Source organism: Ischnura elegans, chromosome 11 (genome assembly GCF_921293095.1).
Source record: "Ischnura elegans chromosome 11, ioIscEleg1.1, whole genome shotgun sequence".
Taxonomy (NCBI): domain Eukaryota; kingdom Metazoa; phylum Arthropoda; class Insecta; order Odonata; family Coenagrionidae; genus Ischnura; species Ischnura elegans.
Window position 1 is genome coordinate 81,262,845 of NC_060256.1, and position 1,153,433 is coordinate 82,416,277.

The window sequence follows — 1,153,433 nt, forward strand, 5'->3', positions numbered from 1 at the left end:
TATAAATGACTGCTTACCTTTTGTAGTCGCTGCAGCCGCTGGTTAGTTGAGCGTGGAATTCCAAGGCCAGATGCTTTGAATGCTTGTGACATAGTATTATTTTTTGTGGGCATTCCGTCCATCGAATATATAGGCAAATATAGATGAATAAACAAATATTATTGCAAAAGGACGTTCCACTGCTGATCCAAATACCAAATTACATCGTCGATTTATAATTTTGAAATTATCCTGAATATAGCACTTGATCAAGTTTATCCTCATTTGAACTTTGGTCAATAAAAATTGCTAAAAGGCATATTTTTTCATATTCCATGGTATTGGTACCAAAGGCTGGTGACGATCACATCACAACGTTATTAACTAACACCGTTGAGCAATCAGTCACTCAAATAGTCGAAAGAGAGCAGTTTTATGGTATCCTGAGAAAGGGATATTGGAAATAGGAATCAGAGGAAATAAAAGAACAAATACGGGTGATTTAACAGCAAAAGTTTTTTATATATGTATAATTATATACAAGTCCCAGTCCGTTTTTAATTTTTTTATGCTTTTTCTCATGATACTTATTCATAAATTTTCATGCAACTCGACACTTTTTTCCACCATTAATCAAAACAACATAATCACAAAAAATGTTTTCTCGTATTCATTTGTATTTTTTACCAACTACAATGCCGATTTTCGACAACTCGTAAAAATCACCATCTTCCAAGAACTGCCGCCATTTCTATTTAAAGTTCGTTTACCTCCGTTCGAAGTCGTAGAAAACATAATCATGAAATAGGATAAGAGGTTGATAATTTTATGAGAAACAACAGACTGTGCTATGTTATTCTTTGACATTCGCCATTCAGTGGCACCATTCCCTTAATCTACATTTTCATACAATGTAAAAGAAGTTCACCAGACAACGAAAGGATAGTGAGCTAGTTCACATGCCTTTCGAAATTTATTTAAAAAAACAGGTGGGATTGGAAAACAAATCGGACATCATGGTAGAAACAAACTGTGATAAATTCTATACACCAAAAAAGTATCTTTGTCATCCATTCTCAAATAGCAGAGAATCTTTTTAAAAAAATGCGTAGTTCTTTTTTTTAGTACTCTTTAGTAAGTAATTTCACTCTTCAGTCGTATACTTTGGTTACGTATTGTTAGCATTTCCTTGAGTTTTCCTTCTAAAGAGAGTGAGCACACAGCACTGACAAGAATTTAATTGCTAACTCTCGGCAATTGTCGGGGAAAGAGTTATTATAATGTAAAATTGACAGAGGACGTGGTTTAAGAAAAAATGGCCCGGCGATGCTGTTAAAATTTTTAACTCGCTCCCCATCAAGCGATCAAAAAAGTTATGGACTATCATTATTTATAATATTAATAGGGATAACATCGTATCAAAATATCTTTGCCACGCGGTACACTAAATATACACTGGACATCGCCCAAGACATTGCATCGTATACTTATGGTCAACTCTTTCCCCGAATAAAGGCGAGGTCATTAAGACTTCTTTTTTAAATAATACAAAGAAAAAACTTTAATACTTTTATATAAACCAGAGTTTGATTTCCATGATCTTATGAGTTTCTGCAAAAGAGGTTTTCGGCCGTTAGCGTATGATTTCTGGGAGGATCTCGTTGTCAAAGGCGGACATAATTCCGGGTTTCATTTTATATAAAAAGCACAACAGTTATAACAACTATGCGTTTCTCTCTTCATAAGAGCACAACCTTTGAAACTCATTTTTAATGCATAAGATTACGCAGTTTTCATAAATTGACGGAGGGGTAGAGGAGACGAGAGATGCACCATGGGAGCAGAAAAAAGGGTAAAATAGGATGATGTAATAATTAATATTTGAATGAAAAAGAAAAATATCTCGCAAAAGGGTGCCTTTTCTTGATTCGGACGGGTTTTTAAAATTCTCTAGTGAACTAATGAAAATAATAGTGCCAAATTATCATCCTTATATAGGATGCTAGGATGGAAATTTTCAGTTCAAAAGGTTGGAATCTCAATATGCTATGGAATCGAGCAATGGCTTCAAGCAGTTTTCTCATTTCAAGGTTTGGGTGGAAGTTTTGATGGCTAATTACTACTTCTGAGTACCTCTTCCTGTATTATTATTAATAATTAAATTATGTTCAGTCCATAACTATCCCAATCTGCGGTAACCACATATGTGTTGCAGCAACTCAAACTGTTTTGTGGGGAACTACAATTTTTTAAACCAATACTAATTGAATGGGGAAACCACAGGTGTTGATTAAACATCCAACCAAACGAATTCATAGAGCACTGCATATTATTATTGAGCGAGAGTGGGTCGGTCTACTTTTCTATTAGATTACGGTTTAAACATATTTAACCTTCGATTAGTTCAAACTCGTCTCCCTCAAGGCTTTCCTCTCTGTCTCCAACGGAGCTAAGAATTATTTAGCTCAGTCGTTACCTTAAAATATTGAATACGGTTTATTTTTCTGCTCTTTTTTATCTAAAAGAAAAAGGTGACACTGTTTGCAGGATGGGAAGGCCAAAAAAAGCACCAGGGTGGAAAGTAAGAGGGTACACGAAATAATATCAGCCGATGGGCGAATACGAATTATCGGGAATGGTGGAGGTAGATGATCAGTTCAATGTGTACATAACTGTGTTCTCGACTATTTTACGCCAGAAAGGCGGGAGATTGGATGTTAGAGGCAGAAAATAAAGGAGGCAGAACTCTCATCTTTGCTTATTCCTCATGACGTCTCGTAAACTACTTTTAAATACGGAGCTTGCTCTTTAGAAACATTTTTGACTCACTTCTCGAAACGGAAGAATAAGCCAGCAAACGAAACCTGAAGAAAAACGATTTTCTTCGACGTGGACTTGTGAAGAAGATGGCGGGAATAGGAAGTATTGGTAAGAGTTAAAGGGGACACAACATATTCAACGCTCATGTGCACTTCTATAATTCTATTCTCTGACACGCCCATTTGATTAGCCACTGTCCTTCCACAAAAATCTTCCTAGCAGGGCTTACTTGTAATAATCTCCACGTTTCTTAAAGGATGACACCCTCGTTACGAAACGTAACTATGGAATCCATTGTTTCTTCCGAAAACGGGGATTGCACCATGTCCGTATTTCCAACGTCTCCTTCCCATTATTTAAAATCTCACGCATTTTAAGATCATTAATCTTAAAAAGAAAACGCATCCACTGAGTGGAAAGTACACACACTTATTACTCTTCAAGTGTCCCAGTTTCACCTTTGCAAGGCCATCGGAAAACAACCGTTACTCTTCTCCCATGTCTTCGTGGAGAAATTAAAAAGTAATAATATTCAAATAAACAACTCTTATTACTTCTCTCTCACCTCCTCTCAATGAAAACCAGCCGTTAAAAATTGAGCGGGAAAAACAATTTATGACAGCCAGGTTTTTTGTGATGGCCAAGAAATCAGTCTTACCACATTGCTACCACAGAAAATGAAAACAAACAGTTCTCGAGCGTACCGATCTCTTAGCTCCCGTAATCTCCTGGCAAGTGCGGCGATTTGTCCGTAACTTATGATCCATACGTCGCCGGCACTCTTAACACGTTACCCTGGGAGGAGAGAAGGCCATTGCCTCTACCAACACTCAAACACAACCTCACTTGAACGAATTAAACAAACAAAGAAATCTAACACACACAAGTATTTTCTTTTACAAGGATGTTCTCATTTTTTCCTTTACGACTGAGGAGTCTTTCACAATACAAAGCACACGGCGTGACGTCATCATCTCCCCCACTACTTCCCGTCGAAGAAACTCAAGAAGTATGACTCAAAGAGGGGAGTTCCCGGCACGAACTCCAAACACAACCCTTCACTCACATTACGCCTTAAAATGGATTCGTTTTTTTTCTTACTGAACACACAACACAACATATTAATTCACTTATATCTCGTATACTCTTCATGTTTTAAGAAAGTGTTCGGCACACCACGAGGGGGGCATAAAGACAAGACGTATATCGAGTATGAGCTGATGTGTCTTTAAGAGTTTGTCATCACTTCGCCATAGTCACTGGATTTTTAATATTTACTATAAAAAAAGGGTCTTCAAGCCTAAAAACATCTGACAGAAACGACATGAGTCCATTTTTTGCCGTCATTCAACCACTAAGGGGATCTTTTCCAGCGAACGTTTGGTTTCCCCTTATCGGATCATTTCCTTGGATTTCAAACCAACCACTGCTTTCGGTATACTCTTCCATTATCCCCTAAAGGTTTAGACTAATCTTCAGGGACATAAAGACTCGCTGATCTACATTTCTTGGGGGAAGTGTATTATTTTGTAGCGGGTCCTTCTTGAGTAGTGGAGAATCAGGCGTCGATTCACACCCTTTACAGCGTTGGTACCAGTGGTTCTGGACCGAAGTGATGCCGCGGCGAGATGACGCACAAGACAAATCAATTTCTTATTAAGTTTCCCGTATACATTGTAAGGTAAGCCGTTCCCCAGTGTCCATGGCTCACGCACCCCATCGTCGTCTTCCGCCATACTCCGCGGCCGGGGCACGAACTCGGCTCCAATGGTCGACGTGCTCCTCTCTCACGACTGAAGTTGCTGGGGGGTTGCAAATGGGACTAGCGCCGTCAAAACATGGCGGCGGGCTGAAGAACCAGGGATTACGGCTGAAATGTAAAGAAAAAAACATAAAATTAGCACGTTCATCATGGATAAACAGGCATTATGTACACAATAACAGGCTAAATAGCTTGTTAATGAGAGACCATATTGATATGATTCGTCCGTCGTTTCTAAAATCATAAAAAGCTTACATGATGATTACAGAAATAAAACCTATAAGCTTAAAAAAGGTAGATGGTTGCCTATAAAAACGAACGAAAAAGAAAAAATTGATATGAATAGCTTTGGCGAGTAAAAACAAATTATTTATTCACACAATTAATTGGTAAACATTGCAGTCTTATCACTCACTATCTAAATATGATCAAGGAGATGGGCATGGAGTGAATGATGTTGATGTCATACGTCATTACTTATTTTAATTTTCAAGCACCTGCAATCATGGAGGACCAAATCAGTATAATCAATACAGCCTTGATTTGTATTTAAAAATAAATGGAAACGTTGAAAAAGAAAAGTTAGTATTGTTTTTGACTAAATCCTCAAGATAACCGACCCCATATTGATGCATAATTAATTGATTAATTAGGGAAGTTTTTATATTTTAATTTCACATCAATGACTGATCCAAATACCAAATTAACTCCAACTTTAGAGAGTAGTAATTCCAGTGTTCACCTGAATTTCTCATGGGGAAAATAAGCACCTACACTTAAACTAGTAACGAGAATGTATATTTTTAAAAAGTTGGTTCTTTCAGAAGAGCTCCCTTCCACCCTGATTATGTGAATTATTCAATCAGGGGAGTGATATTCACTTATTCGCCAGCATGTAAAATAGCACCAGAACTACACCGTAATAATTAACCGTCTTAAAGCCACGGGCCGATATATCGGCCTTTGCTTCTCAGCCGAAAAGTGTCACGACCAGAAATATCGACTCTGAGGTATGTAATTTTGCAAATTGATAATTATTCAGCAACTCAACTCTTGTATAAAAAATCAGTATTAATTTTTCAATTTAAAATTAATAAAAAAGAGTAAAATTTAAATTAGTGCTTGTTGATATGCAAAAAATGAAATAACATACATTTTTTCTCAATTATATTTCATTTAATTTAAACATCTTTGCCATTTCTCGCCAGTGCCACTCCAAAAACGTGTCTGGGCTAAACAAAGAAATTCATATTTTCATGGCAAGAGAGAGAGAGTGCCAAAGTGACCTGTATGTTGGCCACTGGAACCGAAGTGACTTGTGACTAGGTGACTTTGGCTATATACAGAAGCAAAAGTACAATGGTACCAAAATGGCCCAGTGATTTTAGGGTAAATTGGAATAATATTTGCGCTCACCTGGTTTACTCTACGAGTAAAATGGTGGATTCATCTTTTTTGGCAGAAGAGTGTGTGCCAAAGTGATCTGTGTCCAGGTTACTCGAACCAATGTGTGTCTTGTGTCTAGGCCACTCTACACAATAGCAAAAGTACCCTTGTGCCAAAGTGACCTGTATACAGGGGAAATTGAGAAAATATTTGCGCTCACCTGATTTACACTACGAGTTAAACAAAGGATTCATCTTTTTTGGCAACACAGGGTGAGTTTTTCCTGGATATACTCAAATACTTATACCACTTATTTTTTTATATAAGAGCGCGACCCAGGTTTCAATGAATAATCATCATCATCAGGCGCTAATTATTATATTAATGTGCCAAAGTGACCTGTGCAAAGGTAACTCGAAAGAAGTGTCTTGTTTCCAGGTCAATTCGGCTCTAAACAAGAGCAAAAGTACCCTGGTGCCAAAGTGACCTCTGTCCAGGATAATGTGATAAAGAGAGATGTGGACTCACCTGATTTGCTCTATGGGTGGCGGGGGCTGTAGCCAGGGGACCCGGCGTCCCGGTGTCCGACCTCCGCGCACTACAGGTGGTGTCCGTAGTACTGGGGCGGGTAGTGGTATTCGTTGTGGAAGGCAGCCGCCGCCGCCGCTGCTGCCGCGGCCGCCGCCGGGTCCCCTGGGGGCGGGGGGCGGTGGTGCATCATGGGCGGGCCGCCCCCGGCGCCCGCTCCGCCGCCCTGCACGCCGTCCATCATGTAGCCCATGGAGGCTCCGTCCACGGGGCTGTACGCGCCCGACGGCCCTGCATTCAGGTGGTGGGGATGGTGCGGGTGATGGGGGTGGTGGGGCGGGGGGAGGTGGTGGGGGTGGTGCGGAGAGAACACTAAATGTCAACGTTGTCGTCGCCCCGTTCGCCAAAACGAAGGCGGGCCCGCCCCCCCCAACCACCCCCACGGCCCCCTCCGAAAATCAGAGGGGGCGGTGGGGGTGGGTGGTGGGGGGGCGGGAGGGGGGAAGGGAGGGAGGGAAGTCAGCCATGTTTTGGGGATATGGCGATATTGCCATGCAATTTAATGCGCAATAATGCGCGAATGTTCATAGGCATTGGAATGCGCAAAATCTTCCAGATTGAGTATATATATCTACCTATCAAAATTGGTGAAACCTTGGGCATTTACCAGCAAAACATTGTTGAGTACTTTTCATAGAGTTACATTGTAAGCCGTATTCCTTTTTTTAATTTGTATATTATAGTTAAAATATATAATCAAGGAATACATATTACTATTATTGTAGCTGATAGGAGCAGTAATTTCCTGTTAAAAAACAATAGCATGCGCATTCCAATTCCCCCATGAGGTAGCATGTCTCTCTGATTTTACCTCTTGTTTGATCGTGTTTCTCTAATAGCTGTTTCGCCAGCTTTACAATCATCCACTTGAGGTCCTGACTTACTCTAAGTTAAGATAATCCATTGGCCTGTAGAGTTTGAATACAAAACTGACGAAGCATTTGTCAGAGAAACAAGGGTAAACGATAGGTAAAACCCCGGAGACATTCTTTTTCAAATTGATCAATACGGGAAAGTATACTAAATGATTTATTACATTAAGGACTATTAAAAAATAATATATACGAAGGGGAGGGCACATGTTGATAGCGACTTTCCTTGTTACCGTTTTATGCGCACAATTCCGCGACTAAAAGAAAAAATTAAATAAAATATCCATTGAGAAATATTATGCACCAAAAAGATGCGTAGGGACTATTTAAATTTGAAATATTAAAGTGACTGCTGAAATACAGGATATTTATTAATCTTATAACATAAAAAAATTACAAAATTAACGTTTTTATATGACTTGAGCAAATCGCGGGACAGTGCGCATCAATAAACGACAAATATGGTTCATAGGGCTGCAGATTGAATTATACAAGAATATTTCACCAAATCAGCCAAAGTGTGATGATAGTAAAATATGTCTTCACAAAATATGTATTTATGAAATTAAATAATAAAGAAGGATATTATGCTTCCAATTCTCTTCAGTTACTTAGAATTTACTTTCTTTGTATCAAACATTTTTAAAATATTTAATTAAAGAATTAAGTTGGCTCAACAAAATCCAACAGAATGAGTATTAAAAATGCACTGTGTGCATATCATCAATTATTAACACATTTGACAACCTGAATTAAATCAAGAAGCGTGAACTTCATCAAATGAAATTAAAATTTAAAAATAAATTTATCATGGAATAGGGTTAGATATGGCTTCTGGATGAGGTAGGGGAGAAGGAGGTTGTTTTTTGAGAGCAGCCTGGTCACCAGATGTACAGAAAGTGGTGCAAGTGGAAATGAAGAAAAAATGTAATTGTTCGCTTTTGCTGTGTTGCAAAGTCAATGGATTGCATGATTAACAGTTTCGTCGAGAAAAGCAAGGACAGCGAACAAAAAGAATCACTCTGCGGTACAGGTGGAAATGGCAGTTAATTCATGAGGGAACCATCAATGATGTGTTCAATACATGCAATTACACTAATCTGAGACTTTGCGAGCAACCTGAACGTAAGTAAGTAATTCGGTGCTTGTGTTGGAAAATAACCTTAGTAATTAATCTAACTATGGGAAAATATTCTTAGCCTTTTTTCAAAAATATATTTCCAGAATAGCATCGTTTTACCATGGTTAGAAATACATTTTCGCATGTGACAAAGGTAATTTTCACAATAAACTGATCATATAAACCTTTTAATTCAATGGACAATATTATTTAAGTAACTTGTACCTTTTGAGGACCTCGTTACTATTGGTTATGACAGAGTAGCTGTGAAGACTGAGTAACTAAGTGCATATCATTATACCTACTGCCAAACCACGAAAACAGTGCTTTTTTGGCTAGTTGAGGCGATTACTGGTCTGCTTACTGTAAAATCTAAAGGAAAACTGTTCATCATTTCTTTGATTAAATCATCATTAATTTAATTTCCTCATTCCCAAAAACAGCGATAATCGACCTTCACATCGGGGTTTGTGAAATTATGTAACAATCAAACATACACAAACATCCATTCCCTAGAAAGGGGTAACATACAAAGGCGGTATTCGATCCCGCGATCTTTAGTTTGACAGACAAGGTCTTTACCCCGCCGCCACCGAGGCCGGCATTTAAGTATGTTTTAATTTTACGTCTAAGTGATCAAGGCATTTCATCACGGAAAGCAGCGCGACAGAAAAAGGTGAGTTTATCATTTTAATAGAATCGTGTACTCCGAGGTAGATTTCCTTCGCTTATGATGCATACGCAAGTCGCTCGGTCAACATGAATTTTTTCTAACCTCTTCGGGCCGATGCTCTCCCTGAATGTATGTACGCACTTCCAACTCGCGGCGAGGATATATATATAAGTTCGGGAAAGGTTCCGTGAATTAACCTGCAGGGAAGACTCGGGCGTCATGCGCTAATCCTTGATGTAGGGAAAGTAGGCATGCATGAGTTATGCCATGCCGCAAATGTTGATGAAAGGCCCGAAAAACTTCTCCTCCGAAGCGAGCTCCTCTCCACGGCGAGAAAAAGTCTGATATACGCTGATCCGGATGAGATTCGATTAGCCCGTGGCGTTGAGCCTGAAATACGCGACTAAAAAGAAGCTTTCAGCAGGTGGAAGGGATGCGTTACCAAAGTTACCGTTATATCTAGGGGGTATGAGTTTTAATCTAATATTTACAGCCGCGCGAATGCGTAAATCGAAGGAGATTGAGAAAGAAAGGAAATTCGGTCCCTAACGGATTGAATATCTCCCCCGACCAGGGAGAGAGGCTTAAGGATACGTGTCAGCGAAAGATAGTATCCGCATCTATCAGCATTACGAATTTTGATAAACGCGTCGAGATGGCGTGACGCGTATTGGCAAAGCGCGTAAGTGCAGCCAGACCGCGATCAATGAAAAATGTCGTTCCATAAAAAAAATATATATGTATGCATGATTTATAAAAGATTGAACTGTGAAGGTACGCACACCTCTCGTTCAGTGAAAAAAAATAACTCGTGAAGTAAAAATGCAGTTTCATGAACTGGAGAAACCGGATATGCATTTAAGAATGTTCCTAATGAGCCAAATATTTATTTTTTAAGAGAAATTAAGTTGAACGAGAGTTAAGTTAAGAGCTAGATTTGCATGAACGAAAAAGAAACAAATCACAAATTAGCCAGGGGCAGGAACAATAACCAAGCCTATATCTAGACGTAACTCAAGTATTTTGGAAATGCTTTATGAAATTGAAGGTTAACAAGAAATTCTTAGGACACCATCATGCTAATTATTCCTAAATGAATTCTGGGAATTCGGTTCCTGCTGGGCGGTTTTCACGTTCGAATAATGCATAGAAATGGCTTTTACGCACTATATTGAAAACTCAGATAAGGAATGAAAATAATACACCCTTTCAAAGACACCGTTCGTACCCCATTGCCAAGAGAACCAATATTACCCATTGTATCATAATTTTAAGCTTTTAGTAGAGGTTTTCTGGCAGAATATATATTCTGTTAGGCATGTGCATAAAAGTTTCACTTTCATCGCCATTCCCTAATTTATTAGTACCCCTCTATGTTGCGACAGATACCTTAACAGGTCACATTCTGATCGTAAGAGGAGTATATAGAGGAGTAAAAAGTGGGAGGAGAATATAGAGGAGTAAGTGGAGTATATAGAGGGTAAGAGGAGTCTCCGATTCAATATTCATAACTAATCACATCATAATATTGGGCAGTGAAACATTCAACGCGCGTTGAAACAATTTGAGCCCCGAAATAGCTGCGGCTTCCTGGGGTCTCACAGGCCTATATATCCAAGAAATCGGTAATCACGATCGAGGTCAATGAAAGCTTTATTGCCTTAAGTGGACCTTGCATGAAGGGGATGGCTAAGTAGGATGGTATGCGGGTAAGGAGACGGGAGTGAAGTTTGGAAGACTCGTAGACCATCACGGGAGGGCATTGTGGGCTGTGATAGAGGGGAATAGCATAACAGGACCCCCGTTAAAAGCCCACTCTACCACCACACCAAGACCTATTCAACCCTGAGAATAGAAAGGATAGGACGAGTGGCTCTCCCACCGATCACAGCGGCAAGGGCGGTTCTGCTCACACAAGGCCCCTAGCCAAAAAATCCTTGAAAAGGCCAGGCGGTACGGGGAAATAAGGGAACCAGCGGAAAGTAGTGACCGCAACAGGACTCTCGGTAATCCATCAGGGTGGAAAAAACGGGAAGGGGCAAACAGGGTACGCGGTGAGGGATTCCTGAGGATATTCCTCAGCGGTTTCAAGGGGCTCCGAAGATGCCATCTTCGACCACACGGAAAGAATTTTTACCCCGTAAACTCGTGAATTTTATATTTTTTAAATAAATTTACGGTATTAAAACAAACTTCGGAGATGAGGTTTTGGATTAGGTACAAAATATCACAATTCTACGATATGGAAAACCTTCAAAGAAAAATTCTAAGCGAGGCAATGTTAGGAACTCAGCAACGAAATATGGGGAAATGAAAGTCATACTATCAACTCATTTCCCGAAAGTGTGAATTACAATTAGTATCACGCGGTAATGATAGTTTCCACCTTTTGTAAAGCCAAATATTATCAACCAACTCGAGGGATAAAACCGATGCCAAATCCTAGAGGAAAGTATGCACTCGTGCATTTAAAGAAATTCAAAAATTAAAAAATTAAAAAAATGAACAAGAAATTCACTCAAGAAATTCATCCGCCCTCCAAGGCAATTCATTCCGTTTCCCAGTAAAAAATCCTTTGGATCCCCTCAAATACAAGCTACTTAAGCTAAAAGCTTTAAATGTGGCTATAGGAGGAAAACACAATAGATACCTATAGATTTCAAGAATTCTCCATGAATACGAAAACTCCCCAGTAAATAAAAAAAACGATGATCATGAGATAGATGGTTAACTTCAGCAGATACTATTAAACTACGTTTAAAAGAAGAAACCTGTAGAGTAACAATAATACAATAACCAAATAAAAAAGTACTATTCCGAGCTAATAAAGTAACTTCAACGCGGAATTCACAACAATAGCAATATCCATGGGAATAGAGGGAAGATAATGTGAGGAAGAAAAAGGCGAAAGGCATTGTTGGAATGGGAAGTGAAAGGAGATGAGGAGGAGGGTAGGGCCGGTGTGGGGTTGAGGATAGCGATGAGGTTGAGTGCACCCTTATTTATAGGAGACCAATCCCTTCCATCCGAAGCTGGCAGTATTGGCTAGTGCGAAACTGTGTTGCGGTAGATTTCAATTATCCGCATCCAGCGCTATAAAAAATACTTCTTTCTCCGCCCACTTCCTTGAGCTTGCCTTAACCGTCTTGACTCTCGTACGAAAAGCGTTCCACGCCCACGCAGGAGATCCAACAACCTTTCCGGACGTTCCCTGAGCCTCTTTGGTGGGTGGTTTCCATTTTTTCGAACGCGGAGAAAAGTGTTCTGGATAATAAGTACTTCTCGTCGATCTCACATGAACTGTTTAATGCTATGCAATTTTTCATAAAAGTCATAAACAATAAAGACACTAAATGCACAATTGAGTAATTGGCTTGACTTAATACCAGTGGCGCAGCGAGGGGGGATTTTGGGGGATAATACTCCCCCCCTCAGAGCTCAGAGAAATTCTTAAGGTAAGTAAATCTATTTGACTTAATTGGATTAACAATACTTATAGAATAGGATGAGGATTAATAAAATATCCCTCAGAAGGCCTTAAAACTCATTATTTTGAACCATTTATCTTAATATTTTTTCTGACGCAGGGCCCCCGCACCTCCCGGTTACCCTGGCGGTTATGCCATACCCCCAGGCCACCTAGTATTAGTTGCGACAGAAACACCCCCTAGTCTTAACCCATTAGTGCATAGCGTACGATGCATCGGACGGGTGTATTTTATTTTTTTATGGGCTCTAGTTGACTTGCGCCACATTTTAATACTGTATTAAGTTCAAATGGATGTCTGTCTTCACCCCCCCCCTGCTAATATTTTAGTTGACTCATTGAATTTAATGACTCGAGAAGCGTTTATGTGAGACATGGACACGTCCGATATATCGGACGCTATGCACTAATGGGTTGCGCCTAACTAACTTCCTAGTTGCGCCCCTGCTTAATACGACTGCAGTTTCTGCAAGAGCTTTGATTTCCCGCCGATAAGTATGAGGTTTTAGACATTTTACCTATTCAAAATACTGGTAACCTATTTTTTAGACCAGAACCTTTCATTGGCATACGAAAAATTTGGCATGCGTAAAAATACGAAATTTAAAAGTGTAATTTCTCGATTCTACACGAAATTCATCCTCGTTCCATAGCAATTAATTCCATTTCCCAGTGAAAAATACTTTGGATCCTCTCAAATACAATCTGCATAAGTTCAAAGATTTAAATGTGGCTATAGGAATTTTATATTTATATGTCGCTTTAGTAGTCAAACACAAGAGATACCTATAGATAAAGTATTCTCTCGGAATACTAAAACTCCCCAGTCAATAAAAAAACGATAATCATAAGATAGACGGGAAAGATATTGGATTTTTTAGAATAATTACGGTTTTTTAGCTCTTCGTGTAAAACACCAACTTTTTAAACGTCAATAACGTCTTCCCCACCATTTTCGAAATAACTTTGACCTCTCCAAGCATTTTACTTCCATCCACATTAAAATAGGTCTATTCAGAGGTTTAATTCCACACCTATGTAGTTCATAAGTCTCTCTCATCGAACAGCAAACTAATGCCAAATCTCCAACCTTTTCACCCCCTCTATAACTCTATACCCCTCAAGCATTGGCCAAAATAATCGCCTCCCTCCCAACTCACTGCCATCTGGTGTCTTCATCGTAAACCATTTCCAGCTCATGAGCGCGGGCGGAACGGGTAGAGCCCATGAAGGTGTTCTCTATAACGCTCAAAGCTTTCCCTTGCACAAACACACAAACTGCCTCCTCTCTCCCTGAGCCAACCCTTTTCCAACAGCTTCCCCAGGTTTTGCACACTCCCAGCCGCTCCACCCCACGAGGCGCAGACAGCGCCGCATGTGTCTTGATCCTGAACGTAATGAAGAGCGCAGAATGCATCTGCCGAGGTTTTATTCGACCGTGTTTTCTTTTTTAAGCTTCCACCCGTCGTCGCTGCTCGCAGCGCCCCGTCCCGTGCACACCTGCAATGTGTGCAATGGCGTCGGATGGGCCGAGAGCAGCTTTGGCAGGGAAAGGAGGACGACGTGCAATCTTCCACACAAAATGAAAGAACATACCCGTCTGTTACGCTCGCCCCGTCCACCTTGCACGGAAGAGAACGGCCTCATTGTTTCCGATGTCAAATTTAGGGCGCTAAACAGAATTTTCTTGAGCCAAACTTATACCTCATATAATTTTAATCATAAACAAGCCTGAACAACGTAAGTTATAGCTCCATCTGAACTATAAACGATAGAACTTTTTTCGTTATTATGTAAAAGTATTTTTGAATTGTGGCATCCTCCCTTCTAATTTCACTGTTAATGGTGCAAGCACTCGCGTTTATTTTGCTGTATAACAATGATAACATTCCATGTTCATGTATGTTCCCTAGATTAATTTTAGCCATAGCGAACGCTTATAGCACGACTTAACAGAGTTTTATCTATCGTCGTCTATCGTATTTTAGATGCATGGTCTCATTCATTGGCAGTAATTTATAAATGCATTGGTTTGTAATAATGAGCACACCCTTGAGCTGGATAATTTCAATTAGCTGGAATTAAAACTCAAAACACTCCAAAAATTGCAAGTAAGCATGAGAACAAGGTAACATTCTCCTATGTCATGGAGAAGAAGTAAAAACCCCACAAAAATAAGCCAGGTAAAATATGATAAATATTCAACAGATATGGATGGATATAAACGAATTCCAAAGGCAAATCTCGGCGGATATGAACGAAAGAATATTTCATCAACCAGATTATTCACCTCCTTTGCAAGTTCGGCGATAAAAACATTCAAAAACACCTTGGACGCGAGGAGATAGATAACAGGTTAGAAGAACGGTAAAATGAAAATAAAGTCTTTGGAAAGAGATGAAACGAAACCTAAATATACATCAACTTTCCTCTCCTTGACACATGATTATTTTCTGCACCCATTTCTCCCACCCCATAACGCACCCCTAACTGCTCCGTAAAAAAAGATAAAAGTCGACCTAGGCGCGGAGCGCCAAACGAGAAAGATTGTGGCAGGTGTTGAATGGGGCAGGTGTCGCGAAACATAGGAAGACGGGACTTTTATTGGTGGCGGTTGCGAAGGGCGCATTTGACGGAGGGTGGCCTTATGGAAGGTGTTGTTGAAGAATGATGACATAAGGTTGTACAATCACGCATGGGATTACATATGAGCTTCTTAAGAGGGCCCCACCGCCAAACCTGGTCTTCATAAAGATATATGTCCATCTAATGACTAAGGGCACCAAAGTTCACAATTACGATCCACCGAATGCGATGTTCATGAACTTTGAATTGCGAAACGCACAAAATGTTTTTAGCCTAAGATTCATTTGTGCTATTTGTATACTGATTTTTAAATATTTAAAATAGGAGAACTGATAATGACTTTCTGTGACAGTAAGGTTCGCATAAAAAAAATAGTCAAGAAACAGGAAGGCTTTGAACCAACCCAATTCATGGCTGCATAATACTAAACAGATTACTCCATAGAAAACGTTGTTTTCTTAAAAGATGATTGCTCGAATCAAGATATGAATCAATTCATGAAGCCGCTGAAGAACACTTCAACTTAAAGGAAACTTTCTGGCGCGAAGTTGAGATAGAAAAAACTAGAGGGATATTTCAATCGCAGTAGTCATAACCATTATCATTTTGACGGAGAAAAAGAATTTTGATGGTAATGAGAACACCTCTACATGGCCATCTACATTTCTTACACCTTTAAGTCCCTTTTTATTTCACGATTCTTTCAAACTTCCGCACCGCAATTTGAACTCGTGTTATCAAATACGAAACTATCATGGCAGCATATCCGAGAAGAAAATATCTCTAAAACATGTTATTGTTTCCCAAAACGAATGCAAATCAGAACTACATGATTTGAGGAAAACATAAAACTTAGGCACATAATTGAAGCAGATATTCTATTGTTAAACTGAACTACATTCATTCATAGTTGAAATGTGAAAAAGATAATAAGCTATTTAAACGCATTTTACTTAATATCTTGATGAGACAGGTCAAAAGATGTGATATATGTTGGTGCCTGGTTCAGTAAAGAGCATTATTAGCACAATATCTCCCACGTTTATTAATTTTTAATGCACATATGACATTGAAACTCCACACGCTAGGTTTATAAATTTATGCGCATAATAAAACGCATTTCACACTTCCATGGCCTGATTGTCATTAGATAATAAGATCCATAGGAAGTAAAGCGATATTGAAGGAATTTTTATTTGACACGATTTCTCAGTTTTACAGGCTGCGTTGATGTACTAAATAAAACGATGGGCATTGATCGTTGTCAACGGAGTACAATGATACGCACTTTTTTGAGAACAAATCAATTTCGTTCCATTAAAATCCGTCACGAGTGCATTTCAAATTTAACTCAGGTGTTACATTCATTGGTAAAAAGAGGACACAAGAGTTCAACAAATTAATGGGTCATGAGTCCTAAGGGACAGGAAAAGCGTACGTAAAAAGGTTCTGGGGATACAATTTTACGCGATTGCCAATTTTAGGCGATCTATCAGCGTTTCAGTTGCGGTACAGTACTGGATCCTCACCGTAAACAAGGAGGGAGAAATTGCCACAGCCTTTCTATCGAAAATAACCAGAGATTCCTTCCCACGGAGCCATCAATCTTCGCTTTCAAAAAACAAATACCGAGCGCGTATCCAGGAAGAGGAGAAAAAAATTAAACCGCCCCAATAAAGCATGGAACATCCGCAAAGACACAAAAAATAAATAATCGTCCATCCAAGTTTTTTTTTCGTACATGGATGAGGAAAATGATGGCAGGGAGAGGAAGACATGGCAAAGTCTACAAAAAAATTACATATAAGCGTATAGAGTGAAAGTCGTTTCTAGAGTCAGCAAAACTTCTTGGAACGGATACTAGATGGGGTTGAAGCAGGAGGAGAGGCCTATGGATGAAGAGGCGCCTGAGGGAAAAGGGGACTGAGAGGGGGAGGAGGCAGGAATGATGAGACATCTACCGGGAAAATCCAAGAGTCTGGAAACGTGAGGAATGGTCCTCTTAACGTTTTGTAGGAAAAGAGGAAGGAGAAAAGCGAAATATGTGGGGAGGATTATCTGAAATCTTTGCAATATCCTCTGCTGAGTCGGCCGACCCTGCCAGGGACCGAAATATGAGATAAAGCGATCCTGGATGGCACGGTTTGGGATGTCTCGTAATTGAAGGGTTTCGCCGCGTGGGCCCGGCCCCTGTTTGGCCGAGGTAGCGGCAATGGTGGAGGTGGTTTTCTGGTGGTACGAAGAGAGTCAGGAGGAGGATCCAGAACAATTGATGGGCCAAGGTGAGGGTGATGGGGGATGTGTCTAGATAGCCACTCCGATCGCTGCTGCTGGCAAAGACGCGCGGACCAATTACAAACGCTTGGCGAGGGGTTATCCTAGTGGGAGCGATTTTTAGGACCACCCTAGTTTTTTTCTACCCTTATCCTTCCTGCTGGAATATTTCTCGATTTATGCAGAATCCTGAGACATGATCGTCGGTGAAGCAAAGAATAAGGTTTCACTTCTGTTGCCATGAGGAACACGACGATTGTATGCCTCACTGGATTTCATTATTCATCGTCAAGGGGCAAGCTTTAAGTAACAGATCGTTAAGGAAATATATGAATGGCTTGATCAGATATACTTTACATCCATGTCTTAGATGAATTTAAAACCTCACATTCTGCCTTGAAACTTACGAGTTACTTACTAGTAAAAGTACATTTATGCATTTATATTTCACTGGGGCTCCCCGAAACCATGGATTATTGAATTGTCTCTCAAATAATGGAATTAGAGTTAGGAACCTTGGGCAAATACTATCATGAATGGATCATATTCTTGGACCAAGTATTCGTTTGAAGGTTCAACTTTTTCAATATATACTGACGCAACTAATCATAAAAAACCGGATGAATCTTAACATAAAAACTATTGGCTGAAGAAAAGTTAATTGTGGAGTTGTCGAAAACACTGAGTTTTTATAACCTGGATCTTACCATTTGTTTCGGGGAAATTGTCCACATTATAATTGCAGCTTTGAATTCAAAGATTTACAAATAATGTTAGATACGCATGCATCATCAATACAGGTAAACGAAACCAGACACCGATGCAAGACTTCTGGGTCAGACAATTTTTTCGCACTGATCAACAGAATAATCCTAGAGTTGCTCCAGAAAAAGACAATTCTACTCGTTCACGTAAAAAGACAGAGTGAATATTTCAGAGAAGAGTAAACAACAAATAGCGACAAATTCCCCGGGAAAGTTTCTGCCTCTCTCACTATTTTTCGGAAACATTCCCGAAATTCCGAATTAACCGAATCCTCCTAAACCGCTCACCTGTCCCCGGTGAAAAGAGCAGGTCGCATTCAACCCAAAAAGGCTTGAGACAAAAGAGCTTTCGTCCCCAAAGGAAAAAAGAAACATGGGCGTTCCATTTAAAACCCGAAAGGGGCAGTCGAGCTGTCCTTTCCCCGTGCGATACCCTCCCGAGAGTAACATGGAGGCCGCGCGCATTACCACGAGGAGGGAAAGGAGGGCAGGAAAAAACAAGTGAAGGAGTACGCGCGCGGGGGGGGAAAACAAGCGAAGGAGGAGGAGCGAGCTTTGATAGGAGGGGGAGGGGAACTATATGAAGCGGATGGTGTGGATGTGGGAAGGGTTCTCGCTGGTGGGAGAAGGGGGCGTTCAAAGATATAAGGGGCTGCAGGAGAAGGAAAAAAAGGGACTTGGAATAGAGGCGAATGGTCATCTGGGTGACCAGAGGCCATTACAAATTGACACGCCTGATGGATGGCCTGGGCAAGGGGGAGGGAGAGAAGAAACGGGGAAAAGAGAGAGGGGTTAGGGTACGTTCAGGGAGCGTGGCAGGGTTTGACAGAGGTGGATTCAGGAAATGGGCGAGGAAGGGTGGGGGTACAGTTCGGATTGGGGTGGAGAAAACCCTCCCCAACGAAATACCCTGGGTCCCCTTCGGCTCTCCCACTCCTTCATCCCGAACCCCTATCTACTAGCGAGCCCTATTGGAGATATCTCCCCGATCCTAGCGCCCAGGGATACGGGAGGGTTTTGCAGCTATCTCTCCGTGGACTGACCGAAAGCGAAGGGGGAGGAGGTTTGGACGTCCTTCCACAGTCTCTCATTTTCTGGATTGGGGCTTTTCGGACATGGGTCCGGAGAGGAGTGGTATGAGGGACTCGCTGGCATTGAGATAAGGAGCAATGGGATATGTCCGCGGGGGATGGGGAAAGTCTAAAGGTGGTGGAGGCACTTCCGGAAAGAGGTTGGCCGGTCCAAGATGGGTGGGGTGTAATCGGAAAGGTCGGGGGATGCAAATACACATATACATGCACAACGCTTGCCTTGGTTATCTCCTTACTTGATGCAAGCGGCATAAGCGATCAGGGGGTACGGTCTTTGACACAGGGATTTGACTGCTCTCAAAGCGACTTAGTATTAGAATTTATACCTGCATCTCTCCCACGAATTCGCCAGAGCCGAAGCTGGGTAGGGGAACGTATAACTTAAAGCGGCTCTTTACTACCTCAAATGTAGCCCAGGTCAGCGGAAGATCTCCGTTCATAGAGCACTAACTATGCGAGGTTAGAGCGACAGTAAACGCTTTGAAGTGAACAGCAACAAGCGAAATAAATAAACAGCCACCCAAGAGTCATTCAAATCTGTTGGCAGACCTGGAAATGCTCTGAGATCTTGAATATATTTGACTGTGAGATACGATTAGGGTGACTGAGGTCCAATTTCTCAAAGCATCCTCACATTATTCAGCTATTATGCTCCACACTCAACGAAGCAGGTAAAAAAAAACATTAATTAAACTCAAGAGTAGGAGCTGAAAACTTTATCCGTTTCAGCACTTTCTCCACACAGTATATATATCATACTAAAACTTTCGAATTACCGCAGATTAATTCATTGCATCATTTACGTTTGATCGCACATCAGGCTTAATGCATTCATCGTATCCACGGCGAACGGTCATCCTTCCCAGAACCGCCCTTGCCAATCAAACTAATACTTTTCAATATTTTTCAGAAAAACGCTCAAAGATATTCTGGAAAAAATAACTAAATATCCTGTAAACTTTTTCTCTATCAACTACAGCCCATCACATTACTCAAACGAAAATTCGATCCTAAGACAAAATCATTTCTTACCAGCTCCATCCCCTTTAAATTTACTTTAATTATCATGTGGGCATAAAATTTTTCCTCCTTAAAAAATCCATTATTTTTAAAATTCCCACGGAGAGATGGAAACATTTATTATTATAGGTGTAAAAATTGAGCTTAAAACTGATTTGAAATACCTGTTACAAATTTTTAATGAATGAAATCAAAAGTTTTTTTCTTTGAAAATATCATTTCACATTCGAAAATTATAGGGAAAACAAGATTACCGAAGAAGCGGAACAACCTCTCCTCACCGCACCTAGAAGGACACTGCCGCGTCGAGGTTAATTTGCTTGCACCGAGTAATTTCCACTCTATCTTGGCCCACCTTCCTCCTCTATCGCTCATCCACTCACAACCGACGGGCCCTATGGTAAAATATAAAAAAAAAAACACGAACGAAGCAATATCGCCCTAATTACGGCGGCCACCAAAAAGAACCCGAGACGAATTCGAAGTTTACGGTTATTAAGGGTTCGAAATAATCTTCGTGAAGACGGAGGAGGATAAAAAAAATGAACGCAGCCTTGCGCTGATGATGGTCGATCTCGCGAAAGAAACGTAAGACAAAACAAAAAGCGAACGGAAAGGGAAAAAAAAACTCAAAATGTATCAAGGGAACCGACACGGGAGGTGGTTATAAAAATTTGAGAGGGGGGGTGTGATGATGTTCGGTGTGGGCACTTTGAACTACACTTCGGCTGGGTATGAGGAAAGTGGGTGGGAAAGGCAATATGAAGTAGCATTATGAGCAAGTGAAGCCAAGATGGGGAATGGGGTGGATATCAGCCGTCCCGTTTCATTTTTTCCTCCCTCCATTCATTACGGCCGACTTGATGATGATTGATGGGACACTTCGGAGGTTTCGAGTTTGGGAGAGACTGCGGCTCAACTCCGGGGTCGGATCGTGCGGGAAAAATTTCCGCGTTAACTTCCGTGGTTCAGCCGACAGGACGGCGCGAGTCGTAGAGCGTCAGCACACGGAGAAACACCTTATACCTACGCGTAAGTACGAGTTAATGTGTGAATGCATGAGTGATTTCGGTGGACCGGAACTGAAAATGTACGAATGCATGAACCAAATTAGAATATCGATGGTTAAATTCTAACAACGCGTATCTCAAAATTTGGCCGGCCTGAGTTAATACTTCTAATATTGTTAATAAACAATTAAAGTCAAGCAAAAAACAAGTCTTTAACTGATAACTTCAGGCTTGACTATGGAAACCTCTCCATATAGGAAATATAAGATACATTCACAAGTGAACCTTACAACGTTTTATTCTTTTATTTCCGAAGAACTCTTTGTTTGCAAAGGTATGCTCATTTTTCAGTTGCCTGTATTTTTGGATTTTAATTTCAATTAAGATTATGTATGATTAAAAGAAATGAGTCGTTTTATTGCTCTCCTGAAAAGTTGCTTTTTTGAGATACGAGTTGTTAGAACTTAGCCATCGATATGTTCTAGTTTCTTTTCATTCGTTCGCACATGTGGGGTTGTTAAGCGGTCCATTTTCATGTACATTCAATTACTCACATATTTAGACATTAACTCGTACGTGTTAATGTATTGTGTAGCAAGGCGTTTAGACTCTTCCTGTCTCGCGGCTAGCATGCTGCACACTGGAGTGACAGGTACACTGGACTGGATTAAATATTAGCCAATGTAAACAAGGCGTCAGTAGCCGGAACGAGCAAAAACGATACGGACCAAAGACATACTAAAAATTAATGGAATAAAGAAACAATTTATAAGAACCTACATCTGGAGTATGCTCCTATACGGAAGTGAGGTATGAACAATGACCGCAGCGGAGAAAGCAAGGATAGAGGCCTTTGAAATGTGGTGCTACAGAAGAATGATGAAAATCAAATGGATCGACCGAGTTAGTAACGAGGAAGTGCTAAGAAGGGTAAGAGAGAAGAGATGCCTCATGAAAACCTTAATAAGAAGACGGAACAACCTTATAGGCCACATCTTGAGACATGATGGCCTGATGAAGACAATCGTCGAGGGACAAGTGGAAGGCAAGAACGGAAAAGGAAGACCTCGAACAAAATATATGGAACAAGTAAAGAGAGATGTGAAAGAGAAGAAATACGTAGGTGTGAAAAGATTAGCTGATAGGAGAACTGAGTGGAGAGCTGCGTCAAACCAATCCTAAGATTGTTGACCAGTGATGATGATGATGAAAGACTTATTCTAATTATAATTTTGGAAGAATTCTCAGTACGTTTACAAGCTATGAAAGTAGCTGGCAGTGCATCAAGGCAATGAAAATATCTAGAAATCGCGGGTTAAAAGAGGAAAGACAAATGTTGGAGTAGGTCTCTCTTTGCCTAAGGATCATTTATGGGGTTTCCTATTGCCAGCAAAGTATAGAGAAGAGAATGCACTTCCTATCGCTTTAGGCTATCAGGAGTAGATAAAAAATTGAAACAGCAGCCTCAGTTCCAACACTTTATTCTTTTTCTGCAGTTTATCTTTCAGAATAGAAATACTTTTTTTATGATCATAATTTTCCATGCCTAAGTTAGTTTTGCTAAATTTCTTCAAATTAATTTTCGTCTCGTACTCAATTCAGAAATAAGTTACAAGCTAAAGAAATCAATCCAACAGCACTTCTGTGGAGAACACTAGTTGGAGGCTGCGACAAGGAAAATGAAAATCTTCTCATGTTCACTTGCTCGCAATTACAACCAAAAATAATCACATGGCCGAAAAAATCCCATCGCGCGTGACGATCTCTGCAGGACTTACCAAGGAAAGGAAAAAACGATGTGACCAGCTAGACTTTGTCCAACTTCACGTAGCAAAACCAGAGGGAGATATATACATGCATGAAGGGCCGGAAGGTAAGGGGAATTAGCAGAGGGGAGGGAAGGGGCCGGACGGCAAGGGGTTGAAGAGGTCCAGCGAGGATATCGAAAGCAAGATTCCCAGAGAGGAAATGGACGGCCGTGGGGTATCTCGAGTCCAGTTTGTGCGGGATTGGAGGCGGTGGGGGCGGGGGGGGGGGGCACGTAGAAAGCAGCGGGAATGAAGAAGGGGACGCGGGTGGCGTGGGGATATATAGAAGGCCGAACTTGGCGTAGCCCTTCCGAGCACAATCAGGACATAGGGTTTGGTGGCGAGATATTGGCCGTTGCTATGGTAACCAGAGGGGGTGAGGGTGGTTGGGGGTGGGGGAGAAGGGTGGGGTCCTCGAAGCAGAGTGTTCAGGGTCCGGCCGTACTCAAAAGATACCACGGAGGAAAATTTATTACGGCTGGCCCCGGGTGGACGCTAGCCTCTTATCCTTCTGGGCTCCCCCATCCCCTCCGCCAATATATATAGCGTCTCCTCCCCCACCTCCCGCCCACCTAAAAACCAAAACGGCCCACCCCTCTTTCCGACGACTCCTACATCTGCAGACGTCTACGTCCCGTCCCAGTCCCTGCAGGACGAACGACGACGCGACCGTAGTGAATGTGCGACCCGGCGCTGTAGCCACCACGGTATTGGGACCGAAAAAGTTGCAGAGGATTAAAAATATAAAAAAAGCGATGGTGAAGAATTTCCTAACCGTGAGTCTTGGAGGTAGACATTGATAGCGTCAGAGGGGAAGAAATGCCATTTGCAAAATTTCTGACGAGATAACTCGCAAAAGTAAATTCAATGAAGATTTATTCATCGTAAAATCTGACATAATCAGTATCCAATGAAATACATTGATGTATTTAATGTAATTTCTACTTCTCCAGACATCTTAAATGGCACTGATGGCTTAAGAGGGGAAGAAATGTCATTTGGAAAAAATTCCGACGAGATAACTCGCCGATTCGCAAAACTTCAATAAAGATTTATTCCGCATAAAAGCTGACATGATCAGTTTTCAATCAAATAAATTGGTATTTGTAATGTAGTTTCTACTTTACCATGCATCTCCGGCTTTGAGTCATTTTTTTATAGGAAAGTTATCCACTTGTTTTCCTTCAACTTCAAATACAGGATTTTTAAGTCGTAATTTTGTGTCATTACAATGAGCAAACCTATAACTAATTGTGACCAATAAATACATTGGCAGCCAATTAAGGCCCAATATAAACCCAAAAAGACAGAATGCTATTTTTAAGGGGTAGAACTGTAACAAAAGAAATATTTTTATGCAATGATTATCGAATCCCTGCCCTAAATGACTACCTCATTGACTTGACGATCAATTACTTTTGTCCCCACAAAAATTACGTTTTTAACCTATACTTCATAAGAATCAGCGGAATAGATCTCAAAGACTAGCCCTGTTACCTAACAGTAATGATAGTAGTGAGATTAATTTTTTCTTAAGAGAGAAAATCCTTAAACTGAGAAGAGTTCCTTTTTCGATGCTGCACCCCACTTCGACTCGGAAAGAATGGAGTTTTCATAGAACATGACAAAAAATTTGCCTTTAAGTTGATTCGCTAAACAATGATACAGCATAAAGAAATCATGAACACCTCTGTTAGCGCCCACCTCCCATTTGGTCACATTGCTCCCTCCTAACTTGCCTGAACTATAGCCCAGCCTATGAATACAATGAACCACAATCAATAATGTACATTTTTAGTCAAATTTGCGGAAGAAAATCAAGAATATTTAGCAGAAAAATTACCTTTCCGGGTTGGAAAGCCCAAAACCGTCTTTCTCTCCCTAATTATTTCACAATGTATTGGCTTAAAAAAAGAAAAAGGCGTCAGTAGCACGGGTGTACCAAGTATCAAAACTGGAGGGGACAAGCCGAGGTCGTTCTAGTTGTATTATAGAAAGGGTTATGAAACCAACATTTCAAGAAAATTATAACAGTGCTTTATTAGGTTTTGCAGTTGTTATTTGGGAAAAATATTTTCTTTAATTACATGTTATGTACTAATATAACTTTCCTTGGACATAAAGTTCAAAAATTTTGTCTTGAATTCAATTTAACTTTGCTTCTAGGGGGGGGGGGCAGTTGCCCCCTCCTGTCCCCCGCTGGGTACGCCCATGATCAGTAGGTGGATAAACCCGAACCTATGGCAACATCAGGCCAGCATCATTCTTGTACATTTTTGCCAAATTTGCGAAAAAATCAAGAATTTTGATAGAAAAAGATATTTTTTCGGGATGGACAAAAGCTAAAAAAAATCGTGCCTTTCCTTCCAAGTTTTTATTTTATCCACTCTTTCAAAGAAATAAGAAGGGGTCATTGGGAGAATGGCAATGAGTGAGAGACGCCCTTACAACTCTCTTTCCTACTCTTCTCGTGGGAAGCGAGAGAGGAGCAACAGTTCCATTTTATGCGAAGTCCCTCCTTTTTTTCCGGGACGTTAGTGTGTGGGGAGGGAAAGGGACAGCTAAGGGGGAGTGTGAGGCGCATGGCAGGGACTGCGAGGAAGAGGTGGCAAGGCAGTAAAAAGCCCTGGAGGGAAAAAGCGAGGCGGAGGGTTACGTAAGATGAGAGAGGTTGAATGGGGGAAGAGTAGTGTTGGCTCCTTTTGACGACGCAATGGCAGAGAACGAGGATGGAAGTGAAAATAAAAGTCCTTCACCACCACCACCACGACAGCGGAGAGTGGGGAAAAAATAAGCAGAGGGGATGGAATCCCCACCAACACCACCGCGCCTTTTTCCGCCACCCCACCGACACGACACCACCGGGCCAACGCATCAGCATTCCGAAGGCATCATCCCGCTCCCATCGCCGTAACGAAAAACTCCGAGGGCATTTCCCACCACGCACCCCGACACACACGGGAAAACCTTGCAGTCCCATAAAGGCGAGACCCAAATGTGCACTTGGATGCGAATTTCGAGGGAAAGGGCGGGGGGGGTGCAAAAAAGTAGCAATCTGAGGGTGGGGGTGAGCGTGTACGGGAGATGGAAAATTGGGTGGGGGGAATTCACCCCTCTATACCCCCCCAAACTCTCCCGTTACGACCTCGTTTTTTTCCGGATAGGCCTCCCGCGCCTATGACGGGAAAGGTGCGAGTCTTCGCCAAGGCGGGAAAGAAGACGCGAGCGGGACAGGGGTGGGACTGAGGGGGTCGTTTTTGAGATCTCCCCGAGGGACCGCTATCAGCCCTTACCCACTTACTTCGCCCGCTAATAGGGCGGCGCGGCCAGATAAGATCGAGAATAATTGGTATCAGGTGAACTTTAAAACTCCGGGTCCCCTACAGGCGGCGTAGAAAAATCTGAGACGGAAAGGAAGAGGAAGACATATATCCCAATGGGATATTATCCCATGCATCCCTTTTCTTCCAGCTCTTCAGATGGAAAGATCCCCTCAGTGAGAAATTTTACACACGCCTTGGAAGAAGTGATTGGATATTGTTGGAACTAACTCGGTCATTCGACCCGAAGGTTGGCTTGGATAGGTGAGGGTAAAGCTCATACCGGATCATGCCTAAGGGGTGTGAATAACAAATTTAGTGTAAAAGGGCCTCTTCGCTCTAAAGATTGTATAAACGTTGGTTTCACCAAGGATTTGAACCTGGGTCACTTCGTTTAGCAGCTCCGGAATTTTATATAAGTATATTATTTTTGTCTGTTCTTTCATTTGCCATCGGTTTAATACACACAATATATAAGTTGCATAAAAACAATGCAGGCCTGCTGTGCGGAAATAAAATGCCATATCTAGTACGGGTTTGGCGAAAAAAATATCATCGCCCAAGAAATCTTCCATTTAAGGGTATAAGTGCATGTGAAATGTCTGTAATAAGCCCAGTCCTAACCGCATTGAATATTCTTTTTCAAGTCTGTCTTTAGGGGCTATTCTTCACAAATGGCTGTTGCACGTGTGACTTAAGTACTCAGTTTAAGTCTATATATTTTTTACAGGTATGCAATGAAGTCCCCATGCGCATTTTAAAATACTTAGCTTTATAAAGGCATCTGAATTATAATTATATTCAGCATGAACGAAAATAATTGCAATTCCAAAGAATGAACATTCTAACTACACATGAATGGTTTGTTTCAAAAATTAATTTATTTATTGAAAATTCTCAAATTTACAGATTCCGTTAATCATTCTACCCCTAGAGGCTCGAAATGCGGTTATACAAAGTACAAAAGTCATTTCACTCCATGCTATGATGTACTCAGTAAGTGATTCGAAAGCCAAAAGAGACGAATTTACATAAAATTCATCTGAAAACTGGGCACAAATAAAACAGGTAAAAAATATCGGAAATAAAATCTTATTTCCGATAAATCCACATATCCGCTTCTGAGTTACTCCCACTTCTTTTAAGTTTCCCGCTAAGAGGGGACCATGGATTTCCACTCACCGAAATAACCTAACCTTGCAATCCAAAAAACCATGCCGTTTTGGGTACAATGTGTATTTTGTATGTAATGCGTGCGTTCATGGCTAGCATGAAATCGTAGATATAGGTGTTATATTTGTTAGACAGAGGTGAAAAGGACATGGGTAGATTATCAGGTGCAAGGAGACATTAGGGTGTTACTGGGTATATCCAGGTCGCTCTCCTTAGTACCATTCCAAAGCGGACTTACCCGCACGATTTGATTGGTCTATCATTGGCTGCACGATTCGGCGTCGAGCGTTGATGAACCTTTACGGAAGAGAAGAGAAAAGAAGATATGATAGACAAGAGCAGGGTATGGCTTCTTAAAGTAGGGAGGGCAGAAAGAAACAATTTTTTTCAAAAAGGAAAAAGGGTAGGACTTAAAGAGATGGCAAACCCGATAAATTTTTAACTTAAATATTTAAAAAAAATATGGAAGAGACTGATGAATTCAATCAATAGAAAATAGTTACACCACACGCATTAATATACAGACGACAACCAAGATTTTGGCTATATACAATCACTACGAATTGATAACAGCGGAGGTATCCTTTGAAATATTTTAAATAACCTGAAATTAATTTTGTACCTCATTTTTATTCAACGATAAAGATGGTATTACGAAATTTTGAGGTTTTTTTAGCCAATTCGGTTAAAACTGAAGAAAATACCTCATAATTAAACGTTTGAGGTAATTTCTAAATTTATCTTTGCAAACAAAGTTCGAAGGTTAAAAAACAAAATAATATAGCTACAAAACAATATTTTGAAATGAGTTGGTTATATTTAGGAAAATAAATATTTATCGAGTTCGCCAATACAGGATTATGGGTTGACCACAGAGAGAAAGACAGTAGGGAAAGTTAACTACAAAAAATATACACTTCAAACTAAAAACATAAAATATTCCTTTAAGGTTGGTCATCAACGGCTCGGCGGACATCGTTCCTAGCCCCTGATAGAAGTGAGAGAAGACCTGTATCATTCTCATTGAAGTTCAGCGAGGGCGCGAGACTGATATGGTTAGGAGATTTGGGTTGAGGTCAAGGAGAGGCTGAGAGGTTTTGAAAGCGTATGCAAGCAGTAAAAGCGGAGGAAAGAGGATTAGGCAGCAGTCCTTAGCGATAACAGAGCAGCAGGAAAGAAATTTGAGGGCAAGAAATACAAAGGGAGAAAAGAGACTTATCTCAAGGAATTTTTAACTCGTTCAATTATACTCAAAAAATTACAATAGTGTGGCAACTATGTGTAATGGGAGGTGCAGAACTTTTCACGCGAAGGCCAAATCCGCAATATGACCCAAAAATGGAAGTATTGAATGCAAAATTTACATAATATCTAAAAGGTTTAAGTGAAATAATTTTCAATGTAGATGGATATTCAAATAAAAAAGTTATCTCCCGATCAGATTGTCAATCAAACTTTTATCTTCATAATTAGAGAAAAATCTACCCCATATTAGGCTTTAAATATTTTGGTTGAAGAAGTTATTTTAGCAATTATTTAATATCAAATAGTAGGAATTTTCTAGTTGATCCATTCTTTTCTTTCATACAAATTTAGCAAAGTATAATCTAAATAAGTGACTAGAGCAATATTTAAAGGAACGAATTGCACAAATCCACCAATTATGTTGGGAAAAACGTAAAATAATGCATTTTAACATGAACAATCATCCCTAATCATGATATTCAAAGACGATCCACTGGATCAGAAGGGAAAATAATGAAGGAACTAACAAAAAGGATTGCGGGTACAAGGGGAAGCAGAGAAAAGACCGAAGCATATAACGGACAAAAGCTGGGAGGTTTTGGCAAGGATACTCTAGTGTATGTTTTCCGTGATAATGTCAGAATACTGTGTAATCCTTGCGAAGTATATTTGCCCGGAGTCGTGAAAATTAAAGGAAATGTTAACGTTTAAAAAAAATTTGCTGCTTTTGCTGGCTCGCGAGTGACATGATTCAAAATTATTTTTTCGGGATTTTGATAAGGTTTCAGGATGAGTTGGAAGGAGTTGGATGTTGCTCCCATTTATTTTGTAATAATGAGAGGGATGGGCAGGTATGATAAGTGACGGGCAGGAAGGAAGGATATTTTTTTGCTGTCGAGGTGGAAAAAGGTATGTGAGGCAGATATGGAAGAGGAGGATGAAGGATAGATATCGTCCCGCTAACTTACCGCTCGCGCCCGCTCGGTTAGATTGGTCTATGAGGGGCTGCACGATTCTCCGCCTTGCGTTGATGAACCTAGAAAATGGGAACGTGGTAGCATGGGACAGGGTTGAAGTGGAGATAGGAGTTTAAAAAAAGAAGGAACAAGGGTTGAGTGACATAAAGACAAAGATAATACAAAACACACACTCCGGCATGAGACATTATCAGTGTCTGTTATCAAATTAACTACATGCACACAAAATGACAAAAAACTTATTTACTTGGAACATGAATACGTCACTTGGTTGAAAATACAAAATTCTGAGAGCAGGGAAATTATAAATTAAATTAATTATTGAATTTTCCTTATATTTTCTTGAAATCAGACTGAAATAATTACTAGTTTGCTCTCTCCATATTAAAAACAATGGATTATTAATAAATTGCAATATGTTCATTTGAAATGAATGTTCAAATAATATGACGATATATTAAAGTACATTCAAAGAGATAATAGGTATACAACACCAGGGAAGAGACCATTAGGCAATAAACGGGAAATATTCGAGATCGCCATTGTCATTTGAGGACACATATATATTGCATAATATGGCTAAAATTAATTGCAGCTAACATTCTGTTTATGCGATTCAAGCGCATCGAGTATCAACCTAAGAGTGAATTTGGCTTTGAGTAACGGCATTAGAAGCGCAGTTCATGCATTATTAGCAAAACATTTGAAATATTGAGGAATAATAGACTAAGACTAAAAGAACTAATGCCCATTCCACGCGGAAGACTAAATATCCATTTTGATAAACTTGATAAGTCCCTCCTGAGCTGGCGAAAATTTGGCATTGTACCGGTATGGAAGAGAGGCCTCACTTACGCTGACTCCTTAGCCCAATAGAAGTAGTTAGTTTAGTGTCGGATGCCTGTCGTCATTCATATTCGCAACGAGGAATTTATAAGACTAAATCTAGACTGGTATTGAGTGGCTCAAATTTTACAGAGTAAAACTGTCACCAATAAATATCAAAAGCAACACCCAACCAGGATAAAAAATATACATCGTGATCTCGTACGTTTTCTTTAAAATTATTTTAGCTACAAATTAAGTTTTACGGATTTTCAGTGAAAATTTTCAAGAATCAAGTTTCTGCAGCAATACCATTTTAGTAGGCTAAGAAAGCACATTTCCAGAGAATTTTTTAACATCGTCCCACGTCAAGATAAAATACGCATTAGATGATGGCAAACTGAGCACCAATGCGTCCCCTTTATAACGTCAAATAGAAAATGAGGTGATTCTACACATGGGCATACCCAGCGAGGGGTAGGGGGAGGCAGCTGCCCCCCACAACCCCTAGAAGCAAAAGACGCAAAAGTCTTTAAGCAAAATCAGTGTTGAATTAAAACGAAAGTATTCAACAAATTTTCTTCAAACCCACGAAAAATGATACGTATTAGTATAAGATAAGTTACTAAAATAAAACTAGTTTTTTCAAGGAAATAATCTCATTAATTAATAAACCGCTGTTATAATTTTCTTAAAATGCTGGTTTCATTCACCTTTTCGATGCTAAAATGTCCCAACTTGGCTTGCCTCCCCTAGACCATGGCTTACCCTCCACTAGACCATGGCTTGCCCCTCATTAGTGATGATCCTGGGTACGCCCCTGATTCTACACCAAAATTTCAACAAACACCAAATTCATGCGTGTCTACTAGCTTAAAGACTCGCGCGTGACTAACTTGAGTTGCGCACCGCGTTCCTTTTTTTCTTCGGTATTTCTGTCACGCGCGGAAGGATAGCGGGAACAAGTGATAAAGAGTTGCCATGCTAGGGATCCAAGGGAGACGAAGGGAAAATGCCAAAATAAGATTAATGATCACCGAAGGCGCAACACGATTGCGCCAGCTGATGTTCTCTGCACTTGCTCTCCGGAACCAGCCACGCGTCACCCACTCCGTGTACACGAGCGAAGCAATTTAGGGGACAGGGAGGAACAGAGGGGAGAATTGGAAGAAGCCAAAACTTTTGAGACTACTACAAACCTTCCTCAACTGGCAACTGATGCACCACTTTATTTATGGGTACGATGCTTCATTTTCGAAAATAGGAACGAAAGATTTTTAATTCTCGCAAGTCAACATTTTCCGGCTTCGTCCGCGTATATTGAAAAAGATTTACAAGAGCTTCGCCAGCTATCCAGATGGCGTCCTCACGTGATGTATTGCAAGAATCTATGTGGTCCTCTCTTATATTCTCCAAGTAAACTGCCCTGAATCTCAGTGAAGTTAAATAATATTTCGTGGTGAGCATAATGTACAAATACTAAATGCTATTTGGTCATATAGTTCTTTTTTGGACCAGAAACTACCCAATCAAAGAGTCAATAATATAATAAGTGTAATTAGATACTCCTCATCCCACAGATTTCATCAATATCAATATGAAAAAAGAGTAATTACTCGCGAAAAGAGAACAAACTTATGTTTCCTTAAGAATCAAAAAACGCTCCCAGTATAAAATCCAAGTGATATTGAAAATATGCTGAGACGATTTCCACAGAGATAGACAGTCCCGTTTAAACTAAACTAGACTTAAAAAACCACCACAGGCTTCCTCAATTATTTTTAACCCTGGCGATCACGCAGTACCCTTAGCCTTCCCGATTTTTCTGATGCTATCCACAAACACTCTGCCTTTTTTTTAAATCCTAGTCCCAACCAAATCACACCAACCTATTCCCAGCACTCTGTTAGAAGTATTTTTTCTTCCAACTCCCCAAACCTACGTTCTTCACACTGTACCCACCCTAGTTTTTTTCTCTGCAAGCACGACAAAACCCAATCCATCCCATAACGCCTCGAATACTCCGAGAAAAAAAAACTGCTACACAGTTATCAACGGTCGGGAGCATTAATTGCAAAATCGATAATTTCGAGCATCTCTAAATATTCAAGTCTGGTGTCTGACTCTGATGGTGGGGGCGATGGATGTGACTTGGCACAAGGGGTGGCTACGAAAGATAGGTCTTGCTGGGAGGGAAAGAGAGGTATTACGGAGTCAGGGCCGTGTGAAAAGAGAAGTTTTGGAGATGGGGGGAGAGGAAATTAGAAAAAAATCCACGTTACTGATGGGGGAAGAAGGTGGGAGGGGGGGGGGAAGGAAAAATAACGCATTCGTATCTCTTTCCGTGATTATTTTTTTTAATGGCTTCGTAAAACGGGTGAGAGGGGGGTCTTCGTTCCTCAAATCTCCAATTCTTTCCCTCTTTTCCTCCCTCCTTCCTTGCATTCTCCGCTCAACTCGTTAGCGTAGCCGAGAGACCATTAGCCGCGCCGCGAATGTCGGCTTGAATAGGAGGCCAGGGCCCGTGCGGCAATCTTCACTTCCTCCGCCCGCGTTTCACATTGCTAAACCCGGTGGATATTATATGACTCCTCTGAGACGTATACGGAATTGTACTACATCAAAAATGAACAATAAAACCAGGTTAAAAGGCACCCTAAATATTTGTACCCACCAAGGACCATTCATTAGTTGCTACATTCTGCCTCTGCGGTTATATATCATCCATTAAAACACAAATATTAAGTACATATGCTGATAAATTGTCAAAATACTTGGCATTCGTAATAAAAGCCAACATGTAAACTTCCAACCTGAATTAATTTCTTTTTATTTTCCGAAATAAATTAATTTTAGCTGTGATGATGGCGCAAATTTGCTGAACATGAAGTCCGTTAAACATAATATTAGTGTGAAATTTTACAAGGAGTTTTCGTGATTTCAATCCATCCATCAGATTCAGACGATCACAAAACAAATTCAGCGCTCTTCCTCTCCTCAGAAAATGCTCTCATTATTCGTGCATTTTGAAGTTAAACTGGTATATCAATAAGTATTTGAAGAAACGTTCGTATGAGAAAACAGAAAAAAACGTTGATATTTTTGCGTTAAGTTTGAGAGAAAATATATTACCAACGACTTCTTTGTGTGTTTTTTTAGGTATGAAGTGCATCGCCAATTCATGATAAAGTAGACAGCAGAGTATCTCATTTCTTAAGAAGCATTTTATTATTTTCACAAACTAGCCATTTACAATTCGAGATTACTAAATTGTTATCCCTACGAAATTAATAAAATAATAGGTCACTTCGGTAGGTAAAATAAAGGGAAGACATATGAATGAAGCAGGTCCAACAAGGCAGGAAAAATACCCCAACGAATCGCAAACACTGAATGGTTACCAACACCACAGTCATGGAACTGGAGTCGATTCACGTGCGAAACATCTTCTTTTGATTTATCTCTTGGGGCGCTAGTGGTGAAAGAAACAACGCGCCGGAATCAGAACAGAAATGACTCATGAAGTGTCAAAGGCCGTGTATGTTTTAGTGAGTGCGGACGTGGAGGCAATTTCGATGTTTTACGGCTCATTTCAAACGGCCATCACAACCCTCCGCTTTCGGGGAGAGAATTTTAAACTCGTTAGCACCGATCCCGAGGAGAGGGAGACAGCCTTACGAAGCCATAACCGAAGCGGCGATATCGGAAATAAAGGCGTTCGATTCCTTTACGAGCTTTCGCGAAACGAAGAAGACATAACGTAGCGTCTTCCTACCATTCCTTTTCCCATCCCCACTACGTACGACTTTCTTAGTTCCCGAAACTCCCGCCTCCGCGGAGGGCGTGGCTGATCCGCCTATAAGCCCCGCCCACTTTCCCCTACCACCAAGATTCCCCCCACTCCCTTCCCCCTTATAAACTCACACATCCCCTTCCAACTTCCCCTACTCTTCCCCCCTCCCAACAAGAAAGGACGCGGACCAGTTTCCACAGACCGCCTCCCAAACGCCGGCGTGAGCGGCCGCCGCGTGGCGGTACCTGACGGCCACCGGCGGAACTATCACAGCGTGCCGCGTCTCCCGTTAGGAAGGGGATGATGTTTATAAGGGAGGGGGTGGAGAGGAAGGAAGCGTCCTCCTTTGGGAAGGGGGTGAGTCAAACGGGGTTGCATTAATCTCCTGTGCGACGTGAGATAAACAAACAGGGAGTGGAGGATTGGAACGTTTAGGCCAAGTGTCGAGCACGAGTTAAGACGGGAGTAAGGACGGGTTTGACTAAATCGCTTTCCTTGCCCGCCTCGAAGCGATAAACAATCCATTCCCTCGCGGGGAGCAAGACTTGATGGCGTTGAGAAGGCATACGAGTTGACCGCGGGTCAAATATTCAGGTTCTTAAAGAGATAAGCGATTGGAGCTTATCCCTACTTCTAGTCCCTCCAAAGGCAGAAGGGGGAACCGTCACCTAAGCAGAACTAACTTTTTCTCTCGTGAGATTTCGAGTATTTTAAATTACTATGAAAAATAAAGGAAACGATGAATTTGGAATTTTCGTCTTAACATAATTGAGTGGGTGAGAAGCCAAGAGGTATGTTATTTCTTTTTTTACACAGAGTTAGGTTCAGGAATTAGCTACAGAAAAAAAACGAGATCAATTAGATGCTTCGTAGTACATTTTAATTTTCACTCGATGTCAGCACAGAACAGACACTCACTTGTGTCCCTTGGTAACCAAGTTTTTGTGCATTTCTTCCAACAATTAACTTTATCTAACTCTTTTGAGAAAAAAATCACATGTACCCCTTAGCTTCTCATTCCCGTCAATTGTTAATATCATGCAAATGCCTGAGGAAGTTACTAAGAAATGGATCACACAAATATTTTTTGCAATGAATTAGTGAACCGCAAGAAAGTGAAGGAGTGATATATATTGAAATTGATGAAAATTAATCTCCAATGCATATTAGCATGAAAATGGTCGAAAATGTTATCATTATTTATGAATGCAACTTCACCTAATATTAATAAGGTTTTGTTTTATACACCGATATATTTATGACTTCGTAAGTTGAAGGCTGGCGATAAAAGACTGCGGACTCTATAGTATAACACAAGAACCCATAAAATGTACTTCCCATTCCGCGGCTCCATTGTCTACGGCTGAATAAGGAAGAAACACAGAAATCACATCAAGGCAATTTTTTTCTCCTCTCCTGAGAAGCACTCTATGCGGCAATATATTTCGTCCCATGAAAGTGCACTGTCACAGCGAGGGAGTTAATCATAGCGGGGACAAAGCCTTTGGAATCCATTGATGGCCAAAAACGAGACATAGCCATGCGCTACGAGTCCGCGTAATCCTGTATTTGAATCGTAAAAAAGATGAAGGGGATTTGGTCGGAAGGAAGAAGGGAAGGGACCCAGCGAAAGACCTCGCTGGACGCTGCGCATGGACGCGGTCCAATCACATTGTCACACGGAGCGAATCCAGATACTCCCACTGCGTTCGCTCCACTACTAGACCGGAAAATACTACGCATGAGCTACATTCTTAAAAATTCCAACTCGGTCTCAATCATAAGCACGATTCAATTTGAAGAGTAATTTGGATGAATATAGTGGTTAGCTACCGAAACGTGGATAATTTTCTTTGGACTGATGAGCCCATTTTATACACTATCGAAAAATAAATTTATTATTTGAGACAGCAATTATAAAATATCTAGGGAAATAATTTCCACATGCACATAAATTCCACTTCAACAGTAAATACTTTTTTGATTTTTATCAAGCCCAGTGATTTTGCATGAGAAGTTTCGCTTATAGAAAATAACTACCAGATTATTAGAATGAGGCTTATTACATAAAAGGTACAAAACTGGCTGTTGCGCTATTGTTACTAATATCACGAGATTTTATCGCCTTAAATCAACTCCCTCATTTCTAACTTGCTTGTTGTTATTACGTCTAATCAATTGCCGGATAAGTGGATACGGTCACTCTGATGAAGATCTTTACTTATCAATCACCCAAACTAAATAAGATCGACTACAGATAGCGCGTCCAAAGTTAGTTAAAAAGCCTAACCTGGCACTTCTCTCTCACCACCAAAACTTTCTTTGGTACGTATGTGCGACTAAACCTTCAATAGATGGACGTCTGTGGGGTGAAACATTGCCCAATTCATTGAAGTGCATGAAAAAAAAGGTGACTAGGTGCCTCAAGTAGCCGCCAGAGAGAACTGGTGGGGTTATAAATTTTCTTATTAATGAAGGTAGAACGTGATCCGACATGCGATGAATGAAAAGAAAAATATATTCACAGGACACAAAGATAGGGGTGGATTTGTGAGTATTTCAGCCTAGTAAATTGCAAAGTAAGAGGAGAAATAGGTGATAGGGATGATGTCAATGGGGTTAATGCGTTTTTATGGCGAAATGAGGAGTTACCAGGGTGAAGCGCTGAATTGCATATCGATATTGCAAGGCAAGTAATGCGCGTGAAATACTGCTCTTCCTTGTCATTGAAAACCATATTACGCTCCCATATTTCGTCCATATTTTTAGGTAGTCCAGACTTTATGAGAGAAAAAACACTCTACCTGCTGAATAAATCCATACGATCAATAGGATCATGGTATCATTTTATTTTACGGGGGAGTCGTGGCTGCATAAAACGCATACACTATGAGAAAGTCCTTTCTTCACCATGGCCATACTCTACAGGCCAAAAAGAATTTTTAAAATATATTTCATCACGTTATTTTAAATAGTGTTGACGATTTCAACTGCATAACATTTAAAAATCAACCCTGCATTAAGCAATGCTTCACATTCATCACGCATAAATGTGCACGATGAATTAAATATACTCGCTAGCCTATTCATGTTTCATGACAAAAAGTCACCCTTTACCATATTTTGGATTTAATATCAGAAAAACTATTCCGTATATTAGGTTTGAATTAATAGATAAACATCGCTTTCAGTGACTGACCCCATTCAGTTACTTGACATGATATGGATTCGGGAATGGAGTAGGCTCATGCATATTTCCAAAACAACTGAGATACCCTGAGAAAACGAAAGCCTGATATCCATTTATTTTACGATCATTTGACCGTAAGCAAGTGGATGACATTTAAATCCAGTGAATCGAGCAATTTCAATGTAAACGAAATAAAAGCGGAGGTAAAGGTAAGAATTGAAACTTGAACTTCTTGAACAAATTTAAGTTCTCATCTTCAACGGAGGGATGAATTCCGGCCTGGGCTCAAGACACGTATCCGATGGGATAGTTGCTTCGTCGTAACTTCCCACGTGGTCAAGTGTGCAAGGAATGGATGAAGGATAGGAGGAGGGGTAGGCTGTGGGATTCGTCCAAGCGGCAGATATGAAATTCAGATGATCGCAGAATCGGCGCGCGAGGTGGCGAGACGGAACAAGCCCAGCCGAGGAGAAGACGAAGGAGGGAGGCCCTGGGAGCCAAAGTGGTCGAGTATGGACAACTGGAGGGAAGGGCGGAAAATGTGATGGAGAGGTGTAAGAGAGTAGCGATAGTTCTCATTGCTCAATGCAGGAGGGCGTCGATAATTCGGACCAATTGTTACCGGGCATCAGTATACTTCGGTCCGAGTTCTTTTAACTCAACCAAAAAAGGACCAGTTGATACTTTAAAAATAAAGAAAATTTGCTAAAAATTGTAAAGGACGTAATTTACTTTAGTAAAACAGTTGAATAATGATAGGAGGTAAGTTAAATTATTCGTAATGCTCTTGGCCCTTTCATTATGTGAAGATATTAAATAGCCGTTTAGTGAAAAATGATTGTATATTGCAGGTGTTTTTCGTCAGATGCGATTCCAGATCAATGACAGTCCTGATTATTGAAGATTATTCGGATCACTTGTTGCCCGATAAAATTAGCCCTAAAATAATAAATCAACTTACGCATTTCAACGCCTTGGCACCATCAGAAGAAAGTATATTTATTGCGCACTTCTTCCAGATGATGATGAATCCCATGCGCAGATGCCAGTTCGCGATCAACAACATTGTGCGTAATTACCACTATATCTCATTCTTTATAAGGCGAATTAGGAAACCGCTAAGGGATCGTAAGAAATGAAATGCCTCGCATTCCAAGGATATCAATACTATTTATATTGGTACATCTGTATAATATCAGAGTTAAAAAGAAACTGGGAATAAAGGACACTACTCCTGTAGGGGTATCACACCAGGGAATCCTCCTCCTTGACGCTTTGTAAGAAAAGGAGTTTCCAGAAAAGTGGAACGTGACAGTCGGAGAGTGTATAAACATATCCAAGTTTAGGAATAAATCTACATATACCTACATCTAAATACTACCCCACAAGCCACCTAAAAAGGCGTGTGGCAGGGGGTGTTAGGACACCATCCGTTTACCTATGAAAAGCAAACGCTCAAACAAAATTACGATTACAACACGATGTGTATGATTCTGGATAATATGAGGGCCAAAGGAAACGGGGAATAATGGACACTACTCCTGCAGGGGTATTGCATCAGGGAATCCTCCTTCTTGACGCTTCGTAAGAAAAGGAGAGTCTCCAGCGAAGTGGAATAAGACATCGCCGGCGAGTGTGCGGAGGAGACAGAATGGAGATGGGGGCGGCCCATGGGGAGGGGAGAGGAGACCACGGGAATAAAATAAGAGGAGATTTTTAGGGGGAAAGAAGAGGTTCCGGTGGTCGTTTCATTGACACACTCGAGCGCACTGAGGGTTGGGAGAGACCACGGGGGCTGCAGCAGCCGAGGAGTAACCAAGGGGGAGGAAAAAGGAAGAAGTGGAAGAGATGGACGTCCGCCTCCTCCACACCGCCCCCAGACGTCTCTCTCCCTGCCCCCGAGGAGGGAAGACGGGAGGCGGGCGAGCAATACCGGAGATGTGGAAATGTTTTCCGGTCGATACCGAAGTGTCAGGCGTGGCGTGATGTGGGGGTGGCCTATATTCTCAGGGGGATGCGAGATAAGTGGGAGGAAGTGAAAGGGGGTGGGAGGTGGTCCCAGGTCCGGAGTTTGGCGGAGGAGATATCTATGTCCTGGGGAGCTCCGGTCACGGTTGCGGTTGAGGAGATGAGGCTGGGATGGACCCGCGGGAGACGCGGCCAATCTCCGTCGCCGAAGGGTTTAATCAACGCCTTAGGAGGGCCATCGTGGCCGCCCCGAGGACCAAATGAAGACCCATTCCCACTAATAAAAGGAAGATGGAATCTCAATCCTGAGCTCCTGCATACGTGTTGAAATTTGGTTATGCGACAGCATTATTGCCTGTACTTCCAGTGTCTGTTTGCGCAAAAATTGTGAAGATATGGTAGCAGTACTATATTTTCTATTTTCCAGTTTTTTTATTCGTCCCTTAGACGTATTTATTTAGATTAAAATTATACCACCATATTTTATACCATTCATTTTTATTAAATAAATACCGAATCAATAGTAGCTGAATTTCTTAACAATCATTAGCTACATCAATTCACTCCTTTACTTTTGAGCAACAACTCAGCAAACAAGTGATTTACGAACAAGCTTAGGTAGATATCTATAAAAGATTCCTATTGCTAAAATAATTTCAATATTCATTACAGCTATCTCGCATACAGTGAGTCAACAAGTACCTTCTTCCAAAAGTATTTTTAACCAGTGGCACACATGTATTCTTAGCAAAATGGCTTCCGCACGCGACAACTAGCAAACAAGCGAGCCGAAAAAGCTCTCTCCCAAGACTTGCTCAACCCTCAAAAAGGATTTTTTTCCTTCCACCCTTTCGTGGGATTCAATGAGCACCGTGCACCTAGTTGATCACCACAGGCGACCGTTTTATCCCACCCGCTCATCGATTTGGTCCGGTGGCGAGGCGTGTTAAAAGTATTCCCACGAATCCGCTTTGACGTCTGAAGGACGACATCTTAGGGCTTATTGACGTCGGAAGGCTAAGGAGGAAAGAAAATGGGCTCGTGGATAGACCTTTCTCTCTTCATCATCGACAAAAAAAACACTCTTGTTTCGATCTTTCCGAGAAAGCGACTAAATGAGATGATAAAAAATCGCTTCGCCACGAAAAACATTATGAAGACGCAAGGCCGTGCGAGACGTGGGGGAGAAGGATAAGCCGAAAGCGTGACTAAGCAACGGGGTCCGGCGGGAAAAAATCATGAGGGGAAAAAATGCACGCATATCGAAGGTTCGTTCCAGACTTGCTGTGAGCGGTGGTCGCCTTTCTCAGCCTGCGTCATCTCCTGATGGTCGGCCCTGGCGCTCTGCATCTGGAGATGGTATATACATGGTCATCACTCCACGTCAAGGCGTCTGGCGAAGGGGATGGGAGTAAATGGCGCGGACAGGATAGGAAGAAGGGCGATAGGGGTACTCCGGTCAAAAGCAGGGGAGAGGTTAGGGACCGATATGCAGCGTGCGGAATGTCATCTCCGAATAGCAAAATGGTCTAGTACCCGCACCCTAGCTTCTTTTATTATCATCAATAGATTACAGAATAAGTGCAATCAATACGGATAGAGACGAAATCCTAAATAGTAGCGCGTTGATATGGAATGAATCACATCTCACAACAATTCTTAGAGGATGAATTTTTTTTCGTAGTACTAGCTAAAATGAAATTCTACAATTTCTTGAAGTAGATAATGGCTCTGTGAGCCGAAACGTGTCGTGTATTTGTGAGAATATTGTTCGACGAGATAGAAGCAGTATATGTAACACAGGCAATGCACGAATAAAAACTTTTTTTTAAAAGGTCAGTCGCATAAGACGATCAACTCTGGCTTTCAACGCACTCCATTAATTTTCCTATTTTATCGACGCAAAAGGCTAACAGATCGAAATTAGACTCGCCTGTCTCCAGACGGACGAAGAAGAGGAGAAAATCTCGGGAGGAGACCGAGGAAAAACGCATTTGGGAGGCAAAGGAAGGAAAGGTCGTGAAATCCTATGGGGTGAAGGTGGTCACGACTGGAAAAACCTTTTGATATGCTTTATGAGGGAATGACGGAGGAGACATTAATCCTTAGCCGACTCGGCGGCGCAAACGCTTCGACAACGGAGTCGTCGGCTAAAGTCTGAAGGGAATAAAAATGAGATATCTCCGGTCGGCAAAGCGAGCGACGAAGGAATGCCTCAGGCCTTTATCTGTAAGTTACGAGCAATACCTCACGGAAACATGTTCCGATTTTTCCGTAACGTCTTCTTCCACGAGCAATCGCGATACAAAACAGCACAAAAGGGATTTCGGTCCGCGAACTTCGTAACGATCAGAGGAAAATGACTAAGAAGAGCCCATTCTTGGAGTGAACACCGGATAGCTTCCTTTCGCGAGTATTGCTACAACGCACAAGATGCTCTATGCAAGCCAAGTTTCCTCAAGCACTTGATGATCATAATGCACATAAAAGTCATCAGGGAAAAACTGAGATGGGTTTAATAATTGATATTGATAAGTCATTTCAAGTAATGGACATAACTTGCACATTATTTTTCCTTCCACTCATGAGAATCTACAACAATTGAACAAGAAATTGATTTGCACGATGAAAATACTAAGCGTGGAAAATAGTTTGCATACATATTGTCAGCAAAGGGATTCGTGCACATCTTTTTAAATTTGAGTTCACACATATTTGATATAAATAAAATATATATATCAAATATGTGTGAGTTTCTCCAGCCAGAAGTGACCTGAAGACGCCAGCAGGATGGATGGAGAAACTGTCGGGACCTATGGACAACTCAACGCGGCGGAACGCCCGAAAGCCGAGACTCATGTGGAGAAACACCGCGGAAACCTTAGATCTAACTGGAAGAATTATAATATTCCCGTAACTAATCTTTCGGTTCTCTTTAACACTAGGAATACCGGACTTAACACCCCTTTTAGAACCACCGAATGGAGTCATTTTGACTCCTACCTTATAGTTGTTTATTTTTGTAGTTTATCTCAATTTTTATTGATACATTGTTTTAGTTTATCATTTTTATTACTGCAATATTTCATAAGTTTTTTTGTTAATACATTATTTTTTAACATGGGAGATTCAACAGTAGGTACGGCTTTGAAATTCTTTTTCATTACATGTGAACCTGTTTTCATGGGACTATCACAAAGGAATTGAATAATACAGCAAACATAAACTTTTCACAATATATAATTATCATGGTTGAACGATCAAAAATGTTACCCAGGCTTCATGGAAAGTTTGCGGACCGAAATTTGGAAAATATTAGTCAGGACAGTGAAATAAAAATCGCGAGGAGTCAAAATGACTCCATCGGTAACAAAAATCAAGTAATATTTTCTTAAGCACTCAGCTCAGATGATTTCGTAAGGCAATTAATATGTTTCCCTCTAAAATAAAAAGGTGACTTCGTTGCTTTACACAGATTTATTTCGTCCGTACGACATGTTTCGACCATAGAGGTCTTTATCAAGTACAAGTAATACAGCAAACAAACTTTTCACTTGTACTTGATAATGACCTCTATGGTCGAAAAATGTCGTAAGGACGAAATAAATCTGTGGAAAGCAACGAAGTCTCCTCTTCATTTTCGTGTATTAATTTCCACAAAGTTGAGCCGGACACCATTGAATGTTTCCCTCTAATTTAAATTACCACCATTGCTTTACAATACACGATAATTTCTATAAAAATATGCATGACGCTTGAGAAAGGGTTCCGGAATGAATCACGGCTATCAAGGGAGACTGGGAAATTTTCTTCCGAGGGACCCATGCGGAAAGAGCGATGAGGCGACACACCCGTGGATGATATCGGAGGATGAGAGCGGGGAACGGCAAAGCACAAAGGAGAGATGAGCGAGAGTCGGCGGCGTCCTATTGGAAGACCGCGGACGCCAAGAAAAGGGGTGGGGGAGGCATTATCCGTGAGGGAGATAGTGGAAGGGGGTGAAAACCCAATCACATCGGGTGTCCGAATGTATTAGCAGCCGACGCCCGGCGATCGGATGTGACGTTTTAGACGGAGTCTGAGGGGTCGTGGAGGCGGTACAATAGGCGTATGGCAGAGGGGTTAGGTGTACTGGAAGGGTGGTGGATACGCTAGGCTGTGGACGGGGCAGGGATTATACCCATGGGGAAAATTAACGAAGACAGACCACAACAATTCAGACCTTCGAATGACGGCGGGCATATTTGCCTAATATTCATTCCTAAAATGACAGGATGTGATCTATAGAGGAGCTTGGTAATTCTAAAATATGTTGGGGGTCACAAAACGTCAGTCGCTGATCAAATTACTTACTGGCAGTATTTTCGGGTACGTGAAATAGAATAAAATGCAATGTATAAGAGCATAAAAGCAGGAAATCAATTGCAAGGAACAATTTTGCAATATTTTTTGTTGATACCACACATTTAATCGGCCTCGTGTAAGATCGAGCGGGCACTAGACACGTGATAAAATAACAGGGTAACTTGACATAATAAACTGAGCGATTGGAACAGTTTAGTAATAATGGGATTGTTAAAGTTTCGGATTGTTGAACAAAGAAAGTTTTGAACAATTTCCGCTGGATTCAACCAGAAATAATCATAAATAGATCTCATAGAACAAGCAATATGGTAGCTTCAAACAGGGAAGAAATCGATAGCCGTTTCTGCACCTATGAAAAGCTTCGCCCCACAGTCTGTCGGTCTTGGATGCCCTAACTAAGCAATTCAACTTTAAATTAAAATTTTCACAGCTAAAAAATCCACATATTTCACTACGATTGAAATAGACATTTTAGGATTATAACTTCACATTATGTCCCCGTAGAAAACGGTAACCGGTAGATTGTTTAGCTATCTTACGCAATCCACTTCAATTCAGGCATAAAAGACTCGAAAAAAAACTACCCTCACTCACCCAAGCTATGCTATGCGGAGCAAGTGGGGGAACGTGATTGGTCCGTGACTCTGGGCTGGGAGATGGCCTCACGAGGGGGGAGGGGGATGGGGCTGGATGCGGGGAGAGAGGGGGATGGAGAGTGGGATGAGGAAAAGGGTGGGTACGAGGATGAAAAGTTTTTCCGCACAATTTGCTTCGGGGAGCATTAATCGAAAGCCACGCTCCAGTGAAGCAAATATCAAAAGAAGAGAAAGAGGAGGAGGAGGAGGAGGTCGGGGCTGGGAAAGAGATAAGCTTGGGAACTGAGAAAAGACGGGGGAGGGGTGAGGGGATACGCGGTTTGACGTGAACTGTAAAAGTTTCGGGGGGGGGGGGGGGTGAGGGGTTAGACAGTGAGGGTTAGAGCCGATATGATGGGGCGCGCGTTGGGAATGTTTTCATTTTTTTGATTAGGGTGGAAATTATGAACCTTGAAAAAAATTGTCACCGCCGATGTGAGGGTAAGCGGGCGGGCGGGCCGCTTTCTCGCGCCAGTGGGCCGCACCATGAGGGGGGAGTGTAGGAAATGGGATGTGCGGAGATCACGCCGCCGATGCGTAATCACGAGATAGGGTTGGGGAAAAGAACTCGGAAATTACACCCACTTGCTAAGCGTGGCACGTCAAAACAACCCAAGCAATCTACCCACGAGAACCAACACGACTTATCAATCAGATAAACAGGGAAGCAAACTTATAAAACCCAAGAACGAAACTTTCTATAAAAAAACTCTTTCGAACTCCTATCTCCTTGTTGGCGGCCATGTAGGTACGCAAAATCATCAAGTTTCGTCTTTTGATTGGCAAATATAAAAGACATAATGGATAGTAGCCTGAAAGGTAATCATAAGGATTTAGCATCGTATCACATGATTTTCAAGATTTTTTTTTCATAGCTAACAGTATATTAATAGATTAATTCACACTCAGTCGCGTTAATACGCACATAGGGTTACTATTGCACTATTTAGGCGAATGAAAAATGAGTGAAATATGTTAAATCGTCACTTTTCAGCAATATCAACACTGTGTAGGTTTTCAGATGCTATCATTATGCTATCAGCCAATCTTTCAGAAATTAAGTGACTCATCGCGTTTTTATCCCTTCAATTAACTGATTTCGAAGATTTTAATTAAGAAAGTTCTGCAAAGCATTAAGTAATTCATGTGAAAAAAGAGTAACAAAGATGAAAATAACTAGTTGAAGTTTGCAAAAGAATTGCACCAAGCGAAATTGTTTTAAAAAGTCTACGGAACTGAGGAAGGCATTCGAAATAGATCAGAGCCAACACGTGCACGCTCCCCGTCACTCAACTGGGAAGAATCCACCTCCCCAGCGCATCCCCGCGATGAATAATTAAATCCTCTGCAGCTCTCTTGGACGCGACGTCAATGCATCATTATGCCACGAGCCACTGCAATGAGTTGGACGGGGAGCTGGGGGGGAAGTAGTAGGAGAGGGGGGGGGGGTTGGATCAGAGAGCTGCAGTTGTTATCACCACTTCAAGGTTGCTGAAAGCATGTCCGACCAACCCTCGATGCCCGGTCACCAACATAAGCCTCCCACCACTGGGACGGGTCGCTCAGTTGGCGGAAGGCAATGACAAAACAACAAACCCGACTGACTCCGACAACAAGTGCAGTGAGATACGAGACCCCGCTCGCACGGATCGAAATGATGAAAAACAAAACACGGCAGACGCGAGAGAAGAGGCCGAACACGTAATGGTACAACGGGGCCCGAGTACAATGGTTTAGGAATGCCGAAAGGGTTGACGGAAAAGCGAAACGATAGGGAGGGAGGGTGAGTATAGGGTAGAGACTTCCCCGTGAAAGAGTAGGGAGCAGTATTGTAGGGATCGGGAAGAAAGAGGCTGGTTGAAGGGGTGCGAGACAGGGTACAGGGTATTGGAAGAGGGGCCCAGGACACGGTGACATCAGTTGTGTTTCCGGCGCTTGCAATCTGCGGAGGTTTTCATCTCTGCGCGAATAGTTCGTAGTGTACGTGTGCGGGGAATATCGGGTGGGGAAGGGCACCCCTGTTTGTCGTTGTCGGCCAGGGAGAGAGGGGCACGGAAAAGGGGTGTTTTCACTGTTCAGGGAGGGTGGTGTCAGAAGGATTAGAAAGCAGCCAGAAGGCGTGCGTTGCCCTCTGTTGAAGTTATGAAGGATGCCCCAGGAAGGGTGAGACTTAGTACGGGCCCCGCGATAAGGCCATGCTGGAGCTCTCCTGATATCCTGGAGGATTTCAAGAATGGCACAACAGGGGTGGGGAATGTTTTCGGCGACAGTGCTGCCGAAAAGGGCGGAAAACGCAGCAATGACGGCGAGATCGAGGAAGCGGGTAAAATCCGCAGATATTAGGCAGCTCCGGGGGAATATCGCAAAACATTCCTGAGGGAACTTGCAAATGGGATAGGAACCATAAGAATCATTTATTTAATTCACGGTGACTGAAATGCGGTAGATTGTAATGCGTGAAAATATTTGATTCCTATCAGAATTAGACTGAAATAGCCCACGGGCTATAATATTACTTTGCAAGCTTACAAAGATACTTCTTTCGCACATTCTATGTGAAAAGATATTTAGACCGTTTTGGAATTTCTTTTGCGGTGCTATATACTAATTGCGATAAAGCTACAACTAACTATACGTTATTTCCATCATTAACTCAGTTTCATTACCGAGTTCCTTTGCATAGCTTTTGGGTTCTCACACATGAAATTTGAAATGTGGTAATATAAAAGAGGTATTACATTTTCATTTCCCTCAATAATTATATTTATATGGTAAACATACCCTGTACCTATGCTATTTATGATGCACTTGTAGTTAGGCAAACACATGAATAACATAATGCTAATTGTTATTTTAAATGCAAGCCGAAATTTAGTATCGAATCATTCAATAACGATTGCAAATTATTGATGAATTCTTCAACTGAATTTTGTTTTTACTCAGATCAATGCAAAATAACGTCGCCCTTCAAGATTCCTAGTTCTTTTCACCTGTTTAGCTTCGGTTCTAGCTCCCACTCCTCGACCACCCTCACGTAGAGCAAGTAATACACATGCAGCTCAGCGAGAGCCTTGTTGTCTCGGCGACTGGAGTACAAATCCAATAGCACGGAAACAGAAGAGAAAACGAAACGAGACCACTGCAAAGAATGACCCTCCCCAAGAATTCCCCAGTTTTATTCCAACTGGCGCTGCAGCCACTAGTCCGAGCTCGACTTAATTTGGGAACATTTGAACGACCTGAACGTATGGCCGAGTGGAAGGGGGGAGGAGAGGTTTGGGAAAGAGAAGTTATCCCATTTGGCCGAAAACACATTACGCACACGGAAAGTCTTTATAAGCTGACGATATCCGAAAACCCGGGAACGGGCAAGAGGAGAGATTGAGACGCTGAGGGCAGGGAAAAAGAGAGACCTATTGGGCAATTCCTTTTCGCGCGCGATGGGGGAGGAGGTAGCGGAGAGTGAGGGAAGGAAGAAAAAAAAACAGTTGAAGGCGCTCAGGGCGCACACACCGGTGGATATGATAGGGCAGCCTCCGTTGGGTTGTTGCAGGGTTCTAGGATTGGTGGGAGTGGAGGGAGGTGAAGGGAGGCATTTTGAGGGTGTGAAACAGAAGGTTTTGATTGCCTCCGCCCTCACTCGATGAGTCTGACCCCAGCACCATGACACATGGCCTACAGCGCCACCCCTCCCGCCCTCTTTATGAACTCCCGCGCTAAAAGGCGGGAAAATGGGGGCGAGGGAGATTCGTGGTACGTGTGCTTGCAATGTAACAGCTGCATCAAAACATCCAAACAGGAAGGAGAGTTGGGGGGTTTTGGAAAAGCTATTGGGGGATGGAGGATGGGTTATTACGGGAGGGTGGTCCAGAGGAAGACTTCAGGAGGAGGAGGATGCCGGGATGGTGGAGAGATTGAGGACCGCAAGTTTCGTGATGTGTTAGGATAACAATACAAGAGGCAGTGTCTGGGCATGCATCGAGTGGAGGGTTGGCGGACGGTGAAATGTGCATATGTGTACGTGTTCCGTGTTCCAGTGGACGTGTTTAAGGGGAAGTGTTGTGTGTCGCGTCTAGGAGAGATTGGGATAACCCCGGCAGGCAATCAGCAGAGCAATGGCGAATCGTGTCCAATAAGTGCGGAGAGGATATTTCGGCCTTGACAAGTGAAGTGCTTGATGACTTATGTTCCCGTCTCGCCCTCGGGTGGACCGTTATTAGGAGGTTTGAGAAATTAGCGCCGCGCCGGAGCGTCCAGAATGCTTCCAACTCCGCAATTAGACAGATGTGCTCCGGGACGAGGCGATGAAATACCCTCTCGGACCTCGGGGAACAGCAGACGGCAGCACTCAATTTCTTACGATAAATTTCCGTTTTTAGCGAACTAATTTCGGGAGGGCCGCGTTCGACGGATACCGTGAGCAGGATTAATTACGGTGGCGAAAGGAAAATAGCTGGATGAATCCAATTTGTGAGGAGAAAATATTTCGGAGCCGACACTGACTTTAGGATTAGGATTAAATCACTGGATTCGGCATGGAAATCATATATTCGTGAGTTATAAAACTCTGTAATGAGTGCCATGAACAACTGACCGAAGAGGAAGAAGTAATTGGACATAACTTGAAGCTACGTAAGAAAGAAGCAAGAAAAGGACGAAGATATTAGCATTGTCTATGAATTAATCCAAGTTTGATTTTTAATGAAAAAATTGCCGCCACTTACGAGTTTAAGGCAACCCACAATTATTTTAAGGACAGTAAAACTTCTTATCTACTCAAAGTGGGAAATTTAATAAGAAGAAAAATTAATAATAGTAGTACAGGGACTAGGATTGTCACGAGAATGGCTATGTGCGGTACAATCCCCAACACACTGCATGATGCTATAAAAAATCAACTAGGTTAAAACTATAGCTATGGCATCAATGAATACATACAATAAATAGCAGGCATGGATAGGCTTAGAGCGTACTCAGTGAAATTTACACGATTTTAAAATAAATATGGTATAGAAAAGCTAATATTAATTTTGGCTGATCGTCGTTAACATTGGCCTAACATCGAGTTAATTATTAATCCTCATGGCGTAATCGGAAACATATTTAAAGCTCGATAAAAACACAGCGAGCCTTTCAGACGAAAAAATTCCTGGGAGAGAGAGGAATAAAGAAATCGCACCACGCTGGACGACCCCGCTAAGTCTTACAATGGCCTCTATTTCCGCTCCTCTATTCCAGGCACACAACATTGAGAAAGGTGGAGAGGTCCACAGGATTGAATACAAGGGGTGGGATAGAAGAGTTGACGGAGCAGGGTATGTTATCACGAGAAGGAATATCAGCACACCCACGCGAGGCCTTCGTACGCCTCCCTCCGCTATGCCAACTGGTAATATAATATATGAAAGCCACGGACGTCGCCCACACCTTATTTTCCTTCCGTTTCCAATCCCCTCCACCTCTTACCCACGTTCCACGATACTAATACACGTATGAGCCCTTATCCTCAACGCCCACCCCAAAAGGCGGGGCCGATATATTGGTTATGGGGGTGTGAGGCGATAGGTTGGTTCCCCCCGCTTCCACTGTGACACGCATGGAAATAGTCGATAAAGAGCACGGAGCAGAAGGGAATCCAGAGGATGAGTTGCACTCGAGAAAGACCCTCACACGCCGCTTGCATCCCGGAAACTCTTATACGCCATCCAAACCCCCAAAGTAGGCATCGTCCACTTCACATACACACATGCGAGCCGTACTCTTTCCGCCTAGAGGCGATCCAGGGTCAATTCCGGAAGGATCCGGTAAAAGGCTGAGGGGATACATTGAGTGGTTATGCGCGAGAGGTGGTGTTAGAATTTGGGGGGGGGGATGTGTGGGGGGTGCACATTTCGAACTGTGTGTGGCAGGGGGCAGTTTTGCGGAGATGAAATTGTGGTGGCGCGATTCCTCGCGCCTCGGGACTCCCCCCACCCGCCATCTCTTGGGAAAATTGGTAAGCTCAAGTGATGGGCAAAATGGGGAGTGGAGGAGCAAGGGTGGTGGTTAGATGGGGTCGGTTCGTGGACTAAAATGAGGCCGCACAATGGGAGGTGGAAGAAGATTGTCCTAATGGCAAAGGGAAAAAAATACATGCATCCCTAGATTCGATAAACGATTGGTAATGCTGAGGGCGAGTACGTTCACAAAGAATATAGTGCGAGCCCTATTCTCGGTCGTTATCAGCGGCAACTATTAGCGTTAATAATTAGCCTTAATGGCAGAGGAAAAAAAATAGATGCACCCATAGATCGATAAACGATTGGTAATACCTACGGCGAGTATATTAACAAAAAATATGTGTTGCGAGTCCTATTTTTGGCCGTTATTAGCGGTACCTATTAGCGATAATGATTAGCCAAATCATTCGACACATGTGTTAAAACTCTAAACCCAACATTTCATCATCTTTCTTATCACCTTTGATTGTGAATGAAAGCCATCGCGAATAATAAATGAAACGATGGATTGCATATTGAATTTTAAGTATATGACGGAGCATTTTGATAAACGTCAAGATTAGTGGATGCACGAAATAGGTAATGAGATATTTAACCAAAATCTGAGAGCTAACGATAACTCTAAAACTCAGTTAGATAAAGCCGAGGGCTGATAGTGATGAAGGTAATGTCTCACAGTATAACTCAAATTCTGCATCAGTTAAGTCATAAACATCGTTTTTCCTTTCAATCTTAAAACTAATTTGAATTGACAGACAGGAATATTGCTATGATTGTGGTTTCCACATTTATAATAATGGAAAAATACTTTTAACAAAGGATATTAAGAGTACTGATAAAAATAAATATAAATACTGGTAATATCAGGCAAGTAGCTCATTTTGTCCATATAAGACACGGTCTCAAGCGTTACATCGTTTAATTTCTTCATCATAGAATAAAATAAAATTAAAATTACTTTGTTTTGTTATTTTGCTAATGCTATTATCAGGCCATCCTAATGATAGCATTAGATGCTGAAACCCGGGTCGTGCTATTTAAAATAAAGTAAGGAATAAAACAAAGTAATTTTATTTTATTTTATTTTATTTTATTCATTTTGTCCAGGTTAATGATCGGGGTAGCAATGTATAACGTTGCTTTTTCGAGTGAATTACCTTAAAAAGGCACAATTTCACGTGATTTCAAAATGAAGTCATTAACTAGAGCTGTTGTAAAACATACAGAGGCCTCTATCGATAGAAATGCGAAAGAAATCAGAAAATAAGGGAGATATGGAGTTGGAAGAATAAAAGAGAAGGCATATCTAGAGTCCGCATACAAAAAAAAACACAGCGCGCAAGAGACCAATGCAAGCGAAGGAAAGCGGGATCGAAGGATATTTTTTGCTCCAAATGGACGGAAACTCGGGTAGGATAAATTGAGTTTGCTCCTGCGTTCCGGTGAAAAAAAATACAACCATTGCTCCAGGAAAAAAATAGTAGCAAAAAAAATGGGAGCACCTCGCGTGTTCCAACCAACGGGGAGATATTCGGGTCATGCAAAAATTTACCCTCAAATTGAGTTTGTATGACTGAATGTGAGGCACAATTTTTCCCCGGAGAAATAGAGACTCACGTACACCCATCCTGTATATTACGGAAGGATATCAAACAATGGAAAATACGCGAGAGGAGAAACGAATGAAGCAATACGCTTAATGGCATTAAGTTCCCAGCCTCTCCGCAATGAAGAAACTTGGTATCCACAATCAGAAAGATATACACGTCTCCATATGATTCACGTGCGAGCATGCTGATTGCGATTTCAATAAACTTCCGGCTTTTAAGAGCTGAGGATCCAACTCAATTACATTCATTACGTCAACGTCATCACAGCTTAGAGTAAGTGGTTTTGGGTAGAATTTTGATTTAAAAAAAAGGAGAAATATGCGTCCTGGCGCTTGGGTTTTTTTATTTGGGCCAAATTTATTCACCTCCAACGAAGCAAAACGACAATTATTCGATTCTGGAGACGCAAAACTTGTCCCGAATCCGAAATATTCGCTCTATTCGGCGAAAAATTAATTTCGGTGAGGAGAATACGAAAGGGGCTCCTGGATTGAAGCTTTCCATCGGCGCATGAACGGACACTTCGTTAAACATTTAAACGCTGCATCATTCTCCAAAACTCCCTCGCACCGTACAACGAGATTATTTAATAACGGGGGAAATAATTAGACCGGAGACGGTTGAAGGTTTTAGGACTCCCCACCGCCATGAAGCATAAAACAGCCGCTGCGATCTCAATTATATATACATCTCTGGAGAGAAAGATAGAGTATGAGAAGGCATTCGTGAAAAACGGGTTAGCTCGCTTCGCCTCCCATAGGGAAAAGGCGATCGTAATTGAAAACATTGGATAATTGTCTCCCATTGACATGAATAAGTAAGGAGGTTGCATGCTAAGAGATGGGCTATGTACCACATACTCTGAGCACGAGAAATTGCGTTTAAAGTTCCTGAAGGGTTGGATCTGGGCCTGAAGAGGAAAATTGTTTAAAATTCCCACGAGGAAGAGAGAAATATGAGCATGGGAAAAAGGCGACGCTGAAAAAACTTGAGGAGAGTAAGCTGCGAAAACGGGCGTCAGCTTACAAGACACGGTGATGAGGAAAAAAGGCAACTTCCGCCAATTTCGCATACGCCCCCCGGACGCTATATACACTCTTTCCCCCCTCCACAATTCCTTCATCCCTAGGAACTTCCCCATTCCCGATGAGTGAAAAACCCCCCCTCCTCCCCCCTTTCATCCCTTTTAAGCTTTCACCCCGACCAACCCCTTTCCCTCACCCGCGCCATATAAACTCAAAAACACTGCCCCGGTGTTTTGCGCCTGATCTAATTGAGCCTAAAACTTCATTGGGTCCCCGAGAACCGCTCAGAATAAGGCTTGGAACGGAGGGGTAAGGACCGAAGCCCTTTAGGACGTGCCCTAAGAGGGTGCGGAGAGGTGGGGGGGTGTGAGACTGCAACGCCCTCGGTAGGGAAAGCGGGGAAGCTGGGGGTAGGTGGCTTAATAATGCATTTCCTCGTCCACCCTCTTAGGGGGGGGGGGCAAAGTCATTGGGCAGTAAAGGAGTGATTAACGGAAGGCTTGGGAAGGGGAAGGGCCGTAATACGATTGTCTCCTCCCAGCCCGTGGCCTCCCGCCCCTCATCAAAGCCCCCGCCGGTCTCACACCCCTCTCAATCATCCTCCGCCAAAATCGGTCAACCCCCCTCCCTACCCACACCCCCCCAGTTTTTCATCCCCCTTTTTCCACCCCGAGGCGACTCCGGAGTCACATCACCCCTCGGATAAACATTGTAAACTTGTTAATCTTTTTATCTCTCTTCCAAAAGCAACCCCTTCACCCCTTTCCCCCCTCATAACATAATCGCGGTCCACTACCCTTCGCCATTTCTACATCAACACCCTTGCTCTGCAGCTAACTTTAAAGAGCAGTGACCGTGGAACAGGGTACAATGGAGCAATAACGCTCGTACAAGAACAGCTCGTATTAGCGAGGAAAATTTTCCCGAAATGATCTTATGAAAGTGTAAGGGGTAACATAAAGGTGTCAGTAAGCCACGATGTGCCTAATGCATTAAACATGCAGCGTACTCGTTCACGCTCCATTTTTCATGAGGTTCCGTCAGCTGTGATGCATAAGCTATCGTAACAGCTTGTTCCCGCCAATTAGGTTCTTCGGATGGGGTACACTGGCAAGCGTTAGAGAGGCAGCGGCTATTGAGAATAACTCCGAGTAACTCGGAGGCACCAATAAATTGGTCCATTTTAATTCAAAGTGGTTATGAAATAACAATAAGCATAAAACAAATGATAATTTTAATATTGTGAATACGTTTTCAAAAACCGTAGACTAGAATCAGTACTTAGCCAAAGCTGTAAGATTAGAAAGGAGGAGATCATTAACCATTTTCCAACTCCGTCTAACATCAAGTTGGTTCAATGATCCGATGAGGAGAGAGGGACGTTTTTTCTGCAAATCAGTGTTGATGTTTCGTTATTGTTCCGAAAAAGAATTTAATCTACCATAATGAATTCAAAATATCGACTTTTAGCAGTAATTAAGATCGACGAAAGTGTCATTCAAAGGTAGCAATTTTATCCATATGCTCCCATGAAAGTAATGTTGTTTCACAGGGTAATGGCCACAGCATTCCTATCATTAGGTGCCCAAAAAACAATCGCGCAACCACTTAGCCGAAAAGAAACGAGGGACACTCATTTCCTCAGAGTTATACATGAAACATTTCATTTTGGAATCATACTACTTAGAAAGGACTCTTAAAAAGGCGCAAAACATATAGGCAACTCAGTTAATTATATTCGAGGTTTTTCTAAAGAACATTTCGAGTTAACGTACCGAACTTGACCGGTCTAAAGGCGACACTGTGCGAACATTCTGTTTTCATTCCACCTTACAGTTCAATCTACGCCTCCTCAGCTTCATCTAGCTATGGTACGCTGTACATTAAGATCTCTACTCACTGCTAACGCGTCCTCGAGTAAACCTCCCTGAGGGCAGTATCCCAAATAGATTCCCAATATCCTCCAGGAGAAGAGGGAAGCTTGAGAGATCCATCTCCTACCGTATCGGTCTGAATACGTAATTGCTTTCTCAAAGCGTCCATTGTCCTCGAAGATTCCCAATCCCATTTTCTTTCCTTTCCCTCGGATACTTGGCCAATTAACTCAATTGCACTCACTCCCTCCATATGCACTGTATTCTTCGCAGGCGTTCGATCCGAGCAGAATATCCAGTTAGAGCCGAGACACCATCTCGGATTCAACCCATCTTTATCCGATTACCGCGTGGTCTCGCACAAAGAGGGCTCCGTTTCCGTACGAAGTGCAAAGAGTTCCCCCAGCAGTATCCCGCACTACATAAAAGGCGTCACAAAAAGCAGAAACTAATTATGCAAACTCACTCCACGGGCCTTATATCCCCTGGGTTATCCTCGAAATAAGCAGGCTGTCTCGATAGCATTACGCATTGCTATGAATACCCTTTTTGTTATCCGTAAAATCATCAAATTCTGCTCACCATGCTATTACACAATTCATTACTCATTGTTTCATATCTTCGCCCATGGTTTTTATTTAAATTACTCCTACGATTAAGACTCAAGAAAAAATTTATTAAACCGTGATCTGTGATAAATAAAATAGAATAAAGATTTTCTGCTGTATTATACAAATAAAATGTACGTTTAATAAAATACGTATAGTTGAAAGTAATTTAAGCAGGCTATATCGTTGACTTTTCTTGGTTCACTTAATGAAATAATGTTATTTTGGTCCTACCTTACGAAGCCTTGAAGGGGGATGAATGGGTTGACGAAATATGTAATATGCTGAAATTATAATATCATCTTATTTTATATTTTAAATTGAAGCTGATAATGAATATAATTTCCAAGAAATAAATGTAACTTAAGACTTTCGCCAAAGTGGGAAAATGGAGAAATAAACATTTGATGATGAGCAGACCGGGGTTAAAGCGGCGATGTTTTCGAGATTCATCGTAGCCACGGAGACCCTTTCCTACATTACAAGTGGGACACGGCACGTCATCGCGACGCGAAATCCCTTTCAGCTCCCGATTCCCGCCCCCACACGACATCCCCAACGGGTTAAAACACGGAAATGTGCGCCGCGGCATAGATGACTGCCTCCCGCCCCCGACGCCAGCTGACAAACTCTTGCAGAAAGGGTGAAAGCTCTGCAGAGTGTTTGCAACCCAATACTGCGAGGCATGCGTGTGGCTGAGGGGGAGGGTTTCCATCAGGGATTTTGGGGAGGACGTCGGGGAATAGGCAAGCATAGCGGGTGTAGGGGGTGGGTTAGGATACGAGAGTGAGGCCGGGAGCAAATTGCCAGAGCGGGCGATCATTAGCAGGGATTATCCATCGCCGGAGTAATGGAAGTCTGAAAGGACAGAGTGAAGAGGGGTGGGTCGGGATTGAGAGCAGAATGTGAGTGGGTATGTATGTGTGCCTCTCTCTCTCTCTCTCTCTTTCGGTCCCGGGGGATGACGGGAAAGGGGAGTGTGTGACTGAGCAGGGAGAAAGTACATCACTTACAGGCGAGCATCGCGTCAGCCGGAATAGAGAGCTTCGGACAGTTTTAGCAAGTTCGGGCACATCCGGCTAAACCGTACACATGCACAACGTAAACGTGTGACGAATAAAACTTGCGCTGCAATTCAAAATTTTAACATTCAAAAATAAATTTCGTCACTTATTACTGCCAGAAATTTTCCCGAAAGTAAATTTATATCCCTATAGAGAGAAAGAGCTAGAAAGAAAATGTTTGAACATGGTTCTTGTCCAAAACTGGAAGGACATTACAATAGAAAGAGCTCAAAATATTCCATAAAAATGTAAGGAAAGTGATCAAACTGAGTATTTCCCTCACATAGAGTTGAAACTAACTCTATAGCACAGAGTTGAAATGTTCCATAACACAGAGTAGAAATGACACGATGGAAGCTGGAAGGATTTAGAGAAACCGGAAGAGAGAGGTTCGGACATTTTTGACAAGCTCGGGCACATCCAGCTAAGCCGTACGCTTGCGCAGAATTAACATTAGATAAGTGAAAATAACTCTTAAATGAAAGTAACTCTCGTCCTGACCTCTGAGGATGGTGGTAGTGCTACCGATAATTTAAATTCGTGTGAGTCTCTTCTTTTATTGGGTCTTTCATACTGTGTCTTACCCAACCTGGATTACATTTGTGGTAGATAAGCGAGAATATTACTTCAAAAATTTGATATTCAAGAATAAATTCCGTGACTAATTGCTGTCAGAAAATTTGCGGGAAGTAAACTAATGCTCCTAGAGGGAGAGAGAGAGATCTGGAGATTTGTTTGAACATGGTAAGTGTCCAAAGTTTGAAGGCATTATGATAGGGAACGCTTGAAACATTCCGTAAAAATGCAAAATATGAAAAAGATTTCCCTCGTAGTAAAAGTATTTCCCGTATGAAAAGTATTTACATAGGATTTGAATGACTTCATTGCATAGAGTATGCTCTCTAAGATATTGTTGAAATGACGCGATGGAGGTAAGAAAGGGCTAGAGAAACGGAGAGGAAAGAAATTGATAAAATGGAGATCCTGCTGGACCTTGAGACGAGGAAAATTGACGGCTAAATATTGTTCCAAGCAAAACAACCCCGGAGTGAAAGAAAGAGTTGGGATTGGGGAGAGAGAAAAGACGGTCGCAATATTGTGCTATTCCTTGATGGATTTGCCCTCTTCAGCCACGCATACACACACACCCTAGAGTGGCTTTCCTACTCCCATTACCACCCAGAGCCGACGCCGAAAACCTCTATCCCCATCTCGACAACCCTTTCCCTTCTTCCCACACTTCCAACCCTCACCAATATCCCCCAACACATCAAGCAAGCATTCCCCTTACGTACACCGCCCGGACTCACCACTTAGAACCACCCCGCCAGACCAACGCCGATTCCCGGGCACAAACAAATCCACCCAAGCTCACAACAAAACACAATGCTTGGGGACTCTCCAACACGCATGCGATTCCTGGCCGGCCAATCCCTCTTCTTCCACTTCTCCTGGGTCCGCAGGGAGGCAAATTACCCCCGCAGATACTCCCAAACACCCACCCCCGCATGTCGATATATCCCCTAATTTCCGAGCCCCCTTCCCTAATTCTACCCCTACCCTCACACGTATGGCATCCAACCCTATCGCTTTCCTTCTCTTCGGTTCGCTACGCTTTCGCACGCTTTTACGTTCCCACGTCCTCCCCGCATTCATCCGCCGTTCCCGAAGGTACTCTCCGCGTATTTTGCTTCGCCGCAGAAAGAAATTCGATGCTCGGAATTGATTGAAAACACTCAACACAAATCGATGGGCAATAAGTGAACCCCAAAGCTATTTCTACGCAAGTGGGTTGGATTTGGATTCGTGAAGGCACGGGAGCAGCAAAAACCAAAGAAAAATATACAGGTCGATATGACATACTAGCAAATATGTTTAATATTGGGAGCTTGTACTAGGAATCACCCAAATGCAAGTTTATACCCTCAAGACCTGACGCAAGACAACATTTTTCGAGCTTGATTTCAAAATAGAATTATCAGGAAAAATACAATGAGCACTCAACTATGGATTTGACCATTAATTCCATTAAAATGATAACTGGCTGGAACAAGCTCAATCCAAGCATCCAAAACTATGCAAAAAAAATAGAATCTCGCGGAAGAACGTTTTTTTTTCTGGTCCAAGAAAGTGTCTCAGAATTGAATGATTTTAGTCTATAAGGGCGTTAGGAAAAGATGTGTTATGATAAACACCTTTTGTAAATGCATTTCCTAAGTAGCTTGATATTGGGATAATAACAGATCAATAACGAAACCCATCGAAAATGCATTTATTATCACCCAGTTTTCTAGCTACCACGGTACTCATTCAATTGGTTATTTTCTCATTTCCTAGAAGTAGCTAGAAAAATTTCCTTCCAAAACCGGTTGTTTAGTTTCCATGCATCATATTACATTTATGCACCATGACAATGGGGGGGGGGGCATCGGCTGCTTGCTGGTAAAACACGTGAAATCCCACATCAATTATTTGAAAGCACGAACTGTGGGCACGGCGTCGTGACTGATGCAGAGGCACACCCAATATTCCCACGAGAACGGCTCCCGTCGACACTCGGCGATCGTCATAAAGCTCTCTCGATATAACCACAGCGACCCAATTCTAAAGGGGCTCCCAATGTTACTTTATTATATCTGCTCGATTAAATGAATAATGGATTGTGGCGGACATCGCTTTCGTCCCATCAAAATCATTTCTCGTCGACCTCGCGTCCATAACGCTCCCTACTTGGTTACATCAGAACTGCGCTTTCCGACGTCGTCCTATTTCCGCTCAACTCATTCCACAAGGTTTTACACATACAATGTCGTTCTTCATTCACTCGATATATTAGAATCGGCGGAGACCGTCCAAAATATCGGTCTTACCCCCTTCATAATCAAAATCCTGTTCTTTTTTCTCTTTATTTTTGGTGCACATGAAATATAAATTTAGGTTGGTGTTTCCAACAATCGTAGAGGGAAAAGTGGGTGGGAAGAAGGGCAAGGGACGGCCCCGAGTGAGTAACAAGAGTAGGACAGATTATAAAGCAAGTACAAGAGAATATAGGCGTCGCTACTAAAAGGCTAGTGGATAGGGGAGAGGAATGGAGAGGAGTGTCAAACCAATCTTACGATTGTTGACTGACGGTAATGATGATGAGGTATTTAAAACGTTAAGGGGAATTTTAAAACATTTCATATCAACTCTATGAATTTTTGCGTGTCAATTTTTTCCATAATTTTTTTCCATAACATAATTGTATCAAAAACTGCAGTCACTGCTATTAAATTAGATTTGCATCATGTCTATATTGTAGAATAAAGATCGAAAGTTTAATTTTATCATTACTCATCCCTTTCGTATGGTGCCTTTCCCTCTGTCTCCATTTGCATTTTTCCTTCTATTCCACCACTTCAGACAAGTTACCTTTTTTTACGGACAAATCCAGGGTACATGTATGCCGAGATGATCACATGTACCCCTCTTCAGCTGTTCGACTGCGTTTTCTTCTTCCTACATGTCCTTGTTCAGTGTGGGAGACTAGTTCCGAATGCATCGAGCCTTAACACCATCACTCAACAACATTCCCAATTCGATCTCTTCGCCCTAATGCGCACTCTTCCGACCTAAAGTTCGCATCTACACACCCCCCACAGTGCCACTCCTTCCTCCTTCTTTTTTTTTAATTCCCCTGCGCCGACATGTCCCATCGCTTGTTACGAACGGAGTGCGCCCCGAAATACAGCACTCGTCCGCTGACGAAGCCTGATTCGATGTTAATTGACGCGAATGTACGCGCGTGTTAGCCACGGGACACGTGAGTGGACGTACCGCAGTTCGGAGCGCCGGACGTGACGTGACGACTCTTCGTCCTGCCCGCCCCCGCCAATCGCGACTGAGAGCTTTTCCCGCGCGCGCGCCATATTCTTCGCACACGTGACGCGGTAGAGAAGGGAGGGGGCGACAGGGAAGGGGAAGGGGGGAGGGTGAGGAGGCCGGTCGTGATGGGTATTGGCAGGCCTGGGAGGGGGCGTAAATTTCTATTTGTTGCTGCTCCAGAGAACGACCAAAAACGACCACTTGTTGAAAGTTTCGATGTCGAGGCCACTTCCGTTCCTCGTGGAAGCTTTCGCGGATTAGTAATTTTGCTGCCTCCTGACATGGTGTTAGAGCAAGTACTCAGCTTATAAATGATTTTGGGATTAAAAAAAACATCTTCATACAAAGGTAATTTGTGCACATACAAAAGAACCAGTTACATTTTTGATGGCCAATATATTTCGAACGCGATTTATCAACGCCCCAAAATTATGGATCTGGCAACTAAGAATTTTTACATGGAGACACCTATACAATGAAATTGACTGTAATTCAGGTTTGTCGGTCAATAATTTCTTAGATATCTCAGTTTTGTGTTTAGCAAATGCAAAGCAATTTTCAAACAGAGAATAAATTGAAGGAAAGGTGCGATGTAGGTGTAAATTAATTTATAACAGGATGAAAAGGAAATCGACGGTAATAGTTTAAATAAATTTAAAAATTAGCGATGATTGTTTTGTTTAACACGAAAATGTGTCAAACGACTCCTTTCGCCCAGAAAACAAAAACCGATAAACGGGTTCCGTTACGAAAAAGACATTTGCTCATTTAAGCGGCCACTTGGAACTGAGGCATTAATTAATTCGCGTAGTTTTACTAATTGATCTCTAATTATCTGCGAAGAATAAATAGTTAACAGATACTTAGCCATGCTCGTCGGCTGCGGTTCATTAATTAGAATTGCCACTCAATGCTCCACGTCAATTACGACGGATGGTAGGGGGCGGCTATATTTATCATTGATCATTAGTGCATCAATTACCAATAGCCCGTGAAAATAATTATTTCCAGGTCGATCGGGGAACAAAAAGTTGATTGTACAACATTTCGCTACGGGCAACGGAAAATTAAAGTAGTTTTCAATTGTTTGGATGAAAATGAGGGGCTATAGGATATAAATGTAGGTGCGAATTGCCTAGAAATTCAACCCTGATCTATTTTGCATAGTACAACCATGGCGTAACATGCTCGTTATGAAAAAAATGTTCCTATTTAGTACATATTTTCGGCTATGGCGAATATTTAAGCGACCAAACAAAACCCTTTTTTCGTAAAGGTACATGCATTGAAGAAATTATTCTTCTATACCAATAAGTTAATCTTCAGAAATTGGCTTCTGTAGTATTCATTTGATAATTATTTTAAAAACTATTAGGTGGTACAAAGATGAAACAAGGTAAAAAAGAGGCTCAATTTATCATTTTGAAATTGTTATTCAAAACTCTCTCATCAAATACCATTACGACAGCTTTTGCTTAATTTCCCAGGGTAGCATAGCTTTCCTCAACTAAAAAAATCATACAAAAAGTCAAGTAGATGAGTTAGAAGGAAAACAATACGCTCTTTTCCTCCAGAAGCAAAACACAGTCGCTGAACACGGAGAGAAAACATTGCGAATGAAAACCCGAGCTCGCTGTTGAATGCGCTGTGACACATTTGCGCTCATATGACGAGCGGTTTAAACCCTACGCGAGACAGGATCCCTTCAAAATCCGCTTTCACACGCGCGGAGGAATTTCATCCCCTCCCACGAGCCTAAAAGAACGTAACCCACCATTCACCCGGCACAGCCGTAAAACTACAACTCTTCCGAGCTATTAAAACACCCCTTTCCTTCTGAAGCGTCCCGCTGTGAGCGCACAGCGTGCTGTCGAGGAGCTCAAGGTAGGTACGCGAGCAATTCGCGGATTTTCCTCGATCGCTCTCTGGGGCTCTGCGAGGAATGGGCTGCGGAGGAAGGGGGAGCGTGCCAACGGTTGCGAGGCGGGTTTGCGAGGCGCCAGAGCATGGAAAGAAACGCAGCATCCGAGACTGAGAGTAGTGAAGGAAATGCGAGCGTTCCATCGCAAGATCTGGTTCTCATTACGAGACCCCGACCACGGTAGGGAGGACACTATTTTAACCCAACCAGCCCTCCCGCTTATGCTATTTAGACTTGTTGTTTTAGGTGGAATGAGAAAAAGTGTCATTGAATAACTGGCAGACTTTCTTATAACTTTAAATATTTAACAAATTCTGAGATAGCAATAACACCGAAGAAGGAATATAAGTTGCAGGTCAATGGGAAGAAAAAATAAAATAAGGAATAATAAAAATAGGAAGTTTTCAATGGATGGTATAAATGTATTCATGATTTATTTAAAAAGTCAACTTAGACTCAATTATTATCTGAAGCGTAAAATTACGCGGCATGAGTTTACGCTACGAGAGAAATTGAACAGGAATAAATGGGAAACTTGAATAGAAGAAATGAAAAGTCAAACACGTAGTGAATATGCTCGCGAAAATAATCTTGAAACTACGGTAATGGGTAGGAATGACATATGAGTAGGAATTCCAATGAAAGGCACGCCGAAATTTGCCTTAGTAATAGAATTAGCCCATATTCAGTAGCAGTAATAGTAAATTTAAAAATGAACACCACTTTGACTACCACAAATTGCTCTTGAAGGACTTCAATGGGTCATGGGGAAAGGAAGTAAAATAGGACCTCATGGGAAATGCATCGGAGGGTGGGGGTAATAGGCTGAAAAGGGTACGGAGAGGAGGGAATGTTATTAAAGGTAAAAATTGAGGGAGAAATGGAGTGGAAGCGTGTCAGCAAAATGGATGCAAGACTCTGGAGTGGGATGGAGTTGAGTAAAACGCAGAAAGTATGGGAGGTGGGTGGAAAAGCAAGTCTACTGGGAGGCGGCGGGGGGAGTAAGAGAAAGATATGGAGGGTGGGGGGAGAGGGAGAAAAGGGTTAGGAAGTGGGAGGGGGAGGGAGGGGAAAGGACAGTGGATGAGGAGGAGAGGAACGAAGTTATGAATGTGCCCAATTACATCTTAAAAGCCAAGCCCCATTAATTTTCACAGCTGCCGCCTCTTAATTGGGACCCACAAGCTTCGTAATAAAGCACAGTTGATGTAAAAGGCGGGGAGGGGCGAGGTGGAGGGGGAAAAGTTGGGAGGTGTTAGGAGAGTGAGCGAGGAGAAATAGGGAGGTTAAAGGTGCGTAGGAGGGATAGGTGAGAAGGGTTGATAGGCGATAGGGCACGGCCAGGGCTTCCTGTGCGAGTGGGAGGGGCTCCCTACGAAGCACTCATCTCCAGGGAGGAGAGAAATAGTGAGAGAGAGAGTGGATATTTTGAAGGGTAACACGAAAATTTAGGCAAGACACTGTGATTTTCACCTGGAGTATGAAAGGCAAGTCAGTGGCTGAAGGAATTTAATGGATCGAATTGCAGAGGGAACAGCAGGATCATCATAAAAGTTTGGTGATTCATCACCACGAATTCGCATGTATACGGAAGGAAGAATTCAAAATCAAACCCAAAGACAATAAAATTTGTACGAAGGAGTATTCTTGTGACCTTTATTCCATTTTATTGATGATAAAATTAGAACATTGCAGTCCTTTTACTTAAAATCCCATCGCATTTAATCGTAACCTAACATTAAATATTACCAATGGAAGGTGACAAGTGAAGTCTTTAATATGCTTTAAAAAATTGGAAAATCAATTTTTTAATCAATGAATGACAATTCTTAGATATGACAATCATAAGAAAAAGTAGATAGAAACTTCGTAACATTGTCCTCAAATTCTCATAAAGGTTTAGGCAATTGTTTTATCTGATTATACGGTTGCAGTTTATTCATGTGATTAATTCTATCAGAAAAAGACATGAGCAAAAATCCAGCCAATGGATGACGAGGTTTTTATTTGAAGCACATTGTTTTGAACCTAATTCATGAAACCGTCTGCACCCCATCCCTCACATCACACTATGTATATATCAGAGCAAATAACGACCGGGGAACAACGAATACGTTACTCACGTCCAAAGCACGTGACCGTGCACACGATCGCACAGTCCAAAGCCTCTCTCGAAAATGTCGCACAATATTTCCCCGAAAGTTCAACAAAAAAAAAGACACGGGAACAGCAATGCCAATGAAACAACAACGACGCGGCGAAGGGAGTGACTCAAAATTGTTCCTGCAGCGCCCGTACAACGGTTGTTTGTAGCCAATGTGCGAAGGGTGGAAATAGAAAAAATAAAAACCGAGAGAAAAAGAAAAGGATTCGACACGGGTGTATGGAGGGGAGTGCGGGACTTCAATTAGCGAATTGGAACGACGAGGCAGGGAAAGAAGTGGGGTGGGCTGGGTATAAGGGTAAAGGGATAGCGGCCGCTCGCAACGCAGGGCGCTAATGCATCTATTGTGTGAATATACACGCGTTTCCAAAACATCGATCACCATCAGAACGCAAATGAGCAACGCCGGGCGGTGATATGGCAACGGGGGGGTAGGGGGTAGGAGAGGAGGGTTGCGGGCAAAGGACAAAGGGGTGAGGGTTCGTCTAGCGCACGTGGAAAAAGGGGTCATGCGTGGATTAGTCATGACATTAAGAAGACTGCTCGAACGATCTATATTCGTTTCCCATTAGTTGTTAAAATTTGCGCTATGATATTAAAATTTTCAGGTAATATAGAGTAGAATTAAGAATAATTTTTAAGATCAGGGAAGGAAGGCGAGTTAAAAAATAAAGAAGTGTGGAAAATATATTGTAAAGCAAAGTATGTGGGCACTTACCCAATATCGAAGAGATTAATTAAATTAAGAAACAAATCCGAGTATCTTATATCAATCTGGATCAACGAGGACCAATATTTTCCGGCTACCTTTAGGTTAAACCTAGCCTCCAAACCCCTGAAATGATTTGAATAATCATATCGCTTTCTTATGTGGTATATTGCAATAAGAAATTACTCAAACCTGACCTCTGTAAATAATATCCATATCGTATCCAACGCAGTTGGTATGAGTTTAGGCATGATATGAAAAATAACTCACATACGACAATTCACTTTTGTCATTTTGACCAACGCAATAATTTCAGCATTAAATTTTCTTAAGATGGGACGACAACTTTTACATAAAAAAGAATCTTCTTTTCGCTCTTCCCAGGGTTTTTCCCAGGGAGAATCCCCACATCCCTTTATTTCTGCCAACCAACAAAAGAAAAGTGAACAAATTTAATCATCTTTGCGGCATCGTCTCCTGTCATTCTTTCCCGAAAGCGGTGCAACCTTGGGATTCGAAAGTTTGGCAAGGGGGAATGCAACAGCTATGAAAAAATGTAAAATCGAGTCTGGGCGGGCGGTAATGCTCACCGGGGTATGTCGGGCGGGCCGTGTGTTGGGTGCGGTGATCCTGCGGGGAGCGGCACGGCTCCCCTCACGGTTGACGGTTCACTGGTCATTCACAAAGGAAAGGATAGGGAAACATATCCTACTCCCTCATTCTCTCCCTTTTCAATACATTGCCAGTCATCAGGGTCCCACTGAGCCCTTAGCGGGCCACGTTAGGGAACGGCAATCTATAGGGCACAGGGTATAGGGGTTCACTTCGGGCTGGAAGGAAGTGTGAACGGCGGTTTAAAATTCGGGGAACAGAGTTGCTCAAGGGTTCCCCATGAATGGGATGAAACGTGTCGAGAGCGGAAAAGGTGATTAAGGTTCTTCTATCTTCTTGTTTGTTAGCAGTCGCGGGTTTGAGAGCCATTCAAGTATTATACAAGACCTTTCGTGAAAGTGGAGATCTTCTTACATTATCTACTGCAAACCTAATATCTTAAACCAAATTTGTTTCGTAAATTCTTCACTACGACCCAAGCATCTATCAGAAAAAGTTGATATTGGCACAGGTATAGTTTAAAATGATATCATTTGATTATTAAAAAAAATACCTTCTATGCGAATCAGAAGTGCATTAGTAACGACGTAAATTTGTTCTTAAAATTAAAGAATTACGAGTTATAATACTGAGAAAAAACTTGACATTTTGTACTCAAATCCGGGCGATATAGTTTAATCTCGCGAAGGGAAATCAGGTATTGCTGAAAATTATGATGTCAAGAGAATTACGAGAAAATATACAATTTTAATTAAAACAGAAACAAGAGAATAATTAGACCAAAATATTTATCTTTATATAATCCATACAAGATGACTAATTCCAATAGTGCCTTAGAGCAATACTAGAACCGACTAGGGAGTATGGAACGAATTTAGTGTGCCTTCGTACCTGAAGGTGCTAATATAGAGAGTGAAAGAGAATTTTAACGCCAAAAACATATTTAAAAAATTCATAACTCTGAGACAGAGCAAAGAAGAAAAATTTATATTCGGCGCATTAATAAGAAATGAACAATATTTTTGGATGCAAACTTGCGACCTAGTTTTAACCATCATGAGTCCTTTCAAACTCGACCCCTTTTGGTTCGTGTACCTTTAAATGCAACCCATGCTGAGGTTGAAACTCAAACACGAGAGAATTTCATGATCAAAGTATATTAGGCGCTTGTCAAGTGTCTCTCCGCTGCGAGCGAGCGAGTTCCTTTATAATTCTTTCCCTTCGCTCGGGAAATACCCGTCTCCCTCGCCGCCTGTCAAATCCAACCAATCACTTTCCCTTTCTTCCGCCTCCACGCGGTCTCGCAAGACCCCATTCAACGAATCCCACCCATAACTTTCCTGGAAAGCCGAAATCGATACTATACCTCCAAATGATAAACCCTCCGATACCACATTAGCACAGTTTACCCCTTTGCATCGTTTCCGAGAATACGAAAACTTGACCCTATCTTTCCGACACAAAATGAACGAACGAAATACGATGGTTATTATCGCGAACATTTTTGTCATTGTGCAAATTCCCAATTTCTCATCTCATGGAGAATAAGATTTAAACCCTGCAACACACACAGTGGTTAATATAATTCTCCTTCAACCACTAAATCCCCAGGAATAATTTAAGGAAAAACTCTCAATCCGTAAACTGGTAGCTTACTGGTAGCAAGCTTGACCGGCTATTAGGAGGCCCGGGTTCGAATCCCGGCTAAGCTAAATGTTTTTATTCATGGCGAATTTTATTCTTAGTGTGCATTTCCTTGCACGGTGCGTGACGGCGAACAAAGTTACTTGTTTCATGCAGCGATTTTCCCTACCCATCCACCCAACCGGTCTACGTAAATATCTACCGAGCCGTTGACCACAAAAGCCATTTTACACGAGGCACATACCTGCCCATTCTGACGAGTGTGCGAAGTTGCAGTCAAAATAGCGTCGTGTTAAGCTGTGAATTGCTTGAAGGCATGCGAAAATGCATGGACGTGAGATCTGATTTCGTCCGTGTATTCGTGCAATTCCACGCCATATTGAGGAAAGAAATGCAGTTATAACCTGCACAATTACGTGTCCCATGTGAAACGACCTCAAGAATGAGGAAAAGGACTTTCGAATCAGGTACTCTACTCATCTCGAGGACTTAAATTTTACTCCGCAAATTTTCTCTCCACTGCTGGCTTCCCTTGACCTCCTAAACCCCACTAACTCACTCACCCTTCTTCCTCCAGAGTAAATCTCCCCCTCATACTATGAGACCCCCACAGTTCCGCGCACCGCCGCCGGCGACGCAATGGTCCGTTAAGGCACATCGGGGACTTTGCCCCACTGAGGCGAGGAAGGGGGCTGCGAACTCACTCGGAGAGTGGGTGGGGAGGCGTCGCGAAATGAGATAGGGGACTCGTGGGATTGGTAAAGGAGGGAGAAGGGGGGGGGGGGCAACGGGAAGCAATGGTCCGGAGTGACAGGGGGGTGGATTGTGTGGGAGACGTTACTCCTGTAATGACTCCGGGGTTGTTTCCTCAGCCAGGCAGAGAGTGAAGTTCCGTGGGGTCGGGGAAGACCAAAAGGCTTCGGCAGATGCACGGGCCAATGAAAGGGGTGACGGAAGGGTTTGGCGGTCTGCGCAAGCAGCAAAAGATATCCCTGCACGCACGCAAGACAACGGGGATCACTCTAAAGTGTTCTGAATAAAAATACTATTAAAATCGATCTCTTTTTTCTTCTTCTCGGCCTCAATTATTTAATGTATAATAACTTCTCGTAGTATAGGTCTAAGAATGATATGCAAGATGGTTTGCCAACGTTTCGAAATATTTTTTCAATCTTCTTTAGGGTTTATTTGCAAAGATTGGTTTACTGATTGTAAATCAATTGCGCGTGATCTCGAGAACTATTTCGCTTTCTTAAAGTACCTATATAACATTGAAAACTATTTCCGAGTAATTCCTCTACAAGACAAGTCTGAAAACCGATTTTCATGATTTCCAGCGAGTTGAGGGAACATTGAAAACCTGACGCATAAAGTAACACGTACACCAGAGGCTAGTCCATAAAAAATGTCTTTCTACTCTTTGGACGTCACAAGACGTCGATTTGGGCTAGGAAGGATGACCAAGACTTCGTTCAGGTTGTCATGGGGCGCCTCGTGAATTTTCATATATCTATCCAACCCTTCTCGGGCGACGTATTCGCAGCACGCATGGACTGCCAACCAGACTTCTCTTCCCGTCTCTCTTGTCCAATTGATTTGATTTAGTCAACCTTTTCCGCGTTCCAGGACTTTCCAAGGGACAATATTAAGGCACCTCTTTTTGACTGACACCCTATGCATATTTGCCGAAACAAAGTTACCCCTTTTTTCCCCCACCGTCGTCGAAATTGCATTTGCCTCAGCCGGCAGTGGGAAAAGGTACGACTTGAAATGCGAACGTCATTTCAGTCGTGTCGGAGATATGCTCGGATTCTCAGCCGGAGAAATAGAACGAGAGGAACGGAGAGAGGAGTGGGGAACGCGGAGCGTGGAAACTAAATTATGGTGGCGTGATCAAGGCATATTTCGACCTTAAACTTCATTGCAAGGGGACTAATTTGCTTCATACGGATTTAAGCAACGGGAGCAGAGAACGCGACACTCTCGGTAGTATTTTATTCGTTCGCTCAGGCAAGAGACAATGAATTCACCATCCGCTATTGAGGGGATTAACATTGACGCGAGGTAAGGGACGGCTTCCATCAATTTAATCGTTTCCGACAGCTCATTTCGTATTTCTAACGAAATTTGGCAGCTGAGGGGTGGGTAACATTCCGCGAATTCTTACATTATTGTACCTTTCCTGAATCTCCTCGTGCAATGTGACATGACACGAAGAAGCGATTATGTGGAAAATATTCATTTCGAAGTCAAATGAGAACCGTGGATTAGAGGAATAATTTGCCAAGGTAGGTATTTCATGGCGTACTAATGTTAGTTTTGATAACAATTTCTTGTAACCTATTACTATATCCCACCCAAACAATTCTGGTCGAAATAAAAAATATTGAATCACATAGATAGATAGCGATAAATCGCATTAAATTAATATTTTCAATTATTTGCTCATTTGAGCTCTGAGTTTCACGATTGGGACTATGGACAATATTTTAAATTTTATTTGCATTCGAAAAATTATCTAAGAATGTAGTTCTCGATTAGATAATAGTATCACTACCTTTCAATTTGAAAATTATAAAAATGATCAATTTTAGAGATATTACTAATAGCAGTTATCTACGAACATGGTGGATATTCTTCGCTATCTTCCGCAAGGACTTTAAAAACTACTGTATAGATATCATTCCCAACTGACAATTGTACATTAAAATAACACTCTTTCTATAGATGCGCTGGCAAAAAATGGATTATATTACACTCAACAATACTCGTACCAATTAGAAATGCATCAACTTCGTGGCACTGAAATTAGGAATCAATTACAGAATTTTATAAATCTCTCCGTATTCTTGTGTAAGATTTCAATTATTAATTGCTCAAATAATCCAAGCCTTTCATGCATACTACGAGTATCCAGCATCTCCCAGCCTAATTCGTTTAATGTATGTGCAACGCTTTCTTCAAGCCCGTGGAGTCTTTCTAGTTCCGGGTGAGCCCTACCACCACCTAACCAGACCAACCTCGTGGTTGCTTATTGCCTGAGTAAACGATCTACACAACTGCCTGCATTCTCCGAGTTTTCAGCGGCCCCCAGCTTAATCCGCTTAACATCAGTGTAACGCTTTCTGTACGCTCGTGGAAACAGTTTAATTCGGGGTGGGATCTACCACCACCTATCCCAACCAACCTCATGGCTGAATCATTTCGTGAATAAACGACCAACACGGCTCCCTGACTTCATGTACTTACCCTCAAGGACAATTCTTATCCCTTCGCAACTATTTTTGTCAGCCCGTGGAGCCCGTTTAGTTCGGGGTGAGCTCTACCACAACCTATCCAGACCAACCTCTTGGTTGAGTCATTGTATGAGAGTAAAACCTTCCCTACTGCCAATCGTCATGTACTTACTCTCCAGGAAATTGTCGCGACGGACTTATTCGTCCGCCGCACTATTTTTTTCCTTCCCCGCCTTCCGTATCACTCCGCATCCTCCGCCAGCATCCCTCCCTCAGCCAGAACTCTGGTGGGGTCGTCCTCCTTCGCCCTTAGCCAGCCTCCGCGGCCCTAGTCGCCCCCCTCTTATTCCGCCCTGCCGTCCCGAATCAAGTGCTGCATCAATCACTAGGACTGTCTGCCATCCCGCCCCACCCCCGCTAAACCTCTGGAATTCCCCCCGCCCCCAGCGTCGCAGCAAGAGCACTCAACCCCCTTCCACTCCCCCCGACTCTGTCCCCTCCGATGTGAAGCGGTCTAGTTGGAGGAAAGCGAGAGACCAAGACTTTAGGAGAGGGACGAAAAAAGATCACCTAAGCACCCCTCGAGGAAATGAGACTAATAGTGCAGAGGGGGAGATGGGTAGCGAGAAGTCCCGTTCAAATATTCCGATCCGAGTCCGATCGTGTTGCTCGTGAATAAACATTAGCGCGCGCAGCTTGGAATGGAATACGCACCGCACTCATCACTTGCGCGCACATTCATCCCTAGAATTTAATTTAGATTAAATGCCACGATCAAAAAATGAATGTATTTTAGAGCAGGCAGGGATGTTGGTAATCAAATGGGATAGTTTCTTCCCATGTTGCAAGAATGCACTTTCTTTGCTTCATTATAGCTATCATTTCTGATTACTTATTCAGCATTACTTTTATTTCAGGTTCTACACCAATTAATAGTTAGCTAAATATGTGAAAATACATCTTATAAACATCGTAAAACAGTCTAGACAATGCAGCTTCAAACATGAATATAACTTGAGGAACTACACGAACCAAGTCTCTCCAGATGAATAAGGATTTAGGAAACACTCAAGAAAAACATTAAAAAACTGTGAAATTAACAATAGTGTTGGAAATAAAGATGCATTAAATACTATATTCAGAAAAAGTTGCTGGAAGTGGTAAAATAGTATTACGTCTCTCAATCATAGATATTACAGGGATCAGAGATTTAGCTAATAAACTGCATCGCATTATTGCGAGCTCTAAAAGAAAAAAGTCACTTATTGTATGCTCAATAGCAAATGCGTTCTATTTAAGTGAACTTTTCAGGTGTGGCTAAATAAACAAGGCAAGCAATAAGCCAAGTTCACCCCACGGACAGCTGTGACTCGAGAAAAAGGAGAACGATAACGCCCAAGGTTTCTCAGAAACGTAGCTTAAAGGAAAAAAACCTGCGATTTCTACTCATTCTCAGACGCGCATACCTAATTTGCAGACGTGGCATCACAATTTACACCCACTATCCTCCCTTCCGAGATTCGCATTCATCAAGTGACAGCCGAAGCGAGGCGACGAAGGATCGGACACCAGCGAAAAATAAAAGTGGAGGCGAGGTCGACAACTACCATGGCAACTCTGTCCCCAAAAACGAAAGAACACCCATTATTTTACTCATACCTCATACCAACACGCCTTCACGAATGAGAAGAAAGAAATTTACGACCAAAATAGGGAACTTCTTCCAGGACATATCAAGATATCACATCTCTGAGGATACGACCGATTCAGGAACACGTTCCCTGTGATTCGAAAAACCTGCTGACTGAGAAAAAGGAAAATATGATACATAGGTACAAGGCCTATGGTTGCCATTGTGAGAGAGAGATATATATATGACGTTATTACGGCACGGAAATAATAATAGAACCTCACACACCAAAACACAAAAAAAAACTAGAAAATCAGACAGTAATGACAAATGATCACAATCACATGGGGTTCTTCACCTCCCTCCCCCACGGCTTTGAGTTCAGATTTTGATACAAAAAGTAAGTTCCTCTCCCGTCATTCTAGATAACCGATCGTGTTTATCGCTCGCGTTAGTTGAGGTCTCGGCTACGTGATACTGAGCCGTCGGGAACTGTAGAAGCGTTCGCGCTCTCGGGGAGCAGTTAATTTGGATTTGGAGTCAAGATAAGAACGTGTGGGGAGTGGATTGGCGAAAACAAGTGAAGGGGGAGAATGCGTTCGTCGAAGACGGCGTGGTTGCACACCCACCCCTGAAATCGTCATTTAACATGTCACACATCGCAACAAAAGGTCCTCCACACCCCCAGCCCAATTTGTTGCCAAGCTGAAAGCACACTTGAATTCTTCACTTTTCCTAATGGTGCATGGTAAATCGACTTGGTGACTAAATATTAATCTCAAAGTCAACGACAGTGTCGTTCCAATCTTCAAAACATCAACTATGTATGGGAGGGTGAAATATTATACAAAATTCACCCCCACAAAATGCTTCACTGCATTAAAATGGAGCTACCGAAAAGGAAATAAGAAAGTAAAAAAAAATACTGAAGTAAATAATCAGCAAAGACTGAAACTATATCGAAAGCCTGTGGTGATTATTTTCAAAATCAGCATAAACTAGAAAGAACTCCAGTTTAAAAAATTAATGAAAGACAACAGCCATAATCCTGCTTTAAAAATTCATTGAAAGCAGTGTGGAGCACGTTTAATCGGCATCAATGCTGCGTGTATTTGTACATAAAAATAACTTCTTTTTCCTCCTGGATTCAAGATTCCGTTGAAGTAATGTAGACATATCGCTGTAATTTTAGCAAAAGACCGTGAAGTGTTCTTGAGAAAAAAATAATACACGCGAATTATCTAGTAAAATTCTACACGACCTTAGTAACACAAATGTTCTTAAAACCCTTTCAGAAAACGTAGCAACCGAAACTACTGTAGGGCTAATATATTCAGCACGCCATTAGGGACAGTCGTTTCATCCGAGAACCGTGGGGTTTTGAGCCATCTTCGGATTAGAAGGTGGGCTATGCAGACGAGACTTATCACCAACCTAACCTCACTCCAACCCTCCCCATTGCTGAAAACCCCGCGTCTAAAACAGCCCTAATCCGAGACTAAAATCGAGCCAAGACTCCATCGTTTTATCATTCGGGAACACAGGACGTGAAAGCCTACGGCTCTCCCCAAGGGAACTGCTATCCATCTTTTGGCCAGGTAGGCCGAAACAAGACGTGTTGCACACATGGATAAAGCGAGCATCACGAATACACTTAGCCACACTGTAAGCTCTAGACTAGAGAGAGCTACAAACGGCATATATTTCTGACCCATCAAACACAATTCAGAGTAAGTGTGGTGCTAAAAATAAAAGGAAAAATAATATTTAGAAGGATCTAAACAGTTGATATAACAAATTGCATTTTAAACTCCCTTTTCTTACTTCCCATATAAAATTTATTATAACCATACAATTATGATTAATTTTAATCTATGCACGAATCGAAGGCATTGTTACCGAGAGTTATTTTTATAACGATTTTAAAACCGGGCAAACGAAATAAGCTGGCTCATATCTCGACAGGAAAACTTTGAAAAATTACTTTCTACGTAAAAACCATAAGAATTATTATCAGGAAACGGTGCACTACTCAAACATTTAAGAATAATTGAAACTATGGCATGGGAAATGTATTATTCCCCTTAAAAATCGTATAAGTTTAGCATAAAAAGTCTAAAATAATTCTGTAATCTTATCGTCATAAATAAGTGAAAACTATTCCTGGCGATAGGAAATCTGATATTTTGAGCATATTGCGAGCAATAGTATGGACATGAATTCACAAAAATTGGAATTTATTTCAAGGCGAATTTCTGCAGCTCATTAATTTTTTAAATCAAAATTTGTGACTGGAAAACAATCCAAAGTTTCCTATGGCTAGCATAAACAACAAATCCACAACTCAGCACGCTTGATGGTAGATATGTAGCTCTTTTCCTCTCAGCACCACGGCCACACAATAACGAAGAATTTCCACCGCCGCGCCGGTAAGTACACAGACACAAGCGAACAACCAGCTCAGGAGCCCAGCTCAGCACACACGGGGAGAGGAGGGAGCTAAAGCCGTGGAAGGATCTTTGTGGGTGCCTCGGATGCAATGTTAATGTCGCCCAAATACATCATCGGCATTTGACAGAGCAATTCCCTTATCTGGCGCGGCGTGTCTGGGGGGGGGGGGGGAAGAGGCGCCACGTCTAGGGGATCGCCTGGATCCGGAAGATAGGGGCGGGGAGGGGTGGTAGGGGGGATCCAAATGAGTTGGCGTGGGGGAGGAAAGGGGGGGATGCCGAATTACAGTGGGGGAGGAGAGAACTCGCGATTAAGGAAGTTACGCGCGACTCTTCGCGAATCAAAGCAAAACTTAAATTCCAACCTGCGAGAAAATTGTTTAAAAAAATGTAAATAAATGAAAAAATCCCTATAAAATGAGATTTATTTCCTTTTTTTTTACCTCTATATTTAATATTAAATCAGCTTCTTGGAGGGTATGTCTCGAAAAATTGAAATGCGATTTTGGTAATGTTTAGGTCTATTTTAAAAACCTTTATCAGGGCTTTTTGCAATTTCTATTATACATACGGTCAAAAATAATAATCAAAGCAGAAAATCCCTGTTGAACTTTAAAATAAACCAAAAGGATGAAAAAATGAATTCTTTTTATTCGAGACATACACTCCAAGACACCGATATAATATGTATAATACATCAAATAGATCCTTCACTGATAACAATAGTAATCATGTTAAAACAATCACCACTCGGCCGTTTTAATTTCCGAACGCATAACCTTTTTCTTCTCGACGCCATCATTTCGAAATTTTCATAGCATGCCTATCTATAGACCCTAATATATTTTCAAGTTAAACTACTAAGATTTAATTACCTCCATTATTACATAAGAGTTTGCGTACCGTTAGAGTTTTGAGGTGGTAGAGTAAATGTTAAATGAACCGTTCAGGAGATAAAGAGATAAACGAAACTATAAGAAAACGTAACCGTGAATGCACGAGAGTGATACGTCGCCTTAAGTTAAACATTTTGTAGTTTCATCCCATTCACAGATCAATCCTCTCAGGATTTGGGAATGAATAGTATAAAGTGCCTTGGAAGTGGTAATTACGTCATTACGGCGGTTAAAACTTTCCGGGTGACGGTCTTAATATTCTTTCATATCTTAATCGAGAGCTGAATTACACAAAAGTACGACAAATATAATGCTTATGAATTTGTGACAAATGAACAAATAATCACCCCATTTCAGCGCAAGCCTGGCTAGCTTTAAAACGCATGTTGCAACGTTTATGCGAAGTAATGGCGATAGTGGGCCAGTCAAAATAATTGCAAGCTCATCACTCCCGAGGGATGACCCAAACCTTTCCCATCTCATGGCGGGTGAATATCCTCACGGGGAGATCATCACGGAGGGAAGCAAAGAATCACCGTAAACAATGCGGGATGAAACAAAACAAAAAAATAAAAGCAAAGGTTCGTGAAGGAGGGATGAGAGAATGGGCTATTGACGCCACGAATAACACCCCCACCAAAGAAGGGTGGTCGGGAGAAGAATCATGAGAAACGGTTTCGAGCCCGATGCAAGGAGAGAAAGAGAGAGACATCATGCGGTTCGAATATTGGCGGGGGGTTGTCTTCGTCTGCATGAATGGCGGGGGGGCGCGCACCGGAGATGTCTCTATCTTCTCGTGCCGCGCCGAACGAGAGGCGTGACCTCGCGATGGAAGCATCGTACGGGCAACGTCGATACCTCCATGTATCGAAATAAAGCGAAAGTTCGATCATTCGATAGAATAATCGATGTTTTGATCTATCGAAATATAAGTGACGAAAGAGATGATTCATCGAAATATAAATAACCTAAGTTTGATTTATCGTAAGTGGTAGTAATTCAATCATTATTAGATTTATTCAATCGAGAAAACCTATCCTGAATGGTTCAAATGAACGCAAAAATCTATGACAATACAGTAAATGGAGATAATAATCATAGTTTCCCACAGTAACATTATTATTTATATCCTAAACTAGAAGGAAAATAAAAACAGCAACCATAGCTCCCTATTCCCCTAGAAAAATATTTATATAATTAATGACTCTTATATGCTGTAAACAGACGCCATAAATGGGATAACAAACTCATATTAACACATAATCAAAATCAAATGAGTTTCCGTAGAGGTTCATGGGCCTCTCCAGTGGTTATTCCAAGTCATAATCGGACATAAAAAATTATGATCTAATTGTACTTAACTAAAAACATTGAATCGGCACCATGTATTTGAATAACCACGCAACGTTCGATTGAGCCCCTCAAACCTTAAAAATAATTCATGACACCGATAATAAAAAAATAATGATAAAATTGTATTAAACTAAAACCACTGTTCGGCTATCTGTACTTGAATAACGCACTCAAGACTCCATTGAGCCTCTACACAACTTTCCTCGCCTTTCTGCACAGAATATCGCGCAAAAACCCGCTCGACTCCGCGGGGGGCGGCCCTCAGCGTGCCAACGTTAAGGGGTGGGGGTGGGAATGAGACAAAATATTCACCCGCCTCCGGCCACCTTCCCAATCCATTCCTCCCCCGCATCAAAATCCTCCCCCAACCCCCCCCAAACCCCTCTAAAAAAACCGCCCTCCCCCGACCCGGAGAACACTTCAAGAAGAGACTCCCAAAGGCGACGCTTATAAATCTTTTCCTCGCGGAGTTCCCAGACGTGAAGAATGAGCTGTTAAAATTGAAACAGGGATATGAAGGAGCAGGAGGGGGGGTGAGGGGTAGGGAGGGGTTATTTTTCCAAAGTTGGAAAGGACGGAGGGGGAGGGGAAGGTGTGGGTGCCCTATGAGGAGGTGGGATGGAGGAGATGGAAATGAATGGAATGGTTTCCATCCCCCTCTCTTTTCTTCTCTCACAGGGAGGCAGGGGGTTTACTCCGGCGAGGATATGGGCTGCCATGGAATATGAAAAAACGTGGAAATTCTTATGAGGAAATGGTTGGAAAGCGGGAGATGGCTGGAAAACATTTTTAAATTATCGTCCCTTCTCTTCTTAGAGGGTTTATATGGAAAACTTTGCGCTCCCATATGAGCGGATGAACTGCAAGGGGGGGTAAGTTGCAGATGATTTAAATCCTAAGCGAAACAACTTCTTACTTCATGATGAAAAATTTTCTTATCACACGAGGATTGTCTCCTAAGCTGAATAATTTAAAGTTCCCTTAATATCAAGTTCAGTCACAATATGGAGAGATAAACTAAAGCAAAATTACTTTTTGATTGCAATATAAACATTAAATTTTAATATTCTTCTTTAAAGGTAACAAAGCAGTTCATAGAACACAATGAAACATTAATATCCCTGTAAGGAAACTCATAGTAAGAAGGCGTTGATGGTACATGAACTAAAGACACGGCCAAGAATGACATTATACAATTTAATACTCTTAATATAAATCAAATTCACTAAAACTGATCATTACATCACGCCTCACGGAGAAAAATGATATTCAGTGCCTTTGTCCTGGTACTTCACTCGACCAGAAAATTATAAGAAAAAAGTGACAGGTATAAGGAAAATTCTATCTTACCCTGAGTCCGTAAAATATAAGAGAGTGAAGTCGAGGAAAATTTTAACTGACTTAACCGTTCTCTCAAAAACGACTTTTGATAGCTTTTGCAAAGATAGAAATAAGGAACTTCGCTGTGATAGAAACCGTAGCCTATTTACGGTGTCCAAGATAAAAGTCAATAATTGGAAATGATTTAATAAGGATAGAATGGTGAAAATACGCCAAACAAGTGTGAAATTTAACCATAGAATGTGGGAGTGTACGTGGTTGACTACAAAATTTTTAAAACTCAAAATCGAAGCGGTGTTTCATAGTTTCACGCGACAGAGTATCAAACGTATTGCTATCACGGGCAAGAAAATAGTTAATAGAGCGACACAAGAAAGAACAAAACCGTGAAAACAAAATACGAAGGCCACAAAAATGTACAAAGAGTAGTGAGGTGGAAGGGGGACAGACGAAATACGAAAAAAATAACGAAAGAATAACTTTTTTCTTCCTCCTCCCATCCGCAAAAAGAGAACGCATTCGATCCTCTTTTATTTCGCTCCTTCACATCCAATTCTCGCCCCGTGTCTTGCGGGCATTAATACGGTCCCCGTCGCGAAAGGTTCCTCCGGGGGATGAGGGAGGGCGAGGCGGACTATATGGCGTGGCGGCCGTCCCGAAAAAGAAAAAAAGAAAAGAAAGCTATTCTCTCACATTTTTTTTTCGGGGCCAAAATTGGAAGACTAGTTGGGGGTGTCGTGAGAAGGGAGATGGCGTGGCGGAGATGAGTTGGCGAGGCGTAAGGCGAGGAGGAGGGCGTGGTGGAAAATGCACGCCTCGGAGATTCACGCCTCGCAGCGGCGGGGATGAAAAATGGCGAGTTGGCCGGAATTAAAACGGTGGAAGCGTGGCCCGGACTGGTCTTCATACGAAGGGTGGGAGTGGTCGGGCGACGGAGTAGTTGCAGCGAGGAAAGCGCCGGCACAGAAATGATCGCTCGGGAAGAAGAGAGAATGAAAGCATTAAAAAGAGGAAATGGAGAAAGAGGGATGAACGGGGGAAGGGAGGAGAAGCGAGAGAATGAAGATGACGAGTTGACCATAAAATGTTTCCTTCCCCGAAGCTCTTACTAACGCTGAAGCGTCCGAACGTCTCTCATTTGCACGCTCAAAAGTGCGATCAACTTCACCATCTTCGTGTTATTATGCGAGTATTGTCTAATGGTGTAAAACGCAGTGATGGGAACCAGATCTGAAATGTAAAGGGGTTTAATAAGGTAAATAGAGCTCAATTTTCGCCATAAAAGCTCTCGAAAAATATTTTATACCTATCCGCTCGGCTAAGTATCCATCATATTTCATAACTCTTATCGGACCTACTATATTCTTGGAAGAAACGAGGTTATATCCTTCATAAATCAAATGACTTCAATATAATACGATACATAATAACTATTTTCTTTCAATGCTACGCTTTCTTAGAGAATATCAGTGCTAAGTTAATTTTTAATGGCCTATTTATGTGCTGTTTTCGAGTTATGGTTTTACAATAATGTCATTTTGAATAAAGTCATATTAGAGGAGACTGAATCTTCCTTTCAGTTTTTAGCGAAGGTAGAAGCTACTTCATAATTTTACGCTGTGTCTAGCGATACTCCAACATGCAATCCTTTACGTAAGAAATGGTATAATAAATAATTTAATGTGATGGATTGACATAATGAAACTAAAGTAGGCACCACTCTACATTCCAACAGTATCATATGAATGGACATGATTCTGTTTTCCTACGAACCAGGTTTATGGCAAAACAGAGGAAAAAATGGAAGAGAAGAAATACGGAAGAAAGAGGTAGAAGCGCGGAAGTTGGAATGGGGCGTTATCTAGGCAAGGGGGAATAACAGGGTGAGAAAAAACGGAGTTGTTTTCATTTTAAGACAACACGGGGTTACTCGGATAAGGGAACGAGGAAGATTTGAGAGGAAGAGGAATAAATAGCCGAGCCGGCGTTCCCTTCTAAAAAAAAATCCCGGAGACAGATAAATAATACGTCAACACCGTAGACGCCGAGAGTTGAAGGGATACGAGTTCATAAGTTTTAAAAACTCGTTTGGCGTTTTCGCGGGTGGAGAATGGGGGTTATATAAGTGGGGGATGAGAATGAAGGTAGAAAGCTGGAGAAAGAGGGTGGAGAGTAAGAAAATGCTACAAGACGAGTCGGAAAAAACAGAACGTGCGGTGTTATGCGAGTTGAAGAGATAGGAAAAAGAACGGGGGAGGATGCTCTCAGCAGAGTTTCTCAATCTGAAGACCTTTCGGAGGGCACGTAAGTCTCCCTCATTCCGATTTCATAAAGAAGATCCACCACAGTTATATGAGGGAAAGACGGATGCTGTGGGGGGCTAAAAATACTGCTCCTTTTTTTTCTTTAAGGAGAATGAATGGACTCTTGTTTTGGAGTGAAAAAATGAAATGCAACGAGAAGAACGGGGTTTTTGGAAACGGGGAGTGTACACTCTTATATCTCTTCGCACGTCTCGATCCTTATCCCGAGGCTGGTTCATCTCGCCGAAACCATCTCGCTCCCTTTGTTCGTTTTTTCGCTTCAGTACAAAATTAGGCAGCGCAAAACGGGAGCCAAACTGCAAACGAGGTACTCAGTTCTGGAGTATATTGCGTATTTAACTCTCAGGCAAAATTTCTAGCTCACATTATCTTATAATTGAGGCCTCAGCAAAAAAACAAGGTCACTGAAAATTACGATACGCTAGAGAGTGGAATCAATGATATACTGAGTGCAGCAGTTAACAAAGCGTTTTTATGGAAAATGATCAGTAAATCTTATTGTACTTTTTAGTACAAACTCCTCGAACTTCACCTCCCAATGATTCATAACTTAACCAATGGAATTATATGTGACAGAATTCCCTCCGATGACGTTGTGGTTATTCGTTATTTTTCATTACGTTTTTTTATCAAATGAAAATGGCTTAAGAAAAGACCTCATTATGCATCCCCAAGAGATGAATTTCTTACTTTAGTTGAGTGAGTTAAATACAATTTAATCTTCGAGAAAGTATTTCACTCAACCAAAACACATGAGTTTTGGTTTTCCAGGATCAAAATTTGTAAAAAAAACTCCGTTAAATTCCGCAGTACTGTTGAAAATGGCGCGTTCCGCTCATAATAGCGTCAAGTAGCAGTCATGCCTTTCGTGCATCGCCGCGAAAGCACGCGGCGCCGCTTATGGAGTTCGGACCCATGTTTTTTAATCACCCGTAATGGGGTTATCGACGGGTAAATGAACGGAGCGGCGCAAACGACACATTTTGCTTTCGCAGACGGCTTTCAGGGGGAGAGAATAAAGCAGGCGCTATTAATAATAAACCATCCACACACGACACACGACATTAGCGACGAATCGGGGGAGAAAAAAACCCGAAACAACATGACTCACTGACGTGGGAACGGCTGAGGCAATTTCCCACCGTTCTCCACCGTTTTGATGCGATTCCTACACAACCGTGCCGCGGCACGGCGGAAGAGTGGAGATTAATTAAATCCGACATGTGGATTCCTCGCACACGACTCCAGTGGTTGCGAAAACGTCGGCATAATTGAGAACCCCCCTTTCGGAGAGGGCGACAAAAGGCACGCAACGTGCACGGAGATAGGCCGAGGTGCTGAAATAAAGAAATGTGCACGGCTTTCGGAAGAAGTTATTAAAAGTCCCCTTTCCTTTTTCGGCTCGCGGGTGGTGGAGAGGGGGCAAATTGGCGTCCCCAGTCGGTCATAACGCAGCGCGCGCGTGTCACATCTCTTTCCGCGGTGCGGACAAAACGCGAGCTTAATGCGGCTCAAAACCCACTTACGACACTTCGCCGCAAGCTATTAGCGTCAGTTCCCGACGGAACGAGCACTTGGCGGGCGCAGCGGACAAAAGTGAACCTGGTCCATTCGTGCAACACTCTCCGATCGAAAGCCGTGACTGCTCTGCCAAATGAAACGCGATTACCTGCCGGACCAGCACTGGGCCATTATTCAAAATTAGCCCCCCACCCTCCCCCCCTCCAACCAAGCCTTTTCTCCCGATAGTTGCGACGAGCCCATGTAGACAGAAGGCAATAAGCAAGCTAATGAGTTTATGCGCGAGGGTACCCGTCAATGCGCGATAATTTTGACATCAGCCTTGCTGACTCCGTGGGAAGGTATCCTAAGAATTCCAGCTGAAATGGAAGGAGCAGGCACTGAAATTGCGTCAATGTTAATTCTCATTCGATCAGTCGTCCACTTACAAGGCTAAAAATTGAGCAATATTTCACTCATTGCTGTGAGAAATGTCAATGCTGGCGTAGGAACATTAATGGCTGTAAGTACTTCATCGGTTTAGCCATCATGGTTCTCTAATTTTGACCAACATATTACTGGTAACCGATATAACACTCGACTTATTAGGAATGCGCAAATAGCCTACTACTTACACACCAAAGTTAAATACTTATCGAATGAGGGTAGAATGATCAGCAGTTAAATTTGGCGCTAAAAATTGTATACGAAGTGGGAAAGTATAATTGATGGATAATACTCAAGTCTAATGAATAGCCACTCATCAAAACCAAATGATAAACACCTCTCTAAATATATACAAATATCTTTAATGCATCTCTTCTCTAATAAATATAAAATTTACTCAAAAAACGCACTTCATAAAGCTTAGTGTAGGCACATAAGTTACGCCAACAATGAAATCATTGCAGATGATCACCAGCCTTTCAATCTCAGCGTAAAGGTAGTGTTCGCGCACGGTATGCCTGCTGCCATACGATACACGTGTCATGTTTTATTTCTCAGCCATTATTGTTGGTCTAGGCAACCATCTCTGAGCACTTGCTGAGCATAGTTGACCTTAAAATCTAAGAGTTAGATAGCGAGTATCCTTCTCTCCTTTTTTCCCTATTCCTTCCAACAGTCCTTGAAGTGTTGTTTCAAACGTAGATGAAAATTAAAATAAGAAGCATTTAACTTACACACATTCCACTTAAGTCTGTCCCTCTTACAAGATAGTAATTCACGACATTGGCACATTCAACATCCTAGCCTTAATTACTACTTACTTAGCATTTTCTTAGCTTATTCAGATCGCAAATGATATGAAGTAATGACATGCAAAGTCTTGCAAGAGGAAAAAGAGGGATTCCTTGAAAGCTGTTATCCTTGGAACTCTCTGATTGGATGAAAAAATAATGTTGTAGTATACAGCGTGCGAAGAAGTTTCATCCATTCGGAGCTTTATATTACTGGTGATCGATATAACTCTCGATTTTTTAGAAATGCACTGATAGCCTTTTTCTTACACAACTCATTTAAATATTGAACGATGGTAGAATGATCGGCAGTTAAATTTTACGAGACACTTTACTCGCACACTAAAAAGTTGGTTAAAAAGTAGTCATATATAGAATTGATGAATTATTCTCAATTCTAAATAATACTCAATCATCAAAGCCAAATGATAAACATTATAGTTGGATGGGATGTTGAAATCTGCTCAACCGTTTGCATCTATTAAAAGCAAAAGAAATTTACCTATTAATCCCAGAGAGGCATTATCCAGTTACAAAGGAAGTAAATATGTAAGCATGGATTGATTACTTGATTTTTTGGAAGAATCATAAAAATATATACTTTTGATTTTCAAGCAACATTTGGCTGATTTGTTTCAATGAATCAATTTTATCGGGCACTACTTTGATATCTTCTAGTTATCATAAAATCCCCAGAAAGAATTATACAGATATTAAGCGAATTAGGCTGCGAGCCATTAGAGACTCGGAGGCTGTGCGCCAAGCTTAGATTTCTTGAGAAATTGGAAATAGATGTCTTAAAGAGTAACACAGAGAGAGTCATATTAGAGCTCCACTACATTTCCAGGTCCGACAGAAGCGATAAATTTTGAGAGAAATTTTACCGAGCGGACATATATCGGTATTCGTTTTTCCCCCGAACCATAAAGGACTTTAATTAATCCTAGCCGTAGTTTTGTTGGAGCATTTGCTTTTTATATTAAACGGCTGGTGTCCTTAAACCCCTTACCACACGCCTTTTTAGGTGGCTAACGGAGAAGTAGGTAGTTGTAATTATAGTAAAGGATAAATGCTTCCCCAATCACTCCTGCATGCTAACTCCAGAGAACGGACCATGTTGGTTCCCCGTCCCAGCAGACCCGACGACAAATTTTCCAATCCCCTCTCCAGACACCCCGAACGGCCGTGCCATCTACACGCTGTCCTTTTCAACAAAGCCGACAATATCCGATTGTTTGGCCTCGTGACTAATTATAAAATCCCTCAAGCCTTCCCTTAATGGCTCTTGGTGCAGAATTGGCATTAGGGACGATGAAAAAATAATAAAAAAGGGAAAGAATACTCGAGTGAAGGCCATTGTCGCGCCATCTCGTCTCGGTTACAAAAAAAAATGAAGCTAATCGGCGTCGAAGGCCGACTGAAGCCGACAAACGAAAGTATTAAAAAAAGTTATGCGATCGCAATCGCCAAGGAGAGGAGGGATATTTTTCAACGTCGAAGAATGACGATATGCTCAATGCGGACTTTATTAAATTAGATCCGCATCTTTCTTCCCAAGATTCAAAGCTCCGAATCGCTCACTATCGACTTACGTTCACCGCTTGCATCATTAAGAGTATTTTTTCCGACGAAGGTGCATTTTATCCTCGCATTATCCCACTTGTGAAGGTGGAGAGGCTTTTCAAAACCTCCGAGGTGAGTAGAAGTACAAAATCCCTCGTGCTAATACGTGTACTAAGACTTAAAAGAGGTGCTAGGTTAAGGGGAAAATGTAAGTCCAGTCATGGAAATATTACGGCCATAAGACCAGAGGTTGGTGAAATGAAAGACCTCAAACGCCAAGGGATTTCAACGGGCGGCGTCGGATATTAAGATACGTTACATACCTAGTGGTCTCTTCCACAAGCTTAGGGAAGTTTTGGGGACAGGAAACTTACCTGAAAAGGAGAGGAAAAAAACATTAATATCCACGATACAAGGAGATCAAACATTTATATACAAAAATAATGTTTCAAACTAATGCCTAAAAATAAATTTATCACCACGAGTGAATTCATGGAATCAGTAGAAATGGCAGCTGTACCATACAGTTATGGAAATTTTATTTGAGAATGACGTTTAAATTTAGCACTAATATGATAATAATTTAAAATTCGAGGAAGATTATATGAAGTTATATTATGAATGACTTCACCTTAGAAACAAGTATAGGAACCATTTATATCCTTTCATCAAAAATAATTCAACACACAAGATACGAAATAACCAATAAATCAATTTATTTTAGCATTCGTACAGCACAGAAGAATACCAATCAATCAACCAGGGACACAAGTAGCCATAAGGTTGTCACCTGTGCAATACAATTTTCTCCGAAGGCAGGACATTTAAAATTCTTCTCTCATACATGGGGCATGATGCCAAGTTTGAAGCATACTTTATTCGTTTCACTCAATTTATGATACGTGAACTTATGTCTTAGATATAAATATACACGTAATCCATCATTACAGGACTCGTTTCCTCTTCTACGAAAACTAGAGGTCATAAACTGATGATCAATGTCACAAGTCCCTAAAATTAGGATTTCATTAGTTCAGTTGGATTTGTGAGTACTGCCTCTATTGAGATGCAAAGCAAAAAATAGTGCTTTACGACAATGGAAATGCTATTTAAATCATTACAGAGTGGATTTGAAAGACCGAAAACCTCAAGTTTAAAAGCCAACGGGACTACTACTTCTCTACCCTTACGAACAGAAGTCAGATGCAGAGATGCGAAGACTGATGGCCATCTGGCATTGAGGTAGCTCCCCAAGAAGAGAGCCTGCGAGACTGGAGCCGAGTTTTTAAGAGCGGGAGAAATTTCAACGGTTCCGCGGATCTCGCGGTATGATCTAGAAGACGCCGAGGCTGGCTCTCGAACTAAAAAAAAACGCTCGCATATCAGAGGAGCAAATCCGACGAGAGAAGACTGGTCGTGAACCATCCATTGATAATGGAGAAGGAAGGACAGGGAAAGGAATCTTTTTTAAGATTCACATACGATCGCTCGCGGAGCTTGGCAGAAAGGAGAGTAAAAAGACATGAGGGGAGAGAGAGAGCACCCAACGCGTAGCGCTTACGAGATGCATCGCACCAGAAGTCGCGGAATCTCACAGTGCACCCGCTCGGCAAACGAGACGTTAGGGTTGGGGCAGAAGGCTCCGTCATTCCAGACGCGGAGGTTGGGCCGGGAATAGTAAGATGGACGATATTCCGACTTCCCTACTCGAACCAACGCATAAGTGACGCAAACACAGTTGGAAAGCTAACCTCAAAGGGATGAGCCGCACCGTTTTTTTATACATATATATATGTATTCCCCACCCCCAATTCCACTCCATATCTTTTGCCTCGTGACCTTCACCCCATCATGTGGATATCACCTCATAGAACATTCCAGCCTTACTTCTCCTTCCTCTCCCAACATCTTATCTTCCAGTTCGCATCTTTAAACCAAGTGTCGTGACCCCACCATTCCTCCCCAACCCCCTTCACCCATTCTCCCCACTCCACCTCAAACCCTTTTAAGTTCACAGGGGGCGTGCGCCCTGCCCACCGACGCACCATCTACCGTCGGAATGCCGAATGAAGGGGGGGAGGCGGGTTGATGGGTGAGCGGGCATACATATGAGCATCATCGCAGGCCACACTGGGAAGGATGACAAGGCATTCCGGCATCGCTGGACGGCTCACAAAGGACCCGAGATAGCGGCTGGAACGGACAGTGATTGAAATCTGAAAACGGAAACCTTTTCTTTTTTCATTTCAACCGATCCAACCCCCCCTATCTAACACACTTTCCTCCACCTCCGCTGGGATAAAGGTGGGTAATGCACAAGTACTCAAGCGGTAACCACCGAGGCATGAACATGATCCAAGGAATTTATCGAGCGAGATATTTAGTAATGGTTGAAGAAGTCATAGGTCATCTTAATTAATCAATCCACTGTTGTGGTAAAAAAAATCGTTTACAAAATCAGCACCAGGGAATCATTCGTTGAAAGCTTACTGACTTAATATCAAGAAATATTAAACAGTTCTTAAATATGAATATACCAGTGTTTATTACCTAATATTATGATATAATATTTCCTGGAGTTTAGGTCAACATATAATATTGTCAACATTGTCGCAGCTCCTCACCGGGCAAGTGACTTAGGATAATCAAAATATTTTAGTTCGATCACTAATTTGAGCAAATAATATGAACTTGCCCACTGCCAGAAGAAAATTAAAATGACCTCGGTGTTGATTGTGAAACAAATCTAAAGAATAATTTAACCCCCTAATGTTCTCATTAATATTTTCTTTTTTTATTAATTTTTATTTTATTTCCAAACCACCGAACACAGCTCTCATAGGCTATTTTATATCGTGGTAGACAAGAGAGAGACAAGACAAGACAGAGAGAAACAAGACAAGACAGAGAGAGACAAGAAAAGTGACAAATTCACGGCGAAAACTTCATACTAACCTCGATACTCAAATACAAAGGACAAATTTGTGTAATAAAGTTTACTGATGGAAGAGATTAATTTTTAAGGCACATAAGCAGACATCAATTGGATCTAAGTCCGAGGGAAGACTCAGAAAACAGATTCACCATGTTGTAATTCTTTCCCGGTGAAGTATATGCCTGAGTTCTTCTCAGGATTTATACCAGTTTAATTCGCTGTATCTCAGCAACGCGAATCGTATATTATGACCCTGTTTAACCCTAATGACGATGAACGGGTCATCCGTCGAAACGTTGTTGACATACAGCAAATTAAACCAGTGGAAATCCCGGGAAGATTTCACGCAAATTCACAGTGAGTTTCCCACGGAGAAGGGAGTTGAGAAACCTCTCACTTTGTGGAAGCACAACTCGCAGAAAAAAACCCAGAAGGGATGTGGGGATGGAGGATTGAGTTGCCAATAATGCATTGGAGAAAATCAGCGCGACCGGCGGGGAGACTCAATGGGAACAATATGGGAGCCAAGGAGCTCCGCGAAGCGAGACAGGAGCTCACGTGCGACTTGGCCGGCAGCTGAAACGATCAAAGCGAGTCATCCGACGGAAGGGAATGTGCGGTGGCTACACAATGCCTTGGCAAGCGATGCACTTTGACGAACGGACGAGATGAAACTCACGCATCTGCGTATGAACCTAGATCCTGACCGCCCCCTTACAAAGGGTTTCTAGAAATAGACATACTTCTTCTTCCCCTTCTTCATAAAATTAATCTGATTGACAGCTCTGCCAAACCTGCACCTTAGCCATGAGTATGGTAGCCAATGTATAAATAACTCATTAACAATGTATCAGCTAATTTTCTTATCGGAAAGTTTTACAAGAAGAGATTTTTCATGAATGCGATGGTGGGAGGCGTAACGTGGTGCAACTCCTTCATGATGCACAAAGGGTAAGAAAAAAAGACTTTTCTGTTCCACAAAATAAAATATATATTTGCGACCGGTTTCAATACGGCGTATCATCATTTAAATTTCATAGAATTAAAATACTGTATGCACCCAATCAGTACGTAAATTTTGGCAATGTTAAACGATTGGATTTTGAAATTAGAGAATTAGTGTTACTAGATGACGTAATTTTCCCAAATAAAAATCCAAAATTATTGTGTTTTCTTTTACATTGAACGTGAAGTGAATTAATCACTGGTGGCATATTATCATGTGAACACTTATGACAGTACTTTTGAGGCTGAACAATGCTAAAATACATATTTAACATACGTGTATAGAAGATACAATTTTTAAAAACTAAACAGCTCATCGGGATTGATTCATTAGCCCGATTAATAAATAGTCAAACGAACATTATTCTATCTCATCTTGGGATTACCGTGATAACTTAGCTAGGCCAAAAGACACAATATAACTTACTAATGCTTCTAATAGCTTCCTAATAATATTTTAGATGCATTTTAGCCAGCGACTGCTTTCCAATTTGGCTCAGGGAAATTTTGTCAGTGCGATCGATTACCTCCATTGAAACCCAACATGTTGTGGACATTAGTGAATCCTCAATTTCGGCAGGCTAGCAGAATAATGCTCCCCCTAAGCGCACACCGCCCAAATAGCTCCCGATACGTCGACACGAAGCCGTAAACAAATCTTGGAGAGAAAAGGAAGACGCGAAGCCGTGGAAGAGAACTCTCGGAACGGGAACAAATGCAGATCATATCCCGCAGCGGTTTCCAACCCCACCTCCGAGAAGAGATTCTGCTACGAGGCCAATCTAATCCACACCGCCGCCCAAACACGGCTAAAAGGACGAGTAGGAGGGAAGATTGGGAGTAGAAGAAAGACAAAACCTCCCCTACACTGCCCGCCCTCTACCGAAAATGAGTGGAGTTCGTTAACGGAGCGAGCAGACAATGGTTAGGAATAGAGAATGAGGGGAATTGAAATCCAGGCGAGATAGCGGGGTGGGCAAAGTGAGTGCGAGGCTTACGGACGAAATAAAAAAAATTAGAAGAGCGACCTGCGCACCCTGTGTTATGCATACGGAGTCCCGGTTGAAGAGCCCGAGAGCGTAATTAGGTTTTGAAGCGGGAAGAGAAGAGAATGGGAGTAGAGGGGATGGAAGACAGGAAAGAGAGGTTTCTAATAGCTGAATAGGGCACTCTGTGGGCGTAATAGGGATGGATAGTGGGTATCATTCGATAGATTTTGCGTTTCCGATCACATTCAACTTCCCTATTAGCTTGCAGATAAAATTTCTTAAAATTACCTCCGACCCAATCCTCACCATCGAGCTACTGTTACATCAGCACCTGCCAATCTCCCTTCTCACATTCAAAGCCACATTTCCATGTTACGCTTTCGGTATTAATTGTCTACACCGGCCATGGGCATTGTGAAGGCAGATTCCGTGATGTTCCCAGCTGGATTGAGGATGAAAGGCAGGCGAACCGAGGGGGATATGTTTCGGGAAACCAGTAGACAATCATTTTCGACAACTGGCAAAGGGGATGGAATACTCAGATACCCTTCCACGCTCTCATTGAGAACGGAAATGTTTGGGCGTAGTCGGCAAGTACATCATAAGGTGTAATTGAATCAATGGATTACGCACATCTCTAATTAACATTAATCATGTATCTTCCTTCAATTTTGAAAACAATGTTTCGACATTAGACAAAAAAACATTCAGATTATCAAATATTATACGACTGGTAATTATGTTCAGAGCCTGGCCAAAAATTGACCCAATAACCCTGCTGCATAGCATCACCAGAAAAATATTTTTTTCGGTGCAATTAGAGTTACGATTCAAGTAGCAATTATACGCTAGAATGATTGTGTGAATTTAACAAGTCATGTAGCTTAGTCTGGGGTGAGTTCTAGTCTCACCTATTCAAACCAACCATAGAACTGAAATCATCGAGTGAAGTAGTGGATCTTCAAACTAGTTATATCATAATTGACATGAAGCAATTAAAACAAATACCTGTGACTGAGCCCGCGTCGAGATTTACTCAAATTAGCTTTCCTTCGGATCAAAATTCGGTCGAACGAGTAAGAGAAAAATAGTGTTTGTCGAGAGATCAAAACGTGGTACTTAAAATTTCCCCTATTTTGTAAATGTTGTTATTTTACATATTTCCACACCTGCGAAAACAGCAAACTCCTGCGATCTTTTACACCGCGGTTTTGAATGTATTTAACAATTATACACGTGCACAAACAACCATGCCCTGTATGTAGGCAACCTACCCCGGCGGGACTCGAACCCGCGACCTCTTGTTTGGCTGGCGAGAACTTCACCCCGCCGCCACCGAGACCGGCAAACATAACAAAACAGGTGGAATCATGCCTCAACTTCCAGATAATCACTTTCAAATGCCGGTCCAACACTACGGATTTTAACCGTTCAATTATCGCCCGACTAAATCCCTGAGCCACAGCTTTTGAGGAGCACGGTACACGCCAATTGATTCGGCTAATATAGCACACTGCTGGAGTTCCTCCCGCACCCGAGACGGCGTCGGGCAATCAATGCCCTCTGGGGGATGTAAACCCTAAACACAAAACAGTGTGCGGCCGAAATCCGTACCGAAAATCCGATGAGCCGATTTCCTTGGCCGAAAACCCGTCCGGAAGCGTGGGAAGAAGAATATTGCGGACGAGAGAAAAATCGGCGAACGCACGGCGTGTGGCTGGAGCGAAGAATGACTGAAAATCACAACAACAATAGAGGTGAAACCCGAATCCTAGAGAAGGGGGGAGTTCCATATTGGTGTGGGGTTCGCGATGAGGATAAAGAGGGGGGTCTGTAAACACTGGGTCTCCGCGTAATGATGGATAAGGACAACAATGGGGCAACGTATTCTGCCCCCCCACCCCAAAAACATCCCCTTCCCGCTTCTTCCGATGTGACGAGGGGGTGATAAGCGTGGTCCCGTGCGTCACAATGGACGGGATCAGGTTGGGGGAAGGATTAGAGAGATTTTGGCGTATGGCATGGGGTGGGAGCAGAAAGATATCACGAGCGGATAGCAGTCTGTTTTTCCGTCACTACAATGTGAAAACTACACAACAAACACGCTTAAAGCCATGCAAGCATAGCATATTTTCGCCATATACACTCAAATGTAACATACCTAAACAATCATGTTGAAAAGGAATGTCTGCACTTAAAAAGCTGTATTACATTGGCATCATGGGATAGAATTTCCATCTTTAAAGTTCAAGTTTTAAAAAAAATCTCGGAAAACCAAGAAATACGACCAAAAAATTTGCACTGTTTAATTAGCTCAGCCTAAAATATTTTAACTAATACAAATATTTAAGGACACTCACGCAGATAATGTTGGTGCAACAAGAATTACCATATCAACTCAACAGTTGGTTTTTCAGGAAAAGAATGCTGGATGCCCATACTAAGAGCAAGTAATTCTCAATGAATATACTTAGTATTAACCTGGATACAATAAAATAGGTATTTACTGACTACGCACTGAATGATTTAAGCATTAAAATCCGACGTGCGTTTTGTCTCGAAGGAGCTACATCTCGTGTCAATAGATGATTTTCTCCAGTAAGAATGAAGATACAATAAGCATGATGACTTCCATAATATAACCCCAGCTGACACATATGCGAGGGGGTGCAAGAAAATAAGCATATCCTCTTACTCTGAATGTGTGTTTTTCACAAGTTTTTGGTCTTAGTAGGGGTGAGCTCTACCCTTAAAAACACAATATAGTCTAATGACTGAATTACTAAGCGAGATAAGATGTAAGTGCCACCGGAATGTGAACAGAATGGTGGACAAAAGCCATGGATGAGGAAAGTTTTGGAATAGGCGAACGGTTTATGTATACATCGTATAGGAGGTTGATACCAATTATTTTTTAGGCTATTAAAAAAATCGATGTTGTGACATTAAACAGGAAAAGAAAAAATATAATCTAGGCTATAATAGATAAAGAATATTTAGAGGTTGGGTAAAATGTGATCCAATGCACGAATGTGTAACATAATCAAAATAATAACTTTTTCGGTCATGAAGAATGGCCATAAAAAGATTGGCCTATTTTTCAAGAAGCAATATTAAGTACGTGAGAGGAGAATGTTAGAAAGACAATGTGACCCAATGCACGTATGTGTAACATAATTAAAATAATTAATTTTTCGGTACATGAAGAGTGGCCATAAAAAGCTATTTTTCAAGAAGCAATATTAAGTACGTGAGAAGAGAATGTTAGACAGGCAAGAAAGGGCGATGAGAAGACGATAGGTAGAAATGTGCGGATCGGAATACAGGAAGAACAAAAAGAATCCGAAATGGAAACCAGATTTCGTTCCAAGCGACCCCTCTCCTTTTCACGGAGACGAGATCTCTCTCCTTGGGTGCAGAATAGGGCGATTATTCATCCGGTCACCTTCCCAAGCGTCCTATTCCGAGGATCCTATCCGTGTGACACATGCATCACCCTCTTCCATGCCCTCTCAATTCCCTCTGAGGATCCTTCTTTCAGCGCCTATGTCCTCGGACGAAATTTATCACCTCTTTGACCACCCCCTTCACACAGCGGCCTCCATTCTCTCTCTTCCTTCCCACCATCCCTAGCGCCACCCCCGCAGAACGCCCCCCCAACCCCCAGCTCCCTTTTCTTTTTCCCTATCCAGGCTCCAGATATTCCTCGCAGTCCTCTCTCCAAGGAGATGCCCTGAACTGACGTCCGAAGAGATGGAAGTTATTTACGACGGGTTCCCATGGCAACGGTAGGCTGTAAGGGGTTCTCCTCCTCTCTTCGGCTGGATAGCCGAGTAAGGATGAGAGAGGGTACCTACCACTCAGGAATGCCGAGAGCCTGGGCTCCCGAGAATGGGACGAGGAGTCTAGGTAATAATAGAAAAGGACTCCATTAGACGAACGCTTGTTCTTGGATGGCAAAAAAAAACAATTCGCCTGAATTCGTTCTCTACCAACTAGGTCATAGTTTAGGCTTCGATACATTTTTTGTATAGAAGTTAAATGGATACTTCACCCTTCTCGAATAACTTGTTAAAAATATTTGATTCTCTAGGTAGTGAATATTTAAAGATATTTTCGTTTAGGCTGCTTCATCACTACTATTACTACCTTGAAATTACGACTTGTACTTTCCAAGCTTGATTTTACTGCTAGATTTCAAGCACTAATAATCAAGTTACTACAGGTCATTTTATGTTCATATTGATAGTAGTTTTTTCTACAGGTCTACAAATGATTGAAAGATCCAAAAGCGAGCTAAGAAATATTTGTATAAAAGTTAATATGAATTTAATAAATGGAATGCAACTTATTACGTATATATTATGGATTTGTTGTGGGTACAATAGAACAATGTTTCCATATTAAGTTCGGTATCTAAAGCCAGTACTTCAATCAAAAGCAACCTTTCTTACTACTCTGCATTCTCATCTAATAAAGGAAAATTAATGTCCAACGTCAAATTCATAGCTAAAAATAATGACCTGCGTACCTAAATCATCAAAAATGCATAAATTCATAGAGAATAATACGTAAATCTAATCAGTATTTATTTTTTTATATGACTGCCCTCGGTGTTTTATTCCGAAATCCTTCAAGCGTAATTTCGCTTAAAAATTTCACAAAAACTATGCCAGGGCTGGATTTCGGTACGTGCCTGATTAAATCATTTATGCATGAGAAGCCACAATCGCAACGCATTCACAAGTTAATTTGGAAATGCTATCAAAACTCAACTGTTCGACGCATTTATTCCTCCGCTTTGACTTCGGACGACAATTACTCTCTTTCATTTTTCAAATGGAATTTGATTACGAATATATTCCGACCCACACGCATACACGCGCTCAAACCAGTTCCCAATTCACTGAATCCACTATTAAAAGTCATAATATTAAAATCTTTGGTCATTTGACAATCAGTTTTCACTCCAGCGACCAAGTACCACCGTAGACATTCCGACTCAGCTGTCCATTCACGGCTTTTATAGACTAATGCATTCGTTCATTTAAAAAACTCTTCCAGGTAGAGCGTGGGAGTATAAAGGGCACTAAAATTTTTAATTTGCCAACGGGAGTCACGTAAACTCTTTTGGATGGATGCAGCACGCCATTTGACTTGATTATAACTCTGCAAACGACCACGTTCTCGAAATAGAATTGACGATCAACCGATTTTGTTTTCCAAAATTGCAAGAAAAAATATGGATGTTTTTTCCCACTGTGAATACCAGTTTTTCCCACAATTTTGGAAGGGAAATTGGATAAAATTGAGGGAAAATACTCAAATTATTGGAAAAATTGCATAAAATACAGGCAAGGGAGAGAAGAGCAAAACCCTATATAAATTGTCGTGAAAGCGGTTTTATTCAGTTCAGCACTATTTTGCAGAAATAATAAGAAGCAAATTCAGAGATATAAATAGTTGTATACCAAAATGGGTTATTCCTTGGGCACTTCACGAATATTATAAGTGGCTTTGAAAAGCGTTTAATTATTAATTAAATTAAAATGGAGAGCAGATCTCACTCACACGAACTGGCGATGGACCGAAGAGAACAATAAAAATCTTGTCCAAATGAAATTAAATGAAGCCTAGCAGCATATAATCACTTGGGAGGGGGGGATGAAAAACGTGACAACTTTCCAAATCCCTTCTGCGTCCCCACCCCTTAAGGGACGCGGTAATGCAGGAGTCCCCAACATGGGAATGTAACATACCCCTTGGTAATCAGTTTCGGCAGTATAATTCTCCGGCAGTGAATTTTCATTTATATTCACTCGCATGCTCAGACATTGCCATTCCGGATCCACCTCAAACAAAGTCGGGAAAGGCACTCCTGTCGGGGAAAGCTGACGGGGGCGGGGGCAGGAAATCCCCGCCGCTCCCATCAGCCTAGTCCCCAAGAAACCGCAAAAACCCACCCATCTCCATCTCTGAAAACACAAGGGACGCGGATCGGTGGGAGAGGCGGGCTTAGGACGAGACTAGAGAGGGTGGGGAATAGGAAGAAGATCTCCCTCATTGGCAATTTGAAGACGTAAGCGGATTGGAGAATTTAAGGGTAAAAAAAACACAGACGAAAAGGAGAGAGACTTTTTTTTGGCGGATGGGAGACGAGAGAGTGGAGTAGAGTAAAAAAATGAAACATTCTTACGCTAAAAAGGTCATGGTGGGGTAGGAAGATTGGGGAACCGGTGTTGCCAACCCCTCGGGTTTTTGAGTGAAAAAGGAAGGAAGCGATTTTCGTCGAGGGAAGGTGTGTATGTGTGGTATAAAGCGTGGCGGAGCGGAATGAGTGAGAGTCTTTGAATATTAAGCAGGGGGCGGGAGGGTGTGAGGCCAACTCATAAAAGGAATAGCACGGGGGTGAGGGGGGGTTGGAAAATTAAGGGTTGGCGCTTGAGGAGGTGCGGTTAAGCCAGTGGCGTAAGAAGCGAGCGGGGAGGTATGCGGACTAAACGGTGGGCTGGGGGCCGGAGACGGAGGCTGGGGGCAGAGGAGGGTAATTACGGAACGCCCCCGACGTCTTACCCCCACCTAACTTTCCCCCCCTAACTTTCACGCCTCCCTCAACACTTGGTTACATCCAGCACGTCCCAATCTTGAGAGAAACTCCTTCCCCTACACCTTTTGACGATTCCTTCCGCGACAGTCACGCCTTCACGGGGGTTGTTTCTCCACAGTTACGAGCTCCACAGAGCGGGAGAGATAAGACTCAAATTTTGGTCCGACCAACTGCCAATTAGGGCTGCTTAGTTTGTGCACCAAGCGCCTTTTAGCCACTAGCTATAGTCTGTGTCTTACTTTCAGTTTATCCTTGATATAATAATCCTTGATAAACTCTTATGCTTGCATAGATATATTCGGGCCAAAAATCATGACCTAAGCGTGTAGTGCACAAGGCGCTGTCAGCGGACGTGGCCGACAATATGAATACGCAGAATATTATGTGCTTTCGTGATTCCCTCTGATAATAAATTTGAAAACCTAGATTAGCACAAGCCATGCCGATATAGATACAAAAGTGGGGTGTGCCACGATCAATGGCATTGATATAACCAATGTCGAAATCTAGGAATGGAAAATAAATAGCGATTTCGTGGGGGAGTGGACTACAGTTTAAATACAAAATTAGGAATGTACTTTCGTAATTCCCTGTGATTACATAATCGTATGCTGACGTTAACATAAGCAATGTCATTTTTATTTGTAAATACAAATATAGGTATGTAACGATCCATGGAATTGTTGGGAGCAGAGTATGGTAAATAAAAATTGGCGAAAAGTGCAAAAAGGCCTTTGCGGCCACACTACACGAAATACCACAACGCACGTTTCATTCGGAGACCCAGCGGAGCCTATCCCGAGCATCCCTCCTTTAAATTATGAATAACTCCCGCAACTGCCTCCTCAAAATTCTCCGCCTTCCTCTCTCTTCCTCCCTTGTGATCGCCCGTAATCTCACATCCTCCTCTCGAACATCTCTCCCTTGTCCTCCCGTCTCCTTACAACCTCCCTTCCCACAGACACTACTGCCCTCCGCCGTGCAATTACCCAAATGAGCTCAGAATGCGCAGAAGTGGGGGAGGCTTGCTCGGGAGGGATGCCAGCGAGGTTGGGTGGTGGCGGAGCGGGAGCTGAGGCCAAGATAATCCTTAATGGTTAATTCTCCCACTCTGATATAATTACTGAGTGCCTGTGGTCGACTCACCCCTTCCCAGCATCGCCTTGGCCAACGCCTTCTTCTTCTTCCTCGCCTCCGTATATATATTCTCCACTCACCTAGCCCCTTCCAGCCCCCACCTCAACATTACCCCAACCCAACCCTTTACCCTGAATTTCACCGGGGCTAAAAACCTTGGGATATGACGGCCTTCCAGCCGGCTTCCATCTCACGCCTTTTCCCTTCATGTAAGGTGGCCGTTTGGGTACTGGAACTTAAGTGCCGAATATTCCCGGTGTTCCCGAATGTGAATAATTTTATATACTCGTCTCCTGATTAGTTTATCATCAATTTTCATAAAATGAATTTATTATGTCAATTCCTCTTTGATGATGCGTCACATGATATGGAGAATGCGAACCCACATAAAATGTTAAATTGTAATTCACTGACATTGGTTTGTTGCGCAGCCAAGTATCCACGTAGAGAGGCTGTGAAAGGGCATAAAAGGTTTAAATCCTCTGAGGATTTGTATTATTCTCTTTTTATAATCAATGTAGAGTAAATACCCTTCTTCTGTACAAGCACACAATTTTGAACTACTATTAAATACACAAAAGATATGGGGATCGGAAATTCATCTGATTGAATCTATAATAATTTGGAACTTATAAATTAAATGTGATATTTACGACATTGTAAATTGTCATGGTTTTCAACAGAATTAGTTTCAGGTATTTTATTTCTGTGCGTGTGCGTGCCGCTATAAGCATGGCAGATAGCATAGATATATTCTAGATCATCACTGGAATACATACAAAACTTTCGGGAGTTCTAAACGAATAGATTTTTGCATGTATTAGTATAGTCCTTAGATTTAAGGATGTTCAACTTAACAAACCAATGGATAAACTGTGAAAAATCAGCAAAAAAAAAACTGTTATTAAATATTAATGTTCTCCGTTCGTTTCTTTTTTAAGGGCACATAACTCTTTCCTATTACTTATTCTATTCCCGTTAGTCGAGGCGATTCCCGAATTTTCTCCCGAATTCTTCCCGGCAGTTTCCACCCCCGAATTTCCCGAGTAGGTGGCAAACCAGCCTTCCATCCCCGTCCGCTTTCTCAGCTCCAATTGGAGAGGCAGTTGGAAGTGCCGTCTAAAGGGCTTTCTAACGAATACACACCCTCCGCCGCACACCTCCCCAGCCTTATTCCCACCCCTCCCCCCCACAGCACCCCCGCAAACCCGCCTGCGCTGTCCTCCTGAGATATTCCCGAGACGAGGAAATTTAATTGAAATTGAGTGAGGTTGAAATGGCGCATCGCGCTCAAATTCCCTTCTCCGCCCCCCAACCCACACCTCCCGAGAAAACCTCATCCCCCTTAAGTCTCTTTCCCACAATTTTACCCCTTTACACTTTCCTGACATTATATACATATATTACAAAAGGTGATCTATTAATGTGCCTCAGCTATGATTTCAGGTAGTTCTCAGAGTTAGTAGCACGGATAGCTTAAGTGGATTGTTTTATTAATTCCTTTGCGAATTTTTTTGCGGCCGATTAAGAGAGGACATAAAAAATACCCAGTCTTATGTTTTAGGATTACTGGCGCAAGAATATTGAAGTCTTTAATCCTTAAACTGAGAGCGAATATTAGAGTAATAAATTTATCTTTCGTTAAATTGTTTCCGCTGCACGCTTAATAGCAATCCTTACTATTAATCAGATCATCGAAATAATTATATATATTCTTTTGAAATAACGGAACCCTTTCATGTTTTAATTTTTGATTTCAGATGAAAGGCTGAAGGTGAATATAGATATGAAGGTGAACATATATTCTTTATTTCCGCTTGTTGACTAATAAAATGTAGGAAGTAAATTATCTGTGAAAAATTATTAAGTAATTTAACGCACATTAATTAATGAAATTAATGCCTTAATTTACGACAGGAAGAGGACGAAAATTAATAATTGAAGCCACGAGGTGAATGAATATGATTTTGACTATAGGAAACTTTAAAGCCTTCACATGAATTGAGATCCATTAAATAGCCCAAATAAAAGTAACATTTAAACTTAAATGAATGCAAATCAATAAAGCAAGGTATGAAAAGTGTGATATTCTTATCTTACTAAGAATCCACTTTTCCATCTTCTTTGGTATGGGAAATGAATACTTGAGCAGGAATGGAATTGGAATAGTCCAGTGGGAAACTTAATAACTTACTTTTATTCGCGATTGGTCCGACCGAGGCGTTTTAAATTACAACCCCTCCTCCCGTGCAGCGGAATGCAGGGAAATACATTTTTCCATTCAACAAAGGGAAAACAATCATCTTCCCGCACGGGCTTTCCTGCTTTCAGGCCTCTCCCTACCCTTTCATCCGGGGGAAGAGGGGGGTATCTATCGCCCCCCAACTTTCCTCTCCACCCCCCCCCGCAAAACCCTCCCAGCCCCCCGCTAGCCCCCTCCCGCCCTCCGCCCCCAACCGTCTCTTCTCCGCCGTTGGCAATTTCAATTCTGGTCTCGAAGGAAATCATTGGGAATGCCGAGAGAAAATTTATTTTGCGATCGCCATTCTCTGCAAACCTTACCCACCTTCAGCTCACTCCCAGGCCCCCGCTCCGCCCCCGACACCGCCTCCTCCGCCCCCAACCACCACATCCCAGCCCTCCGCAGCATCCCCGTGAGATGAAGAATGAAGGAGGCAGCGAGGAAAGAAGGAAAAAATTGCGTGAAAGAGGGGGGGAAGTACACCCGTGCACGGGACTGCGTGGATATTTGTAGGAAGGTACGAGGCATTTTGAAGTCTTGCACATGCGGTGGATCGAGGTGGAAAAAGCGTACAGTTTTACCCCCCTCGGGACATTATCATCATTTTCTTTTGCTCCCACATCTCCATCCCGAGGCTCTATCTTTCTCGCAGCGCCTTAGTTTATTGCCCGGTCGGGAATCGGTGGATTGCCGGAGCTCAACGCCCACCACGGCGGAAAAGGTTTGAGCGACGATATTCTGATTAGTCCAACATTTGCCGGTAATGAAGCCGTGTAACCTTTTTTTCTCTCTCATCCGACTGCCTCCCCCCGGGCAGGGAAAATGTATTCCCGTCGAGTTCATTAGGCGCTCAATTCTAAGCGATTGGGTTCCGGGCAGATCGGACGAAGGAGATATAGGGTGAACTTTCTTCCTTCGCCAACCCACACATCCCAGCGTTTCACTCCAAGAAAGTGGCCGACGTAAATTTGTGTAGTGCAATTCTGGTTCATTGAAATGTTCCGGCGTTCTCGAATCGTAATGACAACGATGGGAAAGATGACGGGGAAAGGAATGACTTCACCGTACAAGGGAGACAACAGAATTGGAGAAATAATAAAAATAGAAAACTTTAAAAGCATGAAGCAAGAGAAAATGTGAAAGGATGAAGGGAAACCTGTTTCCTGTCCCAGCATAATTTTGCAAAAAAGATAAAACGATATGGTTATTTGGTTTATGTGCGCAGAAATATTTTTAAAATACAACAATATGTAAATTAGTTTATTTTTTCTTTAATGCTCCGTTGACTACTAAATCTTAGTTCATTTCGGCAAACACAAGGGTTACTGCGGCCACCGATCAATTTTACAGTTTCCTGTCCTACGAAAAGTTCGCAACGAAGAAAAAAACGAGATGGCTGTTTGATTTTTGCGCTGAAAAAATACATAAAACGATACAACCGCAATACAATTAAATTATTTTTCCTCCGATGCACCATGAACCACTAGATTTTGGATCATTTCGGCAAACTCAAGAGTTACTACGTCCACAAATCAACTTTAGAAGCAGGCAATCGTTTAACAATGGAGATAACGTTATGAGGTACCGCAATGGACTTCGATAAAATTTTAATGGGATTTATTTTAGTCTGGATAGAGAAATCTATTCTGAAGAAAAGGATGGAAGAAAACAGAACGAGACCATCAATCAGAGAGGAAGGGATGTTTCCTTCTAAAATATTCCATCAAACTGGAAAATTCCATTTCGAGCCCATCCTCTTATCCCTAGTCTATTCTTAAATCTGATGATCCCACCTCGGTCACCGGAATGAAACAATGATTTAACTCGACATTCCATTTAACTTATCTTTCGACTCCAATCTGATTCAGAGGAAAGGTTTTGGTGTAAGAGGATTTCTCGAATGGTATATGATGGAAGACACCGGAACCTAAATGGTCGGAAAGAACGGTAGAGGAGAGGTATACTTTACGGAAAAATATCGAGGAAATCCAGGAAATAATTTTGCGGCGGATTACAGTGCACTTACGACATGACTGGCAAATCATTTGGTGCTATAAATAAAGATAATAAAATCCTCTTCTACCTTTTATCGCAATAAAAGCATGGGAGTCAAGGCTATATTGAGAGATAATAATTTATTCCCGACTCAAAGGGCTAATGAGTTGTTGACATGAGATCGTTAGCAAGAAGGAAAAATTTATTACCAGGATACAATGCCATAAAAAAGCTACGCGTGGCTCCGGCAACCGAATGATTGGTTTTGTTTCAGAAATCTGAAATCAATGCAGACATGCAAATGATTCTGCTTCGATAGTTAGCCCCAACGAGGTCGGAAGCCAAGAATGTTTTGAGCTGACACTCGTTACCAGTATCTTATTTCATAGTTATCCCTCAAACGGAGAAACACGATAAAGCTTTCGGAATTAACCTTAATGAGCTCGATTCATCCCAACAAACCTTGGTGAACACGGTGTATAAAAAGATACCATTAATCTCGGCCTGTTTTCCTCTCCTTATTCTTGCACGAGATATCATTTTGGAACGTATGCTTTCATGATAGAATTTAATTGAATGCCTTGAAGCTTTGCTTCGATAAATGGTTACGGAGGACAGAAAAGAATAATGAGTATTCTCCCGAATCTCGACAATATCTGTCGCTCATCAGTATTTATTCATCAGCCTCACGTCAATGTCCATTCTTCTGCGAAAATAATATGTGAAGAGATGTTTGCGGATACCTTCCATGTGAGCTGATATCATAGCTCTTATATTTCATGATCGTCATTTTAAACCTAAAGTTTTCGCGACTCTGGCTGGCCTTAAAGATGTCATTGAAGAGACCTCGAGTATAGATATCGCAAAAGTGAATCGGTTTCCCTCGAGACATATGACGTGCTATGCCACAAACCGATAGATATTTGTCTTGTTTTCCTGCCCATCAATGTCGATTGTCGTTTTTCTCTTTAGGTGATCTGACAAATGGTTTCCTCGCTCCTCCGGCTATTGAGAGATTCGTTATGTAAGCAGCTCGTGCTCACATCAGGAATGAAAACCGGCCGTCATTCGCCTTTTTATGGAGTCATTTGTAGCAACTTGCGTGCATTCGAATGCACTAAAAAAGATCTAAGGTCACCCAACGTTCGTATAACTGTTCTAGGGAAGGAAAACAAAATCGCAATTGAACCGTAAGTCACTGAGATTGAAGACTTTTTTCTTCCAACGAGTGACAAGATTTTTTATAAATATACGAAGGAAAGATATAGAAACTTCATTTAAGCATATGGTGTATTTATTTTGTGAAAGGGTGTAGAGTAGATAAAGAGTTTTGCAGATGATAAAAAAGTACCGGATTCAAATCCAAATGAAGCCTTGGGTTATAAAAAATTAATTCCTCGCAATTAAAAGAGTAGCATGTCCCCCTAAACTAAATGAGTGAAAGCCACTGTTTAGTGACTTAGACTTGGTTGACCTCTGCCCTCACCTTTCGCAACAATTTTTGGAGTAGAATAGTTGGCAGCATTAATGACAAATTATGACGAGGATAATAATCTGTCCTACTGCTCGAATTTATGCATGCAAACATGAGACTTGACTGGGTTAAAAACATGAAAAAATAAACGTTCTACACATGAGTACTCAGTGCCCCAAAATAACAATTAAAAACTAAATAAAACAACGGCGAACATTATTCATAACAATATTCAATTATTATAGAAAACTTGATACCATCATTGGGCCGATAATGTATCTCTCTTTGTAAAATTCCGGCCTCCTTTTTCTATTTGGCGAGTAAGTAATGGAATAATCACTCAATGGCGGACTCGGAGGAAGAAAATCACGGGCAAGACGCGGGGCCGACAGAATCACGATACAGGCGGAACAAAAGCAGTCAATACGTCTTCCGTGAAGGCAAAATCAGAGCGAACCAGCAACGCCTCTTCCACCGATACAAAGGGAAAAGCAGGATAACAATGCTCAGTGGCTCAATGCCAAAGGAAGGGAGACCACCGCATTGAGCTATCGTTCGCATTTTCCAAAAGCACAACGGATTCCTCCATCCTCCCGTCGACACTAATTGGCAGCTTGCATAATAATGAAAGGGGCACATGAAATGAAATACCTTTACGACACGACAGGCAGGTAGCTTCCTCCTCGCGGGAGATTGTATGGGGGAAGAAAAGAGACGAAAAGCGTGCATTCCATTCATCGGGAACTATTTTAACGAACGCGTATGACTCTTTAGGCTTCATTAACCATTTCCCGGGAAGGTATCAATGCCAATATCGCCCTCTTCTCCCTACAGCCCGTCAATAAATTCGAGCCGCTGAGGCGCGGAACCCATTATACGGGATATGGGGAAGTTCCTACACACCCTCGCAATTCCTTTCTCTGCTTTGCCGCTCCTTTACCGAGGCAATCATCAAACCCCGCTCCTTTCGCTGGCGAGATGGGAAGGAGTAGGCCGCGCACCAAACTAACCAGTGACGGCCAATGAGATACGGCGAAAGAATGCACCGGGCCATTTAAGGGCAGGCGGCGGAGAAATAGCAGAGGACGGAGGGGTTGATAACGGCGCAACGAGTCGTCCTTAAAGAACTGCGGGGGTTCGAGCCCGGCTCACGTCCATGAGAATTCCATTGTTGTATGAACAATGAAAGCGTGAGCCAGCGCAAATAAATTCGTCCAGGAATATTGCTCAAGTTTCATACATATTTTTCGCGACCGGTTTATTTTTTTTAAGTATATCCTACGCGGTGGAGGACTGCTTGGAATTCAATACTTAAGGGTAGGAAGGTTTTAGAGCTAGGGGGGTTACTTGCTGTAATGAGTGATTTCTGCATTTGGTAAAGTTTGAAAGAGAAATGAAGATGTGGAAGCCGCCAAAAATTGTAGCAAAAAGGTTTAAAATGACTTTGGGGCATATTAGTTAGCATCATAAATCGGAGTGAAATTTATAAGCTTGCTTCTGGCTTCCCTAACAGGTTGAAAGTGCTCAGCTGGCCCAACAAGCTATAGTTTTTTAGTTAACTAGCTTCCTAACCTTTATGGAACTGCGATATCCATTTTCATAGAAATTTTACAATAAAACTAGAGCATTGATCAATTGTTGCTCTGATTTGGGAATTGGATGCACTTAACATCGAAATTTCATATTTATATCGTTAATACTTGCCTATTTACTTATTTTTTTCAAGTAACAGAATTGCATTGCATGGAAAATCAACCATGCCACCCATAATGAATATCATGGATTTATATACTGAAAGTGCGCGCTTAAAATCTATTGTGAGGAGGATGTCACTTCGCTTTAAACACTTTAACTTGAGCACGACTCTTAGAGGAAAAACTAAGAGGGCTATAAATGAAGAATATAATAAGACGGCATAAATATAATGAGAAAAATGTCTTCTTTCCAACTCTTCCTTAAGAATGGATGAAGACTGAGACATTGTCCCGCCAACTTCCCCCACGTCAGGGTTCCGTGCGGCCGAGTGGAGGTTGGAAAGATAAAATAAAAGAAGCGGGGCGAAGGAGAGATATGAGAGAAAGACAAATTTAAAAAGGGAGGAAAAAAAAGAAAACGATTCTCTTCACTCGGCATCGATCCGCAGGGGTCGGTCCCCTGGTGGACTGGAGAGGAAAGTGAGGAAGAACTTTGAAAGCTTACGAAGAATAATAAGAAGAAAAAAATTGAAGAGCGTAAAAGCGGTTGTAGGCGGGAGAAGGGTAAAGGGGAGATGAAGTGTACGTAGAGCGAAAGAATATAAAGTCATGAAGGCATTAAGGAGACTTATTATAATGTCATGAGCCTTCTAAAATTCTGAGCTCTTCCATCATATTCCTTCAGCGCGGTCTTTCCACGACGCTCGGCGCTTTTCCATTGTTATTCCGTTATTCTTGCAGTCGCTCGCTGCCACATCATTTTCCTCCCTATCTCCCTCGCTGTTCCTATTCTCATTTGCACCGTTTAAGGTGGCTGGCCGATTTAGCTTCCACTTCCACTTGGACTTCTATTTAAATTAAACTTGGATGCGCTTTTCAACATTATACGTGAATAAAATTGAAAGTATTCCATCTTACAGACCCAATCTCCATCTGTTAATCCCATTTAATTTGAACGAAGTTTGCAATAAATTTCTGTATATTTTTAATCAGACAGCTAATTAAATTGAATTCAGAAACATTACAAATGATATTCTGTTGTGAGTCTTATTTTTCTCAAAATCACATTTGTTTACTGAAAATTCGCAATTTTTACTCTTAAATCAACAATAGCAAATTCCCTAGACAACAAGTGCCTAGCAGTAAATGTAATTAGAGAATAGTGAGCATATGAATCGTTATTTCAATTAAATCTGTATTGCATGGAGAGTTGGATATCTACATGAATGACCAATTCTTCTTTCTACCAGTGTTGGAAGGTGAACGTCTGACAAGTTCTGATAGTATGTGTTATAAATTTTCAATTTGAAAGACGATTAGTAATATTAACATGAATCAGTGCTCGACCAGTTGAAGAAACATTTATGATTACTGGGCAATATCAGCTGTAATTTATTTTAAATATACGCAAAGTGATCATGAAAATTTGTGATAGTATAATCGATTAGGAATGATGAGGATCAAGCGGATCGAGCGAGAAAGTAATAAGTCTTAAGAAGAGTAGGAGAGAAGAGAAGTCTCATGAAAACCTTGATAAGAAGATGGAAAAACCTTATAGGCAATATCTTGAGACATGATGGCCTGATGAAGACAATCGTCGAGGGACGAGTCTATTGCAAAGAACAGAAAATGAAGACATAAAATGAAATATATGGAGCAAATAAAGAAGGATGTGAAAGAGAAGAAATATTTAGGTGTGAAAGGATTAGCTGATAGGAGAATTGAGTGGAGAGTTGCGACTAGCCAATCTAAGGATTGGTGACCAGTCAAAGGCGTTCCTAGGATCAAACTTAGAGGGAGGCAGGCCGTGGTCCTTCAAGTTGTAATACAGAAAAGGTTAAGGAAAACAATCCGTAGGTCGCGGGTTCGAATCCCGCCTGGGTAGGTGGTTCCCATCCAGGGCATGGATGTTTGTGATAGTCTATTGTTAATGTTGTAACCCACGCTGTAAAGGCCATTCTGTGCTGTTTGCGGGGAATTGAGAAATAAATAAATAAATAAATAAATTTAAAAAAATACAATTATAACAGCAATTCTTTATTAATTTTTAAAATTATTCGCTCGAAAAATATTTTTCTTTTAATTAAATTTTTTACGCCAGTATCAATTTTCTTGGATTTAAAGAAATTTAAAAACTTTGTTTTGAACTAAATTTACTTATCTTCTAGAGGGAGGGGGCAGCTGTCCCCCACTGGGTAAGCCCATGCTAATGGTTATAGATAAGTAAGTAATAAGAATTGAGGAGCAGTATTTGTTTTGCATCGCGTATTCGTGGTGATTCATCCGAAAGTGGAGGAAGACCAAGTTTCCTCGTCTGCGGCTGCAAGACGGCACTTCGCCACTCCCTTTTTCCCAGACGACGCCATCTTGCGTACGCCCCGCCCTTTCGTCACCACCCCACCCCTCCTCCTTGCCTCCTCCCGCCCCGCCTTTCCTCCACGCCACCTCAACCACCTCGCTCTTAACTAATAAAAAAAGAGAGGGAAAGAAAGTTTTTCAAATCTCACACGCGGAGCATCGCGGCGCTGCCCTCGCCTCCTTCTCCCGCTCTCCTCTTCCGTTCTTCCTCTACCATCCACACCTTTTCCATCTGGTCTCATTCCGTGATTAATCCACACACGCGCACGGCATCGCGTGAAGAAGCTTTTGCCGCGCTTATACGATTCAAAAGATGCTGCATATCAAACATCGCTACCGGTAATTTGTTTGAAATATTTCTCCTCCTGAATCGCTGAAGAAAATCTCGTAATGTACTTGTGAAGGAATTCTTTGTTCCAATTTATTTATTGCCTATCTTCAGTGATATATATTTGTACGACATACGATACACTGAGTTGCCAGCAAGTAAAGTATTTGTTAAAATCAAATGCAGATGAGTCAATTACTGTAATATCAATTTACTATTTTCAGTTCAGTTTGAAATTTTGAACTCATTCTCAGTCCTTTCGTTTTTGATGCTTTTAGCCAGTTCTAACCATACTTAAGTAACTACGAAATCGTACTCATAATTCTTTCAAGCTGCCTCTACCTTTCATACTATAAGGCATGCCCATTATCACACAGGATACTGATAGGTGCAACAGCTTTCACGCACGGCATATGGTTTTAATCTTGATGCAGTTTCATCTGAACGGAATTCACACAAAAACTTCCAAAATAATCAGAAAAAAAACTCGTAAGCACTTTAAGCTTACTCCTCAATATCACTCAAGTTATTTCTCCCCGCCTAACATGCGTTAAAACCCAATTTCACACAATAGTTGCAGCTAGTATCTCGATCCGGTCAGCGTAAATTTCTACGTAGATTCCTACCCTTCAGAGATGCATCGTAAACACTCTCAAACATCGACCTCAGCATCCCTACACGCCCTGAAACCATTTAAGCATAGGCCATCACCTCCTTCGTCTGCATAGCAGCGATAGCTTTTGCAGCGTGACCCTCACCGAACGACCTGACCATTGACGCCCCCTCCTGGATGTCCGGACAATTAGCCACCCCCTTGCACTCAATAGCGGGCCTCAACACCCACGCCGAGTACCTCCACTCCTCGTTTGTCCTCAAACGACAGTCTCACTTTAAGGACGTGTTGTTGCTTCGTTCATCAGGGTAGGTCTAGAACGTAAGGTAATCTGTTCGACAAAACAATCGCTCCTAACGCTTTTTCATCGAGATTTAGGGTGTGAAGCAATTAGAGCACAAAATTGTTGAGCAAACACGAATAGAACGCCTCTCTGTCTAGTTGATTCTGGCGTATCTATCCCTAAATATACTTATTTTTCTCGGATTTCTCAAACATTTAAGATCGAGGTTTTGGGAATACTTTAAAAAATCGGAGGGTGCTAAACTTTTCCAGCAAAAATTAAGATTTACCATTAAATCAGTACTTCTACAGAAGTGCGTCAAGGAGTACCTTTAACGTAAAGCAAATGTACTAAGAATTAGGATTAGATACATGTCTACGTCTCGACAATAAACGGGTGCATAAGGAAAGTTAGAATTATACGATATATTTTAGACAATAATAGGGAATATGACAGTATTTTATTACGAGTATATTGGAATATTCTTAATCAGAAGTTTATGATTTAGCGAGTGAGACTGAACTGCTCCAAATCTTAATTTTAAAAGCAGACATGGAAAAAACCCAAACCCATTTAGAAATAAAATACATATTTTTATCAAATTTAAAAACCAATACAAGAAACAAGATTAAAGTGAACGCACAGGGCGCGAATTTTTTACATGAGCATAAGGAAAAATTGGTGAATAAGGCACAATTATGGGTATAAAATTAATTTTAACACTTAAACGAATTTTCTATTTTCGTCATGAAAATATTTTAGGAAAAGTTATCACAGTATATATTTTTCTGAGACATTTGAGCACGCATAAGGGTGGTGTCAGCCATTTAGGAGGGCAGGAGTGTCCATCAGCTGACCGGATATGAGTGACATTCTTGGTGAAAGGATAAGGCGGGTCATTTGAATCACGCTCCCTTGGAGTGAGGTTAGAATTATCATAGCGTTCGTCAGCGTATAATCAGTTGCAAGAGTCGGTTTGCGCCTTGAAGGGATAATAGGTTAGGAGGGGCTTAAGACTCGTGTCCGGAACCAACGTCGTCCATTGTGACGATCTAAAAAGGCGGAGCTCATGAGACCCCAAGGAGTGGATGAAAGTCGATATTCGAGAGGCGATCGATATCTCGCACTCGCTAGTAGGGACCCACGTGGGAAAAAAAATTCCCATTACTCATCGAAGCGTAGTGACAGGCATACACATTTTTTATTTCCTTTCCATCTCTGGGTTTTCAGGGCAGTAAGCTAAATGCAAAATCATTTTCTCTGCTTTAGGGGCAATGGAGTCCCATAGATAACTTCCCTATAAGGTCATGTGTCGTAGATATTTTCTCAGGTGCAATAAAATCCACGAATCTTACATTCCCTCCTTCATCTAGTATCACTCAATAATGTATAAAGCTCAAATATGTGACAGCCGAAGTATTCAATGCGATATACATTACAATCCCAATAAGTAGCAGACGGGTAATAGTTAGAGGAAAGACTCTAGTACAAAACTGAAGAGAGAATCAAAATTATTAATTCATTCTGGAATAGTTGGCGGTTTTTAAGGCGTTATGTTCCAACAGTTTTTCTAATTTAATTCTGTTATTTTTATATATTATCATCGTCTCCTTATTAAGAATCTATAAGTTAAATACTTTACAGCATAACTGTTTGTGGAAACGTTCTTTCACCGGATTCCTGCAATATTGAGGGGGGATTGTAGTGAAACTTTAGATAAGTCTTACCGCACTAAACACGTTATTTTGGCACGCATCAATAGTATCGTAGAAGTTTTCAAACGGCCCTCAAACCTATTCCCCTTCGAGTGACAGCATTCACGCCTCAACATAAGACGACCTATTTTCGTAAAACGACACCCGAAAGATCCCGAAAACAGTGTTTATTTCCTCCTTGCTCGGTAACCTTAGCCTCTTGGAGTTTTCCGGGGTTTGAGGACATAAACTTGTGAGCTCTCTCTCCTGGATCTCCCACTTCCTTTAACGCCGAACTGACACCATCCGAAAACCCTCTTACGCGCCCCTTTTTCCCGCCATTCCCCTCGTTTCCCGCCCGATGTTCGACTGTCTTTATGCTTCCTGCCCTTGCCACCTCATCTCCATAGCAATCCGCGCGCATCACCTCTTGGAAGGCTCTCCATGGGAGCGGAGACGATTCAAGGGAGAACGCGCGGAAGGAGTTGGAAACGAGAGAAAGATTCAGGATATGGCAGGGAATGTGAGCCGAAATAAGGGAGCAAGAGGATGAATTTGGCGAAAAGGAATGTAGATAGAAAGGAGCAGTGCCAAAAATAACGGTGTTCTGTTAGGCATATCTAGCGTGGCACTTGAAAGGCACAGGTGCAAAAATGGTTACAATATTTTCGAGATAAATTCATCAAATTTTATCATAAAATTACGTAAAATACCATGATTGATAGTAATCATTTGTTAACAAAAATTATACGTGAACTACGTAGAAGAGGGTTTAAGACGTCAAAAATGTTTTACGTAAACTACGTAGAAAAAGGTACAGGAAGACTTGCAAGAATTAATTGCATTATTGCAAATACCAAATATATTACTTCTAAGATATGCATTTTAGAAAACGTTATAGAAAATAGAGCCAGTAAAATTCCCTCTCGAGACGTTTTATCGCTCTTTAATTGTATCGAAAGATTGAGAAATCAAGATTTTATGAATTGTTTAGTCACCGAAAACTATGGAAAAGCTTACATAGCTAAGAAAAAGTATTTAAGATTTTACACTAGAGAAAACGCAAAATAGGCATCAAGTATTGCATTCCATACTCGGTACTCCCGATTTTATTCATAAAATACATTCTGAAAGACTTCTTTTCGATTAAATCACCGATGTATTATGTAACATGAATAATTCTCGTAGAAATGATTCTTTTTCATCTTAGCATATCCCATCAAAGCAATTCAATAAATCCAGGAAAAGTGGCCCTTAGCAAACGCGGCACAGTAGTCTTCAGTCTGGCGGGGCCTGAAGAGAATCAATGCCAGGGGATTCCGTCAGAGGCCACCACATTACGGGGCCACTGGGAAGGAAAAAAAATCCACCAACTCCCTCCCCCACCGTTTCCCTTCCCCTCCAAACCCCCTCCCACCAAAACCTCCCCCTCTTTATTTCAGTGCCGATGCACACGAGAATCGCTCACCCGGAGCTTTCCGGCAAATTAGGCAGCCGTAGCATGGGAGACTTTTCCGGGCCGGAGTGCTGGATAGGGAGAGAGAGAGAGATGAGGGGGTATAGGGGGTGGTGGGGTAGTGTTTTGGCAGGGAGGGAGAGTTGGATGAAATGGAGGGCAAAGACGTACTGAGGGAGTAGGGGTATGGAGAGAGAGGGATAGGGCGTTAGTATACGGTGGGCTATTTGTCAAGGGACACGGTGCGCAGCCGGGTCAGCTCACAATCCTTACTAGACCCTATCTTCCATTCTCCGTGTTCTTTTTTTTATACGGGAAGGGGAATAGCTGAGCGGGTGGGTATTCCCGACTCAGACGGGGCTAAAGGGGAGGATTGAAGGATCAGGGATAATGCCAAAAACCCGTGAGGGGTTAGACGGAAAACAATTCGGCGCTCTCCCATTGCATGAAAATATTACGCCTCGCGCGACGGCGAAGGGAGCACGGAATGAAAGGTTCGGTGGAGATCTTCCAAACGCCTGACGGGCTGTAACTTTTTCAACGCTTCGACATTATGTTGGTCGGTATTCTTCTCGAATTAGAGCACAAGGATAGGAAAACATTATATTTAACATAATAAGAAAAAAATTCCTTCCGTGAAAGATTTTCATCTGAATAAAGCAAGATTTGTTTGATAAATGAGCTTTATTTAGATAGAGATACTTCAGTTTCCGCGTAAGAAGCGAGGAGAGTAATAATTCACCGACAAAATGATTGCATGGAAGTTGCATTAAATAATTGACTGGTTTAATCTAAATAAGACACCAAGAATGTCTTTTACTAAAGAAACATTTAACCGTACTTTCGCACATTATAGGAATTGGCTACCTAAGTCCGTCCTATGCAGGTGTCGATGGGAACCAAATTGATGCCTGGGGAATTACAACGGATTTTGACTACAGTTCCACGTAAATATATTTAACACTTCTGGAGTCACAATAAGTTATGACAACTGAAAATATTGCAAGTATCGGAAAAGAGGGCTTGAGAAGACATAAATATTATAAATCCGGGACCATAATTAAAAATATTAAAAAAGAATTGATATGGTCCTTTTTCAACATGAATTTCGCTGAAATTTTTCAGTTTATTAGCCAAGTCATCATTGACATTGAACACTGACGATAATTCACCACATGACTGAATGAATTTTTCTCGGGTCCTCCATCGGTTGAGAATCTCCATGGCCCCACGTATTAATGTTCGTCTCTGTTCGGACATGGATAATCTCAATCGGCGGAGAACCCAAAAAATTATTTCAACTTGATCGCCGGAGAAGCTTAAGGTTTCATTGCACCATAAGACCATCGAAAATTTTGAGTCAATGAACCAATTCACTCGGTGAAGAACCCGAACGAAATACACTATCATCATAGACTGGTAGATCTCATAGCCGTCCCCACCCTTCCTCCCCTGGACCTAGCCACCCCCTGAAGAAAACACTCCCAGCAGACTCTCCAAGCGCCCTGAAAAACACACAGAGGGACAGCCAAGTCCCTCCAGACACCTTCCTACGTGTGCGGACGCCAACCAACCCAGCTTCGCCCTCCCCATTTTCATTTCCTGCTACAATAGTTCATTAAAAAGGTGTTTGGGAGGCCATTTGGTGCGCTATTAGGGCCCAGATATTGCTCCTGCGGGGGTCGTTCCGAGGGCCGACGGGGTGAGGGGCGGCGTTTCCAAGGGGTGGCTCCGGTCTCCTCCGAGGAATGAGGAGTAAGAGAGGGGTGTGGGGAGAGGATGATAGAGGTGCGAAATAAATGGAAGGCGGGGTCCACTGGGAGGAGACGCGAGGCTGGTGTGGAAGAGGTTTGAAACATTTCTTCTCGTGTATCGGAGAGATTCGTCCGTTCGCCGTAGATAAGAGAATGCGGAAAAAACAAGACAGGTTTTCTAATAAAAAATTTTCAAAATTCTCATCGAAAGTCAAACTTCACGAGTCATGATATATTTATTTATTTTCATACTACCGAAAACAGCACATATTAACCCTCTACATCGTGGGTTTTCAACAAATCAACCTGTTACACGTGCACATACCACCATGCTTTGGATATGGGGAACCTACCCATGCGGTACTCGAACTCACGACCTCTCGTTCAACTGGCGAGGACTTTACCCCACTGCCACTGTGGACGCCAAAAGGCATTATCTAAATCAAGGGCCACTATTGGACACACGTTTCATGCCATCAGACCACACTCTCAATTTGATGTAGGCTGCTGAAGAACAAATATCAATCAACTGCTATGTTTCCTAAATACTTTTATAAGTTGACTACTTCGAAATTTGAAGTGATATAGTTTCTTGCGTGGTGTCATATATCTTATATTATTAGCGTATAGTTTAGAGGGCTTCATTAAAAAGTATCCCGCAGGTGTGAGTGCGGGATGAAAATGGTTCCAAATTACGATCACGAATTTACCGAGCGACAATCAACAGAGATGGGAGGTAAAGAATTTGGTTACCTAGACGCCGTAGAGGGAACCAGCACGCCGACCAACCCGCCTTTCGACCGAAGACCTCCCACTTCCCACACCTCCGCCCACGGCCGAGGCGACAATGAGAACGAAACCCGTAAATTATGTCGGAGATAAGGCTGTTTGGTTTCGCTCCGGCATTTCTGCGAGAGTGTGCTTCCCCATACATATTTTTTTCTCTCTCCATCCTTTTCCTCCGGCCGAGAGATGCCTCTTGGGGATTCGGGATGTATTATTCTTTTGCCTCCCGAGAATTGTGGAAATGAGAAAGTAGAGCGAGCGAGATGGGAACAGCTCCTCAGTCCCCGGAGTTGAGAGCGAGGAAACAGGAAGGAGAAAGAGAGAGATAGATGTATGCCGGGGAAGAAATATAAAAACCTCTGGAAGCATTGGAGGCGGGCACAGCGGTGGAATGTTTACGAGAACGCAATAACGCAACGTTAAAGATTTTTTTAAAGGGGAAACTGAGATCAGAGAAATAATGCAGTAATGTTTCTACACCAGGATAAAGATTAGACTGCATCCTTAAATGTGTCAGGGCAAATTTTCCCAGGATTCGAGGCTTAAATTCATTTTGTTATTCACGTATGTAAATCAAATGCTGCCATTAGGTAATTGCTTACTTTCAGATATATGTAATAATAACAATAATAATAATTAATAATAATAATAATTTACACAATATCATCCAATGGAAGTACACCACCACTCATAAAATAATGAAGTATAAAATAAGAGGAGGAAAGAAGCGATGGAAGAGGAGGAATTTTATTACTCCATAATGAATACATGAAATAATCATGAGCTTATCAAGAATATTCGTTGCGAAAAAAAATGAAATTGAGCGATCTCAGTAGAAAAACGTGACGATTGAATTGAGAAGTAAATATAAAAGACAGAGGCTAAATAATAACCATCACGATTTAAGACAAATTCTGCAGGAAACACAGTATGTCGCACATCACCTTGCATAAATGCCTGATGTAAGATTTAATCGAGAGTTTTTACCGTCAAAGACAACAAAGAATCAAAGCCAAATTTTTACTATATTTCTGATCATAAAATACACAGAGCAAACTGAAAAGTGTAGATAAAGATGAAAACCAGGTAAAAGTAAGAAGGCAGAAGAATGAAATGAAAAGTAAAAGAAATGGAACGGAGAGATATTACGACAGACTGGAAGCGGGGGTTTTGACGATAACGTTGCGAGCTAGGGTCGGGGGTGCATGTAGGTGGGTGGAAATGGGAAGACATGGGGCGGAAGAGAAATGATGCATGATTCTGGGAAGCCTGGTTATACGAGCTGAGGGGTGTGGGATCTGGGGTGGGTGGGATGGGGACGAAGGCGATATGGGTAGGAAAAGGGAAGGGGGGAAGAGTCGAGGGAGGTGAGGGTGGAATTTTGGAAAATGAGGAAAAAATAATAGCCAAGGGGAGGATCAAGGTTTGGAGGGGTAGCGGTAGAGGGAGACTTATGAAGAAATGGAGGAAAAGGGGAAGGGGGCTCACGGCTAAGGGTATGGAAGTTTGGGAGGGGGTAGGGAAGAGATAAGGTAGAGAGAAGGAGAAACAGTCGAAGATTTTGAGCATTTCCACAGCGGGCTGAAACGAAATCTTTCCCCCATGACACTTCGGGGAAACGTAGTCGGTCCCTACACGGTTAATGCAGCGTAGATTAATGGATCAGAGGTCGCTCACATATCGCACCGACGAGCCGTGCATTCGTGGGTGTGGGCAAAAAGATGTGCTCCAAACTAAAAGCAAATGAACATACTTTTATTCCCAACGTACCCTTAGATAGACTAGGAAACATGGGACATGTACTCACGTATTGATTCATGGCCACCATTAGTCATACGACGGTTGATCGTTATTGTCCAACATCTCAGAGCAAAGAGCATCTACACAATCCTACCTCATACTTCAAAGCATGTAGAGATACCCATAATAAAGAAGTTATAAGCCTATGTGGTCACAAAAATACAGTTAAAATGTATCGATAACATAGCTGTTAAACAGACATCAAGACCTCTACTTTGGATGCGATACCATGAAAATAATAATCGACAAATAATTCCTACAATACATACAGGAAATAAGTTAGTGGCTATAAAAACATTCCTTTACAGGCAACTTCCAATATTGATGAATGCTAAAAAGTTGAACTAGAAAAAGCAAAATGAAGTCAAAATTTATTGCGGAAAATTGCGGAACGAAAAAATAAACTCAAAATGAAATCCTTTTTCTACTCAGCGATTCTAACCATTGAGGGGTGGAATTAGGAATAAAGCTAAGCCGTCCGGAATTTTAAAGCTTAGGCTAAAATAAACTAATTAAAAACAAGAGTATTCATTTTTTCATAATGAAAGTCTTTTCTTGCACCAAAATATATTACAGAATGCACCGATTTCGTTGTTCGCTGCATGATAATATATCATTAATTGGTTGATCAAGCATCTTTAAAATATCTTCTTAACTTGATAATTGAAAAAATAACCCAAACTTGATCTGCTTTATTTATTCCCAGTACCCGGAAAACAGCATACTAAGGCTTTTTAGACGGAGAGTTTTGAATAAATTTTGATGGACAATCAATCACAAACATACAAGCCAAGGAGGGAATCGGGAATAAGGCTTGGGAGTTGATTATTTAAATGTGGAATATGAGAAAGGCTTTAGTGAACTAGGGATTAATTAAAAATAAAACTATGGATAGTTTCACAATATTATTATTTATTATTTCTTTCTACTCATTCTTCACGGCGATAAGCAATAGCCATACGATGGCTCTACCAAGCCACCAAAGAATTTCCCACGTATACATTCACAAACGCCTTTGGTGGGGTCGCGAAAAAGACTGTTTGGGGTGAAAAGAATGGGAATAGGAAGAGTAGGGGGGGAGGGTTTGAAAATAAAAAGACGAACGATTCCCGCGAGAGATAGGCGCGAAAGGGAAGCTTTGCGGGGGGTTGGGAGGGAGGTAGAGAAATCGACTCCTGACGGGGAGAGGAAGGAAAAGTGGGAGGTGGGGGAGCAATGGAATCTCTATGGAGAGGTGGTGTGGGGGTTGGTTCACCCCACGGAATGGATGGGAACGGGCCTTGGAGTGAGGGAGGTGGAAAATGAGTTAAGGAAGAGAGAATGAGATGGAAAATATTCAAAAGACAATTCTGGGAGAGGGATGGGGGCCGTGGAAGAGGGTTGAAACGGGAACAGATGGACTGGGGGCGGGGAGCCGTGGCTTTTTCGTCGGGGGCAGGAAACCGCCCCGCTGGAAGGGAATTTTCGGCGCGGCGGTATGAGGCGGCAAAGGTTGATAAGCCAACGTCATATTTCACCTCTTCATCTCGCCACCAGGGGGCAAGCAGGTAGAGATTACCTTGGGCCGTAAATGTTATGGAGTCTTGTGCGCGCGTGTGGCCGGGTGTGACAATTCCCGAATGTGAACGTGACGGCCCTTGTGTTCTTCCTGTGTCTGGGGAAACGCTTTACGAGATTGGGGAAGCGGTAACGGTCCACAACAGCCTCGCAGCCATGATGATCCCGTGCTCTCGTTATCTCTCGAGACAATGAGAAAAGGTGACTCTATGAAGAAGAGATAGTGTGCATTATTATTAATTTCAAATACTTGAGGGAGACGGGAGTTTTCCAAGTCTATTTCCGTCGCATTATCCCATACTATGAAGACCTCAGAAAATGTAAGATTCATCACATTTGCTTCTATCTCCAAGCTTTTGAATTCATACTTGCCACTAAATAAATTATTCATACCACTTCACTCTAGATGGATGTCTAGCCAACTATTCCCCCTTACATTTTCAAAAGATCACATGCAAATCTTCGCATTAAAATTTTAATTAATTAGGCTAAGACTTTTTCTATTTAAATATGAATTTTTAATTATTTTTCAGGTTTTTTGACACCAGACGATTTGATGATAGATTAACGTTTCTTCGTCAATACTCACTATTATCTAAAGATCATCAATCCCAGGAAAACAATATAGAGTTCTTATTTTAATACATAGTTGAACGTGAATGGTGTCCACGAAAGTTTCATTAATGGATATGAAACTTAGCTAAGATGAAAATAAATCACACAGGTTCTAATTTCTTAAAGTTTATGAGTACTTTAGCGCACTTAACCTGAGTTAGAATAAGTTGATTAGACGTTTTGACTGTTATTTCGGATGAGTAATAGGCAGAGTTTCTCAATCCAAATTCTTAAGCCTTTAAAAACCTTTGCCACCCACAACCTTCCGCACAATATATTCTCTCCTCGTGTACACAGGAATTTGCAAGCACGACATTCATTAATTGAGTAAAAATTAGTTTCGCGACTTCTCCGCCGTCTTTGGACAAGTTAAAGAGTACCGGCGGCACGATAAATACTGGGAGAGAACGAGACAAGGCGTTAAAAAAACGCTTCCCAACCCCAAAAATCCGAAAACTTCTCAGCGAAACAGGCTGTGGGCTGGGAAGAAAAGAAAGATTTAGCCAAGTGATGGCAACAGGGGCTCAAGACACTCGTGGTGAGGTTTTTATTTTATAAATTACCCCGTTTCATAAGAGGTTTTCAACCTGGGAACAGCGAAAATTTCCACCCTCCGAAACCTTTAGCCATATCCGTGGGGACGGCGGCCAAGGTTTAATAAAGCAAAGAGGGGCGTAAAAATGAGGAAACTGGGGACACGGGGAAGTGGGACTCAAGAGGGTAAATGAGGTACGGGGTGATAGGAGAAGGGGCGATGGGCGGCTGTGGGCTATTTTGGCGGATAAAAAGTAAAATTACTGATTAGAAGAGCAGCGAATACTATCGTACAATAGATGAGAAGAAGGTAGATAAAAGTGTACTGTAGAATAGAAATCCTTTCAAGTGTCATTCCTTCTTCAAATGATTCAAAATTGCAGGAGTAAAAATGCATTAAATATAGTAATTATTATAATTAAGGTTGTTAAAACTGTGATAACAAACTGTAACACAGTTTTAACAACCACAAATAGAATATTATTCCATATATACCTATTATTCAGCCTTCAAGTAGACACCTTCTGGCATGCTATGGATATAAATATTCTTATTCATATTACCGACTTTATTAGGATATACACATTTGATAAAGCTATCAGTATATTACTAGTACACCGGATGGATAAGATGAGATTTCTGGGTCTCATTATCAAGGTGTGATAATGCCTACGGAGTGGGTGAAATCTGGGTCAGTTATTAAATATAGGGTCGACTATACTATATCTCTTTTTCATCCGTTCCCTAAGAATACTGTTCCACATATTTCAAGGCACAATTAATTCAGTTTATTACTTCTACAGATCTACGTGGCAAATGGAGCAATGCATGCTTGGTAAAAACTCACACTATCTGAAGCGTTGGCCGAGGAATTTTTTACATGAACAGGAGCAGATTATGCAGCATTGACTATTATCTGTATAGTAGATTCCTCCCATAAAACCTCGAAGGAATATCAAGATCTTGCGGCATGTTGTGACTCTCCATTAAGTCCTGCAGAGGACACGACATTAGTGTGTCTGAATGTCAGTTGAAATCACCACTGATACCGGGGCGTACTACCTTAAAAGCTCCTGATAAGCAAAAGCTATATTAAATACTCATATAATATATCACCTTTGAAAGTAACGCGTGGATGTAAACGTAAGGTAGCAAGCAAGAAGGCAGAAAGAACACAGGAGCCCTGGTCAAGGGACAGGGGATGGACAGACGACAGGGACCACGGAAATGACGTCACAGGTCAGTCGGCCCTGCGTCTCATTTCCGGACGGACGTAATCGGCCTCTTAAGAGTCGTAAAGGGAGGATATTCGGATATCCCAGGCGTGGACGGGGTGGGATTACTGTCAGGGCGAAAAGAGTGGACGACGTGAAGGAAGAGTGGAAGCGATAAAATCAGGGAGAAGGGAAAGGAAGGGCAGATAAAGAGAGCTCGGAAAGAAGAAATTGGGATGGGGAAGAGGGTGATAAAATGGCAGTGGAGGAGCGGGAGAGAAAAAAAAGATGGGGAAGATTGAAGGAAGGGCTAAAGTGAATTGGAACTGTCTCAGAAGACGTGGGCGAGGAATAAAAATCAAAGGTGGAGGTGGTAAAAGGCATACGAATGCATTGGTGAGGGTTGAACCAAGCACGAGCGAAAAACCCGTCCAATGGCAAGGGACGCTCCTGACCGGAAACGCTCCAACCCCCCACGCCACGAAAAGTAAGTAAATAAGTGCAAAAGTCGTTGTTTTCACGGCCACTCCCAGTGCGGAGCACTCCGAAGCAGATGTGTCTGCGAGTCTTAAAACGTCGGAATACGATCTCGACCGTGACACCGACCGACACGTTCCTCTCAACGATCCAAAGGTCTCATCCCGGGGAGAAAAGTAAGGAAATGGGGAGACGATGATGGTTTTAAAGTGCAATAAAATGTATGTTTCCCCTCATCCAATGGCAGCATGATGAAGAGAAAGGCCTTAAGGGGCTGTTTCTCACAGACGCATTCAATGCGGTTATATCTTAATTCTGGATGCAGGTTATTTCATCTCAAGAATGTATGTACTCAGTGCAGTGAAATGCACCAATATTCAAAGTTTTGTTGCTTTGATTTTGAATTAGTCTCCATTCATCATCGCATCCGATGCTTCAGGTAACATTAGAAAGAAAGATAAATACACATCGATTCAAAAATTTATGCTATATTATATAGGTACATTTATCATGATCAAAATATGCTCAACCATTCCCACCAGATCTGAACGATACCGGATAAAAATATTCCTAGGAACATAGTATACTGATTTAAATACATATTCGTGCTGAAAAATGTGGTACTGATGGAAGAGCTCTGGTAAAATTATATAAATGCTGGAATAAAATTCCAAATGATGGAAAGAACTCAAGTGAGCACGTTAAGTGAGTTCTTCTAGCTTCTTAAAAGCTAAAAATTATATGCGTTCGCTGAAACAGGAGTCATATTTTTATTTTTTGGACGCTAACGCAAAGCTTCTTACTTGATATTGCGGAACGGAAATGGCAGACAGCTTAAAAAAGAGAATAAAATGTTATTTCAGCCAAAGATTATAGGTTAGATATTTAAAAGTGCATTTATTAGTCCATCTCAAATGTAGTTTAGTAATAACGCAGTTTATGTGAAACAAGTGTACGTAATGAACGATTATAAAGAACTGAAAACATTGTACGTTAAGAGCAGGGCGAATCAGGGGCGGAAATATAGAAATGGCAGTCGGAAACTTGGGTTGGCGCAAAAGGCACGGTCACGAGAGTGAATGCTTGGTGCCGTAAACAAGAGACGAGAAGGATCGGACCGAGGTTATTGAAACGGAGTGACGTTGGGAGTTGTAGAGGGATAAATTGGAGAGGATGGAGTACGGAAGCGAGTTTGATCTGTGGTGTGTGGGGAGGGTGAGGGGTGAGGGGGTATGGAGAAGTTGGCCGAGTGTACGTTTCGTCAATATTGACCAATTTGCGTCGTCGAAATGGGAGTAGGATGGAGAAAGGGTTGAAAGGGTGCAATATGAGAGGCGAGTGGGTAGGTGGAGAGCAAATGGTGAGCTTCTAATGTGTCCCTAAAGGCTTTCGGGAGCCGAAAGGAAAACATTCCCAAAATGCATTAAGATTTCGTGAGGCTGACCTAACGTCGAGAGCAATAGTCAAGAGGAACAAACAAAAGGCGATGTGGGCCAATGAAAAAGATAAATATGCTGGAAATAATACAATGAAGCGAAAAAAATACTATGATTAAACACCAACTAGGGAAAATGGCAATCATAATTAATAATTGCGATTAGATTTGAATTTTGCAAGATAATGCAAGGAAATGTTTACTACCTATTTGTTTTATTTCATTGGGAAGAACAAGGCATGTTTTCTGAAAAATGGAGAACGAAATAACAATATAATTTGGCATACTTTGTCAACGTGTCTCATCAAACTGGAACTAGGAAGCTTAATTATGGCTTATCATTTATGCCTAACGTCTTTGCGATGGAGAAGGTATGCTTCATATATTGAAAGTAAAATAACTCACTCACTAATATTAAATATGGAACTCTTTTAAAATTTTAACCTTTATTGGTGCGCTTAACTCTCAAATTATTCCAAACTTTGGCTACAAAAATCATGCACAAATACGCAAAATAAACTTGAAAACTCATTACTAAAGGCAAAATACGCAAATAATACGAGGATAGCATAATAAATTCAAATCTGGCCTTTACACAGAGCTAATTATTCATTAAAACATGCCGAAAACCATTATGTGAGGTTAATGCGTCAGAAAACATTGCTTAATCAAAAATACTCTGGCTCACGAAGCAACAGTGGGCGTTCATTTAGCTGAATAGACGAAGGCACACGCACAAAGGGAACGTTTTCCAAAGTGAAGAAAAGGGGGCACTGGAGTGACCCCCGAAACTAGCACACACCACTCCAGCAAGCGTGAAGAGCGTGCGCGCCTCTCTATTTGTTGTTGTTTTCCAGCAAACAGCGGTGGTGTTGTTCTGTTTTGTGGTGAGGGAGGGTTGCGAGAGGGTTACGACAATGTGAAGGAAGTAGAGGGGGAACGCCGTCAGGGTTTTTTTTTCAAGGGATGGCGGCATGGGATGATCATGCGTCGAATGAAAGGGAACCCATCTCAGGGCGGGTGCACTGCGGACTCTTCGGGGAATAGGAGGCCGAAAGCTCGCAAAAAATAATGGATAGGAAAACTGAGACGACTCCAAAATTGACCAAAATATATATTTTATAAGCAGGGATGAAAAAAATTTGCAATCATGACTTATTACGAGTTAGATCATCCAAACCAAATCCGTAGTACCACTGATATTGCCTCCACAACGTTTATCAAGATGGTTGACACAGCAAATAATTGAACGATACGACAAAGAATTTATATTTGAGATATTAATATAAACCCCTATCACATAAAAGTGGCCATCTACATGTCTTTGATTTTACTTATGCAAATACAGTGGGGTTCTAATCTGATGCTCTCCGTGACGCTCTGAATTCTCAATTGCTTAACCAATCTTAGCCAAGCACGCAACCGTCGAGTCTCCATCAGATCACAGACTAATTTATTTAATATTTGTGCACCTCATTCTATTCGTCCATAGAAGTTTTTGACGAATCTCGCACCATTTCTTTGTAATCACCAAGAAGTGATAGTGAAGCATAAATGCAGAAGGGATACAAAGAAAACGGGAGAATAGTAAAGCGAAGGTGAAACGAAGGAAATGAGCAAAAGAGGGAAGAGGAGAAAAAAAGAGGACACGGGGGACAAGGGAGGAGGGGTGAACGCAAAAGAGAAGCAAAGAATGGCAAGGAGGGAGTTGGGTGGGGTGTAACCCAAGGGGGTGTAGAGGGGGTAAGGACCCCCCGTAGGGCGAGTGCAGTAAAGAGTGGGAGGAGGGGGGTGGAAAGAGAGCGAACCGGTGGACCGAAGACTCGGGTGTGGGGGGGGAGGGGGAGAAGATCCATCAGCTGTTGGTGGCAGCAGCAATCTTCTGTTGATCATCCCCTTTTCGAGCCAACCCTCCCACGCCAAACAGGGCCCTGAGTGCGTTCCCTCACCCCCATGCCCTTCCCCCGCCCCTGCTCCTCAATCCCACCCCCCCAAAAGCCCACCCCCAAGCTGCTAAGCAACGGGACGCCTGCGATACATCGATGCTGCGAGGCAAATGCTAAGGTTTCTCGAACCAGTTAAAGAACTTTTCTGCATCCGAATTGCTTTTCCAACTCAGATTTTATAAGTTAAACATAATGCTTCGTTAACATTCGACGGATCGTATTTTAGCTGTTATGCCGAAGATATTGCCCGTATAAACTTTGTGCTTCCAAACTAAAATTTACAAATCACAAATAAAATTGTAAATAATAAGCACATACAAATATGACTTATGGAATAGTCCTCGCTCTTGAAAAAATATCTCCTCATTCTGAGCATCACAAAGTTCACTTTCTCGAACAATGTTAGCTTTCCTATCGCCCAAATTATGAAATGCACGCATAATTATAATAGCTCTGATTTCTTGAATTGGTTTTTCAAGCAAATAGACTAATGGGCACAGTAAATCTATTTGGAATACGATAAATTTGCATATAGAGGCTAAAAAAAGCACAGAAATTGGACCACACTTTATTTTGCAGCCTATGGGCAGTGAATTAAAATTAAAATAATGGATTTCTATGTAATATGTCCTCTAGATTTTCCGCACGGAAGATTTACCTTCGTGAATCACCTCCATCTGTCCGTCCATAAGCAGACTCTCGTTCCACCCTGCGATATGGAAGAAAACTCGTCCACCATTCACCGCCGTAGGCACTTGAAAATTCCTCCGTAGATAAGGAGGCTATTGCCAATTGAAGCTTAAGAGGGTGCCTGGCGTCAGCCGAGGGGGCACATGGATCCCTTTCATATCAATCGGGACTGGGCAAACTTATGGCTTGAATCTCAGAGGAAGGGACCAGTTACCACTGCGCCGTGACTGACTGCAACCCACATTTCACATACGTCACCCAGCTTTCTTCACACATCAGATTTGTACACGATTATACTCCGATGCAACTTTGTTATATCCAAATCACACTTTATGTATCACCCACGACGACACGTTTTACAACTTGACATACTATCAATACCCACGTAAATCCCAACAAACGGAGTGTGAGGCGAAGAACGAGGTTCCCTTGATCACGAAAGTAGAGTAGCATTTTGATCTCCGAAAAGTCTTCTATTGAATTAATACTATACCAAATACTACGTCTTAGTTGAAAATGAGATTATTTACAAGCCTTTATGTTTTTCACCGAAATAAAGGCGAAATTTCATAATAGATAGGCAAGACTAGAGTTCTGAGTGAGATCTAGGGGGATTTCTATCCTCCTTGTCCCCCCATAGTTGTGGTAGTTAGCGATTATGTGACACTTTCATTAATACTCCTCCCGGATATATTTATCCGCAAAATTTTCTGTCCCTCAACTTACCCCATTTTCACTTTCCAGCGTTTCGGGGGGTGGCACCCCCCTCATTCTTCATCCGACCACCCTCCCAACCTTGATTCCCTCCCCCGCGGCATCATTTTCTCTCCCTCCTCCTCTCCCAGACTCCCAAATCATTCGGGAGGGGGGAGGATTGCATCTTCGTCACCCGTGCTATTAACCACCTCCCGCCAGACACGACATTGCGGTTGGATAGGCATCTGACCCTCGACCAAATCATCCACCGCCACCAGCAAACGACGATTCCCCCACAATACGCTTTCTACGAATGTACCCGCACAGAACTTCCTTGTGACACTTAGCCACGAGGCCTTTCATTTCTCAGAAACAGTAAATATTACACTGACGAACAGTTTTGCTAAAAACTTTCAACAGCAAAGAGACTGAAGATTAATTTGTCAGAGAACAATCGAATAAGTCAAGAAGTAAAGCCCGAAAAGCAGTTTTCCTGGTTAGATTTAAGTTGGACACCGTATTATTTGATAATATGCTAACATTCACCCCAGGAGCTATGATAAATCATTATTTTATACTAATTCATTATCTGACTTTAATAGACTGAGTTACTCAGTAACAAATTAATATCCCAAGAGAAAATGGAGTAGAGCAGAGACTCGTAATAATCATTAGTATGAAATTCAGTTTCAATGGTGAGGGTCTAACGTCATGAAATTGCTAAAATTTTGCGCGCAAATAAAAAAAATTAATCATTGAAATTTTTAAAAAGGTCTTTCAGAACAAATGTCTTGAATAAACCATAATTTAATTCTAAAAACTCTTGCGTGCCCAGGTATAGGGATGTGTGGAAGGGTCTAATTTTTCCTGATTCAAGGGTACTATTAAGGTACGAAAATTATATAATCATAAAAGTTGATTCATAATCACTGGCCATCTTTTAAGTATTAACTTGAACCATGGTGATAAAATTATGTGAATGCATTGCAAAATACTGAGAAATGTTTCTACTTCGTTATCTACAGGTTTGTTCAACACATAAGGAAATATTTCTAATAAATTACTCAACCTATAGTCTTCAAGAGTGTTATGAGCAGATTGCTTCTTGCTTTCAGACAAATATGGAAAGGCAATCAGGCTAAAGCTTTCAAAGGCAATCACGGAGATAGCAATTACACCAACTTTCTTCACTGACGCCGCTAAATGAGACCTCAGTTAGTCGCTCATGAAGAAGTACGGAGAAAACGCATTATGGGAGAATCCGACATTAAGCAATCTTGGCGAAAGCTCTTAATGAACTTGTCTGTTAGGGAGGGTATGGGTAGATTTATAGCCGATGCAGCTTTTTAATACGGTAATAGTATGTAATACGCTCTGAAGTAAAATCCACAGAGTTTGATCCTCCTCTCTTCCACATGAACGTGGATAAAGTGAATAATACCAGTAAGGTAATTTGATAAACTTAAAGCTAAATCCAATAAAGTTATTTCACTATAAGAGACTTGAATAAAACCAATTTTAAAGTTGGTGATTTTAAAGTTTAGTAAACCTAATTTTTTTATGAATTGATTAAAATATGCACATACAGGGCTATCGTTTCATGTCTTTAATAGCCATATTCATCGTTATAGACTTCATAATCTATATTAAAAATTGAATTTTATTTTGTATCCTGAATATATTTTATATGTTTGAACATTTTTTTCGTAAACAGTTCCCTTTTTCTTCAATTTTAGGAGGAAGCACCTTTTAGAATAAAGCCAATAGTGAAGAAGTGTCTCCGTGAGGAAAACTGTTAACAACGCCAGTTTTCTGCAATATTTAACATCATTTTTTGTTTTGCCTCTGATAATTGAATATATACGTACACAATGAGTAATCAAATTTCATCATAGTTTCCAACCTCAAAAATAGTATAAATCAAATAAATTCTAGTAATTATCGACTCTTTACCGAGACGTTTACAAAAATTCCACCATATTACAGGACATAATACTCAGCAATTTTCATTAACCTAGGTTTCAGAGATAAGTCACTATTGCCTACAGGCTACGTAAAATATTTCTATTTTGTCTAAACTACAATTAAGGATATGATTATATTGAAGTTAGCATTCAAAGATTTTCTGAATTTAGAATTATGTCGTGTATTCATTTTCTCACTACAAATAATATATGTTTGGGCTGAACTTGAATTAACTAGGATAAAACTTGGTCTAAAACGAAGGGATAGTGTGCATAGAGGAAGCGGCAGGTGAAGCTCCTCACTTTAACGTGGACATTGGGGGGGGGGGGGCGTGGAGGGTGGAGATATGTAAAAAAAAAGAAGAACGTGAGGGGGCGTGGGATGTCAGCGACAAGGCGTCGCAGCCGCAACTATCCCGCAAACCGATTCTCCCCTTTCTCGGGCCGACGGCGGCGGTCCGCGCGGGGCCATAAATCCCGCTCTTCGCACGCACAACGGGCGTCTGCCGCTACGCACACACGCACTCCCTCCCTTTGTCTTCTTTGGCCCGAGAACGCGGTGGAGGGAAAGGCGAAGAGGTGAGCGAGAGGAACAGAGGAGAGAGGGAGGAAAAAAACTAGATTGCACCGACGGACGCGGTAGGTGGTAGTAACTGCCGAGCCAGAGAGCTCATGGCTCCCTCTGGCGTGGCGTGGAGTGACCACCGAAAACCTTTGACCCCGGGGGGGGGGGGGGGGGGGGGGGGGGGGGGTGAGGGGGGAGCAGAACCAGTGTACACGTGGGGTAAATAAATTTCCTATCCTTAAATATTTCCTACTCTTGAATGCCACTCCTGGAAAGGATAAGAACCAGTTACGTTAAAGAAAACTCAAATCAATTTTAAAAAAATATTTTCAATCGCTTCATCAACGTTCAAACGAATCCTGCATCCCATATAGTGTGGAGGTTAAGAATACATTTTACACAAGGATTTACCCATCAACCTCTTTTATTTCAACCGCACAGAGTTAATTATTGGTGACATAAAAAAGTTTCACTATCGAGCATGCACAATACTTTTTAGCGCAATAAAATAATCAATTTTGCTAAAAATGAAATGACGCTTGATGTTTTAAAGAGGTCTTCGGATGAAATATGCCATTTATATGGGTTAACTTTTATTATTCCTAAAGTTTTAGATTGCATTGAAACCTGTTGGAGACATGGTAGATGTATTTCTGAATTTCTAAAAAAACCTTAATCCCACTCCTCGCCACACAAACTAAGCGTTACCTTCATATACTTATATGCTTGACTCTCGCAAATACTACAATGGATAGATGGACGCCTTTGAAATGTACTAAAAAACCCAAACCTTGCGGGCACAACCCTTGACCAAAAACCAGTGGCCCTGGAGACTTCTGCTCGCCAAACCTTTAGAGCTGGAGGCCCCACTTGCGTGCACCCTAATCGCACCCTGTCCCCTTTCAATTCTAGCGGATCAAAGAGACCGAGGCAAAAACAGGAGCCCGAGACATGAAAGCGGCGACGGCTTGTGTGTGGCGGGTGTAATCATTGGGAAGAGTCACAGGCGCGCGCGCGGTCGACCCACCCAGAGCAGCGGCTTCCTTCCTTCCTTCCTGCGCCCCTCACCTCCTCCTTTGTTGACCGCTTTTCCGCCAAGCACGATATTTCCCTCCCGCGGTGGACGAGAGAGAACCTGTTCGGTGCCCGAACGCTTTTTCTGGGGGTGAACCAGAGTATTATGGTACCAGCAGCCTCGCAAATTTTGGCTGAGATTTTTTATCAACGCCTTTTTTTGCATATAGTAGGCTCCTGCGCATGTGTACCGACATTTGCATCAATGGTTTCTTTGTATAAATATTAAATTTTACATTTTTTACCGCCTACACTAGACTCGACTACTCTACCGATATTGGAATCAATGATTTCCTCCTAGAAGTATAAAGTTATACAATTATTCTGCCTATGCTGATACTTAATGCATACTCAACTATCCTAGTCCTACATTTATTCTCCTTGAAACCACCCCCTTCCCCGGTATCCACCGGACCAATTTCAAATTTCACTCAAATGAGATTATAATTATCTATATAAACTCTAAGTCATTTTAATTATTATAATAATATAATTTACCTCATTTAATCGCATAAAAACCAGATATCACCTCTGTTTTAGACAAAAAATGGGCTTATTAGAAAAGATTATTGCGCCATTTCTCGAGAATAATTCCGACGTTTTCAATAAATTTACAACCGTACATTTCTTGCAGCAAAATTAATCTCATCAACTTCTCCGACCCGGATTCAAGGGCTCTACGCCATCTTTGAGAATAATTTCACTCTAGAGACGGCAGAAGGTTATCTTACGTATCTATCGATTAGACGGATTACGGAGGAGGCCTTTGGAGAAATCTCTCAAACCCCTTTGCTGAAAAAAAACGTCTATTCCTTATGGGCCAATAAATTGGTATTACCCTATGCACGACTTAGGATTCAATATTTCATGAGACAACTAGGGAGAGAGAGTGTAAAAATAATTATTATCGTGCTGCACTGAGTTAATTGTAATGAGTCAAACTAAATACAAAAGCATTAAAGAAAAATAACAAATGACTCCAATTGGAAAGACGGCTAAAATCAAGCAAATGAATGTAAATAAAATTTAAGATATTTTACATATACACCTAATTAATGATAAACAAAATACTTTTCTTGGGCTCAAAGGCCACGAACACGAAACTTTAAAGACAGGCTAGAAATGTCTTTTCTAGCCGGTCTTTCATTGGAAAATTAGATAAAAAATGATAAGGTTCGACATCTTGCTTTCTTCTTCCAACAAATCTAACCCTTCCATTATGTCCTACCAAAAAAATAAATAACTGATAAGCCGTCCAAAACAGTCCCACCCATTCTGTCTCCAATGAGACAAACAAAGCGCTAAATTATATCGTCCGGTTTGTCCATTTGGGACGGCCTCCTTTGCAACCCTTCCCTCACCTCAAACCTGATGACCTCCATCAGGATAAGGGGTAAAGCACCAACCTCACAAACCGTCCAGCGTGGACGAAAATCAGTCACACAAACCGATGCGCTATTCGCCAGATCCCACAGAAACGCGTAAGAAGACCGTTCAAATGATGTTTTAGACCGCCCCTTTCCGAATAATCTCATTTGTGTGAGATCGGTCCGGTGGATAGCGAGGGTGTAGGTCGTTCCAGGAAGGACATGCAGGACTAGGATAGGGGTTTCAAAAGGGAAGGAATTAGACCCGGAAAAGGGCTGAGAAGGGAGAATAGAACGCTCTGGGAAAAGAAAGGAGCTGCGGAGAATGCGTTGGTTGGGAAGGAAGAGAGGGCCATTGTTGCTTGGTCCTGCGGGATGTAATTAGCGTGGAAATCTGATCGGTAATTACCCGATTAATCAATCCAGGATCCATTTGAGAGGCCCGCTGTAACCCCTCGTTCGTCGGTGCTACCACTGCCGTCCGACCTTTCATTACCGCTTGCATCTTCCCACGGTCTGATATCCTCTTCGATTCACCTTGGACCCTGCGGGGATCTGCCATTGCCCCGCGTCCCTATGGACGGTAAACTTATACCCCTTGAGGCGTTTCTGATGGAAGCAACACAAGGAGATTGTTAAAACCACGGATTAGATTACTTTCGGGAGAAATAATGGTGCGACGGTTCGGAGTTCACCTGCCAAAAGGTACCAATACAATTTGACAATACAACATCTTAAAGGCATCCTTTTATTCGTTAATAATTAGATAATCAATCCGATAGTGAAATTACTCTGTTTGGTTCCAGCACTAGAACGAATTAAAACCATAATTTGAATAATTTTTTTATCCTATAGGTGCATTTTTCTGTTTCTTTTCTTTGCTCTCATGTAGGCACGGCATTCATTTATTTTAATTCTTATTTTACAACCATCTGAAAGCCTACTGTACAATATGTACTAAATAAATAAAAAGTCGTATATTCAAGTAAACAGCTTTTGTGATTCTTTTCCGCTAAATACCAGGCATGAATATCTCAGAAACTTGACAGGGCTCGAAGGCTTTTCTCAAGGAAGGTACATTTTTATCGGTGTTCTGAACGATACCATAGATCTAATAAATTCTCGATGTATTCCCATTCTCGACAACGATGCTTGCATTGGAGGGAGACAGTCGGGAAGAGCACAAAACGTAACGCTAAAAGAAGAAGAAATTTGAAACTGGTAGAGTGTGTGATGGAGGGAGGAAAAGAACGGGATAGTAGTGCCCACGGAGGCACACGAGAGGTAGTCTGGGATGTGGAAGCTTTGGAGACGGTTATTCCAGCGGTGACACGGTGATGGACCGCGTGAACAAGGACGGAGGTCTCTGCCACTGGCGTGAGCGACTGTTTAGAGAGTGAGACGGGCGAGGTAAATTGGGACACACGTGCGGGCATTATCCATGATGAATAAAAGAAGTGGAGCTTATTTTTTCAAGGACACGTAAAGTAAAAGATTCTTTTAGGGAGACCTCAGAGTGGTGTCAAGAAAGATAAGGCAAGAGATAAATATGCTACCAAAATCTTAATACTCTATAGATCCCTTCAAACTCGATAATTTTGCACTCAAGAGACCAAAGAACCAAGAGGTACCAGTGGCACCTTTATGGCACATTAAATATCCTTACGCTACACACTTTGTGCCTTGGACGCAGTACTTCCACAATAGAATCTACAATTGTGAGGTAAAAAGCACGGTGACCCGATAAACTACAGCAAAACTTGAATTGCATCCAGCTACGCGGTAGGCCATTTCTCCTATTGATATCATTGTGTTTAGTGCGCGAATTTTAAGTTACTGATCTCATATACATGCCTGCGGAACCTAAAACTAAAACCTTCGGGGGTAACTCAGATGGGAAGGAAATAAAGATGCAAAAAATTTGGCACTCACCAATTGTTGACTTGAAGGATCGTTAGTCCGGTGTCCTGCGCCAACTGCTTTTTCTGGTCTTCCGACGGATACGGATGCTGCAAAGAGGAAAAAAATTCCAATTAGTTGAAGTCAAAAATAAGTCAGCTCAAAATGTACACTCCGCGTTTATAAGACAACGCTGTCATTTTAAAGAACGTCCAAATTTTAATATAACCAAATATTTTCGCCAAAATAACTAATTTTCAATATCCCCATCAAAAATATGCAAACTTCAAATAATAATAATAATAATTAATATTATTATTATTATCTTTTCTACCATTTTTGAATTAAAATTGCGACAGACTATGCCATTAGACTAGAATTAGAGATAATTTCGAGTTCTAAATCCTGTAATTGCTTTATTTCCGCCACAATCGAGGGATAAAATTGAAAAGAAAATATACGTATTCGAGCGTATAACATGCTCTATACGTGCTAGACGCGTTTTGAAACTTGGTAAGTAATAATGAAACACTTACTTGCAATTTTCCACAAAAATAAAATTTTACTACGACTCGAGTTTCAATGATACTACATCATTTTCAAGTTGTTACTTGAAAATGATGTAGTATCATTGAAACTCGAGTCGGAGTAAAATTTTATTTTTGTGGAAAATTGCAAGTAAGTGTTTCATTATGAATCAATTCCACTCCATCTCGCTTGATTCCTCGAATTTTATTGGTAAGTAATGTTGATAATAATAACTATTTCTTTCTACCTTACCAAGCACGCTATTTCAGGTTGTAAAATTTTATCGAAATTTAAAGAATGGATGTAGGCACACACGGAGGATTTTCTGTGCAGGGATTAACCCATTAAAAACCCATGTTGCTCCTAAGTAACATCAAAAATGCATACATTTTCAGCTCAATTCAGGAGATGTTTAAACAACGAGTTCTCTAGCGGTATAAAATTTAAAGGTGAAACAGGTAGCTCCCTCAATGATTGTGATTGAGTAAATATTTTCACCTTTATAAATGACAAGTCTTGAAATTTAAATCCTCCCAGGAGCAGCTCTGGGCTAGAAAGGATTAACATACTGAGGAATAAGGAAAAAAAAGGAAAGGACTAACATACTAATGTATAAGCTGCCCATATTAGTACTTATTATTGTATAAATTTACCTTGTCCTTTCCGCATACGCGCTTTAAAGGCACAAGAGTAGGGTAGGATGGTGTAGAAGGAGTGCCACCACGATGGATAGCCAGAGCTCGGCTCAGAGAGAGTTGCGGGGTGGGGGAACTATTTGAGGGGATGGATATGAATGTGTTCTAGTGTGAGTGACTGTGGGTGGGTGTGTGTGTGGGCAGGAAGTGGATTGCTTCCTCCAATACCCCCCCCCCCCCGCCTCCCCCATTCCACCGAAGTCTCCCTAGAACAGTCTTCCCCCTCCCCCGGACTTCTCAACCCGATTCCCAAACAATCTACGTAATTGGCGTGAGTGGGATAGGCGGACAGACAGCCAGCCAAATGGCCATCTCCCCCCCCCTTCCCTCCCCCTCCTCCCCCCACCCCGCCATCTCTCTCGCATTCCTCCCCCTCCTTATCACTCCCTTCCCGTCTCTCTTCGTCTCATTTCCTTCAACTTTCTATCCGCTTCAATTTCCCTTCGTCGCTAAGGAAGTACTAGCGCTTAACAAGTGCTCCTTTGAAGATCAACAAATAATTTGCAAAATTAAAGTGCCCAACCTACATTTCTCGATCTCTTTAATACCGAAAATATACCTAAACGATCTCTTGAAGGAATGGGTGAAAATTTATTAACACCCACCCTGGATTAACGCCCTGGATTACCACACACAAAAATTTCTGCTCAGAGAAAAAAATATAAAACACACCTGGTTTAGTTCTCTTGACAACAAAAATAAAAAGAAGGAAAAACAGATTTTATATAATGCTTACTTTTTTGTAAATATTAGACAGAAATATTTTAGTGTTTGTTTGCAATCCTCCAAAGCAAAAAACATTTAGAATTAAAGCTTTCAGACTCAAATCGTAAAAAAATCCATGCAAAAGTTTTTAGGATACAAATTAATAAACCTTTAATCAGCGTTAGTGTCACGTTATAATGGTAGTCAAAGTATATAAAACACATGGACATTAATATAACAGATCTAGTTTGCATGGATTAGGATAATTATATTTCGAAAAAGTATCGAGATGTGTACTTTTTGAACAACTCATAAGCCGGACATTGATTCTATTACCATATTGAAATAAATAAAAGATCGTAGCACTTTTCCACAAGAATTTGCTTTTTTTGCTACGATATTTTATTTATTTAAATATGTCTGACTTCCACCAATTGAAGCCTGAATCTGTTTAACTGATTTTATTACCTCTTGTACTGACAAATATACCGAAGACGCTGATTTCGAAGCACGATTATGACCATAGACTATAAAGACATTAGACCTTTGGGACTGAATCGCTTCCTACACTCACGATATACTCGCTTGCAATTCCTTGATCGCTGTAATCCCCTGTGTTCCGTACTCTACACCACGAATCTCCTCAGCTTATGCGGTAAGATCACCTCTTTTAGGTAAAGTAAGAGAGGAAAGTGAATCTCATCTCAACTGCACTGATAGAACAAATGAGCAACCGATTCTTTACGGAAGTAGTCAGGAAAAGGGAGATGTGATCCCTGAAGGGCGAAGAAAACTGCTCGGAAAAGTACGGAGCTAACGAGGCAGAGAAGATTACGATTTTCAGCGGATAAGATGGCAAGGAGACCACTCGGACGGCTAAATCGCCATTTCCTCCTTTTTTTCTCATTTCCTCTTTCTGCAAGGATTTTCAAAGGGTGAGTCCGGGAGAGGAGACATCCGACCAGTTTGAATCGGGATCATTACTATCGCCGAGCGCTAAGCCACGTGGGGTATAGCTATAGTGTATATAGTGCATTATCAACAGTTTTTTCTTATAAAATACTTCCCTTCATTTTAGAGTTCTTCGCCAATACGACGACGAGCATACCACGGAACACAATTTATCCTAACAGATACATCATGGCTAGATAGACACGCTCTTAACGTACACATCCATCAAGAATTAATCACAACCAAGGCTTAGACTTTAACATTTATTCTTAGGAAAGGGAGAGTACTTCGGAGATCAAATGCCAATTATTACTAATATAGATTGTTACTTAGTTTCATGATAGTTAAAAAGGGTGGTTCAATTTAATAGTTTAACATTGGTGCCAACAACGCTAGATAGGTTAATTCCATTTAAAACTTATCGTGCCTCGGATTGATAACGTACAGTGAAAATAGTAGACTAGATAGTTGTTTTTATAATAGTGGGAGAGCAAAAGGGAGATGTTTTGATTTCTGAGTAAAATCAGGTGGCAAGCACTAGCTTTGTGGTTGATCGTTCAGCCTCCAGCGTTCACAAATCATATCCGGATGAGCCTTTAGACAGTTCCAAAACAAATTCTACAGTTTGAGTTAGACGAATGTAAAAGGTTACAACAAATACGGCTTAATTTGGGGTGGGTTATATCCTTGCCTATGCAAACCAACCAAGAAGCGTTGAGTGAGTGAGTAATATCAAGCCAAGTATGGGGAGAGCCGAAGGAGTCGTAGCTTGGGGGAGAGGACAGACGGGTTTGGAGGAAGACAAACGAAGGTATTAAACGGGCGTGGTCGCCACTATAGAGGAGACACGCAAAGGTGTGGATATGTCACACAGTGGGGGCGGAAGGCTGGCTACGCTACGGCGGAGGGTAGTCCCAATGGGATGGGTTTCCCTGGACACCGCCTGCCCGTGAATGTGGTGTGAATGGCGTGGGAGTCACTTTGAAAGGGGAGATCTTTTTGATGAGTCGAAAGGAGAAATATGAGCAGTATTTTTTTCCCCCTTAAAAAAAAACACATCCCCTCAACCTATCCTCCGCGCTTGAGGGTCGCTCACGAAGAGAAGTAACACTCAACACTCAAGATGGCACGCGAGTCGTCCGCCTAGCTTAGTCATCTAAGACTTAGCACGAGCTCAAGGGCTGAAAAAAATGACGCGAAACTGACACGAGAGATTTTTTTGTGGGCTCTAAGGTGAGAGAATATAAAAGAATGACATGCGCTCAACCTCTCCTACGCTTCCCACGCGTATGAAAACAGATGAGATTGGGCGTATCTAGGTATTTTCGAGCATCGTCCAACAGCTCTTTCACGAGAATTAACGAGACGGGGGGGGATATCTGAACAATTTGGTTCTCCCAACACTCCGTGGGCACGCGATCGGAAAAGCAAATATGGCACACCCTACGATCCGTGCCAGAGGGTATAATGCTATTATTACAGCCGTGACTGTTCTTAATGGAATAGGAGATCATGAGAATGAGGAGAGTTCTCTTCTGCAGTGATCCGAGGCGAAGCCGGCTGGACCCGACGGGAAGAATGTCCGTGACTGCATGATAAGAAAGATATGGAGTGTGAAGTCTTGCGGGAGAGGTAGATAAACAGAGAACGCGCGACTTCAAGAGTGTCGGAGGAGGTTTGATTTTTTTCCCGAAAGAAAAGTGTTTCGAGGCGTGGACGGACGGTTAGAGAGACGTCGAGTGGAGAATTCAAAAGAGAATGGGCGATAAGGAGAATTATAAGAGACGGCGAGGAAATTGACACCTACTAATGGTAAGCGAAGATGGCTCGAGACGAAAAAAGCGATAGTGTAACATGTAATGGAGGGAGGAGTCAGGGGTGAGAGAAAAGAATAGGTGTTGGGCCAAATGGACAGATAGCAGATAAATGCGAGGAGCGTAATAAATAGGAACGCGTGGAGATAAAAACCGACGCCGCGCTATCTGACGGGCTACAGGAAGGAAAAGTGTTGAAATAAATGGTAAGGAGAGGATCCAACGGGTATGAACACCTCAGGAAGCGTTCGAAACGGATTTTTCAGAAGTGCGACCATTAAAATTGAATGGTAAGAGATATTGGAAGTAAAGAATACCGAAACGAATACGAAATGTATCGGACTCGCTGGTTGTTAAAGCAACGAGGTATAAATGAATATTTTTCGTCGGAATAGGAGTCAAATCTCCCGTAATGTAACTGAGATGGATAATTTATCAACGTAAAATTATGATGCGAAATAAGTTCTCTACCAGTTGCTGATGGGGACTAAAGGTATTTCTTCCGGAAATGAAACCCATGATACACGCTGGTTTAGAAGATGCTATTTCATAAGGGAATTTATCTCAAAGTTCTTATCATAAAATACAAGATGATTGATAGAAATAATTATCATGCAATTTGCTTCCAGATTCCGAACAACATGAGGTACTACACGCTAGTTTACTTATTTGCATTGGGAAAAACTTTAACCCTACGAACGTAAAATGTACATTTCCTATGTCTAGCATAGAAATAATACGAATCTATAAATTAATATCATTCGATTAAATAGGAGACTAATTGGAAGGCTTATAGGCAATAACAAGAAAGATGACCGAATGAACTCATCAAAAAAATGCTCTAGTTTGTTGGATAAATATTCGTATGGGATGCGATAACTCATTGAAAAATGTTGCTATGGAAAATATAAAACAATTCAAGCCGGATCAATGCGAGTACTTCGCTAACTGTGCGGGTGAGAGCTCTGCCATCGCTGCGATTGACGGTGGCTCCGCGGCGGAGAAATACAGTACTACATAGGCCTCGTGTAACGACGTGGACCCCGGAAGATGGGAGAGGAGATGATGGGAATGACCCTTTGAGTGAATGGGCTCATGCTCATTGTCAGCAGAAAAACATTACTCAATGGACGATTTTTGTGGTTGAATTTTGGTGGAAAATGTCGATTAACAAACTCCGATACTTGTAATAGGTGTCGATTACTAAGCCGGCAGTAGTTGATAGTTTCTAACGACCATCGATCTTGTAAATTTGATTGCTGTTGCTTTGGACTTACGGGTTGCTGATACCTTTGATAGAATCACCACGAAAAAACGATAATTATCGATGAAAAACTTTGAAATCCACGATGATCAAAATTGGAAACCGTCAAAAAACACGAAAATCGATAATGACATCATCTTTTAACCATCTAGAATAGTCCATGGAGAATAAAAATCCCCATTCATATTCTATGGAACAATTATGGAAGCTGGAATCCATATCGAAGTCCTAAATCGTACAGCTTATGTCCAGGAAGGTCGATAGTGGCTGGGAATAATCGAGTCATCGAAAAACCCTACGCGTGAAGCCTCTCCGAAAGGGGAGTGGGGGAGGCCCCAGAATAAAAGAAATAAGGAGAGAAAGACTTAGAAGGGCTTGAGGGTGAAGAGGTGGAGACGAATCAGAGGGAAGAGAGTGCGAAGTTGGCTTGTCATCATTACCGACACGGAAACCCCATCTTGCCGACCTCCCAGCGGTGCGGAGAGGTGTCGGGGTGACGAGCGAAGGAGGCGGACACACGCACAGAGGAAAGAAAGGGCAGGAGTCCAACCCCCCCAGTCATCTGACGGGAAGACACCGAAGAACAGCACCCTCCGTAGACCGCGGACATAGCCCCACACTGTTAAGAATGGGTTCCACCTCATCATTCCCCTCCGAACACACTTGGTCAGCCTTACGAGAAAATACCCGCACTCCCCACTCATTACGGGAACATCACCTTACGCAACACCGAGATTTTTCCGACGAAGGAATCCGGGTGATTGCGTTGTCCAGAGGAAAACGACCGAGTCAATACAATGGACTCCTCCTGGTCTCACTGAACAAGGAATCGGCGTTCTAAGAATGGCTGATTTAAATTCATTTCAAGTGGAAAAAATTGTGAAAAATTCAAATATGAGCTTTGGGATTTTTGAAGTGCACCTGCCTGCAGCGCATGTCAAACAGGGCTTCGGTAACTGATCCACCAAATCGCAATCTCTCGGTTTCACAAGGGGAAGGAGCAGCGCTTGAATCGGAATGATGACTGAATTCATCGCAGATAGTTACTATCGTAATTTTATTGCGACGGATTCCACCGTCAGTCGGACATAAAATACGGCTTACCTTCACTTGGCTATTGAATGAATGCAAAGAACTGGTGCTTGAAAAATTTAGCTCACGATGTTACCGACTCCCTATTCAGCAATTTATGGACAATCCCTTATGTGACTCGTCCCAGTAGATTATCATTGTAGATGATCTAAGTATGGGTAGACACAATAAAAAATTATTCATAAATTAATCGAATGTCAAGATTAGCTTTGGTAGACAAAATTTAAACAATAAAGTCCTGAATCCAGTTTCAGTATTGATACATACAGTTGATAGTAGCAGAGAGTAAATTTTGGTACCAAATATGATCATTTCCTAGCTCAAAGGTTCTTTCACGCTAATTTTCCCGGGCACTAAGGTCGCCAATTTGTTTTTTTATGCTGTATATTCAATTGTCTGACTCAGGACGCATATGAATGAACTTGTGGTTATGTTCATCGGAAAACTTCATCGAGACTATCCGAGAATTGATTAATGCATACGACTTCGATACCGATCTATATATAACCGTTTTGATACGAATAATAATGATTGGAATATATAAGTAGGTGACACGAAAGATATCGCAGACAGCTTGTTTATGACACTCCTGATGAAGCGCGAAGCCAGATTGCTGAGGTATTACATTGAAGCGCGTACTTCTAAAAAGAAATACACGACTCTCGAAACGCAACGTGATTAATGAAGGATGACCAATGGGTCTCCGTCCTCCATGTTCACTCCGTAGTCAAGTCTTGCTTGTCAAGACACTGAGCCCATAATTTATCAATCAACTTGCTATATTTCCTGGGAGGTGAGAGGTGAGTAAGTTTTAGAAGATAGTTAAGCCCAATGTAATTCATAAACGCATCTGTTCGCATTCAAGCATTTTATCCACAGCTTGGAAGCAATTAGTTCCACACAGTTGTCCTTGCTACATTTCTCCGGAAAATTACTCATTATAAATTAATTTTGACTCGTGAAAATTGTTAGTGTCGCAATTACTCAGAGAGTCGTAGGCACATTCCCTTGTAGTAAATGGTAGGGGAATAGAAACTATATCACTATATTATTTAGTGATATACTTTGTGTCAAAATGTGTTTCAGGAACTTGGACTGGCAGAACGGAACGCAATGAAGGGAGTAACCCTTAGCCTATCACCTCCGTCTTAACCACAAAAACTCGCCCTCAATCTTCAATAGACGAAAGCCCCCTCCAGATCGCAAAGAGATCTCGAACCAATTCATTCCTCCGTAACCCCAGAACACTTTTTCAAGCCGTCCGCGGACCCTCCCCTCCTATTGTGATCCGGTGATAGGCGCGGTACACGCTAAGGACCCAGCCTGGATGCGTACCGGGTGAGGCAAGTGGGTTTCCTGGTTTAGGGGCGGTTACGAATTGGAGGGCCGGAAGGCGAAGGGGTGCTAGGCCAATGAATCAGGCGATGGATTTGGAGAGATGAGAAGTCAACTCGATGAGGAAGTGTTGAGTGCAGAGGGAGGCACCCTCATTTCTTAAGGAAGTTCCAAAGAGATTACACGATAGGTACTAATTCAATGAAAAATTTCATCTTGTCGTGAATATTGTTTTCAAAAATGTCACTTCTAAGTGAGCACTACTTCACAATTAGGTTTCGTGGATTCATACTACTTAACGAGCGTGTATATCATTAAAAACTCTTTCTATTAGCTCAAATCTACATTAGCGCCATTGTCATCCAACTACCATAAGGCCAGGATTGCAGTATTCCTTCAGATGCAGTTAGCAGTACGGTCCTTATCCTACTTGTATGGAAGTTATGATAACAGGGTAGCGAATGGTACGTAACTATTCTATTTGATTATATGATGATAAATACAATTAGCAAAAAACAGGTGATATCAAACTTAATATACCTAGTAGGCTTTACTGACTACATACCGTTGTAAATGTAATCTTAATTCACATAGCATGCCATCACATAGGTTTCACAAAATCAATATCGTACTGTATACCGCCACTGAAATTCATCCGCCCCAGTAATGAGTATGGTTAAACTTTTCTGCCTGATGGTTTTTCCAATTAATCAAATTTAATTGAAATATAACACTGGAGAGCAGGCGATAAAATTTATCGAATATACCAACAAGAGCAGAATTATAATATTATCGCAAATTTTAGTCGGCAATTATACGTTTCCGCAGTCAAAAAAGGAGCCTTCCACTGCAGGTATATTATGCATTCCCTTCGTTTAACCAGTTGGACGGCCATTCTAGAATTATGCAGCAATCGGGACTCGTTTTTCCAATCACATTCGGAGACGGATCAAAATATCAAAACTAAGGACACCTGACTACGCTAATCCACGTAAACATTTGCATGCGAGCTTTTGTATTATTAAGGGATAAGTGAAAGGGATTATGAATAATTCTGAGAGAATCCCCGCCTAGCGTGCTTGATTCAATTGTCATTGAATGAAAAGAGCCATCGTTGCTCATTAGCATATAATACAACCCATGCCTTTCAATGAGGAAAAAAAGAGAAAAAAATAAAGGTTTGCGAAAATAAACGCCTCCATAAAATAACGGTTAAAGACAAATTGCCCTCTAGGCCGTCCAAAACAATTGCCTCCAGGGCAAATACGTTTTTAGGTTCTATCACTTAAATATCATGGTTTTTACATTGTATCTCCAGGATTGAATTTTTTCTTATGACTCTATTTAACAGTTAAAACAGGAAAACTTATGACCACTAGACCTATCAAAATTTCATAAATCAATCGAACAGAAGTATTAAAAACTACTTAACGGAAAAATCTCCTACCAAATGAAGTGTAGCCCAATTTCAGGCTGGTCCATGATTCACGTAGTGTGCATTTCGTTTGTAAAATATCGGTTATTTACTTATCTCACCAATCCGCTACAAACACTGAGTTTGATGTTTACCTAAGTTTCGTCAATCATAAGTGCGACCATAATGAAAATTTTAATGTTAATTGAAGTAAATTAACCTATTCTCCCGTTTTAAAGTGTTTATTTTGTTCTGAATTCTAGTTTTAGTCTAGAATACGACAGATGCATGTATTAAACTGGACATGTATCTAAGGTTCGACAATTTTGGCGATTATCTCGCACATTATAATATAATTAAAGTAAATTTGCCAAAATTTACCCTTTCAAATAGTTTAATTTTGCATAAAATTCAAGTAATGGTTACGTCCACGACATGATACTTGCATTTCTCCGAACGGGTCCCCCTCGGCATTTTCCATACGAGCACAAAATTTTCATTTTCACGAGATAGGGGATGGATTGGGAAATCCTTACACGAGAAATTCAGGGGAAGGGAGCAATGGTTTCGCGAAAACGATGAAGACACTGTTCTGGGGGGGAGAGGGGACTGCAAAAGGCCTCCTTATCCTCCCCGCTCGTCGGCGAAGGTATCCCTATGACTCTAACGGGCGTCGGGATGAAGCGGAGATAGGGGAACAAACGACCGGGCTCTAGGACCGAGATTTCCTTGCGACACGGCGGCAAACTCCCCCGCTCCGAAAGCTCGGGGAAGGAATGCAATCCGGAGGCTTATTGTTTACACCCCCGCACATAACGCGCCGGGGACCGTGCGATGAGGGATCCTCGTTGTCGGGGGAAACGGGGAAGGAGGCGGAATAGATTGAATGGCATTCCGAAAAATCCTTGGCTCGCGAGCGCTGCTGGAACTATACCCTGGCACACACGACCACCACCACGACGAGACGTGTATATATACGCAGTGGGACCGTCGCATGCATACTGGAGAGGCCCAAAACACCCCTCAGAGGGCTCCCATCTTAACGCTCCCAAAATAGAACAGAGATGGGAATTTGCCGAGGTCGCATACGAGTTTTCGGGATGGGACCCGTGTGAGGAGAAACGCTGGGGGACGCAGTATGGGCTTACGTACATGCATGAGATTGGGGAAGTAAAAAGAATTGGGAGGGGGGGGGGGGAGAACAGTGGGGGCCGATGGGTAATGCACCGGGGTAAGGACATTCCTGCATGGGAAAGTGGGTTTCCATGGGAACATTCTCACGTCCCTGGCTACTTATTTTTTTCACCCCCTCCACCTTTCTCTAACGCCCCCTTAAATGTGGAGAGGGTAAGGTGGAATTGCCATTACGAATAAAAGCCCGAAAGATAATGGCTGAGAGGTGAAATTACATTTTCCCCAATATCTCCTGCTCAAGAGAGACACATGGTGGATTGCTTCTTGTAGATAATAAGACATACCGGGATGGGGAGTTGGTACGGAGGAGAACAGTTCGCAAAGGTGCTCCTATACCCTGAATTTTATAAGGGAATTGAGCATTACCTCAAGGTGGAATGAAGTGTCACACGTTAATGGGGAACTTTTGGTTTTATGACGTCTAACCTACCGTAGCAATATGCTCAGGGGATGAACTCTAGGCTGCATTTTTGATATCATGAGACTGGTAAGATTTTAAATTCCTAACAGGATTCTTATAAGTCAGGAAAAAAACTAATTGCGATAGACATAGTTGGGATTGATCTTATGGTACTCTCATGATTTGTAGAATATTAAAAACTAACTGTAAAATATTTTAGGAAAGTTTTACTTACTATAAAATTAAATTCTTTTCATTATTTAAGCATTATTTTAAGGTTTAAGCTGAACGCGCTTCGGCATTGGCATTAATAATGCCTAAGAGGCTATCATGAGTTAATTCTTCAATATCTTATGACAACCACTTTTGTATCAAAATAAAATACTCCCATAAGATCGTAGCTACTTTTTATCACCACCAGCTTGCAGGTAATTCTATACTTACGCCGTTCCGACTTTGAAAGTTAATTTTTCCTCCTCTAATGCAATCACAATATGAGAATTGGAAAGCTGCTTGGCCCTGTTATCCTAATGGTATCTTTTCTCCTATTAACATTTCCGTTGATGTACATAGCCACAATGGCCTAAACCCAACGCTAGTTTGCTATGGTGACTAATTTTACGTCCACCGGGATAGGCAGAGAAGGAAAACATCTCTAGCTATAAATTTAACCATTCTTCATTTCCCCGAGCTTACATAATACGTGCTGCGTTGACCAATCGAGAGGAAGAGGGGTCACCACCCTGCTGGACGGTTTTTTTGGGCCGATACGAAGAGGGCTCCAGGAATCGGAGGCAAGATGACCACGCTTAGCATTCAAACAAACACTCTATCCGCCCAAATCAGTCACGTCTGACCCAAGTCCAGGCGAAACGCGACCATTCGGCGCAATTAGAATTGTTAATGAACGCCATCCCCATCCGAAACTGTAAGGGAGAGCGTATGAGGTTGCTAGGAGAGAGCGAAGTCGAGATGCTGTTTGGGGGAGGGGCGAGGAAAATAAAAGGAAGAAATTAAACGTAACACTCAGAGGACATAAATCTTGACCGGCTTAAACGTTCGTCCCCCTTTTAATCTCTTTTAACTCTGGGGAGGAGAGGGTGGGGCGGTTAGGGGAGGCGGAGGAGGAGCGAATACCTATTCGGAATGGGAACAGGGGAATATTTCACGAGCAGACTCGGCGTCGCCTGGTAGGACGACCAAAAATTGAATGACCACATCTGGAAGGGTTGAGACCGGCGACAGGGGAAGGGGGCAGGGAATGGGTCCATCGGGGGTGGAATAAGGGATGAGGGAAGGGAGGGGCGAAAAAAGGAACAACTCTCCCATTCCCTCTTCCACTGGACCAGGAAATGAAGACGTGGGGAAGAGTCAGCCCTGTCGATTATTCCCAGACATACCCTCTTCCCTAAATCCTTCCTTGGAAGCCCCTCACCTAAGCCAGACTCCAGAGAAAATGTTTGGACACCAGCTATGAGATTTTTATGCAAATATACTGGGGAGAAGAGGGTAATGCCAGACGAAAAGGTGCATTATAGGCAGTTATCTGATAGGATTTGTATTTTAAAAAATTCCGAAGAAATAAGGGACAAGATAATGTTTTCCATTATGAATTTGGTTTATTCTGGAAAAAAGAATCTTCATCACCATAAAATGAGACTCTTTCTTGAGTGATCAATTTAATTTACCAAATTCAGTGACTTCAGGATTTTTAGCTTAAGATTTGAAAATAGTTTACCGGCATTCTTTTCTATAGGGGGCTGAAAGAAGGATATATTTTTAATTTGATCGCTAGATACAAGTTGGAAATGAAAATCTAAACGCTTTTCGAAAGGCCAGCCGTTTCTCCAAAAATATTGTTAAAAACACCCAAGAAAGGTAGAGAACTGAACGCATGTCGGATTAAATGCCGAGACGAGGTATAAAACGCATCTTAACGAGGAAGAAGAAAACGAAAAAAAAAATAGTTTTTGATGCAGAAAGTGACTGTGAAATGCTTGGAAAGATAACAACCTATCACCTAACTCTTGGTTAATGACGATAATAATTATCGTGCATAGCTTTCTTTAATTTCATGTCTCACCTCAAGGGTAACAACACTTTCAAAGGTTAACACTACAAATACTTGTCTCTAAGAATACTCCTAGCCATTCAGTGCGCTTAAAATACGCGCTACACAGCCAAAAACCATCATTTGTGAGACCAGACTTGTTCTCGACTGGTGGATCACCCCTTATAATAGAGTGAGAATCTCGTAAGGCGACGATGCGGAACCTGCCTTTCCCGAAGCAGTTATTCCGAAGGGGTTGATCTGTATAGTGACGTCACCTGCCGTCCGGTGACGGAGACAGGGGGTGAGGGTAACAGCCCTGAGGGCGATAGAAGGGAGGAGATGGTTTTGATCTGGAAATCCAGCAATACTTATCCCCCCCTGCCATACACCCTTGCCAGAATCCCTTCCCGATATTTTTTTTTGTTCTTCAACAAATCACAGCTCGACCCCCATCTCAATACTCACCCCTTCTGCCCATTTCCGCCGGGGTCGAAAAACATGTTCACCCCCGCCTCTTAACCAACCCAACCCCTATATCCCACCCCCTACATGCGAAAAGCCACCCCTTCCATCTCACTCTTTTCCCTTACCACCCATTTTCCCTTCTTTGCTATTCATGTATTCTGAAGGGAGCCCATGAACAATGCTCCGACGTCATCTCCATGACAATAGATGCGGATCTGGACGGGGTACAGGGGAGGGGGTACATCAGGGTGGTGGTGGTGGCAGGGTAGAAAACGGGGGTGGGGATGGTTGGAGGCGGCAACGGAGGGATGGGATGGGGAGACGGACTGGTGGCGTAATGCCGTGCGTAAGGGAACGAAGAAGCAGTCCGTTTGACATTTGCAATGAGAGCTCGTGGGGAGGTAGTCGCGAAAGAGCCGAACTGGAGGAACGCGAGAGTAAAGGACGCGAGCCCTGATGCAAGGTCCCGAGGAGACGTCCGTCATGGTATCAGAAGACAGCGGAAAACGGGAAGTGAATCGATATGAGGACCACGAATATTACAGAGGATTCTTTAGAGGGTCTCTATATGTGTTGACAACCACCGTGCATTTAAATGGGTTTACAAAAGTCGCCACTCGCGTCGATGACGGACAAATTGATCCGAGTTTCACGGTATCAATAAGGTATACTTAGCGATTTCCACCGAAATATTTATAAATGATGATGCAATCTTTCAAATTCATAAAAGCTCAATGCTATCCCTCACAATTACAAAAATTGTACCGCAAAACATTGGAAAAAAGTGGATCGCATTGCACTCATACCGCGCCGCGGATATTTTTGAAAGCCGATTAAAACGTGACCGAATTGGCAACAGAAATCAGACTTCTACGGGATGGAATCGGGCCTCCTCTATGCAGTCCTCTTGATGAGAATATTGGGAAAAATATTTGTAATTTTCCACAATCATAAAAATATTACGACCTAGTTTTCAATACTACGACATCATCTTGAAGATGATGTAGTTTTAACATTGAAATATGTCGTAATAAATTTTATAATCGTGGGAAATTGTAAAAACTTTTCTTTACAATTTGGAAAAATTCCACTCCTTCACGTTCGGATCTTCGTATTTTATTCAGTACGAGAGGTTGCGTAAAGTCTTCTCGGTATTTCCACTGTTTTAATTCTTTCTCTTTCACCAACGTTTCAATAAACGCCTCAACTAATCAATCGTTTCAAATGATCTGATGTTCCAACAACTTCTGGTTTGCTATGAATGTCAATGAGATCAGGCTTAATAAAAATACTTTTGACCGACACAGAGAGTATAAAATTAGCAGTGCGAGGAATTCCATTTTAAGAAAATAAAAATGGTAAAACTCTTTTTTTTCTGAATTTAATAGATGTTTCCCACCAATCAGGAGTAGCCTGATTATTGCAATTGTTTATAGTTATATATCAAAGTTCTTTGTTCAGTCAAATTATTCTTTCACCCTGATAACAATGGGCGAGTCTTTCATTGGAACGTTGGTTTTGTACAACGAATTAAAACGGTGAAAATCCCCGCAGGACTTCACGAAATTGATTCGCCGGGAAAGAATAACTTTAGTATGAGAAGTGTCCAGTCTGCTATGTAACCACGGTCATCTGCGAAGCACACTATCCTTGAGGTTGCCCTGCCTGAGCGTAAGCGCACTGTGACATGAGGTAGGAGCCAGGCTGACGGGGAAAGCGGTTGCGTCGAGCTGAATCCGCGAACAGCCTGGGCAGCAGGAATTGCTATCCGTGGGTTTGGTGGATAATTGGGACTTTATTCCGCGGAGAGTCGTCAATGGAAACATTCATCATCCTGCCCTCGAAACGATTCAGGAAACACGCAACGGAGACATCTCAATCTTGGTACTCCATAATTCACGTCAGTTTTAACAATTACGATAGGTACATCTTGAATGGAGGGAAGTAGTACTCGTCGAATCACCATGCTGAATCATTGAAGCATATGTATGATCCGGTTCGATAAATCACTAGGTCGGAATTAAATTTTCAAGATCAAAGAAAATAATATAGGTCGGGCAGGTTTTAAGATGAGCTTCACTGGCATGCAATATCTTCGCAATATTTTCAGCGACTAAAACATAAAACAGGAAGTAAACCAAATATAGAAGGTACAAAGATGGCTCAAATGCATTGATATTACGGTCATCCGAGGTGTGTGTGTTTTAATTCATATTAAAATGCATTGTGATCGCCAAGCCATTGTCAAAGTAGCAAATCGATTAAATGGGAAGACAACAGAGGTAATGTGCGATGCACACAACATATAAATAATGAGGATTAGTTTTAGATTTGAGAAGAAATATGCCAGCGATGTACTGCAAGAAAAAAATACAGAAGACCCAAAAGTATTCAAAAGAGAAAATACAAGAGATTTAAAACAAAAGCAAGCATATTGGAAGAAGGGTTGGAGTCGTGATACCTGATAGAAGTAGAGAAACTTCAAAAACGTGCAAATAAGCCTTTAGGCGGCGGAGGGAACTGTAGCACTTAGCGGTGAACAAGATCGCTGTAACAGATATACGCCCCGGGGACTTCGGGAAGAGAGGAGAATCGTCCGGGGGATGTTTCCTCGCCTTTTACCTCCAGATAAGCATCTCGGCGCACCGAGGAGAAAGCTATCGGAATAACACAGCCGCTAAAGAAACACTCCAACTGCTCACGGGTAGGTATGCACCGAGGGATGGTCACAAAAATACCGAACCGACATCCCCAAGGCAGGCGTGACTTCAATCGGTTACTCCAAGCCGCTACCTTGATCAGTGTCTTCACATTAGATTATTTGAAAGTTCCCACGCAAGTAATACACATTTATACTTACTATTTGTTTAGGAAATATCCTCCATATCTCAGTGGAAACATTAGCTATTTTTTCCAGCGAAAAAAGTCTAAACTTCTCTTTGAAATCCCTTGAACATTTTCCAGTGTACATTCCCTCCATATACGTAAGTTTTGTGCATGGCTTACGGTTAAAAAAGAGAAATATAAGTCTCTCTTATTTGTGTAATTAAAATTGAAACCTAATTCCAAAAACATTTTATCATGAGCAAGCTATTTTTAATCCAATTAGTCACGCCTTACGTAAGTACGTAATAAACAAATAATATATATATTTAATATACACAAAATAAATAAGCTAATATATCAATGAAGTGGTATTTTATAATTATAAGCATATGCGCGTTATTTTATGGTCATATTTGTCTAACGTCTTCAGTGGGAAACATTTTTCCAACAAAACCATTCACCCAAGTATTCTATTGCACATCTTTTCCCTCAAACAGGAAAAATGGCTGAATATAGGTAAAACTATCGTGAGTACACGTGAGAGGATGACAAAGGAGAGGAGACGTCTCGGAAATTACTAGAGATGGCAAAATCCACTTGCATCACCAGCCAAGAAGAATAACGAACACGAGTGAGAAAGGTTTTCAAGCACGGATAGAACCTTGGATCTCTCCTCAACCCCACTCCATTCCTATTGGAGTCTGTTAGTTTTTGTACGCGGACAAAATAATAGGTATGGATGGAGACGGCGATGACGTAGGTTACTCAGAGGCCAAAACAACTCGGTGATTCCTAGGCAGAGATTAAGCGTCATTAAGGAGAATCACTGGAAATCGTTAGACACGTGCGTTAGGCCTAGGTGCGATAGGTGTAAGTCTAAAGTGTTCGCTTACTTACGCCTCGGCTTGAAAGCTGACGGATAATTTTGTCTTTCAATTATGAAGCTTTCCATTTAATTGAGTAATTATCCTGCTCGTGGTAATCCTATAAGGTTACCGCCAATTAGAAACGACACGAGGAAGCATGATGCAGTTAGCAGAATCGTTTGGAAGACGTTCAACACTGCAAGTTGATGATATGGGGTAACCAAGTATTCGAAAAACCTGGGAATGGATAGCTTTTCTCCCATATTAGAGGCTAATTCTACATAGTCACCGTGGTTTTCAAGCCTCAATTAGTCCTCATAAAAGCCCTGCACCTGTTATTTGGCACACGTTTATCCAAATGAAACATATAAGGGATTTTAAATCTGAGAAAAATGAAAATAAAATATTCATTGACCTGCTATAACTAATAAAAATACGCGGAAAATAAGCTTAGCTAAAATAAAAGTCGGCGGTATCATACTAAAATCTGCAGCGTCAAGGGAAGTGCCCCTATATTTTTGCTTTAAGGATAGGGAATGGATGGAGGACTTATGGTAGGAAATGTGGGGAAGGCAGGCTAAAAGTATTGCTTTCCTACCACAAAATTGACCGTTCTTCTCATAATAAATCACGCAAGAAGAGGATCGCAAAAGAAATGGGACAAGCAACGGAAGAACGGAGAAGACGGACCGTGGGGAAATAGATGGGGAGACTTGAAGTACTCACGAGAAGAGAGGTATGCATGAATGGGCAGTTAGGAATATGATGATCCTGGGGACCGAAGATCAAGGGGGGGGGTGGAATTTAAATGGGAATAAGGAAAGGGGTGGGGGAGGTGTTTGAAGGGCGGGGGAGGGCAGCCGTAGGAGTGGTGGTAGAGCGGTGGGGAGAAGTCGGACCCGAACGGCGATCCCAATACAACTCTGGAAGGATTTTCGTCGTGATTCCCTGGAATGGGATTTTGGGTTGGGCGTATCAGGGGTGGGTTGTATCGCGGGAAAGAGAGGTGGAGAAGTTTGAAGGCATACGTAAAGTGGGTTTGAGAGGGGGGAAGGCGCATGGAATAAAAAAAAAGTGGGGTTGGTTCAGTGAGGGTATTTTTTCTGCTTTTTTCCGTGTGTTGTGGAGGGGGGGATGGGAAAAAGGCTATATTTCCCCCAACACGCCTCTACCTCTCTTTCTCTCTCCGGCCACCACGAAAACTCTTTCCCAGGGCGCCATAAACATGCCTAAGTCGACGATAGAGGATGCCCAATCCTCTTTGGCCGCCCCGCCTACATCTCCGACCGCCCCCGCCTGCCACCCTCCGCCCCCGGAGCCGCCCCCAATGCCTCCTCGCGTGACCCCTCCGTAAATTCAGCGAGAGAGAGAGGTAAAGTAAACATAAGGCTTTTCAAAAGACCGCTGCGCACTCGCTCACGCATGAAAGGGATACGGGAGATGTTTTTAAACCAACTCGGTACAACTTGGTCGCCCCTATTTCACCGACACGGACTCACTTTTCCTCTATCTAGTCCTCTCTCCACGGCGTTTTAAGTGCAATGGAGATCAAAAATAAATATTTTGAACATATCAGATGAGTAAAAAAAATACCTCTGGATTTTATCAATTCTATTTTCCTTTATAGTAAAAAATTTTTCTGCGATGAAGATACAGTTTAGAGTGCAAAATGATTTCGATTTCTCACCATCTATCTATCACATTAACTCATCGGAAGTATTTAAAATTGTGCCAAGAAATCTTACATTAATGATTAAATTTCAATTCTTTGGCAGTATACGAGGTCAAAAATAAATACGCGATATGATTACTGAGCATATTAGAGAGGTGTAAATATTTAACAATACACCCGTTAGGGGACCAAAAGGTTAAACCAAACGTGTAGACATAGCTACAGGTAATTTTTTTTATTTCTTTGAATAGAGAGTGTTAAACAGTCACACTTCAATCCAGGGCTACATCCAATAACCTTGACACCTTCTACAGATATATGTATAATTGAATAAGATTGAGTTTTTTTTAATGCTAGTATTTATCTTTGTCATGCGCCTGAATCCTATAAGTGCATCTATATACTACCCAGTCAGGCACCCCAAAGACGTATAGGGGTGGGTGTTCGGACACCAGTCATTTGCGTATTGATAAAAAGGATGAGCACTAACAAATCAAGCCGTGTTTATTAAGTCCACGTTCGGGGTAAAACGAATTTCCATACCTACTCGCTAGGCAAAAAACTCTCTTCGTTTATTATTTCTGTCGGACAAGGAAATATAGTGAGGTTCTAATATGTCGTTCTCCATGTTATTCGTAAAAATATCTATTCTCAATCGCTCGAGCAACATAGGCATAGCGCGCAGCCTCCGAGTCTCTGGTAACTTCTAAGTATATAGAGCATAGATAAGCCTTATTTCATTCGCGGTCAGAACTTCAAACGTGGTCACCTTACTGATATAACACCTGAGAGTTCGCAACAATTTTGGAGAGCTAAGATACAACAGAAAGCGTGTCGCTTGTAAAGAAAAGATTGGAGTAAAACGATAGAAACTAGAAAAGGTGGGAAGGAGAAATAGGAGCACGGAGGAGGGAGGTTTTCAAAATTGACGCCATCTATGAGGCTTCCTCTTAAACTCCACCCCACCCTCTCCCTCCCTCTCCACCCTCGCAATCCCTCGGACATCCCACCTTTTATTTATTCCTCAAAAACCACCCTCCCATCCCAAACAAAACACCTCACCTACGGGAAAAAAATAAATACGAGAGCGAGGAAAAAAAAACCAACCCCCGTCTCTTACACCCTCAAAATCCTCACTACAACCAACGGCACAAGCGTCTGAGAGAGTGTTTTATTATCACCCCCGTGTGTGCCGCTGTTTGTGAGGGACGAAAGAGAAGGGTTTTGCAGTCAAAAGGAAGAGATGTGTAGAGAAAAAAAAGTAGAATGGAGAAATGCGAGAGGTGTGTGTGTGTGAGGAGGAATGAATCCACGGTGTGGTGGGGGTGGAAACGCGTACGCTGGGAGGGCAAGCCTACCGTAATCCAACAGAGAAATAAACTCCCGGAGTCTGCCGCTCTCCACCCCTTAGGCCTCGCCCTTCCCTTCAGAGGAAAGCGAAAAAAGCGCCCTTTTGGACAGCTCCGGTAAAGGATTGCCTCATCCGAACGGCTCACACGAGGCAGACGTAATCCTACGGGTGCCCTTTGCTGTTCAGACGCCTCCCCCTGCCCCCTCCCTCCCCCGCGTCAACCCACATATACCCCTCCCTCCCCGCGTAACCATCTCATTCCCGAAATCCCACCCCACACCGCTCTTTTTCCTCTTTCCTCCTCTCTTCCTCCTTCTATTTCCTCTTCTCACTTATCCGACATTCTTCGAGCTATCCTTCCCTCCATTCCTTCATTCCACCATGCTGGGATATTTTGAGCACAGCGGGTCAAAGTGGCTCACCCAAAAGTATAACATTGCAACCATGAGTCTTGCTCTGCCTGATATCATTCGGAAGCACTGCATGAAACGAGTGACTTAATACGCAGTCAAGAGCATAAATCCAGAGTCATATACAGCAATAACGAGATTCGCCATGGAAAAATATTTGTTCATGGAAAATTCTATCCTTAGTGTATATGATATCATTCAAATCATATTACCGAAATCAAGCGCAATGTTTGTTGCTAGAACGACAGTAAAAGTCGAATATCCACTTCAAATTTTTCATTAAAATATAAATTCATTGGCTACAATTTATCAACACACATTATAAACAAGTTGTATAAGTATTATTCGAGTATACGTATTGAGTGAGCAGAATATATTTTAATTGATTGCCAATAGTACCGAGCTATCTGATCATATACGAGAACCAATTACGGATGGACATAAATCTGAAACAGGACCATCAGGAAACCAAACACATGCGATACGTAGATAACTATGGGACATATGGTATACAGTGAAAACGAAATTTACACACAGAGTACATCCTGGGTACTAGATAAACCCCAAGAAACTGTTGTAAACTAAAAAAAAAACTATAAGAAACTGTAAAGGACTGTCCTTTATTTGCTGATTAATAAAACAATAACAGCAAACCCTCACTCTTAGCAACATATGAAAAAGGCCACTAATCAATGACAAATATTCATTGTATCTACAATCACCTCAAGTTGAACAGCGCCGTGTTAGTTAGAAGTCTAATGGTATCTTGCAGAAAAACGGATTGCCCGCACGTAAGCGTACATCGTTCGGTGCGAAGCAAACGCAGTTTTACAATCAAATTACACTCATCCGAGTTGCGTGTACATGAAACATTACCGATAGGGGTAGACTCCGCCACTGAGCGATTTCCGCGATTCCATTGTTTCCAGCGAGTCACCCCTCCCAGTCGTCGGGCGCCTCAGAGACAAGGCAGAGAGACGGAGAGCCACCATATTCCCGTCACCGCAAAAATTCCTCCCACGAACCCTTGTCTCATTCTTCCTTCCGCAGACGGCCTCCGACCGCTTCGAAGAGGCGCTTTAGAACTGGGTACGCGAAAAAAAATTCCAGGCGAGAATTTGCGGTTGGAACACGATGCCATTTGACCAAATGCCGACGAGAAACATCAACTACTCCGTCCTCTACTCGTGGAAATAAATGTAAGAGGCGATAATTATTTTACGCAAGTATTAGCAGCATAGCTGACTGAAAATGGGAGTAAAATATTTCAGAGGGAACAATAGCTTCCTCCCCAGGAAGTTCCAATGACCCTTTTCATTATATGGTACAAAAGTTTTCTCAGATTTACCTAAAATCCACTCAAACGACTCCATGTAGCCAGCGACAATTCTTAATCGACAAGTTTCTTTTGGAATACAAACCACGGCACTAGTTTTAGTTTTCTAATTGCTGAAATTCATAGGCCCGTGGCGTGATTAACGATAACACTTATTCCTAGCTAAAAAATGGTTTGGATATGAATTGGACAAAGATAATGTATAGTGAATTTAAAGAAGCGACATATACCATGTAAATGGAATGTTGAGTCTAACTGAAGATAATAAATAAATATGATTATTTAGTAGAGTAATTTGACTTGGATAAAGTACAAAATCCTTTCATTTATACATGAACTGAGATTAATATACATGTGAAATGGAGGAATAGAAATCCAAAATTAGAGGACAAAATAAATCCATATTCCACTTTTAAATTGTATTCAGAATAACGTCGTTTGATACCTTAAACTAATAAATGCCTCAACAAATAAAAGATGGGGTGACATAAGGTATATATATCGTCCATCACACGATCTTCGAGATTTATACGCCCCTCTATGACGCCTTGATAGCAAGGTCGAAAAATATTTTCCGAATCCGTCGGCACTGCGATTTCTGAGCCCGGGAATTCCGGGAGCAGGCAAGAAAGTTTTACTCCGCCCAAGTCCCAGAGTTTGGGGAAGATATGTGACCACTATAAATACCACTACTACATCACATACAATAAAGTAGAGGTTTTTCTTGTTTGTATAAAACTAACGGTGAAGAGAGCCACACAGGGCCTCCTCTGCGGACCGGGGTGGGGATTTGCCCAATGGGAAACTTGCTTACAATAGGGATAAAGCTATGACCCTGCTGGAGTGGGGAGACTTGGAGCCCTAAATGTCAAGTATCTTGATCAAATATACCTTGGAGCCTGTCGCCTCTGCTCCAGCAAGCGGTAGCCCACCCCACACTCCACCGTGGATCGTCCCCCTCAGCCCCCGCCCGGGGCAAAACCATACCACCCCACCCCCACCACTCCGGGCTTACCTAAATCCTTCGGCTCCCTTCTAAAGGCGCCTCGCACCACCCTTCTGCCCGGCCACTACGGCACCCAACCCTTCCGCATCCGCGCAGAGGCCGGGTTGCCTTAGATCATTCGTACGCAGCGTTGACAAAAGCGATCATTGGCTTTATTTTAAACCCGCTTCCACACCCCGGTCGTATCCTTCACGAGTGGAATTCTGCTGCCCCCTCCCACCCTCATACATCAGTTCCCTTCAGCCATCCTTCCCTTCAGTCGCATTCTTCAAAACGCTTGCTGCAGCCCCGTCTAATCCTCGCGTGTGGATTAGCGCAGTAAATATTACATCTCCCCCACACCCCTGTCTCGCTTTCCCCTCCTCTTCCCCCCCCCCTACACACGCCTTCCCCACTTAAATACTGATGAATTGCCCTTTTTTATTTCAAAACTGTCCATTGGAATGGGGAAATATATTACATCTCTTAAAGGGTTCATAAAGTTATTATTTTTTATCTCTGCAAAATCGAACTTGCTAGAACATGAGGATATACTAAAATGGTAAACTTCCACACAATTTTATTTACTAAAGCACCGACCCAGTTTCGGCACGTAGTGTCATTATCAAGGTGTTATCATTATCGAAATCGGGCCGGTACTTTAGTGAATAAAATTGTGTGGAAGTTTACCATTTTAGTTTATTCTCGTTTCCGCCAGACATCGCCGGACACTGTGAATTACGTTGCTATATACATTTGCCAGTCGAAAATGTACTGGAAAAAACACTGATGCCATCGATTTTTACACAATTTCTACCAAAATATGTCTTTACTGCAGTATTATTACGAGCCTTATTTTAAAGAGTCAGTATAATCACTCAATCATTTCGAAACTTAAAAGAGTAATAAATGAGGATGCTACTCGTTCAATACATATAAATTTTTGTCACCCCTCCTCACTTTTAATCTTAGTTCTAACAAGGACCTACAATACTAGAATAATAAAAAGCGTTAAAATTTGCCCAAAAAGATGATTAGCAATCTCATGGCTAGCGATTTACTTAATGGAATAAATTGATGGAAAACTAATGGAGATAGAGAGTAATGTGAAGCATTAGGTATGTATGGATAGGTTAATAGAACTATTCCCACCGAGAAAATATAGTCTAAACGAAATAATAGGGCATCAAAACTCCAGGGACACATGTTGCCAATCATCTAGTTCACGCTAGATTACCGAACGTGGCGCTGTGTTCCGAACTTGCCCGGCTAAGGGGGGAAACGCATTTCTACATCTTCGATTACGAATATATCTGCCCACCTTTCTCCGCGGCATGCCCTACTCTCGCTCATAGAGTGCGCACTTTATTTCCCGTCCGGATAAAAAAATTCCCGCGTGTCTGCGCCTCCCAAAGGACAAACATACGCCCGGTCTCGATCCAACCCGGCACGCCCCTTAACTCTTGCCACCTCCGGTAGAGGGAGAGAAAAAAAAGCCCTTTTCTACTTCGCAGGGCCTAAAACCCCGGGGGACCTTAGCCGGCACGAAACTTCGTTATTTACTGCACCGCGGCAGTACGTGTCACACTTCGGGAGCCGGGAAAATATGTTAGTTCCATTCCCCGCTTGAAGAGGACTCTGGGAGCCACGCCGTCGTCGTGGAGGCGCGAGCTTTGGGAAAACCTCGAGGCCAACAAATCATTCCTTTACCCCAACAGCCCCCAACGAAAAATCTCCCCCACCCCCACACCACTTTATGACCTTCCCACCCCGTGTCTCCACCCCCAATGCGACTCGCAGAATTTTTGTGATTCCGGGACACATCACGAGTTGGCGCCACCGTAAACCCACGCGCGTGACAGAGCACGGAAAATGTTCTCGAGGAGGTAAAGTGACGCCAATGCGACGACGACCTTGCCGAGCGCGACCTTGCATCCACTCAGCACCTTCCACGCAGGAAGACTAACAACTGCGTCCAAAGACGCCCAAACAAAAAAGGAACGCATTTACAGACTAAATCAAACGATCAAATTTTCGCCAACAAGTCCAGGATAATATGTATACCTACTCTTCAATTTTAAGCCATGAGGTACATAATGCAAAGTCACGCATAAAATCATGCGTTTAAATGATAGATTATTATTTGCAGAGCTCGATAGCTTTACTTTTCTTCGGGTCGCCTGTTTACTTGGTCCTTTTTTCCAGGTCTTACATATTTTTCCCAAGGTATAAGTTTTCTTGTAGCACTGCAAACACTACTGGCATTTTAAACAAATATGTCCAATAATTAAATATTTGTAAATTCATAATTTATTTAACTCACTTCTTCCATAAAAAATAAGCATAAATAAGCACTAACGTAAATACTTGGTAATTTCCATGTCAGCCATACATTATTGAGCCATAAATGAGAACAATTGAGCAATAAGTCAGGTATGAGAAGAAAGGTGTAAAATATTAGCGGGTATTATACTCAATTAGTCATCAAATCGAGGCTTCCATTTAATTTTGGAATCTGGAAAGTCTCTTTCAAGATGAGACGTTACAGGAAAAGTTATGCACCCGGAAGTGGCGAGAAAGACGTGTGGATACCTCCCAAAAAACGCAAACATATCAGTTGGCCACGGAGAAAAAGAATCCAATGGCAAACGACTGACCCGATTTGGAATAAAATAACGTTTCCGTATGTTTATTTCCCAAGGGTCGTGTGGAGGAAGCTATGCATCTCTATGGAGAGGAGAGGAAGAAAGAGGAACTTACACGCTCCATATAATCTGGAACTATAAACCAATACGCTCAGCGTTTCAATCCCACCAATAGTCCACGAGTAAAGAAAAAAAGGATGCCGAGAAAAGGGAAAAATAAAAACGTAAGAAAATGGAATAAGGAGCAGGGTTGGGGAAAAAATGCATGCAACGATTCCATTCTAGTCAATTCAATCTCGAACCAAAAAGTTCTCCCAAAACTGGTCGTTATGTTTGCAGCCCACAGCGGGGTTTCCTCCCCGAACTGGATAATGGGCCGATGGGGAGAAGGGAAACAGAGACATCTATGGGCGAGCGAGGGAAGATAAGGCAGGGGAAGCAAAGGAGGGAGTCGGAATAAATTTCCAGGCAAGACAGGAAACGAGAGCAGTAAGAAATCTAAGATAAAATAATAACTGAATGGGTTTCCCGCGAAATTTGGTCAACCAGCACAAACGGAAAACCTTGCAGAAATGTCACTAACTCTGCTCGTTAAATGTTGATGCTCAAAATATGACTTTACAATAATTATGGTATTTCGGTAATCATACATTATTAGGTACATCTTTTTCCGCCCGAAATGCTCATTGTATTCCAAAATAAAATCAACTATGATTTTATCCAGTACTGATGCTAAGTTTTTCAATTTTATCTATATTCCCAAGTTCTTATCGGAAGACGGCTTAGTGATTAACCTGGTATAGAAGGCTCTAAAAAGAGCCAATTTTTTCTATATCATGCTAGCCTCTATTTGTTTGAAATTCAATGAAATTTATAAATTAAATTTTAGCCATATTATCACATTGCGAAATGCTATCAATAACTTTTATAATTATTATGATGTTTATTCGCGATGTTTAGACCATAGCCGTAAAGTACTAACTCCCCAAGTTGAACTGAGTGGATTCTTGGGTATCAAGGCCCCCAAACTGCGATTTTTAAGTATTTCTGACAAAACTATTTTTCATCAATCATTCGGTCTTGATGCATTATCCCCGCGAATGGTAGGAAAATCTCTGAATCACAAAGAAGGCGGGAATGAATTCTGGTACCATGCGGGGACAAGAATGAATGAGAATGGTCCTTTGCGCGTGAATGAGCGGCAACGAATGTAGATGTATTATCGACGCGAGAGTTTTGACGAGAATTTTCCAGTGAAAAGTTACTAGGGTTGTGTATTTTTAATTTCAACATGGGTTTTCACAAAGTAATTTGATTGATTGAATTTGAAAATCAAAGAATATTGATTTCAAGTGAATCTTAGTTTATCCAGAGCTGTGATGGGATTTATGCAGCTGGAGATAAATTTATCTCCAGCCATTTAAAAACATACTTCATCAGCTTTCTTTCACAAATTTTGTATGAAATGAATACGATAAAATAACACTGAAAAACATTTGAGAAGACGGAGGAACAAGACCTGAATTTTGAGAGAACAGAGTATTCCATACCTTCCCCTCAGGAGAACTTTTCATGGGAGTTTGAAGCCTGGAGTATTCACAGCATTCCATACCCAACAAACGTCAACACCCTCCACGATACAGAATGCACCGTAGCCCTCGCCCTGAATGTCTCGTCCCGGAAGGAGACGGCGATATGGAAGATAGACATGACATGCAGATTCGTAAGGGGAGGGGGTTGGGGGGTAAGAGGGGACTTGAAGAAAGGGTGGGGGTGTAACACGATCGGTGGGGTGAGAGGAAAGGGCCCAAAGATGGGAATGTGGGCGGAGATGGAATTGACAATGGTTCAAGAGGGCACTGGAGTGGGTAGCAAGGAATTGCACCACAGGAAACGTAGCCCTTGTATCCGGCGGTTGAAAGGAATACCTACCACCGAGGACCGAAGAGGTTTCGGTGCACTAAAGCGTTTTCTGTGGAGTGGTAGTGATGGTTAGTCGGATGAAGGGGAAATGGAAGAGCCCCCCCTTATGCCAAAAGCCACTGGCGTCCGAGGAACATTACTCCAAAGAGTGTGTGGGGTTGAGCAGCAATATTCAGAGCCCCATCGAAATCGGCATATTTGTTACTACTTGTGCACATTTCTCCTACACAAATTGAATTATTTTTGGAGGGAAAATATTTTATTAAAGTGTTGCTTGCTCAATGAAGGTCAGTTATGTAGCACCTTAAGATTTATTCGATCTAAATAAAACCTTATATACGCAAGGGAATTGTTGCAATTCTGGCCAATTGCACTCGCATTTTGATTCATTACTGCGATATGAATAGTCAACGCTTAAGCAGTCTACTTAACAAGTTCAGAGCTTTAGAGTCATTTAAGGATTCAAAACGTTATGTCATCCTGCTACATCCTGATTAAAAATACATATTCAGCCTATGTAATATTATCGAGGAATGGCAAAAAACGGCTATAATGTATAATAAAGGTCATAAGAATAATTAAAACTGTACTATTATGCAAAACCAATTTATAAAACACTGCTTCCAATTTCCGTAAACTTATTCGCAAGAAACGTTGAATTCCAACGGAGAACTTCTTGTTCCGCTCAAATTATAAGACACTGGAGGAAGAAAAAAGACGAACAGAAAAATTATCACGCGGGTTGAAACAAAAACTGGAACGTGGAACCGATCGTCCGTCCACGAAATTTCATAAATTTCATCCTTTCTGTTCTTCCATCCAAAACACAAATCAGAGATAGAGGTGGGGGCGTAAAATGGCAGAAAAAATCCATTTTGCGAACCACTCGGACGGAAAATATGGAATTAAAAATACGGAATATAGATGAGTTATGAAAAAATGCAAGGGTAGATATTAAAAACAAAAAAAATATGGAGAGAATAGAAATAAGTTTGCATAGTACATGCATATCGAAAGAGTTCGCATAAAGAGATAGATGGAATTCCCATACGTATATATACTGCTCTCTCACACACGTATTCAAAAAGTGTTCGGCGAACGGACAACATGAAACGAATACGACACACAGCCGCGCGAGTTTTCAAACAAAAAAAAGAGAAACAATAAACCAGCACACACCTCTCCTATACTTCACCAACACCACAACTACTGTGACCCCGCGATGCATCGTAAAAAAATATTAATTAAAAAAAAACAAAAGAAATAGACACCGCGCGAGAGGAAAGGGAAAAAAACTAACGGGCGGACAAAAAGCGTAAAATTACCGCACCGATGTGTGCACGGAATGGCTTATTGGTTGTCAAGTACATCATGCAGATAGTATCGACAGCTATCCATCGGCTACGGCGAGAAAGGGATGCGCCCGAACCTCACTGCTATCTGTTTCTGTGTCCCTGATGTTTGTTTTACTTTTTTTTTTAATTTTATCATCCCGACACCTACACATACTCCCGTCTCCATATAAACAGGCGAAACAAAAACGCATCGGCATCCATGAAGGGGAATGGGGAAAAATAGCAGGGGAAGTTTAAAAGAGGTGGGGGTTGTGGCATAAGGTAATGTGGGCACCGAAAAGAGGGGAGGGGGGGGGGGGGGTAAAACAGTGCAGGGGAATGATGGGAAGGCAATGGCGGAAGTCTACACAATCGCGCGCCATCGGATTTTAACGCGCGAGCGGGACGAGACGAAAAAAATGAACGTCGCATCAACGGAAAAAAATGAAAATCGCGCGTTCGGTTCGTATACTCTCCTCCCTCTCTCTCTCTACCACCTTTCAATCTACCAACACGTACAGAGACCTCTCAGCGACACGAATTTACCACCATTACCTCTCCCACCCCGCGCAACTCTTTATCCTTCCGCCGCTCACACAACACGTTCGCGGAATAAATTTTTCCCCGCACACGCTTCGCGTGATGCATAGGGAGAGCTGTTTGTTCCCCGGCACACGCGGTCTCGTCCACATTGCGCTATTTCCCCCAGTTTTATTCCGAGCACTCAGTCAAATGCCGCCCAAAATCACCCAACCCGTCGTGCACTCCCCCAAGCGGATGTCCCGGGAAACTAACGCCTCGCGATGACGTAGGTCGGGCCAGCCGTCGGAGACCAGAATAAAAGCGACAATACCAGAGTAAAAATTGTTTTTTACTAAACAAACTTGAACGAAAAACAAAGGTAAGGTTTTAATATTAATGCAATAATATTGACAAGCAGAGAGTTATACAGCAGAGATTAATTCAAATCTTTAAAGTACGACGTATTCATAATTGTTAACAGAAGTTAATTTCCACGTTTTTCATACCACTCTTTATTATTTTCATCATCTTATTAAGTTTTATATAAGATATCATGAGAAAAAAATAACCGGTAAAAAAATTCCCGGAAATGCGTTTATATTCGAGCCTCTGCATCTAATAAATCTATAAGATAACTAATCTCCAGTATCTATCTCTTATACATCTATTCGATAAGATTTTATCAAATTTTCTTATTCTTTCCCAATTTCCACGCACATTTTTTCTAAAAAAATCCTCTGCACAGGTACGAAGTTTCAAATCTACATCTAAAAAAAAAGAGTAATTTTGAATTTCAACTTTTTCCAATGATTCTGGGTCCGTTGGCCATTTGTGTCGTGACGAAGGGTACGATGAGAGCCATTGGCCAAAACGTGATTCAAACCCCTCCCTTGCAAATTCGCCGCTCCCCATTCGATCAACAAAGTGGCGGGGGCAGAGGGGGCGGGGGATGGCGGTAGAGATATTGCGGCCGCGCCGCGTTGCATTCATTGTGCAAGGGAATTACCCCCAGCCTTCATCATTCATTCCCTCACAACACGCCGCGAGCCGTGCATTTGTTCTGTTTTCTGAAAAACCAACTTCGGAGGTAATTGGGGCGTCAGGTCGTTCATGCACACCCGACCCGATACGTACAACACCACTCGTTTCCGATCGCGTTTGTGTCCCGCCTTTTTTTTACTCCCGTAAACAACAAATTTTAATTCGTCCATCCTTTTTTTTCCGTGGGGGTAAATTTCTTTCCCCCTTGAATCAGACTCGCTGTCGTGATGGAGGGGAGATTTTGCGGTACGTGTTTGGCGCTTTAATGTAATGGAATGAAGTATAAAAAGGGAGGTAAAAATGGCGACGCGAAAATAATTGTTTATTGCGCCGTGCCACTAAATGACTGCCTAGTGTGTCCCCCCCTCGTCTGGGGAATGGCATTTTACGCCTCGCTGAAATGCACCCGCGGACAGCAGCGCTGAGTTTGTGTTGGTTTCGAGTCGGCCCCACTCATCCTCTTCCACGTTTATGGCAAAGTGCTTCCACGTCCATCGGGCTGAGGGATGGTGCTAATGCTTCGCCAGCTGAGAGAAAAATATTCCGATTTCATCACCTTCAAAAGTCGTCGCCGCCATCAGCGGCCCATTTTCGAGCCGATTTAAAACCTCGCGACGACAAGGCTGGCAAATTACGACGCTTTTGCGATGGATAGGATGGTGTGGGAGGTGCATGGAGAGGGGAAGGAAATGGCCTACAGCACTCTCCTATTCCTGCGGATGCAAGTTGGCGGAAAATGCACTCCGAGTGTGCCCCCGATTAAAAAGAGGAAACGACGAACAAAGCGGAGATCTCTTCCACTCCCGTCGCATTAGCAAACGTGTTTCAACTGTTCTATGGGGGGAGGGGGGGCAAAGCCATTAACAACCAACATATGATCCCTTTTCAAACTTATTCTTTAATTATTCATGCCCATGTTACCCATTTAAAGAATGGGAATATATTTTCCGAACAAATATTAAGATAATGCCAGCGACAAGAAGGGTTTCTTACGTTATGGTCCGAAATTTAAATCTAATGACTAGGTTAAGGTTTCTCCGTGTAAATATCTGAGTGACAGGTCTCTTTAATATGTCTAGAAAAATTGCAAACATATTTCCCTCCGTAAAAGTAGAATACTGCCAAAAATTATATGGGAATACATCATGAGTTTTCAAATGACATTCATAATATTCAAATTGCGTTTAAAGCTGTAAGTTCAACTGACTGATTTTTAACGTCCCATTAACTACCGAGAACCGTTCATTGTCACGATTGGTAGGATGGGTCCATCGCTGAACATAGAAAGTCGAGTGCAGAACAGAGTGAACATCGAATAGCTAGCCACGATCGATAAAATTATCAAACCCGGTAATTAAAGATCGAATGTAATCATCACATCGTAAACTGCCTGAGCCATTTACGATGATTCTTCGAAGTCGAACGATCTAAGCGTATTTTTAATCGTCAAAATATCGATGATACTTTTGATAAATCCCGTGAAAGAAAACTGACTAGATTGGTCGACCTATTGACCAAGTGCACGGAGCGACCTTATTGGAAGCGGTTCTTATAAGCCGAACGATCAAAGCGTATTTTAAACAGTTTTGTTATCAATGATAGTTTCGATAAATCGCGTGTAAGAAAATTCGATTATATTTATCGACCTATTGACCAAGCGCACGAAGCGACCTGAATGGAAGCGGTTCTTAAAAGCCGAACGATCAAAGCGTATTTTAAACAGTTTTGTTATCAATGATAGTTTCGATAAATCGCGTGTAAGAAAATTCGATTATATTTATCGACCTATTGACCAAGCGCACGGAACGACCTGAATGAAAGCGGCCGCGGGATCACACACACAGGCACAAACAGAAATGTTCGATGTGCGCAGAAATGTGTTGAGGGAGAAGAGATAATAAATAAAATGGTGGGAAGGGCAGGCGGCGAGGCAATGAAAAGAGGGTGGCGGGCGAGTGAGATATAGAAGCAGTCCACTCTCTAGAAGAGGCGGTCCCTTCGCCTCTCTCCGGAATCATTCTGGAGTCAGGATGTCGAAACGGGAACTGGCGGAAAACGCTTGATAAATCGCGCCACGGGGCGGGAGATGCCAGAACCCTGCCTATTTCCTGAGGGGGTGGGTTCGGGGGGGGAATAAGGAGGGGGGTTACGGAGTCACCCATTCCTCAGCGCCACCACCAAAGGCCGACATCCTCTTCAACAAAAAAAAAATCCCACACCACCTCCGAACGGCGAACTCTTTTTTCCCCATCTCCTCGTCTCGCGAACTATAAGGCCGATCCTGGCGCCCTCCTACAGAACTCCCCCCACGCACCACCACGCCCTTCCCAGAATGCCCTCCCGGCACGCCCTCCCCCCCTCCTCCTGCGTGATTGATTAGGTCCTTTCTATACAGGCTCCGGGGTCCACCATTGTTGTTCCGCTGCCTCTTTTGAAACCCTTTCCAACCCCGTCTCCGCCACCCTTAACCCCCCCTCGTTTTCTCCGCCCGGGACTCGGCTGTAGTTTCCACAACGCATCAGGGATGGATGTTGAAGGAGGGGGAGGGGTGGGGGGGGGGGAAGCGAGAGAATGAGGATAAAAAGGGGGCTTTAGAAAAAAATAATGTTTGGGGTGGTTGGGAGAGAAATTGTGCCAGGCCTAACACGCCAAAGGTCTTCGCGACAACCCGGGTACAGAGACAAGAAGAATGTGATATTTCAATTTTATTTTTTAATCCATTTTTTAATTCTCTTTTATTCATATGAGAAAAATACGGGCGATGCTAATTTAAAAAAAATAATGTCTACGTATTAAAATTTTTACCAAGTTCTGATCACGTTAATGCTGTACTTGCTGACAACAGGCATATTGTCTGTTAAAAAATATAAAGATATAACTATAAAACAGCAACCAGCAACATACGAGCAGCCTAGAGTATTCAGATACAACAGATATTTAGCCAAAAAAAGATTGATCAATAGCACTCTTTTTGGGTAATCTATTAAGGAATTTATAAAAGCCTTCGATATCTCTTGCCAGATAATAACGCTGAAGATCAAATGGAAAATTAAAAAAATACACAATTAGTGTGAAGCACTTAAACGTGTAACTAAAAAAAGATAACAAAACATTATTAATTAAATATGTTTTTTTTTGATCGCTTGTAATGACAGACAAATTATTTTTCTTTAGAACGCACATGCTCAATGCATCGGAGAACATTAACAGAGTAATCCGTGAAATAATTTTTACAGGATATAAAGGAGAAAAAAAAACATGCAATAGGAAAATTATCAAGCGCTTGGATTAACATAGAAATGAGATATGCGCCCAGAAATACACATGCTAAAAGGGTAATACACATAGGTTAGGGTAATCAGCACCTTGTGTATTTGTGGAATCGAGGTTAAGGAAAGTCGGAAAATCTGCAAGATTCTACATCTACATAATACACCGCAAGCCGTCTAAAAGGCGTGGGGCAGGGGGTGTTAGGACACCAGCCATATACACATAAGATTCAGCGAGAGGGATGGGGCTGGGGGTATTATTTTTTATTTTAAAAAGGCATCAGAGGTTTCGAAACATCCCTTCATCACACAAACCGCGGGTCGAAAAATAGAGAAGGGAGGAGATGAAAATGGATTCACCAGTTGAAATAAATTTGCAAGGCACATTCATCTGCGCGCATGTAGAAGAATAAGGGGCCGGGAGATGTGCAATACCTGTATGTCAAGGCGTGTTCTAGATGCTCTCAGTGAGGAATGAAAGGGGGATTAAAATTGAATCGTATTCTGGAAGGAAATGGGAGGGGAGACAAAGGGTGGTTCATTTCATTTTATTCGTTCTTTCTACCCTGTAGAGGACGAGTGTTTGAAGAATGGCGGAGAAGTGGAAGGGCAATGAATTGAACCCGTGGCCGGGAAGGCATTACTCTCGAACATCGGTTTTCCATCTTCTTCCCCGGGAGCGAATCCAGCAGAATGATTATGTCAGGGGCGGTGCTGTTTACGCTAAGAGGAACATCTCAAGGCGTCATTACGATATCCCTTTAACGGGAAAGTGGATACCCATGAGCTAAAACGCAGGTTCTAAACCTTTAATGAAAACCTCTTTATATCCACGGATGCAACGAGTCCCAAATGCATAAAAGATGCGAATATCCCTTTAATGATTGCTTTCAAAAGGCATTATTTACACTACTTTGAAAATAAAATTATTCTTAACTAGCATGGGAATAAGATCTCTACATACTTAAATGGAGAGATTGTACTGAATGATATAACTTCACCCTTAGAAATTATAAAAATAATATAATCATAAAAGTGACCCCTCATTACATGTTTAATATTTTTATTCGATTAAGTTCGATATTTGAAAGAAATAACAACTTCTTATATCTTACTTCCCGATAGTATTCTCAATACCTTTCATCATGAAAGAGTATTTCTACTCCAAATCTTTGATTAAATCCAGTGTTTGCTTCTTTGAAACAAGATAATCCGCATTATCAATATTTATATATTTTCAACCAAGATCCAATCAGTCTTAAATAACATTATCAAGAATCATTCAGTCTATTTTAACTTCAAGTCGCCATTTATCTACTTCAAACGTGGTAACTACAAACATATGCAATGAAAGAGCACGTGCAGGAATGACCCCATACGTGCTTTGCAGCATGCCTTGCAATGAACCCCCATCCTACCCTTACCTGCCATCTGAGATATCGATAAAAAATAACGAACCTCACCCACCTCGGGAAAACAAGGCGAATTTCAGAACAGTGCTGCACTGAGGGAGCGGAGAAGGTCGGAGACAGGAGATGAGGTAGAGAGGGAAGGGGGGGGGAGAGACTTGGGGGTTATGTTGGGGGAGACGAAGAGAATTGTGGGAAAGGATAAAAAGCGACCGGTGGGCGTTACTGAAAGCAATATCGGCGGAAGAAAAATAGCGGCCCCCCACTCCACATCATCTTCCAGCCGCCCCTGGATGCGAGGGCTCTTGCTCGTACTCAGGGGCTACTCTAGCTCACGTTGCAACCAACCCCATACTCTCAGGGGCCGTCTCCCTAAAGCTTCATCCCGAAACAGGCCCACGAAGCAGCGCACTTCAACCGCAAAAGGCCTCCGAAGCAAAAGATGGGCGGGTTCTGAATTTTTTCCTTAAAGGAAAACCTGCGAGTGATGTTTAGAGCTTTATTGGCGGTCATGGTCGAAGGAGAATGCGCGGTTTTTGGATCAGAATAAAGGCCAGCTCAGGAGCAAGACCAAAAAAGGGGAGGATTTGATGATTTTTGAGGAGGATATACATGGAACAAGAAAAACTTTTGGAAATTAGTATTATACAGAGAGAGTAAAATTGTATCACGAAATTTTATGCCTGGATAGTTGATGGCAGGAGGAACTAAAATTGCTTGGGGAACCAAAACCAATGACTTTAGGTCAAAAACACATCATTTATAAATAACAAAAACATTGAACCAAGCTTCCTTTGGCCGCGAATTTGCCCTATTACCGAATGCTCCAGACAACTTGTGACTTCAAACGTTTGCCTCCCAGATATTGCGATGTAATATTCTATAGCCGTTTTATAATTCTTTTGACCAGTTTTTTCGTAAAACTAGTGAAATATTAAGTAAGACTAAAGTATCATAAGAATATTAATGAATCCACAACCAACATTTCACAGCTCTATGATTCCAGATGAAAATAAAATATATGGAGGTGTTTCCTTCGAAAAAATATATGCATAGTAACTTTAAAGAATGCATTTCTCCTTTTTTATTTTTATGTTACTGAACACTGCATTTCATATTTACATCGAATTGATACTTTGAAACTTTAGATTAACCATCTTTTTTCCATATTCATTGGCTTTACCTACACCATAAAGTGCATTAAATAAAGTAAGTTCGCAAATATTCAGAGGCGTAACAGTCAATCTAAATAAAAGAAGCATAGGAGTCACCAATTCACAATACGGACGTCGTTTTAAAGCCAAAAATTGATCCTAAACTTGGGTACTCAAAACTCAATGAGTTAAAATCATCAGAAATAAATTACAACTCATGCAGTGTATTTTACCTCTAAGCAGCAATATATCTACTTAGTCGTAATCGGGTAATGACAAACATTTAATACACGGAACATGATTAATCCTAGTTGGAGCGATTGATCCTAAACTTGGATAAGAGAGGAAAAATATATCGTACAAAAATAATTCACGGAAAATTTGAACGAACGTCGCGGAAAAAAGTAGCTTAATAAATGTGCCTAGGAAAACGTCCAACCTCGTAAAAAAAAATACTCAGATATGGTCGCGTTCCTGAACGCGTTAAAACAGCCAGCTTCTCCGCGCCCCACCACGCTACCCTTCAGCAGCTGTGTGAGGGTGGAGGGAGGGGGTGGGGAAGGCGCAGGATTCTATCTTCTTGGGGATTGGGTGGAGAGGGATCATGGGGATATAGGAGGGATTCCGCGCCCCTTCGCTACCGCACCTGGGGATCGCATCTCTCCGAGCCCTGAATGAGAGAATGTAATGGGCGCTGCGCCCGGGTGGGGGAATGAACCATTCCCCTCATTCTCGGATGCCATATACATCACGCCCCCACCACCCCTCCCCTTGCCTTTTATTCCCCTCTCCTACCCCTATCCATTCTTTAAAAATACTATCCGTTCCCTACTCATTCTCCCACAATATCCATACTGTGCTTAGGCTTTTCTATCGTATACTCCAAGGAGATACTCCCTTAATATTTTGTTTCCATTTCTCCTCTAACAAGTCTATATTTAAGAAGCTATGTAACTATAAAATAAACTTAAAAAAAATAAATGTTATATTTACATACATTTTTGTTTTTTTGAGCTGAACCAGTTGGTAGATACACTTACTATGAGACAGTAGAGATATTACAGCATTTATTTACATGATTAAATATCGTATTTAGTTTGAGAATTGTACCGGGATTTAAATTTTACGTGAATACTATTGCATACGCTGAAGTAGAATTCAATTCTATATCGTTTCCCATCAATTAGAGCATTTAAATGCAATTTATCACTTTTTATCTGAATTTGGTAATTATTAATTACCAAATTCAGATCCAAGCATCCGAGAAGTCATCCAATGACTTTCGTAGAAATCCATAGGTATATTAATAGACATAATGCATGAATTTGTGAAGAAAGACAGTGATGAATTTAGTGTAACTACAGAATGTAAACAACAAATGAGGTTGTGATCGTATAAATAATTCTGAAAATCTTTCTCTGGTTCTCATAAAGTTACACCAGTTCTAGGAGTCAATGAAGTTTTTTCACATCATTAATTTCGTATCGCAGTTTAGTATGCGCACAATATCCTGTCCAATTCATGGATTCACGAAATTTCGATGTCCATGGAGGTGAAGAAGGAATGGACATAAAGAGTTGGAACGTTGCACGGGCCAGGCACGTTAGGAGGGGTACGAGAATAAAAAAAACGAGCCGAAGATAACAAAAGACGAGAGAATTTTCATAAAAAAGGCGACTCAAAGAGGGAGTAGGGTGAGGCGAAGCTCGGAAGGAGATAGCGGCTCTCCCGAGTGACGGGCTTCGGAACTTATCTGTTAAAGCGAAGCCTCCGACGGGTCGGCTGTTTCCTGCACGCCGGGGGTGGCTCTGTCGTCGGGGTGTGGATGGTAAAGGGTTGTTTTAGGAAAGGGCGGGTGATTAGGGGGTGGGGGGCGGAAGGTAAGTGTAGACAGGAATGGAATGGGACAGGATGCAGGTTTATCGTAGAACCCCGGCCATATGATGCTCCGATGTTTAAATTTTTCTTAAACTCATTATACATCGATCCTTTTAGAAAATCTTACAAACTTGCATTTGCTTTAATAATTCGATTTAAACTAATATCCCGACGGTATAATGTAAATAAGTTATCACATAACCGCTAGTTAAATGAGATTACTCCCCTTTCGCCTATTAATAATTTTGAATTTATTCAAGTACTGAATATCGATAAAATAGCAAAAAACGAAACACTTGTTTATCTTTTACCTAAATTCACTATTGTGGACGACATTCATTATTTTTCAACTTTAATAACGCTTAATGAAAATATGTAGTTTTTCATAGCCTTTCGGTACGTTGACATTTATTTAATGTCTAATTTATTAAATGATAAGTTCAAGCTTATTATTGACCTTATTGTTGGCATCATTCAATTAGCACACCACCCAAACGCTAAATATGGTTAGAAGCTCAAAAATGGACCTTCAATATCATGAAAGAGGATGGTATAATGTTTGTTGAATCGTTTACAGCCCTCGTGGCATAACTTTATATATCACGATGCGAGTTGAGGTTTGCAAATTTTCGCGCCATAGTGCGCTAGAAGATAGCTTCGTAAAATTTCTGTTAAGATGTCCGTGAAACTGTTTTAAGGTTGCTATATATTCATTTCAACTATGTAAGTTAAGTAAATAAAGAGGTGTATCTATGGCTTCCACATACAATCCAGTGCACTTGCAATAAATAAAATTACTGCAAATAACCCCAAAAATTTTAAAGCTGAATCATACTCCCACAACTATTGACTGCAGCGTTTTTAATGAAATTTTGCGTACACTTCACAGAAAATAAAATGTTTACGACGGTAGCTGGGAACTGAAAGAAAGGTGTAAAAGGTTTCTTTTCCAATTAATCGGTAAATAGATTCCACGCGAGTAATCCTGAACGTGCCGGATTTCCCGCGGAAGGAATGTTTTCGCATAAAAGGGAACTCCCCGAGGCCAATAAGTGAGCTCACGAGCGACCTTTACGGCTCGAAGGGAACTTGTTCGACCCTCATGTGTCATGAAACAAACGGCGTCGTCCGAGCGCACTTGCCGCCGCGATGATGACGTGATAAGTTGCCGCACGCGCCATCGACACCGCCCGAATTAGCGGCACTCAAAAAGCCCTCCACTGCGAAGGCTGAACCCTCGCAAACGCCTTGATAGTATCGCATACGCGGAGTTGAGCTGATTTGGACAAGTTATGGGAGAAACCTTTATCCAACTTCTAATACTTAAATTAATCAATGGGCAGTAACTTTATCTAATCGAATATTCTGAAATTAATCTGAGGTAAATGGGGCATTAAAATTAGGAATATAGAACGTATTTTATTAAATACTCGTTGTAATGGTATTTATCAGTGACATATGTTACATTGAGTATGTAGCATATGCATGCATTTTTCAAGGTTGAGTATTAATTTACACTGGTTACGGAGTTCCAATGATGTTCAACTTTTACGTTTTAACCTACTTTTATAGCGTACTTAGATAACATTTATTTTTCATGAGCAAGAAGTCAACAAAATCGGTCTCTTTACAAACTTATAACATGTAACGACTATTTGCTATTACAATTCTATATTTAATTTTCAATGCCTTTTTTACTTTAAAGTCATTTCTGATTATTTCATAGTATTACCTACTCAATATCGTCTACTCTCTGGGTTATTTGTTTTTATCATACACAGACTTCGCGTCATATGTTATATTACTTCGTACTTGTCTACTTCGTTTCATATCGAATACCAAAATTCATCCGTAAATATTTATCCAATTCGAGTTAGGTAACGAGATCGCAAAAAAGATAATAGGAAAAACAGTCCTGGTGATAATATGCGGCCTATAGGCAGCGAGGGAGTAGAGTATTCGGATATTTAAGGAGGGTTTTCCATTAGTCTTCTCAAGAAAGGAAACGTTTAAGCAGTAAAGGTAAAATGCCAGCCTCTATTAGTCTGAATACCTGGAGTATGACAATAAGGCTCTTAAAATACTCATGCACTCTTTCATGATCGCCTTATTACTTGCCTTCAGCAAACTCTAAGACACACTGGTGTATTCGCGATTGAAAATCATGATAAAAGGTGCGGAACTCTATTTTAAATTTTAACTCTATTTCATTAGTCCTACATTTTCCAGTCTTTCAACCAGTTTTCCATGAAACTAGCGAGATATTAAATGACTAAAGTATTAGAAGCTTTTTAATGAATTCGCACCAATTAATACATGGCTCTTTTATTCCAGATAAATATTAAATCCATGGAGGTTTCCCTAAGAAAAAAGATCTGCTAAAAATATATACATTATGCGTATAATTCATATATTTCCCCTTTTTTGTATTTAAGGAGTGCAGGGAAGGTGTTCTACGTGCGTAGATACGGTCGTTCGTACGAGTATCTTTTTGCTCGCAATGGTTTGCATACACTTATAAGCAAGTTTTCCTCGCAGCTGATAGGGTTAAAATCCTCACCCCCCACCAAAAAACCCCATCCCCCACACTACCTATCCTCCCAGCCCAAAACTGCTCCCGCATTCCTGCGAAGAGGCTATTCCGTCAGGGTGTTAGCGGAGCGAGGAGCAGACGGCAGCAGGATGTGACGAGATGGCAGCCTTCCAATCAGAATCCAACTCCCCACCCCCCCTCCAAACCCTTCCTCTCGCCAAGGGAGGGTGGGGGCGGGGATGCTCCGTCGCAAACAAATGACGTCAGTTCTCCGCATCTCGGACGAGAAAACAACCGCCCCCTCCCTCTCCTCGACCATAGCGCCCTTCGCGCACCGGCAACCCCTTTCCTATCTCCCGGAAAGGGCGGGGGAGGGGGGAGATAAAATGGCGGAAGGGGTGAAGAGAGGAGTATGGCAGTGGGTGTCAGAAATAAAGGTTCCCCTATACTGAATGGGAAGAATATTGTCTTTCGGGCACTCTTCCGTGCCGCTTCGTCAGGTCATCTACATGTGTCGCATAAAATGACAAAATTTTGCGATATAATTTGAGGAAGAGTCTGCTTCCACTGGTAATTTGTATGACGTGTTGCATACAAAGAGGAGTATTAAGAAATTGGTACATTAAAGTGCATCCAAACTCTGCAGTGCTTACTTTCGAAATGAACCAGCAAATAAGTATTTTAGTGATATTATTTCCGACATTTTGCGAATTACGAATGGGGTGTTGACTTCAATATTTTTCTTCATTTAAACTGTCAAATTCTTTAACGTTAGGCAAAAAAAAGGGGAAAAGGGAGAAGAATTGTTACAATAGAGTTATGTTATAGGCGTGTCCAGCTAAATAAAGTTCCTCGGCAATCATAGAACAGACCAAAAGGCAAAAAAAAACAATAAATCCGTTACCTTTGCAATTTAATTATTAAATGACAAGCAATTGAAATAAATTAATTTATAACCGCATCTATTACCAATGTTTAATTCCAAATTCTTCCTGAAAAATCCAAATACCGGAATCAAATAGATTATCCCTCAAAAAAAGAGCAACACGATGGTTAGGAAGGAGATGAGTAGTCTCCGATTCCATCGTTGTGCTAATAAACTACGCCTTGTAGAGTCAGGTGATCATTAGACACGGTAGCACTTATGAGCAGCAAGCTTATGAAGCGCTAAGCAACCACCAGACCGAGGAAAGACGACGGAAGGGTTGATTCACGGGGGATTTGAAATACATAAGGCTCGTGCTATTCTAAACCTTCGGTCACGTCAGCTGACGTGAGTGAACCTAATTAGCAAACGATGCGGACGATTTAAAACGGAAGGGGTCATTAGGAAAGGAGTAGAGATCCGAATGCTTGAACGCTCAAGGAACGGAGGCCGAAGATACCAAGGTAAACTCTGAATGGGAGATGAGGACAAAATAAAGGATGAGAATGGCGACAAAGTAAGCTGAGCATCCAGTTTAACGAAAAGTTAGCGATGCAATCGCTAATGTTATGGAATCAACAACACACATTGCAGGCAAATTGTAAGAGATGCACTCGTTCACGGTTCAGTGCACTGAAATAATAGTCAAAGGCCGTTAAATAAATTTCAAGAAACATCCCCACGGTGTAAGGTGGCTTGAGGTAATAAACTTCCCAACCTACACCCTAAATTTCTGAATATCTTAACTTATTAGGCTTTGCTAGGATCATCTCTAGCCTCACCTAACCAAACAAACCTTTAGATAAATTCACAAAGTGAATTATAGCAGCATGAAGGCCCGCATACGTAAAATATTTCTGTTTAGTATTACAATTCGTCGTAAAATTTTACATTTCCTCAAGATCTAAAATCGGCGAAAGTCTTTAGCTCTCGACAGTCAAAACAATCGAAAATCAAAACCCGCAGTCAATATTTGACCATCGATGGAGAATTTTAACAGTAAACTGAATACGAATACCATGGTTGAACATCAATGTAAGCAAAGAATGATCGCAGGCTTTTGGCGTATAGAATTGTGGAAGGTTACTCGGGAGAAACTGACCCGGTGGAAATCCCGAGTAACCTTCCTCAATCAATACAAGTAGGCATAGTAGGCTTTGTTCGATGCCCAAGGTTCCAGTAAGAGGCCTTTGTTTTAAAGACCGAATTATCTCCCATCAAGAGGGCCGTGAAATGAGGGATATATTGAAGGCAAAGAGACTGGAGGGTATGCGAACTTTATACCGTACTAATTTGGAGTCCTAAAGACGAAAAAGTGATGAAGACAGGGTGCTGCAAGAAGGAGAGTGGAGAGCACAGAATGGGATATTTGTAGACGAAGCAGAAGACCGTGGCACGGGCGGAATAATGAGGAGAGCAAGACAGTCTGCAGACTGAGGGAGTGGCAGTTATATTGCGGAGGCAACAACCCAAAATTCCACTCACCGCCTCGTTTCCTCCCCACAAAAGCGTTTGTCTTTTATTTCCCATGGATAAGCCCATCCCACTGGTGTACTCCCTCCTATCATTATTTTATTTCCAATCTCCTCCATTCCTCTACAATCCCTTTAACTCTCATTCCACAGCCCAAAAGGGGCCACCCCTCCCCCTTGAGGACGCAATAAGAAATTCCTTTATCTCCCAGTCCTTCAGTTGCCAGGACATCTGCTCCCTACCCGAGAGAAGACGCTCCTCTCATACCCGTTCCAAAAACCTCTCTCAACGTTCTCCCAACCTCGGCTCAACGTTCCCCCAACCATTCCTACATCTCTACGCTCTCAGACGGATTTTTTCCTCTTCCTCCCGAACCGCTCTCAACGAAGAATTTTCTCTGCGCGAAATGATTCCGAAAGCTTTTTCTTTCTCCTTCTCTCCTCCTTCCAGATTTAAATTTGATTCGGAAATTAAAACGGGGAGATGAATAAATCTCTCCCACTTAGAATGGGCACCGTGGATATCCCTTCCCTTCCCCGCTCGGCCCATTCTGAACCCATCCCTCCCAGACTGAAGAAGATTAGTGCGCGCTAGAGAAAAAGGCTAATTATTTGGATCGTTAATTGGTGGGGGGGGGGGGAGCGGATGGATTCAATGAATATCGTTCTCTTTCTCGCGGTTAATTTTTTCGAGTGGCCTCTTCGCGCAAGGGAAAAAAGGAGGAGACAAGATGGCTAAGCTTAATGGGATAGCTTGATGCATCTCTTGAGGAAATACCGCTTTCCTCAGTAAAATTAGGATCAGCCTTCTAAAGTAATGGCCCGAAGCAAAAAAATCGCTTGAAATAATAGTGTTGATTCAGAAGATATTTAAGGCAAAGCTAGTAATCGAATTTTGACATTTTTATTTTTCAATCACTCAATCAGTGATTCAAACCGAAGGCTGGTATGGATAGGTGAGGGTAGAGCTCCCTCTGGACTAAGTTATAGGAGTGTGATCTCACCTATTCAGAGTAGAAGAGTGAATTCCTTTGTCTTGGCTACCTTGCACTAAGAGGATTTTGATTTGAGGGTTTTAAAAGATTCACTCGGAATATGAACTAGGGACTCCTGAAAAAGTAGTCAAGCCCCCTACCCACTACGCCACCACGCTCCCCTTAGATATATATTTAAGAGATATACTGACTACAATAATTGAACATGACTTTAGAGGAGGCACGAAAATATTACAAACGATTCCTTACATGCTCTAAGGGGAGCAGACAACTTTACTTTTTTTTTTTAGGATAAGGAAAACACAATATTTACGGTTTTCTAATATCTCTCAAGAACGGAAAATTCATCTCTCCTATGCTTGTTAATCGTTTACTATTATTCTTGGAAAAATTAAGCCATCATGCAATTTCTAGGAATTGCTAATATTGAACGCATTAAAAATCATATTGCTAGTTCTATGAAATTTATAACGTGACCAATAAAATACATAGATATGCAATTCATTAACTGGACATCTAAGAATGAAATAATTTCTGAAATAATAGTTATAATTTAAAAAACATCCTCCAAAAAATTTAAAATACATGAATAAAATCACAAATTCAATCAAACTTTACTAATTAAAGAGCAAGATGAGCTCCTACCGACCTTAAATTAAGAGGAAAAGTAGTCTATTTCTGGACATTCTCCTGTGATTGCCTGCCATATGGGGAGCTGATTCGTCATTGTCAAAAACGGAAGGCTTAAATATAAGTATCCGGCTCTCCGAAGGATATTTACGCATGAATAGCTCCTCAAAAAAAAAAAGAAAAAAATCTCACCTACACAGAGTTTAAATCAGACTTTCAGAGCCACAATTATAGCAAGCGTCAAAGGGTTTCGAAAAAAAATAAAAGATTTAAACTTAACACCCCGCAGAAACTCATATCAGTTCGTTTAAGACCACCGAATAACACAGACGCGGTTACAAACCTGTCAAGAAGGGGTCGGGACGTGTAAAAATCGTCTCCAATTTATTTAAGTCGCCAGGGGAAAAAGTTGACGGACAGAAGATTGGGATTAATGCCCCCACTGTGTGAAGATCGCCGAGTTGAAAGCTATAAATACGGCTAGCGACACCAAATGAAGTAGATAAGAGGGTGAGGGAGTTAGGGAGGGGAGTTGGGACGTGGAAGGGGTAGGAAGGGGGTAGAGGAGGGGGAGAAAAAGCATGTGACTGTTTTGGGCGAGAGAAAAAGGACATTAATTAGATGGTTAAGGAGGCTCATGTTTTGTGATTCCCGTGTAAAATCGAGGCGACGCAGAATAGTTCACAATTCCTTGAGAGATTCATAAGAAAATGCCTTGGTCCCTAGCCTGAAGAGTTTGATGATTTGGGGACAAAAGGCATGAATCTTGTGCCCTCCGAAAACTGGAAATGCTTCATGCCGACGGACTCGGCGAGAGGTTACAATTCATGGGTTAAGGATGAGTTAGATTTCACTTAGTTCGGAAAAATGCAAAATTTCAACAAAGAAATAAATATTTGGGTGACTTCCAAAGGGACTAAATAATTTGTAAACGTTTGCACTTTTTCATTGGCGTACAATAACTAATGCCGAAGTCATAAATATGACCAAATAGGTACTTCACTAATTATGGATTTATTATTTACATAATTATATATTGTTGAAATCTCCACAGCCAGTGTTTACGATATAGAATAGCAATTTTTTCACGAAAATGTATTACTTTTCACGAATTTCCGAAAGAGTTAGTACTTTTTAGGTACGAAATTGCAGTTTTTCTTGACTATTATGCTAGAATTTCATCAGATTTAGCTTCAAAATACGCTTTATACCCTATAATCGAGTTTCGTAAGGCAAAGCACCCTGGAATTTCCATTAAAATTCCGATGAAGGATCGAGGGAAATCATAAAACGTTTCTCCATACCATCGCCTCTACTTTTACCTTACCCCTCGACGTCCTGCGCGTCCCTTCCACGGCCGGAAGTGAGATTAACTATGACGAGGCCTTAAGTCCCTCCTGCCCCCCCTCCCCCTCCACAGTCTACTGGAAACTAGATCTGACAGCTGCCTCTGGAATTCTCAGCTCTTTTCCTTCCCGACTGTCACCGAGGCTCGCCGACAACGCCTCCTCACTCTGGGAGCAAGGGTTGCCGAAAACAGAGGCGATACAAAATAGTTTTCCTCAACCCTCCCCTCCCAACTCTCCATTCCACCGACGGACTACCCACACTACCCCATCGTTCTTTTCTCATCGTTTGGCCCAGCTCCTCCCCGCCACATAAATTTCACCTCTCCCACACCTTCCGCCCATCCTCCCCACCTTCCACAGGATTGGTTAACTCACAGTCAATTTCTTTTTGGGAAAAAGAATGGATCCGAGTCGCATCCGTGTTTCAGGAATGCTGTAGAATTTGTGCGAGAGTGAAAGGATGTTGAGTTTTCGGCTCTCCTTCTGTAAAACTGAACCGAGGCGTGAATGAATCTGATGACTGCGAAGGATCGAAAGGTCGGTCCAGTTCCAACCGCCTACCCGGTGGGATACCTGAGGACCATACACCCAAAGTATTCCCCGAAGAAGAACACGGTGGAGGAAAGTTCATTTGGCATGACCATGGCTCAAGCTAAACTTAAGTCTCAGACTTAGCATTTTCTTTAATCAATGCAGCCAAATAAGTCTTATTCTCTGATTTAGAGTTGTCGGCTTCAGTGGAGCAACATATGTAGTGGTAAAGTAATATGAATAAGAATAAAAATATTTATTTCACTGCCCAAGAATTACACCTAAATGTCAGTGCAATTAGGCAGCCCAGAAGATAAAATCTTTTGAAGGGTTTGCCATTCAGCGAAAATAACCAATAGAATCGTCTAAATGTTGCTAGGGACACCAAGTCTCCCCATAAAAATCCTTCCCGCTTTTGCACAATCGTGGGTGAAATGATATATACTATGAATACACATGTTACTTCTACCCTATTTCTAAAATGCATCTACAAAAAGTGTAAAGCTTTAAAAGCATAAACGCTTTTACCAATCGCTGATAACATCGTGAAGCATAATATTCATCGATTGACGAACGAGATTTACAGTGGACGCTCCGTGGCACAAAAAACAGATGCGAACGCTCAGATCCCTGGTACGGTAATAACACTAAAAATTAAACGACATCCCCACGCGTCGAAACATTTGCGGCACCCGAGACTTCGAATGTTTTTGCCTCGTCCAGAACTGGGAGGCCTGGCGATGGCTCAGGAGAGAAGAAAAATAAAAGAAAAAGGATGGCGAGAAACTAAAAGGAGACTGTAAAAAAAACACGTCGAACGCGAGAGACTACATTTCCATCTACACTTCACTTAACGCTTGGAGGAAAAAAAAATATAAAGCATAACACCACTGGCTGCTGTAGCCATTCCCTCGATAGGACCCTGAAAGATTGGGAGGGAGAAAATTTAGCGGGTTTGAACAAAAAAAAGGAGTGAAACGCGATCGCTAAGGGAGCTTCGTATGAATAATTCTGTCGTCAGTGCTTTGGAGCGAACGGAAGAGTTGCGAGGGGATGGGAGGAGGACGATTTTATATAAGCTCACTCACAAAGAAGGGATGAGGAGGGTTATAGTCGACTTGGCGCAGACGGCCACGCGGGTAGCCCAATAGGGGGGTTGGGGGTCGAATCCATAAGAGATTAGCAACGCTGGGTTAATGACGCGAAGAAGCACAGAGCCCAGGGATAGGGGAGGGGAAAGTCCAAAGCCGGGGTCTCCACCCCTCACAGGATATAGCTCGTGGGTGGTGCGGATTGGAGAGGGCCCTTCGTGCCGTATCGATGGATTCAGGGCCGGGAAAGAGGGGGATGTGCATTGGACATGGGAGGGGGCAAGTTTTTTCAAGCGCTCACGGGGGTTTAGAATAAGTTCTAAGCGGGTTTAGTTGTACGGAGGGGGGGGGGGAAGGGCATTTAGGTGGAGTTTGCAAATATTTTTCCTCACCCTCTGCAAATTCTATCATTGACGTTCCACTATGAAATGTAAAAATTGTACCCTAACCTCTTCTCGAATAGTCCTTATTTTATATTCAGTTGACGTAAAGCTATAACAATGTCAATTCTCTAGTATGCATTTAGTTTTCAACCCTAGTAATATATGTATATCCTTTTTAGACGAATTGAGAATCATAAAATCATACGATTTTTACCCCAGAGTTCGTAAAACTCTAGAATAGGCAATATTAGTCACTACTCCACAATCAAAATTTGTTCCATTGTTTCGAAAAATTATTCAGACATAAAAGTAAAAGGTTATTTAATTTACTTCCTAGCAAATTTAAAATAAATGGAAGCACTACTCCTGATTAATTTCCTTAGTTTTTCCATCCCAGTTCTCGGCCATCACCAGTTTACAATAGAAATCATTATCTCAAATAAAATGTACAATAAATAAAATTTAAGGTATGCCTCCATAGTTCCACTGCTAAGCTATATCACACAGTTTTTCTCTGATGGTGTCCTATCAAAGTCCTATTAAATCTTAGACTGAGGAATCACTAGCGTTTTTCCCAACCCGCGGTCGTTGTTTATTGCACTGTTCCCAACAGATAATTTTTACCAAGGGAAAATAAAGTTACGAATTTAGAAATGATCATGTAGAGAGCAAAATCTGAAAGGAACCTTGTGTGTCTTTGCTCCTAGCCTCCCAGTTATCCATTCCACCCCAGTGAGAAGGCCATCTCTCCTCTCCCCGTTCACGGAAAGCCATTTGGCGACCAGCATCCTTCCTTTCCTTCCCCACCCAATGCACGCTCCATTTCACCCGCTAGCTTCATTCTCCACATATCCTTACTTCTTCCCATTCCAACCCCCTTACCCATGCTCCTATCCCTCATCCATCCTCATCTTCTCGTACACAGAATACAGTGTGTAACGCTCGTACTTTTCCCCAAACCGGATATCCCCCTACGGAGACGTGGGGGGCTTTTGATGGAGGATAGTGCTTGAGCTACAGCACTGAAAAAATCCATCAGTTGTTCCCACGAATGTACATTATTAACCTATCAACATCTGCAAATTTAGCACATGATCGTAATGGTTATGCCAAATAATTTTTATGTTTGATTACACACATTCAATAACATGAAAATCATAGGTCACGCCGAAAATTATTTCAATTAAAATTAATTTGTCATAATAGCTTCCTCCTCTCGATTATTTTTTCAGGAACTGAAGAATATAACTAAAGTTCAACAAACATTTATTTAGGGAATGCACACTCTTTCAGGCTTCCTATGCCAATTTCAAGGTACATTCTAATTTGCTTTTTGACTAACTAGTGCGGTAACAACTCTCGGAACCTACTAGCAATGAATGTGAGATACAATTTTCGCTAGTTGCCCCATTCACACTCCTCTCTCTCGTAGGAAGTGAGAGGATCGCTAGCATTCCTTCTAGGAAATCGAAAGCGCGCTGTAGGAGCCATTTCCATCACCCCCGCCCCCGCGGAAGCAAGCATTACACATTTAAATCAGCCCAAACCCGGGGAAGTGCTTGATTATTCATGGCCCCAACGGCATTCTCGCGCCGGGGAACTGGCACGCGAGGGAATGGAAGTTTTGAGTCCCCCGCCAGCAAAACAGCGGGGGATCGAAGCAAGTGAGCGTTTCGCCTGGAAGTTGAGCGAAACTCCCGAGGCTAGCGGCGCGGAGCGAGGCGCCGTCAGGTGAGACGGTGAATTTCACACGGAGGGGAAATTTGGGAGAGTTGCGCTTAGTTTCAAGGAATGGGGTCCAAATGGAAAGGGAGTGTTGAGGAAAGGTAGCACCTCTATTCCATCGCTTTTAGGTAATCTCAGGGGAAGATTGATGTCCCAGTAAGATCTTAGGTTTTCCCGGCAAAGGGCTACTGTGTGTAGAGGACACAGGAGTGATTAACCTTGACTACATCGATGAATTACCTTCCTCCTTTCTGGCTATATATGTATGGCTAAACAAAGAGATGAAATAAAGATGTTTCACATGCTTTGTGCTTATGTACAACCTCTTAACTTCCCCTCCTGTAATTATCTAGTTGAATTTCCTCCAGTAGAATCTCTGTGATCGTTAATTTGATACACAATTGAATCATTTTTCAATATATTTAAACCACAGAATTGGTTTCGATCGCTATTTTACTCAAGGTATCAACTTGAAACATTATATTCGTATTAAAGGCGTTTTATGTCCCTATTTATGATAGCACAATCCATAGAGAGGTTGGCAATATGGTAATCACATCAACATGAGTCGTATTTAACGCAAATTTTTGCGAATTGTCCCCACAAGAGGCGGCCTTCCGCCAAATTCATGTCAGCTCACGCACAGAGGCTTAAATAAACTATAAAAATAATAAAAATTACTCCCCTATTTAGCCACCTTCTGCCACAGTCAAACCCCTAGCCATCCAAATCCCTTCAACGAGTAGATGTACCCTGACGAAAAACCTTGCTCGTTCCATACCCTCCCACGCACACGCATCCCTGGCTACACTGCTGAAGCGCCGGACCAATGAACTTCCCCTCTACGCTCCCAGCTACCGTATCCAACAGCATCCAGACTGCGGCACCTCCCACCTTCGCCGCACCCATGTCGGGGGCCGACGGCCGACCAACCCACCACTCCCCCTGCCGCAGAATCCGGAAGATTTCCCAAGGGGTCCGCAAAATGTGCTCGTGGCGAGGGCGAGCCGCTATATGTGCGGTGTAGGATTTTTGAGCGGCGCGTAAGATTTGCAGCAGCGGCCCACGGTACAACCAACTAATGCTCATCCCTAAGGGAATGGCTACGGAAAGGTACAGAGGGAAGTGAGCAAGGAGGGGTCGGGATAACAACCTCCAAGGTGAATGAAGGTGAGATGGCCGCAGCGACTGATCAATAAACTCGAGGCTATCACTGAGCTTTCATGACCAAAAATTGGGTATTCCTTCTGATATGAAATCTCTATCCAAATGAGGCCCATATCAGAATAAACGCTAGCATATAATTTATGAGGAAACTCAATAGCAGAATAAAATTATCTTTAATTGGCGGGTTACAAAATGACATTTATGAATTAAGACGAAAACCACTACAAGTTAAGGGTTAAAATCATCGCCATACTTGAAAGACGCCATAAAAAATGAAAGCACTCTTTCAAGCCTATTTGAAACACTAAAACGATGTTGATTAAAAGCAAGAGTAACTAAATATCTCATCAAACTCTTTTTCAATGGCAAAAACAACTTTATTTTGAGAACCATGGAAATAATACCCATACTCGTAACATTTACAGATGAAAACGAATTTTAGGATACCCTAGTAATTCACATTGCCCTTCAATGGAAGTATGACTCTATAATCCTTTAAAAAAATTAAAAAACTTAAATTTTTTTACTTTTTGTTCTGCAGTTGCCCAAAATCAGCGTTCATTCTAGGCATATAGCAATAATTAGACGTGAAAATGCAAAATTCACTGAAAAAATCGTAAACATTGGCGAATGCACAAAAAGAGATCTCAAGGAAAAATGACGCTTAGAATGTTAAATGACTAACTAAATGTGTAGTGAAATAAAGCTTAAGTGGATAGAAAAAAAGAGCATGAAGTCAAACCGGAATTAGCAAGATATGAGCAAAATATAAAAAAAACACCGTCTTTCTGAGTGACCGAAAGCCAGGTACGTTGACAAGGGCCAACATTTGTACCCGAAACATACATACATCCAGATCCACGTACTACAACTTCCCTTTCGAGCATAAAGGCGAGCTCACAGGCCTCAGATGGCCCACAAAACTCGGAGAAAATGGGGTATAAATTGATAAGGACGCCTAAAACACCCGCCGCAATAACAATAATATCCTTTTCATTATGCATCCACCCATAAAGATGAAGCCAAAACGCTACGGGAAATTTGCATAAATCCTTCCTCGCCCCTCTTTTAACCCGTCATTGTATCAGCGACGCTGCCGAGAGCCACACGCGGGGGACAGCTATGCAAATTAGCCACCAAAATCTCCTTCAGACCAGATCACACACACAGACACTACTTCTGACGCTCATCCCACGGTTGCTATCTCAATGATTTCACACACAGCTACTCTTGAAGGGGGCACATACCATCTCTATACCCTCTCAACGTCAACCCCCTCCGCTGCATGGATACCGCTGCACCCTCCCAACCCCTTGGGGAAGCAGATGAAATTATCCAACCCCCTTTTATCACCAACCCTTGCCTCAGCCGACACGAAGTCACTCCGCTACCTTCCTCTTCCCCTCCGAACAATGAGGATTACAGTCGCAGCAGCCGTGGGCTTTTAAGTCCTCGGGGGGCATTCCATCTCATTGGACGACGTTTAATAGTCGCTTTTATCTCAGATACAAGCGAGTGGAGGGGCACGTCGGCGGGATAGGCCTGTGGGGCCCGTTTTTGTCCGGCGTCTACGCTCTGCCCTGCCCTGCGCCAACTTTGCCTTCCGCGCAGCCGTGTGCCCTTAATGCTTCACTTATCAGCGGGGTCGGCCCTTGTGCGTGGCGGGGGAGTAAAGGGGTTTCGCGACGACGCCTGAGGGGGTTCCGACAGCCCTCTATCGCCTTCGCACGGCTTTTGTTTACGCCCTCTCGCTGCCCGGAGATATACTCCAGATACCGCGGTGACGCAATGGAAGCAAGTATCGCTCGGTTTGTCGAGAAATGTTGAGGAAGTGGCGACAAATCGTCCGTGCCATTATTTTTCCCTGTCGGGAACATAATTGCGTTCCATCGCGTGATTAAATGAGATAGTCAGAGGAGACTAATATAAAGGTCCCGGAGGTTGCAATAATAACAAATAAATGCACGTCGGAATTTGAAAAGAGTAAGTGCTCGCATCAGTATTAGACATGCAAGATCAGAAAAAATAATGAATGAGAGAAATAGAAAACAGAGCACTGTAGTTAGATTTTTATTTAACGAGGGATTTGGTGGCTAGTATCGTAGAGCTTTTGTAGCATACAAGATGTTCTATGAGCATCATTAGGGTAAATAAAACGCACATAGATCCTGCTAATTCAAAAGTTGTTTCTACAAAAGTATGTAGTGATTACTATTCCAGCCGGTAAACTTTCACCGTAAATAATCATAGCCCAATACAAGGAATGAAAGCTAGCAACCAGATGCATTAATTTTATTCTCTAAGAAAAATATATTTGACTTCTAAAGAAATTAAAATTATCAGTTTCAGGATCGTGAAAATGATAAATATGTGTGAAGAATTGTGCATCAGTCACTGCCTTTTATTTATAAAACCATTCCCATTATACGATGAACTACTCGTAAAAATCAGCAACCACAGGCAACAGCTGCTGCTGAGGTCTCCTTTATGCCATATTAGTCAACAGTTCTCCAACCATAAAGCATTTCGAAAGCACATACAGATGTGTTAAGTATGACACCTGTGAATCATTACACAATGATGCCTTTCTAGTTATACCCAGCATAACGCAACTCCAATTCAAGAGAAACTTCGAGGTCAAAATTTACATATCAACGGTTGAAATATTACAAAATATTTTCCATAGCCTGTCCTGCCTTAGGAAAACTCATTTAGCAAAGTTATTTCTCCTCCAGCTACGAGATGAACATGTAGGATTAAATACAGATCCTGCGTTAACATTTGAATAATTACCAAATATAAGGTCATATTAAAAGGAAAATCTTTAGGTATGATCTAAAGTAAAAAAGCTTTCTTGTCTGCATTAAGAAACAATAAAAAAATGGCAAGAAGGAAATATTCCAATACAAGCTGAGAATATATTGCAAAAACTCGATCCAATTCTGTTCGTTCAACCGATATCGGATTCATATTTGCTTTTGTCAACAACGAAATGAATCATCTCGGTTTTATGGCTAAAGGGAAGAAATTGAAAGATATAACCCCACGAATTGTCGATACATGGTATTCTTTAGCGTATGTTTTTCACCTCATAGGAGTAAATGATACAAGATAGAGAGAAGTGGAATTTACCTCCTGAAACGGGAATCTGAAAAGATACAGCTGTCACAGTCCATTGCAGCTACTAAACACTTGAAATACGCCATTACTGTTGAGTAACTACATGAAAAGGGTAGGAGGCAAAAAAACTTAATGTATGGTATCTCTACATAGGTTAAATGACCATAAACCCCAATTATCAGATAAATTTCATCAAACACCCAAATAATAGTCCTAAAACTCAGTACTTTTCAGGATTAGACCCAGTATTACTAAAGAGAAGCCACTTGACTCTTTTTGCTTGCTAACAATATTTTTTAACAAAAGCCTGAGGTCTTTTTTTAATATTTGAAATTTTCACTCAAGTAACTACTCAATATCGAAGATACTCGTCTCATGACCTAAAGAAGACGCTTATAAAAGCATGTAACTTGCGCCTGTACGGCACATTGGGGTAAAAAGTCTACCCCTTCCAGTAAGGAAGGAGCCAGGGATACAGCACATACTTCAGAATGCCGGAGATGGAGGACTGAGGGCGAGTTACGTAGGATGGAAAGGTTTTCAAGACACGCCGGGCCTGGAGGCAGGAGAGACTAGGAGGGGAGAGAGGTGAGGGGTTGGTGAGGCATGCCAAACTTTACGGTCGCGATTTTCCAGTTGTTATCGAAGGAAAACTTTCCTTAGCCATTACCCGAGAAATCCAGCACCGTGCTCATTCCACTTCAACCCCATCCAAGCCTGCCTCCCGAACCCCATCCACTTTGAGCTAACTGCAATGAACCGCCCCAAACCCTTGGCTATTCCTCCTTTTCTGCCTTCCATCACATCTCAGTCCCGTAACTCCAGCCTTCACCCCCACCATGGACACGAAAACCTCCCTTCTTTCCGAACAACTGACTAAGAACTTCTCCCTCCTCTCTTTGCCGAGGTAGGAGTTTGCTAGCTCCCGCGTTCCACATCTTATTTTTATCAGCCACTCATCCAAAACTTCTCAACTTCAAAAACTCAGTCCTCTCTCTCACTCGCTCAAACTTCCTCCGCTGCCCGAAAAGACTTTGCCTTCCCCCACTATCAACCACCTCCGGAGTCCAATAACGCTTCCCAAACCCACTCTCTTCCTCCTTAAAAACCTTCTTATTCTCACTGCCCTCAATATTTAATCATTCTCCTCTCCCACGGAGAAATTCCGCCCTCTTCATACATCACGACCGATATGATTTCCCAAATGAAAGCGTCCCTTTTTCCACTCGGACCATTGACGAGGGTGCCATGGAAGTATTCCCGTCGCCATCCCACTCCTTGTCCTCCTTCCTGCGTAAATCACTTTGCTTTCAAGTCATTCTGCGCATTTCTCTCTTCTCTCAGAATCCATTCCGCACACCTGCAACAATCATGAGTGCGCTTGTTTGCCGGTTTTACTGCTTCCTCTTTCGTAGAAGGCCGATTATTTTTTGTGGCGCTGTGACGAGAGAAATTCTCGAGGTAAACTTTCTGATATCAGGAGGAAAATACAGGTTTACCTCAGCGCTCACTATTACGGCTTTGTTAGACTCGATAAAAATTGATTAAATTGAATTTTTGAAGTAAATAATTGAATAAATTTTATGAAATGTACTTCTGGTACTGGTCATCTCTGTTAAGATAAGTACTAAAACTTTTTATAGCAAGTCTTTTAAACAGGAAAAGTTATGATCTTTCACCACATTTCAAGTTGAGAACGTAAGTACCAATGTATGATCAAATATATGTTGCAAATCATCGAAGGTTTTGTGACGATTGAATGGCCACAAATACTATAATTAACTAAAGTAGCCGGTAAAAATATTCCTGAGGCACGTAGTTATGAAGCTAAATAAACATTATAACTTCAAGCTTATATGAGTGCCTTATTCCTATCTATAATGTCCTTAGCCTCATGGAATGTGTCATATGGATCAATAATTTCTCGTAATGTCGGTTCACCACGATTTACCACGTCACTAGAATTAGCTACCCCTCTCCAAAAATGTGAATCAAATAGGCATTGCAGTTAGATCATTGATCCCTTATTCCTCATTGTTTCCTCATTGAAGTCAAGTGACTTGCAAATTCCCAGTTTTGATCTGAAATGCACACTCGCACCATCGACTTGCAGTCTCTTTAATTAAAAACGGCCCGCAAAGATGGGCCTGCGGCGGTGTTACGCCCGGGATACGCGCAAACCTCCGAGCACTCTAGGATTGTGGGCTGCCGCGGGGTACGGAAGTGGAGTCGCGTAAAAATGTAGTGGCATCATAAAACGGAACATTGCGCCGCAGGCAGTGAGTCTCTCCTCATTTTTATGTCGAGTCGTAACGCACACCTTACGCATCGTCACGTCATCCGGAGACGAAGGACTGCGGGTGGGCAAACCCCTTACAAGACGGAGGTTGTCGAAGACACTGCGCCCAAGGGCGAAATGTGAGAGTGATTGACGCTCCACCAATGAAGAAGCTAAAACGACCACCTGATATTGTATCCAAATATTCTCAGAAGAAAAAAATCACGAAAGTATAATACCATCTAATTGAATTTATACCACTCAAAGACTCGTCTATTTAAACAGAGAAAATTCTCATGGCACAGATTTGAGAAAACTATTTATTAATTTTACAATGACGACTTATCCACAGATAATGTGACACTTAAAAAATTTATGGATAAAAGACTATTTTGATCGATGATAAAACTCAATGATGAATCATTGAAAACAACACTAATATCTCAGAAAGCCAAAAACGGACAATTCATGCTTATTTCCAGTAACACGGAGAAATTAATGACATTCTTCCACGCAAGATATAACCAAGAAATCTACGAAGTTAAAACTTCGATTTTGGAGATCACTCAAAGAATAAGGGATGGGATGACGAATCACAGAATATTTATGATTAGGATGATCACAGCAAAATAATAGCTAAATAACTTCGAACACATAACCAGGAAAATTTTTAAGTGATAAATGTTAGAGAAAGGGCGCGGCACAGAAGGAAATAAAACCTCTGGCATTGTCCTGCCTTATTTCATGTCACTTAAAGTAACCAAAAGCGTTGACATTGTAACCTGGCTCGACGCGCGTTCAAACGCAAGGCGTCAGTCAAAAATCACCGCGCTGTAACAATATATATGAAGTACCACCGTGATTTTTGAGGGTATACAGGCTTTAAAACGGAGAATAAAAGACCTATTGAAAAGGATAAACTTGGCTTCAGCAATAAATCTTAGGTTTCCACTATATCGAGCACTACAGCAGCGATAAAATTTGCATTCACAAAATCTCACATGAAATAAAATCCATGAGAATGTCTTTGACATTTTTCCTACATCATATTTGCGTAACTTCAAGTGTCGCTCAGAGAGCTGGACGCGAGCTAAGAAATTCAGATTAAGGGTGTAAATAGTATGCATGATCTTGCGGTTTCTCTGAATCAAAATAATATTTTCCCCGCGAAGTAATTAATGGCGCTGTCTAAGTTATTTCAAATTCATAACTCCCGCAGTGGATATGAAAAAAAAATTCTGCCGTATATATATCCTGCTTCCAAGGAATCAATTGAAGTCGAACCACAAAGGAATATTTAATCTGAAAGCACTACACACATTTTTCCACGAGTGAATACATTATGAACGGCTATATTTTCCTGTTGACGCGTGGTTAAAACTTTGCACACATAGGCAACCACCATCAGAACAAGCTGGATATTCATATATTCCAATTCATTAGCTCAGACATCAGAACTGTGATAGAATAGTTATTTACTGCTGAGAGTGTATGTAAAATAGACTGGTCGCTGGATGACAGTACGAACATTTTCATGGGTATCATCCAATCAATTTTAGAAGTCTAAAAAATACTCCATTGCTACCTTAATTTTCCGCTGCGATAAGGTTTCGAAGTAAATCAATTAAACAAGCATGTTCAACAACGCTTCCAACGTAGAGTTAGAAGTAATTTCACAAATGGAACCAAAAAAAATATCACGCTTTTGCTTACATAATTCCTAGAAACTTGGGAACCAGCATGCCTGTATTTGTGCTTTAAACATATGGGATACTGGTTTTTTTTTGCAATTTTCGCTCTTAATTACACACAACCGGGGTGGTATAGGAAACAGCGTTATTTTTTTCTGCAAGGCCCGCAAATGTTTGGTTTTTAAATGTTGGTACTTACAGTAAGGTGTTGGAACAGCCACGCCCTCAAGATGTTCGTGGCCACTTTTGGAAAGATCCCCCTCTTCTTCTGGTTCTTTTTGCCCCCCGCGTCATCGTCCTCCTCGCCCGTGCCCTCGCCGCTTCCGATGCTCGCGTTACTGGCGTCACCTGTGGTCAAAGACATCAAAGAAGGCAGAAGGACATGGTTAGAAATAATTAAGACAGAATTGATCAATCGTAATCATTACTAAGAGCAAAAAATTCGACTGAAAGCTAGTATCTACCAATTTGAGGTGGCATTTTAACAAATAACAAGAAAACTTTGCGATATATACCATCAGAAAAATTCAAAATAATGAAGTTGTTATCTAATTACAGGGTACATAGAGTAAAAAAATCGAAGACATGCTTTCATCCAATAGGAATTTACATTTACTTGATCAGATTTAGTTCAAGTTGAAGGAGAGAGTGATTATTCAAATTTTCATGAAAAGTAGGATACCACCTCACTAAAATCTTAAAAGAATATACGAGAAATACCAATGAAAATAATAATGAAATACCTACTCATATAACACTACAAAACAATTTACTATGCAAATGCCAAGAATAAAAATGAATTGCAAATGCACCGAAAAGATTATCAAATGCAGAAGAAAGTCACAAACATGACAGGATATCATTAAAAACTTCAATGCAAGAAAACATTATATGCGTTTCAAGCCATTTCCTCCGCAAAGTATTTTTGCTTGACTCATGCTCTCTACCGTTTCAATGGTCGTCTCCGGTTGCACATCCAATTTTGAAAAGCAGGCAAAACAAAGCGACTGGCACTGCCTCCTTTGTCTCATAGCGACTATTTCAACTAACCATTCATCTCCCCACTCCTCCCCCTCTAAAGCCTTCCAACTCCGTCAGCTGGCACTCTCACCTCATAAGGAAGGTAACAAAAGAGCGTCTCGTGGCGTACATGGAAAAACGAAGGGAATGGGACTTCACCTCCTCGTGAGGCGGTGTCCCTCAAAGGATACCGCAAGGCATGCAAATTACACAAGTCCGCGAGACACAAACAAAAGAAGGCGCGGAGAAGACTCGCTTTTAAAGAAAGACACGCGGTTTACGCACCTCCTGTGGAATGCACCGAGGATCGAAAAGGTAAATTCTTGCCGGTGGAAAGAGACTAAAAAAAAGGTATCCATTTTCAAGACGAGGTTTAATCAGCATTAAATTTACAAACTTTATGTTATGTTCTCAGAATCGAAAGATTGTGCAGAAACGTTAAGCAAAAAATTATTCTAGACGTTGTAGGTTTTGGATCGAGGAATGGTAGTTGTTGAAGTGCATTAGATTTTCACAATAACATAAAATCATGACATTAGTTCAAAACTCAAGACATACGTTGCGAATCCACTCAGAGAGATATGCATAAGAGATTTATATAAATATAATAGGTTTTCCTATTGATTCAAGGGAATCTAAATTTTCCCGTCGTGAGAATAGGATATTTTTCGATAATAAAAGGTTGAATCCGCTAAGACTGTGGTTATCGCTAATACTGCCTAAAACCCTTCACTCTTCAGATTTCCAGAAGAACATCTCTCACACACCAAAAGATACGTACATATAGCAAAGAAAAGATCAGCACAGTGATATGAAGGGACATTATTGCTCATTTCATACCCATATTCACGAGTGTAAGCGTTAGAATTACTGGGAATGTCATATTAATAAAAAATTAAACTCATTTTACTGTGTACAGCCAAGGCATGTGTAACATACAAGCTTCATCCAACGTAATTGTTTCATTTGAACTCAGAATTCTGCAACGACAACTTTCTACCCAGTAAAGGTTGAAAGGTTACCGTGAGAACATGGGGATATCAACGGTAATTTTTCATATGTGAGCTGATTAATTGACCTATAAAATTCAGACCCTGGTTCATTTAGATTCAAATCATAGGGACTTAAAAAATTAGCCGATCTTTTATGAGTAGTACTTATGGTTTATTCAAAAATGTAAATTAAACTTGTACGCATATAAAATTCGTGTTTTACGTGAAAAGGCGTTCTCATTTGTGCTACGCATTGAAATGGAATCGACTGCTCGACCGTAACCAGGCGCAAACGAGCAATAACAACTCAAACTGATCATATACGGAGCCAAGGGTGAAAGGCAAGAACATTCGTTTCGTGAGAAGTCCTCGATGGGACTCAAGAAGCGTGAAAGTCGCCCATTTCCGTCAGCACAAGTAGCGCGGAGTAACGTCTCCTCATAAAACTGACTCGAGCCGAAACACCATTTCCCTCGTTCCTTTCAACCTCCAAAACGTGTCGGTGGGTGGTATTTGGGAAGCTAAGGAAGGGAGGGGCAGAGCTATACGGACCTCTCCGAGAGAGTCGTGATCAACCGTCGGGAAAAAATTAAATTCGACCATAAAATACGGAATCGCCCACCCATGGGCATGCCAAACCCACAACAATGCCCCGTTTTGCGTTCATTCAATTGAACCCCAATCTGCTCCCATCAAAACCTTCGGCGAGGTACAGTCCTACGGAATAAGCCCTTTTATAAGCGCGTTATCCCACCATAACGGTGGCAGTGAAACCGCCACGGAGAGACAGGAGGGTGAGGGAGGAGCAGATAAAGGGAGTGGAGGCGTTTGGATGCTGGTGGGAGGAAAATCTGCGGAGAGAAAGACGAGAGAAGAGGAGCAAGTGAGAATAAAAAGGGAACCATTTTCTCCAACAGCCCTGTGGAGTACCCTTATAAAAATAAAGAAAAAAAACGGAATCTTTATGCATTCAACCCCGCTACCTCATTGACGAAGAAAACGGTCCAGGGGGTTGGGGGGTGGTCGGAATAGTAAAAAAATAATGATGCACCTAACGCCGATGGGAAAATGCAAGGGGAGAGAGACCAGTTGGAGAGAAATCGCTTGTTTCACAAAACTGCCAAGAGATGACGCCACCTCTCCATTCGCTCCCCTCATCGCTGAGATCTGTGCAGCCACCCTAAAGCGATATTCCCGCCATTCTCCGGTTTTGAATGTCTCCTGGGAGTGGCCTACGGCCCACGCCTTCTTCCACTTCACCATCCATCGGACCATCACGACGTTGACATAAAAATAAGGGGGGAAGCCAAGATACGTGAGAAACAAACTTGACGATTTTCCGGTCCCAAACCATTCTTTCTTCATCTACAAAATTCCTTCGCAACGCCCCCCTCCACATCTGAAATGGAGAACGGAAACTTTCAATTCTCAATAAGTGAACTACGCTATTGATGAGAATTTTCGAAAAATATCTACGAATATATCGAATCATAAACCCTTGGAGACAATCCTTAAGACCCGAGGAATATTCAGTCCTTAGACGTATCGCATCAATTTTCAAGTACTGCATTGACTACTGGGTCTTTGACACCTTTGTATGTTGATTCTTGGGCTTCAATGATTTTATATAGAATAATTTAGGATGAAATTTGCTAACTTTCATTTATTTCCATAACTCTGTAAGCGCAAATAACGGCTAGAGAGTATTTAAACGCTGAACGTTCATACGATATTCACAATTCTTTTATTTAACAATGAATACACCAACCAACCAACTGAAAGCTATGTCAAGAACGGGCTAATAAGGTCAAAATATCTTCCTTTCAGCATCATTATCTCAGCCTTTCTAAGGACCAACTGCCTCAACGGTACAGCATGTGAAGGGAAGTATCTGTTTATGTATATATGATCGGAGCTGAAACACTTGGGCCCAGCGCCGATTGTCATTTGTTATTCCGCCACTCCCACCACTGCAACACTTCCTCCGACCACCCTCGGAGACCTTCCCCCTCGAAGTTTCGGTATTTGCAAGTCAATCGCCAGCCCAAATGCAGGAAGTGGAAATAGAAAATCGCTCTTCTGGGGTTCGCAACTCCCGCAGGAATCGCAACGCACTCTGGAGACAAATAATATTTATTCCGTCCCCAACTCTCCTGGCGCCTAGTTCATCGCAGCTGATATATTATTAATAATCTCCCCCCGAGTAAAAATTCCATTGACCTCAATCGATGCCCGGGAACGGAATGCATTAATCTTGAGGTGCAAGGTTTGCTGGCATGTGCCTAGCTGCGAGCCAATTTTTTTCTCCCGCACGTCAATCATACAGAATTTCTGAATACTTTCCAGATTACATTCAGAGCGGCAGGCCGTAAGCGGTGTCGATGAAAAATAAATTGAATCGCTCGATTCCTAAAGAACAAGCTGGTTTGGACTTCCGCCAGCTTTGGGATCTGGAATGAGATCCCTGAATATATATACACGGAGCGTAGGTGGGCACGGAATGAATTCCAGCAATTTTTGCATGCTATAAATATCTGATGAAACCGAGTAAATTGTCATAATGACAAACTTTAACGGCTCATATGTATCGAGATGTCAGGTGTCGATTGAAAAATTGGCCGGATGAATTTATCTTAGTACAATGAACCATCAATCAAACTTTTTCCCATCAATCAATCTTGGTTAAACCTCGCAAACAACCATTTTCTTTTTAAAAAATTCACGACACCAGCGAATAAATAAAGAATGTTTATGAAGTATCTCTTTTGGTATAGACGTGGAGTTAGATCCCAGCCGACCGTTACCATCAAGTGACAACTATATGAGAAAATAATAAACAATGTTTAATGGTTGTGAAACATAACTTGCTTTGTGGCTAGTCCCGGTATACTTAAATAACTTGCTTTATTTTTCTTTAACCATTGAAATTCATCAAATGTAAAAAAAACTACCAAAATTTCTAGAGAGTACTATTTAATAATTATAATAGTGGTGAACATAGATTTGGCACGTCAGATTAGAGGCCTTGCTAATTAAAGCTACGCCTGATAAAATCTAAGTAAGCTTAGTTATCCACTTAAGGTAAACTTATTGACCCCCCTCAATAATACTAATAAACATCATGCATTGAATCGATTTCTAGCTACGCTAGTGTCTATAGAATAGCAGAGTGTAAAGTATAAAAAAAGGAACTGGGACCAAAATGGAAAACGCACGGAATTTTACCTGTGTGACTTCACCCTTAATTAGGATGCAACATTATTGACAAAACATCAATGAAACGTTTTATCGCCGAATCCGTTCACTCCCGTTGACGATATTCTTTGTTTATTTCTCTCTCGATCAGATAATATCCCGTCCTTTTGGAGGACTTAATGCACGTTTTACGCCAGTTGTAAAAACTCTTAAATGCGCGTATAAGCGTGGACGTATATTTTTTTTATCCCGCCTGCCTACGACTCACTTTATCTCCGCTTTGCCTCCTCCTCCTCTTCTCTATTGCTCGCGCCCCTCACACTCCCAGGGCCCACGGAACCATCGGGGACTAAGTGACGCATTCGCGCACTCAAAACCAGAGCAACAGGTCGGCTGTTTCATTTTACGTCCCCGCTCCACACGAGCCATTCAGAGGAAGTTGCGGACGGGGGGGGTTCGGGGGCGGGGGGGGAGGGTGTAAAGGAATAGCGGGGGTGGGAGGGATGGCCAGGATACAGGGTAGACTCTAAAAAGAGGGTTTCAAAGAAAGTGCAAGCGAAATTGAAGAAGAAAAGGTGACGACGAGAAACAAAATATGCAGTTTGCATTTCGATACTTAGGAAAAATAAAGGGATAAAGTTTAATTTAGAAATTCTACACGCCCAAAAAATTCGCGAAAAAATCTCCGCGTAGTAGCCAAAAGTTAAGAGACGAATATGCAAGTTTGAATGCAAAATTTTTCTCCAAACACCCTTGGTTCTCATTCCATTTGTATTAAATTAAAAACTAATAAACCAGCATTATTGACGCTCTCCAGGCTACGTAAAATAGTTTAAATTTCACCTTGCTATCTGTCCATGCACTCCTACCACTTCCATGTAAATGTACAATCATATTATCCTTATTCTTAAAAATGTGTCATTTTCCCGGTAATTTGATCACCACCATTTAAGATTTGGTACAGCACATTACATTTACGAGATATCATGGTTGTATATTAAACGGTCATGAAATTTAAGAAACACATTTTCAGAACAGCTATAATTTGCACTCCTTTAAAATAAATATTTGTACCGGAATCAAGCATGAAACTGTTGAGCTTACGATTGATTCAGTAAGCACTGGAACCAACCCTCTAAACCTGGCAAAATGTTACCCTTAAAAGGATTAATGTAACTGCAGCAAAAAAAGGAGAGTAGTGAGTTGGTTAGCAAAGATAGAGGAACTTCAAAATTTCCTAAATCCGAATGATCACGCTGAATGATCATGAGCATGTTGTTCATTCGAGAATTATCATTCTCATGATCATTCGCCGTGCGGCCTTAAGAAGCGGAGAAGAAGCGCCTTTAGAATTGAAAGCAAGTCGTTTTCCTGAACCTCTGTAAAAAAAACTTTGCGAAGCTAGATACATAACATCATCAGCTTAAATATTGCTGCCAAATATGGCAATTTTGCATGGTTAACGAAGCCATGTGTGAAAAGTACATGGTGGACGAGGTCCATTTGCCATGTTTCCGTCACGGTCGCTAACTCCCACGGAAAGATTCTCCCAATCGAAGAACAACCCTCTCGGCCTAGCATGGGAATGGACGCTAAAGCGGGAGATGGAGGACCAACGAACAGCCGAACATAGTCCGTCGCCCGGACCGGACTTCTCCGCCCACATCTGCTTGCCCCAGGGCCCTACCTTCCTCCCGACTTGCCGCACCTCACCCTCCGCTTCCGCTTATCAGCGGCAGACGATCCGAGAGGCAGAGGGACCGGCCCCCATTCCGTGCCCCCGGGGGCGGAGTTGGGGGCCCCACCGGGGGAGGCGGGAAGCTATACGGCTGGTCCAAACGCAAACCACGGGAGGAACGAATTCCAGCCTCGCTTCATTTTTTTCTTCCTCTACTTTTCCTTCCTATCGGTAAAATTGATCTCGGCACAAGACCGCAAGGTGCTTCATGGGCCAATGATCGGACCTTTCTTATAACGCGCATCGATATTATTCCCTACCCCACTCCCTGACGGAAAAATGGTTCAATCCAAGATGGACTCGTGATGGCAGCCCGCACTGGGGCGAGCCTTGCGTTGATTTATGCTCGACAAATTGTATATTTAAATGATATTCCAAGGCACTTAAAATCAATTACTAGCAAAACTCAAGTGGGATACGAATCTCCCAACATTTTTCACATATATCCTCCGAGCAAATTTTTCACCTCACGGGAACCAAAGTTCGCAAGATATTTTCATTGAATATGATTTATAGCCCATAAAAATTTAATCAGAATCCCTATTGAATGCAGTTTTTTCATGCATAAGCCACAAAAAAACATTCCACGAACTACTTTAGGGGACTTTAGATAACACAGAAGCCAAATACGGCATTTTTTCAGTGCTTCAGTCACTATAAAGCTTTCGTGGCCATTTCAAGAGCTTAAATCTCTAAACACCAGGGTATTTTGCAGTTACATTTTGTCAAATTTAGCATATAATTTTCTTCCACAATCTGTATTCCATTCTATTTCCCATGTTAAAAAAAAAACTCAAATTTGCTCATTTAGTACCACGTCTTTCCGTTTAGCATATCTTGTATTCCATTCTACCCATCATTACATTTGATTCTCATGCTAGGCAATAGAAGCAACGAACCCTACTTACCGTCACTTTCCCAACCGATTATTACCAGCAAGATGATAATACACTACCTTATTAGGTTAGTGGGGCCATTACTCCGGAAAAATCTCATTTTTCTCTGGGAACCGCTTGTAATGATGCATCCCGACATTACTAGGCAACCATCTCATTTGGATTAAAACGAAATCGTCCCGACTCAAATGCACGGCCCTTATGCATACTCATTATACCGAAAACTTCCCCATGAAGCCCTGCGGAGAGAAGCATCCAGCCGGTCGAATCACATATATTTTTCCACGCTAACGAGAAAGCACCACGCATCGAAAACCCTTATCTCCGGAAAAAATCCCTCTCTCTCGGAAGGGATAAAAAATGGAAAATGTTTATTTTCGACTTCCTAGCCTGCGACACTCGTTTATATAAGGAGGAGGAGAAAAAAAGGAGATCTTGAGCTGGGATGTCACAAAAGTTATGGCATTGCCCGTCCCTACCTCTTTCTTTCTCTCTCGATTCCACGGGCCCTTAATGACGATCGGACGAGATGGAGTTCCCGAGGCAGGCCGCCCCTTAGCGGGGGGAGAAGATTCCTCCTACCGCCTTCCCCAAACCTCCTCGCCCTACTGTGCCTCAAATTGTGAGAGGGATCCTCTACTGCTGAGCAGAGAGATCAGTCAGAGAGATACAAGGAACGGTAAAAAAGGAACGAAGAAAAAAAAAGAATACGGGAAGCCGGGAATAATTGGTGACCGGTTCTAATAACTGAAAGGAGAGAGAGAGAGAGAACAGACTTCCATCCTTATTTTTCCCTCCTTCAACTTCGTTCCCGCTTGTTATTTCGTCTCGCCTCTTCCCTCACTTCAATCTCGTCCTCATCCTTTGCTTCATCTTGTCTCCTACGTATTTATTTCTCTCTCCTCTCCTCCTCCTTCTCCTGTCCATTCTTGGCAAACCTCGCCACAACTCTACGCCTCGCGTATGCAAATTGAGGAAAAAACTCCCCGAGTCCGGACAGAGATTTCCAGCGGAGAACCTCACGTCTGATCGCTCTCGTTAAAACCTGCCAAGAGGTTCCGGACATCAAGCCGAGACTGCGACGCGGAGGAAGGCGGAGGACTGATTGGTTGGAACTCTTCGGGACAAGGGGGAGGTGGAAATAATTTGAGATTTATAATCCGCATTTGAAAACTTTATGCTCCGGCCGACCGGATGGATACCTACATACACTCGTCATAAACGAGAGAAAAAAAGGAATTCAGTTATATATCTTATATGCAAGAGATCTCCCATTATTTTGACCAACGTGCGCTGTGGATCCGATTCAATTAAAATTCTTTGCGTTTTTCGACGGTGAATGATAAATCTCACGGGTTCTGGGTGGGGAAATAAAAGCGGCTGCCGGTGACACCCGGGAGATGGGGAGAAAAAAATAAACATCGAGGACGGATAGTCATATCGGAGTCTCATACTAACGCGAAAGGACTATGGTTAAAAAAGGAGCTTCGAAAAACATCGCAGAACCTTGTAGAAAAAATTTAGAAACTCGAAAATGCAACGAAAATCATAAAAAATGGACCTTAAGTTGGAAGTTACTACCTATTTCTGATATAAATAAATTTTTGACCATAAAGATACCGTTTCCAATATATAAGATCTCTATTTCCTAAAATTAATTCAGATAAAAAAAGAAAAAATAAAATAATTACAAACTTGGACCTGACTGTTGTGAAAATTTATACATACTTCAAATTTTAACGTTAATGATATGGTTTTCCTCTATTACAATCCCCATTACTACGTTACGCATGCTACACGAGAGAGATTGCGATTGCACTTCGAGGAATTCATTTGAGGTGCCCCAAGTCCTCACTCGAATTCGAAGCGTGAATCCTTCGAATAGAAGCTAAGCCGTTTACCAATACCTACGCCGCCATACTCCCTTGCTAAAATAAAAATTATAGTACTTCGTAGTAAAAATTACACCACGGGATTGAAAACTACGAATAGTAGAGATTCCTCAATAAAATAGCGATATAAGGATGCATTTAGAGAGCGAACTACGACGAAATAGTTGGTAGTAAATCTGTATCAATATCAATTTATTAGCCATTTTTATTGCGAATAATTGCATTAGAAAATATCTCCACTGAATCCCAGAAGTCCTAAACACTGCCTTCAACTCACCAAACTCAAAAGGAACGTCAGAATGCGATGCCATTGACCCGGTCGCTAAGAGGTGGCTCAGGGAAAAAGTGTTGCAGGGGTTTAGACTGAGGTTAATACGAAGAAGGAAGAAGCAGGCAATAAAGAAAGTAGATTGGTGGCGTGGGTTGGAGAATAAGCCAACGGCCACACGAGTTATGCCACGGACAGAGAAAAGGAGACCAGTCGAGGCATGTGCGGATGGAGAGTATGTCTTGGGTACACTTTCCTCGCGCGTACTCTGTACTCTCCCGCATATATTTAAATACATGCACGAGCATGCGAAAGTGTCTCCGCGCAAAGCAATCAAAAGCGGGACACATTCTTCTTTTTTTTCTTGTTGCGACTTCCCCGGCGCTCCCTCGTCCAGCGATGCACTTAAATCGCCCCGTCGAGTTTTATGTCGCCATAGATTTTATCAAAAAGGTGCATCAAAGCGAGGGATGGGATATATTTAAGCCGAAGGGGCGTGGCGGTGAGGAATAACTTTCGAGGTAAGACCCAACTTTACTGCCTCATATTTCTCCATCTCTCTCTGTTTTCTTCTCTCTTTCCCTACCAACATCTTCCAACCCCCTTTGCCCCAATATTTTAAAATACCCGCGCCCTCCGCAGACGAGAAATGGCGTCTAGTCTACGGTTCAACGGTTGCAAAATACGCGGCCAGGATATCTATTCCGAAACTCTTTGGACAAGCCAAGGATTTAGCCCGCGTAATCCATTGAGTTTTCAGGAAATGAGCAGGCGGAGTTTTCACGCCGCGATCGTAAGGTTTTCGGTTCGTAGAGCATGCTTTCGTAACTTTTGAAAGCACAAAGCATGAGAAAGAAATTAATTTTTTGGTTAATCACATTGAGCACAAAAATTGAGACTGAGATACGTTGAAAACTATTTTTGCGTCAAGCTTGTGAGTATTTTTATTCGAAAAAGAAGTAGCGGCATTAATTATCAGCTAGATATGGAAGATCACGAAAAAGGTATCTTAATGCACATATGTAAACCATATAGCGTAAAAATAATCCGTTTAATACAGCATATTTCCTGCCAAGTATGATATTAAAGGCACGAGAATGTATTTAAACCGCATTGGAACGCCATCTAAAACATGACTGTACTGTGTTCATTCCCTAAGAAACTTTGACAACCCTCAGCTTCCCAGTGGTATATATTCTCAAAATCAAACGTGTAATTCCACAAAAAAAAAGAATCAAATCAGGATCCCAATTCGTCTATGCGTACTAACGTAACGCCGATCTACCGTAGAGCAAAATACTTGAGAATCTTAATCCGTTCTATGATTTGATTCATAATAATGCAGGATTATTCCACCTTATGCCTATCTCTACCCATCAAGTATTGACTGAGGTAGAGAGTTAATTTGGTCGGACGGGTATGAAACTTCCTTTCCACTGGGATAACGTAATATTTACACAACATGAGGAAGAATGCCAAAGCCCAAAAAATGCTTAGTCACCAGGGTAAAATATGTTGGACAGGCGTATTATTTCCAAGAGTTTTAGACTTGAGAATACAGCGCCATCAGAAGACTTAATCTTGTATTAAATGGACAATTTTAGACCCTCATAAAGACTGGCGCACATGCAAGCAATATATAACCAAAATTAGGCATGTTAGCATTCGATCTAAGCCCGGGGTTCAAATAGTACCTCATGCATACTTGACACCGCATACTTAAGCCCTTGCAATTAGTGTATCCTTAAAAAAAATAAGGGCGAATACAACTCTATCGGTACTGTAGTCTGAGGTGCGGAGCAAATTCTGTAGGTTACTTCTGAGCCATAGATTCCCGATAGGGTAAAATGAACCATTTGTATGCAACATGAGGAAGGGTCGGGTCGGACCCCTAGAGGTCCCCGAGGCCACCCAGGGTCCTCTCTCAGGTATGGACCGAGGAGGAATTTCTACGAGGTGCACGGACGAAAGCCGAACGCTGCCCGTGAGCGAATGTGAGGCGAGGCCTCGTGAACCATGGGGTAATTGCTTCGGGTGGGGGGAAAGCAGAGGGTTCGAGCGTTTGGAATGTTTTTCCCGGAGATGCCCCGGAGGAGCTCTTTAAGAGAGGACCTCCGATGTTGCGGACTGTATGGAAAATACCGTATCCGTGATGGGTCGGAGGGGGGGGGGGGAATTGGAGTTTGAGAGGAGACGGAGATTAGAGTGAAACTTGTGCCGTCTATTTCAACGTCGTTCTCTGACAAAACGAAGGATAATTCAAGAAAATAGTGCTTGCTTACCCTCTAAATGGATAAACACATCTCCCTTTAGCCAGGCAGATTACATTGTAAGCACGCGAGATCCGTAAGTGCCTTGTTTTGCCCACAAAACTAGAGTTCATTTCAAGGAGTAAAGAGTATTGAAGATGATGACATTTAAATTATTATTTCGCCATAGAAACTACATCAGACGTTATTCAAATGTGACGTAAAATCTTATTAACATGATAAAAACATCCGCCAAGAGTCAGCAAAACAACTGACCACGAAATTTGGAGTCAAATACCTATTCGTTGGATAACCTTCAAAAGATTGGAATAAGAGTGATAGGGATACTCAAAACACATGCTAACTTTTATACATCCATCGCACACAATTTATGCCAGGCCGTGATAATAACCACTTTCATAGAATGAGACACAGATTTGGAAACTTCTTTTAGCGATACTTGGGATGGATTCTTTAAATTAGCCGCAGTTGATATTATAAAATTAAACTTTTTAAGCCCCTCAAATATCCCCAATAAGGGTCCGCTTCATGATAAGCTGTCAAATTCGAGGCGGAAAATCTCGTAATAACAAAACTGAGATATTGAGAGAATAAAAAAAGCCGTGCACACTTTGAGCAGGAAGAAGGCGTAAGCAGAAATCTTGGATCGCATAAAAAAAGAAAACTTCTTCCGTCGGATATTTCCTCCGGATGCGAAAAGCGAATAAAATTCGAGAATTGGTCGGGAGGGGGCGTTGCGGGGGAAGGGCAAAGGGGGGGGGGAGAGAAAACTGATTGGTGGATTTTTTTCGTGCAGGGACGGAGGCAATGGCGGCTAGAAGCGAGAGAAGGTGGGGGAGTTGTTGGGAAAAACGGGGGACTGATGGAAATAATACGAATACATATCCCGCTAGCAGTTCCGCTTACAGCAATGGCAGAACCCTGTGTGTATCTCCTCCTTTCGCTCCGTGCTGGTTACACGGTTTTCTGGCTAATCCGGGGGAGGAAGCAGAGGAATGCTACGCAAGGGGTGGGGTTGGAGTTGGAAGGGTTGGCTGGGCGGGGTGAAACGGGGGGAGGGGGCGGGGAGTGAGGAGGGGGGAAGGTGGGGGTGGTACCCCCGTTGCTAAGCGACATCAATCGATAAACTCGGCTCAAAGCTTCCCTTCACCCTTTTCCGGCAACGATTTTCATTGGCGTTCCACGGAGGAAGGTTAGGAGAAAATTTTAGGAGGAGGGAAGCTATACTCGGTACACACACAATGTAGCACACCCCTTCCCCGAACAAACACCCACCCGCCATTCAAAAGGGAAGCGAAAAATGAACAAGATAACCGAAAGAGAATATGATTTAGACCTTCAGAACTTCGGCCTAGTGCAAAAGCGGAGGCGCTGTGACTAAGAAAGTGGCAGGACGCTACGGAATTAGCGGGACGGAGAAGATATATCCACGTGATGGCTTCAAGGCTGAGAGTCCTTTATGAAGGTATTGAGCACGCGGGTCAAATGGGGCAGAAGGCTTTCCCGAGCGGTGAATCGGATCGAATTGGGCGGGCGTAAAACAAAAAAGTTAGCTGTTGAAGTGGGTGGGAGGTGGAAACAAAGCGGCATCGGAATTAGCTTAACGTTTTGTAAGCGAGTTGTATTGAATCTGATACGAGACTTCACTCGTATTTTTTTCATCGAACCCCCACACCACACACTCACTTTCCGACCCATTCCTAACCAGACCGCACCACTTCGCCCTCCGGAAACGACTTGTTTTTGTTTTTCGATCCATCATCCGAGAATAACCGTCACAGTCATTTGTTCCCACGAGGAGCTTGCATGCACTTGAAATAAAAAACTCGGGTTCCGCCGATTTTGTACATAATTTTCGGGGCGAGGGAGATATTGGGAGATGCTTGTTTTCCGATTTTTCCTCTCTCCCTCTCTCTCGCTGTCCACAAAATTTGATCATATCTACCAGAGAAAAAAAAAATATTCAACAAATATGACGACTCGCAATTTTTTTGCACTCATCAATACGCGATTCTGATCTTGTTTTAATGCCACTGGGCGCGAAGAACTCGCTGGCAAGTGGGAAGTATTGACACTTTGGACGCATCGGTAATACATTTGAATATAATGATGGATGCACACGTAGCTACACATTTAACATTTTTTTCCAACCCCATGCGAACGAATTAATGAGACCCCAGGCAAATTCCAATTCAAGTGTAAACAACACAACTGTTTATGCATTCGAGATGAGCCTGATTGATTGCATACTAATACTGCCTATAAAAACATTTGATCGAAAGCTGCTTTCCATGAATTTCCATCATAAAGAACGTAGAAATAAGTCTGATATCCTTTTTTTGAATTACCAGTATGAATACTGTTCCTAACCAAAACATGAGTACACAAACTACCACTTGCAAATCTCAACCGGCGCTAAGAGAAGTGAAAATAAAGACATTTACAGACAACAAATGAGTTAAGAAAATACTGGAAAGATAATTAAGCAACACTACGACAGAGAAAGAATTCGACGTAAGAAAATGAAAAAATCTAAAAGAAGTACGTAAGTATCATCCTCAAGGAAGGCATGTGCTTTCGTATTTATCATTCTGATGGAAAAGGTAGAAAAAAAAAGATAATTTTATTATAAGATACTTAGAAAAACACCGATTTTACAAGAAGCGCGATCTCAAGACAAGTATTTCAGAGAAAAAATTGGCACATTACCGAATCGGGAACAGCTGTCTGCATGATCATCTGAAACACAATAGGTTGACTAATTAATATTCTGGAATAATCATCACGGTATCTACAATACGAACTATGCTCTTAAAGACAAGTCAAGGACGGTAACATTCATATTTATTTTTACTTCCAAGATACAAAATCTAATGAGAGCCTGCCTGTTATAAGATTCATACAAAAAGTATATTTTCCTGCTTTCTAATTATGTATATCAGTTTATTGTATGACATGAAAAAGTGTATATTGCTTTATTTCCTACATTGAGGAATGGTTAGTTATTTTATGCGTGGTAATTATCCATGTCAAAATATTCCAGGTTGGTAAGTATGCATGAAAATACATATTTGACTTGTCATGGCATACATCACTGGATAATTTTCTCATTATTTCGGTTAGCTCGATTTTTATAAATTACTCAGAACATAATTTGATGAAACAATTTTTAAAGCCGAAGAATTTACTAAACCATGTCATTTTGAGATGTGAGACTTCACCGACTGCCTCACTTCCCACTGAAAATTCACAGTATTAAATTGTATGCATCTCATAATTTCTATTCGCTTGTGTAAGAGATGCCCGAAACGGCCCACAGGGCACTAAAACTTTAAAGGAAATATCCCTGAGCCTATATGTTGTTGTAGCGACAAACGTATGCTCACAATCATCAGTTGCTGAACGAGGCTATGTTGATTTCCTACTTCAAGAATGAGTACTGCAACCAATCTTCAACTTCATAACACGCGTATACAACACAGAAAGGTTTATAATCAGGCTAAGCTCTTTAATTAATAACACAAACATGTGGAATAGCAACAACACCACTTAACCTTCCCTATTTCTCGAGCTCAAAGTATTTTCATGGTGACCATATCAGGGGAAATACATTCATGAGCATAAGTGCCTACACCCAGCCGGCAGGTTAGTATATTGATGCTTAAAGCATATCATTAAAATTCCTCAGATTCTGCACGACATGTAAATGCGATGGTTTCTCGAAAGAACGCAATGTAAACCTATGCAGGAGAATGCTTTCTCCCGGTTAGGTACACAGTTATGGGGAAACGTACGCTCGACAACTTCCAGTTTCGCTTCGTACCGAAGTTTCGCCTTCAACCGAGCGTGCAAGTCGACGGGATATTCCCTTTAACCCTCTCCTAGATAGATAGTGGCAGAGGGAGAGAGGCGCGGAGGGGGGGAGGTGGCGGAGAGGCGCGTCTAGAGCATATCTCGGAGGCGCGGTGCGCTTACAAAATTCCAGAGCCCGTGAAAAGGGAGCGCGGAGGAGATAAACATCCTTTTTCACGACGCAAAGGGTTAAAGGAGAGTGTGGGAGGGGCGGGACGATGTCAAAAAATGTGGGGGGAGGGGTTTCCTGGAGGCAACAAGCGTGCTAGGGGTGGGGAGACGGTAGGGGAGGCGAAGTTGTGGTGGGGAAGGGGGGTTGAGAAGCTGCCGGAGCACGGCACAAGAGTGCGTGAGACACGAGGATAAGAATTTTCTTTTACACCTACGCCACCCCGCTATCTCTCCTACTAAGCACCCCAACATTCACCATCCCAGCATACTCGGCGTGCCAAAATGCAGGGGAAGAAACGCAAGTACCGACTGCGGAAATACCGATACACTACTTAGTACTTGATCCAACAAATCATATCCATGAAGTTACGCACGTGGGATTTTAAGGAAAACTATTCTTCAAACAAATGGAACTACATATATACCAAGGATGGAATTTGTCATGAGAAAATCATCTGGCATAACCAAGATTCGAAGCCAGATCTCCCGGTTAGGTATTCTACCAGTTGCACCAACAAGCAATCTTCTTCCTGGGCGAATTTCACATCAAACTTAGCTAAGGATTAAGTATTCCAGTATTTATTTTCAGCAGCCATTTAAAAGAATTAAATTAGATTGAATTACCGAAAAATGTGAATGAACATTGAAACATAAGGACTAACACATAACCACAGAGATAACCTCAAGTGACTGGTCATACAGGATTAACCGAACAAGGTGTTGACGCCACAGTGACGATCCATACAGTACTTTGGAAAAGGAAATGCTTAAAAGAATAATATTTCATGAAACATTGGCATGAAACATTGATAAAATTGAGTTATTTGACTTTCGATTCTTTCCCTGTGTGTGCAATGGAGTCCAGCATATTATCTCGACGGTAAATTATCCTATTTAATTTTTAACTACTACAAAAATAACGTTCCTTGCAGAATCCAACTGGGTTTCTTCCCAAGTTTCTAATTTCAATCTACAAAACCCTTAACGACGGGAGGAAAGGTATAATAAGGCAGTTGTTTAGCATAAGCCATTAATGCTTTTAAACAAATATACGTGAAAATAAAATGTTAGATGATAGGGCAGTTGAATTAAGAGCTTCGTCAAACTTATCCCCCGATTGTTGACTAAATTTGATGATAATTTTCTTTTACCTACTACGTCTCGGGATTGTCTAGGATTTATGAATACTTTTTCAAAATCCACGAACAGTCCAGTTTCTAAAGGCCTGTTTACACGGTACATTAACACGCACGGGTTAATGCGTAAATGTATGAACGCGAGAGTGAACACCAAAGTGCACCGTGTAACCACCCAACTTGTGCGAATGCATGCACAGAAAATAGAACCTGTTCTAATGTGGTTCATTCATTCGTAGATACATGTTCCGTTCCGGTCCACAAAAATCATTCACGCAAACGTACATTAACTCGTACGTGTAAATGTACCGTGTAAACAGGCCTTAAGAGAGGTTTGATTGAACATTAGAAGAAAAATCAGTATAGTTTCGATGGTTTTACAAAATGTGATTCGCTTCGTCGATAGAATATTCATACTCCACATGCATAAGTTCACTTCCCTCGAGAGAAAAACACGTGGTGAGATGCATCAGTTCGAATGTCTTGTTACCGAGTCGAGAAAGTATTTTATTGCTTCCTTTGGTGTCCTGAGACCGCCCACTTTCCCGCTCAAAGTCTTCCTTCCTCAACTCCACACGGACAGCGTCGCTCCAAGAATCTTGAATGCTTCAACACCGAATTTTCGGGTCACGGACGTGGGTGGAAGTCTCAAAGGAGGCTGAGGGATGGTGAAGGGGTGGGAGGGACATCACAAGACCCGGGTGCTAGCGTAGGACACTTAACTGAGATGAAAGGAAGTGATCATTAAAATAAATAAGCCAGAGTTACGAGGATTAAAAAATAATGATGATGCATAAAACGCCTAATTTCCCCAAACCCTCTCCATCACGCCGTTGATGAAATACTTAATCAACTTATAGCCACCGCAACGTAAGGGTTTTATGGCAGATTCTTCGGAGACACGTCTAATTTTTTTTCATCGCTCCACGATATCTTTGAGAGGATAAAGATGGCTGGTTTTAAAGGTGGCACGTGCTCGCTAAGCCTTTTCTCTTGGGAAAAGACTCACTCCCACCTCTCTTCATAAAACAGATGGCTGCTAATTTCAAAACGGGACGAAAATGAAATTTCAGCTTGAGTGTCGAGAGCCAGGAAGACGATTCACACACGCGGCTCTTTTTTAAATAATCCTTTATCCCCTCCCTACTCCTCCGCTGGCACGGTTTACCCGCACTTATTTTCCGCCAGATTAGAAGGAATTAATATCTTTCAAATTGGGACGCGGGCCGGCAGGAACAGGCCGAATACTTTCGCCGAAAACGGAACTTGCGGGATTATCTTGCGTGTGGAGATGCTCGATCTTCGACAACGAGCGATGATCTTCAAGCGAGCAACATCAAACACCTCAACTGTCGTCAATTTGCGAAAATTTTTAGGAAGAAGTGCTCATCACTTATTGGTTAATTACATAGTGGTTTAAAAGGGAAAGTGTGAAATTGGGCCAATGTTCATTTTTTAGTTGTATTATATTAGAATTTATGTGTTTAATGGATTGTTTGATATTGGTTTATTGGGACAATGTTAAATTCTTAGTAGTATGAGATTAGAATTAATGTATTATTTTTTTAAATTGGTGTCTTTTCTGTTTCTAAGCTTTGTATTAGATAGGTAAATTTGTTATTCATGTGTATTCATCTAATGCTGCCATCAGGCAATAGTCTACTTGCAGCAATGTGTATTAATAATAATTCCCCATTAATATGTTGACGTATCTCTCATCAATCTTTCTTAAATTGGACAAACTGCAATACCCTTACATATTAATGGTAAAAGAGGAATTGTAAAAGTGCATCCTCCTCTCAGGAAATGTTTTAACCTTGCATGCATTTACATTCACAAACCAACAGTGGGCGCGTCACCGTAGGATCAATTATTTTCCAATAAAATAATTGTTATCTTCAATCCATATTATATAAGGCCTATACGCATAAAGGCTTATTAATGGACAAAGAGGCAGAAGGGTATTAGTGCTGTGCTCAGCTTTCTCGACGTAACTAAAATTATAATATTATAGATCACGCAAAACCAATTGACCCCTTTAGATTTTTTTCAGGAAAAATTTAGCGACAGCAATAAGTTCTGACCAATTAAGATTTACAGATATTCCACTCTCAATTTTACGATCAAATGTACTTGTATGTATCAATTCCATTTGCTGTAGATCGATGGTATATGTCAGTAAGAATATTTTCATTAAGCATGAGCGTCTGAGGACTTAAAATAGGAGAAGCATACATGCATTCAAAAATCGGAGATTAAAAACGAACGAGATTAACCCGATTATCTTGGGATTAGAACGGCTTTCAGCCCGTTATAAACATCCTTAACGACCAAACCACTTCCGCTTTAAGCGGCGATACTTTCAGTTCATTGCTCCTCACTCACGAAACTTTTAGAATCTAGTGACTTCTTTATCGTATCTTCCAGCATTATGACGAGGAAGTGAGCGCGTAAACAGGTGAGCGGAAAGACTAGGCCAAGACAGTGGACGGAGCCAATATTAAATGTCCCCAGAAGTTTTGAATGAGGTCCGTCGGAAGCATTAGTCTTGAGCCCAACGCGAACACCTTCACCCCAAACGAGTGAAGAATGGAATACGAGCCAAACTTTTTTTGACTCGGGAAGCAACGACAACCACAGAGGGAAAAAAACGAATAAGCACGCGCGTATAACGGGAACTTCTCCACACGCGGATGCGTGTTACATCTTGCAACCGGAATGGCAAAATCGTAAATTCCGGATTTTATTCTGCTATAGCTACGCGACGTCCGGCAACATGGTGGCTCGGAGGAAAGAGATTAAAAAAAAAGAAAGCGTAGGGTACAAGGCCCATGGAGGAAATAAAGAATACATTCAGGAATGAAGATACAAAGCCAAACTCACGCGTAAAAGAAAGATGAAATAAAAATATGAGATACTATTGGCACTCTCGCGTACGGAATATATTAAACAAGAACTATCTTTTCGGTACAATGGTTTAACGACAAAAAAGATTTTACTAAAATAACTATTTCCTATTTGACGCCGATTTTTAAAAGATTTTCTCGGAATACTTAAGGAAACTAAAACGCACTGTTTAAGAGTCATTTATTAGGAAGCTAGCATGGCTGCAAAGACTAATTTGTTAAAAAAATCCTATTCTAACTTTTCCATGAACCTATTCGTCAAAGAGCCTCAATGTGAAGAATCCCTTGCAATATTTAGCTTTGGAATTTGCTACACCTCAATGAGTTGCATGTCTGTCACTCTTTCGATTCCGTAGTAAGTAATGCAAATTACTTTAAAACGTCATGCATTTCAAACTTCGCAATGCTATCAAATGCAATGATAGCTAGCCCGTAAATATAAACATGTATTAGTGTGGAAACAGAATCTCCACTCTTAAGAAATTTTAAGCTAAAATAGGCAGCTTTGACACGGGAAAATTGGAAAAAAAGGAGTGGGCCTTCAGCATCCAACAGCCACTCAACCACCCGCTCCTCTTCCAGCGACTCCTGGTCACAGGGAATCCATCCGCTCGCTCATTGGAACACGGACGTGCAGGAAATAGGATGATTTAATTAGCTCGTGGCTATTTTTCAACCTTCAACCAGATACGCCGATGGGATCCAATCCCTTTCCTTGGCCCTAGCAACCGCTCTGTTGGCGGCGATACGGGGCTCCGGAGAACGGCGTGGATTTTATTTTAACCCTTTATATTTCGCTGTACCATTTTTTTCCCTTATTTCGTTTACTCAGAAATAATTACCTGACAGATTCATCCTCTGAGGCCTCCTTTTTTTGGCGTGAAACCCGATTCTAAAAACATACCCAGTGTACGATGTCCTTTTTGCAACCCTTTTGTTTTCATCCCAATACAGATAAGTATTATTCCAGTAAAAAAAAAAGAGTTTCCTCATTTTGTGACGCAAATTCGCATGATAAATCTAGTGTATTTCGGCCTCCACACTATTGTGATTCACTGTGAATGGATACTTGGCTAATCCAAACCACTTGAAGGTTAACGGATATTATTTTTAAAGTTTATTATCCAGGACCAATTTCCAATGCCTGGTGAGCACCCAAGCAGATGTCAAAAACAGAAAAATACCAGCTATGTGATAAATAATCGAATTATTCCTTCACTCATTACCTATTCATCCAAACTTAATTATACCTCCAGCTACTGTAGGTAAGGATCTACCAAATAAGAAGTATCTACAGAACAATTCTTTCCTTACTCACGATAGGTTAGAGAGACGATAATACCTAGTCAATCAAAATAAACATACTAGTTGACCAAAAGAGTATTCATTCGTGAGTATTCATTCAATATTTGTTAAAAAAAGTACGCTTTCAAAAAGGCTGTGTTTATATTCAGAGAATTCTCGTTCGAGACTCAAATACACTATTGTTTGGATAGTGCTCGATAAATTATGAATAAAAGGTTCCGCACCATAATAGTATAAAAGTGAAAATAACAGAGATATTTGCCTCTTTATAATAATAAAAAGCTAAAATTCATAGTTTAATCCCAAATAATGCCATGTCAAATCAACCAAATGCGCGAAAATACGATTAGGCAATGTGAATATTTGACAAATTTAGGAACTTACTCAAGCTAACAAACGACAACTAAGAATACAACAGTCGTAAAAAATAAACAACTACACACTTGAGGATGTGCGATTTCTACCTTAGTTTTACACCTTAAGACTGACGCAATAATCCCAGGGATCATCCGCGAGTATCGTAGTTATTCAAACCGTCCATCCTCAAGGTGTATATCGATGGAAGCTATCGATTACTTTCCTCCTCTTTCCCTTGCTCTTCTGAGTCCTGACTTATTTTTCTCGGTTCCGCCTGTTATTCTTCGTCTCGCCAGCACATGAGAAATTTCTTCGCCACCTGGTCACCTATCACAGTCACCCCGCAAAACAATTTCAAAGAGGAACAGCGTTTGCGAACAAGACAGTAGGCGAATGCTGGTCACAGTGACTATAGAGGGGATTCCCCAGCATCTTATTTTTCTCTAGGGCTTGCTATAACTCTAAAATTCGTAAGATTCCACTTTATATTTCTTTGCATAACCTGCTAAGCAACTCGAAGAGTATAAATTAAATAAAAGTTTACTCAAAGAGGTATTTAAAATAATATTTTGTAACAATGCCATAAGCTGAGACAAATAGTACGAAATCAAGAGTTCGAAACATACTAGCAATCAGTAACAATAAATGTGCACAGATGCACTATCTAAAGTTTCGCTTTCTGTTATTTAGTACCCGTAAAAATTATGTTTTGAAAATCAGTTTTATGATATTAACTTCATGGAATAATTTATTTTAGGATCTCGATTACAGCAGAATACAAAATTAAAAGTACTACACGAGATTTTAATAATGTATTCCCTACTATCACATTAAAGAGAATCTTCTTAACAAAAAATGAACGTCAAGATAGCTCTTTTAGGCTCATTAATGTTAGAGACATTACGCAATAAAAAGCTTTAGCACACTTTTTCTTCACAAGAGTGTTTATGAAAATTAGGAGATTCCACCAAACGAATCGGAAGAGTTACTATCACCTTTGACGGGGTTATTTTTGCAAATTTTTGTTAAGAGCGCCTCCTATTTTGTGATTATAATTGGTATAATACCATTATATTTTCACAATTATTGGCGATAACCATTGAAAGAGGGAGAGAAGTAAAAAAAATTGTACAATGCCAAATTTTTATTTCCTTCCTCGATGATCACCCAAGATAGCCACTTCATTTAAATCGTAAAAAAAATCCAAACGGCAACCACGCAGAAAGAGGTGTAACGCTGAGAGACACCTCGCGAACCCAGTGATGCTGAAGTGGTATTTCACCGAGATGCCGACCTTATCGAGTTCGAGATCTCCGATACTTCGGAGAGCAATGAGCAAACGCGGCCTTAATGATGATTGATATTTGTCTTAATCGGAAAATATTATATCCGCGATAGGAGATGCGGAAGTATTTTCCGCTACACGGCGCCTCCGAGCCGATATAGTGCTGTTACGGTCGGAGGATGAGGCAAACGGCGGAAAAATAAGGGAGGGAGAGAGAGAGATTCATATCAATCTTGATTTGGATCACATTCATACCGACAGAAATAAACTTTTAACGAACGGGAGGGACGAAGGGAGTGGGGGAGGGTGAATCGATCCGGGAAGCATAACTCGGAAAAGTGTCATTCATGAAATAAAAACATCCATCGGAAGAGATACGATCGGAAAAAAAATGTTTGGTCGGCTTTATTTTTTTCAGGGGCATTTTTTTCTCTTCTCTCTCTGTAACGGGTCTATGCGAGGATTTTGGAAGGAAGAATAAACTATACCATATCAATCTCACATTAAAACCAAGCGCTGAAAAAGGTACGTTCAGCTCGCATCGGGTAGTGAGCATCTCTAGCCCCGAACGTGTCGTATAAGCGTTCCTTCTACACCAATTCTAATATTGCAATACATCACTAACAACCGCACCATATGACCAGCATCATAGGCACGGCAAAGGGCACTGAGATATCATGGTAAAGACAATACAGCGGACACTTCACTTCATCTCGTAACTACAATCAACCAATCACATGGTGGTATAGGTGAATGTTTGCCTGTTTCCCTCAAATCTCAGAAAAATTCCGGACCGTATGGTATTTGGAGAAAAAAATCAAGATAACTTTGTTGTTTGTTCCTTTGCTGCTAGATGCTCACAAAACATGTCAGTCTAGCAAAATCAGCAAACCCTCAAGATGAAACTATTTTTGTTGCTGAGTCCCTGCTATACATATGCTCGAAAATTCTACAATTACGATGAGATTACACATGTACAGTGGCATAATAAGAAATCAAATTCCACTACTTGACAAGGAGGACGAAGCGAAAACTTTTACCTTGGAAAACCACCATATGAAACACCTTTCGTCATTATGGTATCAGCCATGTTTATTTCTTCCTTTGGCATACAATCCCTTCTCTCTATATCGCCCAACCATCCTGGCTGACTAAAACCACGCCTCCGAGCCAAACTCCCAACCCCTTACCGACAGAAAACCGAGCACACGCCCAGGGGGAGCGGAGAAAAAAAAGAAGTAAGCCACAGTCCAGGCGCAGCCCTTCGTCCTCCACCAATCCATTCCTCCAACCAACCCCTCATTCTCGCCATCAGGCTCACGCACAAAATTGCTCACCCCCACTTCCACCCAACACATACGTAGGCCACGCACTGCGCACGTAGATCTTTACAAGTTCAGATCTATCCGCACACCAATGTGGCAACCAAATATAATGATGCGGCATGAGTTTATTTCATTATACTATCAGATACGTACTTTGTGTGTACAAATAAAATTTTATGGGTTCGTTCAAAGTAAAATAATAACAAAAATGAAGTCTTGAAAGGAGAAATCATTTTAAAAATTTGTAGTAGGTGGACTTCTAGAGAGAAAATATGAACTTAACATACAAGAATGAAATTATATTAGTTAAGAATTAAGGTCATTGTTTCACCCTCACCACGGTCGTTTGTGTTGCTGAACGTGTTTTGTAATTTTGCGGTTACTTTCTGATTCATTTTTCCTTACAATTTTCTGCTGCGCTAGTGTGCTTCATAGTGCCTTACTTTACTCGGGCCATTTTTACTGAAAAATACAAGGACTTAAGGAGCACTAAATTATTTTCAAATACAGAAAAACACAGAATACATATCAACAATGAGAGTAGTGCAGACTACAGTACGAGTCAACCATTAGAAACATTTTCATTTTATTATTATTACAGTATTCTGCCGATTAAGATAGGTTTCCATGGAGTACTAAAGAAGTGATCTGGGAGCCTCTCTTTCCTTTCAGTGCTACATTCTTCAATTCACTGTAAGTCCTACTCCCTTTCAATGTATCAAAAAATCCTATTCTTTTCCTTCCCCTCCCTCGTTTCCCTAACATTCTACACATTTTCATTACCGATTGAAAATACTGGTGATCACAAATTCCGTTGTGATGAAGCTTTGTTCGCATAAATGTCAATCCCGCGACGCACACATATTTACGACGAAACATGGTTCGGAAACCCTAACCCGTTTGCAGTCAAAATCCTCACCGGTCCCCGACCCGCCATTAGCCGTAGTAGGGGAGGCAAGGGGGCAGGGTTTGTGTGGAGGAGTAGCTGGTGTGTGTGTATGGAGGGGCCGTGGAGGCAGGCACGGCAGCGAACCAGCAGGGGGAGACGTTGGGGGCGGAGGGGAGGCCTACGCGCTTGCGTATGTCTCCACGCTGAATTTATCGACGAATCGATTACTCCAACTCAGCCATTGAAATGTCGATATGTCAGCCTTCTAGCACTCTTTTCCCAACTCCTTACTCCCCAGTCTCTGGTGTGCGCCAGTATAGCGCGTATAATCACTCGCGCGTAAATGATAACGAGACAAACAAAAACGGAAATGGGAATGGGAATTTTTCGCTCAAGTAATGCACCTATACATGTTTTGCCAGTCCCTAGAATTTAAGCAATCTCTCCTCAAGGATCGTATGATATAATAGCATTATTTGGTGAGAGCGTTTTTGGTACTAATTGGTTTATTGTATACCTCTTGGCGAAGAATGTAGTCCACTGCCCCACATAAACTGAATGAGTTTTTTTATTTTTTTATCTGTATTTTTCCATTTCTGCATCAGAGCTTTAAAGGATCTCTTGAAAAAGGTTGTATGAATAAGAAAGCTCTATTACCTAATTGAGTGATATAAAATGCCAGTTAAAACAAAATAGCTGTAGGTAAAAAAATTACAAAATTTAATCGATAAATAGTTTCTCTGTTTAATTCATGGAGATTGTATAGGTTCATCAGACACGACATTTAGTTAGTTATATTTCATTCAAATACACTTGTAAATAAGCCAAAAGGTGACACATTAAAAAACGCCGAAACGTCCTCAATTATTTGCCTTGGCAGCATAAGTGACTTGTACGTGAAAATTTACGTGATTAAGCTCTCTAAATGTAGATTTGACACGACTATATAACACATAGACAAAATAGAGTCATTATTCACGCGTAACTCTTTATTTTTAGATAAAATTAACGTTGAATGCCCTTGAAGTACTTAATAAAATTTACGTGAATTAAATTAATCATTCGAATCGATTTTCCATCCGAAGGGCATATTTTTAACTTGATCGACGAAAGAAGGAAAATGCACACAGCTACTTTTTCAGAAAATGTGTAATATCATGAATAATACCAATTTAAACCAAAATTATGCATAAAAACTAGAGAAATGTAATAAAATTCCATGAAATAACCCATTAGCACAAGAAAATTGGAATCCGGTATTATCTCACACCGCAAGTATCTATCTTGCATAAAACAAGCTCGGCGCGCGTAAATTCGAATAAAGATTAATTAGGAGATTCAGATGAGGCAAAGAGATAAACTCGTTGCCCTAGCAACAATTCACATTTAGCCGCTTCAAAGTGCAATACGTAAACTTTTGAACGGCTAAAAATGGCTCTTTATGGCCGATAAATTACCACTCAGGATGAAATTCAACAACGGAATCCCGATTTGCTCTCTTTTTTTCCATCTCCAAATTATTTTTTCCGAGTATTTTTACACCAAGGTCTATCGGGGGGGGACAATTTACAGTCGCGAAAAACATAGTCGCGAAAATGGAAAACCTCGTTAAATAAACTGCGATGATCTCGCTAATGACGCAGCGCGGCGGATAAAACTTTAATTAGGGGCCAAACGCCCGAATGAAAACGCGCGAATTTTTCATGAAACCTTAATTAGTTGGTGAAATCGGAAAAGCGATACCATTTTAACGCTCGCGAAGCACTCACGTCGGGCCTTTTTCGTACACGCGTAGTCACACGAGCAAAAGGGTTGCATGTGTTTGGAGGCATTGAAGGGAATATACTGGGGAGGGTGGGGGGTGAGGTGGTGCTGGACCCAGGACCCTGAAATCACATATCGATAAGCGCTCTTCGTGTGGCATATAAAACTCGGATCCACCGCTCGCTATCGGAAGCTCCCGATCTTGAAAATAAACACGGCTCTTTTCGTTTAAAGCGATTTAGTACGCATAAATTCAGCTTCGCGCTTTGCAAGCTATTCTTTTTCCCGGTGGCCTTTCGTTGTGGAATGCAAATACGCCACACGGGCAACTCCTCCCCATCCCACCTCAGCTTTTGATATTTCGAAATGGCGGGACATTAAACCGAGCAGTGACGGGGAGGGGTAGTGGATTGGACTCCGTGCGCAGAATTTGCATTCGGTACGAGAGCAGGAGAAGGGCTGGTGACACGCGGGATGGTAGTGGTGGTAGGAAAAAATATTAAAGGGGCGAAAACCCTTCGCAGGACTGGAGAGATGGAAGAACTGCGAGATGCATTGGATACCTACGTGAACTGTGAGTGGATGTGTAGCATATATCGACCTGCTGACGCACGGGAAACTATTCTGAGGTTTATTTTTCAACCATTTTCTATTTCCGACTTTCCAAGCATTTATTTTTCCACAGAATAATTTGGAACGAGCTTTTACATTAGTTTATCACATAGAATGTCATCGTAATTAGTGTGACATCATAAATTTAATCAAATCACATAATATTTAATGCAAAACAGAAACGGCAGGAGATTAGACAATTTATTTAGTTCTGAAACAAATTTCAGGACCTAATACGTGTTTATGTTACGATTAATAGTTCTGGAATGCCAATTATAAATAATGAATACGCACTTATCTCCAATAAAAATCGTTATAAATATCATTTCGACAAACCTAATATTGATTGCACCAATTAGTTGAAGATAGCAAATTTATGAATCAGCTTTTAATATGTATATCATTGGTAATAATTTAATTTGCACATTAGAACACTTAGCAACACCGCCGTTATGGATTATTTTCTAATATGAATTAACTAAATTTGTCTAATGATGTCGAATTGCATAAATATACCTATACGAATATACACAATAATTATTTTTTTAGTTTGCGAGGTCACAGACGAGTAAAATGAGGCGAAATACATTTTCAACTCGAATACGGAAGATCTTAAAAATTCAAGTCGCAACCTAATCCACAGACTCCGCGGGAATCAGTGGATAAAATCCCAGTACTGGAGAGGAGCAAAAAAAAAATAAAACGGAACTGTGCCGAGAAATTTTCTTTCGCGATGGAAAATGCACTCGCAGGCCCCGGTCCTTTTCCCCGCTTCCTTTGTTTTTTTTCCGAAGGTGCCCGTAATGGAAGTCGGCAGACGGAAGGGGTAGGTAATTCACGTGGTAGGGAGAACAGATAGTCGGGCTGAGACGGGTGGGGAATGGTTCCATGAGGCTGGTGCTTCGTCCTAGGTTGAGCGGACGCCTGGTGGCACGGAACGGCGAAATGGTGACGAGAGGGGGGGATCGCCAGAGCGGGCGGGTGGTACCGGCACCATCGCACTGCGAAACGCCCTGTCTATTGCGGTGACGGGGGAGAGGTTCGTCTGTGGAAGGGGACAAGAACATGGGTGGGTTGGGGTGTAGGAGGCGGATGTCCTCTGGGAAGCGGAGGGTGGGGGGAGGCGTGGATATGGCCACTAGGTGGGTGGGTGGGTGGTTTGGGTCCGCCTGGGCTGTCCCGCTCCGCTAAAAGGGAAGCTATGTTCCAATCGAGACGTGATGCAATTCCGAACACCCGTCCCAATTATTCCCCATACCGACTCCACGGCCATTTTATTCGCCCTTCACACCTCTCCTCACTCCTAACACGTCATCCTACTCCATCTCTCTTCCCATTCTTTTTCTTCTCCTTTTATCTTCCCCTCTCTTACACTCCTCTTTCTTCAAGCTATTTCTCCATTCAAATTTGACCAAGGCCCTGCAAAAAACAAGTGACTTTGTACGCTGTAACGCGCACGGGTGCAATGCAAATCCACCAAGGATAAAGTCCGCCATGAAAAAATATATTTGACTTCGCCGGATTCCGAAAACTTGGAAACCGGGTTCGAATCCCGAATAGGTCAAATATATTTTTTCATGGAGAACTTCACCTTTGGTATATTTAACCAACACCCCTAAGACCCATAGTCCATAATTCATTCCGCACAGCACATAACGGGAAAGAATAGCTATGAAATAAAGCAAGGATGGAACACTTTTATCCAGGATTTTAAAGGCCTAGTATTTTTTCCTAAAGCTTCGCAAATCTCGTAAGTTGAAAATAAAAATGATAGTACAGCTCCTTCAGTCATTAAAACTCCGAAATATTCTGCGACATTTCTTCATTGATTCTGGGCTACTCGATTCAAGTCACATAAACCCGAACTTATTCATAAGATGCTACACATGTTTTGTTTTCGTCATTCAAGAGAAAAATCTCTTAATATATTCATTCATAATGTATCCGAGAGCGAAGAAGAGCGAAAATAAAATTAATAAAGCTTAAAAAATTGTATTTTTAGTTTCTATAATTAGTATTCTAAACACATTAGGGGGAGGATAGCCTACATATTGTAAACTGAATCAAACTCACAAACTTCCTCAAGCAAATTTCCTACCTTTCTGAATTGATTGTTCTTGGTTTTACTATAAGTCAGCAGTAACAGTGCCACCCGAACCAACTTCGGGTGGCACTTCGTACTGCTTCGACCATTTTTATTCCCGCGGGTGTTCTACTGAAGCAATTTTTTCGTTATACCTCGCGAGCTCCGGCATCGCCCGTCGTGTCGAGTTTTTTGAATTTTCATCCTCCTTTTTTGTAAACTTTTTATCCCTCTGAGAGGGTGAGGAAAAAATAAATGTATCCGTCATTTAGGTGTCACTCTCTTTCGGTAAAACCATTAATACTTTTCCCCCACATTCCTCTCCTCACACCCCCTGCCGTCGGCTCTTCATCAGCCCAACCTCCCCACCAGCCTTGCAGTCTTGAGCCCGAAGAGTGTCCCTTCCAAACTACACCCACCACTTTGGCCAAATCTGAATTGCCACAGCTCTCTCACCCCACGAAAACTTCTCCCAGCCACACCTATAACATCTCCGACTAAATCAGTCCTTAATGCATTTCCTGCTTCGTCACCAAAACGGAATCTTCCTCGGATAATACATAAACCTATTTTGGATGAACATAAATAATAGTATTAATTGTATTACATTAATATTTTCATAATTTAATATTTCTATACTTGTAAATACATAAATATAAAAAAACTACTTTAAAGGCTGTCAAAATTCATCCATCATCAAAATTGATGTATCAGCCAAAAATATATAAGATGGTATATATCCGCTAATTCTTGAGTGAATACGAGGTTCATTTACCTTGACAGAATTTGTAATGACAGTATATCCCGGATAATGTAGAATATATGCAAGACAATGGCATTACGATAGCAAATGCCTTTAGATATGCTAGTTACAATTGCTGCAGAAAATATGCATTAAAATTTATCAAATTGGCACAGAGCAACATTAAATTGCATTTAAAAAGTATTGTATTAATTTATTATAAATTAGTCAGTTAGTTGTAGGTAAAGCGGAACATATTAAATAGCAAGAACAAGCACCTGTGAACCACTTGCACTTTTAGGCTAACACTTCACATTATCTACCCGTTCCTTACTTAGAGTGAAGTCGCGCAGAGTGAAATGTGATTAATTTTCAAATTTTTATCACATACCTGTCATGACTTTTTTAATTTATCCCCGAAATCCCCTTGATAAACCCGGCGACTTGCCTCCCTTTCGAAATGCCATGCACTGAGGGATTTACATGGACGCAAATTCCAGGCATGAATAATTCCACACCAAAATTCCAGATTCCACGAGTATGAGCGCCTCAAATTTACGAAGCATTGTCTACACGGAGGAAAACCCATTCTTAAAAATAAACCCGTGGTTCAGAGAGTTGGAACGATGAGGGAAAGTTGCTGAAAAATGAAAATGAAGTTGGACTGGTGACCGCACATCAATTGCGCACGCATTGAAATGTTTAAAAAGGAAAAAAAAACTAATACTAACACACAAGGCCCCTGTACAGAAGAAAATTCACGCCGGTCACATAAATCATTCAAAGCAGTTCACGGTGGAGGACGGCTAAAAATTTCACTCCATCCTTCTGTATCCCGTAAACCTATCCCATCTCACATTCTCCCCAACATTTGCCCATCCTCTTTTTCCCCCACCCTTCACGCACTCATCCTAAATTCATCCGCGATATTTATGCAAGATTCATATCGCAGAGAATAATTCGCATGCTCCACCCCTTCCCGTGAAAACTCCAATTATATCGCCACGCACAAAAACACCCCGACGGAATCGCGCTCACACATCGGAGGGGATTCACACACTGGACACATCTTCCTCAAATTTTTGGCAGTCTCGCATGATTTTTGATACGACCCGCCACAACTACCCGACCAAACCCACCCCTCACCTCCTGAAACCACCCCTGACGCGGCCCCGAACGGTTGAAACAAATATAAAAAAAAAAAAATACGAAATGCGTAAATAAAAATGAGATTTCCCTTCCTCACGCGTCCGCGGAACCGAAACCAGCCCACCTACACTCCGAAAAAAAAGCTCTTCCTGACACCGAACCCTCTCCCGAATTTCCAACCAACCCCTCCTAACCCCGATACCATCCATCCCCTGATATTTTTTTTGCGAAATTTTTCCCTCAATTATTCTGACACCGACGAGCGTCAAACTTGTCCGCTGCAGGAACCCATGGGCTTCTCCCACAGACAAAACACAAGCACGAAACGTGGAATCCACACGCGGGAGCCGTGCATTAGCGAATACATCGGGAGCAGGCACGGCTACCGAAACTGTGGGGGTTCGTCCACCCCTCCGTGGAATAGCCCCAAAAATATGCAAAGCGGACAAAACGCACACAACACCGTCGGGCGTGCACTGTTAGCCGGCACTGCTTATTCCAACGCGAGATAAGCCATGCGACGAACTCCGAAGGTTTTTTTTTTACCCGATTGGGCTGACTGAAACGACTAATACACGATTTCCATCCACGAGCAATCTCTCACACGGTATTGGTCACTCCTGACGGGCGACGTCAGAAGATTAGGCGAAATCGTTTTATTTGTCACAATCTTGTCACCATCATAATGGACCCAAAAGAATTGCTTTATGATCTCGTCTTGACCGCAAAACGCTTAGCAACTCATGAAATTACGTTTAAACATATTTTACCACTAGGTGGTATTTTGAAAAATTTGAACTGAACTTTTTTTTTCAAATTGAAGTTATAGATATTATTATATTGGTATGCAGTTCCCCATTTTTTTACTTTACTGCGAAAATGCATCTTATTTTGTTCACTTAAATATGCGATCATCAAAACTGATTAGAGTTCTTCCTTGAGAATCAAAGAGTTACAACTAAATACGAGTTTAAACCATACTTGAAATAAAATTTCAAAATTAAAGTTCTCTATTTTATAAAAGTAAGTATATTAGATTTTCCAGTGGACTGGCACGAATTCATACATTAGGAATTTTCAAAAAACAATCCAGCTGCACAATTGCTTTTCAACTCACATGTAAGGCAAACACTTATACTACGAGCTCATACTTCATGATCATGACTTCGGCAAATATTGATGAATTTCCCTAATTTAATTCTTCAAAAGTAAAGCAACACGGATATTTGACTTTGAATGAATTTTAAATAAGTCCCGCATTGCATAATACAGCCGTCAATACATAAATAAGCACATCGCAGCAATGCGAAACAACTTCGAATATCACGTGATCACTTTCACGTGGAGATTTTCGAAGGAGACGCAATCATTGAAAATTGATGTGACCGAATACCTATGCGCATTTGATAATCCTTCTCCGCTCTTTATCCTCACAAAACTAATATGCAATGCAGAACCGGAATCGATCATTTTATAGCAGGGTTATAGTAGGCGGATCTGCATCTGCCGGAAAACCAATCCATGCCCTTCAAAAGTGTTTCTGTTCCATAATATGGATTTTTCCCCCTTCGCACGACGCCGAGGCCTCCTCCTTATTTCCTCTGTATCGGAAGGACCTTTCCCATTTCACTATCTCCCACCCTTCACTCTCTGCGCTATCCAAGTTCCCATAAACAAGATGGCCACGCAGCGCATCTTCCTCGAGTATGCGCGATATCTCTCCTTTTTTTTTGCTTACGTGAAAAGAGGAAGAGATAGTGTACTGAAGAGGGCGACTGGCCAAAGGGAAAAGAAATATCTTCGGAATAAAAGGAGAAGAAATATGAATGCCTACGTAAAAATTCTGTGCCGCTATAAAAAATTGATTACCTACAAGCGGAATTCCAATAGTCATGATATATTTACAGTGTCGCGCTTACCTCAGCAAGACAACGGTTCAGAATTAAATCGCACTCTTCAATCTTACAATCAATTTTAGTCCAAGATAATAAAATATTAAGATAAAGGTAAAGTCTGAAACTAGATCTAATGAAAATTACCAAAAACATATTTTTACAGAAAAATAAAACTCAACGAAAACTGTCCAAGAGTTAAAACAATATTTGTACACGAGAAGCCACTAATGGCGATTCAGCGTATGTCACTCACACACTCAGTCACTTTATATTGGTGAGGATAAAGTTCACCCCGGACCAACCCATAGGTTTGTGAAATGCACAAATTCACAAGGGGGCAATTTCTTTCCCACCCATTACTTTGATCACTTCTATTATAAGGTGTCCAAAGGTTTCACTCAGATTGTACCCGCACCTTTGTAATGTAAGTATCTTGTAAAAGGAATCTAGTATGGCGTAACGACATCGGTGGGTGAGGTACGGAGAAAGTGCCCTAAAAACCTTGGCAGGAACCGGCGCTAGACGGTAAGCCCAAGGGCAAAAGCCTCTCATCCACGCGGAACCCCAAGTATCCTGGAAATGCGAGCAACCCTGTAACAACATCCACGCCCCTGAGGCCGGGATTTAGGGGACAAGGCAAAAGCGGGGAAAGGAGGAAATATTAAGGCAGGGAAGGAAGAGTATCCTCTCATCGGGAGTTTATCCTTTTTTTTCAGCGCTGCTGGGAAAGGGCACTCTGGGTAGGGGTACGCAACGCAGTCCCGAAGACTCCGCTCCGTGGAATCCCTAGAGATTGAAAAAAATGAAGATATTCGGTGCGATACTAGGGCACGGGTGAGATGTTGCGGCTCGGCCCAGAAAAGCGGAGGGATGGGGAATTAAATGGGGGAATGGAGTAAGGGTTCTTTTTTTTCTCGCGAGGACGCGTGAGCCGAAAAATCGCTGTTAAGGTTTTGTGCACGGTGAGAAAATATGATGATGAGGATAGAAGCCAGGGAGAAGAAAATTGCAGGACGGCTGATGGAATAGCATAATTTGAAGCCGAAATGAGACATTATTGGAATGAGATGATGATTTTCTTTGGTTAAGAGGGACCAGCATCCCTGCAGAGAAGAGAAGGGCTTGCTTCCTTCAAACCAGCAAGTATTCATGGCATGGTGCAGCTTTGAGAAACAGAAAAACACTTAACTCTCTGCTACTTATCTAAGAGTAAAGTTACCTAGTTTATGTTACGTAATTAATCAAGAATTATTTGAATTACGTAAAAGATAAATTATTCCTGAATTACCTGAACGGAACGCTTTGGGGAATTCCAGATTTTATTTTTTTATTAACCAAAGGATGAAAACATTCCCAAAATATGGAACAGTATATGATGGTATACATATTAGACGATTTACGCTGATCTTTAAATTAATTAATTTTAGCTATAAAATAAACACTTTGGACAATCATTAATTTAACCAAATAAAAATAAAATTAGCAAAGTACTAAAAAATTCAAGTCATCACTGAAACCAGGTCAACCTTCGCAGCGCAATAATATTTAGGGAGGCAGAATAACTACGCTACTATATTTCTCATTTGTGTTCCATTTTATTTGTAAATAATGAGCAAAAATTAAAAGAAAATGTTCTTCCGACTCAAAAAGACCATATTATATAGCGTACCATATTATATAGCGTATTATATAGCGTACTACGTATCAAAGAATATTTTAAAGCGGCCGTTTCTCATCTTTAGAGAGGGAATGAAAGATAAAAAAAACTTCCATGTGGCAAACAATTATCCTAAAATTTCATTCGAAAGGGAATGGGGAGAAGCAGAGAGAGAGAGAGAGAGATATTCTCTTTGGTCTCGGTCCAAAAAGAGTTCCCGGTCCCACTCACAAAGATTCCTTCCAAAAAGACCTGCGTGCTAACCCCGCGGGACTTAAAAACTCAACACATTTACGAGCAGGAGTTTCCTCCATGCCTTTCACGATCTGTTAATAATGAACGCTACCTGAAGCTTCTTTGTTGAAATAATTCTAAATGAATTATCACAGAATTTCGGCAAGTTCCTCAAAAAGTCAGCAATAATATTTACCAATTGCGATATCGTGAGGAATCCAGAGATGAGTAACTATTGTTTCATTTGATGTGCACGTAAGCGTGGAAATTAGCGGAAAACGTGGAATTAATTGCGGCCATTGAGACAAAGGCCAAATTAGTACTTTTCTTGCGTTTTGGAAACTCAACTTGGGCAAATTCAAAAATTTTACCCTCGAGGCATTCGTAAATGGCACCCCAATTTTCAACGTTTTCCCAACAGCTTTGAATAATTCTTCAATTTCATAGAGATACTGATCTCAAATGGGATTACCATAGCGAGTACTTAAAAAACTTAACGATCGAGTGAAATAAATAAGTTATGCAGAAATCACCTTATTTATTAAACTCACTTGGACGAAAAGGCACTTCTTTCTGTACCCAAATGAACAACCCTTCTATAGGGGTAAACTCTTATTGGGATTCCCACCGGGTTAAATTATACATAATATTATCCAACGTTTCGAGCTCCGACTCGGGGCTCATCTTCAGGGCTGCAGAATGTCAGTTAATATGTTCGTGGTTGCTAAGTCTCATTGTCATGATAAATTTAGTTTATTAAACTTAATTAACTTATATAACTTTAAATTATTAGCATAAAATTATATTTAAACTCTTCCATAGTTTTTTTTGGAAAATGTACCCAGGTGTCCAGCGTATGTTCTTACCCTAGTATTTAAGTATTTCAACACTGCCTTGAACACGGCTTGATACTCAAAGAGGTTAATTACATGGGTCTCTCGGACCATTTCGAGATGCGATGATGTCACTCGCAGTGGTTGACGGGAAGGGGGAAAGAGGAAGACAGAAAGCAGAGAGGATTTTTAAGCAGAAGAGGATAAATGTGAGGAAACGGGGGATAATGCTGGACGAGATGACAGGGGAAGAGCGGGGAGGCGAAGAATATAGATGGTGAGGAGGATATGAGCAACCCCGCCCCCCCGCCGGATAAATGGGAAGAAGACCGAAGTGAGTCTTTATTTTTAGCCGGCAGGGACGGGGACCCCAAATTTACCCTGGCAGGAGTTCAAATACGCAAGGGGCCGCAGCCTCCCGTCCCGAGTCCGCCCTTGACACCCCTCTCCTCTCCGAGTGTACCCCCACAAACAGACCGCGACTGCTGAAGATGAGGTAGCACTAGAGATGAGGAGACGAGGAGTCTTTGGAAACCTACACTTTCCCTTCCCCCGACCGCACGGCGTGAAGCACGACCAATACAGACCGAGAATGTGGCCACGGTACAACTCTAAACCTTTCCTATTCATTCAAGTTTGGATAGGGGAGGGTAAAGCTCACACTGAACTAATCTTCAGGCACTTGATTTAAAGTTTCTTTTGAAATGGGCTGTTAGACTGCCAGCCTAGAGGTCGTGGGTTCCAATCCCGCCTGGGTGCATATATCACCATCCAGGGCATGGATGTGATTGTCAAAGAAATAAATTGTATTAATGGAATATATATCTAGTCCTGGATTCGCTTGTAATGAAGACGACATTAGTAGATGTGAGAGGTATAACTAGCATGTTCAATCCACCGCTATTGTAAGACGGAAAGGAAAATATTATCTTCCTTAACCCTTTCCGCGCGGCTGGACGTGAATTCACGTCCAGCGATTCCTAGCTAATGGCGGCCCGACGTGAATTCACGTCCCATACCCGGCGGCTTTAATAGCGGCACCACTGCGTCCAAGTCGTTCGTAGGGGCTTTTGCGGGCTCACAGCCGTCAGTTACACTCCTACCATCGCTTGGGGAAGGTCAGTTCTTCTTGCTGGGATGAATATTACGGTCGAAGACGCTTTCACTTGGAGGTACGTAAACATTTTTTTTCCTTGTTCTATTTCATTTTCTGTTGTAAATATGCGTGATTTGCCTTTTATTTACCGAATTGTGTGTTGATGTATGTGTTATAGATATGTATTTTGATAACTAGGTTTATGTTTTTCAAGTTAAAAGAAAATGAAAATTTTCAGTTAATTTTTTTTTTCGACTTTTACGGCGATAAATTGTCGTTATCCAAAATATTCTTCACATATTCCTCACTAACTAGCGATGAAATATGGCGATGAAGCATTGAATGCATTTTTTAATCATTTATTGTGCATAGATCCTATTTTTATTTTAAACACCCATGTGCCGTGTATTCATTATTTCTTCTTATTACTCCCTGCACAAGATACTGCAGCAGCAAATAATCGATTGCAGAATTCAGAAGCTGTAAATATCCTGATCCTGTGTTTTGATCTTCTTTGTTTCCTTCGTCTCCCTTCAATTTGGGTGAGTCAATGAGTAATTATGTTATACTTTTTTTGCTTCGAAATATTATTTTGCGAAACGTAGCTATTTTCTATTTTTGCTCAAGTAACATTTTCATTTATTTTATTTTTCAAATGACACTTATACGCTCCAAAATTTTTATATTTAATCCTCGGACCAGTGCATTACAAATTCATGCATAAATTGTTAATTTTTCTTCGTAAACTCGTTCTATTACTAGTAAGTATAAGCATATAATGCCTTCATTACTGAAGGATGAAAGTGCTGTTGCTGTTATTTGTGATTAATTACCACTATCATAATGTTGTAAACAAATAAAAGAAACGATATCAAAGAACATTTTGTATTCTTGTTAAAATTTTGCGGTCCTCGCTTGCTGCGTAACAAAATATCTTTTTTCATTGTGAATGACAATAACTTTGTGTTCTTGGTATCTGCATAATCAGGAAATCAAGAAAAATAATTATCCGTGGAAGTGTTGTCATTCCCGTTAGAGATTTGGCTGTTCAGGAAAGGATGTTTTGAAAGTTGGAGTTGAAGTGATCGCTAGCAATATCTTTAGTAGTCTTCGACATTTCACTCTTTTCAGATACCTTTCACTCTCTCCGCATATTCTTTTGTTTGATCAGTTGCCGGGGTGCCGCGCGACCTTCTTGGCCCTGCTTTCGGAAGTTTCGTAGACACAAAGAGGGTTTATTGCCACGTGAAAAGCATTAGGGATGAGGGTGTTGGGGCGGAAGAACCCTCAAGCAGGATGGCGTCAGAGGATATTTTCTTATTATGAAGCAGAGTTCAATGGTCTACCGACTGGCTCGGGGATTCCCTCTGATAATATTTCGGAATGCATTTCATCTCCCGGCGGTAAATAGCTCTGCTCATGCTCTGTGTAAAACGGGACGGCCGCTGGTCTCCGGGTACCTGCAGGTCCGACCCTTATAATCCTCCGCAGGCAAACACCCTACCCCGGCCTATGACAATGGGAGTGGAGTAGATTTGAGTTATTCTTCGGCATTTAATAGCATAGCGATACCAGCTAAATGTTTTCTAATGAATGCTTTACATACCATATTAGAAAGCGTTTTTAAAATGATGGAAAACGACACCAAACTCGCCATAGTTTTTTTTATAAATAAACAAACATCATTTTGCTATTTTCGCTAATTTATTCATTCATCATTGAACCAATATGTTACTAAAATCAGGTCTTCCTTTTTTTAATCGAGATCTTATAAATAGTGGAAAATTATATTATTATCCAAAATGTTTTTTTAGTCCATTAAAGTATGCCATCATACTATGCTTTCATTTATCATGTTTCAGAATGGTTAAAACTCGGGGAGGAAAAAAAAGAGGTGTGGAGCAATCCACCCTTAGGGAGAGTCCTCAACCCTCGACTTCTCAAGTCAGTCCCCCGCGTACTCCTGATCCTCAGGATATTACGGAGGACATTCCTCCACCGAAGTCGAGGAGAATGGCAGCTTCGGGAGTAATAACCTCCACGGAGGAACTCCGGAGGCTGCTGACACTGTTGTGAATAAGCTAATGGAGGTTCACCTTGATGCTGGCCATTCATTATTTATGGATAACTATTACAACAGCGTCAATTTGGCCCACCAATTACTGGAGCGGAAGACCTATTGTACCGGAACTTTGAGAACTAACCGAAAGGGTAATCCTCCCCAAATTAATTCAAAAAAATTTAAGAAGGGGGAAGTTGTGAATGCCTACACTGATGACAGTGTCTGCGTCATGAAGTGGAAAGACAAGAGAGAAGTACTGATGATCAGTTCGCAGTATAGCGGCGAAATGATCGATGTCCCCCGCCGAAGGGGAGGGGGAACCATTCCCAAACCTGAGGCAATTGCAAGATACAACGAGGCGATGGGGGGCATTGATCACACTGATCAGATGATGTCCTATTATCCAATTGAGCGAAAAACTCTCAAGTGGTACAAGAAGTTGGGCATTCACATCTTCCACCTTCTCCTCCTCAATAGCTATTATTTGAATAAGAAATTACATCCCAGATATTCATTTTATGACTTTCGGCTTTCGGTAATCAAATCTTTACTTTCACCTGATTTCACTCGCCCTTCAGGCCCTTCCCCATCAGTCCCTTCCAGAGGCGTAGGATTATCAAGGCATTTCCCTCACACCCTTCCAATTGACGAAAAAAGCAAGAGAAACAGAACGGTGCAAAGAAGGTGCCGGGAATGCAGGAGAAGGGGATAAGAAAAGACACAACGTTCTTTTGCCCTGCTTGCGAGGGACACCCTCCCCTCGGCGTCGACACATGTTTCATGGCTTTCCATGAAAATATGCGATTGTAAATATTTGTACATAATAATTTCAATGATGGAAACTGTATTTTTTTATTTGTGTATAGTTAATATGTTTTCTTGCTCTGCAGTCTGATGAAGCTGTAATTTCTGTTCTATTTTTACGTTTTTGAATTTGTAAATAGTATTGTAAAAGGATTTTGTGTTTATTTGGAATTTGTGCGATTGCATTTTGTGTATATTATTTATATGTTTAGCGCTATGTAAAAATAAATTATACTTGTTTTAAAAATTTTTTTTTCATTTATAAATCCTGCTAGAAACTGTGTTAGTTCTTTCTGCAAAATTTCGTTACGAAATTTAAAAAAATATTAGATTCAAATGTCAAAATAGCATACAACATATTTCATTCTATTATTTCACAGGACAGAAGAACGAGTGCGGGAAATAGCTATTTAGCCGTTGTAGTTTTAGCAGATCGCGTTTTTAGCAGAAAAATATCAGCATTTGCAAAATAATTACAAAATTGATAAATTATGACTCTATGGAATTTTAAATAAAAATAAGACTTCATATTGCATTACTATATTTGAAAGGCTTTGCATTTTTTCTCAGCAAAAGGGGTAGCTAAAAACTTAGGAGAGATATATGGTCGTAAAGGGGCGTTGATACTACCCTGCACAACTCAGAGCGGCCTCAAGCGTATGGCTGAGGACGTGAATTCACGTCCGTTGAAAAAATTTAAATTTTTAGCATTAAAAAAATTTTTTTTTTTAATTCCTGAAGAATAATTGTTTCTTAGGTGCAGTATTACTGAAAAACCCAAAAAAATGCATTCAGTCAGGGAAAAGCCATACAAAAAATAGCCTCAGCGTTGAAAGGGTTAATACCGTATTTTATATTTTCTATTTACCACAATACAACGTAGATAACCTTTTACTTATATTCGTACAAAGGAAAGATATTGCTACCAGTAGTTATAGAGAAGTTTAAGAATACATTTATACTATAAATATTAAAATAATTCATGTTCACCGATTTCTTGGTATTATTACGAAATCAGAAACTTCATTTAATCAACATAATTTCCCTTTTCTGCTTTTATTTTCCTAAAATCACCACAAGTCTTTAAATAAAGGAGTCTCAAGGAGGTCATTGACCGCTGCAATCCTGAATAAGAGCCCATGCATTAACTGCCATCTGTAAGAAGATAAACTATTTGTGGCTCTGAGGAATCTCTGTTCATCAAAATGTCCTTGAAATGAATCCAAGATTAAGTGCACTCTCTACCACATGAAATGATATATCGGGCTGGTAGAACATTTCGGGACATAAATAAGATATAATTGAGGTGAATTACGGCAAGGTTTCTCACCGACTAAACGCACTCATAGAAATGATTGCGGGGGTTAGAGGCGTGGAAACTCTAAACGTGACGCATTGCAAAATAAAAATCGCTTTTCCCATACTTAAGAAGTGAGTCACACGAAGCCATCTATATCTTTCCAGGTGCAATTATAGAACCATCTTTCCACTTCGCATTAAGTTCGTCATTAATTAGGAAAAGGTTATAATTTACTGCGCCATGCAATTAGCCGTCTCATCTATTTCTAAATGACACCAATTCATTTGAGGAAACAGGTGATTTATAAGAAAATAATTTTTTCACGAGATACCAAAATTATACCGAATATCTGAGGGAATTTGGAAGAATTCTATGACAAATATAAGGTAACCGAGGTGAGATAATACTATTACACGTGTACAACTATCCACGCTGCACTGACTGGTGGGAGTGAGGTAAAAGATTTTTCCTTTCAATAAACATAACTTGCAGGCTTTAAAAAAATATAAAAACATAGGAGAATATGTGGCTCATATTACTTTTACGTGAAATTCAGAGGATCAACATATGAAGACTTCTACGATATCTGAGACTTCTACGATTCAAGCATTCATATTTTAATATAGAGGTACTAAAGAAAAGGAAGATGTCGAAAAAATACATAGAACAGATAAAGAAAGATGTGAAAGAGAAGAAATACGTAGGTGTAAAAACATTAGCTGATAGGAGAATTGAGTGGAGACCTGCGTCAAACCAATCTTAAGGAACAAAGTAAGAAACAAATGATCGACAAATTACCACGATCTTTTTCCGGTATATCCGTCTAATAATCGATATATCGCGATATCTTTGTTCCTCGGATATTACTGAGAGATTTCGCCCATGCTTTCTCTTTCCCAACTGTACACCGCAACGGAATATACACACCGTTTCCGCAGTAGGTCCTATTCCAACGCACAGCCGAAGATCCCTATTTCTTATTTACGCCCGAGCCATCGGAGGAAGCCCCACACCACTTGGTACTCAGGAAGCGTGCCAAACTCGGTCCCAAGGGGAGGAAAAGCAGTGGAAAGTGGAAGGAGTAGTTCCAGGAGTCTGAGACGACAGCGTAGGGCATGTGCCTCGGTGTACCTATATACCCTTCCTTCCCCAAACCCACAGGAACCATCTCACGAAGGGGGGGAGGGGTTAAAAAGGGTGCCGCATTGAAGAAATGAGGATGATGGGGCACAGGGGTGTGAAGGTTTAAAAACCCCTGAAAAGTGCGCTCATAGGAGATGTTTAGGGTGCCTTAGAGCGAGAAAAAAAAATAATTCAGGAGGTGAGGCGAAAAAGGACGTGTGGTTTAATGGGGCCGATGGTTTTTCGCAACATTGACCCATTTTATTTATCAATGTGATGGGCGGGGTTCGGCCTCTGAAAAGAGAGATATCCACCCACGCGACCTTACACACCTCATAAATTAGTCGCACCGTGTTTGGGGTCGGGTGCATCACTCTATGGGCAGGGAAAAGGTTTTAGGGAGAGCTAAGCTAAGGTGAAATAGAAGACTGAAATATTGGATAAGCGAGGAGGTTGATAGGAAGCACAGTTTATCCCGGTGGTCAAGAGAATTTTTCTCGTGCTAGACGAAATTTTTTTTTTGGATCGTAAGGAAGAAAAACCATGTGTAGGCTTTGGAGGAATTGAGTGTTTTCTGGTCCTTTTCATTTTATTTTTAATGCCAAGACGAGGGTGAGTAGAGGGAGTGGGGAAAAGGATCGCGTGAAATGTTTATGGGTTGCAGCTGAGACACAGGTACCGAAAGTATAAAAAGGAAGGGGATGGTCGCGTTAAAATTGTACCGAGTTGAACGACACGTGACGCACGGGCGCCATGATTTTTACACTCTCCCCGCTGCCGGCTCCCGTCATAAACATGGAGAGACTTGACATTTAAAGGTGATAAATAGATTCCTGCCAGCGCGACCGATTTAAATATTTAAGCATGCCCCGGGCCTCCGGGATAGAAAATCAATGTGACCTCAGCAAAAACGTGAAGAAATTAGGTAGATAACCGTAGAAATTATTTCGACAATTATTTAGCGGTATTGAACCATCGTTAAATATACATTTTAATATTATGACACAGTGTTCTGTTCCTAAATTGGTGTCAAAACATTGATTTCATTATCAACTTACTAAGGAAACAAATATTGTAGAATATTACGATACGCTAATAACTTTTGCTAAGCTCAATAGATAAACTCAATCAGTGTAATCACTATAGTATTCCTAAATATTTGTGCGGTATATATTATTAGACATTTTCCAATGAATTTGTTTAAAGACATATCTCATCCTTGAAATTAAAAAGATGCCTTATTTATGAAATCTGTGTATGACAGCCTTATCATCCATTGTTAGTACGCTCATGGAATCGGTTAATGAATACTAGTAATTAATGCGACAACGTTTATCAAGATGTTTAAGTTGCATGCCAATAGCACAAACTACGCATGTGACTGAATAAAGGTATGCCAAAGGCCTATCACTGGTTTAACTCTACGTTTTGGATCATTTGGCCTTCCCCAGGACTGGATTATAACATCATCGATAGAAATATTATTTTAACGAAAGGAAATAGCTAAATTCTGAGCTAAAATTGCTCGATGTCCTGAGTTATAGAAGAGGAACCGAAAGTGTAAGACGAAGTTTCAATGCCGTATTCGAAGCAACTCGCCTGAAGAGCGGAAGGGGATAACATTCAAAGCAATGGGCGTTAAGGAACACGCACTCTTTTGTGTACCACCAAAAATGCCGGGAATATTAAAAAAAAACTTCCAAATGAAGGGAGATGGAGCAAGATGATGCCAGGCGATGGGAGGGTAAGGGCCGTAAAAGGATTAGGTCGATGTGGCCCTGTCGGAAAAGGGGAAAACATCTAAACTGGAGAGGGACACGGAGGGGAATGTAGGAAGGGGTACTAAAGGGTTTTTGAGATGATAACTGGAAGGGGTGGCGTTTTTAATGCAACTGAAAGGGATGGGGGAGGGTAGTGGTAGGTTTGGGAATTTGTGCCGGGGTTAAAACGTGCGAGATAAGCTTGTGAAGAGAGGGGTTCGCCCTCTGCCTGCGTGAAAGGGGTTAAAGACGGCCGAATGTTTGAGCATTACGGGCAATGCTCTTTTCCCGCCGTGGCGACGGCAATTTCTCGCAGAGGAGAGACGTCGCCGTGGGAATCCTCTCATGCAGGAACGAGCGATCAAAATGTAAGCTTGGGGCGAGGCGCCTATCTCATCTCACCGCTCCGCTACCACTCTGACGGGGAAGGAAGTTATCGGCAAACTGACGGACTTCGTACGTTTCCCCGGGGCCGATTTCCCCAGGGTTGAACGAAGCAGCATCCCTACCGAGACGTAATTGCGCAATTAACGTCCGAGCCTGGTCGACGCGTCCCGCTTAAGGAACTTAAAACTTGCAGAGAAATCGGGAATCTGAAAAGCACACTCCTCTTTTCGGGGAGAAAAATGTTTGAAGGTGGAATAGCCGATTTCTTGGATGTGATTCATGCGATAAAATCAATACTTTTCAATAATTTTAGGATGTATTTGAGAAAATAAAGTACTATTCCATCTAATGCTTGGCAATTATTCGTCTGCGCGCATTGACCAAACCTCCAATTTACAACTAAGGTTCGTACTCATTAAAAAAACAAGTCGTGTATATTACAACTTTACCTCAAAGTGAACGAGGATCTTATGCTGCCTTATTTTCAATTTAATCTTAACAATGGAAATTTTTTATTTCTTCTAAGTATTTAGAAGGTACTTGACCCTGATTTTACTTCTCTTCCATCGTAAAACTAAACAATCTCAATGGAAATAGGCAAAATATCGGACCGCAAAAGGATGCGCAGAAAATGGCCAATTTTCCGTCAAATAACTCAAGCCGTCGGCCTTATTCCACAGAGGAAGATAGAGCAGTTTTCCGCAGCGGTGAGCGAAATATAAATTCGCCAATAAATATCGAGCGGAGCAATAAATAACAAAGGAGCGACGGATGCGAAGGTCTTCTTTCCGGGCGAATCAAATATTCATCCGAGAGCTTAAGATAACAACGGCGATACGAAAATGAGTTTCACCCTTAGCATTTTCTGTTTACGCTTCATTACGCGCGAGAGATATGGCTGCAGCTTTATGTATCCCGAAGGAACTCAAGCAGGGTAAAGCGAAAGGAAAACACGAAGATGGAGATATAATATATGGCCACAGCCAAACTTGAAACAGATACAAGACGCTTAGAGAAGGAAAATGTGGGTGGGGGGGATTTGTTGCGTAAACCGCTCCAATTTCATAGATCGCGTGACAAATATGTCATTCCTAGAAATAAGATTCCTTCTCATGAGGGTTAACAGCGCAGTAAACTAAAGAAGAACAATATTGAGGATACAATAATTCCACGGACAATTAAATAATTTTATATCAAATTATAAAAGAGCATTTATTACTGTTGGTTTCTCCTGTCAACTTTATGCATGGAAAACGTTTTACTGTGATAGTTCGGTATTGAAGTTAAGGGAACATGACACTAATTTTGTTCCCTGTCCAGCAGAAAACTAAACCTTCCTGGTAGCAACAAAAATCGTGCGTAGATTAAGTCCTCTATATTAAGTACGTAAGAGGATTTAGAGGTAGAAAAATTATTTTAAAAAATGCCGAAAGCGAAAAAGTGAATACCGATTTTTTTGTGTGAATTACATCCTGCGAGAAGAATATCAAATTAGGTTTTTATTATTATTACTAGGCATAGTCAATCCTAATTTATCATGCAATTATTGTCATTGTCATATCATTAATTCTCACGCATCAGGTAAAGTTCAATGTAGAATTCCTTGTAATATATTTATTAAGGCTGAAGAATGAATTATTCCATATAATTCCAGAGACCTTGAGCGAGTACATATACTCCATACTATGGCAAGCTTTTTCATTATGTGATTCGCTCAAAGTGTGACAGGTATCAATATCCATTGTGTTTAACACGAAACCTACACAAAATTTCTATGTAGAATATTAATATGGTCACCACTAACTTCCTCAGCATCAGGGCAGGGAATGACTCCAAGGATGATATGCGAAAAAGCAGCACCCTGTAATTTTAGCCATTGAGTTACATAATTTCGCCCTCGCCCTCAGTAGCTTCCTATGCCATCGTGTTATCCGAGATCAAAACCGAGCGAGGAACATCTTGGGGTGGGTCGAAACTCGCCCGCCATAACACAGCGCAGGGGCACCGCCTCTTCGCAGCACGTCCATCAAACGACAGCCCAGGGGAGAATGAGAGACGGGACTCCCGCGCGAAACCTTTAAGGCGGGAACTCGCAGCTGGGCACACAATGGCGGTCACGAGCAAAAGGTGCGATTCCGAGAGAGGTGTGCTCTTATAAGGTGCGGGGAAGCGGTATTGGTTAAGAGGGCCGTGTGACGGATGAAAGCGGAGGAGCTCCCCTCTGGCGGAGAAGCGCGGAAGGTAGGGGGCGGATGAGGGCGAAATTGATGCGGACGGAGAGATATGAGGAGAATGGGGTTGCTATTCCTACCACTTCCACCAGGACGTTATGTGTATGAGGTGGGGAGACGGTTGGAGAGGAATGAATACCTTTGCTACACCACAAATCAAAAGAAAAGAAAATACTTATTTACTATAGTGATTTTTGGAAAAGTTTTCAAAAATTCATCTTTGTTCCCCATTGGTAATATTTTAAATGGAAAGCTAAAAACAATCGAAAAAGGCATTTTATTTATTGATGATTGGCTGATTTTGACGATAACATTGTTCGAACTCGAGCGTTTGAGCCTATCATTCGAGAAGAGAGCTTTTTCATGGAACTGAATGGAAGATATTAGGAATATACAAGGAACTCTCGCCAAGCCTATAGTGCGAAAAAAAACTAAAAATTTTGCACAGTAGTATCGACTTTGCCCCTAAATCACGTTGTTCTTACGTAGATTTCGATTACCTAGCGGCTAATTTGATAACTACAGTAATAGTTACTTTGGTGACGTAAACGAAAGTGACGAAGCGCAAGGGATATGGAAGAATAAGGTTAGGCGATAAGGAGGGCGGCAAAAGGCAGGGGTTGCTCCTAACACTCGCGGGGGCGGTAGTGGGGCCGAGAAGAATGACCCACCAAGGCCCCCATCATTTCCCCCTCCCCTCTAACTCTCTCACGCGCCACGCCCCCCGAGCGTCTTTTGTCTCACTCGGGCGGCACCACAAAGAAGACAAGCGTGTGAGGATTTTCGGAGGATTATAAAATGGGAAGGAGCGCACAAGTAGGAGTGACGCTTAATATGGGAGGAAGAGTTATACGGAGTAAAGGGAATGGAATGGACGAAAGCAAACGTTCACGCCTCCATAGGTGAATTAAGAAACATCTGGTGTTTTTGTCTCTCAAAAATCAACGTCGAGAGGCAATATATTTGAGGAGCAAAATTTGAAGTGAAATATCATGATAAAATGCCTTCAATATCACCAAAAATTGAATTTCGTATCCCATAAATTGCATTTTATTCATTCACCGGCATTAATATTCAAAGAGAAAGTATGTGTGATCAACGATGCCTATATACAGGATTCTTTGAAGAAGCATTATAAGATTTCATTTGCATTGGCTGTTTAAAACAAGAGGAATTCAATAGCCAAGCATTTGCTTCATTACCAATCGTACGAATATATTACCTCATGGTAAAAGATGGTAGATGTTTACGACACATTTCGCATACATTGGTTCATCCATGTATCGAGAAAAACCGGACTGATATCGTCACCATAGGTAGGTTCAAAGAATTAAGTGATCTTGATCGCGAATGTTTGCTATTCTTACTAGAATGGGAGACGTCCGTCAAAAGGATTCAAGGAGGAAAGGGAAAGAAAGGGATGCATAAAAAGAAGACGTACTCCGCCTGCCATTTTATAAACTCGCGTCGGGAAGAGATGTTTGCTATTCTTACAATGGAGAATTACTTACGGGGTATAAAAAGTAATCAAAATTGGTTAGAGGAACTCAATAGGCTATACTAACCTCAAAAACTGAAGGGAAGAAAGAAAAAAAGATGCTAAAAGTTAATGTCATTGCCAAAATAAAAGATTGTAAAATCGAAAATAAGTAAGAATAAATAGACAATTGAAAAATTATTGAGTAAAACGAAACAACCAATTTGGCGTGGCTGTGGAGGCATTGGAATAGGATGTCCTTGCTTCTCATAGCCTCCTCGGTGGGAGTATTTTTTCTTCTACACTTTCCAAGAAGTGGGCTGGACCAACTTCCATACCCCTCCCCTCAAAGGAACGACTCTTTGAAAAAAAATTCTTCATCACACACTCCCATGTTCTCCCACACCTTCGAGACCGCGACACCAGCGCCACACCCACCGCTGCGGCCTTTTGGTGGACCACTCACAAAACAGTTGCCGCCTTTTTTTTCCCCACCTCATCTCTTCCCGACGCGAGTTTATAAAATGGCAGGCGGAGTACGTCTTCTTTTTATGCATCCCTTTCTTTCCCTTTCCTCCTTGAATCCTTTTGACGGACGTCTCCCGGTATCTCCTGACGGATCAAAGGATACCGAAACGGAGAGTCATAGCGAATGGTTCCCGGAGAGAGAGAGAGAGAGAAAGGCTCGATGCGGTCTCTATTTGGGGCGAACGACTTGTCAAAAAGTGTCTTGGGTTTAACACAAGGCCGAGGGAGGAGGAGAAAAGGGACCTACACAATGTTTTTTTATTGCTCGCTCTTCAGACGGCAGGATTTATGGCAAAGGGAACCCGGCTAAGTGATATTTTGAAAGGAATACCACAAAGGCGTGTAATCTCCATAATGAAGTGCATTAGCAGCAGTGAATATCTAATCGGCCGATAAGGAACAGAGAAGTTTGGTTTTTTTCCTTGGCGCTGGTATCGCTCGAGAAAAAGATGCCCTGGCCTATTATGGCGATGTCAATATAATGAAGGGAGCGGTTTCAAGTTGACGTAAGTAACACGTGGGGCAGGTGGATGCCAAGCTTTCGGCTGTTTAGAAGGCTACATCGAGACTTCCAAATATTTTTTAGTAATGCTGAATGTGATACACCACGAATAATAATATTAAATAACAAGTATAAGAACACTTGTATTAATTAATTTAACTAAGAAATAATATGCAATAAATCTATTTACTTACTAAAAACAGTGTCATGCAAACAATTCTGTATCGATGCACACAGTAATTTCTCGAAGTTGGGCATCATATATTGACGTATAGCCAACAAACCTCTACTATGTATTAATTATACATTCAAGTCGTATGTGAAACGAAGGTCGATATCAAAGCATTATGTCCCAAAAATAGGCCGAATAAGTTCCGTCTTCGCACAATCCGTAGATCGCTTAAGTGTAAACTATTGCTTCATTTGGACTCAAATTTGAGAATTCAGATTGGTTTTGAAAAAGCTATGGTCTGGAAGGAACAGCAAGATGGACTTGATCAGAAGTTTTCATTAAAATGGCCTTCTCATCCTTTATTTGTCAGATATCCGTCTCCTTATGATCCTTGTGGCTACGCCTGCTTATACTTGCATGCCCGTTCCTTCTAATACGAATTTTTGGATTTAAACATTCATTTAAAAAGGCCTGATAAGTCCGACTTATTGAGATACAGTTCATGTATTACAGTAAGAATAAGAAGTTTGAAGGATAAATGACATTTGGTTCGTTTCCCTTTAGAATCGTCTCGAAGGTATGTACTAATACTTTTTCCTAGTGATGATCTAGTGGGTAATCCTAGCCGGCAGAAGGTGGAGGAGAGAGTTACGCGTACTAGCAAGTGTGTTGGGACGGGAGTTGAGCCTTGGTCGTGGGTTGCACATGGCGGCAAGAGAGGAGGAGAAGGCGGTGAGCCCATTGTTGCGCGCCGTGGCGTATGCTACCGACGGTGACGAAGCATGCCCTCGGTATAAAAAATGGGCGAGTCATGCAACGGCTCTTTAGGGGCGGCACGTTAAAGAGGCAAGAGGGGGTCGTAGGAGGGAGGAATTTGGAAGGGAGGACAGGAAAAGGGGCGGGGGAGGAGTGCTTCCATTAGGATATCGAAATATAACACCGGAGGCGTTCCTCGAGCAGGTAGGATCGCACCATTGCGGGGCAGAAGTTTTTTTTTAACATCAACGGTATAAGAGAGGAATATTTACTCAAGGACATACTTTTACCTTCTTATATTGTACTGTGATTTTCACGTAGTAATAAAGGCCTAAATATATGGAATTATCATAACTAAGAAAGTCCTTTCACTTTCGCAGATTGAATAGGTGAACAATGTGCACACAACTTTTATACTATTTAAAATTGATATGCCCTCTAATAAAAACAAAAATATTTGGATAAATAATTAATATAATAAACTTCGCAAATACTTGTTTGATATTTTTTAGTTTTCCAGCATAATCACTAGTCATGAAATCCTAAAAAATTAAAAGTTAAGTCTATTAAAAGTTAAAAACGTCTATTAAAATTTTTTTCTGAGATAATTGCGTTTATTTAAGTACGTCTCTTTTAGTGTTGATATTAAGAATGATATAATACCAGTCTTACAATGTTCACGTTCTACAAGTAATAATCCAAACCTCTATGAGGTGCCTCTATGAAGCTTTTTTTTGTTCTCTTTGTAAAAATAATTGATACACAACTTTCTTTCTTACTTAATAGTCTACGATAGGTTAGTTTTAGCTAAGATAGTTTAGTTTTCGATTGTTACCGGGCGCACTCATCAAACACCTTTTATTTTCACGCTTTTTCGACTCTGATTGCAAAATAGCAAAATGAATTCGTACGGAAATGTTCAAAATATATCTTCCCAACGAATACACGTCTTCTGTCGACTCGGAACTCGGCGAGAAGAGTTTTTAAAATAATCGGCGAAGGAGCGGCCTTTGAATGACGCCTCCCGCGCACGGAAACTCCAGAACTCAACCTCTCTCCCTTTCAATCCCACTCCGGCCGCCTTGAGCCTCAAATACCGCGAACACGCCTTCCTTCTCCAACGCGGCTCACCACACCACAAAACGCGTCGCGTGAGAGAACTTGTCTTTTACGAGTCTCGGCGGCGACTCCGATTCAAACAAAGAAGGAATGAATAACCTCCGAGGCGTAGTTTTGATGGCTTGGGGATGGGGAGAAACATTCCCTTACCCGCCCTCGCTTCGAAATGGATCCTCAAAGTAGTTGTCATTCAAATATGGGCGGAGCGGAATATAAGAGGAAGGGATGAATGCTAAAGGAATAGTCTCGCTTGGCGCCGTGCCGCGGATCTCGAGGTGGTTGGCTCGGTCGGCAAAGAAAGACGGTCTGCTTCCTTCGCAAAAGTTTACGTCCTCCTGAAGCGCGGAGTAGGTGGAATTTTTGAGCGGATAAGAGTAAAGTGAGGAAGGGATAGTATCAGGAGATGAAAAAATTTCATGCAAAGTGGCCAACATAGATTTCAGCGCAGAAATGTAATTCTAAACTATAGCAGACAACTCATCTCGCCGTGAGGGATGCATCAGAAACGTGGCTGACCTGGCCTCGACGTATCGTCACCAACTCAAATGCTTTCTTACTGACTCTAAAATTGCCTCTTCAAACTATTATGTAGGTATATATTTAAATTATCATATGAATACAGTCAATATTCAGCAATCGGTGAAGATACAAAAGCACTTAAACAATTGCAAAATAGAGCTACTAATGCGCTCTATCTGACATTAAAACAGAATTCCCCAAATAATTCAAGATAATCGATATTTTAAATATTTCCTGTGGATCCAAACACGGCATATGTGTATCTTTGTAGTCATGAGTACCTCGATATACGGTATAGATTATAGGAAGATATAATTATTTTTTCTTGGACTTTCTGCTGAAATAACTTGTTTCATGAAAGAAGATATTATAAAACATTCATGCCTCGCCGGATTATGAGGAGATAGGGGGACATCTGGACAAAAACTCTATTGTTCCGACCGAAACGAGATACGGAGCGAAAAATTGGAATGTCTCATTAAAAGAGATTCCCCAAATCCACGAAAGTCTAAAACCCCTCCCCCCCAACTCCCCTATCTCACGCTAGTCCCTTTTTTTTATACGTGTCCTTCCCATGCCTTCCTCTCCACCGTTGGAACCGAAACCCGAAAAACAAACGGAAACAGGGAACGGACCAAAAAAAAGAAGAGAGAGAAAACGTAGCCAATAATCCCGATGGGAGAAAGAAGATAGCCTAACCAAATTAAAATCTCCCAAAAAAACGATAATGCGGACTTGAAAGTTCTCTTTTTAATTCGTGCGCGTGTATTTTTCATCTCTCGCTCGGGGTGGGGAAAAATATCGGGGTTGGTTTTCCGGCAGTCCACCTATCGCAAAAGCGATATGAGTTTTGGGTGAAAAGAATATAGTGCTCAGATAGGACGGGAGAGGTGGGAGAGAGGGTGTTTTTTGGAGAGGAAGATAATACGATGTGGAAAGACAAGAAAAGAGGGGACAGTAGGGCATCTGTTGAAGCAACAATGGAAAGGATTCTCGTTAAAATTACGAGGACAGAGCTACATCCCGGGTAAACCGAGTCCGAGAGGCAATGGAAAAATACTTCACCCGAGGAACTAAGTATACTCTAGTTCCCTTTATTCCATCAAACTTTTTTCTATGTCACGAAAAAAAAATCGCCGGGTTCGGTGGTGGCGGGGTAAAGTCCTCGCCTGCCAAACAAAAGGCCGCGGGTTCGTGTCTCGCCTGGGTAAGTTTCCCTTATTTGGGTAAGTTGCTCGTGCATGTGTAATTGTTGAAATGTTTATCAAACCCCGATGTAAAAGGCCAATGTGTGCTGTTTTCGGAGAAATGGAAATGAATAAATAAATTATCAGGATCAGCAATGCTAATACAACCTCGGCTCTTGTAGATGAGACAATAAAAGAAATAGTAGGCTTAAGCAGATGCTGTGGATACATTTTAGGTACTATAAGTACAATTGAGGAAGGGAAACACTATGGTTTTTCTAAGCTTTACAGAAATTAGGGGGAGGAAAAGCAACATTAAATATTAGAGAACGACTTTTAAGACGCATTAATGAATAGTAGATTCTATTAATGGTTGTTGGTTCCGAATGTCTGCTTGTTTGAAAATAAGTAGACAAAAATCCACTACTATGAATATTTTGTGAATTGAATATATCAATTTCTAGCATGTTAATATTGATTATTATTTATATAGTCGTATATTTATTATTTACACAGTCGTATGAAAAATTTTTTTTTTAAATATACATGCAAAGAACAAGAATCTTAAGTGAATGGAGAGGGTTTGAAAAAATTGTTACTTTTTCATTAACGACGATGAAACAGGTCAAAAATGATAAATATACTTAAGTGTAATTTTTGATGGCGCACTCAAAAATAACTTGGGAAGGAGCTTGCCCTTGCAAAGTATACCAGAGTGAGCGAAGTAAGAACTGTGGCCGAAATAAATAAATGAAGGGAGCGCAGCGCGAGGAATAACAGACGAAAAAACCCGAAGTATCTCGCGAAGAGTAACGTTGGGGTTACCCAGTGGGAGCCAACCTGCGCTTCTAAAGAACAATGAGCGGGGGCTGAAGTGCACGCGGAATATTTTGTTCTCGGAAAAAATGCTCTCCGAGGATTGAACAGACCCAGCGATCCGGTGGGATGATACAAGGATGAACGTCGTTACCATGGATACGAGGAAATGGAGGCAAAAAGTGGTATGGCCTGGAAGCTATTCTAAGTAAATATTATTAGTGGGCCTATGATAAATAAAGACGAGATAACTTGTCGGAAAATGCATGGATAGGTTGTCATTGCCAGATGCGATATGACATTCGGCCCACAAAAAAAACGAAAGATAAGAAATAGTTTCAGCCGTACTCTGTAAAGTATTCCATCTTCCACAATTAAACATATCCGTTTCATAAAAATATTCCATCGATTACATTTTCGCATTAAATGATCTTTGAGTCAAGCACTTATAATTTAAATTTTTCATTTTAATACACATTCTAAATAATAAAAAATATCCTAAATAAAACTAAACATGAAGTAAATGACCAATTAGAGTCCAACGCCCATGCATTTAATCTCCTGTTAAAAATCACTAAACAAAATTCTTGGAAGATGCGAATTATAACCATAATTTACAAAATTATAATGTCACAGACGGGGAACCTGGGAGTAACTGGGAGCCTAGGAGTAACGCAGTTCAAATTCCCCGACTCCTAAACAAGGGCAAGAACATATGAGGATCAGTCATTCACCAACACATGCACGAACGCACGTTCGAATATCCGCAGATGGTACCGCGGTATGGATCCAAATGGATGTTAACGGCTCCGTATGGATAAAGAGTAGCGAGATTAGATGACGTAAAGCCCGCGGGATAGGATATTTACGGCTGTGACGTGGGCAGGGGCGGTTCCAACGGACGTGGTGGAGAAAAACAGAGTTCGCGAGTGCTGTGACCTACAAATATGTGACGGTGAGACGCGGTAGACCTAAACAGGGTCCCGTTGCAGGCGAACTAGCCGTCCGGGGAAGATATTTATTCACCGGTACGAAACAATGGGAGAGGACATCGTCTGAGGGTTGTCGGGGCAACACCAGTCGAGTGCACGTTTGCTGGGGGAAAGTATTAAGCCGTGCAAGTGAGCGCAGTCGTTGGACGGGCCACGCTCCCCTCCCCCACCGGTGGCCTGCTGATGAGGGGGTGGAAATTTTACGTGGGAGCATTGGGGGGGGGGGGGGTGCAGAGAATACAAGGGCATCGGGGGTAAGGGGGCAGAGAGAGAGAAATAGCTGACGAATGCTTCATTTTCCAGGCCGTCAGCTGCAGAAATTCGCCCTGGCATTGACAGGCGAGAATATTAAGGCACCGGGAAAAGTGTACGAAAGGTGGGGGAGTTGTTTGAATGAAGGGGGTTGTAGGATAGCACGGGGCTTGAGGGGGGTGTAGGGTTGGTGAGGGCGACGGAACTAGGGGAGGGTTGAATGGGGTGAGTCGGCGCGTGGACCTCGCCCGTGGGATGGGGCACTGGTGCGTCCTCCCTTTTTTTTCGTCGCTGGGAACCAGAGGGAAATAATAGGTCTCCAAGTCCCTCCAGGGTATACGGAGTCCATGCGCAAATGATTCACATTAGACACCTGTGATGTTGATATAACGAGCCTCATCCTTGATGCACTGCCACAAACACACACTTCACTCATGGGGGTCCACTCTCGCTGGGGACGAGCGGGAAGCGATGTGTCGCCACCACTTCCGCGCTGACACAAGAATTAGCATGCAGCCTGATCACGGAAAATGAAATTTTATGCATAGTTTCCAAACAAATCTTAGACCCTGACTTTTTCCTTCCATTTTTATCTACCAGCTCTAATAATTAATATCGATGGGCAATAGAAGTATCTGATCTAACCAAGAAAATTAAATCTTCATTATGTTCGCGGAGTTTGCAATTTTTAGCCTTAATTATTATTTCCACAAATTCAAGCTATGTAAACAATACATTTCACAGATAAATCAGAAAACTTTTAAACATACAAGTATTTATTAATGGATTTCAAAGGTAAATCAACCAATTACCCTCCTAAAAGTACCCACGGAACTATATCTGTATGATGACCTGCTTAAAACCTCGTTAACGCTATGGATATTGTCTCATTATGATTAACATGTCTATAGTTCGAGAAGAGGTTCAATAGCAATTATTCGTAAACATAAAATCTAATTTTGTGTTTGAACAAACCGCACACGAAGCGTTCCTCCATCGAGATCCAAGATCATATACCAGGCGAAGAGTAGAAAAAATAAACGCTGAGAATGAAAGACACAAACGAGTCTAAATAAGACAAGTAAAAATCAAAAGTATTTGTAATCACTGAGGGAAAAGGTAAATCAGTACGTCTCCAAAATTTGGAGTGATTTGAATGGTCCTGTCATTAGGTTGTCTTTATTCCTCCCTTCCTCATTTCCAAACCATGCCGCACAGAAAATTCAGCGGGAGATGTAATTTTCCAGGCTTGTTTGTTTTCGTTTTCATCTGAGACACCGGATGATACAATGAGCGGATTAAACAAATACGCGTCCACGTCTCCGATATCCAGTTGTCGGATGCAGATGCCCCGTGATGAGTCTGTATATATTCGGATTCGAACCCTTAAAATTAAGGTGAAAACCAGAGGGAAAAGCATTTTTCCGAAACAATTCAGTTCGGGCAAGGTCTGCGGAAAGCGAAAGGAATGTTTTTTTCCCCGATTTGATTGATAATAATGATTTTTTCATTTTTTTTGAATTTCGAAGAGAAGATGAACTTCGTTATCTGCATTTGAAGCTGAGCTCCCCATCACATTAAAGGATGGGGAAAAAAAAAAATTAAACTTCATCGGATGACGACTAAGGCGGGGTGGATACGAGGATATCGTGGACTCCTATATTTTGGACGTATTTTTGGGAATGATGATTAAAAACTGCCATTCTTATTTTTGCCAACAGACGGTTTTAGAAAAAAAATCTTCAATTGCTTTGTTTTCCCACAAATATCTCAGAGGAAGGGAGGGGCTCAAGCGAGCTAACAATCAACAGGAATATGATAAGTAGAAGGCGTCCATCAAAGCTGCCAGTGAGGCTGCTAATCGCGAGACAGCAAAATAGAGAAACGAAAATTAAAATATTTTATGCAACAGGCTGTTAATAATAAAAATGTGAAAGATAAAAAGAAAACCTAGACTTCGGACAAGGAGCAAGGCTAAATTTAATTTTGAGTTTTTGCAATGTACTTAGTTAAACCACGGCACTTCATTTGTATGGCTTTATTCTAATCATTGCACTCGTTCTCGCTGTTAAGACTCATAATCGTTTGAAATGTTACGATTATTAATACCATACGCTATCTTTATGAATACGGTAAAAATGAACCTTAAAACAACATTATTTTAGCCTCGATAAATGAAATATTTAGAATCCTTGTTGCGCTAAATAGACAAATAAAGTGTCAAATGATGACTTGCGTGAACAGTGGAAACCATGAAAGATAGTAGGCAAGGTAACCAGATGGCAATTAAACATACTACTGGGGTGAGTTCTCGTGAGAGGATAAATACGTTTCCATGGCTTCAGGAAAATAGCTACCGCAGAAGATGCGGAAAAGACTACTATAGCTAGAAAAATGTAGCGAGCATAAAAGGAAAATCAGATTTTTTCCGAGAGTTCAAACTCCTACCAGCTCCAAAATTAACCATATTATATAGCCAATTCAAAAGAGGAAATAGTATAGTAGTCCCTCGCATAACGCAAGTGAAAATGCGAGGAGAAAGTTCCTAGAAGACGTACTGCTTTGGGTGTGATGGGGTGAATAGTTCTCACCGCAAAGAGGGGGGAGGGGTAGTAACATCCTTGGACCCCCAAAGTGAGCCACCCTTAACTCATCGACCATTCTCCATGCACCCTCTCTTCCTCCAACCCCTTTCTTTTTAGCGAATATAACCCTTTGCGGACTAACCCCTTAACGACACCGCAAATACCTCTTCCACGTCTTACTTTTTAATTAACGTCCCCCATATTTTTTTCAACGGCTACTTTTTCCACCCTCCCACTCTCAAGAGAATAGGGGGAGGAGGAGGAGGCGGCGGTAAAGAGGTGGGGGTGGTTGATAGCGGTGGAAGGGGTGGAGGAGTGGAGAAAATTGAGAGAGCCCGATTCTCATCCCGAAAAGTGCTTTAACGGCCGCATGACGGAGCTGTTGCTCAACGTCGATAACGCCCTCCCCCCACTTTTACTCCCCACCCTCCCCCAACCAACCCACGCGAGCAAACCCAGAGCTCTTCCCTTCCTTTGTCCGTTTTTATTCCCAATTAAATTTTTATCGCGTTTATTTTTCATTAAAGGGAAGCCTCAGGGAGGTTTACGAACGCGAGGGAAACGTCCGAGAGCATCCCTTGAAGGAACTCGTCGGTGAGTGGCGTGGTCGAGACTCTTTTGAGGGTGAAGCACTGAAGGAGTCCATAAAATACTGCATATACTAAAGGAGGGTTACGTATATCACATGCTGGAAACACAGAATATTTAGTGCCATGGTAAAAAAAAGTTTAAAAAAATCGACTTCATAAAAGAAAATTTGATTTGTTGCTATCAATTTGGAATATATCCTCTCCATTCAAAAATTCAGCACTAATCAAAAATAAAAATGTGTGTTTGGTGGATTTTAGTCATAAAATTTTATCTGTTTCAATTATTACTCGACTCCATTCTATATGGATAATGAAATTGGTGATACATTGGTGATAGAAGGGAGGTAACATGGTATCGGGATTGCCTGCAGAGAGATGGACCGCATACTTAGCATTTGCAGGAAAACATCGTATAAATAATTCGTGTTCACTTCAAGACGAACCTATGTAAGCGGTACTAAGAATGCGTAAAATTAAAATATAAAAACGTTCACAGACAGAAACAAAACACTTTAAAAATCCCACTAAGTTTAATTAATTCCTTAAGACATTCCAGTAAAAGCATAAGGAGAGCCATTGTTATTTCGATGATTATTAACAATCGAAAGATTCACTCAAAGCTGAATTTCTTAAAGAATCAATGTGCCAATTATTACTTATTCATCCGTATATTGAACTACGATGAAACAGAAAGTAGCCTCCAATGACCGCAACGAATCAGTATAACGTTTTTGTTTTACTATTGAGGCCATCTGAAAAGCTCACCTCACCTATTCTATTGTAATACGATATCGATCACCATAACACATCATTTATAGCCAAATTAGCGATGATTCAATTTTTTTATTCGATTCAAGAAGTTTCGATTGATCGAATACCGTCTAAACTCTGTATTCAAGGTCCTCAACCTTCGATTCGCCCTCCCCACCCCTTCTATACCCCTTCCCGCCCCATCCAGTCTTTATCTCCACATCTCATCCCCCCCTCCAGTCCATCACCCCAGAGACCGCCTCCCCCTTCACATGACAAAGCCCACTCTTTCCCTCGCCAAAACTCTTCCTTCCCACGCCAACCCTTTACCCATCACCCTTTGCGGTAAATGGAAGGAACACTCCTTCCCCCCCCCCCCCCCCGAACCATCCACATACTCCACACAGCAACAACACTGCCTTCTAGGTCCGCCATTAAAAAAATACCATTCCCTTCCTCCTATAACCACCCACTCCTGCTCTTCACCCTTCCCCAGGAAGGCAGGAGTGGGGGAGTATAAGAGAAGAACCCACCCCTTAGAACAGTACAGAACCCTGACGAATTTTTTGTGGAACAAAAAATAAAGATGGCCTCTTTGTTACACCACTCACATAACAATAGTAGCCACGCGCGTAAAGACGTTCCACAACGCATATCCTCACTCGAGTAACTTGTGGTTCCTTATTCGACTACATTGCGACGGCTTGCGCTGTCGTCACAGACTAAGGAATGAATTAGGGCTTCTACTAAGGTTTTGATGGCGGAAGAATAAAGAAACGATCAATGTATAAATTCATTTATGTTGTCCTCAAAAATCTTAATCTAATTCAGAAAAATTCTCCCTGGATTTGATTCAACTGACGTTCAACTATTTACTACTCTATGCTCTGATTTTCTCTCGAGCGGTAAGATTGCACTAAGGACGTAAAGTGACTTAGAGTGAGAATAAATACGTTGATTACGTACGTAGTTACCACAATCCTGTGAACCAGGTAATACTAATTTCAAAAAACTACAGGAATACCTTTCACAGTCACCATTTAAAAAAATACGACTCTTTTTCCCAAACCCTACAACCCAAAATCTTCAGTGGGCATGAGTGTGGGATCCTGCCCCTTCCAAAGATGCAAAACCCTGAAGGGTTTTGTGGAACAGAAAAAGGGTAAGTCTGTATGGTGCGGTGGTTAAAACGCCAGGGGAATGAGATGCTGCGGAGAGGAGGAGTGTGGTCTTCATGGGCTATGGTCTTCGCTCCAGGGGGGATGGGGAGGGCGTTCTGAAAAGGGGTGGGCATAGGAACGGGGCTCTGCGCCAAGGTAACAATTACGAAGCGGCGCGCGGACTATTTTGTGTCGAAGGGCGTGTACACACGTTTTCTCCAAAGGCCCCCTTTTAGGCTTTTAGAGGTCTACGCACGGCGGTTAAAGGATGGGAAAAGCACGGTAAGTCACGAGCAAGCGAGAAGCGAGTTTGATGGTTCGATGGATTCTTGGGCGATACATCGAAACCAGTTCTTTCACCACCAACAAAACAATATGGCCGCTTTCCATCTCGATGGATAATGATATCGTTTAGTTTATTCATGATTTTGAAAGGCGTAAGTTTTCTAAAGTTGTAGGCTAGAAGTTTTCATTGTTTTCCAATTGGATACACCAAAATCATAATGATTTTCCGCTCCGAACGATTCTAAGGTGGACTTAAATGCTAATTATTTTAATTTATTACTTTATTTCGTCACTTCAAAGGTGCCATTTGCTCATTAACACCGATTTCCTACGGTAACTTCTTTTCTGGTCAATGAATGTATAATATCCACGCGAAATATTGTAATAAATAACTCAAATCCAATTTTATTAAACACATAAAAAATTACCCACCATCGCGTTTAAATGGCGAAAAAAATGTTCCATTCTGATTTTCATTTCGCATCATATACAGCCCTTGATCCAAAAAATAGCCATCAAAAACTACTAACGCCAAAAGTTACGTTATATCTTCTCAGAAAGAAATGAAAAATGAACCTCGAGACAAAGACAAAACCGGAGCGGAAAAAAAGAGCGCTGAAGGCCGATGTAAGATGACTAAACAAGTTCCCTAAACCGAAAAATACTACCTACTCGATAAAGGAAAAAAAATTGAAAAAAAAAATAAAAACGGTTCGAGCTTAATCTTCCTCGTTTTGAGCCTCGTAGATGCGGAAGACAAATGAAATGAGGAACGCGTTAGGGCCACGGGAGGCGGGAAGAGGACGCTTGTGCTGTGACGGGGTAGTGCTTTACCTGCCTTCGAGGGGAGTGGTAAAATACCGGAGACGCCGTGGTAATCAGTCAGAGAAATATAGTAATTAGACGTTCGACGGAGCTTCAGTGTTTGTGCGACCGGCCGCTCGCGCGCGCGCGCTGCAGTGTTGTGGGCGTCTGCCGGGAGATGGCGCAAACGCGAGAAGAAGATTAATCGCGGAAGGATGTGGCCGCTTGGCGAGATGAAGAATTGTTTCCATTTTTTCAACTCGCACGGGATAAGTGACAAAAAACTCGCCACTTCTTTTTTCAAAGCGAATCCTTCTAGCCCGGGGTCTGGCATCATGTACCGTTTTTCGTGTGTTATCGAAGCCAGGCCGAGTGTTTTTTTAAGCCGATAGAGGTCTCATTGTCAGTACGATGGAAAGCCTTAATGAGACCTCCATCGACTGAGCGAGTACATAGGAATGCCTCAGTTTCAGATAGGGGCCGCTCTAACGGAATGTTTAAGTAACGCCTTCTGAAAACGGTGACTACTTAAAAATACGCAGCAAATAGTTTACATACGTAAATTACTCTACGTATTACCACTGACATCAGTATTATCACCTATTATATGTCCTATTGGAGGAGCCTGCGAAGTAGAGAGCTAAAAAAATCAGCGAAGTAGCCAAAAGGAAGATGACTCACTAATAATAATACTTACAAAATAGGAGCGGTCCTTTCAAACATAGGAAGCATCCATTTATTCGCAAAATAAGATTCCTACTTAAAAGAAGGTAATAAAGATTCACACAATACAAATAACCATCCACTTATTCGTCCAAACGATGCTTCAAACCAGACTTTTAAACAGCCATAAGGCACACTGAAGGCAAAGATGCCGGGATCGATAAAAATAGGGTCCTTTTTCGAGGAGGAATACGCGATCAGACGATAGCATAGTACCTCAGCGGCTTTCTCGACGGCTCTCGTAATGATCCCGCGGCACATCACTAAAACTCTTTCCCGGGTGAGCGATGCTGGGTAATTTTTTTCCCTCCTCGAGCAAGAAGAGGACGCTGGGGAGATAATGCTGTAAAGGATCCCGACCTACGAGAGGGAGAGAGAGAGAGAAGGTAATATGGCCGTAGAAGGAAACGCGGGAGGGTCTATGAAAAGTGGAGTGGGGGAGCGAATACGGCGGTTGGGGAAAAAAGGGGGAGGGGGATGTGGGAAGTTTGTACGGGGAAGAGGTGGGGGTAGAAGGGGAGGGGGTTGAAGATCGTGCGGGAAGGGGACGAGAGAGGGAGCCAATTAGGGAAGGAGGTGCGTGGGAGGTGATGGATGGACCAATCACCGGGGAGAGATGTGCAGAAGGGGAGGGGGGGAGTAGCACAGGAAAAAAAAGCAAGGGTGAGGCGAGCAGGAGGTACGAGTACAGTAACGTTGGGGTTGGGGTAGAAGGAGGGAAGGAAGTAAGTCTGAGAGAGCGATAGTAGGGGACGTGAGAAGATGTGGCATGGAAGGTATAAAAGAGAGCCACATACCGAGAGTAATGAGAGAAATATGTGTGTATTCGCAATGGACATCCTCTCACGGAGACTCGACAATATAACCACGCCAGGATCATTCGATTAATTGACAGCATAGTTGATTTTTCGACAAATCGACAGAATACTCGATTGTTTGATTAATCAACAGAATGCTCGATTTTTCTATAAATCGACAGAATACTCGATTTTTTGATTAATCGACAGAATGCTCGATTGTTCGATTATTCGATCGCACACACTATGGCTCGATGAATCGACTGCATTTCCCATGTTTCGTTTACATTAATCTATCGACTCCAAACGGGCAAAATCACTAAGCACATACTTTCACCATAGTACGTCAATTATTTCAATTATTTAATTTTATTTCCACAAAAATATTACTAAAGGTGTAGTTGCATAAATTCTTTGCCGGGCGCAAAAATGAAGAAACTCGCCCTCAGAAATTGGCCATTAATTGGTACATTTTGGTGTTAAATATCAATTTGAACCGAGAAAATCGATGATTTTATCCTCATGTATTTCTTCATAGTTTGTGTCTTAGCCCTCTTGCACCTGCACGGTCACCATGGAAATTTTGACGAATTCGTCGTGAAAATGTATCTGAGAGAAAATGCTTTCTGCAGCGATATGCAATGGAGTAGAGCTCAAGAATGCTACCTCTATACTTCATTGAATACTATATCTCAATAATATATAGTGAATCCTGCGCTGAATGGTGAGGTTTTGAGCTCAAGTCCCGGTAAAACAACAATTTTAGCCGCTAATTTGTAGCCCATTCCACCTCCCGCCTCACCGTCAACTTTAAGTACCATGAGTTTTAAACCGTTATTTTCACTTTGATAAACTTAACAACGATTAGATAACGGATGTGTATTGATTGAATAGCACATAAATTGTTCATTCTACGCATGTATTGCCTGTAAAAAGTCAAAATAAATATCGTTGCGGAATATACTGGAATATGGGCCAAATTTAAGTATTTAAATTCCACCGAAAATAAATGAGGAAATAAATGATGACACAACATCAATAGTAAGCCACTGCTGTGCGAATATCTCTCGCGCAGCGTAGCATTTTGTGTTGTGCGACCTAAGGGTTGCGAAAGGTAGACGGATGGAAGAGTAAAGAAGAGGATGAGGATAAGAAGAAGGCATAGGGAATGCCCCCCCACCCAAACTCCATGCCGTCGGAGGAACCTGCTATCTTCTTTCGTGGGAAAGGGACAACCCGCCAATTTGGTGGGCGTCTTTTAAAGAGGTGGAGGAAAGGTGGGAGTGGGTGGGGGGAGGGAAGGGTGAAAATGACAGAGGCATTAGATGGATGCCAAAAACAATGGAAGGACGGCGGAGCGAGGGGTGAGAAACGTGAGGGAAAGAGGAGAGAGGGATAAAATGAATGGAAATGGAATAAGGAAGTACATGAAAAAGGCACCACAACGCATTGTAAAAGATACTATTGGAGCGATGGCGTAAAAATTTGGGACGAAAAGCAACACAAACAAAAAAAAAGGATTTTTAACCGACCTTTCGCTGCTGAAACGTTTACCGAGAAAAATTAATTTACCTTTTATCCAAACCTAGGTGAAAATATTGAATTCCATATCCAGTTCAATGAAAATCAAAATCTGATTCCAATCTCACTTCGAGTAATATTCAAGCAAATTATTACCTTTGATTCGCATTTAAAAATTAAATTATATGGAAATGGATTCTCGCAAGTGGCAAACATTAATACATTAAGGCTGATGACCAAAGCATCCGCCATCTTCCTATAAAATAGAATTGGAATCAGCCAGAGGGTAATTACTGACTCCTTTCCAAACATGGGCATGAAAAACGAATATGCTGCGGAGGCTTCAGTCGAGTCAAAACAACAATTCACAACCACCAGCGTTAATGAACATTGCATCAAGTTTTGTCCTCGTTTACCCGCACGTTCTCCCGCTGACCGGCTCAATCGCACTAACAGCATAGAACGTAATTGCTCAGAATCATGCGTGGGTGAGGATTCGGCGACACGTAAACAAAGTTAGCTTCGAAAGGACCCCTCTCAGTTCCACAAAAGCATTAATTACGCGCGCGCGCTGATCAGAACGCATCTTGCTTTGATACCTCATTGTTGGCCGTTTCCGCTTATTTTTTTCCGCGTGCTGCAGTCGTGGTAAGGGGGATCGGCGCGACAGGAGCATGCATAAAAAAATAATCGCCATTAAATTCCACGAAGGGAAATCGAATATCTCTCTCTCTCTTGCCAGGCAACAGACGACAACACTGCCTTCCACTCGCGCGGGCCCGGAGTAATACGAAATCGCGCTCCATTACCGAGGATCAATTCCCTTTGAAACATTTTATCCACTAATTAGGCATCACCAGTCACGACATTCCACTCGTCTGCCCTTCCTTTCCCCCGTAAAAGCGAGCTCTCCCTCCCCACCATCAACCTCTGAATTTATCTATCTTTTGCCTCACTCATTCGCTTGGCGGGTGCCCATTCCATGTTCTTCCGTTTCTCATTGAGCACTGATCAATAAGAGAACACCACCACAGAGCTTTCAAACCGTGTTATTACGGTAGAAATTGTACCTGAACATTCAGTAATGTCGTTAGTTAATTTAAATGCAAGCTCATGAGATGAACCAAGAGGAATATTTAGGCGACCCCTACAATTTCATTGAATTTAACTAAATATATAAACTTAATCAGGCACGTAAGGTTCTGAGTTCGAGCCCCAGTCAATCCACAATTGAAGCCGCTAATGTGTAGTCCATTCCACCGACACTTAAAGTAGTTTCTCACAGATTAATTGTCTTTAGGAGTTCACCACCACGGATCTTTAAAATTGTGCTATGAAGGCAGAAATTGCAGCAGACTATTTAGTCGTGTCGCTTAAATGCAAACTCGTGTGATGTACAAAGCGAAAATTTATTATTCATTTGGGGCTTTCTCTAAAATTTGATTGAATTCAACTAATTATGTATACTGAATCTGGCTCGGAATCGTAAGGTTCTGAGTTCGAGTCCCGGTAAAGACTCCAGTATAGCCGTAATTTTGTACCCCATTCCATCTTTCACCTCACCGTCACCTTTTACTTTACGAGTCCTGATTTCTATCCTTTCTTTTCACTCTGAAAACTTGGCAACGATTAAATAACGAATCTATACGAATTTAATACCACAATCATTTATAATTCTGTCTATGCAATGAAATTTCAAAATAAACATAAATACAAAATATCACTCGAATACCTACTTATGGGCCAAATTTAAGCATTTAAGTTTCGCTGATTTAGAAAAAGAAAACTGGTACATCATCAATAGCATTTCACTCCTGTAATGCTTTTTAATTTAGATATTTTTACGATAAAAATTGCTCTGAGATGTAAGAAAGACTGCTTATCGATTCCATATTATAAAAATTCCCTTTATAGCCATCGCAAATAGTGTAATTGCATCGGTGTTAACACTGTGCTGAATGCTTTCTCTTCATTCTCTCTTCATATCCATTGGCTCCATTCCTTTCTCTTCTATTTCACACACGCTCTCCTTTTTCCCGCCCGCGCGAAACGCTTTGCATGCCGGGAGAGAGAGAGATGCGGATGCGCGGGAGCCCGGGTGGCGGAAAAACCATTAGAAGGGAATACGTGGGCTGGTTTCGAACTCTCCTTCGGAATACGCACCTTTTTATGGTCATTTCGGCTAAATGCGTTCGTTTTCGATGGGTGGGACCGGGAGAGAGAGAGGGAGGACGCGCGGAGATACTACGCGAGTCGGTGAGAAAAATGAAAAAAAATGTGTATGTGTGTGAGCGGAGGATTGTTTTTTTCTCACTCTCTCTGGAAAAGAAGAAAGGGATAGGAGGATTCACCCCGAGGGGAGGGAAGGGGGAGGAGGGAGTTGGGTCAGGTGGTGAGGTATGGAGTTGAAGAGGAGGAGGATGGAGGGGGTGGAAGCCGCTGTGGGATGGGAAGGGGTGAGGACGTGGAGTCGGTAGATATTTCAGATAATAAACCATCAAAATGGGAGGGGATGCGGCCATCACGATCCGTCCGCCATAAATATTCCTCTTTCCCTGCTTTCATGCACTCTCTTTCACTCCGAAACTTCCCATTTCTTCTCTCATTCCGCCTCTCTTTCTACACCCTCTTACACTTTTACCCTTTATTAATCCAATCATTCTTTTGACCAATTCCTCCATTCATTTTCGTGACCAATGCTTCAGACGTCGAGAATAATAAAGTGTTAAAACATGTTGTCATTTACTTACAAGCATGAAAACATTTATCCGGTTAAAGATTTACATGGGGCAGACATATACGGCGAGCATTTCAGTGGCAAGCAGATTATTAGCTACGGCATTTATTCATTTTTTTGCTCATTAAGGGCAAGTAATTTGATCAGGCAGTGTTAAATAGGTAACGATTGTATGAGAAAGTTTTGAAAAAATATTAAAAATCCTTAGATTTAGCATTTTTTTTAGATACATCCAGTATTAAAAAATGATTTTCGATTTAATAGAAACCCTCAACTGTAAGAACAAAATCTATGGTAAACATATTGAAAACATCAATTGCCACATAAATTAACCCGGTGATACCAGAATTAAACATTTTCTCCAAATTTATGGGTAGTCGTATATTTTAAAATCAATTAAATCGCAAACAAACCAGACGTTACAACGTTCAAGTAAAATCTGAGATCCTTTTTCTAGTTTTTTGATGCCACGAAAGGAGGAAAAATAGATAATTTCGTTCTCTTAATGGTAAGAGAAAAAGAGGAGTACAGATTAGTCTCATGGTACGCTGCTTTAAAAAAAAAAGAAGAGCAGCTACGGAGAGAAATTACGGGAATGTCGCGCCCTCTTCGAACTTGGAAGGGAATAATAAATGATAAAAAAGGAGGCCGGATAATCAATAATATAGGCACTGCTTCAATCCCTCGCTAATAAGAATGAACGCCGTAGCCATTCACAGCGACCGGCTATTCCCCTCTCCACTTCCCGCCATGCACTCCGTCGCTGGCCACGGTCAAACCCACACCACTCCCGCCCGATGTGCGCTCGAAACATTAACGATCTTCAATTGTCGTTACTGTCCCCCTACCAGCCGCGACCACCCACCCACACACGGACACAATACGCGAGGCAGATAGAGAGAGATGGAAAAAAGAAAAAAAATATATGAAAGAAAAACCTCCACCGCTCTTTTTTCTCAACCCAGAAAAAGGGGGAAAAATATCCTACCCGACGCAAACCAACGCCATCTGTTGTTAGCCAGACGATTGATTGGATTGCTTCAGAGGCAGGGCGACGAATGGTGCTAAAGGTGTGCGCAGGGCCGGCAATGGAGGGGGTAATGCGCCCGCGCAGTGCTACCAACCTCCCCGCCCTCCCCCATCACCGTACGCGTTGGCGCCGGCGTCGCTTGGATACGGACGCCGCGCCGGTTGTTATGGCAACGGACGCCGATGGTGGGGGGAAGAGGGTAGGGAAGGGAGCTTAAAGCAGGAAGGAACACACAGTACGAGGAGTATTGGAGCGGAAAGGAATTCAGGCAATCCCCGATTAGCGCTCTTTAATTGCGCGCTAAAAACAGCACCACCACTGTAATACTCCTTGCATCAAGACACGAAAATGACCTGTTCATTCTAGTCTTGAGAGGGGTCACGTCGATTTCTGCATGGTATATATCTTAAATCTTAAGTCCCTTTTTTGTCTCCCAATTTGACAATGATGACTTTTCCCATAGTCATCGCTAAAAGAACTGATGGACCTAAATAATAGTTCTTCACATAGTAATTTTTTCTTGGTTAACCCTTGAAGATGTTTATGAAATTCGTTATTTACGAGATGGAGAGTGTAAGTATACACGCGGTACACTTAAACTAAAGCAAATAGAACTAATTCACGAAGTTGCCAAGAGAGGTGTTCTAAAATGATAACATTCATAGTGCACGCATTAGTTCACGTAAAAGGCATTTTTGAAGCTTTCAAGGAAAAATAAATTTTTTCCTCTCACTTGCAGATGGCTTCCCCATCATCTCAGATATTCTGGTGAATTAAACGCAAATAAAAGCATCATTATTTTACCCAAAAATCCCACGAAAAATTTGAGAGCTTCTGCAGAAGAGCAAAACTAAAAGTATAATAAAAATGGATATATTAATTTTACAAATAACGTCAAAAAAGGAGATCCCCAAGGACTCGATACTAATTTAACGTTGCCACAATAATTTCTTCGGTCGAACTAATTCTTTTCCATGATCCATGACTCTATAATCTTCACCATGAAATTTGTCTCGAGTACAATTAAGTCATACCGCTAAGACATAAAACCCATAAATGCACTTGGATACCAATGCTGTACTATCCCCAAACGAGCTTAGAGATAGGGTTGTGACTGGTACAACTTGACGTCTATTTAACGTCGCCTTAAATATTTTTTGGAGAGGTCTCTCTTTCGGAGAGGGTATTTTTTCCTCAAAGCAGCGAGACCTTTTTCAGGGGTGGCCAAAATTCCGTCTTCTCTTCCATGGCGTAACCCCTTACCCTGAGAGAGGGCTTCAACCTTCCTCCCCCACCCCGTGCCAACCTCGACCAACCGTGTACCGCAGCCTCCACGCTCGGAGAGGAAGAGAAGGCATGGCGGAAAGCAGGATCCTGACATCAATACTGGCGGAGAAGGAAGAGGAGGAACAGGGTATGAAGGAACGCGGAGAAGAGATGGAAGGAAGCGGAGAGGGAAACACAGAGGGATGGTTGGAAAGGCAGGGATATACGCAACCCTAAACCCTGAAAACTTCCCCCTCCCCTTTCGGAGGCTGTGCGCCAGCGCAAAGTAACGCTGGGCCTGAACCCTGGCGATGGGGAAAGGGTACACGCTGAAGCACTGCGAGGGAGGGGGAACTCTGGTAGGAGCGGGAAATATGTGGGAGTAAACAGACAATCCGTCCGGGAAAGAAAAAGGGCTGAATCGGTGGAAAAGAGAAGCCCCGGGAAACGTGCACATACCCTCTCGGGGTTACATTTTATGTACGAGAGACATGCTAGACTTGCATGTAGATCCTTCATTTACTTTTTTAAGTGGCGAGATAAATGCGCGCTTTCCTCCAATCAACCAGACGTCGACACCGTGACGAAAAATAAAACGGTATTCCCTTAACGACGTGTATGGGCCGCGCGGTGCACAAAAATTGAATCTCTCATTAAGCTCATTCAGGTTTCCTTGGCTCGGCTTCTCTTTGCAAGCAAAATTTCGGTGAAGAATCGTGAAAAAAAGTCCAATGCTGATGTCAGCCGTTTATTCAACGAGTCGGACAGCTAGAGTCAAGGAGAAGAGCGATTTTGAAAATGATATTATCGGAAGGGGTTTGAGGAATGCCATGGAGTAGACCGCATTAGAGTGATCTTTGCCAGTATCGAGAGCATATTGAATACTTTGACACGTTCCTGGGCTTATTATCATTAAAGAGATGATGAATACTAAGCTAAAATTAATTTGAATACCGCGAAAATAAAAATTAAGCCGATTAAAGCAAAGATTTCTGAAGAGAGAGGGCATTTCTCGTCAATCTTGTGTTTAAAGGAAGAATTGGCCAAGGGTTCGTGGTTATCCATCCAATCCGCCACGCAGAGTATTTAACTTGCGCGTGGAGACTTATATCCTTTCCCAGAAAATGCGGTCTATGTATTTATTTGGGCTTCCCAATAGGTTGTAATCGCTATATCTGGCAACATATCGACGGAACAAAGAGCCCTCTGATGTCCTGATGAGCCAAGCCGACTTGAGGAAGAAAAATGAGAAAAAATGTTCCCATCAAAACATCAGCAGATAGTGAAGTTATGACCCAGTAATGAGCCCGAACACAATGACAAAATTTTATTGTGCCTGTCATAAATGAGGTTTTATCGGCGTGTCCCTATATATATATAAAGGACTTTAATAAACGCTAGTCCCAACTCCGTCAGAGCACTTCATTTTTTCTTTAGATGTGAACGGCTGGTGTCCTAACACCCCCTGCCACACGCCTTTTAGGCAGCTTGCGGGGTATTATGTAGATGTAGATGTAGATATGAATATCGAATCAAATCCTGCATAAGCGTTTTTATAAATAGCTGCAGAAAACTTGCTCGTCCGCCTGCAGAAATAAACGTGATTACGAAGACGTGCATCAATCCACGCGTGGCACACGGTACGCCATTCATCCCCCATTGCTCACGAAAGCGGCAATTGCGGTAGGGGTCGCCGTGAGGGGGGCGGGAGGCGTGACCTCGGCGTGATCACGCGTGATCGCAGCACGAGTGGGCCGCTTAATGGCACGTCACGTCCCGGCATGGCATCGGGACCGATCTGATGATCCGCGATAAAATCACGGGCGGTGAAGAACATTGGCGGAATTCATTCAGGGGGACGGTTGTTGCAAAACGAAAGGCTTTACCGTTTGGGAAAAATCTTTTCATGTCCCGCGAAAGAAGAAATAAAAAAAGCACATAATGCCGAGGCACGAACGGGGGAATGTCACGGTGCCTTCTCCTTTTGCATGCGCATTACAACATCAACAGCAAATTTCGTGTCGCGGTACCGCGCTTTGTTCCCGACGAAGCGTGCATTAGAAGCATACAATCGCATAGAAAATCTCTCCAGCATATCCCAAATTTGAAATTCATTCTCGTAATTACGCTATGGCCTTCGAAAAGATTTTTTTCTCATAATTTTTTTTCCGTTACAACGATTTTACACTCAACTGGGTGAATACAACTAAAAAAAAATTCGTAGAAGAGGGTCATTTCTTACATTTTCAATTTTCCTAAATCTTATTACGCCTTTGAAAATGGAAAAGTCTATTCTTATTGACGATACTTATCGCATTCGATTGTCTATTGGCAGAAACTTAACAGCCAGAATTCGTACTTAATGGTTTTTCGGTACAGGCGTCTATAAAATTCTCAAGAAAAGCATGTTAAGGTAATAACTTTGTAGACATACAATTTTAAATATGCCAAAGATGTACTGAGGGACACACGAGTCAATGCGAAATAATGGAGATAGAATGTTCTTGATTTATGTAGTGCCACGGAGGAAATGGATTCATGAAACGCATTCAACGCAAAGACATGCAGGTACAACATACATATATTTACTAAATAGGGAGTACACTCAGAGTAAGCATAAAAAAGTAATCAGTTGGCTGCACATTTGCAAGAAGTTGAGGCAAAATTTAACATTCAATTACTAATGAATATATCCAATATTTTTATAAAAAAAGGAAGAATCTAAGTCGAATGCCTGATAAAGTTGAAGTTGAAGTCTGATACCCTTTGAGTTAATAAGCTTATGGAACGTTTTTTAAAACCCATCGTAATAAGTCTTGTCATGACAATGCGTCTCTACTGATGGAATCAGGCAAAGAGGCGACTTTAATATGCGCGCTATTATTGACCACGTTATCCTGCTATAAAATGTTTCCGTATCATTTAGAGAAAATGTGCATAGAAGAAGCACAAGGAGGATTTTGGAAGAACGTAAATACGAGAAAATTGCAGAACTGAATGGAATTTTAGCAATCATGAAAACTGAAACTACTAGAAACTAAGTAAATTGCTTAGAGGTAGGGATAGGTGAAATTCTTCCGGGAATTTCATTCTCGTATTCTTTTTTCTGTGCTTACTCTGATGAATGCATTGAAATTTAGGGGGGTGTATTGACTCACCAGGGCTTCCTAGGAAGACGGACGAGTAGAGGACTCCTCTTCGGGCTTCCGCCCCGGGCGTCCGCGCGTCCCCCGACGACCATTCTCGCCTCGTCGGGCACCACTTACCTGTCAAGGAAGAAAGTGAAAACATCAGTAAATGCTTATAAATGCTGAAATTAGTTGTCATGTTTAATAAGAGTGTAAAAAATACAAAACTATGCATTTTTTTAAAAGTAACCTTACTCACACTAACAATAAGCATAACTTATGAGAAATACGCAGTAATTTCATTTCTCTTCCCTCTCGTAATTTTGACCACATTATGTACGTGAATTTGAATTAAATTGTTCGAGTATCACTTAAATATTTCTCCAAAGCACTGACTCTAACCGAAGGTGATGGTATAGCCTTACTGACTTTCATACTTATATCTCTAAGTAAAATATTATGACAGGGTTAGTCACCTTTCTCAAAGAAATATTAAGAATATACTCATAATTATTAAACACGTTCATCTATTGATATAAAATTTTCTATATCATTCATAGAACATGTACCTAGAGGTATCAAAGGGAGAAGTTAGCAAGAACTTAAAAACTGAGAAAATTGCAGAGCTAAATGAAACTTATTCAATAATGAAAAATGACAGTACTAGAAACTAACCCACTTAAGAACCTAGAAGTGACCGACTAAGGGAACCCAAATGAGGGTGAACGTTCATGTTTCTTTTAATTGTAATACCTCAAAATAAAAAAAAACTATAAAATTTTAACTTTTACTAAACATAAAGCGTGACACGAAGAAAGAATGAAAACGTCAAAAGAGGACAAGTGGAGACGCATATGACCCTCTTTGCTTGCCAAGGACTCCTCCCTCTTGCGGAAAGTAACGGAGTGTAAAGCAATGTGCAGAAAAGCACTTGAGTGGCAGTTGGCAGACGTTGACGCCAGTGCAGGTAGATGACAGAGTAAGAGGAACTCATCGCAATGCTGGGTCAAGGGTTCCTTATATTTCACCCGAAACACCATTAAATGAGGTAAAAATCATAACCACTGGCCTGAGTACAGCATCGTCAACCTTTTATACCTTCGTGGTCAAAACCCTTAAAATTAGATATCGAAACGAGGGATCTGATAGACTTAAGTCGGTTTTTAGTTAAGCTATCAGGAAAAGTTTGGCAAATGACAGTATAAAGTCTATTCAACCTGGAGAAATCTAGTAATGTATTAAATTCAAGTCCAACGCACGATTAGCGGCGAAAAAAGTGTTTTACTAAAAACGAGAAAAAATTCGCCTGGAACGAGGAACAAATAACGGACGTCAGGGCTGATTCGCAAGCTACTGTAATATCCTGATCACTTATTTGCGATGGCTAAACCAAAGGTTTACGGTTTGATTTCCAGTTCATGGGAATATTTCTCAAGGAAATTAATTTGGAAACATATGAATGCCTTGCTGGAGAACATGACCTCAGTTAATTTTTTATTTATTTATACATGCTTCCAGTCGTGACGCTAATTTTTCGCGATATTTTCAACTAATTTTTTCACGGATTATTCACATTAACGGCTATGATTGAGAGAAAATACGGCTTCACTTCAGCTGGGAGAGGAGTTGGTATGAGGTAGGGTTGGTGTTCCTTCAGCATTGGGCCATAATTGGACGCTTTCGCACGAGGGCCACTTGGGATCTCTACGTCGGCGCAAGGGATGCTGGGATATGATGAGGGGAAGTCCCATGTGTTTTGGGGGAAGACACACTACACCTCGCCACGACAACGGTAGTGTCACGTGGAGGGCCCTTCACACAACTCAGCCAAACCAAACCTGACACTTTATGTCCCAATTCTCCTTCACCTCCGAATATCCACCCTTGTTACGTGCGCAAGGGGGGGACGTCACCCGCGTCCCTCCTCCCAAACTTTAAACGCCACTGGAGTAGTCTAATTCGACGCCGATATCCACCGCATGAATGGCCAGATCTCCCAGCTGGAAGGGTCAATGCGGCTAAACCGCCCGAGTAATTTTATGCACGGCCGGACTGCATTAACGTCCGGACGGAGAAAAGTGCATGCGAAGTCCCTCGCTACACCTCAAAACACGTCGCTACCTGTTACGAAGCAGGTTTTCTTCCCGATCGATCCCGGGTTTTTTAAGGGGCAAATTGATACATAAAACGATATACGTATTGATACGTATATCCTGTCTCCTGTTACCGGTTGACATTTGCAATAAAGTCGATCGTGCTCTCGAAGGATGAAGAAAGTGTTGAAAATCATGGTGAGATTTATTCAGCGATAAACTCAAGTATAATTCAGGACTTTTTTCACGGAAAATCACAGAAGAATGAATAATTTGTTGTTTCCGAACCCACATTAGTAATTACCTTCCCTATTTCTACAGTACGGGTCATTATGCCCCATTAAAATAGGGTGACTAAAATTTAACTCTCCTTACATCCACCTCGTATGAGATATTGTAATATAAATTGGAATGAAAATACTCAGGCTCCAATATCGGCTCAGCCTGGCATAAGAGAGAAATTATAGATTTGACCGCCTGATTCGGGCATAGAAAACTCACGTAAATCAATAAAGGATACTTCTGGCATGACCTAGCCTCCATAGTTGTATATTTCAATCAAGAGACCGAATTCATTTTTATTGTTGCCTTCTGCAAACAGTGATCGAAATGAGGAAATATTTTCTCCTCAAAATCAAGCAAAATATTTTGAATACGCATTAAAAGAGGCAAATTCTGACGAAGCTTTACCAGATGCGGTTATTACATGGAAGAAGCTACGAGTAAAACTTTCGTACTTTCTTTATTTAAGTCGCAAACGGGTGATTCTAGGACAACGCATGCGAGGAGGCTGGTTTGAAAACTGATTTGGCTGGAGAGGGTTTATCTTCAAATGGAAATTCGCAAAAATCTGCCCTTTTAAACTAGCAATTAGTCTTGGGTCGCGGAGGGCATAAGCCTCGGCTCTGCGGGGCCGAATAAAAAGATGCAACGGCGATACTCCAAACAAACTCACGTCATGTCACTCTGAGCGGGCCAGGCGCTGACATCGCAGTGACTGCTCCTCGAGGACGTCACCCCGCGAGCGGTTACACACACACCCGCCCGTCTGCTCCCATCACTCAACTTAAATCTCGAGAGGCAGAAGTGGAGGCATGGCAAGTTCACGATCGCTCTCCCGCAAGGAATCACATGCACCCACAAGGATAGCACTTTTATATCCGACCACGAAAACGTATTGGGAACTCGTACACGAGTTCTTTTTGAATCTAGCCGAATACCACTTGATTCAACCGCACAAAATATAACAAAAAATATATTATCGATACAATATCTCTTGCGTAAATATATCAATATATATCTAAATGTAGATCAATCTATTTTTATATCAATTAGTAAAAATATTTGTAAAATCTGCGCAGGAACTGTGATTAGAATTCTGAATCTCTTTGATTCCTCCTTAATAACTAAGCAAGACATAATTGAAGAAAAATTAAGATAGTTACAAAGTACAGAATTTTTTCTTTCAGAAGAAATTCTGTAGATAAAGGGATAGCATCAAGCGTGAGCACAAGAAATCGACTTGATGAAAAATTAAATTAATATCTTACCGTAAGTCATTCAAAATATTTTCAAGCAACTGTTTGTAAGCGAAATCGCAACTCCAAGTTCTTTTCATGAAATAGTAACTCTATACAGAACATTTGTAGAGGTCGGATATACATACATAGATCGATCTAATTTGAGGACAAGCGTCGTAAAAAATCCATATCAGCGAGACATTCAGCAAAACTTCCAGTTACTTTATCTGATCAGAAAATACAGCAAAAATATAGAAAATCGTGACGCTAATTTTTTGCGATATTTTTAACTAATTTTTTGCCCTATGCTAGCCTGACTGAATAATTTCCTCTCCTAAAATAGCTATACTAGACCGCGCTGAAAAGATATTTTTGAGGAACAATGAATATCATTTGATTTTGGTGAGAGTTGGCCACATTGTAAGCCGAAATTAAAAATTAATATTCTTTCACAAATCCTTTTAATTAACGATACCACGAATATAATTCACTCTCCAAGGAACATCACAAGTGGAGAAAATTAACAAACTCTTGTAACGTAACTTTTCGTTTTTCACTCATTTCACTAAGCAAAGAAAAATCCAAGACACCATGTCTTTCATGCCAGAGAACCTTGCAGAAAACAACAGCATAGAACTCCTCAGTGAAAGCAAAAGAAATAATTAAAGTCAAGGAGGCATGATACACCGTATTCATCACCATCTAATTAACGAAGTAGCCATTATTTTGACAAACTCCCTCCCGGCTTTATGTTCCAGCCAACGATTCTGTCAGCGTTCTTTTTCTTCATCCCCCCGAGAATACGCTATACGGCTTCAAAAAAGCAGTTAATTTTATATAGCTGTCGAGTTGCTGATGAAGATAAGAAAATAAATTAGGAAGAAAGCCTTTTCTGGATTAACGAAGGCTTACCCAAACCATACCAACAAGTCTTCTACCCCCTTTAGACATGATCTCGGCCATCTAAATAAATGTTATTAGCCAACAAAAAAAATAACAAGGCGAAAATATAAACACCCTCAATTCACTGAATATCTTCTGTAATGATAAAAATCTCAAAATTACCAAAAGAACCTGCATTTTTATAATGCATAATTTATCAGGTCAAAACAGAAAGTAATATGCAGGGAATATCTCAATTATTTCTTTATAAACGAAATATACAACGAATTAATGTAACAAACTACATTGATTTCTCTGAAAATTCAGTGCATAAACATCATAAACAAAACACATCTTTTCTCGGCGAATAAAGCGATTATTTTTTTTAAAGTTTTTCTTATACGGAGAACGAGAAGAACCTTGCAGCTAGCACATTCCGTCAGCGTTTAAATGGACGTAGAGAACAATTTCTTCGAGTTCTAAACAGCAAGTGCTTCAGATATTCTATAACAGTCATTGCGAGAAACTCGATAAGAATAACTTTAACCGAGAATTGAACAAAGAAAACAAACAGCTACAATTCCGGAAAACCTTATTGACAAAAGCCCTTCTTCTCACCCAAAGGTGAATATTCTGACGAAATAAATAAAGAGTCAAGGCCATAAATTATCTCTTTCTTTGTATTATAGCCCATAAGACCTTAAGATTTTGTGCAAAAGACTACAAGAATCGAGCAAAGAAAACGAAAAATAAAAATTCGGGAATACCTTATTGACAAAATCCCTTTCCCTCACACAAAGAAGACTTCTGACGAAATAAATAAGAGCCATGCCCATACATTATCTCTTTCTTTGTATTCTAGCCCACAAGGTCTTCAAATTTCGTGCAATAGACTACAAGAGTGAAGTTACTTCTACCCAAAATGATATGATGTAATGGTGAGCAAGAACTAACAACCACACTATGACCTGGACCTTCGAAGAAAACCTTATTGACAAAACCTCTAAGACTTTCCCCAAAAGGAGACCATTCGGACGAAAAAAAGATCTCCTAACGCCTACCCCAGACTAACTCCACGAAATTCTTCACTCCTGCATCCCTTACCGTTCCTCCACACACCCTCCATCCCCCGAGTCCTCCATCCCCCCATCCCAACGGCAGCACTTTCCGCCGAGACCACCATTTTCCCTCATCTCCACCATTCCACCCAAAGGGTCACGTTTCTCCGGTCTCGTTAGCGGAGGAGGTGTCATGTGATAGGTCCGTGGGAGAGGGTGGGTAACAGGAGGCAGGGAGGGAGGCATGGAGTGAGGGGGAGGGGTTTGGGAGGAAATACGAGGTTTATCGCCGGGGGACGGGGGTGCGAGGGATATGATGCCTTCCCGCTGCACCAGCCGAGGGTGCCTTAACCCCTTTGAACCAATTGGATGCCTCCGACGGCGTCTAAGGTTTTTAAGGGGTTGCCACGGTTGACAGCAGAGACGTCTGGGAAGGGGGAGGTCGCGCAGCATCCGCAGTTACGACCCCTACAATCCCCCCCAAAACCGAAACCGCTTCCCAAACTCCCCATATCCATCTCCTGCTCTCACACACTCGTTAAGATGACGTGGAAAAATAAAGGGTTCCTTCCTCCCGTTTTCTCGTCAATTTTTTTTCTCCTTGTCCTCCCTCGGGAGTGAGAATGGGTCCACGTCCGGGTATTCCGAAGCACGCAAGGATGAAGTGGTGATTGAAAACACAGCGTTGACCCTACACACTCCATCCCGGTGAAGAAGTGTTTCAAGGGATACTGTATTCTTTCGAAAAAATGCCTGCAGTCTAGTTCTGTTACCATTATACTAGCCAAATGGTATTGAATCCAAATAATGTTTTAGTAAAGGAGAAGAGTAAAATGTAAAGAAGTCCCTCTAACTCATGTATTTATCTTTGCACAGGAGGCAAATAACCAATTTCCCTCCCAATATCATATAATGGAATTCATACTATGAGAATTTTTCCAGGAAATTTAAATTGAGGCTTTCAATTGGACACTTTCAGTATTCAAAAATTATTTCTATATGTTTTACGCATAAAATTTCGGAGCTTGAGTTTCGGCAGGCTTCACATCGAGACGCATATTCGATCAGCATTCCAGAAAAATAAACTCTATTAGCCAGCAAAAACCAAGAAGAATCCGGAGTTATTGCATAAGTACACTCTTAAAGTAAATAATTTTTTAATGGAACATGTTCCGATGAAAATTTCAAAAGTTCCACGTTATCAAGAATGAAAAAATAATTTATGCACTCCTTGGCGTTTTGTTTGCGAGGGATTTCTTGCAGCATCGGTAAAACATTCCCTAATGATGTTTCAAAAAATGTAGATGCTTCGTCAGTGAATCCTAGTTTTGCAGTCGCTGCAGTAAAGAGGGAATGCTGCAGAATTTTTGTGATGAAGAGTAAAAATCCCCGAAATGTGCGGCAACATCAGCGCGACGGGCAGGAAATAGTGGCAGTCGACTAAAATAGAACCATTAGGGAGTTCCACAGGGTGAGCAGGGACCCTTACACGCACCCCTTACCCTTAGAAGCGCGGCGCGCATCCCAATTTTCTCCCGGCACGCCCTGAAAACAGCGGCCCTTGGCGGAGCGAAGGGTTTCTTGATGTCTCAACGGCTGGCTGCTTCGCGGGGGAGGATGTAATGGCTTGCCGAGGGAAAGGACGGGTCGCAGTGACAATTGGGGTGGAGTAACTGAGAATGGATGGTGAAGTAACGGAGTAAAGTAACTGAGGGCGGAGGTGGAGTAACTGACTAAGTTGTCTATAGCGATTACAATCTTGGCATATATATTTTTTTTCATTTCCACAAAAGTTACTTTTAATTGTAACCTACTCACTGCCTTTCAAGTGCTTTCGTCGCATTCTCTCTACTCTCACATACTTACGCGTGCAATACCAGCGTCGCAAGAACGTGGCATATCTTCAGTGATAACTGTGCCTTACCTTTGGAATGGAATTATCCGTTGTAATTTGCATATATGTTCTTCATGAAGTTTATGATAAAGACAGTTAAGTAAGTTATGATTCATCAGATTCCCTCGCAATGGAATCTCTTGCAAATTTTGAAATTGCAAGAGCTGTAGAATCATTTCTTGAACTAGTTCATACCGAATTTCATAGCGGCACCGGATGTTGAAACCGAGGTAGTTTTATTTTCATAAAAATATTTCCCGCGGAAATTTAAAAAAATATTCTACTTTTAAATAGACCTTTATATTATTTAGTTTTCAGACTAATGCTTTGTTATGATTTTTCTTCTTTTAAAATTTCAATGAGTAGTTGCAATTAGTAGTATTTTTTTCAAAAGTAACTATAACCATGCTCAGTACTTTTTTGCACTTAGACACAGCGAAAGGAGAGGGATGTACACTGGAGTGAGACATGAGGAAGGGTCCTAGGGAGATGGGTCTGGAACATGGCCGGGAGAGTGGGGAGGGGGAGGTTAGGATGTTGGGAGGAGCTTCGTTCCGCTGGGGCGAGCTCTAACACAGACCCAAAGCATCCTTCCTTCCTGCGCCGTGGACCATGTTCACGGGGACAGAACCCCAAAACCTGCAAAGCACCCCACTCCCCCTCTTTAAGGTCCTTCTTCGTCTAGCAACCCCTTGTAAACCCTCCGGAACGGACCAGCGTCCCATCTCCAAAACGTCGAGCACGCCGAGGAGAGGAGTTATGACATCAACTTGCGACGAGATGGCCGCTCACGGCACATCTAATGAATTGGTCGGTTTGCCGTGTTAATGAGGTGACCAAGGATATTATACCGCGCTCCAGAAGCGTAAGAAAATATTTCTTTAAACAAACTTGTTCACCTACCCGCAAAAAGAATGAATAGGTCGGTTTGCCAAGCCAAGGGAGGTAGAAAAAGAAACCCATTCAGATAGCTATGAGGGAGAAAAAATATTATGAACTACGGCCACAAACCAAGGGAGGCAACATCTCAGGATAACGAGTGTGTACAGTGGTCTCAAAACAAGTTAATGTAATTACTTATATAAAATTAGAATATTATCTCCACAAATGAAATAAACTTATCAAGAAATAAGAAAACAAGCTACTGCTAGATCGCAATATATCCTCTAGGAACAAAAATGTGTTACATCCACATACATTACAATTTTTAATTTACATTAGAAGGAAAAACATGTTGATTTCATTTTCCCAAAGATAATATTAAGCAAACGAAATACTAATTTCCTTTTCACCTGAGGTTCTCTGCAAATTTGTCAAGTTTTCGTAAGTGAAAGGGAACAGGGAACCGATACACGTTACTTCTTCTTCAAATGTATCATGAATCTTTATCACCGCTTTATATATGATACAAAGTCAAAATTTACGTCGCCGATTCCACTTTCATCACAAGTAAGAGTTTTGCATGTTCAAAACGTTTATGGCAGGAAATTAAAAAGATAAATCAAGATCCTTATTGAATCAATAAACCGTTACGAGAATTGATGAAACGAGAATAATAAACACCTCCGAACCTGGTTTTACGTAATCAAAATATTCTCGTGAAAACAAGCAGCGCAAAAATCTAAGATTGGCATGTCTCACGCCTGCCTACACAGCATATCGGGCCAATTAAGCGTGCATCTGAGAGCGAATGACTCGCCTCAATGGTAATTCTTTGGGACTGATCTTTTATAGATACGATTGAACAGGCGCCGGTAGAATCGCTGAATGCGGAGACCGCAAGATTATGAGCTGGCGATAATAAAAAGCAGCACACAATAAAATCGTTTTCACGCTCAGTGAATGGACTCTGGTCTTGCGCCATAAAGCTGCCTCACAGTTCGGGAACTCCATAAAAACTACTTTGTCCTCTCCTCGATGGGAGGGGCTGAGGAAAAAAATATACACGTGGCCCTTCGATTTAGCTAATTTTGATAAACTCGAGGGCGTAGTTGGAGAACATTAACAACGGATATTAGAGTAACCAAGCGGCACATTCCTTAAAAATGGCGGAGGGCGTCTACAAAACGGGGAGGGCCGCCTAAAATGTCTTTCAGGAATCATTAACACTTCCATCCAGGTACAAGATAAAGAGGCTTATGTCTCCCGTCGGGTAATCGGCTCATTACTCAAGCCCTCTCGAGAAGCATACTTAATCCGGTAACCACTCGAGGAAAGGGATAGGGAGGAGGAGAAGGAGGTAGCTCCAAGTTGAGAGATGAAGGAGAATTTATGCAAAAAAGGGGTGTGTTTTTCCGTGGAGTGTGGATATGCCGCCAGTACACCTTCCACACAAAACCCATCCCACTCCTCCAAGAGATGTGAGCTGTGGGAAGAGAACGGAGAGGTGGAAGGAGAAAAAATCTTGCGAATAAGAAGGGATAGTCTGGAAGTCATCCAGAGGCCCGTCCTTGATTTATAAGCTGGGCGGGGGAGGTGGTTGGTAGGGGGGAGGGGAGTTGAGACGCAGCGGGCTGGTTTGGGTACTGAGGAGGTGGAGGCGGGACTGCCAATGGGACGATGGGGCGGCCTCGGTGGGGTGAGGTCAGTAGGCGTTCTTTTCGACACGTGAATAAGATAAAAAAAAAGGTTAAAAACCAACCCATCCCCGCGGCTCCAACATCCACACTGTCTGAGTCCGGGGAAAGTTAAGTCTTGTCTACAAAAAGATAAAAAGATAAATTCGCGGCTGTGAGATTCAAAACAAATACTTTACCTTACATGCTGCTAAAAAGTTGTGCCATCACACGCGATATCAATCGAGATTAAAACAAAATTTATTAACGCAAAATGTGACGAGTTCAATTGGCAAAGTTTTCTAGACTTTTGAGCCAATCACAGCTCAATTTTTATGTTAGTTTATACCCATATTTTTCACTTCATCGGGTAATCATTCCACAGCTATTTCGTTGACCAACGCAATTTCCGTTTCTGCCATGATTGCTACGACCTTTTTATCAATATTTTCTCCAATTTACGTATTTAATATAGAATTGATAGCCATTCTGTTTATGCTTATCCCCCAAATGCTATAAGTAATTATATGAAGCTTCACATTTTTAAAGAAATTTTCTGATGATCATAAGAACTCTATTTCCATTTGTCAAAGATTGGTGATAACTTTTACGTCCCAAAATGAGCGAGTTACGATTGTTGAAGGATAGCCAGATACAACCCAGTTTCGATATTTGAGAATACCCTACGATGGTTCGATGATAGAAGTGAGAACGCTGCAAAAGAGAACTTCGGATACGACGGATAAAAAATGAGTAGCGCATTGGCTGGTTGTTTGGCGGGAAAATGGGTAAGAGTCGGCGGCTCCATCTTTTGAAGAGAGTGTGTTACATAGCGGGGAATTGATGTGGAGGCCACGGGGAGGTCAGAGGGAGCGAGGCATCGAGAGAATATGTATACGCTTGCGAGAGAGTCAGTCTGGAAGAGGAGGAGAGGAAAAAAAACACAATGGAAGAAGGGTTTTGGATGAGAAAGAAAAATGCACGCCACTTCCAAGCTCGCTGAAGCGTTAGAGTAGGAATCCGTCGCTGTGGAGACTTCAACGGTGGAGATTTTTAACTTGAAGGAACGGGTAAGGGAAAGAAAAAAAATACGGGAGCCTTCTTTAAACTTGTATTTTTTTCGCATCTCGGCCAATCTGGAGAAGAATATGAAAACTCTTGGAGCGCTCTGGGGTTTTTTGGTTGACGAAGAATCTTTTCAGCTCGAGATAAAGAGAGAGAGGAAAGTGGAAGAACTGTTTTTTGCTCCTCACCTCCATTCGTCCGTACTCGGTGGAAGAGATAAAATCAATCATGAGGGGAGAAATGGCAGCAAAAATGAAATGTTTCGAATTTATGCTTAGAATAAGCATGGCTTGGAGCAATCTCCCTTTATCTCTTCATCCTTGGGAGATGGCTTTCTAGGGACGAAAAAAATCTACGAGCAGATATACAAAGAGGGTGGAGGGACTTGGAAAGAGGAAAGCAAAATGGTGCATGCACCTTGAACACTTCTTTTTGAATTAGCATTTGCAATGAACCATGCACAGCATAGCCATTCAATCATTGTCAATGTAAATTGAGCTCCCCGTGCAAACTGAAATATCGAGAAAGAGAGAGAGACTTCCAGTAAATGAGAACGGTGTGGAACAAACTATCATCCCTTTTTTTACACATCTCCCGTAATATACACGATGATGAGGAGTTTTATGTTATAACGCGACTATTTTTCAAATGCGGGCAGCAACAAAAAAATCGCCACCTAAAAAGCAGAGTGACACCCAAAATACCCGCAAAAACAAAGCAAAACCGTATCATAATTTAGCATCAAATAAACCTCAACGAACATTTCGAGTGAATAATTAAAGCAATGACGCAGTTAGTACGGGCATTTCAATAATGCAATGCAGCGGACTCGATAAAATCATCATCAATCTAATGGGATCGCATAATAACACCCATTCGACTCGCGAGCGCACACGAACGGAATAAATAATTCAATGAATTTCCAGTTCTTAATTAGCGAATAACAGATAATTGACGCGTTGATCAATTCTATTCCGACCCGGTGGATTCTTCGAAATTTACATCCAGTAACAATCCCCCAACAGATTATAAATAAATGAAAAAAAATGTATAAAACAATCGCACGTCAATGTGGAGTGGACCGACAGCGCTTACAGTTTCGTCGTTTTTTTTATTATCTCCACCGATCGAATGAATAATAACAATGAGTAGGCGATCGAAGTCGGGTCATATACGTAATGGAGGTGAGCAGAATTTAAAATACATATATTTGGGGTACGCATTTTCTACACTTTTTCAATTTGAATTTTTAATGGCAGTACTCTTTTGAATAGTGTTTTTTATTTAAAAATGTATTCAATCAGTTTTAATAATACTACCTTTTTCGTACCAGAAGCCTCTTGCACTAAAGATTAGCTATGCTTATATTGGCGTGATTCTTGCTGCTTTCATGCAGTGCTTCTGATCCTTTTTTTTTAGACAAATAAAAATTTCTTATAAATATAAGACGATATCATACTCTTATACGTTTTCTGAATTTTTTTTTCGCAAAACACTTTTATAAAATCGCATACTTCAACAAGACACTATATTTGGAATTATGAATAGTTTCTTCGTTATTTCATTTGCAAATAGCCAATCCGCTGGCTGCATGCAAGAGGCATGAATATTTGTGGCACCCAATGTATGCTATTAGAATACTAATTGATTTTTACTTGCATTGAAAAACTTCCTTTTCACATCGTAATTTTGAATATACTAATGGTACTTAAAGAAATTAATAATAAATTACTATTGTATTTCGCATAGAAAATAATACTTTCAAGAGCAATTCGTGCATCGTAAATGAATTACAAATCATGAGAATTTACCACAAGATTGGAGTGCAATTCGCCCGTCTCTGTCCGTACATAAAACCATCCGCTTTATTCTTCGCTTCGGTCCGGGGCAGGGGAGTTTGGCGAATCCCATTCAGCTTCGCTAACCCGGGACGCCTCGCACAGGGAACCCTCCCTTCCAACCCGCCCGGCGGGACAGCTCTGATTTACTCGCCCATACGTAGGTCAGGGTCGGCCGTCGCAGGGCCCGGCGAGGGGCAGGATGGATGAGAAATGGCCGCCAAGCCTCTCATTGGGGCAGTGGGCTAAAGGGACCATCCCTCTACTCCACACGTTAGGCTGGGACGCATCACTTTGTCACCTACCCCTTCTAAAAAAAAAGGCAATGCCCACTTATCATCTCGTCCATTTTTTTCGAAAAATGTGTACGAGGGGGGATTAAAACAATTTCCACCCGCCTAAATACAACAATTTCCGCCACGCAAGCTTGACAGGGGAATGCAGAATATTTTACGAGCTAGAATGGGCTCTATATAGAGTTTAAGGAAACAAAAACTTACTTGATCCACTGGGTTAGTTCTTACTCGCATTTCACCTCAAATAATTCAGGTTTGTCGTGAACACATTTTTTGGTAATTGAGTATGTTTTATCTAAAGTAGTTAACTATTTAGTTATTTTCAACTTATTATGTGTTGGAGACTACTAATTTAGAGGATAGAGTTGAAGCCGTAATGCGGAGTCAAAGGGTGTCAATTGGAATATTCGTCGACTCTTTTTTTATTTTTGCTGAGTCTGATGGAGGTTTTATCGAAAAATTTGATTAAAAAGCAATGATTTCTTATTTTTTCTCCTCTCGATTATAGTTCATCAGATTTGCTAGTCAGTTCCTTTCTTCATTCGACATGAGCGATGAACGATACCAATACCAAATCACAAATGACGAACACCTTCGAAGACAGAATGTGGAACCATTTAAATAGCCCAATTATTCTAAGCAAATAAATGGAAATTCCTGGGGAACCTGGGAAATGTATTCTTTGCCTCATATTCCCACTAAATTGAATGTTAAGCTATGCCATCTTTGTTTCGGGCACCCTCATATTTACGGGTTGGCAACCCTGAAAGACGGGGGCTGGTGTCAAAGTGACAGGGGTTTTTGGGGAAGTTAATAAAAGAAACGCGACGGCCTTTGTGGAGGCGCTAGGGCGGATGTAAGGGCGTTGGGGTGGAGGCAAGTATCGGCCACTTACTTTAAAGAGGGTGGTCTATATCCCTTGAAGAGACCACGACAGCATCTCGTGCCAACACGACGATGGCACGTGATGCTAGAACAGATGCAGGCAACGCAAAATTTCGAGGATGTAAACTGTGAACAGCGAACTGTGTTCAAATATTGTTTGGAAGGGTTAAAAACTGAGTGCGGAAAACCGAAACAATGAAATGCGGCCTGCATTGCTCATCATAATTTTCCTCACCGATATAACATTCAGCTGGAAATTTGTCGTTTCCTCTATGAAATATTTCCTCCAGAATTTTTCCACACACATGCTGTTCCGGAAAAAAAGCGTGTGATAACATGCTTGTATGTGATAAAATGTTTTATAAATGGACCCTATACCTCCAAACGTTTTCTTCTGGGAACGATGGAAAGAATTCTAAAGTTTGTACATTCCAAATGCAGAAAAAGACAAAAAATACTTATAATTGCTCAAATGTTTTTAAACAAATCAGCATCGCTGAATTTATTTGTATTTTACAGTGGTAGGAAACAAAAAGTAAACTAAATTAGTACACTAAAACTGAAAATATTTTAGTAGTCTCAATAGTAACAGGACGTTCAAAGCTGGTCCATAGCTATTCGATTGTTCTGTTAACTCACAAACATCTTTAGCCGTGATTTTCGCCCAAACATGCCCATTGACGGTCAATTATCTTCAGAGAGATGGTGTATACACCCACACGAAAAACTTATCGTCCAACCCTCTCCGAAAAGTCCATTCTGAGAAGCAAGAGCCGCCATCGAAGTCGTTATTTCGAGAGTTTGGGTTAGCCCATTATAGCCAATACTATTTTATGTGCTGCTCTGTGGTCAAGGCCAGTAGAGCTCATGGTTCACATCCACTCTCGCTCATGCTCAGCCAGAGAGAACTATTATAAATGCTGTCTTGAGTGTGTCGGACATTACCAAGCCTATAAAGAATATAACCTCTTGGGCAGTTATTATTACCGAAAGAGAGTTGACAGGATAGCATTGCGGAAAAATTGATTTACAGAGATGTTTTTAGGCCTAGATTTTTCTCATGCTAAATTTCTTTCTTGGACATCCAAACGTTACATCTCATAAAATTATGCTCTCAACCACGTAGTAAAATATTTTAAGCACTATCGGTAATTCATAAAAGAGCGAGACGCTTAGGAATGAATCAAATTTCCCAAAAAAATACTTTAAAATTTTCCAATCGGTATTTTTTAATTCTTGGAGTCCTTTTTGTTTGTATTAAATCCTTGAAACGTTTAGTTTTTGATGATTTTGCAAATAAATCCGCACGATTTAAACACTTTGCGTGAGAAAAATGGACAAAAACCATTCCGAGAACAAATTTACAGTGAAAAAAGCAGTTAAATGAATTACAGTTGCAATGGAAATGTAATTATGGTTGCAGCAACGCTCAGAGGAAGCAAATTGAATTTCAAAACACGTCCACCTTCCCGCTTTCATCCAACACGATCACCCGAGCAGTTTCTCCTCTATCGGCGGAAAAGGGAACTATCACCCATTTGTCTCGCTCGCCGCGTTGCCGGGCCAACAGCCTTCTCACGGGACTCCTTCGCCGCAAACAAGATGGATGAAACATCATTCATTCATCAGTGACCTTGCACAATTTACAGCACATTACATGGTCCAAGCGGAGGAAAACAAAAGACGAAGCTGAAATAGCTGCTTTTTTTCCTCTCCGTTTGAAGTAGATTGAAACACTTCTGCGAGTGAATTTGAACGAAAAATTACTCCGATTTTGATGGTGAAGGGGATGCATGTGTACCTTACTGCATTCAAGAATAGGCATACCTACTTAGTATTGTTTTGGAAATTAGTTAATTAAGGGTGTGGTCAGTCCTTAAATAACTCATTCTCTCAATTACTGACGCTTCAAGAGCAATTGCTCATTGACCACCGATACCGAAAGGTTATTTCTCTCATGAAGATGATTTACTGCATTTACATGATTTAGGCTACAGATATAAGCTTGAAATAGATTCCTAGTGACCTCTGAAATCCCTCAATGGCCCATTTCTTTGAAATCATTCAAGTTTCAAAAGAAGTAGAGCTGAAAATTAAAATAAATGTTCCCAATGACGGAGTAAATATTTTCCTCGACTATTTATTGGGCACACCTAATGTGTAATCTTCACACTTACGAAAACATTAGGGATTCAACTTCAATATTCTCAGAGTCATAAGTCTCGATCCAGCCGGGAAGGCCTGGGAATCAGTGCCATGAAGTAGCAAATACATCAAAGAAAAGAAAAATTTCCCTCAAAACTGAAACCAGAGGAATTAGTTTGCCAAGATAGCAGCTAAGCTGCATCACATACCACGGCAATATTAATAAATTGTACTTGAACATTATGTTTCTGAGAAATTACCATTATGCCGGCGCATGAATCATCAAGGTACTTTTCTTTGCATGGCAGCACGCTAGCATTCTTCCTAGGCCCGCTAAATTCAACGCATCCAATAATCCATACAATTGCATAAACGTACTTTAGAGTTGTTCTTAAAATAATCCAATTTCAAAAATCAAAAGGCACACTTGATTGTGAAGGATGCGGATAAACTCAAGTTTGGATCACGGAAAATGGGTTTAATAGGGACAGAAGGAGGAGGGGAGATGATGACGGAATGTTTAATCCTGGCCGCTGAGGAAATTTTCGCCAAAGCCAACCCGTGAGGCATTGAGACTCAAATCACCGCCGTAGAAGACCGTATCTGCCGTGTAATACCATCTCTTCGGCCGTTTAACTCCAACCTCGTCCTTCCGCGGGGCCGTGGCCGCTATCTCAGCGCTGTCAAACCCTCCTCACCCACCCCCACAACGTCCCCCCCTTCCCGGGAAACTTCTCCCGCGTATGTGCACACACAAGGATCCACAAACACAGACACAAAAGGCGATCGCCGGAAATTTATGCGTCCGACGTTCGGTTCGGGCCAAACCATCTGATCTCCCACTCACAGTCTCCCCGGAATCGTTGTTTCCATCTCCGCAGCCTCCGCTTCCACTCCTCCGGTCCCTATTTAGCACGATTTAGCCCCTGCTCGGCCGGATTCGCACGAAAAACGATCAAATGCCCTCTCATCCTAAGGGTGTCGGCGGGAACAATCGCAATTCCCCACTCTCCTGCGTCGCCGGCACACCTCAGGGGAAAGCCGGAGAAGCCCGCTTTGAAAAACAATCGCGGGCATTTAGATCGCCGACTGCAGTTCAATTCCAGCTTTAAAAACATCAAAATCGCAAGGGGCTCAGGGAAATCAAAGTAAAACCATTACCAAACAGCTCAAACCAGCAGTAATTCCTCAAAGTAATGCCAAGACTTTTGACGTTCGTATTTTTTTCTGTGGCTGCTATTTTAACTTGTCACAATAATTTGCAGCATATGTTTTTGTAGGACATACGTACGAATGAGGAAAATACAGCTGAAGAAAACGAGAGGAAAGGGACTATTTTCATTGATGTATTGCAACTTTGTTGGTGGTGAATTTCAAGCATCGCTGGTGTGCCTGATGTTATATAGAGCTCACTACTGTTTGGATGTTCCCTCCAAAATTACTACTTTTTGGAAGTTGAAGAGTCTTTTCTACAGCGAACTATCCCAACCCACTCTAGCATAAAGAATTTTCCTCTATACGCCAAAGCGTAATAGTAATTAACAGCAGCGATCATACTCTCAGTTGATTAAGGGGATCTTAAATTTGCATGTTTCCTTAATAATGAGGAGGTTCAGGCAAATCAGCTGAATGACTCTAAAGAGTGGGGTACAATTAAAATTACCATTACGAAAAACGGAATGCACACGTGCCATGAAAGGACAGTTTGAAATGAGGCCAACTTAAGCACATTCCATATTTTCTCGGAATGAAGTTGGCTTGAAAATTAAACAAATTTTAAATATTAAGAATTCGGGATCACGTGATCATCCTTGCCCAAGGGAATTGTGTGACAACAGACGAAAAGACAAAGCACCACTTCAATGCCTTACGTCTTGTCCAACTGTCTACCACGTGTGTCTAACCAAGTATAATTTTGGAGGAAGGGCTTTGCAGCTTAACTGAAGAGACCTACCACTCTGTTCGCCCAAAAAAAAAAGATTCACGACCTATTTAAAAGACCACATCCAATTAAAAATGCACGACCCTGGCCCAACACAACGGCACTGCTGGAAGAAATAGGAGACGGAATGAAGAGGTTACGAGGGCAGATTACGACGACAGTACCCGCTCCCAGAGTGGCCTCTCGAGGTTTTGAACGAAAGGAAGGAAAAGCTGAAAGGAGGAAGAGAGCAGAATTTCGTGAGCGAGCCCATGAATTAAAACCACTCCTCTCGTAAGGGTCGTTCGGTACAAAGGAAGGAGACGTACACGGCTTATTCATCCCGAATGGAAGAGGACGGACTCGACCTTCTCGCTCTTTGTGTTTTCCCTTCGGTGGAAACGGGGAATGAGACAACACACTGTGAAATTGATAAAGTGGGGTGGGGGAGGGAGGCGGGGGGCCGTCTGCGGGCTGCGGAGGGCCAATAGGTCAGGAGTTCGACGCTGGAGGACGGGGGGACAGACAGAGTGGGAAGGGGTGACCGGGACTGGTTCGAGACTTGGGGTATGGGGGGGATTAAGGTCAAGAGGCATTAAGAAAAGCATCAAGAGGGGTTGAGAAAGATAAGGAGGAAAGGGTTGGAGGGGCCGACGCGAAAGAAGGAAATGAGACAGAGATAAAAAAGACTGGGCACAAGTTACGCTAGAGGAGGCATAAAACATTTCTTGCCCCGCATGAGACAACTTTATTTATATCCACGCTCGCCTCCCGCGAATGAATGAAATTGAAAAGATTGACAGGGGGCGTCGATAGATAATGTAAGTTCTTTATGCTTAGGCATGAGTTGATGCCATTTTCCTGAAATGAAAGAAGCTGAAAAATAGTTTGCACTACAATATAACAGCGAAGGTGTACGGATACGATTTCCAATCCGGCCAAATAAATACAGCGGTCCTAAGCAATAAATATAACTGTCAGCGAACGAACCATGAAAGCCTATATCACGCAATAATCGCAAAGAATTTATGTGCTTAATTCTGACATTAGCGAGAATAGTGAAAGTTTGCATGATCACTTGTAGTGAAATACATCGCTCTCAATTACTGCTAGTTGAATGAAAAAATACTGCACCAAACATTAACGTATGTTGCGATTGCATCAACAGGCACTAGGTATGTTAAATCTTTCATTTACCATCTTCATTGTATTTAAGCTTCGAGCATCATATTTCAAAGGCATACCAGGCAGTACCAGGCATAACAACATTCTTCGATCCCAGATAACTTTTTAATTCAAAAGCCCATCTCGGAGGTGCATTAGCATAATCGCCAGCATTTGTTTGATGGGCGCGTCATAGCACGCAGGCGTCCTAAGCGACACCGGTGTAAGCCTCGAAGGGAGAACTATATAACCCGAAGCCGCAGCCGATGAAAAAACAAATGGCCGCTGTTTGTCACCGAAGGGCAGCTAAAAGGCATTTTGCGCGCCTTCTACTGCCATTTCACGCTGCAATACAACAACCTCACCCGGCCGACAGTCAATTATTTAATCTCCCATCAGCCAAACCGTCTACTGCCCCATTCGACGACCTCTATGAAATGTTTATCTACAAACCGCGCCGTTTAACCGCTCGATTACAACCAATGTAATGCTCGTAAAACGGGGAAAAGGGAGGGAGGTGAAACCGGCCTTTCGACGTTGCGTGGCTCAGAACGGGCCGTAATAGTAAGCCGAGCGTAGCGCATGAAATTTCCCACGCGGCGGATGGGACCATAATAAGAAATACACTGAGGAGGAGGGAAGACTTCCGATTCCTACCGGAAGATGGAGTTGAAAGGCGCGCTTTTAGAGCATCCCGCGCGGTTTACAGGGCGCGAGTCCCTTGGTTGGGAAGCTATGATATGACGGGGTGGGGCGGGGAAACATTTAGTGGTGCGATTAAGTATTAGACGTAACATCAACGTATACCCTCAGATTTCACAGCGGCATAAAACACCCTCCTTCGAGAGATTAAGCAGGCTTGAATTGTGAGGAGCTATTAACATGGGATTTATACCGCTGAGAAATCAATGGCACCCTTGAACATACCACCCACACTTCCCTTCATGCCGGGAGTCTTTTCCCGAATACGGCATAACAGGGCGATGAATAAATCAAAAGCTGCATTCGGTGCCACCATAACTCTCGTGCCACTCAAAGCTAATCGCTCCAGGCGAAAAAAATGAAGTCATTCCCCCTTGATGACTATTTTCGAAGCGGCTGTGCTCAAAAAGACATTACGTACGCTCTGTTAGAACCATATATCAAGCCTCATTTTCTTTAGAGGAGGTGGGAGTGATTATTCGGAAAAAAAATCAATCGAGGGTGGAATTCATGACAGATTCGTTGAAACTGAAGTGACTTACGACTTTGAAAGAAGACTCTCATTTTACTTAAGCACTAGAAACCTAATAATTAGACTTTGCACCGCAAATTCCAGCCCTACTGGGTTAAGGTTTCAAAACTTTTGCTCAAAATAATATGGCTAAATATGCAAGGTTAAATTTACGATTCATAGAACCGCTTCTTGGGATGATAAAAAAATTAGTATGAAAGATGAGATATGAGATTTTCTTCAACTTTTGCCGAAAGAAAGCGCCAGTTGATACAATTCTATATCCCAGCTAATGCTAATAAGCAAATAGAGATTCAATTATGCTACCAAAATACACGCCTAACCTCCTGAAACTATGGTGAACCCCCTAGGCCTAGGCCTTATTATCAGCTCGAGACGAAGCGCCAGCCTTTCGTCAACCTTGGGGACAAAAAAATAAAACTTTCCCATTATAAGTGACCGCGAGAATCAAGAGGGGGATATCTGACGATTCTTGGAATTTTCTCGAGGGGTCAAACCGCGTGAACTTGTCAATCTCGAGCGGCGATAAACGCGAAGTGATGGGGTTAAGGGAAGTTAATCTACCAGCACTTCCTGACGAAGTCGAGAGCAGATTGCGATGGAGCGAGGGGACAAATCTGGCGGACGCATTTTACAGTCGGCTGGGTATGTGAACCATGGGCGAAGTGACAACTCTAGGTGTCGTGTGGACAATAAATCATTCTCAACAAACCCTAAAACTCATCAAATTACTCATCTGAGACTGCTAATCCGAGTGCGGCATTATATTCAATAAAACCATCCCTTTAATGCTTTCTTCCATGGGTAACGATCGATGGAACGACATGTTTACACGTCATAAAAACGTTCATGAGATAATTCTGGCTTTTAATAGTCAATAAATCATTAAATACTTTCTAATGATGGCATACCATCCAAACAAAAAAACCTCGGCTTCAAGAGCCTCATCACTAACGTGCCACTATTCCCTATGCAGAATCAACGCATTGGCGGACTGCGTCCAGCAAAAAATTTACGCTAGAAGCAAGCCCTTGATTGAGTGGAGTGCTATTATAAAAAATGATTTGGAAGACAAATGCACAACGGGGAACATATTAAAGCTTAAATAATATACGTATTTAGTATCAGAAAATTTTCGTTTGGCTTCAACTTCTTTGCGATAATGACAAGTTCTGATGCCTTGTTTCCAATATTGATTCTTGATTTAATGGTATTGACACAAAAAAATCATTTTATTTTGCCAAAGTTTACGATTAAGATAACTCTACGGATAAAAAAGAAGAAATTCATATTCTTTGGAAGTACTATTTAATTTAGTACGGGGTTTCTGCATTTAATAATTGTGCTTGTGCCTATATTTCAAATGTATTTTCACTAAGAAATTGAACGTTAATATGATAGAAGGCATCAATGAAGGAACAATTTGAAGGAGTTTTCACTTAAAAGTAAGCGGTGAAAAGTTTTAACAATTCCCTTAAATTTCAAAAGCCTCGTCGAATGACAAGAAGATAAGGCCCTAAGGAAACGCTCGCTTCTTAAGTGCAATTTTCGTGTATTCGATGATGGCATTAATGCACCAAAAAGGCTCTCCTTGACTCACGTGAGGCTTAATGCATCTTACCTCCTCGCCAGACCTCGAACGTTTCTCATCGCGAGATAAATTAAATAAAATCGAGATTTCATCCTCAAGAGCACATCCGCTTCTACTCCCCTTACTACCGTGACAGCAATTCGCATGCAAACTCAAAAGCATGTCCGAAACCTAGTCGGAAAGCACAGGAAAAAAGTAAAAACTCGATACATTAGCTGGTGCAAGTGGGTGCTCGTGGAAAAGAATGAAAAATAAAATAACCCCACACCGAGAATATCAAGGGGCAAGGCGCGTGGAAGGAGGAAAATGGAGGGTTAATGCATTGAAAGTCAATTTTTAGCCCCACGCACACACCTGGCTTGATTTAAGAAATAAAGAGAGTCGGGGGTAAAAACGAAAAAAAAAACAAGGAATCCCGCTTCACTTCACTCTGTACGCATTCCATTAAACCTCCAGGGGGTTGTAGTCGTGGGGGCGAAGAGGATGGTTGAAGGGCGAGGGGGGGGGGGGGGTTTAGAAAACTTCGGAGCACGCCCGCGCGGCGCTACGTGCACGGTTCACGTGACTGCGGGCTATAGGATCGAGGGAAGGCGGTAAGAGAGAGACTCGGGGGCGGAGGAGATAGGGCAAGATCTCTCTCATGTCCGCTAAGGGCGCCTTCCTCTTCCGAAGGAAGCGGAGGTGCGGACGGCGGAGAGTTAGCAAGGCTGAAAGAAGCACAGGGCTGAGGTGAGGAGGAGGAGGGACAAGCGCTTCGGGGTGAGGGAAGCAAGAGGCAAGAGAGATGAGAACTAATGGAGAAATCGTGTTTTGGCGAAAAGGTCCAGAGAGAGAGAGCGAGAAAAAGAGGCGAAAGAAGGCAAGACGGCTTACCCAAGAGAGCACGGAGCTGAGCCGCGAGGTTTTTAAGACGTGTGCGGATCGAGTGTGCAGCGGGTGCAGAGGAGGTAAGGTGATGGTGAAGAAAATACGAGGGGTGCGGTAAGGTGGAGCTCGGGATGAAACCCTCGCGCTAAGCGCCATCTCAGAGTAATCCTTTATGTACGGGCGCCTTTCCTCCTTCGCCTTTCACGCTAAGATTACTATTTCCTCCGAAGCGGACGTCCGCTAAAGCCGTTTCAAGACTTTTCTCGAAATGCTGACGTACTCCCATGTTTTAATACTGAGTCCATAGTCATGGTACTCGAGCTTTCAACTATGAAAAATGAAAACAGCTCGCACAGTCCATATTTTTGTGAGAAAAGAAGGGATGCAACTCGCATTTCAGTGCTAGTGCAACACTGTCAAGAAATCTGGCTATTCAACCAAATGGTGATTAACTAATCGTGAATAAAATCACAGTCTAAGGTAAATTATGATAATTATTTTCCATGAATGGTGAAATATTCTATTCTTTAAAGGCAGATAACCACCAAGTTTATATCATTCATCACTGCTTCCATGATGGCTGGCGTATCGCGTAAGGTAGGTCGATGTCCCTAAGGATGATAGGAGAATCTTGGAACAAAGCTCACTCAATATGCAGATCTTAACACAGCGGCGGATTCCATTAGATTCTCCATTACATTTTCATACATGAAATTGCAATTTGGCATCCTTGCGGCGATTAAAACCGAAAATTAAGATGCTCTGTTTTTACTCATTGCTCGAGAACAATTCCAAGCCATAGATACAACCCCCAACGTCCTGTTGACTGCGCTGAAAGCACGCGCATACAATTTCCTGATTGCGAAAAGTGGGAAACTTCAATCTACCCGCGCAGGCGTCCTGCAGCGGAGGACTATTTTTTTCACGCAAAGCCTCTCCCGCCTTGTACAAAGGGCCTCTCCCCACAAAAGACCAATAACGACGATCCATCCGTCCGAAAGACCACGTGACCCGCTCATTTTCCTCCGGTCCGGCCGTCCCACCCCCCAACCCCAACAGCCAACCCACACGTGGAACTCAAAACATCCATCTTTAAACCTCCTCCCCTCCCTCCCCCTCCCCTCCCCCCCTCAGAACCTCTTACGTACACCTTCCCCCCAACGACGAGTCTTAGCTCTCTTTCACTCCTCCACCTCCTTGATCGATAAGCACAGCCATTAGGAAGAAATTCCCCCGCTCTATCGAAAGACGTCGGTGAAGGAAGGAAGTCAGGGGCACCGCAGGCGAATACCACGGACAAACCTGCCGGCTCAACACCATCCTCCCTCCAACCTTATTCCTTGTTCCCACTACAACCATTGACCCATGGTAGCATTCTTTCAACCGAGCATCTTAAGTCCACGCTAGCTTCCACTATAACAAATCGTTCGTTTCCATGCATAGGAGTAAAAACGTTTTATAACATTCCTGAGGAATATGAGCGATAAGAAAATGATATTATCCCGGTACTATGCATTTCGAGCCTTCTATTGATGCAAAGAGACACTAATCTGTACGTAATTCCAATTAAAATGAATTATAAATATAGCAGAAACGAGAATGGGGGAGGTTATGGGTTAAAATAGAGTTATTCATAGTTATTTTATGAGCGGAATAGGTATCCACTTATTTTGGCATCTAGCGTTAAAAATAAATTCATTTTTTTTTTTAATGTTTGATAACCTTTATTTACCTTAGTTGGGTTATCCACAACATTAATACCAGTTACTTCATCCCTATACTTGACTGTTTTCTCTAACTTCTATCTCATTAGGATTCAACATATTCGTTCCAGCTGCATGCTTAAAGTAAATATTCTTAGGCGCCTCACTCGACCAGAGCGGAATATCATTACTTGGTTGGTTGCTACCAGCGTTCCTACTCGTTGGAATGCATTCACTGCAATTACCATGATAAAATAGTCAATAGTAAATCATTACTCAATGCTACTCAGCTCGAAGGTAATTACTCCTGAGTTAAACTGGTCCTCCTCAAGTCTCGACTTTTTTTCTCATTTGAATCCTCTTGGAATGAAGTCCTTACTCTCCCTTGTTCAAACTATGCTCTTTTAGAATCATTAATTGTATACCTGTGCTACCGGACTTCCAATGTCTCCCCACAGACTTATTAGTTTCGCCCTCTCCGCATGGCACACACGTGTCAGCAAATTTGCGGTGATGTTTACCCAATAGTTTGCCTGTTCCTTATAGCAGTAAGCAGTACGTGGAAGATATAGTGATGCCTAAATTTTGGCACGAAGGAAAAATAGTTTGTAAATATTTTTTTGTAATTTGAGTTGAGGATGGAATAGACATTGGATAATTAACAATGCTTTGGGTTTGAATTGTGCTAAGGTCTTCGTGGAACATATTGATTTCTTCCTGATGTGATTCTCTCATTTGAATCCTCATTAAATTAAGTGTTTACTCCTTCTTTTTTCGACCAATTCCTTTTTCGAACCATTAATTATGTGCTCCTATGGAGCTTGACTTCCAATGTCTAAGCGCAGCTGACTTATATCCTTCCCACTCTGGATGACAAATGCCTACAAGGCAGCAAATTTGCGGAAAAGCTCTGAGAAAAATCAATGAATTTTGCAGTAAGTGTGCCCACTGGCAAGGTGGAGAGGGATTTGAAGTGGTTGGGCTGTGTGCGATTTTAACAAGTGACTTCATCCATGGCATTGGACGCGCCTTGTATTCAGAATATCACTTGCTCGCTTAAGGCTGAAGAATTCTTTTCCGACACCGAGCGGGCTCCTCTTGTAAGTAGTTCAACGACTTTCCCTGCAATCATTTTAATGATCAGTAAAACACCTGAAACGCATTAACATCACTTACTGCCATTCGATGCAACGTCGAGGCAGGGAAACATGTTAAGAATGCACACACTTACTTCACATCAAGTGCCCATGAACTTGGATAGTTAAGTTTGTTACTTAACGTGTTATAAAAGAGGGAGATTATTTTTGCCCAGACGAGAGGCAATGTAAAATTTATCGAAGGAGATTAATGAGGAATGTCAATAATGGGCTTTTACCATGCAGTTATTATGAACGTTAAGGGATATATTCACATCTCCGTCGACAATCCTTTGCGAAGCGTTGAGACATTAGTGCACGATCACATTTTCTTCATTCCCTCTCTTCCATTAAAATGACATTAGCATTTACAAATACGAGAAAAAGTATTGCAATTTCGAACACGAGACGTCGCCTTTTTTGATAAAACCGATTTTGAGTGTCGTTATTAAAAAGATTATATCGCAAACTTTTTAGAAAACGAAGTCTGTGTTTGGGATTTCATTGTTGTCCGAAGGTTTCGGCTAACGTGCAGCTACTTTGGATCGCTCTATCTTTATTTAATCCAGGGGTAATTACGGTTGGTATCTAAAATGTTTGTGGCAAACTGGTTCCATGCGAAAAATCATTGGAAGAGGCTGCTGGGGAAGGAGGTAGGCGGGGTGCATAGGGAACTGAAGAGACCGACGCTCGCCGCGCCGCCCGTGGGTGACGGTGAGGGCGTGAAACACTAACTCTCCGTTGAGCGACACATTCGCGGAGAGGGTTAAGGGTTATTTGTCGCCTTTCTTATTCCTTCCTTGTCCTCCCCATTCCTATACCTTTTTATCCACCTCATCTTTTTGAGCAGGGTGGATGACTATGCACTCTACATTTTTATCTCACCAAATTTCCTGATGTTTTCCCCCATCACTACTTTACAGAGAAACCTGAATAAAAATACAAAATACCAGTTTTTTTCAAGCTAAGTCACGGAAAATTTAACGGATAATCCAATAATAAGGATTCCTATATCGCCATATATTCATAAGGGTAACCAATAACAATTGCAGTCTTCCAAATTTCATGAAAAAATGAATCTCCAAATGATAACGATGATAACTTGATCACGCATTAAAACGGTTAATTTGTTCATGAGACACAAAAAACGTTAAATTTGAAATCGCTGTTATACGTAACTCTACGAGAAAAACGATTAGTACTTCCCGCTTTCCGAGATTATTTGATATTTTAATTGAGTCGAAGAGTTCTCACTGGCTTTATTTAAATCCTAATACTTCTCCGTCTTCGTCAGCAGTAAATTTAATGGCGTAAAAATTTCCTATCAAAATAAACAATGTGTAAACAAGAAGAAAAAACATCATGCCCTTAAAGATTATCGTATTCTGGGATTTTGCGTTTAAATTCCCGTCAATCGCTCTTTTTTATATTGACTCTCGAGGCCTATATCCGTGAATATATGACAGAGGAGAAAAGAATCACGCATTGACATTCGGCAGAGTGTAAGACGATGCGGACAGTCGTAAACAGTGGGGCGGGAGGGGGTAATATGGGAGAGGGGTGGGGGGTTGGGCCACATGCCGAACGGCGCGAGGAGTTGGGGAGGCCACCCTCAGACAGGCGTCGCTGATAACGACGCGTAGGTCATGGTGTACCACGCCACATGCTAATACCCGTCTGGTCCCGAGGCATTACTTACGAGCCTGTTGTCGCTGTTTCGTGACGGATCAAGCAGAAAAATAAGTATGCTGCCAGGCCTGGGTGAAAAAAATAAAATTCTACAGAAAGAGTAAAAAATTAATAACGTGTGGCCACCGAGAAACCTGATCCCGCGGCACATTGAGGCGATAATTAATCACTCGACGCATCATTAATGAAACCTGATGTACGAAGAAATAATCCGTTGGCTACGTCTAGCTGGTTGTGATTGATGAATAGATTTTATGGAATAAAATTTAGCCAGATAGGGGACACGAATAGTCCAAGTCCACCGAAAAAAATATGGAATAAAATATTCAATCTCAACCCGAGAAGATTTCTTTGGTGGTCCGTCGTTGAATTTATAACGTGAAAAAAAACTCTCTGCGGACGGTTTGGAATGCCTAAATAACATACAATTGGGTTTTATTTGAGACAAAAATATTCCGTATTAAGCGGGTCCTTATGTAGAGGTGAATATCGATATATAGAACACATTCTCATGGCAGGCTAAGGATCAGAAACACGGTCCGTTGGAAAATCTCAGCAAAAACAGCATGAAACCTTCGAGACCTGGTGTTGACAGCGGATGCTGGAGGTTGAATGGACTGATAGGATGGTAAACGAGGTGCAATAAACTATAGCTGAAGAAAATAAGCGTGGAACACCATTTGACAATAAGTAACCGTGGGATAGGACATATCATCGGACAGAAAAATTTCGCTAAAAATATATTATAGGGAAATACTTAAAGACAAATCCCCCAAAGAAAAACCAAGCAACGGATTGTGTATATCATTAGACAGACTAGATATCAATTAGAAGATTAGGAAGGATAGAGGGAAGAAGAAACAAGGTTGAAAAAGGCAGAAATACAGGGCTGGAGTATACCATTCTTAGGACTGCGATGTTATGAATGGGAACGCATTCTACTCGCGGTTCACGTAATTTGGTGAAGTAATAAATGAGGAGGAAAATAAATATGCTTTATGGTTGAGGAATATTAGCGGGCATTGAAGCACATTGATTCAGACATATTAGTGGTACGATTGAGGCAAGTTATTAGGCATAGAGGCACATTGATGCAGAAGTCTCAGTGGTGAGGAATGCGCACTAGACAACGGCCTCTCAGATGAGGAGGCAAGATCGGGTCATTTACTTCCTAAGGCTTTTCCCTCATCCAACCCACCAGCAGCGTCTTCATCTTCCAGTCACGGCCGCTCGCTCGGGACGTCATCCCAACAACCGTCAAGGTCCCCAGAACGAGAAACGCGGGCGACTAGTGACCCGTGGAATCAACCACGCATCGAAGAGGACCCAAAGTCCATTGCATGCGAGCCGATACAGCCCATTTATTCATCCCGTAAAATGAAACGAAGAACTAAACCCGTTCCAAAAATAATTTTCAAAATCGCACTTATACTATGCACTTACACGATGAGCACGAAAATATGGTAGAAGGATTTGATAGCATTAAAACGACTTGAAGAAGGAAATGAGTCCATCGAAGAAGTCCCTTCGTAAAGGATGCGGGGAAGAGGAACCTTACGAGATAAAAGAATACGCATTGGGAAATTGGAGAGTAGGTATATAAAAATACTAATATTAAAATTCTATAAAAGGGCTATTATGGATTTCTTTCTGTCTGTTCCTAAAATTTGTTGTTGAAAAGATGTATTTATATGCTAGTTTAATCAACTGCTTCAGTTAAGAACTGCAGCAATATTTGGTGGAAATCTTCGAGACATCAATCTTACTATATAATGTGTTTAATACTAAGTTAGTGGAAAACATACAACCACTGATTTTAGGAATATTTTTACCATAATTTAAGGATAAAAACTGTAGATAAAATTAGGCATCGAAATATTGCAAAACAAGTGCATTAAATTATATTTCCATGATCACATCAATAAATGGTTTCAGTCGGTATATTTAAAAAAAATCTACACATTTCCAGCATCGTGTAGCAAGTGTTAAGCTAAAATATGAAAGTATTTTAAACTTAAATGTGAGAATGAAATCGTTACGACTCTTCCAGATGTTTAGTGGAGTAGCAGAATCTCAAGTTTTGATGTCTGCCTTTGGCATGCGCGCTGGGTACTCATAGCCGCCGAACACGGATAAGATACAAAGAATATTGCATCGCTTTACATCCTCCATCGCGCTACGAAAACAAACGCTGTGCTCTTGAAATTTGTTTGTCCTGCCGCATGTCCTTACGACGCAAGTCGCCTCGGAGGACTGGAGAGATAAGGAACAGTCATTCTTAACTCTCTCGCCCAGAAATCTCTCGAGGAGTAGGTAGACTAAATAAACAAATTCCATTCATTAAGTGTGTTCCCCCACCCCAACGCTTGACCATTAAAAAGTGGCTTCTGTCCATGTAATGAGGGTATTCGAGTGAGAACAACGAGCTTGGTTATCTTCCAGTTAAAGTCACGCCCGGGCCCTCTCCATCGTCACCTCATTTTCACGATCTGCTCCCACTGTCTAATCTCAATTACCAATTTCTCTTCCACGCGAGATTTTTTTAATGGTGTTTCGAGTCCCGTCTAGGAAATGGGAGTGTTTATTACATGAAATATGATCTTCTTTCGGTCTAAGCTCAATCTTTTATTTTCACTCCTCGAACCATTTGGGATATCACGTGATTATGGGCTAACACGCTACTCGCCTTGCTTCGAGGAAGAGAAAACCCTAGCAACAGAGGAGCACAGATGCAAAGCCAGCTTTGTCATAAATCTTTCGGATGATGCGGAATGGGCCAGCCATTGTTATGGTGATAGAGCCGTGTTGTCTTTAGTCAACCACTTCCATAATTATACACATCTTTCTTGCATATTTCACTGTTGAGATCAAATTTATCCACCATTTCTCGACGTTTAAGAGAGTACTTAAGTAATGCATACGAGCATTAAAGCGCGTAAAAATCATACTTGAAGTTAATTTATGGCATTATGAATTCCATTCATTTGCTTAATACAATGTGGAAACATAAATAAGCAATGATTGACCCCTCTCGTTTAAAAAATAAATGAAATATATAACAACCAATTTACGTGAAAATTCTCTCCCACAATCTGAAGCAGTTCAACCATGATAATCGAGAAATTAAAATTCACTTAAAAACCAAACTATTTTTACAAGTATATCTAATCCTGGTTAAACGATTCTCCGTGAATTCCACGCATACACTCAACATCCAACCCTTCGATTCGTATCAAGAGCGTTTCCTGCAAATAAGACTCGATGAACGCCGGCATGAACATCAAAAACCCAGAGAGAGTGATACGAACAAAAACAAAAAAAAACAACCGCGATGATGCTCGCATGTGTATCTCTCGCAGCGAAAGCCGATGAGCGTGGAAGCTGGCCCATCGCACTTGAGGACTTATAAAGGTCACTAACCCACAAAAGTCTTATAAAAAAACAACACTCGCCACTTGACCCTCTACAGTCTCACTCTCTCTCTCCGCCCAAAAACCCGCCTACTCTCTTCACCACAAGCCCGGCGAGACACTCAGCAGCCTCTCAGAGAGAGCCAAAGCCACTATCGGACAAAAAGAAATGATCAGGAAACGCTCTCGAAGCGGGAGTGAGAGGCACCAAACATACGGCTGATACCAAAAATCTACTCCGACCTCTGGGCCGCGGAAAAAAAGACCACACACATTGTCTGGTTTGAATGGCTGGGGGAAAAAGGAAGAGGTGAGGGCCATGTTGGGTCCAGGGGAGTGGGAGGGACGGAGATGTTATGCGGGCGTTTCTTGAGGAGCCGTTTTGCGCATATGTGAATACGAGTCCCGCCCTTTCTCCGGACCAACGCCAAAATTTGAAAGTTTTCCTTCGTGCGGCTGGGTAACCACGTGATATCTTCCTGGCTGCATAGCACTCGACACCAGTAATTGTCAATCTACATGACGTTGAGACCCCGAATGACCCGTAATTATTTTTTTATTTATTTATTCCCATAACAACGAATGCAGTGCACATTGGCCATTTTACATCGTGGTGTTCAACAAATTTAACAATTACACGAGTACAAACAATCATGCCGTGGATGGGGACAACTTAACCAGGCCGGACTCGAACCCGCGAACTCTTGATTGGTAGGCGAGGATTATATCCCGCCGTCCCCGAAGCCGGCTTATAAGTAATAATTTCTCACTAAGTTAGTTCTCCTTAAATAATCTGCCATAATTTAAAGAAACGGATCACTTACTGCTTTTCAAGCACTTCTCTCACACCTTCTCCAGCTAAAAACCAATTACAGAATACAAATAATTGATTTCAATGTGATGAATCCATTTGTCGATAAACTTTTCCAAATGTTAGAGCCAACAGCATCATCATTTTCATTTCAGTAATGTTTTTTTGCCATCAGTCAAAGAATTATTATAGTGACACCTCGGAGAATAGGCTAGAATCATTATTTCCATTCGCATTATTACCTAATTACACGCCCCTAATTACTATTTTGAGGTAGCGACATATTTACCCAGGATTTTAAATACATTTTGGCTACGCACAGACATCCACCAAGGGATTGACCGATAGAAAATTTTCAGCAAGCCTTAAAATATCTAATACTTTCTTTTGAAAGAAAATCCGTTTAATATTTAGAAATTTGCGCTAAAATGACAGTGTTCGTTTTGTGGCGAAACCTCATTATGTGCTTCACACAAAAAATACTGCATAGAATTATGAATTCCATTCCTATTTGTAAAGGGATCTTGCTGGTGAAAAAAGCAGCCGACTGATACTGCAGCCCATAAGCGGAGGATGCGAAGTAGCGTCCATCGGAAAATGATGATGAGTGGGAAAGGCATGCCTTGCAAGCGATCACGACTTCCAGCCGCCCCAGCTCCAACCGCCTCAAATGCCAACGACGCATACAAGACGGCGGAAATTAATTCGATTCAGAATTAGTAATTCATTGACGCTCCATTTCTTCGTTAGGACTCCTTATTAATATTTATCACGAGCTACTTCCCGCCTGTCCAAGGATAACTGCGCGCGGGATATCGGGAAATGAGCTACCTACTATATCGGGGTATGAGACTTATCGCAAAAAAATGCCTTCACGTAAATAAATAAATATAAATCTTATTTCTATAAGTACTATATAACACAACAAACAATCTACACCGCATTGCATGAGGATTGTGTCTGTGCGTAGCTGGCCCCAACTTTGAATGCTTATCCCTATACCGTTTTATATGATCGTTTACGGCAGATGGTTTACGTAAGCACGTGCACGCCAATACAGAAATTCCCTCAAAGGCGGGTGACTAAGAACTTAATGGGCGATCGACGAAAGCAGAAGAAATATTCGCAGCAAATTTTGGAGCATTGGAATAGGTAATAAAAATTGTGAAATCAGGACTTCATTTTACCTTTAATTCTAGCGGAGGAAATCACTGAAGGCGATATGGTTATGGTCAGATTATAAATAACCGTATTCCTTGGTCCTTTGATATGTCATCACCACTTTAAGTAAACAATGCGCGGGTTTGGCGCAGCTATCCACTCCGACCTCAAAACAGCTAACCTTAAAAATAAACGTATTTATTCGTTTACAAATTGAGGTAATAGTAAGGCTGATAAAATAACATAATTTTGGACTAGAGGAAATAAAACTTCCCCTATCAACAATGCTTCATCTCATAAGATCTAAAAAGCGTGAGAAAATTAAATCATTACCGATAAAAACTGTGAAACCGATAAAGCAATTTTTCCTTAAGTAACCATTTCGTCTTTCGCCCTGAAAGTAAGAAAATAATAAAGAATCCATTTAAAACATTATTCAAAGCAATGTTTTCATTTTTTCAACCTCCTGACCTAACATATCGGCGAGGTTAACGTGGCGGTCACGGCTCCGACCGAGGCAGAGAGGGAAAGATAAGAAAATTCACGAAATTTTTATGGGCGACGGAATTAATGAGACAAGGTTTTTTTCCCCTACCTTGTGCTTCCTGCAGGCAGAGAAAGAGGAATGAGGAGATGGACAAGAGAGAAAAAAGAGCCCTCTGGTGGATGAATTGGAAGGACAAATGAAGAAGAAAAAATTGCGAGCAGAGCATTCCCGAAAAATTTTGAAATTTAAATTTCCACGAGGATGGAATAAGGGAGCATTGGAGATGTGGGGGAAATTATTTTTTATGCCTTTTTCCAACTCAGCCCTTACTTGGTGGAAAGAGGTGGTGAGTTTCCGTTCGTAGATGAGATGAGGAGGGGGAAAAGATGAGAATCCGAAGCCGGAGTCACTCAATTCCATATTCTTCTCACGGAAGCACATTCCTCCAATCCCTCATCTCGAAAGGCTACGCTTCTTCGATGTCTCGATGGATCGAAATCATCATCGACAAATTTTTATGAACCGAATATAAATCGATACTTAGGATAATCGATAGCTCATGGTGGTATCGATCGGTCGAAAGCATCACCGACGCCCTGGGTTATCAATCATGCGATGAAAATTTTCAAATTAATGATGTGGACGTACCATTTTAGAGATGATTGTGACTTCCAAGACTATAATGATAAAAAGACACAATATGGAAAACTAAAATTTTGATTATGTTTTGTTAAATGAGACCAACTTACAAATAAAAACAAAGCCCTTATTTGAAGCCATTTTTTGTAACATCGATAAAACGCTTACGGTTACTTGATATGTTTTCAATTTGATTTATGTGCGCGATAATTATGAATACCACGAATAATAGGCATGCCTTTTTCGATCGCCTTTAAAAAAATGCGCACTCTACAGAGAACACTGGGGAGCGTGATAGCTCAGAAGGTAAAGTGCTTGGCTGCTGACCCAATGGGCGTGGGTTCAAAGCCTTCGGACACCTTCAAACACAAAATCCTCAAATTGTAGGTGGCCGAGGGAAAGAGGCCTGCCCTTTTCTATAAATGCGCGAAATTCAAAAGCCCATGGCTTAGGCCAGGGTGAGCTCTACCCTCACCTAACTACACCCAGCTTCGGATTGAACCCCTGATTGTGGGTGAGTACACTGGAAATTGCGGTAAGTCGTCATGAAAGTGGTTTATGACAAAGTCCTTCGGCAATAGTAGCCCTTCCTCTTTCTGCGCAATGAGGGTGAGGGATTTGGAGGCAAGCTTTTTCCCGAAGCGATTGCCACGCCACCACCGAGGAATGTGGTGAAGCGCATCCCTATGAGAAGAGTCTGGAGGGCGAAATACTTGGGGGGGACAAGAAAGCATCGCGGGCCACGAAGGTCGAGCGAACTGGTTGTCGATGACAACTCCATCGGATGGCCGTCACTCGATCACCTCTCCTTGTCTGCCATCTCTCAATGGACCCCATCTCCACCCAGCATCCCTTTTGTCTCAAGCCAAGCGATAATCCACCAAGGTATCCCGATGAATTGACGGCCAGATGAATTTCTAAACCATTTAATTATCCCAGACGACTACTTATATTCACTCATAATTCTATATAACTATCGCTCAATTCCTAGTCAGGTACGCTCTCGATTACCTAACCCAGTTCACTATTCAAATTTGAAGTACGTTCTATTTTAGTATTCTCGAATTTACATTCATACTTTGGGATAAGATATTTACAACAATACGCTTCGCGAAAAAAATAGAAATGCGATTGATAGGCTCATTAAAAACAAAAAAAAACTCACAATATAGGAATGGCATTAATGACCTACTGTATTGACTTCAAATTTCCATCTTGTCTCTCAAAGTTGACATTATGGAGGCAAATTCAAGGAATAGAAAAACTCATGAAGAAGCGCGAGACGAACGATTAGAGTGATCATTTCATTCATGTTATACATAATGCGCCTATTCAAGTGTAGTTGAGAAATTCACCCCTCAAGACAACGGTTCACTTTCCAGTAATTAGGAATACACTTCCCGGAACCCTAACTCAAGGCTTGTTATTTTCATTTCTGAGTATTCTTTTGCTTCGTCATCGCATGTACATTTATTTTACCCAAAGAGACTTTGAATGCGCAGAGCCAATACCATACAGTAATTACGGCCTAATTTTTATGTAATTAAAATCGGTTATACCCAACGCCACATGCACATCTAATAATGGAAATAATAATATGTATTATTTTGCGTGCAAAGATAACACATTCCACGTCGCTTTTACAAGATGGCTGGAAACAGGAAATGTCTGACCATTACATTTGACGTCTGGTCGATTGGATTTCCAAAATGAGCGGAACGAGAACGTGGAAGGAACGATTCGATTAATAGTGGACTATAAAACACACATACCAAAGAGACTGGTAGTGGACAAAAAAAATTATCAACCCCTTTTCACTTTTCGTCTCCCTCGTTCGCCTCAAACTGTTTACGACATGCCTTGTCTCCGCGGATCTGTTCGATAAAGTCTCCAGTTATGAAAATCCGTCATCAAAAGACACCGCGCGGTGAACAGGGGGACAAGGGGGGAGTCGAGATATGGAGTGGGACTTCTTGCTTCTTTTTCTTCTCTACGGAAACAAAACTTCCGATTTGGCGAAGGCATTCCGCAGATTAGGACATTGCCTGTCAACTTTCCGCCTGCCGCCAAAAGAAGGCCAGTCCACTTTGCTCCACTGCGATGAGGACAACTTTTGTCACGGAAATTGACCGTTTATGCCCCGATTTGTACGGAAACAAGGTGAACACACCTCTCATTACAAACGAATGAGAACAGGACATCCCAGAATGTAGAACAATGATGAATAATATCAGGTCCTCTCCGAATTAAAATTCGTAATTACCTTATAATAGTTCTTTTATCTGCTGAAAATTGTAAAACATTTTAGAACGTATTTTCAGCCTTCGGACCTCACTTAGCCGTAATTCGCAGACTGAAATAGAAACAGCTTTTAAAATCCCACGCATAATTGTTTCTTATCTTGTTTTCGACAATTTAGGTGACATAATCAAGGTAACAATATAGTGTGATATTTGCAAGAACAGAACTTATTTCTTACCTACTACAACTATTGTTACCTCAGAATTTTGACTTAGGCATGAATTTTAGAGCCGAAACTAACAGGTGCGTGGAGCTAGGAAATTTCAGCCAATACTATTTGCAACCCAAATGGAGAATTTTACAATTCAGCCTGAGCAACACACGCTCAATATAAAGGAAATATTTAAATATAGAAGTAAGATAGATTTATGTGTTAAGAATGTTTTGCGATGACGACGAAAGCTCCCGCTAACCTCGGACAGTCGAAAACAATAGGGTGTACCCTGAAAAAGTGAATTTTCGGTCATGCTCTTCCACTGATCACAATTATTTTAAATAGGGCTAGCCAATCGTGTAGAAAACCATTTCCTTAAACAGGAAAAATTCAACATGCAACACCATCACTTCATCTTTGGCTTCATCAGCTCTTGTTAAGACAAAAAGGACTCCGGATAGGCCACTCAATCACAGCCTTTTTGCAGATTCCAAAGCGGTCTAGAGTCTCATAAAAGGGCGGGAAAAATGAGAGATATTCTTGGTGGATGACGAATATGAGGGATTATTTTTTTAAGGGTTGCTTTCTCGAGAGCGAAGTTGGGGCGAAAATTCGGTCCGCTGATGAGGGAACGGGGAGGCTTGGACAGGAAAGCCCATTCTTGGCACGTAACTGACTGATGAGTCCGGCGGGAAAAGGTGATGCCGATTTAAAACATCGTCGGCTCGGGAGAAAGGTAACTGAAGATGGAGTAGAAGCTGTAGTGGGGAGGGTAAAAAAAATTAAAAAGACGCAAAAATGAGGGAAAAAAAGAGAAAAAAGTCTTCAGATGAGGCTCGGATGAAATGTTTAAGACCCAAAGCTCGGTCGTGGAATGGCAATTACGGGATGAGATCTTCCTTTGTTTCCGAAAGGCGGTGTCGATGAGACGTTTTCGCGGGCATGATGCGCATCGGAGCCGGGGTCCAGCAGGCACTGGGGTGGGGGAGCACCGGCTTTGATCTGGAGGACAAAGGGGGGATGGCCAAGGTGGTCGTGGAAAGGGATGGTGGTTGATGATACGATGTGGTTTTTACCACTCACTCTCCTGAAATGAAGAAATTAACCCGAGGATTTTCGCATGCGCGGATTCCTCACATTGTTTCGTGGAGAGAAATATTATGTTCAGTTATTGTTCCGAAAAATCTCCGCTCTGTTTGCTCAGGCTTGCTTTTTTTTTACACATAAGTCTTCTCTTGCCCCTCCATTGCTAGTCTCTCCCACCCCTTCCAAACTCTACAGGCTGACTTACTGGAATTCAGAATTATCTCTCATTCCCCTCCCATTGGTAACATTTTATTGAATTGTTTAGCGGAGGAAAAAAGGATTTGATCCATAAGTACACCACAATTTTCCTCCAGGATAAATTAATGAAAATTATCCTAAGATAGAGACGTCTCGAGAGCAAATATGATGCCGCTAGAAGTCACTTATTAGTTGCAACTCCTTAGATATGAAAAAGCTGTCGTCTATTGATAATACTGGACATGAAATTCATTTAGTCCAGGGATCCAAAAACTAAAATAATTGCCTCCAAAGTAAGAGAAAAACGAGGGAAGACATAGATGTTTCCGAAAGCAAAGAAATGGAGGATAGATTTTGACAAACTAAAAACGTAATTAATGATTTTGATTTCGCAATTATATTAAGTCTTGACATTTTTGAGGGAAAATAAAATATTATTTTTCAATCAATTGATTTACGGTATAATATTTTCATGCAACACATCAAACTATTTATGATGCCTAATCAGAGTTACAAAGTGTAAAAAAATTAAGACGAATTTTCGGCAGGCACCTAATCATTTTGGTTGCTAAGGCTGAGACTCAACATTCTACACCAACTGAGGTATCTATTAGAGTTTCTTGAAAGCATTCAACCTAACTTGTCTCATTAATAAACGACATAAAAACTATTCTTTAGTATGAGATGCCACGCTTTGAAAAAGGAAGAAAATTTTACTACAAAAGAATCGGTACCTGCATTTCGCTAATCATAAGTTCTGCATCTATGAGGTAGATCAGACATTTACACAGCTAAATCTTCTAGGGTCATGCGCGATGATCCATTTTTAATTACCAAATTCAAACCATCTGGTGGTAATATGATCCCGTAATTTCCCCCCCTGCCACTACCCCCGCTGATGAATCCCCGAGACAAACAAGAGGTCAGAATCCACGCATATGCTTCCCAAAACTGTCCCCTTCGCCTTCCCAGCAATCATCAAACGATTACGTCACCAAGTTTCCTCTGGCCCTCATATTCCAACCCCGTTAAACGCCCGACCCTGTGTGGGTATATCCTCATCCAAACCCTCTGCAGTAAGACCCCACCCAGCTACAAAGCCACCCACCTATCCCCACCAGAACGGACCATTAAAATCTGTTTGCTCCTACTGTAATTTCCTTATGGGGAGGAGGGCCGAGGACATGGGGTGGAGGCTAGCCGAAGCCAATTCCCCACCACGGCCTCCGTATGATTATGCCTCCCCCGGGTCCACCCCTCACCCCCAACCACCCTCCCCCACCCACAAGGGACAACTCTTAACAAGTTTATTGCATGACTCCAGTCATTCCAATCTCAAGCCAGGTTTTCTCTCCAGTACTCCGACCATTATCCTCTCCTTTCCATAACACACCCCTTGCCATAGGCCTACGCATCCTGTCATTTATGCTTATGATCCTCTCCACCACAATACTATACCTCGAGAATATCACCAATATATTTTTACACTCATAATTATACTTACATAATATTAATTTTCAATTTAATTTCAACTTTCATTGAAATGAGTGAATTTATTCATGTCGGTTTAGAGTTGAAAGAAACGATGTTTTTCTCTCATCCAACTTTGGTGAATCAAAGCTAATTCCATTATCCAATAAGAGAAAAGAAATCGTTCTTCCTAGTTATTGCTATCGATAAAAGCACGATCAACTGACAAATTTATCGGAGAAGTTTCAATGATTATAGCTAGCAATGACTTTGATAAACGCAGATAAGGGAGGCACACGGAAAATAATTTTCCTTGAAATATTTACCTTCCGCTAAGAAAATCGTTCGTTGAAATAAAATGGTGTGTTTTGAATGAGTTTTACGTTCTGCAAGTAGTAAAAAAAGGTCATATTGACCATTATTTAAATATCTACACCACTAAAGGAGCGTCGACATAAAAAGCACATTACAATTCATTAAAAGAAAAAATAATGACACCACCCGAAACATAAAATTCAAAAATTATATCAGGCGAACCTTTCAGCCGCTCTTCTTTTTCAATTCAAGAATTGACGCTCAGTCGATGCCCCGTACGTACTTCCTTATCGCTCACAAAATTGCCGATGGAATGAAACGAATGTACGCTATTTACCATTTCACTTTTTACCTCAGTCCCATAAAAATATCCAGTCTCGCAAATTCCACCATCGACGCGAAATGCTAACGTTTTCGCGGAGGGAAATAAAAAAAATATGACGCACTCGTTGCCGTTTCAAAGATTGAATAAAGATAGCAGGCAGCGAAATTCTCGTTTACGGTCGATGAGACCAGCTACTGAGGGTCGCCCTACAAAAGGAGGTAAACGGCTGGAAGGTAGTGGGATGAAATCGCCGAAACTATGGAATCAGATTAACAATGGCCGCGACTTAGTATGAGTGTGTACTCAGAGAGGACAATAACGTGGGTCCCTGGAAAGGACCCCTCCACATATCCATTTAACGGACGAGGAACACCAATATCCTTAACGAACCGCAGGGCTTGGGCCGTTTCAGCTGATGAGGATTACCTTGTCTGAGGTTATGGTTTCCTGAGAGTCCCAAAGAGCTTGCGGAGGTGTGCGTTTGCCCCCTGGGAAAGGAGGGAAAAAATCCTCAGATGTTCAGCTGTTTCTCGAGAGGCTGACAGATGATCGCGACGCCTCCTTGCGGCCTGCCATGTAATTAAAGCGGCGAGACTTCTCTTTGAAGGAGTGGTATGGCTGCCGGCAAAGAAGGTTGGAAGACTGATGTGGATTTCGTGGGTGTTGGAGGTTTTTAAGAGGGGATGAGCCGAGAGATAGCGCATGGATGAGCATATCCACGGACACAAATCACATGCATTTGAGGATAGTCCTTTTTTCTCAAACGCTACCGTCAACGAGGGGAAAGCTTCTAAGAGCAAAAGTATTAGGTGTGAAATGAGACGTTTGACAATTGCGGCACGCGTAATTTTTGTGGCAAGAATACAACTCATTGAACGTGGTTTAATAAATACCCTGGTATTTAAAATTCCGTCAAAAAGACATCAGAGCTCGTTCAAGCAGACATTAATTTTCACCGACCCACAGGGAAAAAAATATCACACTCGTCGAGTTGATCGAGTAGGATTTTAATTATGAGAGGCTTTAATCCATCCCTATTTATGGCCAAACCTTCAGTTTACGCCCATTAAATATTATTTTTTTTCGCTGCCGAAATCTCCCGCTCATATTGATTCATAACTTTCTTCACAACTTCCCCCTCATCCTTAAATCATACGCTCAAGCGACGCTTGTCCACTAAATTAGTCAATAAAGCTTTCAACTGGAGCTAAATTTAGGCAAATGTTGACTCTTGGCATCAAAAGAACGCTAAGGCGATTCTCATCCAATTACCTCTTTGAAGTTTCTCCTGATTAACTCGGACAAAAAGAATCAATACGATGGATTTGCCATAATTAAGTGTCTTTATTCACATATCAGGAAAACTAAACGCTTCATGTTAACTACAAAACTACCTATCCTTTCCGAAGAAATATTTCAATCACATCCAAAAACATCAAATCAATTTACAAAAAGGCATTAAAATTTCCAAAGAAAATAATCCTTCGATTATTTTTGTCTATTTAATGTTATTATACAGTTTTGCTCTTTACGTCTATCTTTCAGACGACGTCAGTATTTGGCGGAAAGATTTAACGAAACAGTTTTTAGCACAGAGATAAATTTAAGGAATGTTCTGGTGATCCTGGAAAGACACCACACAAAACCCGCAAAAGGATTACCTTATGGCATGAAAAGTATTCATAATGCCTCAAGCTGGGGAGAGATAAGACTTTTATTTTGTTATTTTATCGGAGTCGGAGACCAGCATTGGGATAAAAACTGAATACACAAGAGAGTTGGTGGCACACAAGATTTGACTGCCCACGTTCATAATCCCGAGACTTTATTCGAATTCTCCAGGCGGTAAATAATGCGCCGCGGATTCCCATATCCGTTCATTCTTGAAACCGTTATAATCCTTTGATACACGCCATCCGGAAGATAAACACGGTGGGACACGGAGCTACTGCCGAAGTTCGCCAACCGGGGGCACCGGGTCAACAACAAATGCACGCGTAAAGCATTTCGAAGCGTAAATTTCTCATACTCCCCCCTCCACTCTGCCAACGATGAGTGCCGCGGGGGCGGCGTGGAGGGCCCCAGACCACACCAACCCCCATGCCCCCAACAGAAACACCTGCCGCACGCAATGTCAGCTCCGTAAGCTCTCTTCCTTCACAATGACGCCGAAGGTGTCTCGACCTCTTTTTATCCCTTTGTATGTGTATGTGTATATTTGAGAAAACAGCTGAGTTGTTAAATTCGTGTGGGCAATGGCACACCGCGAATAAAGTACAATTCTGGAAAGTGTGTACGATCGATAAAATACATTCGCAGCCTGTACTGAGGGAAGTTACATTCGTTGATACATCTACATAATGCCCTGAGAGTCACCTCTAGGGCGTTTGGCAGGGGGTGTAATTTTTGACGACCACCAACCCTAGATGTACACTGTAGGAGCACCTGTAACCGCTCGGCCACCGCGGTAGTTACAAGGGAGATAGCGGAAGGAGCTAAAAATGAAGATTTTAAAAAGTCAATACGATAATAAGGATATTGGGTTAGTTAAATTAGACATTGCCTTAATGCCAGTGATCCCATTTTAATTAAAATTAATTAGGAATATTGTAGTGCCTAATTTAACTAATAAATTCCACCACATTGAGCCACATACCGTAATAGAAAAATACATTAGGGATCATACACAAAAGAACTGTGCCGATTAAACACAGGATACAAATACAGGAAACGAAGGATACGTTTGGATTCCAAACCACTTATAAAACGTCGCAACTGGAAAGTATAACTGTAAACTGAAGCATGTAATGATTGGATAACCCGCATGATATAAAACGCAGCTTCGCCATTTGTCACAGATGAGTATTACAAGTTAAACCAGTATCATCAAGTGGCATTTACAAACATAGAATGGCATGTTTTCTTGCAAATTCAACAGAAATGGTACGATATAAGCATAAATAGAGGTAGAAAATACTCCTATGTGTCGCATATTTTACGAGAAAAATAAACGATAATGGGCCGGAAAGTTGAAATTCTTTTGGGACTGCGTAGTAGTGCGAATCACGTGAACATTAAATGTGTGTGGGAGACTGAAAAACAGATGAAAGTTGCCGTGCGTCTGTGGGTAACGGCGGGTGTGGGGGATTGTTTTCAGGATGGGTGACGGAATATAGGTGTGTTCGGAGCGCGGCCACGTGGGTGTGGGTTGTCCTGAACCGGGTGCGGGAGAAACAGAGGTGTTACAACCGGAATGGAGAAGCTTGATTGGCATGTGGGTACCTGTATTACGTCTCTGCTTTCTCGTTTTGCGTTCCCGACACAGTCCTTCCACCATCAACCCCGACCACCTTAGGATACCCACCCCACCAACATAACCCTTTATCCCGTTAAGTCACATTCTGCCCCACCCCCCGACGAAATCCCTCCGCCCGCTATACGATCCATCTAAAGCAGACACATTGGGACATTAACCCTCGCAGCGTGCACCCAACCTCACCCTCTCCCGCCTTGTCGCACGAAGACGAGGGGTGCATGTCGGGATAGCGGTAGCACGGGTGCACGTCACTGGCCGTCGGGAGACAGGGGATCGCTTCCCGTACGGGAGATTTTGAGCATCCAATAAGGCCGAACCGCGAAACCAAGTCTGCTCGCTCGCGCGGTTAATTTTACCCGGTCAGGATAATGAGCAGATGACATGCGATTATGGGAACGAAAACCAAATCCGACGACTTAGGCGTTTAGAAACTCACCCGCGGCTTCTGTGTTAACATAGAAGATTTCATCATGACTCAAATGAAATAATCCTCCACACTGCAGCCTTTGATTTTTCAAAAAAATTATTTTTTTCGAAAAATGTATTCCGTACTTCTTTTACGAGAAGGCGTCCATAACGAAGTTTACGGCACAATTTTCATGATAGTAGATCACCATAACATTGTGCCAAAGATAGGTAAAAAAAATATGAAAACTTATAAGATGAAAAATCTAATTTTTACGTATTTTCATGGGACTAAAACCGTAAATACCAACAAAAGGGCATTATAATCAAAATAATCCTTCATTATTTTGGGATAAGGGAAATTTAACTATGAATTAGTCTTAAATTTCGAGGCAATCATCAGGAAACGAAGCAAGAATTCAAAAATACATGGGTGAACAACAGGTATTAGAAGAAGGCCTTTAAATTCCAGATGCCTAGTAACTCTACCTACGTTTTACCAACAATAGAAGGTTGATGTAACTTTTCTCTATAGTCATCGTAAAGGTTTTGCGAAATACATTTCATATTATGTTCTTGAATTTAATTCATGAAATAAATATCGAAAAGGATTTTAATATTTTATCAGATAAAGTTAAAATAAGGTGTAATGATTAGAACTAAAATTACTATATTAACTAAGAACTACCTTGTTGTGCTTGGTTCCACAATAGCATATTTACATGGTCATGGTATCGTTGAATTAACTCACCTGCAAATAAAAAAGGCATTTATTAGTGAGGATCAGATTAGTGCGAATTATAAACAAAACGATGGTAATTCACTGAGTAGAACGTCCCACAAAAGCCAAAAATAAAATGCAGAAAATTATAAATAAAAACTTGAGCAAAAAAAGCTGGTAGTGGGCTGAGTAATTTCGTCCAGCTCATGAAATAAAACAATCATCACTACTCAGTAAAATTTCTATTATTTCACACATTAAGGAAATTAATGTGGAAATAGCCTTAAAGATTGAAAGTCTGCGTTAGAATTAGCAAGGGACAAATAATATAATGGCTTAAAATATAAGATAAATCTTCAGAGGTTATATAGATAAATCTTCTGAATTATGATGATGACGGACCGCAAGTGAAAATTTCTAAAAAACTGATTATCCACACGAGAGTTAAGGAAATTAAAGCTCCAAAACAAATCAGAGTATTTTTAATTAATTACGCATTCTATTATCACCCATATATTCAGTTCTTCAGGAAACCTCAAATGCTAAGCACATCATTCCATCTTCAATCACATACGAAGTTTAAAGGAAGCACTACTAAAAACCTGTAGTGAAAGTAAAATAATTAAAGTTGTTAAGTACTAATATCGCATAAGATATTTTTGGCGATCTTTTGGCAAAAACTAACAAAAAAAATATCAGCAAAAAATCTCTTCGATCCAAACGGGTTGATTCACTCTTAGCTTGAAGTAAAAGGTGAGAGGTTTGATACAAGCCTGACGGATCAGCGGACAGGTGACATAACGAATCGACAGGGAGCAGTATTTTACGAGGAAGAGAGAAGTCTGGGAGGAGGACATCACACACGCAGGAGCAATCGCCCATTTAGGCGGAGAGCGCGTGGGTAGGCAGGTGGAGGGCCCACATCATCATCCCATCCCAGAATGAGTGACGAAATTATACCACCACTCCCTCTCTCCAGGAAGTCCCGAAATCGTTTTTCTTTTTTTTTTTATTCCGAGACCGAAAAACCCACAATATCCCCGTTAATTCGTGTCTTCGTGTCCACATAATTTTATCTCCTTCAAGGCCGTGACGAAATGAACCCGGCCAGCGGACGAGTTGAGAAATCACTGTTGTTGGACGTATCGATTCATACGGACGCATTTGTCCGAATTGTAACGAACGGATATGTGCCAAGGACATTGAGCAGCGAGCATTTTGCCCGTAGGCAAGAAATTTGAATGCAAGAGTTGCGAAACCCCACACTATTCCAGGACTTTGAACGCTTAAAAGGAGACGACAGCGAATGCTAGAATCGACGCCTGACTTGGCAATAACATCGAGGGAACATTGCCTGGAGCCCCGTTGCCGTAAGGGAAACTGATGCGATGCAATCTGAGAGATACGTTTTAGATTTGCCGATGAAAAATTCAAATGCAACAATTACGAACGCCTGAATCCCGCTATCATGGGTTGCTCAAACCAAATTATAATTACATACCGTAATAAATAGTCTTATAACCGTATCTTTCAAAGCGTTTCATAATTCAAATTATGTAAGGAAATATATCGTAAAGATGCCTTGGTAGATAACTATTGAATCCGTTAATTGAAATCAATATTTATTCTTTCTGATTCCTTTATTTTTTCAATATTTTTTTCATTTATTTGCAGACCATAATTATCATTGATATTGTTCTCGCGCGTACAACATATTTAGGCTCCCCGCATGAATTTAGAGCAATCATTGAAAACATGAACGTATACCTTTTGCTCAAGGCGAGATGAAGTTGTCTAGAAATTCACCTTTCCTGAAGGGAATAAATTATTTTTGTCAATTAAATTTATTAGTCTGAATGAACGCATTAAGATGACTTCCATGGCAGTTACATACTGAAAAGACCCCGAAGTGCCTTGAACTGGCGCTATTCCGTCCTCAGCACCATAATCAACTCCCAACTTTCCTCCCACTCCATTCGACGAGCTGATGAAGAGGATACCCGATAAATAGCCACGGATCGAAGCAGCGAAAAAGAAGCACGCAAGCCTCCCGTTGATGAAGTGCAAATTCATGTACTCGGAATGGAACTCTCCGGCGGAGGCAATGCGACAGCCTCCGCTTGCCGCGGGAATAATAATGAATCGACTTCCACGACGAAAAAAAATGGCCCCGGCACAACTCGTGGAAATTTCCGATTTTTTCTTTCACCCGTCCCTTTTTTTTCTCCTTCAACCAGCTCCTCCCCGACGTTCTAAAAAGGTAAAGAGACACTCTGCATGAAAACAGAATCCACCAGCTCCACGGCATTCATTCGCGGATGTGTGTGTGTCTGTACCTTTCCCGAGTCAAAAACAGCACTGAGTGTGTGTGTGAGTGTATGGGGTATATACACGGCAGAAAGGAATTGCACCATCAATAACGCCAGGCCAAGACCAGCAACACAGAAGGTATGCTTGGGGGACCGAAATGAGCAGACGCGAAACGCTTCCCCCTCCCCTTCCGTCAGTCCGAAAAAGCGAGGAAGAGAGAGAAAAAAATAAAGACATGTCGGGAAGGATCGAAAAAATTAAATCAAAGAAAAAAATATAAGGAGAAACAGTGGAAGAACGTAATAAAAGGGGCGTGCGCCCTGGTGGAAGGAAAGGTTTTTTGGGTGGCGTTGCGGGAAATATGTCGACAGGTAGACTCTCTGTTCGTGTTCCTTTTTGGCCGATGTGCACAGACGTAGTCGCAATCCAGCGGAGACGAAACAGCGCCTTCGGATCTGAGCTCACCCCGCACCCTGTCTTGCGCCGAGCAAAAAAATTAGATGCAAGAACTATTGAGTTTTTTGCTATGCATATTTCAAACAGCATATTTTGCATGTTCTAGTTTCATAGACAGATTGCCTTCATGAGTAGTTGGCAGTAGTTTTTTGCCTATGCGTGAAGGTGGAAGTATAATTTGCTATTATTAAAATAAGACATAGCAATATTTTCACTGAGTTTTATTATGTCACTACGCGTTTCGTCGTTATAAACAGCTTTATCAAGTTTTATATTGTTTGTAACGACGAAACGCGTTGTCATAATAAAACTCAGCGGAAATATTGCAATGCCTTATTTTGCTCACATAAGAACTTCCACCATATCGTGCCCAACATCATACAAGATATAATTTTCTAGCATGCGTAACATTTTTATGATCGTGTGGTGTGCATGTGGGAATCCTCTTGTATGCTGGTTATTGATCACCCCCTGCAAAACCCCCCAGAGGTGGCTCGTAAGGTATTATGCAGATTTAGATGTAGATGCCTTTCATGAAAGTAGGGAAAATGTCACATTTTACTAATCAACTTCAAGTGGGCTAATTCATTCAATCATATGGCAAATTAAAACCTACCGTCTGTTATGGTTGTGCTGGAAAAGCTTTGATGCATTAGGATATATTTAAAATATTCTGTCATAAAATTAGTCATAATTTCTAAGAAAATCAGCCGCAGATCCATGTCAAGCAAGTTAAAAATAGCTATCAAAATAAAGCTTCTGCGTAGCTCACAAAAAAACTTCCAAGTTTAATATGTCATGGAAAATGGCGAGATACATGACCTCTCCTTGACATGTGTTATTTTCTGGATGACTTTCCATAATGCACAAGGCTATTAAAAATTCCTCTTCCCGTTTAAAATTAGCTCCAGATATAATGGATAATTGGGGCATTAAATGGGCAATTCAAATTCCAAATCATTTCAAGTGAAAATATAACGATATAAAGGTATATTCACTATTTACGAAATATATATTCACCCACAATTCCGACAAGTTAAGCATGTATTTGATTTCAAGGGCAACTAATGCACTGAGGTAGATATCTCGCAAAGAAACTAAATTTATTATGTTCCTATGTAAATTTTACCCTAGATAATCGATATATGCGTTTAATTTAATAATTTTATGGTAATTAGCAGAATGTATAGCACTTACGCATCAAATGTTGACTAATAGTGTATTTCCAAGTATATGGTAATTTTATAATTAAGTGGACTTTGCAATAATTTAGAACACTTTCAGTCACGGTATCAACAATTTATAATGTCTTAACCATTCTCCGAATCAAAAGTACAACCGCACAAAAATGAATAATTCCCTGTCAACCATCATTCAAATTTTTAATATAGTAAACATACTCCCATGACGAAAGCCTCTAATTGCTCTACTTAAATTATGACAGCCATCATCTCGTTACAAAATTATATCAATCCTCGGATACATTTACCGCAGGAGTGAGTAAATTAAGAATGATTTTTAAGTACCACTAGTTGAAAGAGACAATGATGCCCTAGGCAGTTCATATTGAATCACTTCGGGGAGCGCGTCAACGGTCTGATGCCGGCAAGAGCGACGGGACAAGGCCGCCAGCTGAGAGGCCCGCCACTCGCAAGAGCTAAAATTGAGTTACCACGGGATCAAACGCTCGAAGGAAACATGCCTGCAAACAGTGGGGCACGATCCTATGGTAAATTTTGGGGATGCTAAATCTCTTCTATTTCTAGCTTATGAAATAATTTCACCAACCGTACAACTTAATTGTAAAGTGTTTTCATCGAGAAAATATCCTGCTACTTCTTCTACTTACCGACAGTATATTTTATTCGAATAGAGTCAAAGAGTATCCAAAATACCCTCCTAAATAACTAAAGGAGGGGTGAGATTTTACGAGGGTAATCGTGAAATATTTTCATACGGAGTAATTGCCAATAAATCTGTTACAAAGCAATGGACAAAAAAAATATGCATAAGCAATAATGGGGCACTTAAGAACAACTCGCACACACATATTAGTTGCTTATTACAAGTCAATCTCAAGTACGTACAAAAATAAGAGGAAATAATGCAATGAAGAAAATTTGGAGTGAAGCAACATCAAACCATCTTAAAAGAAATTACAGGCAACTAAAAAGTTTTTGGACTTCTAACTCAGGATACCGGCTCAAAACAAAATTGCTTTTGGGTGTTATTATTTATTTACAGAGCCCACTCCAAGGAAATATTTCCTAAATTTAGTATGAATCTACATGTAGCCACTACGTACCTAAAAGGGAAGGTTACTCATGAAAAATGATAAATTATAATCATACACGATGCAAAATAAATGTCAGGAAAATAATAAAAGAGGGAAATATTATAGAATTAACCAAGTACCAAAAATTATCTATGAGCTCTTGCGCTCAGATGGAATGACTTTTAACTTAGCACAAATGTAACAATCGAGTAAAATCTTTGACCACTGAATAATAACAGATAAAATAATAATTCTATTCAGTGCGGGATGATTGAATAAAAAACTTAAAGCCGGCAACACACCGATAGAGCCTGAGCAAGAAAACTATAAGACACGTTTGCATTAAGGGACATGGGGAGAGGAAGATATTATAAAGATAAGATGCGACGAGCAAAAAGAACGCAACTGGACGGACATGGATGGGAAGGAGAAGAAGGAAAACGTGGAGACTCAAAATAAAAGAACAACGGACAAGGAGGCAGCGAATCTGCCTGTGGCCTGGGTAGGAACCCCCCGAACACAACTCCGCATTTCACGAAAAAGAAGCACTCGCAATGTTTGACTTGAGGGAGCGTAAAGATGAGATTTTACGGCTGCGTGCACCTACCATTCCTTCACTCTCCTACTCTATGGAATTGAAGACGGAAAAATCGAAGACATTACATTCATGTACATGGATAGAACTTAAACCCTATTTCTAAAACATGGAGTGAAGTCACTTCGATGAAATCATATTTGTTACAAAAAATTGCGCACTCTAAGTGGTAGCAGTTAGTTACTTTTCCATCAGTCATTAGTTTCGGATATTTATCCATGGTCTTTACTAATTACTTTTACTCCAATCGCTTTAATTTCCCCCTGGGGCATTCATTATAATCATTCGAGTGTTCATTTTATCCTTAATATTAATTCAGCATTTGTTTGCTGAAACCTAAGTCGGTCGAAGTAAAAGAGTGTGGAATTAAGAAGACTAAGTGATTTCATCAGGTCAAATATTACCAATTTTCACGTAATTGTGCCGGAAACTGTATCTATGGCCCTTTCAGTACTCACTTAATCCTTCGGGTATGCATGCAATCCAATGAGTACTCAAGTACTCGTTTGATTAGGCGAGTATTCATTTGAGTACCCGACTATCATTCACCGGTAGAATACCTTTAATTATACCAATGCAAATCCTTTCAGTACTCACTTTTCCTTCAGGTAAGCACAAAATCCAACATTAACTCAAATACTTGTTAGAGTGTGCTAGTATTCATTTGAGTACTTGAGTATCAATGAGTAATTAGGCGCATGCTTTCAGCGTAACAGGCTTATCTTGGGGTGGGCGATTGCGTCGAATGTGATGGGAGGTTGAAGAGCGGATGGTCCGTTCGTTCGGTGGGAAAGGATGGACGCTGGCATACGTAGGAGATGCAAAGGAGGAGGGGGAGGGAGGGAATGCGGTGGGATGGGGGAGATTTTCGAAGGGTTATCCTCGGAGCGGGGGGGAGGAGGGGAGGGAGAAATAAGATGGAGACGATGCGCAATGGGAAGGCCTTCCAGACGAACCGGTTTCCCCTCCTCTCTTCCTCAATGCCCCTCCCCCACCTCCGACTATATTTCCCCTCTCCCCTCCAACCCCACCCCCTTCCGATTCTCCCCATCACGAACACACTCAAAGATCCGACCCATTAAGGAGGCTGAAGCATTTTTCTTGAAAAACTATGGATTTGTGCGAAACTTCACGCTCGTGATAAGTTTGAAACGACGCAAGATGAATGTCTTTCTTTCCTCGTATTATCAGTGGTAGCAACGGTGTACCGATTGAAAAAAATGAATGGCGTCATTCGCTAAGACGACTCGCTGTATTTTCCATTTTACGTACCTTGCATAGACTTGCTATAGAAAAGCGTTGGAAAGCTTTGCCTTTGCATGGATGTGCATGTCTTTTGTTTTCCTTCGTAACATTTTTATGACCATGTGGTGTTCATGTGGAGGTCCTCATGCATGCTGCATACTAGTGATTGATTACCCCCTGCCAAACGCCCTAGCGGTGGATCGCAAGGTATTATGTGGATGTAGATAAAAGCGAAAAAAATATGCTCCACCGAGATAGATTTAATAAATTCAATTTACTTTTACCATCCAGTGTTATGAGTTTATTAAATTGGAAAATTTTTGCTTTCTAAGTAAGTGTCTTCTGTATCTGTTTTTTTAAGTTTTACGATAATACGTAAATGTAGAAATAGGTAAGTTGACTCATAGTGTAGCTTACTAACTTAGGTATTCCTAAATGTACGTTTCTGAATTTTCCTAGTTTTTCTAACATTATATTTTGTGTTTTAGCTTCATAGGCAAATTGCCTCCATAAGGAGGATATAAATAAATCCAATAGTTTGTGCCATATGTAGCGCACATGCTGCGAAGCGTTTGTTAGTGGAAGTAACTTTTATTCCCCTGGTGTATACTGGTGACGTTTTACTCCTTTACCAAACACTTCAATAGGTAGGTTGTAGGGTAATGCGTAGATATAGATAAGTCTTCACGGGAAATCAGCCGGGTCAGGATAGACATTGCTGCCAACGTTTCGACGGCCTTCTCTGCCATCGTCATCAGAGCGAATGATGGGCCTGGTTAGTGCCGGACTTATATACACAGTTGGGGCGGTCAAGTCTTCTGTGATTCATCCACTTTTGGTGTCCTTCTTCCACTTAGCTCACTCATTCGTTTAATGATAAGATTCCATGATTTGCGTAGGTTGAAACCCGCGTCTCCATTCATTGTATTCTTTGCGATTCTTATTTCAATCGCCTCCTTTGTAAGTCGATCCCAGTATCCCTTTGCTTTGCAGAGGATTTTGGTTTCAACTAAGCTAAGAATCCTGACCCGGCTGATTTCCCGAGAAGAATTTATCAGAAAGATTCGCCGTGAAAGCACCAAATCCTTCGTGGATGTAGATGTTCGGAGCCAGTCAGGATGGGAGAGGGGATGTAGCATGATGAAGCAAGGCTAGGGGAAAGTGTTGGGCAACGGGAGAGAGAAGGGAATGGTCAGAATGGCTGTGAGAGCATCACAAGTGACCAGTGAAGGGAAGGGCGTACCGTTACGGACTAGAAAATGCCATTCCGCTGCGAGTCGAAGGCGGGGGTGGACGTGCTAGAGATTGGGCCTCGGGTGGAATGGAAGGCTAAAAGGGTCCAGCTCTAAAGTATTCTAAGCGACGAACACACGCGATGGCATGTGGCATTTTCACTGTAGGCCTAAAGACTGAGCGGAGACAGGCAGCTCCCAAACCCCATTTGTATTTTCGTCATTGCCTAGAACCCCAAGAGTTCCTTCGCAGCGTAGAAAATGGCTGATGTCTCTGCCATCGCAGTCATTTAGAGTGATCAAAATTTAGTAGAAATTCGAAGACGTCTTTCATTTCATGTAGCAAAAAACACTGTAAATTTCTACCCCAAATTTTCATTTAACACTATATTTTGACGTTTCCGTGGTAACATCAAATGTAAATGAGACGGAGCATGCGTTTAGCTAGGCTATCAACGAATCAGTTCCCTTTCTATGCCCATAAAACTAAAAAAATCTTAAATTATTCTTCCTTACCTCTTCCCATAACATTCAATATTTGTTGTGAGCCACCCTGAATACTATTCGTATGATAAGCGCTTGGATTGTATCAATAAAATAATAATAATAATAACTCAGCTCGATAATGATATTCTCTACTACTCAGACGGAGGGAGAAAAAGACAATGACTACGCTGAGAGAGAGAGAAAGTCCTCCAAGTGATTTGATTTGAGTGATATCTATTGAACAATATGACACACCAACAAGGAGCCCCGGATCAAAGACTAGGGCCGCGTAAAACTGAAATAGACTCATCAAAAATCGATTTGCTGGGGAAGAATTATTCCAAAGCTGTGGCATAGCGGAAACACAAACCACCTACTCAACATGGGCGCCTGTCACGAAGCCATTCATGGTATGCCAGAGAAATGCATGACTTCGGAGGTGACATAAGACGATTGTATTTCAAATCAGGGGGAAGAGAGAGCGCGAGGAATTGTATTAGGGAAATACGATGGAGTAACCGCAAGACTATTCTCAAGGTACGAAAGAAGGACGAGTTTCTGTTTCTGGGAAAAAATAGATAAGACATTTGCCATTTTTGATAGAGATTTGATCACAATTCAGACACAGTAATAAACGTAACAGTGGACCTTACTATTGAAGGGAATATAATGAGGCAAAATTGCCCATGCATGAGAGCCCAGTCGACTCCTTGAATAAGAAAAAAACAATTTTCGGTATACTGATCAACAGTCCACCATGTTTTTGCATTAATATTTTTTATTTTTGGTGAGCTTTTTCCGGACGACTGGATGGAAAAGATAGAAAGATTGGTGTCATTTGGGTCCCATCGGTCAGCTTTCACATTCATTTTTCTCTATATATTTTGTATTCAAAATCTTTCAACACATTTAATACTCTTCTCATGAACTCTTTTCGTGTCCCCAGAATTTTACATTGCAATGTAATCATCCGTTTGGCAAAAAAGAAGGATACATAGATTGTTCGTTCATGACCCGAGATTCCGCTGTGTCATCCTGGGAGAAAAATAACAAAATTCGCAGATTATCCATTGCCACCGTGAACATTTTTCATTTAATCAACCTTGAGATTGGACGGTTTCTTAAACAACATAACTGCAAATACGTTTCATTGACTTGCTGTCACGAAGTTTTGAACATAAACTAAATTCGTCGGTCGCTACGCTCAATATTTGCGGACGCCTGTCCACCGCTTCCCGGAGATGATTTTTTTTTTCTCCCGAGGGCACCAAATGAGCCTCAAAGACAATCGAGAGGTGTTAATCAAATAACCCGGCACACTTCAGACGCACGAGAACTGTGTTTGCACTCGTCCGCTCTAGACAAACTCCTCCCATCCTCCGAGCTCTCAACAGGGGGAGAGAGAGGAAAAAAAAAGATGACGAAATAAAACCGGCGCTGCACTCCTCAATCAAACGAATGATCTGGAGAGAAGTAGGGAATGAAGGGGAGGATGTTTGTATATGAGAGGCAAGCACGACTTCACGACACTTCAGCTCCTTTAGCCATTAAATGAAAGCACATTGAGGAGTGGGGGAATGGCCCAGAGGGTAAGGCACGGCACTGCGCAAGAAGAACCCTCCAGCATCCGCGAGGCTTGATGGAGTGGTCTTTATTTTTTAAGGAAAAGGGCCCACAACTCACAGAGGACTTCTCCTACACGCTCTCCTCCCTTGTGTGATTGGCGTAGAGTGGGCTGCTTTAGCCGCGGCATGAGCGCGCGAGTCTAGAGGCTGTCGAGGGAGACAAGTGAAGATCAGGAGCCGTCAGAAACGCGTGCTCCAAGGTGCGGGAGAGCGGCTGGAGGGGCTGCAACGCTTTCCTTCCGTCATTACGCACGCTCCGAGCCGTTCCACGATGATGCTTCACGAGTGAAGGACGGGGAAGGGTTGGGGGGGTGGAGGGGGGTCTGCGGTGGTTTTGCCCTCTCAATTGGTTGCTGTTTGGATGAGAATTGAGAGCGCGCGCTCTGTTGACACTCCGCGCCGAGAGACGGTGGCGGAGCCTGGTGGAGAGGGCAGCAAACCAAATAAGTCCTGAAGTGTGCGCCGGATAGTGTATTTAGCATATAATATAGAGGCAAAAAAATCCCAACATTAATGTGTTTCACGAAAAAAGTTTCTTATGGCTGCGCCTAGCTTTTTAGATAGTTTTCACTAATTTGGCGCATGCCTGAGTGGTTCTTTATAGTCATACATATTATGAAGAATAGCAACTTAAGGAGATTCTCAAAGAGAAGAATTACTTCTTTCCGCATAAAGTTTTCAATACACTTCGTGGATATACTGGCCGGCCAACAAGCCTAGATCAACGTCTTTCATTTGTGATTCGTGACAATTTGATGCTTCGTCATATTCAATTGCATGCTGCATGCTGGTGATTGATCACCCCCTGCCAAACACCCAATAGGTGGCTCGCAGGGCATTATGTAGATGCAGATGTAGATCCATTTTGATATTTAACAATAGCAGTACCTCGAGGAAAGGGCTGGAGATATTTTTTTAAACTTATCTTTGGAATGGTTTTCTTGAAATATATCATTCAATAGTTTCAAAGTAATACGTGAAAAAAGTAACATCAAATACTGGAATTTAGAATATTGCGTTTTGAGAGGAAATTTGAGGAGATTGACGCATATGGGAAGATATTATGGCTTTCGAATATACATCACTATGAGAAGTAATGAGCAGGCAGAACGGAAAAACTAATTAAATCTCCGGCTACCTTCCGATAATGGCATTAACCTCAAAGTAATGAGAGCGTTGTAAGTGACGAGAGCTCATAAACATAATAAGTTCATGCACACATTCTGAGTGAGGACAATGAGACAGGCGCCTCGGATGGTGTCTTAACCGCTCCTCCCCTCTGGATGGAGTTGACATTTCAAGCGGGCGGACTAGAAGTCTGTACATCTCGAAGGAGAATGGAGAAGGAGGAGGAATATGAGAATGATGAAAAAAATGGCATAAAATCTGCTCGGTGAGAGGAAGAGGCAAGGAGAGAAATGAAAGCAATTTCAAGAGCTCGAGGTATATTGCGCAGAATTCTCCCTCTGGTTTGGACAGCTCCGTGACAGCTGAGGACACTGTAGCGAAATTCACAGACACGGAAGACGGGCGAATATCACCATTCTTCCCTTTTTTATGTATCTCTCGCTGGAGAAGGGAAGGAGGGAGCTGAGAAAAAGAAGATATTCGGTTGAGTAATAATGAAGAGTGTTGGGTGGGAGGCGGTGAAGGAATACTGGAGGGAAGATTTCGGAGTGGAGGGGACTGGAGCGAGTGAGGTGAAGATGGTGAAGGGTTCTTCAAAGGGCGTGAAGTTTTAAGGAGTGGGGAGGCTGGAGTATCAGGGTGGGACAAGATGCTGGCGCCTCGTATTCGCGAAGTAGGTCGCACTAGACCTCGGCTAAAAATATGAAAGCCCAGAATGTTTAGCCTGCTTGTTTGGTGTATGCACGGCAGGAAAGCGTGGTGCACTCCAATTCGCGATTAATAGCTGCGCCCGAGCGCACCGAAAAAAATACACCTCAACCAGCTTCCCCTTTGCCCTTGTTAAAAAATCATCACGGCGTTATCCTCGATGGTAACGAGCGACGGATGAGGGAAATACCAAGCCCTCAGAGTTTGTGGGGACCGTTGTATGAAGAGAAATATCTTTCAACGCTCCAAGTCCTTAGGGGGAAAATACTTATAAAGTACGTATGCTGAGTGGACTACCAGTAACATCTTGACTGGAAGCGATGGCAACAATGCTCATTGTGACAATTTAGGAGAACATTCAAGTGAATACAATCCACCTCGGCACTGTCGCTTAGTAATCATATTCTCGCCAAATAATATATTCATATTCTTTTGAGCTTTAATCTCCGCCTAAATAATCATATGACTACAGAGAGTCTATCCAGATATTAGTCAACATTGCAATAATCACTTATTTGGGAAATTTTGCGAAAAAATGTTCGCCTGAAAGCTATATTCTCCATTTTTTTTAATTAAAACAACAGTAATTTCGCAACCATACGCATCGTGACAGAATCATCATATCCACGATCTTAAGATTAATATAACACAGTTCTCCATTCAACTCTTCTATCAGCTCATTTTTTCACATATATACAGTTCTTCTCTTTCTCATCCTCCCTTACCTTCTCTATGCGTTTATTTGATTATTGATATTTTATTCGATATATTCATTTTCCATTCTTTCCATACATGATGGCATATGCATAAAAATTGTACATGTATGTTAAAAATACCCGCTGAATGATTTGCTCTCTTGTACGCTGAGAACTGCTGGATACCATTTCAGATTTTTAAAATGGCCTAAGATTGACTAGCGTGATACATTACTCGCAAGTAATTCTGACCAATTCTTCTGATGAGCAAAGCAATGATGTACATGGGAATAAGGGATGTGGAAGGGAATCTCAGAAGATTGGGAAAATATCAAGCATGCTGAGCACTTCTCTCCCGCTCGAGCTTATGCCTTAGCACTATGGACCACTTTTGCCATCCATCCAACTCCTCTCTAAAACCTAATCCTTCCACTGTTTCGCACTCCCTCACCTCTCAGATACACCTGAGGCCTCGACAACGTTCCATTTCGGTGACTCGTCAAACTTGCCCACCATATCACGCTGCGATTATTAACCTCGGCCCTTGTAGGCGTCTCATGAGGCAGTCGTGAAGTAAAAGCCGATAAAACGGTATCAAATTTTGAAAGAGGGAAGCTTTCTCCTTTTCAGGGGGTTGTTTCCTGTATAGGGAAATTATCATGAAGACGATAGAACGTGAACGTCATCGTGGAGTGGAATGACCTTCCGTTTTGACGTAATTCTTTGTCCAAACAGGCTTCACGAGTGACCAAACGCGGCAGCTTTCTCGATGGCACTTAATTTTGCACACATTTATCGCTACTAAAGTGAGCTAGTGGTAAACTCACTGGTTCAATCCTCAGAAAAACATCTCGAGAAACACGAGGGGACCGGCAATGCATCAATGAAGTTGAAAATGTTGATGCAAGCAACGATTCCACAACGATACCAGCCCAAGTACCGGTTGAGAGACCATGCGATAAATTACGCATCTACCATCTTCAATTTTTAAAAGTTCAAGTCTAGAACTGATATACAACCCTTCCTCAAGGGTACAGATGATTGTGGGTCTAATAATTAAACTGCAAAATTATACCAGTAAGTACGAGTATATGATCACACATACAGACGACATCATTATCGGAAGGGACAATATGCTGTAAATAAATTAATTATTTTTTATTTCGAATGAAGTTCACTGCTTACCTCGACTTTGGCCTGCGTATTGGGGTCGAGACGGGATGAGTTTAAACAGATTGGTTAACTCACATCAGCATTTAACCAATGCCAAGAGTGGTTTATCGTCAGGCATATACACCGAAGGAAGTTATCTTGCAGCAGCATGAATTCATTCTACCGGATTTTTTTATCCTCGCAAGAGAAATTGAGAGAGCAAATCCAATCCAATCACATATGGCAACCCAATCCTTAAATTAGCCTCCCAAACACCAATCGCTATTCCTTCGAAACACTTCACCTCGTGACTTGAATTCTCCGAGGTAGGTATTTCAATTTCGGGAAAGGGTTTCCTTTTTCCCTCGCACCCCCAATGGAACCCTCCAACCCCCGCCCCCACCGATACCCTCTCCTCCACACCTGTAATTCCATCAAATCCCAAAGCACGGACTTCCTGCACCCAGGGTTCCGCGGTCGCGCTACCTCACTTGACTGCCTCCCCACCGCAAGGCTTGCCGCTTTAAATCAGCTCCCCGAAAGGGCGTTTTAATTTCCCAGATGATGATAGAGTGGTGTGGGGTGGGCGGTGACGGGTCGTGCGCCCAGGCCTCCGGGATGGGACGCCGCCACCGTGCTGATGGGATCCCCTACGCCCCCCCCCCCCAACTCCCTCCCGCACCGCCCCCGAGCTGGGGGCAGAGTGACTACCGGGTGGGTAGGTACCTGCTCTTCCTCAAACCAGGGCGACGGCCTCGACATAAGGGTGCAAGGTGCATGAAAATATTCCGACGCATCGGCATCTCGTGTTTTTTTTTTTATATATGACGATAAGCCGATGAGTAGTATATCACTAAATACATAGTATATGACGGTATCAATTAAATAAATCAATTAATGCCAAATGTGTACCGAAAATTCCAAAAAAAACAATTAACACAATACCACACCCGATGGGAATCCCGAGAAATTTTCATCAATCTATACGCCGGGAAAACCTTAAATTTTACATGAATTTGCCACTTTTCACCGATAGGTATATCGCTAAAAGCACATCTACAGAAGAAGCAGGATATCTCTACCAACAAATTGAACAATAAATTTTGCCACTTTTTCTAGCATTGACCATCTGCTTTGATAACGAGGAATCTTAGTGGGTAGAACTCTTAGGTAACAACTGATCGAAGGGTCGTGGGTTCATATCCCCGGTAAGGCTTTCTGACACCCCGACTAAAAGTCTCAGTGAACTGAGAGGCGGTTCAGGAAAAGCAACAGGGGTTCTACCGTGAACCTCTGTTATTCGAATACCTTTGTCTTCCTCTGGGATGGCCTTTACCTTTACCTATCGCAACCAACCCTTGGGTTGAAACACTGAGCCGCAGAGTTCGCTATCTTTTTGTACCTACTTCCTGCTATTAATATTTTATCAGTCTTGGTTCTCAAAATACTGAAAAGCGAAGTAAAATCTTTTATGGAGAAGATTCTGCCCAAGCTGATTGAGACGTAGCTCTTTTCATAGCACGGGTTTCAGAACGAAGGTGTAATGAGTACGCCGCGATAAAAAAAATGGGAAGTTTATTTCCTCGTTATCTGGTTTACGTTTCTACCGTGAATTTCTGCATGCCCTTTTCCTGAAATAAATTCTTAACTACCAACTGCAGTGAGGGACCGTGCTTTGGAATCAAATTTGACTAAATATGCACTTACAATTAGAAAAAAATGACGATGCATACCGGTATACCGGCTACAATATGGTGATACACCGATGTAAGTCCACCGCGCATCCCTACCTGAGAACAAGCTGCAACATTTGAGACGTCGGCAAAGACGAAAAAAAAATCCCGAAGGGTGCATTGCGGTCGATGTTCGGCCGATTACGTTACCAAGGTTTCCACAATCCCGTGCACTCGGTCGAGGGATAACGGATCGAATTCAGGAATTTAATACTCGGGGTGTTTTCTCTCGGTGCATTCATTTCTGCATGGCGGCCCCCAATTAACAAATTTACCGCATTAAATATGCATTTTTGAGCGGAGAAAAAATATTTAAGTCACGTCAGACCACACGGTTCTATATCCTCTAAATACTTAAGCAAGAATGTGATAAGGAGAAAAGAAGGATAATAGATTACGGAATAGATACCTTTGGCATAAGGAACAAAGATTTTGTTTTCTCTTGCGCAAGTTTGAAATATATAAGTTTAGCTTTGACATGCATCCTATGAACTTATACCTCGCAAAAGTAGAGTGGTGGAAAGAGTTACAGAATTTCAGACCAATCTTTGATAGTTTTAGTACAGCATTTGATATGATACCCATTAGTTCCAGCGAAATGAAAATACAGGTTACGTTCAAAAACTGCCCTAAGGAGATGAAAAATAGAAGGAAAAGACTGAAAATTGTCGCTCTTCGATCTCTACCCTACCCGTAGGAAAGTTACTAAGAAGCTCAAATCACAAAAAGGAAAAAACAAGAGCTTCCTCACAAAAAAGGTAAAACAAGAGAAAATGTGCGTGTGATGTCTCCCCTTTGCTCAGAAAAGGATGAATAGATTTTGTTAATGGCACCGAACGCGTGGTACCCGTCGATTATTATAATTAAAAAATGAAAATCGCTCCCGCGATACCAATTTCTCCTTTATGGGGTTGGAAAGGAATATCTAAAAAAAAAGACTTGATAATTATCTCCAATAACCCTCAGGGTGGATCATGTCCAGCCTTCTTGAAATGAAAAAGGTGGGGCCATGAGAATCCGGATCGGAGTCCAGCGAAGAAAGAAGTTGTTAAAGGAATAAAAAAAAACAACAACAAGGAATCCCCGCACCTTGATAGCAGCGGCATAGAGATCACACGGCTACCCTCGCCATTCTCGAAGAATAGAGAAAAAAATGTTAATCTACCTTTAACATAAAGGAGTGGAGGGAAGTGATGAGCGTGGGGGAAGAACAAGGAGATATAAAAAGGAAGAGTAGGCGAGGGAGGAAGCTCTCTCAAAATTAAGGATGAGATGGTATGGGATAATGATTATGATGTGGGCGGACGATGGAGTGAGTTAAGATTTCCCCCACGTGATGAAAAGGATTCCTGAGGAGGGAGGTTGAATACGGTGGCCAAGGAAGGCGGGGGTTATTAGTCTGGCCTCGACGGACATGATGAAGAAATACCTTAAAAGAATCGGACGAGGTGATTGAAGGTGCCGTGGATGGGAGGAACATAGAACTCTCAGGAGTTGGGGAAAACGCGCCAAATAATTTACACACGACCACTTCCCTCTACGCCTTTCCCGTGGATTGATGACGGAATTCAATTGTTTCTCCGACCAAATTACAAGTTGCGAGAGAAAAGATTTTTAAATGAAATGTGTTTACCTGTGCTCGACCGCGGCGGAAGATAAGATTGATACAGTTACGTAGGTATCTCTTAAAAGAAGACTGCCACTTAAATTAATATGATGAAGTCTCTAGCTATGCAATCAACGACGAGAAAATGCTACGAAATAAATTGTATTTTAACGAAGCCGTGACACTATCTTTATTCACTTATTTTACACGCCTATCCGTGAGAATTAATCCAACGAGCGAAATAACTTCTGGTACAGACAGGCAAAGTGAATTTTATGATGCATTAGAGTAAATGGATAAAATATTTAAGTATATTAGAAAAATAATTGTATTATATATTAGGAATATTGATACAAATATTTATCATGCACCACTGCAGTAAATGAAGGAAACTGGTTTTGTTAATTTCTTGAATAACTGATGAATAAAGATAAAATAAATATCGTGCGAAATTAAAATCATAGAATTAAGAATTCGACTTTGGCAACTTAGGGAAACAAGATTGGAGCAAGTTATTCGCACGCCATCCCAATGCTTCGATTAACATTTAGAGGGACATCGTATTATTTTCATCCTACCAGTTGCTCGAAAATTCACCACAGCAGTTTTGCATATTTCCACGATCCGAGACAATCCCGTGAAAATTCCAAAAATTTATTCCCCCGCCCGTCCTCAAAAAATTCGTTTTATTTCCGACGGCCATCAAATGCGAAACAAAAGAAGGTCCGGTGGCGCCACGAAGATAGATCGAACGCATCATGAACACGGGGAAACGATGACAAAGGGGGTGAGACACTCGTGAGGGTTTGAAGGAGAAAATGCGCCGACATGGACCACTAACTGGTCACGCGCTCGAGTCACGACATGAAAATATTCAGAGGGCGAGCACAAACACGCTAGCACTTAAATAAAAAAAAGATTCATTACGTCCGGATGGGGAAGGAGTGGATGACGAGGGAAACATCAGCGCTTTTTGATATTTCCAAACTCTCCCCCCAACCCCTTTTATACTTTCCGATCGCCTCTCTCTTCATCGGGAAGCTTGCGAGACTGAACGTACGAAATACGGAGAGACAAGGTAGTTTGGCGAAAGGGGGAGGCGGTCACTGGGCTACCTGTCAGCATTTCGCCGCCGCGGTTTTTCGGAAGTTTTTCAGGTCGGCCCGTACGTGACCAGGAGTGGGAGGGTTAATGTGCACGATAGGCGACGAAGGGTGGAATGGGAATTTAATAACAAGGATGGCCCAGGGGCGTGGGAAGGGGTTGTACACTGCGCCAGGCTATAGCTTCCTCCTCCTTTCAACCTTACCTCTACACGGGCGTCAATTTATCAAGACGACAATCCCCTTTCCTTCCTTCACCTGGATCAAGGACGCGGATTTTCACGGAACGTAACGTGGTTGAGGTATATTGCATCGTCTCGCTTTATCCACACCCATCACGAACCTCGAGGCTAACTCATCCCCTTAGTACGTCGCAAAAATATTGCTACGGTATCAAATTTTCAATAAAACCCACTAGGGGATATAAAACGTCGTATTTATCATGGAGTGACGCCATGAGATTTTAATTCTGCAGAGCTTGGCAAATTTAAGCTCTCATAATTTGGGGAGCAACATATTCGAGAAGGAAATACTATTATCAGGATATTTTTTAAGTGAAGAAATGAGAAAATAACCTCATTGATTGCCAAAAAGTCATATCAGTATTTTTACATGATTTTTCCATCTTATACATTAGATAATAAAATTTAGAAGTTCATAGCAGGATCATATCAATAGTTTGGTCACGTGCCACCAGTTTTAAGGCCTCCTAGGCTGTACATTGAATTTTTTAATGGAGATCAATGTAGCTGGCAGTTTATGATGCCCGTTTAGTAATTGAAAGATGCTTTTATAATTACTTCTCGGAGAAACTTGGATTAAATTCATAATTTACGTGTGTGAGTTTTAAAGAAAAATAAAATTATTATTTTTCGGAAATGATAGCAAACGTTTAAAAAAACTAGAACTCATATCAATATTTCAAGAAAAATCATTTTTTCCTCTTCTATATCGACGGAAAGCCCAAATAAGATGAAAGACTAATCATTCAGCGTATTTTTAATGCGAATATACAACAGCAGTCATCTAGCTTCTGGAATTATACACGGTTGGCCGGATTTAATTTTTTTTATATGTGCTTCAAATAATACAAGCGATGACAGGTGTAAAAAAGTGCAATTAAGTTTTGCAAACCAGCATAAATCTTTAAAATATCCGGGGATTCCCAAAAACAGAGACTTTTCAAGAAAGCGAATGTCCATCAGTCCGCGACGAAAGTTGGCAGGCTTAATGATATCAGATGACCTCCGGCTACCGTTCCATTCCGCGAGCCATCAAGTAGACCTATCCCGCTACGGAGGCAATCCCGAGCCGCGCCGAAACAAAATTGAAAGAACTGCAACGCTCGGGAGGGATGGGACGGGTATTGCGGATTCCGGGAGATGGAAAACGCGAAATCCAGAGCGCCGCAAAATGAGAAAAAGTTGGTGTGGGTCGCTGTCGGAATGCCTTGATTGGAGAGTGGGTCGGTGGTACGTGAGCGAAGCCCGTCTACCTACAGTTGGGCGATGGACGGTGGGTAATCAACGGGATTTCCATTACAGAGCACAGGAGTGGCTTTGAGGGGTGGCGGCTCTGAGGGAGAGGGGGGGGGGATATAAGGAAGGATATCGCTGTCGAAATCTATACATCCCTTATCGGATTGCCCCGTCTCTCTCTCTCCGTCCCATCGACTGATTGAATATTAGTGAGGAAAAATCACTTTTCAAGGCGCCTGAGGAGATATTGTAATTAATCGTCGATTTTTTTGCGACTCTTTTTTTTGGGAGAGAGAAGAGGACTCCGTCCACGATATCATCGCGTTATTCGAGATTGAGAGCGAGGTATGGAAATGAATAATCTACATGGGAGGCAATCCGATCCTAAGCTCAGATTCTTTTTGTGCTGGGAAAATTTCAAGATCAATTTTTCATTTTCGTCCCGAAATGCCATTTTGAAAACAAAACTTTGGGAATACTTATCGGGCAAGATAACGCAGGCAAAATAAGATAAAACAAAGAGTGAAATACGTACATTGGGAATACCTAAAATTTGGAATGGCACTCAATAGTAAATGGTTGGAGGGATCGAGAAAGTTTGGGGCGGGCGATAAGATATTATTGATACACTTTTTTATTCAATGATCGCAAAATAAATAAAATACGACTCGCCAATAAAACCGATAACCGAATAATCGAGAATATATAACTGCCAAAGAAAGCATTTTTCCCTGCTGAGAAAACAAATTAGATCACTCGTTAGATTGGAAGCTGAAACGAGAAACAGCAAGATAACATAATGTAATTATCCCTCGCATATGACAATAAAGATGAGGGATGGGCATATCGCCATTGATAAGTAATCGAAGTCGCGTTTACAGCTAATCAAGTTAGCATCATGAATTTTATGCACTTATCATATAAAGGCTGTACGATAAATTACTGTATTGATATGTCAATCAAAATTTATACGAATTCAAATCTCATTGTACTTTTCTGGAGGACTAGGTGGAATATATCTAGGATTTATCAACCTAGAAAATATCTATGCGGTGGAAGAGTAGAGAAGCACTTAGCAAATCAGACATTTTGATGATTGAGTTTCAGATTAGAGCATTTCGTTCAATTCATGAGCATGTAAATTATTTTGTTCTTATGAATACACGCGATCTAATAATGATCATCACTTTGCCTTTCTTCCTTTCATTTGGCCGTTTTGTTATGTCCTTACTCCTTCATTCTCTTGCGAGCCTGTTGTACTCATCCTCTCAAACTAATATTCTCTCTCGCTGCCCTTTGGTTTGATTTTCCTGTCTCTTTCCAGACAAAAGGAGGAAAGTTTAGCCAAGGAGGTCAGGGAAGTTTACTCGATGCCGTTAGGATCAAATATAAATGAAGCTACTGTATAAAAAGATAACTCCCGGAAAAGTGGCAACTATCGGCAATAATGTCATCGAGTGAGAGTAACATAGATTTAGTAATGATTTTACAACATCTCCTACCTATTATTATGAGGCTACACACTATTATTCTGAACACATGATGATCTTGAATAAAGTGACATAAATTTTCAAATAAGTTAAGGATAAAGTGTTTTTCCTAGACTGGGATGAACCAAATTCTTCAGAAAAGTAAACCCACCATTACACCCACCTCTGTCACCTACGATCATCTATACTAAGCTTGGAAGGAGAGAAAAAGCTTAATAGTTGTTGAAGGGAAAACGGAGTGGGCGAGAGAGAAATACACAGAAAGACAGAGAGAAAAAAGAAGGCTGGTGGAAAGGGAAAGGTACACTGCTGACTAAAGTAAACACGCAGAGAACTACGTGAGACGAATTTAAGCTCAGATGTCTATCGATGAATGTAAAAAGATACGGGCGGTGGTGAGGTTTATTCGGGGGGTGTGAGGGGGGGCCCCACCCAAACGGAGCGAGGCGGTGACAACGGGATAGCGAGGTTACGTATCGGAAGCAGAGAAAGGGAGTGGAATGGAAGTATGAGTCAGTAATCTACGCGAGGCACGGAGGAGATAGCGGGACCCAGGTCGCATGACACCCCCAACGTACTGGAATATCGAAAAATCTACCGGTCCGAAGTCAGCTTGGATCCATGGGCTATTTATACATAGTAGCACTCCAGCTATTGTGTGCATGGAAACACAAGATTACCAATTATCAATCCAGCGACGAGTTTCAATTGCCTCCTGGAATCACTTTATGCAAGGAAATAGTTGACCATTAATTGATCTTTGGCTCGTCATCAGGTCGTTAAAAGCATTTCCACGAAAAGAAAGGCACCTACTAGGCATGGAAGGAAGAATATATCAATACTATCTTGTAGTTTTTGGCAGCTTATAATTTTTAGTTTAAATCCTCAAGGAAATCGAAATATTTTAACAAAAGTATTTGAATATAGTCTGAGGTTTCAGGCGAGATGGAGTGGAAACGTGACATAATGAAAATGAAAAAGCAGGAGCAATTTCCACAATTTTACATTTATTGATACGACCGGTTTCGCTTTTCAGCATCATCAGGTACAGCGTACGCTGTACCTGATGATGCTGAAAAGCGAAACCGGTCGTATCAATAAATGTAAAATTGTGGAAATTGCTCCTAGTTTTTCATTTTCAAAAGTATTTGAAATAAAATTTATGATATCGGCAGTGAGATCATTTCATAGTTCATTCTTAAGGAGATATTTATGAGACAATTGAATACTACTTGCGAAGTTTTAGTTACTTTGAGAATCGTCCCTTAATTGTTGAAGTTTCTTACAATCCACGCCTGTCCATTAAATTTTTAAGAAGCTTTGCGTGCATCAATCTGTGGCCACAAAGAATTCTACTTCTTTGATGACGTCCTCTTCTCAGTAGTCATGCGGTAGGGTGGTCTTAGGTTCATCGGATTAAGTATCAATATCAATCACGGAATATATTGTATGACGCTTGAGTTTCGGAATACAAGCATTCTGTCGTAAATTCTTAAAGTTCCATACGGTGCGCTATAAAGTAGGCCATTAAGACAATGGAATTAGCAATTTTTAACCGACAGATATTCTTCCAGCTTTCTAAAACACTCCCTATTACACCAGTGCACTTATTCCCGTAGATATGTGAAGGGATAGCAATATATCTACCTTCAAGAAAGCATTCGTCTCTTGATGACTTCTGATAACTTTTCACCGATCGGTAAAATGCCTCAAATCACTCCGTCATCACTATGACTTGAATTATAAGATTTAATAAAACACAGGGAGGATAAAACTTATCCAACGAGGTTGGAATCTGCGTCCTATCGATTACAAAACCATCATCGAAATTTATTTTACGAATTATCGCCTTTTACCCGAGCTACTGAAAAAAAGGAAAACAAACCGCGTCCCTTTGGTTCCAGGGGAGAGATAAAAGGGGGACCCTCCCAATTTTTATCCCGATGGTCCATTCTGTCCATGAAGCATGCCTCGGGAATAGTAATCGGTACACGGTAAACACGACGGGGGCGCGTGAGAAGAATTTGATGAGGCGACCGAGGAACAGGGGAGGTATTGTGGGTGGACGTCCATCTACTGCGTGGGACGGCGCGGGAGATATCGGCGCCGTGGTTTGGGACCTGGACAGCGAGAATGCACCGAGGAGACCTTGGTGTGTAAGTGGTATTGGACAGTTTTCGAGAATCGCGTGCAGTGACGGCGTCAAGACTAGAAAGATGGGTGCTTACGGGGCAGCGAATGATATCCAGGGGTCCTCTTGGAAGGCCAAAACCGGCTTGCTCTCGATCCTATATCAGACCGTACCAACTGCAACTCTACTGACACCGCTTTGGAGCTACTCAGAAAACCCACGCTTAAAATACTCAAGATCAAAAACCGCAATTACACGCCCAAAAAAAATAAAACAAAAAATATAGCCACATAAAACAATACCTCCACACACAAAACAAAAAGCCAAAACGTCGATTAACAGCACCGGTTGGACATCGAAAACATAACTGATACCATATATAGCGTAGCATAGCGTAGGATCGTAAATGGATAAGAGACTTGCTATGCCTAGAAAACTACTCTATAGGAATATGTGGAAAAGAATAAGTTAGAATATCCCCACGTTTATCTACTTAATAAATTTACTAGTGATCATTATGCAAGACTCTTTACAATCAGTCTCTTATTTTCAGGGGGAGCAGGCATCAAGCAATTAACGGTTCGGCGTTCATGCAGATGTAACTTTTCCTACTAAAAGCATCGGTTCGGATAACATGAAATATAATATAAAACTAAAAAAGAGACTTTTGGGAAGTTTCAAAGTAGATGTATTTCCCAAATATATACGTCGTCTCACAGAGAACGAAATACTGACAAAACTGTCTCAATATCCATCCCCAAGATAATTTACCTTTGCTTTTATTTTTTACACGAGCGTAATAAGTATATGTTTTGAATTACACAGTCTCGGGAGAACTTCCTCAAGGAGCGAAGGACTCAAATCGAACTTAAGTCTTGGAATGGAGATGGAGCGCGCGTGAATTCCGATTCTGATTTGTTTCTTTAAGCGTGACGCACAGTACTCCGCCCAGTCACAGACAAAAATCGATGACGTCAACAGATTGAATAGATTAGAAAGGAAAAGGCATGGTGTGAGGGGAATGTGGAAGAAAGGTAGCGCAGCAAGCATATGAAAACCGAACTGAAAGCTAAGCGGACGCTGGTCGTGGGAGGCATACAGTGATGGGTGGGATTCAGAGGAAATCCTTTTGTCATGAAGAGTGGATTAAGAGATGTAATGTAACAAAAGAGGAGAGTAGCAGGAGGATTGCAGAATAACTTATCATCCAGCATGGCATGATTCAACTTTGTGAAGTTCCAAGTTCACTTCCATTAACGAAGAATTCAGAACAGGTCCTAACACCTAAATCCTATTTGAAACGCCAGGAAAGTCTACGTTCTACTACCTTGCATCTTATTCAATACATTATGTGCAGAATAAGATGCAAGATTCTTATGAAATTCATTTTTTTCCAGCTAATAGAGATCGTCTTAGTAAGAGTATATCATTTGTCCATGCACTATACTTCTGCCGATACCAAAAAAAGGTTAAAAAGAGTTCAAGTGAAAAAGAGTTTAAGATAGATGTATTTATAAGTACATACAACACCAATATTCCCGACAGAGAATAAAATTTAGAACCAATATAAAATGCAACACACCTGAGACAAAATTTAATTAAAATAAAACTCACGAATCAATCACTCGAATTTGGGGATTAAAATTTAACTTTAATTGTCCAAAAAGCACAAGTGGCCTTGGTACATAAAAGATTTTAATAGTGTGGCAGATACGATATTTATAAACAGCACACGTGTACCAGGGGGGAGCCGGAGGCGATGAACAAGCTGTCTACTCCGATTAGGTCGAACCAAATATTACTGCTAAGAATTCTTATCACCTATAACTTCACCGATAGATATTGAGCCGTTTATTTGATCAGCTACGCCTTCGGTATCGAAAAGATTTATTGCTTTATTACGATCGATATGAAGGGTACGCCCGTGCATATCACAGGGATTACAAAAATGGATGGCCAAGTTCAACCTAGTTTTTCGTAAGCTTTCTATCACGGATTATTTCAGGAGAAACACTCAGTACTCTACGATAATCTTAAATAATTACAGCATTTGATGATACCCGGAATTTAGGAAACCTATTAAAACTCACACCAGTATTTTTAAGAAAAATGATGGCTGCCTGGCACGTTATACGGCACTTTCAGTCCGAATAAGTTCAACAGATTCAGGCTTCAATTGGTGGAAGTTAGACATGTTTAAAATGAACCAACAGCTATCGCCTTCCGTGAAAATTCAAAATCGGATCAACAATGGGTTAACGAAACCTATATAAGCTCGGGACGAGAACGGTTTCCCTCCCTTTCTCTTGAACACGCTCCCAGTAGGAGGAGTGAAACGTCGAGTAAGAAAATGTTACGCAGCAATTCCCGAAAACAACCACCAACACTGATAAAAGAAACTGTGAAAATCTTCAAACGAAAATATTTAAATGAATAAACGATTTTGTGGAAAAGTGCCACAATCTTTTATTTATTTAAACTTTCAGTCCGCTTTAAATTAAAGCAATGGAGATATCACTCCTGATTTTGAAGTTGATTATATTTGAGGAAACATAGGAAGCACTTTTTATCCAATCTGACACGTTCGTCGTACTCCAAAGTTAGGAAACAAGAAACAGATTAAACTTTTAAGGCAGCGGCATCGTGGGAACAGTGAATGGAATATTTTTGTAGCCTTATTCTGTTTATTCGCAAAGAGCGCGTGAGGTGGGAGGTAAATTTTTGGCGCCTAACTATTTTCTCCCATCCCATCGTCCTTTAGAGACACGTTTACAACCACCCTTCTCGATAGCATAACAATCTCATCCAAACCCCGCGAAGATTTACCTCACCGCGGACGGAAGGGGGCAACTTGTGTCAAATATTTCACGCATCCACCGTGTGGAAGTGACTATCTCACTCTGGCATGGAGGAAGCAGGCTGCATCATCGATGGCAGACGTCCTAGTCAGTTATTACCTCCAACCACGAATTGTGCGTGGCGAAAATTCAAATCCGGAACATTCTCTAAACTCTAGCTGTATGCCAAAGGAAATTTGACGTAAGCGACTGAATTTACTCGTTTCCCCTCGTTTCTCACGTTAAGACTCCTCCCATTAGTTTCCTCGCAAACTCTGCATATTCAACAGCACCGTCGACTGGAGATCATAATTCGCACACCCACATTTTCTTTCCCAAGCCACGCCTTTCGCATTCTCGGCTGCATCCCTACGAGCGCACGATACGACCAGACTCTGTACACATGCCTTTATTCAACTTGTCACTAAGTAAGCACTGTCGTACGTGTTTTGGAAGAACTTTTGGAGGGTGGAGAGGGAAAATATCACTGCGCTCAAAGCGAAGTCTTTCCCAATTTATCGTTCTGGCGTTATGGCATTAAACTACCATGGTGAATTGTTGCAAAGTCAAAACGCTACACCAAAGTATTCAGAGAGGTTGCATTTATCAGCAAAAGTAACAAGATAACTCCCAAACTTTTTCAAATCCAAACGGTAACTAATTCGCACGTCGCAAACTATTTTCCAGATTATAAATACAATTCAGTTGGATTAAATAAAGTAGCGAGGATTGGAGGTTGATAGCTGCAAAGAAGTCAAGAGTGGAAGCATTCGAAATGCGGTGCTACCGAATAATAATAAGGAAGATAAAATGGATTTACCGCGTAATTAAGGAGGAAGTGCTAAGAAGAGAGGGAGAAAAGAGAAACCTCCTAAAAACCTTAAGCAGAAGACTTAGGTGGTCACATTTTGAGGCATGATGGCCTGATGAAGACAACCGTTGAAGGACGAGTGGAAGGGAAGAAGGGCAAGGGACGGCCCCGAATGAGTTAAATAGAGCAGGTTATAAAGGATGTAAAAGAGAAGAAATACGTCGCTCTGAAAAGTTTAGCGTATATGAGAGAGAAATGGAGAGCTGCGTCAAACAAACATTAGGATTGTTGATTAATGATGATGAATAAAAAATAAAGTATTATAAAATTAAAAAGTTACCCTAGTTTATGAAAGGAAGAATACTTACTGTATTTAATAAAAATGGACCGGCTTGAAATTGCATGCAGTGACCAGAAGGAAACGTATTTCATGCCTGAATTAGCCATATGATTACGCAGGATGCACATCTCTGTGTCGTATTACAGTAAAACACTATAAATTCTTTTCCACTATTGAGACCTAAAATTACCGAGAAAGCAACATTATCCCATTTGTGAATCGGTGGTGAATGGCATGCCAAAAGGTTTCTGCAAAACTGAGCACCATAGCCAAAAATGACTGGAAATACACCCCGAAAGCGTATTTTCCCTAGAGAAACACTGCATAACCCGAATGAGCATTCGGCTCCCACATCCCAACTACGGCAATCTTGGGACAAGCAAATCATTTCGAGCATCCCACGTTCGAGGGTGAGGGGTTGGGCTGGAGGGACCTGGGATGGGGTGATTGACTCCTCCCTTTAGTGCATGAATGGAGATGGAAAAAAATGTCAATTACAGTTAATATCAACCTTCCATTAGCGTCATTCCATCCGTCCGCCGGAACACCTCTAACTCACGCATTTCTGTCCCCCACCCCTCCATTTGCTCCATCCCTCCCCTCTCCCAATGGGCCAGCGCTTCCCACGGGAGAACGTCATAAGCACCGAACTCACCCCTCTACCGGCAACCCTCCCCCGAAAATACTACGAAAAACCCACCCCTGCTCCGGACCAGCTCCTACCCCAACCTTCCCGAAACCCCCCCAACCATTCGTCACATTTCTCTTCCCCCATCCCTCCACGTTTCCATCTAAAAACTAAAACCTCCCCCTCTCCTGACCGCATCAGGCTCTCAAATTATGAAATATATATACGGCTTTACGGTCTATGGTCAGTCAGGGAGGCGTGCAACGGGAACGGGGGTCGGAGCATCCATCCACGCAGAGTTGAGTTCCACAGGGACTTGGCCGCAAGATGATTTAATTTCCTACCGCCAGAGCACTCCTTTCCATGCCGAATCTGAGCGATCATCCCCCTGCGTGTACCCCCTACGCTGGTGAGACGGGCTTCGAAGCTTTTTGCTATTCCACTCACATAACGCGACGGAGAAGAACTTACTTCCCGACGCTCTCTTCCGATAAGGCCACCTGAATTCATTTCAAGGGGTGCCCAACCATAGGGGAAAGCGAAACGTTCGAAAAGTGTCATTGTTTGATTGTCACCACAACTGTGTCCAAAAACCCTGTAATCCCTATTGCAATGATAAATATGTAGTATCAGGCGCAGGTTTTTACGGAGGCTTCGATCGAAGATCTCTCAAGTGTTTGGGATTTCTTCCGCGTCGTTAGCAAATTAGGATGACTTGCGGACTAAATTTAACGGACGCGGAACAAATATCGTTAATCGGAACGATATATCGCACAAAATATAGCATAGGAACGCAAATTTCACGTTTTTTTGTCCTAAAACGCGGAAACCGCATTGAATAAACCCAAAAAGTAACCAAAAATGAGCTATACTGTCGCTAAATGTTCTTAAAAATCCAGTAATTCATTCTGTTTTCATAAAACAATTAAGTGGTAACATTTGCAGCTGTTACAGGATACTTTTTATTTATAAATGTTGATGGTTTGCAGCGGCGTTTTCGCCCGAAATAGTGTACCGTCATTGGAGCTTCCTCGAAGGGTGGGGTCGAGTATGGTACCGCGCGCGTTGTATTCGAAGGTTCATGAGAAATCCATTACTTAAGGGCATCGAATGAGTCGGTAATATCGTCCCCTCGCGGGAGGCGGGTGACGGAGGGGTATCGCAAGGGACTATGGGTAATTTTGGGGTGGTGGTGTCCAACCCCCACCCTTCCTCGTCACCCCAGTGACCAGTGGTGAAATATGACCGATTAGTCGGATCCGAAAGCTAACTCCAGGGTGGATTAGTTTCTCGATGAAGACAAATTACCCCCGAAGGAGTCAACGGACGGCCAAAAGAGAGAAAATCATTACTGTGAATGGGAATAAAAAGAGAGGATATTTCGAATTTACAATTATTCCTCGTCCGGCCCCGTATTCGCAGGCGAATTTTCGCATAAAAAAGAGAAACACGCCATCTATGATATCATTAATATTTAAAGTAATTTTTTTGATGAAGCATAAGCATTATAACAGTAGTATACGAAAGAAAATTTTAAGAATCACTCGATATAGCAAACACGATGAAATCCTTTATCACAAGATAAGATAAAAATCAGCACATTTAAAAAAAAATTATAGGCATTCAGTTAGCAGTAATCTTATTGCAGTTCTAGGTGATTGAGAGAAGGCGGTTGGAAGCATAGGATCGAATGGTTTCCCCAATTTTTTTCTGATGCCTTGTGGCGAGGGAGATAGCGAATATCATATTCTTAAGTGTCACTGAGTATGCCCCCCCTCATATGACTTGCAAAAGATCATTACCTAAAACACACCAACTACGCTTAAATTTCACTATCATTGACTCTGGGGTCTTGTATACCTTCTTTTTCCTGTAAAAGTGTAAAAACTGCAATTAAAAGGAAACGATTAACTATAGTTTCAATAAATGTATTTCATTAGAGAAAAACCATATAGAGGCCATGTCACTTCGAGTAAAAACCTGATTAACAGTGAGCGTCACAGTAATTAATATCGCAGCTTAAGATTTTGAGTACGCTGACCATTGGACAGCCAAAGATAATTTATAGCGAACAGAGGATTATGACCAGGGGACCCGGACAAAAATTTGTGGCCCCAAATTAACCTGGCATAAATTACAATTTCGACGTCTCCCACCCGAACGAAGGATAATTTCGCATGGAAATGGGATTCGGAAAAATACAGCTGCCCTAAAGCCTACAGCGGGGGGAAAAATTCCACATGCACGTAAAGTCCCACGGAACAAAATTCCATCGGCCTTAATCTTGCTCACCATCCACTACGGAGAAGGGAAGTGGAATTCGACTGACTGACCGAAGGGACCGCCCTACACCGGCCCTCAGGCATCCAGGGATAAAACCCCTTGCACGCACGCCCCCCGCCCTTCCCGCCACCCCCTGCCCTTGCTGACCCCTTGACCACACGCGAAATGAAAAGGACCTGACCACAAGCTTCAACCCCCTCCTTCTCCACCGCGCCCCGGGCGAGAGAAATAAAAAAGCGTGCCCGAGGTACGTAAAATGCATTCTTTCGTTCCCCTCCCCCAACCTAAGCCTCCACCATAACTCCAGCCTCCTATACCTTTCCCTCCTAGCTGAACACTCCTTCGGGCTGACCTGCCATTCCTAATACTATCCGAACCCTCAGTCCGGTAAAAAAATTACACGAAACCATCCACATCGCCTTCCTTCCGCTATCGAATTCCAAGCACGAATCCCGCCACCATAACTGACAAGTCTCGCAGAAAGCCTATGAAGGAATATTTTCTCAGCTTCCTGTCTCTGCAAATATCCGTATATATATTTGATCGAGAAGAACTAATGTACCTACCATCAAAATATTGGAAATAAAAAAGAGAAGGGAAATATTTTGAGGCTGAGCAATTATGGAGCACATACAATACATCACTCACTATAGCTAAAAAGGCAAAAACAGCGATAATTTCATTACGGAAATGACTCCTTAACCTATTGGTCGATATTTTGTTAAAAAATTGGAAATTCAATTTTTCAATCAATTTCGTACAAAAGCTCATTTTTCAAGCAAAAAATTTGTACATAATTGTTTTTACAAATATTCATGCATCGATTCAAAGGCGCCCTTAAACGACTCTTTGAATGCCAGGCAAAAGATCATTCAAATGCCATAATTGTCCCACACTTACGTGGGCTATTTCTCGCTTTGTTTGCACAGCTTATATGATTTCGTCTGTTCCGTCGTAACAAACAAAAAAGCAATCGGAGTCAACTAAATAAAACTCGATTGGTTATTCTAACTAACAGCTAAACGGACGATTAAAAATGATTAAACGGAATAAGGGATAAAAAATATGATTATTATAAAATCAGATCTCTCAATTAGGAAGCCCCTCATAGCTGGTACATGGTGTTGGAAAAGATACAATGGAGAAGGGAGAACGTCACTGAAAGTGGAAGAGAGGTTACATAGTGAAAAATAATGAAGCGGCAGTGGGCGAGCAAGCGAGCCTAGGGCGCCAAGGTATTAAGAGGAGTACCACAAGGGTCGCGTCTCGCCCCGGCGATCTTTCGTGACCGTCCGCTCACACCTCCGCCTCCGAGCCAACACAAGTCAGCGTCGCTCGTCAAGGGATTCATCAAAACTCCGGCGGGCGTTGGCAGATGGGTTAAGACGCGAAAGCGGGGAGACCATTCACTGAGAGGTGAAGAAAGTGAGATGAAGGATGTGAAAAGCTGAGCGGAGAAGAAAAGAGAGAGGGAGGGTGGTTTACGGGAGAAAAAAATGAACAGCGCAAGGAGCATCGCTGAGTAATGGCATATTAAGTTGAAATGCGAGGAAAAGGGCAATTTGCCAGAACGATGGGCGGGGAAAGACAGCGAGGAGAGAAAATTTCCCTACAATTGCGAGGTCACGTTCTCCCGAACATCGAGTGCTCAGCGATAAATAACTAATGAACCGCTAATTTACATAAATAAAAATATGAAAGAAACACTAATGGATTTTTGACCTGATAAACGGATAATTTGTGAGAATTAACTTCATCGAGTGGGAATTTGAGTCTCACTTCTAGTATGTAGAAAAACATCAGCTTATATTCTCAGCTACTCCCGGCAAAATAAAGCCTCAGCAATTAAGAATGTAAGAAAATGGGGTATCAGAAGATACCATGGAATTATAAACTGGGTAAAACTGCCAACTTTATAAATAGATGATTTTTGAAAAGGCAATAGGCGTTATCGTGATAGCCACCAATTCATTGGAAAACGTTCCCCGTTTCTAGAGCCTACGGCAAATAATGTTCTTTGCGATACACGGTAGAAGTAAGCCGCTTGAACGTTTTCAGTACTTCCCGACCTCTGTGTTTCTTCATCCAAAAGAAACGTTTTTGACAGGAGGAACTTTTCACGAATGCTATCAAAACAAATTTGTTACACGCTCTTTCCTCCTCACATGATATGGAACGGCTGAGTTATTCCTCTAAATGTTAAATGCAAATCTAAAGTGTTCCACAAATGCCATTTTTTCCCCGGTTTCCATGAGCCCGCGCTATCAAAACCATCGAATAAAAACGACAGTGATCAAGGGGAAAGATAAGTTTTAATAGGACCCCAGAAACAATTCTCTTACACGCCGCACAAATACACACACAGCTTGAAAACAAAATCGATGGCTAATTACGAACACGGGACCGTGGAGAGAGAAATTATTTGGCTCACATGCACAGTTTTATTGTTAAAAAAATTAATAAATACATAATCACACACGTATGCATAAAACCACGTAAGTAAACCAAGAGGGAGAAATAAGCGTTGGATAGAATGACAGGTGGGAAATTTGAATGGAAGACTCCACACACGAAAACGGTGTGCACGGAAAGACGTTCTTTCTCCCCTTGGTAGAGCTCTGGGGGATTTCGTCAAAATATTGCAGACGGTATTACGATCTGAAATGCATATAAGGGTGAAGGTGGATTAAGGTCGGTTTAAGGAAGAGAAATGTAGAGATAATACGGTAAAAAATAAAGAAAAAACGGCCACAGGGGGATGAGAGGTGATGGGTCCAGTTTTTGGGACCCTGGCACTTAAACCAACGTAATGGCGAAAGGAACGAAGCTCACACGCACGTGCCCCGCAGGGAGGAAAAAATAACGCAAGGTTCCAACTTGAACCCACGAAATATCACGATTATTTTCGGCTCCGAAAAGTAGAATAAGAAAACCTACCTCCCGGTTGAAAAAAATGCCGCCCCAAGTGTTATCGATGCCAGTTTTATTTCTCCCGACGTTTACAGACATTTACAAGATATTCCTCGCGGTGAATTTTTACTCGCACAATTTTTGCTGGTATTTCATCGATAAAAGCAGGAAAAATGATGTATCTTTTCCCTACTTCCAAACCTTTCTAAGATTTAAATGATAATTTAAGCAGCTTTCAATGTCCACTTCGGTTAACAAACATGAGTCTTAAATATCACAATGATCTTCAAGGGATTGGAAAGTCAACAAAAATGTCATCAAAATCATTCCATTAATAATAAAATGTGCCTATCAACTTCACAGCAACCGGAAAGACATTGAAACGACGTCAAAAACCGATCCGTATTCATCATACGGAAGCAAAGATTGTTTCTCTGGAATTTAGTTGATTTTTTATTGGTCAGATTAAAAGCTACAGGAAATTAGATGACTGTAATTGAATCATTATCAGCATAGTAAAATCTTTCTTATTGCTCTCGCTTGTTCGAAAAGCTTCCTCTTAATAAGTCACTAATAATTCGCACCCTACTATGAACGCTATTTACTAATTCACGATTCATAAGAGAAGCAGTCGATTACTCTCTCAGTTAAATTTAAACTACTTATCTTCACGCTAGGAAGGTGAGATCATCATTGATAAATTTTCCCACATTTGAGCGCACAGTGATGGCATTTTGCTCCGAGCGCCAGCTGCAATGACTTAGGTATTTCTCTTGTTCATCAACAAGCGCTATAATTCCAACGAACTGTGCCACAAACGAACTTCAATGCGAAGGAAATTTTTGATTTGGACGAAAATATTCCTATATTTAACTAGGGAGCGCATACATACTTTGTGTGTCCTGGGCAATTCAAATGTGATTTTAGTGTGTAGATACTTATCAGAACCATGATATATATACTGGGTTGCTACTGTCCACTGTAACGTCTACTAGCTAAATTTGTAAATCATTAATTGAGGCCTGACACATGTAAAGCACAAGTAGGTTAGAGTCTGCATCATTTTAGTGATTGTTAATTAAATTTAGTGTTATTATTAATGGAGAAACAACGCAGAAATAGCTCGTTCAAAATTATTGGGGACAAATGGATTGGAGTCCGCGTTTGGGGCTGTAGCGACGATTGTCATCCAAGCCGGGGCGGGACTTAATCCACTCAAAATGACCGAAAACGATTTGGCATGACCGCTTCAGCTGATCTCTTGTCCTCTGCCTTCCCTGTTGAAATCCTCAAGTGTCTTCAAGGGAAAAACAAAGCACCAATAATAGCCCTCTGTCTTCACCCTAATTCCTTCAATTTTCTCTGAGTGCTCACGGAAACCACCCAAGGCTAGTCCAAGATCGGCGTACGTCCCTCACCTCTTTCTCCCCCTGCCTCCACCCTCCCACGGGCATCAGGGGAAATACGAAAGACTGAGGGATTCCGTTGAGTCAGAGAAAAAATAGGAGCACTCCCAGAAACGTCACGAGGTATTACTGCATGCTATGCTAAACAAGTCGACCGTTTTTTTTTAATAAAATACCACGCAATCATATTCGTTCTAAACTCCTAGTAACTTGTGTGATATTTTAGTGTTTTAATCTCATATCATCATACAGCCTACGTACTCACGGTTCTTTAACAAAAATAAACAGCAAGAAATCATTAGTCTTATGATAAACCTCATACTTTCCACACAACTACGCGGAGAGTAGTGGAAAATTTCAAAGCTATTGACCGATGCCGGTAAAATATCTTTTTTCCAATTTATAGTCTGTTGAATTTGAAATTTTATTTTCTTAAAAATAATCATGTGTTTATAATTCATTCATGGTTCAGGCGTATTTCCCGTTAGGAGTCTTGGTATTTTGAAATTTTAATAAATTAATTAATTTCACCAAGATGATAAGCTTACCTATACTAAACTTTATCAGCTAAAGCAAGCTTATGATTGGTGAGCAGAAAGAAAGAAGTTCATCGGGAGGAAAAACAGGTAAGTAGCTACGGTGGTACTGTGGTTAATTACCGTTTTCTATGGAAGTATGAATAGCTAGCCTCGACAGACCTTTTTTTTAGTAAGTACCATACTCACGTCTTAAACATCTCCATGGTAAAATTTTGATCATTTCAGTAGGAAATTTATGAATCACGTACGAGGCAGCAACCAAATAGATTTCAATATGTATTTGAAGACTAGAACCTAAAAAGTGACATTGGGAGAAGAGCAAAAATAACGCCATTGTTCGTGACGGGTGGTGGGAGGTTGAAATTCCTTTCTTTTTCCTAATCTCAACGGCTGTGTCTCATGAAACGGGAGTCAAATGCTCCCATCCCCTGAAGAGCAAGGCAGGATCGATTAGGTGCCGGTCAACCGGAAACTATAAGCCGCACGCCATTCGAGGCAGGGTCTTGCCTTCCCAGTTGGAATACTGGCTGCGGAATCATCTAAAGGCGAGCGCACGACATACACATCGGGAATGGGGGCGCGGCAGCAGGGGCGCCGAGGCATCGGATGTGGCTGCAAACGGTCGAATGCACGAAAGTCAAGTGCGCGCATCTCAAATTGAGTCATTCGCGTTAGTTCAACCCGGGCAGACTGCGGAGCGGGTGACACATTTGGAAGCTGGCAATAGGACATGTATCAAGGCAGCAGTTAATCGGAGAAATATATTGTAGAAATGATATTTTACCGGCGTCGGTCAACGGCTTTGAAATTTTCCATTACTCTCCGCGTAGTTGTGAGGAAATTATGAGGTTTATCATAAGACTAATGATTTCTTGCTGTTTATTTTTGTTAAAGAACCGTGGGTACGTAGGCTGTATGATGATGTGAGATTGAAACACTAAAATATCACACCAGCTACTAGGAGTTTAGAACGAATATGATTGCGTGGTATTTTATTTTTAAAATATTTAATTATCATAAAACTCTAGGTCATTTATAAAATAAGTACACTTTGACCGATCCTTTGTAAAGAGGTATCTTACACTTTGATGAATATATTTTTCCCCAAATTTTATTTAGACCGTGAAATTAATTTTATCTAATTAAGTACTTGACAAAATACTCCTCTGTTGGCCTCGGTAGCGGCGAAGTAAAGTAAATAGCCTTCCAAACCCAAGGTCGCGAGTTCGAGTGCCGCCTCTGTAAGTTGCCCATATCCAGGGCATTCGTGATTGTGATAATCCTACTTTTTTGCTCGTTATTTCCCTCGCTGTGAAGGTCTTTAATACCCTACTTCCGGGGCAGTGGAGATAAACAAAAATTTATAAAAAAAATTATAAAACGAATATGTTTTCGCTTAAAATGAGATATTTGTCCCTCAAATCGACCAAATCTTACGAATCCTCAGCAAGCAAGCGCATGGATAATCAATCGGCTACGAGAACCAGTGCTAATGTCGACAAGATAATGGAGTGGGAGACCATGGAGTACACGCATTACCATAGTGTCCGCCTCGACTACTAGCGCATGGGGGTGGAATTCAGGATGAGTGTATCCATGAGGCTAGCAGGGAAGGAGGGGATGGAGTATGGCAGTGGGACAAATTGCGTGCTCCAGGTGCTTACGCCCAGACGTCACGCAGACCTCGACATCTGCTGATCGGTGACACGGTTGGGGGAATTCCTGCTTGAATCCACGTAAGGCGAACATCATCGTCTTCAAATTTGCTTGCTTACTCCACCAGGACTTTTTCCAATGCCATTTCAATGCCTAAATTTAATCGAATTGTGTTATAATTGATTATTAGCGAAAAATATTAGGCTGAAACAAGGGCCGTCAATGGTTTTCGTGTATCGACGGTTGATAATCGCCAATTGTCGTAATGCAGAATCAATTTATTCTTTTGGAAGGTAATTATTACCACTAAAATGATTTTAGCAACATTTCAGACACCTGTTCTCTTTATGCGACCTTCTCCGGGTGCATGGATATCACCTAGTCGGATTCTTACAGAAAATGGACTAACTATAGCCACGCACGAGTTGACAGTGTCCCAGTGGGCCATTGCTTTTTGTATCGTAAGGACTAACAGTTCGCGTATTGGCGTTTGAGCCTCCTTCGCTTTTCAGGGAAGAAAAATAAAAATTTCTTGATCGCGCACCGACATTCACCGGGCGCAGCTCGAAAAGAATGAAGATTTTTCGATGATTAAAGCACAAATGGTAATATCCACACTATTTTATTTATCACTTAACCGACCATGGTTTCGACAATTGGTGCCATTTTCAAGGTAATCCAACAAAAAACTCTCGGTATATATACCCAGGCCAAGGTAGGAGGTGGAGGGTATATGGAATTGGAGTGAGGGAAGAGGGAGGGGGAAACAGTTTAGGTGAACAAATGAGTGAAGGCCGAAACCAGACGACATACAACAAGAGGAGCGTGAAGGTCAGGGTTTTGACGTCATGGGGAAGCTTAAATTTAACAAAGGTGAGTCCGTACAAAATAAAACATCATTACGAAGTCCATCCGGGCCGTTGGCAATTTCAAATTTTCCATAAAATCTAATTTAAGCCCTTTGTCAATACAATGTAAAATATCTATGTCAAAATTGCTAAAATGGTTGCTCAGGCATAAATGATTTGCAAAACAAGATTTTCCGTCATTATATATAATGACGGAATATCTTGGATCATGAATATAGCATTATTTCACAAAATTAAACCTGAAACGATTTTTCGTTTTAATTCGGGTAATAACTTCGATTATTCTAGCTCTGAGATGCCGCAGCTGAAGCGGAAAAAATTCTCTCGAAAAGATCTTACTTCTGGTCGGAATCACGCGACTTTTGATACCGATCCATGAATATTCCGAATTATTTCAGTCCTGCCGCATCGATGAAAAATTATTTGCACGAGATCTGAGGGCAGCAAGGCCGATAATCATAATTCCAGCAAACGAGTGTGGGAAGATGAGAATGGCATGACAGCCTACAGCCCAAAAACATGTGTAAAAGTAGGCAGAAATTAACTATCAACTCCTTTACGTTTATCGCATAAATGGATGAAGGGTTTAGCGCGCTATAAAAAACAATTTGTAGCCTTTTTGAATGATAACGGGCTCTCAGGTTTTACGATTCTAGTTTCCTGGAAACGGCGTTTTAAGGCTCTTATTCCCGTGTTTTTATGACAAGAAGCATTTTTTTCACGCATATATTATTCTTAACTTATTCTCACAATCCTTATTTCAGTGAAAATACAAATGAACCTTATCCATTCAGTGGATGTTAGTGGATCAGTGGTTTATTTAAATTCCTCGGAAATTTTAGGAATAACTTCCGACACCTACGTTATCTATCAAAAGGCCGCTAAAAATATTGCAGCGCAATAACAAAAGTATCAAATTTATATTGAATTAAATTTACGCAGATAATTCAATAAACATTTTAAATACTGCATTACAGTTGAAGCTAATAGATTAACTCAAGAAGCATGCTTTCTTGAGACACTTGATACATTACGTCGTTCGACTAGATCTGAGGGTAATATATATTAATTTTAACACGCTGATTCCAAATCATTTAAAGGAATATCAAAGAATATGATTGGCACTAAGTAAGAAATACCGCACCATTGAGTGGTCAAATGCAGTACGGTTATATGATCAAAATAATAATGTTCATTAATTGGTTGTTTTGTCATGGAGGATTATTAGAAACGTTTTTATTCATTGAGGTTACATTGAGATATTCATAAAGATACTTTACCCAACGATGCCGTATTGACGAAAGACGGTCGGTACATACTTCAGAGCGAAAAAAAAATTGAACCTGCGAGAAATGAGCATAAAAAAGAGAGGAATATGGTCAGACTGAATATTTTCCGCCGCCCGTCATACAAATTCTGGGATGGAGGAGGAACGAAAAAGGAGGGGGCATTAATGAAAACAGCGAAGACCCACCAACCTGGCGGCTTGTGCACCCAGCAATAGCGGAGAGGGATTCAATTTAAACGCAAATGAGCGAAGGACTGAAAGCATTTTCACTTCCGAGAGGAAAACCCGAAGAAAAAACTGGCGAAGGCGATACAGATATTCCGTTCGGGTGTTCCCAGATAGAGGGCGGGAACCGAAGTCTTATTATGCATGGCATACCTGCGGACAGCCGAAAACAAGATATCGAGGGTGAGCCCATGACTGATTCCCTTATATGATTTGAGAATGGTGAACAAGAAGAAATTTTGAGGTCAATGGTGAATTAAATCAGGTTCGTAATTACCTTCAAAAATTAAGGGCTCACTCTTCCAAGAAAGGAGGTTTCGCGTTGTATATAACGCAGCTAAATTATTTCTGACGCTTATAGACAAGAGATAATATTGCAAATAAAACAAACAGAAAAAATTTAATGGCATATGGAGTACCATTAACTGAATAGCATTAGGATTTAATTACAATCCATCAGAGTCTTAAATGGAAAATATTGATTCTTATCAAATCAGATTAAACCGAGGATAGTATCTCTCCAAGGTATCTTTGGAAGGACGTTTCAATTCGATTAATCTAAGAGTTTACCTGGTTCTGATATATTCCACTGCCAATTTGGTATTGACCCGGATAACTTACCTGTAAAAAGAAAAATAAACGTTAGCATTTGGAATTATATTTTAATTATTATAGTAATAATAAAAATTATCAAATTTAAATCCACGCAAAAATAATACTCACAATACTCCTCAAAAACTATAAAAATATACGATATCTCTATGTTAAATAAGCATATTTCTGAAGTAATTTTTAGTTCCCGTAGATTTCAAATTTTAAAGATTCTAGGAATGGCAATTTAATGAGATTTCATAGCAAATTTATTGCGGAACGGATACTATAAATAATTAAGATTAAAGAATTTTTAAAATCCTTCATATAAAAATTTCAGTGAATATGAACTTAGCGCTTGATTTTCCGTGTTCAGCCTAAAAAGGTGAAAAGATAGCTTTCAATTTTGCAACGAGGTTTAAGTCTTCAAACATTTCTCTAACAGATCCTTGCAGTTATGCAAGAAAAGTTACGGGCCCTCAGCTTATCAATAAAGTGAATGAAAATGGCTGGTTAATGCCATCAAAAACAATTGCCACAGTATCTTTCGCCCTTCAAATTTAGGCCTCGGAACCACTCATGCAACATAATACACGATCTCTTTAGAAGGAGGAATATGTACGAACATGGGAAAAGACAAACTTTCGAAACCGTCACGGTCAATATAGTGCGTGATGCTCGCGTCTTTTTTTTTCCTCGACTGTGTGTGCGACTGTGGAGCCTACCATTTCATGTCAGAATCGACGAATGAGAGATACTCAGAAGAGCTTAGACAGCGTAAAGCATGCATTCGATAAGGTCCGGGGGCAAAAACTACCTCATTGTTGAAAGTCTCATTGGCAATGTTAATTATTCCAACCGGGAGTGAGATCCATCTAAAAATTAGACACAGAAAGGGTTGGTTTATTTTGATCGTACCTCGTTCATCTCTGCACCCCCACTCCTTGAGGGGATTTCATTTCAACCACCCCTTACTTCCTGAAAGATCCACCCCGAGTGATAAGAAGGCTAGGCCTACGTTTGCTGAATATGAATTCCCCCAAAAACCTGGATATCGAGAGTCCCGCGGTCGTGTTTATAATGGAGATTACCGCCTTACGAAGTGAAAGGGAGGGAGGAATTCTCTTTGATGAACCCGGAATGGAGAACAAAAAAAAACACAAAGCTTGAGAGAGTTTGGGGGGGGGGGGAGGGGAATGGAAAAAATTAAAACAAACGCACGTGGCGACACAAGAACGAGGTGGTGGAGAAGGAAATTAAAACGAGACGCTTCATTTTGAAGCGGGCGAAAACGAATGGGATCCCTTGTTGTTATACCTTTTTTTACGATCATGCATGGAGAGAAATTAATGTACTACAAGACGAATAATGTATAAAGCCTTCAACAATACACCTCATTTACTCGACCTCGTTTCACACCTCAAGAGCTAGACAGCTTTATGGACCCGCTCCTCTCTGAAGGCAATGGATTCACGAGGGATCGTAAAAAGGCGAGGCGGGGGGAAACTCTTCGTTTTTGTCCGAGCGACGATGAAAATTCATTCATTCCACAAAGCTCCCTGCCCCCTTTCGCCTAGCACCGTCTTTTTTTTTCTCAAAAAGAGCTTGGTTGTTTCGATGACCAAAAGGCCATTTAAAAAATGGCCCAACAATTTTATGCCCAGAGGGCCTAATGCACGCATTGTTAAGCCTCAAAGCGTACTAAAGATATCGACAATGTGATGAAAATGAAGCTTTTCATCGATTAACTAAGCCGCTCCATACCACAGCGATAATGATGATTGAAAAGCAAACAGTAGTATTTAGCCGTTGATATCTACCTCCTCATCACAAAGCCGCGACAAAAAGATCTTCATTCAAGTAAAAGAATGCAATGCCTATTACACATTATTTACACCTCAAGTCAGCATTAAAATACCTCTAAATTAAGTTTGATCATTGACTATCAGACCAGCAATCAAGCGGTCATTGATATAAGAGGTGTAAAAATGACTAGGTCAAACAATGTATCAAGGTGTAACATTGCCTCTTTGGAAGTAATTATTATTGACACGCGAAATAAAATTTGATTTAATGCCTTTTCTGAAGAATTCATGATTAAAAATAGACTCCTGATTTAATGCATACCACCAGAAGTCAAAGGAACAGGAAGTCAAAGGAACAGGAAGTTATAGGAACCTTATACTCATAAAAGTAATATGAGATAGCCCTGATACTTTTGAATTGAATATATGTGTTCAGTTAAGAATAATCTAGTCCTGATTGCTGATATATATTTACCACGCAACAAGGCAATGATAGTAGTATATTATTAAGGAGTATTTAAATAAAATAAGCCACTACGTAGTCTTCAATATTTTCGAAAGTCACACAGTTAGGTAGTACAGTATTAGTACTCGAATAGTTTGTTTTTTTATTCTACGGATAAAGGAGATACGGGTCGGACTCAGTGTTTTGTCTACGTACGCTCCTCTAATCTTCTCCAAGTCGCATATGGATCACTTCCATCCCACATTTCTCCCTCACCGATGACCCTAGGGTGCATCACTTCCTGCCATGTACATTCGTACCTGGTTGTGAGCCCTACATCCTCACCCCTTCATCCTTCGAAGGATTCTATGCTGACGGTTCGCTTGGCAGTCTTGTAGCACGCGGCCATTCTATAGATTTCCAGGGCACGCGATCCCCGCAAAATGACCCTCAGACATTGACGCAAACGGAGGTGTGTGTGCCAAGCCGTACATATACTGAAACTTGGAATAAGCAAACTTAACAGATAACGATACTATACTACTATCAAAATAATCCGTGAAAATAGGGTGTAAATCCTATAATTTGTATTTTAACTTGCGCCTGATGCTCGGTCAACTAACAGTACGCATTTCATAAGTCTTTTTATAAGCAATAAAAATCTAAAATCACTTGGCAAATTGACATATGAACAGTATGAATAATAAATTTAATCTTCAACCCAAAAATGAAGTCTATAAAGTGGATTTTTAGCCAGTAATAATCGATGTAAGATTGCATACAGCTAGGCACTCGCTGTTTAGCAAAGAAAAAGTAAGTAATGACGCAGCATTTGAAATTATAATCCAAAGGAATGAGATACGCAAGGAGAACTTGAGTCGATATTGAGAGGATGAATATAATTAATAGCTACACTAAAAATATCGATAAATAATTTTACTTTTCCCAATCAATGTGAAGCCACCATATAAAGACGATAAATGTTTAAATGTGTGAGGGGTCTTTTGAATCAATCAAGGAATAATAATTCGCTATAAATAGATTCCGTCATGTCGCGACTAAAACCAAGGCATTCCATTATAAGGTACAAGGTAAGTATATTTATTTATATATTCGACTCCCCCATAGCAAGGTTTATCACCGCAGTCCTTGGCGAAGATAAGAAGAAGAAAATAAAATGCTGACCCAGAAACAAAGCGCCTAAAAATAAGGTAGATTCCGTTCGGGCGCCTTTGACCAATGTCCCCAATGAAGAGGGGTCATTTTTAAGGATGAGAATCCCTCGTCCGGCCTGTAATCAGTCGTAAGGCGCATAATTGCTCCACTCAACCCGATGCCTTCTTCCTCAATCCCCTTTTGCCATTGCGACACATACAACTCCATCTCCTCCAAAGCACATGCACCGTGCAGTCCGCAATTAAAACCTTATCTTGGCGGCCCTAACTTAAGACATTACTACTGCTCCCTTGTGTTGTGCCACCCCTTTGACCAAACGCGCCATTTCTCTTCACCGTCACGGCGAACAAATTTACGACTCCTGCCGCGTCTCACTGGGCAAAAGGAAGGCGCTTTATCCGCGGCTCCTAGGGTGTCATCTGCCGGAAAGGGCCGGAGTGACATATTCCTTGCATGCATCAGAACGATTTGGCTCCATTTCCTGGGTTGACGTCGTGCCGCGACCACTGACTACATGTGCACCCTACTACCTATCCGTTTCCACTCCGCTATTACCCATTCCTGCTTTATCTGCGAGCTCAACCTACTGGCATCAACATTTTGAGCCTCTCGCTAGCTCGTTTTCCCCAGTCTCGAGTCCTTTGAAGAGCAAACTCTGAAATGTATTCATAACTTGACTCGGACCTCATAACATGAATTAGATACCATCATCAAAGGTGAAATTTTAGTCAAATAAGTCTCCAGAAGTAATCATACCGATACAAACTGACCGCATTTGATTATAGGGCTCCAACAGACTGCCGGATATTAATCAAAAATATAATTCTACATCTTTTTGTAAAGTTTTTGATCATCATTTAAACTTATTAATGATGGTGTCATAATCCAATCATCAAATTTGGAGACTGAAAAATCCTGTATATTGTATTTTATTACAATTACGTCCGGAAATACCCGGAATACATTCTATAGACACACCAGTTATTCATTTACTATAAAAAAATCCAGAAATGACAGATTTTTATTTTAAAAGCATAAAAATTTGCAAAAAGTTAAATCAATGGTCATGTATTATTCTAATCCTTTTTATCCCAGAAAATTAATAACTACCATCTTTGAATAAAATAATAAATGGCCTACAACTAGTTTGCCTGATCACGAATTGAGCAATTATTACGGAGTTATGTCACTAGCCCTTATCACGGTATAAGTTCTTTTAATAGGTAGATTTTCGAGAATTTGCGGCCAACAAAACCGATTTATAGATTAAACTGATATCCATGGCAATTAAAAATACTTCCTGTGCATAGAATTAATTTCTTCATTAAAGATGCAGGTGTTGCTACAAAAAAACACGGAGACATGACCATTTACCAAATGTACTTTAAACTACCATCCAATCTTCATACATCAAATATCATTTGAGTCACGTAAATGAATGCTCTGTTGACCACTAAATGAGCCAGAAATCAATAACTAGAAGACCATTTTAATTGACAGTAAGGTCGAAGCCTGGGGAATTCTCATGCATTATCGCACTGGTAATTCCCTTTCGCCAGCATATTAGCGCGTGTTCGCCGTGCAGACGCGAGCATCCTCAGGGAGGATGAATGATTTTTCTCGAATCAAGCAAGGCGTGGAATAAAATATGACACGACCAGTCTTACATTCAAGACGAGAGAGTGAAAAAAAAGGAGACAAGCCTTATCGAATAGCGAGAGAACAAGACTAAAACGAATGCATTTCCTCTGGATCGCCAAGGCTCATTCCATTATTTATATAAAAAATTAATTTCAACTTCCCTAATGAGGGTTAGTCTCCACGCATGCTGGGAAATGGCTTACCAGTCGTATCCGAATGGATATTTTTTTTTCGCTACGGTTTTCGCGCGGATGGCGGGGTTGAGAGAGAAGTATATGTATGTAGAGAGGAAGGGAACGAGGAAACAGTTGCCAAATAAAGAACTTGAAGAGGAATTTCATCCGGTGTTGCGTCGTGAGAATGCTGCTTCGTAATGTTCACCCATTTTTTCCGAGCCTACCCCCTTACACCCCTGTGCAAACCACCCGACACCCTGCCCCATCCTAAATTCACCCCTTCCATCCTTAATCTCTTGGCCACCCCCCGAAAAAATCCCCAACCCCACATTCACCCCCCTCACCACCCCTCTGCATCCATCAGGGTAAGAACAAGGGTGGAGGAGAGAAGAATTTAATTAGCTGGAGTTTTCGTATACGGCGTGTTAATTCGCTGAAATGTAGTAATTTGTATTCCGTAGGAAGTAAGGAAGGCCACCAGCCATAGCAAAGGGAAAAGAAAATTCCTCGCTCAATTTTTTATCAAAGGAAATTGTTTTAATTAGAGAATTTTTTTAAATAATAAAACTGAGGACAAACGCAGATTGAAGAAATTAGAGCACATTTCAACGAGTGGATTTTTTTTCTTTATTTGTTAGTCCCTCTCTCACTTTTCTTTCAGGATTCATCTAGTCCCCAAAAATATATATTCTGCCAGAAATCCTCAATTAATTCCGGTGGAAACATGAAATTTATGCGCGTATTTAATTTTTTTCTGTGTAAAGAGCAATCTTTTTACCTAATAGCCTCGTTCTAGCACCTATATTCTAGCACCACTTTCCGACAAAAAAATTTGAAAACATCAACCAAACCTCTTCCAAAGTCAATGCCATTAACCTTTTTCTTCCTCTTCCATGTTCCTACGAACTAAAGAGTACGTAAAATACTTGAAATTCTCCATTTTCGTTTTCGATAAGCTGTCACTTTTTTTCTGATGGACTAAAAAATATTCCATGTGCTTACATTAAGCAACAAATTTCATTTTTTAGAAACAGATGAAAGATATTTGAGAATAAAATCAGAAAGAAGCTGACGGTAATCTCAGACCCCCCACATCGCATATTAGACACCTATATCACATGAATTTGGATCACAGTGACGTCTACGAACCAGAATGATGAAGGTGAGGTATGGATAGGAAAACGGGGAGGCATAATGTTCTGCAGAGTCGGCGTTAGAAAAACGAGGAACGGGCCCCGCCAGAAAAACCGTCGCATTAGTGCAGCCGACGGTTTTATAATGACACTAACATCACGACCTCACGTCAACACCCTACCCTTCCACATCACCTTGCGTGCCACCCACCTCCCCCTCTGAAATAACACAAAAAAACGTCTGGGCAGTCCCCCCCCTAAACCCCTTCCACGGCTCACACGCCTTCCTCTACTGCTCTGATCACCCTTAACGACCTCTGACTCCGGCGTGAGATCGCCCGGAGATAGTAGTACTACGGCAGGACTAAGGCGAAATAGCACAATCGGGACGCGAATACAAAAAGCGGGGAGAGAAATATATAAATGAATAAAAGCGTTGTTAGCGAAGGGAGAGAGTGAATTAAAAAAACCCACACACAAACGGGCCGGGAGGTGGGGAGGGTGGTGAAGCGTGAAAGAGAGTGGGAAGAAGGAAGGTAGAGAATTACTAAGAAGATAACGACATAAAAATGAAGGGGTTCCTGACGCAAAACAACGTTAATGAGCGTTTGATTGTCGTGCGCCGTGGCGGCTGGCTCGAAGAATTTAGTTGTCGCTTTGTTCGCTCTGGGGAGGCCGTGTGGGGGCATAATGCACGAGCTAAGTTTTTTGTTTGTGTTAGGAAGATGAAAAATAGACGTGGTATATGGCTCAAGCGCACTGTCCTTTGAATAGGTGACGTCAATACTTTTCGCGGCACTGGTGTCTTCAGGAAATACATTAAGCTCACCAAGTGACCCCTATGGCGCTAAAATATTATGGAACCATGATTTCGGGATGTAAAACTAAAAATATACTCTGAAGTTATTAAAATAGTTCACCTTATGGTGTAGAAATTATGCACACTAGCAAAAAATGGAGAAATTAGGCAAATAGTCATTATCTGCAAACGTATATATGGGAATAAGCCCACCAAGCGACCAACATTGCGCCAAAATATTTTGGAACCATGAATTTTGGAAGTAAAATTAAAAATATACACTAAAGTTATCAAAATAGTTAACCTTATAGTGTAAAAATTATGCTCACTAGCAAAAACAACTGGAAAATTTAATAAAATAGTCATTAACTGCAGACATATATGTATGGGAAAGAGTTTATAAGAGCGATTAGGGAGATATCCGTTGAAAGTATTTCACATACGTCAATGAACGGACGCAACATGTGAAGTTATGACTCATACGAAGGACGTTGCGTCAGAGGAAGTTGGATGGGAGTTCCAACCACTGTCACAGAGCGAAAACATCTATTTTTCCTTCGATGTGGCTTAGCTGCAAAATGCAAATATGAAGCACACAGGGATGCAAAAGGAAGTACATATATAAACTCGCACGCTCCGCGCGCTCGTTAAGGGGCTCCGCCCCTTAAAACCCCGGTTCCGGCTTCGCCGTCTACATTTGTGGTCGTTCGAAGACTTTTGAAGTTCGAATAATCTCAACACGGCTAGGGGCCGGTTTCGCCGGCCAGGGGGTAGGGAGGTGCCCCACTCATTCCTCGGAACGGCTTCGCCGTTCCTCGCTGAAGGGCGGCTTAGCCGCCTGGGGGTTTAGTGTGCCAGAGGGCGAGGGCATTTCGGAACTGTTTCACCGTCATTCGTTTAAGGGGCGGCTTCGCCGCCCAGAGGTGGGGGGAGTCCACAGCGGTTGCGCCGCTTGAACATCGGGGCGGCTACGCCGCCCGGGGGTTGCTGAAGCTCCCCCTCGCCTACGCCAGTTCCTCGTTGTGGGGCGGCTTCGCCGCCTTGGGGTTGAGGAGCCCCCCGCGGCTGCTCCGCCTAGTCCTTATAAATGGTCTTCCCCACCGAGAGGGGTGCCCAGGGGGATTCGGGGATTTTAATGTGTTATGCATGCGGTCACCAAAAGTCCACAGTGATCATGTAGCGATGATTGTAAAAGGTAGTGCAATGCGGATTAATAGTGGCGACAAGTACCCATAAAAGAAGACTTAATGGCAAGTTTTTCATTTTTTTTCGGGGGGTTCCTACGGAATACCGGGGGTTTTATACTTGTGTTAAACCAGTGGTCACTAATAGTTCTCATAAATTCCGTGCCGATAAGTCCTGGGGGACCGGAAGAGTGGTCTTACGATTCTTTTCCCTAGAGAGGCTATTTATTAGAAATTTTTTGGGAGGTTTCACGGCGTTATCGGGGGTTTTAATAAGTGGTAGGGGCACCGGTTAAATTGTGTCGAAAACTATTCGGAAAGGCAACTTTAAAATTATTTTTTCGGCGATGTTCCAGGAGGTGATCGGGGGTTTTCTGGTATTTTTTCCCGTATGGTTTACGGTGGCTCGCCCTCACCAAATATTCCGGATGTAGAGCTCAGAGGGCACGGGTAGTGCGGCGTAATGTTTGCGAGAGGTTCCCAAATAGGAGACACATTTTACATTTGGGGGGGATTTCACGGGGATACCGGGGGTTTAAATGTGTGTACTCCTGGCGGTCACCATCCATTCACATAAATTTCGGGGGGATGAGTCGTTGGGGGCGGTGGAATAGTCACGAAAAGTACCGAAAAAGTAGACTTATTTGAAAATTTTATTTTTTTGGGGGGGGGGTGTTTGTGGGTTTACCGGGGGTTTATAGGTTTTTACTGCCAGCGGTCATCAATCGTCCACATCAATTCCGTAGCGATGAGTGGTAAGGATTGGAAAAGCGGCGGAATTGTGACGAAAGGTACCCGACAAGGCTACTTATATGCTAATTTTAATTTTTTAGGGGGTTTCGGGGGGTTAAAAGATGACGGTACTATATGGTCACATTCATTTACTGTCATGTCTAAAAGAATTGTGCCCTATGACATCCATATTTCGAAAGTAATACAATAAAAAGCAAACCAGTCCCTGAAAAATGTTAGCAGTGCCCGGCATTTTTATTTTTTCGCGGTTAAATCCATTAAAAAATTATTAAACTGTTTATGTCTTCTGAAAGACAATGCATAGCTGTATGTAACTACAAAGTTTGAAAGAAATCGGTTGAGTTAAAATTGACAAAACCTTGTGTTAATCTTTTGAAAATCGTAATTTTCGGTGATTTTCGGAATATTTTAATTTTATTCTCAGTAACCAAGGACGATGAAAGAAAAACGGTACCTACATTTCGTAGACTATGTTATGAGCATATATAATAATCATTTTCAATATCCTACACCTGTAATTACGACTAGGGGAGCGGAAGTTATGAAATATTTTTCGAAAAAACAATATTTGGACGCCATTTTGGCTGCAATTTTCTTGAAATGAAACTAACAAAATTACATATTTACGTGCCCACGTTTATCAGCTTTCAAAAAATGCATTAAACATCCATGTGGCACGAACGGTTCGCGCGCAGTAAAATAAAAACCGAAAAACGGTCCCCGGAAAAAGCCCGATTTCGGCCATTTTGTCGTCCTGGCGACGACACGTGGCGGAAACTTCCGGTTTTCGGATTTTTCCTCCGCATCATTTTGGATTCCCCGCACGCGTGCCAAATTTCAGCTCTCCAGCACTTCTGGAAGTGGTCGGGAATTTGTATCCATCAGTGAGTCAGTTACCTCAAGGGCTGTATATAGATAGGATGAATCATAACATCATTTGCGTAAGTGGAAATGAAGCATTTTATGATGCCTGTAAAACCAACAGTGATATTAAAGAAAATTATTTGTAAAAGAAGTAGGAGTTGAGGAAGAGAGTTAGAAATTTCACGTGATATTCAACGCATTATGATGAGAGTTGGTGATCCAAAAATAGGACTAATTCCATACTTAAATAGAACCTGACTGCGGCTGAAAAAAGCCGTACTTTATCCATGAAGAAAGTTGATATTGGAAAGAAAACCACCACGGTTTAGGATACTACACACATTAACTTTTCTGTTCGTATTTATAATCGAAACTTCAGAGAGTAAACAATGGTATGGATAACACCTTTGCGGTTTACAAAGGCGGAGATCAGGGTCCTAAACGCAATGATTCAGTAAACGGAGGCATTTCCAATGAAAGTTACGCGGTAAAACGATAAAGCACCTCGCTGCTGGTCCGACGTGCTGGAGCACCTGCAGTGGCGGACCATTGGCAGACGCTCGCCAACCCAGTTCCCCGAACCTGTCTCCAAGGCGAACGCACACGGGGGCTTCACGGGATTTATATAAGGGAGACAGCCGATCCACGGAGGTATGAGGGACAGGTTGGCCGGCTCCTCCTCCCTCCCAGTATCCGTAACACGTGCCCGTGGTCTTCTATCACGCACGTATCCAATATTTCGGCTCGAGCCTCACACTCTCGCCAAAACAGGGCGATGAGGATGACTTCTTTTTTACGACGAGGCCTCCGCAGAGACGAGAATGAGATGAAGTCCAGCCACAGTGACACGGGTGGCGAAACCGAAACTTTACTTCCTGTCCTCGGGTATTGAATACTATAATAATAATATTGGATACATGGTATGGTATTTGGAGGAGGCGACCGACAGCTTAGGTCATTTGCGCTATGAGGGAAGGGTAGGTAACGAAGGGTGGAGAGAAACCCGGCGTCGGCATTAGCCTGCTCTTAACGGAAGGCGCCAAGGGGACCACGGCTTAACGTCCCATTCAACGGACGGAGTGTTGCGCTTGAAATATCCTCCACATAGCATTCGAGCAGGGATCAGACAGTTTATGAAAATTCTCTGCCACCGCCGGGATTTGAACCCGAGCCGGCGAGGTGGGAAGCTAAGACTCTAGCCACCACACCAACCCGATCCCCAATATTGGAAACAGGTGATTGGTTTCTGATCATGGCAAAGTCAGGGAATCCTATCGAACGAGATCACTTGAACACTTTTCGAATTTTGATTAATTATTAATTATGCTCAATTCAGTGCTTTATTTTAAAAGAAGAAAGAGTGATGAAAGTAATCGCTTCGCATTATATCACAGGAAGCAAAATATGTTCACAATCACACCATGACACCTAGACTTCACCAAGTAAACTCGCAAGACTACCGTTTTCATTAATGCAAAGATTCCTTGACCGCTGAAGCCAAAACTTACTAAAACTTAAGAATGATTGTTCTAAACCAATAGAAATATTGACTTCTATCCATCTTGATTTAATCTATTAAAATATTTAATTTAGAGTGATCATTTAGGAGGTCAACTCAACTTTGTATAAGAATTTATCATTCCCAAAATATTTTTTTCATAAATTGAGTATTGATAAATTATTTGCCCGACCAATTAGTGAAAGAGAATTTGATTCACTTAAAGTTTGCACCTAATGGCAGTCAGTATTTAACGTCCAGCATTACCTACGCGTGTAAGGGCTTTAAACTTAACTACTGCGTCACGCAAATGTTTAACCAGCTTGTCACTTGTTGGCAGTGGACCGCAGCTAAGTTATTGTCAAACCGTGAGCCTTATTCACGCCCAAAGATTGCTTAACTTGCGATCTTACCGTAACTAGTGTGGCAATTAGGCTGAGTCCTTCCCCACTATCTGATATCGATGTCTTTACGATTGCTAATGAGCCTCCTCACACAGTGATTTACCAAGCAACGACTGCAAAGGGTAATTTACTCTAATATCCCTGTTGGCGCCAAGATGTTAGTATTATGCTCCTTTGCCTACCATTGAATTAATGGAGCGAACTTTTCGCATGTGTTTTCTTCTGTTCGGTTTGCCCATTGTTTGTGGTGACCAGTCAATTCAGATTGCTACAGACGCTTATGTGACTTTGTCGATTCAACTTGTACATTTAATTTGTATTCACAATACAGTCCACTAATTTTCTTATAAGTGGACCTTTTCTTAGTTTTTGCCAAGCGAGAAAACAACCGCATTGAAAAAATCTATAGTAACGGGAGTCTAAGAGAGACAGATTGAGCAAAGGATTTTAATATGTGATAGATACAAGTCATTCACGAGCTTATGAAGGAAGTAATGTCTTTGGCCCAGAAGTGGGGAAGTGGGGGGGTGGGTTCAAGGAGCATCGCGCTCTTTTCCATCAGTTCCTCAAGCGGGGCGTGGAGATTTGGCAACGCCGGGGCGGAGGGCAACGTCGGAGGAGGCCTCAGAGAAGGCGGGGGGAGGGAAGGGATGGGGAGGCTCTTGATACATCTGGAATAGAAGAAGAAGAGGAAGAGTTGAGGAAGACGGTGGGTTGGACTCAGTTTAGGGAGGATGTTGGAGGAGAAATAAAAAAAAACTTCGCGTCCTCCCACCAAAAAAATTCACCCACTCCCCTTTCGGATGTTCCTTAAAAAGGGTTCCCCCAACCCTCCCTTAGAAAAACCCCAAAAACCTCCCCCTCCCCCCTTCATCTCAGTCTTTCTCTCCCTCCAGTCCATGCCCTGCAAGTCATCGTGATTAGACCGCCATGTGTGGAAATGATAGCCTTTTTACCAGAAAAAAGTCGGACGAGAAAATTTCAGTCTTTTCAATCAATTTATCTATTAAATTCTTCGCCCCGATCCTAGTCTGACTAAACTGCTAAAGGTCGAAATCCATAGAGAAATAGGCAATCATCTATCTCGATACTAATCAACTCAAATATTAAGCTTAGAGTAATCATTTAGGAGGACAAATTTACTCGCATTTATCATTCCCAAAAACCATAAACCTGAGAATAAATGAAGTATTCACCCGACTAACAAGGAAAAGAGAATTTATTTCACTTGAAATATGCACCAAGTAGCAATTAGTGATTGAAGTGCTAGGTTAGCTACTCGCATATGGGCAATTAATTAACTTGAAGTTCCGAACACATATTTAACCTTCGCATTTAACGCAATCAATGGATTCAATTTTAGCAAAACAAAGAAAAAAAGTGGACGTCAATTTTTTTCCGCCTTAGTTTTCATCAGGTCTGTTGCTGCTAAGAGGGATGGTCGACCCACTTCTTTTCTCGCCATCGATCCCGCCCTATATTAACGTCTTTCTCCGCGTGCCCGCTTCTTCTTTCCATGCCTCGTGATGGATGCCGCCGAGGCGTGTCTCCTGATTGATTCGAAGCGGAAAGTGTGGGCTAAATATCTATCCGCGAGTATTTTATAAGCGAGAGCGCGGTCTCACGGCTCGTAAAAATGGTCGCGCCGCCCAGCAAGAGGGAAATTTATGGCGTCCACTGATTACATGCATATAAACGCCGAGCGCGGCGCGCGCTAGCCCTTCACAACTTCCCGGGTCCATCAAAACATTATTTTCCCAGCTCCTCAATGCTTGCTTTACGCGCCGCCGAAACGAAATTAAATATTTAAAAAAATTCCTATTCAGTCAATTAATATTTTTTTTGGTAAACCTGCGTATTGTGGCTTAAAAGTCAATATTTCTTCACCTCTGGACCTCTTCAGGACTAATGTGTCTTCACTTAAGTTCTGAAGAGGTCCCAGGCAGAGGGAAAGGAACGTTGACTTTGAATCCACAAGCCACACCCTAAAAGTTTTATACATGATTAATAATGGCCCAGAAAGTTTTTATAACTTCATTTTCCTATACAGCTTCGTTGAGCATGCATAACAAGAATTTTAATTTCAGCGTGTCGAGTAGTATACAAAGTAGTCAACCTAGTACTTCAGGCTGTCCCGCATTAAGACTTGGTAGCAGAATTTTTCAGGAGTATGGTCAACATTGCATGAATTTTCCGCACCAAAATAATCCTTAACTTTCCTCTGTTTTCCAATGATAGCGAACAACCTGAATCGTATACACTTACTTTCGCAACAAAGTTCTGCACCTAAATGCCCTTCAAAATGGAGCAGATTACCTTTCCTTCGACCATCACGCTAATTGTTTGGCCACGGGTTGAGCGAAGAATCGATCACTCGCGCTAGACACGCAACCAAAGCCACGAGCGTGTGTGTCGAAACAATCCGTTTAACGGGCCCGTGGAATAAATCGATTCGCATGAAAAAAACAACCATCTTGTCAGGGGATGATGGACGAATTGAGCTGCGTCAACTTCTCGTGGTGCTTTTGGGTTCACGGGCCTTAAAACGCCGCGACGAAAAAAGGTTTTCGGAAAACTGTCACGTCAGAACGCACTCATCACGAGATTTTGAGCGACTCATCGCCAGTGCTCTCACCTCCCAAATCCGGCATAGAGTGGACCAAATGCTTCACATCTCAATCTGCAGGAGAGTGAATAACACCTCCAACGTGGCTGGCAGTTGGTTCATCTCCGAAAATCATCGGGGACAGTGGCGCAGCGAGGGGGGGGGAGTTGGGGGATAAAACCCCCCCAGAGCTCAGGAAAATTTTAAGTTTAATCCATGTTATTTAATTGGATTTATATTACTAATAGAATAGTGTAAGGAATAATAAAATATACCATAGAAAGCAGTAAAATTCACCATTTCGAACCATTAATCTTAAAATTCCGCAATTAATTTATCTCGCACCTACCGCTTATCCTGGTGGGTATTCCATACACACACCCCGGTATTAGTTGCACCTAAACCCCCCCCAGCCTTAATTCCTAGCTGCGCCCCTGATCAGGGATACGGAAGATATGGAAGACACGCTCGAAACACATGTACGGCAATCACGACAAAGGAACAAAATGCAGTCGACAAGATTTTTGCGATGGATTTCTCACTCGGGAACGAGTAAAATACATGGTAATAATTTCCACCTTAATCCATTAGGATATCAATATTTACAGGTATAATTACACCAAACAATTCAATCGTATATGTTTACGCCCGAAAAATAATAGCACCGTATTGGTGTGCGGAATAGACGAACTTCATGGGAGAGAAAAGACGCAGCAGGGCGATGAAAGAACACCGAATGATTATTATCATTTTCCAATGCAATTCGAACGAAAATCATGGTGAGGATGTAAGTAATTTGGCCGAATTACGAGGGCTTCTAAGATAGCGTTGAAAGAAGTCATTCATAACTACAGGTAGGTATAAACGTCACACTGTAGAGGTGGGGTGACATATACTAGCTTCAGTTGTAAAAGCATTCAGCAAAGATGGGGAGATTTTGAATCCAGTTTAGGAAAAGGTGACTGGTGTTGCAGCCGCAGAATCTTAGAACTTCGAGAAGATCAGAGACGAAAAAAAATGATGCAGTTGGACTAAAAGGATGATGTAGTGGATGCTTTTTTAATTGCAGGTAATTTTTTAAATAATGAGTTAAGTTGATTTTAAGATTTACACTACGTTGTTAAGCATAAGCATCCGTAGTTTTGGGCAATCACCGCGTTGAGTGTTCATTGTCATTAGCTGGTATTCTGCCTATGATTGACAAGTTCCAAACACCTCTCTCCAGCTCGTTCTACCATAGGCATCATTCGGGCAGGGACTAGCTAAGTAATATCGCTCTAGAATTGGTGAAAATACAAAGTCGATAACTCAGAAACGACCAAGATCGTGAATAAATCGAGTATGATGGCAATCGTAAGGACACTCAAGTGTGGGCCCGAGACAAAAGTGCCTCGACTGTCGAAGGGGGGGAGGAGCACGGTTGGGAATGGTGGGGATGGATCTAAAATGGAGTGGGGGGGGTGAGCAAAAATATTCGAAGGCGCAGGGGTTGAAGGGTGGGGATAATAAGGAGGAAGGGTGGCGAATGGAGAGGGAAGGTTAGACGCCGCCTGTCGAATTGGAAGAATGGGGAACAGAGGGGGGGAGGGGTCTTCAATGCCCCCTGGGATGTGAGGGGAGGGTGGATTGGATGTCTGCGGTTAAGGCTTGAAGAGATGGCCGCTTTTTGTTGTCGGATGAGACGGTCCAACTCCGCGACCGTCCCGGCGTTCTGTCTGCTGGGAAAACGCCTCGTGGAAAATAATGGGGAGTTTGACGGCCTCGGTGGTGGAAGCGCGTCGATGGGACACAGGGCAGGGCGGGGGAGGAGGATGGGGGAGTTTCATTGTCGATAGTCTTTTGTTATCCTCATGCTTAGAACGCAGCTCGAAGCGGGAGGTTTCCTCCAACCTCTATAGCGAGCAAGAATTTCAATGACCGGCTCCATAGAGTTGTTGCTCACCGCTTGGCTACGCCCCACGTGAGGTAATTAGGCTCTCAGAGGTGAGAGGGAATGCATTGAGGGCAGAAATAGGGTTTCAATGTGATCGGACGGCGGGAAGAACGCGACCCCCGCGTGGTGGTCATTTAATGGCAAGGAGTTTTTTTTCGAGAGCAAGCGGAAGTTTACAGTGCCCCCGAAGTCACATTTATGCCATGAATTTCACAGCCTATCTTAAAGAAGGCCATAAACTAACTACACTAAGAACTTTACAAAAAGTTCAATGTCTCCATGTTTACTATTGAAATATATCGGCGAAAATGCGTAAAAATTAAGGATTAAAAATGTTTTCCAGCCTTCCAATAAAAAATTCAGTCCCTTAATAAAAAGTGTAGTAAAAATAAAAAATATACTAGTTCACATGACCCTTTTCGCTATCTTGTCCAGCAGGAAGTCAATTCCGTGCATTCATTATGGTGGTACATCATTAAAAAAGAAATCCACTCACTGCCTATCTCCTAAGTTCATGCAACAACAAACAATAATGATACAATCTAACAACACCACATCGCATTTAGTTTAATTTCTATGCAAGTATGTTTTAGAGCAAAGAATTGTTCAAAATTTATAAGAAGGCAGTGAAATCATGAGCTGTCCATCGAAATCAATTTTTATTCCGCCAATCGACAAGCATGTGGGATGAAACAAGAGCAACAGACAACGTTGAAGGAAGGACAACAGAATATTTTTGGAGATTTTTCTAATTACTATGATCAATCATTTCCTTTTACGGAATGAGGTAATCACTATTCTCTTCGCTCGTGCGGAAATAAATGGGAGTCGCTCCAATAAAAAGCCTTAAAGAGGCGAAGGGCGATGGAGTCGTCAGTTTCTTCGATCATGGGAGCTAAACACCTTGAGAGGCTGGAAGGGTTGGAAAAAAAGTACGTGAGTTGGAAGGGGACCACGGGTGCTACTTCAGCGCCCGAAAATGCAAGAGGCCGGACGCAGAAGTAAAAGAAGAGTCTTATAGGATCACACGTCTTACAGTAACTCCCACGTTTACGCTTAGACCTTTTTAGCGCTGCCGCTCTAGGTAAAATCCATACACCCTGGTGACAAAAAAGGAGAGTAGAGATACATAGGCACATACAATCAGTGAATCAAACTTTAATAGAAATACTGATCATTGAAAGAGATTAAATTAGGATAGCATGCTATTATCTAAGACCTGCGAGAATTCCAAGGAAATATATATTTCCCAAAAAGTTGAGTCGTGGATAAAGTTATAAGTGAAGGATATTTTTTTTGCAAAAAAAAATTAATTCAAACAAACTTTTTAATATCCAGATGAGGGTTTTTCTGTTTTTTTTCTTCAAGTTTTCCATTCACGCGAATAATGCACACAAAATTTTCAGCACCTTAAATTTCTCGGAACTGAGGAGGTTGGTGGCGAGTCAATTATGTCAGCGACGTTTATAAGTACGAAAGATATATGGAGTCCTCCTCCGCCTTCTCTCCACACCACACGGAGCTTCAAACTCTCGCACGGTTGAGGGAAGATGAAGAAGAAGTGATTGAAGGCCGGTGCTGTGCCGTGTGTTCCCGGAACTCTCAAGGGAATCTCCGTGACCGGAGAAAAGACAGCGGCGTGGGCGTGGATGCTGGAGTCAACGCGACAAGAAGCGATCCTGAGACGCCCCATTGCATTCTGGGGCAGGGGTGTCGCGCGGGCAGGGGTGTGGGGAGCTGTCGGTGCCTTTTACTCACCGACGCCGGTGGAATGGGAGACGCGGCGCGTGGTCGAAAGGAAAGACTCGGAGTTTTCATTTCTCTCGGAAAAGAAGAGTTGCGATCGCTCGCTTTCTCGCGAAAAATTCCGAAGGTGACAACATCCCTCGTCAACTTCCTTCCTGCCCGTCGCCTATCCCTGTCTCACCTTCCAACACCTTTTTTGTGTCCATCTTTTTTATCACCGCCCGCAAAGTTCAAGCGATTGAGCCGTTTTGCCGGGAAAAGGTGATTAAGTGTCGCACACGATCGTGGAAAATGCATCTTGCGGGTGAAGAAAATGGTAGCTTTCTGAGGCGATAAAAAAATATTCATCTACATAATATCCCGCAAGCCGCCTCATAAAGCGTGAGAGGTTGTGAGTACACTAGCCATTTACATATAAAAAGGGTATGCTCTAACGAAATAACGTATAGCATTTATACGTAACCATCGTACGTACTTATAAACGAATTCCCATACCTATCAGTTCGGCAAAATATTTCTCCTTATTTATCTCTCCTGTCGGACATGGAAATATAATGGGACATTGACCGTGACAAAATTTTATGGTATATTAATAATGAAATGATATAGTTTTTAATTTTAATTATTACCATGACAGCCTCACAGGATCAACAAGAGGTTTATGAATCTGGATCTTGAGAGGAATGAAAGCTGGATACAAAAGCATGACCATTAGAATGTGTTGCGCTGCCACAGAAAATTGAGAAAGTTTTGTAAGCTTGATAATTTCTCTATGAGGAAGAGTTGAGCATTACCTCACTATTAGCTTCCATCAATCAACAAAAAAAAATGAAAGTGGAAATAGCTTACTGGATCAGGGGCTCTAAAAAAATGGGGTAAATTTTATTTCAGATTTTTAATGAGAAAGCATTGGTAGTCTTGTATACTTCCAAATAACCCAGCCAACCAATATATCCTTTATTAAGTGAAAATGAAACTGTCATTACTGTTCGCTTGGAAAATGAAAAAATACTAGAAAAGGAGATGGTTTTTGGGGGTATAAAGTTGGGTCAAACAGGGTAGAAATTTCTGTATCACTCGTAAACTCAATGGGTGATTTTATTTGAGGGTATTGTCGCCTAGCTTTCTAATATTATTGATAATGCTAGTAAAATCCATTTTCTTGTGGCTCCATCCATTGATTCTTAATGTCTGTCTGATTATTGAAGTTTAACTACGGGCATTGATGAGTGACGCGTTTCTTCAACACTTATATAGTAGGAGCATTATCAATAATATTAGAAAGATAGACGATAATACCCTCAAATAAAATCACCTATTGAGTTTACGAGTGAAACAGAAATTTCTACCCTGTTTGACCCAACTTTATACCTCCAAAAACCATCTCCTTTAGCGTTCCGTGGACTAAAACCCCTCCCTCCCTTCTAAACTCCTCCATTCGGCTGCAGGGGGAAGGAAGAAGTGGCGGGCCGGAGTCGAGGCATGTGTTGCCGCTAACGACCCTCACAGCGCCGGGGAAAAAGACACCGAGGGCCCGGCCCCCCTTCGCACCCCCGCACGAGGAGTAAAAGGCCTTTCCAGAAAAAGCGATGCTCATCCACCTGTCACCGACAGCCATTCCTGGAACCTGGAGTCCGAAAAGGGGGGTTGAGAGGGGGGTAGAAGGAGAAACTGCTTCAACCCAACCACCCACCCCTACAGTCAGTCACAGACACATACAGAGAGGCTGGGAGAATCGCTTGCATACGTTGCTTTCCAGTTCCGGAGAAATTCGGTTAAAGGGGGCGGGGAGTTAAAAGGACGCCGAGAGTTTCGGGGGGGGGGGGCACCAGAACTGAGGGAGTGGGAGGGGGTTGAAAAGGCAAAGGGAGGTTGTCTGGAGGGAGAATCGAAAAAAAAGAAAACACTCCCGCGCACACTATTCAACGGTTAATCGCAACCAGATTTCTCACGCTTTGGTTTCGGAAAAACAGACGAGTTAATCCATGTTTTCAAGATGTAGGCATGAACAAAACTAACTTTAGCGCGAGAAGAAATTATTTTTTAACCTATTATTCCGATACGATTTTTGCTTTCAAAAAATTTTAAAATAACTGGTTAATATACACCGTGGAACGATTCTTGTCTTGCTAGCTTCACGATGGCATCAATTCGAATAACTAATACAGTGTCACCATAGGGCTATTAAAATTGATAATTTTCAACTATTACGTGACATGTTAGAAGGCGACATACTGGTATTTTAATACAGAGGACTTCGAATCAGACAAACGACCATGTCATCATGCAATGCTTATAAATGGTATATTTACATGAATTTCGTGTGCATGGAGACAAAATAGTAACATGTATAAGTTGCATTACGATGAAGAGTATATTTGGCCAAAGAGATAAAATATTTACTCGGATTCTCGATAATCTTTTGCGACTTAAGAATTAGAATGTATCAATTCCGTAGTGATCATAACTGCAGTCGACTAATCACGACGAAATTCTTTCTCTTGGACGAAAACTACAGTTTCATCAATTCAACGTGAAAAATCCTCACTTAACAGTCTCTGTCGACTGGGTGTTCTAATGAAAATAGAAAGAAATAATGAACAATCTCAATGCTCATTGGTTGATTGACAACAAAAACTGAGCCAAGTGAAGATTGGGATTTTACGTCGCTCTAATATATATAAAGGTATTATATGATATTTCTCGGAGTTTAGGTCAATGCAAAACAAGTTATAGCCAACGTTTCGATTTATTTAAAATCATCCTCAGGGCTATGAAAGAGAAAACATGAACAATATAAAATACAAAGATGACAACGATAAACAATATTTTTACATAAAAATGTTACGATCGCGTTTTTTATACAGTAATATAATTTAAAGTATACTCATACATATGTAAGAATAGAATACACAAAAAATTTTGACATACCTCTTAACTTTTTTCATATTTATTGATGTTGTGTTACTAAGGTATTGCCACACCTAGTTACCATTAATTTTGATTTATATAAAGGTAGTAATACAGAGATTTTCACCTTAATTTTGGAGTAAATCAAAGGAGTAATAGCATCAGATTTCAATTATGGCCGTAGAAACCTGACTATAATAAAAGCTACAAAATATTCTGTCTCGTCACTAACATTCTGCACTACCGGGCATCTTCAAAAGGCCTCCAACTCAAAAGGCAGAGACGGTGCCGGTAGGGGACCGACCAAGAGCCGAGCTGATGTTATTCCCGGGGAATTTCATCGATAGAATGGGAAACGGCGACATTCTAGGGAGACTAGGATTCCAACGGAGCGGGCGGTCAGGCGGGGGTAAGGCCGGATGAGTCCACCAGCATCCACCCCCGATCCCAATCTGATCCCGATCTGAAACTTCCCCAGCCTAAGGACGGGTCAAAAGTAATATCTCTCAATGCTACTATAGTACACAAATTATTATCTAGCACGTTAGTAAAGAGAAGAACGGCTTCTTAGGTTACTAGCGAAATAGGGAAAGACTGATGGATAGAAAGCCGGTGTCCGCATTAGCCTGATTCAAATCTAAGAGCATTCTCTGACAAACTTCTGCTACCGCCGACTATTACACAGGCCCCAAACATGTCCATTGAAAGATTTTGGAGGCCTATTAAGATGTGAATTCAAAAATCCCCACCTCAACCCGACCACATCCCGGATTACTATGGTATTCGCCAGGCTATTTGTTTTCAATATCTGTGTACTCATGCAGTCATTCCAAACTACGTGTCAGGTGACCTAAATGGTGAAAATAAATCCTTCTGCGGAATTCACCAATTATTGCTATTTATCCATACTCAATATTCTCTCGAGAAATGACTAATAACATTATCATTTGAGTGCTCTAGTTCATAAGCATTATAACGCTCGAATCGCTACGTGGGAATACTCTTAGTGCACCCCCTCTGCCACTCACCGTGACCAAGGTGGCCGAGGGTAAGGAAGACGGAATGGGAGGAGAAAGCCAAGGAAGACATTGAGAAACAGAGTTATGGGGAGAAGGGGCCTCAACTCCCTTTTATGGAAGTACCGGATGATGACGAGAGATGCTCAAAAGGGAAAAAAAGATGAAAAATGGCGGCCGCTTCCCCCGTCCGATCCATCAGAGACATTCCGATTGCCTCGATGAATCACATATCTCCATCGACTGTGAACCAACTTAATCATAACTACACCACGGGTCCCTTGTCTAGATATAGAGGGGGTTGTAGCGGGCGGAGTGGGCTGGGAGAGACATGAACGGGAGGAAGGGGGTTGTTGTAGCTCCCATGATGGCATGATTGGAACGGGAGGAAGGGGAGAAGGAGCAAAAAACTCAAAGTGTTTTGAACGGTTTCGAAATGGAATTCATTTCGATTCTTAGTCATGGAGTCATCAATCGATTTGAACCTCGTACGCTATACGGTACCCGAACTCCGGGAATCCTAGCCTTCCCCTAAACTTCGAATGCCAACCGATGGGATTCCCATCACACTCAAATGAGGCTATTAAAGGAAAACGTCATAGGGGACGGTTCCGAGGGACTCATGGTTTTCCAAGTCCCATCGCTCCATGAACCGGCACTAAGGCTACGCAATCTCTGACAAGAGGCATACCTAACGACGGGCACAAATGGATTGGAAGGTAATATTTATACCTATTGGCGACGAAATTAAATTACCTTGTTGCGTCATGCAAAAATTTCCAAGCAGCAATCAAATTTAACAGTGAAATAAAAACCTGCAGGGCATTACCAACCCACAACGATTTTTTAAAAGATCTAATCATAGTAAATACCGCGCAAAGAACTTTCGACGGCACAGAAAAAGCATTCCTAAAACCAAATCCTTCAGTTTGCCAACGGACTCAAGATGCACAAACAAGAAAAATTCTACACAGATGCAAATATATTTCAGCTTCATTCTATAGAAAAAACTATAAAATAAGGTTCAAAAGGCATAAAAGCACGCATTAATTAATAATGATAGTTATATTTTCCTCAATACATATTTTTTTGGTATTACTGTAGAGCAATCACGATATACCCCATCAATTATTCACTGAAAGTTCAACTTGGTGAAACTCAAGTGCACTAGATAGATCTGAAGTAAAGAATACAGTGCGTCGTGAGTCAATAAAGTAAGTGACAATTGAGCAATGTCTCATTTGAAAAAATTCAATTCCTCAGCTGAAATGGTGGTGAGTGTTTATGGTATAGCCTGAAAGTTTCGGGGTTTAAGAGTAGTTATAGACGAAAGAAGGCGAAATATGGCTGTAAAGCCAACTTACAGTATCGACTCTCCTAAAACTCACTTCCAACGATATAGCTTTCGCCAGGGCTGTGCATTGATGACGAAAAAGATTAACTACTATCTACTGGATTTGGCAACATCGCTTAGCTACTTAGTAGCTTCAAGTCCACCCCCTCCCACCCCCTCCCATCAAACTGGTTTTTGTCAGTCTATCTCACCCTTGTGAAGTGTAAACATTGTGCAAAGTGATCGGGGAATTCGATATGTTCCCGCGCCACTAGTTGCGTTAAAGATACCTCGTTTTTTTTTGCATTGAAATAACTATTATTGTGAAGTGAATTGGTGTATATTACTTTATTTTGCATTTTGTTATAAAAATTGAATTATGAGTCCCCAGGGCCTGAATGAAGAGAAAATTAAATATGATTTTAAGTTTTCACAAAAATGCAAGGTTTTTCTAAAAAAATGAAAAAAAATGAAATATTGAAAATATCAAAATATATTAATCTACAACCGTGGAAAACAATTTAAACTGTCAAAAATGCACGATAGTTTTGAAAAAATATCAGTAGTATTAAGAAATTAACTAAATAAATTGGGGATCTGGTATGTCGGCTAGTTAGTAGGGTTAAGCCGGAGAGTATGAGTGGAGGTGGTACACCGCGAGACAAAGACGAGGAAGAGGAGGAATGGACTGGGAAGGGTAGAGAGAAAGGGAGGGAGAGAAGGGGAAGTGGATGCAGGAAGGGAGCGGCAGGAATAATGAGTGACGCGCGGCACCCCGCTGACAACTTCCGAAAACGTGACAACGCACTTTTGGCGGGCAAGCTCTTTTTGCGGCCGGGTTGAAGTTGGTGGGACCGCATCGCGTCATCGATTTGAGGACACCGAAGAGGGGTTGGGTATATGAATCGGGAGGCATTGCATTGAGGGCGGGTGAGTTTGCCGGACGGGGCGGGTGTCGGAACCGCGGATGCAGCGACCAGTTTAGCGCTGTTGAAAGGCCGAGAGAGGAGAGCGGCGGGAAGTAGAATGAATAGCGGGAGGGGTTGGGGGAGCGCTGCATAAACCATGGACGAATTTAACGGAATTCATAAGCGGGAGGCGAGGAAAATATGGATGGGCGTCATGGTAAGCGTTCGCACCATCAAATTTACATGAAAGCTTGTCGCCAGTCGCGCATATTATTCCGTGTTTAGCGTGGTGTCCGGGTGGGGGAGGGTTTTAAATTACTTATACGCCACGGTGGTTGGTGATGCGAGGTGCGCCGAAATAAAGCAACATTTAATTTTATCAGCACACCTCAGCGGATCTTCCCTTTTTTTGTATACTCGCGATTTTTATCGCCCCGACGAGATAGTTGAATCAAAAGTCATACGTTCATACCGCTTGGCCAAACTAGATTTGCACACGCATGCATCCAAAAAGTAGATAATCAATTAAAAGTGTTGGCTAATGATTTTATATCCCAGTGATTTCAGTGTGACGCTGAGTTTTCTAGCATGATGGCATGTCTAGCATTTACTCACATCAAATAAATTTTTATCCAAAAGAGTAGAAATAAATGTTGCGAAGCAGTTTCATTTCATACGAGAGATGGAATTTTGATCAGGAAGGATGCTAACTTGAATTATAAACGGTTTAAATACGTAGTTTGTTCAGCATTATAATTATGGTTTCCATTCGAAAATTCACGTATCCACAAAAAGACACTTTTATTATTTAACTAAGTCAATAATGGAACTTGACAGATTACTCGAGATATTAAATGAAAAAAAGCTATTTACTCTATCCCTCTCCTCGTCATTCCAGTCCTTGAGAAGCGCAGGCATTTCTTTTGGTTAACTCAAACACGCGCACGGGTGTCACAAGATCTCCGCGATCTTAAAAGAAGATAGCAGTAAATGCGAAAGAAACGGAGAACCACATTAACACGCCATGACGTGTAGACTTGAGTCATGGTTATCAGTCACGGAGAGGCTATCCATTTCCATAGAAAAAGGGATTCAAATCCGACAACCCTTCTGTCCCCAGATTTCAGATTCACAACGACGGTACACCAAATCCTTCAATTTTTTTTGCCTCCAATGCCCGAAAAATAAGGAAATGAGGAAAATCAACTGATAAAGCGATACTTGTGATATAAATGCCAAAAACAAAAAAAAGGTAGTGTTGGCGCCAAGATGTTTGATGTTTATATTGCGCTTGCCTGCCTACCATTGGCTAAAGCAAACTTTTCACTTGTATTTTGCTTTCTGCTGGTAGTGACCAGGAAGTGCAAATTGTTGTAGACGCTCATGTACCTTTGTTGAGTCAACTTGTATATTTAATTTTACATTAAAAAACAGCCCACAAATTTTATTCTAAACTAAGTAATTCTTTCTTAGTTTTTGTCTACTCCTTTTACGCAAAAACATGTAGAAATTACATTTATCATCCAATAAATAACTACGATTCGATAAGAATATATATTCATCGTGCTTTAAAAATGTTCAATTCAATAATTTTTATTGTAATTTACGACGGGTTAAAACATAAATGTAAGAATAATAATGCTGCTTGTTTCGTGTAAAATATTTCGTGTACCCATACGATTATGCTAAAGGCAGTTTAAGTTCGATGACAATAATGGCTGTACAAATATGCGCCTTAATAGTGAGATTAAAATACTTTTTTGAAAGCGTACTTATATTTTTAATCATCAAGAGTACATACTTCACGGTTAATAAACTTTTAAACCCGCACGTAAACAGCAGTCTCGCCTAACACGATCACGGCCAAACCGCATTTCCCACTGAATCGAAATTAGGACAGATCAATTGGGATCGAATCAAGACGTCTTAATCGAAACGACCGCTTTTAGCTTCCCAATCATTCCAATCACATACACCACTCAAGACCTTCGAGTTACAGTGGAGACAAGAGGAATGAAGGTAAACTTCAGCTCCGGCAAACATGTCAGACGCCTCCAAGACGGAAATCAAACGAACGACTCGAGAACAAGGCATGGAGACAGCTTCGACTCTCGGGAAGAGTATAAACCTTTTTGAGGGAAAAAGTGGTATTCCCTCAACAATTATTGTTTTGCAATCATCATCAATATCATCCCCATCGATTAATTCCACAACTCTACCGTAAGGGAATCATAGCGGATCTGATCATCTTCCGCGGACCTTGCAAAACACGTCAATCAAAATTTATCCCATTGAAAATTTCCGAGATACCAGTAAAGTCAACGCAAAAGAAATGCCAGAGTCCAAACGGACACGATAATCTACCCTCGCCGGTCTCACTCTATATATTCTCATCTATTCCCCCTATCTCTCACGCATTTGCCGAGTCTCCGCGGCTGTGAGGACGTCCTTCCATGCCTGGGACGTGTAAATTCCTTTCGTGGGAAGCTCCAGTTACTCTATAAAGGGAAACACGGGAATGGATTTCTAAATGGAGACTATGAGTCCCCGAGACCACTCTTTTAAGTATTGCCCCGCGCGTGGATTCTTCGGGTTACATCTCAACCACCAGATGGCGAACGCGGCGTGCTTCGGGGAATTGTTTGACGCGGCGTGAGAATTGAACGACGTAACTGTACTTTCGGTACGAGGGAATAAACGATTACTTCAATACGACGACAGTAATAAGCTCTCAACCCTATGCCATAAAGTGAATAGTCCCATCACTAGAGGTCAGCAAGAATGCTGGGATGCAACTCAAAGCATTTATTCTGTCTAAAGGTAAACAAATATCTTCATTAAATGTGATAAAAGTGGTTAATATTTTTTATCAAATAATTCCTCAAAGTTCCTCTTACGAAAAAATCCTTCCTTTTCTTAAAATCTGTGCCCAAAAATGCATCCCCGCATCTTAAAACCAAGTATTGAACATTTTTAATACAAGCACTGCAGCTAGGTCTCCGGGTTGTCCACCGCGTCGATTCATCTTCGTGGCGACAGTTTCGCCGGTTTGACGACGCCTGCTGCAACGCTGGCGAAAGTATCGTCAATAAACTAACCCAGATAACCCAGAAACATAGCTGCACCCACTACACTATCCCGTGGAGGCCATCACCACTTTTAACTCAAAATATGCTAAATAAAATCACGCAAAATGAATCCAGGAAATATTTTATTAGGAAAAAGAAACAACAAATTAATCCTTGATATGCAATTATATTTCGAAGTATCCCTCAATTAAGTCTTTGCGTGGGATATTAGAGCTTGCTCATGATATTAACAACGATATGAGGTGAATTTCGACGACTGAACAAGGCGGCTGATTTAGACGGATATATTTATTAAAATTAGCTCATGTCCATTTGAAAAGGTATTCCCGCGACGGATACGTTAACAAGACTGAAGAGAAATAAAGACATAAGCAGAAATCGAACGTTTTACAGTTGGGGTGAACGATCATTTACAACACACACCGCTTAAAAATGCATTCATCACGGCGTTTCGCTTCATGATTAGTCTTCGGCGAGAGAGAGGGATGAGGTTGAAAAATTCTTCTAGAGCAAGCAATGCAGGTGGAGAATAAAGAGAGGAATACGCTCTCATGACTGGAACGGAAGGCAGGAATGAAAAAAAGAAACATCCGAGCCGTACGCGACATGAATACGCCGGACCTTTCCAGTGCAGGTTCGTTAGTCCAATGAAGGCAATTACTCAGTTTTCCGACGGCAGCCAAATCCGAACGACCAGGAATTGATGTCACCGTCCGATTGCGCGGCGAAATTTTCCACGCACCCGCGAAGCTGAACGGGAGGAGGAAAACGAAGGACAAAGGTATCGTGGATAGCGGTGGAAACGCTGAAAACTCCGAATCGAAGATGAGGAACAGATGCCGCTCTGTGCCCAATTAATAATACCCAGAGTGGCGTCATTGACGATTGCAATTCCAAAAGATACAAAGAAAAACCCGAGCGAATATTGTGGGAGTGGAGGAATTAATAGTTTTAAATGATACCACAGGCATATTAATCAACATTTATTTCCATCTATTTCATAATTATGAGAGCAAGATAGACTAGTGGGTATCTTTTATTTGCCCCTGATTGGAGGGTCCCAGATTCAAATCCAAGTGAAGCCCTTAGACATCCCCAAGAAAAAAAATCCCCAAAGCGCTACGCCGCAAAGAGAAAAAAACTGGTTAACTAGTCCTACACGTGCGAAACTCACAAGTCTTTATCCTACCTATTTGCCCAAGTTTTACTTTTTCCAAGATTCTTAGAGTATAAAGAACATAACATACGAGTTTTTTTATGTCAAAACGGCATATATATTTTCCTTGAATTAATAAGGATAAGTATCGTCACAAAAATATAATATAAAATAAGATTTTTCGAATGAAAGTTTCCGAAAATATAGAATGAGAAGACTATTTTTGCGGCCATAATTCGATGCAGTCCAATATGAAGGGCATATTTTGAAATTCGTTCAAACAGCATACAATTTTGTTTCTCGAACCAAACTCCTGAAAAAAAAGGAGAGCCGGCTCAAATGCGAGAGGGCATCGTGGAAGTAAGGATTGAGGAGGAGGATGAATGTGGAGTGGAAAGGAGGAGGCGATAACTCGACGGAGAAGGCGGGGGAGGCATGATGGATATGAAGAGGAGAGATTCTGTGGGACGCATCGTTAGCCTAGCACAATAGTTTCCTTCCCTCCTTATCCACGGCCGGCCCAACCCCAGCCAAACCCCGCCACACAAGCCCACCCCCTAAAAACCACCTCCCCCGCACCCCCATAGTTTGAAGCCGATGTCCACCGCCCCTCTCCCCCCCCAATCCGACCCCTATAGCCACCCGCCTCCCATCCCCCTCCTAGCCCTCGTACTGGTCAGGCCAGTTTGCCTCCACCGCCTTCTTCTTCTTCTTATTTTGTATTTCATATCTCCGACGGGTCTCAGGCACGGCTGACTCTCCTCAAACCCATCTCGCCAGTCTACCCTCTCATGAACCATCACTCCCACCGTTTCCATCGGCTCTTACGGCGCCCGGGACATTAAGTACTCTTCCGCGCAAACTCATGCACACACAAGACACAAATATATATGCGGACAATGCATGAATTTCAAGTAAGTTGCTTTATCACCCACGGGTGTCATTAACGATGGGCTGATGTGTGGGAATAGGACAGCAGCCTATTGACCGGGAACGGTACGCAAAAGTAGTATATTTTTTTTCCTAGAATTTCCAACAGCATTTTTTGCATGTTCAAGCTTCATAGACGAATTACCTTCATGAGTAGTTGGCAAGCTTTTCCTTTGCAAGAATTTGGAGGTATAATGTGTTAGTATGCGTAACATTTTACGACCGTACGGTGAGCATTAGGGAATCCTGTTGCATGCTAATGATTGATCACCCCTGCCAAACACCCTAGAGGTGGCTCGCAGGTTATTATGTAGATGGCGATAGATAAAGAGTACAGAACTAAGAGATGATTTTAAGCATTAACTTAAGTATGGACCATGTGAAAAACATGAAAATAAAAGGATTTGCTATGGGAAGCAAGGTCTCAAGACTAATACTCAACAGGTCCACTCCTGACGTATAAAAAAAGAAAACTGTATTTATCAGAGCATCCGTGCTGTATGCGGTGGCAGCTGCATGCTCATCAAAAGTTAGTTAGAAAAACTAGAGATTGTCAAAAGAAAATAGGACCTACTTCGAAGCTGCGCAAATGGACAAACATTCGAGATGCATAACAACGGGCAAAACGCTCATGAGGATACGATGAAAGAATTTCAAAGAGAAAATTTAAGGTTCTTCCGTTATTACTGGATTTATAAATGCCCTCGTGAACGAAACAGAAAACATCCATAAAAATTCAATAGACCTATAAAAAGAACGGTTAAAAATACGAATACTTTAAATTACTACACTGAATAGAAAAAAAAACACAGGGGAATTTATGGCCGGCATATGGCAAGAACAAGTTTGAAAAGAGTAGTCCCTGAAACTTAGCTGATTAGGCACGGACATGCGACAGTATCAACTCAAACTGCGTGGAGCGAGTCCTTGCCTGCCTCGAATAACTCTCACGAAGTTTTCGATTTAAAGAGACATTATAATACGCGGCGTGTATCGAAAAAAATACTGATGGACATTTCATTCTTTATCTTAACCCGAATTTCTTTGGAAAGATCGTGTTGAAGAGATAACCAATCTCGATTATGATTGGGCAGAGTCAGATATACAGGTATAAATAACAGTATATCAGTTTATATTCTTGAGTATAACAAACCTCTGTTTTTTTAGGATCAGCAACCATGCAATGCCCACTGAAATATCAATGGTTACAGAAGGGCGAGAAATGAAATAATTCAACTGGAGAAAAACTAGATGGATATGCGATAACTGATAAGTAAATGAAAATTTTAGAAATGCACGCCAACGAAGAGATGTTGTCAGAGATCTAGATAAAAATACTTGAAAATTATTTCAGCGACATGGATAGGTTGAGACTAGTATCGGATGAGGTCCACTAGAGGGTAAGCATAGACGAACGAGCTCTTGCTAGCAGGAAATTATCGCGGAAAAGATCGATAAAATAAAAAAATATGCACCGATAAATAGTTTCATTTTTAAAACCACCATGACTACCTACAGGCTACATAAAGGTAAGGCTCTATAAAAGCTCACCAATTACCATGTTGATTATAAAACAGGTGAATTATACATAAGCATAGTAGCACAGTAAAAATATCACTACACTTTTCTCTTTAATAGCTCCAGTGATGTTACTAGTTTACTACCTTTAACATTAGAGACTGAATTGATGGTTATGGACCGTTGCAGCCATATTTATTTTGATTTCCGCGTTCCTCCACTGTATATAATGAAGTTATCATTCGCGGTTCTTATCGCCTGAATTATCAGCCAGCGTCGGCAGGAGTCGCGAATCCTGGCAAATCACGCAATAAAACCCGAGAAAGTCGGCTAAATTTCGATAGAACGAAGAGTATTTATCTTCTGTGATTTTTTCCATAAGAGCAAATACTAATACATATAGCAATTCCAGCTCAAACGATAAAAATATACCAGGCTCAATTCCCTTCGCAATAAGAAGCAAAATTATTCAATCCAAGTAAGGTAACACTGAGTGCATAATGAGAACATAGAGTGATAATCAATAATATAAAATAAATAATAAAAATTAAAAGGCAGGGAAAAATCAGACAATAATTTGTTATAACATACCATAATGAAAAATAATTGTGATTAAAGTAATAAGTGATCAATTTAATTAAATCCTCGGAGCAGTTTTGCCCAGTGCGTTGCCAGTGTGAGGAATTCAGGTATAGGTGCGTGCGGGCACACCGGCGATGTTCTCGGCAGCCACTCCTTGTCGGGCTATTACCGCCCAGGTGGGGACAGAGAATATAGCGGGAGGTGAAGGGGGCAAACGGGTAGGAAGTAAGGAAGGTGCGATCGGAGACGTGGGTGGTGGACAGAGTCGCAGATTCAAGCACCATTAAGGCCCCGCTAAGGACCCGGGCGAAGAGAATGAAATACGGCGATGCAAGGGTTAATGTTTTTTTCTCCCCCGACGTGTCCAGACGGTTGACTCGAAACTTTTGAGGCAGACACGGACGGGAGTGGCTTAAAGAGCTTACACCAAGCGTCAATGACCTCCGGGTTCGGAAATAACCTCTTCCCAAAAATCACCACTTCCTCATCCCACCTCCCTCTCTCCTTTCCCACTTTGCTTTCAAACATGTGACTATTCGACATGAAAACTGGGCGACGGTTTGTTTGGATCGGCGCGCAGCTAAACACACCGGGATGCCTCGAGAAAACATTTCCCCAATGCGGTCCAAAAGTTTCATCTCAGCCCCACCATTGTGGGGATCGGTGGCCGCTATTAAAGGAACCACAAAGTGTTTCACCGACGCGATATACCACGTTCACTGGCATAGGTGGGTGCTTCCAACTCCTCGGTCCTCTTCCTGAGTTCAACAGAGGCGATTTTAGGTGGGATACAACATTGATATAGCATGGAACACTTGAAATGGCCAATTCACTCCAGACTCTAACGCTCATTTAGCTGGGAAATCGATACAAAGCTCAAGCTTTCATAACTTGATAAAAAAAGGAAAATCACTAACTAACCAACACCTATAGGAACCAATCAGATGCCAAATTAAAAAATATAGAGAACTGACCAAATATTTACGATCGATCAAAGCTGCTAACCCATTACCACAGACAAAGAGAAATTCTAAGGACCGAGACGAATGTCGGCCGTCATCAACATTAAAATATTACATGAGAGCCGTAGCAACTGAAGGAGTTTGACAAATGGGCGCGTAACAGGGACATGTAACAATGGATAAATGAATCTAGCAGTAGGTGGAAACGAAGGGAAAAACAGGTAGGATAAAATTCAGGAGATATGGTTTGGAATAGTAGGAAGGAATCCTTGGAATTCCCCTGAGCGACCACCCAACAGCGAACAAAGAGATGGCTGCTCTCTCTTCGACTTACCGTGTACTCCAGATGAGGGACTGAGATAAGCCCAGCGTAGGGTGGCACGAGATGCTGGTGGTGAGGACAGGGATGGGGATATTTGGGACCTCAGATGGGTGCTCGATAGCTGGACGCAAAGTGAGAGAAAGGTGAGGTACCCATGCATCCTCGAAAGGAGAGGTCTATGAGAAAAAAATCAAACGAAAGATTAGACCTCTTTTTAAGTGCGATTATACTAAGCACTTCTGAGTGACATGACTATTTTGCCCAAAAATAAAATTCCCCGTTTACCACCACCAAATTTCATGCATGGATACATTACAAGGTGGTAAAATAGCTTCATAAATAATCGCGGTAATTTAATATCCAATTATCAAAGTTGCTCACTAAGGAGAAGTCGCTTTATGAATCATAAGAATGAAGATGATTGGTTTAGTAGTGTTTTATTCGAGTATTCAAGGACACTACTTAAATCATTCACACGACGCCATAAGCTCAAACATACAAATACATTCATAGGGTACGAAAGAAAGAGATAAGAACACATTGCTGAAAAAGTTCGTGGACAACGGTGCTTAAATTGCATAGCGGCAAGTTTCGTTTCTCATAAAGTCCGCAGTTCATTTGGACAATTAGACAACAAATTAAGGGATACATATATTCTCAAAAGATACCATATCTAAATGAGATACTGATTTAAACACGTGCGGACTTGTGCTCCCTTAGAACTCGTAGGCCCACAATACTCCAGTAATACTCCAATTTTAAGTGTCTCAAAGCATAAAATATTTTCAGTATATTTTGTTCGTCAATAGCGCCATACTGTAAATATCTGAGTATAATCCCGCTAGGCAATAGAAAAGATCGCCCCCCAGACAAATGATAAAGCGGACAGAACGGTGAGTTTCGTGGCTGGGCATGATTTCAGTCCAATGGATTGCCGAGCGGGACACGGGCCCAGACGGATTGGAGATAAGCGAGTTGTAGAAGTGATAAACACCAGCTCAACACATGACCTGCAAGGGGAAACATGCACCACCAAACTTATGACAGCATATTCACTCGAATCACGCACTGAATGAGGATGAATGGGAAAGATACCAATGGACTTAAATCCTCAAAAAAATAGCTACAGAGGATAAAAAAAGAAAATTGACAATGGGAAAATTTAGAGAAAGTTCACAAAGGTTTAGAAATTCGAGGGATAGAAAATACGGAGTTTCGGTAAGAGAAGTATAGATAGTAAGTGTCAACTTATTGATGGTATCGAACTATAAATAAAAATAAAATATACTTTTTCTTCTTGGAGAGTGATTCAGCTAGAGCCATCTTGTTTTGGAAAACAAGGCTCAAGAGATCCTTGATTCCTGTATAGTTGCTAAACTTAAAAGACAAAAAATTTAATCTGTTTTAATCCATCACGTAGAAAAAATACTTTGGAAACTGCAGCCTATGGCATGCAGCATCAAGATACTTGAATACCAATACTCAAAATTTAAAGCTTTGCATCGCTAGCATTGATATTGCAAACGATCACGGTTAAGTATACCCTAAGTTGAAATGGAGGATTTAAGGAAAGTATAGGGTTGGATACAGTATGATGAGGATTATTTTTCTTCCCCATTATTTGAAATCAAACTCAGGTGTGAAATATGAATGAAAAATGTGGGATGCGGTTCAGGAGAAAAACAAAACCACAATTTTACATAATGAATTATTGCGCTCCAACGGAACGACAAAATTTGGCTAACTTGAAAACAGCGATCGGTTTGAACGTATGCTAAAAATGCAGCTTCCGTATGGTTCAGTATCTGATGCTTGTTTTTTTATTTTTTTGCGGAAAGTTGGAGAGCGAAAGAAAATGGAGAAAGAACACAATCTGCCCCGGGGCGGTTAGGGAACGGGGCCTCAAAATTACCATCGGAAAGTGACATACAATGAAACGGAGGGGGACTATAAACTTGATGAATATTCACGACCATCACCGCGTCCGAACGGCCCACCAATCAACTATCATATTCGATCGCAGAGCACATTCGTCCCGAGCTTATTGATTATAGGACGTGGGTTCGGCCGCATTTCGCCGCTCTCGTATCACCTCCGTGGAGGAAAACAACGAACAGTCGAAAAGCGATGGGCCGCACGCGTTCTTTTACTTCGAATCAATTCCTGCCGATAGAGGACGTCAGGTTAAACGGGCATATTTCTCCGAGAATGAAATCTGGATGCGTTAAACAAGACACGAAAGAAGTTCCCTTGGGGAATTTTGCGAGCGCTGAAAGCCATTTCGTCGAAAAAAAGAAGATTCCTCCAGAGATAAAAATGAACTAGTCAATTCGATAGTGATAAATACGCACATCTATGAATTTCTCCGATTCACAAAGGCTGAAAGAACACAACACAAAACTCGAAATGTTTAATTACACGTTGAAAAAACTAATACTAGGTACTGATAGAGGGAAAAAAATTATATTCATTAGACCCAAGAAATGATCGATGGATAAGGAATGAATTCTAGTGTCTAGCTTTAGAACTTGAGAGAATTCAAATGTTTTTTTTATATAAATCAAAATATATGCATCCACAAATTTAACCATCGAATAAAAAACTTTTACAAGTAAAATTTACATAAAGAGCATTAGGAATATCAATAATTATAATGAAACCATCAACAGAAAAAGTACTTGTTGTCTCGCTCTAAAAATGCGATAGCACTACTGCTTGAATTAAAAATTTAAACCAAAACTTACTCCATGTTCTGTGATATTTTAACTGTCTTATTTCAAGAAAAGTTTTTCTGGCAATTTCCTACGATTTCGTGGCACTGTACTTGGGCATAAAAAAACTTTATATGAGGCTTAGAATGAAAAAATGCTATGCTTCTAACATAAGATGAGTGTAATGGCTTAGGGAATTTTATGCCAAAATAGTCTTTGACATAATTTGACTGAGGAATTGCATTTATCGTAATCATTCGGATCGTTAAAATCACCCTGAAGACTAAGTACGCAGAACAGCTTGAAAATAATTTCAACAATTTTTTAACCAGCACATACTTCAGAGATTGTCGGTTATTCTCAACGTTTCAACAGAAAGTTGCCTCGTTATTTTTGCTGCAAGCCCAACGGGTGGGTTCATCCAAAAATAACGACGGAATTACAGCGTCGAAAAACGCGCACTCGAGCAGGTGCTACCATTGGCGGGGGACACTCCCTCAACACATCCGTTTTCTGATGCGAAAGAAGAGATTTCCGTCCCGCAATGGAGAGAATCGCGAAATCACGAGCAGGGTTGGGAGGGGAAGGGACCGGGGACCCTCCCACACCACCGTCCCGGGCGATGAGGGCTTCGAACGCGGGCAGGGCTTTCGGAATAATCCCTTCAAATGAGGACCCCATTCCCCGTGCATTTGTGTACGGAGTGAGAAAGAGACGGAGCAGGGAGAGAAAGAACGGAGGTTGGTGGAAGGAGTTGGAGGAGAAAGGAACCAATGAACAGGGGTAAGGTCGGAAGAACGTGACAAAGTCCTTGATCCTGGTACTTCCTACAAGATCACGCCCCCATGCAGTAAGGCACGGTTGAAAAACTCATTTACTGAGACTCCAGTCCATTTTTACCGCCTTCTCCCCTTTATCGACCACTGTTCCCGTTTGCGAAAGCCCTCCCAAGGTAGAACACAATTTAAATCCACGATTAACTCCTCCAATTCTTTGCGGACTTGTTTAAATCAAACAATTTACGGTATATTTTATAGTTTCGTGAAGATTTTCGTCGATTTTAGGTGTCGTCAGCGTATAAGCGTGGATACATAAATCATTAGTTGGAAAATTAGAAGAAAATTACGATAAAGAAGAACAAACATCTCTGAATTAAGTGTCCTCCTTGCATAGACAAAATATCTCAACCAAATGCTAGGGGATACTACTAAAATCGTCATCAGTCCGCACCGGAAAACTCAGCGACACCCAATGTGCGTGCATATCGGGAGGTAGGAGGTGGAAGCTCCCCCCCACCTTTGAATCAAAAGTAAATTTAGTTCAAAACGATATTTTTTACCAAATTTTCTTTAAATCCAAGAAAAGTGATATTAGAATAAAAAACGTAATAAAAATAAAAATATTTTTTTGAGGATATAATATTAAAAACTAAAAAAGCGCAGTTATATTTTTCTTGAAATTTTGGTTTCACAAGCTTTTCTTGTAACAACTTCAACGACCACGGCTTGCCTCCCCTCTAGTTTTGATCCTGGTTACGCTCTTATTTTACACCCTACTTATTTTAGATTAGTATATTGATGGAAGCTTTTTGAAATATGGCACTTCCACTTCTGCACTGATACTATAAAAGTTTTGAAGAGATAAGTTTGCCTACAAACAGTGGACCGAGTTTTGCAGTATCAAGGAAAACAACGAGAAAATTCGATAAAAATCCCGAAAGGTCCGAAAGATATGACATTTTCCTTCTCTTTCCGACCATTTCTTTCAACCACTTCTTCCCTTTTCCTTCATCCTCTACCGTGAACATCGATACGAAGGCACAGATAGACAGAGCCTCCTCCCTGCACCCACATACTACCCCATGTACACCGCGGCTCCTCCGCTTCTAACGTCGACGGACTCCTCCAATCACTTCGGTCGTAAGGGGGGGAGGAGAGGCGGGGGGGGGGGGGAAGTCACACATGAGCCCCGAACAATCTCACTAACAATCTGGAACGAACCAAAGCGGCTTATATGGCTGGGCCGAGGATATTCCGGGACCGCTCCACCTCCCCACAACTCATTTCTCTCTCCTCCGCCGTCAATCCAGGACCCCCCCCCCCAAAAGTCCCCCTTTTCCCGAACGCCAAAGCTCTCTTCCCCGCCCCCTCACCAAAAAATCTCTCCTTCCGCGGACAAACTTTCCCAATGCCCACCCAACCACATATACACGACGAAACCATACCACCCACAACCCTACACTCCTACGTAATGTTCTCGTGCGCACTTTTCCTCCATGCAAAGAGAGCACCAAACAGGAAGTACCCTCAACTACTCCGCTGAAATGCTAGATTTATTATATTTGCTACAGAGAACTTGCACCCTCACTAGCGTAATTTTCCCCCTATTCCTCGCACCACTCGATGACTATTCTTTGTTATTTATTTGTAAATACTGTTGAATATTTTTTGTTATTGTTGGTTACGTTGCTTAATATTATAAAATTGTTTCTTCAGGCCTCGTGCTGTTTTTGGATTAACTAAATAAATGAATAAATAAATAAATAGATGAATTCCTTAACGGTTTTCCCGATATTTAAAATCGTTGCTGGCTAAGATTGCGAAGTTGCTTCCCCTATTAAGGCCTGACAACTTCGGCACAATCTTTAATTAGTCCCTACTGTAATTTCTACACAGAAAAATAACAATTTAAGAATACCCTTGAGCCATACCACAATTTGTTTTATTGGGGATGTGTGTTTGGCAGTGTTTACTATAGGCGTCCGAAGTAACCGTTCGCACGCAAGAAACTATATGAGTACCTTACACTACGAAATTTCTCTCCTCTTCCAGAAATAAAATGGAGATTGAATAAAATTAAAGTGAAACTAACAATATTGGCATAAAACCATAAAACATGGAGTAAATACAAATGAAGGAGCATTTGAATTTTTTGACCAACTACAAGCGGAACATGTTATTGTTTTATGGAATTCTCTATCACGAAAAATATAAATAATTTCTTGGCTTACCTGCGTGTTCGTACATGATAGTTAGTTTGGAAACGAAAATCACCTCTTGTTGAAGGTGCGGAACAAGTTACCGTTTGGTTTCGGGTCGCTTTGGTTCAAAAAACTTCCATTCTTGCGCACTCATCACGTTTCCCTCAAATTCGCATTCCTCCACCGGCTGCTCCATCAAAGCGTATCCAAAGAGCGTCCCGTAATCCACAAATGACGAACGGACAAGTCTCCGATAAAACAGCGAGCGTGTGCAGCTGACTAAGCTGTTCCGCTTGCACAGGGATTCCTGCAGCATGTAGTCGACGGTGGTCTTGTAACGGGGCGCATTATAAATTGGGAGTCCTGAATCCCGACCGCGCTATCTTGTGTGGAGTTTCTGCGGTTCACCAAGCAAGCAGATCGAATGGACTAATTGCGCAAGGGCGACGAGCTGTCTCCCAACTTCTCTCCCCACGGCCCGGCCGGATTTCCAATGCCACGGCGCGCTGCAATTTACTCGATTAAATTCAAATCCATACCGCACCCGATATTGCGGTGAGGAAATAATTTCAGCGACGGACTGAACCTCAACCCAAACGTGAAGAAAGTAACCATTTCAATATATAAGTAATTCCACAACGAAGGTGATGAAATCTCAAATGGAGGAAATCGAGGAATTAAGACATAAGCAGAGAATGGGTACTCATTCATCAAACACATATCAATGCAATACATTGGGGAAAATATGATTTTAAGTGACGGATATTGGAAACATTTTATGCATTGAGTGCACGAAAAATTAAGTGTTAGTACCTACCAAAAGATTTAAGCACTTCGATACCCTCGACTCGATAGTCAATGTGAATAGTAAGATCACAATGATCTGTATTATGATAGTTATTGAAAAAAAAATCATAGCTGGGAAATAAATAAAATTTCCTCTTATTATGAAATAGGCATTTTAAAAACCACTCCGAATTGAAGGCTCCCTTTATAAATTAAGTTTGGAAGCCATTTACATGACGTTAATTCATTGAATAGTCATTTTTCGCACTCTATATTCAAAACACGAAATTGTCTAAAAGACAATAATTTAAACTGAATCATGAGAATTAGCCATTCTAACACCCGAGAAGGAGGGTAATCTACTAACTCATTAAAGGTACTTATTCAGAAGAGAATGATGACATAAAAGTCTGCAGAAAATCATGTAACAAAGAAAATGTGGGGTTTTCAAATCTTCTTGAGACACTCAGTAAAGAGAATGATAATGGAGGAGTATTTTGAAGAAAACTATCCATCGGGGAAGACATATTATACAATGGGGGCAAGTCAGGGGAACGTTGGTTAATGAAATAATATCAGTTGGGAATGAATTAAGGAATGGAGTACACCAATCGTATTTTTTAAACCTAAATTTACGTGCAGAAATAAGTTGTTTCCAATCTTCCTTCAGTACACAAATTGTATTATCTTAAATTTAATTTTCCGGATGAAATAAGCGGTTGCGGCTTCTTTTTACCAACCTAAACGCGATATTTGCCACACCATGGTACCTCACGAATCTGCAACCTCCCTCCATAATCTTCAGCACACGACCCTACACGCATTCCCCCGATAAAAATCCAACACCCCCTTAATATTCCTCCTCCCTACATTTCAGCCCACATGACAAGAGAAAGCCTAGCGCGCTCCCTCCCGGATCAGAAATCCCGCTCGGACTGGAGAAAAGGGCGTCCGCGCGGATGCTCGACTTTCGGTAATCCGCAGTTAATAACAAGGAGGGACTGGGGGAGGGTTTGAAATCCGGGGTAAAAGGTGGAGAGAAAATGACCCAGGCCCGATTTATGCCTTATGACGAAGGAAAGAGGAGTTTTCCGGGCTGTGTCCAGGGTCGGGTGGGATTGTCGAGAAACCCCTGCCAACTGTGGGAAATTGGAAGCGTGGTTTACAGATCAGGGGTAGGTTTCCCTTGGTTTGTCACTCGAGTCGGGCGTCGGAGAGACTGCTTTATAAGCTGAGCGGGGATATATGGAAGAATATGCACAAATTAGACAGGAATACGAAAGAGACATGGAGGCTTAAATTGCTTGAGCTATTAGGAACAAGTATCTTTCAGAGCGGCTTGGTGAAGATCGTCTTAGAACTTTACTAGGTTTCTAGGTCAGGTAGAAATGATAAAATAATAGATGCGCTTACCCAAGCTGATAGATATTGGCATTGTAAAATTTGAGTTTTTCCCGGGTATTGTTTTGGGTACATGATCCCAAAGTTTCCACAGCTAAGTCTGCCATCTTCTTAAGGAGTATAATATAGAGTCAAGTTCTTGGCGGCATAAACCAACCAATCAGGATCCACTTGAATGGCACTCTAGGGTATAAATATCGACCAGAACTTGGCTCCAAATTGTACCCCAGAAGACGATGGCAGACTATGCCGTTGAAACGTTAAGAAGAGTAGATTCCTGCAGGTGAAGCAATTGGCTTTCCACCAAAAAATAAATAACTATAACTAATTTTAGGTGAGACTCAACAGACAAATATCTCCTCTGCTTACCTCCTTTTCTTTTTTTTACACGGATGATATCCTAACACCCCCCACCACTTGCCAATTGGGGTGGCTTGTGAGGTTGTATGCAGATGAATATTTCCCGGACTCAACTACATGTCCGGTAGGGGGTAGGGTTGTCGGACGACGCGCTCGGAGGAATTAACCGTTCCATTTAAAGGGGTTAAATTATTCCGCGGGATGAATTGTCGCCGTCTCCAAATTATGCGTGGACTTAGCTCGCGAAATACCTCCCATCGCGTTGGGGCAGACGAGTATACACGGAGACGTGAATCTGGCCGAGGTATTTGGTCCAGGGAAAACACGGAAAAAAACGCGACGACGCATAATTTCGTCGAGAGCGCCGTCTGTTGAGAGAAAAGGGAGTTAAGGCTTTAATTCTGGGGGATTTAGCGAGCTGACGGTCACCTCCAGCCTGGCATCCTACGTCCGAACACAACCCCCATCCTCCTTCCCGGCATTCTCCGCGATACTCCCCCTCCCCCCCACCTCTGACGTCACCGCCTGCGACGCGAGCCCGAATAATCCAAGCAGAACAGGTAGCCCTCAAATTTTTAATGGGACTTAGCGAGAATAAGAGGGAAGGCGGAAATCTTCATTTATTTCGTTGCTCTTTTTTTTTGTTATTTCTGCCTCCGAAAAAAGCGAAATTAGGACGGGGTTCCGCAGCCTTCACGGGCTTGTTAAAAAGCGTATCCGAGAGAAAGGTTAATACCACTCATGAGCCTTAATTTACCGTTGTCCTGTGCGACTTCTCGCAAAGAATTATGAGGATAAAGGTGAAGTGACGAAATACCTTTTTGAGCAACAAAAGTAAAACCAGCCAGCTTCGCTCTGTGAACAAGTGGAGAAGGCAAAAATAGTCTAAGGTTCCGTGTCTGGGATGTATGAGCGATCGCATAATAATCTGGATGCCAGTTCGTCATTAAACGACTCCATAACAAATGAAGGTTTAATTTAACCAAACCTTGCTGGCATAAGCATTAATCATCCCCCACACCAAAACATTTATTAAGATTGCTAAAAAGTTCATCAATTACTGATAAATATATTATTATTATTACATAAATTGTTACAAGTCGACCATAATGTCGGGTGGTAACATAAAATCAGGAAGCACATAATACAGAGAAAAAGAACCAGAATATATATCCATGATAAAAATAACACCCAAATTCTAATCACATACAACTAAGAATTTAACATTATCCCAATAAAACAATTTTAAAACAATCCATTAAATACATTAATTCTAATATAATACAACTAAAAAATAAGCATTGACCCAACTTCAAACTCTCTTTTTGAACCATTATGTACTAAATCAATAGGTCAGTGCTTCACACTTCTTCCTAAAAATTTTGGCATTTGAAGGGAAGATCTTAAAAATCACTTCAGGTAGGTCATTCCACTCTTTAATTCCTCTATGCAGGAAGGATTTTCTCAAAATGTCTGTTTTCTGTTTTTTCAATTGAATTTTAAATTTATGGTCTTTCCTTCCTATGTAGCAGGGTGAGCCCAGCTTTAGACCTAATTCTTTCCAACCCTGCTCTTTTGTGAATGCTTTGTATACCCCGCATAGCCTATTAATGGTTCTTCTCACTTTTAGAGGTTTCCATCCTAAGCTCCCTAGCATTGCTGATACATTTTCCCCTCTTCCATGTTTTCCTAGAGTGTACCTGGCTGCCTTTCGCTGAACTCTTTCAAGCTTAGAAGATTCATTGTTAAAGTGGGGATCCCACACAGAAGTTGCATATTCAAGTACAGGACGAACCATGGTCCTGTAGGCCATTTCTTTAGTTTCTCTTTTGCTCTCTTTTATATTCCGCATGACCCAATGCAGGGTTTTAAATGATCTCCCTACCACCTGATCGATATGCACTCCCCAATCAAGATTAGATGTGAAATTAACCCCCAAGTATTTTAAGTCCCTAACTTTGGAAATATTTTCCCCGAGCAAGCTGTATGACCGATTCTCCGTGTTTCTCCTTCTCGTGAATGTAATTTGCTTGCATTTTCCCGTATTCACATCCATTTTGTTGGAGATTATCCATGAAGATATTTTTTTCAGGTCATGGTCAGGTCATATATGGAAGCAACCTTAGTTCAAGTAATTTAATCTAAGTAATAAAATGATTTTGATTTCACCTCGAAACCTTTTGAAGCGATTGAAACCTTTTTTGATTTCAAAACTTCATATTTTCATGATCAGCATGCCTCTGTAGCTAATACTAAGAGAAACCTCGGAGCGTTATCAGCTGCTCCAAATTACTATAAAGGAAAACTGCTTGAGATTAATGAATTCTTCTTGGGTTCTCAGCCACGTTATTTCTGTCGTATAAGCCGACGTTCCGAGAGACGACTTGTCTCCCATCTTCAAGTTACTCTTTGAAAGTGCAATTTCACACTCAAAATTAACCTGGCTGAGAACCCGAGAGGAATTCATCAATAGTATTCACCAGGAGAAATTTAATACTGCATGAGATTGATTGCGAGTGATCAAAATAACCTTCCGAAGCTAATAAGTAATGAAAATAATGATTAATATAACTGATATCATGATTCACTTGAAAATGCACCCGCTTGATTTTGCTCGGCATTACTACAAAATACCTCCACCGGAGCAATCTAGGGGTAATAACTTCCGCATTCCAATTGGCACCCTTTCCGCCATCAGCGACGCAAAATAATCCGTGGACCGAGCCGTGGAGGAAAAGATAGACCTTAATTCCGGACCCCACAAGGAGGAATCTTGCCATTTGAGGAATTCAAACGGAGCTCATCACGGCGATTGCATTCGGAGAAGGGGACGATGGGGAATTGAAGAGAAATTAGGGTTGGAGAGGATTCGAGGGGGGTTTATAAGGGAGGGGATGGTTTGTATGAGGTGAGGAGACTTGGAAGAGGTACGGGGGAGATTCATCGGAGGGGCACGGCACGCCGGAGTCTGTGGAGGGAGGCGCGGTGGGGTCTCCTGCGATTGGTCGGCCTAGAATCGGCACCGGCGCCGTGGGGTGCCGACTCGGTTTAAAGGGTGTGTGAGTGTGCAAGGGGGGGGAGGCGCGGGAAGGGTGCGGGAGAGAGGGGTGGGAGACGTCATTATCCCAGCATCCGTGGAGAACACTGCCGCTCCTCACTCGGGCGAGCGGACTGAAGCGATTCACGGACCAATGGGCTTTCTATTCGCCAAAAACAGAGGAATGAACTGTGGAGGAAACTTGGAAGGGGGGAAATGAGAGGTTGAGAAGATTCCAAGACGAAACTAAATGATTATTTGAAACGGAAAAATGCATTCTTTTCAAGTAAATGTCGGTGAAGGTATTTAACTATGCCTATGGTTGTTTGGTAGTCTGACGAACTATTAAAACTTTTAATTATCAGGCAAGTTATTAGTACAGCTATATGCTAGTTTTCTCCACACAGACGATGTATATAGTTGAGTACAAAAGTACGCATGTCATAAAAATACACTTACGCAATATTGTGATTAGATTCCTGCATAGGTACGTCGAGTTTTAAAGTGAATTTAGTGTACTAGAGTAAAACTGCAATACTAAAAGATTGATTCCGAAGAAAAATGCAATACCGAAAGTAGGCATTAAAACGCAAAGCAGTGATGGGAACCATAAAGTTCCTTTTTAAAACAGCTGATGACCAAGAACCAGTTTGCATTGCATAAAATATTAATGAATGCTTTTATACACGTCTCATTGCAGACAAACAGATATTGAAAATAACGGACACTTCATTTGGCCATTCTACCCATCACCAACATTTAGGTAACTTTTTGACCGCCAAAGTTATTGTGAGGAAAAGAATGGTTCTAACTGGTGAATTCGCAAAAAGTATACACTCAATCCCCTACGCAAAAGTCGCCGAAATCGCAAAACTTGCATTTAAGTATGACTTGTATGGAAGTATGGCGACAGACGCGGCAAGCGGAGGTCAACTTTAAGACAAGGATATCTCCGTTCCAGGGTGGGAGCGAAGCCTGAGAGCCCCCTCCCTCTCCCTTTATCACTCTTGTATCTCTCCTTTGCTTCTCTTCTGCCATTTTCTTTCTTGTCCAATTCTTTCTCGCCTTTCCCCACTCCAGAACACTCTTCCCCTCGTGGACTGCCTCCCATTGGTTCTTCGCCTGCTTCGGACGAAACGGATGTACCAACGAAAACGGATCCGTATTTATTGATTTGAAGAGACTCCCAAGGAATCTCTTTCCTCCTCTCTCGGAGAGTGAGACGTATATATAAAAGTTTTGCAGCTGCGGGGTGAGAAAAGGATCTTCAAGGCGAGAGCTAACCTTGCAACCATCTCGATTTATAATCTCTGCCCAAAATGAATGAGTGAAAACATGAGAAGCTCTCACAGTGTCTTTTCATGGCATTCCCTCATAAGAGTGATCACATCAGCAAGATGCTTAAAACCTGGAAGCAATCGACGTTATAAAAGTATCGTTTTGTAATTATCGTCTGATTTATGAGACAAGCAACGAATTTCACTCATACCCTGGGGTACTCTTGTCTAAGCAAAAGCATTTTTCTATTTCATGCTACTTCAAGTCTTGAAGTCTCAAATTTTGGCAGAGAGCTTTGTAGCAATACTGCTTGCTTTCCTTCTCACTTAAAAAAATGGTGCTGGTTCTAAAATATTTTCAATTAAAAAAAGTGTTTTATGATAAATGCTGTTATAGTTTATTCCTCAAGAGAAAGGCAAATGCCAGCAAGATAAAAATAAATACATATATTTACGCCAGATTACGAACTGATCGTAAATTATTAACTACCAAAATCTATAAATCCCAACTTCCAAAAGGCTTTTCCAGCTAAAAAAATGTTCAGGGTGGCTGACGAATATTAAATATCTTTTTGCATGACTACTCAATATAAGTATATTTAATATAAATACTTAAGTCAAATAATTGGCAATAATTAATGAGCAACAGTGAACATTGTCTCACAAAGAATTTCTCTTTAACGAGTAAAGGAATGTTCAAATGAGCAATTTATCTGAAGCAATTTAATTATGGTGACACGAGCATGGATGGTTGAACTACAAACATAGGCAGCTATAAAAAAATCAAGCAAGAATAAAAGCTTCTTTTAATGCACTCCAAACAATGAAGGAACAATGCGAAAAGGAGCGGGACTTGGAGTACGAACGGGGCCAGAATTCCTCCGAAATGATTCCAATCTATTCATCAAGCGAGAGTCACATCTATTACATCCGCCCAATTAAACCAGACCCTTTTAAAGAGTGATTGCGCAATTAACACGAAAATCCTCCCGAATGGGGTAAAAGGGAGCGGCGGGGGGTATGTAAGGAGGGGATGGACATTAAAAAGGGATGGAAGTATATATAGATCGAGGGATGGGACGAAAAAAAATGACGAGGGAAAAAAAACTTAAAAAAAATAAAAGATGATAAAATGAAGTAATGGGAGAAAAGCTCTTCGAAATGCTAAGACTCCCCTGTTAGACGGAACGGCGACGTCAGACTAGGATTCTACTTGGTTTCAGTCATCAGCTGGGATCATTTCCATCACGATTCCATCACTCTTATGACTCCCACCCCTTCTAGAAAAAAAAACTCTCTCCCGATTCCCCGCCCACCAATTTCCACGCCACTCATGAATTATTCACTTTCCCACCAACATTACACGAGGGAAGAGGGGAGGACTAGAGAGGGAGGGTGTTGGGAGATGGGAGAAGAGGCAAGGAGTTCGCGTTTTTTTTCAAACGGAGAGAGAGGGAGGTTGGGTCGGGAGTGGTTCGCGAAGGAGGCGGTTTGGGAGAAGAAGGTGTAAAGAAAAAAACGCCAAGATGGCTTCCTAAAGCATAGGGGCATGTCTTTTTAGGGATGTATTATGGGGGAGAGAGGGTGGGGAACGATGCTTAAGAGACGTAACTTGATTAAACGATCATTAACGAGTAGCGACAGGCGTTTTACCTCTTCCCTTAAAAACCCATCACTTCCCCTCCCCCGCCGCCTCCCCCCTCTTAGGTTGGAACACCATTTCTTGGCGAAAAAATAACGCTATCCTCCCATACCCACTTGCCCTTTAACTTGGCGCACCACCCTCCATCTCCCTAAATTTCTTCATTACGCCATCTCGTCTACGACAACACATTGACGCCGACAAGTGGTGCACTTAAGGTATGGTTTGCTGCGGCTATAAACGAACTTACACCCCCTAAATTACTAATAAAAACGTAAGAATGTTTTACGTGATACACACCATTACTTCCGTTTGAGAAATCACCCATACTTCCCTGAAGTGCAGATTGAGAATCAAAGGTTGACAAAAGAGTTTACCGTAGTACAGGGCACATTTGTCCAAATTTCTAAAATATTAGAAAATTTAAAGGAGAAAATTCTTATGAAGGGGCATAGTACAACTTGCGAATCTCATCTATTCAATATTTCAAAACATAAAATTTGCGTTAAATAATGATGGTCATAATGTAAATATGCTCTATCAATAATCACGACGACATGACATCAGGGAATTTGAGAGATGCTATAGATAGCATAAGGTTCTTCTTCGACGATGGTTTTTCGGGAGGGGATGGTGGTAACTTCAGACCAGGCAACATCATAAAACTCAAAATAAATAGCTCGATTGCCACCAACCAAAGCTATCAGCATAATACCAATCCTCACGAATTATACAAAGAATATACTAGGGACAGCTAGCGTTGGAACGTTCGGAGCACACATGAATATCATTTCCTCCTGTAGAGAAGTTATGCACGCGAAGTGAAGCGAGAGATACCTTCATTTCTTGTTCGATTATTTTCCAGCCAATCCTTTTCGAATCTCTTCACTGCGTAAGCTCATCCCCCGCCTGCCCCTATGTTTGCTGAACCGAGAAACTCTCCTTCCTCCCATTCCAAAAATCCAAACTCCGATTTCATTTTTTGCCACCCACAGCCTCACTTCGAATGCTCAACTGTCAGTTTTATCTATCGGACCTCTTCGCAGCGAAGGCTACCATGTGTGGCGTCATTCACCTCGCCTATCTGCCATATTCCTCATGATGCAAGCACACCTATTCACTCCATCGCACCCGAGGCACAGCTGCCCTTCTCATCGCGATCTCAAGTACATCCTAGCCCTGAACGAATCAAAATTCCCATTTGTATACGTGCATGCATACCAATACAAATACAATTCGAAATAATATCATATTATTAAAATTGTATGTATTCTATTATACGAAATTATTCCACTTCTTCCAAGCCCAACCCATTTTTTTTACTTCCTTGTGATCTATATCCAGTATCATCTCCAGCTTCCTAATAGTCGGCACACCTTTTCGTCCCAAATGGGAAGTTCAAGTCCGCAAGATTCATCAAAATGGAATATTTCTTGATGAAAAGGTCTAATATCCATGGTGTTTACTGTTTTTTTTCAAATTTGAGCGATATTAAATAAAATACAATTTCAAGGCAATTAATTTATGTGCCGTGAGAAAAATAATAATAATATACCAAATATTATACGTGTTTGCTCAAATCCTTAGCTTCACATCATTTTCGCGTACGCAAAAACTTCTGGTTTTACTCTTCCTACGAATGTACGTGTAAGTTAATAAACACCACAACAAGAGAATTTTCCTTTTTCTCAACATTTAGTGCTCCTCGTATTCTCCCCAAATGTTGTTCCCTCAGTACCGATGCCATCTCAAAGCATCCATCCCAATTCCGTTACCCGGCTATCAGCAGTCTCCCTGCATTCATCCCCTTCCCCACCCCCTTCATCCGGTCTCCCCACCCCTTTCCAACACCCCCACCCACACATGCCAAACCCTTTTACACACATCTACTCTCACGCGTCCATGCCTCAGAAAATTGTTTTCTTCCAATTTTCTGACTCGTCACGCCTTCAAAATGTGTCGCTCCTCGCTCTCTCCTCTGCCGTGGATAAAAAAAGCGAGAATCAGCGCCAAGCTTAAAAAAAGGCGAGGAAGGAGGGCCAAATACGAAGATGCTATAGAAACACGGAAGGAGAAAAATGGGAATAAAACTTCGCAAAATTCAGTGCGGCACATATTGCAAATACGAAATAATATGCGACGGAAAATAATTCCACGCATAGGCGGATCTATGCGGAAGTATAGCCCTCCCCCCTTGGAATTCCAAATCACGCAAGATAGAATGGTACTTTTCGTCGGACCCACAATACTTCTGGGAGCTTAACCCATACTAAGCTCCCCCCATTGTCCCTATCCTGGATCCGCTACTGATTCCACGCACGCTCTTACTTAGATTCCCAACTAAAATAAAATTACAATTTTAGCAAGGAAGTTCAACTATTTTCTCTCGTAGAATTCTACCAGTTAGTCAGCAAATGCAATCAATGAAGGACGGAGAGGAAGAAAAAATATAGTTGTAGCTCAATTTTCATCACAAGTGATATCTTAAGAGGGTTTCTTAGGGTTGATGAAAGTTTATCATCAGTGATGTAGTCATTGAGGAGTTCAAAAGCATACGATCAGGACTGCGAATGAAATAATTTATTCAGCACGAATCCCACGCGAGGAAAAATTCGCGAGCAATTACCTAAATGAAATTTTAGAATTATACATTAGATACAAATTCATATCAACTGACACAAAGAGAAAACCTACTTTTCTTATCTTCCTACTCTGCCAAGTGCCGGAATAATAGCTAGTAATTTTATTCGCTATGAGAACCAATTTGACTTATTTGCTATCTTTTATTCCTTTCGCAAATGCCGCATGCATAAAGATATTGCGTGTTCTTATCATATATACCGCTTGGAGTATCCTTCGGCTATAATCAAGTTTCCGATGAACTGGTCGGGGATAAATAAAAGAAAAGAATGACTATCGACACAAGGTGGGACGAAATTCAATATGGGTCTCCACATTAATAAGCAATCTTTCATCACAATTGATCAGAATTCGATGTATTCAAGATCATGGGAATTGAGATTAGTACTTGGAAGAAGAGCTTAGGATGAGTTACCAAGAATCCAGCTATCGGGAGTTCGTCAAGATGCCCTCATATTGGCGAGGAGGAGGAATGATTAAAGAAGCGAGAAAAGATAAGCGACAGTCATGAATGTATGGAAGGACATCAAAAAAGAGAAAAAATATATATATTCTCGGGATGACTTGAGGAGAGGAATTCTTCTCGGCGACAAGAATGCTTGGAATATTCGATGTAATAACGTCCCACGAAGCTCAAATTCTGCGTAAAACGCCAGGGAGGGTGCAAGAGGTAAGCAAGACGGGAAAGATTGAGACTGTGGATCTCAGGGGAAGTCACAATGAGGTGTGGGCCGCTTCACCTGCCAATTCAACGTATCGAGCTAACATCGGGACTTCAGCGGAATGCGAAATATAAAGACGCCCCGGAGTTATTTCGGTTTCTATGGTGACGGGAGAGGAAGGAAGATGGAGGGGGAGGGTTTGGAAATGTGATGCTTTCGCCCTTTGATTTATAGGGTTCCAAGATTGCTTTCCCTCCAAATGTATGACAATTTAATGCAGCGCTTGGGTAAAGATCCGTGTCAAGCCTTCCACGGAGTGAAGAAAGGCTCGAAAATAATCTCAGGCCGACCATTACAACGCTTGTCTGAGAGGAATCCGTAAGGCCAACTGTGGGATTGAAGTACGGCTTGTAGGAGGTCTATGATGAATTCAAATGACGGAGCGCGTGATTTAAGATAACATGTACGCTGAGGAAATGACGAGTGCAAAATAATGACCACAGGAATGAATAGTTTAGCGCCTTTAGGCACGTTTTCTTTGTTTAAAATATTAGATTCCTCTACACTGGGTCCCTCAAATCAGAGAAAAACTAACAACTAACTCGCAGTTCAATTAAAGCCAAATTTTCCTTTAGCTGTAAAATTTATTACTTCTACTACAAGAAGCACATTTAGGTCATTGTAATTCACCTTAAAATTCGAAATTTGGCCATAAGACCGTTTTCTGTTTTAAATATTAAGCGCATATATGATGGGACTCTTAAAATAATAACAAGCTATATTAAATCGGGAACTTGCTCTTAAAGTGAAGCCGAATGTGTCTCAAGACGGAAAAAATAATGGGAGTCGGCCTAAATTTGCATTTGCAGGAGTCGACAATTTCACTCTTAGCGCGAAATACAACGCATATGGTTTGGGAAAAACTTAAAACCAGAAAGAATACCTAAATACGTTAGAGAAAGACAGACAGCTGAGCCTTTACTGTTCAAGAGACACGTTCCTCATCTTTTGTTTCAATTCCTATCGCAAAAATGTATATTTGGAAACCATCCCCACGTCCGCGAGACTATGGATCAAAGTAGGTACCAACCGATAAAAAAAAACAGCGGCATCCCTCGCCGCTGCCTTCAATTAAAAGCGGTTACCGCGTGGCCATGGGAGGGAAGAAGAAGAAGATATACATCCTGGCTTGGAAGAAACACATCGAAACACGCCGCAGCTTACGGACGGCTTGTTTACAGCGCCCTCTCTCTCCATCCCTCTCCGTCTCTCTTGCCGGTTCCCAAAGAAACATCCGCGGAGCAAAAAAGAGCAACGCGGGAACGCCAGGCGCCAGCAAACTAAACGGAATAAAAACCGTCTCTAAAACGAGTGTAACTAAACATATAATGAGACGTAGCCTTCTCTCTCTATATATCCCCACCAAACCCCACGACAACCTTTCTTCTTTTCCGACTCGAAAAATTGTATTATTTTTTCCCATCCCTTCGGGCCCGCCTTCCGCTTTTCCTCAATGGAAGAAGGGAGGAGGGGGTGGAGTGAGACCCGGCGGGTGTTTCTCCCCCCCACCCCTCTTTCACAGCATCCCGGTGGGAGGGGGAGGCTCAATGGCGCCCTCTGTGGAGATCAAGGCGCCACCTAGGGGGGGAAGGGCTGGCGCTCTACACACACGCGTGGTAGACGCCAGAGGCGGTGGCGGGGGTGGAGAGGAAGAGGGGGTGGGGGGGCAGAAGGAACAGCCGCGGCTTACTCGCTTGACGGAGCGGACTTCTAAGATTAAAGCTGGTCGATACATACAGTCAGACCACCCAAAAAAAATAATCGATGGTTTGCACAATATGATCGATGGAATTTCCAGTAATATTGCCGTACATACGTGCTCCTAGATTTAGAAAATAGTTGATAATTGTCTCCAATTGCCATAGTTAAATCAAACTTGCAAAAATATTAATGCTAAGTTTAAGGAGAGCTTACATTGAAATTGAGATTCAATTCACGTTCAATATTCATCCTCGATCTCTAAATGATTCATTGTTGAAAGGCATTAATTGTTATAATTTATGTATGACCTATTGATTAATCAGTGATATCCATTGACAACAGTCTAGTTAAAGCCCATATTACATTCGCTTTTCATGTTTATTTCAGCAGACTGGAAGAACATAACATACACCATAAATGGCACGAAGCCACAACTAAAATTAAAATGCTTAATTCCAGGACTTACATGCAATGGTTAATTTATATGATTTATAATAATAGGCATTTTTACACCGCTGTTTAGTAAATTCCAACCATTTTACACGATGTCTCATCTGATCATCTCTAGGAATCATAAAGGATACAGCAAGGAATAAAATCAGAAAATCTGCGCTAATCCCTACACAAACTCCCCTACTAGATTTTTAAACTAATTACTTTCAAATGTGGAAATGAAACTCATCATTTCCCCAGTACATACTGTGCACAAACTCTCAAATTTTCTCTTAATTTCAACCTAAAAATGTACCAATTTGTGATAAGCAGATTACCGGAAAGCTGACGTGACTACACAACTGTCATCACTCATCGGAAGAGATGTAATTCCCACCACACCGACCAGAACGTACCAATCGAATTTCTCATGTATTATTATATTATCATTCTTCACTCACCTCTGAGAATGCATCGCAATTTCGATGAGACTTAATTGCAAGTCTCCACCAGCACCTTTAATGCCGGACCCCTTTCGCCGCCTCTATAACCGTGTCGGAAAAGACATATTCCAATTAGTGTAGCAAAAGCGGCTATCGCAGAAGGCTCGACTCCCAACCGCAATAACCGCAGATTTGGATATTCATAAAGGAGCGAGGATTCGTCAACACATGATGCACTCATGTGATACGATTCGCGGACGCTAAACTTCCTGCGAAGGCTCGTTTCATTGGCAATTACTTTCATCGACTTCGATGGTTAAAATAAACGGATGGGCTATTGAATCGATTATTATAAACCTCAGACGAGGTCCGTTGGCAATGGCATTTCATATTTTTCATTGTATTCAATGACTACTATTTTTTTATTCTTGATGGAGATTTCTCTATGTAATTGTACGATTTCCTAGGGTGTTTTTATTTCCTTTTACCTTAAATTTCCATCAATAATGGCTTGATATCTTTAAATTGTTGATGAAAATCGAATCCTGAGAGTTTTTGATGGCCATCAGTTGCAAGGCTGTCCCATGGTTTCATAAAATACGGGAAAGCGAAAATGATCGGTCTAGTATCTCATCAGATTATTACTCACCATACTTTTTAATGCGTAAAGCGTAGCCTGTATGGGGAGAAACTAAACGAGGCAACATTTTGGGCAGCATCATAGGAGAAAAAAATAACTATGCCACTGAATTTATTCCTCTATGTTTTTTGTGACGGGTATACAGGTGCTCCACCGGGTAATCTCCTTCATAGCTGCTGACGTTTATGGATTCGAGTCGTACTCCATCCACAGGGCCGAAATCCCGCTGCAAAAGCATCAGCTCTTTTTTTTTTATTTCTCTCTGGATTGCGAGAGGGTTGGCGGGAGAGAAAGTGGTGGTTTGAGGAAGCGAGCGTCCGATCTATCAGTGGCGGGCCCTTCCCTCTGGCCTGGCAGGGGGGCTTGGGGCCCCGGGATCACTCCTGGATGGGGGACGACGCCGCCCCCCCGCTGGAGAGGGGCAGCGGGGGCGGTATCTCGACCGGCAGGGGGGCGGCCGGGGGCGGCAGGAGACGGGGTGTGTGCAGGATGTGTATGTGATTAGCGAAGCGGGACGATTATGCAAATTCACTCAGGGTGGAGTGGGGGTGGAAGGAAAGGAGAGTAAAGGGGTGAGGAAAGAGAAGGAAGAGAACGAAGCAAGGGTGAAGAGGAAGAGAAGGGCTAGTTAGCGTGGTCGAGTGAGATGGGTCTTGAAGCCAATGGAAGGATAAGGACAGCGACAGCACGAGTTGAGGAGAGGTGGAGATTAAGACGGCTATAGATAGGGCAGGACGATAGGCAGCACGCCCAGGGGAGAAAAGTGCAGTTAAACCTCAAGAGCAAATGATAGAGCACCGAAGGAAACCAACGAAATGAGGCAGTCACGACAAATTTTAGGAGGAATTCATGAAATGATGCTCAAAGAAGTCAACAACATCAATACCGAGAGAAGAATTTTCGGAAAAATTATGAAAAATAAAAGCTTACTTAAAAATAAAGGGCAGGACTAAGAGAGCCTTTGATGAAAAATTAAATTAAAAAAATAAAGTCTGAAGAGAAAAAAGTATCAAAAATCGTCTGAATGATATGAGGATTACAGGAAAGGTGAAAATTGGAATCATATCAGGAACAAACAAAGAGGTATGTAGAGAGGATGCCTTTTCTAAATTGTCTCAAAATCTATTTCATTCTACGCTCTTTATTCAACTTGTTTCCCTGATAATTTTTTAGTTTTTGAGCTGAACTAATATGTTTGTTTTGAATGTTTACCGTGAGTGTAATTAAAAGGACTGAACATCAGTAGAATTTAGAATTTGGGTGCGTCGACGGCTCGGTCATTTTGCACCACTACCAAATCATCTAATTAAAATAATATAATAGAATTAGAATAATTATAATAACGAGATAGGTAATGTGTACTTTTACCAAGTGAAATAGGCGGATGTGTTTAAATTTTATTAGAAAGACTCATTTCCTTGAGAAGCAAGAAAGACAATAAAATAACATTATAATTTTTCTTGCTAGTATTTGGACATGGTCGTGTCAGGATGAAGATAGGGTGGGTATGGACACTGTCACAGGGGGAGGAAGGGCTTAGTACGAAGGTAGGGTGGACGCAAGGACGAGAGATAGCTCGCCGCCGCGTGAACCCGGACGCAAACACTCGGCTTTGGCATGTGTGGGCGCGGGGGTGGAAACTGTTTGGGTGAGAGCAGATAAGGCCGGGTGGGGAACGACCCCACGGGGTAAAGAGTGCAAAGACTTTGCATACGAGGTTATCGCGTAAATTTAAACGAGCTCTAAAAGGTTTTTGGTATTCCCCGCCAGGCACTCATGACTGCTCGGGGAAGGAGGAGGTAAGATGAGCTCAAAATTTTCCCCCACCATTCACAACGGAGCCGCGAGAGAAGAGGAGTTCACGGTCCTATTTCCCTCTTCCTCGCATGTTCGTACATTCCGTAGTTTCCTTAGTAACTGGTTTTATCTCGCGTAATAGGGGTAAAGAGCTGAGACGACCAACCTCGATTATGAGGGACAAAATTCGTGTTATGATGCGAGATAAAGCGCACGTTGAATTACGCCCCTTTTCTCCCAGCTCTGTGCGGCAGCGAGTACTGTCTCGTTGTCTCCGGAACGAACGCTGAATTCAAAAACAGAGCACACCCTCAAAAGTCTGCGTCCGCGAGGTCTTATTCCGGCTGATTGAAGTGCCCATTCTGGGAATAAGCCGTTCATGTCACTGACCGACGTCACGTAGGGTCACTAAGCAGATCCGTTTACAACTTTTTGCTATCGTAGCAACCTGCATACGATGTCATTATATTAAAGAAGAGAAATTTAAACACGAAATTACGGATGCACTAATCTGATACTTACATACGAGTCCACGTTATACGACGGAGATAAGATAAGGAAAATAGTATCAGACCTAAATTTAGATGCTGTGCACCTCCCTGACCGCAAAAAGTTTTAGAAACTGCCAAGCCTGTCGACTACTTCTGATTAAAAATACCCGGAAAATCATTAGGTGTATTAAAAAACTTTGGGTGAAAGCTATTGGACATGGTTGATTAGTGTAAAGTATAGAATCTAATATGAATACAAATAAATATAAATTTCCAAGACAAACACGAAGAATATAGGTAATATTTATGAGCAACTCATCGCCATTTTTATGATAATAACCAGGAGCAAAGTTCGCTGTAACCATGGTTATTGGCAAATATTTATTCCTCGAGGAGATTACAAATTTATCTTTGCTACTATTCATAAGGAGTGGGCTTTTAGAGGAAGATCTGAATTGATCTGTTACCTGACAATCTACTGATATACCATTTATACGTGTTCAGAGTAGTTTTTCGCAGCACACGATTACGGTCCGAGGAACGCCCTTTCAAGAGGCCTTCAGTGTGTACAACTACGAAGGGGCAGAGTGCGACATATAATCGAAGCGTGGTATACTCGACTCTCGGCCTCATCAGAATGGGCGAAGGGGCGGGGGATGGAATAAATCTCTCGAGGAGGAAATGGAAGAGGCAAAGGAGAGGAAAGAGCAAGGCAGGAAGAACGGAGTGGGAACCCAGGGGGGTAGGGAAGAAGGGGGGGGGAGAAAGCTTCGTGGAATTAAATTTTCCAACCCATTGGAAGTCAATGCGATTAAACGTGGACCACGGCTCCGTAATGGGGTTTGTGTGCTTCGAATGGGATTTTATTTCGGACGACTGGGAGTGGCACTGGGGGGGTTCTAGGGGGTGCTAGGGGGTGTCCGGGGGGGTCCTGACTCGTACAAGGGGTAGGGGGTGTCGGAAGAGGAGGAAAATGAGAGACAAATGGAGGAGTGAAGGAGAAAATGCTGGGGAGGTTGAAGAATGGCTCGTAAGGACATGAGAGTGGAACTTGAAGACGGCTGCTGCGACCATAAAGTAGAGGGAAATGCCGTGAAGCAAAGAACGAGGGGGTGTATCAGACGAAAAGCATTTCCAAAGTTACGAGCAACTCGGTCAATCGAGAAGAATGCCATGCCATCCGGATAATTGACGGAGTAGTGAGTGTTGCTTGCACTGAAGGTACTTCATCCGTGGCGCGCTATCAAGATCAAATGCACCCCAGACAAGGAAATATGATTGCCCGATGAAAAAAGTAGGTAAAGTAGAACATAAAAATGTTAAAAATTTCCAGGTGCATTCAAAGTAACAAGATGAATCACGAATGACGAAAAAAATATATCAAGCACACAGTCGAGCTGACAGGACGTTTCACCTATTTCTTCACCCATGGAAATGAAGCTCCAAAATTTCCACGGTGTATGCTTTTTTAAATCATTAACTTTGATCCATTAATTCAATCACATTTATGAGGAATTATTTATTTAATAATCTCCAAAATCTTGTGCTTTCCCGAGTGACCACAGAAATAATCACGGGGAATATTATATCAATCTCAATTCGCATGCACAGAATTTACCTATCAATGGAGAGTCAATTTACTCTTAAAAAGAGCTTAACAAGTATATCCTTACATTTCGTGTGATACTCCACGGTTGTATAAATGAGTTTATCTTGCACTATTAAGGATTAAAGCGCTATACTACTGGAAAAAATAAAATGAAACTTATCCGATTCAAGGAAGACGTGGGACTAGGATGTCTAAGCCTGGAGGCATGGAGAAGGTTGGGAGGGAGTCTGGCGGGTGTTTTGGGGGGATGAGGGTTTGATTGAATTGGACGAGGCAGGAATCCTCCGACGGCTGCCGATGCTGTGGTCCGGATTAGATCAAGTCGCCGGTAGAATCAATGAACGCTCTTGGTGTTCGGCAATTTCGCAGCATCAACAGAAGCTGCGGGGAAACCTAGGAGCCACAGACTTTTTTCCTCCTCACCTTACGGTCAAAGAAGAAGTCTCCATCAATGGACACTGAATGTGGGGGAAGCAGCGATTGTATACGATAAAACCATCGTAATTTGTATTATTTGAGATAAAAAATCCATACAGTAACATTTAAAATGTAAGAATTATTAGTGACAGCTGTTATTTTTAAACTGTTTACTATTTTTGTTGTTTTTGCCATCATTACAGGGAAGAAAATAAAGCTCTTAGCAAAAGACACTCTATATTATATGTTTATACGGCGCAATTCCTAGAGATAAATATTAAGATACAAAAACAATGAAATAACATATTCCCAAAACCCGTGAAAGGAAATTAATCAATGGTGAGAACACAAATAATAAAATTGTAATATACGCGTTGAAATTTTTTTGCGAAGATGAAAAGAAACGACTGGGTAAAAAATACAAATAGATATTTACCGATGAATGAGACGGTAAAAATATCATCCCTTAGGCAAAGTAAAAGTGAATTTAAAATTTACGGAACTTTCACGGTAATTTTGGGCACACTGACGCTGTTTTCAACACGAAAATTTCCTACTCCGCTATTAAAAAGCCATCCGTCCGAAGATAATGGCAGCGTCGAACCAATTTCTCGCCGTAACAACTTTCCTGTTCCAGTTCTGCCCGGGTACTAAATGGCAGCAGGCTATAAGCTTCCAAACGCCGCAACGGAGGCGGGGCAAGGGCTGAGAAAGCACATCCGTAGAAAAGCATTAAAGGAAATAAAGTGTCGTTGGGAAGGCGTAAATGAGTCATTTAAAGGGGGAGAGCATTGGAGTGCGGGTCGTGCAAAAGGAAGGAGCGAATAGCCCACAAGGAGGTGAGCTCCGGAGACTAATGCTGGCGTGTAAGACGAAGAGCGTGAGAAAAATGTGAAAACGATGAAATAACTGAAAGAATACGGAGAATGAGGCACTAAATATTGCAGCTTTGATTTTCTTGCCTCCTATTAAATCGAATATGTACGATATCTTTCATATTTTTTTGCCAGTCAAGAGTAAAATTGAATGGGCGGTGAATCTGTTGATACTCAAATAAGGCATAATCATTGTTAACGATACGAGAACCTATCGTCATTTATAAATCTCAAATGGTGATTTTACGACCACTATGATTGGGCATAAAGATACATTTTGAAGCAATTCCCTTTTTTCCTCATCAGAAGCATCAATAAAGCTCACCTCGGTAGGCACAATTAACTACCACTATGTATGCAGGCATGAACGTAGGTATTACTCAATGACTTGTATGATGTTGGGCACGATATGGTGGAAGTTCTTAATATTATTGTAATGTCTTATTTTAATAATAACTCAATGAGTCAATGACGGTATGAAAATGGCTAAAAGGGCTTTAAGACAAAAATAAGCATATCTCATCTTTATATGGTTATAAACTGGTGAAAATAGGATAGATACTTTAACAAAAAACGAACTTTTGCTAATATGCTAACATTTTTTTTACATAATGCGTCATTTCAATGAATAAAGATGCTGCAGCAGAAAGTAACATTTAAAGTCTTTCGTTAAGGTATGATGTAGGGAAGACATGTCTTACCTACCTTAACCTATCAGTTTCTAGGCGGGATTGAGGATCTAGGAGGCTAGAGCTAGAAGCAGAAAGTGTTAAGGGGGATGGAATAGAAGTGACAACGGGGAGAGAGGAGTATGGCAGTGGGAGGAGGAAGGATTTGTTCGTGCCATCTCATCCTTTTACGGCTTCATCCTTAAAAGAACTTTACTCACTTCGTTCCCTCGGCCCATCAAGGTGTAACGACCAATTCCCAACCCCGTCTCAGGGGCAAGAGTCTTTTATTTGTCTTTAACTCGCGTCTGCTGTCCCGTATCACCAAAACCCTGCCCAAACCCTTGTCCCCGTGGCGATTCCAAAAAATAAATCTGTCCCACATTTACTGCAACGGCAGAGTGCGTTACCAATTGGAGTATAGTTTCTTTCAAAATGCTTCCAAACTAAATCGTAAATAAGAGGAAATAAGGATATTTTCTACTAGAAAACTCATAACCTTAGCGAAAGTGACTGATGTGATTCTTTTACTCTTTCTAATTTTTATTCCAAACTTTTAAATAGAAAATACTATTTAGAGAGCCTACGCCAGTGACTGTTTTCACTACGGTTTAGACCAAACGCGATAATCTGCTACAAGATTCCATTTCATTATTTCTGAAAAGGTACTTAAATTTCCCTCGTATCCGAAAGAGTAAAAGCATCACATTAGTCACTTTCGCTAAGGCTATGAGTTTTCTAGTAGAAAATATCCTTATTTCCTTATTTCATAAACACATTTTTTGAGGGACTCAAATTTCGATAATACGTATTAAGCATTTGACTTAGATATTTATCTGTTATATTCATACCATATCTCCGAAATGAGACATCATTTCAGTGTGTAAGGTCTTCATTCCCTGATGACGAGGAACGTGACGGACCTGGAAACGTTGGAGAAAGTTGACACACATCTGTTAAACCCTTATTCAGTCTATTTGCCGGGAAAACACCAAATCTTTCTTCATCATCACAATGGTTAAAAATAATATTGGATGTCAAAAAATGGTGGATTACATTTAGTTTGGGCAAACGTCGAGGACTGGTCGGGCAGCGGTGAAATCTATATAACGCACTCTGCTTCAATAACTTAGAGCGCCGCCATCTCAAGAGTTACAGCTGCAACCGCGCGAGGCGCGGCAAACTTCCTAAAGCATTCTCTACCGGGCACGTCCTCTTTCGCCTCCCCCAAAAGATGCACCTTCCACCATGTTCCTCCCGCACCCCTTCACAGAAAAAGAACAGAGATATAAGAAGGGAATGGTGAGAAAGGAGCAAAGTCTCCGTAATTGGAGACGGAGAGCCCGAGAAGAAAGTTCTGCACACCAGCCTTAATTATCCTCACTAGATTGAAACAAAAGATCCATTCAGCGTCCCACCTCCCTCCATTTCAGAAAATTTCCCCACCCTCTATCCTACCACCCACGTACCTTACAGCATCCCCTACCCTTCCCATAAGGCATCAGCAACCCACCCCCCACGCCCAGTACCTTTTCTTTTCAAGATTTCCCCCTCCCCCAAGTACCACCACCCACTCCTTAGTAATTATCCGATGAGACACCGACCGTCACCCCCCCAGAAACTCTCTATGCATAAAACAGCACTTTATTCCCCTCACCGCTCCAGCACGGAACTTCGCCGAGGATCCTGGGTCCGCTAGTCGCCGAGAGTGGGAAAGGAGAAGGTTCCCTCACGTTGCATAGTACCGCACCTTTCGCCCGATGATGTGACAGTCACCAGCGTCCCTCACCTCGAGTCACTTGATCTTACGCGCGAACGGAGATAGCTGGGAGTTCGCCAAGAACATTCAGATAAACTTCATCGTATTTCATTCGTATGACGTAGAATAAGATAAAAACTACATGGTCTGCTGCTCACGAGCGTTAGCTATGAATCAGAATTAGAATGAGAGCTAAAAATAGCCTATTTCCAACCTATATAATGCTATTATTACCGCCTCATGATTTTGAAAAGAAAAAAATCCATTGCAGAAGCACATGACTAGATTAAACGGAAGGGTACACACAGGTAAAATTTCAATTCTTAATCGTAGCCATAAAAATAAAATTTATAATTAAATATAATATGTGTTTCTACTTTACTTTCTGCCAACATAACTCCCTCTCCATTGAGGCCCAGTACTCACCTGTAAATAAAGAAAAAATCGAATTAGAAGATGAAATTTATGCACTAAAGGGCTCCATATTAATAATTGAATCCAAACCTTCCCCCCCCCACATTAACAACTACTATATATATATATATACCAGCCCCCAACATATATTTTATGTATTTGAAAATGGTGTAATAGCCGAAACCGGTAATAAAAAAGAAACTCTGTGAATTTTGTGGAAGTAACAAAGTGTTTTTCATTATTAACTTATGCACTATAAACAATATTTAACACAGCTTATATTTAAACCTGGAATACTAGCAACATAAGAAAAATATCTCAGATATAAAGGTGCCAAATAAATGGCTGCTAAGGGATGTAGTAATCGCAATCATGTTAGCAAAAATACTCATTCTATATCTATTCAATTCTGGCAAAACGATTCACGTTTTTAACCCATTTGGAAGAGAAATTAAATACTTCTTTCTTAGTTCCTATCTCTCATGTGCACTGATGCATTGTCACATGAAGCATTATTTTGATACAACATCACAGTTCCACAAAGGGTACAATGGAATGCAGATTACAATAAAAGGCATAAGCGTGTCAACGAACAGATACCATATGTTAAAAACACGTAGTAATGAACTCAGAACAAAAGAGTATCAAACAGAGGCAAATGATACGAAAATAAATGCAAATAAGATAAAATTGGGGGGTGAATGTAAACAATACTTCGGAGGCCTCCTTCTTATGACTTTCCTTTTAAAAAATAGCAAAAATACAACGATAATGTATTTCAGTGCAAGATTTTTATATTATTTCTGACGTCGGCGTGACGTCAAGAACGAGCCCGTCTCATTTCATTGACCTGTCCATCTCCCACCTTCTCCATTGACTTTCCACGGGTGTGCACTCTCTTGCCGTGTTCCACATGTCACCTCGCGCATTATTATTCCGTCGTGAACCATATCTTCTCTCAAAAACCATGCTCGTTCCTCTTCCCTTGTTCCATTTGACGACCCTGTCGCGTCGTGACGACCGAAGGACAAGGATTTGGGACGCGAGCGCCTTCTCTAAAATCTTCCATTCCATCGCTCCTTTCTTCACCGTTTTTCGGATTCTCTGACAACTTTTATAACGGGATGAAATGCGTAAAAAAAGACAGGTGCTAGAAATTTTGGGTAGAAAGAAAGAATGACAACTGAATGCCCCAAAATACGTAGTTTTTTCACCGTGACTCGTGACAGTAAATAAAACTGGGATCTCACTGCCATTTTTCCAGAAAATAGAACTATCAAAACCGGAATACTTAGCTAGAAAAATTAAGCATTTTTCTTGCATAAAAAAATGAAACAAAGTCTCCGCCAAAAACAGCCTAAATTTTTTATTTCTAATACTCAATAATCTTATAAATAGTGATTTTCTCGTGATAGTGTAATAAATTGTAGTATTTCACAAAAGCCAGATTATATTAAAAATGCGCAAAGTATTAATATTGGACGCACTTCAATATATATACAATAGTAGGATGCGTCCAAGAGATTAAAATATCATACCTAATAACCAGAATTATTCATTTATTTCTCGGTTTAAATCACAGTTTCCTTACTGTAAAAACTTTCGTCTCATTATTTGATCTTGATGAGGATAGGAAAAGGTAAATAGCCGCTTATATTTTGAAATTAATTATTATCTGATGCTAATTTTAGGGACGATTTCGGGTTACTACATAAGGTTTCCTCAGAAATTATGTATCAACGCAATCACAAGTGATGAAAGGGTAAAGATTCCATGAAATTGTACCAAATGAACAGGGCCTCACGACAGGACGAAGAGAGACGAGGATATTAAAATAAATGGGGGGTAAATAAATATTCCCCAAGTGAAAAGTTACACAGGATACCCGTCTATTTAAGGTACCAAAGACGTCAAAGAATTCTGAAGACGAGACACTACGAATGACAGTAGATGGGGTGCACGAGTTTCTTGGCGTAAGTATAAGGAGTTGAGGGAGGCTGGAACAAAAGAAGCGAGAAGCAGCGAGATGCAGGGTGCGGCTCGCCCGCGCAAAGAGTAATACGGAGCGGGGGGAGGTCGCGAGGGGCGCACAGCACGTGGTGTGTGGGGGCGAGAGTTTAATATGGGCTGATGGGCTTGAAATCCGCGAAAATTACACTTTTGGGGGTGGAGCAGGGGTGCCCGGCAAGGGGGGAGCTAGCGAGGAGATAAGAAACGCGGGAAGGCAGCGTTCCTTGCGGTGAGTGGGTTGCTCTAGCGGGTGGGGAGGGGAGAAAAAATATAAAGTCTAGCAACAATAATAGTGTACCTTTGCCGAACCCCTCCGTACACCTGAATGCAATCCTATGTAGATCGCCCTAAAACATCCACTGCCAGCCATTCCATCACTATCACAGCTTTTCGTAGGCTCTTTGCATACCTCAGTGGAATGAAGATAACACGAATTTTCGCCACATAGGTAGCAGAGACGAGATTTATATCTACGGCTGTAGTCAGAGATCCACTGCTCCCCATCACTGAATACTGAGGGACCAGACTATAGATTTAACCTCTTGTTGGATCTTAGCGCGTAAAAGATGAATCATTATAACAGGAGAACTGATCTTCAATACAAACATTTCTATGATTTATTCGGTATTTCACCTTCATTTTCATTTCCTTAGATGGGTCTCGTTTGGAAGTTAGAGCACATGTAATACTTTACAACTCTGGTCAAGCAGTAACCGTCCATATAAATAGTTACCGCATTGTTCAAGTTAAACTCATTCTAAAATAGCCACTTTTCATCCAAGAGTAAAGAGAATTATCATATTTTGAGCTAAATGTACCTAACAAGAGAATTTTGGGAAAATGTTAAATGACTTCGGCAAACGTATTCGTGACGACTTGAAAGCAAGCTCGACGCCTTCGCGAAGGTATTTACGCTCTTACCGCTTTGGAATTACGGGAGTTTGTCCTATTACGCGAGTTAATCGGGAGGTGGGGAGCGAAGAGACGGAGGGAAAGAAAAAGCGGGCGGGACCCAGACGGGTGCCTTGGTGCACTCACGGGGCTAAAATGGAGAGCGGAGGCTGTCGCGCGGGGAATGAGGCCAGAAGAGGCGCAAATTTCATTAAAATCCAGCCTCCCATCTTTGCCATCCTCCCCAGTTGCCATTCTGAGGCTCCGCTCGGAAGAGTGTATGGGAAGTGACGTCGCAGCAGCCCGCCTAAAACCATGAAAGAAAGAGGAGGAAGATCCGAGGAAGGTTTTTCAGTCAATTATGCGCACGTGCTGGCGAGATTCGCTTCCCGGAAAGTCGCTGTGACGGCGTCACCCTTGAAGAACCCGATTGGAGACAAACGTTTACCCACACCGAAGGCAAACGCTCTCACGGGGCGTCAGGGTCTATTGATCCAAGATCTGCTGCTGCTTGAGGAAAAGAGCGTTGCCAATTACGCACGCATCGCTTCGCCGGAGAAGGTAAATGGGGATCTTGAATAACAGATACACATTGCGGGACCCTTACCACAGATAATGCACTCGTGGGATATTGGGCTCTACTAAATGTCGTGTTTAATTAAAAAGATTAATCCGGTTGAATATATTTGCGACGATGGCTACCTGAAGAAGCATCAAGCCGTCTTCCCGATTTATCAACAGACTCTTAATTGGCAGATATATTTTAGGTAATTATTCTTCTTTTTCAAATGGGTGATTGGGTGATTTTTCGTTTTGATTAAAACTAGCGCTGTCATGCGAATGATTGTGCCGAATGCAGCAGGGTTCATTTGGGACCCCTTAATCGAAAGCAATTAATAGAAGAAACAGGACTGTTGGATGCAATTACGTGGACGAAGTGTAACAGTAAGTTTATGTGAAAAGTGCGGTTTGGGACGAAGGATACCTTATTCACGTGATGTGGGGGAAGAATGACGGATAAATGGGTGAATAACTCTGTAAGTCTGTTACATTAGTCATTTCGTGTACAAAGTACTCATAAGGGCAGTTTCCCGTTGATCTTGAATAAAAGAATAAAAAAGTGTCAAAATTTTTTTAAAGGGAGCCATGTAGAACTGCACCGAGGTATTCCATATGCCTGTAGGTCTAATATTACTCCCAAGCTTGTGGCTGCGTATTTTTTTTTATTTTGCATTTAAGTAATTCAGTAATCGAGAGATTTAGGCTTTACAAAAAATATGTGGGAATGTTGGCTGAAATCCGGAAACGCCAAACAAATGTAATAAAAGATAATAATTACAAGAAAAAATGAGCCTTTTCCCGCAAATGGTGGTGAATACCAGGAAAAAATTTGTTGTTTATTTTATAGTTGTTTTATTTAAAATATCGTATTCACATTTTGAATACATAGGATACCGTTTGCTTTATTTTCTTCCTAAATGCGAAGAAATCTAGTTTGATTTTTTAGAAATATTGACTTATCATACAGTAATACCAATTAGAAACATATCGGAAAAATGGAGCAACATGTTAAAAATCCTCCTCTCATACCTATGAAAAAGTAAAGTAACTGACAACATCCTACATAAATTCCAAGCGTTGGAAATGCACCCTGAGAGCCGTTCTTCACCCCGACAGTGGGCTGGTGGGTGTCCGCTCCTGCCTCCCAGGCCTCCCCCGGCCAAACACCGCCTCCCCCACCCGGCCTTCCCTCCTCCTTTCTCCGAGCTCATCTGGTGTGACGGCCGCGATGGAAATCAAACACCGGCCGCTCAGCGGAGGCAAGACCGGGGCGCGCCGACGTCCGCGGCCGCCGATCCTCCTATCTGCTCGCCGTACTCGAGGAACGCCCTCCCAGGGGCGGGCTGCCCCGGTGCTACCCTTTTGTGCCCGCGATAACATCTCGCTACGTCCCACCGAGCCGCGAGGAGGATGAAGACGGGCGAAGGGAAAAGAACTTTTCGCTCGCGAGAAGGTATCCAGCACGGGCTGGGGAGAAAAGCACGGGAATGGTTGGAGACGTTTTTATCTCTCGCGGGTAAAATAAAAGACAAATAGCGTCCCGCGCGTTTACGCATGTTTAGCCTTAAGAGAGAGGAGTGATTTGAAGCGTGGTGCTGCGCAAGAAGAGTGGTATAAACTAGCAAGCTTGGACTATTTGAGGAGGGGGCGACAGTCACTAACTACGAAGGAAGAAAATGATCAATCCTTAGCTGTCATCTAGTGAGAAATGCGATATGATGTATCGAGCTATCAGATGGATACCTATTTGGCAAGGGGACAGGTATCACAAGTTGGTAGTTGTCAAGGATCGATATAAAAGTGATGTATTCTCGACCGCCAAAGAGAGAATGTGATGTGAGTTAGGTTTCATGACTCGATGGGATACGCTATTGCTCATTAACTGTTTTATTGCCTGAAGATGGACGTGATCAGAAACCGTTAATGTGTTCAAGACATTAAAAGCGACCAAAATACCTCAGCTAGAACCGTTTACATTGTACCGGTTTGTCCTGCATGAAAATAGTAAGCTTCCAAGGTGATGCGAAATTTTGTAATCAGGCCAGTAAAAGTAAATCGTGTGAACAAACTATACCGTAAACCTGAGTCTGCTCTAAGGTAGAAATACATCAAAGGAGACCCATCCGTTACCGTTATTACCGACTCTAAAACTGTGAATTGAACCATAAGGAATTGAATGATGGAACTTCAATATTAGAAGCGCTAAAATATGATTACACTTTAACTTAAAAACTAATGAATATTGCAATAAAATTACCATACTTAAAAAAATTATGGTTTAATTTACGCATTGCTTTTGTATTGTTTAAAATTTTATTCTACATTTCATGTAATCAATATTTTCAAAGGGATGCGAAAAGGTGTAAAATTTCATAAATCAATTGGGTGCTTAATTACTTATTATGGATTACGATAGACATTTCTCAAGTATATTTTTAAATAGTTTTTGTGCGACATAGTAATGTAATTCTTTGAATTATCTATAGTATTTATTTTAAAATATATAGTTGATAATTACTAATTCTAGCAACAGTTAACGGGTTTTAAGGTTACTAAGCCACCATACGGTGAATGCTGCGACAGAAATTCCGTGTCTTTGCCAAAAATATCATATTGCTGAGCAGATGACAATACTATCGTTCCCACATGCTACTTTTTTTGTATCAACTGTATACGAATTTTTCGCCTTCATCAGCAGGAATAAAGACGTTGAAACGTAGAGAGTTATTGCTGTTGATTCGCTTCAAATATGATTTGCTGATGACAAATGAGCACTTACTTGGACGGATCAAACTTCCACGGGCACTTCGGTTTGAATTTATTGAGTGCTGCCAGTCTTACAGCCGATTCTTTCATTTCTGTCATGCTCGCTTATGGCACTCCGGCGATCGTAAATCCATTGTCCCTCTCTCCTCTGACGCGAATTCATAGAGACACGAAAAAAATACAATCTCTTCTCCTCTCAACGCTCCTCTGCAGACTTTGGTACGTGCGCGGAAGCACAACGACACGAAAAAATGACACTCGCATCAGGAGGCCAAATATTAAGATAGGAATTTCATCGAGATGGTTCGAGATTTGAAAAAGAAACAAAATTTTTTCCATCGACAATTTTTATGTAAGCAATATGTTCAAACAACAATTCTTCCAGTCAGTTCGCTTGTACCTAAGCAATAATTTTATTCGACTTACTTATTCAGCCCATTTATTTGCTCACGACTACCCAAATTATATGTTGAGATGAAAGAGCTTAATTTTTCTTCTATAGGCCCTATCATGATAAACCTTATGTTTGAATATTTTTTTACCCAAAACTTTAATTTTCTACTCGTAACCCATTTTTATTACTCTCTATCATTGTGATATAGTTATTTTCTCCTTACTCTGTCGCTAGGAGATATCTTATTCAAAATTAAATTTAAAAAAGCAAAATCAATGGCCAAAATGTGAAATAGAAATTCGATAAAATAAAATAAGAAAGGTATTCGTTGAATTCTTCAAGACAATGATACCACTTTTTACATAAGTGGAACCCAGTTCCCCTCCCCTCAACAAAAAAAAAGGAAAAAGGTAGTGATTCGTTTTCAATAAGGACAAAAGACTACTACATCTGCGCTTGCTGCGAAGGAGAGGGAAAACAAAGGGACAGGATATTTTCCATGGTTACGTGTGTAGTGGGTGATCGGTCCCTAGCGCCTCAGCCGTCACTACACTACTCCTCTCTCGCCCGCATCTCTCAACGCCAAGTGGCTGTCGGAACAATGACATCTTCACCATAGACCTCCCACGCCCCCTCCTCCCTTTTGCCGTGTCTCAACTGTCAATTGCTCGCTTAACAGGTAGGTAGCGTAGGGCTTCCTCACGCGCTGCACTCCGCCTTGGTAGGAACGAGAAGTACCCAACAACACCCACGCGAGTCCCCGCCGAAGCAATGGTATGAGGGGAGGGAAACCAAAGCAGCTAATCCCAGAGGGGTCATTTAAATCCTTTGGGCGTCCATTAGAACATGTGATATACATGCAAGTTAATGTAATGAGGGAGTCGACTTTATAATAGCGAGACTGCGTGAAGGATTAGAGGCGTAGATTTTAAACCCGAAGGAACAGGAGCTGATGAGTGAATAAAAATGCAATTATAATCAAACGCAATGACTTACATGCTTAGTAAAGCACGGTGGAACGAAGAGAATGTTACTCCAAAAAAGTAGATCGATTTAATACGTACAAATGGTACAAGAAAGTCGGAATCTAAACGATTTTTCGAAAACCTATTACTTTTGAAAGTAGATGTAAGACTCCATTATATTTTAAACCACAAATAATAAATGTCGACCCGGAATACTGGTAGCTTCATATGGAGCACACTCTTTTGGTGACTAATGTGGGTATACCATCACGTGGAACACTAAATATGTCGACAGTCTTACTCAGAAACTGTTCGAATCTGAGAATTATTTTGAAAAAAGGTAGTAGAGCTCACAATATTCTATTCGTCATGTGAAATTCATATCTTTCTGGCCGGGTGGTATTCTCGTTTCCCTACCATCAACAGATTCTAACACAGTTACGAATGACAGAAATCCTAGCGCAAAATTGATTTTAGGCGGAGTTTTCCATTGGCTCAACCTGGGTATGATTTCGGAAACAATCAGTCATTTTAATGCGTTTCACACATTTTTGTCACCATGGATTCCGCGTCTCTTCGCCTCGTGATTATCTTTTTAGAGTGTTTCCAAAGATGTGAACCGTACATGAACCTAGAACTCTAAGGACATCATCATAGCTCTCATAAATTCTTCGGCAGCCCATTAGAACATCCAATAATATTCCATTCCATGCAAACATCTTATTATATTTAAGACTCTGATGTCCTTGCAAGGCAATGTAATAAGGAAGCCCACTTAATAATAGTATGACAGCGTGAAGAATATGAGACGTAGATTTGAAACCCGCAGGAGAAGAAGCTCACAAATGAATGAAAATGGTAATAGACTCAAGACCATTGAAATAAATTCATGGTAAAGCATGATGGAAGAAAAAGAATGTCACTCCACAAACTTAGATTGATTACTTCACGACGATAAGAATTGTAACGCACCAATCAGGACTATCTTTGACGAATTTTATCCTAGCACGGTTTTCCTAATAAAGTTAAATACAAATACACTTTTTTCGCAGTATTTCATTCAATTTACTCCTTCGACGTCTGCATGTATAGACGAGACGTGGAAGGCGGCACGGGGGCACAAATTGCCTTTTCCGGTATTCGTCCGCGCACTTTGCGGAATAAATGTGCAATTAATTCCGACCCGATTGGCAACTGAGAGAGACTGGGGAGAGAGCCATTATATGCTAATTGCGATGTTTCCACCAGACGACGATATGATTCATTCCTACCACGGGGAACGGCGGAAGGTTGCAAATTGGCAGTGCAAGTGCGTCCCGGTTGAGGGTTGAGGCGGAGACTCGGAGATGACTCGGAGAAGGCGCGCGCGCTGCGATAAATTTAGCTCCTTTCCTCTGAAATGCAGTTCCCGAATCGAAAAACAAAAAAATACGACGCCAGGTACTCCTTACGTTTCCAAGAAGGCGGCGGAGAGTAGAGGTTCCTCGTGAGAGAGAGGCGCCAATGGAATTCGACATCAAGTGTGAGAATTAAGCTTGAGTTGACGATGGTTCATCTCAAAACCATTCTACTCAGCTCTAATTCATTGGGCTGCGCACAAATAAATGACAAAAAATAAATATTATTTAATAGTTTGAAAATGTTTGTTTACATTAAGTATTTCCGCAGGGAAATATATTGGAGAAAAAATTGAAGAAGTACGCTGACGAATACTAAAGTATCACATGTTGAAGGTAATTTCATAGTGACGAAACAATTTAAAACATGTATAAATAAAAATCTTTTGAGTATTTTAGTTATAACATATGTGTTGAAGTTACGCGTGTCTTTCAAATGTGGAAATTCTAATGGTTATACATGTTAAACTGATGTTTTTCCTCTCGTTTTACAAGTCAACCGTAGTGGCTACGACATAATATATCCCTTAATTATTTTCAAAATTATAATTATTGTTTCAGAAAGGTATTGCAATTTTTCTTTTGCACTTAAGAATGCTTTTTGATACACGAAAACATAAAGCGCGTCAAATAAATTCATTGCAAAAAATTGTATTACCTTATACACACAAAATTAATTTGCATAATTCTACGCAATCACGCTTTGAATAGTTTTTAGGTAAAGTGTGAAGCCAAATATTTAATCTTTTAGCTAAGTAATGTTTGAATTAATGAATTTAAAATTTAGCTCTAAAATTTGCACTAAGTTTATGCTTTTTAAGTAAAGCTACGGAGATAAACATTGTTGGAGTGAACTGCAAGATTTATAGCGGTTCACGGAATTTCTGTCTCTCTAATAATACGACCTTAGCTGTCGGTCACCTCCCAACGGATCCCATAGCATGCCTGGGGGATTCCGAGCCTACGACGGAATTCCTTTCCCAGCGCCTCATAGACGGTGATCACAGGGTTCCCCACGCAACGGCTGTCAAACTCTCTCCCGCCCACTCCTCCCACCGGCGGAGGATTTTCGTTTGCCTTTGCAAGGCGCGATCCCTCCATGCACGCGGGGTCCCAATGAAGGGGGAGACGGCCTGGGAAGCGTTTTTTTCTCTCTCCCACCCAACGTGTCCAGAATGAAACGCCTCCCAAGACACGTGAGATTCACTCGGTCCGCTGTATGCGTGAGCGACGGACACCACGCCAACCGCCCGACCTCTGACGATCCAACTTGCCCATCGAGATACGGACGGTAATAGCGACGATAAATTTTGAGACGGTCGCGAAAATGGGGAAGGTTTGGAGGAAAGTGGTGAAGGGGTAAGGGAGTGTTGGCTTTCCTTCTCTATCCGAACCCATGCGAGGTAGGTGGAGGGATGGAGAGAGATGCGCTAAAGTCACACCCGACCCTTTCCTGTGACCCTGCAGGGTCGTTTGCCGTCGGGGCGCGAAAGAGGGACTCAACGACGTCACGATCACGGATGCGAAGTCAAAGGGAGCTCTCACACGCAAGGCCATGGGCTGGAGTTTCCACCCAGTAGCAAGGTACGAATCATATTGTCGTAAACATTAAAAAGGACTTAACTTCTCTTTATCATCCTGTATGGGCAGCTGTTCATAGAGATGGACTTTCAATACCGTATCAATCATTTAAAAAATCGAAAATTCTGTATGAGACCTGAAATTTCTTTCTTTTATTTATCGCAAATACCCTCGAAAACAGCACAATGAGGCCTTTACATCGGGGATTTCAACGATAGCTAACAATATGCTATCACACATTCCCATTCCCGGAATAAGGGAAATCGTTCCAGGCGGGACTCGAACCAGCGGCCCTCTGTATGGAATGCGAGGATCTATCCCCGCCGAAAATCGATATTGTAATAAATACTTGCAATTTTCCATGAATTTATTTCTAAATGGAAAAATTCCACCCCACCACGCTTGAATCTTCGGTTTGTATACGAATATCGATTGTTTCCTTTGCTATTTAAATTACGAAGACAATATTTATTTAAGGAAACGTCTAAGGTTTCATGTGATAACTTAATGAAATACGTAACATCGTACAGAAAATCAACGTTAAAATTCAATATTGGTTTGGGTCACAGTAAAATAAATCAAGCCAAGTGTAATTGATGTTCACAAGACTCTACATTCTTTAGATGAAGCCGCAACAGCATTTGAAATGATGTATCTCAATGTTAAAGTAAGTAGTTATAGGGGGCTATTTTGCTACGCAGCAATGACTAAGATAAGACTCGTAAGAGCCATTGATTTACACCGAATGTCCCGCTACACTTTATATTCACGCAGCAGATCCAGTGTTTATGGCCAGTGCAGCTTCCTTAAGAGTCCCGCACCGACATCCGAATTCAACCTCCACCGTAGGAAGAGGGTTGTAAAATTCTGGCGATCCTTATCAAGCGAAGAAGTAATTGAGCCGAAGATTATTTAAGTGTTGAGATTTTGTCAACGAAGCGTGCTCAGAAAACAAACTTGAACGATTCGAACATGATCGCTGACACCACGTTCTCCGACTATCAGAACACGACTAAGACCTTTCAATAAAGAAATCAATAAATTCTAAGTCCTGGAGAATGAAACTGAAAGCTAGCGACGTTACGCGTTCGTAAATAAAACTATATTGGAGTATTTTACACGTATGACAAAAGCTGAATTTGTCAATAAACACATTTCAAAATTTTTACCTTTTAAAACAAATTTCAAGGGCGATTAAAATATGCTTGTCTCGCCTATGAGCGTTTTAGACCTCAAAATGAAAATGTATAAGCATAGCTAAAAAATACCTTAGAAAATGTAAAAGCATAGTTTAAAAAATAATGAATTAAAATCCCCGATGAATTCCTTCCAGAAATGGACTTTTCAAAAGCAGGCTTTAAATGTCCCCAAATATTTTACCAACATACATATTTACAAACGACCGATATTGACATCCTTCTTCAGGTTCCATCCGCTCTAGTGAGACTGTCCTTGAACGTGAAATTGCGACTTAAGTGACACTAGGCATATTTATTACAAAGGATGAACGCCTGATCATATGGAGAATCATTTTGAAGCATTAAGAGTTATCATAGTTTCCATTTAAAGTCTCGTGCAGGTGATGAGACGAACTCAAATATTCTCCAACAAAAATTTGATGTGATCAACACTCCAACCACTTTAGGATGCATGGAAAATATATTTCTTCATAATAGCTACTTCATTACAGTTACAAATCATAACCAATCGTAACTTATAAATAGTAGAAATGCCCTAAATATTGAATAAACCCTTGTACCCTACCAGAGTGAATAGGAGACAACTGTGATAGTTTTAGTTAAGACACAACCGGATTAGAGTATCAAAATTCTAAAGGAATAAATCTTGGTAGAGAAAAAAAAGAAAACTTATTCCTTTCATTCGCCCATGACGTAAATGAAAAAAATGCAACAGGATAAAGATTTCTTTCGGCTCGGCGTGTGAGGAAGAAAAAGAAAGTGCCAAGGCCTGTGGAGATGTAGATAGAGGGTAAACTGTTACCATTCATTAGACAAGACGTGTTCGTATACAAACCGCGGACTAGACGGGAAGGAGGTGGGGGATAAAGAGAAAATGGTGGGAGAAAAAACGGCAGAGGGCAGATTTAAAAATAACATCCCTTCCCACTTTTATCCGCAGTGACTTCAAGGAAAGAATTGAGGCACTCGCATAAGCTGTCTAAGAATCATGCTGATGCGGATTCTTCACTGAAGCGAGTAAAGAGACAAAATGGAGACGTCATACGGCGAGAAAGACAGTACATAGGTAAAAAAAATTCTTCGCGAATCAAGATAATTTGTGGCGGTTAAAATTTAACCATGTGATGCGAACAAAATTGGCGCTATCTGCTTTAAGCTTCTATGGCCCATGAAACTACTAATCACCTAGTGTTGCAATCTTAATTAACCAGAAGATTTATAGGCGGAAAATTATTTTTAATGACCTGACGAAATTTTTATTCGAAAACTTCATAAATATCTGCCATTTCCAGTAATTATTATTAAAAATATAAGTCAACAATATTTAATTTAAAAGAAAAAATAATGAAATCCCATCATTATTATCGATCTTTCATAGGCCAAATTTATCCTCAGATAAAATTCAAAATGAATTGCACAAAGGATATTCCTTTTCACATAATAGATACTAGGGCTAACAAAAAGTAAGATGTATACATCGGCATGGCAATATTAGCTGGGGTTTCCTTGATTTGAACATATCTTTTCAATTTCGGTTGTTGACGTCGGTAATCTTAATAACCAGAAAATACTGAGCTAAGTACCTCAAAATATTAGCATATGGCGTGAAAAATGCTGCATACACAAAATAGTTTCAATTGGCCTCAAACCCTACCATATACTTTTCTTTATATAAGTCCATATTTTAACTGGAATTCCCGTTTTACAATAAATACGACCTCGATTACGGTATAAGCGTAGTTTAATTTTTTTGTCCCGCAGAGACCATTCAAAGCGAAAGGATGTTGGGCTCTCGAATATTTTAATAGTTTTTCGTCAAAAAAGAGTGTACGTGATTTTCGTAAAAACGCTTGTCTCAGTTTTGGACGACATCCAAACATGGACCATGGAAATAATATCCCCATACATTTATTCGAAAAATAATTTGAATTCCCAAAGCACAATTGTTTGCGTTTGACCTATTGGATAAGAGCGATATGCTTGTGGGATGAAGTGCTCTTTTTCCACCAAATGACCGGGAAATATAAATCGAATGAGGTAATAAATAAAACACACCCTTTTATGACGTTGTAAATGACTAAAAAAGGATCCCCTATTGAGCTGAATAAAAGAATAACCCAATATGACCTCAGGGGATACGAGACTCCGAGGTATAATATAGATTTATCGATGATTAATGAACGCCGAGAGATGTAAAAATAATGAATGAGGAAATAATATGAACCCTCATTTTATAAATTCTGGAAAAAAACGAAATCAAAATAAAATGTCTAGATTTATCGACGATTTTTTTACCGAATATGTACTTTTTGAATTACTATCTTCTATTACCCAATGTGCTTTGCGAATAATTATAAAAATAAGTATCTGACCATGAAAATGCTCGTGAACGAATTCTTTCCCCAGGAAACGTAACAGAAAACTGCATTTATGAAGCAAATAATTGATAAAAATTCTCAGCGTGTTAAAGAGACGAAATGAATCAAAATTAAACGCAATTAATTCCACAAAATACAATAAGCGGGAGAAGAAACGCCTACCAAAAGTGAATTTTTGATTTGTGTATAGCCCGGATAAAATTAAGTGAATGCTAACTCGCATTTCCAGTCAGTCATTTCGCCCCGTGCCTCATTTTGATTCATTAAACCCCGGGAACGTAATTTTAAGACGGGAGCCGACGGAGAGAAACAATGCTTCTTCAAGACAATGGCACCCAAACAAGCTGAAACGTACGCCTTAACAACCGTCGTGACTCGACTAACAATAAGATAGCGACGAGCCCCTCTAGTATTAAATTAGCACGGTGTAAAATAGACCTAGAGAGATCCTACTGCCACTGGAAGTAGCAAGAGCTCCGAAAATTAGTGGACCCGGGCGGCGCGCAAGTAAGAATGCCGGGCGAGATTCTAATGGAACGTTATACTCCCATAGTTTCCGCCTCAAACTCATCCGAGAACTTGGTCCGACCCCCATCTCCATCCAAACACCTCTTCACATCACAGCCATCCCTCCACCGTATCTTAGAATTTGGTGCCCTCTCCGAGGCAAACTTCTCCAAGACTTCCATTAATGCCTGCCCCAGACAGATGGATTCTCATCTCCTCCACCCTTTCATACCCTCCCCAAAGCCCATCCTTCCTCCCACACCACACGCAAAGTGTTCCTCTTAGCTTTCCCCCACACCTTACCCTGCCAGGCGTACCAAACCTCCCGCACCACCCCCTTCAAGGGAGAAGGCAGTCTAAACCGAAATCAACCGTCCCACCCCACTCCTCCTCCAACACTGACGGAGAAAGATCAAACTTTGCCGGTGGCTGGCTGGCTGGCTGGCGGCTCTTCTCGCTCAAGTTTTCGCTTCGCAGAGTCCTTTTTGCTACCTCTCCCCCTCCTTACTCCCGCGCATAAACTTCACCAAACCCGCAACACCCCCTCCCACTCCCCGGCCCGACACAAACGGAATCCTTTCCTACCCTCCATTCCTCAGCGCTGCGCACCGCACTTCTTATTTCGCGCCTTCGGGTCGCCGGGGGTAGGGAGTTGGGAAGGAGGAGGAGACTTTGTAGGGACTGGTTGAAGGAGTCGAAGTGGGAAAGTTCCCTTAATAACCAAAAGGGAAGCAATTGTTCCGGAGGTGCTGATGAGGGTGAAAAGGAACACGACACAGCATCTTCCTATCAAATGGCTTCCTTCGCGCCTTACCCACGAGTGTAGGGAGAGGGGGTGAGAGAGCCCTTCCTTCCACTCTTACGCCCTTGCTTTAACCTGCGTGGGAGGAGGGGATTGTAAAGCCCCTGAGTAGGGCAAGACCTTGAAGGTTCTTACGCAAGGAAATTCCGCGTATAAACGAAGTAAGTGCTGTTTACTGTAACCGTAGAAAACGTTGAAATAATTAGGAAATAAACAAAACAAAATTTTTAATGAATTCTAACATTTCTAATTATTTGTTCACAAAATTGAGTTTGATGCCAAAAACCCCTAAAACTAGAACTATGGATGAAGATTCAACAAGAAAGCCAATTAAAAAAAGGTGATATGCAATATTTAATGATCACATAGAAAACATAATTTTTACAGCCATCTGGCAAGACTTTTGAGATATTTATAACTTGCTACAACAATACGTATGAAGAACTTTAAATTTTAAATAATTACCGCAACGGAAATGTCTTCAATTTTCAAAACTTAGGCTTATTTAAGTTTTTGAATACTTTACGGCTAAACTAGGATAATTCGTATACATAAGCATGATTTATTCATAGAAAAGTCTAAATGCAGCAAAGCACACAGAATTCTGTTGCATGTAACTGTTGCAAAATTTGTCTCATTTGTGGTTGGTAGGATATGTCGTGAGCGGCTATTACGTGAAACTTAAACGGGGTATTTAGCTGCCCATTGAACTATTTCACGCCCTTCCTTCCGGGTTACTCATTGCCGAGGATCCTGCACACACAAGGCGCCCACAGCATAACTATCGGTTGAATCCCTCTGGCCTAGAGCTAAAACAACGCTTGGAGGACAACATACGCGTACACACGGATTCTTGAGACAAGTTTAAGTGGAAACTCAACACCCTCGCGAAGAAAATTAGTGGAATAAAGTGCATCCCTTGCGGTATGCACGCATTCCTCGTTTACTCCGCACTGCAGGGACGCGAACATTTTCGACTTTCTGGAAGTGACATTTACTGTACACTGAATGCCTTAGCACAGTACCAAATTCATCAACAACGCAAAGTAGGAGCTGGTAATGCAATGGTCAATTTTAATGAACTACCGGCAATTTAAATCATAAATATTTACAAAAAGTGATCGGACTCATAAAAAAAGACTTTAAATTAATCCGGATTAGGTACTAATATTATGAAGTATCAATAATCAAAACTCATTATTATCTGATATCATTCCGTTAAGCATGTCGGCATATAACCAGAGGTAATGGTGCTTGGGAAAATTTACGAAGTAGCCACTATTTTGTATCACTACATTTTAATTATGCACGGTGATCTTCTAAGTAACCTTGAAAGATAATGCTAAGGTTTCTCTGGAAATATTTTACGGTCAACAGCCTCGTAGATGTTCTCTTTCGATCACGCAGCCGTTAAGGGGGAAGAATGTCGTCAGTGATCGGACACTGGCATTAGTCTACACTTCATAAAACCCAGGAAGAACAAACGCGCCGGTTGGGTCACATTAGAGGCACCGACAGGTGACACGCACAAGTGGTCGAACCCCGGAGGTTCAAAAAGGCCGGCCGCCGCCGCCGCCGCAGCGGTGACCACGAGAGCCGCCGCCCGGAGGGAGCGTCCCTCAGCCTCGTCTGCAGACAGCACCGACGGGATCCTCAAATCACGCAAACTAGTAGAGTCAAAGCATCTATCGCACGGGTGGCCGCCCACAAATATCCGCCCTAGCGAAACTCTGCAGAAAGATGCCGAAGGCGAAGTGGTAACAGGTGGACCGCAAGACCAAGAGCGTAAAAGTCGAAAAGGAGCAATTTTGTCAGATAAGGGTAGCGGGAATAAGTCTCGAATCGCGACGTCAGAGATTTTTCTAACTACATTAGAAAGTTATGTGCAACAATCAGGTTAATTCTTGCAACTCCCGACCAGTATTTCCATTGGTTTCCAATACGGCAACCTTAACCCCTAAGAGTCAAAGTAAGCAATGCTAAGTATTCAATTGCTCATTTTAGGACGCTCCAAAAATATGCGGAATTGTAAAAAAAATAGGATTTACGGTACCAGTGACGTCGAAAGAGACAGGGATGCCCTCCAGAGATAGCTTGGTCCAATGAGCTAGCGAATAGGTTATTGACAATATCATAAATATTATGTGTATGAAATTTTTTCGAAGAATTCCATATAATTAGCCGGCCTCGGTGGCGGCGGGATAAAGTCCTCGCCTGCCAAACAAGAGGTCGCGGGTCCGAGTACCGCCTGGGTAAGTCCTCTAGCCAGGGCATGGTTGTTTGTTACGTGCATTGTTGAATATGTTGAATACCCCGTTATAAAATGGCCTATGAGAGCTGTATTCGATGGTTAGGGAATTAAAAAAATTGATTTAAAACAAGCATCGTTTACAGCCAGTCGGTATGATAATTGCTGCCTCGAAAAAGAGTATTTATGCACTACTATGAATTTAATTGCAATGGAAATTAATGACAATATTACGCACAAAACCATGCTTTCATTACTCGGCAAATCTTGTGCGTATAACCTTACTTACTTCTAAGAAATGTAGCATGACTATCGCTTACTTTCGATTCAAGCAATAGACACCAGTTTCGTCAGCATATTTTATTATATCGCCGATGCGTGGACCTCTATTGAAGATTTTCCGCGGCGTTGTAAGCTCTGGCGAGAAAGCCTGATGTAAATGTAACCTTCCGCGGAAAATAAACCTACAATACTGTCTGAAAATACCGATCATGCACTGCCGACATGAAGTAACATGTTACCTGCAGCTCTATTCATTATGTTCACCAGCTCCTAGACTTCACCTCATCGAACTTTGCAAAGATCCCAACCACCCAACTCAGCATTTGGAAACTATGAAAAAACTCTGCAGCGGAAAATCTCCCCCATATCTTTTCATTTCTGGAACAATGGAGATGAGAGGAAATATTTCGCCCCACCCACACCATCCAGGAGTGTGTGCTGGAACTGGAAAAAGCGGTGGAGCCACGGAAATATCCTCCACGCACTGGAAAAAGTGCTGGAGAGGGTGGAGAGGGTTGCTCGTCTATTCTTCACAACTCCGGAACCTTACAAATCCCTTCCCCCTGCGATGCACTATACTCCCATCTCCGTTCGCTTCCTCCTTACGGGGGAGGCTCACCCCCTAGGAGCCTACCACCACTCTTTTGCGGCCGGGAGAAAAACGTTATAGCGCCCATAAGCAACGGGGCGTAAAGGCTTTCGCTATCGGAAAGTATGATGGAGACTTGGGGGAGCATTGAAGTAAGGCGTGGGGTTGTGGAAGAAGGAATAAAAGCATCTCGTAAGGCCAGGGTTGGGGAAGGAAGGAGCTCCCTGTACGACGGGGGCTGGCGGAGGAAGGAAGGAGATTACGAGGGTGGCGTAGGGCAGGGGGTGTTGTCGGGAGTAAGGATGATGAGGAAGTGACGGAAGATGTAAGGAGATGGTGTTTTCTCGGTGTTGTTGTTTAGGGGGAGTAGAGCCGGTGAGCTGCCGGGGAGGAAGCGGGGGTGCGGCCGGGAGAGGAGAGGAGGAGGTTCGGGGTCGCTCGGTTGGGTTTGGTGAAGCAAAATGCGTGAAAGAGCGCCTATCCCCGGGTTCTTCCTCCTTCGCAGCTTCCGAAAGGAGCATAGGAGGGCGCGGGGAGGGGAATGTTATCGCTCTCGGATTGGGAGGCAAAGGGGTTTTCAGGTCGAGTGCAGATTTTGCCTCGTCGTCACCCGAGGAATATGTACAAAGGAATATGGAGATATGGTTTCGGTCTAGCTGAGGATAGGAAACGCTGTATGAATCTGTTTTTATAAATTATTTATCAATAAATATTCATCACTCCGAAAATAGCATTATTAAACCCTTACATTCTAGGGCTGTAACAAATAGAAATGAACTATCACAAGCATCTATGTCCTGGATAGAGGCAAGCTACCCGAGCGAGACTCGAATCCGCGACTTTCGGCTTGGAAAACAAGGATTGTACCTCGCCGCTACATACTTAGTAAGAATTTTAAAAACTAAGCTCTCTTCTGTCCTATTACACAATTATGATCTATATTAAAATCATCATTAGTATTTAAATACTCGGAGGCTGCGCGCTAGGCTTAGATTTCTTGAGCCATCTTTCAGAGCAACACGAAGAACATCGTATTAGAACCTTATTATATTTCAAGGTCCGTCAGAAGCCGGAGAAATCAATTAAGAGAGATATTTTTCCGATTGGATAGGTATGGGAATTCACTTCCCCCCTCCACAATAAAGGAAGTTAATAAATACTGGGTGGAACTTCGTTAAATCATTTCATTTGTATTTGTATAAGGGTGTTGTCATAACACATCATGTCACACGTCTATTGAGGCGGCTTGCGGGGTAGCAAATAAATGTATTACTTGGCGTATGAGTGAATATTTGCAAGAATAAACATAAGAATAGATAATAATTTACATAAAACAACCAAACTCAGCCTTTCAAGGTGAAATAGTTGGGTTAAGACCTAGAAGACATCCGAAATTCAAACCGCAAGCATTCGGTAGAGCAGACAAGCGGGATGATTTATGCCAATCGCGAGCGTCTCTTTCGTATTCTCCGTCGATCAGTAGAGTAAAGGTGAGTGATGGAAGGTGATGTACTCCACTCCCCCCCCTGACTGGCAAACCTCTTCCTCCACACTCTCAAAAGGCACACGGCCGGAATGCAGGGACGCAAGCGTGATTTTCGCCCAGCGTGCGTCGAGCGCGCGGGGGCACTCAGGCGAATCCGAGGCGGGCGGCAGCACGTGACCGATTCCTCATCGGCAGTGGATGGCAATGCGACGGTCCGCGAAGCGAGACGACGCGAGTACGTCCGTATATACATGCTGTGCATTCCCAACTTGCGGGCCTTTTTGTCCGAGTATCAGGGATGCTGGGGTGAGGTGGATCACGAAATTTAGGGATTTGCTCCGGAACTTGACTCTTTCTCGAGTCCTCGAGTCAAGCACTCTCAAACATTAATTATTTTGACGCAAAAGAATTTACTCAATTTTTTTTCTTAACCCATTATAACCCAATTTTGCTTCTAAGCAACATCAAAAATGTATACATTTTTAGCTCTATTTAGGAAATATCTAAACTACGCATTATTTTGTGGTGTAAAGTTTAATGACGAAATGTTTAGCTGCCAAGATAATTATGATTGAGTGCAAAGTTTCAAGTTTTCAAAATGAAAAATCGTGAAATTTGATTTCTTCCAGAATTAGCTCTGGGTTAGAAAGGGTTAAAACAATATTTACAAGTACCAGCCTTCTATAGCAATACGCCTTGTCAAGTATGTGTACTTGAAAAGTATTTATGACGGTTTTGAGTTAAAGTTATTCGATGTTTAGATCTAATCCTAGGAGTATAACGATAAATCTCTCCCTTATAGCAACCTTAAACTTATGGAAAAACTAAGAGAAATTATCAAAACTTAAAGAAAAGGAGTTAATATAGTTGCCAAGAACACCAAATTAATAACTGTAATCACTAAATTTCGTACAAATAATTTTTAGGTACGGTAAGCAAATACGGACTTTAAACGTGAAGCAATGTGTCATCTTTACGAAATAGAAGTGTAGGCGATGCTGGGCATCCTGTTAGACGAGAAATGAATCAAATCCTTTTTGCCAGACGTGTAAGGGTATAAGGCTGGGAAAATAATGCTGTCCTGGAATTAGCATTGATTCTAAGATAATCAGAAACCTTGGAGAGGCTTTTATACGATCTCTAAATTTATAGATCGTTAATGAAGTTTCTGCGAAAGACTGACCCCTAACATTCAGACCCAAATCTACCAAATTATGAGGGAAGCAAAAAAAAATTCAGTCTCTTTTCTCCCTTCCCTTACAAGAACATATCCCTAAGTCAACGCGTCTTTTTTAACGTTAACTCGCCTCCCAATTTTTTTTCGATTTTCCTCATTCCCCCTTATGACAGGTCGGCAGACGAAAAAAGGGACACTTCGGTAGGGTGGGGGGGGGGAGGTTTGGGCTCTGAAGGGGGTGGAGGAGGGGAGAGGAGAACGTGGTTGGCTCACCCGTCCACCACCCACGCCTCTCCGCTTCACGGTCCCGCGACTCCAAGAGGAAGGCAGAAGAAAAAGAATCGGGGCCCCAAAAAGCAGAGGAACGGAAGATGTGTGGCCAACGGGGAAGAAAATAAAGGGTGCCGGCCGTGGGGGTGGGACGGTTCTGGTTCGGGAAATGTAGTGAATACTTTTTTGGCATCGTAACCAATAGGGCAGGGAGTGGAGGCCGGCTTCTCTGTCTCTCTTCAGTCCCGCCCTCCGCCGCTGACGCCCACCGCCCTCTTCGCTTCACTGAATCCGGGGTGACAATCCCTCAAAGCGGCTCATAATTCACGGAGCAGTTGGGAGAGTTTTATAACGCCGCAAAAGTTTCCAGCGTCGCGTGATTTTTTTATTCTTTCCCTCTCTCCCTCAGCGTCTCCCCAGAAAATTAGGGAATGGGATAGGAAGGAACGAAAATAGGAAAGAAATTTATCGATATTTTTCAACGACAACAAAGAAATGAAATGTCAATGTTTCAAAGACACAAAATAACGCAGTGGCACTACTTGGCGCAGTTTTAGACTGTAAAATTTGTAGCTATTTAATTTCGGAAAATAGTTTTTATGTAAGTTTTCCGAAAAAAAACTGTTCAGACATTTTAGGAAGTATAAAAAATTTCCTCGAGGGACATCGTTGTGTTACTTTTTGCAATTACAATTTAGCAGTTACAAGTTACAATTTTTTTCTGTAGTAAAACACTCAACTAAGTTGGTCAGAATGAAACTGTTTGGAATCCAATAAGTGTTTTATTATCTCCGGGATAATATTAAATTTAAAATATTACAAAACAAACTCCACAAATAGGTTCCTGATTTGAAACGAAATTGAAATACTGCCATAATTCATAGTCATTACGTACTTAAAAATTCATATCCAACCGATAACTATTACTGCTATTCGAAACGGATTAAAGAAGGAAGATCAATCCAAAACTGAGTGAATTTTTTTAATGGACGCAAAACTGAAACATAAGTACTTACACCAACGGCAATTATTCTTCGGCTTAGAGCAATGAAACTCTACCTCTTCGGAGCTTTATGAGTAAAAAAAAGCACTTGGAGAGAGGCGATAATTAAAAGAAGGACTTATAGGCCAAATATGAACTCATAAACGGATTAAAAATAGCACGAGTCCTTTCACCGTAGGCCGGCAGGGTCATTATAGTAGAGGAGCGCGAAGAACATTAAATAAATCCTCGTCCTTAGTCCACGGAACCCTTTCGCGTTGGCCGAGTGAACGTCCTCATGAACGGAGAGAAAAAATGAGTGGGACCTCCTTAAAGAAAACCCATTACCCGAAGCCACCGTTATGAACTCGCCACCACTGACTTGCGGCCATATCCTCCGCGGCCGTGCGCTCAAACTTCCCATTTCACCCTCTCCCTACACCCTTCGGTTAACCGCGCACCTAAAAAAATAGGCGCACAAAGTGTAAACAATCCTTTCCCCCATTTATTTTGTTAAGTTTCTCCGGGAAACAGCTCCGCGGCGGGTGGAGAGAGGAAAAAAATAAGACGAACCTCTGGTCGGCGGTGAGTGAAAGAGTTAGAGAAAGGGAAAGAGAGGAGCAGCGGTCGGCGTAAACGTCGTTACGTCACGCCGTTTTCATACTTGCCCTCCCCGCCGAACTCCTCGCCGTCATCCTCCGTCACGCTAGAATGGGCTCACGTTATCACGCTAGACTCACGCGTAAGCAAGTCGTTTTTCCCCCAAGTAATGTCCGTGAAAGAAATGTGAAATGTTCCAAAGCCGTCTGGCATAACAATTATTTAAGAAGCCAGAAAAGTTTTCATCACCAAATTATTGACACTGTATTGTAACCCAGAGAAATCACCAAGGAGGCTTTTTAAATAGGCGATTAAAAGCATATTTATTAAATTAAGTTTAGCTTATTTGATCAATCGTAATTTTTCTTACTCTCCGCTACAGCTATAAACTCTTCATTTGAAAAAAAAGATTATGAATCTGACATGGTAGCCAATACAAATAGACTATGATTTTGAAAACACTCAAAAAGGTTACCTCGCCAATATTTACTTAGTATTATTTTGGTGTATTGGTGAGGTTTCTTGATAAAATTGCATCGATATAATTGCAAAAATTAGAGTAATAGACGAGTCAATGAATTTCAAATGAAGGTGAGTCACATTTTTCTCACTCTCCACTACAGCTATAAACTCTTCACTTGAAAAAAAGATTATGAATCTGACATGGCAGCCAATACAAATAGACTATGATTTTCAAAACACTCAAATTCAATGGTTACCTTAAATTTTTATGAAGCCATGGTTACCGCACCAATATTTACTTAGTATTATTTTGGTGTATTGGTGAAGTTTCTTGATAAAATTGCATCGATATAATTGCAAAAATTAGAGTAAAAGACGAGTCAATGAATTTCAAATGAAGGCGAGATACATTTTGAACTTTGTAACCAGCAATTTTCTTGCCTGCAGCTCTTCATCAAACCTATGATATCTATCACATAAAGAATCAATGATTGACTATAATATCTTACTGCAAAGGACCTGTTTTCCCCTTTTTCCGAATTTGATTGCATCCTTTTATGCGGTTATCAATAAGTCACAAATTGATCTAAATAGAATAAAATTCCAAAGCTAATAGCGTCGGTGAAAGCAATGAAAGATGGTCAAATAATTAAAGTTGGGAGAACACTTATTCTTCAGCAACACATACTATGAGGCACTCTGTTATTATGGAAGGGGGTTTAGATGAAGGGGCTGGGGTTTGTGTCGGCTTTTTCGTCGTAGACGGAGGGGGGAGTGCACAGGAAGGGGAGGGGAGTGGGAGGCTGGGGAGGGGGCGGTCGGCATGTTCTCCAAGACGCCTTGGGAGGAGGAGTGGGAGGTGGGGTGGGGGACATTGGTTAAAAATAACCGCCATGCATAGACGCGCTTTAAGGGAAGGACCGCGTGTTTCCCGAGCCGCGGTCGAATCCAAGTCTATACTCTATGCCTTTCTATCCCTCACGATATCCTCACTCATAGGTCCACCATTACGGACGTGCAGTAGTAAGTGCCATGAAAAAGGCGTGGCATAATTATAAACTGCGTAATTAGTACCGATATACCGCTACACCAGGATATTTTTTAGCCATATACACATCGAACAATCGTTACTTATAATGTATCTCCTCCCGAGAAGAATGGAGAAGGTGAAGTGGACGGAGGGGACGACGAAGTGCTGGACATGGTTGGAGAGGAGATAGAAGGTAAGTATGGATGGAGCGAGTGATGAGCGGGGAGAGAATGTCGAAAACTGTGTTGAAGTGTGGAATACTGGGGAAATGATGGAGAGGAAGGAAGAAAATAGGATTTTTAAATGGAAAGAAAGGGAATATGCCCTAATGAGAATTTACGAGGGAAGGGAGGGGAGAATACCAAAATACTTCTTAAACATTCCTTGCAAACCTGCCTTAATTGGTCGTCTACCTTAATAATAGTAATCCCGATGTATAGGTATACTTTTATATACAGCACATTCCTACTTTACTGCTACTGCCGTTTGCCGCAGCCGTGGTCCACAGCCGCCCTTGTGGAGGGCGAGATAAGTAGGGTGATGCGTTTAGACAGATGGGGACGAAAGGAGGGAGGCTGCGGAGGATTTTAGGGGGTGGGGGAGGGTGGCACGGGGTGTCAGGGTGTGGGGGTGGCGGGGAGGAAGTGCTGGGTTGTTAAACTAACACGAGAGAGAGTCGAGAAAACCGCATGCTATCAACGCAAGTACATCCCGAGGAGCGGCGAAAACTATACATGCTGGATCAAATGGCCCCATCGCAAGAATCATGCGAGAATGCTGGGCCTAAGTGGCGAAACATATATGAGTAAATCCTCAAATATGTGTGTGCATTTGAACAATTTTATTTCATTGAGTAGGTCGTGGGTGCACCAAACATGTTTCGACCATAGATGCGTGTGATCTCGAGAGTAGGTGAGTTGGTTAAATATTAACTAGTAGATAATTTATAGCGACAAAATTCGTTCTTATGGCGCGTGTTCAAAATTAGGATATACCCATACCTCAACTACGCAATAAATTTCAACTACGCAAATATGTCGTTTCATCCGTATGCACGGAGAGGATATGCGGTTAAATATAATTGAAGATTCAGCAAAGTCATTTAGAAAACTTTTTTAACGGCTTTCTTTCCTAATTTAATGCACAGAAAAGCACGTAATTGCAAAAGCGTGTTGCACGGTAAGCATTATCTCAATTACCATGTTAATTCTACGCACTGCCATAAAACAGTTAAATATATTTGTAATAGTGGAAACGTAATAGGATTTCGAAAATCGGGGTACTTCAGTATTTTTCCAAATCTTGTCATTTTTTGATGCTTTTTCGACAAAAATTATTACTTGCAATTTGTTTCCCTTTTTCATTCAACAGCCCACCTTTTTTCCCGCATAGGTAAATGGTAAATACATATATAAATAATGAAAATTCTGATAGTAACACAAAAAATATAAAAGATTTCGTTAAAATTAAGCAAAACTGGCATCTCATTAAAGCAAATCTACAATAAATATCTAAAAAAAACAACAGTTTAACAATGCAGTGGGAATAGATCTAGGTTATAATTCATTCCTAAGTGGAATATAACGTGCTATGTGGTGTAGACGTGGGATAGAAGGCGTTAAAGGGATAGGGATGCTGGTGGTGAACCCCGATGCGAGTGAAGAAGGGCGGGGGGAGAGGCAGGCGGCGCGGGTCGGACGTGAAATATGTGCCGAGAAGAAGAAGGTCGCCGGGAGAGGGAAAAATCTCGATGGAGATCAGATTGTGCCGAGTTTATATCAAAGGAAGCTGCGCACCAAATGAATGCCTACCCATCCTCCTTCGCGGTCGTTTTGATAGAAAAAAACATTCGCTCCGCTAATTTGTAATTTTTTTTCAAGTTCACCCTCCTCTCAAAGTATACAGATATTCTCGTATACATATATATAAATGCCTTTAAATACATGCGGACACACTTTGATGCATTCACACCACGCTTTTGAGATGGTCCCATCGTAGACGTCTCCGCGCGACTGATATCCCCCACACGCCCGGGAGCCCTTTCGAGTCAAAAGAGTCCGAATTATAAATTACGGTTAATGGCGTTAATGGGCGCTTAAGCGTCGGGCGATATTTCAAGGCATAATGAAGAAATATAAGGAACACTTTCACGTGGCACTCGAGTATGGGACGTTAAAGGATGGACTATAGTGGAGGGAAGCCCCACCTGATGCACCTGGGACGGGCCTCTTAATACTGAAAATGAATGTAGTCTCGCGTGCTCTGAGGAGAGCATATTACACTTTCATCATTATCAACCTTGCCCAACACCTTCATCCCATGCGTAGCACGAAATAATTCACCTTGATGAGGGCATTTTTTCGCAAACGGAGCTCAGGAGGAGGCATAAAAGTTTTATCCTTCCGAAAGGATAAACCGTGAGAAGATTTAAGGAAAGCTTGACGAGGTTTATGCATGTACATGAGATAACTCAGAGCTAACACGAGTTCCTCAACCCTGAAAAAAATTGGTTGTGATAAATTGTTGAGCTATTAAAAACATAGCGACAACTGCACTACAATGACCTCGTGAATTGGTAGTGTTTAAACTGCAAGCTAATTCCATCAGAAAAAGCCAGCAGAAACATAATTACATCCCCAACACACAGTAAATAATCCAGCGTGATGATCTTTTATAAACATAATCAAAGAACTAAAAAGTTTTAATTTCATCATCAAAGAATAGGATTTAGTGAAATACGGGAATGGGACTCATATATGAGTATTAATTATGTTCCATGTTGCATCACAAGTTGCAACAAAATAACGATAGGGCAAGTTGAATCTTGTTAAAAAAAAAAATGCAGATCTGAATAGTATATTTGATTTCAGAGCAATGTAAGCGATGGGAACAGGCCAGCGTGTGAATATGGTATGTTACCCAATGACGAGAACGGGCTGAGGAACATGGACCCTTCCCTAACCTCCCCCATTGGCTGAGATCAACCCCAAGAGTCCCTCCAATTACTCCCTCCCTCGCCCGCCAATCGCCTCTTCCCTTGAATAATATTTTCAAAAAAGGGTAGACCACGGCTCGGTCGCCGCCTGCGGGCCGAGACCCATAACCACCCTCCCATTTGATGAGTCCCAATTGTGCTTCCTTCAAACCATTCGCTCACTTCCCGAAGGCGAGTCGAATCGAACCAATGCACGGTCTCTCCGGATGGAACACCTTGCATCCCTGAGGCCACACATGGGTGGGTTATGGGCGAGGGAAGTTCGGAACTGGATTTGCCTCCTAGATCGATGAGAAATCCTCGAGGAATGAGGAGGGCAGATGTAACCACGGTCTCCGATTGCTTCATTCATTTTTTTAATGAAACAGGAATCATTTACAGATAACAGCTGCGCATGTTACGAGGATATCTAAATAAATATTAAACATAAAATTCTATTTACAAGATTTAAAGTTATTACTTAAGCCAAATACGGCATTATAAAAACGGTTTTTCGCATCCAAATCCTCTTATTGAGGATGAATAACCATTTAATCTCCAAACAAGCATTAAAATGTGCTTTTAAACCAAATGAGCTAGCAAACAAGTGATTTAAGGGCGCAGTTAGTGGGTGAAAATTACCTGTATGACTTCTTGAGCATTAAAAGACGTCATTTTTTCAAGATTTCAAATCCCAATTGGACAAAGAAGTCGATATGCCGGAGTGTATTTGAAAAAAAAGGCCAGTAAGTATAAGTGTAATCCTCGTAATAATAACGATTCATCAGATACAGCTATGACTCCAAGTGGCTAAGGGGTAGGACATGATTGAAACTAAATAAAGGAGCCAGGTTGTAGGTAAGAAATCGAATATATATGTGAAAAATTTCATCGATTTGATTATTTTTACTTGAACAATGGAAAATATCTGTCTTTACTCTAGAAACATAAATAAAACACTTAGCATTTACATGTAAAACTAGTGATCCATTCCCATTCCCTGGAGGAAAAATGAACAACTCCGGCTCCAACAAAGAGCACTTCCAATAGATCTTTGAAAGTGGCAGTCGTTGGAAATGCTCCATCATCTCTGTGACATATTCCGACGCATCGGCGACTATGAAGGAGCGAGCAGTCCTCCGCGTCTGGCGTCGCTTGAGCGGTGACTAGCTCACCGGAGGTCTAGATTCGTGGGATTGAAATAGAATCGGTCGACTGGCAGATGTCTCCGAGTGTCAGAGACGCATGTGTGTTCCGGTGGGGCTCGACGAAACGGAGCAGGAATAACATAATGTGAGAGGTGACAATAATGCTTGTAAGGGAAAGATCTGAATGAGCGAGTTTGTTATCACTGGCGGCATACCTGTTTGGACTGGGTTTGAGTTCTGACGTTGAGGGTTCTAGGTGAAGAAAACCCCATATGTGTGGAGGATGAGGGTTTATGAGTGTGACGAAGTGTGGCTGGTGACAACAGAAGTCAACGGAAAGGAAGGAGCCGACCCAGAGGAACCTGCGACGAAAGTTAAAAGTTCTCACCTGGCAGGAGGGTGGTACACCTCCAAAATTAAGGAGAAGCAAATGTTCTCCCCCGATCGAAACTCAATTTGTTTTCGATGCTGATAGTACGAGTAAAATTGCTAACTTGAAATACATTTGACTAGTTCATGCGAGCGCTAATTTCTTCTAGATATCAAAAGTAGTATCACAACGTTCAATGAACGTGGGATAATGAACAAAAAATTAGAGGGGACTTAAAAATATATACTCACTGAAATGGCGAGTTACACTCCTCAACCTTAGTGATTAACAACTGGTTTTGAACTCACCTGAAAAGAAAGAAAAAATACATTCAGAATACATTTTCGCTATCACAGAATTCGTAGAACACTACTATTACCATTATATGAAACACATCTTCATTACTTAGGATAATAAGCACACTAGAGTTAGAGTTTTTCAATAGCCCTCCATTTTCTATAGATCACAAGGTACTCTAATTGGTGCCAATTTACCAAAATATTGTTCAAACTTAATAAGCAAGAGCCAAGGCACCAGGTTATTAACGTTAAAGGTTTTTATGTCATTTCGAATCGAGCCTAGACGGTAGAAATTTTCATTTTCTTGATGCCAATTGAATTTGATGAATGAGTTCGGATGATTTTCTAAAATTACCATTTTTTCTACAATAGACACATACTTTAACTCTTCAAAGAACCAACAACCATAATGCCATGAATACATCAGAACGAATCATTTAATGAAAAAAATAAAATCAATTTGTTCGGGTAAATCATCCTAATACATTCCATATTGCGTACAGTAAAAATACGAAGCAACTTCATAAAACTCCTCCCTCACTTAGTTTTTCCAACGGAATATCCAGAAAAAAGCCTTACTAGTCAATCGTCCAATAAACTGCCTTCTTACTTTACATTCAGAGGAAAATAACCTCTATAAATTGTAAATCAATGCACAGATGTTGCACTCATAATCCTCTAATCATGAGCCAAATGATCAAATCCCACAAAACAGGTATTAAGACTGAGGGGATGGGGAATAGTTTTAACAAATTTTTTCCCACTGCAATCACACACACAATCCTTCCCTTCTAAGAGGCAATCAACCCCCATTCGAATCAATTCCTTTCAACCCGACATCGAAGGATACCAACTCCCCAGCCCACAAGGGAAGCACCACTAGTAATTCGCTGAGGGAATCCAAAGCTAGACACCTCGACAACCAACCCATCGACACCGGACCTCGGAAAAAATAACCAAACCCCTTCTGCGGCTAAAGCGATTCAAGGCAACCCCTTAACCAACGCATCCACCCCTATCTCTTACCCCTCAAACGAACCCCATCCTTCTCGCACCCAGACGAACCAACACACTCGTCCAACAGACAAACCCAATGCAGTACTACGCGATCACAGCCAGACCGACACCGCCTGGAATGAGGGAAACCTTTTCAAAAACGACCTTCCCCACCCTTCTCTATGAGATACCCTGGTCCCTTACCCCTCCCAGAAAAACCCTTTGCTCTATGGAGAACCATACAGAGGTCTGTTCCGCGGGGAAGGTGGAGAAGGACGGAGAAGAAAAACCTTTTCCCGTAACTTGAATAAGGCCGTAATGAAGGGTAACAATGGGCTCATATATGAATGCAAGCACTGGGTCGAGATGAGACACCCAAAAAGGCTAAGAGGACGGACGTCCTCCTCGCTAAAGATAGGTCATGCGTTACGTTATCCCACGGGGTGCCGGATGAAAGACACGCCGAAACCTTGAAGGGCAGACTGTAGCAAACGTGGCAATCGTCGGGAAGGGTGAACAGTGAACGGTCGCAATCAAGATTGGAAACGGTCTAATTTGTTCGGAACTGCGGACTACGAGAAAATCAACTCGGTTCATCGCAAGCAAGACGATACCGATCCTTGAAAGGAAGAATTGCCACAAACAAACAAGCATTTCAACCCCACGTCAGAGGAGTATTTCTTGCCGGAATTCGTATCACACGTCTTTACGGAAACCAGAAAAAAGTAACCTAGCACCTTCTCGGCCAGTACTTCACGAACAAGGAGGATTAAACCATATTTAAGTTGCAGTAATGAAGTAAAAACAAAGTTGGCCTCTGAACCGGAAAATTGAAAAATCTCGGTTAAAAAGAAATATTTATGCTTGATCAAATTCAGACCATTACGAATTGAAGGTATAACTTAACATATATGCCAGAACATCTCAGCGAATGTAGATCAAATGGCATATCTTAACCACTTGTTGAAACTTTTACTACTTTGAGGAAAACGTATCAATTGGAACATAAAATTATTCGGAACATTTTGTATAACCCAATTACTCTTCAGAAGAAACATTTTTTACCAATAAAGTAAATATAGCTCAAGCCTATGCTCACTATATATCGTGCAATCTTACACAAGTCATTAGCATTATCATACCATCATTATTTAGTTTTAAGACGCATCTCTGCATATTACATGGCTTTCAGCGAATAAAATATTTTATTTTAAAAAAATCTACCTTATAGTTTCCTCAATTTTTCTAGGAAGAAAAAAATTTCCGCAAAACATTTTTCAGAATTGTTTTTCGATAAAGTTTCCATAAAAGCATTTAATGAAATACCTCCTGCCGATAAGATCATGTTTTCTTTTAAAATAAATAAAGGAGCACTTTGAAACCATTAGATGGATAATTACGGGGGAAACAATTGGACAATCTCCACCCAATCTTGATGAGTTGTGAAGGAGCAACTCTTAAATTAGCCCTAATATCGGTGCGCTCACGTGGAGCCTGCGTGCACATAATGGAAAGCTAATTACGAGGCTAGTCACGTGAAACCAGCTGGTATAAAATTATGGGAGAATAAGGTTTTTACTCGGAAAAAATAATTTAGAAATTGGAGGGAAGTAACTAATGTTGGGAGGAAAATCCGTAACGAACGCCAAACACGATGATGATGGGACTTCAAAGAGAATTAGAAAAAAAACGAAATAAATAAATACGCATGAACCGCAATGTGAAAGAGACAAAGGCATAGAAAAAACCTACCAACATACGAAAAGATGGATTTATCACTTGTTCTACTAATATGATGGAAGCCTTAGAATTAAACATTGTCGGGGCAAGATACACCAAAATTTCTTGAGAGCTCATTATTGATCGGAAGATGCCAAGACCTTGAACAATTCTACTAATGCTACCCCAACACGAGGTAGATTTTTGTATGTTAATGAAGCAACAATATTGTACTCTATTGCGAGATTATTGCAAGCAATTAACGATTTGCTGGAAACTTACAGGCTTGATTGCTAATTAGCGCCCTGTCGCCTATTCTTCTCCAAAGATGCGACTTATCACGAAACAGGCCTCGCATTACCACACACTCCCCTTGCTACGTACAATTTGGAACATGAAGCTTCTGGGCGCGTGCTTAAGCTGTGAGATACCCACACTCGCCGTCGCTGAGATGGTGGACCATTCTTGCACCAGACTCGACCGAAAGATATCACGCTACCGAAGCCCGTCACACACAATGCATGGCTTCATGGCAAGGGTGAAATGGGCCTGTGAGGTGGTGTAATGAGTCGAATGGGGCGTGGGGGCAACAGGCGGGAGGGAAGGGAAGAGGTTTCTGGACCATGTGGGCGAGCAGGGAGAAAGCTTATACTACAAGCGCGTGCTCCGTGTCTGCGGTGTGCAGATAAAGCTGGCAGATAACCCGAAAACTGCGGCGGTGGGGTCGGGTAGATTATAAGAGATCTCTCCGCAGCCCGTATACCCGCGCGCGGGAGATACGAGAACAGGAGTAGGAGCGGTTGTGGAGGGGTGGCGGAAAAAGACTGGGTCCATTCCGTTTTATTTCTCGCATAAGAGGGTGGGGACAGAGCCCTTCCCACCCACACCACACACTACTTGGCGGTTTCGAGATAGCAGAGCCGCGATTGCTTCCGCCTGTTGTGACGACGGCGCAGCGGGGCCGCGCGCGCTTATTGAAAGACAAAACACAAACGGAGAGCGCGCAAAGCGTCATGTAAGCACGCGCCCTCGTGGAAATAAAATTCAAAAAAATGTAAAACGAATGGAAGGGGGAAAAAAGGATTGTAGTAGGTAGACAATGGGTCTCCCGAGCGGTGAAGGATAAAAAGAGATGGTGGTTATAAAAAAAACAATGAAAAATAAAACATCATCACCAACCTCTCTCGCTATCTCTCTCGCTTTCCTCCTAAATACCTTTCGTCGCTAATGTTTTCAGGGAGATCAACACGTGGTTATGGTAATCGTGTCATTTCGACGCGGTCTCTTTATTGGATAATTCGAAAGAGAATTCTACACCCTCCAGTGCGGACACGGTCGCGTGCCCGAGCAGCCCACAACTCTTTCTGCTCCATTCCACCTTATTCAAGGCACCTTCATCACCAACTAGCCTCACAGGATCACTCTAAAAGTCGCAATTAGCTGCATCCCATTGAGAAGGGATAGGGGGTGATCTTATTGTAATAAATTCCACCGCACAGCCTTTTCACTACATTCCATCGACAATCGCTTTCAAGGAACAGGTAGGAAAGAATTACATAATGCAAATTCGACTTTAAAATTAACAGCAACACTATCATTGTTCTTATTGGGTTATTTTTGTCATTGTTCTCAGAATTCCGGCTTCTGGGCTAATGACTTAACGATGTTTCAAAAAAGGTTTCTGAAAACAGTTTCTAAATTAAAGTTTTACCTCCATTTTCAAAGAAAGATAGCGATGAAATAATATATGCTAGTTTACACATTTAAATAATATAAATTAACTATAAAAGCACCATATGATTTTGGCGAGAGCTCTTTCCTCCAGCATCGGTAGGATTACACGACTTCAAATTGCAGTATTTTATAATATGAAATACATTGGTTACTTACATATAAATACTATATGGATTACTACAATTAATCCATGTCCATCATGAGTTAAATAGAAGGTAAATGGACAAACGATGGACAAGGTAAGTATGCAATACATTAAATTCAGTAACGATTACTAACAATCTTAGCCTTTATTAAAACTGGGTTCAAATATTATTCGCCAACGCAAATGGTCGGTTTTATTTTTTGCCAATTGAGGAAAACATCTGTATCGTGTAGTGTTGAAATACTACATAGGAACTGCAAGAATCGCCAACGCCTATCGCCAATAATATTCGCGAACGCAACTTGTGAGATTTACTTTTTGCCAATTGAGGAAAAAATGTATATCGTGTATTGTTGAAATACTATATAGGAACTGTAAGAATTTTATACTCTATGTTTACGACATAAGCATTCCAAACCTGGATCGATTATTCATACCGCTCCCCTTCACTACAGCCGAAAAATTCACAGATCATCTCTCTGGAGATGGCATATACGTGCATTCCCTTCGCCAGGCGGCTGCAACACACCACGGCACGGTTATGCAGTCTTATCTCTCGAAAAAATCGAATGGTGCCGACACGCGAGACATCGCCGGGGAAAAAGCTTGTGCACTCTCGCATTATCTAAGCGGGCTCACGAGGCCATCTGCGGAACTCGGCTCCATTATACCTACGGAGGGATGTGAAGAAATCGGTCAGCAAAGGAGAGAAAGGGCCGAGGAGATAGACAAAAAGGTTGCATGGATTGGTGGAAGGGCGTGGAGGAAAAGTGAGAGGAAGGCTAAGGTCCGACAAAAGAACGCGAGGGAGAATGAGGCTGGGGATTACCGCAAAAAGAGCAAAAAAAAAATCAGTCTGGGGATAGCATGTGTGTGTATATGCCCTTGGTCATTATCCCTTCCAAGCACGCCCGACGCTGCTGCGGTGTCGTGTTACATAGAAATTATGCCCCCGGTCCCCAAATCCACCCTGCGTTATTTTCCATTGCCAGCCAGGCCTGATTTTTAGGTCTCTAACCTTTTCGGTCGCTGCTGAAGTTTTCGGAGAGCTACCAAGTCTCTTTTTCTCTGATAGACTTTCGGAACACCCCAAAACAAAAATCCTGAAAGCACGGAGTGGCATAGTGAAAGGGATACGACCTTCATACTTAAAATATATGCCACAAAAACGCCACTGCTTCATTCTAATGTGGCGGTTGATTAAGAGGACACGTAATGGTATTCTCTTTCAGATATTTTTGCCGAGTAAAACATTTGTGACAACATTAAGCATTTTAGCAGTACCCGAAATGATTCTCAAAACTTTGAGTCAATTTGGACAGCCCATAAAGTCGGAAGTTCTTTTATTATCCAGCTTTTCTTTATTCACTTTAAAGATACTCTGCTTATGAGTCAAGTAAATAAAATCGAAACTTGAAGCTTGTACGTGGTGGAAAGGATCCATATTATCATTAACAGACACTTTGTTCATTCCACCAAATATTTTGTGGAAATAACAAAGCGTCTATTATTGATAAAACAGTCAATTAAGGCTTGGATTAACTGTGTAATGTCAGACTAACATTTTGGTAACAATTAGGGGATTAGAACATGAAGGAGGACCAGCAATTAAAACATGTATTTCTCTTCTATAAAATCCTGAAAAATATTCTTGAAATCACTCGCGATAATAGGATTCTAAATCGCTTGTTGTGTCCCGCGGAGAGCGATGAATGGACAGAAAAGGGATGAATTCTGCGAAAGGACGTAGGTTCGGCGCCCGCTGAGTACCACGTGGGCCACTTTTTCCTTGTCCTCCCTTTAAGAACTCCCCCGCCTGCGTATGCAATGGAGTGTAATCCAAGCGGCTGGCCCGTGTAGAGTAGGCAAGTTGGGGGGGGGGGAAGGAACAGGGGGTAGTTTGGTGCTTTTTGTGGTTCGGATGCAGCGGGCGGGGGAGAGAGAAAAGAGGCTTAAAAGGCACACGGCAAATGCACGCTTGCTTAATTCCCATTCTCTTCCGCCGACCCGGATAGTGTTACGGCGTCACGTCGGATGATGCAGCCCGGCCCGGAGACCACCCGTGCGGATCATTTCGTGGCCGGGGATTGCTCTCCCGGCAAAACACTAGCGCGAAACACATGCACACACAAAAGCATCGTACACACGGGGGGGGGGGGCACAACCTCCCTCCCTCCCTCCTCCGGAAACGGTTGCATGCGAGCAAGTACACCGTACCGATTACATCCCTAACTGGCCAAATTTTTTACATTGTCGATCGATTTTTTGGGACAATGATTCTGGAGACATTCTACATCGTGCATCATGCGCATGGTACCGCTATCGATCTGAAAAAAACTACCAATATACTGTAGGTAGTTTCAATGAGATTAAGCGTTTACTATACAATCTGACAATGTCCTGAAAAACCCACTTAGAAGGGACTCTTACCCGCGACCTCTTAATCAGCAGTTCATCAATTTACCGCGACGCAGGCAGGGCAACTTGGAGTATAAGGGATATTTTAATTATTGGGATATTAGCTTAGGCAAAATACAAGTTCGCTACTTCGCTATCGATGTACAGCCTGATACGTATCTCTAAACATTTTGTCAGTTGGAATTTTTTTTTAGTTGCTTTTCCCGTAGTAGCTTTTCCTCTAGCTGATATTAGCAAAAGAATAGCTCAACTTAGTAGCGATTCTTTCTACCACAAAAATGCCTCATCAAGATATTTGTGTTTGTCGAATAGTCTAATAAGTATATTCTTTGCGGGGATACATATTTGGTGGGTGCCAGCAGCATCCGAATTATAGTACATGAACGATGTGAGTCATAATTAAAAGCCTGTGATTGGTTTACTGAGGCAAAAGTTTATTTACATTCTTGATAATATCCCATATGCTCTGTACATGAAATAATAGGAAGAAAAACGAAGTTCAGTCTGCAACAGCCATGAAATATTTCGTGATGAATGTAAGTGAAAACTTACTTCCTGCCAAACACCCTTGAAGAACAAACGTTTCTCGGGTTTTCCACTGGTTCATGTTCTCCATGACTCTCGACGTTTCGATCAGCGACTTGCCGATCATCTTCTGGGGATCCTCTGAATGCCGTTCTTGAAAATTTGGCAAGTATGTATAAACCCCATCCATGGTCAGGTGTAATCTGATTGGTTCCCGCGTGTTGTGCAAAGCAGTCAGCAAACCAATCAGGTTACACCTGGCCATGGATGAGGTGTATACATATATACGTGTCAAATTTTGAAGAACGGCATTCAGAAGATCCCCTGAGAATAAACAGCAAGTCGCTCCTCGAAACGTCGGGAGACATGGAGAACATCAAACGGTGAAAAACCCGAGAAACTTTTCCGATACGCCAGGAAAACACAAGTTCATACATCACCCTTGAGGTAGCTCGTGTGTAGTGTGTTATGTAGATGTAGATGTGTGGGAAGGACGGGTTGGCATGGATCGGGTTGAGGGCCCGTTCAACACAAGACAGAGAGGGAGGAGGAGGAGAGGGAGGGGACGGAGTCTGATACGGCGAGAGTGTCGTTTCTATTTATAGGGGCGAAAGAAATGGGGCCGCTCCAAGGGGTTGGGAAGGAGGCGTAGGGCATGCCGGGAAGGGAGGTCGCCCGAGGACCTCGCCGACGTCTCCTCCACATAGTTTCGCTCCACCGCTGTTCAGTCTGCTTACGACTAGAGGGGGATGGGAAGGCACGCCGCGGTTATGCGTGACACGTGATTGAGAAGTTCTAATTGGAGGAATTCTTCCCCCCACCCCCTCCCTCCCCAATCCTCCGTGCCGTGGTTTTAAAAGGTCTCCGACGGAAGCTGTGTGCTGAGGGATTTTTGCGGCTGGATCTCTCGTCGGCGTTACGTTACAAGCCCAAATCACGGTCCACGCACGCTTTTATTCCGGGCACGAATTGTGTCGTGGTGGCAAGGCTCGATTAAGGCCCATACCTGACTTCGTTTTTTTTTTCGGCCGTGAGCAATTGCTCTATCTGCAGACATTCAGGGAGAGGCATGCGTGCTGTTTTTTTTCGTAAGCATGAAACGGTACACAAAATTTGATTGGGGGTGGCTTTGCTCACACGTTGGCCCAAAAAGCTATTTTCTATAAAATCTTAGTCAATCCATTGGTAAGCCATGAGCAATTGTTCCATCTGCAGTCGTTCAGATGCTCGGAATGCGTGCTGTTTTTTTCGTAAGTGTGATACGATACACGAAATTTGATTGGGGTATCATAGCTCATAACTTGACTCAGAAAGCTATTCTCAATAAAATCTTACAATTAGTCATTGCCACGGGTCAGTCACTCCTCCATTAAATAGTTATCAATTAATTATTTAATTGCTAGGTGATTGATTAATTATCCAGCAATTAAAAGTTTGCAAATGAATCTTTTAATTTCTATTTCATTTGTTTCCCAAAAATCCCAGACTAACCAAGTAATTATGCTGTAATGTAAAACGAAACGAATGAAGCGGCAATAGACTTCGGGCTCATTACACCGATATGTTAAGTTTCCACCATACTGCGCCGAAAACAATATATGGATTCCAAGATTTATTTGGGACTGCAATCTTTCAGCCCAAATAAAGGTGAAATGTAACGTTTCCGCATCTTTAGCGAAGCCTTTTCTATTCGCCCCTATTTTTATCATGTCCAAACCGTTTGAGAGTATTTGACAATGCAAAGTAGCATACAGAATCAATAGCTGCAACGATTATGACTGCCATCGAACCCTTTGGGAATAAGTTGCCTTGATTTTTAAGTAATGAAGGATTGACTGAATAGGTATCTAAACACACGATTCGATGCTGGGGAGGAAAATCCAAAGACTATGGCAAACTTAATTCTTGTAAATCACCAGTGATAGTTTCCATTGACAGGACAATCTAAATAGCATATTCCTAGAGACCTTTCTGTTCCCTACCATCCGGGGATTAACAGATGTGACTGCTCTGGCAGGCGACAACACTTATGAGAAGATCGAAACGGCTAGGTTTAGAAATAAATGTATAAATAACACGGGATTCGCTCCCTCGTGCCACGGGAGCTAAAATCGTCATCTCCGCGGAAGATTTCTGTCCTCCGCTGTCTTTTATTATTTTTTTCATTAAAAGAAACTCAGAGAGAGGGGAGTCGTGTGAGGGCGTTCTAAAATTATTATCCCATGTGTATAATTGGGAGACTTTCATCCTGAACCGTTCCGGGATGTAGGAGTTTCGGCGTCAAAGGGAGACAATCGGACACGTGTGAACTCAAATCAACGAAGTCTCGTCCTTGACACGGCCGATAAATATGACGATAACAACGAGGCAGGTACTATAGGGAAGGTTCCAAGGAACCAAGGCTACACATATGAGTTACCACGATAAAAACATGAATATTTAATAGCTTTGAATTAATATGTGGAAAATTTTGTGACGCAAAACCATTATAAATTATCAAGGGGGGGAGGTAATTGAATCAAATTAACTTCTACCTTCCTCGTGACCTCACACGAGTAGGGTAGCCGGAATTTTGAAATGGGGTGAAAGTTACCGGAGATCCCGGGACCCTTCCGGGGTGTATGGAAAACACCCCAGGACAAAGGGGGTCGTCCCCCGGAAAACTTTGAGATTTTTAATGTTGAAAACGTATTTTAAGGGCTCGAAAACATTAATTTTGTACGAGTATTTATTAAAATAAAGAATATAAATTGGATAAAGTAAAAGCTCAAATTAAATAAACGGGGGTTGTTACCTGGAAACTCCCCCAAGCTACTACGCCAGTACCTCACATTATTATAAAAATATCTATTGACTATTCTATAATTATTAGATTTTGAACCTATTCCTGGCTTTGAGTATTCTGGGAAGATTAAAAATAAATCCCAATACCAAAACACTAGCAATAAAACGAAAAAAAAGGTTCTAAAATTTTAATGAATACATTGCCAATAGATGAAATATTTAGCGAGTTATTAATACGTATACCAGAAATATCTTCGATCTCAGGCGTCTGAGTCTTTCCTTGCTATATGGAGAAGTATACAAGAGATACACCGGGGCAAAATATCATCGACGCGGTTATTGCGGACAAAAGAAAAAAATCCGATCATTATTGAGAGGGAAGATGAAAGCAGCGAAGCGAATGTTTAGAGTTCAGTTGATGAACAGTTAGGTGGAGACCGAGTTTTCATGCGGACAGGCCTATTGATCGAGGGACAAAAGGGATCAAAAATGGATAAGAATCGAAAATAAACTCGTCTTTCGGATACCCCAGAGATGAAAGGATTCATAGACGGAACCGATATTTTGCCAATACTGTGCTCATTTGCACAGTGCCAATCAACATTCTGATATTCTGTGCACATGAAAATAGAACCAAACAGCAAAGATAAAAGTACGATCTTGGGTATTTTTTATTAATCACTCCATTCATAAAAATATGCTTTGTAATTATTCGAGCACGATTGGCCTATTTTCCATTAGTTAACGAATAAAAAGTAGTTTCCAACAATTAAAAAAAAATATGTATAAATATATCCATTTCTTAACCAATAATAGATAATTTCTCCATCTAAATAAAATCAAGTATTGCCCCTTTCTGTACTGGTATCAATAATACCGAATAGTATATTTTCAATTCTTACAAGCATTAAAGTAAATAAGTTTGTAATTGAAAAAAAATCAGATGCTAAATGAAATAAAAATTTAAAAAACTCAAATCAATTTGGCATTAAATTTGCATAAATTTATAAAATTGAAAATAAAAAATGGCCAAATATAAAAAATCAGATTGTTTCTAAAAGTTATGACTAGAGGCGAATCGAGTGTGTAAAACTTGGAACTAAAAACAACCCAATTCTTTTCTAAAAGAATATCGAGTGTTGTTCAAATTTTATTAAATTTTATTAAAGGAACAAAAGGGATCGAAAACGGATAAGAATTGAAAAAAACACTCGTCTTTTGGATACCCCAGAGATGAAAGTTATCATAGGCGGAACCGATATTTGCCAATGCATTAATATAATTGTCACTTCCTCAGCGATTCAACCCGGGGATTGGTTATGATAGATGAGGATAGAGCTCATCCCGAACTAAACCACAGGTGAGAGAATTATACACAAAAAGGGTAGGGGTTTCTTTCCCTGAGCCACCTCGCACTTAAAATATTTTGCTTGGTTGTGTCCAAAGACCGGTCTGTTCAATAGGGGAATGAATCCGGCACCCCTCTCTCAACAGCCAAGCTCTGTATCTTCTAGGATACCACGCTCTCCCAAAGAAAGTAGAAGACTAAATTATTTACTAAAAAGTAAAGCTCTTGAATCCTTAGAAGTGTAGCCCGTAGTTTTTACATAGGTAAAGGGCAATTTCTCCTTATTAAAACAGTCCGATTACAAACAAGCGTCATTGTATCGCACAACACTAGCCTTAAAGATTCCCCGAGGAAACCTTTACGACCCTTGGCGGCCGCTGCATCCATTCTCACCCCCTCCCCCTGCCTCCCCTCTCCCCCCTTCCACCACCCGCCCTCCCCTCCGCCCACCACGCCTCCTCCCGCGCGGGATATTTATGGCTAACGGGGTCAGGGGATCTCGCAGCCAAATTGACCGCATCCCCGAAAGACGTTTCGTATGTGTTACGACGCCGCACGAGCCGCCGCGAAATAAAATGAGTTCCCTTGAAGATGAGCAGGAGGCGGCGGCGATGTGGGGGGAGACCTTAGCGTTCTAAAACGGCCGCGGGTGGGACACAACTTGGAAACAACCCCCTCGCGTTCAGCCACGTCACGCGGGGGTGGGAATAATATTAAGTTACCCCTCCGGACACGTACCTACGCACCGCGACAAAGGATCGCTTCTTCCCTGGCGGGATCTTTCATCAGCTCCACGCGAGATGGGAGAGGATATGGAGGGAAAAAAATTAATCCGGCTTCAGAGCACCGGGAAATGGATTTAAAAACATAAAAACGTCTTGTTAAGTGGACTCAATGAACGACCGCAATACGAATCGACTCTTTTCGCTCAGAGCCAGCCTTGGCGCACGCGTCGCGGGGATTATATCGTCAGTCAGGGTGATAGTATTGCAGAAACAACTTTTGAAAAATACCCCAAGAATGCACCACCCATATTTCACATACTCAGAGATTTAACCCTATGGTTGGTCTGAAAAGATGGGGTTTATCTCGCCCCAGGCTAAGGCACAGGATAGGGGGCCAGTTCATTTCTCTGAGGCATCCAGCACTTTGGGTATTTTTTTGGGGTTTCCAACGGCTACACCCGAGGTTTGAACACGGTACACTCCTATCAGCAACCTAAGGCTCTACTTAGTACTCCACCACCCCCAGACTGATATTTGTCTTGCGATACACCGAAATAAGCATCTTCGAGGCCGGCTAAAATTCATTCATAAAAACAAACACTGATAAGTACTTGGCAAGACCTCACAAGTAACACCATTCAAGGAAACTAACCCTAACAACTTTCACTACTTCATTTCCAAGAATAAGGCAAAGTTAATGAGATTACTGTTAATTCCTCAGGGAGCTTTAAGAAAAAAAGAAAAAGTACATTCTTCGGCTACCAACCACCAAAAAAACTCGCAAATGTTACAATTATCTTCCACGATACTTTTTAAAATACCTTTATAAAATCACATGATATTGGGCTACGACAGTCAATTTCTAAAGAAATTATATAATCCACAGGCAATAGAGCAACACATCCTTAATTAATTTCGGAAAAATGAGAGAAATTCACAAGTTCCATTACCATATTCCTTTGCCATTAATGGGTTCAATTTGCGGTTTCCATCTTAATCAAAACGAGTTATAATTCCGAATAAAGCGAAAGTGATTATAATTCAATTCAGATGATTTAGTGATTTCAATACTGTATCTTTTCCATGAATGACTTTCCTCTGGTCAGAATGAGAGCACGTCAAAAGACACTTCAGGTCTGGTGAGTGAGACGACGGTCTTATTGTAAGCACGCCACAGCGCACGAGGCCTTATTATTCACGCTGCGAGACGCGTAGGTGGTCGAGACATTGCTTTCAATACGTGCAGAAAATTCCATTAGTTTTAATGGGAGGGGGCTGCACAACGAATGTGAAGCTCCTTACGTCCTTCGGAATGGCCCCAGAGTCGATAAACTACGAACACACTCACAAACTAGTCAGTTACGCCTCCTCCGCAACTTGATTCGAAATAAATAACGCCATTAAAATCGCTAACCGCGATAAATAGACCACTCAACCCGCTAATGGCCATTAAAACAAATTCTCACATTTTAAAAGCGACGACGGTGACTATGTAAATATCGCCTCGCCTTTCTCCTCCAGCTTATGCTATCCAAGATCCGAGCCATACATCACTCCAGCGGCGAGTCCGGACTTGGCTTAAATGGTTTAATAGCGAACATTATGATCCGCTCTCACCCCTCCTTCGAGCTGGTTTGTCGGGAGAAGGAGGAGAGAATAAAAAAAAACCTTGGCAGCGATGGACAAGTGCAACACCCGGGGGCGAAAAATCACTGCTTCCTGGAGGAAAATATATGAATCGATTTATACGATGCTAAATTAAGAAGTCGTGTCGAGATAATCACTGTGGCAGAGGGGGAAAGGAACGGCTAACCAATCAGACGGGTGGGAAATGACGTATTACGGCAGAAACAACATTACAGACATATAAAACAGGGAGGCCACCCACACAGGATACATAGCTGTAAAATAATCGGGAATTTCCTCAAGTTAACGGGAAAGGTTTTAATTTCGTAACCTCCTGCCCCTAAATTGATACATACTTTGCTGTACACAATGCGGCACACTCTACATGAACAGCTATCTTTATACATTCCAATGTAGACCATGGTGTTATATTCTTTGAGAAATTACGCTGGAATACAAATAATAACGAATGACTTTCTACATTTATACCGTACATTTATGAAAGTTGAAATAATTTAGATTTTTCCCTTTCAAGAATAAAATTTTATCCATCCACTACTTGATAATAATATGAATGTACACCAGATCATCATCATGATGTTGGATATTATGTAGAGAGCATGTAAAACTCCATTCAAATATGACCGGGAAATATTAAAATGTACTCACATTCCGAAAAACCGGGAATACTCGTATTCGGGAATTTTATTCCTCCGACTGATGGTGAGTGGCCACCCTGATAGGTCGGCGGAGAAAATAAGAGGGGACGACCCAACCAACCCCACAAAAAATTTAATGAAATAATTGCACCGTGGACCCGTCATGAGGCGCTAATCTCGCGATTTACTCCAGCGCTCGGAGTTAAAAGGAATTAAAGGAGGATGACGGGGGGAGTTGAATTGAGTGAGTGATTTGTGCCGGACGGTCGCATCTCCACGGGACACAACTCGAAAGAGGGACAAAAGTGGAGGAAAATACCAAGTGAGTATAATGTATCTGATACGGGGTTGGAAGGAAAGATGAGTTCGGTTCTTTTTTTTATTATTATTAAACGACGCCTCCGAGGAGCAAACACTCTTCAATAACCTCCTCCCATCGGCGTGATTCTGGGTGCATAATTCACTTGGCGCGGAGATCGGCGGGGCGGTATAGGGGCCACCGCCGCGGCGGCACGCAGTGTTCACTGCTTCCTTGAGGATGACGCGGGGCCCTTTCCATACCCTCTGCTTGAAGAGGTCAGGGCATCAAGTGTGTGGTTGGACTGTGGGGTTAAAGGGGGGGTTGGGAGGGGGCATTACCACCCCCCGCGATCGTGGGATGGGGTAAAAGACCTTTGCACGTGCTGAGATACACCAAGAGGGGTGTGGCGGTGCCTTCAAAGGATATGTTGGCAAGGCGCGCGGTCCCCGCACAGATAGACGAAGTTGGGACGGACGGCTTGGAAGCGAAGAGGATGAAAGAATGAGATTGTTATGGAGGTCTTGCGGGGGTTGGCCGTCATTTGTGTATTATTATATTTTTTCCACGTCCAAGCCTTTCCCGCACCCGGAGAAGGCTCATCGGCTCGTGAATGCACGCTCCTGTGACTCGTGCTGTAAAAAATAGACCCCGATTTCCATGTCATTTTTCCGTAGCGGAAATAAAATTATAATGGCGAACAAGCTTGGCCGCGTATGAAAATATTTTGCCTGGATCAATGAACTCGTTGTAATGCCGAGCAAAGAAAAATGCTCGGTTAGAGAGAGACGCAAAACAATAAACTTTAATTTCCGTCAAATTGAAGACGAGAATTGATTATGACAGCATTAACGAGAAGAAACACAGCGTGATAGCTCATTCAGTGCGTTTGCAGCAGAAAAATCTGAGAGAAACGTATACGGGCAGTTATTTTTGATGAATTTATAAGGGAAATTTAAAAGAAATAACACGTAAATAAACTGTGATATTCCATCAAGTAAATCGCATCTAAATACTTGATTCAGTTTAGGTGTGATAATGTGATAGTGATTTACCTTGAAAGCTATAGAATGTGACAGGATACGAAAAAATATTGAGGAGCACGAAATACGAAAAGATCGTGTTTCCCAATGATCCAATGAAGGATTGGAAAGAGAATATATCTCAGGGAGAGGAATAAAGCAACAACTTGGAGCTCCTTGACCTGCCCAAAGCGACCAACCCTCTAGACTATTCGCAGACGAGGTCTAATCTCGCTCGGCCATATTAAAGTCTCGTGAAACACACCAACGGATCCAAATGAATGAACAGTTACGTGTCAAAACTTGTTTGAGCGGAATAACGAATGAGAAAAACTGTCAAACGAATGAAGCATGAGAAGTATAAAACGATTGGCCGGCGATATTCATTGCAATGCCATTGACAGGCAGATAAAGGTCCGCGCGGAATGAAATATGACGTGTATCGCAACAAAATGCTCCCCTTTTTTCCTCACGCTTGCTCCACTCGCCGCACGCTGCGGTGGCGGCGCCACTGACGAGTTTAATCTGGCACAAAGATATGATTGTCTTGTAAAAAAAAGCAATTTCGGGCTTGAACTCAAAATTTCACCAAATATCGTAAAAACCAACATCCCAATTGTTGCCAATTGTTTTCGGCACGCAGCGTTGATATCGAGAAAAAAGAACAAAGGCTCCGTTTTAATTTTAAAAAATTCGTAGCGTAATAGGCCCTTCAACAGGCCCAATTCAGTACAAAATATTTCGCGGATACTAGTAAAAGTCCACTGAACATTAGCTTAGATCCTTATTAGCAGGTAAAAATAAGATATTCCACATATTGTCTCTTAATGAAGGTACATTAAATGTCTTAATAGTAACGGGTATAGTTCAATGCAATGGCAGTTATGAATCATGCCAACGTTCATACACAATAATCAGCAAAGATCATTGCCCAGTAAATGTGTCGCGTGATTCAACACCCTGAGCTCCGCCGAGAAAAAATGAATTCATTGTTTTATACCGCTATGAAGAGAATAAATGGCTTTTGCCACTGAAATACCCAGAGTATTGCCCAAATTTATGTTGCAATTGTATTATTAGCCGGTTAAATTTATTGTAAAAAGTTATTAACTCCAGGTGTATAAATAGTTACGCCACTGGGATGAAATTATTTGTGGAACAGTACCTGATGAATTCTACGTTGAACATTACTTAGTTCAACCGAGTAACGCCGATATTAGCTGATTTGATTATTAAATACTACTTATGATTCAAAAGTGCAGTCCTTCAAATCAAAACTTCATTCTCACCTTTCCCGCAACACATAATTCAGTAATCTATAATTCATAGTCATGTAATACAAACTTTTATACTCAATAGAATTTGCGACGGTTTTCCTCTTTTTTTCTTCACCATTTTTTGGATTATTATTCATTAAAATGTAATAAAATGTTATTAAGTGTCACATTTTTTATTTATTATTATGTTAAAAATACCTTATTAAATGAGATATTTACGTTTTAATGTTTTGATTAAATTCAACTTGATAAACCGAAACTGAATCATCTAGTGTAATATGCTATTTATTTATGTTCATATGTAATTAACTTATAATTAATATGTAATCAACTGTATTATGTATGTACTTTGCTCACCACTTATGTACAATTTGTGCTCTTAGGGGTATTGTACCGAGAGCAGATAAATAATATTAATGTTATTATTTTTATTATTTTCTTTTTCCATCTTGCTATCTTGCAAGGTTTGTTCACAGTGAACGGACCAGGTCAAGTTCAACTATGTTTTGTTATGAGTTCAGTTATTATTCTCTTGAAAGGAGCCGTCGGACAATATGACAGGTGTCCAGGATGACTGATTTTTGTATTTTTGGGAGAGTTTTCTCCAAGTTTAGCTTCATAAGCTGGTGTAAAACTTCGCACGGTATTATTCCTGTTGTTATTATCACTATTGGGCATATATCTACTGACTGCATCTTCCACAAGGCTTTGATCTCTGCTGCAAGTTCTGCATATTTATTAATTTTGGTGGTGTGTGCTTTCTGTACATTATGGTTTAAGGGAATTGTCACGTCTATGAGGGTATGATGTATTATTATCATTATTATGTAAGTGAGAGCAATAAATAAAGGTACGATCACTCACCTGCCTCACTGTTGTTGTCTGCACTCTGCTGTGAGCCCGGGGGCTGCTGGGATAGTGGCCCAGGTGTGCCCCCTGAGGCAGGGGAACGGGCATCTTCGTTGACGCCCGGACCCGGATAAGACAACGAGGACGAGGGTGGCCGCTGCAAAGACAAAAGGAAGGGTTCATTAGATACAACGCTCAAAAAATACACAAAGCAATTTATCAACAGAGAAGCTAATCATCAATACACAAGAGGAGCTGTAACTGTAGCAACATCCATCATTGCCAATTGAAACCACAAAATGAAACGAGAGGAGAGTGTAGAATATTTTGAAATAAAAATAAATAAAATTATCAGCTACTTCCGGTAAATTATATACACTTCTGGGTTAAAATATTTCCGTATCTTTATAAATACACAATTACTACATCTACGTAAGTAAAAATATGAGAATTTCTACCAACCTATAGGCCTTTTTTTCCAGTGCAAAAATTTCTGAACTTTTTCAAAAAGAGACGAAACCTCTAAAGACGTAATTTTTTCTTATAATTACCACCGATTTGTATCAATTGACGCCTAAAAAAGTTTCCAAAAAAAATTAACTCGACTGCATACTTTATTACTTCAAAAAGTAATTCAGGTTTCAAAACGATATGTCATTTCCTTGTAAGCCAGGCTTAAATTATGAATGGTATCCACGATGTAATGCCGCACAAAGTTTCTAATAAATCATCGATTTCATGCGACTACCACCTCCTAGAGAGAGCCTACCAACCAGCTGAAATTGGACAGCGGCTTTCTATGATACCGATGTACTTGCAACGATACTCGGGTACTAATTAGCCACGAGTTTGGCCCCTGTCAACGTGAGATCGCCGCCCGCATGCAGATCACTGACCCGGCGACTGCGCCCGCTCCTCCCGCCAAAGAGGCGAGGCCACGAGCGGAATGCGGTCCACATCTTCCCGAACGGGAGCGCGGCTCCTTATCTGACACCAGCCACCCACGCCACGGCGCCGCAAAAGGACAAGGGAGCGGCACCCAATGCCCTTTCACCGCACCCCCATCCCTAACACTGTACCTACCGGTGAAATAAGTGTCCTATATGTGGGATGTTAAAACGTCTTACGAAACAACACGAAGGAGCTATACAAAAATGCTTGAATAGGACGTTTTCTATTTTCAAACGAATGCGAAATAAAGATTTTTTTCGACCATATAACACACCGCTGATTAAAATTTGACTTAATTATTCTTTAAGATATTTTATAAATTTAAAACTACTAGCTATAAAAGCTAGCCTCGGCTGAAAATGTTGAGAATATAACAACAGCGATGAGTAAGGTGTACAATGAAAGACACAAGATGTCAAAAGAAGACTGAGAACCTCATCGCGTACCTAGTTCATTCGTAATTATCGATGGTAGTCAATTACAAAAGTATTAAAATTATTAGGTAAGCGCTTTACTTTATGCTCAAATAAGTGAAATACCTCTGCCATGAATGAAGGGTGGGAACCAGAAGTTCATTAAATCTGTCATCATGCATTTGAAGACCAAATTAGTTGCTGATACCAAGCGTATGCTGAACTCTTTGAGGTTTGATTCCCTAGTCCTCAATACTTTACCCTGTCGAGGACTATGCAAATTACCTCAAAATAAATTTGTTTGAGAAGACCATTCGGAAGTCATGAGATGAAATGGAATCACTCGGGAATAAATCAACCCCGTGTCCAAAGCCACAGAAACAATTAAAGATCAACAAGATGAACAAGAAATTACCAGCGCTCGCAAAGCACTCGACGGTTTCTCATTATCGCATCATCACACTCCATGCAATAACATATTATCCTTTGTGTTCGCTCGGGAACTCGTTCTAAATAAAGCAATAAAAACGTGCTCCGTGGAAGTGGCGGGTGTGGGGGAGGAATCATTAAGTCTCTCCGGCTCTACTTCCTATAAATGGGCTTGCCATTCACGCTCGGCCCGTCCAACCTCCCCCTCCCTCACCTGAACAAAACCGTGGAACGAACGACCGCTGAGACATTTTCCTCAACGATATCTTTCCCGTCCCTTCCACAGATACTTGACGACGAAGAGATCTTCCTCCCACGCCGGGGTAGGGGGTAGTAAGTATACCTTGCTAGACAACATCGTTTGAGGTTTAGCCATGGATTGTCCAATTTGATATATGGCACTGTGTGGTGGAAGTTATGTATTTGTATAACTTAATTAAGACATTGCAATATTCACACTGAATTCATTTTCGCACGATGCGTTTAAATGATACAACATGCCGACCCCAGTAGGGGCGGGGTAAAGTCCTCTCCTGCCAAGCAAGATGTCACGGGTTGAAATTCCGCTTGGGTAGGTTGCCCATGTACAGGAAATGGTTGTTTGTTCACGTGTTATTGTTAAAGTTCTTGAAAACCACGATGTAAAAGGCTAAAATGCGCTGTTTTCGGTGGTGTGGTAATAAGTAAATACAATAAAACAAGCTGTTGAAAATGCTGTTGCATCAACGAAACGTCGTGCAAAAATAAATTCAGTAGATGTATTTAATATATCTCTATTAACTAATTGATTATCCTGGAATGTCACAATTGTAATGTCGTTCTTCATTCAAATTCAAATTTTTGCTGATTTCAGTTCAGATGCCCTTCTCAAATTCTAAACACCAAGGTCGCGTTAAGTCAAGTTAATTTGTTGTCAAAGGGGCTTTATGCTCCTACCGAGGGAGACTATGAGGTCGTATTATAACATCCCCTTCACTTCTCTCTCCTCAACGTAGCAAACCAAAGAGGTTGGAAATATCTGGAGACGCTGTTTCCGAGTTTTTAGCGAGGTCTAAGTTCCGCCATTTTGGTTTGACAATTGTTGTACTTAGTCTCCGACTGATACTTTGAGGTGGCCAAGTTATGTTCTGAAAATGAACTACATTAAGTAAAAAATGCTATCATAATCATTAGCATTTCGCCGACGATTGTCATCGGATTTTTCCTGTCATTCGTGGTACTATTAATGCATAAACTCTGTGTCTGTTATCCACTTTACTGGTTGGGATATCCTTTAAAATATACTTTATTACTGTAATTTTTAGATTTCCGTTGCCTATAATAAAATTAAATACCAGTATAAGTGCCGGTAAATGACTAGTTTACTCTCGTAAAATTTTATTTTTAGCTGGGCAGGTTGTAGAACGTAACCGTGGTGATTGATATTAATTTTTCCCTGGGTAAAGATGTTTGAGTCATACATTCGCTAAGCCTACCGATGAAGTAAGAAAAAGAGGTTTACAGTGTGGGTTCCATAGGTTATTTTTATGTATTAACGAGTTATGACCAAAAACTTCAGCAAATAGAAAGCATTGACCCTTATGGGATTGTCAATGCTTTGGTCAAAGTGGGTGTGGTTTGTCGTACCCAAGCATCCCCATTCCGACCACACTTCGTTCCACGCTCGAAACCAGTGGTGCCCCCCCAGATATTATTAACAACCTCCTTGGTAGCAAACATTCACACAACCCCCATCCGGCACTTTTTCTCGAACGCAAGACAAGCGACGGCGGGGGATAAAAAAAACGCGCATCACTACTCTCTCGGAAAAATTGAATTCAAAGAAACGTCGTCCAGTTTCGCGGGATCGTCTTGAGGTTTATCGGGAACCCGCATGACCGCTTTTTTCCCTCAACCCCCTTCCCCCACCTCCCTCAACTCCCTCCCCCGTCCTCTGTCCGCCTCATCATGGCCACCGGCAGGAGGACCGGATTTTTCCAAGAGTTCAGGACACGGCGGACGGCGGGTCGCATTTTTCCCCCTTCCCGCTCCTGTCCCTCCGTCTCAGGGAAGACGAGCTACATGCGGAATGAAGAGTACTGCTCGACTTGCGTGCGCCGAAGACTCAAACTTCAGTCCCGCAACATTGTTCGAGAGGATGGAGAGGAGCGATTTCCGCCTGCGCTCATTTTCGGATCGTGTGGGGAAATTTATCCCGTACGATATGTGGCTGTGTGTTTGTTATCTTGAAGAAGTGAACGATTTTAAGGAGCAAGATTACCGGAGAGAAAGGATATGGAATCAAAGTAAGAAGCTGAGAAGTGTACATGCAAGAGAAAGACGGAAACCCATCTGCTGCACCAAGCACAATCAACGCCGGTAAAATTCCCACTGAAATTTGTGAACCTATTAATTAAATATGACATTACAATATTTTCTCTTAGTCCCTTGGAATTGCAGTGAAAATGTATCAATATTTTATTTAACTTAACCCGCTACGAAATCGTGCCACATATTATACAAAATATTCAGGAATCTAGGCATCGTAGTGGCTGGAGGGTCACAAAGTTTATGGTCTGAAGTTTGATTGTATGAATTATAGGTTATACTGTAAATTTTATCGTCGTTCAAGAGACAGGTCTGAAATGTACCATAGAAATAAAGTAGCCGCGCGTACCAGAGTATAAATAATATGAAATAAATATGAGGTTTTCTTAAGCAAGGAACTGGAGTGTGTCATAACTTATAAGGTTTCAAAACCTCCCGTCAATTAGGAAATAAAAATAGAATAAACACGTGCGAATCACAGTGGATGGGATACATTCATACAAAACAATGCGGAACACGATGTTAGGAAGATGAGTTAAGGTATAAAAGTCCAAGAAGATGATCTCGTTTTTCTAGTGGATCTGTGACTAAAATACATAATACGCAGAAAATATTAAGTGTAATAAGCGAAATAGATGAATACATATAATGCTGTCTATCAACCAAGTTGCAGCCTGCCAATTTCTATATTAATCAATGCAAGAGTGGCGATGTGGATAAAGAGGAAAACCAGCTAATACTGGATAGCGCGTCGACCAGCTGACAGTTTCCCGAGATTAGATGAGATATCCCAAGTATTTCGAACTCACTTAAACTCCCATTCGCAGATTCTGCGGCTTCGGAGCGGAATAAACGAATCGTCCAAGGAGATTTTTAAATACCCGGATGGAATTCTCTAAAAGGACTTCTCTCTCTCAAAGAGCAGAAATATTTGAAAATTATGGATGCCACTTTTTTTCCCCTTCACGGATTAAATTCCTGCTTCCGCGCGTTGGTTTCCCGTTGCGGCAATAATAACCAATTATCATTTTCATGAGACGTGAATATTAGGTTGAAAAACTTCGCTTGAATAAAATTCTTCGACTTTCATCAGGAGAAAAAAATAATCTCGCCAATAACTGGTGCAAGGGATCATTACGATAAAATTCACCTGCTTCAGGTAAAAGGAGCATTGTGACGTAACATATACCTCCTTACGAAGTAGCGCGATGATGAAATTGAATTGAAGAGGCTGCTTATAGGCCAGGCAGAAGAAGTATTGCGGTATATAGCTTAATTGAACGATAACTAACAATAGAACTCAAGAGTTTTTTTCTGAAGCGTATAAATGGCATAAATACAGATGAATTTCATGCAGTAGTTAATTTTTGTATATTTAACAACGCTCAAGTTCAATTACTTCAATGAATGCATGTCCTTTTCTAATGAAACTCTTATCAGAATTCAATTGTATCAAGTTACAACGAATTATTTCATGATTTCGTCACATCGGGTGAAAAAGGATTCATCCAGTAAAATTTTACATCTCTTGAAAGGCGCGCAGTTAGACAAGTTTAAGTCTCTAACTCTCCAAAAAATAAATTCTAATCCAAAACTAACCTGATAATGACATACATGAAACAAAACTCCCGTAAAAAAATCCACTGGTGAAATATATATTCTGCCTTATTTAAGATACTCGGCTTCAAATTTTGTGGAGAAAACGAGTGACGATAAACCATTAACCTTGCATGAGAACAGCTGCTTGCACACGGAAGTATGGACTATAGAGACATAAGAACACAAGCGCTTGGAGGAATAACAACAAGGGAAATTAAGACACACGCCAAGGCACGAAAAGCATAGCTTGGCGCCGTAAAATATATTTTACTGCTGGCTAGGGTTGAAGACGTTGAGAGCTCTTCCAACACTGCATGCCTCTCCATATTCACATTCCTACCATGATTTAGCATTAACTCCAACATATACGGTGCCAAAACAAACTCCGAGGGTGACTCAAAATTTTAAAGTAGGTAATGCGTAGAATGAGAGACATGATTTACATAATCCAACTTGCGGAATGATAATTCGATCGAAGAGAGATTGCAGAGGAAACTAAGGTCTAAACTAAGAAACTAAACGGTCGGAGGTCGACATTTTCACCATACAATGGAGAACAACTTAACCGTTTGCCTATTAAAGGGATCATTAAGAACCTAGGTCGCAAAATTAAGGAAAAATGACTAATCAAGGAACTGAGCAGAAATAACTAGAAAATACTTCAATTTTGAAATGAATCGTATATCGTTCAACATGAACTCAAAAACCAACGAAGTGAGTGCGCAACTCCAAATGTAAACCCAAAACTACCCTTAAATTATAGATACCTTATTAATAAAAATAATCCTAACGAATATGTTTATATCCTCGCCGGCCTCGGTGGCGGCGGGGTAACGTCCTCGCCTGCCAAACAAGGGGTCGCGGGTTCGAGTCCCGCCTGGGCAGGTTTCGCCGGTCCAGGGCATGGTCGTTCGTGTACGTTTACTTGTTAAATTTGTTGAATACCCCGGTATAAAATGGCCAATGAGAGCTGTATCCGGTGGTTTAAGAATAAAATAAAAATAAAATAAAAGTTTGCCGAAGATACGGAAGGTTTGGCAACCCTAGACAAAAATGTATCATTTAAAAAAATATAAAACCCGTGCGAATATCAAGTATAGTGATGCAGTTGACGTTCAGAAGATAAATATTCTGGAGAAAGTGAAGTATTTTGAGTTAAATGGTCAATCATAAAACTCTCAAATGATGATGACAATGGGTTCTGGGATGGATGAGCACGAGATAAAGTTGCATTCGAAAGGATTTTTTTTAACAACCCCGGAGATAAGGAGAAAGTGAGGCTTAAGTGATCTCACACCTCCCCACACTATCCAATCGCCAATGAGCCTGAGAGGGGACCAGATAGTCCCGAAGACCAGCGCTCAAGAGTTGAGTCGGACGCTGGGACCTTTAACGGGCCATAAAAATATAGGCCGGATGGAAAGGCAAGGATGGACCAGGTCGCTGAGTTTCGAAGGCGGAAAAGAGGAGAGGCAGCGTGGAACACAAAACCATGTAGCGGGCATAAAAAACCTCCTCTGAGGTACTTGACCAAGAGGGTGTGGGGGGGATATCGCAGTAGTGGCCCTCGAAGGCGCGTGGGAAAACTGAGAAAGTGTTATAAAAATTGAGTCGTGGAGGGTGGAAGGGAGCGTCGGGTTGAATGAGGGGAGGGGAGGGGTGAAAAGTGGGCTGGGGAGGTGCGATAGATTGTTGGGGGAAAGGGTGAACTCTGTGACGGTTATAAGGAATTGTGGGAGGGACAGGAGAGTCCTTAAACAAGGTCAGGCGCCATAAATCAGAAGCACCACGCCGCTGTGACGTTTAACTGGCTGTCCACCGTCACCACGCAGCGTTGCCGCCTTCGGAGCGCAGTGGCGTTGCCGAATTTAGCAAACAATAAACCCTAAGCCCTTCAGGAAATAGATTTTGTGGAGATTGCCAATTTAGAGAGTGAAAATTTGAAAAAAAAGTATATTCTATACGCTCAATTCTCGGACAAAAAGTTTCGAGTGTTGCCATATAATCATTTGGTATTACTAGCATGAAATGATTACGATTGATTTTAAAGGTTTTTCCCAAAAGAAATTGCCATAAACTTGGAAATAATTAAATAAATTTCCACAATGTGATGGTTGCCTTCATTTGTGACCATAATACGGCATTTTCACAATTATTGCATGTAAGGCAAGGGTATTTACTTATTTTGGCAGAAATAATTTTTGAAAATATGTCTGATTTTTAGGCAGCCTATGAAAACATTATTCGCAACAGTTAAATTGCAACAGTTCAAGGTACACAAAAACATTTTTGTGTCACTAATAAAATATGATTGGTTGTCTGCCGGCAGCTCTTGTAGAGCTGCTGAGAGAGTTAAAGAGACAGTTGGATCAAGATCACTAACTCCTACAAGACTACACTTGAAATTAAACTAAACGTTGATTCGATTTTCCTACTCAACCAGGCTCGTCCAAACTTTTAATTTACTTGAAGATTTTCCATCTGCATCGGAGTCTTGGGGTACAGTGCTCTGTTTTTAAGCACCCTTTTCACTTCCTCCTATCACCTTTACTCCATCACTTCGGGGAGACTTATGAGGAAACGTTAAGAAAGGGGTTTGATGGGGTCAGATGCATTGTAAGAGCTAAATAGGGGAGTGGGAGATTTGGAAAGAGAAGGGAACGAGGAGAAGATAAGGAAAATGCAAGAAAGAATGAGAAGGTGGAGGAGAGTAGAGGAGAGATTTGGAGAGAGAGAGAGGAGTGGGTGGCTTTAGGAAGGACTGGAGAAATGGGAGAGAGAGAGGCCGGCTGTATCTGGGAGGTCTGTCCCACAGAATGACTTCCAAGCCGTATAAAATGTAACGGTAATTGCTCCACTTAGAACGTGAAATATGGGCCTGGTGTTGACACTTTGGCCGCCCAAGGAGGGAAGATGGCAGGAGGGGGTTGGTGGAGTTGAGGAAAGGCTTGAGAGACGGGCTGGAGCACTGTTGGGGAAGGTCCTTCACGGTCTTCAACCCTCGCGTCTGCCCTCTTCAAGAACCCCATCCACGCCCCCCTTGGCCACCCCATTTAAAGCAGGAAAGGGTTTGCGCGGACCATGACCATCCGGTGCGTGACTTCTAGTACCGCAAATGCAGGGGCGCCGAATGACTCCATTACCGACAGAATGACGGAAGCAAAGTGGAGCGAAGTCACATTACATAGCTACACTTTAAGATGCGCCGTATTTTATAAATCTAAAAACAATAATCATTCAGCTCGGATCATAGTTGTGATGTGAGAAAAATATCACTTCACCAGGATTTATGTAGAGAGGTATTTTCTAGTCCAAAACTTCCTCAACGATAATGTAAGTTCTATAGAATTAATTAACAACATCATTGTCGTTAAACACACTGAAAATATAAGAATCACCCTAACCAATTTAGGGAAGTGGTACGTTTAGAAATATGTCTCGGTGAGCTAAGAGCTTGGGAAAAGGAAAAAGTAACTATCGCCAAGAACGCTGAGAAAATAAAATAACTCCGCAACATTAAACGTAATTACGAGAGTAATTGAGCGCCTTCAACAATCCTGGCTTCAGCAAATATTTCCATTATGTTGCTAATTATTAATAAGCAATTATCGGCTTATAACCTTTTCTGCCTCAAACTATTACATTACCAACTATAATTACGGATTGTCTGTTGAGTTTTCTCAGCTCGCAATATAAATGAATCGAGGATATCCGTTCAAAAGCTCTGAAATCCCGCTTGAAAATCACTAAATGCTACCAGAAAGTCCGTAATGGTGACTTAGGATGGGCAGAAACGACGTTAAAATCATGGATACCGGTCGCACTGGGATGGAATCTCAATTTTTTGGGAAGACGAAAATTCGGCTCGGTTCTTGGGATCCTTTCGCTCTCACGCAAGCATTTAAATGAGCCATCAATGGTGAATAAGCTCGACGAGGGAGGGGTGAGAAATTAGAATATGCCTTGTGGATAGCCGTGATAGGAGAGCTATTCGCTTGCAGCACACGGACGGACCATCGGCATCCTCTGTGAACTGAGAAAGGCGCGTCGCCGGCACGGCCAAAAACGGACAATAATGGACTGGCCGAAAATTCCTCCGAGGTGACAAACTACACGGGAGAGACCGACAAAAGGAGTGGTGGAGGAGAGAGGACAAAGGCCAGGGGGGGTGGGAGATGTTACGAATAACCCTTTCCCCCTTCTCATTGGTGCCTTCCCCGAAAATACTTTCCTCCCCAGACTGAAGATCCGGGATCGAGGGAGTCAACGGGAACATGGCATGACCCAGCGATTAACGGAAGCAAAAACAAAGCAAAATCGTTTTTTTGCGAGAAAGAGCCCGATCCAAACGGTCCTGATCAAAAGCGGTCCGAACGTAATGAAGGATGACAAATAGAGTTGGAACTGGAATTCTAGACGGGAAAAAAATATCTTAGTTTAAAATTTTCTACGGTTTAGGACGTAAAATAGTCGAAAAAACTGACCTAAAAAAGACATATTCGAAAGTTAAATCTGGCCACAGGTAATTAATGTTATGTCGCACACAGCTTTGTACGTTCACCGTGGTCGTGGAGAATATACATGTCTACCAATAAAAAGAAAGGCGATGCCGAAAAAAATAAGAGAGACTGAAATAAAATAAAATTATAAAGAGAGGTAAAAATATTAAAAGAGCTATGCAAAAGAAAGGAAGAAAATAAGAGGTAACGGAGAAGAACGGAAATGCCCTAAAGTTTTCGAACCTATCTTCAATTTCTTCCACAAGGGATTTTAATTACTTAATTAACTTGTTACGAAAAAGTCCATAGCTGTATTGATTAGTTATATTTTCGTGCATAGATGCATGGTGGCTGAAGCGAAAATTTTCACTGAAAAAATTAAAAAGTTCCGATTCATTCGCTCGGGAAGCGAAACCACCAATTTGAAAGACAAACACCCACGCAACGGTGCACACAGAGCGAATCATCTTGAGGCATTATAATGAATGGCTTTATAAGCTCGCCAGCGCTCTATATCTTGGCAGAACTGAGTGCACCGACAAAAAAAAATCCCCGAGGAAATGGATATCGTGAGTGAATTCGCGAGGGAAAAAAAGCAGTGAAAGAGGGGGAAGAAATAGCTCGACCCTTTGCAAGAGGAGAAGGCACATTAAGACCTCTCCGAGTGAACAAGGGCAAAAAGAATATGCGTATCGGAAGGGCAAAAGGAGAAGTTGCAATGCTTGAATACGAACCAAGGATTTGAGATGGATGGAATGAAAAAAGAAGATATGCAGGATGGATCGGGTGTGGAGTGGGCGGAGCCAGGGGAGGAGAGGAGGGTGGAAGAAATGGTACAGGGTGGGGGGGGGAGAGGGAAATGGAAGTACTTCTTAGCGACACCATTCCATCTAATGCAAGGGCGGGTGGCTAGTGAGAGGCCAGCTATGGGAGGAGCTCATCAACTGATTTATAGCGCCCTGGGAGTGACAGGACGCACGGCTTGAGAAGGAAACGCTTTCGGTGGTACTGTGAGGAGAGGGAAAGGAATGGAAAGAAAGACTCAGAGGAGTGTGGATATCACGGCAGAAAATCCGTTTACGGGCGGCTGGATTTAACATCGCAATAATATCTCGATAATGGAAGAAATGCACCGTTTTTATAGCCTCAAGAATATCACTAGGTTTTGTGAAATCATCATTATGGTGCAAAAAAGGCGTCAAAATCAATGTAAACAATGTTTACTCTAAATACGCACCTCGTGTAAAACCACTGAATAGTCATGATAGCATGAAAGAATATCAGTTTTCTGGTGTAGGAGTTTAAATAGCCTTAGAGGCTAGTTAATAGATGTGCTCCAAGTACAAATACATATAACGATTTCTGCACAAAAAAATTAAAATATATACCTTGGCAATTGAGAGCAAAAGTATTAGACTGAAGTAAATTTACTTTAAGAATAAAATGAGAAGAATATACATTACATGATCAGGAGGAAGAGAAAAAATCAGGCAAATATTTTCCGGATAGTCTGTAATAACATACTATAAAAATATATTGAATTGATTGAGTAAGTGCTAACTGAGATAATAATTAAATACTTTTCCTTTGATAAAAGGTATAGAGGACATTTTTTCCTATATATCGACAGGGAATTCCAGAGAATACAACTAGGGACAAGAAAAAGATTTAAGACAAGTATTTGTTGGGAAGGAGAAAGTCTTTTGGTGTGGGTAAGTATTTGGTGTGGGTGAGGAGAAGGGTCCGCACCCGTAATAATCAGAGACGGACTGCACCCACGCGGGCACTGCCACAAGCTCCCACTCATCTCGCCCTAGACCCTCACTAAACAAGGACCCCCGCCCACCAAAATGACACTCGAGAGAGCGAGAAAGGACGGAAGGGCCCTTATCCCACAAAGACTTGAGCAGCTGGATGAGTCTCGAAAATCCGTCTGCCGCTGAAGCATGCTAAACAGTCCGACTGCTCTCCCTTTCATTATCGACTGCGTCAAGCCGACGAGTAAAAAACCATTTCTCACCCGCGTACAACAAGGAGAGTGCATTTTCTCCAAAGGCCCGCCCATTGAAGCAAGAATCTGCATATTTTAGACAACGCATTCCTTTAACCAATCGGAAAAGACAGACGCTTTGCAGTATGTCTTATTACCGTCTCTTTTAGTCTGTGTTTGTCAAGTATTTCTTTAAATGCTAATGGAATCACGTAGAAATTAATAACCCAAATAAAATAATAAGCATAAAATCTGGTCATCTTGATTCTAAATTCATTTTGAGACAATTATCCCATCCCTTCTACATTGCCTGGTTGTGATTTAAAAGGGATGGGTGAAAGCATATTACTTGAACAGCAGGGTAAAGCTGCAATTGAATATTAAAAACTACCCAAGTTCAGTTATTCCATTAAAATCTTCGACTGGGGTATCAGGTCTTGATTGAAAAATGGCTGACGTAGGACAGTAAAATCTCCTAAGAACCTGGCAAACTTACTTTTCCGTAAAAAAAATTGCGAAAAAATTGGGCGAGTGAATGAAATTGACGTATTCACATACAATGACCATTTTTCAAAATCTTAGATGTGAAAAAGGAAGAATTAGATTACCAATAGTAGCTGCTTGGTCCACTAACACACATCAAATATGTTTTAGAATGGAGGTGAGACAATCTTAAAAATTTAAGGTAACCGGTAAGTTACGAACGGACAGAATGGCCTATCATTACGTGAGAATGCGAAGATATGCTCTCGGTCGTCCTTGATTGGCACCGAGGGAGACCACAAAAACCCATTGGACACCTCGACATTGCAATACCAGCGCCAACAGCTAAGATTCCTAAGCAACTTCTCGCAATGCGTTCTTTCTTTCCGTTCTTCGCGCAACCAACACACCAAGGAACCTTGCCCGATAGGAAGAGGGGAAGGGAAAGATGAGAAAAAAATAAAAATAAATAAAAGAGCGAGAGAGAAGACGAGGCGCAGACTGGCGCGAGAACTCTTTGAACAGATAAAGATCGGACTTGACCATTCAACAACCGTAAAGCGTACACTCTCTGCTTTGGAATGATATACGCCCTGGGAATGGCAACTCGGGACTCATAAAGGGCTAAGATGGCGAGAATGGAGGAGAGGTGGGACGAGGAGGAACAGGAGGATTGTCTCCCTAAGATAGGAGGAGGAGGAGTAGGGGGATCCGATACCACCCCACACCTAATCCCGGGTGGATCTGCGGAATATTTCCCGGCATGCGTCATCACGCGGCCGCAGAGCAGTAGGAATCGAGCGAGAGGGAGATGGGAGATAAAAAAGAAGGCTCGAGAAACAAAAGAGAAGCGAAATTTTCGCGGATCGGATGGACCCGATAAAAAGCGAAGGGGAATCAAGATGGCTGCTGCTCCCAGGATTCAAGCGACTGATACCTATCCAATGAGGAGATTCCGTGAGATAATTTAGAATCGTCACCGTGACAAAGGCTTGGAGGAGGGGAAGTTTGGAATACGAATCGTCAATAGCCTGCAGGAGAGAGGGACGAGGTGTAGAATTGTATTCTTGCAATGTGAGGGACATATTCCCAGAGCAATCAATCCGTTTGGAAAGGAGTCGTTTACCATTCAAGGACCCTTCACATTATGTCCGCCTAATCTTGGTGTAAAATCGACCGTTTACAACGCATCATGGGCCCGGATGTTTTTAATAATTTCGGTTATCCTTCATCTCCGTGTCGAACATTTTGCTCACGCGAAAATAACACATTTCCATTGCATGCGCAGGGAATCCCAGGCATTGCATATGGAATATTGAAAAGACGTATATATACGATATGTATCTGTAGACAATGAAAAAAGGCGCAGTGAAATATTTCCCCTTTATATTTATATTAAAAATGAAAAAAAATAGCTAGGGTAACACCTGCGTGCACCAACTTACAAAGCATCAACCTCAATAATATGAAGACGTAAGCGGCATGCATTGAAAAGCAGTAAATCGTCAGTCCAAAAAAGAATTGGAGACCATAAAAAGAAGCTGATTGTCGGAGATGTTTACAGACGAATCTCTCACGGCAGGGCACACCTTAAAACGCACTGCGTATGCAATGCTGCAAATTGCTAATTGGGCGATATGATTCATCAACCAATGGTTTATCATTTAAACCCTAATTAATTTATTTCTCACCAGATGCTTCTTTACTCGATGCTTGCATCAATTGCATAATTCTATTTGCATTGCTAATCTTACGTTAGTACTCATTTTCATATGAGACGAAGGTATCCCTTTGGTCATATTTGGTGCATGGAGCAAAGTATGTTGGATGAACTAGAGCATCAGTATTAATGCGTATCAGTGGCGTAAGTGGCGTGGCGTGGAGGGGAGAGAAGGGAGTAGATCCTCCCCAAAGCCTCAGAAAAATAAAATAATGCTTAAAACTATTATCTAATTTTGACATATTTTATCTGCATCTTCTTAAAGTTAAATATCATTTATTTATAATGCAAAATGTATTTCCAGCTATGAAAATTTTCAGAAATTTTCCCCGGATTGTTTGGGGGGGGGATCACCTATCCAGGCCCCCTCATCCCTCCCCAAAGCATATTCCTAGTTACGCCACTGATGTGTATGCATCTAATTGCATGATTGTTTCATAAAAGTCGGTACGATAGCAGTGTACCACATGCAGTAGAAATCAATCCTTAGTGAAACTCCCTTCATATCGCTCGAAGGGGCGGGGATTATGTAGATGTGGACAGACCACAAATTGAAATGTCGACAGAAAGCAATCATCCCATTATTCCGCAAACCGCACGACTTGTGCGCAGTTGGCCATTTGCACGTGCAGCGGACGAATTGGATGCAGAAGGTAGCAAGCCGTGCAAGAACATGAGGGGAATAGGATTTAAAAACGTGCCATAAAAAAGCGAGTCGGGTATGAGTTTTCAGTGCGGAGCAAACAAGGTGCAAGCCACATACGAAGCGGCATGGAAGAAGTACAGCCTCGAGTACGTTGGGAAAGGGAGCAAAAAACTCGTTACAATAAACGGGGTAATGACTGCTAAGTGTTTTTACTCGGCGGCCATTTCGATGAGATCGTCTGTAACGCGAGTCCGAAGCTTGCCCACAGTTGCACGGACCCGCAGAGTACAAATTGAGGGGCAGGAAGTTGGAAAGCGAGTAAGCGGAATATTTGACGAGATGAGCTGTTGAGAAAACTCTCTTCTATTATGAGGATCGCTCCTCAAGATGAAGGTATTATATCGATTCGACTTTGAACCTACCGCAACGTTTTAAGGGCCGGTATTTGTCCTGACAGGCACCTTAGCTTCTAGCCATCATTCTATATATCTTGTCAATTCAGTGGACTTCAATATTGGTTTATTGGGTGAGGTCACCGCAAGCAAAACCAAAATCTAAGTGTTATATTATCAGGAAGTCCTGCGTAATATGTGTCGGTTGAAAAGAAATTTTCCTTTTTCACACTTTGTGATACATATTTTTCGGAAAATCAGAAGTCATTATAAAGTTTGAATGCCAAATAATGTTCCCTATGTAATTATAGAATCTACGGATGGAATTATAGGGACAGTTATATTTACTGGCCAAGTGAAACGCGATACAATGCACCTCTCCGAACTCAAACAGAGAAGTTATAAAATTATATATATTGAACTTAATTCATTGTTTTAGGGTGGGGAGGATTATGTTTATGCCCATGGAGCTAAGGATAGTTACGATATAGGTGATGACTAATATCACTTAAAAAAGACAATCACCGTTTGCCTTATCCAGCAGTCGTGAACGCTGAATAAGAAGGAATAGTAGACTAGCATGAGGGGAAGCGAGACAGTCACTGGGTTAATTCGAAGAAGGGTGATTTCCTCTGCAGTTCCATATGGAAGGCATGTCATTTGTGGAAGGTTGCGAGAGGAAGATTTGTTGGATTAAGGCCTGAGACTTGGCAACGTCGCGGTCAATCGCCCTCATCTGTTATTCCGTCGGGCCGACGGTGGAAAAAGATGGTGGAGGTTAGGCCTGGAGGTGGAATGGGACGGCGCGAGGGAAGCAGAACATTTGGGAGAAATGCTTGAAAAATTACCCTTTACTCAGCCGTCGGGTAGATCACGGTCCGCGGTCGACGATATCCCAGCCAACGAACGTCGATTCTTCATGAAATGCGTGCACCCTTAGTGCATTAACCCGAATAGAAAATATGCAGTTAGTTGCATACCCAAGCAATTCACTGCATAACCGATTACATAGTGAAGGTAACCAGGATGATAACTGTTTTATTGGCACCAATCAGTGCATTTTTAAAGAGCTCATTTCGTAGCATCTATTCTCAATCATCTGACGCACTTAATCTAATACTACCTTTCAATAACTATTGTCTCAAGGTTGGCGATTCATGTAGGATAAGTTGACAAATACACTATAATACCAGAAGCCACAATAATTTATAGTTAGATACCGCAAAAAAATCTCATATTCCGAACATTGGCTGCTGTTCAAGCGTCAAAAAACCTCAACCGCACTGTAACACGCAATGTCATTTACTTCAAGTTTATTTATATGATTTATCGACGCCTTTTTCCAATTCAATGAAGAAAAATACTAGCTGAATGTCATTTTTTCCACCATTCCTCATCGGCTGTCCCACAATTTAGGCTGGCCACTATCACTTCTTCTCTGAACTGCTCCAAGTTCACGGGAACAGGAGACCGTTCGAAGCACGACCTTACAGCGCAGTCATTTCCGCATTTATGGAGGGAACATTTTTAGAGGAAGGACACGTTTCGGAAATGTATTCCGATTGTTTTTTTCCTTCTTGCGGGCGGAACACACACAAGGAGAGATGACTTGGTGATGAGTTTTGAATGGGCCTTCACGTTACGGGAACCACGGCAGGGCGCCGAAAGGACGAGAATAAAAAAAACACACGCCGCGTGAAGGGTTGACTGACAAGTGAGAGAGAAAAAGAGTTCACCAAAAACCTCTCCCTCATTATTACCATATCACTTTCGAGGGATTAGCTCCAGATGAGGTGGGCGTGAAGTGACAACGGACCGCATGAAAAACAACTCAATTGTCACACGGAGACAATACAACCCGCCTCCCTTGGAGTGTACGAAATTGCGTTAGTGTGCGTAACGCCCTCTTCCGAAGTGAAGATTGGAAAAAGGCGAAAGAGAAGTTGAACTTTCGATGCATATCTGAATCTATTGGCGGGACTATACCGATGTGGAATGCCAACGATTTAAAGGTGTATTTGCGTGGAATATCAAACACTTGCTGATAGTACGAGACTAGTGATTTTGTGTTGGCACAATATCCTTACAGTGCAAGGTAATCTAAAGAAATGAAGTGACCCCTAAACACAGAATGTGAGACATACACGCGCCTCTGGCTTGAGATTGGATGAGCTCTGCCCTCATCTTTCCAAGCTGGAATTCGGATTGAAGCCCTGAATGGATGAATGACGAATAGCTTACACACTCATGTGTACGCGTTGTCGTATTATAAGCCATTCCTGCGGAATATTCCGTTTAATAGTCGCCAAGACATATCAGTGAATACAAATTACTAGAAGTTGAATGACTTGAAACCAGAAATCAATTATATTTTCTGGAGTATAAATAATCTATACAACATAAATGGGTCGCTTAAATACTGGAAGTGTCCAACTTTCGGAGCTTACAGTGACAAAAACCGTCTTATATGTTATTGTAGCATCGACTATATGAAAATTTTATGCATAAACTGTGTAATATTTTAGCCAGTATTGAATAAACTGATACAATTATTGTTGGACTGACCTGAACTCATTACTGCAACTCGCAAAGATACGGCACCTTACGTAATAGCATAGCATAGAGCTTAGAAAAGGTCGCAATACCCCCTGGAGCGGATCAAAGTGTTAGTTTTCAGAGTACCACGTGGTGGAAGAAGGATGGAGTGAAATAGAGGTGAAGGTGCGACGAAGAAATATAAATTTTTTCTCTCCCCACTCGGAGCGCCAAGGTGCGGATGGAAGCGGAGGCAGGGAAGGATTGGGTCTCGGCGTGAGGGTGTCACTCATGAACCGTTTGACACGAGTAGCTGTCACGGATTACAAGAGCACCGCCTCCTCTCATTTTGGCAGGTCCCACCACGCACCGGATCATCGGCCGCAGCGGGATGCCTTTGTGCCGAACAGATGACGGGGGATGGGCGGTGAGACGTCGAATGAGGACCAAAGAAAGATTATCCTCCTTTTGAGCCGCATTAATTATCCACCCTGCGGTCTCCGTGATTTCAAACTCCAATCCTTTGTTCCCCCCGACGGATTTTCGGTTTAAGGATCGTTCGACCGTGTCACGAATCCATTCATTTTTTTATTCGAAAATATTTATTAGAAAATTGCACACAAAAATCTTAAATAACCTCTATAAGCTAAGATTTTATGTAATTTTTTTCTTGAAGTAAACTTTTTCAATGTAACTGATGAGGTAAATTGTGCAATTCGATTGCATAGAAGTTAAGTTTAAATTATGCATGTTAACAGCCACGCGTGAGTTAAGGGAATCACGCACCTCATGACAAGGAACATGGCACGTCATGAGGAGCGTGCTTAAACAGATATTGTAAAGTGGAGAAAAACGCATTAACATGGCGAAAAACAATAACATGTATGAGGTACTCAAGTATTACTATCTACATCAATTTCATTAGGTTATAGTTGATTGACGTCGACTGCAGTGAAACTTCGTAGGAAGCGGGCGTCCGGGAGGTCTGGGGGTACCTAAGGAATACCTTCCATTAGAAAGGGGGTCCCAGAGCCCTCCTCCAGAAATTTAAAAAATTATTAAATAATGGAAATTGTGATTTTAAAGCATTTTTACCCCATTTTAAATCTAATGGTAGAGCCCATCAGGAGAAATTTCCTCTAATTTATAATACCCTTATTCAATTATCCGGGGAACATATACTAAATATCGAACATCTCCCACAGGATCGACGCCAGTGATTACATTATGCATCAATTAAAATCTATGATTTCAGGTTTAGCTTATAACGAAATGAAAGAGGAGATACATTTCTGCAGGGAATATAATCTAATGGTTTCTTATACTTCATTCATGTTAATGCTTTTCGCCGTAATTAGTGGGGAGGCTCAATCAGCCTTATTTAGTAAAAAAAAGAAAACCATCCAATTTTATTCCCGCAACGGAAACTATTTTTCAATTCCATTTTCACGGTTTGTTCCTTTGCTTGGTCAGAGATGAAGCTCTCGTTTTTATCCACTTCGTGGTGGTTGGAATGTTCCGTTGAATGCACCTTCGAATTAGCTCTGACGTATCGCTCATTCACGAAGGATCTCATTTCCTATTGCTTACATCATTTGGAGTGTTTCCCTTTGCCAACCGTTGTGATACGGTAGGATAAACATCCTGATAGGTGCACTGAAAAACATCAGTTCTCCAACGAGCATTAAAGTGTAACTGACCATGGTACTTCCATGATTGATTAACTAAGTTTTCAGGGGGTATCTAACTAAAGTTAACAGTTCACAAGGATCATTTGACTCTAGAACGGGGTAGCAACAGAAGTTATTCATTTCAGTGCACATTCAGGAGTAGCTTTGGCATGAATAGAAAGGGAACACACCGAAATGAAAACAAAACCTAGGGAACATAGAGGATTATGGCTCTTTAAACCAGGCCTGAATCCCTAGAAAAACTCTAATATTTAATCTTCTAGGAAAGCAACAATCTTCGCTCCGATGATTTCCACTTGGCTTAGAGTGATAATATTTCGCCACAACGAGTTAGGCGGTATCATTTTCTTTCGCCTACTGATATAAACCTCATATTCCTCCAGAATCACACTTTTCCTGAATTTCTCCGATCCCATTTCTCCTGCCACCCAAGGGCGTACCCAGGATCAAAACGAGAGGGGGGCAAGCCGTGGTCGTGCAAGTTGTAACGCAGACAAGGTAATGAAACCAAAACAGCGATTTATTGTATTTAAATGATTTGCTCGGAAAAAATATTTTTATTTCAATTCTATGTTTTATACTAATATCACTTCCCTTCTATTTAAAGAAAATTTGTTCAAAAACTTCGCTTACAAATTATTTTACTTTTGCTTCCAGGGGGGGCAGCTGCCCCCTCCTGCACCCCGTTGGGTACGTCTATGCTGTCACCTCAAATTCCCGGGTCCCACCACTATTTAGAAACATTGAACTGTAAGAATTGTACCTTGTCAGCATTATTCTCTAGGGTTAGAAAAATTGAATCATTTCTATTGCTTTCGCTGCTCCATCTAGCTCTGAAGCTATTCCTCCGTTGCTATCGGTTCTCGAAGCTCTCTTACGAGACGCTTCCGTCATATCCTTTGATTTTTTAGATTCCTCCCCCGTCACCACTTTTCTGCCCCATCCCAACGGCTCTCCTTTCCTCTTGCGTTCGTTCCCCCGTCCCCACATGCGGAACACACACAAAACCCCCTTCATTCCACCCTTCCGACGTTAAAAACCCACCCCCTCCCCCGGTACGCAGTCGAACCAATGTTATTCCTTCCTCCGCCGCTACTTCACTCCGATGACGCAGCGAAAAGGCGGGAAAGGTGATGAGTTTGCAACTTTTCTTCTTCCTCTTATTTTATTTCATCCACTCTTCCCCTCGTCCAAACTCTTTATTCCCCCAACAGCCCACTCCATGGCGACACCATCAAAAACCCCTCCCTACCCCCCCAAACCTACCACCCCCTACTCACCCTATCCCATAGCTACGTTTCCCTGCTGTCCCAAAACCATCCGCCTCTCCCTTGCTCGTGTATAAATTTTCTGATATCATGCTTTCCAGAAAGTGCCTGCTGGGTTCCCCATGGATGTTCGTGGTTATAATGGCGATCAAAAAGAGTTTGAAAAAAAGGATAAAAAAGTGACTCAACGTGCTTTAATTATGGGGAGAATAATTCGGGTGTTATTGAAGAATGCTGCCTCTGGCGTTAACGCTGCACCAAGAGTCGTGTGCACTTTTGTTCCGTGATTGGCGTGCATGTTTTGCTCGAAGTCCAATGCAATTCTCCGTAGGAACGGATCCAAATTCCCTCAGCATCACGACGAGATGAAAAATATGCACGAAGGTCTAATGAAGAAATCAAATTTGATTCAACTCGTTTTAAGATAAAAACATTCATTTTTATCCAATTAATCACAAAATAAAATAAAACTTTTTTCAGGTCGATGTGGATGGATATTCGTGTTACAACTGCAAATAAAAGTTAACGTACTTGGAATAGCAGCATCAGGATGAAGGCATCACGGATAAAATTTGAGGTGATTTATTATTGCCCTAGCAACGCCGTTTCTTCTAATAAAATTGAAGAATTCGTATGGAAATTCTTCTTACGTTACTCCATGAAAACCAAAGCTATCGGTCCTGTATTCAGATTTTATTTTTCGGAATTGAATTAAAATCTATTTTTTTATCAATAGTTCATTCCCCTGAGTGACTTGTTAAGTCTATTACTCCATGAAAATCAAATATATCATTCCTACATTCAGATTTTATTTTTCGGAATTGAATTAAAAAATTATTATTTTTAAATTCAAAAGTTCATCCCCTTGCGCAGCTTGTTACTCAAGGAATATATGGAATTAACGTTACGAGAGTTTATAATGCACGTAATTGCGATCTACTTTAATCGTCGAAATCACAATACTCTTTTAACTTCACACACGTAAATTTTGAGTAAATATATGACATTGATCTTCCTGATTGGAGGAGATAGTACCTCATAACGGTGACTACATTCCCGAGGAGAGTAAATGATTACTAACTGAAGCAATGGCAACGATGTGATCCGCCAGGGCGAATGTAAACATGACGCGGCTGGCAAGGGACGATCGAAGCACTGCCCGAGCGATTAGCGCGTCTATCTCGGGTGGTTCAATCGGAGGCAGGACACCGCGGACTCCACGAATGGAGGTACAAGGGGAGGATATCGGAGGCGTCACTCCCCATCCCCATCCCATGGGAATACCACAGCAATCCTAATATGATGGATTAGGCGGGAGGGGAATCGATCGAAGAGAGTTTAATTGGGTCTCGCCAATCCCACTCCAGACTTGAAGCCCAATTGAAGGCTTATAAACAGCTGAAATTAAAAAAAAGTAAATATAGGTCACACTTCATCCTTAATAATGAATGAAATTCTATGGATTGAGGTAATCAGAGAGAGGAATTCCAATGAATGAACATTTAATTTCATTGAGATAGTTTCTTAACCGTGAGTCAATGAGTCATATACATTTATACTGCTTAATTCAGTCAAGAATAATATCGCCAAAAGAAATTTTAAATACAAAATATTTAGGCACTAAAAAAGACGCTATTAATAAGCAACTTGCAGCGGTGATGATAAACTTGAGGGTCAAATAAAATTGGAGTACAACTGAAATGGTGAAACACATTTGAACAGAACCAGTTATGTTTGGATCTTAAAACTGCAGGTCGATTACGACAAACAGGCTGATACCGCTTTCAGAGCGGTTGATGTGAAATTCATTTTTCGTCATATGTGGCCACTTGAAAGAAATATTGAATTGTTTAAAAATCTAGAGAGGTAAAATTATTTCACTGGGCGGCAGATTGACCAAAATTATGGTCTGCAAATCACTTCACTGCGCACATATGAGGATCTAACTGGACGTGGGAGCTTCGTGTTTCGGGACAATATTCCGAGGTGAATACCGGCACCTAAACGTCTCACACAGACTTTCCGTCTCAGCCGCAACCTCTTCTTTTAACATTCCGGAACACCCACTTCCGGGCTTAAAAAAATCTCAACAATGAAGACCTTTGATGTCCTGTGCGGTAGCGAGGACCCAACCAACAGCCACCGCCCTCACCGACCTCATTGAAAACGTGCGGGAGGAGGAATCGGCAAAGGTCGGAAATATTGGCCAAATAATTGGACAAGATCGTTTTGGGATGATTTTCGGGTGGGTTTTGGGGGATGGGCAGTGGGTGGGGGTGTGATTAAGAGAGGAGGGTGGGTGAATGGGGCCCCTATTTCCAAACCCCCCCCCTTCCTCCCTTCGCTTATCCTGACTCTCTCAACAGGTGCTCGTTTGGTCCGTAATGGCGCCACAGATTATAGGGCTGCGGGTAGCGGGCACGGGGTAAAAATACATAGGTGAGCAAAGTGTGCGAGTGAGTGCACGGCAGGGAAATTGGACAAAAAACGCGGAAAACGTGTTTCATTTTTTTTTTCCAACTCCCGGAGCCCACGTGGTTGAGGGAGGCTCATTGATGCTCAGCTGTAAAACTTTTTTAGAGGGGGGTGGGAAAAATTTCGGGAGCGTTCGGGACTAGCAGAGGTAGTGCCACGCTTCACTCATTTCTCCGAAGTTCTTCACTTCTTCGGTGGGGAAAAAATCAATTCCGGTGCCACCTCCAAATTTAGAAAAATGAGGGGCATTAGGCTATAAATATTAGAGCTGGATCCTCCTCAGTCATGGAGCTATATGAAGGGAAAAATCTCTTTGAAGGTAAGTATTTACTCGTGTGTGGTTAGGTTAAAGTTTCTGCGAAAAGCAAGTGCATAAAAAATTAAGCATATTATGGCGTAACATCAAGATTGAATTGGTAATCATCGTGATGGTTTACTCTAGCACGGGTGTTTGTACACACGAGCGAGTTTGATAAAAAAAACAGGAGAGGAGGAAAATGATAGGAAGATCTGTATTATTTGTGTAAACGAACAATAAATCTTTTACTTAGGGAAGAGCACTTCATTCTTTAGTTTTCCGCCGAAACACTATTTACGGTGAAGATAAATATCAACATAAATACGGAACACAAATGAAAAGATGGCAATATGGGATAACGACCATTGCAAGACGAAAAATGAGGTTGACATAGAAAAAAACCCTCAATGAAAACGTACAGGATACCTCTCGTGCACATAAAACATACGAATACTTCTAAACTATAATAGAATATTTTCTTTCTAAAAAACACCAACAGGTCATGTTTAACCACGAGATGAACGAAAAAAGGAATTGGAGTTCATCAACATTTTACCTCAAAAGTCAAAGGTAAATATAGTTTATGACTATCTGGAGAGAAGAGAATGGTTTAGCGTCAAAGCTTGGGCGTGAAAGTCATCTCACATTTTGATGATGGAAGTAGAAGACGCTCAGCCGAAGTACGGATGGTATCAGAAAAGTCACGCACACAAAATTGTGAGCCGCCAGAATTTAAAATGTTTCAGATGCCAGGCGTCGGCATCAATCATCGCGTAGGGACCGCCCAATGAACTGACCTGCGCAAACTACTTCCCTCTCCGCCCGTCTCGACAGTTGATAAACAGCCCCTCGTAATGCACTCAGACCCGTTAATCTTGACACAGTTAGTTCGATGTATCTTGAGAGTGATTTCAAACAATAAAAAAAAATAATTCTGTCACTTTGTTCCATTTGAACGAAAGATTCCCTAATTTGCATGATATGAGGCAAGATATGGTGATGCACTTTAAAGTCATACTCTTAGTAGTAAACGCGTCGAGCGAAAGTAAAATCAGTGGAAATATTACAAAGTCATATTTAATTAAAAGGAATTGCTGGACTAATCCTATACAAATAATAGACCAAAATAGTGTCCTCCATACGTAAGTAAGAGATTATAAATAAATGTAAGTATCTCTTCTCCAAACAACTTTTTTTAAACAAACACTTTAAAGAAGAGAGCCAGACAAAAGTAAAACATTTCTATGCCAACTATTCATTCGAGAGAGGAATTTTAGGAGCATAAGTCGTTAAGAAACTTAATAAAGACAGTTTTAATTCATTTTACTCGAAAACAAAGCACCAACGACGAAATTGAAGAGCTTGTTTTAAGAAGGTGAAACCGTGGGCCCGAAACACAAATTGCGCGCGGCAGATGAGGCACCTTGAATTTTCCGATTTCAGTCGATTGCTGAAAATATAGCTTAGGAAGTGAATGGTGTCGTTAATGGAAACATAACATGGACATATTAGAGGGCAACTATACATTACGAATTAATGAAGGGAATGGGTTTATAGATTGAGTAATGGGGAAAAGGTAAGGTTTGGCTTGTTTGATGGCTCGATCAATTGAAAACATTCCTTTTCACCTCAGAGCATGATTTATACGTCGAGAGCTAAACTCGCACAAGTGGACAGTGACTCAGAAGTACTATTAAGGAACTGTTCTCTTCGCACTTCTTCGCTGTAAATGTCCACACACACGAGGCTATACTGCTATAGCAGTCTACGTCCTGTACAACCACTACGTGTAATCCAGGATTTAAAATTCAATTTAAACTCCCAATGCTGATATCTGGCATCGAAAACTTTTTTCATACCAAATGTACAAGCGAATGAAAATATGATACATATTTTCAATAGTCAGTCGATTATTATCGACTTTTTACGGAATGTCGATATTCTCCGTTTTACAATGTCTATGAACGGATCACCTTGGCAAATAGTTGACAGTCAGTGAAAGTCGTTAAAAACTGATTTTTAAAATAAAGAGTGCTCACAAAACATTATTACCCGCATATGTGGGCAAACATTAACCTCGAAAATTAAAAAGCATTACTGACCATCGGCAACTAATAAAATGATCGATATTCGATGACCGTCGTCGATACTGGCCGTCGAAATCGAGGTCTATCGATTATTCTTAGCCATCCAATCTCGATAATAGACGCGATCACCAATGGAAGAAGGCTATCCAAGAGGCACGCGTACCACGGCATATAACAGGGGGTTGTTGGTTGGTGAGCTTACGGCAAGGTGTGCAGACATGGAAGGTAGGGGTGTGACACGGAAGAGGTAGGAAGCGGGGGTTTGGGAGGGGGAGGGTCGGGGTGGGGGAAATGGATCGTTATTCACACACCTGGGGTCTCCATGGTAACGCCCAGCGACGCCATTGGTGAGAAAAGGCGATTCTTGCTGAGACGCCACGTTAGACGCGGGCAGCGTACGCATATAAATAATTAGGAGCGGACAGCGTTCCCTGGCGCTCACCAAGCACAGCATAACTTAGAGCAAAATGTCGGCTAAACTCACTGAGTAAATACGGAGCGTAGTTTTCTCAGACGGGGTGAAACTTACCCTTCACTCGCCGACAAAATATAGTAGAAGATATCACGAGGAGAATATCAAGTATATGAACAGAAAAACTGAGATATGTTTGATGTATTCTTTCATTGTCCCATCAGGAATAGAATTAATTTCGCAATTAATTAAATTGTAGGATTTTTAAATGAATTGTTGATTTTTTTATTTCTTTTACATGGATGTACTTCAATTTCTAACCCCTGGGACAGTTCATCTATCTATACTCTTGTTAGTCTAGTGATGCATGAACCTATATTTCAATGCTTTATGACCATGGACCTAAAATATCGCACTTTAATGTATGCTAGGTAGGACTCAATACGCCCACATATTATTTCGTCATTATCTCTTACTACTAGATAAAGGATAGTATCCTAAAACCTCCGCCATTGGGGCACCAATGACGTATCACATAGATATAGATGAATTTTTACTTCTTGTTATTACTACTTCTACTCCTACTACTCGAACTTCCATTTGTTCGGAAAATCCACAGAGAAAAAATCATTCGCCTTGATTATTTTCATACACTGATTGGTTGAGGCTTTTAGCTTGTATAGTTCCGTCTTAATACAGTATTTCTTTTTCTTTCACTAACAATTTCATTTTAGTTTCTTCTTCTACACATTGCGCTACTTTTTCGAAAACAATGAGGTGAGTATGTAGGGTGCGTATTGTATGTTGGTGACTAGTAACCCCCTGCCAAAAACCGCAGAGGTAGCTCGTTAGAGTTTATTACGTAGATGTAGTTGTAAACACGATCCCTCCCCCAGCGCTCCCACGCCCCTCTTCGCACGTGGTGTGCATTGGTACCCCTCCACCCCCTCCGCGCCCGCCTTCGCCCGAAACACAACGCCCCCTCGCTTTCGTGTGGCCCGCGCTCCCAAAGCACGCCGTTTAAAGGTGCGTAAATAATGAGGAATGGTGGGATGGGCCGGAGCACTTCCCGAAGGCGACCGCAGTAATGGAAGGAAGTCCTCTCATCATTCACGTCGACACGCAAGACGGCTAAGTCCCTCGATCAATAGGAAACGGCACGAGGCAGCGTGCCCACCACTCAAGTAATTAAATTTTCCTAAAAGAAGGGTAATCCGTTGAGTCTATTAAAACGAAATAAAATCACCGCCATCAAGTTTTCGATCGACTTTCGATCTTTTCTCCTCACGATTGCTTTCCTTGTAGACGCTGCGCATAGCGAAGCATAGCGAAGAAGTGGGCGTCCGGACCGCCCCCAAATATAAAAACATAATTACTTTTTTTAACATAAGAAAACAAAATATTGAAAAATCATGAATTTACAAAATATTTCTACGAAAAATGAAGTTACTAAGGCTATTAACATGGTAAAAGTAAGGTTAAAACCAACTTAATAGTACCTACCATTTTTTTTATTTCGCCCGGGTCCCCCTCGTTTTGGACCTCCCCGAATGAAATTCATGGCTACGTCTCTGATTCTCCGTGCTAATTTACAGAATATAACAGTGAGAGACGGTTTTATAACGTCTGGTTAGCGCTAACTATACGATTTAACATCCTTTCACATAACTCGATGACAGCTTAAAGTTCTAGTTGGCTTGAAATCTGATCTTATTCAGAAGCTAGCTACAATTCTGTGCTACCGCCCTAAATATAGTAAAAGGTGGCGTAGAGATATTTCCTTTTCTTGGAAAAACGACTTTTAGCATATTTGCTAGTCTCTTACAAAATTGTCAAACATTTCTAGGTTGATTCTAGTATCTAAATTTAATAAACGACTCACTCCAGCACGAAGCCAATTTTCAGAAACATTTCATGACCAATATTGGGAGCAATCTAACTCCAAATTTGAGATTAAGGGGGTCTCCTGCGACTGACTATTAATGGCAAGATTAAAATATTTTCAAATCATGTGAGCGTTACCTAAGCATTGAAAAATAGTACAATATTCCTTCAGCAGTCAGTACATACTTTTCAAGACCTTACTGTACGGTACTTACTTACTGTACGGTCAATTGATTCCATAGGAAAAACCCCCATCAATATAAAGCTAACTACTAAAGCAAATGCATATCATTTTTCGATTGGGTAACTTCCGTGGAGCTGACATTTGAATCACAGCTCGGGTCTACTTTCACCAAGGAGGTCAGCTTTAGTGAATACACAACTCTTTTTAGAGCCAAAAAGAAAAACGTAATGGAATGTGACAGATGGTGTGGGATTATGTACGGTATCACATTCAACGTATTTATCGATTTGAGAAGGATAAAACTGACTTTTCCAAGACACAATTATATAGCAAATACATAACTTTTCATAGAGCCCAAAAAGAAAACGTAGGTGATGAAATATGCGAGAGGGGAATGTACTATGTAAGGTATCAGAATCAATGTAATCTCTGATTAGAGAAGAAAAAACTGACTATTCCATGAAAAAACTGTAACTCGCGATCCACCTCGGTGAGGCGCAATAAAAAACGATAAAGCAAGCTGTGCTTTATTAAAGGATGCAAAAAATTGGCCTTAAAGGATCTGAGGAGTGTGTTGTGAGTGGTTGAGAGTTGGGAGGGGGGAAGGGGAAGGTGAAAAGGGTGCAAACAACGAGGTGGTGGGAGGAGTGGGCTTTTATAAGAGTCGACAGCTGACGCAAGACACGATAGATGACCGGCATGAATTTAACCGACCGCTCCCCCTCGTTCCCTCCCCGACCTCCAGACCCGCCTCCCGCGAACTGTAAACCCCGGCACTCGGACTTCATCACACCACGCTCCTCTGCCCCTCCCCCTTAACAATGCATGAATCCTCTTTAACATGGAGGCCAACCTCCTCTCGGAAAGAAAAACGAGAAAGAACCTAGGATTTGCCTCAAGTTACCGGGAAAAGACGTTTGAGCAGCAAAGATTTTGTTTCGTGATTTTAAGAAAAGAAAGATGAGAAAACGAACAATTTATCTTGGGATTACATAATTTATCACAGCCTAAAAATCAAATCTGAGGACAATCTAAAGAAATTTTCTAATATCCTCAAACTATAATATGTACTTTTATATACATGTGGTTTGCCGTAAGTTAATACTGCCTGATCCACACAAATACTTCCGGAATAACTTCATTTTTCATAGAAATATTTTGTAAATTCACGATTTTTCAATATTTTGTTTTCTTGCTAAAGCTGAGGTCATGTTTTCCGCAATACATAATGCCGTATACCCTTAAAAATATGATTTATGCTATGATAATTTCTGTAAACTCTGAAATTATATTCTCTATCTATTGATTAAATACGAAATCCTCCCGTTGCTTGGGGCACATTGAAAAATCTCCAAATTTAAATGTCATATGTGAAATTAAAAAAACAAATATTTTACATAACAGTTACATAACTCGGGAAAATTAAAATTTACCCGGGAAAACCGATAAAAACACAAGAAATTTATTCCTTTATACTATTTGGAACCATGCCTCTTGAGCGTCTGGTTCTTTCCCTCCAAAGACGCCACGGTAGACGGGATTAAATATCCCCCGGCGATATCTGCATTCGCTGGGATAAGTGGAAAAAATATTTCTCCCTTTAAAGTAACCAGTTCGCGTCAAAACACTGCACGGCCGTATAGGGATTGCCTCTAGGAATGCCGAGGGGAGCACGAGGTAAGAAAAAAGAAGTTTGTACTGGAATGCAACCGTGAGGCATGAAATAGGATAGGCGCCAGAGAAGAGGGAAATAATTGCTACAGCGTGCGATTCATACGCCCACGGTGCCACTTGATACAGGCCGGGCGAGACCTGCTCTCAGCTAAATAGGGTAGCAGAAGCAGGCGCCTTGTTTGAGGAAAAACAAAACGTCTTAGGAAAATTCCATCTCAATTTGAAGTAAGTAAAAAAATATAATGCACCATGTAAATGTCCAATAAAATGTCTAGTTGGAACGATCAAATAATAAAAAAAAATAAATTATTCAAACAGGCATTACTTTCTGGACTTGAACTTCAAAAGCGAAACACACCTCAGGAAGATTCCATATTTTTCAACATAAAGAATAAAAAACACTGTTTTTTCAAATCAGTCGAAGCCTTTGTCAGCAATTTAACAAATAATAAAATGAAGAAATAATGAAAAGGTCAATAAAAACTGAAAAAATATCTTACACAATGAAGTTTAGAATTATCTTTCGCTAGGAGACAAATCTGATCTGACATATTGACCAGCAATTATTAATATTATAATCTCTATCGTAACAGGCTCAACTTTGTGGAGGTTCATTCTAATAAATAAAAGCGAACAAACTATGTATAAATCCACCAATTTATTTTTGTGGTACTACTAGTTTCGACGCAGCGGCGTCATCATCAGGTACAAAGGCTATAAAGCTTTTTTTAAAGTTTATAGCCTTTGTACCTGATGATGACGCCGCTGCGTCGAAACTAGTAGTACCACAAAAATAAATTGGTGGATTTATACATAGTTTGTTCGCTTTTATTTATTAATATTATAATCTCCCATACGCACCACGTTTTTCGTTTTTGATATCTGAAATGTCCTTTTAAAATTTATTTTACTTTCTCCTCAATCATATTGGAAAATTTCAATAATTTATTGGTCCGTAGGTAGTTATTTTCTTCTTTTTAACAAAACGTGGTTTTTATAAAAATGTAATTTTCATCTTGGAAATAAAGAAATAAAAACTATGTGAGGTTCACTGTTATTTAATTATGGGCACGACCCAGGTTTCGTAACTTGGCTACATCGGCAGGTAACGATGTAACCAATATACGAAACCCGGGTCGTACCTATAATTAAATAACAGTGAACCTTACAAAGTTTTTATTTCTTTATTTCCAATATGGAGAGGTTTCACAAAGTGAAGCCTGAAGTTATCAGTTGTAATTGTCATCCTTTTATATTTCTTGTTTTAATTGAGTGCAAAAAGTATCTTCCCTACTTCGCAATCAATTTATTATGTGAAAATAAAAATTTTATCCTAGAATTGCAACTAATGTGCACAACCCAGTTTGTAGCTCAAAAAATGAACGCCATAGCGATCCCTCTAACTCTTTTAAAGAGGTTAAAACAGCTTTCTTGGGTCAGCTGATTCCCAGCGTAGGCCGACGCGCCCTCACCAGCTGTGCAGTCGAAATTGGCCGCTATATAGTCTGGCGAAAGGGAAAGGACACATGCGCCACGGATAGGTGAGACGCGATGCAGTGACAAGCGGCACGCCAACATGTCCCGCCTTCCATAAACCATCCCTCCGAAGAGAAGGCCAAAGACGACGATATCCCCCCTTCAAGTACGCACATACCTTTAGCTAGTAGAGAGCGCTAAGATTACCTCCGTTTTCGGGAGAACTTCAATAGCTTGTACATCTTTTTGATTCTTTGGGTTTTTGACTCTTTGATTTTTTAGATTCAGAATGTCTTTTTTCCACGATTAATAAGAGATTAAAACGGCAGCGATAGAACTACAATAGATGGGATGACTAATAGTGTAGCCTAATAACTTATGTATAACTTAATGCATGTTTCTTAATTTTATTATTATTTCTAACAGCATATGGTAGTATAATTTGTTAGTATGCGTGGCGTTTTTGTACTGTGTGGTGTGCATGTGGGAGTCCAATTGCTGCATGCTGGTGATTGATCAACCCCTGCCAAACACCCTAGAGGTCGCTCGCAGGGTATTATGTAGATGTAGATGTACGTTCTCGAGGGAATATAAAGCATCGCAAACAAGTAATTGAGGAATAAATTAAGTACACTCTAAAGCAATACATGAAACAAACAACATTGTACGCAGTAACGCGCGTCATACTTGTATTCACTAAGGATAAGATTCGCCAAAAAATTTTAGCTTGGAATTTTAAAAAATCGCATCGTGATTGATAAAACACCTACCCGAGTATTAGTGACCGTTCAATACGCCGCGGAGCTGTCATCGCCTGCTGCTGGATTAGGGTCATGAGGAGAAAACCGCTCGGTGAGCGGGGAAACAAATTAATCTAGATTCCCACCTCTATTTAAAGCGAGCTCGGCAGCAGCTTTTTCATGTCTCTATCTTCTTCGGCCGTCGGCGTAAAAAAGGAAAGCGTATTTCTCCGGGGGGGTTGGGAAGTAACTTTCGCACAGGCCTTAAGAGAGGGGATGACAGGTTAGTGGAGTAAGGGCGACAGTAAATGGCTGCTTTAAGTGTGAAAGCGACGCATTAGGAGAAAGGAGAACGCGGATCGCCGTGACGGGAGTGTATCAGCTTTACGACACCGCTTGCAGCTGATAAGGAATGGAGGAGAAATGGGCGGGAGCAAGGCACGAGTTTTCCCTCGTTACGTACAAACTCCCGCATACGAGTTGTGGATTAGAATTGGTGATTATTGAAGCGCTATACGTGTGATTAGCCCCACAAAGCACATTCAAATACGCAACAGCGCAAAAGGATTTCAGCAAACGAATGCAAAAGGCAAGTGAATTCGTATCTACCAAAAAATTTGCCTTCGACAGGCCAAAACAGTTAGCCATTCCCAGGCCATGAAGTCATGGTATACCATTTCAAGGAATTAAACTAGTTTTCGTGTAAACAATAACTTCACCGTTAAAATCAGCTCAGATTATAATATTCATGATGGAAATGGTCTTGCTCGGTAGACAAAAAATCGTAGACTCCTGGCAATGAAACCCATTAGTATTATCAGAATTGAACGTATAGAGTTATTGAACTGATGTAAAGTAGTGAAGCAGTGAATGCATTTCTTACGCTTATAGTAACATCCCAGTTAATTAATATGGAATCATACTCATCACTTCATTTTTTTCTTAAGAAAGTTGCCGGTTCCGTGGTTGGTTATTGGACTATATAAAAAGTAGTGGTTAATTAGGTGAGATTTCACATCGGCGAATGGGAGCTAAGACATTGAGAGACAGATGGCATTTCATTTTTGACAAAACTCAACCCCTACCAAAACCTTACGGATTGATACCGAGAAAATAAGTAATTTTAACTGGAAGGAACGTGGGGACAAAAGAGTGACGGCAGGGCGTGATTGAACAAACTTGAAGCCCAGCACGTGTCCTGTCTTCCGTGATATATACATACACCGATAAAACTGGCTCCACTTACGCATGTGTGGACTTGGACCGGCGCGATGGCATTGACAAGGACTGGCCTGGGCAAGGAGGTTGCAAGGGGTGAGGAACGATGCAGGATACGCGTATAATGCCCCTGTGGGTTGCATGCCGAGGCACTGCTGATGCAAGGGGACAGTGAAGAACCTCAATGCCACTCCCCATTCATTCCTCAGGAGAAGGTAAGAAGATCTGGAAGAAGGCCCTATTACACAATACCTCTTCCTTCCTTTTAAAGAAAACTCCTCCTCCAGCTCTTTCACAGAGCCTAGAGGTCCCTCCACACTTGGGTCCCCTGTTTAGACCTCCCACTACCAAAACCTCCCCCTCCCCACTCGTGATCAATTCATTCTCTCCTATCCCACCAGGTGGTGTTAGTATCCCCCCTCCCACCCCTTCTCCCTACAAGGCAGCAAGCAGGAAGTCGAAACGGACCTTTTTTCCCCCTTCGACAGAACATAGGTCCGTTTCCTTCCCAGCTCTTATGCATACACTTCCCCCTTCTAGCAGTCTCCTTTGCCGGCCTAACCCTCCGTCCTTCTTCCTATTGGCGTGCCAATATACCCTATGGGGACCTTCGGTTTTGAGAGCCGAACATCCCTCGCGCTTACGCAAACTTCTCACTTTTTCCCCCGTTCCCCGCTTTGGAATGCCCACTTCCGGCTTGTAGCAGGGCCTTCAGCCGATTTGTGCCCTGAAGTTCTACGGCAAATGTGATTGTTTAAGTTAAGCCGTAGACTTTCCTTATGCTGGGCACGAGAACGGGCTCAGCACACCAAAAAACGCTGGAACCTAGCGTTCCATCTCGGGTAAATTCTTTGGTATCCTAGCTAAATAACAGTATTTTTCTGATTGACAGATATTTGTTTGAGAACGCCAGTAGCCGAATAGAGTGAAACAAACAACCAGCCATGATTGTGTTAAATTGAAACACACACTAGTACAGTAAGAAGTAAGCTAAATTCCAGCACACCTTCGCTATGTGACACTGGTTGCGGGCCAAACTGGAAAGCTATAAATGACGAAGTATTTCATGAGCAAAATTAATTCGTTATGATTATTTTTGGATGAAATAGGATTCAAAAAACTTCCCTTTAAGTTTCATCAAAATATACGACTATGTCATTATACTGAAAAAACAGTTATCTCTCTCAAGTATCAACATGAAGTATCCCAAGGCGATGAAATTGAAATCAGTTGGTGAAATAGATCCTAGAAGCACACCAGTGAGAAGAAAATGTTAACAAATATATTGTCTGGCAAAAAGAGTTGTTTTTATCAGATGTAAAATTAAATCCTGTGAGTTGTAGATCAACGGACGGAACACTACTAAAGGCTGACGAGTTCGAGACCAGAAGTTTGCAGCAATAAGAACCACCCACAACTTCTCAAACGGGAGGAGGAAATCCTTCTTAGAGCAACACAATGCCTAGAAGATATGTGACGCTAACAAAAGCAACCGTTGCTCAGCTAACGCTGGATTGCGCAAGCATAATTGCTACTGGAAAAAATCGTTGGCACTCAAGCCAAATAGCATGTATAGATTCTAAAAATCATGCCTACCGCCTAAAGCACCAAGAAAGAACTTCAGTACGTGGAGGGCTTCATAAAGGTAGGCACCTCAGGAATATTTCCTTCCATTGTTCTAACAAAGGAAAAAGTATTTGTGCGGAGGTAAAAAGATTATAAAGAGGTCTTCTATATATCACAAAGTCTAATGAGGTAAGAAAGTAACTAACGAAATTCACAAGAAGCTACTGAAGTAGTGATTAAAAGATTGTAGTACTGTGAGTGATAGAGGGTTTACATAAAATTCAACAGTCAGGCTACCCAAGATCTCTCCTTGTTACATTAAAACTTCAGTAATTTCACCTTTGTATTGTAGGATCGCCTTTATGAAGTTATTTCATCATGTGAACTTATATCTAAACAGGCAGTGTTGAAAAAATCCGTGATGCCTTACGAGCCACCTCACGAGGGTTATCTGGGTAAGAGTCATCAATGATATGCATAGTCTATGCAACAGGAATTGTTATGGGAAAAGCACTATATCGGCCCTAACAAGTGGGAAGTGAAAAGGAACAACAAGCTTTAAGCAATATACCAAACTCATCAAGGGCGTACCCAGGATCACAACTAGGGGGGTCAAGCCATGGTCTAGGGGGTGGCAAACCATGGTCTAGGGGGAGGGCAAGCCAAGTTGTGACATTTTAGCATGGAAAGGTGAATGAAACCAAAATTTTAAGAAAATTATAACAGCGCTTTACTAGTTTATGAGATTATTTCCTTGAAAAAATAGTTTTATTTTAGTTACATATCTTATGCTAATAAATATAATTTTTCATGGGTATCATGAAAATTTGATGTATACTTTCGTTTCGATTCAGTACTGATTTTAGAGACTTAAGCTAGAGGTAGAGCTTAAAGACTTTTGCGATTTTTGCTTCTAGGGAGGGAACAGCTGCCCCTCGCTGGGTGCACCCATGAAACTTATTCCAACACTCGTAGAAATGATTTTCCTTCACTCGTTTCAGAGACAAAACTATGAGATTTCATATACTACCACCTCAAGCACTGCACTCGCGCTGACTAGCGTATTCCCATTGAATCGAGGCGAGTAGAGCAGGCCATTAGCATTCAGCGCACAGCGGCTAGTCATAGGGGACTATCACTCCCTATGAAATAACATCAACGCCTTGAATCAGGTGACGCAGCCCACGACTCGACTCGTATGGTCACTAACGAGGCAAAAGAAGCGAAACACCTTTCACCCCTTTTTGATAGGAGAAAATTACTGAGTCACCCCCGCACCCTACATTACGTGAACGTTTCCCCCTTTTGTACGGGAATAAATCAATCGCCTCAAGGGCCAGAGGTTAAACGCGACCGCAAGGGGCGTCTATGGTGATTGGATTTCGACGCCGGTGGGTGACGGGGCACACTTTCAATTATTAACGGAAAATGAAGCGGGCACGTCATATATACAGAGGGCACGGAAAGACATTTGGGACTGAGGGGGCGGTCTGAATAAACAAAAGCTTTGCGCGGCGCGCCGTCTCGGAGGTGAAACCTGGTTATATTTTCACGCGCTCATGCGAGAAATATTCTCAATGGCGAAAGCGGATAGGGAATCAATTATGCAAAGCCGATTACTATTGCAAAGGAAAGCACGGTGACTGATAGTCGGTTGGTTTGTACTGAAGAAAAGCAATACAGCCGTAAATGGATCGAATTCCTGGTTATCCAATATCGTAGGTCTTATTTCCGGTATCACCATGCTCTTCGCGCGCAACGTGATAAGTATTCCCTTAGCCTAAATAAATGCATGGTAATAAAAACATTAAGTAAAGATGACGGCACAACAATGATGATGATATGAGAGTGTTTTATTGCATTTAGAAATAATTCCATCCAGTACCAACTCACTCGCGAAAATAAAACTTGTATACAGTCCAGATTTTTCAACCGTATATCATTTCCACTCATAAAAAATCAAAATTATAATCCGAAGGATAAAATCGCAGACTTCTCACCATCGCGATAAAAAAATATTTAACCAGATTACGATCGGAATAATGGAGCATTACGATCATGCATGCAGACTGACTGCTGTGAGTCTGAGTTGATGAAGCTAATAATCCGCATGCCATCAACAACAAACCAGAAGGGTTTAAAAATTATAAATACGTAATAAAATATCTCCGGCTAATTTTTGCTTTCGCTATGCTCTTCTTTGAGGAACTTAGAATGTATCCTTTAATTGTCTGAATAAATCAATTGATAGAAATTTTCCTATCCGGAACAACAGGTATGACAATTCTGCAACTTCAAATGCCTGGTTGAAATCGGCGGCTTTCATTAGTATTACCTGATTTGAAGGTGGTAAAATCTTTTGGTATAACATTCAGTCATCAAATTCAAAACCTAGTTATTACATCTGCGACAATTAGTTCCAATGGAGAGGAGCGATGAAGTGATAGAGAGGTGGGTACACATTCCTTCGCTCGACTGGAAGAAAATTGCTGGCCGTTGTGTGGACGAAGGAATACACTTCCGCGTTCGACTCCCTCTGGCGGCGATCGCGATAATCTATCGCCGTCTTCACAGCGCCGTTTCTCGGTACGAGCCGCGGGCCGCCGCTAGGGGCGCCTCTACGATCGCTAATGCGACAGCTCTCCCCTTCCCCCTTCAACCTCGACCCCCGGTTGCATTCAAGCGCGCCGTTGCAATTAAAGATGTCAGAGCATGGAGGCTGGTTGAAATATTCTAAGACAGGGGACAATGGGCCGCCGTCTGGTTTTGAATTTAATAATTTATATAATTATAGATCAATTAAAAAAACTTTTATAAAGAATAATGAGAGAAGAGTTGGACTTAATTAGCATACATCAATCATTTGTCCAGAAAAACACGACGTGAAGATACAGACAATCGCATCTTATGCCAACACACATTTTTCAATCCCCTAAATTGCAATATTAAGCTAAATAAATGGTTTAGATAGGGACATGATAGGAAACTAGCGTAAAAATTCAGCTAGGAAGAATATAAATTAATTAAATGAATGAGATCGCTTAAGAAATCACATAAGCAGAAGGATGCATTTGATAACAACCGAGAACGTGAAACAAGAGAAATAGCAAACCTGAATAATGGTAGTGTACATACCATCCAGTCGATCCGATTTTATAATTGATTTATTTTAATATTTGATTGACGCAAGCAATGAAGATTCCTCAGCATGAACATTCAGCCGTGAGCAAGTGACGCGAGCACAAAGGACTACTTGTTTCGAGTATTTATGGCGCACAGTTACGACGAGCTTCGAGAGCACCTAATCAGATACATTCTCCCACTCGACGTGACTGCTTGCGACCCATTCACTCACGTGGAGAACTCTCACACTTCCGCGGCAGTAAAAAATCACCGAACTTCTTACAAGCATCGGAGGCGGAGAGAGGGGATTAAAATTTTGATAGCCATTTGATGCTTTTGCCACTTCCTCCAAACAATCGCTTCAATAACCATTAAACTGAAGAGAGCAAACAACTTGTGGACCATCAAATGCCTCGAGTGAGGGCTATTCATAACTTAGGGGCACGTCAAAACAATCAAACAATAGTGTTTTGTAACGTGGAGGGCGAATTAAAAAAAAAACAATCCTCTCGAGCGAAATAGAGACGAAGTAGGTCAACTGAACGAAAACTTTAAGTTAAGTGTGTTGGGGGGGGTCTTAAAGCGTAGTCTGACCCCCTGCGGGCGAGCTGGAAGGAGGTAGCCGGAAATTATTACCAACGCTTCGGATCTCCGCTTCGGTGAGCATGAATACTCGGGCTCAAGTAGTGTTTTGACAAGTACCAGAATGGGTGTGGCGAGGACTTTGCTCGCCTTTTCGAGTGCGGAAGAAAAGGACGGAATGGTACGATTAAAAACGGAAGAGAACGGAGGCGATAGCTGGGCCTACTCTTCTGGTTTCATTATATTTTTTGATCCTCGCTGTAGAGGTTGGTTGGAGAAAGGGAATGTGCATAGGAGGAAGAGCGAGAGAAAGACCGGGCGAAGAAGGAGAGAAAGGGGCCAAGTGATCGGGCAGCCCTTGAATTGGCCCTAAAGGACCGTGGGGCAGTGACAGCTGCGTGACCCAGCAGCTGTGATGAGTGAGGGAGTGGTTGAGGAGTAGGGAGACGGATAGGGGTAGGGCGAACGAGGGGAGGGGAGGGTTAGGGTGTATGGAATGGGCTGCCAGCCGACTTGCTCATGGAAGGAGAGGAAGTGTGGAAGGAGAGAAGAGGTTTTAGAGAATTCATAGCGAGGGCAGCGGGTCTCCCGAATGGTTTTTAAGTCGCCCTGGGCGCAAAGAGCCCCCACCAAAGATGGCGACGAGAGAGAAAATGAAAATGGGGAAAAAAACAATTTTTCCAGAAATCCAATTTATCCCAGGCTTGCCTCGCTACGCTCCGAAGTTAGTCACGATCGTGTCTACGGACCACAAAGCCAATCAGGAGGTTAACAAAAGCGAGACAATATATGCAAATAGATTCCAGAATTGGCATAACTAATTCTAGTGTCGCTCAGTAGGAATGCTTCGCATTGTTACGACGGAATTTCAGGAAATGGTTAGACTATGCCATGCCATGATGTTGTTTCCTGTGGAGAAAAAGGGAAAAAAGACAGCAATCTATTTGTGTAGGTACATTAATAGCTCTCTAGCAACCGAAGTCAACTCGATCATAAATTTTGGATTGGTAACTAAGAGTAGGAAAATAAATAGAAAGAGAAACAATTTATGCCCTTCTATAAACTACAACTACATCTATGAGGTACCGAGAAAACCAGGGTGTGTGGTACTAACTATTAGCTCTCAAAATTAATCGCCTAGAAAGGTGCTAATGGAAGATAACTTGGGGGAGCATATACTTAACTGTGAATACTTATGGTAAAGTCAGCGTCAGCATTGAAATGAATTTAAAATTAAGTTAAAGGAGCCAAGATAAATATTCAACAATCTCAAATTTTTAATCGTCGCTTTCCTACAAAATCCAAAAAAATACAAAAACTGCAAAAATAATAGAACATTCCAGATACCAGATCCTATAACACGATAAAAGTAAGTATCTTTTAATCGAGTACAAAAGAAAAAATCGCCTCCTACACATTAAGGGGCAAATAAAATGAAAATGGAATTGTAAATTTTATTTTTTTAAAGTATTTTTCTGCAAAAGATCTCGGCACAAAATTCCACGTATCGATGTACTAAAATGATAGGTAAATAAAATATAGTAATTCTTGCTTTCAAATCTCCCATCTCCTTCACCTGAGGCGACTGCATGGATGCCGTTAAGAAAGCATTGCTGCGTAGGAGTACTAGGTAGTTCAGAGAACTGGGCCACCTACATCCCCCTGCCTAGGCCACACAAGAAGTCGTGAGCGCGCTCCACGCGGTTCTATTTCTAATTACTCCTACGACGTCGCCGTTTCCTCCTAATCAACAAACGTGGAAAAAGCCTTTCACTTCCACCACTAATTTTTTCCCTCCCGCATCGAGAGATCTGCTAGAACCTCGTTCGCCACCGTGTACGATAGAAGAGACAGCTCCGTTGGTGTGAGAGAACTGACGGGAATTTGCAACCACACACTCACGAGGTCCGAGTCGAGAAAAAGAGAGAGATGGTGAGTCGAAAAAAAAGAGCTAAGCGGAGCGAACGAAAGGCTTCGGGACTAAAAAAAACAGAAAAGAGACGAATTACATCGGTAACAAGTTAAGCAGCGAGGAATTTGTAGCGTCACGGGTTGGCAAATGTGTCCCACGGTTAGAATGGCCGGCCGATGGAAGGGAGGCGAGATGCTCTGGCATGAGTGTGGAGCTGTGGTATAAAGAGCGTGGATATGGACCAATGTGGATAGCGTCTTGAAAGGAGAACACCCACGAAGTCCCGGGCACCACTAAATAGCTGTGACGTCGAAACAAGGGAGGCTGACGCGGTGCTGAGGGCGGAATGGAGCATCTTGGTTAAGCCTCATTGTATCCGATTCGACTTGGGCATCTCCCCTCGCGATGGACCCGAAGATGTTTCCCATTCAGGGACTTTCCGGCGGATTAGTGATGGAACGCCGGCATTCACACTCGCGCCTCGGATAACCTAATATTCGATGATTTTTTGCCTCAATCAAAACTCATTCTCGCCGCAAATGGAAATGGCAAGATGGCTCGATGCAATCATCGTGATGAAGCTTCCGTACAAGGATACTGAAATGATGCATGACGAAGAAACGGTGCAATGCGAAGTGCCACCTTGTTCTCAAAAATTTCCGCGAGCGAATTATGGATAACAGTCGAGACGGAAGCAATGACCCAGTCGTAATTTTCTCGCACAACGTAGTCATTCTTTAGTATCCAAATAATAAAAAAAACATTCTCCATTGCTTTCGAGCGGTAACTTTAGCGAATACTGCGAAAACATATGAATGCGACTAAGAATTCATCAGAGAGTTGGTTCATATTTTCAAATAATCACTCATTAAAAAGCCACTGAGAATTAGTTGACACCCGTACGATTATTTCTTTTCAAAATCTTAATTGTTCCCATAAACCGCGATGAGTATCGTTAACGAGAGGCGTATGAAGCAATAGTTGATTATATTTCCCGATAATATACATGTAACAGAAAACATGCAGAAAGCTTACGCATTATGAGCAACTGCAAACATGTAGTTCTTCACACTGCGCCAAGTTTTCTTGTTTAAATCCCTATCCAAAGAACATTTTAATGGTATTGGTCACATTTTCTCTCTTACATGCTTCATAGCAACATCATTGTAGTTGGTTGTGTACATGCTTGAAACTCTCGATAGAAAAACATGAGGGAAACCTAGAAATTAATACGTAATTAACATAAAACTCGGCGTTAATATCAGTATTTACCTTAGTATTTGCAACTTGACGTGCATCCTTTGTCTACATATTTTCAAGCTGGCCTGGATTTCATCTGATGGAAGAATGGCAACGCAGGAATGAAATTAAGCGTCAAATGCAGAGGGAAAAAATTTTTCCACCCGTACGGAGGGAGTTTCCTTTATCGAGCGCCGATTAACGAAAATTCGTCTGGTCACGAAAGACGAGGGTTTCGCGTGTCGACGAACTGCAAATTATTATTACAATGCAGGTTCGACTCCAGTCTGGAGCACAGCATTTCGTGACTGCTTTCTTTCTCTCTCCTACTCTCTGAACCTTTAATAATAACCCGCCGACTCAGAAATCTATATAGCCTCGGGCACTGTTGAGAAAAATCCGACCGAACGGCGCGAGGGATACGAGGTATAAGACAGCATTTTCCAGGAATAGGGCTCCAGGTTTAGAGATGATTTCATTTCGAACAAAATATATTTTTCAGGCCCTGTTTGGCAGTTTTTATGAATGAATTCACTAAGATCGGGTGAACTTACATAATAGAGTACGTAAATCAAAAAAGAATTGTAGATACTTAAACTATGCAATGCATGCGCAAAATTGTTATCAGTCACCTGACAAGATGTTAAAAAAAAACATAAAATATATGTTTTTATGGCGATGAAGAATTTAGTAGTATCGCGTTAGGATAGGGTAATTCATCATGGACTGCATGTTTATAAATACCTGAAATGACATATTTCTGAAATATTAGTCTGTTCACGCGATGTTTTCCGTCTTTCTATCCCACATGTCGAAGATAGGCTTCATCAAGAAACAAAACTGGACAAATATTAAAGAATTAACCTGGCTGAGAACCCGAGAAATATTCATCAATAGTATTCACCAGTAGAAATTAAAATCGTTTATTGGACAAATATTATTCTAAACTAACTCCTCTCACATGAGCACAAGGGAGCTTGAACGAAAGAGTTTCCTTGAAGGTATGTTATGTTCCGAGGTTTTTCTTCCATCCCACATGACGAGTGACCGTTGGGTGCGACCCCGATAAACAAGCCAGAAAGCCTTCATTCAATTGGTGGGCTTCCACGCACGCCCCTTCGACGCCAATACAACTCCAAGAGGGGAGTGAAAAAAAATACATCCCTTTACCGCGCTGGATAATTGTGCTACAAAGCAACGAGTTCAAAGTGGAGCTGCAGACCTCTGGGGAGCAGACTAGAACCGTACGCAGTCTGTCTCCACAGAGCGCGACGCCAAAGGCCCCGAGGATGCCCTTTACTCCGGCACGGCGATGGGACAAGGGCCACGGAGGAAAAAGTGGACCAATGGCGCAGCCAGAAATCCATTCCACCGTGTTTCACAAAGATCAATCGAATGAGCTTCCCTTTTGCGATCTCTGCACATCAAAAGAGCTTATTTATAAGACGAGCATATGAAAAAATACCGAAATAACTTTCAATAAACACTGAAATATTATTATTTTGCAATTAAAAATTTCAAAAGTAATCTTTCCTGGACAAAATGTTGTAAATTCGCGGAAATTACAAGAATAAAATAACATCGGTGACCTTGATGACGATTGTCACCTTTTTTAAGTAGCATTGACAAACGAGGCTCACATTTCCAGAGTCATTGCACACCATTGTTTACAATCAATTTAATAGGTGACATTAAGGCGGTAGGTGATATATATACATTTTCATTGTCGCAACGTCTGGTGGCATTGTGGTTGCCATGATGAAACGTAGCATCATTTGAAGTAGAAGGTACAGTCATCTCCCATACATGCCTGGCCGAGGGAATCCAGTTTATATTCGTGAAGGGAGGGAAGAGATGGGAAGTAAGGGAAGCGGTGGCCTGGCCAAGTGCTCATCGGAATATTTCATGCGATAGGTTGATCACAAGACCATTCCCGTTGTCTCCGTGACAAGGAACACACGACCGAGCGCCGCTTCTCTTGCACATCAAAACAACTCATCCCGCCCCTCCCCCCCTTCCTCCAGGGGTCGCCCGCAATCGATTGAGTGCAAGACAGAACAGACAATCTGCTCCTCTCTCATAACTCGTAAAAAGGCCCTCGGTTTGTCGGTATGTTTGGTCGCGCTGATCCGTCGGACGATAAATATTTCCCTCCTATCCTCCCGTGCAATGACAAAGAAGTTGGGATGCCCACTGATGTTTAGGATTTACGATTCAGGGAGCTCCGTGCTCATTTTATGTCGCCTCGGGAGAATAGAATCAACAAGCGAAGCCAAACGGATGCTTGACAAAATGCGACCGCTTTGTCGGTAACAAATACCTAATTACATGATATAAATACATGCTTACAGCTGAATTAATCGCCTTCAAAGGGTTTGCCCATCCATTGGTACGTATTTCAGGCGAAATAACTCTCTTCGAAACGTCTTGGAACAAATGATGAATTGATAATCGAAGAGTGAATCCAGACTAGCGCACCTACAGCCCGTGCCATTGCATACCATTGTATACAATCAATTTAATATGTGATATTAAGGCGGTAGGCTATATCAATCATTATTTACAAAAATCATATCACTAAGCCGATAATTGCATTCATGTAGTCACACGAGGGGACACTCTTTTAATCAACCAGTCTTAGTAAGCAAGAGTTACAACATATTCACCTCAACAGAGAAAGATCAGTCATAATGCTGCCGAAGCAATTTGCTAAATGCTAGGGCTCTTTGCGTACTAATTATGCGGGATAGATCAAGGACATCTTTTCTTCATTCCCTAATAAGATCTGCTTCCAATTCCGACCATTAAATCTCCGAATTCGTTGCCAAAACAAAATCGAAAATCAATGGAGGGCCAAAACATGAAAAATATGGCCATATGCAAACACTCTTCCTCCAAAATAAATGTTGGGACATCACGCAAGATTAGACTGACCGTGAACTTGTACAGACATCAATCGTGAATACGGCAAAAAACAGTAAAATAATCCTTCGTGCTCGCATAAACGGGATGAATTTTATTTTATATGGGTTACTCAGCTTCGTTGTCATTCCTCTTGACCACAGTCTTCCAAGGTCTCGGCGAATGGGGAGCAGTCTGGGCATTAAAAATGTTTGTGGGTCGTCCTCATCCGAGAACCAACCACTCCCCTCGATTCCCCCTACCAAAACCTTTATCCCTTTCCACACGGCCTACGAATGCCCCAACCCCACTCAGACCCACCTCTCTCTCTCCAGCCATGCAAATGCTCCGTCTCTGCCGCTCGCTGGATACCGGTTCGGGAGGGCCCCAATCTCATCGACGCCGCTATGGCCGCCGCTTGTCATCCGGCGGCGCAACCGAAGGAAGGCGGGAAAAATGCGTTCGACGTCACTGCGCATGCGCACCAGCTCTTTCAGCGGCGGAGGGGGGGCGTGAAGGAGGGGAGGGTGGGGTGAAAAACCCGCGAGGAATCGGGAATACATATCTATGTCGAATTTGATGTGTCGCTCTTCAAACGAGCGTTTCAAATGTACTCTAGAACTCACAATCAGGCAGATAATTGAGAACCCATTTTTTTCATTAGTGCCCATTTACTTAGATAAGGTTTTCATGTTCTCGAATGCAATATATTTGTTTGAGCTAACGATTATCTCGATGAAAATACAACCAGGAGGAGTCATTCATCCAGAAATCGTATTACATTCGTCTAGGTAATCAGGTGATTGGGATGAATTGAAATATCGACCTGAAGTGAAGCTATATTTGCCTTGTATTGTGGGTACATGTGTATCCATAAGGATACCCCAATTCCTATAATACCAAATACCTATGCAAGAGACAAGGCATTAAACAAGACTAAAAACACCCAAACAATAAAAATACTGACACTAATACTGATCTACAAAGTAGCCGAAATGGTGAATGACAGACGGGGAAAAAATGAAGGCCTCGAAACAATGAGTTATGGACGAGGTGGGTGGTAGCTCATGAAGGGAACAGAATAAACAGCGTATTCAGAGCGACGCTCGCAAGCTGGTGTTGGTCCGTGTCAAGAGCGACAAATTTCTGGACCCTGGAAGGACGAGGTCACGACTGAGGTCAATGAGCACGGGCGTAGAGAAATTCACGCGCCTCCCGTCCTGCGGTGGATGTAGCCAAAAATACACACACCCAAATGAAGGCAAATGTCTGATAATGTCGGTTACAGCTGGAGCCAAAATATATTTGCTGCTCAATGGATTGGTATCCAATGAAAGGAGAAGAATTTGAAATCGCTTTTAAGGGAAATTTGTAGGTTTGGTCCTGAAAAATAAGCCGATTACAGAGACGGCTGTTCAGGCATATTTCGCAGCATTTCACATATCAAGGCTTATCGCATAGAAGCACAATTGATAAAGTCATGAGCGTAATGCGATTTGTAAAGTAAAATCAAACAGTTCTCAGAGCCCTGCAATTATTTTTCAGACTTTTAATGTTTAATAAACTTTAGGTCTTATTAAGGTACATTAAATTTGGTCCCACTATTACATTATTTGGTTTCTGCTCAGCATTTTGCTCCAGATAATTGAAGAACTAGCTTTAAGTATACATTAAGTTGTTTTCTTACGATGCTCTATGAAATGACTGCTATATTGCGTGCATAAAAGTGAATTGCACGTGCCTTCACTGGCATGTTATCTTTTATGCATTTCCCCTAGCGATACCACCCGAAGGTTGCCAGGCGGCAGTGACCGAATTATGGAACAGAGGTGGCAAAGCTGTTTCCCAGCCGTCCCGGTAGATGGCTCGCCGTCCGCCCATTTAAATCTCATTTAAGCCAATAACCCAACCCAACGCATAAGGAAACATTATTTATGGCGGCCTACGAAACGACATCTTCCGGCACGGGGCTCTTCGGGAATGTCACAATGTGCCCGCGACATAGGAAGGAGGCTTCAAGCGGGTCCCGCGAAACTATAGCACCGACGACAGACGAACAGCCCCCGGAGACAGATGCGATGCCATTCCAAGGGGCAATAAAGTTTGCGTTGCTCCAATTGCAGTTAATCATTTGTCGGTTCGTATCTTCAACCGCCTGCGATCTTTTGGGGGCTGGCTGGTTTTGATTCTTTCCACAAAAGAAATCTAGAAAACTTTCACTGCTCGAAATAATAAATCACTGAGACAGCCGTCTTTGTATAAAACTACTTTAGATGCACAAAATCTATTTTAAACCAACTCTATTTCTTTGGAATGCAATAACCACAGTAATAGATAATGTGTAAAAATACGATGTTATACTTTTTATAAATCTTGTCATATAAAAAATAATATTTATTGAAAAATAGGATTGCAAACATTGATCACATGCAAATCTGACATGGATTACGAATCAGAACACAAGGGAAGTATGTTGTCACATTGTTGCGTTGTAAAAAAATCATTCCAAGACTTCATGATTGAATATCACTGGAAGTGATACATCCACGGAATAATGATAAGCTTCGTGAACTTCAAGCAGTATAGGTAATGAACTCAGTCAGTGGTACTACAACAAGAGAGACGGTTAATAGCGCCGTCGCTGGTATGCTATGAACAGTTTTCACGTATTCCACACGCATAGCACCGAGTCATCTGTCCCAGGCTGTATTTTAAAGGGAGAGTGACTGACGGAATTCGACCATCACTCAAGGGGAGTGTCGACTGTTCTTTTCATGTCGAGCCAAAACAAATGATAAACACAACTCCTAGTGATTGACGCCGAGGAAATGCAAGCTCGACGACAGGGCCTGACGTCATGCTCGTATGGAAACACGCGAAATGCCGAGAAAAGAAACACCCACATACTTATGGGCGTCCTTTGCACTTGTGAGAGGTGTCCTCACTTGAGTCATGGCGAGGTCGGGAAGAGGTCGTTGACAGCCGGACACACTTGGCAACACGGCGCGGGGAGGAGGGGAAGTGGGTGGGTGGGGGGGGGGGACAGAATGTAAGCCTGGGTGGAGGAATGACCAATAAAAGACACTCCTGGTCCACGGAACATCGATTTGGGTGCACGGGACCTAGAGCGGACACGCCGCGGATCTTCGATCTCAGTCAATTGCGGTCATTAAGTCCAACCGAGTTAGCGCGAAGGGTTAATTTTGGCCGGGCGTTTCCAGTCCAACTACTCGCTGAGAGCACGGTTTGTAATACTCGAAGATGGATCCCGGATCGTTTTGTTGTCAAGCTGGCAACAAAACGGATCTGTGATCCTTTACAAGCCGACGTTTGACGAGGGAAAATGCCACTCGTCCTTATCGTCGCGGCGAATTGAGCAGCGAAACAAGAGAGACACGCTTCACGCCATTTCGTACTGAACGTGACTTAAAATCGCAAAAAAATTCTCCGAAAATTAAAAAAAAAGTATTTAACTGATAAAGACAGAAATTTAACGAAAATGCCTTGCGGACTTGAAAAAAAAATTGTGGAAATAATGTGGCAAATGTGAGAGGAAATAAACTTCAACGCTAGCAAATTTATGATCCTTGTGTAATCCATGTTCCAGTGAATGATTCATGTTTCCTTGTGAATATTCAAATAGTATTTTTTTCTAGCTCAAACTATTTCATAGGCTATGTAACGTTAAAAAAATCCGAAACAAGTTTTATTACTCACCAAGAAGGTTTAGAAATAAAATTGAACATCGGCTTAAACTTCAAACTTAGTTTCATTATTGAGCACCGGTCAGAAATGTAAAAAGTGTGGTAATATTTATATTTATTATAAACTGACTCAAATCAGGACAAGGCGAGATGTAATTGACGTGGTTAACAAGTCACATGCAAATAAAAGAATCCAACATCGGTGCAAGTTGCCAAACTCATTAATGAATCCACAAATTCCTTCTATTATGAGGAACAAATCAAGCAAGCGTACTTTACATATTTATCCACACCTAACCTCAGTTATATATGGGCATGGAATTGCATAGAGACATCTTTACGGTAGATGGAAAAACTCGAGTGGCCCATTTCAATAATCCAGAGGATATTGGAACGAATTGCTCACCGTTCCCGATTCTGTCCACGTATCATTTCCTCCAACTCCAAGGCATTCCATTCATTCATTTAAAATTTGATACCATGCCCTCCTATGGCCTTTTTAGCTTGATGCGAAGGGGAAGTTGCCCGATAAATATACATTTCTCAGAGTTATGAAAAGAGGTAATTTATTACCGTCCACCTTCACTGGTGCTAGATATTGAAATTGTAGTGGGAATGATTGATAAGATGATTGGATGTAATTTAAAAATTTTCTAAACTTGGTTGAGATGCGAAGATTGAGAATATACATTCGGTTGATTTGAGAGCGTGATGATAACCACAATTTACCGTAATTGAAAGAAAATGTCAAACCGGGTCTTCGATCACGCAGTGACGCAACTTGGTAATTGAGTTATTACACGTCATTATCAATGGATATAGTGTCTCATGTTACAAACAGACCAGTTCATGCCAAGTATTTTTTTGCACTTTCTTACTAGCGGCCTCTTATGTAGCTCGGTCATTAACTATTTTGGAACAGAGAAAATGGGGCGCGTCTGCTTAACTTGAGCCATAGCGATCGCACCTAAAACTCTTTAATAAATTGCGAATATAATTTTGGGTAAATCCTTAGATTACCACAGCTGTTCGTATTATTACTACCTTTGCTTAGCCAAAAACCGCGAGGGTCGCTGGCAAAATATCAAATGCATCCAAAATATTGGTATCAAAATCATATACTGTTTTGGTATAGTTGTGAATGGTACATTCTGGTAGATACTCCGGTTCGTCCGGCTTCTCTTATACGTGTAAATGATGGAGTTGTATAATGATTTACTATAATATCGTTTTTCTCTCAAGAGATCGTGATATTATCCCTGAATTTCGCGGGTGAATGGCTGTCTCGAACTCATCTCCCGAACGAAGTCTGTCGATGAGGAAAGGGCTGAAGGAGAGATGGAGGGGAGGGGTGAATGTGGTCGGGGAAGGATGGAGGGGAGACTGGCGGTGGGTGGGGGGAGGGGCTGATTGGCGGGGAAGGCCAATGAGGCAATGTGCGCGCTCTGGCTTCGAACACCCCACCCTCCGAAGCCGGTGCCCCTTCCTCCACCATTCCCACATAAGGTAGATACTCCACTTAATACCGAATCAAATGAATAATAAAGCGCCCGGCTATGGGTGACATCTATAATGTGACGCGATGGACCAATGACCAATCTTAGCAGCCTAGGGTAATAGAACACAAAATAGTATCGAGGTACACGTGACGAATGTTCATGAAGGCTATATAAAAAATTCATGGAAGCCTTAAAGAAGATAATCTAGTGCACTGTAAAGACTTTCGGTAGGCATAGGAATAGCATAATTTTTGGGGATGAGGTACTTTTATGGAAGTTTATTATTCTTAAGTCACAATATAATGGAATTGGCTACATTCCTTTTTCAAGCTAAGAATACAATTAGCGTCCATATTACTCAACTTGTATTAATTGCATTCTTCCCATTATTATAAAAAATGAAGCATTTATTGTTATTCTCAGGAGTAATTGCATTCGCATATTATATAAGGCAGAATAGCACTGCGTAAAAGGCTTCACTTAGCAAAAGTTACGTAAAAACCAAACTAAAATTTTACTGCGTAGCTATCCACAAAAGCGAAAATCATCACAATATATGCATATTAAAGGCCATTAACATGCAAAGGGAATTCAAACAGTGAATTTTAAGTGTGCAAATTATAGCGTGCTTCGTGTGGACAAAAAATTCTAAGGGCGTAACTCAAAAGTTAAGAATTTCATGTCACAGAAATTAAATAATATTACTTACGACTTTATTTCATTTATAGTATACGATAGGCATTAGCCACAGTGGAATGAAATAAGGCACCCCCGAAAAGCAGTGTTTTGGTGGGCTGCCATCCGAGGTATACGGCGGCACGGACAATCAAAAATATGTAAGTGTCAAGGTATGTTCATGCACAGAGAAGTGTTCTTCATTAAAAAAATGTATAAACCAGTGCACAAAAACAATAAAATAGAAATAATTATTAAAAACATATTATAGGGAAGGATCACAGATATACGCTGATGAAAACAGACGTAAAGAAGAATGTGAAAGAGAAGAAATACGTAGGAGTGAAAAGATTAGCTGATTGGAGAATAGTGTGATAAGCAATGTCAAACCAATCTTTGATTTGTTGACCACTGATGATGAAAACAAAAAATGTAAATTGCTTATCAAGGAAGGTTAAATTAGCAAAATTAGACATTACAATATTTCCACTGAGTTTTATTATGGCGCTACGAGTTTCGTCGTTACAAACAACTTTATCAAGTGTTGTTGAAACGCGTTGTTGTTGTTGACGAAACGCGTATGGTCATAATAAAACTCAGTGGAAATATTGGAATGCCTAATTTTACTAATATTAACAACTTCCACCATATCGTGTTCAACATCATACAATATATGAAAGTTAAATTCCTTATGATTGCTTAGCAACGGATGCTTGCACAGTGTAAAGCTTCCTCCTTGGGAAGTTCATAGGGAAATGTTTGACGGTCAGGTTGCAAAGAGGACAAAGACAAGGAAGAGAGGGGAGGGGGTAAGGAGGAGGAGGAGGGGGAGGGGGGAGAAGCCATAACTTGGAAGAGCGAGGGGTTTAAGGGAAGTGTTGCGGTTTCGGGAAATGCCCCTGAGTAAATAAAGCGTTTGGGATGCTCCTTGTTTTGTTTTTTCGAAAAGGGCGCGGGTGGTGAAGACATCTTAAATTCTTGGACGCTTATACAACTCCCCTCCAGTCTCAAACGCCTTCCCGTCTACGAAAACATAAGCGGGAAGAGGGGGGAGGAGGGGGAGGAGAAAGCATGGCATGTGTTAATCTGGTGAGGTTGAAGTAAAAAAAAAAGAAACCATAAACTCCTAAATAAAACCGCGAAAGGGTTGTTGAAAAAAAAGATAGGAGCAGAGCAAAAACGCGTAATGATGGCGCCTATTTCCTCGAGGCACTGTGAAAAAAATGTGAGCGACAGCCAAGTGGCGAATTTTCGGATAAATTCGCATGTAACTTCAGTAGCTACTAGCAATGTGCCACCTCGACGCTGTTATCATTTCTCGATGTAAAATGGAAGAAACTTCGTCTGTATTTATGTCATAATGCAGTAACTGTAATGTGAAATTCAGTGTAGGATGGAAAATAAACACCCTGAAATATTTTAAGAACTGAAGTACTAAGTTCGCCCTGAAATCATCATTAACAATAGCTTTTTTAGTGGAATAGATGTTGTGACAGGGAAAAAAACTTAGCGACGCGTTTCCCGTGAAGCTTATATTTTGATCAGTAGCAAAAAACCCTTCATCTTCTTGAAATTCAGTTTACGAATCACGCCTTGAATGATATTGTCAAATGTATTCCTGGTCAAAATAGATGGATAATTACGCGAGAATAATAGCCTTAGGGGGTGGATACAGCCCTATAATTGAAATAAAACGTCATCTAACAATGCATTGCGGCCTTGCCTACCCACTTATCTCCGTAATTCTTCTCGCTCTGAAGTAATGTCTGCCCTGTCATTGGTCCCACTATCCACTCGTAGGAATATACATGATCTTTCCTTCATTTACAATGCCTTAAATGGCAAGTTCCGATCCTCAGAAATATAGCCTTTCTTTTCACTTCACATTCCCACCCGCTCCTTCCGTGATAACCACCTACTACTTCAACCTAAATTCCGCCTTTCTCTCTTCAGAAGATCACTTTTTTACAGACTCCCTACATTTTCAATATCATTTCGACTACTCACCCTTCCCTAGATCTTTCAATTCCCATCAGATCATTCAAGAGTCAGTCTTGAAAAGCCAACTCCTGAATCTTTTTAATATTCTTTTTATAGTTTATATTTGTTAAATCTGCAGATTTAAAGTTTTCTATTCAATTTAAAGGCCGTTTCGGCTGTTTTAAAATATTTAATAAATAAATAATAATTAATACCTTTTCACCCCCGCCTTTCTGTCTCTAAACGTCCTTTTCTATTCAGATATCCTTCTTCCATTAACTCCTAAGCCAAATGTGTTCCACATTTTGATCCTTATTTCATCCCTCATGCATCTTGCGCCATCACTATCGTAATTTTCCCCCTATTCCTCGCACCACCGGATGAAATTTACTATTCTTTGTCATCTATTTGTAACTACTGTTGAATATTATTTGTTCATTATTGGTTACGTTGCTTAATATTATTAAATTGTTTCTCCTGTTATTGTGAGTCCTCTGTAATTGGCCTCGTGCTGTTTTTGAACTAGATTAAATGAATAAATTAATAATGAATATCTTTTGGGCGTTGTAACTCTCTTGAATGTGTGGGAAGGACGAGAGAGGGAAAGACAAAAGGGAGACAGAGAGAGGAATAGGGTAGCGGAAAGAGGAGAGCAGAAAAGAGAAGAAGGAGAAGCTGGCTGGACACTCGGTGCTCCTTCGCTCGGAACCAAATCCCATCCTGGCTTGACCGCTCCGCATCGGAGAGTGACAATCGGGCGTCCAGCAGTGTAAGCCCTTCCCATAAATCTGTTCTAATCGTCCGTCACCATCGGGGGGAGGGGGGTCGCACAGACGCTCTTCGGACCGGGGAAAGACCGGCAGCAATCCCACATCGTTCACGGATTCGCATCCACACCCAAAGTATCACTGACTGCTTCTTTCAGCTCATTTTCTCTCCAGTAACCGAATCTTAGTATGGCATTCTCCACTCGCTCCGAACACTTTTCTCTGAGCACTTCGTTGCACTCGGCATCGCCGTGATTTCGGGGTAGTGCTGAGCTGTGCTAAGTTGAAGTACCGTCATATTATCGCTCCATGGAAACCAATTCGGGGGCAGGGAAGAAACTTGAGGGAGATTAGTAAAACATATTAATGATACTATCTAAGCTCAATTTTCATGGGGGAATGCGCCGTCATTACTGGTGAATAAGGACATCGAGGATTCTATTTTAAAGTTAATAAAAAAACTAATGGGAAAAGTAACCTCACAAATTTCAATTCGGGTTACAAGTGTCAATTATGGGCTCTAGGCATTGCCAAGGGCATGTAACAGAGATGTACCTATTCTCATTGAAAAGCGATATTATGAAATGACATGAGAATCTCAAAGGTACAATAACCTACGGTTGACTTAATTCATGATGTGGAACAAAATTTTACCAATAACTGCATTTGCTTATTTCGACTATTATGGAGAAATACACTAATTTATCTTGACAATATATATATTACTAAATGAGAAATTTCTATTGCCTGATGATTATTAATTGCATTCCGTGCATGAATAATAAAGATTAAATCAAGCATCACAGGGATACTATTAATTACTACCCAAACTACTAAGCAAACAACTTTTACTAATTTCTGCTTCACTGCATTGATTACGCAACGATGCTAGTTACTAGGCGACACGATTTTCTGGTACATTATCTCATCAGAGAAATCATCTTTTTTCCTAGAAAAATGCAGCTTTCATTGCGATGTCAATGTCGTCATCGACAAGACTTATCCCCTTTTTCAACAAGCGGAAAAAATGCTCCGACAATGAAAACGTTCCCAGCAATCTTTCCCGCGACAGGAAGGAGCGAGGAACACAGCGACGATTCCCTTCGATTAAATGATCCATCAATCTGCGTCGCGTCACAAAGATCCGGACAAGGCTTAGGGCGAGCTGTTTGCATTACAAGAGGAGGGCTGGGTGCGCTCACGACCTATACTGAATACCGAATTCTGAATTAACATGCATTCATTTACACCCCGATTCTAGACTCTTTTCACTCCCCGCTGAACGGGTTCGCCATCGCATTACCCCCGTTAGCAAGCTCTGATATCGGACCCCGCCCCGACTATACACCCCCGAAAATCACGTCCATGAAAACACAGGACTAAATAAAAAGCAGCTGGACGTAATATAGGAACTTCCCCCTCGGAGCGGGGGCCATCACGTCTGGGATCATGAATAAGGAAATCCCCACTACCTCACCTCACCCCTCCGCGGAGAGTCGAGAATAAAAACCCAAACCCCACCCCAATCCTCTCCCTCCCAATCCTCTCATTTCCACCCCCGCTTCGTCCTCTGCCTTCATCAAACATGACTCCTTTTTTTCTCTCCGGGACACAACTGGTACCAATGCTCCGAGTTCGTCCGTTCCTAGGGGTACCCCAATGTACCATCCAAGGCCCCCATCTCTTCCACCCTTCGCCCTACCAGTCTTAAAAGCTTTCTCTGCTCCCTTCCCCTTGCCTTTCACTCCCCCCCCCCGCCATACACCCCCTCCCAACCTCTCTTACGCCTCACTGCCATTAGCTATACAATAGAGGAGGAGGGAAGACTGACAATGCGAGAGTGGCATCTGCCGCCACGGAGAGGGACCATCAAAAACGGCGGTGCGGCTGGTGGCGGAGCCGGTGCTCTCAGCCTCTCTTCACCACCCTGCGCTCCGACCCCAACACACGGGGAAACAACCACCGTGGCCCAACACGCTCTTCAAAAGGGCCCACGCCACAGCGCGCGGCGCGTCGGGGGAAAAACGCAACTAACCACCTTCAAAAATAATAATGGAACACGCTCGCGGTACGGCCTCTTCATCCTCCCCCCCCTGATTCCCTCTCACCTCACACCCCCTTTCGGTTTCCAACCCCACCCCCCACCGGAGTTGAACCTTCCGATATCACCTCCATTTCATGCCCTCCTGCATTACGTGTTTGATCGTTCCAGCCAGGCGTGCCAATTCGAATCTTTCCCTATCATCCGACCGATTTACATACGCAACACGTTTCTCCGACTGCGTTTTTTTAACTCCGCTCCAAACCATCAACACGAGTTCGATTCGAAGGATAATCTTTATCAATGAAATATATACTTGCGGAAAATTGCCAGTTTACAATTATTAACAGTGATTTTCCAGCAATTAAGACTGAACGACTATCTTTGAACCATTTTATTTTCTCAACTTTTGTCAACTGAAATACTAATGAAAAATATGTTTTTTTAATACCCACTCTTTTGGGGAGTCAATTATATTTTAGCAGATGTGAAAACTTCGTCATTATATACCTTCAATACTTGGCCACCATTATTAGTGAGAATAAGAGACATTATTTTGATACTGAAGGAAAAATAAACTTTGTAGTTACCAACAAGTTTATTAGTAAACCATAAAGCAGGGAAAATGCGGAAATGCGATCTGATATCAGCATATCAATATCTAAACCAGAGATAGTTTAGCAATATACTCTGAGGGACTTACGTTAAATACACAATCTCTCTCTAGTATGAACTAAATATCACTTTCTTACAGTACCATAATTAAAAAAAATACAATAGAACCATTTCAGGAAACTTTCTGTGTTGACGGAAACTTATGTAGAATATCGTACGAGTGACTGAACAATCTTTGATTCAATTAGTCCGAGAGAGGGTCATCCCAAACTTGTATAATGCTAGAAGCTTAACTGAGACTTTCACTCTAAAAATAAAGATTACTCTCCACTCTAATTAAGCTCCTTGAGCAAATTCATAGCCTGAATAATAGCAACCTTACTATTTCTGTCTAACCTTTCCCGGTGTTAATTCAAGAATGAATTTTTTCAGTGAGCAATAGGATTAATTCTCTGCAGACAAAGGTAGGATGTCCAAGCGTACCAAAGCGGCGGCCGAGAATATTTCACAAATCCGATTATAACATTATGAGCTGACCAAAGGCACCCCTTCCATACGTTTTACAGCCTACGCTGGCATCATCCCGAATCCCTTCCCCCCTTATTCCGCGCCTAGCGAGCCCACTTCTCACCCTGCGTAAGCCTTCTCGCCCCAGCAGCCACCCTCAACCGCCTCCCTCAACACCAAATGTACGCCATGGGTGTGATGTGACGAAAGTCTTGTCACTTCCTCCGTCGCACTCGTGTTATTCCCACTGCCGCGCCCTCTCCTTTCATACTCGGAAATGTTATGCAGAAGTTTGACTGACGGGTGGCCCTCACAGACATTTTTTTCCGCGCACTACCCCGACCCGGTGGAGACCCGTATCAACCCGGCAGGGAGAGGGGCGCACCCCTTCCCAAAGGCAGACCCCTGGTAGCTTCCGCTTTCCCATCCCATCCTCCCCACCCACAAAAAACTACCCCCCTTTTCCTGTACATGCATACCCTCTCAAACTCCCCCCGAGCCATCACGTTCAAAGCCATGCTCCATTCTGCATCCTCGGCTTGGCGAAAACAGACTGCGCATCACGGACAATGAGTGGAAAAGCTGGACCTATAGTTCAAAGCCAGGCCAACTCGGCAGCTTGTAAACTCACTCGCTCACTCCAACTCAATCACATCACGCTTGGTGCGGGGATACGGTGTAGGTCTCACTTCGGGCGGTCAACCAGAGGTACGGGTCAAGAGGTTGGAGCTTTGTGAGGAGGTGAAATTCATTCCGGGGAAGTCATACTGCATTTAAGAATCTCGTTTGGGGGTCAAAGTCAAAGAGTGGAGCGCGAGGAAAATTACGCACGCCCTATATCCTCCCTCCCGGAAGCTCACGCCATAATATTCCAGACGTGACCAAGTAGGAGGGGCGCACTCGTGTGAACGGTCGAAATGAGATGGATGGACCGATGAATAGCCTCTTCGCTTCGAGTGCGAAATTACACCGGGAACGAGGCTTTTGTTGGTGTTATGACGCTGTCGATGTTGCTGATGTTTTCCCGCCCCGAACCCATGCAGATTCACACAATCGAATTCCCTCCACCGAGAGGCCTAAAAAAGCAAAGCAAGAGAGCTTAAGGGTGCGATGCAGTTTCGACTGCCTCAAGCGTTTTCCCGGGCACTGGTCCTCATTTCCCCTCGCGAAGCCAAGGGCGCAAGGCACATGTTATTTGAAAACACACTCCAGATTGACTCCTGATTGCGTACACAGGCACCACCAATTTTCCTGTGGCAACAACAAGTGTGTGACGCTTTACCATAACCAAGGGTTTCCAAATGGGAGCGCGGACATACACATATCCAAGGGGATTAAAGGGTAAATCTGACAGGCCGGACGTTTAGCCACCATTCTCTATGAATGCATAATAATATGAGAATGCAGCGGTTTCACCGAAACATATCTCAACGCGGATATTGAAGAAATGTACGCCAAAATTTCCATGTCAATAAAGAGGTGATAAAACCTCCCGCCACCTTGCTCAGACTCGGGAAGCTACAAAAATAGGTACCATTTTAATGTTAGTTTGCTGTGAAACTCATTAACTATATGAAGAAAATTGTTAATAAAGAAAAGCTTATTTGAATAAAATATTTGGAGCGCTAGTAATCGAGGAAAAATACCGATACCAATAGGAATTTTGACAATCCAAAGTTCGCCATAAATATTTCTCCATTAAAGTTCTTGGTAGAAGTTTGCAGAATACTTTTGATTCGTTTAAAAATATTTTTCACCAAGAAAATAAATTGATTTTCCACAGAGATGATCTAGAGTCCTAAAGGGATTCAAAATTCATGGAATGAAAAACTATGATTTCAATTCATCAGTTTTTAATTCAAATTTTAAGGATAATGGATATTATAGCAAACTAATTTATATCTATCATTACTATATTCTTCGTAAGAAAACGCTTTAAGTGTCGCGCAGTATGCGATGTCCCCTGAACGGCCCGGCACGAGCGAATACGCCTAGTTGGCCAATCAGTGCCCCCACGAGCGTTTGTGCCCCTCGCCAACCCCGGAGGCAGAAAAAGCCTCTGCTTGGCTTTGATCGTGAGCGCGCGCTCGCAGTGGAACCCCCGCTGCGAGCCACGTCGACTAGAATAATGAGAGGAATCTGCGACCTACATAGAATTCCGCCAAACGCCCCACGACACCCGCCGAGGACCATGCGACGTGCATTAATCCCCGATGCTCACTTTTTTTCATCCCACCGCGGCTACCGCGCACGCCCAATTCCCCCTAACCGTTGTCAATCGGCTTTGAATTTCGAAAACACCGCGCGCGTATCCCGTGGATCACCGCGGGGCGCACCGCCAAAGCGGAGGGAGAATTCAAAACGAACACACGCGTTCTCGGCGGGGATGATAATGAAGTGCACGAGGCTGCGCGGATTTGAAGAAAATAAATAGATTGACCCCAAACTCTCAATCTTTTCTCTTCTCATTAGGCCTTTAATGGATTTTTTTAACAGGCCTCGGCAAAGACATCACAAATGACTACTCTCGGATACAATTGTTTTTATGGATGAAAGGGATTGTTATTTGAACACCGTAATATTTAGGGATAGCGCAATGACAAGAATTACCAGCACAATTCCCATAATTTGTGGCCACAGCGTCTCCCATATCCGAATTTTACGTGAGGTAAAACCCCCTTTGTCAATTGTTGGCAAAGATCGAATATGAAATGTGAGGACGACTTTTAATAGAAAAAGTAAAACACTAAATCTATCAACCCCAAAATGTTTACTATAATTCCATCACAAATGGCCACGTGACATAGATGTGTATGCTTCATCTATTAATTTTCCTATGATTAGTAAGTATAGCTATAATGATGACTGCATTTTCGGGAAAATAGATGATCAAAAGACTCACACAGTGAAAATCACTCCTCCCACACCACCGTTTGGCCTTAGCCCTCCTGCGGCGCAGGCTTCCGGGACAGAGCTCACGTTCCTCTTCATTTCCGATCCACGATTCGCAAAGGAAAGCGAGTATTAAAAAAAAGAGCTCGCAGTGGAATAAAAAAAACCTAAGGTTCTGTCCTCACTTCTCCCAACGAGCCTCTTGATGCGACGACTCCGAGCATGTGGTCTTCCCTCGTGACCTCCATCTCCACGTGGATTTAATGTCAACGGTAGTCCTACTCCCTCCACGCCAGCATATCAAAACTACATGGCCATCCAAAACTTCACGAGGACCCGAAATGATTTTGATAATTGCTGACGATTCTTCAAATGAAAAATACTGAAATGCGTGTTTGGTTCGTGTAAAACACTTCTATTAATCAAGATAAGAGAGCTCACAAACCTTCGCACCATGGATCATCAGAGAGCGTTTATGCTCGGTGGACTTGATTTTTCTCCAAGACAATAAAAAATGCAATGAAAATAATATTTCATATGGCTAAATACTAAATAATAATCAAACAAACTGAATCGGCAAACATGCATTACAAAAAATTCCGAGAAAATATAATTTAAAGGACAAAATGACTGTAACTATGAGGAAGAGAAAAAACTAGCACATTATTTAGAATTAAGCCAATACATTCTGCTGAAATTCATCGCCAAAAGCAACATATTCCCTTTCTCCATTGCCTTATTAAACTCTACATGTGTTTCACATCCAAAATGTAGTTTGCATGCCATCCAGAAATGTCTTTCTCCCCTATCTGATGTCACGACAGAGTGGATAACGGCGAAAAACCTATTCCAGAAGTAATGCTAGCGATCACGATGATTTCAGCACATACTGATAGAACCCTACTACAATCAATCGGTTAGTTCGTCTAAGGAGCTAACCACTCATCAAAATCTCCCGTCGTAGAGAAGTGGTCGCCGGGTCGGAAGATATACCCTCACTTGCAGCTTCTGGATGGCTCACTGACTGCGTGCAACGCCGTCCACTGGAGCACAGAAGGGGTGCGGCGTGAGGGGGGGAAAGTGCACGGGGGTTTCTCACTGGGGACCCCCTGCTGGACGACCGCACCTCCCACTGTGGCGACTTCCACGCTCCGGCGAGCGCGACGGGAACCCGCTGGGGGTTGAAGCGGAGATCGCAGGGCCTTCGGAAGGCCCAACAATGCGCGCGGACAATGGGTCCGGGAGCATCCCTGGGACTCATGGCGGCCAAGAGGCCATCGGGATAGACCTCTGCCGCGGCTGTTGTCGCCACCGAAAAGGCCGGAGACTGAAAAAGACCGGCGTGGAATCCTTGTGCCATTGAGCCCGGAGAGTTGTTTAGAAAAGGGAATTCCTGGCGGAGTGAGGAGAAAAAAAAGGTGAGATCCCGCCGTGCCTGCACACTCGGAGGGCATCTAAATCTGGGAGCCTTTTATTTCCTCGCACCGAGAGTGCAAAAACATTTTTCCCCGCGATGAATCGGTAAGCCTTCAGGTGATAATGGGATGAGCGGATGAATGCGATGGATGGGAGAAGAGAGCAGGCATTGAAGGAAGGAAGGAAGTTGTTTTGCTTGGTCAAACCCTCCTCTTCCTTAGCCAGCAATTGCATTCAGGAGAGTCAAGGTTGAGAAGGAATGTAAGGATCACGAAGGGTTCTCGTGTTTATTTGCCTTACCATGGCGTCTAGTGTTGTGCCAATGCAAGCGCTTTAACATCCGGAAATGAGTTATGTACCCTCACTGCGGTAGCAAATGATAGAAATATTTGACCACACTATTAGCCAATAGTCACGTCATCATGTCTCTCGCTACATTTGAAAATAATAAAAACATTGAATGCCCTAGGCTAAGAGAATTAAATTCAAAACAAATTAATATACTTGGCCTATTAAGCATTGATTTCACGACAAGTACTTTAATTTAATTATGCCTATAATAGTATTTCAGTCTAAAACTCCGGCTGTCTCCCTTATATTTTGTATTTTAAAATCCTCTGAGTATCAAAAATTAAGAGTGTAGACTTTACTACCTACATTATTGACCGAATTGAATCCAAACATATCATGAAATAATCGGTCCGAATTCCATTTCCACGCTGTTTCCCCATACATTGGACTCTTTGTTGAAGTTGGAAATTAGTACGTTCCAGAAAAATTACACGTAAAATACACCATTAACATAATATTTTTGCTCAAAGGTTACCTTATCACAGGAATAAATGAAGAAGTGCAGGAGAAAGTCACGCGATATAGCATATAAATATCATAAGCAAGGGATAAAAGCCGGACTGTTCCATCGCTCAGAGTTAACAAGACTGACAGCTACCTCTGACGCTCAACACAAAGGCGTATTCTCTGGGCCAATGCTCACATAGCGCTGGCAACATCAACCGACTGTAAGAAATTTCTCCGCGCAAAAAGGCTAAACGCGTCACATCACTCGTGAAAATAGCTCACTACGATGCAGGAAGAGAAATAGAGATGCGAGGAGGGAGAAGGAGGGGGGAGGGGGTACGCTCATTGAATAAACAAACGAGCGACGGAGCCGCGAAAATTTCGTCCGGCCTTGCATCCGTCTACCTCGAAAGCTTTACCCGGGGACGCCGATATGCATTACCAAGTGAAATGGATTCCGGCCGCCCTGAATGAATGGAAAAACCCACACGCATAAACTAACATAAAGCGCCCGGATTCAGTGCCGGCCGCGAGCGAAATGGGTGAGCCCTTCTCCGCGAGGTAACACAATACCTTCGAGAGAAAGACGGAGCGCTTGAGGAGGACATGAGAGAATGGACATCTCGCTGAACCACGCCATTGAAGTGTTGGGAGGACTGTTTTTTTTCAGGTGGGTGGGCGGGTGAGCCTTAAGAGAGACACAAGGCAGTGGGACATGCGAGTTGAAAGTCAGGAAATAAGAGGGAGTGTCTCCGAGAGACCAAAAAGCAAGATTACGCTGGCGAGATAAAGCCCTCTGCTTTCATTCAGGCAGAATGAAGGAAGGAAGAGCGAGGTGGTTGAGAGGAAACCTAATGGATACTCCTTACCATTATGGGTACACCTCAATGGAGAGCCGATAAGAAGAGATGGCCGGAGCCAGTGGCCTGTACTCGTGTGGGCAGGCTTTTCAGAGTCTACGTGGTGAGTGAAGACCGATTCGTAACGTGGAACTGTGTGGAGCATGGGAGTTGGGCGAGAAAAGATAGGAAAACTCGTTCATTTTAGCGAAGGACTCATCAAAGGCTGGTTCAGCATTAGGGGTAAAATCAAGATTCGTTCACGTATTGAAATGAAAGGAGGTTGCACTTTTCCGCAATATTATTTCCTACAAGTCTAATTACTTTGGTTTAAAATTAAAGTTTAAAACTTATTAAATTAGGCGAACTTTCACTTTATAATGCCTGAGCCAGTTGAACTTGTTCATTCACGTGTTCGCATACTTATGTAGCCTGACTGATCAAAGGTGTATTTTCATCAAATCGACGAATCAAGGAGGTTTCACGAGCTATAAAAAGAAACGGTTTTTAGAGCTTCAATTCAGGAGCTATTTCAATAAAGTCAGTCTATAAGTCGAAGTATCCTTTAATGTTGTATTATAAAGTATAGAGGAGTAGTTTAAATCGAGATCTAACTTCTCAATACTCATTTAGGGATCAGGATAACCCTAAAAATGTTACAGCATCGTAAGCGCTTGAAATCAGCCCCCAGAATGGAAAGCCAGCAATCTTACCCATTCATATTTAACCTATTCTGTTTATACCATCATTATTCAAAAGTACAGCAGAGCCTCGGATAACGACCACAATCCGTTCCATAAAGCTGGTCGTTATCCGAAATGTTCGCAATCCAAAACAATTTTCCCCATAAGAAAAAAAGGTAGTAGGAATAATTGGTTCCTAGCTCCTATTGACTCGCTATTACATGAAAGTTACAGGGTATTTAGGCATTGTATCATATTGTATTATTAGCAGACATTGTATTACTTTGTATCCATTTGGGATCGCACAGCACCGGGCACAAACATGGTCGCTACACATCTGTTCGCTGACCGAAAATTTGTTCGCTATTCGAGGCAAATTTTAAGCGACATTTTTTTGGTCGTTATCCGAATTGTTCGTTGTCAGAGGCGTTCGCTAACCGAGGTTTCACTATAATGGGATTTCAATATAATCTCAGCTTTCACGTAGCGGAGCAAATTCTCTTCACTGAGGAGAACGATTGATTTAGTCCACCTCAAAAGAACCGTTCACTGGGCGAGATCTCATTCTTACGACGGGGTGAGAGTTTGTCTTTGGGGATGAGGCTTTCAGTGGGCGATAGGAAAGAAGGGTGGCGCCCGAGAATGAGCGACTCTCTCTCTCTCGGGCGAGCGAGGAGCAGGTGAGGACTTCGCGTGGGTGCCACGCCTTCGACGCGAGGAACGCACCACACCACATCATGCTCTTATATCCCATCTCGGAGAGGGTGGGTGTCGCAGTCTGGACCCCACCAAGACTGACCACTCCCTGCAGCCAGAGCGGTCCAGATAGGGCGAGGGACGCCGGAGACAAACGTAAGGCGACTAAAAAACAAAGGACGTAATAATAACAGCACGGCGTCGTTTTTGACGTCCGTCGCGAGACGGCGGAATATATATTCTCTCCTTCCCCGGCTCCGCCAACCGTTCCCACCCCTTCCCGCCCCCATACACTTCCCCGTCCTTAACAACGCCGAGAAATGGAGGCGGGCAAGGGATGCAACAAACAATAGGCCGGGGGAAACTTTTGTAAGCGAGACGTTCACTCTACGAGGGGAATCATAAAAAGGTTTGCTTGTTGGAGGAAGAAGAGTTGGAGCTTCCTCCGCCTTTTATACTTTTCTTTTTAGGGATTCAGCATGCGCCCCGAGCGAGGAATGGCATTGTTGCTGGGAACATCAGAACTGGAGCTGAAATGACTTGTTAACGTCAGTGTCCCGTGAATTCTTGGAGGGGGCGTGGGTGATAGCACGCTAACGGAATCTGATGAGTCTAAGTCCTTCATGCCAAGACATCTAGTACAACAAAACAGTGAGGCACTGAGCAGCACAAAAAATATTACTAAAATAAAATATTTTCTTAATGTTGGCTGTGATACGTGATAGAAATTTGACCAACCAGGAAAGAAAATATTGCAAAAGAAATGCAGGGTGGCGAGGCTGCTGGAGAAAACCATATAGGTACCTACCACGATGTATTATCGAAATGAGAAAGAAAATTACCAACCGTAAGACTTCATGCACCCCTACGTAATTTTGAATATTTAATGCAACATAAAGACTAAAGCACGGCGTTATTCTCAAAACTTATTGGAAAGTCACTCAAATTGCGAATATCCATCACCTATTGGTGCACAACCGTGTTGTGAACTTCTCCACTCCCGCAAAATAAATATTTGCCCGTACAATAATTTGAAGAGACAACCATTATTACATTCCAGTACTTTCTCAGCTGAAATATTTTGTAAAAAAAACAAGTAACTTTCGCTAATCTTGGAACTGTCCCCAAAACGACAAAAACTGCAGAAGACTCTCCTCAAGTCATAAATCGTGATCAAACATCTAAAAGTCAGCAATCAACGGGAGGAAGTAAAGGAGAAATGAACAAGCTTACAAATGCACAGGTCACTAGAGGAAGCTTCTAAAAAACAGAACGCTGACGAACATTTGATGGACGATATATTTCTCGAGATATTTTGTTCTAAGCAGCCCCTCGCTGGTCTTCGCCACGTCCCGCCGCCTTCTTCCGTCACCAACCATTATGTCATCTCTAGCTTGCCCCACCTTCCGACAGAGGGTGTGGCATTCGATCCCTTATCTCGCTCCCCCATGAATGGGATGGATTTTTCATACCTGCTCGCGCCAAGCGCTGAACTTGGCGAGAAAAATAAAAGAGGCACGGGCCAAGGGTTTGGGATTTGCACGAGACCACCTTGTTTACGGCATGGTTTATTGATCGGGCTGCAGGCAAGGAGTCCCGTCTAGAAACGCCGAGGTGGATAGGGCCTGATATAATGACTCTTCAAGCAACCAATATCACACGAATTGCCTCACGCCAACGCACCCGTGGATAGACGTTTTTCTTCATAAACAATGCCACACTCAAGAGTCATCGAAAAAAGAAAGGTTTCTTTCTTCCTCAGATTTCCAATGATTATCATGTTGCCTCAACAAGGCATCGCCTCAACCGTTCTTTTCACGCAACACGATTTTTATTGCACCTCATACAATGGCTTTCATTGCATCCCTTCCACACGCCGTTCGTCCTCAGTCGACTCGGGAATGAATCGAAATAAAAAGAGAGACGAGATTGCTTCTCCCATTTTTACGAGCGCGATCCCAGACGATAAGGAAAACATTAATGCCACAGTGAATTAGTCATGGATGAATCAACTGCTTGATTCTTGGGACCACCTCAGCATTCAAAAACTCGCGACGACGGCGGCTTCAATTTAAATAACGTTACATCTAGGTCTTCATCTTTGGTAAATCACAAAAAATATTCTGCTCTTGAAGGGCCATTTAAGCCTATCACTTAATTTTGAATTCATTTTAACGATATGTTATTTTTGCCACTGTCGATTCACTGCTGTTTACGCAATGAAGGAAATTCCATATAAAATCAAAGGTGATAAGTAAATTATTATACTAAGGATTAAAAATCCTTGAGAAGTTACGCTATTAGCACTACACAAAACTTGACTCATTGCTGAAAGAAGCTGTTAAAATCTTCCAACAAAAAGAGAACACCCAACTGCTGGTTACGGGTGGAAGAAGCACGTGCTTCTACCACCCGTACCCAGCAATCTTCTCTGAACGGGTAAATATCATAATAATTGCTCGAGAAATCCTGAATCTCAAAACACTGTACCCTAAAAAATCATGATCACAACTGCATAATATATTAAAATTCAACGGGAATAATGAGTCACCTCCACCAAAAAAATGAAAACTATGAATAATACCCATTGATCAGGAAGTAGAGGCAGAAATACCTGACTGAGTCACACTTTGCTTTGTAATACTTCATAATTAAAACGAAATTACTTATTTTAGTTATTTTACCAACTCTGAATCTACAGGACCTAGTTCTGCATACGCTGTAACATTTTTTTCTCATGCGTAAGATAGCTACAAAGAAGGAGTAAAACGGTTAAAAATCCAAATTCGGGTATTCATTATTATAAAATATATTTATTTTACGTGTATGAATAGATAGAAGTACTTCGAAAGCTTGCGTCTTGAATATCTTACATTAAGATTTGATACAGGGAAAAGCTTTGGTAAAGCACTTTTTTTTCAGTTCCCCGACAACGTCGGAGGGAAAATTTGCATCAACTGGAATCTCTGCTCCCCGTGTTCCCTTATCCTCGCCCCTCAGCCAGCACCCTTGGATTTCCATTCGTTCAACTAGGAAGGAAAAAGTATATTCCATCCCCAATCCAGTCATCACACTCGTGATTGCATGTTCGGAAACGCTACGCGTGCCAACCCACAATTCCGACGATCAGTCATATTTTTCCCCATCGCTAGGCCTTCCGATCCAACGGTTCCGCCACACAGATATATGTATAGGCCTAACTCACCCAACACACTTCCATCCAAATAACATCACACGCTGTCGAGCGTCTTTGAGCGGCCTAGAAATACTCTTTCAAATACGTTTCAGCGAAGTCTAGCATCTTACCACTTGCCTCCCCAGCTGTTCAATTTTATAATATCAACGATGAATCAATGCGTAAAACACGTTCACGACCAGTCTTGTTTTCAGCTAAGAGGGCACGCTCGTATCAAACTCACATACGATATCCGCACGATAAAATTATAAAAGCATGCCTTCAACTCTGCTGATCACATGGACGCAAACGAAATATGACATTATTATACACGAGAAGTCATGTAGCGGAGAGAAAGAAGTAGATCAATCCAGGAAGTACTTTCGCTTAGCACCTTGCAAAATATTTAACCATATCGACCGTGAGGTAAAAACGAGGCAGTAATTACTTTGTCCCTGATCGTTTTAAGGGAATAAAACATAATTATTGGAAGAGAATAAGAATTTAAAGAGAGAAATGAACGTGCTCATACCATCAGCACGACAACCGACAGATTATTTTTATACAAACGCCAATATTATTATCAGCGAAGACGTTTTTACGATCAATCTAACGTGACTTATAATGCGGTTTCTCAGCGTTTCACATTGTGAAAGCTGGTAGATACGAATAAGCCACTTACTTTGTTTCATAGCAGATATAACCTTTACCCCATAACTATTTTCCTAGGTCCGTGTTTAGCATTCTTCTTGCGAGAATGACTTGAGATTACTCCATCCATTTGGACCTTCTAAACGGTCCTCAACGCGTTTATTGATTTCTTCTGAGCTTATCTCCTGGATTTATCTCCCCACGAGGAATGTCAGGCAGGACGCTGGCAGACAATTCTCATGCGGCGCCCATGTACGCGATCGCATAGTCGAATATCATTAATACCAATGAACGGAACTCAACGCGGAAATTTTAGACAAGGTACAGTCAACACCTCATACTTTAGAAGCGACTATTCAGCCATGGCGTCCTCATGGGAAGTCAATGCTTAACGCCTTAATCTTCCACCCGGAAAAAAAGCAGACACAAAAATATCTCTCCTGGAAATGCAAAGAATGAAAAACGAACGACTTCGTCAAAAGGGTCCTGCTAGCTATGCATATAGAAGCAGTTATTTCGTAAAGATTTACGATCGATAAAGTGAAAAGCATCATTACGGAAGAACAGAAAGCGTATCAAAGGGTTTTTAAATAAACGTAGAAATGAGGGCTGTATCTCCAGATATCTAAAATATTGACGAAAAATAGACAAATATGAGGGATGAGGTTGAATACTTTTAGTAAGCCTTTCCGGCCTTGATGTAAACGTGATAAAACCTGAAACTAACAACTCGCGAATAAGCAAATCAAGATGATAATGAATGAATTGCTTGAGAACAATGATTGTCTCGATCTCTTCAAGCAGACATAACTAAATAGCTCAGATAAAAATGGCGTCGTCATCTAACCTAGATAGATAACAGACGAACAGTTTCAGGGCTCATATCTCGAGTACGGTTCCGCAATCATAAGAACATTGCGTGAGCTTATTCGTGTGTTCAATGGGGAGCCAATATGAGGTTGGACTGAGTTTCTATTTTCCGTTTTGGAGTGAAGGGCGTTGCATAATTTATATATTTTACGTTCTAAGTGTGTTATTAATTCTAAAGAGAATAGAGGCGGACGAACTCGGAGTTGGGCAATTTTTAAAACCCAAAGGTAAGCTAATCTCGCGCTTCTGGAATCGATTCCTCTTCGACAATCGGGTGAGTGTCTTTCACATTCGTGGTTCTCTTTCCAGCGATCCATCCAGCATATCGTAAAAGCTTTTTCCCGGATGGACGATGCCCGGCCCTCCAGGAGTTTCCCACCCGAGTGCCTCCCACGGCTATCCTCGACACCTTTTTCGTCTCCTATCTCCCCCTCCATATCCCTTTTTATTTTACAACCCCGTCGACTCGTCTCAAAAAACATTTCGAACGTATCTTACATTCCCAGGCACTTTACTTCTGATGGTCTCTGCTGATTTCATTTCCCATTATATTTAGGCTACACTGCTCTTTCTCGTAGCCATCATCTATTTTGTATGCCTACAAATATGAGCTTCCGATAGAAGATTGATTCGTAACAATATTTTTTGCTCGTCATTGCCCTATACTCTCTTTTTACTTCTCTGGCTTCCCTGAACCAAGCGAACTTTATCACAAAAAAAGTTTTCTGTAGCATATTGACGATAGAAAACGCAAAACTGCTTCTACGTAATATAGAGAAAGAGCTGCAGAAGTCTGAAAACCCTTCCGAGAATAGCTTTGAAGCACTCGTGATATTGCTGGGGCAGTAAGTAAATATTTGGCTAGCCTTACAAAGACTATTCATGCCAAACCATGAGGTCATTAACCTAATCATCCGTATATGCATTAATTATTTATTTGCTCGTTCAAAGTTTATAAAATTATAAGTATTTTTGACCGTTTATTTTGTTACACTGGAGGCCCGGCTGTGGCTTTAAAGGCTCTTCATCGCACTAAAGTGAAAATACTGCTGATCCAACACTAGCTGTAATGCCAAATAATTATTCAAAGAGGCGACAACCTATTCCCGCATTGTAACAACTCGATATAGAACTTAGAAAAAGGAAGCAACTTTATTTTGATTGTCTGTGCAACATAGTCTGACGCCTCAACTGTTGCAAGAAATCTTATGACCACGAACCCTACACGCACGGCTCCACTGTGCGTACGACAGGACCACTCCAATGGGCGGGCGACGCGCGGATTTAGTCGTAAATCAGAACTCCATTCTTTATTTCCTACGAACAAATCTCGCCATCTTCCGAGGAGTGCACAAAATCCTTTCGGTCTTATTTCCTTGCCCAGCGCTATTCCTCATACGAGTCTCAACTCCTACTCGACTTTCTTTGTCCACCGAAGACACTCCCCACCCATTTGAAACATCATTCATTCCCAATTTCTGCATTGTCCCGCGAGGGAAAAGCCAACATACGGTATGGGACGGCGAGCGAATCTTATTCACGGGAGGTTTTATTTTGCGGGGGAGACCATTTTTCTCGCGGTCGCATCCATTAAATGCAAAATCAACAGTGGGATGCGCGGACCGGCGCTTCATCGGAAGTATTTACGACACTGCCGTTGGTCACACTTTTTTAATGCTTTGGAGCCACAGAAGAGAACCGCGTGGGAAGTATTCAAGGAAAAAGGTGTCCCTCGATTTCTCGGCTCGTTTTATGCATCTCTTGAGAGAGAAAAGAATAGTTAGTCGCACGGAAAAAGACAATTTTGAATTAAATATGGAGGGCAAAGTGATTCTGAGACGAGAACACAGCAATAATTGGCGAGCGCTAAAATAATAGCTGGTAATAATTTCACAGAGAAGACAAACAGATCTGGTACAGTGAAATTATTTATGAGCATATGATTCATACTTTGCCAATTCATAATTTGCAAATACATTACGTACGACATAGTCACCTCCAACTTAAACCGTATCTGTAGGCAGTTGCTTTTACAGTTTTCATAAAAGAATTGCTATTCGATAACATCATCATAATTTTATTGATCTCTTTACCTATAAAATTCCCCACCAACACTAGTGCCATACTGTCGTGTCTATTGCTAACCTGGAGCTTAATACAGTAAATAAGTTATGGAGTTTAACCTCGACATTTTCGCGGGTGAGGCAGGCACCAGAACTGCAAAGAATGTCATTCTTAAGATGAGATTCCAAGAAATTTACGAGTTTCGGCCGCCAAAGTGATTACTTAATTCTAGGGACTCGGAATTACCGTTTTGGCTTTACTGATAATAGGTAATAACGGTCAAACAACGCTTAGCGCATTTTCACTCTACTTAGCAACCACCACAATATTCAGCACCGTTTCTGTGACCCTCCGTCCAACACGGATCGCTCAAACCGAATGTCGCAAATGGCCGAGATGCATCGTGAGAACCACGCGCACCATTACTGACATCAGGCACGTCACCGGAGAAGAGAGAGGGAGGGATCGGAGAGTCGAATGACGCCCTCGAGGGATTCGATAACGTGAGAAAGGTCCCATTAGAATGCGCGGGAAGGAAAAGAACGTGGGGGAGGGAGTGATGTAAGAGGGGGAGAAAGGCGGGAAATGGAATGATTTTATGCAAAAGGGTGCTGGTGGTGGTGCTGGATGGTGCCAAGGGACGGGTGGCGAAGAGGACACCAATGTGACGGGGAAGGACAGGACCTTTCCCCCGGTTTCCGAGGGTGGGTTTTCCGAAGGGCCCCGCATGGGGTTGAATTTTAAACTGTTTGACAGATGTGTGAAGTTCGTTTGCAGGATGGTGAAGGTTGTGGCAAACAGGAATGAGATGAAAATTCACCACTCCACCCACCCGAAATCAAAGTCCGAGCTTGCTATTTCGTCCGCTATCGGTAACACGGACCGCAAGGTTCATAAAATAAAAAATCAGTGCAAAGAAATAATTTTCGAGATACATTCGGCTCTACTCTGCAAAATAAACCAACTTTTATGTACATATCAGAGGTGAACAAAATTTCGCAGTGTGATGCAAAGCTCGGTGGCAAATTACCTTCACTGTTTGTAAACCATGCAACGAAAAAGTTCAATGCAAAATCGGAGTGCAATTTTATCAATTCTGTGTAGAAAAAAAACCAAAACGAACGTAAAGAAATTGAAAATAAGATAAAAAGTACCTAGTACTAGGGAAGGCCGAAATACGAAAACAATAATTGATTATAACACCAAATATTCATCGTGTTGTTTTGCACATTTCCGCAAAAAATATTGATCGTACGGGTATCTTTACTGCATAGCAATGATTTTATATACAATATTTTTGTGTTGTTTCAACGCAAAATACATGTAGAGAAAAAACTGACGATAGGCCCAATTGAACAGACCAATTTCTATTTCACACAGCAAGAGAAGATATACCATTCATGTGCCAGAGGATGAATCGATGACAGTGCAGTAAAATAGTGCAATTCACATCATGCACTGTTTTCCTTCAATCGAGATAAAATACCTGGTTGTATTAAAAGTATATCGCATCATCACAAATTAAAGTATCTTTAAAAGGAACTAACGGTGGAGCAACAGTGCCACTCGAAATCGCGGTGCAACAGATACTCTTGTGGGACAATGGAAAGCCCCTATGGTGACATTCCGAAACCGTAAGAGTGGTAAGCCTGTGAAGTGGCCAATCAAACTGTCAGTAGGAGATCGAGGGGAGGAGGTAGCATTTCGAGGAACAAAAGCGACTCGTATAGAAAGCGTTGAAAACCCTTCTGGACAAGGCCTCCCCAACCTGCAGCCGAGAACCTGGAGGCTCCTACACCCTGCTCTATCCCATAAGGCACCCAGCACTACCGATTAAGGACGAGTTGGATTAGATAAAATCATTACTGGAAATTACATTACAGTAAGAGGCACGAAGGAGTACGACTAAGGGATGTAACTCGTAGTATGGGATGTGGGTAGGCAGAATAGAAATAGGTGGGGTGGGGGGGGGCTTAGAAAAGTGAACAGGGGGGGTGTGAATGGGATGCATTCAGGTGAAACATGAGAGCCCTTCGTCCGGAAGCTAACTTGATCATCTAAATGGATACCCTGGGCCATCCCTTTCTTCCAGCACCTCCCGCAACCCCAATCCCTCATCCCCAAAAACGAACCAGCGCCCCACTCCGCATAGCAGTCACATTTGCAACTCTTAAAAAAAAGTCAGGAATGGGGAGGTGGCGGCAGGGAGATGAGCTGGACGTCGGTCAAAGATTCCTCTCTCCCCAGCCTTCCCTTGGTTTCCGGGGAGGCTTTTGAGGGACAGGCGTGGTACGTGTCCCAGGGCGGGCGGTGGTGTGGGGGAGCAGATCTCACGTTTGACAGCGGAAGAGCGAACCCTATGGGAGAATCGCTTCCCTGGCCATCCCATCTCCAAAGGCCACTCTCTCCACCCTCGCCCAGGGTGTCAGTCACAAAATCTGTGGGTGGGAGGAGGGGAGACCGGACGAAATGAGCGAAGTTTTTCCGTCCCAAAAGTGGCTTTTTTCTCCAGAAATCTAAGGCACTCTGACCGTTGAGCGGAGCCCTTCTTGGGTTCCAGGAGGGAGTGACCGATTCTCAGAAATCCTATTCCTTCCTCAAGTTCTATTTCGGCAGCGCCCACACTCTTTTCGCCCCGAAAGCCATTCGCCTCCGCCACCATGACGACTGAGTAGGGCCTCATGCGAACAGTCACATCCTATGTTACTCTATTTCTGCTGCCGAATACTCATATTCCCATCTACTATTTACCGAGGGACCTCACCTAGTGCGGAAAATACATTCACCGGAATGAAATATACTTAAATCGTACTATGTTGGTCCATTATATAACTTACCCACATCTGGGCCACCTTTGCTTCCAAATATTCATACCCTTCCATTTAAAAAATAAACGTATAACCTGAATAGAACCGTTATGAGTCTAAAACCAAGAAGGCGATAAAGTATTGAGAACCTTAGGTATGATATCTATTTGTTTACAACATAATATTTTTCATGATGTTTTTTCAGAAATTAACAATTCACGAAAAGAGAAATATATTGACACCGATTTTCCTCAATTTATTCTGTAAACTTCTGTCCGTTACATCTCCTTTCTTCTCTCACTTAAAAAATATGTAGCACAACACTATTTATTTTACTACGCAGACACTAGGTGAACACATTTCCAGTCCAGAGATATAGGAGTATCTCATGGTGGCAAAACACAAATACGCCATGCCTAAGCTATATCAGTATGTATACATAAAACGCGGAAAGCGTAGCACAATTCACTTCAAGCATTATATATTTTTACATTCTTGAAATGGCCTTCGATTGCATCTCGCCAGAAAAATTTAGTTTCCATCTTCAATTTCCTTTCGTCCTCCACTTATTCCCCTTCCATTCTCGCAAGACTTCTCTATCATCTCTTCCTCCTATTCACCATTCGTTCCTACAATCCCCGCCTCCCGAGAGCCGAAACACAGAGTGGCCGCCGACGTCCACCCGTCACATGGGAACGTCAAAGTCCGTCAACTCCTGACCTCCAGATGACGGGGCAACATTCCATAAGCGACCGGCCTCTTCGCATGAGACGACCGCCTCGGACACACAATACCGTTCCTTTTTAAGAGATACGTTGCGTAGATGCCCTGGTATTTTCCTTGCCTCCTCAACCCTGAGGGAGATTTTTTCTTTCCTATCCAGTCGAACGAACGTGTCAGAAAAAAAGTGTTCTCTAATGCCAACTATAATACCGCCCCCTTCTTTCAATATCACGGTTGCATTGCAGCGCGGTGCTTGTAGCGAACATAAATCAGTTAAACACGCACTTGAATTAGCATTGCGAATAAACAAAAGCGGGCTGGGTACATATTGGTACCTTCATACAGTCTCTATAAAGTAGAGTTCTTTTCATAAAAATTCAAAATACAAATTCTATAGTGACAAAGTAATAAACACATCTAAGTGTCACGCGCATTCTGATGCATAACCCATGTTTGAAAGCGCAGCTAGCCCCATATTCTTCGAAACATCATAAATTAGATGAACGGGGATAGACAACTTCACTTACACACACGAGGAAAGCCGCATGTGAACTGCAACTTCGGTCGGTCATAAAATCGCACATCGAAAATTTTAGTAAGCGATTCTATCTTGCAACCAGATTAGAAGCCACGAACCTACGGCTTTTAGCTCGACTATCAGCCTACTATGCCACTACGTCTATTTTATGTTCTTTGAGGGAGCAGATATTATCAACTGAAAGCTAAAATTTCGACATCAGACAATTTTTCTAAATTGTACGCTATTTACTCGGTCTAAAGCAGATCATCATATTGCACGATCATAGAGCGGGGTTCCATTCCAAGCAGAAAAGCACTTTTGAACAATAACGCTGTGTCCAACGTCGTTTCCTTTATGCCCTCTTGAGTCCAGCTTCCTGCAGCGGTCCATTCGGACGCCTCTTACCAGCATCCTGGCCAGCAGTCGAGCCCCAGGGTACCAATCAACCCCTATCCATCCGAATTAGATTTTCTGCGTTCAAGTTTTATCCCACAGCCCACACTCCAATGCTTTCCGAATCCGACTTTGATCCATTCACAGTATCGTCTTTCTGAACGTTTGAGTGACTGACGGTGAATCTAAAAGCACCTATCCAGTAAGAAAGAAACTCACCCTTCTCTCAGGGATAAAACTGTTACAGAGACGTTCAGCGTTAGCCCCTGAATATCTCAATGACCTTCAAATAAGACAATCTCTTTGAAATCTTGCATCTGAATACAGCTTCATGATACTTCATGATAATAATAATGGTAATAAGAAACTATTCTGCATGATTAACATTAAATTACGTGAAAGTGAGTGACTAGTGATTATAGTTGAATTTGGCATATTTGATTGATTATTTTACGCTGCAAAATAGGCTGAATTATTTCCTTGAGTATTGTGAGAGTAAGCTTAAAAATGTTACCTGAACGTTAGAATAAAATGAGTAAGATCACAGAAAGGCGAAAATTCGGACTAATAATGTCGAAACAGGTCATTCTAACTGATCATAAAAAAACTGAGCGAATTAATAGATGTCGCGAGGACATTATCGATCAAACTTGCCGGAGCTCCTATGTAGATAATGTTCACGCTCCCATCATGACCGGAACAGCAATCTACGAGGGACTTCTCCAGGTCACGACGAGATCGAAGGCCGTTTCCGAGTCATTTGTTAAAAACGAATTTCCCCGAGAGTGTATGGCGAGGAGAGTGAATAAGCGAGGGGGCTGTTTCATTAGATTAGGCGACGAAGCGTGAGAAATCACCCGTATTGGAGATGACTATGTGCACTTGGCGGTGTGTTGGGGAGGGGGAGGAGGGTGCAAAAGGGTGGGGGGAGGTTGTATAAAGAGGAGGGGAAATGACTAAGCGAACGCTGGGATGAATGGAAATGAGGGCCAAAAGAACAGAAGACAGAAAGGACGATGAAAAAGAGTGACAGAGCAAGAGAAATGATTCTCACCATTCCTTCACGGTCATTTTAAGCCTTTTGACACAATTCTAGACTAGTAAGTACCCTAGGATAATGATGTAGGCCGTGTACATACTGAGATAGCAGGAGTTGATCTTGATTGATTGAAATATGTTTGAATAGGGATTCATGTACAATCGCCCAAAATGAGTCTATCTTCGATTCAATGAGCTAAAACAGTGGGATTTATTTTATTTAAGTTTTAGATGAAACATTAATTGCTAAAGGAATTTAAATTTATCACATATTTCCCTTTTGGAAAAATATTTACGAATCGAAAATTGAATTTCTCAACGGTCTAATGAATTGTTTTATTTGTTATAATTTGGGTTTCATCAGTTAGTGGCCCTTAAATTTCCCTATTTCTGCCCTTAAATAATATCCATCTTATTCATACTCCATCGAAGAAACCATCATCTAAGGAAAATTGCGTTACTCTGGGCAGATAAAATACACAATGGATTTTTGAGCGTGGCACTAAACAATATATATTTCAATTTGATGGTCCATTTCAAGTTTTCCCAATACTCCTAAACTCTGACCTTGGAGCATATGTCACATACCTATATGATTCTCTCTATTGTTACCCTGTTTAACGTCAAGTCCCACCTGACCAAATCGTGCCAGAGTAGATGATGTACCGCAGTCACGGAGACAGTGTTGTTCTCACCTCTTAGAATTATTGTGTACATGCAACTTAACCCAAACTTATATTGTGACTAAATTCCTTACGCCAAATAAGAATTCTCTCCCCATCAACCCCGTTCAGCATCACAGCAAAAGAAAACCCCACGCGGCACAAGCCCACCTCATCTCCTCAGCCAGACCCGACAAAAATTAACTATGACGCGCTAATGTCCGTAATTGCTTTATACGGCATGGGCGTCGCAACGTTTTAACCTGATTGCTTCTCCTCTTCTCGCCCTTCCCATCGCTCCGTACACCTCTCCCCAGCACCATTCCCTGGTGAATTTTTTCTCGGCAGAGAGCCGTGCGCAGAGGGGGGGAGGTATGCATCAGGGAAGCTGCAAGGGGGGGGAAAGATTGAAGGAAATGCTCACCACGAAGCTTCAAGAGCGATGATGATGAATAATAGATGAAGACTAAATGAGATAACACACTCTAGCAATCCTCTTTCCCACCTCCGTCTCACTTTTTCGCTACGAGTGAATGTATCAAATATCCTAATACTCAGCGTTATGCTTCCGCTACACGGCAATCCCCCTCCTTGCCCCCCCCCCCCCTCCCTGGCCCCTCAGCTGAAGCCCCCGATCCCCGCTGCTGAAATATTAAAACGGTGCTTGAGGCTATTTGTATGATTGCTCCGCTGAATTCCGATCCCCCACGCCCCTTAGCGCTGCTCTTCTTGCCCTCCGCAATGGCCACCCCTTGCCACCCTCCGGGTGTGGTCCAGAGGAATAAAAAAAAAACAACGAAACAGAAGTAATCCTGACACCTTGTCTTGCGAAGGACACACAAGTAAAGAGCCTTTTGCGAAATTTATTGATGTGAAACTTCAGGGTATTCATAAACCGGAGAACGTACCAGAGTAAACACCAAAAAATAATGAACATGCGCGCATATTTCTACCAATTACGTGGTGATCATAACCACGGCAATGGACAAATGCCTCGAATAACCTAACGAGTACCTAGTAAATAATTTCTGATTGCAGTTATAGTCCTCGGGAAGTTATAGTTAGTTAGTTATAGGTGTATCCATAGCTACGGCAAATTTTTCAGTTAATGAAAGGGGAGATGAACCTGAAGCTTGAACATTGTATATTTCTTACAAAATCAACCAGCTCTAAAACCTACTTCCTTTACTTTTATACGAAATTTAAATGACTTCGCTTGAAGTTTAACGGGCGGTTACAATTTCAAATTCCAGTACCAAATTAAATAGGGCATAATTTCTTTTGAAAAAATAATGAACTCTCGTTCAAAACTGACACGAATGCGACTGCCTTTGGTGATCAAGAATCCATACAAGGAAAGAAAGTTTCAGTTGGAATCCTCTCTACATGGTAGCCAGTGAACTCGAGGAGATAACACCCTTCGTGTGGAGAGAAAAATACAGAAACCATCGCATATTTTCCGTTAGGGGCGCAGCGGTGCTGCCAAGATGGAGAGGAGAAGAAAATACGAGGGAGAAAAATAAAAGAGGGACGCTCTACTATCGGCGCGTTTTTGGAAAAAAAATCGAATTGGATGATTTCCCTTATTTTAGGAAAAAAGGCGTTGGAATTTCTTCCGTGGCACATGCTGTTGCGAGAGCGTTGGAGAAAGAGGAGTGGTTTTTAGGGAGTACGTAACCGGTGCAAGGGAGGCACTGTGCGTTAATATTCGATGGGTTGGGAGGCCCAAAAGGAAACAGCGGAGGGGGGAGTCGAGTGTGCCCAGGGTTTAGGTCGAATTCCCTAGGGCAGCCAAGGATGGAAGGGTGAGTTAAGGCCTCCACAAGAAAAAAAATGCCGACGGAAGCGAGGTTTTTTTTAGAAGACGTGGTGTGAGTGGGAATGCAAAGATGTTAGGGTAGTTTTTGTTGGGTACTGTGTGTGTATGTGCGCAATAAGAGATATATGTATCGGCTATTTCCTAACCAACAAGAAAAAAGAACCATAAATCAATTGAAGCCTCATCCGTTATCAATATTTTTTCCTTCTTTCCATGATAGCATGCGTACTAAAATTGAAATGATGGGTGCAATTCCTGTATTTCAAATATTTGATGCTCAAAGATGTTTCCATGTATATATATCTCTTATTAATCTTCAAGCACCCCCACCCCCTGTCACCCCCTGCCAAACACGCTTGAGGTGGCTCGCAGGGTATTATGTAGACGCAGATGTAGAAACCTTGATACTTCTAGCAAATAAAGGCTTAAAATGTGCTACGCCGTCGTTTTCCGTGACTTCTTTTTTTTTTGCGCTTTGCCTTTTTAACAATCTTGGTATTATTCCTAACTTTTCTCCCCGCCAAATGTAATGCCGTCTCCACAAATGAAACTTTCGATTAAAATCGGTGATACAACTCGTGTGTTTATTTCAATTCTGACCGAATAACTATGGTACCGGGGTGGCGCAGTGATTGGGGCTCTTGGCTTCTAACCGAAGGGTCTCAGGTTCATTTCCTGGGTTAAGCCTCCAAAACAGAAATCATCGAAGCACCAGGTGACCCAGGGAAAGAAATGGGTACCTACAGTACGAATAAACCTTGAATATATGGTATCCGTTCGGATTTTCTCTCTCTCTCTCCCTTATCGTTTCCCAAGCCGTTCTTATACCATAAGTGAATTTTGATGTTATTTTGATCTATTCTTGTTGCGTTTTATCCGTGCCACGAAGATATCCAACCTCCTATGCAAGGCCAAGGACCGCGTGCCCATGAATATCAAAAGCGAAATATACGAAGTTAAGTGCTCTTTCGGAGACTCATACATTGGCCAAACATCAAGAGCCATGAAATGCAGAATGCAAAGACACCTAAAGTCCACCAAGATAGTTTCGGCTATCGTCGAGCACGTATGGGAAGGACCAACACACAATGTGGACTTTGAAAATGCAAAAATCATCGCTAAAGAGAAGCATTACTTTCCCCTACTCATAAGAGAGGCTATGGAAATAGCGAAAATATCCACATTCAAGTTCAACAGGGAGGATAGCTATTCGCTCTCAAGAGCCTGGAAGAGACTCTTACCCAAACGGACCTATCAGCGCACTAAGCCAAAACCAAGGCAGATATTAGACGGGCAAAAACCTGCATCAAACACTCCGAAACTGAAGATGCCAGCTGCATCGCCGGCGAAACATTCGTTATGAAGATGAATCGACGCGGAGGTCAACCCGAAAACCTTGCTACGCACCTTGTATCTAAATCAAAGTCGATCTCTACCTTCACATATCTAAACCACTTTCAGATGAGTGAGTATGCATCATTATCTGGTTAAGCGCATGTACCTAACAATAATGGCAACCTCCCATTCTTAGGTACTCTAGACACAAAAAATAGTTTCCTACGCGTGGTATCTACCGCCCTGCTAAAGTGGGAGTGGGGTGGGGGCAAGGTTGAGTCGAAGACACGAGCGTATGCGTGCGTGAGGCATCGCGTGTGGGACTACGAGCGGAAAAAGATCAGGGAAGAGAGGCAATGGCTCGCCATACCACGGAGAGATGGAGAAACGGTCGGGGGAGTGGCAGGGAAAGTAAGAACGGATGGTAGGGCAGATATGGGCGTGGAGAGCACGGCTGGCTGAACGCACGAATTGACTTCGAGGAGACGTGATGGGCTCAGAGAGACATTCGGGGAAGAATCGCAATGAAAAAGCAACTTAAACACTTCGCGAGTTTGGGTCATATTCTGACTTCCTAATTCGACATGTGTGCACATGTCTATTAGAGACGATATCGCTCACTTTAGGATAATCCAAAGGGGTGAGGTAAAATGTTTCAATGCTTTCAAACGAGTTTCACAAGGTCAGGGGATACATTCGATATCGGATAAACACTAACTTTTTAGATTGAGATGCTCTGAGGACGACAATATAAAAACAAGCAACCACAAAAATGTTTTTATACCAGCCAAAATTCCGAGTAAAACTATTTTTATGGCCTATTCAATAATATTTTACCTCGTAAATGAACTTGATGGCAATATGGAGCTTCGAAAAGAGTATTCTTGGATTTGATTTATTTCCTTCCCATATTATAATGATGATCCAGATAAGCCTTCGGGTCACAATTACCCTAGATTTCAGTCAAGAATGGCTCGGGCGGGTCTCAAACTCAAAACCATGGGATAAAGTGTGATAACTCCGCTACTACAGTAATCAACTGCAGAAGAATTAAAACTGCTCCTCACAATCAAATCTACGTAAGAATACCACAACTTTCTTCATTTTAGAGACAGGTACAGATATTTTACGTGTTTTCCGGCCGTTTTCATAATCACTAGACGAGAGTCTCGGGACATTTGAACGCGCAATCTGCACCAGCAATGCCACTGGAATCCGGACAAAGTTCTCCTCAAGATGATCATTGACCCATTGAAATCTATTAGCAAACGCTTGTTTGGAAAAAGTTGCATTCTGCGATGATAAACGTGGCAGCGCGCCAGCTGTTCCTTGATTTACACAGACGCGTATTCATAAATTTCCCCACCACTTCCTCACCCGCGTGGGATTGATTATGTGCTGACCCACGGGTAGATAACACTTCATTTTCTAGAACATATTTAGAGGGGAATCGTAAAAAAAGAGAGATTAATGGCGATCACCACATTTCTTCTCAAAAGTCGATGCACTTAATTGGTTTCAACAGATGCAATATGGCAACGTGGAATTAATTCATGACACCGAGCTGCTGGAATGGCACCTTATAAGATGGATTATATCCTCTAGTGAATAGAACCAGATAAATCCATAGCAATTAAAATCAGACATAATAATCTTTTAATCGGTAATAAATCATTGGTTTCGTTCAAGCATCGGGTTGCGTTCGAAACTATCCTGCAGGAGCAATTATGAAAGATTTTTTTTACGCCAGTAAATGTAAACCTGATCTGAATCCACAATGTTATTCTCTTATGAGTCTAAATAGCAGCCTCTAGGTAATTATACACGATAAAAAGCGTCAAATATGCGAACAATCGTATACGCCTACGAAAGTACATCCATTATTTCTATCATTCACATCTGAACTAACCATAAAAAGATGATTTATTTATCACATTGCATCTTATTTCCTTGGAAGTTCTTCCGCTTCAAATCCTTGTTTTCTTTCGGAATGTGAAAATATCGGACAAATGTTCTTGCACGTTAAGCTTGCAACAGCTCCGAGGCATTGAATTAAATTGGAAAATTTTTATGTATTGAATCCATATTAAATATCAAAAATGTGAATAAAACATCCCCTCCTTGAATTAAAAATATACTTGTCCATCAAGCCAATGAATATTGCCTTCAATTTCCCTCTTTTTAATCCCGAAAATGAATAAATAAAAACTTACGCACTACTACTGCCACACAAATAAACTGTATCAACACATCTGACTGCTTTGAACTGAGTGCGAAATTTTCTGTCTATCCACAGCCTTCTCACGAAACTCTAAGAACAAGCTGGCCACGGAGTAGAATAACACCCATCTCCTCCGCGACCAATTTTTTTCTTTACAATCAATCCGAGAGACACCACAGTGCGATCTGACAGACGGCGAAACAGATGACTGACCGCAAGGCGACCAAGAAAACCATTGCGAGAGACCACAGACACAACGAAAGAAGAAAACGAAAGGAGAGGAACATGTGAAGATACGGCGGGACATGAACCCCGCGGATTCATCCCGCCCTCCACCGCCCCCTTGCCCCGGGGGACAAAGCCGGGGGCATTCTCAAGGATGGAAGGGCAAACGCTTCAAAACCTGCACATCATCGAGATCTCATCGGGAGATTGGGGATGCTGGAAAAAACTCAATCCTAACAACTTCCCAATCCGTAAAGACTCATGGGCAGGTGTGTACGGCAAGTAAACTCAGACCAAAACCATTGGAATTTGATGGGCGGCATTTAACGACATCTCATTAAGTACGATAACTGATTGCGTACTGGAGACATTAAGTGAAAACATCGTGGTTTCGACATTCAGTGTCATTCTTAATCATCCATCAAAATATCCAAATCTAGGAAGGCGAAATAACTTCGCACGATAATTTATGGTTAGGCCATATAGGTCTTCAAATTCTACTATGAACAGGACATTGATAGAGCAAAGCATAACAGGAAAAGGAGTGAGCACAAAAGTAATACCCAAATATGATGGAAATTTACCCAATAAAGTACAATATCTGATTTCAATCTTCAATCATATTGTAAAAGCAAATAGTCGTTTCAGCACTAGCATAAGTGTCATTCTTGATCATTCATTAAAATATCCGATTCTTGGCAGATGAAATAATTTCGTTCGAGAAATTACGGGTAGGCCGTATAGGAAACTGTAAACACGTAATTACTTTAATTAATTAATTACATTAATAGACGAAATAATGGAAGGAAATTATTTAATGAATCCAACCGGAGGAAACGATACAAGGAAGAACATAATGAAGATAGTAGTAATAATAATAAAGATTAATTTTGCCAATTTATTATAATTATTTCAAATATATTTGTTTAAGTTTTTCTCATTATTATTGTCAGCATTTTTAGTTGTCGAAGGATTTTTGAGGGTGCGCAAGATACAAGGTATGAAGCGATCGGCGTTAGATGCTGGCGCAGAGGGAGACTCCTATTTTTTCTTCCCCTCTGAAGATGAGTTCATGTCTTTCGAGGAATGGAATCATTGTGTGGAATCGCGGAGCTTGGAGATGTGGGGGGGATAAGTCTTTCTTAACAAGGAAGGAGAATTATGGTCGGCCCAGCGGGTGGCACGGAGCGCCTTCAGTGACGTCACCCTCGAATTCGGTCCATGAGCAAAGCAAGAGTTGCGCGCTCATCAAGGCTCCGGTGCTCGACACGAATATTTTTCGTAGGGTGATTCTAACTATTAGTTTCCTTTGAATGAGATATCGATTGACGACTGTTCCTATTAAGAGTGTAGAAAAATCGAATTGAAAATAAACGGGTTCACAGAATCTATATAATCGTGAATACCTTTCGGTTTTCGCTCATTGCCGGCTGCTGTGACTTGTCCATTGCTCATGATAGTTGATTTTCAATAATAGTCAATCACATGTCGTTGACATTTCTTGTTTGTACTTCGTATTCCTTACATATGGCAGCCTGAGTTCAAGCTGTACTGCTTCTGTAAAATTCTCGCCAGTCTTTCTATCCAAAACATCAACAGAAATCGATCAATTATACACATCGACAATCTTTCCATGCCAAAGTTAACCGAAAATCGAAAAAATAGTCAATTTCTACCAGAAACTCAATGGCATCCGTCGAATTATGTTACCAAGTTGAGTATTCACAGCCCCCTAAAACCTTTCCACATCGAAAATCGATTGCAATCATCTTTAATAAAACATGTTAGGCAACCGATGTAATTCTAAAATTGGAAATCACCGTCGAATTCCTCGATTCAAATAATCGATTACATCATGCATGCTTTCAATCACTTCAACCGATGACGCTTCCGATTAACTAAAACCCCCATCCCCCCGAATAATCCTATTTTTATCATTATACCGCACGCATGGACCGCAGACACCTACGACGATCAACTTATATCGGTCCGCGCATACCGAATTCCGGCTCCCTTGGCTATCTTTGGGGCCTTCACGAATGCACACGATCTCCTCTCGTAAGTTGCCTCTCTCCTTATCGCTGGGAGGCAATCCGTCATCCTTTGACAGCTCGTGCGTTGCCTTTAAGAGCGACTGCGGATGAGGGGAAGGGTTCTCGCGCGCATCAGCTGACTGACTCCCCCGCTACAAACACCGACCTTCGCCCAAACATCTATTCTTCACCTTTCCAGCATCTTCAAAATTTCAATACTCTGTTCCATCGATTTTTACGCACGAAAATTGTTACTTTGTCACAATCTACCAAGCGTAAGGGCAGCCGGAGTTCAAGAACACATGCTACTGTTATATTCCAGGAAGCCATTGAGTCCCAAAAATTAAAACAACCGATTAACACCAGCCATCGAAAATCTACCCATGTTTAAGTTAAGAGGGAATCGAATTTATTTCATTAAAATTGAAAGTGTTTCTAACACCATGTTTAGTGTCTTCTAGCTTTATCGGCAGATTTCCTTCAAGAGTAGATGGTAATTTTTGTCTTTGCATGAATATGGAAGTATAATTTGTCAGTAATGCATACCATTTTTATGCACGTGTGGTGTTCATGTGGGAATCCTCTTGAATGCCGGTGATTGATCGCCCCCTGCCAAACACTCTGGAGATGGCTCTCAGGGTATTATGCAGATGACATAATAAAGTCGATTCCTATCAGCTACTCTATCTCATTCGTCGAATAAAGTAATCATGCACATCTAAAATGAGTCATGTCCTCATAATACCTTTCAATACAGAAATTAAATAGCACCCATCGATAGTAAACAATATTTCGCCGTAGTTAGTGGAAGTAATTCTAAAATTTGAAATCACCATATGTGTACATGAATTCTTCACACCTGCAGACCATAGAGATCTCATTAAGGGATTGAAATAGGTGGATAACTCACACTCCCGAAATCAAATAGGCAAAAGGAGAATAAATTCAACCAAAAATAGCATTACTATAAGCATAATTGTTATTACGGCGCGTAAATGGAGATATATAACACTTAACCCGCAGCCCCAATTGAAAATTTGATTCAGAACTAAATAATTTCATGGAACCCCTGAAAAACTTATGTACTCACAATATCAGAAACATCAACTCTCCTCTCTGTGAGATCGTACGGTTGACAACTCCTCAATAATCGTGACGAATCAGTACTCACCTGCGAATAAAAATGAAGAAATGGATTAGCAAACAGTGATATCCACGCAAAAAAGACACAATCATCACCCAAACAATCAAAAGAGATGAAAGAGAGAGAGGAAATACAAGACAACATCACTAAGGAGAAAGCAAAATCATGCAGTGAGTACATCTCAAGGATATGATACAAGCAGAAGATTTCGGGAGAATGGCGAAGGATGGGTACACAGAACACCTTAGGAAACTGGGTGCAGCTTCATACACTATGGACCATGATTTCTATATCAAACTCTTCCAGGGACGTCATACTTTCCCTCATGCTAACATGAGAAGAAAAATGTAAATAAAATTAAAAAAAATCAGTAAGTGAAATGGAAATATTCTGGTGGTCTTCACTTAAATGAAATTGAAAATACACTGCACAGTGTATTTTCAATTTACATTGACAGTTATTCAATAAGTCAGTTGACAAAAAGGACACTTATTAAGTGTCTATGTACGGCAAGTGCTTACGGAGCGTAGGAAAAAAAACTATGGGGTTCATGTGGCTTCATATACAAGGAGGAACAAAACGGATTCACTCATTTCATGGAACGGATATGATGTTGGAAACGGTATTTTAAAAAATCAAAACCTAATTAAATGCTCGATGATAGAAAGTGAAAAAAATGGAAGAAAAGTTTCCATGCTGACAAGGGGAAAGAATAAGATAGGGGTAAAGTAATGATAAAAGCAACTATGATTCAATCCAATGAATTTTACCCGTTATCGCTAGTATTGGCGTCACTGCGCCGATACCAGTAGGTAGTACCGATAAAAACTGCGTATTTTAAGATGGCTGCTTGAATAGTATTGATTTCAAAATCGGAAACCTTCAGATGGATTAGATCGTTTGATGCTTTTTAGCCCAGTGAAACTCGGTCTTCGGGAACGGAGGCATGAATGTGTCAGGGTGGTTGAGGGTTGCGAGAGATGCACGAACCTCGTTAACCCTACCATTTATCTAAACGGACCGACCCAATCTTCGTCATTTCAACCCGATGCGTAACTCCCTCACCTTATCCGAATCCATTGTCGACGGAAGAATTCACGGTTCGCGCGCCGAGGCTCCGAAAAGAAAGAAATAGATGGAGACCTCCCACGTCATTAAAAATGGAGGAATCCGACTGGAGAGGAGAATTGGACGGTCAAATGCGACCCCCCACCGTCACGGAAAAGAACGGAGAATAGGGACAAATGGGAAGAGAGTCAAATGGGGGTGGAGGTTGAATCGGTTTGAGAACTGTCCGAGAGAGTGCGCAGCTCCGGCGGTTACCGCAACGCTGGACGCGAAATTAAGGCTGGCTGACAATAATCCCATTCCGCCTTCGGAAGATTTTTCCTGGAAAAGGACTGAGGGACTGCAGGAGTGGAACGAAGTGGAGGAGGAAGGTTCGTAATTCTATCGAGAGATGGAGACTGGTTGGGTGGGAGCGATGGAAAAATCGCATGGGACTCGCTGGGGATGAAAGTGGAACACCCACGAAGATAAATCACATTTCCCTTGACCGCTATGGGGAAAGAATTCCCTTTTTAGCTTCCTCCCCCTTCCTCTCTCCACCGGACCACGCTTTTACAGGGTTAATCCGAGCCATGGAGATCCCCACAGACTGCGACCTGCATCAGCGGCCGCCTTCACTACGGAGAAGAGGTTTGAACACTACGACTATTAGGCCCACTCAAACAGCCGTGCTGCATTCCGACAAGCTCATCCGTTATCACTACAACGTCTGAAAAGATAACAGAAGACTGCAGAAAGGAAGCAAATGCAGGCTCATTCAATCGACGAAGAGCACTAAGAAAAGGCATTTTAAAAAATCCTTCTTCATAAAAAGATCGACTGCCTATGCTCCACTTTATGTAGATGATACGTCCTCTTTTCTCTACGCGAAAAAATTTCAAGGATGAATTAATTATTCAAACTTGCACAGAAGTATTTCATAAGTGCGAGGAAAAATTATAAGTAATCACACAAAGAAATGTGTGTAATTAATTAGGTAATCTAATGAAGAAATAAGAAGCCTTACTGAAATAATCGCGCATAGGAATGCATGAAATTAATTAATTTAATTAAGAAATAAGGATCCTTACTGAAATGATCCCCGAATACAAAGCGGATCCATTAGAACACGTGGTAATATATCGGCAAAATCTTCTATTTAAAATTGTACAGTAGATAAAGTCATTGGCGTTTAAAAGACTTCTAAAATGCGTCGCGAGATTTGCTAAGACCTCGAGAGAAGGAATTACGACATCGGGTCAGACAACCTTGGCAGGGGAAAAGAAGGGGATATAATTAAACGAGGATTATCCGCGCGCTACGTAGGTTAGGACGTCGATTGTCCCGTGAAATGAAGCAAACTCCAGGGGCGACACGAGGCGAAGTTCCTAGGAACGATACCACATTCGGATGCGCTGAGCGGCGGTCGTAAAAACGTCTCCTTCTCGGTGGAGAAGAACCCTTAGGACATGTGCGGGCAGGGAAAGGGACGGAGGAACCCCCTGCTTCCAAGGGCCCTTCAAAATTCACCCGTCATAAGAACTGCCTGCTCCACGCGGCCGGCCCTTCGAATTCCCTAGAGAGAGTCCAGCACGTCCCCCCCCCCTTACTAGTCCCACAGGAGCAATAAGACGACTTCTCCATCGCTGTACACTATGGTCTTCGGATATATTCTACGAAATGGACATGTCTTTCCCCCTTACAGCCGCTAGTACGAGCCTACGGCTAAATGTTTAGCTCGAGGTTCGGTACAATTTCGCAATGCTTTGCGTCCACCACGAAAATTCCTGAGGGCCAATGGAACCCTACCAAAGAACAATTTTACGGGAGGGCAAAATAGCATGCCAAACCTATAAATACTATCACTGCTGACAATAAAACACGCACGTAAACAGTCAGCAATTACTTTTTATGCCATGGGTGGGAAATACTGGCAAACAACTCGATTTTGAAATGCTGTCACCACTATCATGGTTTTTATTCAAACAGGGTGAAAGAAGATCGGCTATCATTGAATTTCACAATCTTTACTTATTTTTATGTTGAATACGGTCTATTGTAACAATTGACATCTCACCCTAAACAATATATTTCTCTTCAGCTACCCGCTGAGCAGGAATCGAATTTAAAACAAAAAATTCAACCGAGTAATTTCATTTAAAATAGTGTTATGAAGTCGCATCTTCATCCAGTTCGTTTCATGGAAAATAAATGGATTGAATTACATATGAATTAATAAGAAAACTACGATAAAGAGCCAATAGGTAAATCGATGGCGAGATTTAGCAAATCCATAATGCTCTTGATAGAGTTATATGAATTCTCCTCCACACAATCATAAAACATTATCAATTTCTCGGGCAATACAAACACGATGAAAAATCCCTATTATAATAACTCTATGCCTGCTAGAGTAATATGATTCTGTGGCCAGCATTAATCGTTCCACCAAATTAGTGAACAAGTATACAGACCGTAAAACTAAGGAGCGATGCCCAGATAGCGAACCTGCCACTGTTAACCCTTTGGAAAAATACCCTAATTCACTAGAGGCACCCTACTCGGTACGAGGAGAGGCGTGAAAATTCGAACAACCTTTAAACCCTCAGCGCCTTACCCCGAATGAATGGGATGCAATATAACCCTTTAGAATTAGGGCATAGGGAGAAAATATGACAGTCAAGACCCTTAAAAACTACCCAACCTTTTGTTGCCGCAAATGCTTTACACAAGGTCCTTTTCACACAAAAAAACAGGGTCTATTTGCGCCGTAAATCTTAAACTCATTGACCTCCTTGCCACGATCCCCAAAAACCCTTAATTTTTTTCAAGCTATGTTGTCTTAGTGGACCCTTGAAAGTCATGACCGCATCCGAGGTTAACAGACGACTTTTTTCCTTCCCAAACCCGCTCTTTCTTAGCCGAGGTGAGACAAATACTCGCTGACCACCCTTTCTCTGAGCCCTCGACCTACCCCCTCTCTGCTTCGGGTCTTTCTTCCCCATTCTCTATTCGTGTCTTTCAATTTCGCAAGCCCTCTTTCACGAAATCCCATAACCCAGTCAGAAAAACCATCAGCCATTAACATGCCGCGACTCTTTTCGGTTCTCCCACGCTGAGAGAGACTTTCTGACTTGTCCTATACGGTCTACCCTGCCCTGCCCGTAAGGGGTGTGCCTTTCCTAGGACACCCTACCCTTCCTCGACCGGACAGTGAATCCCATAAGGTACCGAGGTCGTCTTCACAGGAGACAAGCCTTGGAGGAATGCATCGCCTTCTCTTTCCGTGTGGCCGACTACGGATTCTTTCTAGAGAGAAGTGTTTAAGTCCCACCATTGTGCACGAAAACGCGTGGAGGACTTCATGGAAGAATCCATTCATTTTACTTTTAAATGGGACCTTCAGCGTCCTACTAACCGTGAATGTTGACGTATCCAACAGAGGAAAGAGGAAAATCCGCTCAGCGAGCAAGGATTATCACGAATTGAATGCAGCGCATGATGCAATGGTGACGGATTTGAGAGAATACAGCATCGTCTTCAAGCAATAAGATAGAGTATTTAGCCTCATTAAGTAGTTAAGGCGGTGGGGAAAATTAATTTGCGCACATACTTAAATATTATGTTACACCTACAATTAAAACCGAAATATGACATCAGGCTATTCACGGCAGTTATGCGCAGCCCATATGAGCATCTTTCAATGAATCAAAATAAAAGATTCATGCAATATTTTTTCTGACAGGATTAAGACTGAAAGAAATATATCCACCCAGTTGACATTCACAACCAAACATTATGAAAACTTGCAAAGAAGTTGTTGCGACCCTTGATTGGCTATGGAGGTGGCAACATATGAAAATATTAGATTTAAAAACGTTGATCAAATATCTGAAGCTGCAGGAAAACCTCTCATAATCTAAACAAGACAGATAACAGGAAAATGCCCCTGGTTCATCGCTGGTCATTCAGAAAGTGGACTTCAGGGAACAATTTAGAGTGATATCATAAATGTTGCAGCATGAAATTTTGAACGACCAGGAATTTTTTTAAAATATGCCAGCGCGATCATTTTTGCATAGGAATGCAATATTATTTGAGAGTAATATCCCCTTTTATTGCCACAAAGTCTAAGATAACACGAGAGAAGAATATCACAGCTTGTGATATGCACCCAGAGGCTATGGGTAGGGAGTTAGTGGACTTGATAAAATATTATCCAATGGCCACATAGAAAGATATAACAAAATTTCAGTGTCTTAAATCAGGTATGCAGTACTTCAAGTTCCTCAATTGCTTAAACACATGATAAAATAGAAGCATAGGAGATCCCAAAACGAGAATATGCCTCAGGAAATCAACAAACCACACGAAATAACTGTAGAGTAATAAAAAATATTGTATCGGAGAGAAAGAACCCACCTCCAATGTGTGTAACTGGCGGCTATGTCTTGTGCGTGGATGAATGCTCTGATACGCCGTAGGTCCTCCATAGCTAGGTTGCTGCTATTAAATAAAACCTATTTAACGAGTTCTACTCTCATCTATGTAAACCACCCTTCAATTTGAGGCAGCCAATTGTATGAATGCTCTAGGACTTTTACCGCTTTTCCACGGCCGGGCTTCAGTTATTTATTAATAAAATTAATCATAAAACCAATTCAAACGAATACTTTAGTACTAGCCGGGAGATATCCTTCCGACTGACCTGTGAGAGTAGAAGAAAAAAGACTGGAGGTGGGGTTATGCTATGGAGGACGAAGAACGAGGGATGGACAATACCACTTTGACAAGACCCCTCGCCTGAAAAAAAAATAACGCCTCATCCTGCGTCCTCCCACGCAGCCCCGAGGACGGCCCTGGGGGAGGGAAGAAACGGGCATAGGGGGCGGGTGGGGGGGTGGTGCAACCCCCGCTGGGAAAGGGGCATTCACGCGTTTGTCCGGGGGCCTTTTACGATTGTCCCTCAAGTTTGGTTTTCGTGGGCGGGGATGAGGAGGGACAAGTAAGCAGCGGTGTGGGAAGGGCGAGGCAACGGTCAAAGCTCTCGCAAGTCCCTCCAAAACACATTCTTCCCCTCTTTCTTAAACCTCCCGGCCGTATTCATTAGATCTTTAAGAGGCGAGGAGGTACCTACTAGATATTACCTAGAATTCGTGGACTAGGACCTACTCCATGGCGAAGGGTGTAGGGGGAGGGGGAGAAGGAGTTTTACAAGGTGAATTCCAGACAAGAGCGACTGCCATACTCCTCGTTTTAGGGTGACGGGACGGGACTCGTGTTGTAAGTCATATTTCAAGGAATACCAAAAGCATGCCTTCAACAAACAACGTTCCACTGGGTGTCTTTCATGCAAAGAGGCTACGATATAAATAGACGAGCAAACAAATAAGTTTTCCATTTAAAATTACATCGAAAACAATGGGGTGCATGCCACTATCAAGGGAAAATATTGAGAATATTTCATTTTTACGATGTAAATTTAGCATTGAAGCCTACAAAGCAATGGATAAATATTTCACGATGGGAATAAATAATGTGTTATGTTTTCAAATTCCTAAACTAGTACTTTGAATGCTTACTAAATACGTCAAAACTTTTTTTTCGAAACCGCTAACCTGGAAAATATAGGATTTGAGGCTAAACATGGTTTTGAGGAGTATGCATTTAAATCATCAAATTTTCCATTTATAGATGTTTAAATGCATTATTCTATGGTGATGACGGTGTAGGAATACGTGTTAAAAAAAACCCGCGCGTTAAAAAAACTCATTCTTCCTAAAAAAAAATTTCCTCACGCTTCGTAATTGAGATAAAAAAACACTCACGGCAATTAAGAGTCCGGAGGTACGAATGAGAACGAATCGGTGGAAGACAATGAAGACCAAATTGCCGGCGGATGGCCACGGAAGGATATCACGTGTTAACCATGACGGTGACGGGGAAGGAAACGGACAAGGTTCGGAAATGTTAACGTGGAAAAAATACATGCACAAAAGGACCCGCTTAAGAAGAAGAAGAAGAAAAACTCGCGCAGGTTGTGTCACCATCGCGCGTCGATTTGTAAAAAAAAGCATTGGACTTCCTCGAGGCTTAAGACAAAGGAAGGCGACAACGCTTCACAATGTTACATGCGAGAGTAGAGTTGAGTTTTTACAGTTCCTGGAAGTACAGGAGAAGAAGAAACTGAGGAAAATTCGTAGCCATCCGCCCAAGACCCTTCTCTTCCTTTTCCCGTTTAAAACTCCCATGTTCTTCCCAACGCAGCGCTTCCATACCACCTCCAGCCTATTGTACCCGAGCGCTGGTCGCCATAAAGGTGTTTTCGGGCCAATACTGCCCCCAAGAGTGGTCCGCGAGACAAGGGGTGTGAGTAAGGCTTGGCTCGCTGTCTGTGTTAAGGTGAGACGCCCGAACCACAGGCCACTTTCAGAAAGATTTACGGCCCTCGTCATATATTTTATTTACATGAGCAGAGAGATGCAATGGAAATGGGATATTTCTCCAAAGCGAGGATGAGTGTTCGCTGAGACAAGCTTTCCACTTCTTTATTTTCAGGGGGTATCCTAGGAGCATTTTCGCAAAGCTGGTACGGCTAAGCAAACTGCGGGATGGAATAGATTTCAATGCCAACATAAGACGGTCATAAAATAAAGAACAGCGGTGAAAGCGATTTTAAAATACGCAAACTTAAGTGCTAATAAGTTCAACAGATTCAGGCTTTAATTGGTTGAAATTAGACATATTTAAATAAATAAAACATCGTAGCACTTTTCCACAAAATTTTTTACTGCGTAGGTACAACGCGTTTCGGCATCATGACCAGGTCTTGCACCAGATGATGGTTCTGTGAGCCGAGACGCGTTGTACACAGTAAAAAATGTTGTGGAAAAGGTCTACGATCTTTTATTTACTTAAGTACTAAGGTCGTACAATATGATTAGGATTACCAGTTTAAGATAGAATCAGGGTTTTTGGATAAATTTCGCTCCACACCAATGTTTTTCGTCTGACCCATCTAGACGATAGGAGAGGTGAAACTTCGTTTGTATCAAGTTCGATGCAATCATGGCATATTTTTAACAGCAGGAAGTAGTTGGACTCTTAGTTGTATTTCGTTTCAGGCCTGTATATTGAGTCAGAAAACATGTTTTTTTATATTCACGATACCTATAGAGAAAGATGGAGAACATGGTAACCTAGTCGATAGAGCGCTTGGCTAAGGTGGCCTAGGGATAGAAAGTCCCCCTTCATTTAATGCGTAATATTAATGCACCTGTGGCTTAGTCTTGGATGAGCTCTACTCAAACTAACCTTCGAGTTGAATTACTCATTTTGCATAAGGTAAAGGTATGAATTCATATTTCTAATGTGCATTTATTCCTCCTGAGTAACAAAAAATTTCATGTATAGGATATTTATTTATCGAAGCATTTCAACTGAGTAGCAGGATAGCAAGACGACTGATCTCGCATAATAGCAGGTCTGAAACTTGAAAAAGGATATGTCAAGCAAATGAACTCGGTAGTAAGACGATGAGACACTAAAAAATAAAGCTTTTCGCCGGAAAATAGCCGAAAATTTCAATTTTAATATACGGCAATGCAAAAAAGATCTAATAATCCCGTTCTTACATTCGAAAGCGTCAATTAGGAGTTGTGACGCGGGAAAAAGATTGCGATAGAACCACGCAATCTAAAAAAATAATGCAAGACCGTAGAAAGCGGCATTTTTTAAATCCTCATCAAGGGTCCTATTATGGGGGTAATATACTGGCAGACTGACACAGACCAGCCGCGTTGATAAAAAGATAGGAAACCCAGGAAACAAGACGCTCCATACAAATTTCCTCAGTGGTCAGTAAGACTGCAATGAAAGAGGATCTCAACTCTCGCAGTTTTTTTTCGGCTTGCCAATAAAAGGCGAGGCTAAGGAGAGCCAGCTGACTTTGAACCATAAGGCGGATGAAGTGGGATGAGATATCCTCTCCATGCATGCTACGATCGTGAAAAAAAATATAAGCCGGAGCGAAAAGAGAAATACCACTCAAGAATATCGCGTTTCTTTTTTTTCGCCACTCATACGTAACGACGCGGGTTTATTGCCGGATTCGAGTAGGATGACAAAGTAGGAGGATGGGAGGGAATGGGAGTTAACGGATTTCGAAGGGTCAAACTTGAGGTGGACCACATGAAGGGAGTAGGTTGTGTACGAGCGGGGTGGGAAGTTTTTGGTGATCGGTTGAGTGCAAATGGCCCGTCGGAGAAGTCGACCACAACATTGCTTACCTTACGAACGCCAAGACACTACGCTAGATCAAATCATATAAATAAAATAAGAGAGATAGACTGTAGAACAGATAGATTCAGAATGTCGTTTTTTCCACGATCAATAAGAGACTGTAACGGCAGCGTTAGGACTCACAAATAGTTAAGATGACTTGTAGTGTAGCCCAGTGGCGCAGCGAGGGGGGGGGGGGTTTGGGGGATAAACCCTCCCCCCCCCCAGAGCTTAGAGAAATTTTTGAGTCTAAACTATTTTACTTAATTGGATTAATATTACTTATAGAATAGTGTAAGGATTAATAAAATATCTCTCAGAATGCCGTAAAACTCACCATTTTGAACCACTTATCTTAGTTTTCTTCTGGAGGAGGGACCCCGCACCACCCGCTTACCATGGCGGGTATGCTATACCCCCAGACACCCAGTATTAGCTGCGCCTAAACCTACATAGCCTTTATTCCTAGCTGCGCCCCTGGTGTAGCCTACTAACTTGTGTAGGTATACCTTAATGCATGTTTCTGAATTTTCTTATTATTTCTTATAGCATATTTTTTGTGTAATAGGTTTATTTGCATATCACCTAAATGAATAGTTGGTAATTTTTGCCTTTGTATGGATGTGGTGGCATAATTTGCTATTGTGCGTAGCGTTTTTTGGGCCGTGTGGTGTGCATGTGGGAATCCTATTGCATGCTACATGCTGGTGATTGATCACCCCCTGCCAAACACCCTAGAGATGGCTCTCAAGGTATTATGTAGACGCAGATTGCTCTCCAAACGGGAGAGGGAAGAGCGATACGATTTCCTTGACTCCTCCTTCAAACATTCTCCTTTATCACCCCATTGCCTCCTCCCACCTGCCCCACGGCCGTCCCGGAGTCCGTCATAAAACTGCCCCCAATCAGGAGGACCTGAAGTGGAAATGTTAGAGGCGACCGGGATGGTGAAATGGCCGTAGAATGAGGCGTAAGAGACGGAAGAATCCCGTCTCCGGACTGTTTAAGCTTATACTGCAGTATAGCGGTCGTCAAAAACACGCGGAAGAACTTGCCTCTTCACGAAATCCAACTGGATATCCCCTCGATAGTGAACCATCCACGAGCCCTTCGAGTAACGATATTTTTAATGGCCTCCGTTTTCAGAGATATCGTCCATGGTGGCTGCTGAAGGAATCCCTTCATTTTTTTTTCATCCTTCCTCCCCTTCCACTCGAGACACTCACAATGCTCTCTCAACTCCTGATCATAATTAGACCCCATGTTCTTGCCTCTACGCAGGTCTATAAATGCCAGTTTATACTAATTAGGAGAGCGGGGCCGTGATATATTGCCAGGTGAAAAAGTTGCGTCTGCAACAATAAAGATGACGATCAAGAACGATTCGGTAATCAAGCACCTGCGATGAGGCTCAAGCAGCTAGTACAATGATTTGTGTCCGGCAGATTGTAAAACAACGTGTCCCGTAGGATCTCCCGGAAGCAATTCCCAGGGTAAGGGGCCCAATCTCGCACCGACATCCCTAATTTGTGGTCACCATCAAAATAAATGATTGTCATCATAAAGATGTTTGCATGATTTTTAGTGGCCGATCCTTGCTTCCATTCTCCAACACGTCCTAAGGAAAAAGCTTCCTTTCTCCCACCGTTTCCACAGATATCTAACATCATCATCATTTAAGAATGATTTACGAGCATAATCACCATAAAAATTCCAAGATAAATTTAAATCATATTAAGAATTAAAATGTAACATTTCAACAAAAATTATGGGGAAAACTAATAAAATAACTATTCCACAATTACAAGACAGTTGATTTACAGCCCTCAAATATTTTTTTCTGGAGATCTAGAAGAATTCAGTTGCACCTACGTTTTAATGGGAAAATTTTATGAATACCTAAAAACACCACGGAAATTCAACAATTTATCTTCTCGAAAGCTAAGTGAAATGAGCGAAGCATTAAGGTAATCAATCTATTGAAATACCTAGTAATTTATATCAAAAATATCTCCAACGTCAACAATCGACTGTGAAAATAACAAATTCAAATTCCTTAAATACTTGGAAAAACCTCACCTTTCCCTTGAATTGAGTAGGTGATAAAGTTTCCATTTATCTCCACGACTGCCTAATGAGATTACCCATACTTTTTTCATGATTAAAAAGGAAGATTTGGTCTTTTTTTCAAAAAGGAGAGGAAAATAAAAGAGGGGCTAAATTAAAGCGTGGTTTTATCACTGGTGGACGATCACGGACGTCACCGCTGATCATTTTATTCCTGTCCGCCTGTTGTGTTTCCACGTGAAACAACCAGGGCGGCGGGGCAGTCGAGCTAGCACACTCACCAAACACGCGTTATGCATTTCATCTGCCCATCCATCTCACTCGAATGCGCATTAACACGTTCATCTGTTTTTTTTCCTCCCTCTCTCTCTCTCTATTCCCGCGCCTGCCTTCCCAGAATTCCGGGGACACGCTCGCAAACTGGTACCAGCGCTGTCTAGCGGGAGAAGAGCGCGATACGCAGAGACACGTTCCCAACAATACGCATTCACGGAATCTCGAGATACGCGTGTTTGCCCCGATCACAAGCGAACATAACGCAAACACGAGGCACGGCAAATAATGAAGAACGACATGGAGAACGAACTCCACCGTGTCCCCATTGGAACGCGCGCCACGGGAAAATAACAAGGGTGCCATATAGCGAGGGCTTTTTTTCACGACGCCCGAAGATCACCAGATCGACTCCGATAACGATTTATGTGGACAAAGAACCACTTTTTTCGGGAACTCGCGACTCGTACGGGTTTCCTCTCCCCCTCACCCCTTCGCTGCTCCGACACTCATAAATAGAATTAGGCTTTATCTCCGCTCGTTTCTGCGTCGAGGAAAAAAAATCTCGAACGAAATTTTCACACATGACCTGAAGTTACTCGCAAAGCCAATCCACGCCGTGGAACGCGACGAAAAAAGTCCTGAGGAGTCACAAAAAAGCGTTTTTACGCATGAATGACAACGCAAATTGGACATAAAACAGCATTTTTCGCTTTGGCCGGTTGCTCCATCATCTGGAACGCATGGGCACCAAATGCCTAAGTACTTAACACATAAATGATATTTCTGGACAGTACCTAATATGTTCTCAAGCTTACCAAAGGTATCCTAATGATTAAAAGCATGCACAATGACGACGGCAGTACGATAGATGGAGTATAATTCGTCGTACGTAGGTTAATAGGAGAAAGGGGATTACACTTAGCCAATTCAGTGGGATGCTAGCCATACTTTGGCTGACGAAAAAATATTATATTAAAATTAGGAGAAAAGGCAAAGACCGCACAACGGGAAAAATAAGTTCGACCAACAACTTACTAAAAGAAAAATCAATGACTATTATTCTACAGAAAAAATCAAGACGAAAAGTGAAATACTAAGAAACTAAAATCAAGAGAAAGGACTGGAAAGCTGAGCCGAAAATACACGATCCGATGGATTCCGTCAAACTTATTGTTCCTTATAAGCATGTACTATCATCGGTTATTATTCCATACTCATGAGCACTTCACCCATGATTGTGGCGATAAAACTGGAGCAAAAGATAAAAAAAAACTATGCGCAAACACGATCACAAGCAGAATAACGGAAGGGAGATGGTTATAAAATGACTATGTCATGCATAGGCCCGAGTATTTCCGCTGGCGGAAGAAATATGAATGACGCAAAAGATGATGTAGGTTCGTATTTACGTAGAATGAGTTCGCTCCTTTTTCAAGGCGTTTATCTACCCGTACCTTTCTCCACCTCATCAGTGTGTGAACAGCAACGGCGCTAAGACAGAGAGAAACGGTAAACAAGTTAATTGTGAGATAATTTGACGGATGACAAGATCTCTAACAACGTTGGCTCCTCCTCTTCCACGAATCTGGATCGCCGCTGTAGAGTGTCATATCGTAAAAACGATGAAGACTGCGCCTCCCGTAATTCGTATGACTTGAACATCACAGCATCACGGCTGCATCTCATTGGCCAGTGGAGGCGTGCGTGTTAAAGGGTCAAGATGCAGAGACGTGTTATACTTTGGGGCGAGGTTAAACTCCCACTTCCAGACTAATTTGAAGGGAACGAGGGGATTTCAGTTGGTGACACCGAGATTCATGTCTTCAGGAGTGGTTGATGCATGCATACATCATTCCATCATCAAGGGCTGCGCTAATTTAAGCTCGTTTATCCAAAAGATATGCGATGCGTTCACCACTTAAAAGTTCTATTACTGCTGCATCAAAAGAAAGGCATACGGCGACAGGATTGACGGATGATCGTGTAAATACCAATGACCAACGAAGTACAGTTGGTCAATGATTTGGTAAGGAGCCCTGTCATGGCAAAAGATAAAATGAAAACATTGGAATTGACTGAGCAATCATCATCAAGATTATATCTATGACATTAATTTCAGCCCACACCAATTATGCGGAAACAGTCAAACGTTTAATCAAATTAGTTTGAATTGAAAGATAAGACGAAATAACATCGCTGACCGATCTCCTAAGATCTATGTTGAAAAAAATATCAGATAATGCATTCATTTTCGCTAAAGAATAGGCAGTATTTCTGGAAAAGGGATCATCGTGGTCGCATCACGAGTCAATCAAATCTGCTGGAATGTAAACAAGGGAAATGACATTTTAAGTTACCAATGGGTCAACGGCAGGAGTATTTCCCAGTCAATCGTATCTCGTTGTACGCTCTAACCATCAGGCTGCTTTCGTGGAGGAGCAGGAAAGAGCCGAGAATCGAAAGCAACCAGAAGGGAATGGAAATGGAGGGAGAAAAAAAATTCCGAGCACGTCGGTTCGGCAAAGCACGGAAGGCCACGGGGTTCGATTAAAGCCACCACAATTCGGGTGCACACGCATGACTTTTCCTTTTGTGCAAGTCCAGCGCGACTGCGTCCCATCTCTCAGCCGCTTGCATATGCATGCGCGGTGTTTGTTTGCGTTACAAACAGATCGTGTGTTCCGTGCCACGGACGACGCAAGGGCAAGCAGATCGGGGCTTGCTTGTCCCACTTCCCCGCTGAAATACGTTCCCATGAAAAGCCGGCAGCCACTCTTCCGATCCGGTCGCCGGGAAAGAGTCAGCAGGGAGTTAACAGCTGCTCGTCTGCGGCACTCCAGAGAATATGTAAACGGAATCAGCAAGCGTTTATCACTCGGAAGCGTGCGCTACTCGAAGTAAGAGATATTTATCGCAGAAGTGGAGATGAAAAAGTAATAGAACGAAAAACGTGTATTTACGTACATTAGTTTCATTTCAATGGCTAAGAGAAATACAAAATTGTTAAATCAAAATAATAAGATTGAATCCGGAGTGATAATAAATGTGCATCCTCATTAGAATACCGAACTGCTAAAAATCTTATTTATTCACGCAAATAGCGAAATATTGCTGAATGAAAACCGTCGATTAAAAGATTGCACCATAGTAGATGCACTTTTGAATCTTTTCTTAGGGTTTACGATCTATTCATAGGAAAGTAGTTAGAATTTGACGCAATATCCGAATTTCCGGTATCATCGAACTCGCTTGATATTGGAATATATAATAAGGTCAATATTCGCCAATAGATTTAAATTTTTACCAAAATTGCTCCACTATCTATCACACTGCACCGTTTTTTTTACATTTGAAATGCAATCACACCGTAAGTAGAGCTAATATGAAACAAATACACGAACGAACCCTCGTAAGCTCATTTGAACGTTACGCAAGTTGTGGGCGATGCGCATTAAGTAGGCATTTAAATAGGCTAGCAATACAAAGCGAGACCAAAATAAAGGCAAAGAACACTCGAGCACTAATCAGATGAAACTCGGGAACATAATAAACCATGGAAAATGAGATAAAAAAAAGAATGATGGAGGAAAAGACAATAAAAGATATATGAGACGCAGCGTAGGAAAAAAAGGGTTGTGAGGTGAAACAAAAGAGACAAGAAAGGCGAATGGGTCTCAGATGAGACGGGTCGTGGAGCGGGAAGGGTAAAAGACAGAAGACTGAGGAAATGAAGAGGGATTAGGGAGAATGCTAAGGTTCCATTTGAGGGGTCGTTCGTCAAGGGATCCCCTTGAAAAAGAGAAATCCCTTTTTATGTTCGAAAAAGAAAAAATATATATAGAGGACGCAATGAAAGGGAAAGGAGGGAGGGGGTTGCGTGTCAAATACCACGGGCTCAATCAAGCACGTACACGGACCAAGACTGGCGGCGAAAAACAAAAAGAAATAATACATAAAAGAGAAGTGGGGTAAAAAAGGAGGGGATATAAGGCATGAAAAGCAGAGAGCGAGAAGAAAAGAGAACTGAGGGGAGGATTTTGGTAAAGGGAAAAACGAGGGACAAATGTTATAGGAGGAAGAAATATAAAAAAGAAAAAAAGGACTCGTTTCACGGAAAAAAATCAACATGTAAGTAAAAAATTCTCGACTTTCATTTTCATCCCTCACAAACACCCACACAACCTTTTACTCTCAATCAAAACGGACCACGTCAATGCCTTCAACTCGCCTCGAAAGAATACGAGAAAAAGTTCTTTTCTCTAAGGTAAAGAAGGGAACAAAATAGGACATGGAGGCAGAATTCCACCTTCCTATTCATCTCCTCCTTTTAAATACACGAACATGGGCACGCCCTCGCGCAAATGAAAGAATTGAGAGTGACATTAAACGTTGGGAGGGGACTTATTACACGGTCTTGTATTGGTTTCCGTGTTCTGTGAATTGACGTGAGGCGGGCGACTTGCGTTCTCAACCAAAGAGAGCCTCTTGTCCTTCGCTGATTCTGGAGAGGGCTCAGAAAATACATGGTAAACGAGAAGAATGTTGCTATGGATAAAAATGACCGCCCCAACAAAATTAAACATGACTACACCCATAACACTTCCGCCCACTGCAATTCAGGCATCATTTCTATCAACAAGAAAAAAATCATTACTTTGTAAGGCTGAAGCAAACAGATATCCTGCCATACGAAAATACTATTTTTTATTCATTTATCGCATCCCCCGTAAACAGCACATAACGGCCTTTTACAACGAGGGTTTTCAATATGAACAAAGTACAACACAAACATGCATGCCCTGGATAGGGATCACCTACCCAGGCGGAGTTCGAACCCACGACCTACGGTTTGGCAGGCGAGGACTTTACCCCACCGCTACCGATGTATACAAATATCCTGCCACGTATTGGGATTGTGAAATGAAAAGGCAACAAAAAATTACAAAAAGAGTTTAGGTACATAGTTTGATCGATCAGCCATTAAATACAAAATAGTCAGACGGTCTATCTTTGAGAATTTGATTTAAAATGAAAAAGAAAACTTATACACATCGAACTGGATATGAAAATTCCCGAAAGTTACAGAGGATTTACTTTTTTACATGCTTCTGAAATATAATAATATGGAACCCATTAGCTTAAAAAAAACTCTAGAATTAAATAAATAAAAATAAAATAGATGTATTTTATCAATAACAGTCATTGAGGGCGAAAATAATTCCAATTATATTATAATTTATTTACCACTTAAATCTAAAAAAGAATTTTTATTTATGTAAAAAGAGTTTTAAATCTCTCATTTAATGTGTGCTTCCTGCTTATGAAAAAATATTAGTATTTTAAACAATTATTTAGAAATATCACCGCGATTATATGAAAACTGCATTTATTATTTCACATTCAAATGTAAAAAAAAATTTAATATAAAGAATATAAATAACATTTAAAACCGATCTCATGATTTTCAACTTATGGGGAAAGGTTATAGAAATTATTGCCTATAGCCATCTTGTAATGTCGTAAAATTAAGAGTAGGAGATCATTTTCTACACATCAAGTCATTACAAAGAACAAGAGAAAAGTTTTTCCCTCGCATTTCCACTCCAACCTGGAGCTGTGAAATAGATTTATTACTCTAGATTAGATATTTCGCTTTTCTCAACAAAAATGTATTCCAGTTTTATTGGCAGTAAAAAGTGAACTAATGCGTTAAACACTGACCTTACCATTCATGAATACGGTCCATAAATAATATCACCATTCCTTTGTGTCACAATAAATAACGATAATGTCTTAATTTCTGCATGGGTGAGCGGAATTTCCGCGTTATGTTATGTGCACGATTTCAAACGCACTCATCGTTGTTATGTAAGGCTTTGGCACGTTTTTCACAGATCTGAAGCAAGCATTTTACGCGATCTATGATTGGCAGGACTAGAAAAATCGCAATATATTGTTTAGGAACGTTAAAAAATTTGGGGAAAGCCAACCAAAACTATCCAATATCAGACAGATTCTCTTGTACACAAAAGAGTGGCAAAGAACGAGTGGACTATGAATAGTTCTGCAGTGAACAATTTATTTAATAGAGAAAAACGTAGAAAACAATAAAGAAACCAATATTGAACAATATTATTGAATAAAAACAAAGAATACTAGTATTCTTAGGGTGGAGAGAGGAGTAGAGAGAAAATAACAATGTAGAAGGCGCAGAATAGATGAGGGATGAAAAAATGATCACAGTTGGGAACACATTTTGAATAGGAGTTAATAAAAGAAGGGAGTTTGAATAGAAAAGAACGTTTAGATACAGAAAGACTCACAATATTATATTAAATAGGTTTTAATTAAGGCTTCAGCGAATTATTCACAGATCGGAAGCAAGCTTTTTACGCGACCTAAGATTGACAAGACGGGGCAAATCTTTATTTATTGTCGGGGTGTGTGAAAAACTTTGGAGAAACCCACTATCTAATATCAAGCAGCTGTTCTTGAATACTAAATGGTGGAAGGAACGAGTGGGTTATCTGATAGCAATGTACGGTTTGCATTCCTACGATCAAAAGAGCGGGAGACACTCCAGAGTTGCGAAGTACAGTTAAAGTAATGGACACAAAACGGAAACGGGAATGAATACAGAAACAGGGCTGCCACTTCAAAAGAGTTTCCCACAGTCATTCGCGGATCATCCCCGTCCCGCTTCAACAATCGGACTGCAGGGGATGATCCCGATTTCGCTCATCCAGACCTTTGCGCACAAAAGTGTAATCCCTCGATGGCCACTTAAAAATGTGTTCGAATTTGAAGGGGGAGGGTTGGAGTGAAGTCGCCCCACCTCAAACGAGCCCCAAAAACCACCGAATAAGCAATCGGGACCCATCTACAAATTTTCCCACCCCAATTCCCCCCACCTCACCCTCGCGAGCCCAAAGCCGCACGCCAATTTAACCCCCACGACCCCCTCATGAAAACCCCCGGAGATCGCCCCCGTAAATATAATAATACCATCCCTCTTTTCTCTTCCGAACCCTACAACCCTTTAACACACCCCTCTAGACTGTCCCGGAGACTTCGAAATCTCCACACAATCGTCCTAACCCCTTACATAGACCATGGGAGCGAAAACTTTTGTCCCGAGCCGCCAAAACGCAGACACTGGGGGGGTGGGGGTCGCGTGGACATCCCCCTGCTCCCGTCCACCCCTCCGAAGGGACCGCGAGGGCAGCATTTCGAAGCGCCAGATACGAGTTCTATGAAAGAGAGGTACCGGATCGGTAGGGGTGGGTTCAAAGTAGGGGGGCGGAGGGGGTCATCGGGGGTGGCGGTTGATCACAATGGGACACGGTGGCCTCCGGGGGCAGGCCTCGTCGGGGGTGGGAGGGGCGGGGCAGGCGGAAATTTTGAGTCGACGCCGAGCGTGTGCCGACGCAGCCTACGCTCCAAGCGTGAGAGACGGTGGCCCGTTCAAAAGACTTGGAGATTACTGGGGCCAGGATTGGGAGCTCGTCGGCGGGCGATCGCGACAAAGGGACCAAGGGGGTGGCGAGTTGCGTGGGGGCCAGGGGCGGCCTTGCGGAGAGTGTGGACGAGTTGTAATCGCGAGGTTTTTGCGGTGGGTGAGCCCTGCAGGGCCATGGAAAGGGCGTGGATCGCAGCCGTATCGTGGAGCAGAGGGGACTAGGCTCGCGAAACACACGAGTACACGTGCTGCTTGGCGTTGGACCCAGGCGATCGACGGGCACAATACTTGCTGCCCCCCCCCCTCCCTCCTCCCCATCATACGCCGTCTCCCCTCCGTCATTCAGCATGCGTGTCGCTGACACGCGACGCTCGCAAAGTTTTGTTTGAGGTCAGCTAGGATCGGTTGAGTGGAACCCTATGGGCGGACAGAGAAGCCGCTCTCCTTCACGTCCCGTGTGCGAATCAGTGGAGTACAAGCAATTCACTCGTCGCTGAACGAGAATAAATGGAAAACACAGTCGTGTTTCTCCGTGGGCGGTGCACCCAGCGTGAAATTAAGTATCACTGAATTGATATCGATCGATGGAGAAAGGTATATTTCCATTGAGGAGTGATTGCTTTCAAGTCCATTAAAGTTTTGGGCAAAGAGACCTAATAATTAAGACCATTAAGAAAACTTACGTAAGAATTGAGATGATAAAAGAGAAATATAGAGAATATTACATCTAATTAAGACTCAAGGATAAGAGTTTCGCAAGAAAGAGGAATTTTTCGTTGAATTCGAAGCAGGATAATCCCTTTATTGATTGAATTCTTTCAGACAATTTTCTGATTTCCAATTAAGTGACCGACAACAATTCAACATAGCAATTCAATCACGATGTACTTTTCTCCAAAGGGATAACGATTTCTCCTAGGTAAATCATAAAATGTTGTCTAAAATACGCTTTAACTGTAGGCTCATATAATCTAATTAACGCTATAAATCTAATATACGATGAAGCCATTCATCTTCCACCAAAATGCTCTCATCAGCAAATTTATGCCCACTTCATGAAGGATTGTTGATAGATGTGCTCACTTGACAGGTTAACGTAATGATGATCATTTACTTTTCACTCATTGCTAGAGAATAAACTACTTCATTTCAAAATATGACAAAAATATGGAATTTTTTCCAATTCTTTTCGGAGGAGGTGTATATCCGCTGATAAAACAATATTAGAGCGTTCGAAATACGATATTCGTTGGTTATACCTTGGGATAGTACAGTGGTGTAACTAGGAATATGCTTTGGAGGGGATGAGATGGCATGGGGTGGTAACCCCCCCTTCTCCCAAGGCATTCCTCCAGGAAAAAAATGACATGTCTGGAAATACATTTCGCATCATTTTGGCGCTTAAACTTTAGCTTAAAGCAGAGGCAGTCATTGTATGTCAAAAATAGACAATGGTTTTAAATATATTTTTTTTTCTCTGAGGCTTATGGGGGGGGGATGTATCCCCTCATCCCCCCATAGTTGCCACTAGGATAGTATGAAGCAATATAGGAGTTTAAAACTCGTAAAGGACCATGTGCGGCGCCATTCCAACTATAGGAGAACTTCCGTCACCTTGTATTTGAACAATTAGAGAAAGGGTTATGTAGAAAAAGGGACTGAGGAGACAGGTACGTGATGCTGCAAAAAACAAAACAACGAATGACGGACAAACGTATCGAAGCGCAATGAAAGTGCGTTAGATGCGACGAAAGGCAGCACGCAGCAGCGGTGAGCCACACGCACTATTGCGCACTATGAGACAGAAGAGGTAAGACTGAAGAGACGAAGAAAGAAAGAGCCCTTCTTCCCGCACACAAAGACGAAACCAAACACTTCACTCCTTCGAGCACAAGTCCGCTGTCTCCACCAGATGTTCTCAATTTGTAGGACAATTGTGCCTCACTCCACATGTCGCATGGCTGCACCAATCACCACTCCACACCACCGTACCCTCATCCCATTATACATACACCCCCAGCCCTATCATTCTCCTACTTCCCTATATACTTTTATTTCTCCCAGCTCCAAGATGGCCAGAATTGCCCCATTCTTTCTCGGGAAGACGGTAGGCAGTACAAACTCTCAGGATAGCCAACGCTTCCTCCGACTATCAATCACTGCAAAGAGTTCGATGCATTGTGCATCGATGGAAAGGCCGGCAGATCGGAAGAGAAGTATCCATATATATTGATGGTATTGAAGTAATACGCATAGTATAGTATGAATTTGTAGCGATCAACTGAGACCTTCAAATACAGCAAATTTATTCAGTAGAATTGTCCGCGTATGAACCAAATGATATTCAGAAAAATATTTTCACTAAAAAGGGATTCGTTTGATTTTTTACTTTAATTACTAAATTCGGTAAATTCTAAGTCCTGGGTCTCTACTGCCTAATTTTCATCCCCTCATAGCGTTTCAAGGCTATTGTTTTATCACCAGATCCAAGTCCAAGACGAGGAGAGGAAAAAGTATACAAGAACTGTATTTTCGAGGATTCCTGATGCTGGCGTCGAACCGTTGAAACTAGATGTAAGTACTATTATTATAAATGATCACCAATAGTACATTATTACATGACATTAATCACATAAATTAATTTTATGTAAAATGGGGTTGAAAATGTAGAATCGGGTAGAAAAATACCGTGAGATTTGTAATTTTTAAGAGTCACAAAGAAGAGTGAAGGGAAATAGAAAAGATGTAACGCCTCGATCGAAGAGATGTACCAGCGCAAAGTGTTTTAAGCCATAACATGTTGATATCAGGGCTAGATGAAATAGTTGATCTCCAGCAGCTCAACTTAACTCTTGAAATAATGGGCAAATAAACGAACTATCGTTTACCCTGAATATTTAGTCACTGCTCCCTAAGCGCAGTACATGGTACGTTTTCTCCGCCTTCTTTCAACTTCTTTGCCGCACCAAAAGACGAATGGACACTCTTTAATTATTTTAGCGTATAATTAGTTTCAAGGGATGCCGAATTAGCTCGGTAAAAGAAATCGGTCGGAAGTATCAACGTCAAAAAGCGGGAAAAAGACTGATTCCGACTGTGTGCACTCTTCCACTTAATCGAAAACGGGCACCAGGTTCCCGTTGATCAAAGAAAAGAAGATCAAATGAAAATGGATACTGATAAAAATAAATGTTTTCAATTATTCCAAATCTCTACTTGATCTTCAAAGGAGTCGTCAATAAGACGATTACAATGCTCAAGTCATGTAATTTCTTTTCCAGAAAGCATAATACATTTCATTAATTTTTCAGGCCTCTTTTTTTAGTCTTTTATCCGGGTTGATTTCGCCCTAGGGGATTTAATATACGAGAATGCATTCGGCTTTCAGGGACCAGGAAATAAATAAGGGTAAAAAATTATCGTGAGAATTAGCCTTCAAAAGAAAATTTGTACATACATTCACCCAAAATCGGAGTATACAAGCTAAAAAAATCTCTCAACAAAGCAAAAGTATTCCATTTCACTGAATATGCCTCCAAAAGTTGGGGTTTTTTAATTGTTAGTGTGTTCCATAATGATCTGCCTTAAGGTTAGGGAACTAAAAAATAAATAAAACTTTCGAATCAAAATTCCTTTACGATTCGGCCAATTGAAGTAAAATTTCCTATTTAAGAATTCTTCCAACATTCACAAAGGGTTTGGCTATACAATTCAAGCTAATATCGACACAGCCTTCAAGTAGGAGAGAGAAATAATAACGAAGAAATACAAGGAATTTCTGCAGGCTCACAATACACACTAGTAATCTTTTTGAGCGCCGTTTTGGCCAAGCGATGACCACTTTAATATTTATTATTGATACACCGAAGAAAAATATTCTATAAATATTGGTGGTAAAAGTATTTCCTAAGAAAGAAATTAATTTGAAAAAGGCCTTGTCTCTGAGCTGAAGTGGGCACTCGAACCGCGGGAGATTCCATTGCCTAACCCTTCCAACACCGGCGAAATTTCAACGCGCGCACTTAAACAATCTGCGGGCGATGTTACCCCCAGCTCTTCCCCAACGATCCGAATTAATAAGCGGGCCTGCGAGGAAGGGAAAGCCTCGAATTCCAAAATCGGCGCACATTCGGAAACCTTTTACGAGCGCACTGGGAGAGGGGAGCATGAGGTAGATGGATAGAAGAGGCGAGTCGCAGAGGATCATGGGAAAGGGGACGAGGCGAACGGATTGGCGGGCGGAAAGTTGAGGTGAGCGTATCGGCAGTCTTTGGGTGAGAGGCCATCTCACCTTTCCCACCCCCGCCTTTTAAGATCCGGGAGTTATGCATGCGTAAAGAGAGGCTCCCTAGGGGACCACTGCTTGGGGTTGGATAAGACTGGCGTTCCGCGGGGGCGGGATAAATTCCATTGAAAAAGGTTTCCCTTAGGTTAGGAGGGTGGGGACGATAGGGGGTGGTCCTAGATGAAGGGGGAGGGTACGGCGCGTCAATTGGGATTCTACCCGCGTCCCCACACCCAGCCATATAGCTCCCGCACCCCCGTTCTTCCCCCCAATGCCGTTAGCTCCCCCTTTAACGGCGCCCCCGACAGACCGAAATTTCGCGGCACACGGCCCGGAAAATTCACCTCCAATACCTCGCGCGCCCTTCCTTCCTCCTCGGGCGCAGTTATCGCAGCGCTCCCGCCTTTCTTCCTCCCCCTGCACCCGGCTCCCGCACCCTCCCTGCCTCCGAGGTGCCGTCACAAAGCCTAGCAAGCCATTACGTCGCACCCTTCGATGCTATTCCTTCCAAGTCTCCCACCACCAGGCATCTTCGATGGGTAACTTTCGCCACCCACTTTATACGGCTTTAATTAATAGGTTGCAAGCTCGATGCACGGGATTACTGAGCTGTAATTTAAATCCTCCATGGTCGTTTAGTGTGGCCAATCGTAGCTCTTCCTCTATATTCGATAGATTTCCCTTTGTACAATTCATGGTACTTTTTGTAAAAATGGCCTATAAAGCAGATATTATGAAAAGGCGTTTTTCCTCTGAGAAGTACTTCCTACGAGTTACGGAAGCTTTACCGCAATGGAGAACGCAACTCTGTAAATATAATGTGAACTTAATACCAGGAGAAAAAGACTTTAAACATATTACGAAATGATGTAGCACCCCCCTCCTTCTCCTTAGCATCTCTTGAAAACTCTTACACGCGTCTTTCAGGGCATTATTTCATTCCACCGGAATACTGCATCTCAAAACTAATCCATTCTCCCTTTCCGAGTTTCTCAGCCCCTCCATTTCCCTTCTGTGGTTTCAATTCGCACTCCTCTTGGCCTCAAACTCCACACAATCCCACACTACCCGTTGAAACTACAATAGAAGTCTCACCCTCACCTAATTTCCCACCGCCTCTTCACTATTCCCCAGCCAATGAAATAAACTCGTCCATGGCTCCTTTCCGCACACATAATACATTCTTCAGAAACAGAGATTTTCTTCATGCGTTCCAATCACGAAGTAATTTGAATTAAATGACTTGGGACTTTACTGAAGGTTTTCAAAAAATAATAGTATACATTCAACTGTTTCACACCTAATTTCCACACATGCTTAGTAATACTTGGGAGAAAAAGAATTCCTCCGGTCAATCCTAAAACAAGCTTTGTCCTTGAGATGCGCCAAGTATATGTTAGAAGGCGGTGCCCTCGAAATTTCCGCAGATATAATGGAGTAATGAATTTAGTTTGTAATATAACAATTTGCACGGGTAAAATGGCAAAATGACCATATTTTTATCTTGAATAAAAAATAATAACGGTCCTGTTTCTCAAAAGCTTACTTTGCAATGGTAACTTTGATTTGTAGAGGGCGAAATTAATAAGGCATTGTTTCACCATGTCACCATTTAGTATGCCCTTGTTGGGCATGGCATCACGTAACGCTTAATCTCAATTTCCAAAAACAATGGAATTAAACAATGTCGTAAATTTTCCTCACATTTAAGGTAAATACTGGAAAATTACATTCCCTCAGCAGTATCGCAATGTAGAGACACTCATTTGATCACGTTGCACAAATGAAATAATTCCATCCCTACTTTTTTTGCACAATACCTTCGCATTTTATCACCAGCTTTCCAAAATCATTCCCTTACCCGTCAATTCCTTTATGTAACCCTGCCCCCTATACCGCATACATCCCTCGCAGCCATTTTTTGATCGCCGAGTTAATGCTTTTAATAAAAGCATGACCCACGGATAAATCCCCCTCTTCATGGGCTGGAGATATTAAGCGCATCGAGGAAGAATAATTTCGATCGATTGAAATGTTATTGAAATTTTATTGTAACGTTTCGGCTTTTTTTCGGGCCATGTATTCGATAAGAGATGAAGCCATTTCGGGCCGCGAAGGTATTCAAATATACTCGGTGGAGTTTAGCAGCGGGCGGAAGACCTTTTTTTCCGGAAAAATAACGATGAATCAAGTTTACAGCAAAGCCCTCGAGGTTATCGAAGGAGGTTTATATGCGTATATCGATCTATTTGAGTACACACTAAGCCATAAAAATGAAAAACGCCGAGCGGAGCTTAAAGCAAAAGACCGCTTACTCCCCTGCAACATGCCTCCATTAATGGACACCTTGTTGTTCTACGGAGAGGAAAATGCTTTTCAAAATTGTCAGTGAGAGTAGCACTGCTAATTTTACTGCTTTCTAAATAACTGTTTCGGTCCAGATGATTCCGCACGTATTTACGTTCACTCGAAATTATTGTCACTTTTTCTCCATAAAATATTCAATAAAATTATCCAAGTCTTGTAAACATGGTCGTTATAGAGAGTTGTTTCATACTTAATTTGGTAGAATTCTTGTAATAGAGGAAAGTTTGCTAGTAGTTTAATAATGTGGTTATTTATGGCTACAGGTAGATTTATGCATGTGTAAACTCGTTCCATAAGTGTATCAAACTGAGGAAAATAACACGGGGAAGTCGTTTTTACAGCAATTGAAAAAGGACATGCTTAATAATTATCCAGATCTCATACCTATACATTGTGGGATCGTATTCTGGTCAATTCTCATCAATGATTCCCGGTATATTTATCGTCTTCAGCATGCATCTCCGAACCTGCTCCTAAAACGCCGTGCGGAGTCATTTACATTGTTCAGAACCGTCGAAAACATTACCAAGAGACTTAAACGCAAAATATTGGTATAAAACTGTACCCAAAGTATTTATAAGATGAGCACACGACTGCATCGAGGCGGATAAAAGCAAACTCTGAGGGTAGCGGGTTGGTGTGCGCCGGAAACTTGTAAAAGCGACGTCGAATATTTTATTGATCGCGATGAAAAGGGAAGGGCGGGGAGGGGGAATGTAGAAAAATCCGCAGGAAAGACGGAGGAAGAGGAGGAATAGGAGCAGTGTGCGAAGACGGAGGGAAGGAGAAGCAGCGAGGGGCAGGAGTGGGAGCGGAACGCACAGAATGGAAGCCGAGCGACTTCCCTGTTCTTATCGCAGACAGCAGGATAATTAAATTTGTCCCAGTGATTTATCGTAAGCGTTAGGATCTTCCCCCGTTTCGCGTCTCCCAGGAGGAGCTTTTGGGGGGGAGGCAGGGTGGGAGACGAGGGGGTGGTCCTTGCTGCAAAAGGGGTTGGTTGGGAGGTGGCGAATAGGGAGCAGGGCGAAGGAAAAGTCTTCGAAAGAGATTCTGTCGCTCGGAGTGGTGTATCTGCCGTGGAGCGAGGAGAGGGGGTTCTACGGGATTTTGCAGGGGCGACTGGATAAGGGGTGGGAGGATATGGAACCCTGTCTCAGGGGTGGGAGGCGTGGATGGAGAACGCAGATGACGTAAAGGGTAGGGTGGGGAAGGGGAGTTGGTGCACTCTCTTAAGAGGTTTTCGGCATCTCCAGCGCCTAAAAGGAGATAATATGACTTAAAAGCGAGGAGGCGTTGTGCGCGTTATATATGTAATAAATCGGCCCAACTTTGGAGAGGTCCAGCAAGAATAACACTCTTCATTCAAAAAGCATCCCGTCTAAGTTTTGTTTCGCGGGTAAACTTCCAACTTGGAATGGGAAAATTGAATTCTGAAGGATGTTGAAAAACAAAAAAAGGAGGAATAATTAATACGTAGAGGGACCGAAAATTCGCGAGTAGCAATTATTAAGCATTGTTTATTTCAACAATAGTTGTAATGAAACGTAAAATCTATGTCTAAATCGTATTCATAACATTTCCATGTGGTCTATACCACAATCATGGGAAGAAAAATCGTTCAACTAAACTAGGAGATTTTGCTATTCGCGACAATTGGGTGCCTCTAGTGATATAGGGAAGTATAGAGACCATGAAATCCGATGTGATAATTGACGAATTCGGAATAACTATGGAAAATTCTTCAGTTTTACAACGGAATTTATTTCTGACAAGAAGTAAGAGAACAAAGAATAAAAAAACTGAAAATTTAAGTACCACTTGTGTTTCTGGGGATTGGAATTTCGGGAATCGTGAAGTTTGCACATGTTCTGGTGGTTTCACAGAGAATGTACTCTGATGGCTGGTTAAGAAAACATTAGAATGTACTCCGGGTGCCTTCTTAACGCAAAAATCGGGATAAATTTATTATCTAATTCCAACTTTTGGCAATGTTGGTAAATCTGAATCTACTCACTCATTCGAGAATTTAATCAATTTATACTCTCCCCTAGGGAGAAATTCGGTTAATGTTCATGTTATATTGCACTTTAACCATCAATGCAGCCATAATTATAAACAATTTATTCTTATTTATATATTTAAAACGGTCGAAAAATGTAACTCTATATCTGACCTATAGTGATTAATACAACACTGACCACGTACATTTGTAAAATCATAGTGGTATTGTAAAAAAGTCATTCAGTACGTTCCTATACGAGACCACTCAGAGTAATACTGTTGCAAAATTGATATCAATACAGCTTGGTCATACACACAGCCAAAGAATTGAACTAGAACAGAAAATGAGAGACGGCAATAGTTCGAACGGATCGATGCAAAAAAAATCTAGGACGCGCGTCCGGGGAAGAACGAAATCCATATATCGCGAGATTAAAAAGGAGGCGAGGAAGACGAAAGAGAAGACGAGGAAGGCGCGGAGAGACGAGAAGAAAAAGAAACATTAACTGCGAGAACAGGAGGAGCAGAGACTGTTCTTTCTTCTGGAGGGCGGAGGGGGAGGGGTAGACGGGAAGATTGCAGTGGGAGGTGGAAGGGGGGGGGGTCGAGAGGGGAGGGGGGGAGGATACCAATAAATTGGAATGGAACTGCTACTGCGTTGACACGTTGGAGATGGATTGAGATCTCCACGGGTTTAGCGGGGGAGGAGGGGATGGATGTGCGGATGGGGGAAGTGCATGTGCGCCGAAATAAATGAAAGAATGGGGGGAGAGGGTATGGCAAAGCGTCTCCGTGTTCGTATGTATGTATGTCTGTGACTCGGATAGGGGAGGATAGTGTACGCGCAGGGAGTACAGAAAATAATGATAAAACCCTGGCGATGGGAACTTATTCGCCCGATAGGTAGAAAAAATGCCGGTGGTACATAAATGCTTGAAACGGTAATGAAGCGCACAAAACAATATACTGGAGAAGGAATATAACGAATAACAACTCAAAAAAAAAAACTTTCCTCACTTCCGAAATAAGAACGATGTTTATGATTGCCCAATCAGAATATTGGCGAATTTCAATCCAAGGAAGGCCATCATCAGACCACGCAACGTGGGACAATAGCAATGCAAGCATCATGCCTCATCAGCAAAAGGGAGGAGGAGCGCATTAGCGTAATTGCTGGGAATTCGCGGGTTAAACGATGCATGCGGATTGTCGTGGGGAACCTTTCATCGCTGATCACTTTGCGGGCAAGAAATGCATCGCACGTTCCCAATGTAATTGGACAACTACTCATGCAAATGAGCAATGCAAGACAATGATACTCTAATCGTATGGCAAAATCGCACATGGCACATGAAAGGATAAAATATACATTAGTATGTTAAATTAAATTTTATTCCGAGATGAAAAACACATTAGCTACATCGTCTTCAAGTTGGATCATGTATAACTTCTTGGGGTAATTCATTTATTCAACCTATCATTTCCTATAACGTACTCAAAAATGGGTAGGCTGAAGTAGGCCCAATACTGATAGGTACTAGAATAGCTCAAAATAGAACCGTATGACCAAAAGAGCCTGTTCCGCAAGGCAGAAATTCCAACCATGGTGTGAATCAAGTGCGTGGGATGAAATTTATTCCTTGGAGACTTTTCATACGATATACAATCCGAAAATTTTCCATCATTATGAATTGCTTGTAATTAAATTCGAGTTTCATGATACGAAATATCAATATTTTAAATTGCGACCTATTTTTATAATGCAGAGGAGCTTTGTGATCTTGAGGGCAGAGCACTTGCCTTTTCATCGTAGGGTCCTGGATTCATATTCCGTCCGGAGTAATACCTTCAGATACCCCTCACATATCTTCACGAAGGAAATAGCAGACTAGGGAAATGAAGTGCATGTCTTATCCTGAGTGCATGGAAATCACAGGATGGCTGATAAGTTTGGAGAGAGCTCTGGCCCCTATCCACACCTATCTATAGCAACCTACGCATTTAATCTATGAGTGAGCGAGTATGCACAACGCTGCTAAACAAAATATCTTCGAAGTGGTAGGATACCCACGGACATGAACGGGCCGGACAACCCTGAGTGCTTGGAAGCCACACGCCTCTGGCTTAGTTTGAGGTGCGATTTACCCTTGCTTACCAAAATTGAGTTGAATCACTGATCGAGCGACTAAAAAAGGAAGAAATGAATGAGAGAAAATTAATTACTACTACCGGAGTGACTAAATTCCTCCAGAATCAATAATATACAATATCAATACCTGATAGGACTAGCAATTCTATTTTTCCAGAATTACTATAGCGTTAGTAAAATTGGGCATTGCAATATTTCCACTGAGTTTTACTTTGACACTACTAGTTCCGTTGTTACAAATAACATAAGTGTTGTTTGTAGCAATGAAACGTGTAGTGTCCAAGTAAAACTCAGTGGAAATATTGCAATGCCAAATTTTGCTAATATTAAGAACTTCTACCACGTCGTGCCTAACATCATACAATATATTACTATAGCGGTTTTCACCAAGAGCAATACAAGACGGAATGGAGAAAGAAAGAGAGGATGGATGAGGATACAAGAGTGAACTGAATGTGTACATCAAGGACCACTCTGATTTTCCGTTCACTCTCTTTCCTCACCACCTTTTACTTCAAGCCCCCCCCCCTCCCCTCTTCCCTCTTGATAAATGTCTTCTCTCCGCTAGAGAGGAGATGGCCCACCCCCCTCCTTCCGCCCCTATTCCTCCCACCCGCCCCTGAAAACACTCCACCCCCACCCACTGTGCCCTAACCCCATCTGATTCCGATCCCATTCTCCTTATAACACTCAAAAGCCCTCCACTCATTGCGCGCTGCAATTTCCTCCAGATAGAATCTCGTGCCTCTAGCTTTTCAGAGCTCTCGAAAATAAAAAAAGATACCCGCCAACCAAGAGATTTTCTAAGAATCCAGTTGCGCTTCTTCTATCTTAAAAAAATTAAACAAAAGAAATTAGCGGAAAATTTTTCTTTTACAAAATTATGTAATTTTCGATTTTGCATCTGCCGACGGAAATAAATAGTCTCCTACAATCGTCCGCGGTCAAAGTTATCTCCATAATTTTTAATTGTAAGCTAAATTGAAGGCTGTTTGCACATTGGCTGAAACGAAATACAGTGGAACGGATTTAAAGATATGTATCATGAGTTTCTAAAAGCCTTTTATTTAATAGACGTGTATCATCTCAAAGCCACGCAAGTCCATTTTGGAGGTCCGACTTTGGTTTCATCGTGAAAAACAAAATTAATAGTTTTTTGATTGATCTGACTTTTATCAGATTTGTGTGTCCATGCGCGTGGTGTTTGTAGGGATTGAGACAAATTATTCGTGCAGCAGGATTTAGAACCTTAAAAATATTAAATTCATTCATAGCACTGCAAAACCTTAGATTGGTATTAAAAACCCTCCATATCTTACCCCCCAAACTATTTGATTTAGTTCCCCGAGAGAGTCCTAAGAGTAATTCTTCCATTTGGCCCAGTAGAAGTACATCATTTGAACTAAAATGAGCAGAATAATTTTGGTACATTTAAGAGTAAATTTAAGCACTGAAATTGATTTCACATCTGTCATGTAAGACAAATAAATCCATCTTGAGGACAAATTTTATTCAACTCCAGACCTTAGTAACATATTATTAGTACAACATACTTTTATGAGAGTACACGTTTTCTTTCTTTTTGAAGAAACTACTCGAACACTTTGTAAAACACTCCATTTAACCAATTTCGAAGAAGCTTTCAATCGAATATGTCAAATTTCAAACGAAGCAATAAATTTAAAAGCATAGAATGAAAACGGAAGATGAACGGCTTAATTCATATTTATATTTCATATGCCATCGTGAACTTAAATTTGATCTGAGCGAATATCACCAGTTTAGCACATTACCGTTTAGCAAACAACAGCACTTATATACTTATCACTTGAGCGATACACTACTCTGAAAAAGGCACGGATATTCTCTCACGGGGTACCATTTAACCCTCTCCCACCGAATATTAACACACCAAACCTTCTTGATGTCACACCCATCAAATCAAAGCAGATCCTAAGGAGAGACTTCCATACGTTCGCAACTCATTACTGCGATTTGGTCGCGGACTAAGGATGGACGACGTGACTCAGAATGTCCCCGGTCCCTTCATGCAGCAGCTGAACCCCCACACTGTTGGGAAAACGCCTCCCCCAACTAGGATGCCCTCCCAAGAGGGATCCCCAACGAGGAAGAAGCAGAAACAATAATCCGCCGCACAGGACACTCATCATCATTACAATCGCCCGGGCGACGCCATAACAATCCGGGAGAAACCACTTCAGAGCAAAGTGCCTTCCTTCCTCCCACGGTCCCTTCCTCAATCCATCCAAGTATGAAAGAATGCGTCAACCTCACCGGTCCCTTCCCGTCTCCTACAACGTACACATCCTACACAAGATCCGCTCCCTCCCATCCCGAAAATCTTCGGTACCCTAGCGGCATAACCAAACCCTGTATTCCCCCATTTCCCATCGAGGCCATAGAACTGCGTGATAGGTGGGGTAGGAAGATATACTGCCCTGGGAGGGAATACATTGGGGGAGGAGGGATGGGACACTGGTCCAGGAAAGATTGAAAGCTGGATTGGAAAAGCTGAATGCAGGCAAGGAGCGCAGTCTTCCCCTTGTAAGCCATCACCCGCACAACGTCCTCATCCCATCCCTCCTTCGACTTCCGTCTCCTCCCGCCCTCATCCTGAAAAGCATTCCTCAATCTTCCCATCTGGACCGTTCCGAGCAATTCCGACGGGCCGCGTGCCAGCGATGTTCAGGTGCACGCAAGCCCATACGCAAAATTACATCGGTACTGAGACGTTCGAGGTGCCAGGCATCCCAAACTGATGAAGTACTTGCGAGCACTACCTTGGAGATTGAAAATTTCATACGTTCGTCAAGTTCTTTATGCTCGGTCTCGCATTGATATATAATGTTATCCGAGCAATGGGAAAACGTTATTTTCGTGAATGAAAAAAACAAACCCAGATGCATCACAAAGAAACTTTTCGAGTGAATTATTTTTGAGGCAGTATGTAAGGCTCATGAATAAATGACAAGGAATCGTAATTACTGAAAATCGAAGTGAAAGAATATATTTGGAGGAGACAGCTTTAATCGCGTGGAATAACATACATTGATATGCAGATGATATGGAAGTGATTTCAAAATAGATACTCGTTATTAAACGTAAGATTCTAGATATATGTTCACAGTTTTATTTAGTGTCCTTCAGAGATATTTTATACGTGAATGAATAATTGATAACTAATCTTTCAGAATTCAGAAATGACATTTCAGAAATTTTAATTACATAGTGATCAGCGGTGTAGGCATCTATTAAGTATTTTAATGCATTATACATTTAGTTAAAGGCATCCATTAAGTTTTTTGTTATCAAATCAAGTATTCGGCTGCTCAATCCGAAACATCAAGGAGAAAAATCTGCAAAATATACTTCCATTACATCTCCCATCCATTTGCTAGGATAACACACGTGTGTGTCTTCGCGTTTCATCGCTCAAAAACCTGCCGCTTGCCAATTGTCTTCTCCCACTGAGTCCCCTCCTCCGCCGAGGCACAATGCGATTCCTCCCCTAAATCCATCTCGCGCGTGCATTTCCTCATCCACAAACACATCTGCGGACTCCTAGAATTACGCCCTCGGACGCTTTTATCGCACGTCGCCAGTCCAAATGGCCTTTACGCGCTCGGAATCTCCTCAGCACACGTCTGCTCCTCACCGCCCGCCTGCCCCCACTCGCAACACTCCGTGGAGAGATCAGCCGCTCCCATCCCCTGCTTGCTTAACCCGGTAACGCCAGAATTAAAAAGTTTCTGCGATTCTTTTGGTGATCATGCATCTAAATATCAATGAAATTTAGAGTCATTAGGTCCAAAATTTATTCTTTTCCCACTAATAGTTAACCGCCTAGCGGTGCCATATACTGCCACCAAAATGTTTTGCATCATAACTTCCCAAATATTTGGCTCACATCAAATAACCAGAGTTTATATGAGATATACGTGTTATGGCATTCATAATTACATTAAAAAGACCTTTTTATTAACAGTACATAAGGCGTAAATAAAGAAAATAGAAATGCTTGCTCCAAAACTTCCCTTTTTACGGGCTAGTTGATAATTCTCAATTTTCAAACGGCTCTAAAAACGCAATTTTTTCGGAAAAATGCTATTTAAAATATTCTTATCAATTAAAAACTCTCAAAAACCCTAAGAAATTACGATAAATGGCAAAAAAGTTACGTTTAGAACTGCACTACCAGCTGGTACCATTTGGTACTGCTAGGCATTAACGGGTTAATCGGGGGAGGAACACAGATTTCGACAGCAGAACTGAATAAAGCACGAATTTCCTCACCATCAACAAATAATGGATGCTTTTCACATATTTCAAGCACATTCACAGTCAGATTTCCTAATATGTTTTGATGCAGCGCCATTGTGAAGTAGACCTGGCAGAACGCAACTTATCAAAGGTGGCTACCCCATTTAACTTAACTGGAAAAAACTATTTTTTTCATTTATTTCTTTCCAATGTACCAAATTGATTCACCAAAAGACATGGTTGAACATAAACCTAATCAATGGCATCAAAGCGTAATAATATTTCCATCGGTTCCAACAGACGACGAATTAACAATCACCGCAACGGTATGATACTTCATGCGTCAAACGTCCCATTAAGTTTATCACTGCTTTTTTAACAAAATACCGCCTTCATGAATCTCTCATTTTCTGAAAAGGAAGCGAACATACACAGCGACTGGTTTGGCAGCGAATAACTGAAAAATCGTGTTTTTGCCGGCAATTTAAGAGAGAACATCGCTCAAGTAAATAGCATGCCATATTTCCAAGGAAAATTTCAACCATAAAACACAGATAAAATCCCATCCAAATTTTTATAATTCAAACAAGAGTCCTAAGTGAAAAATTCCATACATTTGTGTAAACTCGAAGAACCTCCCTAAGAGTTTACTTCATCGATATGCCAGAAATAAAAAGCTTACAAACACATCGATGGGTAAACATTGTGATCGAAAAGTCTTAATGCCACCAATATTTCTCGGCATAACCACCGTCAACACTTTAAGCTTGCTACCCCATCCATTTTCTTCCAGAATGCTACTTCGTTCAACCCCTCCTTACAGCAATATCCTACAGTCCCTACAACACATCAGACGGCCTATTGCGTCAACCCCTACCTCAAACATGTACTCATCCGAATATTATTTCGTCACCACGATCAACCCCTGAACGAGTCACTCTATAACCTGAAGCGTCAAACGCAACTACAACGTTGATCTTAAGGGAAAAATAATAATGATAAAAAATACGCGGGGAGGGAGAGAATATTAAAATCAATGCCATTACCTATTCATAAAATTTCATATCGGTCGCATCCCCACCACCCTAAACCACTCTCGGAACATTATACGATAACAGCAGGGTGACGGGTTCGTCAGCGGGGGATGATTTTTGGTCGGGGGGTGGGAGACGACACGTTTAGAGAACCGTTAGGGGTGTGAGGGGCTCATATGGGGGTGGAATGAGAAGGGGGTCTTAGCGGCGTCTCGTACCCACAAGGGGTGGGGGTGGTGGCAAATAGGGGTGGGGGTCCGTCGGTAGGACTAAAGCGTGCTCGGGTGTAGATATTGTGTTACGCGCCTGAATATTTTATGAGCGTGTTTTACGGATGGATGACTTCTAAGATGGACCGCGACAGCGCCACTCCGGGAGTTTCGGACTTGGGAGGAACCGAGTGTATGCACAGAGGTTTTTGTTTGCTCGGGCGGAAATTGCAGAGAGCGTGTGGACTCAGAAGCGGGGGATGGCGGGAGGTTGCCGTAATAGGTGGGCGTAACCGCCGACAGAATTTCGATCAAGACTCGTGTTTGGTTTTCAAAGAAATGCGTTCAGTTAAGGAGAAAGACATGGCTTCCTCAACGCTCACAAGCCTGGTCTAAGCATTCAACTATTTACACCAATTCGCGGTTTTTAATTGGAGTCGAGAAAAAGTAAAAGACAGTATCATCCAACTACTCATTTTAAGATGCATAATTTGATAGTGAAAATGATAAGCATACCAGCATGTAATAGACAGACTTTAAGTATTACAGGATGGTACAGACGTAAATTAAAATCGTGAAATCATGAACTTTGAAAATAATTTAGTAGAAAATAGTTTTAATAATTGTTGCCGGTGAATTTATTTATGACCTTTATTAACTGAATAAACTCTTTAAAGAGAGATTTTAGTAGGTAATATGACGCTTGAAATCATTAAAAGGTGTGGAACACCATTTTTAAATTACTTATTAAAGTATAATGGAATTGAACAATTAAAAAGCACCATAAGACCATAACTTCGATGGAATAATACTCGAGGAAATTTATTGCAATTCAATTCTTAACTTAGGTACTGTAATTTTTTTATGTATAATAATGATGTATTTCAAGAAAATATTTTCACCAAATGCAAAATGATAGGTAGGTCAATGCGAGATATGTACTAAGTGTGCAAGAGGTAGCTAAAATTACAATAAAAAATTCCCTCACCCAACTGCTCGCCGAATTAAAAATCTATCTTTTCCCACCGCCGGAAACGATATTTCAAGCCCATTTGAATGCAATGAGAAATCCAATCCTCCACGATCACATATCAATTAAACGGATTCCTGAGAATTTTTCACCGGCGCAATTCCGAGAACGAAACACCGGTGGGTGAATATTTTATCGCCCCAATTAAGTTTCCGACCGGCTACCCGATCCAAAAAATTCTAAATTCAATTATGAAGGAAACGGCACGGCCCGCACAGTAATGGATCCGCACGACTAGTTCCATTAACGGTCCCGAACGGAGGAACGTGGTTGGATCGGAGAAAGAAACACAATATCAGCGCGTTCCGACGGACGTAATGGCGAACTCAAATCCATCTGAGCTCTGGACTCTGGCCGCGCTGAGGGAGAGAGAGAGAGGTTTGAACTGAGGAAAGAGAAGGCTGGGATAAAAACAGAAGAATAAAAAACTCGGAGACGCTAAATTGGCATTGCATCCCGGCGGCCATTAATATAAATAACTACGACGGAGGCTGGCGGAGTGCCCGGTATGAAAATGATGGACGCTGGTTATCAAGAGCGCGGGGGGAGGGGTTGAGCTTTGCTGGCTGGAGTGATTGGAGGGATCAGGGTGGGTGGTTGGCCGGCCGCTTGTGCAGTGTGGGAGGCTGCCGCTGATGGGATATAGCCCACTGAATGGCAGATGCGGATTAAAGCCAGGGCAAAGGAGGAAACGGAAAGTTGTGTCGGGTTAGTGGATTGATTGCGGTGGAAACACTGTGGCGGGAAGTACGAATGTAATTCCACGTTTTGTTCCTACTTATAAAATAATATAAAAAAAACAAAAATAATTCTCTTAAAAAAAACAGTGGTTTTTGCAGCGCCGCCACAGCGTGTAGGTGGCCATTTTTTGAGCTATTCTCCATATTTAATTTTAAATTCTGAAAAGCAATGGAGATAGTGTTATAATCATAATAAAAGTGTTAGACTATTGTATTGTCATCTAGTTCTGAGCTATCCTGAAAATTTCATCTTGATAGCTAATTGGAAGATGGGTCAAAACTGAGTTGCGAGATTTGACCCAGACAAGATGACAAACAGCATAGCGAGTTTATTAAAAATGCTTAAAAAAATAACTTGACTCGAAGTAACAAATTACAATTCCCGACATTTTATGGCCCTAATCGTTCTTCGCTTTGCGATTTAATTACGCATATTTGAAGAAACAAGCGTTCCTGATAGGTTAGCTCCAAAATACCACGTTATTCAATTGTGAGATTCTTAGAAATGTTTTTTTTTGCAAAATATCTATAAAATTAGGATTTTTCGAATGTTTTTCATCTTGCAATTAGCGTCTGGTTTGTTTTATGGTGGGTAGGTGACACATTGGCAGTGGGTAGGTGACAAACAACCCATCCGGCCGAAAGCGCCGAATGGAATTACCCTGGTGATGCACCAGGAAAGCACCAGATCCATCATCAAGCTATAAGGCATTTCCATACTAAAATGGGGTACATGTGGTATCATCTAAAACATCAATTTTCTTATTTGAAATTATTTCATCATTATAGGCATTTTTGTTCAGTAAACTCACGTGCATATATTCTCGATCGTATTTTGAGGGTACCAAAAACTCACAACTTCCATCATGTTTGTTCAGAAAACTTCCTACCGTAAACTTCAAAACAGGTTGCACGGTTCATGTACACTTGTGTCGCTTCAAGCGATTTTGAACTACTACTACTAGTAGGCGCAGTTCTTTTGATCTCAACTCTAAAATCAGTATGAGTTAATCCTAGTTACGCTGAGTTTAGGGGTGGCGAACGAGGCTTCAAGAGTGACGTCGCGCGCGTGGATGTGAGAAATGTTTTCGCTTTGGGCGAGAGCCCTGCCACCCCGGCGCAGATTTATAAGGAGACGAAATCACAAGAACAAATGAGCGAGGGAGGCCGGAGAATATAAAGATTAATCGCGTCTTCCTTGCGGTTCGTTTCTCCGCGAAAGTGTTTCCCTTTTAATTTAGACCCATGCTATCCGTCTTCCTTCAACCTCCCAGTTTATCGCTCCCAAAAAAGACCTCCCACACCTCCACCCCGCCCGAAAATGATTCAGGTTTGATGGAAATAAACGTATTCATGTGTTTATTTTACAATACTCCCATATAATTTACGAAAAAATGGATAAAGGTTCCGTTACGAACAAAAATACACGTAAATAACTGGTTCACTTGCGGCAAAGATGAAAATAGCTTCTCTGAGAAAAAAGAAAACATTTGAGTATTTATAAATGCATAAAAAATCCGGAGAAAAGAAAAATAATTTTAAAAGCCTTAGTGAACGCAAGAATTAAGCTATTGGAAAAATAGTGCAGTTTTAAACCATTAGCCTTAGCTAAGGAATAACCATCAAGTTATTCAACGAGTTCCATGAGGTATACGTATTAAATTAAATCCATTGAATTTAATTCTCCTTCCAATTCACTTGTTGTCAAGGATCTTTTACCAGCCCATCGAAACGGATAAAACAGCCTTAGCTGACTAATAATGCTAAAAAAATAAGAATATGGATATTCTTTCGCTAGAAAAACTCCTGGCGTCTGGCAACGAAATCCACTCGAGTCGTCGTACCTTCAGGAAGCCAAAACACACATTCACACGAAGACTAGAGCTACTGGCTTAAGTAACTGACCTGACACGGCAATGCATAGGCTGGCAGTAGGCCGTGCGCAGTCGTATGGTTTATAAATAAAGACAAACATGTCAGTTAAAAAAAAAGCTGGCTCATTTCGCGACGCACGCTACGACTGCTCATTCTGAAAACTCCACGCGTCCGTGGCGCCATAAAAATCTCCCCAGCGCGGCACACTCCGAATTAAAAAGCACGACGACAAGGTGAAAAATAAAAATCTATTTGATCATTACTCGCCGATGATATCTGCGAAAGTCGAGCGCGAATTTTGGCACGATTCCCACTGAGTCGCCCGCTTCACATTCAAACAGCCTTTACGGCCGCGGGCTGGCTGTAAAACCTTCCCCATTGGAATTGTCTAGCAGGAGATCGCATCAATTTCGTACGCCCATTTCCCGGGACGAAATTTTCAATTCAAAACAATAACGGATTCCATCGAAAACGTCGTTAGGAGGAGGACTAAATGTTTAAGGGTTTTGGCACTCAGGGTTGGAAAAGATTTAAAAAAATAGGAGTGAGGTGCGGTCAAATATTTATGGGGAATCTGAGATGTTTTGACGCGGTTCACTATTCGGTGGCGTGAGGGACCGGGGGCGAAGAGGCGTCTCGAATTTACAGTGTCTCCCCGGCGGATAATGTATTACCGTCACGTCTGTTGAGCACGTCCGAAAACGCAGCATCACGTACACAAGTCCATTACCTCCGAGTCATGCTTCCCTGCATTCAAACACCTAACTAACGACCCGACTGAATGTCCCTATCCACCATACCCTTACGACGTTTTACGTTCTAAGCACTCAAAGGGAACTTTAATGTCCCCGGGATTATATGTCATATCACTCCATTACAAGGATTTGAGGGGCAATATACCAGCGCCGGATTACTTTACGATTTAGTCAAGTTCAGGAATTAATTATGAGGAGATGCACCTGCTTCCTTCACGTTTTTTATTGGTGCTCAAAATATACCCACGAAAATACTGAAACTTAAAACTATTCATGACATATATCAGAATATAACTACAATAAAAATCAAAAAGATTAATTCAAAACAATGTGGAAGATAAAACCTAAACATTTTTCTCTTAGCTTGCAGTTTAAAAAACCAAGCACATATTCCGATCAAATTATCGATACAGAAATATGGATAAATATCCAACTATTATGAACATCTTTCCTTAAGCAAACTAAATTGCGATTGGAGTAACTTCAACGGCCAAAGAATATATTATAACATGTCTTTTGTGCTAGAGAAATGCGAAAATAATTGTAAAATAGAGCTTATTTTGTATCTCTGAGTAAATCCAATCGCCCGCTTGGTCGTGGTTACTGTAGAGAAAGGAGCACACGATTCTTAGCTGATGATTATTCACACCAAACGTTTCACTTGTTTTTGGTATATGCGTATAGGTAATCTTAAGCGTTTTACTGTGCAACGCCTTTGAAAATGATCACAAGACAAATTATGGTGAAACATTCTGTCGTGCACCGGTAAATCTATCCGTAGGTGAGAAGTAGATGTGAGTAACAGGAATATGATAAAGACTAATTAGAATTTCTGGGAAAAAATAACGACTGTAATTGAGAGGTTTTTGCGTATTTGTAGGTAATAATGACCCAAAAATGGAAGTTCGTCAGTAAACTTTGAAAATGATGGACCCTCAGCTTGTGTTAGGTTTTCACAGATCATTTTAATAATCAACACGTTCTGTGTCCTACCATATAGAATTTAGCGAAGAGAAATTGACTGATTGAGAGGTATTATAGCCGATATTATATCTTGACCAGCCTCGATCCCAAATAGACACCCATACCTTCGCCCCATTGGCGAGGGAAAGAATATCCCGGGATGACTTTAAGCTATCCCTTCTCGGGGTTGATCCAATGGCAGGGGGTGCGTCTTTATCGCCGGGAAAGGGGATCAGGGGCGGCGGGCGTCTTTTGCCAGTCGCGGGCATGCGCGCCGAGCGAAACCCCTGAAAAGGCTTCGCAAGGAGAGGAGGAGGGGAGAGGAAAGGGTTCTGCGTGGGAGGAGGGATGCTGGAAGTGGACCTGGGACGGTCGTCATGGTTACAGCACCCGCCTCTTTTTGGAAAGGAACCATCCATCCAACTGGAGTTAAGGGGAAGAGGTGGAGGGGGGGGGAGGTGGTCGGGTAGCGTGTGTGTGAGAGCCAAAGCATTCGTGGAGTGCGGCTGTTTGTGTCGTACAGAGGAATGGTGGAAGATGGAGAGAAGTTTGTGAGGGAGGAATCGCTAAGGAGGCGGAAATGCATGAAACAGCGGGGACGGTTGAATGTGAGAGGAGATGGGACGGATAGTTGGTCGGACAGCGATATTGTCGTCGTTTTCGCTTCGAAATCGGAGTGATCGTCATGAGACCGTGTCCTTTTCTTCTCCGCTTCGGACTCTCTCTTGGCTTGGCAGTCTGGTGGAGTCCAATCAATGTCCAGAAAAATGGATGCTGCGTGGAAGATAAAACCCCACGTCGAAAAATGTAAATTATGAAATGACGCAGGTACTCTAAGATCTTCTTTAACACAACTAATTCGATATCTTTTTTCAAATCATGCTTTTTTGCTCAGGAATAAGAAATATTTTCTTAATCGAGGCCTAAGAACGGTATGAGTTTAGATAAGTGTAAAAACCTAAGAATAGCCAGACAACTAACAAAGTTATATATCAAACATCCATAAGTATCTCCTAAATAAAAAATCTCGGAAATTGAATTAGTTATCATTTTTCATTCAAAATTACAATCACTCTCCACAAATTGAAATACATGACCGGCAAAATGCTATATACATACCACGAGGCATACTATTTCCTTTTGCATTTGATACCGACTATTCATTTGAAACTAACAAGTTAACCGATTTTTTCCTTATTTCAATTTTTACTTTAACCATTTTAACTTCTAACCATTTTAACTCCTTCCTTCAACCAAAAATTCCATACCAATAGGTTACGTAATGCACTGAAGAACTCCTTTTTTTCTGCCAAAATGGTAATATTAACATACCGTCATAAAATTGACGACTAAATATGAATCATTACAGAAGTTAATACATTATGGAAGTTAAATAAATTAAAAAATAATCATATGACCAAATATTTCTCAGAGGAATGATGAGTACATTCAGGAAATTTTTCGACGTTTCCCGCTGAAATCAAGTCTATAAAAACATCATCCTCGCACAATGCAGCGGCAACAGAAAATTTTTAAGAACGAATATATTTTGAGTATACAAAGGAGCCTGAATGAAATGAGAAAATAGCGGAGACTGAATCACGGATGGAATTCGTCAGTGTGGATGGAAGAAAGACGAAGAACTGGAAGACAGCGCAAGATGGAAAGAAATACGAGAATGATTTCGTGAGCCAAGAAAATCAACAAGGAACCCTCAAAGCCGGAGTCGAAGGGGATCGTGTAAACTTCCGTCGAAGTGAGCAGTGGTGGGATAAAATCTCGGGGATATCTATTGTATTCTAGAGGAAGTTTAAGACAAGAGTTAGACGGAGGGATTATAAAATAGTCTACAGCGAAGAAAATAGAGTCGTAACGTGATCTTTGGACTGAGTGAAGTGGAGAAATGAAGCTGTAAACACAATGAAAGGGATATTGCTTTGAACAAGCTTTGATGCGCGGTTACGAAAAAGCGCCACCTGAGGCATGCTCAAAACAATCGATTCGGCATTCCGTCCGCGATAACTCCTACAATGCAATCTTCCGATATTAATAGGAAGTAAGACAAAAAGTAATGAGGGCAATGAATTGGTACTACCCTTTCATAAATTGACTTACAGTCATTTAATCCAACCGTATTCTTTCCGTGAGTCGCAACTTAAGGTGACAAAATCATGCCCTTCAAAATATAATACCAGAGGTTGAATTAAATTTTCGAATTATTTTCGGTACGTCCCATTCGTTATGCATTGGTTTCCTATCAAAATGGTGGTCGTGAAAAATTCAGCGAATGAGAACAGTAATCCCTTGTAGTATTTGGGGTAGACAAGCAAGCAAATTTTCTACTTGATTATATTCAGGCTTTTGTACGAAACTAACTATTGACATGCATAGCATTACAAAGCTCGTAGATAATAATTGGTAATAAAATATGGTAATATACTCTTAAAAATGTGATCTAATGATACAAGCAGAAGTAAACACTAAAAAAATAGGCATTAGCCCCAAAAAACACTCATAAAAGCATCTGCAGCACAAATAAAAACCAATATAGTTTGTTGTGAAGTATTACCTTATCCACAAATTCCCTGAATTTAATTTAAGACTGCCTACCAACCTACACTACCAGAGAGGAGATAATCACCGAGGATAGTGGAGCCAGGTGGGTAGAATTTAGGGCTTCTGATCGAATAGTACCGGGTTCAAAATCCGAGGGTAGCCTTGATCACCCAAAAAAATTAAGGGCTAGATGGCACAGTGAAAGAAAAGTGAATCAGAGAACGAGACCTCTACTGTGGGTAAGTGAAACTTCACACGCTGTTGCTTAGTCCGGGGTGGGCTCTACCCTCACCTATTTATGCTTCTATCTATCCTCATCTTATCTTAAAAAAATCTTATCTTATAAAAATAGGGGAACATACGATATTAGTGTATCTATGATTACGTTTCCTAATACTTGGCTGATTCACTGAATATGTGATACTACCGTTCCGAAAAGCCTACTTCGCTCCGCACTTGTATATATCGCCGTGGGATTCCCGTCCAAACTGGAGCAACCTGTCCGAAGTGAAGAGTCCCTCTTGAAGGCGGAGCGGACTGCAGCACTTCTGGATCAATGTCGAGGAATAAAGGAGGGGGTGGGGAGGTAGGGGGATAAAGGGGGAGGGGTACAAGTGGAGGAAGACCGAGATTGAGGGAGGGGGAGGGGAGTGAAAACCGTTCTGCAAAGTCAACCCAATTTCCACCCACACAACCGCTATATTTACTCCCTTTCCTGGGTCTCCTCACCCCACTCCACCCCTTCCCTTCGTCTCCCCCACCCCCTACCCCACTCTCCAGTCCTCCAATCTGGCTGCAGCTGCCCATTACTCCCTCCATCATACAACGCCCCCCTTCTCCCCTCCTCATATCCTCATTCTCCTTCTCTTCCATTCCCTCTTTTGTCCTTCCTCCCTCTCCCTTGTCTTTCTTCCGACCGCTTCGGAATACCAAAACCCTGGACAGAAGCCCTAAGAAAGGAGAAAATATAGCTGCACCCAAAACCTTCCTCGGAATGGTGAGCTAAGCGGTTGTCGATTTCATAAAAGCTCATTCCACGGATCCCTTGTTTCCCTCGGGACCCGAAAACTCCCGAGCCTACCCCCTCGGAATCATATTTCACGTCTACTTCCACGTCTTACGCACTGCTTTCATGAGGTGGTCTTATTTCCAAGGGCGCTTGGAAAGCGAACGCATGAGTGAGAATATTATTGGGGGGGGGGGGGGGGGCAGAGAAAAATTTTGCATTTACGCACTTGCGTTTCTGCAAATGTATCGGCAACGGCTGCCAGGCCTAAGAAGAGATCTAGGATTAACTCTTTCATACTTGATGTGAAATCTCCTTTAGGCCATGCTGACGAGATCTCATTTTCCGATGGCGAAGTATAAATTTGGCTAAGGTGCGGATATGGACGAAAGAAACACATAAAGCTGAGTACACCATCAAGAACTAGAAATGTAATTCTTATTCTAGTTTTTAAAGGAGAAAATAGAAGTTCAGTCGTCATTAACTTCTTAAAAGTTATTAATTATGAGTCTATATAGTGCTCATTTATGTTTATAAACTAGCCACGTTAGAATATTTGAATTTGACATGGACTACTAAGAGATTTGCTTCATGTAACGTAATTCATGTAATTTTCTGTAATCTTCTTTTCTGTAATCTTCATGTAATTTTCTGTAAATTTCTTCTCTGTATGTTATTCCATGAGGTACATCATTATTTATTTAAATGCATATATTTCATGTTTGACGAGAGGTTAGATGGAAGATGGGACTTTCTAGTCCCAATCTCGCCCAATAATGACGTTTTATTATTATTATTATTGCTTTCCTCTATGAGTAAGTCTTTTGGTGCTTCTTGAATATTTCACTGGTAAATCGTGCCCTTAACAATTTTTTTTGCTTCAAATCATGGTTTATATTTTTAATTTTGATATGCGGATCGTACCACGCAGTTCTCCTTTCTCTGCTGCCCTTCAAAACCTACAAAATAGGATTGAAACACATTAAATATGCTCTGATGGATCCCAATTGTTTCATGCGAACATTTTTCAGCACCCAATTACCAACAATCAGTCGCTATAATTTTCCAGCCCTATATGTAGCCTAATTCATTCACGAAGAATTAAAGGTTTTAATGAGGCGCGCAAAGAAATATATTCAAGTCCAATTGGAGGGGGAACACCTGCTTGGCAAACCTTGCGAGCCCCTATATATTCCTATCCTCGACCGCCGAGCTGACGTGATATCATTTCCACGGACTTAACCCTCTCTTTTGTGTCCACCTCATTGTCTAACACTTTGCCGCCAATCAATTCTCTCCTCTTACGTATGTATTTTTCTCTCCTTTCCTCCCGCTTATCTCACTTCCGTTTCCTTTTCCATTATTCCCGCACCTTTTCACATTTATTATCAAACGCCTTTCCACCAAAACCTTGGCGTTTTCTCGAGCCTTATCACTTTCCCTCTCTTCAAATACACCCTCACACTTCCTTTACCCGGCTTCCGCTTTCGCTAATGCCTCTCCACCAAATTCTCTCTCTCTCTCTCAGCCTTCCTTCATCGCCTGACTCAACAATTATTATCCCCACCGGCCGACAGGCTGCGTCAGTTTCTCAAGCTATTTTATTTATGAGGAACAATGATACCCAATATTGCGGGTCGTTAATTTTCAAACCGAATCAGGAAGAAAACTCATTCGTGGATGACTGACTCGAGGATGAAATCCCTGCCTACGAGCTACGCAAATCGACAAAGCGGTGAATATATCACATGATAAATCTTACGTTGATTTTTGATAATATGTCCTTTAGCAACTCACTTTAATTAATGGTAATAAATGTGTACTTTAATAAATGTATTAACTGATAGCCGGCATTTCAGGCCGATATTCTGGCAATTGGTAGCGAGAATTTGCATACCAAAGTGGTTAACTCACATTTAATTAATTACTACATTACTCCCGTATTTCAATCTGAATCCCTATTTAGGCAGAATTTATGCAATAAATGGATAGGAGGAGGGATCCACTATGTAGCACGGGAGGATCTAGTGGGTAGACCGTATCATAAGACACAGTGGGCACCTGAGGAATGGGTTGGAAGTAAAAAAGAACGAAAAATTTCCTGATGGAAGGTCGAAAATATTCCTAATGAATTTTCGAGATAAAGTACGGGGTGCAGACAAAGAAGGACAAAAGGTAGGAAAGCTAGCCATATCAGTGAACTGAAGGAACTAGGTTGGGAAAGGGAAAAATAGAGGCCTGAAGACTGCTGCCTGAATCACACGAAAATTTCCCGCGATGGCTCGAGGGATGGAAATCCCTCGAACCCTTTTTCCATCAATCTGAACGTCCGTTTTCCCGTCACTAAAACCAAATCTGCCACAGTTTTTTAGCCAATTAGGATGCACACATGCTTACATCGATTTAAACGCCAAGCTTAGCTATTAATTGAATCACAGTTGTAAATACGGAAAGTGACGGAATAAGCGATGGAAAATTGGCGTAAGTTCGTGTAATTCAGAAAATGATGGGTCAAGCGATCACTCTTATGGTCCCGGAAAAGATTTTTCCTGAGCTATCATTCCGAGGAACGGAACGTTTGATTCCGGCTTTAGGAAATAAGAACAATAAATGCTACAAATCTCCACAACGCTAGCTCTTTTTGGCCGTACACTTCTTCCTCGTCCACGTACTTCACAGTTTCTATGATGAAAGAACACAAATGGTAATTTACACACTTTTTAATTACACTACTCAACAACCGACCATGTTTTCAACACATTGTTTCATTGTTACTTTGAAAATGGCACAATGTGTTGAAACCTGGGACGGTTGTTGGGTTTTGGAAAAACGTAGGTATTACCATTTGTGCTCTTTCATCATGGATATATCGAACTTCCACCAAATCAAGCCAGGAGCGATTTTATACGTTCACAGTTTCTCTTTTCCTCCAGCTGCTATCTCCCATTGTGGCATTCGGATCTACTTTTTCCGCAGCATTCCTGCTCTCCTTCCATTGCAATCCTCCCTTACTCCCCCGCTACACATTCACCCTGCACAAACCCCACCCTGCGTCTTACTACTCCAAACCAGCCCCACAACCCCCCCCCAACTCCCTCCCCCACCTCCCACTTCCCCTCCCATCCCTCCCCTTACCTTCCAGATTGATCCACCAACGCAAGCCTGACCGAAACCGTATTTCATTTTAATGGTCCCTTAGCCTCGGATTCCATTAAACTGTTTCTCCCCTGGAAAGTTTACTTTGGTTCGGTCCTCCCCGAGACCATTAGGGTGGGCGAGGAGATGAGATGTTGGAGGAGTGGGAGGGGGATGCAGGAGGAAGCGGGAATGAGGAAAAGGAGGAAGAAGAGTGGTGAGGAGAGAAGGCGAAGAGAAGGAGAGGTGGAATGAATGTGTGGAAGGGAAGCGGCATTGCTATAGAGGGAGCAGCTACATGATGAACGGGATAGGAGAGAAAAGTAGCGTTCGATGTTCTGAGGAAATAGACGGGAACTGCGGAAGTAGGACATAAATAGGAGAGATGAAAGCAGGCGGGAAAGAGAATTGAAGTTAGGGACCACACCTCTGATCACTGCAATACTTGAACGCTAGTTCACATTGATTGGCATGTGCAAACTCTTCCCTAAGTAGTATTACACTCGTCTCATTCAATAATGAAATCATTTAAGGTAAATAAAAAATATACTTCGTTTATATAATTTATTTTTAAAAAATTGATTGATTAAATTGAAAGATACACTTTGCTAAGTTCACTAATATATTATTGAACCTAACAAAGCGTTTTTTTTCATTTTCCATAATGGAAAGATCGCAAAGAGTTAAAACTGAAATCATCAGTTAGAATTCATTTAAGTTATTTCGGAGTAACCCGCATGAATAGGCTATTCAAATTCATCCTGTCTTTGATGACCGTAAGTTTCCAATTTATTGACAACAATCCTCTGCCATGATCAAGTTATCGCCATGCTTTTTGAGAGCAACCTTAAAAGCAAAATATTCTGACATTACGCCTTCCCGCTGAAACTACCAAAGTTTCATGTTACTTAAAAACAGGTAATCAATATTCTCTTTCTTTTAATAATATAAATTTAAGTTTGGCTAAAAGAGCGCAGATGGTAGGGGTGTAAGAAAAAAAAGAACTGCACCGGGTTGGAATACAAAGACGCTTTTCCCGGGTCAAAGGGCAAGGCTGGAAAAAGATCAAAAGAAGAGATCGCCTGGGCAAAAGGGTAATCAATAGTTGGGCTTAAGAAATTTGGAGAGGCCAAAAAAAAATAAGAGGCGATATGAGGTGGAGGGGATTTGTGAAGGGGAAGGGAATAAGGGAGCAAGTTATGTGAAAAGCACGATGCTGAGGAATGGGAGGGGGGGGAGTTAGTTGAGGGATAAAGCGAGGAAAAATATCAGGAAGCCATATTGGAACCAGAGGGCATTGACAAGAGAAATGTATGACCCTGAAATAAAGTAAGAGGAAAGGAGAGAGAGGGGGAGGGGGTTAGAATGGCACTCCTGAGGAGGGGGCTGGGAGAGCAGGGGGATGTGATATGAGCAAAGGAAGAAAAAGATTTCTGGGGGGGGAGGAAAAAGGAGAAACCTGCAGTCGATATGTTTACGATCCCGGGGATGAACGGGGCCCGAAGAAGGGGATAAGAGAGAAGAGAGATGGAAAGAAAATAAAAGAGAGAACTGAAGAAAAGAAGGGAAGGACTGAGGAAATTGAGAAAATGTAGAGGATATAATATAAAAGTCCAGCGGAGCGAGTCGACGGCAGCGACTCAAGTGGACCACGGCGGAAGTATGGGGAGAGAAGATGGAAAAAAAATAAAAGAAAAGGTCAGGTTGTAGGTTGAAAGAAGTTACGGAAGGAATGCGTTACTAGGAGGACAAAATGAAAGGCGAGATGGAGCAGGAAAAAAATATTATTTTTTTAAATTTTTTCCCTCCTCGATCTCGGAGCTCACGAGGACAGGTTTTTGAGAGGAAGTATGACTTCTGGAGATATTTATGTATACATACATAAAATGTAGAGAAAAAGTGGAGCGAAGCCTTGAAGAGAAGGAGCTACGAGAGTTTCTGAAAGCTTTTTCGGGGAGGTGGGATAGATTGTGAGGGCAGTGAGAAAAAAATAAAGGATTTAGCGAAGAGAGATATAGAAGGGTACACGGAAAAGGGATAAAGGATAAGGGAAAATTTGGAAAAGAGCAAGAGGTTTGGGTAATAAAACGGTGGCAAAATTAGAGCGGAGAAAATATGGACTTTAAGAAACGAAGAGCATGAAGGGTTGGGTGTAAAAAGGTGGGGGTAGAAGTATGCCCGAAGAAGGGAAGGCGTGGAGGTGAAATTCTGGGAGAATAATGGAATACCCTTTATTTCTTTCTCCCTCACTTTCCCAGGGTTATAAGGACAGGATATCAGGAGAAAGGGATGGAGCCGACATCCGCTTAAGTTCCCGGGCCGTAGCAGAGACTCGGAAAGCGAAAGGAAGTTGACGGGCCATCCGCGGATATTACGATCAAATCTGAAATAAGCTTTGCGCACGCACTTCTGCCGGAAATTCAAGGGTTCCAAAAGTGACAAGAAAATATCTAATCACTGGAAATTCCGGTAGGCACTCGGAGCTAACTCAATATTCACCCGTAATTATTAAGCAGGGCGTCGCCCATACCGTAAGAGCAGAGAGAAATGAATAGGATAAGTACATCTAAAGACATTGTCCAAACTGACTTCTAAGATACTGTGTATAAATAATTATTAAGAAAACGGTGGCTCCTTGTATAATCGAAAAAATAATAAAAAATTAAAAAATATTAATTCACGCACGAGTTTTACTACTTTACGAACCAAACTATTTTAAAATGTCACTATTTTCTTAAAAAGTTTCGTAATGTATTCAAGCTACAGAACAATTTGGATGACGGATTTTCCATACGTAATTTATGTCAATCCTGATGTTCCAGTTTCATATTTCAGCAAGGATTTACGAGTTGACCACAAGGACGCATTGTAAACTTTTAGTGTTGCAAAAAGAAAATCAATTTGTGGAAAAAGTTCGATTGCATTTGAATAACAATTATTTTTTGGACGATGAGTAAAGAGATGGATAATTTTTCCCGCATCAAGCAAATTGTCTACGCGGACGATTACCGAATACTCGCTAACCTGCGTATTTTTGAGAGGAACAAAATAGCCATCTGAATCTCGAGTGGGGATAAAGTTCCACTTTTTTCCCGAATCCCCAAAGCCTCCACTTTCTTTTGTTATCTCCGGCGAGGGAAAAAATCCTTCTTAAGTTTCCCAGTATTTTTCCTCCCTTATCTTTTAAGAGCCGCCTGATGAAAGCTTTTCCCCCAACCCCTCCTTCGCCTCATCCCATACTCCCATATAGAGTCCAACCCCCATCCCGATATACCCTCTCCATCCTCGAAAAGCATTAAAAACCTCTCCGTTGCAAACAAACACAAAGGAATTTCTTTCATCAAACCCGATTTTACTCGAGGCTCAAAATGTTTCCAGCAACCACTGCTTGCCCCGGGGTTAACAACGAGATGGAAAGAAAGGAGGGACTAAAGAAAACAGGCAAGAGAAGAAAAGACGCGTAGGATAGTGAGATAAGCACGGCTCATCTTGTTGCCGCTTACCAATGACCCGGACCCTTCAATGGTCTTTGGTGACCAAATACGGCGGAGTGGTCGCCTTAATGATCGGCGAGGAGCAGATATCAAGCAAGTCGGGAAAAGGCTATCAGATAAGATCTCCAGGTCTTAACCGGCTCCTCTTTTTATTTGCTCTAATAAGGCACTGGTGAGGACTAAATCAGCTCAACTTAACCCCAAATACAACATCGACGAAAACACCTACCACAAAATATTGTAACCCAACGGATATGAAGGAAATAATAGTAATAATAATAGCCAGCGGCGGATTTTTACAAAATTCAGAACAATGAAGGGCGTTAATGATAGAATAAATAAAACTTGGCCATGAAATATTTTAGAAAAGATTATTACGATCTTTTGCACTTGATAAATCAGCTTAATTTCATTTTCACTAAAGCTTACGTCCTACCTTTCTTCGCCACATTCCCATATCCTGTTCCCCAGTTTTCTTAACTACCCTAGGCTCTCATCTGTATCATCGATTACCACAGTGTAGACTCTTGGTTTCCCTTACTATTTCCTTCATCTACTTACTTTTCTTCTTTCATATCTTTACGAAAAGAAAGCGAGCACAATAACAAGTGCATAAATAGCCCACTGACTTTTCTCTTAGAATGCAGGGACTCTTCAGCAAACACACAGAAAACATGCCTAGCATAAATAAAACTTGAAGCCTGCAAATAAATAGCAATCCCATCAAGCTTGTATTCGCTCTAGGCTCGGCAAGCAGCAGAGTGCACAAACAAAACCAATGCTCTACGCTGATAAAAGAAAGGACACGAATATGGAAAGAGCTTATTACTCACTGCGTTAGGGGAGGTGTTGCTATTCCCATCGCATCGATTGGATGACAACACCGATTGGGTTGGTCAGATACTCACCTACAAAAAAAGAAAAAAAATGGTTAAACAGATGGTAAAAATAAACGCAGAAAATCTTAAAAAGTAAATAACTCAACAGAAATCAGGTATTTAAACATTAATTTAATTCTAATGACTTATCATAATTGCAGAAAATCATTGAAACAGGGGTTGCTACTTGAAAGACATCCATCTCAATAGATCGGTAATCTTTCAATTCATCACAGGAACTTAATTCAATGGTTTAATTCATGGAAAGTCAAACGACCCTAGAAGAGGCATTGCCACTTTGACTAATGGCTACAGAAAAACTATCGAGGACCGCAAAAATTCTCAAAAATTTGACGCAGTTTTTAATGTCTGACTTCTAACTCGTCTTCAAGCGCGATCGCTCTTCATAATTTGCTATGGACAAATGGTTTTAGTGATAACGCCTGGGGAGAGCATTTGTAGCTCACTTGATGAAGTTTTCTGTGCTCAATTAACGTCGATATTTAACATAATGGCAGCACTTGTCTACTTTAATACTCTATTATTTCCAATGACCTAAGTTCCGGTACACAATGCCATTTTCAGGGCAAGCCAACCTTGAAAATGGCATTTTGCGCCGAAATCTGAGTCAGTACAAATATAGAAATATGGAAGTAGACAAGTGCTTTCGTTATGCTAATGTCTAAGATTTCCTCTGAATCACGCCGAAAACTGTATCTCATATTTAACGTATATCATTGATAGCAATACTTGTAAGCCAGGGAGATCGTATCTGAACAATACTGAGAGTTTCGCGACCGTAGACCCGACAGGCCATAATTCTCTCCAACCGTCCTCATGAGTGTTTTTCAAATATAAAATTTATATTATTCCTTACAAGCAAACTAAACTAGCAATGAATGTTGTACTCATACGCATTACATAGTAAAAATATTTCTAGCCGCAACTTGGCATGCAAAATAAGCATCTCTTCACTCAATGAGGACAACCAGACGATGGATAGATCGAGGAGGTATAGAGCAGGGAAAACATCTGAGAAGAGATAATGGGACGAAGGACGAGAGCGGTTGGGGCATGAGGAACAAGAAGGGAAGGAAACTAGGAGGGAGGAGGGAATGGGGTGGGCGTGGGAAGGAAATTGAGGGTAAGTGAAGGAAGTTCAATTCTGAATGGGTCGAGGGAATGGATCCTACGGAGGAGAAGACGTCGTGGGTACAGGAAGGATGGTAGGGTCACAGGAAGAGGGGAACGGGGAGAGGAGAATGGAAGAAACAAAAGAGCCGGACAAGAAGGGTAAGGATTGTAGAAGGGGAAGCGATGCTGGCTTCCGCGATGGAGGTTTGAGGGGGGGGACCCAGCGGGGTGATTACAAGTAGTTACCGCCTTCCGAATCAGGTGAAGAAGCAGGGAGGGGGTTAGCAGGGTAATACTACCGGCTCGTGGGATGGGGATTGCCCGAGAAGGTCAGGGATGATGTTACTGCTTCGACCGACTCCAGCATCCCCCACTAAATGGTTCCCAGAGTTGCGCTGGATGGCATATCCTAAAGGTTTTCGGAAGCTAAGAGTACGTACACTCCTCCTCCCCTTGAGGTCATTTCTCCGTCTCGTCTGCTTAAGATGGTCGCGGCAAAGGGTCCTTCAGGGAGCGATAAAAGTCATTGCTATAGACGGCAGATTGGGACACGTTCAGTTTTGCGTAATGTGTCTGGCCCCAAGATGGCCACAGGCGCTCGATTTGCGAGAGAATCGGGTGTAGGTTGCGAGAACTCAATGGAATCGTCATTGCGGCACGAAGGCAAACAGGAAGAAATAATCATCCAAGACGAAGCAATTACTCAACTTGATTTGGCCTCAAGTAACGACTGCACCGATACTATAAAGTTAGAATAATCAGTTTATCTTATTTTACACTTATGACACAAGTTCCAGCTTCCATAGTTATCAACAGGTAATTTAAAAATTCGGACGGCGTGCATTGTATCTCCTTCATTGAAAAAATATTCCGCAAGGTAAAACATTGAAAATATATTCCGAAGCTCTGGTAAGTTCAGCAATTACCTTAAGTTTTAAATAACCAGTTTTCATACGATATTAAAAAAAATTGAATGATTGAATTCAGAGACAACCACAATTAGCGCATGACGACGGAGGTAATTTTATGATAATGAATCTTTAAACGATCGTAAAGCATCTAAATATTTTAAAAAAATAAACCACCAGCTCCGTTTTATTCATGAGTGGAGTTTTTAGAAAAGGCTATTTCAGCTTTATAGCTTGTTGAAGAAAAAGGAAAGGTATTTTTTTATAAAAAGAGGTGATATTTTTTATTCAAAAATTTCAAAATGAAACCGAAAGGTAGAGAATTGCAAAGGATGCGCTCTGTTGAACCACTCGAATTATGGTAAAAGTGGAAGATGCTTAAGAACGTCCCCCTGGCAAATATTTGTGAGCCTCAATGCTGAAGGCCGAAGCCTTTTTTACCCGGCCATCACGTCGCGGAAACGTTACTGACCGCTGAAACTTTGAGTGATTTATAGCACCTAATAGCTCACATCTCCAGGCCGGATGGAAAACTCCAGCATCCTTTTATTTTTGATAATTGGCTCCAATAACGCTTCCTTTTCCATGTAATTCTCTCGAAAAGGATGTGGGCAGGCAGTGAGTGGATTATAATTCAATGAGATAGAGGATGTATTTTCGCAAGTTGGGTCCGATAAATTTTCACCCTGAAAATTGCTGCGCATAGTAACTCTCATCCAGGAATGGCACACCTAATAGGGCATCAAAATATTTAGGCGTTATTTCCAATAATTCGAACTTTAAGATTCATTTTCCTCCATTTTATCATTACACTTAAAGTGCTTTGAGATTTGAGTGCTCTATGCGATGGTATGGGAAAAATTTTATCTTGAGCAATAATTAAATCTGATGACTTAAATGTGGTTCATGATATATGTCGCCGAAATTGATATTTTCATATTAATATCTTTAAACCTACTTTCAAAGAAAAATAAACAGAGGCGTTGACGAATTCCCCAAGTCTTTTGATTGATTGATATACTAATTAAAACGTGTATGTAGAGATACGCAGAAAAAAATCACTTTCATAGGATAGTCCAACGGAACTTCAATACGGTTACACGGAAAATTCGAAATGTAAGATATAATAATAATAATATAATAATAATAATTTTATTACTCCACACACAAATTACATGACAATAACAAAATTGAGTAATTTTAGGTAGCCGCGAAGGATAACCTGTTTGAGGCTACCATCCAAAATAATAATATTTATGCTTTACACATAGTGTAGCTCATTTTGTGTTACCTTGATAATCTATTCTAACAAAGCTTAAGTGCGTACATGAAAAAAAACAACTAAAGTAGTATTTATAATTCATTTACATCAATATTTTATAACAATATTTGTTCTACACTTTCTTTAGTGAGAAGCCAAGAATGTGCATTTTGCAAAAACCTTTTTAAAGACTTTGAAATAAAACATGACTGGGGTAACAAATTAAAAACCTTTGGTCCTACGTACAAAAAACATCTTTTAAACAAAGTCAAATTTGGTTGTGGTAAGGGCACACTTATTTTACGCAGGGTAAAGGGAGAAGGCAGGGACTGAAATATTTTAGAGTTGCCACTTCTAGCATAAAAACATCGTAGGACCTTATAAATAAGTATTTAGACAAGTAATTATCAAATAAGACAAGTATTAAGAGAGAAAGCGTGCCAATCACAGTCAATAAGAGATGGCCATATTATTGGGAAGTGACCTAAATGTTAATAATTAAGAAAGAAAACCGATAGAAGTCTTGAGTGTGGACTGGTAAAAAAAACGCTTCGGATGGAGAAATTAAGGTTAAAAAAGTATGAGCGGAGGCGGTGGGAGAAATGCTCAAAGTGACGTCTTGAGTGGACGAGCTCCACATCTTTACCTGAAGGGCGTCAATTCTTAGAACACGCTCATTAGGGGAATGAACCGGTTTCCTTCTTCTCAAAGAAAATCCGGACACGCCTCACGACACACGTGACGGGAGGGACGTGTTATGAGAGGCACCCGTGAATTATTTCCCGATTTCCACAAGGGACGCCGTTCTCGAATTTTTGTTTTGTTTTGTGCCAATGAAGTATCGAGAGGACGCTGTGCCCTTAGCCCTCTTTGTGCCACCTAAATTTGGTGGTTCAAGCGAAAAGTGCCAATCTAAATTTAAGAGTTTTGTAGCACTTTATGAAAAAACACTATATGAAGTTACTATTTTGGATATCAATGTAATGTTTTTTATTTCACTAAAAAGGAATTATTTCTTGATTATAATATTCAAATATATTGGATAAAGGATAAATTTTATTATTACGACAATATTAGTTTGAAAATCTGGTCTACGCTCGAGCCGATATAGCGTAGCACTTTTCGCCCGTGGAGCAGAAGCCGATATATCGACCCGTGGCACTAAGAGGGTTAATATCAGATTATGACTGTAATTACCAGACGGTTCGTCAGGAAATACTTAAAAGGACAGTGTTTAGAAATTAAATTCTTACATGAACGATATCTATATTGTACCTACTATGAACAGTACTCGCTATTATGAGTAGAACGCTTTATACTTGGAAATAATTTCATGTTGTAATGTAACAAAGATAGATAAAAATTTAACGACCCAGTTATAAACCCTACAGAGGTCGCCATAATTACCTGAAAAATAACTTGAAAAGAGCAAAAACCTTAAAAAGTCCGTAAATTAGAAACTTTCATTGGAACAAAACTTTGTGAAATTATTTACAAATATCTTAATATGGTTACATAAAGATAAAGCCGCAGAATAAGGAATGTCAATAGTAGATAGTGTTACCGAACAGCTAGCGCCTCTTTCTATTTTCGTGCGACGATGAAAAATAACAGAAAGAGAGAATGAATATGCCATCGATTAAAAGAAACGAAGTTCACATAGGCTTTCAACAGAAAAAAGAGGATGATTTGAAAGGCATGATACGCCATAGAGTTCATAAATCTGTGAAATACTAAATATTATAATCGAAAATCGATTAAAACGTACACAACCAATTACAATCCAGCATTCAAGATTTTTTCGGAATCACAAAAAAGGGTGGTAATTAAATGGCCAATAAAAATCAACTTTGAATGGCCTGAATGTATCACAGCAATAAACATGCCAATAAGCGATTCACTAATGGCTAATAACCGAGCAATCATCACCTTTTGGGATGTGATGGCAGTAATATATAGCCGCTAATGCCACAAAGCTCGTTAAACCATTTTATCTCCCAAGGCATCAAGGAGCTCTTTGATTGCATTACGAAGTGGAAACTTTTATTACGCTCTGAAACCTTATTAACACCATTACGATAAAAAGGAAAACATCACCGATTGAAAGTAAAAGTTTATTTCAGAATCATTTAAAGGCGTCACAAACTTAATTCTTGCGCGAGTTTTACTGGCTAACAAATTTTGGTATGGTCCCGAATAATGTAAACATTTAGTGGAATACGAACTGTCAGGCGTGGTCAGATACTAAGACACAATGTGACTTTACCATCCTGCTGGGCTTCTGAGGTAAGCTTAATTGGATTTCACGATTGCGTTAGTATTAAGAGCAATAAATTCCACTTTAATCTGATTTTTTATAACTTACGAAAGGAGGGAATTGTTCCAGCAATTCACGGGTAACGACTTTGTAAGACAGTCATTTAACGGGAAAATGTATTATATTGACGACTAAATATTTGAACACACTTCAGATTTGCATATTTCCCAACGATTAAGAAGAAATTTTCCCATTAACCGCCGGTTAAAAGCGTTTTATAAGTCTCATGAAAGTCAACACTTGTATTCAAAACAACTGAGAATGAGTGGATCGAGGGAATATTTTATGATGCTTAAGTAAATGAATTAACCTTTCGATTTATTCCTAACACAGTAGTTTATATGCCATTGCACTTATTTGCAACTTACTTGCCTGATAAAGGTATCTTTTGACTTGAAAAAGAACTCGTAAAGAAGCATTTATTGAAATTTAAACGTCTTTTCATGATGTATCCTACGCAGAAAATAACCAAGATACAGCTTGGATAAGGTGGATAACAACAATGAGTTTGCCACAAAAAAGGGACTAATAATTACCAGTTTGATTTTATTTATCGCAGTATTTACTGCAATTTAAGTATCACATAAACAGGCTTTAATAAATGGAATATTCAATGTCACACCAGATCCTGGGTATTAAACCATAATAGGAAGTCTAACCGAGATTCAAGCGAGGAAAATATTGGTTTTATTTTTGAAAGCACCACAAAAACAATGTTCCATGAGTGAAAATTATTATTTTTTTTTTTTTGATATGATACAATACGTAAGCTTTATTCCGATAACAACCTTTGAGTAGTGTTTTCTCTGAAAGAAGAAATCCATCTAAAACACTTCCCCGAACGGAGTCTTCGTAAAAATTATCCAACGAAAATGTTGCCACGTGGCTGCCACGGGAACTCCAGAAGACAGTCTAACAGAGAACGAGTAATGTCTAGCGTAGACAAAGGGGATAAAAGGTAGTGGAGGTATTAACTGGAGGAGGCGATCGACAGCTAAGGTCATTTACGCCGTGATGGAGAGAGTATCGAAGGAAGGGTGGAGAGAAACCCGGCGTCGGCCTTGTCTTAACGAAAGGCGCCAAGGTAACCACGCCTTAGCATCCCATCTGACGGACTGAGTGTTGCACTTGAAATGTCCTCCATACATACTGAAGCAGGGATAGGGCAGACTGAAAATACTCTGCCACCGCCAGGATTTGAACCCGAGCCCACGGGGTGGGGAGCTAACACTCTAGCTTACCACACCAACACTATACACGCACTCGCAGAGACGAGTATTGTCTAGCGTAGACGAAGGCGAGAAAATGGGGGGGGGGGGGAGTGAGAGGGAAGTATGGAAGAAGAAGAGGAAAAACAAGAGGGGGGCGTTGGAGGGGAAATGGAAGGGCGAGGAGTGAAGAGGAATTGTCTAGGTGACAGATTTAGTGCCGCTCTTGTTTACCATAGGGCCTGTGGCACGATTAAGCTGGGTGCTGCAGGAGGTGCTACTGGAGGAAGTGGGGTGGGGAGGGGAAATATGGAATAGCCTTGTTTAGGCGAGACTTCGGAAGGGTTGGGCGAGCGAGACGGATCTAAAACAAGAGACGGTCGTGGGCGCGCGAGAGGAAAGCGGAAGAGGGACTTCGGCTTTCAGATATGAAAACACTGGATCAATTATACGGGCAGGGAGCGCGCGGAGAAGGAATATCCACGCTCACCGCAATACACGGACAGAAATGACTGGACGAGTGATATTTTTAGTTCACGCCAACGGAATGGGAAGAATCCCTCACGGCCAATTTATTGGCTGGGATCGCTCGGTAGGGCGTGAGTATCATGATGCTCAGGGCCCGTAAAAAATTTAATGGCTTCACAAACGTTTGGCTTGGTTTTATGATTAATCCCGTCATCCGATGTCGGTGGGGTGGAAATCGCTACGCATAGGACAAGGCATGGATGAAATGACGAGTAAGTACTCTTGACTGGAATAGATTTGGAAACCACGGCATTTCGAAAGTGCGGAGCGAAATGCAGATGCTATTGTTTACGTTCTCCAGACCAAGTTTCCCACAACGTTGACGAGATGGCAGCACATTACGGTTGAAGGTAAACTAATGGATTGCGGTAAGGGATTTTATATTGGGCAATAGCGAGAACATTAAACGTCGAAGTTCGGATCACAGCAAGGTCAGCCTGCGCTTAATGGCGTGAGTAATCTTACAATCACCAGTCTCCGGAAATTGGACATGTGTTAATTAAATCAAAATGTAAAAAAAAACATGATTTCCTCGCTGCCATGAGCTGACCATGGCGAATCCCACGCTTCATCACGCGATACAGCGAGGAAATACTCGAGGGTTTAAGGGATATGTATGAATTAGGGCTAAGAGGATATGCAGTGAGCGTCACTAATTGAAAACTCGGGACGAATTATCCGCCGCGTTAGATCGCTGCGGTTAATTAAGCCTCCGGATACGGCCAGTGGGGGCGCGCAGGCGTACCAAAATAATAAAAAAGCCGCGCGCTGTCCGCGAAGCAGCCGAGTTCCCTCCTGAATACAATGCCGCTTCAATCATACGGTTATGACGCGTCATTGATGAGAAAGCGATTGGGAGACGACTTTTATTCCTCGACTCCGTCCCTTAAAACTGAAATGCGCGATCGTAAAAAAGGGAAAGCTTTGATTTTTCCGTGGTATGAGGTAGTGAGAGAGAAAGAAAAGGTACGATGTAAGTGGGCGGGGTTTGTAATGCAACGAGAGGAGGAGAACAATGAAAAATGCAGAGAGGTGCAACAACGCGGCTGACAGAGACTCCACCCCATTGGTCGACAACGATTCCTCCAGACAAACCGAGTGAAAGGGGAAACCCCTCGACAGACGTCATACAACCCTCAATAGACAACGCTTTTTAATGCCCGATTTTAACTGTCGATCCGGAAAGGAGCCTTTTTTTCTCTCCATCTGAAACGCGAGATTTTTATCTACGCGCCAATTGGGTGAGGGGTAGATGAGGGAGATGTTTTCTAAGGCTTGGATGCATCGGGTTGAACAAGGAATGAGGCACATGTATCGATTCCTTAGCCATAAAAGTCTCCCTCGTCATCCTTACCCTCTCCGCTCAGTAATCGCTGGGAAACTTACGTTGAAAAACCCCATTCTCCAACAACGAGGGTATCTGTTCGGGATAGGAAGGGAGATTTAATACCACGGAGGGAACCTTAGAAAAACAAGTCATCCGTACGGCCGAGGTTAGAAAAATCGCTCGCCAGGCAAATGAGGCTATTTAAAGACTCGATATCACATTTCTGGTGATTTGATATTTTCTACGCTGATATATGGACACTGATTATTGTTTCTTGTAGCTGATGCTAAATTGATAGAACTCTTCATTACTTCAAGTGATAAAAATTAAGCGGAAGAAGAATAAATTTTTAGAATGATGCACTTAGTTCAATGAAATATGCATACATTGAGAAAAGTCACAAGCTAATGCAGATGAAGATGCTTGTTATTTTTGCATGCAAATAGATGCAGACTAAATGGATTGAAAAATAAATTGGTACACAGCAAATATTTTATAACAACGTTCCCCAGCAATTTAAATAAATAGAACAATGCTACGCCAATATTCAACCGAGAATTAAATCTATTTTGTGGAAAAAATTCACCTCATATGAATATTATGCAACGCTTTGGCGTAATTTGCCTAGACATTTCCCGAAAATATTTCTCCTTTTTTTAAGAATTAATGCGGAGAATATTAGAACATGACTAATCGTGAATCCATTCTAGGAAAAGCCGCAATCTTTCCATAGCCCACGCTATTATGGAGCCCTAAAAATACATCTGCCTCTTTAGCTGCATCATCCAATGTTGGAAGGGCTCGTCATAGTGCTCCCTTATCTTGCACCGTGACCTTACGAGGGCTCGAAATACCCGCCGTGGCATCTGCATGATCGCCTCGGCAGGTGCGACCCCGTGGCGAAAAAATAACCCTCACCATCACGACGAGGAACGCCAAGGCAAGAAACAAAACGAAGGGAACGCTGCCCACGGAAGATACACCTACTCATAAACAAAAACTTCCACCCTTCCACTTCCTGTTTTCTACTTTGAAAGACTTCGGAGAGGATATGAAAGAGGAGACGCGAGTTAAGTAGGGAACTTAACTTGGGAGTAGTTTCGCGAATGTGAAAATGGGAAGAGAATTGAGATGAAACTTTACTTGGGGTTTTCACCTACCCTTCCTACTTCCGGCAATTTTTGTCGTCTCACTCTGGTACTCCCAACAGGGTAGATAAGAATAAATCCTGAAACAGGAACCCCAAATAGCACATTGGGATTTGTATGGATTAAAGATATTTCTGATTATAGAAACATTCGCGCACAGGAGTGGCCAACAATTACCGAGTCACCATCATACAACAAACATTCCGTAGGTGAAACAATATTTGATTTGCTCTGGGGTTAAATGACGGTTTACCCAGATCCACGGGCAATAATTTGCCAAATTATATCGTTCTTTTAAGTCTCAATTCTTAAAGTGAAAAATTTCGGCCGTCGAGTCATTGAATAGAGACTGAATCGAAGAAGCCTCTCATGAAAAAATCAGCTCGAACCGATTAAAACTGATTGTTCGAAATACTGACACCCTCATCATATCCACCGCAAACCCCTTTAGATGAACATTCGGATCATTTATTCTTAATGTACTTCACTCGGATAACAACCGACTCGATTAATTACAGGATAAGCTTCTTAAATATGGCCCGATTAAAATTTTTAACCATTGACGACGATGCTTGAATCATACTGCGAGACGTTAGCAAACATGGGCCCTTCAACTGGTGGGAAAATCGTGAAATGTTCATGCACATCATTTTCCGCAAAAACACGGCCGATCTTCCCTCGAGACGAGACATGCTTAGCGGGGTGGCGGACGAAAAATAATAATGACGCGATGGTCGGAAGACATGAGAGGAGGAATTCTCGCAACATAAAACGTTAGACGGACGGACACGGCGAGAGACTGCGGGGCGGGGCGGGTGAGGATGACGGGGAGGAGGACGACCTCTTGCCGGCGGAAAACCCTCTCACAAGCGGGGAGTCAAGACGGCGTACCCGAGGGACAAGTTATTTCCAAGTCAACCCGCTCTCCCATCTCCCCCGCCCATTCGTCCACCCCCCCCCTCCACCGTCTCTAAGGAGACGCCTCACACGAGCGACGCCCGCCTGTCCCTGGCATCAAACTTTATTGGCACGAAACCCACTCTTCTTACGTGAGGGGGGAAAGTGAGGAGATAAGTTCGTACACCCCTTTCCCATACCACTCCTCTTAACCATCTCACCTTCCGCCGGAGATGGTTGTTAACTTTAAAGAGAAGGAAAGCACGAGGAAGTGTCTTATTTCCACCTGGAATGAAAACCTATTCGATCCCTCCACGAGCCCTCCATTCCGCAAGTTGTCATGTCATTTTCTTCTTGCAATGTGAATCTCTCTGGTTTTAAACACCAACTTTACCTTTAGTCAATAAAAAAAGAAATACTTTGTCTCATTCCATTCACTTCATCTTTCCAGCGGCAATTGTCTCAAATTATTGAAATTTCAGTGAAATTAAATATGTGGGATAAAACCTACTTTTTTCATAAATTTTCATAAACTAAAATAATCAATCATGGCGATAAGACACGGTAGTACACAACTATGTGACCTTTACCCAACAAAATTACGCCTCAGGTACTTTCAGTTTGCTCATGACTTAGGGCGTACACAGCTAGCAGAAGAATGAGGTCTGAGTCTGGAATAATTATCAAGGCTATAAAAATGCATATATTAATTTAGAATACTATAATATAGTGCTTTTTTGATAAAAAAAAGTATTCATCACTGAATACATTAAATGTTGCTGGTTAATTATAGAAATGATTGCAATGAGCTTCTTAGTTGAGCCGAGTGTTCATCATAAATGACCCGACAATATCGAAATGCACCTCAAGAAAAGTTATGCATCGTTAAGCAGCTTCTGCAAGTGCCGCCATTCATCATACTTTATGGCATTCTGCCAATTATTCGATGCCACCTACAATCCTGACCTGAACGGATGACAGAGGCTAAATTCATGCCCTGATTCTTTGCATTCAAAAAAATAGGCAAGTTTGCCAGCAGGATAGAGGGGATGATAAATATCTCTAGAAACGGAATACAATATAGGATATACCAATCACTACTAAGATATATGACATATTAAAATGATTCATTATTATGTGGATAGGAGTGTCCAAATAATAAACCTCAGATATAAGATTGAATCAATTTATTTTAATTATAATATATTTAAGAGGACTTGAGAGAAATTTACCAGAATAATAGTAGATTTTGACTTGAAATTTCAAAGACATTTCACAGGTTTTGATAATAAAGCAACCCTGTACACACTCTGTAGGAAGAAAATGTAGATAATACACTTAAACGTGATGTTGTCTAGCCAGATTTATAATATCCACCCATAGATACGATAGCATGTTAATTTTGCAAGCCTGATTAGAGTAACACATAAATATAATTTTTATTATAATAAATGAGGATTCATAAGGACAAATAAAAATATCTCTCGGAACAGAGTAATCCCAAAATACCATTTCGTTCGACCTGAAGCAATGGTTAAAATATTTCCCCGCTCGGAAAAGAACGTCATGAAAGAAATCGCTTTCTATATATATTTGGAACCTTGCTAGACTCTCCGGGGGACTTTTTCTCAGAACCACTACGTCTTATATGGTACACATACCGTCGCAAAAAAAAGAACCACTAAGAGGGCGGACTGTGCAAGTGCCGTGAGGACGTGAGCTTTCGTAACTTCAAACAGCCGGTGTCCCCTGCGGAGCGGTCTTCATTCCATGTCGCCCGCTAAGTCATTAGGCTGATAGAGGCGAGGCAGGAGGGTAGTGAGAGAGCTACACGGAGAGACGAAAGCCAAGATGGAAAGACAGAAAGAGAGAGAGGAATCCTCGACTCGAAACATACGGCTGAACGTCTTTTTGCCGGCTTCATATACACCGCCATCAAAATCGTCTCCCTTCGCCATCCCATCAAAACTATTTATACTCGCGTATTTACATCCAGTCCAAATAAATTCAAGCTTTAAGACTTTCTTTTCTCACTAAGGAGGCCTACCTACTTCAGCGAAAAAAATCTCTTCTTCGATCGTCTTATTTTTCTCCCAACTCAATAGTACCTACACAGTCTCTCGTTTTTTTTCTCATCTACTTCATCTTTCCTCGCGAGGGAAGGAATTTATGTCCCGCTGAGGTATTAAGTAGCCTTCTTTTGTTTTTCTCCGCTGCTTTTGTTTTTTTTTCTCTCGCTTCCTTATTCGTTCTCCCAGTTATAATTTCGGATGCGGCCTCATGAATATCTTGAATGATGAAAAATTACACTCTCTTAGCGGGTCTTAAAATAATGCCCCGCCCGGACGTTTGGCGGCGGGAGTGAAGGAATGACACTGGGGAGTCTGCGTCGAAGAGGAATGAGAAATCATATGACGAATAATATCATTCATATAATTAGAGCCGGGCAAGATCCCAAAGGTATTAATAATCGTAAGCCGAACTCGCCAAAATATCTGCAAAAAGTTTATCGCTGAATAAAAACATTTTGCTAACCGCGATTTATAGTAGTAAGGATTAGCATAGGAGCTTCTCTAAGTTTGGGCCCAATAATATTGCCAAAAAATTCAACAGAAAAATAAGCAAAACAAATACGCATTCTCAAGGAATTATTCCCAGATATAACGCACACTTCCCTGATTGGAGCACATTAGCTTACCCTACTTCGGATTGGAACTTCTCTTTTCTTGATAAAAAAAAGGCGTAAAATTTCTTAATCAGACCTCATTGAAAATTAAGTACCAAGCCAGAACACTCAAAATTACTGTTAAAAAATTTGAAGGGAAACTTTTATATTGGCCTGAAACAAGGTTCTTTCCAAGAGTCGCCCTCACTGATCTGAATCACTTTCTTTCATCACACGCTTACTCTGATGATAAATGTAGGTATAACTTAGCCATAAAAGATTTCAAGGAGTAGAGGTGTATGCGTTTCTGGCAAACTGGGATTTTTATTAAAAAATTAATGCTAAAGTATCAAAATTAGCAGAGCATCTGATAAAATAAACCAAATAAAATGAATGATTTACGAATTTTAAGGACACCAAGGAATCTTGTTGCGCGAAACTCTGTTAATCTGCGAAGGTATTTTTAATACTTTTTCAAAAAAAAATGTTTGATCACCCTTCCTATGTTTACCGCAACTTAAAGTTAGTTTTTAGGGTTGGATTCAGATTTAGGAGCGGAATAATTTCGTCTCGGAATGGGCCAGAGCGCTGGACAAGGGTTGAAAACGAAAAGCACAACACGCAGAGGACAAATTTCGTCCCTTCAACTCGCGGAAACTCACCGCGGGTTTATTCCAAGTAACCATAAGACAGGCTAAACTACGCGCGCCCAGAGGCGCAATTAAATTGGCCTTCCTCCGTTGGTACTTAGAGAGCAAGCCCTCGCAATTGCACGAAAGCAGAGGGTACCCACATACGGTTGAGTGGAAAGAGAGGACTTTATAACCGAAGAACTAAGAATGAGCGATTCCCTCATTCCACTCCACTTTCATCGCCAATGCTCCGTAGGGAGAAGAGCGGAGAGAGAGAGAGATATCTGGGAGGCCATAAGTTAGCGTCGCTTTATTAGGCGGCGTCAAACTCTTAAAAGAGTCCACAGGAAGAGGGACGGACGTGGACGGGAAAGAGTTGGATGGGTAGGGAAAAAGAGAATCACGGAGGACACTTTCATAATTCACGTCTCCACTTTGAAAGTCGCACATGGCGGAGTCGCGCTTCCAACCCCCGCTGTATCCAAAGGCATTTCCTAGGTAGTCAGGGGTGGATTCAGCATCAAATTAGGGGGGGTGTCATGACTTCGGTCCGGGGAGTATGGAATATCCCCCTGAAGAGAGGGGCTTTCTCCTGTGTATAATTTTAAAAATACCCATTTTTACGCATTTTGGAGCCAAAAATTTCTATTTCATTCTTAAAAGCAGAATAAATTGAACAATTTTAGAGATGAAAAGTATTAGAGTCTTAAAATTTAAAATGTTTGATAAAATTTTGAAGGGGGTCATGACACCTGTGACCTCCCTTGAACCGCCACTGTAGGTGTAGTAGACCTCTCTTGGATAAGCACAGTAGACATAGGTTAACTTAGCCACCGGATATTAGAGGCAGTCGTTTATTTCCGACAAATATCCATGGGCTAAACGCAGTTGATGCATTACCTGAAGTTTTTTTGCGATTAATAGGGACAAAAGGCCTTTTGAAGGGGCCAAGCATCAGTGGTATTTGCCAAACACTTAAGTGGAAATGACTTTTTTTTATTAAAAACAGGATTTCAATTTCCCATTCATAGTTGAACCAAATCCTAGGCACTTATCTTCTATTATCGTCTCTTTCAGTGCTCCTAAGTCATAAAATTACGTTCAACCAAAATCCCCAGCAGCAAAAGCTTAGGCCAACCATTCATCCGCATTAATGATGAAAAACTGATTGCCTTTTGTTAAGTATGAGATAGTTTTCTAAATAGGCTGCAAAGCGAAAATCAAAATAAAGCGCTCGTCTACTCCAGCATTATAATTCAGTACGTTCCCAGGCAAGAGATTTACCGGGATCCGAAGAAGAGCATAAATGTTCACTAATTCGCTGACCCTACTCGTGAAAAGATATTTGGATGAGTACCTGATTGCCACAACACAGTTTTGCGAGATGTCCATTATAATCCAAATTATGGACCAACTTCCTGGCTGCAAACAGAATTAACCAACATCTCACTCTCTCTCCCTCCACCTTCCTTCCTACATCTCCTCACATTCACCACATATACACCCTGTCCCTCCCAGAAACGCCTTCCCCAGATCCACACGTCCAAAGCCTCTCTTCTTCTCCATCCCCTTCATCTCTGAAACATTGCCAAAGCCGATGTGTATAAATGGGACAAGTCGCATGGCGAAATTCCTAAGGGTGAAGCTTGTCAAACCGATCCGCGGTCTTCGCAGCCGTTCGAGATATTTTATTTATAAATGCCGACGTTAATAAAATAATTCACGCGAGTGGGGTGCGTGACTCATTTGGTGCCTGGGAGGAGTTGACGACGGAAACGGAGAAATGCGACAAAAGAAGGACGAGGAGCGGGGTTTGGGTTTTTAATGCGGTATCAGGCGACTCCTTTAATCCTCCAGTCTTACGTCCTTAAAATCTACTCTTGGCCGCTGCGTCAACACGCCCTCACGCCAAATCGTGCCTTTATGGCTCTCCCCGAGGGAAAAAAATATATCTCTCGCAAGCTTGGAGGCGTCAAATGTCCAACAACACGCAAATAAAAGACGAGACGAAGATGAGGGACTCGCAAGCATGTGGAAGGAAAACCGTGGCACACTCTCAATGGATTCTTTACTTTCAAAACATCCGAAATGGAAAACGAGAGAGATATAAAGTGACGCCGGAGGTGGGCAACCAACCTGCGAACATAAAAGACGACCTGGCATCGGCGAATGTAATGGGTGGGCAAATGTCATTTATTCCGAAGACATTCAATCCAATGGTTTGCGTCTAAACGACAGGAAACGCGGAGTAATTATGCAGAAACGTTTCTCGGGTTTTCCACCGGTTGATGTATTCCATGTCTCCCGACGTTTCGAGCAGCTACTTGCTGTTCATCCTCAGGGGATCTTCCGAATGAGTAATTAATTCCGCGGAGTAATTATGATTATTTTTCTCGTCTCCTTCTCATATACGGCTATAAGGAGTAAGTACCTTGAATCCAATTTACTAATCCCAACCTGTCATATCCTACCGTCAATTTGCACGGAATTTTAAAATATTATGAAGATTGCCTCTCAACGAATCACAAAGTGAACCATACAGTAAAAACTCAACACGCAGACTGCCTACATAGATATAATTATCCTGGATCGGCTTTCGTTCATTTAAGCACAAAAAATGTTATTTATTTGTTCAAAAAAAGGAAAAATTCAAAAATTCCTAAAAGTTTCATGGCAAAAGCGCTTTCGAGTACTGGAATGCTGTAAACTCTAGAGGATAATGAAAGAAAGACCACATGTTTCATGTGTCCACTAACGCCAGTTGACAAAGAAAATTCGCCATTTTTACCCATTCCTTCATAATAAAATTTCTCTAAATCAGTAGCGAAAATTTGTTCATTCTGATATTCCGTTCAGAAAGGTAGTTATTAATGAGGGGTTATCTCACCCCGCTGAAGCACCCTCAGTCCCGCTAAGCCAATCAGAGAATCCAAATGACAAGTAGGCTCGTAAAGAAGGGATCAAAATAGGATGAAATGCGAACCAACAAGACGCTAAAAATTTATCTCTTGCGGTAAAAAATAACGGGACGTCCACGTGCAAGAGGCGCGTCATTCAGATTCCCGCAAATTCAAATCACGAGTCGCGAAACCTTTCTGCCATTATCTGTCGCTCAGAGCCGTTTGAGCTCACATATCGAGTTCTTGACCTAGAATCTCATGAAAAACAAGTGTTTGCCTAACTATGCTCCCACTGATATAAATATACAACGAACTACATGTTGTAATCAATCTGTCGTGTAAACGAAAAAATGAAAAATCACCGAATTTGCGAGATAACATGAAAACATGTATCAATTTTGTGATATGCATTTTCCTTGCTAATTCGAAGTTACAGTCCAACTGCATGTCGCACTAATTTATGATTAATTTGAGTGGAATTTATGATTAATTATTATGAGTGGAAAATCTAATGCACTACAAAATATCTAGTTGATCTAATTTGTTTTCTTTACCTAATTTCTTTAACTTACTCTGTTTAGAAAAAAACATACGTCCCCTTGGTTTCTTACACCCTCATATACAATTAATATTGAAATCGGAAAAGTCAACGTATTCTGCAGTATATAAAGCACTCAGAGTATTATCTAGGGATATTAAAATTACCCTAAGTTTAAGGATGTCTAGTTGAATCAACTTGGATGCAAGTTCTAGAAAATCAGTCAGTATAAGTATGAATAATTTCTTTACCTAATTTCCGTATCTACCTCTGTTAAGAAAAAATCACTTGTACCCCTTACGTTCTCACCCCAATATATATCATTAACGAAAGTAGGGACGGAAAAATGTGAACGATAGATGTTACGCAAAGGAAATTCTGAAGAGAAGGATAAAAGAAATGGAGGAAGCCCAGACCGGCGTGGAGGATGAAAGGGAGAAAGAAAGCGAAAATGGTGCGGTAATAGGCGAAAGAAGTCGAGGGAAGAAGAGAGAAGGCAAAGATGAGAACGAAGGTGAGGCGAATGACGTGGTAGGCCATCCTTTTGGACCGAAAGCGAGACTGATCTCGTGGAATGGCATGCGAGGGAATAAAAATAAAACGAACGGATGAAAAACCCTTTGGCCTCATCCTCGTGGGAAGGTGAGGGAAGGAGGGGGGCGGGGAAGAGGGAGGAGGAGGAGGAGGTGGGGGAAAAGGGCTTGGAGGATTGGAGAGTGGGAGGGGGGAGCCCCCCCGAGCAGAGCCACCAAACGAAAATCCATCCCACCAACACCACCGCCTCCCTTCCTTAAAAGAACCCAAACGAGAAGGTACGGCGAGTCTTAAATAAAATAAAAAATACCTCGGTGAGAGAGGAAATAAAAAAGCGTGGTACTATTCTTCCCAGTTGGAAAAGCGAAGGAAGAAAAAATATATATATAGTATGTTTCGCCTCCGGTCAAATTTTACTCCAACGCCACCACCTGGGGAGACGGGGTGGGAAGACTGAAAAAAAAAGGATGAAAATAAATAAATAAAGAAAAAGGATGAATAAAACCAGTGAGTGTGTGTGTGGAGGAGAAAGGATATTGTGTTTGGGATGGGTGAGCAGAGCACGTAGGGCTCGGAGCGTGTTGAAGAGTTTTGGCGGTGGGAGGGGTAGGCGTGGTGAAGGCATGGTGAAGTGGGGTGAGGTGGAAAAATTCCGATCATTCTTGTCGAGGGAGGGAGGCTTATTCCTCCCACCTCATCGCCACCCCCATCCCCTCAGGGGTCTTCGCTTTAAGAGTCCTGCGACTTAACATCATCCAGTTTTGCACCGTCCGGCGCTCCGCTATCCATCAACGGGTGGTTTCAAGGAGGAAGAGCAGTCCCTTCGTAAAGCATCGAAGGATACCTCGGCCACATATGATGTTCCCACCGAATGGTGAAGGATATCAGGAGGAGAGAGAGGCGAGGATTTCTCCAACTCGTTCACCCGGAATTCCATAAAAATTCCTCCGAATCCACTTCGCTGATGTAGGCATTTCGGGAAAAAATCATCCTCTGGAGCCATGCGATGGCGTCCCCATAAGTTGATCCGTAGAGAAAAGACATGAATATTTCACGTTTCTTACACTCTAAAGTTTCAGTCATCGTGATAATTTTTTTAATTCCTGTGGACAGTCTCTGTGATCCAATTTTTTAATTCACTTCCTCATATTTTACGCATGAGATGAGGGAAGATAGGAATTCTGATTAAGAGAAAATAATTAAACCAAAAAATTGGAGCACTTGCCTATGTACGAGTAGATCACCTTCAATACAAATGAAAAAATTCCAATTAAAATGCTAACAGCGATTAAGCATTTACCATAGCAGGGATTTGATGATCATGTTTTCTTACAAAGTTAACAAAGTAAGATAAAGTATGGCATTTAACTCTTCTACATGTTATTCGCAGACGATAGGACAATTGGATTTATATTAGCCATTTTTCATCTGACAAAAGCATGATATCAGTCGCCATTCTGCTCCAAAGTATATTTCGTACCTACAATATACCTCTTTGAATCCGTGGAAGTTGGTCTAATAGCCGTAAATTACTTCCCGATATAATCGTAGTAATTAGCAAACAATTATGAACCCTAGTACAATATTCAATAATTTTAGTTTACTGGACACACCTCACCTCTGAAGAATACACATCTTCACCGAAGAGGAGACGAAAATGGAAATTATATTAAAAGCAGAGGAATCAACGCGAACAAAAAAAATCGAATAATCTCATTTTTCTCTCTTCTTCACCCTAAAGAATTTCCTTTCATCCCTATTTTAAGATCTTTTCTTCCCCACTCTCAATTTCATCCCCACCTTACCACCCCAAACACATCCCTACTCCTTCCAACGCCCAGGTATCGTCTGCTGAGACGGCTCACAAATATTTCTCGCAAGCAGTGCGCACTTACACAGGAATCCAACAGCCCTGAAGGGACTTGCGGGAGGGAAGGAGAAATTGCACGAGGCTCTGGGTGGGGGAGGCTGCTGGAAGAGTGGACCAAAACGGAGGAGAGGAAATTGGTAAATAAAGCAAGAAAGCACAAGGATAGGTGGAAGAGGGCTGCATGTATCATACTATGGAGAGATGAATGGAGAAAACGCGAAAAACACTGGTTCCGATTAAATCGAAATTTTAATCGATTGGGTGGGAAAAATTGATAACCGAAAGAAGAGCGAAAATAAGAAGAAGATTCAAGAGAAGAATCATTGGGTGGCAACAATGGGTAAAAATGGAAAATTTTGGGTGAAGGGTTACGAAAAAGTAATCTTCATCAAAACCTATTTTTTGTTTATTTGCCTCCTATACGAAATTTTCGCCTCACTCATGTTATTTTCCATCTCATTAATAAAGTGTGTAGTTTTCCCACGGGAAGTAGGCTGAAGAAACTACCTAACTCTCGGCTTACCCTCAGGTATAAAGAAAAGGACGAACAAATTGTTCGGAGCTACGGAATGGAGCGTAGGAACAGATGAAAAAGGTATTAAAAGTTTCAGTGAAATGTGATCGAACGAGACTTTGAAATAAAACCAAAACTTTTGCACCAACCGCTCACTTTCAATTCGCCGATCGTTATTACGCGCTTCCACTCTCTATGAATTACTTTTTATGGCTGATAATGACGCCGTAGAGCGTAGTAACAATAAGAAATTTTCAGAAAAAAAGCAGTAAAAAACTTTATTTAGGCTTAAAGGAATGGGGGAATAAAGGAGAGCCAGGTACTAAAGCAAGAAAGCAGAGGAGATGGTAAATAATGGCGAAAGTGGGCAGACGAGAAGGAATGAATACAGGAGAAATTTCAAGCAAAGGACGGGATAACAAAAGTGCACACTAAGTGGAGACGGAGGAGAAGAACGGGGAAGGAGATGGGAGGCAAGGTGGGCAGGGATCAAAAACAGACGGAGAGAATGAGTTTGAGTCGTGACAAAAGGGCCGAGACGGTACCGGAGGCAAGAAGCCGGAGCGGAGGGGGAGAGAGAGAGCTAAAGATGCGGCCCCCAGACGCCTCCGTACGAAATCCGTAAACAAGCGCGGGGCGGTGAATCGTTGAAAAACATAAGCGTAACGAAGTGCGAGTGCTAAATTGGATTCCCACCGCGAAAGTATGCGTAGCCTAAATAATCTCAGGCGATGGAGATCTCTCCCCGACACGATATTTTGGCCCGCCTAGTCACGTTTGACAAAAGGAGCGGGCCAACGGATGGGAATTTATAAAAAAAAGACTTGAGAGAGCATCCGATTATTGTGTCCAAGGCATTGAATCACACCATCTCTTCCTCATGTCTCTGGCGGATTTAAAACTAACTGGTTACAATGGTGATAAATCCGCATAAAAACTAGAGTTATGAAAGATTCGTTTAGGCCATTCAGAAGAAAAGAGTTCAGTGGCACCAAAAGAAGACAGTGCTTACGAGAAACTGATAAATTAGTCTTAAGCGATATTTTTAAAATATATTTGTCCGCATAAGTTTGAATCCATTATTATGCAGCATAGCTGAGCAACTTCACCTTAACACCACTATATCAAGAAGACATATCCCTGTTCTATACATTCCACATAACTCCCAAATGCTCCAAGCATAACTTGAATTGATTTCATCTTCAACCACACTCCACAGTGACGATGAAGATTCATACTTCTCAATCATATACATTTTAAAAAACTGTCACATTTAACTGTTTTTTATAACGAATAAGTATATCACGCGATAAATTTCGTGTCGGCAAGGGAAGACTACAGATCAGCGCCATAAAACATAGAAAAAACTAATAGGAAAATGATAGATCCCTTCCACGCCTGATCTTAGAAGAGGGTACTGTAGTTAAAACGGACAAAAGAAACCAGAAATGAAGAAATGAGGAGTTACTCTCTTCCAATCCTAAGATATAATACTATAGATACAATTCGGCATAACCTAAAAATTAATACCAGTGCCAACTCTTTAAGTGGCTATTCTCCTTTGACTTTACCAGCTTGTAACATAATAGTAAAATAAGAATAAGTATTAAAAATTGCTCGTATGGTATTAGGAAAAAAAATTCAACGAACGGTGGAAACTGTCAGGTGGAAATGTAGTTTTGGCTCACCGTCCTTCCAGCTAAAATGTTTCGTCCGATAGGCGCCGAACAAGAAACAAAAAAACACTGCGACCGTAAAGAATTCCGCATCCATCTCATGGGAGGGAGCGTCCCATAGCTCCCCTTCCAAGAGATCCCATGGCGCGCTGCGCGACAAGGACAATTCGTCTCGCGGTGGTTGGAATGTAGGTGAACGGAAGTTATTGAGAGCCAGGGGGGCCGTGCAATTGGCCAGCATGACCAGCCTATTCCCCATCGCACCACACGAGTGCGAACGAGGCTACCGCGAGGAAATAAGGAAGAGGAGTAACATTCTCTGACGCAATTGAGAATAGGTCCGTCTCGAGGAGTGCTTACGTCACACGAGTATTCAAGCCCCTGCGGCAGGAATCTTTCAACTATCTATAGGTTCAGCAAGCAAATAAATATAAATCGATTTCTTCATCATGACCTCAATTTATATAACAGTTAATCATTTATTGGAGTGCAGTTCAGTGAAGTAAAATGCAAAATGTTTGCCGACGTTTCGATATTAATTCATATCTTCATCAGGGCTAATTTCCGTTTTGTTTATCGATTGTTAATAAAAAAAAACAAAACAATAAACAAAAAATAAACGATAAACGGAACGCAAATAAGCCCTGATGAAGGTATAATATTATATCGAAATATTGGCATACATTTTGCATTTCATTTTACCAACCCATACTCCAAGAAATAATTACTTAATTGCAAATAAATATGCTATCGGTATAGATGAAACAATTTGTAAAGGACTATACGTAAGCGTGGTAGCCTATTGGCCAGAGCGCTTGGTTGCTGATCGAGAGGTACTGGGTTCAAGTCTCGGGTGAAGCCTTCGGACACCCCCAAAACAAAATCCCCTAAGTGCAAGCTGACCAAGGGAAAGCAAATTGCCCACCCCTGCCATTGGATTGGTATGGAGTGAGCTCTACCATCTTCACACCAACTGTCAGGCTGAGTTATTGCGAATGAAGCGCAGTCTGAAAGCGTATTGAATTAATTACCTTACGAATAACGAGTACTTTAAACGAGTAGGAGTTTTTTAAGGCTAGCTGTTTACTCTTTAAATTGCACTAAAACGGAAAATGTCTGCAATGAAATGTTACATATCTGTTCTAGAAGCTCTTTTATCACTAAAAAAATCCATCTTTGAATACTTATGTACATATTTAATTAAAAACCTGATATATCTACGTATTTTTATTGCTGAATTTAATAGAAATATAAATGATCACTTTATCTAAAATATTACGATTTTGGTCTTGGCCATACACGCTGGAGCTCCCACATGCATTTGCTCAGCGGTCTTTAGATGACCATCCCCTGGAAAACGTAAGCGCAGACGTGGGCGATCGTCTTTTGTCAGCCGTGAGTTCTCACTGGCACGCGACCCGTCAGCAGAATGGTGGGGGGGGGGGGGAGCAGCATCGACATTATGGGACATCTCCGATGAGTGATGTCCCGGTGCGCGGTGCAATTTCGAGGGAGCCAAGACAAGCGCGCCGCGGACGGGGAGAGGGGGAAGGCGAAGACAGTTGACTGTCGCTTTTCTTCGTCTCGGAAAAAAAGGTGCGCGCGGATGACGCTATAATCGAAGCGAAAAGCGGGGGACACACTGCGAGCCGGCCGTGTGGAATGGAGGAGGCGACACCGTCAGGAGGAGTTCTGAAATATTTCGGTCATTTCCGAACGCAGGCGGGTGACTAACTATCCGCTCATCTGCCTTGCACGGTATCTGCGGCCATGAAGGATGACAGAGGTAGCACACGGAGGTAGCCGTTTTTCTTTCTACAGCGGGAAGCTTTTGATCTACTTGATCTTTGCCGGCCTCGGTGGCGGCGGGGTAACGTTCTCGCCTGCCAGGTCAACAAGAGGTCGCGGGTTCGAGTCCCGCCTGGGTAGGTTTCCCCGGTCCAGGGCATGGTCGTTTGTGTACGTTTACTTGTTACATTTGTTGAACACCCCGGTGTAAAATGGCCAATGAGAGCTGTATCCGGTGGTTTGATAGTAAAATAAAATGAAAAAATAAAAATAAATAAATCACGAGTCTACGAACACTTATCTTTTAAAACAAAATTGAAACTGCATAGCGATAACCATTGAATTTTCATAGTAACTAATGAAAGATTCTACTTATCTCCAAGGCAAACGTTCCTACTTTAACTTCAAACATTATCACATAAGTCGGGCTCACTCTTCTTACAGAGGTCTTGAAAGTTTTAGAGCTATAAAGATCTTTTCTTCATAAAAGAAGACGTAAATAATGGCAATAAAGAGCGGTAACGTAACGTTAAGACTTGATTTGCCGATGAAAACATATGAAAAAAACAATGAGAAAACAATAACTATGTAACTGAATTAAAAGAAAACGGACAGGAGCCAAGAAATCATAACGAACTACCTTCATTAATTGGAAGAAATACTCCTCAGCCATTCAACAATATTCAACCCTTCTGAGGTGTGTGGCCTAATAAGATTAAGTCCGCATTTATTTTAAATTCTAGATCAAATATTTCTAGGAAAAAGTTTTACTAATGTTATCAAAACAGAAAACGGATGAGGAGAATTGGAAACTGAAAAATATATTTCTACAAGGAATTTCAGGATTAGAATAAGCATAATGCTTTCAGCAAACCGAAATTCGACAGTTTATGAGTGCCAAGTCACTTACTAAATTTACCAGGGAAGTATTTTGACTAATGCAGTCACAGACAAATCGCCTTCTGATATCCTTCCACCTGCCCCTAAACTATGCTTTGATTTACAGTTCTTTGGGCATTGATCAATAAGATTCCGAGGCTGAGGTTGAGCGAAGTTCCGCGACAGTCTCCACAACTCCACGGGTGCTGTCATCCACCTGCCAGTCTTAGCAGCCAAACCTACGAGACTGTAGGAAATTCTCCGGCAGCCTACAACGCTGAGGACGTTCCAAGAGTCACTTTTGAAACGGTGAGGTTAATGGGGGCGTCTGTATCTTTTCCTTCGCGCTCCCTACCGCGATCCAAAGGCGGAAGAAGAGGCAGAAAAATCGCCGGATAACGACACATAACTCGCGCGAGAGTTTCGTCCCGTCGATCGGGATGGCATGACGTTTGGCAACGAAATTAATGTCTCGGCCCCACCGGCTTCAATCTCTGTCAAAGGGAGTCCAGGCATAGCTGAGCTTCGAGCCAACAGGATGTGAAATAAACTTATAAACAAATGGGACAGTCGGCAGGGAAAAGGGCGGCATTATGGTCCGATGAACACCATGCCGAGAGGAGTCACCTTGGATGTGAGGGTACGAGACAAACACATCCCGCCTGACAATTATATGTTCCCCCCGTACAAAAAGAACTACCATTTGAATCTTTGAAGAGGACCCACCACTACTACTCAACCGGTAGTAATTTTTCATTTTCCGTCATGTATTCTTTTCAAAACTCGAAGTATAAATTTTTCACGGATTAAATAGTTTATCTTGGTCAAAATGATCCTGTATTTCAAATAAAAATTTTTATACCTCAAGAAAATCGGTCGTAAAATCTTCATTTAGCAGTTCGTTCCTACGTAGCAATACTGCCATTTTCAAGGACACAAAAAAGACTTAATAAATACATAAAATTTAAAAAAAACGCAAGCACAACAAAAATAGATGGTGATAACATAAAAATGAATTAGCAATATATAAACAGCAGGGGGAACGCCCAGGGAAAACTGATGCTATGTATAACTTAGGGCTTCACATTTGAGGTGCAGAAAAATACTGAAAAAAGGTCTACTCTGTGAATCCTGATCATTTCAAACTCATAGCGTAAGTGTTAAAGGAGAAAATGCTAAGAAAAAAGGTCGATCGAGCAGAATTGCTACGTCCTATTAAGAAGGCTCTTGCGTACACTGAAGAAAGTTTAGTTTTTCAGAAATGTATAATTATTTCAAAAATACGTTTACAAATAAGTACGCATTCTCTAATTTATGATAGTCATACCATACTAAGCTAAGAGATCATTTACGTCACCATTACAATATACATATTGTTTCGATAAATATAATCAATGAGTGGTGCGCCACAAAATAGAAGTCATAATTAAATTTAAAAAATTACCTGAATGAAATATAATGAAGATTAATAGTAGATCTTTCACACGGGATGTAATTTTTCTTGCATATTTTTGCTGAGAGTTAACTCAGAGAAATCTTCAAGCGACCTTATCGCAAGCATTTAAGTCCACCCTAAGATGTTTGCATGTGCGACACTTAGAAATGAACAAAGATGCAGCCCATCCCGCCGTTTCCACGTGTACTGAAAATTACCCATAACCCTCATCAGTACCCACAGACATCGTTTCAATCTACGTTAAGAACGACTGGAGTTTTTTTTTTATTTCACGTGAACAGGCATGTTTAAAGTTGACACAAACAAATCCTTCCCTTCCAATTGAGAAATCGAGAGAGGATCAGGACATATGCATGAATGAAACTATTAACGATTTCCTTCCCGTGTAATCGTCGCTAAGCGTAGCCGAGCCAGCGTTATCGTAACCGTAAATCTTTCGCAACGGAGCACCAAGTACGCGATGTCAATTATTCCAGATACGCACGAAATGCATGTCCTCTGCGTCCCGTCGATTGTGCACTGAGGAGCCGAGCGGGGACGTAAGCGAGCGAAAAAATAAATGACAAATAAGATTGTGGACTGATGAACGGGTAGAGGATAGTACATGCCACACCCAACCCATCTCCTTGCCACCCATGAGTCATTAGGAATCTCTCAAGACACTTCGCAGGGGATCCATCAATTTATTAGAGAGATTTGTGTCCCACTGTCGAAGAGAAATGAAAGGGGAAACTAAAGTAGCTGTTCATGCCAAGAAAAAACTATACAAAACAGTGTACTGACAACGAAATATCGATAATAGGGACGATGAGTATTTATTATCATCTTACAGCCATAAGGACAGGGCATAAACGCAAGAAACCCATTAGAATTACAGCATTATGAGGAAGGTAAATTACTTTCCGAACATTTCGCCATACACTATACGATTGACATAATAAAGTAGGCTCTACCAGAAATTCCTACTACTCGAGTACTTAATATTTCTGAGCTCTGCTGGTCGCGCCTAATTTTTCTCGTCTACAATCAAATGACCCTTTCTCTCGTTTGATTCCAAGGATATTCCGCTTTAATTTACGGCATGAAATTTGCATTTAATTACACTCGACTCTGTGTTGAACCGATCCATTGAATCCGCTACCGTTTCGCTTTAGAATTCATCTTCAACGTCGTTAATTAATTATTTACTGCATTATCTTGGCAGGGAACTAAAAGCAATTGTGGCCAAAGACGATATGGATGAATTGTTATGTGGAAAAGCTCTCATTTAGTGTCGTATATTAAAAAAAACAAATTAACCCTATATTCTGGCGATAGTCGAGAAACAGTATTTATTCAAACAAACATTTGTCTTCAATCACATAAAAATTGAATAGCTGTAGGGGATCGGGTTGGTGTGATGGCTAGTGTGTTGGCTTCCTATCTATAGGTCTCGGGTTCGAAACCCCGCGGTGATAGAGATTTTATCAGACTACCAGATCCCTGCTTAGTTGCTATGAGGAAGGCACTTCAAACACAGCACTCCATTAATCGGATGAGACGTTAAGCCGTGGTCCCCTTGGCGCCTTTCGTTAAGAGCAGGCCAATGACGACGCCGGGTTTCTCTCCACCCTTCATCCATACCCTTCCCTCATGGTGAAAATCACCTCAGCTGTCGGTCGTCTCCTCCAAATACCATAAATGCCAATAACTGAAAACGGTCATGATAGTTTCCTCTACATTTATTCGGCTGCAGGTAGAAAAATACTAAAACAATGGGACGAGTGATTGACTTGCGTTTAACAAACCACAGTGCCTCACGGGATGTTACCAAAACGGTTCGAACCGTAGACGCCGCGGCGCAAGCCCTTGTCGCTGGCGATTGACAACCCACGCCCCTCTCCCCCCCTGTCCCACCCCTGTCTCTCCCGCCTCTAATTCTCGCCTCCCTCACACGCCAACGCCTGCCGACCGAAAAATGCGGCTTCAGGAATAGAACAGAGAGTGGCTGCTGGGCTGTAGGAATGGGGGCGAGGGTGAGGGGCGTGTGCTCTCGGGGAGAGAGCTGTGTTGAGACGAGGCGGTGGCGGGATAGGGCGAAGAGAAAGACGCAAACATACGAATGGGGGGAGAATTATTATTACGGAATACATCGCGATTTGCGGGAATCATTCAAGCGTATATTCGTATAATATATAACTGACGATTTCAGGCTTAACTGTGTTAAGCCTTTCCATCATGGAAAATGAAATAATAAACTTTGCTAGCGAACCTAAATATATTATGAATGAACTGAACAAAGTTTATTATTTCAATATTTGTATAAGGGACTCTTAAAATTCGCACTATCATCCCAGCTCTTCAGTAAACATAACATCGTATCCATTAGAAAAACCAAACTAATCACCACTTTGGCGATAATTAAGGAACTAGTATTTCTTCACACAATACTGTAACAGGCATGCATATTAACACACATTTCGGGCCTGCCGCGCGAGACGTGAAATTCATATTCAAATATCAGTTTTCCTTTCTATCAAGATATGGTCAACTTAAAAAAATAATTAATCGCCCTGACGATGCCTTAAAAAAGTGGCAAGTCTTCGGCATGAGAAAATACATACTAATTTAGGCCGTCCAATTCTCCAGAGGAATATAAAAAATATAACATGAGAGTGTTCGAAAATTCAATACATAACGTGACTTATTTTGATCGGTATATTAGCTACTCGAACTCCTTAGGGAAAAAAGTCGCGTAGTATTTTTGTAATTAATAGAGTAAAAGAATTTTTGTGATTAATTAAATGTCATATGAATACTGAATGAAATAAGCTCTAATCAACGATTACTGTCAGCAGCATGCAGTTGTAGAAAATAATATTGCAAGGAAAGTGATATAGCTCAATTTAGAGGGAACAGTTAAGTTAATCTGGGCATGGATGGGAATATATTGGGTAAACAAGGCAAGCTGCGGCATCGTAAAAAATTAAAATAATCAAATTTTGAATGCAGCGAGTGTGCTTAAACGTATTTGAGTAATCAGAGACGCTGGTTAAGGGCGGAGAAGTTATGAAGGAAAGCCACGGCAAGACAAATAATTGCCCGAGACGTGAAGACTTCTGAGAATCAGTGTCGGTTGTCATCGACGCGGTAGCTGACTCCCTTCGTCCGGGCTCTCCTGGATACGGGCGCGGATGAAAAGGTTCACGCGAAGGGAAGGGGGTGGGAAAATTGGAGGGGGAGGCGGTGTATAAGTGGGATGGCGCTGAAAGTGTGAGGGAAAGGGGTGGGGGGGGGGACTCCAATCTATTTTGGGGCCGCCGCTTCCCCCAACGGCCGACTCACACCCCATCCCCTAGCCCCCGTTCACAACACCTCAACTTGACATAACTTGGTAAGGTTTTAAACTTATAAAAGTTACGAAGAACTCTCTTTATTCATAACAATTAACAGCGGCACAACTGGACTTTGCGCTACCAATAGCAATCCTTAGTTGAAGTTTAATAGGTATTTCGGTATTTTATGAATGATTTTACTATTTCCCGGCGAACAACATGTAAAAACTCTTCTCAGGATATCGCACGGGTAAGACTATGTAAGAGCACCGACGTTTCGGATACCGACTCGCTACCCATTCTCACGGCTACTGATAGAAAATTTGAAGAAAAATCTTCAAATTTTCAAATAATAATAATACTCAAATTTTCTGTCAGTAGCCGTGAGAATGGGTCCCGCGCGGTATCCCGAGAAGAGTTTTTGCAGGTATTTCCGCCTTTTCCGTGAAGTTTTACTGTTTTAAAACTAACGATGCCATCTTGAATAATATAGAGCATGGATAGTGATCGTAGGTAAGAGTTGGCAATGGTTTCTTCTTAATACCTTGTTCATTTTCAAATAATACCGTTAAAAATAAGTAAGTCAAATAAAAGACCGAAGTTCACCTAGTCGTGTGACGTAGTTTAAATTCGTTATGAATACATAGACAGCCTCTCAAGTTGAGTTTCTCATAACGAAACTTTTAGCCTTAAATGGGTAAATTATTCCCAAAACACAGGGTAAAATATTTCATCAATCACAGCATAAACCGCTCATTAAACATAAAACCTATTTTAGGGAACTTCTGATAGTTTTTAAACCAACGACACATACCACTGTCTTTCTTGCCTTAGGCAGCTTTTGAGAGAAAGTTGACATTTAATCCACTGACAACTGCGCAGATTCAAGACTAGCCTCTTTTAAGTTCCTCTAGTATTGCAGTCGTACTTCTCAAGTTTTCCGCTTAAGTCGAGTATTTTCATGTTGAGTGGTAGTGAACGAAGATGCTTCACTTCGCTCCAACTCTCAACTTCCCCTCCCTACTCGCTGGTCCACCCAGACTCCAGAAAAATGTATCTACACTTCAACCCCACTCCTCCCACGCCCCCTTCCTCCACACCTAGACTCCCCTCTTCACCGTCACAGCGGGAATTCATAAATTTCCTCCTTGATTGGCGAAAATCCTTCCTCCCACGAGAGAGAGAAGGTTCCTCACCCGTCCCCAGGTGTATTTAAGTTCGAAACGTATGCTACGGTCACGGGCCCATGCCAGCGAAAAGAGACGGAAAAAGATTCACCCCAACCCTTGTCTGCCCGTTTGTGTGAGCAACAAGAAATGTGCGGCCATCACTTGTATAAACAAGCGAGTGGGAAGATGATTCTGTGGGAGAAATTATCCGGGAGCATAAAAGACTCGCTTCCTGGACGATATGCAAGTAGCGTTGTTGTCCCCGAAATTTTTTTTCTGAGTGGCGAGTTAATTTTTACTGTGTAACTGAGGAAGTCACATTAGTTCACTGATGAGAGAAATAAAGCCGTTCTAAACGAGCTTCCCATACCTTGAACACCCTATCAAGGTCCCTTACCTAGCAAATATTGTCGAATGCCTACAAATATTGTCCTATGCTTACAGATCAACGGTCACTAAGCTTACCTTGAATGACTGCTATGATGACTGCTGATGAATAATTAATTGAATTATAGGCAGTAAATGTATTTAATACAAAAAGTCTGATGCGATAAAATATTTACTTATTAGGAGATGATATGAACTGAATGTAGGTAAAATATTGCCACGAAATCACTAAAGTATGACAAACAAATTAGTAAGTGTTTGGCATGATGAGCGAGTAGTGATGGTATTCAGTTGAGTTAGAATAATTATATGTTGTACTGAACGAAGAAGGATGCATGAATGAGGTTGATATACAAAGGAAATACAGGAGATACCTACATATGGAGGCAAATTGTTACATCAACCAAGGAATCAAAGAAGCGCACAAACCAAAAGTTCGTAGGCACTTCATTAATGCCAACCGTATCCGGAAAGTGATTCTTAAAATGATAATGATAATAGGAATATAACCGTCCAGGTTCACGTAAACGCAGTAGATATAAAAATAAAATTGCGGAGTAGATCAACCATCATCTAAAGCTGTCGTACCTACAATTAAGGGTAACCCAAACGTACCCCTGCTAATCGATGATCGCAAACAAAGGTAATCTTAGAACCTACTCCCTAGTGAAAACAAAATTGCGTGTGACAAAGACGTTATAGCTAGTTTATTACGTATTTAGAGTTTGGTCTCGCAATTTGAGGGGTGTTAGTACCGGTAGGGAATAGTTTTGATGGAAGAAGTCCGTTCATTCTGGTAGAATACTGCGTGCAAAGGGCTAGAAAAACATCAGAATGGTAAAGGGGCAAAGAGGAAAGATCAGGAAAGCAAAGAAGAATGATGGGATGAGGGGTTGGAGGTAGAGATGGAAACAGGAGGAGCTCATTAGAGAGGGCAGCAGTTTCGTGGGAATAAATGAAGCGGCAGGAGAAAGTGACGTGGATTGAGATAAGGATGAAAGGGCGCCTTATACCAAACTTCAGTCGCCTCTCCTTTCCCTAACTCCCCTCGACAGTCGGCTACCTCATCTTGCACAGGGTCCGAAGGTGGACGAGGATGTTGCAGACAAGGCGGTCAGGCGGGATAAAACCATTTGGCCGAGTAGATTGGATTTACTATATGAAAATAAGCTGCAGGATTCATGTTTGGGCATTATTTTCCCCGTCGGAAGCTTATAAAAAGAGCACTGAAGTATCATTTACCACATCTGGACCAGGTTTTTAGAATAAACTATCATTACCAATCCTGGGGTCACAAAATTAACAGAGGGTGTTTTATTGATAAAGACGGAGTCATTCTGCGCCAATTTTAAATCATTTGTAAAAACTTTTATAGTGAGGTAAATACTCTGTTGTGTAACGCTCCATATTTACTTCCCTTTACGGTAAGACATAAAAAAGAAATGCTATTAATAATTGCTCTATTTACCACTTCATATTGTATAATACACAATATGAATTGTTTTGGAATTGATCTCCAACTAAACACTTCTGCTGTCTTCTTTTTAAAGGAAGTTTCACGCTTTAAAATTAAAGTTCTCTAGACTACCTGATGGAGGTTTGCGAAGCTGTTAAGCATTTATCAAACAAAAAAACATAAAGGTTCAGATATAACTTTAAATATTCATAACGCTACGCGGAACTTTTAAATTGAGAAAATAGATGGAAGTAATTTATTATACAATTATTTCAAACAGAAAAGTAATAGCAAGGGTAATCAAAATTGGTGAAATTCATAAATAATTTCAAAAATTGATCTTCAATAGATGCTAACGCGCGTGATATGCCATGGCAAGAGGCTGTCTTCCAGGGCGCTATGGGACTTGTGCTCATCGGTGCGTTCTTAGGGTGGCATTCCTCCTCCTACTTCCCCCTCCCACGGCCGCCATGTTTCTTTTATCCTTCGCCCCTCCCCCCTCACCCATTATTCGGCAACACTACGGAGGCGAGCGCAGGTGTAAAAGTGTTCCGGGACGTCCTATCCCCCCGGGCGGGCAAGTGGCAGATGCTGCTGCCTCGGCTCGGCCCAGAATATCCCGAAAAATTGCCCCTCCAGGGGTTCGGGTGGAGAGGGGGAGTGGAAAAAGAAGGGTAAAGGGGGCGGGGAAGACATTTAAAAAACAAATGAAGGTGGGGAGAATGATGGTTGGATGACGGCCCCGAATATGGCTGCCATGCATGTGAGCAAGGCATGAAAATGCATAATGAACGGACAGAAAATTCCCGCAACCCACCACCCTTGCACCTACCTAACCCTCTAGAAGAAACCGAATATAAAGATATTGGTAAAGCGTTGGAGAAAGACTTTAAAGATGGGTACCACCTAATGGCGATGTTAGACATCCATCGCCGATTGAGAGGCAAGCTCTCAAGACAAGTGAAATACATTTGGAAATTCAATAGACGTGTAGTACATTTTAATATATATTTTGGCATAACTGACATGATATCAACTTTAAAGTTTGTATGAACCCAGTCATGGTAAGACAAATGATCAAATTCGTCGCAAAGCAAACTGTTATTCTTCGGAACGCTATGTACTCATTGTATTTTCTCACGTTGTAGGGAGGTGTATACTTCGAGACTCAACGAAGGCATCCTATCAACAATAAACGAAATTAGACGATTCAGATGATCTAACAGAACCAAGCTACCTCTAAACGAGATATGAAAGAACTTCCTGCAAATGTTCGACGAAAAAACTGGTGTATCTTTAATAGTGAGACCCAAATCAATAGAAAATTTGCGCGTTTATAATTTTACACGCTATCTGTAAAAATACAGTATTATATGAATCTATTGGCCGAGTGTTTGGATGTTGGTACATTATTTTTTAAAGAAAATGCGTCATTAATTTGGTCCAAAAAACATTCAACAAATTATTCCCGTTAAAGTTCATTTAAGTATTTAAACTTCATTCAAAAATTATAAACAGAACGATAAAAAATCATGAGATAGCACAAGAAGTGAACTTTTGCGAAAGATTTTACAAAAGCTTGGACTGTGAGGAGAGCCATCTGAATCACGATGGAGATAATAAAACGCAAATGGAAGTGACAAAGTAGCCTTGATAGGTACTCAGTCAAGCGATTAAATATCCGACCAAACATAACAGCCCCAAGCACCATCATCGCCTTTTGCTCGCCGGGGAAGAGTATTAGGAGATTATCTCTTGTACTCTTCGCCACAGACGCAACCCCAAAAAGAACTGAAGAGCGAAGCGACGAGTTGGTCATCAAAGGGTTTCGCAAGATTTACACTTCACCTCGGCCCCCTCACACCCCAGGGCGGAAATTCTCGCGAGTAGAGTGCTCCTTTTTTTCATCCCACGGAAGATCCAAAGATTCCCTCCGACGCCTGCTCCACAGAAATACCCTTGAAGATCGAGCCAAACGGAATATAAACTCCCAATTTTTTCTACCGAATACCCAGCCGGTCCGAATGAACACTCCGAAAAGTGAAAACATTATTTTTCAACGCAAACGAAAGGCCGGTGAGACGACTTCCACTTTCTTGGCTAAATTTCGCAACTACACGAACGTGGTGGATTATTTTGACTTTCTCATATGGTATTATTTTAGGATAATGGACTATTATACAGGTCATGAAATTGGCAACATATTTTCGTTATTTATAATCGATTTTCGATCGAACAAGTAGGTAATTATTATTCAGGCCAATCAGAGTAATGAAAAAAACTCATTCGAATTTCATCCTATGCTTTTCAAACTCGATTACTCTAGTACACCTGCGGCCATTAAAAATGCACAAGTATTCTAGAAATACCAAGAAAGTGAGAACGTTATTTATACAACACTACGTATATATCGGAGTTTAAAATATGTCAACACATCGAACTCGAAGTTGACCATCGTATTTTTTAATGGGGACGATGATAAGTTTGATTATTTGGACAGATACCACTCGATACATCACTTTTGCGTAGTGTCATGCTGCACCGATTCGAAACGTGGGAAGAATATATAGGGATAGGATGAACGCTTTCGAGATTTGGGAGTGGAGAAAGCTGGAGAGATTGAAGTGGGTGGATAAAATGAGGAATGAGGAGGTGCTGGAAAGAGTTGGGGAGGAAATAACATTATTGAGAGCTATGTAAAAAAGAGGGGAATTGGATAAGGCATATTACAAGAAGGAAGGGAATTTTAAAAACAACGTCGAGGGAATAGTGGAAGGAGAAAAGAGCAGAGAGAGAAGGATGAAGATGACAGACAAAGTGAGGATAAAAAGAAGGTATTACGGACCAAGGAGGAGGTGGAGACAACTTTGGTGTTTGGGTCAGAAAACCAGTTAATCACGTCACTCAATATTGATTTAGGATGTCATTAATTGGACTCTAGTGCAAGGCTGGATCTGTGCAGGCGCCAGCACTTCTCTGTAAAGTGTCGCGGGACCATGTTTGGGATCTACCTGTGGGCACACCACTACTTGACGACATAACGTAACATTGATATTCGATTCCAGTGGGTAACTATGGGGTATGAGGATATATATCCCCCCCTAAAGCCTCAGGGAAATAAAAAAATATTTAAAAATATTCTCTCGTTTTGACACATAATAACTTCAACTGATTTATATTATATTTTTAGCACCAAAATCATGTAAAATGTATTGTAAGCATGTCTATTTTCAATAATTTTCCCGTTTGCCAGGGTAGGGTGGCCACCCCAGCTCATTCCCCTTCCCACCCATAGCATATTCCTAGTTACATCACAGTTCGATTCCATAAATTGAAGTAAAGCAAAAGACCGGATCTACGCAGGCGTCGGAACTACTCTGTATGGTGTACCAAATAATAATAATTTCATCTTTATTTTTCAATTGCAATTGCAATCTGCATTGTCCTCTCTTAATTAACTTGATTGACAATCACAAAAATCCATGCCCTGGATGGTGATCAATCCACCCAGGCGGGATTCGAACCTGCGACCTGTAGGTTAGCAGTCGTAGACTTTACCTCGGTGCCACCGAGGCCGATAGAGCAAACCTGAGTCTATATGCATATGTGGAAACATCATTGCGCTTCCTCCCGAAAAACCTTGTTATTTTCCCGAGAAATTTTCCGTCCATCCCCAAAAGCTCCCCTCCCCCCGCACCTCATCGGTTACTCCTAAAAGGGATGCCATTAAGACCATAAAAGATGCAGTCGCAATCTCGAGTTCGCCATCTCCTCCCATCGTCTCGAAACACGTCCCGCCGATATCCCGTGTCGCGTCCACTGCTCGCCACCAAGCGCTGGCCCGCTCCCTCACTCATCTGAACCCAACGGAACGAGTCCCAAGGCAGCCAGCCTCCTTCCCCCCTCGGAATTCCGTGTCGCCAACCATGCGATAAACTCACACCGACAGTGTCGGCACTGGCTTTCGTAAGAGGAGGGGAAAAAGAAACTCGGTCCAAACCCTTCCTCCCCACCTGCACACACCCACCGTCCGCATCTTTTATCTCTTACAACTCCCCGCATCATTTTCCTCTCCTCTGCATCTCCTCTTCCACATCAAAACCCATCCCCCGTCCACGTCCACCGCTGTTTTATACATTTACCGACTCGCGGATGGCTCGGAAAAGATTTTTTTTCTAAGTGCTCCATCGGACCATCACATTATGCCGTTGATGCAACCGATAATTTTCTTTAATCTCAACTCTTTCCCATTCCTGTACTCTTTTCTCTTTCTAAAAGAGTACGGGAATGGGAAGGATGGTCACAGCTGGTAAATACGTAAATTGAAAGAATTACTGCTAAGGCTCAGAATTGTTTTTTTTATGTCTATGATGCCCTTGATGAATGCAAGCTTCTCCCTAATCTTAACACCTTGCACTTCCTATTACCTGTATTCTATCATCCTCTTACTTGCATCTTTAATATTTGTTAAAGTGGTGGCAAAAGTTTTCAAATGATTAAATTAAATTATTGGATGGGTAATGATTCAAGTTGCATCAAAAATATATTAACCAATACTAAAAGATACTATTCTAGGTAATAAAATTTCCAAATAAATATAATCAACGCTCTCAATCATCGCAATTCATTTACACCTAGCATAAATACATGGTGTGTTACATGCATAAAATAAACATGCCATTGAGTCAAACATGGTCTCATTTCTTATATTTATTTTACTGTCTTAAGTCACCTCGATTAAGCTATCAGAAACTTTATTTCGGTTGTATGCGCATAAAAAAGTAAACATTAGCGACGTAGATATTGGACCCTAAATTTTTACGACCTTTAGGGGAAAAGACAACCAGTTTCAAAGATTGTCCCATGTCCCTCCATACGGTTTTATCTACCAATAAGTAATTTATGAGCCCTTCAATGGGATCTCAAAAAACGATAAGAATTCTGAGGCAGAGTAAATATACATTCACGTGGAAAAATAAGTGTGGTCGCGGTGAAACAAAATCCAAGCCAACTTCTCAATAAATACGTTTTTAATTGAAAGGTATGGAGGGCTTACAAGGACCGTTGGAAGAAGGGGATATCTAATTGTGAGGAAATGATTTTAGCGGTTGCGTATGACTGGGAAAAGGTCTTGTGGGAGTTGGGGGATAAAACTGGAATAAGGGGTAGGTACTGTATAAAATGTGCCACTGAAATCACCTTCGGGAGAAAAATAACAAGTCCTCTCAAGCCATTTCACCAGCAGATGTTTCACCACTGCAGCCACCTCATGTATATCCAACCCCACTCATTTCTAGACATTCCCCGGTTCATTCCAATCTCCCCTTTCGCATCTGAAATGCCTTCAATGGGCGCTCAGCGACCCTTTTGAAGTCGGGCCGGAAAAACAATTCCTATTCCCCAAATCGCCTATCCTCTCTCCGAGCCCCGACCATATACGACGGATGAGACTCCTCCTGAGGGCCCAATCTTGGGAGTGGTTCCGTCGAACCATTAGTAAGAAGCCGTACGCGCATTAGAAGGGCCGCCACGTCGAAAAAACAAAACAAAAGACGAACGGAGAAGACGAAAGACTTGTTTCGCACTCATTCCGGTAGATGGACTCGCCTCCCTCAAGCCACTTCCCCCCTCCACTACGTCTTTATAGTTTCCATGACAACCTTCTCCCATTGAGGACGCCGTTGGCATAAATATCAAGCGATTAGAAAACCCGAGAGGATCGGCCATTACGATATCTCCACTCCCCCTCTCATCCCAAACCTATTTATACCAGAATATGTTGAATGCGCTGCAACAAATAAACGTCCAACGAGCCATATGGAAGAACCGTGTATGCCACGATACTGAACACCTGCTTATGCTAATTCAGATTAGATCCCTTCGGTGACATGTGGAATCACTTAGATATATGGCCATTTTAAAATGCGTAACATTAGTAAAAGATTTAAAAATTTGTACTATAAAATATTGCATGAATTAATTTCCTGTCCCCGCCCACGCTTTTCCAAACATTTTACATTTCAACGAATGCTTTAGCCTAGGAGTACTTTCCTACCTCCAACAATTGCCTCACTCCATGAACTTAAGGCCTTGTAGCAGGCATTCATATGGTTCTACCAAACGTTCAGACATTCTGGTCTTAACGAAGCTCAAACATTTATAATTATCGCATTCTTCTCTTAAGCTTATCCTGCCACATCCCACACTGGAAATCCTAATTTCCCTACCCATCATTCGTGCGGTCGAAACCTTTGTTGTTCTGATTGATTTACTTTTCATTCCTATTGTATTTTTTGTAACGAGGAGCATTCGCAAGCATATGCAAGATTTTTAATACGGTCCCATTATCATTGCGTTCGTTTTGTATTACGAGGTATCCTTGTACCTCCCAGAACAAAATCTTGGATACGGCATTGCTTGTGCCCCCCCCCCCCCAAGAAAGAAATCCTGGATCCGCCTCTGTTAAGACATTAAAACAATCCTGAGCTTCAAAATGTTTAAAAACAATGTTCCAATCTGATGTAATAATCTGAGGAGAATAAATTATTTTTCGTATGAAGATTTTCACAGCTTCTTTTATCAATGTTGGTGGTTGTTTTCGGGAATTTTTGCGTAGGTTACATTTTAAAAATAGGGTCAACAATGGGTTAACGAAACCTATATAAGCTCGGGACGAGAACGGTTTCCCATTCTCTTGAAAACTCTCCCAGTAGGAGGAGTGAAACGTCGAGGAAGAAAATGTTACCTATGCAGCGATTCCCGTAAACAGCCACCAACATTGAGAATAAATTATATCATTTTTAATATTCCTTCAGGGTGATTCTCTCCAGGAAACCCTGAATAACCTTCCATCCAGCAAGGTATGAGAGTCGAGGATGAGCCTATCACTTTTTCTCCTCTAAGTAGCAAGTTAAAAAAAATCATAAAATAAAAACGAATGGGGAGATACAGAGATGCGACTGGCTGTACAGAAAGGTTGACCGGTGGGATGCCGTCGAAGGAAACGGGTTTCCCGTTGCGTGGCTATCGGCTCTCCCTTAATCTCCGCTTATACTACTATGCGGCGAGTGAGTCGCGCGGCGCTTCGTGATTGATGACAAGGCGGTCATCCCTGGGAGCGAAGGCAGGTGTTCCCGGTGCGTTCGGGGGTGTTCCTCTTCAAGAAGCGACGAGTGGGCGGGTGACCGGCCCTGGCTGTTGACCCTCATACGCACACATCAAGTGCTCACCGAAAGGTCGTGGCTCGCGGAAGTGTGTGTACCACATTACGGCGACAATATCCAATAGCATACCGGTCCCATCACGCGAAGGGCCAGTTTCTTACACCTTTCAAGTTTATTTCCTTCATTTTCGCCATTCCTTCCAAAGAATGTGTACACGAGCACTGGTAGAATGTTGTTAGAGTATGTCATCTTCAATCATAAACCACCTGACCGGTAATCGGGAAAGCCGGGTCATAATCCCGGCAGGGCCAAATATGTTTTCATGGAACTTCATCCTTGTTGTTTATAAGTCTGCACCCGTGTGCGTGACTGCGTACAAAGTCATCGATGCTAACAATCTAAGTATCATTATCACAAATTTAGTCTACTGAAAGTAATAAACTGAACACATTTTCTCGTAGATTTTAAATTACAAAAATGGCAAATTATCTCCTTTTTTGGAGCTTCATGTTGCATGAACGATTAGAAAGAATAGTTAAGTGGTGAATAGCGTTCCGTCATACCATTTTAGAGGGTAGCACACTAATGATTTTTAGAGGAGAGAAATATTCTCTACCAATCTTTTTCACGCAAAAGATTTTCAACTTATCACAAAAAAATACATTGTAATAGCAATATCTCCGTCTAAAGATTTGATCCGCTCGTCATCAGTTCAATTATAATATCGAAAAATATAATAATTATGTTATTCCTCTTAATACAAATAATACTTGGAGTATGCATTAACAAAACTTAGGAATAATACACTCTTTGAGACTCTCGCCTCGGTATAGGGTCGCCGACTCACTCAATTGCAAATAAATTTTAAATTGGCCTGTAATGAAATCATTTATTTTCTAACTTTTTAACCGCTGTAGTGCAAAAACAAAAAATTGAAATAGAATTTGTATATAAAATATATACAAATAATTATGTTTCTGGAAATGAAATAAGTGCAACACTTTATATTATCCCTGCATCACTCTTCATGTATTGCATTAATAATACTATCGAAGAATATATAATAACTGACCTTCTTGAGAATGGAGTAGGTGACGTGGGGTAAAGAGGAACATTCAGAATAAGAACATGGGGTGAATATTGCAGTACTCTGTTCGGAGAGGAAGAATATATAGGAATGGGAAGGTGGACTCGAGGGATGCTGAGGAAGGTTGGAAAACTGGCGGGTGGGCCCGAGAGAGAGACCCGACCGCATCATCGGAGAACTTCACCCATCTAGATATTAACGAATTTATGAAGGCAACTTCCCCAAGATATCCCGTTGAGTGCATGGCCATTGGATTGGTAAGGAGCCAAATGCGCGACGAGAGCGCCGACGAGAGGCGGAGCGGAGGGAGGGCGAAGCTTCGTTCACAGGGTCTTGATCCCCAAGATGGCAATGCAGGAGTTTGGGGGCGAGAGGGTTGAATGGGGAAGGGGGAGACGAGGGCGTTCAAGGAGGGCGTGGGGTGGGGGATGGAAGGAGAGGAGGGGAATGTTGTGGAGTGGCGCGGGAGGGGAAATAATTCAGGAACGGAGGATAAATGCAAATGGTGAAAAGGGGAAATGTGTGGGAAGTTAGGAATGGTTCACGGCATGGCTTCTCAGGTGGAGGGCATTTCACCGGTGGTTCAGTGGAAGAGGACGCAGCAAATCCCTATAAATGTGAATCATAACCGAGGGATCGTCTACCAGGACGCTGCTATAAGTAATGCCGGCAAAGCTGAAGTACCGTTAGAATGGGGGACGAAGAGGAACTGGAGGCAAATAATTACGTCAAGGTTCACCAGGGGATTGACCGGGATAAAATTTACCCTAAGGCACTCGGTCCAGTCCTTCTATTCGTCAATAGAAGAGTGATGTGATCCATTTATTAATGAAAAACGAAGAGAAAAGGTAATCATCATTGAAACTACAGAAAAAAATAATAACGCAGGAAACTAATTAAGTATCAACGTGATAAAAAATTGAGAAGAGGATTCATTGATGAGGATTTAGAATACTACTAGTATTAAAGACATACACCTATCCAAACTTCGGCTTCATTATGGCTTGAAGATTCCATTTCCGCAAACTTTAATAATGTAAAGTTTTAAAGTACATGATTGACAAAGCATCACATTTCGGAGAAACGTGTAATATGAGATACAATATAATACAATACGATAAAATACAATGATAGCCTCGATATTTCGTACTCCACACAAACTCTTGTGATCAGTGGCGTAACTATGGGGGGATGAGGGGATAGATAGACAAAGCCTCAGAGAAACAAACAAAATATTTAAAACAATTCTCAAGTGTTGATAGATAAGAACAGCATCTGCTTGAAGTTAAATTTTTAGTGCCAAAATGATGTAAAACATATATCCAGGCATGTCATTTTTCAAAAATTTTCCCGGACCCACCTTTGCCTGGGGGGGGAGGTCTCCACCCCAGGTCATCCCATCCCCCCAAAGCATACTACTAGGTACGCCACTTTTTATGTCATTACGCCACTGTGATGATAACAGTCGTAATGATAACGGTAGCTAAGATAGGAAAATACATTTTATAAGTATACCATGATGAGTGGCATCCCATCCCCCAAAGTATATTACTAGGTACGCCACTGTTTATGTTATTACGCCACTGTGATGATAACAGTCGCAACCACAACGGTAGCTAAGATAGGAAAATACATTTTATAAGTATACTATGATGAGTGGCATTACGTCTATCAATAAAGCATGTGACAGCTAGTGCGCGAAAAGTAGGTACCGTGGTCATCGCCGTGAGGAAGTCGAGGCTTTGATTTTATAAGGAGCAGTGATATATTATAATTCGATGACACTTTTAATGCCTTTTCGTCGATATAAACGTCGAGCTTAATAACATACTTTACGGCGCTGACCAAATTGATGAAGCTTTAAAATCTCGAGGCAACTTTCAAGTTATTTCCCGCTAATAATATGCTAAAGTTATTTAGATTAATTAATAACCATGTTTAGCAACAGGTGGAAAGATATGAGCTACTCGTCTTGCGAGCCGTGATAAACCATGAGCCTTTAATTACCAACTGTCATCAGGCACGAGATATATAGCTATTAATTGCTATAGGAACGAATCAATCAAAATTCAATTAAAATTTTTAAAAACACCATTGCTTTGACTGATACCGCGCGGATGGGAAAAACGCATACTATTAGGGCAAAACAAACAATCTGTTACACTAACCCCTGATCATAAAATAAATCAATAATTTGTCCAAAGACTGCAGCGTCGAAGCTTATTTATTGACGTGAAAATAGGTAGCAAAGGAAGGCGAAAGCTTGAGATGGGGAGATTTGTGAAAGGGATCCAAAAATATGTAAGGCTTATGCGCGATCTCATCTCCCTCGGATCCAGTTATTTATGGCTTCAGTTGATTTTCCATTAAAAACTCACTTATTTTCTCCCAACAATATTTTTTTCCTCCCACCCCACGGAAGTTATCCCACCTCCCCGCTCCTCCGCCTTTATTTTAACACTATTAATTAAGCGACGCAACGGGTTTGTGGCCCGCGATGACGGAGCGGGCAAGTCCCGGGGACCGCCCACCGAACCGCCCCCTTGCGTCGCCTTCGAAAAGAATCGTGAAAGAAAACAAAAGCGAATCGACATGAGTGAGGGGAGGGGGTGGATAAATCATGGCGGACACCCCCCGCCCCTACCCCCACCCTTCCCTCTACTCATCTCAACTCCCTCCCAGACAACCCTTTCCCTTTTTACGATTAATATTAATCCGTGATAACGCTGAGCACACCGGTAGCAGAAATGGTGAAATTTCTAGCAGAAACTGATGGTTTGACCGCTTTTTTGAGGAATTAAAAACTATGCTGGTGACCGCGCTCTATCAATATATTTCTCAGCATTATTTCGTGTTTCAAGGACAAAAATAAGAAGTAGAGTTCCGATAGCTTCATTTTGCTCATAATAAACCGACCATCGCTTTTCTACGAGAAAATTTGAACACCTATACGGATATGTCCTTCCCGTGTTCATACTACTCGGAATCTAAACGGAAATAATATGAGAGCTAGATCATTTCTTGATACCTCTTCATTTTGAGGGCAATTTAAGGTAAAATAAAAACTATAAAATTACAAGGATAGGTATTGTTGCCATTTTTGTTCGTTACCCCTGTTCTATCTCCTCTATGTAATTCTTAAAATAAACGTCGGGCACCCATGAGGCTTCATAAAATGATTGCTTTCTCTCATTAAATCCATAAATAAATTTAACTTATTGAGAGCGAGTGATTATGGATTGTAGGGCCGATTGTGAAGGAGACATTTTTGTTAGATCAGTTAGCCTGAATGCAAATACTTTGAAGTGGCATCCGAGGAACAAGGCTTGCCATCATCTATGGACGACTCTGGACCCTAGAGAAGACTAGCATGGGATCTATACATGATGATCAGCTTCTAAGGGCTAACAAGGGAAAATAGAACATTCTTGTGGGATTGATAACGAAGTATTATTATTAAGAGCACGTGTATGAGTTCAAATTACGAAATCTTTGTTGAATCGAACGTCGATGTGCTGACATCGGAAGAATTCATAGCGAAATATTTTTTCAAAGATGGCATTTAAGTCTTGGAGAAGAATTACGCATAGATCTCAAAATATTAGTAACCAAAACACAGCACTAACTGGGGAGGAGATGTCATTGAAAAGAAAAAAAAACGAACCAGCGGTGCTACCGAGCGGGCAGATTGCACCCATGCATGATAATCACCGATTCGCACGAGGAAGGAGTTGAAAGGAAGAAAAAAAAGAGAGGAGCGGAGGCGAAACCCAAAGTAGGAGCAAATAAATGACCTCTCGGGCAAAAACACAGTCACGTCTTCTCCCGAACCAAAACTCCCCGCTCGAGATGAAGCTATCAAGGGACACAAAAACACACGCGGAAGGGAAAAACTTGGGCCGGCGAGTAAGGAGATGGTTTGAGGCGTGGGGGGAGGGAGAGAAAAAGCCTTCCCTTTACGAAACATTACCGCAGTTGTCTTCGAAATGACCTCTCATTCCCGAGGAAAAATGGAACGTTAAGGGGGCGCGCACCCCCACCATCCCCTCTCGGCACAAAACCAACCACCCCTTTCCTCAAGGGCCCTCTCCGACCTGAGGTCCCCCATCCGAGCGGCCCAATCACTCAGCGAAGCCCCTACCCCTCCTTCCCAGGTGCGGGGGGAGGGGAGGAAAAACGTTAAGGGCTCCCATCTCCTCGTTTCCCGCCCGCTATCAGTCAAGATCCGAGCATCGCGGCGGAAGAAAGAGAGAGCCGACCATCACGTCTTGCATGGACACATACTCCGCCATATTTTTCATCCCGTTCTCGCTTTGAAGAGCTCGAGGCTAATGGCGAAGGTAGAGCTCGGAGAGATGGCGTACCCGAAGCGGCGATTTTCAAGAGACCGACCTGAAGAACTCACTCGAGTGAAGCACTGATTGATCGCGAGTCGTGTTAAAGGAGATTATGGAATGAGAAAAAAAAACTATATTTCAACAGTCTGAGTACCTTCATCTTACGAGGCCAAGGCACATGAGCGTTAAAAATTATTTGGGCAATCTCTTATGGTATTTATAATATTTTCGCCATCGCATATTCAGGTGAAGAAAAAAGCAGGTAAACGACCAGCAGCGATAAATTCCTATCGTAAGCAAAATAGTGTAATGCTTGATACATGGTATTTTTTATCTTCTGAATATAGAGAGGGCACTTGATTAGAGGGGGAAACTGAGAAAAAAATGGAGAGATAGTTCGTGAAACAGACTCGCATGAAGCAAAACAAATGAAATTGTTGGGACGGAAGAGTTTGAGGGTTCAAGGCGAACCCTTCGAAGGATACAACGCACCGGGGCCGGGAACCAAGCCAGTGGCTTATACGCCCGATCACCCGGGGAGGGGCTGGAGAGGAAGGAAAAAGGATAGAGGCGTCGCCGCGATCCGCGTTGGGACGGAAGTAAAATTCTCATCGAACTGATAAGGAATCACTTTTCCCGTCAGCTTTCAATACATAAAAGGAAAGCATGCCGGTACAAAAGGACGCCAATTTAAATTAAGGTTAGAAATCACGGATAATTTCAATAACAGATCTAACAAATTTCATAATCATCTTCATGTAACGTTGACGACAATATGCCATCGAAAGTTTATGAAATGTTAAGTATGATCTCATCATTAGTGTTAAATTTGTTGATATTTAAATTCTTATATTATTCATGTAAGTTTATGAAATGTATTTTAACAATTTAACTTGGCTTGAGGAGTCCCTTGGAACTTTCGAATTTATAAATCAAAGGTATATTAATAGAAAGTTAGCAAGACTCAAAGAAAAAGCAATAAACATGATGCAATAACGATTAATAATGTGAAATACCAATTTGAAATATATCTATCGATACCAGTCCTCTGTATTAATAATATGTGTTAAGTGCCAAATTAACTTCTCACACGATTTCGGAATACGTTGCTCAAATCGCAAACAAGATACTGCATGCGGTATTCGTATAATTAATATGAAACCTGATTTTGACTATGTCAGTGCATAAACAATCACAATTGTGGGAGAATATTTGCACAAACATCCTATAAATATTTTACCAAGGGTATTCAACATCAACTTGTAGCTATAATGAGAATTAGATAATTTTAAATCTAGCCATTTGAAAAGGAATAATGCGTAACTACGTACGATTTCGCCATCAGGCAGTACATGAAAATGCCCGATGGTGAAGCCATGCAAATAGCAAAAACACCTCAAAGGGAAGAGTAGAAACAAGTGGAGTCTAAAAGAAAAACTTTTCCCAAACATTTTCCACCCAACCCTCAGACGACTCTCCAAAAACTTTCTTAACGTGCACGCGAAGCGAGATGAAAGGATTCTTCAGAGTATCCACGTAAAAAGCCATTACGGAACAACTAAAGGTAACTCCTGTCTCAATTCATGACAGCCTTTTAAAAAATGAATCTCGCTACTTCGGAGAAGAGATCTCGGCCCTTTAGAGTAACTCCCTTGCCTAATTAAAAGATGAAGAAGAAGAAGGAAAATATGAGAAGGTGGGGGAAGCAGTTTCCCTCAGTGCTCTCATAACTCATTCCGAATTGTATGAGCCTTACCGAATGGGGAGATTTGTCGGAGATGTGAAACAAAAATACAAAAAGAAGCAAGCCCCATTCCTACTCATCCCCATACGACCGACCCTCGATCCTTCCAACTTCGGAGTACGAAACCTTTCGCGGTATTTTAATCAGAGAGAGTCATAACCGCGCGTGTTTCGAAGGATTGGTGGGGATCACCAGATGGGGGGTGATATGCTGAGAAAACTTTGAAACACTAGAGCCGCGTGCCTTGTGTGGGGGAAAAAGGGTTGAGACAAAAGAATCAACGTCAGCCCTCGGCGCGTCAAGCAGGTCCCTTAATAAGTTCTCCCGAGAGAAAACACGTTATTAAGAAGCGCACTTGAAAAACTCCACCCATAACCAGTTGCGCCTTCATTACAAAAAGTAGCGTTACTAAGAACTCACATAACTACCAGAAGCTTGGCGAAGACACCCGCATTTCTAAATGAAATCGCTTCAACAAATGTATCGACGTTCTACTTATAGATTGTAAAGGGTTTTCAGCAACAATATGCAACTATCATGAGAATTACAGAATTTTAAATCAAAGAACTGGAGAGGGGATAGTGCGTATTATTTTAAAGCCAGGAGTTAATAGTAAAATGCTCAATGGTGAAGTAACATGAAGAGTAGAAACACTCCCAGCTGAGAATTGAAACAATCATCATAGCACTAAGGAATATCCCCACATAAGCATATTATAGCTAAAATGATGTGGGAAAAATGAGATCTTCAGCGACGGATGTCTCAAATATAGCGCACGTTTATGCCATAGATAATACGATGCGATTACCTTATTTCGAATTACGGATTCTTTAAAAAAAAAGAAGATAAACCAAATATTAATATAATTGCCCTTAGCCTTTACCATTAAAAAAACCAAGCACGTAGTCCACTAAGGCACGATACAAACTTTTAAGTGAGACATCAGTTTTTTAGTCAAAAACCGCGACATTTAAACGCTAAATTTTTCATAAAAATATCACATTTTCTCTGCCCGCAAAATGCGCAGAAAATCCCTTCATTTACATAGAAAAAACCTGCGTTATGTATTAATGTTATACTAAAAAAAATTTGAACTCATAGATAACAAGATGCCAAAACAGTGCTTGATTACTCTCCAGGATATTGCATAAAAATGGTCTCTGAAAAATAGCCCTGGAATTTTAAATGGGTAAAACAGAGATTATAAGAAACCTTGAAGAGCAATTTTCAGTATAGATACCAGCGTATCCCACTGAGTCCCAGATCAATCTGATGAAGTGGCTTGATTATTTTTCTGTGCTTGAAGAAAAGGAAATGAGGTAATTTATCTTCAAAAGTATCGCTTTAAATGTTGAAGACTGTTACCTTAATGTGCGTGAAAAAATGGAGTCAGAAATCACCCTAAACGGCTACGAGTGAATAGCGTGCTATGAGCCACTTGATGACGAGCAGAGAAAGCCACCTGATGTTAATCAGCAGCAAAGCCATTCAAACGGTGAAAAAATAAAATGAATGTCACTCGGAGCCACAAATATAAATAATTTTTAATCGCCAACTTATTTAGTTTCATTCGAGTTTCGTCGACGGGCCTCGAGCATCTCACATTTCAAGTCCGACAATTACTTCGCCCTGACATGCTATCCCCAACCTAATCAACTGTCCATCTCGTGAATGTAGCAGGCGAATAGAAGTGAATAAATCAGGTGACACAGAAGTAGAGAGAAAATCTCTCGGTTGGAACGAATGTATGAAAGGGTAGGGATGGAATTCTTCCATAAAATCGGAAAACCGGTTCGCCATCAAACGAACAGAAAGAATGTCTATACGACCACATGTGTTATTTCCGTGCATGTTAATACAACCATTGGTGCCAGAATACATTAAAAGTAGGAGGAAGTTTGAGAGCTGAGTCGGAAATCATAAAGTGTTGACCGATGAATATAGAGAGAAATCCACTGAAGTAATGCTCCTTAAAAACATTTCGGAAGATGATAACCTTTTTTTTCGACTTTCGACCAAATGACCGTCTCCTGTTCCACACAAAAAGCAGGAGGCCGTCCTAGAGTGGAAATTCATACCTAGAGCTCCCTCAAACCAACCTTCGGTCCCAGAGATGGTGAGCTCCGATAAGAGAATAGGGTCCAATGCTAGCTGACTCATCATAAAAAAATATGACCCCAGGTTGGGACGGTCGCCTAGATGGAGGGAATGCGACAAATATTTCAAGGAAAGGAAAAAATTTAGGCGAGGATTTCGAGGGAAAGATGAGCTAGGATAACGAAATGTTTCGAATACGAATCAAAATACGCTGAAACAAGAGGCTGAGTGAAGAAAGATAGCACCAAGGAAAAACCTGCTTCCAACAAGACGTAATTCCAATACAAACTAGGAAACCATGTCATTAACATCAACAGTTTTTTTCTGCACATACCTATAATTAATATTATAATATTTTATTAGAACTTTGGACAAGCTAAACACAGGACTATTATTAAGGAAACTTTAAATTATTTTCTAAATTCCCGGAGAAGTATTCGAAATAAATGGAGGACTTATAGTGGTAAATACCTCTTACACTCGCTGGATACCATGTGATTTTGTACCCTAGATGAAAAATGTGGGATAACTTCAGGGAAATTCTACTATCATTACTAAGAGGAGAAATGGAAGAACAAAGGTCAAAACTGAGAGGACAGACAAAACATTTGGGGCAAAAGTAGCTGAAACACTTAAGATCCCGAGTGCCATGGAATAAATATGCATTCCTTCCACAAACGAACATGAATGTAATCTAAGGGCCATTTAGAACTCAACCTTTTCCACTTATTTAGTCTGCGCTGTCTACGCTATCAAAGTCTCTCCCATATTTTTCTCGTCATCGACCTTCCCAGTCCGTATCTGCTCTCATACATCTGCCCCACACCATTCTCCGCCAGCCCAAACTTCATTTCCGTTGAAAGCATTCATTTAGATAACTTTAATTGCTCCACGGTTCCATTCAAACTTAGGTCATAGATAGCTTGAGGCTAGACGTGCCTCTGAACGCGCAATAATAATCACCATTATACTCCAAGGACAGGACAAGGAACCCAAAAGTGTGAGCTCCTGAGAGAACTGAAATATCAAGATAATATCCACACATGGGATGCATCATGTATCGAGCTGAGGAATTGAACTATATTGCGAAGGGAGTTTCATCATGAGGCATCACAAATTAAATCTGCTAAGTATTGCTAAACTTAATATTGCTAAATTAATATTGATAAACTACTGACATTTTTATTATGATTGATTGTCAATAAATTTTTCTGCAGACATTGATTCGAGCATTATATTTAGCATAAAAACAGAAGCGTCAAGCTCTTGGTGGGAAAAGAAGCGGAAATACTTAGGATGCCGAGTGCCTAAGGAATAAACAAGTAAGAAGCGATTCGTTTAGTGCCCATTTTTATTTATAAAATGCTTCTGTCTAAGCAACAGAGAATTTTTACGCCTATTCCCTCAAGAATGTAACACCTCCCTAATTTGATTGTATTCATTTCAGGCCGGAAAATTTTTATGCCACTAATTCAAAATATAGTATTTTCGTTACGCCTGTTCTCGAGTTTTTCATAAAGTAGTGTAGCCATTCAACAAATGTGGCGAGAACAATTCACCTTATAATTGAGCCACACATCGTCCCTGGTGTAGTACTACCACGTGTTATTCAGACCCCCATATCACTTCTGCTCTCTTGCAAGTAAGATTCGGAGCACTCATTACTCTGAAAACAATGGGCCCACCGCACCACGCAAGGTATTCAATGCTCAAGGGGTCGCTCGATACACTGGGGGTTGATCACTGTGGGGAGAGGCACTGAGAAGTTCTCTGCATTGAGGGTAGGGTAGGAGATAGCGCGATGCATTGGCACCGGGACTTCAGTGAACGTCTCGTGGCGGAGACATAAACAGCGACTCCGAAGGCTATTGTTGCGGGGAAAAAAAACAACGGAAAAGCGTTGCCAAAGACGAATATCCGAAATCCAATGCGAGAGAACAAAAAACGTATGTCTAAACGAAGGTTTTGTTTTCATTTCTGACGGGAAAATTTGTCCCCCGGTTTTATTAAAATTTTCGAAAACGGGAGAGGATGCTTGTTTTGAAAAGAGACAGCGGCGAAACGTTTATGATGTACAAAAGGAGAGCCGGTTTTCCTTTAATTTTTACATCTCCAACAAGGCGAATGAAGCCCATCTCTCAAAAGCTTCCTTTGAAAGTCACTGAACAAAATTTTCGGGTGAGTACGCAGAGGAGACAGGAATGTGGGAGGTAAACGTTGATTCTCGCCATTCAGGCAAGTGGACTCGTATGCAATATGGAGGAAATATTTGCGAGACTAAGAAGCATCCCCTTATCAACTCACTCCTCCTTTCAATATTTACTTCATCTCGAATTAAACTTAAAAAAGAAATACTTCTCTCGTGACTAAATAATTAGTTTAATTTATAACTATCCTTAATGATATTGAGAACTAATTATAGCCTCGTATTTACTTCTAGAAATTTTCTAACATCAAGATTGTAGTAGTGCGAATTTTGGGGAGAAATATTCACCCCTGCCATACACCGCGATGTGTATTGCACGGTATCATGTAGATGTAAAGAATTACATGAAAACTGGGTAGGGGCATAAAAACACTTTTTATGTCACTAAATATTTATCGCTATAATATACCTATTTATATTATCGTGAAGTACAATTAGAATATTAGAATTAAACTTTAGACAGTAGAAATAGTTTTATGCATCAGTATGAAAAACAAGTTTCATTATCGGCACCATAAGTGTTAATAGTTATCTCTTCCAATCGTAGATCTTCCAGAATTAATAGGCACTAAGTCCGTCTCGCAACTTAAAGACACGTGTCCCCAAGTATCTGGGGAAAGGATTCTCTGAAAAAAATGACCGGGAGGAAGATATTCCGTTTGGTGTGAGAACGATCCTAGAGTTGTTTATTTGTACCGAAAACTTTCGGGGAAACTGTAGCGGCTTCTGGGAAAACCGCAAGGCGTAAACAAATAGCGGCGTTTAAAACGCCGTAAACTTGCTCAAAACGGCTCTGAATTCAAGCCTTTTATAAGACTCGGAAAGGACGGAGACGTTAGTAACAACGGAAAATATTTCGAGAAACACACACTGCCTTGGGGCGGACGCGCTGGAAAAAGAATACGGAAATGAGCGCTTGTGTCGGAGGATGCACCCGCGGTGAAAAGGGAACGGTGCCAACGCGGACTAGTTTTCACGACTTCAAAGAACCCCCATTTCTACGTACGGATGAGGACTTCTCTCTCTCTATCTCCCTTCCTTCACCCGCGGAAGACTTGACGGGCAAAAGAAGAAAAAAAAATAAAAGCCGACCATCAAACATATTTACGACCCGGCATCGAATAAAGGCACCCATTCCGTTCACCCCGAGAACCCGCAAAAGGGTGTAACCACACAATTTGATCCGTCAAATATGTTTCGGCGGGAAGAGCCGACGCGTTGCGCTATAGACCACACTCGTCGTGAAGAACACTGCCGAAGATTCCGAATCCGCGGCCCGAAATGTCCTTACGGAGACCGTTTTTAAATATTTGTGAGGGGAAAGGCATAAAAATCGTGGCGTAAGTCGCTCCCCTTACTCACGAAGCCACTTCCGAGAAACATGGACGTAAAAAAATGTACTTCCGCACCGTGGCGACGATGCGCTGGACCCATTTCTCCGACGACTATAAAACCAGCATGCTTGAGAAGGAAATACTTCCCGTTTCGACGTAAAAAACAAGCCTTTTTTATCGTTTTTTGCCTTATGGAAGGGAAAAATATTGTAATATAAGGATCTAAATTGAAACCACATAGTCTTTGAGGGCATCAAATGAAAATATAACTACACAACCCGAGCAGTGATCGCTTTTTTTTACAGTTTACCACATGTTCATGACGACTTCAAAGAATGAGGGAAGATAACGACATATTTAAATGTTTTTACTACACTCGCAGAAGCCAGAGGAAAAAAATCCAAGTGCCATGTAACTTCCTTCAACATGAGAAATAGTAGTTAGTTCTTCAAATTTGAAGGCACCCTTGAATACATGCCCCACAAGATTGAATTTCTCTAAACTATAACCGAATGAGACCATCAGAAAAATAATAGAATTTAACATTTTTTATCTTCCATAGCATTATTTATAAAAATATACAATTGAAACTGAACTGTAAAGGTCTAATATTAAACATTTTGCTGGCAAATGAAGTATTGAAAAGCCTTGTCTACAAAATAAATCAATGATAATACAACTATCCATTTTGTAAATATTAATAGAAACATGTCCCAACGTACAACATCATATATGATATACTACGTATAAATCAAGTGTAACTCTAAAAGCATAGAATTGTAGATAATTATCAATTTTCCTCAATTAGTGTAAACCATTTCATCACAGCTGAAAGCAGTCATTAGCTGGCCATTGTAATTGGTGAAGGAAAAATGTTATTGGTAACTCAAAAATCATCTCACTGTTGCGTTCTTTTAAAAAGAGAAGCTTGATTAGAAAGGATCTCCTTACAACACTCTTTTTCACGTACACCACGAATGCAGGAGCGAAAATTGCCAAAGTGAGATTCGGATTATGGAAAGAGCAAAAAAAGGAATCTTTTCTCTCAAGTGTCCCAACGAAGATGAGCCTCAACAGGAGACAGCGCGCATTGCCTACACTGAAAGAACGCTAGATGTCACTGCTCGTCAGCGTCACGTCACAAGCTCTTATGGGAATTCGCTCGCCACCCTTCCCATGAGAGGAATGAAAATTCAGTTGCGGAAAATAAAAGGCTTTTGCGAGATTTGAGGCGGGACAAATATTCACATCGGGTGGATTCTAAGTGAATGACAGTCACGCCCCGCGCGGCGCATACGAGAAGCTGTTGCATCATAACGCGACAATGAAACTGAAACAGTAGATGCATACCAGCCACCGAAAATAATACGCGTTGACGAGGAACAATAAAAAAGATGGAAAAAATGTACGCGTATCACAATAAGTAACTGAGCTCAATGACGAAAAATAAATTAAATGTTTTAATTAGTTAACAGCGCCATGCATTATTTCTCAAAGAAACTAGTGACAGATATGATTAAATTATTCGTAGATATTTTTTAATGGCCCCGGAGGAAAATGCGTGAATATATATAAATAGTTAGATTTCTTCTTTGGTATTATTATTAACAATGGGAACGTATTATGAATTTATTTTCCGCATTTTACCTGAAACTATGTCCACAAGCATTAATTTCACTTCAATATAAACATTGCCAGAAATAAAGAACTGACTTCGCAGAGAACAATACGGACATAATATTACCTACAAAAATTATTTAAGAAGATATTAGCGATATAGCGATTAATAAGCATCGTATTAAGAAAATCAAACGGCCGTGTTTATCTAATAGCAACATTTTCAGCTTAGTGAAAATAGAATGAAATTTTATCGTTTATAATGAAGTCGTTCTGGAGTTTTGATCCCGATATGTTATGCATTGACTGAAAATTACTTATTCTCTACGCTAACGTTTAACCATTTGTTAATGGTATTCTCAGGCCAATACCGAGGTTTAACGGACACGTAACATTAGATATTATGCAGTAAAATAATTTATTATTCAATTATACTTGTCAATAATTCCAACTTTTATGTATTTCTTAAGCCATAGTTAGGCCCTGAGTTTGTCAATAATGAATGGCGGAATGCTGGTGTAGAGTAATAAAGATCTTCATTTTATACAAAGCATACAGAGACCAAAACTCCATAACGAAGTTAATTGTAACAATATTGGCCAAAAATGTAACATTAACTTATCGCTTATACCGAAAAATCAAGAATTTTTTTAATTTGCTGACTAAGTCACTGGAAATATGCAATTGAAATCGTGAAAATGGCAACAAGCGGCATCAGGAGAGGCAGAGATACCCAAATTTCTCCTCATCAATCCTCTCTTCCTTTGACTACCCGCTGAGAGATTCATTATCCGAGAGCGAAAGCGAGCAAAAACTGATTTACTCCTTGTTCTCGCATGTGCGGTTCCGCGTCCACAAGTTTTCGCGCGATTAGCTTAGCCGTAGCGAGAGGAAGTACGGTTTGAGAAGGGATGCTGATGGGCACGGCTCCATTCAGAGAGAAGCCGCGTGTGTTTGGTCTCACTCACCGAGCCGTCGACGTTCTTGGCATTGAGTTCCGGGCCCGAGAAAATTAGTATGTCCGCTTCGCACACCGGGTGAGAGATGTACCAGCGTCAACCCGCCACGCAAAGCAAAGCACGCATGACCGATTATACAAATTTTTTTAAAAATTCATCTCCCTTCTTCCTCCCTTGTTCTCTGCAAGGGATTGAAGAAAAGATTATTCCGAAGTCTCATTCCCCCTTATACGCTGAGATGAAAAGGTTCCGGCTGCTCATCAGCGAAGGACATCTAAGAGCTTAATCAGTCACTTGTTAAAATCCGATGGGTGGAACCGCGAATTTATCTCCAGACTTCAAAGGGACGTTTTTAGAAATAACTGGAGAATTTTGGCCGGCGTATTAGCTCCGCAGTACGGATTATGAAAGACTTGCGAGTCGTAATAAAAAATATTTCTGCCTCATTATATGAAATCGATAGCAGGGGAAGAGGTAAACAAAGGGTTTTCAGAGTGACTACCTCATTCGCAGGCTCTCTCTTACAGTGTGAATAACACCAATCAGGTCAGCTCTCCGCAAATACGAGAAGGGATTGTGAAGAACGTCAGGCTCAATTTTTTTTAAGGAAAGGATGCAGTTTGTGGGAGGGAATTTTACACACCACAAAGGATTTTCACCAGAAGATATTCCGCTCAGACCTATGTCATATGATGCATATGGAGAGAAATGAGCAGAATTGTGATTGCGATTCTAATCTCGACTCATAAAATCGAAAGTCTTGACTAACTGTTGGCATATTCTTTCTATTTCAAAATAGGCATCCCAATGAATTGAACCAGAATGGACAATTACATGTGCAATAAGAAAACTATCCAAACGATCCTCGCAATAAGCAGAAAGCGAGCTTGTAGTAACTCACTATTTACGCCCAATTCCTTTTTGCTCATTTAAACATTCATTTCATTTTCAACTTTCGGATTTAGTAACGCTTCACATGCTTCATCAGAATGCACAGCCTATAACCAATTTTTTTCCTATTGTGTCACCACGGTCTCACACAATAGTTTTGGCTTCATAAAAAATTTTGAGCATGGCTAAGAAGAGGGTCATTTTCCTGATTAATTAATAGTGCAAAATCTATTGACGGAATAATGAATAGAAATACTTTTTAATTTTTTTAAATTTAATTTGCTTTAAAATTAAAATAAATTTTAGTAGCTAAAATAACCAAGATAACAGTCACTATATTTTGACGGATGACATATTTTTATAACATTTTCCCATTGCAAATATCAAGCTTCAACTGTTTCCAAGAAACAAATCACCTTCATATTGTAGTTCGAATAAAATACATAACATCTCGATAGATGCAAGATAATTTATTTCTGTGCAACTGCACTATTAACTTTCACAAGGTATGCAACCACTGCGCAATGCGTGACGCAAATGAATCACAGCTCGTTCGCGTGAACGTATAACGGAAGGAGGAATGTTTGATAAAAGAGCGATTGCAAAATCGGCTTCACAATGAGCAACAGGCGAGACTCGTCTCCAAAAATAGACTCCATTAAAATGAAATTGCTCTTTCAATCGCAGACCGACACAATTGCTCTTGCCCAATTTGCGTCGGAGAATAATTCAAATAAAGGTGACCCAAATCAACGCCCAGGCTTAAACTGCGGACGCGCCCATAGTTTGAGGGCGCTCATAGTAATTTAGTTGTCGGAAGTCGTCCTCCACGCTTCCTTGCACGTAGCCCACATTTACCCTGCCCCCCCTAACTTCTTCCTTTGATCCCCATACAATAACCTCCACCTACTTGGAAAGCACAGGTTTACCCAAAAATCTTGTTTCTTCAGAATAAAGTATAACCTATTCTCCGCCATAAAATACCAACCGCTTGGTAGCTAGGTATATACAAGCCTCTATTCAGCATTCATAAAAATTCAGATCAATGGGACCATAAAATAATGCCTCATGATTCAAAGATTATATCATAGTTTATGCGTCGGCAATAATGCTAATGAATGTAAATACGTAGAAAATTATTAGCTTAAAACTTGAAAGCCTATCAGTGAAGCAAGCCCATGCATATTTCCACCAAAGAGGAACGTTTTATGGCTGAAAAGCGGCACATGCCGTAAAACTATATGAAGATTTCACACGATATTGCCACTAAATCCCTTAATTCATATCATGGGAAAGTGGTCTCTAAATGAAAATATTTCAGCACGTTGATGAAGTTGACCGTTTTAATGTTCAGCTCAACGACTGGTGCGTCAAGTAATCTTAACTTTTGTGAGATAAACGGCTCATTTATATCACTCGCAAGAAAATCTCAGGAATAAGTGAATTCAGGCGAATACATCACGTATGGGTTATTCAATTATAGCAAGAAAATCTAGGCAGGTAAATAACTTGCAGGGACATTGCTTCAATATGTGGTTTGCAAAAGAATTTACTCAGATATGTTGTTGTTTTCGAGTCAAATTCATGGGATATTTGCAAAATTTTGTATGTTTAACACCGGTTTAAGATTCTGATTTTTTCCTACGAATGGGTTAGCTTCAGTTCATCATTTTCCCTAGCTACCTCTACTTTTCTCATATCGATAGGTTTCATTTTTCCTATCTTCTTGTTTTTTTGAGTGATTACTAAACGAGGAATTTAAGATAACATCAAGCAATTGGGAAAATGAAAGACCTCCATACCTTTTAATCTTGGAGATTTTAAAGTTTTTTTTTTTTTACCGGACGCGTGAGTAAAAATAGGTGAAATGGCGACGTTCAAAGGAGGAGGAGAATAAAAAAGCGATATGCTGGAGGATGGGGAGCTGATACCGAGCATCCCCTTTCCACCTCATCAGAAAATGACGACGCGACCTAGCAACCCATCTCGCGACGCGGATATGAGTTTCGATCCGACTCCGCCAGGAGGGGTTACATTCTGCCGACACTTCTTCAAGCGATTGCCCTGCCTCATTCCGACCTCAGCGACACCACATGGGCCCTGCTGCTGCAACACGATGCATTCTCTATCGGAGATCCCGATGACGAAAAAAAGAAAATAAAAAGATTTCGCGGCAAAAACTTTGAGCATCGACTTGGGAGCAACGTTTTTGCCCCACCTCCATAGAGAATTGTACAAAAAAAAACGAAAATATTACGAACAAAAAAAAACGTAAAAAAAATATCCCCCGAGCAATCTTCCATGAAACAGTAAGACCCTTGCCACATACCAGAGTCCTATTTCTCTCGTAACCCTGGCTACTGTATCACGTACCCCACATGCCTATGAAAACATGTGCCCCTGACTGCATGTGGTGGGTACGTAATTTCACACACGCCAACAACGAAAAACCATCCTACCGAGGCATACAAGGGAAGGAACGTTGCTCAACGGCGTGCACTGCGGAACAAATGACAATCGCTGGGTCTTCCTCCCGCTCCTCCCTCCACCTCGGGGAGGATTGTGGGAAGGGTTGGGGGCAAGGGTTGAAGGAGTCGGATCTCATCCGATAGGGATAGGGCGACATAGGGAGTAGGGAGGATATACAATGCGAAGACGGCCGAGGGGCTGAGGGGACTGACTGTGCGACAAAAATGACGAAACGGAATACAAACAGAAACGAACTCCCGCGCGTACACACAAACACCAATACATGCGCCTGCATACCGGCGTCGGATGCAGGGAAGTCCCGACGGTAGCGAAGAGACAGAGAGAGAGAGAGAAGGGAAATGATCATGTAAGTACAGTCGTCTCCTGGTTGTACGGAATAAAACAAAAGTGTCGCGACGAGAGATGGAAAGGGGAAGCCGTGATGGAGTGAGAGGGAAAAAGACGCGAATGAGAATGAAAAAATAATGAATATCCGGAATGGATTTCCCTTTGTGACGCCAATTTTTTTCTTTCTTTTCGAAAATTTCAACTCCAGCTTCAAGGCTTCACGTTTTCCTCTTCGGATTTCCCTCGAACGAAAGGAAGCGATTGTTTCGACAAAATTTTCCTCTCACACAACCATCAGGGTCTACCTGAATGAGCTCATCAAACGAGAAAATTAAGCACACAAAATGACTGAAAGTAGTTTAAGATTTGGAATTTCCACACAGATTATTGGACAATCGAATAAGTAACGAGTTGGTAACGACTCCTAATTTGCGTTAACTTGTGCATACCAATTTCTGGAAGCTATAATTATTCAGTAAGAGGCAGGTAAATACTCAAGCAATTTGTATAACTCGAAATAAGTCCAGAAGTTGATTTGGGTAGTCAATATATACAAGTGGATTGAAACTGATTCCACTATAGTCTCCTTAAAATTTCGCGTTCAAATATTCAGAGGAAGCATCTGGTTGATTGAAATTTGTGCATTTTTTTCTCCTGCCGAGATGATACTATACTCCTCGCGTTACCGACAGTAATAACTATTACATTTACGTAATAATGGGAATGTATTAGCGATGGGTTCGTTGATTGAACTCTTTCGAACTCTCCTGATCTTGTGCCGTGTGCTCTCCTTTCCAACCCTGCTACACCCTGACCGGTGACGTCACCACACTTCCGCAGAGATAGCGCCGCAGGTCGCTGATGAGCGAGTGGTGATCGATATATCGAATGCGAGGCGTTGAGGAGGATGGGAAAGGGATAAAAGAAATGGAGGAAGAAGGAAGAGGTGAATGAGAGGAGGTAGGGTAGGAGATGAGTGAAAAAATAAAAAGTAACGTTAAGGCGGGACCAAGAAGAAAAAAATGTAAAGGCTCTCAGTTTTACGGTGTGTGGCGGGGGTAAGGAGAGCAGGAGAAAAAAGTGGGAGAGTTAAATATTTGCCTAGGGTGTAAGGAAGTCAGGGAGACGATAGGGATGGAGCCTAAGCTGGTGAAGCAAGTAGATACGACCTTCTAGAATGAAAAAAGGGAGAAAAGTTAGAGAATATAGGTCCAAACTGTGTAAAAGACATTACTAATCTCATTTTTTGGTATAAATCCGCTTGTTATCCGCAAGGGAATTTCTTCACCGGCTACCTGTAGCATCAGTGGCAAGAGGATTCTAACGATACATCCCATTCCGTTTGAGTGCCTTTGGAAAAAATGCAATACATTTAGTTTCAGAGATTAAGTTCTACAACCATAAATTATACAAATTCTAAACCTTGCCTCTCGAGGATAAATCACTGCCATGCGGAGTATATGTCTAAACCTGGTAGTAGAGAAGGTGATCACGAGAAGGAAATAATGGAAAAGGACTGCATAACAGGGAGATTAAAAAATGTAATTCTTTGCTCGTACTATCAGGGATAGCAAAGGTGTCTAGATTAGCATTATTAATGGTGTCACTGGCTATGATGACTCGTTAGGATTTTTAGATAGAATGAAAGTGAGTTGGTCTTATTGTGAATTGAAGAGGAAATACATAATAAAAGGGGAAGCTGCAAGAATACTTCTTAAGTTCTCCATGGAAACCTACTTTAACCCTTTCTAACCTTCTACTACTTCTGGGAGAAATAAAATTTCAAGATTTCTCATTTTGAAAACTTGAAAATTTTGCACTCTATCATAATTATCGTGGAAGCTAAATATTTCATGCCACTAAACTTTACACCATAAAATAATACGTAGTTTAGATATTTCCTAAATGGAGCTGAAAATTTATACATTTTGATGTTGCTCAGAAGCAACATTGGGTTATAACGGGTTAATCGGTAGGATACTTAAAAAAAACCTCTCAGCTTCCATGATCCACTGATGTAGATTTATTTGTCATCCCTTCTTTACGCCGACGCGCGAGGTGGGAAACGAAATGATCACCGGTATGTTCACGCACTCTCGCAGCACGCCCCGTGACCTCACACAGTCACTCCTCGAACCGCGGGCCATCACCGCAAGAGATCCCCGGAGCAAAACTGCGCCGACCCCACCTCCGACCCCGCAGAGGTGAGAATCCCAGACGGGAGACATCCCCGAGCCGTGACGGTCACGTCACACGAAGAAGACGGCCGAGACGTGGGGACGCATTACGGAGGTGGCTGAGAGATGCGTCAGTCCATGAAACCGCCGCCACTGCCTTCATTTTATTCGTGCTCGCCAAAAGGCAGACGCCAAAACCACCACCCAACTCTCCCAGCCCAACTCCGCACGCAAAGTTATAGTCTGATGACTTTCGCCATGCTCGCAGAACGCTTTCGTCACGGAAAATGCCGGGTGCATTCCGCATGTGAATTGCTACATTAACTATGAACATCTGTGATGCTAGCCTAGATGATCCCGGAAACCTGCTCCGAAGCTGCGGAGCTGGTAATTCTTAGGAGATAATAGAGCTTTCATACACTTAGCTTCGTGGTAGCGTGTTGGCCTGCTGTTAAGAGACGAAGTACTGGGATTAAATCTACGCGAAGCCAAAGACAAAAATCCTCGTACAGCGAAATGGAATCCAGAAAAAAGAACTCTCCTCCAAACTCTGAATGAATGATAGGCGTACACCTGTAGCCTAGCCCGCGGTGAGCTTTATTGTCACCTATTCTAGCAAACATACCAACTAAATCACTTAATTCGTGATAATTCACGCAATAAGTTCAACATAGTTGTGAATTAGTAATAATATGACTTAATATTCGAGTAGGGGGTTATGATTACCCACAAAATGAAAAAAATGCCAGAAACTTTTCACTGAGAGTGAAAATGGTTTTCTCCTATTGTCGTTTCAGAAAATATGTATATGAACGCGCTCAATGCGCTTACAAATAAATCAAGAATCAGCGCTTCATCGAGACAACCTAGTTTAATTAAATATGTAGCAATTACTGAGATCACTCTAAAATGAGCAGTCATATAATTTTCTCGATGAAAAACTTAGATCAATCATAAATATTTAACCCTCCCCATAAATTAGCCGTAACAAAGCCGTGAGTTAAAACGAACCAATGGAGAGAAGAGGTTCCGAAGGTTTTTCTCTGCTATAGCTTCCTAATTGTCACTCCCTACTAGAAGCGACAAATAAAAGGAAAGCAAAACTTTCGCCACTGGCTTACCCTATCCCCATGGCCTCCATTGGGGCCAGCCCTTTTCATATGTCAGCTTTCTCATTATCATCCGCAAGGTCCATTCTCTTCCGCCACGTGGGGAATGTCAAATTTACACCAATTACCGGGGAAAAACTGGAGACTTCCATGTCCCCCTCGGATATCATCTTAAATCTCCTACAGCCTCTCTCCCCGCTAGGGAAAACGGGTATTGGAGGGGTAGGGGGGGAGAGAAAGCTCGGGTGTATGGCATGGGGTGGGGAATTGGCCCTGAACAGGGGTGGCTGAGCAGTCGAAGCTTCCATTAGAGAGAGAACGATCCGAACTTCCTTTGCAGCATGCAGCACACGCCGATTACCCAAACCCACCCCTTGCGAGGTCCACAACCTCTGCGCGTTCATCCTTCATCTGTCACTCTATCCTTCCACCCCCCGGCCGTCAGAGTCCGCCACTGGTCTTGATGATATCGATGAAAATGAGCTGAAAAAGGCTGGTGGGTGCCGGGGATAAGCGCAGCGGAGGGCAACGCGACCCCCGAGCAAACAGCCAGGGGTGGATTCAAATGGCGCGACCAGGGAATTGGGACCAGGGTGTGGGGGAGTCTGAAAGATGTTTGAACAGGGGCTGGGGGAAGGATGGGCGAGTAAATAGGCACCGTGACGTCACTCCCACAGAAAAAAAAACACTATCAGGACTTAACTATTCATTTAGGAAAATATAATAGAAACTAAAGACCAAATCAAAAAAGTCCCTCCACTTCCTGCATAGGTACAAACAAAAAAAAAACGTGCAATACTCATCATTTGGTGTATAAATGATTTAGATTGATACATATTAAATTTTATTTGTGGAATAAATGGATCCTACCCCTTCTGGTTAATATCCAAGGATAATAATTTAATAATTGAATTATATGATAGTAGAAATCGTTTGCTTACGCATCATTAAAAATAATTATGAACGAACAATTTAATGATACATAAATTATAGATATTTCCGATAAAATGTACCACATTTACGATAAGCAGTTATCTAAGTTTGAGGATGAAACATTAGGGACAAAAAGTGGAATAAACTTCTTGAAACAGTGATAATCGGGAAAATATATATGCATACAAAATGTGTATTTATTAGCATTGTCGATAAAAATCGTAGATTTGTTGTGATTTATAATGCTTTATCAACTGCAGATGAGTCTCTCGTGACGGAACTTAACTAAATCCCGCCAACAAAGCATCAATGAAGTTAGGGTTGTTTCACAATTTCCGGTTTCGTGTCTTTCGGCGTAATTTTATCCACTCGGAGAGAATTCCCTCGTCTTCTTTGCGTCGATTCGTACCGGAAGTCGAAGGGTGGCCAGTGTTATGAACATCTCAAACTGCTGCCAAAGTGTTGTGCTGAGGGAAGAGCCGACCTTCTACAATTTCAGACTTATTTCATATGGAGAGAAGTCTCCACGCAACCATTGCCAACTGACATATTACGTTCCATCCCTTCATATCCACCATACGTAGGGGAGAAGAAAATTTTGAAAGCTAATAATCGCATGCAGTTGTCCCAAATGGAAGCAGCTTTTTTATGGATCAAAAAATAACGTGCGCCAATTAATTTTTGCACAAATTTTCCCACTGTTGAGGATTTATAAAGTTACACATTTTAGTAACGTTCTTTCCCCGAAGAAATCAACGACAAAATAACGAGAAAAATGAAGGTCTGTGGAATTTTTGTTCGGAAATTGTTGCCATTTTTGTCGAATTGATTCCATTGTTTGAATACATGGATTCTATTTTTCAAGACGATTAAAACATATGCACGTAAATGTATGGACAATTATTGAACTAATTATGTCATCAAACGATAAAAGAACCAGCGATTTAAAATCAATGGAAAAACATTTTTTTAAGCACCAACAAGGTTCATTTGCTTACTCATAAGGCTACCGCTCCTACTTGAAGGGTGCCTATTTTCAAGGGAATATATTACACCTTTAAATATTTAACTGCGTTTTTTGTTTAAACTATTGGTTATATAACCCCATGCGGATGGTGTTTCGTTTACATCTCCCTATGGACTACAACACTACAGAGTTTGATTGAAATCAGAGGCCCGTGCTTCGGACACCCACTTCTCAGTTTTGAATGGTTATGCAAATTTTCAAAATAAATAGCAAAACTTGCTAAAGTAAACACCATTACCAGATTTCTCACACAGCATATATATTTCATCCTCAATTATAGGCATGATTTTTCCAAGAACTTTCCCGCTCACTCTCCGGTTTCTTAACCTTTGACAAGCGAGACTTCCCGGGGGGTCTTACGAATCATGGAGGGGTAAAGTGGGCGGGGGATATATAATTACAAGCGCAATGAATACTTTCTCGGAACGTTCTTTTCCCCTCGTGGATCAGCATTTAAGTGCGGCGACTCGAGCGAAGCTTCTCAAACGAGGCAGAGGAATAGGGACGAAAGGGTGTAAACCTGATACCTGCTGAAATTTCGTCACGTGTTTCACTCGTCGCCTTCCATCCCCGCCGGCATTAATCACCTAACAAGACTTCGAATGGGTGTAAATGACACTCTTTTAAAAGCATCCCCAACGGAGGGCGGTGGAAATGATTTCCTCGACACCTGAGATGAGTTTTATTTCCCGGCGTGGGTTTCCAGACCGGAGATGCTACGGAATGTTCGAAGCAGACGCGAAAATAGAAATGTCTTTGGCCGCCGAGGAGAGTAAATGACGACACGTTGAGGATTTTTCTCAGAATGAGTGAAGGAAACTTATCTGGAAAGTTAATATTTTATTTGGAAAGAGCTCCAGATTTTTGCATGCCGGATGAGAACGAAAAGCACTAAAAGCACTGAACAATGAAAAAGGCTCTGTGAATCGATGCAAAGAAGGAATTCAGGGATAGTTTCATAGGCTTAATCTGTCGCTAAAACGGTTGAAACATTAAGCAACCACCATATAATTCTAGTTAAACACAGGCCCTTGATCTACTCACCCCAATTCTTTAACACCACGTTAGCCATTTCTCATAATTTTCCATCTTACCAACCCAAAACTTTTTACTCTTCGTTTTTTTCACGAAATACACTAAAATTTACTCTTCTGTCGCGCTTTATTTGGGATATTCCATTGAATTTGAGACACACAAGAAATTGAAACCGAATTATCAACAATGACACCATACTACGAACTGCTTCAGGCTATTTTCAAACACAAATGCAAAAATCTTTTGGTCTCATCGATGTGTTTCTTTACGCATGGAATACACTCTTTCTAACAACTTAACTCCAAATATACATCTCATGCAACCATTTTAACTTCCTCTACATGAAAAAAATATGTCGAAGGCAGTTGAAAGAGAGAATTTCACGTTTAATAGGTTTTTGGCAAAAAACCAGAACGCAATGGGTGACGGAGATGATGCTTGAAGTCACACCGGCCTCCCAAGAAATCTAAATCATCAGAGCGAGAACGGCGAAAAAGAAAAGAGATCATTGCGAGAGGAGCAAAGAAAGGCGAGGGTAAAACTAAGAAATCAGTAGTGGGATAAGAAGTTCTCCGACGAAGAAAATGGGAGGTTAGGGGTTTGGCCGAAAGAGGAGCATGGATGGAGGGAGAAGAGGAAAAACTTTTCCGGACCAATCCTGTACTTTTTTCTCGTTCCGACCAAACTAAGAAAAAACTCCTCCCGGTTATAAAGAAGAGAGAAAAAAGTGCCAAGGGTGGAGGTTACTCTGTGAACCACTCCTCTATACGCCCTGAAGCGCGATAGCCAACCCCCCCCCCCCTTCCCACCGTACCACACCAGCGACTCACGTATGTCCCATCAGTCAGTTAATCCAGCACCGAAAAAGAAGAACCAAGTTTGAAAATCTCCGCCGAAAAACTTTCCTTCCCGAGTTCCCGCCTGAAAAAACCCCCCCCCGGAGCCAATCCAAGGGTTACGCTCAACCCCCACCCCCCCAAGACTCTTCTGACATGCAAAAACGCGCCCCCCACCCCCAGAATCCCACCCAGGGAGAGGAGGCGAGGCAGCGGAGAAACTTGGCGCCCCTCAGACACTCGAAAACAATTGAATTAAAGCCCCGGCAATGGGCAGGGGGTGAGGGGCGGACGGATAAGGAGGTAGCCCATTATGCATTGTGCAAATGAAATAGAAATCCTATGCAAATGGCGTTAGAATCCATGTTAGACCGGGAGGAAAAGGCTGGAATATAAGATAGTTTGAGGAGAATAAGGGATTGGGTGGGGGATTTAAGACGGAAACACTCGGAACGTGATGCCAAAGGGAGTGAGCTGCTCCCTCAACCGAAGCCCAAAGTGCGAGTTCTCACAAATGCAGCTGAGCATAAAAGGGTGTTCCTGCTTTTCCTCGTCCACCTCTTTGTTCAACTCAAGCGTGGAGTTACATTTTAAACCACATTCCCACATCAACTTATTTTCATAGGTTCAATGAGCTCCTGATTAACGTTGGATTGATTAAAAGAACGCGATTTCATTTAGAATCAACTCTAAAATCTCCGAAGAAAACGTATCTGCTCATTTTTGTTTTAAAGCTCCCCTTTTTTGCTATTTATGTTGCATTTAAAATTTCGATAACGCAGCCCAACAGAGGAGAAGTGACTGAATTGTGAAGAAATTTCCATAACAAAAATTAGGCTATGGAGAAAACACTACAAAAATATACATAAAACTCTTCTTTTAATAACTCAAATAATGTGAAATCTTTCAGATCGATTGTTGGCGAGATCACTTAGTGGAAATTCATTGTAATGAGATAAGAACAGCTGCAGCAATTTTCCACACTATTCAATTCGCACAACCGGTTTCAGCGTTCAATTGTCACTATCCAGAGTTGAAGAGTGCTCTTGTTACCGACGTGTAAACGTTGCAACATGTTGAACGAATGAAATAGTGAGGAAAATTACTACAGATGTTTGTATCTTATTGCAATCTTTTTCAGGTTAACGACTCGCGTATTAACATCCCCTGCCACACGCCTATAGAGTCATCATTAGGTGTAGCGTGTGGATGTAGGTATAACGTGTGGGGTAGCCATTTACCCCGCAAAGCATCGCGCTCGGATTGTGGCGGGGTGGAGTGTGCGAATGCAGAATGTAGACGGGGGAAGGGGGAATGAGAAGTTTCCACTCCGCGATGGGCACGGCGCTTCGCCGGAGTGAATGAACCGCTACGTGGGTGGCAAGAGGAGAAATTGATGGCTGCGTCGCAAGAATGGCAGAATATCTCGTATGTAAATTGAGGCCGGGATATAAACGTGGGAAAAGGTCGCCTCTGGAAAGACGTATCCCTCAGATGGGCGTATGAAGAAGACTCAGAAGGGTGGTGGGGAGAGGAGTTGGGTGAAGGCTGGATGCGAGGAAAAGAAATGGAATAAAAGGGACGAATTAAATTAATCTCGTTCCCAAAGCCCGTGAGAAAGACTAGGCATCAATAGGAGAGACCGCATCAAAATCCTAGCAAACAAGGGCATCGAAATATCAATTACATCAGAACCGAGTCACGGCATAAAAGCTCTTTCGGGTGATGATTGAAGGTATTTAAATAGTGATTCAATTCCTATCCAAAATTTCATACCGGGGAATCTTTCACAATACCAAGCTGCCTAGTAATTGCAAACGAATACAGAGCATTGGTTGAAATAATAACCTACCGAAGATACTCCGTCCATGCATGAGAAAAATATGACAGTTCCATGAAACAGTCATGTAAAATGGTGTCCAACCGATCATTTGGTTGTTGACGATTGATAATGATTATGAGGCTGATATTTTGATTAAAATGTCACGCCTCGTGTAAGGCAAAGCTTGATCACTGGGTTACTTAAAGAGAGAGCAAAAATAGTGGAAAGATATAGTTTCATGCCATGCTGCAGATTCGGCACGATAAATCCACTAAAATACCGTCAACCAAAACCTACTTTGCCTTCAAAAGTTTTTCATACCCTATTCATTTACAAGAGCATTTGATAAAGAGTTTTATGCCGGAGAACAATCACACTCTATACAGGATAGATACGGATTCAGAGGAGAAAACAAATGAAGATTTTGAACGTTTGTTAGGTGTAAGGCAGTCTCGCTTGACATTGAATGACGAAGACCATTTGGAAGACTAATTAACGAAGAACATTGAGGGTATCAGATGTTCCGAAAGAACCGAGCTCATCGGAAGTTTCGAAAAATTCGAACAAAAAAAATCTTCGAGGACACACGTATAGGGTTGCGCCGAGGGAGTTGGCAAACGAGGAGATTGCATTAGCGCGAAATTGGAGAATGGGATATATATGGCCGCGCGAAAATTGGGTGATAGCTGTGTTATATGGCATGAATAAGTAGGGAGAATGGAGCGGGAGTGTGGATATGGGGATGGGATACAAAAGGGATATTCAAATGAGGGCATAGCGGGGGATAGGCTGAAGGGTGGTTCCATCAGGGCCGGAGGAAAAAGAGAATTCCCCTCCCCGCGGCTGTATCATTCAATTATAAAGGCCCTGGATACAAGGGGAGGAGGAGACGCCGCTGGGAGGCCTCCAGGGGTGCCCCATTCGACTGATCTGCATTCGGCCGGCGGGAGAGATTTGACTTCGCGGGGGGTGGGGTTGAAAGTATCACCCATGGAGATGCGGATTTAGATGTGGTCTGGATTGGAGGAATACAATGAGGATGTTAAGGTGACATAAGAGAATAAGAAGACTAGATGAACTGTTTGAACCCGTTGATGTAAGCTTGAAAACAGTTTTAAGAGGAAAATTTGTAATAACTAGCCTTTTAGCAATTATTAAAATCAAAGGGATCGGTCAATTGAGTAATAAGGGAATAATAAGAGGAGTGGGAGTATAGAAAAACTGATGAAAACACTGAAAATAAAATAATAATCATATTTTTTGTTCACTGAGAGAGACTCTAAAATGAGACATTTTGGCCTAATGAAGAATATAACTGCCAACGTACGTTACTTGTGAAAAGATAAACTCATAAGAGAACTGCATGGAGAGCTGCGTCAATTCCGCGCAATCGAATTATAATAGTGGATCTACTATTTTCTATAAAAATTAAGAAGCCAATGGTAAAAAATGACATTGCAAGTCTCGTCCTCTTCCACCGTTTCTAAATCATCCCTTAAATTCAATCTAAATAATTCACCGCTTTCCAACCCCTAAGTCACTTCCTTCGTTTGATATCTATGCTTTTCCACTTATATTTTTTATATAATTTTTATTTATTTTCAGTCAACCAATGCGCAGGTCTTTGTGCCGTGCACGATGGTTATTAATAATATATACTTATAGCATATAAGTTATTGAGATAATATTTCATGCCTTAATGTACCTATCAATCTAATGTAATAATATTCATTCATAGCCCTGAAGAAGACATAAAAAAACATATCTAAACGTTGGCAAATAATTTTGCATATCATATACACACATACTGCGAGACGTTACTCATCATCTAATAACTGAGGTCAGGAAAAATAAAAAAGAAATCTAGTTATCTATAAACGAACAATAATAAAATCTATGAATTTTAGCTCTGGAAACACAGTGTCAATTATTAAAAATTGAATAAGACTATCGTAGGGAGTACAGCTATGCACCACACATGAAGCTACGTAGTGGGTAGTGAGTAAGATAGGGAGGAGGGGGCAGTGCACCCAACCCCTGCAGCAGGAGGCACGGGGGTCGAAGCACGCAGTTGTGCAGTCTCGGCGTCGAGACGTTGATGGATGGCCGGCCTTAAGGAGCGTGGCGAAGCGGGGAATGTCGGGAAGGGGAGGGGGATCGCCGCGGAGAGAGGCCCGATACCAGACCCCTCCCTCCCCAACCCTTCCGCCTTGGCAGTGATGCAAAATTGCATACGAAAGTGTTGCGCGGGATAAGGGATGGGATGGTGCGTGCTGAATGGAGACAAGAGGTCGGCATGGACCACGGAACACCCCTTCCGACCGCCGATAGATCTGCCCTTCCCCGAGGTCGAACTCCTGACCTATCTCGGACAAACATCCATTCCCCTAAATTTGTCCGATTGTCTCGGGACAAGGGCATGCACCTGCAAGATCGACGTCTCCATCGCATATAGGTACAAATGAGGAGGAATCTGTGGACTTGACTCACCCTCTATCGCACGTCTAGCGAAATCCTAAACGATCTCCCACTAAAAAAACGTTTTACGGATTTCATTGTTAAGATATTCTTTTTAATCAGAAAAACTGAATTAAAGAATTACCGGAAAACATAAAATAAAGCCCTTTTTGATCGGAAAATTTGGCAAGAATTTCTAAATGATTAATATTTTGTGGCAGTGCTGAGACTAATATGAATATCATCCAATATTATTCAGTGATAAAGGATATATGAGAATGCTATTTAGAAAAAAATGTTAATTATAACTTTAATGTTATTTGAAAAAAGCTACATACGCAGCTATGAACAATAACTCTGAGAATACTAAGACGATAATTCTATTGCTATACCAATTCGCTGTAAAATGTATGTTGAAGTAATAATAACTAAGATGTCTTAGTTTTTAGTGACAAAGACGGCTTCATTTAATGAACTGGTATTTGTTGTACAGGCACAAAACGATTAGTGATTAGGATGACGCGTGCACCATTTAGAATCTTCCTTGTTTCTACTGGACACCCTAATTCAATTATGCTTTCAGGATGACCAGCAAAAATAAATCGATGCATATTCGAATTCTGCGTATTTGGAATTAAAAAAAAGCAAAATGGCTTAATGGCTTGATTCCCCTTCTCTGTATTCCAATGCAACGCATAAAATCGCGATCATAAATATATTACATCACTGCGTTTTATTTGTGCTAAAATACAGTTCAAAAATTCAAATACGGTCATGAGGAAATTTGCACATCGAATTACGAGGAAAATTAATGCATTTTCCGTTAACCTTATGGATCACTTATGCGGTGTAATCAGATCGCATCATTTGCGGAATCATGGGAGTACGCTCATCAAAATAAAAAGATCGAATATCCATGAATTGATGCACCCATTTTTATTGGCTCCATATCTCATTACATTCAATTATGTTCCGTAATTACATTTCCATTGCTTTGTTCACAGAGAGGTTATGCAGTTATCAAAATTCAATTCTAAAAACGGCCTTTGCGGGAGAGAACTGAAAACCCATTGTCTCCATTCTTTTGCACGTTGGAAAGTAGAGACTGTCGTCGCCGATGATTTTTTTTGCCGCGTGAATTAATTATAAATTTGAAAAACAAATGCTAATTAACGAGTTACGAAGAGTTCGGATAATTAAAATTCACTGCTCGATTCCGGCGCACAAAGACTAAAATCAAAAAAATACTCTCACCTGATTATCATTTCATGCACATATCATTAGGATAATAAGCTTAGTTAATGAATATTTCGAAAAAAATACGCCCTTTAAATCACGAAATAATAAATGACGACTCTCTTGTTACCCAACGGGATTCAGTTGCGCAAATATGAGTTTATAACATGGAGTGGGTGGATGATTATTCTATTGTTCACAGTAATTACATGTGACATGTAATTGTAGTTATTATAAAAATATACTGTGATATTGTATCGCAATAGGATTAAAAACGACCCTAAATGAAGCAGGATCAAGTGAATTGAAATTCTGTCCATAGCAAGGTTACGTTAACTAGGAAAATATTGCGATGAATATCTAAAAGCTGACATCCAAATATTGCATAAATAAAGAATAATTCAAATAAATTCAATTAAATAAAGAACAAGTCAAATCCTAATCAAAGTATCAAACTAAACTATCAGCATAGGAAATAAAATTTTTTCAACTTCACCGCAGCCAGTCTTAGTTGGTCGGTGCTGATTCATTAAACTATTTCACGCAAAAAAAAGTTTCAAGTAATTAATTATTTGGGATTTTTAACTTTTCCAATCTAAGTTTAAACACTCATACCGGTGATGAAATTTTCTCAGATGTGGCACCGGGTAAGACTGGTTAGGGCCAACACTACGATAAGAAACTCCCTCATCGAAAAGTTGGCCCTAAACACCCTTACGTGAAGCCCAACCCGAGAAGATTTTATCAATAGTATTCGTCTCTTATTAATGTATTTTGTAGTACTCGTTTCTATCTACAAATGTCTTTGTTCTGTACAGTGTAGAAGCCAGGGGGAGGGTCCGGGGGGTGCGAACTCCCCCCCCCCTCCCCCCCGAAATATAAAAAACAATCATTTCCCTTCATAAAAGAAAAAAATACGAAAAATCATGAATTTACAAAATATTTCTTCTACAAATAAAGTTTTTTCGATTATGAAAAGTGCTAAAATTTGTTTAAAACCCTAAACTAATAACCTTGTTTTTCAAAAATTTCACCCCCTGGTTTTTGACCCCCCCTCGAACAAAATCCCTAGCTACGCCATTGCTTCTGTAAATACCAGTAATGACAGTTGAAACATTTGTCGCACAGATTGAAATTCTCTGAAAATTCGAATTTCGGATTCTTTTCATCGATGGAGATGAGCTAATTGGTTGGCGCTAGGGTGTGGTGCATTGTATCGAAAATGGTACTCACCACATCCGGAGTGCTGGCGCCGTCCGTGTGTGATGTGGAATCTGCGGTGCTTCCTCGATGGTGGTGGTGCGCGAGGTCGGAGGAGCCGTTGGTGGAGGAGGCCCCGCCGCCGGGCCCCAGGCTGTCAGGGCCCGGCTTGGCCGTCGACTCCCGCTCGTCTATCACCAAGTCAATGGGCATCTTACCCTTGAGGCAGCTTATGTACCGGTGGCAGAAGTTGTCGCACAGCTCGTGAACCTGAAAGAGAGAATAACATGAGCATTTAGTCACGGTGTTCAGTGAGATAAAAAAAACGTGATATTATACCCGATCAGCAACATTTAAACTGACTTACAATGACTAAAACTATTTAAGAAGTGTTCCACCAATCAGAGCTCAGACCACGCCCCAAGAGGTTGACATTATTAGGTCTTGTAATAGTTTGTGGAACTATCAATAGGCAGTGAGACATACAGTTCGACCAGATTTTAGAACAACTTTATTGGAAAGCTTTGATAAAAAATATTTCTTTATAAATTGGAAAATTAATGCACCTGGTTTGTATAAAAATTAGTTTGAAGCCGGGACACGTTCGAAAATACAATTAATACAATTAAAAAACACTACGGGAAAGTGAAAGTGAAAATCGTTGCAAACAATATGTCACGACCTGACCAGAATAAAACGATCGCACGGATGATTTTTAATCTAAAACCAGTCAATTGAAGTCTTCAAGAGTGGTACATAAAATCCCGTTGTATATTTTTAATGAAGTATGTGTATAAATCATTGGCAATGTAGCGTGATAGACTTAGTTCCAACATAATTGAGCGCACAATCCCCATGAAAAAATGCTGTTTTATTTTTTACGCCTCGCCATTCCGAATTGAGAGTATGATACAGCTGTCAGCATGATACTCTCAGCTACCCTTTTTATGCCACGAATAAAAACGGGCGTGAAAAGAGTACGCAATAAAGGACAAGTAATAGTGAGATTTATAATTCCTCAACGAGGCTCTCGTTGGTGACACGCATGGGTTTTAAGGGCACTCAAGAATGAAGTTTAGGATGGAGAAGGCAAGGTCGTTCAGACACAAAGACCTTGGCGTTAAATTGGCGTAAGGCTGCGGGTGAGGATGAGTTAAGTACGATAGTTGCTCTTCGAAGAGTACGAAAAGTCACCTGCTCGGAAGCGAACGTGTGAGATCAAACGTCTCGGTGCTAAAATTAACAAACCCATAATTGTGTTGGTGAACGATAATTTCCTTTCATTACCACCATACCAAGCCCGAATTAGGTCAAGTTAATTGCCGCAGATGACACCTATTCCCCACATACATCCTCTTAAACTTTCAGGATAATATAGCATAAACAAGTGCTTCGGCAATACGATAGCTTGCCGTAATTTTTATGAGTGATACGATGCTATAAAAATGAAATCTTTTGTCAATGGCAGGGAAGAACTACGAAGCGCGGCGTAAGGTCATTTATGGCCCACAAAACAAGTGCAACAAACTTGCGTCGTATCAAATTGATGTGTAGGGAAAATAATGTAAAGCTAAGGGGCTGGCAACTAGTTGTTTAAGATGTTGTGACCCCATAATAAAGTCAAGGCACCTCCCAACTTTACGTGGTATGGTAAAGTGGCATAATATTAAAATTAAGGTCTAGTATCATTAGGTAGATAAAATAGCATCGATGTATTCATGAAAAACTATCTATTCCTCCTTACAGCGATTTTTTCGAATTAAATCTTATGAATAATTCCTATTCAAGACATATCGTTAGCACAGACCATTCTTCTCCTCATGGCAGTACTTAGTAGCCATGCAGTGTTTAAATTCATGAGAGTGACACCGACAAATTCATGGAAGATTAATGACATTAGTGTTCCGAGATTATTTTTATCTCAAGAATATATTCCTCCTAACTTTTCACGAGTGTGAAAAGAAGCCATAATGAAATCCGTTCGATTTTTACAACACAAAAAGCGAAGCATAAAACCAAACTTAAAGATAAAGGAGTTCCCCTAGAATATTACAAAAAAAGGTCGAAAATTTTATTTCAGGATTAAACTTAATAGGTGATGGACTAAGGCAAGAGGAGAAGGTGGTTGCTTCGACTTAAGTTTTCACACCACAATTCTCGAACGATGAAATGCATCGATACTATACCGAAACCAGGTTAAACATCGATACTGCGGCAGCTGAGTTAACCACCATCTCTTTCTGACAACTTGGGCAGAGTCAATCGCGTGGACTTGAACCCAGCACGTATTCCACCGGTGAGAATGTCTCAGTAACAATTTTATTGGTCGCAAAACCGAACGCAATGGCACCATAAAGAATTCTCCGGGACGGCAAAGTGGGAGCAGCACTTTCGAGGAGCAGAATGACAGACGGAAGGGGGTTACGCAGTCGGGAGGGCCCATTCCCTTCCAAGACATCGCACGTCAAAGTTGAGGCCTTTTTAGTAACACTAACTTCCGAAAACCGTAACTTTCAACACCTCACGCGAACTGCTCTCCGCATCGAACTAAACCCTTCCTTACGATAGGGATGGGGGCGAGTATATAGCTCTCTTCCCTTGAATTTTCGGTGCATACCCCACTGGAGATTTCCCATAAGGAATTTTCCAAGGAATAGATTTCCCATATCTAGCTGAGAAGACGATAGTAAAAGCGGGCGTCAATGGAGGAGGAGAGAAAAAAAGTTTTTTTTTTGGGGTGCTGGGGAAAGTTGTTTGCCTTTACCCATACCACGACTCCTTCACCGCACTACAGTACCCCCAGGCAGCCCCTTCCTTACTCCTCAAAGCACTTTCCAGAGTAATAGGGGGGGCCGAAGTGTCCTCGGGGAATTCTGCACGGAGGGGAAGGCGTGGAAGAGAGCTTCGGAGGGGACAATGGCTCCCGGAGACTGAATGGGGCAAAGGCGAAGAGGAAACTATAGCACTGCAAAATGGTGAGGGAGGTAGTAGATAGTTGGCAGGGGAGAGGGAGCGGGGGGCGAAACGCTTGGAGAGCTGCTGAATGTGGATTCTGGGGACTGTAATAGGGGTGTAAAGATCTGGAGCAACAGTTGGGCTGTAGCCGTAAAGTTGCGTGAAGAGCGAGGACTCGCAGAGGAGGAGGAAGGGAAGCGGGGAATGAGGAGGGTGTAGCGAGTAGGTTAAGGCAGAGGGTGAGGGAAGAGAAAGGAGGAAACGTGGAGTGAGAGAATGGTGAAGTAAGGAAGGAAGAGAAAACGGTGGTAGGAGGAGAGGAGGCGATGGGTTGAAGATTGGGACGTTTAGGAAGGGAGGAGAATTCTCATCTGATGAAAGGATATCACGCCCGGATCTGGTCGGAAGCGGATGCGCCGCGAATGATTTCGGTCCTTGCATTAGGACGTGGCGCCCTTTGTTCGAAGTCCGACGAGGAGGAAACGGGTTCGTGGATATTGCTCGGGCTGATGGTTAGGCGACCCATTCGGTCGGCGCAAATTGAACTCTTCCAGCCGCGAGGAATATTCCGAGTCACAGCTAGTCGCTTAGCGATCAAGACCAAACATTTTGAGAAGATATGAAATTGACTTAATTCCGAGTATATTTACTACGAAACAGATTTATTTGTGTGTATTAGTAGGAATTAGTAGGAAAAATTAATACGGAAAATAAAATTATATAATCACAAAAAACATTTCCATTGAGACTCCTTAACATCAATGATAAGTGCAGTTTCCAATGCCTATTTTATGAAAAAAAATGAAAAAAAATTTTAGTTGTTGCAAATCACCGAATTCCTCTAATATCATAAATAAACCAATGTATCTTTTCTTCAACTCACAAACGACGATTTCAAGAATCTAAATGATCATATGGTGGTTGAGTCAATTCCTTCGTCACAACGACTTTCTACAAAAGGAAATCAATTTGTGCGAAATATTTCTACGGGTGTAACAATTATATTATAATAAACTGTGGTAAATCAAATAATATAATCAATTTCATCGTTACCAAATTACAATGGAGTTCAATTCCTAAAATATCGGTAATCGTATAGCAATAATTTATCTCACAGCATTTCACAAGAATCCTGTGTAAATATGCACTTTCGTACCAGAATAGACGCCATCTATTCCTCGTTTGGGTACGATTAAGGACTCCGTCTAATTTCCAGAGTTAGAATCTCCCGGGATATGGAACATCGCTCCCTCTTATTTTCCCTACTTCCCCTACCTTAAAGAACAAACTCCACTCTTCATGTTTACTGCTGGGCTTTCATTTTTAAATCCCAGCAGCGTCGGAAGGCAGAAGAGTGTAGAACTCTTAGAGCAGAGCTGAAAGAACCATTCCCCGCCCTTGCTCCAGCAAAAATACCTTTTCTCCCAAATTTCTAAAACCTATCCTTGCTCCAGCAAAAATACCTTTTCTCCCAAATTACTAAAACCTATCCATACTTTTTTCACGAGGTACTCCATCGAATACCCACCCTCAAACCTACCAAGACCCTCACAACATGTTTTCTTTCACTATTCGTTACATGCGCGGACCAGTAAAATGTCTGAGGTAGTACCTACTCGGGAATAAGTATAACCGCACAATATGTTTCCTAAGTCGAGACCAACTTTGAAACTCACCGATTCGCAGTGACGTTGATATCATCACGGAAGTTGCAGACGTTTATGAAAGCATGATCATTTTTAATAGTTTTCGCAGCTATGCCAATAAAGTACAAGGTCGCCTAACATGTAAGGACAAAAAGAACCAGGCCTTTATTTTATTCACTATTTAGCGATTAAGAATTAAATTTTATATTTATCCTCCGTTGAAACGTGACTCAATACTGGCTAGTTACGTCTTTCAAAGCGATAAGTAAACTCGTTCTTTTGATACTTGCACCCGGTTAATTTTATTTTTATTGGAAACTCTGATAACCTCTGTCGTCTTTAGTTGCGAAAAAATACTCACTCATAATTGAATTCAACGCAGCTAGCACTTTTCTAATGCTTCATATAGAACGTGTTGAAATTGCCTATCCGCTATTGAAATTGAGTACCCGAAAAATGAATCAATAAGTTGTAATTTTTTCACTTTCATCTTACGAAATCGCAAAAAACACGTGAACGAATTATTACACAAATCTACGACTGAAGATACACTCCAGCCACCCTAAACTAAGACCCTCACACCACGGAGCTACGTGTACGCATGGGAAAAAGGAGGCCTTACTATGTGGAGTAGGCGAGGGGGGCGGGGTGGTCTTCTCCCAGGGGTGCAGGGCGGATACCGCAGAATCCTTCCCGCTTCTCCCAGCGCCGCTGGGCGCTCGCAACTCTTGGTTACCACGGCACCCCCGAGGGGAGCGGGGAGAGGCGCGGGAGTGACAGCTATTGCCTCTGCGAGGTCGGGTTGAGCGGCAATGGGAACCGTGATGTGAAGGAAGGAATGAGGGAACGTGGAATGGAAGGGAATGGAGAAAGAATGAACTGTGTTTGCGGGAGGAAGAGGTGGGTGTTAGTGAGATGGGGTAAGGAAGGAGTCCTCGGCACGCAAAAGTCGTAGGAAAGAATACCTGCCGGCCGTTCGGAGATATCCACAGGGGGATGTGAATGCAATACGCCATGGTCAACATTATGGAATGGCATGGCAACAGTTTTAGGAAAAATTCTCAAGTTGCTCTTATGTTTTTCAAATTTGTGTTCTGATTATGATGGTTCAATTTTTTACTGTAGCGTTTTTTGTTTAGTTAATAATATGTAATTTTTTGTGTTTGTATAAAATCCGGCTTGGAAAATAGCTCAATTTGCCGTTTTTTACTATATTTCATGCATTTTCTTGATCGGTTATGTCATGAAATGAAATATCATTGCAATAATTGCAATAATTTATATTGAATTTAATGTAATATGCTAGCAAAATGTAATTTAATATTATTTTTGTTCTAACGGAATTTATCGTGAGCAATAAATATTTTTCTATCTATCTATCTATATAAATGGTGTAGAGCAAAATTTTTGGAGCAGCTCTGTTGTTCCTTCAAGAGTTTATCTTCACTTTTTCTGTAATTTCTTATGCCATTCATGTACGAAAAAAGTCATCACAAGACAAATCTTGTAAAATTCATTAAAACACTAATTTTTATAATATATTCAGGATTTTTAAGTAGTTTTAGATTCCACCTCATGGAATCCAAAACTACCTATGTTAGAGAAGATCCCTTAGTGTATTCGACATGTAGTATAGCCGCGTCCCATGAAATCGTGTACAGATAAGGGATTAAAATAGGGATAGAGAGTATAGTGAGTAAATATCAACCCTGGCCACTGTTCGCTCAAGAAGGGAGTGGATCCAATTCGCAGAGCGAGTTTCATTTATTGAAGGCGTTGTCTACTCCCATGTATCCCTCCCCACCAACCATTCACCCACTCAAACATTCATCCGACTGTTCCTGCTTCGCCTGCCACTCACCCATTAGCGCTTTCAATTCCCAAAACCCCCTCACTACTCTCTCTATCCACCCACTGGAGCATGAGGCACTCCCATTTCATCCTATCCCACATTCTGGAGCGATCTCCAGCTCCGGGCCCAACTCCAGCGATCCTGAGCGTGTGTCCTGTGTTCAGGGCTAAAAAAAACTGCTACGGGAGCTTCGAGAAGGCTGCTGGGCAGTTTTGCACTCGACCGATCCACACCGGCGCCCAGACCTTCCTCCTCTTTAATTCCAAATATTGTGAATGCTTCGAATTCCGCAAGCGGCGAGGTGCCGGGTGAAAGGCCTACGAGGGCCCGCACAGAATCCTTCTCTTAACTTCCCTGTCCTGAAGGGCCTTCACGCGGCTCATCGTACGGGGGTAGTGGCATCATTCCAGCCTCTCCCTTGAGAACCCACCGTTCTCCCGCCTTCATTCCAACCTCTCTCTTCCTGCCTCAGAATTTCGTTCGCATAGTGCCATACCGAACGGGGAGAAATTTTTTACGCACGAAAAAAACCAAATGCTGGTTCTACGGGGAGAATTCCAAAAATTTTCCCAATTTTCACCTCGATTGAAACTTGTTCATTTTTAAGTATGGAACACGTTTTTATTTTCACGAAAAAATGCCTTTAAAGTGCCTAACAATAAACGTTGGGTTAGATGGTAAGTTGCAATTGTATATGATCGTAAAAGGAAAACCTAGAGGGGTTGTGACTAAGGGGTTATCGACTTTATACCATAAGGGTTTTTACAGAAAGTAATGATACACGACTCATTACCAAAAGAATTAAGCCGAAATGGGGATGAAAATGACTAGGTCATAATACAACCACAATTTAGTCGTTAACAGCTGTCAAGGAATATCTTTTCGTGCTCCCATGAGCAGAGTTTCACAGTAAAATTTGATTTTGAATTTATTTATGGGAGAAAAAACATAATGTACGCATTATAATTGTGCATGATAAAATTCATGACAGCTGTAAATAGCGCACTACGTTTAGCGAGGCAACATAGTTTTGCACTGATGATGATGAATATTTATTCCTCGGTAACACAAAATAGCCGAGATAAGCTAATGTATCACAACCGTTTAGTAAAGATTTTTAGCGAAATAAAGCAGCGAGCTGTGAACCGCCAATCGCAGCTCTCCAAAAGAAGTAAGAACCGCAAGTTGGAGAAACATTTCGAGTCGCTGGCGCGCAAACATTATCAGCATGTATTTCAAATTGGACGGATGGGTGCGGTTTCCCCTCCATGCTTCCCGCACGAATAAAAACCCTTACCCGCGCGACCCTTTCAACCCCTTGTTCCATCCGCGCCATTAGCCCCGCACCCTGAGCAAAAGACATTTTCTTTTCGCAGCCACCCGTACCCCTACGACTGCGTTCCCCCGCCCTGGAGTCCGCAAGGATAATTGTTGGAGATCACACTCTTCTGAACACGGCCGGGATCCCTCAAGCAAAAGATGGAGGGTGAGTGAAGAGCACTAGGAAATCGGCAATCCTCGGCCGGGTGCCTCAAAACAATGAGATCGGGAGGGGATGGATAAGGGGAGGGAGAGGGAAGATAAGGGATGCACGTGTAGTAGGGGTAGGTTTATAAGAGAGAGAAGAAACCCCCCCAGGTTTTTTTTGACGGATCAAAGCGACAATGCACATGGATGTTGAACCATGAGAGTAGTAATGAAAGATTTTGAATGAATTACGCTGATACTTCTTTAAAAAAATATTATCAGAGATTCTCGGGCACTATAAGGGATAAAATTTTTATTGAAATCGATCGATACGGCTTTCAATAGGGGAAAATATATGCTAAATAAAGATATACAACCTTTGTAAATTTTCTCAGTTCGACACTGACTCGAAAATGACGCCTTAGCGTCGAAACGCATCGCAATAAATAAAAATCTGTCAGGATCTTAAAACATTCGTAAAATGTGAAAATATCTTCACTCAAAAACTTTGTTACCTCCTGAAGTCACTCCTTGGTAGTCATTTGAGGCGAAATATTACTCCATTTAACAAACATAATTCGCCCAACCCTCTTCAAATGGTCCACTGAAAACCTCAAACCTCAAAGAAAATTGCACAAGAATATCGGAAAAGGAAGACGACGAATTAGTTTCAAAAGTAAGATATATTTAATGTTTCAAAATATTTTAAACGGAAATACTTGGTAATAAGAAATCTGAGTGGAGAGCTAAGTCACAATAATCCTATCCTTATTATATATATTCTATATTTAATCTAATCATTAGCTTACCCTTATCACACATGCACAACAAATCACCGGCATGTTAATGATAAACTTATCGTCCTATGACGAAGCCTCAGCATAAGGATTAGTTTACCCTTATCATACATATGGTAAGTAGTCATAGTGGTAATGATGATCTTCCTGTGCTATGATGAATCTTCAGCATGCATGCAAAATAAGGAAGATGAGGAAAATGTTCTAGGATAGTCGTGGTGAGTGAGGAGGCGGTGGTTTGTGAGGTGGTGACGTGGTCGAAAAGCGGGCGTGGCTGGCGATGACGGCTGATGCTCCAGAAGAGGAAACCCTTCCCGCCATGCCCCGCGCCACCCCGTCACATTCCATCCACCCCCCACCCCCACCCACAACCCTGCACACTCCGACAAAATCCAAAAACGGCCCCCGCTATGATTAATTGTTTTAATCACTTTGCCGTGGAGGCGGAGAGAGGGAGGGTTTTACGCCGAGTTCGGCATGAAGAGAGTGAAGGGGAGGACGAAATTTCCATTCCGCGCCATTTTACAACCCCTGCCATCCACCCCTTTCATTCTGCTTCCCCAAAAACCACTCCCTCCCCGCCCCCGACTTTCCCCTCCGCCCCCCGCCACCAAAACAACCCCTGCCACAAACCCCTTTCCCTCCCCCGCCCCCGTCTTGTCCTCGCTCATTCTCTTCCGCGCGATTATCTCCATCCCCCTCATTTGCCACTTTCCCTCATCTCCCTCTATCCCTACTCCTCCCTATCCTTAGCATCACTACCAGCCGCGGCACAGAAAATGTCGGGTAAATACTCGGTTCACATGGTGAGGTTAGCGTGACGTCAAAACAACCGTGCCTTCGCAATGCAGTGAATTGCGGTCTCATTAAATTTCAACAATGCGGAAGTTTTCGAATAAATAAAGGTTGTAAAAAAGAAAAATCTCTTTATGCAATTACTTAGAGTTGGTTTAAGTTAAGTCTTGTCGACAAACATACAATCATTGACGTTAATTGCCGTTTTTCAAAGTTAAATTCCTCCAATTAATGTTTTAAATGAATTTTCCAAACGATATGAAAAAGTAGTGAAGATGAAAGCGAGTGGCAAGTTAATTTGATATGACAAAAACTACGTTTTAAATATTCTATCCCTACCAAATTTAAATGTATAGATAAGTATGCATGAAAACATGTATGTAGAAATTAGTACATATACCTTTTTTCTACCCTCCCAACAGTCACGTATTTCGATAGTAATTAATACGCAGTATTTACTTCTATTACGGAGTACAACTGTAAAAAATTGGCCAATTGACTTGGGCTAAAAGAATAGAGATTAATTGATGATACATAACGCAAGCAAAAAACGCAAGAATGTAACCATCTACTTCAGCCATGATTTATTAGCAGGATCCTTATTTCTCTATAGTTCTAATGGAGATGGTTGCATTCAGCATGGCTGAACCTCCGTTAAAACTAAACAGGGATAATATACTAAGTCTAGCGACGAGCAAAAACTTAGAGCTAGGGGAGAGGCGGAGGTCGGGCTGTGTGGTGGCTATAGTATTGGCTTCCCACCCTGTGGATCCAGGTTGTAATTCCTGCCATGGGGGTTTTTTCACAGAATTCCCTAACCCATGAGTAATATGTGGAGGACACTTAAAGTACAGCACTCCCTCCGTCGGACTTTTAAGCCTCGGTCTCCTGGGCCCATTCGATAAGAGCAGGCTAACGCCGACGCCAGGTTTCTCTCCATCCTTCCTTCCCCAGCAATCCCACACGGCGCAAATAACCTCAACTGTCGGTCGCCTCCTCCATATATCAAGCCATACCATCTTAGGGCTACGTAAGCTAGCTTTTTTTCGTATTTAGAATGGTAGTGGGGAGAGTATATCCACACTGATGAATTCAAAGACACGTAGCTCGAATATTTTCCTCGCATCGCACCGCATCGCACCCTGAACGATGCCCTCTCCACCAACGGTGCAAATAAAAATCCGCGTCGCGTCCCTCCACATCCGCAACCCATGCCATACACCGGGGCAGGATTCCTTCCTTCATGATCCGGTGGGGTTGAATCCGATTCGCGGAGGTTTCCGTGGGGTGTGGGTTGGTTTGGCAGGGAATCCGACACCACATGAATACCCTTCCTGCGGCTGGAATTAAACGAGCGAAAGGTGGGCCGCCGACGTACGGCACCCGACAGCCGCATTCTTGCGGATGGAGCTGAGAGAGGAATTTTCGTTTCGTTTATCCCGCCGGAAAAAAAAGAGGTGCGCCGTGCGCCGACAAAAACGAAATCGTTTGACGGAAAGCATGGAAATACGAGGGTTGAGAACAATGAGTAACATTTGGAACGAGCGCTTCTCGTCCTAGCGAGCATGTCATTAACATCCGGAAAAATTTTTACGAAAAAAATAGACCTACCTCCATTTTCATGGGGGAGCGTAGTAACCTTGTGGGTAGGACGTTGGGCTTCTGATAGCATGGACCTGGCTTCGAGTCGTGGGAGGACATTACGGATACCACTAGGCAAGAGTTGACTTTGGGAACGTGGCTCAGGATATGTGACAGGGAATGACACTGCATGTGATGTGACAGAAAGATCCCCTTTCCTGAATTCCTGTAACTCACAAGCCTGTGGCATAGTGCACGTTGAGCTTTGCCTTCACCTATCCAAAACAACCTGCACTGAGTGAGTAAATTACTAAAACCGTCAAAAGTAAATTTATTTTACAATAAAAATTACAGTAAAAAATGTTCCACTACACTTATGGTATTTTTCATTGCTTATACTGTTGTATTTCTTGTTTTCCTCCAACACTGACCGACACACAATTTCAAAAGGATTGAATTAATTTACTCCTAGAAGAAGTTTATGTCTTTTATTTTTACGAAAGGAAAATAGACCACGGCTCAATTCCTCTGCGGCGGAAGAGGTGCTGGCTTCGAAGGGTCACCTAACCAGAAGTCAGGTATCCTCTACAACATCTCTCAAGGCCTCAATGCAGGGTGAATGATCATGTGAATGATCATGTGAATGATCATACTGAATGACCTTGCGAATGAAATCTTTCGCCGTGTATAACGGAAAATTCGCGGATGAAACGTCATGCGCATGATAATTCAGTGAAAATTTGAACATGTTCTCTTTTGCTCGCATGATCCTGTGATCATTCAGCATGATCATTCACCGTGAATAGCGTCCTCCACAAAGTCGGGATATGGGCCCTGGCTCTGTATCTGAGAATGAAGCCTTATAAGTAACAAATACACCCCGCTCCCACGTTAAGCAAATGCATCAAGTTCCACTTCTCTGCTTCTTTCTAAGCACTGCTTATTCCCGCTTATTCCACTCCATCCCTTTTCCTCCACTCTACACTACGATATTCTCCCCGTTTCCCCCTCCCTTCACACTACCTCCCGCTCCCCTTGACTATTTTTTCACGCCCCACATGTTTTCAGGCCCGTGTTCAAACATTTACACCCAGAAACTCACCGAGAACGACGCCAACTCTCCAAATAAGACAAAAGGAAAAAGTGCGGGAAGCAGAAACAGAATACACACCAAAAAGTGGTGTCCGGACGAAAAAAAAACACCAAAAAAACAAACAAGAGACCTAAAAAAATGAACACATATTTATATATACATATCTATAGGTATATATGAAAAAATGTAAAAAAAAGAGGCCTCAACACATTGAAAAAAATTAAAAAAACTGAGTGAATTGATGGTGGGGAAGGGAGGTGGGTGGGGTCTTCCGTGGAGTGGGAGTAGACAACATATTTGAATAGCGACGGAATAAAACTGCGAAGCGTGGAATAAAAACGCATTAACATGGGAGTCGCACCGGGCACAACACACGATAGGTGTCATTCTGCCCTCTTTCCCTTCCTCAAACCCCCCCCACCTCCTAACCTGTCTACCCCCTCCACCACCACATAATATCCCCCCTACCACCCTCATCACCTTCCCCTCCCACCCCAACGTGGAAGTGTGAGGAACTACGTATGCCTGACGGGAGCCAAAACCACCAACTCCCACACAAATATATAATATAGGGGGACACGAGATTTTCCTACCGTTCACTGAGCTCACAATTCTTTTTTTCAAGTTTCATTCACAATCATTATACACTTCACATCCCGATCACCACACCCTCTGCCGAATGAGTAGGTAATTTTTATAAATGATATTTTACAAATAGAAAACGATTTGCTAATTTTTCCAGAGCTTTCTTGTGCCAGAGTAATGCTTGGACAGTACCATGAGCTTCCTTAACCCGGTTTGTGTATTTGGTATTGCAATTATTCAACTAATATTTTTTTAAAGTTAACATTCACAATCACATCTGCGTAAGATAACGCTTCCTCCCGAATAGGAACGAAATGTTTGCAGAAGATAATTCATCGGCAGGAAACAAAGGTATTTCAAGACATTTTCCGTGTAACGGCATCTTTTATAATGCACTTTGAACTTCCAGAAATTCAGGTTTCGGAGGTAGATATGACCTGAATTCTGAAATTAAAAGTTATACGTGTGACATTTCCTTGTGAGAACCCCCAGTTCTTCATGTCAAATACGAGCATAATCATTTCCCGTGTGAAAATATTCTCTGATGTAAACTTTGAGGCATCCATTCAGTCGTCATTACTCAAAGGTCACCAACCACTTCCTTTAAAATTTGATTTCAGGCTGCTCCCCCTTTTCATTCTCTTCTTGAGAATGGTAGTCATATTGGAGAGGAGTCAATCATCACATAGACATCAGCTTTTCATGAGCGTAAGTCATTATAGTAAAAATTGAATTTCTCAAAACCATAAGTTTTTATAAAGATATGCATCACTTTTCAATTGCAACTATAAAAAATTCCGTAAAGGCTATTACATGAAAAGATACCTTAAGACTGGGTAGCAAGACGGAACCTGAAACTTAAGCTGCCTTAAATTGTCACGTTTGGCTGTGGCGTTCATTTCATTCGGAAGATCCCCTGAGGATGATCAGCAAGTCGCGGATCGAAACGTCGGGAGACATGGACGGCATCAACCGGTGGAAAACCCGAGAAATGTTTCTGCAACTGATACGCCGGGAAAACCTAAGATCATACATCCGAGAGAAGTTAATTCATGAAAATATAGCGTTTAACAGAAGGCTTTCCTTTCTTGCTGACCTCTACATTCGTATTTATAAAATCTAAGTGAGTACGCAATGAGCTATTGCTACTATTATTTCTTCGGAAGGTTGTATCCGTAAATAAATTCATCAATATTTTTAAGAAATATCTTGTAAAATGGTGGCATCAAAAAGTAATACCCATTTGAATGAGGATAGCGATTAAGAGGGTTATGTTTTTGGGTCGAACCAATATCTCGTATACTTCAAACAGGATGGGAAACCCAGCAAAGTAGCAATCCTACAGTCAAGCCTTATCCCGCGGAACACAATAAAAGTTGCAGAAATGTGGCGAGCTGGGTGTAGAAGGGTTTACCGAGTCGAGGGGACGTGGAGGGATATACGGCGTGTGCGTGAGGATTGCGTGACCGGTGCGGGGATGGGGGAAAAAGGAGAAAATGTTTGAGAGGAGGAGGTAAGATGGTAAAAAGTACGCGGCGATGTCAGTGCCAGGGGTGTAAAGAGCATGAGGAGCTCGGAGCGGTGTACGTAAAGTGCAGGGGAGGGAGTAAGCAGAGTTATAAAACCTGTTTCTTTACTTCCCCTCTCTATACACCACCCACCCCACCCCACGCGAGATGGGGGGGGGAGAAGGGGAGGAAGGGAACACCAGACGCGCTCACTAACCCCCCCCCCCCCTCTTCCCTCTGTTTCTTCTAAGCCCCGCCCCCCTAAAGTCACATCCATACCAAACCCCCTCTGCCCCCCAGTTCGCCTACCACGGAACCGCGAGGGGTAAAAACATTCAAACCCCCAACTCTCCCCCCCCCCCATTTTGCCCTAAACCATTTTCCCAACCCCTTCCACGAACGCCACAGCCTCCCTCCCACGTTCCCCCACCCCTCCTGTAGCACGGAGCGCACAACCCGGCCCGGAATGCAAAAAAGGAACCTTTTCCATGGCACCAACCGCAAACAAGGAAAAGGGGTGATGGTGTAAGAGCGTAAGGGGAAAACTTCGGGGGGAGGGGGAGGGAGGATTGCGGGTACGGAGGTCCGACAGGGGCGTCCTTGCGGGGGGGAAGACCTCACATTGGGAGGGGTGGAGGGAGAGGATTGTATAATAAGGGACGTAAGGGTTGTATCGCGGGTAGACAGCTAAAACCAGCAACCAATGACTGTTTGGATGGTGGATGAGCTTTTAGCAACCGCCCAAGCGTCGATTTCCCCTATTCTTCCATCACCACGTTCATCACGGCAATCCCAGTCCCAGCGGTAGCACCAGCGCACCCTTATATATGCACCATAGGATGGCCTCGGTGAGGAGTAAAATCAAATTTTCGCATCGCGTCATCTTATCTAAATCCGATCGCGACGTTCCCTTTTGTGGATGGTGAGGTCATAATCGCCGGTTCGCCCATTGGAAAAACGTTTACACCTTACGCCAAACCCTTTCTTTCCGCTTCAAAGGATGCCCTTTCTAATCCTGACAGAGACGACTTCTTCGTGTGCAGCGGTGGCGAGGGTCTTTTTACGACACTGCATCTCTCAAAGACTCCCATTTCATCACCCAGGATCGCAAGTGTGTTGCACATTTCGGCACGAAAAAACAGGGTTCTGATCGCTTAACTCAGATAAAAGTCTATAAAAGATGTTACATGGGATTTTTGAACAAATGGTTAAATAACAAAGTGGAACAAGAAACAGTGTTGTTCCTAATTTGTTTGAGTTAATCCCGCCCTATAGAATGATTTTTGTATGTCTTTTGTTTGTTTCATTGAATTGTGGGTAAAAAGAATGTGAATAAGTGAATATAAAATGTTAACTCGTTGGACTAACTGCTAGAGTTTTATTCCTGAAGTGAACCGAAATTTAAAACGTAAAAGTAATGCTAGAGAGGATTCTTGCGTCGTATTTTAACAAACAGCACCAACAAAAAAACACGAATTGAATACACTCAGATATCAGTTAATACTTCACTTGTATGAACGCATCATTCGCTCATTTGTAATTTAAGAAGGGCGGAGAAATAAAAGGGATTTAAAGAGGAAGTTTCCAGTTGGCGGTTGTAAATGATGAGATGAAATTTATCGGTGATTTTAACCCATCATTCCCCAGACTGTATTTAAGGCTTTTAACTTCGGTTGTTTCGCATTTTTCCGATTTATTTTGGCCTAATTAAGATGAATTTTTGGAATAAAAAAATTCATCATATTATAATGATTTTCAAAATGCTGCGTATACGCAACGCTGGGAAAACTTCGGTAAATAAATACAAAAAAAATAATTTTTAAAAATTAGGTTACATCGTTTGTTTTTTATCTTGATTTGTACACTCGACATCTTCGCCGGGAGTTATCAGTATTACTTTGGAGGAAATGCCCCATTCTGCCATTTAACGGGCATGCTGGGGTTTTTCATTTTTCCTAGGGTGTCTCGTTTGTGCGCATCGATTTTTAAGCCAAACAATCAGCTATAAAAATACAATTATATGAGTGAAAATGTTGGTGGAAATGACAAAATTAGAACTAGAGATACTTTAAAAAGTCAGTAAATTGAAGAAAATATTATTCTCAGGTAGAAACTTGTCCTGAGAATTAGAATTCAATAATGTTGCGTTAACGCAACGCTGGGGATTATTGGGTTAATTCCCCCCTTTATGCGCAATCGAAGAATCATGGTAGCGGTAGCGGTAGCTGTAATCTCGATGTTTAATAATCACTTTTTATTTTACGGTTCTACGTTGATTACAAGCTATAAAAATATCATTTCATTATCTACTATTCCATTTAAAAAGAACCACAGGAAATATAAATAGAGGATAGGAGCACGATATTCAGACAATAAATTGAAAATAAAGTGCAAGGGGTTAAGCGTGCAAAGTGCCTCCTCTATCCAATCCTCTTGTTTAGTTCGCTCCCTAGACCACAACGCGGTTCGTTCCTGAGATTCCATTGCTGTGCTGAACCCGAGTTCACTCGCGCTATCCTCCTCAGCAACTTGCACCATTCCAATTCTCCAAAGAGGCGCATCTATTCTCCCCACGCATTGCCGCCAGCATACAACACTTTCCTCCTATTCCGCCTCAACCGCATTTCTCCACCTCGGTCAACGTCTGTCTCTATCCGAGTCGCCCATTATCCCCCTGACAGCATTAAAGCCTTTTCACTCCGCCATAGACATTCTCAGCCATCGTGAATACTCACAGGAGGTGAGGGCGAGAAGGAGGTAGGACAAAAAAAACTAGAAGGAAATGACCTCTAGCGATAAATATTCATACGACGGTGCGCAATCCGCGTCCTTCGGGGAGAGAGAGTCTCACGGTGCAAGGTAGGTGGGATGCGACAGGCGGGAAGGCAGTCCAAAGACAGATTCGCGTACAATGATCGCCGTGGGTTCGAGACCCGTCGAGATGGGCGTGGGTCCTGGCGATGTAGCCGGCTATTTCTCATATTTATTGCCACCGCGTTCCTATGGCCACAGCGGCCGGACTAAATGTATTCCTGTTCTCACAAGCAAACAGATAGGAATATCATCAAGCTATTAGACTATTAACTCAAACCATCCACAGAGTGGTGCGAGATAACTATGAGTAAAGCGCGGTAGTAACTAGAGTCCAGCGTGTTTTATCGCAGCATTAATTGGAGCTAATTGAAAACATTGCTCGCAAGCAAATAATGTCGGTAAGACTAAACCGGAAGACAGCAACACGAATTGTCGCCAGGGATGCCAATATTAGGTAACAAAACATCTATCAGTACAAAATCAAGAAGCCTTTTAACTTCTATAGAACTTATCGTTTTTGCCATAATGAACAATAGTAAGAGTCAATTGCCAACACCATCCTCCTCAATTTAATGCGATATTATGTAATATAGAAACTGTGTTTACTTTTTCTGAGTGGTGCATGGCCATCACTGCACCTGACGATGACGTAATGTTCTGGGAATTTCATTTAACATTTGAAGCGCTTTCCTATGGTTGAAACATGTTGCATATTTTTCCTACATTCATGTCCCTTCGAATGGTGGCAAGGTGGGATACAGCAGACAGGTAGGTAAGCGAAAGAGTGACCCACGTACAATGATCACCGTGGGTTCGAGACCCGTCAAAATGGGCGTGGGCCTCGAAGTCGGCTGGCTGCTTTTCATATTTATTGCCACTGTGCTCCTAGGGCCACACCGACCGGACCCAGGCGCGCCGCTGTGTCGCGCTCGGCGACGAGCCCTCGTCCCAGTGAGTCCAGGAGATTTTCATTTTTTTTTTATTAAATGCGTCGTTACTCCCCGACTAATGCGAAACGAGTAATATTTTTCAGAGGTGAATGCAACGCCCACGGACTTGGCAAAATCTTCAGCGGAGAAAGTTTTCACTCCTCGAGTGCTCCTCCCAAGTCTTTTTGTATTTTGACGTTGAATATAATTGATGTTCCGAGTGCATCTAAATGCATATGAATTTGTTAGAAAGAGACAAAGTCGAACAAAGCTATCACGTGAAAAGAAAATGAAAGCAAGGAGCTTAGCGGAGCGATCTCGAATTACAGTACACTATATCGACTGAAAGGTACGATTGAACGTGGTTTCCAGCACGCCTTTCGTTAGGAGCAGGCCAACTTCATTTTTTTAACATCTAACTTTCACTAACTTTATTTCCACGGTTTCCATCCTTAGACTTTATTTACGGCACAGTTGGAATAAAAGTTCGGCCTCTTCTTGAAAAATACAAAGAGAGGTGGTGTCAAAATCTACCCCTTATTTAACGAGCAAATAATATCAAAAATATAAGGAAGAACTTGATTCATAGGATTGTTAATATACACCAGGTTCTCTTATGGCAATGGCAAAATAATATGAGTTGGTTGGTAGCCAAGGAGTACAAGTGATTTCTTTTTTCTATACAAAGTTAGCTACAGAAATTAGGTATAAAAAAACAAACGAGATCAATTGCATATTTAGTAAAGCATTTCATTTTCCGCTCGATGTCAGCACAGAACTGAGAATGACTCGTATCCCTTGGCAATCAATTTTTGTGTATTTATTCTAACAATTAACTTTACCTAACTTTGTCGAGAAATAAATCACTTGTAGTACCCCTTGCCTTCTCACCCCCTCATATCATATTAAACCTACTAAATTGCACTCAACAACATAGCTTACCACAAATTCACTACAAGTCTCCATCAATCCACGGGTAAACAACGCATTTCAGTCTTGAATTACGATAGTAATTAAACTATAGCTCCATGGGTGAACACTTCATTAAAGTTTCACCCAACGGTTACACACGCACCAATTCTGGAAGCGTTTAATCGTATTAACAGGGAGACAATCAGGACGGAAGCGTGGAGGAAAATTACTAACAAAAAGTCTGGGCATTATATTTCTTTCGACCGGAGCGCATTTCGGCCGGCGCTCCTAGAAATATTAACCGTTCCCCGGGAAGCCGCGCTGTCGCTTAGCGTGATTGGGAGCGTACGTTGGTTGTTGCAAATGCCATATTACGCTGCGCTGAGTTGCCGCACACCCGCTGCGAAGGCCAGAGCGGGAGGGGACACGCATGGGGAGGTGGGATATGCAGGGATGACATAAAGGTTGAATGCACCCCGGAGTTTATTTGCTCTTCATTTGCGACGCATTCCAGCCATAGCGCCGACTCACGCCGCCGTCCACAGGATATATTCTTTTTTTTTGTTGTTTCGGAAAAATAAAACTCGCGCACACCATCCCACATCGTATGCATTAAATTCACCATCACACCCGTTCGGCCGGCGAGTCAAAATAACGCGTTGATGTATAAAAGTACCGAGCCCTCTCCGATGAGATCCAATGCATGCGTAAACACACGGCCTGAATACATGCACACGCTTTAGCGACGAGGAGGGTTTTTTAGACATGCATAACCGAAAGGCATAGTGAAACACACGAGCCGTTCCAATACACCCACACCAAAAACTCACCAACCCATCTCCCACCCCCCCACCCATTCAAAACTTCCCGCAATGCTGACCAACTCCTCCCCGCCTTCGCCCGACTTCCCTTCATATGTTTTTTCGACTGAAAAGCGTAATTTATTTTCCTCTCTCATTCCGTGTTTGCAAAAATAATTAATCTCCCCGCGTGTGCAACACCAGCCTCCCGCCGCCGCCGACGCCATTTTTGTACCCTTTCCCTCACACTCCATTGCCGGGGCCCGAAAACCATCCCATAATTCAACTCGGTAATGAGGACATCCCCACGGGTTTAAAACGTGCGCGCGCGAGTGTGTACGAGTCTAACGGTGAGCGTATATGAATGTGCCATTTTGTGTTTTGTCCAAAGCTTGCCTCTTTCCCATAAAAATATCCGAGAGAGGGTTCGTAACGCCACTAGAAGTTTAGACATTCGATCGATGTAATTTGATAGGGCTCCGGTGATTTATAAAAATCTAAAGCGCCAGTAAACTATTAAAATATAGAAAAATAACACAAAACTGTCTTACTTCCGTAAACAAAACATTAATTTTTCTCGTATTACGTAATGATTTGAATAAAATATAACTACATAAACGTTTGGCTTAAGAATGTTATTGGCTCCAATGCCCAACATTTGTAAAGAGATTTCTGATGTTATAAGCTCGACTTTTAGCCTCCTCGGATACATCCGTTTCTATGTCACTAACCTACATTCGAATATTCGGCGCACAAAAACTAATGGAATACAGCTTATATATCCTAGATATGTTAAGCAGAAAGAGTACCAAAACTCGACCAATCGTAATTCCAAGAATCGCACATCGATCCAACGAAATAATCAGAATCTAAATTTGACCAAACCAAACATAATTATCAAAATTCAACTTTTGGTCGTCTTTATGCCCTCTTCTTTGGAGAGTTTTGGTGCGAACAGACGGGTACACGGTTTCGGTGCTATGCGACCCGAGGTTAACTCTAGCGCAACTTCCACAATCCCTACTTCAATTCAAATCATCTCTCCTTCCCGTTCCCCTCCGCAATCCCTACATTCCTCTCACTAAATAATTTTTCCCCAGCTGGAATCGTAATACGTTCTCCCTCGCTGGAATTGTTTTTAAAAAGGTCTGCTTCTCATCCCTCTTTGCTTTCCATCCCACCCTTCATATTCCTTTGCCCCCTCTTCCTCTTTACGTTTGTTCCACTGCCTCGTTCCCTCAATTTAAAATTTTGAAATTGGTGTTGTGACCGTTAGGAGAGAAAGAATAAACGAAAAAAATATATAACTGAACTGGATCGCGAGGACACATGCATGCAAACGCTGCCGAGCGAAATTCAATACGTTCTCTCGCTGATTGGTTATTTAAAAAATAAAAGTCGTCCAATACGATTTCGCCGCGCACTCACACATATATATACATCCACGCGAAAACAAAACACGCATGCGGGAGACTGCTCCTCTCGGTGTCGCTATTCGCCCATCTTTTTTTTTTTCATTCCCACCTTTCATTCTTTTATTTCGCTTCGCAATTGTTTATTCCACGGCATAAACTGGGTCTCTTTCCCCTCCCCGAACTCGCAACAATTCATGATTTCGTGCGATATCTAATGAAAAGAATGATTGCCTGATTATTCATCCGTTGGCATTCGGCAGATACGTAATTACTAGAAATTAGATAGCGCAATCCCCGCGTTCATTTGTTATGCCACGCCAGTCGGCTGAGTCTCAGTTTTTAAGCGGAGTTTTTAAATACATAAGCGCGCCTGGTGTCATGCGCGTATGAAAATTCGGTAGCTGCCCTTGATTTGTGCGGCCCACACCGTAAGCTCTTTCGGCGAAAGTTTAATGAATTAGGAGCAATATACATTTTTCGCCGCTGGGCCCATCGTCCACTCAAATTAATCATTGCGTTCCGTTTCGGTATCTGTATAGAAAGCCAAAGGATTTTTGGTATTCGGTGCCATCGACGTGGAAAAACAAATAGCCATGAGAAATCTCCACTCGGGAATTTCGCTATTTCGCCTGATAATGCCGTATCTGATGCCCATATTTATTGTTTAGGACGGTGAATCATTTGGAGGCTGCACTAGATTAAGTCAAACGGAATTTTGAACGCTTCGTAAATGGATAAACGCGGATAGATAAATGAACAATTATAATTCATGAGCGGGGGAGAGACAAATTACGGATATCTCGAATGGCACTCATTAAAAAGAAAAAAAAAGTATATAAGCACGATTCTCGTAACTTTATTAGCAAATATTTAACGCATAAATAAGAATTGAGCGTTGGTATCCACTCATTGTCAAATAGCAATTCTAAAGAGATTTTGGCGGGAACCTGAGGTCGAAAAAAATATTATTAAAGAGTTTGATGATAAAATTTTTAAAAATTAAGATGGAAGAGCGCCGGTTCAGTTATGTAAAATATAACTATAAAATTCAACATGAAAGTACGATAACGATTAAGGAAGAAATATATGATATAAAAATGTACATACGCAACTATGCAGCAAAAAAGGCGTAAATTTATTTCGAAGGTACGCTAGAAGGGCTTCGTTCAGCCTATAGTTAGTAATTCATAACCTACAGTTATAGGCTGAAGTTTGTATACGGTGTTTCATTGCTACGTAGTGACTATGGTAATGGTAATATATAATTCTATTCCCAGCTCCAAAAACCTGAGATCTTTCTCCCTTCTGCCGGTTAGAACGAAACTTTACCGGCTACCACGCAAATGTACGTTGCCAGGAGACTTAGGTATTTGCGGGCAACTTACATGCTCGGTGCTGGAACTGTAATTTTGTTGCGTGAAAAGTTACGTTCTTTTATTATTTGAAATAGCCTGTTTGGTTTATTCTATGAAAATAAAAATAAAATATCTATAGCAGGTCTTTATCGAGTGATTTTTTTGTTAATGCAATAAATGGCCAGCACTGAGCCGAGAACACACATAGCCTATTCAGCACTCAAAGTGGCAAGGAAATATCGTGGTTATTTCATGTTCTTCCCCAAGCCTACAACCCCCAAGTTTGATAAGCCAAACACTACCGGCACCAAAAATTCGAACAAAAATATAAGAGGAAAAAAGAAATATTTTCGAAAAACAACTCGATCTGACCTTTTCCAGAAAGATTTGCGATAATGGAGACTCGAGTCCGGTTCGGCTACGCAGAGGAAACCAAGCGTGACAAATCGCTTACTTTCTGTCCTTTCCTCTCCTCCTTGCTCTGCTTCAAAACCACTCTGCTTCCGAAAAAGAGGCATAAAACTCGTGGAACAGAGTAGTATAGGAGTGAGAGTGGAGTAAATGCATTTAAAAAAGATACGGGGTTGATCTCGAAAATAAAAGTATTTGTCGAAGAGGAAAGAACTAAGCTGGCACTACCGTATGAAAGTTCACAGTTACTGCAATGACGATCTTTCATGTTTCTTCAAAATATTCTGCCGATAATTTACAAGGGTTTCCCAATCAAGGACAGAAAAAAAGCAGATCACTCTAAGTGGTTCAACCCGAAAATTGGTTTGGATCGGTGAAAGTAGAGCTCACCTCGAACTAAGCCATAGGCGTGAAAATTTCACTGGGGTAGGAAGGGACCTTTCCAGGGTCATCCAATAATCATCAAAATTGATGGGCGATGGAATTGCATTGGTCAACTAATCCAATTACTTTCGAACGGAAGAAGGGCCGCTGTGATTGTAAAAATGCTCTACGCAAACCTAGTGTAACCAAGAAAACAACAACTGATGATGATTGAATAAATAATGATGCACTCTAAGTTGGAAAGATGACAATTAATAAAATCAGAAGAACCAATCGTGACGGAGTGTAATTTTTCCATATTGAAATAACCACAGATAACCATTTTGAACCTTGAAGATGATGTAGTAACATCGTAACCTTGGTTGGATTAAAAGCCTATAATCGTGGAAAATTGCGAGTGTTTATTCCAGTATGGCAATGAAGGTGTAACTCGTGGGTTTATCTATTAAGAGGGTCGGAATGAGAATTAGAATGTAGATGTAGGCACAGTCACCCTTTACAGCCGTTTTCATCCTCATCTTTCGTAAGCACGCTGTTCCATCTCTTCCTCCCCCCTTTGGGCCATAGCAGCTTTTCCCTCAGCCTACCCATTGGCGTCTCGGGTGTGGGAGGAACGCCGGCCGCTCAAATCGTGACGTCTCGGGACTCCTTTGAGGTGACCGCTTCGTGTCGGCAGAGGGCGCTGGCGAAAGGAGGTGAGAGTCTTGAAGGGGGCGGCAGGGAGTTATGAAGAGGAGAGGATGGCATCGGGGGAAAGAAGATACGATAGGATGGGGAGGAGAGGTCGAGGGGAGAATTTGCCAACACGAGGGAAGGAACATCATTCCTGTAATGGGGATTGAATCCATTGGAGATTGCCTGCAACGCTAAGTGGAGGAAATACGTACGTGTTGAAACCACAAGGAAAAAAAACTAGATAAACTTCCACATTTATTAAGTATGTTTTTTTGTTGGTTCATCATGAACTATAGATTCTACACTACAAATTTACGCCGAATACTATCTAATTTGCGAAGTAAATAAATTTTTTCTTTCACAAATAACAATGAAAGTAAAACATAATTCCTTCCTACTTAGAGTCCTCAATGTAAGAAAACATATCCGATCCGCTAACAGAAGCGAAGGAGAAATATTCTTCTATTCTACATCCATTGAGCATGTTGTAAAGCTAAGTACATCCATTTCACTTTCACCAAATTCGATTCCACAATAAATATAAACCGATCCATTTTTACACATTCCACAATGGAGGTGACTTTTCGGAGATGATGTAAAAACTTTTATGAATAGTTCAAAATATGCTCCTCTTATTCAGTACCACGGGATTTATTCCAATAAAAATTTAAGCTTTCCATGATTAAGGAACTTTTTTTCAATGTTAAGTATGTCCGGAAAAGCAAAGCTAACTTTGTCAAATGTCATTTGAACAGTGCTTTTATCAACATTATATTATTTATCAATTTTTCAAAGTTTTTCGTCGAAGAGCTATTACCTGAAGTTATCTTTTTGCTTGCGAATAATATTCAGAAGTCCGCTAACTTCCTAAGGATCTCATTAGGATACTCATACTTGCGGAGAAAAAAGATGATAGCTACATTTTGATTGTCGTTTAGATTTAATACGCGCAAGTTGTATCATAACTTAAGGGTCACGATAGAAATAAAATGCATGTACTTCACCAAATTATTTCCTCAATAGAGAGATAATTGACGCTGTCGCTTAAAGTCGGATTATGCTTGTCGAATGAAAAAAGGGCTCTCGACTCAAATCCCTTGAAGTCAAACTGTGTTTTACTTCATTAGACAAATTAAGTATAAAACGATCCATTCTTTTAGTGTAAATAATAATGGAATGAAGATTTAGGTCATCATCACGCTCTAAGTGGGATGGAATTGCTAAACTCCAGCAGCGCCCGAGGCGATCAAAATGCTTAATTAAGCCTCCGTTAGGTCCTTATCTTCTCCGAATTTCTTTTCATAAATATTTACGAAGCCTCACCTTCCATCACTTTAAAGGCCTTCAACTGTCCCGCTGATTAAGAAACTCTGGTTTACGAGGCGATAAAACAGCCCGAGTCATTAGCACCGTAAATGGCGAGAATAAAGTCAAATCTGACAAGGAAACCGGTATGTTGTTACGGACGGATGAAGAGGTAAGCAAAAGGCCAACACTTACGGGGAAAGGCAGAAATAATGCCGAGGAAATGAGTTTGTTACCTGAACGCTAGGCTCAGTCAGATGTGAAATTAGACAGGGTACTTAAGCTATTCCAATGACGTAGGCCCCTGTTAAAATGCCTCAAGGTGTCGTAAAAAATGAACGGAAGAAATATTCTTACGAGTCTGGTTATGCTTCTTTGAGTGAAAGTGAAACAAACAACTAATAAAGTAGTGTTCACACACCTATTTTTGTCGATGGCTACACGTTTTTATTTTTTTTTCGTGTCAGAAAGCATTATTACAATTACGTGATATCTACATGGAAGAGAATTTTATCGTAGATGATTGCTGAGTAAGCGAAACACTGCAAGCACCTTAGGATATCCCAAAGTGTACAAATAAAATCAGGCAGGTACTAGGCGGCATTGATAAGTGAAGGAGATATATTTTGATAGTTTGGCGTTGCTAGGGGAGAGTGGAGGAGAGGGAAATAGATCAAATAAATCTGAAAACTTTTTGATTCGAGGATGATATAATTATACCTCCATACCCTTCATATATATTTTAAATCATTGCCTTCTCTATTTTTATTCTATTATTGCGAATTTTTTCATTTCTTTATTAAAATAGAAGGATACTTTTTTCTATTTTTGTGACCCACAAAGGAAATTTTCCTCATTTTTAAGAGCATTGGAGATGGTTTAATCCCTGGGATCATTACTGTTTTAGCCACAATAAGAGACGGAAAGACGGCTGATTGGTGCCGGACTGGAGCCCGTGAGAAACTTCGCGGCCAACCCGACGCCATCCGCCGCGCCGCCACTTTCAAGTCCCGCGTGGGCGGGACGAACACCTTAAAAAGGAGACGAGATTGGCTCTCTTAAGCCTTCTTCCCCCGCTCATCATACACCGACCACAACCGCCCAACTCGAGCCGACACAAGAGCGACCGCTTGACCTCTCCCGGCTTTTTAATCGCCCCGGTCGGCTGGGAACAGTTTTTCGAGCGAACACACAGCTCTGCTCTCGCAGAGATGAATAATAGCGGGAGAGAGCGAAGGGGTGCGCGCTCCTCCTAGCTTCCCACGCCACTGTGGGTGGCTCTCGTCGGAGACTATCGGCTGATCGTGCGATTATGACCGGCCGACGCCGCCCGTCCCCACCGGGAGTATTATTCAATCGGAGCCGGGCAAGAAGGAAAAAAAAGACGAAGTTTGAAAGACGGATGGTGACTTTGCGAAGAGCATTACCGGCGCTGAAAGGCGGCGGATGCCAAAAAATATCGATTGGCTCAATGGCTCGGATACCATTATGTCCGGTGACGTCAGGGTCCCCCGAGACGGCGAGCTTTGTTCCCGGCAAAATGAGCGAGCGAGCCCGCTTTTTCCTCGTTTTTGAGTCGACTTCGAAGTTTCCCAGAGAGAGCTGCTTGAGAGGAAATTCTGCGACGGTGAAATATGGCGCCTCGGACGACGGGGTACTTTTTAAGCGTAGAGTGGAGGAGAATAATCAGTTTGGAATGTGGAAGTAAGAAACTAAGTCAATGACCTCAAGTCAGAACGAAGTATTATAACAAAGCGTTCGCGTATTTCCTGAAAGAATGAAAATTTACGAATCTGAAAAATTGAACGATCAATCCAACTGAATGCAATTAGATGTTAAGAGAGACTTCGGCGCCGAGCTTTGGATATCAAAAAATAAAGCAAATACTTCATTAAGGATTCATAATGGATTTTTGAAACCAAACAGGTGCTTAGGGATAATCTTCATCAAGTGATAATACTAGGTTTTCTGCATGTTTTATCAAATAATATCCAGATTCTCAGGGAAACGAAAACGCCGTATGCTCCTTCAACTTCATACGATTAAAATCCATTCGATCACTCTATTAACTATGGTTAATAGACCTGCAAATCTTAATTGATGATCGAGCACACAATTCCTTATCTACGCTAGTGTATTTCGTATTACCCTAAGCAACGGCGCAGACCCTATGCGATATTCATCAAGCCAATGCAAGTTTTTCTCATCTATAAAACTGTATATTTTAAGCATTTATAACATGTGTAAAGTGAACTATATCTCTCGCCACAGCTTCCTTAGCATTTACAGACATAAAATAATGTAGTGAAGAGTTCTCGGGATCGCCACCGGGTCAGGAACTCCATAACTGCCGACGAAAATGCATCTCGGCACACTAGAATTGGTCATAATACCATAACGCCGAGCGTGGCCTGGACAATTGACGCATTGCAACGAACGCAGACTTACACTCGACCCCAGAGGCGCGTCCACTTGTGAGTTTCGCGTGCCGCTCGCAATTTGCGGAGTCTCGCCTCGCTGCAGGCAACGAGGGAATGCTTCAACCTCACGCGCAGCGCTTGCTGCGGTCGGAGGGGGAAGGACCCACCCACCCCAAGCGATTGCGGAGTTAGGTGGGTGGATAATCTAACATTACTATTGAAATATAATACACAAATAAATTCAGAGGGAAGGAAAGAAAGGGATAGGAACATATAATGGAAAAAGGAGGAGGACAACGGTGCTTGGTAGATGGAAAAGAGCTAAGTGGTAAAAAGCTAAATCTTTGTAAATCTAAGCGCCCTGGTAGCGCAACTGGTAAAGCACCTGGCCGGCAACCAGGAGGTTCTGGGTTCGAGTCCCAGTCAGGCCGCATTTTTACCCTCTGATTTCTGGCTTTTTTTTCCATCTACCACAGCACCGTTGCCCTCGTCCTTTTTTCCATTATATGTTCCTACCCCTTTCTTTCCTTACCTCTGAATTTATTTGTATGTTTGCACTCAAGGCGCCGTATAAATGAATGAAGTAGTATTAAAATATATAATTATATTCTAACTATCTAAATAATTTTATTTGATCTTCAAATGCATAGTTTCTTAAATCTATTTCTTATTATTAAAATCGGTTCTTAGAAGGTTATACCTCATTATGCATTTTATTTGGTGGAGGTGACTGTCAGATAAGATCATTTGCGCCAATTTGCAGGGTTGGAAAGGAGAGAAATCCATTAGTAGCTATGATAACCAAACTGAAATTCAGTGTTTTCAAATTTCGTGATACCTTACGATTTTACGAACTGACTCGGTCGTGTCTGCTCCAGACCAAAATTTAAATTGCTCCCTACTTACGGTTTATGTGGGGGGTACAATTTTGGATCAAGATACTTCTCCAAAACGAGTTCCATCAAGTGCACGACCATGAAGGAAAAACATATCATTTTCATTACTATATTCGCAGAAGTACCAAGTAACTCAGCAAGAATGACTCAATTAACGTAAAATCTGGGTATTAACATAAAAGTCTCGCAAAAATATTAACGCCATCTCTTAAAATGTCTTAATAAGAACGAGGGTATTTTTTGGAGGTGCTCCGCACTCACATAAAATACCTACGAGAGATAAGACTATGATGGACTTGACAAAAATATATATCTTAGGTTACCTATAAATGAGTATGGGGCTCATTACGAACCATTTCCTTTTCGAATTTATTCCACGAGATGCAGTTACGCAGGAAAGGAAGTTGACGCATTTAAAATAATGTGCAAATGCAAGTGCAGAGAGAAAAGTGAAAACTGCTCACTGGCAGATAAGAATAACGACGCAGGAAATCGTGATTTGTCTCGAAAATCTAGAAAGGCATACTTGGGGATAATTCATACGGGTATAGGGTGGACGCCTATTACAGGAGATGAGGTACGATGTCAAGACAGGGCGGAGAACGTGTCGGACGATTTGCGACACGGAAGGAGGCGGGCGTGGGGTGAACGCATGAAGCAAAGCAAGCAGAGATTGGCGGAAACAGACGGGGGTGCGGGAGAGAGGCAAGGTTTCGGTCCGCGAACTCGCCAAGACGGAGAGGAAAGAAAAAACAAAAGAAAACACAAGGTACCGCACGCCAGAGAACCGGCATATCACTCGCGCCCATAAAATTTAGAGTAAAAAAAATAATTCGAGGCCTAAAAAAAAACACAACTCCACAAACAATCCTCGAGGGAGTGGGGTTGCGCGCGCACGTAAGGGTATTATATCCCACCCTCCCTAATTACCCACACCCAACGCAGACCGACACAACTTGTCGGAAGAAAAAAATATATAAACACGTCCCGAAAAAATTACCATGGAAGGTGGATATCTGAGGCGTGGGAGGGGGGAATGCTGGAGGGGGTTCTACGGAAAGGGTATACGGGGGTGGTTGGCCGAAGTGTGGCTGTACCCTACCCTTCAACCTCAAACCCCACGGTCCAGTTCCGTTCGTCATATTATTCGACGGTGGGAGGAGCCAAGGGTGGGGAAGAGTGGAATGAGAACGAAATCCATAGGCTGCTATAATTGCACCCCCGCCCTTTGCAACCCCATTCCCCCCACCTCACCGCGGGCGAACAGTTTTCAGCCCTCAACCTAATAGTGGGCACGTGATCGACTGGAAGGGGGTGGCGCCCGGAGGGGGGGGGGGGACAGGGGGCTCAAACTCGTAAGATGGAGGCCCCAGTCGCGGCTTCAATATTTATGCCTCGCACGAAACAACTTAACTCGGCTTCAACCAGCTTAATTTAATCCAGAGTAATAAGTGAAGAACACACACTCAAAATATTAGGCAAGAGAGAAATATATACAAACCTTGTACGAAAGAACTTGGGTTATTATAAAGTTATTTCTTTCTCGATAAGAAAAAATCCGATCCATTTTAGTTATAATTTAGACAGTGTTGTTCTTGAACGAGTGTATTCGTTGAAGGTATTCATTCTTGAACTTGAATAGGGAGTATTCGTTGACGGTATATAAATTTAGTTTCACATTCGAGCAATCTGCTCCAAAGAAATGGAAAAACAGAAGAAACCGCACGCTAGAGAACCGGCTTATCACTCGTGCCCACAAAATTTAGGGGTCTTCTCGGGTTCCTAAAATGAAACTTGCGTTCTAACTCATTTTGCCATCGACACTTTGGTTCGAGCTTTTAATTTTATTTTCCGACCTAAACTGGTGTTCGGCACTGTGATATGGAACCCTTATCATGCGACTCACTCTGTTAGCATTGGCGGGATACATATGCGATTTGTTAAATGGTTTTGCTAAAAAAGTAATGGACCAATTTTAAGGAAAAGTGACTACTTCAATTTATGCACGTACTTCAGCATTTCTCCTCTTTATGCAAGGAGAAATATGGCTGACGTTATTTTTCTCAAAAATATATAAATTGGAGCTGTTGACTGTATCTATCTCTTAAAATTAATACACGTTAATATTCCTTCCTGTAGAACTAGACATTTGATATTTGTTAATAAGTAAACTAATGTTTTAAAATATATATTATGGTCGCATTTAAGAGCCCAAAGAAATATAGTCAGACAGGTATGGCTAATGATGTAACGTATTTCCTAGGTGAACGAGGGTTAATTCAATGTTTAAAACCAGTCATCCATGCGAAGGAGACGGGTGTTCCGCTCACTAACTAGTAAGTAACCGTACTGATCTGCATCAAAGTTTCGTTCAAGTATCGGCAAACTACTTGTTTTACAGTCCTTTCCGTAATCCGCAGTAAAAAGAGCCGAGATGGCTGCTTGGTTCTGCTCAGGAAACGGTTTCACACATTTTACACCGCGGCCACGGGGAAGTTGTAGTCTCAAGGCCGTAAAGGTTGAAGTAATGGCACTAAATTTTGATGACTCCTCTTCTTCAGCTAACCATAATGCAGCGTGGAGGAAAAGCTCCACCTTCGACGCGTTACAGCCCTTCGAGACAGAAAGAGTCATTCGGCGACGGGAAATTTGTATCGGAAATGTTAAACTTTGCGAGGGGAAAAAAGACCTAAGTCCATCACAATGTTGCCTTCACTCGCGGGGTACTGCGTTTATGATTCCATCAATAAGAAAAATCGTACTGGGAGTCATTCAATTCGTTACAAACTCTCAGACAATCCGGGAATTTCTTCATCAAAGGCCGTGCGCAGGTGCGCTTTTTAAATCGTACCGTACACTTTCTTCAGATTTCAGTACTCGGGGAGGTTAAAAAATATTTTTAATGCAAGTAGCCACACAGCCTAAAGATTAGAGAAGTACATTGAAAGTTTTAATGAATATTAGTGGATTCAACTTTAAAGCTTTGGCATTCTTTAGAGGTTACATAAGGGTTAAAATTCAAATACCGCAAGCAGAGAATTGGGAACTTTTGTGATGCTAGGTGACTAAAGGAAAAATCAGAGCATGGATAAAATCGTTGGATCCATACAATCGGATTCCTTTGGGCAAACGTGTTGATACTGATAAAACGTATATTCTTCCATTATGCTACGTATGGTAATAATCAGAATTCACTTTCATATTTCCTCTACTTTGGAGAGCGAGAATGAAACGATAGGAGCTCGAATATCACGCGGGTAATTAAATAAATCTGTGCAAGAGAGGGGAGAAGCCTGGGAAAGCAAATTTGCAAAACTGCGATCGGAAACGCCGAAAAAAAATTTGGCCCAGCAAAACTTCACTCTACTTAAATGAGCGAGAGCTAAACGCTGGGAACAAAAGGACGCCGAAATTCGGTGAAAAAAAGAGAAGGTATCTTCGGAAAATCCGGAGCCAGCCGAGGTCCTCATCATTGGGAAAAGGATCGTTTCATAGGCAATAAATTCACGAGTGGAGAAATTATTAATAACCCCCAAATTATCAACCGAACGAGTGCGTTCTCCAGGTTCAGGTGTGACGATAACCTTTCCATTGTTTGCTTTCGGCGTCCTTAGCGATTAGGAAGGGAGTGAAAAGGACCGTGGCGGCTCCTTTTTTATTCATTATTACTTAAGGTGGCAGATAAATCACGGGAATATATTATTCATCCACACGGTTCATCAACCCCAAACACCCGATGGGGGCTTTAATGGGATATGGTCAGATGGAGAGAAGGGAAAGATGGGTTGTATTAGGGGATTGTGGAATGGGCGAAGGAAGTAGTGGATGAGGAACAAGAATAACGAATCGTGAATCAGCAGTAAGGGCTGGCGAGGTACTTTCCGAATCCCATAGTTAGAATTGGATGAGGAGATTCATAAAATTCTGCATGCGAATTAGGATTTAGCATACTTAAGCTATTTTTACGCTACATAAAACCAAACTAATTAACTTCTAGTAATGTAAAGCGAACGAAATATTTTTATAATGATGGTTCTCGATCAATTTTCACACTAAAACTATCTCCTCTAAATTGACGAAAAAATGAAGCAACGAAATCCTGAATATAACGTACGCAATTAATTCTGAGAGAAGCCTTAGAGAGAAAATTTGGCACTAAGAAGTTACTACTAAGGTACTGCTCCAACCAAAGATATCACACGAATCACATAAGGAAATTTTTCCCTGATTGCTTTTTTCACAACTGGTTTTTATTCAGTACAAGCATCTGTGGCCATTTTTCATTATTCCTTCGTGAAATATTTGAATGTATAGTTCTTCAATTAATAAATTAATGTCGTAAATTATTGTTAATAATATGGAGCAAAGAAATAATTATGATGGTGGCTAAAAATTACAGGGAAAACTTTATTCAAATATTCATTGCAAATATCTTCAATGCAACTTCATTATCAAGATGCGCGTCTACCTTTTAAGTCCAAGTTTCTCATGATAGATCTTTGCACGGATCGGTATTTTTATTCGGCAAGCATCAATAAAATCAGAGGTGGTACAGAAAAAGCGTATGATTGGTTGAATACGTCAGGGGTGATGTGGAGGGACAGAACACTTAGACTCGAGCAAACGAATAATTTGGCACCACAATCGTTCCGGCAGAATATTTCATATCTTCACATGCCAACCCCACCCCCTTGCGGTGAATTCTGAATTTGGATGTGGGGGAGACCGAAAAAAAAGACCTGCGGCGATTTGGAAGCAGTGGTGCGGGACAGAAGCAAAGGTGATGGCTCGCCGGCTAGCCTCAGGGGTCAGGCAGCTTAGCAGGCGCCTCGGCTACCCGGTCCGAAGGGGGAAGAGAGAGATAATACATTCATGTGCGGAGCCGAAAAATATTCACAACTTTTGCTGAGGTAAAGTCAAACTCGGCTTCAAGTCGTTAATAACGTTCTCCCTCTCTCTTTTTATAATTCAATGGATGAAGGAACGGCGGTCGATTTGAAATATGGAATAGCCGGTGGTTGTAAAGGTGAAACGGGGCCGGCGAAAACGCCATGGAGGAAGCAATTCGAAACGATGGCGCCCACAAAGATATTCATGAGGATCATTAATAAAATGAATATCAATACGAGTGCCGAAGGAAAGGGGGTGAAAAAAATAATACGACCGCTGGACAATGTTTGCGGAAACGACCCCATCGGAGCGAAATATAATGAGAGGGAGACCAATCGAAGGTATCTGAACGCAAATACCTGATTGGGCATTTATAATTATCTCTCGTGGAAATGGCCCATTTGAATAATTATTCGGGAATGTTTAGGCACTCGCCGATGAATTTTCCATTTCCTTTTCTTGATATCCGGAAAATTAACGACTTGACTGACACTAACATAAAAAGATGGGTCATTTACTTTATATATTGTGGATTCACAGGGTTTTGAGGCGATGGAAAAGAAGCAACAATACGAATACAGGCACATAATGCCTTCAGTATACAGAATAGACTTCCAGCATTGTCTCTCAATAGGTTTAATTTTTTAAATTATCAGCGCCAAAGTGGTCATTAAGTGTCAATAGCATAGAGATAACGCCACGTTGTATTAGTCACTTGATTTTATGCATGATGATTACAATTTTTAAACAAGGCATAGCAATTTTTTTTCAAAATTCACGAGAAAGTGCAAGAGTCATTTCCAAAAAAAATAATGGCATATTTCAAGGGAAAAAAGTTCAAACTCACGCCGGACCTGCAGCACTCAACTCTTGATGACAGGGTACACATTTCTGTACTTATCGTCAATTTCATTTGGCTATTAAGGGAAGGCGATAAAAGTTTCAATCCCAGGATGGATAGCGTAATATCCCGGTATCATAGCACTTTGAAAACAGGTAACACGCGAATGCGGTGAATAAAATCGTCGCTTTTTTTCTCCTCGGTAAAAATCATGAACCCGCCAATGGCGACTGAGTGGCGTGGAGGCCCTCGTACGGGACACTCCGCGCTAAAAACTCACTCCTGTAAGAGCATGCGAGTGTAGTTGAAGTGGACGGAAAAATACAATTAAGAAGGGGAGATGTTGAAGCGTACATGTGAAGGGGAAAGAACCGATAGCGAAGCACAGAGTAAAAAAAGGAAAAACGAAATAAAGGAAGAGTAAAGAGGATGAGATGGAAAGAAGAAAAAAGTTAAGCCCACCAGTGAGAAGGCTTTCTCGTGCTCCAGTACGATAGGACTGCACCGCAGGGACCCAACGGCCTTATTTATAAGAGCTCCGCGCTCCTCAGCGGAGGATGAGGGAGGAAATAACGCGTAACGGAAAGTCGGGAGTGTTGTACAGGCTCCTGAGCATACTCTCGTACGCTGCATCTCTTCTGGAGACTGACCAAGGAGCACTGGACCATTCCGAGATCGGCGTTAGAATGACATACGCCCAACTGTCGCCATAAAGAGTGGGAAGGGACGTCCAACGCTTCAGCCACCCGAGATAGCAGACCGGAGGAGAACACGTCTGCTGGCTATGGATGGACTTCTGATATCTGCAGCAGGAGACGATTCGGGGACATAGCAATGCCTCGCTCTATCACTCAACACAGAGAGGTCTATCCTTGTAAAATGTACAGAAGAGTTCTTCACCAATGCTAGCTTTCCACATCACTTGTATCCAAACCCTCCCCTGCACAAAATGATGAGTAATTTTTTTCTTTCCAGTAATGGTTACACGACATGCTAGCACAGTGTACATACAAACTTGAAAGATTTTCGGTTTCTGCCCATACGGTTAAGACTGAAATGGCAAAACCTCAAATAATATAATCCGCGATGAGTCAGATAGGCTGATTCCGAACGTAGCGTTCCTTTACAAGTTGTGTGTGTATTAAGAGTTAACATTTTATAAGCATAAAATATAATGCCAGTGAAACAATATTGGGATCGGCATTTTTTTACAGTTTAGCCACCTAGAACGCTCTTATTAGACCTATTTTGAGATATAATCTACTAGTATATCTATCTAACAAGAAAATAAACAGTACGGCGAGTAAAGAATCATAGCCATCGCCGGAAGATGCTTAACCATTACGAAAAGTACGAAGGAAATATTGAATTAAATGGGTTCAATTATAAGAAATTTTCAATTGCTAATTTTAAGGTTCTCGTATATTAAGATTACGTAAACCAAACCCGGAAATGATTGAAAAATATAAAAACGATGTCATATTGAAGCATTGGACTGAAAATTTCACCTTAATAATTTTAAATAACCATCATTAAAAGCCTATTTGAGATAATACTATGAGTATGGGTTCCACCCTTGTTTACGGATGTGATTACATTATCTTATTACGAGAAGGTGGAATAGAGTGCTGATAAAATCACACGCAAATGAATAAATACGCAGCTAAATCCCATCCAGGATACGCGAAACCAGAAATTAATGGGTGCATAAGTCGATGTTATGTTTCTCTGAATGTAGTAATATTGTATGTATCGCTCTTACATGAGGGAATACCCATTTCAAAAACGAGAAGGGGTAATAAAGCCCGAGATAAGGGAGGCGAATGTTAATGGCTGGGAAGGAAAGCGATTAACGTTAACGTCACGCAAAATGGCGGGGGCACGAATTTCAAATGGCCGCCAAGTCAAAGTCGAATTAAAAATCAGGGAAAAAGGGATCGATGATGGCAAAATGGACGCAGAAAAGAAGGATATCATTTTATTCGGGCGAAAAAATAAAACAACAACACGAGTAAGACTTGAGTAAGGTAGAGACATGTAAAGGAAATGGCCGTAAGGGTTGAAATATTTTACGGTAACCGTATCGGGCTCGTTGATGAGGAGATGAGAGACTTGAGTGGTTGTAGAGAAGTTAAGGGGGAGAAACAGAACGCGGAATAGTGAAAAGGAGATGTCACGGAGGAACGCACAGTGAACGAGGGTTGCTTGGAGCTGGTCGAAACACGACACCGCAAACTGAAGATAGCACTGAGAGGGCAAAAAGCACTGCCTAGCAGGGTGATGAGAATAAGCCATAAGATGAGACGCGTTGATTATAAGGACTAATTTCGCCTCCCGGGCGTGATAAACACATTCGCGGCGGATTGAGGCGTTACCGAAAGGCTTTGCACTTGCATAAATAATCTCCTCCTCATAATGGGACCGGATGATAGTTCGGAAAAAATATGCATCGAAGATTGAGAAAGAAAGGGATGAGTATTTTTTTATTGGGGAGAGAACGTGAGGCAGCGTTTGGTGCGCGCGTGATGGGGAGAGAATCGTGTTTGAGGAGATGTCCCGATTGAGCCGTAAATTCAGGTTGAATGGCTTTTCATCTCAAACCCAACACCAACACCACCTTTCCTCGAAGCACTTTATGGTGTCCCCAGCTGACGACATTGCTAAAACTGGTGCCCTGATACGAGGCGGGCTGGTGATTCATCTACATCTACATACTACCCAGCAAGCCGCCTGAAAGGGGTGTGGCAGTGGGTATTAGGACACCAGCCATTTTCACATAATAAGGAAATGCGAACTTACGACTAGCATTTATTGAAGTCCATTATGGTTCGGGGGAAAAATGAATTCCCATATCTATCCGTTCGGCTAAATATCTTTCTTAATTTATCACTTCTGTCGGACCTGAAAATATAGTGGGCCTCAAATATTATGTTCTCCGCGTCGCTCTTTAAGATATCTATTCTCAATGTCAGTCAATCTAAGCCTAGCGCGCAGCCTCCGAGTCTTCAGCGGCTCTCAGCCTAATTCGCTAAACATCTGGGCTGTCTGTTCACCGGTAGCAGTTTTTGACGAATCGCGCAGCCTTCTTTTGTATTTTATTCCGTTTGCGGATTAAGTCTTTCTTCACCGAATTCCATGCCATGCGCTCGCTGCATATTCAAGGTTCGGTCGGGCAAATGCGAAATAGCACCTCTCTTTTACGTTCTCATCCGAAAATCTTCCCACAATACGCTTGGCGAATACATGAACTCAAATCTATAAGGAATATATACGGCTATGCCTTATAGCCTTGGCATAGCCTTATATATTCCTTATAGCTATGTGTTCCCCACGAGAGGTTCGAGGTGACAGGGTTTGGCGATACCCAGCACTCCTTTCTGACGATACACACTACACAGCCCTGCGGGGCTTAATAGGATAAATAAGCAATCTTCTTGTCACAGAACATGACCTAAGAGACGTGAAAAACAAGAGAACAACGTGGGCGATCCGTAGAGGCTTCAATTATGTTGCGACTCTGGGCGTAGAATTATGTTTTCGTAATATGTCAGTAGTGTAGCAAGAAATGCTGAACGATCGATTTATTCAAAATATTTTAAATAGAGCATCGATAATTACAAGGAGTATAATTGAAGAGTTTGAAATGAATTGGAAATTTTCATGGCGACTTATGTTTTGGTTGACAGACGTAACTACATTCATCGCCTGATGATGCGTCCTGCAACGGTCGCGAAAGCTTGCACGACAAAGCGCAACACGCAGCTGCACCCGGAAGCCGATAGAAACTATGCCTCTCGCTGCGAAAACCTACATTCAAAGACGTAACTATAGTTTGTTTCTCCCCGTGCAAATCGGATCGCTCTGCAATCAGCGACGCGAGTGACGAATTTCGTAAATCCATTTATATGTGCAGCGGATGGTAGCACATCTAGTGGCAGGCTGGAGAATCTTAGATGATAAGAACTAGGCTGGAGATAAAGGATACAGAGAGTTGCGAGGCCTTCTAGGATAAATAGGCCAATTTCCCGTCACGGAACGTGGGCACTGAGAGCGTAAATGGAGACAAAAAGCAGAAAGACGTTTCTGAGGAAATATAAAGATAAGCCTGATGTGAAATTATAAAAAAAAACGGAAACAATTTTCGAGAGTTAAATGGCTACCGATAAATCTGAAAGGAAACGAAAGTCAACGGCAGAGCTTAATGAGACCTTAGGTTTGCCCTGAAAGATTTTTATTTTATCGCAGATCAAGCATTTAAGTCCAACTTTTGTAACTTCGAAAAAAAATTTACAAATGTCAACGAATTGTGTCCCGCTTTGTGATGGTTCATTTTTGGGGACATAATGAAGCGCGACCCCCCTTTATAACCAGAATATCACACGGAAATTCTCAATAATTCATCGAAAATTCCGAAAACAAAGCTGGAAATAATGTCAGCATTTTTCAAATCACGCGTCATTTGACACTTCACGCGCCGGTAAAAGATGAGGAGTGGAATAATGAATGATCACCAAAGCAAGGATACAAAAAGGAAACGAGGTAAGGACAGATAGCTTAATATCTCGAGGGAAAATTGGATGCTCAATCACGATTATGTAAAGTCAAAGATAAAGTTTTTTTTAAATAAAAGTTAATTTCATCTTACCATCAATACAAAAGAGAAAGCTTTCAAATACGTTCCGAAATAACTTCGCACTTTATCGCTCATCATGTTACATTTCCATGCACAAAGGCCGTGTTTTAACGCAAATATCGTAGAGCTGATACTGATTACTGGTTAACGAAATCGTTAAGTAATGCTTTTTCACATGACCAGAGGAACAAGCAAACTTCCGATGATTACTCTGAATGGTGTGAGGGCTTTATTAGTAGATGCTGCCTCTATAAATTGTCAAGAAATAAAGTATTGCAAGATATGAAGACGGCTATATGTTATTATTGGTACACAACCGTAGTTAAAATTTCATATTACGAATTTGATATCAAGAATGTTCCAATTCAGTTTTCATAAAAATAACACTTTGGTGTGACTTTTTCTTTATTATGGAAAACATTTTCCTGAATTATTTTGAGTTTGATTTTGATTACATAAACTTCAATAAGGAACAGATCCTCCCCAATGTATAAATGAAGCTCAAAAAAGTATAAACTCGAGAATCGCCATAACACTCATTACCTACATACTTATCAGTACTAGACATTTTGATGCGAAATTACTATGATTTTTCAGTTTTTTTAATTCAATTGCGTTATTCCTGCATTGTTTCATTTCTAACAATGATTTTTATACCAATTCCCAGGCGATCCTTGCGTTTTCCCGTACGCGCGCATAGCTTTAAGTTTTGAGTGCGTCATAACACTCAGGAGAGGGTTCTTAGAAGGCAGGCCGGAGGGCAAGAGGTCACGAATTTTATTTTCGTACGGTCCTTAAAGACAGCGGTACACCACAGACGCCTATTCCGCTTGGCCCGTCTGCGGTGAGGGAGGCGTCGGACGATGCGAAGAGAAACGCAGGTGACGGCCGTCAACTTACAGACCCATCACCGCTGCTTCAACTTCTAGCCCATACCAAGAGGATCGAAAGGAGAAAATAGTCCCCGAAGATTTAGGGGTTAGCGCAATCAGCAAGTATCGCATTCGCCCATGATGAGAGGAGCAGGCAAACACTTCCAACCATCATTTTTAAATTTGCGAAATCTTTTACTTGTGGGTGCTATCCCTTTTGTCGTCAAGCAGCAAAAATGCTACCTGAGGGCACTTTTGTTATAAAAAATCTCTGTAAAAACAGATAATTATTATTAAAATGAAATGTCTCACAGGTAACAACATTTAGAAGATTTACAGAAAAAAAGGTTCGTAAAGAATATTTCAGTGAAATTCTTCCAACTTGGGAAAAAAGTTGGAGATAAATACAGTTTTTTTTCATGATTACAACGCCTATATTGCTCATATTGACCGCGGTATTTAATCTGCCGCATTATAATACTCGCGGAAGACTTTACATCGGGGGAAGAAGGAAGGGAGCTGTTTTCACAGAACTAAAGGGGGAAGTTCACAGGGCACTGTTTTATCCGCTGATCACAGCTAGATCTCCGGAACTCGGGTTCGTTGCTAGGTCGTGGATGCAGATGACAGCTGGGAGAGAGACAGGGAGTGTAGAAGGGCTGAAGGAATAAGAGAGAGAGAGAGTATAAGAGCCGAAAACAGCCGTGGGAAGAATATGGAGAGGAGGCCAGGCGCGTCCGATGGTATTTTCCCGCCCCCCCACCCAACCCTTCTGGCCGAAATTGGCCCCCCACACCCCCAGCGGGATAGGACGAGCGGCCGGCCGGCCCCCAGGGGCTTGGTCATTACCCGGAAAAGCAAGCCGTAATTGGCAGGAAGGGAAATGGTCGGCCGTGGGGATTTATTTTTACTCTTTATTCCCCTGGACCACGGGCTAGAGGGGAGCGGAGGGTGCTATATGGTTCCTCTTCGCTCCGCTGGTACAGAACGTAAGGTTCTACGGCGGTTTATGGAATCGAAACTATGGGAGATGGCTAGAAAAATTGGAAATTTCATGCCCCTTAATAGCAATAGAAACTATACATAAGTTTGGATTTTTGGTTGATAGGCAACTGATTGAATAGGTGGCCTACCCATTTTTGACCAATTTTGATCGAACACGAATTTTCTAAAACCTACCGACTTTCAACAACTTTTAAGACTCCCAAATGTCTACAGCCAACCCAATTTCAATTTATTATCAACAGTTGATAGTCTGCTGGCTAATTGAAAATTCATTGTCTATTGAACGCCAACTTTCTTTTGTGTGTAGGTGGGTTTCCTTAAGTTGAAGGGTTACCAATCGTGGACGGTAGACTTTTTGTTGATAATAACTCGATTGTTTTCGTCTAAGTGAGAGAAATGAAACGCGCAATTCTTCTTGGAAATTCTAAAACGTGTATACTCGTTGATGGAAAACAACTGTTTGCTATTGCTCGACTCGAACCGTAAACACCGTATCCTAGGATTTAAGTTTAGCAAAGGAATCCTCGCTGGCCGAAATGGCCGATCGAACGTGCCCAGCGGAATATGAGTGTGTGAACAGGACGTTTCGTAGGGGCCCAAGCATCTACTTTGCGAGACGGTGTGGTTGGGGGAGGCTGTGGTTTAGGGTCTGCATTGGTTGTGGACCCAGGATAACGACGCTGGAAGGGATTGGGGTGGGGGTTGATTGGAAGATTCGAAGGCCAATCACCGCCTTTCATGCGCTGCGTTTGATGGATGGCTTATGGGTTGGGGTGGCCAATGGGGGCGGGGGCATGAGAGAGATATGACGAGGCCTCGAAAAGATTGCTTGGGTGGGCCCACCACACAGATTGGAGTCCCAAGCGCGAGGTCGGATCGCGTTCTTCCTCAATTACACGAAAGTATCTGCATAGTTAAGGCCGCTTTACGGAAAAAATATCCGGCGGATTATCCGTGGGGAGCAACTAACATGCTATGATGGTCACATAAGGTCAATGGCAGCGTTCATAGAAAATGTTTTTAGCGAAAGCTAGGTGAATTTACGAAAATATTTATCAAAACATCTCACGTTTTATATTTTTAGTTCGTGTATTCTTATAAGTTGGATGTGATTAGAGAATATTTGCGCAAATTCTGGCGTTCATAAAGTCTCAAATTAAGCTTTACTTGTTAATGTTTTGTACAACAGGGAATCCACACATTATTTCGATCCCGAAGCACATTGAGTTTGAACCACGCCTCTCAGCAAAATTTAATTTTCCAATGGCTTTCTAAAACAGCATACTAATGTCCAAAACATATTTAATTGAGTCTAGAAAAAATTAGGCCCGACCTGGGAAAGCCAAGAGTAAAAGTGAGTTAAGGAAGGCTTTAAACGTTAATGCACCGCATTCGTTACAATGATACCAACCTCAGCCTCGCTTCCAAATACGTGGGCAAGGTTGGACGGTGAGTGGCAATAAACTAAACATGGTAATCAGGAAGGCATAGAATGATTATTTTTTATGAGCAAGCATCTCTTACCTTTTCCAGCTCAAGCAGGTGAAACCGGAGAACTTGTATCGCCTGCACCATCTGTCGGAAGAGAAAAAAAAATGAGAATCAATTGAAGCTCATACCAAGGTACGTACAAGCATGCACAGCATGCGAAAGGTTAACATGCAATCACATGCTCGTATTAAATATCCTAAAAGGCACTTGCGGGAGAGGGTATCTCGGGAAACAAGGCAGGTCTCGGTCAAGACTGATTCTCGATCAATGACACCCTGTTCAATTATCAATACTTTCTCGAAACTTGACCCTTTTAGAGGCACCATGCCTGATCTTAAGATAACATTACGTTCCCGAAAATAATTTCAGTCTCTCGACATATTTTGGTTACTCTTTGAGAGTTTTCAACGCTGTGCAGTTCCATGATAAGGGAAGTAAACCCAGAACAACTTGCGAAAGTTTCTTTCCGCCCAGAAGCTTCAAGAAGGAAAACGCCTCTTGAAATGTCACGACCAAGGCCTCAATAAACTCGAGCTGACTCGTCCCAGCGAAAAGGGCATCATGAAAGTGTAAACCAATCGTGGCGACAGTGATACAACGGCTCACGACACCGATAAAGAGGTTGAAAAGAAAACCCAAGTGAATTAGCACTGAAGGATATTCATTCCTCGAAAACAGCCGATAAAATTGACAAAATTTATTTGACGTAGAATCCCACAACAAGTATATCCTATTTCCACATGTAAAAAAATAATGAGGGGTCCTAGCAACTTCAATTGGAAGGAACGAAAAAATCCATTGTAGAGCGATTAAATTCCATCAAACGAAAAATAATCATTTGATGGAGTTTGAAAAGTATTTGGAAAAAAGTATATACGTACATAAATATGCTTCCCCCTCGCTCATTACTCAAATATACACGGACCAAAAAATATAATTATAAAATTTTATGTAATTTATTTTTTGGATCGAGGAAAATCAGATTTTCATTACCATCAGGTTTGCACGAAACATGAATTCGTCACACCGAGAAGATGGTGCTATTTTATTAAGAATATGCCCGAAATCCCGAGGAATAAAGTAGCTGTGATCCAGTGATCAGTTGTATTTCTTAGACAATAAAATTGGAATAGGAAAAACTGGAGTGGAGGCACAAAAACCAATTCACAAACCATAGGTGCACGAATTAGAAGGTTCAATGGTTGCCCTTGCATTTGGTTTCTTCACCGATTCCGAACGCCTAGGCGAAATCTAACAAGGGAGCGCGTAGCTGTTTGTCTCACCTTTGGAGCGCGCAGAGCGGAATAGTGGAGCAGTAGTGGAGTGTGGATGGGAGTGGGGGTGAGGAACACAAGGGGGGTGGGGGTACGATGCGGGAGATACGAGCGCGTGGGAGTAGCAGAACTCAAACAGCGTGACACCTGAACTGCCGAGCGTGTGCAAGTAGTTTGTCGACGTCTAGCCCGGGCTGCCATTTCATTGTACTGCACGCGCTTCGGACGTGGGAACCAGAAAAGAAGGTGGCAGGAAATGGGTAGTGAGAGTTTAGTTGTAGGCGCGAGAAGGAAGACAGAAGAAGAAGAAGAAGCTACCGTGGCCCCAACACTGCTCCATAGAGCCGGCCAGCGCCGGAAGGCTTGAGCCGCGGAGGAAGAGATTACCGCGTCGCTTAAAATAATGAGATGGGGCATGTGACAGGGGAGGTCTGGGTAGGTGGGTGTTTAATAGGTGTCAGTGCTGTTGTCAAGAGGGTGGGACTTTTTTAAAAAAAGGAGTGTACTCTCTGGGGAGAGGAAGATATAATTCTTCATCCTGTTTGCGCTCACTCCGAAAGAGCGTGGGAACTTGTTGAAATCGCCGGGTAATAATAACGGCGGCGTGGAGTGTTAGGCGCCGGGCTCCATGAATGAATCATCGCCTCGCGCCGATTTTGAGCGGAAAGATTAGCAGTTATACCCCACGTGAGACGGCAATTGAATGAGCAAAATTTTTATGAATTACTGAGAGAAGAAATTTGGTTTTGGAAAAGAACTGGGAATATTTCCGGAATACATAAACCATCCACGTCCTATGACTCATGTTTATTCATCGCAGCCATTCAAGCTTTCATATGTACGTCAAATTATTTAAAGGAATCAAGTATTTATGCATATCTTGTACAATCTTAGTACTTATTTCATCGAAAATTTTGATCGTTTGGGCATCTCAGCAGTCTGCGGCTCTAATAACCCTGGTCGCTAAGCACGGAATGTTTACAGTTCGCGCTACAATGGCATATTCTGGAGAGGGCTCCACCTACACCTACCCTTAATGTTATTACCTAATTGTAATTTTCACAACGTTGAAGCAGCACATAATGATCTTTGCCTTCCGATGACTATGTTCCGATAGGCGATCATTTATTTTATTCTAAGCCTCAGACTTTTGCCTTCGGTAAAAACTACTGAATAAATGTACAGGTGGTAGCTGAAGCACAGACGCCGATAAAGAAAGGGATTAGTAGTGACCACGGGTGATGAAATGTTTATCAACTCCAGAAGGAATTCAGAGGAGGGCATCAGAGCCATCCGTATCAATAAAGTAGTCTGGAGACGCAGAACCACGCACCGGAGAGTTATCAGCAGGATAACACCCCTCAAACATTTTGCTACATCTGATTTCCCAATCAAGATAACTTGCTGAGGAAAACGCCCAGAAAACACAATCTATGCCTAGGTAAGTTTATTACAAAATTTACAACAGTATTGACAGGACTAGAGATGGAACTGATGACAATAAAGTATGCTGGTTCCTCGGAAAAAATTAATTCCTCCATAAAACATATTCGAGTTAGGATCGAATGTTTTCGAAGAACCCTGCTATCTAAAATAAGCCTTCTTGGCCTAAAACGCAGGGCTTATGTCAAAGAATACCAATAAACCACTAATTAAACTGCCCAGAAACTAACTTAGTGCAGCTTCAGTAATATCTCTACCACTGCAGGGATTTTAACCCGGACCCACAGGTTGTGGACCCACTACACTCTCCGGATCCTACCTGCTAGGAGTAGTGGGTTCCATAAAACATATTTATACAGAATTAAGGTTTCATTTGTTTTGCGTTTTCATTCCATTTGCTTAGTCATAAAACTAGGTACACAACGTACACAATATACATGTCTAAACCGTAGTTTCATGGCTTCCGTTAGACCTGTTACCACTTGTGATTCTACTAGATATTATTCTAGATAGAACTATCGAAATCATGAGCAACCTCCTTATGTTTTCGATCGCCATTGGAAAGTGGATTGTGCATAAATGTTTTTACGCTAATCATTACATGCTATAAAGAAGTCTATTCCATTTCTAAAACAGTAGTTGTAGGTGGTCAAGGTAAAAAAAATACTTAAGGGTGGGCATCAACCGCTGGGGTTTCGCGCGGAAGATCCAGTAGGGAGCGACGCGATGAATTAAGAGGGCAGAGAGCGGTGAGAATTTTGGAAGGCGCAGTTTATGTGCGGGCACGTCGGCGAGGGAGCGGAACACCACGGGGGGTTGGATGCGTGAGCGGGGGTGCGGTAGAGAAGGTGTTGAGGGACAGGGCATGGGGAAGATGAGGACTGGTGACACAGCGAGCCCACCTAGGACGTGTGTACGAGCGAATAGCATGTGGGAGTTATTGGAGGAAGGTGGGTGGGAGATCAGATGGAGTCTGGGCACATGGTGGGAGAGGGTTTCGATAAAGCGGCGGTGGGCCCTGGACTGGGTTCCGGGCGTGTTTGGTCAGGGGGGGAGAGAGAGAGAGAGAGGTGGTGTGTGCTCATTTGGGAAGTGGGTGCAGGGGGAGCGGGAGGAGAACATTACGACGTCGCTCACTGGGCTTATCTGCTGGGCTGCAGGCGGCTCAAACACATACACTGGTATGTCAACAAGGGTGTTATCACACAACCCTCAGAAACCACCCCTCCCTCACCCCCTCCCCTCCCTCATCCCATCTACCAAAGCTCACACACTTGGTGCGCCTATCCTCACTTTTCTTCTTCCCTTCGTCCTGGGACCGTCTTCCTTCACCACCTCCTTCGCTCCGTCTCCTCCCTAAGGAAGAAGATTGGAGTCATCACATCACTCCATCAACGATAACCCGAATCTGTTCTTCCTCTCATTTTTTTCAGCAAGGATTTTCCTATCCAGTCATTTCTTAGAACGTCTCGGCCTTGGTCGACTAAAGTCCAATGTGACCAACTCAAACATAAGCAACTCCTAAGATTAGAGGCACTTTAATCCATACTACAACATATTAATACAGAATCAGGTTTACATCTGGCGTTTTCATAGTTTTCGGTACACAATGGACATGTCTAAAGCGAAGTTCCATTGCTTTCTTTAGGCCAGTCACCACTCATGATAAAACTAGATTTAAATCATGAGTAACCTTTGAAGTGTACCTCAATTTTTCGGTTGTCATCGAAACCTGGGTCGTTTATTATTGTTTTACCCTAATTTTTACTTGATATAGCTAAGCTAATTCTATTGCAAGTTCGAGGACCATCGGTATTGCCCTTAGGAATGGGCTTTAAAGTAACTAGAATACATGGTTATTGGACAGTCATTATAAACAAAAGAGCTTGCTGGCTTTGAAATTCTACTCAGCTACTATTTCTAAGTAAAATACAATCAAACACACTCTATGAAATCACTTCTACTTTATCATGAAGTACGCAAAATTAATTTTCCCGTGAAATCATTTCAGGCTGTCGCACTGAGTATTGAGTTAAAGTTTTCCGGGTAAAATATGTAAGGGATGATGACGAAAATTTTTGTTAGTGAGTTCACCGTCTCGCTAGTTTGCAGTTGTTCCCAAAAAATTGTTGTTTTACTAGGTTGAGCTTTCCTGACATCAGGGTTTCGTACAGAAGAGTCACTGCCCTTCAAGAGTGAGAGATGGGTAGCCTTAAGGAACCCCAACTGACAACCCTGGGCACAACCGTGCCGATCGACTCGCAAAACACTTGGAACATTGGGCCCGCTCACTCCTATACTCTAGCCGAGGGCTGCATCCGCGAAATTTACATTTAATGGGGCGTGGAAGGGGTGTAGGGGGGGGGGGGGGTGTTCTCCTTTGGGGTATGAGTCGCTTCAGCTCCGTTCGCCTCGTGCGTGCCACAGCCAATCGAGTTCCTTACCATATTATTCCTAAACACCTTCCTCACCACTGAAACCTGCTGAATATTTAAGTCAAATTGGATACTAAACTCGATCAGATGGGAAACTTGTGACGCTATAATGCTCCCGGGCAAAACGAAATTAGGCCCAGCAAGCTATCCCGCAACGTTTGTGGCACTGAGATACATCGACCACATTTCCTCCAACGGTTATGCCACAGGAGGAGCTCGGCCGGTTTGTCTTAGGTGAGGGGCGTCAAGTTCAACCACGCGTACTACATACGGTATCGTCCCAGGCGACGATAAGTTCTTTCTCGAAGACTTCGTATAAGAAATAACTAGATGAAAATGTATTACTGTCATTGAAAACTTATTGAGCATTGTCAAATATAATAAAATAAAATAGAAATAACTAGATGAAAATGTATTAATGTCATAAAAAACTTATTGAGCACTGTCAAATATAATAAAATAAAATAAAATAGAAATAACTAGATGAAAATGTATTAATGTCATTTAAAACTTATTGAGTATTATCAAATATAATTCTGGACAAAACTCTCGTTTAAAAAACTTCATGCTAGTGAAGAAAGACTAATATTCAGAATAATTATTAAAAATTAATGCTGTATTTGATAAACAATAAAATAACTTGAGCCACAGAAATTCAACAGACAAGGGTAAAGTAACGTGAGACAAGGGCGTACCCAGGATCAAAACTAGGGGGGAAGCCAATGTTATTCAAGTTGGAGGTAAGATTTAAGCATGGAAAAGGTGAATGAAATCAACACTTTAAGGAGACTAACAGCTCTTTATTAGTTTTTAAAATTATTTGCTTGAAAAAATATTATTTTCCTCAAAGACATTTGCGATTTTTGCTTCCAGGGAGGGTTCCCCATCCTGCCCCTCGCTGGGTACGCCCATGACGTGAGACCATACTTTACGATAACTTTAAGGAACTTAGAGGAGGTGCTGAAATTTTTGAGCAACTAGCCAGACATGTAAGGGCCCATAAAGATGCGTCGAGACGGAAAGCAAAGGTTTTTCCCTCGGAAGAGAAGAGGACAATGTTCTTTGTTCACCCTTAATCGACTTCCGGAAGACGGCGACTTCCCTGTATGCTCCCCTTGTTGGTAGACACGGCGAACCCCATAAAATGCCTTCCTTCCAACGCTGCTATCCCCACCGACTTACATCCTCTGCCCAAAATGATATCCTCAGCAAACAAGGACGAGCTTAGCATGGCTGCAACTATATACACCACCCTCATTCTTTTCCAAGGGAGGAGGCGCTGAGAAAGAGCCCATCTCCATTCCTCTCCACGCCACTCAAACACTGGACTAAAGTCAGGGTTACACCTGAGTCTTTCGCAAAAAAAACAAATGTGCCAACAGAGTAGCAAAACTAGCGTTAGCCATGCTTCAAATAGCATAAATCAGATTAGGGGCTCCTGGTTAGCTTGGTAATAAATTTCATCTCGTCAACAGAGTCATCTTAGATCCACGGAATTTCAATTTTTTCACACTATTCCTTTTCTTTTATGTCATGAACTATTACTGAAACTTATTTACTCTATCTTTGATTTTACGATATTTTTGTAGAAAAACCCTGTGATTAGTTTAAAAACTACATAATTACGTAAACTATTCTTGAAAGATAACTGTAGTTTTGCTTTCTCGTCGGATTTCATGAAAAACCTCTTAAGCTTCTCCATTCATATCCTGCTCTTCGTATCTGCAAGTTGACTTCAAAAAATATCCAGAAAGTAAGACTGCATCAAGCGTATTTGCATTCAAGTCCCTACCATAAATGAAATAGATAACTGGATAAATTATTCCGATTGGAAAAAGGAGATGGGTCGCATTAATAAAACAAGAGAGAAAGAAATGGAAGACGGAATAATATCATTCTGGTCCGACTCGTTTTGCTCTTGCCTCGGATGTTAACGTAGTCATAAAAAAACGAATATGTTTACACTTGACCACGTCGAACGGACAGGGGAGAAGGCTTATACTATTGGAAGAGGAGAAGGTAAGGGATGAAAAGTAGATAAATACGGAGGGAAAAGACAGCGGAGCTTGAGTTACTACGGGAGACGAACAGGTGAGGGGGAGGGAGCTGACAGCGAATTTGATTACATATGACGGGAGTTGAATGAAAATAAAAATATCTAGTAAATGTATATATGTTTACCTATACCTTTGTAAGGAAGGTTGTCGGGTTGAAGAGAAAGAGAAGAGGCTGATATACGGTTGCAGATTTGTGAGACGTTGGGAAAAGTGAAAAGGTCAACTTTGGGATTCGGAGTGAATACTCAAGAAAGAAGACTGGAGGAAAAATTTTAATGGCTAAAATTAAGGAAAAGTTTCCGCTTTATACTCAAGGCAGTTAAAATTGTAACTACTTAAGATCCAAGGCAACGTAGTATTCGCATTAGCTTACAATTTTGACTGAAAATTAGATGACATCAGTTGGTTCAAACATGAAGGACAACTCACACGTGCATAAATTATTTATTGTTACTTTAATTCAAAGATTCCTTCCTTGTCCAAGGAATATTAGAAGGCGTAGCCTATTTTTAGAGGAAATGAAGTAATGATGCCAAAAAGGAAAAAATTGCGCAAATTTCTATGCTTTCTGATTCCAATTCATGTTTCAGGATCACAATGCTTACTACCTACGCGAATAAATTCGAAATTACACTCAAATAAAGAGGGCCTATTTTTTGTAATTCCCATTTCTCCATGAGCTATGGCCTACAGTTTCGTAATAAATAAATAAAAGTGATCAAACTTTGCAGTTACGCAGAAAATTTAATTTTAAGAGTTAATGTTTAAATAAATTTTAATTCATTTTTGTTCATAAAAGAGTTTAAGTAAAAGAGTTATGCTTTTTCAGAAGCGTAAAATGAGTCCAACTGTTGATTATGAGATATTGGCGACAGAAAATGTTGGCAAAAAGCATGGAAGTTTACAATATAATTACAAAAATGCAGCACTCAAAATAACAATGTAGTTCGTATTTGTGAGACAAAGTTTCTGAGGAAGGTAGTCACAAACTCGAGCGCAAACGGCTAAAAATGTTCATTGTCCGCGAAGGGCTACTTTCATCCTCGACCGGGCCACCCCATTTAATAAATTCGTCCTCCTCTGTCATTAAGACCATGGGAGAACAAAAGAGCGTAGCATCACATCATCAATGTAGTTCATTACGGAAAGTTATCGCTCTCACATAATGTTCAGGGAACCGCACAATGGAAACATCCGACAATGAAGGTGGAATGGAAAATGCGAGGGTCCCTTCTAGCGGTCGTTCATTACGCACACTAATCCATTCAATTCGCACTCTTTCTGCCTCGCAGCGTCTTCAGCATAAGCCCGAGGGCCGTTTGAAACAGTCCACATTCATTTCGGACTAACTTGACGTCCGCCGCCATGAGTTTCAGTCCACCTACGACAAAAATGCCGAGCCATGATTTTTCACCGCACCTACGACAATTCCCCGTCCACCCCGACGCTCACAAAAACCCACAAGGGAAAGGAGGAAAACCCTCCATATGCCAGGCAAATAATAACAACGATAAATAAACAAGCATAAAACGGCCGAATTAAACAAATTGAACAATAGGAACCGGGGGGGGAAGAAACAATAAGCCCTCCATCACGCACCCTTCCGCTTGACGTAAACGAATTATTTAAATATTCACAGGATACGCCCACGTGTCGCGCGAGTTGAATTTTTGTGGCGATGGGAAAGAAGGTTAGGGAGGAGGAGGACGCAATGGTTGATGGCGGACCAAGGGTGGGGTTGAACTTCCAAAGCGGGACGCTAATAGCCTGACCGGGTGGTCCATATTTAAAGGGGGATGCGGAAAGATAGACACCCCCTCCCCTTTTTTATATATCCAACTCCACAAACGGACTGCTGCTTTTCGGAAAAATTATTCTCTTTCTTTTCAGACTGAATGGCAGGAAAAAAATGGATCCCACTATGTAATAAAAGAAGAGTTGGGAAAATTTCTTCCGAGTCCAATTCAAACAAATAGCCTCTAATTACAATCCACTAATCGGCATTATTGCATCGTAATATCATTAGCATATTTTTCAATCATTCTCATTTCCGCTTCCAAGTATATACGAGGACACATTTCCTGAAACTCAACACGACTCTCCCATCATATTACCATTCCTAGAAAAGTTGAAGAATCCTAAATTCCTAGAATCTTGAAGAATTTATACTCGTGATTAACAGGGTGTTTCAGATATGAAATAAGTAAAATATGTTTTCATAGGCAATTCTGGACTAATGGAAATGAATGGCGCAATTAATGATTTGAGTTAATATTAGTTATAACCTCTATGCATGAAATAAATTTATAAACCTACGCATTAACTCACTCTTTACGATATAAACAATCCATTACAGAACAGAGGAGAACAAGAAGTATTATTTAATTATAAGTTCCTTAAGAGAAACCTTCAACTACATTCAACTATTTTTATCTACACCATTACTTTTGACTCATCCAAGACTGTTGAAAAGACGATTAGACAAGTTTACCTCGTAATTTAGTATTTCTTAACATTTCTCATAAATAAATGAAACATTACGTACTTAACATTACTAAAAATAGTAATCTATTTATTGTTTAATTCGTATACACGAGAGATTTTACTCAACCTAATGAAAGCTGTCAAAATACCCTCGTTGTAAGGGCTCTTCGATCAGACAATGGAACATACTCTCCGAAACTTTCTTGCAGCTTATTCTCTTGTGCCATGCTCTGCTCAATATTGGGGCTATAAAAAAGAATAATTGGTTCATATCATTGGCAGCTAATGAGTTCAACGGCTAATGAGAATCAACGGCTTTTCTTCCCTTTTCAGAACGACTGTCCAAGGACACGTCCTTCTGGGATACGCGCTGAGGCATGGACCAAAGGTCCAGCATCACGGACGCTGTAGACATTTTTTCGGTGACGGGGAATTCTTTTCGTCTGCGGAGAGGAAAACGGGGGAAGCTTGTGGAGGAATAAGGGAGGAGGGGAGGAGTAGGGGTTTGGAAGGAGGTATAGGGGGTGGGGATGGGCTGTGAGTGACGTGTCGTAAGCCAATCCTGGGCTACTTGCGAAGACGGAATTCCTCAACTCGATGAGACGTGAGTTTTTCGAATTTTTTTCGTACCCTCTCCTACTATCCTTCCTCCGCCTCCCGCCCACCTGTAACTGTCGCATCTTCCTCAAGAGAGGTTTGGACAGTGGAATATATTTCGTGATATGAGACACATGATTTTGCACACCGATGATAGATAGAGTGGAGACTAACAGCTTGACAGGAGCTTGTGCACAGACGAAAATCGGGGTGGGCCTCTTCCTTTTTGTTCGTCTCCCTAAAACGTCACTTTGTTCGTATTTCTCGTTCGCAATACGAAATTAAATCAGGGTAAAGATGAATGGCATTTTTTTCTATGTAAAATGAATTTATCCAGGGAACTAAAAATTGATGCTCCAATACTTCTGCGTAACAATTCCTGGTTGAAATGATATCACATCCGCGTCAGCATAAAATTTACCCATCGCATACACTAATACACGCAAATATCTCATACGAAAATTAGATGGAAAGAAATATTAAACGGAAAGAATAAAACATCGCTACTTTCACAATAATTTATTCACTCGCGATCGGTTTTGATACAGTGTATGATCATCTATTAATGATTTTTTTGAGACGTAAAGATATTTTGCGACTCGACAAGTCTCCTTTCAAAATCTCATGTTTAAAAGCTGTATAAACTGCTCCTACCGTGAAATGCTTTCCACCCGCTAATGTTTATAGCAAACAAGCAAAGACATAATTTCTTCCATCTGCGCTTTTGTTTATGATTATGAATCGTTTCATGTTTCCTTGTACAACTTTATACCACAACTGAAACTACACTTTTCTTCGCCGAACATAAACTTAATGGGACGACTAACCACATAAAAATAGAATAATAAAACGTTTACAAAGAAACTATTTAGACCGCAGATATGATACAAGGCGATGCAATGGCCGAGGAAGCATAGAAGGAAAAGAATTACATATTCGCGCGGCCAGGTAATAATTTTCTCGCAGGGAATTGAACATGGGACACGCACGTGGCTTGCTGAGGGAGCAGCAGGGGAAGTTTATATCGAGGAGAAAAAAAAAGCTTTCGGGCGATGTCAAGGAAAAGAAATTAATGTTTAGGCGAGCGAAGATAAGATGGCGACCGGACAGAACGAGAGTTTTCCCGAAAGGTGCCGACGAAACAAAAGACAGGAGAGGGTTTTTCGATCGAGGAGAAGGGAAGAAAACAGAGGAAATTGTAGGGAGTAGAAAGAGGAAAGGAAAACAAGACTGAATAAAGAGAAGAAAATAAAATAAGAGTCGAAGATTGTGTTGGGCCGAGTGGATGTAAGAGGAGGAATGGACCGCCAAATAAGGGATAGGCGGAGTTTCGGCATTGTAACCGCTCCGGTGAAGGGACGTCGTGGAGAAGCGATCCTTCTCGGAGTTCCGAAAAAGGAAGACGATCTGCATAGGGAGGAGGAGCAGCTGAGGGAATAGGCAGGGTTTATATAGGGGAGGGGGGGAGGGACCAGCTCCTCTGAATTTGGGAGGGACGACTTGAAAACAAGTGATGAGGGGGAGAGGAAACTCAGAATAAGACAAAAACACACCCCCTGATAATAAACGAATATTTAAATTGCATTTTTAAAGATCTATTCAGGGTTGATAAAAAGTTTGTCATGAAATTTTAACCATGGATAGCTGATTCCAGTAGGAACCAAAATAACCAATGACGTTTAAGTCAAATAGGCACAATTTATAACCTACAGAAACTTTGGTTCAAGCTCTCCGACTGGCCGCGAGTTTTCCCTGTTGCCGGATGCCTTCAATGCATCGCAATCTCCGCGGGTAAAGCATTCGAAGTCATGAGTAGTTTTTATGACATCAATTTTGCGTCAGATCTATTTATCTAATTTTGAAACTGGTATATTTCTCGGATTCCGTGGCTAAAAGCAACAAGTTTTCTCTGAGAACTAAAACATTCCCCATCTCTATACACCATTTGAGCGGATGCTTCTGGAAAGTATCTACCATTTCATGTTCAGATTCGACAACTCGATGGCCTTGCAACTGCATCACGAAGATCTACCAAAGCCAAGGTAAGCTGTATATTAATAAAGAAAGTACGCCAAAGTTTAAGCAGGTGTACGGAATTAAATTCGACGACAATTCACCAGCAACAATGGCATAAAAACTGGGGCGTTACGCCAGGCATTTCGGCGTTAAGAAAGGGGTGCCCAGGGGCGGGTGATGTGTTGATAAATTGACGGACGGCGCATGGCAGCGGGACTGTACCTATTGAAAAGGTCACCTGAAAAGGCAGGATGGTAGTGGGGGGGGGAGGGAAGAATTGAAGGTATGATCTGGATGCGGGGCGTGGAGGGGGGAAAGCCCGGGGGACGTGCCCCCGATATCCCGCGCGCGCGAAACAAAACACTCGCGGGTGGCGCGCATTCACAATGGCCGAACGGGTTCCTTCCTCCTCTTTTTTTCCTCCTCCCCTCCTATTTATTCTTTCGCGAAACCGCCTCCTCGCCAGACATCCTGCACGCGAGTGGTCTTCAACATCGCGCTGACGGCTCAGACCCCACCCACTGAAATATTTCTCTCCCCCTCCCCGCCTCCGGAGGTTTCAGAACCTCCCCCCACCCCCTTTAACCTCCCCTCCCCATTACACCAGACCCATTATCGTTTGTGCCTCCCACTTATCCCGCTCCCCCTCGCAAACCACTTGGCTCCGCCCTCACCTGTCCAACTTAATTTTTTTTCATTTTTGTGCCTCCAAACATTCGCATGCGTACATACGCACATGCATAGCCTGAGAGTAATTTTTTTACGCAATATGCTAAGAACCCAAGCACGAAAAGCATTCTTCACCGCCAGAGAATCAAGAGATAACCCCCAGGGAAGCTGGATATTGAAAATATGTGGCAACATTTCCGAATACCATTACCATGGGACGAGATTTTGTCGACTTGCTTATAGGGCGTAAGATAAAAACTCCATGTAACACAAAAAAAAAGATACAGCCGGGGAACCTTATCCCAGTTGATCACGGCACAGCATCTAAACAATACGAACTGATTAACTCAGTGAGAATGTTCCCCAATGTTTAAATACGTGAACTCATTGGAATGTCTGCAAAAATTAAACATTTTCATTAATTGTCGAAACTGGTTGAGTTGAAATACTTTAAAGTACACAATTCTGTATCTCGCATGAAACAATTTTAGAATTTTTCAATATTTTCTTCTTTTTGTCCACATAAGACACGGATTATCTTAGGTAATTTCCACACCAAAAAGACCTTATCTTAGATGTCCGAAATTATTATTTTTAAAGTACGCATTATTTTAAACATTGAAAGCTACCACCATCAAGAAAAGTAGTCCAACATCATAATCATTAATTTCAGAATAAATTAGCAAATGATATTAGTGAGCGTGATAAGTTAATGGTAAGTATTCATCATGCTCCATAATCCGCCAGTTAAACAGAAGGTGAAACGTAATAGCACTCTCACGGGAGAACTTGACTATTTAAATCACTGAAAGACGAAAACTGCACCCGAATTAACGAGTTTAATGCATAAAAGATGCCGTAAATGGCACCGGGAACTGGATAACTTACGGACTGAATAATCTAGAGGTGCATTAGCCCGACTCGGGACGGATAAAAGTTCGGCAGAATTGCTGAAAACTAAATGGAAGGTGTGGTTTATTGTCAAGAGGTATGTGCGTTCGTAAGAGTGAGGAGGTATATATACACTCTTTTAAAGTGGTACCAAGTTCCAAGCAAGGCTCTAATTACTGCGAGAGCTGAGATTTTGCAACGGAGTCGAGTTCCGAGCGTCAACTGTTTTAATGGCTTTTCCCTGTACTGCTCGACGAATTGTCTCCCCGGTGTAATGTGAATGCGATAGCACTCCGTCTGTCACTCCAATTTCCATTCCATCTGAGCCAGCCACCATTTTCCCTTGGCGATGGGAGAGAGAAGGGAACTTGACTCTGCCTTAAAAACCCTTTCCCTTCGCGAATCTGTTCTCCCTTCTCACCTCCGCTTGGGCACTACGCAATCTGCGAGCTAGAACAGTCCCTATCGCTAAATCGCTACCCACGACCCAACGAAAACACACGTCGAGATTCGCGAATATATGGCTGCAAGACTCAGATTGTTCGCGGTGTTTGAAAAGTCACATTCCCATCAATGAACGCGGCTACATGGACCGCAGATGTAGCACATTACAAACGTAATGTAAGGAGTTTCGCTTCAAAGACGATTTTATAAAACTAAAAACCAAGATGCTTAATTACCGTTTCATTTTCATTTAGGTAAATTACAACGGAAATATCTCCAACACATAAATACAAGCAATTCATGCATCTGGGTTAAATGAACCAATAGGAATAGAGGAATAGCCAAAAACGAAGGATAAAAGACCTTAAGTGCGGCTCGGTTACTATAGCTACACCGATTATTTTCATTTATTCTGATTCAACTTCAATTTCCTAATTAAAATGAGAGTAATATGGAATGATAGTACTTGAATACTATTGGCCAATATTAATATTATTGAGGATTTCATTCTTCAAAGAATTCCGCAGTGATAACTTGAAAATTCAACAGTGCTGATATAAGAAGGTACCAACTTCTTTTACATTATCAGATGGCACTAGTTTATCACGAAACTGTAGGCTACACTTTCTATTTTTCTTGTGCAAGATGGTTCACTAATATTACTTAAATTTATTCAATGATGTAGATACAAAAGAAAATAGTGCATTCCAAATATTATATTTTGATTGAATGTTCCGGAGTTGGCATAATTCAAAACTCCATTGAAAATATTTTTGCTTGCCTATTTCGATGAGGATCATAATCAACTATTTCCAGGAGAAAGAAAATGGGTACAAATGATACGAAAGTGTACGAAAGAGAGCTTCGAAATTTATATACAGTCATTTCCTCCGCATATTGAAACTACATATACTTAAAGAAGCAAAATCTTATCATTAACAAAAAAAATATTCTTCATGCCCAAAGGAGAATCAATGAGAATGCATTTCAACAAATGCTTGAGATGTAAATGATGATGAGTACTCTTAGACTTCTCTTTGGAATAATTTTCAACCCTAAGTGCAGGACGTGTCCAAATAATTTCGTGTTTATCGGTTGGTGGGAAATGCGAGGAGATGCAATGGGATTTTCAAGGGAAAACTTAATATCAAATCTCTCAGTGTAAAGGGGAGAGTAGAAGTTACCAATCAGCTAACGATCGCATTGAACATGAAACGCGGATTCAGAATCCAGTAAAATTCCCAGTAGAAGTGACTTAAGTCCCATATATAAGCTATAAAAAGAAAATTCCAGATAAAGATTGACATTTATCGTTCACGATGCTGTAAAAAGACCTTAAAGATTTTTTATTCATCGGTCTCAACGTGGAAATTTAACTATCCCACCATGGAATGAAACCATGAAAAGCTTTTCCAGTGTCATTCTATGTTACTCATACACTGTAGTTATTCTCCGCGAAAACAATACGAAACTTCTTCATATTTACCTCAATTTTATGGTTTATGTTCCCTTTTATGACGTTGCTTTTTGATAATCGCAAAAGAATTTACATGCTTCGAAATGGTACGATTGAAACGCCAAGGAATGTTCAACACTAGACGAATAGGATATTTCTAGAAGATCCATCTTTATGACTTAGAACGCAATGAAAAAATATCGACCCATAAATATTTAGAAACTTCCAGACTCTCATTTAAACACGGCTTTTCCAAGTCACTGACGAAATCAAGCTCGGGGAAGATGCATGTATATCAATGCGGCACCTCGGAAATGGCACGTGCTTTATCTTTAAGCTGATTTTCAGAATTGGTCTATGTATTTATAGCATGGTCTCTTTTATGATTCACAAAATAAATTTTAAAAATATATAACGGGGAATATTTTAAGCAAGCAAAATTTAATATATATTATACCAATGGATACACTTGACTCTTTTACTTGTGAGCTACTCCTTTACGAACGTCTTTGAGTGCATTGTTGCCGCACTATTTTCTCACACAACAGTTTTTTCGAGTCTGGATGTGAAGAAGAACGGTATTTGTCTAACTTCCCGATGGAGAAACTATTGCCAAAGGGCAACTGACGGGGAAAGAATGACCCTGTCGAACTGTGACCAAAGCGGACGGATGACTGTCCATCGGGAAGCCGAAGAAATTGCCCCGAATGTGCTCAAAAAGCAATCGGGACTTTAAAGCAATGCGTTTTTAACCCCCGTCACAAGCGAGTTGTGGTGATTTTTGAGTCTGGAAACTGGATTCGGCAGGATACCAAACGAGCCTATAGCATAAGAGGAACAGTCACCGAATATCGCCAAGCCTTTCGAGATAAGGACGAAAAATGGTTGTTTTTACGCCCGTGGGAAATAACGAAAAGGGGTCTTATTTCGCCCACTTTATTGACGAGACGCAGGAGTAACATACTCGCACTGAGGTTTTCGAAAAGGTCCGAAAAAGATTGGCTGCTGTGCTTGGAACCCGTTCTGAACCTGGAGTCGGGAGTAATCGTTAGGTTTAATAAGTTTTCCCGATCGCCATGGCCTCGTGATTTTTATTTTTTTATACACCCTTTCCGATCACTTGCCCTTCTGCCCAACCGATACAAATGCTCAGAGCGGTAATTTAATGACCAGATTGTTTTTGAGCACATCGATAGCTGACTTTTTTGCATGCCATTTACTTACCCCATTGCAGTGTCAAGAACTGGTTGGAAATCGCGGTCATTGTGGGATGCAGAAGGGGGTTAAGCAACAACTTCGGAACCAAGGGAAAATCGAATTGAAAAAATTAACCACGACGTTTTCGTGAAGAGGTTTTTTTTAATTGGATATTTAGGCTCAATTTTTACGGTTAGGAAGCGCTATTTGAACAGAGTGGAGTGGGGGAAAGATCGATTTAATGCGATGGATTTCTTACCAAACATCGTTACCATTGCATATTCAGGGAGTAAATGATTTTATTTTTTAAGATGATGAAGCTTTCAATGATGGACCAAAAAAAACTCACGAGCACATTAAAGTACCCTTCACAAGTTTCATGCGAGCTCAGCTAAATGAAAATACGAAGAATGGAAACGACGCAGAAAGATATAAATGTTAATATCCGGTTCATATTCTTTCCAATGATTACGGTTCCGGATTATCTATATACAGCTGTATCGCATGGTTAACATTCTCGTTGCAAATACATGGTAAACGTTAACGCATTCTTCATTTGATGGCGGTAATAAAATTCATGGGTCGGCATGCATAAAGAATTCAATTTAATGCATTTAAAAAGAACGAATTTTACTCGTTCCGAGGTATGCATTTGAAATACGCATGGTATAGAAAACAAATATAGCGTATAAAGGATGACATTTTATTTTAAATTTCAATCGCGGTGGTAAAACTATTCCAAAATGTTTTCCTAACTCACTGAGCGACAGAAAAAAATTTAAAATAAATATTATATTAAGGCAAAATACTGTAAAAAAAACCTCTCTGAATGGATGGTGCGAGATATTCCAGAGGCAACGAGTAGTTTTTCTCGTTGAAGCGCGTTATAACGGAGAATAAAGAGAGTTTCAGAGTTGGCGAGTAAATGGAGTTTCGCGGTTATAAAAACAATATTCCGAAAGCGCTACTTTTACCGCAGATATCCATGAAAGGAAAAAAAATGCTCGGGCACTCACTTTTTCATGGAGATGACCTTTTTATGGGCCCCATCACGACGATCGGAAGCAGGGGCATAAATTCGCGAGCAGACATTTACCTCTCCTCGACAAGAAAAGCACACGAGGCGTCGCCTCGATCCTTCGTTCATTTTTCAAATAGCTAAGATCTCAATGAAAAGAGCAAACGACTAGTCAACGTACTTGCTAAACAACGGACGACACGGACATCGGGTGGGATACAAACGCTATTACACACACAGTTATATAAAAAAGGAGAGGAATGCCTCAAAAGACTCGAACTAAAGACTCGCCTTCTACAAGTCCGCGCGAGGTTAACTCGGGGAACGGAGGACTTAAATTAACGACCGTGCGTTTGACTGAAATCAAGATAATGAGATGTTGGAAAGGTTTAAGCGCTGAGTTCCACCACAGGGCGGACAGTAACTGAAGAGCTTGAATGGCTAAAGGGGCTGCATGCTACCTACTGAATGAAGTCAGTGCTTGGATGCAAAAGAGACGAGAATCTTACGATTTTCCGCCTTTTATTTTTTTGCCCGATACTTTTCGACTTAACCTTCCACCTCAGGTGGGCGATTTCTTACTTTTCGCTTCGGTTTTTAAGTTTATTCGAATCCCCGGGTGGATGCTGGGAAAACAAGGCCTCAGTGAGTATGAGATGGATAAGAGTGTAGTGTTGAGGGAGACGCAGCGGCCGGAGCGTCGACTGGCGAACTTGTCGTATCCGCCCATTGTAACAAACAGGGGCGTTGACGCGGAGTAATTCGCGGGGCGAAACCCAGCAGACCTGCCCCGTCCGCTGCCCCCCTTCGCCCCCGCTTTGGGTGCGAACTGCCCCTCCTCCCATCTCCACCCACAACCCCCCACCCTATCCCATTCCATTCAACAAAACACCCACGTACAAAGGAAATGCATGGCGCACACTACGCCTCTCACCTGGAATGTCGACTGCAGCGAGTGTAACGTTGCGCCTTGTCCAATTCCATATTCATTTCCATATTTTATATAATATAACTTTATTAATTTAATTTAACTCCACTTTTATTTATTTCATTCAGATTCAATTATTTAATTTCGTTCGTTATTTGGTTGTATTAATTTATATGTTAAAATTAGATGACCCGGTGAACTTTGTATCACGTAATGAAATTAGCCTGAAGTAGGTAGGTACGTGAGGAAAGTTTTCGAGCACTAAATTTGAGAATAAATAACGAACAGATGAACTTTTTAACGGCATTGACATAGCTTAATTCAAAACATCCACTTAATTTATTTGCAATTTTTAGATATTCTTATGCAACGAACCTGATGGCAGCAACCATCATTGGTAACTACCTCCACTATACCATTGCTTGAAGTAATATTCGAGATACTATTAATCCAAGAGCCAATGCTACCCTACGCTCCTTTTCATGTGAGAGGGGAGACACAAGGGCGTAATCAGGATCAAAATTGGGGGGGGGGGGGGGGGGTAAACAATGGTTGTTCAAGTTGTATGTAAGATTTAAGCATGGAAAAGGTGAATGTAATCAACATTTTAAGGAAACTATAACAGCTCTTTATTAGTTATTAAGGTGATTTGCTTGAAAAAATATTATTTTCCTCAAGGACATTTGCGATTTTTGCTGCTAGGGAGGGGGGCAGCTGCCCCTCCACTGCCCCTCGCTGGGTACGCCCACGGGGAGACAGCGAAACTTCAACGGAGAAAGTTTCAACGTTGAATTTGGTTATTCCGGAAATATTCCAATCAATATAAAATTCCCCAAATTCGATCAAAAGCAGGATGTGAATAAGGTACAACATGCTCCACTCTACAACGCGTGAGAATCCAAGGTGTGTCAGCTGCAGTGTCGATTTCGTCCTCAATTTCGAAACGGCTGCGAACCGAGGATAGGAGCAGACGCTGGCCTTTCATCAACCAACTGATTATCGCCTTCATTTCCACACGATGAGTACGGGTGTGGAGCGGGGCGACGATTAGTTTGGTACCCGCGGCACGCGTCCCTCGAAAATGCTAATCAACGGCCACACACGCCGAGAGGAGGAAGATATCGCGATGGAATAACTTCCAGGCGACCGCTAAACAATAGGAATCCACTTAGTACCACGATTTGAAAATTAAATTCACATAATTCCTACCGAAGAGGCCGAATTTGTGCGGTCATCCCCGATTCTCCCGCGACCACTCGTGTATATTCATTCTTCGTAAACGTCACCGAATGAATGCGAAGAGGGACCAAGTGGCAGGGCTCCCGACTTAATGAAGGAGAACTCCTCTCAGCCAGTTGTCTCAGACCTCCTCGCCCTCCGGCTAGCCAACCACCCCACCCGTCTTCCACTACATCCGATGCATTAATCGATCATTTTTTTCGCCCCGCGACTCCGAAAATCCTGAAGGCACCTCGTCAGCCAAGTGAACTTCCTTGTGAAGGCAGTGGCGCAGCGAGGGGGGGGGGGGTTTGGGGGTTCAATCCCCCCCAGAGCCCAGAGAAATTTGTAAGTTAAATCCATTTTACTTAATTTGATTGATATTACTAATAGACTAGAGTAAGAATTAATAGAAAGGCGTAAAACTTACCGTTTTGAACCGTTTATCTTAAAATTCCGCAATTTATTAATCTCACACCTACTACTTATCCTGGTGGGTATTCCATACCCCTACAAACCCCAGTATTAGTTGCACCTAACCCCCCCCCCCCCCATCCTTGATTCCTGGCTGCGCCCCTGTGTGAAGGCAACGCGCCGTCTACGGAAGTCTGACGATAGTTCAGTGGGCTTTCATCGAAAAATTTCTGTCAATATTCACGCTTTACATTAACTTATATCTAAAAAACGTTATTTCGTCGAAAAACTCCATTTTCCACGCGAATTCAATTTTGCTAACAGCAAACGATTCCCGGTCGCAAAGCACCAAAGCAATTTTTCTCAACTTTTATTACTATATTTATTGTATAGAAGTTGGTTATTGAAGTTGCCCACCAAAAATTTATCCGATATAATAAATATTATCGAAAAAATATTGCTTTTTCCTTGAAATCTGCATTTCTGTTGTTATTCAATGTCAGCTGGAACAATTGTTCGAATATTATTCTTCCGTGATACAGTAACTCTATTATGTCCCCTTTATTTGTCATTTACGATACTTGTTCCTACTACATAATTATTTATCTGCAACAGTTTTTATTATTTTGCAGATATTTTTGGATCGAGAAATTGTTTTTTTTTTACGATGGAGGCACGATTTATTTGCAAAGACAATAATCTCTTCAGATAATTTTTTCTTAATTATTTCAAGCGGCGGTTTACGTGAGTGCCTCACTCTTCAATCACCGGGTCAACGTAGCCGGCCGCCGTACTCGACCACCTTCCTCAAGTCAAACACTCCGTAGGCCTTATGTCGACATTCCCCCTACGCTATGGGTCATGCTAACCAAGCCTCGGCACCCAATAACTTCGCCCCCGCGACACCGCACGCTGCAGCCACGCACCCCGGACGACCTGCCTCGGCTTAGCGGCGGGTGACGGGTCGAGACCCTGAGAGGCGCGGAGCGGGAGCCGCGCCGCGCTTCGTAGGCTGCTCCGTTGATTACCCCCGCCCGCGTTAAGGCTCCGCGCGATTAAACGAGATTAGGGTCATCATCGAGGAAGGGTGGCGCATGTCCACGCAACACGGAACTGAGATCATGTCCTACCGCGAGATAAGGCACAGGGGTTGGCGTGCCAGCGAGAATACCAGCATCCCATGTTGAGAGTCTGGGTTCAAACACGAACAGAGGCGTATATTTTTCGAAGGAATCCCGATCCCTCTTAGCGCGAGATTCCATTCGACAAATATGATACTAAACATGACGTCATTATTGTACAGATATTTAGTGCAAGGAAAAGTTTGATCCCGATAGACTTTAATGGACTAATATTTTAGATTTTTAAAGTACTTCTGGAAAATAGCGTGTTTGTGATCAAAATTAGTACCTTACTATCTGATTATTGTGAATGACGAATTAATTCAAAACGCTATTGTATTTTATGTGAAATAAAAGAAGTAAGAAAGGTGTGAACTTTTGGCGTATTAATCTTTAAAATATCGAGGAAAGTTGATGGAATATACGGAAGATGGTGCTCGACTACTGCTGCTACACTTCTCGTAATATGATACCATGTCCTCCACATTCTTTGTACTTACTTCATTAATTTATTCGCACTTAAAATAATTCCTCCTGAACATCTTCCCACCATATTAAACCATTCATCTCTCATTATGTAACTTTTCTACGACCTGTCTCCATTTATTTCTTCTCCTTCTCGTAAATTTTACATTTTGTCTTGAATTTATTTACTTGTGTACCATTATTTTATTACTTATAGTTAACCGTAAGTACAAGTAAGGAGAAAATCCAACAAATAAGTGGAATTTAGTGTGTATTTTGCAACTGCATTGTTCCTACCATGCAGCAAGAAATGTTTGAAGAGCTCGAGAAGAAGTAAAAGAAGGAATACTTACAAGGGAGTCGACCTCAGGATCAGCAATGTAGTAAGGTTTCTCTTGCCGTATCTGTAAGTAAAAGGAAAGAAATTCGTTATAAAATAAATAATGACGTCAACACTTTGTGGAAATACATTAAGCTATAAGCTAAAACGTTTTAAGCCAAGAAACGGCAACAGGGTTTTTAGTTAACGTTGAATTTGATAATTTTATGCTCTATTCAAAACTTTTTACTGTGTTTTGACACAAAATTAAACCAAAACTTACCACCAGAGCTTCTACCAACGTGAATGTATTCCTTATAAATTCAGTTTACTGCTTAGTGAAGAGAGAATTTCCCCTAGTCTATTAAATAATATGGATGATAGTGTAAAACCAATGTTTGACGAAAGTATTTTTTACACGACAACAGTAAGGTTCCCTACAAATTATTTGTCCAGCATATCGGCAATACAAAGAAACTTTGCAACACGCCTATCGCTGGCCAGAGAAGTAATAATTTCGATAAGTAAGGGCGCATTCAGAGGAATACACTCACTTCGCTTAATACCATGGTAACCTTAAGGGGCTGAGGAATTCTATCACACAATCGCACTACTTCATTCACGATGGCATTCCATTCAAATGAAGTCAGCGTGGCCAAGGATTACGCGTGATGCTAATTCAAGCAACTATATCACCGCGGACTACCGACTTCAACTTTTTTTTTCCTTTCATCACTTCCATTCGTCTCCATTTCAGAACAGTCTTCGTTTTTGCCCGCCCCTGCTGTCCCTTTCAACGCACCAATAGTCACAGCTGCCGCGAGAGTAAAGGGATCTCCTTCATGGCCCGCCGATCACGTCCTCCAATAAGCCGTGTCTCCAGAAGGGACTCAGACACGTCCTAGCGCTTGCGTCTCACATGTGCGTAAACACACACGAGACATACCATTGGACGTCTATCGGTTCAGTGAACAAGAACCTCGGCAAAAATGGAAGAAGACCAATGAGGAAGATTAGTAGTTAGTATACAATCTAAAAGTAAATTTAAAAATATCGTTTTTGGCTTCTTCATAAGTGAGTAAGATTTAAACGGATGAACCCCCGATCAATATCGGTCTGATTGGATGATTCTGACTATAGTATTTGCTTACATATTGTTTATTTCGATTGAAAAATCTTATTTTCATTAAATTTCACTAACCAACAAGGAGAGTAATGTAGTAGTAAGCGAGTCTTCTCTGAGTTCAACAACCCCCCCCCCCCCACCGAATTTTTTATGAAAAATGGTCTTAGTTAAGTCGTAACCCCATAAAAGTTATACCAACCCCCGAAAATGTTTTTTGGCTACGGCCTTTAGGAGAAGTTTTCTAATTTCAATAAAATCTCATCATCATCATTTGCCAACAATCCTAAGATAGGTTTGACACAGCTCTCCATTCCTCTTTTCTATCTGCTAGCCTTTTCATAGCGGTTCAGTTATTCTCTTTTAGTATCCTTTGTGACTTGTCCTAGGTAACTCATATGGGGCCATCCCTTGCCCTTCTTCCCTTCCACCTGTCCTTCTACGATTGTCTTCATCAGGCCATCATGCCTCATAATGCGACCAACAAGGCTGTCCCGTCTTTTCCTAAAGCTTTTTAGAAGGATTTTTAAATAAAATCTGTCAAAAAGTATTTACTTAACTAACTCATTCCATTTTTCGTGACGAAATTGATTTTGGGGGTTTTATGCAAACCTCAGCTTGTGACCAATGCGCGACCACTCCGAGAGCTCTTCTTTGTATTTACTATGAACATAAATACACAAGGAATCCCACTGGATGCTTCTCGGTCACTGAATAAAAAAAACCGCGGCATAAAACCTAGAAGATCCTGGGGTAGATGTGGAGCGGCGATGGAAGAACCAGGAATGTCGGAGGAAAGCGGGCGAGGATGGAGGATGACAGAATTTCGCTCTAGGCCTCGTTATTAACAGCGATTCCTCGAGGTTTAGGACGAGGCTCATAAATCCCAATGAGCCGGAAATTTTCCCGCACAGCCATCATTGTGATGATAATGGCAAGGCAGCGGTCGAGAGGTTTAGCGGAAACGTAAGCCATGATCTCAACATTTCTGAAACGCGTGGGATTTTACGAGAAAAATTTCTACTCACGCTAGCACCAATTCAATGGCAACGAGCATAGAAAATGTATTCGCGGTATATAACACGCGTTTTTACCGAAGCTACAGCATGAAATTCAGAATGCTGACGTCACTTTCAGCAGATTTAAGATAACAGTCAATCCTTTCCTCCAAATTCGATGAATTTTTCGTGAGTTTCAGCTAAGATAAGTTTTAATACATTGAAAACGGTCGGAATTAAAATTCTTGTCGTGTAAACTTGCCAGTTATCTTCTTCAAACATGCCAAAATTCCATCACATAAAGGCTAAAACCATTTTCTTCGAACAACTATCACTCCTTAGAATTCATTCTCTTAGTTCAAATGAATGGTTCAAGATTATTAACCTAATAAGTGTGGATGATTAGAAAAATCATTGATTTGGAGATTCATCACTCCGCGACTCGGGTAGAACGGCATCTCTCTTTTAACGTAGACATTTTCAAGCTAAGCACGTACGAAAATATTCTGGTAGCCAGGCCTTTACTCTTTAATTTGATACGACTGTCTTTGACGGCTGAAAAAAAAATATGATCACTGTGGGCGACACACTGACTTTGGAACGAGTAAATATTCCCTTTCGGTGAAAAACTGGTAATCGGGATTGTGAGGTGATTCTGGGTTCGTAAGCGCGCACAAAAAATGGCCGCTCCGTGTATAGTGGCCCGGCTGGGGAGGGTGAATTACTGGAGGATACCGAAAGGAGTGATTACGAGCACGGATCACGGAGCGAGTACGAAGAGTGACGGTGAGGCATCATGGGAGGCGCGGGGCCTCATTGTTGCGGTCAGCGCCCTTTCAACGGGGGCGGCTCACGGCGGAAACTAATGAAATTTGATTGATTGCTTGCTGCATATTGTTTGACATCATTATTTCGAGACACTTTGAAACGGTCCATCTGTAGGGCACTGCAGGCGAACTTCGCCGGTCCCAAATACTGGTGATCAGTTAGAGCAAAAATGCCCGGATTTTGGCGATAGTTCATGATATAAAGCGATGTTACAACCAAAAGAACGTAATCTGGTAATATTTGGGACGGGGTGGCAGCAAATACTGAGAAAACAAACCTTCAAATTTGATTCAATTCTCATATGACCCATGAGCTAAAATAATGACCAGCGATGTTTGTTTAAATCTAATAAGATGGCAACTCAACAAAAACGCATCGTAACCATGGAACTACCTCCGTCATCCACGTCTCATGCTCGAAGAAGATATACATATATCGCCTACAAAAGTGACTAGCACTATGCTTAATGAATTGTTGGCACGAATATGGATGTAAATTAAATGGAGGTACCCACACATTTAACCGTTTCAATTAATAATTTAAATAAATCCTTCAGAGATGTAGCGAGTATTAAAAAATCTGGGTACATGAAAAATCGTGCTAGGTCTACGCACATAATTTTGAATCAGAATACCTACTTATATGAAGGCCAAGAGAAAAAGAAAATAAGTAAGTTTTTTGCTGATTCGCGGCTTTGATTGATGTGCCACAGTGGCACTGACAATAAATTAGCCTCGCAATGTTAATTTCGAATAAAATGTACATTCCGAGTTATCGCTCCATCTTAAGCGACATTAGTATCCTTCTCATGGGTAAGGATAAAATTATTTATACTGCGCGAAAGAATAACAAAGAAGTAGCCATTCTTTGCTGCGGCATTCATATGAGGAACGATGCTCAATTAAATTGTTCGAAGAGGCACAGAAGAAACAAATATATATCCTATTCATTCAATTTTTAATATAACGTCATTTTTAGAGTCTGAAATGCCGTCATCTAAGATAAAACTCATTACGCCCAGAAGAGATTAATAAAAAAGCCTATAAATTTTCGCCTTAAAGATACATGAGTTTCTTTATTCAGCCTGGCGATTTTACTGCTTAGTAGTGATGTCACGGATTAAAGATTTAGCATTTGCATAACGCGAATTACCATGATAGTCATTAAAAAAAAGACATGGATAACTTTGAGTTTTACTGCAGGAAATATAAATTCCTGGGTAATACTTTATTTAGAATTACAGCGAAAGGCTTTTTTAACAATTCATAATGTATTACATTACACACCAAGAAAACAGATGTGGAAAGGCAATTTAATTAGAAAATGAGGAACTTGCATGGGTCGTAGATTGCTCTAAAAACTATTTTGAATAATCAAATGGATACATTAGCTCGCAAAAATACCTTCAGTTTCTCCATTCAACATCAAAAGAAATAAAAAAATGACATTTAAAATCGAGAAAAATTTCTCTGAGCCGACCACTGATCGAAGACACCCGAGCGTTGCCGAGGCCAGGCGTGACGTCATAGGTGCCTAAACAACCGTAGGGAGTTGGGAAATACGCTGAGCGCATGGTGTAAAATTTGTTTTGAGGGAGTATTTAGCCGCTCATCGTCACTTTATTTTGTTCTGTTATTCTTGGGAAAGTTTTCCTATTGCTATTGTGCCTAGATTATTACTTGGGATATTAATAATGCGGCATCGGGATGATGAAGTACAAGCGTTTCACTTCGTGTGTTTTGGTTATCAGAAAAATGGATGATAACGTTGCCACTCGTTCGAATAGTACACCTGAAATTCATCTACATCTACATAATACCCCGCAAGCCGCCTAAAAGACGTGTGGCATGGGGTGTTAGGACACCAGCCTATTTTTAGGACACCAAAAATTGATGCCACGACCCTCATGGAATTTGTTAAGACAAATTATTGCTATACGTCGGCGGCAAATCGAGTTGTAAAAGAAACTTGTAATACTGGAGGATAACGATCGTAAGCTGTGCTGTTGACATTAGAGTAAGCTGTGCTGTTGAATTTGGCAACGCCGGATTAACGGAGAAGGTAGTCCTATCCGTCCTACGGTACGAATTCACAGCAAAACAGTCTGCACACAATCCACATGTGAGATCGCGAATCGGTTCCGCTGCCAACACACACACAAGCTACAACCTATTTCAATAATATAGGTAAATCCATAAACAATATACTAGCATATACCATAATAATATAGTGGGAAATAGGCAAATACTCTTATCAAAAACTGGATGTCACTATCACATTCTTATATTCATCACGTACAACTTACAATAACAGAACTCGTTATGATGAATACAACTATTTATTCACTGATTTAAACCCTTAAATTATCCCACACAAGTGACACAGGTGACATTTCTCACTACTATACGTTGAAATAATGGAATAATAAACTTCACACACAGTTTTTATTTCAATAGCGTGATCGTGAAATGTCATATCTACGGTGAACAACGGAGATTAGCACGCCACTGACAATTTTTACACTACTGTTAGACATTTATCGATAGCGTAGTAGCACTTTTTACAATTCAATCACGATGGAACACTGATAACTCATGGCCGATATTTTTCAACCTTGTCAAACTTTGTGCATTACAACCACTGGCACTGTGATTATTAGCAGTAGTGCGAAAAATCCACAGAGAAAAAATCATTCGCCTTGACCGGGATCCCGGTCAAGGCGAATGATTTTTTCTCTGTGGATTTTTCGCACAATTGTGCATTGCGGGTGACTCCCGTAAAAGTTATCACCGTGGCTAGTCCCGGTATACTTAAATTCGTATTAGCAGTAGCTTAACGGGAGATGTCACGTTGAAAATAACACTATTTTGGCACAAAAATGTTCCTAGATGTCTCCAATCAGCGAGCAAAAGTTGCATTGACTGGAATTCACCCCATAATACAAGCACAGACAGTCCTAAACGACGAATTCTCCGGTACCTACGAATAAACGGATGAAGTTATTGTATATAAAAGCTAAGCGGACATTAGTAAACATCAAAATCGTTCTAATTACATACTTAAATGAATGATATGCCGTCGATAACATCAACTTACAATTAACGTATCCCCTTTCCAATGGCCGTGGCTCAGACTCCTACAACGATGTTATTTAGGTATTATCAAATTTTTGGTTTAACTGCTCCAGTTTTATATTTTATGCCCTTACTCAGATATTAATATTATAAATAATGCAAAATACGAGGGCTTCCAAGCCTCTATCGTCGGATATTTATCTTTAAATATAAAATAATCAACACGTCTAACAAACGAAGCTCTCACAACTGCTGGCAACTATTACAAACAATCACAACAATAGCTTCGCGTGATGTTTAGGCACCTTTGACGTCATCGAGGCTTCGTCGGCAGTGGCTTGGGGGGTGAGGGAGTTTTTCCCGCGCTTTAAAATTCGTAATATTTATCATTAAATATCTCGCGAAGGAAAACTCAGATTTACATGCGGTTTTCTTTGTTGTATTCAGAAAATAATTTTCTGTCCGCCTGTGAAATAAAAAAAATTCATGCAAGTTCCCCATTGTGCGAAAATGTGAGTTGAAAATTTTAACCAGTGATTTTTCAATCATAGGTATAGATTATCAAATACATACATTAGTGCGCCGAGCCAACCTATCATACTAGTGATAGTTAGAATACCCCAACAAGTAATGCATGCATTTAATCTAAAAACATCTCATTTTACCTTATTGTCTTATCCCAACTACGTTGTACGTTATCAAAATAAAGGACCCCTTGCTCTTTAAAAATATTTCGCCGTTTAAACAAACGGCTAGGCAAATATTAAAGCTAGTCCTTACACAATTGGACACATGTGTATCCATCCGATTACTTTGTTTAAGAAACGTAACATTCGTAACTCACGCAGGAGAACAGATTCAGCGCAGTAAATATGGCCACAAATATGGTCCGCAGCGGCTGAAACTCGGGTTTAAGGAGCATCTCTGCTGGTGTATCGACGCCCGGACACAAACTTTAAAAAGCCTCGAGCCCTTCCCAGCGACCGCGTCCATTAATCTTTTCGCGGCTAACAGCGCCACGTCCGGCGCACGCATCAGCTGTCATAAATTGGACATCGAAGTCACACCACGGTGAAGGGAGGGTAAAAAATTCAGCTCTAAGAGAAATAATTTTCAGCGGCATCAAAGCGTAATTAAGGCCGGGGGTAGAGGAGGTACTGAGACGCCTCCATGCGCTTGAAACGTAAATGAAACTGAAATACAGCAGAAAAATGTATAAATATGAGAAAAAAATTGGATAAATATCACGAACGAATATATATTTTTAAATTGCTCGATTTTAATATTGCATGCTGTGCCAGCATAAAACATCCGAAGACCGCTCTGTAAACTCAGTACGTACTCAACCCATAGATGCATCGCGTCTGTTGAATTATGCTGAGTATTAAAGGGGGTTATCAAAAATCAAAATATGGGACAACCGCTAGCCCAAAAAAAACTTGACAGAATAAAACAGCCGAAGCGAACATTTTTAAAAAGAACCGAACGATTAGGAAGAGGAAATAGATGAATTCTTATCATACATACTCCCCGTTTGATTCAGGATTAAACTCAGGTACACATCATTACAAATAAGCAAACTAAGTAGTCTTCGCTCACAGGTAGTTTTATAAACAAATTATGAGCGAAAATTGATTTTCAAAATCAAGATCCTACTATATTTCCTCTGCCTCAGAAATGCTGAAATACAGCGTTTAGATTTGTGATAGGTAGGAAACAAAACGTTTCAGTTCTAACAGTTGTCAAATAAAGCTGGCACTCCGTGAAATATACCACCAAAGTGAATACGTTGAATAATGATTTTATTTTCCACCTCAAAGCACTCATCATGTTTGAGGGAAGGGTTACTGGCATGTCACCAATGCAGGAGAGGTCCCATTTGATGCATTTCAAAGTGCATGCAAATCAAGAGTGTCAGAGCGTTTTTGGCCGGGCAAGAGGGAAAAGAGAGGGCGGTAAATAAATCAGGTAAGCGTTAAAACATTATTTTAGGATGCAGTTAATTAACATGGTATGCATGTATAACTAGGCAAAAGAAATGCTACATACATATGCTGAAAGTTCCTCTAAAGAATTTACCTTTCACACTCATTTTGAATGCAGTATATTTTTACCGCCGAAAGAGTTGACTGCAGCATCAAACTCTCTATCATTAATTAAAAGAATGAATTTAGGATGTGTATCTAGGAATGCATTTTTATTTATTGAAACGTAAGTAAAGCATAATTAAATGCAGATTTATAAGAAGTCTTATGTTATGAAAAATGTGTAATTGTATAGCGATCTAATACACATGAAATTAGCCATAATAAGCTTAATTCAATTTATCATAGATCGACAAACAAACATCAGTGACTGAAAAAGGAGGCGATCACGGTAGATATACCTTACAAAGCTACTCCCAGCATTAGAAGGCTCAAAGAGGAACGGAAATATTTGATAAAATAAAAATTAATCATACTATTATGAACGCAACGCATTGATACGCATATCCCGCTGTGTAACCTAGTAAGGGTGAGCGCAAAAGCCTTGCTGACGGCACGAGCTTAGACGCAGGCGGGGGAAAATAGAAGCAAAGATTCCAAAGTTAGAGAGGCGGTGGAGACCATCGGTACGCGGACGATTAAAAACAATGGAAGTGTCAGATGGGGGGAGAGTTCAAGAATGCAGCGGTCGCGAGGGATGGAGATCTGCGGGGTGGGGTTGTAGTGGGTGGGGACCGTGCAAAAGGGAATCTCGCCCACACAGAGACGCTTCACACACTGTCCGCCGCAAAGTAATTTACGGGCCGCGTCCCTGCGTTTTATTACGACTGTCAAGTGTCAGTTGAGGGAGCTTTAATACGCACCCTGATTTCACCCCCCTCCCCTTAACTTTTAACCTCCCACCCAGGTTGAGTGGCCCCCACCACAAACTGCATCCACTACCGTCGCCACCAGCCAATAGGTTAGTTTCCTTCATCAAAGAAAAGGAGAGGCATTGATTGCGATTCGTTACCCACCATTAGTGCATTCATAATATACAACTTATTTTGTTTTAGAAATCCCAGTTTAGATGAATGCTAATGGTCAATTTTAACTTCATTTGCAAAACACGCCACAAAAATTTGTCCACACGATGCCATTCCACGCGACGTCACAGGGACCTAGTTTCTACACGAGAGAATAGGAGTTTTACATCGTCTGAGATTACCAATGCATGCATTAGGCACAGTGCTCAGGGAAACCTCTCTTAATAATCACCTATCAAAATTGAATGAAAATATGGTCGGAAATTTTCCTTCGTTTGATAGGGTATTAATAAACCTTATTTATTACAAGTGCTACCTGCTAGCAGGGTACTCTTCTACTTGATAGCAGCCTGTGTGTAGCAGAATGCAGCAGAGTGTATTTTTCCATTGCGAGTACAGATAACTTCTTATACTTTACATCTTAAGTTCCGAAGATATGCTTTTATGATGGTGAAGGGACGGAACATGAATGTCATTCATCGTGCGAGGAAAATGGACTCAAGCTCCCCGATAGAGTTTGTCATCTACCAAACCTTTTCTACCCTCGGGTCTAACTTAAGCTACTCGCAAAGCTTTCCGTTCGTTCCCATTTATTCCCACCGCACTGGAGATTCTTAATAAGCAGAGACATAATAGGAAATGGCAATCCATGAACATACATCATTCGTCGTGTACCCTGTGCCAGTCGTAAGAGAAGAACATGAATATGACGAAAAAGCCCTTTTACTATCACAGTTGAAAGTAAACAAGAGTCATATCCGTCGCATCCTACGAAGTGCACTGTTTTCAAAGGGGGACTGGCACACCGAAAAGCCTACCCACAAAGCACCTCGCTGGCCATTACTCCGGCCGAGAGTATATAGTAGAACGGAAAGGTGCATGCAGAGAAATAAAAAATAAAATGACAATAGTGGACACTTCGCGAGTCATGGGTACTCCATCCGCCTCGAGCCCACAAACGTGTCCGTCAAATCGTCCGTCCCGTGGCTTTCGCTGGGAACAAAAGCACCGCGAAACGTTTTGATAACCCAAACCCAGTGGGCGACCAGCACGCGTTTCCTACACAGGAAAAAAAATCCTCCCCGATGCCCCGTACCTTCCCTCCACCCGGTCAGCGGGCATCACATACACATTCAAAACACTGGTTGAAGCGAATGCATCCCAGCTTTTGCGGAAATCGCCTTTTTGTCTCGCAAAGTCATGCGGGTGGTTGGGGGGGAGGGGAAGAGGGATGAGTTTCGGGGGGGGGGGGGGGTGGGGGGAGGAAGGATAAAGCGTCGAATGCGGCGGGTGAGAGAGAGAATTGAGCAAAACACGTGGTGTGGGGAAAAGGGCGGGAAAAATAAAACAAAAAAGCATCGCGCTCCGCCGGGCGGCCGACAAATGAGAATCAGCGGGCGCATTTCGGAAAATAGAGTGTATGCAGGGTGGGGAGGAGGGTGTGTGTGGAGGGGAAAGTGGTGGTCCGGGGGGAGGGGGGGGGGATGGTTTTCGTGTGGAAACGTAGGTGTATGGCAGATAGAAAGAGGAATGCATTGGCCCGTCCGTCCGCTTGTGGGAGTGGGATCGTTCGGGCTTCCCGTCATCACGCGGGATTGGTCCGCTTTTTTTTCGAAAAGCACTGAAAAGGGGTGCAATGGCGAACGCACGAACGAACAAGTGCGTGCGTTGCGCCCGCACAGAGTCCCTTTTTGTTCCAATCCGGAAACGGATGAGCCGAACTCTCTTGTTGCCTCGCTTGTATGGATGTGGGTGCTGCTACGTGCATAAGGGTGGGTGGATCAAAACACACCCTGCTTCGCTTTACACTCACCAGCGGCTGGTGGCAAAATGGGAGGGTGGGGGGGGGCGTTGAGAGGTCACGAGGGGTGGTGGTAACCTGCTCGGGGGCACACGAGTTTTCCGTTCATGTTTGCGAGGGATGTGGGAGAAGAAATGGGTGAATCATAGCAGAAGTTAATGTTTTTGGGAGTTTCCGTACGATTGTGACGAGCTAGACGAATTTAACAGGCTGAATAGGGTATGACAGAGAAAAATTTTGTCAAAGGATAACATCCCCTCCAACCTAAGCTCTACAATGATTATTTTGAAGCTATTGCACGAATCTGGAAGCATATAGCTAGAATTTTATGCGCAATGCACACATTGATCACACGAAAAACTTATTCCTGTTTGAAACTGTTTTCTAATTTCCCAAAAAAAGTCAAAACCGGTTATACAAACATACAAGGTTCACTAGCATGCATAAAAATTAAGAAAGCCCACGAGCATTATTTTTTCCCACCTCATTAGAATTTAGGATTGCAAATCGAATACATCCCATAAATTGAAAATGGACATCAAAGTCCAAATACCATATTATTAATAATACCATATTATAGTATTTTAAAACATAGGCAGCGTTGTGAGGTGAATATATCCGGATATTTTTATGAATGGGGATGATAATGAGAGATTTAACTTTGGTGGGTACGAATAGAGGGTAATGGGATAAATTTCATTATGCGTGGGGAAATTTTCATCAAGATTTCCCTGGTGAGCCGATGTCGGTGTATTCTTAACCCTTCTAACCCAGAGCTGATTCTAGGAGAAATCAAATTTCAAGACTTTTCATCATGAAAACTTGAAAATTTTACACTCAATGATTGTTATCCTGGCAGCTAAATATTCCGTCATTAAAATTTACATTACAAAATAATATTTAGTTTAGATATCTCCTAAATAGAGCTGAAATTTTTAACATGTTTGATATTGCTTAGAAGCAACATTGGGTTATAAAGGGTTGAGTTAAGTCTCCTCTAGCTGAACTGAAGGCCGGGAGTTCGAGTCCCACTCCGGGCGAGTTGTACCAGTTTGTTTTTGCTCGTTTACTGCGAGATGGGAATAATTGGAACACTTGCGTGCATATTAAAAAAAGAAATGTAGAGAACAAACGTGACATATCATGTCATGGTATCTTACAATAGAATTTTTTGCCGGCCTCGGAAGCGGTGGGCTATAGCCCTCTCCTGCCAAATCGAAGGTCAGGGGATCGAGTCCCGCCGGGGCCGGTTGCTTCAATCCAGGTCATGAATGTTCTCATACGTAAAATTGTTAAATTTTATGAAAACCCCGTTGTACAAGGGCAAACATTGTTATATTGCTGTTTTCGGCGGTGAGGCAATACAAAAATAAACAAATTAAAATAACCGAAGCCAGGGAAATCCGACTGTAAATAAAAGATGGAAAATGTAATTCTCTACAATGATTTCGATTGACTTGGCAATCATCTGCTGGGAGAATAATAAGTTTAAGTCCTCCGAGGGCTAGGAAAGGCGTTCTTAGTCCGTTTCAGAGATACTTTTATTTTACAACTTTAATCGGCATTCGAATTTTCCTGTTTTCGGACGATTTCACTCGAACCAATTAGTTGCTCTATACCGTTGGAAGAAACAAATTATCCCACGCTAAAATTTTCATTGCGACGCACTGCCACCGCTGTAAAGTTAGTCAAAACGATGAGAGGCTGCAGAAAAGGTTTAAATGAGCGGCACGGGATGCGGAAAAAGAGGAAAGCAGGGGGAGGGGAGCGAATTCAGGGCCGGGGGGAGAGGGAAAGGGTGGATGTACCGAGAGGACTTCGCAGCGTCGCATCCGTTTCAAAACACACTTGTGAACACATTGTTGATGAGGTTTTGAGGGGCGGGATTCGGGAGGGGGGGGGCAGAGGTGTGTTTTACATCAAGCCTGAACAGAGGCCCATACGAATAAGGCCTGCTGGTAGTCGTTGGGTCGGTATGGATTCTATGGCGCTTGCATCGGGAGCGAGGTGGGGGAGTTCTGCTGCTAATCGCATGCGCCATTGCCCCTGCGGCGCAAAAATGAATTAAAAATCCCGCGGCAATGCTACTACAGCGCCCTCTTCCCTTTCATATCCCGCCGTGCTTCTGTTATGCATGCGAGGGATATGAAACATGAGGCAAGTCGTAGGGGTGTGGGAGTTTGCAACTGAACGGAAAGAGGAAGTACGGTGAACAGGAGTTATACGGATTAAAACGAAAGCTCGTTCATGACTGCCAATAGGATGCAAGGTTGTACAGAGATGCTATGGATACGTGTGCCGACAATCGCTACAAGTAGCCCACATCACTAGCATGTGTTCGAGATATAGCGTTCCCAGGCTTGATGCGAAGCAAATTCGCCCTTCGTGGAGACGTTTCTAGATAAATCAGTAAAAATAGAAGGAGAAAGAGGCAGTAAGAGATAATTTAAATTGAAATAAATTTATTTTTTCACTATGAGGAAGAAAAAATCAAAATCGTATTCCATATCACATAATTTGATTGTCTATGACAAGCAAATTCTTACTGAACAATAGTTCTAAGCCTCCCGAGTACTGAAAACCCTTTATATTGTGGTGTCCGAACCCATCAAAAGTTTCGTAGCACGTTGCGCTTTCCAATGTTTATTTCTTTTTCCTTTTGGAATTTCACTTATTATCTATGCCGTAGTCAGACCTAGATGTAAATTTACTCGAATTTATCACTTCCATTTCTAGCTAAGGTACTTCAAATTCTCCATGGAAAATTTCAGTAGCAAATTAATTCCACACATTTGGTGCTCTGTACCTCAATTTGATGTTTTAAAAATGTTATGTTCATCGAAAAATCTAAACCTATTAATTTCAATCTTTTATGATTTCTTCGGCCCCTACCCTACGCTCTGAATCAAATATCAATGAAGAAATCCCATTCGCTATCCTCTATCATTACTCTGTATGCCTTAAAGGATATTACCGCTTCAGTTAACTCAAGACCCCATTCTAAATCTCCTGAGTACAGTCGCTGGACCTTTTTAAACGATCAGCAGTCGAATTTGTTGCCACAATCACTCTGACAATCTTAGCAAGCTACCAAAATCAAGTGCCAACAAAAGTTACCATTACATTATCTACAATGGCAATCAAACAGCATTAGGTGAACACATTTTTTTTCAGAACCGTTCGTCATGGAACTCGAACGAATTCAATTCATGAACGGGAAGAAAAATAAATTTTCCAATCGCCTGAAATAAATGAAACTTCGAAATAGATCCGCACAGTTGAGGAATCGAAAGGGAAAAATTTGTACGTGGGGGTCAACAAATTCAAGTCATCCCTGCGCCCACTCGTTATTATTAATCCAATATTTTATTTATATTCAAATTACAGAATGTCGAACATGCCCAAAAACTTTCACTGATGGCATCGAAATCTGAGGCGTTGGAATTTTGAATACACGGAGCACACAACACGGACGGTGGCATCATGATATGCAATTGGGGCGAAAATATTTAAAGCATCAACGTCAAAAGAGACGCCTCCGCGCTGTTTTTTTGTTTTCGAGAGAGAGAGAGAGGAGAGAGAGGGATGCCACGGAGCAAAAAAATCACTCTGGGATAAACAAAAGAATCAAGCGGCCACCGATATTTGAATCCGTCACATGTGACGCAACGAGTTAGTTTCAAACCGTCAATTATTATTTTTTTCCCAGGCCTCACTAATTGAAAAAACGGGAGGGCTCTATTCCACATCACGCTCGCACCCTCGACTAAAAAAAAAACGCTTTTTTCAGTTTTTTTGCGGGCGTGCTATTGTGGGAGGCGGGAGGAGTACGGTGGAGAAACGGTATAGGGCCCGTGGAAAAGGAATGGAAATATGGAAAAGTTTGGAGAGAGAGAAAAAAAAAGAAGAAATTCCGCAAATTTCAATCCGTTGGCGAGGATGAAAAAAAAATATGACGTGGGCACACGGAAAAATTGCCGCGGTATCCGCGAGCTTTTTTCGGGAGAAGGAGGAGGGGTATGCGAAACAGAAATAAATAACATTTTCCCCTTTGCATCAAGACCCGTTTCAATTGGAGCGCCGTGTGTGATTGGTTATGCGTACCTGGCATTGACCACGTGCGAGCGGGCATTATGAAACGTGACTGGCTGCCCAAACCACACAAGGCCCGTGTGAGCGAGTACAACCGACGACAAAGAGACTCAATACCAACCACCCTCCCCGACATACAGATACAACCCCCAACAGGCGTCCAAGCTCAGAGCGGACCCCCCCCTGCGCAAGCTAGCCAAACCCCCCCCCCCCTGTACACTTCACTACCCCCATTCTGGTCCAGCGCGTCTCTTAAGGGAGAAAACAGTGCGGAAGCTGGGGAATGAACAAGGGAGTATTACAAGGGGTTACTGGTCGAAGGGGTAATTTGAGTATGGATGGGAATGGGGGGGGGGGTTGTTTTTAGAAAGGGATTACTTAATCCTATTTTCCACCGCTCACCTACGCACAAAAACACGATACCCTAGGGACTCGGGGGAAGGGGTAAAGTGGGGGTGGGGTGGAGCGAGGTGAAGGGGTGCTGCAGCTACCCCCGGTTCGTGCCCACACATGTCTCCTGGGACGCGTAAAAAGGGGTACGGCGTGATGTGTACCCTTCAGGAGTGGATCCACACCCTAGCACCTCATGTGTACATCCACATTAACCGGTTGGAGTGGTGTTTAATTGTATCCGGGAAGATTTCCGCACGAATCACATATATAAGGAGATTTCCCCATTTGACTGAAGTCGTATCCGGAATGGAGTATGCGTAGGCATATGGGTGCAAAAACCAAATAGGAAACTTGCACTTATCTTTCCAGTATAAACTAGACCCTGTAGAGGAAATAAGAAACTTACGACGCATTTTTGCCGGAAAATTATTCACTTAATTTTGGCAAAGGAATATATCTCCATAAAAATGTTAATAAGCACGTTATTCATAAAGATAAGATGAGTAGAGTGCATCATGCTATATTTTGCGGATAACAATGCCTTGCCAGAATACTGAAAATATTAAAAACAGCTATTGTGCATCGGAGTCCATGTTATTTTATATTTTTTCAAACATCTGGCTTCAAACAGACTGTGTAATGCGTCTAAATTGTTTTACATTCCATTATCGCTTTTTTTTTACGACCAGGAATCATCAAACATTTAAAATTGGATCAAAATATTGATGCTCATATTTATCGACTGAGAATTTTTTATCGTGCCAATAAAAATATTAACCAGCCTTAAAAAATGCATGACTCGGCATATTCGAATGGATTTATCAATTCCGACAACATTCACACTTGCAAATAATGAATGCATACAATAAAATTAAATAAAAATAGTCCATTGCTCGATAAATCCTTCACTGGAATTTTCACAATAAATTGCGGATTACTAGATTACATCTACAATCCAATCAACAGGCATTACTTTGTGATTTTTCAATATTTAATGTAGGTTTTACGCTAAAATCATCAAATAAATCACCTACGATTTCGTAAATTTCCTACGATTAACTGAACAGTTGAAGGCGGAGATAATGCTTATACTATCTAATGAGATGAATTAATGCTAGATGCATAAAATACCGGATTTAATCATCTAACTTCAAAGAATATAAAGCTTTGGCTTCAATTCTGTTGAGAAGCAAGTATGTTAACTGACAGAACACATACATGCTACTTTGGAAGCTTATCTTGGTCGCTACATCTTACGATGGCTTTAGAATACACACACAAATCCGTCAAAAATAATGAATCATGTTAGAATAATGGTGCAAGCGTCGAAATAGGCACAGATTAATCCGATAGGCTTGACTATCTTTGAATGAGTATAATCCCTTGAGTTTAAACATAAACATTGCTGCAGAAAAAAATTTCCACCTATTTTGGGAAGCATAAAACGAAGGAAAAAATACGGTGGTATATGTAGAGACTCTCTCCTGATGAATGGAACATTGGATGTTCCACTCGTGTTCAAAACTTCATCGTCGCCAGCGTATATAAGAGTACCTTGCTCATCATATTTAGGGCAGCCCTGACCAGGCCAGTTCAGACTGCCGTGTGGGGGCTTACTCTAATTCGTAAACGGGATTTAACGGCATCCTAGTGTCGATAGCCTATTGGAAGGAATGGCAATCGATGAATAGTTTTCTTCATTCTCGTTTAGCGACTTTTAGCGAAGCGGCTAACGAAATTTTGATAACGTATCCGGGGTCTTGAAAGCCCGTCTTAAACTCTGAAGACGATTAACAACACACCCTTCAGGCCGTTTTACACGGTACACGGAATTGCGCAATCTGATGTACGTGCGAAGGCGCAATCAAAATTGCGTCGTGTAAAGCGGTGAATTGCTAGAACACATGCGAGAATGCGTGGATGCGAGACGTCAAAATAGCCCCTGTTCTAATTTCGTTCATGCAATCGCGCAATTCCGCGCCATTTTAGAAATAAATGCAGCTCTAACCTGCGCAATTCCGTGCCCCGTGTAGAACGGCCTTTCGAAACGTTGGCGATGATGGGGTTTTTAACCCGGGTGGAAGCCCAATAAACATTCAATGTTACCACATGGTGAGTTGTGGATGGGGAATGGGGGTACAAAACAAGAAAAAACAAGAAAAAAAGAGGAATAGAACGGAGGAGGACCACCGCGAGCGAAACCTTCCCTCTCTTTTCACAATTTCCACGAGCGTGTGCACGGAAAATCACGCACGACGTGGATGGAATCTAGCCTTTTAAGTTCGGGAAAATCTTCCCCTACCCCCGGAGAGAAAAGGATAGGAGAGTTTAGAAACGCAATGACGGGGTATGGGGCACACCGCTTGCGGGCCTGGAGGAGTACGAAAAGGAAAGAGGAATAAAGGAAGAAGAAAGAGACGAAGAAACCTTTTATTTTTCTCCTCCGCTGCTTTCAAACGCGAAGAGGGGCCATTTTTGTATGCGCTTAAACTGGTGGAATGGAGATCGTGGTGTGAGACTTGCCTCGCAGACGGGAAGGTCTTCCCGTGGGGCACACGAGGTTCCCGGAGATGAGGAGGGAAATACCGAGGAACCTTAAGAGACGTGCGTGTTTTGGCTGTGGAGGATTCCCCCTCGGCAATGCTGCAGGACCCTGGAGGTGCCTTGTGAGGCCAACACACGACGGGACACAAAACGCAACGTTTGGCCCGCAAAAGGTCCAACGAACACAAGCACGAAAGAAAGATTTGAAAAAAAAAGAAGAGAGATGCCTTTCGCAGGCCGCGTGCAAGGAGAAGTGGTAGGGGCCATTGTGAAGAGAGGAGAAATCCTTTTACTTCAAGCTGCGAATGGTTGAGATGAAAAGGAGGGAGCGAAATGGCCCAGTGATGGTTAGTTAGTTCGGATTATAGGTTGGGGCATTGGGAAAGTGGCAAAAATGCAAAAAAAATATCGCATGGATGAACGACGCCACTCGCGATACACGACGCTACATACTATGCCAATGCACACATAGTCAAATCAATAGTTTGGCCCCTATCACAGGCAGCTAAGGATACTGTGTAAGCTAAATGCCAACGATATTTAGAGGGTATTGTATGAATTTAATTTTTCTTCCGAAAAAAGTCATGAGGAAGAGGAAAAATCCATGAAGAACCTATCAGCAGAAAATATTAAAGGAAACGGGCAAGAAAGAAGATGAAGACTCAAGATGAGCAACAAGAGAGTCACGGAAAAGCGAAATAGTTGTCATAGAAAACTTTAAAAGGGAGAATAGAGGAATAAATTTTTACGAGGGTCCAAATTATTCGATAGATGCCCATCAGAGAAATGATTAACTTCGAGAATGATATAGAATTGAAATATTAAAATAAAACAGTATCATCGAAAAACCAGTCTTGTACCAGATGATGGCTCAGTGAGCGTTGTACGCATTAAAAAATCTTGTGGAAAAGTGCTACGATCTTTTATTTATTTAAGTATGAATGGGACACTTATGGAGATGGTATGCGACGTACGGAAATGGCTACAGAACACATCACCTCCTAATCAGAAAATTTCTTGCGAGAGGTAGAGGCAAGAGAAATACTAAATCCACCAGAAGAGTTTTACGAAAGAAAAATTAGCATACCATGGTGCTTCCACACAATATTTAATTCATGATAATAAATATCGTTTCTTCCATATTGATACTATCATTTAGAAAACATGTTACCTCAAATATTATACGGAAGCAGAAAGTATAATAGTTGACAGTTCCCTCAGTGAAATCCTTACGAAAGATATCGTGAAACGTGGCGAGAGCATACGCCCCGCATAGCATCGCAACCTGTGCCTTGCGGGCATTAGGGGCCGTGGAGCATCCTGGGAACGGGGAAAAATATGTAAAGGTGCCAAAAACCCTGGGAGGACCACGGAGTATTGGTAGGGGAGGGAGGGACAGACGACTTGAAATGCATTGGAGAGGATATGAGGACTGGAGGCCGGATTGGCACATACAAATATACATGAGTTTGAAAGGGAGGTTTTTTCATAGGTGATCCCCCCGAGGGGGGTTTCTGGTTGAATAGTTATTGAGGGGTGGAGCCGAGTGGGAAAGAGGCGGTTATGAACAGGTTTGTTTCTCGCGTCGGGGCGCAAAGAGTGTGGTTTTTTAAGGGATGAACGATGGTGCGGGTCGAAAGACCCTCACTGTATGCATTCATAAGGGTGGATTCTCATCGGGCCCAGGAGTCAAACCCAGGCGATCTAAAGGGAGAGTGGTCTCGAGGTGGCAAGAGGCATCTCACGCAGGACTATGATGGGCGTTTACGGGCCCTGCGGTGTCCCAACAGCGGAAGCAAAAGGTGTAAGAATGTGATCATTGAGGAGGCAGAGGGCGATTCCGTTAAACCTACAGAAATGCTGCCTCCTTGAATATTAACACTGTATAGAGCCGAAGCGTGGAATAGCAGCTCACAAACTCAGTATTCCACCCGAAGGTTGGTTTGGTTAGGTGAGGGTAGAACTCACCCCAGACTTGGCGTGTGAACCTCCCATTCCCAGGGCCACCGCGAATTTTTTATATGGGGCATCCGAAGGCCTCACCCGGGTTTGAACTCGGAACGCCTCGATCAGCAGCCAAGTGCTCTACCCACTAGACCTTCACACTCCACTTGAGGAATATCATTTTTCGTTGGAAAAGGCATTGAATATACGAGTGGAATAAATACTACACCACTTCAAAAAAGGGAATTATTCCAAAATTCTCAGGGGTTTAGCTTTAGACTTGCTACCTAGATTTAAAAAAAAAATCTGTACTGAAATGAGAACTTAATTCAACCTTTATCTTGAGCATAGATATAGAATTTATTTTCGAGGGATGAATACTACAACAACTTACACTTTTGCAATCAAATAATGGCCTGAAGATTAGTCAGCAATAATTCAATAACATGAACCTTTAAGAGAGCATAATTCAGCCTTTATCTCAAGTAGAAGAATAGAATTTATTTTCGAGGGATTAATACTGCAACAACTTATATTTTTTCAATCAAATAATGGTCGGGAGTAAGTCACCCGAGTGTGGAAAGTGATGAACCGGTTATATCATCCCCCATAAACCCCGTTTTGCTGGATTTACCGTGTAAAATCAGCGGCATGAGGGCGAAAAGGTGAGGTGCGGGGGAAATGGGAAGGGAATCGTTTAGCGGGAGCGGTGGCTATCGGCGTCCCAGGGGGAGCGGAGAGCATTTAAGGGCCGCAGTGCTACAACAATTGAAGAGGGAAGAGGATGGGAAACTGAAAGGTGGGGAAGGCGAGAATGTTTTTCGGACAGGGGTGCATTTTATATTACCCCCGGGCTTTTTGGCTAGGGAGGGGGTGAGAATACGGGCGGACTCCAGGCCTAGGTACGGGCGACAGAGTGTTGAAAAAAAGGACCAGCGACAAACACCCTTCAATTGCAACATGGTATGTGAAAAATAAATCTTGGACCCCTCACTCCTATCCCTTTCTGGTTGTTGTAGAGGGGGGGGGGGTTAGAGGGGTCCGGCATAGCTTTGGCTACTATCCGAGGAAAAGGTGAACGAACCACGCCTATTATGGGGACGAGTCTAAAAGTGTCATTATCGAGAAACGAAGAAGAGTAGCCACGAGAAATTCACCCCACTCTACAGGATACGGTTGCCTTATCTCATACCTTTCGTCACATTTCGTCTTTATCAAAGGGGGAGTGAGAGAGAGCAAATAAAATTGATATCTTAGAACATTGAAAAAAATAGTTATTTAAACACCATGGTCAGTCTACTCTGAACGAAGCAATTTCTTGACGAAATAATTCTCCTAATAGTCTCCAATGAATAGGAGCAATGCCAGTAACCAAGTGGATGGGCCTACTTAACGCATTTAAATTCGATCAGATTACAATAGAAATGCATTTAATTTAGATATAATAATAAATTAGAAAATTGCACGTCTATGTATTAAAATAAAGTCATTTTAGGAAGACAAATATAGCGATATATCAATTTAACGGTTCGTACGCGATAATTTAAAAAATCTTAAAAATAATTTAAAAAGTATTTAAGATGGAAAAGGCATACTAACAGGCAATAAAATATTCTTATGCATTCCTGCAAGCAATATAATTACAAAAACTGAAGATAATACTGTTCCACAGTCTTAAAAACATATTTTAGTAAATATATATGTGATCAATTATAGAAACCTCCCGATGCATCCACTCAGTTACCACTACGATTATAAATCATAGTTTGGTATGGTAATACTAATAATAGTAATGTACAAAAACTGCCTCGGGTTTCGGCAACTCAGTGTCATTTTCTGGGCAGAGAGTAGTGTGAAGAAGATGGCACTGTTAAGGCAAACTCTGGGTCGTGTTACTAGTGAGCAGTGTGGATAATGTTTCTCTCATCATGAATTTTACAATCCTTCCCCTGACTGACGACAGAAACCATTCTCAAAATTTATAATTTGGTAGAAGAAATCAATTTGGCTTAGCATCTGCAGCAATTATTCCCAGAAATAAATAAGCTAAAGAAATAATATGGCATCGAGTGACAAAAAGAGATTATTGGGGAATTTTTAGAGGACAAAGGCGACCGATTTTGATGCACATCGATTGATCAAGCGTCGCGAGAGAGAAAACAGGGTGTAAATAGCTGGAATAACGAGTGAGGACATGTCTAGAGACCGGGATGAGTTAGACACGGAACTGGATGCGATGGGGCGATGAGAACGATGGACCAATCCCACAAGACGTGGCGAGGACGGATGCGTGATAGACTGGCCTAACTATAGTCCCGTCTCACTGCCCCTCCAAATGAGAACGCCATTCCATTGCCTTACCCGTGTGATACTGGCCGGTCGTCCCGGCGGCTGTTTTAAATAAATTACCCAGACGCTTGGCAACGCTCAAGGATAGGCTGTGTCCCACGGCGAGGACATGCAAATTGCCGCGAGCAGGCCGTCAGGATCTATTCAGCCACGTCGCGGTACGACGCGGATCAATCTGATGATTCGACCGATAAGATAGCGCCGCTCCGCTTTTAACTCAACCCCAGGCGAATGTACGACGAAGTTGATCTACATATGCATGTGTCTCGCGTAATTAGTGAAGATATATTAACTGCTTCAAAAAAACATGGAAAGTATTTTCAATCCCATGAAGTCAGTTTGAGGAAATTCCATGAATAATAAATTTGCAATTACACATCGAGTGACATTGTGCATGAGCGTCCGAGGAAGAATTATAGGTGATAAGCTATTTATCAATTTTAATTTACCCCAACTGGACGAATGGAAGATAAAAATATTGTTAAGTGTTGGAATTCCGTCTCTTGAAAACTGATTTTCTGTACGATATGGTCTTATTTCTCAGCTATAAACATGGGCAAAGGTATAAGGCTCATTAAAAGTCGTTCGAAAGAAGGAAAAATATAAATATTCCACTCGTCTGGTGCAGTATTTATAAATTCGCACTTGCGAAGAAATCCATATTGAACATAGTGACAGAATGCTCTTTGATTGAGGTTAAAAAACCAAAGAATATAAAATATTGTATGCAAATAGATTTTCATTTGGCAATGAAAACTTTTCACAAATGATAAAACGACTTCGTTTTCTTCCACGGATTTATTTATTCTCGGTACGACATATTTCAACCTCAAGAGGTCATTTTCAAGTACTTAGTTCCCAATATTCCGTGAAACTACGACAGTTGTCGGTAGTAACGAGAGGGGAGAATGAAAGCCTAGTAATAGGACCCGAGCTGTTAGTTTTGTCGAGACCGCAGTGGATTTGAGGAATTTCCTTTTCGCCAAAATTATCTCCCTTTTCCCGGGAAAGCTTCTCAAACTTCTGGCTATTACGGGACCCACTCGGGAGGAGATACAAACAAAAGAAAGATTCATTCCGTCCGCCCCGGTGGTCGACACGCTGCAACGCGGGAGAAGTGAAAGGTGCGGGAGTTTGGGGAGAGATTATGCAGTCTTTAAGTTGAAAACACAGTGAACCTTCACTCGTTTGGCTTTTGGGACTTCGGGTGGAGACTAGCAACGGGAAAGCGAAATTTTCGTAGACAAGAGGAGGAACGGCAAGGAATGGTCACTTTCGGCCATCTCTGGTTTCCCAAACAACCGGTAGCTGACCCCAAGCGCGGATGAAAAAAGCTGGCCTCAAATGGCTGGGAAAAGGCTTCCAAACCGTTGAGAAAGGGACCATCCATGTCCCTCACTCCCTACTGCAGCTATTTTCGGGACGAAGCGAATGGTTTAACGGAGGATGTTGCGTTTAGAAAGAGGCAGTAAATAACTTTTGGGGCCCTAAAATATTTCCCGGAGACAGCTGTTGATTTCGAATTTGTCAAAAACCTGTTTATATTTTTCAATTTCCAAAGACGTCTGGAACTACTTGCACCATTGCACCGGAATACACAAGAGAGTGTAAAAAGAAAATTTACTACCACGAAATTTTAGAGAGAGCTCTACCATACCTGAATCTAAGGTGACAAATACTATTGGTATTAGACAGGCGCATAACATTGATTTCACTTCTAACTGCAAGAACCATGTCTCTATATTTAAAACCTCTCGAATTTTTTAAATAACTTTTTTTTTAATTTTCGCGAGAAAGAAAATTTCACTCAAACGTCCTATTTTTAATGTAACGTGAAAATGCGCTTTTTTAGTCAAATTTTAAAGGATTTCTCGTTTCTCCATGAAGTGTAAGCGGTATATATAAAATCCATTCGATTGAGGAGTAACATTATGAGTGCAAGAACGTGATTCTAAATAAATGCCTCATAAATGCGAATTCATAAGGAATGCAATGCATTCGATTCATCGATTTCGATCAACGGCTTGATGAAATGCTATAAAAATTTGTAAACGGTGAATCAAGTTTAACCATGACCAACAACAAAAAAGAGCATTGAATAATGTTCCCTTTTGTGTATTTTTGCCTTTCAATCGGCTTAAGAAAAAAAACGTACTCAAACAGCTACTTGAGTTTCAACTAGATAAATACATCGGAGAAAACGATCAATCTCTTTCCTGAAAAACATAGACGCATTGTATGGTTTATAATGGCAGTCTCCGATAAGATCTCACTCTACGGCCAGTGGCATAAAAATCGAAGTGCACTTACTACGGGCACATACGAGTGTGTGTCTTAAGTTAGGGAAGCAATTAGCGGTGTTGGAGTGAAAGGCAGGGTAAGTGAGATGAACGCCCGAAGGCCTTCAAAAAGCAGCAAGGGCCAGGTAGGGGGTGGAGAGCCACGGGGTCACTGACCACTACACAGACGGGGATATGGGCACATGGGGAATGGAGAAAAGTATTCGTAAACGTTAACGACCAAGCATACATTGATATGAAATGGAAAATTCCATAATTATAATGTTGCGGAGGAGTATGGTAGCATAGAGGCTCCAGCATTTGGCCACTGACTATTAAGTGCTGAATTCAACTCCGGGGTGAATCCTTCGGAGACATCATCAATTCAAATTTATATATGTGAAAAAACCAAATACTTCTGCGTGGTATCTTTTATCTTGGGGCAGCAAGTATCTCCGGATTACGAAACAACGTACGGAAAGAACAGCAGATGAATGACGCTTAAGGATATATTACGGCTGGAAATTATAATAAACGATTTTTCCTCAAGAGGAATTATGATCAAAAAATTATCCTTTAGCCAATGAAGTCACTCGCATCCATTAAAAACTTCCAAATATCATCAATTTATCATTAGCAACGCATCAGCTATGTCAACTTTACCTATCAGAGCAACATTTATTTTCTAATCACACACATCTATCTTATCTATTCAGCAGCTTAGCTTACGTAAAGATTAGTTGACTTGGAGTGAAACAGCATATTTTACACCTTCTAGCTTCATAGGCAGATTTTCTTCATGTGCAGTTGGCAAGTTTGGCCTTTGCATGAATGTGGAAGTATGCTTTGTTAGTATGCATAACATTTCTTTGACCGTATGGTACATGTGAGTATCCTATTGCGCGCAGCATGTAGCTGATTGATCACTTCTTGCAAAACACCCTTAAGGTGACTTGCTGGGTATTATTTAGATGAAGCCTAAAGAGAGCTGCAATTGCATCCCGCGACTTTTTCCCCTGAGAGTCTACATGTCTCACGTGTCGGCGAGAAACGTGCTCCCGGTCAAAATTTGACGATTTCAAGGAATCCATGGAGAAATTCGCCTTAAATGGGGAAGCAAACCCTTTAGGCCTTTAATGACCCGTTGCACTTCGCTGAGAGAAAAAGTTGTGCCCATCGGGCCGCCGCAACTCACGGCCGGGCCAATCCTCTTTCCCGAAAGCGGAACCATTTTTCGTGGAATACCGGTCGGATGGGCGCGTATTTTATGCCCTCTCCGCTAACAATGGGGGCCTCGGAAAGGGCCCTCGCCGCGCTAAGAGGACCCTAGGGGTCTAGCAGAAGAGAGAGGGCATTAAACCTTGTGTGAGCAGAGATGGAAGAGAAGAGGGAAGGGTGTACTTCGTAAAAATGCGAAGAAGGATAAAGGGAGGGAAGGGCCTTATGGCTGCCGGCTTGGCTGGGTGGGGCCTTGGGTAAAGTCGGGCCTTTCTAAGGGAGAGGTCATTCTCCCCTAGGACAAATAATACCTGCTGAATTCCTCACCACCTCTACCGAAAGCTTGGGGTTTCCCCAATCCGATCACATGTACACTATGCTAGTCAAGCCATTACAAATAGGCCTGCGAACTCATCCTAGGCAACGGTGTGAAATAGTGGCATGCCCCCACGTGGGTAGGAAATGGCTGATGCGTGAGGCACAAGTAGGCTCTTTGAGCTACTTCCCAGGGGATATGAAATCGGCTCCGAGAAAAAATATATAAATAAGCGAATGCTAAAATACGTCAATTTTAGGACTGAAAAATTTATAATTTTTTTTTCAAAGTTGTTGGAGAGTAAATTATTTTTCTACTCCGCAGACGCCAAAAAAAACTCAAAAGTCCAAATAAATAGGTGGGAAGAGGGTAATTCAACGAAAATAAAGTTTACAAGTGGACCAAACACCTACACCACAGATAAGATTGAGACACTTAGGTGTGTTAGGGACTAACCGTCCTATTTTGCCGTAAAATTTAATAAAATATATCCAGGAAAGGCGGTGCTTTTGTAATCCATTGAGAGAAACGACACAGCATGGATACGTTTAAAATAACTAACTTTCTACTGAGGCTATTTTTAAGAAGTAAATCAGAGGAAAAGAGCACTTGACTCGGACACCCTAATTGTGAAACATATTCAGTTCGCTGGACACCAAGGGTGGGCGGCGATTTCTAACCGTATTCACAAATCGCCAGTACGCCGAGAGCTAATGGACTCCCAGACATGATCAGTCATGGCTTTCGTAAGCCTTCCTCCGAGGAACTGCATAAAGATCCAGCGGTCTGATCGCTTACTCCGAACGCGGCATGAGCGAAGTGGGTCAACGCGAATTCATGTTGTTCCAGTAATGCACAGCTTCTTTTTTACAACCGGTCAAGGACGGCCGTACCACAGTCTCCAGTAGCTCGGAGAATGAACATCTATCCATCCTCCTAGCTCACACATAGTTATGCTGGAAGCGTGCGCGTACCCAGAATGGGGCAGGAGGGGGCAGCTGCCCCCCCCCTGTAAGCAAATATCGCAAATGTCTTTAAGTAAAATAATATTTTTTCAAGCAAATAATTTTAAAACTTATAAATATCTGTTACAGGTTCCTTAAAATGTCGATTTCAGTCACCTCTTCCATACTTAAATTATACCTACAACTTAAAACAACCATGGCTTGCCCCCCCCCCCCCCCTAGTTTTGATCCTGGATACGCCCTTGGCTGGAGGAATGGTTGCTTACCTCCGGAAAAAAAACTGCTCAACTCCTCAAAAACTGCTACGAGCGAACAGAAAGCTACACGCTTGGCTTATAGCGCTGGAGAAGTTAAAAACCCAATCCTTCAAAGCGACACGGTGAGCATCACTTTGAAACCTCACCACATTTTCAGGTCCGACAGAGACGATAAAATAAGAGAGATATTTTACCTAAAGGATTGGTATATGAATTCGTTCTTTCCCCGAGCGTAAAAATTACGTTACTAAATGATAAATGGAAATCAGTTTTCAAATCAGTTTTTAATCGCTCTAACGTCTACCTATTTCTTATTCTTTTGTGAACAGCTGGTGTCCTAACAGACCCCTCCATACTCCTATTGAGGCGATTTACTGGGGCAGAATGTAGATGAAGACGGTCGAGAGATAACAGTAAGTATTATAATTTCCATTAGGTTTATGTGATTGAAAGAATGCTTGCGGAAAAAGATGCTATTATGCACGCCAACGGATCAGTCAAGGTGACCCGAGGTACATGCGATTCCATTCTTCTTCTTCCTTTCATTAAGCGTTAACTTAATGAAGGAAGTTGCTTAAATGATTGGGTCTTTAATTCGAATTAAGACATATCCAATTAAGGAATACCAGAGAGCTATGAATAAAGTCTTCTTCGATAATGGACATGCTAAGAGTGAAAGCGATAAACAGGAGTGAAGAATTAGAAAGAATCTAATAATCAATACTTCACGGACCGTAGAGCTACACTTGAATTTTCCTCGTTTAATTAAGTTCGAGTAAGATATCACAGCATAAACGTAAGCATGCTAATAAATAAATACGAGAATACCGTGAGGGACTAGTTTAATTTACGTAAATATAAAATTTCGTCTGTCATAGTTAGGTATTATAACTTCAGTATAAGTTGCAATTTCCTCATTAACTCTAATCAATTCTTTTTTCACTGAGATCTTATCTTTAGTAACCTAGGTGGCCATCATAATTTTTATCAATGTTTTCTTGAAATTAATAATGCGTATTTTTTATGACAACCATATGATATTTCTTAAGACATGGGACCCTATGATAGCGGGGAATATATTAAACCATTTTTCCAGCTCAATGGCTGTGCATATTCCACCGCTATTGAATTTTTGAACCCTGAACATGAAAGCGAGGGAACTACGAGACAGCAATCGAGAAGCGAGTGCGAAATGAGGACTTCAATTGTTTTCATCTGGAGAGGAGAGGTCCACCCTCGACTGGGCCTTCCGGTCCCGCCTACCCCCCACGCTGATCTCCGCCAAGACTCCTCCCGAGTGCCAGTGGCCATCACCCGCCCCCCCTAAGGGGGGGGGGGAAGGGGTGGACGGGCCCAAACCGGTATTCGAACGAGTAGTATCAGCAGACTTCTCCTACCCTCCCCGCGACCCTCCCCCTTCCCTCGTAGAGACCTACACTCCCTCCACTGATACCCCTCCTCCTCCCGCGCAGCATCTCGAGTCAATCCGTTGCCATGGTGACGGAAAGCAGGGATGAGAGGATGACGATGATACAATCCACAGCTCTTTTCTTTCTCACAACCATCATTTTCAGTACATCTATGTAGGTACGTAATGAACACAATCACTAGGCACTTATGCAAAAATATCGCGCTCCAAATGTTCGTGATAAATTAAACCTAATCCATACTTTCTGAAGTTTCACTTCATCTACTTGAGTGCCAGCAGTTTCACCTATATTCTATCAAGCATTTGCACTTAGCCTTAGTCTTCTAGGCCTCCAGCGTAACCGTCTCAACTAGATACAACAATGTGATTAAAAAACTGAAAGCAATGAGAATTCATCTTAGAATGGACGAGAAAAGAATCGTAGTAACCTCGGAGACAAGAGTGGTACAAGGGAATTGAGCTGAATGAAAGAAAATAGAGACTTCACGGCAGTCTCGAGTATTGTGAATTGTGAACCAGTACAGGGACTGGAGGGTATGATTGAGGAAAGATTGGAAAAAAGTAATACTACCACGGTGAAAAGTAGGGCAATGGGAATGTTCCATCTTATGAAGCAAAATTTGGCTTTTTCCGGAAATTGTGGGTAGACAAGATTTATCTGGGTGGTTGCATCGCAGTTACAAAAAAATATTTAAAGTTTTACAAATTGTATTAGTCAAATTCTTTATGGGTAATCCATGAGGTTTAATTTTATGCGCTTTCTCAGTTTGTGGGAACGACCCGGGCTTTAAAAAAATTGTGCTTGAAAATAACGGTAGGAAAATACCTCCACGTAAACTCTTTTCACCCGATCGACAAAACGATCAAGGAAAGCAGGGAGAGAGAGAGAAAGGAAATGGAAAACAGCGAGGAAAATGGCGACATATTTGCGAGCTAGCGACCGAAATAAACAAAAGCTCAAGCGAAAACGAAACACGTGGAATAAAAGCATATGGGCAAACGAATTCTTCACCAAACCCTCTGCTTTTTTCGTTCATTTTCGGAAAACTCCCGACTCTGGAAAATGAAGTGTGGGCGAGCCTAAATATGCAAACACATTACGGAGTGCATTTCCGCGAGGCGAACGCACAAAACCACCGTAGTGTGCAATTTTTTTCCAATGCAAGCTGCACACACACACACACACATACTCCCTATTAAACGAACGAAACAGTTTTGCGGAGGGAAAGGGGTGTTGTGTGAACGTGCATTGGGTCTCCCCACGAATTGAGCACGACGGCGATCAGGAAGCCAAAACGGAAGCGTGCCCCGCGGGCGGACATGAGCGGGGAGACGGGGGGCGTGGGGTGGGGGGGGATGAATGTAGAGAAAGGAGCGGTGGAATTGATGGGAGGACAATGGGGGATGGCGAGTGGGGTGGAGGGAGGGAGCTCCAGGCGGGGAGGAAGGGGACATCCGTGCGCGAGATAAAGAGAGAATGCGGGGGAGAAGATCGGCAGGAAGTTGCATAGTATTTAGCCCGATGCGGTTCGCGTGGAGGAACAGCCAGGGGCGGGGAAGGGGGGGAGGTACATAATGTGGAGCTAGAAAGGAGACGGGATGTTTAAATAAAGTTCTATAGATCGGGGCAGGCTTCGTCCAGACAAAGGATTAGATTTTCTAGGCCAAAGAAGGTGTCCCTCAAGGAAGAGTACTAGGCCCACTTTAATTTCTTTCCCACTGAACCGATTTACTATTACTGCGATGGCATATAAGGATCGTATTTTGGTCATCGCGTACGGAGGCTTCTTTTCAAAGAGCCTTATGTTAGCCGGCTAATTTTTGCTCAATAGGTCGGCAGGAAATTGCATAGTATTTAGCTTGATTTACGTGGAAAAACAGCCTAGGGGGGGGGGGGGGGGAGAGGTTCGTAATATGGAGCTAGAAAGGAGACGGGAAGTTTAAATAAAGTTCTATAGATCAGGCCAGACTTCGTCCAGACAAAGGAGGTCTTTGGCGATGTTTGATTTTCTAAGCCAAAAATGGAGTCCTACAAGGAAGCGTAGTAAGCCCAATTTCGTTTTAAAAAATCATTTTACGGTAACTGAGCGTGAGAATCGCATTTTAATCAATTCTTACGGACGATTATTATACTACGCCGTAGCGATAAATTATCAGGCTCTAATCTAAGCCTGAGTTACTTGCCTCCATTCAATTCTCGCTTGAATTAATGAAGCTTGTAGACGAAGCACTCGTTATGGCACCTTGCAATGGGATGCCATCACATACTTATGCGAATATGTATTTCCAAGGATTTTAAAATGATCTTCTTCTTGTACTGTATGATAAGAAAACAATGGAGAGAGAACATTTGGGGTTGCTAGCTTGAAGGTGCAAAATGATGAAGTAGAGTCGAGGGAGAGGGCATTATTTTTAAAGTATGTGAGGAAGGGGCGGGGCAGCGATCGTGGATCCATTGAATGCGGACTGGCGAGCGATTCAAGGAGGAGGCGGAGGTGTGGGGGCCGAGAGGAAGGGGGTTTCGAGACCCCCTCAACCCCCCCGACGTTTGCCCACGGCCGATGATTTCGGTGAGTCACGTGACTCGATCCCCGCCTCGTTCGATTGAAGGAAGCGCCAAAATCAATATAAAGAGGTGTTCCACCTTCCCTTCGGAGGCCCGACCCCAACAACCCCCCCACCCCTCGCCACTCCCTCCTCAACATCCTGAAAGCGATCCGGGGGAGATGCGCGTATTATTTTAGTGCATCTATCCGACGGTTGTGTATTTCTTCCCACACACACGTACACACAGAAACGCCGAGTAAAGGAACCGTCGCTGATTTTCAACTAAAACAAAAGGGGGGGAATCAAACTTCTTCATCGACGAAGAACTGAGCTTTTTCCCGGTGAATGACATAAATGAACTATTATCGGGTTTCCCACCGCGTCGGAGTCCAAGGGCGTACTCAGGATCAAAGCTAGAGGGGGGGGGGGGGCAAGCCATGGTTGTTCAAGTTGTAAGTAAGATTTGAGCATGGAAAAGGTGAATTGAATCAACATTTTTAGGAAACTGTAACAGCACTTTATTAGTTTATAAATCATTTGCTTGAAAACATATTATTTCCCTTAAAAACATGTGCGATTTTTGCTTTTAGGGGAGGGAAGCAGCCCCCTCATGCCCCTCGCTGGGTACGCCCATGTCAGGATCGGCATGATATTGGCTTACGATGATTCAGGGCTGAATAATCATTAGCCATGAAGATGTCGGGAAAGTCTTCCAACGAAACGTAGGCCAACACGATGCAAACCCCCACCCGGTTGGAAATCCGAGAAAATTTCATCATCGTAGGCAGGTAGATCGTAGAAATACCAGAATTCTCCAATGCCACGTTAGCTGTATTGAGGATGTGAAAAATAAATCAGCGAAGGAATTTTATTCATTAATCACCAGTGTCAAAATACTCTCTAAGTCTTAAAGGATATGGACGGATGAAATGTCACACCGGGGTAAATACAAGACTTTGATGAGTGACGAAGATGTTCTTGCGAGGCCAAAACCTAGCTTATGATTGAGCGGTCACATAAGTAAGTTAGTACAATACTCATCAATGAAATTTCACTATTTCGAATGAACGCACATCGATGCAAGAAAGTATCATTACAACAAATCGATGCGTTCAGGGACATAAAATGTGGAATGCATTGTCGGTGAAATTAAGGAGAACATCAGTGTGCTACTCAAAACTCAGTCGTTATTTTCGGTGACTAATTACCCGACTCAATAATATACTCATGTAGAAAATAACTGAAAATAAACTCAAAACAAGAAGTGACTATCTCCAATTCTTGAACCAATGCGTAAATAATTAGTGATCTCCGTTACTCTTTTTACGAGGTGAACAGCAGTAGCATAGATGTAGACCGCAGTATACTGGGGAATTATGAGGAGTTTGTCACTAACAAAGAGTAAAAAATACTGCACTTCATTCGACATTTGATGAGTCACTACTTGGGGTCAGTCAAAGATGGTTCCGATGGGACAGGAGAGAGGTAAGAAATCTCGGCCTTAGAGGACGCGTAGAGTGTAGAGCGCTATGCGGAACGGTCCGGGGAAGCTTGGTGCACTAAAGATTGAGTATATTGCGCATTTGGAAGAGGATATAGGAAGACGCGGCACGGGCGCTTGGACGGGCGGGAGAAGGCAGGTTGCGGCGATGGGGGGCGAAGTGCTCGATGGATATTGCGGCCGTAATCCTGAATGAAGAGGTGGGTCTTTACATTTTATGCCCAATATGAACGACGATTTATTCCCGGCTTATATTTTGCGATCCGGAGAGTGCGCGGTCGAAGTAGAAGGCCGATGATTCCGACGGTCGAGGTTAAAAAGCGAGCGGTAGAGAGTTTTCGTGGACCACGATAGGCCGAGAAGAATGAAAGCCGGGGAAAAAATATCTTTCCACCTCGTGGTAGATGGAGAAATGAACGCCGCAACTTATTACCCCGGCAGTTTATTCTACCTTGGGGGATGCGATCGAAGAGTTTCGAGTAAGATGTAACTGTTGATGCGAGAGAAAACAGCGTTAGATTAAACCGGGCACAAAGTGGTGAAGATTTAACGCTGGAACGGAACCCGGAAAGTGAAATGTTTTGAAAAATTGTATGGTTAGTGAAGACAAATTTCATGTCCTACATGAAGTTACTTACAATATTATTTTTCATGTAATGGGCTACAAACACGGAAGTTGAAAAAAAAACTTAAGACCTCGGCGGCCACGAGGCTTAGTATTTACAAAGACATTAATTAATTACGACTTTCACGGAAATTACCCTAATTAAATTTAAGAGTCATTCAATAAAGCGCCCAAGAAGGTATAAGTAGGTGTATATCAGTGTTTGTAGCCTACGGACATTTTAAGGCAAGTTAGAACTATAATGAACGTGTGTTTCACACACATGTAAAATGAATTCAATTGATTCGGCTTTAACTTTGTGAAAATCCATGTTGAAATAAAAATATTCAACCTTGGTAACTTTTTCACAGGAAAATTTATTGGTACGACGCGTTTCGACGCTGAGGCGTCATTCTCAAGTATCAAGTGACTGTATTTTTTGTGAAATGTATATTTTCATTTCACATGTAAAATTTTCAACACGTCAACCTTGTTTTACAAATCTTACTAATGATGTAAATATGCTGAATCACATCGAAAGAGGCGAAAAAATATACCAATTATACTTGAGGAGAACGAAAAAATCCATCAAAAAGTTATCTCAGAGAGCTAAAATCGACCCTCTTTACAAATAGAAGGTAATCACAATAAGAGAATATGTAGTGAACATAATCGAACATACCCAGGTAAACTTTGATATTGACTGTGATCGTTACTTATAAAGGCTCAATTCTAGAGTTTTTTGGTTTTGGAGTGGACAACACGCTGAGTTTACTTAACTCAGCATTCCTTATCTAATAACATGGAAAGGGACGTGTTATGCGATAAGAACCTAGTACGACAAGCACCCTATCAAACTTCCGATAAGAGACAGGAAAAAACGTATACCTTGTACTCCAGCATTTCTCAAATGATATCTGATGAGCGAGAAAGCATTGAGAAAACTGGGTAATACACTGTAATTTCATACTTATCTTAGGCTCTAGTACCTTGTATTTCAAATTTAATAGCTAAAAACTGAAGGTGGTTTCACCATAAAATATACCTACTCCAATTACTCAACACTATACTTAGTTCCAAGATACCACATACCTCGTTAGAATGTCGCTAACCTATCATATGTTATTACAAACCATTCTGCAAAAGTGATTTGATGTAAAACTGTTGTTGGCTCCAAAAGTGAGTTAGGGATACATGCTTGAGATAAAAGTGCCAATGCATTATGCATCGCAACAACTGGTGTGCGCTTACTTCTAGTAATCTCCCAGAATTTGTGAGTAGTTGACTCGCGTTATGTAAACCGTCTACCTTTGATAAGACTACTTCTATTACGCCATGTAATCCAAAGATGTCGACCTGCTAGCAGCAAGTGAGAAGCAAGACTAGTAAAAAGTTCCTAGAGATACAAACTGATGTACCTGGAGTAGAACTGAGGAAGACAATCTTGAATTAATTCGGGTAACTGGATAAATAAAAAATACACTTTAACTACTTATCAATTTCTCAAATAAATATGATAATAAAAGCCAATAATCTCTTTAGCCTAAAGTGAAGATTTCATAACATTTAAGTTTTCGATATAGATCCGAAAAGAGTACCCTATAGGTATTAAGGTTGAAATTACTTATATAGCAAGGTAGGTCTTCAGATTTAGACATGGGTTTTCCAACGAAGGCTTCATACTGGCTGTAACTCATTGCTTAATAGCATGCCTCTGGGTTAATATTATCCCCTATTGGTATCTTTATCTCACTAAAGAGTAATCAGTTAATCCAAATTAATCCCTTATATCCTGATACCTAGCTGATATCAAATCCCTTTCCGCTTATCTGTATCTTGAATGAGATAGCTGTTTAATTATTTTTGCTATCTTTCGCTTCACAGCCCTCACGCCACCTTTTCAGTTCTTGGATGCCCCAGAAACAAGTGGATATTTCTCTAACTTCTGAGTTACTAACAAAGAACTGTGAAATTTTAGATAAAATATTATTCAAAAGTTAACTTAAAGTCGTCATTTTTCATCAAAATTACTTCAAATTCACCCTAACATAGACTTGGGACCACTTATTGACATTATTTAGCGTTCACATAGCTTCCAAACTGAAGCCCGTCAATTAATATAAGATTGTTCAAAAACACCTTTCAGAAACAATGAATTTAGAGATACATGAAATTGAAAACTGTTATGGAAGGTGATTCCTTGACATAAAAATCTACGTAAAACGCGTAAACTGGACAAAAGGCAAAATTCCAACTATTAAGTCCCATCTAGACTTAAGCCCGACCGTGAAAAATAAACTGCTCTAGCATACTACGATGCACAAATGAGCATATCCTTGTTTCTTTAAGACTCTTCATCGAAATTATTGTCGAAAATACGAATAGAATTTTTTCAACGGGAAGGGAATTACAAATATTAGCCTTTAAAAGAAGAAATAATCCTATAAGATTCATCTAATATTTTATGTAAGTGGAACTTCAAATAAGAGGAAACTCATCGTAAAAATCTACAACCACGAGTGTCTGCAAACTGTTGCATTTGCAAAATAGAGGTATTATAATGTGAAAAGGTATGGAGCAATTACAGGAGCATGTGTAACATATTAGCTTGTCTTGAGCTGCTCTCCCGGATCGAAAAGTGAACCACAATAATTGTGTTCGTCCAAAACATTCCCACCTCCACACATCCAATGTACACACGAGAAGACCGATAAAGCACGCGTATCAGTTAATCGGCGCCAGGATACTCGAAAGCGATGATAAGAAGACCATTGTACGTGAGGGACACCTCTTAGCACGAGAGAGAAAACTATAGAGGAACGGGTGTAGAGAAACAAAATGCCTTCTACATATCCCCAGTTCTTAAGGTCTAACGTTCCCACCATGAAAATTCCAGGCACACTTAAGTTATTTTAAGAAGAGATATCCCGATATTCGAACCCATGATGGTATTGTACAAGTAGATTTATATACATAAAAATTCTAAGATTCAAGCGTGATGGAATGGAATATTTCCATGCTGAAATAAATATTTGCAATTTTACACGGTTATCATATCTTACGGACGCCAACATCCTCTTCGAAGTACAAAATGAAGTTCCTTATACTAAGTGTACATGGAAGTTTTTATCCTGATGGACATTTCGTACCTCAAAGATGGTATGGTAACTTTGAAACATAGGTCGTAAAGATTTTATAATCGTGGACAATTGCAGGTATTTATTTTAATATAGTTTTTTATAGCTGAAGGCCAAACGGAAAACTGACTTACTGATATGCTGGAAATTACGTTCATTGCTATTTTTCTATGCATTGCGAGAGTACGCAGGAAGATTTTCTTGAAAAGATCACCAAATTATAAGTAATTATGCAACAATATTTCATAAAATTCCATTACCAAATTGGCATTAGGAAAAAAATAAGCTATAGCGAAAAAATATTACATGCAATTCGTAGGGGTAATTTGGTCATCGAACATACTCCTCCACTAAAGACATCACTTATTATATAAGTAAAGCCCTTATGATTATTCGAGAGAAAAAAGTCAACATGTTCGGGAAGAGTCCCCTTCCACAGACATATAAGCTCGAGTGACATTAGACTGGTATGTATAACGTCGATTCTCGGGAATACATACGTCAGTTAACGCCATTAACCTGTAGCCCGAGAACCGGACGTGAGGAAAGAACAGTTACGTGAAAATTTGCTAGGGATGAGGCAGGGTAAAGGAGGCTGGATACACTAATAGTCTGTAAAGCAGCGCGCCATGGAAGTCTTCCCAACAGCTGACAGGGATTGATATCATCGGTAAATATTTCGAAAAAATCGAGAGGAAATTGACGTGTTGACTCTGGGGCGAATTCCAAAGTTGCACGCATAAATATGCCTGGTAGGTAGGGAGCACTCCTACCAAAGAGTTGCTTCTGACCACAGGCAGACAGAATTAAAATTGGAATAGTCAAACAAAATTCTGTGATTCCAGAGATTTTTCAGAGGTGATCCCTACTTGAGTGACACATGGAGGGCGCTTGAAGAGCAGCGCTCCGTCCGTCGGATGGGACGTTAAGCCGTGGTCCCCTTGGCGCCTTTCGTTAGGAGCAGCCTCATTCCGACGCCGGGTTTCTCTCCTATCTCTATCCTCCTCCTTCCATACCCTTCCCTATGGCGCAAATGGCCTCAGCTGTCTGTCGCTTCGTCCAAATACCAACACCACCACCGAGTAATGAAACGCCAACCATTATAAACTTGACCCGGGGTAGTACCCGGGAATATTTTCTTGATAAGATGACCCTCTATTTCAAAACTAAGTGAACCAGTTAGTTCGTTACGATCTTTATCGCCAGACGATTGATTGGAGTCCTACGGATTATTCTTACCGAGCTGACCATAGTAGGTACTGTAGATCTCTAACGTAGATCTGGCCATTTTCGATACTGTGTAATAGGGTGGTTTCCTTCATCAAAGAAGACTAAAGGCATTGATTGCGATTCGTTACCCACCATTAGTGTATTCATAATATACAAATCATTTGGTTTTAGAAATACAGGTTTAGACGAATGGCAATGGTCAATCTTATCCTCATTTGAAAAAGGCCAGATTGGAGCCCATGCGATGCCACTCCACGTGACGTCACAGGGACCTAGTTTCTATACGAGTAGATAGGAGTTTTACATCGTCTGAGATTACCAATGCATGCATGAGGCACAGAGCTCAGGGAAATATCTCTTAATAATCACCCATTAAAATTACCTAAGTTCGGAAAGTTTCCTTCGTTTGATATGGTAATAATAATCCTTATTTAAGCCAAGCGCTACATGCTAGCCGGGTACTCTGCTACCTGCTGGCAGCCTGCGTCGTATCAGCGCTCAAAGCCTCGCCCCAAGGTCACCTCACTTGCGGCAGCGGGAACCAGAACGACATCACACGGAGATTTCCCAGCATTCCTACTTAGCCGTCGCGTTTTCGCGCGCTTGAAAATTTTCACTTTTCGTTTCATCACGAAAAACAGACATCGCCATTCGAAAATCTAAGAGCGTTAAATGCGCTCTCCAGGAGTAATAATCTTTCGATTTAGGCAATCAAAAAATAATAGGAAACCACCCTATTCCTCATCAACCAACCTTTGACGCGAGTAATAGGTGTTTGGTATCATTTTAAAGAATGAAGTTAGTTGTTTTTAATTTTTTTATTTAGATGCTAGTACCACTTCGTTAAAAAAAATGGGAAACTACGAATTTTCACGGTAATATTACGCTTATAGCACGCAACGTGATAATCTCAGGTGGTGTAGAGACTCTCAGGAAGTGAAAAACGGGAGAGGACATGAGGATTTCGCCTCGCCAAAAAAGTGAGCAACAGCGTGAGGCCACCATTTAAGCGGGGGCACGGACGTGACCCCCCCTTAGCAGGCCGCGTGCTTGGGCCTATGGCAGGCGGAGTTGGGGGGGTAAGCGTGTGGGGAAGTGGTGGTTTGAGGAAAAAGCAGCAAGGGGGGGGGAGGGGGCTCGAGGAGTCTGCAGAGGTGAAAGGGGAGCTTTGCGGAGATAGTCGTGAAGGGGGGTCGCAACACACACAGTTTAAATGCCCCTACCCCCTCTAACCTCACCCGAAGTCCGACCCTCTCTGGAAGCCCCCCGCGGTTCACGGGACAAGCGGGTCGGGAACGCGCGAGGAAATAGCTCGATGCTCCTTTTATGAAATTTTTTCGCCAGACTCGAAAAGAGCAACGCGCCGCTTCAATCGGCTTAGCGAAGCCTCGTCGCCATGCGAAGCCACCAACCACACTCTTTAGACCCTACCCGCACTCCTGAGTATACTTTACGTCCAACCTCTACCCCATTCTCCCGTGTTCCATCCTAGCGCCTTCATTTCACCATCATGAGTAAGATTTTCCCCACGGGAACACCACGGATCACTGAAGGCAACATGATAATTTCCTCCAATAATAGGCTAGTTTCCTTCATCAAAGAAAACGAAAGGCACTGATTGCGAATCGTTACTCACCATTAGTGTATTCATTATATACAAATAATTTGGTTTTAGAAATCCCACTTTAGACGAATGGCAATGGTCAATTTTATCCCCATTTGAAAAATGCCATATTGGCGCCCATGCGATGCCACTCCACGTGACGTCACTGGGACCTAGTTTAGGAGTTTTACATCGTCTGAGATTACCAATGCATGCATGAGGCACAGAGCTCAGGGAAACATGTCTTAATAATCACCTATTAAAACTGGCTAAGGTCGGAAAGTTTCCTTCGTTTGATAAGGTATTAATAATCCTTATTTAAGCCAAGCGCTACCAGATAGCAGGGTAGTCTGCTACCTGCTAGCATCCTGCGTCGTATCAGCGCTCTAGCCTCGCCCCAAGGTCACCTTACTTGCGGCAGCGGGAACCAGAACGACGTCACACGGAGTTTTCCCAGCATTCATACGTAGCCGTCGCGTTTTCGCGTGTTTGAAAATTTCTGAATATAATTTAATTTACTCAAAATAATTTGTATATTATGAATACACTAATGGTGGGTAAGGAATCGCAATCAATGCATTCCGTTTTCTTTGATGAAGGAAACTACCCTATATCTCCTTCGATCGTTTCTCGTTTCATATCCTACATCAACCCCCAAATTACTTCAACAATGATAATAAACTAAGATGTACCGCAACCGTTATCCGAAATATAACCGAATAATGGAATATGAGAAAGGAATGCATTCAGAAGACGGAAGATTAATTCTGATAAAAATATTTTTTGCAAACTTTCCCATCGAATCGTGCATAAAAAATCAACAAAAAGACCACTTTAATCCCATCACAATGACAACTATTCCTTTGTTTCAGATAATATTTTCAAGTGCATAACCATGTTTTTCCTTTATCTTCTCATTTCAGATAACTATCGGCAATAATCGCCAATAACATCACATACTGTTCACCCCTCTTCACAGCCTTGATAGCGAGCTCTTTCGGCCAAATCCTTATCACGCCACCGCCCGGAAAGTCAGTCAGTGGGCAAAAATACATTCCAGGAATAAGGGGACTGGCAGCAAAAGACTAACTAGTCCACCAAGTTCACTGACAAGTTGTGAGTGACATCCATTATTAGTCCATTACTTATCTAATGCTTCAAATATTTTAATACATACCAATTAACGATAAAAAATGTTCTCGATGAATCCAGATATGTTTGAAAGTATGAATCTAGAAAAAAAATATACTGAAAAGCATTTCTGAAAAAAGCAGCTTCCATTGAAGAGGTGTTCACGAATATCTAAAAAAAAACATATCATACATATCTATGTATTACGAAGGATATCATCACTCTTTTGTCAAGCTGATGAGATGTTATCGTTTTAAGTGGATGACTAACATTGAGATTGCGGGGGATAAAATTAATTAGAAAAATAACTTCTTCATATCTCTTTAATTAATTGGTTCGGAGCAATTACTGTAACCTAAAGGAAAACACAACCTTTTAAGTGAAACAATCACTAAATAAAGCATACGAGGATGACGAATTATCTGGTTAAATTGGCAAAAAAGAGCAGGTATAAATGAATACCTGAATGCTTAAGGTATACATTAATCTGACAATGAAGTGGGTAGGTTGTTACGTTTTCTCAACACATCTAAGAAGACTGTTAAAGACTAATACGGATTAATATCAAATCTTGAGCAATGCGTTGCAACACCTGAGCATCTAAGGAAGGCAAGTTACAATGATATTAATACGTTGTTTTCACTAACAATAAGTAGGAAAACGTTCCAACAAAACTGGTGATCCATTGTCGCACGTATCTCTCATAGGTATGGCCAAAATAGTACTTGACAACGATACAGAATAGCAGAAAAACGATTAATAATTTTCATAATCTATAATAAACAAGCATAAAATGGAATGAAGTTAAATTCTTCCAATTGATAGGTAATTGAGGATGGAAGAAAGCAAATTGGCTACTTAAAAAATAATGCTTATGGTTAAGTGAATAAGCAAAAAATTTATCATATTAGAAAAGCAATGGAAGGATTACAATCTCTCATGCTGTTGAATCAGGCTAATATAATATTTAGGCTAATATAAGGAAATTAATAAAATATTTGCAGTAATTTGAGAGCTTTAGCAACACAATTAGATGTGTGAGGAAGACTTCGAACACTTTTTCTCGAAGAGAAATTAAAAACTGAGGTTGGAATTCCGTGGCGAATTCACGTAAACCCATGCTCTGAATTGCAAAGCGAGACTAAACCAGGGATGAAATTTTGTTACCACGATATAATACAGAGTGAATAAAAAAAATAGAAGCAGAGGAGCTCACTTAAATATATTAACCAAGTCCCCACAGTTCCCAGACTGACTCCGACGAGTCACTATTCCACAAAACGTCTCCTTCATGCCACGGTTCTTTCAACATACATTAAGGACGGAACTCAAGAGCATGCAGAGATGCACAAGTTTCCCTTTCATAGTTTCTGGGTATTCGGGCAGATGAAGACTTATCTTGCGTGGCAGAAGCCAGCTTGACGCGGAGGAACGAGAATTCGTGGTGAAAGTGGTTTCATTCATCACCCGGTGGTGACCAGCGGGTGAAGATCAAGACGGAGGAATGGGAAGGAGAAGAGAGTGAACCGTAATGTAAGAATAAAAATAAACAAGTCTATCAATCCAATAATTTCAGGCGTAACGCTTTAAGTAATGTAGATGTAACAATGAATCAGTAGAACAAAACTGTTTTTAAATCTACTGAGTTTATAAAATCAGAAGAACTAAGAGTGATGTAGTGGGATGTTTCCATATTGGAATAAACACTTGTAATTTTCCTCTTATAATCGGTGAAAATTGCTAGCATTTTCCAGTTCCAATAAATAGGTGCAATAGTGAGGTACTTAGGAGATGCTCAAATGACCCTAGCGGTAAGGCCTGTCGGCTGTAACTTACACTATCATTTAAATTATAGTGGATCAGAACAAATTTTTATTTATCTACTTACACGTGTTAAAATTCTGCTTATTAATATGTACTGATCTTTTGATTTGCGCTATCACACATTATCTCACGTTTCACCTAACTAAACTTAAAAAGAAGTCGTAATCTAAGGACTGACATCACCAACTTGGGTAAACTTTATTTTGAACGGATTAATATTTCTCGGACTTCATACCAAGGAAAATAGTATATAATAGTATGAATTGAAATAACTGAATAAATTTGCGAATATTTTGTGCTACTTAAAACTGAACGTACTCCGTTCAATCGTTTCATGTACAGTTTTAATAAATCTACTTTTTTATGCCAGAAATTATCGATAACTTTAATTATTCCTCCTTAAAGACTACTTTTTACCACTTAGTTCGTGAGTTTAAGCATGGAAAACTACCACAAAAAATAATTTTCATCATCGACCACCACTCGATGAGACAATACACGCATCTTGATATTCTGCGCGTAGTCAAGTATGAATCGCAAATATCATTTCCTAGTAAGGTTTGAGGGGCGGCGGATTAGAATGTGCGCGATGACGTGCAGGTCCAGAATGGAAGATCGGCTCTCATTAATGAGTGCGTCCATCCAGTTCATGGATTCCGGTTCGTTTCTAATCCTCGATCGCCTTTTTTTTTCTTTCAACTCCTTTCACGGTTCAAATCCGTCCGATGCGAGTGTTAAATTCCAAGCCAGATCAGAATCAGTGGGGATCGCATAAGGCCCGGCCGTTCACGGCCATTTCATGGCGAGCCGCAGCCGGAAAATTGAAGACTGAATCGATCCGAGAAAGACGTCCCTTCGAAAGCCCACATTAGGTGAGTTTGCCGTGAACTGCGAAAGCCTCCAAGTGGCTTTCATTCTATCTTAGGCACGGTAATTAATGGAAAATCCACGACAGTATTAAATGCGATACGGAGGGTAATCCTCGATTTAAAAACTACGTGAAGACAGGTACTAACTAAGTATCAATAAATTAAGCAACGCAAAAGAAAATTAATTGCGCTAAAATGGCGCAAATTAAGAAAAGGCGTAATTTGTACAATTAAAATGTAAAAATTTAGATAATCGATTACTTTCATGGTTAAATTGATTTTATCCTAAAAAATATTTCACACTTCACGAATAACGGTGACGAAGGCACGTCTTAGAATGGGACTGTTGCATTGGTTGAAACTCAAAAGAAGAACCAATATGCAAATTACTTTTTCTATCAGACAATTATAGGAATTGATGGGGAATTATAGCCACAACCAAATGTATTACATTACGTGCTGGAATTTGTTAATGTGATATCAGGCAAAGAGGCTCGTTGTTGCAAAATTAAATCATGCTAAGAAAAAAGAGTATAATAAAAAAGTGGCCATGTGAGGAAATGGAACGATGTCATCCAAAAGGTCAGGAGAAAGCCAAAATCAACCGTTAAATTGGAGGATGACATGTTTCTCGAGGTTCATCTCACGGTATCGATTTCGAGCTAAAATTCGAACATGAAAATAAACATCTTAAGTCTCCGCATTAAAACGGCTTTTCAACTCGGAAATGTTTCTTGAATCCGGAATACCCATCAATTCCATCCAATCCGGCCCAAACGACCTTCCTGAGTTCACCGACCCAAAACTTTGGAAAAACCTGTCACACGAACATCCTTCGAGAAAGCAAGCGACATTTACCTCACCTCTGGCCACCGACCGCGAGAATTTCGCGAACAGAGGAGCTAGCCACAAAAGAGCGCGGTCTCTAAGCTGACACGCGGACTGAGAGTTTGTAAGCTCAGTAGTACGATACTTTTTCCATCTGGAAAATCTTACCTGCTCCTCAGCATACCTAAGCACTCACGTTAATCCGCTATACTAATGTTGGCACCTACTTCGGTGCGGAATTTCATTTATTTATAGAGCAGTAATCGGTTGTTATATATACCAACTTTTATATCAATTAACAGCCGAATACTAGATATTTGATCCATTATCGATTCTTAATCACTCGAGTATCGAAGGATAACTTCTAACAACTTTGATAAATGGTGTGCGATCTCATTAGATGGTCCTCAATAATAGGTACATGACCATCTTTGGCCAACAATTCATATGTAATTGATATTTAACATTGAGTAATCATAAATTCCCAGTGGTCACTTACAATCTTGTTCATGGCCATTGGAATAGAGTTGACGATGCAAGCCCAAGGTATCAACAGCCATCCTTAAAATGAGGAACGTGAAAATTCCATTTGTTTCGATGAATGTCAACTATTGTAACAACCAACAACTAATCTAACCACTAAAGATGCTTTTCGAACCACTACATATATGATTTCTCTATCATTTCGTACCAACAGGCTATCCGGCGATTCGGCATAATATTTTCCTAAACACATTATCAACATCGGAAAAGAGCAATTTATTTTGATTACTGATATAGATGGCAAAAATTCCCCATTGAACAAGCTAAGCCTCAAGTACAAGCTGGGAGTTCGGGTGGTGGCATGTCCAGGGGGAGGTTCTGGGCCTGGAGGCTGGGGGTGGAGTTGGGGGACTGGGGGAGAGGAGGAGGTTGGTCGCGTCGTACGTGCCCCCGGCCGGAGGCCTTCTCCTGGGACATCTCATGTTACACCGAGAAGCTGGCTGCGTTACTCCCGACTTGCCACCATCCCAGCGGAGGGAGGAGGGGGATGAGGGAAGCTGGGCCACCCTCACCCCACCATCGCATCCCGACAACCATCCCCCCCACCCCCTCCTGCTCCGCGATCATCTTTCTTTTTTCTTTTCGCCATTCAACCCGCTCCTTTGGTTCGGGAGGATTGCGGTTTCTCGCAGGGGTCTGGGTTTTGATCCGCGTGGTGAGAGCGCAAGAGACCGAGGCCAGTGGAGTAATTGCCAAGTGCCCTCTTGCCGCATGGTCAACCCACGCATACGGCCACCTAGTTCGGCGCACTTTTGCCCCCCACAACAATCTACCAACGCAAGTATTTAGCTCACCACGGGTTATTTGCGAAAGGGTATGCCGAACCAAAATCTCCCGCCACTTGTCCGCAGGGCAAGTCACCGAGTAGCCTGTTGGTTACTCTAAACTATGCCCGAGTCAAAAACTTACAACTAGGGCTAAATAAATATTATTATTATAAAATTATTGCACCGATGAACACATTAAATGTAGAATATTTCTTTTTCGAACTTGCCCCCCGTGGCCGGGAATTTACCTGGAAAGCTTGGTTTATGGCCGTCAACTTTAATTAGCTTAATTACTCAATGACTAATGAAAACCCAAAGGAAATCGAGTTTAAAACATTGTCTAATGATGTAATCAGTGCTTAGATTAAGCTGTAACGATTTATCATTACAGGTTCCATATAATGGGAGAATGTAAAAAACTCGAGTTAACTCGTGGCCCATCCGCAATGTGATAAGTGTATGAAAACATTACGCTGTAACGAAACTATGTTCGGACAAAATAAATATTTGGAAAAAGCAAAGTTTTAATTCCTTCAGCTCCTACGATAAAGGATTACCATCAAGTCACGCCCTTTAAACTATTACTTTTAAACTAATGAAATAGCTTCTCTTTATATCCCATTCCAACTTCAAGCTATGAAAAAATATTTTCTCCCTACCTCAACATCGTCGCCAGAACCCAGCAAACAAGGCATTCATATAACATTGAGGCGGTCGAAGCCTTGAACCCGGACGGTGGTGGAGTAAAAAATAATAATAACGCGATACTCCCAATGCGGAGAAGGCAGAAAAAAAACAGGACGAAAAAAAACAACAAACGGAAAGAGAAAAGAAAGAAGGCAGAGCAGCGAAAAGAGGAGTTTGTATTATTTGCGCGGGCAGGCCGGGGAGGAAAGAGGGACGGAGGATATCGAGTTACGTGGACGGAAAAAAGAACGCAAGGGAAGAGAGAAAGAAGTTGAAAGGAGAGAGACGAGAATGGAAGAATAGGGAGGTGGAAAAAAGAGGAGGCCAGAGCGCTTGGGATGCGAGGCCTGTGTCGGGAAACCACGAACGTCTAGCGTACCTGTCGCACGAGGAAATGGACCGAGCAGAACCTCTACAATGTAGTCTGCCACAGGCCCTGCAAGTACGCCTCGACAGAAAATACCTGCGAGCGAGTTCTCGTCAAGAAACACGGAACGTGCAAATAATACTCTATTCTCTCCGTACCGGCCATTAAAGCCGTTTCACACGGGGCACGCACTTGCACAATCTGTGTGAAGGCCGTTTTACACGGGGCATGGAATTGCTCAGGGTAGAGCTGCATTAATTTCTAAAATGGACAACGCAATTTTGATCGCGCCTTCGCAAGCACGTCAGATTGCACAATTCTGTGTACCGTGTAAAACGGCCTTAAGGAGGCGCAGTCAAGATTGCGTCGTGTAAAGCGGTGAATTGTTAAAACACATGCGAGAATGCGTGGACGTGAGATGGCAAAATAGCCCCTGTTCAAATTTCGTTCATGCATTCGCGCATTTCCATGCCTTGCTGAAATCAATGCAGTTCTAACCTGCCCAATTCCGTGCCCCACGTAAAACGGCCTTTACGATTAGACTCGAATTATTTATGCCTATTGTTCTAAAACATCAATCCATCGAAATTTCAAGTCCTCATCAACGGTTCAAAAGCTTCATCATTTAAACTGTTGCCAGACAGAAGCAATGGCAGTAAATGAAAGGTACCGCAACGCCATTCATGAAACAAAGATATAAAACTTTATATTTCGTTACTATCATAAAGGTTAACTGTATAAACTCTTATAAAGAATAAATACTTCGAGATGTTCCTCGATGAGGTGTATAACACGAAAATATCCCAGGCTGGGCACACACGGCAAAAGACACAATCAAAGATAAAAAGATTCGCATAACTAAATTTTCGGTGGCACCTTTCACCTTCCTCGGAGTTAGGAAATATACACGATTTTTTTTAAATTGGATCACACATATGATATAATAAGAATCACCTTACAAGGAAGGAAAGAACATGGATTCTAATGCAATATAAATTAGAAGGAGTCAGAAAATACTACCATGGAGGTGGAGTATACCCATATTTCAGCAGCTACCAAAGAAAATCAATCCCCTTATGTAAAAAATGAATAATAGTAGTATTGTATGAGTTCGGCTTTGAGTACTATTTCAAAGATAAAACTGATATGTAGATGAAAGTTTCTCGTTTTCTCAAGAAAGCGACGAAAACTATAACGCTATCCTCTGATGAAACTAAAGCTGCCATCATTGCATCGCACTCTACCAAACATCAACTCCAACACGGTAAGTGCAATAAAAGCTTTCAATGATTGGCAGACCCATATAGGCTAAGTATCAACTTATTACGGTAAGTCTACGGTAATGTATAATGGTGTAATTGTTGAGAGGGGTGGGTACTCACCTGTTTGGAGAAGACGGAGATGTCCTCGTTGAAGGACTCGGAGGAGCAGACGTCCCCGCCGGCGACGCCGGGTTCCCGCGGGGTGCACGTGGCGAGCTCGCACTTCTCGAAGATGAGCGCGAGGAGGGGGAAGAGCGGGTGTCTGGCGGGAGAGGCGGGCGCGATCGCGGGCCGAGGAGACGGCGGCAAGGCCGGCGAAAACACCACCACGGCAAAAAGAGGCATGGAAGAAATCGCAGAGATTAGAGAAGGCGAACAACAACCACTCACTTAAAAAAAACATTTATTATCAACGACAAAGAAAATATCATAATATAATAATTATAACAGCGTAAATAAATCGCTCATTCACAAACTACCATTTAGCGAACACATAAATCAATTTTAATAATAATGGTTGCCTTTATTTGAATTTACATCTTAGTCCTTCTAAGCTATAAGGCTTGTCACAAGGTTCCATTGATATTACATAGCGGGAAAATGCAAGCATAACATTTATATTACATTTAACAGTTTAATTTCGTAAAAAAATCAATAACAGCAATATGATATTAAAATTTTTAAGGAATATTAAAGCTAAAATAGGAGAATTTAATATTACTTTTAAATTTCAGGCTATTTAAAGGTGCTACATTTTCATAATTTCACTGATTAACAATTACTTCACTTTTCATTTAATTCTGACCAATGATTATAGAATAATTCGTACACGGAAAAAGGAAGAAATAGGACCACACTACCCCACAAAAACTCCTGATACTTTGCATTCATTTAATTAGATTCATTGATTCATGAATAAATGACGCGGAAAATTAAGTTTGGGCGAAACACAAAGAAGGATTAAAAATTACCACATTAGAAATTGGCTGAAATTTTGGTTGCTTTTAATCTTCCTTGCAAGTAAGAATAGGCCCATGTAGAAGATTCAACTAGAATATCAACTCTGGATATGTTTATTTACTATTGTTATAAACGATTGGAGCCTCCAGGCAGGCAGTGTTAAAATATGGAAATAATATTGCTTAACGTGGGGTCACTGTTGATCCCAATATGTCATTTGAGAGATAATTAATCACGTGATATTGAGTTAGCGTGTTTTTAAGCATTGTGGCATATTCATTTTTCCGCTATGTAATAATAATAATATGACTCTCAGCTACCTATTGAACACGGGATGGAAAAAATTACAAAAAAAATCAATCTGTATCATTACATGCAGCATCGAAGAGTTTTTGTAGCTTATTCCCCTCTCCAACTACTCTGTTTAAGGAGAGAACTAACTGCAATTTCCGAAACACTAACAAGGAGAGGGAATACTAAGATATGTCTCAGCCATCAGTATCACGAATATATAGATGTTATAGGAACTGTGTTAATTTCCGAGCAGGTAAAGAATTGCTTCTTTCGTGTTGGCAAGAGGCAGCTGTCCAGAATCCCACACTGAATTGTAGCTTTGAGATGATCACGTTGAGGTTTAACAAAGAATCGAGTAGTAGATCAAGTAGACCACTTGCTCAGAGCAGCTTTCTGTTTCACCGAACAACATTTGCACACAAACCGGTCCCTATAATTTTATTTACAAAACGACGAGGTGCACACAGCACCAAACACCGATCACGTCCAAATTAAAAAAAGCAAACAAGACAAATTAAAATCATGAAAATATGACTAAATTATCAGTTGAAGATGGTCTACATCAAGCCTTACAGTTTATTTAGTGTTGTACCCATAAAACAATGTGTCAATGATTGAATAAGTGCTGTTAATTGTTTGACATGGGCCATAAAAGTTTTGATGCATTACTTGCAAGAGGAAAAAACCCACAGTGAGATGACTGCACGGTTTAGAGTCGTAATCATCGATGCAAATTAATGCAAAATGTCCCTTTACAGATTTTCCCACGCAGGGTATCATTTTAACATTTACAAGACGAATGACCTATTAGTATAAATAGGGAGATTATACAAATAAATAAGGTATGGAGTTAATTAATTTCATGAAAAGCAATTCCATGGAAGATTATAACAGTTCTTTTTGCTTCAATGTATTTGAAAGAACGGTAAAAAGAACACGGGAGGATCGTATTCACTGTTAAAATATTATTTATGAACTATAATAAAACATGTAGCATAACATAATTTCTACAATAGGGAATTTCTTTGATGATTGCTCACAAAAAGCTACGAATTTAATTGGAAAAATTCCATTGGGGATAAGTATCGCAAATAGAAAATTATAAATTTTATGATGTTGAAACCCATACGTTGGATATTGAAATCATTGAAATAATAAATTTTAAATATTTAACCAAGTTTTTCAAATACAACGAAGTACTGCATGCGAAGCACTATTATCCGGTAAAGAGATAATCGCCGTGAGAAGAGATTAAGACAAGTTCTCAGACGTTAAGGAAGTGAGCAATCACCATGGTAAAATGCCAACTTAATTGCCCGCATTTTTTGTCTCAACTGTCGTATTTCGTTGTGAACTCGTTCACTAATTTCATCGAGTGGAAGTTTACGACATATTTATGCATACTTTACGCAAGATGACAGCTTTTTAGAACCGAATTGGCTATTTCGTGAATAATAATTTTCTTAACCCTAGAGTCTTAATACTAAATACTCAAATTATTCAAAATTACACAAGCAATTTGACAAATTACTACTTAGAAATAGATGGTTTGTATTACAAATGTGAATGAATGGTGGAATAGTAGAAAAAATTCAGTGAGTTTTCAAAATTGATAAAGACGTATTGAACTTGATTTAACTAAACTCTGAATTGTGTACAGTCCTTACGCATTTTACAATGAATTCTACCAAGTTAACGTGAAATATTTGTACGTAATAATAATTTCATCATATATTCTACATGATTTGAGAAATGTGTCTCTTAAGTTTCATGCCAATGCACGATTTATAAGAAGCGATCGAGTCTTAATCGAATTTAGAGGACCATTTGGCTTATTCTCTACGCAGTGATTGATTTGGAATACTCTGAGTCAAGTATTTATCCTAATTAGGCTCTGATAGGAACGCAGTGAAATATAAAACTATTTTACTGATCCACCACAAAGAAACAGGATCAAATTTATATCCTACTTTGCTCTAAATTGAAAGAAAAGATATAGTTTACCTTGTTGAGATATTTGTAAGCGTAAAAAACTCCCTTCATGAAATTTAAATTATTTGCTAAAAAACGATTTGCAGTCATACAGACATCTCAATTATCGGGATATTTAATTATTCAAGAACGAACTGGATCCGGGACTAGCACCTCTTTTGGCAACACATTTTCGGTACCGGGAGACTGCCTTGGGGCAAGATACGATTGAAACAGGAACGATAGATGTGCGGAGAATAAAATGAAAAACACCACCTCGATTCCGTAAATCTTTATCGCCAACCGTGCAATTCCAGCAAATCGACCCAAATTGGCGTCGTGGCCATAAAAATCGACGATTTTGTACACAAGTCAGTTCAAGTAACGATTTAAATTCAAAAGCTTCAACGCGGAACCATAAGAGGGATATCGGGTAGAGGGGAAAGCAGTAGGGTGTAAGTGCAGCTGGAAGGGTGTATGGCGGAGGGTGTATATGGGAAGAGAAGGCGGTGTTTTTAGCCGGGTGTGAGGGGGTGCTGGATTTGCATAATGGGGATGGCGAATGGCAGAATGAGGGGAATACGACGGAGTGGAGTGGGAAGGGACTGCTGGAAAGGGGCCCTCGGCGGCAGGTCCCGAATCTACAAGCATCGGCAAGGGAGACTAGTAAGCCAAGGCCAATTATTCCTGCCTCGCTTCTTCAGTTAATTTCCGCGGAAGATTTTAGGAAGTAATCGGGACTAGACAGTAAAATAAGTAAAAAAGTGTAAAGCAAGTTCTAAAATTTCCGAGAGGAAATATCATTTTCATTCGCATGGGTTTGAACCAAAATTCCCCGAATTGCAGTCTAAATGGTATAGTAAATTGGGCTGCTGATCTATCAGTCAGTTAACAACGGCTAGCTTTAGCCAAAACATTAACCTCAACGTGAACAATAGAGTATAAACGAGAACCTAGCCCGTGGTGACGATCTTGTCATCAGTATTCCATGACGCTAAGGATTATAATAAATAAAATAAACGCAGAATCATGACCAATGGAAGAGTAAAGAAATCTATAAAAATTACCATAGTCACATGACTAAAAAGTGTATTCTAACCTATTGAAATCCATGCTCAATGCATGGAGGAAAAATTATCATTCCTTAACATCAATTGCTTTTGCTCATTGATCCAACTTTTCTTGCTTTTGACTCTCCTGTGGTATTTCAATTGAACCGAGACCTATAAAAATTAAAGATGCATGGAGAATAACGATATTTCAGGCATTAGGTAAGAATGATTGCAGGAAATTCAAGCAAAGCGATAATTTTCAAGTGAAGGTCCGGGGGAACGGCTTAATCGCCTTTGTCATCGGAAGTCTTAATTTGATTCGCTTGATTGAAGGAATTCGGAATTTGAGTTACGACAAAAAATATCCACGGTATCCCGAACGTAACAAAAAAAATATAGATATTCCGTTGGGAGCGAAGGGACATTAGAGAAAAAAAGCGAATGCATAAACGGGAGGAGAGAGATGTATGCTGGGAAAAAAACGTTGAGGATCCGGGGAAAGAAAAAATTCGAATTCCATCGTTTATTGATTCGATTATTATTTCTTCCACCAGCGATCCCTTCACTGTGTTCCAAAAAAAATTCCTCTGTCCTCTCCGCTACGGGTGGAAGAGAAAAAAAAATGCAATACCTATGGGTTTCTCATTCAATTTCGATGAGCTCTGCCCGATATTTCACGGCGAATTACCTCTACGCTTACTCTCTTCCCATGGCGTCCAAAACGGCTCGACCGTCTCATCCCACCGAATCACATTGTTATCCCTCGTGGGATTTGATAAATAAATAAATAAAAAACTTTTGGGGGGACCGAGAAAAAAAATGAAACTCGCCCGTTAAAATATTCACCGTGGATTCTTCCGCGACAAAAAAATGAATACTGTGTCCGCGCAACAAAATATTGGGGAACGGGTGAGGTGCCGTTTTTTTTTACCGGCGAAAAGTTTTGATCGCACAAATTAGCGAGGTATATTGTCACATGGGCAGTGTGATGATTTATAGAAAATATTCTGGAACCTATCAATACTATCTTCAGGTTACCTAAACTATAGTCAAAACATGAACGCGAACCTAACTTGTGTTGACCATCTTGTCATCCGTATTATATGACGCTATAAATTCCATTAACAAAATAAATGCACAATTATCACCAACATAATAGTAAAAAACAAGAAAAAAAACTTTATTTAGTTTTCCATGAACACCGTGCTACAACTAGTGAACAGAAGAGGATCTCAACGTTGGCATAAATATAAAATTTATCTCACTATACACCTTATATCTTCTCCATTTCAGGTATATCCTATATTCTCCATCATTTCATCCTTCATACTGAACATCCTTGCTTCCAAATAAGGGCATCAAAATTATCGATCGGATATTGCAATTTACAATCGCAAACCAAATTACCACTGATAATCGATTGGCTATGCAATATTACAATAAATAATAAGCAGTTCCCAATTTTTGTCCTCCCTCTTTCTTTAAACTTTTAGGTTTAGAGGGGTTAAAAGCTTGAAATCCATCATTTCCGGTTCTCACATATTATTTTTTATGATACTTTATAATCACTCATTCACTCTGTGATTTAACCCGAAGGTTTGTTTGGATAGGTGAGGATAGAGTTAGCCCCAGACTAAGCCTCAGGCGTGAGAATATTATATATTCAGGGTAGGGAGCAATTCCAAAATGTACTTTGAGGACTTAGTTTTGGGGCGTACGAAGCCTTCCTCGGGATTTTGTAATACGCTTTCGTTTTATCTCCCAAAAGTATACCTCTATACATCAAGGAAAAGAGTAATTATTAAAACTGTCACTTAACTACCCCAATTCCACGAATTGGATATGGGGAAATAGCCATCTTCTTTTTATCCATCAGTTTTAATGCTACGAAGCATGGTATAATCCCAGAGAGGAGGACAAAAGGTTAGTTCCTATGAGCGCGTGAGGCAAAGGATGGCGGGATATATGCAAGCTGCGTGGGCGCCTCTCTATTGGTTCATTCTGACACGACAGGGGAGGGTGGGGGGAGATTTAGCGCGCGCGATAACGCAATTACAAATTTAACGGCGAAGTGCACGTCGGTGCTCTCCCAGAAAAGGTTAGGACATGGGATGGGAGGATGGAGACGAAAGCGGAGTCCAAGAAGGAAAGAAACAAAAGCGTAACGCGAAAGAGGACAAGGGAAACTAAAAAAAAAAAACAAAACACGCGATAAAAGCGACAGCAGTTTCGCGGTCCGTTCGCGGATGTAGGGAGATGATTTTTTTCGGTCCCCGATTTATTATTTTTTTCTTGTTTTGTAGCTCGTCCGAAAAATGCGATGCGGCGGGATTATAAGGGCCCAATGGAAAGAATCAATTTCCGATATTTCTCGGGTCAGGCGTCAGTGAGATGGGAAGGAGGAAGTGAGGGACTCTGGGTAAAGGTGAGCGAGGGTATTGGGCGATGGGGCCGGGACATGAATATTTTTTCCATTCAGGGTTAGGGTTGATTCGGCTTGTGTTTTTTTTATTCGGGACGGATAGGGTCTCGAGCGATGCAAATATCTCCACGAAAAGTCGTAAGCCATCACGAAATCCGTTCCATTTGAAAATTGAGAAAATGTTGTGATGAGGAATTGGTTTTAAGCTGAAAGGCCACGGTGAGATCGCATTCAAAACTTTTTCATCAAAACCATCTAGATGGAATCAACAACGTAGGAGTAGTTAAGAGACTCATTAGGATCTTAATCAGGTGAATACGTGCATCACATGAACGATCAGTCAGTACCGTTAATATAAATGGTTAACTACTGGCACCCTTATCGATGAAAACGTTTCTTAGGCTGTCGCCATCTCATCAATGCTGGGAGTGTCTCAGAATCACCGATATATCGGTTTCTTTTCGAGGGATACATCTACTTGTGGTCTGAATTTGATAAAAAAATCCAGGCTCTGATCTATGATGACCTAAATTTAGCCGTAGTTTCTATAATTTTCCGTTTTTGATGCAATTAATACTCTTCATTTTATTTGAAAGACTCTATTATTTACGAGCTCAATGATCGCCTAAAATCAATGGTGAAAGTATTACCAGTTACTACAAGAGCCAAAAATACAAGAAATCGACGATTATTATGACTGATATGTCGTATAGGTACTAGAAGGTTGCCGACCGACTTTCAATAACGAACGGCTGCTGTTAATCAGCAACCACAAAAATTTACTATCCATTGACTACCAACAAAATGAATGTATATTTCACCCTTTCAGCTGCATCAATTCTGAAGAAACTAACACTGGGCGTTTTACACATCAAAGTATCCTAATGAGAAAAGAAAAAAACTTTGCAATGGGAATTTTATTTTCATCCACAATTCAGCTATATGTAATTCCTAGGTTAAAGGTGGAAGGGTGGACCTATCTTTAATCCCATCTGCGGTGAGAGGTAAGCAAGGGTCGCGATCCTCTGCCGGAGCATTGCCCTTGAAATTTCGAGAGGGATTTAAAAATAGAGAAAAAAATATCTTTTCCGTGGGGTCGTGAAGATGCGACAGTAGCAGTGCATAAGCGGGGTGTGGGGAGGAATAGGGGTTGACGGTCGGCTTTCCTTTGAAAAGGGGGCGTGCTTGGATTAAGTGTCCTATAGGCCTCACGCTGGCGAGCGAGGCATTTAGGAAAGGCGGGAGGGAAAGGTACGAAGGGACTCTCATGGGTTGAAGACATACAAACACACGCAACACGTATGACTGGAATTGGAGAGGTCATAGGAGAGGGGGTTAGGGTGGTTTGAGCTGGCGAGGGGGGGAAGGATGTCGAGGGGGATTATTCTCCTTCAGAAAGGGTTCAAGGGAACGTGGTTACGCAGTCAAGGGTCTTGGTCACTGAAGAGAGGGATGGAGAGGGTAGGAAACCCAAGTTGGGGAGCTCTAAGAATGGGGTCACAATACTAAACGGTAGCCTAGAAGAGTTTAGGGACGTACAAAAAGGTGTCAGGCTTGACGTGATGGAAGTGCGATATATCCATGATAAAACAAACGCAAAAAATGGTAATTTCCACATTTAAATGTATAACTCCACTACCGACGGTGGAAATGCGGTATATACATGATAAAAAATAAACTACAAAAGGTAATTACTACTTTTAAATATATGGCTCCACTACAGATGGTGAGTATGCGATATATACACGATAAAAAATTAACTACAAATGGTAATTACCACTTTTAAATACATAATAACTCCACTACATGCCATGTTTACGACACTATTTCATTTTCATGGTCATTTTTTAGAGACGGTGGGGAAGGAGTTCATGGTTTGGTATTTACCCTTGGAACGATGGCCAACATGGTGTACTTGGAAATAATTTGGGAGCGACAAAGCCTAATGGCGAATTGGAATATAGACTATGTATATATTTCATTAATTGTCCTGTAAGTCCCCGGAAAAAGACATTAATTTACTAATGTTAATTAATTAATGTTTACATTTTTTACCTTAAATATAACAAAAAGTAATATACTATTTATAATATTTACTATATATACGTGACTATTTTTGAGACCTACATTGACCAAGTAGTATCGGAGTGGTGAAAAATTTTTTTCGTTTCCTTTGGTAGCAAACGCATCCGAGGTAATCTGACCCAACAAGCCCCTTGCAATGCGAGCGACATTCCAGATGGGTTACCGTCAACTCTCTCCCAATTAACGCCATTGGCAGTGACGGTAGGCGATCCCTCCGACCCAGCGGTGTTGATTGGCGGGTTATTCCGTCATAGGCGGGCCACACTGGGTTCAAGAGTCGACTAATGCAGCATGAGAAATAGCCCTTCACGCTGAGCCATGAACCTAGATCCAAAGCCAATGTCGCGCTAGAATACAATTGGATCGTGAGAACTATGAATATTGCTTCGAAGGTAACTGTATATTAATATTATCTTCTTTCGCAATAAATGCATAATTAGAGAAATAACGTCAACCGAAGGTATAAGGTTCGATTGCTACTGACGGTATATTATATTTTAGCGTTTCATATTGACAAGGGTAGATCAAGAAGTAGTTTTGACACTCCAAAGGCAGAAATGTACGTATGTGGCATCAAATACCTATCTTTTTGCGACAGGCAATGGGCCCAGATGGACACAAGCGTACTTATCTCCCAGCTGCCCCGCCCACCAAACCTTTCCATGAAATATAACCCGATATACACAAATATTTTATGTTCCAAAATTCTTTTTACACCTTAGTTAATGGTCTGACCCAGGATTCGACACCATGTATAATTTCATTCTCAATTGTATCTGTGATTACGTTTCCTCTTTCACAGTTCCTGAAGCGGATCCAGGATAGGGTCAAGAGGGAGGGGGATAAGTATTGGGTAAACTCCCAAAGTATTGCGGGTCCGAAATAAAATTGCCAATCTATCTGGTGTAAATTGTATGTCCAAGGGGCTATAGCCCCCTTAGTCCCCCCCCCCCCCCGCCCGTAGATCCGCCACTGCACAGTTCTATCCAAAATATCGCCATCTCTCCTAAAGTTAAACCTTTCCGTGCGAATTCCGGGCTGAAACCCAGGCACACCCGAGCAGGTACCATCCGGGGGACAAACAGACAATTTTCCACACCCGTCATCAGTACCGCTCACCCAAAGTGCAGCGGCGAATGCACACGCACCCACGGCACTGCTCCCCCTCTGCAGGCCAGGAGAGAACCCTTTCACCCGCACCCAACAACCCATCCCACCTCACGTGACAAGGGACACCCCTCCACTCCCAGAACCGCGGCACTGTCAAATGCGGTCAACACTCTTCGAGGTCCTATTTGCATCACGAGTGCGTGCACCCGGCCCTGCTTCGCCGTATAAACCCGCCCTCGTGAAACAAAAGCACCCACCCCTCACACTCACCACTGCTCATTCTCATTTATTCCGGTACAACTGTTTTCATTCCGCATCCACCAGCACATTAAATCTGAACAAATGAACAATTGAGAATGGCTATCTTTAAGAACGACACGGAGAACATAATATTAGAGCCCCACTTCATTTCAATGTCCCACAGAAGCGATAAATTAAGAGAGATGTTTTGCCGAACGGATGGATATAGGAATTCGTTTTTCCAGCGAACCATTAAGGACTTTAATAAATACTAGTCGTAAAATCTACTAAGAGCACTTCCTTTTTATGTGTAAATGGCTGGTGTCCTAACACCCCCTGCCTCACGCCTTTTAGGCGGCTTGCGGGGTTATATGTAAATGTAGATGAAAAATATATTTATAGTAATAGTTCTCTTCAAGCATAGCATGACGATTTACCTACTTGAGCAACTCGTGATCCTACGATTTGATTTGATTGGTATTATCAGGTGTTTTTAAAATAATGAAAGCACAAAAATGAAAATGGTTATTACGGCCCATTATTTTATCACAATCAATACCTTCCACTACACCAGACCTTTTTAAGCTTGGCATGATGGTCACCTTTCAACTCCTGTAATTAGGAAAACGATTTCCTGGACCACATATTCCGAGGCTCTCACATAATTTTTGGAGACCAGGAATCATATTGATGATAGATACATTTGGATCGTTTTTTGTACCAAATGAAATCAGGAAAAACAGTTTTACGGGACTAATGGTAAAATTATCAAGTATATGTGAACTATATCCATCAGGAAATTTTAACACTTTTTAAATTTATTAAAACTTGGTTCAATTCACATTCCCATCCGCGCCTTTCGTACAAAGCCAGTACTACATCAGCCAAACTTCCGACTTTTTTACTCCCAGAGATCACTTTTTTGCAGACTTCCTTCTTTTTTCAACACCATATCGTCTACCTACCCTTCCCTGGATTTCTCAATGCCCTTCGAATCATTCAAGAGGCAGCTTAGAAAAGCCATATTCTTCTGAATCTTTATTACATTCTTTTCATAGTCTTTATATTTTATTTTTGTCAGAGCTACATATCATAAGTTTTACATTCATTGTAAGGGCCGTATCGGCTGTTTTTGAATATATAAATATAGACTCGAGTACGTATCTATATCTGGTCGATCGTGACGCGCCTTCATAACCCCCAATATCACCCTGCAGCCACTTCCACGGCCGACTGAGACCACACGACAACTCAAACACACGTTTACCCTTTACCACTCGGAGCTACCCCGCTAAACAAACGAACACGGGCAAAGACATACAGATATCCCCCCCCCCCCCCCCCCACGCCCACGCCCCAGAACCTACGCGTGAGCAGACACGAAAATCCATCGGACTGCCCTCATCGGGTCGTGTGCATTCAATGTTGGATAGCACGAGGAGTTTTCGACGCTCCGTGTTAGCACGCGTGACTCTGCGTGCAGAGGTTTTAAGTCACTGGCGGGGAGAGGGACTGCAGGTTGAGGAAACAAAAAAGAAGCCGTCCATGTGGATCGGTTACCTAGCAAGCCGCCCTCTCAAAACCATGCGACACGTCAAGGGCGCCCGACACGTTGAGATTCTCCTTCGACACGGACGTCTTCAAGCATTGTCGATCACGAGGATCGTAGAGTGACCAGCAATTGAGCCATCAAGTACCCCCCCACGCTACATGTCCAAAATGGGTGTTTTCTGACTCAATGCAATTACACTGCTTTTTATTCTCTCCTACTCACCTCTTTAATCTAACCTATTAAACTGTTTGCACCAGACCTGATCAAAAAGTGTAAGATGGTAGCCTCAAAACTATTCAATAAGGGGTACCTACATATTCCACAATTATTTAAGTGCCTTCTAATGTAATATATTTGATTATAAATGGAATAAAGTTATATTATATTATTATATATTATATTGTAATAAACTTCTTTTCTGAAGGAAATACAATCAATGTGTCCGTGGCAAAAATTAACTCTCCTTACAGAGAGAATTTAGATGATTTAAAAATTGAGTCAAATCCGAACTCTAAAAGATACCTGATGCATTACAATGACAAAAACTAAGCCTCGGTATTCCAATTCGGTGTCAATTTTAAACTCAGGTATTTTATAACCTTTATTGCCTTTTCCAAAATATCCTAATGGAATCTGAACATCGATTTTAATCTCATGTCTTCTATCTAACTCTCTTTCCCTAGATTTATTTTTCCATTCACGAATTTTTAGAAATAATAGCACTATTATACAGAGAGTAAATTTATGATAATTACACACGGGAAGGATAAATTCACCCAACCATTGCCCATAGAGTATATTCCATCTATAGCCAGAATATGTATTTTCCAAGCAATAGAATTCCCTTCATTAAATTGAAACTTAATGCATCAACTAAGAATGGACTTAAAAGAAAGTACACAAGCATAAGGCACGTAAAGAACCATGAGAGTAGAATAAAAAAACGTGATCATCACACCACTACGATCAAATCTAAAATACTTAATTTCCTAATTCACATCACACGATGACCGCTTTAGGAGATGATGCACTTAATAATCACACAAACTACAAGGCGGACAACCCGTCATTAAAAACGAGAAGCCAAGCAGCACGGGAGAAATTCCAGGAAAGAAGGAGGTTTTCTTCCCGAAGAACAAGGTTTTAACCAAACTTGTCTCATTTCTGTAAAATACCTAAACCACCACGTCCCTTAATGATGATTGAGGGATTATAATAACTTCACTGAGTAAATAAGACGGAAGGCGGATGTTTCCGGGCGCGCATCACGAATTTCTCTTGTTATTTTTTTTTGTGTGGCCGAGGGCGTGGTCTATCCTCGTCCGGTGGAAGGCGATACAGCCCCCCCTTTGGGAAGGGGGCAGATGAGGAACAAAAGCCAGCGTGGCCCGCCGTAAAAGGGGAGTCGTGAAGGGACACAATATAATACAAGGGGCCACACCTACTTCTCCCACTCTCAACGTTTAGTATAATTATAATAAGCCCTCCGGAGCAATATTAGAACGGTGAACTCCGTAATGCTGGCGACTTCATTAAAATGATAAGTCGAAAGCCAGGCGAGGAGGTCCCAGCGCCGTAAACGCTAAAAGGTTTTTATTCACGTTTATGATGGCGGCGGAATAATTCATACAAATGCATTTCGCTCTTTAACAAAGGGTACAAAGTCATACAAAACAAGGCACGCAACAATGGCACAAGGTGCCATTAAGATTCAACTGGTTTTTTAATTTAAGCAAACCTCCAACTTAAAAAGAGTTTCAATGAAAATCTTCCTTCTCCACTCCAGCTCAAAAGCAATGTTCCGAAATTATAAAATAACCCCTTTTCTATGAATACGCATTGCACTTGTAATTAATTTTAATTCAAGGGATGTTAAAATTCAAGGCAGAAGTTATAGTTTTGTGGTCTCAGATTCAATTAAAAACATATAACCTGGTTTCGTTTAAATTGAGATAGTTCGATACTTGGCATCACGTCCTTACGAAGAATCGTCTTGATTCGACCTATTAGAAAACTTGATAAAGCTTAACTTTGAATTCCGCTGTGGATATATTGCAAGTTGCAATTGATCACAACGCAAACAAGGAATATAATAACAGATTGCTTAAGAAAAGTAGCTTCCAATGACCGAAAAGTAGAATATTAGAAAAGAAGAAAAAAGAGCACATTTCTGCCTCACTGCTTTTTTAAAGTTCCAAACATTGCTTTTTTTAAGTTTATTTGTTAATAGATGTAAATAGCAAGCAATTTTTTTATTCCACCGTAAAGAAGATGGGATTAAATTATATCTCATTCGCAACTGCCGCGTCTTTTGTTTCTCTACTTAAGTCAGCATGAAGCGTCTCTCCATTCCTGGGACACTTCCGCGTTGATAGCAATACTGGGATATCGTTTCGGAGCTACTTCTATGGCAAAGCTCATACTTCAACTTATAAACAGATTTTAAATTTTCGGGAGGAACCGAAGTCCCAACACACACACGTGCCGCGGAGGGCCGAACAAGCAAACGCTTCGAAAGCCATTGCGTGCCCAGACGAACGGAGAAACATCGCGAGGAGGCGGAGGAGGAGTGGGTGGGTGTAGGAGGGGGAGGAAAACCTTGCCGATGCGGAGATTGAGGGGCGGGAGGGGAAGTTTTTATCCATCGCAAAAGCGTCGGGGGGAGGAGGGGGGGGAGGAAGGAGGGGGTGGGGTGAAGACTCGGTCGGTTATTTTCGAGTTATTGCCATTGCGCAGACTCCGCGCGCAATTCTGCGACGGTTTCCTATTGGAGGAGGACATTGACGGCTCGGCCGCGCGCTCCCTATCCTTCTTCTTCCTTTTCCCCGCCAACAATGCCTTTCGCCACACACCACCCCCACCCCCTACAACCCCCTCCCACCCCCTTCACCACCTCTTCTTCCTATACGCGCTATTACAATCAACTCGACCACCTCCGCGTAGAACAGGGAATAACACTCAATTGTGCAAACACCTATCTTGGTAAGACTGGGAGGGGTGGGTCATGAGGGTGTTGATGGTTGCGGAAAAGGAAGGTTCTCTATTTCCCCGTGAGGGTAGGGGGTTGAGGAGGTTAAGTCCCCCCCCCCCCCCCAAAACCATTAAAGCGATTGCTTTAAGGTTACCTACCCTCTCTTCCCTTTTTCCCAGCACCTCTTGTCCGTTCTTTCAGGCCTCTTGTTTGGAGGGGAAGGTATGAAAATGGGATAGGAACGGGTTGTAGGCGCGTGGAATTGGTATGAAGTGGAGAGATGGAGGTGGAAGAGTATTGTTCACCCTTTATTGGCCGACAATGCCTTTTTAATGAGGGGTGAGGGAGGGGCACAGGCGGAGACAGATGAATTGACACTGCACCTCACTGTACATAAAGTTAAGCCAATAAGTGCAGAATGTTTGAGATGGGTTTATCGAGGATTAGAAGAAATATGAGCCCTGATGCTTATCTAAGACGAAGGAGGGCATATTATTCATAAGGTAAAGCTTGAATATACCCATCGGTGGTAAAAAAAATTCGCATCACCAGAAAAAGCTTTCCGTGGCCATTAAGGGTCCTCAATGAATCCAAACAAAACTAATCCTTCGTTTATTGGCCTCGAAGTTGGGTAATCGAGTGCAAGTGATCATTATGGTGTGACAGCTGATTTCTACGAAAAATGTCAAATTTACGTGGCACTTGGTTCGGATAGGCCTTCAGGCTCCTTTATTTAACGAGGAAAATAACGCAAATGAAAAGAAATAGTAGGAGCCTGCTCTCTTTGCATTGAATATATTTTTATGGAGTAGTAGGTAAGTATATACCTAAAATTAAAAACATTTGAGGGTATTCATGATATACCAACAAAAAACCTTCATTGAAAAGAATGCACCAGCAGTGATTCTTTATATTTCATAAAAAATCAATTGTCACACTTATATTGAATGACAACGGAATAATGACAGCATGCATCCAAAGCCACTTTATAAACATGTTAAAATATTTAAAAAAAAACCTCTCACGATCAATGCCTTAGAGGTGTGGTGATGATAATTTTATGCAAAAACTACCAACACAGGAATTTTATTGCCATGTTTATGGAGAATATATTTATTTTAATTACGGATAATTAGCCGAAGCCGTCGTTTCACTTTCCATCAATTGAATGCATATTCAAGAAAGGAATACCTACTGCGAAAATAAATAACAGTTGGTTACGATAATTATTTGCCGGCAATGCGATATAATATGTTGTTTATTTCATGAAAATAATAACTCTGATCGCATTTTAGGTTGTTTTGTGTGTTCGAATGCATGGATAGTTAAAATAGAAAGTCCAACACTTGGGTGCTGTTGCACTGACCAATGCACGCATTCGTTAGGTAACGGCTTCCTAACCTTGAGCGCAAAAGTAAAAGAGTACTTACTCACGCGCGGTAAGGAAGAAAGGGAGATGGAGAGGAAAAATTATTAATTCCAGATTCAAACAATTAAAAGGTTTGGTACTTTTTCACAAAAATTTATTTAAGACGACCGGTTTCGTCGCAGAGGCGACATCTTCTGGTACAGAAATCGTTATTTTTATAGTTATTTTGTCAAAAAGAATAAGAATATTTAATAATAAATTTAATCAATAATTAAATAATAAAAAGAATATTTGTGAGAATATTTTTGTCAACCGTCCCCGTCTTGGAAATTCCCCTGAAGTTGAGAAACGCTCCAACCCCAAACGCAAACCTCCCCTACCAACTTGTAATAGCAACCAAATAAACAACTAAGTAACTATAAAAATAACGATTTATGTACCTGAAGATGTAGCCTCGGCGAAGAAACCGGTCGTCTTAAATAAACTGTGTGAAAAGTACCAAGTCTTTTAAATGCTTACAATGGATTTTCACAAAGTTAAGCCTAAAAAAATCGAGTTTAATTCCAGATTCCTTAAATGCGAAAGCTCCATCTATGCTTCTTATCGAAGAGACAATATGACCCTATGATTCCCCTAGTTCAGGGATTTTTGCAAGTGAAACTGGAGTCTTCCAATAGGCAAACTATGTAGCCTGCAGTGGTGGAAATAGACATGAGAAAAGATGACCGTATAATTCACAAAATCCGTCGATCCAGTAATAGAAATGGAATGTGAATAAATGGCAAGAGATTTGCCTATCGCCATCAGAGGAAAGTACAGTGTGTCTTCGGCGCTATTTCACCACATGCCTCATGAATTAATACACTTAGAAAGTACCTAATCTCATGGAAAAAAGATGGAAAGGAAGTTATTTTATGCTTGGAAAAAAGAGCTCAGAAACGGCGGAAGAAAAACATCAATCAGAAGAAAAACATTAAAAACATAGGCTTCTTCCAAAATGTATGGCTTCCTCATATTTTCAAATTTCTTGATACTGTGGAATATCGAAGCTTTGTTTAAATTAATTGATACTCGAACCACTTCCATCAACAGTAAACATAATAGTTATTTTTATAGATTTCGAGATATTTACTAAAGAATTAGCAATGACAACGTAGGGTAGATCTACTAAAGCGTCATTTTCATCCTTAGAGTTCCGCATTGTTAAAACTGCCATTTTATCATTAGCACACGCATGTAGCAGGACCAAAAAGTCAACGGCCAGCAAAAGTATCCTCCCCGGAGTTCATCCTGCCCCCTTATGAGACCGAAACGGTGATACCATTTTTCATGCATCATTTAGAGGAGAGGGACCAATGGCGACAAAGTCGGGGACTTTTGAAATCGACAGGGGAAAAAATAGGTCCATGCACTCATATTTCTCTCCTGCACCAGTCCATCGAATCGCACTCTTGGATGAAAAATGTGGGGGGGGAGGGTTTCCCATCGCAATGAAGGAAACAGAAACACCCCTAGGTGTCCGCGAAAACGACAACACAGCCAGCCGAAGACAGCCGGAGAGAGTACGCGTGGAAATAGGTTTGGCATTGGATAGCGACATGTTTAAGAGCCAGAAGAGAAATGACTCCTGGGGTTGGGGAGGGGGTTGAAAAACAGGGGTATACCCCTCTTTAGCGCTCGAGGGAATTGCTGGGAGAAAGGAGGGGCGAGGAGTGAAGAGGACAGTCTCCGTGCGACAAAGAAAAAGACGAAGATCGGCCTGCGAAAAACCTACTGCACTCGTGCCAGAACTAATCAATGGTATTCTGACAAATAATGACGACCGTACTTTGACCCAAGAGTAATCCGTTGGATGGTTGGAGGGAGAGGAAGGTGGAGGGGTCATAAATCAGTCCGCTCGATATGCGAAGGGGGGGACCGCGAAACACTCCAGGGGTGGGGGGGGGTAAGTCAGGGGGACAGGGTATGCACTCTGGACACAGAGGAGTCCGCTCCTCACCAGCCGCAGGCGGACAGCATTGCGGAGCGTGGGAGACTTCGGAACGACACGCTTGCCGAAACATTAAATTTGGAATATAAACTGATATACTTGCACACATAAGTATATGTGAAGTAATTTTCAGTCTATTTCTAGAAAAATACTTGCAAACATCACCAATAACTTTCTTCTAATTTTAGGCTGTTTTCCTATTTTTGTTACTTTGTAGAGTGAAACTAAAAACAAGTTTGAAGAGTCTCTTAGTTTAACTGAAAATTCCGCGTTCATACTTAATTTGTATTTTCAGTACTAAAAGCTTTTCCTCTACACTTTTATGCATTTACTTTTAAAAATATCTTTATACCAAGAGCAATAGTAGCCGTTGCCTTGTATTTTAGAATTATTGTTTTGCTTTTTTCTACATTTGAAAAGTGCAAAATCATTGGATCACATTACCGCTTTTCATTGAAATAGAAGAACACCGTTCAACTCAAATATCTTTTCATGGCGAACATCATACTTTGGTATAACACTTCATGACAATGCTCGTATTTTCGTTTGTAATTTGGATACTTAAGAAGAAAGACGAGCGAAGACTGGAGGCATTGGAAGTATGGGTGTGGCGAAGAATTGAGAAGGTGAAGTGGACGGAGAGGAGGAGGAAGGACGAAGTGCTGGACATGGTGGGTGAGGAGAGGCAGCTTTTAAATGAGATTCAGAGGAGACAGAAGATATGGATGGAGGGAGTACTTAGCGAGGAGGGGATGATGAAAACGGTGTTAGAGGGTCGAATGTTAGGTAAACGAGGGAGGGGAAGGAAAGGAATAGGACTTTTAGATAGATTGAAAGAAAGCAGCCTTTAAGGCCTTTTCACACGGTACACGGAATTGCGAAATCTGACGTACGTACGAAGGCGCAATCAAAATTGCGTCGCGTAAAGCGGTGAATTGCTAGAACTCATGCGAGAATGCGTGGATGCGAGACGGCAAAATAGCCCCTGCTCTAATTTCGTTCATGCATTTGCGCAATTCCACGCCATTTTAGAAATTAATGCAGCTCTAATCTGCGCAATTCCGTGCCCCAAGTAAAACGGCCATTACAACGAATTGAAGAAGGCAGTGCTTGAAGAAAAGGGAGGCTCCCAGAATACTTCTGTAGCACTCCATGGAAACATAATTAATCGGTAGAATACTACAGTTAAATTTAATTTGATACCACTTCGGCCGCGTAATATCCGAAGGTCTGAAAACGGATTTCCTGTCTGTTTGTATATCAACCCCTCCTATACTCCCGCTTTGAGGGGGCCAGCCAGAAGATGCAAGCTTCGCGACGCAGGAGGCGAAGAGCGCGCTTCTATGCCATTAGTGAAGGACAGGAAGTGAGCGTCGTGAAGGAGAGGTGAAGCTCGCGCTAATCGCCTTCACGAGAGGCGATCGCTCCCTCGATGATGTAACGCACGCGGTGGGTTCGAGACAGAAAAGTGCATAATGAGAGCCGATCGCTAAGGCAATATCGCAAGAGGAAATGAAACAATCCACACGCATCTTTGCGTTGCTACGTAATTAGTGTTTCCAATTAGAGAAGAAGCCACCGCCGCTCGGAATGAAAGTTTAACTCCAGGAAATTTAACTTTTTTTTATCAAGAATGAACGCGATTTTCTTATTGCAAAAGGTTATTGGGATCGTTTGAATTACATTAAGCCCTTCAAATCGTGTAAAGAGGTAAACATATGGAATTGATAACGAATATTTTATATGCTAAAATATTTCTTTGAGTGTCAACGTATGTTATGCAAAAAACAACATTAAACGTCTTCTAAACTAAATGTATTAAACGAGGTCAAGATAAGGAGAAAAAAAAGAATATTTTGTTACAGTTGAATTGAATGAATTTCTTAGAATTAATAATTAGCACTGAAAAATAGTCCCATATCATACCTAATATAAGAAAAAAGGATGATGGATTGACAATTTTAGTAACACAAAGTATGAGGGGCTAATCCCACGGAAATGTGATTGGTGAAGTCACTGAATTCTGTAAAATAATCAATAAAAAGAGTTTATTAGGAATAATAATTGTTCTGATTAATTGATTAAAGTGAAGAATTTTTGAGTCAGGGCCAAAGAATTTACGAATGAAGACTGAAACAGAATTCACAAATACGCTTCGAGGCCATGATGACTGGAGTTTCACGATACTCATCACAAGAGCTTTCATACAATGGACAATGGAGAATACTAAAATATAAAGTCAAGTGGACAACAGAGGCCAAGAAGATATGTTACTACAACCGTGAACGAACACTGACATTCATTTAAATTGCATCCCTAAATCTTTACAAGCGATCAAAAGGTGTTTTTCATTTGAATAGCACAAGAATGAGAACTTAAAAATCCTTTTCACTGAGAAAATTTCAGAAATTTACCAAGAGCTTCAGATTTGAACGGTAATGAAAATGAATTTTTGATCGAAATAACTGAGATTAATAGGTCCATAATCCGTGACCTATCAAAGGGCATGGTTTGGGTATTCCTCATTTTCTAACTTCAATAAGATAGTTTTTAGCTAAAAAAATTGTAAGTAATGGTCTACACTTCACACTTTAGTACGATGATCACTGTCATTAATCACTTAAGGGACCACTTAAAAACTTCCCCATCCCTCACCACCAACCCTTAAGATCACAGATACGCACTTCATCCCCTTGAGGGACGAATTCCCTTCCACAATGCCTACTTGAGCTCTTTTCTCGCACAGACAAACCCTTTCCTTATTTCCAGGCGAGAGAAAGAGAGTGGGAAACGGAACGCGATAGTCACTTTTTCATTTCAGTGATGGCGACCTCTCCCTTTTCCGCGCGCACACATTTTGCCCGACCGAGTAGAAAAGCCACTGGAGTGTGGGAGGGAGGGATACGTGCGAAAAAAGGGAACTGGTTGAACCAAAGGGTTAAAGAGAGTTTTAAGGGGCCCCTTGGCTTGGAGAAGGCCTTTTCGACGTCTACAATCCCCTTTTCCCACCCCGGCCTTCTTTGTGGATTGCGAAAAGCAGCGTTAAGTGCGGCGGAGAGAAAGGGGCAGGGAAGGATTGCAAAGTGGTTTCGGAACGAAATGGCCAGCAGGAGGATGAAAGTCACATTTGCACATAAAGCAGAACGGAAAAAATATATCGACGACTGTTGGTTGTCAAAATATATATGGTTGTCAAAAAATAGGTGAATGTTTCGTGAGATTACGGTATAAAAAAATTTGCAAAACTCGAGGAAGAAACAGCTTTACAATATTTGCAGTTTTCAAACACCGTTTCTCTATAAAGGAGCATCGGTAAAAATGAATTCCTAACCAGTGCCACTTTTTCAAATTTCTATTACTCCCCAAAACTTGGAAAGATTAAAATTTTTCGTGCGATTCTGGTTTAAAAATTTGCAAAAACTCCTGGAAGAAACATCTTTTCAATATTTGCACTTTTCAAATACCGTTTCTATACAATGGAGCAATGATAAAAATGAATTCCTCACCAGTGCTACTATTTGAAATGTCTAATTTCTCCCCAAAACTTGGTGCAAAAACAAATTATGCAAACCGCAAACTAAATTCAATATTATATATTTAATTGGGAAGAATTAAAAGAGACGAAATCGAATACAAAAACCCGAAAGAAGATACCAAATTTTGCGCAGATGGAATTCTAATTGGTGAAATTGTTTCCTTAAAAATGTATACTTATTTAAAATTATTTGCTTGTATTGCCGGATACGAAAATGTTTCACCGAGTTAGTCCATAGACGAATAAGACAAGTATTTTGTATATTTTCTATGTTTCCAACGGGACAGCCTCAATGTCAGATATTGCATCGACTAATACCTCACTGCGCTTGATCCGATGGATAGAAAACGTATCAGTTACCAAAGCAGGTACATGCAGTACTAGGAATCGTGAGTGCTACGAAGGGCACGCACGTCACCTGTGGTGCGCTTCTAACTCGCAAAACTAATCTCCGCCGGAGGGGATCACCGCTTAAGTAGGCACGGGAATAGCTTTGCTAGATGATCACGACTCCAATCAACAGATTCCCGGAATCAATGTTCAGAAATCGTATTCACCAAGATTAAGTGCCCACGTGAGTTAGTGCCTGAGTCATTGGTAGGACAGCAAGATCGAGCATAAATAAATGGTAAAAAAAACTCATTTCTTATACCATAAAATAATCAGAATCGGATCTATTAGAAATAAAGGAAGGGCATCGTTTGAAATTTTCCTCATCTTGCTGACGCATACGCGGTTCAGTTCCATGGAATTGCTTGTGTTAAAACGGCTACATTTCGTCAAATTCTTCAAAAACAAAGAAAAGGTAGACGAAAAGTTGACGAAAACAAACAGCAAATGCACAATTGGGCAAAATTAAGTTCACAATCAGACATTGAAAAACTGACTTGAATTTTTTAATCATTAAATAAAATGATTCTCTGAACGTTACTGGCCTTTACCAATTAAATAGTGCTCTCGTAACCACTACGTTATGTAGGTTCAACATAAAAGAAAAGTCTCGTAAATGCGAGGTGGCCCAGGAGAAGGAACTGACCCCTTACCCTGAATGTATGATATTTACACAACTGTGACTTAGTCTCGGGTGAGCTCTACCCTCACGTAGCCATAAAAACCTCTGGGTTGAAAAGCTGAATGAATTAAACGGGAAACTCATGCTATGAGAAATTCATGCGTTCCCCGACACCAAACACTGGCGAACCGGACAGCTGGACGATAGAATGTAAGCAAATTCAAATCATGCGATGCAAAGGTCGATAGTATTCCGAGTTCTCACCTTTCGACGGCTTTTCTATTCAACACCTGACTTAATTACACACGAAAAATAGACGTTTAAGAGTGACATCTCAGCCTCTTACGAAAAGAGTAATGGGCGGAGTCCCGCCTTCGATTTTTGCCTTGTCATCCGGAAAAGTAGCAAGACATCACTCTCCTAGGAAAGCGATAAGCAAGTAGCTCAGCATCCGAAAAGATGTCTTCTTTTCGGTGGGCTGGACCGAAATAATACAAATGACTTACGCCTCCAACCCTAAAAAAGTGACGGGTAAAGAGGCGTTTACGAAAAAAAACATGAGGCGAGTATTTTTTCGAAGTTCCTTCAGAAGTTACGTAACATGGTATTGATCCCCATGGTTTACAAGTTAGCTTACCTACTTTCTAAAGCCATATTCTTAATGGCCGATATCCCAGTACAAATAATGTTCCCGAGTGCCTTAGGACATTATTTTTTGACGCAGGATAGCAATTACGTATGCTATTCTACGGACTATGTTTCACAGAATATCTATTGGAATGATCTTATTTACGAACTCAGAGTATAAGGAGAATTTTCCATGATAAATACTTAGTTGTGAGAACGCTTTGGCGGTTGACTAGCATATGTGGCCGAAAGGAAAGTAGAACTTGCTCCAAATACAAAAGGAAAAGTACAAGCATTATTTCTATGCCAACGTCCGTACTATCGTAAATTATTTCTTGCAAGTCCTAGTTTTCCTATGCACTCCAGTTGGACGATTCTTTCGAATCACATAAGAAGTTACTTAAAAGGGCTTTCATGATTAAGCTAATTAAATAGAGGAGACGAAGGTTTGTGCTTAGGGGATACACACACAAGCGTAACAACAGTAAAGCGTTATTGTATTCATAGGTATACGACGCAGTTTGCTACATACTAGTGAAAAATCAACACTATTAATAAAAACATGAGCACCAGCCTATAAGCTAAATGACTAAATGGTTTGACTAAATGGTCGTCATCCAAAAAGAATGATAAAAGAATTTTCCATCTTTTGATGTTAATGATGTGCTTTTCGGCTTAGCCGTAGCCAAATATGTGCCCGGACAAATATCCATGACATGCACACAGAAACGTTAGATAAACGTCCATATGGCCGTAACAGAAATCACCATCTTCCAACGTTCTCAAGAGGTATGAGGCAGCGAATGTAAGAGGTCTTTCATCCTATATACCTGTTCAATTGATATTGTTTAGCTTTTACAATTAGGGTGAAGAGAAGGATGATAGACTTGGGGTTGAATCCATAGGGGGGCATAGTAGATGAACTTCAGATTCGAAGGAGAGGGAGAAGCGTTGGGAGAGGGCCGTCGGGGGAGGGGTGTGGGGAAGCGCAATGGGCGGAAACAAGTGAGTGCGCTGCCGCGGCGGCTCCGTCCTTGTCCCATTCAAAAAACCGCCGGCGATGGAAGCGGAAAATTGGGCAGGAAAAGGGCACCTTCGGACGAGAAATTCGTCCTTCAAGTACGAAGGTGCCGTCCACACTGCTTGCTCTCGGGGCGAGCTTTTTTCTCGGCCACAATTCTCCAGGCCTCGGACAAAATGTAGTACCTACACGAGAGGGCTCCAGGTGGCTCAGCAATAACCATAAGCAGAGGCCGGCATTGAAACTCAAATTGCATTATTATAATGGAAATGTAGAAAACTCAGCAAGTGAGATACTTATAAATACAGTGTTTTTCAGGAGGAATCTGCAATACTGCAGAATGTGGTAGGAAAGATAATTTAAGTATTTTTTGTGCATAAACATGGGGTCCCAATTCCTTAGTTACTGAGCTATAGCTACGCAAGCATTTTTTATGCACTTTGAAGTTACCAAAAAAACTGTTTTTGTTGGCTATTCAGCCTTTTCTACATTATATTTAATACTCTGGATTTTTTAGGACATTAGATTAATGATGTTGGATGAAAATTTGCAATGTTAACTACCTGAAACAATCTTAAAATGAGATATTATTGCACAATCGTTTATCTGATAGTCGCTCTAACCTCTCGCTTAGTTAAGCTCAAATATTAAAAAACGACAAAATATTATAAAAAACACAATCGTTGTAGTCAGCTTATCCGATCCATTGCGTTTCCGGGGATTTTAAAATTACAAGCTTATTTGTATGCATTGAATCCGATTATCGTTCTTGCTTACAGTTATTCTGAACGCGGACCTCAACCGCAAGATCGACGCAAGAAAATAATTTCGGGGGAGATAGACACCTGAGGGGAAAAATAATCTCATTAACTCAAGTAGACTTGAAATTCTTCTGTTTTTATTAAATTTCCATGCATAACGTCTACCCCTATGAATTTATGAATTTCTTTGCAATGATCCGAGTAATCTTGTGTCTATATTAAACAGTATACCTACTCAATATGTAAAGATTGATTTAAAAATTGCCACAAATAGATGCGGAAAAGGATTTATTAGTTAGAAGAGTGGAAGGCCAATGATAATAGCAAAGGAATAAAATTAAAGTATCAACATTAGGAAGAAGAAATTGGACCAACGTCACCAGAAGTCTCATAGAGTTGGACGCAAAGGGTCAGCATGGAATGGAAGGGGGTTGACTCATTTGGATAAGAAGTGTATTTCGCGGAGTTTGCTTGCAGGGGGTACAATTAAGACTGTATTTTCCAAGCATTTCTGGGGGGAGGGATGTTTGAGCCCCTTGCCCCGCTCGTTACGACCTTGTCCAACCACTTCCAAACCACTCCCCCGCCCTTCTTCGCCATATCCCACAATTCCGGGGGCAGATATTTCAGACCCGGCAGAGCGGGGAGCATTAAATCAAAAAAGGAGGAAAAGGTAGAAAAAAAAAGTCCAAAACACCCTCGACTTAATTTTTTCCGTCTAGAAAAAAAAAGGGTTGCCGTGGAAAAATCAAGGAACCAACGACGCTTATGCACGCTTCACGGGTCGACAACGCTCGCTCCCAAAACCAGGCACTATACAAAGACACATCTCTCGCTTGCTTGCCATTTTATTCAGGGTTTCCGCCCGATTAATTCGGTTTAATATTGCCTCCAGAGGATAATTTCGTCACGGCGTTTTAAGATGCCGCGAATAAAAATTGGTAAAGTGGTAGGAAAAGGAATCGGTCCATTGGTGTACGAAAACGAGAAGTCTTTTCGTCCATTGTCCGCGATTGATTTGGTTTTTAAAGGAGAGAGACAAGATTTTCGTGACGCTTCCTTAAGCCAGAAAAGACGCTGGTAATGGATGACGGATGGATAAATTTCTAGTTAGCAAGGAGGGCGAGGGAAGGGCGATGCCAGTTTACTGATTCTCCATTAAATTGGCCAGAGAATGGAGAAAAACAAAATGAATAGCTTAAGTAAGGTTACCATGGAAAAAGACCCGGGTGCATGATTTGAATTAGCCGCGGACGGATGGTGGAAATCCCAATGACAATATTGGTAGGAATCCAGGGAAAAAATTATTAGTAACCTCAAACCAGTCTCTCACAATTTACCTCTTAAATGAAAGTCATTGATACATACAAAAGTGAAAGAACTGCAGGTCATGTTCAGAAAGTTTACGGTGCAGAGTTTGCTATACGAAGTCTGAAATAGCACGGACAAAAAATTACAAAGAAAACTTTCTATTAAAAATAGCACAATTAAAGTATAAGAGACTGGAAAAATACACAATATTACCATCAAGCCACCGACTATATTTTTTATAACTTGGGAGCAATGATGCAAGATGATAAAATGAAATTAAAAATGCTTGCTAATTTATGGAACTTAATTGCAGCTCGAATACCTTAGGATCGAATAAGCACGCGGATATAACGGAGAGAGAAACGTATAAAGCTGAGAAACACTTATGAATGAAACGCGCTTGCCTATGGAATCAAAGGGTAATTATTTATGACGGAATGGCAGGAAATAGAAAGACCTGAATGTATTTCAATACGAGGGAGGGAGAAGATGGGCACCGCGATCAACTCGCTGCCCTTGGAGTGCTTCAGCACGTACGCCAACGACGCCGCGTGGGAACTTGAAGAGATCAACGATGAGAGATCGAATTAATTTGTATCTCAAACACCCGGGAAGGCTCTATACGTGAAAGAATTGCTCTAGGTCGGAGACAATCAATGTTGAAAAATTAAGCAGCTAAATAATTACCTTAATTATCCTCATGAATAGTTAACACGTGAATAAATATCACAACAGGCACACTCCAAGCACAGAGAATAGCGACAATACTATAAATTTATGAGAATAAAACAATATTTTTAGGAAAAAACTGGCGTGATAAATCAAAATATAATTCACTAAAATGGAAATACAAGAATATCTGAATGATCGCCGTGTATGTGTAAAAAATCCGAATAAAGGATAGGGCACGCATATTATATTGATAGATTTGAATTCATATTTAGGTGATGACATAAAGTAATGTCACCCCCTTAAAGCCTAATGTTATAAAATTTCCCAAATATAACTTTACATGCCTATTTCACCATTAACTTTTCCCTTCTGTCCATTATTTTTCGCAATAAAAACAAAAAACAATTGTTCACTACGTCTTGATCCCGATATATAAGTAGAGCGGAGAAACCAATTTTATATTGGTGTAGTTGCAGAGAGGAGGTTTAAGATAGAAACAGCAAAAATCCACTCATGTTTTTAACTTCTTTATTTAATTTCTATCAAATCAGTCGCAAGTACTTCGTTGAGAATATCTACCCCCACAACCCTGGAAAAAGACGGATTGGTTGGAGGGAATTGACATTATATTACAATGAATAAATCAACTTCCCTGTCTAATTGGTAACGGATGAGGTCGGCTGGGCTTCGTATAAGAGCAGATAGTATATATTCGAGAGGCGATTATGATGGCGGCCGGCAGTTGAGCAAATCCTCCGGGCGATCATCGGAGATCATCCCGCGGAGGCGATCGACTCTTGAGCCGGGAGGCGCTCGGCCAATCTTCCCGCGGAAGATCACGACGATCGAAGGAAAGCGATGTTGGGAAGGAATCGGCGGGCAAAACGGCAGGCGATCCGCGGTATAAAAGGTGGAAGAACACTAGAACCTCATCAGAATTGATTATATTCGTTTTCAATCACTTCAGGAGTTCACACTCGTACCGAGTTTCAACGAGAACTGCGCCATCGTTTTCAAGATATTTTCACTGGACTATACAATTGAAGGATGATTACCTATCCAAAGAAGGAAACTAAATCAACCATCCTAGCAAACTGATAAGGGCCTCCGAGAACTTCGAGCTGCATAGTTTTCTAGGACTGGGGCTATTTTACCACCCTAAGTAAGTTCATTAATTTGCGAATGGATTCATGAAGTTCACGGCTATACGTATACGATTCATTTTCAAATGCATTTACGCACGTGCGTATGTTGCAATTAACTCTTCGTAAGGGTGCATAAGGATTTCAGATCATTTAAAATTATTTCTTTTAATCACATAATCTGAGTCATACATCATACATGGCCTATCAATGGACTTTATGAGAGTTTTCGCACTTCCAGATCTCAATTCTTCGAGGTCCAATAAATTCTAACGCCAGAATGCAAGATTGTACGCGTGCGACAAACTTTTGGTTAAAATTCTGCGGATTTCCTTCCTTAAATTTTACTATGATTCCCTAGTACATGAGTGCAACCAAATTCTTCAAAATTCTCAATTCTAGCACAACATCAATCATACTTTCCCCCACTGAATTTTCTATTTACCGAAATTTACCAAAACATCCATGAGCCTCATGATATTTGCTGAATAAAAAGACTTATGTCATAACATCAAATATTCTTAAGCAATTGTTATTTACTAATACCAAATTATTGGTAGATTTAAGTACAAAACTGGTAAAAAGCTCAAATTTAAAAATTACATACACTGACACACTATGAATTTTTACAAAAACAATTCATAATTCACGATACAAATATAGCAATTGAAAGTTTTCCTCGTGATATTATCCCAACATGATTTTTATTTCTTAGAAATGCCTTCGAGACGTTGGTACAGCATCTCCTAACCCGGCCAAAAACCTTGAAGAATCCATTCATGGCACCAGCAGGTCTTACACGTTCGGCCCCCGTATAGAGGGCGAAAGACACCGGGAGGCAAAAGGGTAAGTCTGGCGGGAAGAGAAGACGGCATTGAGGCGAAGATAGGAGGACAGGGAGACGGCGGAGAGGAAGCAGAGAAATGCGACGAGGAAGCCTATACGACTCGATTCAACTGAAATGAAGCTTCGTCGACGACATCCGTTATGGGCCGATCTAGAACCCCTCTATCCGGTGATGGTTTGCTCCCTCGTCGTAAACCCACCCCCACCACCCCTTTTATACGTGTGCCACCCCCAATTCACCCTCGCAAAGAACTAAAATCTCACCCCCTCCAAGACCTCCGTAACCATTCCCAACCCACAATTCCGGCTACAACCATTGCACCCTCCCCGCCTATCTCCACGCTACCTTTATTTCCATCCACGATTTCGACCCCTGCAAACTCTCCCCCCCAAATTGGCCATCAGGCCCCCCCATTCACACACCTAGCAGGCTTTCCACCCACCCACGCGGGCCCCAATCAAACCCCACAGTCCTTCCACGTGCTCCTTTGAAAGGTCTTACGCGCCCCGACGATGCAGCAGGCCAATGGGTTAATCGCGCAGCGAATAATTTCACTCGCAAGCCAGCTGATACGATTTCGCAAATAAATTTATAAAACCCGTTCGAGAGATTGCTTCGTGGCTGAAAGCCTTTAGCTCCTCGCCACGAACTTCGTCTTCGTCGGATCGAGACTGATTTCCCGCAAACCGCACACACTAAGCGTTTATCGTGGATGTTGCTTCACGTCGTTTCTTACGGGAGTGTTCTTCTAATGCATAATCCTCGCGCATGATCGTCGAAGCAACGGTGATTGCGTGCATGCAATAGTTCCTGAGGAATGTTAGCTATTCCGACTGATCATAGGCACAATGCTGACTTTAGCGATTTTGAGAGCTTTATTCGTAGGTCGTGATTAGCGAGAAGATTCGTTAGCGGGAATTGCTTTTATAACGCGGGATTTTGTAAGGCAAAATCAGAGATCAAAAGATGAAAGACAGTTCCTCCTCCATAGAGAATTAGTATCTTATCATGAATATCATTCAAGTGCATTTGAATGGCACGGTCGCGTAAAAATTCATATTTCGACATTGAAAATTATGCGCCAAATCGAAATTTAAAGACGACTATAGCAAAAATCAAAAAATACAATTACCTGTGATGATACCACTTGCGTGATCAAATCCGAAATATAATTATTACAAATAAAGTACATCTCAGAATGCATGCACTTCTCCCTCTTAATTCAACGAAAGGCTTAACGGGAATAAATAGAACCTTATGAAAAGATTAAATCCCGGACGAATTACTTACATTTATTTTATTTGGATTACATTTTTATGGATTTTCACAATTTTATTTAGTAAAGGTTTTTTAAGTCATATAGGTAACTGCGAGCATATATTTCGATCTCAATAATGCAGCTAAAAAAAGATAATGTTCAAAGACAAGGGCCCTTCCGAGTTTGTAAAAATTCTAATGTGACCTTTTTCGAATTATATATCAACTTCTCTAAGGTGAATTGAAGCAATATGAGTTATTTCTCGATAGAGACGTGGAACGTCTTCAAAGGACAGCGTGATCGACCATCACCGCGGCGAGACTTGCCTGTCGGGCAAAAATCACGCCAGACGGGAATCACAACTTCTGCACAAACTCGGGAGACGAGGATTGTTGCCATTGATAACTGAACTAGGACTTGCTCGAATAGACGCCCTATCTTACCTCGCGAGCTCCCTTAACTTCAACCGTAAAACTGAGTCGTCCTTTCACGAAACTAGGACATAGCCATAACACCTTCTTCTCGGCCTTTCGTCCGCCCGCCCCTAGTCTGCCGGCCCTGAATCTCTCCTGTACACCCCACACCCTCCTTTACTTCCCGGCAGCCTCCTCGATAGGCACCGTCGCCGCTGAAAGCTTAAAATCTCTATGGTTCCCTTTAGGTATTCTGGCTTAACGGGTTGTGGGGGTCTTGGATCGTGAGATGCGACGCAACTAACAATTCCAGTACGGGAGAGAGTAAGGCCAGGCGCTTGCTCGACTAATACCGCGACAACTCACACAGGCCTCGGGATCCGCAGTCGTCGCTTTTGTGTCCGGTGGCCATTTGTCATCAGTTTTGGGGAAATGAACGCGGGGAGAACCACCCTCCGACAAGCGGGCTAAAACTTTTACGCGCCTTCGGTAGAGCCATTGTTTATGCAGATTAGCGTCAATTATGCTCGGGGATTAGGCTAGATTTGAGGATCTGGCTGGTAAAACTGGGCGTCCACCTGAGCCGTCGCGGGCATATTCCTGCGTGAATGATAGAATTGCAATGAAAGACCATAAGTGCGCGCGAGGTTGCCGCTAATTATGGCATCTTTCGGAGCTGCAATTAGCATATCTTTCCTCATCTATAAGGGCTTGCATGGGAACACCAGCCTAAAAGGAGCTTGTGGAGAAGTTCAGCTTTTAGCAAATACTCGTATAAAAAAATCTAAATACACTATTTTATTGTTCTTTTATCCAAGAGGAAATGTTAACGACACGAATTTACAACCGAGAAATCTTCCGGTTCGTACAAAGAAGTTTGCATGTAACTTTCGGGCACCAATCTTGTTTGATCATCTGCTCGAGCGTGCCGGGGCTAGATTCGAATCCCTTACAATTTATTTGGAAGCGAAGCACTCGGGTGTTTAGTCTTAAAAAAAAGACTAATCTAGAATATCTCTCCGTCCGCATCGGATCGGAAAGCACGACAGTTGGCATCGAGAATTTCCCGCACGAACCCTGGGCCTACGCAACAATTCCACACTCCCCCAACAATGGGTCCGATCTTGGATCACGTAATTGCGACCATCAGAGGAAGGAAACCATAAGTAGTCCTAACTCAGGCAAACGGAATTTTTTAAGGGTCTCGGAAAAAATTTACTTCCTACTGATACGCTTCATATTTTAATGATTATATCAATTATCGTTCTAAATTGAGTGACACGGCTAAATTATGCTCCGTAATTACTGTGTAAATGTTCCGATCAATATTCAAACTAAGTCTACAGTAATATTGATGCTTACGTGAGAGGTAGGTATCCTTTTTGGTTTTAACTGCGATAAAAAATATGAAATTCTTTTGCATGAGTATCCACAGCATAAGTGAAATCCCATGACTCTAGGATGAATATAACGTTGACAATACGGTAATAACTTATGCAAATGTCACTATGAGGTGGACGATTATTTCTGAAAATGAGTCCAGAAAATTGCTTATTTCTGCTCAGAATCTTACTCACAATCGTTCAGATAACTCACATGTTTCAAGGACCTTGAATTCGCGAATAAAATAAGAACTTCGCAGCGATTTTTGGTATCTCTACCACTTGATCTTTCCATTTTGGCACAAAACCTTCCATTATCTTCGACGTGGTATTTTTATTCCGACCCAAAGACTTCCTTGGCACATTGTCTCAAACCCCTCCAGATGCATACAAAAATTCGACGCATTCACCAAAAACTTCCTGCGACACGAACACAAAACCACCCTCAATAGCAGTGATGATGTAATCGCTTAATTAGAAGAATCTTAGGAGTAGCCTTCCTGAGACATCAAAAAGCGCTCACAATTAAGGATTTATGGTATAATTTTCTCCGTAAGATACCTACGTAAAACGAAGAAGATACAGGGTTCCTGACAATTAAATTGCCATGCCAACGTGTGATTACAGAGAGCAGAAACTCGTGAAAGAGAAGTTTTCCTGTCTTATTCTCAATGTTTGCACTAAATCCACTGAGTCATGATTTAAAGGTCTTATCTTATGTGGCAAATAACGCGAATCATAATTCGTATAATTATGCACAAGCCACGCCCGATATGAATGAATCTAAAAAACTATTTATTTTAAATTATTTCTCCTATTTTATTACGAAAATTTAGCAAACGTGTTGATAACCAACTTATCCGTGACATTTTTCCTGTTTCCACTGATCAAATCTACACATTATCAACACTTTTATCCCACAATATGAAAATCTACAGTACGCTCTGATATTCAAATTATAGGAACATTCATTTTGGAGTCTCAAAAAATATGTTTGAAAATTTTGCTTATATGTTGTATAAGTTAGCGAAATTCCAGTGAAGAATAACGCGGATAGTCTTTGCAATGATATTTGAGTGGTTTGGCTTTAATTAGGTATTCGACAAACCACGGCAAACACTGACGAATTTGCGAAAAAATTCACGACAACCTTACGCTGTCTTCAGGGAACCTAATGAATAGAGGACAATTGCCAATTTAATTCAGCCATAAATCCATACTTTGGCATTACTTCCGACGGTGAATCAATGAAAAGAAGCACGTAGCCAACGTAAGGACTCGACCTGGCGCCAATAAAGCCAAGAGACCTCACTGGCACAGAGACACAGTGAGTCAGGAGCCTTAAACAATGCCTCTGCTTCCACGCAATGGGAGAGAAAACGCATCATTGAGCAGGCGAAGATGGGGCGATGGAATTCGCTTCACTCCCCTACCATCCCAGCGACTTGCCGCTGAAAGTAACGCGGACTGATGTGTTCGACACACGACGTCCACCCGCGTCAACGTCATCCGATGTCGAACTCTCGCGGAACATCGACCCAAAATACGTTTATACCGCTTGAGCCACAACTCAGACAGACGCCCGAGCACGTAAATAGCAGGGAGGGTCCCCAAATAATAATTCATATTCACGAACGCAAAAATGGGCATATTTTTTTCCCCTTCGCGACACAGTATGGGGGAATTGCTGAAGGTGACCGTCGGTTTAGTGGGGATCTAAAATGATTTTGTCCGACGACAAAAAGAAGTTATAAAAACAACAACAACAACAAAACAAATGAACATCGACGTCCGCAGACGTTCGATCATCGCATGGGAGGTACGATATGGGGATATCCTCCACTTCTCTTTCATTGGCACCGATGAAAATTTCGCTTTTTTTTTCAACCTTTCCCGCCCTCCCCCCACTCGACTCTTTTTGAATAAAAAAATAATATTCATCGTCCCCGGAAATTTTTATCTAACGCCGTAAAAATAATTGCCAATACAGATCCTATGGAGTTGTGGCGGCAATATCTTTCGATTTTGCGACAAGTGGGCGCTCAGGAGTGCCGATTATGAGGTGATTACGGTGCAACGCGTTTGAGGCTGTTCCGAATAGCACCGGCGACGCTTTCAATGCGTAAAACCCGATCGAGATGGGGGCTTTGGCAAGTGTGGTGCGCTGTGGTGGATGGGGTGGGAGGCATCAGCTCACACGGGGACGACGCACATAACGCAAGTAATTTGAGCGCGCGAACATTTTGATGTGCCATCAAAACTGACCCGAAACGCGGAGATAAAAGGAATAATTTGAAATTTTTTATTTAAATGCAAAACAAAGAGAGCGAAATAAAACTCTGGAAATATATTTTCCCCTTAAACTAGCAGTTTCGAATACATTATTATGCCACTGCAGCGGAATGACCAACACATTTAACTATTGATTAGGCATTTATCAGACTGAATCTGATTTACTAATCCTTACGCTGCTTTATAAGAAATAATTTTCAAATTATATAAAAATACAAAACAAAGCTATTGAAATGATAAACATGAAATATTTTTTAACCTAGAACTAACAGTTTTGAATACATTATGCTGGAGCAGAAGGTATAAAATATAACTAGCATATTTTAATATAGATTCGGCATTGATCAGACTGATTCTGATTCACTAAACCTTACGCGGTGGTATAGGGAATAATTTTTCAACTTTATTGTACCGCATTACAACATATGTTTCATTAACAATGTTTTTGCTCCCAAAACCAACAGTTTCAAATAAACATGACAACTATAGCAGAAGGCAACTGCATGACTAAACATAAAGCTATTTACCTGACAAAGTTCAGCCAGATTGCTTTTTATTCGCCTATCTCCACAATGCGTTTAAAGTAATAATTAACAAATCTTCTTGCATCTACAAAACAAGGGTTCAAGGTAAAAATCATGAAATCTATTTTCTCGCCTAAAATAAGCAATAGCAAATTAACTAACTGCTTGGATCCGAGGGCATCGGGAAATGTCCACGGTATTTAAATATTGATTTTGCTTAGATCAGTCAGTTCCTCATACACTAACCTATCCTTTTAAAAATTTATTACTAGGTAAAACAAATAAAAATTAATCGCTAGCCTTATCGCTGCGATGAAAAGTTTTATTCTAGAAATAACCAGGACATAACTGTTCAGTTAGCCAACAACTAGCCGGTTCATAATGACAAACGGTAACAGCAATTATAATCGGATCAAACGCACAAAACTACCAAACTAATTATGGATTGATAAATAAAACTTCACAATTTTTTCACGTTGTTTATTTCTTTAATTAATTTCTGAATTCCGCGGATTCATGATGAATCATTTTTTAAGCTATGTGAAACAGATATTTTCATTAGGTATATGTGAAAAATGATGAGCTAAATCACGGAAATTAAAATTCATACCAGAGAGATGAAAAGAATGCTTAGCGTAGATAAACACTTGACACCAAACCTTTTGAATGCTCTACTGTATATGTGACGCGGACTCTTGAGCGAGACGGCCATTACCAGCTAATGTACATTTCGAAACTTTTATGCGGCCTATATGATATCCAACGGTCGATGGTGAATACGTAATGCATACCACAGGACTTTTTATCTTTGAATAGTTTCGAGTTGGTCACGGGAAATATTGACACGATGCCGGGGCCTAGTAAAAATATTTAATGCACTAGAAACAATTAGAGGAATAACTTTCTTATCTGCCTCGTGGAACATAAAAGTCCGCCATAAAAAGTAAGGGCTACCGAAAAACATTACGCTCCCGCCCTCCAGGATTTAATTAGGATAAGTATAGCTCGGTGCCCTCTTTTTCTCTATTGACGAGCGCATAAACATTCCCACCTTGGTTAATGAATGATGTTACCTCTCGTTTGCATTATTATTACCCCGTAACCCCGGAAACGGAACGGTGAAAATGAAAGGATATAAAAACAACCATGCCTGACCCCGTTCGTTATATATTTTCCCCCAGTGGAAACGGTGTTTTTTTTCGAAATATGTTTTCTCGAGCACTTCCCGCATACTCACGAGCCTATCTGCCAGCCCGCCCTGCACTGGATATCAGTGGCTATATGAGTAGGGTGACGAGAAAAGCTTTCCAAGTCGGACCGGGGAATGACAGCCGTTCCTCCATGTCTCGTCCATACACGCATATATAGGTCCCCTCTCTCTATATATTCCATTCTGCCAACCATCTCTCTCTTCCATCGCCACCAAAACGGTATACGCGTTTATACCCCCCCTTCGTCCCCTCCCGCACAACACAAACAACCAGAAACGTATACCCACCGCTCGTAAAAATCCATCGGGAGACTGGCCGAAACAGCTCGGGCCCATCTCCAGCACGGATCTCCGGGCAATTTTGCGCGCAACGCCGGATGAGTGATACCGGCAAAAATTTCCACCTCACACTCTTCGATGCGAATAAAACTATCGATCGCGGTTCAATCCGAAAATTGTGGCGAGGTCGCGAGTGAGCGGGGACGGCAAAGCGGCTTTCCGCGAACGATCTTTCCACAAAACGAATATTCCGCGTCCCGAAGTTTCCCATCTACCAACAGCAATCACTCAGATAAAAAAATTCCTCCATTAAGGAAGATGATAGCAAAAGGTTTACCCCACTGTTATTCTAAAGACACATCCTTGGTTACTATTGGGTTTAAGTAGGTGTATTGTCTACGGTCCCGTCGGGAAACCTTCACGCTGGGGAGACATGTCGGCGGTGCTCCGAAGGGATCCGTTCGTCCAGCGGGTGGCGGCCGATGAGGCCTCGACTCGCGGCAGACTCGGTCGCCGGGGACTCGGACTAAGCTGACCGTCGCGGTTAAGCCGGTCATAGGCTTCACTAAATTCCACACACTCAAAACGAGGGGACATTAATTAATCCAAATCATAATTCACACGTGATGAGACCGTCTTTAAAACAAAATATTAAGAACTATAGCCACGAACCAATGATTTAATTATCGCTGATTTTCGCCGAAATATTCAATATTTTTCACGCTTGGGGCCATGATTTGTCATTTATTACATTTATATTACAGAAAAGGCTAGACGGATTATAAGGAGGCAAATTTGGAGTGAAATTGAGAAAATAAATATTTTAAGGATGAAAATCTAGCGAAATCACGGCGAAATTCATTGCACAGAAAATGTTCCGACCCTTGCGGTCGATAAAACGTTCTAAATGGATTGAAACGAAGATGCATTTAGAAATACACCTAGTTCTCAGTTGCTCTGAAGGTGTTTTGGACACCAATGAAGGTAGTTAGGCCGTGAAATAGAATACAATCGCAAGCAACAGAGGGATTCAAATCATTGAAAATAATTATATGGCATCATAATTTTCGGATGCTACGAGGTACAATGCCGAAAGTATGAAACTTACTATGTACAATAATAAGGAAAACCACAGGATGAGCTATTTAAGTAAATAGGTAGTCATTACAACAATTTATGGAAACGATATCGTGATATTAAATGGACAAAATGCGACCATTTTATGATAAATGCTGACTATGTAAACCGCTTAGTGCTACTACGTACTATATCGACGAGAAATGGTTCTCACCCTCTTAACCCACCGAAGGCGATCGAAGGGTGTAAGCTCAAGGAAAGCAGGAATTCAACCAATGCGCATCCGAAACGCGATCCATGTTTTAAGCCAACTGCAAAGGCCTCGGAATCCTTACCGCGTGAGATGTGACGCGTCGCGCGGAGTGTTTTATATACATTAGTAATACGCATACATGACTAGGGAGCCTGCTGTCACTCGGGGAAATAGTATCGTGCGACGTTACTTCCTCGCAGGAGAAGCAGTGAGCAGTGGACTTATTTATAGCCGATCGGGTCTAACAATACTTCGGCATGACTTCGCTCGTGCATCACATTTCAATCCGAAATATACTCGTGGGCTGGCGAATCACGGGCTGCGTTTCCACTGAAATCGCACGGGGACGGGCGAGTAATTTGGCATCGGAGCCCGCCACGACCGCATTAATCTAGCGACGGGACGGGCCCCAAAACGAGAGACGGCCCGCGTCAAATCATGTCATCCTGCTCCCTCGCGAGAGCCACCAAGATTCCGACAAAACTCGCAATACTCCGCGACATCACTAGAGAAACAACTGGAAACACTTCACCGAGAGATCGTGTGTATACCTACTTGTAATTCTTTGCCAACACATTTATGCATTCACGCTACCATTCTTAGGACAAAAATATCTTTGGATACTATGTTGAATCGTGACTAACAACGAATGACGAGTAAACTCAAGCAGACCCCTGCAGTACTTGAGACTTAACCACTAAATCTAGTGAAAACACTTCATAAGAAGAATTAGTGTACTTGAAGCTTTTGTGTGGCATATTTTATGTTTACTTTCTCATTACTTAGCAAAAACGTACACGAAAACTTGAAACATCGTGACTACCAATACGGAAGGCTGTGTATAATACGATATGGGTCGGCAAAGTTAAGACAATGATGCAATAGCAGTAATGTCTAGCCTTGTAACTAATTTATTTATCTAAAAAAACTTAGTAAAAAACACGACCACATATGATGGGATGCAGAAAAGACACGATGCTGTGAAATAACCGTTTAATATAGAGGGAACACTTCCTTATGAGCAGATACAACTCCGCAACCCTTCCGTCTTACACTCACACATGATAGCTCATCAGAAATAAACATTCCTCAAAATTTTGCAAAATCGTAAATATAAGCTTAAACGAAGTTACGTAATGAAGGCTCTTCTGCGAAGGCACATTCTCATTCCTGAACTGCATCGCCAGGGGAATGTTTTCACGCGAACACCACGGTTCATAAGAAACCTCATTCTTGATTCGATAGGGGATTCTAAACTTCCTCAAGGGAAAAAAAATAGTAATAAGGGAAGGAAATTAGAAATCAGTATAAAGAAAATCTGGCAAGCGTGCCTTAATACTGAATCGATTGATACGGACCACAATAATTATTGCTATATTGTCATAAATACCAAGTTACTGATTGATTTACTTTGGCCCTGAGTTCCTAGTACAAATAAATAAACGAAGCGTAAGAGTTTAGCAAATTCGACTATAAAAAAATATGGTGCTGTAATTATGAGAACTTTTCTGTTGGGAACGTTCCAATATTTCTTTATTTCTTCAACAACCGACAAAGAGCAACAAAGTAAGTATTCTTATCTTCGCCGTCTCGTAGTGCTGAGGGCCTACAGTTGGTAATATGTGCAAATACGAGAGCAAGAAGTTCTTATTAGTTCAGTGAAAATCGATGCAAAGGCCTTCAAGGCAGAAGTCACTTATATTTCCACGAAACGGGCAACCAAAACAATTTCCCCAAAACGGTCATAAACGCATTAGTGCTGATCGGTTAGCATTTTGTGGCACAGGACAATCAAACTTTGAACATTTCAAGCATCAAAATCAATGACCAAAAATCCAAAGTACCTAACACTTCCTTACAACGGGCACAATCAATGTAGGATCACAATCAATGCAGAACACCAAGTGTCTGATGTTTAGAAATTTGTTAAATCCAAATGAAAATGTACAGAAAGCACTGAACTTTTACGTTTAGACGAATGATCTCTAATTCGAAGGAAATAGAATTGTAAAAATATCTTTATAACAGCATTTACATTTTCAATGGAAAGACACCGAGTTCCTAAGAAAGCATTTATAGGCGCAGATTTTCTTTGCATATTTTGGCCAACTACCATGCATAAGAAGTATAGATTCCTTTCCAACTTCTCTCCTCGACGTACACACCCGGATTAAGCGCATAGGAAACCTAGTTGTGCTAATCAATGTCCGTACTTGCATTTTAATCAATTATGCAATGCATTTAGGATGAAAAATTCTTTCACTAAACGGCAATAGCAAATATCATTTTCACAAAACGGCCAAAATTTTAGCGGCGACTACATTTTTTATGCTTTTATGTAATGTTGATACGAGAGCGCAGCATTCCTTTAGTTTCTCAAACGCGTCCCCCTACCAACTAACACAAACCAAAATCATTACAGCACATTGCTTATTAGTGTACCCATAGCCACCTAATGCAATGTGTATAGGATCTACTCCTAAGTCTCAGTGTTTTGATCACTACCGTATGCGTGACTCACAAGTTCTCTCCCATACACTATCACAGAAACTGCACAATATTTTCACTAAATATCAATTAATTTTATGTAATTTCCACATGAATATGAACCTAAGTTCACGCATGAAGATTAAGTGCTCCAGACCTAATTGGGCGTTATGTATTGGCGCATGCCCCTCGTTAAAATTCTCCCACCAGGCAACACAAACCATTATGTTTTCACAACAGGGTAAGCAACGTGTAACGTGTCATTGTTCAGGCCACAAGAGCAGCAGCACGTGTGAATTGCATTGGCAATGGGCAATGCGTCCATCATAAGAGAGACTCACCCGTAGATGGCATCCTTATCCCGCTTGTGCACGTCCGGCACGGCGCCCATCACGTGGTTGGAGACGGCGGCCGCGGCCGCCGCAGCCGCCGCCGCCGCCCCCACGTGGTTCCCCTGGTGGTAGGGCTGGTGCATGGCCGGGGGCGGACCTCCGCCGCCTCCACCGCCCCCGCCGCCCCCGGCGTGGTGGTGATGGTGGTGGTTCATGTGGGCGGCCGGAGAGTGGTGCGACACCGGGAGGGTCTGCAGAGGCCCCCGGGGGTCGTACATGCCGCCCCCGACGCCTCCACCTCCGCCCCCGCCGCCGCCGCCAACGGACGGCGGGGCCTCCATGTACGGGTGGATTCCGTCATCATACTGTGTCGGTCCACGAGCACATTTGTGTGTGTGTGTGTACATATTCATGAGGATGATTATTGTCGTTTTCGGGGTTTTAGTTGTAGATGGTATTTGGTGAATGGGGATTTATTTGGGTTGCACAGATGATGCGATGTCCGTGAGCCGTGGACGGAGTCGTCCCGGGCACAGAGAGACGTTGGATGAGTTGCGTTGGCGGTCCCGTGGAGATTGGGCGAAGATGCAGGAGATGACGGTCAAATTGGTGACAAAAGGGAAAGAAAAGTTTGTATAAGTAACAGATATGACAATATACAACGACAAAGAGATTTATTTAAGTACATATAGAAACATATTTCGGCAAATGATTTAGGTATTAAGAATGATTAAAGAATATATTGTGCATATATGCGATCATGAATTCAATACTTGCTGGAGAATGAGAAGACAAGTAATAAAATTAATTTAAAAAGATTTCACTGAAATTAAACTGTGCATAGAGTGCACTAAAATAAAATTAGAATGAGCTCTTATAGACTACAGGCATGATATGTAGGAATGATGCCAAGACAAACAGAATGCATAAATAGATATGAAGATTTGTTCTTTCTTCAGATATGCATCATCTTAAATACAGGATCTTACATTATTAGTAGATTCTTCTCAAGCCGATAACATTGTGAGCAATATTATCAACACAGGAAATATAAGGTTTTACAAAATTTGACAATCACGCCTAGAGGAAAAGAATCTTCGCACATGGACAAAATTTTAATTGAATTCACCAATCGTGGTTTAGTACCAGGAATTTTTTGAATGCGACTTCCTTGAAAAAGCGAGAAAATAATCATTTAGAATAATTTGATGAAGTCAGGCGTGATGACATTAAAATGACATGAACAATGATACTGACCATAACAAAATCGTCAGGACATAACAATAACCAGTCATTTTACACTCCATTAACAACCAGGAATATGGAACAGCCAAGAGTACCTGCAGCGCGCTGTACATTTTAAGTGCATTAAAGAGTAATGATATTTATATTTCCGCCGCCATAGAAGTTTTAAGTGCACAACAGGTGCACTTTGAGAAAAGCATTCATGGCATATTTTCACAGTAAACCTACCTCCCACGTTATATGTACCTAGACAGACTTGGAGGCTGCATCTCACAGAATTGATTTATTTCCAGATCAATTGCGCAGCAATGTATCTCGATTCTAACAATAAATATTGCGCTATGAGCAAGGAGAGCGTGCGAGATAAGCGGACAGTCCTTCGATAAAATGCGTCGGCATTGCTACTTGTTATTTTTTTGAGATGCGTATACCCAGACATTACAAATAATACGAAGATTTCAACGCCAATTTATGTGTCAAGGTGCGTTTACGACTCAAGTCTCACACCTTCATGAGCAATTGTCAACGTATACATCTCCATGAAAGTGATGTTCTTGTCTTCATCCGAATCACTCTCGATTATTAGCAATTATATGTATACACGGTATCTAACGCTTGAGAATAATAAGGATATCGGAGCCTATTTAACAAATTCTTTTGAAAATTATGATTTAAGTCCCTAACCTCTCTATCACTGGCATACAAGTTACCACACGGAGGAATACAAAGACACCGTATTGGGACAGTTGGATTCGGAAAATAAAACATTTTTTAGAAAAACTTAGTCAAGTTCTCTTTGAATTATAGTTCACATAACAATAAAATTAATAAAATATTGTTCGTAAGTTAAGAGTAGAAATGAAACCACGCCTTAACGTGAACTGAACGCTTCTTTCAGTTCCAAAGTGAGCTAGCACCGGTGATGTGATCTTGCTCTTTCCTGAATCAACCTTGCAGTCAACAATGAAGTGACTTAAGCTTACTTTTATGATATCTTGACTGGAAATTGAACTCCTTAAAAACGTCGATATACGCCTCAGAGGCCATTAGAAGCAAATAATAAATGGTCCATAAAAACCTCAACGACAGCCCCCACCAGCCGTTTGAATTGATATATGGTGGAAATTAGTAAACGGAATGGCAAAATCCGGGCTATTCCTGATATTTCTATGAACTCTGATTAATCCGGGCCCGATAACAGGGACCATGATGCGGGAAACACCACAGTAGAACTGTCATTACCTTATATCGAACTATTACCGAAGTAATTTTATTGCTATCACAACTCTCAACGCGTTAATCTCGCAAAAAGTGTAAAAAATAGCTAAGCCGGAGATCCTCGTCCGTGCGGAATAACAAGACCATGTGGCTAATGTCACGTGGACGGCGAGGGATCCATAAAACAGTTATCCCCGACGAAAACTTTCGGCCGCGGCCATTACACCAAGTGATTGATGCTCCCCGAATGACTTCACAGAAACGGTGACGAATTACCTATGTAATTGTCAACCAATGACCTTGTCCGAAAGGAGAATATTTTCTGAATACACCTGCACTCATGAGGGAAAAACACAACAATGATGTAAAACGTTTCCTTTCATTTTTTTAGCGGATTATTTCACATAAAATGAAAATTGGTGTCTCTCATATTCCTCAGAGCTAATTCAGGCACCACATAAATACGAAGTCAAATTCGAATTTTTCGAATGGTCGAATTTTTGGTGTGATACTAAAGGTTTTCAAACTATTCATTGAGAATTTTGACGACGCTACTGAAAAAATATTTTAGAGAAATCATACCATAATTTTATACGTTTTTCATTTCCAACTGTCATATATCTAACTCGCAATTCTGAAATTTATATGATTCTAACATATTTTATCCATACATGTCTTCTACCGTTTTGGTCTTCTCTTACTATCATTAATTTTAATTCATAATGCCATTTCACGCTGACGAACTGTATTTTAGATGGAACTCTCTAAAACTGCGCACAGTGACGTTAAATACCCTTGAAAAAGGAAAATAACACTCATAATAGTATTTATTATGCAACCACATGATCTATGGGAAATTTATAGAAAAGGAAAGGCGAGCAAGAACATAGCAATTATATGTCTACTATTCTGTACTCTAACTTAAATCGCTCTTTCAAATAAACCAATCTAAGAGATTAATATTGCATGAGTAAATCAGTAAATTTTGGAATAAATCTCTAAATAAAGAGAATTGACTAAGATGTTAACGCCCCTAGACATATTGCCTATTGATAAGAATTGAGTTCTGAAAAATGTCTTTTTCAGTGGATAATGATGTTTCCAGTGTAATACTACGGAGTTTTTAATACAATTGGTTTCAGGAAATATTTTAACTAAAATGACCGAATATGAAGGCTTTATCTGTTACATACGAGGAATAATATGAAAGTAAACGGCATTCAGCAAGGCGAATATCTCGTTTTAGGGAACGTATTAAAGGGGCTAGAAGTTTACGGAAAATGTACAAGCGAAACTGCATGTTTAGAAAGAAAATTCAGAGGGAAGGCAACAATTCAAGTGATCCTCGTAAAATTAAAAGGGGAACGTCACTCTACATAGGCACCTTTCCTAGGCCGGCACAGATCGCGCGGTAATGAACTTTGGGTTGTATTTTCTTCGGTACACTAATGACTTAGCAGCACGAAAAGGGAAGGATATGCGACTGAATCTGATTGAAAAGGGTTGAAATTTCCTTCCGCGCGGGACACGTGGAATCCTAAATTCTCCTCAGTTGGGGGGAGTAGGTTGGTACCTGTTATCCGAAGTCGCTGTTACCCCGAAAGCTTGGGGACGGCCCGCGGAGTTTAATGAATGGCTATGCATAATGCGGGACCAAAAGCGGGGGGTATGGCGAGGAGGGGGTAATGAGCAGGGGACTTAGAAGGAATGTCGGAACCGAGGAAAGGCATCGCCGTCTTTTGTGCCTCGCGACCCTTTGAGACGGGCGGCGTGCCTGGTTATACCGTCCGCCCCGCGGGGAGCGGAGTCACGTCTGTCGGCGCGGTGTCAATCACGGGACACGCGCGTGTTGACCGCCTGCTCACGGCCGTGCATGCCTTTGCCCCTCTTCAAACCCCGGAGAAAGGTGGGCTAAGGGTCTCCAACCCGGTGACAAAGTCCCACGGATAAGGGTACTTCACATAACGCATGATGGAGTATAAACTTACCGCTACGTACGAACTATAACACGTGTTGATTTCATTCGAAATAGGGTATTTCAAGGGTACCTACAATCCCATGAGGGCGCCGTAGTCCAGTGAAAATTACATTGAGGGAAAGACTTCCCCAAAAATTCAGCAATGTATGAAAGTTAGTCGTTGCATCAATATTTTTCTTTCATACTGGATTCGCAAACATGATGCTAAGGATATACCCGAGGAGCTCGCGCATAACACCGTCAGACTAGCTAAAGAGAGGTAAAAATATGGAAATATTAAAAAATTAACCCTACATACTAGCCATAGGTATCCACATTTTAAAAAAATTCTGTTATAAATTTACGATATGCCACGGTATGGTTATTATGGTTGACATCCTTAGGAAGTGAAATCCAAGAAATAAAAAAGAAATAATTGCTTACTTCAGCATGTGTACGCTTCAAAAAATTATGCATTAAATAAATTTGAGTCCTTAACGCGCCTAAATCATTTCTCAAAAGCCATTATGCAGGTAACTAAAGTTCTTCCACAACCCATCACGCTCTATCGATTTAGAAAAACAGCCATAATTAAAAGTGAATGCGTGATATTGCCTAAGCATCTTTCGCGGCCCTCACAAGAAGTGAGGCACGTACTCTATCTTCAATAACTACATAGCACGCTGAAAAATATAAGTACCATACTGCTTGCCAGAGGCCAGAGGGCATAAAGCCACTAACAAAAATCTGCAGAACTGAGTTCTACCATACACCCGGTTTGGCGGATTCAAAAATCATTTATGATCGTGTGACAACTTCAAAACATCCTCCGTTTAACATACTGCATCGTCTCCTTTGAGGTTTCACCAAACAGATAGTATTATCACTAGGCACAGATTCCTCCGTTGCCTGACAATCAAACTTGTCAAACTTTGAGCTTGTACTCTTGGCTTTCCTGGGTACGTCAAAACACACTAGCCCAGACAACAGGCAACGACTTACCCTTGGCTGAGCCATGAACGCCCTGCCGGCTACTTCGTATTCTCCGTGCAGGGCCACTTTACACTCCACCCTCAAGGGCTTAAAACACTCTTCCCCTGACTAAGTGCACTGATCGCTAACCCTTTAGCCTCTCCGGGTACTCTGCTCTTTTCTTACGATTCCTCTCAGGGAAATTTGGGAACCGCTCCCCCTGGGACGGGGAGGGCCTGACGGGACACTGGGAAAGGGAACTCGCGGGGTTATTTTGCTTCTTCCGCGGAAAGACTTTGCGTACGTTTCCCTCGGCCACGGAGACACTACCGCCTGATGGGACCACTAGTGGCGGATGGGGGAGGGTCCGGCATGCGAGATACTTGGGGAAATGGTGAGATCTGATAGGGTGGGTGCGAGGATTTTCGGTTCCTTTCGTATACTTTGTGGAGGGATCTGTCGAGATCACAAAAATTTTGGGGACTTTTTTTCTTTTCACTGGGGCGAGGGCCACACTTCACTGGCGTCGAATACGGAGTGTGTCTCCGTCTCAGAAGGTTTGCTGCATGTCTCCTCCAGGATTATCCACGACAGTTCTCCTGAGGTCCCCGTTTTTACGCGCTTGTCCAACGAAGAACGAGAGACTGCACCCCTTCCGGAAAGTCAAACGGACTCGGTAAGACAGCGTGAACTTCCCGACCGTATTTTACGAGCGTAAACACAAGTGAACAGGCGACGACACCGGTGACGGAATCCTCCTAACTTTAGTCTGGGAGGACCTTGCTCCAGCAGCGTTCTAAGGGTCTTCCGGGACCCCCTTCACCACACTTGGAAGCAGGGTTGAGCGAAACGGGCCAGGACTCCAGGAACAAGGCCCGCGCGGGTAGCCGGTAGACGGGGAGTGCGATCCGCCGGCTGGCCAGTCGCCGGGACGCCGGGGGACGGGGTTGAGGTCGGCGCTGCAGCGTTCCACTCTGCACCCACGGCTGTCTCGCTCCCGCGGAGGATGAACCACGAGGCCAAACCCCCGGCTGTGACGAAAATCGGGTGTCCACCCCGCGGAGAGACAGATCGTGAGATGAGGGAGGCGTCGTGGGGTTTGACGGGATTGTTTTGTGTGTGGGTGGGCACTGGCGACTGTCGGTGGTGGTTTGGGGGGCGAGTAATACGGGGTGCTGCTAGTACGCCGCCCCTAGTCTCCTTACCGGCAAGGGGGAGGCTCGGAGATTGGCGAGATGGTGTGAGTTTTGTATGGGAAGTGGGGAGTCTTGCACCCACGTAGCCGGTGGAAGTGGGGGGTAGGAGTGCTCCACGCAGAGTATGGAAAAGTTGGGGGGGTGTGGGGGTTGCGAGGGATGTGTCGGGGTGGGAAAAGGAGCGGAACTCTGCTCAGGGTGTCGATCCGCTGCGCCCGCGCACCGCACTCCCGCACAACTGACACAGACACACTCACAGGCGGACGAACGGGCAGGACAAACGCACAAGCGGACCAATACTCCGTCCTGGGCTCCGGTGATAGGTCGGCTTCGGGGTGCGGGACTTGTGAGGGATGAAAAAAAAACAGACGGCGCGGGATCCGAACTTCCCTCTTCAGGACAGCGGCAGGAACCACACCTCCGGAGGACTATAGGAACTAATATCCTCTATACAATCCTCTCGCTTATTCCTCCGACTGAGAACTTCCAGTTCACGATTTTCACCGGGTTCCGTGGGTTGAACTGACGGACAGGACGGTGGCAATTTCCGATAGATCGCGACCCGAGAACTCGGCGATGTCGGCTCGCGGTTAAGATGACGCGGCTGACAACAAAACACTCGTATACCGAACGCGACGTAAACACGGACACTTTTCAATGCGCAGCAGACCAGCTATATTTTCCTCCCGTAAGCGGACACTGGCGCACAATAGCTGGGATTGATTGAAAACCCGATTTTAAGTGTGAAAACGAGAAAAAAAACACGAATAACCGACGGAAAAGAAGCGGTTGTACACGTGACAGCGGCGTCCCAGGGCCTCCCGACCCCTTCCTGGTAAGTAAACACACGCTTTGTCTCGAAATGGGGAGGGGGGTTCGAACCGGCGACCTCCTGGGTGCGGCGACGTCTCTAGGGATCCGTTGGTACGCCCACCGGCAAACACACTTTCCTTGCCTCAATAAGAAGACCCCTCCCCGCGTGGTTTTGAACGGAAAAGGCGAAGAGCCGCTCCACGAAGACTACCACGCGCTAGCAAAGACGAACCGCTTCTGCCAGCTGTCAATCACGGGGCGGTAGGGGAGGGGAAACCAAGGGGATGTAGGAGAAGGACGTGGAGGAGGGGAGGGGGGCGGGGTCCGCAGAGGGAAGGGGGAGGTCCATGAAAACATGCGCGAGCGGGGGGGAAAGGGAGACTTTGGGAAAGGCTTGAAAACCAGCCCAGAAAATGGGCGGGACGCTTGCAAGCTTTCAGGTAAGGCCCTAAAGGAGGCTGACTCGTCGGGATGCCTTGTGAACTCGCTCGCAAGACGGGGAGGTGTGGTGGGGGGGTCCTGGATGGACTTACGTGACGAGAGGGTGGGGTGCGAGGAGGAGAGGGCGGCTGCTGTATGGTCGGGAGGCGTTTCCTCCGATGGCCGTGTCGATGGTGGGTGGGGGAGACGCTTCAATCGCACGGGAGAGTGGTGTGAGGGTCTGGTGGCTTCCTCCCCGCCCGCGGGCTGCGCAGAAGCCGCCGCGCATCCTCCGGCCGGTTTCGATTGGGGAAGGGAGGGGAAGGTAGCGATTCAACCCCTCCCACCTCTCCCTTCCTCTTTGCCTACGCCCCCCGCCCCCGCTGTAACTTCACTCGCTCCATTCTCGTCGGTGGAGTCGCTGGCGACCACAGCGCTCCCAGAAGGACGCCGCTAGAGTCACTCCGCGGGCGGAGAGCTGACGGAGGGACCTCGCATCGCGGCTCTTCTCCGCGCCGCTGCCGTTTCCCTGCGCCGCGCCTGGCGGAGCGGATCATAGGGATGCCTCTTCAGGCTGTCGACCGCACGAAGAAACTGGAAGCATTGAGAGAATACTAGATTTATATTCGGTTTTGCTTCTGGTCCGAAACGGAGATTCTAGTTCTATATCTAGATATGAATGCCGCTTTAAACTCGAGTTTTTTTTAAGCAGATATTCGGAATCAAATGGCTCGAGTGTGAATAAAAATAACTGCTCAACAGAAATGTAAGCTATTTTTATGATATGAGCATGTTCAGCTGCTTCAGTTAGAATGGAAAAACTGTGATTTTCATTACAGATAAAAGAAAGATCGTTCCTTCACCTATTTACGGGAAAATTACCATTATTACCATTATCTTATATAACATTTCTTATGAAAATAATGAGGAATTTGTTTACAATGCTAATGTATGCAATTGGATGAGAATAATAGCTGGCTAATATATCAATGTGAGTTAGAAAACCTTGGCCAATTTTATGATACCTAATAAATAAGTCCTCACAATTATACCTCACAAGGTTGGAATTGGTTAATGAGGAAAATTTTATGCAAGTGATTCAATACAAATTATTGTGATCACTGGAGATCAGGGTAAATTATTAAATTAACCTTTCAAAAAATATCTATTCCGAAATTCTTTATTGGAATCAGCGAACATGATCCTTGATATGAAATAGAATAATCCAATATACTAGGTATAGGGACTGGATTAATTGGAGTAAAAACCAGCCACAAAGCCAAATATATTTTTTTCTATCAGAATAATAGTAAGGGTACAAAGTGAATGTCCATAATTGGTAGATAAAGAATATTATCCTAGTTATCGTGTTACGGTGCCAAAAGAGATAAGTAAAAATATCTATTTGAAAACCCATTTTGCCGTAAAATCAGTTGATTATAGCATTCTTGCCTTTTTATGAAGGTTTACTAATGCTTAAGCATTAACTTATTCTGTAGAACAAGAAAATGGCAAACGTTTATTGCTGTAGCGATATGGTAAAAGTTTTTTCAAAGCCGAAATTACAGCTATATCTTTACACAAGGAAAAATGGATAGCTTTGAAACCTCACGCTATTCCTAGGAGCTATGTTAGCATAATACCCAGCTAGAAGTTTGAAAATGATGCCGGTTTGATTCCATTTTCAATAAGTTCTTGTAGTATTTTACCTGGATTTCGTGTAACTCTGGCTCACGTTAACCCGTGCAATTCGGCCAAAATTAAGTATTTGTGTACTTTTATTTTAATTATACCGCTATTCTATTATTAAAATTAAATGCTATTGATAAATTACGATTTATTAAAACCTTCCGATCATAAGTGTAAAAGTTTTAAATCGATATTTGAAAAAACTTCAAAAAAAAAACATGTCAGCGCTCTATGTAGTGAGCAAATTCACAAATTTTCTCCTTATTTCAATTATTAACGCAACTTTATGTATGCTACGTGATTCTCCGAGAAGTAGTTATCATTTCTTTAAAGAGAGAGAAGATTAAAAAATATTGGCTGTGGGAACTTAACCGAAAGCGTTGAATTTCAGATTAAGTTCAATTCAGAGTGAAAAATTATGTATTTCCGCTTATCTATGCAACGTAAGCTCTGGCAACGAAATATTCAGGGGAGTGAAACCTCTAGATTTAATTAAGAGGCTCACAAAAAAAGATTGTCGTTCCCGAGAAAGTAAATAATACATCTATGTCTTGCCTTTCCATATTATAACAAGCAGTAGGCCGTTTTTTCTTCAGAGAAATATTCATTAATTTTTCCGACCTAATAATAAGAGATTCTAACTAACCTAATAAGAGAAGATAACTGAAAAATTCTAAGCGCACATCGAACCCAGTCGTTTTCACCTCTTTCAGTAATCCTTTGTGTTGTTTTTAATCCTTTTGTCGAGTTGATCGAGCCCATGATATGGTTTGAAACAAGTCACGGTGATTACTTTCACTGAGAAAAGAACCGAAGCGATACTTCCGACACGCGTGGCGCTCTCAGATAGCTGCCACATAACTGGCTTTCAAAGACCAGAAACAGGCCTGTAAGCATGGATACAAAAGAATAATAGGCAGCGGAAACCCATGCCCTAGTCAATTAAGATTCAACCACTTATCCAAAGGCATGTATTTAGGCCAAATATACTGCACACGATAAAGTCACCTCGAAACTAATTTTCATAATCCCTTTTCACTGATATAAACTCTATACTGGTATTAAAGGAAACGATTCCTTGGTGGACTTTGAGCCTACCAAATTATGCCCAGAGATGAGCTTGGCATACAAGCACGACGATAGAAATAGACGCGATAAAATAAGAATTTTAAGCTTCTGGATAGACGCATTAGATAATCGCGTAAATATTTTCCACTTATGCTATATCCATTAAAAAAAAACTAGATGCGTAGCCCTTAATCTCACATTTTTTCTCACAACTCCTCTTCATTACCTCCTCATGAAATCCACATGAAGATAGGGCAAAAATGCGAATTAAAATGGTTAACTGGAATCTAATTGACAGGATAGTTGTTTCAACGCATCAACGTCCGTTGAAAAGAATTAAAAGAGTCGTGAAGTAGAGTACAGTAGGGGTGTAAAGGAAAACTGCAAAAATAATACTATCGTTAGTGGAAAGTCATGTCATTGCTTGTATGCTAAATTAATTAAAAAATATGATAGATACACTCATTACATATTGAACTACATAACATAAAACTCTGTCCTCAGTAACTCAAGATAGGTAGATTTTATATTCACAACACTTGGCATGAGGATAACTATTTAAGACTAAATATAATAACACTTGACTAGGTTATAATGATCAATCGTTATCGTCAGGTTTTCCTTTACTTATGAAGACGATTTGCGGTTTATATTTTGTTATAAGTGCCATGGTATTTGAAAAAAGTTTCATTTTCTTATTTAACACAGGATAAATTGCCTTAAATGGGCATTTTTGCATTAAATAATCTATTACCTTGAATTTAAAAGGAAAGTTTTAAATTTAACTTCCTCAAACCGATCAGAAGTGTTAAGGTTCAGATTTTTGACGTTGTTTTAGTATGGAAGCGAAATATTGAAAATGCGTAGTCACATGAATACAAGATGGAATAGAATGGCATTTAATGAACATTACTGTTGAACTTCCAGAAGTTTCAAAATTTCTTGACATTATTTGTGACTTGGTTGATGTGATTCAGCCATACAATCGTACTGATTTATTTATTAATTGTCCAAAAATTTAAAATCAGTCATAAACAATAGTTTTCTCATTTTTCTAACTTTGTGATTATAGAAGTTTAATTATTTTTTCTATGCCCGATATTCTAGGAAATGACACCTGAGACAAAGGAGATGAAGACTTTTTTTCTATCACCAATATTTTTAACATAGAAACTCCGTAAGGAAAGAGCATATTTTGCTTTTGGGGCCACATAATGGGGTTAAAAGATCAAAATTGGCTTATTCCCATCAAAACATATAACCTTTCCTGAGGCGTGTGCCGAAGTTCATCAAAATCGCGCAATCGCTTCCCCAAAATAAGGGATCGTAAAATGTCACACAATTAACAAGACTGTCCGTAAATGCATCTCCACATACGAGCGTTTAGGCACTCAATATTTTTCCCACATCTCCACGCGAGGGAAAGACATTGGAGTGAAAGTAAGCGGGCTTACTCATCGCTCCCGAGGCGAGGCTTGACGAGCGGCGCCCATCATTCCGCCGGCTTCCTCTCAGGCACCGTCGAAAGGAACGCAGCATCATGCGCTACGAGACGCCGGAGACGCGGTAGGCGGGAAAAGCAGTGTATGCCTACACCTAGACACCCACACGAGAATTGCTTTCTTTACCCCCAAATCCCTTCGTGCTATGCATCTAATCTCCTCGTTGGAATTGTATTATTTTACAGAACCCATCATTTCCGCTCAACTGATCGTATTTTGGGTGACGTATCTCTGATGTAAATCTTTAGCCATTATCTTCAACCTTTCAGAGAACATTTGCCAACAACCTTTTATTGTATCTCAAATATAAAAATGTACAAAATAGAAAATAGAAGGGTAAGATTTTCGAATTAGAGATCCACGCTATTGATGCTAAGGGTCAACAATATATGTATATCCCGAAAATTTATGTTTGATGGCTTGTATAGGTATAAGGTTTGTATGAGGTACTTATCACTATTAAAGATTGATCTAGTGGTCCTATTTTTGATCAGTCCTATTTGTTGAAGTTGAGTTTACCATCATTGGTCTTCCTCTTTCGTCTTCATTTAAAGCTGCTTATGCACTAAAATTTTATCCTATTCCCCTGTAGTGAAGATTTTTTCTTCATTATGTAGTCATAACTCAGGTGATATGCGTCAGTATTAACTTTTTTCCATTTGGTTCAGACTCATTTACTTAGACATTATTTGAATTAATTTTCAGTTTCTTCATACTAGTACTCCTCGACTGACGAACAGAATACATTCCGAATACTTGGCCGTTGGTTGCATAGGCCACAAGTCGGAAATCGCATTCGCGGGTATTAAATCATCTTCAAGCCAAAATCTCGACTTAAAAGTTGCTGCGCCGCCTGACGTAGATTCGCTCTGTGAAGTACGCAAACTTTAAAATATATATGAACAATTGTACTGACAAGTTGAAACAAAACTGCGAAAAAAACGCTGCTGAGAATAATTTCGCGATAGTAACACGCAATATGTATGCAATCGTCGTGCTACTTTTCAGAAGAAATTTTAGAGATATTTCAAAACTTATTTTTCAAAAGAACTTTGATCGTAACTTCGGATGGTCGTAAGTTTGACGGTACAAAATCAGGGGGCGCGGTTATAAATTTCTAAAATGAAATCTGGGTCGATGAAAAATGATAAAATGATGAATAGTGTACTGTAAGTAAAAGTATTCTCTTAAAATTAGTATAACGTAGTTCTTTAATCTATGCTCCTAACAGCTAATATTTTTATACCCATGTAGTCCTTATCTTTCAATTGCATTTGACCTCATAAAGACGTACGAGATATTGACGTTATTTAAAATATGATTTGTGGCACCACAGATGCATGAATAATCTCGTCCCATCATCCCCACACCCCCTCGCCAAAGTCTTCTGCTTCGAAAATACCCCATCCTTCCACCGTGGGATACCTCCGCCCTGGTTGTCGGCTGCCAAATGAAAGAGATCTATTCTCGAGGGCCCTTGGAGGCACGGAACACGCGCGCCCGCCCCCCCTGGGCGATACCCGCGTCACGTTACATCCCCGCGGTGAACAAAGGGCCGGTGCATTATGTGCTACTCCCGAACTGCCGCCCCACCGGCTGCCCATACCTGCCTCGCTACACTCTTTGAGGACTACAATGTGTCCCTGTCTGACCACTTACCGCCAAATATGTAGAAGACACCGTATACTGGGAAGGACAATCTACGGTGTGAGTCAAATAATAAGAGGAAATCGTCATCACCGGTTAACAATCATTTACAACCATTATTTTTTTGTTATTTGATAAAACAGTTGAATATTATTTTAAATCGAAACTTGAAGCTTGTACGTGGTGAAAGGGCTCTATATTAATAATGAAACACATTTTGTTTCTTACACAAGTTTATAAAAATTTCTATAATTTTACCCGTTTCGGATATTACACCATTATCAATGGGATTATCGAATCGATAATGGTGTAACAGCCGAAACCGGTAATAAAATAGAAATTTTAACTAACTTGTGGAAGAAACAAATTGTCTTTCATTATGAATATTATTTTGTTTGCTAATAACTTTCTTTGCTATTATGAGTCCTTTGTCTCGCCCTAATGCTGTTTTTGGACTGCATCAAATAATTAAATTAAATAAACAATCCAGGAAGTGGTTTAAGGCAACTTTCCTCTAAAATATTCAATCTTTTTACATATTTTTGTAGTTGTCGCTTTTACGTCCTCTAACACTTGTGCAGTAAAAAAGTAACATATAAAATTTGTAGGTATATGGGTATGATCAGCATTAGTTAACAACCCTCTAATTGGCTTCCTACAAGGCGTAGCATAAAGCATGTTGACACACCATTTATTAGAAATGCAAACATCTAAGAACAACTAATCTGAAAGCGTCACTGTCAAGGGTCGTGGTTAAGACTTCCTTTGATAAAACCTGGGCCGTAACAATACGAAAGAAATCATGTATGCACAAGGTAACCGTGATTTTCCTTAAATTAGTTCGACGCAGATCTGTAATCAATGCTCTTAACAGCTTATCTTTTTATACCATCGCGATATTCATCTTTTAATTGCATGCGAGCTCACTTTTTCTTTCTTCGTCGCTCTCTCCGTTCACTATTCTTCAACAATACCTGCTTCTAACTATCTACCCTGTAAAGGAAAACTAGGGTAAAATTGAGCTTAAGAGAAGAAGAAAAGGAAGCTTTAATACAGGAAGCCCTATGACGGGAGTCGTAGTTCAATGGAAAGATGCTAGAGAACGTCATCGACAAAGAAACCTAGGCACATAAAATTTCAATTTTGTTGCAGGAAGCGGAAACTAACGAATGCTTTCAGCAAAGAAACTTTGGAATATCTTTTTAGCCTGATGGATAAGTAGGATAATAAAATTGCGGATATCAATAACACCAATAACGACTTCCATTTTGAAGTTTTTCTTAAAACTTAGCAAAAGAGTGTCACGGTATGAAACATAGCAAAATTGCTACAGGTGTTTCCTCGATTACCTACCACAAATATATACGTGACAAAATTGAACAAATATCAGAGTAAATTTTTCGATTCCTAAATCATCTAACCGGTACTCACAGATTCCACGAAAATGCGCTTAAATTACAGATACCTCATTTTTGAGAGTGAATTTGTATTTATTTTTGAATATTCTCCGATTCCATCCCCTACTTACGCTTCGATCGAAGATTCCACTTGTATTCTCAACTCAAACCCCAGGAATATGGTTGCGTCATCGTCTTTAATGCCACGGCAAGCACCTCGCCGAAGCTAGTTGGGATGTTTAAGGTGTAAAAGGAGAGCTCCATCCGGGAAGATAGACCTCAAATCAGTATCACATGCCCTAAATGCTCACTGCAGGTCGGAATCCTTAAATGACAATGAACCAAGCTGCCGACGAAAGGGAAGCCTAAAGAAGCTAGGCGATATCTCACTCGTTTGGAGCGAGGAAATGCGGGACAGAGACTATTTGCATTCGTCAAACCAATGCGAGGAATGAGGATAGGAGACAAAAAGTCTCATGCATCGTCGAAAACAACGACTAAATGTATGGACGACTTCACGGGGGACACAGTGCCTCGCCAACACCATCTACCGGTGATGATGCGAAGTTTAGGGTATGACATAAGACCACGGCAAAGAATGGAACCGTCAAAAAAGGGTTCTAAGGACTTATAATTCCGTCTTAAAACTACAAAACCTGGAATTTTACCTACCCAGAATTCCCAAAGTAGCCTTTAAGACTACAGCCATGTTTAATCCGTAATAACTGAGTTTATCCCTTTTTCAACATTTACCAAACTTTTACAACGTATCTTAAGACTGACTATGGACAGATTTCTTTGAAAGTTCTGCTTAAATACATTACAAGATTGAAATCGTACATTTTGCGTTGGGTTCTTTACGGGACTAAGTATTTTTATCAAAGAACCGTACTACCAATCAACGCAACCAATTATAATTACTGAACTTTATATGTACAACTAAATTATTCTTAAAGTACACATGTAAGAGCTCTTTCGACTTTTAAGACTGTAATAACTCTCTTTTGCCGGTAAATTGGAAAAAAGGGAAAAAAATCAGCAAGCTAAGTGAAAAATGCTAATATGAGTTAATTCATCCCATAAACGATTGAAGGCCATAAGAAATAATTTTTACCCGGTGATAAAACTTTAGTCGTGGGAGATCAAAAGTAAATCAAAAGAGTACAAATAGGCTACTTTGGGCATTCCAGTGTAAAGGAAGGGATTGGGCCTCGCCAACACCACCTGCCGGTGATGACGCGAAGTGTAGGGGTTACGTAAGACCGAGGGAAGAAATGGAACCGTGAAGAAAGGGTTTTTAAAGACGCAGAATGGTCCTTAAATGGCTGCGAAAGCGAAAAAGATTCCTCTCGCTCCTTCCCCAGCCTCCGAGACGATGGACCCAAGAAGGTAAGAGCCGTCCTTTAAGAAAAAGGCACGCGTCTGGATATGGACCAATCGGAGACAACTTGTCATTACCAATCAATACCCCTGGCGTCTGATTGATGGCGAGATTCTGGGAGGAGCATCTCTTCAACCCCCCTCCAACCCCGATATACCCGGATTCGGAGACGCCTGGCGGGAGGTGAATGAAACTCTACGATGACGTAGCCTGGGGGATGGGGGAACTGTCCATAAAATGCCGAAATCCAGGAATCGGGCTCCGTTGGCCCTCAGAGAAGACTTCCTTGGGGGATAAAGCGAATATATTCGAGCACCTGCGAATGAAAAGGAATAATACGCCATTCAATCATGACATTCATAGGCTTCTCATGCTTCAGCTCAATATTTTGTGGATTATTAAATGAAGGTGTAAATTCTGGTTCTTCTTTCGGAAATAGCTAATAATAATAAGATTTTCAAGAAAAGATTTTGATTCCCATCTGTAGTTAGTTCTTAGAAATATGAAATGGTAGATTCACTAAACGAGAAACTAGAGAAAATAATGACTGATTATGTGTTAATCTATAATAATTACTTATGTGTGATCAAAGTATCATTTGTAGTTTATTTTGAAGATGAAGAAGAGAGTGGGTAGTGACTACAACCTGGTAAGCACCTATTACAAAGGTAGATTATTCCTTGATGTACCGTAGACACAACGCATCGTAGACTAAGCTGAATGAGATTTTATTTAATTTTGATTGGAATTAAAGAACACGTTAAAATCTAAGTTTTATTCAGGATATATATTTGAAAAATTAACAGACTGTAAGTAAATGCCTGGATTTTCGGGGTTCGTGTTTCCCCGACTCTACTTTCGAAGTATACTATGCGATACATGCTCATTTACGTATATTTGATGTAATTCAGCAAATAAATTTGTAAAATCATTCCAGAAATCGTCCTAAAATTCATTTTCATTAGCCCCTGCAACGTGGCCAAGGATGCACAGATATGAGTTACCCTTATCGAACGCTTTGGACGAGATAAGTCCTAAGGAAAATTACTAGCTTTAAAAATTTTCCACTAATATTTCCTTTTTGCATAACAATAATGTAGGCAAGGCACCTACTGAGTAGTAATTTGTAAAAAGACGACAAGGTACTTTAGCTTCTCATCATTCTTTCAAGTACTCCATGGAAACCTACCTTAATCGGTAGAACACTTTAATAAATAATCATTCAGTCTCAATTCCACAATTCACCATCAATTATGCTGGGTACGTGAAATTGTATTTCAGCAATTAGTTCGTTTGAGGGCTCAACATCGACAGGAATTTTCAGATCCGTAACATAATTGAAAAAAAAAATACATTCATTCCCACGGAAGGAATCGACAAGCAAGTTTTCACAAATTTATTCGTCACCCGATTGTATTATACACTTCCCGTTCGGTCGCATTGAAATCATGGCTCTAGGTAGCTCTCAAAAAGAGCAAGCAGCACGCCTATCTCTGAATCGCCTCATGTAAATATCGCCGGCGACGGCCCGAGCCTTGAAATAGCCTCAGCCGACCGCAAGAGTCAACGATACACAAGGCTGTTCGCGGCGGAAAGCGGAAGGCGATTGGATGCTTTGAAATTCAGCGAATGGTTTATTGATGAGGCCCATTCGATAGGGATCGCGGTTGGATCGAAAGTGAGGAAGCGAGCGCAAGGATTTTGGCGCGAAGGAGTTGAGGCGGTCGCGGAGCAGGGAATAATATGTGGGTTAGGAGTCTGCTTATAACGGCTCGCGAGCCCGCATTCATTGTAATGAGTGAATTTGCTCATTTCGCGATTGGCTGAGGGAGGTGTTTTCATGAAATGAATGTTGGAGGGTGATATATTCAAGGAAATGTATTTTAAGACATGAGGTAATGACATTTTGCACTTTTTATTCAATTGTAGTAATGTTGTTTTAATCTTTATATTAAAAAGTAGTGCGTGAAAATAACGTGTGATTAACAGAGAAATCTACGTCAGTCGCCACACCAATGTTTTATGCCAGATTTTAGCCCGTAGATCTTAGGCAATGATACCTATACCAACATGTATGTCATTTCCGACTTACTTATAACCAAGTCTCCGAAACCTATCTTGATCTTAAATCAGATAATAACTGTATATGCCTCATCTTTATTCACTGAACCAATATGGAGAGCCATCTAAATGAAAACACCTCAAAGTCATGATACTTTGCACTTCTCCACACTGATCATTATTACATAGGAGTCTGCATTTTTTACACAGGACTAAATATTTATGTGGAAAAGTGCAAAGTGTCATTACTTCATATCTTAGAATGTATTTTCATTTAGATGGGTCTCCTTGTGGGTGCAGTGAATAGAGATGTGGGATATATGGGTACTCCCCGTTTTAAGCGTTGTCTCACTGATAGAAATTTCTTTCCTGTCATCTAGAGCTTCGAGATCGAAGAGCCCCGTATTCTTTTTGGCTGTATTTCCAAGTGATGGTTAACTAGATTTTTTAAAAATGAACGTAGTTATTCAAACTGGCTATCGATCAGAACGATTGACGAAGAGTTTACTTTGCTGAAATTCATTGTAATAAGATAGAAACAGCGTAGTTATTTTACACTAATTTTTTTAACTCAACCGGTTAGAGCGTTTATAAGTCATACTTAGCACTTCAGGAACAAGTGACTTCGTACGCAGTCACGCGCACTGGTTCGGTAAAACCCATCCCAAAGTTCACTCTGATCAAATGGCTTGATGGTGTGACTGGCTAACACACCTGACATTAGGAGATCCGGGTTCGAATCCCGGCTAAGTGAAATATATTTTCATGGCGAACTTCATCCGTTGGTGTGTTTATAAGTCATTTTGAAGAGACATCTCTTGAAAATGATATGAAAACGTTGAAACCGGCGCAGAAAAGTGGCAATGCGAGAGGGGGGTTTTGGGGGATAACCCCCCCCCCCCAGAGCTCAGAGAAAGTTTTAAGTTCAATCCATTTTCTTATTTGGATCGGTATTTCTTGTAAAACAGTGTTAGGATTTATCAAATATCCCTCAGAAAGCCGTAAAACTCGCCATTTTGATCCATTATTCTTAAATTTTTGCTGGAGGAGGCCCCCCGCAACTCCTGTTTACCCTGGTGGGTATGCAATACCACCACACCCGTAGGTATTAGTTGCGCCTAAACCCCCCCCCCCCCCCCTAGCCTTAATTCCTACCTGCGCCCCTGGTTTTAGGAACCGTGATAAGTGAGGAAAATAATTGCGGCTGTTTATATCTTATTACGGGCTTTCACTGACCAGCGATTAGCGCTTCCACCACCTTAAGGTAAGAAATCTTACATGGGCGCAGGGTGCGGTTCGATCAGTTCCATAGTAGCAATGACGCAACGTCAGCTTCCGCGACAGCGGAGGAGGGACTTCGCACGAGGCAAGTGTTAAATCTTTCGGCGTCGGGTGAACGCACCGCTGCCCGGATGATCGGGACTCGTCTTGACGGGAACACACGGAAGAACACGGACACCTGGCTCCCCCAAACTCATTCGATATGTATACTAGCAGGTTATCCCTAAATTCCCGTCTTTTAACGTACATTAAATCATTTACATCACAAGCTCTACCAAAACACAAAACCTAGTGATGAATCGTGAGCTAAAATTACAAAAAAATATTATTTATCGTGATTACCATGGAGTACATTCCTACATCTACCTACTACCCCGCAAGCCACCTAAAAGACGTGTGGCAGGGAGTGTTAGGGCACCAGCCATTTACACATAAAAAGTATTTTCTCTTTACGAAATTACGACTGGCAGTTATAAAAGTCCTTTATGATTCGGGGGAAAAACGAATTCGCGTATCCATCCGTTCGGCAAAACATCTCCCTTAATTAATCTCTTCTGTCGGACCTGGAAATGTAGTGGGGCTCTAATATTATGTTCTCCGTGTCGCTCTCAAAGATCTCAACTGTTAAAGCAATCTAAGCCTAGCTCATAGCGCCTCTAGCGATTCGCGGGCATATCTCCAGTAATAACATTCATTGAGTGATCAAGTTGTTTACGTACACTCGTTTGTTATTCATAAGAAGATACAAAAAGAATCTTTTCCTCATAAAAATATCCATTACGCAATAGGTTCTTTGAAGTCCATATTTGCTATTATTAAGTAAACGAGTGGAAACTCGATTACTCAATAATAGCAAATACAAAACAAGACTTGATAGATATTGCTGTATTTAATTCACACAACATCAATAAAGGACGCTATACACGCCGAATGATTTCATTCGCATGATCATTCAGTATGAACATGCGCATGATCATTCGCCGTGTATGGCGGAACAATTCGCGAATGAACCTTCATGCGCATGATCATTCAGAGAAAATTAGAGCATGTTCTATTTTGCTCGCATGATCCTGTGAATGATCACGTGATCAGTCACCGTGTATAGCGGCCTTTGAACCATTACCACCAAAATGGAAAAATGTGAAAAACTAAGCAGTAATTAAGAGACTATGGAAATGAGAAACAAGTACACATCATACCAATTATTATCTCTGCCACAGGTCACTCAATGCATCTAGGCCTGAAAAATATCGGAATTCCGAAAAACTTGTTCCTTGCCACACAAAAAGCAGCAATTTTAAATATGTACTTGTGTAATTGTAAAAAATTTAAACTCAGAATAAAAAGGCGAGAATGCTTGGTGTAACCCGCAACTCGCTTAAAAATACAGTGGAAAAAACGTCTAAAATGATTCAAGGTCACCCCTCTACTACGATGACTTTAATATAATTAGACAACACATTAAAAAAAAAAAACATTTCCAAACTCGAACCCGCGTCCAACGGTCTGGCAGGCGAGGACTTAACCCCGTCGCCAAACAAATCGGACAAATGACGTAGCGATTGGAATACTTTTCTTGCGAATACTACCAGAAAGGAAACGTTTTCCGGATTCCCACCAAATTAAGGACACAAAGTTATTCAATATTTCGATCGTCACTCAGTGATTCTCATCTCAAATGCCATCTAAACCTATCATCGATTAGGCTATCAAAACGATGACGTAAATAATGTCCTTGACCCTCCAGAAAACCGAAGTAAGTTACAATAAGGCCATCAAATTGCTATTATGCACATTTAATATGCAATGACGTATTAAACATAAGAGGTACTACAAAGGATTGTTTTTTTTTGGAAAAGAGAGTATTACTGTATAGAAGCCGATAAATATGGTTCGAGGCTCAATGAATAAGTTACTAATAAACTAATTGAGAAAATATGATAAAACATTCGTGTCAAATTGGTCGTGTCAAGGCCTCAACAATTCAGTGCATGGTCTAAAATTAATTTAATATTTACCGGCAGTAATTTTGAATCTTGTCCTAGGAAATTAAATTGCCTCAATTTTTGGCCGAAATGATGGACATGGACTACAAACGACATAATAGCTACGATTACTAATATAATCAAAATATTAGCTTAAAAAAATCACGATTGATGCTTAAAATTACAATTTTACGTATTAAATTTTTCCCGCATTTTGTCGAACGAGTTATCAAGTGACTACTACTATCGTCCTTAAAAATGTAACTTTTTAAATACTGCGGAAAAATTCAGTTAATGAGCTATAAATGTTCAATTCATTCGTTGAATCATATCATTATTGTACATCAAAACAATTTCACGGATGAATTGATACATGATTTAATGAAAGTGGAGAGGAGGATTTTTAAAACACGAAACTAATTGCCAAAATCACGTCATCTCTTTATTTTTAATTATCATTTGAAATTACATAATAATATGTTAAAACACCACTTTTTCTAAAGTAAAAAATAATCCCTATATTGTAGATATTTCAAATATTTTTTTCAATTGATCCGAAATTCAATGAAGTTTGATTCGACTAACATCATTATTTGGAATATTTTTAAACCATTCAAAAAACACGCAGCCATTTACGTCATAATGATGAACTTAATAAAAAAAAAACTTTCTCCTCGGGCAACTGGCGAAGGTAACTTTTGCAGTTGATATACAAATCATGAATGGAATGCATAAAAAATATTGTACAAAAACTAGGTATTTATAATGAAAATAATCATTCACTGATGACTAAATATATTTTAAAAATAAAAGCAGTCATTAATTCTTTGAAAATCCAGGCTTTTTGTGGAACGTATCATGTGAATAACAATTTTTATGAATTTTCCGCTCATAATCGTGATTTTCCAAGTAATTTGCCACCAAATTTTCTCTCAAAAATATGCTAGCAACAAAAGCTAAAGATCCTGCTTCACCTTTGTGAAGTTTAAAAAAATGTGCTTAAAGTAATGTTAAGGGAGCTATGGATGCATTTATATCTCTAGTCCTGAGATTCTTCAACTCACTTTTGATCGCGTTGGAAAGCCATCGACAATTTACAAGGCCATAATTCGAATCATAATCCGATAAGTCGGGACAAACTGAAGATACAAGAAGAAAGTAATCGATTACGCAGCGTATGATGGCAAATTCAGTTAATTTCTATCGATAAAAAATATCAACTCGCCAGCTTTTTTCTCTTGACTGTTCACATCTCGCCTTCTTCGGGAATTCTTACAGTATATTTGTTTTAAGCATAATCATTCAATTGTGTTCACATTATTCGCGTCTCCATCTGCTCTCCCATAATTACTGTTCAGCCTTTATGACGACGTAATAACATATCCATAGCGCACCTTTGTAATTTTCAATCCCTTCTCGTGATAGGATATCCTAATTTCTTCGCGTGAGTAGCAAGTTTAACTCAATACGAGGACCATTCATTTTCTCAAAGCCCACAACACGGTTATTCGGTTTCGAAGATGAAGATGAGGTTTGGACTCCGGGGAAGCAACTCATTTACCCCAATCCAAGCCACAAGCAAGATAAATACAACTTTCCCTTCCCTTTTTAATCACGCGTGCAAAACCCATATCTCTTTTTCGCAACCTTTCCCTCCGACCACGAGACCGAGGTGTCATTTTCCATCGTAGCCACGCAAACGGGGAGGGAACAGCACGCGAACAGCAGTTCAGGCCCTTGAGAAAAAAAATACACTCCCAGAAATATACGCAATTATGACCAACTAACAGTTTGCGAGCCGGCCGCGGTAATATATCTTCTTCCCCGCACTTCAGTCGAACCTGCAGCCACCGCCGACTTCCACTATATCTATTTCCCGAGCTTCCCCGCCTCCCGAAGACAACGGGAGCGGACTCGGGCCGAAGCTCCAGCGGCAGTAAGCGGCCGCTTCCCGGCGAAGGCACAGCGATCGCGCCAGGCTCCCGGAGCGACGCGCGGCGGACGAATGGAGAAAGTGTATGGCAGAGCCATCTATCGGCGCATCCCCGCATCACTCGCTCGTCAATGGCCGTGAGCTCGGGGAGGGGAGAGACAAGAGGCGCGAAGCATGCCGGGTAATTTACGACACGGGCTCTCCCTCTACCCTCTTGCGCGCACGTTCCTCATCTGTCTCCTCGGCCAATGAGAGGTGGAGGAATAGGTGGGGTGGGTGGTGAAAATGGAAAATGAGAAGCCGTCCCTCCTTGTGCTATCATGGCAGACTCCTGCGTCTTATCTCCTGCCGCTTAACTTTTATTTTTTATTTCTCTTGTTCCGCGCGAGCATGGACACTGAATTTTGCGGTTACTCGACCCGAAGATTAACAAGTTGCGTACAGGGGTATTTAAGTAATAATAATAATTGCCTGAATCTTATAAAAAATATCATTTCTCAAAATAAACCCGAGTCCAAAAGAACACATTGCGAATGTAGATTTGATCCATTTTACGCAGCACGAATTCCATTTTCGCTTAATTTTCTTAATTTGCAGTGATATTTCTGTAGAGAAACAACGTATCTAGGTGGTGGTGTTGAGATTAAAAATGTGTGCCAGTTTTTGCGTACTCCCTTTAGTTTAAACACTATTACAAAGTTAATGTATAAAATATATCCATAGCTGATCAAACATTACGATACGTCCATTCATAATAAGTTAGTAACGAACAAAAACTGAGAACGTTCTACCAAATGCCTATATAGGCTTTTAAATTTTTTGAGTTGACAAGCCTAAATGGCGAAAATCTTCCTCATGCGTTAGGAACTCAGGTAAAAAAATGACGAGAACCCTCGCCATCCTTAGGCCACGTGCTAAGCATGAACAAGAACCCTCGCATTATTTACACAGAGACCAAAATTTAATTAATTCGACCGTGAATGAGTGCAGTGATTAGGCAGGCTTAAAGTGGGGTTAGCCAGGAATTTCGTTCCGGGTCGAAAACCAGGGTGGAAAATTTATTAAAAACAGGGTACTAAGTGAACGGTTTTAAACTAATTTTAATACTTTTCACAATAAAAAATCTTTATCCGTCAAAGAAATCTCTTGTAAATTCATGAGTTTTCAATATTTTGTTTTCTTTTATGAAGGAAAGAAATTGTGTTTTTATATTTCGGAGGGGATCCGGACACCCTGAACCTCCCCCCTCGTTAGGCCATTGCAGACTTCCAAAGGCAATAAAAGTTATTTTTATTGAAGGAGATGAGCTCGCTGACGCGTGATTAAAATCAATTACATTTCGCAAAACTCTTTTTAAAAATAAATTTTCTACCATAAACGACACCCATCGAAGATTAAAAGTATGATTAGGGCACAAAGAATTTGGATAATTCAATCTTTAAATAATAAAAATGCCTACATTTTCCAGTCATTCGAGCTGAGAAAAGTCCCATTTTCATGAAAATGAAGAGAATGGGGCATCAGTGTGAGCATTCATTTGTTGAAATCTCAGAATGTATTTTGTTTACAATCCTAAATATTTTCTTACAGTAATTGTTATGGTAAACCGAAATTTTCGACATTTTATTTCGTTTTTACAATGACATTTGCAGTTATAAACATTTTAACTATAACTAAGCAAGTTCTGCCGTAATATCCTGCATGAAAATGTGGACCCTCAAATGTATTTACCACAAAATATAGCAAAAAAGTCCTTCATTTGAGAGCAACAGTCGATATGCACAACGATACCTTACCTTATCTTAGATTACCTCGTTCATATCTTTACTCAGAGGATCGAACATTCACCCCATAGATGCATGGGATTGAAAATTTAAATTCACTATCTAAACGGTGGGTGCCGTGTTCGTGAAGGCTTCGTACATTCAAGATACGTCTTCGTGGTGAGAAGTGGCTCAGGAAAAGAAATTACTCCCTTCCCGCTCACTTGCAATGGGTGATATTGTGTAATTTTAAACTTCTTTGACTTAGTACGTAATGAGCTTTGCCCACACCTTTCTAAAACCACCGCGGGGTGAAATCTACGAGTGAGTGTGAAGTAGGTACCAATTTCTATTTTATTTATAAGCTCAAATGAGGCTAATGAATCACTGTCAAAAGTTGATGGAACGATGTTATCGCAATTGGTACATGAGAATGGATTTCAGAGAACCTATTGCGTAGTGGATATTTTTATGAGGAAAAGATTCTTTTTGCATCTTCTTATGAATAACAAACGAGTGTACGTAAACTACTCGATCACTCAATGAATGTTATTACTGGAGACATGCCCGCGATTTGCTAGAATCGCTATGCGCTAGGCTTAGATCGCTTGAACAATTGAGAATGGATATCTTTAAGTGTGACACGGAGAACATAATATTTGAGCCCCACTACATTTCCAGGTCCGACAGAAGAGATTAATTAAGGGAGATGTTTTGCCGAACGGATGGATACGCGAATTCGTTTTTCCCCCGAACCACAAAGGACTTTTATAACTGCCAGTCGTAATTTCGTAAAGAGAAAATACTTTTTATGTGTAAATGGCTGGTGTCCTAACACTCCCTGCCACACGCCTTTTAGGTGGCTTGCGGGGTAGTAGGTAGATGTAGGAATGTACTACGAGCCATAATCTCTTAAATACCAATCACTAGGATTGATTCACAGAATGAGTGAAACCAACTAGTTCATAATCCGATATGGTTATGTGATAAATGATATGGTTTAATACCAGAAAGTGCCTACCTATAGTGATAAAAAGAGCTTGGAATGGGAAATTCATATTTAATTAATAATCAAGGCCGATTCCGTAATACTTGTGTCCATAAAGCCTGCATTTAATTTTCATTTAATTTTTAATTTACTCCTACATTTTGTGTTTACATCTGAATAGAAAAATAAGAAGAGAAGGAGCTTTAGGAGGTCTCCAAGTGCACAGGACCAGAATTGAGCCACCATCAAAACAAAACATATGCTAATAAGAAAATAATAATGCAGTAAATGATACATGAGTGTTTTAAATAAAGAACATCAAAATAAATTTTCGATTATTTCTTGCGAGAAAAGCCAGTCTTTAGCAAGTCTTAACATTACATTTGAGGATTTATTTTATTTTATTCCAGTGGGCAGTAAATGAAATAACTTTGGCCCCATGTAAAGAAAACAACGTTTATATAATGTTAACTTAGGCCTGTTTGCTACTAGAAATGACTCGCTCCTTAAATTGAATTTATATTTATCACATACACTCGGCATATTTCCACTTCTGGCAAAAAACAATTTAAGCACTTTGAATAAATACAAATGCCTTAGTGGCAACAAATCTAGGGCCACAAACAACGGAAATAAAAGCTCATAATAATTTTTAGACAATATTACCCTAATTATTTTTTTTTCAAAACGAGTGCACACTTATATGTGCTCATGTATGCACTGCCCCAGCAGATTATACCATAAGAAATTTTAGCTATACCATTTGCATTGATCGCAATATAACCACCGAATACTGCTTTAGCTTTGTGTCCTAGCCTTAAGTAAATTTGTAAATTGGATTCTTTAGAATGATAACACCTCACTTATACTATGAGCGGGGAAAACACATCCCACAAATGGGTACGAAGAGTCTTAATAACGGAGTCATCGCGAGGGAGCGCAGTTGTACCCGGGCTGGATTTTTAATTCGCGCGCCGTAAAAGCGTTTACGAATAACATACGCACGGTAGCATTCCGAATGAAACAATCGCACTCCTATAAATTGGCTCAAACCTGCCCCTTCCTCCTATATTCCGCAATCGTATATCACCGGCGCGGGTCCACTCGTTAGTATCTTGACAAAGAAAGTATTGGCGATTGTCCGGGAGAAAAAAAAATGCGAGCAAAACTGTCTCCAATTCAACTGAAGAATATTTAGTGCCGCACGCCGCTCCGGAAAGGTAAAAGCCGTAATAAGGGCTATAAAACAAGTGAACGAGAGGGGGCGCAAAAAAATCGGAGGGTGGATGAATGGAAAAAAAACAATAGCGAAACGAAAATGGTCTCCCGGGGAAAAAAATGAAGATGGAAAATCAGATTTGGCGTATTGGTCCAGTCCGACCGACGTGTTATTCGCTTCCTTTTCCCTCTCCACACACTAACTCAAACATTCACTCCATCCCAATATCTTTCCCTACGCTCCTATACGTTTCAAGCGGATAAATTACTTCCGATGAATTAATTACTCATTTTTGCGAGGCTCGTGGTCCCTCCCCCCTTTTTTATTCGTTCGGCATTTGTCATTTTTTTCATTCAGCCCCGTCGCTCTTCCCTTTTTTAATTTGACCCATTGGTCATTGGGAGCGCTCGCGTTTGAGTTAGGATTGAGCAGTCCATTGATCTCCAAATAGCCAATACCCATTGAAGGAACAAACGGATTTTCGATCAAGAGATGAAAAAATAACAGTCGGCGTGATGATATTTTTCTTATATCTTCTTCAGGACTTCAATATGTGCTATGGGTCCTTATTAAATTCATATAGTTATTTTATATTAAGTTTATGCAGTAATACAGATTGAAATATGAAAATTTTTGCCGAAAAACAAGAGAAAGGTATGAACAGCACAGACAGCCACAGATGTTACACCCAAGAGCAGGTATTGAAGGATGATTCAAGTGCTAAAAGATATGCCGATATGCCGAGTACTGATTGGAGAGTTATGTCAAACCAACCTTCGCAATACTGATTATTGATGATTGATGAATGACTGAAGAAACGAGGTATCGCGGAAATGAGGAAGTCGGTAAGAATCCGGGGAATAAATTCAAAAATGTTTTTAAAAATAAGTATTTTAAAAAATAACACGAAGATGGCAATATTCCACAAGTTTATTGTCTGTACTACGCGTTTCGACCGTTAGGTCATTATCAAAATCAAATACTTAGAATGTCATTCCACTACATAACGCCTGCTTCTGTTACTTTTATTCAAAAATGTTTGCCGATGTTTTGATATAATTCTTACATCTTCTTCAGGGCCTTAATATGTGCTAAGGGTCCTTATTTAATTACCACTATCAATTTAAATTAAATCTATGCAATAATACCAAAGAAAAAGGAGGTCTAAGGAATATAGCGAAACGTCGGCGAGCATTTTTGCATTTCATTCCCAAACCTATACTCCGGTCTCGGTAGTGCTTAAAGGTCGCGGGTTCGAATTTCGCGAAGATAGATTTACAACCTTTCACGGCGTGATCACCTGTGACAGTCAAACAAGTAAATTGCAAGAACGGACTATCTAGTCCTAAATTCGCTTGTAATAAAGACGGCACTGTTATTATGATTATATTTTTATTTATAAGTATTGTTTATTTTCCCTCGCGCTATCTTGCAAGGTTTCTCCATAGTGAACGGAAAAAGTCAAAAAATCAACTGATTTGGGAATTACTTGGTGGAACGATGAAATGTTCATGGTGAAACAAAAACCAGGTACCGTCCCACAAAAACATTTTTTTTTAATTTGCTGTCAACTAGTTTCAACGTCTAAACCGTCATTACCAAGACAAACAGGTGACTGTCTTGATAATGACGGTATAGACGTTGAAAATAGTTGACAGCAAATTAAGAAAAAGTTTTTGTGGGACAATACTTGGTTTTTGTTTCACCATGGACCGAGTCAAGCTTAACTGTGTTTTGCCAAGTTATTCTATAGATAGGAACCGTCGAACAATATGAAAGGTGTCCAGGACGACCGATTTTTTATTTTTCCCAATATGCCTTCCAAGTTTAGTTTTTTAACTGATGAAGCCCTTCACATGGTGTGATTTAGGTTGTTGATATATTAATTGGGAATAAATATTATCTATACATATAAATTATTATTATTATTATTATTATTATTATTACTCCAAGACGTTATTAATTATTATATAATTGAGGTCGTGAAAAAGAAGTCGGTAAGGTAAATGGTGGGGGAAATGAATAAATGCGAACAAGAGAGAATACGGGATAGTACGGAGTGAGAAATTACACGTGCTTTTCTCTGTAAAATTGAACGGAAGCGCAAATCATCTTTAGATCGCTAGCATCATTTTAAACACGCTTTTTTCGCAGACGGTGCAAAATGTGAACTTCCCACTTAGACACCTGCCTGCGTGAAATTGTGCCATTTAAGGGAGATTTTGGAGTGATACAACGCCGAAGAAAGCGGAATATGGATGTCGGATCATGTGATCACCCGTTTAATAAACGTTAACACGGTCGTCTTTCTCACCCCTCTACCGCGTTTAAGCGAGAAAAAAATGAATGGAAGGGGCGCAACCGGAAGGAGTTCCGCAAACCGGAAATAATTAGCGGATCCTCTTCTCTCCGTGGTTATGTAAAAATGCCGATACAAGGGCGAAAAAAATACGAGGAAGAAAGGAGTTCCTTCCAAGGAAAATTTCTTTCCAGGTAAAAGAGAAAAATATCGTAACAAATCATATTGAAATAAGATTCACAAGAGTGCTGATGCGAATATTCTGAATTCCATTCAACCGATTAAAATCTCAGATACTGCTCACCAAAGTTGAAACAAAATCAAAATAAGATAACTCGTATTTTTGTATATCTATCCAGAGTATGAAATTCTCGAACACAAATGCCTCTCTAAAAAACAAATATATTCCTCACCAGCTGCAAAATTAATCAATAGTGGAATAAAAATTGAGATTTTAATGTTGTTGTTCGCACTATATTTTTAGGTCCAACAAAAGTCCTTAATTTAATACGATTTGTGCAAGCTTTTCCTCCGCGACAAGGTTGTAGCCCAAGGGAAAGGGTATTACAGTGAGGCAGTAATATTGCTGGACTCAATAGGACCAACGTTGTTTCGAAAAAAATAGATTATTTCTCTTATCTCTTATCACTCTCATCTCTTCAACCCGATTGGTGATTTAGGATACGTGAACTTACAACTTTCCGTTAAGTAAAAGTTGTAAAGCAGTTTCTGATTCACACAAATTCAGGTTAAAAATATTTACATTTACTTTCCCACTGCCTAAAATAGAAATTTCTCGAAATTTTTAAGTCGAAAGCCTTCATCGGGAATTGAACCCGGAACCTTTTGATCAGCGTCCCGATGCTAAACCCAATAGGCCTCTACTCTTACAAAAAACTCACAATAATGGATATCAAACTGTAAATGGAGCTCTAAACTAAAAACCTTATGATCCACCATTGCAAAAACTCTGATGTCCGCGGAAAGAGAAAATCAATCTATCCAGACAAAGTAATACTGCATAAATATCCTACTTTGGCTATTCCGTGCTTGTTTTCAAAAACATCCAAGTCTTTCGACAACAAATGAACATATTATCCTTACTATTTTTCAAATGCACTACTGTAAGTATAAGGCAACGTATTTGTTGCAGACTGGCCGTATTTCTGTCCAAAACTGAAGAAGTTAGCCCGCGTGCTAAAAATACTTGCACCCATTTGGTGGAATTATTTTATCTCCAGATGACGTGATACTTTGCTTACCAGGGGTACAAACATAACTTCATGAAGGAAAGCAAATGACGTCCGTGATAGGTTTTTCTCTCCTGCACAATTAAATACAGGGCTTACGCTCATGTGAGGCAAACAAAAGATTTAAATGAGGAAGCATCTCGGATTCGAAAGAACAATAAGACTACGGATGAATGTTTTTTTTTCATTTTTAGTCCTTCCCGGAGATGGAGACGTAATAAGGAAATTAAACTCTGGAATGAGAAGAAATGAATACACTCGAGGCAGGAAGTGGTCGCTGGGGAAGTGTAGGGGGGAAGAATAGGAGGGAGAGGAAATGAAAGGAAAAAGATCGGAGGAAGAAGGAAGAACGAATGTAGGGGATGTGAAAAATAATTTATACACGCAATGAGAATTGAGCGAGACAAATTTTATGCCATTTCCAATATGTTAGGCTAGTTAGGATGGGAATCTTTACAAGAGCGTAGAGCAAAGTATTAGCTAACTTAACAAAGTAAATTAGAAGATTTTTTCTCAAACAACGTGAAATATATCCTTCGTTTACCGCCAGAAAGTTTCAGAGAGGGGATAGGGGGGACTATAGCCTCTCTTTTTTTATATCCAATTTACATTATTTAAAACAGAAATTTTATTCGGACTCTCACTACTGCTGAGAGGTTACCTCCATGTCCCCCATGTAGCCCCCTTTCTTTGTCCCTATGCTGGATTCGGCGCTGCTTACCGTCAAACTATGGTACACGTGATCGCGAAAAGAAAATAGACTGCAAAAGAGAGAGATTTAAAATGTCATACTCTCCTCGCACAATTAAGGATACAAAAAGTTGCTTCGATAAAAAAATACTGATGACGTCACTCTCTAGGACTGCTCATTGCCTGTTCTTATTTTTCCCTAGTTTTAACCTTGAATGGATTTGCTTCGGGAATTGCTAACCGTTGGAAATGTTTGCCTTTGCATGACGTATATTGTCTTCATATGCCTAATGTTCGTGTGACCGTCTATTGTGAGTGTGGAGATCCTCTTGCATGCTGGTAATTGATAATCCTCGCCCAAACACCCTAGAGGTGGCTCATAGGGTATTAGATAAGATGCAGATAAAGGTGAAAAGCACTCAATGATTGAAATGTAATAACATGAATGAGAAATTTGATCGCGAGAAAGATATGGTGAAACAAATGTGGCAAGTACCTACTCCTGTGCTCCCAACAGAACATGAGCAACGAAGTGTTCATATGGAGATGTGTGAGGTTTTTGGGAGCTATAAACAAGTCATTTTTCAGTGATATGCGAAAAATAAATGAAACTAATTTATAATAAATTAAAGTTTTACCTTCCTAACGATTCATTTTATGAAATTTTTAGTTTAAATTTAACATTTTAAAAAGTCATTTAACGCAAAGTAAAACATATTTGAATAATCATCAATTAAGGGTAGATACTTTATGTCCAGCTATATGCTTCGCAGCCAGTCACCTAGAAAAGCGGGTGGCGGTATGTGTCCTGAAACAAGGCGTCAACTTTACGAGAATGCTACAATATTTATCTGCGTGTAGTGAGATCTTTGGCTGCCTGAGTTGGAATTCACAAGATTTTCATTTTTCTATAAAAAAAACGAACTCCCATACCTTCGGTAAAATATCTCTCTTATTTTATCATTTTTGTCAGATTTGGAAATGTTGTACCTACTTATTTGTGAATAAGTATTATTAATGAATTATCAGTGAAAGTTTGAATAATTCGGAAACTGAAGCCTCAAAAAGTAGTTTTCACAACATGGTATATAAATCCTGAACTGAGTCGCAAATTTATCACTTCCAGAAGACTATAAATGGAGGGAGTGTTGATTCCTAGAAGCAAGGTCTGGCACCGAAAGGCAAACGTATCTGATTCCATTTATTCTCGAACGATTTCTTCTAGGAAAATTCCCTTGGACTCCATCGCAGATTTAAACCTTATGAATGGGATGGCAATCGGAAAACTCCACTTAATTATCGCAATCTCCTTCCACATGCTTCTCACGATTGTATGGCAACCCAGCCAAAAATTCCGCGTTGGACGTATAACAGCTATGTGAATACAGGGAAATAGATCTTATCGGTAAAATATGCCTTATCCGCAAACTTCGCGGAGCGTATATATGTACTTATATTCAAATAGAATTTCCACAATTAATTAATATATCTTAAGCAATATGGCATTTGTATTACCAACAGTTGTAAATTTCAATGTACAGATTAATGTACTAATCATAATGGACTGAAGTTAAATAGGGATTGCTACTTCAGACAATGTTTTTTCGATGAATAACACAGGCCAACAATGAGAAAACTTTTTTACTGAAAATACCTTATTCTTATGTTTTTAAAGCTGCTGAATCCAAATCTGATGGTTTGAAAGTTGTATCACCCACCATTTATTCACATTTTACAGTTAAATTTTATGAAATCAAGCAAATTTTTAGAATTTAACAGCTTTTTTGTAGTTATAATAAAATTGAAAAAGTAGGTCTAATGAACGAAGATAATGGGGATTACTGTTGGTATTTCACAGAGAAGTTCAGCAAAGCGATTCATTGCAGAAAAAGCTACACAAGAAGCTTCAAAGAAAAAAGGGAAAGAAAAATGAAGACCAATTCCTGTTGACAAGTGAACCCTGTATTATCACGCTGTAGTAAATACAAACAAATTTATCACGATGTAGTGAACAGTAAATACAAACAATTCTATGATGTAACACAGTGTTTCATTGATTTTCCTGTATACCGTATAGGGATATTAGACTAAATATTAAATACATATTGCTTGGAAACTATGGGTGATACAAAAAAACTAAGGCCAGGTTTGGATTCGGCACATCAAAATCTATTACGATCAGCTATTGAAATAAAAAAAGTTTTCAAAAAACATTATTTTGTTGGCTTGTGTAATTAGGGAAATAGGGGAATATTTTAGAATATACTGACCTAATGAATAGAAATAAACAATTTACTATTAAATACTCCATGAAAAGAAAAATTGGAAAACCGAAATTTGCAAAAAATTCAAATACAGAGGTGAGTTCCACCATGAGTCACTGAATAATGCAATGACTGATGGCACTACATACTTAAAACCTGTGCGTATTAAGATCTTTGCAGTATGTAAACATCGCGCATCCCTTAGGAGGCAATCACAGACATTTTGTAACACGCTGGGTATCAATACCTAATGCTAGTTCGATAAGGGCCTTTTTACAGGAATACTTTAAAAGGGAAGTCACTTCTCAGCCATCAAGTGGAAGCTTTAAGATGTCCTTACGTCTACCCCTACGCGTCCATCATTTAAAAAAATTGAAAAAAAGGCCAAAAAATTTAATTTTCTGAGTCAAAATGCATATCTAAAGATGAGTTCCACGATGAATTTTGTGAATACTGTAACAGGTTGTTGAAATTACTAGTTTATAGCTAGGCAAAAATCATACACGCCCTGTTTAATACCTACAGGGACAAAAATTATCTCATTCAAGACTCTTTGGGACATGTAATAACCGATTTATGTTCAGCTGGGTATGCTTATTCTCTAGAGGTATTTTTTTAATGAGGAGTATTTAGCAGAAACTTCACTAGTTGAAAAGGAATTCGAAGTTATAAGATACTTTTTTCCTTATTCCTACATGCCCAAACAAAAATTAAACATTTTTTCAAAAATAAATCGACATCGAACAGCCCTGAGGATGAGCCCCGAGTCGGGGCTCGAAACGTTGGAAATAATGGAGCTTCTAACCCGGTCGGAATACAAGAAAATTTTACCTACATTATTCGCCGGGAAAGCATCAAATCTTATTTCGCGTTTTGTATTTTCCTCGAAGATATTTCCGTACAGACCCAAGTTACCAGCTGCAACCTACTCATGAGCTCAATCCAACTGATACGAAGACGTGTTTACTCCTTCTACCCTAGTCTACCTACCCCTCCCCCTAACACATTTTCTCTACCCCAACCCCCAGTACCCCCTACCCCCGGTACTCCCCACCCCTTTGCATCCACCTCCTTGACAATCCTCAGCCGATTCTATTGAAATTCTAATGTGGCATCGTGGGTGTATTCCCGAAAAGCACCCCGTTGCAAATGTTAAGTGGGTGGTTTTATTATGGCAAGCGAATCGGATGACGGAACAGGAAGGGGTACATACTTCTCAAGAGGGGGAGGGGGGATGATGGGTGCCCGTAAGGGGGTGGGGGAACAGATGATGGGGTGGAGGGAGGGGGTGGGGTTGGTAAGGTAAATCCGGCAGAACAAGGGGATGGAATCGGTGAAATGTAAGAGAGGTTGGGTTAAGAATTAATTAAAAGCAGGTCGAGGAAGGAAATGCAAAGAGTTCGGGAGGAAGTTGGAAGTTTATGATTCCCGGAACGGGGTTGAAAGAGGCTCAGGGTGAAGAAAATTCAGTGTTATCCCTTCCAGATACCCCTTGTATTTTGTTCTCGGAGAGGATTACGGAATTGAATTCAGCAAGCCTATTTTTTCGCCTCTTATTTTAGTTACTAAGTTTTTTATTAAGAAGGAAATGAGCCACGCTAATCATTCGCATTTTAATCGCTCAAAATAGTACAGTCAAGAGAATAAGAAGATCTGGGAAATGAGGCAATGTGATTTGAGGAAACTGGGGGCATACCAGGGATATACATGGTTTCATATTGGGGAAGAAAAATTGTCTCTACGTAGAAGAAATACTATCCAATATTAAAGTGCTTAAGTTCCACAGAGTACGAATCGTTTGTATTGACGAGGGTACAAACTCGGATCCGCAAGATTTGCGCCAGGTTCAACCACCAGAACTTAAAGTTGTGAAATAGTATTGTCGAAATTCGGAGATCCGGTTTCGATTACCGGTAAATACAGGTATACATGAATTTTCTTCTGTGGAATTTTTGCGCTAAAATGTGCACTTGCGGTCCATAAAGGTATGGTGGCTAGTCCGCGGTTATCTCAATGAATGGCCATCTAAGATAAATAACGGAAGACATCAAAATAATCTTCTTCTTCCTTCCAGAATTAGGCCTCTTAGCCTGTTTCGGCTCCACATCACCATTTTTTTTCTTGGCCTTCCAACACTTCCCTTGCCAATTGGTTGATATTCCATTGCTTTTTTTGGAATTCTTTAATTTGGCATTCGAAGTATATGTTCCTTCCATATTTGTTTGTAATTCTTGTAATTTATCAGTAACTGCCTGGACACCCAGTCCATCTCTTATTTGAGCATTTCTTAATTTATCCAATCTTGTTCAGCCTTTCACTGATCTTAAAAATTTATTTCTGACGAATCCATCTGCATTAATTCATTCTTTTTTGGTAGCCAACATTCTGATCCGCAGTAGGGACCGCCATCACTTTAAAACATTTTATTTGTGTTTCTTTTCTCGTTTTATTCACTAGAATTCAAAATAATAAATAAACTAAGTATTAAGTATAATAATGACGGATATCACCTTCACCGCTCGTGAAAGAGGGTTTTACGGGAATGAATCAAATCCACCTATCATCTTCTGCCTTGAAAAATTGATGCCAAAAGAATAGTATATATAAGTCTTCCAAAAACCCAAACCTGCACACGACCTGAAGACGCTAGTTGGAGTGCCTTCGCAACTGCCGCCACTGACTAAGATCTTACGCCACAAAATAATTTGTACTGGGTGAAATCCAAGAGCGAATAAACGCCGCGGAAAACGGCGAGTCAATAATTTGATATTCTTCATTGATGTAGATTTATTTGCTTTTAATGTGGTGAATCTTGTGTCCTGCGTTAACTGGATTGATTTCCGTCCGGTCGGCTACAAGCCTTAAGTATTCATAAGTATTTGAACAAGATTAGAAAATAAAAAAAGGGAAATATATCCAGCGTTAAATATAAGCTCAGGAGAGTCATACAGTGAAAATCACTTTTAAGAAATATTATCGTCTGTTCAAATAAAAAAAGAAAGCGATGTATTAATACATCTAGTCCATCTTTTAAAACGCATAGTAACCAGTGGTGAATATATTTAAAGAACACGTATTTCATGTCCGAATATTTATCTGTCTTGTCTTTAAAAAAGTAAAAAAAAATCATGACCACCTTTAGTGATATCTAAATGAGAGATTTAATACATACTTCGATGGTAAGACACTGACAACTTATTTTTATCAACTATTAGCGGCATAAATTATAGCCGTCAAAGCATACCCTGCCAAACGTAATTGACCTCTGGCAAGCCACAGGTTTAAGGCAATGTGAAGAAGGAAAATGCAGTAGGCTCTTCCTAGTACGCTCGAATTATATGTCTTGCTGAGACAGGAGTATCGTGTAGTGTACCCAGCCCAGAAAAGCATCAAGAATCTTCTCTAAGACGTCTGCATAGAATAGTTCATAAAAGCGGTGGAGGAGTAATAACGGACAATACGAAAAAAAATTGGAAAGATCCTAGAAGAAATTGAAGGCAACCAAAGCTGAAGAATGGCTCGGTGGTATATCTAACGTATACGAGTTTTATTTTGATCGTATTCAAAAATTATTAGAGGTTAAAATAACTTACACCAAATGATACCCAAATAGATGGAGTGGATGCTTTTTTATAGCTGAAATAAATTTTTACTATGCCTGCTAATTTTCGGGTTCTCCAGCCGCGTCTGTCGTTTATGGTTGACAACAGTTTCAAAAGCCATCCTGCTTCCGCCTTCTGGTCGAAGGTGAGAAGTTTTGATTTTTTGCCGTCTTATCTGCCGGCCGATCTCCTCCTGTGCGCTGATTGGTCAGTACTCTCTTCCACACGTTGCTGATTGGGTAGCCATTGTCCCTGTTAATATTTTGTGTTTTTTTTTTTAATTTCCATTGCTTCCCTGATTTGCCTTGGGTGGTAGCGACTCTCTTTTGCCACTATCTTCGCTTTTTCCAAATCAATTTTATGGCCCGCCTCACTCTAAGCATGCTCTGCAATGGCTGATAAATGCAGTTGTTTTTTTATTAGTAGCTCTCACATGCTCCTTCATCCTTGTCGCCATTTCTCGGCATGTTTCACCAACATATGATTTTCCACAGGAACATGGCACTGTGTACACGCCTTCGCATAGTGCCTGCGGGATACGATCTTTTGGTCCAGGTACAATGTTTTGCATCTTGGTCACGCAATTGAACCTTGTGACCACGTCATGCTTCCTCAGTATCCTAGAACCCGAAAATTAGCAGTCATCGTGAACAACGCCGCGGAAACCTACGCACGAATAAATTTTTATTCACAAACTGATATACATTGAATTAGACACACATTCGAAATTCGCGCGAAAAAATCTCATTTGGAGAGTTATTAAAAACTCAGCTGAAATAAAGTTAATATTAACATTTTGCTCGTTATACACAGTATACCCTACCTTCAAAACTCAAACATCCATTATATGGAGTCTTCATTGGCAGTCGGGCATGAAATCCGGGACTACTATAATGAAGACAGAAGATTCGAATCTATCCTTGGTATGAGATCCATCTCTTTAGGTCAGGTTATAGGTGAGCCTAAAAATGAGTCAAGAGGAAGAGAATATTTTAGAGACTAAATTCTACCAATAAAAGAAAATATTCTCATATCTCATTGGCAAGCATAAATTTGGCTAGTAAAAGTATACCGGGACTAGTCACGGTGATAACTTTACGACAGTGACCATTTGTGTGAAAAATCCGGAGAGAAAAAATCCAAAGAGACGAATGACGCCTCGCTAGCTCAACTGGCTAAAGCACTCAACTGGATATCGGGGGATCTGGGTTCGAATCCCAGTTAAAGCGAACATTTTTTTCGCAAGAATTTGGCTCTGGAAATCGCCCAGTAGTATAGTCATTCAATATTTCCGAACTTCAGAAGGTCCAAGGCATCAAAAAAATGGCAAAGTTCCATCAATACATTTATTTTATTGCAATGACACGAGCACTCCCTGAAATTTTCTAATATCGTAATGTTTCAGCAGATACCGCCCCTTTGCGAATGGGTCCCGTTCCATGAGTAGTATCCAAGGCTCATTTGATTTTACTCCATGATTTCAGGAAAGAAATAGCAGATAGGGTTTCTCTTTTCCAATCCAACAGTGTTTTTTTCATGACACCATCACGTGGATTACCTTTCCTCTGGCTCCTACCATTAGATTTGTCTACCATGGCTGCTCCTACCGGGAGTAATTGAGAATTAATCCCGCCGGTGCAGCTGAAGGGGTCATAGGAAGCCTTTCCACCACGGCAAGATTGTAGCCTAAGGGAGAGGATTCATTGGATAACTAGCCTAAAATTTTATTTTTAGCAGCTTATTCGGACCTCCTCCAGCGTCAAAAATATAATATTTCACTGTCATTCTAATGGAAAATAAAATTTTTTTGGATACCTGAGCATACTCGCCAATGAAACACAGAGCTGTGGGGTAACAACCATAGACAGATTTAGGGGGGGGCGCGTGCCCCCCTCAGACGCTTAAAAAATAGACAAGATTTTTAATGCGGTTATCATGTCAATACGAACATCAGTTGTGTGCAAATGGCTGGTTTCCTAACACCCCGTGCCACTTGCCTTTTAGGCTGCTTGCGGGTTAGTATGCAGATCATTTCGTTCGTTTTGTTATAAAGGGTGTCCCATTTATCTTGACCACCCGAAATAACTTTTTGTGCAGATGTAAATTCAAAAATGTGTCAAGCAAATTTCCATTAGCCGTCAGGGGGACATTAATGATCATGATTTCCTTCATTGTAGCTTTGCTATTTACAAAGATATGAACAGCGGTATTTCTTTTTTAAATAGCACCATTTATTTTTTATTCGGCAATTCATTTCCTCCATTTAAAAAATACATATCGCTGTTCATATCTTTGTAAATAACAAAACTACAAGGAAGGAAATCATGCTCATTAATGTCCCCCTGACGGCTACTGAATATTTGCTTGACAAATATTCTTGAATTTGCATCTGGACATAGTGTTACTTCGGGTGGTCAAGATAAATGGGACACCCTGTATACATTACGGAGCCTTAATCACTTAATTTCATATTAATAACTTTCATATTAATATAAAGATAATATGTCATACTGCATTTGTTGTATGCTGTTTTTATCTAAAATACGTAGGGACAACCGCTAGCTTGTCAGACATTTCCTCCCTCCCAGAAAAAAATTCTGGATCAACTCTCGGTAACAAGTGCTCGTTACTAGTGCGAGAAGAAGAGGATAGAAGATATACAATGAGGTTAGCAGAGAAGGTATGAGAGACACGGTTGAGAAAAAGAATAAGGAAGAAGGGGAAAGAAAAAAGGAAGGCGAAGATGAGATGAGGGAGCATAGGGAAGATTCGCGTGTGGCGGCGAGACTGGAAACTTATGAAAAAGAAACTGGGATGGAATGGAATAGAAGAGGCGGCTGCCGAATAATTTAGAAGGGTGGAGAGAAGCACCCTACTTGGCGGAATACCAACAAACACAAACCTTCAGCCCTTCCCCGCGCTCCCATTACGAAAAACTGTGCCTAGACCTCACCCTCCATACAGGAGCATCCCAGCCAAATACCCCAACCCCCTAAGATTCCCACACGCAAACGGCGACCTCTTATTTCAGCCACCATTCCCTCCCACATCACGAAAAACCCTGAACCCCTATCCTCACCCAGGTCCTGAACCACCCCATCTCCACCCTTCGCATATTCAAACCTCTTTTGTTTCCCACCGTGTCGCGCCTCTCCCCCCCCTCTCGCGGAGGCCCTGGGAAGTTATATACGAGCCCACACCGAAATTGCGCCGCGCCGCGCTCTGCATATCATTTGCACACACTGGAGGCCTCAGGGGTTGGTGAGAACGCGTAAGGGATGCTGGGAAAAGGCCTTCTGGAGCGGAGAACAGGGGTAGTCTGGATGGGAGGGCGAACGCAACACTGTTACGGAAAAGATCGTATGAGTAAGAGTTGGATAAGAAGCAGGTGGGGCTATTTGGGGAAAAAATAAGGAATCATATTTCATTGAATAGCGTGGCTAATGATCTAAAACAGGCAGGGAACAATCTGAATATAACTGTTTCCCTAAAATCGCTCAAGTACAATATTACTGTGGCACGGAACGCTAAAGCCGTCAGTAGAAACTACACAACAGTAGTAGCAAGAATATGCATATATTCGTGACAACTATTGTAGCAAATAAAGTTCTTGACTAATTTAGTTGCATTTCCCACCGAAAAGAATTCGTCTATTTATAATTCTCTCGTACAAGAAGTAGCAATATACAGAAAAAGTTAGAACGTCATGACCAATTTTCTACTATCTACTTATAAAGTATTCCATTAAATTTACATGTAATAATTTTCCATTTTTATGGAATTTACTACGATCATTAAACAATTTTTTTTTCTTTATTCTGAAAAAGATTATTTACACTGCCATTTTCATATGAATCTTTTTTTTCACATCACTGAGAAATTAATGCATGAATGAGCAGTAAAATGTTAACAAAATGTTATAACAACTTAATAGACCTTGTTCACATAATTTTTCCAACCCTAAAAATTATTTTCGTGTGCAAAGTGTAACTGAAACATGAAAGGATAAGTGCACTTTGAAATACAGACTTGCGTCAAAACTGGTACAAACTGGTTCTTCTTCCATTACATGATGAAAAGTCTCTTCCATTTCTTCCCTATGTAACTATTCCTTGGCAGTAAATTTCTTTCATCAGTATTTTAATATTTTTAATTGCACCCATCAGTCGCGTTGCTCGCATAATATTCCACCCCAAAGTCAGCGCATCCTCTTAAATACAATTCTTGGAACTTCATTTTGATCCCCTGATGAAAACAACTCGGAAAAAAATGAACACACTCCTTCTCTTGCTTCATTAATTAATTCCAGACAAATGAGTGAGCGGCTGTCTAATTGGTTCCTTATAAATGTCACTTCTGGACAGAAAGTTACATAACGTTCTTCTCTTCTGAACGCAAGAATAAGAAAACTGCAGGATGATTTTACATATTTGTATTCGGACTATACCTAACGTTTATTATTGCCAAAATTAAGTTTGCAATTATTTCAAATAAATAATAAATTAAGTTGCTACTCAAGTCACCAACGATGCACGTATATAGAATAAAATGGAGTTTTGATAAAAATAATACTCTCTTGAAAATGCATCTGTTCTCGGATGAAATGATTCTAAGGATGACACGCTATAAAAAATCTATTTCAAAAATATTTATTTTTGTTTTTAAACAAGAATTACTCTAACTTCCCTGTTTAATGAGACGGAGGCACAGTTCAGCAAATTCTACAAAAAGAATTTCCTTGTTATCAACATTAATTTGTATATATATTCTTCTTCATGCATAAAAAGAATCACCTTTCATTAATGAAAGCGAAATGCTCTGTATTAATGATAATTGTCCAATTGAAAAAAAGTGAGGACTTTGTTAAGCTATGAAAAGATCTATTTCGAGGCCATGTATTAAAACAAAGTGAGAACTACAAGGAGATAATTACAAGTATTTTCAACGCATTCGATTTTTTACTCTCCTTTACCAACTCCAAACTTTTTATCTAAGTTTTCAATATGTTCATCTCTTGCCTGCACATGCCAATTTCAAAGTGAGTTAGTTGCACAAAATTTTTCAAATATCACTCATCAGAATGGCGCTTAGCAGACATAACCTAGTTGGAATAAAAATTCTACAAAGATTTCTGGGAAACTTTAAATAATGTCCGTAATATCTCACACGAAAATCATTGCAGCATTTCTCTGAAACAGTTCGAAACGAAAAAGTTCACAAATGACAAATGCTCTTTTGATGTTAGCAGTGGGAATTTATTTGTGGATTGACTGCATAAATGATGGATACGGGCCTGCATCGAATAAAACAAGCGAAATCTACAAAAGAGCGATTACAAACGCCATGACTGAGGTGTGACGTGTGTGTAAGTAAACGTGTCATCGAAGATCCGGGCAAGAGTAATGTGGCCATGAATGACAAGCCGAAATTCAAAAAGTCTTCCATCATTTCTCCACGAAGCTTTTATGGAATCAATTACATTGGAAAATGATGCAGACGCTTTTTTCAACATGAAGTCCGATTTCACGATCCAATGCGAGAAGATAAGATGCTAATTAATTTACTAAATTTAAACTAACTCGTGATGGTGAAAGAATAAATAGCAAATTATCTTTCTTCGAGACACGGATACAGTCGGGAGCTTAATTACAGCTCTTCCTCTATAATCCGGCACTTCACTTCTCTGGTCCTGCCAGTATTCCGGCGTTTTTATACAGGCAGCTACTAAGCGGTCAGCTCGGTCAGCTTTGCAGATGAGTCTGCTCAAACTCAGAAAATAGGGGAAGCAGTGTTTACTGAGAGGGGAGCCTTCCACTTCAATGGAACAACGTGGACTATTGATACCAAATAATATAGTACTGTGATGTAAGTTTAATTTTTCTTTATTGTAGTTTCACTATGCGTTTACACTTCAATTGCGTTTATGTACTAATGAAGTGTATAATACTACATATCATATACAATAATGTATACAATAAAACCGTTTAATTGCCATTATAAAACTTAAATAAACATCTACCCTTTAATTGTGTCATTATCAGTAATTTCCAGTAATCCGGCGTTTTCGGTAATCCAGCAGTGCTCTAGTCCGATATCTACCGGTTTATCTAGAGACTACTGTATAAGGGATTAGTGATAGCTGCGCTGCGTTCTAACTTCGAGACGGAAAGGGAGGTCTGAGATTTTAAATAGAGGCAAGCGATGAAACCTTTGAGTGGTATCTGCTATCTGATTGGGGAAATCTACGCCAGGTTGAATAAGACACCAGCATTCCTTGAAAAACGACTAGAATCAGTAGAGAAAAGTTAAGGCCAATCTGACAGTATCACGAAAGGTACTCCAAAAGTTTTTAACGGATTGTAAGGACTTCTTTTGATGTTGATATTAGTAGTGAATCAAAAATTTTAAAAATAAGTTCAGAGACTACACAGAGAAGAATTGAAATTGCAGTTTCCTTTTGCTAAGGTAAATCTAAGCACAAGAAAAAGAATAAAATATCAAGTTCAAAACAAGTTCCATCCCGATAAAAGACAAAACACGGTCTGTCGAGAAGTAGAGATGAATTATCTTGTCGCGCCTCACACTATCCGTGTTTTCTGTTGGCGGATCACACGCTGTAAATTCAAGCTATAATTAAAAAAATTCAGGATACGTTACCCAGATTCAAATTTGGTTGTAACTCAAACTTGAAAATTATACCTGTGAATTTTCTCAAATTTATGAACATTTGATATGCAGGCTAATAGCATAGGTGTAATCTACGATCTACAGTATTTTCAAAAGAATAGCTTAATGTAGAGAGTTGATCCAGGCTTATTCTGGTGGGATCCAAAACATTTTGTAATTAAAAATTACTTATAATTTTCCATTAACAATTTTCTTCATATTAAGACCGGTTTCAAAACATTTCGTATTATCATCAGATGACAATTTCAAATTACAATATGTCAGAATTCCACTAGATTAAGCCTTAATAAACTCTGCATATTATGTTATTTTGATTCTGACCTGAGGCTCTAAGTGAGTGATCCGTCATCAGGAAATGCCGATCATGTGGGAGGGACTCGTCTTTTGCAAGAGGACTCATTTCTACCTCACGAAAAATGGTTTTTTGTCTTTTATAGGGACGGAAATCGTTTATAGCTAAACATTTGTCATTTACCTTTACTTTGTTTACGTTTATCAAATGAAATTTCAGAATTTAATGAGTGAATTCTGTATCCACTGATTCTGGCGTTATTTGGTGGAACGAATCAATATTCATGGTAGAGTATAGCGAAAACAAATTACTGTTCCAAAAACAATTTAATGCTGCCTGCTAGTTTCACCAGCTAAACGTCATTAACAAGACGAACAGATTGTCTTCATGTTACAAGATATAAATGTTGTAGTGATTCGGTGGCGGCGGGGTAAAATCTTCGCCTACCAAACAAGAGGTCACGAGTTCGATTCCCGCCTGGGCATGGTTGTTCATTCACGTGTAATTATTAGATTTGTTGAACACCCCGACGAAAAACTGTAATTATGTGCTGAATTTGGTGGTATGGGAATAAATAAATGGATATTGATGCTAAACCGTCAAAACTGATAAACAGCATAAAATTATCTGTAGAACAGTACTCGTTTTTGCTTTGTTCGAAAAAAGTGAGTTTTAATTTACAATTTAAATTTACAAAGCATGGGATAAGTTTTAAGTGAGTGATCTGTCACCAAAAAGACAAAACACTATCTGTCACTTATCAGCAAGGACGCAAGATAAAAATAACTGTGGCAAGGAATGTATTGTATTAGAAGGATATTCTGAATTAACTTAAACGATGCGACGCTAATAAACCTGTGAAAATGTGCCACCTATTTTTCGTTAATCCCTTGTCTAGCTCATCATGAACTTACGACGTCAAACCGCGCAATGACGAGTGTATCTCGTCATCGGATTTTCATAATTTTAGCACTGTTTAGTGGACCAATATAATTATTTTCAAAGCTTAAAAATGTTAAAACATACATAGTATACATAAAGAATTCATTTTCATGAAACATGATGCATTGGAAGGATTAAAATGATTTTGTTCGAGTAGCGATAAGCTGTGTTCTCCATGTTTAATAATCACATTTTATTTCACGGTGCTACGTTTATTACAAATTTAAAAAAATCATTTAATTACCTGCCATTTAAAATAGAACCAAAGAAAAATAAATAGAGAATAGGAGCACGATATTTGGAAAATAGGGCAGTTTCCTTCATCAAAGGAAACGGAAGGCGTTGATTGCGATTCGTTACCCACCATTAGTGTATTCATAATATACAAATTATTTGGTTTTAGAAAAACCGGTTTAGACGAATGGCAATGGTCAATTTTAACTGTATTTGAAAACGGCCAGATTGGCCCCCATGCGAAGCCACTCCACGTGACGCCACTGGGACCTAGTTTCTATACGAGTAGATAGGAGTTTTACATCGTCTGAGGTTACCAATGCATGCATGAGGCACAGAGCTCAGGGAAACATGTCTCAATAATCATCTATTAAAACTGGCTAAGGTCGGAAAGTTTTCTTCGTTTGATAAGGTATTATTAATCCTTATTTAAGCCAAGCGCTACTAGCTAGCAGGGTACTCTGCTACCTGATAGCATCCTACGTCGTATCAGCGCTCAAAGCCTCGCCCCAAGGTCACCTCACTTGCGGCATCGGGAACCCGAACGACGTTACACGGAGTTTGCCCAGCATTCATACTTACCCGTCGCGTTTTCGCGCGATTGAAAAATTTCACTTTTCATTTAATCGCGAAAAATAGATAACGTCATTTAAAAATCTAAAAGCGTGAAATACGTAATTCAGGAGTAATAATCTTTCGATATAGGCAATAAAAAATGATAGGAAACCACCCTAATAATCGAATTGGAAGGGTTTAAACCCAATGATGACTCCTCCGTGTGATCCCCTCCCCGCACGCCCTTCTGGTGGGACAAAAGTACGACCAGAGGCGTTCACTTGAATCGAAATCCCCCGGGGGGTTTACCCACGGCAACTAGACTCGCGACGCCCACCGCCTCGAGTGACCTCGGCCGATGCCGCTAATGATCTCTCCCCGGGACGCACGCCGCCCCCCGTGAACAGCGTCTGTGAAGACCAGAGAGATCTGAGCGCATTGAAGGGGAAGAGGAGGCAAAGAAGGCGTGTACGGGAACGCCCACGGGGCGTGAAAAAAAAAGCCCGAGTTGGGTGCCCCCGCGTGACCCCGGGAATGCTGACTAGCAGTGGGGGTTGATGAGTCAATAGGAGACAAAGAAGCGGGGTGTAATCGGAGGGTTAATGGCATGATTTGGGGGCGGGGCGAGCCACGCTCAATCTCTCGTTCACATTGGGTTCCGAACACAGCGTAGCAAGATCGATTCTCACCAATGTCCGAATCCGAGGTGATACAGCCAATTTTTTCGTGCTGATAGCGTTGGAAAAAAATTAAGAAAAAATCAGATTCAAATAGAATTGATGAAGTATATATAAAATGCAAATGAAATGTAATGGTTGACTTGACAAAGACAAATGAATGTCTGCAACGATCTGCACTCCCTGGTCACCATCAACAAGAGAAAAACAAAACGAAACACGAACGAATAGTATGCACCATCCAATCGTTGGCAAAGGATCGCAATGAAACATCTTTTCGCCAACACCTAAGGTAATAGACTCAATGTTTTCGCCCTGAAGGATAAGGCAAAAACCAATGAAAATCAACTTCAAATACAAGTAGAGGACTGCATTATAAATGCAAATTAAATGTACCAGTTGACTGGACAAAGCGACATGAGCATCTGCACAACAATCTGCACTCCCTGGTCCCCAATAACAAGAGACCCAAGAGACAAACAAAACGAAAAGTACGCTCTTTCCAATGGCATTTGAAGGAGCCCAAGACACACATCTTTCCGCCAATACCCAAGTATCGCTCATAATTATCGTGATCTACTTATAAGTAGATCACAGGATAATTTATCATACAAGTTTAAAAATAATTATCATAAATAAGTAAAAAAACATAATGGAAACAAACACTTCTACAATGGAGAATTACTTTAAATTACTCTTAATGAACGCCTTCGTACATCTACTTCCACTCTTGACAACTTTACTCTGCGGAATGGTATTAACCTCTTGTACGTGAGTAAAAATATTTTTTCCGTTATTTTAATTGTTGATAATTACCTTCTGCTTTGAGCATTTATTTTCTAATCGACATCGACATTTTCGCCTGTCCGTTATGAAGACTGTGTCGGGATTTTCAAAGCTACAAATATTAAATTAAATAATATATGCACAGAGAAAATGTAGATGTCAGTTACCAATGGGCATTATCAAGAAAAAAGAAATGGCATTCCTTAAATTTCGCCACGTGACGTACCTCATCTCAACTGGGTGACAATGAATGGGTCCTGATCGACGCGAGCGAAGACAGGAGAGGAGGTCTATTAAAGCCGTTAACAATAGCGGAAGGCGGAGCTGCCATACAAACACTTTTTGAGGAAGAGGTGTCACCAAAGGTCACGTACCGGGGGGATGGACGAAGTGGAACGAGGAGTAAGGCACCCATCATGGGCGAGGGTAGATTATAAGGGGGCACTGAAGCAAAGGTGGGCGTGTCAGATGAACGATGTTGGATTAGATGGGGAACGAGGCTTTTTATATTCAAGCGAAAGAAGGTAAAAGACTGATAGAAGGGTAGGGAGAGAGAGAAAAAACAACATCAAGAGATTCCCCCATCTCCGGTGAGCAAAAGTGTGTGTTTAAGAGTGCGACCGGGCGAGGGTGAGGTGGGCACGTTTGACGCTAGATGGCAGGGTTGACACGTGTACCGAGCGTGACTGACAGATCGTCTCTCGCGGCCTCCAAGCGATCAACTCCGCCCCCGATACAGCCACCTCACGCCCTCGCTTCGATACAAATCCGCCTTATCCCCCGGGCACCCCATCCAACCACCTCGTGTATTTTTTCCTCTTTCCCTCCCATCAATGAATGGAAAGCGATCTTACCGAGTAGTCTCCACTGAGGAAGGGACACTCCGACCCGCTACGTGTGTTTCTGAAGATTCTGGGAGGGGAATTGCGATGTGGAAACTACCCAATTTACATGCAGTCCCTTTATGCGACTGAGAAAAACGATAGCTGGAAGTAAATAAAGTCTGAATCACGAGATCATTTTTTCCATCCCTTTCGAAGGACAGCTACAGCGATCGCTTCAATGATTGCGAAGAAACTGTTTCACGCGATCATTTTACACAGTGGCTCATTGAGACTATTGATTAAGGGCTTTTCCGGCTATAGACAAATTATACACCATCTCTTCACAAAGATTTAATTTTTAAGTTTATTTAGGATTTCAGGCAAAACTGATGTGGTGTATTTTGCTTAAGCCAGTATTTTACATTGCGTAATTCTTGGATATCGTAATTATTACTTCTACATAGTAGAGCTGGGAGGGAAAGGTAGTTGTCGCCCTAAAATTTCCCAAAGCACTAATTTGAGTTTTTTCATGCATACTCTCATCGGTAAGATAGCCGTATATGCAATTCTGGGCACCTTACTTGATGCTAGGCAGTACTCGTTAGCTCAAGTAATATGTGCCAATGCGTTCCTGTAAAATTATAAACTAGATACGGAAGTGTGGATAATATTGATGAACTACAGTGTGGACGTCACAAATATGAAGCTATGATTTAACGACAGAGAGACGGAGTGATAGCGCTGAATTAATATTATTACCTGTGAAATGAAACAATTTCTAAGTATATTTATTTTCAATTTTTTATTTCATACAGTTAATTTTTATGTCATTGAAATCATCGTGGCATAGAATAACTTGAGAGGCTAATCGTATCTGTCACCCTCCCACTTCCAAGCACCCTAACTTTAGATACTAAAAAACATTGTTGATGATGAGATAGCCGTGTTTACAATTCCGGGCACCTGACACGATGCCTTGCGGTACTCCCCAGCAAAATCTGTCCATTCATCCCTGACAAAGTCCCAAGACTGGAGAGCGAGCCGTAATCTCTTAGGATGGGCACGTGGGACTCGTACAAATATGCGAGGCCATCATCCATCGTCTAAGCGATGGAGTGGTGACGATAAGTGAAAAAAAAACCTTTTGAAGCCACTCCTCCTTGTCATTAGGAGACCTCACGCCCGACGCCCTTATTATTAGGGCCGCCTTCAATCTCTTGTCTCGGAGCCGTCTCGCTGGAACGGAGCGGGACACGTTTTGCTTGACGCTGGCTTGACGGCGGGACAGGAAGACGGACGCATGACTAAGAGAGGGAGGTGTAAAGTGCGGGGTTTCGTCCCAGACCTGGCTGATGGGAGAGTCTTTTGACACCGTAGAGATTTCAAATTGCCACCCTTTTAAACGGCAGCTTTTTATCCAACGCCTATCCAGAGTCGAAATCCATTATCCTGTGAGAGTAATAACACCGCTTGGCAGGGAAAAGGCATCAAACTGAGCGACGGCGATAAGAATCGTGCCCACTTTTGCGTGTAGTTCACGTGGTTCTGTCTTAAATTCACTCAAATGTCATCAAATTCGCATTCTCTTCAGATAGAGAACGTATCCCCTGTTTCGCATTAACAATAAAGTTATAGGTATCCATGTTATTTTGTCCCTACTCTAACATCCACTTGATAATCTGAACTTCTTTGGAGAGGTAAAATAGGGAATACGATAATAATCTTTTAAATCATAGTCGCAGCCGTCAATTTAAAAATTGAAGCTGCAGATGGCTCGGCAAAAGAATTTTTGAATCTATAAAATCGGACTAAATTGATTTAAATATTTAACAGATGACATATGTGAACCAATATCAATCTGTCAATTCTCAGTGCAGAAGACTGTGTTTTAATGACAGAATTTCACATGAAAAGGAACAAATATAAAATAAATGTATGCCAATTGAAGGGTAAATCAACTGGTATAAAATAATTGATCTCACTTAATTTTCATTAAGTTACTGAATGCTAATTAAAGCTGGAGAGTGTCGCTTGAAAGTTGAACGGACTCTTTTGCGGTATATGTTTCATAGAAGATACTGAGAGTCAATTACATTTTCAAGAACTAGAGGCTTTCTAATAAACAGACGAAAATTCGATTTAATGTTACTATCTCTTGTCTATAAATGAATGATTTCTTCCATTAAATGTTTTTCAAGAGGCACTAGAAACGCGAAGTTTGTCCATGATAAAATATAAGCAAAATAAAACCTTGAAAATAACAGAGACCAGGAGTTTTTAACCTTTTTTAATGCAAGGGCCAAAAGTACTTTTCACGTCGTCCGGAGGGATACAACACTCCACGTCACTTTGCCCACAAACAAGATTACATTACAATAAAAAAAAATTACAAGATTACAATAAAAAATCTCATTTTAATGCGCAATAATCTTTATTAGGTAAAAAGTTCAATCATGCGACTTTTGAAATTGTTTATTTAGACGAGTTTTTCGATGCATATTTTATATTGTGTGGCGCGACACAATGTTTTCTTCAGCCTCTAGGGGCCGCATGAAACTAAGCGATGGGCCGCATGAGGCCCGGAAGCCGCTTAAGACCCTTGACATAGAGTGTCGAAACCATGGTCGGTAGTGGAATTTAATATTACTTAAAGTGTGAAATTACAGCTTATTTTTTGTATTTTTTCATGAATATATCGCATTTCCTCCATGTCAACCCTGAAACGATTTTATTCGCACGAAGTTTGGTATCACACCAGTTATTACCACTATATTAGAACACCAATTATATTTTATTACCAGTAATGGTTACTTATGAACTCAAGCGTTAGAACTAAGTAGAATCCAGACTTTTTGATGGTAACGAAATGATACGGACGCAAGTAAGACCCACCCTTAGCAGCATAGAAAATTCCGCGACAAGGTTCGCTTGTTAAAATAAGTCTACCGTCGCCACTTAAAAGCGTATACACTTTATATCCACCTGCTTTCGCAGCTTCGGATAGCGAAAGTGCTGCCCACCCCCCCTCCCTTGCGATATCCGTACGTCACGTTATAGCCTCTCTCAACCCCCGCGTCAACGCCCAATCGCGCATCGGATGCCGTAATGTCACACCATATCTGCGACCGACTACCATACACACTCCATCCCATCCCTCCCTTTATGCTTACAGCGGACCACCGCACCTGTGGAGCCGCAGCCGGGCGATAATGACGCCAACAATGGCCCGTCGACGACAGATCAGTGTTATCTTGTTGGGTGGGCAAAGGGCCGGGCGGAGAGTGATGCGCGGCTGATGGTGATCGCCGCTGCGCTGCCTGGAAATGGTTCCGAGGGTGAAGAATGGTGATGCGCGGGAAGAAAGATTGTGTCACCATAAAATGACGGAGATTTGCTCTTATCGATATCGAAGTAATTCTCTATGATCTCACCATTTTATTACCGGTAATGGTTACTTATAAACTCGGGGGTTAAAACATAGTAGGTTTAAGACTTTTTGATGAAAACGAGATGATACGGACGGAAGGAAGACCCACCCCAGAGCGTGATTTTCAAGCTTCATTTTACTGCAAGTCATTATGACACAAAGAAATATTAACATTTGTAAGGTGGCAAAAGAATATTTATTCCTGGAAGAAGGATTTTGTCACTATGAGATGACGGAAAATTGTTCCGAACAAACACTACCAAATGCCGAATTCGTTAAATACTTGGGGGTCACCATTACCCGGGATCTTTCGTGTGGTAAACATATACGTGAAGTATGCGGGAAATCTAACCGTGAACTTGGATTTGTAAAAAGAATTCTCGGTAAATGCCCAGAAAAGGTGAAAGAAATAAGCTACCTGACTCTAGTAAGGCCTCACTTGGAATATACTGCTAGCGTGTGGGACCCTTACGAGGTAGGACTAATAGCTGAAACCAATCGAGTACAGCGCAGGGCGGCCAGATTTGTGGTGAGTTGTTACGACAAAAAGTGCAGCATTTCCAGTAGATGTAGATGTTCCGTATCGATCCCAAAATAAGTCTTTAGGATCTCACCATTTTATTAGCAGTATGAGTTACTTATGAACTCGAGAGTTACCAAGGAAACTTGATAGACTACCGACTTTTAAACGAAAACTGAAAAACTTGCTGTATTTTGTACGATGTAAGTACGACCCACCCCCAGAACATGACTTTCAAGCTTCTTTGACGGAAAATCATTATGACAAAAAGTAATATTAATATTTATAAGGCAGCAAAAGAATATTTATTCCACTAAGGAAGATTCTTTCGCTATAAGTGACTGAATACTGGTCCGTATTGATACCAAAGTAAGCCTACAGGAGATCACCATTTTATTGACAGCATCGCTACTAATAACCTTAAGGGTTAGAAATTGGTAGAATTAGACTTTTTCGTGAAACTGAAAAATTTGCCAAATTATGGAGGATTAAGAACGATCTGGTTCTAAAACGTGAACATAAAACTTCGTTTTACGGAAAATCATTTCAACATAAATAAACATCAGCATTTTTAATATTCCAATATTATAAATATTTATTCCAGGAAGAAAGATTTTTGTCACTACAAGTTGCGGGAAATTTGTCCGTATCAATTTCAAAGCAATTCTGCAGGATATCACAATTTTACTCGCAGAAAAGGTGACATATAAAAATCGAAGGTTACCAAGTAAACTTGGTAGACCTTTTTGATAAAAATTCAAAAACTTACAAAATTATACAGACTTGATGACGGCCCAGCTACAGAACATGAACTTCAAGCTTAATTTTACGGAAAATCATTATGAAAAAAATAAATATTAGTATTTATAGGAATCCAAAAGAATACCTATTAACTAACTGACTATAATTATAACTGTTGTTTATATGTTTTTAAGATGCATTTGCCATATTTAAGATCCAAGTTTAAATGTAGTTTGCATTAAATTTGGTTTTAAATTTCATGCAAATACTCAAAGATGCATGAAATATTTAAGCTTCTTTCATTTTTTTAGAAAAAATGAGCGTTTTAACGATGTTTATTTATATACAAATAGAGTAATAGACATTTACATATGCATAGACAAGCTCCACAAAACGGTCCAACTTAGGTGTCCAGTTATTCTGATTGATGTAAAACCCTACAAATATGTATTTCATCGTTGCTTACTCGAATCAATAAAAACGGCAGATATAAAAGGAACTGCATAAGCTCGGGTTGAGTTGGTGCGTTGAAATCGCATGGAATGAACCTTTTATCATAAATTATACACACATAATAAATCTCCAATTTGCTTATTTAACCGATGAAAGCAGTTTATAAATAAATATAATATACATTGAAGTAAAAAATGTATTTTGAAGAACCCAATCTCTCTTATTTAAGACGTGCGTTGCCCATTACAGGCCACCTATTCCCTTGAGCCACGGTTAATGACGTCGGAGCACACGTCAGCAGCTGACAGGAAGAGAGTCCCTTGATCGAGGCCCGGCGAGGACGCCAGCGTCGCCCGGGTGATGCAGAATCCCATTTCCCCGATTGGAAGGAGAAATCGTCCCATTGGGCCATAAACTGTGAGCGGTCTCCTTCGCAGCGGGAGGTCTTCGGGTCAAGTGACGATGACTACACCCGAGCATATCGCAGTACTACGAGTGGCGAAGGGGTAAGGCGACTGCAGATAAGACACCTGTGAATGGAGACTTATCCTTTGAATGCAAAAACCCCAGCCATCCGATTATCCTTCACATATTCTCTCTCTTCCATGTCAGGTAATTGCTTAGGTTCAAATTCCAGAAGAACAAAACAAATCCTAAACAATGCATCTGCTAATTCTTCTGACTGCCTAACTCCGAAGACAGCGTAAGTACACATGTTGTTTATTCAGATGGAATTTTTTTCCATAAAATTTAAATATCAAGAAGACAGGGAAGTATCAGGATTTAAAGAAAATATATTTGACATTAGGGGAGTGTGATAGTCTATTTGGCAGAGCGCTTGGCTGCCAACCGAAAGATCCAGGGTTCAAATCCCGAGAGAAGACATCGGACATCCGATCAAATCGATTTCTCAAGTATCTCCCACTAAGTCATTGTTGTCTACGTCATAATTATTTCAGGATATTGATGATTGGCTAACGAGGAGAACTCTTGGTTAATGTCGAGGAAAAGAACGCAGAAGGAATGCTATTTTGAGAGATAAAGCTTTGGGGCAAATCGAAATAGGCTGATCAACACTTATCTACTCTCTAGACAGTCTTACTATACATAATTTTGTCACGAAGTCAATAGCTGTTATTTATTCAACGATAAATTTACTGATTAATTTTCGATGAATGAATCCACTCAAATGTGATGCTTTTTGGATGACGATCCTATATCGGTAATAATCGCCAATCGCCGGTAAGCAGACACGGGCAGCCACAAAAGTATTAAATACGCATGGTCAAAAATTGGCAATCAAAGAACAAAGTAATCCACCCTTGACCGTCGGAATCTAACGAAATAATGCTACTTGGCCAAATACCTTTTGCGAGTACGTAAGTAGATAATACTAGACAACCAAAATACACAATCTATGCCCATCGAATAAATAAATCGCTTTTTCGTTGCGTATAATCGATGGATTTGATCAGAGATAATTTTTTTCCACAGAAATCTAGAGCATTTTAAGTACCTTGCACTGCCTCATCGGTTTTTCATTCCGCATCTAAAGTCGCCAAAAGTTATTTCCACCAAAAACTATGAAAATAAATAAAAACCCTTCGTCATTTTCCTCAAATTTACATATCCTGCTTCGATCGTTATATAATTTTAATTTTCGAGAGGTTACTATAGACTAGAAATAAGGGTAAAGCAGTAGCATAAAAAACTACTTTTAAAATAAAAGATACAGTCTCCGGCGTCATTCGGAGGAAATTTTTTCCGAAGTTCTTTATATCTACCGACCCACGTTTCGGCATATAACACCATTTTAAAACCATGAAAACAGCATCATGTGCCGAAACCTGGGTCGGTAGGGATAAAGAACTTTGGAAAAACACGAGTACTTTTGTTATCTTAAATATCCTCTATATTATTTCTACTGTATAGATACCTTTTTCTCAACTTATACGCAACCAAACTCTACAAATGATGCACTAAAATGCACAGAATTTATCAGAGAACATGCGACGGCATATCTTACTTCCTAAATATTGCTATTGTTTCCTAAAATTGGTTTTAAAATAATAAAAAATACAAAAAATACAAAAAAAACAAAAACCGGTAAATATTCCTGACGTTAACGGCGCAAAAACTGATACATTTGTTCATTTGCAACAATATCTCGCATTCTTTAAATAACTTTTATCAAACTGCGGCTGATTCCACATTCAAGTCTCCTGTTGATACGTAAGTATGAATCATCATGTGCGTTTAACAGAGGATAGTGTAATTACTTCCAATGTGGTGTTTAAAGAGGTCCTCTGACCTCAATTTGTACATGAACATTCCAATTAAATTTGTACATAAGTCCCTGCCTATTATTTCTACATTTCAAAATCAGAAACGCGCCTATCCCTCTGTGGACCTGCATTGAAAAGAGCGGGGGAAGGCCGCTGGGAGCGGGTGCATCACGCTCGTTTTTTTTAAATTCCACTCCGTGAAGTCATGGAAAATGGGGTAGTTTCCTTCAGCAAAGAAAGCGAAAAGAATTGATTGCGATTCGTTACCCTACATTAGTGCATTCATATTATACATATTAAGTATTTGGTTTTAGAAATCCCAGTTCAGACGAGTGGCAATAGTCAATTTTATCCTCATTTGAAAAAGGCCAGATTGGCGCCCATGCGATGCCACTCCACTTGACGTCACAGGGACCTAGATACTATACGAGTAGCCAGGGCATCGTCGTTTTACATCGTCTGGGATCACCAATGCATGCATGAAGCACAGAGCTCAGGGAAACATCTCTTAATAATCGCTTATTAAAAATGCCTATGATCGGAAAGTTTCCTTCGTTAGATAGGGTATTAATAATTCTTATTTTAGCCAAGCGCTGTCTGCTAGCAGGGTACTCTACCCTACCGCCATGCTTGGCAGCAAGTAGTCTGCATCGTAGCGGCGTTTATAGCCTCGCAAACAGGTGGCCTCACACAGACGTCACACGGGCTTTTCCCGGCATACATTCTTAGCCGTCGCGTTTTCGCACGCTAAAAAAATTTCTTTTTTCATTTAATCGCGAAAAATAGATATTGTCATTTAAAAATCTAAAAGCTTGAATTACGTACTCCAGGAGTAATAATTTATCGATTTAGGCAATAAAAAAATAATAGGAAACCACCCTATTCATATCATTCGAAAAGTACGACTCTACTGTCCCTATTTCCGTCTTCTTAACCTTCTCAGTACCCTTAAGAGTACCCTCTCTTTCACCCCTTCCCTGAAAAACACCCTCACTATAGACCCCCAGACCCTCGCACCCTTCCTACAGGGAAAGGAGGCACTACTGCCGATGCGCTGTAAATCACGCGGCCCACCAACCTAGCACCCTCTGCCCCACACCTTTTTCCACCTCCCCTCTTAACCTACCGTTTCCATTTGCACTCGATCCAATGCCACTCGCACCTGACTCTTCTCTCACCGCACAAAACTATTCCGACCTGTCCCCCCCTCACCCCCCACACCCCTCTTTCATCGCTATCCTCATCCACTCCTCCCCTTCATCCATTTCCAACCTCCCCCTCCAACACCCGCCACTGTTTCCTCGAGGAAGCCATATTTTACGCCACCCCCCCTCCCGTTCCCCTCCCCTAGCACGCGTGCGGTTCGAAGTCGGGTCCGAGAGAGACGGCTTGGTCACATTTTCGTTCGGCCGAAGGGTATATCGAAAGGGTTGAATGACCTACGACACTCAGTGCTGTTGAGGACACCGCACCGAAAAAGAAACTATCGTCGAGATGGCAAGGGGGATATCTCGCCAGCGATGACGTTCTGAATTACTAGCCTTTCTTGGATGTGTGTGCGAACAAAATTCTTCGCGGATCTCTTCAAGGGCGTTTTTCAGGAGGGGAGTTATTTTTTTAAGTATACATTTATTCAAAAACAGCCAATATGGCCGTAAAATTGAATGTAAAACTTGTAATATGAAGCTTTAAAAAGTACAAACTGTAGCAAATCAATAAAAAGGATGGATTTGCTGGTTTCCAGAAATACTTTGTCGAATCGATTGAACATTTTGAATGAATAACTCAAAATTTGAGTTTCCATAGAATGAATTATCAATACATGACCATTGTTACCAGAAGACGTCGTTAACCGCAGAAATCGTGGTCGCGTTTTGATAAAAAATTCTGTGATGAAAAAGTTTAAGTTATCAATTAAAAAAATAAAATAAAAAGGATGGAACAAAGATGCATCAGAAGATGGCTTATCGAAGCTGTCTCTTGAATTATCAAAAGAGCAAAGGATGATTATCTAAGATGTCAAATGAGGAACAGAGCCAAGTCTATTACGTATGATCTCTGCATTTTTCTCGGGTCTTCTTCCGCGTCAGTTGGCTGGTGGGCAACACTTTAGCTGGTTATCCTGCCAGTAAATCTATTGTCCTGAAGCCAACTAACGCGGAATAAAACCCCAGAAAAATGCAAAGATCAAACCATCACCGCGGAAACCTCTCGTTTATCACTGTTACATATTTATAGATAATTAACTAGGTACATGCTAGGCAATTATATAGCCAAAGAGGGTGCTTTGGGGGCCTGAGCATCTCCCGAAATTTGTTCACTTTCCACAAAAGTATTGAGTGTGAATATCTAAGCACAACTTTAGCTAGCGTATAATCATTTTTACGAAAAGAATTTGTTCGCGAATGCATATTTCAACAATTTCTCTTAAATCTCTCAATAAAAAGGTTTATTTAAAGAGGTAAATTGGCACTCCATGCAAGGTTTTTCTTTGCAATTCTCTCCACCCAGTTTTCCTTCGACGGTTGCCGTCATTAGACTATCACGCCATTTAATGACCAATACATGTTTTTTCAATATGTAACCACCTCTAAGCATCTTATAGTTAGTGGATTCTTGTTAAAAATCGCCCACTTAGAAGTTTTCACACCGAAGATAACTATTTGTTATAGCAATACAATCACCAATTATCATTATTTTTTAAATTTTATTCTCAAACCACCGGATACAGCTCTTATTGGCCATTTTATACCGGGGTATTCAAGAAATGTAACAAATAAACGTACAAAAACAACCATGCCCTGGACCGGGGAGAGTTCTAAATACGAGAGAGAGTGAGAGAGTTCTAATATAAACAGTGGTGAGTGGAAAAAATGAGATTGCAAGTTCAGGATGACGGGGCATTGAAAGAGCCAAGGAAAAAGGTTACGTCTGAGGTCGGGACAAGGAGAAGTCTAATGGGAGGCGGAGATACAGGAGTAAGATTGTTCAAATAAGAGGGCTTCATAATGATACGAAGCTAATGCTATTTTCATGAAAATTTGAACCAGTTGTTGATAAATGAAATTTAGATCTCATTATGCATTATTTGCTACATTTAAAAATCCACATCCATACGCAGAGAGTCGCGTGGTCATGTATGTATTTTTTACAGAAAAAGAGTGGGTATGTTACGGCTAAAACATAACTAGATTTTAAGTGTATTAAAATATTAAAATGGTGTTGTGTGTTGGTGCCGTTTTTCCAAAATCTGTTATTGGATGCCTCTACAACTAATAATAGCATCAACAGCTACGGATACATAAATAATACATACAACAGCTCGTTAGTTTCTGCCATCACAATTTAATCTACATGGAAAACTTTCTCTAGAATTTGTTAATACTTTCTTATTTGTTTTAATTTTGAATCTTCCTTCAATTTTATTTAAAATATTTAATGTGAAAGTTGTTCAATTTGTGGCTACTTGTATTCATGTTATCTCTCTCACTCGTTGGCCTCTAAGGTTAGTACAATTGGACTATGGTTTATCGCCATTTTAATGCCGTACTCCATTGCTTATTTCGAATATCCATCAATGCCTACGCCGAATAGTGAATCATCCGCGAATACAACTGACTAAAGATGATTGAAATCAAAGGCGTACCCAGGATCATAACTAGGGGGGGAAAACTATGGTCTAGGGATGGGAAAACCAAGTTGTGACATTAGTTTATGAGATTATTTCCTTGAAAAAATAGTTTTATTTTAGTAACATATACTAATACATATAATTTTTTGTGGGTTCAAAGAAAATTTGTTGAATGCTTTCGTTTTAATTATTACTGATTATGCTAAAAGACTTTTGCGATTTCTGCTTCTGGGGGGGGGGAGGGCTGCTGCCCCCACTGCCCCTCGCTGGGTTCGCCCATGGTTGAAATGGTAATTAATAGTCCCTGAGGGTCCATATTAATTGATGACTACGCTCAGAAAATTCTACACCATGTCGCATGGAAGGCTTTGAGCATGTCACCCATTGTTGTAGCAGTGGAAGCTACGAAAGAGTTTAATCTAAAACTTCTGTGCCCTTTTAAACACGATTTGACTTACCGTGCTGGTAGAAAAATATATATTCCTAATATATGCGTATTCGATTCTTTTAACTAGAAACTGCAAGCTGAAGTGCAGTTTCCAATTCCTCCATTGGGGATCTAAAATAACGAAATGTCGAGGAGTTTCTACGGGAATAGACGTGAAAAAGGATGGGAAAAAGTTTGGAGAAAGGACGGATTGATTTACATTAGTGACGGGGAGATTTGCATTAGTTTGAGTGTAGTAGGAAGCGTAAAAATTTTGGATGGAATAGATAGTTAGAGAAGAAAACAGGAGCGTAGCCTATGTGTTGAATTCAGAGGAGAGTGCACGACGAAACATATCCCTTTGTTCGTGGTATTTCATCATCCTGTGGCATAATCCGGTATCATGTATTGATGATCCGCGTTTTTGAAACATAAAAGATTTTTTTCGAAAAGTAAAACACCAATTTTATAAACTAGGAATATCCAAATTTGTAAGATTTCAGGACCAAATCTGAGAGCCTCTTGTTTTAATTCTATTCAAAATAAGTCACCGACTCTACTACTTCTAAAAGATATTGTAATCGTATTAAATTACAAGTAATACAAGGGGTTACCAAATTCAGAGTATAATGATTAAGTTTTTTAGGATAAAAAGAAGATTGTATTTTTCTATAAAAATTAAAATAAAGAATTTTTATGGTGTCTGGATTCTCTTAGTTTTAAATTAAAACCTAATTTTATGAGAATATAAGGAGTAAATGATATATTTATGTTGCTTAGATAAAAATTTTATCGATACAAATGCTCATAAATCGCATACAATTGAAAAATGATCAAGTTTCACAACGAAAACGTTATTTTACAAGTAAGTTTCAAAATAAAAACAATTTATCTTGACTTCAATATATAAAAGGTATTTCATTCGATATCTTGCTATCCCTTGCAAAGTTCTGCCTAAGTTAGGCACTCCTATTGCCCCCTTACGCGGCGCCGCTGAAGTGTAGTGGTGGCTGAACGCGGCAGCGAATGAAATGAAGGCATGGACGGAGGGAGAGAGAGAAGTATGTGGCTTCGATGAGGGGTGGAGGCTCAAGCGACGGTGCTAGCGAGCAGAATGCCTCTTTTCAGAGGAGAACGAGAGAAAAGAGGAGTAGTCGGAGCATTGGGAAAGGCTGCAGAGAGTGCTAGAGGCCTTTTCCAGGGTCCCTTGACAGCATGATGGACGATGGAGCAAATGGTGCGGATTTGTAAGGGAGGCGAAGCACACAGCTCTGGCTGGGTGCAGTGTGTAAGGGGAAAGGGGGTCCCATAGACCCCCCTCACCCATCCTCCACTCACTCTCCGTACCGCATACGAACCCTGCGTTAAAAGGGGTGCACGCCGGAGGTCGCCGAATAGGCTTGGGCGGGTGGCAGGGGGTGTGTTCGTTGCTAGGATGGGCGCCAGCGTTGGAAAGAGCGGTAGCTCTGACGAATGGTGGGGAAAATTATAGGGAAATAAAGTGAGCTGGAAGGTTGGAGACTGAGTTGGATGGGTGGACAGCAGGCAAAGAATGTAGCGAGGAATAGAACCTGTGCTGGAGAGGTTGAGAAGAGTCCATTCGGACGAAATTGAGACCGCAGAATCGTTCTTAAAACTTCCTGAGTAAAAAACAACGCGGTTCCAAATCTGTGAGCCTCTTAATTTAATTCTATTAAAAAAGTTACCTGCTCCCGTGGGATTATACCTCTACTTCCAAAACATATGCTGTAAGTATCTAATTATGAGTGTTTACCAAAAAAAGAAATTTTTTAGGAAAATTGAAAAATGTATTTATCGATGTGTAAATAAGAAGAGAGGATATTGACTATGTTTTGGTTTCAATAAGTTTTAAAATACAATCTAAATATAATATAAATACAAGGAGAATTACTCTGCTAAAATTAAAATACTAGCAATACAAATATTACTTGGGGGAACTTAATATTTACCAAATACTCATGCACCTATTAGCGCAAGAAAGGGTTTATGAGATAAAATCATTCACACACACGTATCGCACACGTATAACACACAACCAAGTTTCTACGCCATCTAAACAGAGGCTAAAACTTAATTCTTACCTCAACTTTATGCACCTATTAGCGCAAGAAAGAGCTTATAAGATGAGAGCGTTCATAAACATACATAAAAATTTCCACATCATAAAAACAGAGGTATAGACACAGGGAGATGATAGGGAAAATTTATAAGGAACTGAAGGAAATTGGGAGGTTGGGACGGAATTGTATGGATGGAATAGGCAAAGAATGTGGTGAAGAATAGGAGAAGGTTTAAACGATCTATTTGGTAAAAACTGAGGCCTCGGAATTGAGTAAAGCTAAAGCTTTCCAAAGAAAAGAAAATGCCCGGAATGAATTACTGAGGAAAGAAACTTGGATTTTATCCCTACTAAATGCAACTACCTTGTTTTCTTAGGAAACTTTTAGATGATATAAACACCAATTCATGAATACTAACCAAAAGTTGCTACGCAATTAGCGATGAGGCACAGAAACAAGAAAATAGAGGGAAATAATTGTTGGGAAATTAATCAAGATGTTAGACGAATGTATTAATTAAAGTTCTATAACATGAACAATAGAACTAATTGAATAGATAGAGAGACCTGCACTCTAGTTAATAGTAAATATGTGCTTCTTGCATGGTGATTTCTTTAGTAGTCTACCTCAATACCGTGAGCCTGACCCAGAATATTTAAGTCCCTGCTTAAAGTCCTTGAGGTAACTTTTGGGAAATTATATGTATAAAGGCGCTACCCCGGTGAATTTCGACCTTCATCTAGACGTTTCTATCATTTTTACAAGATCACTTGACGTATTCCACATTTACAAGGAAGGGAATGCGATTTATAATTATTAATTACTGTTTTAATTTCCAGTTTTAGATCATATATGACGACTTTTTTCAACCACAGCGGCTGAATCTCATGGTAAATATTTGACCTGAGTTTTACGAACGAAATATCGATTTGGGTGCATTTTCTTATAAAATATTCGTTTCCCACATAGAAAGAGAATACATTTTTAATGGAAATATTTTCCTCATGTACTTAAAAGGGCACCCTCACAAAGATTCATACTGCCTCTCTATCACAAATACTGAATTATACAGCAATTATGAATGCACCGGATACTAAATTTATAATGCATCTGAGAATGCATATTTCCCTGCCATTCTTATAATGAAGCCTTTAGCTAAATATACTAACTGTGACGATGGATCGTTCCAATTGATGGAGTTCAATCAATCATTCGTAGAGCCAATCGTTCCTTGGGCGATTAACAAAAGTGCATACAATACATTATTCTGTTTGAATTCTGTTCCTTCTGACTGGCTAGAGAAGATTAATATCTTTAAGTCTAACTAAATTGCACAATAGATTTTCAGAATTTTGACAGGAGTATTAATATGAGATCACCGAGGATATTGGAGGAAATGATCTTAAGAAAGAATGGAAGTTGGTTGGAATTGGGAGGAACTTCCAGCCTCAGGAGAAAAAACTAATGATAAATGTCTTCACTTGTTTTCAAAGAATGAAGGTGAAGAGAGACCTAAGTAGCTACAGAGTTTCAGATCTAGTCCGAAGAAAAGGCTTATAAACGCAAAAAAGTTTTCAGGGCGCTGAGAAGCTAAAATCGACCTTTACGAACGATTCAAAAAGGAATAATTCCATTCCATATTGAAAATATTTTCGGCACCACCCAAAATTGGAATTTTTCTTATAACAACTAGTAACATATAGATAGACTAATGACATAAGAAGAAAGCCAGCAGGATGAAGTGGGGTTTAGATGAAACGTAAAAGGAGAGGTTTTTATGCTCAGGAGTATAAAGTTTCCAGAAGCTATCGAGAGCTTAAAAAATGAAGAAAAAAATCAAAGGGAATGAAAGAAACGGGTGATCCACTTTACTGAAAACTTTTCCGAGATGTGAGCTTGCTTCCCACCAGCGCCTGACTTCCATTTCGTTGTTCTACCGCCGAAGCTCTTAGTCTTTTTTTAAGTTTTTCCCGCGGAGAGGCTGGAGATATTGCGTGACTCACTTCCCCTCTTCTGAATCCTAGACCATTCGAGTGTGCCGGATTTAAAAGGAAGGAGCGGGATGGAAAGAATTAAGTCACAGTTCAGGTCTGACCTAAATCCATAGATGGGGACAAAGCCGAAACGGCGAGCAGAATAAATTTCATGAGGTGACTTAGTCCTCAGAAGAGATTTCACAACACGAGTCGCCTGGATGTGCACGGTTGCCTACAATAAAATACGTTATAAACCCGTCCCTCTCTACTCGCAAGTTGTCCACGGAATACCAAACTATTTTCTCCGCCTCTGCGAGGAGGTATTGCTCCACTCAGCTATTTTTTTTATGGAACAGAGGTGGTTGAAGCGTTAAGCATCAAAGAAAACCGAAAAATAAGCAAATACTGAAAATGGTTCAGGTATTTGATCAAGTCTAAGGTGAAAAGTCGTAAAATCGGAAATAAAATTCACAATTAGACGATGTGAGAAATTCATTTTTCCAATATTGTTTGATAATCGCATTTTAAACTCAAAAGAGTTATAATACATATTCGAATGCGAGCTTGAGTCTTCATAATAAGTCTTGAGTCTTCACAATCCTTTTAATTCTTTGATTCATAATAAAGATAGGGTTGCATAAATAAACAAGTTTTGTTTTCGAGTAGAGAAAAGCCGGCCGATTTTCATCTGATACCAGGTCAACATCAAATTCTGTCCACAACATTATACTGTTAAAAACTCCCGAGGCATATCTCCATTACAACTTATTTACGGATCGAAGTAAGTAGTAGCAGCTTTCCTCAGCATATTTTTCGATACAAATGATCAGCTGCTATAATAGTGATAATACAAATGATAGCTGATATAAAAATACACTGGTTCCATCGGTTGGGTAAAAATAAAGATAGTCGTCAATAATGTCGTCAGCAATATGAATTATACGTTTCACGAAGTGATCCATGGAAAGAAACAAGCCCCCCTACCATACTGACGCAGTCATTCACATAAATTCACAAGTCTGCTTATTCAAGTGTTAGTTCTACCTTAACTAATAACGACCAAAATTTGGGTTGAAACAGTAAGAGCGTACGAAACCTGAATGTCACCTAAAAGGTTCATTGTTATGGTCCTCTTTCAGGTGATACAGTTTAACACCTGTTTTGATTCCACGATAGTTATAACTATGGTGTGAAATAGAAAATATGAATTCTATAAAAAAAGAGAAATTACTGGTGTACTTCTCAAGAGCTACAATTAGAATTAGATCGTAATCTAGCCTCTTCATACGGTCAAAGAATTTTCTAATAAACCATAAAACGAAGTTTTACATTGGAGAAATAATAAATTATACCAGCCTCCTCCTTTTATGTAAAGGATTAATACATTCCATAAATGGAAGCAAAGAATCTTAATAGCTGGGCCATCCTTTATCCTATCCATCCACCATCGTCGTCATCAACTTGATAACATTGTTTGTAACGACGAAACGCAGAGTGTCAAAATAAAATTCAGTGGAAATATTGAAATGTCTAATTTTACTAAAATGTATTTGCTTTGTATCGGTTTGCATTTGTTCGACAAATTTTCCACACAAGCTTTTTGTCAAAGTTTATATTGCTATTCATGGTCCCAGTGGCGCCACCTAAGAATAATCTCTTGATGTGTTAATTAAGATGCCTTCGCACGGTCATTTCCCGAAACCCCTTTCTATGAAGAAAGAGCGACGTCACCACGCAGCGGGAGGCAAAGTGGTCCAGTATAAGAGGCCACTCTTTCACTATCACCTCCCTCTATGCGGGATATCCCCGCTACATCCATCCCCGTTCGTCTCCTACTGTCAGACCCCATGTTGACGAGATCACCCGCATCACTTGTAAACGTCTCCACGTCAAAACGATTACTTAAACCGCAACGGTCACTCGCGGCAGGAGGAGGAAAAGGTCGCTAAGCTTTTTAAGAGGCATGCTCTCGCGACTACATGAATCAAAACAAATATATTTTATAAACACATAATGAAAAAAAATATTCCTCATAACACACGACATCCATTGAGGTTTTAATGTAAAATGATGATAAAGAAAACGTAGATAATTATATATTTATATAATTAACTATGCCGTTTTTACAGGTGTTTGAGCCGAACCATAGAATATGATCCTAATATAATCATTTTCATGCGACTAACTTCGATTCGATTATAATTACAGCACTCTTTTGTTAGTCACACAAACATTAATCAGAAAATAGCCTAAAATGTTTTTCTTACTGCCATAATTCTAGAGCCATAAAGAATATGACATCAAGTTGTTTTCAAAACCAAATAAATATTGAAGCATCAATCAAAATTTTTCGTTCTTTGACATGTTACCTATAGGTATCACCGTATTTACTTGTTGAAAATCGCGGATTTTCTATTTATTAAATCGGGGTGAAAGTGGATAAAACAACGAAAGAAAACACCAAATATTATTCTAAGAATGTTTTTTACAAGTACACAAGTATTCCCTAAAATTCAAAATTAATGATAAAAAATACTGACGTAGAAAATAAAATAGATACAGGAAACATTTACTGTTTTCACTGATCATTCTCACTTTGCCGATTTTCAAAGAGTTCCGCGACCAAAAGCTAAACTAAAGGAAAGATGACTTACGAAACAAATCATGGGGAACGGCGCTGAGGATCAGACACATGAATAAAATTTGAGCGTAAAAATAAACATTAAAGAATCAAAGAGAATTGAACCGTTTCACAGGCTATTGAAAGGGAGGAGTTACAGATGGTCCTCACCATCCTAAGAATAGTAAAACAAAAGATCAAAAACCAAAACTAAAAGAACAAAAGTAACAAACTTTAAGTGTGTCTAATAGATGCATCAGTGAAAGGATATGATATAGACTTTGAAAAATCCTGAAAATACTTATAGGGAGTATAAAAATTCAGTGGATTGAAGGTATGTCCATTTAGTAGATTAAACAATTGAAGGTATGTCATGCCATCTACAGATTGAATATCCTACCGATAAGTCATGCGCAGTTCGTTCATTTAATCCCTACTCAAAAACTATTCAATACAAAATTAATATCTAGTCAATATTTATATTATAAATAATACGTAGTTAAACTAAAACCGAGAATTAAACAATGCAATTATTTCATTGAATAGTTTTCTTCTTATTCTGGAAGGTCATGATGGAGCGCAGAAAGTGCATTTCAATATGCTAAAAACACCTATTGTCTACAATTTTTCTATAGAAACTAAAAAATGAATATTTGAGCACTCTTTTGTGTACTTATAGATAATTATTTTTGAGCAATCTGACTTAATTTGAACTGATAATGAAAACCAGTCGTAAAATTTCAGCATAAAAGTTGGAATAGAGAATATATTTATCCCTTACCATCGAATAAGCAATGCATGAACTTCTAAAATGCAACGAAAAGACATCTAAATGTGCATAAAGTATGATATTTCAATCAACAGTTTTTCGAAATAACTGCAGCGATATGCATCTGAGAAACATTAACCCCCATAAGTAACGCTCTCTCGGTGAAACACGGGCGTTGAAGTTTCCATGCTAACGCAAGGGCACTGTAAACACCTCAACTTCAAAATCGTGGCCATCACAAAAAAAGCATTTACCATCCGCAAAACCTTCTTGAAAAAGACCAATGAATAGTTATCAATAATTCCAAGACCCTCATCATAGCCTGGTCATTATTCAGAATAATAAATCCACATTCTGTGCTCCAAAAAGGTTTTGCTTTTAAGACAAGTATTTCGTGTCCGGACGTTGACATACGACAGTAACGTCTAATAACAAGAGTTATCATCGTGTATAAAAAGAACAATGTAGAAAAAATGATTCCTTAAGAGCTAGTTAACACTCGCGTCGAGAAGATAAAGCAGGATTACGGAGCCAAGGGAAGGGACGCAAGAGGAACCACTTTCAGGGGGGTCGTACTGTATTTATGAACTAGAAAGTCCACATTCGGAGCTAAAATGGATTATTGTTCAATGAGCCATTCATTGATTTAGGCAATAACGATTAGACTATGGAAATGAACCGTTCCCGTGGACGTGAGCTCAGAGCTATTATTCCTCCGTTGTAGATATTCAATTATTGAACTTCGAAACAATGACGCGATTTGCCAAAATTTGTGAAGTCATCCGAATTTGAGCCCAAGTTCGTATATACAGAATAGCCGCTCATAGGGTCTAGCTTTGATACCGTGAAAGTCACCCATAACAGCTGAATTGACGTTAGTAAGTAGGTGATGCATTATAAATAGGTATATAACCTCGATAATGGATGGATTTTCTCTTTCCCTCAACTCTATGATCTCGGCTAAAGCATTGAAGATCAGAATACGGTTTAGAAAAAAAGCCACTGTATTCACAGGATTAAAAAAATATCGACGAGCAAAAAAGTACGATTAATTAATCTTAAAAGTTTTGCAGCTTTTATCATAGTAGTTCTATTGTTGCTTCTATCTATGAGCAACTTCTAAGATAAAAAACAAGGATAGTTTTTGCACTTTAAGTGAAAAAACGAAGACAAGACGTTTTCATGAGCATTAACGGTAACGTTTACAACGAAAACAAAATATATTTCATTTTGAAGCCGTAAGTGAAAGGCCATGATTAAATGAAAACAAGTCACAGTGAGCACCCCGAGAGGCAAATCTATTTTGGATGGACCATGAGGGCTGCATCCCATTCATCCACCGCTCAACAACCCCTCGTCACTTCATCCCTTCCATTTTTCATCCCCCGGACTCCTGTCAGCGAATACTTCCTGCAGGAAGTCCCTCCCATACAACCACGCCTACTCAACTCAATCTTAAACCCTAAACTTGCATAGGAACAGCGAGCGGCCAAACCTTCCTCAGCCATCACCATGGCATAAGTAACACCTATGGAAGAAGCGTACGTCATTGTTGAGAAAATTTCAAAATTTCCCCGTATCGCTGCACTCTAAAAACTATAGCTCACAAAAAAAGTCCTTTTCACGTCACATCTCGTTGGATTCACACTTAAAAATCCACAAATTTCACTAAGCTCTTCTGCTTTGCTTTTCTTAGAGAATAAAAACTGAAAATGGGGATTAAAGTACAAATTTTACTTGAAAAAGCTGCAAAGTTTGCAGAAGCATATGAGTCATGATAAAATAATAATAGTTGACGTTCTCCACACTGCTTTTTGCTATACTTGGTATAAGAGTTGTAATGCAAACTAGAACATTCATGAAAGTATCATTACTTTTAAGAAATATACCTAAGATAAATGCTTTAATTTGGTTCTTTCAAATTTGCAATCGCGGAAGAATTCCCTTTCAGGGCTAAATTGAAGAACTACTTATTCTTTCATAATGTGAGCTTATAAAAGAAGGAAACCAAAACATAAATAAAATTTACAAACAGAATTACATCTCATTAAATTATTAAATGTTGTTAAATGAAATACCCACGGTAAGATGATCCTTCGAATCGTGGATGAATCTTGGATTTTTATTTTTTTTAATACATAAAAATCGGTTACGGACATATTTTTTTATCCTTCAATTTTCCCTTTGTAACCTTAGAAATATGTCACTGTGTGGTTGATGCGTGTACCTACATACTCTAGATAAATATTAATTTGAAAAAGTTTCGAAATAAATATTGATTCTGGATAAATTAAAATCTGAATGGGATACGAACTCAAATTTTATATATTTTAACCACAATACAATACTTTCCTTAATCTATCACAAAAATCACCGCGTAGCGCCTCAAAACGACTCTTGGTGCTCGTATTTTTATCCTGCGAAAATAAACATCGTCACTCAGAAGAGGAACGTAATTTGTCCAGTCTCGCGGGGAACACAAAAGGGAGAGGACACAATAATAAACCCATAAAATGGGCACCGCCTGTCCCGCCTCTCATGCACTGACGGCAGAAAGAGAATGATGACACACAGTTTTTCACGAGGCCGAGACGAAACGGTTCAAAAAGTGTGCCCCATCGCTCCGTAAGATTTGAGACACGTATTTCTTTTTAGCGAATGTAAACAACACACGCGTGGAAAGATTTCGGTTTTTTGACTAGACTAAGGAAACCTCCAAGGGTCTTTTGAGACGGAGAAAATAAATTAGTCCTTGGAGTCAAAGTCGAAAAATACGCGGGTGATATACGGACTCTTGGATGCTTGAGAAACCTTAACTTTGACACCGAGCAAGGCTGCATCTTGTAGACCAAACACCTTGTCATAAGTATTCTCTCAGGCGTACATCGTCTTGAAAGGCTAATCGGGTTCCCCACCGGGTGATTATGACATTGCTGCCGGTGCGCCGGCATAATATAAAAAAATAATATGTTAAATACGGCGCGCCGGCATTATATAAATATGTTAAAAATACGTGAAAAATAGGACATTTTAATTGTTTAAATAAAATTAATAAAAATTATCGCTATAATAAAAAATTTCACTACCACGGATTTAAAAAATGTTCATTTTTGTTATGTAATGATTTAAATTTAGGCATTTTAATACATAACGCAACAGTAGCAAAAAACTTCTGTCAATTTAAAAAAAAAAATGGGAAAAATATTTTGAGATCATTTTTCATTAAATTGACAGGCGTCTCCCGCTTTAAAAAAATGAGTTAATGAGTTATAAATAAAATAATTTCAGTAATTTGGTCACTGATCATTATATAATTTGAAAATATAATAGTTTTTTCCAAATTAAAAAGTGAAAAAAATCAGTTTTGGCCAGCTTTTTTCGATTTCAGCCCACTGTGCGGCGTTTCGAAAACCAAGTCTGCTCCCTCCGATCAGCCCTGAAGATGGGTGCAGATTCGGTTCCCAAAACGTTGAATGCAACGTCAAAAATTATTCGGTGGGTAACCTGATTAGCCGTCTCAGACAATGATGTAAAATTAATAAAGGTGTTTTCCACTTTATTCTCCGTGATTTCTTTCACCTACACAAATACTGAAAATCACAACGCAAAAATCAACCGTTATTAAATAAATTGCCGTTGTCGTATCAGTCGTCATCAGTACTTTGATTTGCAATTAAAAATGGATGAAAAAATTACCAAAAACTACTTTTTATTTCCTTTTATGGAAGCAAAATCGTTCAAAAAGGTATTTACTATTTTTTCCGTAAACACATACAATAGAGATCCGTATCGATTTTGTCCCTCCACCTTGTGTTGTCATTTTTCTCCTGAAATATTTAAAACTTTCAAACATTAAAAATTATTATATCACGTGGTGCAAATGTTTTTCATGAATAGCTGATTGAAGCCCACCGTTTTCTTCACATCTTTTTTGGGACATATATCGCATTTGAAGTAAATATACGGCCCACGTCAATAATTTGGACATGGACGACCGCAATTTGGAATTATTTCACCTTATTTCAGCCGTTAAGTTCATTAAATATACAAAAAAACATTTAAATCTATGCCTATTTCTGAACATAAATAAATTGAAATTATTTAAAGATAAATGTATTAAAATTATAAAGAAGTCAATATTAGTTTGTTCTAGAAATATAAAGGAACTTCTGTTGATGAGGTTTTTACTAGCATTCGACTCTATTTAGAAATACTTTCGCGGTCGTCAATTTTTTGAGTGACAGTTTCATGGGATGCTCAGTTCAGCTTTTTCAGGCCCTAAGTGAAGTCGCATCCATTAAAGCTATTTTTTACGTATTCAGAGAATTTATTTCGTTATCTCATTAATTTCAACCGTTGCTTACTTTTCACGGATCTGGTTGCGAAATACCTATGTTAAGGTGAGGAAAAATGTTGAAATCTGTTCAGGAGAGTAAAGCGTAGAAAAGATTCTTATAAGCGAATTCAAGGAAGAGTTTTCAAAAATTATGGAAAATATCCATCGGTTGGCGATATAGTGGAAGGGATAGCGAGAAGACTATAACGGTATTAGACAGCAGAATTATGTAATTTAAGGTGTCTTCTTTCCACTTACTACTAGGAATAGTATTTTAATCACAATTCATTCAAGTTGATCGCGGCTCTCGTAGGTGGGTAAGCTTCCGTAGGCTCCGGTTTCACAAGAATTATAGGAACTTTAAGTAGAGAATAAACTATGAGCGGAAGTAGCTTCTTTGAAGACCGGAATTTCTTAAGGCTGTTTTACACAGGGCACGAAAATGCGCAGGTTAGAACTGCATTAATTTCTAAAATGGCGTGGAATTGCGCGAATGCATGAACGAAAATAGAACAGCGGCTATTTTGCCATCTCACGTCCATGCATTCTCGCATGTGTTCTAGCTATTCATCGCTTTACAGGAAGAAATTTTGACTGCGCCTTCGTAAAACGTCAGATGGTGAAAGTCACCCTTGGAAACGTCGGGAGGCATAGATCAAACTACCCGGCGTAAAACCCGAGAAACCTTTCTGCACTTCATATTCCGGGAGAATCTGAGATCTTATAGCGAGAACCAGAGATGGCAAGTGAAACGAAACGAAAATGTTTTATCCTAGGCCTAGGCCAAGGTTTGCTCTCGTTCCTGCACGAAATTAAAAACACCAAGTAGTTTAGTTTCGACCCCGGACGAAACTTCACTCCCGGGAATAAAACTAAATAAATCAAAACTCCGCTGCACATAGTCATGTTTCGATCCCTAAAGTTTAGTGGAGGGGGATGAGAGGGAATAGTTACGACTCATTACGTTTGACATATGTGTAGTGAGGTTAAAACATCGAATATCTTGTATGATGTTAGGCACGATGTGGTGGAAGTTCGTAATATTGTTGAAATGACACATTGCAATATTTCCACTTATAGATTTATTTTACACTACGCGTTTCGTCGTTACAGCCACACACTTGAAAATGTCGCTGTAACGACGAAACGCGTAGTGTAAAATAAATCTATAAGTGGAAATATTGCAATGTGTCATTTCAACAACAATTAAAACATCGAGCTTAAAAATCGAATGGCCGGTGTGTGTTTACCGTTCTGCTGTTTGCGGTAAAAATATGAGTGCCCCATGCATCTAATGGCGGTAGGCCGAGCCTCTACTTCATTCAACCATAATTAATACTCGGTGTGTGTGTCGAAACTAAACTGTTCGAAGGTGTAGCACGTGGTCTCGCCGGTGCGAAACATTGTTCGTGTTTCGTTTAATCCCAGAGTTGTTTAGTTTCGACCCGAAGTTGGTAGCTTTGACTCCGATTTCGTTTCGACCCTGAGTTTAGCTCCCCGGGTTTGAAGCCATTTCTTTTCGTTTTTACATTTCACTCCCGGGAACGAAACTATTTAAATTTTACTGATTTTGACTCTCTCTTAGTTTCTATTGCCATTCCTACTGAGAAAACCTTATCCAACCCTGGAGGTGGCTCGTAGAGTATTATATTATAGATGTAGACCCTCCAAGAACAATAAACACGCCGTTTTAGGAAGAGAGGAGGAAATTGTCATCGGAAATGAAAGGGAGTTTTAAAAAAATACCCTTGTGATTCTTGAGCGCTAAAGAGGGTAGGTATAGAGGATAAGATGGGTGTGTTTGAGTGATTACCCATGAGACTGGCGTGAGCCGTGAAACGTGTGAGCAGAACTTTTGCTGGGAGGAGGGGGAGAGATGACCCACACCTCGTAAATTAAACCGCTCCTCAGTGAGAGGGGTTCACCCCTGTTTTATTTTTAGTTTAGCTCGGGGTGAAGAAGCACCCTACGCAAGGCGCTGCTGCGACCAGTCGCGTTAAACCGGAGATTTTCCCAATCATGTCTCCTTATCTCTTATTTCACGTTCACATTAATATGTTTGAAGCACTGTTAATGCGGTGGGTATGGCTAACCTGAATTTTAATGACTTTAGTTTGCCTGACGGTTTTCAGTTTTCATTCGAAATTTCATTTCATAGGTCTAGTGGTAAGATCAGCCGCCTAGATGTCTTCAACTGCCAATTGTATTCTGAATAATTTAGTCATATTTAATTTTTGCAATGCCCACGCGCGTGGATTAATTCATAAATTGTACAAATGATCAGACTAGATCTATAAAATAATTGCGTTTAACCCATTCGCTTCTTAATCGTTCATGGAATTTCTGGACCTAAACCTCTCCATAATTTCTTAAAAATTTCATTTATGTATTACTTGAATCTGAATGAAAATTCATTGCATGATTCATGCCTTTATTTTTTAAGGAATGAATATAGTTTTTCGCTATAAAAAACGGGGCAGCGGTGGGACAGGCCGACAGAAGTGAAAACTGAAATAATTATTATCCATTTATATAGATTTAATATAGATTTTTATATAGATTTTTATATAGATTTAATATTATTAAAGAACTAATTTTTCCAGTAATACTCATATTTCAGCTAAAATTAAAATTATTTTTTTCAGCAAACTGTTTATTATTAAATATATATTAAAAATACGATGTGTATGAATAGAAAGTAACATCATTTATATATTAAAATATAATATGCTTTTATTTCTTTTATTTAATATGCTTTAAACCTATAATTGTTCACTATGCACGTAAAAGAACTGCCTTAAATTGTACTTTAGCCTGCGTAATTTACTACAGCCTGCGTAGGTGAAATATCCATTGTAAAATTTTTTAAATTGTATGAGATTGAGAAAAAAATCCTCCCCGGCGGGGAATCGAACCCCATTCTCCCGCGCGACAGGCGGGGATACTGACCACTATACTACCGAGGATACGATACAAAGAGACGAATTTTATGAGCAAAATGTATATCTCGCTGTAGCGATCGCGGTGTCAGGTCGGTGACGCTCACGCTAGTGCTAAGTGCTAAACGCCGCTAAAGAAGTTTTCACTTCAAAAATATTTATACATTATTTATAATCAATTTTTAAAATACAACAAAACAACGCAGCCAGCAATTTGTCGAATTTGTGGAAAATCGAGGCAGGCGGGCGAATTACCGGCTCTTTACCCGAAATGGGTTAAATATGAAAAATATACATAAATAGTTATAAGCACCATCAAAAATCATAACCCTGTAAGTACTGCATATAAAGTCTATCTTTGGCAAAATACTGCTCTATTCCTTAGAGAAATTTGATCAAAGTAGCACGTGTTAGTCAAGAAACATTAAATTCAAAACTATTTACATAAATTATATTACTTATAGATAGAATTTCCAGAAAAAATATGATATCCAAGATATTTTTCCCAAAAAAAACTCATTTTCTAACACTTACCACATTCATTAATGCTAAAGCAATAACATACAAGTAATAGATACTGGTAGGTTCCGAACAGGAAGCAAGTTCATATTCGTCTAGATCCCATTTCTCCTTCCATCCGGGTAGGGAGGGAGCAAAGAAGACCACGAAAGCGTCCGGCGCTTATAAATACGCACGGTTGGGAGCGCGTGTATATATTCCAACGGCCACGACTCCTTCCTTTTGAAACCAGCACTCCTTTTATTTTTCGGCAGACTCGGGTTGCGTGGGTAAAAGTGTCCGGCGGCGAAGAGATTTATAAGATTCATCCGAGGCAGTGTGTTCCAACCAACCCGCCCACACTCGCCGGGCGGAAAGAGAGGAATCTTTTATGTTTCAGGGGTGGGAGGAGTATGGCAGGGGATGAGGCGACAGCGTGGAACACGGTGGATGAGATGCTAGCGAGGAGATTGGCTCGGATTAAATGTTGATGCGGGAATTCCGAGGAGAACCGTTTGAGGAAAGAATCCACGGAGAAGTTTGCGAATTGAGGAGCTGGTTGTCTCTCGCGCTGAATAAGGAGGGAAGGTTGAAGGGGAGACGAAGAGGTATTGGACTCGGAGGCGGCGCTGGAATGACGGGAAGAATGTTTCGCCACTCACAATATTGGATTTTAGAGGGGATTATGCAGACAAGACTTGTCCAGTCGAAACAGCGAAGTATCCAGAGGCTGCTTTTATTAAGAACAGTAAACTACTGACCTAAAATAAAAACAGGGGCATATAAGAACTAATACTTCGTAGCTAACCTCACCAGGAGAAGACTGGATCAAGTATGGATGAAAATTGAACTTTGTTTTTCCACATAAATATTTATTTAATAAATATTAATTTGGAAAAACAAAGTTCAATTTTCATTCATCATGAGTAAATTCCATAAAATGACGCCTCAAATCATCAACTGGATCAAGTAAATCAAAATTAATAGCTTGATAAATGAAATAATATCTAAAGAAAGAGTTGAGATCCTCACATAGGATTTCATGGGCTCTACAAAAATTTATACTCGCCGATAATGATAGACCAATATTTTTTTAGATCTTCTGACGTCCTTCTAATAAGGAATTTTCAATAATTTAAACATGCTTTTAATACATTTACGTTCCAAAATTTTCAAAAAATACTCTAATCGTCCTACTACCGTTTACTTTTCCGAGTTTAAAATACTACAACCAGATGTAGTTTTTTGACTCGTTTATTATTATTACAGGTTTTATTTTTACTCGTCACAACAGGGCTGTAACTAGGACTATAAAAAAATATATAAAAATTATCCCGAAAATAGGGGGAAGTGAAATTTTTTCCTACCATTACATATTTTACGAAATAGTAAGATAATGAGCATGAGTAATCGAAACGTACACACAAGAGCAGCAAATCCTTTTTGGCTCCATCCATCCAGTCGGCACATCAGTTCACCACGAAAACAAAGGCACGTATAAAACAATTTTATCCTTATAATACGTTTTAGCATCCATGGATCAGTTTCTGGAATGGAGAAGGCAAATAAAATATTTTGATTTCAATTTTATTGAAGCTGATTCGTGGTTTTAATTTATATATAGTAAGAAAAAATCTTAATTGCGAAGGCTATTTTTCATTAGACTATGGTTTGACTTTCTAATCGCATTTCCTTGGGAGAAATATTTGATATTTATTTATCTACCACCGAAATGAGATATCCATCAATATTTTGCCCCTATAAAATTTCAGGATTTGAGGAGATTAGGGTTGACTGGTTATTTGCAAGTAAGAGCATTTCCTTGTGTATTCGTCATCGGTATGTTTATCTGCAATGAGTAATGGATGACCAAATTACTAAAGCCACTTTTTATTGCATTTAATGGAAGCAATATTGTGCAAACAGGCATTTACTTATTTTTCCTTAAACACATACAATATAAATCCGTATCGATTTCGTCCCTGTACCTAGTTTTGCCATATTGCTCTTGAAATATTTAAAACATTCAAACATTAAAAATAATTATAACACGTATTACACAAGTTTTTCATGTATAGCTGATCGAAGCCCACCTTTACACCTTTTACACACATGTGGTACACATGTGTGTGTTTGGGGAAGATAAAAGGCCCGCGTCAATGATTTGGACATGGACGACCGCAATTTGGAATTATTTCAAATCCCTCCACTGAATACATTAATATTGGGCTGAGAAAATTAAAATGGGCATTCACATTAAGTTAAGAGACACTATCGGTGCCACAACTTCTGAAATGTGGCTGATTGATACTCACTGTTAACATCAAGTTTCCCACTGTGCCTATATTGGGATTTTTCTTCCTCATAGAAAAATCTCCCCGGGATGGTGGCAGAGAAATAGCTTCGCTTGGTTTCGCTAGGTAGGGCCTCCTTTTCTTCCATAGCACTGGAGTGTTTTATCCCTATTTCCCTCCCTTCCAACCCTTTCCTTTCCCTGGAGGCGTCGGCGGGCTCCGATCGCGACGGCGTCTCCATCCTTTTTCCTTCCTTTCTTCCCCCTCCCCGGGTGCGCGGGCGTATAAGCTTCGTGCTTGGTTCCTGGCCCCGGTGCGTTGTAACCCTGGTGAGGGTTCGCCCAGAACCCTCGAAGTCTCTGTTAACATCAAGTATCTACCGATTCGATCGATGGATTTTTCTTCCTCATAGGAAAATCCACTAGGATTGGTAGAATATTAATTGCGTTTCGCCCACGCATTAAGTGATGCGCCGAAGGCGCGTTCCTGCTGTTCCGGTGAAACCAGTTCACCCTAACCAGCCAGATTACATTTGTACAATTTTTAAGCGCATTTGTATATGTTGTGGGTGTAGTGTTTTGTTTGTGTTAGCAGAAGCTTATAACTATTTATATTAATTTTAGGATAGCATATATATTTTATTTGAATTGATAATATGATTGATTACATTTTGAATTAAGGTTACATTGGAGTATTGATATTTTTACATTTAATAGTATTAATGATACATTTTATTTTTTTATTTTCTCTTTTTTTTTGTATATATTTTCCACTATCCATTTATTTGAATATTTTTTATTTTTTTATATAATATTTTGTTATAATTCTTTTTATTATATATTTTTTCATTCTTTTAATTATTTTATTATTTTTTAATCATTTTTTAATGCTTTCTTGTCATTTTTTTAACATTTCTTTTTTTTTTCAATGTTTTTTCATTTTTTTCTTTTTTGTACATTCATTTCTATTTGAATACTTTGTATTAGGGAATAGACAATTGTAATACCTTCTTACAATGAGACATTTATAATACCTTTTAATGATTGTGACTATATCTACAAGGAAGAAAGACAAAGGAAAGACTCATAGACGAGTTATTTGTTGAGGCAGTTTGTATGTGGTGGGGATTGTTGGATCATAATCCCATATGTCTGTGAGTGATAATTGCGTTTCGCTTGGTTTCGCTGTTAGTAGGGCCCGCCCTATTAACAGCGAAAGGCCCGCCCTTCGGTAAGGGCCTTTGTGACGGTGCAGGATTCCTCGTCCCTTCCCTTCCTTGCCTATCCCCTCCCCGGAGGTGTCGTAGGGCTCCTATCGCGGCGGCGCCTCCTTCCTTGCTCCTTCCCGTCCTTCCCCTTCTGGGTGCAGAGGAGAAAAGCTAGCGCTTACAGTCCCTGCCCCAGGAGTGTATCCCCGCGAGCCCGCCCTAGGGTTTCGTTTCCATTGTTAACATCAAGTACGTTTAAATCATAATCAGATGGAGCCGTTAAGTCAGACAGGAATATGCTATTTATAATGGGAATGCGGTCGATGTTACGGGAGAATCGGTGCCGCAAAAAAATATTTAAAATGTAGCCACTCCATCTCATAAGTTTAAAAAAGGAAATGTGAAAGGTACCGCCACTTTTTCAGGAGAAATTGACATAATTAGGGTTCTAGTTCATTCACTCATTCAGGAAAAATCTTTCGTTGAAGAAGAAAATCGTTCACGAGGCCATAAATGGCAAAGAACAAGACGAGGAAAATGCGATGAGGAGAGGAGTACCTTCGAATCGGTAAAAAGCTTCGCAAGAGTCAGTTACGTCATCAACTTGTCTGTGGATGGGTCGAAGCCGTCGACCTATCGCCACGAAAAGTTTGAGAAGTCGGCTTTCGATTGATAAGCTGAACGAAAAGTCCGCAATCGACTGAAGAACGGAACAAAAAGTCGAAAATTGATTAAAAAATGGAAAGTGAAGTCAGAATTGATTGAAAAGCGGAATGAGAAGTCGGCAATCCATTTAAAAACGGATCGATAAGTATCTAGTAAATTGAAAAAATGTACGAAAAGTTGGCAATCGACTTAAGAACGGATTACGAAGCCGGTAATCGATTGAAAAATGGAAAGAAAAGTCGGAAATCTATTGAAAAACGGAGTGAGAAGTCGGCATGGGATTGAAAACGGAAAGAGAAGTCAGCGATAAATTGAAAAAAATGGAACGAGAACTCTTTAATTGATTGAAAAACGGAACGAGAAGTCGGCAATATATTAAAAATGGAGAGTGAAGTTAGCCATCGATTGAAAAACGGAACGTGAAGTCTGCAATCGTTTGAAGATTTTAAGAATATAGGTTTCTTTCAGATTCAATCAAAATCGATAGTTTTATTGAATTGGTGAAAGAGCCGATTGGTAGAGAAAGACTTGAGAAGAAGAGGTAGGAGGACAAAAGCGATTGTGAGGCAGCGAAAATTGGGAGAGAGAGGAACAGGGCGAAAGAGGGAGATAATGAAAATGGGTATGGGGCGAAGTGAGGAGTGGAAGGGGTTGAAGTGGAGGGGGAGGAAGTCGACACATTTTGGTGAGAGGTTTAGCATGGCTGGGGCCACGTGTGACACATTTCGGTGAAGGTGCGGATGAGAAGCGACTCCGGCCCGGCCCTCTGTCGGCAAGTTATTGGAAGCTGTGAGGAGGGGAGGGAGGGGGAAGGGTTAAGGAGAGGAATTCGAGGGAAGAGGATGAAAAAATACGGTGCTGCAGGAAGAGGAGGAACATAATTTGATAAAATTTTAAATGGCTCAACTATCACCAGTGTCGCAAAAATTAGATTAATACTCTTAGTGATCAGAACCAGGCTACCTCGAAATTTTATCGATACGTTATCTTTCAGATAAATACAAAAGATAACCTCTCCGAATAGATGAAAATTTAATGATAATCATAAAAACAAAGTATTTTTTGCAGTATTTTACAATTTTACTAACATATTTTACAATTATTTACCATGACACCTGAGTAAAATTTATAGCATTTATGGCAATTACTAAACTCGTTGAGAGTAAAGTAAAGTCCTATAAAGGTACTCATTGCAATTATTAAAATACGAAAAGTACCAAGCTAACACAGCAACTCATTCATTGCCGTCACAAATACGGCAAAGTTACGGCCAATTATTCACTACGCCAAGTTACATTGTTATGAGGTGTATAATCTGAAAATCTTCTCGCAATGTAGTAAAATTCCAGACGACCAAACGCGAGGCAGGAAAATATTTGGAAGCAAAATCAAATTATTGTTTGCTCTTGCTCTCTAAGTAACCTATTTTCTTTTTGTCACATTATTTTTTCTTAGTTCATTCATTCTTTCTTTAATATGGTATATAATAGCTGCAATTTTAAATGATCCCCAAATAAATTGTTATGCATAAAGCTATTTTTATTACAAACTATGACTTTTTAGAGTCTAGTTAACGTATACAATGCACAGTTTAAAAGGGAAGAAGTGAAAAAGTATTAAATATATACCTGATCACACTTAAGGAAGGTTGTGGGATAAAGTTTCCACGTAACAGTCAGAGGCAGGGTGCGAACGAAGCCAAAAACTTCTAACACCAGAAAAATAAGCTAAGTTATGAATTCGCGAGAAACCTGTTAGTTTCTTGAGACAGGTAAATAGAAGTTGAGTAAAATAAACTGAGACAGCCCCTTAAATTATTGGCCAGATTTTTCAGTGATATTTCCCACCAACTGGTTTCGGATGGGTGTTTACCAGATATTCTATTAATGGGATAGCCACTTACAATCCATTACGACAAATTCCAGGGAATTAATAGAACGGCCTCACGGGCAGTTCAAAAATCACGAAAGATCAATGGCCAAGCGAAGCAGAGGGGTTGTGATTAACACGATGTGGAGATAGTGTGGACATGAATACTATGTGTATTTTTACGCGTTATAGCATCAATTCCAGATACGCTGACAGATTAATTATTACGAATTCCAGAGCTATCCTAGCATAAAATTCTAAGGGAAGCGTGGAAAGCTGAGGATGAGACAAAGCGTTGAAATTTTAACGCTTTTGCTTCTGAGAAGGATGTACCAATTATGAAAGAGAAGAATGATAAATAGGGAGGAGATATTTTAGTAGGTCGCAGGAAGATAAACTCATTCAGGAGGGAATGATACTAATACATTCGTATATAGAGGGAATTAAATGCTGCTTTTACGGAACATTGATTGAATGATTACTCCTGATTTTTCAAGCTAGCATAAGTACACATTAAGGACATAAGTTTTCGGTGGGGGGATTTGAAAAAAATTATGGGGGACACTGGAGATGGTGGATTTCGAACCCATACATCCCTCCCGCTAGCTTAGGCTATTGCACTCATTCCATAGGGTGGCCGATGACCTTAGAGGAATATAGATTAAGAATGTTAAGTATTTTGGGAATATAGAAGCTTTGTCTCCAAGTTGACGGTTTAGTTATTGATCTAAGGATCCCAGGTAAAACCTGAGAACATACCCAAACATAATTCTCCAGAGTCTAGGATGGCCCAGAAAAAAGATAACCATTCTACTCTCTAAAGTTCAGGCATCTACTTTTTGAAGCCGCATCCACATCGATGCGAACTAACCTATGAGTAGCACCTAATAAATGACAGAGCAAGTTTTCCACACTATTAATTCGACAGGGACACACGGCTACCTTAAGCACCGATATTATTAGGATTGCGGGAGACTTCATACGGCTCAAAGAAAGAATTTGCAAAGTACAAGTTAAAAGAATTTATCCAAGAGTTTTGAAACCACACGCACTTCTAACTGGAATCAATTGACGCTTCAGATGAAATATACTAAATGATGGTGGTCAATGAAATATAACTGAAAATTTGATATATCACCTTTTTGACAATTAGGTATACATCCAATATCTAAAGACCACGAATGCATGAAATCATACGAAAAGAGCTAATTTTACCAATTAACTATCCATGTAAAATAAAATATTATGGTTCCAGTATTACCATTTAAAAACCACGATAAAACTAAAAATGTCATGTTGTCATTATTTTGGTTGGGAATTCGGCACAATATACGAGATATAATATTTAAAATGAGTAAATGAGATCGTGGATTTGTTTTGATTCACTATTTATATAGTCATTTTATACGTCGCTAAAAGTAATGTTTGAACTCTTCTGCACTTCTGCACGATAGGGAGGCATTTAAAGGTTAATATTATTATACTAATCTCTCGTAACAGCTGAGCTGGCAACATCATACCACCTCTTTCTAGCGTACCTTCTGACTTTTTAAAGTAAGCATCTTAAAGTTATTTCTCCAGAATAACTACAAAAATTCGAATCGATTCACAAATAATCAACAAAAAATCTAGGTTGAAAAAAATTGAAATCTAATGAAAAAATTATGCACATAATAGATCTGAAAGTTACCTTTAAAATTATTTTGAAAGGCCATTTTTTTATTTCCAAGGTATCAAATTCATATAAAGTTAATGCACGCAGGCTAAGTTTTCAGTTTCTCAATGAGCAGTGTTATCAATAATTATTTATAAGAAAATAGTAATAATTCGTTTTTATTGGGCGAGATTTTGACTAGAAATCCCCATTTTCTTTCTAACCCCTCGTCTAACATTAAAAACATTTTCACCTTGCTCATGAAAAATTAAAGAGAAATTAAACAAATAGACATAGAAATACGATTTACAATGGACAAAAATAAGTTCAACAGATTCAGGCTTCAATTGGTGGGAGTTAGAAATTTAAAGAAATAAAAGATCGTAGCACTTTTCCAAAAGAATTCTTGCTCCCTGTATGCTTGCGTATTCTCATAATTTTTCTCTCCTCATGCTATCCCTGAGCGATGATTCAATGGGTACTAGGGAAATTTGCTTTTCCATTGCAATTCAGGTCAGCTGTCACGTCTGAAACAGCAGATGACCGCGATGTCCAATCGTTCTCACGACGGCGAATGCAAGCAGACCCTTATAGGGAATGCTTGTATCGCGAAAGGGTTATTAGTCATTAGTATATCTTTGTAATGTAACTCCTTTCTCTCGACACTCCTCTGGCACCACCTGTGGCAAAAGGGTGACACACAACAACTGCGGACATTTAGGCCGGAGTGGCGGCTTACAACGAGGTGAGTGTCAGGCGGAGGATGGCGCCACGTGAAGGGCGCCTCCCCACGTGGAAAGCTGAAGGGAGCTCCCTCGTCGTGCTTCGTACGTGTGCGAGGGAGGTGGAGGTGAAATGGGAGGGATTCGAACATTTAAAGGTAGACTTTGGCACCATTCCCCCCCCTTAAACTGCTGCATCCAACCCATACCGCGATTCCCTTACCTTCTCCTCGGCGTACAAATCAAAGAGAGACGGCAATGGAGGACAAATGGGGAAAAAAGAGAAATTAAGAAGGACCTTTGATCAGGACCATGGTCTCCTATAATAATATATATAATGATAATTATATAGACATATGCATTTTTTTTGTTCTACCCTGTCATATATTTAGTCGCATTCAATAAAATCAGATGTATTTATGAGTTCATACGTTTGTCTTGCTGCTAATTATATATACATATGTATTTTTTGTTCTACTCTGTCATATCTTTAGTCGCATTCTGTGAAATCGATGTATAAAGTAAATCTACTTGTTCTTGCAATATGTCTGACTCTGTTAAATTTATAACCATATATGTTCCTTAGGGACAAACTTGTCCCGGAATAAATAAATGTCATTTTCTATTTCTATTTCTTATTAATCTATCTCTCAATTTACCGCTCCCAATTTGAACAGCAATGCAAGTTAGGAAATAAAATCGATGAATCTCAGGGCCCCCGCGCACTGGCAACTTTTACAAAGCAACTATGTATTTAGTTGCTTTGCGGAAGTTCCAATGAAACACACCCCACGGGCGACTTTTTAGTTGCCGCAACTAAATAATTGCGTCCGGACCTATTCCGAGGGTGAGTTAACTGCTGCCGGTAGGAATAGACCACGTTGGATTTTAGCAACCAAATAGTTGCTTTGAAAAGTTGCCAGTTCGCGGGGTCCCTAAGACTAAGTTTGACTCCAGGTAAAAAATGACGCAGTACAGAAATCATGGAGTAATTACGAAGAGGAATAAATGGGGAGAGAGAATGAAACTGACGGGTGCCTGATTTATAAAGTATGCTTACATTATACACTTGGCTGACAAAAATTCGATGCTGGTTAGGGCTGATTTAAAGAGGGAAAACAAAGGAGAAGTCAGAGAATAAAAAGTTGAAGGAAGAATAATAAGGCGGGAAGAAGATAAGAGAAATATAGAAGAGTTTGAGGAGGCAGCCGTAGCTTCTACATCTATATATTACCCCGCAAGCTGCCTCAATAGGCGAATGACTGGATTGCTAGGACAACAGCTGATAACTGACAATTGCTAAAAACATTTATAAAGGCAATACTCAAACGAAGTTCCCCCAAGCACTTATAGGGCCTGGGAACTGCAAAAGAAAGAGAGTAAGGAAAGGACAATAGTATTCATTTCTCCCCTCTCACTCTTAAAAATAAATTATCGCATTTGATAATCGCCAATATCCATCATCAATAATCAACTAACAAGTAAATATACCATGGAGGTATTTAGTGTAAATAAAAATGAGAAGAATAAAAATAATGGGTTCATGCTATCCAAAGCAGTAATCTAATCTAAATGTTCGTCATAATAAGCAGTGGGTGATGATGACCAACTGAGAGGTAAAGAAAATGCAGAGAATAATTCAGAGAAGAGTAAAAAGTAAAAGAGAAAAGAGGATTCAAAATCCCAATAGGTTGCGGTGGTAGGTACATCTACATTGTACTACTTCGGAATTAAAATCCATACACTTTCATAGAAGTTTGAACCCAGGTTAAAATGAAACTACAGACAATGCATGGAGAAGAGCAGAGGGAACATTAAAACGGGAAAAAGGAGGAGAGGCAATTAAACTGGTATCTGATTTTTAAAGTGACGTTCCACTCCACGCTAAGTTGAGAGTAAGTGATGGTGATCAAATTCAAGATGAAGTCAAGAATATTGAAGATAAGGATGAAGAGTAATGAGAAGAGAGAAACAGGGGGCTTCATTTTTACTTTATCCTGTGCGAGAACTCTTCCTTTTACCCACTTACTCTCACGTAGGAATTTTCACGGTTACAATATCACACTAGAAAAAGCATTAATTTTAGGTGCATTCACAGTTGAAAAAGCATTAATGAAATGAACATTCCAAGTTTATGCCCCAAGTTCGTTACTTTCGAGTAAGATAAACATTTAAAAAAACATTATTTCTACAGTATACCGAATCAGATCAACTGATTTAGGCGTTACTTGTTGGAACGAATTAAAAGGAGCTGATGCAGCTTCGAAAAGCCATCTTATCCTGAATCTTTGTTTTATCCTTCATATAGTTAATATTTGTTAAAGCTTCAGATTATAAGTTTAACATTCAATAGCCGTATAATTTAAAAGCGGTATCGGTTATTTTTGAATAATTAAAATAAATAAAACATCGTTCCACAAATAATTCAATGCTCTCTACTAGTTTCGTCATTATGAAAACAAACAGGTCTCCAGAAGAAATGAAAACACACAACATTGGTAACTTTTCACTGGAAAATTATTTGTTGGTACGACGCGTTTCGACGCTGAGGCATCGTTCTCAAGTAAATAATTTTCCAGTGAAAAGTTACCAACGTTGTGTATTTTCATTTCAACATGGATTTTCACAAAGTAAAAGCCGAATCAATTGCATTCATAGGTCTTCAGAACATTACAATATTATTTGCCTTTACTGACCAAACATTAAAAAAATCACGTGAATATGAAGAAGAGGAAAATCAGGAAGGGTGTAAAATAAAGGGAAAGAAAAGTGGAAGAAGAGTTTGCGGGCGGTAGCCACAGGGTCTAGGGACTGCGAGAGGGAAGGGAGGACACACCATGGTCTTAGCCCAACCCACCCCCTTCTGCACCCTTCCCGACCCCACCCCAACCCCTCCATCCCTGGAAACTGTGATTTATGGCTCCCACAAGGTCCTCATGCTGGTGTCCCGTCGCGCAAGAGTCGATTTTTCCAGAGGAGTAAAAGGGACGCTTCCAGGAGGGGGAAGGAGGATTTTGGCCTCTGGACGGAGGGGTGGGGGTGGAAGCGAAGGGGTGGGGGGAAGACGGGTCAAGCACTGTGGGGGTGGAATGGGGGGGGATTGAAATTTCGGGGACAGTCTGTGCTCGGGCGACAGAGAGAGGTTTTTGGTTGGGGGGGGGGGGTGGGAGAGGAGAATTTGAGAGGTGGGTCCCCTGTTTTCGGAATGTGAGGGCAGCGTGTGGCCAACGTGGAGCACGTGTGGCGGGCCTTCGTTTGTGTGTTCCCTTTAGCACGGCCTGCATGTTTCCTCTACACGAGAGAGACTTTGAACGTTACTGCGAGACGGCGGGAGGGAAGCAAAAATATGCACTGAAAATTTTATTCCTGCTGAAAAAGTGGCATAAAACGTTTTATAATTCCGCTTTTTTCCCAGAACAAAAACGAGAAAAAATTTTCTTGAGAAGAAGATAAATTAACTCAGAATTATAAGTAAATATCATTAGATACGTAGAATTAATCATTATAATATATTTAGTTAAAGCTATGGCTTGTATTAATGCTGGTACGTGTATTTTTCCACTATTTATAAACCAATGCATGGAGGATTTATTTATTTATTTATTTCCATCGCCCCGAAAACAGCTCACAAGGCCTTTTACATCGGAGGGTATAACATGAAACAACAGCTATCACACACAACCATGCCCAGGGGCAACCAACCCAGGCGGGACTCGAACCCGCGACCTTCGGTTTGGCAGGCGAGGACTTTACCCCGCCGCCACCGAGGCCGGCAACTACAACGGCCACGTATACTCCATAAGCAATATAAAAACTTCAGAAAAGTTTAAATGCCTACTTGAATGGGGTTAGTAATGCATATCAGTCAGGTTAGCATGGCCTAGAAGACAAAACATAGATGTAACGCATATCACTGGCCGTTGAGATACAAATAATATTTTACAAATGGATATTCAGCGCAACCAACAGCATTTTGACGATGAGTGCAGCTTCAAGGGCAAGGGCAATAAATTTTATCGCATTATCAACGGTGTTCCAATGGGCTCCCCTGTTTCCCCAGTTCATGCCAACATTACAATAGAGAATTAGCATTGTTAACTTGAAACGTAGGCAGTAGGAGAAGGCATTTTGAAAAAATATTTACAATGAACTTAACCAAAACTCCAATAATTGATTTGTACTAATAAACACATTTTTAGAGAGAACATGCTTCAATAATACAAATGAAAAAGAATTTATCAGAGACAAAAACAATGAAAAATATAGCTGCCGACAGCGAGTGTACCTACCGATAAGAAGTTTAAGATTGCTCCAATGGTATTTTCATTATTTATTTCTGAAAGTATTCTAACGGCTAAGATAGGTTTGCATGGCTTCTACTCGGGTGTGTCCCCTTTTAACGTCCAGACCTCACCATATTCTCCTCGTCTCTCTCACACATTTACCTATCATCAGCCCCACAAACGTTGTTTTCTTTATCTCTTCTCCGTGCATACTCTATCCATCAACGTTCTATATTTCTCCTCCTTATCTGCTATACTAGTTTCTTATCCTCGCCCATCGTGCCTGTCCTCATTCTTTCTCCTCCCTGTCGATGACCAAACCCCAAAAGTAACTTACGTGATGAAACACTTACTTGCAATTTTCCACTTTTTGTTTTGTGGAAAATTGCAAGTAAGTGTTTCATTATGAATCAATTCCACTCCATCTCGCTTGATTCCTCGAATTTTATAACTTACGTGAGTTAATCGGTCAGTACCGTCACCAGGGTTTGACGGGAGAGAGACAACTTTTCCAATAAAATATTTAAACTGGAAGAGAGATATGAATTTGCTTATAAATCTATATTTTTCATAAATATCCGAAAAAGGGTTCATCGGATAAATTTTTTTGACGAGAATAGCCGTGGATGGCAAATGGACTGAAAAAGGTAAAACACACTCATAGTCGGAAAAGCCAATTTTTTAAATCTTTTCCGTAAATTAATTATCTGCGGCATGTGTTGGGTAGGGGGTTAAACTATCTTCAGGTTTGAACCATTGTTTGGTTGAAACTGATATTGGTTTGAATAGGTTAGGATAGAGCTCAACCCAGATATGACGCGTTCAGGACGGTGGCGGATAAAGAAAAAAACTCGAGGGGGGGGGCGCAAAAGATTTCTTGAGCTCCTTAAATTTTATCTCAGTTAAAAAATAATCAAATCATATGCAGAGTTTAAGAAAGTTTTAATGAAACTAATAATTCACATACACAAAACAATGACATGATATGAAAAGTTAGAATTGGAGTCCTACAGCGTTCGGCAATCCTAACAAGGGGGAGGGGCATCCCTATATGTATCCGCCACTGATTCAGAATTGGTTGCTCAACGCTTTTATGTTGAGCCACCTCGCTAAGCGACGCTACTTTATTCGGAGTGTCTAAATGCTTAATTCGGGATTTGAACACGGCATCTTTAGGGGCTGGATCACTGAATGAAGCTTGAGTGAAGATTAAATATATTTTTATTATTATACCGGGTGTTTCTAAATGAATATCGGGGTTTTCACACTTTATAATATTTATTAAACTAAAATTACAGCTATAAATGATTGTTACCAAACCCCCTACCCAACATGCAGTGCAGATTATACATTTACTGAAACTAATGTAAAAATTGGCGTTACCGTCTATGACTATCTCAGTGATGTAGGAGTTACATTGCTTAAGTCGTTTTTGCTAAAGAGTAAAAACCTTAGGAGTGTCAATATGTTCTGATAATGCCTGGGAACCTTCGGCATGCAAATAAGCGAAAAAAATTACGGGCTGTTTAATCGTCTTCGATTGTTGGAATAACCCTGAAATTTATTTTAGCTATTGAAGTCATCCGAATAATCAAGGTATCGGCCACAAGACAAAGGTAAATATTACCATCATGAACTTGCATTATCATGTAACAAAATAAAAGTAAATCTGGATTTTTCAAGCGGGAGATATTCAATCCTCTTCAAACTTCAATGTTTACTCGGTGAAAATAGAATGGTTGACGAAAAGACACCTCAAATTCACGGAAGAGGGTTATTTTAAGCGACTATCATTACAAAACACGAGTAGACAATTGGCGCACCTGAAGGTTTTGGGTTATACTTCACCAGAAAAGGATAAAGCGCTCAAGCTTTTAAGATATTATTCACCTGCAAAGTTTTCGGACCCGAATAGACTTAGCAATGGGCTAAAACGGTCAGTTGACATGCAAATGGGCTTAAGCGACCGGGCAGAGGCGAAAACAGCAAGGGTGAAAATTGAATGATATTCCGGGAAACGAATGAAGACCCCGACGCGTGGGTGGGCCCAAGGAACAAAGGCCTTTCTCCCAGCGAAGGGAATGCGGCAAGACAAGGGATGGACGGTAAGGGGATGGGTTGAAACATGGCAGAGCAAAACAACAACTAGGGAAAGCAGGAGATGAAAAAATAAGTGGCTAGAAACATGTGCGCTGGATCACTGAATGAAGCTTGAGTGAAGATTAAATATACCTATTTTTATTATTATTATCTTTTCCTTAAAATTTCTTCAGTTTTCACTGAGTTGTTTTATTGTAAGGAGCACGGGTTTTCACCAAGGTGACTATTTAAGGATTAAGGGAAATCTAATGTCGGGTCGTCGTTGACGAAAACGAAGCATCAACGGCTCATTGGGAGGGCCAAGGAAGGGAGAGGAACGAGGAAGACGAGTCAGGGACGAAAAGACAAGACACAAGGGAGAAAGAAGGAAGAAGAAGAAGTTAGGGGGGGTAGTGACTCGAGGTCAGCGGCATGTGACCCGTGACGAGCCGGCGACTTGAAACTCTGCCAAGCGGGACTTTGGGGTAGGGCCAGGGGCGGGAGGGGGTGGGGAGGGCGTGATAGCGCTACGGGGAGGGGGAGGGGGAAGGAGGTTAGGCGGGGGTGGAGGGTGCTTTGCGGCTGCGGAGAGTGACGGGAAGAGTTCGGGGTTGAAAATCAGGAAAGGGTGCGGAGAGAAGATAAAAATGGACTTGGAGGGGAAAAATGTGGGCGTAAATCCCTCGGAATGAGGAAAGACTGTGCCACGGCTTCCCACTGCCGAATTTTCAAGAGCCGTAATTTGTTAAAAGAATTTTGCCATATTATGCAGTGATATGAAAACAGTACCGATTACAATGCGAAGGGGTAATAATTTCGAAATTATTTACTTGGTGGCTACGAAAGGTATATGGTTACAATCTAAAGCAACCTCAATTTACACAATATTTGCTTTATTTTTTATTATTCATTCAATAAATATTTCCACAGGAAAGCTATCGCCTGGTGGCAACATGAGAGCAGTATTAAATGAATGAAAAGCTTACTCGCCTAAGAGCAAAGTTTGGGAACATAAAAAAATATCTATTGGAAAAAATACACTAATGCGAATACCATTCCACCAACAAATGTGGTTTGAACCAAAGAATCCAATCACCAAAACTCCCCTATGAATCGTAATTACGTCAGCCAAGAACTGAGGAACATTTGGTCTTAAAAATTTTAGCATTTGCGGGGAAGATCTTAAAAGTTTCTTCGGACAGGTCATTCCACTTCTCTATGAAGGCAGGATTCCTTCAAAATCCCTTCGTTTTCTGCATCTTGAGCTTAGAAAGTATGTTCCTAGTAATTGGACAAAATCGCCATTTGATGATTGTTAGTCGAAAAATTACTTATTCCTATGCACAGGGATATTGAAATTGGCTACAATTTGTCCAAAGACTGCGAAAGTTATTTAGAATAAATCATTTGCATAATGATTTCACACGCGTCTTTGAACGCCTAAGTGAACCCTGTCCTCAACCGGATGAAAAGGGTATGAAGTATCGATTTATTTCAATACACTAGAAAAATTCATATTAGAAAAAATTGGTAGCTTCAACACTTTTTTTTCCCAAGACTGGATAATATCCCGAATGGCATATCCATGGATAAGTTCTAACAACACGTATCTCAAAATTTGGCCGGTTTGAGACAGTTATCTTAAACAAAGTATAATGAAATTTAAAAAATAAAATTCAATCAAAAAACAATTTTTGTTTGCAAAGGTATGTTTCTTTTTCAGATTTATGAATTTCTGGTTTTTAATCTCAGTGTTAAATTAAAAATGTAAATCCTTTCTTTTGCTCACCTGAAAATCTAAAATTTTTTATATACGTGTTGTTAGAACATAGCCATCGGTATGCAGTACAGAATGTACTTTGTCCTTTTTGAACCGAGGTATATGCACTGCGCACTGTACTAAAGAATACACGCGTTGCGATATTGTTTCTATTTTTTTAAAGTCATTTTCGCTGCGAATCAAATAATTCACTTGCATGGTCTCGATCTGTACAATAATATTATTAAAATGAGACATTGCAATATTTCCACTTATAGTTTTAGTCTTGCACAACGCGTTTCATCGTTACAAACGACATTATCAAGTGTGTGTCGTTTGTAACGTATCGTTTGTAACGACGAATGTCGTTGTGTAAGAATAAAAATGTAAGTGGAAATATTGCAATGCCTCATTTTAATAATATTACGAACTTCCACCGCATCGTGTCTAACATCATACAAGATCTACAATAATACATGTCCTGCTTATGCAATTCAAGGCATTTTTCTGGAAAAAAATAATATATCCGATATTTTACATGGTGCGCTCTGTCTTCATTCACGAATGATAGCAACCCATGCTTCGAAAAAAATATTCTCCTTGTAACGTCTCCCGCAACAAAAATCATCGCGAATGGAGGAGCAGCTGCTGTGTTGCACCTATCATCTCATCTTTAGGCTCCCCGGACTCGTACTCTTGACGTGAGACTGCAAGGAGTTCCCTAGAGAACATTTATGGCTGCTCGAGCGATATTTTATGCAAGAATATTCCTGAAATTTTAATTCGTGCATTGATTCTGAAAGATGAAAATTTTGAACAAATTCTCACCTGACCGCAAATGGTGCCTTCACATTTTACATTGTTGCCAAGGAGGCCTAGATGTTTTGTTAATGCATATAAGTCAGAGACAGTGGGTGCGTTCATCCAGGCTAGCGCTGAGCTAGCCTGATTGTGAGGGGCCGTGCTTACTAAGCACTAATAAATTAATTATATAAACGAGGAGATATTCCGACTTATCCATCTACACATGTTTTTTGGAATTCAAATAATTTCAACACTCTAGCCGTGTGGACCACAAGAAATAACAACCAAATTTCTAAAACTTATACCCTTTATTGAAACAATATAAAGATTTATATAGATGGTCGTAATATGCTTTCCCCACGAAAGTATGACACTAAATTCGGTTTGTTAAACGACCCATCGAGACCCTGCTCACTCAGCTTAGCAAATATCGCAGGGAAATCAAATAACTGGAATGTATTATGGAGAAAAGTAAGGCAGCAGGATTGTAGTTCTAAATTAGTATAAGAGAATGGAGAAGATGAAGTTGACGGAAAGGTGACGTAAATTTGCTGGACATGGTGGGTGAAGAGAGGCAGCTTCTAGATGAGATACGGAGGAGACAGAATGCGTGGATTGAGCGAGTATACTGAGGAGGGAGGGGATGTTGAAAACAGTGTTACAGGTTAAAATTTTGGGTAAGCGAGGGAGAGGAAGGAAGGGAATAGGATATGTTGGTAGAATTAAAGAGAGAAGGCCTTATTGTGAATTTAAGAGAGAAGTCCATGAAGAGGGAGACTGTAAGAATACTTAATAGTCTCCATGCAAACCTACCTTCATCGGTAGAATAATTTAGTGATAATGTAGTGACAATGTAAGTGGGGTTTCTATGTTGACTTTGGCTATGGATTACTGCGCAGCTAACTTGAGAGTTCCTGATACTCTGAGTACTACGATAGTAATAATACATGTGAGTGCAATGCATGAAGACCCGTGCACTGGCATGAATCTACCAATTTTCAGGTTGAGTTGCGAAGTCTCTCCTCTCAGAATACGACCTCTTCGTGAGCCTCCGCCATCAAACTCAGGTGTCCCCGCGATTCCGGAAACTCGCACGGTGGTGTGAGATGGTGGACCGGGGGTCGGGTGGGTTTCGGTGGTCCCGGGATGTGAGGAGGGAGGGGGGGGGGGAACACCTGCATAATCTTCCAATTCATCACCGATGCTCCGCTTGCATTCTGAGTGGAGGGCTTTGCGAATCTGTGACAGTGGTGCGTGACTAGCCGGCGCCGAAAACCTCGTCTCGCGACCCCTCGTCCTGCCTGCAACGTTCACCTGACGTGCCCTGTGCACAATTACATTCCTGCGCCGGTGGTGGCTCCCTCTTCAGCTCTCAAATGCAGGCTTCGAGACACCCGCATGAATTCGCGTCCGTAACGACGCAGCTGGCAAACCCCAACGCCACCAAATTTCTGACAAAGCGCTGATGGGCCACGGAAAATGGGGACATTGCTATTTTTTAAATTGATGAATTTAAATTACTAGGTAATCGCACGTTTACAGACTTTAGTAAAGTATATGACTCAATAAACGTAGAAAGATTATGGGAAAGGTTTCTTTCTCAGTCTTCCTTAGTCTTGTTCGTTAGAAATTCTTTAAACTTATAATATATATGATACCAGGTTGTGTGTTGATGTGGAATTCTTTGGCATAAGCTTAAGCTTGATGTTTCCTCATGCGATAAAAGGAACTTGGGCAGGTTTATTGCTGAGAAAAAGGGTAACATTCTCCTAATTTTTCCAGGGCTACAGGCAAGGATATGTATTGAACTCTTCGGTCGTCATATAATCATTGGATTGGCTTTCTTTCATCTACATTTATATACTACCCCGCAAGCCGCCTAAAAAGTGTGTATCAGCGGTAGTTAGGACATCAGCAGTTTACACACAAAAAAATGCGAAACTATGACTAGCATTTATTGAAGTCCTTTATGGTTCCGGGGGAAAAACGAATTCCATTATCCATCCGTTCGGCAAAACATCTCTCTTAATTTATCGCTTCCTTCGGGCCTGAAAATATAGTGGGGCTCTAATACTATGTTATTCGTATCGCTCTTAAAGATATTCATTCTCAATTGCTCAAGCAATCTAAGCCTAGAGCGCAGCCTACGAGTCTCTATCGGCCCCCAGCCTAATTCGCTTAACATCTGGGTAACGCTGTCTGTACGCCCGTAGCAGTTTTTGACGAACCGCGCAGCCTTCCTTTGTATTTTATGCAGTTCACGAATTATGTCTTTCTGCACCAAGTATTACATGCACGGCAGGCATCATAGGAACGAACGCTCAGAGGGACAGTAGAAAATCATCGTGTGATTCAGGCTTTAATTTCCCGCTTAACGTACTTCCCTTGACCGCCTAAGAGATTTGTTCAGAAATTAACGAGAATATTTAAATTTCGCGGGTTTGCGGAGTGCTTTCGTCAATTCATAGTAGGATATATTTCTAAGTACCATCCGCGTTGTCACTTGGATGGCGATGTTTCACCCACAGCACATTTGGTAAAACGTCGCCACCAAAATTTCAACGCCGACAGATCCCGGAAATCTACCCTACTGCGAGCCTGAACGCCGCGAAAACCTTTATGTTAATATTTTATTATGTTAGTATACATGCCCCTAAATCATGAACATTTTTGCAACTGTACTCATTGTCTACTTTGGCTGCGGCTGCCGCCAGCGTTAGACATGCTTTTTTGAGCTCGGCGATTTTCGTTTGAAATGAATCAAAGAATTTGTATCAAATGTTTCGTAAAATGTAATGAGTCTAACAAGTGCCCCAATTGTTAGAAAAGGCCCACGGTTGTACTTCTATGAGTAAACTAAGAAGTTGTGAGTAGTGGTGGCGTTTCCAATATGGCCGAGAAGGCGTTGAAGATTACAAATGCTCTGCGGCAGCCGATAGGATTAGACGGATTAGACGTTTGACGTCCAAGCACATCAGCAACAACCAAAAACGTGGAAAAATGGATAGAAATAGTTATGTACGGGTTGTAAAATGGCTATGAAATGAAGAATATTTCGAAGGTGACATTAGTAATGTGGACGAATAAGTAAATGTTTTTTTTTTTTTTTCAAAAAACTAAAATTTCCGTTGGTTCGTGATCACACCTCATATGAGTGGGTTGGAAGCCAAGGGTACAAGTGATTTCTTTATCAACAGAATTAGGTGAAGCTAATTGTTAGAAGAAATACACAAAAACCTGGTTGCCATGGGAAACGAGTGAGTCTTTGCTCTGTGCTGACATCGAGTGGAAAATCAAATGCACTACTACTAATACACTACTACACTACAAATGCACTAAAGTAAGCATCTAATTGGTCTCGTTTGTCTTCTATACCTAATTTCTGTACCTAACCGTATTAGAAAAGAGAAATCACTTGTACCCCTTGTCCATTCCATTTACATCCCGCCCCCCCCCCCCCCAAATCTCCTGGGGATCGGGTTAGTGTGGTTGCTAGAGTGTTGGCTTCCCAGCCGGCGGGCTCGGGTTCAAATCCCGGCAGTGGCAGATAATTTTCAGAGACTGCCCGATCCCTGCTTGAATGTTGTGTGGAGGACATTTCAAGCGCAACACTCCGTCCGTCGGATGGGACGTTAAGCCGTGGTCCCCTTGGCGCCTTTCGTTAAGAGCAGGCTAATGCTGACGCCGGGTTTCTCTCCACCCTTCCTTCCACACCCTTCCCTCATGGCGCAAATGACCTCAGCTGTCGGTCGCCTCCTCCAAATACCGTACCATACCATACCAAATCTCCTCAAATATTTCCTCTCCTCGCCCACTCTAACACCTTCTCGGTCGTTTCTAACAAATTCGTCTCACCTCAACCATTTTCCGCCAAAGCCAACCATATCTATATAACAATGCGTGCCAATCATTTTTAGTGTGCGAGCATATTTATTTATTGTGGAGAATTGTTAACATAGTTATCGATGGGTGAAATAGGTGAAAATTGACTACGGTCAGGTAACAATTAAAAATTACATCACAAGGAACCATGTGTATCATATTTTAAACAAATTGGTAAAAAATGAAAATTGTTATGAAATATAAACATACTTATTCTTAAAAAATATTATGTACTTCACAATCTTCAATAACCATACATATTCTTAAATTCAGGATTTTTGAAAACTTAAAGATATAAATCATACAAGATATCATATCCAAAAAGATAGAATAAATGGTGCTCGTATATGCATGCATTTATCATATATCTATTGGAAATACGATATTTTTGAACCTTTCTGCAATAAAGGGTGGATTTTAGCAACTCTCCAGGTAGCTGATTTCATTCAATAATTACCCTATTGAGGAATCAAAATTTTTTGATGTCTTTTTTTTCAATTTCTTTTCGAAGCTCCTACTATGCTGTGTCGATCTTAATTTTTCTATATAACCCCAAGTATTACTTTTTTCCGCCCGCTCTCTACATTCTCCCATTCTCCTTCACAAGTATAACATTTTCGGCAACACACTTACCAAATTATACAGGATATCCGACTCTCTGTCAATGTACCTGAAAATTTTGAAATGATGAGACTCTTACGATCGACCTTGTACCGGGAGAATTGTTAATATAGCTATCGAAGTTTATGTTAATACTTTATGAATGCACCCGATAAAACTTTAACCGGCAAGTAAGGCTGGCCACCAGTTTTCCCAAAAAGAAGATTTGTTCTGCTAAAACTCCCGCATCAAACATCTCAACAACTTTTATATATTTTATTGCACATGAGATCGAGTTCCTATAGTTTAAAAACTTCCTCTATTATGCATTTAGCGAAAATATCAGAATGTTTGAGATATTACGAAATATTCTGGCATCTGGGGATCGGGTTGGTGTGGTGGTTAGAGTGTTGGCCTTCCAGCCGGCGTGCTCGGGTTCAAATCCCGGTGGTGGAAGAGAATTTTCTGAGACTACCCGATCCCTGCTTGAATGTTGTATGGGGTACATTTCAAGCGCAATACTCCGTCCGTCGGATGGGACGTTAAGCCGTGGTCCCCTTGGCGCCTTTCGTTAAGAGCAGGCTAATGCCGACGCCGGGTTTCTCTCCACCCTTCCTTCCTTACCCTTCCCTCAGGGCGCAAATGACCTCAGCTGTCGGTCGTCTCCCCCAAATACCATACCATATTCTGGCATATTTAGAAAATACTCCAAAATGAGGGTACTCAAAACGTAAGAAGATATGGTATGGACAGGAATTGGCCATTTGGGCGAAGCGTATGATATGGGAGTTGTAGATATTCTAACTCAAAAATAACGAGCAAATCAGTGAAATGATACAGCTCGAGTAAAGTCATGGGTTCAAGCTAAGATGATCGCTCAAAAACAAGGAATGGCTAGCTTCAGTGCTTCAGATGAGTGGCCGAACCACTTAAATAAAAGACACCAAGCAACTTACGGAAAATATCCGGAGAGGTCTCCGATACTGAAAATGAAATATGAAATCACGAAAAAGTAGAAAAGTAAGTATCTCTCGCACCACCCTAAACGATATTAACTGCCAAATGTCTTCTTTGATGCATATGGGCATTTCATCAATCTGCCGCAAGATAAAACGTTTTATTTCGTCAAAGAGCAATAGTAAAATAAATGAGGAAAACAAGACACGCGTCGAAGGCCGCAATGTATATGTGTTAAATGTGAACATGAACACCCTCCCATGCACGAAAGAAAGCCTGCCCAATGATTAGATGACGACCGAGGAGTTCAAGACATATACCTTTCTGTAGCCCGTTAGAGAAAAAAGGGGAATGTTCTCCTTTTTTCGCAGCGATAACCCCACCCGAGTTCCTTTCTTCGCACGGGAAAACATCAAGCCTATACTTATGCCATGGAATTCCACATCAAATACAACCTGGTGTTATTATAAGTTTAAAGAATTTCCAACGAACAAGACTAAGGAAGGCAGAGAAAGAATTCTTTCGTTGGGAAGACTAATAGGTGTGACGAAAAAGAGCCTGAGAGTAGATGACCTTCAAGCAAGAAACTCTGCGGGTAGTTCTAAGTTCTGGAAGGCACTTGAATATGTCCGTCAGTAGTAGCAGGGGTGACCAGTGGTCACTGACCACAGGGAGGATGAATGGCAAACAAGTAGGACAATATAAACATGGGAAGATGGATGACTGAAGTGGAGAGAGGTCGAAGAGCCAGCTATAGATGGAGCAAAAAAATGGTATAAAGTAGATAAAATGGCCAAAAAAGGCATTCTTCATTAGCAAAAATTGTCTTGCAGCTGGGAATGCGAACGCTGAAATAAATAACTCATCATATGTTCTTCACTGCAATCATTTTCATAAAATAAATTGCATGCTAAAAATAAGAGCAGAAACCTTAGCACCTCTAAAGTAAAAACTACAGAATCGACTTCTGTTTCATCTATTTCTATCAAAAGGTGCATTTTTTAATTTTTTCTTCCCCATAAAATACCCTGCAACCAATTATATTCAAATCATAGAAGCGGTTTTACTTTATTTCTAACTAAAAAAAATCGCTTTTTAAGGCCTTTTTAGCAGTATTTTCCGTGGACAGCATTGGTACCTTAGATAGGTTTCCGGCACTCTAGCATGACGCAAGCGGCAAGAGCGACTTCAATTCATTTTTCCGAATGCAGCGACAGAATGGCAGGTAAGACGTACCATTAACGCATGCAAGATCGATTAATGCGATTGAATACATTTGCCAAAGGGCAGACAAGTGCGGACAAGACTGCGGCATAAGCGGTGGGCGGGGAAGGGGGCAATGAATAAATCGGACACTTGCGCCGAGGCTATCGCTCACTTGCACGGGAAGCGCAGCGGCTGCATTCATTTGTTCAAGCGCATTACCATTTTTTCGGGCGATAATTAAATCGACAGCATACACGTCCCTCATTTTCAAGGTCTCAGTCGGTAAGGCGTCTGGTCTTGCAACCGTTCAATGGGTGGAGTGTAGGTACTTGGTCGGAAAATAAAAAGAGGAGATGAAGTGAGAGAAAGGTTGCATGAAAATAAGCTTACATTAATCCTGAGGGGCCGCCAGATGGCTGAGCTTCAGGAACATACGGGTTGCCATACCGAAAAATTGCCATTATGAGTTGCCTAAATGCTTTAAAAAGAAGAGCGGATAACATTTAAGCTACTCGTTCGTCTAGCCAAGACTTCACTATGTGGGAGTGAAGTCTTCACTAGTATCCTTTTGATTTGGCGAGTTAAACCCCTATTCATTGATCCAATTGCGTTAATTTTCTACGTACATTACATTCTTCTATGTATTAATGTCAGCCCAACAAAGAACTTTGAATCCTTTTTCACGAAATTCACGAAGACAAAACTATCCCAGAAAACATAACTCAGCTTAAATTTTGTCGATTCACTATAGCTTATATTCTGATCAGGTACCTATGTCTCAATTCCATGGAGTTTCATCATATTTTAGAAGTGGTTATGGCAAGGAAAAAACTTATTTGAACACCTTGTTCCGGAAATTACAAAGAAACTTTAAAAAACTGTTTCAACGTCGGTCAGAAATATTTTGGACACTTCCCACATTAAATCCTAAAGTTTTTAAAATATTCAAAGGTATTTGAAATGCCATGAGTGTGTCAATAAAATAATTACTAGTAATCTATAAAAACACAGAACATATCGAATCAAAAGGCACTCTAAACTTTTTCCCCACACAAAGGACCGGAGAACGTTTCATGGCACTACGTCACTGAAGTACTTGACCTGCTCTGATTCGCTCGAGTGAATTACGTCTTGAAATGCGGAGCTCGATGTACGTTGGTATGCCTCGAAATCTAAGAGAACGGGTAAGATGGGGATGGGGTGAAGGAAAGAAAAAAGTCGGTTGACGGTTTGGAATACGTTAAGGTATGAGATGCCATTTCTCTCTCGCACCTGACATTGAGACAAGTACTCCTGCCACACACGCGCATTAAGGATGCACCTCCACATTGCTCAAGCTCCTTATAACGCTCCAACTTCAGCCAACACTTCCTCCAGGTCCCCCTCCAACGAACCTCTCGCCACTTCTAATCAATGCTCTTTATTCCATCACGCCACATGAGTAACCAACCCCTTTTCCGGAGGGGAGCAAGCATCCGGGAGATGCGAGTAACGCCTCTGGAGCGCGCGCAAAAAAAATAAAAAGTGAATGACGAAAAGGGAGCCCGCCAATATGCCCCATACCACACCGATGTGGCTGTCGAATGCCCGCGGTGCTCACGGCACAGGTGAGGCGCACTCCGGGTGTGGAAGTCGGAGAGGTTTCGTCGGGATGGAAAAAAATTACGTGATTGCTCACAAATCATCCTGCCAGAGAAAACATTTCCATCTCACGCTACAGAGTCAGCCCTCACTGACGTGCAGCGTACCCCACCACCTCTCCACTGAGTGGGAGGGTGATGGCCTACCAACTGAATGCCGAGAGTCATACCAGTACCAACGCATGCCTGGACGAGTATTCCAGAACGAATTGATCGGTATTTAATAATATGGATCATTAATGTGCGTAAGTCACTACAAATCCACCGAAGGAAAAACGGTTCAAACAGCACTAAAAACCACTATTGTTAACAATATTAATATCCTAATTAGGTAGACGACTATTTCCAAAATTTGAAAATGCTAGCATTAAAATAATATGATAACGGTACAAAACCAAGCCTCATAAAAGGTTATGCCTGCACCATAGAAGATTTTTTGACGAAATTACGAACTGTCATCTCGTCATTGACTGATTTGAAACAACGGTCTTAAAAATGATATTATACACCGGATCATTTTGACCAATACATCAAGAGAGTAACCATAGCAGATGCTCCTCAAATTTATAAGTAGCAGAGGAAATGCTGAAAGCAAGTTAATATGAATATAGAATTGCAACTGATGGAAATAAAGTACCTGATGTGAACTGTTGAAAATCACGTGACAAGAAAATCGAAATAATGATCGATCATTGCATTGGCAAAAGAAGATAGTTCATTTTCATCAACAGAAAATGTTAAAATTTATTTTCGCATCAGTGATCCACATCTACATAATACCCTGCGAGCCACCTCCAGGGTGTTTGGCAGGGGGTGATCAATCACTAGCATGCAATTGGACTCCCACATGCACACCACACGGTCCAAAGTCACGCATAGTGAGAAATTATACAACCACATGCTGTTGGATTAGAGCACTAAAAATGCAAAACATTCGAATTCACATGATAGGAAAATTTTCATCCGAAACATCCTCTAACATTCCTTTTCTTCTTAATGGAAAAGATTTTTATGAAAACAGGGAGAAAATCTGATCGACATCGGTAGCACAGCTGGAAAATCTAATAGCGGAAGGAATCCTGTGCCTAACCTTCAACCCTCATGAGCCTTTGTACGTACCTACATACCGACCGGACAGGGGGGAATGGAAGCGATGATTATTCCGTACGCTTGTCATTTCGATTCGGACACAGGGAGGCTTGTGAGAGCTACAGTAGGCGAGGTAGAGAGGGGATGGAGGTGTTGGAGTGGTCACCGACGAAAACTGACGTTTGATTTGAAATCATACCGGGGGCGGTTGTTGGCAAAGACCAGATGCACATGTCCCACCCCCGTCCGCCGCCGCACGACTCCCTGTTTCCTTCCAAACCACCCTCTCTCTCCCTGTGACATCCACCCTTTGACACCTCAGCCACCCCCATCCTGTCCATGTTTTTCAATTGCTCCTCACCTTGCGCACCCGGGCACTTTCGGCCGTGATACACGTCCCGCGATAAACACCAAGTGTCCGCATCTTGAAACCTCATTACCATTGCCCGCACTTCAAAGTGACTCCTTAAAAAGGAGAATACAAACAAGTGCGAGGAGAGAGAGAGGCGTATCAAGATAAAATGTTCAACCGGGTCTTTTCTTCATTTTTATTCCGAGTCGGTTTTTTTTTATCAATGCGGGACAAGGTGAGATGTGATTTACGGAGCATTGGTGGGTGCGATGGAGAGAGTGGATGAGTCTGTGGATGGCGGGTACGGCCGTTGCATCCTCCGGCAAAGGGAGCACCTCAAGCCTCCCATCCGCATCTCAAGGATAAAATGCATGTGCGTCGCATGTTTCGTTTGAACGGATGCATCCTCGGAGGGGACGTCGGGAGACGCCGGAGCTCGGGTACCCTCTGCAGGGGAGCCGCGGGAAAAGATCACGTTGAGGTCTCCCACGATATTTCTCAAGAGCGCCAAGAAGAATTGATGCGTTTCGACACTGCAATGCAGCGCTCAAAGGTTGCATCGCCAATAAAAGGTGCAGAGAACTCGAAATTAACCTAAGCTGGGTAACCGAGAGAAAGGAAGGATACCTATCTTGTCAATCATACCACCTCAGTAATTTCCGCAGCAACGCAACACAGCTCATGAGATTTCGTTGGCAAGTTAAAATATACTTACACAAACTTAGCGCACGTCACGAGGAACTGTTGACATTCCTGGGATGCTACGTTCATTAGAGAACGATAGTGAACTTTTAATGTCATTTTTGGCCACAATACCGTGCGAAGATTAATCATTTTCCTTGCTTATTATTGCATATTATGACTAAATAGATATTACTTGTTTATTATAGTATTCTACCGGTTAAATCAAGTGGTTTACGAGTTAACAGAGCACGCATTAAAGCTCTCTATTCAGATCACATTAAGGCCTAATCCCTTTCATTAGATCATTAGTCCTTTTTTCTTCCTTCTCCTTATTTCATACGCGGATTTTAACTTCCTTTCCCCGCTTAATGCACTCTACATCCTAAACGATAGATGCAAACGAATTCTAACTGCAAATTCTGGGCGGTTTGAGTTTGAATTTCTGTAGAGAAAATATTGTTTTTACAGAATAAAATCACTTAACGTGGTAATTCTGTGAATATTTTCCTAAATAACATACAATAATTACTTAATCACATAAAAAAATCAACAATTCCCCCATCCCTTCATGCGCTGTGCTTCTGAAGGACAATTCTAGCAAAAGGAGAACATATTGTCACTTTTTTCGGAAAAAATATCCCATTACAGCCGTCACCGTTTAAAATTTGAACTCAAAGTACTTCTGATGTATTGTGAAAGAGGAGTAAAATTCTTATTAATCTCCATCAAATGAAATGAATTAGGCTACCTATAATTTTCATGAATTTACTCAATCCGAAAAGAAATCAAGATGACTGCATAAATCAAGAAAGGTAATGAATAACCGAAATATATCGCAAATTAAATCTGGCGCACCGTATGCTCAATAGAAACAAGTTGAGAGAGGAGGGAGAGAGACATAAATTATAGGCCTTTTGATGCTCAGACACTATATTCTTTTTTTAATTTCCATATTTCTAAAGCGAATTTTCAACAACGATACAGGATGAAAACAATTTTATGCAACGAGGGGTAGAGAGCATTACTTATAGATAATACCAAACGATTCTAACTGAAATGCACTTGTATGGTTCTACAGATAATCAAGAGGATATTACTGTAAAAAAATCACGGATATTATTTCCTTTTTGTTGGACAAACAAGGAGAAGAAGGAATAAAACAGGATTTTTGGATAGAATGAAAGTGAGTAGACTTTCTTATGAATGGAAGACTGAAGAGGGAAGTCCATGAAGGGAGGTGAGATTTCCATAGTAGGTACCTCTTTAATACACCATGCAAACCTACCTTAGTAGTAATTCATAGATACTTTTTTGGGAAATGGCTCTACTACCACAGTTCTACTCACCAATGTAGTATTGTCGAGGAGGGTTGTCTCAGAGTAACCTTGGAGTCATATTACGCCTCTTTGCGTTTCTTACTTATCATCACCATGTGGCCAACACCTCCATTTGATTTGAGTTTAAGCGGCCTAATTTTGCGTCGTTTTTGCTAATTTTCGGACCTCACGTCTTTTCTACCATGAATATACGTTTTTTTAATTTTGGACCGGAATAGCTTTCAAAAGAAAAACAATATTATGGCATCAACAATGAGAAGAGGTTAAGATAGAGTAAGAATGTCTATTCTGTTATTGCATGACCAATTCAAGAAACCTTCATTAATGAAAGAGAAAGATTAGATTATAATTTTCTCTTACTGAAGAATTTTAAGACAAAGAAATATCTCACAATGCATACTTCAAATTCTCGTTTACAGGCGGTAAATTGTGGAATAAAAATATAGCATAAAAGTGTAGCATCCAATCAGAAATTAGAATTTCATTCCGCGAAATAGTTAATTCATTAAATACCATTTCTTTACTTCGATTAAGGGAAATTTATGTATAGGAAATTTGTACGAATGTTTTATGCTTCAGAGAAGAAGAAACGTCAGAATAGATTCTTCAGTAGAATATTTTTTTATTTTTCACAAAATTTCGGGAGGAAACTTAATAAACCTGAAAAATAAGTAAAAAAAGTCACCACCATCGTTATGATGATTGAAACCACCTCATTAAGAGTCTCACACCACATTAAAACTCCTCGTATTTTTTCGCGCACAAGATAGGTATGATGCGGAAAGCTTTGGTGGAGAGGAATCCCTAGAATTCGTGACTTACAGAACGAGGGTCGAGACAGAGGATATCGGAGGGTAGCAGCTCCTAATTTCGGATAGACAAGAGGAAATGGAGGACAATACCTGCTGTTATTTTACCAATTAAAGGCTACAGCATACAATGTCTTAACCCTTAACAGGTGACGTGCGGTCTGAGAGACCTCTGTGTTTTTAAAATTATGAATATTTTCAATTTGGCTGTTTTTTAAATATCTAAAATCATCGTTAGCTTCAAATTTTTGAGTAATACGGATGTAACATAATTAAAATCAAACGTTTTTATTATTTTATTATGTAAATTTACAAATTAATTCGATTAGCGGTCCGAGAGACCTTCACGTCACGCCTGCAGAATGCATCAAGAAAAGGAATGAACGAGATAAATTCAATTGTTTCCTACTTTTTAGCCATATTTCTTAGACATTTAAGGCGTTATTTTGAATAATTGCGAGATATTGACGCTTAAAAACGATAACAATATTTCAAGTGTGTTTCATATCAGTTTTTGGATCTTGTTTTAAATTATCTTTTTTTTTACCGAAAAATTGATTCGTATTGGTTACGCATAAAATAAAAAGTTTGGAATAGTTTAGAAGATAAAGAAACATTAACTTAACCAATAAAAATGGCGTCGCAACACTTCATGTTTATTTGATTTATTGCGGTCTCCTAGACCGCACGCCACTGTAAGTGTAACAAATATTTCACGTCACTGGTTAAGGGTTAATGATCATAGTAATCCAATAGCAATATGTTGTAAGCACTAGCGAAGATGTTACTGTTGACACCATTTTCTTCTAGTATTATTTCTGAAATGCGGTACTAAAATTATAATTCTAACCTCCATTTTGAATTAGAGGAAGTTTGAGGATTAGTTTGATTAATCTACAACTGGAATGATCAAAAATTCATTAATACTGCTAGAAACCAAACTAGCAATAAGTTATTGCTGTTTCACCAAGGGCTGTGCCGATTAAAAAGTTACTGTATCAGAAATGTAAAATCATAGCGAACTTAGCAGCCAAGATTATAAACCTGCCAAGTGAAATGAGACAAGCAACCTAAGAATGGATGAATTCCCTTATTAATGAAGAATCGTCGCCAAAAGTTTTCTATCATTAACAGTGGCAATGTCTGCAATATGCATGCTAATCCCTGAATATAAACGTTCTATTTTTCTTAAGCATCAAATTGCGGCCATTTGAATGTCATTTACCTTATCCAATTCCCTAATAACGCGTTATCTAGCACTGCTCACGGTGTAGGTACACCTACACCCCAACATACTCGGGATCCAATCAAGGGGATAGGATGACAGGTGAATGACAAAGTATCTCTCGCCTTCCTGTTTGTTTTTGCGGTGCTTAAACAGAAGATCGGTGCATTGCGCGCACTTGCCATGAGCATTAACAATTCGTCAGAGGTCAGATGGATGAGTGGGGGGGGGGGAGGGCAAAGTGAGTACACAGAGGCAGGAGAGTTAAGAAGATTGAAGAGGTCCCTCAGTATGTACACGATGTCCGATCAATCGGAGAGAGCGCAAGGCGTTTGTTGAACAGCTTTTGCCGATACCGTGCCCGCATTATGGCTCTGCCGTCGTGAGGACGCGTCACTCACGCTAACACCCCGAGGCTGAGGGCACTGTTGCGCAGCGAATTGGTGGAGGGGAAGTGTTGAGCGCAATTTTAATTAAAAAACAAGTGAGGATCACGTCAGCGTCGCATATATGGACACGTGTGCAAACGGAATTCCGGGCGATATAGCCTCCTCTCGTTTTAACAGGAATTCGATTAAACGAAACGGCATTACTTGCTGGAACGATTTAAATCAAACACTTAAGTTTCGAAATATGAGGCTTAGGTAACAAAGAATTTACAGATACAGGCATACATTTAGAATGAACTCAAAGGTTTTAGGCGAGAATTGGTGGAAAATAATACTGTCAAGTACAGTATTAAAATGATTTAGTACATATCCTTCCAGTGCCCGATAGTGAATGTATTGAAACTAGGTTCACGAGTCAACATTATAGTGGACATATACAACATATTAAATTTCATTAATTAAAATACAGCATTTCAAATTAATGAACCTGGTAGCGAAGTGGCCTGCGCACTGGCTCGGAAAGCCTAAGGTCCATCGTTCGATTCCCGTTCCAGGGGAATTTTTTCTCATGGCATTTCATGAATATTTCACCGCCGTTCATGCGCAAGGGTTTGAAATGTGACACAAATACGTATGTGGTGTACGTATGCTCAAAACTCAATATGTGCCAGTAACTTTACATTTTTAAGACCTTAGGGAAGGAACTAAAAAATGAAATACGGGTGTTACTGCAAAGATGGAATGAGGAAAAGAGAATGTCCTAACCCCCAAGTTCGGTAAAAATACAATCACAATATATAAAAATAGATTTATCAAAAAAATAATTTTTTCAATATCCCGGATGCCATTATCCAAGATTTCACTATCCCTATTCAAGTCTTGTTCATTAAAAAACTCATATCCTGCTCCATGGTTTTTAATTATCAGTACTAGCATCCATTTATTTTAAAAGTATCCTTAAAATAATAAGTATCCAAGTAAAGCAGCAAATTGATCAAATAAAAATGAATAGATGTGAAACAAAGCCATTCACTCAAACATTCATTAATAATGCCTGACGCTACCAACATTTTGATTTACAAATAATAAATACATCAGAAAAATCTTTAACTTTTTGTTGATTATAAAGCATTTAAAAATTGCATTAATTATAAGAGATTTTTAGCAAATTAAATATTTTTGCCTGATTATAATGTAAAACGATACATGAAAACGCCTCAAAATATTTCTCAAATGCCAGGAAATGTTTTATCGTTTTAAATGTTCATTCATTACTCACCATAATTTCAGCACGCAAAACTTCTATGTATAGACCAACTCTTACTGCTATCACTTTCACATTTGCCGCCTCAGTAAAATGAAGTCAATATATTTCCGCGTCTATACCTTTATATTCAAAAGATTAAACACTCTAACATTTATAATGCAAATGAGAAGTGAAACCTTTATAATGAACGAGCGTCTACGAATAGACACCAATTTCCTAAAAATATTATTTACGGGATGCAGTTCTCGAATGATAATGCTAACCTCCATTTTGAATTACTGTAAGAATTTAATTAATGAACAACTGGAATAATTACGCATTCATTAATAATGCTATAAGTCTAATTAAATTATTGCTCTTTCCCCGGAGGCCGGACTGATTAAAACGTTATTATATCAGTTGCGTGAAATCGTAGCGCACTAATTCCGCGGCCCGAATTATGAAACTGCTAAGTGAAATGAGAGTTGCAATAATTTGTTTCAGCCGTCTCCTCATAAATGATGTTGTTACGGAAAGTATACCCATGGCCCAAAACGAGACCGTTATCCAAAAAGTAATTACAAACGAAATTACGCAGCAATATTTTAACTTCAGATTGCGAGAATTGAATGCTTAAAAATCCGTTTCCAACAAAGGGAATAGAGTATGTACCTATACTAATTATGCATCGCAACCACGATTGATAAAAAAGATCACTGATTTATATTTATCATATGATTTGATGCATTTTGCGCTCTGCTTGTCAGCAATAAATCTTGACAATGATTTTTGTGACCTATAGTGTGGGACCTAAAAATTGCAAAGTACCTAATTAATGAAATACGGCAACATTAAGATTTAATCCACTGATTTTATACTCCGACGCAAAATCATAATTTAAATGTATGAAGCTCATATTTGATCGAGTTCATAATTCGTTTTCAGGAAAATTATCTAGGATATAAATTAAGTTACATTCAGTTCATAGAAATGATTTTTAAATTTCTTGAATTCATTGATTTTCGTAAGATTTATTCGTAAAAACCAGTAGTTAGCCACAGTTGCCTCTTACACAGAATTAAAATTAACTGTTTTCCTAACATTGAATCATCTTTTTATTCTTTGCCTGCATGATGATGTACGTTAAAAATAGGATTTCTCCCTGAAAGAACGCTGCACTCTCGTTCTCTGGACGATTTTCGTCTTCATTTCACGATTTCCTATTTGTTTACATATCAACCGTAACCTTAGATTTTATGAGTACATAGAAAAGTGCCTTTTCAATGCCAATTTTTATTTCAAACATGAAATATTTACTTCATTCCTGGAACGTATTCCTCGCCATAGATAAATTTCAAGAGGATAGCGTATACTTTTAAGCAGTACTATATCAAGAAATGAAAAAAAAATACGGCCAGTTGACGGATCAGGTAAATCATAAATATATAATATGTAATATAAGAGAAATATAACATGTGTAGATATAAAGTTCTTTATCCGGTACATTTACAGTAAATTTTATCCATTACGAGCCTATTTGTTAACGAAAATCTCACGCATGAGGGACTCAATGAAGGTACCTGTTATTCCATTGACTACTCGGGGAAAATATTTACTGTAGTAAAATAAATCGTGCATTTACAACTTATATGGTTAACCTAAATTTTAAGTTTCCACGCAGCTAATATATTTAAGATCACTAATTTTAATCCTTTTCGAGGACAACCGATGAAATGAATTTGGGGGATAGAACCAATTACAAGCATAGGCAAAGAGCCCGTAAAAAAATATTATTCGCAGAAAACATACAAAATTTGCGGTTGATAATTGACTGGTAATGGTTCCTGAATCTGACTCTTCTTGGTTGATAAGTACAATGATTAGAGAAAAATCAAGGTGTACACACCCACAATGGAACACAATGAGAGGCAATTACTCTCCTCTTTCCAATCCGAACAACCAACCTAAACATAGAAAATTAATCGGAACTCATTCTACATGACAGTCTATGTAAGGGATAACATTAATAAAGAAAAAATAATGCCTTAAGTAAGCATTAATAGCAAAGCTTGCAAAAAATATCAAATGCCAGACATGCACGATCTATATTCTTAATAACATGTAAAGCCGTGCCGATACTTAACACTTTCCAATCGATACAAACCGCAGGAAATATATTTTTAACATAAAAAACAAATCAAAATCAGATATAAAATACTAAATATTTCATAATATAGCCTGGTTCCAATGCAAAGAAGAAAGGAAAAAAAAATTACTCACAATCATAGCTTCTTCGTTACTTTCCAGCAAGGTGGAACGTAGCCGCTTCATTTTTCCTGTAATGAGAATAAAATTTATTTAAAATAAACAACAAAGTCCCACACCTACAGTGAAAGCGAAAATGAAGTAGGTACACTAACAGTCGAATTACTACTAGAGAGTGTATTTCCATCAAAAGAGTAATAGAAAAACACTTCTTCATGGCCATAAAAGCTGATTAATTAATGTGTGGTGGAAGGAGAACACTACCAAAATGGGCTTAAAAACGAAGAAGTACTGTGAGTCTCCTACTCCAAAGAAGAGTAGGAGAGAAGAGAAGCCTCATTTAAACCTTGATAAAAATGCAGAATAACCATAGCCATGGTATATATATCCTTCATTAGTATGGCTATAGGCCATATCTTAAGACATGGTGGCCTGATGAAGACAATCGTCGAGGGATAGGCAGATGGCAAGAACGAAAAAGGAAGACCTCGAACAAAATATACAGACTGTCCCAGGGTCGTGTGTCATTTTTGACCTCTAATTTGAGTAACTTCGCCTCGAGCAATATTCATGAAATTTGGTATACTTATGGGGAAATTTTCCTTAAGTTTTGTTGAAGGGAGGAAGATTTTACAATTTTGACCTTCTGACCTCACATTTTGGGTCCAAACCAAAATTTTTAAGTTTGACTTACGGTACTTTCAATGTTAAAAAAATCAAGATAGAAAAAAGTCTGAATTTCATCGACCAAGATGTCAATTATTAGGTTTACGGACACGAGAAAACCAAAAATAACACTTTAATTTATGAAAATTCAATCTTTGGCCCTGCAAGGTCGCAGTCAAAGCCATGGGAGTATAGAAAAGGTAAAGAAGTAGGCTAAAGAGAAGAAATACGTACAACAACATCTACATACTACACCGAAAACTGCCTAAATAGGCAAGTGGCGGAGGGTGTTGGGATACCAGCCGTAAACAAAAGAAAAGAAATACTCTAACGAAGTCCCTATAAAGTAGGTGTGAAACAATCAGCTCATAGAAGAATTGAGTGGATAACTGCGTAAAATCAATCGTGGGACCGGGGATGTTGACCGGGGATGACGATGGTGATGATATGACGTGAGTATTGCGTAAGGAAGAGAAAGGAATGAAATACATATAGGGACATAAAAAATATTTTTTGAAAGTAATACATTTGTAGCTTAAGTTAATTTCAAGTTCCATTACTTGTCACGTTAACTATTTACAAATACACTAGTTTCACAAGCTAAATTCGAGGATAACCATTTTTAGGAACGCGACCTAGCGTGGCGCTTCCTCGAACAGCTAATATGGCGAAAATACTAAAAAGCATCACATCGACACTACTGATATATGGCGAATCATACTGCTGGCATATACTTATCAGTCAATATTTAAATTTGCTTGCCCCAAAAAACTACGAAACAAACCTTAGACATTGTGACTTACCAATAGTTTACGTTGAAAATCTCTTCCTCTATAATCTCACGTAATACAATAATAATTAATATAAAATAATACAATCGTATAAACACTTAACGACCAGCTGCATGAAGCTATATCACCCTTTTGACAATGGGATGAAATGTGACTATGCTAATTTCCGTGAGTGACGCAAAAATGAGTAACTTAATCAAGGATCATAACTAAGGGGGGCAAGCCAAGTTGTGACATTAGTTGATGAGATTGTTTCCTTGAAAAATAGTTTTATTTTAGTTACATATCATATACTAATACATATCATTTTTCTTGGTTTTAAAGAAAATTGGTTGAATACTTTCGTTTCAATTCACTACTCATTTTTCTTAAAGACTTTTTCGATTTTTGCGTCTAGAGGGGGGGGGGGGCAGCTGCCCCTGACCCTCGCTGAGTACGCCCATGAACTTAATCGACTTCAGTAAATACCAGCCCACAAGGAAGAAAGAACATATTTATATAACAATTTAGTGATAAATTGAGTATAAAGAATTCCTAACGAGTAAGCAGCAGCAGAATGAATTTTTTACTAAAAGACAATCTTGTAGCTGCTTCAAGTTTAAGCTGCTTAATTTTTTATATAATGGCCTCTTATTTTACCCACCAGCTACTAATATTTCCACCCTGAGTGCATTACAAATGTATGAAAGGGTAGGCGAAAATAAGTAAGGGTGATGAATTTACAAGCGGAAGAAAACTGCGGCAGAAATGAAGAGTTAGGGGGTGCAGTTGGAAGCAAAGGGTGGAGTGAAGAGGTGGCTTAGGTAAGGGAAGGAGCGAAGTGATTCTATATGAGGGACTAAGAGTGCGTTAATTAGACTCGGGGGGAGAAACGTTAATGGGTGGATGGGAAGGATGATGGGGGAGGTAAGATGGCGGGCCGACATGGGCGAAATGGAAATTTAAAGTCTCCAGAGCGTAAGAAGAAGGAAAGAGTTAGCAGTGGAGTTGGAAGCTTATAAAGAGATGTGGAAGAATGGAAAGGCCTAATGCAACAAACCTAAGCGCAATGAGAGAGGGTGGAAGTCGTGGGTGGTTTTCGAGGATATTTGCACACTTTTCTAGAAGCACTTGAATTAAAAGTAGCGGGCGTAACTTTAAAGAAATCTTTTATAGTAGGAATAGAAGGAATAATAACTTTGCTATTCCCATATGGTCATTTATTGATTCCAATTTTAGGTAATTTATTGAGACCCAAAATTGGTGTCAATAAATTACCATGTGGAAATAGTAAAGGTATTCCTCCTTCTATTCCTACGAAGAATATAATGACATTTACGGGTCTATGCTAAAAGTAACAATATTTGGGTACATTTAACTGCACTCCTCCTCAAGAAATTTCAGGTACGTCAGAATCCACCACTGGCTATGCGAAACGTCTAATACCGAGTTATAACCAACGTTTAGGTGCACGAGGGAAAAAGGTTTACATGACCAAACGCTAAGTATATAATCCGAACTAAACTTAAAAATACATGGAATAAAACAGTTGGGAATCTTTATCATTAAAAAATATGGGAATTCTATTCAATTTTAGCATGAGTTAAGTGAAATTCCATTCGAAACAAACTACCGTAGAACGACTTATAATTAGTATTATTATAACCATAGTATTAATTCAGTTAACTTAACTAATAACAATATTTTATACGCATCATTGTGAAAAAAATTGGATAATGACAACATGTCTTCGTATGAAAAACTTTTGGAAGTCGTTTAATGACACTCTGTTAAACAGAGGACAAATCAGAAGCCCTACAACACTTTTTCAATTAAATGTGTCTATAGATTACAATAAAATATTGTCTTTTCTGCATGCTTATACTTCATGGACAAAATTCGGACAATATAAAGGGAAATAATGTATATAATATGATATTTAATTTTAAAAAACAATTATATCCCTACCCCCTTGAAAGATGCCGAATTTCAATGGAATTATATCCGAAAAATTATGAAAACTTAAGATCCTTAAGTAAGTGATTTGGCTAAAAGTGGTTGCAAATTGAAGGGGATGGAATAATGTAAAATCAACAAAACAATTTTTCAGCAGCAACGATATTTTGGTTTATGATATTGCAGTTACTCTTACAGTAATTTCTGTACTGTTACCTACATTTCTCAATTCGTATTTTTTTCTTCCTATTCGATTTTTTACTGCAAATATTGGGTTTTCTGACCATTTGAACAATTTTATTTGTTGTTTTCCTAATATACTCATGAACAAAATTGCGATATTTACAAAGTTAAAACGGTTCTATTCGTTAAATTATTTTGAAATCCCTATTGTAAGGCAATTGAGGTGCTCAGTTGTTCTAATGACTATTTAGGGGTATACTTTTTCCATTTTTTTTAGTGCGGAAGTAAGTTAAAGATTTTTGGTGCAGAATAAAAATAATAACTCTGGAATTCGGTGATAAGTATATTGTATAAGGCTTTTGGGGCAGAACATTGGATTGGATACGAAGGTTCCTATAGCATTGTCTAGTCAAAATGCCAAGAAAATTAGCACTTCGCAGGTAACTAATTTTTAGTACTTCATAAACAAAAAAATATGCACAAAGGCAAACATCATCTGCTCGCAAGTGAGTGAAAATGTGTGATGTAATCAATTTTTTAAAAGTAATGCTTCTAGTTACTCTTTTCTGGAGAACCACAACAGGTTTTTTTCTTTAAAATTAAAATGTAATCTCATCCAGAAGGGGAGTGTGGTAGCCCAATAGGGTAGTTTCCTTCGTCAAAGAAAACGAAAGGCATTGATTGCGATTCGTTTCCCAACATTAGTGTATTCAATACAAGTAATATACAAATTACTTGGTTTTATAAATCCCAGTTTAGACGAATGGCAAAGGTCAATTTTATCCTCATTTGAATAAGGCCAGATTGGCGCCCATGCGATTCCACTCCATGTGACATCACAGGACCTAGTTTCTATACGAGTAGATAGGAGTTTTACATCGTCTGAGATTACCAATGCATTCGTGAGGCACAGAGATCAGGTAAACATGCCTTAATAATCACCTATTGAAACTGGCTAATGTCGGAAAGTTTCCTTCGTTTGATAAGGTATTGATAATCATTATTTTAGCCAAGCGCTGCCAGCTAGCAGGGTACTCTGCTACCTGCTAGCATCCTGCGTCGTATCAGCGCTCAAAGCCTCGCCCCAAGGTCACCTCACTTGCGGCAGCGGGAATCAGAACGACGTCACTCGGGGTTTTCCCAGCATTCATACTTAGTCGTCGTGTTTTCGCGCGCTTGAAATTTTTCACTTTTCATTTAATCGCGAAAAATAGATATCGTCATTAAAAAATCCAATAGCGTGAAATACGTTCTCCAGGAGTAATAATCTTTCGATTTTGGCAATAAAAAAATAATAGGAAAACGCCCTATTGGTAGAGCGTTTTGCTGCTGATCGATGGGTCCCAGGTTCAAATCCCAGCCTTTGAAAGCCGTCACACTAAAGTCCTTCGAAGTGCGAGTTGACCCAGGGAAAAGTACTGGTCCCCAATCTTGAATGTGTGTTGCTCAACACGTATATGACCAAGTCCATCCAACAAAAAAAAACTTTCGGTTTGAATCACTGAGTTAGATTTAGTCACCCATGTGACGCAATTCTCTACTTCGCTTAGAATTCTATGTATTTCATATTCTGCACGATTTCCTGAAGTCTTTCCCTCCCTCCCAAAAATGTTGACTCCTGAATTTGCTAGCGGCCACACGACAGACGCCGAGGAATTACTCCGAGGCATAGACAGAGTTACACTGCATAATAGAAGAGAAAAAAATGACCGAGTATCAAGTATACCAACAATACTAAAAGTGAAGTACAATTAATACCTACAAGATAAAATATAATAGACGTACAAAATGGCGGGATGTAGTTGAACTACCTAAGTAATAGATGGCTAAGGAATGAAAATACTGAATTGCGAACATCATTCGAAAAAGGGGAAGCATTCAATTACAGTTCATAGTACTGAATTGGCACACTTAAAAGAAAATAGGATAGTGCGACTACTTGAGATAAAATTAGAAAATAGTTATAAATAAAATAAAAATACACGATAAACATATTATTTTCATTAAGAGAGAAAATGCGAGGATTTAATTCAACCTCCGATAGCTAAGAAAAAACTCCATACAAGCGTCAGGCCGGAACTGCGCAGGTAGCGCAATTGCACACGCTCTAGTCATGTCTTACCGTAAGTTGTTATTTTAAGGTTAGAAGTAATCTCATTAACTACACTGCCTCAATTAATTCTCCCGCAAATTGTGACTGCGGACCGACAGCCAGAAAACTCACCGAATGGCTTCAGCATTGACATGTCTTGACCTTTATGCCGATAAAAGAGAATTTTTCTTTAATGCAATGTGGCTAGAGTGTGAAACAGCGTGAATTCCCATTCAAAACAAAAGAAGAGATATGCCGACTTGTGGAAGTGTTCTGATTCATAACAACGCCCGCCATCTCAGCGCTGATGCAGCCCAACTGCTTCTTGAGCAATTTCAATAGGAAATTTTCGATCACCCGACGTGCAATGCCGACCTAGTGCCGTGTTAATTCCGTCTTTACGCTTAAATGAAGATGTGGCTAAATAGCAAGCTTTTTCAAAACGGTACTAAGCTTCAGGACAAAGGCATAATTCATTGGAAGTCATTGGCGGCAATATTCCATGATTTGATTTATTTCTTTTACCTGGCTCAGATGAGGCCACAATCCGGCCTCCCCTTCCTCTGAGCCAGGGCTCTCTTTACAAGGTTATGAATACGGAAGTAAAGGAATACAGGCATCGGTAAAAATTAATATGATGGCAGATAAATTTATATTATAATATAGCTAGGTAATGAAGAAGGTATAGTAAATTTTGGCCACAGGCACGACCAATTTCTCAATCGCCGAGGCGAATATGCCAAAAGGGCACCACAAACGTGCTCAACATTTAACGATGAAATGATTTTTAATCGTTCACTTCGTCTTTTGATCATGACCAATTGGAGGTTGAAAAGAAACGGCCCTCGTATATGTATTCACACATTTGAGACAATTTAAAAAACGTAGGCGTGATATAAGCTTACGATGAACATCAATTTATTAAGTAATCCTATGAATCATAATAATAATAACCATCCACCCGCTCTACTAGACACAGATACACACATTTTATTTTGGGACAGACCAATACTTGCAGATAAAACCATAGATTACAATAGGCCTGATATTTTATTGATCCACAAATTACAGCAAAGAGCAAACATATTCGATGTAGCAGTGCCACTAAATCACAATGTTGAGTTTACGGAAAGAGAGAAAACACAAAAATATCAGAATTTGGCCGGTGAAATAAAAAATATTTGGAAGTTGAAAGACGGCAGAATTCACCGACTGATAATCTCTGCGGAGGGAGTCTTGTCTAAAAGATTCAAAAAAGTAGTCGAAGACCTGGGAATTCAAAAACAACTGATTAACCTCGGGCAAAAAGCTGTTTTACTACAGACCTGCCAGATCGTGAGAAGATTCCTGGGTCGGGCATGATCGGACAGTGTAGGATAGGGTGAATTCTCTTCCTTAGCATCCGAGCCTAATCCTGATTTGCCCTAAGGATAGGTGAATATTACCGTCTGGTATAACCAGCTGAGAAAGTGCATGAACTAATAAAAAATAATAATAATTTCGTCTTTATTTTTCAAGCAAATTTATGACAACATGGTCCTCTCTTACAATTAACTTGATTGACCATCACGAGCATCAACGCCCAGGATGGTGGTCATTCCACCCCGGCGGGATTCGAAATCCGCGACCTCTAGGTTAGCAGTCGGGGACTTAACCCCGGCGCCACGTAGGCCGGTCATGGGAGAGTGCATAAATTTTTAAGCTTCGTAATACAAAACGCATATCAAATTATCTTGTAGTATGAGAGAAAATGGATTGATTGAGATCTATTCCGTACAAAAATTCTCGTTTCTATCCTATTTATTGCTCCTTCTAACTGAAATCATACGTTAAACTTCGCGATAAATTCGCTGAGAAGTTTATTTACAGCAAAAGGCTGATAAAATCCTATAGGTATAGAGTTTGCTTCGGGGATGAACTAAGTATTCATTGCAAACAGCAGATGGTAGCCTTGCATGAATGTTCAGGCATTTTCAGCAATTTCTTACCCTGAATTTACGGCCAATGTGTCAACTCCTGCTATTGTTGTCATATTTTTACTGATTAATACCGGGAAAGGGAGTTTAAAAAGTTGGAAGAGGGTTATACGAGCTTCATAATACTTTTCCTGCAAAAACCAAAATATAGAATCCTCCCGGGCTATATAAGGGATTGCAAGGGCTGTGAGGGAAGTGAGGTGTAGGACCAGGTTATGAAAAGGGCTCTCTATTGGTTGATGTGGTGCAGGGGGTTGGGGGAGTCGGGATGTGAGATACAGAAAGGGGGTGGGGGTGAGGACAGGGTTGGGGGGACAAAAATGATGGCGTTATAATGGAAACAGGGAAATGTGCCATCACTTTCGTGCTCCGTCGTACCACGTCGCTGTTTTGTTTTCCACCCTTTTCATTCTTCGCTTGTTTTTTTTCTTTCCATCCCGACTACCACCCGTGCGAGAGCACACATGAGACTCTTGTTTTTCCCTGTTCCTTTGTCACCCTGGTCCAGAGGTGTGAGGGGCCTGGATGCAGGAAGCCCCGCACAGAGCAGAAAAGAAACACACTGTACTCGTGCGCTTCGGATGCAAAAAAAAAAAAGTATTTACTTCCGTGATTTATTGGCGGAGCGCAAGATTATAATATCAATGGATTAGAGTGAGGCTTGGCGATGTTGATGGGGATATAAATAACCGGAAATTGTTTTATGTTGTTTGTGGTTTCGCCGCATGGCGCTGCTGCGACTATAAAAAAAAACAAAGCTCCTGCAGGCTATCGTGTTATTCTCGTCAAAACGTGCCTCGGAAACGGAGAAAATTAGATACGTATCAAAATTTAATCCCGAACGGCCGCAAATCTCATTTGTCTGGCTTCGGACGCAACATCAACTGATGATAAAATGCATGTTTATCGTAACTTGCTCACATGATATTCGAGCTGGAATGTAATTATCGGTAGTCAACATCACGAAATGCAAGCCTTAAAACAATACCGGCCAATTTAGACTAAGTTCGCATTCATAAGAATGGAGAACTTGATTTTCAGCTCGTAAACGTACTTATTACAGCTATAAGCCAAGATTCCAAAAGTTAAACGCCGATCTGATTATGTATACAATTAAATTAATCACTCGAACAAAAGGAAGACTTATTCCCATGGCTGACGCAATCCTGATAATTCATTTGGTAAGCACATATCAATTATGAAATAGGAATAAACTTTTTGAATAAAGTAAAATTATATTAACGAAATGTAGACGCAATAAAAATCGTTGCGAAAAATGTAGCTCACCAAGACAAACGAACAAGGTAAAATTTTCGGGAATATTTCAGAAGGGTAAGAAGAAATATACGTCAAACACTGAATAAGCTTTGAAGTATTATGATGCCAGCAGATCAAAATAACTACAAGTATGGTGTAGAAAAAATGCATGATAAGTTAGTTTTATTATTTTCAAATTATTTATCATGGGGGCGGGTATCTTATGGTGAAAAGTTACAAAATTATTCTCTTTGGCTTTATATTTTAAGTCCACGAATTGCCAGATAAAAAATAAGTTGTAAGGAATAAAATTTTTACTATCTTATTACACTAACCTACCATAGCTCAGATTTATAAATTAATATGGATATTAATGTTATTAAATATCAACTGATATTGGTACATAAGACCTTTAAACCAATGAAACTTTTTAAACCATCCCTGAGTAGGAGAGAATTAAATAAAGCCATCTTCTTTCGAAAAGAGGTTCAAAATCTTTGCCAATATTAATTATATTCTTTACATTTTCTCTAAACTTGATAATTATCAATAAAGGTAGGTTTAGCTCATCATATCTAATTGTAAGAGAAAAGATAGCATGGAAAAGTAAGGACATAAAAATGCACTGCTGGTAGGAACAAGCAGCAGGAAAAAAATGACAAAGGAGCGAAAAGCGATTATGAACAGGAATAGAAAACGGTTTGTATAGAGGGTTGAAAGCCGAAGGAAAGGCAATAAAGCAGTGAAACGTAAACTGAATGAAATAATTTACAGTTTCAGGTACCTCATAGCCTGAACAATTTTTCTATTTTAAGTCTATCAATCTGGTAAGTTTTCCTTTTTCAACAATCCTTTTCATTTCCTCCGAATTATTAATTTACCTGCACACCTGAGGATTTGGAGGTGACGACCGAAAGTTGAGGTCAGCACCATGAGCAAACGGGTAAGGAAAAAAGGTTGGATAAAAACCCGGCGTCGGCATTAGCCTACTCCCAACGGAAGGCGCCGAGGCGACCAAGCTATAATGTTCCATTTAACGGACGGATATTCTTGAACTACTCTCCACAAAGCACTGAAGCAGGCTCTCTGAAAAATCTCTACCATCTCCGGGATTGGAACCCGGACCGACTGAGCGGGAAGCCAGCACTCTAGTCATCGCATCAACCTGATCACCACCTCATTATATATGGTCTTCCTAACACAAATTCTAAATGGGTCTTTTATATCCTTGCCTCAAGCCACGGACCAAATCACTCTACTTCCAGAACTCATTCCTTTTCCTAATTTTGGCGTAAGAGTTCATATCTCTCGCCTCACTCTTATCTCGAAGTGACATAAATATTTGACTTGAATTCTTCTGTCCTTCGCAAACTTAGGGTTTTTCAGAATGAGTATACTATTTCAAATTGATTTGCATATGAAAACATCTTCCTGAACCGGGAATCGGACTGCGGATCTTTGGCTATCCGGGCCCCGAGGCAGACCACTACGGCATCCAGATTCTTTATTTTTGATTGCGAATTTTACCGAGGTTCAACAATGAGTACGTATGAGTAAACAAGAATTAAAAACTGAAAATTAATTGAGATGGATGAGCAAACTACCCCTATAACCGTGGAATATCGGCCAAAGATTCGATATTGAAAATATGGAACTCAAACTTTCAAAACACTTTATAAGACACACGGTTAAACGACAAATGCTTCCAAATAAAAAGGATCGAAAATTCAGTCGCCCGCACTTTACAAACTATGATTTCGACTATCGTTTCATCGGAGCGTTTCCAGTTGAGGTATGAGAGAGGGTTATGGGTAGGATAAAAACGGAAAAGTGAATGGTGAGATAAAAAACTCTTTGCAAACTTCTTAAAAGATAATTTCAACATGAGTACACAAGGATTGATAATAGAAGGACTGTATATATAAGGGATTAATTGTAAAGTAGTTAGTAAAAGTAATAGGGAGACTATTACTTTTTAATAAGAATTTATAGAGACTATTACTTCTTACTAAAAATAAGCTATTACTTAAGTGAGTAATAGTAGGACAAACTACTCCCGTCGGTAATCATGAAGTATCAACCGAAGATTTAATGACCAAAATATGGAACTCAAACTATCAAAACATTTCATGAAACGAATAATGCTTCCAAATAAAATAGAACGAAAATGTATGATGGTAAGGGAGAGGGAGAGAATCTATATTATTCAGTCGCCCGCCCTTCGCAAACCATGATTGCGACCATCGTCACATCGGAGCGTTTTCAGTCGAGGTATGAGAGGGGGTGGAATGAAACGACGAAACGAAGGCGGGATGAAAAACGCAAACGCCAAACATTCTATCAAAGCGGGGAGACGCGGAGCAGGTGGGTGGTTTGGGTGTAGCGAGGTTTTCAGAGGTGAAATTCAAAAAACAAACGAGTGAGATGAAGCTGGTCGAGTCGAAAATTCTGGCGCGGGGAATACTGATGTGGCGGGCAGGCGCTTGTGTGGAGGGTAAATAATTTATGAGGCTTTAATTGCGTTTGGACGAAATTTTAACGCGTAGTAATTCTACGGGAAGAGGATATGTGCTACGGAAGGGATGCGCGGTCGGTTTAGTTTAATTACTTCGCAATCCGGCGAGCGAAAAAAAAAAGAGCGGCGCCTCGGGTGGGGAGGGAGGGATGGGTGGTCGGAAAAAACAAAAGAACGACGGTGCGCGAAAACAGTTTTTGCCCGACTTTTCCTACCGGCGCGGTGTGCGCATTTCGTGCCGTTGATTTTTTGACTTTTGTCGATCGCGCACGTGAAAAATAATCCAATTTTATTCCCGCGCACAGCAGAGTTTTTCGCGGGGAAGGGAGTTTTGGCGCCCGGGGAGTGGTTTTGCGAGGTGGTGGGAGGGACAAGGGACGAAATCCAATGAAGCCCTGCACGGAATGCGCCAAATTAAACTTTTACTCGGGGAGAGAGCGAGCAAAATTAATTCCGCTGCCTAGCAAAATGTATTCGTGTTTCTCGGAATGCGGGATGAGTTATTTTTAAGTCCGCTGCGTCGCTGATTTTTAATAAAGAGAAGATTGAACTCCGAATAATGCATGCGTATTATTTTCAAACCTGACATGAATCAATGTCGAAAAACCAAAGGGTCCACAGCACTAAGAAATGTAATGCCGTGGCAAAAAAAAAGACAGCGGCAAAAGGAAATTAAAATTCGATGAAAATAGAAGCAAAAACTGTCTACCCAGAACGACGAAATGACAGAAAATCCATGGTAAACTAAGGACTATTTAATGCTGGGTACTTTAAGCAATTGAAACACTATTGTAAATTGAGATAAATTCCTCTCCCTATAGTTTTCTGGAAATAACTATACCCCATATTGGTGTAAAATTTTAATTTTTAGAGAACTGCATATAAATTAGGAAAGAAACTTAATTTTTCTGCAGCAAATATGATATACTGCAAATAATGATGGTGATATAATACAAACGTCAAGAACAGTTCATATGGAAGAGAAATCTTTGATCACATCAATAATGTCAAGATGAAATTGATATTTTACGATAATACTATGTAATGCTCACACTTAATCTGAAAAATGGTTTGTCAACAGTACCTTTAAGGGTTTTTAAAAGTGTTCAGCATCGAGAGAATACGTTATTTTGTGATGTGAACAAAATCACACTTCTATACATCAGGTGATGGAGTCCCATTTTCTAAAGGCTTTGAATAATTCGCAGTGCAACAAAATATCTATCAGTATTATTAATTGCAGGGAAAATATTTCACACATGATTCGTAGAACAACCATTATAACAATAACCTTAGAGAAGGTGCAGTCCATTCAGGTTCTCTTCCAAAATGTAAGAAAAGTTGAAATTACACGAATAATTAAGTAACTTCCATGTATTGAAATTCCATTTATTTTCGTTTACAGTTCGTAACACCGCTCTCAATGGAGGTTCTAATAGGAGATTCGTGTAGTAATATAGATAAAAAACGTGTTGCATGGATCAATATTTTACACATAAATTTGCACAATTCTTTTTAAAGTGAATGGACTTAAATTATATGAAACTCACTCCGATTCTATATGTGCATTACCCTAATGATAATTACCTTCTGATAACAATGTGAGAAACGTAGACATCGGATACGTAAACTAAGAACGCACTAATTTTTTTCCAATTTCTCAGGATATTTCGATTTTTTATTAAATAAAAGACAAAAACCCTTCACTTAGGTCGCTAACACCAATTCAAATATGCTAACAAATGATATGTAATGTCTAAATAAGTTTCGATGAACAACAAATAGAGGTGGAAATGATAAAAATTAAGAGAAAAAAGCGGGAATATCAGCGGAATGATTCCTACTTTGTATGTAACGATGATTCAGAACCAAAAATCCCCTCTCCTTCGACCAGACTTTCCGACTGCCCGAAATTAACGCTCGGAAAAAAAGAATTAAAAAAAGGGGGTCCCCACGAAAACTCGCCGCCCGGTAACACGAAGGCGGTTCGGATTGACAGGCACGGCCGTGGCGAAGCATATGGCGTCGAGTGCAGCGGGCACGGCATTAGTCACGAGGGAAGTCACACGTCCTCACGCCCCGCAGACACTCACCCTCTCCACACCCCCGTGCTTCTTTTCCACACACCACCACGTTTGACATTCTCCAGCAACCCCGTGATGGTGCAATGGCGAGAAAAAACCAGCTTCAAGGAAATTAGAATTACTATTATAATTGTTGAAATAAGACGTGGCTAAATTTCCAAAAATATGTTTTAATTAAATGCAACACACGCAGTAAAGATTTATCTGGTCTTGCACCGGGCAAGGTCCTTCATACCTCCTCCCAACTTTTCGTTCATCAACTCATTGGGTTCCTGAATCCCTGAAGACCTTGCCAGTCGAAACGTCTAAAGGAGATATTGAGGACCTTGCCCGATATAAGAATCTTCACTGCTATTGCTCGCCGGGAAAGAACCAGACATTACATTAATGCGACATGTTTCACAGTCACAAACAATGCCATCTTACTGAAACTAAATGCGTCGCGTCAAGTTCAAACTTCAGTGGAAAATTTTCCAAGTCTAATTTCAACAAAATTGATAAATATGTCCACATTTCACCCCAAACAGTACCTACACCACAAAATTATCATGTATTTATCTTTTTATACGTATGAACACATTTCTCGAAAATCATTTAAGGCTCACTCACTCGATGATTTAACTCTAAGATTGTTTTGTATGTGCGGGGATAAAGTTCACCCCGATCTAAGCCATGGGGTTGTAAAATTCTCAAAACCTTGGTGGGGCAGCCAGTTCCATTCCTGGGACCATCAAGCACTTTTAGAAGTTTTGCTTGGAGGTGTCATGAGTCTTTGGATGGAATATGAACCCGGCATCCTTCGATCTGTGGCAGAATATTCTTGCCTCCTGGCAATCACGCTATCCGTATCAGGAAAAAATCAAAAATCAAATGTTTTGTGTCATCCATAAGCCTAACCCAGATTCAAACCTGGGATACCTCACCAAGTAGTCTATTGCTCTAGTCACCACTTCAACACACTCTCCCCATTCGAACTACCACTGTCACTTGTAACAAAAAAGTGGAAAACACAAAGAATTCGTCAACTGCAATTCAAAACGCATCAAGCTGAATAATCTGAATATGCTCGAAAGCATTGCACTAACGAAAGACTATACCAGCATCGTGCGCACAGGAAATAAGCTGTGCAAGATAAAAGTCGCAGAAAAACCCCCTCGGGAGGTGATGAATTGGCTTATTGAAAAACTTATACTATATCAATTATTCAATGCCAAACATAAGTAAATATAACTTAATATCTTGGAGAAAAATGTTTTTGTCATTTTTTTGTTATATCAACATGCTGTTCTTCTAAATTTTACTTTTTTTATAATAATGTATCGGTATAATTAAACCTGATTTTTTAAAAAGAGATTAGTCGCAGTATATTTACTATTTGAACAATTCACCACCTGAAAAATAATATTTTTGCTCGTGATACTTATCGGGTGAGAAGTAAAACCGATATATGGTCCATGGCATTAAAAGGGTTAAAAATATTTTGAATTTTCTATGAAAATTGAACGCAAAAATATATCCCAGCGTAATGGGTATGCGGTCAAGTTAAATAATTAATCATAGAGGCCTTCGAGGTCATTTTGCATCTTATAACTTCAAAACGGACACGGGATTTCAATGAATACCTTGAAACAGGAAAATAATATAATGCATTGTAAATGAAATGGAAGAAAACAAATAATCCAACGGCCAGCAGGGTAAGACAGCCAATCGGATAGTAATTGATCCCCATTTTTGGGAATAAAAAAATGATAGGTTGGATTCAGAATGAATCCTGACACACCAGTGAGAACAAGACATGAGGAGGAAAAAAAATTCGTTTTTCGAAACTACTAAGTCACAAGATAGCATCGCCCCTCATGTAAGTTATATGAGTGGTTGAGAAAGGCGTGCGAGTGCTTCTTTTTCTACCCAGAGATAGGTTCAGAAATTAGGTATACAAAACAAACGAGATGATTTAGATGTTTAGTAGTGCATTATATTTTTTACTCGATGTCCAACCAAGTTTTTCTGTCTTTCTTCTATCAATTAACTTTACCTAACTCTGTCGAGAAAAATATCACTTGTACCCCTTGGCATCTCACCCTCTCTAACAAAGGTTTGTGGATTGATAACGTTGACCGTGGGAAAATATTGGATATAACCTTCTCGGCAATATCTCCCCGAAATACAGCTCAAAAAAGACGACACATTGGTAGCATTCCTGGGAGGCCCTAGTAATACTTGGGGTTGGATCCCAGTAAAGTCATTTTGACAACTGACTTCTTTCGCGTTAAATTACATTCTTAATCAGTAAAAACCAGGAGATGACCAGCGAGTCTACAATATAGATTGAAAATTTTCTTCGTAAAACCTATTCTACGGCCACCAAATGTGTTGGAAAAGGATAAAGGGTGGGATCCGGAGTGGAAAGCAATATTAGAGAGGGTGTAGAAGTTTAAATGTGACTGAGAAAGTGGGATAAAAGGCAATATATTATAAATAATTATCTCGGTAATATTTGTGAAAAATTCGATTAAAATATGACGACTTATAGATAACATCCCTACCGGCTTTGGTAAGACCTGGGTTCGGATACCAGTCACTTAAAATGACTTATTCCGCGTCAAATTAGTAAAAAAACAGGAGAGGACCGGCGGTTCTACAATATAGAATATAACTTCCATCAAACCCATTCCTCGACCACCGAATGTGTTGGAAAAGGGGTAGAACGTGGACTTGGGAATGGAAAGCAGTGTTAGAGGGGCCGTATTGAATTTTGAGTATGGCTGAAAGGGAGGGACAAGTGGGAAAATATTATAAATTATATCCTGGGTAATATTTCGCAGAAATTCAACTAAAAATGACGAATTAGGTGTTAGTATCATTCTTGACCGGCTTCAGTAAGGAATGGTTTCGGATTCAAGCCATGTAAAATGACTTATTTCTCGTCAAATTTCATTCTTCTTGTGTAAAAACCGAGACGACCAGAGGACCTATGATACAAGCTGGAGAAAAATTGTGTCAATGAAATCCTAAGCGTGGTTAGCTGATCCGAGTAGGAAAAAAAATTACCATTGATGTTTAGGATGAAAACGCATCATTTTTAAACTGCGCAAACTTTGATATATCCGATTGGCCGCGAGTTTACCCTGTTGTCGGATTTCTTGGATACGTCGCGATCTCTGGCAGACTAAGCATTCGAAGTCACGAGTTGTCCAGAACATCCAGCAACAGAGCAAACTCGCGGCCAATTGAAGCGCTTAACTCATAGTTCCTGTAATTTTTAAATTGTGCGTTTTCGAACAAAACATCATGAGTAATTTTGGTTCCTACTGGCATCAGCTATCTAACGATCTGATCGTTGGATTATTCTTCCTCATAGAATAATCCTCCAAAATCGTTAGAACATTAAAGGCCTGCCTGGTTTCACTTATAGTGGGGACCTCTTCTATGGCGTGGAGGTGTATTTCCCCGTCCCGTTCCTTCCGCTCCTTTCCTTTCCCAGAGGCGTCGACGGGCTCCTATCGCGGCGGCGCCTCTTCTCCTTTTCCCTTCCTCTCCAGCCCCTCCCCGGGTGATCGGGCGTATAAGCCACTGGCTTGGTTCCTGTCCCCGGTGTGTTGTATCCTCGAAGGGCTCCCCTGAGCCCTCATTGGTTGGCATCAGCTATCCACGTATAAATTTCGTGACAAAAATTTTTCTCCACCATGCATTGATTGAAAATTTTACCCAGAAAATCCATTCCTTGACCACCGAATGTGTTTGAAAAGGGGTAAAATGAGGAATCAGGAATGGAAAGCAGCACGAGGGAGAGTATTGAGGTTTGTGAGATTGAGATTAACAACCAAGGGGAATATATTAAGATTAAATTCTCGGTAATATTTGAGATAAATTCGATTAAAATATGACGACTTATAGGTAGTTTTCCTGACCGGCCTTGTAAGATCTGGGTTCGAATCCCAGTAAAGTAAAATGGCTTATTTCGCATCAAATTACATTATTCATTAATAAAAACCAAGAGAAGACCAGCGGATCTACAATATAGATTGAAATTTTCATTCAGAAAACCCATTCCTCGACCACCAAATGTGTTGGAAAAGGGTTAGAACTTGGATTCGGGGTTGAAAGCTGTATAAGAGAGGGCGTAGAGGTTTGAGTGAGACGGAGAGAGAGAGACAAAAGCACCGGATGGTGGAAGGAGACGATATTTTTCGAGGGAGGGAGGGGGTTTTGGGCTTTTTGTCGTAATGGCCCGCTTACCAGGGCGGACGACGGAGCGTGGCTGAGAGCTCGCGCGGACAGTGCACGAAATGAAAAATTTAAAGCTCGCACAGGAACGGAATTTATTCGGTTTTTTTGTTCTCCCGGATGGGTGGGGGGTGGGACTGTCCAGGGGGGTGGGGAGTTGTGGGAAGGGTGGGTGGAGGAGGGTGTTAGGTATGACTGCGGAGAGGTGGTTGGGGAAGAAGGAGGCGAAATGCTCCGACGCTTTTTCGCCCGGGAAACGCTTTTTCGTGGGCGGACGAATGAATAAGGCACGAGGGCGCTGAGTGAAAAAAAATTCGGAGCCTTGTAATGAAAAAGAGCGTTTAATGCAGGAGCGGCCGAGGCGCGGAAGCCGCTCCCACACCGCATACAAGGGTTGCTCCTCCACCACCACGGAGTCATACGTACTTAACGCACCTGAACGCGGACACCTAAGTGTTAATCGAAGGCATGAAACCAACTCGTACGCGTGGTTAAAAGGAAGTATCACTACCTACATCACGGAAATTACTTTTTGATTGTGATACTATGCTAATATTTCATGAATTTATTTATTTATTTATTTCACACTCCACCGAAAACAGCACTGTTCGGCCTTCACATCGGGGTTGATAACGTTTAACAAGCAAGCGTTCACAAAAATCCATGCCCTGGATAAGAGTAACTTACCCAGGCGGGACTCGAACCCGCGACCTATAGTTTGGCAGGCGAGGACTTTACCCCGTCGCCACCGACACCGGAAAATTTGCAATAGGAATTACTAACCGTTGGCAAATTTTGCCTTTTCATGAATGAGTTTTCTTGGATGTTACATTATTATTTATACCACTGATTTTTTACATATCGCGACCCGGGTTTCGATGTATTATCATCATCTTTAGGCTTAAATTATGATCTTCTAGTTACCATTTCTACCAGCTTTCATTTCTACCAACCCATTTTTTACGTAAGGCCTGTTTAAGAATCTTCTTACTGCAAATGTGTATTGGTATAAACAAAAGAGGAACGACAGACCGTTCGATAGGTTACGAAACAATTAATAAATTCTATCAAACCAAATTTGCATGACAATGAAGAGTTTGATATTTTTTACCAAACAAGCAAGTAGGTACCTTTGTAAACTTAATCATAACTTCGATAAAAGTTACTAAACTCTGAATCGTATTGAATTAATTCCGTTATTTTTACCAAACTCTTTCGTATAATTGACCAAATTATGAAATATCAAAATGTTCGATAAAATATATCAAGAGTGTTTTATAATAAAAATCAAGTGCTTCATAATTTACATCAAAGTTTAAGTATATTTAACATGAATACTCCCTATCACTCCAGATTGATAGTTTCAATCAAAAGTTAATAATGAGTACGTGATTTTTTTTCATGAATTTGCGCGTATTTTATTGAATTTATGCGTAATATGACATGACCATGTGGTGTGCGTATGCATTTGGCGGTCCTCTTGCATGCTGCATGTTGGTGATTGATCACCCCCTGCCAAACATCCTAGAGGTGGCTCTCTGGATATTATGAGGATGAATATAAGAAATTTCGGCCCACGTGTCAATGTGACTTCCGCGTCTTTACGATGATATTGTAGTCACCCTGCCGATTGTGTTATAACATTGAAATCCTAGTCAAATTTCAGTCATATAAGAGAAATACACCTCCTTACTTCAAATAGACAATTATACAAATTCTACTCCATGCAGCTAGCTTTATTTTTCCTTAGCCTACATCTGCCTTTTTCGTTGTATATCACTCGTTAAAAACCACTGAAATTTTCTTGAAAATTTCAATGATTCCAAAGAAGACCTTTTTCAATATTTTCCACTATCTCTATCTTTAATATTTCCACTATCTCTCAAAAATAACAATTTTTTACAAAGGTATTTTCTCAGATGAATTTTTTAAATGTGATATACAGGTAAATGTTGTGAAGGTAAGGGTGACAGTAATAATTGTAGAAAGTAATATTTTATGATAGTAATAATTGCTGACGAAATGATTGTGAAGAATACTATGATGAAGAGTGATTTTTGGCTGCTGTGTCCAAAAGTAAGATTCAGATGAAAAAATGACAGGACTCTTGGCTTGATGGATCTAGTTGGCAGAAGATGGTATTAGTTTTCATTCTTCTATTTCAGATATTTCTTCGATTTCTTCATTAATATTTTTCGATTTGGGAATTCTTTATTTCGTTTGGAAATTTTATTTACTCTAAACGCATTGTTTACGAATAAGGTGAAGCATAAATATTTATATGAAAAAAAACAAGAAGTACCTGTGTTCCTTTTGACTTTTTTCATTTCCCACTTTGATATTGACGTTAGAGGTTGCGATATTGGCAGCATTTAGGTAACCACGTATTCACATTGAAGACTATTGTTCATATCTTATATTTTTTTGGCTAAGAAAGGGTGATATCCTCAAGGCGAAATGGACTTTAGAACTCTAACTGATATTAACTTCAGTAGTATGGAGGCTTTAGAAATGGAAATTGCTCGAAATAAATTAATATGCAAATATCTGTCTAATCGGATCCAATGCATAGGCATCTAAATTCACTTCATTCATGGGTATTAAACTTAGTGTAAATACAATTTCCAATCACAAAATCCAACTGAAGAATAAATCGAAAATGATAAAAAAAGAAATCAAAGAAATACCCTCATGAAGAAAATACTATCCTCTGTCATCCATCTCCACGAATTTTGAAAACCATTGATACCATAAAAATATAAATTTTGGGGATCAGAAAAAGTTTTTTTGACCTGAATATCTCAAGTTACTTTTACAATGCGAAAAAGTGGAAATAGTTTCCGTTTAACCTGAATGAGAGATATCATAATAAATTTACTTATCTCTTGACCTGGTAGAATTTTATATGTTAGAATGTTATATTTTAGTTAAAATACCTTCTCAACTCAAAGGCTTTCAACAATTAAAGGTTGCCCCTATTTCTACCGGCTGCCCATCATCTGGGATGCCTTGGAGTGGGGAACAAGGGGACTTACTCGATCAACTTCACTATTCGTGCAAAAGCCATGGTAACACTGAAAACGCTTAGAGGTTCAAGAGGGCAGAAAAGAAAACAAGTGACTCACGAATGGAAAAACCACGATGCAGTAGGTACTTATATCTCAAGGTCCAATGGCTCCCTCATAAATTTGCATAGTATCGACTCAACTTTAATGAGTAAAGACTAGTCAAAACCGAGACCTATGCAAGACTAACACAAATTTTAAGCAATGAAGTGAATTTTCACACAAATTTAAGGATTGCTATTTTACATTAATAAGACGGATTTTGGAAATCACTGACGCCATTGTAGCATCCATAAAAGGACAGGAGGAAAGAAAGGGCAAGGGAGTGCTGCGAATGAGTTACATAGTACAGATGATAAAGTATGTGAAAGAGGAGAAATACGGCACTATTAAAAGGCTGGTAGATAGGAGAGAGGAGTGGAGAGCTGAGTCAAACGGATCTTAGGATTTTTGACTTATGACGACGATGTCATGCTCATTTTAATTTCGTCTTTATTAGGTTTGAGTGACAGCCTTAAATAAAAACAACTTCGATCACTGCACTAAATTATGAATAATCATCCAGGAATAAAAATTCCCTCGATTAATATTGTGACGTAAGAGTACTTCTTCATGGATAATTAACAAATTCCGAGATTCCAAGATTCTCCTGCACCAATATCTCGCTTAGTAAAAAAGAGTCATGATAATTTTAATTTCCTCTTTATAAGGTTAGGATGACAGCCTTAAATGCCGATTAACTCCAACCACTACACTATATGTTGGATAATCCTTAAGTAATATAAATCCCCATAATATCGTGGCGCAAGAGCATTTTTTAACGGGTATCAAATACCGGGAGTCCAAGATTCTTCTGCACCAAATTTCGCTAAGTAGTGAGTAAAAAAAAGTTATGATAATTTTAATTTCCTCTATATAAGGCTAGAATGGCAGTCTTCAATGCAGAATAACTCCAACCAGTGGCGAATCTATGGGGGAGGGGGGTATAGCCCCCCCCTTGGGTTTCCAATTTACACTTGACAGAATGGTAATTTTTTCCGACCCCCACTACTGCTGGAATTTTAACCCCACTTAGCCCCCCCTTGTCCCTATCCTGGATCCGCCACTGACTACAACCACTGCACCATACGATGGATAATCCTTATGTAATCTAGATCCCCATAATATCGTGGCGCAAGAGCATTTGTTGACGGATACCAACACCAGGAGTCCAAGATTATTCTGCACCAATATCTCGCGAAAACTTACCAACACGTTTTGCCTTCAAGTGGAGACGACGACCATTTGCTTAATCTCCCTCAGTGCACGGGCATAACCTCGGGGCGGCACGTTGAAAGCGAAAAGCGGAGGCAGAAACGAAACTCAGTGACGTGGTGGGCAAAGAGAGCGAGACAAAAAAAAACAGGGATGATGGTGGTCCAGCCGAAAAGAGCAGGATGGGGAGGGCATCTTCGTTGACAACGGTATTAAGGGAGCGTCAGGTGCGGGCGGCTTTCTAGAACGCTGAAAAGGTGGATATGTAGCCGGGGGGACGGGGAAGTTGATCCTCCACCTGCTGGAAAAGCCAAGTCCTGACCTAGGAGAGCGGTCGCCTGACCACTTGGCCCTTAATTCCCATCCAAAGAGACGAGGATGAAGAGTGATACGGGGAGGTAACGAGCTGACACTTGACGGACGCGTGCGAGGGCTTTCAGAAGCACTTGCGCGGAGGAGGCGTAATTGAGAGAGTGAGGCGAACGCCACACGCTTATTTTATTCAAAACCGGGAGACAAAAGGATGTTCGCGCGGAAATTAAGGGATGGCTTTCTCGGCCGTCATAAAAAAATATTAATAAAAGCCCGGTGGCTCATTTGATGGACACGACTTAGCGTGGAACGCCGGAATGCCACGATGGAAGGTTGTCGAGTTCAAGTTGCACACCTGGACTTGAGTGGACGATCCTGAATGATGAGTCACGCTGCCTAAATGTGAGCGCCGCAAGATCACCACTACCACTATACTCTGTTAATTTTATCTCTGCGGGTGAGTTGGTGTGGCCAAAGCAAGTGGAGATGAGGGGAGGGAAAGTTTCTCGACATGTGACTTCACCTTTGCCAATCAGCAAACAGTAGGCGTGGCGTCAGTGAGTCGATCTCAGACCTCCGCCGAGTGAACATCGTGAATCTGCTCATGGAGCAGTGTTGCCAAATCTCACGCGTTCTCCTTGTAAGTATGCATTCCACCAACGGTGCCTCATTCAGCGCGGTAGCTGACAATGTCACGGGCTTCTGTGAAAGGATTATCCCCAATGCCTTCCAAATGAGTTGGTATATTGCATGGCCCTTATATACTGGTTACTAATCTTCCAAGAGGTTCTCATTGAAATCGGTAGGGGGCGCTGTTGCCTCAATCTTCCGACACCAAATAGTTCCTCTTTTGAACGAGTGGCAGCGCGAGGGTGCCCATGGTTTCTAGTTGTAGGAAAATTAACATGGCGAGTATAGGCTAAACGCTGACTTGTGGTGTTTTTTTCCATTTTTTCAGTGGTAAGGAGGCCTTCTGGAGGTTTCATTTTTTCACAGTACGAAACTGAGTGTAGTGGCTAGAAAGTGGTGCTATTAGCTCAGAAAAATCAGCGATGGTTCAGGAGTAGTGACTTGAAACAAATCCCGTGCCCTCGCTCGTAGTGGGATCCCGTTTACTTACCTGTGAACACCATGGCTTACGACAAGGGATCGTTTTTGTGCGTGGTTTTAAGTCGGTATATAATGCTAAGAAGAAATAAAATTCCAAACTGGGCATTATAAACTCCCATTTGTGGAAGGCGGCGGTAAGTACACTGAATATTTACATGTTGCATTTTTGAATAAGTTGTTTCTTGTGCATGGTACCTAAGTTATGATAACGGTGAAGGCCCGAAGTGTCACTAATCTTAGCAATTAAGTTTAATAACAATGCAAATGTTTCAACTGCGTGTCCATATTACAGCATTTGTCGAAAATGAAACACCTATCCCGCTCAACATTTTTAGCCGACCTTATTCCAAGATGGCAGAATGTGGTGGACACGTTAATTTTAATTTTTTAAGTAATGTGTGCCGCCTACTGTCCATCGCATGGCACAGTGAGTATTCGCATTTAAAGTTGATATTTTTTAAACATTGTTTTGCTCTATCTGAAGTAGAATCAAACTCTTGAAAAGTTATTTTTAAGTTTTTTTTATCTGGAATGGACCTGATGTTTTGGTTTGGGTTTCTTGTTTATATACATTACTAGCTGAGAAGCCCTTTGATTTTGAGCAGCTCGGAGATGAGTTAGAGAATTTGCCTAATTCTTTGTGCATTGAAGTTGGCCGTTGTGCGTGAAAATGCTATTGTTTATTTCTCTTCGTCACAAGGTTCATAAGTTTTGTTCATGGTAGCAGAGAGGAGTACTCCTCGATCGTATCCTACTACACACCGCAAATAAGTGTATTTTTTCTCTATCTTGGCCTCTATTTTTAGCGTATATTAGTGCCTTGCAGGGTTAATAGTCTTGAAGAATTTAAATGCATTGCAATTTAAACAACCGATAAATATTCTTTTACGTTATTTTAGCTCGATCGGATAAAAACCACATTTATATGATGATTTTTGTATGACAGACACAGACAAACATTAACTTTTTATGTAGGATCATAGATAAAGCGTAACAGGTATCTCGCAATGTCGCGCACAAGAATTTCCTTTGGTTGATTTTGCGTTTAATGTAATTAACTTCATTTTTGCTCTGCCATTTCGAAGTGTTCTACGTTCTACTATGATATGATATTTTGGGAATTACAATTAATTATAATCAATGACCGGAACCAATTACTGTTTTACTCGGGAGCTTTTAAAGACCAGATGCGTGAATTAACAAATTGAAATAGTTATTTAATAAATGCCTTGCAATAAATTTTCTGGAAATAATTGGATGTCGAGGTTTATCAATTTGATCTGCTTCTACAATTGCTGAGATTTATCGATTCGGTTCAGTGCAAATTATCTGGATAATCAAGAGAAATTGGCCATCTTTCCCTGCCAAGTCATAAATGGCCTACTAACTAGCCAGTTGCTGACAAGCCTTACACATCCTGCATGTTTCATGAACAATTTCTGTCTAACCGTGCTACTATTTGAAAATACATGAATGCATATTGATGTTGGATCTGTAATTGGCTTTGAGAACTAATTATTCTTTATTTTTCCCCAGGATTAACTGATATATAAAACCAGTGAAGCATGAAAATTTGTGAATGTAATTTAATGTGAAGTAATTTTGGGAGATGAAACCTAATAATACTGTCTGGAGGAGTCGAACATTTAGATACAAAGAATGATGTAGACCCTCAGATCCAAATATACTGTATGTCCTCAAGAGAAATACAGCCGCCTTCCAGCAATGTGAGTAAATTTGAAAATATGTAAATGTATATTGATGTCTGATCTGAGCTTGTTCTTTTGAACATTTGTGTCCCGATTTACTCAGAGAAGTAATATGAAAATTTTGCTCTCATATTTATGAATATCACTATTATTGTTTATTAATTTAAGTAAGGTGACATGAGCCCAAGTTTTATTTTATGGATAATTTTTACAACTTCAATGTCCAACATCTGTGAGAGGTTTAGGTAGTTTAGACCATTAAGCATAACATAAAAGTTGGTATATGTACTACCAAGCTTGGGTGATCAATCACCTATTAGAGTATGTATCAACGATGTATAAGCACACCTTACATCTCGCCATCTTTATTGTTCATCACTCTTACACCGGAACTCTCAATCCCAACTTATGAGCATGGTGGCAAACCTTAGGACTCAACATCCCTTTTCTCCTTTAAGAGACATTCTTACCCTTACATAAACGTAAAGTCTTGAACAAAAACAAATGCAAATCCTGATACTTACTACACTAATTCACTTATAAACCAAAATAACATTCTTCATTCCAGATAAATCAAAAGTCTTTTTACAAGCGTGGCATATGTTAAATAATCAGCGCATGTTAAATACTGAGTGTTCAGTAAATAAATAATAAATAAATAAATACTAGTTATTCAGTGATTACATTTTATAATACTGCAAAGAACTAGATTTATTACATTCTCTCATTGACCTCATCTCTCCTGGAGAGTCTCCTGTTTTCCTGTAATTGTTTCCTGCCATCACAGGATTAGGTTGCAAATTCTTTCCTCCATCTACAGTTGAGGACCTCAAATCCGGAAAGCTTGGGACCAAAGGGTTTCTGGATTTCTGGTCTTCATGGTATGTTTTGTTAATTAATTAATTTATAAATGTGTTCAGGCTCTTGTGCTTGATATTTGAGATCCCTAAGTGCCCAGGTTGTTAGTGTATGTTTACAGAGTGTGCTAACATCCTACTCGTCCCAGAACAAGGCTCAGAGGCCGGTGCCACGAGGTGTCTAGTCGAAACCCTATGCAGAAGAATTTTCAAACATTTTAGATTTCTGTTTTTTTTTTGGGTTTCTGGATTCCGTATTTTTGGTCCTCAACTGTACTATATCCTCCCTTGGTGTTAGCTCATTGTAGTTCTCTTCCTTATTCCCATTCTCTTGTTCCCTCTGAAGATATGGTTTAGCATGAGAAGTATTCCTTCTATGAGGTTTCCCTTGATTATCATAAATCAACTCCGAATTTCCATTAGATTCTATAATGGTCACAGGATCTTGTCTAAAGGGAGTGGATAGTTTGTTTTCCCAAGCTTGTTTCATTAACACCACATCCCCTGGCTCCACAAGACTAGGCTTTGCAAGACAGTTTAACCCCTTAACGTCCAAGGGACATATATGTCCCAAATTTTTGAAATTCTCTCAAATCCAATTGATACGGTCTATTATTGTATGGATTGGAATTATTGAAGAATAGGATCTTGGCTTCAAGTTTTATATTATTTTTTTGAGATCCTTTAGATATTGCACTTTTCACATTGTTATAAACTTTCACTTGAAATGCTGTTTACGAAACGGAAATTTGATATTTTATAAAAAATTAATGATGAGATGAATTGGAAAAGGACTTTCGGTTTATCCTTTATATGTATCTGGTCTGTGGAACTATAGCCAAAAACGTCGCATTTGTGCTTTAGTTTTGACAAAATTAGTGTTTTTATGCAATGGGACATATATGTCCCTATGGACCATAAGGGAGCCCCTATGGATTATAAGGGAGCGAGACTTGGTATTCTTTCATGAAAACTAGTATATAGTAACTGAATGGCTAACGATGTTATTACCCCCTGAACGGTAACTGAGGTTGAACACAATGCTCCACATATGGAGAAGGGTTTTAATTTTTGATTTTTTACTGTTGTGGATATGGAAACTTGTTTGCTGTGTCCCAAATAAGAAGTATTGTTTTCAAGTATTTCGACTGTCGCTGGTATGTATTATTATAAACTCCTCTCGGCATCATATTCGCTGGCAGAAGGGAAATGCCTTGTATTATATATATATATTTCCATGTTTTATTTCATGGCGTAGATAGTATTACTATTAATAAAAGTCTAGACGTTGCCCCTTAGAAAAATAGATGTATGCTATACTGACTTGCCGGCGCTGACCCCAACTATCCTCCGTGGTGCAGAACTTCTGCGCCATTCCAATGGGGGTAAAGACCCTCGAGGTTTCGGCTGTGTTCGCCTTCTAGAAGGCATACAGTGAATCTCGTGTTTTTTCTTACTTTGTAAGCGCTATGACGTAGCTTGGGAAAGACACATTCGACCAAATAACGCATTAGGCCTGGTATAAGGAGCGAGAAATAGAGGGAGGGTAAAAAAAAGTACATTATAACAGGGGCTTGGGGTTCCTCTGAAGAAAAGGTACACCATACCGCTTTGCTGGTGCCGAATCCCCCCTTTCTTCTGTGTCAATAGTTCTCCTCCCACTCTAGTGGGACGGTCAAGGTCATAGAGTTTACATTTTTCTGTAGAGTATGTATGGTCAAGGTTCTCGACTTTTAGTCTGCCCCCTGCTGTGTTTTGATGCAGTTCTGTGCATAGAATACCTTCCTACGACGCAACAGCATCTGCTGGTTGAGTGATTCTCTTCGTGTTGCTGTGGCCTGATACTGAGAGTAACAAGGTGAGTAAATATACTTTAAGTATTTATCCCCTTTTGCGAATGTAGTTCATACATTTTACAATAATTGCGGTGCTAATACGCTTGTGGACTGCTTCGTTGCAGTGGTTAGCCAACTGAATAGAATGCCGATAATTGATCGCTTATTCGCCGTATCTGACAATGCTATCGAGCATATTCTGCTTGCTGATGAGAGCGATGATGAAGACAATCTTCCGCTTGACGAAGAAGATTTAGGCTTCCTTGGTGAAGATTCTGATAACGTGGGCGTTGAAATAATCATCGAACGCCCAATTCCAGAATTATCACTTGCTGGTCCCTCTTCTACGCCGCAACCATTCTCATCTGTGAAATCAAAATTGATACCGACTTCTGTCCCACCTGCTATCATTTCAACTTTGCCATCACCTGACGACCCACCTGAAGAAAAACGAAGCAAACGCCATTCAAAAATAATCCCAAGCAAAGACATTAAATTCACCTGGAAGCCCCGTAAATCACATTTCCAAATGAAAAAAATTTATTATGAATATGGAGCGGTAAACCTAGATGTAGGCTTGAGTTTAGAACCCAGTGCTTATGATGTATTTAGGAAAGCTTGCGGTTTTGACGAACTGGTTGCTCTGATCGTTCAACAAAGTGAACTTTATATGAAACAAAAGGGGGTATCTTTTCATACCACTGCCGAAGAGATAAGCGCGTTTTTGGGGATGAATTTCGTGATGGGGTATCATGTGGTTCCGAGTTTTAGGGACTACTGGTCCTCTGATCCTGACATGCAAGTGCCGTACATTGCCAATATAATGTCCAGGAGGCGTTTTGAAGTCATTAGGAATGCTTTCCATTTAGCAAATAATGAGGATATGCTTCCCAGAAATCACCCCAATTATGATCGAGCTTTTAAAGTTCGGCCTCTGATTAAACATTTCAATCAATGCTTCCAGAACGCGCGGAAACCATCTAAACAGCAGTCTATAGATGAGCATATGATACGCTTCAAAGGTCACAACATCATGAAGCAGTATATTAAAAGTAAACCTATAAAGTGGGGTTTTAAGATGTGGTGCAGATGTGATTCAAATTCTGGCTATTTGTATCAATTTGACTTGTATACAGGAAAAAAAACTGACCCAGAGTATGGTCTTGGAGAGGGAGTTGTAACGTTGCTGAGTAAATCCCTTGAGCACTTGTGCTGCGAAATATATATTGACAATTTCTTCAACTCACCATTGCTTCAGTTGAGATTACTAGAAAAAAATATATACCTATGTGGCACGGCTCGAAGTGACAGGAAACATATGCCAAAAAACCTCAAGCCAGATAAAGAATTAAAACGTGGAGAAAGCCACATGCTATCAGCAAATGCTGTCACTTGCGTGAAATGGATGGACAACAGATCAGTAATAATGTTGTCAAATTTCATTTATTCAAATAAGTCGAGCACTGTCTCCAGGAGACAACAAAAAATTGCAGAAAAGATACAAATTCCTTGTCCGGAGATAATAATAGCATATAACAAGTTCATGGGTGGGGTCGATCTAATGGATCAAAAAGAAATTACGTATGAAATTGACAGGAAAGCAAAAATTAAGTTCTACTTGAGAATATTTTTCGATCTATTGGACATTGCAGTGAATAACGCACATTGTTTACACACGCAACTTAATGAGGGCGCAAATCCTGATTATAAGGCAATTTCGCATCTTCAATACAGACAAATCATTGCGAGGTTCCTCATAGGAAACTATTCTAATAGAAAGAGAGGTGTCCCGGCTGGCCCTGTCCGTAGTAGTAGGAACAGTATGCCTGCACCACAGCCTGAACATAAATTGGTGAAAATGCCAAGCCGGAAAAGGTGCGCAGAATGCGCAAAAAATAAAATTGAAAATCGAACAGCAAATATGTGTGGAATATGCCATGTTTATTTGTGTTATACAACAGATAGAAATTGTTTTATCAGTTACCACTGTGTGTAGGGGGACACAGTCGCAAAAATGATGCATTATGTTTTTTTGTATTTTTGACATGTTAACTATCAACAAAAATATATATAAAACAATTTTCTTAATCTCATTAATAAGAACAATATAATGGAAATTTTAATATGTTGGATGTTGATTGATGCCCTGAAAAGCATCTGAATTCTCATTTATTCTGTTTTTCTTTTTGTTTATTTGTTATTTTTAATAATTTTTGGACGAAATTTATGTTGCAATAAGTATAAAATGTTAAGATTTAGAATAAGACTTTATTTAAAATACAAGATAATATAATTCACTCGCCAAAATTATGAAAATAAACCATTTCCTAATCAACACACGTGATTTTTTCATTTTGAACGAATTTTACCCTTACCGTCCATAGGGACATATATGTCCCAGACGATATCTCATAAACTATTAGAGATATCACTTTGAAATTGTTATTTTTGGAATCTACGCACCAATATTAGCCTAAAAACGCAATTTTTGTTTTAATATTATGGCTACATTTCTTATGGACCTTAAAGGGTTAAATGAGCATACAATTTACCATCATCTTTCAACATTAACTCCCTGTCTCTAATTATTACAGCTAATATCAGGTTCACCTGCATACATAACTGTAAATCTGGAATTTTTTTACCAAATCTTGCATCCTAAAAACAACGCTGCTGGTGGGCAACCTGTTACCAAGTGGGGAGTGGCTCAATATGAGGATAGGTATATCAGAAGTTCCTCTATCCAACTTATCTTTTATGCGCCAGCAATCCTTAATCTTTTCATAATGTTCCTGTTTTGGCATTCTACCGCTCCATTTGCCCGGGGCCAATATGGTGTAGAAAAATGATGGATAATATTTAAATCTTTCAGAAACCTCTGAAATCCTGCATCTTTAAATGGTGGTCCATTATCTGATGAAATAGATTTTAGCAAACCATACCGTGCGAACAAGCCTTTAGACAAATAAGGACTGTGCAAATCTAACACTATCAACAAATTGCCACCTGATGGTTAGGGGCCAAGGAAATACAAACTTACAATGGTTGACATGGCAATTCAGATCGTACTATTGGTTCTAGTGGGTCACTACTAGCCACTAACTGACATTCATGGCAGGATCTACACCACTGTTCAACATCTTTTTGCATACTTTTCCTCCAAACCTTGGTTCTTAAAATTTTCTTCATACTAACAACCTCCATATGACCTTTGTGAACTACGACTTGACTTACACTCCTGGAGAACTTTTGGTAATATGTACTATTCTTGCCCCTCTAAAATAGGTAACTTTTGGAAATAAAAATATTTTTTTATATTTATCTTATTGTGTCATGATTGTCTTCTCATAAGGTTATATTATGAGTATTTACTAGGAATTTTAGTCAAATATGTTTAAATATGTAGGTAACCTAGGTTCAAAGTCGTCTCTTCATCAGCTGTTCAAAAATTGCCATTTTAATAGGTTGTGTTGCCATATCAATGCTTGACTAAATGCTATTTTTATGTGTCTTGGTAATTATAATATCAAAATATAGTACAGTATAAGAGTTTCTATCACAAAATTATATTAATTTTGCGATAGTATAATGGTAAAATACAGTGTTTAAAAGTACATAGATTGTTTCTTTGTCCCGTACGTAACATAAAATATATAAATTTATTTTTTCACAAAGTTTCTTGACAAACAGCTACTCAAAATACAATTTTCTAAACTGGTTTTGTGTCAAACTAAATGATTATGATGTTGTGAAAAAATAATAAAATTTAAACATACCCTAATATTCAATTTCTTTCTGTCCCGTACGTAACGTTACGTACGGGACACTTCACAACATAATATGCAATATACATAAAAATGAATTCACTATGTCATATCATTACTAAATTTTGATAATATTTAATTCTAAAACATAAAATGAAGCGTTATTTACATTTAGGCCAGAAAAGTCTAGGCCTACAGAAATTTAAATTTAAAATTGTGCTCTGGGCATTCAGGGTTGGGGAGTTTGGCATTGGTTAATAGAAGGGCCAGGTATTAAGTTTATGTCATGAAATGACAAAGTGGCAGAGGAGTAGGTGCTGTGGTTGAAAGTATGCATTGTAGTAAACAGAAGAACAAGTAAAATTTTATATTTTAAAGGTGCATAGAGGGCGGGTAGAAAAGGTTAGAAAAAGTAAGGTGAATGAAATGGTAAATCATGACTGTTTAATTCCTGCATTTCATTTGATTTTGTCACCTCAATAATCTCCAGTTCTTCATGACAAAAAGTGGGGACTTAATTTCTTTTGTCTCAGTGTGTGGTAGATCTCAGATGTGAAATCACTGGGATAGTTGTTCTCGATTAGATGTTTGGTGATACTAGAATTTACAGTCGCCTTTAGCCAACACGTAATACATGTTTCAGTGCGTGAGTGATTATAGCATATGTTATTTTTGTGACTGATTACTAGGAGGGAATCAAGGTCAGAAAATAAACAATGTGGACTACATGAAGTATTTTTATTTAAGTAAGTTTACATAAGCACCACTGAGTAATGCCTGAAACTTTGAAGATAAGAAATTTAATGCTTTTTCAGAATTTAAATGGTGGTGGAAAAACCTTAGGCAACTGCTGTTGCTAGAGTAAAGAAAATGCGAAGTAAACTAAATGCAAGTGATCATGATGGGTTCTTAAAAAGAAGTAAGAGGATAAATTAATTAAGAAAAAAGTGGAGAGAAAATATTACCGACAAAGAAAAAGTATGAAAGGGAAAAAATGACAGTGAATAGCAGGCCAACTTAAGCTAAAAAATCAAGCTCACATCAGTTCTCCTGAATGCAATTTTAGAGAACTGACTGAATGTTAAGAGTAGTGAGGATGAAAATGATGCTCTATTCAATCTGCCAAGGATTTTGCATCAGAATCTTCAGTAGTTTGTTCAAAGACAAGTTTTATTGTATTGTTGTTCAATATTTGTTTGTTCAAGGCATATTATGCTGGAGAAGATTATATAAATGATACCATCATCAAAGTAAAGCATTGAGACACTGTTCAAGCAGCACCAGATATCCTTAGCTTTCACGTGATATGCAATACAAATGAAAGTTTTTCAGGAGAGAAACATTTTAAAGATATCAACTTGAATTTAGACCTGTTTGTTGAAGTGAAGACAGAATTCAGAGGTCAGTGGGTTCTAGTGCAATATAATGGCAATTTATTTTGAGGCAAAATCACAGAAATTGTCTCACAGAAGCAACTGTAAGTTACAGTCATGGTACCTAGTGGCGCAGCGAGGGGGGGGGGGAGGTTTTTGGGGCATAATCACCCCCCAAATCTAAATTAGTTAATTGGATTAATATTACTTATAGAAAAGTGTAAGGATTAATAAAATATCCCTCAGAAAGCTGTAAAACTCCCCATTTTGAACCATTTATCTTAAAAAATTTCTGGGGGAGGGTCCCCGTACCTCCTGCTTGCCCTGGCAGGTATTCCATACCCCCCAGATCCCCACTATTAGTCGCCCCTAAAACCTCCTCTAGCCTTAATTCCTAGCTGTACCCCTGATGGTACCCACCAGTCCCCAGAACATTATTAATGGCCAATGCTGCCCGATTGTATTGTATACAATAGAGAGACAGAGGTGATTAAAGCTATTTTTCCTCCTATAGTGTTGAACAAAAAAAGACGATGGAAAATTTAACCGTAAAGATCTTAAATTATGAACTCTGGTATCTTTCTCCTTGTTTTTTTTTTAATAATACCATGGTAACAAGATTAAAGTAGCTGTATAATTTTTTTATACCTTAATTGTATTATAATTAAGCTAAGCAAATACAAGTTAATTGATCAAGAAAATAATGCTTATAAACATATGATCTTCTTATATTGTAATTGGCTTAACAACCTTTTCTGATAAATGTGTTTTTGACCATGTTAACTCTGCCTGCTTTCAATAACTTTTAGCCTGAAGTGTACAATGTCCCGTACGTAACACCCTTGTCCCGTACGTAACAAAAGGTGAAAAAATTGTAACTTAGTTGAAAAAAATTTGCTAATAATGTTAGGTATATGTACTTGAAGCATACTTTTTAAGCTATATGAAAAAAAATACCACAGCATTATGAAAATTCTAATTGAGCTGAAATATCATTTTTCATAACATGAGCCAAACAAGTGGTTGACTCAGCTTGAGATGGGGCAATGTCCTTATGGGCCATGTTCTCATCTCTAGCAAATTCCAGGTTTTTAAAATGATCACTGGCAAATCTATTATATATTGGATCATGAGATACATTTCACCTGCATCTATCCTGCTTCTCAATTCCATTCTCACAGTCTAGAGAAGGACTCATTATTGTTCATATTTCCACATGATAAACTGGTTTATGAAACCAGTGAACCATGAACTTGTGAAAATAATTTGATGTGATGTAGTTTTGGGAAATGTGTTCTAATAAAACTTGCGCTTTCAGTGGGATAGTGTTTACTGCTGATGGCTCAATTTTTTTAGCTCATGCTATGAATTTTACATTTTGACTTTTAGGAATTCATGGATGACTATTTAATTATTTATAAAATCATTAAGAAATCATTACTTTAAATGCCAAATTTGTGAACTAATTTTGTTTATTGATCATTATCTAATTGTAAGCCTGAATATTTATTTTTTTCCTATTCTTATTCAGTTTATTCAATAATTTACTCTCACTCACATTACTAATATTTGTGTTCTTTGTGACTTAATATGTTTTAAATGCCATGGTCTAATTTCTTAAATTTTGGACATTTTTTATTTTAAATTTCTTATCATGGTTTTGTTATTAGCCCTTATACTTGTACTAATCCTTTTTTATTATTTGTTCTATCAGCTAATATGATGTCTGTGAAACTCCTTGAAGGCTGTTCCTTAAGATGATTCATCAGTGGACTTCAATATTCAACACCTATGGTGGCTGTTTCCTACTAGAATTCAAATGAAGAACTTACAGTCAGCTTTTATTTAATCCGTTTTCAGGAGAATAATTGATGCTTTTTATGGCTGTCTGTTTCATGACATTATAGAGAGATGTTGTTTGACGAATTGATGTGGAAATTTACTTCCTTTTGATAGAATGTATACCTGAAAATGTTTGCTTATCAATTTTTCTCGGAAATAAATGTTGGTAAGCTTCAAAAGGTGTTTTTTTCCTGATAGAGGTAATCCTAGTGATTATTTCCAAAAGATAAGAGAGAACTTTTTACTCTCTCAGATTTTTCCCAACACTGGAGAGTAGTGCATTGAAATGGTCTTGTATATTTTACAGCCGCTCTATATTTCTAATTCAATAAATGTTATAGGGTGCACTTCTAAAGAGACATTGAATAGCATAGGTTAATAATTAACTATATTTCCTTTGTGATCTGGATATTGTGTCATTAATTTAGAGTAATAAGAAATTGATTAAGTACTGTCTTTAGGCCTCTGCACATTTTTTCCAGCGACTGTGCTGTGACTGAGTACATGCCCAAGGAGGTTTCTTCGGAGGCTTCTCGTAAGGTCTTTTTCATGGCTGTTTGTATCTCTTCTATGGATGAAGAATGGGTTCATTTCAGGGCTGCCTTAATCCTAACTTGCACAAAAATATCTGATGGGGTGACCTCCGGACTACAGGTGAGGCAGCATACGAATCTGGTGTTTGGCCAGGAACCAGGGTGTGGATTCGTAGCATGTTGTGGCAAGGAGCCCTTCAATAGGTGGAAGAGGGGACTTCATAGTCTCAACCTCGCCTGAATAAAGGCATATTATTATTATTGTAAAGGCTTTTAACTCCCTCAAAACTTGTGAGTAGGGCAGAACAGAGTCGCTAGAAGCCTCACAACTTATTTCGTTTCCTAAAGATATTTAGCATAAAACTTAAACTTTGCTCGACTGTTGATTCCATTTTTTTCCTTGACAAGGTCGGCCAAGGGGGGGGTTTATAATAACTTACGTCCTTCCATAGCTTAGAAAGCGATCAGATTGGTCTTGCAACAATGATTAGAGTCCATTCCTCCTACTCCAAGTAGTTTGATCCCACTCCAACCAATTGGGGTGGCACGGGTTATTCAATTGCATCACTTTCAGAATTCACCCTGTATGTTATGTAACTGCTTGCATAACATAACTCTATATAAGCATGCGTAAGGTGAACTGATCAATCATATCCTCACCATACGTTGGCATCTGGGAGACCGGACCCTAGGCGACGAGAGAGTGACTCTTTGTTGTGTTTTGTTAAAATGACCATTGGAAGTGTTGACTCACTCTGTAAAGAAGACTAGCAGTGGCCATCACGAGATCTTATTCTATCTCCATCTGGCGTGCAATTGCACGGATATTTCAATGAAATTAGAATAGGGGCTATTTCACCATCTTGCATGTATTCGTTCTAGCACTTTATCGCTTTGCACGATGTTATTTTGACAGCGCCTTAGTAAATTCATCAGTTTGTGCAATTATGTGCACGGTGTAAAATGGCCGTTAACGGGAGAAATGCCTTTTAATGTACCTATATGTTTTTTTCCAACTGCCGCCGCCTTCGATCATAGCATTTAATCAGAAAATTCCGAGAGTTAGGTAAAACCCTAATGCAGATAAATTTATTGTTACTTTGGCTTCACTAGGTCCTATTTACCCGCCGAAACTAAGGAACTAGTGATTTACAGCCCATAGCGCATTTCCATGGTGAAATTATTCAATGAATCTAATCGTTCCTCCTATAATTCGTCCACATCCGACTCTTATCACTCCATCTCGTCCCGATTTGCTTTCGAACCGCCGCCGAGACCGCAGTTAGTTCCATATTTCCCCTAGTGGCAGCGCCACTGCGCGCCAGAGTTTCTCTGGAGGGGTTTGAGGGGTGGGAGCGTCAGTCAAGGCAACAACATTGAGCCGAAGATTAGTAACCAGTATATAAGGGCCTTGGTATATTGTCTCGGCGCCGAGGCCAAAATACCTGTGACCACCGATGACACACACGTTGTCAGTGACAAGGTAGGGCGGCGCTGTTCATTTGGCAACACTATGTTCGCTCCTCCTCTCTCTCTCGGTACTACCCCTCCCCAATCAGCGAAGCCATCCAAGAGTGTCCGGGCCCGGCAGACATAAAATGAATAGACTATAACTACGTCACTATAGCGTGATGGTGGGCCAAATGTCAAATGTTACCAGCTATAGAAATAGATATGGTATGGTATTTGGAGGAGGCGACCGATGGCTGAGGTATTTTGCGCCATGAGGGAAGGGTAGGTACGGAAGGGTGGAGAGAAACCCGGCGTCGGCATTAGCCTGCTCTTAACCAAGGTTCTTAGACTGTAAGGTTGCCTCATTCGTAACTGCGCATGCGCCAGCAGAAGTCCCGTTACGTCACTGTAGACCCTGTATCCCAGCTGATCCTAGCCATTTCATTGTTTGCACGCTAGAAATTGAGAAAGAATAAGTTCCTGAGACCTTGCGCCGCCTTGTTTTTAACGCGAATCTGAACACATTTCCTGCAATTTCTCTGGAAATCGCCTTTGTAATCCACTACTCATAAGACGAACTTTTTGTGGGTGAAGAGCGCCTTTAATCGTCGGATATGCCAGGCTCCCGTTGTACTGTGGCAACATGCTCCAACAGCTTGTCGAAAACGAAGAAAGCTGGACGGAATGTCTCAAGGCCTGTTTACACGATACATTAACACGTACGACTTAATGTACGTTTGCGTGAATGATTATTGTGGACCGGAACGGAACATGTGCGAATGCATGAACCAAATTAGAACAGGTTCTATTTTCTGTGCATGCATTCGCACAATTTTGGTGGTTACACGGTGCATTTTGGCGTTCTTTCTCGCGTTCATACATTTAGACATTAACCCGTACGTGTTAATGTACCGTGTAAACAGGCCTTCATATCACAGGCGGATGCTTAAATTGAAAAATCTTTTTATTGTATATATTAACTAATCGAATCATTGACCGTGTCTCGCCCCCCACACATGTGAAAAAAGTGGTGAAAGTGAATCAGTCAGACAAACTAAGTGGATATGCTAAAGATTTCGTAATCAAGAACTTAGATGCCCCTATTGCATTGGAGAATCAGGAATTCTTACCCTTTTAGGACAAATTGAACTCATATTTCTCGCGCACTCATTCATGCAAGGACTATTTTGCAAATTCATCGTTTACCTCGTATGCTATGAGTAACATCGTGTGCCAATGGTAAGATATCAGGTAAACAAATTTCTAGTACTAAGTCTGCAAATTTCAGTCCTTTCGTATTGCCTTTGAGAGCTATTGAGAAATTTTCGAGGCCACGGTTTCGCAAAATTGTTTATTAATTTAGGGGCAGAAAATTTTTAGCGTGCATAAAAATATGTATCAGGAATCAAGTGTTAAATCTTAGTTCACATAAAAGAAACTTACGTTAATTTTAATCATAATATTTTTCTCGAACTAGTAAATTGGTTAAGAATAGCCTTTATAAACTTATAAATGTTGACTTGAGTCAAACCATTTAATATTTTTATGTCCTCTTTCGCGTTCATATTTATTTACCTGCAAACTGCAATGAAGTAGATTCTACCCTCTAATTAGGACTAATTCAACAAATTACCAATGTTCTGTGCTGTATCTCCAACTTAGAAAAAGCAATTAGTAAATGTTACGCCAAGCAGAGGGTCCTCACAAGAATAAAATGTTTGAACAAAAAAATGCAACAAGGAAGAGCAACTTTGGTAGTGCCACTAAAATGATTTAAAAATTTTTTCAGTAAATCCTTTTACACAAATTCTTGAGTCTTATTATTTATACCCTCTTCAAAATGAACCTTGACGGTGGAGCTAAATTTCTACAACAGACTTATGATCGACCAAATAGCTGATATACATTAAGTTTTTTTTTCAGTAATTGTCACTGAAAATTATCGAATTTCTTTCCTGCAGTGCTTTTTGGTGCCATGAAATATTTTTCTTTTTGGTTTTTTGACCAAAGGCTACAGTGGAAACTTTCTGTGGGATTTAAGATAGAGAAGAGTCCTCGGATTCGAAGGCTGTTCTCCACTCAAGCGGTCAACTATGGTGCTGTTTTGATAACGGCAATTGTTGGTGGTTCATTTTCCATTTCTAGAAATTATTTTACCGGGGAATTCTTATTTCTCTCAGCGTAATATTGAAGTCAGTCCCGTTTCATCTGTATGATTTTTTGCTTAACGTATGATTACTTTGAATTCCTTTTACGAATGATTTGAAAATGTTAATAACGGTAAATTTACAACTCTTTTCACTCTATATACTTATTTCTTTCTTCCCATTGAAGTAAAGGATTTCAATGTCCTCTTGCATAATTTTCTTTATCTTATATATTTTCAAAGCCCGGCGAGGAATGAAAACGAGCATAAATACTATTTAAAAAGTGGCGGAACTGTAATTTTTTGAAGCAACTAATTCTTTTTTTGCGTATTTTCCTTCCAGCCATATTAATCTAAGTTTAAATTATATTGCGGAAGTAGCAAGGAAAACAGTGTTTTGAGAGTTACAGGAAGGAAGTGTGGACACGGAATTAAGTCGCACACCTTCCCATTTCATCACTTCATCAGGATATTATAGCGTCTGAATACACGAATTTATCTTTTTTTAAATCTTAACATCATTATTTTCATGAATCGGCATTCAATTTAAAATTCGGCTTATAGTGTTCGATAGAGGGTAACTTCAAGAACTCGCTGCGGTAAGCAGTTACGCCCGCGGAAAGGCTAGAATTTGAAATGGCGCTGGAAGTTGGGTCTACAGTGACGTCAAGCCAATGGGAGCCCGAGTCGCGAATGAGGCAACCTTTACTCTAAGAACCTTGGCTCTTAACGAAAGACGCCAAGGGGACCACGGCTTAACGGCGACGGACGGAGTGATGCGCTTGAAATGTCTTCCACACAGCACTCATTTAGGGATCTGAAAATTTGGCACTGCCGGGATTTGAACCCGAGCTCGCCGGGTGGAAAGCCAACACTCTAGCCACTAAAACAAACCGATCCCCCAATATAAATAGACTAGTAAGCTAAAATAAAATGTCTTTACGCATTACACTTTATACGCATTATTTGTTATGTTGGCCGGTGCTAGAAACATTTTTCTGGGGGTTCTTTTAAGGAGCGAGTACATTTCTTGAGGTTGATTGGAATAGGTGCACTGAATACCGCAACCCTCTATTATTTCGGGGGAGGGCTTTCAACCCCTTGACCCCACCCACGCTCAGTAAGGCCTTGTTTATTATCGAGCTGACCTATACTCCAACTTGATAATGCAAGGCATCGAAGCTTAAGTAGGTCTGCGGCTTACCTGCGACGTCATCCGAATATCCTAACTTCCTAACTGACATTAAAAATATGCTTCACATTTTCATCGAATTTGATACTCATTGCATGGAGGCCACGGTTATTAAAAAGGAAGGAATTCATTACAATCTGCGACAGTTATATTTGGCAGGTGTATCAAGTTCTTCCACAGAGTGACTAAAAAGGAGTTCGGGGTGAAACTGTACAGTTTTAGGATCGTTGCTGAGAAATGCGTACCAATTAGTCAAAATAATTCGGTATAAAATGCGGGGAAACAAAAACACGGTAGAAATAGCATGGCTAACTTCGCAAATCCTCAAATACGATTTCAAAAGCTACATTTATAGTACAGAGCCTTCAGGTTCATTATGAAAAAAATTGACTTAATATTCCAGAAGAGATGAGGGTCCAAATGCGAATTGATATAGTGTACAAAATACCCGAAACTATTATTCCGGATGAACGACATTTTTCAATTCAAAAAGACATTTTTCAAATTTAAAATATAAAAAGAAAATTGCTCAAAATCATCTAAAAAAGTTAGCTCCATTGGTATAATTACCTTCAATAAAACAGCATACTTTCAACAGACATCATGGATTTCACAAATGAATATAGATTGAATAATAAATTGATTGCTAATTACTGAGATTACTTAGTCTCATTGGCTGGGCCTATAAATGCCCAGCCAATGAGACTAAGAACTCCATTAATATCTCTCCTAAGCATTTAACATACAAGAAGACGACCTTGCTGACTTAAGAAGCCTGAGAATATCTTCCTTACCATCCCCACTGACTCACGACCTTAAAGTGAATATTACGTTCGTAATAAAGAATTTTGGTGCAAAGAAGAAACAGTTCGCTAGACAATGAGGTCTTCTTCAACTTGAGTAAAACATCTCCAGGCATGTAAATTCGCAGATTCGGAATGTTCACGTAAGGACATAAGGATTGGAAAGGAAATATTGCTTTGATCTAAAATCCAGTAAATAAAACAACCGTTATCATGGATAGGGATAATAACGTTAAGCGCGTGGTAAACGGTAAACAGTATGACATTTAGGAGAATTCTAAAAGGAGGTTATGACCAGCACTAAAGCTATGGTCCATAATATAAAACACATTTAACGATAAACCACGCCAAATGACTTCAAACAATGCGTAGCAAGAATTTTTGAACACTGAAAGCGATTGTTTCGACCATTAGCCTTTCGAAGCATAATGGCTATGTGTGGCTCACCAATTAAATATAAAATCCCCAGGATAGGAACGAAAGTACGAAATAAAAAAGCTTCACACTTATCAACGTTATAAGTTTCCCCAAAATTTTATTCTCATTTTACTACGAACATAATTTCAACATTGCAGTGCTCAAGAATCTATGGGAAATATGGCTAAAGTGGATATGAGTTATATTACACCCTCCAAACTTTAAGTAAACAGGGCATACATCCAGCTCAATGGCGAACGGTACGTATACAACGGAACGCGTAAGGTAATAATTTGAACTACGAGTGGAAGCCCGTTATCATGCTTTGTAGACGATATTTGCCCGAAAAATAAAAGAAAACATCTTGTATTAATAAATTTAATAACTCCCTCCGTGGCAGTAGCCAAGATTGTTTTTAAATTCAACTTTGCACAAGCAATCACTTAGAGCGGTCAAAACGAAACGTAATCTCAGAATAATATTAAAGAAATACATTACACACAATAAAGTTGCAAGATTCACCCGATCAACTGTCGCGAGCCACATGTCGGAATCATACGATCAATTTTTATCTAAATCTCACTCTGTTGGAAACGGCGGAAAACCACATATTACCTGCAACGTTAAGCTTCTTCATTCACGTCTGACGGAGCAAAATATTGAGTAACTGACGATATATAATCGACAGCAAGCTCTTTCACTGAGTCTAAAAACACTGGTGACGTGGCTATTGATAGTCGGACATGCTAACGCAGGTTAAGACACGAGTACTGTCTTCTCTACGACTGTGCTCGCAACAGCCCGGGAGAATCTTTACTCACCTAGAGTCTGACGTCAGCCGCCCCTCGCGTACCAATGTAAGGGACCGCTCTGGGTTATCAACCTACATCGCCAAACTGACTCATAGTTTGAGAGGTGTTTCCACGTGCAGTTTCCACACCAGTCGGCCTTTAAATGTGCTGTCATCCTCCGAGCAATCAAATGGGTTTGCTAAAGTCACCACTAGCGAATCTGACAGCAAAGAGATCCGAATTACTTGTTCCTAGAAATAAGCTACGACTATGGCTTTAAACCGACATTTATATTAGTAATAATTTGGGATGGTCGGATCGGATACCTCGGATCTAAGTATCCGCGGATATTGCCCTTCATCTGATACATCGGATCCAAAGTCGCGGAAGACATCAGATCTGGATCCGAATTTGAATAATAGCTTCAGTGAATGCAATGCGCAATAAGGGTGGAAAGAGTTCCGACTTTCTCTTCGAATGCGCCGTCGCATGCGATTATTGTCCTACTCATGAACCGTTTTGTTTGAAAGCTCTCGCAGAGGTTACGAAGGAGAATTTCAGCCGTGGAAAATAAATAGCAAAATACGACTGGCACATAGTGTGACTCTTCCCAAGAGATTGAACAATCATCGAGGGAATCTCAGCGACAGGAATTTGAAAATGCATTTGGATCCGAAAACATCCGATCCGAAAGATCCGGCTCCGAAAATCAAGGATCCGATCTGAATCCGGATCCGATAAAAATCCTGGATCCGTCCATCCCTACTAATAATATGATCTATCAAATTCATAACTTTTCAATGCTACAATTCACCAGTGGGCATGCTATATTGCAAATATTGAGAAGGTGTAAGGCCTATTTTTTGGGGTGGGAGTCGGTTCATTACTAATCACGACACCTTGATGATATGCAATGCATCTTATAAATAATTCGTCTGAGGTCTGATGCGTAGACAAGTGGCTTTTAGATATGCATCAATTATTTTTTAACTCTTCAATTAAGCTGGCGAAAGAAAAACTTACATTGGAAAACACCATAAAAATTAATAACTTTTCAATCCTTCCAGACATTACAAGGGATAGCAGCCGTTCCCCCTAAAGCTAGCACTAGGCAATAGGGAAAAATTAATGTATATTTTTTTCTTCTATTTTTACTCTTTAAAATATAACGTCCAGGTAAGCAGCGGATTATTTTGGCAGGATTTAGGTCAATTTCGTATTTTTTCCCGTATATAAAGGACTCCACAGGCTGAAAGAGAGGACCTCATCTGGCTTACGGGCCGCAGTTTATAGACCTTGCCTTATACTATAGTACGGCATAATAATAGATATCTCATTTACATCATCAGAGATACCGAATTTGCAAAGCCCTTATTTTGATCTACACTCAATCAAAGAATCTATATTTAGTGGTGCTAACATAACACCGCCACACCCATTGAACTTCTTCGCAAAATGCATCCCGGACGCGGTCTTCTACGGTAAACGTGCGGATCAATTTATCGCCTTGCTTCAGTTGCTTACCACGCTATCGCATGATTCTGAGCCAGCTCGGCAGCTACCAGCCATTTATAAAAACCTCGTGGCGGATAATGCAACCTTGACTCTTAAAGGGAACATTATGAGGATAAAGAGCATTTTAGGTTATTTTTATTGCTAGCTACAAGAACATAGGTTTTCGTTCGGTACCGATGTACTCAGATTAAGTACAGTAACTGAAAAATAGCCACTAATGATGAAAGACAATACTAATTTGGGACTATCCTGATACAAGTTATGCGAGCAGCTTCTGAGTTCTAAATGAAGTGGCCACATAAATGCATGTATTTGAACTATTTTCAAAGAAAGTCCATTTAATTTAATCACGATAAAGATTAAGGAATGTATTCCAGAAAAATGCACGATGCATTACTGCGGGAATTATTCTACAAAGAGTATACGCACCAAATTGATACTTAATTATGCAACTATATACTTATAGTGTGAGAAATGTACACTACGGGCTAAATTATAAGTTTCCGTATTTGTGCCGTCCATAGACTTAAATTTTTATGGCAGATAAGTCTCCCACCAACGCAACGGCTAAATATGATAGCTAATTTATAAGAATAGAGGTTTTTATATCCTGAATTCCTTAGATATCATGTGATGTTTATAGCTACTGAGGTATTTAATGGCTCAGTCCGTGAATACTAATTTATAAAAAATAATTCCCTTTCTTAACAATGGGTTATTGTTGTATTGGTATACTTCCTATCATTTATGCAATGCTCTTATTTATGTGCCACGAAGTTGTCGAAAAGTATTACTTTTTTACGAAGATAATCTATATAGTAAAGCAATAAGAAAAAACATAATTGTAATTAAGCTCATTCAGCAAAAAGTGTTCACATAGTTGTCAATAATCCCGAATTATTGAATTCATTCCAAATAAATATTTAAAATGCCTTTTTTACATCGATTGAAATGTAACATAGCCGTATTCTGTCGAGCACGCCGTATATATGTACTTATCCCGAAGCTTTTTGATATAGAGAAACTGTGAGGTATTTAGATTTCAGTGAGGTTTATGGAAAAGCATAAGTTAATACGGCCATTCACTTATATTTTTTCTGCAAAAATTCCATTTTTTCTCACAATAGATTTGGATCTCGAAACATTAGATGATGGAATACCGTTGAAATCACCTAGGGCTTTAACGATCGGGGAAGTTAGCAATACAAACATTTTTCATGCTTAAAGAAGCATTGATCGAATTGAAAGTGAATAAAACATTATTGAATGAAAAACAAACATTTCCGTAAAACTATATTATCAGTTTCTGTGTAAACGCGACGGAAAATAAAACCACGCATCAATAAATGGATAGAGCGAAACCAGAAATCTCATCCTTGGAGGGAGTAGATTTTTGAAAGCCGAGGCGGACATCAAACCACCATCATTTCGATGTTTTGTACTCATAAGCAAATAAAGATAAGCCTCCTGATGTCAATCGTTTCTCAAATAAAATAAACACATATTCCTGGCACAATCAGAGCGGTGTTTGAAGAGAAAGTTGTCGTTCACCCGTTATAGGTGGCTGGTGATCGTGATTCAGCCAACAAATGGCATATTGGACTCCCTTTATCTCCGGAAAAGTTGACATAAAAGCAAATTTCTCGCATTTAGCAAGCTTTGGGGATGTTCAGTCTGTTGCGACGGAGAAATTTCCGAGTAAACACGAACAAGAATACAAGATGTCACGAGATGCGCTACTGATTTTTCGCCATTCTCTTCCGTCGCAAACTAATGGGTTGGCAAACAGAAATCTGTGCAGACACCTTATGCTCAGCGTATGGTGTGCGAGATAAGGGAAACCAAATGTTCACGAAGTGTTCGGTCAAAATTGGAGCGAGCTACGTCTACCTAATGACTTCCAACTGGCGGAAAGAAGCAATTCAGGAAGGTTTCGCGGCGTACACACGCCAATCTTTCCATCGTGTCACCATTTTGTTAAGAAAATTTTTCAACAAGCTACGATCTGATTTTTGGAGTAAAATGATCTAAAATCAACACAACTGAAATAAAAAATCAGGCAAATAAAATATGGTTCAAATGAAATGACCACAGTGCGTATAACTAACTTGTTTGAAAGTGACAGAATGAAGTCAGCATTCCTGTTACTGCATATACTTTTTAAAATCCCGACAAACTAGACGGCATGTTGAGATTTTACAAACAAGATCAGTCTTTGTGACTAATATTAAATTGTGAGACAGATTAAAAGCGCGGCCCCAACATTACATTTCACCTTATCTCTTTCGGCACGTAAAAAATGAAACGGGATTAACCGTCCGGTAAAACCTGATCTCTTAATGAATTCCTTCATCGTTTTGACGATGTAATTAATTTTTTTGTTAACTGCTTTTTCAAGGCATTTAATCTAATTCCAACGTCATAAACAGAGAGAAAAACAAGCCCAAGGCGAAAACCCTTATGCATTACAATGCTCTCGAAATAGCTTTGCATTAAATTACAAGTAAAAGATGAGAATCACATTCGCCAGTATGCAATGGCTTTATTTTTTAACTCAGTGGTAACATTTTTATAATTTTAACTTCAGTATTTAAGATGGGTGATGTATCTATGAACAAAATGCAAGTAGTGATGAGAAGAAACTGAAAGTGAAAAAGCCATTTTTATATATAAATAATTATATAAAATATTCCATTAATTAGAAATGTTCTCAGAAAGGAGCAGCCATTCATTAGAAATAAGTTAAAGCAGATAATGTTATTAAGGAAAATAAAAAAAAAGTCATAAAAGAATAATGGAGAAATGACATACATTCAGTATTCACAAGAATTAGTTACGTTTTCTTAACTTAGAAAGTTAAAAAATTATAACAAAACCATTTAAATAAGAAGCCATTTTTTTCGAAATATTCTTTCAATATTTCTCCCCTCATATTCTCATAAATATATTTGTACACTTTCTCATTCACATTTACCAAAGCAACACACATAAAAGAATTGACGATAAAGAATTGTTGCATGATTTGGATGATCAACTATATTTTATTTATGTGCCTATTTGTTCATTGATAGACAATTCAAAGAATCATAAACCATAATGATTTTTCAAAATTGGCTAACACTTGTTTAAAAACTATAAACGAATTATAAGTTCTGTAATTAAAAATTAATAAAAATTACTCCCAAGTACATAGTGAACTAATATACAGTATGCAGTGAAGTTTTCTCGGGTTTCGCACCGGGTCAGGTCCTCCATTTCTCCTTCCAACGTTTCGATGGACAACTCGCCCATCGTCTTCAGGGATTCGGGAATAAATCAGAGAAATGGAGGACCTGACCCGGTGTGAAACCCGAGAAAACTTCACTGCAATTGTTCGCCGGGAGAAAACCAAAAATTATATTAATATACAGTATGTTTTATAAACTACTCTTTTCACAAGGTTAACCATAAATTTCACTTAAGCAAATATCAGATTAATGTACTCGCAATTCTCAGTAGGTACAAGTATATCAAGGTAGGGCACTTATATTCGATATGGATTATAGTAAACTTCAGTATATACTTAAGCCAATTAAGGGCAGAATTCATAATCCTCTCATATACTGCCAAATTAACTAAAACATTTGAATGAATAACCGGACCAGGTTCGTATCAGCAATCTCATCCAAGGATGTTATTTATTAAATTAAGGACAAATTCAGATATTTTTAGAATTTGGCACAAAATAACATCCATTAAAGAGTTACTTCTGAAGTTAAAGAGTCCGTTACTTAGGAGTAATTTATCTACAGATAATAAATTTGACTGAAATTCTTTCATAAGCCCATTTAATGTGAAGAGCCATGTGATTTAGCGTTTAAGGTTGTTTATGGTGCATCTGTACTAATTAATTAGTCCGCACACCTATCTCAAAAAGATTCTCAAATAGTATCCTACTTTATTTTATTCAATACATTCTAATGGAGACGCAGATTTTCCATTAACCAACCTATGGGTTGAGGAATTGCTTGAAAGAGTAATAAAAATATCAAGTTATTTTTGATCGTACAAAGGCTTATTGAAATCGACATTGCGTTTTTTGCCTACTTACTCTCGCAGCAATGAATACCGGATGATAGTTTAGATAGGTGGGGGTAGAGCGCACCCCATCTAAACCACAGATGCGTGACATATTCAGAGTAGGGGAGCAGGACTCAATCTTCTCCCGAACCACCTCGCTCTTAGAGTATTTCTCTAAGAGAGTGTGGAAGGATTCACCTATCATTTGAACCAGGAACCTTTGATCTAAGCAAGCAAATAAAAGATCCATGACAGGATCTTCTCTCCAAGCACTCTACCCACCAAGCAACCACGCTCCTCCCTCTATGCCGAGTTCACTATTCTCATCTTATGACATAATATCTAAGAGTCATTATATTGTATCCTGTGCGTCTGATGGACTACTATTAATTCATTCTCTGTTCCTAATACGATTACTTTTCGAAACTCAGGTCCTATTATGTATAGTTATCTTTTACTACTCATCCAATAGAACCATACATTGAGTAGTTGATCTACGGACAAATACTAAAACCAATGAAATGCTGTGAAAGTCTTTCGTAATTGCTTGGTGCGTTTCGATCACCATGATTTGGTATTACAACTTGAAGTAAAATCAATATCTTCCACGCAGTTGGAACGACATCTAGAAAAATTTACAAGTCCTGAAACAGAGACATTGATGGGGTCGCCATGAGTTAAATGCTGAAGACATTGAAGTTGTGGAAAATGGACTAGTTATTAATAGCCATTATCCTTGCATGGTTTGTGAAGAAAAGACTTGTTTTTGAGACGTGGATTGGTAAATACGAGACGGTAGAAAAGAGCGTTATACTTGGAATCTCTCGTAGTGGCGGATAGATAGAGAAGAAAGTATAATTTTTTAAATATCCAACCAATTAAGGTAGGTTTAAATGGAATATTCAAGAATTGTTCTGGTAATTTACCCTTCCTACGTGGACTTTCTTCTTTAATTCACGATAAGGCCTACACTCTTTCATTCTATCTAAAAAGTCTATTCTTTTCCTTCCTGTCCCTCGTTTACCTAATATTCTTCCCTCCAACACTGTTTTCAACATCCCCTCTTCACTAAGAAACCATGTCCAGCACTTTCTCGTTCCTCATCCTCTCCGTCCACTTCTCCACACCCACATCTCGAACGCATAGGGTCTAGAGAAGAATAATATGAAATAAATAGGCGGCGAGAGTGAGTGAACCCAAACTTAGGCTCAATCGAATGCTTCATACTGACGAAGAGGGAAGTATGTTGGTAACCGAGGAAAATGGAGGGCGTTAAAAATTTTTTTGATGTTGAAATTATTTTGCAAGTGACTGTTTGCGCTATGATTTTGATTCAATTTGTGGTGATCTTGAAACATACCTTAGCGGAGGAATGCTTTTGATTGTGATGACTTTTTCGATAAAGACGATTGTTGATTGTTGAATTTGGGGAATGCAAAAGATAGTTTTAAATGTTTTCAAGATACAATCAATTTATAGCCACAGTCAGTTCAGCCTTTATCCTTTGTACGAAGTTAAATGTGATTTTTTTACTTTTTGAATAAAAAAAGATGGATTAACGATGCAATTGCATGAAAATGGGTAGGCAATTTAAGCAATTGAAACAACTTTAGGTAGATGCATAAGCTGTTGATTTCAATCGTAGGCTTTCGTAGCGAAACATTTATTCGTAGACTTTCGACTGTTGCTTCCTCTTGTGATTGTGAGATACAATTAACACAAAGTTATCATGGTAACAGCTGATTTAATATGGTTTCTCCTCCAAAATTACAGTCTGAACCCATTGAAGACCGAAGGAATGTATGGAAGTAGGTACTTTTTTTGTGAAAAAGTGACAATAGGCGAAGCGAATTCTCCTTGGCTTGCTTAATGAAGGACAACCATATCATTCATAGATTTTATGCTAATGTAGGGAGCCGCAAATAAACTCGGACGCTACGTGCTAGGTTAAGAACACTTACGTAACAGTTCAGCATAGATAGCTTCCATAGCGACACAGGATACATATTCGAACCGGAAAATATTTTCACGTCCCTCTTCTATGTACATAAAAGAGGAAGTCTGTTTGTCTGTCCGTTGTGCCTTTCATTACGGCTGCACGGATCCCTAGCAAAGTCTGTACGTAGATGAAACTCATGATCTAAAAGCCCGTAATGTACTTCTGGTTTAGTCCGACCTGTCCTTTGTGTCGTTTTCTCAATATCGTTGTCACGCTACGTTATATAACGTCTGTGTTTGGATTTACTGCCGGGCATGCACCCATCTTGACACTCTAAAGAGGAAAACATTTCTCCGATAAAACTAAATTTCCCTACTCATCCTGTCATTGCAAAGCTTTTTACTGGGGCATGCGTTCACAGGGCATTTTTGGTCAACGCACTCACTACATACACACATAATAATCAATGTTGTGGAGAGGGGTGTAAGCTGATCCCATGCGCGGTATAAGGAAATCGATACCTGTATTCCGTCAGCATACCAGATTTGCCCCTTTACAAAAATAAAATCCTACTATGTGACCATAGATTCCCACTTCTCTTGGTAATATCCTCCCCGAGAACCGCCGGCGGCCTGCGAGCAAATGATAAAATATGAAGATATGACGTAATTCAAAGTCTTCGGACAAGCTAAAAGAAATCCTTCATCTTCAAGGTGACTCAAGGAAAGGAAATGGCCCATAATCCTGAATGTGTGGATTTCATATGCCTATAGCTTATTCTGGGGTGAGCCCTACCCTCACCTACCCTAACCAACTTACGAGTTGGATTCCTAAAAATAGTGAGGACGAGTAGGCAAACATCACAGGAAGAGAGACGGAATTTCCAGCCTAATCACCAAGACACTCAATTTCCTAACGATGCCAATTGCAAGGGGGAGCTCAATGCTACGAGACGCAACCAAACCCGAAAATCGAAGAAGAATTCCCTGACTAGCAACTGATTTCGCTTAAACTGTTGGCATCATCAGCGAGAAGTAAGTTTTCAACAACATATAACTAAGATTTCAATGACAAATTAAATTAACTCAAGAGATGATTAGGAACATTGAAGGTATGTATTGTGTTCATCTGTCGTCCGTTAGAAAACTGAATTTTTAAAGCTCCCCGTTTTTGCACTCGTCCGGCCACACCTTCAATATGCAGCGAGCATTTGGCATCCGGTGTAGACAGTCTTAGTCGATGAACTTAGTGAAATACGAAGAAACTCCGCGCGATACATAAAAAACTGCTGCGGGCGTACAGAAAGCGTTACAAAGACATAAAACGAATAGGGTGGTTTCCTATTATTTTTTATTGCCTAAATCGAAAGATTATTACTCCTGGAGTACGCATTTCACGCGATTAGATTTTCGAATGACGATATCTATTTTTCGCGATTCAACGAAAAGTGAAAATTTTCGAGCGCGCGAAAACGCGACGGCTAAGTAGGAATGATGGGAAAAGTCCGTGTGACGTATTTCTGGTTCCCGCTGCCGCCCTGTGAGGTGACATTGAGGCGAGACTTGAGCGCTGATACGACACAGGATGCTAGCAGGTAGCAGAGTACCCTGCTAGCAGATAGCGCTTGGCTTAAATAAGGATTATTAATACCTTATCAAACGAAGGAAACATTCCGACCTTAGGCAGTTTTAATAGGTGATTATTAAGACATGTTTCCCTGAGCTCTGTTTCTCATGCATGCATTGGTAAACTCAGACGATGTAAAACTCCTATCCTCTCGTGTAGAAACTAGGCCCCTGTGACGTCAAGTGGAGTGAAATCGCATTGGCGCCAATCTGGCCTTTTTCAAATGCGGTAAAAATTCACCATTGCCATTCGTCTAAACTGGGATTTCTAAAACCAAATAATTTGTATGTAATGAATACACTAATGTCGGGTAACGAATCGCAATCAATGCCTTTCGTTTTCTTTGATGATGGAAACTACCCTACTAGACGAGGAACCGATCGGAGGCTTCGCGCTATGCTAGATCACTTGAGCATTTGAGAATCTTTCAGAGCGTCACGAAGAACATCACATTGGATCCCCGCTATATTTCCAAGTCAGGCAAAACAACATAATTCAACAGATATTTTTCCGAACAGATTCGTAAGGGAATTTTCCTTTTTTTGTAAACGGCTGCTGTCCTAACATCCCCTGCCACAAGACTATTGAGACGGCTTGCGGGACAGTATGTAGATCCAGATTTTCTGCTACTTTTCAATCTTTTTCTACTCACAGAGAGTCTATTAGCGTCATCACTGGTAATGGATGGCTATTTTTACGCAGATGGCTTGCATGCATACCCATCGCCTTGTAATGTGTATCAATGGTCAATTTTCGTTGTTAACGGTACGGCAATGTGATATCAAATCCCACTGAAGTATTAGCAACGCACTTGTTACACATAACATAGGATTCTTGGATAACCTTGCATATTTGTGTCCACTGATTTTGGCTATGCGTGCTCTATCGTTTATTTACCTATTCATTGGGGTATCAAATAATATCAGGTGATCGTAATCGTTGTATTACATTTCAATGAATATCCATAAAAACAACATTGAATCTGCCTCAAATTTAACGTCATATATGTAAGGGTAAATTCTAGAGGCAAGGAAATAACGTGTGATAACAATCGTAAGCGCAGTCGCACTTGATGGATCAGAAGTGATCAACAGGAAAAACTGATCCGAGAAGAATTGAGGCATTTAATACGGAGCTGGAAGTTAACAATGAAGGTCAATGAACCGGTTAGGTGAGTAACGAGGAGGTGTATCGAAAAATGGGATGGGAAGGAGGTGTTTTGATTACCAGTTGGCAAAGCATGACCCATGAATGGATAGGTCATGCGATGAGTCACAACGCATGCGGGGGAAATATAATGGGGATAATTGGAGGTAAAGTGCCACAATGGACGACAAGAGACAAGAAGATGATTGGGGAAGACAAGGCTACGGTTACTATCCATGCGAGTTCTAACGAAAATATTTTCTGACGAGTACGTCCTAGTCAGAACAAGGTGGTTACACTTCGCGCATTTTTTCATTTTCTGATAGTACGTTTCTATCGCACTGCAAAGATTGACGAATTTTATGGATTATATTTACTTGAAAGTCCGTTAACGAAGTTAATTTTGCCGAGAAATATCTCTGTTGTGACATTTTTTTTCTCTTATATCCCATAAACACCTGTTCTCGATCGCAATACTTACCAATTTATCCTTATCCATAGTGAAATAATCAAGTCACTCGCAAATCAAATCACTAATAAAACAATAAAACAATGAACGCAATAAAATACTCAAAACAGACACAAGTCGCGCGAAAAAATCTAACTTATTTGATCTCTCAACTACTTCTAACGACCTCGTGCATGTTCCGACGTGGTAGTAGCTGCCAGTGAAACCACTCTCAATGGAAAACAGGCGTTTTCTTGTTCCGTATAATTTGGACGTACTCGTCAGAACTCGCATCCATAGTAACCGTAGCAGTGGTGTCATGGTTCCAGAACGCCGTTCCGGCACTGGTGAACAATAGATATAAAAGTCAAATAACACTTTTATCAATTTTGTTGACATAAAATTTCTAATATGTACATTCGTTACCAAAACAAAAGATTGTAATAAAATGTCAATAATAACTTAAATAAAAAAACACAAGGGTAATATTTCATTTCTAAAAGAAAGTTAAGTAAAGTAAGCTCCGGCACTGCTAATTTTGCCATGACCTCACTGAACCGTGGCCGAAGACGAACACAAGGAAAAGAACGTCAGGAAAATTGAAGGAACACAGCTTGGGAAAGGGATAAATGGCAGGCATACGAAATACCATTGGCGGATTAAGTTCTTTTTATGCAAGGGTTCCAATAATGCTTGTAATCGCACCTCTATCAAAAATTTAGTGTTTCATCAAAATGAATGATTAATAAACAACTCTTATGAATAATTACAAAACAAGTGTCACTATGAATATTAATTAAAAAATACCATTAAAAGTTATTAGTTAAATTTTTTGCCCTCTTATTGTCTTGCATTTTATGTCTTATTATTATTATCGTTAAAGTATTCCACCGATTAAGGTAGGTTCCTATGGAGAATGTAAGAAGCATTCTAGCAGTCTCCCCTTCTATTATGGACTTTCTTCTTTAATTCACTACTTACGAGGCCTACTCCCTTTCATTCTATCTAAAAATCCATTTCTCTTCCTTCCTCTCCCTAGTTAACCCAACATTCTACCCTCCAACACTGTTTTCTCGAGCTGATTCAGTTGTTGTTTCTTCATTCCGCCCATCCGGGCACTTTGAAGATGGTGCAAGTTTACTGTCCTGTCTTCCAGGACTGGGAATATTTAATTCCTGGTTTGGGGTAGGTGTTCAGTGTCTCCTGTAGACGACACTGGTCGACGGTAGCAGTCCCAAGAGTTGAGATTTGCTACCGCCATGGATGCAATGTAATTTATTTGTGATGTTCGCGTCTTCTCGAAGAAACGCTTCGCCTCCTCCTGCATGCGTTGATCCACAGTTGTTTCCCCCGTTGCTAGGTAGAGCGCCTCGTTGCCAGTCCATCTCGGCATTCTTGTTATTAGGCGCAGGATGTTCCTGATGGTCTTGTCTAATGTAGTTTTTGGACCTTTCAATGCCAGTCCAGACCAAATTGGGGAGGCATATGTTACTATGGGCATCAGAATAGCTTTGAAGATTCTCAGTTTTAGGTGCTGAGGAATGGCGTTGGAGTTCAGTAATGGTCTGAGGTTTGAGGCGTTTTTTCTGAGTTTTTGACGCAGTCCCAGGAGGTGTTCCTTGAATTGTAGCTTTTTATCCAGCTTGATACCGAGGTAAGTGGCGGAGGAGCTCCACTCTATTGTTTGGCCTCTTAGGGATGTTGCTGCCGCAGGTTGGTGAGCCTTCCTCTTCCTGCGTTCAAACATGACCGCCGTTGTTTTGGTAGGGTTTAAATCAATTCTCCATTTGGCGTACCAGTTGGAAGTTCGGTTAAGGGCAGATTGTAGGTACATTGCAGCGAATTTAGGCCGCGTTGATCGGCAGAGGAGTGCCGCATCGTCTGCAAACAGGCTAGCTGTGGTATTCCAGCCGAAATCCTGTGGGAAGTCAGCTGTGTATATGGAGTATAGTTGGGGTCCAAGGACTGATCCTTGTGGGACGCCTGCAAGGATGAGTCGGTCGGTTGAGGATGCGCCATCCCAGGTGACGTTGAAGGATCTTCCTTGTAGGTAATTCGCTATTATGCCGGTGATCCACGTCGGGTAACGGAATGAACGCAATTTCCAAATTAGGCCTTGGTGCCAGACCCGATCAAATGCTTTGCTCACGTCTAAGAAGGCGGCGGCACAGCAGCTTTTGTTGTTGAAGGATCCGGTAATAAAGTTGGTAACTTTTAAGAGAGCATGAGAAGTTGAGTGGTGGCTGCGGAATCCGAATTGAAAGGATGGTAGAATTTTTTCTGTTTCAGTGTGCTGCTGTAAGTGGACTTGAATAATTCTTTCCAACATCTTGCCAAGTCCGTCGAGAAGGGAAATTGGTCTGTAGCTGGATATTTTTGAAGGTGATTTTCCCTGCTTTTGGAGTCCAATAACCTTCGCCTTTTTCCAGGTGGTAGGAAAATACTGCAGTTTAAGGCAGGCCGTGAAGATGAGGGCAATTAAAATTCCAGCAGCTCTCGGCAATTGCCGCAGAATTTCATTCCGGATTCCGTCCGGTCCCGGAGCTTTTCTTAATGGAAGTCGTTTTAATCCCTCAGCGATCATATCTAGAGTGACTTGCGGAGGTTCCATATCAGCGGGAGGTAGAGGTGGCTCGTCCTTTTCTAATTGATCGATGTCAGCTGCTAGTGGGTTTGGCGCGTTTGGTTGAAAGCATTCTTCCAAGTAGTCAGCGAAGCAAGTAGCCTTTTCCTCGTTACTGCATGCTGTCGCCGTTTGCGTGCGAATAGGTGGTATCTTGACGAATGGTGATCGCATAAGTCTTGCCATCCGCCAGATGCTGCCGTCATCCGTATTCAGGGAGGAGAGTTTTTTCTCCCAGGAGCTGCGTCGGAAGTCGACAACCGCCTCGTGTGCCTTCCTTTTTAGAGCCTGGTATTTGCGTTTGTCGCTGGGAGTGTGCGTTCGCTGGAAAGTATTTCTTGCCTTATTTTTTCTTCGCAGTAGGTCCTTGATCCCTGCTGGGAGATCTAGGTAATCCGGAGGACTACGTGCTGCTACCGGGATTGCCGATTCGGCAGCTTCCTTCATCTGCTTTGTCAGATTCGAGACAAGATCGTCGATTTGCTCTGGGGTTTCGACAGTCGCTGCTTCCGGGAGCTTGGATGCCAGCGTACTTCGGAAGAGTTGCCAATCAGCCTTGGCGAGATTGTGATGGGTCGGTTGTGGTAAGCGAGTAGGTTTAATCCCTGCGTAGCAGAGGACCGGGTAGTGGTCACTCTCGAGAGCCTGTATGGTGCGGCAGACGACAGATAGTTGCAGTTTCGCCATTAGGAAGATGTCCAGGACATCGCTCGATCCATTACAGTGGTAATGGGTAGGTTGGTCTGGTCCCAGTGCTCTTATGGCGGTGTCATTCAGCCAATTTCGGAGTTTATTCCCTCTGGAATTAGGCGTTGTGGAGTGCCAGGAAGGGTCTTTGGCATTTAAGTCACCGCCAAGTATAGTCGGCGGTCCTCTCTGTAATAATGCTGCGTAGTCTTCAGCGCAGAAGTCCCGGCCTGGTTTCTGATATGCTGCGACTAAGGTTAGGTCGCCTGAATCAGTGATTAATTGAAGTGAAGTTGATTCAACGGACGAGTTTGGAGGGTCAGGCAGTTGGAAGCCGCGTAAGCCTTCTCGGAGGAGAATTGCTGTTCCGCCGCTTGGAGTTGGACCAGCTCTATCGGTGCGGAAGACTGTGTATCCAGGAACAGTCCATTTAGTTGTGGGGAGCAGTTTTGTTTCGCTGATTAAAGCAGCGTCAACCTTGTATTCACCAAGGAAGGAGAGCAGTTCAGGGGTCTTCCAAAATAGACCTCCATTTGCGTTCCACGTTACAAGTATGAGGCGAGGTGGTAGCTTGACGTATCTAGGGAACGCTTATGTTGAGAGCGGCGAGTACCCTAGACATTAGTGTCTGTTGCTGCATTAATTGTGTTTGGATTGCCGAGGTTACTGCAACCAAGGATTGTATAGCTGCTGCCAGGTCTGGCGTATCAGCAGCGGTTGCGTTGGTGGTAGTAGTGGGTATTCGCGCGGGACGTTGAGAGTCTGGAAAGGCAGGAAATTCAGCATCCAGGCGCAGGCGTGGAGCAGATGAAGGATTCTGAGACGGTGCAGGGAGTCCAGTTCCCCAGGGGTTTTGTCGCCCTAGAGTTGGAATAGGCTTGGGTGCAGCTGGTGCCTGTGGCTTCTTTTGCGAAGCTCTCAGCTTCTCAAGGTGTTTCTTATACACCGGACATTTCCTCGACATAGCGGGATGTTCTCCCTCACAATTGCAGCATGTTGCCGGAGTGGTTTTAGGTACCGGACATTGTGAGCCATGGTGCGTACCTGCACAGGACCAGCAGCGTGGTGAGGCAGTGCAGTGCACACTTGAGTGGCCGAATCTATTACACCGGTAGCACATTTGTGGCCGATCATATTTAAATGGAGTGAGCCGAAGATGGACTGGCCCAACTTTCCGTAGCGCTCCTATCTGCTTCAATGTCCACTCGGCGGTGGGCCGTACAGTGAGGTGATGAAGATCCTTCTTTTCTTTATCCCTGTTGAGGAGGGGCCGTACGGAGACTACAGGAATGCCTTCTCCTTCAAATAACTCCGTGAGATATTGTAGATCAAAATCAGCATCTAGGCCTCTCACAAGGAAGGAAGCAGTACGTTCAGTTGGCAAGGCGTAAGATGAGGCCTGTGCCTGCTCTTTTGCCAGCAGTTCTTTGAGTGCTTTATGGTCTTCAATGGTGTCGAGGTGGACCCTCGTGAAGTCACGCCGTATATCGAGGTGAAATTCCCCTTTTACTACTGATTTTATTAGCTCGATGGACTTCCTATAATCAGAGATTCCGTAAATCAGGAACGGAGGCGGGCGTTGGCGCCGTGGAGGACGCTTCGGAGCAGTGGGTGCCGGGGCCAGAATAGCTGAGTCCGGAGTTTGTTCAGTTGGTGCTTGTTCTGCGTTGGAAACCGAGTCTTCCAAGTTGGAGAGGGCATTGAACTTATTTGTCATCACAATTTGCTGTTTAGCAGGTTGCAGCGTTGGCGGCGAGGCAGGGCCTCTCTTCCTCTTGTTGGTTTTCACCGGTATAAAAGCACCGGATGGAACGTAAGCATCGGAAGGAAAGATGGCATCGGAAATTTCCATGTGGTCCTGAGCATGACCATTTTGGCCCTCTTGAGGGCCTCCGGAGGCAGCGGATTGATGCTGCGTGGACGCAGTAGGGCTATTGGTGGCATAATTGACGTCCTGGACAGAGGAACATGAAGCTGAGGCCCTAAAGAGGGCCGATGGTGAGGCCCTTAAGGGGGCCGTTGAGGATTCTTCCGAATAGTCGGAGCATGGTGAGTCCGGGGATTCCGGCAATGGTGGCAACTGGTTGACGTGGTCTTGGCGCAGGTTCGTGGATGCCATTCGACAGCTATAGAGAGTCGGATGGCCGGAAATCGGTGCCTCAGTACCACAGTCCGTGGACCGAGATGTTGCTGTTGGTGCGCCGGTGGATGCAGTGGCCGCCATGGAATCCATGGCGGCCAGATGATTCGTTGGGGAGGGCAGGGAGGGCTGTTTGGGGCCTATCACCCTAGCGAGGGGACCCGGCCGTGTCCCTCAGGCGTGCAATGAGTTAGACTCTAGTGCCTGAGGTAACGGCCGAGACAACCTGGGAGTGTCGCTTTGGGCAAAGGCACCACCCGGAGGTGATAACCGCAGTGACCGGGTTCGAAAGGTAGGTACGAGCCCAGTCAGCTGCGGCCCCCCGGGCGCCCCTTTAGCGACGGGAATCAGACGTGATGTCTCTGCTCCCGATGGAAGCGGAGTGCTGTGGCGTGTAGTCCAAAAATCGTGTCCAAGAAGGCAAGGTCAAGCAGGTGGCGAAGGTCCAGACGGGCAGAGTCGTTATCGGTGGCGTAGTCGTTGGAGAGCGGCGGCAAAGATGCGATTAAGCTATGGTCTTTAAACCGGCACACTGTTTTCAACATCCCCTCCCCGCTGCATACTCCATCCATACGTTCCGACTCCTCCGTATCACATCTAGAAGCTGCCTCTCCTCACCCACCATGTCTAGCACTTCGTAATTCTCCTCCTCTCCGTCAACTTCACCATCTCCATTGATGAATGGCTACCCGCATGCTATTTTTGACGGTCAATTTCGCGTTCGCGCAGATAGAATTAACTCGCTCGTGTTAATAAATGGCGTTATTCATTATGCTTCAATGCTTCAAATTCAATGATTTTTATTTTCTGGTTTTTGTTTGTTGGTCCTTGTTTTCCTTTTCGGAATCTAAATAGTTTAACGCAGCTGAATGGTATTTATCCACTTAATATTTTCCTATTTTTAGCGTTGTTGGTGCCAACATGAATGGGACAATGGGTGAACGGTGAGAGCCCACACTACCAGCTGGCATGTGTTATGACCTTAGTTTTCGACGACTAAGAAGAGGTAGCGCATTGTATACTGCATATTGGTGAGTACCCACCTCCTGCCGGACACCCTTGAGGTGGCTCGCAGGGTATCATGTAGATGCAGGCACTTACTCGTACGTGAAAATGTATCGAGTAACCAGGCCTTTTCGTCACACTCAACGCAAGGTCGCAATAGGGAGCAGTGGCGCAGCGAGGGGGGGGGGGGGTTGGGGGATACAACCCCCCCTAGAGCTCAGAGAAATTTTCAAGTTTAACCTATTTTACTTAATTGCATTGATATTACTTGTAGAATACTGTAAGGATTAATAAAATATACCTAAGTAGGCCGTAAAACTCACCATTTTGAACCATTTATCTTAAAATCTTCACGGGAAATCAGCCGGATAAGGATGGACATCGCTGCCAACGTTTCAATGGCCTTCTCTGCCATCGTCTTTAGGGCGAATGATGGACCTGGTTATTGCCGGGCTTATATACACCGTAATATCCATCGTTCGCCCTGAAGACGATGGCAGAGAAGGCCATTGAAACGTTGGCAGCAATGTCCATCCTTATCCGGCTGATTTCCCGTGAAGATTTTATCAACAGCATTCGCCGGGAAAGCACCAAATCATTCTTCATTTATCTTCAATTGTTTTGGAGGACGGCCCCTGCACCTTCCGCTTACCCTGGCAGGTATGCAATACCCCCAGGCTCCCCAGAATTAGTTGAGCCTGAAACCCCCCCTAGCTTAAATTCTTAGCTGCGCCCCTGATAGGGTGTACTTAGGCATGTTTCGACATAATTAAAGTGTGCACGACTCGATATCCCACGCACTCCTGCACACGGGAGACCATCAAAACGAGTCTCTTCTTTTTCACCTTTCGGCAACTTAAGAAATCAAATCATCGTCACGTAATCTGTAAATCCGTTTCCCTCGAGAAGGAAGGCCATTTTCCCAGGCCTATTCACGGGTCAAAGTCTCCGAAGCGTGAAAATAGCTGCAAACCTCTCGGCTTCCATCCGTCTCTCAAAAGGAGACGCTAATAAGAGAGAGAGACCACTACTGTAGGAAAGCGAGCCAATGGAAATTTATCCTAAATGCTCCGAAGTCCTCCATAAACGCTTCGACGCTACCACAGACTTGGCGGCGTGTGTGAACGGTCAGAGAAGCGAGGAAGAATGAGGATGGTGGAATGGGAAGGACCTTCAGGAGTCAAGCCAGACACTGCCGCGGTGGCTGTCGGGAAGGGAAGACAGGTGGGTGAGACACCGAAGGTCTTCAGAAGGGACTGACTCCCTTTCAAAAACTTGGCTGGAATTCCTGTCCCCTTCTGTGACGACATAACCACTCCCCTTCTTTACTCTCCTCTGCGGAGAATGAAAAGAAAAAAAATATTATTACAAAGGACACCAAAACTCCTGCCAAGATTCAAAGGAAAGGTAGGAAAAGAAATCTGGGACTGGAAGAAAAGCCTTGCTGCTGGCAATTGCGACATCCTTTCCCGTCACTTAACCTTGACCATGGTGCGGGCAATTCAATTTTTCAGTAATATTCAGCAAAATATGAGTGGTAACATTGGATTTAGAACTGTCATTACGAAGCATTGTACATTTATCGCTGAGGCTGAGGAAAAATATACTTAAAGCTAATGTTTTGCCCAGTTTTATGGCCGTTTTACACGTGTATTTGTAAAATCTGACGTGTGTACGAAGGCGAAGTCAAAATTGCGTCGTGTAAAGCGATAAATTGCTAGAACGCATGCGAGAATGCGTTGACGTGAGATGGCAAAATAGCCCCTGTTCTGATTTCGTTCATGCATTCGCGCAATTCCACGTCATTTAAGAAATTAATGCATTTCTAACCTGCGCAATTCCGTGCCCCGTGTAAAACGCTCTTTAAGAGATGTATTCAAGCATTTTCGACCCCAAAAATGAAGATATCACGAAATAGCATCATCTAAATCTACATTAATTATACACTCCAGGCACCTCATAGGTGTTTGGCAGGGGTTGGGTATACACCGACATGTAGTATGCAATACGCTACGTCTTTGTAGTCAACCAAAAAAAAAGGCATAACACATGCACATACTAGCTCCCACAGATCATGCTTTGCTCCATTTTTAGGAACCTTACCGTCAAATTCAAACAGCACGAATTATTATCCTAATATTATTAACTTTATATTACGTTAAATTCTTGCGGATTTTTCGCTGATGCTGGCACGGCGATATCTAACAACATTCCAAATTTCGATCCTTTTTTTATCCCTCATTTATCTTGCACCATCTCCTTCGTAATTTTTATCCTACTCCTCGCACCACCCTATGCAGTTTACAATTATTTGTCATTTATTTGTAAATACTATTGAATATTACTTTGTTCATTGTTGTTTTCGTTTTGCTTACTATTAGTTAATTGTTTTTTTGCCATTGTGAGTACCATGTAATTGGTCTCGTGCTGTTTTTGGACTGCATCAAATAAATTAATAATATCCTTTATCATTTTTTGCACTTGCAAATATGAGTGGAGAGTTTAATTACCAAAATAAAGAGGACAAATCGTACTTTCGAGGCTAGGCGAGGTGTCATGACTACATTAAGAGGCCAATCACTCTTTCTCGATCGTATTCTTTTGTCTTATCTCGATCGTAATCTTCTTTCTCCATCTTTTTGGTGACACATTACGCATTCAAAGCTTATCCCACGAATATTAAAAATGAGGGTCCTCAAATCGGCCTCTAAATGTGTTGTCATCCTCCACGCATTTAAATGAGTTTACAAAAGTCGCCACTCGTGTCGCTGACGGACACATTGATCCGAACTTCACGGGGAAATAAGGCATAATTTGGCGTCTTTACCCAAATTTATAACATGATGATTGTAATATATCGAGTCCATAACTTTTTCATGCTATTACCCCGCAATTAAAAACACTATAATGCAAATTATTGGAAATAATCGGATCACATTGCACTCATTATCGCGCCACGGAGATTTTTGAAAACATATTAAAATGCGACGGATGTGGCAACAGAAATCAACCTTTTATGGTATGGAATTGAGCCTCCTTTATGCAGTCCCCCTGGCTTATCCTATCAACTAGAAACTTGCGGGGCAAATGGAGTAGATCTTTGATAACATTTTCCTGCGCATCAATTAGGTCTATATTAATAAAATAAATGGCTTCAATCGCTAGGACGACCAGTGGCGGATATATGGGGGGAGGGCTAAGGGCGCTATATCCCCCCCTTGAATATCCAATTTACACTTAGTAAACTTGGACGTCGCAATATTTCCACTGAGTTTTATTTTTGACACTACGCGTTTAGTTGCTACAAACAACATTATCAAGTGTAATGATAATGTTGTTTGTAGCAACGGAACGCGTAATGTTCGGACCCGCAATACTGCGGAGATGTAACCCCCTATTTACCCCTCCTTGTCCCAATTGCTCTAGCGGGATTAATTCGCAATTATTTACGGTAGGGCCACCCATGCCACCAGATAGGTGGAAGGGTAGGAGCCAGGCGAAAGTTAGTCCACGTGATGGTGTCACGTAAAAAATACTATTGGAATGGAAGTGGGAAACCCTATCAACTATCTCTTCCCTGAAAACATGGAGTTTGACCGAACTTAGGGGGGAGGGGATGTCTGAAACAGTGTTAGAGGGTAGAACGTTGGGTAAACGAGGGAGAGGAAGGAAAAGAATAGGATTATTAGATAGAATGAAAGGGAGTAGGCCTTATTGTGAATTGAAGAGGGAAGTGGTTGATGGGGAGGGAGGATCGGATCCCAGAATTCTTCTCAAGTACTCCATGGAAACCTACCTTAATCGGTAGAATACTTTTCACCGAAATTACAGCTTGGGTAATCAAGCAACGTTTTTTTTTACGTCGTGGGTTTTACAAATAGGTAATGTAACGTTGCCAAAATGTCCATCATGAAATAACAACGTGTTTTTGGCATATCAGCCTTATTTAGATATGCGATGGATATCGTCTGCTGCTGCCCGCGGCACTGAGAAAGTTAATACCAACTTCTCACCCTCCTCCTGGGCACACAGTATCCAGTGGCATAACGTGGGGGAGGTCCAGGGGGTTCGGACACCCCCACTTATATCGCAAGGGGCATTGGAGGGCTCAATGAGTAGGAAGCCTTGGGTGTTATTTTTTATTGATTTAATGAAACAATAATCATATTTACTGGGAAATATTATCCACACAAGAATTCGGCACACTGAACCCTCCTATGTCCCGTGCGACACTAAATATATTTAAAAAATAGTAACTTTGCTTCATAAAAGAAAACAAAACATTGAAAAATGATGAATTGACAAAAGATGTCTATGAAAAATGAAGTTTTTTTTCGATTCTGAAAAGTGCTAAAATTTGTTTAAAACCCTCCACTTAGTACCCTGTGTTTAAAAAATTTTCCCCCTGGTTTTGCTCCCCCCCCCAACCCGAACGTAATTCCTGGCTATCCCGCTGACGCTATCCTTTCAATCCTTCTGACTATTATACCCTTTTGGGGGTGTCCGAGCGAGGGAGGCAATAAGGCAAGGAGAGGAGGGGAGCGGAAGAATAAGAAAAAAATTACCCCCCCAAAGTCCGGTTTTCTCGAACGGGAACAGTTTACATGGAGAGGGGGGGAGGAGGAGGAGAGGGAGGGGGGGTAAGAGGTGGAGGAGGGGAGGGAGTCGGAAAAGGAAAGAGAGTGGAAGGAGTGAGAAAAGGGAAGGAGGGGAGGGAGAAAGATATATAGGCCCCGCCCCTATCGCAATATGGCCTCACGTCTCATTGGCTGGACGGGTGGCGGGAGGCGTCCCCGCCCACCGGGCTTCGCCCCGTCTCCAAAGGCGTTGTCCGCGCGAGAGTGAAGGATGAGTGGCATTAGACACGCCCACCGCTTGCATTTTTCTCTCCCACCCCCACTTCCTCAAAAGAGCCTCGCTGTTCACTCCACTTCTCTCAGACGCGTGTTCGTTACAAGTGCCCCTCATGATCAAACCAACTACCGACTTTTTTCATCCTCTATCCTCACCACTCAACGAAATTATTCGATGATAAGCAATTGTCGATAGGAGCTGAAGATTATTCCTCCGCGTAGAATTGCGTAAAGAAAAGTCTGAGGTTTTCCCTTCGCCGATATTAGCCTCCCCATCACAAAGACACATTGTCATTTATTTATGTATCAATAAAAATCCGCCGACTTGGCCTTTGCATTGAATATTAAAATTATAATCCGCAGCTGTAACAAAAAAATAACTAAGTACTTACTGATAAAAAAAATTAATACGGAAGGAGACGGTTTTTCGAAGCTGTCCCTTAAATTTTCCGTGCAACGTTGAGAGATCCAAATAAATGTAGGCAGACCATATGGTGTTGAACAATGTAGTACGTCTGTAAAAATGTGATAGAAATGGATCGGGTTAATTGTAGAGCCGAGTGAAAAATACGCGAAGTTCCATTTAACATGTTTATTGTTCGGAGATTCGCCAACATTAATTTTCGCAGCGTGTATATACTGCCTAATAGTTATGGATTTTTTGGTAACCATGTAACAACGGACTTGTGATTTTGTATGAGAAAATTTTCCAGCCAAAATCAGCATGCACAGGCGTTATAAATATAACTTGAATATGCAATGGAATTTCTTAAAGAGTTTTTTCTAGTTTTTACTTGATCCGATGAAATATGAAAACGTTTGTTTATGTTTATAGGTCAACAAAGGATGTATATCTATGATCCTAGTCAGTCTCAATGAAGTCGTTAACGACTGAGTGGTTGGTGACGCAGGCTTCAGATTTATACCTCACTGTAAATCCCGGACTAAAAAGCTAGTGCAGCATCACCATTGCTCAGCATTAAATTTTCAGATACAGATATTACAAAGTAAGGTGAGTGAATTCACATCATTTGCCTTTACCTGGACAACATTCAGTGTCCCTCACAATCGCCGCGTCAGTTCTAACCATATAATTTAGTATGGAATCTTGTTCCTATTTGGATATTCGGAGGCTTTAGAATAATTTTTATAACTCTATCAATATTTCCATACTTCTTGAAAATTTACGAGAGACTCCTATGGGTAAACCGATGTAATAAGGTCATGAAAATAAAGCTCTAATATTTTATGTTTCAGCGCATATACCAAAATGAAAGTATATCATTTAAAAAAGAGGCATCAAATTAGAGAATGCCAAATTTCATGTAGAATTTCGTTTTACAATTTTTTCATACTTTTGAGGGAATTATTAATGGCGATAAGTTATCAGAAATAATAAGTTTTATATACCTTTTCCACTTGCTTTTGGAAAATAATTACAGACCAGCGAGCGGCATATCTGAATGAAGTTATACGTAAGTGCACACAAGGTGAAATCACTCCGAAGAAGAAAAGACATTTGCTTTGAGCAGGGCTCGACCCCGTATCTCCCATATACTCAACAGCTCCATCATTTTACCCAACGTAAGTGATAAAGTGTTGACGCATAAACTTTACTAATTGTAAAGGGAAATGATTTTTCTGCAACGGAATTTCACATTTTCTCGAATTAAATTTAAATTTTTGTCTATTACTTCCACATAAGTAATTGTTTTATACCGTAACCTATCCACATATGATGGCAGATATACCGATCAACCTTTTACCGCTGACCGATTCAGGGAAGACACCCAGAAATAAGGGTATAGAACTATCACACGGTCCGCTTGAGAGGTCGGAATCGTCTTCATGAACTCGACTTGTGCATAACTGTAATGAGCGTGACAATTTTTTCCTCCACAGAACCGACACAATGCGAATTCCCTACCGAGACTTCACTTTAACCTTTCCGCCTGTCCCAAATCGCGCACAGTTAAGTCCCCATGAATCTTTTTAATCCCTGGACAGATATGGGTCTTGAGGTAAAGTATGGGAAACGCGGGCAGAACACAGCTGAGCGTAACGAAGCCTCGGCTGTCGGAAGAGATGGCACGGAGAAGCCAAGAGACAGGCACAAACATACACAAACCGAGGAGGGACCACGCGCTACCCGAGCGGGACCCGAGAACCTCCTCTCCTCGTCCAAAGTCTTAGGTCACGTCTTCCCATCATTTCTAGCGGCCCTTTTCCCTTCCCCGAAGGCCACCAGAGCAGAACTGGATGAAGAATTGCCAACGCCTCGGGAGTGTGGGGGAATACGAGGGGAGTTTGGGATGGGTTTTTGCGGTCCTTGGCGAAGGGTATAGCGGGGGAAAATGAACGAAGTGCGTGCGGGAGCGGTGTGGGGAGGGATCTCTTCCCGTACCGCATCAGGGTGCGAAACTAAAGGAGAAGAATGGAAGAGGAAAGAGGAGGAAAAAGGCCCGAAAAGGGCCAAGGGCAGGTCAGAGAAGAGGAATACAAAAAGTGTGACGATAGGGACGACGAAGATGAAGACGGAATGAAAGCGAGGGCCGAAAAAAATAATTACGTGGCACACCTGCTTCGTGGGAGCAGTCTACTGGCTGTGAGAACCAGGCACTTAATTTTGGCCCCCCTCCGCATGATGTCATTAAGGAACAATGGAACTGCGCGAAGCGAAGCATATGGCACAAGATGACCCTATCAATAAGCATTGCTCATTACTAACTTCAAAACTTCCGTCGCTTGGGACACGAGAATGTCATTCTAAAGAATGGTAATTTTTCAAGTAACTATTCATTACTGCGCAGAATACTTTTTTGTCATAACTTCCGTTGCTATCGAATAGATCAAAATTTATCATATTTTGGGATAGGTAAATGAATATAATAAAGAACAAACTAACTTATAAAATATTCACCATAACTTCGTTTTCTAATTCTGCCGAGAAATTGCATGTGGAAAAAAGATCAAGGTATAAATCAACTTAAGAAGGATTCATGTATGTTTTGCATGGGCGGGCCGAGAAAAAAGTTGACTAAACAGCAAAAGAATGAAGATTAGTATTATAAAGGCACCATTGAGTTAAGGTAAAGATGTAAGTATCTAGTATATTTTCAGCTTCAATAGAAGCATCCACTCATTCATACTTCTTCTTCGTACGTCTTCCGCAACGTCTAATATCAGCGTCCATCTTACATATAGTCTACCTTAGGACGTCTCCAAGACAGAGGATAAAAATGTTGCCACGAAGAGTCAACTGATACGACGTATGTCCAGAAGATGGACGCTGAACCCTCTTATTTAACTGTTATGTTCTGCTAATATATATAAAATAAAAATACTGCTAATAAAAATACATCTAAGTCATGCAGCCGCAATTCACAAAAGGTGTTCGTATAGAATAATAATTCGGTAAGGAGTAGGTGAACGTTTATGATACGAAAAAACAAGTTTTATAACCAAATCAGAAATATGTTCTTAATGAAGTATATTAAATATTTCAGCATTAAATATTGCAGTAAGTAAATAAAACAAAGTGAATATTTATTATTTTGTGTTTTGTGTTTCTTGCATTGAGTTATTAACGATATTAAGCATGAAATATCTCTATTGGTGAATTGCGTACATAATTATGGTGAAAGTTTCCCTATGAATATCTTCGACGTCGTGAAAAACTATAATTTCTATGCCTGAATACCGCTTTCACCAAACAAGGCTACTCAATTCCCGGATTAATATACTAATGTTTCAGGAATTCCACCCTACGTCACAAGGCATTAAAATTTTACTTGATAATTCTCATCTAGATCCGTTATTTCTGACATAAATAACAACGGATAGCTTCATCAAACCAGAAAAAATTATCTATTCAAATTTCTCTTGTATAGATATTTCTTGCATTTGATATGTTTTTTCTTTGATTCGTTTTTTTAATTAAAGTGTTATTTTTTACACATTCACTCGGTGCTTTTACTCGAAGGCTGGAAGGAATAGGTGGGAGTAGAGCTCGCTCCAAGCTTAAGTATGGGCATGAGACTTCTATATATTTGTCGTAGGGAAACCACTCATTTCCCCGGGCCACGTCGCATAGCACAGAGGATTTTCTGTCGAGCGTGTTCAAAGGCTTCATTCCTGATTAGAACTCTTCCGTTTGAAGCCAAAACCTTTTTTAGCCAATAATCTCTCCTCAATAAAAAGCAAAAATTCGCTTTTAACGTGAGAACTAAGGTGCTATACATAATCAATGCTATTTTTACTTTTTATTAAGGGAGACGATATAAAAAAAAAACAAAACAAACGGCCACCCAAATAGGTGCCCACTTTTCCCTATAGTCGAAAATTTCCCATATCAGAAATAAATTTCACATATTTTCAGCGGACATCTCCTCAAACGGCCAGAGGACACATTATTTTTGGGAAACGGCCTATCTTATGCGATCATCCCTGACCTTTATTGTGGCAAAACAAAAACATTAGTTTTTGTTCAGTAACCTGGGTGATGCAGAATAAAATAAAGTTCTATTGGCATGTACTTAGCCTACCTTTATGACCTTAACCAGTTTTGCAAAATTATTATTCCTGGCAAACGTTTTCAAGGAATTTACTAGTGAAATTAAACTGCAAAGTTTCTGAGCTATTATTATGCCAGCTTTTGGTTAAAAATCGATTAATGGCTCATTCTAATGCCATCCATCGTTCAAAGCCAAGCACGAGAATGAGACGCGGTCAGATCAGAAACTAGGACAGTGCTTAGGCCACGAACATATTACTTACTTACTATGCAAATAAAAGTACCTACTAATTAGCATTAGAAAAACGGAAAGCCAGCGTAATGACTTTCCTACCCTTCCGTCACGGCGCAAATGACCTAATATGAAGGTCGCCTTCACCAAATACTATAAATATACCCACGAAGATTACAAAAGAGGATCCTGAAGTCGGCCTCTAAATGTGTTGTCATCCACCGCGCATGTAAATGGATTTATATATTCACCACTCGCGTCGCTGACGGACATATTGATCCTAATTTCACGGGGACACAAGGTATAATTTGGGGTGTCAAGCAAAATTTACATTCATGATGACGTTAATTATCAAATTCATAACTTTTAAATGCTATTCCTCGCAATTACAAACATTATTATGCAAAATATTGGAAAAAGTGGATCAAATTGCACTCATTACAGCGCCGCGGATATTTTTGGAAACCGATTAAAATGCGACCGAATTGGCAACAGAAATCAGCCTTCTGTGGGATGGAATTGGGCCTCATCTATGCAATCCCCTTGAATATACCATACGAACAAGGGATAGAAAAGAAGACTGCCGATTTTCCTGTCGGGCGATATCGAAACCCAATGCATAACGCAGCCCTCCTGGAGCGCATCTGGGAGATTGTGCAAGGCCGTATTGGCCGCCCCTCCCTTACAGACGTAAACACGGAGGCGCTTCCGAGTCAGACCCCCGCAGATACACTGTTCCGTGTGCATGTGTTACTCCGAGGCCGGCGGACGAAGGGAAACAAACGTGGCTGCTCGGACGAAGACAAAGAGCCCTTAAAACAGTCCTGCCTTCATTTCCCACCCCCAGAGGGAGGGAGGCGTTGTATATCGATCTCTTTTTGTTTCGCGGGGGAGGCGAGGGGATGAAACAAAAGAAGGGGCTTGGTTGCACCACTATTTCCGGAAGTAGACGCCGACCGCGTCCGACGGGAAGACGACTCCATCCCTTCGCAGTAGGCGCCGTCAGGGGCGACCGCCGGTGAGGAGGAAATCTAATGGGCCTCCTTAAAGCGGCGCAATTAGACGCCGCCGCGAGGGCTGACGCCATGACTTCCCGTCTGACTTAACAATCGCATACGCCACCTACGGCGGGCGGTCGAAGTGAGCGACCTCCTCTTCACGATTTACTTAGCAAACCCTATTTCCGTTCTCCAATTCTTTCTTCAACTGCACGATTCCTTGGAGGTGTGGAAACTAATTTTGGCACGTCTGAAAAGGTTTAGGTAGGTTGCAATTGACAAATTAGAGACTCGTTATAGTATTTTATAAAACAATAGGTAGTAACATATTGCATTAAAATATTCCTCAAATGTATATTTCGTATTATTCGAAATCTGAGCGGTGGAGTTCGCGCAATGCATAATCTTGAGTCTTAAATTACTATAGTTACTACAAAGGACTAAAATACATATAAAATACAAATGAAATAACAACTCTGGACTTTGCTTAAGTGGAATATTTTTTTAAACTCTTAAACCTAGAAAATAAAGAGCTGTCACATCTATATATATCACATACACTGACATCACAGATTGACTAAATTGAGGAAACTTGAAACGGGTATATTTTCACTAAAAATTACGGAATAAAAATGAGTAAGAAATTATGGCAGCTTTCGAGCAGCAAAAATATTCCTTCAATATCTTGAAAAAAAAAAGTTATCTTAGTTATAATAATTACCTATTGATGTGAATAACGGAAGGGTTACAGGGAAAATAAATAAGATATTAAACTCGTATTTTCAGTCATAAACAAGTAGGATGAAACTAATTTCATCACTATGTAGATTACGGTAGTTTTCCGTTAAAAATGTTTGTGCAAACTATGTGAATGTTATAGTTTCCATAATCACTATTTCATGTCAGCAGAAATTATTCCCCTTTCAACACAGTTTAAGCTATTAAAATGAAAACTTTCATTTATTTATTAATCTCGATTACCCCCGAAAACAGCACATTGAGGCCTTTACATCGGGAGTTGTTTAAATAACCAACAACAGACGATCACACACCCATGTCCTAGAAAGGGCACCTACCCAGGCGGGACTCGAACCCGCGACCTTCGGTATGGTGGGCGAGGACTGTCCCCGCCGCCACCGAGGCCGGCAAGGGTTAATCTTAGGGTTAATAAAGACTTGAAGTTACATTGCTCAAATTACCTGGAGCACCACTCGGTAATAATTTATAGACATGGCATAAATATGATGGCAAACGGAGAGGCCGCTGGAAGTGCTTTAGATCGGTAAATGGGAAAGAATCAAAGCACTATCCTCTAATTTCATAAGGAATGGCATCGTATGAATTTGGAATCGTATCCAGCAAGATCCTCTCCCTTAAATCGTTAAATACGCTATTGGAAAATGGTAGGCAGCAGTGTTGTCACGGCAATTGCGCATTCCATCAATTCTAATTAGCCCAAAAACTTGAGCACCATTGAAGATGCACGGTGCCTTCGATTCCCTTTTAACCGAATGCGATATAAGCACCCTTCCACCACTAATTCACGGTCCATTTTGGATTCAATGAGCCTCATAATGGTCATTCGCATTCAAAGAGTCAGCCATACTTGATGGACGTATTCCGGTGCTATAAGGGAATCCACTCTCTACTAATGGATTCATGCCAAATTAAATCATAGCCACTCAATGGATGTATGGTGATACGAAATAACTGCCCTGGTCAATGGATGATTTTCTCTCTGATGGAGCATATGAGAGTGTTTCAAAATGACATTATTCCCGCTCAATTGGTCTTTTTCAGTGACAAATGACTCATTTCAAACTAACGATGGTATTTTGAAATATAAAGAGATATTGTACTACAAGACGGTGATTCGTTTACCTGTAACCCAAATTTGAAAACTTAAGCTAAGAATTTTATTAGATGCAAATTTTTTGTACCTATGATAGGTGCCGACAAGCAAATTTAAAACCCAGATGCACTTCATATGACCCCATCCTTGATGAGACTTACGCTGGTATTTTGAAAATTTCAGGGTACACAAATAAGATACTTTTCAGGATAAGCATGCGTCTCAAATGCGAAAATTTCACGTAAGTTCTTTCTCAGATCAGAGAGAAGCCTGAAGAAAATTCTAGTAACTATGGAAAATATATTTATTAGATATAAACTGAAAATTAACGCAAGGAAAACAAAAGTGCAGGTCTGTGGTACAAGAGAAAAGGAGAAGACCAACCTCGAACTAGGAAGCCAAAAAATTGAGAGGATGAAGGAGTTCTGCTCTTTGGGAAGCCTAGTAACCAATGATGAACGAAGCAACTGGGAAATAGGTAGTCAATAGTGTAGCCCAAGCGCAGAGGGCCTTCCTTTAGAAAAGGAGTCTTCTTTCGGTTGAAAATGTAAGAGTTGAAGTTTGCAGGCAATTTATTAGGACTTATATTTGGAGCTTGCATCTTTATGTTAGCGAGGCATGGACAGTGGCGCCGACTCCATGGGGCCTGAGAGGGCCCGAGCCCCCTCAAAAATTCATTATGGGCGTGAGGAAGAAAAGTGTCAGGCTTGTCGATTTTCCCCGGAGTGTCCAGATATCGAGAGTCGACTTATCAATGTTCTAATGTTGATCATATGACTCTTCTAAAATGCTTAAAAACTTTAAAACTCACAACTTAAAAAATTTCCCGGGGCAAAACCCCCGATTTGGGCCCCCCAATATTTTTTGTAAGTCGGCATCCCTGGGCATGGACCATGAAAGTAGCGGAGGAATCAAGGTTGAAAGCTTTCAAAACGTGGGGCAACAGAAGATGATCAAATGGATATACCTTGTCAGTAATGCGTAAGTTATAAGAAGAGAAGTCATTAGAAAACTTCGAGCAGAAGATGGGACGATTTACTCGGTCACATTACGAGGCACTAAAGAGCAATGAAATTTGTCGCTTAAGAACAGGTGGAAGGCAAGAACCACAGAGGTAGGCTTTGGGCAAAATACATATAGCAGGTGATAAAGGGTGTTAAACATAATGATTATGTAGGTATTAAAAGATTAACAGATAGTAGAACTGAGTGGAGGGCTGCGTGAAACTAATATAAGGATTGATGACTATTCATGACGGTGACTTTCATTCTAACTTGTTATCCAAGAAGGAAAAAGCAAATGTTGGCAAAGGAACACTTTATAATGGGGTGTTTCAGGAGGAATCAATAATACTTCAAGAGTTGATAGGGGAGACAATTTTAAGCTTTTTGTACCCATAAAAAGGTCTACAAACAAAAATCACTAACTCTTGATTAACTTTGTGGTATTCCATTATAAGTTTTCCTGGATATCACAAAATTTGTACCACTTCTTTTTTAGTGAGCGCGACCCGGGTTTCCATGAATTATCATCATCTTTAGGTGCAAATTGAACAAAATTACCAATATTTGCGCCTGAAGATGATGATAATGTCTGCAAACATTTTTTTAGACGCGCATTGCAATTATCTTGAAAACTATTTATCTTGGGTACCCAGCCTTTTCGATTTTTTATTCAATACCTACACCTGATTTTTAATAACAATGAATAATTAAGTTTGGACGAAAACGTGCAATTATAATTACCTGAAACAACTACTCTCTGAGCTTAACAAAATGAGAGCTTTGTGCGAATATAAAAAAATACGATTGCGCAATTCCACTCACTTAGAGATAAATTGTTTCAGGCAATTATAATCGCACATTTTCATTTAACGCTAATTATTTAACGTCATAAAAACCCACAGTATTGAACAAAACGTGGAAAATGGTGGATACCCAAGAAAAACCGTTTTCATGGTAACTGCTAATTACATCCAAAAGGGTGGTTTCCTATTATTTTTTATTGCCTAAATCGAAAGATTATTACTCCTGGAGTACGCATTTCACGCTTTTAGGTTTTTAAATGACGATATCTATTTTTCAGATTAAACGAAAAGTGAAATTTTTCAAGCGCGCGAAAACGCGACGGGTTAGTATGAATGCCGGAAAAACTCCAGTGTGACGTCGTTCTGGCTCCCGCTGCCGCAAGTGAGGTGACCTTGGGGCGAGGCTCTGAGCGCTGATACGATGCAGGATGCTAGTAGGTAGCAGAGTACCATGCTAGCTGGTAGCGCTTGGCTTAAATAAGGATTATTAATACCTTACCAAACGAAGAAAACTTTCCGACCCTAGCTAGTTTTAATGGGTGATTATTAAGACATGTTTCCCTGAGCTCTGTGCCTCATGCATGCATTGGTAATCTCAGACGATATAAATCTCCTATCTACTCGTATAGAAACTAGGTCCTTGTGACGTCACGAGGAGTCGCATCGCATGGGCGACAATCAGGCTTTTTCAAATGAAGATAAAATTGACCATTGCCATTCGCCTAAACCGGTATTTCTAAAACCAAATAATTTGTATATTATGAGTTCACTAATGGTGGGTAACGAATCGCAATCAATGCCTTTCGTTTTCTTTGATGAAGGAAACTACCCTAATGTTTGCGTTGCCCTAGCTCAGTAACTAGGAGTGGTGGCTCTATGTTTATGGGACAAAAAGTGTTTAAAATTGTCTACCCTAAAGCTTCCTGAAGTATTGCAACTGAACAAATCCTGTATAGCCCAAACCTTTCAATATCATAATTTTCAAACAAGTTCATAATCCCGGAAAAAACGATAAAATACTTACCATCGGTCGGAAGGGGGTGTCCTCTCCACGAACGTGAAAACAAGAACTAGCGTGTCAACGTTCGAAACGTGTCCACCGCCATGTTGTTGGAGTTTTTCAAATGACAGATAAGATAACACTCATCTGCTCACGATTATCACGAATTAAGGAAAGGCGAGAGTTTTCGCACGCATAACGTGACAGTGATAAATGGAGCCCTGTCCGCCTCGTGACTCATCAGAAAGAGGGAAGAAAAGGACTGGGGCCATTAAGACCAATTTTCGAGCGATTAATTTACATTCGGCGAGAGCATGTAAACGGAGATGGCAACACAGACGTACTCATGTCATGATGGACTGTAGCATAAGACTATCAATATATTAACTCTTATTCAAAATGTGTTGCAAAATTTGTTATTTTTTCATCCCTCATCAGATTTACACCATCTCCACTGTAATTTTCCCCCTACTCCTCTCACCACCCGATGAAGTCTATCATTATTTGTTATTTATTTGTAAATACTGTTGAATATTATTTTGTTCACCGGTGTTTTACGTTTTGCTTTCTATTTGTTAATCGTTTTCTTTGTTAATGTTATTCCTTTATAATAGGTCTTGTGCTGTCTTCAGACTGCATTAAATAAATAAATATCTGGTGAACCCAGCAATAGTATCCACTGGAATAGCGTCCAAGGGTGATATCCGAGTGTCTCCAATGAATATAGATACCGAAGAAAAGTGAAAAGAGATGGGAGGAGAAATTTAAAAGTGCGTTTCATTTGTAAAGCAGCACACATTAGGGTGGTTTCACAACTCGGCGTTGCGTCGATGTGACGAGAGCTCCCGTAGGTGTTTGGCAAAGTTTGCCCTTCCCAGATATGCGTTGCGGAAACAAATGAAAGGTCAGAAGCGTCAGTTCCTAGAAGTTGGCCTTGAAGCAGACCATCCTATAATTACAAGCCAATTTAACAATAGAATAAGTATAAGCTATAATGGGATGAAATTAGGCACCCCTGAAGAGAACTCTATTGGTGGGGTTACCATCCGATACACTTGGAAGCAGCGAAAAATAGAAATATCTAAGCATCGAGACAACTTTATGGCCAGAAAAGTGTTGATTATTATACAAAAATATCAAATTCAGTGTACTATAATAACAAAATAGAAATGATCATAAGAAAATAATGTATGGCATATTTCGAGACTTTTGATATTCCTAATATGACGACGAAACATTGAAAGTTGTCAGATCATAGGGTCTTCTCGACGGGTTCCGACAAACCCTCTAGGCCAAACCTACGCCTCATGTCAAAAAGGCTACAATCCGCCTCCATGCCTACCTCACCTCACTCGCTTTGCCTTGGAAACGACAGGATGGCTACCTGAAATCTCTCGGTGTTAAGCCCGGACGCATCACTTATTTGAAACTTACCCTATTTATTTCTCATTAAAATTGATTGTTTGAGGCGTAACTTGGTGAAAGCGATTCATTATTAAAATTAAAAAGAAGAACTTTGTGCTTTCACATTAATAATGACGTCTAACGTTGAAACCATGGTCGTAAATTTGTGAATAAATATTAATGTGAAAGCACAAAGTTCTTATTATTAATTTTAATATTTCTTATTAAACAAATTGTCACGATCGACCATGTTTTCGGGTGGTCACACACAGTGCAAAAATATATTAAGTCAAAACTACAAAAATAAAATGATTAAAAAAAACAAAAAAAACAGTAAATTACAATATATCAGGCTGGGTTAGGAATCATGGTTTCCTTCGTATACGCATAGAATATTTATTTCCTTTTACCGTCGAGGAGCGAACTCATGAAATTAGAGGTCAAAATGTCGGCTCTTTGATTACCTTTAAGAAACCTGCGAAAAGTTGCATTTGAGATAAGGAAAAATGTTGAAAAGGAACCACTCAACACATCGTAAGCATTTTAAGATTTTATATATACTATAGTTTTGAACGAGAAATGCGACGCGAAAAAATAAAAATAAGAAATAACTCACGAAAAATTTAAAAATACGACTGGACTAGTGAAAATGACAAGTCCTCATAATTGTTGGGACACGTTGCCAATGCACAGGCACGAATGTATTGGGAAGAGGTCAGAGACAGAGGATTTATGGTCACGACTCAATTTTCATTCGCCGAGGAAGTTGGGACGCTTACATTCGCTAAAGAATGAGTTACTACTTATCTTATTTACCTACTTCTGGGTAAACCTCTAGCCCATTGAGAATTTCACTACGCCATAAATAACTCTTAAGATTTGCTTCGGAGAAAAATCTTACCCCTCGTCATATTTTTCACAATATCATTCCTTCAGGAAAACAACTCCTCTGTTCAATGGAGTACATGCCAGGTAAGCAGCAAGTGGCAAGTTTGCTTCATTTACCCTTAAAGTAAGAATATATACGCAATTCAAAGTACTTATCTGGGGCTTAGATAGTTAACACCATTTCAGCTATTCCTCATTGGAAAATGAAAGAGTTTCATACATAAGAACGAGTAACAACGACAATATTTACATGAAGGCCGGTATAGTATGTGATATGAACTCATACATATCCTTGATCAAAAACGACTCCAAAGCCAAATATTATTACCTTTAGTATATCATAACACATTTGAGACTCAGTTTAAGAGTTGAGCGAGCAGTTAAGCTGTAAAATCCCACTCGAACATCTTGAAGGCATAACTTCGTATTTGAAGTACGTAATGCCCGACTTTTAACAACGCTGTGCTTGTTGAAAACATTCCATGAAATAGGAATCAGCATAATTCTTTTAGGTGCCTTTAAGAACCCAGTGAAAACATTATAGGCTAAAGAAATTCTCTTTCTGGTAAAGTACCATGCGGAACTAGAACGAACTACCAGCAAAAATGCTTGAATCCTACCCTAAAAATGTACGTATTTAAAAATAATTGTTAAAGAATTGCGTTTCAAGGGTTTATTATAATGTTGTCCATCGTTTTACTAATATGCTTCTGTTACTACCAGCAAAATGGCATTCTTATAACAATTACATTAAAATAATCTACATGTGCAAAATAATAATACTAAATAAGGGGTTAATATTAACGTAAAAAATGTGCAATACGTTAAGGTTAGTGATAATTTTAATAGGGATACACTACCATAATAGCTGTTCTGTTCTGTTTTGGATTAGGTAATTAACTCTTGGATAACTGGTAATTGAAGAGAATATCTTTTATTAAGGAAGCAGGATTTTGATCACTTATTACTAACCAAACGTTCCATCCTCTCCCGCCTCTCTTCCCTCATAAATTCCTTCCAGATCACATTCACCCGTTCTCCTTTCCAAACCACTCCTTTACAAACCGCGCTCTTTCCTATCTTAATAGAAAGTCTTAAGGTCAATAAGTTTACTTCAATGTATTGTTATTTATTTAAATTTATTATGTTTGATTGTGTTTGTGATTTTTATGTTTGTTATACTGTGCCAATATAAAATCGCAAACTATGCTGTATGTGGAGAATTTGATAAATAAATTATTCAAATCAGATCGAATGTAAAAGGTTGGTAACCCTGCCCCCTTATCTTCCACCCATCCGTCATCCTAAAAACATCCTACATCCTCCTGAAGACTCCCATGCCGGCCCTACCCGCAGACCCTTGCACCCTCCTCCCCTGTCAACCTGCATACTTTCAGTCAATGGTGGAAATTTCTCACCCTGTCGCTCCCATCCCCCATCCGCTCGCGGTCCGACCGAGAAAACGCCACATATGTGAGGGATTCTCACTCAAAAGTCTTCGGCTTCCCCAGTTGTGTCTCGAGAGCAGACGAGACCTTCCCTTCCTCTTTTCCTCTTCCAAATTTACCTCACACCTCTCCTCCATTCCTCAGCTTAGACTCATCCACGACTAAGAACCCATCCGAGAAAAAAACTCCCACCCTAGGCCAGTCCATTTTCCCCTGCTGTTATTTCTCCGCCGCAGAATCCTCAAAGTTTCCAGCCATAACAATGGCAACACTTCGGGAAAGACGTTCGGAGGAGGGCGGGTCGAAAATGTGCACTCAAGTTTTAAGTAGTGTATCTATTAGAAGCGAGGGACGGTTACTGGGAAAACAAGCATTCATCCTCGGCACGAGCCCAACCTAATGTGTGACCCGTGTGTAAAAGGAATGGTTCAGGATATAGATAGTATACAGAGACGAACAGCAAGATTCGCTAAAAATTGTTGCGATAAACAGCACAGTAACTGGATTAATTAAAAATTTAGAATGGGAAAGTCTAACCGGTAGAAGGGGAAAAATTATCCAATGTAAAATATAAAACAGCAATAGTAATTTCCACACTTTAATATATAACTTAACTATCTTCATTAAATCTTTTCATCTTAACTATTAAATCTTTTACGGAAATGTCATGTAGAATACTTTTTGCCTGATGTTCAAGATATATTCATAGACCCTAATTATTGTGGTAGAAACGTCCGTAGATAGAGTAGATAAGATTAGGGAAATAGACTGCCGAACCAATAGATTTCAGATGTCGTTTCTTCCGCCTACGATAATGAACTGTAATAATCGCGATAGTTAAGGTGCTCTAGGATAGCTTTAGTCGGACTACGTAAAATAGGCTCTACATGTGTACTTAACAACATATTGTCAAGCGTATTGTGGGAAGATTTTCGGATGAGAAAGTAAAAGAGAGGTGCTATTTCGCTCTCGTCCGACCGCACCTTGAATATGCAGCGAGCGTATGGGATCCGGTGTAGAAAGACTCAATCCGCGAACTGAATAAAATACAAAGGAAGGCTGCGCGTTTCGTCAAATACTGCTGCGGGCGTACAGACAGTGTTACCCAGATTTTAAGCGAATTAGGCTGGGAGCCGTTGGAGACTCGGAGTCGGCGCGCTAGGCTTAGATTGCTTGAACAATTGAGAATGGATATTTTAAAGAGCGACAAGAGAGAATGGATATCTACAGAACATAATATTAGAGCCACACTATATTTCCAGGTCCAATAGAAGAGATAAATTAAGAGAGATGTTTTGCCGAACGGATAGATATGGGAATTCGTTTTTCCCCCGAACCATAAAGGTCTTTAATGAACGCTAGTCTCAACCTCGTCAGAGCACTTCATTTTTTTAGCGGTAAACGGCTGGTGTCCTAACACCCCCTGCCACACGCCTTTTAGGTGGCTTGCGGGGTATTATGTAGGTGTAGATAATAATTATAAATACTAAACACTGGCAAGAGTTTTGGTATGTTGTAACTCATGCATGAACTACTAACTACGCTATGTTCGTGTCCTTAGCACTCTCCTAGTTTCTGGTCTGACCACGTGTCATTGCCCTTAGTGCTTGGCCTGTTTCCGGGGAATGAGCACGTTTCTGAATGGCTAGAATGAGTGCTGCATGCTTTGTGTTGAATCACTCCGTGCCATTCACCCTGGTGGCGGCTTGCAAGGTACCTCGTAGATGTACATATGACTCGCTAAATCTCATCGTAAGCTAAGAACTACCAGACATCTGCACTTGCAACAGAGTGTTGAGACTCGCAATTTTTTTCCGCCTTCCCTACTTCTTAATTCCCTTCCTCCGAGTATTGATCCCTTTTCCCTATCCCCGAAAGTCTTTACTAATCTGGCTCTATCTTACCTCTCTGAACATCAATAACAACACCTCCCATTTCTTACCATTGCTACAATTTTCTTTCGCTTTATATACTTGTGTTCTTTAATTTCGAAGTTTGATTCTCGTTAGATTTTATGTACTTGATTCTCGGCTCATTTTAGGTTGATGTGACTCCCGTAACATTATATGTACTTTGTTTCTTTTTATATATTATTTATTATCTTGCTATTGCGCCACTGTAAATTTGCAATAATTGCTGTATGTGAGCTTTTGAAATAAATAAAATAAATAAATAAAATAAATAGCGATGCTCTTCCACAACTATGGGTTCAAAAGAAACTGGTTGCGCTCGGGAGAAAATCGCATAGGGCATCTTCGTATTAAGCTAACTTTCGCCTTTGGTGTGGAGCGGTCATGACGTAAGTCAAGGCATTCTAGTGTTAAAACTACACTCTCCTTCTGAAAATGCTTCTATCCTAGCTATAATTTCAGCAATTTATGCCATTCTTTGCTGACAACAAACAAACTAACGATACTTCATCATGAATGGTAGGTTTAACCTCGACCAACATATATAGCCATGTGTAGCATTTTTTCAGAATAATAATTTACGATGATTATCACAATTTATTTTTATTCGATTGCTTCCAAAGAATATTTCGTGATGTAATCACTCGTTGGGGTAATTAGTTCAGACTCAACTGGGTGGAAGTTTGCGATATCCATAATTTAAAAACTTTGTTCAAGTCCACAAAAATGTATTACTATCACTGACCCACTGATGCGGATCCAGAGAAGGGATAGGGGGACTATAGCCTCCCCTAAGAATCCAATTTATGCTAGATAAAATGTTGATTTTATTCAGTTTTTTAATATAGGTATATATATATATATATATATACTGGAGGAGAACCCCCTAGAACCTCCCCCTTTTCCTACCCTGGGTTCTCTGCTGCCGACCCAAGTTTCAGCATTTACTCGGTAACAATATCTGCGGTAGGAATCTCATCGCTTTCGTTGCCTCGACTCGTCTTATTGAATTCATCTCGACATTTATTGACTACTTTGGTGTTTATTGGTGAAATCGCTTTAATCGGGCTATTCAAAGGAGAAATATAGAGAATTACTCGGCCTATTCATTATATCTTCATCATTCGCCAGTGGTGCCACATTTCAAATGCCTCCACTCTTACCTGCCACTCTATACTTGTAATATAAACTTCCAATTGAACATTATATCTACAAGTTATATCTTTTTCACTACTAATTTTTGGAAGTGTGATTGTAGGCTCCATACATCGATCAAATGTTCTCAACCAACTATTCACAGTTGAATACAATTGAAAATCAGAGATCACAATTAATTAGAAGGCACTCCATGATAAAAGTAACGTTTTACGCAGTCACGCGCATGGGTGCAAGCTATAACCACGTAGAATGAAATTCGCAAAGGAAAAATATTTGGCTCAGCCGGAATCAAACCCGGATCTTCCGATTTCCAGTCAGGTATGCCAGCATTTACACCACAAAGCCATTTTCTTCCAAAGCGAATCTGGTCGGCAATCCAGGGTTCGAATCCTGGCTTAGCCAATTAGTTTTCATGGCAAATTTCAACCTTTGTGGTTACAATCAATAGCATAAATAATACAAAACTCATCCCAATGGAATCGAAATTCTTCATTGTACTGCATACGAGCAAATTATTATAAAATTACGAGCAAAACTACCGACAATGTATGTCAAATGAGACATTGCAATATTTCCACAGTATTCCTGTTGAAATATTCCTATGGGAAAGTTGCAATGTCACATTTAACTGATATTTAAAACTTCCAATACATTGAGTCGCATTTCATACAAGATATTCATACTTCTAAATAGCATACCAGGCCTTTTACCCTGTGGAAATATTGAAATGTCTCATTTAACTAATACGAAGACCTTCAACGCATAGTGCCACATATCATACAAGGCTATCGACAACTATTTGTAACAATCGAAATTTTGAGCAAGCCTAGACGAAGCGGCAACGATAGCAATGGAATCCTATGATATTGAAGGTACCTATCCGAAATTTTCAGCTAAACACCTAATTAGTAACACGATATTTCAGTTATCTTTTTGTCTCCATGCCAACCATTGTTTTCAATTTATATCGATATATAATTTCAATATAAAGTAAACGGGGAAAAACTCATGTCGTTTTACAAAAGATTATTTTTTTACTAGATGAGCGAAATTTGAATATTGCTATGTAAGATTTTTGTTAAATCTCATATCCCCGTAACAATCTCCGTACAGAAGGTCATCATAGTTATGGTCCACATGTTCATGAGTCATTCATTTTCCATTGCTCAACATTACGTAAATCATTCAATTGAAAAATATATTTCAATACTTAAATCATATTCTTCGAAGTGGTTACTAACGCAACGTAAACCGTTGTTAGCGGTGAATGACAGTACTCTTCGTCTATTCCTTCCATTTAACGCTTTGAAGCCCAAGCCCGAGTATACGTCAGGGTGTACATTTTCACGGATAAGTCTGTTTTGAACCATTTAACCTCTTTCTTTAGCTATATGGTGTTCTTGTATGGACGGCACTGTCATTTAGCGGCTGTTGAATATACTTTTTCGAATTACGAAATAATTTTATAAAAAAACAACAATAACTCTGGGTTTCTCGCTACCCGCACAAGGAAATACCTCCGGCTTCAAAGTGTTAAATCGACATTATGAGTGGATTTTTTTTCGCGATTTAAACCACTTATGGACTCAATGCTCGAACATACGTGATAGAAAGAGTAAGTAGAGGTAATCGAGAAGTGTAGTGGGAGGCAACAGCGTGTAGAGCTACGAATAAACTACACGGTAGGCAGATGTTGATTAGTCTTGCATCTTTGGTGGGAGGAGGGAGGGTGGGGGTTGAAGGTTGATGCGTGGGACGACGGGAGATATTTCAGGAGGCCCTTAGGGCGGCCGAGTGTTTCGGGTGCCGGATGGAAGAATGGGGGGGGGGATGAAGGGTACTGTGCCGCCGCCAGAGGGGCAAAGTTTGATTGACGTGAGGGGTGGGGGAGAGATGGAGGAGGGGGAGGGGTAACTAGAAGGCGGCGAGGAAACACTAATTAAAGGAACACTTTTGGAGAACTGTCAAGAGATGTGCCCAGGATTCGTGGCGGAGATGAGAGGGTGGATTGGGGGATTACAAAAGGGGTAACTGATACGGGATATGCTTTACACATCCTCAAGAGTGTTTCCCACTTTGTACCCATGGAGACAAGGATCTAAAGGCCCATGACATCTCCAAAAAATTAGGGCGAAAAAAATTACGATGAGACATCCCGATAGGTCGAAGGAATTTTAATGGTCTCATGAACACCGCAACACCTGCTACTCGAATGAAATGCAAGAAAAAAATTAATTCATTGTTTTTTTGCGTGCTGAAAGTGTTAATATGGGGGCATAATGAAACCGCTGTAATTTCATTTTGATTTTGAAGTTAACATAAAAAATTGAGTTTTCAATGTAAGCAAAATTAACCACTTTGAAGCTAAAATTATGCAGGGTGTTATTAACAAAGAGTAAGGAATAAGGTATGAAATTAAAATTTAGGTCTGTGAAGATTTTCCAAGTCCTATGAATATGGCAAATTATTGTCAAAACCTACAGAATTCTTGAATTTATTTAATATTTTATCATTCACATTGGTTGCATCTCTATTCTCAGCCCACAGAACATACGTAAACACTGAAACCTAATACTCTGATACTCTGACCAGAAATGAAACCTTTGGAAAAATCGTCAATAGAAATATAAAAATATCGGTTCATAATTAGTAGGGGATGTCAGTATCTAAAATTTGGTTGTTCATTATTGCGCCACGGGGCAAGTGGACATTGGCATACTGGGCCTGAAAAAGTCAGCTAGCCCGTGCCTTTGCGTAAAATTATAGCCCAAGGTATTCTGGATATTTTGTAGTCCATTACAGTGGCTATAGAGTGCTAGCTGCTACAGGAAACACCAAACCTCGCTTTAAACTTTTGTCTACGAAAGTAAACATTTTTTCTAACGTCTCACACAAATACGATGTTGAACTCACTCTTCCACAGGAATATGTAGACATGAGTGAGGAAGTCAGTTGACCTCATTCGTCCTCACAACTTTTGAGATCAGTGGTACTTACTGCGTTACATATATACAAAGGTATGAATTTAGCTGAATGAGCAAAATTGGATTCCCAAGTAAAAGTTCTTTTACCCGCCTACGACCTCAATATTTGAGATAAATATTATTTATGAAATGCAAAGGTCGATTTTGGATCCATCTGCTGCAATCCTACACCAAAATAGGAGGTTAATTCGTTGCAGATATACTATTTGGTACCACGTAAACGAAGCTACAGTTGGTTTCTACTTCAATATAGAATGTATACTTCCGCTGTTACTTTGAAGCAATTTGTCGATGGAAGTTTGCAGATTTACGGACGTTTCTCTAGCTTGCATTTAGTATGCAAAACTATAAATATTTAATTATTTTACCGCTAAAGTTATGTTTGTATGGAGTATTTACGAAATGTTACGGATGGATCCCCTTTTACCTTGCGCTTCACTATCTAATACACAATCAGGTAGAAAACCGTAGGATTCAGCAAAACTATTTATTTATTTCAGTCAAAAAATAGCACGAGGCCAATTACAGAGGACAGAGAATAGCAAGAGAATAATTTACTAATATTAAGAAAAACGTGACCAACAATGAGAAAAATAATATCCAAAAGTATTTACAAATAAATAACAAAGAATGGTAGACTTCATCGGGTGGTGCGAGGAGTACGAACTATATAAAGAAGGTAAGGAGATTGAAAAAAGTGGTTAACAATTTTTCATTCGGCCAAAATGAAACGGAGAACTGATGATGAACCAATCGGAAGATATCCACTAGGAATTTTGCATCGAATTCCTTATACGTTTCTCTCTAACCAGCATTGCAAAATATATTCCTGATTCCATGTATTTTTTTACCCCTTCTAATACTGAAGTGGTACGTGAAAGATGCTTGTTTCATGTGTACTTCTTTCGCAATATGGTCACTCTGAGTCACTTCCAATTTAACATTACTGTGAGCAAACCAACTGCATTATCAATTGATGTAGTACTAAAATTATTGCCTGCAATTTAAGTGAGAATATTATTTTAATTCATATCACCAGTTCCTTTCAAGCAGCGAATTATTTATAAGCGAATTAGTCTTCTCGGATTCTGACCTGTCGCAAGGCTGTAACAGCTAAAATAAATTATTCTTTTCCCCGCTCTCCCTCCTGAAAATAAATTAGTCTTCACATTGGAATTTTCCCAATCTTTCTAACTTCGTCTTATAGATTATCCCGGTCACAGGCATCTTCTAATTTGAAAAGAGTCCAAAATTTTGATACCTCTATAACGATTCCCTCACTAGAACATTGGGTTTAAGATAACATTATTATCCTTTTTGGAGATAAGGTGCATTTTTATTGTTTAGAATTTAACGAATAGAATACTGAAATTTATAGATACTTATTTTTTTTTGTTTATTTAAAAAAATCTGTGTATACATACCTACTTATTCATTTATTCTCCCAAGTACCTAAGCTCCATTTTTTCTATTTTTATTTTTTGCTGCCTAATTAAGTGGTTTTGAGTGTCCTCCCTTGGGTAAGAAGTTAATACATCATGCTCGTATGAGTTGCTTCCAAGCGTATTGGATAAGGACGTAGCAGTAGCTTCTGTAGCTTTCATCACCTTCACATCACCTACTCACTAATTAAATCTCGCGCAAAAATGTACCGGAACGGTAAAAATAAAATACATCACTGAATACATAGAAGGGCTTTATCTATGAAGTTCAATTGAAGCCCTACTTTTTCTTTGCTCTTTTCCGATTGCGTATATTCGTTACATGTCCATTGAAAATTGAGAGCCTTCATTGCGGGTACAATTTACAAAAAAGTTAGGTACTTAAAAAGACTTGCTACCCAGAAAAAAATGCGTTCGGTCAATGACCGTAATAAAAACATGGTGGTCTCGATTACACTCATAACGGCATTTTGTGTGCTTCACAGAGCGGACAAACGGGCCCGTCACATCGGGGACGCCAGCTATCTGCTCGTGACTCAACAGTCCCGGCTCCGTTGGCAAAGACACACATCGCCCTTGGCAGAAGTACTTGAAAGCATGGCACACGGAAGCAACAGCTTAGACGTAGAAGGGTAAAACTTTATGCAAGAATATAAAAGATTTTAGCGAACATTTTTCACTTTTCACAAAACAATCATGTTTCATCCATCCATACGTGATTGGTGGCTGGAATATGGGGCGAATATAAGTAAAATTTGATACCTTGGATGACTGTATTTTCAATTAAAGAATTCGGCAGTAAAACTTATTTTGAATGCGACAAATATTCCATTACCGATTTCATCATTTCATAAAATTCGTGAATACTGGGGATATAGCTACTCTAAAACATGGCCTCATAGAAATATATGCCGAAAATTTAGTTAAATTACCAAATTTATCGTTATTTGCGGATGAATTGAAATTATATAGCTGATAATTACAGTTTAAAGCATTATTCCGAGAATCGTATATTATTATGTCCTGCGTCATATTTATAGATAATAATTAGCGAGAATATTAAGCATTAACTGAACATACCATTTAATTATTTGATTTTTCGAATGTTAATCAAGTAGATTAAAAAAAGCGAAGAAATAAAGAGCAATGCAGATATTGAATAAACGTATTCATAATGCGAGTATTTTACCAGTAATTCCTTTCAAAACAATAAATAATCATGACAACTTTCCTCTTCACGATAGCAACGAAATATCAATTGTATCTTGTGAGACAAAAAGTTTACAACGTACAAAACCTTCGGTCAGCGCCTCAGTGAAGACGAAAACAAAAAGCAAAATCAATCTCAGATGACAGCCTTAAGATTTCATTACCCGGTGTTTACAACACTCCCTTTCCCCCAGTATTTCTGGTAACCAACTTTGCTCAGGCAAGTATAAATTGATTCGCTTCTCCATAAAGACCACAGGAGATACCGCAAGTCAGAATTTAAAGCTAAAATAACTCAATAAAGGGGACCGGGGATAGAAAAAAAAGTAAGAATTGAAGATATTTGACAACAACTTTGGAAAAAGCGGAAAAGTCCAGGAATCTTTCAAGAAGAAAACACAGCCTCAATCTGATTTCCGACGTGACGGTAGGGCGTTCTCGTATACGACAAGGGAGACTCCGTGGCTTTATCGCCGACGCCACTGATGAAAACGCATCCATCAGAATAGAAATGGAGGGTGGAGCGAGAGATTTTTTGAGAAAAAATGAAATGCAAGAACCGTCCATTTCCAGAACTTGTAGAATACCTAAGTGGGACCAAAAATTGTACCATTACCATCTACCGATAATATCAAATCACAGCAAAGCATCCAGGATGATTTGAATACTCTTTTCTCTACTTGTTATGGACACGTTATGGGAATATTGGCAGATAGAGAGGGGGAAGCCGTCCCCTTTTTTCTCGAAAAATTGAGAAGACATTAATTTTTCATGGTGTCCCTGATATTTAATATTGCATTACACCACATTAGGAGACAATATATGAAAATGATTAATATCCAAAAGCCAATTGTCTGTGCATATCAGACGCCAGACATTATATCGCTGAGAGGGATTGCATACCCCCAAGGTACGCTGAAGTTTATGAATCGATTTCTCCTTCCTCAAAGTAACGGCTTAAATCCGCCATTATAAGAGAAAAAATCCATAATATATACAAACACGGTACAAATTTCAGCTAAGCCCATGGATGCCAAAATAATTGAATTCTAAATTATTCTTTCAATCTGATGACGATGGATGAGTCGTCCGTTGAATCGTTGGTGATTTAAACGAATTAAACCGGAGGAACTTCATTTACAATGCCTTAAATGGCAAGTTCCGATCCTCATAAATACTGCCTTTCTTTTCACTCCACATTCCCGCTCCTTCCGTAATAACCACCGACTACACCAACCTAAATTCCGTATTTCTCTCTCTCAGAGATCACTTTTTTACAGTCTCCCTACCTCTTTCAATACCATTTCGACTACTCACCCTTCCCTGGATCTTTCAATGCCCATCAGATCATTCAAGAGGCAGCTGCGAAAAGCCATCTTCTGAATCTTTTTTTTTCTTTTTTATATCCTTTTTATAGTTTATATTTGTTAAAGCTGCAGATTTTAATTTTTCTATTCAATGTAAAGGCCGTTTTGGCTGTTTTTGAATGATTCAATAAATAAACTCACGAGAAGACTCAAGAAAATAATTCGCCGGAAAAGCATTACTTCATAAGTTTCACGAGTTGTTGAGAACGGTGAATTAGTCTGTCCTCTCCCATGCAGTCGACATAAAAGAGCACAACATCATTTATTAACCAATATCACCTATTAATTTATCAAAAAAATATTTTCTATGCAATACCTCGCAATCGAGTATGGATTTAAATCATCTAGCTGCATAGAAGTAACTGAGGCTGGCGAGATTTAGCGGAATAACTGACTTAACGAAAAAGAGAGATTGAAAGTTTCCACGACGCGTTTCTACCTTCAGGTCATTTTTCAATTACAATGTGTACAGTGTGTACATTGTGCTTATGGATTTCCTGGCGGTAGAAACACGTCGTGTATTATTTATTAAATTTGTGGAAAATCACCATCTTTATTTTCCATTAAAGCAGGATGCTACACCTCACCTGCCTCAGTTACTTTATGCAACTAATTGATTTAAAACCGCACTCCATTGCAAGGTAGTGCACTTGACCTGACGGTAGAAAGTCGTACATTATTATATTAAAATAATTTGTGTAAAATTGCCTCTATTTTTCATTAAATCATTTAAATGCATCTGAACTTTCTTAAACTGAGGGAAATCCTTCCTGGCCGACCCCATTCACCGCAGTCTCCACTCGCGAGAAGGGTATGGGGTCTTAATTCATCTCCTCTCCGCAAGGGCGCTGCTAGCACAGTTTCACCCTTGGACCTAGGCCCACTTCCTCAATGTCCACCTCAGTCAACCCCACTCTTATTCATTCCCAGACTTCCCCCTTCCCCCACATGCCGGCAGTCTCACACAACTCCCTTTTCGTTTCCTCCGCCTAGCTGTCAATCCAATCCTTTTTTTTTTCTCTACCCCAAAAAACCCAGCCAAATGGGGGTGGAAGAATAAAGACAAAAAATTCCACACCCCTATCAACGAGACACTCTCTTCTTCTCCTCTATATGATGGCTTATATCCGAGTCGACAGCGTAATTGGTCGAGAGTCGCCGAAATCGTCGAAATTCTTCCCATTCCCCCTCCTGATATTAAATCAAGTCGTTATCCCCTCCCTCTCCACTACCTCCTACAACTCAAAAGATCCCGAGATCAATGGTTTGCTTGGAGACACTATCTCTTCTTTAGGGGATCGAGAGTATGGGATTGATATATTCAGGCCGAGAGTTGAAGGGACTTCCTTGAGAGAGATATTTAGATGAATGCGGTGGAGAAGTCATTGCAACCTGCAATCTCTTTCGCCTGGGGTGAACGAATACTTGACAGCCTAACAATAACCGTATTCCTGATGGGCTAACATGTAGGTCAGCTATCTAAACAAGCCATTTCATCATTAAATATTAATTTAAAGAAGATTTATCCGTGACCTCCTTTTCACTAAACCCGGATGAACATAGGTTAGCAATTTAATATTGGATTATAAGCTCAAACCTCCATTAAAACGATCCTGAGATGGGTCTGAATGAAACAGTAAGGTTACATATAATATGAAGTACAAAAATACTGTCAATTAAAATGCATAGAAGGTCATTACCCTTAGAGGAAACTATATTGAAAATTCCACCAACTAATACTGAACGTGAGCGACAGTTGTAACTAATTGCGACTCAGTCGTGCGCAAATTTTTCTTGACTATTGGAATATTGTGGCTGAGTTAAGGTAGATATTATCACAATCTGAACATTGAAATTTAAGTGAGAATTCCAAGAGACTCGGATGGTATACGCTATGGAATATAAAGCACATTTTTTATAAAATTTGCGCCGCATGCTAAAGAAAATTGGATTCATCAGTCATGGTATAACAGTTCCTCAGGAGAAAAAGTGAATGCGTTATTCCGCTAATTACACCGTCTATATCGTTAAGCATTTGGGATACGAGGAAAAATATTTGACCTGCGAACAATATTGAATACATAGAAATCTGCGCGTTATTTGAAAAATAGAGAAAATAATACCACTTTTACATAAATAAGGCAGAAGTTAAGAAGGCTACTTCTGTAAGGGTAACGATGTTTGATTGTTTTAGTAATACTTAAGGTCTATCAGTGTGACCCAGAGGATTTGATTAAGGAATGGTATTACGTATTCAGGTACCAGAGAAATTAAGAAAAGGGAGTGCGTAGGTACATGATATCCGAGGACAGATTAGTAGTACACCTGTGGAACACATTACGATGGAGAAAAATTATTTCAATTTACTTCTTAATATGCTTGCAAAACAATAAAAACAGCAATTAAGAGGATTCTGTAAGCTCTATCTTTTGTAAAAAAAACTTACACTCACCATAAGCAGCTGGATTTAGTCCATGGGCCGGGTACAGACAGGTACAGTGCAACCCCTGAAAAGCCAAAAATAATTAAGGTTTTTCATTTCATTTTGCACAGGTAGTACGCAAATCAATTACTCCCATAACCATTGGCTAAAATACACATATAACACTTGACAATATTAAATTAAGATATTTAACGATAAGTCATGGACTTGAGTAGCGTAGATTAATTATCAAATCAATCTCTTTAAACTATTTTGCTAACAACTCAGAGCAGCGTTGGGCTGTTTTTCAGAACAATGTGGATCGACAATCTACAATCCGACCTGATTTTCAAAACATGGTTACATTTAGAATCGATGCATGAAACTATACAATGAAGTATGAGACATACCGATCAAATTTCATAATGAACCTCAAAAGATGTTATTTTTTATTGTCTATAATGGAATGGTTTTAAATATTAAAGCCGGAAGTTATCGTTTGAGTGTATCTATGCATGCATGCGGGAAAATATACAAATATAAATGAAAAATCTAATTTTTAACCTGAAAGGAACACGACGTTAAAAAAAGTTTTTTGGCATTCTTAGCGCTTAATGTGGAGTTCGTGCTGCTGTAAGAAAGCGTATTATAGCGTATAAAAACATGGAAAATCACAAATGCTACAAAATATTTTCTCAATTCCACCAACCCTCCAAAAATATACAACGCGTTATATATTTCGCGAACACGTTTCCCTCAGCACCGATCGTAAATCTATGCATTTTTTCCCTCCCAATCTTGACACCTGATCGGTTTCTATTTCCTCAGCGAATCCGAGGCGATCGGGATCTTATTCTCGAAATCATTCCTCGACCTTCCCACACATTTCACCTCCGCAGGGATAGGAGTGGGGGTGGGGAGCGTAAATAGGGGTTGTGAGGGATGAGGTGAGAAAACGGGCCGAGGGAAAAAAGGTGGCGAGGGTGTGGTCGTAATAAGAAGTGGGAGGGAGACGGTGGGAGATTGAGGTATGAGTCGTAGTGGGGAACGGGAAGAAGAGACCTATCCTCCGGCGCGCGGAAGGAGAGGAAAGCGGGAGGGAGGAAAACCATATATTACCAGAGGCGTATCTCGCGTGGAAAGGGCGCCGGCAGCTGGGGCCTCTCTCCTCTCCCCCCCCTGACCTATGCGGGGGCCACGGACCCCCATCCCTCACGCCTCCCCCGGAGAGGCACGTAACCAACCCACATGACTCCCCACCACCCTCGCTTCTTACCGGTGCAGTCCTCGGAGATGGAACTGCAACACCCGAAATCAACCGGCCTATCCACACATCCACCAACGATAGGGATTGGAATCATGACATCAGAGAGGAACTATGCAGAAGCCATATTATTATACTTAGTACATATGATTCTGTTTTTATTTAATTATTCTACCAATTTATTCTTTCTAACCCAGAGCTGTTTCTAGAGGAAATCATATTTCAAGATTTTTCATTTTGAAAACTTAAAAATTCTACGCTAATAAATAATTATAGTGGCAGATATATATTTCGTCTTTACAATTTACACCACAAAATAATGCATAGTTTGGATATTTCCTCAATAGAACAGAAAATTAATACATTTTTGATGTTGCTTGGAAGCAACGTTGGGTTATAATGGGTTAAGATAAGCGGTAATATTTTACGTCAGAGAATATTACCACACCCTACTATTATTAAAAGTTTTCTACAGATTAAAGTAGGTTTGTATGGAGGATATAAGAAGTATTCTGGCAGTCATGGACTTCCCTCTTAAATTTACAGTAAGGCCTACTCCCTTGCATGCTATCTAAGAATCCCTATCCTTCCTCTTCCACGTTTACCCAACATTCAACCCTCTATCATTGATTTCAACATCCCCTCCCCGCTCAGCACTCGCACCATCTATACCCTCTGTCTCTTCAGTATCTCATCTAAAAGCTACTTCCCCTCATCCGCCGTGGTCAGTACTTCGTCGTTCTTCCTCCTCTCCGTCCACTTCACCCACTGTTCGTGAATGCCTCCTTTGCAAACGCATTTCTCTTCGTAATATCCTACATGCTGTATCCTTTTTCTTCTAATGTGCTGCACAAATAGTTGAATAGCTCTACCTACTCATGTTTTTGCCTTCCTACTCTTTTACCTTGAGTCTAAAATTCCTAGCTCGCGATGCTTTACAACCGCATAACCTTGGACTTCTTTTGATTAATAAAGAGGTAGTAACAAGAACGTGAATGTGAAATGAAAGTTCGTATTTTCGATGCCATAAGTCGATAGCCGTGGAATACGATCATTATTTTTAAATAAATCACTAACATAATCTACAACAGCTTAACCTTCCACAAAAATTAGTTAAAAAACTTAACTCCCTAAATTTCATTCGATAATTGGCACATTTTAATCCCCTTATTTGTAAAATACATCAAATTTATAAATGCTTCCATTTTTGATTTTCGCAATCCACGAAGATGGCAGCGGGCACATAATGAATCACAATTTAGTTTTCAACATCTGTGCTCCAACTTCTCTACATCTTTTACGTGGTGTTCCGTTAATAGGGTGGTTTCCTATTATTTTTTTTATCTGATGATTTATTTCCTGGAGTACGTATTTCACGCTCTTAGATTTTCGAATGACAATATCTATTTTCCGCGATTAAACGAAAAGTGAAAATTTTCAAGCGCGCGAAAACGCGACGGCTATGTAGGAATGATGGGAAAAGTCCGTGTGACGTATTTCTGGTTCCCGCTGCCGCCCTGTGAGGTGACCTTGAGGCGAGGCTTGAGCTCTGATACGACGCAGGCTGCTAGCAGGTAGCAGAGTACCCTACTAGCAGGTAGCGCTTGGCTTAAATAATAATTATTACTACCTTATCAAACGAAGGAAACTTTCCGACCTTAGCCAGTTTTAGTAGGTGATTATTAAGACATGTTTCCCTGAGCTCTGTGCCTCATGCATGCAATGGTAATCTCAGACAATGTAAAACTCCTATCCTCTCGTGTAGAAACTAGGTCCCTGTGACGTCACGTGGAGTGGAATCGCATGGGCGCCAGTCTGGCCTTTTTCAAATGAGGTTAAAATTGACCATTGCCATTCGTCTAAACTGGGATTTCTAAAACCAAATAATTTGTATATTATGAAAACCCTAATGGTGGGTAACGAATAGCAATCAATGCATTTCGTTTTCTTTGATGAAGGAAACTACCCTATTATCGTGGAAACCGAAATCAACCGTCATATTCTCACTTCCTCAAGGATCTGGGTTGGATAACATAAGAGAAGACTGGGATAAATATTAGGCGAGGTAGAAACGGCAATAAAATGGCAAATTGAGCTATGTGCGAGAAACGGAGAGTAATGCCCTGGCAGGCAAAGTGTTTGGCTATCAACCGAAGATCCACGGGTTAGATTCCCAGGTGTAGCCTCAATTAACCCCTAGAAGAATTCTCAATATGCGATGTTGGGTGGAACTCATCTCATACACAAATATCATTAATTCTCAGGCCTCTGACTTAGTCCGGGGTGAGTTCTATCTTTAGCTATCCAATACAACTTCAATATGGAAAATTTGATGAGTTCAGAAATACTGGGAATGTCATTTTACATTCACAGATGCGAACAATACCTTACAATTTTACGGACCAAATATATTGATTATTTTCTTAACATTATTTTTCGACTGGAGTGATAAAGATGTATAACTATATGGAACATTATAGATCTGATACTAAAACACTTACCTGTAGATGGGCATCTTTTAATTAAAACTAAAAAAAATTGCAATAAAATATCATGTTTTCAACCTCTGACACCATAAAATAGGTAAAACGCACAACACCTTTGCGCGCACTTATTCCAAGCATCACTTGTATATCTGCGATAAATTTTTCTTGACATCTTGAAACCAGGTCGGATTCCATTTCCTGAACACATCCATAACGGTGACCGGAATTTAAACCTTGAAATCTTTCCTCCCATTGCCCCAAGAACGATATGCAACGGCACCCCTGCCTGCGCAATCCCCCTTCCTTGCTTGCTCCCCCTACAGCAACCATTGGGAGAAAAGGCATTCCTCAATTCTTACATCGGAACGTTTCAAGGCCAATACTTATTGAAAGAAAAAAATACCAATAATCAACATTTTTTTAATTCATCAAATTAGACAGGCAGCATGAATTGTATTAGCTTAGTTGCCATCACTAAACATTGCAAAAAGTATTTTTCGAAATTCTAGTCTATTCTTTCCTGTTAATTTACAACTGAATGTTTCTATTTTTGAGCATGTTTTTATAAAAGAAAATTCTCGTAACACTTAATTATATTTGGTTATCAAAATGATAGATTCATTTTTATTTCTAGTCCTGATAATTGTTTATAAATCAAAAAGTGTCTGCGAAAATTGTATTTCAACTTAAAGACCTACAGACCAAGATTCAAATTTAATATAGAAAAAATACCACATAAAATTGTCGTTTATGTCCACTTGAACAACTTCACCTTACGAGTAGTTCTGACGAATTTTGGCGTCATCATTAGGTTTATTTACACCAAAAGTTACTGGCTTCGGGTGATGGCAATCTACGTATAAAATGTTTAAAAAATCAGGGGAAGGGCAGGGCAGAGGTGGAGGAGAGGGATCACCCACTATCCAGAGCTAGAAACAGAAGATTTAGTCATACCTGAAGATGTCGCATCAATGCCTCAGGAATACTTTTATGGTAAACTTATTTAACACATTGCGTACGGCAGTGTTTAAATCCCTCGTTCCCCTCTGTTCTCGCAGGTATTCAAACCAGAACACTTTAATATACACTCTTCTCTTTAAAGTACCACTCTTTCTTTAGTTTTTAAAAATAATTTTCAATGGACGTTTTCGTACTTTATCTGGTATGATGTGAGCAATCATTTTTGGTGTGATGCGAATTCGTGAAAGTAGCAACTTCGAAAACGTGACTTTATATAAACAAAAAATATATGCAGGCATTCAAAAAGTGCTCAAATTATGCAAAATTATATTATTAATGTTAGGTCCCGCTCCATATGAAAAAACATTAGTAATTAGATTAAAGTGACAAAATAAAATGAGTCAGCAGAAAAACAAGAATTCACATTATCCACCCTTAACGCATGGTTGCGGAAAAACGAATATTCCCGTAATCCGTATCCAACATGAGATATATCCAACATAATTAGACGTAAAGGGCAGTATTTTGTTGTCATTTCATATCATAATACTCCACAGCATCTCACCTCATTCCGATTAATTCATTGGCATTGAATTATCATCATTATATGTAGTTAAACCTAATCTTCTGATGTTTTGAGGAAATTTCTCCCAGGAGAATGATGTGAAAGCGACTCTATGCACCAAACCTCTTAAAATTTACGAAGCGCATACAATTCCCAAACACCAATTGTGCATTGGTGACTTTTTTACCACCAATCTTATCATCGTAAAAAGATACTGGATAAAAATTACTCGAGGTCGAAATGGTTACGATAAGGACAAATAAAATTGCGTGGGAGGAGAAAAGGGCAGCGAACAATTGGGTAGAGAATATGGTCAAACGGTTTCGGGTTTGCATCCCTGGAGAATACTAAAAGAAAATATTTTAAATCCAAGCTTGCCTAGAAAAAGAAACTAACTTCCCTAACCTCTTTTCCTGAGGTAACAATTTCATATTTTATAGAAGATACGATATTTCGTGCGAAAAATACACAGAGAAAAATTCATTCGCCTTGACCGGGATTCGAACCCGGATCCCACAATTTTCAATCGTGTGCTTTATCCAGTAGGACTACCTGTGGAAATTTGAGTTCCATACCGGACAACGTGGTATAGACTGTTGAGCATTTGATGCCACAAGCAATTCAAATCGCGCGCACAGCGCCACAGCCGGAGAGCAAAGCCCGTGCTTCGACCACGCATTGACATTTCCTCAGGTGAGAATGACGCCTCGGTAACTTAATTGACTAAAGCACTGGACCGGAAATCGCGGGATCCGGGTTCGAATCCCGATCAAGGCGAATGACTTTTTCTCTGTGGATTTTTCGCACAATTTTTGCATTGTGGGTGACTCCGCAATGTTATCACCGAGGCTAGTCCCGGTATGCTTAAATTATACGATATTTCATTTGAAAGGAGAATAAAAACTATTTGAGCTGTTCTACGTGTAATAAACTTTATTTTACATTGTAATTACTCATAAGAGACAACTACGGTTGAATTATTAAAAATGACTATAATGGTGACGTAATTCCAACGAGGTCATTATCCCAAGTCATTAGCCCCAATTACCAGTCCAAGAACTGCGCATGTGATAAACCAGCCCACGAGCGCTTCTCCAATTTAATGCCAACCCACGGTATGCCACTGGTCTTAGAGTGTACTGCACTTACTATAACCTATTTTCGTTTCTGCAAAAGTTTCTCTCGTGAGTTGTGAAGGGTTGTCCGCCACTGTTAATCACAGTTCTGTATAGCAATCAATAACCAGAAATAAAGAATTAATACCCAGACATACAGATTTAATTAAAGAGCGAAACAATCAAAGTATTATAAATATACTAGGTACCAAAAACCAGATATATCACTTGGGTATAAAAAACTTGCAGATTGAGAAAAAATTAAATTTAAGTTACGACCGGGTTACGCTAATTACATCACCATCGTGCATGCGATGACACTTAACACACTTCAAGCCCAAATAGAATGAAATTTTTAGTGATTTAAGTACCAAAGTGAATGTTTCTACATCCAGCAAGCAACCCAGTTCAAAATAAAATCAATACAGAAATTGGGGATATACGAATTCTTCCAATGCTGCAATGCTTTGGTTTCAATTTCCATTTTAGTCTAAACATTGGCTGCATAGGAAGGTATTCTTAAAATTATCTTACCTTGAAAGTGATTCTAATTCAGTGATTCCAGAATGACGCCTTATACTTATTCGAGTTTGAATTGCAAATTTATTCTTTTTTACCAGAATATTACGCCGGCTTGTCTTTTTCAAATACGTATTTTTTAAATAAATACCGCCATTTATATTTTATATTAGTCATCATAAATTCTCTATAGGAATAAAAAATCTCAAACATTTTACCCAAAGGTATTTTGTTGGGGTGAAATTATTCCTGTATACAAAAAAAATACTTTAATTCTTCAAGAGTATGTATTAAGAAAAATTAGATTCTCCTCAAATTCCTACAATAACCTGGAAAATTCACATTTTACTTTAAAGTAGGGAACAAATTGGTTGAATATATTTGCTTTTGATTCTGCAACACCTCAGTAGCGCAACTATGGGGTGATGAGAAGAGATAGATTCCCCCCGAAGCCTCAGAAAAAAATATTTAAAACTATTGTCTAGTTTTGACATTTAATAACTGCATCTGCAATAAGTTAAATTTTAAGTGACAAAATGACGAAAATATATGTTCAGACATATCATTTTCAAAAACTTTTCCTGGAACTCCCGTTGCCCGGGGGGGTCCCCACCCCAGGTCCCTTCATCTCAAAACATATTCCTAGTTCAGCCACTGCAACACCTAATCTAATTTAACCCGCGCGGAATCCCGAGGAAAGTTAAAATATTCTGTTCACCGGTAAAGTGTAAAATCCTAAATACCTAATGTCATGGTTTTTTAAATCATATTTTGCGAAAATTCCAAGTATTTAAATTTGTACTAACTGCTAGTTTATCCCGCTGTGTTGAAAGAATGAAAGAAATTCGTCTAAATAATGCGTGACCCAGTTCAGACCCCTTGTCACAGTTGAACTCGAGTTACGGATGCGTCGGGAGCGAATTCAAGCGAGAAAAAGGGAGATATCATGGAGATGCAGGAAACGCAGGAAAGGGGGAATGTATGCATCAGAGAAAATGGCTCCCGCGAAGAGTTCCCGGCATTCCCTAGGCCATTAATAAAAAGCGTACAATACACTCGGAGGAAAAGACAAGAGCACCGTCGCGACCCTGTACTCATCCTTCCCCTTCCCCACCACCGCTATTCACCGAATAAAATCTCCTTCTTCACGTCTATCTGATAGCTATTCATAGAATAATAATAGCATTAGGGTCATTCCACTCCGCATTGAGTTCACCTTTGATCTATCACAATTTGATGAAAATTAGTGTACATCTCCATTTACATAATACCCCGCAAGCCGCCTAAAAGGCGTGTGGCTGGGGGTGTTAGGACACCAGCCGTTTACAGCTAAAAAAATGAAGTGATCTAACGAGGTTGAGACTTGTGGTTATTAAAGTCCTTTATAGTTCGGGGGAAAAACGAATTACTATATCTATCCGTTCGGCAAAACATCTCTCTTAATTTATCGCTTCTATCGGAGCTGGAAATATAGTGTGGCTCTAATATTATGTTCTCTCTGTCTCTCTTAAAGATATCCATTCTCAATTGTTCAAGTAATCTAAGCCTAGCGTGATACATGTGTGTATTCTCAATTAAAACTTATCATTTTAAGCGTTTTGTGAAAATGAAAAAACCAACAGAATAACAAGTTCTCATGAAATTGAAAATTTAAAACAAACATTCCGCCATTCCTCTCCCACTTTTCACCACGGCGCAAAACCCCTAAGCTGTCAGTCGCCTCCTCCAGATACCTATCCACCTAAAATATGGAAATAGCGGCAGCGAATGGCGGCTAGTAAAATAAATGTACTGTGTACCTACTATGAAGCTGAGTTCATTCCAACTATGATTTTGTAGAAGATTGCTAAAAATTAAATGGTAGACGGAATATAAATTGAATAAATATTGAATCAAATGAAAGAGAAGCGAAGCATATTGAAATCGGTCGTAAATTGAATAGTCCAACTTAATAGGCAAATAATGAGGTATGGGGGATCCTATTGGCAATCTTAGAGGGATATGTTGATGGAAAAGGCTCAGAGGAAGATCTCGGCTCCAGTTATACACCAAATAATGAAGGATGTTGGATGCAAAAGCTACGAAGAGGAAATGAAGAGGAAGGCAGAGAGACGAGAAGAATGGAGAGTACCAAGTATTGAAGCTGCTTTCAATTAATCTAAGTACTGAATACCAAAGGAGGAAGACCATGACAAACTACGAACCTGGAACCCCTGACTCAGCATCCAAGGCAGTGCCCCGGGAGACCTTGGGTTGCATTCTTTCCACCTATTCAAATATATTAGTAAAACATAGTGAAATAAACCATAAATGATGATCGGTGACTTAGAGTGTAGATCTCATAGCATAGAATGCAAAATTTTTGCTCAAAGTTTCGATTTATTTTTATACCTTCTTCAGAGCTTTTTTTGCAATGAATATGATTTGTTACAAATTATAAATATTAAGAATGTACCCAGAGTTGTATTTTCCCATCCAGTCGAAAATAATCAGTAAACGTATTAAAAAAATCATAAATATTAAGATGGTACTCAGAGATACCATTTTTCCCACCCTTGACCCTACTCCTCCCTCGCCAATCTTCAACCCTCACCTACTAAAAACCTCCCCCTCTTCCAAACTCCCAGTTTATCGCTCCACCAATTCCCTTCCTTCCCCCCATTCTTACTCTACGATTTCCCTTCGAACCACCCCAAATTCCCCATTCTTCTCCACGCACCCTTCGGAAGGGAGGCCGAGTCACATCCATTCTGGCGCTGCTTTGCCGCTTTAATTACTCCAATATCCACCCTGCTGGCCATTCATCAGGCGGCAACGCTGAGAGGGGCTTGACGCTCGGAGTTAAGTAGCGAACGGTGGGTCGTGAGACTTGCAGCGGGGTGTGTAGGAGGGATATGGGGGATGGGGATTTCTGCAGGGTGTAGGGGACAGGGGGAAGAGGGAACACGGCCCTACAGGGGTGCAGGGGGATGGAGAGATCCCACGCCCACGATTGAGATAAGGTTTTCTTATCCGTGGAGAATGTCTCCTTGGTTCCTCAGAAGGGGTAAGGGATGAGCGCCAGGCTCTGACGGTATAGGTGGTCCTGGAAGGGTGCATTGAGGTACGGGGGGCTGGTAGGATTGAGGGAGAAATCTAATACTGGCAGCATCCCTTTCGTCTGTGTACGATCAGCGTGATCCGCAGTGCCTCTTACCGGGGAATCCGTCTTGAGACAGCCCAGGAGAAGGCGTGTATACTCGGAAGTGCTCGAGTGTTAACGGGCTGGATTGGAAGGGTGAAGTTGACTGCGAACACTGCCGGCGACCCCCTTTCGCATCGCCAGCTAAGCTGTCCAAGTTTATGCTGCACTTAAAATAATAATCAATTCATTTCGAGCGGGGATTCCAGAAGATTGTGAAGGATGGAATTAGACAGTTCATAAAAGGCGATGCAATTACGCTCTCAACGGTGGTTTTATGAACTATCTCTCTCCACAACATTCTAGTCCATGAACGTAAGTAATGAACTACGAGCCTACTCAAGTAGGAAGCATTCTGCATCCCTGGTGATAATATAGAATGAGTTTCATATTAATGCGTCTGCCAATGAAAGCTAGTGTATTCAATTTTTTTAATTTGAAATTTAGGTAGTGCATGACAATCAGAAATAAGATATACTTGAGAGTCTAAGACATTATGTTCAGGAGAGATTGTATTTTCATCAGGGGAAACAAAGAAAGTGATAATTGATTGTTGGATAGATAATACTATTTAATTTTACTCACTACATTACAATCTTCTGGGCATATTTCGTGACTTCACAAAATCATTTTCAAGAGAAAACTCTGCTTAAAAAAACACCGTGATAACTAGACGTATACATATGTATAATGGAAGGACAATTACAAGCATAAGTCACCCAATTGAGGCCAAGGGATAAGTTCTTGGGGCAGATAAAGGACACGAAGCCGAAAAACATCAGGGAACTGAAGGATCTAGATTGGGGAAATGGAGAAATGGATGGCTTCGATATACCTATGATAGTTTTATGTAGCAATGGATGAAGTCCAGCCGCTAGAAAATCCTCATAGCCGACCTCAAGCACAGGGGTCTCCAAACAAGAGTCCACGGGCCACATGCGGCCCACTAGACAATCTTATCCGGACCATGGAGACATCGTTATCTACGGAAAAAATCCTGAAATTAGCATTCTGCCAAGATCAGCCGCCGCTTATTTGGGCGTTAGTCTTCTACTGAATTAAAATAGAGACGATTAGTAGTAAGTACTTAATATTCTCCAATAAAAAAAGAACATCTATGTTTTTATTTTTTTCTCTAAAAAACAAAACAAGAAAAGAAACGCAAATAAAATTTTACAAAGTGATGGCAGTCCCTACTGTACTCTACGGATCAGAATGTTGGGTACCAAAAAAGAATGAATTAAGGCAGATAGAATCATCGGAAATGAAATTTTTAAGACCAGTAAAAGGCTGCACAAGATTGGATAAAATAAGAAACACCCAAATAAGAGATGAACTGGGTATCCAGGCAGCCACTGACAAACTGCAAGACTACAAACATAGATGGAAAGAACATTTACTTCGAATGCCAAGTGAAAGAATTCCAAAACAAGCAATGGAATATCAACCATTTGGCAAGAGAAGTATAGGAAGACCAAGGAAAAGGTGGTAATGTGGAGCCAGAACAGGCTTAGTAGCCTAATCCTGGAAGGAAGAAGAAGAAGATTTTTTTCTCTCGAGTGCATGTTCAGCCTCAAACAGCCGTTTGACAATTAATGGGACAATCGGGATAAAAATTTAATTATTAATATTCCTCACCCCAAACAAAGCACTATTTGGCCCTCACTTCGGGGGGGGGGGGGGGGGGGGAAGGCACATAAAATAAAAAATATGCGGCCCCAAATATTTATGGCTCTGTTAGAGGTTATCCACCCCGGCGAGGCTCAAACCTGTGACCTTCAGTTTGGCAGGGAAGGACTATACTCCGCCGTTATCGAGACCATATCTATAGCCACTTGGGTGATCATGAGAATAACGTATAAAATGCTTGAACATGATCAAAATACATGAGAGGGGAAAAATGTGAAGCGATTTTAATCTCTTTGTCATAACGCACCTTCACAAAAAGGACTCGTCTGCAATATATCCAGAAAAAAGTGAGCCGCTGGGATGCAGTCCATGAAACCGGAAGCAGAAGACTAGACATGAGACGCGGGGATGAGAGGCGCGGGAGAGAAGAAAGGAGGTTGGCAGTGGATGTCAGCTTGACGTGAAAGGGCGGAAAGAGGAGCAGCGAGGAAGAAGAAAGCGGCGACGGTAGCCGAAACGTTGGATCGTGGAACGAAATAATGCTGTGGGAAGGTTGGCCGTTAAGACGGCGGCATAGTGATGCAGAGTTGAGTTACGGTAAAAAAAAGTCCGGCTATTTACCAAACGGTCCTGGGTTTATTTCATTGGAGAAGCCTAAGGGCATCATCGTCATCATTATCATAAGTCAAAATTCTAAGATCGAAGGAATGATTCTCGGGTTTCCCACCGGGTTTGGTTTTGAGTAATTGGTCCCAACGTTTCGGAGGCTGAGTCTCCCATCATCTTCAGGGGTAGAATTCGGAGCAAAATCCTTTTCGCTGTTCATCTCTGAAGACGATGGTAGACTCAGCCTTATAAAGCCAGGTTTGAGCCAGGAAAGTTAGGCCAATTTTAGTTAAAATTAGACATTGCAATATTTCCACTGAGTTTTATTACGACACTACGCGTGTCGTCGTTACAAACAACATTATAAAGTGTTTGTATTTAAGTGATTGTATTATGTTATTTGTAACGACGAAATACATCGTGTCATAATATAACTCAGTGGAAATATTGCAATGTCTAATTTAATAATATTAAGAACTTCCACCATATCGTGCCCAACATCATACAAAATATTGTTTAGCCAATTTTTTTAAGCCAGGAAAAACTTAAATTTTAAATCCTAAGATTGGTTTGACGCAGCTCTCCATTCCGCTCTCCTATCCGCTAGCCTTTTCATAGCAACGTATTCCTTATCTTTTATTATTAAAGTATTCTACCGATTACGGTAGGTTTCCATGGAGTACCTGCTTAAGAGGAATTCTGGGAGGATTCATTCCCTTCAATCATTAACTACCCTCTTCAATTCACAATAAGGCTTGCTCCCTTTCATTCTATTTAAAAATCCTATTCTCTTCCTTCCTCTCCCTCGCTTACCCAACATTCTACACTCCAACACTGTTTTCAACATCCTCTCTTTGCTGAGTACTCGTACCATCCATACCTTTTATCTCTTCTCTATCTCATCTAAAACCTTCCCCTCCTCACCCACCATGTTCGACACTTCATCGTTCCTACTCCTATCCGTCTCCTTCCCAAGTGTCCACGTTTCTGCACCGTAAAGCGCTGCACTCCGGATCATCGGTCTCTTCAGTGGTGCAGCGAGGGGGGGGGGATAAAACCCCCCCACAGCTCAGATAAATATTTAAGTTTAATCCATTTTACTTAATTCTACTATTATTAATTACAGAATAGTGTTAGGATTAATCAAATATCCCTCAGAAAGCCGTAAAACTCGCCATTTTGAACCATTATTCTTAAAAATTTTCTGAAGAAGTCCCCCCCCCCCCTTGCAACGCCCGCTTCACCTGCCGGGTATGCAATACCGACCCACCCCCAAGTATTACTTTCGCCTAAAGCCCCCCCAGCCTTAATTCTTAGCTGCGCCTAATTCTTAGCTGCGCCTAGCTAACCTAGAGTCTCTTCACTAATCTCTTCTTTTACATCCGCTAAGACATGCCCTATGTAACTCATTCGGGGCCATCCCTTCCCCTTTTTTTTCCTTTCACCTGACCTTCCACGACTGTTTTCATAAGGCCATCAGGCCTCGTTTTGTGGCTGACTAAATTCTCCCGTCTACTCCATAAGTTTTTTTTCAGATTTCTCATTTCTCCCACTTTACTTAGCACTTCCTCATTTCTTGCTCGGTCGATCAATTTTATCTCCATCATTCTTCGGTGCCACTACATTTCGAATGATTCCACTCCTGATTCCTGAACTTGTCTACGTTCAGTCCTCGCTTCCATAAAGAAACAATCTCCGAACGTAGCATCTGATAAATCGGCCTTTGGAAAACCCTAATAAAAATTCTCGTAAGGGTTAGATGGCCCAGGGAATTGAACTGGCCCTCCTACCCAGAATGTGCGAAATCACACGCCTAAGACCAAAAAGGGGGTTAGATCTATCCTAATACATCCAAACCAATAGAAACCCTATCTGCAAAAACGGACTTAGAGCCTATTACAATCGATCAATTAAAGTCGAGGGTATGAACAACAAGTAATCTTTAAAATCCCGCCAGAATGAATGCTTTATTCACTACGATGACGCTAAAACCATTTATTCAGGCTAAATTATTTTCCGTGTGAATTAGGCAAACAAGTTAAACCGAATAAACTCCTTTCTGGTTAAACTGACGAAAAGAAGGAGCTTAAACCGGTGTAACGTGGTGTATAAACAAATTGATCTGCAGCAATCCTTGTAAGAGAGTTCCCATGACTCAGACAAAGGAGGCTGTGGCGAAGTAGGCAAAGTGGCTGGGTGGTGGAAAATAATGATGACAAAAGAAAAGACAAAAGATTTGGGAAAAGGTTTTGAGGATGGCATTGTGGGTGGGGACAGATAGGACGGAAGTGGAAGGGAGGAATGGAGGCATTCCCACGAAACGGAAGGATGCCTCTTGTCGTGTGAGAGTTCGTCGTGAACAAAAACTCTTCGCATACACAGGGTGCAATGAATAATTTTCAATGGGAGAATCGCTAGGTACCACGCATGGAGGGGAAAACTGGAAGGAAAGTTCAGAGTATGAAGGCTAAGGCCGTTTTCCAATTCGCAATTATTCACCCTTCGTGCACTTTTCGATCGTCAACTTACGGATGTGACGACAGCAAGGGTGGATCCCATCGGCGAGGGCGCAAGGGAACGAAGGGTAAGTGAACAAGGGAACGCGGATGCTCCCTCGCTAACGTGCCCTCGGAGGAAGTGGACGTGAAAATGGCGGCAATGGAAAACTCAGAAATCTTGAACTGGAGTTTTAAGTAGTTTTGTGTTTATTAGGTGAGCTATTTTACGTACTATTACATCGGCGTTGTGAATTCTTGCTCTTCACATGCAAAAATATAAGTATAAAGGTGAAATTGATTCTCAAATCAACCACTAAATGTCCTAGCACTACCCCGTGCGTCACACTTCGTTATTGCCAATAGTTCGCATTATTTCCGTTCACACTTTATGGTGCCAGTAGAGCATTAGTAAGGGAGCAGGGTGCAAGGGAGAAAGGGAACAAGTGAATGAGTGCATACTACGTGGATTGGAAAACGACCTAAGTCATTTTTGAATGGGTTTCCATATGGTTCACCTAGGGTTTAAATCAAGAACCAGTCATTCTTTCTTCAAAATTTTCGTGAAGCCGAATGGTACAAAGCGGTAATCGCCAATTTCAAAATGAATTAATAAAATTATATTTGTAAATTTTTACTACAAATAATTTAAGCATCCATTCTGAGTGGATATTTTGGCGGTTTTCTACTGCCCGAATATGTATTTGAGTTTTTTTCGAATGAATAGTAAACATGCTTTAGTATAAACTGTAATTTTTTCAAAAAGGAGCCGTCGATTTTTTTCGCAAAGTCGAGCTTTTCATTTTGATAAAAAATGTTTGCTCGAAAATATTTGACCAACATTTTTCCTTCACAATTAGCCCTATGCCGGCCGCCAGTCTCTCCCTTGCTACACAGTGGAACTGCCAAATAATGATACGAAAATGACATAAGTAATCGACGCAGATCAGTAAGGACACAGAAGAAAATTCTGAGGGAACGGATGCAACTGGCTCAGGAATGGCAAAAAATGGAGGGCTCAGGGCAAAAATGCAGAGGCGCCGGCACCATGGGCCCTGAGGGAGCCCGAGCCCCTAAAAAATTGGATATTTGGGGGAGGAAAAGGAAATGTGTCAGGTTTCTCGATTGGAAACCGGAATGTCGAGTTATCGAGAGTCGAGTTTTCAGGGTTCTAATATCGATCATATTACTTCTAAAATGTTTTTTAAAAACTTTAAAACTCATTATTAATAATATTTCCCGATGCAAGACAGCATGAGCCCAGCATGAGCCCCAATATTTTTTATAAGTCGGCACCCCTGCACATACGTAAGGATTGCAACACTGTGACTGAATGGAGGCACCAAAAATAGACGCTTACTCGTACCCGAAATATAAAGCTACTTTTTTAATCCCAAAGATAAATAGAATAAATATTTTCGAAGGAAAATTATTTTTTATTATTCAGCCAGTTCAAATACGTTAAGTTGCCAATAAAAATTAAGCTGGCTGACCAAGTGAGCGCTGAGGAAAATAAGTTGGGAGAGGAAGGTAGAATAGAATTTCGAAAACTCAGGCTAGGCAGTGTGTTATTCAGAAAAAAGGGACAGTTCATTTACTAAAATCACCTCATCTCGCTTTTTGATTCTTTTGTTACGTGGCGACCAACGAATTCATTTGGGATTGAACCCAGGACCTATCGGGCAGTCATCTCAATTCTCAATCCCAATTAGTCACCAGGGTCTCCCTTGCCTTGATACTAAATAAAAGCATGAAATATTTGCCCGTTAAAATTTATTACAAAATTCGATCATATATACATACTACTCCGCAAGCTGTCTCGATGGCCATGCGGCTGGAGCTGTCAGAACATCATCCGTTATGCGTTACGGCCATTTCTACTAAAATATTTAGGAACACGTTGGGAGGAATTTGACAACTCAAGTTTGACCAATCATTTTTTTAAATGCTTTATTATTTGGCGAAAAAAAAACAATTCGTCCATCTTATCCGTCCTGCAAAATATCTCTCTTATTTTATCGTTTCTGTCTAACCTGGATATGTAGTGTGTTCTCAGATAATAGTCGCTCTGTCACGCTGAAAAGAGGATGTATCACTCACGCTCGTTCGGTCATGTTGAATTACGAATAACTTGTTTAAAACTTACCTTATCAAATTGAAATTTTCAGTTCATATAAAGAAGGATTTCTATAATATTTTCCTGAATCTCATAAATATTTTTTTCTTCTTAAATCTGAGATTAAATTTTTCAATTTGAGAGGAATGCAAATTTCACTTAAGTATTGATTATTGGTCCTCAGCTTGTTCTACAAATCTCAAAACTCTTAATAATCCTCTTAATTTCTTCATTAAGATCATGTGAAAAATGGTAACCCCTCCCTCCGTAATCTCAGTACCGATGACATCCTCTCTCAACTTAAGATAATTCCCTTACAACGATGACGTCAACGTAGTGACCTCGGGTTTTACCTCCGAATCATGAATGGCCACTTCACGTCTAACGTTATTCTCTCAATATTCTTCGTTCCAAAGTGTCCCTTCCCGTAAAACACGGAACTCTCCAATCAATTTCACCTCCGCTCATTTGTGCTACAGAGTTTCCTTACGTACAGGCTACTCTTACCTTCAATAGGGTGGTTTCCTATTATGTTTTCAGTGCCTAAATCGAAATATTGTTACACCTGCAGTACTTATTTCACGCTTTTAAATTTTTAAATGACGATATCTAGTTTTCGCAATTAAATGAAAATTTCCAAGCGCGCGAAAACGCGACGGCTAAGTGTGAATGCCGGGAAAACTCCGTGTGACGTCGTTCTGGTTCCCGCTGCCGCAAGTGAGGTGACCTTGGGACGAGGCTTTCAGCGCTGATACGACGCAGGAAGCTAGCAGGTAGCAGAGTGCCATGCTAGTTGGTAGCGCTTGGCTTAAATAGGGATTATTAATACCTTATTAAACGAAGAAAACTTTCCGACCTTTGCCAGTTTTAATAAGTGATTATTAAGACATGTTTCCTTGAGCTCTGCGCCTCATGCATGCATTGGTACACTCATACATTGTAAAACTCCTATCTACTCGTATAGAAACTAGGTCCCTCTGACGTCACGTGGAGTGGCATCGCATGGGCACCAATCTGGCCTTTTTCAAATGAGGTTAAAATTGACCGTGCCATTCGTTTAAACCGGTATTTTTAAAACCAAATAATTTGTATATTATGAATACGCTAATGGTGGGTATTGAATTGCAATCAATGCCTTCCGTTTTCTTTGATGAAGGAAACTACCTCATTCCATCTACCTCCTTCTGTTGATATAGCCTCATCAATTTCATCATTCACAACCGGCATCAGAAAAATTCCACTCTAAACCCTTCTTCCTTTTCTCCTCCCTCCCTTAATTGCAAAAACAGGGTGAGGAGATCATATAAATGAAACAATATCTGAGAGTATTTAACGTGTGTTTTTTTGTTGCACTTGATAATTTAAACAACTCCGATGTAAAAGGTCTTCTAGATTTTTTATTTAACGCAAATAATATATAAATAAACGTTGACATGGATCTGATATATACCTGGAATATATATCTGGAATACTTCAAGGTCATAACTAAAGGTTTTTGCGAGAATATATTCGCAAGAAAAATACCGAACTAGGGTATGTGATTTTTATTTATATATTTTTTAATTTTATTCACAAACCACCGAATACAGCTCTCATAGGCCATTTTATACGGGGTATTCAACATATTCAACGATATCACGTTAGGAACAACCATGCCCTGGATAGGGGGAATTTGCCCAGGCAGGACTCAAACCCGCGACCTCTTGTTTGGCAGCCGAGGACTTTACCCCGCCGCCACCGATGACAGTTAAGTCATGCTGATTCATGACCACGAACGGTGAGGTATCACGTAACGGCCACGATTGAGATTTTCGGTGCATGTGGGATGGTAAAGAAATAGGTTTTGCATCCGTACTGTGTCCGGGAAGGGTGTGGAGGGCTTTGGGTGCCGCAGAGAGGAGGGACGGGGGAAGTAGCGGATGTTCAGCGTTCGGGATATTCAAAACGGCGTGACGGGATTGTGTGGAGAGAAATTCCCCTTCGCATTCCGCTCCTCTGGCTGCCGTGGCGTGTTCTCCCTGGCACGCAGACAGCGCGAAATCGGGACGGAAAAGGATGACATGCGTGACAAAAGAAGCGAGGTGCCCGCCGTGGGAGGATTCAGAGCGAACCTCAGAGTGAATGAAAGAGATCCTCCGCATTAGGAATGCGTATTCTTGCAAGCACAAAAATTTTAAAAATAAGATCGTTCTCTAAAACCGGAAATCGCTTCTCAGGAAAATAGTTCCGTATATGGGAGAAGAAAATACAATGCGAGGAAAATAGAAGTATTCCCCATTTTCTTTGTCAAATTTAAAATAAAAAAAAAGAAATTTTCCGCCAACTTTCCATGAGCTAGGGACGTCTTCGAGTTTCAGGCCATTAAATAGTACATAAAGAACCTCTCATTAAAAGGAGAGAACACATACAAGCGCTTGCGAGGGCGGACCCAAAAATAAGCGGACGGAAATCGCTGCGCAAGTAACTCTTATATTTTGGTCTTCTGCCAATAGAAGGGTGTTATTTCATAATTTCTGAGCTTTCTGAGACAGTGTGCGAAACGGCGTGGCTTTAGACGGTTGTAGTGAGGACCTGTGACAGTTTATATTCGAAGAGTATTTTGATCTCTTCGATTTTTGAAATGGCTGGTATTCGAGAACAGCGTGCAGCGTTGAAAATTTTTTCTCTGTTCGGTAAAATTTGTCGGACACGGTTAATCTTTCATTTACAGATTGTAAAGAACACGCCTTAAATAATTGATGTGCACGAGTGGTTAGGCTGTCCCAAAAAACATTTTTTTAATTTCAAAATCGTCAACCGATTTCGATGACCCTCGAGTATAAAAGGATAGGCAAAAAACGAATTTCGAAAAATTTTAAATAACTAGATAGCGATAGGCGCCTAAATATCAACACCCTTAATTTGTCATACGATTTCGCGAAAACTGTCAAAATTAGGGTAATTGGGGTGTGTTATGGGTCGTAGGGCTAAAATTTCATCGGTTTTTACGTATCTTTCACCATTTAGTCTTTGCGGCCCGCGCAGCCTGGCGCCAAGAGTGGCGCTAAGCGATGTGGCTCGCGCGACGCAGCGCAACAGACGGCTGAGGCCGTCCCCCTCCCCTCCCTCTCCTTCTCACCCACGGCCGCCCGCCATGTTCACATGCTTCAGGGACTCTCTCTCTCAAATTCAGATTTTGAACTTTTATCTGCAAGGCATCGGAAACAAAGAGTAGGTACCAAAGGTGTTTCGCGCAGTGGAAAAAACGTTTTAACCAATGTATCAGTTTAAATGGAGAGTGCTTCGAAGAAGATTAGCGTTTGTGACGAAAAAATTAAATTTTGAATTTTTTTTAATTGCGTCCGGTTATATTTGGGTCCCCACTAATACACAAGAACGGACTACAAGAGACTGGCGCCGGAGGCCAAGGAGATCCTAAGAATCGGTAACGCACTCAAAAGAGATCGTGGCGTCATAAACGTATCAGTAAAAGGGTTCATCTAAACAGTACCCCGCGAGTCGGCTACATAGGCGGGTGTTGGGGGTGTTAGAACAGCAGCCGAAAAGGGTAGAGGCCGTCGATTTGACTGAAAAATATGGCACATCCTTTTTTAAAATGTATGCCAATTGAGGTAATAGAGGTAATAGCGATGAGGAAGTCCTTAAAAGAATAGTAGAGAAGAGAAGCCCGTTGAAAACCTTGACGAGAAGACGGAACAACCTTATTGGCCGTATCTTGAGGCATGATGGCCTGATGAAGACAATCGTCGAGGGACAAGTGGATGGCAAGAACGTAAAAGGAGGAACTCGAACAAAATATATGGAACAAGTAAAGAAGGATGTAAAAGAGAAGGAATACGTTGGTGTGAAAAGACTAGCTGATAAGAGAATTGAGTGGAGACCTGCTTCAAACCAAGCTTAGGATGTTGACCCATGATGATGATAAGAATGCCAATTTGGCAAACAAAAAAAGGTGAAAGAGCCCACTATCTTGCTAACCTCGATGGGTGCCTATGGAAGCTAAACATTTTTAAACATCATTCACGAATGGTATGGAAACATCAGGATGATAACAAAACTGCTTGTCATGAGCCATTAAAATGCAATTTCAATATTAAATGTTTCCCAAATATTTTTTAAAGTTTTTGAAAAGAATTGCAAGTTATAATAAACTTACCTATCATTATCGAGTATAAGCAGAAGCTAAAAATTCCTTGCTCAGTGAACACGAGAAAAGACGAAAATTGACACCAGTAACAATATGACCCATTGGAAGACACTAGCATACCTAACTTCGATAATTATGTAATTTTCTACGCATCGCAAATTGAAATCTACCTTTCGGCCATTTAAAATTTCAAATAAGGGGTAAAGTTTAATTTGAAAAACCTATTTGTAATTCGAAGATGTCGTTCTCTCTATAAAAAAAATCAATTAAGTCCAAATATTTTACCCGTGACGAGATGATGTAGACGACCGTTTCGTCGTTCTTATAGTTTTTTGCGTGTTCTTCTTCGCTATTTCGACCGTGTAAGCTAAACTTTTACGCTTAAACAAAGTTCAAAGATTCAGTGTTAGAGTTGAATAAATAATGAATAAAACAACATAAGAGGGAGGTTTTTTTTCAACCTCCGATAGCTTAGCAAAAACACTATAGGATCGACAAGCGGGTACTTCACAGGTAGGGCAATTACGCGTCCTCCGTACCACACCCTCAACTCATTTCTGACCATAAGTTGTTAGTGTAATGTTAGTAGCAATCTTATTAACTACACTGCCTCTATTGATTCTCCCGCCAAGTGTGCACTGCGTAGCGACAGCCAGAAAACTCGCCGAATGGCTTCAGCATTGACATGCCTTGACTTTAATGCTGATAAAAGAGAATTTTTCTTCGATGCAATGTGGCTTGAGTGTGAAACAGTGTGAAACATTACGTCTTTCCCATTCAAAACAAAAGAAGAGACATGCTGACTTCTGAATGTGCTCTGATCCATGACAACACCTCGACATCTCAGCGCTGATGCAGCTCAACTGCTCCTTAAGCAATTTCAACGGGACATTTTCGATCACCCACCGTGCAATGCCGACCTAGTGCTTGGGGACTCCCATCTTTACGCTGAAATGAAGATGTGGCTAGATGGCGAGCGTTTTCAAACGGGCTATGAGCTTCTGGACAAAGGCATAATTCATTGGAAGCCATTGGCGGCAACATTCCATGAAGAAGGTATAGTAAAGCTTGTCCACAGGCAAGACCAATTCCTTTATCGCCGAGGTGATTATGTCGAAAAGACACCACGAGTGTGCTCAACATTTGGCACTGAAATAATTTTTAACCAATCACTTCGTCTTAGGATCATGACCATTCAGAGATTGAAAAAAAAATGGCTCTCGTATGTTAGACGGCCTAATGGAGCAGAATAGGGTGGTTTCTTATTATTTTTTTATAACCTAAATCGAAAGATTATTACTCCTGGAGTACGTATTTCACGCTTCGTGATGATATATATTTTTCGCGATTAAATGAAGAGTGAAAATTTTCAAGCGCGCGAAAACGCGATAGCTAAGCATGAATGCTGGGAAAACTCCGTGTGACGTCGTTCTGGTTCCCACTGCCGCAAGTGAGGTGACCTAGGGGCGAGACTCTGTGCGCTGATACGACGCAGGATGCTAGCAGGTAGCAGAGTACCCTGCTAGCTGGTAGCGCTTGGCTTAAATAAGGATCATTAATACCTTATCAAAAGAAGAAAACTTTCCGACCTTGGGCAGTTTTAATAGGTGATTATTAAGACAAGTTTCCCTGAGCTCTGTGCCTCATGCATGCATTGGTAATCTCAGACGATGTAAAACTCCTATCTACTCGTATAGATACTAGGTCCCTGTGACGTCACGTGGAGGGGAATCGCATGGGCGCCTGTCTGGTCTTTTTCAAATGAGGATAAAATTGACCATTGCCATTCGTCTAAACAGGTATTTCTAAAACCTAACAATTTGTATATTATGAATACACTAATGGTGGGTAACGAATCGCAATCAATGCCTTTCGTTTTCTTTGATGAAGGAGACTATCCTATCCGGCAAAATTTCATACAAATGCTTGAGCTCAGCGTTCTTCCTTTTTTGCGCCGATGTAGCATCAAAGCGTGCCACGTGAAGAAGTGGAATGGGAGAGCTTGGATGGATACAACAGCGTGAGCGAATGAATGAAGGGAAGAAAGGGAAACTGTCGGTGCGTTCGTTCTTCAGGGTGCGTGCGAGAGCGTGTGAGGGGAGCGAGCCACGTGGGAACACGCGTGATGGATGCGTGGAGTTCACCGGTTCGGACAAGGAGGGGAAGGGGGACGGGCTGAAACAAGGGATGCTAGCGTGGAGAAACACCCCGGAAGAACTCAAATCCACCCCCACGTCTCTAGGGGTCCTCCTCTTATTCCCTCCAAAAACAACCCTCCTAAACCTCTATACACCCCCTGCCCCTTACCTTCAACCCTCCAAGTACATTCTCTCGCTCCAATTCCACTCACAATTACCTCCCCCAAAAACGAAACGGAATGAGATGAGAAGTAATGAGTGGGGTAGTGCGGGAAGGGTTTACATTGAAGTAATTGACGCATAGCGCTCTGTAGCGGGAAGTATAAATTAGGGGAGAAGTGTCAGGGGTGGTCGGAGGCTTGGACGTCGAGACAAGGAATGTTTTGACGAGTGATGTGAGAAATGCAATTAGCAAATGGCGTCTTCGATAGGTCGGTTACACAATGCGCAGTTCTAGATAGGTATACCACCGTCGAGTAGCCGTTAAGAGATATGAATAGCCAAAAAAAGATAAAAGGAGCAATAGCACTCCACAAAGTTGTCTCGAGTTTCATGAAACTATGTAGGAAAACAACTTTTCCCCGATACCAGGAACTGAATTCAAAAAATATCAATAATAACGTGTCTTCTTTAATCAACCATCTCAACCATTAACTTCAAGCAAATTGAAGGTCTTGAAGCGGTGCTTATGATAATAGGGTTGATAAGCTCAAGCATATCAAAGGAAATGTCTGTTTGTCACATACTGCTCGGATAAATCCCGGCACAAAATCAAATTTTCAGCAATCCACCTAAGCAAAGGAAACATAAGTTGGCAGGTGTAGAAATCGCCGAAATTCTTCAAAGAAGTCGACATTGAGCGTTCTTAGAGCCGTTGTAGGTTCTTAAATGGATGGATAGTTACCACCGAGGAAGACAAAAAGCCAAAAAGGAGAGATAGGACCTTCAATATCTCATTTTGAGTGGATACAATTCCAACATTTAATCGAAAATAACGTCTTGTCAGGCATGGCAAAAAACGATTGGTTGCCTCGGGCAACTTTTATGTGATTCAATCACAAAGTTGATTTTCTTCAACTCCAACGCTCCGAAAAAAACGCATTTCAGGCCTTTACAGAGGAAAAAGTCTGACGAAAAAGCAGCATAGGACGATCACAAACATTAATTCCCTGGATAAGGGCAACATTTCCAAGTGGGGTTCGAACCCGTGACCATCGGTTTGGCAGGCGAGGACCCTCCCCCGTCGGCTAGCCGGATTTGAAGTGGTGAGGACAAGAGGTCTCCCAGAAGAAGTCAATGCCATGTGAAATGACTCATTGAGGGGGATAGGTTCCTTTTCCTGAACCACCTCGAACTTCGAAGAATTTCAGTGGGGAATGTCGGAAGGCTTCACCCATGATTGGAACCCGGAACTGTCATAGTAATACTGCTGCACCTTCCCCACCGCGCCACCAAGCTCTGCCATACCGTCAAAGTTATCCAGATAATTGATAGGGGAATAAACTAGATACTGTTAACCTTCCACACAATTTTATTTACTAAAGTACCGACTCGGTTTCGACACGTAGTGCCATTATCAAGACGTGTCGAAACCGGGTCGGTACTTTAGTAAATAAAATTGTGTGGAAGGTTACCATTTTAGTTTTTTTTCTCATGGATATAAAACATTTCCACCAGATATCGCCGGACACTGTGAATTATAACTGATAGGACTACATAAGGTGGTACAGGACATCCAGTCAGCCTCGATGATGGCGGGATGGCGGGATTAAGTCCTTGTAAGCTGTTTATAGAAATTAATCTGTTTTTACAACAAGCTGTCTTCAGGGATGATTGGAAATAAATCAAAATAAACACTCCAAATCCACACTCTGATGACAGTCCTGGCTGCTAATCACGGGTGAAGCCTTTGGATGTTCCACACTGAAACTCTTCGAAGTGGGAGCTGGTCCAGGAAAATGGGTCCACACCCCTTCCCTAAATTTATAATTTCACCTGTCATTGACTTCTTCTGGGAGAACTCTTGTTCTCGCCAATAAAAATTCGTAAAATCTCTTGAGAATTCATCCATCATGAATCAAATGTATATATGAGTCGGTAATGTTTAGTACCTTATGTACTTCAGAGGCGTTTTGCGAGATTTTAAGTCCAGTAAAAGACCTCTTGTTTAGTTATGCCTGTCTATAAATGAGATAATTTAGAGAACTATCTCTTTTTTATTTCTCAAATGACAATAGGACACTGAATTTACTTAAACGCCGCCTACACGATTGCTAAAAATGATTCAGAAAGGAGGTGGGAGAATGATCTCACTCTATGTTCCCTGCACTAAAGTTTTCAATGTAGAGTCAAAAGAGACCTTAAGACCAACTTAAAGTCTAAACGTGGATTAAGACCTTTTGAGGGATAAACAAGGATATCATAGACGAAAACAATAAAATAGGCACAGTTAATTTTAATAAAGAATCATGAGTAGTAAATCACGATCGTCCTAAATTTTCCCGTTTAGTGATAGTGAGATATCACTAATGCGGCTTAAATTGGTTAGTTATCTTAAAAGGGAAATAATATTTTTCAGCAGTGATGCAGTAAAATACCGTCTACGCTTTTCAATTCAACGAAATTGTCTATTCAAGATATTTTCTTTCCAGGTGGATAATGGGTATCATAATGGACACCTTCTCGACCACATCAAGGTATTCACCGTAAAAAGACACTTAAAAAATAATAGAGAAATTAAATGAAAGAACATTATGACTCGTTAATATTGCTTCCACCTAAAATTGCTGTTTTTCTAATATTTAAAGCTAGTAATTTAAGTAATGGCAATCATAAATTTGACTCGAAAGGGAGCATTAGCAACATGTTATTTCAAGTGGATGTTCATTGCCCCAAAAAAATGCTCGAATATGCAGTCAAGTAGGAGGATGAAAAAACCAACAAGTCGTTTGAGATAGCTCGTCTCCTTGGGGACCGAAAAATAAGCACATCCTCTCCGCCGATGAACCGATCCGTAAACTAACTGTGAGAACTCACCGCCGCCTCCCCAGTGAAATATATATCCCTAAACCCCGGAGAAACGAGTGGGAAAATAGCGAAGGAAAGGGATTTGAGGCAGGGAAGTGAGGAGAGAGACAGGCTTAGCAGAGTCTGGAGAGAAGGAGTGGGGAACAGTGGGGGTGGGAGAGTGGAAATCGATCTTTTTTATTTCCAACTACGTAGCTAGTCACCTCTCCTCAGTATGAACTAGGAAAATACATCCAAATCACCAGTGCATACGTCTTTTTAAATGTCATGCGTGGAAGAAAAACACAAAATAAATATAGCATCAAATTCAAGTTCGATATTGAGGTTAGAAAAAATTGGGAGCTCCATCCCCAAAGTCTGTAAAGAACTGAAGTCTGAAGTAATGTATATATCATAATAATGTATGTATGTAATATCATTGGTCTCACTATCCTCCCGCAGGAATTTCCATGATATTTCCTTCATTTACAATGCCTTAAATGGCAAGTTTCGATCCTCAGATATGCTGCCTTTCTTTTCACTCCCCATTCCCACCCGCTCCTTCCGTAAAAACCACCTACTACACCAACCTAAATTCCGTCTTTCTCTCTCTCAGAGATCACTATTTTACAGACTCTCTACCTCCTTCAATACCATTTCGAGTACTCACCCTTCCTTGGATCCGTCAATGCCCATCAGATTATTCAATAGGCAGCTTCGAAAAGCCATCTTCAGAATCCTATTTTTTTCTTTTTTATATCCTTTTTATAGTTTATATTTGTTAAAGCTGTAGATTTTATGTTTTGTATTCAATGCAGAGGCCATTTTGGCTGTTTTTGAATAATTTAATAAATAAATAAACTACAGTTCAACGAGTTTTATCTAGGAGTACATTACTAGTGTGTTTTGTCGGCTCATACTGCATGCAATTTATTTCCGCCGGTGCACTGCACTGCTGTGATACAGTTACTAATCAGTGGGATCAATGGAACCCACTCTTCCGACCAAGAATCCACCATTTTATCGGCGAAACAATCATGCGTCGGTGGAGATTACACGGATAAATATTATTCGGACTGGGAGCGTTCAAATTAATCAAAACACTCAGATATAATTGGCAGAAAATAAAGGAGATATATGTAGACTATAACGTGTAAAAGTGGTATTATAAAATTCCCTCGTGACACATGCTAATTTTATCCACTAAATTTGAGGAAAAATCATAATCCAAGATCAAAATGGATATATGATTGGTTGTAAAGACAGGAATAGAATATAAGATGGACTCAAAAACATTTCAAATGCGGTAAAACCAAGGCCTGATGAAGATAATATGGATCGACCGAATAAGGAATGAGGAAGAGCTAGGAAGATTGGGAGAAAAGAGAAGTCTTCTTTAAACTCCAAAGAGAAGACGAGATAACCTAAACGGTCTCATCATGATACATGATGGCCTGCTGATGAAAATCGTAGGACAGGTAGAAGGGAAGAAGGACAAAAGAACGGCCCTTAATTAATTACATGGGAAACGTTATAAATCATGAAAAAGCGAAGAAATTCGTCGATATGAAAAGTCTAGTGGATAGGAGAGCGGAATAGAGAGCTGAGTCAAATCAATGTTATGATTAGGAGAAGAAGAAATCTAAGTTGCTACTTTAATAATGTTACTCTTTAATGAAACCAAGGTCGGAGGGAATAAAGCACCATTAGGAAACAGAAAAATTTTAATTTCTTCAACTCCTACGGTAAGGGACTTCCTTTGCCGAAGTAACTTTAAAGTCACGCCCAATACTATTATCTATAATTTTAGGATAGTTGACATATGGTGATAATGATGTTGTATGAGTATCGGTGATGGTAATAATTTGGAGGAAGTCCTTCATGGAAGGAAAATCAAAGTTAAAATTTCACCATCGCAGGCGTTGTAACAGACTTAAGTGATCTTCTATTTACAAAGGCAACTTGGTCGGAAAGAATAAAACATCATTTATAAACAGCAAAGTTTTGATTCCTACGAATCCTACTATAAAGGATTCCCACCAATTCATGCCTGCTACTATTACTTGGAATCTTCTGATTAATGGCTTATGATGATGATGACGTATGATAGAGATAGTGATAATTTGGTGGAAGCCCTTTGTGGAAGGAAAATCAAAGTTAAAACATCTTCAGGGCGGACGTTGTAACATACGGAAGTGATCTTCCATTTACAATGATGAATTTGCTGGAAAGAATTAAACATCATTTGGAAATAGCAAAGTTTCAAGGCGTTTAACTCCAACAATACTCCCACCAAGTCAAGCTCGCTACTATTACCATTTAAATCTTAGAATTATTGACTTATGATGATGATGACGTACGATAGAGATAATAATAATTTGATAGAAGTCCTTTATGGAAGTTAAAGTCGAAATTAAAATTTCTTCAGAGCGGGCGTTATAACAGACATAAGTGAAATACTATTTACAAGGACGACTTGAGAAAATAAGGGACGTAAAAATATGTGAGAGAGGGAATGTGGAGAGAAAACATGGGGGAGACTGGATGGGGAGGCAGACTTAGGAGGATTCGTAGCGTAAAAAATCGCTCCGCGAGTCGAAGAAAAATTGTTGAGGATTGGACGTTGTTGATGAGGGGTGTGAGGGACGTCCGGGGAAAGAGGAGAGCGGCTGTGGAGGAATTAGGGGACCAGGGTGTTGAGAAAGGGCTTTCAGGGGAGCGAAGGGGACCCTATCCCCGACGTGACGCGTCCGTGTCGGGTCGGGGGTTAAAACTTTGGCGAGGGGGAAGTGTTGGAGCGTTTCTTTTCGTTGATTCGGTGGAACGGGAACGCCGCCGCCTGCGGACCCAAATGGTTGCGCCGCCATTACCGGAGGTCGGGTGCGGAGACTGTCTGCAGCCGGCTGTCTAGGAGGCTGGGGAGCTTCCAAGGATAAGGAAGGATTGGGCGTAGTCACTTCCGGTTTCCGTTTCTCTAGCCTGCACAGAGGGGTTTAACATTGCTGAAGTGGTAATAGTTGACTTCGAAGACCGTAAATGACTCCTATTGAAAGTATTCTACCGATTAAGGCATGTTTCGATAGAGCATTTAAGAAGTATTCTGCCAGTCTCCTCTCCCTGACTGATTTACTCATCTTGTACCAGATGATGACACGGCGAGCCTAAACGCGTCTTGCATGTTGCATACTTGTGGAAAATTGCAATTTCTTTTCATTTCAATAAGCCGAACTTCCACTACATCAACCCTGAATCGGTTGAATTTTTTACTATTAAATATTCTACCAAATAAAGCAAGTTTCCATTGAGTATTTTATTTTATTATTTTATATATTTATTTCCATACCACCGAAAACAGCTCTATGCGGCCTTTTACATCAGATTTTAAACATGTTAACAGTTTAACGTACACAAAAAATCCTGCCCTGTATAGGGGTAACTTACCCAAGCGGGACTCGAACCCGCGATCTCCTGTTTGGCAAGCGAGGACTTTACCCCGCCGCCGCCGTGGCCAACAAATTGAAGAAGTATTCTGTCAGTCTCCCCTGCCTTTATGGACTTCCCTCTTCAATTCACAATAAGGGCTACTCACTTTCATTCTATCTAAAAATCCTATTCTCTTCCTTCCTATCCCTCGTTTACCTATCATTCTACCCTCTAACACTGTTTTCAACATCTCCTTCCCGCTCAGTACTCGCTCCATCTATACCTTCTGTCTTCTCCGAAGCACACCTAGAAGCTGTCTCTCCTCCCCCACCATTTCCAACATTTCTTCGATCCACCTCCTCTCCGTCCACTTCACCTTCTCTATTCTTGTCCATAGCCATATCGACTATCTCCCCAAGTAATACGTCCGTACTACACGCAGAGGTAGTTAAGAGCAAGTAAGGGCTGACAAATATCGCAGAGATAGAAGCCGAGGAAGACAGTATGGAACTCGGAGGAGATGACAGCATTTCATTTCCGCTAGTAAAGAAGCAAGGAGAGAAACCCGGCGCCAGTTTCATCCTGATTTTAGCAAAAGGCGCCTAGGGGACCACGGCATAGCGTACTATCAGACGGATGGAGAGCTCTACTTGCAATTCCCTCCACATAGTAGGTACTCAAATAGGGTTTGAGATTCAAAAGCAATAAAAAGGATTTTCAACATTAAAATAATTTCAATCACACCCATCACAGAAATCGGGATACTTGCGTTCGAGTAGCAGCTCTCAATTTTTTCCTTTCATTATTTTCGCAACATTTTTACTCATCTGTCATCTTTGAAAAATGATTTGACAAATTACTCAATACGTGAAATAAATAAATTTCTTTTGAACCTGCATAATGTTATCTCACGATTAAAAATTTATTTATAAGAATACTTTTGGGCTTGAAAATTAAATACACCGTTACTTTTACCAAGCTTATATTTACTACTAGGTAACATAGCAATGCAAACCCATAAAGTCGATAGACTAGTAGACGGTGAATGGTGTATTTTTTCATTTTTCTCTTCGGGTATCAATACTAAAAACGCGTGAGAAGTTTCGAAAAACGCATCAAATTTTAAAACTAAACGCTCTAGAGTGGAGTGCCGGCATGACTAAGAGATAGATAGATGCTTACGGCCCTTTTGGGTGAGTGAAAAGGATGGGGTAGGATTTCTCTCGTAGGCAAATAATCCCCTTCAACTAGAGAGGACAAAGGTTGCGGGGTCAACCCAGAAATGGAGAGTCTAAGGATTCCACCAGGGATATGTGTGCTGTGCCACTGGAGGGGTGCCTAACATTGGAGAGAATGGTCCTGAGATGGAATGGAAAGATTTTGGTGGCAAGGGTATGCGCGACAGGGATTTTGACGAAGAGAAGTAGACACGGCTGTCTCGAATGGGAGCATCGTAAAAAGAATTACGACTCTAAAGAGAGAGGTGGTCCAACCAGCCATGAAACCTTACCCAATTAGGATGTTACGGCCCGCGTGGGTTTTCATTGCCTTTCAAAACATTTTGCGGTGAGGAAACGATCGGGGAGGGCCTTGCGTCTTTCTTTATGGGGTCTTCAGCGAGATGATCATCCGCAATCAAATGTGTTACGCGATCATTAGTCTCAGTATTTCTCAAGTCATTCAGACTTATTTTATGCGATCGTGATTGATTTCACGTACACCTTTAAAGAAGACCTTACACATGGGCGGCCTTTGAAGACTTTTAGCGGTGAAAGTAAAACACAAAGCGGCCATTAGGAGATTTTAAGGGATTTTAAGGCCGCATAAAGATGGGTCCAGATAAACCTCATATAAAGCACATAATTACTCATGCCCCAAATAGATTGAGTAAAACGGTGCACTGTGAGTCTGAAGCAGACACCTGAACCTACGATCGTAGCAAACTTGCAAGTGCGGAATATAGTTTAGTCTGAAAGTTTCATGAAAAGTTGCTGTATTGCTATGTTTCATGAAAAAATATAAAGAAATATATTGGCATTTTACATTTATTCCCGGGAAGTTAAACTTCATGTATTAGTTATGCTGCAGTGGGGTCTAGCGCTTATCAGGAGCGTAGAAGATGAATGAATATTTCGTGGAGTGACAGCCAGATGATAATTCCGGAATCGGAAATTCCGATAATGTTTAAATTATCATTCTGCCTTGAATTATTGTAAAATTAAATCCTTACCTCAAAAGCCATATGATAAATTCATGACCAGGATCAACTGTCATGGCCTTGGCGTAATCATCTCATGGAAAGCAAAATCAATGTTTTCAATGCGGGTAGACCAAACATTCAAGTAGAAGGGTAAAAATAATTTACCAGTGACAGTGATCTGTTTTTTGTTTTCACTATATCGATGGCTAAGTTCTAACAACACAGTACGTATCTCAAAATTTGGTCGGTCTGAGTTAATACTGCTAGTACTGTTATTTAAAAAAATATTCAAGCAAAAACGACTCATTGTTTGCAAATGTATGATTCTTCTTCTGCTTTAATAATAATAATAATAATATTTATTGTTCTTGGACAAAATTGTCCATTAAGAACATAAAAGATATTACAAAATAAACTTGTACAAAAGATATTTCCGAATGGAATTTAGCACAACTAACACATCAGGGCATAGAAATGAAATCTTGAAGTTAACTTAAACAATCATATCAAAAAATACCTAAGACTGCACATATACCCATCGCAACATTTAGGGTAGAACATGAAAAAATAAATAAATAACTAAATTGATAGAACATGAATAATGATAAATCATTTACTCCAGTAAATATGGCATTCGATTTCAAGCAGACCTGAGGTAAATATTGTAAAACATTAATTATGAATAGTTTAAATCTCAATGACGAACAAATAAATGCATAATTAACAAGTTAGAAAACCAGTAAATACATTCCAATAGCATGAACATGAGTTTAAAAAAAATACTAATAGCATTGAAACTGCGATATATTATGTATTACACATTATGCAAGAGTTTGCAGGTGTTTTTTTTTTAGCACCATCGCTTATTGCTATCAAATTCACATCTATACAAACCAAAACGATTTATAAATGGTAACCACAGGAGTAGGCAGACCACATAACAATGAAAAACAATACAAAAGCACAAAACGAGATCATACATTTTCGAGGGTTTTGATGAATTGGAGAAATCTTTGCTTGAAAGAAGACCGAGACATAGAGTCTTTTACATTTTTTGGAATGCTGTTCCACAGACGTGCTCCAACAACAGAAAATGATTTTTCATAGGTGGTGGTAGCTTTATGTATTTTTGATTTTTAATTTCAATTAAAATCATATACAATTAAAAAAATAAATTGTTATTTCGCTCTACTGAAAAGTTGCTATTTTTGAGATACGTGTTGTTAGAACTTAGCCATCGATATGACCATTAATCATTCGATAGTCACATTAGTCTGTTATGGTAGCAAATTTTCTATATATACTCATTGAAAAGGGGTACAAAATAATTATGCTAAAGTCAACATAGATATTTTATGGATTTGGATGCAACAAAACGATCCAAATATTGCATCCCAAATGAATTTGGAGCATGCAATTAACACATGAACAATGGTAGTTTTGGACTAATGACCAGTTTTTGAAGATCAGATTATTTTTATAAATAATAAATATAGGACAAAACCTTCCCGAAAAGCATTTCGAATTTTCCGTCGGAGACATTTTTACAAGGAAAGATAAGCAGAATAAAGGGATCACATTGGTACATCGAATTATAGAAAGAATAAATCATTAATCCAATTAATATTCTCTGATCATGATCTAAATATATGAGCCCAAGTCTTTAGGACAAACAAAGAAAGCTTGCAGGTTAATTTTACGTCTAGAAATAAATAAGGATAACTTGCGGAAAATATCTCGATTCCATGGTGAAAATATTGGATCCTTTACGATTCAAAACTAAAGGTTTATACATTCAATTTAAAAAAGGAAGAAAATAGGTAACAAAATCCTTCGGCCGTTACCAATGATGGACATTCAATTACTTTTGGTCTATACGATCAAATTCGTAAGGTCTAACGCCTACCCATTTCCACATAACATACGGCCACACAAAATACATGACGACTTCACTAAATGATTAATGAACGATGAATGAGAACACAAAATAACACGTTATGGTCCTTAAAATTCTATCGAAAAACCCGCTGATGCATAAAAAAATATTTACCTAATGTATAGAAATCAAGATAAAAGACTGGTGAGGATCAATGGATCCACCCACTAAGTAAGTAATGAGGAAGTCCTAAGTGGAGTAAGAGGGAAGAGAAGGCTCATGAAAACCTTGGTAAGAATACAAAACAGCCTAATCATATTGGGAGGCATCGTGGAGGATGAAGACAGTATGCGAGGGACAAGTAGATGACAAGAATGGAGAGGAGACCTCGAATAAAATATATGGAACAGATAAAGAAGAATGTGAAAGAGAACAAATGCATAGATGTGAAAAAATCAGCTGATAGGAGAATGGAGTGGAGAGCTGCGTCAAACCAATCTCAGGATTGTTGACCAGTGATAATGATGGCAATGAGAAAGAAAAAATTTCAGAATTAAATTGGTGAAGTATGACATAGGAAAGATTTTTTCCTACACAAACCGCATAGTTTCATGGAATAATTTCAGTCAAGTGAGAATAGCCAGTAATGAATTTTTCTCCGCCTCAATGATGAATACGGAACATCCCTTACGAGTAACCAGCAGCTTATATTTAGACTGCAGAAAAAGGGGAAAAGGTTTAACAATAAGAATGGACCCATAAGGGCGGTACCAAAGATGGGCCTTCAATTACCACTCCCGTAAGCGATCAAACGTGTACTAGGCCTACCGTCCTCTCGCATCACCGTCGGCCACACCACGACTTCACATAAGTGTTAATGAATGATAAAAAGGCACCTTAAATCATACGGTAAATGCGTTAGAATTTTATAATTAGCCTTGTTAACAGATAAATGAATATTTACCTTTTATGAAACTGAGAAAATATGAAACGTAAAATATATTTTTAAATGAAAGTAGGAGAAAAAGGGTAAAGGATGGCATTTTGGGACAAAAAACAATTATTTTCACGGAACTTAATTTCAATCAATTGAGTAATTTCTTGGCAATAATTTCAGTCAAGTGAGAATAACTGCTAGTGACTATCTCGTCTCAATGATGAATACGTACCATTCCTTACGAGTTACTGGCTGCTTATATTTAAACTGCAGAAAAAGGAGAAGAACTTTAACAAAGGGAATGACTCTCTAAGGACGGTACCAAAGATAGACCTTCAATTACTACTCCCGTAAGCGATCAAATGTGTACAAGGCCTACCGCCATCTCATTACCGCATCGCAGAAAGCCACACTTAGAATTTACTAAGTGTTAATGGATGATAAAATGGCCCCAAAAATCATACGTTAAATTCGTTAAAAATGTATTAAAACTTTGCAAATGCATAAATAAACATGTACCCATAAAAAAACTGAAAAAAAAATTAATCGTAAAATATTTTTATAGTGAAAATAGGTAAAAAACGGACACCAGAAAGTATTTTGGGACACAAAACAAGTAGTTACATGGCATTAATTTCAGTCAATTCAGAATAACTGCTAGTGAATTTCTCGTCCCAATGATGAATACGTAACATTCCTTACGAGTTACTGGCTGCTTATATTTAAACTGCAGAAAAAGGAGAAGAACTTTAACAAAGGGAATAACTCTCTAAGGGCGGTACCAAAGACGGACTATCTCAATTACCACTCCCGTAAGCGATCAAGTGTGTACAAGGCCTACCGCCCTCTCATTTCCACATCGGAGACAGCCACACTAAGACTACTAAAGTGCTAATGAATGATAGAAGGGCGCACAAAATCATACGGTAAATTCGTTAAAAAAAATTCATGAAAACTTTGAAAATGCATAAATAAATATGTACCTATAAAAAAATAAAAATAAATAAATCCTAAATTACTCTCGTAATGAAAATAGGTAAAAAAGCACATAGGAAAATTTTTAAAGGCAGAAGACAAGTAGTTACATGGCATTAATTTAAGTCAATTGAGTCGTTTCATGGCATTAATTTCTGTTAAGTGAGAATAACTGCTGGTGAATATCTCGTCCCAATGATGAATACGTAACATCCCTTACGAGTTACCGGCTGCTTATATTTAAACTGCAGAAAAAGGAGAAGAGCTTTAACAATGGGAATGACTCTCTAAGGGCGGTACCAAAGATGGACCTTCAATTACCACTCCCGTAAGCGATCAAACGTGTACAAGGCCTACCGCCCTCTCATTTCCACATCGCAGACGATCACACAAAGGACACGGATGCATCACACGTTGGGATACACTGCTCGCAGCCGCCCGTGGGTGGATGACTAAGGCGGATTCTCCAGGCGCAGAGAGGGGGAGGGGGTTGAAGAAGTGAAAAAAAAGGCCCCACTCTTCCCAATGAAAGGGAGCATTATGGGCACGATAGAGCTGGGTGTGAAGAGACCGGGGGGAGAAAAGGATACGATACCGCGCGACCCATCTCACTTTCCCAGTATTTGGTCCGCCTGCTCAACGCCTCCGAAAATTAATAGTGACTGGTACTTGTGCATGTCGCGGAAAGTGGAGACGGTCCGGGAAGGAGAGGTGGAGTAGACTATAGTCCGTCCCTTTTCCCACCCCCTCCCTCTGAAAGAGAGCTTTAAAAACCAGCTGAGTTCTCCCCGCGGCAGATCCACCGGCGTTCCTCCATCCCTTTTACCCCGTGCCGACACAAATGGCGCGCCCCCCTCAACCCCCCAACGGCGCGGCGTCAACACAAACCAGATCCCTTTAGATCCCGCCCTGGGAGTGGCGGAGCTGAGGGCAGTCGACGGGAAAAGTGTTTGACGAGAGAGATCCGCTCTGGAAAACCCTTTACTCGCCTCTATTTCTCTCTCAATACACAGTACAGTCCTTTCGCCGTTCCCTTACAAGTCCTTCGATAGCCTTCTCCTCTCCCACCTCTCATCATTGAGCTCGCCGGCGAGTAAAGAGGGTTCAGGGAAGTTAAAATGGCTTTTTCCCACTCAAACGCGGCCACCTCTTCAGATAATGGATATCCGAGGAGAAAGACTCCTATATCGGTGTTTATTCCCACTTCTGGAGTGGTCGATTATCAGCTTTTAGCTCCGGTTTCACAAGAATTATAGCAACTTTGAGTAGATGATGAACTATAAGGGAAAGTAGCTTCTTTGAAGACCAGAGTCTCTTTGAATGCCTTTAGCTATTGACTCATATAACATAATAAACCATAATTTCCCATACTGAGAAGAGAATACAAGACGTAGTTGATATAATTCCAGAATATTCTTTTGCATGATCTAAGTGTCCTCGAAAATTCTCCGTATTTCGTGATTATATAAAAAAATGTTCATTCAGATTACTTTCACCTGATGAAACGAAATAATTCCGATAAATCTCCCTCAGCACACATTATATTCTTTCCACTCTACCCTTACAAGTGGTATGTGATATGGTATGGTATTTTGAGGAGGCGATCGACAGTTAAAGTCATTTGCGCCGTATGCAAGTTTATGGAAGAAAAAGTGTAAAGAAACCTGGTGTCGGCATTAGCCTGCTCGTAAAGAAAGACGCCAAAGGGACCACGATTTAACGTCCCATCCGACGGACGGAGTTCAGCACTTGAAGAGCTCTTCACAGAGTATTGATGCTGGGCTGTCTCCGAAAAATCTTCGCTACCTCTGGGATTTGAACCCGGGCCCGCAATGTGGGAAGCCAACACTCGAACAACCACCCATACCTTATCCCCTCCCTTACATGCCCTTCAATATCCTCACCCTCTCCACTTCCCATCATTGAGTCGGCGTGTTCAAAGGGTTCAGGAGCGTGAAAACCTTTTTTTTCCCACTCGAGTGCGGCAACCTCTTCAGATAATGGATATATGCGGAGAATGGCCCCAAGATCGGTGTTTATTCCCACTTCTGAAGTGGTCGATTATCAGCTTTTAGCGCTGGTTTCACGAGAATTATAGAAGCTTCAAGTGAAGTTCAAGAGATGACGTGAAATACGATGGGACTTTCTTCTTTCAAGACCAAAAAGCCTTTGGATACCGTTTGCTCCTGGTTTAAATTACCAATTTTCACAATTCAGCATATACAAGCAGGTTCGGGTGTCTGCTGTCAAGGTCTTCCAAGCGGCTATCATGTCAACGCTCATCACATCTCCAGGTATCACTGGGGAGGTTAGAAAACCCTAACTGATTCATCAAAACGCTTCAAGACCATTCGAGAACAAAAGAAATAAGAACCGTTCAGGACAAGACGAATTTGATGGAAATGAAGGGATTCAAGAGCATTCAAGAGAAAATTTCCGCAGTCACGACGATTGGAATGACGCCATTACTATTCGAGAAAACTTGTTCACGGAGTCTTACACGGAATTTGACGTTAATTTGACAGTGTGAAACCGCCTTTAGTATAAAAACCCGGCGTGGACCAAACTGGCTAGTCAGTCTAACAATAGGGTGGTTTCCTATTATTTTTATATTGCCTAAATCGAAAGATTATTACTTCTGGAGTACGTATTTCACGCTTTTAGATTGTTAAATGACGATATCTATTTCTCGCGATTAAATGAAAAGTGAAAAATTTCAAGCGCACGAAAACGCGACGGTTAAGTATGAATGCTGGGAAATCTCCGTGTGACGTCGTTCTGGTTCCCGCTACCGCAAGTGAGGTGACCTTGGGGCAAGGCTTTGAGCGCTGATACGACGCAGGGTGCTAGCAGGTAGCAGAGTACCCTGTTAGCTGGTAGCGCTTGGCTTAAATAAAGATTATTAATACCTTATCAAACGAAGGAAACTTTCCGACCTTAGGCAGTTTTCATAGGTGATTATTGAGACATGTTTCCCTGAGCTCTGTGCCTCATGCATGCATTGGTAATCTCAGACGATGTAAAACTACTATCTACTCGTATAGAAACTAGGTCCCTGTGACGTCACGTGGAGTGGAATCACATGGGCGCCAATCTGGCCTTTTTCAAATGCGGTTAAAATTGACCAATTCGTCTGAACTGGGATTTCTAAAACCAAATAATTTGTACATTATAAATGCACTAATGGTGGGTAACGAATCTCAATCAATGCCTTTCGTTTACTTTGATGAAGGAAACTACCCAATAAGGAATTCCTGAGAAAGCCTTACGGATGTCATGAGAAGGCAGGATAGCTTAATTTTCCATTATCTTAAGGAATGATGGCCCGATAAGGATAATTGTCCAGGGATAAGTGAATGGCAAGTACGGAAAAGAAAGACCTCAGATAAAATAAATGGAATAGGTAATGAAAGAATTATTAGACACCTAATTCAAACTAATTTCAGGATTTTTGACCAGGAATGATAATGATAATCTCATTTAAAGAGGTAAAAAGGCAGCCAATGCCACTTATAACCTATCTCAGGAAAATAACAATCATGGGCTGAATGACAATAACGGTTTAGCTTCGTTTCAAACTTCTGCCTGTGGGCACGAATGCTACGATACACAGTACTACGTGCTAGAAGAAATACCAGTTTCATAATTTCAACCAGTCAACAGACAAACACCAGAAAAATAAGCATTCTATGCAGGAATAGGATTAGGAGTACAAATGGACTTAAGAAAAAGATTGACACAATAAAATATGAATTGAATGGATAACTAAGGTATGATTAATGTTCTTTCGCTTAAATTTGTTTACAAACAAACGCATGTAAAATATTTTAATATTGTAAGTGTTATCCCATGATATGGTTCATTCTGTGTGTCATGAATGTAAGAGACGGGTTGAAGTTTCATTATTCTAATTAATGTAAATACAATTTCACGAAAAACAAATAAAACAGTATTATTGACAGAAGTTGCAAAACAATTTCATCATGAACGAAAGAGTTATGAATTTGGATGCAAAATGCTATGGAATAAAAATATTTTGAGATGACTACTGCCATAAAGGTAAATTCTCATCGCTATTATTCCACGCATGGGACTTTGGGAGAAGGGGTCATTCACTTGAAATATTAATTTATCAAAATAATTCGGTTGATGGTAAGGATAAATAAACTATGAGGAATGAAATCTACCCCATTCAGCCATTCCCTCAAAATTATAAAATTAAAAAAGTTAAAGTTACCGCCCTCACTCCACAAGTCGGTGACGTCATTAAATTAAATTGCTAGTTCAGAGAGGAACACTTATTCAAGGAAAAAATAGCCCAACCAACAACAATGAGGGAACAATATTAACAACGAACCAGTCGAGACCGTTATGCAACGAGGCGTGGAGTATATACAATGTGATGAACTGCCAGGCAGGAGTTGGTGACGTCATCTCCAGAAGTAGGTGATGGATAAAAAAAATAGAAAAATACGGGTCTCTACATTTTTCATACTCTATCGTTGTCGAAAGTTTAAAGCAAATGGTGAAAACATTCCTTGAGTCATTCATCGTCAGATCTGCCGTTGTATGGAATAAAATTCCTGTAAACTTGCACGACTGTGGAGTCTTTCAAGTACAAATGTCACAAATATCAGCTACATCAATAATCAAATTATTAATTTTTACTTCATGTGGCGGTCATTTTAAGAGTAAGTAATTATGTTTATACCTTTAATATAAATATTAAATTACGTTGTCAGTGTTGTTTTTACTCAATATAAACTCTTAAGTCTCATGTACCCAGGACATTGAATAAATTTCATTCCATTTAAAAAGTAGGCCACTTGAGCCACAAATAGATAGGAACAAAATCCCTGATGTTGCTTCATAATATTCGTGGATGTAACGTCCTGTTAGTTTGTCTCGCGTCCCTTACAAGAACATAAGACGGATGACGTCGCGAACATTATTTCCTCAAACTCAATCTCTCATCTTCCACACTCCCATTTGACGGAGGGTGTGCTCGCGAAGGCAACCCTAAATCATTGGAATATAATTGAATAAGACATTCTTTATAGTTTAATACGCGTCAAACTTTCCGAGCAATGGAACTATATCCCGGGATGGGGTGGAGTTTAATCTTCTTGAGGGTAAGACTTCAAAAGTTTGGAACTTCTCCGCGCCTGAAGTTTAATAAGTTTATCCCTGAAATCCACCGACCTAAGGCATTAAAGGTGAGATGGGAGTTTTTAGACAATGGAATGAAATCACAAAAAGTAGCTCCAGCAGAAAATTAATTTTCCCATAAAATACCAGAGAAATATCATTAGTAACACGTTCGACAAAATGGTTTACACCGATTACAAATTTGAAAGAGTGGTGTTTGAGCTCCTTGTTGGTAATGTCTTATGTAATCAATTTCACATATGTAGTGGCATTTAGCTACATCTGCCTATCTTAATGATCCTGTCTATACGGAATTTTGAAATAACGGATATCTACTTTAGTATAAGTAATTTTTCAAATACTTCGGTATCTATCATTACACTACACGCTTAAAATTACTGGTTTTAAGGTAAAATAAAAGCCATCATCACAATGTTCAAATAGTTACCCCAGAAAGTCATCACTTTATAAGTAACTAAAATACGACCGAAGTAAGCTCCGAGATTAATTATGGTGCACTCTGCCGGAACTAATAATAGTTTATCATTCCCCAAAATTTGAATTGAAAATTATCGAGATTTTTTCCCCCACTCCGAACTAATCGCGACTCCTGTTGACAATAAGAAGGCCAAGATAAAATGGCATAGTTAAATGGCTACAAATAAATTATTATCACCGATATAAATACATTTTACATTTACATTTCAAAATTATCTATAAACAGTTTAAACTTTTAAATCCCAATTGTTCAATATGCAAAAGATATGTACCGAAATATCATAAAGAATGAAATAAAATATTATGAAGATATATTATTTGCAGCAAAATTATACAACAATATTTCAGTTAAATTAAATGAAAACCAAATACTTGGCTGAAAATCAATCAAAATCATAATAAAGTGAGAGACCTTTTCTTGAATATCCTCAAATTAAATGGATGTCTCGCGCGAGCGTATGAACAACTCTGAATCCAAACTCTCGCATGAAGCAAATGAAACAGGTGTTCCATCAAAATTCCAAACATCTGAATAAGTCCTCTAAGCAAATCTCCATAAATCAAAGCGGGCGAGGGATTCAGCGAGTAAAACCCCTGGCTTTGACCTCTTCAAAACTTTGTAATTCCACTTAAAGCGACATAATCCTAATAAAACCACGCAACACCATATCGCAAAACCCTCTGCGCGTAATACAGCCTCCTCAACCCTGAATTTCTGTTCACTGCATGCGAGAAGTTTACTGAGAGGGCTCGATATCGCTGCTTTTGCGTTATTAATGCCACAGATCAGCTCCCTGATGGTAGCGCAGACTTCAGTTGCATCCTCGCAACTATTAAACTAGTGATATGACATTTTAAAGACCCAAAATCAGCGAGGAATGTACATATGGTAGTAGTAGCTTGATCGAGTGCCAATCATTTGAAACATGCAGCGTAAAATGCCATATAAAAGTCATATAAAAATGCTGTACATCATCGTAATTTTCCCCATTGTACCGATGGAAAAAAATTAAATCGAGTGTTTCAAGGCAATAATTTCACGTGATTGCTACCAATTGTATAAAATAGCTTTAAAATTTCCTTCTTTCTACTTGAGAATTACAGGTATACAAATATTACCTGCTATACAAATAATTAACTTCAACATTACTTTGCTAATACTTACTCTTCTCACGAGGTAAATTCTGTTTTTTTTTTTTAAACAAGTTTTTCATTTATTGTCCTTAATGGCCATCGGCCCAACAGCAATAGTATCTTGTCGACATACATATATCAATTCCCGTTTTGATATGAGAGGAAAGAGATTGGAGCGACGTCGGCAAGGAAATAGCCAAGATAATGGTAAACTTTAACAAGCCCCCGTTACAGGTAAGGTTGATTATCAGACCCCAATTTCACCTAAGCATCTGATATACACGTACTTACAAGTAGCCATCAAAAGTAGAAAACATACAAAAGAGGGCATCAATATGTTGTACAAAACGAAAACTGTGCCAAAAAAATATTACATCTGAGAAATCGCAAAAACATTTAATGACCACCAATATTTGCTTCAAAAGATACGAATATTAATAGAATTATACGGCCAGAGAAGCTTAAAACCAAGAGGAAAAATTAATGAAAAAACTAAAACAAGTTCCGCCTGGAACGGTAACTAGCACAAAGTCAACTAGCAAGATACAATGACTTGCCACGGATTCACTGTGCCTGATGTGCCGCGTAAAAAATGGCAAAAATCAAACATTGCTCCGGAAGTTAACATTTTAATTGACTAACTGTCAAGCAAAATTCCGCGTCTTTCATTACTTGACTATCTCCGGAACATTCCCAAACGTCCGTTTACAAGGGTAATCTCCACTAAAAAGGAATTTTTTCCTATATAAGGTAATTTTAAACTCCCAGTAACTTGAGACGATTAGAAAATTAATACGCTAGGGTTTGAAGAGTCTGAATTACCGTTAAAGAGCAACATAAAAATTTCAACAAAAGGTGAATAAATGGAAAAATAACATACCAGCTTGCGAATGGTGAATTCTGAATCAATCATGGTCCAAACACGTGCAGAGAAGGATGAGGCCGATGGAAATGAGAATGAATTGACAAACAGCCTTTTAGATTAAAACTCACATTTCTCCTTTTGACTTAAATGGCTGCACCTCTCACCTGTTTCCTGCTGTTATTGATTATACGGCTATGATTAGAACGTGATAGCAGTGCTATTTTCAATCATAGAGCCGGAATACGATAATTACTTTCTCCATAAGGAGTTAAATGAAAGTATATAGCATTTTACTATCATTGACCTATGATCCTCAATCCTGCACTATTTATCAAAGGAGGTGTATAGCGTAAATTTGGTTTTAGAAATCCCAGTTTAGACAAATGGCAATGGTCAATTTTAACCTCATTTGAAAAAGGCCAGATTGGCGCCCATGCGATGCCACTCCACGAGACGACACAGGGGCCTAGATTCTATACGAATAGATAGGAGTTTTACATCGTCTGAGATTACCAACGCATGCATGAGGCACAGAGCTCAAGGAAACATCTCCTTATAATCACCGATTAAAATTACCTAAGGTCGGAAAGTTTCCTTCGTTTGATAGGGTGTTAATAATCCTTATTTGAGCCAAGCGCTTCCCGCCAGCAGGGTATCTGCTAGCATCCTGCGTCTCAGGGGCACACACATCCTCGCTCCAAGGTCACCTCACTTTGCGGTAGCGGGAACCGGAATGGCTTCTTCGCTCCTGGGATCGTCAATAATAAGCTTTCATAAACGATATCAGATCCTTGCATAATATATATATCCTCCCCATAAAAATTTACTTAACGATATCAAATTCTCGCATGATATATCATCCCCAGAAAAAATTCCTTGAATCACATCTGAACTGGGTGTTTGATTACTTATCTCAATGGAAATATTTAAGCCCTGATTGATTAGAATGTAAACTAACATCACACAGGAATAAAAAATATACAATAAGTTAATACTGCCATGCAAGTTCATTTTTCATCAAAGGCGAGGCCAGACATCGATGCCTTTGAAAATTAAGAAAAACTGTAACCAATGCGATTCGATAATCAAAGTTTTCAGTATAATTTCTCAAATGATTGATAATCTCTACCAGAACTTCTAATACTTCTAAACGAAATATTTCGCTGAATTGGCATTGAGGATGAGATGTTCACTATTGCTCCAAGTAAAGGATGCTGCAAATATTTCGGAACTGTTGATACACAAATATCTGTTTTGCATCAATAATGTCGCGAATGTTTTCTCGGACTACAAGTAGGTATAAAAATAATCAAAAGCGTCAGCATAATGATCACTATCATAAAATGAAACATACTTTAATTAAAATATTCCAAAGATAAATTCGTGACTATTGAGTCTCGTTTTAGTTTTAAATATGAATAATTTATGATGCACAAAGGTTAAGAAAACACTTAGCTGTTTCACAAAATAAAATATATTGCGACCGGTTTCGATACAGCGTATCATCGTCTGGCAATTACAAGTATCAGTACACAGAATTTATACCCTTGAAGGCGTTAGAGGGGTGGTAGAGTGGAGGTGGAGAAAGGGGGGAACTTCGGAGTACCCATTATTGGATGCAATTAGTTTGATTGTGTTTAGCTCCTTCATCCTGTTGTAATTCGACAATGGAATCAATCATAATCTGTGAAGCATACAATGTATTGCTGATAGTTTGTGAGAGAAGTGGTGTCTTGAATTGCGGTGTATTATTTGGTGGAGGGGGTAAGGGAAGGGAAGGTAGGTTTGGGAAGTACGTCGCTGATGGGTCACTGCACGGTGTAGCCGAGGGTTGGTGTATGATGACGAAATACCGGGAGGGGTGTTATGGAGTGGTGAGTGTCATCCGTAATGGTTTCTCAAAAAAACATTGAAAAGTGGTGAATGGTGAGAATACAACTGCTCGTTAACTAATGTTATGTTGGGTGAGGTTTGGCCCACTAAAATTTCCAACTGCTCGAGTGCGTCAAGCCTTGGGCCGTTGTTTTCTTTATGTAGGATTATCGGTTCGAAATCGCTTGTGTGGTCGGAATCCAAGAGGTGTTTGGCAAAGTGTGAGGTTTCTTTGTTGTTAATAAAACATGAACGATGTTCCTTGGCCCGGATGTTGAAATTCCGTCCAGTTTTTCCTATGTAACAGGAATTGCAGTCATTGCAACGGAGTTTATATACTCCGCTGTGTTCTCCGGCACTAATTTTGTCCTTGGCACTGCCCAACAGTTTGCCCAGTGTATTTCTACTGTAGAAGGCAGCCTTCACTTGATCTTTAGGTAGTAATTTTCCAGTTTTGTTGGATATACGACCGAGATAGGGGATTCTACGCCATTCCGTGTCATCATCTCTCCCTCTATCTGTGTAAATAAGGTTGAGTGCGAGTCGTTTTTGTTTTTGGTGGTACAGTTTGTCAATGAGAACTTCGGAGTACCCATTATTGGATGCAATTAGTTTGATTGTGTTTAGCTCCTTCATCCTGTTGTAATTCGACAATGGAATCATACATAGTCTGTGAAGCATACAATGTATTGCTGATAGTTTGTGAGAGAAGTGGTGTCGTGAATTGTGGTGTATTATTTGGCCAGTGTAACAATGTTTTCTGAAAATCGAGAATTCACATTTTTGGTTTACATTTTGAATGGTTAAATCTAAGTAATTCAACCTTCCTTTACATTCAACTTCACTAGTGATTTTGATGTTTTTGTCCAAAGAATTTAAAAATGACACGAAGTTGTCTAACTGTCTTAGTGAGCCGGTCCACACGCAGAAAATGTCGTCGACGTATCGATACCACCGAAAAACATTTTTCACAAGGGTGCTATTAGAATTGAAAACACATTCTTCGTAGCTGTCCATATATATGTCAGCAAGGAGTGGAGACAGCGGGGATCCCATGGCGAGGCCGTCAGGTTGTTCATATATCGTATTGTTGAATTGGAAATAGTTTTGGTTAACACACACTTTCAGTAGGTGGCACAACTCGGCAATTACAATGGGTGGTGATTTGGCTTTCACTAGAGCAATTTCGGCTAGATGTAAGGCTGCAGATTTGGGAACGCTAGTGAACAGATTCACAACATCAAAAGACACTAGGAGACATTTAGGGGGGAGTATTTCACTTGAGAGAGCCCTCGCGAACTCCACTGAATTTTTAATGCCATATTTGGGAATGAATTTTGTGAACTGGCGGAAAATGGAGTTTAATTTGTGTGCCAACAGATGGTTAGGGCTACACACACTAGAAACAATGGGTCTCAGAGGCGCTCCAGGCTTATGCATTTTGGGGAGACCGAAGAATCTGGGTGCCATGGGTACTCCGAAGTTCCCCCCTTTCTCCACCTCCACTCTACCACCCCTCTAACGCCTTCAAGGGTATAAATTCTGTGTACTGATACTTGTAATTGCCAGACGATGATACGCTGTATCGAAACCGGTCGCAATATATTTTATTTTGTGAAACAGCTAAGTGTTTTCTTAACCTTTGTGCATCATGAAGGAGTTTCACCATGTTACGCCAACCACCATCGCATTTAGCATGAATAATTTATTTGCATGAAAAAATATGGGATCATAAATACACGAATACGGAATTCAAATATAACTACGCTAAAGTCATTATGATTGATTTCCAAAAAGAAAATCCATTAACCATTATCATTTTACATTTTTGACGTTATAATCGATTGATATCTTGTAAAAATTCTTTCGCTATCATTGGTAAAAAGAACACTGGGCAGTGTATAACGGATAATTGTTGCAATACTTACACAAGAAGCTATATTTAAGAACATAAAATAGCCGGCTTTATATATTCATATCTTTGAACGCGGTGTGTATATTTGAACAAATTTCTGCGCTACCACTCGTAAAAAGAAAACTGGACAGAGTCAAACGGAAGATTTTAAGAATAATTTGGGTGTAAGCTACATTTTACAGCCAGCTTTGCTTTCATAGGCATAAAAGAATAAGTTTTGCTCCTAGTTAAGCAAGGCAACTATATCCCTGAGAAAATTTTCTGGCTTTTGGATTGAATTTTACTACAAACATGATTCGGAGTTAATTTTACGCGACCACTTGAAGCCCTCCTAAAAGACGATGCACCAGTCGTATTAAAAATTCAAGAAATTGTTCTCACAATGGGAATATGATGAGCAAAGAGCAATATTGCGCGGCCACCTTCTGGTTGTTTAGGCCCCTCGTTATCTCGACCGGATCGGGGAAGGTTACCCTCACCATTCCCACACTGGAGACCCTGAAAAACCCCCACCCACTTGACAGGCATCTCCCACGCTTACCCTGACTCGGATGGGAAAACCCTGTAGGACCCTAGAGGGTGGCGAGAATGAGCTGAAGGGGTTGGAGGGGGGAGCTACCCCGTGACCCCTTCTTTCAAGTCCCACCCCCCACTTTATCTAATACCATATAATCCCGCTCCTGGCCGCACTCCTGAGGCTTTCAAGTGTAGGTTGCTAGGGTTGGGAATACGACTCACACCCTTCTACCGCATCCGCCGCAGGGGGTGGAGGCAAAGTTTCGGAAGGGGGGAGGGGTTTGAGGAGCTGGGGGCGGAACGGAGAGCGCAGCCTCCAGTTGCCCGGGTAACGCGCGCGGGGAGGCAAAAACTCTTGCATACGAGAGATGTGGACCTCAACTCACTTGACGGGTATGGGGAATGAGATAGCAGATGAGAGGGGGTTGTGTGTCGGGGGTGGCAGAAGACGTAGCGCCGAAAAGGATACAAGGAGGATAGGCGGGTGGAATTCGACCGCAGTCGGACAGGAAAAGACTGAACAGACAGCAGAGCATCGCGGGGCGAGACCCCTTCGCCAAAAACCCACACAAGGGGAGGAGTATCTCACTTGCCACCTACCCCGAAGAGGAGGAATCTCCACCCCCTCGAGGCGAAACCAAAAAGACTTACGTAGCGGCGGGTGGGTGAGAATGAAACTTGCTGACGTAGCATCCACCCCCCACGCCCCTCTCCCTGCTACCGTCAATGTCAGAGCAGCGAGGAAACTTAACTTCCTCCGACCTCACCTCGCCCACTCCACCATATATTTCTCCACGATTCCCCCTCCCCCTTCTTATTCCCGCCCCACAATGCTCCTCTCCATCCTCATCTCTTCCGCAGAGGTTTCGGGAGGAATAATTAGCAAGAGTGACGCCGCCCAGAGATGCTGTAGCCTTCCCACCCTTTCTCCGGGCGCCCTGCGGAGTGCGGCCTTCTCCAAAGCCTTCTTCCGCGACTTCCCAGCACTCGCCGCTTCAAAACCACCCTCCCCGCCCTCCCGGGGGCGTAATGGGAGTCATTTTTATGAGCTTCCGGGAGAATTAAACCACTGAAAATTAAATTAGGCGAGTCGCTCGCTTCCCTCTCTCCTCTTAGGTACGTACCATCTCCTGCCCCCATTCAGCTCCTTAGGGGAATGGGCTTTTTCATTAATTATTTATTTTTGATTGAGATAATATTTAAAAAATAAAGGAACTTATGTTCATTCTGAAATAAATGGTGTGAAGCTTTATTTAGGTTTAATTTTAGGTTGATAAGTGTGAAGCTAATTGACTAATAATTTTTTAACTTTTTATAGATAAAAAAAAATTTGAAAGCCATGAACAAAAAAGGCAATGGTTTCACTGGATTGAAACAAAAATTCCCTAAAATCAGTGAGGTAAAGATCAAAGAAGGAATTTTATTGATCTACAGCTTAGGGAAGCGCTGATGGATTGTTATTCTTCACAGTATTCGAATCCAACGGAGAAAAAGCGCGTGAAGTGCATCCAAAAATGTAGTTGAACATTTTCTATGAATTATCGTGGCTGAAAATTATCGCGATCTGGTGGGCAATGTACTTAAATCATACCAAAAAAAATAGCTGCAATATCTCTTTAAATATCCACTTTACCGTCTTAAACCTGGACTTTTTTCCACCAAACCTTGGCGCCATTAGTGATGAACACGATGAGCGTTTCCACCAGGAAATTTTACAGATGGAAATATGGTCCCAAGGAAGGTTCAGCAACATGTTAGCAGATTACTGCTGGTCATTGACAAAAGGGACTTTGCCAGATGCTAAATATAAGAGAAAATCCTACGTAAATACCCATTTTTTACAAATATATTAACTCACGATTTATTTTCTGAAACATTCTTTTACTCTTATTTTATCCGGTCGTCCTAATGAAACTAAATGTGATAGAAATAATCTGAGCACAGATTCGAAATTAGCACGAAGAATATCTCTAGGTTCACGTGAAAACATGTCTTCGACAGAATTTTTGTTACCAGTATAATCAGATTTATCAGTTCCTGCAATACTACCAAGCAAATTCTCCCATTTTAAACCTTGAATCACCGGCTACTGACAAAAAATGCAATCTCTACGTCAATATTCACTATTTACCCATTATTTGACTTAAAAGTTTCGTTTTTTTTTCAAATTGTTACAAGAAATCAATCGATTATAACGTCATAAAGGTAAACTTGATAATGGTTGATAGATTTTCTTTTTGGGAATCAATCGTAATGAATTTACTCGCTCAACGTATTCCAACTCCAATCATTTTTTCATTCTGTAAATGAGAGTAAAAATTCAAAATTTTCACACTGATTACCAAGTCGTAACTAATTAAGTTAATGCTTCGTTCTGACGATATTTTGGAAAATAATTACGTCAAAGTTAGTATTATAATAATGAGTAAGTGATACAAAATAAAATTTCAACATTTTCATTTTAGCAACAAATGCCTTAATTTTATTACGCATTGGCCGCCTTGGTGATAGAACTCCCGAATAAAAGTTGGAAGTAAATAAGGAAGAAATTTTCCAGATAATAATTGGTTAGTTGAAAATGATTTATATAAATTGTAAAGACAGTAAGTGAGAAAGAGGACACGCGTAAGTTCGTTTTCCGCAGCTTCCAACACCTACCCCTCCGTTCTAAGACTGCTTTAGGACCAACGCTTACCATCTCTCAGCGGTCACCTAAGAGTCCCCTTATTTTTCTAAAGAATCTCTCAAGGGCAAGATCCCGATGACATAAATATACCACGGCCTCAATCATTCGTCACCTCTCTCTCCTTCACTTACCGTTAAAAGCCCTCTTTCAAAGTTTAGAGACGGAATACACATTGCTCGACCACAGACAACTGATTATCAAACGGTTCTATCTCCCAACCGGCCAGCCTAGAAACATCAATCGATGCCTACACTCATTTTGAGCTATCTTACGGGCTGGGAGAAAAGTCTAAAAATTTTAGATTGGCGATAGATGTAGGCAATGGATACGTGGACTTGGGAAGGAAAACTGAGATACAATGGGTGGGGCCTATTATGAACCGTTGAACGGTATACCGAGAGTTACCAATCGTCAGAATTAGAAGGTACCCTCAAAGCACCACCAAAGGCATTCAAAAAATTATCCATAACCTGAGAGGTGACTTTCAGGTGAGTCTAGAGCTCACCTTCAATCAAGTCACAAGTCTCAGATGTCGTTTGCTCAACCTGAGTGATGGAGTAAACGACTTTTCCCGATGTCACCAACGATTTTATTATATTTGGGTTTAAATTTAATGATCTGCATTAGCAATTCTATTACGACCAGTCAGCATGATAGGTGGACCTCAAAATAAAGGCTCAAATATTAATAAAAAGTATCACTGAGCACTTGGCAGGATTAATCCTATTCTCCCTATCATTTGGGACCGAATCACACAAGAATAAGTTTTGGTAATTGTATGATTCAGAAACGCAAGAAAAGTTATAAATTCTATGAAAATGCTGAACAAACCCCTCCCATGTATTTGTTTATTTCAATTTATAAAATTCTTTATTGTAATACTGGACAAGAATTTCACTCCTTGGTCTCATAAGAGAACGTTTGGACAGCCAGAATTCAAAGAGATTCTATCGTATACACATTTCTCCAAACTTTGTGTAAAATAAATTTGCAAGTAGAGCATGATGTTTAAAAATGCAACCGCGGGATTAATAAATGCGATGGTGGTTGGCGTAACATGGTGAAACTCCTTCATGATGCACAAAGGTTAAGAAAAGACTTCGCTGTGTCACAAAATAAAATATATTTGCGACCGGTTTCGATACAGCGTATCATCATCTGGCCATATTTTATTCTGTGAAACAGCGAAGTCTTTTCTTAACCTTTGTGCATCATGAAGGAGTTTCACCATGTTACTCCAACCACCATCGCATTTATTAATCCCGCGGTTACATTTTTAAACAGATCTGGCCAGATGATGATACGCTGTATCGAAACCGGTCGCAAATATATTTTATTTTGTGAAACAGCGATTTTCTTAACCTTTGTGCATCGCGGGATTAATGTTAAAAAATTATGAAATACTATTGGGAAACTAAAAATCACCACAAAATTCAAAGTAAATATGAAATTATATCATTTAAACCTCGAGTAGTTAATTTTTTAACATTTTAATTCTAATATTTATGCCAATTTTCAAAAAAGAATGCCTCGAATCCATTGTTTCGTAAATGCCATTTTCAACTCCTCCAGAAGCAATTACGTACACCAAAAGGGAACCAATAGATTATTATGCTATTCATTATTTATCGTAATTATTCCGATGATGACCATCTGAAAAATACCAACATAAATTTTTGTTATTTGAAATGTTGGCCAAAAGCCGAATTCAAACTATGTTCCCACTCAGAATAAACGGACAAACAAGACTTTCGGTACAAGTTGTCGGCCTCAAGTTTGGGCTGATACCCCATTCTAGTTATCCTCCAAACTGTTTATCCGACCATTAAACTTTGACGCCACTCAGCCCACCACGACACGATACCCCCACGTAATAGAATTAAACCCTGGTCCAAAACTCTCCTAGCCATCCCACTCTTGACGTATTCATCGCCACAACAATGAAGCCGACGCACTCGAGATATCCGGGCCGCGCAAATATTCATCCAACCGCCCACCTCTTCCGGTTTCAGCATCAAGATTCAGTGACCCGGATGACACCCTTCACATGGGACATCCAATCAAACACGGGAGGTCCTCGTGGAAGGCAAGAGAGAGAAGGTTTGGGATGACACTCTCCGCCGGAGATCCGTCGGAACTCTATCCAATGGAAGAGAGATTTTCTACGGGATCCCAGTCTCTTGACGCTTGTAAAAGATGTACAAGGGCGAAGTGGGGGGGGGATCTACTTAGCATAATGGTCGTGGAGGAGTCAAATGGGGCAGGGGGAGACTCCCAGCATAAGACGGCCCCGTTCCACCCGGATCTCCGGCAACCGAGGCGAACCGTCCCCGGCCGCCAACCCGCCTCCCTTCCGCCACCTCCACCTTATCCGCCCCCTGGTTGATACCCCGCCAACGTCACTCGCTCCCTTGGTCCGGAGAAGATGCGGGGAGTGAGATGGACAGGCGCGGAGAATCAAGAGAACTTGGTCGCCCGAAGGGGCCGCCGCATCGGACGTGGAGTGGCCAACTTTCCCGGTCTCTCACAGACTCTTTACGCGTTTGGAAAAGGAATATTTGAAACTTCAGCATTCTATCAAATTTCTTATTTACTAGTTGTTTATTATCAAAATTTCAAGTCTTTATGACCAATTCATTCATATATATAGAGATATACGGTCATATTTATTGAGAATTTTCGTTACTATGAGTAGGAATTTTACTCTACGGATATTAGAAAGAAATTATCCGCAAGGACACGAAGATTCAACCACTACCAATCCCCTGCTTATTACCTATCAGTGAATGAATCTCCTTAGAAATAAATGTTTTAGCTTAAATTTTATTTTTTTCGATCTTATAAACATGTTTGGAAAGGAGTTTTTGTAACATTCTAGTTGTACGAATTAGTTACTCAAACCAAGCACAAAAAATCAAACCTAGCTGTTGAAACTTATTTTTAAATGTATAGTAATATTAAAAAGGCAATTTTTTATTTAAAGTTCCGTGTGATTTATTTCGATCGTATAAACGCGTTTGGAAAAAAAACTTTTTGAAATTTCAGCGTTCCAATTTAAAGGATTAATTACCTACTCCATCCACGCACAAAAATCATGCCCAGTTGTTGAAATTCATATTCAAATGTGTATTAACCCTTTCAAACCCAGAGCTGTTTCTGGGAGAAATCAAATTTCAAGATTGTTCATTTTGAAAACTTGAAAATATTACACTAAATGATAATTACCGTGGCAGCTAAATATTTCGTCATTAAAATTTACAGTAGAAAATAATATTTAGTTTAGACATCTCCTAAATAGAGCTGAAAGTTTAAACATTTTTGATGTTGCTCAGAAGCAACATTGGGTTGTAAAGGGTTAATATTAAAATCTAATTTTCCATTTTTTTTCAATATTATCTCGACAATTTATTCTTATAATGATGCAATGACGTTCTGCATAGCGAAGCGTTCATTTTATTCGAGGGAAGTGCAACAGATAGTGACGACACGGCTCTCGGGGTTTGAGGACCCTTGAAGAGGCTGGGGCGGAGCGGCGGTGAAGGAGGTGAGGTGCTGGCGTCCTTATTGAGCCGAGTCGGATGAGTGATACGCCCTCATTCTCCTCTAGCGAGGCGTTTATGGCCTTCCAAAGGACTCTCTTGAGATGCCGGCGACATCAAAAGGATGGCGAGACTCAAAGAGAGGGACTGGAGCGATTGCAGGTTGCGGTTCGTGCCTAACAGTATAACGGCTTTGATTGGATGGGGAGGTAAAAGGAATCTTTAGCCGAAGAAAGGGTGATTCGGGTGACTGAACTGGGTAGTCACTCACTCGACGTGTCACCCATAACGTTAGTTCGGTCAGGTGAGGGTAGAGCTCAGCTCAGAATAGGTCACAGGTTATCAGATCAAATATTCAAGGCAAGGGAAGGAATATTTCTTTTCCTGGGATCCCTTAAACTTCGAGGATTTCTGAAATTTCAGCGTTCCATTTGCAAGGATTACTTTCTCCATCCACGCACAAAAATCATGCCCAGTTGTTGAAATTCATATTCAAATGAGTATTAATATAAAAATCTAATTTTCTATTTTTAGGTTACCAAAGGCTTCATCCAGGAAAGGATGGAGTAGAGCTAAATCAAGTAGGGAAATACACACTTGGGGGTATATGGAGGTCCTAACCGACAGCTTAGGTCATCTTTGCTGTCAGAGAAGGTTGGGAAAGATAATCTGGAGAGAAATTTAGCGACAGTATTAGTCCGCAAACGAAGTGTGACTTGGCAAAACGTACGGAAATTGTGGAAAGGAAAAATCATGTACAACGACCGGGATTCGAACCTGGATAACCTGAAATCGCGCCAGATGTTCTACCGCAGCATTCTACTATGATTCCGTAGAAGAAAAATATGCCTGGCGCGAATTTGGGAGATATTGTTTTCCTCTGTGCAAGATTCGAAAATCATATGCATTTCTACATCTCATTCGGTAAAGCTACGCCGCTGCCTGGTACGCGGTTATGCCCTTGAATAAACTCAATGAATAATTACTGCAGCGTACATCGCTTCGTTCCATCCCACTAACAGAAACCAATACTTTCTGTGCCGGCCATATACCACCCCGTAAATTGGGATACTATAAATAAATATATACTAACGTTGGGAATAGACCCAGAAACCCCAGTATGGGATTTCATAACTAATCACCATACAAATAGAGTCCCAGAAAATTAAACACTTAACAGAGATGAGATTGGATAAAAATTTGCTTCGCACTTCACCATGAATTCATGACGCCTACCAATTGTTTAACTTGTATCGTTTCTTGCCAGGGAAACATATTATTCCATGAATCAAATCGCTTTCATGACTAGCTGAGAGTGGCTGTTGACCAATACCGTCACAGGCCTCATGAGTCTTGTGCGAAATCCCTGACAAATGGCTGAAAACCATTCATGAATGAGTTTCTCAGTTGCTAAATCAAACAGGATGAGCTTTGTAGTTCGGGTAAATGAATGTGGCCACTGCGTCAACCATTATGTTACAGTGCATATAGGGGCGTATATATTCGCGTACATAATAGAAGTTAGTATTCATCAAAATATAAACCAATTCTCTTTCCAACTTAACATATTTCATTCGTATGAAAATATTCTGATTAGGTCCAATTAATTTTCCGACGCAGATTGGTGGTGAAAAACTTACGGAAAAATGAAAGGTTCACATATTCGCATCAACCGGTGGTGATTCCCATCTTTCTCCACGATGGACAGTTGAACAAATTGTGTTCCGTAAAATGCGTAATTTTGATCACCTCGAACGATTTGACATTAGAATACCGCAATTAATGTGACTTTCGAAAGAGTCGTCGACATGATATGCAGGAAATTATTAAAAAAACAGGACGGGAACACGAAACTTTCAGCGATTTTAATTGAATACATTTACGGGGTAATATACATGAAAATCTAATGTCTGACACTTTGATAATGACGCAACCAATTTTTCATGCCTTTTCGTGAACAAATGATGAAATGAAATAATCTGAATTCGCAAACAATCGGCCGCTTGAGTTAGTGATATAATGTCCTGTCACTCATATACTCCTACGCCAGAGCAAACAACGATTAGGTCAATATTTAATTTTCACTCGGGAAGAAAAAATCCAATATAAATGATCACGCAAGGGAGGAAGTGAAAATATAATTCATATCGTACAGCCCTAATCAGCCAAGCTAAAGCCAACGAATTTCCCCAACAGCTACATCATCAAAACAATATTTTTAGAGGGGACTTAAGGCTTAACCCACAGCTCTCTAAGTTACTACCGTGACGTGCCATGTCTTCATTGCATTTAATCACTATTAGGAATATTTTGTGAAAGCTTTTCAAAACTATAGCATTGAATTACTTGAGTTAATTTTTCTTTTTAGTATTAGAAAATTTAACTCAATGTTAGTATCTTAGAGGTGGCCTATGGAAAACTACTTACGATGTTAATTCGCACCGGTACAATAACACTCATAATTATTCTCTGAGTGAGCATTTTGTAAAATATCATTCGGTTACGATAATTTATGACCTAATCCCCCCCATATAAAATAACCCCTGCCTAAACATTCCAAATATAACACAAAGTGTATAGTAATTGGCTGATTAAGACCTAAAGCAAAAATAAATTTGGTAAATGAAGAATATATTACGATCGAAATTTGATTTACACTTAAGTTTGGCTTAATACCGCAAGTAGTTAAGGCTGTTCGGGCTCTACACCACAGCCGGAGAGCAAAGCCCGAACTTTGACCACAATGAGGAGGTTGCTCTTGACTAATTTAAGTTTACCGGGATTATCCAAGGTGATAAATTTACGGAGTCATCCGCAATCGGAGGATCCGGGTTCGAATCCCGGTCAAGGCGAATGATTATTTCTCTGTAGAGGTTTTGCGCAATTTGCCCATTCCGGGTGGTTCGTGGTGGTGGTGTTGCGATGTGTACACAATTTGGACTGCTTGTGGCATCGTATGCTCAGCAATGCATAACACCTTGTCCGCTATAGTCAACAAATTTCCACAGGGGAGAATGACGCCTCGGTAGCTTAACTGGCTAAAGAACTCGACCGGAAATCGGGGGATCCGGGTTCTAATCCCGGTGAAGGCGAATAATTATTTCTCTGTGGATTTTTCTCACCACAATATTAGTCGTAGATCTAGCTTGTTCCGTGTTAATGTTGCAACACGAGAGGATTAATCATGAAACTGGATTCCGGAATAACTTATGAAAAATATTTCAAAGAAAACTTTTTTTCTTTTAATTTACTCCGAGCGTTATAAATTGAGATGATAATGTCTCCTGCCAGGAATAATGCAGAAATAAAAAAAGTATCAGCCATTCGCAGGCATAAGATGCCTTATCACTAAACCTACATCGAAAGATACGCTAATCCCATCGTGCGTAAACAAATCATGGGACATGATATAAGAATCGCACCGTAGAAGGAGAGAAAAATTTACTCACCCGTCTTCAATCACAGTCTGGTGCATTAGAAAACCTGTTAACCAATATATCTTGGAGATACGAGACTCGGGAGCCGAACGATATCTCAGAACATCTCCAAAATCCCTTGCATTCACCTCCAAATGTGTGTCAAGCACAAAATTCTATACGACATGGGGCGAGGAGAAAAAAAATGAAGGCACAAGTCCGCATTCAGGCTCAACACCAAAAGGGGACGTCACATGCTTATTTCATGCGCGAATATCAAAAAGAAAGAAAATTGTGTTAAAAAGACGGGGTCTGAAAGATTTTTGTCATTCTTTCCTTTATTTTATGAAAGGAGCGCCACCTAACGCATCCATGGGAATGGTAGTGGGAGTAATAGTAAGGTATATAGGAAGGGAATGGTGTGCGGGATAGAAAAGAGGGGGAGAGGAAAAAAATGAATTTCTACGCCCGCAGCGCATATAACGTGCGGAAGGGATAAAGGAAGGAAGGATACATTCCACGGACAGTCGGACACAAAGCCTTTGAAAAGAGGAATTCCACTCCCCCACTTCTCTCTTCATCTCTGACGCTATTTTTTTCACCCCTGCCCTTCCACTTATTGTGACCCCTTCGGAGGGAGAGGGGAGGAGGTTTGGAGAGAGAGAGAGAAGGCTTCATAGAAAGCGAAGGAGTGGCTGAGGTGGGGTCGAGCGAGGCGGGAAAGAGATTTGTATGACAAAGGACGGGAATGGAGGCGCGGGGGGTGTGGGAGGGAGAGGTTGTATCAAAAGGTGGTGTGACGAAGGAGCGGCTCAGCTGAGTGTATACGGGGTGTGGGGGGGAGGGGGTAGGGAGGAGTGATGGGAGTTAGACACCGTGGAAGGAAATGACTAACGCGGAGGAAGTAGGTGGTAGGTCACCTAGTGTAGTGATGGAAAGATGTTGGTCGAAATCGATTTTTCTGGCAATCGATTTTTAATCGAAATCAAAATCTCAAATTTTCAACAAAAATCGACTTTCCATTTTCATCAAAAAAGTCGGCCGACATCGAGTTTTCTTCAAAAATCGAAAATTGAACCGAATTATCGGTTATGTAATCGAAAAAAATCGACTGTTGTTTTTATATACAGTTTGTGCAAAAAAAGTTTATTTTGTATCGAAAAACATCCGAAATAAACATTTGAGATGCAGAAAAAATTCCTAAAAATCGAGTTTTTAACAAAAATAGAAATTATAACCTAAAGATCGATCAATCGAAAAATTGACGGTTTATTTTTTAAAATAAAGTTTGTACAAAAACATGCTTATTATTGATTCTATAAAAATTCAAAATAAACATTTGAGAAATGCAGAGAAATCCCATAAATTCTACAAAGAATAATTTCGCAAATGTATGCAAATTAAAGTTTTGGGATCTTCGCTTGAAACTATTCGGCTTTACCAAAAATATTAAGAAAGATCAAATGATTGAAATGCTTCCTTGACAATCGAAGGCATGTCTTCCCAATTCTACCGACCTTTGAAATAAGTCTTTCATATGGGACGGATGACGTTATCTAAGGCTGGTAGTGGCGCTGCTGAGATCAAAGAAAAGTTCAACTGCAATGGATTTTAGTAGAAGATCACACTACCCTAAATAAGCTCTTATAAAAAAATTTTTTTTAAAAACCAGCCTTTATATTTAGATTACAGGGGATGAGCAACGTTTATATATGACACAAAGCAAAAAAACTCAGTGACCCCGAAAAACCAAAAGTGACGTATTAAAAAAGTCACTATATTTATTAAATTTTCAGTGAATGGTAAGCCCCCTATGTTTCAAAATGCCACCCCTATGCTTTTAAATGCCTACCCCTATGTTAAAAATGCCACGAAACACGAAAATCGACCATTTGGAACTTCTTAGATCAAAAACATGTTTTGGGGGGGGTTGACTGGGGGGTGGTTAAAGGGGGGTTGGAGAGAAAAAGTTATATTTTCATGTATTGTCATCGGAAATGAAGAAGTGTGCAAAATTTCAGCGTTTTTGCTTCACAGGAAGTGAGTCAAATTTGAGTTACAAGATTTGTACCAGACAAACAAACAGACAAACAAACAGACAGGTTGGTGAGTTGATATAAAGACTGTAAAAATGGACTTTTTTCTTCTTATTGAATGAGTTGAATAACATTTATTGCTGACTTTTAAATATATTTTTAATTAATGAAAACCTGCTGTTTTTGAAAAATAAAAAATTTGCAACAAATGATGTACCACCATAAAATGCATAATATTTTTTATCACGCTCAATTTGAGCTATTGAAACCATGTAAATCATACAAAAGCATTATTCCAAGCAAATCATTCAAACCCTGGATGACAAAAAGGATCACTGTACCATCAACGAACGGTTCTTTCCACCAAAGAATTTTCACACAAAGTAGGCTGAGATAAGGGTGCCGGTAGCTACGGTGGACTTTTCGTCCTCAAGACATTAAAAGAATTCTTTTTCCATCGAGCAGTTGATTTTTGAAAAAACAGAACCACTAAGCAGTAAACTGGAAAAGTACCACGGGCGAAATATTACAGCTTCACGCAAACAAATTCAATTAAATAGATAGACGTAATATTACGTCCATGGCAATCCTCAGAATGATTAGCGGGACGTAATATTACATCCATGGCACGCAAAGTGTTAATAAAACCACGGATTGTCGTTACAATGACCACTTCCTATTACCTAGGTAGTATAATGAATTCATTATTGATCCTGGAGTTTTCACAATGCGCCTTATGCGCATTAAAACTAGTAAATTCCTCTGGCAGATAGGAAAATAGGCTGTTAGAGAAAAAATATTATTCCGAATCCAACCGATCACGCGAAAACCACGAAGGAAAATTAATAAAGGTAAAGTAACCTCTAAAAAATACTATATCTCCTCCAAAGTTCGGTGAAGTACTCAAATAGCAAATCGTAAAATAAATGTTATGCCGAGGATGAAGTATTCTGCGTGGTATCCAAGGTAACTGGATAGAACTCAACCAATTGAGTCAATACGTTCCTCTGTCATACTGAAAATGCAGCATTACCACCTATATCCGGATTTCATGGACACAAAATTTGAATAATCCATCTCCGAACACATTCACATCTCATCGAATGTGTGTAAACTGTGATTTGGATTGATAATTAACGACTATTACCTGAGAATAGTTTTGGGTATTAGCAAATGGTTGCAGATTAATTGGACTAAGCGAAACCAGTTTCATCGTCATGACAATCTAACAATAGCCATGCCAGAGAACAGTTTCGCATGCCGCAGGCAATAGCATCAAAACTTTCTGCTGTTGGCACGCCTCAGTCCAATACGGATTGACAAATGACATTCGCCAACAACTGAATGACAAATGGATTGTGCCACTGATTCGCTATAGTCAGCGATGACCCTTCTCTCTAACTGGGATATCTTTCATACGCATTCCGTTCTTCCCTTTTATATCCACTTGCGCCACGCGAGCAACATCAATGCAAGTGCGTTGCGGAGCGAAACGAGCCTTAGAATCCACTTGCACAGCTCCCTCTCGTCCACAATCATTTCCTCCCAGACTTTTATTTCCGTCGCATCAGTCACTTGTCAGTCTTTCATCTGTATCCCATACTGCTCCCTTTCTTGCCCCCAATTCATTGCGTTTGGTCATCTCCCCTCCCTGCTCCTCGCTAATGTTCACCCACGAATGTCTGCAGTGACCCGACAGTCAAAGGCAAAATACTCACTGGTAAAAGAAAACTAATACCAATGGTAACAAATTATGTTAATTACATAATTATTTAACTTTATGACGAGTCTCAAAGTCCGTAAAAATATATTTTTTAATTTATTTTGAAAAATCGCAGTTTACCATTTTTTAGCATAGAAATAAACATCTAAATCTAACTTTAAAACAAAAAAATAAAAAAAACAAAATGCCTTCTTTTAAATGATATGAAACAACTAATCCTGGCAACGAACGATTGTTGTTAAGATATTACACAAAAGTATTGCATGGAGTAAAGATCTACTGTACTAAGGTCAGCACGGTAAGTGTTAATTTTATTTATCTTCACCGCCCAAAAAACAGCACATTTATCTCTTTTATAGCAAGGGAATCCAACGAACAACAATTTTAGACAATCACAAACACCCATTCCCAAGATAAGAGGAACCTACCCTGGCGGGATTCAAACCCAAGACCTTCGATTCGCAGCCACCAAGGCCAGGACAAGCAAAAGGAGAGACACTCAAACATTTTTACAGTATTGTAGTAAGTTCAGATATTTATAGCTCGATGAATTCTTCTGGGGGCTTGAAACGGGTAATTATCATCATTTCTGCGTTTTCACCATTCTAAAAAACACTTTATTTAATCCTCACGGCACGCTAACTCCATTCTATAAACTTTGAATCTGATTTCAACTATAAATAAATATGAGTTAAAATTGGAGTTAAAGCTGACATGCATGTGAATTTAAAAAATCTGGGGAAATATGAAACATAATGTTGAAAATATATGCACGGCCATTGAAAATAATATTTCATAAAATAGGAGAGGAATTATCATTTGGTAATATAATAATGACAAGGTTTAACTATCAATGAGATTCTTTAATTACAAAATTATTGAAGTTACTTATAGCCTCTTAACGAGATTTTTTTCGAATCGAATAGAATTTAATTCCTCATTTGCGAGTCTGATACAAAGTGTATTGTGAAAGGAAGAGGTTTGACGATACAAAAATGACTTGTCAAAGAGAAGTCTTATAAAAATATAGGTAAAAATTAATCGGCCGCATCATAAGACGTGATGGCGTGATAGAGGCAACGTCTAGCTTTACATACTACCCCGAAAACCGCTTAAAATGGTGTTTGGCGGGGGATTTCAAGTAATTCTGACGTTAGCGAATAAAAAAGAAATGCTCAATAGAATTTACACCTTGCGTTTATTTAAGTACTCTAATGCTCGGAGGAAAAACTAATTCCCCTACCTATGTGCTCGGCAAAATATCTCTCCCAATTTATCGTCACAGTCGGACCTGGAAGTATAACAGGGTTCCAGTATGATATTTTGCGCATCTATCTGCAAGATATCTATTGCTCAAGGAATCTAAGCCTAACGCGCATCATCCTAGTGTCTAGCGGGACCCACCAGAAATACCTTAACCGTTTACTGTCCAAGGTTACCATTTGGGAACATGTTTATAAAAAATCATGAAAATTATAATCCGTATCTGTGATTACTTTTTTTGTTTTTGTTATGAAAACAAAGAATGGAAGTGTGTTTTAAAGTGAATTACATGACTCGTGTATACACTGGTCGTTAAATATACCTTTTCAAAATTGATTATTTTCATCACCTCTGTAGTGAGTATGCGTTTTATTCGATATTTCACCCTACACTCGCTCTACAATAATAAATGCTGATTTATTAAAAAACCCAATTTTTATAACATTATTGAACTTAGTTTTTTGGTCAAGTGCATATTTATTTTTCAAGGAATAGCAAAATTTTTTGTCATGTTATCCTTCGGGAACATGCTTGAAAACACATTGAAAATGTTTTGTTCAGGTTTTCCTCATAATACTTACCTCTTAATTATTATTATTATAATGCATTGCTGCAAGTAGGTTATTGCCTGGTGGTAGCATTAGATGTACATGAATAACAAATGTGTACATATCAAGTTTCTGTCTATCTAATACAAAGTTTAGAAACAGAATAGACACCCATGGTAAAAATAATACACTAATTCTAATCTCATACAACTAAGAATTTAACATTGTCCCAATAAACCAATTTCAAACAATCCATTAAATACATTAATTCCAATGTAACACAACTAAATAATGAGCATTGACCCAATTTCACACTCTCCCTTTTAAACCACTATGAAATTAACAAATAAGTGATGAGCACTTCTTTGTCATTTTTTCATTAGCAGGGAAGATCTTAAAAATGACTTCAGGTGGTTCGTTCCATTCCTTTATTCCTCTATATAGGAAGGATTTTTTCAAAATGTCTGTTTTCTGTTTTTAAACGTAATTTTGAATTTACGATCTTTCCTTCCTATGTAGCAGGGTGAGTCCAGCTTCAGATCTATTTCTTTCCAACCCCGCTCATTAGTTGCAAAATAATTAGGATATGCGAAAAAATAATAAAAATCAGTGAGCTAGTTAATTCGGTCTTTAAAGTGTTAAGATCTGCGTGATGCTTTCTGTACGCCGGTGGCAATTATTGACGATTTGCGCAGTTCCCTTTGTTTTTTACTAAGTTCGCGGATTGTATCTCTGCGCTGGATTCCATTCGCTCGTTGCTTATTTAAGGTGTGGCCAGATGAGTTCGAAATTGCATCTCTCTTCTACTTATAGATCCACAACTCTTCCCGCAACACGCTGGACCAATCCTAGTTTCTTCAGGGCTCTGCCACCAATATCTCTTATACTTCATCCCACGAGTATATAATTATAATACAAGAGAGCGTAAACACAAGCCTCGTATGGATTAAAAGGAACAAGTGATAAAATGATTCAAACGAGACGAAACACTTGCGAATGAAATGATGAGCTGGTTAATCATGAGCAGAGCTGTATTAAGCTAATCGCCATATAATGCGATCAAATTCATAAGCTTTTTCTATAATAATAAACGTAACACAGATCAAAACCGGAATATGACCAATAGCTATATGTAGACGAAATACAAGGCGAGTCACAACACAATAATCTTGGGTAAAATAAACTTGAGGTACTTGATTGCATAAACTTTTGAATTATTTTCAAAACACTTATGCCTTAAGTAACTCAAAATGCGTAGATGGAATGATTTTGACGCTACTTACAGCCAAATCAGGCAGCTGTAAATATTGCCAATTCAAAAATTAACTCAAGAAATAATATGAATTCTGTTCATATAATTTATTAATTAGCATTGAGGAGGGCCACAAATTTAAGAAGATTTTTTTTAAACTTTACTTACGAAATGTTACATTTTTATAGTTGTTTTAGATCTCGCAATGCTCATTGGACCACTTTAAATTTGTGTCAACTGGTTCGCAAGCCTGGTCCACACGGATCGTTTCATCGTTCAGAAAAGGCTGCGTAATGACTTAGTGGGGGCTGCAATTGGTTTTCCTTATTTTTTTCATGGGAAAATCTTTAAAATAACTTTACCGCCGGATCCAGGTGGACGCAAGTGTATCCAGAATGGCGATGAATTACAAGCGGACGCATATCCAGGGGTGATGGTCTTAGGCGACCGGACTTTATATGCCCGTTCCGGAAAAAAAAGAAAAGAAACGATAAATATTTTACGCCGCGACCAAGCACCGCGATTGTCACGTGGCGCTATTTCCCCCACCCCCCACCCCACACATCCGGCTTTTACCTTCGCAACCCCCACCCCCTTACACATATATCCTTCCATAACTCCCCCTCCCCCTTCCCATCCACCATTTCTTCCCACATTTATCTCTCATCCCTCTCTTTACCACCATTGCCAATTTACAATCTGCTCATTTTTTTCTCTCTCTCCCCCAGAGCGGTAATTGCCCGAGATAACAACGCGCCCAGGGGTGGCTCGCGGTGCGGTGAGGGCCCCGTGCGTTTCATATGCGGGCTTGTGTGGGGGGGGGGGGAGATTCATTAATAACGCGGCAGTCATTTCTGAGTAGCCAAAGCACGCGTGATTAATGGAAGTATGCTTTTGGTGTATTGCGAAATCCATATGCTCTCTCTCTGTCTTTCCGTCTCTCTTTTCCTCCACATGCTACCCCCACCCTCCACTAGTACATGTGCCTACTTTTACACCCTTCCACCTCACGCCACGAAAACAACCGATTTCCCTCACCCTTACTTCCGTTTATTAATCCAGGTTACGTGTAGTTCAAGGTATACAGCTGGTGAGTACAACATTAGCTGTTTATCATTAAATTCTACCGAATGATGTAGGTTTCCATAGAGAATATATATATGTAGAGAAGGGAATCTTCCTTCAATCCACAATTTAATACTACTACTAATAATGTCTTATTATCAACGTAATTCGCTGATTGAAGTATCTTCCCATGGAGTATTTAAGAAGTATTCTGGCCGTCTCTCCACCATTCATAAAAATCACTCTTCAATTCACAATAAGGCCTACTCTCTGTCATCATATCTAAAAATCCTTTTATTTTCCTTCTTATTCCTCGCTTACCTAACATTTTTCCCTCTAACACTGCTTTCAACATCCCCTCCCCGCTCAGTACTCACTCCATAATCTCCTACTCCTCAGCGTCCACTTTAACGTCTCCTTTCTACCCCAGAGTCACAACTCGAATGCCTCCAGTATATTTCGTCTTCCTTTCTTAAGTGCCAAAGTTTCCGCACCGTAAAGCGCTTCATTTCATACCAGACTCTTCACGAACCTTTTCTTTAAGCTCATACATAACGATCCTATCGTAGGCTCCTTCCTGTTCATGAACGCCTGCTTTGCTAACGCAATTCTCAGCCTGATGTCCTTTACTGCTGTATCCCGTTTCCTCTAACGTGCTGCCCAACTATTTTAATCGCTCTACCTGCTCAACTTTTGTCCTCCTACTGTTATCATGAGTCTCACATTCACTATAGCACGCTGTCATCGCGTTGTCAGATAGGAAGTTAAGACGTGATCCTGATCCCGCTGATTATATTCGCTACGAAAAGACTAACTCCAACGCCGTGCTCTCCATCTTCCATTTCCCGCCCTGTTCTCATAGAGCGAATTACCGAAGCTGTCTCAGTTCTCCTTCAAATACCAATATTGACAGCAAATTTCCTTAACCCTCTCCTCAAATTCATTTCTCTGGTTAATCCTCCGTTCACCCAATACTCATAGTAATTGTAAGAAGAGGGCTCTATATGGCTGCGAAGCATCTGAAACCTAATTCCAACAATTAAACAAAGCAACTTAAAGAGGGAACGAAGGTAGTATTTATGTGAGAACTGGAGAAATGTAATTAGTAATATTCCCAAAAGAAAACTACATCTATCCTAATGGAAAAGACCGGTAGCTCATTTTCGATGTAATCCATGGTGCGAGTAAACGTTCACACTTAATAATATGATAAACATAGGCTGCAACAAGAATTGCAGTTAGGCCAACGAATGTATTAATATATAATCAGCACATCGGCATTTCTTACCTGTCATGGATAGGACATGAAAGGAGTCGCAGAAAGAGATTGTCACTAGTCCTAACAGCACCTTACAGTGGGGTGTAGTCACATGACAAAACAGTGAGCAGGAGTTGATTGGCACCAAGTATTGCTGCTGTCCCAACCTCGTTGATAAGCCTGGAATAATGATCTCGCACATGAGCTAACTAACGATTTAATCGCTTGGAAGTCGCGGCTGTGCTTAAGAGGCCGGAGAGTAATTGTCTCATTCAAGAATTGCTGAGTCACCGAAGCAGTCTTGCAGGATAAAATTAGACTTAAACGATATGTTTATCACACTTTCTTAGGAATGCCAAACCTTGGTGGTTTTGACACTCTCATGCCACCTTTTACCTCTGATTTGAGTACTAAACATGTAATGCCCGAATAAGAACCAGCACAATAGGGTGGTTTCCTATTATTTTTTTATTGCCTAAATCGAAAGATTATTACTCCTAGAGAACGTATTTCAAGCTTCTGGGTTTTTAAATGACAATATCTATTTTTAGTGATCAAATGAAAAGTGAACATTTTCAAGCACGCGAAAACGCGACGGGTAAGTATGAATGCTGGGAAAAGCCCGTGTGACGTCATTCTGGTTGCGGCTGCCGCCGTGTGAGGCCACCTTGGCGCGTGGCTATGAGCGCTGATACTATGCAGGCTGCTAGCAGGTAGCGCTTGGCTTAAATAAGGATAATTAATACCCTATCAAACGAAGGAAACTTTCCGACCTTAGACACTTGTAATAGGTAATTATTAAGAGATATTTCCATGAGCTCTGTGTCTTATGCATGCATTGGTAATCTCAGACGATGTAAAACTCCTGACTACTCGTATAGAATCTAGGTCCCTGTAAAGTCACGTGTAGTGGCATCACATGGGCGCCAATCTGGCCTTTTCAAATGAGGTTAAAATTGACCATTAACATTCGCCTAAACTGTGATTTCTTAAACCAAATAATTTGTATATTATAAATACACTAATTGTGGGTAACGAATTTCAATCAATAACTTTAAATTTATTTAAAGAAGGAAACAACCCTCTTAACCCTGTCTATATCAAGCGATTTATTAAAAGTTGTGCTAATTGTAATATGTGGTGAATAACCTCGAGGAAAGCAATAATCCAAAAGGCCTTTAAAGAAGAAAATAATTTTTTAAAGCTACAAAAGCTGTATTACACCTAATTTTTTATTCCTTTTTTGGCTAGCCACTTCACTTATGTACAAGTCGCACGACATTGGAATAATAAATTTCAGTTCAATATACTGAATCGAAAATTAACCGAAATGGTATTCCTGTTGCATCATATTTATAAATACTATAAGCTTATCGTCTGATTGATGCATGGAAAAGCAGTTGGTAAAGACTAAAAGTAAATGGATGAGAGTCATACTTCCTGTAAGTTAATTTCAGTAAGTAATAAATTACATATTTTAGTCTACAATGTTAATAAGTCCACATTTAGTTCCATCAGATGGTCTAGTGCAAACATACCACGGTAACCTCTCATTGTCTAGAAAAAAATTCTGTAAAATATTAATGTGCAAAGTACGAGTATGTAGATAAGGAATACACTAAAACCAACGGGTGCACGACCGCACGAAGTATGCGCGATTGATGAGGTTATGCTATGAGGTTTTGTACTATTACTCTATGTTGCACAGATGTAGAGGGCTTCTCGTTCTGTTTAATCACAAATAAAATAATTGGAAAAGGCTCAAACTGAATGCATGAAGAATATACCTCTTTTGTGGCTATAATTTAATATTTTGATACTGAACTGTGATGGCCTCTATTTTAATTCGATCTTGAAGTTTTGCGTAATCAAACGGTGATAATTTCTCATAGGTTAGTCATAATAGCCAAAAATATAAAGTTTCCACGAACAGGTACCTTAGTAATGAATGTACTCAAGGTAACGGGAGCACGTCTACACGAAGTATGTGCGATTGATGAGGTTATGGAGTCCCATAAAATTGAAGCACCTTCCTAAAAGGGCGGGTCACGGATGATGAGTGTGGAGACGCCTTACGTTGGACGGGCCATTCGTTGTCACCTGTCTACCCGACCTCTCCTTTACTTGACTGAGATGTTCCCGGCAAAACTTGCATCGTATGCATGCTACTTGGAGAAGTTCGTCAAAGAATTTAAGGGAAAATTCACAGCCGACTCCGACTGAGCCAAGAACAAGGGAACACATAGGACTGCTGGGGAATTCATCATGAATATCATGCGGAGCGCTTATCACTGTTTAAACGGCGCAATACCCGCAAAAATCCTCATCCGCGCGAATAAACTTCATTGAAATTTATAATGAAGTAATAATTTATATTCTGAAACGAAGTGAAAACAGACCACGTTTAAGAAGCAATGATTTTTAGAGGACATCTCTTTTCTCCCACTCTGTCGGTACTTCCTCAATTCTTACTCATTCAATCCATTTAATCTTCATTACTCTTCGGTAGCACTATCATGATTGCATTAAACAATAAATAAAGGTAATTATTAAATAAATCTGAAATTATTGGATGAGCTAGTTGTCCACCATATAAAATGAGCGAAATTTAGATGCAAACGTGGGTTATTGACTCTAAACACGCTGCTGAGGGCTTTAGTCGCAGCAAGAACAATTGTGCAATTGCACAATAAATTAGGTCAAAATATATAAATATAGCTGTAAATCGACCGCCTTCTGAATTGGTATCGCTATTCGTATATGCTAAATCCCCAAAATTTCGCAATTGGGATCAGAAAATTATAGTTTTCTATTTATGAACTGTTGCTACTTATGCAATTTTTTTCTTCCCGGGATATACATAAATTGCAAATCAAATGAGATACATCAGGAGGAACAATGTGATGAAGGTATGATCCCGTGGCACATGCTCCTTAAAGGAAATACAAGATATTGTAATTTCAATATAAAAAGATAGTTAAACTCTTATAGTAATAGGGCGACTTTTAAAACATCAAGTTGACGCCACTACCCCCGATTTTTGCAGCCGATGCACAGGTTAACACTTCAGTGGATTACTTTGGGATGAGCTCTACCATCACTCAGTCATGTAGCCATTAATTTTTCTATCGTGGTGTGGTTGGGCGTCACGAAGGTTCCCTACACAGGTAATTTTTGTCTATTCGCAAAACCATAAATTAAATTAAATAAGTAACATTTATTTCTTATGCATAGAGAAGAAGATCGTAGTCATCGTCGGTTTCTAAGGAAACGGACGTAAATATTATATTTGGGGCTCCATAAACAATTGCTCCCGAAATCTATCTGATTGTCCACTATTATTTTCAACTTTTAGGCTAGGATTATGGATATATTTCTTCTAAGTAATTTGAGGGAAACGGTAACAAAAATTGAGTGCTAGAGGATAGATCCACGTGGGCCAGATGTATCATGTATCGCGGGCCACAAGGGGCCAACAAATGTTTTGAGGGGGAATTGAAGTACCCAAATTTCGCAATTTGATTTAGAAAACTATAGTCTTCTATTTATAGCTTTTACTAGCAGCATAAGAAATAATTACATTTATTAGAGTGATACTACGATATCACAATACAAGCAAAATGAAGCCGTGCACCCACGATTTTTGCAGCCATGAAAAGACATGAAATTTAACTCTCTCTGAAACCTGAAAGTCAGAGGATATATGCCCTCACCTATTCAGACAAAACCTTTGAAGCAATACGGGAATTGCTGAGTGAGAATTCACTAAGGCCATTTCGAGATTCTGGTGTTAATGAAAAGATCAGTAGAACTCGACCAATACGCCTAGATCACGCGAAACGTTTGATCGCTTCACTTAAGGCCCCAAATCCTTCTCCAACTGGAGACTTCATTGTTTCCGGCTCCGGCCGAAGACTTCGCGAGGCAACGTGGCCATTCCTATGATCCGGTCGGCAAAGGACTCGGTTGAGTAAGAGAAAGATAGACGCCCTCTTGTTGTGCTGCCTCGGTTGTTTGGCTGTGTACGCTTGACTGAGGAAGAAAGGGAGAACGGGCTGCGCTGTCTCCGGGCAACATTCATCAAGGGATTGCGGTCTCACCACTGCTGGGAGTGGAACGTCGAGGTTTCTCGGGGAAAGACTTCTTCTCCCTCCTCCCGAAGTCCAAGTACACAATGGCAGAAGCTCAGCTTGGGTTTTTATTCCCTGCTTCACTCCTTCTTCACATGAGTCTCTCGCGTGAGAACCATACATACCAGCACTTGTTTGGTTTCAAGGAATGCGTAAGGCCCTTATCCAATTAATTAATTGCTCAGGACCTACTTTAAAATAAAAACAGTGACAGGGATTGAATTCAAACAATTCAGGCGTGATAAAGTGAAAGCTTGACTTGTTAAAATATTGTTGTGGTTGTCCACAGTTGTAATTGTGGAAAATTGTAATTTGATCAAGGATTATGGATACTATACTTTTTCAAATCCATCTGGAGGTAGACATGAAATTTAACTGTTCCGAAAAACTGAGTGCCCGAGGATAGATCCGCCTGGACGTCCATAGAAAACGTGTCATGGAAATTCGTCACAAGGGGTCCCAACACATTTCTGAGAGGGCCTTTTTACTTATGTAGTTTGTTTTATTATTGTGTTTATAGTTCGCCCAGCACATACAGTTCTAGTTCATAGAAATGGTTGTTTTATGTCACACAAATACTTTGTATTGGCTGATTCACGCAATAATTGGTATTCACCCTTAGTATGAAGAAGGTCCTAAATTACCTACTATTAAAATTAGGAACTGTGCTCTCATTTCCTTCATTGAAGTCCCCAAAGACCTCTCCCCCAAATTTCGCAATTTGAATCATAAAAATATAGTTTTCTGTTAATGAGGTGTTACTTGCAAAATAAATATATAATAAATTTAATATAATAATACGTGCATTACATTTTATTTTTATACAATGAAAGGCAATTTGACAAAAGCCGTTGAATTGATACGCATAATACACAAAATCTTCTAATATCCCACTTAGCTGTCATATAAGCTATTAAAATTGAAATCATCTTATTAAAGTTGATTCTGTTACCTAATCAAAGAAAAAAACTTTGTCCACCCATTTTAAATTAAAAGGCTAGCAACACATTATCCCCAAGAAATTCATAGGTCATAGATCGACTTTTTTTCCAGAATCCCTCCTCATTATTAGTAATAGTCCATTACGTGGCATAACAAGAAATCTTACCACGAGCAGCACTTAAATTTAAACGAAATAAAACCTGTTTTTGAATTATTATATCATAAAGCAATGCCGCCAATTTCTGGAAAAATGGAAAAGACAATGTTCCAGACTGTATGACTCGACGGCTATACCTGCGAAATTTTTCTAGTATCTAGCATGACTACTGAACCTCAAATGAAGCATTTCTATAACGCCTTTCTTATTTTTAAAGAAAGAGAACCACACAAAGCATATAGTTGCCATTTTATAGTGGCCAGGTAACAATATATAAATTAGAGGGCAAAAGAAACAATATTACAAGCGGAAACAAGAAATAATTTTACAAAAGAAGAAAACAAGAATCTGCAGTCACAAGCTACTTCGGTGACATATAGGATAGGGAAGGGTTTATAAAGGATTTAAATGGAAGTGAAAAGTGGTCAATACGTGGAGGAAGTGAGTTCAACAGAGAAGCAATGGGGTAGATAAACGAATGTTTAGTAGGTAAGTGAAAATCTAGGATCGGGCGAGTGGATTAGGGGATGAGAACGGGTGTTGTTGGTAAGTATTTCGTGCGCAATGTCAAATAAATGATAGAAAAATATTTTAGATTTTCATTTGTTACAGGTTATTAACCTCGAGCGATTGAATACTGTTAAAGGGATCAGGAAAGAAAAATGTAGGGGTGTAACTTTACAGTTGCCCGCAAAAACAGAAGATGCAAGAGGAAAAATCATTTCTCTTCAACGGAATTTGAACCCGAATTCCTGAAACATGCGTTCGTATTCTTTTTGCGAAGTCTTTGCCCTAAGAAAATTTAGTGGACCTTGCTATTGGAATATGATTGCTCTCCATTGGAATTTTTGATCTCATTCACTGAAATCTTTATTATTAGCTTCCACTTTTACAATAAAATAGAATGCCTAGTAACTTTCAGCTTCACGTGCTTGTATGAATAATTCAGATAAATAATTTCAAAGGAGATTCCATATGTGTACCTCCAATTTCTCTACGGTCTGGGAAACTGGGGTGGGAATCACGAAGAGAGATTAACCTCACCAAAATCTCGGTAATTAGTAAAAGTTGCACATTGAGCGTCACAAATCCGATTTCAGCTTTGACCGCAGCTCCGTAATGGTCCCTACTTGCCCGCCAGGGGCGTGAAATAATTGATAAGCGCAACTGTCAACCGTCCATGGAGTGAAGGGAATGAAAATATGAATGGGGGTTTTGAAATTGCGCTTGACGCCAGAGAGTAATTCGGCCAAAGAGAAAGGTCAGATTTTTCGCCAGAGATAAGCGTCCAATTTTCAAAGCGCTTCGTTTTCGGCGGGAGCCATAAGAAAATAGATATTTATATCAAAAAAAGGAAGAGAAAATGTTTTCCTTGGAGTATGATAGATTTCAAAGATTTTATTTCCTGGAAAAAGTTCACAGTTAATGGCTAAAAGTAATTGATGAACAGTCGACGACCCGATCGATCTACATCGGGTTATATTCTATTGCCATTCCTTCGTAACACCAGGTAAATACGACTACATCCCGACGCATATTTTTCATGTAATACTTTGTTTTTTAATGAAATAACAGCGTTAAGGTTGAAGAAAAATGGCACGATATATTACTTGTTAACATTTCAATGCCTCTTTTACTTTCGCCGATTAAATCATCTTCGATCTTCAAATTAAAACCCTTTCTTCCCAGAGAAAAACTGCAAAATCGTCATTTTGGAAATATTTTTAACCCTTACTCAATGAAACTCCAACTAACTGAACATCTACAGCAGTTTACATTAGTACCTTTTATACTGCTGTTATACTGTAGCGTTTTTCAAGCACAGTGTATAAGATACTTATTTTTAATTTTCTACCAATCGTATTATCCTAAGTAACCTAAGTGGTCATGGTCTTAATATTAGAGCATATAAGTATGCTACACATGACATTGCATTACTTCCATCGAATTCCTTGAATTCTTAAACTCGGACTAAACTATGTGGAATCATTATGCGGTCATAAACAACTTAGAACAGTTGCTTTAAATAAAATAGAAAAAACTTTCCTTCGAATTATTTTCCATTTATCACAGCTCTCTGGGCATCGAAGTAAATTATATCCTGGTACAAATTTCTCAGCGCTCTTCATGTCCGTGAATTTTGGGATAAAATCTTAATAAAAACCATAAGATAGGCAGGCCTGAAATACATGCAGGACAAAACCCCAGTTTCGTTATTCGTGAAATCAACCAATGAACTAAAGCACCGATTAAATTCGTCTTTGGTGCCATCACAGACGCTTAAAAAGGAGAGTTCTGGGCTCATAAGGTAACCTGAAGTATCAAATAAGCACATTAGGGGAAACGTGGTCCACCTGTCAGGCAAGCGATTATGTTTCAACCCCTCATGAATATATAATCGAAACATGAGGTGCCCTCACCGTGATATAATATCGATTCAGCCATGCCGACATTAGCCCAGCATCCTTGACCTTCCTTATTCTTACTTGGCTGCATACTTTGTTCGGAGCTAAACCTTGATGTCGCTTGACTGCATACCGATAGCCGAAATCACACTAGTCTCAACCAGTTTGGTCAGCATTACGAACTCTCACACATCCATTGGGAAGACTCCAGTTTCCACATTAACCGGAAACGACAAAAGACACGAAAAAGGGACGATAATCTTGAGGTGGGGGAATATGGTCTAAGGCCGTGGGACTAGTTTCCATGACGACGCTTTACCAGGTGTGTCATTCTCACAGGGCAACCCAAAATACTCCCCCTCCTAATATTGCAGACATAATAGCGTTGCCCTTTTCTTAGTAAACTTCCACGAAGAAACAAATTAATATTATCGACGTGATTTTTTTATTATTGTGTCCCACTTATTGTCATCGACTGTCTAGTGCTCGAAATTCTGGGCTTCCTCCACATTGAATTAGAAAATTTGCATTTAAATCATCCAAAAATTTATATATGCCACATTGATGATAGAAAGTTTACGTATAATATGTTATACGTACGAAAACTACTCATTATAAATCCAATAAACCCGTGATGTTATCGTGTTAGCTAACTTCACCTCAATTGTGAACAATAAAAAGTTATGCTACCTTTCACACGAATTAACGCCGAAACGAATCCTGTGAAAAGGTACCATAACTTTTTATTGTTCAGAATGGATTTTCACAAGGTAAAGCCAGAAACAATCGAGTTCACCTCAATTGCCATAGCTATAATTACAGATAAGTGTGCTACTAGGGTCCTTTTTTCAATTTTTTAAATGTATTTCAGAAAACCCCATCCTCATTTTATGCCAGTTTATCTAAAAACATATCCTATAAAATATTTTTGCAATTGGATAACGGGAAGACGTGCCGCGTTGCACTCAAAGTTGAGAAATTTCGGAATTTTTGGCTGTTTTTCGGACATGAATGGTGATAAGATGGCGCTGGTATTTTTCAGTTAATATTCTCTGATAATCAACAATACAATGGATATTTGGCATGCTGCATATACAATATTTTCCAATTATGACCAGCGATTCACGAGATACGGCCCAAAGAGTGAGCGCGTGCCACCCCAAGTGGCGCCACATCGTGATAATGCTCGAAGCTACCAAGTCCGTCGCTTCATTTGGCGTTAGTCCTATTCATTCGACGAAATTTATTTTCATGCGATATATACTTAACACAGTTTCAATATATTAATCTAATTAAAGTAAAAAATGAATATTTATTAAGATTCAGTAAATGTATCTTCATTTTTTTCTTTTAATGCCGGAAACATTTTTGTCAGCACGCATCACACACCCAATCCTGGTGGAAACTTTCAAACTTTCCGATGCTGTGCTATAAATTTTGCAGTTATATCCGCGCTCTATCCCCAAAAATACCACTTCTTTCAATGGAAGAATAGAAATGGATCGCAACTTTAAATTTACCTTAGGAAAGTCATAGAAAATAACACTTACAATTAGTACCTTACCATTAGATGGCAACTTAGAACCGGCAATTTGATCCTCATAAAGAAACTTCACCCATAAAGAAAACTTTAATTCTCATTAATTAAGATTATTGGATCGTCATTTTTAATGCGCATTCCCAAATCCTATCCATCATTCCACTCCACTCCAGGCTTCACCTTAACAGGCAGCTACAGAACCAAGTAAATACCTGGAACATATACTGTAAACGTACATACATGCAAACTGTCCGGTTTATATGGGCGAGCTTTGGGTTCGGCCATGTCCGTATGTTGGAGCGTATGTCGGCCGAGCGAGCGGCCTTTGAAATAATGTTTGCAGCGTGTCTAATGTCCAATGTGTCGTTGGCTACCAAAGAAAATCAGTTTAAAATTATTAGCGCCTTCTTATCGCCATTCATGACCGAAAACAGCCAAAAATACCAAAATTTCTCAAATTTGAGTGCAAGTCTTTCCCTTAATCCAACTGCAAAAATATTTTTCAGTATATATTTTACACCAACTGGCATAAAATGCGGAAGTTTCACAAACGAAATTCGAAAAATCGAAAAATAACGACCACCCTAGTGTGCTACTCGTGACATTGCATTACTTGCATCGAATTTCTTGAATTCATAAACTTGAATTGTGGAAATTTTCTTCAGATAATCTCTTCTCGAAGACGAACACCTATTCTTTGGGTTCAGCAGCTTTAAAGTAAAAATTGTGATGAAATTTTAAGATACATTTACCAAAATTAGAGTTATGTACTCCAAAAAAATGCATCATACACTCCATTTAAATTTTACTCCATTCCATGTAAATAAATCGATAAAATGTTACAGTGAGTGACAACTCTATTTTTAAAAATAAAATAGAACATCAAATTATTATTCTTCCATACAAACAAACTCTGGAAGGTGCACCTTGGTCTACACACATCCTTGTGAAAAATAAAGGGAGTTAAAAGCAAGATTTCTAGCTGCTATATTGGCAACTACGGTAGCCAATATGGTAGCTCGCGCCTATCTTATGGCGAGTTCCATGCCTTGAAGGTACCACTAGCTTAAGGGATTCTTCTCCACTCTCGTTAGGCACTGTCCTTGCTGCAAGTTCGTTGCGGTGAGTAGTGGAACGCAGGTGAAATGCGTTCGTAGTTGTGTATATGTCACCTAGTCCCTTTAATTATTAGGTTGCCTCCTGTGAATTCCACAACGTTCCAACGTGTTATCTAGTTCCATTCCGCAACGCATATATTTATCACAATGATGACGAATTTTTTACAACATAGGCACAAATAGAAACAAAATATTCAGAGTCCAAAACATATTATATACAGAAAAACTCGCATATGAAGAATTTCAGTGGACCATCATTCTATTTTGTTAAAAACGGGATTTAGTTGTCTACATAAAAAAGGATTTTACCCAATACATCACAGGATTTCCGGCTAATATTATGTAAATAGCCTTTATTTAAGCAATATATCCGCAGCATTTTATCATCGTCCCACCATTTACATCAAACGGCTGTAAAGGGAAGTATTTAAGATCAGCAGTTGAACCATGTGGTGATGACCCTAATTTGATGAAGAACTGATGATAAGGTAATGAATGGTTAAGTAGCGAAGATGGCCGTAATTTCTTTGCAAAAGAGAAAATAACTCCCCAATGGACCAAAGAATAGTTCGTCAAAGTGGGGATTTCGTATCATCCGAACTCGTTACATGCGGGGAATTTAACATTGGCGATCATAGGAAAGTCCAAGGTACCGGTACCTCACCTCGTTACAAGCGTGATTAGGTTACATGCGTGATCATTTCAAACGAGTTTTACTGTACTATTATTTTTTTAGAGAATTTTGTATTCATGGAAATTTATTCTTTCGGATATAACTAATAGAAGATAAGCCATCTGTATCAAGTGGCCTCGTCCCCACAGGACCAGAGTTTTCGGGGGGGGGGGAAGGAGGTGTACATGAGAGGCCTTATGCGGTGAGGTTCGTGCTGGTGTTTGCTTACCGCTCCTGCTCTTTTTCGCGAGGGTGCGTGTAACGCACGATTATCTTCACCTTGGCAGCCACGGTGGGGGGAATGACGGCATTATGGGGCGGCTGGCATGGTGGAGGGAGGGGGGTTGGGATGTCCGGGAGAGAGAGAAAGAGAGATTGGCGGGCAGGGGCTGCATGAACGCCGGGGTCGGGAGACGTCGGCGTCGGCGGTGGCACTGCATATTTTATGACCCTTACACACACCCCCCCGCCGGGTGGATTGAAGCGAAACGGGGAACGTGTCTTAACGGGTTAGGCCCGGAGGAAAAGGTATGTATGTGCACAAAGCCGGTCGGGTGGCAAGCCTGAGGGGGGAGGGAGACAGCGATACAGAAGGGGGAGGCATGTTACATACATACATGCGTTGTAAGTGGGGAGGGAAGGACAAGAGGCCTTGTGTGGACTCATTGAGCGTAGTTTTTTTTAGACTGCACATCGGAGCAGGGAAAGCGAGGATAATCGCCCAAATGGGATGGACTTCAGGGGTTGGGAGCTGCTGGAGGGATATAGGGTTAAGAGACGCGACATAATATTTTTTTTCCTCCGGTCCTTGTTACTTGCGAGTCTAAAGGGGTGTGACACAACGCGATTCATAAGTCGTTTATATTCCTGTGTAATAGCAGGTGGATGCTGCGGTAGGGAGACGAAAAAAGAGGACCCCTTTCTTTCCTGCATTTTTGAGCATCCACTCCTGTCTCTCCACCAACTTTTCACGAATTTCGAATTTACGGGAAGAGGAATAAGGGTTGTCGGGAAGGGTAGCTGAGTCGTGTCCCCGGCGTTACTTTATATCGTCGCGGCTAAGTGATGAGAGTGGGAGTTAGCAGAGGAGATCACTAAGGGTGAAGGGGGAGGATCAGGCATCTTTGGCCACCAAAAAGTATCTCTTGTCTCAAAGCTCCAGTCTCTCATAATCAACATGGAAAACACGTTTATATTCGCACGCTATTTCGCACATATTAACAAATTGTTATTGAAGTGGATACTTCGTTTGGCGCAGAAATTGTATAGGTTGGAGATAGTCTGATCCGTCATTTCGTCACACTTCTCCTAATCGATTTCTTCACCATGACTTCAATGTATATAGTAACTATAATTTTCTTACAGTGTAGGTAAGTGAAATGAAATGCAAAATTTTTGCCGACGTTTCGATATTATGCTACATCATCATCCGTTCCATGAATAACATACAATGAACTAATACATGGAGAGATGAACAATTTTACAATGCTATTTTTTACAATGTTAAAATAAAAAATGTAAAAAATGCATAAGTATATAGATGTTAAAAGGAAGGACGTAAGCGGAAGTAATCGAACGTAGCTATAGTAGTTAAATACATGGTTACCATAAATTTGGATTAATTAAATAAAAATAAATTTTAATAAGGCTGTTTTCATGTATTAATTCATTGTAACAATTATTTATCTACCTGATCATGATATAATATAATATCGAAAGGCCGGCAAAAATTCTGCATTTCATTTCACGGACCTACACTCCTAGAAAAATTTTAATTACTTCCCTTAATGACATGCTCATATTATACAGGGTGGAGAAAAATTTTCTCCCGAAATTTTAACCCTGCATAGCTGATGCCAGTAGTAACCGATGTCACTTATGATGATTTTGTTGAAAACGCATCAATTATATATTACAAAAACTTTGAGCCAAGCGCTCCGATCGGCCGCGAATTTGCTCTTATGCCTGATGCCTTGGATAAAACATAATGTCCGGCAGGCAAACATTCGAAGTCATGAGTTGTCCTGAGCATGAAGCCTATTATTAAAGTTAATGGTTGATTTGCTTTAAGACTTAAAGACGAATTCTAGCAGTCTCACCTCTCTTCATGGGCCTTCTTCAATTAAAAATTATGAAGTGAAACACTTTGCACTTTCCACATAAAATATTTTTATTACACACGAGTCAACATGTTTCACTGCACTGCAGCATTTTCAAGACTCAGTCTGAAGTCTTGAAAATGCTGCAGTGCAGTGAAACATGTTGAATCGTGTGTAATAAAAATATTTTATGTGGAAAGTGCAAAGTGTTTCACTTCATAATTCATAATGGATCTCCACAAAGTATCTGCCTCATCCATCCAATTCATTCTTCAATTAACTTTAAGGTCTACTCATTTTCATTCTATCTAATAATACTATTCTCTTCCTTCCTCTCCCTCGTTTAATCAACACTCTACCCTCTATAAACACGGTGTTCAATATCCGCTGCCCGTTCAGTACTCGCTCTATCCAAACCTTCTGTCCCCTCCTTATCTCATCTAGAGCTGCCTCTCCTCACCCACCACGTCCAGCACTTCGTCGTTCCTCCTCCTCTCCGTCCACTTCACCTTCTCCATTCACTGAACACAGTACAAAGGAAGGCGGCTGCGCGGTTCGTTAAAAACCGCTACGGGCGTACAGACAGCGTTACCCAGATGTTAAACGAATTAGGCTGGGAGCCGCAGGAGACTAGGAGGCTGCGCGCTAGGTTTAGATTGCTTGAACAATTGAGAATGGATATCTTTAAGAGCGACACGGAGAACGTAATATTAGAGCTCCACTATATTCCAGGTCCGATAGAAGCGATAAAGGAAGAGAGATCTTTTGCTGAACGGATAGATACGCAAATTCCTTTTTTTTCCCGAACCATAAAGGACTTTAATAAATAGCCAGTCGTAATTTCGTTAGAGCACTTGGACCTTTTTATGAGGTAATGGTTTGTATCCTAACACCCCCTGCCACACACCTTTTAGGCGGCTTGCGGGGTATTACGTAGATGTAGATTCTTATCTATAACCACATCGACTACCTCGCTAATCGACTATCGTCTGTATTACACGCAGAAACAGATAAGAGCAAGTAAGGGTTGATAAATATCGCAGAGATAGAAGCCATCTAATATTCCTATTCTCTTCCTTCATGTCCCTCGTTTACCCAACATTCTACTCTCCAACACTGTTTTCAACATCCTCTTCCCGCTCAGTACTGGCTCCGTCCACGAATTCTGTCTCCTACGAATATCTTCTACAAGCTGCCTCTCCTCACCCACCATGTCCAGCACTTCATCGCTCCTCTTCCTCTTCGTACACTTCATTGTCTCCACTCTCTTATATACCCGCATCTCGAACGCCTCCAGAGCTTCCTCTTTTCTCAGGTTCCACGTTTTCGTATCGTAAAACGCTACATTCCATAAAATACTTTTTACTTGCATTTATCTAAAACTATGCTTTAAAATAAAAGGTTCATAACATTAAATTTCATTTCTTAGCTTAAAGCACAATTATAGGGGCTAAATCCACATCTAAAAGTACTATTTGGCGGCTGTATCAGAGTTAGGAGATATTACGAAATTTACGAAATACTATTACGATATGAAACAAGGAAAATGAGCTGTGTTAGAAAAGTTTTTCATACCTATGCCCTTGACACAGTTTATTTTGATTTTATTTCATTGTAGCAATATTTATGTAATAGTTACTGCATTTATTGTTATGGCATTAATTTTTATATTTGCTGATGGCTTAATTTGGTCTTACCTTGGAGACCTCCTAAAGCTCCGTATACTTTGATATTACCAGTTGTACCAATCAAAATTTTGAGAGTAAAGTAATCATTATCATACTATATAATTTTTTTAACAAGATAGCAGCCGATTTATACACACATTTAGATATTTAATTTTCAAGGTACCTGGATGCAATAGACTGTAAGTAAGTTTTTAACATAGGAAAGGAAAGACACGTCAATCTCCGTTAGCGGGTCGAAGCGTTAAGATTGACTTAAATTTGGGTGAGCGAAGTAGTACATGAAGAAGCGATATAAAAAAAGCAGACCTCGTATTTTTCGTCCCATGAATCCCAACACTACCTTCTGAATGGAAACGTTTTCTTATAAGTGGTGAGTACGGGGAAGGAATATTCCTCCAGGTTATGCATCTTGGCCAGAAGCGACCTTGTAGGCGCGTGTGCCTCATGCCACTTGTGAGGAATTAGGCCGTAAAAGAGGCGTTGCGAGAGCGGTTGAGGCAGAGATCGCCCCGGAGTAAAGAAGACCTATTGCCCCGACGGATGATTACAGGCGGGCGGGGGGGAGATTCTGACGGTTAAAGATTGTGTTTAGTGAGAGGAAAATGTGGTAGAGGGCGTGAGGTGGTATGAGCGGTGGGAAAAGTAATGGCTAGGTGGCAGTGGGAAGGGGGAGGGAAATAATGTGCGAAAATTTGTCCGACTAGCGCAGTAAATTTCCCCAAGACTGGGTTTATCGGGATGTGGAGGGGAGGGCAGAGTGAGGGAGGGGGGTGAGTGCGAACGCCCTCTTCACCAGCGGTCTCCCATCCCCCTGCTTCCTAGCCAACGCGACCCGACCCACACCTCCCAAACTTGGTGGCCCCGGCAATAGTCTCGGTGGCTCCATCTTGTGAAGACTGGAGGAAACATTTTCATTCACTCAAGACCTGTATAGAGAGACCAAGGAGGTTGTAAATATAAAGGAAGGGGCACCACTATAATTTTTTGTTTTTTCGCGGCGAACAATTGCAGTGAAGTTTTCTCGGGTTTCGCACCGGGTCAGGTCCTCCATTTCTCCCTCCAACGTTTCGATGGACAACTCGCCCATCGTCATCAGGGATTCAGAAATCCAAATGATTGGATCCAAATGATTGAATTCCTGAATCCCTGATGACGATGGGCGAGTTGTCTTTCGAAACGTTGGAAGGAGAAATGGAGGACCTGACCCGGTGCGAAACCCGAGAAAACTTCACTGCAAGGGGCACCACTGGTTCCGAGCGTTGAGTGTAGTGTGGCAGGAATGGGGGTGCTTAGGTAGGATAGCCACGCCCACTTTGACCAAAACATTGATAATCCCATAAGAGTTAATGCTAACTATTTGGTGTAATATTCGGTCATGAACGTTGTTACGTTTAAATAAACTATCGCAAACGAACACAGTAAACCTTTACTCTATCATAATGGGAAGGCTTTGTGAAAATATGCCTCGAAAATATCTTTTCCCATGGAAAAATTATTGCCAATCACCTCGGTTCCGCTGTGTAACTAGCTTAGCCAAAAATAAAATTTAAAAGTGTAAAATATGCATTCCCGTGCAGTTCTACAGGTAATTAATAAGATTACAGCCAATGGAAATCTTACGATAGCGGACCGATCACAATAATATTACGAAAGAATGTTCAAGACGATATATTATCACCACGAAATGACTATATGGACAGGTTAATGTACAAAGTAGTATGACGAACGATCGGAAAACTCCGACGACAATAAAGTAGTAATTTTTGCATTTTCATTATATAAATCAGAGGCGATAAAAGGAATAGAATACTTGATTATATCCGTACACTGTTTGAGATTAACAAGGAGACTTTGCCTAACTGATGTCAAAGATGAAGATGAAACCTTTTTTTATTTGAAAGTAGACACTTAGATAGGAAAACTGTTTAAGGGTTTTGTCCATATACACCCGGGTTTGAGAGAAAAAAGCATTTAAAAATTTAAAAATATGGTCACGCTGAATTTAATTTAAAAAATTTCCCTTATGGTTTAATGCCGATTTGGCCGAGTGGTAGCGTGCCGCGCTTCTTGCATGAAAGTCCAGGGCTCGAGACTCGGAGAGAGTAAATTTTTTCCAGTCTGCCACCTCCTCCATTTTTTTTTTGTAATCTGTTCCATCTTCTTTGGATTTGTTCATTTAGGACGTTTTACATTTATTTTACTTGACTGCTTTTTGAGAATAAGCCCTAAACTGACATTTATGTCGCTAGCTAATTCTTGCTTCGAATTATTCTTTCCAAGCCAAGATTCATCAAAGCAGGAGTGATAAAAGTGTGGCGCTGGCATCGAAGTGAAGGGAACTAAGTGTAAGTACAAACATTTTCAAACCAAGATGGCGGAATTCTGACCACGCTTATAACTCGAATACAGCGCCTCCAGATATTCACAACCTTCTTGAGAGAAACTGACATCATACAGCATATAGTTTGAAGGGTTGAGCATATTTCCGGTCAATTATCACATTAGCTTGAAGTCATCGATGATCTTCTACATCGCTGATAGGAAAAAAATTGTATGAACAAGCAAAATGGCCCTCGATGTTAGTTGATTTCCAATTTATGTCGATACGTAGTCATTTGCGATTGTTATTCGCTATTACAAAATAAACCGAGATTGTGGAGTTATTCTCGGCCGTCAAACGACAATCGAAAATCATCGAAAGCCTAAGGCAATTAATAATTACAAGTAGCAAAAAGTGCGATACCAAAAGTCCTCTAATTCATTGCCGATGGCGAAATCCGATATTTATTGATACTTGAACTTCCCATTTCATATTTTTCACGGATTCGACTTATCGAATGAACATAAAAAAACTACCAACTGGCCTCTAGTCAACAGATTGACGATAGCTGTACACAGTGCTCGGAGTCAGCTGAAGACAACATGGGACTAGACAACTAGGTCCTACTAGTGTGGCCAACTTTCCATTAAATTTTTGAAGCTAAAATTCCCGAGGACGGGTCCAAGACGGTCAGATTAGGAACTTCCTCACTCAACTTGGGGTGAAGGATTTCATATTTTATTGTAATGAGTCCGGTGAACTATCTTAAGCTTACATCTAACGGCTTTAGGCTTCACTTCATGGAGGTAGCCAGTGGGAACCTTTTATCATAGGAATAGAAGAATCCTTTATCGTAGGAATAGCAGAAATAAAAACTTGACTATTTCCGTGTGATAGTTTATTGTGAGCGACCATTTGTTTATTTCCACACCTCTGACAACAGCACTACTCGACCTTTACATCAGGACTTCAGATAACATTTAACAATCAAACGTGCACAAACATCCATACCCTGGATAATAGTAACTTACCCAGGCGTGATTCGAACCCGCGATCTATGGGTTGGCAGGCGAGGACTTTACCTCTACGCCACCCAGGCCGGCACGTTTCATTGTAAGATTGTCCAAGTGAATGTTACGCTGTAACGAAACCATGGTTGGCCACAATAAATTACGATACCCAATCTTTTATTAGCCAAGTTTTTATTTCTTCTATCCCAACTCATTTTTAAATTAGACAAGAGGAGACCGAAGGCGTTCGAGATGTGGGTGTGTAGAAGAATGGAGAAGGTGAAGCGGACGCAGAGGAGGAGGAGCGACGAAGTGCTGGACATGGTGGGTTAGGAGAAGCGGCTATGGGATGAGATACGAAGGAGACAGAAGGTATGGATGGATCGAATATTTAGCGGGGAGGGGCTGTTGAAAATAGTGTTGAGGGGTAGAATGTTAGGTAAACGAGGGAGAGGAAGGAAAAGAATAGAATTTTAGATAGAATGAAAAGGAGAAGGCCTTATTGTGAGTAGAAGAGGGAGGTCCATAAAGGGAGGGGAGGCTGACAGAATACTTTTGAAATACTCCATGGAAATCTGCCCTAATCGGCAGAATACCTTAATAGCATTAAGTTCATCCGATTCAGACTTGATTAGTGGAAGTTTGAGGCATTGAAAGAAAACTAGTTTAACTTTTATCATCTGGCACAAGATCTAGTCACTGAGATATCATCTGTTACAAGACAATTACATCGGTTCTTGTAATATATAACCGCTTTGTGAGCCGATACGAGTGCTACGCATTGAATATTTTTGTAAAAGTGCTACTCTCATTTCAATAATAATAAAAGTATAACGGCTGCGGGTTTCACGTCGTTGAAGTAGCCACCTTTAATTTTGAAATTTACTTTACAGTATTCAAATACTCTGCTGCGACCTCGATCTCTATCAATGTTGCATGGAGGCGATGGTTTCAGGAAAAAGTCTCTCTAGCTGTTTCCCCTTCCTTTTCTCCCTTTGCAACCACCCTAGAGGCAACACTGACAGGAGCTCTGCGGAGAACTGGTGATGCATGGCCCCCGGGGCAGTTCCTCTATTCTCTTCGCCCTCACGCACTCTCCTCTCTGAGAGAAATAAAAAGAGATGGCGCCATCTATAACTTAGGTCTCCTATCCTTTTGTAGCAAGAATGTTTTCTCCACGAAATGATTTGCTGTCCTTTGTCGAAATAGGAGCGGAAATTTTTGTCCCGCCATAATCTATTTTCATCGATGCTGTTAGGAGGAAAGCACAAAAATAAGTACTGCAAGAAAAATAAAGCAGGTCAGAAGAAAATATGAAAGAACCGTGCACAGTGCCTTATTTTCTATGTAACTTGGTTGGACCTATGGTGTTTTTCTTAAGGAAGAGTCAGGAAGTAATGAATACGTATCTTCTCTCTAGCTTCACGAGGAGTAGGAGATTATTTGAATAAACTAATAAAATCGAACTTTAGATCTACTGAAAGAAAGAAATTACGAAAAAACGGAAGAAAATTTTTCAAACATAAAATTTACAAAACAAAGAAGTATTTACGTTCTTGCCTAAAACTTTTACGAATGGTTGCTTTCCTTAAAAGTATTCATTTGCAAAAAATACCTGCATCTTATTGAATTAAGAGGCAAACAACAGCAGGAACCGCTGCTAACGCATTTCGTTCGACAGACGGACTGCTGTAATTGAAGTCCTCTCCATAAACTTCTCAAACATTGTGATTGGGCAGTGCCAAAAAATCTCAAATACCTCCAGAATTTGAACCAAGGCCCACGGGGAGGAAAGCCAACAGTTTTGCCATCAAATCAAAGTGATCACTTTCAATTACCTATAAACCTGCATGTTTCTGCGCCTGAAATAGAAACGCTGAAATCAAAGTGAATCATTCAAGTAGACACACAAGCACATTAACACCGTCAACGAATAACGCTTGAGCTTCGTAACCGATAAATATAAATAAGGCAATAATTTACATCATATTCTAAGCCAAGCTATTGCACCATCCATAAATTTTCTTTTACATTCTTTTATCCGGCACGGAACCCTAAATATTTCTCCACATCATATGCTGGGATGCACATAAGCTTTGCTCTTGTAATTAAATGTCTATATTCGTATATCAATAAGGAAAAGTTGCTCAAATAGTCCGCTGCTACGGCCCAGATACGATGAGTGATTCGAAACATTACCGCTATCCTGCTTGTTAACGGGAAATTGGCAATGAACCGTATCTGTAATGACCCAAGAACCTTATCATCGGGCGACTTCTTTTGGGAAATTTTGCTCCATAATTTACGAACGATATGCTTCACTGCGGAAATATTTTTTCGGCGAAATAATATTCTACCATCCACCTACGGAAAACACATTTAAATTGGAATTTCGATTCAAAATAAACGATTATTAACTGCTTTAAATCCCTCCTTCGCCACAGACTTGGCGCCCGGAAACTTGTAATAAAATGTCAACAATGTCCTGAATTGATTCACATCGTACTGGATTGAACTCCGTCATGTAAAAAAAAAACATCTTCAACGGTCGTATCTTAATCTCAGCGTGCCTTTAAAACCGAACAATTTTTCTTGTCTCGCTGAAGACTCCCCTTCCAGGAGCGAGGGCCTTCAAATCTCTCCCGCACCGAGGTCCATCCGCGCCTCCCGCCAACCTCCCCCCCTCGGCCACGAACATTTCTTTATCTATCTCCGGCCACAATCCCACCCTCCAACGCCCTTCCAATCCTCCCGCGTGACCCACCGCATTAATCTTACAACTCGTCACCAACAGTTACATCTCTCCCATCCCCCTCCTGACGCAAAAACGCATTTTCTGCCCCTCCATCATGCCTACCTTACAGCCGTCTTCATCCCCTTCTTCCTCACTCACCCCTTCGACGTTTGAGTACGCATTTCTTTAAATATTCTCCCGGCTAAGGTAGGTTTAAATGGGGCATTTTCCGATTGACTGACAGTACCACACCGCAATACGCAGCAGTACAACATCATGAATCCAGCAATCTACATCTACAAATATGCTTCACTGCAGAAATGTTTTTTCGGTGAAATTATATTCTACCATCCGCCGACGGGAAAAAATATTTAAATTGGAATTTCGATTCAAAATAAACAATTTTTAACTGCTTTAAATCCCTCCTCTGCCACAGACTCCCCTTACCCAGATTACCCCGTAAGCCGACCCAACAGGCACATAGCGGAGCAGCATTTAAAAAATAAAAACTAAATGCGCATGCGAAGTTCCGTATTCATTCATGTTCGGGGGAAAAAAGAATTCCTACAGCTAACCATTCGGAAAATGTCACTTTCAAAAGTTTTAGGACGCCACTTTCAAATGTTTATGGCGCCACTTCTTCTTGCCAAGGAAATGTAGCCTCCCTAACTCCTTTTGTTACCTTTGGCTACAAAGCGCAAATACTTCTTTTGCACGTGAATATATCTGCACTAAATGGCTGTGGTGTCATGGTTCCGAAACGCCGTAAACAAACAAAATACATAATAGTCAAATAACATTTTTGTCAATTTTGTTGCAAATGTGGTTAAGTTTGTGGGATCGGGTCCCCGTCGCGGAATATTCAACTAATATTATTTTCAGCTCGTTCACTCGTTTTTTATTCATTTACAGGTTTCCAACTATCGCAAATTCGCTGAGATTTACTTCTAATATTTCTGTTAGCCAAAGACAGCGTAAGGGAAATTAACGCATCTCTTAGTGCCACCTAACTGGAGTTATACTGGCGAGAAATACCAAGGGTAGTGAAGTAGAATTTATCACTTTCGAGAAAGAAATCTCTTTTATGTCACTTTTTCGCATATCAATATTTTTTTAACTTTGTTCTTGCAATATTGATGTTAAATAACATAATTAACCTTGATATTTTTTAACTCAAGAGTTCAGTTTCTGCGTAAGTTTTCATTTGAACAACTACCTATCTCAAATCCGATATTTCGGATCGTGGCACTTTTCGGTAGGGAAGCAAAAGCCGATACATCAGCCTGCAGATCTAAGAGGGTTAAATATCCTTGAGAATCGGAAGTGGCGCCACAAACTTTTTCCAAAAACTTTTGAAAGTGACTATGGACCTTAAATACCTTTACCTTCCCCTAAAATATGGAGTAAATATCCTAAAACTGACAATGAGTATATTCCGGGAGATCCTCCATTCCATTTGCGGTAGATTCGTGGTCGACGCCGCGGTGTGGGCCAATTTTTTATGTCTGCGGTATGGCGATGCGCATATCTATATCGAGTATATCGATGGCTAAGTTCTAACAACACGTATCTCAAAAATAGCAACTTTTCAGGAGAGCAAAAAAACTATTAATTTGCTTTACTTGTGCACTGAAATTACAAACCAAAAGTTCATAAAACTGAAAAAGAAGCATTCATATGAAAACAAAGAGTCGATTTTTGCTTGTATTTCATTCATTTAATGTTATTACACTTTGTTTAAGATACCCGTCTCAAACTGGTCGAATTTGAGATACGTGTTGTTAAGGCCGCTATACACGGCGAATGATTGCATTCGCACAATCATTCAGCATGATCATGCGCATGATCATTCACCGTGTATAACGGAACAATTCGCGAATGAACCTTCATGCGCATGATCATTCAGTGAAAATTAGACCATGTTCTATTTTGCTCGCATGATCCTGTGAACGATCACGTGATCATTCAGCATGATCATTCGCATGATCATTCACCGTGTATAGCGGCCTTTAGAACTTAGCCATCGATGTATCGATCATTGTCAACACTGCAAGTCCCTCCAGCCTTAAAATTCTTGAACGCCGAGTTATTTTCTTTATTTCAGTAGTCCGACACCGTGTTCCTCACTTCCGTTAGTCCCACTATCCTCCCGTAGATATTTCCATGATATTTCCTTCATTTACAATGCCTTAAATGGCAAGTTCCGATCCTCAGATATGCTGCCTTTCTTTTCACTCCACATTCCCACTCGCTCCTTCCGTAATAACCACCTACTACACCAACCTAAGTTCCGTCTTTCTCTCTCTTAGAGATCACTTTTTTACAGACTCCCTACTTCCTTCAATATCATTTCGAGTACTCACCCTTCCCTGGATCTTTCAATGCCCATCAGATTATTCAAGAGGCAGCTTCGAAAAGCCATCTTCTGAATCCCTTTTCTTCTTTTTTATATCCTTTTTTATAGTTTATATTTGTTAAAGCTGCAGATTTTATGTTTTGTATTCAATGCAAAGGCCATTTTGGCTGTTTTTGAATAATGTAATAAATAAATACCAAATATTACATTTCTGTGCCACGCCATCTCCGAAGCAGGGCCAACTCGGGACTAACTACTACACCTCCCCTCTAACCCTTTCCCGCCAGAAATACGACGGTCGAAAACTCTCGTGGCTTTTTGTTAAGCCCTTCCTGACAGCGGCGCAGCGGGATCAATCGGTCAAGATGCTCCCAAGACCCGAATGCGTGCGTTCGAATGGGGCGCCCCGGCCATTGTGCGTCCGTGCGCCCGGGAGAGTTTGACTGTGCGTGCTGGACCGTGGGATGGGGAGGGACAGCGTCTCATCCGCAAAGGATGCGCCGTGTGAATGCTTTGAGGAATGCCGTGGCGGGATAAAATCAAGAGTGACAGGATGAGGAAGGATTGGAGTTAAGGATCTTATGAGATAAGGGAGGTAGAAAGTTACAAGGGATTGTGTCCCTGGTGTTTAATTTTTTCACCCACCTCCTCACCCGCCCAGCTATTTTCTACCTCTTGGCCGAGCGCAAGGGCCCAACCGATGATGAAAATGGAGATATGGGGGACGCCGAAAAGGGGGGTGCGGTAAGAGGAACTTTCGTTCTGATCGCCGCTTTATTCCGTTTTCTCCCTTCCACTTTATTTTTCGTTTTAATTTTATTCCTGACCCGGGAGATCATTTCGCGATACGAGCAGAGGGAAAAGGAGGCGGTGGAAATCTGATGGTAATTGGAATAATCTCAAGGAGCTCGGCTGTACTACGGAATGAAAACGCGCAAGATCGCATCGCCGCGGCGCGAGGAGAATGGATCAACGGCTAGCGTTCACAGAGATGGTGCCCGCTCGCGCGAACAAGAGTACGTATGTGCGAAATTCTAATCGGAGTATTACAAACACGGTTCGGGACAACAGCAAGATGCAAATTCCATCGATTACATCAAAAATACAAACTTGAAATTACAGTAAAGAAAGATTTCGTGCTTTCCGGGCGTATAGCCTTAGTGAAGAGTTATCGAAACCATTAGGTCATTTTCAAGTACGGTCATTAGGTCATTTTCAAACCATTTTCAATGGTTTCGACCATTAGGTCATTATCAAGTACAATGAGGATTAGTTGGTCACGGAGCAGTATTTTTACAGAACGGATGTGTGGCAGGTGGAAGGGGAAGTTGTGAAAGGGTATGCATCATTGGGTGGTGCGCTTTGGGAAAGGTATGTCAAGGAGTGGGGAATGTCCAAAAAATTCTGCCATTCCTTTAAAATGATGCCATACCTTTATAATTTTACATTATAATACCTTTAATTCCATGCCATTCATATAAAAAATAATGCTATACCTTCTTTGGCCAGAGTGTATTGTAAAAGTTATCTACTTTTATAATAAATGGAATTCCACAATGTGTGCACAATTACCAATTAATTCAACTATTGTAATATTCGTAGTCCAGCTTGTCTGTACGAATGTACCTCATGCAACCGTATCCCCGCCGAAGAAAGAGGCTTGTCTCCCTTTCTTAGTCCCGTCTCCCATCTCCTTGGTTGTCTTTTTAAATAAAATGAAAATAAATAAAAACGAGGATCGGAAAAATGAAAGCGGGGAGGTGGATGGAAGAAATGATGGTTGACCAGGTTCCAATACCTTTAAAATAATGCCATACCTTTAGAATTTTACTTTATAATACCTTTAATGCCATGCCATTCATATAAAAAAAATAATGCAATACCTTTCCTAAAGCGCAACACCCAATGACGCATGCCCTTCAAAAACTTCCCCTTCAACCTGCCACCCATCCGTTCTGTTTAAATACAGCTCCGTGACCAACTAATCCTCATTGCACTTGAAAATGACCTAATGGTCGAAACGCGTCGTACTCTCAATAAATCTGTGGAAATGTGCCATCTCTCTAGTCTTTCAATACTCATAGTTTTTTTTCAGGAAATTAGTTTTCGGAACTTGGAAAAAAAGGCGAGCCGGAATAATTAAAACCCACCGTGCTGATCTATGTACTGTACATCTGTACCTCATTGCTGGACATTTTCAATACTTTTGTGTTATTTCTTAACAACCACCTTTGATGCAAGGAATAGGTGTTTGGCATAATTTTAAAGAATCTTTTTTGCTTTTTCTTCATTTCATTTGTGTAGAAATTGAGTTAATACCACGTTGTCAAATAAAATGAAAAACTACGAATTTTCAAAAGACGGATGGCGTAATATTAAGCTGGTAAAAAATCGAAAGATTTCATGCATTATATATTTAATGCATGATTAACAATATTTTACGCCCATGGCAAAGTGTTAACGACGGAATAAAATTAAACTCTAGAAACATCTGCCCGGAACCATTTATTATGTATCTATGTATGTCAAGGGAACCGTTACCCTCAACTTTATTTAAGAATCTATAAGTATCCAATAATAAACAAAAATTAAATAGCACTCTAACAGCAGGTTCTTCATGGAGCAATTCAACTGATGAAATCTCTTTCATATTTGCCTATATTTTTCGGTATAAAAATTTAGAATTTACTAATGCCGCATATAATACGGAGGAAACACCTACAGATTTATAGTTTCTGTGGTCAATTGAAAGTCTGAAAAAAATATACGAGCATTTGGACAAAACCAATGCCATATCATGAGAACAAGTAGGTTTCTATGATTACTTATTCCATAGTGTACAATTACGTATTATTGGAAAAATGGGAAAACACACAGTCAAAATCACGCACGCAAATCTAAATGAAGAATGCCAAAATTTAGGAGCAAATTCTAGCAAGTGCGGCTTTTCGTACTCGTCACGCGGCGGTGGACGAGGTTGATAGATTGAAACCCAAAAGCCAATGCATGCAAATCGCGCCGCAATCGACAGCTGAACGACAAGTAAGAAGAGCCCATGCCTCACCCAAGGTATTCATATTGCGATCGCGTACGTGAAGTTTAAGGTTTTCTGAGGAGAAAAAAAAAACAAACAGATAAACATTGAAACCGACACAACGGGAACCTACCAATCGATTTTGGTCCGGGGATGCAATAACGTCATAATTTATCGGGACTGCGATGATCACGAAATATCCGCCTTTGAAGCCATCGACCGAGAACGTATCACTCACGTCGAGTCAATCGGTCAACGTCTTTGTGGCGAGGTTATCTCCGCGCCGAATCAGCTCCCTGCGGCTTGGAACCTGGTCAACCTTCATTTCTTCCATCCACCTCCCCGCTTTCATTTTTCCAATCCTCGTTTTTATTTATTTTCATTTTATTTAAAAAGCCAACCAAGGAGATGGGAGACGGGAGAAAGAAAGGGATAGAAGTCTCTTTCTTCGGCGGGGATACGGTTGCATGAGGTACATTCGTGCAGATAAGCTGGACTACGAATATTACAATTTTTGAATTAAATGGTAATAGTGCTCACTTTGTGGAATTCCATTTATTACAAAAGTAGATGACTTTTACAATACACAATGGCCAAAGAAAAAGCTTGCACAATCCGGATTTCATTACCGGAGCATCGTCATATAGTGCTTTATTTCCAACGAAAAAATCATTTTTAAATATAGTACCTGATGAAAGCATTTTTTCGTTTAAAATATAACAGATGAAGATGATGCTCCAACATTGAAATCCAGATTGTTTAAGTTTTTAAGACAGTAAAAGTGGATCGCATTGCACTCATCAACGCACCGCGGACATTTTTGAAAACCGATTAAAATACGACCGAAGTGGCAACATAAATCAACCTTCTGTGGAATGGATTTGTCCCCTTGGCTGTTCGCTTACACTAGAAAAATGTCTAGAACCGGCCCTTCTCATGTCCAGCTTTCATTTTCCGATCTTTGATTTATTTTATATTAAAAGGCCAACCGAAGAGTTCGAAGACGGGAAGAAGAAAGGGAACGAATTCTCTTTCCTCGGCTGGGATGGGAGGATAAGGTTGGAGAGGTGGATTTGTACGAACAAGCTGGACATCCAAACACACATCCCACCACGCCGGACCCTCTCGTTTTAATCCCGAAGAGCGGGGTAAAAAGCAGCGACCGAGGGACTGGGCAGTCAAAAATATGATCCGCCTTTGACAAACCATCCCGTCGCCATAAATAAAGAAATCTAATCGGATGGAACAACATGGTCGTCCCCTCGGAAAACGCTTGTTTCCTCCGTGAAGAATTCATTTGGTTTATTTTTTTCCGATGGGAGGGAACTTGATGTAAACCGAAGGCGGTATGGAAGTTTTTTTTTCGGCGTGGCCAACATTCTGCCATCTTAGCTCTTCGTAATAGGCTCACCTCTCATTTTTTTAAATTGTCGATTGTGGTAGAGTTTCAGAAATAAAGAGAAAAGTGATCTTGCGTTTTCAATCCGTAACGTCGCCTTGTGGCTACTTGCGAAAGAAATCCCAAGCCCTAATCCTTACGCAGTTGATAAGTTGATGACGTCGCAAGCTCATGTGGAGCGGGTCTCGACTTCTCTAATGCTTGGTCTCGCTCATCGATCTCTCGTCGTTCGTTGCTATTATTCCCAAAATGAATTAATGAATCTCAACTCATACTTTCGACCGGCTCATGCATGATGAAGAGGAAGTTCGTAGTATTAAAATAAAACGTAATTTCTCTTCTCCAAAATTATTTACATGCGTACGACGCGTTCATGTGCTTTAAAAATGTAGTTTTAACCACGATACGCGTCGTGCAAAAATAAATTCAGTGGAACTACTGCAATTTCTAATACAAGACTTACTGAGCTGCCCTGAGTACTGTGCTGGCCATTTTATTTTATTTTAATTTTTATATATTTTTTTTTATTCCCAAACCACCGAATACAGCCCATAATACCCATTTTATATCGGGGCATTTAGCAAATTTAAACGTGCACGAACAATCATGCCCTGAAGACGGAAATCCCACCCAGGCGGGATTTGAACCCGCGACCTCTTGTTTCGCAGGCAAGGACTTCACCCCGCCGCCATCGAGGCCGGCAAACTTTTAAATTTACATTTTTAAATGAAATAAAATACATTTTCATTACTTTTACGTCATTTATTATCAACCAACCTTTGATGCAAGGAATAGGTTTTTGGTATAATTTCAAAGAATGAATTTGGCTTTTGTTTCTTTCATTTGTTTATTTAGAGGTTAATACCACTTTGCCTAATAATGGCAAACTATGATTTTTCAAAAGACGGTTAGCGTAATATTACGCCCGTAGGAATAATCGAAGGATTTCACGTGGTAATATTATGCCCATAGCAAGCAAATTTGCCATTATTTTCATCACATCGTTCCAAGTATCATACAAGGTGGCATAAGTTTTAAATAAATAATACGCGATGAAAAATGACAAATCATAACCATTTAAGAGACAGAATGATGCGTACTCTTAAGGCCGTTTTACACGGGGCACGTACTTGCACAATCTGACGTGTGTACTAACGTTGAGTCAAAATTGTGTTGTGTAAAGCGGTGAATTGCTAGATCACATGCGAGAATGCGTGGACGTGAGATGGCAAAATAGCCCGTTCTAATTTCGTACATGCATTCGCGCAATCCCACGCCATTTTAGAAATTGATGTAGTTTACTTTTTCTTCATTTGCGTTTGCTTCCGTTGAGGCATCTATATATTTACAAGGTTCTACGATGTTTCTATGCTAGATGTGGCAACTCGAAAATATTTCAGTCCCTGCCTTCTCCCTTTACCCAACGTAAAATAAGTGTGCCCTTATCACAAATTTGAGTTTGTTTAAAAGATGTTTTTTGTACGTAGGACCAAAGGTTTATAATTTTTTACCCCAGTCATGCTTTATTTCAAAGTCTTTGAAAAAGTTTTTGCGAAATGCACATTCTTGACTTTTCACTATAGAAAGTGCAGAACAAATATTGTTATAAAATATTGATGCAAATGAATTGTAAATACTACTTTAGTTGTTCTTTCCATGTACGCACTTAAGCTTTTTTAGTATAGATTATCAAGGTAACACAAAATGAGCTACACTATATGTAAAGCATAATGTATTATTATTTTGGATGGTAGCCTCAAACAGGTTATCCTTCGCGGCTACCTAAAATTACTCAATTTTTGCTATTGTCATGTAATTGTGTGTGGAGTAATAAAATAATTTTAATTACTATTTATTATTAGTTCTAACCTGCGCAATTTCGTCGTGCCCCGTGAAAAACGGCCTTTCAGCTCGAAATGTCCGCGGGTCCTCCCTCTCCCCCTACGTTCTTAAGCCTCACACCCCAAAAGCATTCCTTCCTCTTCGGAAAATCAGATACCCGCCGAAGCATTTTCCCCCTTCCTACCCTTCTCAGTGGTATTCCGTTTCATTCCGAAGGAAATATAAAAGGTACGAGATTAGAGAAAGATGAGACTGTTGGGGTTCCTGGCTTTAACCCCGGTGATATTTTCTGTTTCCTCAGAATGGAAAAAAAAGAAATCCACTCCCAACATTTTTTTGCCTTTATGGTTGTAAACGGCCATCCACGGTCCCTTAGGACACCCGAAGCGATCCAAAGCTGCCCGCGGGATTATGTTCCATCCCCCCATTTTTTTGCCCTTGTTACCCCAACCCAGCAAGAGAAATACCTGCCGCCTACCGAAAAATGCTTCCAAGCATGCCTCTCGGACAGGAGAAGAGGATATCAACCAGATCAGTCAGGAGCCATCGAAAGCATTAAGTGAAGATAAAAAAAGTTGGCCGGGTGTTGGCTAAGCTAAGAAAGAGTGTTGTTCATTACAGATTTTCACTACATCTAGGTACGAGAACGGCAATTTGAATAAATTTTCTCTCGAAATTTCACGAGCAATCATTTAAAAGCAATTTTATTGGAACCAATTAAAAAAAACAGAAAGTGACGAAATCTAGTATTTGTACACTTCCCACAGTAAAGAATAGTCCTTTTATAACCTTAAGATCACTATACAGTAGCCGGTTGTGGAGTACTTCACCTATTTGGTGACAACTAAATGTACCAAGGATCTTAAAAAAGGGTAAGAATACTCATACAAAAATACAAAGATGTCTCAATTCGCCAAATTAGAAAGAGAAGGCAAATGAAAACGTTATCTTAGAATTCTATAATTAAAAACGAAGTGGGATCAACAAGGTGCAGTAACATAAATGAGGGACTCAAGACATTTAAATACAATGACGACGGAAAAATAGAAAAAATATAAAATATTATTCAAGACAAAAGAAGCTGCCGACTTACCATCAACAAATCAGTGGGTATCAAACAACAGCTTAGGTAAACAAATATATCCGATACGATAAGCTGTACCATTTTCTATCCATGCATTTTTTTCAGAGAGCTTTGTAAAATTTACAAAAGTAAATTATGCATTCAAGACGAATTTTTGAGGCTACGGATTTTTCGTTCCACTAAAAACGAGTAGCAGACAAATATACCATTCGAATTCACATAAAAAGAAACCGAAGCAACAGGGTGGTTTCCTATTATTTTTTATTGCCTCAACCGAAAGATTATTACTCCTGGAGTACGTATTTCACGCTTTTAGGTTTTTAAATGACGACACCTATTTTTCGCGATTAAATGAAAAGTGAAAATTTTGAAGCGCGCGAAAACGCGACGGCTAAGTATGAATGCTGGGAAATCTCCGTGTGACGTCGTTCTGGTTCCCGCTACCGTAAGTGAGGTGACCATAAGGCGAGGCTTTGAGCGCTGATACGACGCAGGATTCTGGCAGGTAGCAGAGTACCTTGCTAGCTGGTAGCGCTTGGCTTAAATAAGGATTATTAATACCTTATCAAACGAGGAAACCTTCCGACCTTAGCCAGTTTTAATAGGCGATTATTAAGACATGTTTGCCTGAGCTGTGTGCCTCATGCATGCATTGGTAATCTCAGACGATGTAAAACTCCTATCTACTCGTTTAGAAACTAGTTCCCTGTGACGTCACGTGGAGTGGCATCGCATGGGCGCCAATTTGGTCTTTTGCATTTGCGGTTAAAATTGACCCTTGCCATTCGTCTGAACTGGGATTTCAAAAACCAAATAATTTTTGTATTATGAATACACTAATGGTGGGTACCGAATCGCAATAAATTCCTTTCGTTTTCTTTGATGAAGGAAACTACCCTACTACTTTGCCAATCTAATGGATAATAGAAAGTTACAAACTCAAAAGACGTAGACTCTGAAGTTACGGATGGTTTTCATGAGCAGAAATAAATGTTTAAGAATACTTTACCCACCCGCTTTTATCTTATTTCGTGGGGTATTATTTGTTCATAACTTAAGAATCGTCTAGAAATTTTCAGGGTGCAAACAGTAGACCTGGCCCGTAATTTTCTGTTTATGTAACGCTGATGTAAATACCTCGATGTATTTGACGCTCACCGCGTATTTAAAAAATTACCTCTTGCTTGGCGATATTTTAATGCATCTATTGTTAAAATTTCATTTATGAGTCATAATTTTACTCTGATTATCTAAAGGTCATTGATTTTAGCCAGTTAAAATGAGTCTAACCCCCATACGATAAGAACGTTTTCCACATCATCATATTCCATATCCATGGTCGTTCCATTAGTTATTTGTAACAAGATTTTATTTGTTACTTCGGATGAATTTATTTTAGACGGAATATTAAGAAACTCCGTGAGTAGGTACTCTAACTTCTCCCTTTTATGCTAGGCTTGTCATCATAAATTCATGTATGAAGTAAAGACATACGTTAACATTATTTTCTTTATGGGCCCGCATGATTTCTCAAGTATTATGCATTCATTATTCTATGTAACTTAACTTTTAATATTCTATTATTTTACTAATTTTTTCAACTTTGATATTCCATCTGTTTATATACTCGCATGGACTGGTGGCTCTGCGCCGCGACTGGCTTCCGAAAAGGTATCAAAGCGAAGTGCGCAGTGTGCCATCATTAAATTTTTAATATTCACGCACGTGCCGTAGTTCGAGAAGAGATAAAAGGGTTTTGTTTCGTGGGAGACACAAATCACCCATTAACGAACGAGTTCAGGTAACACACAATTATAAAGGAACAAGAATGGAGGGTGGAACATAATAAAACGGTTTTAAGAACGTTTTTAAAGGCGTAGAGCTTAGTCGGTGATGATTGCGGCGACAGAAAGGGTTCTGAGGAGGTTGGCGGTTGGTCGAGTCTGATCTCAACTCCCTTTGTAGTCTAGCGAGGATATCTCGGCAAGGGAGAGTTTGAGATCGGTCAAAGGCGCTCTCCCGCGGGCCCATAAATAAGAAGTCGGATTTGAAGAGGGAAGGGCAGCTAGGTAGCAAGTCAGGCAGGAGGTATGCTAGTCCGTAATGCCCACACTTGTGCGTGTGCGATGAAGAATGAAAAATGAGTCGCTCAAATCTTTAAATGCGTTCCTAGCGCATCAAAAAAAGCAGAGCGCGGCTACGATAAAGCGAGGTAGTTCTTCAGGGAAGGAGGATAAAGGTTTTAAATTTATACTCATTGCCAGGAAACAATGGAAAGCACATCTTAGAGAAGGATCTGAGGGTGTCGAAAAGAGAATCCTCGAACCATTAAACCAATAGCGACACTTGGCGAAAGAGTAAGATCATCGGTAGGGGCAATAAAAATCCTACACCTTTACACAGTGAGCAGCATGTTGCTTACCTTACTTTTATATTCTCACATATCACTTTTCCTATGCTTGCCATCATAAGTTCTCGTATGAAGTAAAGACAACTTTTGCATTATTATTATTAAGGGCCTGAATGAATACTAAATTATCATGAGTTTATTATTTTATTTGACCAGTGTCAACAGGCATGGAATCTCAATGCTCAAATACAATGTTGTTTGCTGACGATCAGGTTATAATGCAAGATAAAGAGGACAAACTACAGATGGCAGTACATAGACTACACGAGTTGAGGGAACTATACAATCTGAGAATTTCAAAAACCAAAAAAAAGACTATGGCATTTTTAGGAGGCTACCCGATACGAACAAAAACTGTTATTGAGGATCACGTCCTGGAGCAAGTGTCGCACTTCCAGTACTTATGATGCGATATAAAATATGACGAGGACAAAGATATTATAAATAAATTATAAATAAAGTTAATACTTTCCCGAGAATGTGGCGCAAATAGAAGAACTCTGAAAAACAAAACGAGAAAATAAACACAAATAAAATTTTATGAAGTGATGGCAGTCCCTTCCGTACTCTACGGATCATGATGTTGGATACCAAATAAGAATGAATTAAGGCAAATAGATGTATCGGAAATATAATTTTTAAGATCAGTGAAAGGCCGCACAAGATTATATAAATTAAGAAACACTCAAATAAGAGATGAACCGGGTGTCCAGGCAGTCACTGATACAAGGCCACAAACACAGATGAAAGAAACATGCTTCGAATGCCAAATGAAATAATTCCAAAACAAGGAATGGAATAGCAAGAGAATTATAGGAAGGCCAAGAAAAAGATGGTAATGTGAAGCCGGAACAGGCTTATTGTTAGAAGCCTAATCCTAGAAGGAAGAAGTAGAAGATTTTATGTGACTTGACTTTTAACATTCTAGTATGTTATACATATTTTTTTCAACTGTGAAATTTCAATGTGATGGCTGGTATATGTGGAAAATGTTATGTTTAAGCTTCACAGAGAAAAATATATGCTAATGAATTTAGTAGTTGCATGTTAGCTAGCACCTAAGGACAAAGAAAACACATAGACAAACTAAGTAGGTAACACCGAAAATTCTTGTATCCAGCCGCTCTAATTAGTTAAAAAAAACTGGCAATTTAAGAACAAGGTTACGTAAGAGCGCAAAATAAGTTCATAGAGAGTGTGAAAGCAGCTCGGAAAATTGCAGTATCATGAAAATAAAAGCCGCGTAAATACGTCTCGATTGGGAGACGTAACTCCGGAGGTCAACAGTTCCGTCTGCATCTTGATTTTGATATTTTTCTTGACTCCAAGGTATCGAACGTAAGATTTTCAAAGGTGCCCAAGTTAATGGTACTGTTCACACATCCGTTTCGTCATCTCGTTGTCCTCCAGGGGGTCATGATGGCGTGAATCGCCTCTGAGGTTTCTTTCGCACTATCTATACAACCATCATGCTTAAAAATAAGGTTTTAAGGTTGCCAAAGTCATTTACTAGGTCCGCAGAGCTATCTTGTCAACCAGTTCTCCTCCAGCGGCTACACGGAGGTCAAAGGTCAGTAAATTGTGCAGCAATTTGGTCCCACCATCTCTTTCTTCGTCTTCCTCTTAGTATTCGTCCATCTGGGTTTGCTTTTTGAACTTCATTCATTTCACTTCGGTCTTATTTTCTCAATACATGGACATCATCATCCCCGAGCGAGCGCGCTGGCGTATAAGTACGCCAATCTTCGTAAACCAAGGATTTCAGTACTGTACATTCATTCTGGTCTAGAATGGTCGCGTGCATTGTTAAAATGTACTTCGACTGTCCATAGTGCGAGCTTTCAAAGCTCGAAGTATTGTAGCTAATTTATTTTTAGATCGGCAAGAGGAACCGACACCTGTGGCGTACAAAGTACGCCGTTAGACCGGCCGTATACTTCGAGCTTCGCCTTTCTTGAATGGCCTAGTGCATTCTTACAATGTCATTTTGAGTGTCTGTAGCGTGAGTTTTTAAAGTACAAAGTATAGTAGCAATTTTTTTCTATATCGGCAAGAGGAACCCGACACCCGAGGCGTATAAATTACGCCGCGCGACCGGCCGTGTACCACCTGTGTACCTTTATATCTGTATCATCCATAAATGTACAAGGTTGAACTAATTTCTACAAATAAAGATAAATTTTAGCTAAAGTCGAGAGTTGTCATATAAATACATGTATTGCGGACAAAGTAAGCCACGCGCCCGGTTGTGTAAAAGTATCAGGCGCGCCCGCTATAAGGTAATCCCCCTAATATCATCACTCCTGTTTGACCTCCTCGTTGAATTTTCTTCTCCATCTCCCTTGTTCATAAGAAGCTCCATAAATTTTACGTAAAACTTATTTCCGAATACTAACAATGATTTCACCTCTTTATTGTTTAGTATTCACGTCTATTACCATTGATCAGCTTTGGGCAGATTACTGTTGCTTTGTATTTTCTTATTCTTGTTTTATGGGATAGGAATTTTGAAGATAAAAGCCTATGGCTAATCCGAAATACTGCTCATGCAACTCAAATGCGGTCAACCATTGGCTATTGAGAGTGCCAAAGACTATGGCAATGTAGTTGGCTCCAAATTGCCCTCTAGTTGACATTGAGTTGTATACAGACACCGAATACCTCAAACTCCCACGATAGACTCCCACCCAGGCCATCACCACGCATGCACGGATTGTATTCCAAATCCCTCCGGCCGCCTGCTATAATGATGTGGTCACAAATCAAAGACAGTGCGGGCATGTCACGGCTCAGCACCGAAATTGAGTCTGGTCGTCACGAATGGGTCGAAGGGGCTTCGGTGGGTAGTGAACTCCCCCGCTCTCGAAGACGAATAGGTTGGCATTGTAAGGGAACCACACGCTATGAGAAGTAAACAGGTGCAAGGCATCACCACAATATCCTTTCCCTCCACCAACAGGGTTCAGGAGGTTCCACAAATAATACGAAGCGAATATGATTAATTTCGCCCGGCAATGTGAGTTTTTATTTTTAATTCTTCGACTTCTTCGGTTTGTTGCTCGACGATTTGTGGCCTAGCCTAGTTACTTTTTCTATAGGAATTTTCCATGGAGGGTATTTATATGGGTTCATAGAGGTTGTAAGGAAAGGAGGTGAAGGATATTTCATTTTATTTTTGCGTAATTTCAGAGTAGGATACCACGGGTGGCTGACTAAACCCTTTAAAGACCAAAACAACTTAACCGCATTTTATTTTTTTTGCATATCCTAATTTTTACAGCTAATTAAGAGATATTATGAAATAAAACCGAGAAAAGCGCACTACGCGATAATGTATGTATATCACCGATCGAAGAGAACGGGCAAAATTGGCTATGAAAAACACAGAAACACATACAAAAGAGACACAATAAGTGGCAGACGTTTCAACGGGATGACCCGCTATCTTCGGTGAACTTTCGGCACATGCATACATGAGCTCAGGGAAACATCTCTTAATAATCACCTATTAAAATTGCCTATGGTCGGAAAGTTTCCTTCGTTTGATAGGGTATTAATAATCCTTATTTAACCCAAGCGCTACCTGCTAGCAGCCTGCATCGTATCGGCGCTCATAGCCTCGCACCAAGGTGGCCTCAAACGGCGGCAGTCGGAACCAGAATGACGTCACTCGGGCTTTTCCCAGCTTTCAAACTTAGCCGTCGCGTTTTCGTGTGCTTGAAAATTTCACTATTCATTTAATCGCGAAAAATAGATATCGTCATTTAATAAGGTAAGAGCGTGAAATATGTACTCTAGGAGTAATAACCTTTCGATTTAGGCAATAAAAAAATAATAGAAAACCACCCTTTTACTTAGTGATGCAGTAGTTGAAGTAAATGGAAGAATCATAATTATATTCATCCTGATACGACACTCTTAAGCAGCAGGAAAATACCGATTCAAAATAAAATTCACTGAATTATCCACAACCTATGCTCACTTACTTTGATTGTCGATCGCAATAGACAATAATCTACACTTTTATGCATGCAGCACATAATATCCTCATGTATGCGCGATACATCACGGTCATTTTTATCCCTATTCACAGTAGGAATTCTCATTATCACCCCACATACAGTTTTGCTTGAATAATCATCAAAAGTTGCCATCTTGGAGTCAACTACTCTGACAAAAAATCACGATTTCATGCATGAAATCGATAAATGGGAAGGAAGTTCAGCGAAAAAATATATCCTGAATGGATGCAGTAACTTCTAGATAAATAAATTTAAATCATAATGGCTACCACCCTTCGTTAGAGTTGGTGAGGTTTTCAGGGAATCCAATCCACTCGATGAAAGGTAGAAGGGAAAAAGATACCTGCGTAAGTGAAGTTTGCAAACTTCTGTATCCCTCCAAATAAAGAACTACGATATTTTATCCCCGAAAACTCAATGAGAATACAAAATATAAAAATTAAAAAAAAACATATCTACCTATTCCTTTTGCATAGAAGTAAAAATTATTTATTCCATTCATAAATTCTGACATTTCAATTTAAAATGCCATATTGAACACACTCAATACGTATTACGATATTTACTGCATCAGACTACATTCACTTTGGAATTTAGGAGCACTTGAAGAATAATTTTTACAGTTGTAGTTGGTCATTATCCCAATCCAATCCAAATATGTCACCGCAATCACTAACCATTTAATTTATTAACTTTCCAATACTTCGTTCTTCCTCCAGGGGCTTCTTTAATGTGATAATGCTTTGCCGGGGTTGCTTGGAACACGGATTGCACTTTCAAAGGGCCAGTTTTTATGTGGCCATGGGTATGGGAGCAGTCCCACCTCAAATGGCTTTGCGCAAGACGACGCTCGCTTGTTCCACGTCCTCGCTTAGCGCGACGCCATAAAAGGAATCGCGGTGACCAAAACGTGTGGCCACCCACACGCAATATAGCCACAGAGCATGTTCGGGGACACCCTTCGTCAGAGCGCCCCTTCAAATAGCTCCATTTTACTCTTCATATGGAGGTAGATTGGCGACTGCGTGATTCAGAACATACTTTTATCATTTGTCACATAAAAAATTTCTTCGCCATCTTAGATGAATCATCGATGTTAAAAGCAAAATAAAGGTGCACAGCATGAAGGATTAAATCATTACATTTAAATTAAACACTTACCCCAGCTATTGACGCTTACCCTAACGCCATTTTCATTTACTAGCGTAATAGGACTCTAATTGCAGCACTTATTTCTTAAAAATTCAAAAGGTATTAGTGACCTAAGTATTATTATATGAATACCTTAGGTGCAATCAGCATAATGTCGACATTTATCAAGATAGCATATATTTTAGCATAAATCAACATTTTTTTGATTTCGTTAGTCCGGTAACGTTATGAGGACTTAAATAATATTCTTATAAAAACTCGGAACCTTAAACGATACGAAATTTAAAATACCATTTGTACAAATAGAAAACAAAAAATACAATAACAAGAAATGCAATACAAGGTGGGTGTGGATCTGATACAACAGGAGGGACATTTCTTGATAAAAAAATTTAGTGCATGGTCAGACAGAATGAGATTATTTGGAATGCGAGGTAGGAATGAAAAAATACCCCATCATACTTACAGTATATTGGTGATAGAGTCAAATACCGACGTTATTGAAGATAAATGAAAACAAGTTTTCATGGATGTATAAATCCGATTTTCGCAAAAATTGTAATATTGAATATGCGTATTGAATATTGAACTGCGTATGATATTCAGGCACTATTTTTTATTGTATAATGCGCTCAGGCACTACTAATTTGAAAGTTATTGTTGGAGTTGCAGTATAAATTATTTCGAAAATTAGCGGAACATTCAATTCCGGCCAGTTTGACGAGATATTTTGTACTTTCTAACTTAATAATTTCGCAAAGAAATTGCTAGAAATATGACTTAAATTTCTTCATACGGAAACATCAACCAGTCATTAATGAGCTCAAAAGCAAAAGACATTCAGTACATACATTAAAGAAATCACGTTCGTATGGAGATTAGAAACGACAAAAGATGTTATTAGACTCCAACAAAACCGCCGCCGCTGAATAATAGCTTAAACTTTCAAATTTGAAGCTTCTTTTACAATCAAGAATTTTGATGAAATTTAATTTTTCCGGAAAAATAATTCCTAAGAACATAAAGAAAACATGCAAGAGCAACGAAGGGAGAAAACCTCAGTAGTTTGTCCATCACAGTTGAGCACATGATCAGATGCATCACAATGAGCAGTTGATATGAACTTAACTCGAAAATAATACCTGTGCGAACAATGAAAGTATTCTTTTCCTTTAAATAAAAAAATGGAGGCGGAAAACATTTCTTTCACGACTCCACAAAGGACTCTTGTCTCACAGATTAAGTCGCGACCCTTTTCGGAACATTAAAAAAAGGGAGACATATTTGCTAATGATATGCCTGAAATTTCCCTTCACCCGCGGCACAATCTCTCACAAGAGGGAACATGAAGAGGCAAGAAGGAGGAAGACAAGTCAGGAATATTATGCCAGACCCTTCTCCCCACCCAGCCCGCTTGCCCGGGCATCAAAAGAGAAAACGGAGGCGACTTACTGGTAATTGCTGTGGTCCCGCATCAAGCCCTCAGGGCGACTCGTAGGTGTATCAAAACGGGCGGTGTCACCGGCGGCAAACACAAGGCAAGCATCTCTCTTTCTACCCTCACAAAGACCAAAGGGATGTCTGCGGCAGAAGAAGAGAGGAGAGCGAGGAAAGAAACAATGGAGCAATAAAACGGAGTCCGGTCTCTGCGTTCCGAAAAGGAGAGATGGCCAAGGAATGGCGGGCTTACTTGCCTTCGAATCAAAATGGACGATGGGTGGCGAAAAGGGCGAGTAATACATTAGAGAAAATATTAAACCATGAATACTTAAATGGAGGATTCTTCAGGTGGCATCTAAATGTGTTGTCACCAACCGCATATACTTATAAATGGGTCCACAAAATTCGCCACTCAAGTCGTTGATAGGCGAAGCCATCTAGTTTCAAGGCAAGGGCGTACCCAGGATCAAAACCGGGGGGGAGGGGGGCAAGCCATGATTGTTCAAGTTGTAAGTAAGAATTAAGCATGGAAAAAGTTAATTAAATCTACATTTTAAGTAAAATGTAACATCTCCTTATTAGTTTTTAAAAGTATTTGCTTGAAAAAATATTATTTTCCTTAAAGACATTTGTGATTTTTGCTTCAAGAGGGGGGGCAGTTCCTCCTGCCACTCGCAGGGTACACCCATATTTCAAGGAGAAATAAGCTATTATTATCAAGACTACTAATCAGCCGGGTCGAGACTTTCAACAATACCTGAACAACTATCACTTGAATCGCACATAAAAATAGGTGTTCATAAGTTTACACCAAATGGGTAAACCGCATCAACCCCTTTAATAAATTGTTATTAAAATAAGCTTTTAATGTAAAAAATAATATTATCAAATGTGAGATTTGGAGATCTAGGCTCTTACAAAATAAAAAAACCTAACAAGAAAAATTGTGCGATCAAGTAGGACGTAGAATTTTTGCGTTAACCACGCAATAAAAATTTATTGCTGTCACGGAGTTTGCATTACCTGTTTTGGACATTGCTATGCCGTAATTACTACGTCGATCTATTTAAATTTTTTATTACATCACATCTGAAAATGAATAAAATAAAAGCAGTTTTAAGTGATTTCTCAGGAATAAAATTGATACACTACCTATAGAGTTTCCGACCACAGCCAGCAGTGGTAATTTATAATATTATCATCTACCGTTAGCTTATCTAATGTTCTTTGATGAAAACTCATAAAAGCCCGGACATCATGAAGAAATATCAAATTAACACTTCAGCACTATTGCATAAGACTTTATTTTTCATTAAGTAATGATATTTTGATACAATCATAAGTGGCCACCTCACTTGAAACCCAATTTTTTTGGCAACAAAGTTTAGCTGGATATTATAATTCAGGCGCGTCATTAATGAAAGCTTATTTTTATATTGTTTTCCTGCATTCGAGGAATATATTTCATTTTGATTTATATGATCTAAATATAATATTTATAATAATTATTTGATTCCCTGCACAACAAATTGTACACCTTTCATCATTACCGTATCCTAGCAGTGTTTCTACCCTTTTGAATTATTGAATTTAAGAAATATTCTAACTATAGCAGGAAATGTCTGCACCCCCATTTTATTCTTTAATTGTGAACCCTTGGACTCCCAGACAGCTGATTTATCGACCGCGGCTTAACTTGCCGGAACTCCCAATCGGCTTATATTGGCCAATAGTTTAGAAATTATTATATGCCCTAAATGAGGTGTAAATGCTTGATTTCCCCACATTTAATAACGTCAATACTATTATATGACTTCATTTCATCCTTTACATGAATTATAGCCATCCGTTATATACGGCAGTACAGGCAAACGAAAATATCTTAGCAACAAGGCAAGTTCATACACATAAAATTCATTATTCATTATTGGTTCATTATTCATTATTGGTTCATGGGTTCATTATTGCAAAAACTTCAAAATCAGTGCACGATAATAGCAAAATAAAAACCATTACAATAACATTTTTTGGATTCCTAAACTACTCATTAAATCTATTCCCAACCAGTTGAGTTCCAGAGTTTTCAATACACTTTCTATTTTTCCGCGGTTGCCGAAATTTTTGAGACTGTTTAACCAATAGAGCATTACTTTCACATGCTCACCTGCATTGTATTTTTCTCTACAATGAGTTTGAAAACTTCTACAAGCCTTAGTGTAGCCATTGAAAATTATGTTTCCATTGAAATTTGATAAATAATATCTCTCATCATTAATAATAAGTATGTGACATGATATTTGTATATTCTTTGGGAAGTATGCACCGAGCTCAATAATTTTCTCACTATAGGCAATCAAACCACGTTCCTTACGAAATAAGTGTGTTATCATGATATCTGCAGATTTAGGTATGTACACGTATCGGCTTACAGGAAGACATTGATAAATTTTCCTCGAATAATATTTTTAAGACATTTTCTAACCTTGTTGGGAACTGTATGCGCCCATATATGGACCGTACGAGAAGAAAAGAGTCCTCCACCCTTCACGAACCTGGCCGTGATGCCTTGATTGATCGCAATACGCATCGCCATAACTCCTTCTCGGGCGTCATTAGCGAGTCGACGCAACAGTGCGCATGTTTGCCGGCCGGAACATGATTTGACGGTGGTTTTCACGCTAGACTCGAGTCGAGAGCCGTAGTAGGCGAAAACGTGTTCCTGGGCGCTACAAGGGAATGCGCAAGTGCTGTTCGGGCAAAGTGAGTGCCACCAAGACAGGGATATTCTCGCCCGTTGGAGTGGCCGGGTCGGTATTATACAAGGCACGCCTCGGGTCAAGGGTCAGTCTACAAGCTGCCGGCCCCACGAGTATTTGGAGGGTTCATTTCGGGAGGGTCAAAATGTGGCGAGGAAGGGTTTTTCGGCCGTGGCGCAGTATGTTTCCCCGAGGGGGTGAAGAGGCTTGGGTCCGGCGCGTCATAAGGGCTTGTTCTGGAGAGAGTGCGGTTGCGTTTTGTCACCAAGAGAGGGTGTTAGTGTTCCGAAGAGGTGGGGGCGAGGGCGGTGTAACGTGTGCTTGGACCATGCTGGCCGAGCACAGAGGACGAAAACTCCCACGGGAACATACACTTTCGAACAAATTATGTCCAATGAAGCGTCTCTTACCTCCATTCCCAGCCTCTTTACACTCAATGCATTCTCTTCTAATCGTGAGTAGGTGGGTATAATACCTGCAGTAACATAGCCAACAAATAGAGGGTTGTTAATTACACCGAGGACGATATTCGCCATGTAAAAGTTATTTTGCTCAACCGGGAATCGAACTCGGATTTATTGATTGGCAGTAAAGCTAGCCAAGGCAAGGAATTGTGGTGTGGCATACCTCGCAGGCAATTTAGAGATCCTGGTTCAAATACCGCCGAGTTTACGGTGAAAATCATCCTTGTTGAAAATTACTTCTTGCGCCGGCACGTAACTGAGTATATGGCTAATTTAAGTATACCGGGACTAGCCACGGTGATAAATTTACGGAGTCACCCGAAAATTACGGGAAATCGGTTTCGAATTTTGGTCAAGGCGTATGTTTTTTTTACGGAATTTTCCCACAATTTGTGTATTGCGGGTGACTCCGTGAAGTTACCATTTTGGCTAGTCCAGGTATACTTACATTAGGCTTAAAAATGTTGCGGAAGTCTCCCATTCAAACGTCTTACTCGGCCACATAGCCATTAAGCGAAAGTGAAACCCGAGAATAATGCAATATTAAAACCTCATGCATTTATTACGTAAGCATTTAGCCTTTGCCTATCCATCACGGCTCTAGCATCTGTGATGCAAATGTGGAGGGTGGAGATAGAGGGAGTGGAATGCGGGGGTTGAGGACGCAGTCATCCGGAGTGCGTGGCCATTGATATGAAAATGCCACCTCCCAAAAGCATCTCCGTCTTTCTCAGACGTCCAGGCGGTGGGCTGGGCAGCGGAGGTGGGGGGAGGATTCCAAAGGGAGGAGGGGGATGAATATCAGGGGGGTTTGGAATGGATTGTAGGGGCGAGGGAAGGCTACTTCGTCTCACACCTGCTCAAGCCTTATTTCCAAGCACTACCCCTAAAACCACCCACCCTCTTCCACAATCTTGGAATATGAATCCCAAACGATTTGTGTTAACATTTTTGTGACATAGACTTCACGGAAATGTTACTCATTCTCTGTAGGGGTACGTTTTTATTACGATTACGGGTGATATCTACATCTAGATAATAACCTACCTCTAGGGTGTATGGCAGGGGGTGAACAATCACCAGCATGCAAGAGGATTCCCACATGCACACCACATGGTCATAAAAATGTTACGCGTACTAACAAATTGTACTTTCACATTCATGCTAAGGCAAAACTTATCAACTACTCATGAAAGCAATCTGCCGTTAAAGTTAGAACGCACAGAATACGCTGTTATAAATACAAAGAAAATTCAGAAACATGCATTAAGGAATACATAAGTTATTTGGATAGCCTACAAGTCATCTTACCTATTTGTAAGTTCTAACTCTGCCGTAATAGTCCCTCATTGATCGTGGAATAAACGATATTCTGAATTTATCTGTTCCACAGTCCATCTCTCATATTTTATTCATATGATCTGATCTAACGTAGTATGATGGCGTTCGTAAGATACGGCTATCTTAGTGGATAAATACACTGCTCTTGAATTTACACTATAGGTTTAGTCTATTTTTATTTCTTAGGTTTGACAGAGATTCCCATCCGAGTACATCTAAGAGTCAGTAACACTAACAAAACTATCGTAACGACTTCTCACTAACCTCGCAGCTCTCTTCTGCACTCGTTCTCATTCTGCTTTTAACCCTAGTTCATGAGGATCCCAAACACTGGCTGCCTATTCGAAAAGGGGTCTAATGAGGAGAAGTAGCTAATTTCTCTCAGTTTGTCGTCGCACTTTCCTAGTATTCTTTCAGTAAACCCCAAATTACGATTAACCTGGCCCTGTTTTTTCCCGAATATGTTTATTCCATGATAATCATTATTGAGTCTAACTCCTAGATATTTCACGGATTTTACAGTGTCTAATTTGGAACTCAGAATGAAATATGTAGCTCTGTTTTGGGGAGTTATTTCTTTTCTAGAATTTCATTAATAAGCAATTTTTGGAATTTAACTTTGGCTGTCCTATCTAACCCACGGACTAATTACTGCTCGCTGTTTGCTGACTTTTGTAATACGAACATAATTAACAATTTAGCAATAGGCCTAGCCATTTTGGATATTTTAATAGCTTTTCGATTTCATTTATTTACAACCTTTATCAAGATATTTATGTGGCCTAAGTTAAATATCTAGCATTTGCCGTCCTTGATGGCGCCGGGGTAAAGTCCCTGACTGCTAAACTAGAGATCGCGGGTTCGAATCCCGTCTGCGTGGTTTGACCACCGTCCAGAGCATTGATGTATTTGATTGTTAAACAAGTCAATTGTAAGAGAAGAGTATCTAGTCCTAAATTCGCTAGTGAAATAAAGACGACAGTAGTTTATTTAGAAACGGTTTTTCCTGTAAACTACAGTGTCGTCCGAAGATAATTAAAGTTAACGGTCTTCTATTTCACAACAAAAATCTTTAATGTAGAGAGGGAAGAGGAGTGGGCATATGACACTGCCCTGAGGTACACCAGAAGTGACTCTAACCTCCATGGAAGCTGCGCCGTTTAGTATTACTCTTAAACGATATTGTTTAAATAAGTACGCTACTTATAATTGCTATTCGCGGAAATTCGGAACATCAACTTTATTTCTATCACACCCGTTTCTATTGCTTTATTTTTTTTTCGATCAAAAATAGTTGAATTAAAAAAGTTATCAAACTGGAACAAGTTGAAAAATTTAGTAAATAACTTATGATTGTCATGCTGATGTAAGTTCACTCGCACTGACTCATCTCAGGACGGTCGCTTAATGCATCTGATAAAATATTTATCCTTTAGAAAGAGACTAGGTGATTTTTATAAACCAATTTCATTGAAAGAAAATTATTACATTGCACGTAAGTTCTGTGTTTCTGCCATCGGGTATGCAATGAACGTAGGATTACAAAAGTATTTATAGAGATGAATTATTTCAATTTTTCATCGATGATTAATATTGAAATAATTTATTAGAAACTACTTAATTATGAATGGCCATTGTAAACTATTTTTCGAAAAGAAACATCACAATCCCGTAAAATGGGCGCGAACGGGATAGCCTTGATACAATTATCACCATATTGATGAATTCATAAATGGATCACTTTTTTGTTCTAATAGACATGATTATTAGGAAATAAAGATATCAAATTTTATAAGGAATATGACCGGTAATGCTAAATCTCAATGAAATTTAATGAATCCTATAATAGACTGACAAAAAAATGGACCACTAATGTTGAATCATTGCTCATATCACTCGCTTTAAATTTCAATTGAAGACATTACAGACAATGAGGATAATGATATTTACTTTGGTAAACAATTATTAACATCAAAATGAGATAGAATTCTGAAATATAATTTTACCCCGTAACCAGTGACATGAAATAATTGTTACACTACCAGTGGGGTGAGATCTGTGAGACCGCAATAAATAAAATAATCATGAATTGTTGCGACGGCATTTTTATTGCTTAATCGTATGTTTCTTTATCTTATAAACTATTATAAAACTTATATTTAATATTATACATTCCCAATACGAAACAACTTTTTCAGTAAAAAAAGAAATTTAAAACAGGAACTAAAAATTGATATCAAACACACTTGAATTATTGTTATCGTTTTTAAGCGTCAATATCTCCCCATTATTCAAAAGAATGCCTTAAATTTCAAAGAAAGATGGCTAACTAATAGGAAACAATTGAATTAATCTCGTTAATTCCTTTTATTGATGAATTCTGCAGGCGTGACGTGAGGTCTCTCAGGACGCTAATCGAATTAATTTGTAAATTTACAGAATTAAATAATAAAACGTTTAATTTAAATAGTTTTATATCCTTACTATAAAGAAATTTGAAGCTAACGATGATTTTATACACTTAAAAACAGCCGATTTGAAAATATTCATGATTTTAAAAACACATAGACCGCACGTCACCGGTTAAGGGTTAAGAAGTTATTTAGCTAGCGTAGCTAGTGAACAGGCGTCAGCTATACCCTTGATAGGGTTTATCCTTTTTTTCCTTATCTGATGAATACAATGCATAATTAAGTTGCTAACTTTGGAACGACCAAGTTCTGTAAAAAATGATCGAAAGCAAGATCGAACATTGGTCGTAAAAAAGCAACTCGAGGGCATAAAGAAGTCAAGAGCCTGGGAAGCAGAGATAGAACTCTAATTAACATTTAACATGCTAAAATCAAGATTTACGCCGGTGCAAGGCCTCACTGAATTAATTATCGGGAGCGTGAGCATCTCTTTTAAGAAAAATTCCATTAGAGGAATACGTCTCGAAACACACTGTAAATTACGCTCCGGGTGTATTGCATGATCTCTAAGATAATTTTCCCTCGATTTTGCTAATTAATGCACGGGCATAAATTAAGACGTTTCCTAAAGTTACGATCAAGGGAAACAGTTTGAGCAAGAGTCAAGATTCTGATCATTTTCAATTAAATTACTTGAAAATCATTGGATCAAAATGTAGCCTCTAATAAGGTAAGTTTTTTACTTAACAGGAAATAGTTGCTAGCGACCCATTTCGAAATTCTCATATTTAAAACATCCACCAATATAATTACTTCAATAACAAAATTGTGAGTATAAATTTATAGAAACACTTTATGCACTTTATGCACTGAAAACTTGAAACCTCACTTTTCCAATAACACAATCGTAGTAATTATCATTTAGTCTAGGAAATTGTGGAGTTTCTCACCTCTATATATGCGGAAGTCCAGCCAGCAGCTCATTGATAAAATTAGACTAAAGACTAGAGGAACTATATACATGAGTACTCGCATCTAGGCTACCGTTCATGAGGTAGTTACTATTTCCGTAATTCGAATTCCTTTGACAACACTTTTTCATAAAATAAATTATCCCAATTCCATTAATCAATTTTCTTTCACGGCTACAGATAGTTTTCTATGGTAAAGTAACGTTTATGGTAAATGATATCGTTACCCCCTGACCGTTTCCTTATCAGGTATATCTATTACTACCAAGAAATACATTAATGATGGTGCATTTCCTTAATAACAATAAATTTTCATCAAGAACTTCATCAACAGCTTAAAGATGATATATTAACATTGAAACATACGTTGTAATAAGTTTTATACTCGTGAAAAATTGCAAGTATTTATTTCAATGTTTAAGGTGTTACCGTGGAAGATAATGGAGGTGGTTAGTAAGTACTTATTTTGATTGTATTTTTTGTTGTAGACCTACCTTTAAAATAACAGCTTCAAACATGGACAAGGTATTTGAGAAAATTAACCTGAGACAACCATTAAAAAATCATTGCACGTAATGCATGTACATACCTTTGCGGCGCAGAGAGGACACCGTATGGCACTACAGTGATTCTGCACTCCACATGAACGACCGTGAGTTGTCCAGGCCAACCTCTTCAGCTGCAACCTTCCGTTTTAAGTGCACTCGTTTCCGGATGTTGGCCTGCCATCCAATTTAATGTCCTGTGCAATGCGCATGTAATGCTCGAGTTGAAAACGCGGGTAACCGTTGAACAAGGCCTACTCCATTGAGTTGATCCTGAAAATGTGACTCGCGACCTGCAAAAGAGCATAGATTGCTTTGAAAATTATCTTTTCTAATAAAGATATATTAATTTATTCTACAATTCCTACTTGTTTCATAGTATTTCAATACTAATCTTTCATACGGATTAAACGTAATTACCGGTTAAATATACATTAGTAAAATTTTAGGTTTTTTATGGCTGAACCCAAAACTTTTTTTATTTTTTTGCTAAAACCGTTTGCATAAAATATGAAATACAGAATGTAAACACACTTTCATGAATTTAACGTCACAGAATTCAGAGAATTCAAGATCAAAGCCGTACATATAACTGGATCATCAGGAACAAGTTGCATTTCAAACACATTCAAAGGCGCTTTGAATTTAAGATTCATTAGTATAGGTGAAGGAGGAGCTCACCCCAAAGTAAGCCACAGGATTGTGAATCTCGAGCGTTCAGGACAGCTGCTAACTTATTTTCATCTTGCAATGCCATCTTATAACAAAATGGTATTTTTAAGTGTGTTCAACAGTTCTAAACCTCGTGCCTTTTTTAATATTAGTCGATGGCTCTATCCACTAGGCTGCGCGATACACTTTCAAACATCTAAGTACATACTTCGTCGACAGAAATATTGTTGAATTGCATGAAATGGTAAGCAGTGATTAGGAAAAATGCGAGAGGAGAATACGTGGAATAAGTAATGAGAGGAATTGAAATCCGCATTAAAAATCAGAAAATAATATGAAAAATGTTTGGAGACAATGAAACGTTTTCTGTTCATTAATTCTGATCTCTCTGATATAAAATTTCATATTATATCAGAGATAAAGTAAAGTTAAAACAAAGGTATGCGGCATAGCTTCATGCGTTAACATCATTTCTTCCTCGATATCTAATACAAAGACGATAGGACTGTACTCTTCAGATTGAAGGGGAATTTTAGAAAGAATGAAGTTCGTGGCGATTTAAAAGAGAGTGAAAGGTTGTGATTATTTAAGGAGAGACATTTAGGAAAGAACACCTGCAGCACCTTATTACTCACTCTATAAAATAATGCAAGGCTACAAAACTAGTGGCCATGGTCCTCTCGAAGGTGAATGTTTTGAATGAATGGGAATTCGTTTGAATTGAATTCAGCACATGCAGCCACTGAGTGGTTAGTTTAATCTAAAGTTAGTTAAGTGGCAGATAATTTAGTCAAGAGGCAGCAACCTCAGTTACCTAAAATAACATCGAGAACATCAACCTAAAACGACGCTAAGAACTGCGAAAAAGCAACCGTAAATATTTTTCAAGAGGGTTTCACAATGAATTCTTAACTGAGAGACACATGGCAATGAATGAGTTATTTGTATTGCAGTGGATTAAATTGTTTACGCTTAAAAAACAGATACTTTATTGCACCTAATGCTATTGCAGCGCATCCATTGGATTTAAGCGGCTATTTTTAGAACTCGATATTTAATTTATATTTCTGAATACTGCTCGAGGTACTCTTCCAATAGCGGTAGAAGTGTAATTATTATTACAGTATTCTACCAATTAAGGTAGGTTTCCATGGAGTACTAAAGAAGTGATCTGGGAGCCTCCCTTTCCTTCCAGCGCTACCTTCTTCAATTCACTGTAAGGCCTACTCTCTTTCAATCTATCTAAAAATCCTATTCTTTTCCTTCCCCTTCCTCGTTTCCCTAACATTCTACCCTCTATTACCATTTTCAGCATCCCCTCCCCGCTAAGCACTAACTCCATCCATACCTTCTGTCTCCTCCGTATCTCATCTAAAAGCTACCTCTCCTCATCCACCATTTCCAGCACTTCGTCGTTCCTTTTCCTCTCCGTCCATTTCACCCTCTCCATTCTTCTCCATACCCACATCTCTAATGCCTCCAATCTTCTCTCGTCGTCTTTCCTCAATGTCCACGTTTCCGCACCATAGAGCGCTACACTCCAGATCAAACTCTTCTCTAACCTTTTCTTTAAATTCTTACATAGCGATCCTCTCAGAAGCTCCTTCCTGTTCATGAACGCCTCGTTTGCTAATGCAATTCTCTTCCTAATGTCCTTACTACTATATCCGTTTTAGAAGTGTAATAACATCGCATTTTTATCTAGTTCTGAGCTCTCCTGAAAATTTCAGCGTTCTAGTTAATCAGTAAGTGGTTAACATTTGAGTTGCAAGATTTTTCCCGGAAGGACAAACAAGAAAGAGTGCATAATAATACGTGGTAAAATGGCACCGTAAAGGCAGGATAAATTCTCCAGAAACTCCTGGCCTTTCGGGGCCTATACACAACCCTCTGTCCATCTCGGGTAGAGCTAACTGAAAAATACCCTTCGAGGGACTGGATTATCAGCAGACACGAGTTATGCTGGCTTTGAGAGGAAGGGACCAATTTTTACACGTTGACTTTTACTTTCAGCCGCAAAGGAAATCCAACTCGAGATCTCCTCGACGCGCTAAAAGATTTGAAATTAACACAGCCCGTTAGCGCTGTATCACGCAATAACTCCCGTGTTGGTAGTAAATCTTCGGAACCGCGGGTAATAACTCAACCGCACGGAAATGTTTAGCCGCCGATCAAGGAATTTGGCACAACTCTGTCTTAGCATGATCCGGCAAGAGTGAAACCCTATGTACAAACAGGAAAAACGCCTCAGATAATGTAAAAAGGTGGGTTGAAGGAAGTGTAATATTATTGCAATATTTACTTGCAGGCTCTTTAATTGCTTAGAAATTTAATTATCGCATAGAGATAATAAGATAGATGGCATTGAATGAAAAAGGCCCCAGGTAATTAACAAAGGAATGCATGGGAGGTAATGATTAAGCATGAAAATTGGACTATAAAAATAAAATGAAGATAAAAGAACAACAAAAGCATACTAATGAAATGCACTAAAAAAAGTTTTCATCAAGCGGAGTATAATGCTAGGGTGCTAATAAATAAGAGGTTTTTTTTTCAAGTATATAGGGACTAGTCACAGTAACACGTAGTCCGGTTGTGTTCACCTCTGAAGCCTCGGTAGCTTAACTGACTAAAGCACTCGACCGGAAATCGAGGGATCCGGGTTCGAATGCTGGTCAAGACGCATGAGTTTTTTTCTCTGTGGATTTTTCGCACAGAGATTTTTCACACACATAGCCTGATAGGCGATGAAGGACTGACACACTCGCCACAATTCCATTCCGATTTCAAAGTTATAAATTTGCAATCGATATCTTTCCAAATATTACTTACCACAGCCTATTTTTAATTATTTGCTCCATCCAATGCGTTTTCATTTCAACAAACTTATTAGGTAAATATGAATTGAGAATTAGACGCACCTATTTTTTACTAAAAATATTGTTTATTTCATACAATTAATACTATTTAATGATTTATTTATAAAAAGCATATTTACAATTAAAAACCACGTTAAAAAGAAATCATTCCAAAAAAAACCTATTTTTCCTTACAATCTCTTACATTCTTTTGGCACCCCTAGCATTTTACCTGGCCTGATAAGTTTCATTACCAAAAGCCTCCATCTACTGAGACACATCCACAATAATAGAAATTGCAGTTATTACTTTCTAATGCATCACTCAATGATTCCACCCGAGAGAAGGTGCGAATACGTGAGGGTGAAGTTCGCTCTTGCCTTAGCCCCAGACATGAATTTAAGGCCTTTTTACACGGGGCACGTATTTGCACTATCAGACGTTTGTACAAAGGTGCAGTCAAAATTGCATCGTGTGAAGCACTCATGCGAGAATGCATGGACGTGAGACGGAAAATAGCCCCTGTTCTAATTTAGTTCGTGCAATCGTGCGCCATAATGAGAAAGTTATGTAGCGCTAACGTGCGCAATGACGTACCCTGTATAAAAGGACCTTAAATTGGATTATTACACCCCAACCACCGCAGATTGACGTTAGACATCAAATTTCTTTACCGCATCATGAATGGGTCCTTCAGATCCAGTGATCTTTTAACATTCTTTTCACTACGCATTCCTGCTCGCAAAACCCGCAATACTGAAGCTCTACACCAGCCCAATTTCCGTCTGGGAATATCTTTTACCGCCTACCTTCTATTTTTAATTCAATCTCCAATACTTCTTCCTCTCTTGACGTCTTTGCCTCCCGCTCCTATTTTAATAACCAAGTGAAAAGTCTATCATTTTGACACCGACCTATTGTATGTATTGTATGCGTTGAAAATGGTTGTTATTTATGATATTATTTTTTTACATATTTGTTAATTGTATTTTCATAATTTACCTTGTTTATACACCCAATGTAACGGCCTTAGTGCTGTTTTTGGTGTGATATAAATAAATAAATAAATAAAAAACATCAAATAAAACCTCAAGTCAATGCGGGAATAATTCACCTCCAATATCTTGTTAGTAACTGCCCACACTATGAATAAACAGCCGTGGGCATTTCTTCTATGCCTCTCACTCCAAATCACTCTTCGCTTAAGTGAGAGTGAGTGTAAAAAAACTAAAGCGAGCACCCACCGAAAGTCGTGCCTTTCCTCTCTTCACGCCTCTCTCCAGATAAAAACGGCCGTCTCCTCCTCGTAACCCATTCGAGCCCATTCCTCGCCCACCCAAACCCAGCCTTATCTCGAAAAACTACAAGCCACTCTCCCGGCCGTGGAGGACGTAGGTGAGGGGGAGAAAATTCTCAACCCACCCCTCTCGCACACCTCCCGCTTAAAACGCCAACAACCCTTTGGGGCCCCAAAGGTCCCTGTCCGTCTCACGCTCCCGCGCCATCTTGATCTGCGGGCCTGCACCACCGCTCCCGGGCGGATATGCAAGGCGGACTAATGAGTAAAGCAACCTTTCTGACCCACGCAGCAAACACAGTGAGAGATAGAGAGGCCGGTTGACTACTGCCCGCGCCCCTTGGGTCCTACCGTGAGAACCCGGTCCACAGTCGTGCTTCCGCACTTCTTTCTCTCCCACTATCTCCAGCCGTGGGACTAATTATGCCCCACCTTCTCCCGGCAGCGAAGGTGGGTAGCCCCCCAACCGTCCCTTCCCGCACCCCCAATTATAGCCATCTTTTTGTTTTCTTTGTGCGCAAACTTCTCGACCAATTTCACGGTGCCATTTCATCGCACTGTCTCAGGAGTTTTAAGGAAATTAATTCGGTTTTATTAAATTATTTTAAATGAATGCAATTGTTCGCGGCGTGACTTGATCAAACTCCTTCACCACTGTCAGGAAAGAATAAAACTGGCCACAAGATGATACTCTATGTACAAATCGATCGTGAGTGAACAAATAGTTGTGGAACTACCAAAGTTTTATTCTTTTCTGAAAGTAAATTCTTCTACCCATTTAAGTATGTTTGCAACAAATCCACAGTCATCACACTATAACTAAAACGTTCAAACAGGAATTTTTTTACAGGCAATAATGATGAAATTAGAAGAATTTACAACATTAAATTTCACTTTTTTCAACATTCCTTTCTCTCTCAGTACTCGCTCCATCCATTACTCCTGTCTCCTCCATATCTCATCCACAAGCTGCTTCTTATAACCTACCATGCCTAGGACTTCGTCGTTCCTCCTCCTCTCCTTCCACTCCACCTTCTCCATTCTTCTCCTGACCCACATTTGAACACCTCCAGTCTTCTCTTGTATTCCATTCTAAGTTTCCATGCTACCGCATTATAAAGTGCCTCACTTCAGACCACACTATGAATAATATACTCCAGCCTTTTCTTCAACTCTTAAATAGTCATTCAAACAGAGTTAGTTGGAAGAAATTGGCGCTACTGTGTGTTAATAAAGTTTCAAAAACAATTCGTTTAATAAATTGCATTATAGTGATTGTATGTAAGCATTGAATTGTCCACTTTGTGTGTTTGGGAACTAATTTAAGAATACCGGGACTATCCACGGTGATATGTTTACGGAGTCATCGGCAATGCACAAATTGTGCGAAAAATCCACAGAGAAAAAATCATTCGCCTTGACCAGGATTCGAACTTGGATTTCCGGTTGAGTGATTTAGCCAGCTACCGAGGTGACATTTTTTCCTGCGGAAATTTGACATTTTTTCGCTTTTAAACATCTATGAATGCCACTCTTGCTGGTAAAACTTCTAGAAAACGCTAGAAAGTCATTCCACTTTCAAAGTAATAGATTTGGAATCAATGTATTCTAAAAAAATTACGGCAGCCTACTTTCCATCATTTGCTCCACCCTGTTTTCATTTTAACAAACTTATTAGATGAATTTGGATTGAGAGGTAGACGCACATATGTTTTACCAAAGGAAAATGCCAAAATATACGAAAAGAGGGTACTTCATTTGATCTATTTAGTCACGATCGGAGATGAACTCGGATGGGAATCTCTGTCAAACCGTAGACTGAAAAATAGACTAAACCTATTATGTAAATTCAAGAGCAGTGTATTTATCCACAAAGTTAGCCGTATCTTACGAACGCCATCATAGTACGTTAGATCGGATCATATAAATAAAATATGGGAGATAGACTGTGGAACAGATAAATTCAGAATATCGTTTATTCCACGATCAATGAGGGACTATAACGGCGGAGTTAGAACTTACCAATAGGTTAGATGACTTGTAGGTTATCCAGCTAACTTATGTATTCCTTAATGCATGTTTGTGAATTTTCTTTGTATTTATAACAATGTATTCTGTGCGTTCTAACTTTAACGGCAGATTGCTTTCATGAGTAGTTGCTAAGTTTTGCCCTTGCATGAATGTGAAAGTACAATTTGTTAGTACGCGTAACATTTTTATGACCATGTGGCTCTCTTGAAAAACGTTTTCACACGCACCCAAAGCGAACTCCAAGCATCCCAAATACAACTATCGGAATCACCAATTAAACGGATCCAATTGAGGAAAAGGAAATTGGGTACATGGAAAAAAGGAGAAATAGCAAGCTTTTTGTTTTCTTCCCCTCAGCCTGACTTCCCGACCAATTCCAATGACCCCGAGCGTCCGTTCTTAACAGGGTTGTTCCTCGCTGTGACGGCGGTAGTTGTCTGCGAGTCATGATTTACGGCGGCCATAAATTCAATCATAGACGTGCCTCCGGAGACCAGAAGGTCTTGAAAACGATTCTTTCCACCCTTCCGCTTGCCACGGCTTGCGTAAGGAGAGGAGAGCTTCATCAGAGAGGGCATGAAGACATCGCAACTGCCAGAGGAAGGAGGCACCTGCACTCCAAGATCAGAGAGCAAGTGAAGATAACTGGTGGCACCATTGATTCAGCATTGGTGATACCGGGCTGTAAAATACGGACACAGATCTCTTCTGCTTTAAATGTACCAATAAGTGGCACAATTTGTAACCAAAATGCGAGGTTGTGCCTTTACAGTGGGAATAAAATCCGATGATTCAAACGCGGAGTGGAAATTATCAATATTGAAATAAATATTTGTAATTTTCCACGATCATTTAAATTTATTACTATCTAGGTTTCATTGGTAATACATCCACCATTAATACTAAATAGTTTATAGTACATCCACTGACCCACCAATCCACCGACGCACAGTGGGCTGAAATCGAAAAAAGCTGGCCAAAAATCATATCTTCCATATTTTTATAATTAGCTCGACGAAATTTTTCCTACTATTCATATTTGGGTTATATAACATGAATATAAAGACATTTTGCCGAAATATTGATCCTGGGAAATTTTTTGAACAAATTCGCGGAGACGAAAAAAAAAACAAAAATCGACTATTTAGACGGCTTCAGTTAAGAGGGAACTTTTCATTGAAATTAATAGTTAGGAATAAAAGAGTAAGTAGTTTAACATGAAATTTAATAATTTAAATAAAAATGTTCATATAAAATACATAAATTGTTTTTTTAAACATTATTAATGATTTAGTCAACTAATTTTGCGTTAACACTTTGAAAGGACACATAAGAAATCACCTAGCAAAAAATGTATACCATAAACCAAAATGCCACATAATATTATTTATGAACCATAATATATTAACATAAATATATAAAACATAAGAAAACATAAGGGATAAATTTACCAGCCCACTACCAGTTTTCATCGGATTCCCAGCCGTCACTGTCCTCATCAGAAGTTGGCTCCTCTAATACAAGTAAGTTTCGTATATCCTTTGAAATATTTCTTTTAGCATTTTTACATACATAACTATTGGATATAAGATAATCCGAAGTAAGGAGGAGCCTTCGGAAAAGATCTCCCATTTCTTCTAGGCGCAAAATTTTTCGCGTGTGGTGCGCTCCGATTCTTCTAATATCTTTGTGGAGAGATTCCAAAGCCCTCCTAAGAAAATTAGCCAATTGGAAGCACTGCTGACTTGGCAAGTGATGCTGCATGAAACTGCACTTTGTGCACCGTGGGAGGCATGTAGTATCACGGATACATATCCACAAAAAGGGATGCAGTTTCTGAGCAGTACTCGCTGACATTGGCGTAATCTATCTCAAGTCCAGATGTCAGAGCTTTTAAAATAGAGGCAAACCTTGAGATGAGTTCCTAGCTAATGCCTATTTAAAAAGGAAATAAAGTCCTCACCAAATCCTTCTTTCAAAAAATTTTAAATATTCATAACAAATTTTGGAATTAATAAATAAAAATCTATAAAATATGACTTTTTGGTGGTAAACATACCGGTAATTTCTGATGTTAGCTTAGGTTCAGAAAAAAACGTCGGGCAGTGTTCCCATCATTAGTCGTGCCTTGACCATGCTTTAACAAGGAGTCTCAAGCAGAGATTCATGCATATATGTTGGGAGCGGTATATCCTTCTCTAAACAACATCGAAATTTTACTGCAAACCTGACACTGGTTCTCTTGCATTCTTTCCATATCTGGATATACCCATTGAAAACGTATTTATCCATGAAATTCTTCAACATTTCCTTTGTCTTCTCGTCTTTCCCCAATTTTAACTTATCTTAAAGATATTGAAGGGCCAATTCACGTTTTGACGACAGCGAATATCCCATTTCATTAACAATAACGTCATGTATTTCTTTGCGGGTTACGTTCATGCGCTCGATTTTCTCTCATCCGAAATGTTAACAATCTAAATCACCGCGTAAGGAAAGCTAAATTAGAACATATTTCCCTAAATAATACACACGTTCACAGAGATATTTTACTTGGAAAACGTACCTTTTTATCGTTCCGAGGTATCCTTCACTAGTGGTAGTTCGGCCTCAACGCTGAAATTGCACGATATAGGGAAAAAAAATCCTCGTTCTTTGCTTCCATAGCACAATCACGCACATCCTTTCGCACTCACGAACACAAAATGACTAATTTTCTCGGTAAAATTGTGGAAGAGAATAGTTTTCAACCAATTGGAGAGAAGCATTTGTGGAAAACCCCGTGCGAAGGGAAGCGATCCTCAACAGTGCAATAACCCTTTCATAGATCGAGGCAATAAAGCAATAAGCGGCATTTCTACAAAGGGACAGTTATGAAACGAGTACAGAACTTCTTTAACGCCAGATAAGAATCATAACACGGTGGTTGGGTTTTCGGGTACAATAGGGATTAACGTGGTCGGCAGGGTAGTGCCCGCCGCCACTGCGCGGGCGGCGCGGGCGCTCCGCCACACGTGTGCCCTTTCCAGTGTTTGAGCTGATGGTAGCTGGCCTAGGAGAGTACGGATATCAGAATGTGCGAGTGTATAGTGTTAAGAATTGGGCTTTCCAAGAATTAATATATAATTATTTGCAGCCGCCCGCTTCCCGGGACAAGAATATGACTTGCCGGCGCAATCGTTGAGTCCATTATATGACTTATGAAGGAAATCGTAATGTGCTCTTGGAAAAATTGGTACAATAAGACTAATATGGCATGCTAAATGTATACAGAGTTTATAAGTGTAGACAAGTGTAATTTCGGCTCACTTTTGGCGAATTATCGTCGACTACAGCTAAGTCTGAACAAAGGTTAGCAAATAACCACCGCGTCGGGCGGTTGGACATTCATGCACGTAACTTGATGGGAGAGGCGGGGAGGCAGATTGGGGCAGGATTTTTCAGTTGATAACTAAAGTTGACACTTCATTATATAATGTGGTGCTAAACACTTCGTGAAGCAAAGTGAAAAACATCAAGTTTTTCTCTACATTATGTTAAAAATACGTGAAAAATAGGACATTTTAATTGTTTAAATAAAACTTATAAATATTATCGCTAGAATTAAAACTTTCACTACAATGGATTCTAAAAATGTTAATTTCTCTTATGTAATGATTTAAATTTAGGCATTTTTAAATATAACGCAACAGTAGAAAAAAACTTCAGTCAATTTTTTCAAAAAATGGGGAAAAAATTTTGCGATCATTTTTCATTAAATTGACAGATGTCTCCTGCTTCAAAAAATTAGTTATAAATAAAATTATTTCAGTAATGTGGTCACTGATTATTCTATAATTTGAAAATATAATAGTTTTTTTCAAATTAAAAAGTGAGAAAAATCATTTTTGGCCAGCTTTTTTCGATTTCAGCCCACTGTGCGACGTGGTATGGACGCAGTAAATTGAAACCTAGATCGTAATAAATTTTACGATCGTGGAAAATTGCAAGTCCTTATTTCAATATGCTTAGTGGAATACTTTTCTGGTAGCAATTGTTAAATCTCCTGTCTTGGAAGTCTTCCATCAAAAATAAAAGAAAACACGGTTTCAGAATAATGGTATCATTTTCTACCATTTTTCCTAAATTATGTTAATAACTTTTTCCCACATTTATGCTGTTTCAGAACTACAAATAACATGACTTATAACGCCTCAATTTCCGTTGATATTATGATAAAATTACTCCCTCTTCGGAAGTACGCTTTAATTATTTTTTCAGAAAATATCATCTCCGTCCGTAAAAAAATTGAACATTTAACAAAAAAAAAAACAGTGCCTGTCATGATAAAAACAGCTGTAAATCATGTCCAATATCTAGAGTATTAAAGAATAATCATGGTACAAAAATACTTGAAATGGCTCCTTTAGAAGATCTTGAATTCAGAAAGATAATTAGTACGTTATTTTGCAGAAGTTAAACAACTCCTCAAGTTTATAAAAAACAATCAATTGACATTTGCAAAAAACCTTTTTGACAATACAGGATTTTCCTCATTTTATCTTGTCATCCCATTTTCCTCGCTTACCCTTCATTATGCTGTGGGAAACATCTTTACGTGTATAACGCCCAAAAGCTGCCGCAGGATGTATAGAGAGAAGTGGCATTTTCTGAAATATAATTTAAAAAGAAAGTTTATTTTGCTCTAAAAGCAATTTTGGGCCTAGTACCACGGAGGTAGATGCGTGAGCAATCACAATTAGCCGAAAGGAATTGGAAAACCAAGACTGGCGTGACAGGATCTGTTATCTTACCACCTCTAGCATTTCAATAACATACTCAGTCTTCTTGTGTTTTTTCCGGCACATATCTAGCCGCTTTTCTTTGCAGAGTCCATCTTACTTCTTTTTCCCTTCTTGAGAGGGTTCCATGTATGAGCAGCATAATCAAGGGTTGATCGAACCAGGGTTTTATAAGTCATGTATTTCATTATTGTGCCCTGTATTTCTCATTGGCGAATACGACGATGTGAAAGCGCTTTTAGTTATGCTTTCAACGCTGAGACCCATTTCAAATTTTTAGTAAAATAGGCACCAAATTCCTTCAATGACATTCCAAAATATTGATCCTTCGCGAAATTGATATTAGTGAGATCCCGATAGTTATTACGTCTCTAGATAGATAACACGATCTTTCTTATTATTAGTTTATTTCAAAAGAAATTTCAGATTTTATTAAAAAATGACTTAAGCTTCCACAACTAGTTATTTCAATAGTTCACAACAACTTAACTTCTCTTAACTTGCAATAGTTGAGGCGCAACATATTGGAACTGCTTCATCTATCAGGAAATAATACAAATTTCCTAGTTCCACTATAGTTTATTCATTCGCGACCAATTTCGATACAGTGTGTCATACTATAACAGTCTTAATTTCATTTTATATTCCCTATACCTATTGATAAATTTTCCGCAAACCGCTGCTCAGACCGTGTTCAAATGATAAAATCGAATTAAGAAAATATTCAATAGTTTATTTGACTGTCAAGACGCTTTGACACCCTCCTTACTACTAGCAATTTTTAAGATAAATACGTTTTTTTCTCTCCTAATGATCATTCGAAGTGGCGCAAAGATTTTTTTAAGTTGCTGTTAAACACTTAGCAATCTTATTGCTAATAACGCTTTATTTACGCCAATTTAAGTAAAGTTGTTGAGAACAAGGGCAACCCTAGTCGACCTACGCAATATAAAGTTGCCGTGAATCAATATATTTTCTTTTAGTTTTGAACTTCATACTTCATCAAGTTAAGACGTTTTAAGTAGTTGTGAGCAATGTTTTAATTACATCCAACTTTTTCACATCGCATCGTCAGTAGTGTTTACCACAAACGCACGAAAACCGTGGCGGAGAAATCTCACTGACGCGCAACACAGGTCGCCTTCGGTGGAAGGGGAACCTAGGAGCCAGTTACCGATAAAGGACAATATTTTCTCGAAGAGGAAAAAGAGAAGTGAAAGAGAGAAAAAAATGGGAATAGTCTGTGGAGAAACTTCTTCAGTGATTTCGGGAGGGAGGGGAGGGGGAAAAGTATGGGAAGTGAAAACTTATCCACCTACAGGAGGGAGGCACCAACTGGCACCGATGCAGTCGGGATGATGACGACGACTTCCAGGGGCGGCTGTGCGTGTCAAGGGCCTTGCTTTTGGTGCGTCGGGGTGGGGGGGAAAGGGGTGGGTGGGTGGGGACAACGGGGTAGGATGGCGGACAACGCGCTCGAAGCCGTAAGTTAGGGAGGCGTTCATGTAACTCAGGGAGAAAGAGACGAGGCAAAGAGAGAAGGCAGTTTTCTCCAAAAGGCAGGAAGGGGAGAGAGGCAGAGAGTGAAAAGGTATGGAAATGAGGAGTTGGAAAATTTTTTTTATTTATTTTTCGGTCGGGCGGGAACGGAAGGGCGGAGGGTGGCGAGGCGGGAAAAAAGTGTGTGGGGCGGGAGGTCACGTGAATACCGCCATCTTTCCGCGCATGCGCAGGACGGGACTCGGATCGCGGCCGCGAGGCGGCAACGCAAACAAGACGCGGCAAAAAGGAAACTCGGCGACGGGTGAAGAGGTGGGAGGAGGCGAGAGCGCCCGTAAATTAAGATACGAAGCAGTCGGAGACACTGGCGCACGCGAAGACGAGTTATGGGACGGGGTTTAGGCTCGAATGCCGTCTCAATGGGTGGGGGGGGTGGGAGAAGTGTGTTGGGAGTGGGTGGGGGAGACGTCTCCATGGTTACGTGTTGGGGAAGGGGGCAGAAACGGTGTAAAGAAAGTGGGTGGGGAAAATGTGGGAGGAAGGGGTGGGAGGCGCTGGCACCTCCCAGAATTCCATGTCAGGAACATGGCACCGGGTGACATCCAGCAGACTGCGGAGATCTTTGTCTCTCTTGGAGGGATATGTGGAGTTTCGTCCCATACTTTTTCTCAGTAACCCTTCCCTGACCATTAATAAGTATCCAGAAAGAAATGTCATGGGACGCGCGGTCAGCGTATGACAGTCTTTGATCCGTTTGTGTGAAAAAATTAAATAAGATGCATCTGCAACTTTTGATTCTGATGGTAGATTTGAATTAGCGTAAACAACGAACACAAAAATTTAACTGTTAAAAATAAAAACTATTCAATAAAAAACTTGAATTTCCTTTAGTGCATAGCAATAATTAATACCCATTTTTTACCAGTTAGTTTGATTGTACACAGCTTCTATTTCAATTGATTTGACTATCAGCAATTATTTTAATACCCACGTTATCATTAAGCGACTCATAAGAAAATAATAAGAATGACAGAATGGATTGCCAAATATGAATTGTTGGCCTTAAAATCTTACTTCAAAGTTGCCATCCAATAAATTTTCTGTATTTCCTGTTGTGTGCTCTTGTTTTTCGACTGTTTCTCCGGTAAAAATGTCCGAGTTTCTTTCTAAGAGTGCGTCAAAGTTCTTCTTGTAAAGAAAAAACTTTCTCCATTGCATAATCTATTAATTTCAGACATTTTTTTCAAATCAATTACAACGATTGATTAGCCTAAACCAGTAATATACACACATAAAATGCACGTCAAGTACTAGTTATCACTCTTACAACGTCGGTGATACTAGGCGTAGAAGGGGAAGGCACGGCTGTAAATTATAGATTACTTCCACTGGATAAAAATTTTGTTAAAAAAAAGACCCATATAATCCGAAATATTCCACATTTTTTTTAAATGGCTCCCGAACTGCAGTAGCCAGTTGCTAATGAGCGGTTTTAGCCATCAAACGCGTCACCCAACGTGATGCAACTTTTGGAAATTATCGTTAAATAAGTAATATCCAATCATCACAATGCACGTCAACAGTCCAATTCAATTCTAATTTCATGATTTATAGTTCAATCAGAAACTAATTATTGCTCGCATAAAACGGAGGCGCTAGGAATCCCGAAGGAATTAAAACGTTGGCTACGTTTTTGGGACCTTTTAAAAAGACTCGTTTATTACTAGAGGACATGATTGCCGATAATCCATTAGGGCAAAAAGGACATGAGGAAAAAGCAATGGAAATCGAATCGTGCTTTCCTGAGAAATTTTCACTCAGAAAAACTCAAAAGCTCTACCGTTCACATTCATCGTTTTTGAATTTTTTTAGATCTCCAGATGGCATGGCCGTTGTTATTTATTTTTAGAAGCACATCGTGGTAAAAGCTACGGGAACTAGGACTGGTCCATAGCTGAACATAGTGGTTACCCTTATACTATCAAATTAGTTGAACAATGCCGCAGCTTAGTTATTTCTAATCATTTCACCTTTTTAGTTACATAGCATGAAGAGATAACGCTGCCAACTTGGGTAATAAGTTACCACCACCGCTAGTTAGTTACCACCGCGTGTTCTTATGTAGGGTGGATTAAGGTTGCTTTTGGGAGGGTGCGGGGGAGTGGTTCAATACTTTACGAGGCCTCAAGTGGGGGTTAAGCAGTATTTCTCAGCGAAATGTACGATTTTGAGATTCTCCTTGAAAAAAATAAGTTAGAAGAAGTTCGCATGCAAAACACACGGCAAATACTTATACAATAAAATGGAGAAGCGAAAACTTTCAATTTCAAATTCACATCGATCACTACCATTTTACAAGTTTCCATGAAAGTGGGGATGGCAGTCCGTTCTGCGTTCATCAAATAAACGACCAATGACCAAGAGCTAAATAACTATCCACAGAAAATCTGATTGGGTATGGCACCTGAATTTTTGGAGTATAGTTATTTAACATTTAGTTTCAAAGTTCTCCATATCTAACCTTCTAAATAGCTGATTTTGTAGGCTTCACATTGTGGGAGTACTCACATTTAGAATGAAAATATTTTCGTTTGTGAATTCACTCCATCGTATATTGACCTAGCTTTTAATGTTATAACATAATATGGTTTGACATTTCTGAATTTGCATCATAATTAATGTGGGTTTAAATCAATTAATTTTCATTTGCAGTATTAAATATTCTTTAGTTAACAGAGAGAAATTTCAGGTTAGCCAACATTGGCATCTCTCGCAGTTCAAATGTTTAAGTAACAAATAAATAATTGAATAGGTGACGTATTGAGAGAATAAATGGATTTAATTCCATGGAATGAAAGTGATGTTAACAAAGGCACTTTTCTTTATAGGACAATCTGGTCGGGTTATGTTAAGGGTAAGATTTTTTCAGCTGGTATGCACAGGTTTTACAAAAAATGCAGTCAAGTGACGGAATACACAGGTAAAGTAATTTCAATTAAATAAGTTCAACAGATTCAGGCTTCAATTGGTGGAAGTTAGACATATTTAAATAAATAAAAGATCGTAGCACTTTTCCACAAGAATTTTTAATGCGTACAACGTGTTTCGGCTCACTGAGCTATCATCTGGTACAAGACTGTACAAGTACATCTGGTCTTGTACCAGATGATGGCTCAGTGAGCCGAAACGCGTTGTACGAATCAAAAATTCTTGTGGAAAAGTGCTACGATCTTAAATTTATTTAAATATTCAATTAAATACTTTAAACGCAGGGTAAAAGGACTTTAACCGATTCTACAACCAATGTAACCGATGAATTATGCCAGCGACGATATTTTTCTAAATTTCCATCTGTATCACGTTGTCAATGTTTATCTTCACAAACGTAAGGTGAATACTTATAATTTTTATACTTTTCATTTATTTCCATGCCATTGAAAACGTCTTTATTAGCCTTTACATCAGGATTAATAATATATTGATAACACATGAGTACATGAGTACAAAGTACATGAGCATGTATTCCAAGGACAGGGACAACCTACCTAAGCGGGACTCAAACCCACGACCTTCACTTATTAGGACTTTACCCCGCCGCCACCGAGGCCGGCAGTAGCACCAAAGAATACGAAGTGTACTTCTGACGTGACGATAGATAAGAAAATGGGATTATTTCATTTCCCAGAAAGCACGAAGCCAAGTTAAGAAGGTCTTTTCCGTCGCGCACAGAACCGAAAGCAGAGAAATCCGGTTGATCCACCGACGAGAGATTCGAACGTTACTGCCGTGCACACTGCCATAAATTAAAAGTGTTTTTATCTGAAAAGAGAAAGGTCAGAAAGATAGGCGACAAGTCTTTTGGACGAGATGAAACGACCTGTTCCGGGGTCAACAAATTTTTCATCCACAGAGTCGCATTCAAAAGATAAAGTGTAAATGAAAGGTTCCAGAATTAAGAGACTTCGGTCCGTACTTCTCATTACCGAAGAAAAATCTCAAAGCAGCATCTGGTCTCAGCAAGGTCATAGAATGAAGAATATTAAATTATTTTTTTTTTAATGAAATACGTACGCCTCTATGTACCTCCCCTACAAGCCGCTTCAAGAGGCGGGTGGCAGGGGATGTTAGAATACCAACCGTAAGCAAATAAAGGTAAGAAAGGGCATGGAAATATGCGTATACTGAGTCCTACTTAGCATTCACTAAAGTCATTTATCATTCGAATTTAAATATCTAACTTTTTAATGAAATATCACTCTTATTTCATAGTTTCTGTCGGATCTTGTAAGTATGTGGTAAGGTTCTCAGATAATGTTCCCTCTGTCATCCTGAATGGTATCTGTTCTAACAATAAGTATCTTAAGCAATCTAAGCCTGGCACATAGCCTCCTAGTCTCTTGTGGCTCCAAGCATGAGTCGAGTAAAATCTGTGTAATGCTTTCTGTCTTCACGTAGCAGTTTTTGGCGAATCGCGCAACTTTTCGTAGCATCTATTATATACATAGGTAAAGTTTTTCTGCAC

The 1,153,433-nt window shown here is 40.9% G+C and overlaps 1 protein-coding gene and 1 long non-coding RNA gene across 4 annotated transcripts; one reads left to right on the forward strand and one right to left on the reverse strand.

Annotated features, from left to right (window-relative positions):
• Positions 1-4,584: 4,584 nt before the first annotated feature.
• Positions 4,585-827,577, reverse strand: LOC124168540 (homeobox protein homothorax). Of its 3 annotated transcripts, none has more exons than XM_046546882.1 (14): positions 825,366-827,577; positions 819,953-820,308; positions 779,613-779,754; positions 732,007-732,057; positions 709,560-709,610; positions 667,233-667,469; positions 457,249-457,390; positions 263,915-264,022; positions 205,941-205,970; positions 191,160-191,308; positions 132,573-132,649; positions 27,972-28,030; positions 6,476-6,766; positions 4,585-4,669 (listed from the first exon to the last, which is right to left on the reverse strand). In XM_046546882.1, the coding sequence occupies exons 1-13, from the start codon at positions 825,378-825,380 to the stop codon at positions 6,546-6,548; spliced, it is 1,638 nt and encodes a 545-aa protein (XP_046402838.1). In that variant the 5' UTR covers positions 825,381-827,577; the 3' UTR covers positions 4,585-4,669; positions 6,476-6,545. The 3 variants fall into 3 exon arrangements, with proteins under 3 accessions (XP_046402838.1, XP_046402836.1, XP_046402837.1); XM_046546880.1 differs by having other exon boundaries at positions 6,476-6,847; XM_046546881.1 differs by lacking the exon at positions 205,941-205,970 and having other exon boundaries at positions 6,476-6,847.
• On the forward strand, positions 228,366-231,289 carry LOC124168541. Its single transcript, XR_006866968.1, has 3 exons — positions 228,366-228,598; positions 228,964-229,064; positions 230,385-231,289. It is a non-coding gene; the product is annotated as an uncharacterized LOC124168541 (long non-coding RNA).
• Positions 827,578-1,153,433: the final 325,856 nt, after the last annotated feature.

Excerpts from the sequence above, each read along its gene's own strand:
- LOC124168540 (XM_046546880.1), bottom strand. Across the intron at positions 779,755-819,952 it reads GATAAGGATGCCATCTACGG|ACACCCGCTCTTCCCCCTCC; the intron begins GTGAGTCTCTCT and ends CTCTCCCGCCAG. Across the intron at positions 205,971-263,914 it reads CGTCTTCCTAGGAAGCCCTG|ATGATCATGCAGACAGCTGT; the intron begins GTGAGTCAATAC and ends ATTGTGTTTCAG.